This window comes from Trichoderma atroviride, chromosome 2, assembly GCF_020647795.1.
Source record: "Trichoderma atroviride chromosome 2, complete sequence".
NCBI classification, from domain to species: domain Eukaryota; kingdom Fungi; phylum Ascomycota; class Sordariomycetes; order Hypocreales; family Hypocreaceae; genus Trichoderma; species Trichoderma atroviride.
Window position 1 is genome coordinate 1 of NC_089401.1, and position 1,020,087 is coordinate 1,020,087.

At 47.9% G+C, this 1,020,087-nt stretch overlaps 389 protein-coding genes and 4 non-coding genes across 404 annotated transcripts in view; 175 read left to right on the forward strand and 218 right to left on the reverse strand.

The window, feature by feature from the left end:
• Nucleotides 1–1,737: 1,737 nt before the first annotated feature.
• TrAtP1_002644 (uncharacterized protein) lies at nt 1,738–4,350 on the reverse strand (the record flags this gene model as incomplete). Its single annotated transcript, XM_066111550.1, has 2 exons — nt 3,970–4,350; nt 1,738–3,913 (listed from the first exon to the last, which is right to left on the reverse strand). Coding segments are annotated over exons 1-2 (2,497 nt in total), but the record flags the coding sequence as incomplete, so codon positions are not given.
• Nucleotides 4,351–5,103: 753 nt separating this feature from the next.
• On the reverse strand, nt 5,104–6,049 carry TrAtP1_002645 (uncharacterized protein; the record flags this gene model as incomplete). The annotated part of the gene is made up of 2 exons (XM_066111551.1): nt 5,104–5,725; nt 5,784–6,049. 2 exons carry the CDS (start codon nt 6,047–6,049, stop codon nt 5,104–5,106), a joined length of 888 nt encoding a protein of 295 aa, XP_065967627.1.
• A 2,110-nt stretch (nt 6,050–8,159) lies between these two features.
• Nucleotides 8,160–9,587, reverse strand: TrAtP1_002646 (uncharacterized protein). Its single transcript, XM_066111552.1, has 2 exons — nt 9,070–9,587; nt 8,160–9,006 (listed from the first exon to the last, which is right to left on the reverse strand). The coding sequence occupies exons 1-2, from the start codon at nt 9,511–9,513 to the stop codon at nt 8,335–8,337; spliced, it is 1,116 nt and encodes a 371-aa protein (XP_065967628.1). The 5' UTR covers nt 9,514–9,587; the 3' UTR covers nt 8,160–8,334.
• Nucleotides 9,588–9,741: 154 nt separating this feature from the next.
• On the reverse strand, nt 9,742–12,296 carry TrAtP1_002647 (uncharacterized protein; the record flags this gene model as incomplete). The annotated part of the gene is made up of 3 exons (XM_066111553.1): nt 11,967–12,296; nt 11,431–11,915; nt 9,742–11,375 (listed from the first exon to the last, which is right to left on the reverse strand). Exons 1-3 carry the CDS (start codon nt 12,158–12,160, stop codon nt 9,742–9,744), a joined length of 2,313 nt encoding a protein of 770 aa, XP_065967629.1. The 5' UTR covers nt 12,161–12,296.
• Nucleotides 12,297–12,451: 155 nt separating this feature from the next.
• Nucleotides 12,452–13,138, forward strand: TrAtP1_002648 (uncharacterized protein). Its single transcript, XM_014093752.2, has 4 exons — nt 12,452–12,624; nt 12,678–12,764; nt 12,821–12,956; nt 13,010–13,138. The coding sequence occupies exons 1-4, from the start codon at nt 12,606–12,608 to the stop codon at nt 13,068–13,070; spliced, it is 303 nt and encodes a 100-aa protein (XP_013949227.2). The 5' UTR covers nt 12,452–12,605; the 3' UTR covers nt 13,071–13,138.
• A 41-nt stretch (nt 13,139–13,179) lies between these two features.
• On the reverse strand, nt 13,180–14,793 carry TrAtP1_002649 (uncharacterized protein; the record flags this gene model as incomplete). Its single annotated transcript, XM_066111554.1, has 2 exons — nt 13,180–14,439; nt 14,515–14,793. The coding sequence occupies 2 exons, from the start codon at nt 14,791–14,793 to the stop codon at nt 13,180–13,182; spliced, it is 1,539 nt and encodes a 512-aa protein (XP_065967630.1).
• Nucleotides 14,794–15,213: 420 nt separating this feature from the next.
• Nucleotides 15,214–15,958, forward strand: TrAtP1_002650 (uncharacterized protein; the record flags this gene model as incomplete). Its single annotated transcript, XM_014093754.2, has 2 exons — nt 15,214–15,345; nt 15,398–15,958. The coding sequence occupies 2 exons, from the start codon at nt 15,214–15,216 to the stop codon at nt 15,956–15,958; spliced, it is 693 nt and encodes a 230-aa protein (XP_013949229.2).
• Nucleotides 15,959–16,590: 632 nt separating this feature from the next.
• Nucleotides 16,591–17,453, forward strand: TrAtP1_002651 (uncharacterized protein; the record flags this gene model as incomplete). Its single annotated transcript, XM_014093755.2, has 2 exons — nt 16,591–16,840; nt 16,900–17,453. 2 exons carry the CDS (start codon nt 16,591–16,593, stop codon nt 17,451–17,453), a joined length of 804 nt encoding a protein of 267 aa, XP_013949230.2.
• A 425-nt stretch (nt 17,454–17,878) lies between these two features.
• Nucleotides 17,879–18,921, reverse strand: TrAtP1_002652 (uncharacterized protein; the record flags this gene model as incomplete). Its single annotated transcript, XM_066111555.1, has 3 exons — nt 17,879–18,090; nt 18,176–18,223; nt 18,276–18,921. The coding sequence occupies 3 exons, from the start codon at nt 18,919–18,921 to the stop codon at nt 17,879–17,881; spliced, it is 906 nt and encodes a 301-aa protein (XP_065967631.1).
• A 514-nt stretch (nt 18,922–19,435) lies between these two features.
• Nucleotides 19,436–20,863, forward strand: TrAtP1_002653 (uncharacterized protein; the record flags this gene model as incomplete). Its single annotated transcript, XM_014093757.2, has 1 exon — nt 19,436–20,863. One exon carries the CDS (start codon nt 19,436–19,438, stop codon nt 20,861–20,863), a length of 1,428 nt encoding a protein of 475 aa, XP_013949232.2.
• A 664-nt stretch (nt 20,864–21,527) lies between these two features.
• Nucleotides 21,528–22,408, forward strand: TrAtP1_002654 (uncharacterized protein; the record flags this gene model as incomplete). The annotated part of the gene is made up of 4 exons (XM_066111556.1): nt 21,528–21,699; nt 21,755–21,891; nt 21,941–22,274; nt 22,326–22,408. 4 exons carry the CDS (start codon nt 21,528–21,530, stop codon nt 22,406–22,408), a joined length of 726 nt encoding a protein of 241 aa, XP_065967632.1.
• Nucleotides 22,409–25,881: 3,473 nt separating this feature from the next.
• On the reverse strand, nt 25,882–26,490 carry TrAtP1_002655 (uncharacterized protein; the record flags this gene model as incomplete). The annotated part of the gene is made up of 1 exon (XM_014093759.2): nt 25,882–26,490. The coding sequence occupies one exon, from the start codon at nt 26,488–26,490 to the stop codon at nt 25,882–25,884; it is 609 nt and encodes a 202-aa protein (XP_013949234.2).
• An 807-nt stretch (nt 26,491–27,297) lies between these two features.
• Nucleotides 27,298–28,179, reverse strand: TrAtP1_002656 (uncharacterized protein; the record flags this gene model as incomplete). The annotated part of the gene is made up of 3 exons (XM_014093760.2): nt 27,298–27,396; nt 27,450–27,916; nt 27,972–28,179. The coding sequence occupies 3 exons, from the start codon at nt 28,177–28,179 to the stop codon at nt 27,298–27,300; spliced, it is 774 nt and encodes a 257-aa protein (XP_013949235.2).
• A 941-nt stretch (nt 28,180–29,120) lies between these two features.
• Nucleotides 29,121–30,103, forward strand: TrAtP1_002657 (uncharacterized protein; the record flags this gene model as incomplete). Its single annotated transcript, XM_014093761.2, has 2 exons — nt 29,121–29,414; nt 29,471–30,103. The coding sequence occupies 2 exons, from the start codon at nt 29,121–29,123 to the stop codon at nt 30,101–30,103; spliced, it is 927 nt and encodes a 308-aa protein (XP_013949236.2).
• Nucleotides 30,104–32,560: 2,457 nt separating this feature from the next.
• On the forward strand, nt 32,561–33,499 carry TrAtP1_002658 (uncharacterized protein). Its single transcript, XM_066111557.1, has 2 exons — nt 32,561–33,121; nt 33,170–33,499. Exons 1-2 carry the CDS (start codon nt 32,603–32,605, stop codon nt 33,473–33,475), a joined length of 825 nt encoding a protein of 274 aa, XP_065967633.1. The 5' UTR covers nt 32,561–32,602; the 3' UTR covers nt 33,476–33,499.
• Nucleotides 33,500–36,035: 2,536 nt separating this feature from the next.
• On the reverse strand, nt 36,036–36,565 carry TrAtP1_002659 (uncharacterized protein). Its single transcript, XM_066111558.1, has 2 exons — nt 36,233–36,565; nt 36,036–36,174 (listed from the first exon to the last, which is right to left on the reverse strand). The coding sequence occupies exon 1, from the start codon at nt 36,476–36,478 to the stop codon at nt 36,248–36,250; it is 231 nt and encodes a 76-aa protein (XP_065967634.1). The 5' UTR covers nt 36,479–36,565; the 3' UTR covers nt 36,036–36,174; nt 36,233–36,247.
• A 1,043-nt stretch (nt 36,566–37,608) lies between these two features.
• TrAtP1_002660 (uncharacterized protein) lies at nt 37,609–38,904 on the forward strand (the record flags this gene model as incomplete). Its single annotated transcript, XM_066111559.1, has 1 exon — nt 37,609–38,904. One exon carries the CDS (start codon nt 37,609–37,611, stop codon nt 38,902–38,904), a length of 1,296 nt encoding a protein of 431 aa, XP_065967635.1.
• A 470-nt stretch (nt 38,905–39,374) lies between these two features.
• Nucleotides 39,375–43,463, reverse strand: TrAtP1_002661 (uncharacterized protein). Its single transcript, XM_066111560.1, has 10 exons — nt 43,278–43,463; nt 43,009–43,216; nt 42,880–42,939; nt 42,475–42,783; nt 42,228–42,417; nt 42,077–42,157; nt 40,550–41,954; nt 39,989–40,489; nt 39,746–39,940; nt 39,375–39,655 (listed from the first exon to the last, which is right to left on the reverse strand). Exons 1-10 carry the CDS (start codon nt 43,394–43,396, stop codon nt 39,397–39,399), a joined length of 3,327 nt encoding a protein of 1,108 aa, XP_065967636.1. The 5' UTR covers nt 43,397–43,463; the 3' UTR covers nt 39,375–39,396.
• A 572-nt stretch (nt 43,464–44,035) lies between these two features.
• On the reverse strand, nt 44,036–45,905 carry TrAtP1_002662 (uncharacterized protein; the record flags this gene model as incomplete). The annotated part of the gene is made up of 3 exons (XM_066111561.1): nt 44,036–44,120; nt 44,228–45,008; nt 45,170–45,905. 3 exons carry the CDS (start codon nt 45,903–45,905, stop codon nt 44,036–44,038), a joined length of 1,602 nt encoding a protein of 533 aa, XP_065967637.1.
• A 782-nt stretch (nt 45,906–46,687) lies between these two features.
• TrAtP1_002663 (uncharacterized protein) lies at nt 46,688–48,128 on the forward strand. Its single transcript, XM_066111562.1, has 6 exons — nt 46,688–47,059; nt 47,116–47,231; nt 47,291–47,405; nt 47,468–47,544; nt 47,606–47,699; nt 47,780–48,128. Exons 1-6 carry the CDS (start codon nt 46,900–46,902, stop codon nt 48,046–48,048), a joined length of 831 nt encoding a protein of 276 aa, XP_065967638.1. The 5' UTR covers nt 46,688–46,899; the 3' UTR covers nt 48,049–48,128.
• An 8-nt stretch (nt 48,129–48,136) lies between these two features.
• TrAtP1_002664 (uncharacterized protein) lies at nt 48,137–50,158 on the reverse strand. Its single transcript, XM_066111563.1, has 6 exons — nt 49,854–50,158; nt 49,693–49,806; nt 49,486–49,618; nt 48,788–49,434; nt 48,510–48,727; nt 48,137–48,439 (listed from the first exon to the last, which is right to left on the reverse strand). Exons 1-6 carry the CDS (start codon nt 50,128–50,130, stop codon nt 48,332–48,334), a joined length of 1,497 nt encoding a protein of 498 aa, XP_065967639.1. The 5' UTR covers nt 50,131–50,158; the 3' UTR covers nt 48,137–48,331.
• A 413-nt stretch (nt 50,159–50,571) lies between these two features.
• TrAtP1_002665 (uncharacterized protein) lies at nt 50,572–52,079 on the reverse strand (the record flags this gene model as incomplete). The annotated part of the gene is made up of 5 exons (XM_014093764.2): nt 51,706–52,079; nt 51,393–51,640; nt 51,099–51,343; nt 50,948–51,021; nt 50,572–50,882 (listed from the first exon to the last, which is right to left on the reverse strand). Exons 1-5 carry the CDS (start codon nt 51,779–51,781, stop codon nt 50,572–50,574), a joined length of 954 nt encoding a protein of 317 aa, XP_013949239.2. The 5' UTR covers nt 51,782–52,079.
• A 156-nt stretch (nt 52,080–52,235) lies between these two features.
• Nucleotides 52,236–55,311, forward strand: TrAtP1_002666 (uncharacterized protein). Its single transcript, XM_066111564.1, has 7 exons — nt 52,236–52,515; nt 52,588–52,979; nt 53,045–53,255; nt 53,323–53,354; nt 53,406–54,690; nt 54,749–54,918; nt 54,986–55,311. The coding sequence occupies exons 2-7, from the start codon at nt 52,821–52,823 to the stop codon at nt 55,049–55,051; spliced, it is 1,923 nt and encodes a 640-aa protein (XP_065967640.1). The 5' UTR covers nt 52,236–52,515; nt 52,588–52,820; the 3' UTR covers nt 55,052–55,311.
• A 390-nt stretch (nt 55,312–55,701) lies between these two features.
• On the reverse strand, nt 55,702–56,676 carry TrAtP1_002667 (uncharacterized protein; the record flags this gene model as incomplete). Its single annotated transcript, XM_014093766.2, has 2 exons — nt 55,702–56,251; nt 56,312–56,676. The coding sequence occupies 2 exons, from the start codon at nt 56,674–56,676 to the stop codon at nt 55,702–55,704; spliced, it is 915 nt and encodes a 304-aa protein (XP_013949241.2).
• A 4,951-nt stretch (nt 56,677–61,627) lies between these two features.
• On the reverse strand, nt 61,628–63,569 carry TrAtP1_002668 (uncharacterized protein). Its single transcript, XM_066111565.1, has 5 exons — nt 62,975–63,569; nt 62,599–62,907; nt 62,511–62,537; nt 62,060–62,418; nt 61,628–61,936 (listed from the first exon to the last, which is right to left on the reverse strand). Exons 1-5 carry the CDS (start codon nt 63,196–63,198, stop codon nt 61,836–61,838), a joined length of 1,020 nt encoding a protein of 339 aa, XP_065967641.1. The 5' UTR covers nt 63,199–63,569; the 3' UTR covers nt 61,628–61,835.
• A 912-nt stretch (nt 63,570–64,481) lies between these two features.
• Nucleotides 64,482–66,218, reverse strand: TrAtP1_002669 (uncharacterized protein; the record flags this gene model as incomplete). The annotated part of the gene is made up of 4 exons (XM_066111566.1): nt 64,482–64,780; nt 64,859–65,551; nt 65,604–66,024; nt 66,117–66,218. 4 exons carry the CDS (start codon nt 66,216–66,218, stop codon nt 64,482–64,484), a joined length of 1,515 nt encoding a protein of 504 aa, XP_065967642.1.
• Nucleotides 66,219–66,666: 448 nt separating this feature from the next.
• On the reverse strand, nt 66,667–69,142 carry TrAtP1_002670 (uncharacterized protein). The gene is made up of 2 exons (XM_014093769.2): nt 68,911–69,142; nt 66,667–68,833 (listed from the first exon to the last, which is right to left on the reverse strand). Exons 1-2 carry the CDS (start codon nt 69,007–69,009, stop codon nt 67,112–67,114), a joined length of 1,821 nt encoding a protein of 606 aa, XP_013949244.2. The 5' UTR covers nt 69,010–69,142; the 3' UTR covers nt 66,667–67,111.
• A 104-nt stretch (nt 69,143–69,246) lies between these two features.
• Nucleotides 69,247–70,878, reverse strand: TrAtP1_002671 (putative secondary metabolism biosynthetic enzyme). The gene has a single exon (XM_014093770.2). It carries the CDS (start codon nt 70,806–70,808, stop codon nt 69,351–69,353), a length of 1,458 nt encoding a protein of 485 aa, XP_013949245.2. The 5' UTR covers nt 70,809–70,878; the 3' UTR covers nt 69,247–69,350.
• A 1,276-nt stretch (nt 70,879–72,154) lies between these two features.
• Nucleotides 72,155–74,851, forward strand: TrAtP1_002672 (uncharacterized protein; the record flags this gene model as incomplete). The annotated part of the gene is made up of 3 exons (XM_066111567.1): nt 72,155–72,369; nt 72,426–72,480; nt 72,535–74,851. The coding sequence occupies exons 1-3, from the start codon at nt 72,270–72,272 to the stop codon at nt 74,849–74,851; spliced, it is 2,472 nt and encodes an 823-aa protein (XP_065967643.1). The 5' UTR covers nt 72,155–72,269.
• TrAtP1_002673 (uncharacterized protein) lies at nt 74,804–76,081 on the reverse strand. Its single transcript, XM_066111568.1, has 2 exons — nt 75,915–76,081; nt 74,804–75,824 (listed from the first exon to the last, which is right to left on the reverse strand). Exon 2 carries the CDS (start codon nt 75,797–75,799, stop codon nt 74,912–74,914), a length of 888 nt encoding a protein of 295 aa, XP_065967644.1. The 5' UTR covers nt 75,800–75,824; nt 75,915–76,081; the 3' UTR covers nt 74,804–74,911.
• A 2,619-nt stretch (nt 76,082–78,700) lies between these two features.
• On the reverse strand, nt 78,701–82,603 carry TrAtP1_002674 (putative NRPS-like protein biosynthetic cluster; the record flags this gene model as incomplete). Its single annotated transcript, XM_014093774.2, has 3 exons — nt 78,701–81,481; nt 81,544–82,055; nt 82,156–82,603. 3 exons carry the CDS (start codon nt 82,601–82,603, stop codon nt 78,701–78,703), a joined length of 3,741 nt encoding a protein of 1,246 aa, XP_013949249.2.
• A 4,919-nt stretch (nt 82,604–87,522) lies between these two features.
• Nucleotides 87,523–88,894, forward strand: TrAtP1_002675 (uncharacterized protein; the record flags this gene model as incomplete). Its single annotated transcript, XM_014093775.2, has 4 exons — nt 87,523–87,716; nt 87,798–88,609; nt 88,675–88,784; nt 88,849–88,894. The coding sequence occupies exons 1-4, from the start codon at nt 87,632–87,634 to the stop codon at nt 88,892–88,894; spliced, it is 1,053 nt and encodes a 350-aa protein (XP_013949250.2). The 5' UTR covers nt 87,523–87,631.
• A 101-nt stretch (nt 88,895–88,995) lies between these two features.
• On the reverse strand, nt 88,996–91,236 carry TrAtP1_002676 (uncharacterized protein; the record flags this gene model as incomplete). Its single annotated transcript, XM_066111569.1, has 1 exon — nt 88,996–91,236. The coding sequence occupies one exon, from the start codon at nt 91,234–91,236 to the stop codon at nt 88,996–88,998; it is 2,241 nt and encodes a 746-aa protein (XP_065967645.1).
• A 1,716-nt stretch (nt 91,237–92,952) lies between these two features.
• Nucleotides 92,953–94,800, forward strand: TrAtP1_002677 (putative NRPS-like protein biosynthetic cluster; the record flags this gene model as incomplete). Its single annotated transcript, XM_066111570.1, has 5 exons — nt 92,953–93,128; nt 93,254–93,679; nt 93,748–94,048; nt 94,102–94,418; nt 94,467–94,800. 5 exons carry the CDS (start codon nt 92,953–92,955, stop codon nt 94,798–94,800), a joined length of 1,554 nt encoding a protein of 517 aa, XP_065967646.1.
• Nucleotides 94,801–95,405: 605 nt separating this feature from the next.
• Nucleotides 95,406–95,984, reverse strand: TrAtP1_002678 (uncharacterized protein). Its single transcript, XM_014093778.2, has 2 exons — nt 95,733–95,984; nt 95,406–95,674 (listed from the first exon to the last, which is right to left on the reverse strand). Exons 1-2 carry the CDS (start codon nt 95,810–95,812, stop codon nt 95,509–95,511), a joined length of 246 nt encoding a protein of 81 aa, XP_013949253.1. The 5' UTR covers nt 95,813–95,984; the 3' UTR covers nt 95,406–95,508.
• Nucleotides 95,985–98,773: 2,789 nt separating this feature from the next.
• TrAtP1_002679 (uncharacterized protein) lies at nt 98,774–100,121 on the reverse strand (the record flags this gene model as incomplete). Its single annotated transcript, XM_014093779.3, has 5 exons — nt 98,774–99,034; nt 99,106–99,230; nt 99,290–99,400; nt 99,468–99,832; nt 100,087–100,121. 5 exons carry the CDS (start codon nt 100,119–100,121, stop codon nt 98,774–98,776), a joined length of 897 nt encoding a protein of 298 aa, XP_013949254.2.
• A 2,557-nt stretch (nt 100,122–102,678) lies between these two features.
• TrAtP1_002680 (uncharacterized protein) lies at nt 102,679–103,666 on the forward strand (the record flags this gene model as incomplete). Its single annotated transcript, XM_014093780.2, has 2 exons — nt 102,679–102,832; nt 102,887–103,666. The coding sequence occupies exons 1-2, from the start codon at nt 102,722–102,724 to the stop codon at nt 103,664–103,666; spliced, it is 891 nt and encodes a 296-aa protein (XP_013949255.2). The 5' UTR covers nt 102,679–102,721.
• A 770-nt stretch (nt 103,667–104,436) lies between these two features.
• On the forward strand, nt 104,437–106,342 carry TrAtP1_002681 (uncharacterized protein; the record flags this gene model as incomplete). The annotated part of the gene is made up of 2 exons (XM_066111571.1): nt 104,437–106,237; nt 106,300–106,342. Exons 1-2 carry the CDS (start codon nt 104,604–104,606, stop codon nt 106,340–106,342), a joined length of 1,677 nt encoding a protein of 558 aa, XP_065967647.1. The 5' UTR covers nt 104,437–104,603.
• A 61-nt stretch (nt 106,343–106,403) lies between these two features.
• Nucleotides 106,404–108,006, reverse strand: TrAtP1_002682 (uncharacterized protein; the record flags this gene model as incomplete). Its single annotated transcript, XM_014093816.2, has 7 exons — nt 106,404–106,723; nt 106,784–106,889; nt 106,955–107,125; nt 107,178–107,246; nt 107,308–107,383; nt 107,434–107,690; nt 107,743–108,006. The coding sequence occupies 7 exons, from the start codon at nt 108,004–108,006 to the stop codon at nt 106,404–106,406; spliced, it is 1,263 nt and encodes a 420-aa protein (XP_013949291.1).
• A 986-nt stretch (nt 108,007–108,992) lies between these two features.
• TrAtP1_002684 (uncharacterized protein) lies at nt 108,993–112,213 on the forward strand (the record flags this gene model as incomplete). The annotated part of the gene is made up of 3 exons (XM_066111572.1): nt 108,993–109,617; nt 109,686–110,905; nt 110,960–112,213. The coding sequence occupies 3 exons, from the start codon at nt 108,993–108,995 to the stop codon at nt 112,211–112,213; spliced, it is 3,099 nt and encodes a 1,032-aa protein (XP_065967648.1).
• A 1,659-nt stretch (nt 112,214–113,872) lies between these two features.
• On the forward strand, nt 113,873–115,031 carry TrAtP1_002685 (uncharacterized protein; the record flags this gene model as incomplete). The annotated part of the gene is made up of 2 exons (XM_014093783.2): nt 113,873–114,821; nt 114,901–115,031. The coding sequence occupies 2 exons, from the start codon at nt 113,873–113,875 to the stop codon at nt 115,029–115,031; spliced, it is 1,080 nt and encodes a 359-aa protein (XP_013949258.2).
• Nucleotides 115,032–115,538: 507 nt separating this feature from the next.
• TrAtP1_002686 (uncharacterized protein) lies at nt 115,539–118,564 on the forward strand. Its single transcript, XM_014093784.2, has 2 exons — nt 115,539–116,545; nt 116,608–118,564. The coding sequence occupies exons 1-2, from the start codon at nt 115,679–115,681 to the stop codon at nt 117,463–117,465; spliced, it is 1,725 nt and encodes a 574-aa protein (XP_013949259.2). The 5' UTR covers nt 115,539–115,678; the 3' UTR covers nt 117,466–118,564.
• TrAtP1_002687 (uncharacterized protein) lies at nt 117,584–118,360 on the reverse strand (the record flags this gene model as incomplete). Its single annotated transcript, XM_014093785.2, has 1 exon — nt 117,584–118,360. The coding sequence occupies one exon, from the start codon at nt 118,358–118,360 to the stop codon at nt 117,584–117,586; it is 777 nt and encodes a 258-aa protein (XP_013949260.2).
• A 641-nt stretch (nt 118,565–119,205) lies between the features above and the next one.
• TrAtP1_002688 (uncharacterized protein) lies at nt 119,206–121,180 on the reverse strand. Its single transcript, XM_014093786.2, has 3 exons — nt 120,920–121,180; nt 120,225–120,798; nt 119,206–120,159 (listed from the first exon to the last, which is right to left on the reverse strand). The coding sequence occupies exons 1-3, from the start codon at nt 121,057–121,059 to the stop codon at nt 119,419–119,421; spliced, it is 1,455 nt and encodes a 484-aa protein (XP_013949261.2). The 5' UTR covers nt 121,060–121,180; the 3' UTR covers nt 119,206–119,418.
• Nucleotides 121,181–121,502: 322 nt separating this feature from the next.
• TrAtP1_002689 (uncharacterized protein) lies at nt 121,503–123,918 on the forward strand. Of its 2 annotated transcripts, XM_014093787.2 has the most exons (6): nt 121,503–122,076; nt 122,127–122,636; nt 122,720–123,026; nt 123,084–123,395; nt 123,457–123,528; nt 123,594–123,918. In XM_014093787.2, exons 2-6 carry the CDS (start codon nt 122,540–122,542, stop codon nt 123,745–123,747), a joined length of 942 nt encoding a protein of 313 aa, XP_013949262.2. In that variant the 5' UTR covers nt 121,503–122,076; nt 122,127–122,539; the 3' UTR covers nt 123,748–123,918. The 2 variants fall into 2 exon arrangements, with proteins under 2 accessions (XP_013949262.2, XP_065967649.1); XM_066111573.1 differs by having other exon boundaries at nt 122,127–123,026.
• A 247-nt stretch (nt 123,919–124,165) lies between these two features.
• On the forward strand, nt 124,166–126,271 carry TrAtP1_002690 (uncharacterized protein). The gene is made up of 3 exons (XM_014093788.2): nt 124,166–124,414; nt 124,498–125,607; nt 125,669–126,271. The coding sequence occupies exons 1-3, from the start codon at nt 124,249–124,251 to the stop codon at nt 125,797–125,799; spliced, it is 1,407 nt and encodes a 468-aa protein (XP_013949263.1). The 5' UTR covers nt 124,166–124,248; the 3' UTR covers nt 125,800–126,271.
• Nucleotides 126,272–127,027: 756 nt separating this feature from the next.
• Nucleotides 127,028–129,406, forward strand: TrAtP1_002691 (uncharacterized protein). The gene is made up of 4 exons (XM_066111574.1): nt 127,028–127,312; nt 127,451–127,612; nt 127,677–128,119; nt 128,220–129,406. Exons 1-4 carry the CDS (start codon nt 127,208–127,210, stop codon nt 129,238–129,240), a joined length of 1,731 nt encoding a protein of 576 aa, XP_065967650.1. The 5' UTR covers nt 127,028–127,207; the 3' UTR covers nt 129,241–129,406.
• A 1,263-nt stretch (nt 129,407–130,669) lies between these two features.
• Nucleotides 130,670–132,355, forward strand: TrAtP1_002692 (uncharacterized protein; the record flags this gene model as incomplete). Its single annotated transcript, XM_014093790.2, has 2 exons — nt 130,670–131,368; nt 131,422–132,355. Exons 1-2 carry the CDS (start codon nt 130,824–130,826, stop codon nt 132,353–132,355), a joined length of 1,479 nt encoding a protein of 492 aa, XP_013949265.2. The 5' UTR covers nt 130,670–130,823.
• Nucleotides 132,356–132,551: 196 nt separating this feature from the next.
• On the reverse strand, nt 132,552–133,631 carry TrAtP1_002693 (uncharacterized protein; the record flags this gene model as incomplete). Its single annotated transcript, XM_014093791.2, has 1 exon — nt 132,552–133,631. The coding sequence occupies one exon, from the start codon at nt 133,629–133,631 to the stop codon at nt 132,552–132,554; it is 1,080 nt and encodes a 359-aa protein (XP_013949266.2).
• Nucleotides 133,632–133,919: 288 nt separating this feature from the next.
• TrAtP1_002694 (uncharacterized protein) lies at nt 133,920–137,348 on the reverse strand. Its single transcript, XM_066111575.1, has 6 exons — nt 137,048–137,348; nt 136,228–136,986; nt 135,971–136,176; nt 135,895–135,915; nt 135,471–135,845; nt 133,920–135,403 (listed from the first exon to the last, which is right to left on the reverse strand). The coding sequence occupies exons 2-6, from the start codon at nt 136,441–136,443 to the stop codon at nt 134,293–134,295; spliced, it is 1,929 nt and encodes a 642-aa protein (XP_065967651.1). The 5' UTR covers nt 136,444–136,986; nt 137,048–137,348; the 3' UTR covers nt 133,920–134,292.
• A 325-nt stretch (nt 137,349–137,673) lies between these two features.
• Nucleotides 137,674–139,245, reverse strand: TrAtP1_002695 (uncharacterized protein; the record flags this gene model as incomplete). The annotated part of the gene is made up of 1 exon (XM_014093793.1): nt 137,674–139,245. One exon carries the CDS (start codon nt 139,243–139,245, stop codon nt 137,674–137,676), a length of 1,572 nt encoding a protein of 523 aa, XP_013949268.1.
• A 1,072-nt stretch (nt 139,246–140,317) lies between these two features.
• On the reverse strand, nt 140,318–142,138 carry TrAtP1_002696 (uncharacterized protein; the record flags this gene model as incomplete). Its single annotated transcript, XM_066111576.1, has 1 exon — nt 140,318–142,138. The coding sequence occupies one exon, from the start codon at nt 142,136–142,138 to the stop codon at nt 140,318–140,320; it is 1,821 nt and encodes a 606-aa protein (XP_065967652.1).
• A 352-nt stretch (nt 142,139–142,490) lies between these two features.
• TrAtP1_002697 (uncharacterized protein) lies at nt 142,491–144,369 on the forward strand. Its single transcript, XM_014093795.2, has 6 exons — nt 142,491–142,572; nt 142,622–142,649; nt 142,701–142,971; nt 143,044–143,518; nt 143,571–143,775; nt 143,828–144,369. The coding sequence occupies exons 3-6, from the start codon at nt 142,741–142,743 to the stop codon at nt 144,333–144,335; spliced, it is 1,419 nt and encodes a 472-aa protein (XP_013949270.1). The 5' UTR covers nt 142,491–142,572; nt 142,622–142,649; nt 142,701–142,740; the 3' UTR covers nt 144,336–144,369.
• A 767-nt stretch (nt 144,370–145,136) lies between these two features.
• Nucleotides 145,137–146,947, reverse strand: TrAtP1_002698 (uncharacterized protein). Its single transcript, XM_014093796.2, has 3 exons — nt 146,356–146,947; nt 145,881–146,273; nt 145,137–145,802 (listed from the first exon to the last, which is right to left on the reverse strand). Exons 1-3 carry the CDS (start codon nt 146,751–146,753, stop codon nt 145,322–145,324), a joined length of 1,272 nt encoding a protein of 423 aa, XP_013949271.1. The 5' UTR covers nt 146,754–146,947; the 3' UTR covers nt 145,137–145,321.
• Nucleotides 146,948–147,386: 439 nt separating this feature from the next.
• On the forward strand, nt 147,387–149,241 carry TrAtP1_002699 (uncharacterized protein; the record flags this gene model as incomplete). The annotated part of the gene is made up of 2 exons (XM_014093797.2): nt 147,387–148,759; nt 149,116–149,241. Exons 1-2 carry the CDS (start codon nt 147,464–147,466, stop codon nt 149,239–149,241), a joined length of 1,422 nt encoding a protein of 473 aa, XP_013949272.2. The 5' UTR covers nt 147,387–147,463.
• An 850-nt stretch (nt 149,242–150,091) lies between these two features.
• On the forward strand, nt 150,092–151,611 carry TrAtP1_002700 (uncharacterized protein). Its single transcript, XM_014093817.2, has 2 exons — nt 150,092–150,456; nt 150,585–151,611. Exons 1-2 carry the CDS (start codon nt 150,232–150,234, stop codon nt 151,389–151,391), a joined length of 1,032 nt encoding a protein of 343 aa, XP_013949292.2. The 5' UTR covers nt 150,092–150,231; the 3' UTR covers nt 151,392–151,611.
• A 716-nt stretch (nt 151,612–152,327) lies between these two features.
• On the reverse strand, nt 152,328–154,688 carry TrAtP1_002701 (uncharacterized protein; the record flags this gene model as incomplete). Its single annotated transcript, XM_066111577.1, has 3 exons — nt 152,328–152,955; nt 153,029–154,461; nt 154,518–154,688. 3 exons carry the CDS (start codon nt 154,686–154,688, stop codon nt 152,328–152,330), a joined length of 2,232 nt encoding a protein of 743 aa, XP_065967653.1.
• Nucleotides 154,689–156,909: 2,221 nt separating this feature from the next.
• On the forward strand, nt 156,910–158,649 carry TrAtP1_002702 (uncharacterized protein; the record flags this gene model as incomplete). Its single annotated transcript, XM_014093799.2, has 3 exons — nt 156,910–157,246; nt 157,306–158,330; nt 158,404–158,649. 3 exons carry the CDS (start codon nt 156,910–156,912, stop codon nt 158,647–158,649), a joined length of 1,608 nt encoding a protein of 535 aa, XP_013949274.1.
• Nucleotides 158,650–158,869: 220 nt separating this feature from the next.
• Nucleotides 158,870–160,374, reverse strand: TrAtP1_002703 (uncharacterized protein). Its single transcript, XM_014093800.2, has 3 exons — nt 159,938–160,374; nt 159,770–159,881; nt 158,870–159,709 (listed from the first exon to the last, which is right to left on the reverse strand). Exons 1-3 carry the CDS (start codon nt 159,947–159,949, stop codon nt 158,982–158,984), a joined length of 852 nt encoding a protein of 283 aa, XP_013949275.1. The 5' UTR covers nt 159,950–160,374; the 3' UTR covers nt 158,870–158,981.
• Nucleotides 160,375–162,728: 2,354 nt separating this feature from the next.
• On the reverse strand, nt 162,729–163,639 carry TrAtP1_002704 (uncharacterized protein; the record flags this gene model as incomplete). Its single annotated transcript, XM_014093801.2, has 5 exons — nt 162,729–163,046; nt 163,110–163,264; nt 163,328–163,470; nt 163,528–163,552; nt 163,609–163,639. 5 exons carry the CDS (start codon nt 163,637–163,639, stop codon nt 162,729–162,731), a joined length of 672 nt encoding a protein of 223 aa, XP_013949276.2.
• A 1,385-nt stretch (nt 163,640–165,024) lies between these two features.
• Nucleotides 165,025–166,087, forward strand: TrAtP1_002705 (uncharacterized protein; the record flags this gene model as incomplete). Its single annotated transcript, XM_066111578.1, has 2 exons — nt 165,025–165,045; nt 165,506–166,087. The coding sequence occupies 2 exons, from the start codon at nt 165,025–165,027 to the stop codon at nt 166,085–166,087; spliced, it is 603 nt and encodes a 200-aa protein (XP_065967654.1).
• A 1,500-nt stretch (nt 166,088–167,587) lies between these two features.
• Nucleotides 167,588–168,259, reverse strand: TrAtP1_002706 (uncharacterized protein; the record flags this gene model as incomplete). The annotated part of the gene is made up of 1 exon (XM_014093746.2): nt 167,588–168,259. One exon carries the CDS (start codon nt 168,257–168,259, stop codon nt 167,588–167,590), a length of 672 nt encoding a protein of 223 aa, XP_013949221.2.
• A 1,933-nt stretch (nt 168,260–170,192) lies between these two features.
• On the reverse strand, nt 170,193–172,474 carry TrAtP1_002707 (uncharacterized protein). Its single transcript, XM_014093803.2, has 9 exons — nt 171,794–172,474; nt 171,685–171,739; nt 171,432–171,631; nt 171,233–171,377; nt 171,165–171,178; nt 170,917–171,101; nt 170,854–170,862; nt 170,458–170,786; nt 170,193–170,407 (listed from the first exon to the last, which is right to left on the reverse strand). The coding sequence occupies exons 1-9, from the start codon at nt 171,991–171,993 to the stop codon at nt 170,318–170,320; spliced, it is 1,227 nt and encodes a 408-aa protein (XP_013949278.2). The 5' UTR covers nt 171,994–172,474; the 3' UTR covers nt 170,193–170,317.
• A 2,551-nt stretch (nt 172,475–175,025) lies between these two features.
• On the forward strand, nt 175,026–176,158 carry TrAtP1_002708 (uncharacterized protein; the record flags this gene model as incomplete). Its single annotated transcript, XM_014093804.2, has 2 exons — nt 175,026–175,412; nt 175,478–176,158. 2 exons carry the CDS (start codon nt 175,026–175,028, stop codon nt 176,156–176,158), a joined length of 1,068 nt encoding a protein of 355 aa, XP_013949279.2.
• A 1,917-nt stretch (nt 176,159–178,075) lies between these two features.
• TrAtP1_002709 (uncharacterized protein) lies at nt 178,076–180,011 on the forward strand (the record flags this gene model as incomplete). The annotated part of the gene is made up of 9 exons (XM_066111579.1): nt 178,076–178,108; nt 178,211–178,339; nt 178,395–178,496; nt 178,552–178,716; nt 178,765–178,852; nt 178,904–178,997; nt 179,056–179,123; nt 179,178–179,406; nt 179,462–180,011. The coding sequence occupies 9 exons, from the start codon at nt 178,076–178,078 to the stop codon at nt 180,009–180,011; spliced, it is 1,458 nt and encodes a 485-aa protein (XP_065967655.1).
• Nucleotides 180,012–180,020: 9 nt separating this feature from the next.
• On the reverse strand, nt 180,021–183,614 carry TrAtP1_002710 (putative NRPS-like protein biosynthetic cluster). The gene is made up of 2 exons (XM_014093807.2): nt 182,439–183,614; nt 180,021–182,380 (listed from the first exon to the last, which is right to left on the reverse strand). Exons 1-2 carry the CDS (start codon nt 183,443–183,445, stop codon nt 180,220–180,222), a joined length of 3,168 nt encoding a protein of 1,055 aa, XP_013949282.2. The 5' UTR covers nt 183,446–183,614; the 3' UTR covers nt 180,021–180,219.
• TrAtP1_002711 (uncharacterized protein) lies at nt 183,615–184,631 on the reverse strand. The gene has a single exon (XM_066111580.1). The coding sequence runs from the start codon at nt 184,185–184,187 to the stop codon at nt 184,026–184,028; it is 162 nt and encodes a 53-aa protein (XP_065967656.1). The 5' UTR covers nt 184,188–184,631; the 3' UTR covers nt 183,615–184,025.
• Nucleotides 184,632–185,559: 928 nt separating this feature from the next.
• Nucleotides 185,560–188,955, reverse strand: TrAtP1_002713 (uncharacterized protein). The gene is made up of 3 exons (XM_066111581.1): nt 188,511–188,955; nt 187,131–188,402; nt 185,560–187,070 (listed from the first exon to the last, which is right to left on the reverse strand). Exons 2-3 carry the CDS (start codon nt 188,354–188,356, stop codon nt 186,593–186,595), a joined length of 1,704 nt encoding a protein of 567 aa, XP_065967657.1. The 5' UTR covers nt 188,357–188,402; nt 188,511–188,955; the 3' UTR covers nt 185,560–186,592.
• Nucleotides 185,633–186,445, forward strand: TrAtP1_002712 (uncharacterized protein; the record flags this gene model as incomplete). Its single annotated transcript, XM_014093808.2, has 1 exon — nt 185,633–186,445. The coding sequence occupies one exon, from the start codon at nt 185,633–185,635 to the stop codon at nt 186,443–186,445; it is 813 nt and encodes a 270-aa protein (XP_013949283.2).
• A 207-nt stretch (nt 188,956–189,162) lies between the features above and the next one.
• On the forward strand, nt 189,163–189,262 carry TrAtP1_002714. The gene has a single exon. It is a non-coding gene; the product is annotated as a tRNA-Ser (tRNA).
• A 1,350-nt stretch (nt 189,263–190,612) lies between these two features.
• TrAtP1_002715 (uncharacterized protein) lies at nt 190,613–191,587 on the forward strand (the record flags this gene model as incomplete). Its single annotated transcript, XM_014093810.2, has 2 exons — nt 190,613–191,103; nt 191,200–191,587. The coding sequence occupies 2 exons, from the start codon at nt 190,613–190,615 to the stop codon at nt 191,585–191,587; spliced, it is 879 nt and encodes a 292-aa protein (XP_013949285.2).
• A 488-nt stretch (nt 191,588–192,075) lies between these two features.
• Nucleotides 192,076–193,192, reverse strand: TrAtP1_002716 (uncharacterized protein; the record flags this gene model as incomplete). Its single annotated transcript, XM_066111582.1, has 3 exons — nt 192,076–192,474; nt 192,541–192,625; nt 192,690–193,192. 3 exons carry the CDS (start codon nt 193,190–193,192, stop codon nt 192,076–192,078), a joined length of 987 nt encoding a protein of 328 aa, XP_065967658.1.
• Nucleotides 193,193–195,870: 2,678 nt separating this feature from the next.
• On the reverse strand, nt 195,871–196,554 carry TrAtP1_002717 (uncharacterized protein; the record flags this gene model as incomplete). The annotated part of the gene is made up of 1 exon (XM_014093811.2): nt 195,871–196,554. One exon carries the CDS (start codon nt 196,552–196,554, stop codon nt 195,871–195,873), a length of 684 nt encoding a protein of 227 aa, XP_013949286.2.
• A 995-nt stretch (nt 196,555–197,549) lies between these two features.
• On the reverse strand, nt 197,550–198,194 carry TrAtP1_002718 (uncharacterized protein; the record flags this gene model as incomplete). The annotated part of the gene is made up of 1 exon (XM_014093812.2): nt 197,550–198,194. One exon carries the CDS (start codon nt 198,192–198,194, stop codon nt 197,550–197,552), a length of 645 nt encoding a protein of 214 aa, XP_013949287.2.
• Nucleotides 198,195–199,896: 1,702 nt separating this feature from the next.
• On the reverse strand, nt 199,897–201,212 carry TrAtP1_002719 (uncharacterized protein). Its single transcript, XM_014093813.2, has 2 exons — nt 200,532–201,212; nt 199,897–200,477 (listed from the first exon to the last, which is right to left on the reverse strand). Exons 1-2 carry the CDS (start codon nt 201,121–201,123, stop codon nt 199,972–199,974), a joined length of 1,098 nt encoding a protein of 365 aa, XP_013949288.2. The 5' UTR covers nt 201,124–201,212; the 3' UTR covers nt 199,897–199,971.
• A 2,253-nt stretch (nt 201,213–203,465) lies between these two features.
• TrAtP1_002720 (uncharacterized protein) lies at nt 203,466–204,885 on the reverse strand (the record flags this gene model as incomplete). Its single annotated transcript, XM_066111583.1, has 2 exons — nt 203,466–203,599; nt 204,813–204,885. The coding sequence occupies 2 exons, from the start codon at nt 204,883–204,885 to the stop codon at nt 203,466–203,468; spliced, it is 207 nt and encodes a 68-aa protein (XP_065967659.1).
• Nucleotides 204,886–205,070: 185 nt separating this feature from the next.
• On the forward strand, nt 205,071–209,280 carry TrAtP1_002721 (uncharacterized protein; the record flags this gene model as incomplete). Its single annotated transcript, XM_014093745.2, has 4 exons — nt 205,071–205,149; nt 205,914–206,129; nt 206,203–207,575; nt 207,667–209,280. The coding sequence occupies 4 exons, from the start codon at nt 205,071–205,073 to the stop codon at nt 209,278–209,280; spliced, it is 3,282 nt and encodes a 1,093-aa protein (XP_013949220.2).
• An 876-nt stretch (nt 209,281–210,156) lies between these two features.
• Nucleotides 210,157–210,879, reverse strand: TrAtP1_002722 (uncharacterized protein; the record flags this gene model as incomplete). The annotated part of the gene is made up of 3 exons (XM_066111584.1): nt 210,157–210,217; nt 210,283–210,764; nt 210,790–210,879. The coding sequence occupies 3 exons, from the start codon at nt 210,877–210,879 to the stop codon at nt 210,157–210,159; spliced, it is 633 nt and encodes a 210-aa protein (XP_065967660.1).
• Nucleotides 210,880–211,931: 1,052 nt separating this feature from the next.
• TrAtP1_002723 (uncharacterized protein) lies at nt 211,932–212,600 on the forward strand (the record flags this gene model as incomplete). The annotated part of the gene is made up of 1 exon (XM_014093814.2): nt 211,932–212,600. One exon carries the CDS (start codon nt 211,932–211,934, stop codon nt 212,598–212,600), a length of 669 nt encoding a protein of 222 aa, XP_013949289.2.
• Nucleotides 212,601–213,269: 669 nt separating this feature from the next.
• TrAtP1_002724 (uncharacterized protein) lies at nt 213,270–213,877 on the reverse strand (the record flags this gene model as incomplete). Its single annotated transcript, XM_066111585.1, has 2 exons — nt 213,270–213,596; nt 213,692–213,877. 2 exons carry the CDS (start codon nt 213,875–213,877, stop codon nt 213,270–213,272), a joined length of 513 nt encoding a protein of 170 aa, XP_065967661.1.
• An 869-nt stretch (nt 213,878–214,746) lies between these two features.
• On the forward strand, nt 214,747–215,229 carry TrAtP1_002725 (uncharacterized protein; the record flags this gene model as incomplete). Its single annotated transcript, XM_066111586.1, has 1 exon — nt 214,747–215,229. One exon carries the CDS (start codon nt 214,747–214,749, stop codon nt 215,227–215,229), a length of 483 nt encoding a protein of 160 aa, XP_065967662.1.
• A 587-nt stretch (nt 215,230–215,816) lies between these two features.
• Nucleotides 215,817–216,452, forward strand: TrAtP1_002726 (uncharacterized protein; the record flags this gene model as incomplete). Its single annotated transcript, XM_066111587.1, has 1 exon — nt 215,817–216,452. The coding sequence occupies one exon, from the start codon at nt 215,817–215,819 to the stop codon at nt 216,450–216,452; it is 636 nt and encodes a 211-aa protein (XP_065967663.1).
• Nucleotides 216,453–217,577: 1,125 nt separating this feature from the next.
• TrAtP1_002727 (uncharacterized protein) lies at nt 217,578–218,682 on the forward strand. The gene is made up of 2 exons (XM_066111588.1): nt 217,578–217,929; nt 217,978–218,682. Exons 1-2 carry the CDS (start codon nt 217,751–217,753, stop codon nt 218,348–218,350), a joined length of 552 nt encoding a protein of 183 aa, XP_065967664.1. The 5' UTR covers nt 217,578–217,750; the 3' UTR covers nt 218,351–218,682.
• Nucleotides 218,683–219,916: 1,234 nt separating this feature from the next.
• On the forward strand, nt 219,917–220,270 carry TrAtP1_002728 (uncharacterized protein; the record flags this gene model as incomplete). The annotated part of the gene is made up of 1 exon (XM_066111589.1): nt 219,917–220,270. The coding sequence occupies one exon, from the start codon at nt 219,917–219,919 to the stop codon at nt 220,268–220,270; it is 354 nt and encodes a 117-aa protein (XP_065967665.1).
• A 39-nt stretch (nt 220,271–220,309) lies between these two features.
• On the forward strand, nt 220,310–220,582 carry TrAtP1_002729 (uncharacterized protein; the record flags this gene model as incomplete). Its single annotated transcript, XM_066111590.1, has 1 exon — nt 220,310–220,582. One exon carries the CDS (start codon nt 220,310–220,312, stop codon nt 220,580–220,582), a length of 273 nt encoding a protein of 90 aa, XP_065967666.1.
• A 945-nt stretch (nt 220,583–221,527) lies between these two features.
• Nucleotides 221,528–221,821, forward strand: TrAtP1_002730 (uncharacterized protein; the record flags this gene model as incomplete). Its single annotated transcript, XM_066111591.1, has 2 exons — nt 221,528–221,585; nt 221,640–221,821. The coding sequence occupies 2 exons, from the start codon at nt 221,528–221,530 to the stop codon at nt 221,819–221,821; spliced, it is 240 nt and encodes a 79-aa protein (XP_065967667.1).
• A 713-nt stretch (nt 221,822–222,534) lies between these two features.
• TrAtP1_002731 (uncharacterized protein) lies at nt 222,535–222,906 on the forward strand (the record flags this gene model as incomplete). The annotated part of the gene is made up of 1 exon (XM_066111592.1): nt 222,535–222,906. The coding sequence occupies one exon, from the start codon at nt 222,535–222,537 to the stop codon at nt 222,904–222,906; it is 372 nt and encodes a 123-aa protein (XP_065967668.1).
• A 345-nt stretch (nt 222,907–223,251) lies between these two features.
• Nucleotides 223,252–224,413, forward strand: TrAtP1_002732 (uncharacterized protein; the record flags this gene model as incomplete). The annotated part of the gene is made up of 2 exons (XM_066111593.1): nt 223,252–223,305; nt 223,751–224,413. The coding sequence occupies 2 exons, from the start codon at nt 223,252–223,254 to the stop codon at nt 224,411–224,413; spliced, it is 717 nt and encodes a 238-aa protein (XP_065967669.1).
• Nucleotides 224,414–224,812: 399 nt separating this feature from the next.
• TrAtP1_002733 (uncharacterized protein) lies at nt 224,813–225,133 on the reverse strand (the record flags this gene model as incomplete). The annotated part of the gene is made up of 1 exon (XM_066111594.1): nt 224,813–225,133. One exon carries the CDS (start codon nt 225,131–225,133, stop codon nt 224,813–224,815), a length of 321 nt encoding a protein of 106 aa, XP_065967670.1.
• Nucleotides 225,134–227,241: 2,108 nt separating this feature from the next.
• Nucleotides 227,242–227,991, forward strand: TrAtP1_002734 (uncharacterized protein; the record flags this gene model as incomplete). The annotated part of the gene is made up of 3 exons (XM_066111595.1): nt 227,242–227,292; nt 227,365–227,706; nt 227,812–227,991. 3 exons carry the CDS (start codon nt 227,242–227,244, stop codon nt 227,989–227,991), a joined length of 573 nt encoding a protein of 190 aa, XP_065967671.1.
• Nucleotides 227,992–230,870: 2,879 nt separating this feature from the next.
• On the forward strand, nt 230,871–232,541 carry TrAtP1_002735 (uncharacterized protein). The gene is made up of 3 exons (XM_014087363.2): nt 230,871–231,227; nt 231,283–231,380; nt 231,431–232,541. The coding sequence occupies exons 1-3, from the start codon at nt 231,032–231,034 to the stop codon at nt 232,487–232,489; spliced, it is 1,353 nt and encodes a 450-aa protein (XP_013942838.1). The 5' UTR covers nt 230,871–231,031; the 3' UTR covers nt 232,490–232,541.
• A 22-nt stretch (nt 232,542–232,563) lies between these two features.
• Nucleotides 232,564–234,039, forward strand: TrAtP1_002736 (uncharacterized protein; the record flags this gene model as incomplete). The annotated part of the gene is made up of 4 exons (XM_066111596.1): nt 232,564–232,569; nt 232,634–232,649; nt 232,689–233,202; nt 233,266–234,039. The coding sequence occupies 4 exons, from the start codon at nt 232,564–232,566 to the stop codon at nt 233,834–233,836; spliced, it is 1,107 nt and encodes a 368-aa protein (XP_065967672.1). The 3' UTR covers nt 233,837–234,039.
• Nucleotides 234,040–234,663: 624 nt separating this feature from the next.
• TrAtP1_002737 (uncharacterized protein) lies at nt 234,664–235,465 on the reverse strand (the record flags this gene model as incomplete). The annotated part of the gene is made up of 2 exons (XM_014087441.2): nt 234,664–235,211; nt 235,279–235,465. The coding sequence occupies 2 exons, from the start codon at nt 235,463–235,465 to the stop codon at nt 234,664–234,666; spliced, it is 735 nt and encodes a 244-aa protein (XP_013942916.2).
• Nucleotides 235,466–236,325: 860 nt separating this feature from the next.
• Nucleotides 236,326–236,910, reverse strand: TrAtP1_002738 (uncharacterized protein; the record flags this gene model as incomplete). Its single annotated transcript, XM_014087342.2, has 2 exons — nt 236,326–236,646; nt 236,731–236,910. The coding sequence occupies 2 exons, from the start codon at nt 236,908–236,910 to the stop codon at nt 236,326–236,328; spliced, it is 501 nt and encodes a 166-aa protein (XP_013942817.2).
• Nucleotides 236,911–239,568: 2,658 nt separating this feature from the next.
• TrAtP1_002739 (uncharacterized protein) lies at nt 239,569–240,240 on the reverse strand (the record flags this gene model as incomplete). The annotated part of the gene is made up of 1 exon (XM_014087443.2): nt 239,569–240,240. One exon carries the CDS (start codon nt 240,238–240,240, stop codon nt 239,569–239,571), a length of 672 nt encoding a protein of 223 aa, XP_013942918.2.
• A 646-nt stretch (nt 240,241–240,886) lies between these two features.
• On the forward strand, nt 240,887–241,515 carry TrAtP1_002740 (uncharacterized protein). The gene is made up of 4 exons (XM_066111597.1): nt 240,887–240,963; nt 241,017–241,103; nt 241,158–241,292; nt 241,343–241,515. Exons 1-4 carry the CDS (start codon nt 240,907–240,909, stop codon nt 241,451–241,453), a joined length of 390 nt encoding a protein of 129 aa, XP_065967673.1. The 5' UTR covers nt 240,887–240,906; the 3' UTR covers nt 241,454–241,515.
• A 717-nt stretch (nt 241,516–242,232) lies between these two features.
• TrAtP1_002741 (uncharacterized protein) lies at nt 242,233–244,544 on the forward strand. The gene has a single exon (XM_014087331.2). It carries the CDS (start codon nt 242,873–242,875, stop codon nt 244,205–244,207), a length of 1,335 nt encoding a protein of 444 aa, XP_013942806.2. The 5' UTR covers nt 242,233–242,872; the 3' UTR covers nt 244,208–244,544.
• TrAtP1_002742 (uncharacterized protein) lies at nt 244,287–245,101 on the reverse strand (the record flags this gene model as incomplete). Its single annotated transcript, XM_014087388.2, has 3 exons — nt 244,287–244,488; nt 244,538–244,808; nt 244,867–245,101. The coding sequence occupies 3 exons, from the start codon at nt 245,099–245,101 to the stop codon at nt 244,287–244,289; spliced, it is 708 nt and encodes a 235-aa protein (XP_013942863.2).
• Nucleotides 245,102–245,603: 502 nt separating this feature from the next.
• On the reverse strand, nt 245,604–246,488 carry TrAtP1_002743 (uncharacterized protein; the record flags this gene model as incomplete). The annotated part of the gene is made up of 1 exon (XM_014087444.2): nt 245,604–246,488. The coding sequence occupies one exon, from the start codon at nt 246,486–246,488 to the stop codon at nt 245,604–245,606; it is 885 nt and encodes a 294-aa protein (XP_013942919.2).
• Nucleotides 246,489–247,536: 1,048 nt separating this feature from the next.
• TrAtP1_002744 (uncharacterized protein) lies at nt 247,537–249,147 on the forward strand. The gene is made up of 4 exons (XM_014087445.2): nt 247,537–248,314; nt 248,371–248,479; nt 248,547–248,719; nt 248,777–249,147. The coding sequence occupies exons 1-4, from the start codon at nt 247,716–247,718 to the stop codon at nt 248,823–248,825; spliced, it is 930 nt and encodes a 309-aa protein (XP_013942920.2). The 5' UTR covers nt 247,537–247,715; the 3' UTR covers nt 248,826–249,147.
• A 2,135-nt stretch (nt 249,148–251,282) lies between these two features.
• On the forward strand, nt 251,283–253,556 carry TrAtP1_002745 (uncharacterized protein; the record flags this gene model as incomplete). Its single annotated transcript, XM_014087446.2, has 4 exons — nt 251,283–251,748; nt 251,824–252,206; nt 252,265–252,921; nt 253,002–253,556. The coding sequence occupies 3 exons, from the start codon at nt 251,283–251,285 to the stop codon at nt 252,871–252,873; spliced, it is 1,458 nt and encodes a 485-aa protein (XP_013942921.2). The 3' UTR covers nt 252,874–252,921; nt 253,002–253,556.
• A 244-nt stretch (nt 253,557–253,800) lies between these two features.
• On the forward strand, nt 253,801–256,598 carry TrAtP1_013326 (uncharacterized protein). Of its 3 annotated transcripts, XM_066115869.1 has the most exons (9): nt 253,801–253,892; nt 253,945–253,999; nt 254,059–254,109; nt 254,162–254,288; nt 254,344–254,449; nt 254,499–255,165; nt 255,216–255,553; nt 255,611–255,675; nt 255,725–256,598. In XM_066115869.1, the coding sequence occupies exons 1-9, from the start codon at nt 253,847–253,849 to the stop codon at nt 256,019–256,021; spliced, it is 1,752 nt and encodes a 583-aa protein (XP_065967675.1). In that variant the 5' UTR covers nt 253,801–253,846; the 3' UTR covers nt 256,022–256,598. The 3 variants fall into 3 exon arrangements, with proteins under 3 accessions (XP_065967675.1, XP_065967674.1, XP_013942922.2); XM_066115868.1 differs by having other exon boundaries at nt 255,611–256,598; XM_014087447.2 differs by lacking the exons at nt 254,499–255,165; nt 255,216–255,553; nt 255,611–255,675; nt 255,725–256,598 and having other exon boundaries at nt 254,162–254,366.
• A 725-nt stretch (nt 256,599–257,323) lies between these two features.
• On the forward strand, nt 257,324–259,090 carry TrAtP1_002746 (uncharacterized protein; the record flags this gene model as incomplete). Its single annotated transcript, XM_014087359.2, has 3 exons — nt 257,324–257,548; nt 257,616–258,856; nt 258,928–259,090. 3 exons carry the CDS (start codon nt 257,324–257,326, stop codon nt 259,088–259,090), a joined length of 1,629 nt encoding a protein of 542 aa, XP_013942834.2.
• Nucleotides 259,091–259,247: 157 nt separating this feature from the next.
• TrAtP1_002747 (uncharacterized protein) lies at nt 259,248–261,797 on the reverse strand (the record flags this gene model as incomplete). The annotated part of the gene is made up of 2 exons (XM_014087448.2): nt 260,182–261,797; nt 259,248–260,126 (listed from the first exon to the last, which is right to left on the reverse strand). Exons 1-2 carry the CDS (start codon nt 261,331–261,333, stop codon nt 259,248–259,250), a joined length of 2,031 nt encoding a protein of 676 aa, XP_013942923.2. The 5' UTR covers nt 261,334–261,797.
• Nucleotides 261,798–262,028: 231 nt separating this feature from the next.
• On the reverse strand, nt 262,029–268,890 carry TrAtP1_002748 (uncharacterized protein). Its single transcript, XM_066111598.1, has 2 exons — nt 268,281–268,890; nt 262,029–268,207 (listed from the first exon to the last, which is right to left on the reverse strand). Exons 1-2 carry the CDS (start codon nt 268,570–268,572, stop codon nt 262,668–262,670), a joined length of 5,832 nt encoding a protein of 1,943 aa, XP_065967676.1. The 5' UTR covers nt 268,573–268,890; the 3' UTR covers nt 262,029–262,667.
• A 1,189-nt stretch (nt 268,891–270,079) lies between these two features.
• Nucleotides 270,080–270,550, reverse strand: TrAtP1_002749 (uncharacterized protein; the record flags this gene model as incomplete). The annotated part of the gene is made up of 1 exon (XM_014087450.2): nt 270,080–270,550. The coding sequence occupies one exon, from the start codon at nt 270,548–270,550 to the stop codon at nt 270,080–270,082; it is 471 nt and encodes a 156-aa protein (XP_013942925.2).
• A 501-nt stretch (nt 270,551–271,051) lies between these two features.
• On the reverse strand, nt 271,052–271,318 carry TrAtP1_002750 (uncharacterized protein; the record flags this gene model as incomplete). The annotated part of the gene is made up of 1 exon (XM_066111599.1): nt 271,052–271,318. The coding sequence occupies one exon, from the start codon at nt 271,316–271,318 to the stop codon at nt 271,052–271,054; it is 267 nt and encodes an 88-aa protein (XP_065967677.1).
• Nucleotides 271,319–271,774: 456 nt separating this feature from the next.
• TrAtP1_002751 (uncharacterized protein) lies at nt 271,775–273,907 on the forward strand. Its single transcript, XM_014087309.2, has 2 exons — nt 271,775–273,046; nt 273,106–273,907. The coding sequence occupies exons 1-2, from the start codon at nt 272,504–272,506 to the stop codon at nt 273,694–273,696; spliced, it is 1,134 nt and encodes a 377-aa protein (XP_013942784.2). The 5' UTR covers nt 271,775–272,503; the 3' UTR covers nt 273,697–273,907.
• A 163-nt stretch (nt 273,908–274,070) lies between these two features.
• On the forward strand, nt 274,071–277,946 carry TrAtP1_002752 (uncharacterized protein). Its single transcript, XM_014087367.2, has 2 exons — nt 274,071–277,314; nt 277,370–277,946. The coding sequence occupies exons 1-2, from the start codon at nt 274,263–274,265 to the stop codon at nt 277,474–277,476; spliced, it is 3,159 nt and encodes a 1,052-aa protein (XP_013942842.1). The 5' UTR covers nt 274,071–274,262; the 3' UTR covers nt 277,477–277,946.
• A 278-nt stretch (nt 277,947–278,224) lies between these two features.
• On the forward strand, nt 278,225–280,332 carry TrAtP1_002753 (uncharacterized protein). The gene is made up of 2 exons (XM_066111600.1): nt 278,225–279,079; nt 279,153–280,332. The coding sequence occupies exons 1-2, from the start codon at nt 278,543–278,545 to the stop codon at nt 280,056–280,058; spliced, it is 1,443 nt and encodes a 480-aa protein (XP_065967678.1). The 5' UTR covers nt 278,225–278,542; the 3' UTR covers nt 280,059–280,332.
• A 1,122-nt stretch (nt 280,333–281,454) lies between these two features.
• Nucleotides 281,455–281,812, forward strand: TrAtP1_002754 (uncharacterized protein; the record flags this gene model as incomplete). Its single annotated transcript, XM_066111601.1, has 2 exons — nt 281,455–281,526; nt 281,615–281,812. The coding sequence occupies 2 exons, from the start codon at nt 281,455–281,457 to the stop codon at nt 281,810–281,812; spliced, it is 270 nt and encodes an 89-aa protein (XP_065967679.1).
• Nucleotides 281,813–281,828: 16 nt separating this feature from the next.
• On the forward strand, nt 281,829–283,032 carry TrAtP1_002755 (uncharacterized protein; the record flags this gene model as incomplete). Its single annotated transcript, XM_014087451.2, has 3 exons — nt 281,829–281,954; nt 282,006–282,695; nt 282,748–283,032. 3 exons carry the CDS (start codon nt 281,829–281,831, stop codon nt 283,030–283,032), a joined length of 1,101 nt encoding a protein of 366 aa, XP_013942926.2.
• Nucleotides 283,033–283,368: 336 nt separating this feature from the next.
• TrAtP1_002756 (uncharacterized protein) lies at nt 283,369–287,483 on the forward strand. Its single transcript, XM_014087452.2, has 3 exons — nt 283,369–283,663; nt 283,730–285,234; nt 285,300–287,483. Exons 1-3 carry the CDS (start codon nt 283,573–283,575, stop codon nt 287,382–287,384), a joined length of 3,681 nt encoding a protein of 1,226 aa, XP_013942927.2. The 5' UTR covers nt 283,369–283,572; the 3' UTR covers nt 287,385–287,483.
• A 912-nt stretch (nt 287,484–288,395) lies between these two features.
• Nucleotides 288,396–294,898, forward strand: TrAtP1_002757 (uncharacterized protein). The gene has a single exon (XM_066111602.1). It carries the CDS (start codon nt 288,462–288,464, stop codon nt 294,780–294,782), a length of 6,321 nt encoding a protein of 2,106 aa, XP_065967680.1. The 5' UTR covers nt 288,396–288,461; the 3' UTR covers nt 294,783–294,898.
• A 336-nt stretch (nt 294,899–295,234) lies between these two features.
• Nucleotides 295,235–297,356, reverse strand: TrAtP1_002758 (uncharacterized protein). The gene is made up of 3 exons (XM_014087453.2): nt 297,014–297,356; nt 295,560–296,805; nt 295,235–295,510 (listed from the first exon to the last, which is right to left on the reverse strand). The coding sequence occupies exons 1-2, from the start codon at nt 297,083–297,085 to the stop codon at nt 295,789–295,791; spliced, it is 1,089 nt and encodes a 362-aa protein (XP_013942928.2). The 5' UTR covers nt 297,086–297,356; the 3' UTR covers nt 295,235–295,510; nt 295,560–295,788.
• Nucleotides 297,357–297,796: 440 nt separating this feature from the next.
• Nucleotides 297,797–298,015, reverse strand: TrAtP1_002759 (uncharacterized protein; the record flags this gene model as incomplete). The annotated part of the gene is made up of 1 exon (XM_066111603.1): nt 297,797–298,015. One exon carries the CDS (start codon nt 298,013–298,015, stop codon nt 297,797–297,799), a length of 219 nt encoding a protein of 72 aa, XP_065967681.1.
• Nucleotides 298,016–298,091: 76 nt separating this feature from the next.
• On the reverse strand, nt 298,092–298,786 carry TrAtP1_002760 (uncharacterized protein; the record flags this gene model as incomplete). Its single annotated transcript, XM_014087454.2, has 3 exons — nt 298,092–298,125; nt 298,201–298,669; nt 298,729–298,786. 3 exons carry the CDS (start codon nt 298,784–298,786, stop codon nt 298,092–298,094), a joined length of 561 nt encoding a protein of 186 aa, XP_013942929.2.
• A 1,414-nt stretch (nt 298,787–300,200) lies between these two features.
• On the forward strand, nt 300,201–303,148 carry TrAtP1_002761 (uncharacterized protein; the record flags this gene model as incomplete). Its single annotated transcript, XM_014087455.1, has 3 exons — nt 300,201–300,387; nt 300,448–301,642; nt 301,696–303,148. The coding sequence occupies 3 exons, from the start codon at nt 300,201–300,203 to the stop codon at nt 303,146–303,148; spliced, it is 2,835 nt and encodes a 944-aa protein (XP_013942930.1).
• A 743-nt stretch (nt 303,149–303,891) lies between these two features.
• Nucleotides 303,892–304,341, forward strand: TrAtP1_002762 (uncharacterized protein; the record flags this gene model as incomplete). Its single annotated transcript, XM_066111604.1, has 1 exon — nt 303,892–304,341. One exon carries the CDS (start codon nt 303,892–303,894, stop codon nt 304,339–304,341), a length of 450 nt encoding a protein of 149 aa, XP_065967682.1.
• A 507-nt stretch (nt 304,342–304,848) lies between these two features.
• Nucleotides 304,849–306,645, reverse strand: TrAtP1_002763 (uncharacterized protein; the record flags this gene model as incomplete). The annotated part of the gene is made up of 1 exon (XM_066111605.1): nt 304,849–306,645. One exon carries the CDS (start codon nt 306,643–306,645, stop codon nt 304,963–304,965), a length of 1,683 nt encoding a protein of 560 aa, XP_065967683.1. The 3' UTR covers nt 304,849–304,962.
• An 861-nt stretch (nt 306,646–307,506) lies between these two features.
• TrAtP1_002764 (uncharacterized protein) lies at nt 307,507–308,752 on the forward strand. Its single transcript, XM_014087457.2, has 3 exons — nt 307,507–307,746; nt 307,814–307,959; nt 308,017–308,752. The coding sequence occupies exons 1-3, from the start codon at nt 307,693–307,695 to the stop codon at nt 308,303–308,305; spliced, it is 489 nt and encodes a 162-aa protein (XP_013942932.1). The 5' UTR covers nt 307,507–307,692; the 3' UTR covers nt 308,306–308,752.
• A 264-nt stretch (nt 308,753–309,016) lies between these two features.
• TrAtP1_002765 (uncharacterized protein) lies at nt 309,017–309,178 on the reverse strand (the record flags this gene model as incomplete). The annotated part of the gene is made up of 1 exon (XM_066111606.1): nt 309,017–309,178. One exon carries the CDS (start codon nt 309,176–309,178, stop codon nt 309,017–309,019), a length of 162 nt encoding a protein of 53 aa, XP_065967684.1.
• Nucleotides 309,179–310,645: 1,467 nt separating this feature from the next.
• Nucleotides 310,646–311,107, reverse strand: TrAtP1_002766 (uncharacterized protein; the record flags this gene model as incomplete). Its single annotated transcript, XM_014087458.2, has 2 exons — nt 310,646–310,648; nt 310,775–311,107. 2 exons carry the CDS (start codon nt 311,105–311,107, stop codon nt 310,646–310,648), a joined length of 336 nt encoding a protein of 111 aa, XP_013942933.1.
• A 162-nt stretch (nt 311,108–311,269) lies between these two features.
• TrAtP1_002767 (uncharacterized protein) lies at nt 311,270–311,761 on the forward strand (the record flags this gene model as incomplete). The annotated part of the gene is made up of 3 exons (XM_014087459.2): nt 311,270–311,326; nt 311,434–311,533; nt 311,601–311,761. 3 exons carry the CDS (start codon nt 311,270–311,272, stop codon nt 311,759–311,761), a joined length of 318 nt encoding a protein of 105 aa, XP_013942934.1.
• Nucleotides 311,762–321,644: 9,883 nt separating this feature from the next.
• Nucleotides 321,645–322,641, forward strand: TrAtP1_002768 (uncharacterized protein; the record flags this gene model as incomplete). Its single annotated transcript, XM_014087434.1, has 2 exons — nt 321,645–322,007; nt 322,123–322,641. 2 exons carry the CDS (start codon nt 321,645–321,647, stop codon nt 322,639–322,641), a joined length of 882 nt encoding a protein of 293 aa, XP_013942909.1.
• Nucleotides 322,642–323,085: 444 nt separating this feature from the next.
• Nucleotides 323,086–324,291, reverse strand: TrAtP1_002769 (uncharacterized protein; the record flags this gene model as incomplete). Its single annotated transcript, XM_014087460.2, has 1 exon — nt 323,086–324,291. The coding sequence occupies one exon, from the start codon at nt 324,289–324,291 to the stop codon at nt 323,086–323,088; it is 1,206 nt and encodes a 401-aa protein (XP_013942935.1).
• A 351-nt stretch (nt 324,292–324,642) lies between these two features.
• Nucleotides 324,643–325,933, forward strand: TrAtP1_002770 (uncharacterized protein). Its single transcript, XM_014087392.2, has 2 exons — nt 324,643–325,068; nt 325,121–325,933. Exons 1-2 carry the CDS (start codon nt 324,817–324,819, stop codon nt 325,622–325,624), a joined length of 756 nt encoding a protein of 251 aa, XP_013942867.1. The 5' UTR covers nt 324,643–324,816; the 3' UTR covers nt 325,625–325,933.
• On the reverse strand, nt 325,934–329,881 carry TrAtP1_002771 (uncharacterized protein). The gene is made up of 3 exons (XM_014087461.2): nt 328,926–329,881; nt 328,177–328,775; nt 325,934–328,103 (listed from the first exon to the last, which is right to left on the reverse strand). The coding sequence occupies exons 1-3, from the start codon at nt 328,930–328,932 to the stop codon at nt 325,968–325,970; spliced, it is 2,742 nt and encodes a 913-aa protein (XP_013942936.2). The 5' UTR covers nt 328,933–329,881; the 3' UTR covers nt 325,934–325,967.
• A 103-nt stretch (nt 329,882–329,984) lies between these two features.
• TrAtP1_002772 (uncharacterized protein) lies at nt 329,985–330,242 on the reverse strand (the record flags this gene model as incomplete). The annotated part of the gene is made up of 1 exon (XM_066111607.1): nt 329,985–330,242. The coding sequence occupies one exon, from the start codon at nt 330,240–330,242 to the stop codon at nt 329,985–329,987; it is 258 nt and encodes an 85-aa protein (XP_065967685.1).
• Nucleotides 330,243–330,281: 39 nt separating this feature from the next.
• TrAtP1_002773 (uncharacterized protein) lies at nt 330,282–331,238 on the forward strand (the record flags this gene model as incomplete). The annotated part of the gene is made up of 4 exons (XM_014087462.2): nt 330,282–330,305; nt 330,387–330,571; nt 330,633–331,051; nt 331,111–331,238. 4 exons carry the CDS (start codon nt 330,282–330,284, stop codon nt 331,236–331,238), a joined length of 756 nt encoding a protein of 251 aa, XP_013942937.1.
• A 278-nt stretch (nt 331,239–331,516) lies between these two features.
• Nucleotides 331,517–332,601, reverse strand: TrAtP1_002774 (uncharacterized protein; the record flags this gene model as incomplete). The annotated part of the gene is made up of 4 exons (XM_014087463.1): nt 331,517–332,199; nt 332,265–332,358; nt 332,423–332,479; nt 332,533–332,601. The coding sequence occupies 4 exons, from the start codon at nt 332,599–332,601 to the stop codon at nt 331,517–331,519; spliced, it is 903 nt and encodes a 300-aa protein (XP_013942938.1).
• Nucleotides 332,602–332,962: 361 nt separating this feature from the next.
• On the reverse strand, nt 332,963–334,179 carry TrAtP1_002775 (uncharacterized protein). Its single transcript, XM_014087464.2, has 2 exons — nt 333,786–334,179; nt 332,963–333,721 (listed from the first exon to the last, which is right to left on the reverse strand). The coding sequence occupies exons 1-2, from the start codon at nt 334,017–334,019 to the stop codon at nt 333,116–333,118; spliced, it is 840 nt and encodes a 279-aa protein (XP_013942939.2). The 5' UTR covers nt 334,020–334,179; the 3' UTR covers nt 332,963–333,115.
• On the forward strand, nt 334,180–335,923 carry TrAtP1_002776 (uncharacterized protein). Its single transcript, XM_014087465.2, has one exon. The coding sequence runs from the start codon at nt 334,756–334,758 to the stop codon at nt 335,842–335,844; it is 1,089 nt and encodes a 362-aa protein (XP_013942940.2). The 5' UTR covers nt 334,180–334,755; the 3' UTR covers nt 335,845–335,923.
• Nucleotides 335,924–336,222: 299 nt separating this feature from the next.
• TrAtP1_002777 (uncharacterized protein) lies at nt 336,223–337,935 on the forward strand (the record flags this gene model as incomplete). The annotated part of the gene is made up of 1 exon (XM_014087466.2): nt 336,223–337,935. The coding sequence occupies one exon, from the start codon at nt 336,223–336,225 to the stop codon at nt 337,933–337,935; it is 1,713 nt and encodes a 570-aa protein (XP_013942941.1).
• Nucleotides 337,936–338,233: 298 nt separating this feature from the next.
• TrAtP1_002778 (uncharacterized protein) lies at nt 338,234–339,629 on the reverse strand (the record flags this gene model as incomplete). Its single annotated transcript, XM_014087467.2, has 2 exons — nt 338,234–339,389; nt 339,508–339,629. 2 exons carry the CDS (start codon nt 339,627–339,629, stop codon nt 338,234–338,236), a joined length of 1,278 nt encoding a protein of 425 aa, XP_013942942.2.
• A 210-nt stretch (nt 339,630–339,839) lies between these two features.
• On the reverse strand, nt 339,840–342,722 carry TrAtP1_002779 (uncharacterized protein). Its single transcript, XM_066111608.1, has 2 exons — nt 341,308–342,722; nt 339,840–341,195 (listed from the first exon to the last, which is right to left on the reverse strand). The coding sequence occupies exons 1-2, from the start codon at nt 342,345–342,347 to the stop codon at nt 340,334–340,336; spliced, it is 1,902 nt and encodes a 633-aa protein (XP_065967686.1). The 5' UTR covers nt 342,348–342,722; the 3' UTR covers nt 339,840–340,333.
• A 208-nt stretch (nt 342,723–342,930) lies between these two features.
• On the reverse strand, nt 342,931–343,125 carry TrAtP1_002780 (uncharacterized protein; the record flags this gene model as incomplete). Its single annotated transcript, XM_066111609.1, has 1 exon — nt 342,931–343,125. The coding sequence occupies one exon, from the start codon at nt 343,123–343,125 to the stop codon at nt 342,931–342,933; it is 195 nt and encodes a 64-aa protein (XP_065967687.1).
• A 628-nt stretch (nt 343,126–343,753) lies between these two features.
• TrAtP1_002781 (uncharacterized protein) lies at nt 343,754–344,068 on the reverse strand (the record flags this gene model as incomplete). Its single annotated transcript, XM_066111610.1, has 1 exon — nt 343,754–344,068. The coding sequence occupies one exon, from the start codon at nt 344,066–344,068 to the stop codon at nt 343,754–343,756; it is 315 nt and encodes a 104-aa protein (XP_065967688.1).
• Nucleotides 344,069–345,327: 1,259 nt separating this feature from the next.
• Nucleotides 345,328–347,600, reverse strand: TrAtP1_002782 (uncharacterized protein). The gene is made up of 3 exons (XM_014087326.2): nt 346,335–347,600; nt 345,696–346,275; nt 345,328–345,638 (listed from the first exon to the last, which is right to left on the reverse strand). The coding sequence occupies exons 1-3, from the start codon at nt 347,018–347,020 to the stop codon at nt 345,561–345,563; spliced, it is 1,344 nt and encodes a 447-aa protein (XP_013942801.2). The 5' UTR covers nt 347,021–347,600; the 3' UTR covers nt 345,328–345,560.
• Nucleotides 347,601–349,806: 2,206 nt separating this feature from the next.
• TrAtP1_002783 (putative NRPS-like protein biosynthetic cluster) lies at nt 349,807–351,006 on the forward strand (the record flags this gene model as incomplete). The annotated part of the gene is made up of 3 exons (XM_066111611.1): nt 349,807–350,762; nt 350,819–350,882; nt 350,971–351,006. 3 exons carry the CDS (start codon nt 349,807–349,809, stop codon nt 351,004–351,006), a joined length of 1,056 nt encoding a protein of 351 aa, XP_065967689.1.
• A 4,383-nt stretch (nt 351,007–355,389) lies between these two features.
• TrAtP1_002784 (NRPS) lies at nt 355,390–364,519 on the forward strand (the record flags this gene model as incomplete). The annotated part of the gene is made up of 2 exons (XM_066111612.1): nt 355,390–364,263; nt 364,322–364,519. 2 exons carry the CDS (start codon nt 355,390–355,392, stop codon nt 364,517–364,519), a joined length of 9,072 nt encoding a protein of 3,023 aa, XP_065967690.1.
• Nucleotides 364,520–364,838: 319 nt separating this feature from the next.
• On the reverse strand, nt 364,839–368,289 carry TrAtP1_002785 (uncharacterized protein). Its single transcript, XM_014087470.2, has 2 exons — nt 367,437–368,289; nt 364,839–367,374 (listed from the first exon to the last, which is right to left on the reverse strand). Exon 2 carries the CDS (start codon nt 366,687–366,689, stop codon nt 365,058–365,060), a length of 1,632 nt encoding a protein of 543 aa, XP_013942945.1. The 5' UTR covers nt 366,690–367,374; nt 367,437–368,289; the 3' UTR covers nt 364,839–365,057.
• Nucleotides 368,290–368,489: 200 nt separating this feature from the next.
• TrAtP1_002786 (uncharacterized protein) lies at nt 368,490–370,542 on the forward strand. The gene has a single exon (XM_066111613.1). The coding sequence runs from the start codon at nt 368,903–368,905 to the stop codon at nt 370,427–370,429; it is 1,527 nt and encodes a 508-aa protein (XP_065967691.1). The 5' UTR covers nt 368,490–368,902; the 3' UTR covers nt 370,430–370,542.
• Nucleotides 370,543–372,003: 1,461 nt separating this feature from the next.
• TrAtP1_002787 (uncharacterized protein) lies at nt 372,004–373,987 on the forward strand (the record flags this gene model as incomplete). Its single annotated transcript, XM_066111614.1, has 10 exons — nt 372,004–372,412; nt 372,472–372,535; nt 372,587–372,711; nt 372,773–372,809; nt 372,870–373,000; nt 373,055–373,098; nt 373,159–373,207; nt 373,274–373,653; nt 373,835–373,879; nt 373,943–373,987. The coding sequence occupies 10 exons, from the start codon at nt 372,004–372,006 to the stop codon at nt 373,985–373,987; spliced, it is 1,329 nt and encodes a 442-aa protein (XP_065967692.1).
• A 4,041-nt stretch (nt 373,988–378,028) lies between these two features.
• On the forward strand, nt 378,029–378,265 carry TrAtP1_002788 (uncharacterized protein; the record flags this gene model as incomplete). Its single annotated transcript, XM_066111615.1, has 1 exon — nt 378,029–378,265. One exon carries the CDS (start codon nt 378,029–378,031, stop codon nt 378,263–378,265), a length of 237 nt encoding a protein of 78 aa, XP_065967693.1.
• A 568-nt stretch (nt 378,266–378,833) lies between these two features.
• Nucleotides 378,834–380,746, reverse strand: TrAtP1_002789 (uncharacterized protein). Its single transcript, XM_014087472.2, has 4 exons — nt 380,199–380,746; nt 380,025–380,101; nt 379,194–379,977; nt 378,834–379,131 (listed from the first exon to the last, which is right to left on the reverse strand). The coding sequence occupies exons 1-4, from the start codon at nt 380,486–380,488 to the stop codon at nt 378,984–378,986; spliced, it is 1,299 nt and encodes a 432-aa protein (XP_013942947.1). The 5' UTR covers nt 380,489–380,746; the 3' UTR covers nt 378,834–378,983.
• A 480-nt stretch (nt 380,747–381,226) lies between these two features.
• TrAtP1_002790 (putative secondary metabolism biosynthetic enzyme) lies at nt 381,227–383,190 on the reverse strand. The gene is made up of 3 exons (XM_066111616.1): nt 382,282–383,190; nt 381,784–382,213; nt 381,227–381,704 (listed from the first exon to the last, which is right to left on the reverse strand). The coding sequence occupies exons 1-3, from the start codon at nt 382,562–382,564 to the stop codon at nt 381,419–381,421; spliced, it is 999 nt and encodes a 332-aa protein (XP_065967694.1). The 5' UTR covers nt 382,565–383,190; the 3' UTR covers nt 381,227–381,418.
• A 902-nt stretch (nt 383,191–384,092) lies between these two features.
• Nucleotides 384,093–385,419, reverse strand: TrAtP1_002791 (uncharacterized protein). Its single transcript, XM_014087473.2, has 3 exons — nt 385,068–385,419; nt 384,650–384,998; nt 384,093–384,587 (listed from the first exon to the last, which is right to left on the reverse strand). Exons 1-3 carry the CDS (start codon nt 385,264–385,266, stop codon nt 384,242–384,244), a joined length of 894 nt encoding a protein of 297 aa, XP_013942948.2. The 5' UTR covers nt 385,267–385,419; the 3' UTR covers nt 384,093–384,241.
• A 1,717-nt stretch (nt 385,420–387,136) lies between these two features.
• TrAtP1_002792 (uncharacterized protein) lies at nt 387,137–389,318 on the forward strand (the record flags this gene model as incomplete). Its single annotated transcript, XM_014087474.2, has 5 exons — nt 387,137–387,424; nt 387,480–387,992; nt 388,108–388,367; nt 388,441–388,556; nt 388,607–389,318. The coding sequence occupies exons 1-5, from the start codon at nt 387,376–387,378 to the stop codon at nt 389,316–389,318; spliced, it is 1,650 nt and encodes a 549-aa protein (XP_013942949.1). The 5' UTR covers nt 387,137–387,375.
• A 140-nt stretch (nt 389,319–389,458) lies between these two features.
• TrAtP1_002793 (uncharacterized protein) lies at nt 389,459–390,878 on the reverse strand. Its single transcript, XM_066111617.1, has 3 exons — nt 390,525–390,878; nt 390,278–390,458; nt 389,459–390,182 (listed from the first exon to the last, which is right to left on the reverse strand). The coding sequence occupies exons 1-3, from the start codon at nt 390,796–390,798 to the stop codon at nt 389,900–389,902; spliced, it is 738 nt and encodes a 245-aa protein (XP_065967695.1). The 5' UTR covers nt 390,799–390,878; the 3' UTR covers nt 389,459–389,899.
• A 243-nt stretch (nt 390,879–391,121) lies between these two features.
• TrAtP1_002794 (uncharacterized protein) lies at nt 391,122–393,057 on the forward strand (the record flags this gene model as incomplete). Its single annotated transcript, XM_066111618.1, has 6 exons — nt 391,122–391,361; nt 391,458–391,735; nt 391,795–391,984; nt 392,037–392,190; nt 392,244–392,603; nt 392,653–393,057. 6 exons carry the CDS (start codon nt 391,122–391,124, stop codon nt 392,946–392,948), a joined length of 1,518 nt encoding a protein of 505 aa, XP_065967696.1. The 3' UTR covers nt 392,949–393,057.
• Nucleotides 393,058–396,060: 3,003 nt separating this feature from the next.
• On the forward strand, nt 396,061–396,963 carry TrAtP1_002795 (uncharacterized protein; the record flags this gene model as incomplete). Its single annotated transcript, XM_066111619.1, has 1 exon — nt 396,061–396,963. One exon carries the CDS (start codon nt 396,061–396,063, stop codon nt 396,961–396,963), a length of 903 nt encoding a protein of 300 aa, XP_065967697.1.
• Nucleotides 396,964–397,148: 185 nt separating this feature from the next.
• Nucleotides 397,149–397,602, reverse strand: TrAtP1_002796 (uncharacterized protein; the record flags this gene model as incomplete). The annotated part of the gene is made up of 2 exons (XM_014087478.2): nt 397,149–397,220; nt 397,279–397,602. The coding sequence occupies 2 exons, from the start codon at nt 397,600–397,602 to the stop codon at nt 397,149–397,151; spliced, it is 396 nt and encodes a 131-aa protein (XP_013942953.2).
• Nucleotides 397,603–397,640: 38 nt separating this feature from the next.
• TrAtP1_002797 (uncharacterized protein) lies at nt 397,641–398,324 on the reverse strand (the record flags this gene model as incomplete). Its single annotated transcript, XM_066111620.1, has 2 exons — nt 397,641–398,219; nt 398,283–398,324. The coding sequence occupies 2 exons, from the start codon at nt 398,322–398,324 to the stop codon at nt 397,641–397,643; spliced, it is 621 nt and encodes a 206-aa protein (XP_065967698.1).
• An 857-nt stretch (nt 398,325–399,181) lies between these two features.
• TrAtP1_002798 (uncharacterized protein) lies at nt 399,182–402,336 on the reverse strand. The gene is made up of 3 exons (XM_014087479.2): nt 401,115–402,336; nt 400,379–400,806; nt 399,182–400,320 (listed from the first exon to the last, which is right to left on the reverse strand). The coding sequence occupies exons 1-3, from the start codon at nt 401,384–401,386 to the stop codon at nt 399,287–399,289; spliced, it is 1,734 nt and encodes a 577-aa protein (XP_013942954.1). The 5' UTR covers nt 401,387–402,336; the 3' UTR covers nt 399,182–399,286.
• Nucleotides 402,337–402,882: 546 nt separating this feature from the next.
• Nucleotides 402,883–405,431, reverse strand: TrAtP1_002799 (uncharacterized protein). Its single transcript, XM_014087481.2, has 3 exons — nt 404,632–405,431; nt 404,011–404,519; nt 402,883–403,912 (listed from the first exon to the last, which is right to left on the reverse strand). The coding sequence occupies exons 1-3, from the start codon at nt 404,845–404,847 to the stop codon at nt 403,459–403,461; spliced, it is 1,179 nt and encodes a 392-aa protein (XP_013942956.1). The 5' UTR covers nt 404,848–405,431; the 3' UTR covers nt 402,883–403,458.
• A 4,164-nt stretch (nt 405,432–409,595) lies between these two features.
• On the reverse strand, nt 409,596–416,073 carry TrAtP1_002800 (uncharacterized protein). Its single transcript, XM_066111621.1, has 4 exons — nt 413,762–416,073; nt 413,420–413,691; nt 411,561–413,365; nt 409,596–411,505 (listed from the first exon to the last, which is right to left on the reverse strand). Exons 1-4 carry the CDS (start codon nt 414,557–414,559, stop codon nt 409,812–409,814), a joined length of 4,569 nt encoding a protein of 1,522 aa, XP_065967699.1. The 5' UTR covers nt 414,560–416,073; the 3' UTR covers nt 409,596–409,811.
• Nucleotides 416,074–416,157: 84 nt separating this feature from the next.
• Nucleotides 416,158–418,975, forward strand: TrAtP1_002801 (uncharacterized protein). Of its 2 annotated transcripts, XM_066111623.1 has the most exons (2): nt 416,158–416,477; nt 416,575–418,975. In XM_066111623.1, the coding sequence occupies exons 1-2, from the start codon at nt 416,384–416,386 to the stop codon at nt 418,287–418,289; spliced, it is 1,809 nt and encodes a 602-aa protein (XP_065967700.1). In that variant the 5' UTR covers nt 416,158–416,383; the 3' UTR covers nt 418,290–418,975. The 2 variants fall into 2 exon arrangements, with proteins under 2 accessions (XP_065967700.1, XP_065967701.1); XM_066111622.1 differs by having other exon boundaries at nt 416,158–418,975.
• A 2,885-nt stretch (nt 418,976–421,860) lies between these two features.
• TrAtP1_002802 (uncharacterized protein) lies at nt 421,861–424,811 on the reverse strand. Of its 2 annotated transcripts, none has more exons than XM_066111625.1 (5): nt 424,434–424,811; nt 424,123–424,350; nt 423,462–424,046; nt 422,828–423,400; nt 421,861–422,769 (listed from the first exon to the last, which is right to left on the reverse strand). In XM_066111625.1, the coding sequence occupies exons 1-4, from the start codon at nt 424,753–424,755 to the stop codon at nt 422,925–422,927; spliced, it is 1,611 nt and encodes a 536-aa protein (XP_065967702.1). In that variant the 5' UTR covers nt 424,756–424,811; the 3' UTR covers nt 421,861–422,769; nt 422,828–422,924. The 2 variants fall into 2 exon arrangements, with proteins under 2 accessions (XP_065967702.1, XP_065967703.1); XM_066111624.1 differs by having other exon boundaries at nt 421,861–422,504; nt 422,580–422,769; nt 424,123–424,811.
• A 1,713-nt stretch (nt 424,812–426,524) lies between these two features.
• TrAtP1_002803 (uncharacterized protein) lies at nt 426,525–426,920 on the forward strand (the record flags this gene model as incomplete). Its single annotated transcript, XM_014087484.2, has 1 exon — nt 426,525–426,920. One exon carries the CDS (start codon nt 426,525–426,527, stop codon nt 426,918–426,920), a length of 396 nt encoding a protein of 131 aa, XP_013942959.2.
• A 956-nt stretch (nt 426,921–427,876) lies between these two features.
• Nucleotides 427,877–428,917, reverse strand: TrAtP1_002804 (uncharacterized protein; the record flags this gene model as incomplete). The annotated part of the gene is made up of 1 exon (XM_014087485.2): nt 427,877–428,917. One exon carries the CDS (start codon nt 428,915–428,917, stop codon nt 427,877–427,879), a length of 1,041 nt encoding a protein of 346 aa, XP_013942960.2.
• Nucleotides 428,918–430,726: 1,809 nt separating this feature from the next.
• On the reverse strand, nt 430,727–432,221 carry TrAtP1_002805 (uncharacterized protein). Its single transcript, XM_014087486.2, has 3 exons — nt 431,770–432,221; nt 431,228–431,701; nt 430,727–431,163 (listed from the first exon to the last, which is right to left on the reverse strand). The coding sequence occupies exons 1-3, from the start codon at nt 432,190–432,192 to the stop codon at nt 430,918–430,920; spliced, it is 1,143 nt and encodes a 380-aa protein (XP_013942961.1). The 5' UTR covers nt 432,193–432,221; the 3' UTR covers nt 430,727–430,917.
• A 1,381-nt stretch (nt 432,222–433,602) lies between these two features.
• Nucleotides 433,603–435,591, reverse strand: TrAtP1_002806 (uncharacterized protein). Its single transcript, XM_014087487.2, has one exon. The coding sequence runs from the start codon at nt 435,481–435,483 to the stop codon at nt 433,714–433,716; it is 1,770 nt and encodes a 589-aa protein (XP_013942962.2). The 5' UTR covers nt 435,484–435,591; the 3' UTR covers nt 433,603–433,713.
• Nucleotides 435,592–436,998: 1,407 nt separating this feature from the next.
• Nucleotides 436,999–439,345, reverse strand: TrAtP1_002807 (uncharacterized protein). Its single transcript, XM_066111626.1, has 2 exons — nt 438,807–439,345; nt 436,999–438,747 (listed from the first exon to the last, which is right to left on the reverse strand). Exons 1-2 carry the CDS (start codon nt 438,812–438,814, stop codon nt 437,205–437,207), a joined length of 1,551 nt encoding a protein of 516 aa, XP_065967704.1. The 5' UTR covers nt 438,815–439,345; the 3' UTR covers nt 436,999–437,204.
• A 758-nt stretch (nt 439,346–440,103) lies between these two features.
• TrAtP1_002808 (uncharacterized protein) lies at nt 440,104–441,414 on the reverse strand (the record flags this gene model as incomplete). Its single annotated transcript, XM_014087489.2, has 1 exon — nt 440,104–441,414. The coding sequence occupies one exon, from the start codon at nt 441,412–441,414 to the stop codon at nt 440,104–440,106; it is 1,311 nt and encodes a 436-aa protein (XP_013942964.1).
• Nucleotides 441,415–443,839: 2,425 nt separating this feature from the next.
• Nucleotides 443,840–444,895, reverse strand: TrAtP1_002809 (uncharacterized protein; the record flags this gene model as incomplete). The annotated part of the gene is made up of 1 exon (XM_066111627.1): nt 443,840–444,895. The coding sequence occupies one exon, from the start codon at nt 444,893–444,895 to the stop codon at nt 443,840–443,842; it is 1,056 nt and encodes a 351-aa protein (XP_065967705.1).
• Nucleotides 444,896–444,977: 82 nt separating this feature from the next.
• TrAtP1_002810 (uncharacterized protein) lies at nt 444,978–446,834 on the reverse strand (the record flags this gene model as incomplete). The annotated part of the gene is made up of 2 exons (XM_014087490.2): nt 444,978–446,325; nt 446,386–446,834. The coding sequence occupies 2 exons, from the start codon at nt 446,832–446,834 to the stop codon at nt 444,978–444,980; spliced, it is 1,797 nt and encodes a 598-aa protein (XP_013942965.2).
• A 280-nt stretch (nt 446,835–447,114) lies between these two features.
• On the forward strand, nt 447,115–448,531 carry TrAtP1_002811 (uncharacterized protein). The gene has a single exon (XM_014087491.2). It carries the CDS (start codon nt 447,609–447,611, stop codon nt 448,413–448,415), a length of 807 nt encoding a protein of 268 aa, XP_013942966.2. The 5' UTR covers nt 447,115–447,608; the 3' UTR covers nt 448,416–448,531.
• Nucleotides 448,507–451,617, reverse strand: TrAtP1_002812 (uncharacterized protein). The gene is made up of 2 exons (XM_014087492.2): nt 450,676–451,617; nt 448,507–450,590 (listed from the first exon to the last, which is right to left on the reverse strand). The coding sequence occupies exons 1-2, from the start codon at nt 450,748–450,750 to the stop codon at nt 449,064–449,066; spliced, it is 1,602 nt and encodes a 533-aa protein (XP_013942967.2). The 5' UTR covers nt 450,751–451,617; the 3' UTR covers nt 448,507–449,063.
• Nucleotides 451,618–452,898: 1,281 nt separating this feature from the next.
• On the reverse strand, nt 452,899–457,334 carry TrAtP1_002813 (uncharacterized protein). The gene is made up of 3 exons (XM_066111628.1): nt 456,416–457,334; nt 453,646–456,336; nt 452,899–453,566 (listed from the first exon to the last, which is right to left on the reverse strand). The coding sequence occupies exons 1-3, from the start codon at nt 456,782–456,784 to the stop codon at nt 453,459–453,461; spliced, it is 3,168 nt and encodes a 1,055-aa protein (XP_065967706.1). The 5' UTR covers nt 456,785–457,334; the 3' UTR covers nt 452,899–453,458.
• Nucleotides 457,335–459,826: 2,492 nt separating this feature from the next.
• TrAtP1_002814 (uncharacterized protein) lies at nt 459,827–462,019 on the reverse strand (the record flags this gene model as incomplete). The annotated part of the gene is made up of 2 exons (XM_014087495.2): nt 459,827–460,851; nt 460,945–462,019. 2 exons carry the CDS (start codon nt 462,017–462,019, stop codon nt 459,827–459,829), a joined length of 2,100 nt encoding a protein of 699 aa, XP_013942970.2.
• A 373-nt stretch (nt 462,020–462,392) lies between these two features.
• Nucleotides 462,393–462,638, reverse strand: TrAtP1_002815 (uncharacterized protein; the record flags this gene model as incomplete). Its single annotated transcript, XM_066111629.1, has 1 exon — nt 462,393–462,638. One exon carries the CDS (start codon nt 462,636–462,638, stop codon nt 462,393–462,395), a length of 246 nt encoding a protein of 81 aa, XP_065967707.1.
• Nucleotides 462,639–463,140: 502 nt separating this feature from the next.
• On the forward strand, nt 463,141–464,802 carry TrAtP1_002816 (uncharacterized protein). 3 transcript variants are annotated; one of them, XM_066111631.1, is made up of 4 exons: nt 463,141–463,663; nt 463,736–463,879; nt 463,956–464,059; nt 464,123–464,802. In XM_066111631.1, exons 1-3 carry the CDS (start codon nt 463,576–463,578, stop codon nt 463,970–463,972), a joined length of 249 nt encoding a protein of 82 aa, XP_065967709.1. In that variant the 5' UTR covers nt 463,141–463,575; the 3' UTR covers nt 463,973–464,059; nt 464,123–464,802. The 3 variants fall into 3 exon arrangements, with proteins under 3 accessions (XP_065967709.1, XP_065967708.1, XP_065967710.1); XM_066111632.1 differs by having other exon boundaries at nt 463,993–464,059; XM_066111630.1 differs by having other exon boundaries at nt 463,736–464,059.
• Nucleotides 464,803–464,831: 29 nt separating this feature from the next.
• On the forward strand, nt 464,832–466,549 carry TrAtP1_002817 (uncharacterized protein). The gene is made up of 4 exons (XM_014087500.2): nt 464,832–465,171; nt 465,246–465,596; nt 465,650–465,829; nt 465,884–466,549. Exons 1-4 carry the CDS (start codon nt 464,899–464,901, stop codon nt 466,391–466,393), a joined length of 1,314 nt encoding a protein of 437 aa, XP_013942975.1. The 5' UTR covers nt 464,832–464,898; the 3' UTR covers nt 466,394–466,549.
• A 242-nt stretch (nt 466,550–466,791) lies between these two features.
• On the reverse strand, nt 466,792–467,550 carry TrAtP1_002818 (uncharacterized protein; the record flags this gene model as incomplete). The annotated part of the gene is made up of 1 exon (XM_014087501.1): nt 466,792–467,550. One exon carries the CDS (start codon nt 467,548–467,550, stop codon nt 466,792–466,794), a length of 759 nt encoding a protein of 252 aa, XP_013942976.1.
• Nucleotides 467,551–468,827: 1,277 nt separating this feature from the next.
• On the reverse strand, nt 468,828–469,939 carry TrAtP1_002819 (uncharacterized protein; the record flags this gene model as incomplete). The annotated part of the gene is made up of 2 exons (XM_014087502.1): nt 468,828–469,726; nt 469,828–469,939. 2 exons carry the CDS (start codon nt 469,937–469,939, stop codon nt 468,828–468,830), a joined length of 1,011 nt encoding a protein of 336 aa, XP_013942977.1.
• A 937-nt stretch (nt 469,940–470,876) lies between these two features.
• TrAtP1_002820 (uncharacterized protein) lies at nt 470,877–471,202 on the reverse strand (the record flags this gene model as incomplete). Its single annotated transcript, XM_066111633.1, has 2 exons — nt 470,877–471,082; nt 471,133–471,202. The coding sequence occupies 2 exons, from the start codon at nt 471,200–471,202 to the stop codon at nt 470,877–470,879; spliced, it is 276 nt and encodes a 91-aa protein (XP_065967711.1).
• Nucleotides 471,203–471,671: 469 nt separating this feature from the next.
• On the reverse strand, nt 471,672–472,172 carry TrAtP1_002821 (uncharacterized protein; the record flags this gene model as incomplete). The annotated part of the gene is made up of 1 exon (XM_066111634.1): nt 471,672–472,172. One exon carries the CDS (start codon nt 472,170–472,172, stop codon nt 471,672–471,674), a length of 501 nt encoding a protein of 166 aa, XP_065967712.1.
• Nucleotides 472,173–472,627: 455 nt separating this feature from the next.
• On the reverse strand, nt 472,628–475,886 carry TrAtP1_002822 (uncharacterized protein). The gene is made up of 2 exons (XM_014087504.2): nt 474,635–475,886; nt 472,628–474,580 (listed from the first exon to the last, which is right to left on the reverse strand). The coding sequence occupies exons 1-2, from the start codon at nt 475,655–475,657 to the stop codon at nt 472,886–472,888; spliced, it is 2,718 nt and encodes a 905-aa protein (XP_013942979.1). The 5' UTR covers nt 475,658–475,886; the 3' UTR covers nt 472,628–472,885.
• TrAtP1_002823 (uncharacterized protein) lies at nt 475,758–475,913 on the forward strand (the record flags this gene model as incomplete). The annotated part of the gene is made up of 1 exon (XM_066111635.1): nt 475,758–475,913. The coding sequence occupies one exon, from the start codon at nt 475,758–475,760 to the stop codon at nt 475,911–475,913; it is 156 nt and encodes a 51-aa protein (XP_065967713.1).
• A 1,608-nt stretch (nt 475,914–477,521) lies between these two features.
• TrAtP1_002824 (uncharacterized protein) lies at nt 477,522–479,778 on the forward strand. Its single transcript, XM_066111636.1, has one exon. It carries the CDS (start codon nt 477,734–477,736, stop codon nt 479,258–479,260), a length of 1,527 nt encoding a protein of 508 aa, XP_065967714.1. The 5' UTR covers nt 477,522–477,733; the 3' UTR covers nt 479,261–479,778.
• Nucleotides 479,779–481,008, reverse strand: TrAtP1_002825 (uncharacterized protein). The gene is made up of 2 exons (XM_014087340.2): nt 480,509–481,008; nt 479,779–480,420 (listed from the first exon to the last, which is right to left on the reverse strand). Exons 1-2 carry the CDS (start codon nt 480,863–480,865, stop codon nt 479,971–479,973), a joined length of 807 nt encoding a protein of 268 aa, XP_013942815.1. The 5' UTR covers nt 480,866–481,008; the 3' UTR covers nt 479,779–479,970.
• Nucleotides 481,009–481,314: 306 nt separating this feature from the next.
• Nucleotides 481,315–482,363, forward strand: TrAtP1_002826 (uncharacterized protein; the record flags this gene model as incomplete). The annotated part of the gene is made up of 2 exons (XM_014087382.2): nt 481,315–482,065; nt 482,122–482,363. The coding sequence occupies 2 exons, from the start codon at nt 481,315–481,317 to the stop codon at nt 482,361–482,363; spliced, it is 993 nt and encodes a 330-aa protein (XP_013942857.2).
• A 235-nt stretch (nt 482,364–482,598) lies between these two features.
• On the forward strand, nt 482,599–483,192 carry TrAtP1_002827 (uncharacterized protein; the record flags this gene model as incomplete). The annotated part of the gene is made up of 1 exon (XM_066111637.1): nt 482,599–483,192. The coding sequence occupies one exon, from the start codon at nt 482,599–482,601 to the stop codon at nt 483,190–483,192; it is 594 nt and encodes a 197-aa protein (XP_065967715.1).
• Nucleotides 483,193–483,665: 473 nt separating this feature from the next.
• On the reverse strand, nt 483,666–483,920 carry TrAtP1_002828 (uncharacterized protein; the record flags this gene model as incomplete). Its single annotated transcript, XM_014087416.2, has 1 exon — nt 483,666–483,920. One exon carries the CDS (start codon nt 483,918–483,920, stop codon nt 483,666–483,668), a length of 255 nt encoding a protein of 84 aa, XP_013942891.2.
• A 916-nt stretch (nt 483,921–484,836) lies between these two features.
• On the forward strand, nt 484,837–485,402 carry TrAtP1_002829 (uncharacterized protein; the record flags this gene model as incomplete). The annotated part of the gene is made up of 3 exons (XM_014087506.1): nt 484,837–485,085; nt 485,145–485,258; nt 485,319–485,402. 3 exons carry the CDS (start codon nt 484,837–484,839, stop codon nt 485,400–485,402), a joined length of 447 nt encoding a protein of 148 aa, XP_013942981.1.
• A 2,725-nt stretch (nt 485,403–488,127) lies between these two features.
• Nucleotides 488,128–488,793, forward strand: TrAtP1_002830 (uncharacterized protein; the record flags this gene model as incomplete). Its single annotated transcript, XM_014087508.1, has 1 exon — nt 488,128–488,793. The coding sequence occupies one exon, from the start codon at nt 488,128–488,130 to the stop codon at nt 488,791–488,793; it is 666 nt and encodes a 221-aa protein (XP_013942983.1).
• A 649-nt stretch (nt 488,794–489,442) lies between these two features.
• On the reverse strand, nt 489,443–491,545 carry TrAtP1_002831 (uncharacterized protein; the record flags this gene model as incomplete). Its single annotated transcript, XM_014087509.2, has 4 exons — nt 489,443–490,047; nt 490,106–490,243; nt 490,319–491,129; nt 491,183–491,545. The coding sequence occupies 4 exons, from the start codon at nt 491,543–491,545 to the stop codon at nt 489,443–489,445; spliced, it is 1,917 nt and encodes a 638-aa protein (XP_013942984.1).
• Nucleotides 491,546–495,122: 3,577 nt separating this feature from the next.
• On the forward strand, nt 495,123–495,776 carry TrAtP1_002832 (uncharacterized protein; the record flags this gene model as incomplete). Its single annotated transcript, XM_014087510.2, has 1 exon — nt 495,123–495,776. The coding sequence occupies exon 1, from the start codon at nt 495,417–495,419 to the stop codon at nt 495,774–495,776; it is 360 nt and encodes a 119-aa protein (XP_013942985.1). The 5' UTR covers nt 495,123–495,416.
• Nucleotides 495,777–496,318: 542 nt separating this feature from the next.
• On the reverse strand, nt 496,319–497,002 carry TrAtP1_002833 (uncharacterized protein; the record flags this gene model as incomplete). Its single annotated transcript, XM_014087511.2, has 1 exon — nt 496,319–497,002. The coding sequence occupies one exon, from the start codon at nt 497,000–497,002 to the stop codon at nt 496,319–496,321; it is 684 nt and encodes a 227-aa protein (XP_013942986.2).
• A 1,575-nt stretch (nt 497,003–498,577) lies between these two features.
• TrAtP1_002834 (uncharacterized protein) lies at nt 498,578–499,087 on the forward strand (the record flags this gene model as incomplete). The annotated part of the gene is made up of 1 exon (XM_014087512.1): nt 498,578–499,087. The coding sequence occupies one exon, from the start codon at nt 498,578–498,580 to the stop codon at nt 499,085–499,087; it is 510 nt and encodes a 169-aa protein (XP_013942987.1).
• A 1,546-nt stretch (nt 499,088–500,633) lies between these two features.
• Nucleotides 500,634–502,088, forward strand: TrAtP1_002835 (uncharacterized protein). The gene is made up of 2 exons (XM_014087513.2): nt 500,634–500,819; nt 500,881–502,088. Exons 1-2 carry the CDS (start codon nt 500,658–500,660, stop codon nt 501,460–501,462), a joined length of 744 nt encoding a protein of 247 aa, XP_013942988.2. The 5' UTR covers nt 500,634–500,657; the 3' UTR covers nt 501,463–502,088.
• A 42-nt stretch (nt 502,089–502,130) lies between these two features.
• Nucleotides 502,131–502,982, forward strand: TrAtP1_002836 (uncharacterized protein; the record flags this gene model as incomplete). The annotated part of the gene is made up of 1 exon (XM_014087514.2): nt 502,131–502,982. One exon carries the CDS (start codon nt 502,131–502,133, stop codon nt 502,980–502,982), a length of 852 nt encoding a protein of 283 aa, XP_013942989.1.
• Nucleotides 502,983–503,789: 807 nt separating this feature from the next.
• TrAtP1_002837 (uncharacterized protein) lies at nt 503,790–504,827 on the forward strand (the record flags this gene model as incomplete). Its single annotated transcript, XM_014087515.2, has 3 exons — nt 503,790–503,839; nt 504,073–504,457; nt 504,510–504,827. 3 exons carry the CDS (start codon nt 503,790–503,792, stop codon nt 504,825–504,827), a joined length of 753 nt encoding a protein of 250 aa, XP_013942990.1.
• A 673-nt stretch (nt 504,828–505,500) lies between these two features.
• Nucleotides 505,501–506,001, reverse strand: TrAtP1_002838 (uncharacterized protein; the record flags this gene model as incomplete). Its single annotated transcript, XM_014087516.2, has 2 exons — nt 505,501–505,795; nt 505,868–506,001. 2 exons carry the CDS (start codon nt 505,999–506,001, stop codon nt 505,501–505,503), a joined length of 429 nt encoding a protein of 142 aa, XP_013942991.2.
• A 461-nt stretch (nt 506,002–506,462) lies between these two features.
• Nucleotides 506,463–510,329, reverse strand: TrAtP1_002839 (uncharacterized protein; the record flags this gene model as incomplete). The annotated part of the gene is made up of 2 exons (XM_066111638.1): nt 510,314–510,329; nt 506,463–510,249 (listed from the first exon to the last, which is right to left on the reverse strand). Exon 2 carries the CDS (start codon nt 510,204–510,206, stop codon nt 506,463–506,465), a length of 3,744 nt encoding a protein of 1,247 aa, XP_065967716.1. The 5' UTR covers nt 510,207–510,249; nt 510,314–510,329.
• Nucleotides 510,330–513,108: 2,779 nt separating this feature from the next.
• TrAtP1_002840 (uncharacterized protein) lies at nt 513,109–516,425 on the forward strand. The gene is made up of 2 exons (XM_066111639.1): nt 513,109–515,568; nt 515,633–516,425. The coding sequence occupies exons 1-2, from the start codon at nt 513,274–513,276 to the stop codon at nt 516,302–516,304; spliced, it is 2,967 nt and encodes a 988-aa protein (XP_065967717.1). The 5' UTR covers nt 513,109–513,273; the 3' UTR covers nt 516,305–516,425.
• Nucleotides 516,426–520,730, reverse strand: TrAtP1_002841 (uncharacterized protein). Its single transcript, XM_066111640.1, has 3 exons — nt 520,586–520,730; nt 518,136–520,449; nt 516,426–517,931 (listed from the first exon to the last, which is right to left on the reverse strand). The coding sequence occupies exons 1-3, from the start codon at nt 520,629–520,631 to the stop codon at nt 516,995–516,997; spliced, it is 3,297 nt and encodes a 1,098-aa protein (XP_065967718.1). The 5' UTR covers nt 520,632–520,730; the 3' UTR covers nt 516,426–516,994.
• A 600-nt stretch (nt 520,731–521,330) lies between these two features.
• Nucleotides 521,331–521,758, reverse strand: TrAtP1_002842 (uncharacterized protein; the record flags this gene model as incomplete). The annotated part of the gene is made up of 2 exons (XM_066111641.1): nt 521,331–521,363; nt 521,498–521,758. 2 exons carry the CDS (start codon nt 521,756–521,758, stop codon nt 521,331–521,333), a joined length of 294 nt encoding a protein of 97 aa, XP_065967719.1.
• A 2,220-nt stretch (nt 521,759–523,978) lies between these two features.
• TrAtP1_002843 (uncharacterized protein) lies at nt 523,979–525,188 on the reverse strand (the record flags this gene model as incomplete). Its single annotated transcript, XM_014087520.2, has 2 exons — nt 523,979–524,007; nt 524,636–525,188. 2 exons carry the CDS (start codon nt 525,186–525,188, stop codon nt 523,979–523,981), a joined length of 582 nt encoding a protein of 193 aa, XP_013942995.2.
• Nucleotides 525,189–526,618: 1,430 nt separating this feature from the next.
• TrAtP1_002844 (uncharacterized protein) lies at nt 526,619–527,158 on the reverse strand (the record flags this gene model as incomplete). The annotated part of the gene is made up of 1 exon (XM_014087521.2): nt 526,619–527,158. The coding sequence occupies one exon, from the start codon at nt 527,156–527,158 to the stop codon at nt 526,619–526,621; it is 540 nt and encodes a 179-aa protein (XP_013942996.1).
• Nucleotides 527,159–527,577: 419 nt separating this feature from the next.
• On the reverse strand, nt 527,578–531,064 carry TrAtP1_002845 (uncharacterized protein). Its single transcript, XM_014087522.2, has one exon. The coding sequence runs from the start codon at nt 530,473–530,475 to the stop codon at nt 527,710–527,712; it is 2,766 nt and encodes a 921-aa protein (XP_013942997.2). The 5' UTR covers nt 530,476–531,064; the 3' UTR covers nt 527,578–527,709.
• Nucleotides 531,065–531,325: 261 nt separating this feature from the next.
• On the reverse strand, nt 531,326–532,974 carry TrAtP1_002846 (uncharacterized protein). Its single transcript, XM_014087523.2, has 4 exons — nt 532,725–532,974; nt 532,620–532,672; nt 532,375–532,543; nt 531,326–532,310 (listed from the first exon to the last, which is right to left on the reverse strand). Exons 1-4 carry the CDS (start codon nt 532,757–532,759, stop codon nt 531,677–531,679), a joined length of 891 nt encoding a protein of 296 aa, XP_013942998.1. The 5' UTR covers nt 532,760–532,974; the 3' UTR covers nt 531,326–531,676.
• Nucleotides 532,975–533,697: 723 nt separating this feature from the next.
• Nucleotides 533,698–534,681, reverse strand: TrAtP1_002847 (uncharacterized protein; the record flags this gene model as incomplete). The annotated part of the gene is made up of 1 exon (XM_014087524.1): nt 533,698–534,681. One exon carries the CDS (start codon nt 534,679–534,681, stop codon nt 533,698–533,700), a length of 984 nt encoding a protein of 327 aa, XP_013942999.1.
• Nucleotides 534,682–536,766: 2,085 nt separating this feature from the next.
• Nucleotides 536,767–538,925, reverse strand: TrAtP1_002848 (uncharacterized protein). Its single transcript, XM_014087525.2, has 2 exons — nt 538,316–538,925; nt 536,767–538,235 (listed from the first exon to the last, which is right to left on the reverse strand). The coding sequence occupies exons 1-2, from the start codon at nt 538,444–538,446 to the stop codon at nt 536,816–536,818; spliced, it is 1,551 nt and encodes a 516-aa protein (XP_013943000.1). The 5' UTR covers nt 538,447–538,925; the 3' UTR covers nt 536,767–536,815.
• Nucleotides 538,926–539,529: 604 nt separating this feature from the next.
• On the forward strand, nt 539,530–542,962 carry TrAtP1_002849 (uncharacterized protein; the record flags this gene model as incomplete). The annotated part of the gene is made up of 3 exons (XM_014087526.2): nt 539,530–539,744; nt 539,825–542,049; nt 542,112–542,962. The coding sequence occupies 3 exons, from the start codon at nt 539,530–539,532 to the stop codon at nt 542,960–542,962; spliced, it is 3,291 nt and encodes a 1,096-aa protein (XP_013943001.2).
• A 13-nt stretch (nt 542,963–542,975) lies between these two features.
• On the forward strand, nt 542,976–543,590 carry TrAtP1_002850 (uncharacterized protein; the record flags this gene model as incomplete). Its single annotated transcript, XM_066111642.1, has 1 exon — nt 542,976–543,590. One exon carries the CDS (start codon nt 542,976–542,978, stop codon nt 543,588–543,590), a length of 615 nt encoding a protein of 204 aa, XP_065967720.1.
• A 264-nt stretch (nt 543,591–543,854) lies between these two features.
• On the reverse strand, nt 543,855–545,071 carry TrAtP1_002851 (uncharacterized protein). The gene is made up of 2 exons (XM_014087527.3): nt 544,707–545,071; nt 543,855–544,648 (listed from the first exon to the last, which is right to left on the reverse strand). Exons 1-2 carry the CDS (start codon nt 544,969–544,971, stop codon nt 543,867–543,869), a joined length of 1,047 nt encoding a protein of 348 aa, XP_013943002.2. The 5' UTR covers nt 544,972–545,071; the 3' UTR covers nt 543,855–543,866.
• Nucleotides 545,072–546,087: 1,016 nt separating this feature from the next.
• Nucleotides 546,088–546,741, reverse strand: TrAtP1_002852 (uncharacterized protein; the record flags this gene model as incomplete). Its single annotated transcript, XM_066111643.1, has 1 exon — nt 546,088–546,741. The coding sequence occupies one exon, from the start codon at nt 546,739–546,741 to the stop codon at nt 546,088–546,090; it is 654 nt and encodes a 217-aa protein (XP_065967721.1).
• Nucleotides 546,742–546,836: 95 nt separating this feature from the next.
• TrAtP1_002853 (uncharacterized protein) lies at nt 546,837–548,628 on the reverse strand (the record flags this gene model as incomplete). Its single annotated transcript, XM_014087529.2, has 3 exons — nt 546,837–547,912; nt 547,967–548,050; nt 548,106–548,628. 3 exons carry the CDS (start codon nt 548,626–548,628, stop codon nt 546,837–546,839), a joined length of 1,683 nt encoding a protein of 560 aa, XP_013943004.2.
• A 628-nt stretch (nt 548,629–549,256) lies between these two features.
• On the forward strand, nt 549,257–551,005 carry TrAtP1_002854 (uncharacterized protein). The gene has a single exon (XM_014087530.2). It carries the CDS (start codon nt 549,494–549,496, stop codon nt 550,715–550,717), a length of 1,224 nt encoding a protein of 407 aa, XP_013943005.2. The 5' UTR covers nt 549,257–549,493; the 3' UTR covers nt 550,718–551,005.
• Nucleotides 551,006–551,016: 11 nt separating this feature from the next.
• On the reverse strand, nt 551,017–553,440 carry TrAtP1_002855 (uncharacterized protein). The gene has a single exon (XM_014087531.2). It carries the CDS (start codon nt 552,942–552,944, stop codon nt 551,385–551,387), a length of 1,560 nt encoding a protein of 519 aa, XP_013943006.2. The 5' UTR covers nt 552,945–553,440; the 3' UTR covers nt 551,017–551,384.
• A 542-nt stretch (nt 553,441–553,982) lies between these two features.
• Nucleotides 553,983–558,607, reverse strand: TrAtP1_002856 (uncharacterized protein). The gene is made up of 4 exons (XM_014087532.2): nt 556,480–558,607; nt 556,035–556,402; nt 555,576–555,966; nt 553,983–555,501 (listed from the first exon to the last, which is right to left on the reverse strand). The coding sequence occupies exons 1-4, from the start codon at nt 557,433–557,435 to the stop codon at nt 555,261–555,263; spliced, it is 1,956 nt and encodes a 651-aa protein (XP_013943007.2). The 5' UTR covers nt 557,436–558,607; the 3' UTR covers nt 553,983–555,260.
• On the forward strand, nt 558,415–558,621 carry TrAtP1_002857 (uncharacterized protein; the record flags this gene model as incomplete). The annotated part of the gene is made up of 1 exon (XM_014087533.2): nt 558,415–558,621. One exon carries the CDS (start codon nt 558,415–558,417, stop codon nt 558,619–558,621), a length of 207 nt encoding a protein of 68 aa, XP_013943008.2.
• Nucleotides 558,622–560,259: 1,638 nt separating this feature from the next.
• TrAtP1_002858 lies at nt 560,260–560,333 on the reverse strand. The gene has a single exon. It is a non-coding gene; the product is annotated as a tRNA-Lys (tRNA).
• A 2,599-nt stretch (nt 560,334–562,932) lies between these two features.
• On the reverse strand, nt 562,933–563,885 carry TrAtP1_002859 (uncharacterized protein). The gene is made up of 3 exons (XM_014087534.2): nt 563,512–563,885; nt 563,311–563,445; nt 562,933–563,245 (listed from the first exon to the last, which is right to left on the reverse strand). The coding sequence occupies exons 1-3, from the start codon at nt 563,758–563,760 to the stop codon at nt 563,135–563,137; spliced, it is 495 nt and encodes a 164-aa protein (XP_013943009.2). The 5' UTR covers nt 563,761–563,885; the 3' UTR covers nt 562,933–563,134.
• Nucleotides 563,886–565,799: 1,914 nt separating this feature from the next.
• Nucleotides 565,800–567,374, reverse strand: TrAtP1_002860 (uncharacterized protein; the record flags this gene model as incomplete). The annotated part of the gene is made up of 1 exon (XM_014087535.1): nt 565,800–567,374. One exon carries the CDS (start codon nt 567,372–567,374, stop codon nt 565,800–565,802), a length of 1,575 nt encoding a protein of 524 aa, XP_013943010.1.
• A 1,213-nt stretch (nt 567,375–568,587) lies between these two features.
• On the reverse strand, nt 568,588–569,441 carry TrAtP1_002861 (uncharacterized protein). Its single transcript, XM_014087420.2, has 3 exons — nt 569,171–569,441; nt 568,947–569,061; nt 568,588–568,860 (listed from the first exon to the last, which is right to left on the reverse strand). The coding sequence occupies exons 1-3, from the start codon at nt 569,438–569,440 to the stop codon at nt 568,682–568,684; spliced, it is 564 nt and encodes a 187-aa protein (XP_013942895.2). The 5' UTR covers nt 569,441; the 3' UTR covers nt 568,588–568,681.
• Nucleotides 569,442–569,902: 461 nt separating this feature from the next.
• On the reverse strand, nt 569,903–570,511 carry TrAtP1_002862 (uncharacterized protein; the record flags this gene model as incomplete). The annotated part of the gene is made up of 1 exon (XM_014087536.2): nt 569,903–570,511. The coding sequence occupies one exon, from the start codon at nt 570,509–570,511 to the stop codon at nt 569,903–569,905; it is 609 nt and encodes a 202-aa protein (XP_013943011.2).
• Nucleotides 570,512–571,486: 975 nt separating this feature from the next.
• Nucleotides 571,487–572,172, forward strand: TrAtP1_002863 (uncharacterized protein). The gene has a single exon (XM_014088212.2). It carries the CDS (start codon nt 571,515–571,517, stop codon nt 571,983–571,985), a length of 471 nt encoding a protein of 156 aa, XP_013943687.2. The 5' UTR covers nt 571,487–571,514; the 3' UTR covers nt 571,986–572,172.
• A 103-nt stretch (nt 572,173–572,275) lies between these two features.
• Nucleotides 572,276–575,160, forward strand: TrAtP1_002864 (uncharacterized protein). The gene is made up of 8 exons (XM_014087537.2): nt 572,276–572,633; nt 572,693–572,891; nt 572,946–573,720; nt 573,770–573,819; nt 573,893–574,328; nt 574,387–574,460; nt 574,523–574,546; nt 574,602–575,160. Exons 1-8 carry the CDS (start codon nt 572,536–572,538, stop codon nt 574,986–574,988), a joined length of 2,043 nt encoding a protein of 680 aa, XP_013943012.1. The 5' UTR covers nt 572,276–572,535; the 3' UTR covers nt 574,989–575,160.
• An 11-nt stretch (nt 575,161–575,171) lies between these two features.
• On the reverse strand, nt 575,172–576,083 carry TrAtP1_002865 (uncharacterized protein; the record flags this gene model as incomplete). Its single annotated transcript, XM_066111644.1, has 1 exon — nt 575,172–576,083. The coding sequence occupies one exon, from the start codon at nt 576,081–576,083 to the stop codon at nt 575,172–575,174; it is 912 nt and encodes a 303-aa protein (XP_065967722.1).
• A 784-nt stretch (nt 576,084–576,867) lies between these two features.
• Nucleotides 576,868–580,124, forward strand: TrAtP1_002866 (uncharacterized protein). Its single transcript, XM_014087396.2, has 6 exons — nt 576,868–576,951; nt 577,020–578,053; nt 578,116–578,683; nt 578,746–579,078; nt 579,133–579,789; nt 579,845–580,124. The coding sequence occupies exons 1-6, from the start codon at nt 576,941–576,943 to the stop codon at nt 580,077–580,079; spliced, it is 2,838 nt and encodes a 945-aa protein (XP_013942871.2). The 5' UTR covers nt 576,868–576,940; the 3' UTR covers nt 580,080–580,124.
• A 204-nt stretch (nt 580,125–580,328) lies between these two features.
• Nucleotides 580,329–581,693, reverse strand: TrAtP1_002867 (uncharacterized protein; the record flags this gene model as incomplete). Its single annotated transcript, XM_014087539.3, has 1 exon — nt 580,329–581,693. One exon carries the CDS (start codon nt 581,691–581,693, stop codon nt 580,329–580,331), a length of 1,365 nt encoding a protein of 454 aa, XP_013943014.2.
• A 1,710-nt stretch (nt 581,694–583,403) lies between these two features.
• Nucleotides 583,404–585,275, reverse strand: TrAtP1_002868 (uncharacterized protein; the record flags this gene model as incomplete). Its single annotated transcript, XM_014087429.2, has 2 exons — nt 585,263–585,275; nt 583,404–585,146 (listed from the first exon to the last, which is right to left on the reverse strand). The coding sequence occupies exon 2, from the start codon at nt 584,919–584,921 to the stop codon at nt 583,404–583,406; it is 1,518 nt and encodes a 505-aa protein (XP_013942904.1). The 5' UTR covers nt 584,922–585,146; nt 585,263–585,275.
• A 4,303-nt stretch (nt 585,276–589,578) lies between these two features.
• Nucleotides 589,579–590,142, forward strand: TrAtP1_002869 (uncharacterized protein; the record flags this gene model as incomplete). The annotated part of the gene is made up of 1 exon (XM_066111645.1): nt 589,579–590,142. Exon 1 carries the CDS (start codon nt 589,597–589,599, stop codon nt 590,140–590,142), a length of 546 nt encoding a protein of 181 aa, XP_065967723.1. The 5' UTR covers nt 589,579–589,596.
• A 600-nt stretch (nt 590,143–590,742) lies between these two features.
• Nucleotides 590,743–594,471, reverse strand: TrAtP1_002870 (uncharacterized protein; the record flags this gene model as incomplete). Its single annotated transcript, XM_014087541.2, has 5 exons — nt 594,257–594,471; nt 591,601–594,202; nt 591,317–591,535; nt 590,934–591,210; nt 590,743–590,870 (listed from the first exon to the last, which is right to left on the reverse strand). The coding sequence occupies exons 1-5, from the start codon at nt 594,430–594,432 to the stop codon at nt 590,743–590,745; spliced, it is 3,402 nt and encodes a 1,133-aa protein (XP_013943016.2). The 5' UTR covers nt 594,433–594,471.
• A 1,597-nt stretch (nt 594,472–596,068) lies between these two features.
• Nucleotides 596,069–596,838, reverse strand: TrAtP1_002871 (uncharacterized protein; the record flags this gene model as incomplete). The annotated part of the gene is made up of 2 exons (XM_066111646.1): nt 596,069–596,389; nt 596,467–596,838. The coding sequence occupies 2 exons, from the start codon at nt 596,836–596,838 to the stop codon at nt 596,069–596,071; spliced, it is 693 nt and encodes a 230-aa protein (XP_065967724.1).
• A 1,328-nt stretch (nt 596,839–598,166) lies between these two features.
• On the forward strand, nt 598,167–599,118 carry TrAtP1_002872 (uncharacterized protein; the record flags this gene model as incomplete). Its single annotated transcript, XM_014087543.1, has 3 exons — nt 598,167–598,169; nt 598,227–598,507; nt 598,569–599,118. 3 exons carry the CDS (start codon nt 598,167–598,169, stop codon nt 599,116–599,118), a joined length of 834 nt encoding a protein of 277 aa, XP_013943018.1.
• Nucleotides 599,119–599,589: 471 nt separating this feature from the next.
• On the reverse strand, nt 599,590–603,184 carry TrAtP1_002873 (uncharacterized protein; the record flags this gene model as incomplete). The annotated part of the gene is made up of 2 exons (XM_066111647.1): nt 599,590–602,906; nt 602,967–603,184. The coding sequence occupies 2 exons, from the start codon at nt 603,182–603,184 to the stop codon at nt 599,606–599,608; spliced, it is 3,519 nt and encodes a 1,172-aa protein (XP_065967725.1). The 3' UTR covers nt 599,590–599,605.
• A 384-nt stretch (nt 603,185–603,568) lies between these two features.
• TrAtP1_002874 (uncharacterized protein) lies at nt 603,569–604,727 on the reverse strand (the record flags this gene model as incomplete). Its single annotated transcript, XM_066111648.1, has 4 exons — nt 603,569–603,592; nt 603,661–603,719; nt 603,802–604,231; nt 604,287–604,727. 4 exons carry the CDS (start codon nt 604,725–604,727, stop codon nt 603,569–603,571), a joined length of 954 nt encoding a protein of 317 aa, XP_065967726.1.
• Nucleotides 604,728–605,536: 809 nt separating this feature from the next.
• Nucleotides 605,537–608,230, forward strand: TrAtP1_002875 (uncharacterized protein). Its single transcript, XM_014087545.2, has 3 exons — nt 605,537–606,273; nt 606,335–606,469; nt 606,523–608,230. Exons 1-3 carry the CDS (start codon nt 605,572–605,574, stop codon nt 607,285–607,287), a joined length of 1,602 nt encoding a protein of 533 aa, XP_013943020.2. The 5' UTR covers nt 605,537–605,571; the 3' UTR covers nt 607,288–608,230.
• TrAtP1_002876 (uncharacterized protein) lies at nt 607,396–607,899 on the reverse strand (the record flags this gene model as incomplete). Its single annotated transcript, XM_014087546.2, has 1 exon — nt 607,396–607,899. The coding sequence occupies one exon, from the start codon at nt 607,897–607,899 to the stop codon at nt 607,396–607,398; it is 504 nt and encodes a 167-aa protein (XP_013943021.1).
• Nucleotides 608,231–609,399: 1,169 nt separating the features above from the next.
• Nucleotides 609,400–610,014, reverse strand: TrAtP1_002877 (uncharacterized protein; the record flags this gene model as incomplete). The annotated part of the gene is made up of 1 exon (XM_014087547.1): nt 609,400–610,014. The coding sequence occupies one exon, from the start codon at nt 610,012–610,014 to the stop codon at nt 609,400–609,402; it is 615 nt and encodes a 204-aa protein (XP_013943022.1).
• A 2,323-nt stretch (nt 610,015–612,337) lies between these two features.
• On the reverse strand, nt 612,338–613,399 carry TrAtP1_002878 (uncharacterized protein; the record flags this gene model as incomplete). Its single annotated transcript, XM_014087548.2, has 2 exons — nt 612,338–613,006; nt 613,073–613,399. 2 exons carry the CDS (start codon nt 613,397–613,399, stop codon nt 612,338–612,340), a joined length of 996 nt encoding a protein of 331 aa, XP_013943023.2.
• Nucleotides 613,400–614,441: 1,042 nt separating this feature from the next.
• On the reverse strand, nt 614,442–615,935 carry TrAtP1_002879 (uncharacterized protein; the record flags this gene model as incomplete). The annotated part of the gene is made up of 2 exons (XM_014087549.2): nt 615,528–615,935; nt 614,442–615,471 (listed from the first exon to the last, which is right to left on the reverse strand). The coding sequence occupies exons 1-2, from the start codon at nt 615,617–615,619 to the stop codon at nt 614,442–614,444; spliced, it is 1,122 nt and encodes a 373-aa protein (XP_013943024.2). The 5' UTR covers nt 615,620–615,935.
• Nucleotides 615,931–619,369, reverse strand: TrAtP1_002880 (uncharacterized protein). Its single transcript, XM_066111649.1, has 3 exons — nt 616,333–619,369; nt 616,031–616,282; nt 615,931–615,980 (listed from the first exon to the last, which is right to left on the reverse strand). Exon 1 carries the CDS (start codon nt 619,038–619,040, stop codon nt 616,968–616,970), a length of 2,073 nt encoding a protein of 690 aa, XP_065967727.1. The 5' UTR covers nt 619,041–619,369; the 3' UTR covers nt 615,931–615,980; nt 616,031–616,282; nt 616,333–616,967.
• A 129-nt stretch (nt 619,370–619,498) lies between these two features.
• TrAtP1_002881 (uncharacterized protein) lies at nt 619,499–622,404 on the reverse strand. The gene is made up of 3 exons (XM_066111650.1): nt 621,692–622,404; nt 621,054–621,643; nt 619,499–621,001 (listed from the first exon to the last, which is right to left on the reverse strand). Exons 1-3 carry the CDS (start codon nt 622,340–622,342, stop codon nt 620,245–620,247), a joined length of 1,998 nt encoding a protein of 665 aa, XP_065967728.1. The 5' UTR covers nt 622,343–622,404; the 3' UTR covers nt 619,499–620,244.
• An 802-nt stretch (nt 622,405–623,206) lies between these two features.
• TrAtP1_002882 (uncharacterized protein) lies at nt 623,207–624,630 on the forward strand. Its single transcript, XM_014087551.2, has 3 exons — nt 623,207–623,393; nt 623,458–623,617; nt 623,664–624,630. Exons 2-3 carry the CDS (start codon nt 623,530–623,532, stop codon nt 624,527–624,529), a joined length of 954 nt encoding a protein of 317 aa, XP_013943026.1. The 5' UTR covers nt 623,207–623,393; nt 623,458–623,529; the 3' UTR covers nt 624,530–624,630.
• Nucleotides 624,631–624,978: 348 nt separating this feature from the next.
• Nucleotides 624,979–625,868, reverse strand: TrAtP1_002883 (uncharacterized protein; the record flags this gene model as incomplete). The annotated part of the gene is made up of 3 exons (XM_014087552.2): nt 624,979–625,549; nt 625,631–625,736; nt 625,801–625,868. 3 exons carry the CDS (start codon nt 625,866–625,868, stop codon nt 625,121–625,123), a joined length of 603 nt encoding a protein of 200 aa, XP_013943027.1. The 3' UTR covers nt 624,979–625,120.
• An 898-nt stretch (nt 625,869–626,766) lies between these two features.
• On the forward strand, nt 626,767–628,366 carry TrAtP1_002884 (uncharacterized protein). Its single transcript, XM_014087553.2, has 3 exons — nt 626,767–627,279; nt 627,344–627,538; nt 627,598–628,366. The coding sequence occupies exons 1-3, from the start codon at nt 626,791–626,793 to the stop codon at nt 627,889–627,891; spliced, it is 978 nt and encodes a 325-aa protein (XP_013943028.2). The 5' UTR covers nt 626,767–626,790; the 3' UTR covers nt 627,892–628,366.
• Nucleotides 628,367–628,387: 21 nt separating this feature from the next.
• Nucleotides 628,388–629,480, reverse strand: TrAtP1_002885 (uncharacterized protein; the record flags this gene model as incomplete). The annotated part of the gene is made up of 3 exons (XM_014087554.1): nt 628,388–628,801; nt 628,859–628,969; nt 629,034–629,480. The coding sequence occupies 3 exons, from the start codon at nt 629,478–629,480 to the stop codon at nt 628,388–628,390; spliced, it is 972 nt and encodes a 323-aa protein (XP_013943029.1).
• Nucleotides 629,481–631,257: 1,777 nt separating this feature from the next.
• TrAtP1_002886 (uncharacterized protein) lies at nt 631,258–632,088 on the forward strand (the record flags this gene model as incomplete). The annotated part of the gene is made up of 3 exons (XM_014087345.1): nt 631,258–631,599; nt 631,673–631,852; nt 631,915–632,088. The coding sequence occupies 3 exons, from the start codon at nt 631,258–631,260 to the stop codon at nt 632,086–632,088; spliced, it is 696 nt and encodes a 231-aa protein (XP_013942820.1).
• Nucleotides 632,089–632,359: 271 nt separating this feature from the next.
• TrAtP1_002887 (uncharacterized protein) lies at nt 632,360–634,554 on the reverse strand (the record flags this gene model as incomplete). The annotated part of the gene is made up of 9 exons (XM_014087555.2): nt 632,360–632,462; nt 632,518–632,571; nt 632,625–632,713; nt 632,776–632,905; nt 632,956–633,009; nt 633,063–633,154; nt 633,247–633,845; nt 633,906–634,309; nt 634,364–634,554. The coding sequence occupies 9 exons, from the start codon at nt 634,552–634,554 to the stop codon at nt 632,360–632,362; spliced, it is 1,716 nt and encodes a 571-aa protein (XP_013943030.2).
• Nucleotides 634,555–635,944: 1,390 nt separating this feature from the next.
• TrAtP1_002888 (uncharacterized protein) lies at nt 635,945–637,198 on the reverse strand (the record flags this gene model as incomplete). Its single annotated transcript, XM_014087556.2, has 1 exon — nt 635,945–637,198. One exon carries the CDS (start codon nt 637,196–637,198, stop codon nt 635,945–635,947), a length of 1,254 nt encoding a protein of 417 aa, XP_013943031.1.
• A 430-nt stretch (nt 637,199–637,628) lies between these two features.
• TrAtP1_002889 (uncharacterized protein) lies at nt 637,629–639,925 on the reverse strand. 2 transcript variants are annotated; one of them, XM_066111651.1, is made up of 3 exons: nt 639,423–639,925; nt 638,168–639,354; nt 637,629–638,113 (listed from the first exon to the last, which is right to left on the reverse strand). In XM_066111651.1, exons 1-3 carry the CDS (start codon nt 639,703–639,705, stop codon nt 637,775–637,777), a joined length of 1,809 nt encoding a protein of 602 aa, XP_065967729.1. In that variant the 5' UTR covers nt 639,706–639,925; the 3' UTR covers nt 637,629–637,774. The 2 variants fall into 2 exon arrangements, with proteins under 2 accessions (XP_065967729.1, XP_065967730.1); XM_066111652.1 differs by having other exon boundaries at nt 637,629–639,354.
• Nucleotides 639,926–641,585: 1,660 nt separating this feature from the next.
• TrAtP1_002890 (uncharacterized protein) lies at nt 641,586–642,227 on the forward strand (the record flags this gene model as incomplete). Its single annotated transcript, XM_014087558.2, has 1 exon — nt 641,586–642,227. One exon carries the CDS (start codon nt 641,586–641,588, stop codon nt 642,225–642,227), a length of 642 nt encoding a protein of 213 aa, XP_013943033.1.
• A 39-nt stretch (nt 642,228–642,266) lies between these two features.
• On the forward strand, nt 642,267–643,127 carry TrAtP1_002891 (uncharacterized protein; the record flags this gene model as incomplete). Its single annotated transcript, XM_014087559.1, has 1 exon — nt 642,267–643,127. One exon carries the CDS (start codon nt 642,267–642,269, stop codon nt 643,125–643,127), a length of 861 nt encoding a protein of 286 aa, XP_013943034.1.
• A 176-nt stretch (nt 643,128–643,303) lies between these two features.
• TrAtP1_002892 (uncharacterized protein) lies at nt 643,304–644,419 on the reverse strand (the record flags this gene model as incomplete). The annotated part of the gene is made up of 2 exons (XM_014087560.2): nt 643,304–643,611; nt 643,693–644,419. The coding sequence occupies 2 exons, from the start codon at nt 644,417–644,419 to the stop codon at nt 643,304–643,306; spliced, it is 1,035 nt and encodes a 344-aa protein (XP_013943035.2).
• A 376-nt stretch (nt 644,420–644,795) lies between these two features.
• Nucleotides 644,796–646,856, forward strand: TrAtP1_002893 (uncharacterized protein). 2 transcript variants are annotated; one of them, XM_014087314.2, is made up of 6 exons: nt 644,796–644,930; nt 644,984–645,643; nt 645,721–645,817; nt 645,883–646,139; nt 646,193–646,503; nt 646,572–646,856. In XM_014087314.2, the coding sequence occupies exons 1-6, from the start codon at nt 644,842–644,844 to the stop codon at nt 646,622–646,624; spliced, it is 1,467 nt and encodes a 488-aa protein (XP_013942789.2). In that variant the 5' UTR covers nt 644,796–644,841; the 3' UTR covers nt 646,625–646,856. The 2 variants fall into 2 exon arrangements, with proteins under 2 accessions (XP_013942789.2, XP_065967731.1); XM_066111653.1 differs by having other exon boundaries at nt 644,796–645,643.
• A 410-nt stretch (nt 646,857–647,266) lies between these two features.
• TrAtP1_002894 (uncharacterized protein) lies at nt 647,267–648,634 on the forward strand (the record flags this gene model as incomplete). Its single annotated transcript, XM_014087414.2, has 2 exons — nt 647,267–648,031; nt 648,087–648,634. Exons 1-2 carry the CDS (start codon nt 647,437–647,439, stop codon nt 648,632–648,634), a joined length of 1,143 nt encoding a protein of 380 aa, XP_013942889.1. The 5' UTR covers nt 647,267–647,436.
• A 1,239-nt stretch (nt 648,635–649,873) lies between these two features.
• On the forward strand, nt 649,874–650,728 carry TrAtP1_002895 (uncharacterized protein; the record flags this gene model as incomplete). The annotated part of the gene is made up of 1 exon (XM_066111654.1): nt 649,874–650,728. One exon carries the CDS (start codon nt 649,874–649,876, stop codon nt 650,726–650,728), a length of 855 nt encoding a protein of 284 aa, XP_065967732.1.
• Nucleotides 650,729–652,913: 2,185 nt separating this feature from the next.
• Nucleotides 652,914–654,476, forward strand: TrAtP1_002896 (uncharacterized protein; the record flags this gene model as incomplete). The annotated part of the gene is made up of 1 exon (XM_066111655.1): nt 652,914–654,476. The coding sequence occupies one exon, from the start codon at nt 652,914–652,916 to the stop codon at nt 654,474–654,476; it is 1,563 nt and encodes a 520-aa protein (XP_065967733.1).
• Nucleotides 654,477–654,972: 496 nt separating this feature from the next.
• On the reverse strand, nt 654,973–657,010 carry TrAtP1_002897 (uncharacterized protein; the record flags this gene model as incomplete). The annotated part of the gene is made up of 1 exon (XM_014087561.2): nt 654,973–657,010. Exon 1 carries the CDS (start codon nt 656,941–656,943, stop codon nt 654,973–654,975), a length of 1,971 nt encoding a protein of 656 aa, XP_013943036.1. The 5' UTR covers nt 656,944–657,010.
• Nucleotides 657,011–658,183: 1,173 nt separating this feature from the next.
• Nucleotides 658,184–658,387, reverse strand: TrAtP1_002898 (uncharacterized protein; the record flags this gene model as incomplete). The annotated part of the gene is made up of 1 exon (XM_066111656.1): nt 658,184–658,387. One exon carries the CDS (start codon nt 658,385–658,387, stop codon nt 658,184–658,186), a length of 204 nt encoding a protein of 67 aa, XP_065967734.1.
• Nucleotides 658,388–660,181: 1,794 nt separating this feature from the next.
• On the reverse strand, nt 660,182–662,187 carry TrAtP1_002899 (uncharacterized protein; the record flags this gene model as incomplete). Its single annotated transcript, XM_066111657.1, has 2 exons — nt 660,182–660,244; nt 660,319–662,187. The coding sequence occupies 2 exons, from the start codon at nt 662,185–662,187 to the stop codon at nt 660,182–660,184; spliced, it is 1,932 nt and encodes a 643-aa protein (XP_065967735.1).
• Nucleotides 662,188–662,302: 115 nt separating this feature from the next.
• TrAtP1_002900 (uncharacterized protein) lies at nt 662,303–666,222 on the reverse strand (the record flags this gene model as incomplete). Its single annotated transcript, XM_014087562.2, has 2 exons — nt 662,303–665,684; nt 665,759–666,222. 2 exons carry the CDS (start codon nt 666,220–666,222, stop codon nt 662,303–662,305), a joined length of 3,846 nt encoding a protein of 1,281 aa, XP_013943037.2.
• Nucleotides 666,223–667,278: 1,056 nt separating this feature from the next.
• On the reverse strand, nt 667,279–667,713 carry TrAtP1_002901 (uncharacterized protein; the record flags this gene model as incomplete). The annotated part of the gene is made up of 1 exon (XM_014087384.2): nt 667,279–667,713. One exon carries the CDS (start codon nt 667,711–667,713, stop codon nt 667,279–667,281), a length of 435 nt encoding a protein of 144 aa, XP_013942859.2.
• Nucleotides 667,714–668,960: 1,247 nt separating this feature from the next.
• TrAtP1_002902 (uncharacterized protein) lies at nt 668,961–671,977 on the reverse strand. Its single transcript, XM_014087563.2, has one exon. It carries the CDS (start codon nt 670,856–670,858, stop codon nt 669,185–669,187), a length of 1,674 nt encoding a protein of 557 aa, XP_013943038.1. The 5' UTR covers nt 670,859–671,977; the 3' UTR covers nt 668,961–669,184.
• Nucleotides 671,978–674,215: 2,238 nt separating this feature from the next.
• TrAtP1_002903 (uncharacterized protein) lies at nt 674,216–674,584 on the forward strand (the record flags this gene model as incomplete). Its single annotated transcript, XM_066111658.1, has 1 exon — nt 674,216–674,584. The coding sequence occupies one exon, from the start codon at nt 674,216–674,218 to the stop codon at nt 674,582–674,584; it is 369 nt and encodes a 122-aa protein (XP_065967736.1).
• A 1,775-nt stretch (nt 674,585–676,359) lies between these two features.
• Nucleotides 676,360–677,922, forward strand: TrAtP1_002904 (uncharacterized protein). Its single transcript, XM_014087564.2, has 2 exons — nt 676,360–676,704; nt 676,800–677,922. Exons 1-2 carry the CDS (start codon nt 676,462–676,464, stop codon nt 677,760–677,762), a joined length of 1,206 nt encoding a protein of 401 aa, XP_013943039.1. The 5' UTR covers nt 676,360–676,461; the 3' UTR covers nt 677,763–677,922.
• TrAtP1_002905 (uncharacterized protein) lies at nt 677,923–680,646 on the reverse strand. The gene is made up of 2 exons (XM_014087565.2): nt 680,432–680,646; nt 677,923–680,372 (listed from the first exon to the last, which is right to left on the reverse strand). Exons 1-2 carry the CDS (start codon nt 680,572–680,574, stop codon nt 678,221–678,223), a joined length of 2,295 nt encoding a protein of 764 aa, XP_013943040.1. The 5' UTR covers nt 680,575–680,646; the 3' UTR covers nt 677,923–678,220.
• An 843-nt stretch (nt 680,647–681,489) lies between these two features.
• On the reverse strand, nt 681,490–682,252 carry TrAtP1_002906 (uncharacterized protein). The gene is made up of 2 exons (XM_014087566.2): nt 681,981–682,252; nt 681,490–681,909 (listed from the first exon to the last, which is right to left on the reverse strand). The coding sequence occupies exons 1-2, from the start codon at nt 682,207–682,209 to the stop codon at nt 681,740–681,742; spliced, it is 399 nt and encodes a 132-aa protein (XP_013943041.2). The 5' UTR covers nt 682,210–682,252; the 3' UTR covers nt 681,490–681,739.
• On the forward strand, nt 682,253–687,561 carry TrAtP1_002907 (uncharacterized protein). Its single transcript, XM_014087567.2, has 3 exons — nt 682,253–682,654; nt 682,723–684,279; nt 684,341–687,561. Exons 2-3 carry the CDS (start codon nt 683,920–683,922, stop codon nt 687,104–687,106), a joined length of 3,126 nt encoding a protein of 1,041 aa, XP_013943042.1. The 5' UTR covers nt 682,253–682,654; nt 682,723–683,919; the 3' UTR covers nt 687,107–687,561.
• A 539-nt stretch (nt 687,562–688,100) lies between these two features.
• Nucleotides 688,101–689,042, forward strand: TrAtP1_002908 (uncharacterized protein; the record flags this gene model as incomplete). The annotated part of the gene is made up of 1 exon (XM_014087568.2): nt 688,101–689,042. The coding sequence occupies one exon, from the start codon at nt 688,101–688,103 to the stop codon at nt 689,040–689,042; it is 942 nt and encodes a 313-aa protein (XP_013943043.2).
• Nucleotides 689,043–692,912: 3,870 nt separating this feature from the next.
• Nucleotides 692,913–694,486, reverse strand: TrAtP1_002909 (uncharacterized protein; the record flags this gene model as incomplete). The annotated part of the gene is made up of 1 exon (XM_014088204.2): nt 692,913–694,486. The coding sequence occupies one exon, from the start codon at nt 694,484–694,486 to the stop codon at nt 693,866–693,868; it is 621 nt and encodes a 206-aa protein (XP_013943679.1). The 3' UTR covers nt 692,913–693,865.
• A 238-nt stretch (nt 694,487–694,724) lies between these two features.
• On the forward strand, nt 694,725–695,034 carry TrAtP1_002910 (uncharacterized protein; the record flags this gene model as incomplete). The annotated part of the gene is made up of 2 exons (XM_014087569.2): nt 694,725–694,862; nt 694,918–695,034. 2 exons carry the CDS (start codon nt 694,725–694,727, stop codon nt 695,032–695,034), a joined length of 255 nt encoding a protein of 84 aa, XP_013943044.1.
• A 3,784-nt stretch (nt 695,035–698,818) lies between these two features.
• TrAtP1_002911 (uncharacterized protein) lies at nt 698,819–700,796 on the forward strand. The gene is made up of 2 exons (XM_014087571.2): nt 698,819–699,276; nt 699,448–700,796. The coding sequence occupies exon 2, from the start codon at nt 699,683–699,685 to the stop codon at nt 700,730–700,732; it is 1,050 nt and encodes a 349-aa protein (XP_013943046.2). The 5' UTR covers nt 698,819–699,276; nt 699,448–699,682; the 3' UTR covers nt 700,733–700,796.
• Nucleotides 700,797–702,192, reverse strand: TrAtP1_002912 (uncharacterized protein). Its single transcript, XM_014087572.2, has 3 exons — nt 702,024–702,192; nt 701,688–701,890; nt 700,797–701,625 (listed from the first exon to the last, which is right to left on the reverse strand). Exons 1-3 carry the CDS (start codon nt 702,090–702,092, stop codon nt 701,433–701,435), a joined length of 465 nt encoding a protein of 154 aa, XP_013943047.1. The 5' UTR covers nt 702,093–702,192; the 3' UTR covers nt 700,797–701,432.
• A 981-nt stretch (nt 702,193–703,173) lies between these two features.
• TrAtP1_002913 (uncharacterized protein) lies at nt 703,174–704,106 on the forward strand. Its single transcript, XM_014087357.2, has 2 exons — nt 703,174–703,665; nt 703,739–704,106. Exons 1-2 carry the CDS (start codon nt 703,281–703,283, stop codon nt 703,987–703,989), a joined length of 636 nt encoding a protein of 211 aa, XP_013942832.2. The 5' UTR covers nt 703,174–703,280; the 3' UTR covers nt 703,990–704,106.
• A 1,270-nt stretch (nt 704,107–705,376) lies between these two features.
• TrAtP1_002914 (uncharacterized protein) lies at nt 705,377–705,577 on the reverse strand (the record flags this gene model as incomplete). Its single annotated transcript, XM_066111659.1, has 1 exon — nt 705,377–705,577. The coding sequence occupies one exon, from the start codon at nt 705,575–705,577 to the stop codon at nt 705,377–705,379; it is 201 nt and encodes a 66-aa protein (XP_065967737.1).
• A 1,963-nt stretch (nt 705,578–707,540) lies between these two features.
• TrAtP1_002915 (uncharacterized protein) lies at nt 707,541–707,981 on the forward strand (the record flags this gene model as incomplete). The annotated part of the gene is made up of 1 exon (XM_014087573.2): nt 707,541–707,981. One exon carries the CDS (start codon nt 707,541–707,543, stop codon nt 707,979–707,981), a length of 441 nt encoding a protein of 146 aa, XP_013943048.2.
• Nucleotides 707,982–708,852: 871 nt separating this feature from the next.
• TrAtP1_002916 (uncharacterized protein) lies at nt 708,853–711,694 on the reverse strand (the record flags this gene model as incomplete). Its single annotated transcript, XM_066111660.1, has 4 exons — nt 708,853–709,361; nt 710,583–710,678; nt 710,866–710,883; nt 711,361–711,694. The coding sequence occupies 4 exons, from the start codon at nt 711,692–711,694 to the stop codon at nt 708,853–708,855; spliced, it is 957 nt and encodes a 318-aa protein (XP_065967738.1).
• A 695-nt stretch (nt 711,695–712,389) lies between these two features.
• Nucleotides 712,390–715,757, forward strand: TrAtP1_002917 (uncharacterized protein). Its single transcript, XM_014087575.2, has 2 exons — nt 712,390–712,743; nt 713,012–715,757. Exons 1-2 carry the CDS (start codon nt 712,523–712,525, stop codon nt 713,481–713,483), a joined length of 693 nt encoding a protein of 230 aa, XP_013943050.2. The 5' UTR covers nt 712,390–712,522; the 3' UTR covers nt 713,484–715,757.
• On the reverse strand, nt 713,969–715,645 carry TrAtP1_002918 (uncharacterized protein; the record flags this gene model as incomplete). The annotated part of the gene is made up of 2 exons (XM_014087576.2): nt 713,969–714,644; nt 714,699–715,645. The coding sequence occupies 2 exons, from the start codon at nt 715,643–715,645 to the stop codon at nt 713,969–713,971; spliced, it is 1,623 nt and encodes a 540-aa protein (XP_013943051.2).
• A 145-nt stretch (nt 715,758–715,902) lies between the features above and the next one.
• TrAtP1_002920 (uncharacterized protein) lies at nt 715,903–718,137 on the reverse strand. Its single transcript, XM_014087578.2, has 2 exons — nt 717,752–718,137; nt 715,903–717,642 (listed from the first exon to the last, which is right to left on the reverse strand). The coding sequence occupies exons 1-2, from the start codon at nt 717,866–717,868 to the stop codon at nt 717,013–717,015; spliced, it is 747 nt and encodes a 248-aa protein (XP_013943053.2). The 5' UTR covers nt 717,869–718,137; the 3' UTR covers nt 715,903–717,012.
• TrAtP1_002919 (mitochondrial 37S ribosomal protein uS11m) lies at nt 715,963–716,694 on the forward strand (the record flags this gene model as incomplete). Its single annotated transcript, XM_014087577.2, has 1 exon — nt 715,963–716,694. One exon carries the CDS (start codon nt 715,963–715,965, stop codon nt 716,692–716,694), a length of 732 nt encoding a protein of 243 aa, XP_013943052.2.
• A 255-nt stretch (nt 718,138–718,392) lies between the features above and the next one.
• TrAtP1_002921 (uncharacterized protein) lies at nt 718,393–720,355 on the forward strand. Its single transcript, XM_014087579.2, has 4 exons — nt 718,393–718,784; nt 718,881–718,952; nt 719,005–719,490; nt 719,708–720,355. The coding sequence occupies exons 1-4, from the start codon at nt 718,710–718,712 to the stop codon at nt 720,257–720,259; spliced, it is 1,185 nt and encodes a 394-aa protein (XP_013943054.1). The 5' UTR covers nt 718,393–718,709; the 3' UTR covers nt 720,260–720,355.
• Nucleotides 720,356–720,566: 211 nt separating this feature from the next.
• TrAtP1_002922 (uncharacterized protein) lies at nt 720,567–724,303 on the reverse strand. The gene is made up of 2 exons (XM_014087580.2): nt 722,640–724,303; nt 720,567–722,577 (listed from the first exon to the last, which is right to left on the reverse strand). Exon 2 carries the CDS (start codon nt 722,498–722,500, stop codon nt 720,773–720,775), a length of 1,728 nt encoding a protein of 575 aa, XP_013943055.2. The 5' UTR covers nt 722,501–722,577; nt 722,640–724,303; the 3' UTR covers nt 720,567–720,772.
• A 1,600-nt stretch (nt 724,304–725,903) lies between these two features.
• Nucleotides 725,904–730,726, reverse strand: TrAtP1_002923 (uncharacterized protein). The gene is made up of 3 exons (XM_066111661.1): nt 730,090–730,726; nt 727,066–730,026; nt 725,904–726,988 (listed from the first exon to the last, which is right to left on the reverse strand). Exons 1-3 carry the CDS (start codon nt 730,418–730,420, stop codon nt 726,318–726,320), a joined length of 3,963 nt encoding a protein of 1,320 aa, XP_065967739.1. The 5' UTR covers nt 730,421–730,726; the 3' UTR covers nt 725,904–726,317.
• An 822-nt stretch (nt 730,727–731,548) lies between these two features.
• Nucleotides 731,549–740,088, forward strand: TrAtP1_002924 (uncharacterized protein; the record flags this gene model as incomplete). The annotated part of the gene is made up of 4 exons (XM_066111662.1): nt 731,549–734,095; nt 734,154–734,484; nt 737,100–737,122; nt 740,086–740,088. The coding sequence occupies 4 exons, from the start codon at nt 731,549–731,551 to the stop codon at nt 740,086–740,088; spliced, it is 2,904 nt and encodes a 967-aa protein (XP_065967740.1).
• A 12,627-nt stretch (nt 740,089–752,715) lies between these two features.
• TrAtP1_002925 (uncharacterized protein) lies at nt 752,716–754,453 on the forward strand (the record flags this gene model as incomplete). Its single annotated transcript, XM_066111663.1, has 2 exons — nt 752,716–753,040; nt 753,099–754,453. The coding sequence occupies 2 exons, from the start codon at nt 752,716–752,718 to the stop codon at nt 754,451–754,453; spliced, it is 1,680 nt and encodes a 559-aa protein (XP_065967741.1).
• A 1,087-nt stretch (nt 754,454–755,540) lies between these two features.
• On the forward strand, nt 755,541–756,221 carry TrAtP1_002926 (uncharacterized protein; the record flags this gene model as incomplete). The annotated part of the gene is made up of 1 exon (XM_066111664.1): nt 755,541–756,221. One exon carries the CDS (start codon nt 755,541–755,543, stop codon nt 756,219–756,221), a length of 681 nt encoding a protein of 226 aa, XP_065967742.1.
• A 508-nt stretch (nt 756,222–756,729) lies between these two features.
• On the reverse strand, nt 756,730–758,138 carry TrAtP1_002927 (uncharacterized protein). Its single transcript, XM_066111665.1, has 2 exons — nt 757,505–758,138; nt 756,730–757,468 (listed from the first exon to the last, which is right to left on the reverse strand). Exons 1-2 carry the CDS (start codon nt 757,787–757,789, stop codon nt 757,412–757,414), a joined length of 342 nt encoding a protein of 113 aa, XP_065967743.1. The 5' UTR covers nt 757,790–758,138; the 3' UTR covers nt 756,730–757,411.
• A 364-nt stretch (nt 758,139–758,502) lies between these two features.
• Nucleotides 758,503–760,605, reverse strand: TrAtP1_002928 (uncharacterized protein). Its single transcript, XM_066111666.1, has 3 exons — nt 759,995–760,605; nt 759,042–759,944; nt 758,503–758,991 (listed from the first exon to the last, which is right to left on the reverse strand). The coding sequence occupies exons 1-3, from the start codon at nt 760,304–760,306 to the stop codon at nt 758,524–758,526; spliced, it is 1,683 nt and encodes a 560-aa protein (XP_065967744.1). The 5' UTR covers nt 760,307–760,605; the 3' UTR covers nt 758,503–758,523.
• A 304-nt stretch (nt 760,606–760,909) lies between these two features.
• TrAtP1_002929 (uncharacterized protein) lies at nt 760,910–761,977 on the forward strand. The gene has a single exon (XM_066111667.1). It carries the CDS (start codon nt 761,018–761,020, stop codon nt 761,645–761,647), a length of 630 nt encoding a protein of 209 aa, XP_065967745.1. The 5' UTR covers nt 760,910–761,017; the 3' UTR covers nt 761,648–761,977.
• Nucleotides 761,978–766,415: 4,438 nt separating this feature from the next.
• On the forward strand, nt 766,416–767,746 carry TrAtP1_002930 (uncharacterized protein; the record flags this gene model as incomplete). The annotated part of the gene is made up of 3 exons (XM_066111668.1): nt 766,416–766,621; nt 766,705–767,080; nt 767,153–767,746. The coding sequence occupies 3 exons, from the start codon at nt 766,416–766,418 to the stop codon at nt 767,744–767,746; spliced, it is 1,176 nt and encodes a 391-aa protein (XP_065967746.1).
• Nucleotides 767,747–769,984: 2,238 nt separating this feature from the next.
• Nucleotides 769,985–770,455, reverse strand: TrAtP1_002931 (uncharacterized protein; the record flags this gene model as incomplete). The annotated part of the gene is made up of 2 exons (XM_066111669.1): nt 769,985–770,101; nt 770,183–770,455. The coding sequence occupies 2 exons, from the start codon at nt 770,453–770,455 to the stop codon at nt 769,985–769,987; spliced, it is 390 nt and encodes a 129-aa protein (XP_065967747.1).
• A 102-nt stretch (nt 770,456–770,557) lies between these two features.
• On the reverse strand, nt 770,558–771,786 carry TrAtP1_013327 (uncharacterized protein). The gene is made up of 3 exons (XM_066115870.1): nt 771,605–771,786; nt 771,318–771,482; nt 770,558–771,255 (listed from the first exon to the last, which is right to left on the reverse strand). The coding sequence occupies exons 1-3, from the start codon at nt 771,661–771,663 to the stop codon at nt 770,667–770,669; spliced, it is 813 nt and encodes a 270-aa protein (XP_065967748.1). The 5' UTR covers nt 771,664–771,786; the 3' UTR covers nt 770,558–770,666.
• An 18-nt stretch (nt 771,787–771,804) lies between these two features.
• On the forward strand, nt 771,805–772,806 carry TrAtP1_002932 (uncharacterized protein). The gene is made up of 2 exons (XM_066111670.1): nt 771,805–772,384; nt 772,430–772,806. The coding sequence occupies exons 1-2, from the start codon at nt 772,098–772,100 to the stop codon at nt 772,671–772,673; spliced, it is 531 nt and encodes a 176-aa protein (XP_065967749.1). The 5' UTR covers nt 771,805–772,097; the 3' UTR covers nt 772,674–772,806.
• Nucleotides 772,807–773,812: 1,006 nt separating this feature from the next.
• Nucleotides 773,813–774,972, forward strand: TrAtP1_002933 (uncharacterized protein). Its single transcript, XM_066111671.1, has 2 exons — nt 773,813–774,699; nt 774,759–774,972. Exon 1 carries the CDS (start codon nt 773,942–773,944, stop codon nt 774,551–774,553), a length of 612 nt encoding a protein of 203 aa, XP_065967750.1. The 5' UTR covers nt 773,813–773,941; the 3' UTR covers nt 774,554–774,699; nt 774,759–774,972.
• Nucleotides 774,973–775,169: 197 nt separating this feature from the next.
• On the forward strand, nt 775,170–776,215 carry TrAtP1_002934 (uncharacterized protein). Its single transcript, XM_066111672.1, has 2 exons — nt 775,170–775,405; nt 775,466–776,215. Exons 1-2 carry the CDS (start codon nt 775,364–775,366, stop codon nt 775,868–775,870), a joined length of 447 nt encoding a protein of 148 aa, XP_065967751.1. The 5' UTR covers nt 775,170–775,363; the 3' UTR covers nt 775,871–776,215.
• A 572-nt stretch (nt 776,216–776,787) lies between these two features.
• Nucleotides 776,788–777,857, reverse strand: TrAtP1_002935 (uncharacterized protein). The gene is made up of 2 exons (XM_066111673.1): nt 777,453–777,857; nt 776,788–777,400 (listed from the first exon to the last, which is right to left on the reverse strand). The coding sequence occupies exons 1-2, from the start codon at nt 777,743–777,745 to the stop codon at nt 776,902–776,904; spliced, it is 792 nt and encodes a 263-aa protein (XP_065967752.1). The 5' UTR covers nt 777,746–777,857; the 3' UTR covers nt 776,788–776,901.
• Nucleotides 777,858–778,280: 423 nt separating this feature from the next.
• On the forward strand, nt 778,281–778,943 carry TrAtP1_002936 (uncharacterized protein). Its single transcript, XM_066111674.1, has 2 exons — nt 778,281–778,609; nt 778,659–778,943. The coding sequence occupies exons 1-2, from the start codon at nt 778,373–778,375 to the stop codon at nt 778,791–778,793; spliced, it is 372 nt and encodes a 123-aa protein (XP_065967753.1). The 5' UTR covers nt 778,281–778,372; the 3' UTR covers nt 778,794–778,943.
• Nucleotides 778,944–779,413: 470 nt separating this feature from the next.
• Nucleotides 779,414–780,116, forward strand: TrAtP1_002937 (uncharacterized protein). The gene is made up of 2 exons (XM_066111675.1): nt 779,414–779,670; nt 779,720–780,116. Exons 1-2 carry the CDS (start codon nt 779,446–779,448, stop codon nt 779,822–779,824), a joined length of 330 nt encoding a protein of 109 aa, XP_065967754.1. The 5' UTR covers nt 779,414–779,445; the 3' UTR covers nt 779,825–780,116.
• Nucleotides 780,117–780,170: 54 nt separating this feature from the next.
• On the forward strand, nt 780,171–781,333 carry TrAtP1_002938 (uncharacterized protein). The gene is made up of 3 exons (XM_066111676.1): nt 780,171–780,736; nt 780,798–781,028; nt 781,087–781,333. Exons 1-3 carry the CDS (start codon nt 780,206–780,208, stop codon nt 781,246–781,248), a joined length of 924 nt encoding a protein of 307 aa, XP_065967755.1. The 5' UTR covers nt 780,171–780,205; the 3' UTR covers nt 781,249–781,333.
• Nucleotides 781,334–781,791: 458 nt separating this feature from the next.
• On the forward strand, nt 781,792–783,027 carry TrAtP1_002939 (uncharacterized protein; the record flags this gene model as incomplete). The annotated part of the gene is made up of 3 exons (XM_066111677.1): nt 781,792–782,271; nt 782,684–782,728; nt 782,779–783,027. The coding sequence occupies 3 exons, from the start codon at nt 781,792–781,794 to the stop codon at nt 783,025–783,027; spliced, it is 774 nt and encodes a 257-aa protein (XP_065967756.1).
• A 638-nt stretch (nt 783,028–783,665) lies between these two features.
• Nucleotides 783,666–784,633, reverse strand: TrAtP1_002940 (uncharacterized protein; the record flags this gene model as incomplete). Its single annotated transcript, XM_066111678.1, has 2 exons — nt 783,666–783,798; nt 783,879–784,633. 2 exons carry the CDS (start codon nt 784,631–784,633, stop codon nt 783,666–783,668), a joined length of 888 nt encoding a protein of 295 aa, XP_065967757.1.
• Nucleotides 784,634–785,777: 1,144 nt separating this feature from the next.
• TrAtP1_002941 (uncharacterized protein) lies at nt 785,778–787,753 on the forward strand. Its single transcript, XM_066111679.1, has 2 exons — nt 785,778–786,284; nt 786,340–787,753. Exons 1-2 carry the CDS (start codon nt 785,780–785,782, stop codon nt 787,482–787,484), a joined length of 1,650 nt encoding a protein of 549 aa, XP_065967758.1. The 5' UTR covers nt 785,778–785,779; the 3' UTR covers nt 787,485–787,753.
• Nucleotides 787,754–787,770: 17 nt separating this feature from the next.
• TrAtP1_002942 (uncharacterized protein) lies at nt 787,771–789,108 on the reverse strand. Of its 2 annotated transcripts, XM_066111680.1 has the most exons (3): nt 788,762–789,108; nt 788,013–788,713; nt 787,771–787,967 (listed from the first exon to the last, which is right to left on the reverse strand). In XM_066111680.1, the coding sequence occupies exons 1-3, from the start codon at nt 789,055–789,057 to the stop codon at nt 787,894–787,896; spliced, it is 1,071 nt and encodes a 356-aa protein (XP_065967759.1). In that variant the 5' UTR covers nt 789,058–789,108; the 3' UTR covers nt 787,771–787,893. The 2 variants fall into 2 exon arrangements, with proteins under 2 accessions (XP_065967759.1, XP_065967760.1); XM_066111681.1 differs by having other exon boundaries at nt 787,771–788,713.
• Nucleotides 789,109–790,274: 1,166 nt separating this feature from the next.
• Nucleotides 790,275–790,707, reverse strand: TrAtP1_002943 (uncharacterized protein; the record flags this gene model as incomplete). Its single annotated transcript, XM_066111682.1, has 2 exons — nt 790,275–790,528; nt 790,578–790,707. The coding sequence occupies 2 exons, from the start codon at nt 790,705–790,707 to the stop codon at nt 790,275–790,277; spliced, it is 384 nt and encodes a 127-aa protein (XP_065967761.1).
• Nucleotides 790,708–790,819: 112 nt separating this feature from the next.
• TrAtP1_002944 (uncharacterized protein) lies at nt 790,820–791,097 on the reverse strand (the record flags this gene model as incomplete). The annotated part of the gene is made up of 2 exons (XM_066111683.1): nt 790,820–791,011; nt 791,059–791,097. The coding sequence occupies 2 exons, from the start codon at nt 791,095–791,097 to the stop codon at nt 790,820–790,822; spliced, it is 231 nt and encodes a 76-aa protein (XP_065967762.1).
• A 1,284-nt stretch (nt 791,098–792,381) lies between these two features.
• On the forward strand, nt 792,382–792,871 carry TrAtP1_002945 (uncharacterized protein; the record flags this gene model as incomplete). The annotated part of the gene is made up of 3 exons (XM_066111684.1): nt 792,382–792,514; nt 792,570–792,732; nt 792,787–792,871. 3 exons carry the CDS (start codon nt 792,382–792,384, stop codon nt 792,869–792,871), a joined length of 381 nt encoding a protein of 126 aa, XP_065967763.1.
• A 1,666-nt stretch (nt 792,872–794,537) lies between these two features.
• TrAtP1_002946 (uncharacterized protein) lies at nt 794,538–795,828 on the forward strand. Its single transcript, XM_066111685.1, has 3 exons — nt 794,538–794,984; nt 795,033–795,413; nt 795,465–795,828. Exons 1-3 carry the CDS (start codon nt 794,566–794,568, stop codon nt 795,682–795,684), a joined length of 1,020 nt encoding a protein of 339 aa, XP_065967764.1. The 5' UTR covers nt 794,538–794,565; the 3' UTR covers nt 795,685–795,828.
• A 408-nt stretch (nt 795,829–796,236) lies between these two features.
• Nucleotides 796,237–799,631, reverse strand: TrAtP1_002947 (uncharacterized protein). Its single transcript, XM_066111686.1, has 5 exons — nt 799,319–799,631; nt 799,051–799,264; nt 798,487–798,984; nt 798,066–798,415; nt 796,237–797,978 (listed from the first exon to the last, which is right to left on the reverse strand). The coding sequence occupies exons 3-5, from the start codon at nt 798,747–798,749 to the stop codon at nt 796,927–796,929; spliced, it is 1,665 nt and encodes a 554-aa protein (XP_065967765.1). The 5' UTR covers nt 798,750–798,984; nt 799,051–799,264; nt 799,319–799,631; the 3' UTR covers nt 796,237–796,926.
• Nucleotides 799,632–800,534: 903 nt separating this feature from the next.
• TrAtP1_002948 (uncharacterized protein) lies at nt 800,535–803,347 on the forward strand. Its single transcript, XM_014087583.2, has one exon. The coding sequence runs from the start codon at nt 800,673–800,675 to the stop codon at nt 802,521–802,523; it is 1,851 nt and encodes a 616-aa protein (XP_013943058.2). The 5' UTR covers nt 800,535–800,672; the 3' UTR covers nt 802,524–803,347.
• Nucleotides 800,535–804,783, reverse strand: TrAtP1_002949 (uncharacterized protein). The gene is made up of 3 exons (XM_014087584.2): nt 804,111–804,783; nt 803,342–804,055; nt 800,535–803,286 (listed from the first exon to the last, which is right to left on the reverse strand). Exons 1-3 carry the CDS (start codon nt 804,397–804,399, stop codon nt 802,616–802,618), a joined length of 1,674 nt encoding a protein of 557 aa, XP_013943059.2. The 5' UTR covers nt 804,400–804,783; the 3' UTR covers nt 800,535–802,615.
• A 789-nt stretch (nt 804,784–805,572) lies between these two features.
• On the reverse strand, nt 805,573–806,976 carry TrAtP1_002950 (uncharacterized protein; the record flags this gene model as incomplete). The annotated part of the gene is made up of 1 exon (XM_066111687.1): nt 805,573–806,976. The coding sequence occupies one exon, from the start codon at nt 806,974–806,976 to the stop codon at nt 805,573–805,575; it is 1,404 nt and encodes a 467-aa protein (XP_065967766.1).
• A 173-nt stretch (nt 806,977–807,149) lies between these two features.
• On the reverse strand, nt 807,150–807,249 carry TrAtP1_002951. Its single transcript has one exon. It is a non-coding gene; the product is annotated as a tRNA-Ile (tRNA).
• A 371-nt stretch (nt 807,250–807,620) lies between these two features.
• TrAtP1_002952 (uncharacterized protein) lies at nt 807,621–809,646 on the forward strand. Its single transcript, XM_066111688.1, has 4 exons — nt 807,621–807,765; nt 807,827–808,194; nt 808,268–808,890; nt 808,951–809,646. The coding sequence occupies exons 1-4, from the start codon at nt 807,752–807,754 to the stop codon at nt 809,485–809,487; spliced, it is 1,542 nt and encodes a 513-aa protein (XP_065967767.1). The 5' UTR covers nt 807,621–807,751; the 3' UTR covers nt 809,488–809,646.
• A 1,620-nt stretch (nt 809,647–811,266) lies between these two features.
• Nucleotides 811,267–813,481, forward strand: TrAtP1_002953 (uncharacterized protein). The gene is made up of 5 exons (XM_014087587.2): nt 811,267–811,561; nt 811,634–811,745; nt 811,798–812,076; nt 812,135–812,893; nt 812,954–813,481. The coding sequence occupies exons 1-5, from the start codon at nt 811,316–811,318 to the stop codon at nt 813,265–813,267; spliced, it is 1,710 nt and encodes a 569-aa protein (XP_013943062.2). The 5' UTR covers nt 811,267–811,315; the 3' UTR covers nt 813,268–813,481.
• Nucleotides 813,482–815,424: 1,943 nt separating this feature from the next.
• On the forward strand, nt 815,425–815,789 carry TrAtP1_002954 (uncharacterized protein; the record flags this gene model as incomplete). The annotated part of the gene is made up of 2 exons (XM_014087333.1): nt 815,425–815,581; nt 815,674–815,789. The coding sequence occupies 2 exons, from the start codon at nt 815,425–815,427 to the stop codon at nt 815,787–815,789; spliced, it is 273 nt and encodes a 90-aa protein (XP_013942808.1).
• A 350-nt stretch (nt 815,790–816,139) lies between these two features.
• On the reverse strand, nt 816,140–816,460 carry TrAtP1_002955 (uncharacterized protein; the record flags this gene model as incomplete). The annotated part of the gene is made up of 2 exons (XM_014087377.2): nt 816,140–816,279; nt 816,358–816,460. 2 exons carry the CDS (start codon nt 816,458–816,460, stop codon nt 816,140–816,142), a joined length of 243 nt encoding a protein of 80 aa, XP_013942852.2.
• Nucleotides 816,461–817,842: 1,382 nt separating this feature from the next.
• Nucleotides 817,843–818,376, reverse strand: TrAtP1_002956 (uncharacterized protein; the record flags this gene model as incomplete). The annotated part of the gene is made up of 1 exon (XM_014087588.2): nt 817,843–818,376. One exon carries the CDS (start codon nt 818,374–818,376, stop codon nt 817,843–817,845), a length of 534 nt encoding a protein of 177 aa, XP_013943063.2.
• A 2,435-nt stretch (nt 818,377–820,811) lies between these two features.
• Nucleotides 820,812–822,217, forward strand: TrAtP1_002957 (uncharacterized protein; the record flags this gene model as incomplete). Its single annotated transcript, XM_014087589.2, has 5 exons — nt 820,812–821,097; nt 821,158–821,297; nt 821,354–821,530; nt 821,593–822,029; nt 822,082–822,217. The coding sequence occupies 5 exons, from the start codon at nt 820,812–820,814 to the stop codon at nt 822,215–822,217; spliced, it is 1,176 nt and encodes a 391-aa protein (XP_013943064.2).
• Nucleotides 822,218–824,647: 2,430 nt separating this feature from the next.
• On the reverse strand, nt 824,648–827,148 carry TrAtP1_002958 (uncharacterized protein). The gene is made up of 3 exons (XM_014087590.2): nt 827,002–827,148; nt 826,782–826,899; nt 824,648–826,657 (listed from the first exon to the last, which is right to left on the reverse strand). Exons 1-3 carry the CDS (start codon nt 827,050–827,052, stop codon nt 825,819–825,821), a joined length of 1,008 nt encoding a protein of 335 aa, XP_013943065.1. The 5' UTR covers nt 827,053–827,148; the 3' UTR covers nt 824,648–825,818.
• A 662-nt stretch (nt 827,149–827,810) lies between these two features.
• On the reverse strand, nt 827,811–829,025 carry TrAtP1_002959 (uncharacterized protein). Its single transcript, XM_066111689.1, has 2 exons — nt 828,347–829,025; nt 827,811–828,274 (listed from the first exon to the last, which is right to left on the reverse strand). Exon 1 carries the CDS (start codon nt 828,843–828,845, stop codon nt 828,381–828,383), a length of 465 nt encoding a protein of 154 aa, XP_065967768.1. The 5' UTR covers nt 828,846–829,025; the 3' UTR covers nt 827,811–828,274; nt 828,347–828,380.
• Nucleotides 829,026–829,641: 616 nt separating this feature from the next.
• On the reverse strand, nt 829,642–831,801 carry TrAtP1_002960 (uncharacterized protein; the record flags this gene model as incomplete). Its single annotated transcript, XM_014087591.2, has 1 exon — nt 829,642–831,801. The coding sequence occupies one exon, from the start codon at nt 831,799–831,801 to the stop codon at nt 829,642–829,644; it is 2,160 nt and encodes a 719-aa protein (XP_013943066.2).
• Nucleotides 831,802–833,418: 1,617 nt separating this feature from the next.
• TrAtP1_002961 (uncharacterized protein) lies at nt 833,419–834,471 on the reverse strand (the record flags this gene model as incomplete). The annotated part of the gene is made up of 1 exon (XM_066111690.1): nt 833,419–834,471. One exon carries the CDS (start codon nt 834,469–834,471, stop codon nt 833,419–833,421), a length of 1,053 nt encoding a protein of 350 aa, XP_065967769.1.
• Nucleotides 834,472–834,546: 75 nt separating this feature from the next.
• Nucleotides 834,547–835,518, reverse strand: TrAtP1_002962 (uncharacterized protein; the record flags this gene model as incomplete). Its single annotated transcript, XM_066111691.1, has 1 exon — nt 834,547–835,518. The coding sequence occupies exon 1, from the start codon at nt 835,489–835,491 to the stop codon at nt 834,547–834,549; it is 945 nt and encodes a 314-aa protein (XP_065967770.1). The 5' UTR covers nt 835,492–835,518.
• Nucleotides 835,519–837,850: 2,332 nt separating this feature from the next.
• Nucleotides 837,851–838,572, reverse strand: TrAtP1_002963 (uncharacterized protein; the record flags this gene model as incomplete). The annotated part of the gene is made up of 4 exons (XM_066111692.1): nt 837,851–837,890; nt 837,942–837,985; nt 838,291–838,402; nt 838,466–838,572. 4 exons carry the CDS (start codon nt 838,570–838,572, stop codon nt 837,851–837,853), a joined length of 303 nt encoding a protein of 100 aa, XP_065967771.1.
• Nucleotides 838,573–840,565: 1,993 nt separating this feature from the next.
• TrAtP1_002964 (uncharacterized protein) lies at nt 840,566–840,961 on the reverse strand (the record flags this gene model as incomplete). The annotated part of the gene is made up of 1 exon (XM_066111693.1): nt 840,566–840,961. One exon carries the CDS (start codon nt 840,959–840,961, stop codon nt 840,566–840,568), a length of 396 nt encoding a protein of 131 aa, XP_065967772.1.
• Nucleotides 840,962–842,654: 1,693 nt separating this feature from the next.
• On the reverse strand, nt 842,655–843,620 carry TrAtP1_002965 (uncharacterized protein; the record flags this gene model as incomplete). Its single annotated transcript, XM_066111694.1, has 2 exons — nt 843,259–843,620; nt 842,655–843,034 (listed from the first exon to the last, which is right to left on the reverse strand). The coding sequence occupies exons 1-2, from the start codon at nt 843,554–843,556 to the stop codon at nt 842,655–842,657; spliced, it is 678 nt and encodes a 225-aa protein (XP_065967773.1). The 5' UTR covers nt 843,557–843,620.
• Nucleotides 843,621–844,718: 1,098 nt separating this feature from the next.
• On the reverse strand, nt 844,719–846,983 carry TrAtP1_002966 (uncharacterized protein; the record flags this gene model as incomplete). The annotated part of the gene is made up of 3 exons (XM_066111695.1): nt 844,719–845,063; nt 845,116–846,215; nt 846,926–846,983. 3 exons carry the CDS (start codon nt 846,981–846,983, stop codon nt 844,719–844,721), a joined length of 1,503 nt encoding a protein of 500 aa, XP_065967774.1.
• Nucleotides 846,984–847,013: 30 nt separating this feature from the next.
• On the reverse strand, nt 847,014–850,588 carry TrAtP1_002967 (uncharacterized protein). The gene is made up of 3 exons (XM_014087596.2): nt 849,338–850,588; nt 848,141–849,241; nt 847,014–848,080 (listed from the first exon to the last, which is right to left on the reverse strand). Exons 1-3 carry the CDS (start codon nt 850,239–850,241, stop codon nt 847,632–847,634), a joined length of 2,454 nt encoding a protein of 817 aa, XP_013943071.1. The 5' UTR covers nt 850,242–850,588; the 3' UTR covers nt 847,014–847,631.
• Nucleotides 850,589–850,825: 237 nt separating this feature from the next.
• TrAtP1_002968 (uncharacterized protein) lies at nt 850,826–852,380 on the reverse strand. The gene is made up of 2 exons (XM_014087597.2): nt 851,643–852,380; nt 850,826–851,568 (listed from the first exon to the last, which is right to left on the reverse strand). The coding sequence occupies exons 1-2, from the start codon at nt 851,707–851,709 to the stop codon at nt 851,039–851,041; spliced, it is 597 nt and encodes a 198-aa protein (XP_013943072.2). The 5' UTR covers nt 851,710–852,380; the 3' UTR covers nt 850,826–851,038.
• Nucleotides 852,381–853,324: 944 nt separating this feature from the next.
• On the forward strand, nt 853,325–855,531 carry TrAtP1_002969 (uncharacterized protein). The gene has a single exon (XM_066111696.1). It carries the CDS (start codon nt 853,943–853,945, stop codon nt 855,170–855,172), a length of 1,230 nt encoding a protein of 409 aa, XP_065967775.1. The 5' UTR covers nt 853,325–853,942; the 3' UTR covers nt 855,173–855,531.
• Nucleotides 855,532–855,744: 213 nt separating this feature from the next.
• TrAtP1_002970 (uncharacterized protein) lies at nt 855,745–855,972 on the reverse strand (the record flags this gene model as incomplete). Its single annotated transcript, XM_066111697.1, has 2 exons — nt 855,745–855,834; nt 855,892–855,972. 2 exons carry the CDS (start codon nt 855,970–855,972, stop codon nt 855,745–855,747), a joined length of 171 nt encoding a protein of 56 aa, XP_065967776.1.
• A 37-nt stretch (nt 855,973–856,009) lies between these two features.
• On the reverse strand, nt 856,010–857,040 carry TrAtP1_002971 (uncharacterized protein; the record flags this gene model as incomplete). Its single annotated transcript, XM_014087599.2, has 3 exons — nt 856,010–856,666; nt 856,739–856,849; nt 856,933–857,040. The coding sequence occupies 3 exons, from the start codon at nt 857,038–857,040 to the stop codon at nt 856,010–856,012; spliced, it is 876 nt and encodes a 291-aa protein (XP_013943074.2).
• A 2,184-nt stretch (nt 857,041–859,224) lies between these two features.
• Nucleotides 859,225–860,232, forward strand: TrAtP1_002972 (uncharacterized protein; the record flags this gene model as incomplete). The annotated part of the gene is made up of 2 exons (XM_014087600.2): nt 859,225–859,331; nt 859,428–860,232. 2 exons carry the CDS (start codon nt 859,225–859,227, stop codon nt 860,230–860,232), a joined length of 912 nt encoding a protein of 303 aa, XP_013943075.2.
• A 337-nt stretch (nt 860,233–860,569) lies between these two features.
• Nucleotides 860,570–861,382, forward strand: TrAtP1_002973 (uncharacterized protein; the record flags this gene model as incomplete). The annotated part of the gene is made up of 2 exons (XM_014087404.2): nt 860,570–860,664; nt 860,722–861,382. The coding sequence occupies 2 exons, from the start codon at nt 860,570–860,572 to the stop codon at nt 861,380–861,382; spliced, it is 756 nt and encodes a 251-aa protein (XP_013942879.2).
• Nucleotides 861,383–862,095: 713 nt separating this feature from the next.
• Nucleotides 862,096–862,499, reverse strand: TrAtP1_002974 (uncharacterized protein; the record flags this gene model as incomplete). The annotated part of the gene is made up of 2 exons (XM_014087601.2): nt 862,096–862,297; nt 862,399–862,499. The coding sequence occupies 2 exons, from the start codon at nt 862,497–862,499 to the stop codon at nt 862,096–862,098; spliced, it is 303 nt and encodes a 100-aa protein (XP_013943076.1).
• A 1,501-nt stretch (nt 862,500–864,000) lies between these two features.
• TrAtP1_002975 (uncharacterized protein) lies at nt 864,001–865,071 on the reverse strand (the record flags this gene model as incomplete). Its single annotated transcript, XM_066111698.1, has 1 exon — nt 864,001–865,071. The coding sequence occupies one exon, from the start codon at nt 865,069–865,071 to the stop codon at nt 864,001–864,003; it is 1,071 nt and encodes a 356-aa protein (XP_065967777.1).
• Nucleotides 865,072–865,649: 578 nt separating this feature from the next.
• Nucleotides 865,650–866,816, reverse strand: TrAtP1_002976 (uncharacterized protein; the record flags this gene model as incomplete). Its single annotated transcript, XM_066111699.1, has 3 exons — nt 865,650–866,119; nt 866,198–866,714; nt 866,772–866,816. 3 exons carry the CDS (start codon nt 866,814–866,816, stop codon nt 865,650–865,652), a joined length of 1,032 nt encoding a protein of 343 aa, XP_065967778.1.
• A 1,737-nt stretch (nt 866,817–868,553) lies between these two features.
• Nucleotides 868,554–869,627, forward strand: TrAtP1_002977 (uncharacterized protein; the record flags this gene model as incomplete). Its single annotated transcript, XM_014087603.2, has 3 exons — nt 868,554–868,556; nt 868,641–869,435; nt 869,505–869,627. 3 exons carry the CDS (start codon nt 868,554–868,556, stop codon nt 869,625–869,627), a joined length of 921 nt encoding a protein of 306 aa, XP_013943078.2.
• A 433-nt stretch (nt 869,628–870,060) lies between these two features.
• On the reverse strand, nt 870,061–874,064 carry TrAtP1_002978 (uncharacterized protein). Its single transcript, XM_014087604.2, has 4 exons — nt 873,304–874,064; nt 872,810–873,230; nt 870,747–872,745; nt 870,061–870,672 (listed from the first exon to the last, which is right to left on the reverse strand). Exons 1-4 carry the CDS (start codon nt 873,606–873,608, stop codon nt 870,524–870,526), a joined length of 2,874 nt encoding a protein of 957 aa, XP_013943079.2. The 5' UTR covers nt 873,609–874,064; the 3' UTR covers nt 870,061–870,523.
• TrAtP1_002979 (uncharacterized protein) lies at nt 874,065–875,350 on the forward strand. Its single transcript, XM_014087605.2, has 5 exons — nt 874,065–874,229; nt 874,294–874,331; nt 874,421–874,516; nt 874,596–874,747; nt 874,797–875,350. Exons 1-5 carry the CDS (start codon nt 874,192–874,194, stop codon nt 874,935–874,937), a joined length of 465 nt encoding a protein of 154 aa, XP_013943080.1. The 5' UTR covers nt 874,065–874,191; the 3' UTR covers nt 874,938–875,350.
• Nucleotides 875,351–875,590: 240 nt separating this feature from the next.
• TrAtP1_002980 (uncharacterized protein) lies at nt 875,591–878,391 on the forward strand. Its single transcript, XM_014087606.2, has 4 exons — nt 875,591–877,261; nt 877,315–877,465; nt 877,534–877,891; nt 877,962–878,391. The coding sequence occupies exons 1-4, from the start codon at nt 876,734–876,736 to the stop codon at nt 878,026–878,028; spliced, it is 1,104 nt and encodes a 367-aa protein (XP_013943081.2). The 5' UTR covers nt 875,591–876,733; the 3' UTR covers nt 878,029–878,391.
• On the reverse strand, nt 878,370–880,337 carry TrAtP1_002981 (uncharacterized protein). The gene is made up of 5 exons (XM_066111700.1): nt 880,262–880,337; nt 879,923–880,207; nt 878,988–879,835; nt 878,718–878,923; nt 878,370–878,663 (listed from the first exon to the last, which is right to left on the reverse strand). The coding sequence occupies exons 2-5, from the start codon at nt 880,034–880,036 to the stop codon at nt 878,488–878,490; spliced, it is 1,344 nt and encodes a 447-aa protein (XP_065967779.1). The 5' UTR covers nt 880,037–880,207; nt 880,262–880,337; the 3' UTR covers nt 878,370–878,487.
• A 136-nt stretch (nt 880,338–880,473) lies between these two features.
• TrAtP1_002982 (uncharacterized protein) lies at nt 880,474–882,702 on the forward strand. The gene is made up of 5 exons (XM_066111701.1): nt 880,474–880,708; nt 880,764–880,905; nt 880,998–881,162; nt 881,220–881,348; nt 881,426–882,702. The coding sequence occupies exons 1-5, from the start codon at nt 880,568–880,570 to the stop codon at nt 881,920–881,922; spliced, it is 1,074 nt and encodes a 357-aa protein (XP_065967780.1). The 5' UTR covers nt 880,474–880,567; the 3' UTR covers nt 881,923–882,702.
• Nucleotides 881,934–882,575, reverse strand: TrAtP1_002983 (uncharacterized protein; the record flags this gene model as incomplete). Its single annotated transcript, XM_014087609.2, has 1 exon — nt 881,934–882,575. One exon carries the CDS (start codon nt 882,573–882,575, stop codon nt 881,934–881,936), a length of 642 nt encoding a protein of 213 aa, XP_013943084.1.
• Nucleotides 882,703–882,898: 196 nt separating the features above from the next.
• TrAtP1_002984 (uncharacterized protein) lies at nt 882,899–886,063 on the forward strand. The gene is made up of 2 exons (XM_014087610.2): nt 882,899–885,562; nt 885,641–886,063. Exons 1-2 carry the CDS (start codon nt 883,310–883,312, stop codon nt 885,890–885,892), a joined length of 2,505 nt encoding a protein of 834 aa, XP_013943085.2. The 5' UTR covers nt 882,899–883,309; the 3' UTR covers nt 885,893–886,063.
• A 356-nt stretch (nt 886,064–886,419) lies between these two features.
• TrAtP1_002985 (uncharacterized protein) lies at nt 886,420–886,968 on the reverse strand (the record flags this gene model as incomplete). Its single annotated transcript, XM_014087611.3, has 3 exons — nt 886,420–886,474; nt 886,563–886,724; nt 886,820–886,968. 3 exons carry the CDS (start codon nt 886,966–886,968, stop codon nt 886,420–886,422), a joined length of 366 nt encoding a protein of 121 aa, XP_013943086.2.
• Nucleotides 886,969–888,274: 1,306 nt separating this feature from the next.
• Nucleotides 888,275–889,611, reverse strand: TrAtP1_002986 (mitochondrial 54S ribosomal protein uL10m). The gene is made up of 2 exons (XM_014087612.2): nt 889,511–889,611; nt 888,275–889,454 (listed from the first exon to the last, which is right to left on the reverse strand). Exon 2 carries the CDS (start codon nt 889,451–889,453, stop codon nt 888,422–888,424), a length of 1,032 nt encoding a protein of 343 aa, XP_013943087.2. The 5' UTR covers nt 889,454; nt 889,511–889,611; the 3' UTR covers nt 888,275–888,421.
• A 382-nt stretch (nt 889,612–889,993) lies between these two features.
• On the forward strand, nt 889,994–890,981 carry TrAtP1_002987 (uncharacterized protein; the record flags this gene model as incomplete). Its single annotated transcript, XM_014087613.2, has 3 exons — nt 889,994–890,295; nt 890,367–890,782; nt 890,857–890,981. 3 exons carry the CDS (start codon nt 889,994–889,996, stop codon nt 890,979–890,981), a joined length of 843 nt encoding a protein of 280 aa, XP_013943088.2.
• A 139-nt stretch (nt 890,982–891,120) lies between these two features.
• On the forward strand, nt 891,121–891,581 carry TrAtP1_002988 (uncharacterized protein; the record flags this gene model as incomplete). The annotated part of the gene is made up of 2 exons (XM_066111702.1): nt 891,121–891,492; nt 891,561–891,581. The coding sequence occupies 2 exons, from the start codon at nt 891,121–891,123 to the stop codon at nt 891,579–891,581; spliced, it is 393 nt and encodes a 130-aa protein (XP_065967781.1).
• A 997-nt stretch (nt 891,582–892,578) lies between these two features.
• Nucleotides 892,579–894,821, forward strand: TrAtP1_002989 (uncharacterized protein). The gene is made up of 3 exons (XM_066111703.1): nt 892,579–892,818; nt 892,905–893,276; nt 893,359–894,821. The coding sequence occupies exons 1-3, from the start codon at nt 892,734–892,736 to the stop codon at nt 894,567–894,569; spliced, it is 1,668 nt and encodes a 555-aa protein (XP_065967782.1). The 5' UTR covers nt 892,579–892,733; the 3' UTR covers nt 894,570–894,821.
• A 40-nt stretch (nt 894,822–894,861) lies between these two features.
• TrAtP1_002990 (uncharacterized protein) lies at nt 894,862–897,462 on the reverse strand. The gene is made up of 2 exons (XM_014087615.3): nt 896,720–897,462; nt 894,862–896,659 (listed from the first exon to the last, which is right to left on the reverse strand). Exons 1-2 carry the CDS (start codon nt 897,413–897,415, stop codon nt 895,019–895,021), a joined length of 2,337 nt encoding a protein of 778 aa, XP_013943090.2. The 5' UTR covers nt 897,416–897,462; the 3' UTR covers nt 894,862–895,018.
• A 1,141-nt stretch (nt 897,463–898,603) lies between these two features.
• Nucleotides 898,604–899,525, forward strand: TrAtP1_002991 (uncharacterized protein). The gene is made up of 2 exons (XM_014087616.2): nt 898,604–898,804; nt 898,890–899,525. Exon 2 carries the CDS (start codon nt 898,975–898,977, stop codon nt 899,506–899,508), a length of 534 nt encoding a protein of 177 aa, XP_013943091.1. The 5' UTR covers nt 898,604–898,804; nt 898,890–898,974; the 3' UTR covers nt 899,509–899,525.
• A 272-nt stretch (nt 899,526–899,797) lies between these two features.
• TrAtP1_002992 (uncharacterized protein) lies at nt 899,798–900,085 on the reverse strand (the record flags this gene model as incomplete). The annotated part of the gene is made up of 2 exons (XM_014087617.2): nt 899,798–899,898; nt 899,965–900,085. 2 exons carry the CDS (start codon nt 900,083–900,085, stop codon nt 899,798–899,800), a joined length of 222 nt encoding a protein of 73 aa, XP_013943092.2.
• A 653-nt stretch (nt 900,086–900,738) lies between these two features.
• Nucleotides 900,739–903,623, forward strand: TrAtP1_002993 (uncharacterized protein). The gene is made up of 4 exons (XM_014087618.2): nt 900,739–902,131; nt 902,228–902,651; nt 902,714–903,005; nt 903,085–903,623. Exons 1-4 carry the CDS (start codon nt 900,880–900,882, stop codon nt 903,427–903,429), a joined length of 2,313 nt encoding a protein of 770 aa, XP_013943093.2. The 5' UTR covers nt 900,739–900,879; the 3' UTR covers nt 903,430–903,623.
• A 280-nt stretch (nt 903,624–903,903) lies between these two features.
• On the forward strand, nt 903,904–906,067 carry TrAtP1_002994 (uncharacterized protein). Its single transcript, XM_066111704.1, has one exon. It carries the CDS (start codon nt 904,033–904,035, stop codon nt 905,311–905,313), a length of 1,281 nt encoding a protein of 426 aa, XP_065967783.1. The 5' UTR covers nt 903,904–904,032; the 3' UTR covers nt 905,314–906,067.
• Nucleotides 906,068–906,450: 383 nt separating this feature from the next.
• TrAtP1_002995 (uncharacterized protein) lies at nt 906,451–907,262 on the reverse strand (the record flags this gene model as incomplete). The annotated part of the gene is made up of 2 exons (XM_066111705.1): nt 906,451–906,579; nt 907,230–907,262. The coding sequence occupies 2 exons, from the start codon at nt 907,260–907,262 to the stop codon at nt 906,451–906,453; spliced, it is 162 nt and encodes a 53-aa protein (XP_065967784.1).
• Nucleotides 907,263–908,206: 944 nt separating this feature from the next.
• Nucleotides 908,207–909,017, forward strand: TrAtP1_002996 (uncharacterized protein; the record flags this gene model as incomplete). Its single annotated transcript, XM_014087622.1, has 2 exons — nt 908,207–908,427; nt 908,564–909,017. 2 exons carry the CDS (start codon nt 908,207–908,209, stop codon nt 909,015–909,017), a joined length of 675 nt encoding a protein of 224 aa, XP_013943097.1.
• Nucleotides 909,018–913,240: 4,223 nt separating this feature from the next.
• Nucleotides 913,241–914,595, forward strand: TrAtP1_002997 (uncharacterized protein; the record flags this gene model as incomplete). The annotated part of the gene is made up of 3 exons (XM_014087316.2): nt 913,241–913,403; nt 913,466–913,803; nt 913,879–914,595. 3 exons carry the CDS (start codon nt 913,241–913,243, stop codon nt 914,593–914,595), a joined length of 1,218 nt encoding a protein of 405 aa, XP_013942791.2.
• Nucleotides 914,596–914,842: 247 nt separating this feature from the next.
• Nucleotides 914,843–916,914, reverse strand: TrAtP1_002998 (uncharacterized protein; the record flags this gene model as incomplete). Its single annotated transcript, XM_066111706.1, has 3 exons — nt 914,843–915,384; nt 915,444–916,503; nt 916,576–916,914. 3 exons carry the CDS (start codon nt 916,912–916,914, stop codon nt 914,843–914,845), a joined length of 1,941 nt encoding a protein of 646 aa, XP_065967785.1.
• Nucleotides 916,915–917,185: 271 nt separating this feature from the next.
• Nucleotides 917,186–919,083, reverse strand: TrAtP1_003000 (uncharacterized protein). Its single transcript, XM_014087624.2, has 3 exons — nt 918,878–919,083; nt 918,405–918,818; nt 917,186–918,349 (listed from the first exon to the last, which is right to left on the reverse strand). Exons 1-3 carry the CDS (start codon nt 918,917–918,919, stop codon nt 917,876–917,878), a joined length of 930 nt encoding a protein of 309 aa, XP_013943099.1. The 5' UTR covers nt 918,920–919,083; the 3' UTR covers nt 917,186–917,875.
• A 1,042-nt stretch (nt 919,084–920,125) lies between these two features.
• On the reverse strand, nt 920,126–920,209 carry TrAtP1_003001. The gene has a single exon. It is a non-coding gene; the product is annotated as a tRNA-Glu (tRNA).
• Nucleotides 920,210–920,405: 196 nt separating this feature from the next.
• TrAtP1_003002 (uncharacterized protein) lies at nt 920,406–922,827 on the reverse strand. Its single transcript, XM_014087399.2, has 4 exons — nt 922,295–922,827; nt 921,278–922,163; nt 920,824–921,221; nt 920,406–920,748 (listed from the first exon to the last, which is right to left on the reverse strand). The coding sequence occupies exons 1-4, from the start codon at nt 922,442–922,444 to the stop codon at nt 920,620–920,622; spliced, it is 1,563 nt and encodes a 520-aa protein (XP_013942874.1). The 5' UTR covers nt 922,445–922,827; the 3' UTR covers nt 920,406–920,619.
• A 2,417-nt stretch (nt 922,828–925,244) lies between these two features.
• On the reverse strand, nt 925,245–928,216 carry TrAtP1_003003 (uncharacterized protein; the record flags this gene model as incomplete). The annotated part of the gene is made up of 8 exons (XM_014087625.2): nt 927,831–928,216; nt 927,536–927,731; nt 927,433–927,475; nt 927,196–927,369; nt 927,039–927,137; nt 926,890–926,985; nt 926,680–926,829; nt 925,245–926,615 (listed from the first exon to the last, which is right to left on the reverse strand). The coding sequence occupies exons 1-8, from the start codon at nt 928,051–928,053 to the stop codon at nt 925,245–925,247; spliced, it is 2,352 nt and encodes a 783-aa protein (XP_013943100.2). The 5' UTR covers nt 928,054–928,216.
• Nucleotides 928,217–928,532: 316 nt separating this feature from the next.
• On the reverse strand, nt 928,533–930,819 carry TrAtP1_003004 (uncharacterized protein). The gene is made up of 4 exons (XM_014087626.2): nt 930,187–930,819; nt 929,524–930,120; nt 929,102–929,464; nt 928,533–929,046 (listed from the first exon to the last, which is right to left on the reverse strand). Exons 1-4 carry the CDS (start codon nt 930,275–930,277, stop codon nt 928,856–928,858), a joined length of 1,242 nt encoding a protein of 413 aa, XP_013943101.1. The 5' UTR covers nt 930,278–930,819; the 3' UTR covers nt 928,533–928,855.
• A 1,624-nt stretch (nt 930,820–932,443) lies between these two features.
• TrAtP1_003005 (uncharacterized protein) lies at nt 932,444–933,519 on the forward strand (the record flags this gene model as incomplete). The annotated part of the gene is made up of 2 exons (XM_014087627.2): nt 932,444–933,060; nt 933,132–933,519. The coding sequence occupies 2 exons, from the start codon at nt 932,444–932,446 to the stop codon at nt 933,517–933,519; spliced, it is 1,005 nt and encodes a 334-aa protein (XP_013943102.2).
• A 721-nt stretch (nt 933,520–934,240) lies between these two features.
• TrAtP1_003006 (uncharacterized protein) lies at nt 934,241–934,774 on the reverse strand (the record flags this gene model as incomplete). Its single annotated transcript, XM_066111707.1, has 1 exon — nt 934,241–934,774. The coding sequence occupies one exon, from the start codon at nt 934,772–934,774 to the stop codon at nt 934,241–934,243; it is 534 nt and encodes a 177-aa protein (XP_065967786.1).
• A 61-nt stretch (nt 934,775–934,835) lies between these two features.
• TrAtP1_003007 (uncharacterized protein) lies at nt 934,836–935,825 on the reverse strand (the record flags this gene model as incomplete). The annotated part of the gene is made up of 1 exon (XM_014087412.2): nt 934,836–935,825. The coding sequence occupies one exon, from the start codon at nt 935,823–935,825 to the stop codon at nt 934,836–934,838; it is 990 nt and encodes a 329-aa protein (XP_013942887.2).
• Nucleotides 935,826–939,183: 3,358 nt separating this feature from the next.
• On the forward strand, nt 939,184–942,224 carry TrAtP1_003008 (uncharacterized protein). Its single transcript, XM_014087629.2, has 3 exons — nt 939,184–939,817; nt 939,977–940,443; nt 940,516–942,224. The coding sequence occupies exons 1-3, from the start codon at nt 939,691–939,693 to the stop codon at nt 941,785–941,787; spliced, it is 1,866 nt and encodes a 621-aa protein (XP_013943104.1). The 5' UTR covers nt 939,184–939,690; the 3' UTR covers nt 941,788–942,224.
• Nucleotides 942,225–943,658, reverse strand: TrAtP1_003009 (uncharacterized protein). Its single transcript, XM_014087630.2, has 4 exons — nt 943,330–943,658; nt 943,123–943,258; nt 942,761–943,016; nt 942,225–942,690 (listed from the first exon to the last, which is right to left on the reverse strand). Exons 1-4 carry the CDS (start codon nt 943,469–943,471, stop codon nt 942,427–942,429), a joined length of 798 nt encoding a protein of 265 aa, XP_013943105.2. The 5' UTR covers nt 943,472–943,658; the 3' UTR covers nt 942,225–942,426.
• Nucleotides 943,659–945,213: 1,555 nt separating this feature from the next.
• Nucleotides 945,214–945,689, forward strand: TrAtP1_003010 (uncharacterized protein; the record flags this gene model as incomplete). Its single annotated transcript, XM_066111708.1, has 2 exons — nt 945,214–945,305; nt 945,473–945,689. 2 exons carry the CDS (start codon nt 945,214–945,216, stop codon nt 945,687–945,689), a joined length of 309 nt encoding a protein of 102 aa, XP_065967787.1.
• A 182-nt stretch (nt 945,690–945,871) lies between these two features.
• On the forward strand, nt 945,872–946,295 carry TrAtP1_003011 (uncharacterized protein; the record flags this gene model as incomplete). Its single annotated transcript, XM_014087631.2, has 2 exons — nt 945,872–946,019; nt 946,078–946,295. The coding sequence occupies 2 exons, from the start codon at nt 945,872–945,874 to the stop codon at nt 946,293–946,295; spliced, it is 366 nt and encodes a 121-aa protein (XP_013943106.2).
• Nucleotides 946,296–946,443: 148 nt separating this feature from the next.
• TrAtP1_003012 (uncharacterized protein) lies at nt 946,444–948,798 on the reverse strand. Its single transcript, XM_066111709.1, has 9 exons — nt 948,216–948,798; nt 948,108–948,152; nt 948,030–948,046; nt 947,868–947,970; nt 947,405–947,797; nt 947,215–947,341; nt 947,040–947,159; nt 946,788–946,979; nt 946,444–946,728 (listed from the first exon to the last, which is right to left on the reverse strand). The coding sequence occupies exons 1-9, from the start codon at nt 948,726–948,728 to the stop codon at nt 946,577–946,579; spliced, it is 1,662 nt and encodes a 553-aa protein (XP_065967788.1). The 5' UTR covers nt 948,729–948,798; the 3' UTR covers nt 946,444–946,576.
• Nucleotides 948,799–949,411: 613 nt separating this feature from the next.
• Nucleotides 949,412–950,673, forward strand: TrAtP1_003013 (uncharacterized protein). The gene has a single exon (XM_014087633.2). It carries the CDS (start codon nt 949,708–949,710, stop codon nt 950,464–950,466), a length of 759 nt encoding a protein of 252 aa, XP_013943108.1. The 5' UTR covers nt 949,412–949,707; the 3' UTR covers nt 950,467–950,673.
• Nucleotides 950,674–952,266: 1,593 nt separating this feature from the next.
• Nucleotides 952,267–956,212, forward strand: TrAtP1_003014 (uncharacterized protein; the record flags this gene model as incomplete). Its single annotated transcript, XM_066111710.1, has 3 exons — nt 952,267–952,288; nt 952,339–954,642; nt 954,699–956,212. 3 exons carry the CDS (start codon nt 952,267–952,269, stop codon nt 956,210–956,212), a joined length of 3,840 nt encoding a protein of 1,279 aa, XP_065967789.1.
• A 684-nt stretch (nt 956,213–956,896) lies between these two features.
• TrAtP1_003015 (uncharacterized protein) lies at nt 956,897–959,422 on the forward strand (the record flags this gene model as incomplete). Its single annotated transcript, XM_066111711.1, has 3 exons — nt 956,897–956,913; nt 956,958–958,756; nt 958,833–959,422. 3 exons carry the CDS (start codon nt 956,897–956,899, stop codon nt 959,420–959,422), a joined length of 2,406 nt encoding a protein of 801 aa, XP_065967790.1.
• A 304-nt stretch (nt 959,423–959,726) lies between these two features.
• TrAtP1_003016 (uncharacterized protein) lies at nt 959,727–962,924 on the reverse strand. The gene is made up of 2 exons (XM_014087634.2): nt 961,455–962,924; nt 959,727–961,359 (listed from the first exon to the last, which is right to left on the reverse strand). Exons 1-2 carry the CDS (start codon nt 962,529–962,531, stop codon nt 960,106–960,108), a joined length of 2,331 nt encoding a protein of 776 aa, XP_013943109.2. The 5' UTR covers nt 962,532–962,924; the 3' UTR covers nt 959,727–960,105.
• Nucleotides 962,925–963,131: 207 nt separating this feature from the next.
• TrAtP1_003017 (uncharacterized protein) lies at nt 963,132–963,971 on the forward strand (the record flags this gene model as incomplete). The annotated part of the gene is made up of 3 exons (XM_066111712.1): nt 963,132–963,201; nt 963,565–963,809; nt 963,882–963,971. The coding sequence occupies 3 exons, from the start codon at nt 963,132–963,134 to the stop codon at nt 963,969–963,971; spliced, it is 405 nt and encodes a 134-aa protein (XP_065967791.1).
• A 36-nt stretch (nt 963,972–964,007) lies between these two features.
• Nucleotides 964,008–965,683, forward strand: TrAtP1_003018 (uncharacterized protein; the record flags this gene model as incomplete). Its single annotated transcript, XM_014087409.2, has 5 exons — nt 964,008–964,169; nt 964,276–964,654; nt 964,720–965,066; nt 965,131–965,589; nt 965,648–965,683. 5 exons carry the CDS (start codon nt 964,008–964,010, stop codon nt 965,681–965,683), a joined length of 1,383 nt encoding a protein of 460 aa, XP_013942884.1.
• Nucleotides 965,684–966,342: 659 nt separating this feature from the next.
• On the reverse strand, nt 966,343–967,927 carry TrAtP1_003019 (uncharacterized protein; the record flags this gene model as incomplete). Its single annotated transcript, XM_014087635.2, has 3 exons — nt 966,343–967,307; nt 967,362–967,463; nt 967,669–967,927. 3 exons carry the CDS (start codon nt 967,925–967,927, stop codon nt 966,343–966,345), a joined length of 1,326 nt encoding a protein of 441 aa, XP_013943110.2.
• Nucleotides 967,928–971,423: 3,496 nt separating this feature from the next.
• TrAtP1_003020 (uncharacterized protein) lies at nt 971,424–973,651 on the forward strand. Its single transcript, XM_014087636.2, has 3 exons — nt 971,424–972,641; nt 972,739–972,907; nt 972,971–973,651. The coding sequence occupies exons 1-3, from the start codon at nt 972,543–972,545 to the stop codon at nt 973,603–973,605; spliced, it is 903 nt and encodes a 300-aa protein (XP_013943111.2). The 5' UTR covers nt 971,424–972,542; the 3' UTR covers nt 973,606–973,651.
• On the reverse strand, nt 973,652–976,858 carry TrAtP1_003021 (uncharacterized protein). Its single transcript, XM_014087637.2, has 4 exons — nt 975,969–976,858; nt 975,265–975,897; nt 974,685–975,195; nt 973,652–974,622 (listed from the first exon to the last, which is right to left on the reverse strand). The coding sequence occupies exons 1-4, from the start codon at nt 976,409–976,411 to the stop codon at nt 973,921–973,923; spliced, it is 2,289 nt and encodes a 762-aa protein (XP_013943112.2). The 5' UTR covers nt 976,412–976,858; the 3' UTR covers nt 973,652–973,920.
• A 738-nt stretch (nt 976,859–977,596) lies between these two features.
• On the reverse strand, nt 977,597–979,609 carry TrAtP1_003022 (uncharacterized protein). Its single transcript, XM_014087638.2, has 3 exons — nt 979,025–979,609; nt 978,773–978,953; nt 977,597–978,714 (listed from the first exon to the last, which is right to left on the reverse strand). Exons 1-3 carry the CDS (start codon nt 979,087–979,089, stop codon nt 977,713–977,715), a joined length of 1,248 nt encoding a protein of 415 aa, XP_013943113.1. The 5' UTR covers nt 979,090–979,609; the 3' UTR covers nt 977,597–977,712.
• Nucleotides 979,610–980,063: 454 nt separating this feature from the next.
• On the forward strand, nt 980,064–980,366 carry TrAtP1_003023 (uncharacterized protein; the record flags this gene model as incomplete). Its single annotated transcript, XM_066111713.1, has 2 exons — nt 980,064–980,268; nt 980,335–980,366. The coding sequence occupies 2 exons, from the start codon at nt 980,064–980,066 to the stop codon at nt 980,364–980,366; spliced, it is 237 nt and encodes a 78-aa protein (XP_065967792.1).
• A 4,964-nt stretch (nt 980,367–985,330) lies between these two features.
• Nucleotides 985,331–985,852, reverse strand: TrAtP1_003024 (uncharacterized protein; the record flags this gene model as incomplete). The annotated part of the gene is made up of 1 exon (XM_066111714.1): nt 985,331–985,852. The coding sequence occupies one exon, from the start codon at nt 985,850–985,852 to the stop codon at nt 985,331–985,333; it is 522 nt and encodes a 173-aa protein (XP_065967793.1).
• A 1,136-nt stretch (nt 985,853–986,988) lies between these two features.
• Nucleotides 986,989–990,172, forward strand: TrAtP1_003025 (uncharacterized protein). The gene is made up of 2 exons (XM_014087640.2): nt 986,989–989,526; nt 989,591–990,172. Exons 1-2 carry the CDS (start codon nt 988,209–988,211, stop codon nt 990,094–990,096), a joined length of 1,824 nt encoding a protein of 607 aa, XP_013943115.2. The 5' UTR covers nt 986,989–988,208; the 3' UTR covers nt 990,097–990,172.
• A 1,345-nt stretch (nt 990,173–991,517) lies between these two features.
• Nucleotides 991,518–992,871, reverse strand: TrAtP1_003026 (uncharacterized protein). The gene is made up of 2 exons (XM_014087641.2): nt 992,673–992,871; nt 991,518–992,604 (listed from the first exon to the last, which is right to left on the reverse strand). The coding sequence occupies exons 1-2, from the start codon at nt 992,811–992,813 to the stop codon at nt 991,579–991,581; spliced, it is 1,167 nt and encodes a 388-aa protein (XP_013943116.2). The 5' UTR covers nt 992,814–992,871; the 3' UTR covers nt 991,518–991,578.
• A 785-nt stretch (nt 992,872–993,656) lies between these two features.
• On the reverse strand, nt 993,657–996,338 carry TrAtP1_003027 (uncharacterized protein). Its single transcript, XM_014087642.2, has one exon. The coding sequence runs from the start codon at nt 996,239–996,241 to the stop codon at nt 993,869–993,871; it is 2,373 nt and encodes a 790-aa protein (XP_013943117.2). The 5' UTR covers nt 996,242–996,338; the 3' UTR covers nt 993,657–993,868.
• Nucleotides 996,339–996,895: 557 nt separating this feature from the next.
• On the forward strand, nt 996,896–997,819 carry TrAtP1_003028 (uncharacterized protein). The gene has a single exon (XM_014087643.2). It carries the CDS (start codon nt 997,043–997,045, stop codon nt 997,691–997,693), a length of 651 nt encoding a protein of 216 aa, XP_013943118.2. The 5' UTR covers nt 996,896–997,042; the 3' UTR covers nt 997,694–997,819.
• A 521-nt stretch (nt 997,820–998,340) lies between these two features.
• Nucleotides 998,341–1,000,061, forward strand: TrAtP1_003029 (uncharacterized protein). The gene is made up of 2 exons (XM_014087644.2): nt 998,341–999,446; nt 999,521–1,000,061. Exons 1-2 carry the CDS (start codon nt 998,827–998,829, stop codon nt 999,864–999,866), a joined length of 966 nt encoding a protein of 321 aa, XP_013943119.1. The 5' UTR covers nt 998,341–998,826; the 3' UTR covers nt 999,867–1,000,061.
• Nucleotides 1,000,062–1,002,293: 2,232 nt separating this feature from the next.
• On the forward strand, nt 1,002,294–1,004,671 carry TrAtP1_003030 (uncharacterized protein). Its single transcript, XM_066111715.1, has one exon. The coding sequence runs from the start codon at nt 1,002,793–1,002,795 to the stop codon at nt 1,004,599–1,004,601; it is 1,809 nt and encodes a 602-aa protein (XP_065967794.1). The 5' UTR covers nt 1,002,294–1,002,792; the 3' UTR covers nt 1,004,602–1,004,671.
• Nucleotides 1,004,672–1,005,972: 1,301 nt separating this feature from the next.
• TrAtP1_003031 (uncharacterized protein) lies at nt 1,005,973–1,006,839 on the reverse strand (the record flags this gene model as incomplete). The annotated part of the gene is made up of 1 exon (XM_014087645.2): nt 1,005,973–1,006,839. One exon carries the CDS (start codon nt 1,006,837–1,006,839, stop codon nt 1,005,973–1,005,975), a length of 867 nt encoding a protein of 288 aa, XP_013943120.1.
• A 624-nt stretch (nt 1,006,840–1,007,463) lies between these two features.
• Nucleotides 1,007,464–1,009,489, reverse strand: TrAtP1_003032 (uncharacterized protein). The gene is made up of 2 exons (XM_014087343.2): nt 1,009,033–1,009,489; nt 1,007,464–1,008,970 (listed from the first exon to the last, which is right to left on the reverse strand). Exons 1-2 carry the CDS (start codon nt 1,009,242–1,009,244, stop codon nt 1,007,782–1,007,784), a joined length of 1,401 nt encoding a protein of 466 aa, XP_013942818.2. The 5' UTR covers nt 1,009,245–1,009,489; the 3' UTR covers nt 1,007,464–1,007,781.
• A 1,204-nt stretch (nt 1,009,490–1,010,693) lies between these two features.
• On the reverse strand, nt 1,010,694–1,011,331 carry TrAtP1_003033 (uncharacterized protein). The gene is made up of 2 exons (XM_066111716.1): nt 1,011,003–1,011,331; nt 1,010,694–1,010,944 (listed from the first exon to the last, which is right to left on the reverse strand). The coding sequence occupies exon 1, from the start codon at nt 1,011,270–1,011,272 to the stop codon at nt 1,011,033–1,011,035; it is 240 nt and encodes a 79-aa protein (XP_065967795.1). The 5' UTR covers nt 1,011,273–1,011,331; the 3' UTR covers nt 1,010,694–1,010,944; nt 1,011,003–1,011,032.
• Nucleotides 1,011,332–1,013,422: 2,091 nt separating this feature from the next.
• Nucleotides 1,013,423–1,016,071, forward strand: TrAtP1_003034 (uncharacterized protein; the record flags this gene model as incomplete). Its single annotated transcript, XM_066111717.1, has 1 exon — nt 1,013,423–1,016,071. The coding sequence occupies exon 1, from the start codon at nt 1,013,489–1,013,491 to the stop codon at nt 1,016,069–1,016,071; it is 2,583 nt and encodes an 860-aa protein (XP_065967796.1). The 5' UTR covers nt 1,013,423–1,013,488.
• Nucleotides 1,016,072–1,016,874: 803 nt separating this feature from the next.
• Nucleotides 1,016,875–1,018,251, forward strand: TrAtP1_003035 (uncharacterized protein). Of its 2 annotated transcripts, XM_014087647.2 has the most exons (2): nt 1,016,875–1,017,129; nt 1,017,192–1,018,251. In XM_014087647.2, exons 1-2 carry the CDS (start codon nt 1,017,038–1,017,040, stop codon nt 1,018,123–1,018,125), a joined length of 1,026 nt encoding a protein of 341 aa, XP_013943122.1. In that variant the 5' UTR covers nt 1,016,875–1,017,037; the 3' UTR covers nt 1,018,126–1,018,251. The 2 variants fall into 2 exon arrangements, with proteins under 2 accessions (XP_013943122.1, XP_065967797.1); XM_066111718.1 differs by having other exon boundaries at nt 1,016,875–1,018,251.
• Nucleotides 1,018,252–1,019,494: 1,243 nt separating this feature from the next.
• Nucleotides 1,019,495–1,020,087, reverse strand: part of TrAtP1_003036 (uncharacterized protein) — a gene marked incomplete at both ends in the record, with an annotated part of 984 nt that continues 391 nt past the window's right edge. The window contains one exon of the mRNA XM_066111719.1: nt 1,019,495–1,020,087. This exon is cut by the window's right edge and continues 391 nt beyond it. Within this exon, the coding sequence (XP_065967798.1) occupies nt 1,019,495–1,020,087 (593 nt within the window).

Genomic DNA, 1,020,087 nt, shown 5'->3' on the forward strand with positions numbered 1-1,020,087 from the left:
TTTACGTATTGCTAAGGTTAATCCATTCCCTCCGATAGATGAAACCAGCACCTCTACCTAACCCTACCTAACCCTAACCCTAACCCTAACCCTAACCCCTAACCCTAACCCTAACCCTAACCCTAACCCTAACCCTAACCCTAACCTAAACGTTCTCCAAATTCGATTGACCAGTCGCGTGAATGCAAAATTTCGCAGCTCCTCGGGAAGCACCTTGATCCAGACGGGATGGAAGCTCAATGACCCGTAGACGGCACCCTGGTCGTTGTGGCCCGCGTAGATGATTCGCGTTGGGTTGTGCAGGAAGTGCAAGACTTCATTCGTGATCCAGGGCCGTCGCATTGCTCTCAGAATATCGGTTTGAGTCTTATCATATGCAACAATGACGGGTATCGTCTCGTACAGCTTCGAGAACGTCATTACCTGCCCCAGCAGACTGTCGCCAGAAAGCTGCTGGTCGATTGAAATAACATCCACGACAAGGTACCGAAATCCTAGCGTCTTGCCGAGGATTATTGCACTCCACATATTGCGGGACGCATGATCTTCTTGGTCTGTGTCCCATCGCCACGAGAGAACGGCGGCCTCATCCGGTCTTTCAGTGGGTATTTGGATGACTTCGGTCGGAAGCTGCTTCCACGTAGTGTATCCATCTCTTGCAACTTGACACAAGTCGCCCTCAGTGATCTTGTCAACAACGAGTGCTGACCATTTAGAGGGATGCATTGCGTTCTGTTTATTAGCACAGAGCAGTCGGCTCTGGTTGTTATGCTCTATTCGGAAGTCGGCTTTATCGAGTATCCACCGCTACGAGTCTAGCGGGACGAGAATAAGTTAGGGAAAGATATAGGAAGAGAAGAAAAATTGCAAGAGAATCCAAGACGTTGGGCGGAAATTGGGCGGGAAATCATTGGTGTAGGTAGGTGGAGGAGTGCTTACAAACACTTGGATCTATCAAAGCTAATTGATACAGCCAAGTCCAGGTTCAGCGTCCGCATTCTTAATATAGAGATTTATCCAGATTAGGCAGGTGGGATTGGAGCACAGTGCACTATTGTCCAGCGAAAGTCCCTTCCATAACAGCAGCCGGAATTGGCTGACCTAACTTATGCCTAAGGCAGCAGCATGATGCCATATAACCAACTGTCCGCAAATGGCTTACGTTTCCTGTTCTGGCTTTTCCACCACGGCCACAACCCTTTGAAGTCATGGCTCCTCAACTTGAAAAATACATGCACAGGCTAATATTAGCCAAAATCCGCGGAGGAGATTCAAACGAAGAAATATCCGAAGACATATCCAGTCCTGACCGCATCGTCACTCCCCGTGCCATCCGTAGAATCCGATCGACATACACTCGATATGGGACCGCGACCACTCCAGCGAAGCGTACTGGTCCGGATCCCAAGATAACCCCGTTAATGCTAGATGCACTGTATATCTAGATTGCGAAAGAACAAAATTAGTTGCTAGTTTATAGTTAATCTAGTTTATCTTACCTTATAAACTTGTTGTTGTAATTAAACAGATTGGGTTGTATTATTATTATACTTAAAGAAATAGTAATTGCTTGGTTTTAATTAGTTGTCTAGAATATAGTATTTCCTTTCCAAGGCCTGCTGTCGCAACCAAGTGTTGTTGGGTTATGATAGTTTATTATAAAATCCCTAAACTAAATCTAGAAACTCTAGGACTATTTATTATAAAATCCCTAAACTAAATCTAGAAACTCTGGGACTCCAATCCCACCATGCTTGTATCTCATATGATCATATACCTGTTCCCCTTTGGGAAAGGTTTGCAAGCATACCCAGCAAATATGTGTTTCACAAGCCGAGCAGGTCATATGGTTGCAGCCGAACGTTTTCTCAATCAATGTACCACAATTGGGACAATCCTTAATACCGAGCTCCTTCTTAGCTGCCTGCAGTGCCTTGTAATCACCAGATAAGTGGTAATGGTGCTCAGCACAGGTTAGACCATCGTGAGAGACATTGCAGGCTGTGCAAACTGTAACAAGACATGATGGACATTTGAACATGGAGCTTTCACTAGTAATAGCTGTGCTATCATTGCTCCTTGCTGGTCTTGCCGCTCGATAGATTTGCCCACAGTCTGGAGTAGGGCAGTATTGAAAATCACTCGGATGGCGTGCTACATGTGTTGTAAACGCGGCCTCTAACATGTCTTCTAGGGCTGTTGATGAAAGGTGCACTTGAAGCTCTGTAAGGAGGAGAACCTTATTGCAATTGCCGGCATCACCTTGACAACAGATACCGGGACCTGATTTGACGCCAGCAAAGCACAAATCCTCTAAGCAACCGCTGCAGTAAAGGTGCTTGCAAGTCGTCTGTATCGGGTTGTCGGCTGGTGTCCAGCAAATAACGCAGTCACTGATGGAGACAGGTTCCGACTTTTCCCCCAACACTGCTTGTTCACGTTGCAGGATCTCCCGCGCAATGATTAAATCAGCCTTGGATCCCACCACGAGAATGCGGCGTGGACTAGAGGCGATGTCCAAGATAACTTTGTCATTCCCGATAGCCTCTGCCATGGCTCGGTAACCACCTTTGAAGGCCCAGGAGAATTGTGGCACATCAAGCTCAATGACATGGATAGAGATTGGATGCGCATTGGCAAGCTTACTGACTGCTAGCTGCGCTTTTTCATGTCGTAGCTGGGGACCAAAGAGTCGAAGTTGGGATTTACGTTTGTCGCGAACAATGAGAACACCAAGCTCACGCTCAAGCTGCTTTATACTCTGATAAGCGTCGCCGTTGGTTGCAAAGGAAGGGGCCCATATAGGTTTTCCATCCTTCATCATGACTTCTCCACTGATAATTTTCTCCAGAGTGGTCTTAGCCCTGGCGACATCACCACCGTTTTCTCCTTCAATTTTCACGACCTGGAGGCCTTGAGTAGGAGGATATGCGGTACAGAGCACATGCTGTGCCGCCCATGCTTTCTTATGGTCTGTCAGCTCTTGTTCAACGGCGTCATAGATTCGAGCCAAAATCTTGAACCTTGCTGAGTGTACAAGTTGTACTGTAAGTTTGCCAGTTTTGTTAAACGACAGAGGCTCATTATGAAACAACTTGACAGCTTGTAGCGCATCCGCATCATTCATGAACCAAGCCTTTGCCTTGAAGCGCTTCCCGGGTATCTCAAGGCTCCCTTCCCACTTCTCCAATGGCCCAACTGTGAGTAGTAAGGATTCGATCAATGCGTTTGCCATTGGCAGGTCAACGTCATAGCTTGCAGCGCTCAGCTCCACATGACGTGGAGCCATTGCGGCAGGGATAGCTCTTGTAATATCCTCCTTCTTAGCAAGCGCTGGAACGTTTGAAAGCCTGAGGGTCCAAGCTAACGGGTTCCTACTACCCGCACCGCGTGTAGGCCCTTCGCAGTGAACGCTTTGGTCGAGAATTTTATATGTGCCCGCAGAGAACTTCAAGCCAACTTTTCCGGCTACTCCTCCGGTGCCAAAGTTCAACCAAGCGGTCTTGGTTGGCTTGTGCCAGGAGCAATATACTTTCTTCGAATCGATTCGACGGTGGTTGGTCGCCTGAGATATTGAGGCATTGATTGGAACCGCTATGGGAGAACCGTGCCTCTTCGAACCCAGTAGCCCACAAAGACGTATGGAAAATTGAGGGTCTTCGACCCTTACATCGGCACTGCAATGCGAACTGTCTGTTGGTCTAGATATGCGAACGCAATCTTCAGGCACGGTAAAGTCGAATGAGGTAAGAAGAGTAACCACAGACTTTGCAGTTGTAAATTGAGGTAGGTTACTGATGCGGACTGCAGAAAAGTCAGATGGAAAGCTAACTTGGGAGACGACGGCGCCATCTCCGAAGCGGACCAGAGCGCCTTTGAGCTCCCGACACCAGTTTTCGGTGATTGAATCATCCTAGCCACCAATAAGTACTCATCTATAAAATAAAACCTATTCAGTAATCCAAATACCTCCACTTCCATTTTGGAATCTGCAACATCCTGTGGATTATCGTGTGCAAATGGACACTTTTCGTTCTTTGCACACATTCCACGTAGATAGAATCGACAAGATATGCGTGAGCGCGTGTCTCCTTGCGGCGTGGCATCGCTAAGACCACTGAGGCTTTTCGGATCGGTGTAGGCAACATTCTCTTTTTCGTTTGCCGCATGAGAGAACGGGCAACTGGTACCATTACGGCAGCGGCGTTGAACGAAAAATTGGCATGGTATAGAGGACCGCCGATCCGTTTGTGGCGGCCCAGCCTCCAGAGTTTGGTTCCAAGCTTCCATGAGAGCTTGTGGGCTTTGAATGATTCAACGCTGATTTTGATCAAGCTCTCATGTTTGTTGCCCAATCCTCTGGAATCGGGCGATGCGGGTGTTGGGCTATGGTGACACAATGCCTAATGCCACGTGACGCAGCCTTGTCGTTGAAGTGTCTGGTTCCATACATGTATGGGAGGAAACTCATGTACCGGGATGTGGATAACGATCCGAAAATCCGCCCAGCCAATAGGGCACCCAACAAATAGGGCACCCAACAATGACCTAGTAAACGAGCCCATGGACGAGCATGAGCGTCGCACATAGGTAGAATGCGAATCACTCCCTCCAATTGTACTCGAGATTGGCACCTCAGTGTTTATTTCTACTTTAGACAGTTCCACCAGAACGCGCCGCTGGTTTCAGCATTGCCACTATGGCTCTTCAGCCTGGCATTGAGTTAGGATACAGCTTCTATTCTTTATAAAGCTTATTGGTACTATATGAGGAAATGCAATCTGTATTTGTGTTTACATATTGGAGGATACTTTGTAGGAAAGGAATGTTGAGAAGCTGTCATGGCTGCGGTACGTCTTGCCCTCGTGAAGCACTTGGAGTCGTTCGCGACTACTTGCTGTCCGGCCTGATCATTATTGATAAGGGGCAATTCTCTGCTAGCAACAAGTGAACCCGATCGTCTGCAAGTCTGTATCGTGTCTGCTTGCAGCTACGAACCGAATCTTTTCTTGGAGCCCCGAATTTTGTGTCCCTCTGGAAACTCCTCGTGCGGTCCCAGGTGTTGGCTACAGTTACGTAGTTCCAGTACAACCAAACAGGTCGCTATAGATTCTCAGAGATTTTGCCAAGAAAGCTACTCAGAACTTTCTGAATCGCGAGTGGCTCGTCAGCTGAAGGATTATGACCAGAACTTTCGAAAACTACAAGCTCGCTCCTGGATATTCCTTGGTGAATCTCCTCTGAATCTTCAACGGGACAGATGGGATCGTGACGTCCAGCGATTACCAAAGTGGGGGTATTAATTTGATGAAGCTTGTTGCGGACGTCAAATCGAGGCACGCTGGATGACCAAGCGGCATTATGCACCTCCCAGCGCATTTTGAAGTCATCTCCAGCACCCTCAAAAGCTGCAGGACCCTCTTCCTCGTTCATTTCCTTTGCGGGCGTGTATATAGCAAGGATCTCTGCCAACCCATTTGCGCCATCTTCATTATCTCTGACATTGCCAGACCACATCCTTACCTGGCGATCAAGGTCAGGGCTGATTCGTGGCGAAGTAAAAATGTTCTTCAGGATACGTAAGCTTCCCCTGAATCCACAGGCCCAAGTGTTGCGCAAGATTAGGCCTAAAAGTCGGTCAGGATACGTCAAAGCGTATCCGAGAGCAAGAAAGCCACCATATGAACCCCCTGCAAGTATGAATGTCTCAACGCCGGCCCAGGCTCTATAGTGTCTTGTTAGAACATTGCTTGACAGCTTGAACTACGGAATGAATGTCTTACCTGATCTCATCCAGATCAGAAATCCACTGCTCATCTGCTAATGAGCCCTGGGAATCACTCTTCCCGCTTCCCCTTGCATCGTATACGAGCACGCGTAACTTGTCTGCGAGAAAGGCAAACGAAGCAAGTGGCTCATTGAGGCTCGAAAGTCCGGGTGCACCATGAAGGGCTATCAACAACGGTCTATCTGTATGTTCGTCGCCTAGTAGCTTGACGCGGATGTTTGTTCCATCGTTTAGAGTAATGGTTTTTTCGATGGATGACATTTCTTAAAGAGATGGTATGTAGTATAATCAAGTCGTCTACTTTGCTTTGCTGTGCGAAGGCTATTGTCGAGCTCTTAAACGCTTAGTTTACTCGCGTTGGGGCATTGCAGGATTTATGCTGAAGCAGAACCGGTACAGGGCCAACATCCAAGATACGTTCAGTCGGTATTCAAGGCCGCATTTGTAAGCTCATTATCGTCAATCTTTCCACTCTGATCGGCAGTCCGAGTCAATAAGGGGTTGGGACATACGTCGCCCACCGAGATACTGAAAAAGGCAATTCTCGCTGAGCGGGATGCTACTAATCCAAAACCGGCATGTTGAGCACGCAGACAAAGCCGACGTGAATGACGCGCTGCGCTCGAGACCAAGTATAAACAGAAGGTCTATTTATGCGAAACATCTCTTCTCGATGAAAACTTGCCGATTATCTGTATTGCCCCAATCATCATAATGAATGTTAAATGTGCGATTGAAAGCCACCAAAGCGAAGGGATTGTCGCTTGGAAAGAGCATCCGGCAAATCCACAAAACTGGACCAGAGGAAAGAAAACAGTCAATTTGGGAATTGTCTCTCTCCTGGCATTTATCACGTACAAGGAACCTATCTCTTTATGCATTTGATCGCATGCTGATTACTCTATAGGCCTCTTGAGTCCTCCATCATTGTGCCCGGCGTTCCTCTTCTACAGAAGGACTTTCACGAAACAAGTCATTTGATAACTTCACTTGTTGTATCTATATTCGTTCTAGGATTTGCATTTGGCCCCATTCTCTTGTCACCATTGTCGGAGCTCTATGGAAGGAGGTTGGTGCTTAATGTCTGCAACGTGGCTACGCTCGCTTTCTCGATCGCCAGTGCAAGCGCCCCTAACATCGCCTCATTTATCGTCTTCCGATTCATCGCAGGCAGCTTCGGGGCTGGGCCGATGAATATTGGCGGTGGCAGTATCGCCGACCAAGTATCATTCGACAGAAGAGGAACAGTTATGTCTATCTTCTTCACAGGCATCTTCTTGGGACCTGTTCTAGGGTATGTGCCATGCCACAAATATGGATGGTCAATTAACAATAAGTGTTTAGGCCTGTGATTGGCGGTTTTGTTGCACATGCTCTTGGCTGGCGCTGGGTATTTTGGCTTATGGCAATTGTGGTATAGTGACATTATAGTTCGTTCGCCGTGTTGGCCTAAAGCGCTAATCAATATTATAGAAGGGCGTAATAACTATTGTGACGTTGCTATTTCTTTCTGAAAGTCATGCACCAACAATTCAACTGAAAAGAGAAAGGGAAGGGGGAACATGTTCAACAGACATGCCTGTCATAGATGCAACCGAAAGGAAGAAACTTCTTATACGATCGCTTATTAGACCCATCAGGATGTTGACTCAAAGCCCCATAGTGGCAGGTCTTTCTCTATACCTCGCGCTAATCTACGGTTATTTATACCTGCTCTTCACCACGTTCTCGACCATTTTCCCGCAACAATACGGCTTTAGCACCGAGACCCTCGGATTGGCTTTTCTTGGCATGGGCGTTGGCCAGTTATTGGCACTTCTTTTATTATCGTGGCTTAGCGACTGGCTACAAGAAAGGCTGACCAAGAGATATGGAAAAGCAAAACCAGAGTACCTACCAAACATGCCGAGTGCTAGAAAGAAATTACTGACATGGGTAGTAGATACCGACTATTGCCTATCGTGCTTGGAATTCCACTACTTCCAGCCGGCCTGTTTGTGTATGGATGGACCACCGAATATAGAGTCCATTGGATGGCTCCCATCGTGTCCTCGGGATTCATTGGGGCAGGGCTTATATTCACCTTTGTAAGTAAAGCTCGTTCTTGACAAACCCATCACCCGCGCACACTAATAATATCGTCAAGTTGCCTACACAAATATACATGATCGATGCTTTTACAGCTTTTGCTGCTAGCGCGCTCGCAGCGACAAGCATTGTGCGTAGCATCGTGGGAGGAATTTTACCCATGGCTGGTTTGCCTCTATACGAAGCGCTCGGCTACGGTTGGGTAAGTCTAAAAGTGCTACTTATACATTGTTCTCACAGTAACATAGTGCACAGGGTAATTCCGTCCTCGGGTTTATTGCCATCATACTATCTGCCGCACCGTTACTTTTTTGGAAATATGGAGAAACTCTGCGAAAGAAATATACCGTGTCTTTTGATTGAGGAGAATATAGATATGTGGCTCCGAATACAATACGATATGAGTTACATATTCGAATGGCTTGGAGCGTTTTCATCCGAGTCTCCCCTTGGGCAGTCTAGTCTCGTTTTTCTTCAGCGATTGCAATAAACTCTGCTTGTCTTTTCAAGCTGACAGCTACCTTTAATAGCCACTCCAGATTGAGTTTGCCAGCTTCTCCTAGCTCTAAAGTCCCTGCAATGTACCGCTCCTCGAAATCCTTAGCTCCGTGGTGGAAACGATCTAAGGAAAGCTTGATATCGCGGGTGAGTCTCAGAGATACCATCCGTTTGAAAGCTATATCGTCCTCCACAGAAGCCCTATACTCGCCAAATTTCAATTCAGGAGTCTCGTTTGTGAAATATATTGTAGGATTGTTCGTGACATCCAAGAGAATGTTTATCTGCCACTGATGCAGAAATGATAGTGTCATGAGGCGAGAACAGCCTGAATCGCAATGTTCACACGCGAGATACTTTGCTGCTTGATGTATAGAGTCGGTTATAAGACAAAAGATCTTATCTAGCTGCACGGCACCCTTCGACTTTCTTATAGACGAAAGTTGATTGGTGACAGAATGGACGGATATAAAACATGACTCTGAGCAGATGCCAATATCCCCAAGAAAAGGTCCTGGCGGTAAGCCAGACGGTCCCAAGGAATTTAGAATCTCGGTCAAGCTGGGAGATGCAGCTTGAGCAATATTGTAAGACTCCAGCGGCATGGACGGATCTGGGAAGGCGGCAGCTATCTATAGACTGTTAGCAGTGTTCAATTGTTATTAGTGCTCGGGTACCTGTGCGGGTAAACAAACGGCGTGTCCAGACTCATCAGCTCCACTCCAGATATTCCCATCCTCTCCATTCTTCTCCACGAGACTCAATTGCAATGGCTCAGTGAGGTTGATTCCACCGTCACGCAATACATTCTGACTCGAGACGCCCGTCTGTTGCACATGCCACTCTATGTTGCTGTCGTCAGCTTTACGCTTACCGCGTCTGCGTGACGCGTTGTAGGTGCATGCTGAAGGATCGAGTGACGATTCACAGCGTCTGCATGGATTCCCTCCCGTGCATTTGACCTTTGACTTCCGACACTGCACGCAGGACGAATTTAGTTTGGGCGGTATCGAGTCAGATTCCATAATTGATACTGGTGCGCCACTGAGAAACGTTGCAGCGGGCGACTGAGTCGGCAAGCAGGCACTAGAATCCCACCGTCCTCGATAGGACGCAGGGATTTCGTTTAGAACAGGCATCTAAGAGGTTAAAGCCAAGATGTCTGAGAATACACTGAGTGCAAAGAGCGAAGATGGGCGACTTAACATTTACCTGTTACCTAGGTACATTAATTAGTAAGCGTTCAGTGGAACCTGCATATACTTACAGGCACAGTTATACCTAGAACTACCTACATGTATCTATAGAAGCAAGGCGTAATAGAGAGTGCCATAAATAATACTCGAAGCAATGGGAAATATATTGATTTATTTAACAAAGTCCCCTGTAGTATATAAGCCCTTATCTGAATTATTTACCTGCTGAGGATTATAATATGTCAAATTTGGATTGAATTCCATGTCCATCAGCATCCAGCTCCCGTCATCGCATACGTTCTCAGGAAGCCATCGGAACGGCGTCTCTACTCCGTTTCCGCACAATGTAGGATCTAAAGCAACATGAACACGGCCGAGGAATGGTCCATTGCCAAGCGAAGCTTCACTTTGGTAAGCCAGGGGCGCCGTGTCTTGTTCCGAGTCTTCGGGGCAGAGCAGGGGTGGCGCATGGCCGAAGTCAATATGTCGGCTTTGATCGTGTGGTTCGTGCTGAACGATTGGCTGGGCTGGAAGAGATGATAGCGAAGTATCCTCTCCATTTCCCTTCATAGCGTCTGGAACAGGCTGTGTTTTGTCCTCTGTGGCCGCCGCTGGAGGACCCATTGAATTGCTGAGAGCCTGGCCCTCTTCTGTTGTCTGCGGCGCTCCATTTTTTGTTATCTGGCCGTGTAGCAACTGGCTTATAATCAGCGCGCATCGGCTGGCGGAAGGCGTGCTCTCTGCTTGGCGAAGGATTTCCATGCCGAAATCTAGGCGTGCCCCTGACTCATGCGCCAACGTCGTGTCACCGCCAATTTCTTGACATTCTTTCAAGTCACGGACGTTGATAGTGCAGGCCACAAACATGGTATATGTCTGAAGCCAAGTGATGCAGCGGAATCCAAAACGTCGGACATGCATTGTAAACAGTATATCAGTTGCCCGCGCTGCTTCGGTACATCGCGCCTTCGCCGCCGCGGATAGCGCTCGATATGGGCGGCAAAGCAGAATCACAGTAGTGTGATAGAGCAGGTTTAATAGTAGGATATGCAGAGGAGGGCAGAGTACAGCTCTGATATCCTGCTGCACTAATAACTCACGAGGTAGTCGGGAAGACCAGTTTTCGAGCTTCTCGAGGGTCTTTGTCAGATATATCAGTAAGTCGTCTCGCTCTGCCCTATGTGGGCGCGAGTAAAGCGTGTCGAGGACATCCTGGATTATTGTACAGAGCTCACAGTAAGCAGCAAATCTCGTACTGCTGAGAGCACGATGCCGAATAAGACTTTCAGATAAAGATCCTTGGACTAGAACGGGCTGCCAAATTTCGTCGTCGGCATCTCGCCCGTCTAGGAGAGTGTCCGCAGTGGGCAGCTCAATGACTTCTAACATAGTAGGGGCTCGGCCTAGACACAAACTCATAGTCTTGTCCCATGAGTAGCAACTCCAGAACATTTGCTGCCGCAGCGCGAGATCTTCGCCCGAGAACTGCGACGACAGCGGGCCGAGCTTCTTGGGATCCACATGCAAGCCCAAGTCTCTAGCCATACGAAAGGCCATGCCACTGTATAGCCAGCCTTGTGACGTCCTCCCGCACGCGCATTCTCGCGATGAGAATATTAGCAGGCCCTGGAGCGTGGCGATGGAACTTCCTCGATCAATATCCTTAACGAGGAGCCCGAGGGCACGTTTTGCAAAGCGTTCACCGACATCTTTGGCGTCTGGTCGTGGCGAATACCGAGCAGCTTGCGACAGCACAGCGCTTAGAAGAAAAGGTGAAACGTATGGGCCAAGAGTATGCAAGTCTCCTGGCAACTTGAGTCAGCGGGCTCGACGTGAAGTTCAAGCGGGTGTTAGACTTACGAAGAAACACCTTTTTGACTAGAACACAATGGAGATGGTGAGGCCAGCACCAATATGTGGCCAGCAGCTCATGCAACATTATAGGAGAGATCTCAGCTAGAAAAGCAGCCATTTCGTTTTGCTCTTCTGGTCTAATGTCTGACCCATAGGCGAGATTACTATCATCTTGTGCTTCGTCCCGAGGTTTTTTTTGTGGATCAATATGATATAAGCTGGTGCGGCCATAGAAGTAAACTTGACCATCAATTCCAATGGAAGTTTCTTCTTGGAAATCATTAGCTTCGAGTTCAGCAAGATGCCTAGAAGCGTCAGCGTTGGCTGGACTAGGTGCTCGTGCCCGGCCCCCTTTCGGCTTTTCAACAACTACGGGATTTGACAACAGTGAGGATATATCACTTTCACTAGCGGTGCGTAGTTGCTGGAACCGATCTTCGTAAGCTTTCAATTGCCGCTGAAGTGCGACAGCAAATGCAACCGATGGTCTCCTATTGCATCGCCTATTAGCATTGTGACCACTTGGTGCTGGATATACTAACTTGTCATAGCTGCATGTTTCATGAGCAGTAACGCATTTTTTGCACACTGGAAAGGATCCATCACACTTGGCCTTGCGTCTCCTGCAGTTGGCACAAGCGAAGCCGTATCTTCTCCCCTGGCTTCGCGGTGGGCTGGACTGTTGCCGCGCCACAGGCGACTGTGCGAGTGACGAATCTCTGCGGGTCTCTGTCATCGTACCAAAAGATAATCAGAGTTGTCGTTATAGGGTCGAAAGCTCCAAGAGTGAACCAGCATCCGGACCACTTTCTTACCGCGGGAGATAGCTGTCGAGGAGCTGGATGCTTCAGTTGCGAGTAGCCATGCGAACCACAGTCATCCTGCCGAGCTATCCTCGTATATCCGACAGTCGGAGAGATGCCGGCTTTGGCGGAAAGATGCCAGACAGGTGGAGACACTACTGTATTTAGAAGTTGTCTAAAGTTGGGGAAGGGCTGGGTCGAAGCTAGGCTAATAACAGGTCCAGGGCTAATGACTCTCTTTCAGACGTATTCATAGCCCTTAGAGAAGTGGCACATTACGTTTCGCTATACCGGGGTCGATATTGAGGGGTACAATTATCCCAAGTTCCATGTTGTTGCAGTTCACAATTATCACACATCCAGAATTGCAAGTGAACAATGCCAGTCTATCATATTGGTGAGCATCCACGCATTCCGATGATGGTTGAATGAATTGACTGAGCTTGTTAGTCCTGTTCAAGCTTAAGCCTAATATCAGCAAGGCTCAGCTCGCAGAGTGGTCTGAACTGGGTGCCGCTATGGTGGGAAAAATACCTGGTATTGATCTCGTCAGTCTCTATTGGTTTGAGAAAAGAATTCTAATACCAACAAAGGCTTGTTGAAATGGGATGCCAATCCTCCTTTACCAGCTACTGCCCATCGAGCCCAAGGATATGATATGGGCCTCATCGCAGTTCTGGAAAAGCCAGAAGATGTTGTGACTTACGGCAAGCATCCGGTGCATCAACGGTATGTTTTAAAAGCTCTCACTGTAATTTTACTGACAAACTGAAATTGAATAGTGTTCACGAGATTCGCGAAGCATTGTGCAGTCAGACGTTGGCCTATGACTTTGAGTTTTAAGGGGAACGTCTACGCTCATAAATAGAATAGTCTCTCTCACATTCATAAATATCTAGTTGTCTTCAAACATTTATTATCAAATGGTACTCCTAAATATAGTGTGATATCTTCAACCGCGTTCGTGACGGAAAGCCCACACTAAATCGCCTAGAGTGGCATCCTCCCCAGTATTCCCGGGAAAGACTACATATGGGAGTCCTGGCCATTTTGGAGAGCAATCATCGCTTGGTTCCCAGACTGGTATGCCTGGGGCAACTTGGCCCACCACTGTAGCTTTCTCAATGCCGAGAGCCTTGGTGGCAATATCACTGCTAGTAATGCCTCCCTGTTGATGTTTAGCTAGATTCCTAATAGTAGGTTTGAAATACTCGAATTTGGTTACCTTAGCGATGATATATCTTGGTTTAGTTTCCACGCGTCTTGTAATGTCGCAAAGCGCCTCGCTAATTATCTTACCCATGCTTAGACTTTCCGATGGCTCATCACTGCTAACCAGCTTTCGGCTTGTGCTCACGACAACATCCACTCCTCCAGCGATTGTATCATTCACAAGATGTGAACAATTTCGCACAATGCCTATTCTTTCGTCTGGGGAAGCTGCTAAGATCTCATCGACATCGAGTTCGATGTGTTTCAGAGTTTCCACATTCTTCTGTAGCAGGTGCTCTAATTGTGTTGTGGTTCTAGGGACGTAAGATCCAACAATGATTAAGCCACCTCTACCACTGGTACTGGACGATTCGAATAAGCGTTTCGGTGACAACGGGGGCGACTTCCCAATTCCAAGGTACGCCGAAACAAGACTTGCACCGCTTCGGTAGACAAATCTGGCTTTGGTTCTTGCTCTGGCTGCGATGAAGGTCGCCATATCGTTGTAGTTGACTGCGTTGAGGATGATGATCAATGGAATGCCAACCGTTGCCGAGGCCGCCGAAATTGAGAGACGCTCCAGTTTGGAAGCAATTTGAGATACCGCATCTGGATGCCGCAATTCTCCGAGGCTTATGCTTGTGACTTCTGGAGCATGTTTTCTTTCTCTTTTAAATTTTTCGACAACCCATTCCCGGAGATTGCTCGACTTGAATCCAAAAGCTTTGTCCTTCGCGAATGGCGTATCGGCAACTGGCACAAGCATGGCGCCTTCGCGTACGTAGTGCACGTCGTCGACCGTGATACGGCCGCCTTCGAAAAAAGCCGGTGCCAGGATACATGCATCTACTGGATCGATCATGCGATTTACAAGATCTGGCTCCAGAGGAAAGTGCCCACGCAAGCATGAGTCAGATCTTGTGACGACTTCAATCTCTACGCCTTCTTTAGATGCGGCGGCGCGTAAATTGATCAAGATCACCTGAAGAAGATCTTTGGCCTACGAATAATTAATACAAATAGACAGAGAGGCTGGGGGTAAATCGGCTCTTTGTGATTGTTTGGGCCTGCCAACCTGATCATGATGGAATGCACGAGTGTTTGTCAATATGAAGAATCCGCTTTCTTTTCTCTTCAGCTGCGTTCGTAGCATGGACTCGGAATGAGTTGTCAGCACAGAGATTCCGTGAACCGTCTGAGTTCCTGTTGGATCATCATCCAGCACGACGAGAGTCTTGAGATAGTTTGGGCGGTCGCGGTCCACCAACAAGTCAGCCTCTGCCACCTTTGAGCATGGTAGAGAAGATTCAATGGCCGTATGCAACTTGGGTTCATATCGGGTTGGTCGCGACATTTTCAGCTCTGGGGAATTGTGGTGTAAAAAAGTTGGCGGTCGATGCGTCTGTCATCGCTCACCCTCCCGACGAGGCTCCTGGGCCACGCAATATATCGAACTCGAGAGAGGCAAGCTTGCGTTTCTCTCTATTCTGTTCAAGTTCCGCCGATCATTCCATACATCTAGTATTCGTGGGCCATCATATGGTTGCCATGCATGAATCAGTTTCCAAACTTGCGAGCTACGAAGGGGTTAACGCTAGTAACTCGCAGCTGATCTAGTGCGCCGGCATCTTTCCGTGCCAACTTCGCAGTCGGTCAATTCGGTCGTCAGTACAATTGATGGGGTGGCGAATGGGTCTCACAATTTATTTGCTCGTATATTACCGTTTCATATGTTTTGGTTTCACTTCCCTAGATAGCACATCCTATCACCAACATGTCGTCTTTCGTGCAATCTCTCGATACTCTTCAGCGCGCGTACAGCAAACAGGGAGATGAAGACACTCTGAACACAGCAATGCGAAGGGCCCTTCGTCAACATGCAGCGGCCGAGCGACTTGAATTTCGTGTAAGTTCTCAATGCCCGATTGAAAAAGCACTCTTTAACTAACCTGCTGCAGCAAGATAGCGTGGGCAATGTGTACATTAACAAATACGGAAGAGACAGCGATCTGGGAGGGATTGCACTCGCGTTCCCACTCGACGAGCACAAGTCTCCGCAACTGTTTGTCGGCGCATTTAAAGTATTCAGCCAGCTAGCAAGCCAAGATCTTCTTTGTGGACTAACATTGATGGGCTGCACTTCATCGAAGGAAGGGCCCATCGGCTTGGAAATGTGGGCAGCATCGACTGGCGCCTCGGTGAAGTCTACATCACCATCACCACAGTTGGGCTTGCTGAAACAGTTCTCCAGTCTTCCAAGCCCTTTTGAATTTGTCTTCTCTGCCGTATTTCAGGTTTACAACACCACTTCGGAAGCATTGAAGCTGGATGGTAGTTTCATTCTGATGGCGCAGGCACAGAAGTGCGCTCTAGATCTCGGCGGTGTCACGACGCATGTCCGGGACTTCCCTAGAGCTCCACGTCTTCTGATTGAGGGTCGCAACGCAGAAACAATTGCAACGGAGAGCATTCGTGGGTACAGCGAGTATATAGCTGCACTGTTCGATAACTTTGACTAAGTCCGCACAATGAGGGTCAAGGAAGGCCATCGTATACTACGGACTACATGTAGTTTCCATGCTCCTTTGATAGATGTCTACTGAGATATGGCTATGTACTTGCGTTTCCATTTTCTGACTAGATATGATGCCCTGCGCATCTTATACAAACCGAAATAATTGTTTACATTTTCTTCTTCTTATAAAGCGCTAAACTACTGTGATTCTATATAAGCAAAACATGGACTTAATATCCGCATATGATACATCTAGACTAATGACCTAAGTACTAATCGCGGGGCTTGAAAGCTGGTGCGCCTTTGCTGCGGTACAGCCCTGATAAAGGTGAGAATGCGCTGCCACATCAAGACGGCTAATAAACTCTTTGGCAGCAATAACTGGGGAATCATTGGAAGCCCCATCATCAATTTGACTAAAAGAAGAGACGATACAGTGCAGTCAAAGCCGAAGCGTAGATCTTCCGGCATCTTACCGCAGCTGGTCTGAAATGCCTAGGGGAGCCGTGGCCTGCACTGCCATAATAATCAGCCCGTAGACTCAACCCAGACCAGCTACAAAACGTTCCTTTGGTATCCAAACATACTGTCAAACTTCGCACAGAAAACAGAAGAACATAAAGACGAAGAAGAAACATGGCATCTCAGCTGCGATCCTACGGGCTATTCGATGGCCCCAGAGGCAGTTTATTTTTCGAGAGAGAGGGCAATCCTGAGGGGCAGTCGATTTTGTTTATTCATGGACTTGGTGGTACAACCAATGCCTACCAACCGCTTGTTTCTCATTTGACCGACTTTGATTTGGTGCGATTCGACTGGTCCGGCCATGGCCAAAGCTCTACTCCGCAGACGACGAACATCGATACATATGTGGATGACTGCGAAGGTAAGTGAGATCACCAAAGTACTTGATGCCCTGCACAGAGCGGCTAATTGGTTGTTTAGCGGTCATCAAACACCTTGGCCTTCAGTCAGTTGTCGTAGTAGGCCATTCCCTCGGAGGTCTCGTAGCCCTTCTACTTGCAGCAAAACTTCCACTACTGGTCAAGGCTTTGGTACTTTTTGGCCCTGTTCGTCCACCACCTGAAGCGGGCCAGAAAGCAATGGCTGCACGTGTTGAAACAGTTCGCCAAGGTGGCATGGCAGCCGTTGCTGATGCGGTTATTTCTAACGCATTCGCCTCGGAATCTCTTAAGAAAAGGAACGCGGAAGTGGCTTTAGCGAGAGAAATGCTGACCCGTCAAGACCCAGAGGGCTATGCAATGGCAGTCGAGTCTCTCAAGAACAGTTATGCTCCTGACTGGAAACGTATAAAGGCGCTCACGGCGGTTGTTAGCGGTGATGAGGACAAGGTTTCGTCGGTTGCTATTGGAAAGATGGTTGTATCCGACCTTGGTGACAGCGCAGACCAGGTCGTCTTATCAGGTGTTGGTCACTGGCACATGCTGGAGGCGCCTTTCAAGTGCGTTGAAATAATCACAAAGTACAGTAGCCAATAGATTTCGCTTAAGTACTATGCCCTTGTATAACAATTTAAAGTGGCATCTTACTATACAATTACTTCAACTGCCGACCAATATGTTGAGGTTGACGAATGGTGCATATGCTGGCGAGAAAAGCTGTTTATGCGGGCAATGTTGAATAATGCAAAATCTCAAACTCTAATATTCATCATATCAAAATATACTTTATCATTAAATTGTCTATGAATGCTTTAGATTTCATTAGCTCTATTATGCTAGGTGTGTTGTGGCTGGAGCACATTTTAGTCAACGGTGTTCAGAAGTTGTTGTAGGCGGACGATGCAAGCCGGGTAGACACAATGCAGGGTTCAGGGTTGTATAATTGTTCAAGTGTCTTCTAACCGCCGTTATACTGAAAGTCTCAGAGAACGGTATATCATCTGCTTAATCTATCTACTCCTTTATTCCTGTTTTTGGTTGCCCCCATTCGTTTGGCTGCCGTTGGCTCCATTCTTCTGGAGAGCAAAGTCCTCGCCTTTAAATGGAGGCAAGCCGGCTGTGAGGCGCATTCCCGCAGCACATGCGCTCCAGTCAAGGGATTCACCGCCAATAGCCTTAGCAGCAGTCATATGGTTCCAGGCTTGGTCAATGATTGGAGTTGGTGTCGATGTCTCTGCGCCCAGTCGCCGTATATATGCCGCGTCTTTCATCCCCCCGGAAAGAGTGAAGCCAGTACCCCCCCGAGAAAGACCCATCACGGACCTTCTTTCCATAATTGATCCAAGCAGCTGCGGGAAACCAGGCCTCTATAAAGATCGTTAGAAGGAGAGCCACTAAAGCACGGAAAACATCACTTACGAATAAACTCGTAAAACAGGGCCACATCGAAGCCAGTCTTCTCAGCAAGAGTAAAACTCTCTGATAAGAGCTCAATGGTGCCAAGAATGCAGTTGTTCCCTAGAATCTTGAGAAGAGCGCCTCTAGCTGTATCGCTGCCACAGTCGATGACAGCTTTGCCCAGAGTTGGGACGATGTATTCCTTCAACACCTCTAGAGCATGCTCCGCACCAGAAAGTGCAATAAGTAATCCGGCATTTTTTGCCGCAGCAGGAGGACCGAACACTGGGCAGGAGCAGAAAGTTACTTGATGGCTGTTGGCCTCTTCTTGGAGTAATTTTGAGGTTGTAGGGAATAAAGTCGAGTGATCTACGATAATCAACTCTTGCTTTCCTACCGTGAGTATCTGTTGAACGACGGAGAGCGCGACTTCATCGTTCGCTAAGCACATGTGAATTACATCACAGGCTTGCACCAGTGACTCGACAGAGTCCGCAACTTTCGCAGCGGTCTGATTAGCGAACTGCTCGCTCTTGTCGCGTGACCGGTTCCAAATATGCATGGGAGGGAGGGATTTGCTCTTTGCATAAAGCGATAAGTTATGAGCCATCTGGGAACCCATATTCCCCAGCCCAATGAAGCCGAAAGTGTGGGTTGCTGCGACCATGTTGAACGGAGTATAGTCGAACACTGAAACTCTAGAAGACCGTGTCGGGCACACTGAATGCTAATGTCGCTTTCAAAGTTCATGGAATTTATGTCTCGGATAATTCCTGCTTGTAAAAGACTATTGTAATGCGCCCAGGCCATATTTCCCAGCCTCCGGCATCTTTGCGAGGTTGAACGACGATAATGTGGAGCCATGATATCGGTCGACGGCATCTCTCCGGCGACAGTCCCGAGACTCAACCTTTTACCAAGCTTAACTTATCGGGGCTTTAGTACCACTCACTGAGAGGCTGCATCAGTAATCTGGGGTTAAGCTCAAGCCCCGTGGGGTAGACGAGAATCTCCTGGGGTAACCACGATCCCTCGACATCGTATAAGAAGCGCTTCTTGCCTTGACGAAGGAAATGAAACAAGCCAGTCCAGACAAACCCCATTATCCATCTCTCCCTCTGTTCATCAATATTATTCCTGTATAAGATATCACAGCAGTCATGATGGCGACTAACGGGACAATGCACGGGATCAATGCTCACGGCGCTGCCGTTGGCATGAATACCATCAGCGAGGTCAACGGTCTGCCTTTCTACAAACCTATCCCCGCGGATATCACCATTAACAACCATCAAAACGGTGACAAGAGGAAAATCTTCTTCCGGGATGTCAACATCTTTGACTCCACCGGAGCAGACCCGTACCTTGGCAATGTCTTGATCGAGGAAGAACGCATTCAAAAGGTCGGCACATTTGGCTTCACGCCCGATGAGGATACTCTTGTGATCGAGGGATATGGCAAGAAGACACTTATGAGTGGCTTGATCGACTCTCATACGCATCTGAGCTGGAATAACTCGCCGACTCTGGATGGACTTACAAACCTCCCCATCGAGGAACATGTCCTACACACAGCAAATTCAGCAAAGACTTACCTCGATTGCGGATACACAATGTGTTTCGGAGCTGCCAGCGCCCAACCACGACTTGATTTGGTCATCAAGCAGGCCATCAAGTCGGGCATGATTCCTGGGCCACGCACACTCGCCAATTGCCAGGAGATCTCCACGACCGGCGGAGCCATCATACCCAGCATCACGCGCTTCGCGGATGGGGAGGATGCCATGCGCAGGGCCGTGCGAGATATTATCTCTCTCGGCGTTGATAACGTTAAGCTCAGCATGACGGGAGACTACATTCACGAAACCATGGGCTCTGAGGAGACGTACTATACCTTGAAGGAGACCAAGGCCGCCGTAGAAGAAGCCCACAATCGCGGCAAGCGTGTGTGTGCTCACGCACGCTCGGCAGCATCCGTACGGCTCTGTGCGCTGAGTGGAGTCGACGTGATCTATCATGCTTCTTTCACAGACAATGAGACTATCGACATGCTCGAGAAGCTCAAAGACCGCATATTTGTCGCCCCGGCCATCAACTTCCCCTGGGCTAGTTGCAACGGCGGTGCTACGCCATACGGCCTCACCCCTGAAATGGCGACTAAGAAGGGCCTGACAAGAGAAGTCGAAGTTACGTGCAAAGTGATAAAGGAGATGCACAAACGAGGGATTCGAGTCCTTCCTGGGGGCGATTATGGATTCGCGTGGGCTCCTCACGGCACCTATGCTAAGGACCTTGCCCACTTTGTCAACTTGTTTGGCTACACCCCCAAGGAAACCTTGCTCGCTGCCACCGCTCTTGGTGGTGACATGATGGGACATCCTGAGAGCCTTGGCAAAGTCCAGCCTGGCTATTATGCCGACGTCATCCTCGTTGATGGAAATCCCCTGGATGATATCGAGTTGTTCCAAGATACGTCTCGATTGCACACTATCGTGATTAATGGTCATGTGCATAAGAATGTTATGCAGAGCAAAGATGGGAAGACGTATATCAGGGAGGGAGTCCTCAATGTAAGGACAGTATATAGCAACCTTCCGAAAAGCAGTTAAAGTATGTAGCTACCCTGAACATGTTATATTTATATCTTATAATATCCTTCGGGACTTTGTACCAAACGTCTTCCCCATCTTGACATCCATAATGTGGAGATAGAATTGAACATATGCATTACCCTAAGACACCACTGATTGAGCTTTGTGACCGTTGTGTATATCTCCTGAAAGTGCCAACGTCTTGAACCTACGCCTGGTGGCTGTGGATCCGAGATATCATCACCAGGCAATGTTGTGTTGTAAACTTCTCACAGCATCTCCTCAAGCCTATAGAGCTCCTGCGCCCGCTCATGAGCTGCAACGAGCGCGAAAGAATCACATGCGGAATATATCCGACTACTTGGCGATACCTTGATCTCCAGGTGTAGCACGCTCCATGAAGGGCTTCTCATCTCGGATCGAGATCATGGAATGACCAGTCGCTGGAAACGAGTAGGCAAACTACTTTACGGCCACCGGCAAGATGCCGGACGTACAACCCTAGCCAACTTCCCCAGATACATTGCGGGGGTGGATTCTGGGGTTCATTAGTGTCCTTGTGATGTGCCTGAGATGTGACATATATAGCAGAGTCTGTTACTCTGCTCTGAGTCTTGTTGCATCGCTACAGTTCTTCTCGAGCTATTCCATACCACTGCAACTCTCTCTTCACTTCATAAACATGAGCTCGTCAATCAATAAGGTTGAGACTGATCTCGAGAAAGGGTCAGAAGATCGCATTGAGGTCGCTCGTACCGGCCGAGTAGTCAAAGAAAGGGCCCAGCCGGCTCTTGCTGTCATGCACAAAGTCCGCGCAGATCCATCCCCCTTGGGTTTGCTCTCGTTCGCCGCCTGTCTGTATTAACTAACCTTGAGCCCAACCCTGCCTAGTAAGCTTACTTGGCGCAGGTATCTTCATCTTTTCGCTCTACGGAGTCCGTGCCCGAGGAATCGGCAAACCCAACCTGGTGGTTGGAATGCTCATCTTTTATGGCGGCATCTGTCAGTTCCTAGCAGGCATCATGGAGTTCGTCGCGGGAAACATGGTTGGGCCCAGTTATCGCACTACTTGGCGTGATGGCTGATCTTGCTTAGTTTGGAGCTACCGTCTTTCCGTCCTACGCGGCATTCAATTTATCATTTGCCTTGATATGGCTGCCTGGGTCTGGCATTTTGCAAGCATATACCGATCCGTCTACGAGCGAGCTGACGGACGAATTCAACCAAGCCTTGGCTATGTATCTCTTCGCATGGATGATCATCACGTTCATTTATACTGTTGCGGCAATTCGTTCGACCTGGGTGCTTGTCATAAATCTTGTCGTTCTAGATATCGAGTATCTCCTCCTGGCTTGCGGATATATGGTAAATAACACGAGCCTGCTTATTGCAGGAAATTCGCTAGGCTTTATCGTTGCCTTTCTTTCGGGTAAGTAAACCCTTCGCGTGGCTCTGTTAGAGTGCTGATCATAAGTACTAGCCTGGGCTGCCACCGCTGGGTTATGGAATAGCGAACTAACGCCCTTCCATCTCCCTGTCTTCGAGATTACTGATTCTGAATAATCGTGAGCAATCTCGAGCTATGAATTGTCGTTCCTTTAATCTTTGTTTCCGGCCATGAAAATGATGGACCAAATCTTTTGTCTAGTTTCTTTCCATCTGAGGATAATTATACATACAAAAATATATTTATTAATTACAAAGATATTCCTCCATATCTATACAATAGTATCCCGTGTATATTGATAACTTAACAATAACAATACAGCTAGGCTGATAATGTATTGAATTTGTTAGTTGCTAGAAAGTATTTATAATTGACAACTGATAAATAAAAGGAACGAAGCATATCATACTATTGTTTATCAGCTTGTGTATTACTACTAAATCCAACCCAGTCCCATGTATTATCACCAAGGCTGGTTAAAATTAGAATTATCAACTGTAATTGTCGGAAAGGCAGTAGTAATATTACAAGATCTCGTTGTTGGTGTACTATCTCAGAACCCACTTGTACATTAAATGTGTGTTGAAGAGGGTTGGGTAGAAATTCTTCTATTGGAAGAGCTGGCGCTTGAGATGTATTGAGGCCTCGATAACCTTGTGCAACTCAGCACCAAGCTCAGTGCTCGCTAACGATAACACTGTAGCTGGCAGAGAAGGGGGATTTCTACCCTAAATTATACTGATAGTTCCGAAAAAGGGTATAGATATCTTCTCGTTTGCCTCGTACTGTTGTTCATCCCCATTCTAATTTAGTAGTGGGACGAGCGTTTGGAGGGCTATTGCAGATTGCGAGGCAACCATGCCTCTTGCTTGTCTCGCTGTTCCGGGCAAGATATTGATAGTCCGATATATCAGTCCCCAATCGCTGTCCTCTTTGGAGTCTTACCCATAACTATTTTCTCCCAAGAGATTCAGTAGCATTAGCATTGTAGAGGTAAAAGCTACGAAGTCAATGACTTTGCAGACGTAGTAACCCCCGGGTGCCCGCGTAACGCATGATAACATCGAGTCGTGTCACGAGCAGCCTCAATTGCCAATCGACTGTAGGCAAATCGTTAATTTGTGGCCGATTGGAGTTATTGAACAGACTGAGTCCGAGGGCCTTAGCGAGACTCTGACTATTTCTCATAAATTCGAAGCCCTAGAGGGACCAGCGAGGCACTGGTAGAGAGTTTGTGTAGAACGCTGAAGAGAACGCCGGGCGCTTCAGAAAAATATACGTAGAAAGGTTAAATTAGGAGTGCTTCATGCTCATTCTTGTTGTCATTGGGCTTTAGCAAAGTAATGGCAACCAAGATCAAAATAAAGACTCTTGTAATCTTACCTCTTCGTGTTTAACGATGGCTAGAATAGAGCACAGCGTTCTCCAGCTGTCGAACGGCCATATCTGAGTCACTTTCTAGATTACGCACTTGTTCCCTTATGGCGAGTGGCTCAGCTTGTCGTAATGTAGGCAGACTGCCGGCATGTTGTTGGCTGATGCATAACATATTTCTGTCGTGATAATTGGTATACATTGATAGTCTATCCGCGTCATATGTGCATTTCATTTTACGACGCCTGCCTGTTCAGCGTCAGTATAAATATTATTCATCGTGTTCATCGATTGGGAAAGTATCTTGCTGGTGCTGCAAAGCCGCGAATTCTAATACATCGAGTAACGGCCGTCTAAAGCACCAGATGCCTCCCGTTAATAGGACTAGAACCATCTCGACAGACAAATGGCATGGGCTGCAACCGCGAAGATGGATATTTGTACATTCAATACAGCTCTTCGTCCCCTTTCTGACTTTCTTCCGAATTGGTCGCTCCATTGGGGCATTTGAGCCAGCAAAAACCAACATTATACCGTTCTATAAGAAGATTGTGATGAAAGCAAGAGTGGGTTTACTAAGTAACAATTTTAGCTCTTTCTAAGCCCAACTTCAGATAATATCGGGGGCAGACGTGGATATTGCCAAAGGCGAAGCCACGTTGGTCGAATGACAAGATGTGCGGCTCTGTGCAGAAGAGTCTGCTTGGAAGAAGAATAGGGATTGTTCGAGCCGGAGGACCAGTTGAAGAGGCGGACGAGTCTAACGTAAGAGTTGTTGGATGGAAAACGGTCGGACAAAAAGCAGTCGGACAAAAGCGACCCAAACGAGGAGCGGTTGGACGAATTAGATGACTATCTGATCCCTTACCATCCACTATAACATGGAGACAAAAAGGTATCAGAAATGCTGGAAGAATTATTAAGCAAAAGCCACTCAGTTTTGTCGAAGAACTTCTGACAGAATTGCTGGAGCTTGGAAAGAGCTAACATATCATCAGTTACTCGGTTGGTCACGTCCGAGTTTATCCAAACGAACTTCACCTATTTTCCTATTTGCCGAGCCATCAATGATACATAAAAATTCCATTAGTCTGCCACTGCTATTTAACCTATTGTTGCAGACTACTAGCAATAGAAGCTGTCATGACTAGGGACGGCCATAATGCTGATGGATTTCGACACGGCCAGTGATAATTTCTTAACCTAACCAGTCTAGATCACATCATCTCCTTCCGAATACTTAAGAACCCGATACTATTTTGTTCAAGCATTGCACTTTTCCCGTCAGCTTCGACTTCACACTGTAAGCATTTAATTTGATCACCTCACTTATCGAACGCACCACTCGCTGGACATTGACTTGGCATGACGATATGATTCCTGATATTACAACCGACCAATGGTTCGTTGGGGCAAAATATTGTCGCTTGATATACGGCTTCAAGGGCGCTTCTAATATGTCAGATGAGCGTATAAAAGACATCGTCGAAAATGTTCTTTCCCTTGAGTCGTCTGCTTAGAATTGCCAACATGCACACCTCGTCCTTGTCCTCGGCGAGAAACATAAACGGATGTAAGACGTTATTAAAAAAGAGGCTGGGCCTGTTTTAAAAAGTATTTCAGAAGACCTCTGGAAGTAATGGGTCCACGGATTCAGGGTTTTGGGAATGCTTATGGCTGAGCATGTCTTCACTTTGCAAAGCTGATACTCGAGTTACGTTGCGGGATATTAGTTGAACGGAAATTATATTCTATTCTGGAATTCTAAAGATAGCATAAGAGAGGTGAGGAATAATCACAAGAACGGCTGCACATGATCCCCGAATGGTCAGGACACGGCATCGGCATGTGCCAAATTCTGATCTGGACGGCCTTAGAGATTGAAGGGTTTGGCGCAAATTTACCGCACATGAACGGCATTTGGACCCTTGACGCCTACATCAAAGAATTCGCCCATATTCCAAATGATTTCGTGTTGGGTTGAAGGCAACCATGACATTTGGTGAAGAGGCACAGCCACATCCGGAAAATATTCCAGAGAAATTGCCTTTGAGTGAAACACTGCATATTTTTAAATAAAGAAGCTCCTACAAATAATGCCTGGAAAGATGGCCTTGTATCTCAGATAATATCACATAGCAGGCTGATAAACTAAAATCTTCAAATGCCTTGTATTTTTTGGAAGAGGGTTTAAACTGAGTATATTGTATAAGCTCTAGTGATGCTTGACATTATTGGCATCCTTCCAGATACCATTGGGGGGCATATCGAGTCGAGCTGTGCGTTCCTTGCGCCAGGTTGGAGTAGTTGTTGGCTCCCCCCAATAGTCGGTGACCCGATAGGCTTCCCCATTACGCAGCTCACCAATAGTGACGTTACGGAACATGCGACCATCACCATAGTTGCAAGACCATTCGACAACAACAACATCATCGTTCAAATATAGACGCCGGCCAACCTCGAGCGTAAGCTCAGGGAAGTTACCCTCAACCGCTGCGATAAGCTCACGACTCTTTACTACCTCGTTCATTTGTGGCCATTGCCGTTCGCAGTTATCTGTTAGGGGCACACCCAGAATATAAGCTAGCCGCGTACTTCCGTTACTCTCGGACATGATGAGTATGTTCCGACGCTGGGTACGTAATGACGATGGGCGATATAGTCTTGAGTGGTTTGGTAAAGAAGTCTTAGGTGACCAAAGCGAATCGAAGCCAGTACTGTTGCGCTGAACTTGACAGAAACTTGCAGCAAGCAAGAGAGACTGGGTTGCGTGAAATGAGACAGACGTGGTAATGTTTCGCAATATTGGCAAGACTTTAAGCATTCTCTGAAGCGGGAAGGGCTGCCACTCACGCAATTGTAATTTGTGTGGGGCCTGTTCGCGGATATCTAAACACTAAAGAGATTGGAGAGACTGAACAACCGCTGCAGTGATTAAAAACCTGAGTTTAGTGCCGCTATGTTTATAGTATAGTAGGTAAAGAGGGCAGGCTCGATTCACTCAATCATTGACATAGGCCTACCAGTGTCGAAAATCGTCTAACGTCACCATTCTATAGGGCTGCTATTTTAAGAAAAGTTGCAATGCTAGGGCCTAGCTCGCATCATCGATATTAACTTTCCATAACGCGATTAATGCAGCCTGGGGTTTGGAATCAAATAGCATTTGCGTCATGCCTTCGCTTAGCGCCTGTCAATTTACACCCTCCTCGACAAGTACACGGTAGCTAAGCAACGGGTCAATAAGTCGCATGACTCGTGGGCGCCAACAAAACTTCTTCACAATGGGCTTTCGGCCGAATCCTTAGTCAGCTTGCGCCGTATGCATCAAATGCCTACCAGTATACCGCCACCCTGTGTTCTATGCTCATTTGGTATCACTTGAATATAAGGTACAATAGTCAGTAGGTAGATTGTATTTACATTTTATCATGTCGTTTGATCTTATCGGCCTCATACGCAATTTAGTAAAAAAGCCAATCAGCTCCTCTGTCCGCTCTTCTTCGTCTCGAACATGAACAGATAGCCATGACGTCTATAAGCAAACACAAAATATCTCTCCTCATAACCATCCAAGCAAAATAAATCTCAAAAGAGAGGTCTTGTCGCTGTTGCCGATGCTGCTGCCACCTCAGGGGATGGCTTGGCCGGACTGTGCCGCTCGACCAACCGAGCTATGCGCTTCGTTTTTGAGGAACGTGCCATTAAATTGAACATATTGAGAAGCATCCTGGTTGAAGTCAGAAGCCTTCTGGTAGTATCCATTAAAGATCAATAACATACACTCGAAGTTTTTTGCACCGTCGGGTGCTGCTCCAATACCTTTGCCCATTCTCCCCAACTAGGAACTTGATCTCTTTGAAAGCCTCGGTAGTCTGCAGCTATGAAGTCTCGAACAGCCCAAGGGGCGATTGCAATATCGACTAAGCTGATATTCTCACCGAAGAAGAACTTTCCTTTCCGCTGTTGTGATATGATTCCCAACGCTACGGTAAACTCGCGACGTGCTTCGGCTTGCGTTGTGGGATTGTCAGGCTGAGCTTGCAGTAGTCTAAAATAAGCAGGCACCACTGATTTGTTAATGAAGTCGATAGCAAGGCGTGCTTGTGCACGTAGGTATGGGTCTTTCGGTAGAAGGGAAGCGCCGTGACTCTCGAAAGATTCCACAAGGAACTCATTAATGATGCTTGAGTCGTGCAATGCCTTATCTGCAACTTTCAGGCCTGGTGTCAGACCCTTCGGACTCACAGCTGTCCATGTGTTAGTACTTCATGATGACGCCGCAAGAAGATTTCTCTAACATACCGAGGAAAGCTTCCTCTTTGAGATATGGGTTAACCTCCTTGTACTGATAGGGCAGTCCCATCTCTTCGAGGGCAATCCAAGTACGTTGACTGAAGGGACAGAACCATCCGGACCATAAAACGATATTTGTCGCAGCTTGATGGTTCCTCACTAGCTCCTGTGCATAGGCGGTTGCTATAGGGTGATATTTAGGAGTCGGTCGAGACATGAGATTCGACATTGAAGCAAATGACTTAGAGTTGCCAAATGGTGAACGGAAACGTGTAGGTTCAAACGCTCTTAATTTTTGCAGCAATAGGTGGATGTGATGCTGTCTCTTATAGAACATTATTCTTCGTGCTAAACTAACTGTCTGACGTATGCCGACACAGACTACAATGTTGCGACGGTGGAATCAACCGAACCTGGCAATCTTTAGAGTATTTATGGCAATAATTAGTAAACCTCGCCTCTTCAGTTTAACCACTGGTAGATTGGATATCGCTTTCCGCATTCGCCATACATACTAAACATTAGTCTATTCGCTGACTCAGTAGTCAAATACTATTCCTCTCTAAATGGGTACTTTGCGTGCATTTAGGACTTGATGCAACTTGGATGATTCCAAATTAGGGTCCTGGAAGAAGTATCTCCCGATTACATGTAAAAGCAAGGGACCCTTGTGTACCTTTTTAGGTCCCGGCTATCTTTTACTACGTCCTAATTAATTTACTGTGATAGATTATGTTCAGATCAACACTATGTTTATGTTCCTGTTGCTCCTAGATAATAGAAGAGAGTATTTTGGAATACTAAGACTAGGTAGGTACTTGCATTATTCTACCAAACCCTCTGTGACAATACAAATTGAGATTATGTTATAATAATGCAACCAAAATTTCCCCGATTATCACCCAACATCTGGCCGAGATCTTAACCAATATTCGACCGAAATCTTCCCGATTATTAAACAATTTCAACCGAAATCTTTCCAAGTGCTACATTAACATCTTATCGAAATCACCCCAAAGCACTTATATATAAAAGGGGATATAGTACTTCGGAATAATTCTCTTCTTGCTTTCTCTCTGAATTACAATCTTTTTTGTTTTCCTTGTATTAGGTGCAAAAAGACTCCTGGTAACTAAAGCTCACTCGTTTATAATTACCATGTTTGTTCTTATTGTTGGAATCACAGGCAACATCGGCCTCAAGCTTGCCGATGCCCTTATACAGCGAGGTCACGTTGTCCGTGGAGCTTCTAGATCGATATCAACCCTTCCGAGCAACGTTTTAGGAAAGCTTGAAAGTTTTCTTGAAATCACGTCTTGGTATGATGTCCAAAGCATTCGAAAAGCAGTAAAGGGTGTGGATGCTGTAGTTTGTGCATACAGTCCTATCCCAGCTTTGGCGTTGGAAGGAGAGCTTCTTCTTGTTCGTATTATGGAAGAGGAGGGGGTTAGAGTAAGTTACCCCGTCTTTATCTTCTGCTTTCAATATCTAACACGTATATATTCCAGCGATTCATACCATCTACGTGGAACCTTGACTGGTCTCAATTACGTTGGGGCGACATGCCATACTACGATATATTCCTTGCGCTACAGAGACAGCTTGCGCTATCGTCCAATGTAGACGTTCTGTACATATTCACAGGTACACTGGCAGAAGTTTTCTTCTCCGTTCCTGGACACGGGAGGTTTGCGCCTTCGAACCATGGAGTATGGGATCCTGAGGCGTCTCTCAAGAGAGCAGAAGTGTGGGGAACTGGTGAAGAGAAGTGGCAGTTTACCACCGAACAAGACTGCGCGAATTTCACTGCAGAGCTTATTGTGGACTCGACAAAGAAGGGCGGGTCATATTATATCTGCAGCTTTGAGCACAGCATCAAGGAAATCGCCGACATCTACCAGGACGCTCGAGGGGTACCGGTGCAGCTCGATTACATGGGAAGTGTTGAAGATCTAAGCATCGCAGCTAACGATGCAGTGCTCAAAATGGGCCTCAAAAGATTTGAGACTTGGATGGGATATTTCTACCAACTGTATCAGCTAAACGGCAGGTGCTATATGAAGCAATTGGACAGTAAGCAGTACTCTTCACTGCACCTAACGTCGCTGGAAGGTTTCTTGAAGGAAAACATGTCGATTTAGCATCGCGCCCTATAGTTTAGATTACCATCAACTGCACGTCTTGCATTTGCTTTGCAATAGGGCGTACAGTTTCCTTCGAGAATGTATGTAACTTAGTTGTAAATGAGCTTGCTGTGTCTAACACACAACTGAGAAAACAAGAAAACCGTCCACAGAATTGTTTTCATCAATCTAATCCTAGACATCATGTGTATGGACTGTTTCACTGCTACATGTTCTAATAAGCCAGTCGGTATTTCTTTTCGGTTGGTTTTTCACTTTTGGTAACTGCCCAAGACGTTTATTACCCTTTGGAGACTCGAATCGTATTAATTTTTATTGCTATGAATAGTTCAACCACAAGTCCCTTTGATGATATTTTGTCATACGAGTCAAGAGAACGCCAGTGAGTCCTGGATGGCGCAGCAACCTCGGTATATCTAATGAGGTCGGTCGAATTTCGGTGTGATTTTATGCTGGCTTTATAGGCACGTGATTCAAGATTTGACACATGAGACGTTCGATAGCAGCTGGTGGAGAATTTATCTCGGCCATTGCCTGAAGGTTTGACACGAAGTCGCCAAGCGACGTATTTCCATTGCAAAGATCTCGTGCTCTCCAATACTCCTGCCTATATCCTGAACAACCATGGTGTTTAAAGAGACTAAACGTGCTTGCCACCATTCAGAATGAGCGCAGAGAGAGGCGCTACGGTTGCGCCGCTTTGCCCCGAAGGCAGGGGACAATCGCAGGGTACAAGCATCTCGCCATGGGCGTGTTACCAGTGCAAAAAGTTAGCCTTCTTCTCTACCGCTGACAGGTAGTTCCAACGTGGATTCGTAATAGACGTCTCCAAAATAGTTGCTTGAGAATGTCAATTCTAACTTAATTATAGGAGAAAAGTCAAATGGTATGGAGCGACTCTTACCACTAAGCAATTAAGAATCATTGACCAATGGTTTGGCGTTGTGGCACCACTGGCGATAAAAACACCCCTTCTTGTGAGATTTGTCTTCGAAACAAGCAAACTTGCCGTTATCCATTGACAGCCCAGAAGCCCGGCCCGAAACTTGGTAACATTTACCTGTCCAGGCAGCACATGTACAGGCGTGCTCACATTCGTTGGTGCAGGGAGCGTTCAAAAGCGTAAGGCCAAGCCTTCTTGTCGTCGACAGAATCAAACGGATATACTTATCCCACAGCCGCCCAAAAGACGGTCAGACCGTTCTGCGGGGGAATGTTCGAACGCACGAGATGTACCTCTACACGGCCTCCCAGCACACAGGGCAAACCCGAGTAGTCTATCAAGCTGGATACTACATCATTTTCACGAGGAGCAAACTTATAACAACGAGATCGAGGAAAGCCGTGAGAGTTCTTCGTCGGCCGAGGCACCTTTTATTCCGACTGTACGAGAAGCAACACGTCAAAATATTGCTAAGCAGATTTGCGCTGCACTGGAAATATATGAAGATGAGCTTCCTCAGCTGTGAGGTCTAAGTCTAAATAGATCACATCAATAATAACACGCTGATAAGTGTCCATTACAGATTGGACTTGTATTTCTCCGACCTCCCCTCAATTGCGCTATTTCATCGACCAACTTTCCAACATCGCCTCTATAACGAACTTAGCCCCGAACAGTCCACTGCTTTGCTTGCTTCTATGTTCTCGTTGTCCGCCAGGCATTTATACAACGACAAAAGCAATGTCCGAAAGAGCGTACTGGATCCATCCAAATTCTACAAGATTGCATCAACGTTAGTGCATACACAGTTGCAAAATTGCGGCGACAAACCACCACCATTAGTGCTCCTTCAGACTTTTATAATAACGACATACTATGAACTGGTCAGCGGTGTTCGCGGAATCGCATGGAGATCGCTAGGAGCCGCAATTAGAATTGCATACGAACTTCGACTTCACCTCGTTGATCTACCTCTGAGGTTATCTCCGACAAGCACTGATTCGGATTCGGTAAACGTATGGATTGCTAAAGAAGAAAGACGAAGAGTGTGGTGGACTCTTTGGGAGCTCGAGGTTTTTGCATCCTTTATACGCAGAAGTCCACTCGGCATGGACCTAAATCAGCACGCTACGCTTCTGCCTGTTGGTGACACATGCTGGTTCAATGGAGAAAAAAGCGCCAGCTGCTTCTTCGAGCCAGATCCAGTCCTTCGATGGAAGGCACTGAAAAAAAGCGACAACGAAAGTGGTAGAGCTTGGTTCATAGTCATAAATTCTTTTTTGAACGACGCGCACTACTTAACCAACCCATCGGTTCCTGTGGAACCGTCCGGCGAGGATGATTTGCCATATTATGCGAGACGTCATTCAACCTCAAAGCAGAGAACAAGTCAGGCGTCAAAACTCGCTGTGCTTGACAACTGCGTCTCTTGCTTTGACATGTCATTACCTCAACAGCTTCGCTTTCGTCCAGAGCGCCTGCATTCGCCCTCACTGGGTCAGAACAAACCAGATACGCACAGAAAAGAGAGCGAGAAACAAACTATTCATGCCATGATCCATCTTGCTAAGATAATGATCCTTCACAAAGATTGCTTTCATCACAGCCGCCGGGGTGCTGAGAGCAGGGATGGCATCGGCATATTCGGCAACAAAACCTCTCCAACACTAGACGAAGCCAACTCATATTCTAACTCGGTATGGTCGAGATATCTTCTCGCTGCAGAAAATGTGGTTGGCATCGTCCGCAATGCATCGATAGATCACATTCGCTATAGACACCCTCTTTTAGTAAACACATTTTGGATTGTGGCTGCGATACAGCTTGTGCAGGGAGCATTTGCGAAAACAAATTGTGAGAAAGTCTTGGCGCAATCCAACTTTGAGTTGCTGTGTTTGACATTGATCCAACACGAGCAATACTGGAGTACCTCACCTGTACTGTTACAGAACTTGAAAAAACTACAAAGAAGTCTTGACAACATGAGACGGTATGTTGTCTCGCAGCCGACTCTCACTTTTCAGCCTAGTGCAGCCCGCCACTCAGTGGAAGAGGAGCCCACCCCAAATGCCGTAAGTATAACCTCCTTCAACAGGGATACAGAGCTAATAGGCCCTCAGCATGCGGTTTATAGCTTGAACAACGATAGCTCTTCATTGTGTACAACTTTGGAAGAAAGTGGGCAGAGCAATACAACAGATTCCATTCAACAGGACAGTATCATCGCGCATGAAGGGAATTTCTCCTTCGACATCACTGGCAAGGCTAATGATGCGAGCTTTGATGATCTTCTTCATCCTGATTTTAAAATTGATTTGCCAATGGATGCCATTTTCTCCGAAATATGGCATAGCTCACAGTTGGATGATTTGTTTGGCAGTGGAGATATTCTAGAACCACGTATGCATTCTGAGAACATGTTATAGGATCAATAACAAAGTATACCTCTGCATGCATTTGACTAAAATTCGACCATTTGTTGTATTTTGTAACATTTCGAGATATGCCCAAAATAGTCATATGTATTAATAACCCTATTGACCTAATGTAATGAGTGTTTCTTAACCGATATTGAATTATTCTTTGCGCTGCATGAAACCAGATTGTAAAGCTAAATCTTCAGTATCTCGGTCCAAATCCAACATCCACGAAGTGAGATTCAAACAATGGTAGTATCACGTACCACCTGTTGAAATAACGCTCGTGGTTCTTAGACCATCAATAGAATCCAGGACAATAATGTTACAAATCTTCTGAAAGTCTCCCAAGGACTATATACATATGGACATAGTATCTAGCTATAACATAGGTACTAGTTGACTGCAATATAGTACTAGAAAATGTTAAGTATACTAAGACATATATAAGCAATTAATGAACAGTAGGAGAGCTGGTTGTTTATTATTTAGTGCTACTTAACGCTAATTCCATATTATAATTGATAGTTTGTTAAATTTACATGTTTATACTTGTTATTCAGGTATAACTTAGTAAACTACTAAAATTTCTTTTGTCTGTTAGTAGAATTTAAGAATAAATTTTCTGCTTTTAGATAATATTATGCTATAAAAGCCTTATCAACATAACATCTCCATCTTGACAAATATGCTTGTATTACCAAGGAAATTCGGGCGCGTGGGTGCAGTTATTGTATACAGTTGTTCGTATACTGTATGAATCCCTCTATAGCTAACACCTACCCCGCAACTGGTGCGGTAATACAAATGACGTGTATCTTGGTTTTGAGCTGTCTTGTGATCCATCAATCCGTATCTACAAACGAAACTACCTGCGTGATATGTAAACGATCCTGCTTCGTATTACTCATTTCATGCATGCAGTTGCATTTTGGTGTGGCAATTGCTCCAATAAGGCCGCATATGCACGTTGACCAACATACGAGCATGCTTAGGCTATTAGCAAATATCCAATGCTAACGTGTTGGACTCGATGGAGGTGCATCCTTATCAGCTGCCTACAACGTACACAAGCATCTGAGGGGTTGTAAGTCTCAGATACATTTTCTTACATCTTTATATATGTGACTCCCCCACAATCACAGAGGACTTAATTTGACCTAAAATAATGCAAGAAAGGAAAAGAAACTGAGGTTCCTATACAACTTTACCCCTTTCAAGCAACATTCTATCAATCTAATTCAAGATGCTGATGACCCTAAGCTTTGTAAAGCCTTTGGACATCTTCAAATCTGAAGTACCTTACGAGCTATTTGGCTTTCCTGATAGCACATCGTCCCGCATAACAAACTGTCAATATATGACCGTCAACAGTATTGATATCCAAGATGTACGTACGACATCAGAGGTCCTCTCTCTAGACACGACAGGCTTCAAGTTCGTCCGCCATAAATCGAACTGTTCACTTACTGCTGAGCATTTTGAGCGTGCTGGGAGCTCGGTCAATAGCCAACCCGTCGTCCTCGCATATTTGGAAGAGACCCTCGATTTGATTAAAAATGAGTTGGGGGCAGATAAAGTTCTCTGCTGTGACTGGCGTGTAAGTTGATCACCTGTAACGGTCTTGATGTCAAAATATAATAACATAAATTCTATCGGCCAGTTTCGCCGTAGCGGCGCACCACCAAGCATCCTTCCAATTCGAGATGACACTTATGACATTCGTCTTCAAGCCTTGGCTCCAGGATTGGACATACACTGTGGTAAAACGAGCCCAGAGTATGGCGCAGAAACTGACTGACAGTGAGCCATAAGATTTTTCCCATCAAGGGGGACTAGAAAGACTGCAAATGCATCTTCTCCCGGAAGAATTTCAAGCTGTGAAAAGCGGTCAGTGGAAGGCCAAAATTGTCAAGTAAAACTTCCTTACCTATTAAATTCGCTAAAGCATGGATTCTCACATACCAACACTCTCTAGCTCGTGGCGGCCTCTGAATACAGTCAAAAACGCACCGCTTGTTATTTCAGATCGACGTACAGTTCTTCAGGACGATCTACTCGAAGTCGAAAAGGTATTGCCAGATAAAGTGGAACGGAATTTCTATCTGAAATACAAACCATACCACAAGTGGTTCTACATGTCCGACCAAGGCCCCGAGGATGTTGCTATCTTTACTAGCTGGGAGGAGAAAAACGGATCCGAAGCCGCTGGTCAGGTTCTCACGTCCTATACCGTGGAAAAAGTTTCTCACTCCCCTTTTTTAGCTGAACAGAATTCCCACCCCATGGTGCAGCCTCTTACTTCGGACAAGATTTTCTTGAAAACCCCCGCGAAAGTATTGAAGTTCGTGTTATGGCTTTTACCGAAATATCAAAAAAAGGTTGATAAAACAGCAGGATCGCTTGGCATAATTTTATATTTGTTTTTAAATAAAATTGGAACATTTAAATATAACTTATACACATTTACATCCCTAGTTGAGGTATCACCCAAGGCATCTAATCAATGGCTCTACATGACAGTCACTCTCGACGTGGTGTTGTCGCTATACCTCTCACTCTTTCTAAATACAAGGAATTCTATTTATTAAATATATTCCCTAGACTCAACTATCGGAACTAGTTTAGCTGTTTGTTGTATTATAAGCGAGTATCTAGTTGAATCAATTGCCAAGGCTATATTATTATATAAAATCTTGGAATCCTAACTACCTCTTCTGTTAGCATTTGTTAATTGTATTTTTCCTCACTTAGCGTTAAACTCACAAGAAGTTGATACAACTAGCGACTGATGGAGTCAATCTCCTGGAAGAGTCGGATGTATGACTGAGTCTCTTCATTTCCGAATTTCTCAGAAGTATGCGGCTTAGCCCAGTAACTTTCAGGGACAATGTTCTTCCACGGCTGAACTCGCCCTTTAGGGTCCTTGGTTAAGACTGTCGGGCACAGGATCCTTGTGTTCTCAGAAAGGTCAGACATGAGAGTCTCTGTAGAAGGAGCAGGAGACGCCATGGTCGATTCCAAGTAGTATTGTAGATTTTCAGAGTTTTTGTAAGATCGAGAGAAGTAGAAGTAGAAGATAATTGCCTCTAATTCTCAAAGCTTAAGGGCATGAGTTAGAAGTAAAAAATAATCTGAGAAGAGTGATTTATTATGTACATGTGTAACAGTGGCCGGACTTCTTTGCCTCCGATGATGTGACAAATACGCATTATCTGCATAATCTAACAGCATTTCAACCGGTGATAATGCCTCGTTGCACAATCACAACCGTTTGTGCAACCACATTCCGTAAAACATCCAATTAAACATAGGGCCAGTGGGCCAGTCGTAGGTCACAAATTCGAAACCCCCGCTTTGAGGCTCTGAGGCCTCCTGGCTGTTGATTTTCGGGGAGTCCAGCATGCCCCCAAATTTCTGGCTGTTCCCTTGCTGGCTCCCGTTCCTTTCCATAATTCTCGCGTGGACTTGTGCCGCTCTTTGAGCATACAGGATCAATATCTTCTAATGACACTGTCAAAAGAAATTGTGGTAAGCGAACACAGTCTTTCCCGACAATTCGAAACATCCAATACCGTATTCTCTTGCCAAATTCGAGGCCGACGTTTGTTACAATCTAATCGGCAGTACTCTATTACGTACAAAGAAGTGCAGCTGGCTAGTAGCTTGCTACAGTTAAACATGTAGAAAAGAGAAGCCCACCAGCTAATATTTCCAAGGTTATTCTGTGAGATAAACTGCCTATCGGGTTTGATACCTGTACCCATTCTTTATTCCCTACAATCTCGATCTTCAGCTTAAATAGTACTCCCCACCGATGCACTAATAATTTGCCGCCCGCCCAAAATCCCAACGCTCAAGTTTAAGAGGTATTGTTAAAGTGCAAACGTTGCCAGTTGGCATTCAGTATCAACTTTGGAGTGTTTGAAGCACACTGAAGGAAAGAAATGATTTCAAAAAGTATGTCCATGTCATTGCGGCTGAGCCACTTTATAGCATCAGCCTCATTTTTTATGGGGATTATCGGTGGCTCTCAGCAAACCTCTATTTTCCTTTCCTACTCTGGTGTGTCGCATTTTTCGTGACGATTATTTCATTGACGGGCGAGTAAGATCTGACGACTTATAGAACACTATCTCCCCATGACCGTTGCAGATATTATACACTGCTTTGCGCCGGACCTAGCTCCGTTCGACTTGCTGTATAAAGATATTCATCAATACCCTGAACTATCCTGCTTCGAAGCCAGAACATCCTCCGTTATCGCAGATTATCTGCGTCATCTCAGCCTGGATATCCACGTTCACGATACCATTGGCGGATACGGTGTCGTTGGCATCCTAAACAATGGCCCGGGAAAAGTTGTGATATTGAGAGCGGAGCTCGATGCCTTACCCATAGAAGAGCAAACAGGAGTTCCCTATTCGAGCAAAAAGCATATGGCGGATAGGTGGGGTCGAGAGAAGCCTGTAATGCATGCGTGCGGACACGATATGCACATGGCATGTCTTATGGCAGCTGCTAAATTACTTGTCAGCGCACGAGCTGAGTGGTCGGGGACCCTTGTTCTGTTGTTTCAGCCCAACGAAGAACACACCGGTGGGGCCCAGGCCATGGTTGATGACGGTCTCTATGACAAGATTCCTACCCCCGACGTTGTCATGGCGCAGCATTTACTACCAATCCACAGCGGCGCAGTCAGTCTCAGAGCCGGGCCTGTGCTTGTATCAGCTGACACAGTTTGTATCCGGATTTTTGCCAGCGAGGGACACACTGCCAACCCTCAAGTGACTGTTGATATTATCGGCGTGGCCAGCAAGATAATACTTCGTTTTCAGGACCTTGAACGTGACCTTCACGAAAAGGGCTACGTATCGATTTTTCCGGAACAAATTCATGCTGGGCAGCCTGGCCTGCCATGGATTGAGCATGCTGATATTGTGCTGGATGTCAAGACATACGACCCCGATTTGCGAGTTGAATTGCTAGATGGCATCAAGGATATTGTGAACGAGGAAGCCACGCTGTCCGGAGCCAAGAAAAAGCCAGAAATTACATCAAGTATCCGAGCTCCTTCGACGAGTAACAATCAGCAATTGACAGAGAAAGTTGGCGCTGTATTCAAGGAATTCTTCGGGGTGGATAATGTGCTAGAAGATGTGCCTAGTCATCCTTGCGAAGATTTCTCGATTCTAGCCAGTGCAGTCAAAGCCCCATATCTTTTTTGGTTCCTTGGGCGTGTAGAACCTGGCCAACTTGACAGAGCGCATCAGACAGATCGCTTCCTTGACGAGATTCCCATCGAACATTCCCCTGTTAACGCACCACTGATCCATCCTACATTGGAGACCGGCATGAACGCATTGTCAATTGCCGCCCTTTGCTTCTTGAGTAATTGTAATGCTAGCTTGGGAGAATCCAAAGGGTCTGATATCTAGGACTGTTGGGTGACCATAGTCAGTATCATGCAGTCCAAAATACAGGAATAGGATATAGAAAGGGTAGATTGGTAGAGACTATTGACCGAAAATTGTAGTTATTGAAACCTGACTGAAAATGCTATATGATGCTCAGAGAAAGACTCCGCGGTCCAAAAACAGATTCTAAACATGGTTTCTTAAGACATGACGGTTGAGTCAGACAGCCAATTCTATTTCCTCTTCCTACTATTAAAATTAACAATAGCTAGGCTTAATATACTCTATTCGACATTAAGCTCTGTGCCATTGGGCTAAAAGCTTGGTATTTCTTGTCTTGGCGTATCTCCCGCAGCTCTTACGAAAGCAATCCGCTCGCTCTCCAGAGGTACACAGAGCCACTTATCAGCAAATAGCATACAAAAGAATCAGCACGATGCTTCGTTAATATTTTCCAAATCATTCTTCATGTATAACGGACTAGCTACTAAGTTCTTCCTAAATAATACATGTTCATCGTGACCAAAATCTTACAAGCGAATCGAAATCCGGCCCGTTTAGGGGTGTTGTCTTGTCAGCTTGGGGACAAAGCCTATGGTAAGTCTCTGCTGCCTCTTTATAAATCAGATCTTCAGGGCCTGGTGTAGTAACATTCGGAGATCCTGTGTTTAGAGATACAAGAAATTGGTACTTCTTATACAAAGCTCTCGCTAGCTCTGGACTATAGTATGACGTTGCCGAAAAAATCCTGATGGCTTGATTAAAGAAGCTTCTGAAAAAACACAGTCAGTCAGTTGTTAATAACACCTTTTGGATGATACGCTTAGGGCTACTTTATAAGTGGGAAACAGCATCAACTCACTCTGCCAGTTGTCCAAATCCTTTGTGATGACCAAGCTGCTCTGCCAGCTTCAATTTCATTTGTCCAACACGAAAAGAGTTCGGGCCAAGACAGGCCCTGAAATTTACCAGCGCTTTTCTATACGCCTCTTGGCTTTCTCGATGAAGCCCTAGACTTTGCCGTGCATTTCCAAGGCAATGAAGTGCCAATCCCAGCCTATTATTATTAGCTCTCGCTACTTCCAAGTAACCCAAGGTGCCTTACTTGATAGACTCTGTATCGTCTGGCCCAAATGTGTGCATCCTGAACTCAATCACCTTGCTTGCAAGTGTAATAGCCTTCGTATAGTTTCCCATGCCATGCTCGGCCCAAGCCAGATAGATGTGTGCGAACTGAGACATCCACGCACCAGACTTGTGGTCGGGAAAATCATCTTCTATAGCAATGCATTTTTTACAATGCTCAGCAGCCTTATCATAATTGTCTAAAAGAAGATAGGCTTGAGCCAAGCTGGTATGAGACGTGGAAAGATTTTGAACACGCGCTCTTGAACCATCGTTTGACTCTTTGCTCAAGCGATGGTATATATCACAATATTCGAACACTTTGTGAGGATTCATATTGGTTTCCTCGCCATAACGTGCGAGAGAGAAAGTTGTATCCGCGAAAAGATCTTTCATGGCATCTCCGTACGATTGAGAAATTGACAGGGCAAGATCAAACATTGGTAGCACCGGATCGTATTGCGCACTCTGCACTAGATACCTAATATCCGTTAGTTTGACCATCAAGATCTTGCGATGTCCCGGAGGGCTTAGAACTAACCACCCAGCTTCCTGCAGTAGCTTTACGAGCTTTCTAGCACTTGGAGTAGATATGTAAAAGTTGGTGAGTGGCGATTTGTAAACCCTAAAAATGCTCTGAATGTGCGATAAGATGTCGTCGCATGCACTTTGCTTGAAGTTTTCCCGGGTGAATGGGTCATCCGCGTAAGGCCAGGCGCGAGATAGAATGTCTATAGTGTGTTCGTAATACTTCTGCTGTTGATCATCAGTCATTCTATTCTTTGCAACCTCCTGAACCTCTCGATGCCAACTCAAAGATTTGGTTTCCTTCTTTCTTTGGACAAGTGACGTCCTATAAAACTCCTCCCATACCCTTTGATACTCGTCTCCAGGCTGAGGGTACGGGATATTACCCATATCCATAGAGTCTTGCTGTAGAATAAATTCGGCTATATTATCAGGATCCATGAAAACCATTGTATGAATCAAGCCCTGTACCTTCGGGCTAAAATTCTCGAAACCCCAGACAGTAGCCAGAGTATGTCTGTATTGCTCCTGGGGTGGGAGGTTTTGTACTTTGTTGAGCTCTATTAAAAGTGAGTTGTTGCCATGTCGATTGAGAAATTCTTCGATAGTCATTGCGTTACAACGAATCCTGGTCGCAATTTGTGAGATAGCCAAAGGAACATTCCCAATCCTATTTGCCAGGGACAGAGCGGCTTGAGAAGGTGTTGCGCTCGGAGTCTCACCCACCAGGCTCTGTAAAAGTGCCGCACACTCATCACTTGACATTGGCGGAAGATCAATTCCCTGATCTGCCAAGTCCGATTTGGCTGTGGGATCTCGAGACGTTACAAGAATAGAGCCGCAGGAGCTAATAGGCCAAAATTCTCGTATAATGCTAATATCATCAGCGTTATCATATATAATGAGCCACTTTGCCAATGCGGGATCGATATCGGTTTGTGTTGCCGCTCCCCGCATTGCTCTTTTCCGTGGCTCGCAAAACCATTCCAGGACTTTGTCTCGACTGATAGCTTTGTTTCCTTGGTCGCCTTCTTCGACGAGATCAAGAGCTTTGGCAATATCCTCAAAGCTCTTGTTTAGCTTCATCAGTTCATCAGCCTGAACCCAAAATATCGCGTCAAAGTCTGATTCCCGCGCAAAAGCATAGTATGTGGCGATCTGGGTTTTACCGAGGCCGCCAAAGCCGCAAATCGAAAAAGAACGAGGTCCAGAAGAACGATTAGAGTCATTAGGAAGTAACGCTTGATCAATCTCCCTAATGATGTCTGATCGACCCACAAAATTGCGGTTTTTGTCAATGGCCTTCCGAACATAGCACGGCATTTTAGGAATTTTCTTCTCAGCAACCACGAGTTCCCAACTTTCGGAAGATCCTGAATCCTGAGCAGTCGCATCATATGATCCAGATGGAGTAGGTTCTATACAGATCTGAGTAAGAATTTCCTTATTCGTTGCAAAAAAAAAAAAAAAAAAAAAAAAGGATTGCGCAAACAGAAGGCATAAGTCCTAGCGGGGCACCCAAAAGATATAAACAACTCACCTCCAATTGCCGACTCCGTATATGACTCTGTGCTAGCCCAATAATAGCCCGAGCGACCAAATATATCTATTTGGTTTGGCACTTTGAACAAATCAATTGTTAGATATGAATGAGGTTGGGTGATTTCTCAATCAATGAGTAGAATCCATACCTGTCATTGTGATTGTACCAGAATTGGGCTGCGCTTGGATGTGAATAGAAGCACATATCTGTATTAACCTTGAAATCTCATTATATAAACCATGACCGTGAGAGAATTGGCATATCCCATGGAAGTCTGTTGGCGAGCAGAATGGGGTTTCGTCTCTCATGTTGAGCACGGCCAAACCGATTCCTAACAACTACACACTTCAATTTAGAGCTGTACAGTATAGACACGTCGACATCTTCTTACCTACCAATTTCTTTTTAGGTGGAAAGGTTCTGACCTTTGTCGGTTCGCTTTCATACACGGTTAGGATCCTGCTTCTAGAACCTAATCCCCAGAATTTCATTGATACGTCGGCCATTAGAGGAAGAAAGTCCTGTTTTGAGCCCAGATACGAATTGTTGAACCGTCCATAAACCTCTAAAATGGTATTTAAGTTGGACCATAAATCTCGGCGGTGTTCTGTTAATTGAGGTACACCCAGAAACACAATCCCTTGCTGCGCTAAACGGATCATCGTGGATGTTGGAGTGTCCTTTAACTCGATCGTATGGAGCGCCTATGACTTTTTTTAAAAACTTGATTCATAGTTTTGAGAATATTCTTTTGAGATTAAGGGCCAAGATCTTTTAATGATTCCTGCAGTTCAACATACCTTTTTTAATACGAGCCCACCCAGCCCATATGAAACAAACAATAAGGGGCGGATTGTTGTCTAAATTCTCATTTCAAGAGTTAGTGCAGAGCCACTTTGTTGATGCTTAGGATCATGGATAATGCCCACCACATAATCCAAAGTGTCCTCCAAGGCCTTGACTAGCTCGTCGCCGGCCTCGACAATGGAATGCCAAACTGACTCTGTCTGACGCCTAAAAATTTGGGAAAACTGAAACACACGCGCACGAGGCACAGTAGTGCGCAAAACTTCAAGCAACGACGCCATCTGGTTTTGCTTTTTTTTCCTTAACTCGAAATCGGGAACGATGATTACACTCAGTATCTGTCAGCTATTACAGCCACTGTTGAATTTACACATATATGGACGTGGCTTACTCCATGTTTGGCGATTCTCTACCATATACTGGGGCAGAAGTCGTACTAGGGAAGAGGTCTAGTCGCTGAAGGATTGGCCCATCTACCTTAGCACTGGTCCATATCGTTTGTAAGTCCATTTCCGAGGAGCCCTTGTAGAGAATTATATATTGAGAAGGTTCAATTTCTTTAGAAAGTTGATGTGTGAAATACACTAGGCGGAGCAAGGTGAAAATTGAAACGATCAAGTTGACAAGAGGCATAGGGTGGGGTGTTTCTTGCCAAGCCCTGGTGCTGTGTGTTGGTTGGTAAGTATGCGCCTACCCCTCACCCGAGCCCTCCTCAGCAATCGCACGATTTTCATCGAATACCAAAGATGCTCCATATCGGCCTCTGCTTATATATTTTAATCTTTGAGCATCTTGCCCCTGAGATTAGTGTTTTATTTCGTACTCTACTGTAAATTCTAAGTACGGAGGCTCTAGTCGCTCCTCCCGTTGACAAGGAACAGGTTTACACCGATTCCTATTTACTCAGTGTGAGGGAAGTGTAACACTGCCACGTAAGTTCCAAATGCACGGACTAAGAATAACCGATTTGAGCGACATTCCAGCACGCCCAACAGATACCGTTTGACATGTAAGTGTAGTACCTAGGTACGTTGGAGAGACAGGTATGTACATGTACCCAGCTATTGGCAGTTTGGTTTGCCTACCTAGGTATGTATGGTGGAAGCCTCCAGAAACAAAGTATCTCATCTATACCTGTGTGCGTTTCAATTAACCGAATAACCGCACAAGTTCTTTTACCATGATAACAAGGATTGCAATGTGTCCAAATGCCTCCGACCGCTCCTTGAGAGTGCTACAAGCAAAGCAATCAATAAGAAAACAGCAATGGTAAGCAACGCCGCCAAGCCTTGTTTCACCGACAAATTTACAAAGTTCATTCCAAAGATTGATGTTACAAACGATAGCGGGGCGAAGAGGAAGACTAGTTTGGTCAGTAACTTAACCTCCTCAGCTTGTTCGATTCCCCTTTGTGACTCGCGAAGCGCGGCGCCGTTTATGATGATGTCTGTTCCATCTTTGCATCGAGCCGCTAGCCTCTGGGAACGACGCAGCAGGCAGCGGTAGTCCTCCAGTAGTTCTTTCTGCGTGGCGTCAATTGCACCACTCGGCTTCTTATTTCCTATACCCTTTTTGTTATTCGTGGCACTGCTTTCCATGTTCATGCTTTGACTCGCATGCTGGGACAGGTTGTTAGATGGTTGAGGGCTAAGCCATGCAGAAACACCACTTTCAAGAAGACACACAATCTCCTCTAGATACGCTGAATGCTCATCGAGTACGTTCTTTATGAACCGCAAGTCTCTTAGAGACAACCCTTCGTGCCGATCAAGGTATGATGCGCGGAGCGCATCTTCGACACGACCCTTGAGCATATTCACCATTTGGTTGGAGCTGCAGGCGCTATGACGGAATATATCGCCCAGAGCATACAATGGTGAGGCGCGCATGAGAGCTACTTTTAGGCTTCGACCATACTGTGAAGAGAGATGCCGTGAGCTCTGAGTAGTGCTCTGTGTTGCATAATGGGGATCTAGAAATATTGCCCTGCTGCTAGTTTGACCATGACTGACGCTTTGATTAGAAAAGTGTAATGCAGCTTTGGCCGTAGGCTGGATGATAGGCGTACAACAGTCCGGAAAGCAATCCGCGATTGACTTCCCAATGTCAAGCCATATTACAGCTATTTTCCGCGTTGAGATATGTTAGCACTCGCTGACGATCCTGATGGTGAGGGATGCCGATTAAGCGATACGGTCGAAACCGTAGAGATCAGAACAAGCATGGGAAAATATTTGCAACGTATGGTAGCGGGAAAAAAGATCAAGATGGTAAAATACGTACCAGCCCATCCGCCACTCTTTGTAACTAGGGTACAAGATATGTACTGCTCAATAGAATATATGCTCTCACTATATACGTGGAGCTGTCTCCTGATTGATTCTCCCACCGCCCTCCGGCGCTCGAGATTGGCATGATGGCTCCAGATTTCCTCCCAACCATCCACGCGTAGACTATCAACGCGCTCTCGGGTGATAGGGACATCTCGATTAAAGATGGTACTGACCCGCAAGTGGAATGTGCGCTGACTGAAGCTGGGCAGTGGTGGAAGGTCGTGGTATTTTTGATGATGCAGGAAGCTTTGGCTTCGCCGCCAGAACTCAGGATCTATGCGGAATGTGCCCCCTAGGGTCGTGACCCATTCGCTCGAAGGGTAGCCATTGAGGAAAATGAGCTGTGATCGATCGGCATTGATTTGTGGCCCGTCCAAAAATTCTTTCGGGGTGGAAAGCTCGCGTCTGCTGGAGACCTCCGATTGTTGCTTATCAGGTAATGTTACCTTCTGAAGGTCGATAACAGTAACATAGCCAGCTGTGGTTGTTTGTTCTGCTATTATTGGAGTGGGATCGGATGGCAAATTTGGGAACGATGAAGGGTGTAACAAGAGAGCAAGATCACGGTAATGAATGCCGCACAGTAGGTGATCATCCTGTGAGCGCTCAGAAAAGGCTTTCACAGCCTCTGAGTACGCACCCGCCTGGTTCCGTAGCGCGTGATTAGGATCGTGACTGCTGTTCATGTTGAGAAAGGAGTGATAGAATTATCTCTCTCTCCACAACGTCTCAAGATGATCGTGTATCTGTTAAGTTACTGGAACCATTTTGTACTAATCGTTGACTCTCAAGAATTACGCCCAAGCTGAAACATTAACGCAGATTTGCCAAAGGATGCGCCCCCTTTTCACAGCCAAGGCATTATTTAACAGCAACACCGGTCATCATAGCACAAAGTATGGGCTGGCTTGTACGAGTCGATACCTTGATTATAAGCGCCCAAGAATCCCAAGAGGTGCACCGCGCCCCATTTTGGGGGCGTAATTGAGCCAGATACTAATTTTGGCAGTAATGGGCTCTGAAAAGTACAAACTTAGCTTTCCGCTGATGGTTTCCCGCGAACATCAATCTAGTGACTCCTCTGCGCCTCTGCAGCGTCGCATTGTTAACCCTTTTGGAAAACGAGTCTGCCTTGGGGTGTAACGCCGGGTAGGTAGGTATCCAATGAGATATCAATGCCTAGACTTGATAAGGGTATAAAATACCATGCAGATGTTGTGCCACAACTCTATCCAATACAAATAGGCTGGCAAAGTACAGGGGCCGTGCACGGCAGATTTCATCGTAGAGCAGGCATAACTCATCCATACATATCCAACTATCTTTTGGGTGGGTGTGGCAAAAAGCATATAATGCATGGTCAGCAATTTCGGAGAATGGAACCAAGTTCAGCGGCTCGGATTGTCCCTCGCCAATCAATTTGACCGCCCCGTTTTGCATAGCACCACACCATACGATGTCCGGTTGTAAAAGAACCCGAAGTTTTTGAACTGTGCTCTGTACATCAAGGCCGCGTGCCACGAAAGATGGCTCAGGCGTAAGGTGCGGGGAAGTAGATGTTGCTCAGACCACCCGCGTCAGTTAGGCATCTATCAGCAAAGTTGGGTCGAGACCCTATGCGGCTTGCAAGGGAGGAAAGAGCTCCCATCTTAATCACCGAAAACCCCAAAGCCTTATTCAATGCGGTGTGGCTTTCCATCTTCGTCAATGAGACCATCAACCCTGGCGGCTCAACGTCTTGCTCTGCTGGTGAACTTTTTAACATTTCCCAGCCGCCTCCTCAACAGAAAGGATTTCCATAGTACTCTCCTAACAATGCCTCGTACGGTACTTTTGATAGGTAAGGGATCATAGCCGCGTCATCGCTGGACATGTACTGATTATCTGTCATGGCAGGTGCAAATCGGGGAATTGGCCTCAATCTAGCACGCGCTTTGGCAGCTCGAAATTGGAACGTCATCGCTTCAGTACGGCCTCAGACAATGGAAATAAGGGATCCATCGATGGAAGACGTTTGAATCTCCGCGCCCAAGAATGTCGCTGTGAGCGGAAAATCTGACGTATTGAACAGATCGAGGCAGTTGCTTCGAGCATTCTCGAAATCGACCTTGCCAACCAGAGCACGGTGGCGAGCGCTGCTGAAAAATTTGGCAATCAGCCCTTGGACGTGCTCATCAATGTTGCGGGTATTTGTCACCTACGTATGTCTGGGGCTTCAGATGCACTGACTAGTCTTGCTTTATACTAGGACTTGGGCCTGGGCCCCAAATGTGGTATGAACACACCTCTGAGATTCTATCAGAGAAGTTTGCTGTGAACACTGTGGTAGGTGGTTAGGACGTGTTTCATCCACAAGGGGCAAAGTAAAATATTGACTGGAGCGTAGGGGGCTTTCTTGACCTCGAAGTTCTTTTACCCAAATTTAAAAATGGCCAAAGGATCTATCATCAATATCTCCTCTAACAAGGGCTCTATATCAGGTAAGTCTGGCCTTCTTCACATTCAACAACAGCACGAGAGGAAACAAGATTAACTCTTACTAAATTATTTTGCCTTCTAGAGAATGACGGCGAGGATCTCGCGTACCGGTTGTCAAAAGTAGCCCTTAATATGCTGACTGTCACTATGGCTAGGGAATTCGAGGAGAATGGCGACAATATTGCCGTGGTAGCTGTTAATCCAGGCTATGTTGCAACGAGACTGACTGACTATCGGTCAAGGGATAACATGGAAGAATGCATTGCTGGAATTATCGAGATAGTCGAAGGTCTTGACATGGCTAAAACGGGTACTTTTTTTAATTGGAACGGTGAGACGATTCCTTGGTAAGCTTAGAACAGAGAAGTATGCAGCTATATGTATTAGCGGCCCTAAGACCTAGCTCAATCCAGTTTCATGTTATATTATAGAAAAAAGAGTGGCAAGTTCATTAAACTTTAGTTAGACATGAGTCCAAAACGCTCTGACTACCTCATAATATTCATGGGCCACTAATCAAAGAACGTTTACACACTCTTTGGTCACATTTCATAAGTATGATCCATTCCTGTTTCTTCGATCTGATGTGAATGATCATAGTAGCATCTTCAGTAAGCTGTATGCAATGCATCCCTTATCTTCCTTCATCTTCGGGTGATCCTGATGTTGTTGATAATACTTCGTTGTGCGGTTTCTCTATATTAACCAAAATTGACACAATTAAACAAAGAAGAAAGAAAATCTGTTTTTTAACAAAAGTTAGATACCTCACAATTTTGTAAAAAGACATTTACTAGAGAGTCCAAACTTACTCCCGCTATGAAAAACGGCAGTCCTGTCACTCGACCATCATCATTTCGCCCGATGCGGAGCAGGAATGCCATAAAGGGACTGCTGATCATCTTCCCGACTGACTCAAGGAAGGCCGTACTGGTGAACAATATTGCAAACTGTGAAGGGTCGACAAGAGACGACATGACACCTTGCAGTGATGGTTCTACACCTTCACCCATTCCACAGAAGAACAGTTCTGGTTTTCTAGTAAGTCTCTATCCTGGTTGGTTCAGAGGGAATCATATTTTCAGCATACCTATAATGAACAGAGGTATGCTCCACGCCCACCGAATAGAACAATATGCCACTACCAGTATGCCCAGATTTGCTCTTACAAGAACAAGATCTACCATTTGCGAAGATCTTAGATGGTTCTGGAGAAGCCGCGAGCATAGAGGAAGAACGGCTCCGATTGTAAGAAGCGCACCCAATGACTGGGCGCTAGTGAAGGTGGCAGTCTCGCCATATGTTAGATTGAATCTCTCCGAAGCGTATTGGAGGAAGAAGGTCTCGCTATAGAATCCGACTCTTTTCAGAAAGCTGCAAAGCATTAGGATGAGGATATTTCGATTTGTAGTAATACCGAGTAAACTTTGACAGGTATGTGTCCAAGAGCTGATATGCTTATTGTAGGTGGGTATATCACTTTCGGTTGGGCTCTCCGTTAATCTGTTCTGTCCGTTAAGTAAAGGTTCATTCTCTTCAGTTGTGCGAACACTCGATGGCGTGGGCATTTCATTTAATACTGGTATGGTCCATATTGTAGCAAAAAGAAGGCCATATAAGACAATCGATAGACCAAATGGAAGCCATAGGTTTCTCCGAAGCGCCCAAGATGTTACGGGTGGCGCAGTTATATTAGCGATATCCATGACCAGCGCCAAGAAATAAAACAGTCTTGTCCTAACGTGCGTTAGTATGTCCGGTTGAGATTCTTAGATGTGGGCTAAATACCTATCTGCTGTTTCGGTAACCTCAGAGACAATAGAAAGTATCACTGACTGGAATACGTAAGAGCCGCCTCCGAGAAGATTTCCTAATGGAGAAAAGAGAAGACACGCCGATGGAAACCGGTCATACTGGACGGCTGTAATCGGTCAGTTTATTCGTCACTGATACTGATATTTACTGAGAGAGCGCCAGCAGTTGTTAAAATCTTACCAAAAATAAGCAGTCCAAGTATACTAATGACTCGACCTAAACATGAAATGGCAAGCACAGCGCGCTTACCAATCCGTCCAGCCAGGTGCCCCCAAAGAAGAGCCGTACAGATTCCTTAGACAGTCAGACGGGATCTTTGGCAAATGAGCGCGTAAACTTACCTGGGAGACAATCAATTGAGTAAAACCAGCCGAGCAAGAAGATGACTTGATTTTTTACCGGTTCAACTTTACAAAGCAGTCCTTGGTTATGGCTCACATCGGCTGTATGGTTGGGGTGCTCGTTATAATAACGACCGCAGACAGAATATTCAATCACTGCCACAGTGGGGGCAGCCAAAAATTGGTTCGTGAAGAAATACATATAAGTCAAAATAAAACCAATTAACAAAGTTCGATATTTTCGTTCGCTATGAGACGGCATTGCGAAATAATTCATAGTGCCTGTATTCCTAATTTTTCTCAGGTGGTAGATAGGTAGTAAGTTTGTGAGAATTATAATAAATGACTTCGGCGCAAATAAATTAGTAGCAGCGGGTTGCACAGATGACTAAGGCCCCCCCGACTATCAAGGTACGAGGATGCACCACTAACAGAGGGGGGGGCGATGAAAACTTCCCATACTGCCCCCTCCTCCCCCCCAAAAAAGGAAAGAAAGGAGGAACATTGGAGAAATACTGTTGCCATAGGCTCGTATGAAAGCAGGGCGTCAGGAGTATAACTGGCTTATTCTGGTAGCAGAAACGTTGCTGAATCTATTTGCTTATCCTAGAGTAATGATCATGCATATACATACAAAATCATAGGCCTAGTCTACTCCTTTCCAGATGGCTTTGGTGACAAGGATCAGTGTAGCGGATTAAGAAGGTGCCGTGCATGTTCATACAGCGAGACCACAGGATCTCATTGCCGATTCTCCAAGCTCCCACAACCGTTTGTTCCCTTCGCTGTCCCTCAGCCACGCATCCGCACGCGGGTTTTGTTTTGCCACAGGACTAAAGAATTTGCCAGCTCCTGAAGTTGCTGCCTCTGGGCTTGTAGCGCAATACAGAGAAGTAAGGGCCCCATGTAAAGGAGTGTCGCTAGGTCCTAGTTTCATGGCAACTCGCATTATAGTCCCTAACATGGACGGGTCATGGTTTTGTAGATTCGAGCGCACAATACCCGGGTGGAGCGAATAAGCAGTAATACCTATTCCACAGTAGACCGGCTAGTTAGTGCAAGTAAGGGGACGCAAATTCATGTGGTTTACTTACCTTGTGCGCTGTAGCAACTGTTGAAAAAGCTTGCATCCCGAATACTAGCTTGCTTGGAATGACCATAGCGTTTCCTATACAACGATGTAAGTGATTACTGTCAATAACATGCAACAGGGTATACTAGAATTTGCACGCTAAATTTACTTACAAAAGTTCTAACATTCCCTTCGTCGTAGTCATATTGACATCGTCCCATTGAATGCTGTCAGGTCCAGTAAATGCTAAATCGCTGCTTACGTTGACAACACGAACTCGACTCTTGCTGCCACAGCTTGCTGCAGTGGAAAGAAGGAGTGGAAGAAGGCTGACGGTAAAGGCGTGAGGTGATAGGTAGTTTGTTTGCCACTGAGTTTCGAATCCATCAATGGTAAGTTTGTATGGTGCTGCCATGATCTAAAAAGTCAGAATGAAATTGTCCGCAAGAACGGGGCTTTGTGCTTACTCCAGCATTATTAATGAGCACGTCTAAACGATTTTCCAGCTTAATAAACGCCTGTGCCGCTGATTGCACTGACTTTAGGTCGAGCAAATCCATCGTGAGATGATGTACATCGATCTTTGAAGAGTTTGTTGATTGCTTCATTTGCGCAATGGCTTGATCAGCGCGCTCGCGAGAGCGATTGGCAATGTAGACACGCGCACCATGTAGCGCTAGCTGAAGAGTGGTTTCGTACCCAATTCCAGAGTTACCTAAGCCGAGGTACCGTTAGTTGTGAAAATGAAGACTCATATGGATGGCATTTGGGACAGCTTACCGCCGGTGACGATTATAACATAACCCTGTAGGTTGGGGATGTCATTTTCAGAAAAGGTTGGTTGTTTAGCATGCATTGTGATAAAGATATCAAATGAGTTGCAATAGTATAATGTAGGATTGGAGAGATGAGAACCTGTTTTTAGATGCCGCTACAAATGATTTAAATAGTAATTCAGGAGAAGTCTGATAAAGACGACTCTACGACTCAATCCATGGCACAATTATCAGCATCATGGTGCTTTTCGTCTCTGTTCTGCATGTAGGTCCGGGGTAAGTCGAATGTGATCCGGTGCTAGACCAATATGCAAAATGAACCCGGGGCAATGGTCCGGCGCTAGTCGTAGATCCGGCGCTAATCGAAGCGAAAGTTCGCCAGGGAGGTCGTTACTCAGCGGAGAATTGAATGCTCCCTGTTCAGTTCAAGGCTACAGAAGTAGAGACTGCCTCGGGTCCCATTCCGGCTGTGGAGAATTCCTCACTTTAGAGCTTGGACTCTTGACCCTCCAAGCTCCGGCCCCCGGACATCTAAATCCGAGTGCATACAGCTTGCCAAGGCTTTAAGAAACACGTGGTGTGACATTCCCTCCCTCATCAGGGAGGTCCTCCCTCTACTGTGTTGGCTTCGCACTGCACTGCAATCACCATCGGTTTGTAGCGAGCCTTGCTCTCTGCTAGGATGGACCAAAGAACGCTGCTAAATACAGGCAGTGGTCAGCAGGAGGCTCAGATTCCAACAAAGCCACCCCCCTTACGAAGAGAAGAAGAGGCACAGGACTCAGTTCTCTTGCACGCACTGCAGAGTTAAAAAGTACGTAGGCCCCTGAATATCTTCGATTGTTGCCTCGGCACGGGCACAAAATTGATTCAATGTCGTTTCAAGACTCAAATGCGATCGAGGACATCCTTGTGACAATTGTGCCAAGCGCAATCTCTCGCATTTGTGCCACTATACGCCCACTGCGGTACGCGATAGGGCAGGGCAGGCTTACCCTGTCACTGGCCGTGGCGACATCTCTAACAGGATACGCCATTTGGAAAGCATTGTCTTGTCATTGAGAAACCAAAATGCCGGAAGTCAGAGTCAAATGACGGAGCTGTCGGGGGGGTTTTCCAATGACATCTGGTACTGATGGAGGCCAAATATCCGGCGAGGTTTCGCAGGGTCTTGCTACAGGGAAAGGAAACACAATTAGTTCTCCAGGAATAATGCTTACAGGCCATATGGGCACAAGATGGGTTGATGCTACGCATTGGGAAGCCATTCTGGACGATGTAGGTGTTCAGGGCGTGTAAAACCAGCACAGCCATCATGAAGCTAAAGCTAACAAGATCAAAAGATAAGAGAGCTCAAGGATTGCACGGAAGCACTTGAGCAAGCAGATGATGAGTTTCTTCTGGGCACTACCGAGGAGGAAAGCAGTGGACCAACATTATTTGTTGGGTTGTCTCCATTGATGAATCGTTCTGATGTCCTAGCATTCCTACCTCCAAGGCCTGTAGTCGACCGTCTTATTTCTCGTTATTTCAATGCCAAGGAACCCTCCACCAGTAAGTACATAACCATGACCAATGGAAGTGTTGCGTCCGTGTAAACGAGATAATAACTAGAATTTAGTGATTCTCCACGTTCCAACATTCCACCGAGAAGTAATCAACGAGACGTCAGGTTGTACCAGCAGGAGCTAATGATTTTCATAGTACACGCAGTTTTGGGAAAACCAACAGGCGGCACCTATAGCATGGGTTGGCCTTCTATTCGATATTATGTGCTATGCAATCTTCTTTTACGCTCGTGCGGGTGACTCTCTTCCAGGCTCTTTGGGCGAGCCGGCGCATGTTTCTGAAGTTTACAGAACCTGCGCAGCACAATGCTTAGTTCTCGCAAACTACACCACCCCAGGAAGGTACAAGGTCGAAACTCTCCTCCTCTACTCCGGAACAGAGTTTTTAAGGACCGGCGATACCCAAATTGGTAGCTCAATTCTCGGCGGTATTATTACTAGGTTAGCGATGCATATGGGCTACCATCGCGATTCGAAACACTACCAGAACCTGTCGGTCTTTGATGGGGAGATGAGGAGACGGGTTTGGGCTTTGATATGGCAAGCGGATAATCTTATTTCCTTTCAAGTTGGCCTCCCTAAAACTATACCCGACTTACAATGCGATACGGGGTTGCCTCACAATCTTCTCGACGAAGATTTCGACGAAACAACAAAAGCTCTCCCTTCGCCCAGGCCTATGGTGGAGCGTACTCCAGTGACATACGCAATAGTGAAAAGCAAACTGATGTCTGTGTTTGGCCGGATCGCTCAAAGATCCTATTCGGCCACGGACACAAAGCATGAGGACGTGGCACAGCTCGACGAGCAGCTGCAAATTGCACATAACTCATTGCCGGCTTTCCTGCGCATCCGCACAATGAATATGTCCATTATGGACCCAGCAGACCTCATTATGCAACGGTATAATCTTGAACTGCTATATCAGAAAGCTCGATGCGTCCTCCATCGGAGATATTTAGTTATATGCCGTTCCGATTTGAGGTATGCTTACTCAAGATGGTCGTGTGTAGATGCAGCAACGCAGATTCTTCGACATCAGAATGACATCTACCACGAGACGCAACCAGGAGGGCAGTTGCATAGAGATAGGTGGTTTGTAACGTCACTTACAAGCCATGACTTTCTCCTTGCTGCGATGATACTGTGCTTGGAGCTTTCTTCCAAGACTGAGCAGGATTCGGGTAATGCGCACCTCAACTCTGATAGTTCAACATTTGAGGGCAGACAAGGATTGCTACGTGCGCTGGAGACATCGTACAGTATTTGGATAGCGTTCACTGAAGTGTCCCCGGAGGCTCGCAAGGCTTCCAAGGCACTTGAAGTAATGTTGCAAATTGCGAAAAAGAGCCACCAAGGGTCTGTACGGAGTGAAGAAGAGTCTGCGGATAATCATCAGTCTAGGCTGCATAATGCACATGGTGCGTCCTACCAACTCATCACTCGCAGCTGTAGATGGTAAAAGCTAACAATACACAGCAGGTGCTGCAGGGGGCATTTTATCCGAAGAAACTCAATTTCACAGGCCCATGCCTGGCGGAACGTATTCAGAGCATGGCGAGCAGAGACTAGACGATTTAAAGACGATGAGGGAGTCGATGCCAATTATGATGGAGGATATGTTTAATGCATCAGAAGAATTTGATTGGGTAAGCTCTCCCCTCTCTTGGCTCTCAGTTCTACTTTCCTGACATGGCCATTAACGAACTTCGATAGCATATTTGGGATAGTCAGATTCGGAATAATAGTTGGGAGTCTACAGATGAGACTTGGATAACTTGATAGAATTATAATCCGATATACCAGATGGCTTCTACCCCATCTTGTGTGTCAGGGCATATCGACTCGGAGGATGATGGCGCGGAATGATGACCGCATAGTTATTAAATTATCTGGCTTTGTATTTACTTCATGTATCTGATAGACTATTTGACGGCACTGTATAGTTCAACTTCTCCATGGGGAACAATTCTTTGGCCCAGAAAGAGCTCACCAATACTTACAATGAGCAATTACACCAAAGGCTAGTCAAAATAAACCGGGCTTCATGGCTTTACGCAAGCTATTCGAATACCTTTTCAAGTAGAATATCAGTTAATGAAAATGAGAACTCAGAAAACCTGTACATTCCATGCTCGTAATAGACATATCTGCTATACTGGGATTGCTGACATTTCAAATATCTAGATTGGTCACAGTACTACACCGTCAACCCTAGTCTCCAATGCTATCTTACCTTGCGCCATAATTCAAGAACAAAAGAAAGGTGAAACTCCAAGTGGCTTATAAAGTCTTTCCTTCGTCATAAAGCCCATATTCACTGAATCCTATCGAGAAAAGAGCAACAAAAGCACCAAAGTCAAAGATTATGTCGTCGACACATTGGTAGTTTAGGCTATACTCGAACTATCGTACTCTCATAACTATATAACCTAGCCTTTAATGAATAATCCTTCAACTTCCTTGCTTGGGATAATTTGAGTAATATTCTTTCCAGCAAAGTCAATCCCTGTTTCCGGCTTGGGGCTGGTAATTTTAAACTTGGCGCTGTTGCTCATAGTAACCGGTGCCGTGTCGTCGAACCGGTTAGCACAAGAGCCACCAGGGACAATCTTGTCGCCCAGGTATCCTTGATATGTGGCATACTGGTGGAAAATGGCATTCCAATTGGATTCAATATTGCCAATGCCACCTGGAACAACCTTGTCATAAACTCCCACCATGCCAGTCTCAGCAAAGTTTTCCATCCAATTCGTCCGGCCATAGCCTGTAGGAGTGGCAGAGTCTTGGTTATAATTGTCTTGCCAGATAGACGAAGAGCTGAATGGCTGTTGGTATTGAGGCAGAGCATGCCAGTCAAGGCTGTGAGAAACTTCATGGACCAAAGTTGCCAAATTTGGCGCGCTCTCGACAACAGTGTCACCAGTAGACCAAGTCCAAGCAGCGGCACCATCATTAAGACCGGGAGTGGCCATGAAATGTCTGGAATGCAAGTGTCAGCGCCAAAGTCATTATAATAAAGGTAAGGTATGCATAGTTTACCGTGTGTAAGAGCGCATGCGAACTGGTAATCGACCGAGCATGTCAATCATATCGATTTCTGAAGCTCCAGCATCTTTATGGCGACAGAACGTCCAAGACGCACTACAGTCAGTGTAGTGCACATTGAAGACAGTGAAGTCCGCAGGATTGAGGTGGTATGTGTTTGCCAAGTCCTTGCAGCCCTGGGGAATCCAACCAGCTCCCCAATAGTCCCATGTTGATTGAGTTGGATGGAGGTTGTTACGGAGGTCGCTTTCTAACCGGTCATATGGAATGTGAGGGTTTACCTCTGGTTTGTCAGGGTTACCAGCTGCGACTGTAGTTACGCCCAGAAGGACTGTAGCAACAATTGATTGGCGACGCATTGTAGATTATCAGTGATTGAATGAGAGATGCAAAGAAATAAGAAGTCGTGCAGATTTAGTAGACATCTATGTGTCGCCTACAAGATGCTTTATATAATAATTCTATACATAGACCTTCTTGGTTTCTATATAAGGAAGACTGCTCGGGCCATTATCTCAAGGACCCTTGCTTGTACACATGGTTCAATTAAGGTTAATAATACACTACTCTGGTAAGGTAAGCCACTACGGCATTATGCTCTATAATACTCCTAGGATAACCCATGCTTTAGCTGCTGTAGTAATAACTACGTTTGGTAATAGTTTTTTCCCCGAAGGATCTTAAACAGGCTACTTTAAGCACCTTCCTTGCAAGTTCTTCTTTATAGTATTGAAAAAGAGGCTAGAGTAGGTAAAAAGGTATACCCGGCTACTTCTAAAGGGCCGAGTTTACTGTCTTGCCTGTTAAAGTCAAGGACTCCTCCACATATCAACCTCAAACTATAACAATAATGGGAGTCCTGCCATGATACAGCATAAAAACAATCCTTTAAGAGGCAATAAGGAACTTCAGGGGCATACTCCGCAATCCTAGCTAGTGCAATCCTACTGCTTATGAAGGATTGCAGGATCCTACTCGTTGAATAACCCCAGTGCAGCTGCCTAAACTACTGCACTAGCATGACTCTCTAGTAAACTTTCAGAGTGTGTGCACTATTGTGAATAAGGCGCGAGGAAAGAAGCTAGTCCACCAAACACTTCGATAACTCTACTTGCATTGTGAATGCAGTATGCGCCTATTGATATCTACGGTAAATACTCTAGGGAGGGTTGTATAATCCTATTCAAGAAACTTTTTGAGTCGACTTCCAGAATATCATACATGATTTCCTCGATGCAGAGAGAAGCTATACGCTAATCTGAAGCTCAAATATATGTACATAACCAACTTCTAGTTTAGTCTTAGGATATGGAAAATAAAGGATTAAAAAAAAGAAGAAGGTAGCATCAGCTAGCTTTAAAGTACCCATCGAAAACGATGTATCACATAACTTTTCACTTACTTGATTTGGTAGACTCTAAAATGCATCTAGCACTCTATCCTAGAGCATTAGTAGCTATACTTCCTGCCTATCTGTTAGAAAATACTGCTTTTACGGTCTTGTGGCTCTGATTGCCCTGTTATCGAAGTGGAATATATGATTTGTAATTAATGAAGCTAGTAAAATGATGAACAGGAAACGAAGCCGAGACTAGTATATAGCTTCTGGTTCTTTGATCCGATAACCAGGTTTCATTCTAAATTTATTAAAGTTCCCGAGCAGGCATACGCTTTTGCAAGCAGTTACAGTGGAACCAAAAAGCAAGTACAAACGCAAAGGATAACAATCCAAGTTACATAACGCACTTGGTTTTTAATGCAAGCAAGCACACGCAACTGAAAACATAAATTATGTATTAAGGGTGCAATAACCAAAGTCAAAAGCGAAAAGGAGAGTAATGAGATGCAGCTGTACTGGTGTTATGTTACAGTTTCTCTCTCTCTCTGGAAGTAACGTTCCTTTCGTGCTGTTATCTTGGCGTATCACCCTATGCTTTGCCTATGAAAGTCAAGATGACATTACACGTCAGACCAGACCCTTGTTATTTATTATTGTAATGCTTTCTTTCGGCAAACCTTTCATCTCTTACCAGCTTTGAGACACGGCAATAAAATTTTCATCGATTTGCCAGTTCCGGATTCACTAGCAGCATGATATATCGAAGTTCATTGATTACTCCCAATGCTTCCAGCTGTTGAAGTGATAATTTTCCCAAACAGCCACGACATTCTCTTCAGTTCAAAGATAATTATAAAAGCGCAATCTGACACTCAGAAATGTCTCCGTTGATGAATAATTCCAGGAATGGTGAGATGCCTGTCTTTAGCAGGAAAGAAAAGTGTAGTCTCTTCAATAACTGGATTGGGAATTAACAGCATTCAATTCTTTTTAAATAGTTCAGGCGGAAGTGGCCCTGATTTTGTCTGTTTAACTTCCAATAGAAATAACAGAGGTGCTACTGGATTCTTAGAATAAGCTATTCCTTGAACTAGTTGCATCTAATCCCAGTTTTCGGTGTCAGTCGCGCAGTGTTTGTACACGTTTTACAAAATATTTTCGCGTCCACTTGAGTAATAAGTTTTGAATACACACAAGTAGGCGATCTTTGAGATGTTGAAAGACTGCGCAGCATGAGCTGAGTGGCTCAGTGGTGGCGAAGCAGCACAAGACTTAATCTAACTACATGGGCTTTCCCCGCTCGAAAAACTTTAAATTGTAGAATTAGCTAACGTATAATAGAGTTGAAGTACCGGTAATATTAATGTAGAGAGCGGACATATCTACTATTACATCATTCCACTTTCAAAACAGCTAGTGTCATTGCTATAGAGTTCTAGTAGTGTATAAATAAGCTTGCTCTCCCTGTTTCGAAATTCAGATGAATTTACTTTTGTATAATACTCATCGACTTGTATAATCATCAGTTGTTTAATAATTATACTTCGAAATCACCAGGATGCCGACTGGGAGCTGCTGGTGTGGCAACGTTAAATATGAGTTTGCTGGGGGCTCTACGCCTGTGGTAATTATATCACTTGGAGGACTTACCCAAAATTTCAAGCTAAACTCAAATACAGGCGTTATGTCACTGCTTATCATGCCAAAAGATAAGTGGCGGAACCAATACAGCTAATATTCCTGTGGCACGCGAGAAGCTCACCGTGACTTCTGGTACACCGAAATCTCATACTCAAAAACATGAAGATGGATTTGATTTGACGGTATTCTTTTGTGGTGATTGCGGTAGCGCTATTTACAAACATGCTGATGGAGACATGTTTGAAAATGTTTCTTTGGTTCAATCAGGAACACTAGATGGACCTGCCCGGGACAAGATTAGCACACCATCATCGGAGTTGAATGTGAAACTCAGGGCATCTTGGTTAGCAGAAGTCAGCGCCGCTGTTCAAAAACAAGGATTTGTATGATTGCACGATGCATGTGTATGTAATGGAACAAAGCATATATGATGCAGCTTAAGACAACACTCACTTGGCGGCAATCTAGGCGATAGCATCCGTGTTTTTATTCACAGGTATCACACGGAACCAAAGCCGAAATCTATCCCCAAGTTACAAAAACTGTTAATTTGAACAACTTTTTCGTCTTATCCATATAAAAATTGAAAGAATAGTCTACCGTTCGTCAAAGCCTTGCTGGTATGGCCCCTACCCAGTCTTGGCAAGAGAAAAGAGCGTGAGGATATAGAGAGAATGAAGGATAAAGAAGCAAAGCTCGCGTATAAATGAAGGAATCGTGCTCCTAGGGCTCGTAAGTTGGATGGGTATGGATAGACAGTTTCGATGGCGCTCATTTGGTGGTTAAAGGCGTTCAGGTTTTGCAGAATGAGAGGCGTGCGAGCTCTGAAACTCTGGGGAGTCTGATTGGCTACTTGTACACACATAAGGTGCACCTGTGGTAACGATACAGCCGATCTACCGACGTATTTCCACAACAATAACGACTTCTAACTATGCCATTTATCATATTTTTTAAACATAGATTACAAAAGCAATCTACTACGAGCTATTCAAAGTACTGCATCGCCACCAACACGCTCGAGCGTCAGCAGCTTGTGCAGTGCATATGTGTTGGTTGCGGGGGGGCATTTGGAATTACGCCCCGGCGCTTACAAGTAAGAACTCGTGGCTTGCAATTTATAGCGCGTCTATAGCGTGCCAGTAGCTCTCATCATCGAGCTCAGACACGAGATGGCACAGACTGTACATGTGTCCATGGTAACGAATGGTTCTATTCAGTTTTATTTTAGTTTGGTAGGTATAGCAATGTGGCACATTGAGGTTACTTCCCAGGGCATTAAATTGCATAGACCCTTAATGAATGCGCATGGCGGCTATTTTAGGCCAAATTGAATACATCTAGGAGAACGTCAGATTATGTTACTCTTCTGGCGTACATAAGAGGGAATGCAGATAGTGACGCAAGAGATTGATATACGTAGCCTTGAACGAAATCGAACAACGTTTGACCCAAGCAGACTATACGCTATTTTGAACATGACAACAATCTTCTGCAATACAGGACTCTTGTGATGCATACCTCGAACCCCTAGAATGCCTCTCAGACCGATCCTGGATACCGATGGATCGGTCTTGCCCTTGAGCGAAGCATTAATTAGCGACCATAGAACGAATTGCCCCAAAATGAATTCCCCAAATTGCGATCCTCGATATCCTGGCAAAGAGGCTTAAATAATGTCAACGGGCAGGACTACGCAGTGGGGATAGCAGCTTTGTAGCGAATGCTAGCATAGTTGGGGTAGCACTAACTGAACCGTACAAAGGCACGAACGGATCAATGTTCTTATTGATAGGAAGGATATTGCTACTAGGAACAGCCGTTTTAAATAAGAAAATCACTGCAGAGAGATAACTATGTCAGTAAGTTTTAATTATTGCCATGGCCCCCAGATTTCCCAGTTGTCAGGAGATCTTCATCGGGCTTGCTCGAGTCAGATACTCTGTATCGGTGCAAGCAGCTGAAAACACCCGTGATGGATTCCTGCGCACTATTGAAGATCATGACAGCGTCCCCTCATAGAGCGAGAACTTGGCTCATGTCATCTGTTGCAGCATCCACTCAAATTAGACTTGTAGTGTTGAGAGTATCCGGTGTGGCATTCGGGAGACTATTCAGTGTTTAACAGGATAAATAAGAGCAAGCCGGCATGAGTGACTATAATTCGGGTGAGTGGTGGAGAGCAAGGCCTTCCATACTCACCTGACCTGAGCTGGTATATTGTCTCGGAAATGTACATATTCAGTTTTTAAACCTGTGACAGCAGCTTTAAAACAATGCTTTTGTTCTTGTAACAAACAACATGTCCGGTTAAGCGCTCTGACATTTAAGACTATATTTTCCAACAACTTGGCTCTTTATTAGTATGTATTAGGCAATGTCTATTGCGTTTATATTTCGCCTTGTTCGACAACTTATGAAAACTTTAAAAAGCAAGTCATGTCATGTTTAGTACATGATAGGAATAGCTATTATTATATGTAAATCCTGCAATTTCCGCTGTGTAATATGTGCCTTTCGTGCGACCCCAAGGTCAATCTAGTCTGTTACAATGAGTGGCGTTGATGTAGTTGTAGCCGCGGGCGGAGGGAATACCGGAGCTGTTGTAGTATACAACCCCTGTTGCTCGCAAGCGCAGACTGTAAGAAACATAATATTAGCGAGAGCAGCCAAAAATAGGGAGAGAAACCGTTGAGAGCAGAGCAACACCAGCTCAGAAGCCTAGCTGGAGATGAAACGAGCCAAGAGGAAATGAAACGTACAGGAAGAGATAGAATTAAATACATCAATTGCACCTCCGAACCCACAGCCACCGATGATGCAATTGGCTCCTGCACCTTGAATAATTTCCTGGTTTTGACATTGGCAGATAGTATCATTTGCTCCACAGCTGGCTTGCGTCACGGCGGCGGAGCTAAGACACGAGCTTGCACAAACGGGAATTGCACTGCGGGTGGCGTCACAGGAGACTGGGTAGGTCGTGATAGTCGTATAAGAGACAGAAGTCGTCGTGATGGCAGGGGGGTTGGATGTGAGACTGGGGACAGAGGAGGTCGAGACAGGGTTCAGGGAGCTAGAGGTAGAGCTAGAGCTTCTTCCGAGCACGGTAGTTTCTGAAGTACTATGTGGATGAAGGGTCAGCAAGGTCGAGATCGATGTGGCCAATCGCCCGCTCCAGTGAAGGTATCAGGATGAATCCAAACATGTACGTACATTGTAACAATGACGGTGGCCGTCGATCTAGGTTAGCCAGTATAGTCAGTTGGAGTTCTTTTCTCAAATCCAAAGACATTGAACTCACATCTCAGTTCTCCAAAGGGTCTGTGACGTCTTTGTAACAGCCGGGGCAGTGACCGTAGATGTAAATGTTGAAGCGGTCGCAAGATAGCTTCCCGAAAAGCACGAGCATCCATGTGATGCGGACGATGGTGGAGGGTTCAACATACGGATGCAATTGGGTGCCGGGCAGCCCTTTCTTCTTTCTCTCTTCTCCGGAGGCGAGGAGGTCAGTGTATCGGCCGCGATCGAGGCCGGGGTGACCGTTCGCAGCTCGTTGGACGTATCAGTCAACGTTTCGATATCTGTGGTCACATCTGTGGCAGTGACGAAGCTTCACTGAACTGTCAACTTTGAACGGCGTGCGGTAAAATATTGCCGGGGTGGGCTAGCAAGCGTACGAAGTGGGTGTGACTGTGACAGTCACAGTTGGTAGGGAGATCAGCACGTTTGCCGAAGAACTGCAGAAAGGGATTGCGATACTGGGGCTGGCGATGAGGCACCGAAGAAGGTTGTCGTGGGCGCAGTCGTTTCGAGACTCGATGCCTTCACTCAGCTGAATTCCAGGCGCAGCCGAGACGGCTGCGGCGCCGAACGCTAGGAGGGCGAGATGTTGGAGCTTCATGGGCGGTTATTGTGCAAGGCAAACTCCTACCAGGCTTTTTGGTCAATAGGTTACATCCGCGAGGAAGACGATGAGATGATAGCCGAGGTGGCAGCATCTCTCTCTTTAAACTAATTGAAAGCCTGTCGGCCCTAGTAAATGATCGTAGATCGAATCCCTGTTTGACTTCTCCGCTGAATTTTTTGCGGCTGCCCACCGAATACACTCGTTGCAGCCGCCAGCACTTTGGGTTGTCGATTACTTTGGAAAATCTTCGAACAGGATACTCAAGATTGTTTACATTCAGACAAGCCTGATTCGTAGATTTGAGCAGCCGGTAGATATGATTCTGCAAAGCAAAGTATGGGCGATGGTAAGCTGTCGTGCTCGACACGATTGATTCACTAGGCGTTTGCTCATCGTAAAATGAAAATCCACAAAATCTTTCAGCTGGCTCCGTGCATCTACACTATTGGTTTGGCAGCTCCATCGTTCCAGGGGTACCGCTAACGCTAGTCTACACTAGAACTACTAATTACACGCTTTGAACACTATCGAATCTAGTTCAGCTCATGTCCTGACTCGGAGCGAATCGAATCCGGGCTGGCCATTGCGAAAACTTCTGACAGGAGCAAAAAGACCCTCTGTGGACGATCATAGACTATATGCTTAGTAAAAATCAGATTGATCGGCTCTTTCTCAGGCTTCCAAGATTCATTAATAACAGCGGCAAAATGTTGAAACTGGCCGGTTACGACATTCGATCCAGCAGTTCACATGAACGACGTGCAAACAAAGTAGAGCTAAGAGGAATCAAAAGGCAACGCTCCGATGGAATATAGCAGAGAGCCAATTAACTTCTAACTCTTCTGTACAAACGTTATTTTCGTGTCTCTCGGTACCTATGTAATAGCATTCCGTAGCACACTCTTGCTCTTACTAGCAACAATACGGATTTCCAATACGCGCTTAAACGGGAAAATAGAAATAGTAATGATCCAAAAAGCAGCTACGGGAAATTTCGAATGCAATACGTATCATTAAACCATAATAGTAAAAATAGGAGTAATAAGACCGATGGTACCGAAAGGCATAGATCTCATGAACTACCTAGTAGATTGTGTTATTGTTCAAAACTAATTCGAGAGATACATCGCCTCTAAAGAATGAAGCGAATTAATAATGTAGGATATTGGATAAATAGTCAGCAACTACCTTCAAATGACTTTATGAGCCGATAATGCCAACATTTGCTTTGGAACATAGACTAGATGGTCCTACCTTGAACATCATTGATCGCAAACTCATAGCTCATCCCGTGCTGTGGGTGTTTCCGGCAGCTTGTATCCACCTTTCCATAGTGTTCTAAATATAGCTGATGGGTCGTATCTGTCCCTTATCCTGAGCATCCTGGCCAAATCTTCTGGCGTTAGAGACTGTTCGTACACAGGCTGATCCTTGTTGGCGTAGTTCAGGTAGGTGAAATTGACTAGTAGATCGAGATTGCGAGCCTCCTTTTGAACCAGTTCACCTAGTTTGTTGGTAGCGTCTTTCATTCTCTTATCGTCTACTGGGTCTTCCCAGTTCGTCATAATAAGAACCACTGTATCCTTGACGTTAGCTTTCCAGAAACTCAACGGCTATTTCACACTATTAGGTGTACATAGCTGGAAAATCTCACGTGTTAGGTCCTCGTCAGATTCCTTCATAGTGTTGTATACTGGAGACCCGCGATTTCCCTCTATAAATCTTTTCGGGAATGGCTGGAAGCCCAGCATCGTTGAAAATCCCGGTGCATCTTCAAGCGGTGCAAATACATCGGCTGCCATTTTGCCAAAGTCAAGAAATAACTTCGTGCTAACTTTGATTGTCAAAGTGAACCAGGCTGTGCGAGATGGTGTCTGGAGTAGCGAGTCTATGGGGTCGTGGATGACTTCATTTCTCTGGCCAGTTTTTTCGTTGTAGATGACAGGCTCAACAGGTGACATGGGTTTCTCTGGTCGACCTGCACTATTTACCACGCAAGTCATGATCATATTCTTACCCATGGCTTTAAGGTGGCCTACCGATATGAAGAGGTCAGTGTTATCATTTCTGTGGGAATACTCTTCGTAAGCAGGGAATATTTCGGTTCTCGTTTGTTCTGTGGACGGATAAAGTCCGACTGCTCCCCAAATTTCTGTTGAAGCGTCTGCATTCATATCGAAGCGAGTGATTATACCATAGTTGGTGCCAGCGAGCTTGAGGGCCCAGAATAGATCCGAGTGCGAATCTGCATTAGCCTCCACGATGGTTCCGTCAGAGAGCACAACTTCGTAGTTGAAGACGCTGTTGGCACCAAATCCCGGAGTTTTAGATGTAAATGGATAACCACCTAGCAGTGGTAAGTTAGCACACTGAACCCAGAATTTGCTCTCTCATCTCACCTCCAGCCAGAAACCCGCCAACACCGACGTCGCTCATTCGTGCCCCAGGAACAGTGAGATTGTGGGCATCCATGGCCTTGTATACACTAATCCACTTAGATCCTGGCCCCAGGGACACAGTCTGGCGTTCCACTGATATATAGATCCTGTTCATATCTCTCAAGTCGAAGACGAAGCCATCATCGGTATTCGACGCCTCCGCCCACGCCATGTGCCCTCCGGAGGCAACAGCAAATTGGCAGTGGTGTGATGCCGCGATTTTGAGGATCTTGGAAATATCCTCGGTAGACTTGGGTTTGACGTAGCAAGCGGGGGAGTAGTCATGCTGCTGTTGAGAGTAAAAGGTAGAGAGTCTGTCGCTGTAGTCACTGCTCGCTGGACCATGGACGATGGAGGCAAATTCGGTACGGATGGCGTCGCACTACGCATGATGAGTATTAGCATCTGTTTCTAATACCGTTGCGAAGAAAGCAAGAAGCGGGGGCAGCCTTCTGCCTTTTTTTGTGGCCTTACACATTCTTGTGACGTTGAGATGCTGTCGGCATCGTACCGTTGCGTCAATGCCTCGCTGCCGGTCAATAGGAATAACAAGGAGATTTGGCTGAAAAGAGGCATGGTACTTCGACGCAACTGTATTGTCTCGAAACCAATTCTGGAATCCTTTGGGTGATGACCTTTGAACAAAGCCTTACTGGTTTCCTCATCTTTATATGAGGGATGTAGTAGCCATATGTCAGCGGCTAAACAGCAATCGCCCGAGGCCAAATTGTAACTCTAGGGACACACACAGCCTTGCTACCACGGATAGTTTAGCTTTGTGCTCGATTCACAGCAGTGTATTCGCGTATGGGCGCGCTAAAATTGTAATCCGGGGACTCGCTGATTAACACAAAGATGTCAATTGACAATTAGAGTTTGTAGTTGGTATATAAGAACTTAGATGTACATTGTAAGCATACTAGTAGCTATTAATATTCGAAGCCAATTGCGAGTGGTAGAATATATGAAAGACCCATTTAAATAAAATGTAAGCATTACTTAAACTTTATATTCTAATACTTTAGTCCCAGACCCAGTTGGCTAACTAGATTGTACGGATACACTGACCAACCAGGAAGCCCTCTCCATCACTGATACTGGAATTATAGGCTAATCTCATGTTTTGTGATAGAAAATGGTTGCTCAGCAGACTGTATTAAGAGCATCAAATAGAGGATTAAGGCTAAATTGCTATCTATCCCAAGCGTGTAACCCGCGATTCATGGATTATGACAGCACTCAAACCCAAGCCAAGCAATCCCCGCATTCATATTCGAACGCAATTACAGCAAAGTGCTTCCTATCCACAATGATTTGCTGTGAGATAATATACCTTCTTCCACAACCTTTACAAAAGAAGAATTGGTTTATGTCAACCACTGATCTCGTAACAAGATTCACCGGTCGAAGTTCCATGAAGGGTTTCAAAACGTGTCTCTCATGACGATAGCAGGCAATACTGGCAAGATTCAAAGGGGCTTTGAGTCTTGAATAATCATGCGGGCCGCGCGCTCAGCGATGCCATATACGGCTGTTTGGATATGCGCAGATGGAAGAACGGGGATGATGCTTGCATCCACCACTCGTAGATTAGTAGTACCGTAAACTATGAGCTCTGGGCTTACCACTCCACCGTCTTTCTCGGGAAGCATGGCGCATGTTCCAACTGGATGATATATGGATAGTGTGGTGTTGAGAACATACTGGCGCCAGTCTCCGTCCGTCTGGACAGCCCCGCCTGGTTCGTATTCAGTCACCCATGTTGAAGAGAGCGGCGCAGAGTGTGCAATCTTGCGGCAGTATTTGGCAACCTCAATAGCGGCCTGCACATCGTACTCGTTGGATAAATACTGCGGGTCAATCTGTGGTGTAGCATCAATGTCCGTAGAAGTGATGTGGATGGTGCCACGGCTGAGAGGATGCATAACGACACCAATGAGAGTGAAGAAGCCCTTTCCATACAGAGAGGAGCCTTTAGCGGGGTAGCCCTTGACTCCAGTGTAGCCATCTGAAAAGATGATTTCCACCTGTGGCGATAGAACTGATCCAATATACTGCAGCTTCTTCTTATCGACAATAGACCCAAGCGAAAGCACCACATGTTTTGCGAGAGTGTTGAGTTTGGTAGCTAGATTGCCCACCACCTGATGCCAGTTTAGATAGCTGTATCCACTTCCAGTGTAATCATACAAAGAAGTCTGGTTTGCACGCCATAATGCAAGCTGTGCGGCTGCATACGTTGCATTGTACTTGAGTATGTCAAACGAAGTGAAATTGTCCTTCAGTTGGTAAGATGCTTGGTATCGAACGTGGTCCTGCAAATTCTCCCCCACGCCATCGAGGTTAATAATCTGGTCCACGCCTGCCTTTGAGAGTATCGCCTTGTTTCCAATGCCGGACAGCTCTAGCAGGCCTGGACTTTGGATAGCGCCACAGGATAGAATGACCTCTCTCGTAGCCTGGATGACGGTGCCATCCTGTAGCGTAACACCAACTGCAGAATGAGAATTTTGGCTCTTGCGTAAATTCACCTTGGCTACGCGCGTCCTCAGTAACAAATGGAGGTTCTTCCCCGCTCCTGGGATGTAAGAGTTCGCAGCGTAAGATCTCGCCCATGTTCGCGGGTCGACATTGCTGGGCTGGTTCATATATCCGATAGGATTTCCACCCAAAGAATTGAGATTATGCGGGATCCCCAAACCAGCCATTGATTGAAGCCACAGGTCCTGCTGCGCGGGTATTACCCTATTTATCACCGTGTGGATAGGTCCGCTGGTGCCAACTCCTTGGTCGCCATAGCTAGACGAATTGATGCCTGTAAAAGTCTCCACCATCTCCATAGCAGTAATCATGTTCTTCCAGTTCCAAGACGGATTTCCGAGTTGCTCCCAGCCATCGTATTCCTCAGAGGAAGATCGATCCCACGTCATCAAGTTCAATGCAGAGCTTCCACCAAGCACCTTGCCTCTGTTGGCTCCGAGGACTCGACCATTGAGTGCGGTTTGTGGCACAGTAGTGAAGTTCCAATCGTAAATGGTGCCCAGTGTCGACCCCTTCATGCCAGGAATATTAATGCGATCTTCATCCAACGCTTCAGGGCCGGCCTCGATCAACAGGATACTTTTGTTCGGCAAGCCTTGGCTTAGTCTCGTCGCCAGGGCTGAGCCGGCAGTACCACCTCCTACAACCACCTGCGATCAAATATTAGCGGTTATAAGTTTGGTACACAGTAAAGACGCTTGATAATATTTTTCGATGAAGAACGTACATAGTCATAAACTTGAAGCCGGCCGGAATGGGAGCTAACAGAGGCCACTGGAATAACCGCAGCTGCGACGAGCCAGGTTATCAGGATTGATCGTCGCATACTATAGATACCTTTGATTCACAAGGCTGAGATACGTCCGGGCTCTAGTCGAAAGAAAAGGAGAAAGAGAGGAGAGCGTTAACATGTCAAGAACTGGCGCATACATACGGAGTTCTTGAAGACCAGTTCGATGATTAGTAGCAAGGTGTCTACGTTCTTCATTTAACCTGCATTCTTTTAATTGCACATTCCCAATCAATTACTACACCGCTTTTGCATCACTTCTAGACAACGCATAAAAAGAATCTGGTATATTGCCTAAATGCGCTATTTAGAATCGACCAATAGCGCTTGGTCCTGTTGAGGCATGCCAACTCCGTGAATATATGTAGCCATACTGGTTATTCAGCTATACCATCCTTGCTAACCCTAGATAGAAGCAAATGTGCAAGCTGGTCTAGCCCGTTTATCACAGCCACCATCTCTTCATCGCTTAAATCTGGATGGATTGAGCATATCCTGAGTACTAAAACTCCCCGTATCCTTGTTGTCAAAGGCGCTGCCAGGTTTTTCTCAATTGCCATTTGTGAAATTTTCATATTCAAATCATCTAGACTCGCGGCAGGAACATGGAGAGGGTGAAACCGGAAACAAATGATGCCCATCTGTGCTGGAGACATGATTTCCCAGTCCTTTAGGCACTGTAATGATGATTGCGCTTTCTCCGCCAGTTCAAACCCGCGATTGATAGCTTTGTCGATTGCATCTAATCCTAAGAGTTGAAAAGAGAACCACAATTTCATTGCTCTTGCCGGCCGCGTAAGTTCGGGTCCATAATTCCAGAAATTCGGTAGCGACTCAGCTGTCTCGGCGGCGTCCTGAGTATACTCTGCAGTTGTCCCAAAGCTTTCTGTAAGAAATTTGCGATGTCGCACGAGAATCATCCCGCAGCCATATGTTTGGAAGAGCCACTTATGAGCATCCCACGAAATGCTATCACAGAGCTCAACACCATTAAGAACGGCGCGGCGTGCTTGGCAAAGCAGAGCAGATGCACCGTACGCACCATCAGCATGAAGCCATAACCTTTGTTCTCTGGCGATGGCCGCGAGCTCTGTAAATGGATCAACGGTGCCAGTGTTTGTAGTCCCAGCGTTACCAACAATGAGGAATGGGATTTTGCCTGCAGCCTTGTCTTCTTCAATAGCTGACCTTAGCAATGTCGTGTCAATACGCATGCTGTCATCGCAGGCGACTTTGCGAATTTGGGCAGGGTGAAATCCAAGAATGCCCAAACCTTTTGCTAACGATGAATGTGTTTGACTAGATGTGTATGCGACTGCCTTGCTTCTTTCTTCCAGCGAAAGCTTCTGGTCCCGTGCTAACATGAGTGCGGACAGATTAGCCATTGAGCCGCCGGAAACAAAACACCCTCCAGCTGTCTCAGGATATCCGATTATGTCTCTTGTCAACCATGATAGAAAATGTTTTTCGACGGCACTAGGTCCGGAACTTTGGAACCAGCTACCAGCATGTGTGTTGTAAGCCGAGTTGAGGACCTCGCCTAACCAGGACAAATCAGATGCTGGCGAAGGAATGAAGCCAAAGAATTTTGGATGGTCCATTCGGACCCGATAACCAAAAATTGTCTCTGCATTCGAAAGAGTGGTGTCAATTGAGGCTGGAAGCTGAGGCGGTCTGGCGATATTCCCTATGTCTTTCTCTTTTTCCCAGGGAATTACTTTGACAATCGGTTGCGATGGTATGTTTTGTCTTTCCAGCACACAGTGGTCCAGCACTTTTTGTGCCAGTTCGGTGAAACTGCGCTCCGACATGACTGCTGTGCCGCCAAGGTTCATGCGTGTAAATGGACCAGTGCTGGTACTTGTCCACCCAGACAATCTTCCTATTTGCAATGTTTCTTTAAGCTGTGTCACTATTTACAATGGCATTTATATATTTAAGAAATTTGTTGAGTCATGCAGACGGATAACGTCGGTCACAGCTCGCCCGCTGTCGACCATCATCAAGGCGATACCGGCGACGGTTTAGCGACTTCAAGTAAGCCTTCCGAACCCCAAATTGGAGATCTTATGGAAGTGTGCTCCACATGCCCTACCCTATTCTCTGCCCGCGAAAAGCTCAAGTCATTCAAGCATTGAAGCTCCGACAGGAGCATATGTGTTAAACTCATGTGTCTGTGTATCAAAAGAACAACAAGTGGCATCGCTTGGTTCAAACTTTAGGCATGCATCGCCTGTGATGTATTCGAAATCTAATCAGCTTGCAGAGTGTAATATTTGCAGAGAGACTTTAAATAAACACTAGATTAGAAGGACATTGCGAATTTAGGTGATTGCCATAACCATGGACCTATATAATGAGCTTGAAACCTTTTATTCTAAACCAAAACCGACAGTATGTTGACACTTTCTTGTGCCCAATTTGAATCGTCAAAGGAAGGAAATATTTCCCTGTGTTTTGGCGGCAGCCGTGAGTAGCAACCCCGCTTCGTGGTTGGTAAGAATAAACCCCTAGCATCTCCAATTCGGGGACCGGCAACCAGCCCCCAAGAAGGCCGTAGAAACCCGATATCACAGAGTCGCATTTTGTAGGGATTCTTACAAATTAACTTGGCCAGAATAGCTATGTAGGTAGTAGTCATTAAGCGCCCAGAGGCAAGAGAGGATATCGCCACAATCAGTGATTATAAAGAAATTCCTCTACAAATGTTGTACAACATTGGATTGCTCCTTGAACAAGCCTAGAGAATCGCCTGAGGCTTAAACTCAATTTCCCACGAAGCTATAACACCAGGAATTCGAATAATCGTGCCTAGTTATAACAATTCGCATGTATATATTTGTGAGATTCTGTTCATAGGTATAACACTAGAAATCCGTGAAAACCCGCGTTTGTTTGATGTTATTGTACAGAGGTACAATACGTAGTGTTAGCGGTGTTAGCCAGTATGCAATCGCGCTGGATCGCGCGATGCCAGCTATATACTCCGAAGCAACTTTGCGGAGTTCCATGAGTAAGACGCCATAGCAGTACAAGGTGGGCATGGCAGATGCAATGGATAACCTCCAAATTGGAGTAGCGAGTCTTAGTGGCTTCTAAAAATGTTTAGTGAGTCTTAGTGTGTACCTAGCCTTGATTGGCACGCTTTGCAAAGGAAATCCAGCAACTACATGCACTTTAAGGCGCACTCGCACTGGTTCTATCCATGCCTTTTAAATCTCTGCACTCCCCAAATTTCCCCAAGTTTCCCCCACATCCTACATCCTGTTGTAGTTCGATTGTGCAGAAACAGTACTATGCCAAAGAACCAACAAGCACCCCCAAAGTCATACCAATGCCACCGGTGCAGCCGACTGTTCTCAAGGTCCGAACACCTCCAGAGGCATGAAAGATCGCGTGGGTGCCAATGTTTTCCCTCCAGCACGCAAACTCGTATTGACATAAGTCTGCAGATACGAAAGAGAAGCCATTTCGATGCCCTCAATGCCCAAAATCATTCACTCGAAAGTGAGACTTTTGTCAATTAAATTGAATATGACGGTGCTAATACGGATTTGAAAGAGATTTGCTCTCTCGACATGACCGCCTTTCCCACCGCTCGAAGATAGCATCAGACTCTATGTCTGCGGCTGTTCTTCCAGTACCGTACTCTTCTCAGCGCCCTTTGACATCCATTAATGGACTGCTGAATCCTCTCACGGAACGTTCCAGCACACCGCCAGACTTGAACCAAAAATCAACAGTCCAGGATACTAATGTCAGCTTGAACGCTCCTTCGGATGCAGCCGATGATTTGCCAATAGCCACGGGAGTATCAAAGCCATACGATGACAACATTGCTCCTCAAGACAACTATGTACATCAACAACTCAACTTTTCTCTCGAAAATGATCATAGCGAATATTTTGCGATCGGATCTTTGGACGATTTCACATCTTTTATGGACAGCGTCTCCGTTCCTACCCATCCATTCTCTCCGACTTACCAACCCGTCCCCTTGCTTTTCCAAGTACCTGAGCCGCCCTTTGTAGCCTGCTCCGACGGATATTTGCCGTCTAGTTCTTTGTCGAGCAATAGAAGGCTGGGCGAGCTAGTACCTAAGATTTCTGCCACTGCTCTGCCAACTATGAAGAAGTCCAGTCATACCTTTTCCCAAACCGAACTGCAGCTTCCTTCATTGCACCCAGAGGGCCACAAGCTAGCAGAGTCGATTTCACAACCGAAAGATCTCCATTTGCAAATATCTGCAGACTGTCGGCAGCGAATAATCAACGAGCTAGAGAGTTTTCCCAATTGTGTTGATGAAGACTTCACTCTACCATCAAGACACGTACTGGCGAGATTTTTTGGAGGATATTTTAGCTCTTTCCATGACCACTTTCCCTTTCTCCACGTTCCGTCTCTTAGGCCCGAGAATATCACGGCAGAGTTATTCATCGCCATCGCAGCAGTTGGAGCTCGATATACTCATGAATTGAACATAAGCATTGATCTGTTTCATGTGGCAAAGGCCTTGGTGCTGGAACGTATTCGCAGACATAAAGTCACACGTCGTATCGCTGCCAATGAAAAGATGTTTCAAAAGCTATCTGCATCAAGCATGCAACTGGAAGAAAGTAGCCGTCGAGGAGATCCTGGCTTCTTCAAAGACAGACAACAAAATACTATTGAAATATTAGAAACAGTGCTTCTTTTGGTTGCGATCACAACTTGGTCTGAGCCGGGATCCACGTCAGATGCTCTGTCGATGCGCAGCCTACTGGATAGTCTCATTCGCGAAGAAGAGGGACTTCGGGTTAACCAGGAACCATATGATGATTGGGAAAGCTGGATCCACTATGAGAATATTAAGCGAATCCTCTTTGTTGCTTTTTGCTTCTTGAATATGCATACCATGGTATTCGATCTCCCACCCATTATGTGGGCAAACGAGGTAGATATCGACCTCCCGAGTTGTGAAAAAGAATGGAGGGCACAGAGCAAGGAGGAGTGGGAAAGTATACACAAGACTGTGGCTCAAATGGGCTCAAATTTTCGAAACGCTTTTAGGGGACTCTTTTCTGGCATCGCTGAGACGCACGAGAGATTAAAGATGAATCAACCGAGTTTCTCTTCATTGGGAGGATGTGCCCTAATTCATGCTCTGATTCAAAAAATTTGGCTGGTCCGAAATGTTCAAATTCCTCTTCAGCAGCCTGAAGACCTCCTCACAGCAGATCAGATGGGTGCTTTTGAGAACGCACTTAGAAATTGGGCTATGCATTGGGAGCAGAATCAAGAGTCTTCAATGAACCCCTTGAGCCCCCATGGCCCAATTGCTTTCACCTCTACAGCTCTTATGAGGCTAGCCTATATTCGAATTAATATGAATCTAGGCCCCATACGCTATCTAAGTAGCTGGAATCCCCGATTGATCGCAGAGTCGCTTCATGCGAGCCCTTCAATCCAGCGAAGCGAGAGAGTGACGCAGGCGGCCCTTCATTGTGCCCATGCCCTCAGTATTCCAGTTAAATTAGGCCTGAACTATATCGCCGAAACCCAAGTCAGGTTTTGGTCAAACCAGCATGCTTTGTGTTCCCTGGAGTGTGCTTTATTGCTCTCAAAGTGGCTAGAATGCGTCACAGTGAAAGACCCCAGCCCACCATTGACACAAGCAGAGACACGGCTCCTGGAGTTTGTGGCTCAGCTGGTTACGGAAACAGAATACCGGGTTGGCTCTGGGAAAACGAATAAGAGAAATATTTTCCTCAGTGTGCAGACAGTTCGTCTATGGGCACGATTGTACCAATCTAAGAGCGTGTGGGAGGTGGTCACTTTGATTGGCGCCTCGCTAAACATATATGCGGATCTATTAGAACAGGATTGCTTGCTGGCTTGACGTCCAGTAGCTAGCGAAGAGGGTATCTATTCCATTGAAGTGTTTTCTCGTACCTGCAGCTCAATATGAGCCAACTCTCTCCTCGATTAGACCAGTAAACTTTATCATATCTTTTGAACATGGCTCCAACACCTCTTTTAATACAGGAATCCACCATTTTTCCATCCCCGAATTAAGCCCCACGGCTGTGGCATACTCGACATGTTCAGGGAAGAAACCGCTAAGTTCCCAGTCAATGATTCCTGTGATAGTACTGCCCTGCACCATAATATTGCGTGGTGAGAGATCACCGTGGGTAAGGACAAATCTCCCAGACGAGGTGCGCCGCTGTTTCTCTAGTATCTTCTGCCATTTCTTATGCTGAAACACTCCTCCATGAAGTCGATTGACACACCATTCATCGAATGACTTTTCATCTTCAAAGGGGCCACAGTATCTAGTAAAAGTGGTGTCGTATAGATTACGAGCAGGTTGTTGGTTAATGCGGCCGATGAATGGCTGGGTTAGAGTGCGCATATGTTGTATTTGAGCGCGAAGCTGCTCTTTGATGGAAGTCTGATCATCCTGGGACATATCCCTCCAGATATCTACTAGGGGTGTACCAGGAACTCGCTCGCTGACCATAACCCGCGCAATAGGCTTTTTGGTAACAATGTCGTAGGTTCCAAATACTTTGGGAGCCAATACACCATGCTCTGCAGCGTAGCTCATCATGTCGCCCTGGGAACGGTCTAAGCCATCCGGGTCGCTGACCTTCAAGGCTAGCAGCTCGCCCTTGGAATTGGTGTGTTCGAGAACGCGGTTTCCCCAAAAATTGTGAATCTCTTTTCCGATAACCGCATCCAGGTATGAGAATTTTGGGAACTTTGGGAGTAGGTCGTTTGTCTCTATTTTTTCCTCTTCTTTCATTTCTTTTATTGCACCTGGGACCTCCGTGGGGTTTTCCATGGTGGGCAACTGATTATGGATGAGTCTGCGACCGTGGATTGTCAGTAATGCTTGTTGAAACCCAGATAGGTAGCTGGACGGTGGCACTGATATGCAAAGGAAAGGGCGAGTTCACATTATTGCCTAATAAGCACGTGTATGGTAAGTTGCGCACGTGATCTCGGTGGCTAGGTACTCCCCTACGTACCTAGGTAGGTAGGTTGGTAGTGTGATGTCGAAATGCTATAATGCAGACGCCCGACATATCAAGGAAGGCCAATCTGTAACCCTTGATTAATCTCTCATATGCGGCGCCAAAACAATGTCGCCTATTATTGTTTGAATAGCAGAGAAATACGTCATCTACGGCGCCTAGAGGCATGGTAGCGCCAATCGTAGTTCGAAAATCTTACAGCGGACAGTTAAGCGCCGGGTGTGGCAATCCTGGCGGCTGATGGTTCATTAGCTTGCACCAACAGCCTAGGCCAGCCAGCCAATAAACGGCTTCTTCTGTAAAAGCACTTTGTCTTGCGTCTCTCCGGCTGTGGAATTGACAAGAAGAAGCTACTACCTCAGAGGCCTTAAGTTTACCCATAGGCCGAGGAAGCTGAAAGATTCTGAAACTATGTAATCTATGAAACATATTTACGACTTATATCCTTTTTTTGTGAACACTTTGAATGCTGATACTGAATAAAAGTTCTCTTTTTATGCTGAGACTTTCTTGAACGAGTAACGTATTAATGGATTACACCAGTGGTATGCATAATGACTATAGATAGATACTTCGATTCCGGTCTGCTTACTATTCTTCCGACCAACAACCACAATCAACAATGTTATTGTCCGTCCAACATGCATTACTATTAAACATGGACCAGCTTGATAATGCTGGACAACTCTGTCGGCGCTAAATTTGATTGGTATTGAATGATTTAAAACTGCTACAGCTATTGTAAAGAATATTTGTGCAAGACTGAGGTAGGGTCAAAAGTTATACACAGAAAGAAATTATATATAAGTGGCGGGCAATCTCAACAGTTCACACTTCTTTTGTACAACAATAGAGTATATACATCCGATTTCTATGTTTCTTTATCCATTATTTGCATATATCATCTCAAAATCCTCGAAAATACCACTGCAATGCCGTCCTATTCATCTGATTCTTCTGTACAATCCACAGTTCAACGGAACATTCACCTTATTCAGTTCTATGGTCCACGTGGTGGATGCGACCAACATTGGGCTCTATACGTCCCCGATCAAGATGGGAGCCCTAACGGAAAGATTGTTCACATTAGAGTGGCCAAGGCGGACCGGCATAGAGTAGAATCTTGCCAAATACACTTCGAGAGGTTCTCCCCTACTAGGACCCGAACGCCCTTCAGAGCTTTCCCTATCCCAGGTGCCACGGTTATGGCAACCCGCGCGAAGAAGGCTGGGGATGAGATATACAACGCCTTTTTCTCCGGGAGCATGAGCAGACCGGACTACCAGCAGTACAATATGATCATAAATAACTGTCAACATTTTTGTTACTTGGTTTTACGAAACCTGAATTGGAATCGCCCTATGGAGGTCTCTAAGGAGGCAATTAGTTACGTCGAATCTGAATCAACACCTTTACTCGGCATTGGAAATCTCGTTCAGGCTTTCCGAAGACGACAAGACCCTTTTCCAAATCCAATATTGGACAAAAATGGGATTTGGTGGCGATTTAACATAAATGGTCAAATGAAGGAATACTGGGACGAGAATACGGAAATCTGGATGGATCCGACTCCACGGCCTAGAGTTCAGATGTCTTTCAAATGAATTGGAGAGGTCTTCGTATTGTTGTTAAATGACGAAGACTTGAGTCTATTAGAATTATTGTTTATAGCAAGTTGGAGTATTTATATTGATTGCGAGGTTTAAGATGCACGTAACTTTACTTAACCTAGATGCTTAGATGCCTTCAACCGACATTATCTCATTTATTATGTATTCACGCATTACGTTGCATAACTAGAGCCTTGTTTTATTTATCCAATCAATGTTCATACGTCGCGAATCTTTTAGCACAAGTGATGAACTTGTGGAACTCTTATTGAAGCGCCGTGTCTAGGTATGAGAGGTTGGGAAATGTGATATAGATAGTTTGTCGCAATTTCTTCCAAGGTTCTTTTCTTTCCTTTCTCTCATTATTCCCTTTCTTTTACTGCTTCAGATAAATGTGCGAGGCTCTCTTTGGCAATCGGCTATCTACGGACAAGCGGCCAAGGCATAGGCAAGCATAGATATCTAGCCACATGACCATTTTATGGGCACTTTACCTGCTGGCAAATGTCAGTGAGTGAAGAAGATTCCCCGTCTGCTCTTCCTTGAATTTGCAGCTCAAGCGAGTTACCCGGTCCTCTACCGATAGCAACATATATTGAAGCGGCAACTATAGAGCTTCTAGATGGCTATAACACTGAATTCTAAAGAACGGCCACAGTCAATGAACACTTTGTCGTAAACTATGGACCTCTCGTGTATAAAAATAAAGGCTACGCAATGCTTCTTGTGGAGAAGGTAAAAGCCGTTCCTACTCCACGCCTTTATGCCATCTATCGCGAAGGAGAAAAGCCCTGCATTATTATGGAGTTCACATTTTGTTCGCCGCTCAGTCAAATATGGCCATGTCACTCTGAAGATGAGAAGTCGCCAACTACCCACCAACTTGGGAACATTTTCTGATTTACTACTTGATAACGTATCTCTTCTAGCCTCTATAGGATCTTTGGTATATAATGACTTATATGAAGCGCTTGTAAGTTGGCAAATGTTGCTTCGATCTCTCTTTCACTTTGCATAAACTTGACGAGATATCATGAAGTTCATGCGGATTCATCCTTCCCTACTTCTGTACATATATATATACACATAATCCTATACTTAAAGCCTTCCTTTCTTTCTCCAAGGAGCAATAATATTTCGCGGCCCTTTCATTACACGCGGTGAAGTCCATATGTGATTGTTGGTTTCGCTGCCTACCATGAGGTTAGTTAAATATTCTTTCACCTGTATTGGCATCCCAGCCCTTCCTGCAGAGTCAATCCACTCTGCAAAGTCGACTTTGGAGAACTTTGCACCGTGCTGCCTCTCTAAGTATAGTGCAAGCTGATCCAGCCGAACCCAGTTGCTCTCGACACCACAGTGGTTGCGATATTGCAAATTTACTCCTTGGCTATCACGTCTATCCAATACGTCAGTCACAATATCTTGTGCCACGTCATCAATTCCAACAAACTGCAGCCATCTATCTACCAAAGGCATATGAGGAACACTCCTTAGTCTCTCTGCAAAGCTCAGAATATTGTGCATGACATCAAGCTGGGGCGCATCGGGCCCGAGGACGTAGGATGGTCTGTGTATCATAACTGATAACCCAGAAGCAGCATGAACATTTTCAAGATACTTTTCTGATGCCCACTTGGATGCGATATATCCGTTTGCGTTTTTCTGAGGTGGAAGGACGGATATTGCCTCTTCATACAATTCATCTGTTCCAAGCTGAACAACACCAGCTGTCGAGACGAAATGGAAATGCAGTTGTGACTTATCAATTGCGTGCTTCATGGCTAGCCGTACGATTGCTTTGGTAGACAGGACGTTGGCTGCACGAAGAGTCCAATAACTTCGAAGGAATGAGACGTCGGCGCCATTGTGGATTATTGCTGAAGCTTGAGAGAAGACACGTCTTGCAGCATCATCGGAAAGCCCAAGATGAGGATCTCTCAGATCCCCGGGATAGATGGTCACTTTTGGAGAGCCAACAAGAGGCTTTGAGATATCTCGAATAGCGATACAGTGCACTGCTTTCACCGTATTGTCGCTAACCAAGCCCTGTAAGATGTGTCTGCCAAGAAAACCGGTAGCTCCTGTCAACACCACTACTGTCCCACTTGGGGATCCGCCAGTAAGCTTTTGATTGCTACCGATTGATGCGACGGCTGGAAACTGCTCATGACAGGCCACCTCGTCTTTCCAATCAATATCTGGTTCACTTTCGCGAGGAGCGCTATTTTCGATGACCAGTTTGTCTAGCAATGTTGCCATTTGCCCTAGCTTACTCGCTTCAAAAAGTGAGGCTAATGGAAGGAGAACACCGAACTGATTGTGTACTTCATTTTGTACGCGAATAAGAAGTAACGAATTGCCGCCGACAAGGAAAAAATCAGCATCCGACGTAATGATATCCTCAGTCGCGATATCACTGAGCACAGAGAGCCATATTTGCTTCATTCTCCCTTCGCTTGGACTTTTCAATAGCTGTTCTTTATTGTCGTCTTGCTGATTGTCGTGCAGCATAGCAGCCATTTTGCCGAGAGTGCTGGCCTCGAACAGCTTCACTAGTGGGATATCATGGCGCGTTCGTTCCTTGATTTTACTTTGAACCTTGATTAGCAGTAGCGAATTACCGCCCATCAAGAAAAAGTCGGAGCCCTCTTCCAGTTTCTGGTTATCAATTAGATCACCCAAGGCATCTCTCCATATCTCTTCCATCTCATGTTGGAAATGCGCACTCCGACCTTGGACGAAACGCGGCGAAAGATTTGGAGGCTCAGCTGTCTTCTTCAGCGGCGATGTAGATAGGAATTTTCGATCTACTTTTCCATGGTGATTTAGTGGCATAGACGGCAGAGCCACCACGACAGAAGGACGCATGTACTGTGGCAGTGAGAGACCAGAAACAACGTTACGGAGCATGCTGTCGATTACTGGCCCGTTGGTGCCGTACTTGTTCTGAACTTCTTGCGCAAGTGTCACATGCGCAACGAGGAATGCAGATGCCGCGTCCTCCTCGTTATTGGACCGAATATGACAGACAGCTTCCGAAATATCGCCTTTTCCTGCTGTTACCATAGCTACCTCGACTTCTCGAAGCTCGAATCGCTGGCCTCGTAACTTGACTTGCGTATCGCCGTTAATGCGGCCCAGGGCTACAAAAACGCCATCTTCTCGCATGTAACCGCGATCGCCACTAAGATGCGCCTGTGTCCACCTGTTGGCAACTGCTCGGGCGCTGGCGAGTGCATCCGTTGGAAATCTGGCTGCCGTTAGGTTTGGCTGGTTTATGTAGCCAGAAGCAACGCCAGCCCCCCCAATGACAATTTGACCCGGAACACCAGCGGGAAGAGGGTGGTTGTCCTGATCCATGATGTATACGCTATAATTTGGCATGGCTTTGCCTATAGGGAACGATGAAATGTCCAATCTGTGATCTCGATATAGAATCTCATGGGCATTTGGGATAATTGTCTCTGCGGGGCCGTAAGCGTTCAAAAAGCGCAGGTCCAGCTTCTCCAGCTTCCTGATCTTTTCGATCAAGTTATTGCCAATCTCCTCCCCAGCGGAAATGTGCCATTCCCATGAGGATTGGCGCAATTGCAAAAAGTCACCGTGTTCAAGCCAAGATGTGGCTTCCGAAGGGACTGCAAGCGTCAAGGTTATCTTATGAGAGGTGATAAGAGCAGTTAATGCAAATGGATCTCTGCGAACATCTTTTCCAGCGACAACAACAGTCCCGCCAGTGGCTAGTCCAAGCAACGATTGCCACCAAGAAACATCGAAGCTGAGGGCAATCTGCTGGAGGACGGTCTGGGGCTTCATAGGAAAGGTTTGAAGAAACCCTTTAATGGTGTTAGTGACCATTCGGTGAGGAAGGGAAATTCCCTACTCAAATATTAGCTTGGAAACAAGACGTTGAATTAGTACGAAAGAGGCCAATTAATTACCTTTGGCGCACCAGTAGATCCGCTCGTATATAATACAATGGCTTCATCTGAAGGCGTAGAAGTGTAAGAGTCAATGACTACCGCCTCCCCAATGTGACTGGTTGTGCCGACGTCGATTATAATTGCACTCTGTGCACCGCCTACATCTTCACAAAGCGTTCTGGTCGCATCGTGAATAAGAATAGCGGCAACATTTGCGTCGCGCATTATAGATTTCAGCCTTTCAGCGCCATGTGTAATTTCCAAGGGGACATAGCTCCCCCCTAATCGCCAAATTCCGAGCATAGAGCATATCCAGTCCACAGTCGGCTCTTGGAGGACACCAATCCTAGACTTGAGTGAGATACCTGATGCAGAAAGCGCATGGGCGATTTGAGCTGATTTATTCATCATTTCGGCATATGAAAGCTCAGCTCCATGCGTATCCTTCAGCGCGCTTGCACTAGCGCGCTCTGTAGAGATAGTTTCTAAGAACCCATGGAGAGACCCAAGTTCAACGTCGAGGCTAGTTCCTATATTATGGGCAGTAGGAGTTAATGATAAATCTCTGTCAATCATTTCAGAGAGCGTGCAAGGCAGCCTCTCTGTTGAGGGGAACGGTGCTGAACCTACCTTGCCCTAGTTGTATGGCTTTTCGAATCGCTGCCCCGTTGAACATCTGTGGCGTAAGTCCTGAAAGATGGATATCGCTAGTGAAAGCATCCATTAAGTTAATAAAACAGTCCAGCAGAATCTGGGCCTCGCGTTCAGTATAAAACTCTTTCTGGACCATAAATGCTATCCAAGGATCACCACTGGGCGGGTCAATGACAGCCAGCATGATATCGTACAGAGTTTCCCCTATCTCATACTCATTGTTCTCTATCGTACCATCTCTGAAGGATCTTGACTCTCTTGTCGGAATATAGTTGATGAAAGCTTGGAACAGAGGACTGTATGAAGGGTGTCGAGTAGCCTCAACTTCATTCAAGATGACGTCAAATGGCACCGCTGAGTGATTCAAAGCGGCAAATATTTTATTCTTACTTTCTTCCAGCAACGTCAGAAATGACTCTGACATTTGCGATCGCAGCCGAAGCGGAAATAGATTCAAGAATATGCCAATACTGTCTTCACAACCTGGATCGTTATGCCTGTTTGCACTTGCCACGCCGATACAGATATCTTCCGATTGGGCTAGCCGACTTAGCAGAATCTGAAAGACGGTCACATAGAAAATGAAAGGAGATTGGATATATCCCTGTTTTCGAAGACCTTGAAGCTTAGCTGTAATGGCAGGATTCAGCCGCCTTTCTGCTCTAACATGGCGGTACGTTGTTCTAGCTGTTGGGCGAGATCGGAGCGTATTCGGAGAGAGCGGAAGAATGGGGAAAATTTCTGGAAGATCTTGAAACTCATTCTTCCAAAATGAGATATCATCTGCATACTTTCCTGTACGAAGGCGCTCATGTTGTCTTTTTGCGAATTCATTTTGCTGGAAAGGCGGCGGTAGCTTTATTCCTTCATAGGCTAGCCTTAGTTCCTCAGTGATGGCTATAACGCTCATCCCATCGATATTTATGTGATGGTATCCCACGATTAAATGATGTCGGGCCGATGATTCCGTTAGGAGCATAAGTCGTAAAGTTTCACCTCGAGTAATGTCATAAACATGATTGTTCATAGCATCGATTTCTGTGCGCAATTGCTTTTGAGACCCATTCTTTGTTTCCAAGTATAATGGAGACTCGGCCAAAATTCCTTGTTTTGGTTGATGGGAGCTGTCAGCGAAGAACGCCGTCCGTAGACCTTCATGCCGACTTGCCATCTTGCGTACGAGCCGTGATAGCAGTTCAATATCAATATTTGCTGTGATCAAGAATGAAACTGTTCCGTTGAAAAAAGTTGGATCTCCGACAAGCTGACTCATAAACCAAAAGCCTGACTGTCCAAAAGACATTGGAAGAGTTTTGACAATTTTTTGTTGGGGAGACGATTGTACGTATTGTTCAATCTCATGATTCACAACAGGTCTGCCTTCCGGTTGCCCATCAACTACACGAGGGGTGGAATTATGCGATTCGAGCTCGATGTCTTGGCCAGAGCTGATCGAAGATGTTGCTCGAGAATATGTTCTTGGAGTGTCATGAACGAAAGCAGGTGGAATGCTATCAAGGTTATAACGCGTGCTTGGTACCGAATCGTGCCTTGTCTCGAGTAAAGATGATCTTTTGTGCCCATCTGAAGTTCTCAGACGTATACAGCCTAGAACATTTAATTTGGTTCTGTTAGAATATGTTGTTCTTATTCGGAAATTGAAGAAGTCTGTCCGGTCTCCATTTCTCTCATGGCTGCCGGTCGACTGAAGTTCAAGGGTCATCTCAATAACAGTGTCTTGTTCTTTCAAGTCCATCTCATTCTCAATAAAAAAATCGTCAAGTTCGAATTTTCGAAGAATTTTCGATCCAGAAAACTTCAGAGATGCCTCAGCAACCATCTTAACATACCCAGACGCCGGGAAAATGCCTGGCAACGGGACCTCATTGTCAACAAGGGACAGTAGCTTCAAAGGATGTAGCTTATTGCGCCAGGTTATACCCAAGCCTAGCGGATCGATGCTTGGGATTCCAAGAAGAGCATGTGCGGTATGCGTTTGAGGTAGAACCCTGTTGCCGGTAGAAAATTGGCTTGACATTACGTCTTCGTAATATGGCAATACTGCCCAAGGTCTCATTCACCGCGAGGCGCTTGGAAAAGAGTAATTTGTACAACTTAATCTTGATTCAACAGTCTCAGTAGTGGAATGTCTCATACACCATCGTCGGAAAAAGCGAGTATAGAAAAGAGAAGTGCGACGAATATTTTATACGGCGGACAGAATAAGCCCTGAATGATGGCGGTTTGACGCAGCTGAAAGCAAGAGCTTAGCTTATACTTTATGCACACTGGCCGTTAACAACTCTGGCAGTTTGTTGCGAAATATATGTGAAAGATGATATTGTCAAATAGCAGTTATAATAGCTGTATAATAGATATATTTGCTTGCGCCGACATAGAAGCAGATCAACAAGTTTGGAAACAAAAATTGCAGAGTTAGTGTCACTATATAGGTCGGTATACGGCAGTACAGCCCCCACGCCGAGCAGCTGGATACCCTATCTTGAAGAACAAGAATGAGCAGTACAATGAGCTATCGTCAGCGTAAGATTCAAGCTATTGTCTTTACGAGCTACTTCCTTTACGAATATACGGCTAGTAAGACATGCGTAAGCTCGATATACGAGATACTTCATCATACGGCTTCAAGGATTGTCTTTAGCGCGTTACACAAATACAAGGCACAACCAATAGTCTGTACTAATGCATATACGTATTCACGAACAAAATGATGACTGCATGTATCAATAGTTTATAATGCTTACAATTATATATCATCGTGTCATATTTTGACACTAATCCTTAGCGACTAAGCGCAATGGGGACTTTAGGTGGCTTCGAATGATTCTGTTGACCTCGATCAGCTGGCAGACTGATCGAACCTGGTGGCCTTAGCTACACACACTGGATTGCCTTCATCAGCGCAGCAGCTTTGCTCACGACTATTAATAATTTGGGCTGGCACTACAATTTTAAATTGTACGTGGAATACTACTGCTACCACCATACAAAATGGCTAAAAACTAGGTTCTAGCAATTCGTGTTGTTTTTTACCCTACTGTTCAAAACGCTGCCTTATAAAAACTAACAAGCTGCACAACGCTTATATTATAGCCGCGATGCCAACAAGCAAGCTGATTAAAATCGGTATGTAAGGCTATTAACTAAGATGATGTAATTACTTGGCTTAGATGCATCTGTGTAGTCTAATACTATTAGTGTTACAACCGAACAGCTTAAAGATGCAGTAAGATCGGAGAGCGGATATGTGTAAAGCAAAAATCCCTTATATCAGTCTTTCACACATATCTATGTAAGCCTAAACCTATCGTATATTTGAGTTGAGTAATTGTTTGGACTCAATAACAAAGATCAAATTTTGAATGAAACCTTGCTCATATTACTATGACTGACTCTCCATAACTGGTTGGACTATATAACAGTCTGTTAACATAAATAGTTATAACATATTGCCTTTCTTGGGTACTTGTTGTAATGCAGCTTTTCTTTTTTCTTTTTTTTAACTACTAATAGCAGAATAGGAATATTTTTACTCCATCAAATTGAACCCGTTACGATTTATTGTCGAATTCTTGTTTTGCTCATATGTTATCCATATCTACAATAGTGGTTCTATTATGACAGAGCGAACAGACTTTTTCTTTCGTAGTTTTCGAAACACAGCTATTGAAATACAGATCTGTTCTTTATTTAATGCAGAAGTATATGACGAATCCATATATGTCTCAAGATAAGATGGATGTGATGTACCTGCATTTGTTATCTTAATTTTCGCGACGCACATAGACCAATAACAATAGAGAGGCAAATGAAGAGACGCTTTTACTTGCCGAGAATCTCTTGGCATGTAAATATACCGCCACTTCGATTCACCTAATGTCCGAGATTCGATCATATTGCGTTATTTCTCATTTTCTAGCCTAATTGTTTCTATAACTACCTGCCCTTTTTAGACTTGGACGCGGGGTTCATGATCAGCACGCCATATATTGTGTGTATGGTAATAATGAACTGGATAATGTTTACTGATAGATACTACAGGAGGATGTATTTTGTTATATCATTGAGCTTTTTTCTCTTTCGCAACTATTCATGAACATTTTAGCTCAAAGTGATATTCAATATGTTGCCTAAACTCTTTTCTTTGGCTGTTGTAGCAACATTTATTGTTGATATCACTGCTGGTCCTATTTCCCTAGATACTGTCCTTGACATTGTGAAAAGAGAACTTCCAAGTACTCATAGGCTCCATGAACGCCATCTTTCTCCTTTAGTTCACAAATGGACTAAGAAGGAGAAGGTTCCGCGTGCAGTGAATCTGCCTATGAGAATTGGCCTTAAGCAAGTCAATTTAGCTGCTGGAGACAAGCGGCTGTTGGAAATGTAAGAAAAGTCAGCTGGATTCTTTGGGCAATGAAAAAGAATCCTTGCGTTTCCATGCCCAAAAGATTCCTAAATGGCCTTCATACGAATACTAATTGCGTGCTATAGTTCTGATCCTACGTCTTTCCACTATGGTAACCATATGACTCCAGATGAGGTTATCGATTTCTTCGCACCACCGCAGTCTAGCGTTGACGCAGTTATAACATGGCTCACTGAGTCTGGGATTGCTGCAGATCGCATCGGCCAATCAGCAAACAAACAGGTGCTTTCTGATCTCATCTAATTGACATTGAAGGTTTTGTTAACGGGGTCTCATTGACCCTCATATAGTGGCTACAATTTGACGCCTCTGTTGAAGAAGTAGAATCTCTCCTCTACGCCGACTTTTTCCTATGGGAACACAATTCCGGCAGTGAAGATATAGCTGCAGAGAAATATCACGTTCCTATCCATATTCAAGAGCATATCGACTATGTAACCCCGGGCACTAGACTTCGAACAGGCAGCGCCAAGACCCCTTCTAGCATGCCCAGCAAGAAACGAGCTGCTAGCCTCTCGGGGCGACCCGATGTATCCTTGTTGCCTGGTTTTCCTAATCCCAATAGTACTACATGCAGTATTTATGTTACGGCGGATTGCACAAGAGGTAAATTTCTTGTTCTCCGTACAGAGATATATGCCTCCACCAAATTGTTTTGGTATGCGCTTGACGAGAAGCCACTGACTGGTTCTAGCCCAGTACTCAATCCCGAATGGCACAACGGCATATCCAGGAAACCAGCTTGGGATTTTTGAATCGTCAAATGATCATTATAGTCGCCAGGAATTGGATGTGTATTTTTCTACGCTCTATCCGTAAGTTGGGAAACAATTACTACTACGATTCACAGTTAACGCCTTTAATCGCCCTAGTTATATACCCAATGGCACATGGCCAGAAGAAAGACTTATCGACGGGGCAGTTGGAGCAATTGAAGATCCTTCTAATTTCACAAATGTGGAGGATGGAGCTGAATCAGCGCTGGACTTTAATTCAGCCATCCCGATGATATACCCCCAAGGAACAGTTCTTTTCCAAGAAGATGACCAGTGGTACGAGTCTCATGGTGGATACAATGGATTTTGGAATAGTATGTCTGCAAATTGGCACAGAAAGTGCCTGTCAATACTCTCACACTATGTTTCTTTCTCTAACGACCGGATTTTCACAGCTTTCCTTGACGCCATAGATGGCAGTTACTGTACATATAGCGCATTTGGGGAAACAGGAGACTGCACTGACCCAGACTGTTTGGATCCTGTGTACCCTGATCCCAACCCCGGTGGATACAAGGGTCAGTTACAGTGCGGTGTTTATAAGCCAACCAACGTTATCTCCATATCATACCATCAGGTAGAAGGAGAACTCCCCGACTCATATTTTAAACGACAATGCAACGAATGGATGAAACTAGCGCTACAGGGAGTAACCGTCATTACTTCCTCTGGAGATGTCGGTGTAGGCCAAAAAAGCCAGTGTGGTGGTGACGAGAAGCAAATATTCTCTCCACATTCAGCAGCTACTTGCCCGTACGTCTTAGCTGTCGGGAGCACTCAATGGGACCGCTTCGCCAACGCAACAGGGCCTGAGTTACCTTATGAGAAACTGAATGAAGTTGCGACAACCAGATTTGCAAGCGGTGGAGGCTTCAGTCAAATTTTTGGAACCCCCAGCTACCAACAAGAAGCCGTGGCAGCATACTTCGCCCAAGTTGAGTCTTCTCTTCCCTTTGATGGCTATGATAATTTCGTCGTTGATGGAAACTATTCATCCGTCAGTAGTGGCGTTTATCACCGCGGAGGCCGTGGATACCCAGACGTTGCTGCTGTTGGAGACAGACAAGTGGTCTTCACCGGAGGCCAATGGCAGCTAATAGGAGGGACTTCTCTCTCATCGCCTGTTTTTGCGTCAGCGATAACACTGATCAATGAAGCGCGACTTGAAGCGGGGAAAAGCACATTAGGCTATTTGCATCCGGTTTTGGTAAGTTAAGACTATTCACTTTCGATATCTTTGAGTCCAATGATTGTTTACAATATTCCCCATAGTATTCAAACCCTCAAGTTTTTCACGATGTCACGGTTGGTCACAATCCAGGATGCAACAATTCCCCGGGGTTCCCAGCAGCTAAGGGATGGGATCCAGTCTCTGGCTTGGGGTAAGTAATAACCACCGACTGGTGAAAGATACCCTGTTCTCCCGAATTAACATTTTGATGCTAGATCACCAAACTTCCCTGCGCTGATGGACCTTTTGTTGAAATTGTGACAAGCAGCAACACCATTTTCACATAATTTGAAACGGGACTTCTGGTTATGATGTTCATAAATATACTATAAATATTATACGTGCACCCCATTCAACACGCTTCATGGCTCATAGAACTCCAGCATGTGTGTTGGCAATTGACCATTGCAAATTGACAAGTATATTCTCCCTACTATCGATCCGATGCTATCAGAATCTTTTTGGAAATTGTGAGCAGTATCCTGGCTGTGCTCGCTTATACGTCGAATTGCGGCGCCGTTGGTGATGCCACTAGATATATCCACCTGGCTGTTGGTATACTTGTAAAGTTTAGATTTGTGAGAGTTATGAGACTCAAAGTTAGAAGGGTATGATCGGGGTCCAATGTTTTCGGAGAATCCACGATGTAACGTAACCCCAATGTGATTTCTAACGTACGCGTAGATGCGCCTTGAACCGAATCCGAGATAATTTGGCGTTTCCTGGACCAGGAAAAATCGCTCTCGACATTGGCGATATAGGCAATTAAGAATGGTTGCAATTTGTTTTTGGTAATCCTCTAAATACTTAATTGTTACTGAAAGCTTCTTAGAGCTCAGAAACTCTACAATATTGCCAACTGTCTTGCGCGATGTTTCAAGGCACCTTTGATCAAGATCGAGATGAGATAACTTGATCCAAACGTCTAGGATAGAATCCCAGGAACATCGTTCTAGAGCTGAAATGGCTTCTGGAGCCTCAATAATTGAGCCAAAGATGCTTCTGACAATATCGTTCGTTGCGGGCTCCGCAACCTTGATAAATTCCAAGTGTAAACATCGTAGGTCAACGGCTTGAGAAAGGGCGTATATATAAGCTGCAGACATGAGAGATAGAATCTCAACACATTCCATCGCCCGGCGGGATGCAATGAGGGCAAGTGAATTTAGAGACTGATTTCCCATCTCTGCATTCACAACGTGTGGGCTGATGGGATGGGCGAGAGACGCCAACTCAGACATGTATGCGGCCATAGTGATATCGATTCCCTTGAATGTATAAGACAAGCTAGGTTCATCAACACACAGATTGGAGGGCAGCCCATTGTTAAACTTATTGCTAATGAGTTCCGTGCACTGCGCAAATAGCAAACGGCCTAGATTCTGCATAGCTAGGATGGTCTTCTCCATGGCTGACGTAATAGACATGGCTTGAAAGTTGCCTCCGTGATGGATGCGCCCGCCTTCGACGTCGATCAATGGATTATCCGTCGTCGAATTTAGCTCAACTTCAATTTGTTGCTGTGCGAGAAACAAATCCTCCAACTGCGGCCCAATCCACTGCGGCGCAGTTCGTAAAGCATACCGGTCTTGTGCTAGTCCTCGTCCTTGAGGGTTGCTCTGCGATGCCAGCCGAGATCCCTGAAGAAAGCTGGTGATATTGGCGGCTGCCTCTTCTTGTCCCCGATGGGGCCGGATAGCAGAAATAAAAGGGTCGTAGTTATATGTGGTCCCAGAAAGCGCTTCTGTTCCCATTGCTGTTAAAAACTGTGACAGAACCGCCAGCTGTTTGGCTCGATGGATGACCAAAGCTGCAGCTGCAGCACTTGCCGATGTGCCATTGACAATACCAAGACCTTCTTTTGCCTGAAGGCGCTGTGGTTCTAATCCTGACACCTGAAGCGCCTCTCTAGCCGTGACAACGGTTCCAGCAAGGTTGCCGTAGCTGGCTGCAATTCCGACACGCATATAGATATCAGCGTTTCCTTGCACAGCTCCAGCAATGTAAGACAGCGGACCGAGATCTCCAGATGCAGAAATACTCCCACGCAGCGGTATAACAGGAATAATGTCTTTCTCGAGAAGAGACATTACTGTACCAATAACGTTCATTCGCACTCCTGAATGTCCGCGTAGAAGGGAATTCGATCGAATCAGCATAGTTGCCCTTACAATTGCTCGAGGCAAGGCGTGACTGCGCAATATGCCTTGACTCGTTGCATCTTCATGCGCCACATGGCCCATATCAGACGGTAAGAGTATTCCGGCGTTGAGAAATCTGATCAGTCCATCTTGCAGGGCTTCAGTCTCATCTGTGCGAGTATCAGCACTGCCTCCGAAGCCAGTGGTAACACCATAGACAGTTTGTCCTTGGGCTAGCTCTTGCTCTAAAAAGTCAACGCTTTGTTGAACTTTGGTGTGGACGGCAGTATCATCGGATATGTATGATGGTCTGCCATGTAATGCAACAGCAACCACCTGAGCGACTGTTAATGACTCTCCATCGATGCAAATTTTGTCATGCGAGGAAAGAGTGGTTTTGAGCGCTACATGTTCGCGGATGACTAGGTTTGTGAAATCATGATATGTTGAATTTTTGTACATTGATAAGGCTTGGGCAAAAAAATAGAAAGTACTGTAAATAGCCAGCTTCAAAAACACTTAAAGGCTAATTTGATTGGATCTTGCAGCCAATTGATACTAAGAGATACTATTGCATCTTTATACTGGAACGTATTCTACATGGTACAAGGAACAACATTCCAAGAGTTGACGCTATCCCTTTACTACGTCATGTCTGGCTTACAATCTTGTTTGTCACAAATATTGACTTAGATTTGTACAAAACATAGGGGGCTGGTGACTACCCGCGGGCAATTCGGAGCTACGCGTCTTATGAAAGTATCGGCAATTGATCCTCGTGCTCACAGACGACATAGCCAAGGTCAATATCTCGCCGGATGATACTGACAGGCCATGGAATCTAGAACCTCACATAGGCATATCTATTTGCGAAATTGCTCTACTCTGGGGTTAGCGGGAGCTATAGATAAGTGACCGAGTCATTTAGTTTGGAGCATATAGCAATGTTTTACGCTTAGCAGATATTCCATCGCCTCTGACGCCTACGGAACAAACTACTATAAGTAGCTAGGGCTGCAAAGTCAGCTGAAAGATAGCCAGGAACTACATTATGTACAAGAACCGTTAGAAGATAACTTTATGCAAGGCACTTTATAGATATCACAACACGTGCCTCGAGATTGGTGGTCAGCCCGTTTAGCCTATTGGTGGAGTTTACTCTCGGGAATCGCTCCTCGTTCTTTGCAAGAGCCTTTCAGGACATTCAATATATCTCATGTATATTTCCGCAAGAAACAATAACCCGCAGATAGTAAGACATGGAATACATTAGCTCTGATATACATACACACGCAGCCGGTGGGCAACAAATGCATGAAGACCCACTTGCTGCGAGTCTGATAGTCTTTCCATTTATGCTTGCTAGATCCCCTGCCATATTTCACCGTTCAGGTCCTCAGATTTGAATGCTATCTACCAAAAACAGCGTTGATGATTTAATAGTTTAGGGGTCTTGCCGTCACTCGCCACAATCTCTCATTGCTCAACCAATTTTTGCGGCATAAATATCTGCGGCATATTCATCTGGCTTGGAAATGTGGTCGGTACGTAAGATTGAGTGCTCTATAACGTGAATTTGCGCCCTCCATTCGATACGGGTAATGCAGAACATAAGCTGCAGCTAGAAATGGCATTAGATGCGACGAAATCATGTGGTAAGACCGGCAAATGGTTTTGGACATGGGGAGCAGAGTACTCCAAACTATTCTAACTTCTTACATGCTATATGGCCGCTCGTCATATTTCCCAAAAGGATATTTCTCGACTTTTTTTCCCCAGCATTTCCTTTGTCTTGTTTAACCATGATTGATGACTTACTTTAATAGGAATTTTTCCCGCAGTCGACTAACCCTCATTCAAAACGGGAGGGTCGGCTCGCTCGGTGCTATCTGACCAAGGCACGCTGCCGAGACTTCTAATTCGTCAACAGCCAGGCCTAGCCTATTCTCTAGCAGGCTATTAGGTTCAGTTGAGGTCTTATTGCTCAGCCGCATTGCAGTGAGATATGACAAGGGATATCTCTATTATGTTCAATGATCATGTAATGAACAATATTGCTTATAATCCCTATATTTGTATTTTCCGGTAAGCTATTTTTTTTTTGTGAGACCAATTATTCCCTATCATTTCTTGAATGTCTCACGTTCTTCTCGCCACTCTGATAACCGTTACATCAGCATGACTTCCAATAGTCAACAGAATCTCATTTCACACCTCTCAGTCTTGTACGAGAGTGCTTCTCGATTCGCCGCTGAGACGGCCTTTTTGATACCCCATGAACGCAATGGAGATAGAAAGCAAGACTCTAGTTGGGATACAGTTACCTATGACCAGTTCCTAAATGATGTGGAACGGTATGCCTTGCTTTGGAGGCGTGTTCTCCTCTCCAGACACATTTCAGCTGGATCAATCATTGGGTTATGGAATGTCTACAATTTTCTGATAGCCGGACAGAGAGTATTTAACTAATTGTTAACAGGATTCCTGGCTTTACGTACTTGGACCTTCTACATATTTACGGTATCTCGAGGGCAGGGTACACTCCGCAGCTCTTTAGCATTCGACTGCCCAATCCCGCCGTAATCTTTGAGCTCCTCTCCAAAACCAACGCCGCAGCTCTTATTTATCATGATTCATTTGCTTCAAACATCTCAAATTGTTCAGTACCCCACTTCCCCGTGAGCTCTTTGCCTCATTTGCTCTCCAGCAAGGAGCTAGGATATCTTCCTCCCTTACGAGCTCCTGGCCCCAATAGCGTAATGTTCATTTTTCATACAAGTGGCTCAACATCTGGTACGCCTAAGCTTGTTCCTTGCACTGGAAAGTGGATTGACTCCATGGTGAGGAAAGCTTCTGTTGTTGCGAGACCACGAGCAGCGTCTGGCCGGGACGTGACAGTGTGGATGTAAATCTCTACCCCAGTCCAGTCACTCTTAGATACTGCTATTTGTTCGTATACTGATATCGTAACAGGGGGAGCTTGTGCCATATTGCTCAATCGTTTATGATGATAGGATTTCTCAGGCATGGGAGCTGTACAATCCAGCCTTCTCAAATCGCCTTCTCATCTGATGAGCTGCAGAACATGGTTCATCGATGCGGACTCAACCGCCTCAACCAGTTCAGTACATTTATTTCAAGCCATTTTCGCAAAGCGAGAGAAAATCCAAAATTTTTAGTAGATTTACAAATGCTGGATTCGATTTTGTACAGTGGATTGCCCATGCCTCAGGAAGAAGAAGACTGGGCGTATAAAAACGGGTTGAAGCTATCGGTAAGTCAGATCAATCTGTACTTGGAGCCTAGACATCTATTAATGAATCATAGAATATATTTGGAAGCACTGAAGTGGGTGGCATGATGGTGTCTATAGACGGTGCAGGTTCCGATGCTGCTTTGCTTCGCCCTTTGCCCGGTACGGCCTATATGTTCGAGCCGACCGTGACGGAGGACAATGGCCGTCAGTTCCTAGAGTTGATCATCTTGCCCGAGTCTCCTGACTGCCCTGTGGAATCTTTTCGCCAGAAAGACGGCAAATTTCGTACTGGAGATTTGTTCATGGAAATTAAGCCAGGATGCTATAAATTCTGTGGGCGTAATGACGACTGGATAAAGAGCGAGAACAGTCTTCGCTGCGATACAAGGTAACAAAGCTCATTTCATGGCTACTATATCTTACTAACACGAAACAGAGCGATTGAAGAAAATGTGCTCCAAGTCTGTGGAGATTTGGTGGATAGCTGCATTGTAGTTGGAACGGGGCGGCCTAGCCCAGCCTTGTTTGTGGAAACTGCTTCCAATATCGACCATGAACAATTGAAGCGGACAATCTTGGAAAGGATTCAGCCATTTCATTCTCGACTATATCTCCATGAGCGCATTACCTCGACGAGCCTTGTCATTGCTGTTCCGCCCAGCTCCCTCCCACGAACGGCCACAAAAGGCAATATTCGACGGCAAACTGTAGAAGTGGCATATCGGGCCTTACTGGACAATGTTTATCAAGACATAAAAGTATTGGGATAGCATAAAGTTACCACATGTATAAATCGCTAAAGTTCTCGTATATATATATACAGGCACTTTAAATATGCCACTTGCATTATAGCTTGAAAGTGTGAATAGCCTACCGCCTTATTCACTAACAATGTATCATATCGATCATTCGTATTTTCACCGCTTATTATATGCAAAACTTGCTTTATATCGTCATATAGTAGATATTGAAAATCCACGTTCTTGCCTTCTTGCCTATTATGCAGCATGGGCAGCGGCAACTGAAAACCACCGCATCACGCCAATACCATGGATGGGAGAAAGCATGCGCGCACTGATATTGTAGATATTCAGAAGGTTAATATCATTTAGATATGTCATTCCAATATCACAAATTTTGATATCAAAAAGAAATCTATGTAATACACGGAAGATATTCGAGTAAAGCGCCGACAAGGCCAGTCAGATATTCTACTACAAATGCCGTAATAGAGCTGTTAGTAGGGGCCAATACCTAGGTAGGTTAGTTAAACTGTCTTGATGACCAAATACACTGCAATGCCATAATGAGATGCTGGTCGATGGTCAGGCAAAATAAAATGTAATATTAAATTGGTTCTAGTATATAGTCAAACCCGCTTTCTATTATTTCATGTGTGATATCATCAAGAGTGTATTATTTGACTCCATCTCGATAGTGTGGTTATATTGTTGCTGCCAGCGGCATCGTCAAACGCGTTATGCCGCCTCGGGCACGTCTTTTGGCGCCGATGTGACCTGCGTTTCTTGAACCACTTTACCCTCTTCTGCTCTTCGTTGTTGCAGGTACCGATCTCTTTCGGCTCGTTCCGTGGCTAAAACTTGGAGCTCTTGTTGTGTGCCTTTTCTCAGCAGTCGTGGAAACCTAGATATTGAGTAAATATTACAGCACGCCGATACATTGCGAAATGCAGTATGCATACCAAAACCAAACGCCTATAAATCCAACGCCGCAGATGGTGCTGAGCGCAGCGACCGGTATTACCCAGCTAGGACTGCCCATATCATAAAATTGAAAAAGAAATTGTTTCAAAAAAAAAATTCGGTTTTTGACAGCTTTTTTTAATTGTTCGTCATAGGATTTCCTCTGTTGTAAACTGAGAAATGTAAGCGATGGATTAGGCTGATATATGGTCCAGGTGCTCCAATTAGTGATTAATCGCACTGTTATTCCATTAAGTTGCAGATTGCCGTAAAGATATGGCTTGTAAACTGGTTAATGTGCTATTCAGTAGTTATTTATAGGGACCTACCTAGTCTACTAAAGACATCAATGGCGTATTGTTCGGGCTATTCCTTCCAAAAGCTGTCCCTAGCATATCTCGTGACATGAATAATGGGAAACTAGTAGCCAATGGGATAAAAACAGGTAAAGAAGGTATAATCCAACAACAAAAGATCCTCTCAGCAGTTAGATAATAGTCATTTAAGTTCACAAGCACCCCCGAGGTAGACCCGACATGGAGCCAATCAATGAAGATGGAAAAGGCAACCGAATACGGGGTAGATCCTTCAGAACCAGAATGCTAAGACATGGAGGTACCAGATCTAGATACGTAGGTAGGCAGTTAATCTCTTGGTTTACGTGCTCCAACAAGGAGTCAGCTCTAGATTAGCTCGCCGACTTACGCTAATACGCGCTATCGGCCTATAGCCTATTTAGATTTTTCCACCAGCACATGCCCTCCCTGTGCAATAAGAATGTAGTCGGAATGCAGATTTCCACACTAGAAAAGGCCCGTCTTCACGGCGTTATCAACTTGTAGCGTTTTGTATAAAAGCCAAGGTCTTGCCTCGCCATTGGATCGTTCTCTGCAGGAACCAGAGAGAGCTCTCCTCTTTTCAAGTTCTGCTACACACTCCTTGGAAACTGCAGCATGTGTTCAGAGGCACATACAGTCGCCGGCAGCAAAAACAATCAAGACAAATTCGAATCTGTCCTAGGCAATGGCTAGCGTCCTCTTAGTTTACAGAAGCTTGCAAAGCCCACACGGGGAGTTAGTTACCCTGAGCTAGAGGGATTGAAAATGAGCTGCGAAAGCGAGCCACAAAAATCCAAGATACAGTCGACAAGTGTGCATCGAGATAGGGTGCAGAAAAAGAATAAAGAGCGAGCAGGCACTGCGCAATGGAAACTTATCACCATCCATGTATTCACGCCTACTGCAATAGAGTGGCGGAAAATCCTATGTAAAGCAGCTTCTTTTGGCGTGGAAAAAAACGGCCCGAATCTGTTGCTGCTTACATTTTCTGGGGTCACGGGCTCCGGTAAACCGGCACCAGATCTTCGCTGCTACCAATTGCTACAGGGTACATCCAGGCTTTGCTAAAGAATAAAAGAGATGATGAAGATCAAAGGCTAAAAATTGTTTTGATATTGGGCGTAGGGTTCAAAAGGCGTTTGGCAGGTATCGATGCAGACATGCTGGAGAAGAGTTGATGTTGATGTTGATTCATGGGTAAGCATGATAAGCTCTTTGTATAACTTTCTGTACCTGTTGGAATTTCTTTTGTTGTTTAACCCAGCATGAAACATCACCGTGTTGGGAATTATATACCAATATCACTTTTGGTAATGAAGATTTACAAGATGTAGTCTTTTCCTTGCAGGCTTCGACTGTTTCTAAAGAGGCAATAGCAGCAATGATTGTAGTATCTATAACTACTAAATCTGCTTGAGAGCACCATGTTGGCTATCCATAACAGAAGATTCAGACATTTTAAGTATCTACTGCAAATTTGCCCATATGCACTTCGAGTTCATCGTAAATTAATCATCTTAGCGATGAAGTCTCGCGCATATCTAACGTGCTTGCTCTTTCGAAGGCTCTTCATGTGAAATTGTTTTTTCTGCTCTTTGGCGAACAGCTTCTATTATCTATCGCATCCAATTCCGTTAGACATGTTTAAGACCACCAAAGATGGCAATCTATCTCCTAGTCCCATTGTGTCCATTGCATTGGTCATGACGGATATAGACCAGACAAACAACTCGTAAGACAGTAGTGCTCATTGGTGTCGAAACAAATTCATCCCGCGACCTCAGCATTCTACATCCGCGTTTTACTATGGCTTGGTCTTTTCCCAGCGTAAAATTTAGTAGTGCTAGAAATGTGCTTGATGCGGACATACACACACCGATAATCGGGAAGAGGAGCATAATATCATACAACTCGTTTGCCACGCTGCGCATTGGAAATACTCCCGTTATTGAGGATTTACCTGGCGTACCCAGAAAGACAAAGACTTGTTCACGCCGCAGTGTGAGCTTAAGCCCTTACGGTGCGCGACGGAAAGATTCCGCAATAGGAAACGAAATTGGTGGGATCATGAATCAGAAATCTACGTCCAGCGTCTGAAGAACTGTTTAAAATAATAGCGTTGTGTTGTCCAGCGCCTGGAAATGAGCGAATGAGATTAAGATTTATATACGAGCTTGAAGCGACAGGCTTCATCGTACTGTGTAATCGATGGAGGATGTTAGAAAACCCATTAATACTACCTTGTTGCAGGTAGGAACTGGACTGGGAGATATAGCGGAAGGACAGGTCGCGCCGCACCCTCCCAAGGGACTCTTAAAGAGGCCGCTAACGCCCAGGTAACTGAGCCTACACCAAGAACTAAAAGAGATGGAAATACAGGTATAGATTTCCTCGCTTAATGTCAAGAATACAAATAGCCATGTGAAAAGCATTCTAGAAGCAGCCTATTCGACAGCAATATATTTTTTAAACCGCTTTTCTTACTTACCAGATTCTAGCCAATTGATTTCCGAAAGTAGCTCTATTCGTCATTGCCCAGAATTTTGCCTGGCTATCTCGGGCTTGGGAGAAATGTGCAATCGACTGAATGACACTATTAATTTCTTTTTTAAATCAACGCTCTATGGACGTTCAATGAAGCTTCGAAGTAGACTATATGACTGAAGTATATATAACATTAGGCTCGCCTTTTATACCCTTTTTCAAGGGCCAACGATATCTTGTGCATCGTCCATCCTTCGGGCTTCAATCCAAGAGATAGCTTCTTCTCGGTTGCGGCAAACATGAGGCTGTCCTCTGTCCTTATCATCTGGAGTTGACATGGATCCTTCTAGAGTCATGTCTAAGTTGCAGAGAATGCTGTTTCGGAGATACTCAAAACAATGGGCTGCATGCATTGGGTTGTCATCCTCACTTGGCCCGTTCAGTATCAACTGGTGATAGCTGTCCACGCTGTAGTATAACTTGAAGTATCAAGTAATGTTAGTTCGCAGGATAGGAAAAAATAGGGATATTTCGTGATTCAATTGCTTACGCAGTGTAGCGCATGTGTCCATGATGCCTCAAACAACGGCCCAGAACGGATGGGATCGTCAGTAATGGGTTGCCCAAGTAGAGGGTGTTTCGAATAATCTGGAATTATAACGCTTCCGCTTCCGACTAAAACATCTTTTAGCATAACCTCTTGTTGTACAAAAGGCCAAGTGGCTGTCACGTACGTGGCATCAACATATCCCAGTTTTTGCGAATCTCCATGCGATTATCATTCGATGTTATGTTTGGAAAGTACTTGTCCTCTTCCGGTTTTAGAAAGGTATACGAGTGAGATACTATTGAATAGTTAGTTTAGATGAAGAAGTCCTTTGTGGCAGATGAAAGCGATATCGGGATGCATACATGTCTTGTAAAGGCCATTAATATCACTGCCTGTCTCAACATATCGATCGCTGCCGCTTATCTCTTGAAGATCGCCCTTTGGCTGTGTGTTGTTGTCTTGTTTCAAAACAACTAACAGAATCAGAGTAGTCTGTAGTAGAACAATTGCTGCCCAGCGTAGCCACGTCCATAAGTCAGAGGATATTCTGAATCGGCTCGCTCTCAGCTGCTGTGCTAAAGAGGATGGTGTTGATTGGTCTGTTTCATCTCGATAGGGTAGAAGCTTTGTTTTATCCATATCTTCAATGGTTGAGGAGTATTTAGTCGAATCAGATGCATTATCTTCCAAGTCAACATCTTCGCCCTCCTGAAAGTCGTGACTTCCCCTGAGTTTTGAGTAATTTTGAGAGAATCCCATATTAGACGACTGATAGTTCGAGTATATGCATACAATGCCTTGATAAAGTAAATATACCCAATAAGAAAAGAAAATAGAGGAAAAGCGAAAGGTAAAGATTTCTCTGAACCAGCAGAGGATAGGCAGTTTTGTCGGAAGGGAGAGAAGAAAGAAGAGGCGCCCGCCGGAAAAAAGGCAGCTATGAAGGGTTAGATAGCCTTGACCCCCAATTCTAATGCATACCTCAAACTTTTATTGTTTGATGCGACAAGATCCATTTTTGAAAGAGGCACAATATGATGAATGACATAATCCCCTCTTCGCGAAGAGCGATGACTTGTGCCAAGCTATACCAGTAGTCAAACTGATGTTTGCACGTTTGGTAACTGGGCGAGTAAATGCACCAATGAAATGCAACCTAAAATGTTTCTGTTTTAACTCTATAACACGAAGGGGCCGATGCAATACTCCGCACGGGGCCCCTTGGCTGAATCAACACCGAACCACATTGGCCTGGTTTCAAGATAGTGGCAACCGTGTGCTAACCACCAAAACTATAGAGGACTAAATTCCTCATGTCCAGTGGCGACTACCCCGGGCGCATATACACCTGAGAGTAGGTATTAGCTGGGTAGCCAGTGGGCAAGTGAAGGGCTAGTTGACTTTATCGTAGCTTTTAGCTCGGTTGGCAAGCGAATCTCAGGTGAGGAGACTTAGTTTCTTCTAGCGTTAGAGATTCTTCCCCTGGGCGATCAACATCTCCTTTGAAGTATTCTTAGGCAATCACCCGGATGACTACGAAAAAGAGGAGAGAGAACCAAAATTTGTACAAAAGCAGGAATTGTGCAAGTGAGTATCGAAGTGATTAGGAATGATACGTTGGCAAATGGCGGTGTGTATGCGTATAGATGTTAAAAAAAGAAAAGATTGTCATTAACGTGAAATCAAGGCTATTTGCATTCTCCCTACACAAGACACAAGAAAAGATGAAAAACAACCCGCTAGTGCTCCAACACCTCCATATTTCCTACAGAGTGGTCCAATGCCCACCTGCGCACCTTGTCAAAGTTGCGACAAACATGCTTCGAATTTAGCTCGGGCCAAGCGAGAGGGTCATCTGGGATCATGTAGAAAGTAAACAGGCCAATGTCTGCGTTGCATTGGATGTTTTGGCGCAGTACTTCAATGCAGTGATCTATGTGTCTGTAAGCCAAACCATGTCCAATGTCTTAATTCTGCGATGCTCAACCTGCAATATACATACCTGTATGAGCTTGAAGGGCTTCTGGGCCATGGCCGAACTCTCCACCAAGTGGCTCGTAGTATTCTTTGTAGGTGACCCGGCGCAAAAGGTTTAAGCAATGCAGATGATGGAAGACTTCCATACCAACTCTATAGCCTTCCTCTCCAGTGACAGGGTGGTTGACCTTGAGCGAAGTGTCTGGCATATCCAACTTCGAGATGTCGTGCTTTGGTATCCATTGGTCACCCACTTTCACGCCAGTGTCAGAATTGTTTATTGACTGAGAAATTTATCGCATACTTACTGTCATATGAAATTTCTCTCCAGGCTTCATCTACCTCAGGCCCAGCGCCAACGAAGGGATTGCCTGTGGTTGTAAGGTTATATCGAACATGGCTGTATTGGACGGAGACATCGGCGGGCGCTGTATGTACCATTAGCTGCTTTGCAATGTCATATCTTATTATGAATGGCTTACACCAGGCTGAAATTTGTCGAACATGATATAGAGTTGACGATCGCAATAGTATTGTCACGATGAGCATTCCGCATGAAGTAAATAACAGAGCGGCATGAACGGCCCATAACCACTTAGATCTAGCCCATCTAGAAGTTATTCCACGGAGAGAAGTCTTGTAGCACAGGTCTGAGTCGCTTGATAAGTAGTCGAGGTCGTCAATTGCTTGCAATGTCGATGAAGAGTCCGATGACAGACGGGTAGGCTTCTCGCCAGGAAAAGCCACCTCAAGAGATCGGTACTCAAAAGCCATGGTGATGTGAATGAAAAGAGAGTTAACTGGAGTTGTCTTGAATGCTGAAAAAGAAGACAGAGAACAGTTTGGTGCATCGTATGCCACTGGGGAATTTGACTTTGTTCAATTCATAAGAGAGAGAGGGCGGGCGAATTGAATTGATACCATGACTCGCCGTTATCAAGCTTAGGAGGCTGGTCTGGTGCGTGACACAGGGGGCAAGGAGACATTAGTGATACGCGTTTGAAGACTTTCAGAACAAACATCAATTCACCTTGAATCTAAATGTGACATTTAGGCACTTCCGAAAAAAGATCACCATTTTTTAAAACCACTAGGCCAGAATATCGCTCGTATTGCATCGCAAGCTACTGTCCAGAATACGGCAGTTTCACAGCTTCTCGTGATGCAAAGCTGTAACTTCCTAGTAGGGGCGCCTAGCGCAACCCCGACTTAAAACTGGAGCTTCACCATAACATGACTATAGCTCGGGACTATTCAGAAGTTTCGAAGCAAGACTGATAGTCGGTTTCGATTAGCGCTTTCCTTTGAACGTTTGGAAAACAGTCAATGGGGCTTTCCGTTTCAACCAAGTTTCTGACGATACCTCGAGCCGAGGTGTGGGACTGGTTCGCCTATTGCAAGAGCGTCTACAGAGAGGATAGTGTTGTCCAAGTATTATAAAAGCACATTCAATTCATCTCTTCTGGCTGTTGGAATCATCCGGCATCTCATTCTTCATTTCACCCTTCTTCCTTCTTCTTCCTTTCAGTTTCCTGACTGCTGGACAGTCTTCTTTCAATCAATTCTCTCTCTTTTTCTTACATTTCCTTGTCTTTACAATTCCTTTTCAATTTGAACAACCCTATACCTTTTATTCACCATGCGTCCTACTTCAGTTACTAGTGCCTTAGTGTTTGCCATGTTCAGCTTGGCCCCTATGGCTTCCGGCCACTTGGCGCCCGGCTCTACTGACATGGAGCGCCGATACGTCGTAAGTAATTTCCGTCAAGGCTGCCATTGATATGCAACTAAATAGGTTTGTTAGGGCTCCGGCGCTGCTCTGGCTACCAAGTTCGTGCGCTCTATGATTGAAGGACTTGAAACTCGCCATCACACTGAGGCACAAATCGCTGCCAAGGAGGCCGCCGCCAAAAAGAAGGGCGGAAAGAAGAACAATGCTCGCGATGTTCCTCCGGATGATGAATTCGGTTCTTGGGCCGACAAGCGAGATCCTCATCACACTGAGGCACAAATTGCTGCCAAGGAAGCTGCTGCCAAGAAGAAGGGTGGAAAGAAAAACCAAGCTCGTGATGTCCCTCCGGATGATGAATTCGGCTCCTGGGCCGATAAGCGCGACCCCCATCATACTGAAGCTCAAATTGCTGCTAAGGAGGCCGCCGCCAAAAAGAAGGGCGGAAAGAAGAACAATGCTCGTGATGTTCCTCCGGATGATGAATTCGGCTCATGGGCTGACAAGCGAGATCCTCATCACACTGAGGCACAAATTGCTGCCAAGGAAGCTGCTGCCAAGAAGAAGGGCGGAAAGAAGAATCAGGCACGCGAAGCAAGCGACGTCCCTCCTGACGATGAGTTCGGCTCTTGGGCTGATAAGCGAGAGCCTCACCACACCGAGGCACAGATTGCTGCCAAAGAGGCCGCTGCCAAGAAGAAGACCGGAAACAAGCACCAAACTCGTGATGAGGTTCCTGCGGATGACGAGTTCGGTTCTTGGGCTGACAAGCGTGAACCCCATCATACCGAAGCTCAGATTGCTGCCAAAGAAAAGGCTGCCAAGCAGAAAGCTTCGAAGAACAAGTCTAACTAGATGTCAAAACAACCATGATACTGTTAACCCTGGGTACCAAGCGATAAAAGCGCAAGTGTCAAGGGAGGAAGATATAGGCTATGTAAAAAGAATAGAGAGATTGATTGCAGTATCTGTGTCTTCACTTGTGTTTTTGCTGTTGACGAATATTAATATTTAACACCCAAGACATAGAGACATATTGTTATTGTGTACCCAGGTGATTAAGAGGCTGAGCTTTGGCTTTGATACGCTTCATTTTCAACCCTTTCAGGTATGATTTGAGTCTATAGCAATGATAATCTCTGTACGATACTTAGATCGTTTTTGCGATGGTGAGTATATATATATATATAGAGAGAGAGAAAGCCTCCACAGTCTCTCCCAAGCACAGGATCAGATTCTTGTGTTTTCCGATTACACTTTTAGTATCGCCCGCTAACCTGCTAACCTAGAGACATTAACCTGATTTCTATGGCTTAGCTCTTTGGACGACTCTGAGAGCACTTTTGTATTATTCCATGAAATGAGGATTACAAAATTGTTTCTAGCATTATGTTAAACGTGAGTGAGCCTAAATTCGTCTCTTATCGTTATGCCTAAGGCCTGACGTGGATACAATGGTAAACACCACGGCGTTTCGTAAGAGGGTTGGATCGATTACTAGGTAAGTATGCATCTCCCAGCACCAGTAGTCCTTCGCCGAAACCCCCCACTACATCCAAGCTGTAGCTTCCATCGTTAGCTTGCTGCTTTTAGCCAGAGGGGGTGCATAATTGGTAGTGAATATTTCACACTCAACCCACATAATCGCACCATTACCCAAATGCAAGTATAAAGGCGAGGTGTTTGCTTTAAAAATAACCATGTATTTGTCCTTTTGGTATTTTTCATATGCAAAATTGCTTTTCAACGTTAGATATTGCGTCTGGTTGGTATACCATCCAGGGAAGTAACTATGAACACCTCCAAACGCCCGAATTTTCTTCTCATTGTCGCGGACGACCTTGGTTTCTCAGATGTCGGTGCTTTTGGAGGCGAGATTCAAACACCAAATCTTGATGGCTTGGCTTACTCACCTACTGGTGTTCGCATGACGAATTTCCATACGGCATCCATGTGTTCTCCCACACGCTCTATGTTACTATCAGGCACTGACAACCACATCGCCGGCCTTGGTCAGATGGAATACTGGGGGCGTGGAAGAGACCCGCCAGTGCCATGGTCCGAAAGAGCAGGCTACGAAGGATACTTGAACTTCCGAGTTGCGGCTCTGCCAGAGATTCTCCAAGATGGAGGATATTATACTTGTATGAGCGGGAAGTGGCATTTGGGCCTGACCAAGGAGCGTACACCGCATGCTCGGGGCTTTGATCGCTCATTTGCGCTTTTACCTGGAGGGTCGAGTCACTACGCCTACGAACCAAAACATCCCGATGGTACACCTATTTTTGCTCACTGGGCCAGTTTGTACTATGAAGACGACCAAAGAGTAGAAACGAAGGATTTTCCAGCCGATTTTTACTCATCAGATCAATTCACCAACAAGCTTATTGGGTTTTTAGACGAAAGAGAGCGCAGTACTGCACTGAAAGAAAAACCCTTCTTCGCATTTCTTCCCTTTACAGCACCGCATTGGCCCTTGCAGGCGCCACAGTCATCGGTTGCCAAATACAAGGGAAAGTACGATGATGGCCCAGATGGCTTACGGGAGAAAAGGCTGAAACGGCAAATTGAACTTGGGCTTTTACCTGAAGATATCGAAGCCCACCCGGTCATTGCGTCAACCAAAGAGTGGGACGAAATGTCAGCTGCGGAGAAGGCGTGGTCCGCCAAGACCATGGAGGTGTTTGCAGGCATGGTCGATAGAATGGACGAGAACATTGGCAAGGTGATTGACTACATCAAGAAGATTGATGAATGGGACAACACGTTTGTCATTTTCATGTCTGACAACGGCGCTGAGGGAGCTATCGTGGAGGCAATTCCCGTGACTGGAGATGTTATCAAAAAGTCTATTGATGAGCATTATAACAACGACTATGAGAATTTAGGCAACCGAGATTCGTTTATTTGGTATGGTCCTCGCTGGGCACAAGCTTCAACAGCACCCAGTAGAATGCATAAAGGTTATGTCACAGAAGGAGGTATTCGGTGCCCAGCTATCATCCACTACCCACGCTTTGCTCAGCTCTCCAACGGGCGCATTACCGACTCATTTACGACTGTTATGGATATTCTTCCAACATTTCTGGATCTGGCAGGTATTCCATTGCCGGAGCAGGAATTTCGAGGTCGACAAATTGTTCCAGTAAAGGGTAAATCGTGGATATCACATTTACTGCAGAAGTCCCCTCGCGTTCATGATGAAGATCATGTAACCGGCTGGGAGCTATTTTTCCATCAGGCCATCCGAAAGGGGAAGTGGAAAGCAATATTCATTCCAAAGCCAAAGGGTCCTGAAAAATGGCAGCTATATGATATGGAACGAGACATGGGAGAGGTCCATGACTTGGCTGAACAGGAGCCAAAAGTCTTGGATGAGCTGGTGAAACATTGGTTGGCCTACGTTTCGGAGTTTGGGATATTTTTGTCAGTCACCATCAGCTTCTCCTATTCTCTCTCATTTCTGTTTACTAACATGTCATTAATAGGAGAGAGGAACTAGAAGAGGGCTATGTCCTCCCCAAGACCTAACACGCGGCTTGCCACATAGACTTATCTCTTAACTATGTATATTCGCCAGATACATACACTATTAAACCTTCTGGCAAGTAGCGTCGTACCCGTCCACATTACTGCAAGAGTATGTTCCATCCGCTCCATCAACCGACTTGACATTGATATCCTTGAATGAGAATCCTTCGCACTGTGCCAGTGGTGAACACGCCCAACTAATCGATTTTGTTCCGACCTTTTCATTCAAATACCCGGTGAAATTGGACCAGGATATGTTGGAAAAGTAACCAGTAGCGGGTGTATCAGCGCATGCTGGGACGTTGTATCCACCCCAGTGAGTGCATTGCTGGATTAGAACGGGCGAAGAAGTAATATTCTCGATATGGAAATTTTTGAACACTTCAACTGAATTAGACCCCCCCCGAGACAACATAGAGGCTTAGTGAGAAAAAAACTTACCAACATTACGAACGTAGCCGTTACCGCCGCCACCCCCCTGGGGAGGCCAGTACGTTCTCTTGCCGACATACGTCTTTATATAAGCACCATTGCGGCTACCGATAAGCTATCCATTGCATTATATATAAGTTGGTTGCAGCATTATCTTGAGGCGCTAGGGGATAGACTTACAGTGACATCTTCTGCAGTAATGTTCTCAACTACGTCTCGCACTCCTTCATACTGCCCAAGGCTACCGATTGCGATACCGGCACTGTTGTAGCAGGTCAAGTTTTTCACATGCATATTAGTAGAGCCAGGTTTGAAGCTGACACAATCATCCCCAACGTTTGCCCAGCTGTTCTGTGATCCTGTCAATGCCCATATCTTAATTTCTTTTGCTTACCATTCTTACCTGGATAGTAATATTGTCGCTGTTGATAGTGTCAAATCCATCTGTGTTGCCGAGATTACCAGGATTTGCCTTTAATTGCCGTCAGTAAATGACACATCACGTTATACTAGCCTCAAGAACAGTACAATACCTGGTCATCGTCTGAAGTGGAAGAAAGGTAGATGTTATCCACGAGAATGTTTTGAGATTCTAGCATTACAAAATTCCTGCACATCATTAATACCATGTAGGCGAGGTAGAGAAGTAGAAAACTTACCATTTACCCGATTGAAGGATTTTGAAATTCCTTGCTACGGCGTTTTTGACGTTTCGTAGACAAAATGGGATAGGCCGTCCGTATAACCCACCCACCCCGAGTGCCAGATCGTACCATACCTGCCCCTGGCCGTCGATAGTACCAGACCCGTGGCCGTCAATTGTAATGTCTTCACCTGAGAATTCCATTGCAATCGATATATTCTGGAAATAATAATACGACCCATGCAGGATCCAATACCGAACATCAGTTGAATACTACTATTGTCAGTTATTGAAGACTTGGAGACTAATTGACGAGATATGTCACCTCAAGAGTTCCAAGCATATCAACTTGGACGTTTTTCAAGTCATGTAGCTGAAGAACCGTTTGAATACTGTACGTAGTGTCTTTTTGGAAAATGACCTTTCCATTTTTCCCGCATTTATCGAATGCCTCGCGGATTGCGGGAGCGTCATCACGCCCATCGTTCAAAGCCGGGATCACACAGGTATGTTCGGGCGACGAGGGAGTATACGCGGCAAACACTAGAGAGGCAGGCAAAAGCTGTAGGACATGGCGAAGAAACTTCATCGTTGCGGTTATAAAGTCAGCCGAGAAGACTTTCTGGCGCTTCCGCTGTTGATAAGGACAGCCAGATATTATTCCTATTTATAGCGGGCAGGTCTGGATTTGGTTGGCTATCATCACAATGAACATCTGGGTGCCAAAAACTAAGCTCTGTATCAGCCGATGAGCGGAGACTTTTAAACCTAGTGGTCGTATGCGTATGTTTGGTAAACTCACTATCATACACGACCACAGACCTAGAAATGGCGCTTTTGGTGCCTGCATATGCTGCGGAGACCGCCAAGGAGTCTGTCATCATAGCTCCGTATAGGTATCAACCAAGACTTTACTTGAGGGTAGGATCCAGAAGCTACGGTTTACTTACAATTAGGGCTGCTAGTATATGCTCGGTAAGGCTGCCTGAATACTTGCATCGCGACCAAGGCCGAGCGGGCATACGAAAGGCGGCAAATCGGAACCCTTCAGCAGGGCCTTCAAGTGTGCCATCACCGGCGTATGCATATGTAACGGGGCTTCCAATGTCATTTGAAGGTCAGGATCTACACCATTCAAGCATTATACCGCGCAATTTCGTCATCGTATCGCTGTCAATGGCAAGGGGACAAGCAGAGCAGCTTAAAAGCGGCATGCTATAACCATCTCCGCTTAGCCGTATCTGGAGCAGAGGCCATCTCTTATTTTCCTCTTCGGCACCCATTGACCCGCGCATTGACCCGACAGCGAGACTTTGACGGCTAAAATGTGTGAAAAGATATGATGCAGGGCCGCGATGATGCGATGAAGTTGGCCGACAGACCGGCGAAGGCATCATTCATTGAGATGCCCCACGTGGCGATGTTGCGTTGAGTGAGAGATTGCCTAGAGCAGTCATTAAAGTCGACTGACTTGCTTTCTCGGCGACTCGAACCGAATCGGGAGTCAATAAACTTTGTCCCAACGCACCAAGACTCCTTCCGGCACATACTGGTTGTGAGTGAGAGTAGCTTTCGATGAGGACTTCACTGCCATCATTTTTCGGCATCGTGGTGCTGGCCACTGTGTCCGTGGCTGTTGACAAAAGCCCTGGTTTTGGCCAACGCCCTGCTCCGTGGATCGCATATGATGTTCCTACGGAGTTTGCCAACCCCATTGGGTTGGCCCGGCCATCATTTCGGTACTGGGTTCCAGACGCCGACGTGGACGACAGTGTCTTATACGCTGATTTACAAGAGATCAAAGCCGCAGGATGGGGTGGAGTTGAGATTATTTGTTTGGAGAATTATGGCATTGAGCCAGCTGTTGTAGATCCGGCAATATATGGTTACGGGGGTGGTAATTGGAGGGGAAAGTTTAGCACCATGCTCCGTGCTTCCCAAGATTTGGATCTGCTCGTCGATTTTGCTTTGGGACCAACGCAGGGCGCTTCAATTCCAATTCTGGATCCTGATTCTCCCGGTATGAATACTGAGCTGGCATATGGCAGCGTCAGTTTGAGCTCAGGCCAGACATTTGACGGCCCTATCCCGCCTCCAGGTCGCACAGATGCAGGCTATGCGAATAAGCCAGACTTTTCTGCTCCTGTCACAAACTTCACCAACAAGTTTGTCGCTGCTGTAGTCGCTCGCAAAAGCAAAGGTAATGTTCAAGATTCCAATACCCTCTAGCATGTATGAACTCGTCATTAATTCGTTTTTCTCTCAAAGTATCTTCCAAAGATAATCGTGTAACTCAACTTGACTTCGATAGCGTCAACGATATTACGAACCTGGTCAAAGATGGCATTTTGAACTATACGTCTCCGGCTGATGGGAATGACTATGTTCTTTTTACATTTTATCAGCGTCGCACAGGCTATTTAGCAGCGCAAGGTGCATTTAATAATGCAACCACTCCCAATAATCCTGCCTCTTGGTTTGCTTATGTCGTCGATCACTTCAGCCAAGAGGGAACAGACCTCTGGACAGGGTTTACCGAGAAATATGTCATGAATGGAGGGAATGGAGATCTTCTGGCCCAGCTTGGCATGTACGCATGGGAAGATTCTGCTGAGTTTAGAGCCACGCTGTTCTGGACAGACGAATTGTCGTCGTACTTTCGCCAAACTCGCGACTACGATATCACTACAGCTTTACCAGCTCTTTTCGGTACGACTGGTCTTCCCCCAAGCACACTCGCAAATAGCTACTTTTACTACGGCTTTAATGACCATGAGAATGGAACGGATATAAGTTGGAAGCTGCGCAATGACTACTACCAGTGTCTGCAAGAGTTGTACGAACAATACCATCTTGATGGACTTTCTAAATGGACAAGCAAATGGAACATTCAAGGAAGTCTACAGCCATATGCGACCGCACCTAATGCTGCACCACCGTGGGATATGAACTCAGCAGCTGCACACATCGATGCTCCTGAGACAGAATCCAACTATTTCGATGGAGTGATTGACGCCTTTCGTGCCATGGGAGGCGGCGCAATGATGGGAAAGAAGCAAATCTTTTCCAGCGAACTTGGGGCGCACCGCTATGAGGCATATGCCATAACTTGGCCTGTTATTCTGAATGATTGCAAGATCAACTATGCTGGTGGCGTCAACCGCATCGTCACGCATGGCTTCCCGTACTCTGGCATTCGCCCGCAGGTCGAGTGGCCTGGCCTAACAACCTTTGAATGGCTATACTCTGAGATGTGGGGGCCACGGCAGCCCAGCTGGGCACATGTCCAAGAGATGGGCGATTGGATAGCCAGGACACAGATAATTCTTCAGACTGGGGTGCCAAGAGTAGACATTGGTATCTATCGCCATAAATACCTCTCGGTTGACATCAAACATTACAACATGGGGGAGAACATTTTCTGGGACCATTCGCTGCAGAACGCTGGATATTCTTATGTTTCCGTCAGCCCTTCGCTGCTTAAGCTTGTAAGTTCCGTGATGATGCACGAGTATATTAATAGCTCTAACGATTCTCTATAGGATAACGCCGTTGTGACCAATGGATTGCTTGCAGAAGATGGCCCTGGGTTCTCTGCCTTTATCGTGGACAATTCTACAAATATTACTTCGGAGGCTGTTGATCGCTTTACAGAGTATGCTAGCAGCGGATATTCAATTATCTTTGTTGGCAGTCTGCCCGAGACAACTCCTTATTATTGCGATTCATGCGACCAATACGTCAAGCAAGAAATGCAGAAACTACTGACATATCCTACTGTTAGAAGTTTAGAGTCGGAGAGCGAAGTGGTAAATGCTTTGAAAGAGCTAAACATTCAGCCCGCAGCGGAAAATTTATCACCAGTTCCCATATTATACGTCCATAGAATCGACGTGGATAATCGCGCTGACTACTACTGGGTGTACAACTCGGACATATACCAAGATCACGCTACAGTAGCTTCTATAAAAGGCACTGGCATTCCTTACACGTTGGATGCTTGGACGGGCGCCATTGACCCAATTCTTAACTACACCATCTCTGGTGATAGATTCAACATTTGGATCGAACTGCAATCAAATCAGTCGACCATCCTTGCTTTTGCACCAAAAGGATTTTTTTCCAAAACTCAGGCTCCGGATGTCCATGTTGTCAAAACAAACGTCGAATATCTGAGCTACTCAGCAAGCAGCCACTCTATCATTGCTCGCTCTTCATCACAAGGGCAAAAAGCGATCGCGTTGAGTAACGGTCATAATTTTACACTAAGTGGCTTTCAAGAGCAAACTACTCCACTGGAGCTTGGCCCTTGGAACGTCACTATACAAGATTGGCTGCCTAACCCAGACAGATTTAACAACTATACATCGATATTCCAATACCATAACCTCAACCTTGATACATTAATTCCTTGGTACAATATTTCTGGCCTCTCTAGTACATCTGGACTTGGTACATATACAACACACTTCGCTTGGAATCCCACCAAAGACATTCATGGTGCGTTAATAGACCTTGGTCCTGTCTTCAACACTATACGTCTCTGGATCAATGGGCACTGGACAGGCCCTATCGATATCACAGACGCAATTGTCGACATCACTCCATTTTTGATCAAGGGCCTAAATGATGTGAAGATTGAAGTATCTTCAACGTTGAGAAATCGGCTGCTGCAAGTCAATGTCACCCAATCTTGGGAGCAATCACAGTACGCTAGTAGCTATGGTGGCCAACCGTATGGACTCTCTGCCCCTGTCAAATTAATTCCCTTCACAGAAATTAGTATTCCAGTTTAAGCGTTTCAAATGGATTAGAAAGCTAAAAAGTACTCTACTTTCATGATGTCAATCTATTCTACAACCCATTAGGAGAATGCATACAATAGCGAGCAGAATCATCTGATTCACGTAAGCCATACGCCTTGTTCAATTCGCTTTATCCCTAAGTTCCATCTTATTGTCTTCCATACTCTTCACATATAATCCTACGAAAGTCTATAAAGATCGTAAAATTTGCATCAAATAATGCTAGGAGCTTATATCATCTTCTTCCTGGTCACACACTATTACCGCCCCCACGTTCACTCATAGTGATTTGGAGAGTGAGTCGATGCCGGAGATTGAGACCTATTTCTCAACTCCATCATATAATCTTAATTTATCTGACAATAGCAATTACATATGCAATACCATAAGTTCATACAGGCCGACTTTTCTAGCCGCCATTACTCTCGGTACCTATTTCGGAGTAGTACAAATAGTACTTTTGCCAAGACCTCCGAGATTCGCTATGTATATATTATTCGCCGAGAAATGTTCCTTGAAGTAGCTGTTAAACGCCTATTCCCAATAAAAAATCTTGTCAAACAGTCGGCCATCATTGCCTTGGTGATGTCGTGATCATCTACATATATGTCGCGACAGCTTAGTAGAGGCAGCACGGGAATAACCCCGGTTTTCACGGAAGTATGGTGCCGACGATAGAGCTGCATTCTTCTAGTCTTGGAAATGAGAACCTGAAAGCCCCGCCTCTTGCTGCTTTTACCCAACCCATGTAATCAGTATGTAGGAGGAGCTTAGAGTACATGATGTCGGTGTAATGCTTCAGGTAATGCCTACAGGCTATATCAAGTCAAATCTAGAGAGATAATGGAGAGTGTCTTGTTCATCAATGTCTGTTAGCCTCACTAATTTTTTTTTTCCCGTTATTATTAAAGATGCCGTGATCAACTGCCTGAAGCTATCTACGGGAGTCGGAATTCTCAGTCTATGCTCAAATTCAGAGCTGCTGCATGTGCTGCAACACCTATAGCCATTATCAAGCCTCCGAATATTCGACAACAATTTTTGTCCTGCAAAATAGCTCACAATGGCTCACAAATTAAGTAACATTTATGTTATTACAGCTTTTCTGGTCATTGGAGGCTTGCTTCAGGGATTTGACATATCATCTCTTTCCGCGATCTTAAGCACCAAACCATTCAAAGAGGAGTTTGACAGTCCAACAGCCGATCAACAAGGCGGCATTACCGCAAGCATCTCCGGTGGATCATTTCTAGGATGCCTGGTGAATATCTTTGTTGTTGATAGGTTTGGCCGAAGATATACTTTGATGGCAGGTTGCGTGATCTTTGTTATCGGCGCCATAATATGTGCCGCCAGCGTTGACATTGCAATGTTAATAGTTGGCAGGCTGCTGTGTGGTGGAGCGGTTGGTAAGCTGGGCTCTTCTGAAAACACTGATGACAGCACTGGATCGAAAGCATCAAACACTGACCTTGAATGTAGGACTGTTCACTTCTACGGCGCCGCTATACCTTGCAGAGCTGTCGCGTCCTGAAATAAGAGGCCGCATTCTAAGCTTTCAACAATGGAGCATCACTTGGGGGGTAAGCAAAGTACAATGAGTTTTATATCAGTCGGCGAATAATAATATGTCTTACATAGGGCCTTATCATGTATTACATCACCTTCGGGGCGTCTTACAGCAAGACAGACGTCGCATTTCGAGTTCCATGGGCAGTGCAGATGTTTCCTGCTATTGTTATGCTAACTGCTCTATTCTTTATCCCGGAATCGCCTCGCTGGCTTGCATCCCAAGATCGATGGGAAGAAGCGCTCGAAGTCCTTGCTAGCATTCACGGAAATGGAGACCATTTAGCTCCCATTGTGCAAGCTCAATATGCGGAAATAAGAGAGTCTATAGCCATTTCAGAGTCGCAAGGTAAGGTAAAGTGGGCAGAGCTGATCCATCGCGACAATATACATCGTATTTCGAACGGTATCTTTGTCCACATCTGGACTCAATTAAGCGGCAATAATGCTCTGTTGTACTACATTGTGTACATATTCCAGATGGCTGGCCTTACAGGCAACGTCAAACTCATTGCATCGAGTGTTCAGTACATCATCAATGTAATCTTTACACTGCCGGCGATTTTCTTTCTCGACCGCATTGGTCGACGCCCTGCGCTCATTGGAGGAGCGTTTTTCATGATGATCTGGCTATACTCGACTGCTGGTGTCATGGCCCGATATGGACACTATGTCCCTGGCGGATTCGACGGATCAAGCGCTGTCACATGGACAATGAATGACGATTCCAAATCCGCCAAAGCTGCAATAATTGCCTTCACCTACCTTCTTGTTGCGACCTATAGCTTCACGTGGGCTCCCATTTCATGGTGTTATCCATCCGAGATCTACCCTATACGTCTCAGAGGCAAAGCCGTGTCTATTGCAACGTCTGCCAATTGGATTCTGGGATTTGCCAACAATTACTATACACCACCAGCCTTTCAAAATATCCAATGGAAGACATTCATCATATTTGGAACATTCAACGTGGTAGCATGCTTGCATGCGTACTTCTTTTTTCCGGAAACAAAGAGAAGAAGCCTCGAAGGTAATCAATTTTTTAAACATCCACTTCAAAGCTATTTGTACAAGGAGTGGAATGTGCTAACCGGCAACGAACCATTCAGATATTGATCAGCTTTTTGCTTCTGGTGTCAAGCCTTGGAAATCAAGCACCGTGCCTAAAGAAGATAGGTTGCAACAGCTGGTAGAAGAAGCGGACAAAGGAAAACTACAAGTTGAAATAAGCAAGGTTTAAGGGCCCCAGTGATGTTAAAGGATCACCTCAGTTTATGGCCTGCAGAATCTTTTCGTACCTGGCTATTTGGCGCAATTTTGACTGAAATCTGTCGAGATGCATTCTATCTGAACTAGGTCGTTATGAGTGACAAGTGATAACGGGTGGGTAGTGTTTTCAGCACTAAGGAATAGATTTAGGCACAATAATCACAAAGAGCTTTATTTAGGATTATATAGTAAAATGATTACGCAGGAGTACTTCGGACGTATTTAATGGCATTGTATAACCACATGTATAAGAAAGCGCGCACTGTATGCTGCATTCAATCATGCAGGTTCCTTACTTTTGATATTCCCACTGTATTCGGCGTATGACTCCTCGATGTTAGTCTGCTTACTACGGTACTACCTAACCAACACCAAGCACCAAGCACCGTATCTTCCTTCGCCTATGCACTGGGCACCAAATAAACGCAGGGAAAACTTGGCTTTCGATGAAAATTCCCCGCGGGGTTCGCAGGGCCCACACACTTTGTTCATATGCTGTCTCATACAACCAGTTTTGCTTTCGAGAGGCGCCAGTTCGCGTGCATTTCACAAATTCTCGTCCACTGGGATCGCGAGAAAGCACATATCTTGAGAGAACTTCACTGACTTATACATACGATGCCTCGTGCTCGCAAGCAAGTCACAAGGTCGTTCTCCGCTTGTTGGACTTGTCGCCGACGGCGCGTCAAGTGCAACGGTGTAGGTCTACCATGCAAGCAGTGCAAGAAATGCAGGCTTGAGTGTGAAGGGTATAGCATCCAGCTTGTTTGGGTAGACCAAAAGACTGGCACTTATCCTCCGTTTTCTCGAAGGAGCATGAATTTTGAGCAAACATGGCGTGGTTGGCCGGCTTTCAGCGACGATCACATCCAGCGCCTGATCGACGAGATGGATAGCATCGACCTTCCGATTGCGGACCACTCGCCGCCTTTGAATCCCTTCACAGTGTTTCATTCGACGCAGCTGACTGATCCCTCAATCTTGGATCATCCGACTGCAGACAAGTCCGAATTGGATTCGCAAGATGTTGCATCTTTAATAGATTTGTCTCAGTCAGAGACGCCTCCCACGCCATACATCGAAGTTTCTTACTCTCTACTACGGCCCCTTACGCCAACAATATATGACTGGTTATCATCGTCACGAGATGAAGCCACAATATTCCATCACTATGTGACATGGATAGCCCCCATTATGATTCCAGTGGACAGCACGAATAACCCCTGGAAATCTGTTTACCCATCGACAGCACTGCAAGATTCGTCTCCAGCTTCACGAGCTTTGTACCATGCGATCATCGCTCAATCTGCATTTAATCTGGCCAATTTATACAAAGACAATCGACATATATACCATCAAAAGGAATCAGTTGCACTAGAGCACTACGGCTCTTCATTAAGAGAGCTAAGTCAAACCTTAAACTCTACGAAAGAAGCGGAATACAATGCATGCGCTGCTACTCTATATACATTAATGATCTCGGAGGTGAGTAGTGTATACAAAACCTATCCGCCAATCTTCAATGTATTGTTTGCTTACGAAAACAGGGTCAGGCAAGAGATTCGGTCGCTTGGAGGAGTCACTTTAATGGAGCTGGAAGTTTTGTGACTCAGTTTGTGCGGCAAAAGCCGTGGGCTCAGTCCACGCATTCTTGGGTAATATCTCAAAGCATCGCCCTTTCATTCGAAATTTCACAAACAGGAAACGCCAAGCCTCATAATCGCTCCCCAATCACCGAAATTCTGTTCGAAGGCGTTGCTTCCCGCCAAAACTTTGGATATACAATCGGTGCAAGCTGCAATGTTTTGCGCATAATCTCATCAACCAGACTTTTCATGGAGCGGATTGCGCATGGCGATGTCCCTGACAATCTCTGTCTGACTGTTCAGAGCTATATTGCCGAATTATTACCTGAAAACCACGCACAATGCGGCATTGATCTCGATATTCCCGAGCGGGAGAGTATTGTGAAATCATTACCCAGAACGGAGCAGTTTAAATTCTTGGATTGTCTTCATCTTCGACTCTTCCGTACGGCGGCCCTGATTTATATATATCAAGCCATTCTCAAGGTTCCTCCACGCGGCGTCAGCAAGTATGTCAGATCCGTCTTGCTGGATGCCATGACATTTATGTACATTCGCGGAGGCGCAATATCGATGTGGCCTGTCTTTATTGCTGCTACAGAGGCCACGGATGAAGCAGACCAGAAAATGGTTGAGTGTTGGCTAGCAGTATCAAGCCAACTTGGAATCCCAAACCGTCTGGTGGCTGGAACAGTTATTCGCCAAATATGGCATGATCGTGCACAAGAAGCCATTGTGAGAGGCGTCGAACCAGACCAGGTCGTGTTAGACTGGAAAGCAGTTCAACAGCGATTGGGAGTCGACCTTTTGCTTTTGTAAACTGTAAAGGCCTGAACTGTAAAGGCTTGAGTTTAGAAAAGGAAATTGCATTATGCTGTGGAGTTTTGTTTTATATCTATCAACTAAGCCATTGCATACAGACAACGGACACTAATTATTATTCAGATTTACCAAAGGCTGCCTCTACAGCTATGGCCATTTCTCCTAGCGTTTGATACGTCGCTCCAATATTAACCTTATCCTTCACCGCTTCTAAATCCCCCATTCCCATTCTTCCACCTCCACGTGATATCCAAACGGCGGGCCGAAAACCCATTGCTGCAACAGGGATAATATCAAACGGCAGACTCTGTGCTGTATGACATATGTCGTTTTTCTGGATCCCGAATTCCTGATTTGCATGTTCGACCAGGTAATTAAAGTTGTTTGGGTCTGGTTTGTACGTGCCAATGTCTTCTGCAACGTAGATTGCATCGAACTTGACGCCATTAAGCGGACCGCGCAAGGTGTTTGCAAATGACACTTTGTCCACATTGCTCAACGCAATGAGTTTGTAATATTTTCCTAATTTTTGCATGGCGGCCACGGTGTCCTCAAATGCTGGCCATTTCCCTATGGCGCCACCAAATGCCTCTGACTCGCTAGAAGTTACGGCTATTTCCATATCCGCAGCAACATTTTCGTACACCATGCTCAGCAACTTTGAGTATTTCTCATTTGGATACTGAATCTCCAGTCTATGTTCGTGAGCTGCATATCGGGTGAGAAGATAATCTCGAATATCGGCCAGACTTTTGCTCCATAGTGAATGTCCTTTCGGAAGTCTACTGAGTAGTGGTAGAAGCTGTCCAAAGATGCCCGTCTCCCAATCGATGAGCGTTGCATATATATCAAAGGATAAGGCTTTATAAGACGTGAGATCGAAAGAAGTCATTTTAACGTGCCTGGAAAGAAGAATATGCGAGGTCTGGAATAACTCTTCCCCTTCTCAAAGAGCCCGACAGAGACGGGGTATTTATAATGAGGACGGCTCGCGGCCACCCTCTAAAAAACTCTCGTGTTAATTGGACACCTCCCAATTGTATTGACCTAGCTTCTAAGACACTCGTTGTAGATGCCTCGATCCTGCTTTTATGGAAGAACCTTAACCTACCAGATGTATATATCAAATTGTACTGATCCGACTTGGTGCATCATCCGGCGGTTTAGCGGATGGAGGCGGCTAGTTAAGATGCAGCAGAAACGGCAACCTACGACGACATCCGTTCCATTCTTGGCTGCCGCTAATGCACAATACGCTCCACTTCCATGTGATTCTCGTTACTTGTACTGCGGAGAACCTACGTTCAGACACTGTGAGGACTGTGTTACAGAGTGCCTATGCGGTGCGAGTCTTACCTATCTCCAAAAGCCACCAAACAGAGAGAGTAATCTTTGCCTCGATACATTAATCTTCTACCTTTTTACGTAAAGATTTGGTATACTTACCCAGCGCATGCTCAGCAACTGCAGTGAAACGCTGCCAAGGTGAGATATATGTACCTACCAGGGGCATCTACCACGATAAGAGTCTATCATTGGGGGCCTGGTGCATTTATATTGGCTGAGATGCGGAAAATGTTTTAAATCGTGGAGTCACTGCCATGAGATATGAATTACGCTGGCGAATCACGCCCACATACGGTACTTTTGGGATACTTGAGAAAAGAGAATTGAATTTTCGGAAGGGGGGGGTTTTTTACAGGATAAGCCTGGATTGCCAGTGCTTCACTCCCTTGGGGCAAAATGTACTCCGACACCATCCATGCCACTCAACAATAGTTGCATGCCCAAAGAGAGTAATAATTCTTGCAAAAAGTTTATTGAAACATGGGAATATACTTCTCTCTATGTTTGACTATTCGGATAGAGCCAGTGCGCGCTTCGCGTGTTCGGAGCACGGGGTCGAGGCAAAAGCATGCTAATCTACAATGTATTAAATGTGCAATGCCATCATAGCCGTGCTCTAATATCAAGTTTGCCGTCTTGAGCCGCGCTCAGCTCAAGTTGGGCTTTCTCATTGAGTCGTCTCCACATAGCCTTGCGACGCTCATGACCATCGAGAAAGGCTCTTACCCACTCTCTTCGAAATCGCGGGAGCTTGCGCCCCTTCCCTTCTTCTCCTTCTCCGGCCAGTTGTCTAAGTGTTTCAAAGTAATCTTCAAAATCTGGAAATATCAACGTAAATTTCACACCGTCTCCGCGTGCCTTGATTCTTTCGACTTCCCACTTTCGCATCTCTTCAACAGATGGGAGCTCTGCTCGACCGGCAAGAATGCGTGCTGCCAAAACAGCTTGCCATTCGAAAATTTTGAACGTCAACCCAGCCGCCACAGCGCCCACAAAGAGCAATGTCGGGTCTTTTTGCCAGACAACGTGCTGATAAAGATCTGGAACACGATTATTTCGTACAGGGACATCGGCGAGAAAGGGCAGAGACCAGCTATAGCCTGTGCTAAAGATTATATAGTCAACATCGGCAATAGAATTTCCATCTATTAGATGCACAGTTCTCCCCTCAACCTTGGCAATTGAAGGATGGTTTTTTATTTTCGGATGCTTAAAAGCTTCGCCTCCAAAGTATCCATTGATGGTGTGCCCAATGGTGATGGCATGGACCGGAGCCTGTGCGACATTGGCAAGGTCAAAGGCAATGTCAGCTCCAGAGACAGATGCTCCAACCACGACGATGCGCTGCGTAGAGAAGACATTAGATACCCTTCGATAGCACACGTACTTATTGATAGCGCACAACTTACTTTGCCTACAAACTGCTTACGGCCTCGGAAATGTTTGCTGTGGGTTATACTGCCGGGCCTTGCTTTCTCAAATGCTTCTAACCCCTCTATGGCAGGAATATATGGCACCCAGAAGTGCCCGCTGGCGACGACGACGGCATCAAACCACTCAACCCACCAGTAATCGCGGTGTTTCCCATTTTTTCGCAATACGACTTTCCACTCTGTGCCAACTTTTTCTACTTTTTCAACTGTCGTTTCGTAAGAAACAAAGTCGCTGTAGCCTTTTCTATCGACAAGACCTTGGACGTATCTTTGTATCACATCCCACTTGCGAAATGGAGTGTCTGGTCCGTGATGGGCTATTGAAAGCTCGCTTCGTTCAACTGGAATTGGTTCCTTGCTGAATTCCATAGGTAGAGAATCAATATTCGTCTCTAGATAGGGATACACAGACGACTCTGAGAAGCGTGGTTGGTCAGACCGCTGTGTCTGGGCCGGGAGCGTCTTCGGTATAGGAAGTGGCGCATCGGCTGTACGCGCTGCCAGCGATTCAAAATTGGACAGCGTAGGAGGATGTGATGAATCATCTATCCTGTTATATAATTAGCAGTCAAACGAAATCGCGTGCCTCTACACTGATGTTTTCAGGGCTATGTTTTCTCAAAACATAGAACCTATTGCGGACAACAATCAACACGAATCAATTGACATACCAGCATCCTCCTGCTCGTTCCCGACGCTCGAAAACGCGAATAACGTCAAAGGACCTTTCTTGCGCAAGGGCATCAATGGCAATAGCTCCCGCTGGTCCGGCGCCAATGATGGCTACTCGCCGTACAGGAAGACCGCCCATGGTTTCAGCTGCGATTGTCTAATTCACGAGCTATAGAATTGAAGAAGCACAATAAATTGTTCATATAGATTAATTTAAAAAAGAATTGGTACGTAAACGAGAGTGAGCAGTTTATGAAAACCGATCTAGAGTTCTCAAAGGATTTACAACGATACTAATTGCCGGTTGTTTTTGACTAGCTACAAGCTGCCGCATACGCCGCACGCGCCGCATTACTATAAGTATTAATGTGTCAATTAATTGAACGAAATAATAACCATTCTCTGGAATCGCTCTATCTTTACTGCTTGAAACCACTCTTTATCTCGCTATTGCGCAATGGCGGGCTGCATCACGCAATTCGGTAGCCTCGCTAAGGTATACTGAGCTAGCCTATGATGTGCAAGTTGGCGCTTATAGAACGGGTTGCGGAGCATCGCCAGGGACAAACCATCGGACGCGATGTTAAGATTTTAGTGCCAAGTAGAGCCAGCAAGCTGCTCATGAACATCGATGTTAAAGCATATGATACTGTTTTGCAATCGACTGCCGATTTAAATTAGTAAGTAGAGAAGTGAGATCTGTATCATTACATTGAATTATTGGCACTCGGCATATCTAGCACGCCATAATGCCGGCCTACAGCAAATCGGCCTTATGAGTTCACTGATAGGTGACATAATAACAGAAGGCTAGAGTGAAAAAGAAGAGAGCGTACCTTTTGAAGGTCTCTCTAAATCAAGTTTCTCATTGTCGTATTAAATAGATTAGGTTCTTTTAAAGTACCCCCTACCTATATCATATCGATATTGTTCACTTATCACAACATTGATATAGCCTCCGCTAAACGTTAGGTAGTTTATGTCAACATTTCTTTTTACTTTATTGATTTACGATGATACCAACATCGACCAAAGAAGACGAGAAAAAACTGAGTTTTTTCACCAACGATCCGACGCCTGAAGATTCCAGCATATCGATTAGAGCAGAGCAACAACTACCATGGAATCCGGCGGAAGAGCTCACGGCTCGCACAAAGTACATATAATATTCCCTTGGCCTTTTCATCAAGTTCTAACTTTACGCAGAGTAGACACAACTGTGCTACCGCTTCTATTTCTCGGACTATTAGTTTTCCAGCTTGATCGAATGAACATTGCGAGTGCCTTGACTGGTGGATTTGCAGCCGACATTGGCGTCACTCAGTCGACAATTAACCTAGGCAACCAACTTATGTTCATGGGTATTGTTGTCTTCGAGATTCCTTGCAATATGGCTCTCCAGCGTATTGGTCCACGGAAATGGATATCAGCACAAGTACTGGTATTCGGATTTATCGCGATCATGCAAGTTTTTATAAAGAATCGAGGGGGGGTTCCTCGCCACCCGCCTCCTTCTTGGATTTGCAGAGGCTGGATATATTCCGGGAGCCTGTTATACATTATCGACTTGGTATACCAAGCGGGAGCTTGCAAAGAGGGTGGCCATCTTTTTCTTCGGAATGTTTGGCGGCAATGCGATTAGCCCTCTGCTTGCCTCGGGCATTCTGCAGCTGGATGGGCATCGTGGTCTTCGTGGATGGCAGTGGTTGTTTTTACGTAAGATGAACTGAATTCTTCTCAATATGATGCCCACGTCCGATCTAGATGAATGGCTGACGCTCCCATGCACTTTGAGGTAGTTGAGGGTCTGTTTACAATCTCGGTTTCTTTCATTCTCTTGCTTTTCCTACCTGGATCGCCGTCACGTCCAAAACCTCTGTTTGGCCAGGGGTTGATTAAATTCACGGACATGGACTCGAATATTTTGCGGCGGCGTCTCGAATTAGATGGTGGAGAGGATTTAAATGAGCAAGGTCTCAAGAAGATTCCTCTAGCAGTCATTTGGAGCACAGTGACCCATTATCGCCGCTGGCCGCATTTCGTTTCAACATTTGTGGTATTCTCCACATGGAGTCCCTTAACCACCTACACCCCTTCTATCATTATGTGAGTCTTCGAAAATGTCCACGTCGTGTTGTTCAAATTCTGATGGAGGACACATAGGTCGCTGGGCTTTGATAGAACCAGGGCAAACGCTCTGGCTGCCGTGGGTGCATTTATCGCACTTGCTGTTGTTTTTCTATTCGCATTCATCAGCGATCGAACCAACCAACGAGGTGCTTCCGTAATTGCTGCTCAGACGTGCTATTTGATCACTCTCATAGTAGCCCATCAACTTCAGCCTCATGTTGGAAAGTGGTCAAGGTGGGGTTTGTGGACGGCTGTCAACAGCTTCGCAGTTGGCTATCATCCTATTCACAACTCATGGGTTCAGCTTAATTGCACAGACCCCAGAGAGAAGAGTATAAGTATTGCGTAAGTTGCTCACGCATCCATCTTCAGCCTCTGTAATGGATCTGACCTTTCTTTATTGCAGCATGTGGGTGATGTCCGCTATTAGTGGCCTTATGGTAGGAACGCAATACTTCCAAGCTGATGACAAGCCGCTGTAGGTCCACCATTCTCCACACAATCCCTCTCTCGACCTGGTCACTGACTGACTCATCGCTACAGTTATTCAACTGGCCTACGCACAATGATTGTAATGGTTTCAGTGGGAATCGCAAGCGCCGCTTTCCAAATCGCCGTATATGTGGTACACAATAGACGAGTTAATGATGGGAAACAACAGGGAAGTGAGCCCAGAGGAAAGCTATATGTGCCATAAAAAGAGGATTAAACACAAATAGAACCAGGTAGATGAGCAATTGTTGACGTTGCTCCGAGGTTTGGGAAAGAAGTTATATAAATGACTTTTGATGGGAAAAGGATCATCAAACACAATTACCATTTACATATGTTCTAACGCATCTATAAATTAATCCACGCATCAAATCTATTAAGCTTACCTTTGAGATCGTCGCGGCACTGGTTACCTGATTCATGTCATTGGCCCACCGCTCCACATCGATCTCTTACGCCATTTTCGCAGAGAATGAGCACCACAAAACAAAAACAAGATTGCTTTTAACCGAGCAGAAATCTTTCGGTCATTATACCGGAAAGAAACATTGTATCTGGCGCATAAAACACTAAGTGGACCTTTCCATCCTCTTGGAAACCCATACAAAAAGCATGCATTTATATAAAGAGCCAGCCATGTCCTTTAAACTAGCGATCAGCATCTCGCAGAAGCCTTTACAACACAAGGGATACTCGAATAGGCATCATGGCGGACATAGAGGCCAGCGTATCCAAAGATGGCGCCGAAGAGCGTATCACGCCGGTATTGAATGAGAAGCGGCAGTGGTATCGGAGTACGCTCTTCAATGCCTGTGTTATCGGTGGTGTTGGGTTTTTAGCACCTGGCTTATGGAATGCAATGAACTCTCTAGGTAACCTTTTCCGTCTACATCCTTTTCAATCCGTTACATTCTGTTTTGCCTGAGGGCGCCAATCTAATACGCATTTACAACAGGTGCTGGCGGAGCCGAATCGCCATACTTGATCAACGCCGCCAATGCCTTGGTATTCGGATTAATGGGCTTTTTTTGCCTATTTGGTGGCCCAATCGCCAATAGAATAGGGCTGTCTTACACACTTCTTCTTGGAGCCCTCGGCTACCCGATTTATTCTGCTGGTCTCTACACAAACAATCGCTTTGGTAACGAATGGTTCGTGCTTGTCGGTGCCGTGGCCTGCGGAATATCAGCTGGACTCTTTTGGGCAAGTGAGGGAGCCATCGCTCTCGGATACCCAGAACCTTCGAAGCGAGCCAGGTACTTGAACATATGGGTCTGGTTCCGGACATTGGGACCCATTGTTGGCGGTTCTATTGTCTTAGGCTTGAACGTAAAAACTTCCGGTAAAGGGAGCGTTGGCTATGTGACCTACATCATTTTCATTGTTTTACAATGTTTGGCAGCTCCCTTGGCATTGTGTCTATCTCCACCCCACAAAGTCCAACGAAGCGATGGATCGCGTGTCATTGTCAAACGAGAAGCATCGTTCTTTGCTGAGTTCAAGGCTCTGTATCACCTATCGAGGAGACGTAACGTTCTGCTTCTTCTTCCGATCTTCTGGGCTGCTTATTTCAATCAGTACACTGGCAACTTTGAAGCTTACTACTTCAGCGTACGTGGCCGTGCTTTGATCGGCTTTGTAAGCAACTTTGCTACGCTGTTGTCCTCGCAGATTCTTAGCCAGTGGCTCGATTGGACCCGTTTTTCCGTTAAAAAGCGTTTGGAATATGCATTTTATTATGTCGTTGCAGTACATATTCTCTCTTGGGTATACGGCTGGGTTGTTCAAGAACAGTTTACTTCTAATCCTCCACTCTTGGACTGGAGCACGCCCGGCTACGTCAAAGGCTTTTTTGTGCTGTTTTTATGGAACTTTTCACAACAGGCGGCCCAGAACTGGCTATACTATCTTGTTGCTACCATGACGAATGATGTAGCAGAGCTCACTCGCTTGACGGGTATTCTGCGTGGACAAGAAAGCTTTGCTCAAGCCGTGTCATATGGCCTCAATACAAGAAACTGGTATGGAGGACGAGTGCCCCTGGCCGTTAACACAATACTCCTTGGTAAGTTTAAAGATTTCATGAAAACCTTTGACAAAAGACTTGTATCTAATATTTCAATTAGGGCTGGCAATTGTCCCGACTTACCTGGTTGTTCGTAGCCACGAGCCGGATGAGTCGGAAAAGGAATCCGAGTCCACATCTTCGGAGAGAAACTATGAGATTACTGAGCCGAATAAGGAGGAAACGAATTAGAATTGCCACATGTACTTGTCAAATGCGCATAAAGACATCACAATCTTCATAATAACTCATCACCTTGGATAGAATATGGAAGCGATAACTATACCCGACTCCTTGAGTCAAGAATTCAGACATTCATGAAGCTCGAATTGCTGTGGAAGCAAAATCTCAGAAAATACTATATTGCCTTCGGTCAAGTCTGCGTCCATATATTAGCGACGTAGAAACATGTACGAGCTGAACAGGCTTCCAAGGTTGTTAAAGTAGGAAATCGAGAATTAAAATGCGCATAATCACTATGAAATAGCCAAAGGTCAGGCAATCTTGGTAACAATGGGCTGCCCGATCAGGATAGTGTTCTTGTTAATTGAAAAGCATGCAGCTAAACTCAATAGGCTGAGACAGAAGGATTATAATACTAGTTCCTATAGTTCATTGTGTACTACATATGGCATATATTACCGGCTAGACTCGAAGCTGTCACTAGAATAGATAGTTCAAGGTGGTAGCTGTAGTTCCAAGATGTCCCCGTGTTTGTGTTGTATAGGCGGGAGCTGTTCACAGGTCAAGCGGGGTTATGTCCTGCAATGTTTCATCAATTGGGACTTTTTTGAGCAAGCTTCTATTAGAGCAATCAAGCTTCTAGTACAGCAACAGCAGAATTGTACGGGCATAGATACAGGTAGTAAACGAAAATGTAATAAGCAGTTGGAGCTTTATACGGAGTACCTATGTTTGTGAAAGAATAATGGCCATATCTGTAACACGCGCTCTAAGCCTGTCTTATAAGGCTTCCATGCCATAAGAGGCCGCATCGCATCCTAAGCTACAGCGGATAATGCTCCATGTAATGCACATGTAGACCTGTCTATGTGATAGAGCATGGCAGCGAAATTTATTTTCATAATAAATAATAGCAACCAACAGTCAGGCTGTGAATGATCGACTTCCAGACCACTATATATTGTAAGGTTTATTTACTTCAACTACTCACATAATGAGCCCGATGCAGCTCTTCCATAGGAAGTAAAGCCTAGAAGCTTTCTACATCGCCTGAAACGAGGAGAATCTTCGGAATAACAAGGATACAAAGTGGGAAGGATGCATTAATCGGAAAATTCGGATTCGTTATAGCTTAGAATGCCTTGATTAGGCTGATTTCACATATTTGGCCTGTCACAGCTCCGTAGGTACTCTAGCCTGTTTCCCCCTGTCAGACAGGTCATGATCGCAAAGATTGTGGAAACGTTTCCTTACACTATCTATTGAGCCATGTATATCTAAAGCGACATTGAAGCAGCTAACATATTTCAAGTTTTGCGTGCAGCCTATCCCGATTGCCAAATTACTACTCATCTAGTCCCACACGAAGGCTATCATTACTCGCCAAAGCGTCCGCAAGCAATTGACAGCGAGAGCCATGCAGCTTTCTCAACAAGCATGCTATCTGCTTATTTCCTCCATATGGCGGGTAACTGCAGTTGAATTTAAAAATACTGACAGAGGATTAGCGACATATGTTTCAGTCAGTCATTCCCTGTTTATTTCAACGTTATCTCTGTGTGGCCTAGCCATCCCGCCTGCGCAAGCGGTTTGTACATAATCGCCACGCTAGGTGCAGCTCTGGTCCAAATCCTGGTATCGCTAATTACCTGATAAATAGAGACCAGACTTAAAGCCACCTATTCCGGAATGTAGGACGTATCGGGACGATTTAGTCAGTCCGGGAAGCTGGTTCCATGCACCCTTTGATTCCCTCAACACGCCGGATACTCACTCATATGTCCCAGGGCAGTTTGGCCCTCATATCTTTGATAACCATGGGGTGATTAGCAGACACACTTTTGTCCCCAACTACAGCAATAAACTAATTCAGATTATCATAACAGGAACTAATCTGGAGCGGGGCTATGCTTTTCAATCGGTCCAACGTGTATGACTTTCGCAAAATAAGATACCGAGGATCTGATGCATTGTCCCTTATAGCAGGCGACGTGGGACCGGTTTCAGTCGCTACAGCGAGTGGGGTGGGCATCATCTTGAACTCTGCATACGAGATTGTCAAGACTGTTTATGCGAGCGACGGGGAGAAGCAAGTGCATATTGATATGCACGAGTTCAATGTCATTGAAGATGGAAACAGCGCTTTAGTACTACTTGCGAAGAAAAGCCTGCCAGGCGAATCACCCCTCCCAGAGAACGCCAACGCAACGGTTAGGAATAACGGCTTCCAGGAGGTTGAGATAGAAACGAACAGGGTCATTTTTGAATGGTGGGCATATGACTATGTTCCGGCATCCGATTCTCATTCCGCACAACCTGAAGATGCTTAGTACGCCTCCCCCTTTACTAATGCGTCATTCTATCTTAATCTTTCCGAAGTTGTCGCAATTTGCAAAGTGTTTACTGACAAAGACGTGTACAAAATCCAGCCACATAAATTCAGTTAAAAAAACACCCCAGGGCCATTATCTTGTGTCTATGCGACACCAGTCTGCGATATTTCTCATATCCAGCGTCGATGGCTCTATCATCTGGCAATTGGGTGGCCCGCGCTCCTCATTCATTCATACAAACGATTTCAACTTCAGTTCACAGCACGACGCCCAAGTCTACAGCCAAAACGAAACTCATACAGTGATATCGTTCTTAGACAATGCCTCTGATGGCGTGTCGATCACTGGCGCTTGTTCTTCCGCATTGCTAGTCTCGTTAGCAACGACTACGGCTCCGATGATAGCAACTGTCATTCAAAAGTGGGACAGGCCTGACGGCTTATACACTGCCCGCCGTGGGAATATTCAATTCTTGGAGAATGAGAATATTTTGGTTTCATGGTCTGAATCTGGATACACAAGCGAGTTTTCGTTAGACGGAACCCTTGTTCAGCAAGTCTACAGTCAATATGAAAGATTTGCCGAGTATAGGCAGTACAAGTTCAGCTGGAAGGCCTCGCTACATGTGAGTGAACCCATTGCATTTGCCTCCCATGTATACGGAGCAACGAAAGATACAGCCACAACGGTTCTCTACGCGTCATGGAATGGAGCAACCGAAGTGGAGTCTTGGAACTTTTATGGCTCAGAATCACCAGAGCAAATCCAGCAGCCGTCCCTCATCGCCAAGACTGCAAAAAAGGCCTTTGAGACCGTTGCTATGATTCCAGGGCAACACTCTTTCACCTTTGTAGAAGCAGTGTCCAAGGACGGTACAAGCTTACAGAATTCCACTATACAAATATCTCAGCTGCCACCGTCGTACGTTTATGAGCAGCAAGGTCATCCCAATCCCGCAGATAACAAAACTGTCCTGAATCAGCTAGGCATGATCGTGGCCGAGCAACCGACGCGGTATTGGATGTTTGCGCTATCAATAGCGGTATTTGCCGCATTGGTCATATACATTACGATACAATTGTGGAAATGTTGCATTCGCAGGAGGGTTCTAAAATAGGGAGGAAATAGACTCTGGTGATATTAAAAAAGAGTGCTTTTCCTAGTAGCAAAGATTACAAACTTGTTCGAGGCTACAGTCTTACAATGACGAAAAGGACGACATTGGGTAGTATACATATGCGCTGTATCATTAGAACATAAGAAAGAGGAATCAGGGTAGACACAAAAACGACTTGTGTGACTAGATTCTAGAACTGTCAATATCCCAAGGATAATATTTGTGCGTTTGAACGACAGGTACTTTTACAACAGGTCGCTCATTGTTACATTCATCCAGCTACGACGGCAAGGATTTCGTCAAGCGGGGCACAGCCCAGTATACACCTTTTTCACGAAGGTATTAACACTCGTACTAGTGCATTCTCGGAGGTTAATTATCAGTTTATACTACCAATCTTCAACCTTTCTAGTTCAAATAAAAATATCGGATGTTCTTTGTCCCGAGGTTGGACTTATTCGGCGGTGAAGCACGCATCTAGCGGAATAGAGGTGGATATAGCTACTAGGTAATGTTTGGTAGCCCGATTGGAAAATTGTAATGTAAAAAAACAATCACATGAACATACTGTTGCTTTCACAGACCGCCCGTGCAAAAGGAAATCGGACTCGGACACTATGTGATTGCATGTTTCAGTGCCGCTATCTATTTATAGGCTACTTCTAAGGAAGAAAATGAATCAACAGTAAATGCTAGCTTATCATACGAAACTGGTACGATCTGCAAACCCAACTGCCTTTCCCATCTCCTCTTTGTACATATATGGAGCATTTCGCAGGCTATGCAACACTTAATACGAGGATAGAGCTAGTGTTCAGTGCTGTCACCTACCATAGCGCAGACAGCAGTTTTTTTTTAGCATCCCGACATTGATTTCCCCGACTATTGTTGCTAAGTATGTATAGAGGATTAGTATGCTTATATTCTGATTCACCTCATTGGGGAATGATCAGCTCACCAAGTGCTGTCGACCTGACTCTGCCTACACTAGGAAAGTCTCCGCAAACATTTAATTTAAAGAGAATTAGGTTGATATGACATATTACAAGCAGGGACCTCGGCAGTTGTGGAAATAAATGTAATGCTGATTCAGTGTAGGACAGAGTGCAGTTGGCAATGCTCGATAATTAGACTATAGAGATTGCAGAATGCGTTTGAGCTTGAGCCTACTATATACTGTATCTTTTGCTGTGATTCATTTTTATCAATTGGTTCAAAGGTTTGGTATCAAAAATAGGTACGCGACTATTGACTTTGTATTTATGTAAGTCTGCGGGTATAATTCTTTCGAGCGGTGAATAGTTCACGTAACTGAAACAGCCATCTGTAAACCCTAGCCTCCAAAGAGGAAGTTGTCTATAGCTTATTCCGCCTCAACCGGCCTGTTACGGTCGCGATTAGTCTTTTGCTTACTCTTGGCCGATTTTAACCCCTTTCGTGATCGGTTTCTAGATGGAAGTCATGCTATAAGAGGAAAGAGGATGCACAGCACATAAAAGCCGGCAATCCCAATATCTTCTTCGGTATTGCGGTCTTGGCAGCTCATTAATACTCCCTAACGCTTTATCGTTTCCCACGCCAAAATGCGAAGCAAATACCAGATTTCTATTCTCACCGTCCCGCTAATAGCGACATCAGTGAGCGCAAGCCAACTCTTCGTGCCATTCTATGGCACCAGCGCCAATGGATTCAATGGGCCTCCTCGCGGATGGAACTCATTCGGCATGCAAGCTCGCGCGGGCACCTCATTCGTCCTCAATCAAAACGATGTTCAGAGCCAATGTGACCTTCTAAATGCTACTGCTGGATATACTTTGTGCAGCTTGGATTCAGGCTGGTCAGGAAATGGCGGCGATCAATTTGGTCGCCTTGTCCCAGACACATCAGTCTTCCCGAACTTGACAGCTTTGGCCGATCGTCTACATTCCCAGGGGAAGCTCCTCGGAATATATGCGCTTCCAGGCGCCTTGTCAGGGGATGCAGGCGTCACGGTAGAGGGGACAAACATAAAGCTGGGATCACTGTTCGATACAAGCCAGCCAAGCTACAACTTGAGACAGACATTCGATTTCAGCAAAGATGGCGTGCAGCAGTGGCATAATTCTGTGGTCAACAACTGGGCGGCAATGTAAGAACCTATCCGTACCTATATTTGCATTACCGACTAACATATTGGCACAGAGGAGTTGATTATATTAAACTTGACTTCATGACTCCTGGAAGTCCTGCCGCCGGCGAAAACCTGCCTGCAAATAACTCGCTAGCCGCGGTGGCATATCATAAGGCGATTCAACAAGCTAGTCGCCCAATGAGATTAGATCTATCATGGAAACTGGACCGCAATACGGCGGCAGACTTCTTCCTTTGGCGTGGCAATGCTGACGGCATCCGGTTGGACCAAGACATCAACAACCAGGGCCAAAGCACCTTTTTGGGGTTCAATACTGTACAGCGCGCCATTGAGCAGTATCGAAGCTTCATCAATCAACAGGAAGAAGACCCAGCACGCCAAGGCACTCCCATCATGGTCCGCCCCGATATGGATAACATGTACACCGGAAACGCTCAAGCATTGACTGGCCTTTCCGATGTCCAGCGATACACGGTTGCAATTCACTGGGTCGGAGCGGGAGCAAATCAAATTACAGGCTCTGACCTGACGCAGCTCGATACTCTTGGAAAAGAACTGCTGTACGATTCAGAATTTCAGTCAGTTGCTGACTTTACTAACCAATATCCAATGCAACCGAAGAATCCATTCGGCACTGCAAACCCGGGTTCACAAGCGTCCGAGCAGCTTCAAGCGTGGATTGCTGGGCCTGATACAGCTAACAAGAACGCGGTTGTTGTTCTTGCCAACTATGGACCGGATCAGGGACAGGGCGGTTTCGGAACGAGCCTGCAAGGAAACCAGCTTGTGAATATCTCTCTATCACTGTTGGGTATAGCTGAGGGCCAGCCAAATGGTGCCCCGGGATGGAGCGTACGCAGAGTCCTTGGAGGCGGCGGCGCTGGCGGCCCTGATCACAGCGATATTGGAGTCGCCACGTCGGTTCTTGCTTCGAACCTGGGCCCTGGCGAGAGCGTTCTTTACTTTCTGACCGCCACTAACTAGATAGAAATGCTAGGATGATCAATGTCCTCATACAAAATGAATGATAGCAAACATGTTTATATTTAAGATGCGCCGTATCTAGTCAATGTTTTGAATTACCGCTACCATGAAACCCAGCATTCCAAGTCCACCGTCTTCAGAGAAGCATCGCTTCTATTGCTTTCTGCTCTATTCTGAAACCAATGGCTACCTGTTCTCATTTTGTAATCTGCCCTGATTTTACTTTAACAGGTTCCAGCTGTTCGGGTGCAGGCCTCAGTGGCCATAGATCTCCCTCTGGGGGTAGTTCGATTGTATCGATAGCTAGTTGCGATGCTTTGTGGCCCGCATCAGCAGCAGCACGGATGATATCCGCCGCAGCATATCGTTCGAACTGAATGTCTTTAGATGCCCACGCTGCGGCGCCAGTTGCAGCGGGTAAAAGATACTCAACTGCCTTGAAGATTCCTTGACCCTGGGGCCCGCTATAATGCCAAAGGTCAACTCCTGCTTTCTCAGCTACCATAGCGAGCCGAGTTAACGCCAATAACGTGAAGTTGGAATAGTGCCAGCTGCGAGTACGCTGAAGTTCCTCAGGAAGAGCCCCATCTGGGCTGATGGTTTCGTTAATATCGTGCTGGATGCTAGCCGCTTCTTGCTGCACAAGCTGTTTGTTATCAACAAACAGTGCAATAGCGGACACTAGCATACAAGTAAAACTGCCATGGTTGTTTTTTTCCGCTCTCTCGGCTTTACCAAAATCGCTCTCTGTCAACCATTTCAAGAATTCTCTATTCCAAGCACGGAATCCATCCATATCTTCGGCCGTCCAGCTAGCTGCTGACGTGCCTGAGAGACTGCCGCTGTTTAAAATGATGACAATGTCTAGGAGCGTAGAATACCACTGTGAGAAGTCGATGATGCCAATGTGGCGGCCCGTATTAGCGAACGGGATGAGCTGAGCGTGGTTGAGGTTCGGATTCATTCGTGTTTCCGGGCTGATAAACCATGTTCTGATAATATCCGCAGCGTGCTTGGCGTATGCCTCGTTCCCAGAGTAAAACCATGCAAGGCCAAGAGCCGATGATGAGGCGAGGACTTTTTCAACATTCACTCGATCGGAGTAATTAAGCACTTCAGGGTTCCTCTCTCCATCTCGCTGCACGTAAGGATTCCCGTCTGGTCCTGACGATGGCCACCAATATGGAGCTTGGCTGGTGTAGTCGTGCATATCCCCGCTTGGGGGGGGCTTTTGCCTTCTCCATGACAGACCACGGTCCTTGGTTGAGCCAGCCATCAGCCTTCTTCTTCAAAATGGCAAAAGATTTGTTTAAAACATCGTCATTTCCAGTTTGGAGACGTCTTCGTATCTCTATCAAGCGGCCTCCTTCAAGAACGATAGTCTTGAGGTTTGCCTGTGGTTCCTGATGAGCCGTCGACATCTTCAGTTGTCAGCGCACGGCGTACGTGTTGGCCCTTGGAGAATACAGAATAATATCGAAAATGTATCATATATTGTTGTTCTTTCTTTGTAAGAATTCGATCGACGAGTACACTGCTTCGTCACAACCTTTATTCCTCCTCTCTACCTCTCTTTTTCTGGTCTGTTATGTCTCTCGCTGTGCCGTAGTGTGAAATACTCATTGGCCGCCCGTTTTCCTTCAGGATCCACAGCAGTCGACGCTGAATCGGGCCTTTGCTGATCGTTGTAGCGGCCATCGGCGTATTGCCGCCCGCTGGCGTTACCCAATATCCCGATCTCCGCCAACGCCGACGAAGCCACGCTCATAGTGTTTCGGACACCATATCCGTCCAAAAGATACAGAGTGATGAGCCACAGCCATGGCCATAATTGGTACTGGTCAGGCCAATACGACAATATCATATTTTTTATTAAGGCAGCGTTCAAACTACAAGGCGTAGGAAACCATGCGGGCAACATATGGTTGTACCTTGAGTTACCCTGATAAGCCTGTTCTTCCAGTCGAATCAAAGTTAAAGAAGTCTGTACTTTGAAGTGATATGACGCGATCCATCTCCAAAAATTGGTTTCCAAGTAGCATATTCGACATAGTCGTCAGCTCATCTTCTTCAGTCATAATTGGTTGCGTGTGAGAATAATTTTCTGCCGTGTTCATCTCAGCCAATAGATGCACAGAATTGTCCAAGCCTGTTCTACGCTCATTTGGCGATGGTGTCGCTATTGGCGATTGCGCAGCCTGAGGTCGCGATGAAAGAGCCGCCCCTTCTAAAGGTCCTCTGAAATTGCGGACCTCATATGCTGCAAAATGTCGCGTACGGGTAGGAGATCCGTCAGACCGGTGGCTTGCCTGGTGATCCGACCTTCTTGTAGGAGAAGGTACACCGGCGTTTTGATATGCTTCAAATCCCGATGAATAACGCCGATACACTCTTGCTAAATGATCATGATTAACGTGACTGGTGGACGTTGGCGTATCGTGTGTCAAATTTTGGGTATAGTCGTACAAGCTCGCGTCGCAAAGGATATTTGTGAAGCCTATCGTCGAGAATGTCATATCGTTGAGGAAGCGTGCATGCAAATGCTCAAGCTGCTCTACATATCTCCTAGGCAAGTCCTGGACTCGGCGTCTTCCTTCTGGGCCTAATATGTCGTTGACGGTAGAGCTGTTGTTATAATATCCACGCCACTTGTCTGACATGTCTTTCAGACACTGTAAAAGGTCAAAAAATGCAGCGTCTAATACACGTGTTTCACTAGAATGCCAGTGAACAAGCAATACTCTCGCAGCCGCGAAAGCGCAAAAGGCGAACTGGCTGTTAACAATTCCGCCCATGTATCGCAAATACTTTTGCACAATAGATGATGTTTCAACTGCTGCAAGATGGCATGTCTCGGCACTGCACGAGCTAGGGAGCTTAACCACATCTTTCCATCGGGTGGGTGGATATGCAATATGTTGGTGGAGGAGAATTGTCGAAGTGTTGTGCGAGATGTGTGCGAGAGTAAGATTTGGGTCCATCTTAATGACTAGAACGTCACGAGAAACATTCGAATCTTGCCACTGTTTCGGCAAAAACATCTTCCAACTGCGAAAGTTAGCCAATTAACAAACCAGAGACGTGCAGAGTACCTAGGATGTAGAGTGTGTCTTACTGAACCAAACGCAAGTCAAGCTCCTTAAATCTTGTGAGCCAGTTTTTGACAGCATCTCGGTCGTCAAAATCGACGCCCTGTTGTAAGAAAAAAGATGTAACTTGGCTGAGATTCTCTGTCGCTTCGATGCAATACGCAAAGGCCCCAAGCTTGGACACATCCACGCCAGCATTGGACCCAGGAGTTGGATCGTCAACCGCCGTTTTTGGTGATAAATAGATTGTTGGCGCATTCGATATTGAGTTGCCTATCTTGGCGGTAGCTTTGTCCCATATTCCAAAGTACGGCGTGGAAACAGGCTCAGAGCGTGCCCACATTGCTCCGCCACAAGGTAAGCGCCGATGAACGTCGTCTGATGTTAGACTTGTATGCCACCTACACCCGTCAGTTACGATTTGCCAAATTGATGGCTCTAGCCTCTCACCCGGTAGTGACCGAACATATTCTACAGCGTCATGTCAGTGGCTGGTTTATGGGTGTTGATGATGCGACAGACTTACCTATCCAAAAGAAAAACGCTCCAGAAAAGCCTTCGTCGTTCTTCAGATTCTGTCCAGTCATTTGCTGTATTGAGAATGGCCAAGGACTTCAAGAGAGGTCTCCTCGGCGACTCTTCGTCTGGCTCTATAGTTAGCTGCAGGTAGTCGACAACTCTGGTCAGAGAGCCAATGATGGGCCATGTCTTTGAGGTCTGGCCGCTTCCCATCTATCAGATCTTTAGCAGATAATACAAGAATAAGGCAATCATGATGCTCACATAGTCAAAGGCAATAATGACCAAAGCTTGAGTGTTTTGAATAGAGAGTGATTCCATTGCATGAGACATTACGGCGCTTCGAGAGATGCGAATCTGCCTTGTAACATCCTGTACACTCATTCCAAAGACTTCAAAGTCGACGTACTTGATCGAGGCAGATAGTAAAGCATGAAGAAGTATAGGAAACTTTTGCCTCTCAATTGGGTCTTTGAACATGGCACGGAATCTCGTTTCATGAAGAATTGGAATCCAATGATGCACAGTTTGGAAGTGAGCTTCGACAACCGCTTCCAGAAACGAAACAGGCGGCAGTGGAGGGATCCAGGACTCATCCTCTACATCCCAGTACTGAGCCTCTCCGGTATCATTATCACCATCATCAATTCGTTGTCGTTTCGGACGATGATGTTCCGCCTGGGAAGTGGAAGCAAGAGAAGAATCTCGAGTTCCATAGTCTATTGCGTCTTCTTGTGTAATTTGTCCGTGCTGCTCAATTACGGGCGCTGTTTGGGGAAATCCATTGCTAGTGAGGTTGGCGATATCTCCGTCTAGCAAAGCAGCCAGTCTGGCTTTTGTATTGCCAGAACTATCCAGGAGTAGTTGTTCCAATATCTCTGATCCGGTTAGCGAGACGATAGATGGTCATTGTAAATACGTAGATTGGAACACAAAATGTTTTACCTAACCGTCGATTGAGATTATCGACCGCCCCTGCCTTGATACCCGGTTTTTGCTTGACGACGTACTGGCACTCAACACCTACAGCTCCATTCATCAACAGTCATGTCTATGCCACAATGAAAGACGTGAGTTGTAATACCTATCTTGAAGCATTGTGCGCACCTCGGCCTCTCTCTCGAGCATCTCGACTTCCTTCTCCTGCAAGATAGGCACGCGGGTAAACTATCCTCATGCTGCGAACCTTCATCATCCCCAGCTGCTGACCTAGCCGGACTGGTCCTATTGTGCGGGATCTGGTCCATCCTTGGGGATCCTCTGCTTATGTGTGATGGCTGGGAGCAAGTAAGAGAGGCCTACGATAGGTCCGGATTTGCTGCATCCCCAGCTGAGATTGGTGTACACAATGTATGCGGCAATGCAGACCCCGACATGCGTCGCGTGCTGCCGCGTGATGGAGCAAGACGATGCTATGCTGGGTCCAGTTTGGTGTGCCCCAGTAGCTGTTTTGCGGGGGGACAAGCCGAATACTGGCGCTATTGTCCGAGCTATGGCGTTGCCATCGTAAGCCTAGCGAGTTTTGGTGATCCTGGGAGAAAATTTCCACCACTAACATGGCGATTTCTAGGCACTCTAGGGGCGAGCTTTACTTCACTGCTTGATATGCATGGCAACTCCACGAATAAGTTACAACTAGTTATTAAAATCATGCTTCTTGCTAAGCACACTAAATCATTATACTACATAAACGACATCAGTTGCAAAGTCTTATCCGATGTGAATAGCAGAAGTAGCCTCATTAACCCCGCCACTTTTCTCGTCTTCAACTTCCAATGTCCCTTCCTGGAGCTTTGTCTCAACCGAGTTGGGTCCGTCAAAGAGCTGCGCAACCTCCTCCAACGATAGATTCTTCGTTTCGGGATAAAAGAAATAGATGATGATAAAGTTGCTAACAAGCACGCAGCACCATACGATATAGTACTTCCAGCCGATGGCGCCAAGGCCGATAGGGTTCGTGTATCCGCTGAATATATTGGCCGCTGCGTCGCCAAAACTAGAGATAACAAAGGCTTTGGCCCGTAGGTCAAACGGCGCAACTTCGGCAACGTACGAGTTGAGCATGCAACCAGGCATCTTATAAAAGATGCCAAAGAGGAAAATGGTGAAGATAGTTGCACGACCCAGAGCATGGTTCTCGTAATTGATGCCTGTGTTGACGCCCGTGAATACAGTAAGTAGCAAAAATGCCACAAACATGCCACTCATGCCAATCAGCCACATAGGACGGCGGCCTATTTTATCAATGAACAGTGAGAATATATTTCCCCAAACCCAGCCGTTGATGGTGATGCCGCCGTTGAGAAGAAGCTGCTGCTTGTTGTTGGTGATGCCGATAGAGTTGAAGACGAGATGGATATAGTATGAAAGCAAGGCATTGCCGCACCATTGAATGATGAAACCAGAAGTTACAATGATAAAGAGTCGGTATCGATTGGCGGAGGTGCGGAACCAGCCCATCCATGAAGACAGTGCTTGAACTTTTTCCGCCTCAATAGCCGCTTCGATTTCTGCCATCTCGTATTGCAATAGTTCTGAGGATTCGTCGCTCTCTGCGTGGTATTTGGCGAGAATTTCGTACGCCTCTTTGCTGCGATTCTGATAGACGAGCCATCTAGGCGATTCGGGCATGAAGAACGACATGACCAATTGGAAGCAAGACGAGAGTGCCTGAAGCAGTGATGGAAGACGCCATGCCCAAGAGCTCACAATAAAGGAAGTGCCATAGGTAATCCATGCAGCCATGATCTGACCCAGCGAGCCAGTTGTGTTCTGAATGCCAATGATCTGGGTCCTTTGGAAAGGATGGGCCAGCTCTGAGGCTAGAATCGGGCATGCTGTGTTTTGAATCGTATTGCCGAAGCCAATCAAGCATCGAGCGAAAACGAACATGGCGTAGTTCTGGGCCCCGGCTTGAAGGCCAACTCCGATGAGCAGAAGCAGTGAACCGATTGTTATGGGTCGCCGTGGCCCAAGCCATTGGATGAGAGGCGCGGCAACAAGTAGAGCGGCGAGCTGACCGTATCGAGTGCCGTTGGAAATCGTACCGAGTCGAGTGCCTTTCGGGTGGTCCAAGGCATCTTGCCAAGAGGGGATCGATTGAAGTCCATTCAACATGGAGCCATCATATCCGTTAGTCATATCACAGACGATACAACCGAGAAGGAGAAAGTTGAGGCTGCGAAGACCTGGGTAGTGCCACCAAAAACGGTCCCGCTTGTCAGCTTCTCGAAGGGTGTGGCCTTCGACGCCGCGGACAGCAGCTTTATCGACGTGAAACATTGTACCGGTAAGTGAATATCAAGAACTTGTTCAATGATATTGAAGATGCTCCGATACCCGGCTCATACAAAGCAGGAGGCGAAGATGAACCCTTCAGATTCACGGCGGACACTGCCATTTATTTACGGCCGTTCAAATCCCAAACAGCATAACAGGGAGCGTAGGCGAGGCTCACGGACGGGCCGAACCAAGCCAACTCACCCTCTAGCCCTTATTGTGCTGATAGCCGGTAAAGTCTCGCTCCGCTTGCCGCCCTCCTTGTCTCTCCTGGAAATGCCATATGACCTTGGAGAATGGCTTCGATCTTCCCCATGGGGTACAATCTTGATTTGGGCTGGGGTGGGGTAAATCACTAAAGTCATTAGTAGTAGCTCCGTGTGAAGACTCTAGACATGCTCTTCAAGATGGAGGCTTTGAAGACGCCGGTAACAGCCACCAGCAGTTGGATCAATATTTCGGCATGCGGAGTAATGGCACGCCGTTCATCGGGCAAGATGCCCGAAGACAGGGGTCCGGTGCCGATGACCCGAAGCTAAGGTTCACTTCACGCTATATGGCAGGAGACAAGTCGATATGGTATCCAGCTGATGGAATTCGTGTCAAAAGTGGTACGAGTAAGAAAATAATGTTCATCCAATGGTCGTTGACGGAGTTATAGAAATGGCAGGGCCAAAGATGGCTTGAAAAGTCGCTAACATTGATCGTGTATTTACGATACTATCACCATAAACCAGTTTTGTAGATGGGAGCACTTATACACAGTCTTTGTAAAATTCTCTTTAATTTCTCCTTCAGGGCAAATGCACTAGAAATTGGGATAAAAAGATGTAACAATGAAAAGAGAAGATATTGTCCGAGTTTTAGAAAAGAAATTAGATGTAACAGGGCTGTGATTCAATCCCAGTGCCTTGCACATGTGGTGAAGTTCAAGTTTTTAATTGCGTATGACAAAGGCTGCAATTCTAAACGGCCAACTACCTAAATTAAACAAAAACATACTCATCTTCGTGCTGAATATGGCTTCGCAATGGAAATATCTTCTCCCTTATCTTGAAATTCTCGTTCAAGCTCATCAACCGTCGGAATCACAGGGGGGGGTCTGCCAATGCTCCTTGATCGACTTTCCATTCGGACCTGCAAGGACAGCGCAAACAAATATCTGTGTCTTGTTGGCTTCGACAGTTCCCTTGAGCTGGGGCACCAGCGTGCGTGGAAACATCAAGTTAGTATTGCCGTGAGGTTTGGTAACCCTGCCAATTCGCTTTGGTGGCGAAGAAGCATCCAGTATGCCACTGAAGTCGCCCTCGCTGCATAATACATACGCTGCGCCACCGTCTGCATGAACTTCATCCACGCTGAAATCAGCCCTTGGAGCTGCGAATCCGCCTTCAATAGTGGTAAGCGGTCGAGGCGACTGGATTCGATGAATGCGAACATGCCAATTGGCAGATGGAATGAGCCATGTTTCAACAACAACGTCAGACCATGGACGCCATAAGGAATAAATTTTATTCCCAGCCATTTTAGCAACCTCACAATGTTCACGCACCCTATAATGTATGTCGTCGTCACTCAGCGCAATCATGCTATCGAAAGCACCGACGTCAAATCCTCGGCTATCGCTCTCCACTGAGAAACCATATCGACTTGAATAAGCAAACTTGAGATATTTCTCCGGTACAAAGCGCATGGCTTTATTTGAATCCGGTCCAGAGTTGAGCATAATCGTATGACCGGGCATATGCATAAAGGCAAGGCCGGGTACTGAGAAGGGGGCGATTGACGGACGCTCTGGCATGGGAAGTTCCTTTGCTCTCCAGAATGGATGATCTTCAGGCAAGCTCAGTGGACCAAAAACCTTCATAGCCCAGTAAGGAGAGCCGGTCGATAGGTATCTTTCTGCCATGAAAGGATTTGGATACGCGTAACCAAGCGTCAGGATACCATCTCGTCTTGAGATTGGTTGTGCCGCCCACCATCGCAGGTTGCGGAGATATATACCCTTGATGACGCCCCATGGCAATGCCTCGACCCCAGCTACTGCTAGATAGCCCCAGTACGCAGCAACGCATTGTCTGTATGCTAGACTGCGGCCATAGGGAACGTTTGAACCTGAGTCTGCGAACCAGTGTAAGAAGGCCGGCGCGAACTCTCGTGCCCTCTCTTTAAATCGTTCGCCGCGTGCCTTGTCTGACGGTCGATGGACGGCGTAGAATAGACCGTAGTAGTGCATGGCGAACGGATTATAATAGTCTATACGGCGTGTGTCGCCTTCGTCTTCTCCATCGCGATACCATCCATCTGATATATATAGCCTCTCCATATCGTCCAAGTATTCGTTTGTGCCAGTGCTTTCGACTTCAACGCCAACACTTTCCAGCGCAAGATCCACCATGATGCGAAAGTATTTATGGTTATTTGATCCATGTTCTCCATTGCGGCTCTGCAGCAGCCATTTAACGACATTGCTTTTTACCGAGTCTTCGAGTGGTTCCCAATAATGACCTGGGACAAGCAAAATCGCATATGCAAGAGCAGCTGCTTCCACATGGCGTTGGTCCATTGATGGCACTGGTCCCCAATATTCTGAATGCTGAGGATCTGTACCGTTCTTAAGCCCTTCCCTGTACATGTCCCAATGGTCAAATTGCCCTCCGCCGGCAACCAACGGCGCAATGCCAAATAAAGGCCTGGCATAGCCCTCCAAATCACAGGCTGCACGATCCCAAGTGGATGTGGACGCATCAATCTGAACACGAGCGCACCCTTTTGAGAAAACAGGTAACAAAGGTTCGAATAGAGATACCACAGCCTTGGCGACATCGTCTCTTGTCTCGAACGGGTTGCCGTGGAGAGGATTGAACCTCGGGTCTCCGTTTACAGGAGCTGCCATGGTGCGTGGAATGTTGCCTTGGTTTTCTGGAAAATAGGAGCGTCTACAGCACTGTTGCTCTAGAAGCTCTAGGAAAAAAGTGCAGCTTAACTACGCATGCCTCATATATTGGCTGATCCAAGGGCCACATCTATGGAACTTGCCCTCATCTACACCAGTAGTGGCATCCACCAAGAAATCACCCAGAGGAGCCTCTATTACAAGGCTCATACGGAGTACATGAAATACAATCATCAATTTACCGATTGCCCGCGTGCCTAGCTGCCTCCAGTCGGCGGGGGTGGAGCCAGCTTCGGCGTGTCGGGCTAAGTATCGGAGAGCAGTTTCCGCCAAAGGAAGCCAGAACGATTGAAGCGACAGTGATCATGGGATAATCTGCATGGGGAGTCTGATCTGTTCCGCCATCGTAGGAATAATTAACCTGGTAAAGGGTGGTGAGTTTGGCTCCACCACGAACTGTATTCAGACAATAACCTTTTTAAGGCGAGCCATACATTGCCGACTTGCACTTGTTAGTCATGCACATGTCTTTAAACTTGACCATCTGTCTCACTCAACTCAGCGACCAGTCTGATTGACAATACACTCAACTCTTGTTAACAATGGCCTCTTCTACCGATTTATCGCGGGATAGCTCGCAGGATGGGCTATCGCGGAACCGCAGCCAAGATAGCCCGCCTACGCCATCCTCCGTATTGTCCGCTACCGATGCAGCAACCACGGCAAGCAAGACATTTCCTCGCCACCAACTTGCAGTTGAACTTTCTGGGCTGTATTCTGAGGTCATCGCAGCGAAGCTGTGGAAGGTAGCTGAAGAATACTTGGAGGATGGTGTAAGTCTGCCTCTGGATGTTTCGCGTCCTTCAACTATCGTGCCTGGATTAATATTCTAATGAGACAAACAGAAAGCTCCATCTCAATACCCTGAGTGGGTTCCAGAAGATGGAGAGACTTCAGGGCATTACAATACCAAGGAGGTCAATTTTTGGACGTGCGGCTTTTTCCCTGGGAGCTTGTACTGCATTCTAGAAAGATACGTCAAATATCCGCAGTATCTACCTTTACCAGGCATTGATCGCCTAGAGTTTCATGCAAAGTTGCTCGCTCTGTGTCGCACTTGGGCCGCTCCTCTTCACCAAATGGCCAAGAGAACAAACACGCACGATCTTGGATTCATAGTCCAGCCTGCTTTACGGCAAGACTGGGAGCTGACGGGTAACTATGACAGCCGTGCTTCTGTAATGACCGCCGCAGGTTACTTGGCATCTCGATATGATGACAGAATGAAGGCGGTTAGGAGCTGGGATAAATCTGTCAGCACAAGATATAACATTACGGATAAGGACTCCAATTTCCTCGTCATCGTGGACAGCATGTGCAGTATGTTTGGAGATTGAGGCTGAAAGAGATTGCGTGAACTAATTAGATGCAGATATGGATCTCCTATTTTATGCTGGGCACCACTCGTCAAACCAGCGGCTGATAGATATTGCCACAAACCACGCCCATTTTGTCAGGCGGAATCTAATTCGAAATAACGACTCTACGTGGCATGTCGTCAATTTTGATCCGCGCGATGGATCTCTAAAGACAAAACATACTCATCAAGGATACAGCGACGATTCGACATGGTCAAGGTGAGGCTTGCCTCTGCAGTTGATAGCACATTGCTAACAATTCTTATTCTAGGGGTCAAGCATGGACCATACTCGGCTTCACGCAAACATACATCTGGACAAAGGAACAGATATTCTTAGATACGGCTATTCGCCTCGCAGAGCACTTCCTTGAGCGTCTACGCAGCGCAAAACACGCATATCCTTTTGTTCCCCTTTGGGACTTTGATGCGCCCATGGGTGATAAGCCGCTACGCGACTCTTCTGCCGGCATGATTGCCGCCAATGGTCTTCTCCTACTCCATCAAATTCTAGGAGAGGGGTCAAACTATCTGAGCGATGCTTTGCGCATTGCAAGGGAAACTATTGATATGTGTCAAGCAACGGATCCGGCACGACTTGTCGCAGATGCCGACTCCAAGATCAAGGCCGAAGGAGTGACATTTGACTGCATCTTAAAACACGCAACAGCAAATAACAATGAATATGCTTTAGTGAGATACAGTGACCATGGTCTGGTCTATGCTGATTATTACTTTCTGGAGTTTGGAAACAAGTTGTTGAGAATGGGCATGGTTTAGGTTAGGCAAACTTCATCGCGCCTGCTGCTGATGGGAATAATTCGACATACGAATAGAGATACTCTGATAGAAAACGTCGTGAAACAAAAAGCATTCCTATATCTCTATTGCCCCGTTTATTTTTAAAATGTGTCTGAGTCAATTGAGATTGATGGCTGGTAGATTGTGTAAATGCGGCATGCCAAGTCGATAAGACAGCTTTGTGGCTTGTTCTGGTGTCACATAATTTCCACAAGTACCCAATAAATTTCATTGAATTGTAACTTAAAGCACGGTGCAACACTGCACTTAGAACTTGCAAATGGTGTTACTACTCATTTCGAAAAGCTGAATATTAGACTACTCCATCTGAAAAAGTGTTTCCTGTCAAATCCTCGATTCCTGCTAAGCCAACCATACTATTTGCTCTAGACAAGGTACAGAAGATTGTATTTTGTAAGAACGGGCAAGTTTGGTAAGTCTTGTATTGACTCATGGGCTAAAACTCAGTGGAAACAGATACCGACAGGACGGTGCTGTACCTTGAGTCATGTCTTTTTGTTAGCATCAATCGTTCATGTCAAGTGGCTTGCTCAGGCACATGTAGCTAAGCTGTCGCGAAACCGCACCATGGTTGCTAACCCGAGCTGTAGTTTTCGACCTCGAAGCACAGAATCACTAGAGCCCACTCTCATTACTCAATAGTTTGCCCAAAAGGCCCTCGGTATTACTATCGTAACGAACTGAAGGGGTGTAACAAGTATGTGCAAGCGTGCGTTTAGTCAGGTACGAGGTTAAGCTTAAACGTTGCTAATATCAGGTCGTGAAGCATCGCACCCTTAGGGGGTACGTTCAATAATCGTCATTCTTAGTCTAAGTGTCCTAACATCCATATACTACAAGGTATTAATAAAGATAAAATGAAAAGCCGCCAAAAAAGCCTGTGGCTTAATCTATGTGGATGCCAAGCAGACGCGTGAAATTAGTGTCACCAAACTTGCAATTTTCTAGGCTTTTCCCTCCTTTTCAAAATAAAGGCGAGCCACATCGAGCGCCTGGCCGATGCTGGATGTAACTCTGGTGCAATCGCAGTCGCGAGTCCAAGTGTTGTGGAAATTAAGATTCTTGCCCAGTTTGCTGTCCATGAGAACATGGGGGACGCCGATGAGTGTGGACAAGATATGGCCATGGAGGCGGTCGGTAATGACGAACCGCGCAGAGCCCAGGAGCTCAAAGCCGGCAATGGACTTGGCCCAGGCTCGCTGGTTTTTGCCGTTTTCTCGCTTGGGCGCAGTTGAGCCGGCTGGTTCATCACGAGCCTTTGGCGGGTCGATATCCGGCGTATGGGTGAATTTCCAGTCAACTTTCTGGTAGGTAACTTTGCCCACACTGCCGCCCAGGTCCAGTTCACCCTCGCCAAATTCAATGTCGGAAGAGTCGCCATCGGAGATTTCCATATCCTTTCGGGCAAGAATGAGAATATCATGACTATGGGCACAAGGAAAGAGATGTTAGAGCGGGAAAACAATAGCCAGAAGCTTAGAGGATGTGGCGGGAAATACGTACGTCTTCGGTGTATTGACCCTGAAATCAGATCGATTTCCCCACATGAATGCAATGTCTGGCACAAGATGACTCTGGATTCCATCCTTTTGGGAAAAGGTCTTGTCCAGCCAGTCGTAGCTGGGCTTATCACGCGCAGCAAGCTGCAGATCCTTGTGTTTGCCAAAGGCCTCTTCGGTCGCCTTGATGCGCTCGGGGTTCGTCATGTATACGCTCTGAGGGAAAGCGCGGATAGAGACATTGGTGAAGGTCTCAATCATCTTCATACGCGAAGGTTGGTCTTCCCAGTAGTAGTCGTTGAAGTTACCACCGCCTGCCATGATGATGGCTGAGTTGGGGCGATGGTCCTCGAGCACCTTGCGAAAGCGCTTGATGTCGCAGTCTCTATCCACGAATCTGTATAACCACGCCGTTAGTTAGGATGAGACATATTCGTTACGGAAAGGTTTAAAAGGAACAAAAGGGCCGAGTTTCGTACCGGCAGGCCTCCATCATCTCAATACCAAGCATGCTCATGAGGATCTGTTGCGCAGACCAAATGGCGGCATCGCCCTTGTTCTCTGTCTCTAGGTAACCCCAAATGTTTGCATATCGGACACCCTTCAGGCTCTTTGTATACGCCTGAATAAGTCTTTGTTGCAGATCATTGACAATGTCCTCGCATCCAACCGAAGGTGGCGTCGTGAGATCGTAGGAAATATTCTTCCTGCTCTCTACCGGCGCCGCACAATCCGACGCTGGCCATATTGAGGCAGTGGAACTGGGAAGATGTGACCGAATATCGGCGCTCTGTGCAAGAATCACCAAGAGAAACGATATCAGAAGGGTCACCCCCGCGATGATGGTGACCCTGCCAAAGCGATTCGCAAGCAGCATCGTGAGAAGTCGTACACTACACCTTTTGTCCTCAATGCCGGCAACGACACCTACTCTGGGCTGTAGTTGTCATGGGACAAAATTGGCCTGAGAAATGACACTACAGTGGGACGTGCTCAGAGTGTCTAGCGGCAATCAATATGCGTAGGTAAGACCAGCAAAGCTGATCGGGCAGAGGAAGAGGCAGGTATACGGTACCTCAGAATGGCAATTTCTCAGTCCCCCCCATGCCAGTATTTGTGAGGCTGCCCCCCTAATCTGGACCTGGCGCTGGTGTAGCGTCGCCTCCAATAATTGCCGGGATCGTCCCCACTAGCTAGCTATGGAGTAGTCTGCTACAAGATAGTCGTGCTAGTGTACTCCATAGCCCTCCGTAACCATGGCACACTACATAAAAGGAGAGCGCGAGCTGTCTTGGCAGTGGTACAAGTAAAATATTGATAATCTCTCGCTACGTACGCATCTGGAAAGTCGCGGCCTGGGGCAGACTGGGGTTCTTGGTGTAGTCGTACGAAGCAGTAGTAATAGTCTTACTCCGTAGTAGCTGTAGAGAAGGGCTCGGGTCTTTAAACTACGATCCGGGGCAGCCTGCTCATGCTAATCTTGATCTTTCAGTAACTCTCTTTTTTTATCTCTCTTTCCAAATGCCGTTGTGAAAGGGCATGATGTCTATTTTTCTTGTATCTTTATGATTTGTTTTGTTTATCAACATGCTCAAGATGGCCTTTACTGCCTATTATAGGCGATTACGTTCCTTATATTTATTCTTCATTCTTCTTGCTATTGCATTACTTTTCTTAAGCAGCCGTGAAAGCACCAGGAATCTACTTCTTGGAGATGAACCGATATGGCAGAGCCTTTTCACTGATGACGACGACCTGTTGTGGTGGAATGATCGTTTCCCCTGTGAGAAACACGAACCCATACGCATCGCCATTGTCGAGTCCGCTGGTGTCCACGACGAAGTGACGGCGGCGCTGGTCTATGCCTTTGGAGGACACCCAAACGCAGAACTGAGGCTCTACTTTGCGAAACAACGCTACAAGTCTGACGTTATCATCAACGACCTTGAGCTGGAAACACCAATCCTATCTGTTAACAACTCCAACACCTTTAAGAATGATGTCAAGAATCTTCCTCCTCCGCATTTCGTTATTTCTACGACCTGTGAATTGGACATGGAGAAGAAAGAGTCGGTAGTTGATCCGCTTCGACACCTGCTTCACAACGAAACAACACACCTGTTCTGCCTAGTCCACCATGCCGATTACTGGAACAAGGGCAAGCATGTCGACGTCGTCCGAGAATGGGTTGACCAAGAGCGAGTTGACTTCATCGGCCTCAGCCAACACACTGTTGACTACCTCCTGCAAAAATCCGTGACGCAGTGGAAAGACTTGCAGGCAAGCGTCACCGCACGAACATTTCCTCCAGTCTTCCCGATTAATCAGACAAACGAGGACTCTTCAAGCGAAGTTTCACTGGCTATGCAGGGAGACTACGCCCCCGAACGCCGAGATTACAAACGAATCTTTGGCAGCCTGGATAATGTCGTCAAGAAGATGAATGGAACGACCGATTTGACGAGCGGCCAACCTGCCGAAAAGGTCAAACTACACCTGATTGGACATGGCCCGCATGTCCAAGTTCCTGAGAATATTCGCAGCAACGTTGCGTTTGACGAAGATCTTTCATATCCCGACTTTTACAGACTGCTCTCAAAGTCATACGCGGTGATTCCTGCGTTTGCATCTGAGACCTACTTGGATCGCAAAGCTTCTTCTACGGTGCCTGCTTCCCTTATTGCAGGAGTTCCTCTGGTAGCGAGCGAAAAGATTATTGCGGCATATTCATATCTACCGCGCGAAGCAGTCTGGCTATCAGAGCCGGATGAGAGAGAAATGGAGACAGTTGAAAGAGTAGTCGGGGACGCGAAAGCATACCAGGACAAGAAGGACAAGGTCAAAGCGGCAGCCAAGAAACTAATGAAAGAGAACAGGCTGAATGTGAGGAAATGGATGGATGAGGATTTTAGAAAGAGCGGGATTGTGCCGGCAGACGCAGACACTGGCTCACCATGATGACGCCCTACAGCGATTTTATACAGCATTTTATTTCGAATAATTCCTGAGATACACACTTTTTTTTCTTCTTGGGTTGGTTTATCATCTATGGATTATGTAGCATATATTGCATTTTTAGATTTCTGGGACATATTCTCTGTTTCCAATCTCTCGCCTGCGCCAAACTGTCTTTCGAGACCACTGTAATTTTCACCTCCCCCCTCTCCTCCCCTCTGCACTTCTCTCTCTCTTTTTTTTTTTTTCCTAATGTTGGACCTTCTTCGCTTACTACCATCCAGCTGCTACAAGGATCAAGCCAGCAAGCTTCCGACAGTACTGGGTACTTGGAGGTCACCCGGCATATGCGGCATCTCACTTGGGAGTTGTTGAGTCTTGGCAACTGTACCATCAGGACGGCTTCGTGATATACGCCGCTATGAGTGGCTGGACGATACTTTGTGCATTTTTATTAGCGGAGCCTGCCAAGGCGTTAGTGTGGAGGAGGCGACGTAATCAGGGATTGAACCTGAGCGCTATAGCGCGCCTCATCATGGTGCGAGTCAACGGGCAAACTGCTGCTTATTGGAGGGGTTGCGCATGCTCACCAGCCGTGTCATCAGCCGCAGTTGACAGATCCCAGGTCTGTTACTTGGCACGTCGTGTCTTGTTAGTGTTCCTGCTATTTACGGAGTAGATTTGCCATCTTGCTCGGAAAAGGGGTGGGCAGATAAGACGCGTAACGGCCGATCGACAAAAGACGTTTTCGACTAGGCAGAGTCGTGTTACAGGTGTGAAGTATGGCACGACTCCATCGTCCACTCGGGGCCGTCAGGTGTTGAGCCTTTATTCGCAGACCCATATAGACGTTCTAGCTGAATACTAATGATAGTGGCGCTCGTCCGAATATCACAGCACTCGACCAAACACTTTTAGTAGATACGCTAAAGCAAATGGATAGCCAGTCGATAGAGCTCCAGGTGCAATACAGGCGCTTCGTGCCTCTCTGTGGCCTGTGCTAACCCAGGGTTGATAAGAAATCTCCGCTATGGATTTGTAGGTCAGGCTAGCGGCGTCTTCTAACTTCTACCTACCTTGCCATTCATAGCCTGAGAGCCGCAAGGCAGACATCTTTCCTTGATATGGAGTAGTCAGAGCGGCATTAGCGTAGCTTACCCCTTAACTGTTATTCCCAGGTAGATCCTAGAAGCAGTAGTGCTGCCCGGAGTTGCGGCTGCAAAAGCCATAGCAATCACTACTCCGGATTTTTTTTTGTTTCGTAACAAATGGTTTGAAGTAAACTCATTGTAGAATATTCTCTTTGGCGCTGCGTTTTGGGAGATAATTTTCCTGCCGTTCATTTTATGTTTTTCTAGTCACTCGTTCAATATCTTTTCCCCAACGACCGGTTTTCCATCATGAGTGAGGTCATAGAGCCCCAACCGCCGTCCCGGCGCCGAGTTGCTCTGACGGTGCTCTTCCATTCCACCTGTGCGATCTTGAGTACGATTCTCTCCAAGTCAGCACTGAATGGTATCGATGCCCCTGTGACACTGCTCGCCTTCCAGACAACAGTACAAGTTGTTCTGCTCACTACTATCGGCTGCTTTACGAAGTGGATTACGTTGTCAAGGCCCGTTTCGGTATGTTGTGAAGTGGTAGTAAAAGTGTTGACAGCTCTACGGTATTGTGCCGTTGCCGCTGAAGTTGCACTTGAATCGTACTTAACACTTGAAGAGTCGCTGCTAATATTAACCCCCATCATCTGTAGGCATGGGTTGCACTTCTTCCACTCACTGCTGCTCGACTTGTCGGCATCCTCGCCAAGACGTACTGCTTGGCTTCGGTTAACGCTTCCGTCTACCAGATCGCTCGCGGTCTCCTGCTCCCATTTACTCTAATTCTATCGCTTATTGTACTTCGACCGCGCCCATACTATCCGCCACTGTCACTTGGCGGCTGTGCTTTGGTCATGGCCGGCTTCGGCGCCGGAATGGCATCTGATTATAGCCAGATGCTAACAAGCGGGAAAGGCGTATTGCTTGGAGTTATCTCGAGTTTCACTACAGCTGTTGAGTCCGTGGTTGTAAAGCGCTTTCTCGGAAAAAGCAGCGAGGGAATGTGGCAGATGGTCTGGATGTCGAATGTCATGGCTATTGCATTTTATCTGCCGCTGCTCCTTCTGTCCGGAGAAATGGGAACTACGGTAGCTGTTCTGAGCTCAGCGGAGACGCCTGATGCATCTGCTACTGCCCATCAGTTTCTAGGCACTGCGGTGTTGACCGGTGTTGCCGGATTTCTACTCACAATAGCCACCTTCATGCAGCTTGAGGTTACCAGCCCAACTACGCACATGATTGTAACAGCCGCACGAGGAGTAGCCCAGAGCTCCGTCGCCGTCATAACTCTGGGAGAGCCGTTGACTGCCAACCGTGCTGGCAGCATGGCTCTGATCTTGAGTGGAAGTGCCCTATATGGCTGGGCTAAAGATCGTTATGCACACAGCAAAAAGGACCAGACTTATCTGCCAGTTTCTCAGGATGCACAGCTTGAGACGCTGAACAAAGAGGGCCGGTGAGATTTGTCCTTGACTTTATTTTGCAATCTTCTCTAGTCTTATATCGTTCTGAATATTTGTATATATTACTTATGGATTTACTTGCATCAAAACGGTTATGCGTAGCGTTTGGTATTTTACGCGTCTATAGTTCATCAGACTTGGTATTACAGTTGTCTAAGTTACGGTTTATACGTATAGATTGGTAATACTACTAATTCTACACCACTTGGCATCTTGGCATCTTGGCAACACTTCTGTGCAACAATGCTGTTTTCTCCAATATGGATTAGTACGCCTTGGAACACGACGTTAGAATCATTCCAACCTGACTTCTTGTCCTTTCTAGCATATGCAGTATTTAGACTGCCACGTGTAGTTAAGTTAATTCTTATTTTACAAGTATTATTTTGGTACAGCGCAGAAAGTTCATCCATAAGTTGTGTTTGCGCAACAAATGATATTCAACGCTTATTGCCCAACTCAAGTCATATGAGCTTCTATCTACAGGTCATTCAACCTTTGTTTGCACTCAAATCGTCAAAGACTGTCACAGGAGTCTAAAATTTCGTATACTGTAGCTATCGTTCAGTTCCCTCTGCTAGTTAGGGAAGGCACTGTGACTAGATCCGAGAATACCTAACCTACTTTTCCGCTACACAATTCATATGTGAGTCAGTGGATATTATAAAACGGTATTCTTTGCCTTGATAAGAGTTTTGATGGGTTGAAAAAGCCTCATAGAGATAGCTTTAAACCGCCATTGAAATTTTATGTGTTTCCATTCAAATAGTTAGAGGAACTTGGGGCTATGGCGATACATTTCTTTTTATAATATCATGTTGCCCGCTGCGTCCTTTTTGATAGCCGACTTCTATTTACTGTGCCAAAGATACGATATACAGAAGCACCTCTATGCAGCTACATATTTATCTAATTGTGTCTATTTTCTCCACCTTATTTTGATATGACCAGAACATTTGTTCCGCTCTGAAGAAGATCCTGGCCCACGAGATCATTATTAGAATCCACTTCCAAAGTGCCCTTTGAGTTACCGTCACTATCCACGAGGTTCGCCTTAGCTCCGGCGTTAACATGATATAGACGAACCTCGACGTCCTTGACGTAGTCATATACTGTCCGTCGTTCACCTTCTTTGCCCAAAACTAATACAGTATTTTCACGCACATAGAATGGTAGCGTATCGAAGTCGTGAGTTTCCCTCACCCATCTAGGCCCCGATTTCACTTCGCCTGTGAAAAAATTCGTCCACCGTCCCTCAGGTAAGTAGAACTCTACTTCCCCTGATTCTTCAAAGATTGGAGCTACTAGCAATTTTGATCCAATCATGAATTGGCGATCCAAATACCAGGAAGTTGGATCATCTGGAAACTCAAGGCACATGGCGCGGACACTCAGCGGAAGGCCACCAGCAATAGCTTCCATGGCTTGTGCATAGAGGTAAGGCATAAGGCGAGCCTTTAGAGCAGTCCATCTTGCCAATGTTTTTGAAGAGCTCTGTTCTCCTTGGTCGTCGTTGTCAATTGTCCATGGGACGCGGTAGCTGTTGCTACCATGAAGACGGCTGTGAGATGTTAACAAACCGAAAGCAACCCAGCGTTTGTAGATCCAGGGAGGTGGGGAGCCTTCGAATCCACCGATATCCACGCTCCAAAAAGAAAAACCACATAGGCCAAGGGATAACCCCCCCACGAAGCGATTCTGCCATTGCTTCGGGGGTTGACTCGCAGTCACCACCCCACTGTAGTGGGAAACGTTGTGAACCGGCGGTTGAAGATCGTGCAAAGAGAACTGCTTCATTCTCGCCGTATCGTTTTTGTAAAGCCTCATATACAATCTTGTTGTAAATAAACGAATAGTAGTTGTGCATCTTTGACGGGTCCACGTTTTCATCGTACCATTGGACATCGCCTGTCGGGATTCTCTCTCCAAAATCCGTCTTGATGGAATCGATACCCGTATTAAAGAGTTGCTCCATGCAGCCGGTAAACCATTTGGTAGCTTCAGGGTTTGTAAAGTCAATAAGCCCCATTCCAGCCTGCCAGAGATCAGTCTGCCAAACGTCGCCATTTTTGCGTTTCAGTAGATAACCTTTCTCTGCTGCCATCTTAAAAACAGGCGACGCTTGGCCAAGATAAGGATTAGTCCAGACGCAGACCTTTTTGACAAGTCCACTGGCTTTAATCCGACTTATCATGCCTTTGGGATCGGGAAACATCTCGGTGTCAAACACGAAATCGCACCAATGAAACGCCTTCAACCAGAAGCAGTCGTAATGAAAGACTTCAACCGGAATATCACGGCTTTTCATCCCCTCTAAAAACGAGGAGACAGTTTTCTCGTCATAGCTTGTTGTAAACGACGTCGAAAGCCACAAGCCGAAGCTCCAGCTAGGAACCCGGCCGGCCCTGCCCGTTAAAATCGTGTATTTATAGAGAACTTCTTTTGGCGAGGGTCCGTAAATCAGATACCATTTGAGACGTTGTCCTTTCACGCTTGTCTGTACACGGCATGACCGTTCGCTGCCAATTTCAAGCTCAACATGATCCGGAGTATCAATAAACACGCCATAACCGCGGCTACTCAGCCAAAAAGATATGTTCTTATAAGCCTGGTCCGACGACGTACCGCCGTCTGCATTCCATAGACTGACGCTTTGGCCCACCTTATTGAAAGCGCCAAAACGTTCACCAAGTCCGTGAACAGTTTCCCCCACGCTCAGCGTCGTCTGTGTAAAGATGTAATGGTCGAAATTTCTCATATCATCAAGCTGAAGCGGGCTGCTGGGTGCTGGGCCATAAGCAAAGCCAATGCTGCGATTTAACAACGAAGTGAGCTGCTTGGATCCATCCGTTGCATGAAAGCGGATGTCAAACGTGTGCTGGTCAGGGTGAACAGTGGCACTGAGAGAACCTGACGAGATTGTTGTGCCTTTATCTGATACAGATATCTTGGCATCATCTACAGGCTTTCCGGCGGGAAAGAGATCAAAGTTAGGACCTTTATTGGCAGCTCCAGACCAGTGCGTTGTCTCAACAGAAATCACGCCATCGAAAACAGCTTCAATATCCTAAATGCAAATGTGAGAGCCGTGAACAAATTATTTGACAATTAGAGCGTGCTTACCAGCGTCACAGTGGGTAAGTTCAGGGTATCACCTCTTGACCGGACATGCTTCGTGGGACATAGCAAAGACAAAGCTCGGCCGTCTGGCCTCTGCGTGGCAGTGTAAATATCCTCTGCATATTCTGTCCTCTTGCCCTCAATGGGCAGCCACATTCCATCTCGGAACTTCATGATGTTTTTTTTGCGAAAACGCTTTCTCTGTAATTGAGGACTATTACTACTGTCAATTGACCTGTATGGCTAGAGGTATTATAACCGACGGAAGAGGCTACATCAATAAGGACAAACCCCTCCTCGGTCAGATATTAAAGAGAGCTCCATAACCTTACATGCGAAGCTAGTGGTAGTCGTGGGGTCAGTGAGATGTCCCCGTTTAGGCTAAACATGACGGAACTTGGTGTATGTAGCAGCCTTGAGAGATGGGATTGGAGCGCTAAAAGGCAGTTTTGCCGTTGGTAAATAGCAGTACTACTTAGTGAGCGCCATAATTAAATAAAGCTATGGAAGGCTTTTGTTAGTATAAGTCGTACGATGTTTATCACGCTTAAGCCGTGGCACTACCGACAAACCATTTTGTGAGTTCACAAAAACATAATGCTCATCTAGAAACGCTGCTAGAGATGGAAATTGATTGCTTGTTATTTTATAACGATTTGCAGTTGTGGTTTTATTAATAACTATCTTTATCTCCAATATCGTGTTGTTGGCTAATACCTATTGGATATTAGCGGTCAACTGGAAAGCTGGGTAATGGGATAGCTCCTCGACATCTAATTTAATGACTTGTATATCGTATCCCATGAATTGCTTCGCGCATTTGAGCGGGAGATGAGTGGATATAAGAAACGTTCGACTCAGGCCTTCAGTCAATTGCAACTGTACCTAGATTGAGAAGGCTAGACTCAATAGTAAGATATTATGACAATGTCCATGCAACACTGATGCTCTGTTTTCTCAGCAACAAAAAAAAAAAAAAAAACCAACAGCGCCAGACTATGTTTTTGAGTCCACTGGATTGTCTGTTGCGCTATTTTTACCTGAATCTCCAGAGTGTCTGCACCGAGTGCATGCAGCTATTGTGCGCTTCACCAGATTAGCTGCTGCATCACGTTCCTCAAGAACGACGCTACTCATCGTTATCAATACTCTCTCTACGCATATAAAAGTTTAAATAAGTTTTGCATGCGAGCTTTGGGATAAGTCCGAGCATTATATCAGTATCTTTTTATCTCAGATCATCGCAACCATTGCGACACATCATATTACATATAACCACATGAGCGCCTCGGCTCACATCAATCCGATCTTCCGAAATACTTATCTATGCATAACTGCTACAGATACGAAATACGACCACCCAAAGTATAGCCTACTACGGAGTAGACACCTATACGCACATCACCATGGTGCGTGGTATCGTTACGGAAGATTAGGTATATGCATACGATCTCGTAAATGCTACGGTCCACTTCCATCACTGAACCGAAGGAGGCATCGGGGAGGTCTATCTATTACTGCTCACGACAGTTATCTCAGGTGCGTTTTCTTGCATGGCGCATATAACTCAGGTTACATATCTACTTGAAGCTTGACCATCTTTATGCGCCCATGAGGGCTGTTACACACCGTACGTCATGCTATTGCAGTTATTTTGTTTACGTTGAGCCAGACCTTTCACCATGGTGATTTGTGTCCCATGATGAGAGTACAAGCGTGCCATACTACTCCACACTGGCCTCTAGATCCTTGAATTTGCGGAGTGAAATGGAACCAAGTCATTAGCTCGTCTACAGGACAGCCAATCTAGTGCTAATTCAGCTACGGAGGATATTGTTCCGTTACACCAAGTCGTGAACAGATAGCACGAGCACGAGCTGCTCTCGGGTAAAAGAGGGGCGAGCGTGGGGTTTGGCTGTTGGATGAGGGAAGTTGGAGTCGCTATAAGACCATAACAATGAGTTTGCACAACTCGGTAAGGGCTAGAGGCCTGTCAAGGCTGTTTATGGAGGAGATGGTTCAAGAGTTCGGGGTCTAGTGCAATAAGATTTGAAATATAGCCTAATACCAGTTAGCCGTCTGGATAAATAATCCAACAACGCCTCGTGTCGTTCGACAACTGGCGGCGCTGACCTATTCCTTGCAGCTTAGACCGTTCTGATTCCCTGGATGTACAACTTTGGCGCTCCAATGATCGTTGACGCAGGAACTTGCACAGGCTAGTCATGCCTGCTGACTGGCGGCTACTCCAACATCATGGCTCGCCAATTTGTATAAGGATTTCGTGATTTCTCCAAATTGGAACCGGTGGAAGTCTTCGTGTTTAAACTGTCTCTCATCTTTCTAGGGAGTAATCCTTGGTTGGTGACGGCAATTTAGTCACTCTACTGTAACAATGGCGGAAACAAACATCACAAAGGTGGCGGCTACCCACCTCGAGGATACACTTGGCGAAGGCGCCATTGTCGATGCCAAGCATGCCTCTGACGAAGAGCATTCCCAAACTCTACTCGAGGCCCTCAAAAGCAATCGAAAGGCTGTCTTTTGGTCTATGCTTATCTCAATGAGTATCATTATGGAAGGCTACGATACAATCTTGATGGGCAATTTTTTCGGTTATCCTGAGTTTGCGAAGAAGTACGGCCAAGATTATGGAGGCTCGATTGGATACCAGGTCTCGGCGCCGTGGCAGTCTGGCTTGAATATGGGAAGTACCGTGGGTGCTATTTTCGGTATGACAGTCTTAACTTTCCATTGCATTTCGTGTCGCTAATCTAGGATTCGAATCTAGGCGGCATCTTGAACGGCTATCTTGTGTCTGTGTTAGGCTACCGCCATGTTATGATCGGAGCCCTGTTTTTCATGAACGCTTTCATCTTCATCGTATTTTTCGCCAGTTCCGCTGCTGTATTGTTGGTAGGCCAAATCCTCTGTGGTCTAGCATGGGGTGTCTTTGCCGTCGCCAGTCCATCATATGCGTCAGAGGTTTGCCCTACAAACCTGCGAGGTTATCTTACGACGTATGTAAACTTGTGCTGGGCAATTGGTCAATTCATCGCAGCAGGCGTCCTTGAGGGCCTGATTCACCGTCAAGATCAGTGGGCTTATCGTATCCCGTTTGCGATTCAGTGGATCTGGCCCGTTCCTCTCATGATTGTCTGTTTCTTCGCGCCGGAAAGTCCATGGTATCTTGTACGAAAGGACCGCGTGGATGACGCGAAACAAAGTCTACGACGCCTAGGAGGAAATAAAACCGAAGACCAGATCAGTGGCCAGCTCGCCATGATGGTCCACACTGTCAATATTGAAGCAGCGCAAGCCAAGGAAAGCAAATCCTACGTGGAATGCTTCAAAGGCACCGATCTCCGCCGAACAGAGATTTGCTGCGTGGCCTTCTTTGGCCAGATTCTTTCTGGAAGCTCGTTTGCCTACTCACCTAGTTACTTTTTTACTACAGCCGGTATGAGCGCCGATCACGCGTATCAGCTGAATCTAGGAGGCACGGCCATTGCGTTTCTTGGAACAGTGTTTTCATGGTTTTTGATCACTCACTTTGGTCGGCGAACCCTATATGTTTCTGGTCAAGGCATACTATTTACTATCCTTTTCATTATCGGCATTATCAATGCTGCGACGTCGGCTAAGAACGCGATATGGGCAGAAGCTGCACTTTGCATTTTATGGCTCCTCGTATATGCTTTGACAGTAGGCCCATTGGCTTACGCGATTGTCTCGGAAACATCATCCATCAGATTGCGTCCGCTTACGGTTTCACTGGCTAGGACGGCATATCAGATCGTAAACATTGTGTCTCAGGTAAGCCCCTTTCAATGTCGCCTTTTAACCATATGTTATGTCTGTTTCGGCACGAGTTGCTTACCATTTACAGGTCCTTGAGCCTTATTTTATGAATCCTACCGCTTGGAATGCCTCTGGAAAGACAGGATTCTTTTGGGGTGGCACTGCTCTTCTCACCTTCATATGGGCTTATTTCAGATTGCCCGAAACCAAGGGACGTACATATGAAGAGCTTGACATTTTGTTTGCAAGAAAGATTTCGGCTCGCAAGTTTGCGTCAGAGAAGGTTGATGCATATGAGACGCACGTCGTGACTGAGGTGGCAGAAAAGAGCTAAAGTCATGCCACAGCTGCTTTGTGTGGCGAAGAAACATCGATTGGGAACCAGAAGCGTTGAACGTATTTTAAATTATCTTTAATCATAGTCAACCGTTCAGTCATTTATGAAACAGTAAACATTAACAAATCCGCCCAACATATACTGGAAAGCCAGTGTTTTAGGGCGCGAATCACTCGAGGAACATGCTTCACAATAGCGCTTGTAATGTGATAAAAGGTCAATTGTCAAAACAATAACTTTTGTAACGATAGCAATCTATTAATATACATTATTGTTCATTCATACTCGTCCTTGAAGCCAAGTCAACTTTTCAGCTGCGTACTAGCATCCTAGTGCAAAGCAGGGAACACCTCCTTGAACGCCTTTGTCTTTGCGATATTTGCCCACCACTCTCTGGTCTTCGAACCAATCTTGAAATCGGGCACCGTTTTCTGAACCAAGCGTTCCAGGGGTCCAAAGTCTTGAACGTCTTTGACTGGTGTATCGGCCCCCATCATGGCGTGCGAGAGCCATGGAACGGCATTGTAGTCTGCCTCACTAACCCGCGAACCAGCCGCATATGGCAGTGCAATCAAGCTGTCGAGCTTGTCAAGGCCTGCAGCCAGGGTGCGATACATGTCGTCCGTCATCTTGTAGAAATCCTCATGGGTGGGCCCAACATCAGCCCGATACAGTGAAGTCACAGACAGATTTTCAGCCGTCTTGGAAACATAGAATGGGTGGCTGGGCTGTGCGGCGAGCTCTTTGTCTAAACGTGACTGACGGCCTTCAAGAAAAGTATTCCAGAAGCTGTTTTTCTTGTTCGTCATCTCATTTGCATCTCGTGCCTGGAATAGAATTAGGTTGGTGCTCATGGATGGTGAGTGTACGAGATCAACTATCTCCTTTGATCGAGCTGCATCTTCAGGTGCAAGAGTCTTTGTTCCTCTGGCATCGATCCATCGGAGGATGTCGGCACTTTCCGTGATAGGCTTGGAGAGGGAAGGGGCAGTGAGAGAAGGCACCGTCCCGTTGGGGTTGATTGCGATATAGTCGGGAGCGAAGTTGTCGCCGTTTGCTGGATGGCGAGATGTTAGTGCAGAAACTATATACGAAGTTGATAGGCTCTGATACTTACAAAGACTGACTTCCTTTACATCGTAATCTACGTCTTGCTTGAGACCTTTCTCGACCAGCGCCAAATGCATGACGCCTACCCACTGGGATTCAGGGGAGGTATAAATAGTAAACTATGCAAAATATGTCAGTATGATTCTATGCACAGTTGAGTCATTTTGAACTGTACCTTTTCCGCCATTTTGAAGAGGTGGTTTAACGGTTTGTTTGTTAGATTCGAAGTAGGTTGAGAGTCTGGTAAGATGTTGGTGAAGTTGGATGCTAGTGAACTGATTGAAAACGTAGAATGGAGAAGAGAGCATGGATCTTATTTATGGCAATCTGCCCTACCAGTCACGCTATTCAACAGTGGAATCAGAAGCAAATGAAAGTGGGAAAAAATGGAATCAAGCTTTGTAAGTCTGATATCATCGCAACTGTAGGAAAGCTTACAGCTAAGCATAGTGCAGGAAATCCTCCTGGGGCCCTTGTGCCCGACTAAGCAGGGGGTAGCTTGGTTGAGATGGCTGCATTATTGGTAACGCATTGCTTTCTGGGTATGGAAAAGTTTAATACAGCCATTCTGTGTGTGGCTAGGCTAAGCTGGCTGCCCTTTGGAATCTAGAGCTGGTGACACCCTCAGGAGATTGTTTTTCCTGTGTAAAGCCCACTTTGCTCCGCCGGAAAAGCGCGGACGCTACTGTGTGCGCACCATTGCAAACCGGCTCTAGCTACTATTCTTCCGCGGCGCTGTGACATTGTGGCGTTTGTTCATGCGTCTCGCTTCAGCTACTTTCATCGTGAAAAGTCTCCAGCCGCGTTTCTATTTTTTTTTTCATTCGAAACGGTTTTTTCGCTCATATCGTCATAAAGGGCAAAATACAAGCAATTTGCTCCGGGCCAGCTTTCAAGACGCTCTCCCAGCGTCGTGCATTGCATCATCATACAGCACTTTACGGAAGGATTTTGGATAAATACAGGTCATCCGCGATATCCTTGACAGGAATAGGAAATGCTAAAACTGCTCAAAAGATTCCATGCAAGATCAATCCTCAAATTGAGTGCCAAGAATCGTAAAACGTAAAATGTATAAGCACATAATATGAGCACCTCTTTAGAAGGTGATCAGCGTTTATATGTGTGTATAATTCAGCCGCTGTGTGTTCAAATTTTGCCCGCAGAGCGGTTAGTCAGCGGATCAAACAAAATAACGACGCTAAATCAACAAGCAGTGGGCTTGATCGCCCGTAACGACTGTTGCTCTCTAATTAAGGTAACATCAATTAGGTTTGCGGAGGCAGGGATCCTTCCTCCTAATTCCTTGGATGCAGCAAAAAAGTGACACACTGCATGTTATTTGCGCCGATCTATTATCGTCTACATGCAGTAGTGCCTCCCAGAGAGAGGTTCCCCTCTTGCACTCCGTATTCCGCAACCATATACGAGCTAATAGGAACTTGCTGTTGATCAAGAGAACAGCAGTATATCATTGCACCTTGTATGGCCTCTGCAAACTTATATCTTGGTACTAATGTGATCAAATTATTTAAAGAGTCAAGCTGTTCCTCCTCACTTTGGAGTATAATTCGAAGCCAAGCTGCACCGAGTTTCCGTATCCATCTATCTATTACCTCCCACCTATCTTCAATTATGCGAGGTGCCTTTCTTGTTACTACCATGCCCTTTAATGCGAGCAAAGCTGCTTTTGTCAAACAAAACTTTGCAGTCTCTCGGCTATATTTACGATACTAGTGGTAGTTCTTGCCAGTGATAACAGCTCCATATGAGCAAATGAATTCCACTTTTTCATCGTTAACAGATATGAAAGCAAAGCCTATATGAATCAATATTACTCTTTATTCACTGGTAATATCCTTTTACACTGAATTTGAGAAGTAAAGCCAAGATGTCGTTGTACCAGAACTTGCTTCCCGTTGTTGTGATTTGCTCTGCATCATGGGACACCTCACAACGACGTCGTCTTAGCCTCTTACGGTAGTATACCTAGGCGAAGAAGACTTTGAAGGTATAATCATGGCGGAATACTTCCGCTAAATTACTCAGAATGCGCCTGTATGCACGAGCAGGTTCGCCTAAGATGGTCCTGGGATACTTACAGACGGACAGAAAACTATTCCTTTGATACATGCACAATTCTTCCGCCTACCATAGTCCGGCACGGTGCTGGCAGGGTGCCAAATCTCAACTAGCCTCTGGCGGGAGCGTGAATTTAGCGGATACGGCAAGCAAAGTGCCCTGAAACACTGATTCCAGCATGAGGCTGAACACTGGATAAGCGCTAATGCATGCTAGGAGATCAACGTTGAGAAATGATGGCATGAGTCGTGTGCCAACTTACCTACATGTAAAACTCACATCAAAGCTTGGCTCAGCTTTCAGATCTTAAGGCTGCTGTATAGTGGAGATGTTTAAGAGATTTCCACGCTTGGGACCGCCATCAATCTCGAGATGCAGGTGAATCGGCACCAGCGCTACCATTGCCACACTAAAAATCGTTCTTATAGAATTGTGCTTTATAGTAGAAACACAGGGCACTTGCTCTACGGCACGCCTCTGCCTGCAAGCATCGTACGTGGAAGATGACTTTATGATGCTTATGAATTTAGATTTGGGTTGTTGGCACTATACAAATGATGAATGTAACAGCGCGAAGCTTAAATGCCAAGCGTCAACCCAGAAGATGCAATCGCCCAAGGGGTGAAGCGTAAGTTTTCGAAGAAGGGGACGTATAGGTAGTTGAAGATGGCATTTCTGAGTCTAAAATCCAGCAATTTACATCAATCACGTCTTTTTACCACAATTTTTTTTTTTTTTTGATAACAACACAAATCGAGTGCGTATCACATGCTGCAGGGGGGAAGAAAGGCAATGGTTGTGGATGAAAAGAGAGTTGTGTCCATTAGCACGATAAAAAAAGGTTGTTCAATGAAGTCTTCTAGCTTGTTCCATCTCGACTTGCTTCAGTTGGAATTAGCCTCCTTCTTCAAGGTAATCATTTTCTGAACACTCGGCCTCTGAACGATCTTGGTGTGCCATCTGTACCAATTAGGGAATAGCTGCTGTCTGGCCTGGGCAGTCTCGGCCTCGGCGTCTCCTTGAAGGACAGCGTCCAACATGAGATCCCATGGGACGAAGGCCAGATCCGCTAGGGTGCATTTGCCGCCTACGAGGTATTCTTTCCCTTCCAGCTCGTCATCAACGGTCCGAAGAGTCCTCTTTACGAGATTCTGGAAATGAACAACTCCATCTGCGTTGCCCTTTCTCTTCAGTTGAAGTGTCTAAACACCAGTTAGGTATAGTTGGTGTCGCAAATAGATTGGGATAGCAAAAGGTTTTCTGACCTGAGCGAAAAACGGAGCTTGTGCACTACTCTGAAAACCGAGATATTTATCAACGAGATACTTATCTTGCTCTGAGTTGGTGGCGAATATGTGGCTTTTGTCATAATGGTCGACCAAATAGTGGTTAATAACGTTAGATTCTGTCAGAATCATACCTGAGTGCAGCGATGTTAGCTTTGGCTCTTTTAACACGAGCTTACGTCTCTGTAATTTCTTACCAGTTGCGGGATCGTTTATGAGCGGGACTCGTCCTGCAGCGTTCTTCTTGAGGAAATCAGGGTGCTCGACGCCTCCTTCGTTATCACCAAAGTCCAGAAAGTTGGTTGTGTATGGAATGCCCAGTTCCTCGAAGACAATTACACTATTAAGGACTTTGTTTAGTGTGGAGATGATGTTTGAAAGGAAGATCTAGTAATACTTCTTCCAAGGATTCGGCCCAATTTCTAGGCTTATGTCAGTGCATCCTCTAATACAAGCTTAAGGAACTCTTTAGCCATACTATGCGACCAAAATTCTATTGGTTGACTCATATTTCTTAGTTGGTGGTGCAGAACTCAAGGTTCTTGATGTTCGATCCCTGTGTGTAAGAGTTGTCCCAGTCTCGGAGATGGAGACAGCGTAGATAAACACTAGCAGAGCCGCAATGGACGACAATAGCTAATAAATCGACATGAGTCGGAGTTGTCGACAAACATACAATTTCGTTCCTGTCCGTCGCATGCATTTAAATACTTTCCAGAGACTAATAAATAAAGATTAACCGCTAGCACCCATCAGTTGGAATCGCTAGTCATGATTCGCTGATGCTGTCGCCCCCATCACGCACTGTCAACATCCACAGCAACACTGCTAAACAGAATGTTCCGTAGCAACACAACCAAAGGGGCAGCTTCGCCAGGGGCCGCGAAAAAAAAATATATTCCAAGTTCCACCTGTGAATGGAATATTTACTTTTAGCTGCAGCACGCGTGATACCACGTATTCACCCCGTGGCAAAACTCAAGATGTATAACACTAGCGCAAGAACTTTCCCAATGCATTCAGATTCACCAACCTCTTGCCCTGCCATATGGGAACATCGCCGTATAAACACAAATGATGAGCCGCCCAAAAAGATGTTGGAACTGTCGAGGTACGTCAATAGCTCCGCCATATGGAATTTATCTCACTGGATAATAACATGAAGAGGCAGCTCGAAAGAAATCGTGTGATAGACAAGTTCCATCCTGCGGAAGCTGTAAAAGCCGCGGCGAAGTCTGTGTAGGATATGGAATTCTCTTGTCATGGCCAAAAGAACCTGGCAGTCGAAGGGCCTTTTTTTGTGTCCCTAAAGTCCAACTACCAATACACGGTCGACCACTCTACTTTATCGACTTGGGAAATCGAGACATAGAATTGGCAGTGCGGCTACGAGATCCTAATTGGAGCAGTAAGCTTGGGAAGCTGACAGATGAAGCTGCAATCTTTGGAAAATTAACGTTGTATAGAAATTTGTCAGAATCACTTTGCTCACGAGGTGACTCTGCCACGTGTACCAGAAACAGTGTCATCTCATTATTCGAATCAATCTGCATATTTGACTTCAGAAGGTAAGTCTCATCCGCTTCTCGCCATACGCATAATAAAATATTAATATTAACCCGTGTTAGGCGGCGACGAATCTGCAATCGTACAAATGACATTCGGAGACAATGCAGCTGATATTCAACAGCTACTAATCAAGATGATTGCAAACAGCACAAAATCGTCGGCTATGGCTCTTCGCCAAGCCTTGCTAGCACTATCTTTTCAATTTTTTGTCGTGCCTTCAAAGGCTATACAGCACCAAAATGAGGCAATAAAACATTTACAGGCTAGTATTGATAGATCTCTACCATGGGATAAAGACGAAGCGTTACAAGCAATTGCAGCTAGCATGCTGCTAAGTGTCTACGAGGTATGTTTTCTATCACTACCCTTCCCCTTCTTATAAATTCTACCAATTTCTCTTCCTTTATCAAAATACTCAATTGGTATATACATGAGCTCACTACCTGTACATAAATATAGATGGAGAATGGCGAATCGTCGCTTCGCTGGGCCATATTTTTCAGCGGCACCAAAAGAATCGTCGATACGATATATACCCCCCGGGAATACTTATGAGGGAGATTCGGCCACCATGATGGACTGGATTTTCTACTATTATACCATGTGCAAGTTTAGTGTTCTTCACTGGCTTCGGAAAGACGAGCAGCAGACATGGATAGCGAGACAGAGGAAAATCATCTCGAAGCCTCCCCACTCAGTTTCACAGCACACTGCAAGTAGCGGCAATCATCCCCTCTCCTTTCCCGTTTTTTATTACAAATAGGAAGCTGAGAGAAAAAATCCCTCAAGCTAATCGTCTGATACAGATTCTGACATCATGGGGGTGCTCCCTTGAGCTGCTAGACATTCTACACGAGATTTTTGATAACGTCCTTGATCGCGATTCCGAGCATTATAAATCTCCAGAGCACAACGCACGCCTGGAAATCCTGGAACAGCGGTTGCATCGGCTCAGCCAAGACGAGGAATTTGACATCTCAAAGTTGGACGAATTATCTTTGTACAACGCTCAAATCGCCGAACTTTATCGTCTTGCCGCGCTTCTCTATCTTCAGCGAGTAGCCCGTAATAGTCCCCGAGACACCCCACATGTTAACAAACTGGCGGCCGAGGCATACAGGGCGTTGGAGGTGACGACGAGGTGTGATCGGCCTTGGCCCCTTTTTGTCATAGCACTTGAAGCATCGACGGAGGATGAGCGTCGACTGGTGCTAGTCACGATAGAGACGTTACTAGAGCGCAGGCCTTTACGAAAGTTTATGATGTTACGGACTATGATACAGCAAGCTTGGTCACAAAATGATCTCGCAAAGGCCAGCAACTTGGACGCTTTGTTATTATACCAATCAGCCATAAATGCTCAGCGAGTACCTCCTATGTTTATCTAATACAGATACCTCAAGATGCGGAGTCACTGGTGAATAGTAGCTGGAAATTATGAAACTCCGCATTAATGATCAAATTAAGTTAGCATCAAAGGCTAAAGAACGGCTGAGGAAGCTTGGTATAGGTGCCTAGGAACCAAGAAAAACGGCAGCTAGGGGTGTCGTTCTAGGATTGGAAAGAGTGCGAGTGTATTATTGACATTGATACCAAGCGTAAAATAACGAAGCGATGAGAAAACAAGCTAGCTTCCATACCCATATTTACTGCGGCTGAAGTATATATGAGCAGCCAGGTTGAGTTGAGAGTGAGTTGATGCAGAAGCCTTCGCAGCAGAATATGCTTTCATACACTTTATCTCGCGAGCCATCTCTTACAAATGACTTCAAGGCAACATATGAGACACTATATTAACATGCTGATGTGCGAATTCACTATTCAAAATCCTTGTTAATAATGTTCCCAGAAGTACCAAGAGAAATGAGCGTCTATCTTCTATTGCGTCTCAACAAGCTTCCAACGCCACGTAGCCCGATGGCATGGGTTGACAACTTATAGCACATTCGGCTCTGTTAGATAGGTAGTGTCTTATGGCTGGAAAATAGTAATATATACAACGTCGCTACCCCGGAGCAAAACAGGTACGAGTTTCCGCTAGCCACGGCGCAAAAACTTGCTTATATTGCAAGCCTTGCTCCGCTTTCCTGCTCTGAGCAAATAGCGTTGCGATGCAGCCTCGCACTTGGGCTTGTCAAACGCAATATCGGGGCTTATTCCTTTATCCAAGGCCGTTGTGGAGGCGCCAGGTGGCGTTGTCATTAGCGTTGGATCGGATGGACCACAAATGGTGTTAGTAAAATGATTTGCGGAGTACAAGATGCAGCATAAGCAGCCTCTGCCGCACCACGTTGACGAAACAAGCCCAGCGCCACGTCTTGACGAGCTGCCCAGCCGTATACAGACATAGAGGGCGAGAGAGCAAAGAAAACGGTTGCCTAGAATGCCTTCAACCGTCAGACTATGTGAGGTGTGACAACCTTTCTTACTACGTTTCTACAGTCAGACGCCAGTTGTAGCTAGACGGGGAGTTTCGCCCTGCTACACCTCTTCCATCCAACTCATTTTATAACGGTTACGCAAGATGCAATCATGGGCAAAAATCTTCTTCAGTAAGATTAGGCGAATCTCGCACATTATGATGTCAACCGAGACGGACAATCAAAGGCCACATACGCGTAAAAGGGCAGAGATGTGTTCAACTCTGGGCCCATCCATGGCTGGGGATGTAGACGAGATTGCGCGTGCTCGAGATTCAAACTCCAGAGTGCCGCGAGCGCGTTTCTGCTGTTCACTAGAAATTGAAGACGATATTCTTTTGTGCTGCATTGACATTTATTTCGTTCGGGCAGAGAAAGAATGATAAGCTATGACAATCTATGCTTTAAGTATTAACAGCACCCCACGCTTTTTCTGCCCTCACCAAAACCTCGGTAGCAATATCCACATTATGTGAGCCAGCTCGGAAAAGCAAAATCGGCCGCCATTACTTCATCAGTCTCGCTTGTGACATTGGAGACGTTATCCGCCGAAAAATCCTCGCTGTTCGGAAATGTCTCCGTAAGCTGAGGCCACTCAACGGTGCAGGGGGCTGGTTGATCAAGCCAATGCAAGCCGTTATTGTCCAGTTGATTTTGCGAATGTATCGTGTCGCGCCATATCTTCAAGTACTGCACGGGGGTTACACCCATGGATTTCTTAAATACTCTGTGAAAATACCACTTCGATACCTTGGCTTGCCTCGCCATTTGACTCAGGGTGAGCTGATAAGAGCCCTCATCATTGATTCCTGTTCTTTCCAGTTCTTGTAGGAATTCGCGAATTTTCTGTACCGCCGTTTCCTCGGGCATGAGGCCCTCTAATTCTGGTTTACAACGCTTGCATGGGCGGAAGCCTGATAGCTGTGCTTGTTTTCCTGTCGGGTAGAACGAGACATTGCATCGGCGAGGATGTCTGGATTTGCAAACCGGTCGGCAAAATACTTTTGTGCTTCTGACTGCGTAGACAAATAATCCGTCCGAATTGATGTCTCGATCCTGCACTGCCTGCCAGCGGGAATCGTCATTTTCGAAGAATGGTATAAAAGACGAGGGCGGGAGAGCGCGGTAGTCGTAATCCATGCTCGCAGTATTCCGAAAGATGTTGATATGAATTGTAGAAGCGGAGAGATGGTGATTTGGAATCTTGGATGTTCTATATAGATGCAATTGCTTGAAGACAAGCTTTCAATGGAGTCTGAAGAATGCTAGCTCTTCTTATAATGTTGAATTAACTTTGGCACAAAATCCTAGTTACCTCCAGCCGACCCGGGCTACATACACACACGGTCCTGGTCACAAAACTGGGCTAATGACCGACTAGACACAGTTTAGCAGCACGCTAATTGATGGGATTACTAGCAGCGGAAATAGTTGAATTTGGAATGATAGGAGGAGTATACGACTGGGCGTGGTCGGCACATGCATGTACGTACTTTGAGTGCATACTTGTGGTTTCCGGTTTGATCGATAGGAGAATACTAAAGAACTCAAAATGGCATTCTACAAATTCCTTGTAGTAACCCTGCAAAATGTGGGTGTTATCCGAGCCTACAGGTAAACTTTCTTCCCAAATAGTCACAGCCTTGTGATCTGCCGCGCATGGCTGGGAAATAACGCGTAGCAAAGGACTTTACGGGCAGATAAAGATGTCAACGACGGAGAGACAATAGCGGAATCGTATTTTACAGTTTGTTTGGCAGGCGAAAGCAGACGTATAGCGAGTGGCGTTTTCTTCCCGAGTTGCGTTTCCTGGCAGCAGAATCCTTGTGAGAGCGTCATCCTCAAGACTTACGCCTTTATTACGAGTACTATCGCGCCAGTGATCAGCATAGCTTATACTTATTATTCTGGACAACAAATTCGTGAGTTGGAAATCCACATCTGGGCAACAGGGCAACCGTAGTCAAGTCATTGCAGTCTTAGTGCCCCCACGTAGGTCTTATCCGTACCGGGTCGGCTAGGAATAGCTAACCGAAGTGTGAATTATCTGATCCAATGAGGGCAAGATTGATAAGTAAAAAGTCAATTAAATAAACATATATGGGAAATGTCGCCTTCACAGAGCAAGTCTTGCTTTCATCACCATGAAGAAACGAGCAGTTTGGAATCCGTAGCTTTTTCAGAGCAGTCTAAATTAAACATATTAGTGACAATGAATTACTATACAGTACCGACAGAGAGTAAGTATTTATTCAATCTAGAATACGGAAACCTTTTTATCTAGACTGGCTTTTGTTTTCTATATTCTGAGAGGAGGCTAATACGTAGGTAAACCTTGGCGCACCTGCCAGACTAGTCTTGTGCCAATGACCTTTACATGGCTCATCCACTCTACTATATCGAGCGAAAGCCATGATTTTCGACGCCTTGGAGGCCTGGCCGTCGTAGACAATAAATGCTTTAGATCAAATTGCAGTTAGTAATTGAATACAACAAGTATCAAGGATCTAGTAACATCTATTCTATGAGTGAGATGACAATAGAATCAGCAATTTAGGCAATCTCAAGATGCCCATGAAGCATAGCATTCAAATAGCTATTAACAGGATATGCCTAGTGCTGCATTGTATAGCATTATTGCATACTAATAATACTTCTAAGTGGTGGGAGAAACAGGAATGAGAAAAATCTAGGATGGTTAGTTGGTAGGCTGTTATTAATGACTTACTGCATTGGAAGAAGGTTTGCTGACTTTACCTTACATGTAGAGACAGAATTTTGAGCCCCAGTAAATAAGCAGGCAGAATGTATGGAAGAATAATGACTTTTCGGTAAGATTTTGTACATGTAGACGGCTGTGCTCTCAATAACCCGCTACTACTAAGCACTATTGCTCCGTAAATGCGGTACATTCTACTCACCAATTAGAAGTACGCGATACCGTTCACATTGCGAATTAACACTTCCCAAGCGCATAGCGATCATTGAACAAGCAGATGTTGGCCACACGCAGAGATAATAATATGGAGACTGGACTAAAATGTCCAACATATGTAATTTCATGAAATATGTACTTGAATGGACGCAAAGCTGCATCAAATTGGACTATATACAATACAAGGAAGAGGGTTCTTTGGCCCACTTGGTGTTTCCGAGGTCACTACTCGTGGATTCTTGAGGCGATGAATCCCAAGCGTTTTACTCACACTGAGACCACCACTCACTCGTAGCCACACATTTGTATGGTGCCACACACTGAGTTGGCCCTGTGTAACCATCGCCACCGCACTATTCTATGTTAGATAGTGTCTTTTGGCATGATATGGAGCAGAACTTACTTGTCCCCATTGAGGAACGGAACCGGAGCCAGAGGGAGGAGTTGAGCTGCTTCCTGGTGGCGAGGAGGCCGAAGTCGAAGTTGGGACGGGAGGAAGCGAGGCAGTAACAGGCCCGGAAGAGCAAGGAGAGCCAGTCAACAAGATGTTTTTCGCTTCTTGAGCATAGTTGCAGCCGTTGTTGACGTTGGAGTCGGAAAATCCAGCAGACCACATCATGATGCCGCCAAAGTTTGAGTTTCCCTTTACTTCAGCGACAATTTGAGCTAGTTGCTGGGGAGTGGCATAGTAGACTGAGCCGGTTGGCGAGCCATTTGCCCCGAGCGGAGATGCTTACGGATTGTTAGTATCAATAGATCTTCAAATTACCAGATATTACAAAGTATGTATTTTACTAACCAGGTACACCTGCAAGCTGTTAGAACAAACCGATTCATATCCAGTACAGTCAGGATCACTCACCAACAAAGAGCTTTGCGTTTTTGGATGGTGTAGTTTCAACGAAGGACGTCCAGTTGTTATAGTTGAAAGGAGCTCCGCCATTGATACCTAAACTACAGGGAACCGTATAGTTGTTGTTGTTGTAGAACTGAATCCATAAATAGTCAAACTGAACGCCCTGGATGATAATTCCCATGTTGGGTTCTCTATTTCTTATTGTTAGCAAGCTATGATCCAGTCATCTAACGGCGAATTAAAGGAATACGTGCGGAATGGGACATTGCTTGCAGGTGTTAGCACGCTGTATTTACTCTTAAAATGTTGTGGATTAACTTACCGGAGCTCCTGTGATCACATAGGTGTGACTGGGATCACTGGCAAAGTTCGACCGAAGCGTGTTGAGGAAAGGGATGAAGTATTCGTTCCCAGTGGCCAGTTCAAGGTCCAAATCAAAGCCATCCACGATGTTGTTACCAAAAGGCCTATATGAAGTGAGTGGTTGTCTTCGATAATTGGGGATCAGACAGGTTACATACCTTGTGACACCACTTCCACCGCCATACGCATTCCATACGTATTGACCGGCTGCTGAGGCCTCATCTGCCGATGCGAAACTAGAATAGGCAGCTGCGCCTCCAATGCTGAGTATAATTTTCACGCCAGCGTTCTTGCATTTTGTTATAGCAGCAACTAAGGCGTCGCAGTTCTGGGGTTGGCCTGAGCTGGTAACTCCACACTATACGTTTGTTAGAACATGTGCTTCGTAAATCTAGTGAGGAGAAGACTGACAGATTGACCAAATGAGCCTCCCATGGCCGTAGCACCATTTGACCACTGCCATAATCTATAAATGAATGTAAGTCGAAGCCATGTTTTATGTAAGAGCTAGATAACGCACGATGATAAGACCAATACATCAATATCGCTGGTTGCTGTACAGTACGCAGAAAGATCGTTGTTCTCAATGGTTCCGCCACCATTCTGGCCCCAGTAAACAACGTTAAGGCCCGCGGGGTCCTGTCGACGTCTAAGAGAGGGAGCGGCCGAAGCAAGGCTGGCCAAGAGGCCGAGGCCTGCGAGAGTCTTTTGAAAGAGCATATTTGTTTAACGTTATGTACGCAAAAGAGATAATATATACGTGAAAGATAAGTATGTCCAGAAGGAAGGGACCGATCCGTCAAGGACCTGGTAGAGGGAATGTAAAAGTGGTGAAGAAGCTCTTGCTCAGACAGAAAAGGATCGACATGAGGAACCTCGAGGTGTATTTAAACATCAACCCAAAACGCCGTCAAGAAACCCAGGCAAACACTGACTCCTGCAGCCCGTCTCAATATGGCCTCACTCCATTCCCGCCTGCGTTTCCAGATGCCTAATCTGAGAGAAGCATCCAATCCGGGAAGGGGACGTTACATGACGGCCTCAATCGCGCGGGTAGCTGCCCGCTAATGGTAGATGAAGGATCAAGTGACGGACCGCCAGTCAACGGTACAGAGTGAAGAGCCGACACAGGTTCTCAATGAAGAACTCACGAGAGAGGCGATTGGCTGCAGCCCGGCCACTGGATCTCGCGTTCCTGGACTACTGCTACACAGCTCGGTAATTCGGCTGCCGTGGGAACCACGTCTAGGCTCAATCAGGTAGCTCTAAGATCGCGAAGTGTTTGAGCCCACGCTCCTTTTGTAAGGTAGAAGCTGCAAACGCGCAACAGCCCGTCTGTGGTCTCACGCCTGGAGGGTCCGTTGATACTGTTCCCGTGGGCGCGTAGCTTCAGTGCTTAGGCCGTTATCAGTAGCTGTCTGCACCCTTTCAGTTTTGAATCTCGCGCTCCACGTGCGTGCACACGACAGCTGCGGCAGTCATTTGGTCTGGGGTTGCACCCTGGTGTCACAAGCAGCCCTAAGACGCAAACTATTCCATTGTACGCCTTGTGGGCTCGTGCTACCACACACGTCTAATGTTGCGCTGGGTTGAGGCTACAGTCACTGCACAAAGCGGTTCTGGTTGAGGATGAAAATTTGGGTACTCTGTGTCAGGTGTAGAAACGTCTCAAGTTACATGGGTTTCCCGCATAGCTTCGCGACAAATCCAGTAGTCCTACAAGTAGCAAATGAATCACCTCACGAAGCGTCAGCCATCTACAAGGTACTTGGAAATTCAGTGAGCCTGGTCTGATGGCTGTTAGAAATCTGTTACTGTTATTGGTTATTTCCGGCATGCCTTAATCTTGAATCCTCTCTAAGCGCCTTTTACAAGTATCTACTTGTGCCTGTGCGAAGCTGCATTGATTAGGGCGCTTAGACGTCCACTAGGAAGGCCCGAATTGTAGCTGGCATAGCATTGTAATTAGATAATTAGACTCAGCTCTGCGACGGTTAACACGGCATAGATAATAACCCATAATGCAGAGACAGAGTGCATTCATCATGCTAACTAGTGAGTGCTTCCAAGAAACCCTCATATGTCTAAAAAGAACACCGGCAGCTGTTCAATCACATTGATGGTCATGTAACGACAAATGTTGGCTATGGTTTTTCTGGCGGCAAGTGAGCCAAGTTGCCGCTCATGGGACCCTAGCAAGAAACCCCACGAAGATATGGACAGTTTAGGCTGTCATTGGCAGGACAATTAGATAGCAGCCGTTTACTGCACCTATTGGGGTAAAGTCTTGGTGCTGGGGCTCTTCCCCAGCTGCGATATTATCCGCCCCAGGTCAAGACGCCTTGTGATGTTACATGTTATCTCCAAACCAAGATGCAGATAACAATCAGAGCAGTCAGTGTTGAGCTGCGATATATACAACGGGTTAGTAATCCATAGTGATATCGCTAGTGTCATGCGCGAAGCAACTCATGGATCCTCCACGTGAATGACGGGCATTCCACAACGGTGACGATCGTTTCATCGTCATCTGTCCCAGCATTTTGGGATGGTGGCATGCGCGAGGACACCATCCATGCAGGGCATCAATACGCATTCAAACTCTTATGTGGGGGGCTACCATATGCCATGCGCCTAATGATGGAAACTAAATGTCGCCCACGTAGTCCTCTGTAGTATCTAGTAGGTATCCATTGTGCAGGTCATGATGGACGAAAGGATGTTTATCACTAATGGGCCCTTTTCAGTGGCATCCGCTGCAAACCGTTGGATGTGATGTCTTTCCCGAGTTCAAAAGCGTTCTTCACCTTCTAGATGGCGCGGGAATATTAAAAGTGTTAGTGTCATTTATAGGCTCAACCGCATGATACGTAGCTGCTCGGGTTATCAAGCAAGCTGGGACCGTCGATATATGGATCACAAAGGGCATCGCCGGGCATAACGAAATAGACTCCAAGATATAGACATTGTCAAGTTTTAGATTTACTTCACATTTTACTAGTCAGCAGTGAGAGAAACGCTGTATATCCATGCGCATGCCAACAATTGCTTACAGCTCGTCTTACTCGGTAAACTAGCTTAAAGCAGGAAGCTGTTCCAGCATTGACCTTGCGAGATGAAACATGTCAAAGTCCGAAATGAGCTAACTCTCATACAGGTAGGCAAGAAATTTAAATGGGCGACACCCTTAGATACCATATTATAAGCAGAGATATTGCCTTATACTCTCAGAGTAGTCCGGCTGTAACAACAAAGAGAAGCAACTTGCCTAATTAGATTGCAAGTCTGATTACGAAGCCTGAAGCCGCGCTCCAACGTGTCGAACAAGCCGATCATTAAGACGCAAAGTCTTTGTCACTAATTTATAGACTTTGCACAGTATTTTATGTTTCGTTGGGCTAATAAATAACAAAACATTACTTCCTGTCAGGGAGAACAAAACTATGAGTGACGTCTAGCTTACACTAGATTTAACGACTTGTTTTTGCATTTTACCGCGTATTTGTAGCGAGAATAGAATGCGCCTAGTTAGTCATGCTTCAAAATTGCATCATTTCTCATTCAGCCACTTAAATCGAATGATCTCCTTTAGACTCAAAGATCAAGAAAATTTACATAAGCAAGCTTGAATACAGCGACTTCGGCTAATGGGAGTCGCAAAAGCCTCAATTTCTCAAGCCAAGTTTTCTCTCCAAACTTCCAGTTGCGTAATTGAGTATCCTCGCCCTCATCGCATCATATTCATTCCAATAATGTCGGGTCCTAAAAGTAGCTTTCAGGAGATTCCCGTCATCGACCTGGCTCTGGCAGATGATCCCACATCGCTCCCGGCTCTTCTCAGCGCTCTTCGCATCGCTCTTACAGAGGTGGGATTCCTATACATCTCAAATCACAAGGTGCCTCAACAAGTACTTGACAGTCTCGTTGACATACTTCCGAGGCTATTTGCTCTGCCAGACAGTGCAAAAAAGGCAGCAGCTTTAGAGAACTCGAAGCATTTCCTTGGATACTCGGGAGCAAGCACGGAAATCACAAATGGCCAGGCCGATGTCAGGGAGCAAATCGAGTTTGCAACAGAATTGGCGGCCGTCTCAGATCCTAATGCACCTCTCTATGAAGGCCTCAGAGGTCCCAACCAGGTATATAACAACAAAATTGATCACGTATTCTATTGTCAATGTCTAACTCTGCATTTATACGGTAGTGGCCCACTGGACTCTCGGAGCTGCGACCAATTGTTGAGGATTACATCTCCGAGTTGACTCTTCTTGGAGAACGGTTTCTTACCTTGGTTGCTCAAGCGCTAGAATTACCCAGCCACACATTCGAGTCTTTTCTCTCTGATCAGCATAGGCTCAAGCTTGTACATTACCCTGCTGTAACTGGATCAGGCCAGGGAGTTGGTCCTCACAAAGATTCCTCCGGCTGGTGGACGTTTTTGCTTCAGGCTTCACCACCAAGCGTCAAGGGACTGCAAGTTCTCAACAAGGCTGGCGACTGGATCGACGTCCCCGTAATTCCGGGCACGCTTGTGGTAAATATTGGTCAAGCATTCGAAGTAGTAACGCATGGCATTTGCAAGGCAACCATACATCGAGTGCTCTCAAGTGGCGATGAAAGATTCAGCATTCCCTTTTTCCAAGGCGTACGGCGAGACTTGACCAAAAGTCAGGCTCTTGGGACTTTGGAGGATCACTTTTCCAATTTTCGGCGCGATGCTGGTCTTGAATCAGAGGAAAGCAAGGCCATTGACTCTCCGTTCCTACGTGGCAAATACGACACTTGGGGGGAAAGCCAATTGCGAACCAAGGTACGGTCACATAGAAACAACGGTCAGAAGTTTTATCCTACAGTGTATAAGCAATACATTGAAGATGATATGTAGCTTAGAGCCCAAAAAGCCTCGGCTGTCTATCTAATCATAGTACTTTGCAGTTAATCCACCGATGATGACCTGTTCTTCCACCTCGCTTCGTGGTTTGTTTTCTTTGGCGACTCCCTTGGCGACTCTCGCCTTTACCCATTCACCAGCTGTAATCCCAGCTGCACTCGTGTCTGTCTCGTTAGAGTAGCCGAGCCGCTGAAGGACAGTGCTAGTGATGGGCTTCAATTCCGTGCTATCTTCCGGCCTGAGAAAGTACAGAACGCCAAGCCTATCAACATCTCGTTGATCAGATGGAGGCGCTACCACTCTATGGATTGAGCTTTTCAAGAACCCATTCGTCCAAAAGTCGAGCGAGTCGGCTAGATTGACTGTTATGCTTTCTGGATACGGACGAACCCAGCGCCAATTACCTTCTGGAGTTCGTACTTGCAGTGCACACACAGGCTGCCGAAACAACAGCGTGAGACTCCCAAAATCCGTGTGGCCTTTCACCCAGACATTGTCGAGAGCTTGGTTTTCCTCCTCTGAACGATGATGGTACTTCATGTATCGCAAATGACAGTCGGATTTTTCATTGTAGCGATGGTGATTCAGAAAATAGTCTTCTGGTAGCTCTAAGATGATAGCACAGAGGATTAAAAGCTTCCCAACAATATGGTCGTGGATGTGTCGTGCAAAGTTCTCGATTTCATGGCGATTCTGGTTGATGATATCCGGCTGCGGACGCTCATAGGCATGTATGAACTTGGGTATGTTGAAAATTTCAGTGTTGTCCCAGATACCTGGAGCGACCTCCTTTGCTCGGCATATTAGCGACTGGGATGCGGTGGACGGATCATACTTACTCTAAGACCCAGCGGCTTATAGCCGTTGTAGCCTCCCTTTTCTAATTCAGCTCGATATTTGAGTTTTTCTTCTGTAGGCAATCGAAAAACTTCTTTACCGATGGCGAATTGGCGATCTACTTGTTCTTGGCTTAAACCAAAATTTGTAATGTAGAAGAAGCCTTTACCGAATAATCTTAACACCGGTATCAGATACAGGAATAAACATTACTCACCAATCTTTTGGATAGCTTCTTGAAGCTGCTTGGCTAGACGGGCTTTACCGCCGGGCTCCTCAAACTGAGAGAGATCCAGAGTGACCAGGTCGGCCCAGTCCACTACAGATATTACATGTGAGTGATGGGTGTTTATAGAAGAGAGGTTCCAACATCATACGTTCGTGAGCGGTCTCCGGTACCTGATGATACGCGGGGATCTCAACGAGGCCCTGCGCAAGATTAATTACCGTTGCCATATTTGATATCTTAAACTCTGTTGATCGAGTCAAATATAATGCTGTATTCTCAATACGACTACTTTCTCGTACTTTAACCACGCGCCATGACTTGGCTATGTTTAGATACTTATATTATCCGCGATAAACTGAACATGCGACTTTTGACTCCAAATGCCGATCGCATACTGGCTAAATGCACCTCGTAGCCCAATTAGTTCCGTTTGGTGCGTTTGAGATCATAGCTGCGTTGCGTGATCATGCACTTTGATTGCGAGCTTGCCCCTCTCTGCCTCCAACAGTGACTTTAGATCTGCGAACGGGCGCACGATATATGGAGTGCATATAAATTGCCCGGATATAACTGTCTATCTAGCGAATTGTAATTATTATGCATATCAACAATGATGTGTCACCATCCGAACTCTTGGTTCGTAGCTGCGTTTTCAAATAGCTTATCATTTGCCAGCTAAATTGCGGAGTGTTTCCGAAATGCGTGCTTGCAGGGTGTACATGGCATGATCAATAGGAAGTGTCTTTATTTTCCTTTTAGTAGTTGTGTGTTTTAAGTCATAAGTAAGCTGGAGATAGTATGTCAAAGTAAATATAGAAACACATGTTTTGTGACAAGTGCGCAAAATGACTACCAAAGACTCTCACGATAATGTCGAAGTCAGTATACCGACTATATCTCACGACAACAAAATTCACTATGCAAAACGGGGCGAAGTAATATCCCAGTTACCAATAGACGAAGCAATTGATGGATTCCAGGCAGATAGCCAAGGCGCACGCACGCTTCTCACTGCCGAAGAGGAGAAGAAGCTACTAAGGCGCATTGATTGGCATCTGATGCCTTTGTGCTCACTTATTTTCATGTTTAAAAATTTGGATTCAGACAATGTAAGCAATCGTTCGGCTTTGACTAAACAATGGCTAGACTGATGACCTGTCGCAGGTATCGAATGCTCGAATTATGAACCAGGGAACTCATCAGAATATCATGAATCAGCTTGGCATGACATCAGATGAGTACAATCTAGTAACGGTAGTATACTATGTATGCCAGATCCCGGATATCATCTGCCTCATTTCAGCATCTAACTATAAACAAGATACCTTATATTATCGGAGAAACGCCTTCAAATATCCTGTTAAAATACTTCACGCCGTCAAAGTGGCAGTCACGAATCATAGTTACGTGGGGTATTTGTTTGATGCTACACGCTGCTGTACATAATAAAGGCGGCCTTTATACTACGAGGTTCTTCCTTGGATTGGTATGTGTCTCCTCCCTAGTCTGAACTGGAAATCTTACCAGAGTACAGGCAGAATCGGGCCAGTTCGCGGGAATCCTCCTTCAGATGTGTTACTGGTATCGACCAGATGAGATGTCACTAAGACTCTTGTACTTTTGTGAGTTCGTTGCCACAATTTGGTCTTTGTACCTATATTGATCCTTTGCAGACATCTGTGGCAACACTTCGGGGATTTTTGGCGGCTTATTGGCTTTTGCATTTGACAACGCGTCTGGGTCTTCTGGGCTTTCAGGATGGCAATGGTGAGCCTCTGCGCTTCACCTAGAGCATTGAGCGGTATAGCTGACAACTGTTACGCAGGCTATTTCTCACCGAAGGAGCTGTGACGATTGTGTTCGGAATCGCTGTGTGGTTTCTACTTCCAGATTGTTCGTATATTCCGAGCCGGAAGATGACTTGATCTAACACGCTGTGATGACTAGTTCCGGAGACGGCAAGCTGGTTAACAGACAAAGAAAAGGCTTTTATTCAAGCTCGACTACCTGCCAACGCTCCTCGGTCCAATGAACAAAATTTTAAACTCAGCGAAATCGTCGACTCCCTTAAAGATGTCCGACTCTGGCTATTCACCCTGATCTGGGCTATTTACACAATTGGCACGAATGGCGTCCGCTTCTATCAATCGACAGTCATTGCCAATTTGGGGTTTACGTGAGAATCTCCATTGCAGCACTACTTTAACAAGCCTTCTAACGTGATTATTTAGAAACATTGCGACGGCTCAGATTCTCAACATACCCATTACGGCTGCGTCCTTAATTCTGATTGGGGCCTCTGGAGTTTTCGCTGACAATGGCCGGTATCCCAGGCCGCTTTATCCAATCGGATGTCTGCTGATAATAATTGCCTGCTACGCAGTTCTTGTCGCTTATCCCAATAATGCCGGTGTATATATCGCTACACTCATCGGAAACAGCTGTGCAGCAGCATGGTATCCGCTCATGTGGCCCTGGAGAGTCCAGACCACAAGTAGAGCAACAGGCTCGGCATTTTCGATTGGGTTTGTAAACTCGTATGGCCAGATTGGAGGGGCGGTGGGACCTCAGATCTTCAGAAGCAAATACGCTCCTCATTACACGGTACCATTTGCTGTCGCCATGGCCTTGGTCGCCCTGTGTATGCTGGTCACTCTTCTGACGTGGTGGGTTACGCGAAACACAGAAAGAGATACCAGGACTCTTAAGCTGGCGCGCAAAGCTGCCGAAGCCAGAAATGAGACGATTTTAGAAGATGTGGTTGATAGAGACTTGAGCTAGGAGTAATGTACAGTTGGCATGAAGAAGATTGGCAAATGGCTATGGCACTATTTTCTTGCCAATCACTTGGCCTTCTCTACGGAGTTTATGAGTGGCTGTGCATTCGAATCATTGACTTCTATTAGGGTTCTCAATATGAACAAGCAAACTTGAAGATAAGAGACATGTTAAAATAGAAAATAGGATTCGCTACCTAATAGCATTCGCTTTAAAAGTTCCACGCAGTGCACCACTTCCGCAACAGCTCTGCATCAATAGGCTTCAATGCAGCGGCAGTTGTGCTTTTGGAAATAGTCCTCTTCATGTCAAAAATAACCGGTGCCTCTCCGGCTGCCTCCTTTTCTCTAAACCCGCGATACGTGTCGAGCAGCTTGACAGCGGGGTTTTTATCCAGATTCCGTTCGTCAGAAGCGCTGGCTTCCAAGAGCGCAACCCATTCGCTCATGCTTGTGAATTCTCTGATGCGTCCGCCATAGAATTCTTTAAGGGTGTCGGCTACTTCAGACCATTGCACCTTGGCGGGGTTCTGCACATGGAAGTAGCCATTGATTTCAGCAATAGGAGCTGAATTTGTGATGCCAGCCACGTCAAGGATGATTCCAGAAACGTCCTCTGTCGGAACCCAATCGGCATTTTGGAATGGGCCAATATGACTTGGAATGGCTCCGAGATAGACTGAGCTTGCAATCAAGCTTGGTACAAACTCTTGCGGATTCCAGACACCATTTCCAGCCTTGGGCCCAGCAATTTGGCCCACTCTCACAGACACGGTGGCTAAGCCTGACTGTGCCGCCGCGGCGTCCAAGATGAAGCTGGCCGCGAGTTTCGACAACCCGTATCCCATCTCTGCCAATTTTGGATCTTCAAGTCGCCTCTCAGGCACAGGTTCACTAGAAGACCAGCTATTTGCAGAACCTATACTTGATACAAACACCACAGCAACTTTCTTGGGTGACGCACCCGCAAAGTCGACAAAGTGGCGGACTCCGCGGATAAACGGCTCAAAGGAAGCGATTGGCATGTTGAAGTTGACTGGCCAAGCGTTGTGGACTATTCTGTCCACCGAGGACAGCATCTCTGCATACTTGGCGGCATCAAGTCCAAAATTTGGCTTTGACAGGTCCGAGCCCAAAAACTCAACCTTGGAGAAGTCTTTGGTCAAGGTACGGCTCTCATTTGTATCCTCCTGACGAGAACGGCCTCCGTCAGCACCGCGGTTAAGAGCGTACACTTTGCTGACGCGAGGCGAGTTGATGAGCTGATCCAGCATGTAGCTTCCCAAAGAGCCTGTCGAGCCTGTCAAGATGACTGTTTGACCATTTTCATTCGGGTCTCGTTGAGCATCATTTCGCTCGGGGAGATTTCTGGTGTATTTGGCGACGATAGCCTCCATGGCTTTAATTTGCTGGGCACTAAAGTCTGCTTCTGCTGAATCGCCATTCTCTCCATCAGATTTGGATATTGATCGGAAGATGTAGCTGGAAAGAAGCTCGATTGAAGGGTTGGAATAGATGGAGCGAGTTGCGACAATGTTGGGATCGAACTCGACCCCTGCCTTTTCAAGCCCGGCTTGCAGCATCTTGGCCATGGTAATGACCTGTAATGAGTCGACTCCGTGGCTAAAAAAGTCTGTATCTTGCTCGAGCTGTTCAACGTCAAGCCTGTCTTGAAGCAGCTCCTTGATAGATGACGCCAAGCCCTGCTGGCTGCTGAGGTCCAAGTTCACATTGTTCACAGCAGCGTCTGCCTGCAAGTAGATGCCCTCAATGTAATCTCCGTACAAACGGACAGTATGGGTCCTTTGCACAGTACCTTTACCAGCCAGCGAAAACGGCATATTGGGGTCTGAAAGGGCTACTAGCTGTCGAACAATACGGCCGTGCGCAACTGTTTGTTTGTTGGCCTGCTCAATAAGAGGCCACACGTCGTTAATCAGTGCTTCTGCTTCTGCGTCGCTCTTTACGGGGTTCTTCGGGTCCAATATGATGGCTGGCTGGAACTTTTGCTGTCCCACAACCAAGACATGCTTAAGAGCTGGATGAGCAACGACAATATCCTCTATAGTCACTGGATTCAGCTTCTCTCCGTTTGAGAAGACGATAACATCGTCTCCTCGCCCGTAGTACTTGAAGTGGTTGGGCAAGGATTCGTGAGCCTCGAACAAGTCTCCGGTAAGGAATTCGTCCAATTCTGGAAAGTTGTTGAAGACAGGCTGGGGACTAGCATTTCGTGGGTCGCGGCGTATTTTGAATCCATAAACTCCCTCCCACGCTGTTGGAATCATCTCGGATCCCATAAGTTCGGGGTTGAAGATGAAATAGCGCCAAAGGCGGGGATTTGTCTGCTCTTGTAAGGCCAGAGGGAAAGTCCTAGATATTGTTCGTTAGCGACTAGTAGTTTGGCAAGTTAATTGAGTGGTAAGCTTACTCGCTGGATCCATAAAGGTTAATTATGTATGCTCCGTTATCCACGAGCTTGTCGCCCACTGGTCCCGACAGACTGCCACCTCCAAATGAGAGGAATTTGAGATTTGTCAGCGCTTTCAGGCCAGCTTCAGTAGACGAGACATCTTCAATCACCGAAGGAGGCAGAATAGTTCCATCAACTCCAGCGTGAGATAAGCACTGCATTACCAGCTCGGCGTTTAATGGTTTCTCTGGTATATTCAAGGCACAAGGCATCTTATAGTTGATGGCGAGCATCATGAGCATTGCCACTCCCGCTCCGTGAAACAACGGCATAGGATTAAATACTCTTGTTGAACGAGAAGCCCATGCATTGTATAAAGAAGGGTTATTGTACTGGTCGGTAGTACTGCGAAGCTTGCCAAGAAGCTGGAGATTTCCTTGGCTTAAGATTATTTTCTTGGGGATTCCGGTGGAACCGCTAGTATGAAGAGCAATCCATGGATGTGATCGAGTCTCATCGGCCGAATGATTATACGGGAAAGGGTTGGGCGTAGCCTCGAGCCATTCCTTGGCACTAGGAACTTGGGTTACTTGCATCTGTCGCTGTGCAAGAATCTTCTGGATAACTGGCAAGTATCCTTCTCCATACCAGAAATAGCGGCAGTCGGTAGCCTTCAAGAGAGAGACTTGGCCTTCGATGGTGTTTCGAGGAGATGGTAGAAAGGGCTGGCATTTTGCCTTCATGCATGCCAGCATGAAGACGAGATATCGCGTATCATTTGGGCCGATGTAGCCAATTGTCGGGAAGTCATCTTTTCGGGCATCGTTGGCGACCATTTGTGCAACGAGATGAGCGACATGATTGACAGCATTTGTTAGCTGTTTGTATGTGACCGGTTCCCATCCATCTTGAGGTCGTGTTGATCGGGGTACGAAGACAAAGGGGCGGTTGGGATCACTCGCAGCATCATCTTCAATGATGTTGACGATGGAGCGAGTCTCTTCAAGCGTTGCGACGGAACCCATGTTGGATGTAGCTGTTGTCTTTACAAGAGAAGATTTATCGAATCTAGGGCTATCCTTTGCAGGATATGGCTGCTGCTCTGTAAAAGATATTAAATGAATATTATCAAAAAGAAGTGCAGATGGCTGCTCTTTGTAAAGTAAATGGCTATAGTTTGAATGACTGCTCTTGTGATTTTTTCCCCTTTTCATCGTCGACAGGATATTTACATTATATACTCGCGTGTGAACGTCTGTAATCCTACAGGTTATCACCAACATATCCCGAGGAAGACTCCCGTCCCTATTCCCGTATGACGTATCATCCACAATCCACGGCGGCACCGGCAGAGGCAATACCACTCAACGCCGACAAGATCCCGCGTCCTTGTCCTTGAAACTCTGCACGACGCAGTCGAGAGTCGGTGATTCCATGACCGATTCCGCTTGAATTAGGGGCATGGCCAGATGATGGAGCTCTTCGAGCCCGTGGGCGGTCTCTTTTAGACACTTGTCCGTGGACCTCGGAATGGAGCAAGCGCGCAGAGTTTATGCAGCAGATACTGTTCCATCTATAACCACAAAGTCGATGGTAGCAATACCGTTACATTGGCGTCTGGATAAAAACAATGCGGATCAGCGTTCGCGCGACCTCTACGGCCTGCATTCTGTCCGCGGATTCAAGGGCCGGGCTCGGATGCAGAGAAGCCGCCGAGCCGCCATACCAGCGCTTCTGGTGAGACTCCAGCGCAGATCTACAGAGCATCGTGGACTGCTGGCCGCTGCAGGCAAGGAGAATTTCCTGCCTGCACTGCGCGGCTAGATCCGGTTCCGAGCAGCCGTTGAGCGCCACCAGATTGACCCCTTAAAGGTGGCGTGAGACTAGAAGCCTTTCGGCTCTCTGACATCCAGTCCAGTGTATACACGTATCGGCCGATTCGTGTCTTGGGGCGGCGCTATCTGTGAACTGCCGTCTGCTAGCCATGTAGGTACAAGCACCGGATGATGGGCCTTGTGGTCCTTGGCGGAATATCACCGACTTTACTCGTGTAGACGAGGTTTCCAGTCGCGCAAACTAAACAGTTTCAAAAATTTGAAAAAAGGTGACGGCTATTGTTCTGTATTATACCTGCCTGCCTATACTGAGTAGATAGACATGCAGACACTGTCATAATGCATACAAAGCCTGCGACTGCGACGTAGATGTCCCGACAGAGAGGTCTTTGCGTAGGTAGACTTGCATGAATCAAGACAAACTCCACATCTACCCTTCAAATACTACATACGGCATTCTTTGCGTCTCCACTATTATAGAAACGCGGCTGATCTCTCGGCATTTCTAAATTCGAACCAAACACCTCGGAAGAAATGCCGCTTTGGTCTTGGATGATAACACAACGAATAACGTTGCAGATCCCATCTTTGACATGTCGCGTTTATATCCGAGGCTTTCACTGCGTGACAACGCGACTTTTTTCTTTTTTGGAAAAAGTTATTGTATCCAGCGCCCGAGTTATTATCCATCACTCCGGATATCGAATATGCTACCACTCCGGTGACGGCTATTGCTCCTACTTCCAGGTATATGCCATCTATAAGAGTACTTTAATTCATATATACCTGGGCTAGCTGCCTTGTTGAGCTATAGCTGAGTGTTGGGAGATGGAGCTGGCCCAGAAACTTGATGAAATAGGTATCGTTGTAACATCTTGCTCATCCTCAAACGAGACATGAATTATAGCAAGCGTGCACGCGATTCCATAGCCCAACTGTTTATATCAACTAAGCTTCTCTGTTCAAGTATTCCTGCGCCAGCAAGATATACACGGCAGAACACTCACCAACTTAGTATCGCCTCCTTTTGGCGGAACATATGACACTGTATCGTAGCAACTAGACCAGTAGTTCTGCAATGATGAACCGTCGTCGTCCAGGCGCTTGGAACTTTTGCCCTAAATGACGGCAATCAACAGCCTCTCGAGAGGTTTCTTGATTTGCATTGCGTTGGGTGCCGTAGTCGCTGGGAATGTAAATTGACATGGCTCTACACACAGACCATATTCCATCATCCACGACAGGGAAAAGGCTACTGCTCTTTGGAGCGGTGAACAAAAAATGAATCATCTTGGCAGCAGTTCTTCACTTTCTCATCAGTCGGTATTTACTGGCATCCTGTTTATTGCACCGATACCAAATCCGCAGACCACCAAGATGGACGTACTCGAGGCCAACGAAGCTTTCGAAGACGTCGACGGGCAGTATCAATTCACGGGGACTCTTGTAGTCTATCGAGACGATAACAATATCTACCATGGATTCTCAAAAGGCCGTCATGTGTCGCCATCAGACATTAGGAGAGAGCATCTTTCTCACAGCATTCTTATCCCTGTGTCTGCCTATATGCCTCTCTTTCCAGCCAATTTTTTGAGAGCTTCTGATCCTCTACCGTGCGATATCTTTGCCAAGCGACCTCTGTTAACCTCCTACGATCGGTATCATCAGGGTCCTCAGCCAAACTGCATTGCGGACAATGTGCTCAGAGAGGCAGAAATTTGCGAGCTCCTTCGAAAAAATCCACATCCCAATATCGCTGAATACATTGGTTGCCAAGTTGCCGACGGCAAAATTATGAGTATATGCTTTGCCAAGTACGACCAAACTTTAATGCAGGCGGTCAACCCCCATCACTACAGCAAAAGAATGTTTCGAGCAAATCGACAAGGCCTGGAAAGCTATCTCCATGTTTTAGAAGGAGTCGAAAGGGGACTTCGGCATCTTCATAAACTAGGAATTATCCACAACGACATCAATCCGAGTAATATTATGCTCAAAGGCAATGTACCAGTCATTATCGACTTTGGATCTTGTCAGAAGGAGGGGGAGAGTTTGGAGGGCATTGGCCGTACTTATGAATGGTTTGATGAGAGGGTTCAACTATCTCTTTGTAGGAATGACTTTGATGCATTGGAGGAAATCCGGATATGGTTGGCCGACGATTCGAAGGATTTTCAATTTGATGAGTAGGGCAAATATCTTCAAAGTGGCCGTATTGGGCGGAAGGTATACATGTCTTGACATTGCCGAGGAATGAGTATCCAATAGACGAAATGGACTTGGTTCTCAAAAAAGAAGTACGCTAAGAAGAAACAATGGATGCAGGCCAAACACACACTATAGCTCATCTATAATCTCCTCTTCCCGATCCAGCCCTGCTGATGAGCTTCCATTTTCCTCCTTCCATTCCTTCAGCCACGCCTTGACAAACTCAACCTCGGCCTGGTGTGCCTGAGTAACTTGTGGCGGGGGCAGGCCCGGGACGTGAACATCCTCGGGCAGGCCGTACTCATCCCAGTGGTGGACACCCCAGTCAATAAGCAAGAAGGGCTCGCTGGTAGTTGACTCCCGGTCGGGCAGGCCAGTCGCATGGGGAGTGGCGGCTTTCCATGGATCCTGAGCTCCGTCTATGATTGCCAGACGAGGATAGCTAAAGTTGAATCCTCCTAGTTTATTGATGGACTGCACATCGGGAGAGGTGGTGATGTTGAAGAGCTTCTCGCATTGTATCGAGGCGTATTCGAGAGTAATGGCTCGAGATATCATTGGAAGCTGGTCCTTGGGCGTACCAGAGCCAGTCACAAAATATCCCCATCTGAAGGCAAGTCAGCATCACAAGATACCAGGCCAATGCATAGGATACAGAATTACTTACTGTGTGCACACTTGGTAGGCCCAGCTGCGTAACCAGCCAGCTTCAAGTCTCACGTCATTTGGGGCATAGCGGGCAGAGAAGCATTGCTTGGCAGATTTACTTTTACAAGCCGACTTGAACGTCTTTTTGACATAATTTTTGATATAGCCAATATAATTGAGCATGCGATTGGACAGAACCTCGGATTCGGTAGCAAAGCCGGCTTCCTTGACGAGATCTCTCACCGTTAGGGTGAGATGGGCTGTACTCGAGAAGAGTTGGGCATCAGAGCCGATGAGGGCGCAGTAGACTCCGAGAGAAATCTCGTCCTCTTCCGGGTCCCAGTTGGTGGACTGCAGCCCGTAGAGGCCCCGAATAATGGTGGAAGCAAATTCGTCGTCCTCGAGATCTCCCAGACCAAACATGTCCTTGAATTTACGCACCTTAGCCCTATCGCCGCTGAAGAGAACTGAGTCTACGACTTGGGTAATCTTTTGCGTGTTTGGCCCGCAGTTGCCGGGCGCATACTGGCGCGCTGCCTCGAAGTACTGCCAATAATCCTCAACGGCAGCCGTGACCCCTGAGGATGAGATTGCGCCGTAGAATGTCTCTGGATACAGCTTGCGGGCAAAGGCAGCAAAGGCGCCAGCATACGAGCCGCCGTAAATGATCCATGGGGTCCCAGGAGCGGTCAAGTCGAGATGCTCCAAGCCGGGAAACACGATGTTTTTAGCAAAGTATGCAGTGTCGGCGAGCGCTTGCTCTGTTGAGAGGAAGCGCAGGTTCTCGGTCGTGAGGTCTGGAACGGGGAAGCTGGTGCCGTAGTATCGATGCTCCATGACGAGCCCAACACCGCCCGTAGCCTTGGTCAGGATGGGAACGATTCCATGCTGAAGATATGGCAATCTGCCTTCGCTATCAAATTCGCCACTGTGAAGGATGATGACCGGCCCACCTGGACGGTAATTTGAAATGTCCAGCCAGTATCGTAGTGGAAACGAGTCGCTTGAATGAGGCGCATAGTTTGACTCGTTGTGCAAATGGTCGACCGGCACCGAAAAGTTGTACGCCTTGATATTAGGGTATTTCTTCTCGTACTCCTCGATCGATACGCGCTGCTCTGGGTCGGGTTTCGCGTGGAGGTCGACGGCGTGCATCATCAGATTGAGAGGCGTCAAGGCAGATGCCTGGCTCGCGGCCATGAGGCTGGCGATGCCATACTTGGCGAAGCAACTGAACGAGACCATGGCTGGCCTTGCTGACTTGGAAGCTCTTAGCGCGACGGTACGGACACTGAAGGGGGAGATGGCGGTTAGCAGCTGATATTCACGCGCATCATCGATTGCGAGGGATCAGCGAGAAGGGATATGAAGGATATGAATGAGAGCACTGGAGACGTACCTGGTTGGTTGCAGATGAGGGGCGGCGATCTGCTCTGGCCCTGGGCTGGGCTTCTTATATCTGGCATCTTGGCCAGGTTGAGCGTTGCGAGATGGCGGGGAAGCCTGCCGAACATGGGCAAACAATGCTTGTTGGTGTGGCTGGAGATTGGTTATCGCGTATCACGGAGCTACCCGGGATCAAAGGAGACTGCAACTTGGCTGCGGATTTCACATTGCTAGTCGAGCAAAAGTACCTATCAAACAGAGAAGCGCGTTTTCTTTTTACCGAGCATTTCACTCTATTGCTTTCACTCAATGGCTGAGCTCAGAGCGTAGCCCGGGGTGTATATCATTTGACCCATGATTGTAGTCTAGGTAGAGTGAAATCACTCGCGTGTACCTTGATGGCCATGCCGCAATATACGCCAAAGACAAAGTCTGTAGGTTGCTAGTCGCTACAACGGGCGCAATTAGTAGACTAGTTGCAAATAGATCAGATATAGGATATCTAAGGAGTTCTTCAAGAGATGCTGAGCGCAATCGACATTGAAAGCAGAAGTGAAGCTCGCAATGCGACGCGCGCCAAACTGGTAATGAGGCCTCGGCAATTCTTGGACGTCCAGGGGCAAATGCTACTTGGACAGTTTTACCCCGCCTCCAAGACATCAACAGGCAGAGTGGCTGAGTGGTCTAAAGCGTTAGACTTGAATTAACACTGATTCTCGCTATCTAATACCTTCGGGTGCGCAGGTTCGAACCCTGCCTCTGTCGTTGTTTTTTGATTTTTTCCTTTTCAATTCACTTGCTCGTTTCTTTTTGCTCATGCACATGCTGCGCGTTTCCTGCACGTTGTTTTCGTGAAAGTGGTTTTGCGTGCAGAGGGTGCCACCATCACCGCGAGGGCTTCATGAAACCCAATTCCACAGTGCCCCATCTACGAGAGAAATCCTGCCGCGGCGATGCATTCAGCAAACAGGGCTCTTTTTGTCAACCTCAACGCGTGAGATCGGCCCTCTACATCCAATCAAGCGTACCCGAATCACTAACGTTGCCGCGCATATAGGCCAACTCCAGCACCAACGCCTCCATCAACATCCTCTCGAAATAGCATCGATTTCCTACTCCCCGAGGAGAAGCTACAACAGCTTGCCAGCTAAGCAATCACCATGTCTATAGTGACAGCGATTCCGAAGAAACGAAGAAACGAAAGCCAAGCACGGCCCATCGCGAAAATGAAGCTCAGCGTAGCTTCTGCTACGTCGCCAAGCACCGCAACTTGCCCACGGTTTCAAAGGCCATAAAGTTTTGCGACGTCTACCATACCGTCGAGACAAAATTGAGAAGTCAAAATGCTACAGCCATTGTTGCCAGCGGTGCCAAATGAGGAGAAGAAAAGCAATATGTCTTCCAGTGGCAGCAATCAGAAAACATCTGTATTTGGCGGAGCTTCGTTGCAACGGCGTTTCAAACCGGAGCTATAACTCACCAATCAAACCAGCTGCTCCTCTCTTCTGGGCTTGCCCTTCATTGTGTGCGCAACGAAGAGATGATCTTGAGATCGCCGTCTGGGATCAGGCCCTATTTCGGCCACGGTCAACCAAGTCCGTGGTAACAATGGACATGGCACCGGTCAACAAGGGGCCACCGCTTGCTCAAGATGCCACAAACCACTGGCAACATCGCATCCAAAGCACAACGACAAGACTAGGATCCTGCGAAGCGAATCAGGCCGGGCTCTGTCTAGCGGCCCGCCGTCATTAAGAGCACTAGCATTGGTTTCGGCTTCCAAAGCGGATTCATCGTCGCACTATCGAATCTCTGCAGGAACCAGCAGGGGTAATGCCACGTGATGGCACTGGAGAAGGAAATCAATAAGGTACGAGAGATGATGACATACACGGTAGCGCATTGCCGTTTAAATTAAGGAGCTCTGCCGGTTGCAAACTCGGCCTTTGCTGGGCTGAGGCTCTGTCTCAAGATTCATCTGAGCGGCGACACATTTGACGTCAAGGACGCGTTCCGGGGGTTTGGCGCTAGAGAGCAAGGAAGAAGAAATTGAGTCCGAGGAATTTCTCACGACTCAAGCGCTTCCAACGCGAGACACTCTGCCGGAGACGTTAAATGGGGTTTCCGTCTCATTACAGCGAGGCCGAGAGAAATGGAGATGACTTCAGCGGTGCACAGCGAGGACGTTCAGCCACCATCAGCACAAGCAGCCAAAGCGTCCTGTTCCACAACGACGGCGGCAGACGAAATCTGATCCGTGCAACTCCGGGGGCCCCGATGTCTCCAGACCGGGGCAGATCGGTTGACCAAACCGCCGCGACTTTTTATCGCGAAGGGACGCCGCCGCCTCCTCCGACGACCAGAGATACGAATCTCGATGTGTCGAGCACCACCAACATTCTTAACAAAGCCGGAGAATTCTACGATTACCAGTATGACCATGTCGCTCCGCCAGCTCCGTTACCTGTAAAAGCCACCATCTGCGGGGTGACTACCCGGCTGTTTTGGCTCATAATGGCGGCTATTGGGCTACTTGTAGCGATCGGAGTCGGCGTTGGAGTTGGAGTTGGTCTCAGTACGAAGCACAAGGCAGTTGTTCAACCAAGGTATGCGGGGATAACGAGATGGCTTTCTAAAGCCCATGCATAACTATCCAGTTTCCATTGAGTCCATGCTGTATACTAACATTGCTTCTGCAACAGCCCTACGACAAGTTCTGCTCCGGGGTCACACACATCGACGTCGACGAGTTCAAAGACTGCTTCTCCCACCGAGTCTCTCCCATCTAACCTCCTTGGCTGTCCCCAAGCCAACAATACAAGATACGCCGTTCCCGGCTCACAAAAGACCTTTTTGCTCATCTGCGGAATAGACTACAGCGGCGCAGGCCAGGCAGTCGAAGTGGGAAACTTGTATACAGTAGACATGGAGGATTGTATGGCCAACTGTGCAACGTTTCCGGGCTGCACAGGTGCGGGATGGGGGATTATACCAGGCGATGCAGGGAGCGAGCATAGATGCTGGCTAAAGGGAGACTTGGGGAAGACGCATCTGTTGAAGCCTGGGTGGTATTTTGCGATTTTACAATAACACGATGAAATAAATAAAAGTAATGTCTAATGCCGTCATTGATGCAGCGCTGGTCATTTTCGTTTTGCGCATCCACTAAAAGCTTAGCCCGCGCTGTGGTGAAGTCGCCAATGCGAACCGACCCTGCTCTACAGTCAATTCTCGTAACTCTCCTAAACTGAAGATTACTTTTTAAACAGTCACAAAACTCATATTCAACTCTAAAGTCATCGTGGTTTTATATGCAAAGTCATGTTATACAATGTGCCAAATGGCAATGTCATCTAGCTCATCAGCTACCTATATATACATGTGCGCGTCTATGTATATTCTCAACCAGCGAGTGTAAAAATAAGTACATCAGTCCAAAAAGGCAAGTATAAACAGTAAATGATAGAAGAGAAAAGATGAAGGAAGAAACGTGCAGAAAAAGAAAGGTGAACGTTCCAAAAGGATGGTCTGTTCTTCATGCTTCATGAGAGCGAATTCGAGGCTTGATGTCCCGACACTTAGCAGATCTGGCCAGTAGTAAGAATTTTCTTGGCCTCTTGAGCGTAAGTGCATCCGTTGTTGACGTTGGAGTCGGAGAAACCGGCAGCCCACATCATGACACCGCCAAAGGCAGGGTTGGAAGAGAACTGGCCGACGAGGGTGTTGAGAGCAGAGGGCTCAAGATAGTATTGAGCACCAGATTCGGTACCGGTAGCTCCCAATGTCGATGCGGGAACGCCAAGGAAGATCTTGGCATTAGCAGAGGGAGTGTTGGCAACGTTGGAAACCCAGTCATCAAAGTTGGGAGTAGAAGTGCCAACGGAGCAGCTGGGGTTGTTGTAGAACTGGACCCAAAGGTAATCGAACTGCGAAGTAGTTATGATTTGTTGCATGTTCGGCTCTGGTATCGGGCATTGCTGATTTAATTAGCACATTGTGTTTACTTTGAAAGTGCTGTTGGGGGGGGGGGGGGGGGGGGTTACCGGAGCACCGGTGATCACGTAGTTGCCACCGTTGAAGTTTGAGCGAAGCTTGGCGATCAAGTACTGGTAGTACTGGTTACCTGACCTGTATTGTAGCTGTTTAGTTCTTGACCTCTTTCCCTTTTAAAAAGAGGAGCTTTGCGACTTACGAGGCCTCAATATCGAAATCCCAACCGTCGACAGTGGTAGCGCCAAACGGGCGCGGGACAGTACCATTGCCAGCGCCATAAGCGTCCCAGAGGTTCTGTCCAATAGTCTCGGCCTCCTGCTGAGAAGAGAGAGAGTAGGCACCGACTGCGCCGCCCAGAGACAAGACCACCTTGACTCCGTTGGACTTGCAAGTAGCAATGGCGGAGGCGAGATCGTCGCAGTTTGAAGGGTTGCCAGAGGTATCAATGGCACAGCTCTGGCCAATAACGCCACTTGGAATGGTAACACCGTTGCCATATTGGTAGAGAAATGCGAGAACGATCACATCAATGCCTGACTCGGCAGTACAGTAGGTAGAAAGATCGTTGTTCTCGATGGTGCCGCCGCCGTTCTGGCCCCAGTAGACAACGTTCAGGCCAGTAGTAGAGTTTGTCTGTCGGCGGTAGGGAGCAGCCATGGCAGCGGTGGCCATGAGGCCGGTAAGAGCAGCAGTGAAGAGCATCTTGAGTTTTGTTGGTATGTATAAGTGACTCAAGTCGAAGAGTACAAGCTCGAATGAAGGTGTCAAAAAGGACTGTATATACTGCGAAAGTAAAAGGGAATGAAGGGATCCGTCAAGGATCTTTTTATAAGAAAGGACTGTAGACTGAAGGTCTCGTTGGTGAGTGAGGAGTGAGGGCAAAAGGAATGGGAAAAGAGGCAGATGATGCCGTATTTATGTTTCAGACGCTGTACTATTCAGCGTATGAGCCATGTCAGCCGTAGCCCTTGACTGATGATTCCATGATCATGATTGCAATGTAACCACCAGCAAATGGATATGCCGTGCATACTCCACGTTTGTTTCAAAGCAGCGTGGCAAGGCTAGTCGTTGTTACAACGTTCAAAAAATATCTTACACTTGACACTTACAGCCAACAGCCCCGCGGAGTACATCGAGACCTGATAGCTTCACTACTACCAATGGCGAGTTGTAAGTGGACAATCCCCACGCTGATAGATGCTACGTTCCTGAAAGTCTTCTCGTTCGATAATACAGATCCCGTTTCGAGCTGTGATCATCGCTTCCGTCTGACAGTGCTTTGCTTATTGTGGAAGGGGTCTTTAGGGCGCTATTCAGAGAAGAAGTGATCAACAGTAACCGCGGACGTACGCCGGAGGCTAATTTTTAGAGTAGGCGCTTGCAGTTTGACCCTGATAGGCGATGGTTGAAGTTATACTGCTTGGTGTACTCAATTGTCTCTCACATAGATGAGGTTCATTCATTACCGATGACGATAGCCGGGTATTTGGAGATGGTGAGACATCTATCAAGGCAAACTTGTTTCTACAAGGCATGATCGCCTATCCATTTTCTTCATCCCGATGACACATTTGCATCTTCTCACATGTAGTTTACTATCCCACTGTGAGCACTTCACCCGATCCACACATCTTGAAGCGGCTGCCTATTCCGGTACTGAGCTGCACGGCCAAGGATGGCACCTGTTACGGAGGGTTAAGATCTGCGATCCCATCTAGCCTGCGCCCATGATTTGGGTCATGATCCAACCCCACATGGCTAGCAGGATGAAACTACGCTACGGGCACGGTTTTGTTTCAACCAGAGCCAACAAAAGGCAACGGGAACTGCTCAATTAGGTAGGTTGTAAGGCGGAAATATTGCGATGTACAGCTTCGGAGTGTTCTGCAGATGTAACCGGATAGACGGCTGCCTTAAGCGCTGCCCACGCCTTGAGAGAAACACCTACACAAAAGCAGTGACTGACGCGTACATGCAACAAATGTCACAAACTGTAGTGGAAAGAATGAGCCAAGTCATGCGAAAGTGCCGCATACCCGTATGTGAAGCTGGCTGCATGTAAGTGGCCCGTACGTGAGTTATAAAGACCAATAGCAACGTTTACTGTCACCAGCAAGCGCCAAGATTGTGCTGATAAGCGCACGTTATGCGTATTCAATTGAGCTGGACCAGCTGTTTCTCGCATTCATCTAAATAGGCAAGTCGCAAGTCGCTGTGGCTAGATCCAGAACCTGACAGCGCCGTAGTCTCGAGGATTTTCCAAGGCTTCTTTTGGTCAAGATTTGCAGAAACGCCCCGCCTCAGGCTGTCTTTGGTGTAAGCAGCGAGGCTGTTCGTCTCTCGCCTCACTCGCTACAGCAAACACTAGTTGTTAATAATAGATCTCACTGCTGACAAGGTCTTGCCGGGAAAACTGAGCAGGGGGCTCTGCGGCTGTTTATGAGTCCAAGCAGTCTTTGCAAACGACATCTTGCTGGCATCGCATTCATGGTAGATTAACGTCCTGCGTTCCTGCCGATCACTCGCAGTAGGACCGAACATGTCGAGGGAAGAGCAAATACCATTGCTACTGGGAGGAAACGACATCAGTAAGCTCTTATTTGGCATCCAACTTTAGCTCCCTTACTGAGAAAAGATCGCCGTTACTGGACGGTTACATTTCCGTTTACTACGCTCTGAACTACGGACGTGCAACAATGGGCTGCAAACACCTGATTTAACTGGTGACCGTTTAGAAATCCCATGCTATTTGCGGCCGAATATGCCGCCGGATGTTTCGCATTCGCGGCTTATAATTGCAATAAGAAGAGATTCGTTTCAGCTCAAAAGGTGGCGGCCTTTCAGTTTCACCAAACGTGGGGTTTAAACACAGTTTGATCCTTTATTAACAGCTGCTTCTACTGCTTCTACTGCTTCTACTACCTCTACTACCTCTGGTACCTCTAGTAACTCTACCTCTAGTACCTCTACTACCTTTATTACTTCTGCTTTTATCATCACTAGGACATTGATTTTACCACCTTCACCAATTTGACAGCAACTGGACTTTTTTATAATTTCGTATGCTTTCTTTTCTTTGTGTGTATATTCACTTCACAGTCTTCATCTTCTGTTGCTTAGTTGGTACGTACGCAGACTGCACCGCCAAAATATTTACATGAGACGCTGACGTGTAGTAGTGCCGACCACGATGCCGCGCAATTAATTGCAATACAACTCCAACCACATCAATGGCTTCTCAAAAGTTAATTCAATATATACATAAAAGCCCAAGTCACTGAAAGAAGAAAAAGCATTGATATCGAGAGAGATTCGTTTCAGGTACGCAGCCTCTATTCGTATTCTGCTCATTTACATGCCCATGCCCGATCTAGAGCTTATACAAAGTTCACATGGCCAAAGTACTTGGAGATGTGAAAGCTCGCCTCATTTGGCGGGCTCCATGCCCCCAAAGTCTGATTGGGGTATGTCTCTGGAGAAGTGATTGTGCGGAAGAAGTTCATCCTCCACTGCGTGCCCTTGGCCTTGCACTCGTCTACGTTGAAGATGCCTAGCGGGACGGTGACGGTGCTCTTCCACGTCTTGGCCGGCTTGTTGAGCACAGTTGTCGCGCTGAAGCCATCGGCCGCAGGATCCGACACAAAGAAGTGGTCAAAGGGCGCGCCGGCCGTGCGGTTCTTTGACGGGTTGTAGACAAAGGCCTGGTAGGTGACATTGTTGGGGTTGACCTCCAGCTCTACATAAGTCTGGGGGTCGTCGGTGCCCTTGTAGAGGAAGGCCTCCATGACCTCGTACTCCCAGATGTCGTCGTTGATGCCCTGCGACGCGTTGAAGTAGTAGTTGACCTCGTCGAATGCAGTGAATGCGAGCTCCAGGCTGGTGTCTGTGTAGCAGAGATCGACCTGCGTGCGCGGGAAGGGAGTCAGATCAGGCACGGATTTGCTGTAGCTGATGCTGCCCACGCGCGGACAAGCGGGCACGTTGACGCTGGGAACCTTGGTTGCCGAGGCTGTTGCGAAGAGGCCAGCCGCGGCAGTTGTGAGGGCAAAGAGGTTGTGCATCTTGTCCAGGCTTGAGTTGTGTCTGAGAGATGAGGCTGGTTTCCAGGTCCCTCTACTGTGTCTGGTGAAACCTGGTCTATTCTTCCTGCTTCCCGGAAACCGGGAGCGGTCTACGTTTATAACTCCAAGCCGGCCCTTGCAGAACAACGTTTACGGCAAAACTCTGGTCTGCGTGTGCAGCTTCAGCTCCCTAACAGTGCAGCGAATGTGACGTTACAAGGTTGGCGTTTAACCCGGCTAGGCATCTCAAAAGGACCAATGCGATTGTTCTCGGCCGCCTGTTTACCGCTATCCAGAGGCTAGTTGCGGCCACTTGCAGCTGCGTCGCGCTACGAACAACTCACCGCGCAGCTTTGCGCGTGGCAGGAATTGAAGTGAATCCTTTGAAAGCCTGGCCGGCCAATCGGGTGGTGAGTTGCGCATCGCCGAGACCAGGGACTGGGGATCCCCAGCCTCACGGGCTGTTGACCGGCCGCTTTTGCACGGGACGGCTGCTTAGCTACATGCAAGGTAGTATTCGTACGACGTAGGCGTTGGAATCGCGTGGTTGCGCAGCATTTGAGGCCAAGTTGGCACGTTGTCTACCCGGTAGTAATCTACGAAACTGAGAATGAAGCAAGTTCACGGGAACAAAGGACAAGGTTCTGCAAAATTCCGCTTCAAGGCCATCGCAACCGTACATCTCCACCAGAGTAAAGAGCGCAGTCATATGTTAAAGAATTTTCCAATGCCACCCATGCCGAGCGTCCCTTCAAAAGAAAGTCAGAAGCAAAAAGAGATGCTAAATCCCGTGTGACAAAAACTTCCATGCCATGACAAAACGCCGTCCTGAAAAGCACCATGTACCAGAGTCCCAATAAAAACGACAAAGAACGAAAGAAAACCTCCCAATGAACTCCACGAATGAACCAAGGAAGAGCAAGAGAATCCTCCATTACTGTGTCCGCCATGAGTCCCATCAAAGAAACGAAAGTAGTACCCACGTAGTAAGCCTGTCAAAGGTACAAGGCACAGTCGGTTAGGACTTGACGAGGATTAGCGAAATCGAAGTTGTCGTCGGGAGCTGAATCTCTCACAAGCTGGGCGAGGTGCCCAGCCATAGCAGCAAACAATTGCCCCGGGCGTACCCGGGCCATCAGGCGACCCAAAACTTGCCTGAATCTTTGCACTTCAATTTGGTTTGCCTGATCGTCGGCATCAACTGTTTTCAGCTTTTGCAGCTGGACGAGTATGTCATCCAAAGCCAAGTAGTCCTCCTCTATCACAGGACACGCCAATGGGACGGGTGGCACAATCTCTTCTTGCCTGACTTCTAGTCCTGTCAGGACCGAGACGATGAGTATGACATTCATTATGTACATTGATCTCAGAGACTCCAACGATATGGACTGCTCAATCTTTTGAAGCCGTTGCCAATAAATCATCTCTCCCCGAAGCGCAGCGCATAGAAGACCCACAAGCTCCGTTGTTCTCCTTGCGGGCGGGATGAGGGTGAGGGTATCTTGCACTCTTTTCCGACCCTTGTAACGCATTGCTGGCGCGTGTTGCAGAGTCTCCAAGACCAAGTCTGCGACAGGGTTTGGTTCGCCCATCTCCTCTTTTTTCCATGACTCGGCCGATATCTCTGGTGCCGGCTGCATTTTGGTAGCATGAAAATCCAATTCGGGGGCCAGTATAGCGCTTCCAGTGTCAAGCATGTGCTGAAACCAGTTTTGCAGCCAGCGTAAGTAGGTGCGTCTCTCGTCTCGACTCCACCGCGAATACATAGTAAAAGGACAATCGGGCATCTGAGAGGGAAAGTCCATTTTGAAAAGAGACCCGGGCCGGCGAGGCAGAAGGACGAAGAGGTGTGTGAAGAACGGTTCGTAGATTTGAATGATAAGGCTGGGAGATGATGGATGTCGATCTTAGTCTTGAAAGAACTACGAAGTCAAGGGACCCAGTCGAGCAAGGCTAAGTCTGGCTGAGATGGCAAGGAAAACCTCTTGTGATGGAGGTGCGACAGGAATCTTTGCAAGAGGTTAGTCTCTGAGATAAACAAGGCAGAGTGAATAACAAACGGTGAGCTTAGTCTCGAAAGAACTAACAAGTCAAGAGACTCAGTCAAATGAAGTCAAATCCAGCAGAGATAGCAAGGAGAGTCTCTTGTGATGGAAGCACAGCAAGAATCGTTGCGGGAGCGAGTCTCTGAGAAGAACAGTGATGATAAAAGATGAGCTTAGTCTCGAAAGAACTAAACAGCGCGATTCCGTAGGTGACGCAGCAGGAGTCCCAGCTAAGAGAGGATGAATCAGTCTGATAGCGAGGACGACTGTTCTGAGAATGCAAAGTGAAGTGGGCGAAGCAAGAAGCAAAAGCACAAAATCAAGCAAATGCACGGGGCAGCCTCTTGAATCGAGCTGCTAGAGCAATCGCTACTTGGCACTGCATACAATTTACACCGTGGACCAAAGTCACTTCCGCCAGTGTCACCCGGGCCAGCTGCGAGCCTCGACTTTCTCTCATCAACTGCATCAACTCCCAGCTGCCAGTCGTAATCGGGGCCGCACCATGAGTTTTTCCGACCTTCTATTTTTCTTCAGTGTTCAACGTCCAATCTTGTTTCCGGCCTTTTCAAAGTGCGACTCAGCGGTCGCCCAGCCACCGCCTCCACGTCCTCTACAGCCATTCCCAGGTCACACCCAATCTCAAATCTTGTGTCCCTTTGTCAACAGAGACAGCTTTCGCCAGCTCACTTCTCAGCTGACCTGATTTATTTCACAGATGACCAAGTAATGTCCCTCTCCGACTCGGTTCTATCATCAGGCAAACGTGCCTTTCGATCCCATGGCGGGTAGCACGAATCCCCACCCGACGATTCGCTGTTGAAGCTCCCTCGGAAGGATTTTCTATACGAATCTCGAATAGTGAGAGATCAAAGACACAAGATTTCCTCGGTCATGTTTTCATGACCTGACCAAGACATACATCCGTATATCCATGTCGGAAGGTGATTTGAGCTGAGCAGTGCTTGCGGCATCTCCATCTTATCCGCAAGCCAATACAAGTTATGGTTCTGTATAAGATGATTGATACTTACAATTTATACCCATGTAGCGCAATTACATGTACTCGTAAACAAGGGCTCAACCATCTTGCCGACAGTTCAACGTCAAAGACAGAACGATGACGACCCACGGCGATTGGTCTCTCACAAAGGGCGCGCCTTTCAGCCACCCCGCCGTTCCATCACCACGTAGATGGCCATGGAATGCCTGCCATTAGTGAGTCGAGTCCAATGCATATTGACGCTCGTAAACAGAGGTTTCATCATCACTAATGCTTGTATTTGGCCATTCAAGTCCAATATTTTCTAGTACTGTTACTACTTGTAAAGAACAAAGTCTTCAGAAAACTCATCAACAATCTCCCATCTGCCTATAGACGACCCTTTCGCCCATCCTCGGCCAGCTTCAGGACAGGCTTCAAACTAGTGGCTCGTTCCCACAAGCTGGGCAACCCCTGCTCCTTGCTCTTTTGCTCTTCCCGTTGGAACCATTCTTCTACCGACTTGATTCGATTGGGATGGATCTCATCCAACAGAGCAAAGTCTCGTTTGATGACTCCACCATTTCCCCTGTAGGTATATTTCCACATATTCCAGAACCCTGTGAAATTATCGCGCAAGTTCATCGTCGCAGGGTCCTTGGGGTCAGCGTTGTACCCGGCTGTAGCATTCTTGGCAGCACTGAGAGGACCTGTTTCCCAATACTCTTCCAAGGAAACGTCCACATACTTGGCAGGGTGGCCAGTCACCTTCTCGAATGCCCTGGCCATCTCGTGATAGTCGACGAGTTCAATGGCAACTTCCAGATCCAATCCGTTTGAGCGGTACTGGTGATCGAACAGCCAGCGAACGTAGTGCTCGCAATCATCGAGATCGACTGGAAGATGTTAGCCTTCGTTGGCCTCGGTGCGAGGTGGAGAGTGTTTCATACCATGCGCCACCGCTCCGGACCCCAGTGGAACGGCCCAGGTGACGACTCCATCATCTCCAAGAACGGGACTCATCGGTGTCCGAGCACCTAGAGCCATTTGGATATATGGGCCAGTCGTGAATATGGCGGCGCCCATTCTCTTGGCAATCTCGGGATTCTTATTCTGTTGCAAGATCCATTCACCAATGCGTCCCTTTCCGTCGTAGTGACCCGTCCGGAACTTTGGGTCGAATCCGCTCTTCTTGTACACATAGTCGAGGTTTCCGTAGACGAAGAACCTGATGCCTTCTTCCAGTGCCAGCTCATACGACCTTATAGCCCAGTACGTCTCAGTTTTCTCGCCGCTGTTGAAGCCATCAATATTGATAAAGGCGTATTGCGCCCCGCGAAACCCCTTGCGAAGATCGCTCTCACTTGCGAAAGTGCCCTCGATGGCTTCAACATTTCCCAAGGCGAGAAGCTGCTTTGATCTGGCCGAAGTGGCGTCGCGGGTCAAAAATCGCACAGCATAAGCCTTATCCTTGACGAGCCCGCGGATGATCGGGATGCCTTGTGCCCCAGTGCCTCCTATGACAAAGACGAGAGGCGCCATTTGCTGCTGAATGGGGAAATATATATGGATTTTGAGTGATAGATACAACAGTAATAAACGCAACAAAAGATAATTATGTAATTGGCTGTGTTTGTTGTTCTTCTATCTCTCAGCCATCTCCTCATCGAGGGGAAGCTAGATATTTATATTGACAGCTGGCGTCTTTCATGCTCAACCTTTTATTACGAACCTAGGCACCTAACGATATCATATTACTGATCATGAATTCTACTGAAAGACGCCTTGTCGCCTCAGCTACGGGTTTTAGATGAATGGTTTCATAGTCTAAGCTACTGTAGCCGGTGGGATGGCTGTTCTACCGAACTTCCGGAGGAGGAGATCTGGCGAGCAGATCAGTAATCAGCGATATTACATTTTGTGATTACTGATCGTTGTCAGTAGCTGAACTCACCCTCTGGTGGCTTGAACTTACTCTGGCTCAACTCTGGTTAATAAAGCATGTAGTGTAAAGAACGGACAATGCAACATATCGGCCATGCTGATGTAATTATCCCGACAATCCGCTTGCTCGATTACATTTGCCTGAACCGTAATCGAAGATCGTCTATCTGCTTCTTTGGATTGCATGTGTTTATTAAGCGCATACTATTGCGTCGTCTGCTCAGCCGTAGCCAAGACAAGCTAATAGAGTTTAGGAGATATAACCCATTAGTGGGCTACGTGTGCTATCGCCAGTGCTGAGCTTGACTAAATACTGGCCAAGTGTGCCTGATTTTGACTGGCGCGATGCCTCGGCATCTGAGCATGTGTGCCGCTGTCAGCGACGACGAAGATCCCAGTGAGTCTCAGCCAGACACATTAAAGTGGAGGGTGCGGAATGATACCGTACAAACGGTAATCAACGTGCTTCCAAGAGGATGTAGCCTTTATGACGCCACCTGTTATTAATACCATGTAACAAGAGTTCTACGCCTTTCCGCAGTTTTATGTCGGGTGTAAATAGAGGCGGCTACATAAGAAAATGCAGCTAGATAAGACAAAAAGTCCCAGATAGTGGGATTTTGCGTAGAGTTCACGATATTATTGCGTCGCCTTACATCTGCCAGGACATAACAACGGACTTCCGAAGCACATTCCTCGACTTTTATCCAAGGAATAGCTGGGACAAGAAGAAGGTACATAAGTTGTAGGCACTGACCAAGCGACTACATGTACCAAGGCGCTCTTTGAGAAACTAGAAGCAGGAGCTCAGAAAGACTCTTGGTGGACCCGATGGAGACCAAAAGTTGCGGCGGTCGATCTTGAGACATGCGGCCTGGTGAGGAACTATAGGGATAGCGACTTCTGTCTACGGTACAATTTGGAGGGTTTTCAAGTACTCCGCGCGATCGCTTCAAGTGGTCCTTGAGATTGACATGGGTTTTCTCCTCATTGTTTATTTTCTTTCCTTGTCTCTTTCTCTTTGACAACACATTCTCACTTGGCTGGGCTTCTTGTTCAACTCGCGATAGCTGCCAGCAAAAGACGAGTGAGAAAAAGAATCTGCATCGGTCTGAAGGTTGTAATCTTCTTGTTTTGGCTCATTGCGCATATCATGAAGAACATTGAGTGGGCTGGAGGAGCAGTAAAAGTGCCTCGAGGCTTCTCAAAACAGGGATGGGCTTTCCGCGCTCGGCGGCAGATTACTCTTGATCAAATGCTAGATCTAACTCTGCGTCAAGAAATCTGTAACCATCTTGCCTCCAAAAGCACAAGTGGGAGCTGAGGAAAGGCGTTGATAATACTTTCAATAACAGAGATATGAGGCAAATGTAGCGTAAAGTCGAGTAATATGCGCTGCGAGAGATTTCTCATCGACAGGCTGACGAAGACAAAACAAAACAGAGCATCTGAGTTTGAAAGCGGCGTGGTGTCGAGCGAAATACGTGCTGCGGGAAATTATAAATCGACAGACTGCCGGTTGAAAGAAAAGAAAGCGTTCGAGCGTTGCGGGCCAGTGGAAGGCTCTTCTCTTGAAAAGTAGACAGTCAAAGGTTGTGCACAAGGACTAAGTCTGGGGTGGAAACTGGAGGAGCCGTAAGAATGCGTTAGCCAGACGTACTCTATGATGCTTATCGGTACGCAACATGCCGATACCGGAAACTTGTAATGGTGGAAGCTCACTCGTTGGATCGAGATGGCCACGTACCAGTCGATCTGTGAGGGATAAAATCCAATCAACATCCAGAAGCTGAGATTATTTGTGTGCATAATACAGTTGCCTCATCATGGGCCTTACGAATGGCAGACATATTTGGTGGCGTATCGTGGGAAACTCGGATTGGAAAGGTTTGTGTGCGATTGGTGTCTTGTGATTCGAAATTTGTGAGTACGGAGGAGCTTTAGGAGAACATGTCTGCTACTTGGTCGGGTACTTCTGTTTTGCACAGAACTGAAATAGGCAGACGTTTCTGGTCATTGGGAGGAGAAGGGTCGATGGAGGTTGAAGCGTAGAGGCGCGCGACGACGTGAGAGACTGTAAAAAAAGGCAGATTAGCGGGGAGCATATTGAAGAAAATCGTCGCCAATCCGGGATTTGGGAGTGGACAATTATCTAGAAGAAGAGTATCAAGCCTTGAACGACGGATGCTGACCTCTCAACCGAAGAGTTATCTGTGTGCCATGCCAGAATGGCTTTGGACGAGTCTCGGTCCATAAATGAAGACTTGAGAGCTCACGAAGAAGCCCCAACGCGGGTTGTAATGTACAGGGTAAATGAGGCATATGAATGGAAATGTGCCAAAGGTACATGTAAATGTTGAATGTGTGCAATGAGTCGTCTTTGGTGCTTGGCACGAGGCGAAGGGCCTTCCAGCCGCAAAAGAGGTGCCAGAATGGTGTCGCGTCGACGCGTGGCCTTATCGCTCGCCTCCATTCCACTTTGTTTTCATCTGTCGCATTTTGCAAAGACCGTGTTATCGAAGTATCGAAGCTCAAGCAGACATGAATGCGAAGAGAATTTAGTTACGCAGGCCACTTCAAATCCATGCCAGTGAATGCCGCCGCGGGATATATCACGGGATTCCCAAACCAAATGCTCTGATCAATATTACATGTTACTCGCGAAATAATTTTATCCTTCATTCACTTCTGCTTTCTTCACGGTATCCCTCGTTTCTGAAGAGAGCCTCGTCCTCCTGGTCTCTACAGGATCTGTGTAACCATCGAGCTCATGTGTAGAATCTGTGCCACCGTGGCAGGCTCAACAACTTCTTCTTCGCTGCCAGGGCAAGCCCCAGTAGAGCAATGAAAAAGAAAAGGTTCCAAAGATTATGACGTTCCCGGTAAAGGGGAAGAGGTCTGAGGGTGAGGTTTTTCTAAGGGCCCTCCTCACGCCCACTCCAAGGGACAGCCCTCCGAAAAGGGTCAACCTCTTCCTCAGAGGACAAAGACAAAGGGGCCACCCTCATTGAAGAGAAGGAAGAAGGGAGAAGTGTGAAAGAAGAAGCGGCGGGAGAGGAAATATATAGCAGCAGAATTCAAGTGGCGGACAAATGCGCGCTAATGGACTGAAAAGGCGGGCCGTTAGATCTATCGAGATCCAGGCACGATCGATTGCGGGCCGAACCAGTTGCTCATTGCCAGCTGCTGCGAGCTGGATCACGGGCCTCGATATTTGTTGGTAAAGGTATTATTGTGATATGCAGGCAGTGAGGCATCAAGCGAGAAGCTTGTGCGCACAATGCTACATCTGCAAGCAATTTCGTATTTGAGCATCGCCCACAGTTCTGCGCCTACATCTACAATGGACTCGGCGAGCATGAGTTCAATGCGGCTGCGTGAATCATTACAACTGTACAGGCTTTCAGAAACTAGTTTGAGATGCCTTGGTTTTCGGCATTCCAAGATTGCAGACTGCTGCATCTTTCTACAGCAGAGGGCTGAACATCTCTTAGAAAGCCAAACAGGCTGTTCAACTATATACATCAATATAGAAATCACCTCCTATGTACAACGTGCAATTATCAGATTCGGCTTCAAGAGCGCATGAAGAAGCTTTGGCTATTGGCAGATCAAAGCCCCACCGTATTTTGATCAAAAAGTGAGCTGTAAATGAATGAAGTTATAGCGGCCAACTGGCAGCTTGCACTTGGCAACTGCTGCAAGAAATCAACAAACGCACAACCTAGGGCTGCCACCCCCTCTCAGTTCTTTTCTTCTTTTTCCCTCTCTTCTCTCTTTTTTTGTTCTTGTTTCTTCCTTCTCTATCGTGAATTCAATCCGTGAATTCAGCTCCCAGTTTCTGTCTCGCGCTCTGCCCGCTAGTAAGTCTACATTTTCCCCCTGTTACTATTCACAACCGTCGACAATCTTCAGCTAATTACAATTTCAGTTCTTGTCAAGTTTTTGAAACTTGAGTCTGCGTCGTCGTTGTCCTTTGTGACAATCTGAGAGTTCTTGCCCGCGCATTTCGTCTTGTGCTTCGTGCTCGTTCCCATCTCTCTTTAGAGTGGGACACGTTTGCATCGATATCGCTTCGATCATCTCTCCCCGCCGCCGCCTCTCCGTTTCTTTTTTGATCTTTCCTACCTCCCTCGGAGTGGGAAACGATTCAAACCTTCTTCTCTGCCGCCGCCGCCTCTTTGTTTCGTTCATCTTTCCTACCTACCTCGGAGTGGGAAACGATCCGAACTTCATCTCTCTCATCATTGCATCTTTTCCGGCTCGCTAGAGGGGAAAACGATTATTGATCGGTTCATCCGACACACAAACCTCCTGTCTCGACTTCCAAAAACCAGTCATACCTTCTTCCGCAATGCCTCAATCAGCAGATATTGAGCGTACGCCAGCACGCAAAGCTCGTCATGAGTGGAGACGAGGCGCCTTGTTAATCGGCAACAATGTGATATTTGGCGGCAAATCGCTGGGACTTGACAGCCCAATCACCATCACCATCCACACCCACGTCTACAAGGATAACGTCAGGCCTTCTTGGACCGGTTTCGTCATCGAGGTCCCGTACGGACCCAACGTTGAGGACGATGGCTTCGGCATGTGTCACAAAGGTACGTGGTTTGCTCTCCCTCAACTTCTTCTGCTTGTTGTTGAGTGGAACTCTCACTAACTAGATCTTGTTAGTGACCAATGCCGACGGTGGAGATTGTACTGCTCCAATTCAGACATTCAAGATTACGGTTCGCTTGCCCAACAACAATGTCTCTGTCGAAGAACTCAAGCCGGATTTGGTGCATGCCCTCTTCGAATCGGACAAAAAAATGTGCAGACTGGATGTCAGACTCGCACCGGATGATTGCAGTGTTGTCATAGGCTACGGAATGCCGTTCTCTCACCCCGGCGAGCAATTTGAAGCATTCATCAACAACAATGCACCGGATAGTGTTGGCGTGACACTGATTGAGGTCCTCCAGCAGCGACACTTCTTTGTCGTTGCTTCTCCGTCCAATGTTTTGCGCAATTGGTGGACTCAGCCATTGCCGCCGCCACTTCATTATCCGTATGGCCAAGAGCACGCGTGGTCCTACGAGCGATACTACGATCTTATCTCAGGGAACAAAGGTCCCCAGTTTCCGCCTACTTGGAGCTTCAACAACGACAACGATCATCTCACCGTGCTCACACAATCCGAGATTCAGGATATCATGTGGGTTCACCAAGCTGCTATAGAGATTAGCGAAGTTTTCTTCCGGGCCTACTTCATTGCCCCTGGTGATGAGGACCCGCAAGATTGTCAAGAGCTCTATGCCGTTGTGACTCTTGGAAAGCAATTCATTGAGCAGCATCGTCAGCCTTGGTTTCGTCTTGTAAACTTGAGGACCCTCAAACTTCTACTTTTCGATCGTGAAGGTGACGAGAATCCCGCCGAATGGAACGCTCGAATTGCAGAGGGCTTCAGCAAGGCTGGGCATCCGATTCGCAATGATGACCTCGTTCTTCAAGTTCGAAGACCGGGCCCAACAGACAGCGACCGCCGCCCCGATTTCAAAGTCAAGGCATTCGATACTCGCAGGAGAGCCGACGATGCCCAAAGGCGAGATAAAGACGGCTGGATCTGCGTCTCGCTGCAGTTTAACAATGACATGTTCAGAGACCACAAGCGCAAGGTCAAAGCCGTAAACTGGTTCAGTTCACAAGCCCAGCCGCACAATGTCCCCGAAGAATTGAGTGGTCAAGCGGCCATGCCGCCCATTTCTGAAGAACTCCGGTTCAGGATGGCGCTTCACCGCGCCCTGGTGCATGGCAATGGCTTTTGGAAAGTCCTTGCCCCAAACCAGGACGGCGAGGAGATGGACCAGCTCACCGGTGCAATGGCAAAGGCACGTCTAACGGACCAAGCAGAGTCGTTGGCTCACCGCGGTCTCCCTGTCGTCAACCTCATCAATCTGCCGGATCGGCACATCGACGCCCTGATGGAGGAGGTCCTGCCTGCTGACCAAATGCGCCTCTACAATTACTTGTCCGAAAGATGTCTCGGCCTTGTTCTTATAGCAGCGGTAAGTGATCTCCCTTTCCAACTTCTAGCCTCGCTCTGCGTCTACTACATCTGCTACTTGACATCGTTTGCTAACTAGAAGACTTGTTTAGCCACCTGGTTTTGGTAAAACGACTCTCCTGGCCACAACGACACTCGCCATGGCAGCAACCCTCGGCAAGATCTTCGCCGCAGCTCCAACCAACGTTGCGACCGACAACTTTGCCGAGCGATTGGACCTCATTTCGCAAAACGTCGTCGAGCGTCTGAACACGGGCAAGCAATCGGAAGACCAGACACGAGCCCGCCGGACCTTTGTCATGCGCGGCTACAAGCCCGGGGATGAATATCAAGCATTCATCAACGTCTTGCGAGATCCGAAGCTTGGCGACAAGGCGGCGCCCGACAACTGGCTCAGAGACTCCAACTGGAGGCTGCAACTCTCTCCCTCCTTCTGGCTTCTCATGGCCCTGGAGTCCAACGCCGTCCGCAGGCTTCATCACGACGACCCCTCGAGCATACACGCAATGAAGCACATACTTGGCTCGACCCCAGCATACAATCGCCTTTGCCGTGTCGCGAGAGGAGCCATGACCTGGGAAGAATACGAAAGCGGTCCGGCCGTGCATAGAGACGTCATCAGCGGCCTGTTTTATACTCTGTTGCAGTCGGCCGACATCTTGTGCACGACGCCGTCGTTGTCATGCCAGGATGACTTCAAGGCCTGGAAAGAAAGGGCCAAGGGCATCGCAGTGGACGAGGCTGGCAACATCAGCCGCCCGGATCTCTACTGTGTATGGGGCAACACGCTTTTGCCATGCGCCATGGGCGGCGACGATAGGCAATTTGCCCCGTCCAACCAGACTCGTGAGGACGAGATGGATAGCGACGGCAACCACCTCAACCGATTCGGCGGGGACGCGCGGATCTCGGCCCTCGAGTTCTTCAGAGCGTCCGGCTGGCCTACGTTCCGTCTGCGAGTCCAGCTGCGAATGGCCCGCGGACTCTTCGATGTCTGCCATCGAGAGGTCTACAGTGACCTGCCTTTTAGCTATGGCTCGGGCAGCGAACTGGTGAACCATGGCGTTGGCCAGGCTCTGGAACGCCATCTCCGCGCGAGATTCCGCCAATTGCGCCCGCCACCTCCTGGTAACCTCGGAGAGGTGTTCTTCCACTGCCAAGGCACGACCTGCATCGTTGACGAGGTGACCCGGTCAAAGAGGAACCCAGACCAAGTTGAGAATGCTCTGGAGTTCCTCTGCGACCTGGTCAGAAGGACGCCTGGTATCCGCGCCTCCAACATCGCCGTCATTTGCCCTTACAAGGCAAATGCTCTCCACGTCGAGCGACGCCGCAGGAGGCCGCAGTTCTCGGCACTTTCCGCCATGCCGCCCGCCACCACCGTCGACTCCTTCCAGGGTCGTGAAGCCGACATCGTCGTGGTCATCATAGGCACCACGCAAAGAGTCGGGCCTGGGTTTACGACGGATAAGCACCGGCTCAACGTGATGCTCAGTCGGCAGAGAAGCGGCCTCGTCATCTTCGGGGACATCAACGTCCTCGGGCCGATAGAACACGAGGCCGTGGGTAAGAGCATGCAGATATTTGCCGAGGATGGAAGCCAGGCGTTTGTGCGCAGAGGCATGCTCTACAATGTGCTGCGGAAATTGTACGTCCAAGGCCGCGTGGTGACATTGCCGGCCAGAGCTGGGCGAGCGGGCTGGTAGGAGAGATTTCGGGGCTTGACACGCAGTTGTGGCCATTGTATAACTAGATATTTGTGTATTACATGTAGCGGATATTAATTCGATTTCATCTTCTGCTTCAGCTGCTACTACTGCTTCATACCGTGAGGCCATGTCAGTCATGTCCAATTACTATACACGGCCACTTTTCAAGATGCCTCTGGTAATCTCGATTGAATGGTCCACATCTCCAAACACTACTCACTAAAGTCGTTTTCATTTTAAATGGAGAAGCAGAACATGGAATGCACAGTTTAACAGAGTGGTAGGCTTGCTCCTTGCTCAGCTGAGTGTTTCTTGGGGTAGGTCCGTCATGAGCAAATCGCGTCTGAAGGGAACTGGAGAGATGACAACGACGATGATGACTTTAAACGGACCGGCGGCCCCCCAAAGGCCCCCCAAAAGAAGCAATCTTCTTCAAAGCCTGGACTTGGACCTCACCAGCGACGAAGGGAGTTCAAAGAAGCTGTCACTTGGTTCCATGTTGATCATTCGGGGAATTGTGAAAAGGCAAAGGTTACATGACCTACGTGTATTCGGCACCCCAGTTCTATTATTCAGCCCACCACCTATATGTTACTAGAATTATCTAAATTAATACAGAAATAGTAGAAGTATCTGTAGTATCTGTAGTATCAGTAGTATCAGTAGTATCAGTAGTATCAGTAGTATCAGTAGTATCAGTAGTATCAGTAGTATCAGTAGTATCAGTAGTATCAGTAGTATCAGTAGTATCAGTAGTATCAGTAGTATCAGTAGCGGTTGTAGTAAAAGTAATAGAAGTAGTAGAAATCACAGTAGTAGCTGTAGTAACTGTGTCTGTAGCAGAAGCGTCAGAAGTAATGCTATTAGCAACATCTATCTGATGATGCCTTTTGACAGTATGCCTGGGATAATGTTCTGCAGCACTTGGTCTTCTCTATATTGGTCTGCCAACCAGTCCAACCGGCTGACATAAACCTGGAAGGGAGAAAAGCCCGGCACTTTGGTCCCGATCTCAAGCACAAGTTTTTGATCTCATCGGGGTTCAGTTGAGGATCATCTGGCACAACCATGTCGTTATGCCTTCTATCACCAGAAACAGCGCATTCCACATATCTAAAGAAGTGTATGAACTCTGCCAAGCCTGTGACCTCAGTGAATCGCAGCCAGTGTGGGTAGTACACTAGACATTCAGCTAAAGTTGGCTGATGAATCTTGACGCTGTCCGCCGCGTTGGGACCCGCTTCTACGCATTCTTCGGGGTTCAATTGAAGACCGATAACAGTATCGTACCATGCGAACAGAGCAAGATATAACGTATCCAGTGTTAGAAGATCCTTGTCGCATCTGAGGGCAAATTGTTCTAACCACTTGGTGAGTTCTGGTGGAAAGGTCAGGCTTTTATGAAAGGGACTGAATATCTGAAGCCCGATATGCCAGGCTTGCCTCTTCTCAACAGCGCCCCTCTGAAGCTCCTCGATAAACTGTTGAGAATGTTTGCCCATCCACCAGCTGTTTGATGGCTTTCAAATTGCCTGGCTGCAGGAACGAGTAGTGCGGGATGGTTCGCATGCCTGTTGCCGAGCCTCCTGGTTCCATCTTGAATTGGTTGCCGTTGAAGTTGAAGGCATTGTCTTGCGGCTCTATTTCTGGCTTTACAGCCAGTGGTTCTTTGATACATCGGTCATCCGGTGTGCGCGCCTATTATCTTGCTTCAGGGCGAACGATGTACGAAACATTTTGTTGGAATTGCTCTGCATCTTCTCTGTCGTCTCTGTACTACTCAGAAACAGTGTCAATACGTGTATGGGCAAATCCACTGGTGTTTATACTCGTCTTGCTTTCAACTCTCATATACGTTTGCATTCTGGTCTTGTTATATTCCATCTCATAACAGTTTGAAGAGACGCTATGCTCTATTAGAGATCTTGTAGTGTTCTATTGGACTAGATGCAAGACTCTGTCAAGGAGAAGGTTGCTGGGCACCATATTGCCTCAACACTGCTATGCATTGCGGCGGATCATTGCAGTCTTCTAGTGCAGCACTGGCGACAACACAGTCACAGCGTGTAACCCTTCAGGCTGTTACAGACATTATAGTATTATTTTGCCTGCCAAGAGCGGTTGAAATTGCAATGTGCGTTTCCTGCCACAATCAGTCCCTGAAGCCACAATGTTGCATTCAATGTTGTCTCCCAATGCATGTGCCCATCCAGCACCAAGCACTAACAGCTGCCGGCCATAGCTCATTCACATACGGCTCAAATTTTGTTCGCTCTGGAGCAATCTGAATTTCTGACGGCTAAACGTTTTTGCGTGTTTCCTAAGAATCAACATCTGTTTTTCTTTGCACAGCCGATAGCGCGGCCGCACGCAACTGCACCTGGAGAGAGCATCAGAAACTCTGCTTCTATTTGACCCTTTTCCAAAATTTGCTCGCTCAATACCATTCGAAAGAACTGCTGCCATCGAACAAGAAACTATGTTGGAGGCGGAAGACCACACGGGTGAAAACTTGCCGCGAAGAACCAAACGAAAGTACCACGTGAAGCACGGGCGAATGTACGACAGTATAATTATCGAGCATCCAAGTTCAAGAGAGAACCAGGAGGGCATACGAGCGGCGGAATGACTTTGGTCCACCATTCAGCATGCACAAGGGCGAACTTTGTCGCTCCGAAGAAGCTTGCAGCAGGAGGGACTATGGGAGCAGTACATGTATTTTCAGATGGAGACAAGCAAAGTACTGTGAGGAAATCAACGATTCGCTTTCTGCTGTTAGCCAAGGGAAGCAAGCCGTCCCATTGGCAAAGTTCAGAAGCGCCGACCCGAACCAGTTTGATCACATGAAAAGAAACCCCAAGTCTCAATACACTACCTCGGAAAGACCCGAGGCGACTAGCCTGGAGACGCCTCGAGCCAGCTATCTCAGCAACGAAGACATGCTTTTTGATGGCACTTTGTCGGCAAGAGGAACACCTGCAGGGCCGACTGGATATGTCTTTGAGGTTCCCTACACGGCCACGCTGGCGTACCCGAAAGAGCTCATCGACATGCTGAGAGACTTTGCACGCGGATTTCCCAAGGACATGTTGACCATGAGGCTCATGCTACTAGCCGCGACTATTTGGAAAGATATCATGGTGCCACTCATGCGAAGCCAAGAGATGTGCGTGGATGCAACCAAAATGAGCCAGGCTTGGAAAGTCCCAGAAGTCAGACTGGCCCCATTCATCGTCTGTTTCCCTCATGGTTTCGCTGGACTTACAGCATATGGCTTGGGGAAACTTTATTTTCGTTTTGGCGCTCTTATCTGTTGATATAGCTCTACTGCTACTGCATTTTTTCTCGAGATGTCAATGGCGACGGCTCAATACGCCGCGTAGTGCATGTATGTACCTATGCTAGCAGCTGTAACTATAGCAGCGGTTGCAGCTGTAGCAGCTGTAGCTCCTGTCAATAGCAGTAATAGCGGCTGTAGAAAAAAATGATATCAATGGGAAACTGAAGTGACTGGGCCAGGAGGAAGGAGCGCTTATTGCAAAACGCAGCTGCCCGCTCACATGACTCACCGCCCAAAGAAAGACAAACTTCGACATTGGAAAGCATGATCTTGCCAAGTTTTTCAGCCATTTTCGTGAGGGTTTTCACCTCCTTTTACCAATTCATTACCATTGATCAGTTACTCTTTTTGGCACCACCGTTGTGCCTTTGCCGCCTGTCGTCTCTGCTCTCGCCGTCGTGCTGCGACTTTTCGACCTTTGTCTTCAGATTCTCACCCATCTCTCTCGGAGTGGGTGACGTTTCCTGTACCGGTTTTGAGTCCTTTGCCCCCCTAAACAACCAATCTGGCGAGAGTGGGTTTCGTCTTCGGCCTTCTCCAACATCATCTCTTCAACATCTCGGCTTATCCTGTTGCGATTTCGACAGTTTTACCCATCTCTGTCATAGTCATTGTCGTGAGATACTCACTGCAATTGAAGCCCTCGTTATAGGAGAGTTGCCTCTGTGATCTTTTTGGCACTATCATTATGCTTCAACCCTCTTGTCGCCTCTGCTCCCATCCTCTCGCCGCGCCGTTTCGACTCTTTTTGGATTCTCACCCATCTCATCATCAAGCTTGAACCCCCGTGTCTGGTATTCCGAGCGCTTGGCCTCGTTGAGACGGTCGGTGACCCTCGCGAGGTGCTGTCCAACTGATTCGCAAAATTGTCGGTGGCGACGTTGGTTGGTGCCGTGCTAAACATCTTCCCAAAAGACGCTTGCATAGTAAACCCAATAAGAGTAGCTGACAAAGTCTTTCTGAATCTAGGGTGCTAAAGAATTATTCTAGTCAGCAATAAATACCAAGTCATCAAGGCCTTATTGGGTGAGGCATAATAAAGGAAAAAGGTAAAAAAAGGTTACTTACCGCCGTTACAAGGACAAAGCCGAGAGGGACCTTGGACAGATGAACTCGGAGGCGCTGGTGGTCAGCGGGTAAAGCTTGCTTCAGTAGTATATCGGCCTTGGCTTTGTAAAAGTCGAGAAAGTTGAAGACGGGGAGGCTGCGGATTGCTCGGGGCTCGCAATCATCCTCCAGCTTTGCCTTCTCCATGGCCGCACTAAGCTCATCGGCCTCCCTATCGTCCTTTTTGGGGACGAGAACCTCGTAAAAGCGTTCCGGACCAAGCCTGGTAGAGGTCCATCTTGAACTTGATGTCCGGACGGACCGCGGGCCTCTGCACTCTGGCGAGTTATGCCTGTTTCTTGGGAACACCACGATCAACGAGATTTGATGGCTGAGCCCCTAGGCGTAGCTCGTTGACGCCATCAATCTTGCGCCCATCATCATGGAGAAGATCCTAGGACAACAGAGAGACGCAAGTCCAATTGTCCTGGATTTTTCGAAGCGCATTGGTAGCATCCCGACGGCTTTTGAAGGCCATGACCTCAAAATTGGGGCGCTGGATGCTTGTTGGAGGGTGTCTCCGGACCCTTGGAACCAGATCATTAATTCTGCTACATCTGCTACATCTGCTGCATGATTGGGTGGCTCCAACCCAAATGGTATGTCATCTTTCCACATCTCATACTCATTTCATATGCTAATGATTTGCAGCTTTGAGACTACGTTCTCGGCAGACAAGGAGACAGACTCGTTCGGCAGTGAGAAGGCCACTCGCTGAGGCCTCGGCAAACATTGTGCCCTTCGACCCGACAGCAGACTATGTGCTCGACACCCCGGCACCGAAAAGGTCTCGCCTAAAGACTCCTGAAGAATTGGCCCCTCCCACCCCAGCAATTCTTCCCTCCAATGCCTTTTCCCCTCCTGCACAGATTCCGCCGCCGTCAAATGGCCTCAGGCGTTCATCCCGTGTCTCTGCTGCCCCAAAAGTCGACTACTTCAATGTCTTGGCCGATATTGAGGGAGAGTCTGAGCCCAGTCCTGATGATGTCGAGTCAGAAGACTCATCCGACGACCAGATGTCCATCAATGACATTGATGAGATGTTCAATGACTTGGAAGAGGCCGACGTGGAAGACAATGGTCCATCGACAGCCACAGAAATCCCCTCGGGCAGTGACAAGTACGAAGCTTTCACTGATGAGAATGGGCTTCTTCGAATCGGACGCCAGCCATCTGCACCATCAGTACATGTCAAATGGGCGCCCAGGAAAGCTGCCTTGGCTCGAATCAGGCTTAGCGTGGTATACAATTTCTGGCATGTAAATCGAAGGATCCAGACATCAGCCCCCGTTGATCATGATTCAGAGCGAGACGCTTGTCAAGAGAAGCTCATTGAGGCCCTGACGGAACATGGCGCCGACGGCGACAAATTGACGGGCACTTGTGGTTATACTGGAGCCGACTTCTTGTGGGGCCCTGGGTACGAATTGCATATCACCAGTCAAAATGAATCAAAAACAGAAATATGCCAATTCACCTCGCGCTTGTTGCGGCTTTAATAAGGATCCAGGATAAGGACATATTCTTAAAGGAATGCAAAAGGGGATTTTACTACCTTTACTATATCTACTATATCTACTATATCTACTATATCTACTATATCTACTATATCTACTATATTGATTACATCTATCACCTAAATTAGGCCGCAGGATAGAAAATAAACCAACATCTAACATGGTTCTTCAATCCCCTGAGCAATGAGGCAAACTTTGAGACTATGTACCATTTTCGACTTTCGTACCAAAATGAAGTGGACGCTTGGGCAAAATGGACACCAGCAAAGCAACGAGAAATTCTTGAGGTGGCGAGAACTGGTACGAAGACCAGGCGGATAACAAAAGATCTCGCCTCTACGAAAATGGGAAAGCTCTTCTACATTTCAATGAAAGACGACATGGACAGGTCATTTGGGTCCGATGTCTAGGGCACAACGAATCCGGAGACCTTCTACAACACACTTCTAGAAATTGGAAGTATATATGACGTACCAAAGGATGAGTTTGAGTACCATCTCACAGTTCTTGCCTCTGATGGAAGTCGCCGAGTCTTTTATCCCTTCCATGTTCTTTCTCGGTCGCAAGCAATGGCGTTATCTTGGGACTGGAAACATATGTTCCTAGTATGTGAGCGGATGCTTAACAACATCAAAGGGTGCAACAGGCACGCAGTTAAGGCAGCGCTAGCCGAACAGCTTGATCTGCACATCTTGATGTATTGGATGGCCCACCATTTTTGCCGTCTCCTCCAAGGTCTCAAGAAAGAACGGCCAGCAGCAAGCCGAGAGGACATTCTATGGAATATTCTTGACCGATGGGGCTTCCCTATTGTACCCTGGATGGGGCAGGCGTTAAAGGCATCGCTCTGCAAGTTGGACCATGGTCTTGTTATGCTGCTGGGAATCAAGCTCACCAACGGGGAACCGTTTGACCCCTTAGTGCACATTGACCTCGAGGGCTGCACGGTGACCATCGATACTTGGGCCACCAACAAAACTATGTACAACTATTCGTCAATGGATTGGGAGCCGCTTCGAAGGCTTATCAGCTTGGTCCCTCTCTCGCATTCTTACTGGGACGTTGATCCCACGCTTGGAGACGAGGTGTGGAAAGGCGCATGGGATCACCATCATGCCTGTTGCACCGCCATCTCCAGCCTTCAGAATGTCGCTGGTGTCCCTCGATCCTTGGTTGTCTGGGGCTCAAGAGACTGTGGCATTTAAATGCCTACACTGCCCGGAAAGCTTCAAAACCGCCGGACTTCTACTCAAGCACTGCCGACAGCAGCATGACAGCGAGGGATACTCCAGTACGGAGAGTCAAGACTTGATGGCATTACTGAAGAATTCTGGAAGCACAAGTGTAACGAGCATGGGATAGCTTTTACGTTCTGTTAATACTAAATGAATCATGTACTGTATGGGCCTACCTATTGACTAAATTTAATCAAGTTGTCTTACCTACTCACTGAAACTTGTTGACTTTCACCTAAACATTGGTGATATAAGCGCTAGGAACTATACTGCTACTACTGCTACTACTGCTATTAATGTTGTTATTTCTAAATATGGTTATCGGTTGTGTATTCTGATATGTGAGCTGGTTCCCTTGTTAAGCTACAGTTGGGGTGTTGGGCAACCTGTCCCCTTTTTGGATACCATGGTTGTGCTTCTGCCGTCTGTCGTCTGTGCTACCTTGGTATCGCCTCTAGAGCAATCGCCATCCGTCTCTCGTTAGATCTCACCCAGCTCACCTGGGCGGGTGTTGATTGTCATCAAAGTCCCCTCTTTCTCGTTAGAACTAGCGCAGACTTTGTGGTGTAGGAATAGACTTGATTCAACTTGAGCCACAAGGATTGGCTACATGTATCTGACCTCTTTCCCCATCTTGTTCACAGACAGTGACGTGAGAATCTCCGGTAGAGACCAAACTACAGTTGCATCTAAAATCTTCGGCGCTGACAGCGAAGCTTTCGTATTTTGTTGATTCATCGCCAAAGATGTGCTGGATCTTGGCAGAAGTCGTAGATTGTAGAGACAAAGCTCGGGCTTACCACAGTGACTGGAACTGAGAGTTGAACTCAAGGTTGCAAAGGAAAATAAAGAAGAAAAGGAGAAGGTACATGAAGAAGAGACAAGTCTGTGCGGCTTGACATGTGCCTCATTTAGGCGCCTTGAATGCAAACAACTGCCGACGGCTGCCAATTTGTGGTTGTCAATCATCACGCCATAAATGCGTGTGTCACCAGACACCTGCATGCGGATTATGCCCCTGGACGCCATTCACCTTGAGCACCTGGGCGCATTTACTGGCCCCAAGCACGCAAATTCACTTTCCCGCCAGACCCAAATTTGTGGTCATGAGGCCAGCAGGGGATTGGGAAATGGAGAGACAGAAGGACTCCAAATCGGCACTTTCAACTTACCGCGCCATCAATGAGCTGAAAGTAGGGCCATGTGGAGCTTTGACGCAGGAGACAGTGATGTAGACATCCACCTGAATTGTTGAGGGCGTCGCAGAAATGGCTGGTACGATGTTATTGTGCAACGCCAGCGAAGAAGAAAATATATGCCTGTGTACCTTTCCTCCTCCAAGAAGATGCTTGTACCTTTTTTTCTTTTGTCCTTTTCCACTTTCCCAAACGCCAACCTTACGAAGAGAGAAGAGTGAGCCCCTTTCGTTGCAGCCACAAACAATCTCGTAGGCAAGCATCCCTTTCAAGTAAAATGCCCATCTAAAAGAAAACAGCACAACAGAGCCTCGGAAAGACAGCGGTACCAAAGATACAATCACGAAGTCAACGAGCACTCACAATCACATCTCGCTTCGAACAGTGGTAGTCCATCGAGACTCGAGTGGCGAACGGCAGAAATCACCGTTCGGGAAGATTGCACTTGGGCCAAAGGCAAATTCCAACGACGAACAAAGTACAATTGGACATGGATGCCTCGAGTCTTTGATTGAATACCAATGGTTCATTGTCCAAGTCCTCCCCAGAGGCAAAACCATGTACGACAATGAGAAGTTCACACTACAAGCCGCGAAGCGAAAGCGGAACAAGAATCTCCTGGCCCAGATCAGCCTGTTCTCTGGCTTTGAGAAGCCACCTGATGAGAAATGAGACGACGACTATGACTTGGAAAGACACCAACATTGAACGGTGGGACGCTGGCGAGAGGCAGGCCATGATGAGCCTCTGGATGAGACAGAGGTCAAGGAACTGATGATGTAGATCATGCCAAAGGTGCAAGGGGTGACACCGTCTTTGAGACTCAGATTGCTACCGCATACGATGATCGGATCTCGCATGCCTCGAATGATCAACATAGCACATTGCATCTTCTCAACAAAGGCACAGTTAGCCATGACTGGACTTACCTCGGTGTACTTGAAAGGACTCCCTACATACAATGCTTACGATACGTCTCGGGAGGGCACACCGCTGATCAAACTGTGCGTTCCCAAATGCCTCTCTGCCAATCATTTGTCATTTGTTGGAAGCATGAGGCCAGCCATATCCGAACTGGGCATGATAATAACATGAAGCAGCGCCGAAAGCAAGTTTTAAAAATCTGGACGATGGTGCGCGGAATGCTTGTCCAGGGAAAGATGGAACCATAAATCCGCCAACCTCTAACTCGGCGGAGAGATGTGCAACCTAACTCTTCTGATATTACTCTTGCTAAACCTGACACCGATGATCTTGAGCTGCACACAGGACATCTACAGCATTTACAGCATCTACATCTACAGAGGATGTAATTGGATCATTTTCTTTGTCTTCAGCTCAATTATGGCAGAAAGAAAAGAATACTTGAGGACCTTGATGCAGTTGGGCACACCACCGGCATCCTCACGCTCGGGTTCAGCCAGGAGCAGTATTATTAAAACATCACGCGGATGAGCACCCCCCGAAGAACGTGTTTCCCTTTGCCTCTTTACTGTTCTGTCATCTCCGACTCCGACGACGGAGACGACAGAGCAGTAAAGAGGCAAAAGCGAACGTGTTCTCCAGACGACAAAGGAAAGGATTTAGATGGGCCTATTCTCTGCATGTAGGCACAGCCCAAGACTAAGAAGACAGCAAGGAGGCCACCCGGACTGTGATGGACTTGACAAGCTTGGATGACCCGCCCATGGGATTAGCTGCGCAGGACATGGCCAGTCTTTTGACCAGACAAGCCACTGAAACTTTGTCGAGGCCACCGCCTCCTGTCGTATAGTCACCGGCTCAACCACCAGCACGACCTTCCATTCGCCGAGAGCAACAGCGCCCTGCCAGTTCTCGGAACAGGGCCACAGAGCCTGGTCATTAAGATGCAAGAAGAAGCTTAGTTTAGAAGACCTTGGGTCGGAAGATCCGAAAGTCTCTCATGCGTGATACTGCAGCGGACCACAGCCCTCCCTTGTATTCCCGTCACAGCAGCGGCATCAGCGAGAGAAAGACCCTGGAGAAGGAACTGAAATTCAACCCATATGCCGACAGCTACGGCTAAGTACAATAGCACGAGCGGAGGCTGCAAGTGCCCTCAACCAGAAGCTACTAGTCAATACCGGGCGTACGGCAACCTACATCGCCTTCCATCAGACATGTTCTATGACGGCGAGATGAGCTCGGGCACATGAAGGAGAATATGTATCCACCGAGCACCATGCATCTAAAGAAGCATTCGGAGAAGCTCTTGGGATGCCGGAACATGGAGGGGAACCGGCTAATAGTAAGCTTTGGAGAAAGTGCGAAGGCCTCTGGAATCCCATGCAGCATGCTTGGGTGGCTGAGCAAGTGAAGTGCCTGCTGGGCGATGACGAGTTCCAGAGCCTCTTGGAGCAGACTGAATCAATGATTCAGACACCGTATAGCACTGCTCGCCGTCTTGGACAAGTGAAGCAGCCACGCAGGACAACGTCAGTGTACTGCAGGTGGGATGCTCGGCCTCTACTACTATCGGTAGGTAGTTACCTCCTCCAACTCTCCTACAGCCTTTACCGATTGTTTACCTTCTATCGTTGCCATTTCCTCCAACCCTCGAAGAAATCCTGAGCTTAACTGGGCATCGGATGTTTGCTAACAATGCCCGCCATGCCCAGCCGACCGCGCCCAAGCAAAGTGACCAAGCCGTCTCCCGGGTCTGGCACTCGTTGGGCAAGTCATTCATCTCTCTCCATTGCTGCTCAAGAGCAGCTCAAGCAATATGCAAAAGAGGCTGCAAATGCCAATGCCACCGCCACTGCCAATCACGACGTCACTGCCCTCGACACCTCCATTGCCGGGGCCGATGCTCTTGAGAAACCCACATCGACGGTAGTAATACATTCACAATCGCCAATTTGCTCGCAAATGGGGGCTCGATAGCTTCGATCCGCAATTCTCTTGGCACCTCCAATGACCTTTTGTAAGTCTCAGGTCCGAAGCTGTGCGTCCTGAAATCTAGTATACTAATACTGCCTAAGATATGACCAGTGGCTCTCAACGGCATTTACTACGCATGCGCTACGGAAGGGAGGCGGCCTGAAGATGAGGTTACAAGTTTTGTTCTGGGGGAAGGCCGGGACCTTTTTGCGTGTTCATTGTGCCTTTGTCTTGTGTAGTGTCTGCTCTGCTGGTGACGCCACCAGAGAGTTCGCCGCGGGTGTTGATTCTCATTAAAGCCTTTCTCGTTACATTTCAACGCAGACTTGATATAACGCTTACTTGCGATTTACCTATCTTCCACTCATCTCCAGGAGGGAAACATGTCGGCTCTGGAGAACACCTCTGGAGAACAGCACATCGACTCATGCCTTGCTTTAGATCTCAAAGTCAGCCACCAGCCTATAATCTTTTAGTTGAGTCTTTGCAGTAAGTCCACGCCTATTATTCCATGTCATATCTGTCTGAAATCGTCGGAAAATGTGATTAATGACTATTTCTTAGTTTATAGCTTTAGTTCTTCGCGTTGTTGTTGCCCTTTGTGGCAAGTTGAATATTATCGCCTCCACCGTCACCGTCTTTTCTTACCTACCTCACGAGGTAGACTTGATAATTAATATTGTCTCTGCGATTCTCTATTGTTCCTTTTGTTCTGCCTATCTTACTCAGCCTTTCTCATCTTCTCTCCTCCGTCGGTTCCACGCCTTCTGTCGCACAACGCGGCAGCAGCTAATCTAGTGGTGTGCATCGCATCGCATCGCATCGCTCGATCGCTCAATCGTCCTCCAATTCGCAGGTCGTGTCCATCATAGATCTCTACTGAATCTGCCCAAGTTTAACAACTAGCGGCGCCCGACTAGCCCTACCAGCTCCCGCCTCGGCAGTAGAATGCCCCAGCGCGCAAGAGCAGCCACGGCGAGCACAAGAAGCGCCAGCCAGTCTCCATGTATTTCCTCCTCTGTCAATTTTCCTTTGTTTCTCCCTTCTTACTCATCCCCAGGCACAGCGAGATCGTCAAGATTGAACAGCAAAAGATACAACTTCAACTCCACTTTCACAGACGATCCGCAAAGACTCAACGTCGCTATTACCTATGCTACGCTCAAAGACAAAGCCGCGCTGCTTATCGCCAATGACTTGGAGAAAGCAGTAGCCCCACGCAAAGCCGAGTTCAAGTGCTGACTGTCGACAAAGCACAAGGAAATTAGGCAGATGTTGTTTTCTTGACATGGTACGAACATTGTCTGTGGGATTCGTGGACGATCCGCAAAGACTCAACGCCGCTATTACCCGTACTAGATAAGCAGAGGTCATTATCATACATGTCCGCATGAATTGTCGGCAGGTCAAGCGATACCGGCGTACACAATTCACTACGCAGCTTCAGGGCGATGCACATAGGTACAGGTACCTGCTTCACCTGCGATGATGTATGAACGTACTGTGGCATTCTACTAGGTACGAACATTGTCTGTGGGATTCGCGGGCGATCTGCAAAAACTCAACGTCACTATTACCCGTGCCAGACAAGCAGAGGGCTACGGGGTTTCTTCAGAGCGCAATGATAAGAAAAGCAAGCATCTACAGCATATACATCATCTTCATCTACGGCACTCGATAATTTTGCTGAGCATCCGGGCCGCATATCGCAACAGTTCAAAAGCCTCCTTATTGCAAAAACTATCAGGGGACAGCACACGAGCCCAGCACACATTTGTTATACACGGCTACAAGGGCGAAGATGAATATGAAGCATTCGTCACCCTGGCATTAGCAATAAAGAAGAACCTAACAGCAATTGAAGACCCGAATCCAGGTAGAACTCGCTCCTTCTCGCTCCACGCTGCTCTACGGCTGCCCGCCACAATCATGAAGATGACCTTATCGGCCTTTAAATGTCCAAAGAAAGCTCGATGGCTCGGCCGAGTACAGCAGTGTTCGCGATGTGGCTAGGAGCTATAGCTTGGCAAGAATACGAGAGCGGCAACATGGCTGGCCTGGGAGGCATTGAACAATTGTTTTATATCTTGTCGCAATCAGCCACATCTTGTGTACAACGACAGGTATGCCATGCCAGAAACTCTACAAACCTTGGAAGGAAAAGTGCGCAGGTTTGGGGTGGTGGGCACAATCGTAAAGGATTATTATCTGCGACCATGGAAATACAAATTTTTTATTCAGCACTCTTCTCAAATTTACGCACCACAATAACACTAGATTTGTTTCTCGCTCTGGAGACATTCCATGCTACTGTCACTGCTATATAAAAGAACTAGGGTCCTGGATGACTTTGCCTTTGATGAAATAGTATTCATGTTTTGAACTTTGTATACATTTGTATTTTGCGGCCTTATGATACTTGATCTTGAAGAGCGCGAGCCGTTGTCTAAGCATGATATCTTGTATCTGGCCTATAGGACCAAACCATGAGAAGTTGCCTCTTGATTACGTAGAAAGAGCTAGATAATGGGCATATAAACTGTGAGAGCATTGGCCTAGGCGAGAAGGGATTGACAGGCCCAATGGAAAGATTCCATAAGAGCGTCCGTCTTGTGTGAGTCTGAAAAGCCATTTGCTCGTCATAATTACCTGGCCTGGTTCACGCATGGGCCATGTGGACCGCTTTGGCCGCAGGAGAAAGTGATGCGGAAAATCCATCGAAATTGGTGATGGTGCCGCAGAAACGGCTGGGATGATGTGCCTGTTCACCACTGGGGAAGAGCAACTGAACGCCCGTGCACTTTCTTCTCTCGAAAGAAGAAACATTCATCCTTTCACATCTCCAAGAAGCCAGCTTTGCCAGGAGAGAGAAGAATCAGCTTTGTTGCAGCCACCAGCTTTGTTGCAGCAACTAGATCATTGTATGCTCCGAGAATGCCTCAAACAAAGCCTCTTTCTAACAAGAATAGCACAGGACCGTCTCCAAAAGGCAGCGCTATCAAAGAATTCGAAAAGACAGACACGAAGCTGGGAACCATTGTTTCCCTCTTTTTCTGTTGACGTTTCCGTCTCTCTTAATAGATCTTACCTAACCCACCTAAGCAATTGTTAATTATCGTCGACGTTCGATTCGCAACCACCTATTTGCCATAATACCAGCACAATGGACAGTCCCCGTCTGCCGAGACTCTCGAGTGGCAGACCGCCAGAATTACGGTTCGGGCAGATCGCTCTTGGCTCGTGAAGGCGAATGCAAACGGCCCCGAGCAAAGAACAATTGGACATGAAGATGGTGATAATTTGGTACAACCAGTTGGAGATGGAGTTCTCCAGACTCTGATTGAAGATCAATGGTGCATTGTGGAAGTCCTCCCCCCGAGGCAAAACCATGTACAAGTTCACACCACAAGCCGCAAAGCGCAAGCGGAAGAAGAATCTGTTGGACCAGATCAGTCTGCTCTCAGGAGTTCGAATGGACTTGATCTGCAAAGGCAGCAACGGTGGGACGCTGGTGAGAGACAGACCCCAGACGAGCCACGCCCCGTCATCAGAGCAGAGCCCACTGTGAATGGACTTTACGTTGGGTGGTTCACCTACATGCTGGGACCTGTGTTTGTTCGACCGGTCGACACTGGCGATGCCACTCCAAATGTTCGGCATCAGGTCTCATGCGCCGACTTTGAGGGGACAGATTTCAAGGTTGAGCCAGCGGGTTGCGTGGCAGGGTGCCAGACCATCCCGCATTATCTGGCAACGATGCCCGACAACTTGCGAGCCATGGCAAGAAGTTCTCAACCATTTTTCGGTTTGGTTCATACTCTCTCAAGGCAATAAGACAGCAAATGGCCAGACAGACGAGGTCAACGGGATGAAAAAAAACAAGCCCTATACGTATTTGAGGCTATTCTTAAGCGCGCTATGGTCATATCGGCTGAGCAATGAGCAAATGCTTGAATATGTGCTGGGTAAGAAAGTTGTTGGAAACGGCGGATCATCCTCACTGGCAGTCATGTCTGGTTTTTCCACGAAAAACTGAAGAATATCGAGTTCCGACGTCGTCTTAAGAGCAGTATTCAAAGCTCGCCTGTTGCTGTTGGCCTTGACAGCTTCCTTGGGAGATTCTGCGATCGATATGGCGAGGGCAAATGAAGAATAGTTGACTGTGTGATCTGCAGTGGCAAGTCGAGCCGCTCTGTTGTCTCTCGCTAATGCCTCTTGTTGCGATTCTCACTGTTATTCGCGGATATTTTCTTGATTAAATCTTTCAGTCCTTCCATTGTCGCATTCGCCCATCATCGATTTGAGAAATGCGTTTAATGGTGTTCTGGCTGCGGGGGAGACAGTATGCCAGCTCTCACTCCTGATCCTCACAAGAAGAGCCCACTGGGCCGAGGTTAGCCTACCGCGTGCTGGATATTGAAAGCCTTTTCGCGCTTCAGCAGTTTCTGCGATGTTGGGTAGGAATATCATGGCCATCGGCGAATGGATTGGCCGCAAGGACGATTGTGATTGAGCTTTATGCGAATGTGGTGTGCACCGTGAGCGAGCGATCATGTGCCTTGCGTCCCGACGCGCCCTAGAACGTGTGGCCCTTTGCGTCTACAAACGATATGGTCTATCATGCGATCTCCATTGAGTCAAGTCTAGCAACTCAGGAAACAAGCGATTTGGGACCCCGCGAGGATGTTCGCAGTCGCTCCGGCTCAAGTGGACATATGCAGAGATATGGCGAGATACTTCTTCAATCCGTCCATGGCATCTTCTCATAACAAGTTCTGATTCCTCTCATTCGTTTTCTATACGAAGTTTCCTTCTTTCCTTTTTTTCTTAATTTACTTGGAATCGGCATTTCGTTCGCTATGGAATTTGCTTCGACAATCTTTGGGAGAACATGCTGGGCACAGGCCAGCCAAAAGAACTGCACCGCATTATTTATCAAGAGAGAAGCTGGAGATTGCTTTTACTGTGAAGGGGACGTCCAAGAGGACTTTTGTTTCTCCAGGAAAGGTTACCTTTATGAATCATGTGGCAGGAGAGAAGAGGTCTATTGGTTCTTGATACAATTTGCTCAGTATATAACTTATCTACATTACTTTCTTACCTTTTGTAACTGATCCTTTATCTTCTCCAGGCCATCCTTGTGTGAATGATTGTAGCTGGGGTAGATATCCAAGAGCGAGCCGCCATCTATCGCTCGTAACAAATGCGCTCTGTTGCCACCGGAAGCGTGGTCTGCAAACTTATAGCCGCGCTGATTTTTGGCCAAGTCTTCCAGATTAATTATTTCCAAGCTTCTGGAGGATGCTTAGCCATCAGACTCGTCACCAACGAGATCGGATGCCCGGAGCCACGCGGACTGTTGTCTCCTATGAGAACGCTCACTGTGATTTTGGTTCCGTTTTTTTCTCTTTGTCGTTTTCTTTACCCGAGTCTCTGAAATTGGATGCTTATGCATATGGTTATTGAGGTATCTATACTCTCGTCATCCGGGAGAGGTGGTAACACCTCTTTGCTTGCTATTGTATATGCTCTACGCTTGGCCCACGCTCCTTTGTTGAATGGGGTGCCTACTCCCAGCTCCCTTTCGAACTACCCCACATGTTAGAGACATAAGTGTATTTAGATTTGGAAGTATTTCCCCTTTAGGTAAATGGCATTGCATTTTGAAAACATGGTCAGTTAGTTCATAGTAGAAAGCCTTCTAACTTAGGCCAGGGCCTTTGTTAAGAAGGCTAGGGCCGCGCTTCCAAGCTGCGGGCACTAATAGGAGTAGAATTCTGCATGTATATAGGTACCTATATAGAATACCAAACCCATGCGCACATATGTAAAGCACGATAGCTATTAATGTCTTACTCTCGCCCTCTTAAAAGTTCAGTCATATTTGGCTGCTTGGGAACTGCCAACCAGGACGCAAAATGCCTTGACGTAACTCCTCAAGCTCCGCTATGCCATTCCCTCACTTTGCCGTGCCATAAACCCACTTAATCATTCTCATTGTCTGCTTCTTGTTGTGCCATTCCTTCCACCACGCTCACTTCATCCACTTGGTTCCCTCTGTCAAGCTCCTCGTACAACTTCCACTTTAGTCTACTCTTCATCCACTTCTTGCTGCGCCCTCCACCAAAGTTCGTTCCTTCCATCCTTCCCTCTCTATTTACCTCCGCTCTCGCCTTTGTTATGGTATGGAGCTTACTTGCTCGTACGTTTATCCTCGACGACAGTCGTTTGTTGTCCAATTAGAGGCCACTGTTCGGCATGCCTTTTCTTACGTTCGGATAGCTACATATCTTCGAATCCTTTCTGTACATTAGGTGTCGGTGAAATATGACCTATTTCAAAAGATAGTACCCATATTGCGCCGTGTTTAGCTAGCATTTATAAGTATCTTTCTTCTTTGGGATTAAACGCTAGCTAGAAGGATCACACACTATTGATCACCAATTTCCATATTAGGCATTTCTTAGCCTGCACCCTGGCCGTAGGCCAAAACAGCCGACGGTTAGAAAGAACCTTAGATAAATCATTCACGAATGAGTTTTGTAATCCTATATAAACAGCTAGTAATAATTATAATATAAATACCTTGCTATTTTCCACTCTTGATAAAATCTCCAGTCCATCTACAAAAGCAAATCAACATTAAAGTCTACCTTTTCACCATGCAATATCCAAGTTCTATCTTCGCCCTTTTTGCCTTCCTTGCCCTCAGGGTATGCATCTATTTCCAAATTTCCTAGCAATTAAAAATATCACATACACTAATATCCTAGCGATTATGTTAGGTCTACGGTCTGGAAGCTCCGATTGAGGGCTATGGTGTCATAGAGCTTCAATGGGAGGTTGAGACCACCCCTGGAGGTCCAACTGTACTTGTTAACGGCACGATCGAACAAGTCTACGACAAGCTCACCAAAATTAATCCCAATTTCACAACCGAGTACCCACTCCAATCGCGACATCGTGGAGCGAGCGGAGCGCGAGAAAAACGCTACACTGTAGAGTCCTATTTTTGCTGGTCTCGATGGCCTTATACCTCATTGTTTACCATCGAAGATGGTATTAGCTATTTGAGAGGAGTCCGAGGGCAGCCCACAAACGGCCCAGGACCTGGAAACTGCGGTAGGGTCAGTTGTTCATATCAGTCTGCTATCTGGTGGTGTAACGATGTGAGTGTCATTTTTGCGTACTCGAAATTATCAAATGGAGAATAATGGGTACTAATTTTATAGAATTCGGGATCGAAAACGTTGCAAGATTTCGGCGATATTGCCGATGGCGCTGAAGTCATCACTGACAATTGTCAAGCTACGGTTGTTGTCGCCGGTATACCAGAGGTTGTTACAGCCGGTCAGGTATTTTACACCGATGCCTGGAATGTTATTGTCCGGAAGGATACAGATAATTGTTAAGTCAATTAGTGGGATAATGGTATGATCAAGGGGCAGCAGGTTTCCGACACTTGTTCCTTAGTCTTATTATCCTTAGGTACTATAAGCTATACTTTACGCAAGTTACTCGTAAACATTTCTTGCTTTTTATGTTAAGCATCAAGGTCTCTATATAGCTATTATATCCTTTTATATTTAAACGTATTTGGCAGTCATGTACATGCATTTTGATATTGATGTGAAGTGAACTGGCTGCCTTCATGCTGCGTTACGGCTGAGGTGATGGACACTGGTGCCTATTTCCTCCTGTCATGTGGTCATTTCGGCTTGGAGGCAGCAGGCAATGCCCGTGTTACTGCATCAGTAACTTCATCCGGGCAGCCCACCAGGGTACACGCAACGGCTGAATGCAGAGCAAGTCTTACATTTGACAAAATGTTCAACATCTCATTCTCACCAAAGGATATTCAAGGCGCAGTCTTCCGATCATTGGACGGCCCTCTCATACCGCTTACCCATCTGCTATTACATGGAGCATGGTGTAAGTTTTAACTCCCGCCTTGCCCCGAATCTAGGCTGGAACGGCTCCTCTCGCAGCAAGAGCTTCCATGGCTGGAGAGATGCACGCGCAAATCTTTTCGATTTTATTGACCAAGATATCGTCATTATCGGGCACAAAGTTCAGATGATTTGGAGACACTACGATTGCTCCATAGGCAGATTGTCGATTCGCGAATACTTGCCATGTCTGCGACCTACACGCCGCTAACAAAGGGGCACGATTTTTATGGACTTTCTTGGTATTAAACTCAGACAGGATACGACCTGCTCTCTAGAAAATGCATTGGCGTCAAGAGAAACTGTGTTGCACTGCATCCCATGGCCAAAAGACCTGGATATCTGGGCCAAAAAAATGGAAGCATCTACACAGAGGACAAGGGTCTGCCTAAGAGATGACAAGGATTCTCTTGCTACCGAAGCGGGTTTGTCTTTCATCAAAGCTGATATTCACGTCAATTTGCTAACGATGATGGAGGCATCTAGCACTATGCCGTGATCAAGATTAAACTCGCACCTACATCCGCATTTATCGCTATTCCAAAGACATTGCATTCGAGTTTCTCTCCGGAACAATTACAGCATCTACAACATTTACGATATCTACAACGTATACTACATTTACGACATCTACCACAATTACAGCATACACAACACTTACAGTATCTATACAACATCTACTACATTGCCATCACAAGGAGTTGATCGCAGGAGTGCCCACAATGCATAGAGGCGAGACACAGACAGCTGGACCTACATCTCGCTGCAGTTCGAAAACGATATACATCCTGCTATTAATGCCATGAAGCAAGCTTATTGGTCAGGATATCAACAGCTTTAGCCTTTATACGAAACTACGGCCAATGCAACATATGAATAAACTATCTCCGTCACTACAAAACATGAAGATTGAGCGAAATTCTAGCACCCGGCCCTCTTGGAGCAGCATCCGAAAACATCGCTTATTATTCGGTAACATGATTTACTCGAGCTCTTTGCTTTAGACATTGTTGGAAAACTAGCGTCGTAGGCTTCACTTGGATGCCCCTCATCTTCGACTTTAGGTATAACTGAAGAGGAATACTATTCGCAATTTTTGCTGCAAGTAGTCCAGACCTTGTCAAATGTTTCGCGCTCCGGCTGAAGAGTGGGCGTGGACGAGCATCCCGAGAGCGACTCCGACTCCGACTCCGACTCCGACCCAAGACAAGGTTGACCGGAAAGGAGGCCGAGACGCACGTATTATATGTAGGAAAATCGAGATCAAGTATGGCTTATTTCAAAAGGGGAAAAGGAAAGGAAAAGGAAAGAGGGACTTATCCGCTTGGGCTAGCAGGCCTGGATTGTGTGTCTCGCGATTAAGTCGGTGGTTGCATTCATTCACTTACAGCTCAATTCCTGCCCGGTCTACAATAACACTCAAAGACTCGAACAACTAGAGGTTCTTCACCTTTTTAGATACCAGATGATCAAGTGTCAACATTATTTATCCACATATGAAATGCGCCCCGAATTCTCCGCCCCGAAACCGCTCCCGCCCCGAATACGCTTCCGATTTTCTTGGCGGAAGCCGAAGGATTCATTGCCGAGACCGTGGACCGTCCACCCTGACTACTGGTCCATTGGGTGAAGAGCACAAGGGATCGGAAAAAAAATATTAGAGGAGGCAGGACAATAGAAGAAGTTGATTATGACTTTCGAGGATTACCTTTTGCTGCGAAATGCGCACAGGCTAGGACGACCACTTGATGAGATCCTGAGAGAGTTGCTGCCCGTACGACACAGGCTCTATGAGACCACAGGCAGTTGAAACTGAGCAATTGGAGCCTAGGAGCGTGTAAAATGTTCCGTGCACACACGTTCATGCGACGCCATGCTGCCAGCCTTGCATGCCAAGCATTGCAAATGATTGTCGCTGCTCTCAAGTTCTGGAAAACATTCTTCTTCCTCTTATGTACCGTTCTCTGATTGTCATTGTCTCAAGATACTACAACTAGATGGCCACAACGCAGATCGACCGTGAAACAGGCGAAAGAGTAACGATTAGTTCTCTAATTGGGTCCAAGGGAGAGAAAAAAGTTATAAAACTGGCCTCCATCAGTATGTCGAATATTGCTAACCTAACAGCATACATGTAAAAAGCATCCAGTGAGACGAAATGTAACGACACCAACAAGCATCGCTGCCGCCCATTTCTAAACATCAACTTCACCAGACTATAAGCGAAGAACGTCAAACTACACCGACAACTCCCCACAAACTCTAAAAGGTCGCCGGCTCGGACCGAACAAATTGCCCCCGCTCCCGATACCGGTTGAAGCCGAAACTTTACTCCTTTAGTATGTAAGCCAGCTTGTCAGCTAGCAAGCAAAAAGCAATTCTTCCTCTTTACTATTCCTCCTTATCTTTCCAATTCTCAAAGAAATTGTCAGTTTTTAAAGCTGTGTATTGTATCATCGACAAAGGCGATTTCCGCGGGCTTATTACTAGGCTCTCTTTTCCCATGGCCCAAGGCTCAGTCGAGCTCCGCGATGTGAATGCGGATACACTGAATCACGATAACCAGGATCTGGATGTACTAGGTGCCAGTTCCGAGCCTCAAGCCTTCAATAATGAATTCTCCCTGCCGCCTGTTGATACTGGAGCAGCAGCGTGGCTATTCTTGGCTGCCTGCTGGGGGGTTGAGGCTCTAACCTTTGGTGAGATCTTGCACAGTAACTAAAATCCATTCTCAAGGCTTACCAACGAAAATAGGCTTTGGCTTCTCCTTTGGTGTCTTCCAGGACTACTATAGTTCCCATGCTCCGTTCGCGGGCTCCGGTGCTATCGCCGCCATCGGCACTACCACAACGGTGTGAAACGCCCCATTACTACTGGTTTTGCATGGCCTGACTGGATTTAGGGAATCATGTACATTGGAACGCCGTTTGTCGTTGCCTTATGCCGCTTGTACCCTCGCCAAGCCCGCTGGTTCACTCCTGTTGGCCTCGTTATCGCTTCTTTAGCTTTGGCACTGAGCTCCTTTTGCACCACCGTGCCTCAACTTATTGTGACCCAAGGAGTCTTGTACGGGGCCGGCAGCTGTATTGCTTACTGCCCGTGTACACTATACATCGACGAATGGTTTGTTCGGCGAAAAGGGCTTGCTTACGGCATTGTTTGGAGCGCAGCAGGCCTGGGTGGAGTTTTTCTCCCCTTGGCCCTCGAGGCCCTCCTTGATAACCTCGGATTCCAGAACGCTACGAGAGTTGCCGCGGGCATTCTATTCGTATTTTCGTTCCCCTTGACCATATTGATCAAGCCCAGACTGCCGTACTCGCCGATTACTCACAGCAGGCCGCTCAACTTGCGATTCGTGGCATCCAAGATCTTCATCTTATACCAATTGGCAAATGTTATCCAGGCGACAGGTTATTTTCTCCCAGCCATTTACTTACCGACATATGCCCGCATGACCTTTGGAGCCTCAACTTTCCTAGCAGCGTTGACAATCATCTTATTCAACATGGCCATAGCCATTGGCCTCATCGTCATGGGCTTGCTGAGCGACAAGCTTGCAGCCACAACCTGTATGTTCATCTCCGCCGTTGGGGCAGCCATATCTGTCTTGGTAATATGGGGACTCACGGAGTCTCTTGCGGTGCTATACCTGTTTTGCGTCTTTTACGGTTTCTTCGCTGGGGCATGGGCGAGTATTTGGCCTGGCATAATGAGAGAGGTTTCTCAGAGAGGCGAGAGTGATAGATACGGGTATGCCGATCCCATCATGGTGCATGGCTGTCTTTGTGTCGGGCGAGGCGTGGGTAATATCCTCTCGGGGCCGCTTAGCGACTCTCTTATCAAGAGCATGCCTTGGCGAGGAAAGGCTATAGGAGGGTATGGGAGCGGATATGGCATTCTGATCCTTTATACTGGTATTACAGGCCTGTTGAGTGGGATGAATATTCTTTGGAAGTTATAATAAACTATATACTAGGTAGTTGGTATAAAGTAGGATCCCAGGGACACTGCACTCAAGTCTATTCATCCATATCCATGCGAGTCTCATCAAAATATTAGCTCTCGTTGTCGTCATCATTAATAACATGATTCGACGGTGGTCAAGGCAGAGACACCGCACAGTACGCGTCACAGCACGTGTAGATATTAACCACTTACAGGCAATGCCGACAATCCACCCATTCGCGTCCACAACAATGGCGGAACTGGCGCTCTTCAACGCGCCGCATCCTCAAACCAGCGGCCCTTCTCAGAACCCGACCCTGCAAAGCCATCGCCACGGCCAGATCCGAGCGGCAGCCTGAAGCGAAAGGCACAAACCGATGCACGAGGCTCGCAGAAGCGCCCTCGCCACGCGTCATGGCCAGCCTCTCTCGCACCAGAGCCCCTGTCCATCAACGGCCTCCTCCGCCAGCACAGCCGACATCGTCTCTTTGTGACGCCCTTGCAATGGAAGCCGCTGCAGTTGGAGCTGCTTGGCTGCCGGTTCACCATTGGCAAAGCTGGCAAAGCTGGCAGGACCAGAAACAAAGACTCCAGCTTTGACCCAGATCTGCTCGCCGACTCTGCCATTTGCGCGGCATTGAGTCGTATTCGATGCCTTGCTACGCCCTCCTTCAAGCGTTATGCGATGCAAACGATGCTACAAGGGTGCGGCATGCGCCTGGACGCCTAGTGAGTTGCGCCAACATTCCTTGATATTGCTGACTATTGTTAATCATGGCCACGCATTGATAGCTCCAGCCTTGACTTCTATTTTAACCAACTCGCTGTTGCCACCCTCCAAACTGACGGTGTTTTTGTCTGCAATTCCTGCCCCTTTGGCGGATGGCTTGCCTTTCTCGATCTACCCCTTGTAAGCGAAAGACGCGACAATTCAATCAAGTCCACGCATTTCAAGAGGGTGAATAATCCGGGCTATGCAATCCGACAGCGACGTCTGCGCAACATACAGCCGACCAATAAAGCGGAAGATCCATATATAGCGGCAGTTCTCATTGCTCTCGCGCAAGAGCAGCGACGTCAACGGGCTGACGCTGCAGCCAAGAACCAAGGGCCATCAATCGAGTCGCCGAAACATTTCAAGGTTCACGTTTTAGCTCTTTCGGAACTCAAAGTGGCCAGTCTTTATTTCTACACTGCTCGCATCCCATCAACGTTTCTCGACCGGTTGGACAGCCCATCACTGCATATCCCAAGCAAGCCATTTCGTGTTTCATACCATCGGATTTTCCTTTCATCGACTGCTACAATGAAACTTGGCATGAATATTGCAATGTCTGCAATATACCATGGCCACGAGCACTGATTTGCACTACTTTTTACCCTCGATTTAACGAGCAAGTCAACAACCACCTGCCCCCATATATAAACGGGCTATGACCTACTACCGGATATCCACATTGCTTCGAGTTCATGAACCTATTGGGGTCGCTGTCCTGGGAATTGGACAATGCCAATAGCTCAATAAGAGGCCATGTCCAGAAAAGCTTCCAAATCCATCATTACAACACAGGGGTGAATCAGAAGAGATATTATGCTAGCGGCTGCCTGAAGCACCTCGATCATAGAGCCGCCATCTCTAGTCTTCTCTTTTGCTGATTCATCTCCCAGAGAGCCAATTTGCATCGCAAGTCCGACCGAATGTGGATGGCCTTTGTGTCTGCTTAGTCTGAGTCTTGAAATTCCGGCCCGGCCTTCCTAAAAGTAATCCGGCATACATGATACAAGAGTCATCTAGACATGAAACCGCACACTTTACGGCTTGAGATGCCAAACGTAAACCCGAAATGGCTAGAAAACACCTCTTTTCTGACCTCAATACCGCGTTGCTAGCCAGGCAGCTTCTAAGCGTCACTGCAAAGCCATGAACTCGGAACAAAGCCGCATTGCTTCTCTATCATGTGGCAAAATATGGTATGAATCTACAATAGAAGAGGAGTAACGGTGTATTATCCATCAATTAGAGCAACGTAGCTAGCAACGCTTGTAACAACTTTAGCTTGATTTGAGGTAATGAGGTACGCTAGAGCTATAACTGCCCCGGCTTAACTTGAAAAACGTAGACCTAATCAACTAAGCATATCATTTTCTCATAATCCTATATTGCTAACCTCGCTCGTGAGACCATCCAAATTAAATCATCCCAGCTGCTGGAAGCCAGTCAGAGCGATCCTTCAATGGCAAAGGGGTAGTCCATCGGTGAATATGGCCGGTATTCTCAGTGATCCTCAGCGTCGTCCCCCAATCATCTGCCTTGGCACAGACTTTCTGAACAGCTTCCCAGGCCTTGACAACTCGCGGGTTCTTGTTATCATTATCGTGCTGGCCCTTGCTGCGCCAACCGGTGATTAAGATTCCACACTTTCCACTGCCCAGCGACGCATTACCATCAAAGTCGGCCAAAATGGGGGTATCCACTTCACCCCAGATATACCCAGTGCAGCCATCGGATTTAGCCACAGCAGCAAAGAATTCGGGCGCAACATCAGTCCATTTGTCTTCTTGTATTCCCCAGAAGAAAGTAACTGTAGTGTATGGGGCATAGTAAACTTTGTTGCGGTCATTAGTGTTTGGGTGAATGACATAGACAGTCTCATTGCTTTGGACATCCAAAAGAATTGGTGGCGTAGGTCCTTTAATAAGAGCTTTGTGGACATCATGCTGTTTACGCGTGTCGTAGTCTGAAGGTTCAATCATTAGATGGATTGTTATCATCATTGCGATTGCTCACAGGACTAGCAAGCTTACCGATAAAATGGATAACCTTGTCTGGATATTTATCACTTCTGCCCCAGCATCCACGAGAGCAGCCAGGAATAGTTGTTGCTGCTGCATGGAATGCTTTCATATACTTCTGTCCATCTTCAGTTGATTCATCTTCAATCGTGCGATTTCCGACGGTGACAACAGTGACTTCGATAGCCGGGTAAACCATGGTGATGGAAAATATTGAGTTGTGTATATATCTCTGCTTTGATGCTTGGTTGTGATATCGTGTGAATTGAACTTTAGGATATCTCGTTCTTGAAGGCATTTATATATCTTGGACAAATCACAGAACACTAACAACAACACCATTGACCACCAAGTTCCTACGTCATCATCACTAATAGCCTCTCTACACTTTTTCATCAAAATCCATCACAGTGTAGTTGCTATGGATGTTGAATTATGGCCTAGCTTCCATATTATCCGTAAATGTCAACCAAAGGAAAAGCCACGATACGCCCACATCAGTACACCGTGCACTCTTAACGCCGGATTCTTAGATAAGCAGCTGTTAAAATGTACCCAAATTTAGGTATCCAGTTGCTTTTGAAGTGGCGGCATATCCTCGCCTCTTACTCACCTTGCATCTGCATTTAGCGCTACTACTGTTGCTCTATAACTCTACCCCGAGTTGATGCGAGAACTCAAAAGTTTTCCTGCCGCCTCCGGAATCTCCGCCAATCACACTTTGCCCGTTTCTCCACACCTCCGGGCTGTCGGCCGGACTCGTTCAGAAGGCGCACCGCAACGAACAAGTTACATGCGGAGCTATGTGGTGGCTGGTGCCATTACATTAACAGATGTATAGTGCTAGGCATGGGAAATGCATGTAATTGGAGTTGGTTGATAAACTCGCCTTTATGACGGTGTTCGTAGGTAGCTTGAGTCTGTTGAGCACTAATCAACTGGCACATAGATTCGTTTGGGTTACAACGTCCATATTTCTAAAACTACTCTGCCGATTGTCCATTCCCTTTACAAGTATACCTACATGTATACCTAAAAGTGAAGTCGGCTAAAAACTACCTAGTAGATTTGGTTGCCCTCTTCGTCCCATTTGATCTCTTTACCGGGATTTGGCTGCGGTACGAGATCGAGTTGTTGAAGCACAGTCAAACCGCCTTCTTCAGCAATCTCCTTGACAATTTTACCATTCTTCAGCGTAAAAATCGTCATGCCACTAAAGTAAATTTTCTTTCCAGAGTTTGGAGTAGCAAGCTTTCCAACAGCCATATCGTCAAAGGCTGTCCCAGTGTGAGTTCCTCCCCCAACCCACTGGGCAGCTACGTAGTCTCCCTCGGCAATCAAAGGCGTCTGATATTGTCTAAAAGTCAAGTCTGGGAATGCCTATTTTTTACCATCACTGTTAGTTTCCATTGCCATCTCTTGTGTGGTCAAGACATGCATCAAGTGGGATTGATTGCCAAATACCTGCGTAAAGTCTGAAAGCATTTTCTTTGCTCCCTCCTTTCCATGCCGTGGCCCATGGTTGGGATAAGACTGGACAAAGTCGTCAGAGCAAAGCTCGTCCACAACCGAAACGTCGCGCTTGACCCAGTAGCGGTCAAAATAATCGGCAACAGTCTTCTTATTCTTTTGCTCAAGAGACATTTTGAGAGTCGAAGAAAAATGTATAGTATGAATGGCGGTGAATTTCGTTTTCTTGTGTTGTTTTGAAGTAATATAAAATTGAATGCGTATTAAACTGATGATATCAAATTCTCTTTAAGAATAGCATGCCATCGTGAGTTTATATAGTAAATGCAGACTGTATAATCGGAAAATAGTCGGCTTTGACCCAGTACAATTGTTCGCAGTTTACAAAGCTACATGGGATCACTTTTAAAACAACATGGCGAAGACAATGCTTAGCATATATGGAGCAACGGTTAGTACCTATATACAAAGCAAGCTCTAGGGAATTCATCTTATAGCCACATGAAGTAACGGCTCTGTTAAAGTAACTAGTAGATACTAATCTCAATTAGGTACTTGATTCAAGGCCGATGACGTTTTTCACATTCAACTTGGCATAGTTTGGTAGCAAAGCCCACGAGATGTCATGAATAAAGCTCCAAAGTGTAGTGCATTTAGCGTTCTTATGGCACTGTCGAGGACGAGGACTGCACTGCATCAATGAAGTGAGAGTTGATTGGAAGAATCTGCTCTATGAAGAAGAAGAAGCTCCTAATACTAGTTAATGGATTTAGATTATTGATGCTTGAGATGGTTAGGCTGACATTGGCGCTCCTGTTTGACCACACCGATATCTAGCGGCTGTCTGTGGATGTGTTTCTCCCCAACGAGTCACACTAAGGTTGCTTTCATACCGACCTGCATGATGCGGCATTCGAGTTATCACATATCAGATATCAGTCATCATTTTAGCTCATTTCGGAATAGATAATCGTACAAATAATACTTATGGATGCAGATCTATCGACTTTTCACATTGTGTGAAGAGGGTCTTTCCGTCTGCCACACATCTAATATAGCAAGTTAGCTTGAGCATATTCGAAGCCAAATTGCCGGATAAATATCCGTAACCATAAAAATACGGCTCGCGGCAACTGACACTCGTATCGTCAACTGGCAATTGAACTTTCTGTGCCGAATTGCTAGCAAAGTTTATACTTGGCAAGACCCCTGATATAAGTGCTGCGAGAAACTTATTCAGAGCTACATGAAAGCCGGAAAGTGTATTTTTTTTTTTGAATCACGAGAGCTCGTGTAACTTACTACGGCCTAGCTGCTCCTCAGCCGTCTTGATTTCTTGTGCAGGATTGTCTACTGCATATACAAGGCGGGCGCAGCAGATCGAAGATCTTATCCTGATCCTTAAACAATGACTTCATCATCACAACGCTGGATAATCTTAAAGTCCCATTCCTCCTGATGGTTATTCCTTTGTTTTTGAATGCCAATTCTGCTTTTATGCATATTTTATACTAAATGCTCGGGCGTACCTAAGTTTACTGCATGTCACTTGTCATAAACTCTCCGCGCCGCTATAGACTTGTTATTTCTTAATAAATATATAAAGGGTCCTTGCCTATACATAACAACACTCCATCCCTACTGTCAAAATTACTTTCCTAGGTACATAATCGCTCCTGAGCTTCGCTTGTTGCATATTCAACACTTCACTTCAATTGGTGGGCGACCACGGCCTTTCTCGCCGACGATGAAACCACAAAATGAACCTAGAATTTCCAATGAGCTTTGCCAAGGCCTACCTATTGAGTTAGCAAACGCATCACTAAGGCAGAATGTCGTTGGATATCAATGCTTAATCTCGGTATAGTCTACCCCGAACGTGAGGAGAATTGGTCCGAGTCCTAACACCAGTAAAGAGTGGAGCCGTTGCAAGGTTAGAGAAGACAGTCTTTAAGTGTTTGCCATATCCTGATGGAGCTACTAGAGAGACAAATGCATCTTCTCATAGTCTCGCTATCGACGATAAGTCTGGTGACAAGAAAAGTGCGATCAAGAAGCGCGAAGCCCGTTTCAAGAATGCATCTCCAGCAGCCAGGACTGTGAGTACATAGCTAAAGACCTCAGGTTAATGGTTAGACACAATTGCAGTGCTGATACGTGATAGCGGCGGAGAGCTCAAAATCGAGTGTCCCAAAGGATATATCGAGAACGCAAAGCGAAGCGCATCCAAGAGCTAGAGCAGTCGCTCATAGATGCGCGTGGTAAGTTGGAGACATTGAAACGGGCGTTTGACACGCTGGATGCTGAAAACAACCTGTTGAAAACAGTATGGTGGCAAAGTAACTATGTAGACATGTCATATGCTTTTGTTGGCTAGTCACGAGGACAAACAATGATTTTCACGGCCCCTGAGGTTACGGGTGGGGGAGAATCGACAGATACAGGCGCAGTCGGTTGGCATTTCGACGGCGGTGCGTCTAACTAGCCCTTTCATGTTTCGAGTTGGCGTATATGCGGTCGTACTAATCGATATCCAGAGGTCGTGACGTAAAACACCATGTGTTTGTCTAATTGCGATGAACGCTTGTTCTTTTGTTCAATATATGAGGTGGATAAAGTAATTTCTTGTGACACAGTGCACCGTTGGACAAGTAGAATATGAGCATCCGCTCAGATGTATTTTTTTGGCTTTTGACCCGATGGCTGATCAATGATGCCAGATGAAAAGAGCTTGATCCGTAACTAGGTACATGTAATAGGAAAGCTAGAGTATGTATCTAGCAATTCAGCTTTGAAACAAGGTATAAAAAACAATCTCAAGTTGAGAGTCTTTTACTCTCTCCGTTCAACCTCTGGATAGTACTGCGGAGCTTCGTCGCGCCTATACATTCCGTAGTCTCGAATGACTCTTGCTCCCCGGTGTCTGATGTTCTTCTGGCCCTCCCGCGTTTCGAGAAAGTCGACTGCAGCATTTGCAGTTGTGAATGACAGATAGGCGATAACATCGCCAGGATCCAAAACAGCATTGAACGCATCCCAAGACACCAGCCCCTTCACATTACCCAACTCCAATCGAAGGCGTTCCAGAGCCTCCTCTTTACTGGGATTTTCTAACCCCGTCTTATCCATGCTGATAAGTACAGCTGCTTCTGCGTCGCCTGCGCGCGTAATGTCCAGCCGCTGCTCTCGGACAGCATGTCCGTCTGGTACGTGTGTATCCGCCGTAACCTCGCAGATTCTTAGTCGATAGTCTAGGAAGACTTCTTTTCTGCCCTTCTCTTGAGCGGTATGATGGAGCCCTTGTGTTCGCCATCTAACCAGCGACTTTTCATCTCTCCAAGTAGAGAGCGATAAAACCCAGCCCGGTTGAGTCAAAGAGCCGTATCGAATATTATCGATGAAGCCGTCAATTTTGACCAGTTCCGGCCTAAGAGTTTTGCCAATGTCGAGATAGTGAGACTTTTCAGCCGCTGACGGATGCACCTCGAAGAGTACCAAGAACATGGTGGCTAATGCGGCGGGTGTTGTGACTGATGTCTTATGAGCGAGTAGTATTACGATAATTCAATGAGTTTAGATGTTTGCTTTACACAAGATTGAGAAACAATAGCCGAGATGTCGTGAGTGCTTGTTATAGTTTACTACATCAGCGAAGGGCCTTGATACATAAATCAACAGAATAATTCTGCAAATCTCTCTTGGATTCCAAATGGTGGATCTTTGTGACGACGGGGCAAGCATTGATCATGAATTTTTACACAGTGGTGTTGCCATAGTCTCGTTGGCCAGGCTGTGAAGTTGGACGCCGCATTTCCGCTTATACTGTGTTGCTATTGATATCAACGTTCACGCTCAAATTAGTCGCCTTTTCTATTACCCGAAGCCAAATGACGTAGATCCAACACTTGGAATATCCAACACATTTCAATCTATAAGAGTATTTACAATTTTATTACAATTTCCATTGGACTATATATTTCGCAGACAAGGCCTTGGCAATTTGGGACAAGACGCGTTTATAAAATTTCAGCAGCAATCTTTTACAATGGCCCTGAGACACATTGTCACGAATATACAACTATAAAAATTTCCATCAACTATATATTTCGCAGACAAGCCGCAATTGAGCATCTCAAGACATCACACATTAACAAAGTTCAATCTGTCACCATGGCCTTAAAATATATCGTTACGAAAAATGCCCCAGCACCGCCGATCCCAGATCTGGTATAGCTTTATCTACAAGTTCTTCAGGCCTTACCTTCTAACAAGCTTTATAGTTCGCTCAGGGCGTAAGAGCAGGTCCCTTCCTATTCACTCAAGGAACCCTCGGGGCTCTTGCGGACGGCACCATGGTTGAAGGAACGGTACGTACACTATAACCCTGTTCAATTAGAGCCACATGCTTATGCAACTCACAGGTCCAAGATCGTGCAAGACAAGTCATTAAGAATCTCGAAGCAGTGCTGGCCGCTGAGGACATGACATTGAAGGATGTGGTGAAAGCAACCATTTACTGCACGGATTTTGATAAGAATTTCCCTCTGGTCAATCAGGTCAGTTGAAATGACATGTTGCTATCGGATATAAAGCTAAATAACAGCAGGTATGGAAGGAAATGATGCCTGAGCCTCGTCCCACTCGAATGTCAATGGGCGTTGCTCAATTGCCTCTGAACACGGATGTTGAGATCGAATTCGTCTGTTACAAGCCATGATGATATAAATTCTTCACGAAATAATATATTACTACTTAGACTTCAGTACATGTAAATACACCAGGTGCTAATATAGAACTCTCTAGTGCTGAATGGGAACTGTACAAATTCCGAAAATGAACGGCGTTGCCGGCTTGCCGACTGGCATTTGAGTGGCTACAGGCAAAGTTGCGCAGTATTATGTTGATGTCGGTCCCAAAGTGAAGCAGTCGCGGAGTATCGCTTTGAATAGCAATAATTCGCATCCATTTTAGATCTATTTGGATATCTTCGAACTAATTGAGGGTAGACGTGTCCAAGTTTGATCTTACATGTCTTTTGAGTCTTGACCATTATACAGAGCCTTAATTTGACCAATGGATTCTCTTGTTAACACGTTGTTCAAACGGCTTAAAAGAGTCTGAATTGAGCGTTCTAACCGCCCAAGCACCAATATCTACAGCCATGGTACAAAAGTCCACTAACTTTACATAGGCGGATTTTTCAACAAATTTGATCGCAACCAGCTGGAGCAAATATTGAGAAAAACATTTATAATCTTGAGATTATAAAATTTGATCATTTCACAATTGAGTCTTCTTATTTTTTTCTTAGAGAAATTCTTCTAGAACTATATATCAATCTTTGAAAACGATGAGATTCGGTGAGAGCTAGCACAGCGTTTCAGACTTTTTGCACATGACTGTACCTTTTAGCTGCCACTCAATGAATAATACTGCGGGCATAATCACTTAATTGATCGGCCAGGTTATGGCCAGCAAGTATACTGAATGCCCGCCAATCGGCACAACCAGCTGACCGGGTTCGGCATCTTTCAATTGGAGTCGGTCTTATACGCGTGGCTTTCTCCAGTTACTCATTAATTTACATAATGATTCGACTTTGACCATTGACAAGAGAAAGCTGCATTTGTAATGCACCTGGTGTTGCAAGTGTGCGGCTCAGGTTTGTGGCTGTGAAACCGTTCTGACCACATATTGTCTCAACTGGCCACGTATTGAACAATGACTAACAGAAGAATCAGGACTATAAGCAATTAATCCGCGATATAAAAAACACGACAGAGAATGACACAATTATGAGCTCCGACAAAGATCAATACAGAGTAGTTTTCTGTATAAAGTCGATATACCTTTGCTGAGCGCCCATCAGGAGTCCATCAACAAAAATGTCGCCTTCGCAGACCAGCTCAACCATAGAGCTGGAGACAGCTCCGAGTCACACTTCAGTCATGATGATGGAGCTGTCTGAACCTACCGGGCTCGTCGAATCCCATACATCCATCTCAAAGAGCCGAGCAGTTGCCATCATCGTCTGCATCACTTGTATCAGCGGCATCAGCAACCTGTTGGCCGGGCTATTGACAGTCTGCATCCCGGTCATCTCGGCAGACTTGGGGTTCCCCCCAGAGCTTCAATTATGGCCAGCCTCAGCCTTTGCTCTGGCATGTGGCTGCACGCTGCTTCTCTGTGCTGCCGCCGCCGATATCCTTGGTTGTCGACGGTTCTGTCTCGTGGGTGCGTTACTGCAAACCCTCAGTGCATTGGGGGCAGGACTGGCAAAGACACCATCACAACTCATCGCTCTTCGCGCTATAGCTGGAATCTCGGCGTCATTCTGTCTTCCAAGCGCCGTGGGAATTGCAGCGCGCGCCTTTCCTGCTGCAACCAGTCCTCGAATTCGCAGTGCTGCATTCTCTGCCATGGGTGGAGGCCAAGCTGTTGGGTTTGGACTGGGTCTCGTATTGGGCGGCGTCTTCAGCGATACACTTGGCTGGCGCTGGGCTTCTACACAACTGCCATGCTGAATATCGTTGTATTGGCTCTGGCTCTGTGGGCACTGCCGTCAGACATTGATGGTGCTGCCTTAGGGAGAGAGACCCTCAATCGTCTTGCACGAGAAATTGATTGGTTTGGCTGTCTTCTTATCAGTGCGGCACTTGCTCTTCTATCGTATGAGCTCGCAGTGGTCTCTGGATCTGATGCTGGTAGACTTATACGCGAGCCGGCGAACTTGGCAATACTTTGCATTTCTTTCGCGCTTTTGCCGCTATTCTGGCTATGGATGCGTCACCAGACACGGAATTCCCGACCAGCACTGATACCAAACGCAATATGGAGAAATGCGCCTTTCACGGCTGTCTGTATTACCGTCTTCTTGGTCTGGGGGGCCCTCAATGCCAGCGAGCAGCTCACGGCATTGTACCTACAGGAAGTGCGCGACTTTTCTCCATTGACGGCGTCTCTGTATTTCCTTCCAGCACCTATTGCGGGTGCCATGATGAATGCTGCCATTGGCCTTTCTCTTCCTTTTCTGAGGCCTTGGCTTGCCGTGCCGATTGGCTGCCTTGTAAGTGGCATCGCGCCACTGCTTCTCGCCACCCTGTGCCGTCTTGATGGCCCCAGTTACTGGCACGCAGTCTTCCAAGCCATGGCTTTAAACCCCCTGGGCGCAGATCTCATATACACCATCGCAAATCTCGTGGTTACTTCGGCTTTTCCTACAAAGACTCAGGCGCTGGCTGGCGGCGTCTTTCAGATGCTTTCTCAGATCGGAAAGAGTATTGGCATTGCTTCAACATCAATCATTGCGCAGCAAGTGGCAGCATCGTCGCAATTAGCAAATGCGAATGAAGCGCTGCTCCAGGGCTACAAGGCGGGTTGGTGGTATAACAGTGGGCTCGGATTTGTAGCGGTGCTGGTGAGCTTCTGGGGGCTCAGAAATGTCGGCAAACTGGGAGTCAAGATTGATTAAGAACTTTCAATATTGTATATACATGTACATGTGTGATATACATCTTTGAAATAGCGACTTGTATAAACGCAGAGGCATCTCAGCCTGGGAGGGGGAAGTAGCCTCCGAATGTCAACGACTCATCAAATTTCACATACCCTTTTCCATCCACAAACGTATTATTCCATGGGCCTTGCTCTTTTTCTTCTGCCAATCTCAAGTAGTGTTCGCCATGAGCTTCAGGACTGGGGTTGTAGTATCTGGGCACTCCTGATAGCTCTCGATTGTCTGTGTGGTAGAACCTAGGCACCATTGTCAGCATTGACCGTTCAATCACAATGTTAAACATACTTGTAGCCACTAGATTTATACACTTCCGCCAAATAGTGAATCATGTGCGCAGATGCCGATTTGCCCATTCCAAAGGAAACTAGTGGCTCTATCGGCATCAGATGCAGCTTATTGCTGGTGTAGATGAACGTTTTGGAAGCATCCGGCGGCAGTTCGGCGAAGCCTTTCATTGCCTGTTGAGCCGCTGCATAAGCGGAAAAGGTATTGATATGAGCATCGGTGATTAAAGTCGATAATGGCTGATCAAATCCTTCTGTGGAAAAGGCGAAAGCTAAAGACGGTGTTCTTAGCTTGTACTCCGCTCGTTCTCATAGCCAACAAACCCTTACCATTATACACAACCACGCTCGGTATCCCTAGCTTACTCCTCACTGTAGTGAAGACGCCCTCCACAGAAAAGGCATCCGATAAGTCCGCTTGAATCCAGAGGTAATCGTCGCCAGGCTCAATGGCTTTCTTTGTGCGAGAAACCACTGCTACCTTGTAGCCCTTACTGGCAAATGCACGAGCTACGCCAGCAGCGATACGAGGTCCAAAGCCAAATATGAGAATTATCTTGTTCATTTTGTTGGTCATTTTGCCTTGTTTATTGTCTTGGTTTAGTGTGGTGTTGTAGAAATAAGAAGGGTTTGTTATAATAGACGTGACTACATCATTGTATGCCTTGAGAGGGACATTGAAGCAGTTATAATCGCATGTGAGAGCCATCTAATGGCAAAGCTTACGCAGCCATATAATTTATTGATTGGTTGAGGCTGTTGATTAGCCACGCTTCACTGTGTTATAGTTTGGCGCTTGCACTCCAAAGCACCACAAGCGCTGAGGCTGCCTATTAAACTCAATGAGCTGAAGAAAGTGAGCTGTTATGGCGTTATAGCGCAAGATGGTTTGAAAACAGAGTTACGACAGTGGCTTACGGTAATAGATCATTCGAGCATGATTACTATAACACACAGCTCACTCTCACAATATATTCTATAGACGGCGAACTTGACACCTTAAATCGCTCTTAAACAAAGCCTTTACGATGTTATATTCAACATATATTCTGCGTTATCCACTCCATCTACACAGGGGGATAGTTGTTCTTCATATATTCACGAAACGTGGTCGGCTTCCGCCCAATCAACCGCTCCAATTCTCCCGTCGTCTCCTCGAAATCGCCATTATTCATCGCCTTCACCCAAGCTAAGCGGAAAAGGGGGAACTGCTTCGGTGCATTCTCTAGTCCATGAAAGTCAAAGTCCAGATACTCGTCCTCGCTGATGTTTTCGGACGATACCTTTCTGCCCTTGACTTCGCCTAGGATTTGCGCAATCTCCGAAAACGAAAACGCCTCGTCGCCACTCAGCTTATAGGTCTTATTCTCGTGCCCAGGCTGCGTCAGCACAGCAACATTGGCCGCTGCGAGGTCGTCTCGCGTAACAGGAGCTGTCTTTCCTTTCCCAAACGGCATACGCACGCCGTCTTCAAGCGCCTTGGCACCAAAATACAAGAAAAACGTCTCCAAAAAGGACGGCTGCATCATGATGGTGTATGCCATGCCGGATGCGCGCAGGGCCTGCTCGGTGAAGGTGTCACTCTCGGTGATGTCCCACAGCACCACGCCCGATCCCTCTCGGCGCTGGATCGAGGTGTAAACAACGTGCTTCACTCCGGCCTGTCTCGCAGCCGTAATGACGTTGAAGTGCTGCTTGATGCGGTCGGTGAAGGCGTGTGCACCGATAAACATGATTTTATCAACGCCTTGGAACGCAGAAAGGAGCGAGTCGTAGTCGAGGTAGTCCGCCTTGTGCACCGAAACCCCTTGATCGACGAGGCGCTTGAGTTTCGAGGGATCTCGAGTAACAACAGCAAGCTTTTCAGGGGACACTTTTTCGAGAAGGAGATCAATCGTCAATCCACCCAAATTCCCTCCAGCACCGGTGACCAAGATCTTTCCTGAAGCCATTGCTTGAATCTGCCGATGAAGCGAAAACTAGCGAGGAGTCTATTTGTTGTTGCAATTAAGCTGTTCAAAACTGAAATGTCGATATCGAATTGATTCAGTCTATTCAATAATGATACAGAAAACTACATGGAAACGCCCAGCATTTACAATTTATATGCGCATTCATCTCAATGTTTCACTTTGCTCCAACAGCTCGCTCGGGATAAGTTGCCCATCACTTTGTAATATATCCAACAGCCGCCTCTTCTTCCAAGGGTCGAATTTCAAGGAAGATCTAAATATACGGGCCAAGCAAACAAGTTGACCGTTGCTTAATTCCGCTTGTACCTGCCGCGGCTTAGTCAATTGGTAACCTCTTCCGCAATGTCCGCACGCACTCCGCAGCCTCGCTCTTCGCCTCTCGGAATTTCTTGCCTTTTATTGGAGTTTGTGCTTAACAGATCTAGATGACTCTTATCCGTCCATTAAAATGCGTAAAACTGTCTTTCCAAATTGGTCAGCATACGCTATTAGGCCTAGCTGGAGTCCTTTTACTATTCTATACGGGAGTTGCCTGCCAATCACGACTCCCGTCTTGAAATCACAGCAATCGCAGTCACTGCGGAAATAATCATATGGATAAGTCCGATTTGACGACATGGCCCTAGAACCTCACGCCAGAAGTTCTTCACATGCTATTTATTTTCTATTCAATTGCTTCAGTTAGTTAGAAACGATGCAATATATATCGCGTGAGTAAACCAATGTATGCCATCATAATATGCTTGGGAAAAGTTGTCATGAAAACCCGGATGTTAGCTGTAAATGATGCGCATACAGACTTTGAAAAGAACATTCAAAAATAACACAAGTTGAGATAACTATAGGACGTAAATAGGAAGGGCTAGTCTTACCTTTGCTGAATTCTGGCGGGTTGGTCATGTTCTAGCGCTAATCGGGAATATTGTCAGAGTCATCAGAGCGCGCTCGCAACCATTGAATGCGATTCCGGACGGTCTTTGACTTGAAGCTCTCAAATTGTCATCTTCATCACTTGTATCTTGCATTTCTTTTCCAACTAATTGGTTGGTGATATCACCAATTACGAGTTCACAGGTTGACTCATTGGTATTCGACTGTCCCACGTCCGAAATCGGGGCCACTTTTTTTTAGAAGCTGCCACTACTAAATGATGTGCTGTCTCGAACAATTTGAGCCAGTCGGGCAACAGACAAAGTTCAAGTCAAAATGGTCAACCACACGCAGTCATTCGACTCTGTACCCCAAGAGCTGGTAGAGCTACTTACTGCCGAGTTGCCATATTCGCTGCCATTATTACGACGGCTGCAATTTACAAAGTTCCCGCAAGGAACTTCTGAACACGCTCGCGTTATCTTCATCTCAGCTACCGAACTCTCATCCCGGCCTGATGTATATACGGCAGCATACCTAGACTTTTCCAAGTCAGGCACTCAGATGTTTGTATATTCGACTCTAGAACACCCTCGCAACGGATATGATTCGAGTAACGATGGGACGTACGAGGAACAAGTAGCGGAATTGGTCGGACAAGTCATTAGATTGCGCAAAGAATACGGGAAAGAGCTGTTATTCACTAACCCAGAACGTATCTTGGTTGGCACTCTTCACTCCAAGATTCGGTCCATCTTGGAAACGTTTGACGGCAGAGTCGAGTCTAGGCCTTCAGGCCTTTTTGATAAATGGCTAATGAAGAGAGACGAGTTGCCGGTACTTGGTGATGACCTTCCACCGGGAATGGAATGGGGGAGCGCCAGTTTGGACGATTGCCGCATTATTTGCTCCCGAACAGACATTCCTCGAACTCCGTAAGCCAAAATTCGACCAGCTGTTATGTACAAGAAGCTAATCAGCAATTTGACAGAGAGGAGCTAGTTCATCTCCCAAACCTTACAATTAAACTTGAAGACAAGACGCCCATAGTGTGGGGATTAGTTGGAATAGACGGTTCACTCATATCGATTCACTGCGAGGTTAGTATATCACATTGATCCTGCTCTAGTTCTTGTCAACGCGGGCTCACACGCAACCAACAAACAGGAGCCTTATAGACGACAGGGTCTAGCTAAAAAGCTAGCCGCGAAGCTTTTACGAGAAAAGTCTACACTATCAGCGAGCGATGGACTAATTGCAGCAGACGTGTCGCCTACGAATGCAAGCAGCCGCGCCATGTGCAAGGCTTTGGGTGGTAAACCAGACTGGACTACATCTTGGTGAGAATCTCTGCCCGTCTGTTTATGTTTACTCGCTAATATCGGCTCCGGTTTTAGGATCTGCCTCATTTTGTCAGAGCCAGAAACGCCCTCAAATCTAAATTGAAGTGGATTGAATGGGAAGGCTTGGTGCAATCTGGCCGCCCACAATCGAACGGGTTCAATGCGATTATATGAGTAAAGGGCTTAGCAATACAAGTACTAAGAACAACTCGGACTTTGGATACACGCGCGTAGCGATGAGGAGAATAGAATGATGTGCATTCATAGACAAATATCTACGGTGAATTGCGTTTCTTCCGCTTAAGTAATACTTAATCTGGATCGTAGATGAGGACTCTTGCGGAGAAAATTATGAGCAAACACATATTGGCGTGTAAGCTAGACTAGGTATCTACAGCTCAATATCCATAAAGGGGAATCTTGGCTTCAATTCGCGTACTCTCATTCTCGGTGTCAGAAAACATCGGTGACAATGAAAGTGGAGTATTGGATGGGGATCTAGAATAACTTTGAACCCGGGAAGCAACTGGCAATGTTACGTACAATATAAGCCAGATACAGCGAAGATGGGAAAATGAAAAAAGGCACGGGGAACCTGGCAGCTCCATATCTGCCTGCATTGAATTAACACAAGAAATGAGTAGTTGAGTTTCCTGTCTCGGTAATCGGCTATACACAACGCAGTGCTAGACCCTGAAGGTTTATGAATAGTTTATACGCAAAAATACGAGACACGGAGCAGGCGTATTCCATGGCTGGCCTTCTATATGTAGCGCCAGTCAGCATAGCATACCCTTCTGGGATAATGGTCATACGCAGTCAGCTTCAGCTCGGCTTCCATGTAAACGCTTGCACTCACACACTCATAGTGACATTTAGACACTGAGGAGCAAAGACAACGCCACTGCTGTTCTGAACATATGAAATGAGTTCGAATGTCTTCTCAACTGGAATATTCTATACCTATGTTAGTCATTACATGCGGAATATATACCGTCACCTTGTACAATAATATTTCCGGTCCCATTAGCCATATAACACTTCCTATAGAATAGAGTATTACTATTACTTACACCAAGAGACGATTTTAACACTTCAAACCCCGCTCATCCTTATTTTGGCAGATCCCTCTCGTTCCAACCGAACATCCATAGCTACAGCTTACTGCGTTTGGAATGCAACCTTGAATCTTACTGGCATCAAAAGATCTAGGCCCCAGGAGGGGTAAAAGCAGCATGTGCTAGCGAGCTCTTACCGAAATACGCATTCCGTAGCGCTTTATATCAGACTGACCAACCAGCTTCCACGGTTTGGCAACCCACATCAAATAGAGTAGGAATCATCAAGGGTCTTCCGGAGATCCAGCAGTCGGACTTGCTTCCTATGGATTAGTATGTTATGATTAATCGAAGAGCTGCGGCTTATTCCGATTCAGCTTACGGAGCTATGCACGTGAATCCCAAGACGGCGCCTCTTGCAGGACTTACCGAAGACGCGTCTAAGACATTGCCAGCATAAGCAAAGAATTGATGTTACATGTTAGCATGTGTACCGCTCTGTTATACTAACGTCAGGATAATCGGTACTTGTTCAGGCGTGCGCCTTGGTAAGCCTCTTCTTACTGCAAAAGACAGCTCTTACATACCGCACAGTATACCGCACAGGAGAAAATGAAGGATTTCGATGTATGCCACATGCATATCGAACCATTTTCCCCCTCTGGATAATTTTACCTTATATTTGTACATACATACACATTCATTTCAAAGGAACATTATACTTGCATCGGCTTCGGGGTAACATGCAACATGATGCGAGCTTCGAACGACCAGACATTGCAAGTATATGAGCTTCAGGCATTTATAGCGAAAGTCATTGCACATGAGTACAATTTCGGACATGGCTTTTCAATCCCTTTGTGAAGTTCTAATGGAGCACTTGAGCTACACTGCAACTTCAAAGACAAAGCCAAGTCTCAGCAGCTAAAGGGATAGCCACAAGATCCAAGCAGCATTAAGCAGTACGACTTGTATACATTTTGTATTAGTGATACGTTGCAACATCGAATCCTAAATTATTGATGGGGAAATGGCTCGAGCAATCCTTTGCAGTGGCTGCATAAAGCATCAGCATAGCGTAGCAGTAACTCCAGGTACCCGCCAGTTACCGAGAGTCAGCCCGACCAAAGGAATCTGCTGCTAACAAGGATAGCCTTCCCGCGGCCGGGCTGTAGCTTATGTATATTCGCTACATCCTACATTTACCAAATATGGCAATAATTTAAAGAAGATTTGAATTTTACAGATGAAAACATGGGAGCGAGATGGCTGCTGGTCTGTTGCGGGGTTCTTCATGGGGTCCTTTGCAAGCGGTAAGAAGCAGCCATTGATGCTTACATAGAAACGGCCACCGTGAGGGCAATTGCAAGGGAATTGAAAAGAGGCCTTGGCTATTCCAACGAAGAAGAATTGGCGACTATAAAAGGTCGGCATGTTCCACCTAAACTAATCTTTCAAACAGCTGATCAGTATTCATCTCATCTTTGTTTCCAATTGAAACCATGTCTTCCACAGAGAAGCTCGAGTCTTTGCCTGCTGAGGCTACTGCAACTGAAGCCAACCTTGAATTGGCTTCTTCCAACCCTCCTCGTCCTACCCCAGTTCCCTCAGTATCTTTGACCGTTGGCGTGGATGCAGCCGCTTTCGAGACTGCCTCCCAGATTCTTCAAGTCATAACCAGATACAGCCTAAAGCGATCTACTGACACCACTGCCAAGGCAGATGAGGGCGTTATGAAATATCTTGCTGTCATTTACTCTTATGTCAAGGCTGGCGCTTCAATTCCGATGGCGCTCCCAGGCTTCCCATTCAAGTCTCCCAACTCACAGGAGAAAGTACTGGGCAAGCTGCCTGACAGAGCTGAAGAGCTGTCTCTAGCACATCTCAACTCAATCTGTCTTTCCATCAAAGATATTTACCCTCCCGGTGCAAACCTCACTATCATTTCGGATGGTCTAACATACAATGGTACGCCTTGATGAAATCCTTCTTTTTTTATATATATAATCATCGAGTGAGATACTGACTCCATAACGTTTATAGACTTACTTGGGGTCTCCGACAAAGATGTATGGAAATATGGAGAGACTCTGAGAGCCATTGCTACTGCCAAGGGACATAAACACATCATCTTCTCACGGCTTCAAGACCTCGTTACAATTACTTTGCCTGAAGAACTCGATGAAATGACATATGTAGCAAACGCGTCAAATTTCCGACGAGCACTGCTCAACGGCTTTGGTAGCCCTGACTGGACATGGGAGACTGCCAGCCAGAGAGAAGACGTCCAATTAACATACAAGGGGTATATCAAGGCCTTGGGGATAGACCTCCAACATATGTACGACTTCAAAGATGACGAGAGCGGGACCAGATTCCGGCAGGGAGTAGAGCACATAGCTCAACAAATGCTGGCTCGTGGAGATGTAAGCGTTCACCCCTCGTTTGACTTCATCTGACGCTAAATTGACAAATCAAATGCAGGCATTTGCCAATGCTATTGGACAAAAGTACAAAGACTATGTCCGCTTGTCTATTCATGCGTCCACCGGAGCGGCGAAGCTTTCAATCAACTTGCTGCCTACAGAATCCAGCTACACAACTCCCTGGCATTGTGCCGTCGCGTACAAGTTGGATGGCACAACCACCACGGGTAGGCGGGCCGATTTCGACAAGGATGATTCATATGAGCTTGTCTATGAGAACGAAAGACCTAGTTACTACCGCGAGAAATCACCTCTGTTGTCGTGGGGCACAGAAAAAGGTGGCGTCGTCTTTGAACCGATATATCCAACAGGCTGGTTTGTCAGACCTGCCAACGGTCCCTGGAGCATGTCATTAGACGATGTCGATGTCGAAAAGGTCCGCTCGTTGTGTGAAATCAATTCTCCTGTTATCCTTCGTGGTTTTGTCAAGAAGCCCAACAAAGAGGAGTTCTCTAAAAAAGCAGAGGAGTTTGGCAAGCCCCCTGAAGTGGAACTTTGGTACCCTCTTGGAAGTCAAAGACCGGGGATCCGATACACGAGGCCTAAACAATGTTCTCTCTTCCGAACCGATGCCTTTCCATTACGATGGCGTCTTCAGGACCGTTAGACAGACGAATGAGAGTGGCGAGGAAGTCCGCGTCTCAACGCCACCTCGGTAAGTTGCGACGGTTGACTCTGGGGAACAAGCCACCATATGACCCAAGGAAAAGATTACTAATTTTTTTTTAAATTCAGATTCCAGATATTCCTTGGAGCAACATCATCGCCCAAAGACACCGGTTATACGCTCTTTGCATCGTCTACACACATCTTCAAGCATCTTCCAGGGTGGTTGAGGCTGCAAGACATGGCCGCAATGACCTGGACAGTCTCGACAGACGCGTTTCGCAACATCATAATCAGGGAACTTCCGCTCATCAAAACGCATCCAACGACGGGGAAACCGTGCTTGAGATACCACGAGCCATGGGGCACAGAGAAGACGGCTCATCTACCTACGGATGTCAGGATCGATGGGCTTGAAGCAGCTGACAGCGAGGCGATTTGTGAAGCCATCAATACTGTTCTCCATGATAGACGGGTCGTTTACTTTCATAGTTGGGACAAGGGTGATGTGATTGTGAACGATAATACGCTGATGCTTCATACGAGGAGCGAGTTTATATCGGGAGCGGATCGAGAGCTTTGGCGGATTCACTTTGACTAGACAGAATAGCGGGCCAGGCCTAAATGCTGCTGGCTTTAGACGACAACTAGAATGAAATGGTCTTATCAGGTACAGCATGAAGCAATATTTGTTGATCTCGTAGTGTCAGCAGAATATTTATATGTGCATTGTGTTCCATGACGTCCAGCTACGGTACATGTGTGATGTGTCCGTGCCACTGCCGCTGCACTCACCACTTACAGCGCAAAACAGGCGCCCGCCAGTGCCTGTGCTGCCTAAAGTGGCGCTGTTTATAGCGGTCCTAGCGCCTCCATCAGTAAAAGCTTTCTGGCTGCTGCACTCAATTCACGTTTCTCGTGATATCAACTTCACTCTTCTTTTTTGAATTGCTTCACAGCATCATGACATTACCATGTCCACATTCAATGGCTTGGTGCGCGAGTTCCCAGACATACGAAGTTTGCACATCACTGCTCTCTCGGTAAATGAACGACTCTAACATGTTCGCAGTTGATTACTTCCGACACCATGACGGAATATCACCTCCATCAGCGTGTTTCTTGAGGTAATCTCATCCCAGCGACACCATATTTATTATGCAAAGACGTGCTAAACTTCAAGCAGCCATGTTCACACTGATCATCTCGCCGGGCTAGAGACGCTGCGGTCTCCATTGTAAGCTTCCAAAGACCAACAACCTGTTACTGGTGCTGATTTGCTGCTTCAGTGTCTACTGCTCTGCGGCTACACGAGAAATCCTGCTACGCCTTGAGCGCTATCCCTGCCGTATCAACTACAGCAAAGGCATTCTTGAGGCACGGCAGCAGACTTATAAGCATCTGAGCAAAGTCATTGTATGTCCACCAAATCACGGGTCAAAATAGTCATCTGGCAGCTCACTCTCAGCAGAAACCACTTCCCCTTGAATCTCCGACCGTAATCGAGCTTCAGCCTGGAAATCAGCTCATGGTTACACTCTTCGATGCGAATCACTGCCCTGGCTCTGTCATGTTCCGTAAGTGAAGCATATTCCTTTGCGAATTATACTCGCTAATATCCATCAGTCATTGAGGGGCAGGGCAAGGCAATCCTCTATACTGGCGACGTGCGTTGTGAGCCATGGTTTGTCAATACCATTGCTCGAAACCCAACTCTCATCGAGTATACTTGCGGCATCAAGACTCTAGATACCATCTATCTCGACACCTCTTTCACCGACAACGTTCCCTTCCAGACAAAGGCTGAGGGCATCGCTGAGCTGCTGCGCAAGGTCGCGCAGTATCCAAAGGATACAGTCTTTCATATACAATCATGGACTTATGGCTATGAAGATGTTTGGATTGCTCTCTCCAAAGCTCTGAACTCTCCCATCCATGTTGACGACTATAAACTTCGCATTTTCAGCTCGCTAACCGCATCCCCAGACCGATCTAGCTTTGGCTCCCATTTGACGTCAACTGCAGCTGCTCTGTCCGGATTCATGTGTGGAAATTCTTTTCAGCCCGGCTGCTTGACTGCAAACAAAGATGTGCGTCTTCACAGCTGTGAGAGCGGCAACATGTGCTCCATCGCAAGACAATCTTCAGTGGTCAGAATCCAGCCCGTCATCGCGTCATTTCCCGATGGCAATGTCATGCACGAAGCGGGAATAGGAGGAGGCGGCGAGGATTTGGAGCGGGAGATGGAACTTGAAGTTCCCAGCACGAGCGATCTCCAAAATTTGCTCGAAATGTGCGTACTGGTAAAGTGGCTAGTTACAATTTGGGCTAACATGTCCACAGAATAGATGCATTGAAGAACACCACAGAAGAAGCCCGAGCCGAGTGCGCGCGACTCTTGACAAACGCATTGGCTACCAGCCGCAGCTTACAGTTGAACATCAAGTCCGAAGATATCCAATTGACTGATCTGAAAAGGGCCATACTTCCCATCGCAAACCACCATCCAGGAGCAGGCTCATCTACTACAAACCAATTTGGCGGAGAAACGCTTCCAAGAGTCATCCGATTTCCCTACTCGCGACATTCCTCGTACCCGGAGCTTTGCAATCTAGTTGATGCTTTCAAACCAATAGACGTTTGGCCCTGCACGTTCCATCTTGAGTCATGGCGAGAGAAAGGTGATTGGCGAATCTAGTCGCACAGGTTGTGAAACTTGACTAACGCGCTATTCGCAGGCATTTCAATAGAATCGCTCTTTGGGCAATACTGCAGCGGCAATGTATTCGCTCACGATATCAAAGTCAGTAGTATTATGAAGCAGAATGTTCAACCCGTTGCCGACGAACCAGACACGCACAGGCAGGAGAGTTCTTCGAGCGTACCCTCTCTTGCGGACCAGGCGTCGCCGATATCCCACGCACTCAACCCCAGAGACACCAATCCCGTCTCTGAACACGATATCGGCCCCCTGCAAGAAGTGCCTGATCCGTCATATGTCAATAACGGAGCAAATACAAATGCAGAACAGTCAGCCGAGCCTTTTGAAGAGCAAGTCGAAGACGCATCTTTACTCGTTCAAGAGTGGCTGTCCCAGTGCCATACCGAAACCGATGCAAACGACTCGCAGAATACTACAACGTCTATGACTTCGGTCCTCTCCATGCGCCACTCCTCAACACGCCTCGACGCATATGAACGTATGCTTCAAAATTGCAAAGGGATAGAGTGGAACTCAATTGAGCTCATTTCAACAGGCTGCAACCACAGTGCTGTAGAACAGGAGCTCTAGCTGAACAGGGAAAGGACAATTGGGTTTCGACTCGTGTTGCAAAAGTGACGACCTGTTGACAGGGAACAACTATCAAAAAGAGCAATAGCTGATATTACCGTATCGAGATTATCCAGATAAATCTTCGGCATCACGGCATTAGTCCGTATGAGCCGCATTATGCTAACCACAAGAGAGTAGGCGCAGAAAACATGTACCAGGAGGATCAAGCAGCCAACTTCAGTCAGTAGTCTCTCCGTGTCTAACTGTGCCCTTGCCAATGGCACAATAAACTTTGCTGACTGCCTAGGGTGTTTCAACGGGGTCTTGGAGTACATTCTAGGTAGTTGTAGGGCGGAAGATGTAAATAGTTTGTGATAGCTAACTCAGCCTACTTGTTATAGCTTATATGATCTAGAGGTAATACTGATAAGAAACAATGAATAGTGCTGGACAACTTTGCAACTTGGACTCATTTGAAGCAACTTATACTATATATTAGCCGCCGATTAGTGAACTAGTGCCTGGTTCCTACAACTAGTGCCGATGTCATGACTATGTAGCCTGGTGATATCGCTTCATGCAGTGACTACATGTTGTCCCCTGCAGATCGAGCTAGTGGTTGCTTCTAGTCGGGAAATACGATTATAAATCCCTGATTAAGATACAGATACAAGCGAGATGCTATGTCAGAGTAGTGTAAAAAAGTTCAAGGCATGTGTTTGTACATGAGACGATATAGTTTTGGAAGCGCATCATCACTGTTCCGATCGGCTTATGCAAAGGTTTTCAACTGCCGTAGCTATGATAAAAGCGATTGGTGGAAAGTAGCCATCTGATAAAACTATACAGCACATATGGTTACATATATGACAGGCTAGAGCTGCGAGGATACTTGTTCCATAGCAAGCAAACCGCCCGGTTTGAGCGCAAAAGCCCTCCCTGCCGAAGCCCCTGTCAACATCTTAGCCAAAACTTGTATGCATGTAATTTATGTCAAATGCAAGACAGTTTAATCTCCTCTCCTCTTTCATTTCCACCGCGACACGCCAATTTTTCTAAGCTCTTGATTTATTATCCAAGTCTCTGACATATTTTTGAGGAGCCGTGCAGTTGGCGGCACATTCCACCAAGTGAGCAGCAAGCCAACTAGCATAATAATTCATGTAGTAGATCTACAATGGCTATTTCTGCGCTGCTGGGCTCAATGACCTCGAGTCAAGCATGGGGCTTTGGCGCTCTTTTCCTGGTAGTGACGTTCATCATCGATTTCGTCAGCGACCTCGCCAGCCACCCACCCATTCAGATCCCTTCCATGGGCAAGAGTGGAATGCTCAATGCTTTCATTAACAGTTTTCGAGCCATCAAGAATTATAATCAATGGGTCACAGAGGGATACTCAAAAGTGAGTTGCCAGCTCATAGCTCCAACCACTCAATGTTACTGACAAGATCACATCTGCTCTTATTCAGTTTGGCAGAAATGGCCTTCCATTCATCGTACCGCAGCCTCTATCTCGCCATTCAGAAATCGTTCTCCCTCGCAGCCAAGCCGCCTGGATGATCGACCAGCCCGACCACATCCTCTCAACTTATGACGCCCACAACGCAACTCTCTTCACCAGATACAACTTCCTCGGCCGCCGCCTCGCCCACGATCCGTTTCCCAACCGCGTCATGCAAAAACATCTAGCTCGGCATCTGCCTACCGTGATCCCAAACATCGATGAGGAAACTCAGCATGTGGTGAGCGCAATGTTTGGAGACGACACCGAGAACTGGAAGGCATTCACGCTCTGGGACATGTGGATGGAAATCGTGCCCTGCGTCATCAACAGACTCCTCGTCGGGCCTGAACTCTGTCGTAACAAACAATTTGTCGACAACATGACCAGCTTTTCAAACGACGTTGTCCGCAACATGCTCATCCTCCAATTGCTCCCAAAAGTCCTGCATCCCATCGTCGGACGACTCCTCGGCATCGCCAACTACATACACTGGCGCTCAGCCGACGCTGTAGTCCAGCCCTTGGTTCAGCAACGCCTCAATGCCATGTTGAAGCACGCCAATGGACATGCCGAGTTCCAAGATTACGTGCCACCCGAGGACTTTGTCACTTGGACAATCAGACAGGCGCTGGCAGAAAACAAGACGTTTGAGCTTGATCCCGTCGTCCTGTCTAAGCGACTACTACCTGTTGAATTTGCCGCAATCCACACCACCGTCCTGACCGGCCAACTATGGATGCAAGACCTCCTCTCCTCCGACCACGAGAGCGGCATCCTCGACATTCTCCGTGCTGAAATCATAGCCAACAAGCCCAAATCAGGACCCTGGACCAAAACCGCTCTTTCAAACCTCGTCCGCCTAGACTCTTCCATCCGTGAGTCACAGCGTCTGAGCAACTTTATGGCTACAGTCGTTGAACGCAAAGTCGTCTCCGAAAATGGAGTCTACAATCCAGACCTGGACTTGACTTTCCCAAAGGGCAGTTATGTCGTGCTAAATCTCGAGGGGACTCATCACTGCGAAGATCTATACGAAAATGCTAAGGCATACGACCCGCTGCGATACTCCAGGATGAGAGAAGCCTGGGACGCAAAGTCCGATGAAGAGAAGAGGAACGAGCCGGAAGAGGGGACGCGGATGCGAGGACTGGGAATGGTGACGACAAGCCCGCAGCATCTCGCTTTTGGCCATGGAAGACACGCTTGGTGAGTATGATGCATAATATACGATTCATTTGTTGAGATGTATCTGTGCTGACCGTATATATCATGACCAGCCCAGCGCGATTCTTTGTTTCCCACGAGTTCAAACTCATATTAGCCACCATTATCCTCGACTACGACATCAAAATGACTAGCAAAAAGCCTCAGCGGCAATGGATCGGGCGCTCAGTGATTCCTTCCAAGGCGGATATTCAAGTACGAAAGAGGAAGGCCTAGCAATAGAATCGTGTGACGCAAATGCAAGGACTACAAGCACAATAGCCCAGTATTATAAAGTCAAGAATCTTCAAAAGTCAACGAAACAAAATGCTATTAGCAGCTTTATCTACTTGCTAGTTTTAACTCATCTCAGTGCCAATTACACCCTAATCATTTATAAATTCATCCCGAAAAGCCCATCCCCTCCCAAAAACAACCCCCCAACAGTCCCCTGCTCCTTCTCCCTCAACAACGCACCAATATCAACCCTCCCCCCCGTGATATACTTCTCGCTCACGCCCAGATTCACCCGCTTGCTCAACTCCTCACGAAGCTGTGCCCGCAGCGCTCCCATCTCCGCTTTACTCAACTGACGCGCCTCCTTCTCCTTCTTCTTGCGGCCTCCTCCTCTGCCACCCCAGTTGCCCGGCGCGCTGCCGTCAAACTCTTCAGAGTCGTAGTCTACGCCCAGCTCCTCAGCGGCGTTGCGCAGCCATTGATCCTCGCTGTGGCCCTTTTCCTTTGCCAAAACAGCATCCGCGATGCGCTTCGCCAAGTCCACTCGAGGCTTTAGACGCTGCGCAATCTTCCGATCAATCAAGAGCGTCTCGATGAAATGCTCGCGCTTAAGGCTGGTGCTACCGTCCCGTTCAGCATGCACCTTGCCGGCCAGACGACGAGTAGGCAGGACTTCTTCCGGCGAGCACAGAATCACGCTCACACCAGAACGGTCACCACGCGCAGTTCGACCAGATCGATGAATATAGGTATCCGCCTGGCGAGGCACATGGTAATGCAAGACTTGATCCACCTCCTTGATATCCAGACCACGGGCAGCCACATCTGTCGCGACGAGAATGGAGTTTCTGGAAGCCGCAAAGCGCTCTATTGATCGTAAACGGGCCTTTTGAATCATCTGAGAGTGTAGAGGTAGAACTGAGAGACCGAGGTTCTGGAGAAGAGGGGCCAGACGGCGGACAGCTGAAATCGAGTTTGTAAAGACGAGAGTGCGTTTGTTGGGATTGAGAACGAGAACGGTATAAAGATAGAGATCCTAGCAGTAATTGTTAGCAAGATAAAGTCGAAAACAACAATGCAGTGCAACTCACCTTCTCCATAGCACCACATTCAATCAAGCCCTCTTTTAAACCAGAAGCCATCTGCGACGCTGGATTGACGTCGATGAACTTAGGCTCGCTCCTAAACTTGAGCGACTTCATCAAATACTCCATCTTTTCCTCATCACTACTACCAGCACCCGCCTTCGGAGCCTTCCCTCTGACCGCCAGCTTGGACTGCAGATTCTTATCAAACGTCGCAGAGAAAACCAGCGTCTGTCGTGGCGGCAGCTCCTCGTCATCGTCATCGTCCTCCGCGTCGGGATCCTTTCGATCCAGCGCACCGATAATATCCTCCGCCTCTTTAAACTGGCCCGCCTTGAACAGCCTATCAGCCTCGTCAACAACCAAGAACTTAATCTTGGTAAACGAGTTCTGCAGGCTCATGTCGCCATCCAACACCTCCCACAGACGACCCGGCGTCGCAATGACAATATCCGCCTTCTCCAGCTGTCTCTGCTGCTTGTGAATGCTCAACCCACCCGTCACAGTACACACGTACGGCGCCGTCGGCAACCCGTCGCAAAGCGCCTTGATATGGTCCGACAGCTGCTTCGCCAACTCTCTCGTCGGACTGAGCACCACCGCCGTCGGGCCCTCGCGCTTCACATTCCGCCTCTCCTCATACAGCTCCAGCCACTTCTCCACGATGGGAATACCAAACGCCAGCGTCTTTCCCGATCCCGTCTGCGCCTTTCCAATCACGTCCTCGCCCGCCAGAATCTCCGGAATCGTCTTCTCCTGGATCAGCGTCGGCTTCGCAAATCCCAGCTTCGCAATCGCCGACAGGATGCGCGTCGACAGGTTCAGCTCCACCCAGGCACCCATGTCTGCCTCTTCTGCGGCTGCTGCGTCGCCCACGGCCATGAGGGCGTCGAACGAGTTGCCTTGCTGCTGCTTGCGTGAAGCGGGCTTCTGTAGCTCTTTGTCGGCCGCCGCCAGCTTGTTGTTGTTGTTGTCTTTGTCTTTCCGCGCTTTTTGCTTCTTGCCTGCGTCCTTCTTGGCCCCGTCTTTTCCTGCAGCCTTCTTTTTTGCCGCCCTGGCCCTCCACGCCACCTTTAGAATCGCCAGCTTCGCCGGAATCGACATTCTCGCCTTCCACAGCGCCGTCCCCAGGCCCTTCAACAGGCTCATCGACGGCATCGCGAGTCTCGTCCGCTCGGTCGTCGCGTGTGCTCGCTTTGCTCGGCCCCTGTCGATGTTTTTGCTCGGATGAATTGGCCTGCTGCTGCTGTTTCTGTTTCTCCGCCACTAAAAACTGCACAGTCCCACCATTTCTTACCACATCAACTCCTTCGATGACTTCCAGGCCGCCAAACTCCTCTCCCACCGACTGCCAGCCGAGAGAGGCAACGTCGACGAGCTTGCGCGCAGGATTGGCCTTGGACTTGCCGGGTTTTGCGACGGCGCCTTTGGCCGAGTTCTTGTTGCGCTTCGCAGCCGGCGCAGCGACAGACTGAAGCTTTCGCTTCTTTGACGGAGGGACCATTGGATTGTGAGTTGTCTTGGGCGGTGCAGCAGGAGTTCTTGTCGATTGTCCCAGTGCCAGGTATCAGTCAATCGAAGTAATCGAAGTGGGATTATCGCAAGACTCTTATCGTTGAAACCTCAAAAGTTTTTTTTTTTTCTTAGCTGCAGTATCTGCGCCATGCCGGCACACTAGGCGCCGATCCACCGATGGCTTCCGTACCAAGAACCTGTGCCCCACCATCATTAGCAGCGGGCGCCACCTAAACAGCAGTATCCTATGCCAAGGTGCAGTTCCTATCAATAATCCAGCATCCTCATACACATGGATTCACATCCAAGTAATGTCACGAAAAGATTTACGAAAAATTGAAGAAAAGAAACAAAATCCAGAATTCACCAGTAATAGTGCTAGAATACATTGATGCATCCCCCAATATACCTCCATGTCCATTTTTTATAAGTCTTGTTTTCCGCCGCCAATAACACAACACAATCATGTTGAGTTGGAGTCAAAGCCCATCAACTTCATTATACATGGCAAGCGTCGTTCCAAAATATCTTCCCTCTCCATTCTTGCATATAGCGAAAACATCATGTGAGCCTCCCTCAGTGAGCTCCTCTAGCTCTCTTGGCTCCAGCTGCGGCTTCGGAATCCCCTCTAGGACGCTTCGCTCCAGGCTGGAAGTCAGAAGCAGATGGATTCATGCCTCCGCGGCCTCCACGTCCGCCTCCACGTCCGCCACGGCCAGCATGGCCTTGTCCACCCTCCTGGTTGCCACTTGCGGCTCGTTGGCTAGGGGGGTATGTAGGCTCCTCCTCGTCCACGTCCGCCTCCGCGAGGCATCGGGATACCAGATCGTACAGGCATTTGGCCCTGTTGGGGTTGGGGTGGTATCTGCGGCAGCTGTGCTTGTTGTGGTGCTAGCGGTAAGCCTGATGGTTGGACAGCTTGAGCCGGTGGAGCGTTAGTCACCGTCTCAGGCTTTGAAGCAAAGGGATTAGGAGCTTCAGAGCCGCTGGCGGTTACAGGCACAGCAAACGGATTTGAAGTCTGAGGGGGGCGGGATTCCGCTGGCCGCTGGCGCAGCCAAGGCCGGAGCCTTTGTCTCTGCTGGGGGTTGACCAGCCTGTCCAGGAGCCGCTGCTGCAGGGGCAGGCTTTGGACCATCGTTAATGGGTTGGCCAGCCGTGGCTGCGGCAGGAGGGGCGGCATTTGAAGCTGGTACGTTGGCAGAGACAGATTGTCGCTTCGCGGGCGAGGTAGCTGCTGGGGCTGAAGCTGGGCCTGCCGCCGGAGCTGGAGCCGGAGGTTTGGCTGCTTGCACTGGCGGAGGAGCCTGAGTCGACTTGGCCACCTCCCAAACTTCCACCACTGGCTTCTGCGGCGTCTCCTTTGCCGCCACCTCGACAACACCAAGCTTCGCTGTCGCGGTCCTCAGTTTGTTCTCCGCCATGTTGATGCGTAGAGTAGACTTCTTAGACTCCATGAGCTGAGCTTGCTCGCGTGCCGCTGTAATCTTGCTCTCATATTCGGACTTGATTCGGCCACTTTCTGTGTCCAACTTCTTGCGAATATTAGCGGCAATGATGTTCTTGACAGTTGCGTTGGAGGACAAGAATTGTCGAATAGATGAATCGTCCAGCTGAGAGAGGTCAGGCGGTCCACTTGTGGCAGGAGCGGCAGTCGAAGGCTCCTCAGTCTTGGGTGGTGCGCTTGACGGTGCCTGTTCACCAGCGGGTGCGTCCTTTGCCGACCCAGACGGATTCTCGGCCTGCCAGATCAACTTCTCTTGCTCGAATCGAAGCTTCAGGTCTTCATCCTTCTTCTTAAACTCCTCCTCGAGCTTGGCGCGGCTCTCTTTCAGCTTGTTATTCAGTGTGTCCTTCATCCTATCCGAGCGCTCCTTGATAGTTTGCTGAATCTTAGCTTCAACTTCGTTGGCCTTTTGCTCGTACTCAGCAGCCTTTGCTTCAGCTGCGGCCACCTTCTCTTCCAGCGATTTCTTCTCAGCATCCGACAAGCCATTTGCAACACCTTGGCTCTCCGCGCCATCGACGTTTGAAACGGGGCCATTGGCATATGATGCACCTACAGCGGCAGCTTCTTGAAGCTTCTGTAGCGCGCCATCACGCTCCGAAATAGCTGTTTGTAATTCGGCTCGTAACCTCTCGAGCTGCTGTTCCGCTCCTAGTTTCTGGGCATTGACTGCTTCCAGTTCCTTTTGGGCATCGGCCAGACGATGTTCAAGCACAGTAACAACTTCTGACGATGCGGTCGCATCAGACTGTGGCTGTTGGGTAGCTGGCGTAGCTGCAGGCTGCGTTTGCTGAGCCTGTCGGCGAAGCTCTTCAACCTTTTGCTGGAAAGAGTGAACTTGTCTCGACAGCTCTGCCTTTTCTTCGACAGAATGTTCCACTTGCTGCTGTGCTCCAGCAAGATCGTTGGTCACCTTGTCAAGCTGCTCCTGCAAGGTAATGGCTCGCTGGTTAAGCTCGTTCTTTTCGCCAGTGAGCTTGCGAGATCGCTCCTTGAACTGTTCTGTGAGTCTTGATCGAGCATTCAACCAGTTGGCTCGTTCAGTCTCGAGTGTGGACTCGAGTTCGGTAATCTTTGCCTGGAGGGGCTCTGCGCTTTCTTTGAGAGCATTCCGCTCTGTTTCGAGGTCGGTAATGGTCTGTTTCAGCTGCTCCATCTCAGCCGGGTCAACGCGGCCGTATTTGGTCAAGATACCCTCAGTCCTCTTCTGCCAACGGTCACGGTCTGCTTGAATCTGCTTAATTTCTTCTTCCAAGAAGGACTTTTGTGTCTTTATATTCTCAATCTCAGCTTCAAGAGGCTGGATGCTCTGGACCATTTCTTCGATTTTGCTGTCCTTCTCCAAAATCTGTTTCTTTAGCTGGCTGTTCTCCGTTCGGAGAGCCATGCCGCTCTCGCGATAGGTGTTGAGTTCATTCAGCTTGTCCATGAGATCCTTGTGAGCCATGGAGGTGTTGCCGCTCTGCGAGGACTGGCGCTCTTGGTCGAGCTTCAGACGCGCCTCATCAAGCTGTGATTGCAGGTATTCGACCTGCTGCTGTAATCGCTTCGACTCGTTGAGCTTTATGTCATACTGAACTTCCAGGATCTCCTTGTCACGCTGCAGATATGCGTTTAGCTCTCGTACGCTTTCGATAGCATCGTCTACGCCAATGGCTGGCATGGCTTCGCCCGCATCAGCCTTCTCGTTATGCTCCTTCTGCATACGTCGAATCTCTTCAGTCAAACTGTCCAGTTTCTGGCGCACAAGCGAGTTCTGGGCGTTGGCATCCTCGCGTCTTTGCTTGAGTTCAGTCATCTCCTGCTCCAACTGTTGCCTCCGGTCTTCCCACGAGCTCTCACTTTGCGCGAGCGCGACCTTGGCAGACTCTGCTTCGGCGCGCAGTGATGCTGACTCTTGCCTGAACTCGTTGTACTCGGTGCGGAGCTCCTGGACCAGTTTGGCGGCCTCGGCGTGCTTGACAAGCTCCTTTTCGTAGTCTTGCTGTGCTTTCGAAGCAATCTCGGCTTGAGCACGCAAGTCCTGCTGATGGTATCGGGCAGCCTCAATGTGCCGGCTGCTTTCTTCCTTGAGTCGCTTCACTTCTTCCTCCAGTATCGTCTTCTCGTCTTCGTACTTTCGTGCAACTTCGCCTTGGGAGTCGCGGATGGTAGATAGTTCGGTGTTGGATCGTGAGAGTTCAGCAGACAAATCTTCAACCTGTTGACCCAGCTCCTTGATCCTGTTATCTTTCTCTTGAATGAGAGCCTCAATCTCTTGTCTGTATTGGTCTTGCGATGCACGCAAGTCTTCCAGCGCCTCCTCGTTGCTCTGGCTCAGTTCCTTGTACTGCTCAGCCTGCGCCTTTGCGTTTTCCAGCTGCGTGTTGGCCATGTCGCGATCACGTTTGAGGTCTGAAATGTCGTTGTTGAGATCTTGAACCTCGGCTTCGAGCTCTTGTTGGCGCAGGTTGTCATCAGTCATGAGGCCTGGCCTGGGCGTGGGACGCGGCTGCAGGCGGCCGGCACGCTCTTCGGCGCTTCGCAACTCCACGGTCAGTTCGTCAACGCGGGCTTGGAGATGATCACGAGTTGTCTTGGCGCTGACATGCTCTTCTCGAAGTTGGCTCAGGCTCGTCATAAGGTCGTCAATCCGCTTCTGAGATTCCTTAGCCTCGTATTCTTTCCGCTGTTGAAGGTGTTGAATATCATCCGAGGTTTGAGAAAGCTTCTTTTGCACAATACTGAGGTCAAGCTCCAAAGATTCAATCTTGGCTTGAGCCTTGCGGCGAGCCTCAGATTCGGTAATGTTGCGCTCATTTTCGAGGGACTGCTGAGCAGTCAAGAGGCTGCCCAATCTATTCTTCTCCTCAATCAAAGAATCATTGTCCTTGCTCATTCGCTCCTGAATATCCTTCCAAAGCTTCTTCTCCGCCTTAAGGTTGGCTGTTTCGTTTCGCATGCTGTCCAGGAGGCCCTTGACTTCAACAAGCTCTTCAGCAACCTGCTGGACACGAATGTCCTGTTTGGCGGCCATCTCGGACAGTATTTGAGTTCGCTTCTGGAGCTCACTGTTCTCATTCTGGAGGGCAATATAATTGCTCTGCAACATCTCTCGTCGCTCAGATTCCAGTCTGGCCTCACCCTGCAGTTTGATGTTGGCAGTCTGAAGCGAATTCTTCTCTGCTGTTAGATGGTTGATTTGATCTCTAAAGTCCTTCCGTGCACCATCTTGGGCGTCTCTGAAACTGTCGTATTCAGACTGGATTTTGCGCAAGGCTTCTGTCAATGTCTCAGTCTGCTCCACGGACTCAATGCTAGTGACAGGCATTCCCCCTCCGATAGAGTGGCGCATGAGAGAAGATGAAGGATCTTCGCCCGCGCCACGCTGCTGAAGAAGTCGCCGGAACATGTCACGCTCCATCTTGTAGCTCTCCATTGTGATTTTAGCAGACTTGATCTCTTCCACCATATGAGCGAGATCCTGCCGTAGTTTCTCGACCAAGTCGTGATCCTCCTTGGCCTGGTGCTTCGCAGCCAGCGCTTCTTCGCTTTCCATCTGCTCCGCAAGTTCTCGGGTGATGCGCAGAAGGTCTTCGTTCTTGGCTTGTAGTGACTTGATATCCTTAAACACTACCAACTTCTGAGTAATGAACTGGTGGGTATCCGACATATCAGACAAGGCCTCTTCGGTAATTTCGCCCTTTTCGAGCTGCTGTAGGCGGAACTTTTCTTCCTCTGTCAGTTGACTCGTGCCCTTTTCAATGGCGTAGATGTTGAAGACGAGCATCTGGATCTGTGTGCCCAAGTCTCGCAGCTGAGTGCGGAGGATCTTGCTTTCGGATTGAGCCGTGGCAAGCGTACTTTCGGCCTTCCTTGCTGCTTTTCTTGCCGCATCTCGCTCCTCGAAACTCTGCTGTGACAGCTCAGACATGTGAGCAATCTCGTTTCGAAGAGTCTCGGCTTCAGATTGAAGTTCCTGAATCTCTGGCGTTTTAGCTTCCAGGGCAGCAATCATGCCGTCAAGCTCCTCAGCAAGCTGTTGGTTACGCCGCTTCTCACTAGCAAGCTGGCCCTTTACCTGGTAAAGCTGCTCGATTGCCTGGGTAGCGGTGATGGTAGACTTGTTGCGTGCGGAACCAGGGGTTCCAAAAGGAGAGTCGGCCCGTCCGGCGACATAGCCATTGAATTGAGGCGTCTGCGGTGCTGATCCTACAGGAGCGTGCTCTATGCGGACCTGGGCTTCGTCTAGGTCGCCCTGTAGTCGTTGGATTCGCTCTTCCATGTCGCTGGTAACACGGCGCTCCGACTCCAGCTCAAGGCGCACGCGGCGAAGTTCGTTCTCGTAACTGTCTTTGAGGCGTTCCTTCTCCGACTCCAGCTCACGCACGCGCTCCTGGTGTTTCTTGCTTAGCTGCTCAGACATGTCCACAAGGCGGCGTTGGTCCGCCAATTCCTGCTTGTAGCTCTCGACGATGGCGGCAAACGAGCCCTCTTGCTTTTGTAGTTTGACAAGGGCATCATCAGCCTTGGCTTGCATAGCATTGAGTCGTTCGCGTAGTTGCTGTTCGGCGCGGTGAAGAGCATCGATTTGAGCCTTGGCGTCTTCATTTTGCCTCTGAAGTTCGGCAATCTTGGAGCCCTTTTCCTTGCGGTACTTGAGGGCTTCATCGCTCTTGGTTTTTAATTCTGTCTCGAGCCACTCGGCATTTTGGCGAGCCAAGTCAAGCTGCTGCTGAAGCGCCTCCTGTCGATACTTGGCACTGTTGAGCTGCCCCTTTGCGTTTTGCTCCGACTGTTGAAGGGTCGTTAGTTCGCGGGCGAGCTCGACATTTCGCTGGTGCTGCTTGGTGAGTTCGTCGGTCAAGGTCTGGTCGCGTTTGTTATGAGATTCGATGATGCCGAGATTTGTTCGGTTCGAAGATTGGAGGGTCTCAATCTTGTCTTTGAGGGCCTTGACGTCGGCATCGTGGTCGGAGTACTTGGCTCTCAAGCTCTGAAGATCGTTCTCCAAAGACTGTCGTTTGGTTTCTAAAGCGCGCACAACGTTAGGCAAGAACAGAAACACGCCATCAGGATTACCATGAGGAGAAAAAACACGTACCCTCTTCTTTGAGGGATTGTCTAGCTTCCTCCACATCCTTGAGGGCCTTTTCAGCGGTCCCCTTGAAGGATTGAGATTTCGTCTCGGAGCTCCGAACGGCGTTCTCCAATTCGATGTCTGTTTGAAGCTTCTCTGCGTATAAGGTCTCGAACTCGTGGGCCTTTTGAGCCACGGCCTGCAGCAGAGTAGTGACCAGCTCAACGGTGGGCTGGGTGGTCAAGGACGCCACCACAGGCTGGTCGAGCCCGAGGTGGCCCGCGATGTAGGCGACGTCGACTTCGGCAGCCGCCATTGTGCCCGGGATATTAGGTGGACAATGACGTTGCGTGCCTCGTCATTACTTGAAGGGAAAGAGAGGCGGCGTGAAGTTTGGTTTTTCGGTTGTCGAGTTTTTCGGTGTCGTTGAACGCGGCGTCGAATCAAACAAAGGAACGAGGAAACGAGGAAAGAAGAGAAAATCAAGGAAATGACTGCGATAGAAAAAAGGAAATCGGGCAAGGGAACTTAATCAAGGTACCGGCAGTAGTCAAACTTGAATATCATTGACGACCCTCAGCTCCAGCGATCAATGAGGCGATCGAAATCGAAGAAGGAGAGGATGAAAAAGAAGTTTGGAAGGCGACGAGGCTCGCGCGCATCGAGTTGCTGCAGCAGAGCATAATAGAGGGCCCGATTGAGCCTAGTCCCGTTTGGGCGGCAAGGCTTCTGAGCTTCTAGTGAAGTGAACTGGAAGAAAAGCTGGCAGCGCACAGGCCGCTTTGCCAGCTGTTACTGCAGCTCCTAGTGGGCTCCAGTAGCCAATGGCCACTAAGTTTTGCAGCGAGTAAATGGGCGTGCACTGGATCTTTGTCATCTTCAATGTTCATGTTCCCTGTCTACCCTGAATCAGCCACCATATTAACATCAAAGCGAAAGCCTGATCATTTGCATCGAAATAGGCGCAATTGAAAGGAGTCCAATATATTGGATTTATGAAAAAAACTCTGCATGAACTGGTTGGAGCAAGATTGACGCAGCGCTTGAAAGCAAAAGGTGCCTAGACAGGATGGTGGGTGGTGTTGAAGCTGAACTTCTTAAGGCGTATGTGAAATGGCATTTACGATGTACAAACACGAATACATTTTCAAATATCAGAAGCTCCGCATTTCAATTGTAAATCGCCATTAGCCCTATTTTACCACGCAGAAGCAACATTAGCTTCGAGGTATGTTAGGTGATGGCACCCGAGCTGCCACCTTGGTGCACTCACAGATGCCGTGCAGATGAAGCTCTATCTCGAAGGATTCTGTGGAGTCGCTCTATTCGAACTTTACATGTACCTGCATGCATGTTTCATCGCTCCACTCCTTGCTCAAGAGATATCACGTTTGTTTGTCTAATCGTGGCCTAGTAAAAGTGTTGAGAACAGAACCTTAATTTTGTCCTACCATTAGGAGTAGCTCCAGCGAGAGTCACGGTCAAGAAGGGAGAAAAGCACGCTCCGAATTTAAAAACTGTGTAATATCATTATCGTCTGTCTGTTTGTGCTGGTTAACCATAGCATTTGGCTCCTGTGACGAGCCCGTCCATGTATCAACGCCGTCCGTCTTCCCTTAACGCCCTGCTCGTTGTCGTCGAAACAGCTAATCCCAGTCCTGTAAAACTCCAAGTCAGTAATCAAAACTCTATGGATCCATGCATCTTCATCACAGCAGCCATACCGTAAAATGGCAGATTAAAAGAGTGCGCTGCCATGGCCGAAAAAATGGCCGAAAGAGACATCTCCTTCACCTCCATCCATAGACAAGCACGCAGCATGTCTACTGGCCGTAGATTTGCCATTTCAGACCAGCCCGGCCGCCAGTGGCAACATTGCACTTGACGTTGCCCTCGACAGAGAGATCGGTCCCATCCGAGTAGTTCTGCAGCGCAATCCTCAGAATCGCCTTGATGTCCTGGTCTCCCATGGTGTAGGGGCCCTGGCCCTGCTCCGAGGCCTTGACTCCCAAGGTGCAGCCTTCTTCCTTGAGTACGGGCATGTAGTTGCTACCCGAGACGTCGTGGATGCTGAAGGTGCCGTTGGTGCTGGACCAAGCGCTCGAGAGGGCCGCGCAGAAGCGCCAGTCGGCGGCATCGCTCACGGGGGCCTGGGCGAAGCTGGAGGGATCGCAGGTGGTTTGATCCGAGGGCGCTGGGGTCCAGGTGATGCCCGTGCTGTTTTGGAAGCCTGCAGGCGCGGCACTCACGCCGGCAGCAACAGCCAGGCTCGCGATGATGGTGAAGGATTTCATGGTGGGAAATGCTGTTTGGATCTTTGCTTGTGAAGTGATGCTGTTGTAGTTGCTGGAATGACTGAGATAGCGCCGAACGAATGTTGAGTCCTTTGTTGAGAGTTATAAGTGGCAGCCGGTTGAGTGCACGAGAAAGAACAAAGGCAGCTTGCACGCGTGACTGGAGGAAAGGGGGAGGGAAGAAGAATAAAGCAAGGAAGCAGAGATTTCCAGGTTTCTTTTTGTACGTGTGCGGTGAGAAGCTGTCTCCAGCGGCAGTATTCGAGTCCCTGCCTCTTTGACACTTGGCAGCCGGCCGGACAATAGAAGGGGACAATAGCTCAGTTTAGTAACGGAAACGAAACGAATGGGGCGGCATGAACCTGCAGTTATTGTGCTCAGCTCAGCTCTCTGCGGAATCGTACATGGGCCCTTGAAGTTGACTTATCATCCGAGGTGAGGAGAAGACAGCACACAGCTTCAGACCGCAGGCAAGGATACATAGCGTCTTTATGTAGACATTCACCCGGCGGCGACATTCATCCAACTGCGTGAGTGCACATGTGATGATGGGCTCATGCTGGCCTCATCAACCTGTTGCCCAATCAATTCCAGTCTCTTTGTCTCCTCGACACCCTCTCCCGTGCCATCCGCCTCCATATTGATTAATCGAGGCGCGCTCAGGACACCAGCGAGGGCTAGTGCCATCAAGTACCGGTCGCACAGGCCGTTTGAAGAAATTAAAGGGCGAGTGGGAAAAATCCTCAGGGCCTGAGCAACGCTGATCATCTGCGGCCGGTTGTGCCTGTTTCTGTGTTGCGCGCACAAACTATGGGCGATCGCCTGCGTGGTGCCGAAACGTGGGTGGCCCAGCGGTTCGCGATGGGTTTAGGCTCATATTTTCCAAACAAGGCGGCCGAATCGAGGCAAGATTGCCGTGGAGGACTGGCCCGCCAGGTGGACGATTCAGCGGTGGCGGAATGGAGATTGTCCTTGTTTGCGTCCAAAGGAGAAGGTGGAAAGACAAGACGCCGTGTTTCCTCAAAGGCCATCCGCATCCCTATACGGCACTGGTGATGCTGACGATGCCGAGGCCAGTAAAAGCCAGACGACGGCCAATGATTCGATGCCTCGTGCGAAACATGCAAAAGTTGCAATGTGCATGTTTTGATTGGCCTTGTTTCAGACCCTGTGTCTCGCTACACCACAGCCGTGGCTCTGGATGACTACAAATTACTCCATAGCATCTCCATGTCTCCATATCTCCATACATTAACCATTGCTAGGTGCTCATCTTCCCTGCTTGGCCCGGACGGCAACGTAATGGCCGTTCCTCTGGCTTCTTACACTCGTCATGGCCTACAGTTGCACCCCGCATTTCCAACTTTTCTCTTCGTTTTTAGTCTGTAGCTGAGGGACTCGTCGACGCGAATAACACGGATATTTACGGGTACGCAGGACAGTGTATCCACGCCCATCCCGGGACACATGGCAGACCCAGCCGCGGAGATCTATCCAGAGCACAAGCAGCCCACCATGTTTCCCGGAATCTGGGGTGAAATCAATTGGGCGCCTGGAGCTGCAAGCCACGCTCGTCGGAACCGGAAAGCATGATGCCATCATTCGAGGCCTCTGAGGGCTTCAGCCGCGGTGCTTATCCCGATGGCCGAAGCCCGAACCGGCTGTGAACCGGCCCTGAGCCGGAGCTGATGTGGGCTGGCACACCACCAGACGTCACTGCGAGCCGACCTGCCGGTAGCCCGAAGCTTGTTGCAGCCATTTTGCTGTTGAAAATTGGGATATCTATGCGCCATCGCCCACCCGGCGTTTTCCACGGAGGCATGCCCAACTAAAGATCTTGGCCATGGTTTGGCCTCGCGAGGTTGCAACAGTGAAATCCATACTTGTACATGCGCCTACATTGTCTGAACCAGCACTGAAAACACTATTCGCACACATTGTCGAGTCAGTCAAATGACAAAGTCTACCGACGCTGATACCGGCCGCCTCAGGAAGCTGGTCGGCCGGCTTCTCCATCACAGCTCCCATCCGCACTCGCCAAATCCCGACGATTCTGATGCCGGCAGCGGCGTTGCCACGCCTGAATGGCTGGGCACTTACAGAGGGCCGTCACCATCTGCCAGCTTCGCCATGCCAAAGGGATATGGACGACATACGCAAATCTCGCTCGAGCTCTGGACCGCCGCCTACAACGCCATACGCGACAACTTGAGGTCTGCTGGTCTGGTGACGGTCTACGAATCCATCTTGTGCCAGGAACTACCGCATCAGTCCATTGGCGGAATCAACCAGACACTGCCGCGCTCAGACGACGACAGACTGAAGCAGTTGATCAGAATCACCGAATCGGGACTGCGAAAGTGTCGAGGCGCCAATTGTCCGATAGACAACTATGCTCGAGTCTTGGTCAAGATGTCCAAGAGGATAATCAAATCTGTCTGGGCCGACTATCCCTCCACCGCCGTGGCCTGGTCAGGCATTACTATCCTGACACCGGTAAGATTCCGCTTTTGTGTCTGTATATGTGTATTGCCGAAACTAATTTTATTTGGCAGCTTCTACTTGGCCCAACAATGCAAATTGACGGCATGAAGCGCGGTGCCCTGCATGTCATTGGACGTATCCCGTGGTACATGCACCTATCAGAGCTGATGCTCGCCAGCGGATGGAAGAGTGACGCCGACTTCAACAGAGAGCAAAACGGAGTGAAGGAACGCCTGGTGAAGCTATATCGCAAAGTCCTCGAATTTGAAATGAACTGCGTATGTGCAGCAGCCAGCACCTGGAACAACGCAGCCAAGAACGTGGTTGGATGGCACGCGCTGGGATCGCTGGTGCGCGACATTGAGGCGCTGGACGACGAGCTTGCCGAGCTCATCAACAAATACATTGCCAGGGGAGTGGCAGGGTCTATTTTGAGGTACAATTCAGATCTGGAGCTGGACCCAGTGGAGTGTCAAGGCTCTGCCAGAGTTGGGTCTACGAGCACCACCGGAACGACTGAAACAGTGGAATCCGTTGATGCGCGCAGTGAGCCCGAAAGCCCCCAGCCTTTTCAGCTTGATGCAAGCCAGACTGCAGAAACCATCCCCGAGCCAGAGGGTGTCGACAGAATGATGAACAAACCCTCTACGGTGAGGGTTTGATGAATGCGACTTGAAGAGTTGTAACGAATGATTCACGTCAATGATGCCAAATATGACCTACCCATGTATACGTGTATTTTATCTGAATTGCGGCGTCTGGAGGGAAAAACAGCCTTGGATTTTGGTGTTTGTTTATTTTGCCATTTGTTATATAGTCCATAATCATGTTAATGTACGCATTCGATGCCTTCACGATTCATACAAAAGACCCTGGATTCATGTCTGCTGCATGATGTCATTGCTGTCCAAGGCATCGCCAGCTGGGGACTTTGAAGCAACAAGTAGAGCCCCGCAATAAACTTGTTCCGGCTGCCAATCATTCTTAGCACCGCTTCCATTGGAACTTGGTTGATTTGGTGCCAAACAGCCTAGCTGCGAAAACGCGCCTTCGCGTCCTTCTCGGCTCCAGCAGAGCTGGGCTAAACCACCTCCAATTCACAATACTGAGCCCGCCAGCCTCCAATTGCAGCACCCCTCGAATCGCCCCAAATCACCAGATCGAATCTACTAGACGGGGCCGAAAAGATCCGCCGCCATCATCACCTGGATGACCGCGCGCTCTCGACATGCGCATCATCAAGCCCTCGTGGCTTAGCCATAGCGGCGAGCAGAAGGATTTCGAGGTCTACAGCTGCCACGTCTCGCCCGATGGCAAGCGGATAGCCACGGCGGGCGGCGACGGCCATGTGCGCATCTGGTCGACCGAGGCCGTCTATCACGCCGACGACGAGAGCTACAAGAAGCCTCGCCAGCTCTGCCACATGAGCCACCATCTCGGCACCATCCACTCGGTGCGCTTCTCGCCCAATGGCCGGTATCTGGCCAGCGGCGCCGATGATAAGATCATCTGCGTCTACCACCTGGACAAGGGGCCGCCCGCGCCCACGTTCGGCACCAACGACCCGCCGCCCGTCGAGAATTGGAAGACGTACAAGCGCCTGATCGGCCACGAGAACGACGTCCAGGACCTGGCCTGGTCCTACGACTCGTCGCTGCTGGTGTCCGTCGGGCTCGACTCCAAGGTCGTTGTGTGGTCGGGCCACACGTTTGAGAAGCTCAAGTCGATTCCCGCGCACCAGAGCCACGTCAAGGGCATCACGTTTGACCCGGCCAACAAGTTCTTCGCCACGGCCAGCGACGACCGAACCATCAAAATCTTCCGCTTCACTCCTCCCGCGCCGAATGCGACGCAGCACGACATGATTAACAATTTTGTCCTCGATGCGACCATCAGCTCCCCCTTCAAGAGCTCTCCCTTGACCACATATTTCCGCCGGTGCTCCTGGTCCCCTGACGGCAACCACATAGCAGCCGCCAATGCAGTGAATGGCCCTGTTAGCTCCGTCGCCATTATCGAGCGGACGAGATGGGACAGCGAGATCAACCTGATTGGGCACGAGGCACCGACTGAGGTGTGCATGTTCTCGCCGCGACTGTTCCACACGGTCAAGCCTGGGCAGAATGGGGCGGCAAATGGTCATGGGGGACAGCTGGTTACTGTTATAGCATCTGCAGGCCAGGATAAGACTCTCAGTATCTGGAACACCAACACTTCCCGGCCTGTAGTCATTCTCCAGGACCTAGCGGCCAAATCCATCTCTGACTTGGCCTGGACGCCGGATGGTCAGACCCTGTTTGCATCCAGCTTGGACGGCAGCGTGGTTGTGGCCAAGTTTGACGAGGGCGAGCTGGGATGGGTGGCCCAACAGGAGGAGAACGCCAAGGCACTACAGAAATACGGTGGCTCTCGAAAGGGCATGGGCATTGCTGAAGATGTAGATGGACTAATGCTGGAAGAACACAGTAAAGCCGGCGAATCTAGAGCGGTGCAATCAAGAATGGGCGCTCTTATGGGCGACTTCCAGCCCGAATCAGCAAAAGAATCTACCCCAGCCACCCAGGGTAGTAAAGCTGAATCTTCTACATCGGTGACCGAGAAGCTGGCTACCAATGGAAACGCAGACTCTGACAGGGATAAAGAAAAGGAAAAGGACAAGGAGAAGAGTGAAAAGCCAGAAGAGCCAGCAGACAAGACGGCTGAACGGGTCCGTGAATTGAAGTCCCGAGTGACTGTCGGGAAAGATGGAAGAAAACGAGTGGCGCCGCTCCTGGTTTCGTCATCTGGGACAGGACAGTCTTCCCTTCCTCAAAGCCAGCTTGTTGGTTCAACGACGACAAAGAATACACAAAACGACGCTCCGCAGACGATACTCGATCTTAGCAAGCCTTTTGACGGATTGCCAAAGGGAGGCATTGTGGCCATGTTGCTTGGAAATAAACGCCGCGTTAATAACGCTGACATTGACGACGACGAAGAGCCTGCGGCCAAGCGGGCAGCGGGCGGTCCTACACCCGTTGTGACTAATGGAGCTGATGGTGTAGAGTATGCGGCACTGGTGCCCGTCGAGCATGGTGTTGTTCCGACCCCAGAATTTTTGCGCCCGGCTGTGCTAAACCCTTCTATTTCTTACGCCCAAGTCCGCCTTGCAGTTCCCAAGATACGATCTCACATCCTGCGGCCGCTCGAGCGAGGCATTCTGCAACCGGATGCGGCATCACTAGACGACGCATCAAAGCTTCCCGAGAACATCATCCTAGAGGCCAAAAACGACCCCAACCCGCGTGATCCAGCCCACGTCCTTGTAACGAAGAGGGGAGTCTTGGTATGGCAAGAATTCATGCCTCGAGCCGTCATCCTAGTGACTGCAAGCAAGCATTTCTGGGCCGTAGCTTGTGAGGATGGCTCACTGCACGTCTGGACGCCCGCCGGCAGACGTCTTCTAAATCCCATCATCTTGGAGTCCCAGCCTGTCATTCTCGAATGCAGAGATTACTGGCTGATGGCCATTACAGCGGTGGGCCTGGTCCATGTTTGGGACCTCAAGACTCAGTCATCCCCTCACCCGCCCGTGTCTGTCGGCCCTATCCTTGACATTGCCACGACATCGTTAAACCAGCATTCAGCCACGCCTGGTCCCGGCGTAACGTCTGCTCACCTCAATTCCACCGGCCATATCATCGTGACCCTGACTAACGGCGATGGCTACTTTTATGCTCGGGACATGTACACTTGGCAGCGACTAAGCGAAGCATGGTGGGCTGTCGGCTCACAGTACTGGAACTCAAACGACTCATCCATCTCGGCCCTTCAGTCCACAGCTGTTGGGCCCAACTCAAAGGAAGACAAGGACAAGGGCAGCCATGCCGCCACCGTATCTTCCGGAATCATCCCCTTCCTTGAACGACACACGACCAACGAGTTCCTTCTCAAGGGGAGAGCCTATGCTTTACAGCGTATCATCAAGACGGTCATGCAAAAGTCTGGGTCCGAGGGGCTGGAGAGCAGCGTCAGCATCGCCCACCTGGAGAATCGGATTGCTGGTGCCCTGCAACTGGGAGCAAGCGACGAGTTCAGGCTGTACCTGTTCATGTACGCCAAGCGCCTGGGTGCTGAGGGGGCTAGGGGTAAAGTAGAGGAGCTTCTCAACAGCTTGCTGGGTGGCGTGCTCGAAGAGAAGGAGTCTGAGAAGATGGAGAGCCGTGGTTGGTACAGCTCGGATGAGCAGCTATGCGGGTGGGACCGGAAAGAACTCTTGAAGGGAGTAGTTCTTATCCTCGGTATGCATTTCCAATCCATTCTCTCTTTTGATCACAAGCTAACAATAATGATTAGGCAAATTCCGCGAGTTGCAGCGTGTCACGGCCCAATACGCAAGACTGATAGACTTGAACCTGGACAACGTCTCTGCAGACGCCGACTCCATGGACGTGGAGGCATAGAACCAACCATCTACACGAAACACAAGGCAGAGGAGGGAATAACAGCAATGAGCGTGATTGGCACGCATGTATATCAAGCATCGTTGTGTTTGTTTTAATTGGATTTGACACTTGTGCGTGAAGAACTTGTACCTAAGAGTAAAGGTAGAAAAAGGTTCTGAGGGGAGGCAGGACGGATGGGTTTACATGTCTCTCAACCTATGTGGTGTTGAAAATACTGGAACAGTCTGGCGCTGGAGGACAAGGGAATGGATATAAGCTATATTTAGGCGATTCTATTTTTATTTTATTTTATTTTGGAGGAAAGGAGAGGACAAATCATTGGCTTTTTTATTATTTGGCAGCGCTGTTTGTTTGTTTACATGTTTGTACCATTTATATCCTTTATGAATGCTGAGGCTGGGCGAGCTTTGCCGTTGGATTGCTTTGTAGGTGTAACTAATGTTGATGCGTTGAGGTGCGGGTTATGGGCGATCTTGATTGTTGCATCTTGAGTAGCACTCTATGAGTACAAACTCTTATTCTTTGTAATTGCATTCAATCATGACGTTATCGCAAGATCGCTTGCACTGTTTCGTAGGGAAATATACAGCCCATTCTGTTCGATCACATGCCACGACCGCCAGCTGGCAGCCGTACTGCCTTCCTCGTCCAGCTGCCAACTCCAGCGCTTCACCGGTTTTATATTCTGCCGCCTGCTACTTGAACCTCGTCCCTTTTCTCTTCTCTTCTCTTCTCTTCTTCTTCTCTTCACCTTTATTCACTCGTTGTTCTCGACTTTCTGACTTCCGCTCCTTGGATCACCACCAGACTAGCCTGTCGCTCACTTTCACTTCACCACACTCCTTTTTCCACTTCTTGTGAAATCTTGAATCATTATTACCTTTTCTTCTTGAATCTTCTTCTCCTCTCTCTCGCATCACCCTATTCATTCTTCCCTGCTCACGTTCTATCACATCGCCGTGACACACCACGGTCGAACAACTCGCCTCTTCCATCTCCCTTCTTTCGTCGCAACTATCGAGTTTGTTGCCTCTCTTTCATTCTCGTCGTTTCGAGGCTCATCATGGCAAAGAAACGCGGCACGTTAACGACTTCGCTTCGTTGGACTGTGCCATTCATCATGGCTTGGATGTTTCTGCTGATCCAACTGTCATCGTTCGTGCATGGCCTCGCCATCTCTACTGCTACTGATCAACGACCCAAAGCAGCTTTCGTCTCACTTGCTCACGAGCACGACTTGCCCGCTGTTCTGTCCTCCATGTCGCAGCTCGAAGAGACATTCAACCACCGATACCACTACCACTGGGTCTTCTTCAGCACTCAACCGCTGAGCGAAGAATTCAGACGCCAAACATCCAACGCGACCGGTGCCATCTGCATTTACGAAGTCATCTCTGAGCATAACTTGGCTTCGTCAAAATATGCCAAGCCATCGTCTGCTTTCGATGTGATGCCGAGAGATGCAACCGATGGCGAAGATCTCTCCAAAGTTGGCCAGTCGACGTCATTCCTGGGCCAAACATCACGTTGGAATTCGGGCCCATTTGCCAGCGAGAAGCGACTCAGAGACTATGATTGGTTTTGGAGAATAGAACCTGGCGTAAGTGGCCTTTGACCTGGGCTGTCCCCCCTTTCTGAAGTGCCGTGTTATCTGTGCTTATTATGGAGAGCAGGCGCAGTTTACCCACGACATCACGTTTGATGTCTTTCGCTTTATGAGAGACCACGAGATTGCTTACGGCTTTAACGAGGCTTCACTGGACAAGGACGAGATGCGAAGTCATGCGCAGCCCGTGAGATCTTTCATCGACCAACACCCTGATCTGTTGCACGCAGATGCGGATGTGTCCTGGTTCTTGGGCGGCCACGACGTCCACGACGCACCCATTAGGCCGACGAATCAAAATGACAGTCTTGAGACTCGTGGTGACGCCGCCATAACATGGATTGACTTGATCAGCTCGATGATCCAGGGCAGTCTCGGTCGCCTTGGCTTTGTTAATGCTGACTGGCGGCAGGGCAAGAACTTTAGTGATGGTGAAGACACGAAGTCAGCACCTGAGGCATTTGCATCGCAGCTGAGCAACATGTACAAGACAGGGCTGGAAGGAATCTCGCCAACGTTTGACATTGGTTCTTTATCGTTCTTTCGAAGCAAGAGCCACCAAGATTTGTTCAACCATTTGGATGCCATAGGCGACTTTTACCGCCGACCCCTGCGAGACATGGCTGTGCCTACCATGAGTGCCAGCATGTTTGTTCCCCAAAAGAGCGTGTGGAATTACCGCAGGAGAGACGCGCGACAGGGACACCGACCAAGCCTCCCCGAATACACGCAAAGGCCGAAAGCGAGGGGTTATGAACTCAACTTGGGATTCAACCTCAGAGGAAAGAACCGGATGGTTGGACCGCAGCGGCGGGATAGCTTCCGGGAGCAAGAGAGGAACCCTGACGAGAACATGGCCGAGCGCTTTGCGCTTTGGGACCTGATGGCTCGCGATCTCAGCAGACAGGATGCTATCCCCGGCTTGCAGTCCGGTCATACTGTGATTGACGAGAGGAATTTTTCGATGAGTTAAGGAACAATCTTTTGGGCTCTCTTTTTTGGACGAGATGATGAATACAATGTCGATGAAACGATTGGGTCATGGAAGGGAAAAGCGTAAGGGAATTTGGTCATAAGCAGGGAACAGGGGCTTGGAGTTTGGAATTTGAATCTTTTTTGTTTTCTTTGTGTGACACAGGCTGGTCCGGTCGTGTATGCAGGGGCGTGGCAACCTACGGAACATATACCCGGAAATACAGTCGATATCTTTTACTTTTCTTTGCTGGTCCTGCCTATTCTCAGATGCCGTGTTGAATGCGAGAGTTTGCTTTGAAAATTTGTCTCAGTTTTGGAGTAGCTGATGATGATGTCACACAAAGGCACATGGGTACGGCTATCAACGACGACGACAACAACGACAAGCTCCGAATACTCTACGGGCATTGTCTGTACAAGATGTTGCAATCTACGGTAAATGTTGAATTGTAGACATGAATTGGGTTATTTTCTTCATTCTTACTCTCTCCTTTTTCTTATTCAAGAGCTGCCCCCTCTTTGAATTCGCTCTTTCAGGGTCTCAGTTGGCGCCATATGCTTGACACACGCCACCAAAAGAAACAAGCTAAACAAGTCCCGGCGCATATGAGACACTGGCAAAGCAGGTCATTTCATCGCTGCAGGTTTACGGATCACTTTGCCTTACTGTATTCTTGTCCATGCATTCTTAATTGGCATCAGGGTATTAGCGGCTAACAGGCAAGATTGCGAGTAGATCGCAAGCAAAGCGACAGCCCGAAAATGACCACATGCAAAAAGGACCCGTAAAAAGCTTGCCCCGCAGATCTGGGGTCCTGGCACTGTGGTGCAGTGGATTCTGTGTTGATGGGTGCGTCACTGTGGGCTTCGCTGTGGGCTGCTGGAGCTACAGGGGGGCTTCAGGGGGGGGTTATGCGTCGCATCCAGGCACAGGGACGGAAGACAGGAGAGAGTCTGGAAACAAATATGAATGTGGTTGTGAGTGAAGAAGCTTGTTCTATTGCAATTGTTTTCATCTTCTTCATTTCTTTGTTGGCGTTGAATGCCTCTGCGAGCAATTGGCGTTGTTGGTCTTGGACGGCTCTAGTTGGTTTAGTACCCGCTAGCAGAGCCAAGCTTTCTTTCGGCAACTCTCCGCCTAGGGCTGGTTTTTTTCTTTCGAGCTCCCAGCTTCAGCTTGGCGTCATCGAAATCAAGAGGGGGGTGTCGCGTGGACATTTGACCGGATCAATCACCACCAGCCTCTTCGATTCTCTTGATTCTTTTCTCTTTTTGTCGCTCTTGGCTACAGCTTGAGCTGCTGCTTCTATTTCCTCTGCAAACTCAACGCCTCGATCCACGAACGAAGCAATTGACACTCTTTTCTTCTCTTGTCTCTTCGAAATCTGCCCGCCATGGCGGTGCTCGACAGCGGAGGCTCGGCCATCCGGGCTGGGAGCTCTGGAAAGCCAATCTCGCTGATTCTGGTGCGTGAGAATTGCTTGTTTCTCTTACTTCTTGTATTGTCTTGTCTTGTTGATCGGCCGGTTGCTGACAGAATCCACCTACCTATAGTTAACTGTCCAAAACTCGGCCTTCATCCTCATCATGCACTACAGCCGCATCATGCCCCCCCGCCGGCGACCACCGATACTTTCCCTCGACCGCCGTCTTCCTCCACGAAGTCATCAAGCTGGCCGTTTCCCTGACGCTATGTCTGTACGAGGCGTCCAAGACGCTGGCGCCCAGCACGCCTGCGACGGTGCTCTTTGAGCAGATATACAATGCCATGTTTTCGACGGATGGGTGGAAGCTGATTATACCGGGCGTGTTTTACACGCTGCAGAATATCTTGCAGTATGTGGCTATTGAGAACCTGGATGCTGTGCACTTCCAGGTCTTGTACCAACTTAAGGTAAGGAAAAGGCAGCGTGAAGAAGATGTTGCCATGTCTAACGACGAGTAGATCCTCACCACAGCGCTCTTCAGCGTCTACCTCCTCAGCCGCCCGCTCGGCTTCAAGCGCTGGCTCGCTCTCATCGTCCTCACCCTCGGCGTCTCAGTCGTCTCCCTCCCCGGCTCGTCCACCACCACCAATGTGCCCAGCGCCGACTCCCTTCTCCTTCACGGCATGCCCGACCACTTCTTTCCCCGGTCTCGCCACGAGCTTGGCCACGCCATTCCCGACGACGCCCCGGCGCATCTCACGCGTCGTTCTGCGACATACGAAGGCATCGACTACGATCTTCACTCGCTCGAACCTCCCATGAACTACTCCGTCGGTGTGACTGCAGTTCTCATCGCCGCGGCAGTCTCCGGTCTTACTGGAGTCTACTTTGAGAAGATACTCAAGGAAAATTCATCGCAAGCTAGCGTATGGATACGAAACTTGCAGCTGAGCTTTTACTCCATGATTGCTGCTCTTTTTGGCGGCGTTATGTGGCAGGATGGAGCTGGCATTCGCGAGCATGGTTTCTTCGAGGGCTACAATACTATCGTATGGGCGACAGTCATTTTGCAGGCGGCGGGTGGCTTGTTGGCCAGCTTGGTGATCAGGGATGCGGACAATATTGTAAAGAACTTTGCTACGAGCATCAGTATCATACTGAGCTTTCTCGTCAGCGTATGGGTCTTTGAGTTCGAAGTCACTTTTACAGTGAGTATGCCCTTTTCATGAAGGCTCAGAGGTTTGCTAATGGATATTGCAGTTTCTTTTAGGAACAATTCTGGTGCTACTGGCGACGTACATGTATAGTATAACAGAGGAGAGCCCCTCTCGCGCCCGACCACCGGCCATTCGAGTAGCCACATTCGAAAAGCCTGCTATCGAAAGTCTTCTTACGCCTATAGGCACCCCTCGCTTAGGACCCTCCAAGCACCTTGGTGCCGTCGATCCATTTGATGTCAAGGGCGTGGCATCGACATCTAGTCGGCCTAGCAGTCCGATGTTTGCTCGCCCAGGAAGTCGTCTAGCCCCCCAGAAGGAGCTGTGAATACGCATTTGGCAGCGCATTCGAATTTTCATCAACCTTTTCCTGCTTCTTGGGGGAGAAACAAAAACACTGTTATTATGTTTGGGCTAATGCTATAGCTTCAATTTCTTTTTTACCTTGGACTGTATGTGTGTCGGGAACGGAAAATGGATAGGTGCATATAGAAAGAGGGGAATCTGGATCCAACAGGAGCTTGTGAGCTTTGGTATAGACGGCAATGGATGGAAAGCTTAGAAGAGAGGCTCTGTAAATGGCTGAATATACCCATCATTATTTTTCGCGCACCTTGATGAAACGCTGCTTTTTTCCATGTTTTATCTTTCCTTTTTCCACAACTAAACCAATCGCACCGTGGTGAGTATGGGCATCTACCGCAAGCTAATACAGGGGAGTGATTCCATGTTACTATCGACGGAGCTCATCTCTATTGGCTCAATTCGCACTCCTCAGCCTCCCCCATTCCAAAATTAGCACATACCTAGGTATCTGCCTGAATCCTTGATTCCTACCCAACACATTTTCTTAGGCATAGTTATCTAAATGGCATCTCACGCCGTTTCGCATAGCCGTTTCGGCGACTTTTCCAATATACATAATGGAAATGTCTACAATAACTGGCCAATCGCTCAAGGTAATCTTTTCCTTCTACCTTTGTATGAACACCAACGGTAGCTAATCCATTCATCATACTGCCTAGTTCAAAATGACTCGGACAACGTCTACCTCCAAGATTTGAGAATCACCGATCCCCGACTTGATAAGAAGAGGATTCTAGAGACAAAGGGCCCTCTACTGCGCGATTCATACCGCTGGATCTTCGATCACCGAGATTACCAAAAATGGCTTGATGCGCAGAATGGAATTCTCTGGATCAAAGGGGATCCTGGGAAGGGCAAGACGATGCTTCTCTGCGGCATAATTGAAAGCCTAGAGGATAATAAAGAGGTTGAAAACGAGATGGCATACTTCTTCTGCCAAGCAACAGACTCCCGCATAAACACTGCAGCGGCCATTCTTGGGGGCTTGACTTTCTATCTCGTTCATCGGAAAAGATCACTGCTCTCTTATGTTAGGGAGAGGCATCTAAGTCCAGGCAAGCCGATTTTTGATGGTCCAAACGGCTGGGTTGCCATTTGTGACATCTTTGAGGCTATCATCCAAGACTCTAAATGGTCACACCTTGTTCTGGTCGTTGATGCCCTCGACGAATGCATAACGGACCGGGACTCTTTCCTGCGATTGGTTGTCAGAACAAGCTCCAAGGTCAAATGGCTTTTATCCAGTCGTAACTTGGAGGATATTGAGCGACGGCTCTTGTCGAAAGAGGCTGTCAACCCTTTGAGCCTCGAACTTAAAGGGAATGCAGAATCAGTGTCGCAAGCTGTTCATAGCTACATCGAGCACTGTGTTGCTCACATGGAAATCATGCAACAGGATAAAGAGCTTGAAAGCAAAGTTCGTGACATCTTACAGCACAAGGCCGACAATACGTTCTTGTGGGCAGCCCTCGCAATTCAGCAGCTTCAGGACGCCATGAAATGGGAAGTACTTCGAATACTGGACCAGATGCCCGAAGGCTTGCAGAGCTTATACCAACAGATGATGAACCAGATACGGGACCACCCGAGTCAAAGGCGAGATCTCTGCACAAAGCTGCTTTCAATAGTTACTACGGCTTACCGTCCTTTGCATCTCGGGGAGCTCAACTCTTTGTGGCAGATGGAAGCGGAATGCCCGCAGGATCAAGAAGATGTCCGCACAGTCGCACAACTCTGTGGCTCTTTTCTGACTGTGAAAGATGACACTATTTATTTCATTCACCAGTCAGCTAAAGACTTTGTGCTTCAACAGGGTTCTCAAGCCGGTATTACCAGTAAACATTTTTGTATGTTCCAGTCTTCGTTGGATGTCATGTCCCAAAAATTGCATCGCAACATGTACGGCCTTGAATCTCCTTCAACAGAAATAGACGAAATTTCCACACCATGTCCGGATCCATTAGCCTACCTTCGATACCAGTGTATATTTTGGATCGACCACCTTTTAGCCGCAAGTGAAGAGGAGAAGGCTGAGGCCATTCGAGATTACAGTAGCCTGTACATGTTCTTCACAAACGTATATCCATACTGGTTGGAAGCTATTTCTCTTTTGCGGGCTATGAATCATACGATTGGAGCATTTCATAAACTTTCAATTCTGCCTGTAAGTTTCAAGAATAGACTGAATCTCTTTGGCTTACGCTAATATATGTCGACGTTGAATTGAAGGAGCAAGATGCGCCTAGATTGATGGCATTGATGAAAGATGCTATTCGCTTTATCCAATCTAACAGGGGAATAATAGAAGCTGTTCCTTTACAAACTTACTCTTCGGCATTGGCATTTGCGCCCGAATTCAGCCTCATTCGACAAGAGTTCATTCAAGGTGTTCGCCAAGGCATTCCTCTTGTGTTGAACCGACCGAATACTTGGGGAGCACGTGTGCATACTCTTCTTGGCCATAGAGAGAAAATTATGTCACTAGCGTTTTCACCCACGTCACGCCTATTGATCTCCAACTCACTAGATGGGACGGCAAGAATATGGGAAATGGAAACAGGCAACTGCCAGCAGATATTGCTCTTCGGAAACCATCATTGGCTTGTGAAAATATCTCCAGATTCAAAAAAAGTGGCATCGAGCGATTCAAGAGAAATATATATCTGGACCACGGACACGGGTGAAAAGATGCACACATTACACGGTGATGGAAGAAAATTCTGTTCAATTGCATTCGCACCTGACTCGAAAGTCCTCGCTTCAGCTTACAGTGATAAGAGTGTCTTGATCTGGTGCACTGAGACAGGCAAACTTCTGCAGACACTTCAAGGTCACAAAGAAGAGCATAACAAGCATTCGGTTCATATTGCCTTCTCCCCCAACCTTGAGTATGTGGTTGTGGCAGGTGGATCTGCCGCAGCAATTTGGAACATTGAAACAGCGAAAGAGATATGCAATTTATCTCGGCGAGGAGAGGGAATTTTTTTAGCTGTCGCCTTCTCTCCCGACTCCAAGTTTCTTGCCTCAGCTCATTGGTTCGATGGCCTAGATTCATGCATCAATCTCTGGTGTGTTGCGACAGGTCGCAAGTTGAGAAGCTGCTATACTAAGTTTCACTCCTTATTTCTAGAGAAGCTTGCATTCTCTTCTTCCACTGAATTAGTAGTACCAACAACGAAAGGGCGATGTCACTGGCGGTTTCAATCAAGCTCGAAGTTTGATGATACAATCTCCGTTTCAAATACTCAGGGCCTATCAAACATCGATTTTTCCTTTGATATGGCTTTCTTTGCAGCATCAGATGGTATCGGAAACATTATTAGCGTCTGGCAATTAAACTCCAGCGGCAGCAGTGCAGATGCTCTTAATGAATATGGCACTTCTATAAACTGTGTAGCTATCTCGCCTGATTCATCATTTGTCGCTTCGAGCTCTTTTGAAGGGGCAGTAACACTATGGCGGGTTGACACGGGGCAACGTTGTCAAACATTCACTGGCCACACCGATACAGTTACTGCTATAGCTTTTTCACACGATTCTTCAATTATGGTAACAGGCGATGCAGGGAAAATTTTACGCTTCTGGCAGACTGTGACAGGCGAATGCATAAACGTCTTGCAAGTATTAGAATTCATCGGCACGAATGAATACGGCTACTTTTTTGATGGGTTTTTACAAATAGCAGTATCTGCTGACCTGGAGATCCTTGCTTGTGTCTGTTATGATGCAATAACTGTTTTGCGAAAAGGCAACGAAAAAGAATATAAGCGTATTGCACAATATCCCACCCCTACGAAGGATAATAACGCATTGCGGATCGAACACGTTGCAGTCTCATTTAATGCAGTATTCGTTAGTTGGAGATCAGCTGGGTACTTTAGACCCGGCGAGGGTCCTAAGTTCACATTGGAGCACTGGCGAATAGACACAGATCACCCTATAGAGCTACATGTCGGCAATCTACATCGTTCAATTTCTTACCAAGAGAAGAATAATGGATTCAAGGTCCCCAGACATTGGAATTGGGGGCAAACGCTTGCCGACGGCGAACATGCTTGGGTCACCCAAAATGAAGAGCGGCTGATATGGATACCCATGGAGTTGCGTCCATACAGTGCAGAGCAATGGGATTCTTCGGCGTCTATACTAGCTATTGGATTAAATTCCGGCATCATGCTTATTATCGATTTCTCAAGACAACCTAACGCTGTTGCTTGCAAAGATGGTGAGATTAAAAGCTCGAAAAGGAAGAGAAGAGTCTCAAGTTTAGGAGTTAATACAGAGAAGATGTTTCAGGGACAGGAGAATATCTAATTCTTATACAGGGGTATTATTGCAGGGAATTGTTACTCAGCACTCAGCTTTCGTTGCTTTACACTCAAGCCCTGGCTTCACGAGGCAGGTAATCCAAATCTAAATCTAAATATACATATTCTTATTTTTTTATTTTTCTACTTTCTTTTTTTTTAAAAAAAGGAAGAGGCAGAAAACTAGTAAGATTAACTGTAATTGGAGTATTAGATAATGGAAGTAGTATATCAAAAATTGACCTTTTAATAAAGACACTCTGTCTGTAATCTATAGTCGCATAGAAGGCCATACACAACCTGTACTATTTTAATGATTTTCTTTTGTTTTGCTGGCTACATTTGCTATTAACTGTTTTGTTGTATATTTGAGTTTTGCTACTGAATTAATGCTTTTCCAAGAGGTCTCTCCTCTTATATTCCTTACTGCACTTGCTGTAACTAAAGAAATGGCTACTATATCTTTCCTTTAAGGTAACAATTATATTTTTGACTTCTTCGTAAAGCCACAGTTGTGAATCTTGTAGAAATGAGCGAGGCTGATTCTGCCACTGCGGTCACTTCTGAAGGGCGAAATATGGAGGAAAGAAAAGACTGAAAATTTGACTGGCTGCAATGTATTGGGCTCACGTGAAGCCAGTAACTCTTTGATATAGTTTATATCAGTGAGCGAATGCTATCCATGGCGCATTTTCAGTCCTTGATGTTCTTGTCTGTAACGTAGGCGCTATTCAAGCACGTTTCCACATGGCGAACTGTCAAGTTATATAGGTAGGTACTTTCTCAATAGTCTTCTGGGGTCTCCTTTTGTGGCCTTGACACACGCCGGTGTCTCTAAGTCACTGTGACTCGAGAAATGCTATCTTGCTCTCATCTTAACTTCGCTTCGCGGTATGACTCAACAAACAGGCACTTTTGTAGAGCTGAAGCCCGATTGGGTAAGGGCCGAAGCGCGCTTGTCTGTCAATCCAGCCAACACTCGAGCATAAAATAAAGATAAAAAAGGGCACTATTGCCGCCTGTTTTGCGCTTCAAATCATCAATTCTACGCTGTTGTATCGCCCTTTTCAGAGGAGGCGTCACTATGGACGGTGCTGTTGATTCCGACTTGGATCAGACTTTCGAGATTGTAGAGCGAGATACAGTGCCCGCGCCTCCATCACAGCAAAACGACTCATACAAAGAGCGGCTTTCTACCCTGCTGAAATGGCTCCAGCCAACCGACTTTCTCTCTCCAGGGAGCGAATTCATGAAGCATTTGCACTCATATGTGCCTGGAACTGGTGATTGGATTCACAAGTCGCCCGTATTCTGCGCCTGGGCCAATTCTGATTCCAATACCAACTCCAGCTCTGGCCATGATCACAATGGTAGCTCATGTCTCCACGTCCGGGGATTGGCTGGTACTGGAAAATCAGTCTTTTCGGCTTCCACAGTGCGCCAGTTGCAAGAGTCTGGCAGCATTGTCCTCTTCTTCTTCTTTCGCCAGATTGTCGACAAGAACCACAGCGCCAACTATCTCATACGTGACTTTGCCGCGCAGCTGCTTCCCCATTGCCCTGCCCTGGTGACCACCTTGACAACTATATCGCAGGATCATGCCATCAGTGGCAGTGAAAGCAGCCTGATATGGCCTGTTCTCATTGAGGCGCTCACCATGGGCCTCACAAAGAATGTGTACTGCGTGGTGGACGCTTTAGATGAGATGGACGACGGAGATTTTGAGGGCATGACTCATCGCCTCGTTGAGCTGGGCACCGTTGCACCCGGTAAAGTCAGGGTTATGATGACGAGCAGGCCACTGCCAAAGATTGAACAGGCGTTGAGCAACTCGAGAATAGCGAAGCTGAAGCTTGACCCTGCCCTCCTTTACCCAGACGTGGCGCGTTATGTCGACGCCAGAATGGCCACGCTGGACCCTCCATTAAGCAACGACAAGAATGAGCTGGTGAAGCAGACCATCTGTGAGCGAGCCAAGGGGCTCTTTCTTCACGCCAGACTCATTGCAGATAACTTGGCTGAAGGCTTGCGGGACAAGCACATCACCGAAGAGACTCTGCCCGACAGTCTAGATCGCCTGCCACGAACGCTTCAAGATGTATACGAAGGCATGTTGAAAGAGCATGCTCACCGCAGCGGAGTCACAGCAGAGCAACAAGCCAAGGTCCTCATGTGTGTAACGCATGCGAGTCGACCCTTGCGGTTAATTGAACTTGGATCGCTGCTCTCCAACATGCTACACATCAGCCTCGGACAAGGAAAGGACTTGGTGCGGCAAAGTTGCGGCAGGTTATTGGAACTCCTGGAAGATGAGAGCGTGAGCGTCATCCACCACTCATTTACCGAGTTTCTGCACGATGCCACGAGAAAGGCAAACGCCGACGCTTTCCCCGTTCTCGATGACACAACTTCGCATGAGATGCTCAGCGTGCTCTTATTGGAGTTTCTCGATGGCTGTCCGCATTTCGACGTCACACTTGATGACCACAGAGAGGTAAACTACGACGAGCACAATTGGCGAAGAACAGAGAGAAAAAGAAGGGATGACCTCGTTACCAACTTGCGAATAACACGCCCCTTAGTCTCTTACGCCGCTGAAAATCTCGCTTTTCACCTTAAGAAGGCATCGGCACAGCCGCCCAATGCTGTCCGAGAGGCCTTGACTCGCTATTTGTGCCCTGAGAAGCCAGCATTCGAGACGCTGATACTGATGAATTGGGAAGGGCGACTATCTGCCTCTTTCAACGTTTTCCACCTTGCTACTGCTGTGAAACCCCCTCTTGCCATGCCACTGAAGGTAGTCGAGATACTTGCGACCACAGAGTCAGCACTTGACGCTCGTGACTCAGATGGCCGCACTCCGTTGTCTTACGCCGCCGAAAATGGCCATGATGAAATCGCCCAGTTTCTGCTTGCCAAAGGTGCAAATGCACAGTCGGGCGGTAGTAAAGGTCGAACGCCTCTACACTGGGCGGCGTTGAAAGGGCATCCGGCAATTGTTCGACTTTTACTGGCTGCGGGTGTCGACCCGTTGATTAAGACATTTCCAGTTCTCGAAGAATACGACTCTTTTGATCAGTACTTGAAAAGGTATTCAGAAGAGGAAGCCGAGAGTCGGAGACAGACCGCCTTGTCGTTTGCGTTCAGGGGCGATAACCCCGGGGTTATCCAGGCATTCATGCCCTTCATTCCGCTAACTGAAGTCAACAAATGCTTCCATCAGGTCGATAACGTGGAAAATATTGAGGCCATCTTAAACACGGGCAAAGTCGATATCGGCTGTTTCCAGGATGGGAAAACAAGGCTGTTTAGGGCAGCTGAGCGCCACAACCTGGACTTGATAAAGCTGTTACTTAAGCACGGGGCTGATCCGAATGGAAGAAGCGCCCGCGAGAGTTTATATACCTACGGTCAAATATCCCTGCAAGTTGACAACGAACAAGGACCAACGCCTCTTCATGCGTTTTGCTCTCCCGACGAAAGATGCGTCCTCATGAAGGAGGACGTGAACAAGGCGGAGGAATGTGTCCGAGTTCTTGTAGCGGCTGGAGCAGACGTCAATGCCACAATAAGGTGGAAGCGTTCTGTCAGTGGCCAGGATTTGACACCTCTCCATCTTGCTGTGCTCAAGACTGACACAGCCTTTGGATATTGGGGCTCATTGGACAAGTCTGAAGAGATTCTGACCCGCGCGCTCCTTTTGCAGGGAGCCGATCCCAACGCCCGGACAGATAGAGGAGAGACACCCATGCATCTCGCCAATCCGGAGAAGTCTCAGCTGCTTGATTTGCTGGTTGAATTTGAGGCGGATATAAACGCCGTGAATGATGTGGGAAGAACGCCTTTGCTCGCGATTATTGACAAAATGGGCCATTCATTCGCTTCATTCTCTCTTTTCAAATTGAAAGCAGACGCCTTGACATTCCAAAAATTCCTGGATCTCGGGGCTGACGTGCACGCTACCGACAAGAACGGAGACAATGTATTCCATCACATTATGCATAGCATCGAATTCTTTTCTGATGCCAAGGTTTTCCCTTTTATTCAGCAGCTTTTGGACGCCGGCGTGGATCTAAATCAACGCAATGGAAAAGGCCATCCGCCCGTGTGGAAGTATAGGCAATGCGATCGCACAGACGGTGGAAATCGTACGGACAGTGACGAGGAGCTTCTTCGGATGCTCGTCGAAGCGGGCATGGATTTAAGCATACGTGGTTCGAAGACTGGCAAAACAATTCTGGGAGTCATTGGTGGTAGATTCAAAGAGAACAACGTCATGCAGATGTTTATCCGCCTGGGGGCTCAACTATCCACCGGAGATGGCAAAAGCCTACTGCATGAAGCAACGAAAGATTACAAAAAGGGCGCAGATTGGTTTCGCTACATGATATCGATTGGCACAAAGCCAGATGTCCTCGGCCCTGGAGGGGACACGCTCATCCACTCGGTTCTTCGCTCAGCTGGAGATGAGAGCAAATTCCTTGACATCATACAAGTTCTGGTCGAGGCTGGTGTCTCGCCACTCACCAAGAATAAAAAAGGAGAAACGGCGCTGCATGTGGTGAAGAGTCTGAGAATTTTGGAGCGTGTCCTTGAAAGCCCCTTGTTCAAGGAGTTGGACCTCAACCAGCAGGACGCCAATGGCTTCACCCCCTTACACCACGCCGTATCCCTTGGAGAAATTGCTGTAAAGTCTCTTCTTCGCGCCGGAGCTGATCCTACCGTTCTCGCGGCGGTTGATCTCTCCCCGCTACATGTCGCCTGCAGAGAAGGTGCTGCTTCCATCGTCAGCCTCCTCCTGTCAGAGTACCAAAGTCGAGGCGTGCTTGAGAAGTACGTGAATCTTCTGGGAGAAGGCATGGCACCGTTACATTACGCTTGTCGTTCTGGACGGCCAGAGAGTGTCTGGGAGCTGCTCCGCAATGGCGCAAACCCCTGGCTGCCAGATGTAGATGGCCTCATGCCGCTCCATTCCCTAGCCGAGTTTGATGACTTGGAAGATTTATGGCGCCGGCGTCGAATCCAAGCAACGGACATCATCACCATGCTGCAGCAAGCTGGGGTTGATCTAAACGTCGAAGCAGTTGTTGAAGATCACGACGGGAAGACCAAGACCGTAACCCCTATGGACATGGCCGTGGAGGAAAGGTGCTGGGATATGGTGCGCGCGCTCCTTACACGCGGCGTCAAGGCCCGGGACAGCCATTTAAAGTCTCCAGAGTTCATCTTGGCCACAGATAAACACAAAGCGGCCGAAACAGCTCGCAATGTCTCATCTGCATTACCAAGTCCGCAGCACGGCACCTTGTTGCGGGGCCGATGGTCAGTCCTCTATGAGAAGCACCGTCCTCTCAGCGAAGAAAAGCTATACTACTTGGCAGACGGGCAGGCCATATTGGATATACAGGCTAAAGTGGGTGATGAGGGGAATAGACTTGACCAACTCGACCCGCTGAAGTATGCTCTGGAAGACGGGGATTACGACAGTATCAAGGAGTATGCATTGCTGGGTGGCAATGTGCTTGCACTGGACAGATATGAGGATAACACGCTCCTTCACCTCCTCGTTGAGGGGGGATATGCAGACCTCCTCGAGTACTTTGCCGACAAGGTGCATCTTTTTGAAGCTCAAGACTGGGTCCAGACAGATGAAGAAAACTGCGGCACCCTTCTTGGCACAGCCTGCGAGCGTGACCTGCCGTCCTTGCACATTATACGGCTGCTCGTCGAGAAAATTGGCGTTGATGTCAATGCTGTCTACAACCGTCGAGGATACTGCTACAAGATTCGGGGAGGCACCGCATTGCACATTCTCGCGGGCGGCAGTCGCTTTTGGCAGATTGAGGCGCTCGAATATCTTGTCTCAAAAGGAGCCAACATAGAAGCACTCAACAAAGACGGTATGACGCCGTTGCTGGCGGCCCTGGACCAAAGCTGGCCTGATGGTCACTGGCGGGAGGAGACGCTAAAGGTTCTCTTGAGACATGGAGCGAATGTGAATGCAACTGTGTGTGAGACGGAGGGATCGCGTGGATACACCAGTGGCCTCTCAGCGTTGGAGTTGTCGGATAGGGGTGAGTTGACAAGGATGTTGGTTGAGAACGGGGCAGATACGAGGCGTGTGCCGGGACTCATCGCCCGCATGGTGGTGAAATGGAACGATGCTTTACAAATCAGCGTGCTTCTAGAAGCCGGACTGGATCCAAACGAGTTGCCAATTCCCAGAAAAGAAGGAGAAGACGTACGCTATGCACTACACGAGGCATGCCGTCCATCAACAACAGCCAGTACCTACTCAGAGGCGGAACTCCATTCGCGAAAGGAAGCAATTGCGGGATTGCTGCTCTCGGCCGGCGCAGATCCATTCGCAACGTACCCAGACGGAAGATGTCTGCTGCATAGTATCATCGACGACCAGGGCCAACTAGACAACCTTCTCCCTCGACTTTCACAAACGGACATCAACCGCAAAGAGAGCCAGCATGGGCGCTCACTTTTAGTATCGGCTTGTGTTCCGACTGTGCGTGTAGGACCAGAAACATATGGCAGAGAGCCACCATGCCCGAGTATTGTGCCTAGTTCTGTCCTTGGTTTATTAGGAAAAGGGGCTGACGCCCTTGGTGTTGATGACGAGGGACGTACACCACTTCATTGGCTCTGCACGCTTCCTGGGAAATATGATGAGGAGCAACAGAAGGCTTTCATCTCACTGGTCGAACACGGCCCAGCTGCTGTCAACATGGCCGACAACCAAGGCTGCAAGCCTCTTCACCTGGCACTGGCGATGTATTCAGATCGCCGCCAGGAATCTCTCTTTGCTATCAAGCATCTAATATCCGCAGGCGCCAACGTGAGCGAACCGGATTCCGTAACGGGCAACTCGATATTACACCAGCTTGCACCTCGTCTAGTAGGTCACGCCGAAAGAGCTGCCGAAGCCACAAAACTCTTCCGCGAGATTTCCACCAGTGTTGATATCAATACCCGCAACAAAAGCAGCGAGACTCCCGTCATGAGTTTCGCAGCTGCTGGATGGGAAGGCACACGCGACCCAACTGGAAAAGTCTCTCATCCAAAATTTGCCATTGCCAACGACGTCAACCACGCGATAGCCCTGAGTAACTTTATCGATCTAGGAGCCGATTTGACGGCCGTGGACGCACGAGGGCAGACGTTGCTCCATATAACAGCAAGTCGAGAGATCCCAACTGACAGCTCCGATTGGGATCAACGAGATGATGTTATAAGTGCGTTTGAGAAGTTGATGGAACTTGGTGTTGATCCGCGGAGAGAGGATGCTGAGCTGAGGACGGCGATTGATGTTGCTGTTGCGAGGAATGTGCGTGGCATTATGCGGTTGTTTAGAGAAAAGGTGGAGAAGAAGGTGGAAGAGAGCGATAGTTGAGGGAGATTAGTTGTTATAAGAAGAAGTAGCTTTGATGATGTATATTGGACGATCTCTGTATGTAATTAGTTTATGGGTAGAGACAACTGCCCCCTAATGATCATCCTTTTCGATTCACGTAAAGGGAAAAAAGGAAACTGTTATTCAACGCTCCAATTTCGTTATCCAGAGTCTTGGTCATGACTCAATGGGCAGTCAGTGTGATTATATACAGATCGGAAAGATTGCCACACTTCAAATAGTAGAGGTAGTCGAAGTAGTAGAAAGATTAAAATGCATGTGGTTGTAAGTTGTAAGTTGCAACTCTAGCTTCAGCTAAGATGTTGGATAAAAGATTAGACTTTAATTCTCCATTACAGTTTTGTTTAAAAAACGTGTGTTGAGAGAACCTGTGGGCTGCTGTCTCACCCTGTATCTTCACTGTTTGCCAAATTGATGATACAGTCAGCTCATTTCAAAGCTCAAAGCAACTGCTTCCTTCAAAATTAATATTCTATAGCTTAGTCCCACATGTGTTTCTCTCAGCACATAGATAGAGAATACGTGACACTGTTACAAACATATAAAACGTCGTCTACTTATAACTTTCACATCATTTAGAATCATTTCAAGCCACTTTTTTCCTTGGATAAAAACTGCTGTAGTCAAGTCACTCTATAACCTGCTCCTACTACTTATTCACTCTCTGCAACAATACGGCTTTACATAATTACTTCGTTGGCGACATCCTAGACTTGTTAGCATAAAAACCATGGAGAAAGGGTTGAAATAACATACCCTCTTCAGCTCCTTGTATGGCAGGCAGACGCAGTTCTGCACATGAACCTCATCACCAACGCCACAATCCTTTCCAAGGATAGAAATGCTCTGCACCTTGACACCGTTCTTGATGATGCTGGTAGAGTGGCTACCAGCAGCAAGAGGTGAGCCCTCGACACGAGCCCAAGCGCCAACACGGCTGCCCCATCCAATGATGGAGTACAGAACACAGGCGTCGTGCTTGATCTCAGAGTCCTCCAGCACGATACTCTCCTTGATACGGGCACCGGCGCCCACAACGACGCGGGGTCCGATGCTGACGTTGGGGCCGAGCTTGGCAGTGGGATGGACGTCGGCGGTAGGGTGGATGAAGACGGGGGGGAACAATGTTTGCGCTTGCGGGGGCGAGTTCGTCGCTGCCAATCTGCGAGGCCTTTTGGAGATAGAGCGCGTTGGCGGGCACAGCAGAGCCGGCGGTCTTGATCTGGCGCCAGAAATCTTTGGTCTCGTAGACGAAGAACTGCTTGCTGTCGGCCATGTCGCCCAGAATATCTTGCTCGAGGCGGATGACCTCCTTTTTGTCCTCGTCGTCGTCGTCGTCGGCAATAGCACGGGGCATGGTGAAGTTATCCAGGTTGTCGGAGGAGGGGTACGAGACAAGGCGGGCCGGGCGATCGGTGCGACGCTTAATGGCCGATCGAATGGATGGGAAGATGGCATCGGTGGAGAAGAGGTAGACGCCGCAGTTGATCAGGTTGCTGATGTGCGACTCGGGCTTCTCGACGTAGTGAAGCACGCGGCGGGTGTGGGAGTCGGAGACGATGCAGCCAAAGTTGGAGGCGGCGTCGTTACTGACGCGTGTGCCGAGAATGACAGCCTCGGCGTCCCTCTCGATAAAGAGCTTGAGCATCTCCTCCAGCGGGAACGAGCAGCAGACGTCGGCGTTGAGGACGAAGAGGCGCTCGGGGCGGCCCTTGAGGATGGCATCTCGGAAGTGGTACAGACCGCCGGCGGTGCCCAGCGCCTCGTACTCACGCAGATACCGCAGGTTGATGCCGGGGAACTCCTTGGCCGAGTCCTTGATGAAGTCGCGGAAGACGGACTCGTCGTAGTAGCCGATGATGTAGACTTCTTGGATTTGCTTGACGCGGGCAACGGACGAGAGGCAGTGCCAGATGATGGGGTGGCCGGCGACTTCGAAGAGGGGCTTGGGGAGGTCAAGCGAGAGAGGGCGGAATCGCGTGCCACGAGAGGGACCGCCGACCTATAGAAAAGTCATAGAGTTAGTTGGAGGCTCAATATCAAGATCATAGAATCAGTGGTATATGATGGGCAGTTGGTGTGCGCTGTTAGCCAAGGTTGAGCTTTGACGCCCGAGGAACTTGTCGCAACCATTGGGCCTGAAATCCCAGTTTCCAATGAAGAGATGACAGGGAATAACTATTGCATATAGAAGAGAAGGTCATCATTACCAGAATCACGGCCTTGGTGGCGGCGCCCACTGGAGTGGCAGACCGATGGGGCAGAGGAACGTGGAGAGACATCTTGTGGAGAGAAGGAGGGGTATCTTTCGGTGGAGGAGCGCCGTATAAGGAGCTGTTTCAGCTGGACAGAAAGAAAAACAAAGAAAACGAGAAACAGATCCGAATCAACAAATTGCTCGCTCAAGTCAGAGAAAGAGACGCTCGCCGGCGAATTGGGCAAAAAGGCAAGGCGGTGGAGCTGCTGCTGCACGACGTTTGTTGAAATTGGCTGGGCGTGGAGGTACGACAAGGGGGGAGAGAAAATATGCGATTAAGCGAGTGCGGGACACGAAGCAAAAAAGGACCCCGCGGAGGGAGATTGACGCACGTGGTGGCTGTTCCTGAAGCTAAGAAAAAAACAGGGACCAAGGGGTGATGGGATTTTTTATGAGCCGAAAAAGCATATTTTTTGGTGTTGCTGGTGCTGTATTTGTATGGCTTGAATTTGGACATGATTCGCGAGAAATCACAAGAAAGGAGTCTTGGTGCAACACAACAACGCAACTCATGCCATTTGTGCCCCTCGTGGTACCCCGCATTCAGCCGTTTTTGTTTGCAAATGGAACAAATACATAAGAATAAACGAATTAATACATGATGCTCCCAAATAGATTTTCTTGTCCCAGCACTCCTACGACTTCGTCTGAAGTCTCTCCCTTTTCCTCACTCCAATTTTAGCGGTGGCAGTGGTAAGCAGCGGTAAGCCGCGGTAGCAGCGGATGCGATCCCAACCTACTGGGCATCTCGGCTCCTCCAGTTGTTGGATCCCATGGCCCTGGCCGAAGGTGGCAGTCCGCCCTCGGGTCGGGGGTTGGAAGGTCGTGACCAGCCGCGTCCCTGGCCATTGCGGTCCGGTGTCGCGTTGGTGCGGGTGGATTGTCTGTCGTTCCTCTTGGCCAGTGAAACCTTCAGCACGCCTCCATCGTACTCGGCGCCGTCGAGAGCCTGCATGGCGGCCTGGGCCTCGTCTTGGGTCTCAAAGTCCACGAAGCAGTAGTAGTAGGTTCCAGTAGGGCTTCTGCTGGTGTCATGGGGGGGCAATGCGCTTGCCAATGTACGAGCTGGTTTGGTTTGCCATGGTTAGTTGTGAGTTCACATAGTGAGTTTCTCAAGCGAGAGAATGAGAGCATGCATACGGGTTGAAACCGGTGAAGATTCCCATCATCTCCTGGTTGTTCTGGTCCTGGTCGCCCATCTTGGCCAGTCCGCCAACATACAGTCGCTTTCCCTGGGACTCATCAACCACCTCCTCGGAGCGGTTCAAGCCACCGCGGGGCCTCTGCTCGCTCTGGTACTGTTGGCCGTCATCGCCTTGCGCACCTCGCCATTCGTTAGTTCGCTGCTGGAAGCCCGAGCGGCCGTTCTCATTGCGCTTCTTTCTAGGCTCGCAAGGGCCGACCTTGATCTCACGGCCACGCAGCGATGCCTGCAGCGAGGTGAGAGCGCGCTCAGCCGTTGGGCGCTGGGCAAAGTCCACGAAGCAGTAGCCCGGGTTGCGGCTGCTGACGGCGTCAATGGACATGTGGATGTTCTCAATGTCGTCAAAGCCGTTGGCAATGAGGAACTCCTCAATGTCCTCCGACTTGAGCACATAGTGGAGGTTGCCTGTTGAACCAGTCAGTTTGCATGGTCGCCATATAGTGAGAGAGTTCGGGTAGCCGCGCCTAAGTAGATGCGCCGGCCATCAGCCAAGGCGTCGTTTCGTCCATCGGTACCGTCCATGATGAAATTTAGTACCCGCGAGGAAATTGAGTTTGCAGCCCTGGTGAGAAGGACAGAGAGGCTGTGACTTTGGACGGGGTTGCGTTGAGCTAAGAGCACAATGGCGAAGACTAAATTTCTCTCGACAGTTTTTTTTTCTCCAAGGCGGTGGTGCAGGTACAAGAGTACTTGCACAGCCTTGTCCACGGCTTAGGCAGGGTCGCATTCAACCGCCAGTAAAAATCCAATGATTGGTGCCGTCTTGGGCGAATGAAACTTCCATCGTATTGTGCAGCACTGGCTGAGTGCAAAACTGGCCATATTTCTTTGCATTGGAGGCCAGAGTGACGAGCAACTGGCAAAAGATCACCTTGCACCAACTGCATGGCTACCGACAAGGCTGCGCCTACGAGGTACCCAGTACTTCTCACAAGCCTCAATAGCACTCTACGGTGGCGAGTGATAATGCCCGCCATGGACAAGATTAGCAGCAGAGCTCTTTTCGCTGGATCCACTGCCTGGGGCGACTAGGCGCTTCTCAGTAATTGAACTGGGGCTGGTACGAACCAGGTGAAAGATGCTTAATAGACGAATATAGCAGGCGTCTGTGTACAGTAGAACAATTTGCTGGCATTACATTGATTCAGAGTATAGATGAATATCTTCTCAGCAGAGAGATAAAAGCTTCATTCGGATTGCCCTGCATATAGGCGGTCACGTGGTGTCTAGAGCTCTGAGACTGAGCCCGATCCCAGCCCCCTTTTTGGGCTAACACTCGAGCTCTAATTCCAGCGCCAGCTAACAACGCCAGAGTCAGGCTTCAGGGCATCGCCGTTCATTTCTGTTAACGCACCAGCCGCTGTTGAGCCTACAGATTGGTCAATATCACCGTGAGTATTTCCACTTCTGCAATCTGCCTTCAACAAGTGCCAATGCCTTGTTTTATGCCACTGTTTCCCACTCACACGCTGCGTAGCTGCCGGCGGGCGAATCAGGCACCGGCTCCTCTATCAAGCATTAGCGTGATGGGGCCCGAACAGTTGTCTGGGTGAATATCTTGTGCTATCAACAACTTTGCTTCTCTCTCAGCGTTCTGAGCCCGAGTCGATTCACTCACGCGTCACTTTGCCCGATTCTCACTTTTCCATCATTAATTGTGTTCAGTTCTTTCTTGTTTGCTTTACTATTTATTTAATTTTCTGTATTCACTGTGAAGAGCTCTTTTCTCTCCTTTTCTTACCCTGCTGTCCAGCTCTCATTGACCAATTCACTCTGTTACATATTCATCATCCACTCTTCGATAAGAACAGGCAGAATATCTCACACATCGCCGCATCAACGACCGCATTACTTGACGGGATCTGGCATCATCTCCATGTCCGACAATAACCAACCCCCACCTCAAGCGGATTAGGACTCCTCTGAGGGAACAATCATGCCGCACTCGACACCTCGCCGTACTCGCGGCCCAGGAAATCGGCAGAATCTTGTCAAGCGTGAGCCAGACGCCGCTTCTCGCCAAGATACAGTTACAGATGCCAGCACCGAGGCTGGCGAATCGCTGGATGGGCCAGAGTTTTATAGGTCTTTTATCGATCCTCGCGGCAACAGATCTAATGCCCGTAAGTCTCGTAGCAAATGAATGCTGTCAAGCCATCGAGATACTGACTTTGTGTCTTAAGCGGCGCCTAGTGAACGCACGGCAGAATCAGATCCTACAGATCCCGTGTTTCGAGAAGTGAGAGCTGCTGCTCCGGCTGCAAGCACCGCGACTGCGGCCAGCCCTAGAAATTTGGAGGAAAGCTTCTTCCAGACCTCGTTCCAAGATATTGGCAAGAAGCTCAAGGACTGCAACGATACCCTTGGAGAGCTGCAGCAACTCGGCGTGTCTCACGATGTTCAGCTGCCGGAGCTTGTGCTCGTCGGCGATCAGTCTGCGGGCAAATCCAGCTTGATGTCGGGTCTTGCCAACCTGGACTTGCCGCGCAGTGAGGGAACTTGCACTCGATGCCCTCTGCACATTCGCGTTTCTCGCAACGCTGACTGGTCCTGTCGCGTGTGGCTGCGGAAAGAATATTCCTATGAGCCTCCGGATGGCGCCATACATGAGACAGACGTCACTTCTAATGACCCCTTTTTCCCTTGGCGAAAGCGGCCGAGTACCCAGGTTCTGGAGTTCAAGACGATGCACGACAAGAGCGAGATTGAAGACGTCTTGCGCTGGGCCCAAATTGCCATATTAAACGATGACAAAAACCACAATCTGTTCGTCCCTGGACGGGGCGCTACCGCCATGAACACGCCAATTGAAAAGGCGGCAGAAGAGACTTTGGCCAAATTCTCACCCAATGTCGTTGCATTGGAGATCAAAGGCCCAGACCTGCCGGATCTGTCATTCTACGATATGCCTGGTATTTTCCAGAATCCCGCCGATGCCAACGACGAGTATCTGGTCAACGTGGTCCGGAACCTCTCCAGCGCCTACATCCAGCACCCCTCTGCCATCATCATCTGCGCCATGCCAATGAACAGCGATGCCGAGAATTCTGCAACCTTTGGCCTCACTCGTAAATTGAAGGCCAAGGACAGGACTATCGGTGTGCTCACAAAGGCAGATCTGCTTCCTGACGGTGGAAATCACGCCCAGTGGCTCGAGATCATGAAGGGGTATGCTCACGCTACAGGATTGGGATACTTTATTACATCTCGTCCTCAGGGCAAAGAACTGGAAGAGTTGAAAAAATGGGAAGAGCGCATGTTTGAGGATCAGTCCGTCGATAAATGGCCCGCCCCCTTTCATCAGTTTGTCCACCGCTGCGGCGTTGAACGGCTTAAAGCATTCCTGTCAGAGCGGCTGGGCGAGGAATTCGCAAAAAGGTGAGTAACCCAAATTGTCTTTATGAGTTCGGACACTAATCATTTCCTCGCAGCTTGCCCACCATCAAATCCAAGGTCAAATACCTTCTCGATAAAACGAACCGGCAGCTGGCCAATCTCCCAGAGCTCCCCAGTAACGTGGAACTAGAGATTCAGACTTGCCTCAACAGCTTTGCTGATAGTGCCCGCATCAGGATTGACGACTTTGCTGCACGCATCAATAGCTTGCCCAATAGTTTCCGAGACTGTCTTTTGGAGATTAAGCCTAAATTCACCCTCAAAGACCGCAGCGATATTGATCCAGTAGTACTGTCTGACGATGATGAGCCCGATGCCCCAGCGCCTGGTCCTGCCACGGCAAGTTTCTCCACTCCTTCGAAGCGGCGGCATCCAGCACAACAGGCAACGCCCTCGAAGCGGTCCCGGACTGACCATATGGCCAACGGAGCACCAGATATGGTCAAGCCCGAGGACACAGGCAATGTCAACGTCGGAACTCCCCCGCCTGGATATTACAACATGGGTCTTATATATCCTTTTACGCAATTTAGCGACATTGGCCGGGGGTTCCGCACACTTAGGCAAGTCAAAGAAGAAATACAGGCCAAGATGAAGGCAGGCATGCCGAGCATCATCCCGCCAGATGTATACAATGACCTAGCCATGGAGGCTATCAAGCCATGGAACCAACCTACAAACGTCTACTTACAAGAAGTGATCCGCTTGCTCCACGTTGAGCTCGAAACGGCCTTGAACAAGTCCCTCGAGAATCTCAAGAAGCGCTTCATATACCCAGAGGCCAAGCGACATCTCAAGAGCTGTTTGGATTCACATTGGAAAGAAACACGAAAAGCACTCCAAGAGCTTTATGCTGATGAGACCGAACGGGTCATGACATACAACACGGAAGCATTTAACCAGTGTCTGAAGAGCGAGAGAGCTGTGCTAGTTCGGTTCCGACACCATATGAGAATGATAGGAGCAGGTTACGCACAGAAAGATCTCGTTCCGTGGGAAGGGCTTACAGAAGAAAAGCAAGTCCAAGACTTGAAGAAGCGAGAGCAGGACCAAAACAAGCTGAAGCCGGACGAATTTGAGCGGGAGGTCGAGGTTGTTGCGTACGTTAGAGGGTACTACAAGCTCGCCGCCCTGCGATACTCCGATGCCGTGACGCAGCGCATCGTTTGCCGCATGATCCCCGCCATTCGCCGGCAGCTGCGCAATTACCTGGATGAGCAGCTTGGCGTGCGCGGGCCGAATTCTGTGAACGTCTACGCGAAGCTCATGGATGAAGATGCCGCGACGGCGGCCAAGCGCGAGATGCTCAAGATGGAACAAGGCAAGTTTATTCAGGCTCTGCAGAGCATCGAAAGTCTCGAGTCGGAGATGACTTCGGATGTGGCGAGCATTGTTGAGAGTAGTGGTCTGCGGTCGGATCCAGCCGAGCGACGAGATTCGAATGTGACGATGGAGGTTGATATGCGCTATGCGACGGGAGAGACGTAGGGGCATAAAGTGTGCCATCTAGGCCCATGCCTCTTCTCATCCCTTTTCTTTACTCTTTTCTCTTGTTTTTGCTTTGTTCTTCTTCTTTCGCGATGTTTACGTATTTCCATCTGATTACAAGCCAGGAAAGGATGATGGATAGAGGTACTGTGGCAGGATCTTTGATGATTCATGTCGAGATAGAGTTGGGACCTTTGATGTATTTGCTTTGCCGTCATTACGGTACGGCACCAGAATAAGCTTGGTTTCCAGTGTTTTCGTATAAACAGAAAGAGGACCGGTTGACAGAAAGCCATGGAAATAGACGCATTGACGCACACGATATAAATAGGTAGGTAGTTCCGCTACTATTCCCACAATTGCATCAACGTCATACTCAATCCGGAGCATCACTGTGACCCACGAGCAATCACCACGTTCCTCTCCACAAAACTCCATCCTCACAGCTATTCCTCTTACACGACTCGAGGGCCCCCCGCCAATTCTTATACGCCACCCCATTTAGCAGGCACCGTTTCCGCCTCAGATCCACCAGCAAATCCAGATAAATCCCGGAGAGAGGCAACAATTTCCGTGCCCGATTTCGTGATCGGGCCGATGTCTAGCGCAAGCAATTGCTGTCAATCAATTAAGTTTAAAATTTAGTGACGACCCCCCCTTGCTCTAATCACTTATATCTTTTGAACTGTATTTCGCCTTTTTACTTTTTATTCTTCTTCATTTACACATCAATCAAAGACACAATGGTTCAGAAAGTTTGGCGACGCAACTTTGCGGCTGGATTCGGCCTTGAAAAGGCCCTGGAGGCGGCTCGCAGCTCCAGTGCTCCGGTTGCCATCCAGTCTCCTCCTGGCGGAAGCTCCCCCCGAAGAGGTGAGTTTATCTTTTTAGCAACTCAAAACACTGATCATTCATCTGATCATATAAATAGCTTCAAGCTCTCACCGACGCAGACGTCGGCGGCCAAGGCTTCACCCTCTCCTCCTTCACCACCTCCGACGCCACTGAGCTCGGCAACCTGCTCTACGCGCGCCTCCTCCCCTACGCCAAAGCAGGCCGCTCAACGCTCATCTCTATCAGCAACGGCGCCGGCACGCAGACGCTGTACCAGGTCGCCACGGGACCCGGCGTCACGCCCGACAACGAGAGTTGGGTGCAGCGCAAGAGGACGGCCGTGCTGCGATTCGGCGTGAGCTCGTGGTTCCTGGGCCAGAAGCACGCGGGCAACGAGGCCGTGTTTGCGGCCAAGTTTGGGCTGGGGCCGAGTGAGGCGGGGCAGTATGCGATTCATGGGGGGGGCGATTCCGATCCGGGTGGATGGCGTGGATGGGGTTGTTGGGGTGGTTGTTGTGAGTGGGTTGAAGCAGCATGAGGATCATGGGGTGATTGCCGAGGTGATTCGGGAGAATTGGGTGTGAGTTGGTATGAGTTGATGTACTTGAAGTCTGTATGAAACAAAATATCCAAGATTGATCCTCATTCATAAGTTGAAACTTATACTCAGTGATCTTATATGACATCTTATTATCAAAGATTGAGCGTACGAGGGACAATAATGCACGGGAGCTTAGATGTCGACATGTCCTCAAGTAAAATTGTAAATTGACATTTGCATAGCTATCTTGCCAAGTAAACAACGCAGTAAAGTAAAGAAGAATGATAATCCAAAGCAAACTAGTCCCTTTAACAACCCAATATACCTCTGATTACATAGACACACACACATTACATGTATATAAAAGCATCCCCCTTATTAAACTTACATTTCACTTTTCTCCAACCATTATAGCATCAGCGTCTCTCTCTTCGACTCTTTATAGGCGCTTTCGATGCATTGGCAGTCTACCCCTGCGGATCATAGGGCTGCCAGTTCCCACTGCAGGAACTCCAGTCCCAACAACGGGGCTACCGGTTCCGACCACAGCAACACCAGTTCCTGTTCCAAGCGGTAGAGCAGCTTCAGTTGCAGATGTCCCATTAGTCCAAATGCCTGACTCAACTGTCACAACAACAGTGTTGAAAGCAGTCGCCGTCTCCGTAAAGATGCCAGTCGTCAAGTAGCCAATTTCTCCCGAAGCATGGATCTTCGGTTTCGAATCGCACGGCTTGCCGCTGCCCTTCTTTCTGCAGATTGTCTCCCCGGTAAAGATGTTGATGATTGTGATTTCGATGTTGACAGTGTTTCCGCTAGTGACTGTCTGTGTGAGAGTGGTGAACTGGTTAATGTTCTGGGAGATTGTGCCGACTTGTGGTGGGACTGTGATGGCTGGCTGGAGAGGCGAGGGGTTGGTGAGCGGACTTGGCACAAAAGTCACCGTTGCGTTTGGAGCTGCCAAGTTGTCGATGGTGGAGATTGACGCGGCTGAAGTTGGTGAGCTCTTTGCGGGAGTTTCTGGGGTAGAGCTTGGCTTTGGAAGATTCTCCACAAAGGGTAGTATCTGAGTACTAGGAGAGTTTGAAGGACTGCTTGCTGGAGTTGCTGCGGCAGCGCCGGAGCTTGCTGAGGTTGCCGCGAAAGTTGCTGTTTGGGCACTTGGTGATCCTGAAGGGCTGCCAGCCAGAGTAGCTGTAGTGCTGCTTGGGTTTGCCGGATTCTCGGTGAAAGTAACAGTCTCAATGCTCGAGTTTGACAGGTTGTTGACCAAAGTGATTGTAGTAGTGCTTGGGCCTGCTGGGTTCGCAACGAAAGGGATAACACTTGAGCTTGATGGGTTGCTTGCCAGTGTGACAGTGGTAGTGCTTGGGCCTGCCGGATTCGTAAAGGTGATTGTCTCGACAGTGTCCGGTTTCTGTAACAAGGTCATAGTACTGACGCTTGGGTTGGTTGTAAGAGCAGTGGCCGCTGACTCGCTGGCTGCGACAAAGGTGACGGTAGCAGGACCATTTGCTGAGCTGCCATCTGTGCTCGGTGATTCAGCTGAAGGGAACTGCTTAGCTTGACTGATGGTAACAGTCACAGCAGAATTGGACGCAATAGATGGGGAGCTAGCTGGTTTGGACTCTTCAAACGCCGTGACCTTTGCATCAGGGCTGCTTTGGTCCGGGTTGATAGTCACTGTCACAGTCTTGGGCGATTCGGGTTGGCCCCCTTCAGTTTGAACTCCTCCAGGTTGTATCGTCTTCGTAACGGTTTTGGTAGTGGCCGATTTGAGTGAAGTCAAAGTGTCCGGACTGCCAGTGCCGCCGGTAATCACTGTCTCAGTCTGAGCCGGTGGCTCGGGATGAACAGTGAGCTCCTGGGTGACAACTGGAGGCGATTCAGGGGTGTAGGTCTGAGTGACGAAGATGGTAGTCGCAGGCTGGATGACTGTGTGGTCAACTGTTACTGTTTCTTTGGTGCTCGTAACAGTAACAGTGACTGTAGCATCGCTGGGACTGAGTGCACTTGGCAGACAGGGGCAGCACTGAATGTCAGTGTTTTCTGCTCTTGGTTTGTTGAAGCGGGCATTGGCGAGTGGGAGAACGGCCACTATGGCCAATGGAAGTTTGTTGAACATTGCGAATAGATGTCAATTTGAGTTTGGAACAAGTTTAAGATTTGTGGCTATGATTTTCTCCAATATGAAGAACTCAGTGGAGGGTATTCTCTAAAGTATATGTGTGAATGATGAAATGGTGTATTGATGATGATGATGATGATGATGATGAAAAACTGATTGGAGAGGTGGCCAACATGGTTTCTTATATCCTGATTCAAGGGTTCTTGAATCTGGCTAGAAGATGGACCCAACATGTTCAATTCTCACTCAAAGAGTAGAATCAATGATGAAGAATGGGATAGCGATATAAAGGAGGCTTCTAAGCCCCTTGAGATCAGTTAGTATACATGTAGAGAAGGATACTTTTCCTGTGGCATTTAAAGCCTCAAAATCAGCCAAGACAATGCAGAGGGGAACAAAAAAAAAAAAGGATCAATGAGGGCGATTATAGATCTATATATCAATTTTAAGGGACCAATGGCTTCCAGGGATACTCTTATGAGGGAGGCTCCCTAGAGAGCGGCAATCATTAGGCAGTCTACAGCGTCTAGAAGGGCGGGAAAATGCACTGGGCTCATAAGGGCTATATGAACCAACACATTCCACGAGGTTGAGAGTTTCATGCAGAATCTAGGGACAATTCAAGCATACATTCACTTCCAAAAGTACCTAGGTTAGGTACCTAGGTATTAATAGTGGCTTACATGTGCTGTAGTTTTGTAATTGGAAGCAGCCGTGCATAGCGCTGTAAATTGTGCTGCAGGGAATAAAAGGGAGCAGCCAAAATGGGAATCGCCGCTAGAGCGTGCGTTTGGGCTGTGCGGCCCGAAATTTACCCGCAGCAGCTCGCGAGCCAAAGGCAGGCTTCAACCTTCCTCAAAGCAAACGACAGGCATCGCAGCAGGGGTTTTTGAGCGACAAAACCACGCATTTTGGTCTGGACTGGGCTGCCGTCTGCCCCAGAAAATGGTATCAATACGCCGCCATCTTAACAATATCCGATAAACGCGTCAATTACTCGCGCCGAGCTGCCGCACGCAGTCGCGCAATTCCGAGACAGAGACAATGGGGCTCTGCCAATCATGCTTGGGACGGCGAGAAAAGGACGTCTACGATGAGGTGCGCTCTGCTGCTGGTCTCTCTTCTGCCCTGCGATTCTTCCGATGCTAACTACGTGCTGCTGCAGAGCGAGGAGAACCGGCTGCTGTACGATGACGGAAATGGCGTGCAGTATGGCAGCTTCGGCGATGCTGCGCTGAACGGCGAAGGCGACACTGCAGAGGTCCAGCGAGAGAACGAGGCGTTGCAGAGAGTTGTCGCAAAGACATCCAAGTGAGTCTCTGGCCCGTTATGCAACGCTTGAGCATCGATACTGACTTGCCATCGCAGCAACATGGTCGACATCTTCGAGATTGCTCCACAGGATTCCGGTCGGGTATCGTCGTCGACGTTTATCTATACCGGCCAAGGCGCCCGTGTAGCGCGCTATCACCATCTCGTATCCAAACTCAGTACGCACGAAGACAGCCCGCCACCCGGCATCAAAGTCGACTGGCTTGCCGACGAAGACGCAAACGAGCTGCACGGAGACCGCCCAGCGAGCCTAAAGACACTGGACGAAGACGACGCGGCGCTTGTCGGCACATTCGCAGATGCAGCCGAAGCTATGAAGGAATAGCGACTTTCTTTTTTTTCTTTTGCGGAGCGCCGTAATAATCAACCGCCAAAAGCGTTACAGCGGATGGAATAATGATAGATCCAGCATTCACAAGCAATTTTCCTTTTTCGGGTTTTCTTCTATTTTTTTTCTTCCTTTCGACATCAATATTTTCTCGATACCCTGGGATCGACTGGGGAGTTTGGAGCCCTTCTTTGAGCGAATGGCGTCCTAAGCGGGATGCTTCTTCAACAGGGAGTTACCAATTTCCCGGAACCACACACTCTTTATTTTCTTTGTCATTTTCTTTCTTTTTCTTTGAACAAAAAAAGGGGCGCATGACTAGGGTGGGAAAGCGCTTGTACCAACAGCAGGTCTTCACAGAGAGAACAAAAAAATTTTATACTCCATTCAGCAAAGTGTTGGTTCGCAGTTCGATATGGTGGCTGTCAGCATCGCCCCAATCGAGCTTTCGTGATAGGGCAACGCCGCGTATGCGCTCGCAAAGCCGAGCCAAAAGGTAAACTGACATGACTGAAGAATACGCTCTTGCTTGCCTACAAGAAGCACCGCCGATTATTGTTACCGAGTAGAAAACGATACTGACCCACGATATACTTCACCGCAAGGTGCCCATTGAGCGATAGACACGTGCACGGCTCCCTGCGGTGGAGACGCCTAGTGTCACAATATCCAACTAAGCTGGTCGTCTCGCTAGTCGTCGGATTCTCTCTAGTCTAGTTCTTCGTCGGCCTCGGCTCGCACCGCCGTTTTAGTTCCCACGGTTCCGTTTTGAGGGGTGGACAGGGTTGGCAGCTTACCGCACATCCAGGTGATCGGGATCATGCCTGTACTGGGAGAACCGAGTCCTCGGAATCGCGGCGACAACAGCATGAGGAGCGCAGTAGAGTTATGCGGGAGTCGTCCGGGGCGAGGCGAGGCTGGCCACTCCTGGCTGCAAATCCCAGCCAACCGAACCAGAGTGGCAGAGGACTGGCTGTAAGAGAAGCGATGAGACAGAGAGAATCATCATCATAAGCGACAGCAAAAGGACGGGTGGCAACGGAGAGCATCATAACGGAGGATCAACACGTACAGAGACGGTTTCCATCCGTTACGGTTCACCACGGACGGCAGTGGCCCCCCCCCCCCCCCCCCTGGACAACACTTCGAAGCTAGTCGTCAGCAACTGGCCCCCATGCGGGCTTGTGTGTTCGCTGCATGTACGAGACACACGTATGAGAGAGCGATAGAGCTATGCTTTTCCACCATTGGGCTTCCATGACCAGTATTTTGCTGCGCCGTTCAGAGGAGTTTGATCAGGCTGAATCTTTGTATGACTGCCGCCGCGGAGTCTGGACGACTCCACCCTTACAGCTATGAATACCATCTCTGTTGGCATTTCTGGTACCACGTATCCATGTGCTCTACCCCAAATGATGCCGACTGTCGCCAGCATTTCCCTGGTAAGCGTGCGACATGGTTCTCTAGCCCAGGTACAAACGCGATAAGCGAGCGACTCCTTCGCCTACAAGTACGAAATACGCCGCCTGTCGACTCACGCGAGGATTTTGCACATGCTGGTACGAATCAGGCCCTTGACCTCACGACAACCACAGGATGGGAATTACCGGAATACTAGCATCAACCATCATCGTTGGCTCTGGAGATGACGTCCACCTATAGACGCTATGCTGAGACTAGCCACCTCCATCACACCAGATTGACGACTGACATTGGATGCTCAACGCTCACCCCCGCCAAGGAGCTTTCGTCACAGGAAATTTGCGGCCCCCGGTCATTTTGCCGCAGCAATAGCAAATGGCCCACCCACAAAAGTGATCCAGCCCACCACCGAATGAATTTTGTGCCGTTCCAAATCTTGAGCCCCGGGGAGCCGCGCTGCAGAAGGTCGACAAAGGACAAAAGTACGGAGCGTGTCATCGGAACATTTTGGTATCTAATTAAAACAAAAGGAGTGCGAGACGGCCCATTCGCTAGCAGAGCCCAAAGAGGAGAAAAAAAATCCAATCAAACGTCCTTCAGAGATCCATCACACCAATTATACACTGAAGCCGACCAAATCAAGCCCTTTTTGGCCGCTCATAAAAACACTTTTTTTTTCATGTGCCCAGGACCATGCTGAAAGCCAAAGATGAAAACGATGGTCCAAAATAACAGCGAACGACGTTCCGCGGCTTGGCAGCCTCCAATGAAAAAGAATTTTCTTCGAAATCAAGACGATTTTTTTTGTTTTTTAATTTGCGCCGATTGCCTTGTGCCCAACCTCTAATATCCATTGGCTAACCTTTGACTTTGTGGCCGTGTCTTCTGTAAGCTGACTTTCTACCCCTGCCCTCTTCACTGAAGCAGAAGAAAATGTTAGCCATGGTGATCCCGCTTTTGTCACTATGATCATCCAGTTCTCCAGCTTTTCCGTGTCTCGTGTTGTTTGTTGTGTCTGGGAAAGGGGGAGGGTTTCTCTCGTACCTGACCTAGCGATTGTAGCCTGTGGCCATGTTCGTCTCTCATCCGCTGGATTTGGCCCACAACTTCTTCCATTTCACCACACGTCCGCTCGATGGTGGCGTTGCGGTTGCCCTCCATCTGCCACCGCTGCACGTCGCGATACATTTTGTCGTACCGCCGCTGCTTCTTCTCTGTGTCGTGGCACAACTTGCAGACATCATGCTCGACTTTTGTCTCATAGACCAGCTTCAGTCCACACGTTTCGCCCATTCGATATTCTTTGTTGCATTGCTGGCGGAAGTGGCCCCAGCGCCAGTAACCGCAACTCCAACGAGTCTGTTCGAAGTAACACATGGCCAATTCGTCGGCGAGCGGCTTCGGTCTTGTGGGGGAGGAGTCGGACAACGGGGAAAGAAGGAGGAGAAGGAGGAGTGCTACATTGTGAATCGATAACATCAGCAGCTGAACATTGCCAAATGACGAGCAGGCTTCAGGGCCCAAATCCCTCCAAGCACAATGGAGACATTTTGCCTCCTTATCCTCGCTGGCAGGAAGAAGAATGGCATTCTTGATGTGAAAGACTGATGAAGCTGGTAGTACCTACAGGAAACGAAACGACCGGGAGCAAGCAATTTCTAGACTAGCGTCGGAATCATTCGATGCAAGGCAATTCCGTCTAGTCCTGTCCGGTCTCGCTTGTAGATTCGGTTGGCGAGCAAGAGTTCAACGTCGAGGTCGTGATCGTGGTCACTGCTGTCTTCTTATCCAAGGCTTGGGCTGGTAAGTCTGGCGGTTTCTGATACAGCATCGGGGATGGATAGACAAGCTAACTTATACTTGCCTGAAGTCAGAACACTCCCGTCCATTCGGCCCTCGTCCTATCCCTTTACCATCCAGCGCTTTACAATTACAACCCAATCCTCGGTGGGACTCTCAGCGACCAACAAGCACCTTCCTCTACACGGGCCAACAGACTTCGTCATTATCGTCCTGCTTCCTGCGGGATAAAAAAAAGATGCTTTGATACGTGGATTGGGTATCCGTACTTTTTGCCCTATACCAACATGCCAGTTGCCCTATTCCCACACACCCCCTTTATTTTCACCCAGTAGCATACCCCTGCTGCTGTGTGATGGCGTATCCTGTAGCACGTTCCTGGCTTCCAAGGATGAGGGGGGTGGGAAAGAAATTGTGTGTGTGTGCGTGTGGGGGGTTTTCGATGTGGAGGTTACCTCGATGCAGAACACCACTTGCTACCACTACCTGGTACTAACGACCAGGTATTACTACTGCTGCCGACTCGGACTACCACTAATACTGCCCGCCAGCACGGCGCTACTCGTACAACCCTCGATTGCTGGCTTCAGCTACTGATCGGACAGGCCCTTCGAATGACCCAATTCCCTGCAGAACCGACCTTAGGTCGATAATGTTATTTGCGACTTCCCCATAACTCTTTCGCCTTCCTCCACTTAGCCCCTTTGGGAGGGGGTTCCTCCTGCCGGTGGTGTGCTCGTGAGCCTGCAGAACGGCTGCCACGTTGGTCGAGCATCATAGGTTGCTGTAGAGAAGACCATAAGAGAGTCCCCGCGTTATTCCATCTGCTACCTACGCAAGCCTTTCCAAGCACGTTCCTTTGTAAACTGTTCCGTACAGCACCCAAAGACGTTTGACATCAGTCGGCAACCTATCCAGACAATATCCAAACAAGAGAAAATCCACTTGGGGGGCACGACACGATGCATCTCGGAGAACCAAAGAGGGGTGCGTTCAAGTCATGTTTGCCACGCTCATGTCTGTGAGTTTGATGTTCCGTACCAGTCTTTTCTTGCTAAACACAGGCCTCCTTGATTGAGACAGCGCTTGATACATTGCTGCACATCTACTATTCAGTCTCTCAAGGCCTCTTTTCGTTAACATAATCACCACAGGATGACCGTTGATACACGCAAAGGGAGCACGGACATCTGCTCACCCGTGCTACTGCTGGTAGTGGACAGAGTGAACTTCCCGCCAGGCGGCCCTGACTTGTGGCCTCTCTCTATCTTTCCACCATAGGCAGTGGGCGACTCGATCTGCGGCCACTGTGGGTCTGCTCTGATGGTTCGTCCCGAGGATGGACAAGTGTCATGGAACAGGGGGATGGATCCTGACCGCTTAGTATGTGGTTCTAAGTTGTCGATTTCGGTGAAAGCCAGGGCTGTGGTTCGTCCCACAGTGGCTGTGGTGGCCATACTAGCAGCAGCAGTATCTTGGATGGCTCTAGCACCGGGTTTTCAAGCCAGGCTCTGACGGATAGCTTGGTGTGGATATTTCCAGCTCCAAGTACGAAAGCAGCTATAGTAGCAATGTTTTCTCCCACTGCGGATACTATCCAGCGCCTCTACCATCTCTGAATCCGGATAGACCAGATACCTGCCTGTCAAAGACAAGAGAGAGGGTGGGAACGGAAGTACCAGATGCAGCTCTTGTAAAAACAATGGAGCTTTAATGTTCACTACAAGCTGAAATAAGCTGTAGAGATATACTATTTAATCGACGCCGCACGAAACTTGTTCGCCTGCAGTGCTTTTGGCACAGCTTCTATATTGGCACGCCCGTTCCTTGATGTCGATGGCTCCTATATACGGTCATGTTGTCCGCATCGGATGCGCCGTCATATAAACTTCTCAATGCAATAAGTTGCACGTGCGGTCAAGGACAACACAACAACATGCTCGAGTGGTCACACAGCATTTATGAATGCGGCTCTTTGGGGATCTCCACCTCCATCCCACTGCCTCAATCCCTCTCTCTGGCTTGTATATGGCCGAACATGGGCCTCAGTTGCCAGGGTTTCGAACCACGGCCGTCTATTCAGGCAATATGGCTGCTTCAAAGCGTAACTCCACTGCAAGTATGGAGCATATCAAGGATACCCAGTGAGCTATTTTAAGGGATACACCTGGAACTACTGAACACAATCTGTCATTAGTTTTCTTCTTCTTTCAACCACGTCCTATGAGAGCTGTACACGATGATGCTTCTGTTATATGAGCCTGCATGATGTCTATGCATAGCTCACGACTCACATGAATGACCTGGATGCCCGAGGAAGATGGATGATTGGTTCTACCATGTCAAACTCGACCCTCCAGAGGCTATCTAGATGGAGATTTGTACTCCCGCGCTTGACGTACGGCTGACAGCAGAGAAGCTTGATAGCGGGGGCGACCAGGAGAAACTGTGTCAATCTGGCCAACGTGGCAACAAACGTCTGGACACAAGCAGCCTGTGCTGGCTGGTCATTTGCAAACTGCATGGTAAACTGCATCAGCACTCAATTCAGGGTTGATGCCTACTTGACTTGGGAGGGGGTGGCGACCAACTTGGTAATGCTCTAAAGCTGACTTGTCCATGTTAATGATGTACACAGCCGGCTCTCAAGAGAACCGCAAATGTACCCGAACCCCAGTCAACGGCTCGATTTCCGGGAATCCTTAATGTGGCCTTATGGGAGGCTAGCGACGAGTGGTGGAGGGTGACACAGCCTCTGGAGGCACCATTGGGGGGGGAGGGGGGGCAGCACAACGTCGGAACATACGAAAAGTACCCGAGCGAGGCCAAGCTGTTTGGGAAGCACTGCATCATTTCTTGGATGAGTTGACGAAGGACCGGTTGCCAACTGGATCGGACAGCGTAACACTGCGTTCCTGACAAGACATCATGCCGATCAATAGGCCACCCGCTAAGCTATATTGACAACGACACCGACCCCATAGACGAAGCCGAGCCTTGATGTCGCTTAGTACGATACTGTGTACGGAGGAGCATGCTTTGCAGACAAATGCAATGTACTGCCAACGAATCTTGCCACGCCCTCGACACGTTCACTCGGTGCGACCATGGCTGCTTTCAACCAGGATCATGGCACTTTTTACAAGTGTATGTGGCGTTGAAGGACGCAGGGTCAGCGCCCCCATGAGCAGAAAGAAATCTGGCTACACGCCCGACATGTGCAAAATGAAGGGACAGAGTGAGATGCGTGGACTGAATCGTCGATCATCCACAAAGCTGCATCAGGTGCTCCGTACCTGTGGGAAAGATGGTCTAGCGCAAACAACTCACAAGGAAAGAAAAGGACTAGGTCTCGGGATGGGTCTTTCAGGTACATACACACGCGAGTGGCCAAAAGCGCGAGCGACATTAGCGGCTCGAGTTTTCGTCACCGGTCTAGAGGACACTGCAAAACAATGGAGGAAGTGCATGTATCTGAGTGACGGTGAGCCATGACAACGTGGAGACAAGACCGGAGAACCCGCAACAACGATGAGCTGGCCTTCTGCATTAGGAACAGCTTGCATCTCCATAACCCTTTTCAAGCTCGAGGCCGCGGCGATGGAAGCTTGACGTGGACAGTCGAAGAGAGGAGGAGAAGGAGGAGGAGCAGAAGGAGAGGACACCACGTCCCTTGTTGCATTGGGTACTGTTGGGCTCGGCGACGTTGAAGATACATTCATACAGTTCAACTAGCACTGAAAAGCATTGATCAAGACGGGAGAGATAACAAAGGGGCCGGCTCTGCGCGCGACACGCGCCCAAAGTATCCTCGAATGACGGTCTAACCTTGCATGCCGCAAGAGCTCGTGCTCTGCCGGCCGCTTTGGCGGCCAAAGGTTTGGTGTTGAGGTACATTATGGGTCTAAGACGCAGCCTCAAACAAGGGTGGTGAGCTAAACGACTGCTCCGTAGTCCTACACACACAGTACAAGGCACGCATACACACACAGATGCTTGTACACACGCACCTACGCACATACGCACACACACACACACACACGCACACACACACACACACACACACACACACGGAGCGCAGGGAGGGCGTTACCAGGGCACCAGGCCAGCAAGTGGAACCCCCTGGACGGCCAAAAAATGTTGGTGCCCCTCGCCGCGGGCCGTGATCTGGATCATGCCGGCCCGTTCCGCCTCGAAAGTGCTGCGAAGAATTATCGGGAAGAGCTGGTTTGCGAGTGAAATAAGACAATGGGCATATTGGAGAAGGATCGAGGCAATACACATCTACCAAACGCCTGTTTGACAGCTTGGACCAGAAGAAAATCGAACGAGGCTATATGGCAGGCCAAGTTTAGAGACCGAGTTCTTGGAATGGTACTAAGGGTGGGTGGCTTGGACCCGTAGCCTACGCCGAGAAGGCCGGAAAATGCTTGGGCAAATGAGACGCGTTGGACGCCAGCTGTAACCGCCGGCCACGAGAGCGGCCAAGCGAAGGAAAAGAGGCGGAAAAGTCTTCAGGTAGGCCGTGTTGGAGGCCAAGCAGAGGTTGCGTCCGTGAAGTAGACGAGAGCCTTCTTACACGATGAGCTGATGTGCTCTACTTACATCACGACATATCCACTGGCGTGCTCCTTTGTGGGTCCTTTGACAGAGAATCCCAGGCCTGCGACTCGTCAAAAATGATGTACATTTAGACGAACCAAATGGCTGGGGGATGCTACGAATCACATCTCTCACAAATGCTGCGCAGGAGACGCGACTGGCTGACTAGGGGCAGCAAGGCAAACAACGGCTGTTAGCAGATCGAGAACAATGGTCCAATGAGACGAGCGGATCTCACTTTTGAGTCTGACAACGGCAGTTTTTTAGAGGGGCAAGCGTTTAGGACTGAGGAACCACCACCACTACCACCACCACCACTACACACACGCACACACACACACACTAACAGCCAAAGCACCCAGATGGTAGTCTAGCCGCTCCCGTGGGATTAGACTCATTCGCGTTTCTCTTTCGGAGAGAGTGGCCCAGACAAGTGGGCTAGCGACGTGTAATTTAGGCCTGGCCGAGACGAACGCCCAGCCCTGTGGTGAAGCAGCGACTGTACCCTTCCGACTGCTAGTACCACTTCCTCGTGGTGGTGCCTGCATTGGGCTAGCTGAGAGCGGGCGCATTCTGTCGATTGGCGAAGCTCGTATCTCTGCGAGTTTTGTGAGATGCGATATATGCCAGATGGGCTGATGGGCATATGAAGAAGAGCGTCCATCTACGGAGAGAGGTTCATGTGAGTTGGTACGAGCATCAACGCCAAAGGAGATTCAAAACCATGCTCTCTCCCTGAGCCAGCTTGATCAGCAATCCAGCAAAGTGACACGGCAAACAGCTTCGATTCTAGCTTGATCATTCAGGCACCGCGTGGACACTGGGTGTGCAACGACTAACACATGGCGTTCGCGCTAAAAGGCCGGTCAGACGATTTAAGCCCAGCGGATCTGAGGCTCCGCCGTGCCGGCGTTTGGGTCAAGACACACTCCATGCCACGTCCCTCGGAAGGGATATACCCTGTGTGATATGACCTGGCGGTTATGGGAGTGGGCTCGACTTGTGGATCAAGTCCCTGGCGGTCTTATTTTTTTTTTTTTTTTTTTTTCTTTCTCTTTTTTTCCACCGTGATTATGTCTACGGGTGTCAAAAGCAAGATATAAGACTCCACGGACAAAAGAGGTCGCGGCTGCAGGCCTGGTCGGGTAGCGGCTAAAATCGTGATCGGCCAGCTCAGCATTGTTTATGCAAGCGGATGAGGCGGCCGAGGAACTGTCCGGGGTTGAAGATGACCCACGGCTTGGCTTCCTGTTGGACAGAAAGGACGATACGCACAAAAGACGGGCAAGGGGATCCTCGTTTCTGATGAGTTTGGGCTGGTATTGCCAAATACGAGGTTTGGGCTCGACCTACAATTTACTTCCACAGTGATCCTTGCGTGGACTGGGAATATGAGTTGGCAGTCCGCGATGAAGACGGGAGACGGAGCGGCCTACCACTCTCAGCTAGCCTTGCCAGCGAAGCAGCAGACTTACAAGGTCATGCCTCTGCCTGGTCTGTTGGTCCCGTCCTTTGTGTCGTAGCCCTGCAGTGAGCGCCAGGCTGGAGATCAGCCTGGCCTGGAGACAACGGGGGCTGCCGAGACAAAGGCTGCTAAAAAAGGGAAGCCTGGGAGCCTGAACAGTACAAATTGGGGTGGCCCGGAGAATTGAAGCCCAATGGGAAACGACTAGGGTTGAGGGGATGACGGAGAGGGGCGTTTAGTCCGACTAGGATTTGCTGTCTCTACTAACAAACGGATTACACACGGGGGGGGCCGAACCAACGTGCTTTCGATGGCGAAAGAGGAGGAGAGAGAGAGAGAGAGAGAAAAGGCGCTTCCATGCGCTAACCAGAGGCAGCTAACAGCTGAGCTTGAGGCTGAAACTAGAGATGTTTCTGCCAACAGCCTCTTTACGAACAAGCTCAGTCGTCGCGACAAGAACAGCGGCCGACGAGGCCACAAGGCAATAGACGGTGCATATATATGGGCGGCAGCACGTGTGCGTAGCATGGCATTGCAGGGCGCATAAGTGCCATGTACGTGATTCGCTGGTGGTGTGTGATGGACACTAGAAATGGGAGCGGCTCGCGCTTTGTTTCCACCGAGGCTAGGCTGTTGTTGGCCGGGCGTGGAGACCGGGGGGGAGGAGAATGGCTGCATGAACAGGCTGGTTGGCTGCGGTGTGGATGGGCCGCTGAAGAGGTCGTATTTGGAAGATTTCTGGTGTTTTGCTGTTCCCTTTGCGAAGCATGTCTTGACTTGTCGATACGTCTGGCCACGTCATGGTAGACAGGGGGCCGGGGATGGCGGAAGTACTACAAGGTGAGGTCAGGGATCGATTACTGGAGTGTGGTGATACCCTGAAGTTTTGTGTGCTTGCTTGCTGATTGAGAGTAAGGTTTTCATTTTTGACAGACGCAAGATGAAGGAGAGAGGCTACGATAAAGCGGGATAATCGAATCCTCAGTGCTTAAAGTTTATCACATTGGCAAATTGTTACAAGGCATCAGCTCCGGCTTCAGAGCATATCCTTGTTGTTGCGGCGAAAGCGGCGCTTGCAGGGGTGTTGTATGTACGCTGCAATGTTATCACAGCCTCGTTGTTCATTTACAAAACTGCCCCTGGCAATGGGACAATACCTACAGCCATGCGGATTCCAACGGCATGCTCTACGTGTACACTCTGTATGGTTCAACATCAGAGATGGGCCGCTTTCTGTTCCAGAATTTCAAGGCAAGGATGCACGTCTTGTCGTGATTGTTGTATCTACGACAGACCGGCCCCAAGAAAAGACGGGCTAAGCCTCTTTATTACGAACCAACAGTCAAGTTCAAATCGAGTCCACTGAGGCAGGACTTTTTGTGCGGCTTAAATGAAATTCGAAACAGGATTTTGTCGCTCTTGGCGGGATGGGAGGCCGTGTAAGTGGCCGGGCGTTTGGAGGCTACTGTGCATGTGCTAGTACCGCCTACACGTAACAGGAAAATTGCCTATTTGGGCTGCGGCGGATTCTGACGAATTAACCCTTGTCTTGTCTCTGGAGATGCACAGCTCTCGAATTGATTCGGATAGGATTGAAATCCAAGATGGAAGACTTGCTTACACGACAAGATGCGTAGCAGTCACTCATTTGAGCCTCCATGCATGAGATGGCCTTGAATGGCCTGACGGCGCCGAGGCATCGGCTGTTTTGGCATGCGGAGCACGTACTCGGTACTTGCGCTGGAGCAGAGGCCCTGGAATCCCGGGGGCTCTCGGCGCGGCAGCCGCTAAAGCGCCGCCAAAGATGGAGCGCTAACGGGGCCTAAACGGTGTGCCCAACCCCACTGATCGCAGCCAGGGAGAGGTGCGTGTACCCCGCCAAACTGCGCTGCACTGTCAATCCTGTTGCAGCTCTCAGACGGCGATGATCCCTGGGAGAAGAGTGACAGCACCGTGTTGGACGGTATGAGATGTCATATCCCAGGCCGTAACGACACACTGCACCCCAATAGCCCTTTGGTAGATGCCTCACCTCGAGACGCTGGTAGGCCCTGGAAGTTCCCCTCCCGTGCATTAGCACGCACTAACAGGCCACTAACAAGCACTAACAGCTGCACTGAGACCGGGGAAAAACTGAAGGACGCTGCCACACACAACTGCCTCCATCAGGCAACTACCTGTGGTTGCATCGCCGCGAGCGTTCCTGCCTTGCGCTGCGTGCAGATCGGCTTGCGGACCCGAGCAAGTGCGAAACTGAGCTCCAAAGCCACTTGCACTCCTCCCTTTTCCACACTCTCTTCTCTTCTCCAACTCCAACTCATCCCCAACCCATCCATCATTCGTCCTATTCCCGTCTCGTCCTCTTCTCTCCTCGCCCTCTCTCCCACCCCCGGTCCTTTGGGCCTCAATACCGGGACCCGGCGGCCGGCCCTGGGCTGTTCTGTTGTCGCTGTCGTCATCACGCAGATGCGCAGCTAGGCGCAGACGCAGACGCAGACGCAAGCACAAGCACACGCACAAGCACACGCGAGAACAGCAATCAGCATCCCACAGTACGGGATACAGCCTGCTGCAGCGCAGAGCAGTCGCGGACGAATAGGAGGCCGGGCAAGCTGGCAAGGCTCAGCAGGCAGCGCCACAGACGACAGCCGACGGACGCATCACGCAGTCAGTGCTGCGGCGTGTCTGCGGTCCAGGGCGACGCCGCATTGAAGCCTACATGACGGCTTGCATCGAGCACGCGGGATTGTTTGTTTGGTACAGTAGCTACTCCTGCGGATTGTCACGCCTGCTTTGCTGCGCCCTAGCGGGACCGACGGCGGCGGCGTCACTAGAGAGCAGAGGCAGAGATAGAGGCATCAGCAAGCATCGGCAGAAGCTGCAAAAGCGCCAGAACCAGTATTCACAGCGACGGTGGCATCCGCGGCAACCAAACACTGCGGGAGTGCTGTTATCAGCGGTAGCTTCGGCAGTCGAACAGTGATGGCCATATTCCGAGACCTATGCTAAAGGTACTTGGACGTTTTTCCAGAGTGAGTATACACACCGCAGACGCTCTCACTGCACAGAGGCGTGACGCCTCTAACCGCGGAACTTCTGGCTGCCCCCATCCGCCGTTGAAGCCACAAGCGCGCCCTGGAGCCCCTGCAGAGTGTCATCGGGGTAGCATCCAAGGCCTGTACTATGTAGGTACAGACTACCGAGACTCGGCACTCTGTACGGACAGACTGGCGACCTGAGCTTGACGCTGACACGGCGGTACTCGTACTCCATACATGGTCCATACATTGTGCTTCAAAACATGCGCTTCCTTCTCTACAGAGCCACTTTAGCAGCTCTGAGACGAGCCAGACCTGACTTTGGTGGCCTTTGTCTCATGGCGGTGATCCAGGTAGATCACCATCATGCTTGTAGTAGATGCCTTCCTGGCTCCCTAGCGTTCCTCGCATTGACTGAGACATCTACGCTCGGCTAACTTGTCATTCTCAAGGATAAAGAAAAGAGAAAACGAAGAGAGGCAGCAAGGGGCATCAAGACTGTAGTGAAACAGCGAATCGCGTGATGCTTCCTCTTTCTCCCTTTCTTTTTTGTACAAATCACCGCCAGCACAAAAGCTGATCAAGCCTAATCTGATACAGGCGTGATCGGCAATCGCCCGTTTACCGTTTTCCGCAGAGCCAGGAGCGAGAAAACAAGAGACCAATACTAGAACTTTTACGTGATAGGTTTCAGGCTGGGCGATCAAAGCGACAGACACGCCAGCAAAGAAGGTTTATTTCATCATCCGGGTGCATTGGTGCTTGGCTGGTTTGCCACTGCCAGCTCGTGTCCCCGATCTTCGCCTGTCTATCCTACCTACATGCAGACTGCATACAGACCACTTTACATTTGCCCCGAATCTCTCGCTACTTTCTGGCCCACGTCAAACGCTCCGTGCTCGGACGCTTCCCGGCGAGAAAAGAAGCACAGCAGAGGCGTGTGAATCGCTCCTCGCCAGCGTTGATCCCGGCTCGATACCGTCATCCGTCACTCGGAACGGTCACGGCCATGGCCAGCTCAACGCCCCAGGAGGCCCAATCCGCGGCCCAGGACAAGGACCAGGCCCAGGCCCAGCTCCAGCTCCCCTTGAGGCTGGCGACCCCTGGTGGCGGCTGCATGGATGGTGCCAGCTCTCATGCTGTGACCCCGACAACTCAGGATAGCTGGCATTCCGCCACATCTGCCAGTGGATCTCGAGACGTGTTCTCATCACTATCCGGGCTTCGCGACGGCCAGAAGCCCTCATCCGCCGTCGCCGCGTTTAGTCGCGGTAGCGTCTGGTCACCGCCATGTCTGGAGACTTTGCCAAGCGAAGTGCTGGCACACATTGCGGGTTTTCTCGATGTCGATGACTTGTTACGTGCGTCCCGTGTAAGTGTGGTGCCGAAGACCGTGCCGTGCTGACCTGGTGCTGAAGTTGATTTGGAATTTGGTCCTTGGAATTGGAGCTTTTGATTATGTGCCATTGCTAACTAGCCCGTTGTAGACGTGCCATCGCCTTCGTACAATTTCTCTTGACCCTTTGCTTCACTACTACCGCCTCCGCGATGCTCGTCTTCTGCTTCCTCCGCTGCTCAGCTCCCCGTGTCGTCCTTCGCTCACTGAGCTCATGTCCCGCTCCATCTTCTTGACCAACAACAGCGTCATATCACGGCGGCTGGCACGGTCTCTCGTCTCGATTCGCCTCTCGCGACGTCTCGCCTCACGGCCTTCCGCTAGAGATCTTGTCCAACGATCTGTGCTACCCCAGGAATGTGTGCCGGGAATGTCTTCGGTCCATGTTGCCCCGGGTTTGGTAGCTAAGCGTAAGGCTATTGAGAAGGAACGTCTCAAGGACGGCTTGAGTCGATGGATTACCGGCAAGTGGAAAGGAGAGGTCAAGGAGCGAGAGGAAGACGCGCGGAGGTACGATGAGCTTCGTGGTACTGGGCGTGTTTGGAGGCTGCGCCGCTTCTGGGAGAGAATGAGCCATGGCGAGTTGTCAGCTCATCAGAATAGACTCTAGGGATTCTCGAGACTCGAGCAGAGCGATGGCAGAGCGAGCAATGCTAAACATTGAGATGAACGTGGGACAAGGCGGGCGTTTTTTTTTTTTTTTTTTTTTTTTTTTTGAATCATGATTTGCGGTATTGGTATTGATATGCTTTGAATTCAAGCTGATGCTTTGCTTCGTTTTAGCAAGGTATGGTGTAATTGCTATCGGAGTTGTAGTTATGGGTATCTATATATACATATATAGAGCAGTGACCGATTTGACTGCTTCCAGCTGAGGATAAGTCGATGCAGGCACTATCCAATTGCTGATACGCCGACCTCATGCATAATGGTTTCTTAAATATGCTATGACGAGCATGAAAGGAGAAGATGAAGAGAGGAAAAGACGATGATGGCTTTATGCATATATTGCGCCAGCGCCATTGTAAAGTTTTGTATTTCATTCGCCTGTTTCTCACCGCCCTGTTCGGAAGCGGAAACCATCCCAGTCGTCCTCGTCGTCTTCATCGTCTTCGGCCTCTGTATCATCCACATCCTCGGCAGCCTTGACATTCTCCTTTGCTTCGTCGTCTTCCGCGCCAGGTGCGGTAAGTTTTGTCGTTGCCTCCTGGGGCTCGGGAATGTCCATGACGGGTTCTACGAGGCTTTCTCTCCGAGTACGCAGCAAGGCCTCGCGCTTTTCTTTCAGTCGCTGGACTCGCGCCTCGAGCTCTTGCATTTCTTCGAATTCGTCTTCTAGTGCGCGGGTGGCTTCTTCGCGCTCGTCTTCGATGTCTGCGTCGGCTTTGGATTTGCGGGATTCGGGGTTTTGGGGTTGTGCTTCGGCGGCGGCGGCGGCGGCTTCTTTGGCGAGGGCGGATTCCTCGGCTGTCATGGCGGGACGGGAGATGACGGCGTCGTCGTAGGTGGTTTCAGTAGCTGCGGCGGTGGCGGCCATGTCGGCTTCGAAGGCGGCCCATTCGTCTTCGTCGACTTGTGGTTGAGCTGTTGCTGTTGTTGTAGCGGCTGTGGTAGAGGGCTGAGGGTTGGTGTACTGGACGCTCATCATGGAGGAGGAGGACGCTGGAGTGGCGAGATTGCTGGCTTGGCGGGAGGGAAGGGATGTTGTCATTGCTGTGGCTGTTATGCCTGCTGCTGCTGCTGGAGCATTGGTGGGCTGAGAGTGGACGGAAGACGAGGATGAGTGCTCGCGGTGGTGGATTGGCGTGGAGGATCGCGATGGGATCTGGACTTGGACGCCTTGCGAGGGCATGGTGGGCTTTTTGCGGGAGAGCGTTTCAGAGGCTTCGGGTTTGTTTCGTTTCTTGCGCTTGTCTTGGTCGTGGTCCGTGTCTAGATCCTCGTCGTCTGTGCCTAGGGTGTCGTCGAGCTTTCGTTTCTGCGAGGTGGTGGACATTGCGTCGTCTGCTGCTCTGGCGTCGTCTTCGCCAGCTTCAGCCTCCTCGTCCTGTTCATCTTCTTCGCCATTCGGGGCAGCAGCAGCAGCAAGCAGCTTCTTGTGCTTGTCGCTCAGGAGGTGGGCGTCCCAGTGGGCCTCGGCGCGGATCTGGTCGCGGCAGAGCGTGCAGAGGAGCTTGCCGGCGTCGGAGTAGGTGGCGAGGGGGTGGGCGATGCGGCGGGCGGCTCGTTGCTGGCGGAGGAGGGCGCGGACGTCGGCCATGGTGATGCTTGGAGGATATTTCGAGAAAGGAGCTCTTGGAGGTTGATTTTGGAGCTGGGATTGATGACGAGAGGATGATGCAATGTGATTGGGTAGCCAATGCTAGATGGATGAATATGAATACAACAGTGAAAGAAGAAGAAGCATCGGTATTCAATGGCACGATGCGAGGTCGACGGGACTTGGTTTGGAGGTTTCGAGCTATCAGAGACAGCTAGGGACTTTTTTTTGTAACTTGCGAGCCTCGGGAGGACGTCACAGTCGCGAATGGTCGGCGCCGACAATTTTCCGGCAGTGAGCTGTGCCACTAACACTGCGATTAGTGCCATCAGATGTTCATCCATTCATCGTCAATCTATTCATCCTCGGCTCATTCTGCTTCTGCCTCTGCCTTGTGTATCCTCCCCCGACCCCAATGAGGTGACACTTTGATTCTACCAGCTTTCACTCAAAGCGCGGGGAGGGGGTTTCACGGGTACATTGACAATCGCGAAATAGAGACTCTCACCAGCTCAAGAGCGCACAATGGCCGAGCAGGAGCCTCACTCGCTGGCCTCGACGTTTCCAAACCCGCCAGACTTTTGGAAGGCCTTTACGCCGGATCGGATCGCCAGGATTGAGGAGCTGCGACGAGCCCATGCGGCAGACGAGGGGTCGGACGTAGAGGGTGCAGATGCAGATGTGCGGATCGCGAATCTGCCCGAGGATCTGATTGCGCTGCAGCCGCCCCCGGAGCCGGCAGATGGACGATGGAGGGTGTTTGGCGACCAGTACATGGTGTGTATTTTGAACGTGTCTAGTGTGTATATCGTCTGACTTTTGTTTCCAGCTCGACGACAAGCTGCCTACCCTCGAGGAGCAAGGCATCGACAACCTGCCCGCGACATCCTCGGCCGCCGACAAGGACGCCAAGCACTACGACCGCGCCTTTGAGCTCAAGCGCCTGGCCAAGTCGCTGCTGCTCAACTTCCTCGAGCTGACGGGCGTCATGGCGCGCAGCCCCGCCGACGCAGAGGCCAAGATCAAGGACCTGCGCACAATCTTCATCAACATGCACCACATCCTCAACGAGTACCGCCCGCACCAGGCGCGCGAGTCGGCGATTGAGATGATGCAGGACCACTTGGACCGCACGAGGACGGAGACGGCGGCGATACGCACGCAGGTGGATAAGGCGCGGAAAGTGCTCGAGGGGCTGGGGAGCTTGGATTTGTCGCTGTTCAAGGGGCATGGTTTGGCTGGAGGGGACGATGGGGAACAAGGGGCGGCGGCGAGGATGGATGAGGAAAGGGAAGCTGCTGCGTGGGCGACGGCAGATGCGTTGATTCTGTGATGGATGGTGAAGCATATGGAAAGTTGGGGGCAAACGATTCGATGAGCATTCGAGCGAGCACATGTCCAAGGGAGAGCATGATATCAGACAAGACAGTAAGAGGATGGCTGGATTTTACTGGAGTAGCCAACTGAGAGCTGACGAATTACGACATGGTGAGCAAACGCTATAGCCTCACAATGAGAATCAAGCATGGTGTATCAACCAGATGCACAAGACTGATCAAAGCAATCTACAATTACGAAATAAAGACAATCATTGATAGAAATAATAGTCAATTAAAAAAATACAAGTCACATCGTAACAATTAACCAAAATTGGTATCATCCATTACAGGCATTCCCTAAGCTACATCTAGACGTAAAACCAAAAATACGCAAAGCCTGTCTGTCATACAAACTCGTACACTTTCACCTTCACCTTGACTCACGTCCTTCTCACAGCGGGAGCCCCAACTCCAGCCACGCCCCCAACAACTCCGGCAACAACCTGCGGTAACGGCGTTGCTGCTACGCCTCCCCCCCTGGCCATTCTCTGCTCCATTCCCACCACCGTTTCCAGCCCCTTCCTTCTCCAGCAGATCCGCCAGGTACTTCAAATCGTCTCTCGCGCGGGGATCCCTCTCGATAATCGTCTTGACCACCTCCCACTCCCGCCGCGACATCTGGTATGCCTGCGGGAGAATAAACTGCACTGTAGGCACGCTGATGAGCGGCCCCAGGACTTCTCTCGCTGTGACGACGCCGGCGTCTTGCTGGCCTTGCTTCCTCTGGTCGTCTGGAGCTTGGTGATGTGCCGGGGGCGCTGGCGTTGTCTGGGATGAAGATGATGACCCTGCTGCGGCGTGGGGAGATGGCGCAGGGCGGTTGAGATGCGGTAGCTGAGGGATGGGGACTGGCGTGGCGGATTGGCCGTGGCCGTTGGGAGGTGCAGCGGCGGCGGCGGGAGGAAATGGAGAGGATGCGATGAGAGGAGTGGCGGGAGAAAAGGCCGGGCCAGATGTCGAGTTGCTTCGCTGGTTGTACCCAGCGGGCGTAGGAGTAGGAGGAGGTTGTGATGCCGTCGACGCATTGGCGTTGATGTTTGCAGCTTCGTCGTGGAGCATCTGCTTCAGCTGGTCCGGCTCGTTGCGGTAGACAAAGACGGCGAGCAGTAGGGGCTCGGTCCGCGACTTGGGAATGTAATTGTCCACCAGGTTGAGCATAAACTCGGGGTGGCCATCCTCGCCGGCGGGGACAGGCACCAGATACGTGTCTCGCACGTTGCCGGCGACCTTATTGCCAACGACGCCGTACCGGTTCTTGCTCACAAAATAGTTGATGAGGTTGTTGAACTCCTGCTTCGAGTCTGGCGACGTCGGCGTAATGTTGACGACGATGATATCGGTCAGATTGCTATACCGCAGGCTGCACAGGTACTCGATGGCGCTCTGCTGCGGGATGCGGCCGGCCACAGTCATTTGGCGCGGGATGAGCTTCGACCAGGGCCCAAACGACGCAAAGTTGGCGCCGCCAATGTGCTTGGCCGTCGCTTGGAAGTCGGCAATGGAGCTCATCGCCAGCGAGCCGCGCCAGATGACGTCGGGATCCGAGGCTTCCTCGGTAGGTGAGTAAGGGGGCGATTCATTGTCATCTTGCAACATGCGGTCCACGTCGGGATCGAACCCGGGCCCCTGTGTGTTGAGCACCGGAGCTGAAGGCCTACGGCGATGAGCCGCTGTGGGAGACTTGACGGCTGAAAACACCTTTCCAATGTCAAAGTTGGACTGGCTGGGCGATCGCTGGCTCAGCCCTTCATCGCCCAGCTCTCCCGCTCCTCCAATCGACTCGCGCTTAACGTGCTGATTTTGTTGCTGGGGTTGGCCCTGTTTCTCATCTGCTCCTGCGCGAGGGCCCCCGGCCGAGGGCATCGGAGCATCGCTGCCAATCATGCCCTCGTCCTCGACAATCTCTTCGCCCTTGTGTGTCCGTCTTACTCGAGGGCCCGTCTCGGACGTGTACAAGATGGACTGCTTCTCAGCCCTCGCCTTCATCTCGGCAGTCTGTTTCTGCTGCTCCGACGAGGCAAGCTGCTCCGACGTCATGACGGCAAGTGTCACTGGTGAGTATTTCTGGTCCCAAAGCCCCTGGAACAACTCGGGGTTGTTCTTGAGGTTGAACGACAGCGATTTTATCTGCTGGCTGTACTCCTTCTGGCCTTTGGAAAGGGGGTGGGTGTCGAAAACGGCGCGCTCAATCTGCAGCGCGTACCTGTCGCCGAGGGCTTCCGCATTCTCGTCCTCTGGCAGCTCGATATCGCCGCTCTTTGCGAGCGTCGAAATGACATGGGCAAGTGATTTCTTCAGTGCCTTTGCAGGGCCGACGCGAGTGCCGGGCAGCTCTTGGATGGACTGTGTCAAGTCTTCTGGCGGCGTGTACTTGACGGAATGAGCAGCGACAGGGACAGCCTCGTCCTCTGACACGCGACGCATCTTGGTAGTCTATATCCGGTTAGCATTCATCAACTCATACATGTAGAGACTCGCCATCAGCGACAGACACGCAGCAACGTACCTTTCCATCCACGTCTTGAGAGTCCTCTCTCGCCTTCCGCTTGCCCTGCTTGGCTACAGCCGTGGCATCCTTCTTCTCCCTGGCAGCAGCATCCGGCGTGGGCGATGCCTTTGCCTGCGCCGCATCCTTCTCAGCATCTTCTCGCGTATCGCTGCCTCGCTTTCCCTTCTTCCGTCCGCCACGCTTCTTCTTGCGCTCGGTCTCCTCCTCGTGTGCCTTGCGCCGGGCCTCCCACAGTCGCTCTCCACGCGCAATAGCGTCGAGCAGTTCCTTGTGGTTCTCCGGCTTGCACTCCTCGCACCAGTAGTTCTCCGGGATCTCGTCCTCGTACGAGCTGACGCCGACGCAGACGTTGTGCTGCCATACGAAGCACGTCTCGCACGAGATCCAGGCCTCGCCCGAGTCCTCGTCCTGCTCGGTGGCGCCGCAGACGCAGCGGATCACCTCTTCGGGGTCCTGCGACTGTTCCTTCTCCTGCACCTGGGCCTTTTTGTTCTTCTTGGTCTGTCGGCGTTTCGGCGCTGGGGCTTCCAGCTCATCAAAGGCCTTGGTGTGCTGGCCTTTGGTTGCTCGTACCGAGCGTCGAGGTTCGGCTTCTCCTGTGCAATTGCTTCTCGTTAGCAAACATGCCATACATGCGACGACGCATATCAGCAGTGCCGGATCGGATCAGATCAGATCAGATCGATCAGGCCAGGCCAATGAGTCGCATCGACGAGGACCGTCAGTTGTGGTTTTCTTCAACTTACCAGACATGGTAATGGAGCACGCGCAAAGGCGTCGCCGCAGCTATTGGGGGTGTGCGAGTCGACTAATTTAATGCAGGTTCTACTATGGAAGCGACGCGAAAAGGGAAGAAAAAACTTTTCTTGCGTTGCGCTTCAGGCGGGCATATGGGAAGATTTACAAAACGGGCAAAGGCAGCAACTAGTATGTAGTCACAGAACAGCTAAAAACCAACAGATTCCTCTCTTCAGCCCGAATTAATTTTTCAGCGCAAAGTTCAAACCAGCGACCAGCTCTCCCTAGATACAGACGGGGATCGCGTGAGCTGCACCGTGATGGAAGGCTTTGGCGGAGCTACAAAGGCGGCGCGTGCCGATTTAGCTTGCGAAGAAAAAGAAAAAATAGCGAGCTGTTGGTGATGACGGCAGCTTGCGTGGGGTCGTCCCGGTAGCCCCTTGGAGTGGATACAGATGGGAGCAAAGGCGGGTGGCGCGTCTTTGGCTGTTTGGCAGATGGCGGCAGATGCGGACAGCTGGTAAGACAGTGGGACTTGGAGCTGGAGAGTTGATGGCAATAGGTGGCTATATCTTGCTTGGAGAGGGATGAGATGAGATGAGACGAGATGCAGTCGCAGATACAAGATCGAGTCCTATGAAGATGGGAGCTCAGTCGCAGACAAAGGCGGTCTCCGATGACGGCAACAGGTGAAGCTATCCCGGCGTCTCGCAGCAGCAGCTCGTTGGTGCTCAAAGTATTGTGGAGAGTTGAGAGTTGAAAGAGAGAAGATAAGAGCACAAGTGGAAGAGACAGAGAAGAGCTCTTGAAACTGCCCGCCCCAAGGCTGGCAGCATAAGCTAAGCTGGTGACGGCCCAAGACTGGCTGGCTGGATGATGATGGGATGACGGAGCTTAGTCATGAGGGGCAAAAGAGAGAAGTCGAGTCGTTCTCTTCTGCCGGTGCAGCATCGGCTAATTAATCGCCGCTCGACAGGATGGATGGAATCTGTTGAGTTGCGACATCTCTCTTCAGCCTTGTCTCTTAATGCCTCAGGCACCAATCTCTCTAGAGGACTTACATAATCTCATCCAACGGCAGCTGACTCAGCCAGCCCAAAACGAGCAGCTCCAGGGTATCGGATCAGTGCTCCAGGCTGTACCTCAGAAGCTACGCGGCGGTCGTGCCTGGAGCTCCAGTGGAAAGTGACGCCGGCCTTTTGCTGTTCCCCTCCATACCTGAAGCCAATCCTCGAAAGCCTGCCTCCATCGCCAACGAAGCCCCTGCTCATCATCTCTGCACTGCCATTGTGTGCTTGTGCAATTAATTTCTCTCCGACTTCCATCTTGGCTTCTGCGGCAGCAAAAGAGATTGCCCCGCCACAATGTCCCGCCGCTACGATTCCCGAGTACGTCTGCGAGCTGCCATGTGCAATGTGCAGTATGCAATGTCAATATCAACTTGCTAACCACTTCGCATTTGATGCTAGACAACCATCTTCTCGCCCGAGGGCCGTCTCTACCAGGTCGAATATGCGCTAGAAGCCATCTCCCACGCCGGTACCGCCATCGGCATCCTCGCCAAGGATGGCATCGTCCTGGCCGCCGAGCGAAAGGTCACCTCGAAGCTGCTGGAGCAGGACACATCCGCCGAGAAGCTCTACGTCCTAAACGAGTGCGTTGCCGTAATCTCGAGATAAAGGGCCTATACAAGATGCTAACATGCGTGCTCCCAGCAACATGATCTGCGCAGTAGCAGGCATGACCGCCGATGCCAACATCCTCATCAACTACGCCCGCCAAGCCGCCCAGCGATACCTCCTCACGTACAACGAAGACATTCCTTGCGAACAGCTGGTGCGCCGACTGTGCGATCTGAAGCAGGGCTACACACAGCACGGTGGTCTGCGGCCGTTTGGCGTTTCCTTCATCTACGCCGGCTGGGACCCCCGGAGACAGTTTCAGCTGTATCTCAGCAACCCCTCGGGAAACTATGGTGGATGGAAGGCCACGAGCGCGGGAGCCAACAATGCCAGTGCGCAGAGTTTGTTGAAGCAGGACTATCAAGAGGACTGCACGCTCAAGGAGGCATGCGGCGTGGCTGTCAAGGTTCTTAGCAAGACCATGGACTCTACAAAGCTGAGCAGCGAGAAGAGTAAGCTTTTACTGACTGTGCACTGCTACACGGACAGGCCTGCTAACATTTGCGTCTAGTTGAATTCGCGACGGTGGGACAGACTGAGGACGGCAAGATCTACCACAAGCTGTGGAGTGCCGATGAGATCACGGCGCTGCTGAAGGAGCACGACCTGGCCAAGAGCGAGGATGCAGAGGAGAAATAACAAACAAATAAACAAACATTTTAGAGGCGTTGAACTATACGAGTAGACTAAGAATGGGCACTTAATGACACATGCGCATACCAAAAGGGGGTGAGAAATAGTCCTAATTGAAATTCGATGATGTCCCCATGGCAGGTATAAGTGTGATGTGCGCACTTTACTCTTTCGTTCTCAAGTCATCTCTGTTTCCAAGAGAAATCGTGGACGCAAAACATACGTAAATCCCTGCACTATGATACATTACAGAATAGATGGTCAAATCTTTCCATCGACCCCAGTCAGCTTCGTCGGGTTCCCAGCGGAAATATGAGGCCGCTGTCCTGATCCTCCTCGTCTCTCACGCGCTGCCATGCCGGTTGCGCCTCGGCAGATGGATGCGGATGAGGCTCCTCGCACACGGGGCTCGTGAGGTGAGGCCAATGCCTCCTGTAGCTCCAGTACGCAACCGTCATGCCGAGCGCCGATCCAACGCACACGTCGTACACATCATGGCGATAGTCCTCGGTGCGTGAAATGGCTATCAGTGCAGCGCCAAGGAGGGGAGCAAGGCAGACGAGCGCTCGGCTGAGATCCCGTCCGCCGGTGTAGTAATTGAAGACGTGTAGCTGACCAGCCAGAAACAGGCTCAGGAAGCCCAGGCCGGCAAAGGAAAAGGACGAGTGGCCAGAGGGAAACGAGCGCCAGCCGTCCTGGAGGGTGTGGCCGTCGGGGGCGGTGCAGACGTCGATGTTGACGAGGACGTTGGGCTCGGTGTCTGCGGAGGGCTGGCAGCGGGCGAGGAGGTCTGGTCGGGGGCGGCCAACGGCGTTTTTGACGACGTCGGTGATGAAGGAGGAGAGGACGATGGAGATGGCGAAGGAGAGGTACGTGGCCTCGTGCTTGTGGGTGGAGGCGCGGGTGATGATGTTGTAGGCGATGAGGACGCCTAGAGGGATGAAGAGGGCGTAGAGGAAGTTGAGGGCTGGTTGAGTCGAGTTGGATGAGTGAGTTGAGCAAGATGGAGATGAGAGATGAGAGATGACTTACGGACGGTGACGCGCTCATGCTCGGCGTGGGGATATGAGATGCGGAGATCGTTGGTGAAGAACATGCGGTGGAAAGGGTTGACCAGGTTGACAATCTAGACGGGTCAGTGTCAATATCGATGTTGGTCGTGATGAGATGGAGGTTGAGTAGATACGCACCAGCATCCATCCGGCTAAGAGGACTATGAAGCCGACATAGTCTGGCGCATGAGTTTTCTGCACAAGAAGTTAGCAATATTCAAGTAAGAGACGTGTATGGCTCAACTTACTTTCCAGAATCTGGCCAGAGGCCCCATTGAGGAGCTCGAGTCGCCTGCGTTGGACGTTCGCGAAGGCATTATTTGCGCGAGGCAGAGATGAATACAGTGAGATGGCGGTAATGGCAATGGGTGGATTCTAGTTTACAAGTGGCATATCCATGAGTAAGAGCGGCTATTGTGGCTACGGTAAATTTTTGAGGTTTTGTTGAGCAACTCGAAAAGAAAAAAAGGACGTTGGCTGAGTTCAACTGAGGTTGGCGATGCTAGTAAAAATGGGGCTGTGTGCAGGGTAGGCGTACGTGGACTCAACGAGATTTCAAGGGGACACGTCACGGAGTGTAGAAGCGTCCGATGAACCGAGCAGATGCGTATTGAAAACAATGATTGTATTACTTGGAATTGGAAAGAGAAATCAGTTATCAAAGATGAAAATATGAGTGTCGGGGCGAGTTGTTGAGCTTTCTCATGAGTTGTAAGTATTGATACATGTATTCAACTACTCGGGTTTATCGACATTTCCAAGATTACATTTTGCCCCTTTCCCACATCAAAACACCGCCAACGATTCGATGCAATAAAAATACATGTTACTTCACAGCCTCGGCTTCAGTCCCTTGAAGCTCTTTGTAATCTCAGTAATGGCCGTCTCAACCGGCAATCTCTCCATGGAGCTCGCCCCATAAAAGCCGTGAAGCCCCTTTACCCGGCTGAGCACATACTCTGCGTCTTTCGGCGCCGCAATAGGCCCTCCGTGGCATAAAACAATGACATCCGGGTTGATCGCGACGGCCGCGTCGCGAATCTCCTGAATCAGCCTCACAGACTCGTCCAGCGTCTTGCCGGTGGCAGCGCCGATGGATCCGCTCGTCGTGAGGCCCATGTGCGCAACGAGGACGTCTGCGCCGGCCCGGGCCATCTTCTTGCTCTCCTCGACGTTGAAGACGTACGGCGTGGTCAGCAGGTCCAGCGAGTGCGCTTGGCGGATCATGTCGACTTCCAGGTCGTATCCCATGCCCGTCTCCTCGAGATTGGCCCTGAACTGCCCGTCGATGAGGCCGACGGTGGGGAAGTTTTGCACGCCGGCGAAGCCCAGGTCGCGCAGCTGCTTGAGAAAGGCGGCAATGTCGCGGAAGGGGTCGGTGCCGCAGACGCCGGCGATGACTGGCGTGTGCTTGACCACGGGGAGGACTTCACTTGCCTGTGGGATCCGTTCAGCTCCAGACGTATATACGATGGCGGTATAAGTTTCAGCTCCTGCTTACCATGTCCACCACAATGCCGTTGGCATCGCCGTATGGCATCAAGCCGGACAGCGACCCGCGGCCGGCCATGCGGAAGCGGCCGCTGTTGTAGATGATGATGAGGTCGCCGCCTCCAGCCTCGATGAACTTTGCCGACAAGCCAATGCCAGCACCGGCGCCGACGATGGACTTGCCCTCGGTGATTCGCGCGCGGAGGCTGGCCAGGATCTTGCCTCTGTCTGTTGGCGGCGCCATGCTATTGCTGTTTCGTGTAAGTGATTTGTAGAGTTTTAGAGATACAACTGTATTCCAAAGAGAATCTTACAACTCAATTATCTCTCTTTGAAAATGAATTCAGTTGATGGGAAACATGATCCCGAATCAGCTTAGACAGTCCATCCTGGAGCTTTGGCCGGATCCAGAACTGGCATGGATCTCTAGTGGAGAAGTTGCGTCGTCGTTGATGTCAGATTTCCGAGCTCCCCACCAAAACTCAAAACTACCCGCCACACTGTCTTGCTGCTTTTCTGGTCGCATTGGCACCGAGTTTCTGGTTAATTTCTCGTCTTTTTTTTTTTTTTTTTGTAGTTGTCAAGGATGCGTTGACGTCGGCACACCGGCGTGGGATTCCGAGTCTCAATGTCTCACAATGCAATCGTAGATCTTCTTACATAACCCCGCATCGGGCATTTCTTTTTCTTCCTATGATCAGTTCTTGTTACTGATAGCTTCGCTGCACGTTGGCCGTATTGACATTTATCGATTTATAGGCGGATGACTGGACGTCTCTGAGCGCTGATTCAATTGCCCATCATGATTGGTGCCTTTGTCGTCATCATAGGCACTTGCGACACCAAGCTCCAGGAACTTCTTTTTCTCAAGGACCAGATTCAAGATGGCACCAAAGTCATGCCGTTTCTCATAGACGTCGGACGAAACCCCGTTGAACACCAGGCCATTACGACCTCTCAGGCTACCCTCCTGTCGAGCTATGGCGATGGAGCTGATGTCTCGGACATGCCCAGGGGCGAGTTTGTGCAGCTCATGGCCCGCTGTGCCTCCAAAGCAATACAGGCTCTGTATGAGGCAGGCTCGGTTGATGGCATCATCTCGGCAGGGGGGGTCCAGCGGCACGGCTCTCGCAGCGGCTGTCATGCGTCATGTCCTCCCTGTTGGGCTTCCCAAGCTCATCGTGTCGACAATGGCGAGCGGCGACACACGGCCCGTGGTTGGCGAGACGGACATTACGCTGATGCACTCTGTTGTGGACGTTGCTGGGCTGAATCCCATCCTGCGAGACATCTTGAGCAATGCTGGCGCGGCAATTGCCAGCATGGCCTTGTCTCACGCTGCTAGAAAAGACAGAAAGATGGAAGATGCAGCGGCCGAGGCCATAAAGAAGTGGCGGGTGGGCATCTCCATGTTTGGCGTCACAACGCCTGGCGTCGATGCTATCCGCTCTCATCTTGAATCGAATTATCCCGTCGAAACGTATGTTTTCCATGCCGTTGGCACTGGAGGCCGGGCAATGGAGCGGCTCATTCGCGAAGGCCAGCTCGACGCAGTTATTGACCTCACGACAACTGAGATTTGCGATCATCTGGGCGGCGGAGTTCTTTCGGCGGGAGGACATCGGCTGGAAGCTGCTGTTGAGGCCAGTCTGCCCAATATCGTATCTCTGGGTGCTCTTGACATGATCAACTTTGGCCCTCGGGATACGCTGCCCAACAAGTACGAGGGCAGAGTCATTTATGAGCACAATCCGACTGTCACGCTGGTGAGGACTTCACCGGAAGAATGCCGTGAAATCGGAGGCTTCATTGCCGAGAAGCTGAGGAAGACCAAGAGGTCGGATATGATTGAAGTGTGGATCCCAAAGGGAGGTGTCAGTATGCTTGCAGTGCCTGGAGGCGCGTTTGAGGATCCCGAGGCGGACAAGGTGCTCTTTGAGGCTATAAAAACAGGATTAAGTGGCAGTGGAATCAAGATTGTTGAGGATGAGAGGCATGTTAATGACAAGGGGTTTGCACGGGATATCGCAGAGGCTTTGGCTGCGAAGCTGGGGGTGCGGAAGAGCTGAAGGGCTTTGCAAAAATAATTTCTTGATATTACCTATAGCGAGAATTACTATTGATGAAGCTTTTTATCTATTTCATCGCCATATATATGCATCCGTCTGCTACCATCTACAAGACTCAAGCCGAGTGTCCGTGTAAGTCGAGCTGGCAACTCACAGTGAGCGCTAGTCGCTAAAACAGCCGTCCTTGGGGGCAGCTCCACCTGTAATTGGCGTCCCGGCTGCTGAGCCGACGCCCGGGACGCGTCTAATTGAATCCCGGCAGCTTTCCAGGCTAACCACCAAAAATATCCAGCTCCAAGCTCGGCTCTTCTTCTACACACCACAGCTCTGCATCACCTGCACTCATTGCCACCACTCCTCAGAGCAGCATCGCGAGAAATGCTCAAGTCCACCCACAAAGCGGCGCCATTGGCTCCCCTGCCGCCGGGATGGACCGAACACCAGGCCCCGACTGGCCACACCTACTTCTACAATGCCGAAACCAAGGAATCGACATACAAGCGACCAGGCGTCCAGCCAGCTCAAGCCGGGCCCCAGCCTTCCTACAACCCCTACGGCGCCGTGCCCAATCTCTCAGACCCAAGAGTTGCAAATGCCTACATGGCGCAGTTCAACCAGCCGCCGCCCCAGGCGCAAAGGGGCGGCTTTGGCGGCGCTCGAGGCGGGTTCGAAGGACGGCCGCGGCCACAGCCCACGGACAAGCCCAGGAGAAAAGAAGCAATCCCTGGGTGCGAGCCGTGGATTCTGGTGTACACAAAGTATTCGCGACGTTTCGTGTACAACCCGGTGAAGAATGCGAGCTACTGGCGCATACCTGAGAAGCTCATGCCCGCCATTTTGGAAATGGACAAGAAGCGGATACTCCAGTCGGCAGCCGGTGAAGACGAGACGAAGGAAGCAGATGACAATCATTCGAAAGGGGAGGAGAGCAAAGATGCTGAAAAGACAGCTGATTTGGATGCCGATTACGAGAGCGATGCATACATGTACGACGAGGTCGAGGTGGATGACGAAGGTCAGGTCGTAAATCGACAAGGGGACGAAGACGACGACGGCGACGGCGAGCATTCCTCAAAGCGACAACGGATCGAAACGGGCAACGAGCAAGGCCAAGGCCCCAGTGAATTTACAGAAGAAGACATCATTGCCCAGCTACAAGCCATGGGCGAAGACTATGGCCTCGAGCCTGGAGACTACGACGACGGCAACATGGAGGACTGGCCCGAAGGCGCAGAGGGCGTCGAGTTTTCAGAAGAAGACGCAAAGTTCTTATTCAAGGATATGCTCATCGACCTCAACATCAACCCCTACAGCTCATGGGACAAGCTTCTGGAGGAGGGCAAAATCGTCCAAGATGCCCGCTACACGGCCTTGAGCACGACAAAGGCGCGAAAGGAGTGCTGGGATGAGTGGACGCGAGACAAGATTGCCGAGCTAAAGGAGCAGCGGGCCAAGCAGGAGAAGAAGGACCCCAAGATTGCGTGGATGGCGTTTCTGCAGGAAAAGGCATCGCCGAAGCTGTATTGGCCCGAGTTTAAGAGGAAATACAGAAAAGAAGACCCCATGAAGGACATGAAGCTGTCGGACAAGGACCGGGAAAAGTCGTACCGAGAACACATTAACCGTCTCAAGATGCCCCAGGCGACGCTCAAATCCGACCTTGCAGCCCTCCTCAAAGCACAGCCGATACACCTCCTGCATAACAAGTCGCTTGCCAATGGCTTGCCCGCGCAGGTTGTTACAGATATACGCTACATCTCCCTCGAGCCTAAAATCCGAGATGCCTTGGTCGAGGCCTACGTGCAGACACTGCCGCCGCCTCCTGAAGATGTTGCCTCTGCGGCTGAAGACGAAGAGCAGAGAAAGGCGCGCGAGGCCAAGGAGAGGAGGGAAAAGGCGTTGGAGGAGCGTAACAGGGTGATTGAGGAGCAGAGGAGGACGCGGGAGAGAGATGTGGCTGTGAGCAAGGCGAGGTTGAGAGAGGAGGAGAGGGAGCTGGAGGTTGCGATGAGGGTTGGGAAAAGGGGGCTGCAGAGTCAGTTGGCGAGTATGAAGCCTCAGGAGCAGCAAGAGGAAAACGGGGAGTCATGATGATTGTATAGCAAATGAATTGGTTAACTGATAGTACATTCTGGGTATATAGATTTAGAGATTGTCAAAGAAGTGATCCGCCTTTTGCCGCACCTCTCCTGCCCATCTTTCTACATCTTCCATGCCCTCAATGCCATCCTCGGTGAGATAGAGATCCACCATCGTCGCAGGCACCCACTCAAAGTACACATTCTTCACATTCACGCCCGGCAGCTTCCCCTCTGACACTGATCCAACAACATCCTCCCAGCTACGAACAAGCTCCCCCGCATCATTGTCTTCATCGTGCCCAGGCGGATCAAACGGCAAGATCTTTTCCTTTTCCGCCACGACGACGACTTTGACGCCGGGGGGAAACATGCCTCGCTGCGAGCACCGCGGGGAGCGAGCCGGTCTTGTTGCTCACGTTGCCGGCTCTGTCGATGAGGTCTGCGCCGAGGAGGAGGATGTGGGCGTTTTGCGAGGCGAGTGCGGCGCTGGCGTCTGTGTGGACGGTGATGCTGACTTTGGTGTTTGCGTTGGTTTGGGCAATGGAGGAGATGCGTTGGGCGAGTTTGACGCCTTCGAAGAGGGGGCGGGATTCGAGAATGTGGATGTCGAGGGGACGGGAGGAGTCTGAGAGGACGTGGGTGAGGGACGAGGTGATTGTTGAGCTGGATGAGAGGGTCACGATTTTGAGGGGCTTGTCTTTGGGGAACTGGTCTAGGAAGGCGGCAAAGGTGGTGACGATTTTGGTTCCTGATTGCTGCCTTGCTTTTCCAAAGTCCTTGATCTCAGCGCAAATTTGTTCGATTGTTGTATTTGAGAGACTGCTGGTTGTTTCTTGACGTGGAAGATGCTTCTCGATGATGTCGAGGCTGGACAAGACGACGTTGAGGATAGGGGCGCCCATGCTCTCGCGGCCGTTCTTCCAGAGATGCCATGCCGCGAACCTGACATTCTTCCACCATGCCGTTTGGTCCTTGATTTCCAGACGGGGAATCACGTCGAGGTAGATGGTGAGTGCTTTTGCTGCCAGTTGCCGTGCCCCGCTTACATGGTCGTCTTGCAGCGCTTTGAGCCCAGCTGCCAGGACACCGGCTGCGTCTCTGCCCAGATCAATCTCGAACCAGACTCGCCGCAGACTCTCCTTCAGTCGGGGCACGCCTTGGAAGGCTTCGTCGCCGGAGACGTCATCAGGGTCGAACCACTGGAAAGCCTCGTGCTCCCAGTCGATTTTGATGCCTGCCGCACCTGCACCGCCTTGCTGGGCAGGTTTCAGGATAAAGGCAAAAGGATTAATGGTCCATTCACGGCCGACGTCTAGATCGGTGAATGAATAGGGCTTGCCCTGGCGGAAGAGCCGCAGCGAGGTTGCTGTGAGGGTGGTTTCTTCGGCGAGTTCGCGCCATGCTGTGGCGAGGGGGGAAGCGTCGAAGAGTTCGACGCCGCCTGAGATGGGGGCGAGTTTGTGGCTGTTGGGAAACTGTTTAGTATTTTGATGTGTTTTAAATAAGTAGAACCCAATATTCAGTTGTTTCCAATTACCGCGATGCTTGAAAATTGAGAGTAAGTGAGGTGGTTTATACTGACGGATAAGTATTCACCTCTCCGCTTCTACGGAACAGCGCAACCTGGGGTCTGCGCGTCAAGTTTCCCTCTGGGAACTTGAAGATGAAGCTGACTGCCACGGCACTCTTTTTTAGCAAAGACATTGTTATTGAGATGCGAGAGAGAAGAATTAATTTGATGCTTTATGATGAGGATTTCAGTAGATGAGGATGAGTGAGGCTGGTTGGAGATTTTGGAGCATTACGTTTTGGGGTGTGGCGTGACGTGACATCAATGCTGAAGCAAGACGCATGATTTACACTTTGTGACTTTACGCCATGATGGAGATGCAATTGTCACGTCAAGTATGGAGAGGGCAGTGTCTCTTAATTCAGAGCAAATTCTCATTGCCATCGCTGTATACTTGAGTCTCGATTAATTGATCTATACAGTAGGTAATAGTGATGGATAAAGATGCTCTAATACGGTCTGTAACACGCGTAATTGATTAGCAGCACTCCACTGCGTGTTAGTGTAGCGCCAGCCGCAAGGCCTCTAGCGCCCGAGGCTCGCAATGAGTCGTTGGGTTGTCAATTGAAACAGGGAAACACACAACTATAAGCAAAGCGCAGGGGTAAAATATCTTGTAAATTTCTTCTATTCGTCCAAAGGATAATTCTTTATCCTGGTCTCACATGCTCTCCATCTCAAGTGCCTAGGCCTAGTCGGTGGTCGTAAATGCTCACTAAACAAAGTTGGAATATAACAAAAAGGTATCGTCGCTGTCGCCAATTCAAATGCAATCGCCACCACTTTGGAGGCCTCTGTAATTCTCTGTCCACCATTCATCGTCCATCACCATCGTCCATCACTGCATAAAGCCACTGTACAACCCGGTGCTGTAGACGGGCCACTCGTCGTCGACCCAGGCCACTAACTCGTCGTAAAGGGCATGGTCTTCCCCGGTTTGCATGCGCGGCACTGAGTAGCCCGGAAGCGTCGTCATCATCGGCGGGGCAAGTCGCTGCTCAACCAGCTGGGCATTGCTCACCTCCTGAGCCTGCGCTATCGAGCCCGTCAGTCTGCGAGCCAGCGTCCACAGGTGGCGCAGCGTGTTGGACGATGCCGATGTCTGGCCAAAGCCGGTGAGGCCCTCTTCTTCTACTTGGATGCCAAACAGAATGTCTCTGTTTCTCGCTTCCCTTTCCTCTTCTGACACTTCCTCGTCCGAGATCAAGTCCTCCAGGATGAGGCAGACGGTGGCGTTGAAGGAAAAATGCTGCTCTGCGTACAGGGGCGACTTTCGAGCAATGTCGAGTGCCCTCACTTGGCGTCCGAGGCGGATGTTACGACGTGCAGCCGCAATGCACAGCTTCAGGTGCTCCGAGTGCGTGTAAGAATCGACTGTCTGCAACATGAGGCGCTTGGCTATCGATCTCTTCACGGCACCCAAGTACAGAGGCCGGATAGCCAGGATCAGGAGCATGTTGTATCTCATGTGGAGGAAACAACAGGCAGGGTCGTTGCTCAGCCCGTCAGGAGAGAGCTGCAGACGAGGCGGGAGCGTCGACTGCCATTGCTGCAACATCCAGATGGCCTTGTCTGGCTGCCTGGACAATCCTCCTCGAGCTGCCTCCCATGGAGCTACGCGATACGTGTTGCAAACGACATAACCAGAAATCCTGGATAGCTCAGCGTGAGCCCTCAACCCATCAGCAGGGGGCATTGATCTATGGCAACATATCAGCAAACGTCACAAGATTTGGAGGATAACATTGGCCGCGAAAAGATACGGAGAAAGGGGCGCAAGGGGGAAAAGGCAACAAAGGGAAACAGACTTACGGGGCATCTTCTGGCAGCTGGAGCCGGATGGCATCGTCCATGATGATGTGCGGCCGGCCCATCAGACAGCTCAGCCACCGGTCCATGATGTATACCGTCCAAAACACTCGCTTGCCTCTCTCGTCAACCATTCCCCGATGGACGCCCAGCATGATGCAAATATGCATGGCCGCCGCAACATGCATATAGGCGGCATCTTTCCTATTCACCTCGATCAGATAGGCTGACATGAGACACAGCGTGGCAACATCTCCCATTGTGCAACTGCGACTTATATCCAAGGGATTGCCCACGACGGCCGAGGCATGGGCAAAGTACGCTTCACTGAGCGGAGATGTTGATGCACCACCTTGAACCTCCTGGGACGGGGTGCTGGCTCTTGTGATGAGGGCCAGGGCAGCATGGTAGAATGCCAAGTGGCGATGATCGTTCAGATTTGTGTCTGAGGCAGATGAGCTTATGTGGGCGGGAAGCATATCCAATTCTCCCCACCAATAGATACCGCCGCTCGGCCATTCGCCGTTTCCATCTTGGATCAAGTATCTCAGCTTTGACATCAAAGTGGCGAGGTCTTCGTTGAGGGGCAGTGGCACTGGTTGAGGCTCTAGCTCAACCATTGAGCGAGAGTCATCGGTGTAGTATCTTCCCAGGCTCGACAAAAAGGCACTTCCGTCTTGGTCGTGAGATAACTGCGGCTCTACCTGAGACAGGGGTAGTACAGCTCCCAGCAGCTCTTTCAGGTTATCGAGAAAAGTAGCACCGCTGGTCTCCCCGAGGAAGCTCGCCGTGCCATCGGGGTCCTGAAGCAGACGACTAGCTGTCTGCTCGTCTTCCGACTCGCCCTTGACCGAGGAGCTGGCCTGACGGTGACTGCTTTCCGAAGGAAAAGACTGGCTCGGGCTGAGAGGGAGAGGCGACGGCGACGGTCCGTCTGGAGTCGAAGAGACATGGTTGATCAGCTCCTGCCTCCTGGCGGGGTCAGGGATGGTTTCCTGGAGCGCCCTCTCATACAATTCGACTTTGCGCCGCAGCTCGTCCATCTCAGCGCGCGGCACGCTGACTTTTTCGACTGGGACGGGATAGACGCATTCGCGGTTAGACGCGGCGCACTGGCCGCAAGGAGTTCCGCCTGAGCACTTGACCCGGCGCACATTACAGCTGTTGCATCTGGTTTGCGGCAAGAGAGCAGGTTAGCAGGGGACTTTTCGAATAATACGGAATGTGGATTGGGGATAGCAGCACATACGCAGTGGCAACTCTCTTTCGCTGCTCGGGGGCTACCTTGTGGCGGCGAGGGTTGACGGGTAGCCGCTGGGTAGCCGAGGGCCGTCTGCCGTCGCTGCTGTCGAGCTGCATTGGGGCGAGTTGTCGACGAGTTGTTGACGAGTTGTTGACGAGTTGTTGACAAGTTGTTGACGAGGCTCCAGCGGTGATGCGGTGTTGGTTCCAGGTCGAGATGCCTCAATGGATGCTAAAGAAACATCAGACTTGTTCGAGATATCTGCAATGACTCCCAATCTCGAGAGCAACAGCACACGCAGCAAGCCGTACCTTTTCTATGCGGCTGTCTGTGGGCCGTCACCAGCAGCAGTACGTACGTATGTGGGTGCGTACGTATGTCAATCACGATAGTTGTCCCGAGTCGCTACACGCCGATGAGTGAACGGCCAGCAGCCAGAGCAGCACAGAGACAAGCCATGACCCCCCGCCAGAGTGTGGTCGCATCAGGACCTGGTCTGGCGTCGTCACAATCTCTCCATCGACAGCCTCTGATAGCGCTTCTCGCCAGGCCCGGCCACCGCCCGCCTCAGCTTCCATCGGGCGATCCGTGTCTCATCGTCATACGGCCTCGTGTACAGCAAAAGCCCTCGCAAGGCTGGGACTGTGGACTGTGCTCGATTCATCTCCGGCCGGGGCCCTTTGCGGACTTGAGCGCGGGGAGAGGCTAAAAAGTGGGCGACGAGACAGGATTGAGGCGACTAGGACGATATAGCGGGTGGTAAGCCCCGAGTTTAGTGCCAACAGCGCTCTGGGTGCTGCTGGATGCCGTGCTGGATGCGCCTCACAAGGAGGTGGCAGTTTGGGCTGTACAGTGGCCTCGACGCAAAGGAACGTTACGATGCCGCTGTCCAGTGGAACTTCTAAAGATAGAAGAGAGGTGGAAAATGAAATCCCGAGCTTCGTTTCACTTCAATACCGGAAGCGTGCGTATCGAGTCTGAGCCTTGCTGACCCTGCCGTATACATCAAACTATTGCTATCAAATGCAGCCAGACTCGTATTTGCCCGTACAGCGCCACGAGCCATTGCTCGCACAAGGTCGCTGTACCATGCGCTGTGGAAGCTTCCGATAGGGCGCAGCCACAGCGGCTCCCCCACGTTGTTCTGGCAGCTCCAGCGTGCACATGCCCCAACTCGCCGAACCCTGCCAGGGCCCGTCCATGCACTCAATTCAATTTCTGGATGCTCTTCTGACGGGCGGATTCGTCGCTAACGCTGTTGAGCCGTAGCGGATCGCTCGAGGGCCATTGACGCTGTTGACAGGCCCAAACTGGCGCGCTCTGGCGGTAACGGTGACGAATGCTGCCCCTCGACCTACGCAATGCCTTCGCGGCCTCGTCGTCTTTCTGACCAATCTTGCTGACCGGGTTGATAAGAATAGAGTAGACTGAACAAGCATAAACAGAAAAGGAAATAGAAATCAAATAAAAACAAGACAGGGAGTGTTTTGCATCTAGCTTTCCGTTTTTGGGAGCGAACATGTGGGCTTTGCTTGATCCTAGCAGCTATTGCCAAGCACAGCTTTAGAATGGAGAGCAGCGAACAGCACAGCCCTTTGACAGCGGTTTAGACTGTGGGATCTTGCATGCAGCAGTTTGCACACAGCCACGCATTAGAGATGGCCCATACATGCATGTAGGCAGTGACAACAGCAGCATCAATGCTATAGGCAGCTTGCAAAACTGATGATGGCCTCACTCTTCGTTTCAATCAACAGTCAATGATATTCTGACATGTTTGAAACAATTTTCTTGTCAGCTGCTAACGCAAGGCACGAGGCCGAATTACGTCTCCTTGCATCTCTGACCCCATCAGCGCTCGCGTCACCATGCGTCTGGGCATCCACTCAATTGCGCGTCCAATTCGGCCATCGTCCTTGTGGATGGAAAATTTCAAAACATCCAAGGATCAGTCTTGAGAGAGTTGAGAGTGTCCGCGGAGTCCGTTGCCCTGTGCTGAAAAGGATAAAACGAACTTTAAAAATCTCTTTCTATTTCTCGCATTGGGGCATCGAAAGTATTCTTGCAGCTCCTCATTTCTAGGTTGTCTAGGATTAGTGCTCCTGTTTGCACTACATTTACTCGGCATCCATCCGATAGACAGGGGTCAATAACTTATACGCGTGCTGGATTTGGCAGCAAGTCTTGGCTCTATTAGAGCGGGAATGGATAGCTCTTCAGCGTATCCAAAGTTTGTGAAACAAAGGCACCAGCTTTCTAATACGCCATGCATCAAGAGTCAAGCCATTAGACGTTTATCTACTAAGCTTACCTACATGCTTGCTGTAGGATTCGTTCGTGCATGTATTTACAGCGTTGTGATCTGATCGTATTAGATATTTTGCGAGTACCCAGCCTGCTATTTTCTGCGTAGCCGATACATCTGCCAAATTGTGTGTTAGAATTGAAGTGTCATTGAGGGAAGCTGCCAAGACTGACTCTAGCACTTGCCATTTCTCAGCTGCCATCTGCGTAAACTGAACATCTAGGCGGTGGCAAAATCCTCCAACTGTATTGACATGAACTTTTCCATGCTATTTCATTCTTGTCCAACCCAAACATCTGCCGCTTCAATACCTAAACCAGCGACGCTGACTGCTCTATTCGCCGTGACTTTGCTCAGTCACGCATCACGTCCTACCCTGAATTCCAACAGCTGGGGCAAGTTTTGCCCCAGCGCTGAACGCAACACACATTACAAAACTCATGGCTTTAGACGAAACCACAGCAAGTAAAAACGTGTAGAACAGATAACATTTTTTATTCATTTATTATTGCTTGATGTGAGTAATTGGAAGATATGTATTTTGCACCGCGCATCAGTCGCTAATCGGTGCAGCTTTCTGCAGCGAATCTCTTGGGAACTCTCCGTCTGCTACGCCATAGACTGCGCTCAGGAGAGTCGTCTTAAATCTTGGCTGCATCAGACTGTTTTGTTGGGTATCTGGCTCTTGCATTCAACACCTCTCACTCCTCATTTACTGCCGGGAAAGATTGAATTCACAATTTCAGCCGACCTCGTTGCCAACACCGACAAGAGCGTGTCGCTCAACTGCTTGCTATTAGCACTACTCCTCATCAGATATTATTCAAAAAAACGTCGACTTACCCCGTGAGTACCTTCGCAGCAGCCCTGCAGCCATACGCCAGAGTCTTTGGCCACGGATCCAGGCTTATACTGCACTTGATAGTCTCTCGAGACGGCCAATTTGCGCTCTCCTTGGTCAGTCTCGACCTTCCATCCAGTGATTCCCTTGTGGTACTCTTGACCAACTGGCGAGGCCTTGGGCAGCATGTCCCATGTATCGCGGAGCATGCCGACGTGTGCATTGCGCTGGTAGCCCGTAGCGGCGATTAGCAGGTCTACCTCGAGCGTCTCTTCATCAACGAGGTCGACAAATCCTTCAAACTCGCTGTCCGAGATGTGCTGAACCTTGAGCTCCAAGGCATCTTCACGCGGCTCAATGCTTGTAACCTGCCGGCCACCCATGATTCTGTGAGGCCACTCCTTCTCGTTGGGGCCAAGTTCTCGTTTTTGCTCGTACTGGCGCTCGTACATCTCTTCAATGAGATTCAGCCTTACGACACCATAGTTGGTGGCTCGAGCCTCAGTCAAGAAGTTGTTACGATGCCTTGCCGACTTGGGAAAGATTGTGTCGACATACTCGGGGTTGAAAACTGAGTTGACGCTGCTCACCATGTTAGATTTTCGCCATCGCTACAATAGTCTGGATAAGGGTAGACTCACAAGGGAGAATCATCACTGGGTTTCAGAAATTCGGGCCGCATCACCAGCGCCGTCTTTGAGTTGGGGTACAACGTCTGGATGTTGTGGAAGATCTCTGCAGCGCTTTGGCCTGCACCAAGAACCGCAACACGATACGGAGCATCCTTGTTGGAAAGAATCTCTGGAACCATGTACGCGTACTGAGAAGAATGGATGATCCGTGGGTGCTTGGCTGGGAAGCTCTTGGGAAAGTTTGGCTGGCCACCCGTCGCAATGAGCACGTTGCGACCGCGGAAGGAGAGCGTCTCACCCGTCTTTGGATTTCTCGACCGGACCGCAAATGTGCGAGTCGACTCCCCTGTCTTGGATTCTGGAGAGACCGAGACAACTTCTTGGCCATATTGAACGAGGTGCTCAAAGAAGGAGGCACACCATCGGAGGTAGTCCTCATACTCAACGCGCGCCGGCAAGAAAGTGCCCAGGTTGGTAAAATCAACCAGTCTTCCATTGCGGTGCAAATAGTTGAGAAACGTAAACTCAGACCGCGGATCCCTCAGCGTCGCAAGGTCCTTGACAAAGGAAATCTGCATCTTTGCGCCAGGGAGAAGCATACCCGCATGCCAGGCGAAGCGAGTCTGCTTTTCGATGAAGAGGATTTTGGGGGGGCGAGCCATTCGCAAGCAGCTGCTGTCCTGAAGCGATTGCATCGTGAAGAGCGACAGCAACCGCCAGACTAGCAGGGCCGAATCCAACGCAGATGAGGTCAAACTCAGAATCTGGATCCGACTGCGTCAAATAGGGCGACTTCTGCTTCTGCATTTTGCTCTCAGACAGGCGGCCGTTGGTTTGTGGTATTGAGCCTCTGTTATTCTGCTCAATTGAGCCAATCAAGGAGTTCTCAAAACCGTTGCCCTGGTGAGCGTGCTCGCTGCCATTGGGCGTGCTTGGTTCACTGCCATTGGGAGTACCAAGGTCAGTGAGAGTAACCTCGCTGTGAGGGGCCATTGTGACGTCGTGAATTGGTATGTAAGTTATGGCTTCGCCACGGGTGAAAGAATGGTGACGTTTTACACACGGGCCACAGGTCTTGAAGCGACGCTAATCTTGGAGGACGGCAGAAGACGGGAATCGAATGGAAAGAAAATAAAAAAGAAGGTGAGAATAGATGAACCCCAATGTTTTTCTTCCCTTTGAGTAACGTCTGCTAGGTATGCAGAGACGGCTTAGCAAACAACTCTATCTGGTGCTGTCTGGCGACGCTAAGAGCGATGTTGCTGGAAAGCTTGTCAATTGTGGGAGGGCGGCCGTGGGAGCAGCCGAGAGTTATACTCGCCGCATCGCCGTGCCTGTCCAAGGAAACAAGCTTCTAGTCTCGCCTATATCAACTCGGATTCCGTCCAAAGGAGTCTCAGACACCCGAGACCAACCGCCTAATGGATCCTCGAGCGGAGAAGACCAGATGAACCACGGCTGCGTGGTCCAATGCCGGACGAGCATCGCACCGTACACAGTGTAGCTTGGAAGCTAGTGCAAGCAGGCATGCATATATCATGGGTTGCATGGGCCCATTCGAAGCCCTGTGCATCTCAGCAGTGGGATGGTTTCTTTGCCTAATTACACATGGGTAGTTTGGATGCCGGCAATAGCTTTTTTTGCCCGCCAACTGTATCTCTCTCATTCTCTGCCGACGGGGACAATATCGCTGAATGCTTTGGCCGCAGCGGGAAGAGCTTCGCTTCCAGTGTTGGAGCATCCTCATCTTCTACCACTGGGTCTTTCTTCTTCCTTCTCTTCCATTCTAACCAACTTGCTTCTCGACTGTAGATCTCGACCTTCTTAAAGAGGCTTTAATCAAGTCCGCTCCTTCTTGGCGACTATAGCGTGGGCTGATGCAATTTTTCTTCCACGGCCGGCACAGGTTTCCATGAGGCGATCGAAATTCAAATGAGCCAATCCACGGCTTTTGATCCTCCGCATAAAGGCCGATCTATGGACCGATACCAAGTTGCGACACCCGTGAATCATTGGAATTATCCTCTTTCAGCCGTCTAGAGGGTGAAGCGGCTGCGAGGACGGAGGTAGGCCCCCATCAGAGTCAAGCAGGGTGGAGATCAACTGAGGGAATTATCTGATGATCTGATAAAAACGGATCAGATAAGATCAAGTCCTGTGGTTGGATCCGCATCCATCCGCTGCATCATACAAGTCCCAGGGCCCTGCACCGCGCAGATGGAAAATTTTTTCATCTTCATTTCCTTTTGAAAACTAAGAGCCGAACCAGGATTTGCAACGAGCCGTTCTTTGGCAGCCCCTCATTATCTCCGCCGAGAGCTGAGTGAATCACCGCCAGTCACGCACGCCGAGAAGAGCGAACAGCGCCGTTCCCTTGCAGGTACCTACTTTGCACTCGCAAGGATACCGAGGACGCGCAATCGCCAGAGAGGGGATCGTAAATGCGCTGCTTGTGAAATGGAAAAAGCCGGGAGCCCCCACTTGAGTGCTTTGACGGCCCTTGGGAGGAGTCTCGGCACATCTGCCCTTGGAGTCTCTCAAGTTTGTCACCAGCGAATCTAGTACGGAGTCGCACGCAACTAATCACTTAACGCTGGTCCATGTCAGACAAGGCGGCCGCCCCTCTTCCGGTCAGACGCCATGTTCACCCAGCCAGCCCTGGTTTGGCTTTATTAAGGATCTGCTTTAACTTTGTAGGATATCGTATTTCATGGCACTGTCGATGTCTTGCCCGTCTCCCTTCCACATTCACATGGTTGGAAGAGCGATTCTAATTCCACCTACACTTGTGACGCCATCATTACTCTCGCGGCTTGTCACTAACGGTTCGGCCCTCAGGCTAAGCGAGCAGGGCATTCATACATTGCGTGCGGCACCCGAGCTTCGGGATTTGTTATACGAAGGAACAGGACTAGAGCTGCACCGTGAAGAAACTATTCGGAGCAACTATAGCCACACTAAAAGCATACACCTGCCCTGCATCAACATGACCGCGAGTGGCTGCCGCAGTGTCGCAAACCGAAGCTTCGATTGGCAGCTGCTGCGTCTTGTTACGCTTTGCTGATTAATTCCGTCGTTCTGAGAGGTTCGCTTCCGCCCCAGCTCATGCACGATTAAACGCATTACCATCGACGCGTCAATCACGAGCCGCCTCGAGGGCCTATTGGGCGAATCAACGGCACGCCAATTGACATTAATCAAAAAAGTCTCTCTTTTCAAATTGAAACAGAGACATTTGGAGGGCGCGTGGCTCAATCTTGGCGAAATCATGCATGGGGTGCATCTGGAGTTGACCAACGAACGCAGCTCTATTTCACATGAAGATACAAGCATACTCTCATAGGTAGATGCATCTGGACACTTTTGCGAATTTTATCGCCACGGTTGCGGTAATCAGCACTTAGTTAGCAGAAAAGGGTATCTTAGATTTCCCGACAATCTTTGCATGCATACGGAAGACGCACGCAAGCAACAGGCCAAAATGGCAGAGCCCGCTGACTTATCTGTGCTTAACCCACACCCAACACGATTGGCTGGTCCAGATCTCCTCCATCGTCTAATCAGGGAGTCGAGCGACTCAATAGCTCTGGACTACCTAGGAGGAAATAGGCGCCTATCGTTGTCTTATCGCCAACTTCATGATGCGGCGGATGCCCTTGCAAGCCGCATATGTCGTGCTGTTGGAGAGGTCAAAGATCAGTTTGTGGTTCCAGTCCTGGTTCACCAGTCGCCTCAGCTATACATAGCCCTATTGGCTATTCTCAAAGCTGGAGGCGCATTTTGCCCCATCAATGTCGATGCTCCTCCAGATCGGGTCAACTTCATTCTCGGCGATGTTGCCGCGACTGTTGTCGTGGCGGCCAAGGAGCTCGCCTCCAATGTATCTTTACAGAGCACCGTAAACGTGCTCTTAGTTGATGAAGAAGAGGAAGGGCCTTATTTAGATGCGGACTCTGTGAGTCGGCGTGTCCCAAGCACAAAGGACTTGGCATATGTCATGTATACTTCTGGTTCGACCGGCGTGCCAAAGGGTGTTGGCATATCGCATTCTGCAGTAACACAGGCATTGCTAGCCCATGATCAGCATGTGCCTGAATTCTCTCGCTTTCTTCAATTTGCCGCGCCCACCTTTGATGTCTCGGTGTTTGAGATATTCTTTCCCCTATTTCGGGGGAGTACATTGATCAGCGTCGACCGAAAGGAGATGCTGAACGATCTCCCGGCAGCCATCTCAGAAATGAATGTGGATGCTTGCGAGCTGACGCCAACCGTTGCGGCCAGTCTTTTGCGGACGAGAGATAATGTCCCAGCATTACGGCTGCTATTGACAATTGGAGAGATGCTCAATGAGCCTGTAATACGAGAATTCGGCGGAAACGAGGATAGAAAGAGTCTTCTATGGGCCATGTACGGGCCAACGGAAGCCACCATCCACTGGTAAGTTTTCTTTCTCATTTGATTTTTTAAATAGACCATTCTAATATATTCATAAGCACTGTACAAGAAGCATTTACCTGTACATCGTCAATAAAGAACATTGGTATCCCACTGTCCACAGTATCATGCTTTATAGTCGAGCCTGCAGAATCTGCAGACACGAGCGGAAATGTCAAAATCTTGCCCAGAGGAGAGATTGGCGAATTAGCAGTTGGTGGACATCAGCTCGCCGATGGATATCTAAATCGACAAGAACAGACCGCTTCCTCTTTTATATCTTCGCCATACGGCCGAATTTACAGGACTGGAGATAAAGCGCGAATTGTCAGTGACGGAACAATAGAAATCTATGGGCGCTTATCCGAAGGCCAGGTAAAGCTTCGAGGTCAGCGACTCGAGTTGGGTGAAGTACAATCTGCTGTGCTGAAAACCCCTGGCTGTCATTTGGCCGTTGCAGCAGTGGTTGACTCCATTTTGATTGTCTTCTGCGTTGTGGATGTTGGTGTAACGGAAGAGTTGATAATGGAGCATTGTCGGAGTTGGCTCCCACAATTTATGATACCGGGAGAACTGGTACTAATGGATGAATTCCCTCGACTGCCGAGTGGTAAAGTTGACACGAAGAAGCTGAAAGCGGATTTTGCTCAACAGAGAGCGGCGGCCATGACAGATAATGACTCTACAATCCTCTTATCTGATACAGAACAGGCGGTTATGGGCATCCTGTCAACCACTTTGGGCAACGAAATAAGCCCTAGTATGACTCTGGCTTCGGTAGGCGTAGACTCTTTGGCTGCAATCAAATTGGCATCGTCGCTTCGGTCAGCCGGATATGATGCAGTCGTGGCAGAACTGCTGAGCATGCAGACAATAGCACAACTTTGTTCCAGACTACGCCCTTCATCACGCTCCTCTGATAGCGAGCCCGACTTGGTTGATATCCATTTGATGGGTAGCTTGAGCTCGATCGCCGGGAGCAATACTGGCGTACAGGAGAGCCTTGAGCTTGTGCAAGATGTGCTTCTGTGCAGTCCGCTCCAAGAGGCCATGTTGTCAGAGACAGCACGGCGTCCGGAAGCTTATTGGAATGAGATTGAGCTGGAAGTGAATCCTGGAATTACTACAGCAGCAATAGAAGAAGCCATTCATCTGCTGGTGCAGCAAACAGATGTTTTACGATTAGGATTTGTTGGCTGGCAAGGAAGTTTTGTATCGCTACTATTTGGGTCTTTGCGGCCCGGCCAGACACAAATTGTCGAAGAATTTCATCGGCCAGAGATATTTCGAGACGAAGCACTCCTTCGCCCACTTCGAATACAGATTCGGCCGGCTCGGTCTGATGAGGGACTGCGTATTTTGATTTATATCCATCATGCTATTTACGATGGCTGGTCAATGGACATTATACTTTCAGACTTATCCAATCTCTTGTGCGAAAAACCTCTGTTTCGCCGACCGCAGTTTTCAAGCCTCCTCAATTATATGCACAATGTTCCAAGAAGCCAGCTAGACGCTGCTAGATCATTTTGGGCCGAATATCTCATTGATCTGAATAAGCCTAGCCGTCCAAAATTGGGCTCTGGACCGGCTGAGTTTGATGAGATATTATCTATCAAGGAGCAGATTGATCTCTCCCCCAACGTGGCTAGGGACGCCTTTGTAAAGGCGGGATATGGCGCACAGGTGTATTTCCAAGCGGCTCTTGCAATCGTGTGGGGAAGTATTGCAGGCACGTCAGATGTTCTACTGGGCTCAGTTACATCTGGGAGGACAGTTCCTGTCAAAAATATCGAAGAAATTGTTGGGCCAAGCATAGCATCGCTCCCTCTACGCGTGAAAATAGATCCTTCAACTACAATATCTGGCGTTTTGAGGGATATCAACGAGGGCAATCACAAGATCATGGAGCATTGCATATTGTCATTATCAGAGATTAAGAAGCTTTCTAGGCTGCAGGCGGCTGAAAGCTTATACGACGTGCTGTTCGTTTACCAAGAATCACTCTACACAAAGAATCGCAAAGAGGCTATTATCAGAGAAACCCGACATCTAGACCGACTGGAAACTAGGTTGCTGCTGGAGGTTGAACCAAATGATTCTGGATTTTCAATACAAGCTACGCACCACACTGATGCCATTCCATCCGATGTCGTGGAAACATTGGTCAAGCAAATTACAGCGGTTGTTCAGCACATAATGCAGCATCCTGATGGGTTAATCAGTGAATTGAAAGAAGCTACAAGTACTGAGCCGTCTGTTGCAAATACAGACCCTGAAAAGCTACAAGAAGAGACAGATCTAGCTTTGTTATTCGAGGCTGCAGCTGCAAGGACTCCCAACGCAGATGCCGTCTGTTTCAGCAGGTCATTTCCGTCATCTGGGGAAACTCTGTCATATGAGACTTTGAATCAACTTTCCAATCAATTCGCTCGCTACTTACTCGAGGAAGGCGCGGAACCAGGCCAAGTGGTTGGAATTATCATGCAGAAATCACCTCTTCTGTATTCTTCAATTTTGGGCATCGTCAAGGCCAGGTGTGCGTATCTGCCTCTCTTACCATCCACGCCAATCGAGAGAGTAAAGGAGATTTTTCAAACTGGAGGCATAAGGCACTGCGTTGTAGATGAAGAGTCGCTGAACAAGTTTTATGACGCAGTCGATGTTCATTATTTGGACTTTGAGTCAGACCCATTGCAGAATTTCTCGACTCACAATCTGGACATAGATCCAAACCCTTCTAGGCTGGCCTATGTGATTTATACCTCAGGAACCACAGGTGTGCCCAAGGGAGTAGCTGTCAGCCAGAAGAATATTGTCAGCAATGTCACGTATCTTGCATCTATATATCCTGCCGCGCAAAGGAATCCTTCCCGGCTACTGCAAGCTTGCTCGCAAGCATTTGATGTCTCGGTATTCGAGATATTCTTTGCTTGGCACGCTGGCATGTGTCTCTGCGCTGCTGCTAACGACGATTTGTTTGAAGACTTGGAGCATTCGATTCGGCAGTTCCAGATTACGCATTTGAGCCTGACGCCGACAGTGGCATCGCTGATCGACCCGAGGAATGTACCTGATGTAGAGTTTCTTGTTACAGCAGGAGAGCCCATGACTCAATCAGTTCTCGATACGTGGGGAGAGCTACTTTGGCAAGGATACGGACCATCAGAGACAACAAACATTTGCAGTGTTAAAAGGATGAAGCGCGGTGAATATATTGAACACTTGGGCTGGTGTTTTCCTAACACATCAGTGTTTGTGCTTTATCCAGACAGCCTCTCAACAGTTCCAATTGGCTGGATCGGAGAGTTTTGCTTTGGTGGAGAACAAGTGGCTGATGGGTATCTCAATATGCCGAATCTGACTACAGAAAGGTTCATCAAGCATCCTGAATATGGCCTTATTTATCGTTCTGGCGACATGGGAAGAATGCTTCCGGACAAATCACTCATCATACTGGGCCGAATCGATGACCAGCTCAAACTGAGGGGTCAAAGAATTGAGGCTAGCGAAGTCAACAGCGTGATTACTCTGAACTCATCTGTCCACGCTGCGGTGACTTTGATATTAAAGAGAGAAGTAGGAGCAGCGGATCAACTTGTCTCGTTCTATACTACTTCGCATAAGACTGGCGAGGAAGCATGTGAAGCCTTGAAGCCTGATACCGAGACTCATCGCTCTTTATTTTCCGCCCTGCTATCAAAACTATCGTCTTATATGGTACCTTCATACATTATACCCATCTCTCGCATACCACTCACGTCTAGCGGAAAAGTCGATCGACGAAAACTGCAGTCTTGCTTCAATAACCTCTCTCAGGAGTACCTTGAGAGGGTTTCCAGTACCATGGTGGCTGAAGATGATGCCGAATGGAGCAAGACGGAAACCTTGATAGCAAACGTTATCGCTCAATCTTTGGGAATGTCCAGAGTTGACATTGGTCGATGGACGCCGTTTGTGACAATTGGACTAGACTCTATATCTGCAATAGGCGTATCTCGCGCCTTCAACTCCCAGCTAGATCGCCGGGTTCCTATTTCGGCAATTTTGCAGAACCCGTCTATTGCGCAGCTTGCTCGCTTTCTCGAGGAGAGACCAGAGACAGGTCATTCAACGAAGCAAGTGAAGTTCTTCTCCGATACTTTCGTAGAAGAGGTTCACAAAGCTTTTCAGCAAGAGCCATATTCTATTGCTGAAGTGCTACCGTGTTCTCCTCTTCAAGAAGCAATGCTGGCTCAAGGGCAGGGCAGCTATTACAATAGAACTCTTCTTCGGCTCCATGGCCCTGTGGATGAGATGAGAGGGTATTGGAATGAGATGACAAACCGGCACAGCATCTTCAGAACGTGCTTCATTACCACTGATAACGTCAAATTTCCGATCGCCCAGGTGGTTTTGGATAATTGGGTTGTTCAGTGGAAGGATTTCAGCGCTGATGAATCTTCTCTCCACGAGACTGTTCAAGAACACTTGACTGGCCTTCCCGATCCCTTGGATACTAAGATGCCGCCGTTATCATTTGCTATTATCCAGCAACAGCAATCGGCATACCTATCTTTCATATGCCACCACGCGCTCTACGATGGCGTGGCGATGGAAAACCTTTGGAGAGAGGTGGAGTCTTTAGCGCATGGAAAAACACTGCCTCCCCCCTGTTTCCTACTTGCCCTTTCTTCAAGAGGCGCTTAGCTTGCCTGAAGATACCGAAAAGTTCTGGGAAATTCATTTTAGAGGATACTCACCTTTCAATCTCTTCACAAAACCGCCAAGGATTCAGAGCTCTCAGGATACGCGTGAAGATACTCTTCACGCATCGTATAATGAGACAAAAGATCGGCTTAGAACCCTTGGAGTGTCTTTACTCTCCGTGTGTCAGGCCGCTTGGGCAGATGTGCTTGCAGTTTGCTCAAATTCTCCAGACATCTGCTTCGGACTGGTGATGAATGGCCGTAGTCTGGATATCGAAGGTCTGGACAGGCTAGTTGCACCTTGCTTTAACACGATTCCTGTCAGGCATGATATTTCTACCTTTTCCCGCAGCATTGACCTCGCCAAGTCTTTCCAAAGTCTAAATTCTGATTTCCAACCGTTTCAATTCTCGCCTCTGAGGTCCATTCAGAAGCTCGTTACAAAGGAAGGCTTGGGGTTGTTTGATACGTTGTTGCTTCTTCAAAATCCATCGCAAGACATGGACGCTGGTCTATGGTCTCTAGAAGAAGATTATGGCGAGATGGATATTCCAATCGTCTGCGAAGTTATTCCTCGCCAAAATCTGAACGCGCTGGATGTCAGCATGCATTATGAGAAGAGCGCAGTGAGCGCAGATCTTGCATTGGTATTTACCGAGATCTTCAAACTGTTTTTCCGAACTATTTTAGATCACCCTTCGTCAGCTATGCCGAGTAAAAACGATGTACAACCTTTTCATTTATCCATTCTAGATGAGATCAACGTCAGAAGAAACACGCGTATAACCCCGGTAGAAGATTACCAGAGCGATGCGGAATGGACGGAACTGCAGACGAAAATTCGCCAAGTTCTTTCAAGTCTTTCAGCAACTCCGATTCAAAAGATTCGCCATGAAACAAGTATATTCCAACTTGGACTGGACAGCATCAATGCAGTTCAAGTAGCTTCTATGCTTCGTAAGGAGGGCCTTGCGGTGTCTGCTTCCGATGTCATTGAGTGCCAAAATTGTGTTCGATTGGCGGATAGGATATCTGAAGCCATCAACGGTGACAAAGTGGCGTCTGGATATGACTTTGACACATTTTCGAAGGGTGTGTCTGCTCAATTGGGGCACACAATATCGGATATTGCTGCCGTGGAAGCCATTCTTCCTTGTACTCCTCTCCAGAGCGCCATGCTTGCTTCTTTTGATCAGTCTCAAGGGAAGAATTATCTAAATCTTTTGTCCTATGAAGTCGAAAATACTATCTCAAAGGATGATTTGACTAGAGCTTGGAAGTCTCTTCGAGATCGACATCCAATGCTTCGTACCGGATTTGTTGCGATTCAGAACCGGCATAGCTCGTATGCAATGCTAAGATATCCCTCTGGGTCGGAAACACTTGATTTGACGAATTCTGTATCTGATTTGGCATCGGACGGTGACTTATTCAGATGGAAAGCGGAGCAATCGACTTTGATCTTGAATAACTTACACTTACCGCCTTGGAGAGTTGTGCTGGCGGAGGCTGAGGGCAAACTGACCATGAACATCCTGATACATCACGCTCTCTATGATGCGCATTCGCTGGGCCAGATACTAGAGCTTCTATCTGAGCTCCTAGAAAGACCAAGTGCCACTTTTATCCAACCCATAGAGCCTGCGCTGGCAGAGATTCTATCCAAAAGCATCAGTCATCAAAGCGATGCGCAGGATTTCTGGCAAAGCAAAGCTGAAACCACAGTGGTGAACACTTTTCCCGTCATGACACCGCTCCGAGAAGATACAAGAAATATGATTTCACATGAAATCAAGTCTAATATGGCGCTGTCAACCTTGCAGATGTTGGCTAAGCAGCAAAATGTATCGGTCCAGGCAATTATTCAAGCGGCGTGGACGAGAATTCTCGCTGCATACTTGGGCGAGGACTCTGTCGTGTTTGGAGTAACTTTATCGGGCCGGAGTCTAGATGAGACGAGGGATGCACCATTCCCTTGTATGAACACGATTCCTGTTGTTGCTTCGAATCTACCGTCGAATGCTCAATTGGCCCGCTCAATGATGGAGTACAATATCGACGCACATAGGCACCAGTATGCTCCTCTATCTCAGATCCAGAAGTGGCTGGGTCATCCTGCAAGACCTGTATTCGATACGATTCTGGTTTACCAAAAGTTGGATAATGAGCCTTCTGACGCTCGGCGCTGGAAGCTTGTTGGCGACTATGCGACTGTCGACTATCCGGTGTCTCTAGAGGTCAAACCCATGAGTAGTGATGAGATTCGACTTTGCATCACCTTTTTCAGCGACGTTTTGCCAGAGGAACAGGCGGACTTGTTGGTCAGACAGTTTGACGCGATGATGATTCACATTGCTACTGAGCCTGAAGCTGATGAAGATGGCATCTACCAATCGAAGCCTGATCTATTTTCCATAACTCCCACTGTATCGCTAGAACTGCCTGCGCCTGTGCGATTTTTGCACCATTTCGTGGAAGAGAGAGCTTTGTCTCACCCGCATGCTACTGCTCTTGAATTTGTCGCAAAATTTGAAGGCTCACGGCCTGTGAAGCAGGTGTGGTCTTACGCTGAATTTGATGAGATGGGTAATAGAGTGGCCAACTTGCTGAGTGGCATTGCGGCCGTTGGAAGCATTGTTGCAATTCACTTTGAAAAATGCCCAGAGGCCTACTTTTCCATCCTTGGGATATTGAAAGCTGGCTGCGCTTTTGTAGCGCTGGACCCCAGTGCTCCCAACGATCGGAAGGAGTTTATTCTGAGAGACTCCATGGCACCTTGTCTTCTCAAGACCTCTGGAAGTGAAATCGGGTTTGATACAGACGCAGAGATTATTAACGTTGATTTGGAATCTATACAGCATTTGTCTGCCGAGAAGCGGGAATTGGATCCGCAAATCACACCGGATACGACGTGTTATTGTTTGTATACTTCAGGCACAACAGGAACGCCAAAAGGATGCGAGATTACGCATGACAATAGCGTGCAGGCAATGATGGCCTTCCAAGAATTGTTCAAAGGGCATTGGAGCGATGACTCTAGATGGCTGCAGTTTGCTGCCCTCCACTTTGATGTCTCGGTGTTGGAACAATACTGGAGTTGGTCGGTCGGCATAACCGTTGTTGCAGCACCGAGAGACCTCATTCTCGATGACTTGATTGCGTCAATCAATAATCTCGAGATTACGCACATTGATCTGACGCCGAGTTTAGCTCGCCTTACACATCCAGATGAAGTGCCGGGTTTGTGCAAAGGAGTCTTCATCACTGGCGGCGAGCAGCTCAAGCAAGAAATCCTAGATGCCTGGGGCCCAAAGTCTGTCATCTACAATGCCTATGGCCCAACGGAAGCGACAATTGGTGTGACCATGTACCAGAGAGTTCCCATCAACGGACGGCCGAGCAATATTGGTCAACAATTTCCTAATGTCGGATCTTACGTATTCCGCAAGGGGACAGAAATTCCCGTGCTGCGTGGTGCTGTTGGAGAACTCTGCGTCTCTGGAAGGCTCGTTGGTAAAGGTTACCTCAACCGCGAGGAACTTACTAAAGAGAGGTTTCCTACGCTTTCAGAATTTGGCGAGAGAATCTATCGGACGGGTGATCTCGTGCGCATCCTTCATGACGGCTGCTTTGACTTTCTTGGACGAGCGGACGATCAAGTCAAGCTCCGTGGGCAGCGTTTGGAGATTGGTGAGATTAATCACGTCATTCGCACTGGTGTTTCGGAGGTTAAGGATGCTGCAACAATTGTCATCAAGCATGCATCCAGCGGCAAAGATGTCTTGGTGTCGTTCCTGGTTGGCGAGCAACAGCCCAAGGCAGTCCTGGCTCCGCTGACAGATGATGATAATCTCGGCATGAAGGCCAAAGAGACATGCCGAGCAAAGCTTCCGGGATACATGATTCCTACATATTTCTTGATATTGCCATTTATACCACTCTCTCCCAATAACAAGGTCGAGGCTAAGGAGCTGAAGAAACTGTTCAATGGCCTGTCGCATGAGCAGCTGATGGACTTGACCGCGTCGAAGGCATCGGTTCAGTCTATTAATAGCGAAGAGAGCCAAAAAATAGTCAAAGTCATATCCGGCTTTACTGGCATAGATCTGGACAACATTGATGGAGATACAAGTATCTTTGATCTTGGAGTAGATTCCATCAGCGCTTTACAGCTATCGGCAGCATTCAAGAATCACGGATTTGCAGCATGCTCGCCTGCTACTCTGCTGCAAAATCCGGTCATCACAGACTTGATCACGGCTCTGTATGAGAAAATTTCTATCTCGCAAAAAGATAGCCGCGTGAAAGAATCACAGCAGTTGATTCAGGCATATCATCACAGATATCGGGCGTTTGTCTGTAGCGTTCTTGGTATCCCAGGAGACGATATAGAGTACATTGCGCCTTGCTCTGCTCTCCAGCAGGGTATCATCTCAAAATCGATTACGGATGAAGTTCGTGGCACATATTTCAACTCTTTTGTGTTTCATCTTAGTAGCGACATTGTGGACGAACAGTTGAAGGCTGCTTGGACCCAACTAGTCGCATCTCAAGCGATTTTGCGAACGGCGTTTATTAAAACTGCAGAAGGCTACATCCAAGTTGCGCTGAAAGCTCCAAATTTGCGCTGGATCGAAGAGGTTGTGAGAGATGACGAGAAGGCATTCCTGGATAGCCATTGGGAAGAATGGGTGCAACGAAATAGTGAACATGTTATCACTCCAGTTGAGGTGTTCTTAGTGAGGGGTCCGGGATTCAAGAAACTTGTTATTCACATCTTCCACGCAGTATACGATGGAAGCAGTTTCGAGTTGATGTTACGGCAGCTACAAGCTTCTTATACTGGGAAGTCTATTACCTCGTCTTCACCATCGTTCATAGACGCGTTGTCTCACGGTCCGTTGTGGCGGCACGACAATTGCCGCGAATTCTGGCAAACTCATCTTCTTGATTGGGATAGTTCCTCAGCTCTTCAACTTTCTTCCGCCCATAACGAAGCAGCCTCTCAAATACGAGTTATTGACGGGGCTGCACTGGAGAGCATCCGAAAGAAGCACAAAGTCACTTTACAACCGGTCATAATGGCATTGTGGACGTCTGTGCTTCAAAAACATTTCTCTTGGGGGTTAACAACCGGTGTCATTGTTTCAGGGAGATCAATTGATCTTGCTGGTATCGAAAATACAATAGGACCGCTCTTCAACACACTGCCATTTTTCAACAAGACGCTGAGTGGCCACTCGTGGACGTCGCTCATCCGCAAATGTAGCGATTTCAGCACAGCAATTTTGCCCTTTCAACATGTACCGCTCAAAAGCATACAGAAATGGTGTTCTGGCGGGCGCCAACTATTCAACAACCTCTTTGTATTTGAGGTGGAGCAGCAGGTGGCGGATGAACTTGAGCTATGGAGAATCGAAGATGGACCTCTCAATCCTGATTACCCACTGGCGCTGGAAGCGAAAAAGCTGCTGAATGGTGATGTTCAGCTGACTCTAGTTACACAGGGGCATGTAGCAGATGCTTCAATGCTACGGGAAATGTTGGACGAGGTTGAAGAGAATCTGGCCCTCATGTCGACGGATGCGCCACTTCCTCAGCCTACAGGAAATGGCGTCGCAGTATCAGCAAAACAGAATGGGTTTGCCCATTCAAATACTGAAACTCATAAGCAGCAGCTTGAGTGGAGTGAGCAAGCGCTTCGAATCAGAGATGAGATTGCTTCGCTTTCTGGTGTTGACGCTCTTGAAATCTCGATGGCAAGTACAATTCTCGAGCTTGGCCTGGATAGCATTGATGTCATCCAACTGTCTGCCAAACTCAAACAGAAGGGTATATCGCTTTCCGCTTCTTCAATCATGCATCAGCAGACTATTGCGAAAATGGCACCTTGTATCGAAGCCCAGTCATCCACTGAGTTACCCAGTTCGGCTGCAAATGAGAGATTCTATAGTATTGAACAGAAACTATGGGCTTATGCCCGAAATTCTGGGCTGGATATGAATGACATAGAGGCCGTGCTACCACCGACTCCTCTCCAAGAATCTATGGCTGCCGGAATGATACATTCTGACTTTGAGTGGTATTTCAATCATGATCTGTTGGAAATAAGAGCCGGAGTCGATATGGGGAAGCTTCAAGAAGCGTTTGTTCAAGTTGTCACTCAGTCGCCTATTCTTCGAACTGGATTTCTGGAAGTGGATGATTTACAGCTCGATATGGGATACTGCCAGATTGTACATAAGCGCTGGAACAATGAGATTGAGCATGTCGAGGTGGAAGACCTGGTCGAAGTTGGCAATCTCATTGAGAATGCAAAGGAAACCTCCAAAAGACATGACGGCACTGATGCTCTCTTCCAGCTCAAGTTTATGAGTTGTAAAGAGCGGACATTTGTTCTCATTTCAATCGCACATGCACTGTATGACGGGTGGTCTCTGAGTCTTCTTTATCAGGATCTCGAAATGGCATTGTACGGAAAGCTTCAAATGAGAACATCTGCGAACCCGTTTCTTCAAAGAGTACTCACCTCAGCTACAGAAGAAGGCAATCGATTTTGGGCTGCGTATCTCGATGGTGTTGCGCCCTCGACTCTTCCAGAGCTACCCAAAGATAGCCAAGACAAGCTGCATCGGATGGAATATTCTTCTAAAAAGTCTGCGGGTGATATCCTATCATTCTGCAAGAAACAGGGCATCAGTCTGCAAGTATTGTGCCAAGCCTGCTGGGCTCTTGTTCTGGCTCATCGGGTGAAAGCCCTTGATGTCACTTTCGGCGTCGTAATGTCTGGACGAGATTTTGAAGGGGCTGAAGATTTAATGTTTCCTACGATCAACACTGTGCCTCTTAGGTGTATCCTTTATGGAAGCTCTGTATCATTTTTGAGATACCTTGAGGCCAACATGGCGGATATCCGGGCTCATCAAGCGTATCCGCTAAGGAAGATTCAAAGTACGATACAGCTGTCAAGCGGCGAACTGTTCAATACGCTTTTCATGCTTCAAAAGTCTCCATACAGCTCGTCTGAAGAACCGCTGCTGAGATCTGTTGACGGTGCATCGGCAGTTGACTACCCTGTCAGCGTTGAGGCCGAGGTTGTGGATGATGTTCTTGTCTGGCGGACAGCTTGTCAGTCCAGATACGTTTCTGAAGACGGCGTTGGAAAATTGCTCGATGATTTGAACCATGTTCTCGAGTTTCTGACGGGCTCGGATGAACCCGAGATTCTCTCCTTCCAGGATAACGGTGTTTCGATCGGTGGGCTGCCAGTTATCTACGTCCCTACAACAGAGCATATTGTTCAGAATGGTAACGGCGAAGACAGAAATGAATTTACGGATCACAGCCACGAACTTGACGAAACTACTTTCGCGATTCGGAAAGTACTCAGCTACGTGTCAGATATTCCAGAAGACTCCATCAGACCCGAGAGCAGCCTTTACCACCTGGGCCTGGACTCTATTAGTGCAATCAAGGTATCGTCTCTCTTGCGCAAAGAGGGCATATATCTTAACCCCAGAGATCTCATCAGATCCACGAGCATCAGCCAAATGGGTCGACTTGCTACTCCTCTCTTAGTAAACGGCGATCGACCCAAGCCCAAAGAATTGGCGTGGACTCCTGCGGAAGATGTTGACGTTGAAACACTTTTTGCTGGCGCTCACGTCTCGAAAGAAGATGTTGAGGCTGTATTACCGGCGCTGCCTATGCAAGTCTACATGATTAGCGCTTGGCAAAACGCAGAGGGCAGCGTCTTTTATCCGGAGTTTAGGTACATTATCAAGGGAGCCGTTAGTGAGGAGGAAGTGCTTTTGGCCTGGCAACGTTTGGTCGCTCAAACACCAACCCTACGGACGGTCTTCATTGCGACTAACTCGCCTCAGCAGCCGTTCTTGCAGGTTGTGCTCAAGGCTTGCCATCAACCTGCTGATGGTACTGCAGCCAAACCGATGTGCCAACTTCATGTCGCCGAGCTAGAAGGAGAAAGTGGCAGCCAGATAGCCATCAGGCTGAAAATTCACCACGCTCTCTATGATGGAGTTAGCATTCAAGAAATACTGCATCGGCTGTCAAGGCTTATTGGAGGGGAAATATTTGAACACGAAGAGGATGTTGGAGAGTGGTCCCGATATGCTGTTCAACCAACGCTGGAGGACTCTCGACAATCGCGCAGAGCCTTTTGGACGGCATATCTGAGTGGCTGCTCAACAGACGGCGACGATTCAGCCCCAGTTATGGCAGGCAAACGACGAGTATCGCATCTACAGCAATCCGCAGTATCGGATATCACACACCTCCTTACAGCGGCCAAAGAAATGGGCATCAGCTTGCAAGCAATCTTCTTCGCCGCATACGCCATAACGCTTGCACTAGAGAATGGTGTAGATATAGACGGCGAAGGCAAAAAGACCGTCATATTCGGCATCTACCTTGCGAATCGATCTGATGAGGCTCTTCCGCCGATATACCCCACGCTTAACCTTGTTCCTTTGAGAGTTGAAGTGGCGCGCAGCGACTCTCTTCTAGAAGTTGCTAGTGCTATACAAGACGATATCCACCTTGTATATATAGAGGGTCGTGCCGATGTGGGTTTGTGGGAGGTGGCCGCGTGGACGGGCGTGAGGGTGACTTCGTTTGTCAATTTTCTTAGCCTCCCTGGTGCTTTGTCTGAGAGACCAAATGGAGACTCGGATGATGTTGAGCTTGTACCACTACAAAGAGAAGATGATGTTTTAGGACCTTTGGTGGATGGCAACGATAAAGAGGCGATTTCTCATTCTTGCATATTGAACAACTCGGTTAGAGATGCATTCCCAGTAAGTTTCTAATCCTGAACTATCAAAGACCCATTTACTAATAATATACTTTATCTAGGCCGCAATAGATATCGAAGCCTCTATACAAGGAAAGAGTTTAGACATTGGCGTATTTGGATCTCAACAACGGCTATCAGACAAGGGAGCCACAGAGCTAGTCGCGAGTATTATCTCTCACTTGGCGCAGATAGGTGATGGGGACGATGTAGAGATGACAGCGTGGGCTTCGTTTTGGGAAATTAGAAGTATTAGGTAGGAACGGTGGTTTGCTGGCCATGTAAATGGATGATATGTATACTAGAGGAAGCAAATTTAGTAGAGCATATATTTTAGTCGAATCCATTGAACGCCGTATAGTTTGTTAGCAAGAGGGAAAACTTTGTGTTGCGCTGTCTGCTAGCCCTATGCATCTCGGCGTTTTTTATACTTGAGTGAGAGCTTGAGGTACATATTTGCTTTAGCCACAAAAGCATATCACATGTAACTGCTCCAAGGATACGGCGCGGCAAGTCGCATCACTTGCCTGCAAAATCGCAAGTCACATTCTCACAGATAGTATCTGGCTAGAGCCGTATGAAAAACAACAACTTTTGTAATTCTTGAAGCTACATGGATATCGTCATCGTATAAACTATCAAAGGGAAAAAAAAAACAAAATATACAAGTCACGACACGTCCCGCGCTGTCAGGTGGTGCAATATCCAGGCTAAGCACGCCTTGTTCCTTTTCTGTGATCCAAGTAGAAGATAAAAATCTATGCGCCATCCCAGCGCCATCCCAGCTCATCTATTCGTCTATAGTCTTGAAGTCTTGGGCTTCCAGCCCTCTTCCATGGCAATTAGCTCGGCTGCTCGCTCGCCAATGGCCAGCACCGTAAGCATGGGGTTGATGGAGGGCATCTCGGGGAACACGCCAGCGTCAGCAATGCGCAATTTCTTGATCCCTCGGACCTTTAGCTCGTGGTCCACGACTGCGGCCTCGTCCTTGGTTACATCGCCCATCTTGGTGGTGCCTGCAGGGTGGTAGACAGTATGAGCGGCGCGGCGAGCGTATTCGCTGATCTGCTCATCCGTCTGCACCTGGGGGCCGGGAGCAACCTCTTCCTTCAGCCATTCTTTGAAAGGGCTTTGCTGAGCGATTTTACGGGCAGCCTTGATGCCGGCAACAAATGTGGCAGCGTCGTAGCCTTCGGGGTCGGTGAAGTAGCGGAAATCCAGAGCAGGCTTGACAGCGGGGTCTGCAGAGGTCAAATAGATGCGGCCGCGGGATCTCGGTCGGGGGATGTTGGGGGTCATGCAGAATGCGTAGCCGTCCTGGATCTTGCGATAACCCAGACGCTCGGTGTTGAGGGTGAATGGGATCTGGTAGCAGTGCATCATGATGTCGGCAGCATTTCCGTCGTTGCCTGCGGCGTTGGTTGGCTCTCGGCGGATGAAGACACCGGCATCAGAATCCATGGTGGTCTGGTTGGGGGGAACCGGCTTGTTAAGCTCCCACATGATGATGGTCTCTGGGTGATCCAGCAGGTTTTCGCCAACTCCGGGGATATCCTTGACAACGGGAATTCCCAGGTCCTCGAGCTGTGAGCGCGGGCCAAGACCAGAGTGAAGCATCAGACGGGGTGTGTCTACAGCGCCAGCGCAAAGGATGATTTCCTTTCGGGGCTTGAGCACTACCTTTTGACCACCTGCCAGATGAAGAGCAATACCGCTCGCAACATCGTTTTCGACCAAGACTTTGGAGACGTGAGCCTCGGTCAAGATGGTCAAGTTTGGCCGTCTCTCCTCTCCTCGAAGGATGGGGTGGATGTAAGCAACGGATGCACTGCTTCGGCGACCGTTATCGGGGTTGTAGGAAACGTTGAAGAAGCCGGCGCCCTGGGTTAGCTGGCCCGTCTCGCGAATCTCAGTATTGAAGTCATGGATAACGGGAATGTCGAGAGCAGAGGAACAGGCTTGAACCCAGTCCTTGCACAGCTGATTGCGGTGACGAGCATGCACTGGCTGGAAGGTGTTGCGCAGATTGTCCACGTGTCGAGTGACATTCTCAAAGGTCCAGCCCTTGCAGCCCTGAGCAACCCAACGGTCCATGTCATGGCGGAAAGGGCGGAAAGAGATGAGAGTGTTGTGTGACGAGCAGCCTCCAAGGACCTTGGCCCGAGAGTGACGGATGTGGCTGTTGCCCATTGGCTGCTCTGTCGTGCCGTAGTCGTAGTCCAGCTCGCCGCCAAGCAGACTCAGCCACTCTCGCAGGTTGAGAACATGGTTGAGGTTGAAATCAGAGGGCCCAGCCTCGACGAGGAGGATGCGATGCTCAGGCAGATAGGAGGAGAGTCGAGACGCAATCACGCAGCCAGCGGTGCCTCCGCCCACGATGATGTAGTCGAAAGCAGAGCTGCTGTTGTCCGGAAGCGATCGGGTCGTCATGGTTGGTGTCTCGAGGAAGTTAGAGGGAGTATGAAGGGAGTATGAACAGAGCAAGAAGAAGAGAAATATGCGTCTTGCCGGGTGGCCTGGCTTAAATAGCTTGCTCTGGCTACAAATGAGGCTTGGAAACTACGCTTTTCCCCTTGAATGTTAAAAACGCCAGGGTGAAGACTAGTTGAAGAGCGTATTCACAAAAGTCGAAAAGATAGTTTCTCGTCTATTCGCTTGCCCAGACAAAGTTTCGGTAGCAAAAGTCTAGGATCAGCAGAATCAGTAGCCTCGGAAGAAAGTTGAAGTCTAAAGCACCACACTAAGGCGAGGGACCCCAAGATATATGAAGCAGATGAAACGACGAGTCAGCCCCAAAGCATTTCTTGTACAAGTAGATTCCGCCGAGGCCATGATTGCGGCGTGGACGGCTGAGCCATTGCATTGACGCTAACGACGCCATCAACGAAGCACGGCTCTCGCCTCGTTGTTTGCGGTGGAGTTTGAATCAGCAGATGATTTGTAGTCTCGGGCCAAAAGGGGGGGGAAGCCATGTCCCTCATTTAAAAAATGGTAAAAATTCTCACCGATGTTTACCAGCAGCATCGATCTTCAGGGTTCCTGTCAAACAGAGAATGGATCCCTACACAGCTACACCACGGCCGCATGACGTCAAAAGCACATGGTGGGATTCAGACTAATGCCCCTGTCAGCAATTCCACTGTTGGCTGTTCGTTGGTTGGAGGATTAGTAGCCCACAGTGTGCCTGGAATGACATTTGCGAGGCTTCTGGCTGGGCTCTTGGCCGTGATTGCGGGGATCCAGCAGGCGGTTCTGCTGCTTAGAAGCCATTTCGAGCGTTGGTCTGGCGATGATCTTGACTTGATGGAGGCGTTTAGGAAGAGGCCGACGCCGAGTGGAGCCGATGGCGGGCAGCTAGGACGGGGCTAGGTTGATCCGGGCAGAAAACTGTAAGTTGATTGGGCCAGAGGGCCACCATGGCTGAAGAGAGTGGGGCATGTACTCCGCCGTGGAGAACCTGCCGTACAGTACCTGCTCCAAGCTCTGCAGCACGACACGCCACGAATCGCGGAACTGAGCGCTGCTTGCAGCAATCGGAACAATTATTCTAGCGGTGGCTGTACCTGTAGAGTTTTCTCGCGGCATGGGATTTTTCACAACGCTGCTGACGGCTCTGTGTATCGTTTTCAGCTGGCCTGTGGTGACTTGATAGGCCTCGGAGTCGCTGTGCTTTAGCGCATTACTCGGAGTGGCACATGCAAATAATGCCCGATTTCATCGTCGCTAATCGGGGCGGATCTGATTTCGATGTAGGTTTCTATACTCCGTACCTACACAAAGGTCATCTGGCATCAGCCTTAGCAGCACCGGCATATTCCAGAATCGCATTCCAAACGTTGATACTCGACAGACGGAAAGTCAAGAAATAGGAGGCATCACATATCGGATTCTCAGTTGCATCTTCCTCAGCCAACTCGTGCGCAGCCTCCACCGCCAAGCCGAGCCGTTGTCCAAGAACACGGGGAGAGCTCCACAACGCCGGACCGGACTGCATCTTATATCTCTCACTTCTCCATCGGTGACGTAGGCAGTGGTTTATCGCCTTATGATTCCTTGGATTTCTCTTCCCCTGGCCAGGGCTGTTTGCCAGTCTCCTGCCTGGTTGCCGAATGCAGGCAAACGCTCTCACGGCCTACAGTAGCGTGTAAGAGAGACCGTCTTGGCTGCTGCTTAGCCCCAGACACACCGGCGCTGAAGACTCCACCTGCTGTTGGTGCAAACGGCGCTGTGGTTCCTGGCAGGTGAGACGCAGGTATTCTCTTTCCAAACGAAAATGGCAGACGAGTCCGGTTTGCCACGGTTTACACGATGGAGGTACCTCGTAATAGCGGGTGTTGGATGTTTGCTACAGCACTGTGGAGTTGCTGGTGTTGCTTGGCGCATATACACTTACCGCTAAAGACTCAGGTAGGTAGCGATTGCATGTGCCTGTAGTATACCTAGTATTAGTCGCGGAATTTCACCGTCTTAGTACGCCGCCAAAGACAAGATCGACGTACGTCACTGTCCGGCGTCCGATTTTCAGTTTCAACACCAACAAACCAATTCCGATATTGATCTGGTCTGGAATGATCTGATCTGATCTGATCTGATCTAATCTCAAAGAATAGGCAGAATCACCACGCCAACACCAAAAGACCATCATGACCTTCTCAAAAGAGATTCACACCTTTCACTCGGGAAAGCCTCAGCCGCAATCCTCGGGATCGCACACCTTCCAGTCTCTCGATCCAACCACGGCCAAGCCATTGGCAACAATCTACACCACCACCGCCGCCCAGCTCAACGACGCCGTCTCCTCTGCCCAAAAGGCGTTCCCAACATGGTCGCAGACGCCTGCCCCGAAGCGAGCCGCCATCCTGCTCCGCGCCGCCGCTATTTTGCGAGAACGCAACGAGGCGCTGGCCCGCACGGAGATGCTGGACACGGGCAAGGCCTGGTCCGAGACGTCAACGGTCGATGTGGTCACCGGCGCTGATGTCCTGGAGTACTACGCGCACTTCATTGGCAACAGCCAGCCCGGCCAGCACACCACGCTGCGGCCAGACGCCTACGTGCTGACGAGCCACGAGCCGCTGGGCGTTTGCGCCGGCATTGGCGCCTGGAACTATCCCATCCAGATTGCCCTGTGGAAATCCTCGCCGTGTCTGGCTGCAGGAAACTGCATGGTCTACAAGCCCAGCGAGGTGACGCCTCTGCACGCCAATACGTTGGCTGAGATCTACATCGAGGCCGGGATGCCGCCTGGAGTATTCAACGTCGTCTACGGCGATGGTCCCAGTGTCGGGGCGCCCCTTGTCGCCCATCCGGGCATCGCAAAGGTCAGCTTCACAGGCCAGGTTAGCACCGGCAGCAAAGTAGCCAGCGAGGCCGCCAAGGGCTTGAAGAGCGTTACAATGGAGCTCGGAGGCAAGAGTGCTGTTGTGGTTCTGCCAGACGCTGACGTCGACGAGGCAGCCGACATTGCCATGGCTGCCAATTTCTTCTCCTCTGGCCAGGTCTGCACAAACGGCTCGCGAGTCTTCATCCCCGATACCTTACTATCACGCGTCGAGGAAGGTCTTATCAAACGTTGCCGCGAGGGCATCCGCATGGGCTTGCCACAAGACGAAACGACGAATTATGGCCCAGTAGTCAGCGCCGCCCAGCGCGACAAGTGCAACATGTACATTCGACATGGCAAAGAAGTCGACAAGGCAAAGGTCCTGTACGACGGCGCCGTTGATGCGCAGAAGAATAAGCCTACGCCCGACGGATACTGGGTCCCGCCCGTCATCTTCACCAACTGCACAGACGATATGCGCATCGTGCGCGAAGAAATCTTTGGCCCCGTCATGTCAATCTTGCCATACAAGACACAGGGCAAGTCACAGGAAGAGTGGCTCCCGGAGCTGATTCGGCGCGCAAACGACACCGAAACCGGCCTGGCTGCCGGAGTTGTTGCTACGGATCTGAGTCTGGCGCAGAACGTTATCCGACAGCTGGAAGCCGGCATCACTTGGATCAACACCTGGGGAGAGTCTCCGGCTGAAATGCCCGTGGGCGGGTGGAAATTGAGTGGCGTTGGTGTTGAGAATGGCTTCGAGGGTATCATGGCTTACATGCGGATAAAGAGCACGCTGGTACAGCTGGGTAAGGGTGCGACCAAGGGGCTTTTTGCCAAGCTATAGTTTAATCTGTGAAGAATGTTTCTTTTTTTTACAAAATGGCGTCAGCATTGGTTTCCATAGGTCAATCTTGAAATATATAGCAGGGCATATATATAAGCGTCTTTGTTGTTTTGCAATTTTTAAATCTCGATTTTACATGTATAGTGCAATTCCAAATCGCTCAACAGATTCTCACGAGTAAAGTTCTCTGGATTAAACGTCAGATACGCGCCAAAGTGACAAAGATGAAGGCGGTCATACAGTATCTCTTTCTCTGCGAAATGCAAGATACAAACTCGGCTCAAATGAAGATGGTGGTCAAAAAATTTACCTAAAGTCATAGACGTGATATACGTAGGCCTGGGCATGGTACCATAGCTTTCGCTATACTGTACGGGTGCTTTACAATGGACTGTCGCTGATGCGACTTTCACAGCAATTCTCAAGTTTCTTGGACCGACCCTTTCACAGCATTTTGAATATAGTATGTCTCAAGGTGGTGAGGGCGCTTGCCAACGCCGGCGCTGGAGTTTTTTCACAGTTCAGCATTTTTAGTATAGCAGTAGGCAGCCGATTACATGGGGTGAGCTGGAGACGATTTCACAGCAATTTTCATATTCCTTGAGCCGACCCTTCACAGCATTTTGAATATAGTATGTCTCAAGGTGATAAGGGCGCTTGCTAAAGCTAGCGCTAACGCTTTTTCACAGCATTTTTAGCATAGCAGTAGGCAGCCGACTACTTGCTTGTGGTAAGCTGAGAACGCTTTCACAGCAATTTTCATATTTCTTGAGCCGACCCTTCACAGCATTTTGAATCTCTCTCACGGCGGTAAAGGCGCTTTGCCAAACTCGGCGCTGGAGCTTTTTCACAGCGTTTCATGAAGCAGTGTTTTGGCCTCGAGATGCAGTTATAATAAAAATCCCCTCGAAGAGATTTAAATGAAGCCTGCTTGACGTAAGCTAACGAGGAGGGCGTGAGCATGTTGCCTATTGACCCGTCAAAAACCATCAAAGTGCCTATGCAGTTGCCTTTTTATGCGCAAATATGGCGATAGCGCAATAATGAAGCTATTCCAACCACCTTCTTTATACCCGCTCCAAATGCCAAGCGATCAGTAATCCCAAGCTTCGAACGGACTACAATGATGTAAGCAAAATACTGCAACGCGATAGCCGGGCAGAGGATACGAGCTGAGATCCTGGCGACATGTCTTACGACTTTTACTTGGGGCAAAGCTTCTTTAAAACTTGCGTAGAGGATTGTCCGAAATAGGAAGTCTTGAGATGTGCGCTAAGTCTCGCGCCAAAATAGTTGCCGCTGACAATGAATCTGCTATTCCTATTTGACCCTTCCAATCTGTCAAGATGGCAATTAAAGCTTAGAAATTGGATCCTCGCAATGCTAGCAGCGACTTAGCAATCATCTCGTAGACTGAAATTTATAAGCCGAAATATGAAGAAGCGCATGCTAGCTGCTTAGACTTAGCTGCACGCTAGAGACATGGAACGAGAAGACATATAACGCCAAAGCATACTCTTCATGCTGTGAGAAACTGCTTCTTTCAAATCCTCAGTGATCCAAAGAGATCAAACATGAACGACGTATTACGTGACTCGCCCTTTGGGCAGGTAGTCCGCTTTCTCAGCAAGAACAAATACTTGCAATATGCCGAAGAACGAGGTGGATTCCAAAACCCCTATTACGGCTCGCAAGCTTTGCAAAAGGAAGTCGACATAGAACTTCCCACTACGGCCGCCTCTTCGAATACTACGTTGGAAGAAACTACTACTACTGGCTTGGAAAGGACAAATTCTCAAGAATTTACGACCAAGCCCCCCCTCGCCGAAGCAACCGATGACGTGGAAAATGGCCTTTCAGACAATCCCATCGAGAGGGTCGTCACTACTCAGAGCCATAGTGAAGTGCAGAGAATAGAAAGTCGTCCTATTAAACCAACAACTACGAGCGATGGGACAATATTAGTTGATTGGTACACTACCGGTAATATTCCCTAGTCATCAGAACAAGTGGTCTCTTGGGCACATCTAACAAAGTCTTAGATGATCCTGAAAACCCCCAAAACTGGAGTGCGCTTCGAAAAGGTTTTGTATCTTTCCAAATATGGTAAATAAAGTCCAAATAAGTCACCTTTCAAGCCCATGCTAAGTTCAGAAGCATCTATTCTTTTGCTGTCTACTTTGGATCTTCCATCTATATCGGTGCTGTGCCCGAGGTGGTAGAAAGATACGGTATCAGCGTCGAGGTTTCTTCTTTGGCTCTCGCTTTATACGTTTTTGGATGTCAGTATATGAAATTGCGCTTGCATCGTTACTTCAGCTGCTAACACGTAGATGAACGCAGATGGCTTTGGTGCCATGATATTTTCTCCATTAAGCGAGTAAGAGTCTTCTCCAAGTTTCGCAGTAACCCAAAGCCTGTGATACTGAACATCTGTTAGAATCGCCGCAATAGGCAGAAACCCTCCATACATTATAACGCTCTTCATATATACCATACTCTGGGTCCCAGCATCCCTTGTGGATAATTTCGCTGGATTCGTCGTTCTGCGCTTCTTGACAGGGTTTTTCGGTAAGTTTCTGATGTTGTTTTAGCGTAGACGATATTAACGTAATTGATACACAGGTGCGCCATGTCTTGCGACTGGAGGTGCTTCATTTGCTGATGTTGTAAGACTGTTTCCTCATATCTCGACCTACAGTATGAACTTTTAACTAACCTGAATTCAGTATCCACTTCTTCATGTGCCTTACTTATTGGTCATTTGGGGCGGAGCCAGTAAGTTTTACTTACATCTTGCATACCCAGGAAAAATTGAGAAACCTAACAAAGCATCTTTTTCAGCTGTATTTGGTCCTGCTATCGCGCCGGTAATCTCTAACTTCAGTGCCCCTGCAGAGGGCTGGCATTGGGTATCTTGGGAGATGCTGTGGCTCAGTGCACCCATCCTCTTTGGCTTCTTCTTCTTCCTCCCCGAAACCTCATCGGCCACGATCCTTTACTACAGAGCACGAAGATTGCGGAGAATAACCGGCAATGATCGATACCGTTCACAATCAGAAATCGATCAAACAAAGCGGCAGATGACGATGAAGGATATTTTATATAATGCCATCATCAAGCCAGTTGAGATTAACGCTCTTGATCCTTCGGTGCTCTTCTCCACCATCTATACCAGCCTTGTCTACGCCATCTTCTACTCCTTCTTCGAAGCTTTCCCTCTTGTTTTTTCAGGCGTTTATGATTTCAGATTCACGCTCTCTGGGCTGCCGTTTTTGGGAGTTTTTCCAGGCTTGTTCGTGGCTGCTACCCTGTGTGTGGTTTCGTGGCATTTGCAAGTGGTCAAGCCTTTTAGAACTGAAGGCTTTAAGGCATTCGGAACTCCAGAACATCGGTTAATTCCAGCGCTGTTTGCATGTTTCTGGCTTCCCGTCGGCTTATTTCTTTTTGGTACGTCATTCAGAGACCATTTCAACTGGTATCATACTAATATATCTTGTTGAATGGTAATAGCATGGACATCCCGGCCGAGTGTTCACTGGATGGCACCTATCATAGGGCTGTCGCTATCCATTGTTGGCACATTCACGATTATTGTCTGTATGCTACAATATGTAGCTTTCACTTACCCAAAATATTCGGCGTCGCTATTCGCCGCAAACGACTTTGCTCGCTCGACTCTGGCGGCGGGTGCAATTATGTTCTCGCGGCCAATGTTTCTACGCCTTGGAATCCACTGGGGCGTTTCTTTACTTGCATTTTTGGACATTGTTTGTTGCATTTTGTTGTTTGGGCTCTGGAAATTTGGGCCGAGCTTGCGCGCTCGTAGCCGCTTCGCTGAGGCCTAAATCGCACTCGAGAGAATGCTCGAAGTTATTAGAGTCTCTTCGTCTGCATTTTTATCATATAGAAACTTCTTTTAATTCACATAGATATACAGTTAAAGCATGGAGAGGCACATTTTGTGTAGTTGCATTGCACATCATGGTCTCTCCATTTGTACGTTGGTAGTGACACAATGAAGTCTCATCTTTCTCGCTGGGCTCCCCTGCTTCTATTTAGTAATCTCATTCCCTAAACAAAAAGATAAAATGGTGGTACTTGTTGAGACCAAGTAAAGTAACTTGGTGCTTCGTACTCATTCATTGGCCACTTACACCGCGGAGTTTGTTGCGGTGTTTCGACGCCTTCAACTCCTTGCGTCGTCCAATGTTTATTCATTACAATGGGTGCTTTTTGATAACGGTGCTTCGACTGTATGACAAAACTTATTTGACTCACTCGATTAGACGACAATTTTAAGAGTAGTTAGTGGAAATAGGCTGCTCAAATATCCCGAGGAGCAAGATGGCTTTGCTCTGCCCGCAGAGTATCAATCGAGAATCCAGCAGTCATCTCCCTCCGTCCTATCACCACCATCACGGGGGAAAAAAAAGAAGAAGATGTAGAAGCTGCTACAGGCCAATCTTGTCTTTCTGAAGCTTTAGAACGAGAAGTTATACTTGTTACGTGGTATTCCGACCGAGATCCCGAAATCTGCAGAATTGGTCCAACAGAAAGAAAATATGGATATCCAGTCTTCTGTTTTCTACACAGTTGCCGCGTATATGGGGGTCGTGATATATAAAGTTAGCGAAGATGGAATGATGAAGCAATTTGTAGTCAAGCAGTCGGTTGCATCTCTCGGCCTGACTCTTTACGTCTTTGCTTGCGGCTTTGCCTCAATGATTCTGTCGCCACTGACGGAGATTCCCGCTATTGGTCGCAATCCTCTATATGCCATCATTTTGTCTTTTCAAAATTTTCATCATTCCCGCTGCCTTGGTCGATAATGTTGGGGGATTACTAGTGGTCAAGTTCCTGCTTGAGATTTTCTGCTCTTCGGCTTTATTCACCGTGCCCCTATGGCGATTATTTAAGCCCTGCCAATATGCAAGCCGTGATTGCGTTATGGTCGATCAGTGCAAGCTCAGCTCCCATGAGTATCATAACTTTTTCATTCTTATAAAACTATGTTATTGTAGATACAAACTTATCTTACGTCTCTACTTTAGATAATGGGGCCTGTCGTTGCAGCATACGCGGTAGAAAAGATGAGCTGGCGATGGAGTGCATGGGAATTGCTTTGACTCTCAGCGCCATGACTGCTTCAATGCTCGGCACACTATCAGAAACCTCGAGAGATACAATAATCCTTCGAAGAGCCAAACGACTCAGGCTGGCAACTGGCTGCGACAACGTCGACCACGAATCCGAGGTTCACTATTCTCACTTGAGCGCCCGAGAAATTACTTCTTGAGCATTGATTAAGCCTTGAGAAAATCAGCGCCCTTGATCCAGCCGTGTTTTTTACGATAGTATACCTACCATTGGGATATGCTATATGCTACTCATTCTTTGAATCGTTTCTACTGGTCTACAGAGACATCTACGGGTTTAGCCATGGAGTCATGGCATTGGCTTTCCTCTCAATGATGGTGAGCTTCTTTATTACAAGCGTGGGCCTTGGTTACTATATGTACTTCATCATTGATCAAAGCAACGTCAATGACGCTCCTCCAGAAACAAAAATGATATCAGGCCTATTCGGGTCGGTCTGTGTTCCCATAGGCTTGTTTCTTTTTGGTATGTTTACCGTCTTTATGATCTTCAGCTTGCGATTCTATCTGACAAATACACCAGCGTGGAATTTGATTCGCTCGGTCCATTAGATTGTATCCATGATTAGTGTGGGCATATATCACAGTGGTGTCTTTCTAATAGGGCAAGCCGTCCTCAATTATCTACCCTCTACGTGCCCTTTCTATGCTGGGTCTCTATTCGCTGCGAATGGACTTGCCCGGAGTCTTGTAGCGGGTTTCGCTGTCCTATTTTCTCCATCAATGCTTGAGAGGTTAGCGTCTTTGGTGCAAATCACAGGCGAAGGAGCAAGTTTGTAGTGTCGTCAGTCCCGAGACGAGGTCTTTGTGTACTCTGTATAGTTTGAACAAAGCCTCTTCAACATGCAATGGAATGGGGTACATGATATATGTCCGTGGTAAATGGACAGTATCTAAAGCTATTTCGAGAGGCGATCGGCAAGATACTGATGAAGGATGCCGCTGTTCTGGAAAAGAGGGGCACTAGGCCTTTGTGTAGGTTAAAATTGCTGTGAAGACGCCACGCAATTTCTTTTACGGAGTAGGCCAAAGTTGTACGCATAATTACATCACCTATTTTATCACTAGACTCAAGGAACAAACCACGGAAACAACATTTCTGGAAGCTTCACGGAATAGAATTGAGACGATATTTCATCTCGACTGGAATCTATCCGTCGCAGCAAATGATTATATGGGCGCATAACGTCGCGTGCGATACTATCAATAGCATTGATGGAAGATGTACGGATACGGCGCTATAAGACACTAAAAGCTTACTCCCACAACAAATGGCGTCCTAACTACATAGACTCAATTTACGTGCAATCTTCTTGCCAAGCTGGCTTAAATATGTTTTTTTTTTCTGTATTGCAAGCACGTATTTTCATTTCTTATTGCTCCGTTATAGGTCACAAATGTGTGTCAGGCGATTCCTATATAAGCCATCTATGAATTTGAATGTCAATCTGGAACCGTATGGCAATGCGGCTTCACAGTCGTCCGTCTAGGAAATTCCAACTCGGGCCATGAATTCTTGCCATGTATAGTAAAGAAGCGATTTTTTTCTATGATATGTAGCAAATCCTACACGCCGAATTCTCTGTCTTTTTTATCCACTAAGATGTCTACTGTCAGTCCCTATAATGCTTGATATAACCAGCAATATGGCAGGCAAAAGGCTTATTCTGCTCACAGGCGCCACCGGCTTCGTTGGATTCAGAGTGCCGACCTACAGTGTGCGAATTGCCGTCCGTTCTCTCAGCAAAACTAATAAAGTAATTTATTCGTCACCCATTAAAGCGCTCAACTCGAGCGAAGAGAGCCTTTCGTTCACTGTTGTTGAAGATATGGCGGCTCCGGGAGCACTCGATGAAGCAGTCAAAGGAGCGACATACGTGAACATTGTGCGACTCCAATCCCGCTTCTGGGTCGAGAATCCACAACTCCAGACAGTTTCGACGAGTACTTTGTACAAGCGTCTCGCAAGTCTGTTATTGGATTGCTCGAGAGCATCCAGAAAGCCGGTATAGTTCGTCGAATCATCATAACCAGTTCCAATGTCGCCAATATTCCTGGTCACTATTTCAAGGGCCAAGGAGACGAAAATATCTTTGACGCGGAAAGCCGCATTCCTCTCACTATAGAACCATATACTAATCAATTTGAGGCATATTAGGCTTCCAAGACTGTTGCTTCGAATGCCTCTGAAGCCTGGATGGCTGAAAATAAGCCCTCTTTTGATCTGATCAGTATTATTCCTGGGTGAATTTTCGGTGATGATGAGCAAGCCGCTACCGCCGAATATTTCGAGAGCGCTACTATAAATGCGCTTCTCATGGGTTTATTACGGGGCTCAGCTGCGCCTTTCACAATGAACGGTAATCGTGTCCACGTTGAGGATGTCGCTTAGCTTCACGTCGCAGGTCTCAATCCTAAAATTCCTGGCAACCAAGCCTATATGACTACATCGGACGGTATAAAGGGTACTATAAATGAAGATGGCGTTGGTATTATCAAGAAGCACTTTGCCGAGGAGATTGCACAGGGACGCCTAAAGACTACAGGAAAGCTGCCAACTATTGTTGTTCGGATTGATGCCAGCAAGACTAAGGAGACTTTTGGTATGAAGTTCATTGGATTTCAAGGTCAGGTCAAGAGCGTGGTAAACCAATACTTGGAGCTTACTAAGGAGTGAGCTGCTGAATGAAAGTATGTATTAGTAGTCATGATTGAGATAGTAAATGGTATGTACAACAATAGTGAATCAACCTATATGGTAAACTGTTCCCTTCAGCATCAGTATATCAGCCTTCGAAAGCAAGGGATACAGTTTAGCACAAGAACAAGTGGTCGGTTATCCCATTCTTCACTAATGGGTTATGACAACCGTTGAGTCCTAAAAGATATATTTAGTAGCTTACGCGCGTCAGATACTATATTGTGCTTTAGCAAATGAAAATATAGCTGAAAGATAACGCCAATAAGAGGTATGTGATCGATGAAGCTCAAGAGCCTGCTACGGGCTAAAAAGGTCGGACAATATTCCATATACCAAATTTTACCTCCACATGGTCTTCATTCACAATGACGTTGAGCCCCATACCACCCTCCTAGTTAATGTTTCAACGACTGCGGGATTGTACCCAACTTCCTTAAAGGCTAAAAAGAAGTCCTCGGCATTTATAGAATACGACGAATTTGTGGGCAGGGCTGCATGTTTGGGTGACATCGCATGAATGGGGCAGCTGGACAGGTGGAAACCATGACTCGCCAAGTTCTTCTATTAATTATCGGATACGTACCCAGTAAATATTGCTCTAGAGCCCACATCAATCAATACTCGACATTAAAACTCTTTATTAATTTCAGAAACCATTGAGAGTAAACCAATTTTCTTTGGTAAAATTTCCCGCTCAATATCCGTGATGCTTAACCTCAATCTTCTCTGGTCGCTTGAAAGGCGGAATCATCTTCAGGGCGGAAAGCTCCTCAAACGTCTTGATGAAAGAGTCGCACGATTCGATGTATCCATTCCATCCTTGCTTTCGGCTCTTGTTCATGCTATAAATCACCACCGAGTCAGCTAAATTCCGCAACAAGAGTGTTCGTTTGATGATTCATACCTCAAGCTTCGTCCCCAGCACCCAAGAACATCAATGTCCAACAGGCCAAATATCTCCGGAATCTTATCAAAAGGATCGGGCTTCGGTGCAATGTTGTGCCTTGCCTTCAACGTCTCCCATGCCTGTTTGACTTCGGGCTTGTTTGCCCAATCGACGTATGATCCGGCAGTTCTGAATTTGCCAGCAGGCCCAAAGCCTCGAGGCGGAGGACTAATTGGCATTTCAATAGTCTTGTACTTGGCGTCATCTGACTCGGGAACGTTGTAGGGAATGCCATAGAGAGCAGCAAGGACGGGCCAAAATTGACCATATGTGAACACGCCGCCATCCGCAATGTTCAAGGCTTGGTTGCGGGCGGAGGGTGTGAGAACTGCCCACTCAGCGTGATAGCCAATAAGGAGCGCATTTGACTGGTGTTTCTCGACATCCCAAGCAGCGAGATCACCGAGAAATTCGAGGGGTGCTCCAAGTTCTTTCTGGATAGCAGCGTAGAGAGCAAATGCGTAAGCAATGTTTATTGCCGCATCGCGTACGGCACCAATGATGAAAGCTGGTCGAGTCACATTCCACTCGGTGTTGTTTTCGCGACACCATTTCCAGAGTATATCCTCCTGTGGGTAATAGAAGTTTGGCGCGGATGTAACGCGAGGGTTTGATTCCTCTTGTGGGTTAATGGCAGGCCCAATATGCAAGCCGTAATTCTTTGCACCGGTTTGGAGAAGAACTCGCTTGGGGATTTGTTGGGCCAGGGTCAATGCAGAGAGAAAGTTGGACAATAGAAGCGCTGCAATTGTCAGAAATATATATTAGTTGATCAGATTTTTAACTTACTATTCAATCTCTCCAACTCATCGGTGTCAGACCAGACGCCCGGGGGTTGGATGTATGAAGTGAAAAAAGCATAGTCTCTGATAATGAATGGTCAGCCCAGTAAATCTTTACGGCTTTTGCTTTACGAAATGGTTCTGTAGATGGTAGAGGTTGACTTGGGAAACATCGACTTACACCTCCAGCACGTGTTCTTGCAGTGTCTTGGCTATCTCTTCGGGCTTTTCCAAAAAGTCAACAGAGAGATACTTGATGTTGCCATCGATTAGAGACGTAGGCGGCCTTCTGCTCAGTGCATAGATGGTTCCCCAACGCTCTGGAGCCTCAGCTAGCACACGAATCATATGAGAGCCAGTGATGCCATTGGCACCCGTCACGATGGCAGAGTATTTTTTGCCCTCAGCGTCGGGAAATGTAGGCAGGCCGTAGAACTCCTCTTTCGAGAAGATACTGTGAGTCTTGACCATGTTGAAGAATAGTGAAGTGATGACTGATAGAACAGAAGAGTAGTAGAGTAGGTTTAATCAAGGTGTGAGTGCAAGTGATGAGGAAACTCGAATCACTTTGTCCGGCGAGGATAGGGTATTTATAAATTTCACACGCTCGCAGTGAAGTCAGCTATAGGTCAACATATCTGCTTACAGATGAAAGGATTTCCAAGCTTCTGATGGATAGAACACGCGAGTTCAGTTCCAGATTAGAATACGATTGGCCTATTCGTCAAGAATCTAGGCCTGATTGCTAAGAAACTACTTTCTAGTTTTCTACCACATCTAGAAACCCCGCAGCGCCATCCTTCCATCCATCTCGGCTTTGCTCCACCGCCGGACGCCTCTTTGCAGCCCAACTAGTCCACCCTTGCACCAATTTTTTCAGCTAGTTTCACCAAGCACAGCTCATAGCCAACATACTTTGCGTTGTTGGATGCCATGGGGGCTGAATCACAAGACCGGGTTTCCCGGCCCAACTGGATGGATAGGATTTGCATTGCAACAAGACTATCATATTTTCCCCGCGTTACGACACAACTTAATTACCGGCTCGGCAACTATAGCCAGAGAGCTTCCATCAGCAGCGAAACTTCGAATTCAGCCATGTACAAGCAAGATAAGCTGTGCCCCTGCATGCCATATGTATTCATGTTTGTTTTGGGATTTCTAAGATTAGCGGGGGGGATTTTGCAAGGTTTTAGCGTTACATTTACAGGCTTGATGATGTAGTGTAGAGCCTTGTGTCTCAGCTGGTATGTCTTATTACAGCAATGAAATACGCAACTGTTAAGACTTGCAGACCGCAAGCGGCTTCATCCCTCTATTTACCCCTCATGGTGTAACGCCGACTCTATTTCCCATTCGCTGGACATGTTGATTCGTCTGCCACTAAGATACCGACAAGTTTTACTCCTCCGCCACTAAGACACCGCGATACCTCATCTTCCCCTCTCTCAACGCCTGCATTGCCTCTTCTACGCCTTTCGTGGTAAGGGGCCATTTCATGATGGTGGGCTTGACATCATTGCGGACTGCAAACTCGAGCATTTTCTGGATTTCAGCCCGGGGTGCCCCTGCAGAGCCCTGGATGCTAATGCCTCGAGCCAACAAGGCCATCATGGGAACCGCAGATGTGTCGAAGCTAACGATCAAAGCGTAGATTCTGCCAGCCGTGGCGGTGAGTTGGATAATTCTGCTTAAACCCATCAGTCCCCGTGAATTTTTTTTGGTTTTGTTCTTGTTGTTCATCCTGGCTTTCAATCTTGACTTACCGCTTGAAATCTGGCTGCGCGCTTCCGCAGAGCAGCATGTGGTTCACTTGCTTGATGCCCTCGAGCGAGGACTCGGCAGTCAAGACATGGTACTCGGCCGCGCCCAGCTTCATTGCATCCTCTCTCTTGGACTCGCTGCTTGAGAAGACGACGACCTCGCATCCCATCTTGGCGGCAAATTGGATCGCCAGGTGTCCCAGCCCTCCGATGCCCACGATGCCGACTCGATCGGTCGGCTTGATACCGTACAAGGCGAACGGCGACCACACTGTAGCGCCACCGCACATCAGAGGAGCAGCATAAGCCCCGTCGAGACCGTCGGGGATCTTGTAGAGCGAATCCGCATCCCAGACCGCGTGGCTGGCAAATGAGCCAACATCGTGGTCGTGAGACCCAAACTCCGTCTTGTTCTCGCAATACACATCCAGTCCTTGACATGGTCAGCACCTATACCAACTTATACAGATCAGGAACTGGCTGCAGGTCGCCAATACTCACCGGTCAGACAGGGCTGACAGCGTCCGCAAGTCTTGTGGACCCAGCCGAAGCCGACTCGGTCGCCAACTTTGACAGAAGTCACATCAGAGCCGACAGCCTGGACGATGCCTACGCCTTCATGGCCCAGAGCCACGCCGGCATGAAGGTAGTGTTCATCTGTTCCACATAGGCCGGAATGAGTGATTTTCAGGTAGGCTTCATTGCGGCCTAATTGGCGCTGTGAAATGGCTTCCTCAATCTTTCCACTCGCGGATCCACGCTGAACGGTGAAAGAGTAGCTCATGCTGGGCGGCTGTTGTGTATTGGTGATCTTTTGGTACTATACTTGGTATAGAAAATGAAGTTGAGTTGCAAGAACATGTCCATTGATTGTTTGGGCCAGGAACCTAGTACTTATGGTGGAACTGCCGCGGCAAATGGTTGAAGATGCAACGCACCATCTTCAACTTCTACCAAGTACGTACACCATGATCATTGCGGTCTAGATTGGTAATGCAAGATGAACTCGAGCTTGGTGTCGCCTTCAGGAGAGAAGAATAGTATACATGGTGATTGATAATACTCCCGCCTGCAGTGCATCGATTTATAATATGGTATAGAGGGTTGCGAAGTTGAGAGAAACAACGGAAGTTTGAGGCAGAACGCTAAACCGTCGCACGATGGAGCTAACTATTCAATATCAACGAATTTGGGTAAAGGCGCCCCGTAAAATCTATGTTACATGGCTTACGAGGAGGATTACAGCTGAAAATTGGAGTAGTTGAGAAGCTACGAGTTGCGTCGCCGTCGGAACCCCGGCTGACATTGAGATCGAATCCGACATTGAGCTTCGAAGAGATTCAGGGAACCAAAAAGAGAGGCTCGTGGCACAGGTAGAGGCGCCATTACGGCATAAGCGTTATCTCGACAGGCATTAGCCGGAGAACGGCTCAAGAGCTCTGGGTCCGCTAACGCACTGCGTTTTCTGAATGAGGAAATGTTGTCAAGGCCCCACTGATGCACCGCGGCATCCTCTTTGGGTAATTTTTGAAAAACTGCTGGTGAACTGGTCACATTTGGCTCCATCACGCACTCGCACTATGTGGCGCTGCCGACGGATACTCCCTGCGAGCTGATTAGTCGAGCCGCCACTGACAGAGTTTTTCAGTGAGCAAAGTATCTTTGAGTTTGTGGATAGTTTCTCCTTGTACAGCCAAGTACCTGCCTGTATTCCACTTTCTGGCCTTGAGACAATGACAACTAGGAAAAGCTCAGCAGACTAACAAACGGTGGACAAGTAAGAAAGGTCTGGAAAAGAGCTTGCAGAAACACTAGCGGCGGGCATTAGTCGCGCATATTCTCATGTGAGCTTGTCAATTGTCTCCGAAACAAGACATAGCTTGTTTAATGACATGCATCAAACAGATGATACAGATGCCTCGGCTTCAATGTTACAATGGCCCAGGTCGTCCATCTCCGCGTACCGCTTCAGCATTATTGCATTAGATATCACTTCATGAAGTATTATACTAGTGGTGATGCTACACTTGAGTCTGTGTTGGCGGGTAACCGGCCTTGGTCGAATGAGTTTTTCTTTTACCCAGCGGGTCAAGTTCTATATTTCGACACTTGTGAAATGCCTTTTATGACCAAAATTCTTGTAGATAATAGGTTTATAAAATGAGATTATTGGTCTTGCGAATTTCCTGTCTCACTATACATGGTGGGTTATCAACGTTTAAAATTATCTTCGATAAAAGTACCACCGTATATCACAAGCACTTCACCCAAAATTCGTCTGAGCTGTCGTTTTGACACTGCAAATTGGAAAATGCAAGAAAGGTGTCTCTCAATTCAGTATGATAACATCTATATGAGCTCTAGTTTTTTTTTTCTAACCGTGGCTGTTCAACTCATTTGAAGCTGCCTCTTTTGTCCACGCCCCACGCCGTAACCCAGTGTCAACACACAAAAGGCAGCTTTATTTCCCATAAATTCTCTGCATGGTCTCCTTGACAGACTCTGGGCGGAACGAAAACTTATCGTTATCCAGCTCCCCGGGGACAAGTGCGATTCCACCGGCTGCCATTGGCTTGACGGACCACATCAGCTCATTCGCCTCATCACCACGAGCCCAAGCTTCTCTCTCATTTTTGGCGGCCTCTGCAGGATCCAGGTATGTGACCTTGTACTTGACTCCCTGGACCTCGCCCAAGTCATCGACGAATTTCTGGAATGTGGTCTTTTCTCCAACTACCCGAATTTCGCGCTTCTGAACACCGGGAGTTACAGGCAATAGAATTGACTCAACGGTATACTTTGCAATACTAAAGATCATTCATTGGTCAGTTCAAGCAATACTAGCCGACACCGCACGAGGCAAACGTACTCCGGGATCGAAGTCACATGAAGTGGCTTGTCGGGATATCCATATGGATTCGCAGTATGAGCGACAACATCGATGTTGTAAAACGGGTCAGCGGTCCATTCGGTGAAGACACCAGTCAACATGAGCGTATAATAGAAATCCGGGTGCTCCTTTGCCTTGGCGGCGAGATGGTCACGGGTGACACGCTTGTCTCGAAGATAGCGGAAAGTTCGCAGCTGTTCCTGGGCGACGTCTGATCCAAACTCGGATGGATAAAAGTGGCGGACTCCACCCGCAATGGCAGCTTCGATCATGGCAGGTTGCAGTCTCATGATGGAATTGCCAACTACAGACACCACAACTTCAAAGCCTGACGAGTTTGTTAGCTGTCTTTTCATTCAAGGTTTTTCACGCCCTGCCGATAATACAAACGACTCACCTTCATACGACTTGGGGTCCAGGTAAGATCCAGAAATGACTTCTATGCCTCGGGCTGCAAAGTCGGAAAATTTAGAGACCTTGGCGGGATCTGACAAGATGGCAATCCTGGAAAAGGAAGCTTTTTGCTTGATGAATTCCTCCATAAGAGGTCTACCAAACGCGCCGCCTGCACCAATAACGAGAACTGAAGGAGCCATTGTTATGTTTTGTTGCGTGGTCGATTTGATAAGAGAGGGATGTGTGAGTTGTGAGAGTATAAGACGAATGCGACAGAGGTGTATTTTTTATTTTCTAAGGAAATAAAAAGTTTGAGAATTAATTGCTCCTCTTCCCCTGTTTATATAGTAATTGTTTTATCACATTTATATCCGTAATACTACCCAACTGCGTCGTATCAACCAACGTGCATTGGCAATGTCATCATAGCCGCAACATTAATAATGAGCAGACGATATGCTATAAGCCTCAAGTGGCACTGGAGCTCCGGGTACAGTGCGACGTCTTGGAGTTCAAATGTGCCGCTTCACTACCTGATGCGCCTCTCTTTACTCTTTATTACTTTCCACAATCTCCAAATCACGGTAAAAAGTTTATAAGAGATATTATAAACCAGTGAATGAGATAGATATACCGAATGTATATAGAAATACAATGCCATAGCTTTTTTGCAATATCTTCCAATGGGAAACATATTGATGCACATATTTCTTGATACTATAGAGTCCAAAGTATCAAAACTAACAGTCTTATCACATTTCACATTAATTACAGTTTGCATATCCGGTTGACAATCATATACGACATCTTAATTATTAAATACTCAGCCCAAACACCAGCCAAGCCAGCATATGAATTACTTTCGTTGATCTAACAATGACATGATACGGTGTGGATACACCAAGAACCAACGCCATCAATCATGCCGCTACTGATATCCCGGCACTAATCACAACCTTGGCTGGGTCTCAGTGGGGCAGTCGCCATATTTCTCAGGTACTTTCATGTACTCCAAGTCAGATCGTGGCTCTCGCTTTGTACATCCAGGTAGGCAAAGTCGTCTTAATCCATTTCCCCTATCATCCCTATTCTCATCACTTATCAATCTTTTGACACATTACTTTGGTTCAAGAGCAGTAACTCCTTTCTTAATGTTTCTAGAAGGATTGAATTCTAGGCTAAGCAGGTGCACATCGCCGAAGTCACGATGCTAATCGCCGAAACCGTCTCCTGTAGTCTCATAGACGCTGATTCTGTGTAATGATTCTGTGTAAGTCAGCTGTGGATTGTTCAACGAACTTTCGATCACACTATATGCTTGATAAAACCTCGTAACAGTAGGAACTGAAGCTTTATTTGCCCGCCTCAAATACAAACCGGGCTGTTGGGTCACTTTTTTAGGAAATACTTGAAGACATTCCGCCTTCTACATGTAGGCATTTCCTAATTGGGTCATTAAAGAACAAAGTACAGTCGTAGTTGGCGCGAGGAAACAAACATGCCGTGTTATCTAGAATAGTTAACGGTTATTGAATCACCATCCGAAGAGTAAACAATTACGTGTATCAATATGATATCTACAGATACTATATGGTATTTGGTAAGCACGCATACGCAGGTGTTCGTGCAAACACAGATCGGCGTCAATGCTTAAAAGTCCCGATCTGCTATGATAACCAGCATTCGCCAAACTTGCTCGTCTAGCGCAAGTGGTCCTGGTTCGTCAGTCAGCACTATCTCCTTCCAATCTCTTAGATTCGTACACGTATTCCTGCTCTCGGATTCGGATTCAAAACTGATAGTCAAATCCTTCTCGTAACTATCCTGGTGACGAGCTCTCAAGCTGAAACGGTATTGGCTCGTTCATATTTATTGTTGCCGTAAATAGTTCTCAACTTGTAGTTGCGCCGGCTTGGCAAACATTTCGTTGCCTCTTTGGCAGCGCTCGTATCAGCTCAGGCGTAAGACCTACGGGATTTATTTCAAGCCACAAACGGGATGCTTGACTAAGCAGAGGGTTTGTAAAACCGCCAGGCGAAAAGAAGAGGGGCAGTGACATGAATCCAAATAGTCTATTCAGCATAGATGTCGGGAAGAACACCAGAGATTAATAATTATCTTAGCATCTGGTTTCGTGCATCGTGTTTTATGCTCGCTTAGAACAATCGCCTTTCTCAACTCTGATAACCTCTTTCTATCATTCGGGTCCTACTATCTTCAACACAAGGTCCCAGCAATATTGTCAACTCTGTAGATCCAGACTCCTCCTTAACTAACCACTAAGCGCGTCAAGCCCGAAGAGCGCGAAGATGAGTGGAGATGAAATATACGGGACTTCCGGATTCGTCCACAACAATGGTACGCATCTGTTTCATGAGTTATTCCTTGTCGCAGCCATTAATTCGGTGCCTAGTAACGTTCAATATTCCCTCTCGGTCCTACGATCAGAGATTCACCTACACCGATGAGTATGATGTACAACCACTCGAATTCATCGCTGTCACGGGAACAGAAGCAGATGAACGCAACAAAAATGTGTCGAGACGCATTCGCAGTCAAGCTATGCGCAACTATGTCTGGAGACAAAACCATCCAACAACAACAGACGAAATGGCTGCAGCAGCCGCGGTCCCGCTCAAAGTAAAGTCGCAGCAAAAGTATGAAGGGAAGTTTCGAATTGGCTCGCGGCCACGCAAGACAAAAAAGCCTACAAAAGTAAAGCTCGCTATTTTGGAATCAATAACAACTTCAGAATCTGAACAGGACCAAGATGTAAGAAAGGCTCTTTTGCGTTACTCAAAATGGTCCATTCGACAAAGCCTCATGCCTGATAAGAACCTGTTGATGAGAAAAGGTGCAAACTCGGATCCCTTTAACGCATTCTCTTTTCCAATGGGGCCTGAAAGCGAACAGTTTATTTTTTATTGTGAGTCAACTGTTACGACCCCGCACGATTAATGCATATTTTACATCTTTCTCAATACCTCATGTTGCTACTTGCGTATAAACAACCGCGTATTAATTAGCCTGTTTGAGCATAGATCAAAAGCATTATGCTGTTAACTGTATTGCTCTCAACCTATCACCAGACTGTTGGTATTTCGTCAGAGAGGAGCTTGCATTATTCCATGCGGTTCTGTATCTCGTCTCTCTAGATTACAATATGAAATACGGTCTAATCGACTCTCCTGGGAGCCTCTTCCATGGGAGAGAGGCATTTCGATTGATCAACGAGGCTATCAAAGATAATGCGATAAGAGATACTCTCATTGCAGCCGTTTCATTAGTCATTACGAGAGAGGTAAGAGTGCCCTATGATGTCGATTATTTGTCTACTTTTACCCATGTCTTTTACTGAATTGGTTAATTTCTAGAATCTCGCTGGCAAATTTGACCTGGCCAAAATTCACATGCAAGGTCTCCAACTGATGGTTCATCAGCGAGGAGGCATACAAAATGTCGAAAGCATCCATAGAAATGTGATAACATGGTCAGCGCATACTACAAAACCACACTCGTTCAAATGCTTATGCCTTCTAGGGCCGATTTATGCTACTCAAACATCTGGGACTGCAAGCCATCTTTTCCTCTCCTACCTCTGAAACTTACCGGAACTGAGGCCGAGCTGCCCACGGGCATGAAAAGTATGACGCTCTCTCCAGCGCGCACTTTCGGCTCCGGTTCGCTCATAAACTCAATCTTCCGGTCTCTCAGACGCTTATCTATCGCATTCTGCCCAGAGTATGATGCTCGCCTAGATGGATCGTCAATGAGCAACCAAATATATAGCGTCGAATACGATCTTCTCACTCTCCAAAACATCAACCTCGAAGCTCTGAATGCCAGCGAATATCTCTCATCTAGCTCTGTTTTGATGAATATCGCGGCATATATTTACCTCTATCTCATTTTAAGAGAACTTCCAGTCAGATCAAAGATATTCCACACCCTCTTTCAGCGATTACGAGATTCTTTGGAGATGCAGGATACAGAATGGTGGAATCTGGCTCCTGAGAGACAACGCTGGTTGCTATGGGTCGTATTTATGGGGTATGGAGCTGCCTCAGAATGGGATGAGAAATGGCTGTTTGTAGAAAGGATGGAGCCGCTGGGTGCTGCACTAATGCTGAGTACAAAAGAAGAACTTCGATCTGCGTTTCAAGGAGTTATTTGGCACGATAGGTGTGAAGAGTTTTTGGAAAAGCTATGGAATGACATATCGCATCGCAAAGGAACTAAGACGGATAGCTAGTGATGTTGGAGAAAGTAATTGATACATTACCTGAGGTTAAGATGCTTCGTGATAGGTCATCAATGACGCAGGACTTTGGAATTATTTCTTAGAGATTGTCATAGTTTACTTGCTGATTACTTCCAAACCGTATGTATTCCGTGTAAGGCGACTTTCTCATGCCATGCTCAACGAACTTTCCCTATGCAAGGGCAACTCCCTATCACCGAGTTTGTGGCAACTACTGAAAGAGTTCACAACCCAGTTTATTGTACAAGCTTCCCTCTACCCTGTGCGGTTGTTTACCTGGACCAATTTTGCAACTGTTAGATCAAATAATAACGGACTGTGTGTAATATACAAGTATTTCAGACAAAAGTCAATCCTTGTATAGCTTATATAGACATAGGCCTTTCATAATGGGCTCAATCTCGTCAAAAAAATCTGTCACACGCCAAACAAGCACCCAAAAGTCAGTAATTTTACGTTAGTCCTGCTTTGATTGAGGGATATGAGACTCCTCCGCAACGTGATAACGAGAGGTAATGCTGGATCCAATGGAAGTCCGATCAGGCGGCGAACATTCGCGGATACCCCTCTCGTTACTCCTCGAGTTGAAACCAGTTCAAAGGGATGAACCATGCCTTATCAAACAGTTCTTGGTCTTCCCGGTTGACCGCGCCGGTCCGGACGCGGTCTTCTAGCGAGCCTACCATCTGTCGGCACTTATCGATCACCAGCACCCGCAAGCTTACGTAGGCTCCGTGGCTCAGGGAGGATACTATGCCGTAGCCTGCAAATACCGCAGCAGCAGCAGCAACGATGCTTGAAGCCGTGTTAAAGTGCGCGTGGTGGATGAAGTAAGCACCAGGTAACACGGCGGAGCTGCATATGGGTTTGCCCAAAGACGATTAGCCACTGGAACCTCACCACCATTTCCTGACATGGCTGCGGAGAAAGAGAAGGGAAGGCAAACGAACTAAGCCAGCGCTTTCTTCATACACCGATAGCCCGTGATCCTTTCCTCGTCCGCGACTAAAATGCTGAAGATGCGCTGTATCGTAAGCAGTTCGCGGACAGCCTTATCGTGCTCGACCTTCAGCCGCCATCTGTCTTTGCTGCCGTTGGACTTGAAAAGGCTCTCGTCGAGTTGATTTCGGCCTGCCATCACCACACAGTTAACCCACACGTGTTTTTGAGTATGGACATCTTGAGTCTTCAACTTACGTTTGCTATGGCCCAACACCGCAGGGTCGCCATCTGCATTTTCACAGCGATCCCAAAACTTGATATATTGGCCCACGTGCCACTCTGCAGAGCGTTTTATGACCTCGAACTCTTCCCAGAGCGCCACTTCGTCGAAGCTGCGATCGATTCCAGGGATGCGCTGATGGTCGTCGGTGCCTGTTGGCACGCCCAATACCCCGCATTGCGGTTCGGAAGATACTAAGAGACGGAGAAGGCTCATTTCTGGGGTGAGTTGACTGCTGGTTTGTTCCATGTTTAGTGCTCAAGAGAAGAGCAGCCTGAGGATAGATGTTGGTGGTTAGTGGAAGGAGCAGAGGTACTACTGGATCGTTCTTAAAGGAACTCTGTCATGATATCTCTGTCTTTGTTTGTCAGTGGGTCTCATGATGGCTACCAATCAAGGCGCTCTGTGCTACTAACAACAAACAAGGGCCTTTGTACTACCAATAACATAGATGCCCCGTGTGCCCAAAAGCTAGGAACCGGCGATGGCTCCTCCCATGTGTCAAAACAACTCTCGTTGTCTTTTGTTGAGTAGTATTGCTTGCTATCTATCTCTCAAACTCCGCTTCTGACATGAGCCAACAACCTCCAAGCTACAAGGATGGACAGGAAATTCCTCCCATTAATTCGGACGCACTACTCCTGGTCAGATTGGAGGTCTGGCACTATTTTAAGCTTGGCAGGTCTCCAATCCTCAACCACGACTTGGCCCAGCTGTTTATCGCACTCGAACTCGCAAACTGGACTGTGAAAGAAGTTGAAATTGTTGAACCAAAGGGTCTTGCGAGTCGTGACGAGTTCGTTCCGGTTCAAGTAAGTGCTCTTTCCTTCCATCCTCCAGTAGGCAGGGAACTAGGTAAAGAAAACTGGTTTTGTAGTCATGACTAACACGAGTAATCTGGCTTTCAGGTTGATTTCGAGCACAGACGCTACACCGATAACGATCCCAATGGAAGGGCTCAATATGATGTCCGAGAGCTCTTCCGGCACAATGCCCCGGCGCTCATCTTCCAGTTTTTTCTTAAAATTGGTAGCAAGCCTCACATTATGAACCTGTTCCCTCTCAACGTACCACAGCTCCACAAGAATAGATACGTCCAGATTTTCCCTATAAACAAGCTGAACATAACAAGCCAAAGGCTTTTGAAGCCTGCAGAGGTGGAAGATACCAAGGCTATTGCCACTCTGTATATCTCCCCAATTTCTGTGATAAAGTGTGTAAGTCTTCCATCGCTAACCTTGAAAGGCTCTCCACTCTCGATGACGGCCTCTCAGCCCTATCCCATGTTGTGGGGGTATTCGACTTATATTCGGATCTAATGGGCCAGAACGAAACTTCTTCCGCCTTTACAAATATCGTAGACGCTGAAGATATGTTCAGGTGTGCTGCTACCATCTTTGATGCCATTGGCTCGCCCGTCACCGTTATTCGTAACGTGAGAACCCACTTGGTTTACCCCACAATGACGGTTAACTGACGGATCACAGCTGAGACAGTCCTACGAGGCCCAGGTAAACCAGGCAGCAGCCAGTGAACCAGCACACCTCTTTGCCTGGCAGCTGGCTGTAAATCCGTTCTTTGAGTACCAAGTCAGGTTTTCCGGTATTGCGAGAGACCTTCAGCAAATACAAGTTGGTGAAGGTGGGTAGTTCTTTATTTCTGTCTTCATGGGTTACTAAATTAATAATACCTAGTCGTTACTCCTCAGTCAATGTACGAAACAGCTTTAGGTCTTCATGCCAGTAGCCTCCTGTTCACCAAGGCTAAGAAGTCCCTAGAGCCACAACTGGTTAACCAGCTTGATCTTTATACGAGAGACATGATCCAGCTTAAAAATGTCCGCAATATTGGCGGGTTAGCTACTGGTTTAGCTGCAGTCGCTGGAATCTTTAAGGGAACTGGGATTGGGGGCGCCAGCATCCAATCCTTGGTCTCACATTTGCCCCTTGGGTGGTGGAGCATTGGCGCGATATTCATCGGTGGGATCATCGTAGGTAGCTGCGCACAGTCCGACATCAAGACCAGTCTCAAGAAGAAGGAAATGGTTCAAGAGTGTGAGTCCCCATCCATTTTAGCCGTATATTTACTCTAACTTCTGGTAAGTTAATTATGACCTACAAGTCATAACCAATGCGGCCAACGAGGCGCGGAAAGACTTGGTCACAATCATATGCAAAAAGAATTTCAACATTGAGCTCTCCAAACTAGGAGACCACGAGAAGAACGCAATTCTGGAGAGCTTTGGAGTTGATGTCAGTGCGATCCGGCACAAGGAATATTGCGAGGCCCTCACCGGGGGTGGCACCAGCAAGCTCCTGGAGTTCTATAGGAGGTTAACTGCGGATTTCGATCAGATGAGAAAGGCTTGCGGATTTGGTGTTGTCGTCGAAGAGAGCTGAGCGAGCGTTGTTTTATAGACAGATATACAACGAATTGGATTGTTAAAGCCAGAATATCTGTAGATGCAGATTATTTTCTTCAATGTTAATGACTACCTTTTCCGCTCAATGGACTATGAGGACTGTATTAGAAGTTCTATATTTGTTCCATCGTAGGAAAATGAGTCGTACAGTGATAACAGCAGAAACATGTCACCAATTGATGCAGCCTGACCTTGTATAGCTCTCATGTAGTTCGGCATCACATATCCGTAATATATCACTAACAGCATCCAACAGCATCTAACAGCTCTTTATTATTACCGAAGCATTGAGAAATAATCTCTCCCATGTATTACTAATTAATGGAGCTTTGCAGTGCGGGCAACCTTTTATAACTCGTGGCCTCCGCGCTCATCACTTGCGTGGCACTTGGTCTTATAAGTTTCTACACCTCATTTCGCTCTCAACGATACTTTATAACTGTTATTTTCATGTAAATATTCTTAGCTTTACTAGTCGTTTAAAAACCTAACCACGTACATTACAGAAACCGGCCCTAACAGCAGTTCCACGTGATACTCATTTCCTATAGGAGTGAGCGATACCGCGAGGATACCCAAAAGATGATCATCTCTATAGTATGTGACATACCTGGATATTTGAGACAGTGTTTATCCTTTCTAGCTGCATCCGATATTGTTTCCATTGTGATGGAAGGCAATGAGAGATTGGAAGGTAGTGAGAGATTCGATATATTGACCGTTACGCTTCATGAAGCCGCTGGCTTTCCTATTCCAGATCAGTTTCAGGAAGCCCTTGATAAGGCATTAGCGATGATAGCCATTTCGTTCATGCCAAAACGTTCATCGAAGATAATGAGGGATGGGGGATTATTGAAAACGAAGGCTGGGGCTGTTTGGGATAGTCCGGATTGAGCGTTTTACTTCCGCGACCGCTTTACCGATGCAAAGGAAATAATCACAGCCTCCCGTTACCGATATCGACCTCCTACTGCTCATCAGCTCACCAGCGATCCTACACACAATCCGGTTTCTAACAAGCCACCTACTCAAGAAGCTAAGCATGATGCACTTGAGGCGATTTTGAAGAGGGGATTTCAACATTTGGTTCCCCAACTTCTTCAAGAACACGGCATGGACGTGAATGTTTACCTTTTTTCCCTGAAGTAACTCCATTGTATCATGCTGTTGAATTGGAAGATGTTCAATTAGTAAACGTGTTCCTTGATGCAGGAGCCGAGTCAGATATGAATAAGACTTTGGAAAGGGTTCCTTTGATCAAAGCAGTTGAGAAAAGCAACGAAGAACTGACAGTACTATTGGTTCAGAGAACAAGCCGTGTCAATTGCACTCTCGCTCTTGGTCAAGCAGTGAGACAACAGGCCAGTGAAATTGTCAACATCTTACTGGCGCATGGCGTCAAATGCGACTTTGAAGAATCGGATCGGCCACCTCCGCGTCCTGTAATAGACCTAGGGGGGGTGCACTTTTGGGTTGAAACATAGTACTCCCATTGACTGGTTTATGCCACCTCTCGTTTACGCAGTCTAGCTAGGTAACAAGGATCTGGCGCGACTTTTACTCGCCCAAGGTGCTGATGCCAACGTTGGTTATCATGACTTGCCTAGTAGGAGGCCTCTAAGAAGGGACTGCGGTAGACCTATACAACTGGCAATGGAACTAAAGCATCATGGCATTGTTCAGTTGTTGCTTGGTTATGGCGCAGGTGTCTGCCTTGCGCAGCCAACCAGACGATCTCACTCATGTTCGATGATTTCGAGGGAGGAGCATTTAGAAGTTACCGCTGCTTTGATGGAAGCAATAGCGTCAAGAAATGTTCAAAGCTTAGGCTCCTATTTGACAGATACAGTGAATTGAGAGAAGCTGCTAGCTAGACGCTTTGACTACCATTCCGAAGAGGACGTTTATTAATGAAATTGTGAATTGTTTTAAGCCATGAGAGATGAAAATGCAAGTTTACTTCAAAAATGCGTACCTATCGTTTCTCGCGCTCCTGTTTCGCTGTCTGTTGTAACAGTGAGTTTGTGAATAAAAACTTGACGCAGCACATTCTCTTTTAATGTTGCAACACATGGTTTAATCTCCCTAATACTGGCAGACATTCTGACCGCGCAACGTGACCTAGTACTGATTTCTAATGCAACTCTCTCATCATTCTATGATTAGTCTACAGCATGGCGATTCAATGTCTGTTTCGACTCCACCAATGTCCTAATGCGGGATAACTAACTAGCGTCGCTCAGGTCTGGCTTCTTAAACTTCATCCCAAAGAAGATGGCTTTAAGCACCAATGCCTTCATTATCCTAAATAGTTATATCTGAAATTGAAGACAGAGCAGCCTGTATTGACTTTTAGAGATAATCCAGCGCGTCAAAATGGCTGGTCAATATGTAGGTAATCCTTACAAAGCTAACCACTAGACAAACACTGATTTTACACAACATCGTAGCAGGTGCAAATACAGCCAGCAATACTTCCATCACAATATGTGCAACGAATCATCTGCATGAGTTAATCTAGTGTTACACTTAATGTGTGACCACAGCCTAATAACATGGCTGATTACATATTCCCATCCATCTTGACAAGGCTCATCAATCCTAAGTTCTTTGTAAATGCAACTTTAAAGCTCAAAATGTAAAATTTGAGTAGGTAATGGTGTTGTGTATATTAATCATGAATATTGTAAAGCTGGAAATAGTTCAAACTCTCTTATAAAGCTTGGTAAGACTTGGTCGCTTAGAAATAGTTTTCTTAAATGATGCGGGACTTTCTGCGCGCATAGACTGCACCATACTATTGTACTATACAAACGGTGGCACTGCAAATCTTCATGCCTAGTAAACACCGCTTCATGTTGGATGTAGGACGCTCAAAGCTGAATAATTCAGAAGCTCTTATAAATCAATACTAAACTATGTGATTGTGTAGAAAGAACAGAATGTGCCTTGGCTATGAGGGGGCGAAAGGGGATACAAAAGGCCAAACTTGTTATGGAGTGCTTCTTCTATCACTTCAAACAGAACACGATTGACCACCGTTTTCATAACAATCCTACTATACTCCATTCTTCGTCATCTCAGAAATAATGACCGCTTATAAAAACGTCGCAATCGCTGGCAGCACAGGCATTTTGGGACCCTCAGTAGTCGAGGCCTTCCAAAAGTCCCGACACTTCAACATCACATTACTTGCAAGGGCAAATACCATTGATGCCGTCAGGGCCCAATTCCCCAGTGTTAAAGTCGCACAAATCGACTACGATTCTCCCGAATCCCTCACCAAGGCCCTTCAAAACCAAGATGCTGTCGTGTCGGCGCTGAACCACGAGCTTCATAAGCCGCAAATCGCTCTCATTGACGCGGCGATCAAAGCTGGCGTGAAACGATTTATTCCTTCCGAGTACGGAGCTGACGCGAGTATTCAAGAAGTTCGCAATGTTCCGTACCTCCGAGGCAAAGGAATCGTTCAAGACTACCTCACCAAGTCCGGCTTGTCGTATACATTCCTATATACTGGGCCATTCCTCGAATGGGCAATATTAAAGGGCTTTTTCTTGAACCCTGACAACGCTGACGCTCACGTATGGAATGGAGGAGACATCCCCATCGGCACAACGCTGTTATCAGATGTCGGTTTAGCAATTGTCAACACCTTGCTGAAGCCTTCTGAAACCGAAAACCGCCATCTATACGTCGCTTCTCACGTTACAACGCAAAATGAGATTCTGGCCGCTGTCAGAGAGACGCACCCAGAAATTAAGTTGTCAATTGTTCCCCGCGACTTGGAGGCCTCGCTGGCTGCTGCGTGGGAGGCCGATAAAGCAGGCCGATCGGGCGAGCCTGGATTTATTCGCGACTTTCTCTCCGCCTGCCTATATAAATTTCATCGGAAGTATAAAATTGATGACCAGAGAGACAATGATTTGCTTGGGGTTAAGACGTTAAGCGAAGAGGAATTTAAGCAAGTTGTTGCAAAGGCTCTAAATTGAGAATGCTTGACTAGCTGTGCAACAGTTGTTCCTTTAAGAGGCAAGAAGAATAGGTTTGGTGTCCAAAAGTCGACTCCATACATTTATCTGTCAATCTATGTTATTCTATGATGCAATGCAAGTATAGCAAATAGCATCTTGTTCGTGATAGTAGATTTCTTTTAGCATCATACCAAGTACTCCCATTACTCGCCCAAGGCAGCAGAGAATCTGTTCTTCTCGCAGTACTCCCTGAAAGATGTCATTCTGATTCCAAGCTATTCATGTCAAATCAGTACATTTTCCATAATAAAGGTTAATAAACGCGTTACTCACATCGCCAGGCCCAACAATCCCGGGTTCATTCCCCTCATAGCCAAAGTCAAACGCAAACAGAACGTTTAACCCAAACTCGTGGCCCAGTCCACCCGGTAAAAGCGCGTTAACTTCGTCGTAAGACATCCCGTCATAGCCTCCATATTTGACCCCCTGTGTCTCGCAGAAAATGCGGAGATAATCTGTCCAGGAAAGGTAATCGCCTACGGCAAAGAGGTTCGTGTTGGGGGGTGCTTGCTCAGCTAGAACTTTGACGCAAGGGCCGAGATCGGTCCGTACGTTTCCAAAGGGAATCGGCTTGTGTCCAGGACCAACACCCTTCATACGATAAGTACCATCGGCTTGCTGAGCGGAACAAAGTGTTAGTTGGGAAGAGTTGGAGAAGTTGAAGTTTCATGAGAAGCTACCTTCTGTGGAGTAATTGGTAGGCCCCACTCCGTTCCTACTTGGAAGTAGACTGGAGCTTGAACTTGTGAGAATTTGCCTTTCAAGGCTGGAAGGCTCTGTGCATAGGTCGCAGCATGGGCTTTGGAGTCCATATGGTACAGCTTGGTGTACTTGCCACCACTAGATTTCGTCGCATCAGCCATGGAGCTAAAGATGTATCTCTCCAGCGTCGCCGCCGTCGAAGCCGCAGCGTCAGCGATGTTCTTGCCATGCCGCAGCTCAACTTCGTAGCAGTAGGCAACAAGTTCCTGATCCGGCGCTTTCAGCTCCGAGTTGCGAGGATCCTTCCAGATGGTCCAGAAATCAGTCACACCAAAGATGACGCTGGCTCCCTGGAATGCTCGCTCGAGGGACTTGACGTCGTCGAGGTCGCCCTTGACGATTTCGACTCCCTTGGCTGCCCATGCTTTGGCGGCGTCGGATTCGGGGTTGCGAGTGACGCCGCGGAGGGTGTAGCCTGGGGATTGGAGAAAGGTGTCGGCAACTGAGCTTCCCTGGGTATGGTGTTAAAATTGAATTTGAGTTGTGAAATAGTGCAATTCGCTTGGGAAACTAACCTGAACACCAGTGATTCCTGTGATTACGACGAGCTTAGACATATTTTACTCTTTGAGAGTTGTCAATTGTTGGAATAGGCTATTAGTGTGATATATGGTATGTCGCAAAGAAGATTTAAAGGTCACAGATTCTCTTAAAATAAAGACATCTCTAGTAGGAGGTGAGAGAGTTTAATATACTTATGAAATAGATTGAATATTAGTATTCCATAGCAACAACTGCAAAGCCATCTCCTCTTAGCAATCAACAACACCGTTGCTTTGCAACATCTACCAAAAAAATGACATTTACCATGAATCCATCAACAAACCTGATTTCTAATACCTGTCAGCGCCTACTCGCGAAAAGTTTCCCAGGCTTTGTGAGCTTGAAGCTTGAAGCACGACTAGGAAGACCAATATCCCAATTGGGAATACGGCGGAGGGAATCTCCATTTGCCCTTTTGGGAAGTGGCGGGCTCAATCTATTGGCCGCACAGCTTGGTGTGGTCACTCAACACCGACTAGAATCCAAGATCTTCGCGCTTCAAGGGCTTAAAATAAGGATTTGACGGAGTAATTGGTTTATAAAGTGGAACGAAGTAAACTGTAACCCAGCTGAGTTTACAGATTAGCAGAACGGCAACAGGTGAAGGAAGCTGACTCGTGGGGAGGACTATTGTGTTTAAGCTTATAAGCCAACCGATAGAAGCCGGCCGAGATCAACTTGGATCTGGGAAAAAATCAGAAATGATATAAATAGATGACCGTTGTTAAGGTTAGCGACGAACTCATTAATAACATTTGATGCCATCGCAGAAACCTCTTCCTTGAGCCAAATTGCTGTGTGCTTGGCAGAAAATGTGACACCTTTGCATATACTCTTCATGTCTCTTCACGCGTATCATGGCACTCATAATGTGTTGAATATCTATTAATACTTCATATTATGTATATGTGTGTGCATATATGTATGGGTATATACAAGAAAACATGCATTATATCGTAACGCTTTAGCAAAAGATTTACAGAGGGACAGGGACGTTCCTCTGAAGGTAGCCGCGCCAGGTGGGCAGGGTTCGCTTATAAGGTTGTTTACTACTCTTCTGCAGATCCTCAATGGCGCTGGCATACTTGATCAGCTGAGCCTCGCCAAAGGCAGTCTGCAGGATAGCCAGGCCAAAGGGCATGCCAGAGTCGGAGTGGATACCGGCAGGAATGGTGATGGCAGGGTAGCCGGCTTGGGCAGGGATCTGAATGCTCTGGGCGACATCAGGAGGGACCAGAAGGCCATCAAGCTTCTTGCCGTTGTAAGTGAGAGCATCATTGATGCCCTTGCGGGTGGAGGACTGGCAAAAGTTCAGGGCCTGCCAGTAAGTCTCATCCTTGATACCCTTGGTCTCAAGAGAAGCGAGGAAGCCATCCTGGCCGGACCAGAAAGCAGGGTTGCCGTTGGGCATGGGGTAGCCACCCTCGGAGCCGGTGAACTGGTTGTTGTAGTCAACAAGATCCTCTAGAGAGCGCATGTTGGTGTTGTTGAGCTCGGCCAGGTAAGTCTTGATGTTGTTGTAGAAGTCAACCTTGATATAGGTGTACTCGGACTCGTTGGGGAAGCCACGGGTGGTGCCGTAGTCCCAGTTCCAGCCGTCGGGGCTGACGAGGGTCTGGTAGTTGGTAATCTCGGTGTTGTTGATGACGGTGGCACCGGCAGACTCAATGAGCTTGACGATGCTGGTAAGGATCTTCTGCTGCTCGGGATCGGCATAAACCCAGAAGCTCTGCCAGGGGAGACCGAAAGTGGCGCCCTTGAGGGCAGTGCGGTTAGACAGGAACTGGGCGTATCCGCCCTTGGGGGTCAGACCCTGCTGGGCCAGAGTGTAGTTGTCTCTGGGGTCGACGCCGTAGATGGCATCAAGAGCATAGGTGGCGTCGCGGACAGTGCGGCCAAAGGTGCCGACGGAATCCTGGTGCTCAGACTCGGGAATGACGCCCGCGCGGGAAGTCAGACCAACAGTGGGCTTGATGCCAACAATGGCGTTGCGCTGAGCCGGGTTGATGACTATATAGGTTCCATGATTAGCAGAGAACAAGAAGATTATTGCCTCGACTTTACTCACCAGATCCATCCGTCTCTGTGCCCAAAGCAAAGGCAATGACGTTGGCTCCAACACCGACACCGCTGCCAGAGCTGCTGCCACCGGGGTTGACAGTCAGGTTGTAGGCGCTGCGGACCTGGCCACCACGGCCGGAGTAGCCCTCGGAGTAGTTGTTGCTGCGCATATCAGCCCACTCGCTGAGGCCAGCCTTGCCGAAGAGCACGGCGCCGGCGTTGCGCAGCTGGCTGACGACATGCGAGTCCCGCGGCACGATGTTGCCCAGGAGGGCCCAGCTGCCGGAGCACGTCTCCAGGTTGTCCTTGGAGGCGATGTTGTCCTTGACAATGAAGGGGATGCCGTGCAGCGGGCCACGGACCTTGCCGCTCTTGCGCTCCGCATCTCGCTGCGAGGCAATGGCGAAGGCGTCGGGGTTGATCTGGATGATGGCACTGGAGATGAGATTAGCCAAGGCTCAACGCAAGATGTTTGGACGGACAGGTGAATAGATCTCTAGATGGATGCATAGATGGGCACGCAGATGGACAGATGGGTGAGCATGGCTTATGTGAGACGAGGCGCCAAGAAAAGGAACAGCTCGTGTTCTCTCCCCTTGTCCAGCCGTCTTCGTCTCACCACCACGGCAAGCCACCCGTGCGGCGCCCAGCCCAGAAGCGACGAGATCGACCCGACGGCACGGTAGATCGATCCAATCCATCGAATCCTCCTCTTAAGCGAGATTTGGAGGCGTCCAACTTACTTGAGGTACTGCTGCGTCTGGAACTGGCGCGTCATGTAGCAGCTGACCAGCTGCACCGACGACAGCGTGCCGTTGGCCATGGCCGCCTGCATCTGGTCGATGGTGGCCTCGTGCAGCTTGAAGCCGAAGCAGTCGGCCATGGGGAACAGATTGTCCGAGCCGGCGTTCTTCTCCAGCGGAATCAGGTTGGGCGTCATGGGGAACACCTGCGAGACGTCGAGGGCCGCGACGCCCGCGACGAAGGCGGCCGACCAGGCGAATTGGGAGCGCATGGCGAAGAAGGAAACAGGCAGAAACAGACAGAGACGGAAGGGTGAGGAGCAACAAAGGAGGAAACAAAAAGAGGAAACAAGAAAAAAGGGAGGCTCTCGCCGAGACTATAAAGGGAAACGAAGAAGAAGCGCGAAACCGCAGACGAGACGTTGGTTTCAACCGCAGCTACTGCACCAGCCACTAGCAAGGAATCATCAGCTGGCGGTGGGCAAAACGAGGCCTTGCCACTTCCATCAATGCAGAATGGATCAAGCAATTACGCCAAGGCGAGGGCGCCACGCAGCGATCGGATAGACGGCTGCGGCTACTGCGAGGACGAAGCCCATCTCCATAAAATGCGAATGGGGAAAATGAAGAATGCCCAGAAGATGAACGGTGACAACTCCGCCACTGGCATGTTTTTGCAGCTCTCAGCGGTCGGCGTGCATATTTCCAGCGCGTTTAGCGACTGCTTACAGGGGGCCGGCTCTGTTCCCTGCTGGCCACGCGCGCCAGATGGAGCTCCAGGCTGCTTAGTTTCAGGGCGGGCCATTCCAGAGGCGGCTTGGAACTGGGCAAAAGAGGCCAAGTCGAGAAAGCGGTTTGCCCGCTACTGATGACACTTGACAGTCCGTCTTAACCGAGTGAATCGCCTCTCTTCTTTCTTCTACCTCTTTTTTCTTTGTCATTGAATTTGAGAAGAAACTGGGGTTCTTGGAATAGAGAGCTCCAAATACGGCATATGTCGAGACGCTAAGCTTTCAATGGTTCTAGTAAATCGACTTGATGAAATGACATTTATAGTTTAAAGTGCTAGCCAAGAAATGAACAAGGCAGCAAGCCCAATTCAATCGGCGGTATCATATATACACGTACTTGACAACTACTATGGAATTGCAAATAGTGGCAAGGCGGGAGATGATTCAGATAGAGAGCGAATATCAAGGACGGGCAACTGCGCCTTGATTCACAGCACAGACCCACGAACCATTCTTCCAAAGATCCTTTGAGAAAGCCCCATTTGCTCTGAAGAAAAAAGAGAAAGAAACAAGAGCACAGAGCACAGAAAGCGGGAACTGGTGCGGTGGCTCGAGCGCGGGCCTTCCGGCCGAGCCGGCGAAATCATCGGACAATGGAGCCGAGACTGGGACAGGACAAGAGACGGTCACCAACGCTGTTGGCTCGGCCTCAGGTAGGTCAGTGCAGGAGACTAAAGATTGCTGAAGATTTCCAGAAATGGAATCACCATTGAGAGCAGTTTAGCTGGGCCGCGGCGTGGCTTGTGGGCGCATCACCACCCGCCATCAGATCGGCTCACAACCAACCAACTGGAAGCATCAATCGCTCTTCTCTGGCTCTTCCGCAGACCTTCCAGCTGCCAGCCTACTGAATGAACCACTCAGGAACGCTCGTCCCCTTTCTTCGTCCCGCATGCAGCTAGGCCGCGCATCCATCGTGCATCGCAACTGACTCGGCCACGTGGAGTCCATGTCTCCTTTGGGCACGTCGTGTTAGTCAGAATCACCAGATGGTCCCTTTTCCGTCGCACAGGCAGTTCGCCGAACTTCGTATCCAGCATGGGCTCCCTTGAGCACTAGCAGCGGCGTACTCTAGTTGCATGAAGCCATCTCTCACAAATCACAAAAGCAGTCAATAGTTTGCACATGGGGGATCATTAGTCGCGTATGAACGTTTTGTTTTGCATCCATGCACACTTGGCCACGCTTTTTATCGTCTTCTAAAGTTCTCTATGGGACAATCAAAGCGTGGGATGAAAAAAAAAAAAAATAGAAGCTGTCCATCCGGGTATCACACCTCCTTGAGTCTTATACAATACAACAAACGGCCACTAGCCTAGACTAGCAGATGAACCCCATCAATCCTACATGCGAGCCGATTGGCTCATCGCCATCGTGCTTTTCCCATCATTCATTGCAAGGCATATCGATGAGTGTAAACATTAGAGGTTTATGCGTTGAAATAACGCAATAAACCAAAATAAGAAGAAGAAAAGTGAAGAAAAAAAGATTAAGAAAAATTGCGCCAAACAAAACAAGTCGTATCTGAGTAGGAAATCAAAACTTTTCTTCTTCTATCGGCTATTCAGGCTCGGTGTGGTCGTATTCACTCGAGCCTCTTTGATATCAAAGTCGACCTGAACGTAGATTCCGTCGCCGCCTTCGCCATGCCTGCTGCCAGCCATAGCCGAAGTCTCAGCGCCGTACTTTTGGCCCTCCTCCTGTTCGCTCCCCAGTATGCTGTGCTGGCTGTTGGTCTGGAATCGCAGGTTGCTCAGAGCAGTGCCTCGAGAGCGAAAAGAGCTGGTTTTGCGTCCATAGTGGGACGCGCCGCTCGTCTGTGAATCGTCCTTTTTGAAGACGATCTTGTCGAACAGCGGCTTGGCTCCAGGGACGGAGAGGGCGATGAGAGTCGCCCCTATCTCGGATGCCTCGACGCCCAGCATGGGATCGTATGACCATGATTCGTCCGTTTCCCACTGTCCGAGGATGACGAGGACCAGTCGAGCAATCGATATCGCAATGACTCTGCAAAGCATATATTAGTCAAACATCACTCAAGAAGCACCAAGCTAGGCGCTTCCAAATCGGTTGAGCGACCAAGGAAAAAGAATCAAGCCACTTACGCGACACCCGGCAGCAGAATGCCGGCCAGCTGAATCTTACGCTTACGAGACATCTCCAATGTCCGCAGCATCGCAATGGGAATGCCGAATAGAAGCAAGTCGCAGAGGAGGGACACCGAGGAGTTGACGCTGTAAACTATACCCCATTGCAGGCAGGTATAGCGAGGAGCAACAGGCTCCCATCCGTACGGCCAATAGCCCGTCACCGGTTTACAGTGGAAGATGAGCAGGAAGATCTGGGGCAGGAAGCCGGCGACCAGGATGCAAAAGACAACCTTGATGGCGATGAGGAAGTTGTTGTGAAGCCCGCAGACTCTGTAGTAGAATGCCAGACCGGATACACGGCATAGCAAGAGGGCCGTCGTGTAGAGGATATGCGCGACGAAATCCAGCACCTGCGTCCGAAGCACCGTGGGGACATCCAGCACGTATTCTATAAAGGCAAAATGCCTGCCGGAGCCCAGGTTGATGAGCTCAATGCTTAATCCAACGAAGCATATCAACAGGGCCTAGTAGATACAAGAAAAGACAAATCTCGAGTCAGTTCTCTGTTTATGCTTGCCGCTTCGCGTTGAACAAGGCAAGTATTAGGGGGTTGTGCATGTAGGCACATGTACTTACCAGTGACACTGCGGCCAGCACATCGTCAATGCCAATACGCTGCACGATATACGATCGAGATATCAGCCGTGTGACTACGACCAGAAACGTCAGGGCCGTGACGAAGACGATGCCGATAATCGACGGTCGGTCACGGCTTTCGCCCAAGTATTCGGCCGTGATGCCCGGTGGGACATTCCCATCCGCGATGGCCTGCTGAATGCGAGAGTCCACCATTATCCACAGGTAAGCAGAGGGCCGTTGGCTCCCGCAGTCGCGATTAGAAAAAAAACGTGGGAAAAGCGCCCGTAAGACGTGTGCCAAAATCGTCTGGTATGTCGTCCCGCGGTCCACCCGTATAATACAGTGTACGTATTATACAAAGTGTTTTTTTGGCTCCTACATGTAGGCAGTTCCAACAACAAAGATGGAGGCGGCAACTCCTGCCGAGAAGAAAAGAAAGGAAAGGAAAAAAGTAAATGAATGATATCCGCAGAGGTCGATCCCAGTGGGTGGCGAGGGGCCCTGACTGATATGTATGTAATGGACGATTTTGGGCTTGTGCCCGGGAGGCTCCGTCCAGGCCGCCCGCCCACAAATTCCTCTACGAGCAAAGCATCTTGACCTTTTTTTCATGCAAGACTGGGGACCAGGATCATGCTAGCAAAGGGTTCCAGAAGGATGTGCGTGGCTGCGAAGCTTGGAACGACCACGCCAAGTGTAATCGACCTTGGCTAGCTTCGAATCCCGCGGCAGGAGAACAAAGTCCCGTGTATAAGAGCCAGAGGGCAAAAAAGAGGCTTGAGAAAAACTCTGGTGCCCACCATGATGAAATCTCCTATTTGCTCTCCATCCGACGGCCACAACTCTGCAGCGCCCTTTACTCGTTCCGGCACTTGTCTGCTCGAACTTAGTCCACCACCCGCTCGCGGTGGAGTTGTTTATCGCCGCAGCCATTTCTTCATCACGCACGGCTACCGTTACACCTGAGGAGGGGGGGGCCTAGTTCGCTGCAGATGCCAAAACCGGTCTACTGGGACAATTCAGAGAGCAATCCGATAGGCCGGCACGAGGGCCTCCTAAACCTCCTAACGCTCTACCAAGACCAGCCACAACGCCACCTAAATCACAGGCGTCGCAGACGGCTGAGCAGAATCGTTTTCATGGGCTGCGCGCTCAGTTTTTGTGGACGATTCAGTGTCTTGGTTTTTATTTGCGGAGAATGGGCCGAAGTCTTTTACAAATTAGTTGACAGCACAATAGGGCCAGGTCTAACCGAGCCCTTACTCCTGACGTTGTGCCTGAATTGCCTCCTCGTGGGCCAAAGTTTGACGGGCTCTGGGAAAAGGGCCGTATCGTGTCAGTAGTATCTGCAAGGTGACAAGATACGCACATTATCGGATACGCTTCTGCTCTTGACCATACTGTAGTATAACACAACAGATGCCTGATAGCCGCCCACATATCTCTTCCCCATCATCAGCAAGGATCCCAGTTGCTTGAGGGGCTGCCAGGGATTGGACATTTGGCCGCCAGGGACACGTCCGGATCTGACACCGGTGGGCAGATTTCAAATGATTGACACGGATAGCAGAGGCCGCCTCGCAAATAGATGACGCGGGCTGGCGAGCCGTCGATGGCGCCGCTGCTTTTCTTTCGTGGGCCCTGAGCGACGTCAACATCAACCGCGCGCAACTAGCCTGAGCCTTTTTTTCGTGACATGGCCTAGCCAGCTTTCTTCTCTCTCTGCCTCTACCTCTTCTCCTCTTGTCAGGTTCTTGTTCTGTTGGTTTCATATTTCATAATCTATAACACGGGAAAACGCCTCTTCAGTTCAGCCGGTTAGCCGTGCCATGTTGATTCAAGCATTGCCACCCACAAACCAACAATCCTTGCACCACGCTCGGCTCGTGGACGTGTAATAAAGCGCGAGACGCTGTCGATTATGCGGCCAAAAAAGGTTCAGCGCGCGCCACACAGCTCAATCGTTCGTTACAGTAGCAAAGCCCGCCTGCTTGATTGCCTCCCTTTTCGCAACTAGCAGAAAAAAGCTCGCGGCACCTCTCCGAAACGACCCCGTTGCAGAAGCTTCAAACGCTAGCGAACAGCCATGCCCCCTCCATCTTGGGCTCTGTTTACTGGAGATTTGATGACAGCTTCTCAGGGAGGGGGAGCGCGATACGACCCCTGTTGCTCTGGCGAAGCTGAATCGCAGTCTGCAGCACTATTGAATGATCCCCTGAACCTGCTTACAGTGACAGCAACGCGCCAGCGCCAAGTTTCTGCATGTGTGCCAAGAGAGCGTAGTGGGATGGTGGATGCCATGCAGTTCGTACTCGCCCCTGGCCTATGCCTGTTCCTCGGCAGCGTAACATCGCTACTGTACATGTACGCTCTTTGGCTGCAGGTATGCACCCCGTATTGCCTTTTACCAATTCGATACCAGCTGCTCGGAGCAGCAGGTGGGATGTTTATCGACATAAGGTGATCTCGTTTGCTCCGGCTCTTGCCATGAGAGCCACTCTCGGCTGTCTCACACAAGTTACAACTTTGCAGGCTAGCGATGACAAGAGCCGGATGGAGACGCTCAGATCGAGTCCTCTAAACTCTGCGCGAGTCAGGCTCGCACACTCTCTTTGCCTGGGACGGGCCACTGACAGCCACGGTCCGCCCATCGGCATGATCAGCCCGTAAACGCGAAAATCAAGGTGCCCAGAATAGCCTCGATCCAGCCTAGCCAAGAGCCAGAGGCTTTCCACTTTAACGGTGGACTGAAGCTAAAACAGGAACTAGAGTGAACTAGAGGGCAGACAAGACCGATGGATTTTCATTTGACTAGCAATAGCATGTGCAAGTTGCTGTAGCAAGTGCTGCGACTTTTTTTCGTCTTGATTTCCCTCCAACCTCTGCCAAGTTGCCAAGTTACTCGAGGGCTTTATTAGTCGCCCTCTAAACAGAAAAGAAGCGGAACGCGTAGCCGGCTGCAGGCACGATTCACTAGGCCGATGCAAAGCAGAGCTTTAACTGGATCTGGGCTAACAAGGCCCTCTACTGCAGTCGTATATTGGCATCTATCCTTGGATCAACACCAATTCTTGGTCACAAGTAGTCGTACTAGTGGTGTTCCTGCAGCTTATACCACACCTCATTTACACAGGCTTGCTATTGCAAAGGCTAGCTGCTGTAGCAGGCAAACGAAGGCCTAGACCTGCTGAAATGTAACGGCGTCGGCATGGGGGTTTCTTGATAGTATGTGATGACTCGTTGCCTGCGCTGGATCAGGCCCAGAGCCGTCCTCCTTCTCAGTTTCCTTCTGCATGTTTACTTCATCTACGTATCGCAGGTATGAAACTCAGGGCTCGCTCTTGGATCAAGTTCTCGGCAAGTATTCCGTAATAGCACCTACTCTCATGGGATAGCGCCTATCCTGCTGCTGAGACCCTTGTAAGCATCTGTGTACTTGTAACCATCAACACGAAGGGACCTTGCATGCAGCCAGAACTCGCCCACGTGCAATTTCAGAGACAAGTGGCAGCATATTTGAAACCTCTCTTCTCCCTCGTCAAAGCATGCCCACCACCTCCTTGAAGAGTCAACAACAATATTAGGGAGCCATTGCTGCATGTATCCCACTTCAACCAGGATACTCCTCTCATGAAAGTCTGATTTAATAATCTTGACAAGCCGGTAACTGTACAGTGCATAAACGTGAGCAGAATGACACTGTAGCGATGTACCCCTACGATTCATGGTGCCGCAGTACTCAACTGTCAAACGCAATTAGCCAAATTGACGATGCCTTGCTTCTTAGCATCACCGGCAACTTCTCTGCCTGGAGAGCTAGTCCGCACCTTGTCTTGACAGGTCACCGGCCAGACACTAGTTGTTCATCCGGCTCGCTCTAAGCAGCGCTCCTATGTCAAGAATGGATATTTTCGCGCCGGCAGAGCCAGCCAAGAGCTGAGAAGAAGAACCAAGGCAATAATCGCTTCACTATCACTGCTATTCCTTGCATGCTCACTCAGCCTCTGTGACTATTGCTGAGCCTGGGCCTCTTGCTGGCTCGCCTCCCCCCCTATCCTGCACTACTTTCAGCTCCATGTCTATAGTACTTACTTGGCGAGTCTAACGCCCGACGTATCATTCGGCAATTTTCCCCGCTGCACATGTAGGTATTTTTTCCCTTTTCATGTTCTTGGCTGACAATATTTCCGAAGACGGGATATTTGTTCTAAAGGCGCGTCTGGGCTGGGGTCAAATCTCCGATAGGAGCGAGCCCCCGGACTTTTTGTTGCCCAACGCGTTGGGATATTTTGTCTGGTTGCAACCCATCCATATGAGGCAGCTAGCCACACCAAAAGAAGTGTGACGTTTGTCAAACCGCCCAATGAGCTGAATTGATGAGTTTCTGTAATTTTTATTGCTACATGTTTCGAAATCTATCTTACGGTGTTTCATTCGCATCTAGCTGTAACATCTGCTGCAGGCAATAGCTGCTATATCAAAGTGCTGCATTATGGCGTGTGAGTACACGGTATGATTCTCGACCAAGAGACGGGAAGGCGTCTTCAGCCAATCTATTTAGTCATAAGAACAAGTACATGGCTATTTCAAGAGATCCGTCTGCATGTTATGGACGTAGTATGTTTTCTTATCTAGTGGTAAACTTTATCATAATAATTTCCATGTCTGGTCTTCTTGGACTTCTAGTATCCATGAGAGTTCTCTGCAAAGACTCACTGCTTATTTTAGTTCATAAATCGTTACTTCTCTGGGCTTACAAGCAATATTTATGCAAGATCATCGAGTAAGCTCCTTGATAGCAAATGGCACTGATATTTGTAGCAAAACTAAAGAAATTCATGAATTTCACAAATGTCTGCGCAAAAAGCCAGGCAAGCAATTCGTCGGTATCAAGCCCGCAAAAAAGGCGTTGTGGGTAGTAGAGAAAAGACTACGAGCACTATTTGTGAATATGCAATATTAATATTTAAACTAATCTATTAATACAAATGAAAAATCTATATATAATGATAAATAGTATGTACCCAAGCTCTTCAAGTCAGCACTACCGCCGCTCGAGATCCAGGGTAATTAAAGAACGAAAATATTGATGCCTATCTTGGCCGCTAGAGCAAATACGCAAAGATGACCAATGCTAGCATTGAGCATGACTATGAGACATTTTCTTGGTAGTTTTGTTAGTTTGTCTTTTTTCCCGCCTTCTTCCCCCACGGAAGACTAAACTTGATGCTGGCGGAATTCCATTTCTTGACTCGGAACAGGTAATACAGGGTAATCGCCGTCATGATATTGAATGCAATGTACGCCCAAACGATGCCGTAGTTGCGCCATCTATCAGTCCAGAAAATCTCTGAGCTAGCCAGGAACTGGTCCGCATTGCTGAGCTGGCAGTAGTGGCACTGGTCTGTGGCCGATGGGTTTTGGAGCTGTCCTGGTGCCTGCTGGAGGAATGGCGCCAGATATTCGCCGCAAGTTTGGCCTGATGGAGGGCTGAATATAGATAATTCGGTTTCCGAGCAAACAATTGATCGTCCGTGGAGCTCTGTCCCAACTATACCCGCTACCCAGTAAGTAAAGACGGAGACGCGCCACATGAATAGCCAGAATCCTGGTAGTGCAGATGGTACCTGCAAAACACCGTTGAACATGGTGCTCATCAACACCAGGAACGTCACGAGACTGGCGGCTGTCTGCGCATCGGGCATAGCCACGATGATCATATGCGCGAATGAGCTCGCAAAGATGAAGAGCTGGATGATGTATAATAGAACCAGGATCTGACGGATGGAGCTCTGGACGCCAACAACAGGGTAGTAGAAACACGCGAATACGAGAATACCCATGATGATCTGATAAGGAATCTCAACGAACACGTTTGCAAGTATAAAGGCTTTCCATGAGTAAGCCTTGCTTGGACGCTCACGGACCTCGTATAGTGATCTTTGAGTAACAAAGAGAGGTTGAATCTGCTGAACGATGGTGGAAAATATAGTCGTGACCATGAAGACGGAAAAGATGACATTCTGCATTCCTGCTAATGACGAATTCGCATCGAAGAACGAAAAGCCAATAAACAAACCAGCGGCGGTTCCGAGCAAGAATTTGGCAAAGATATAAGTAGGCATGCGCCAATATTGCTGAAAGATTCGGAAAGTCACCTCCCAGAGCTGGATTCCAAAGGTTGTGGCAAACTCTGACTGGCCCGCCGCATCTTCTGCACCGGAGCCCTCGGCCAATTTCTCTTCGTGAATGCGATCAAGCTCAGCCTGAACCTTTTCAAACTCTGAACCAGCTTTCCATACCGAGGGCCATTCTTCTCCTTTGTCATTCATTCCTTTGTTTACAATCTCAAGCATGTACTCGGCGGGATTCTCTTCATCGCCACACTTGCGAGCTCCGTTTGCCTCAAAGTAATCCAGCAGGGTACGCGAATTCTGACCAATATCCCCAAAGTAAACAGTCTTTCCGCCCTTGGCCAAGAAAAGTAGACGATCAAAGGTTTGGAAGAGAATAGCGCTGGGCTGATGAACGGTGCAGAGAATTGCCTGACCAGAATCAGCCAACTTGCGGAGAAACGAGCAAATGGCCCATGAACTCTGGGAATCGAGACCGCTGGTTGGCTCGTCGAGAAAGAGGAGTAGCTTTGGCTTGGCGGCGAGCTCGACTCCGATGGTGAGCAGTTTTCGCTGTTCGACATTGAGGCCTTCGCCTGGGACACCGACGACCGCGTTTGCGAATTCTTCCATGTTGAGCATCTTGATGACTTCTTCGACGAATGCATATTTCTCTTCCTTGCTGACGGATTTGGGCTGGCGTAGCATGGCACTGAATCGCAAGCTCTCACGGACTGTGGCGGTTTCGAGATGTAAATCTGGCCCTGTAGTTAGTAATTGTCATGGAGAACTCCGGCTCATCTTGAGGCTTACCTTGTTGTTGGACATAACCTGTTTTCCTTTGGAAGCTGGGATCGCGCGGCCTGCCATTTACAAGCATATCGCCGGTAATGACACCCATCGTCGTTCGTTGCGCGAGCACATCGAGAAGAGTCGTCTTACCAGCACCCGAGACTCCCATTAGTGCAGTCAAAGTGCCTGGCTTGACCCAGCCAGATACATTATCCAGAAGCCTGCGGTCCTCGCCTTTGATCTTGATGTCGTAAACAACGTTCCTCCATGTGAAAATGTCCCGCTGCGGCTCTAATCCGCCAACATTGGAGTCGGCAGTATCGTTTCCATGTCCGCCTTTTTCATCAACCACAACATCAGTCCTAGCAGGGCCGGTATTTCCCTTCAAAAGATGTGCAGGAACGTGACCGCGTCGGAAAACAAGAGCTTCGGCGGTGCTCGACGTTGAAGAGTTCAGCTCCGTAGCGGTAAAGTATACGGCCATGAAGAAGAACAGGAAGCCCAGCAGAATACCAAAGTTTCGCCACACATGGGAATAATAGTACTCGTAGTTTGTCGCAATGAAGGCATCTCCGCTCACGGTCGCGCTGCCTGCGACAGCACCGGCTACGGGGCAAATCCAAGAATCGCCGACCTGAGGGCTGTATGGGGGAACGAAGCTGGCGCCGCAGGGAAAGTCCTGGCCGTGGAATTCGTTGGCGACGAGGATTTCAAAGGCGTAGTAGATTGGATTGATCCATCGAATCCAACTAAACCAGGGATGCATCGAGGGCACTGTGATGGTGAAACCGGTGTAAATGACGAGAGCGAGAACCAGGATTCCTGCAAGTGACATGGCCTGAGAGACAGTTTTGGTGATTGCAGCCATTGTTCTGAAAATCGCGCTCATGACAAAGATTGAGATGTAACCAATGAGATAGTAGATGAAAAACTGCGATGGTTCCCTTCTCAGTCCGGCCATAAAATAGAGGATAATGTTAAAGACGGTAGCAGTGATGAACTTGATGGGAATATCGGCAGCGATACCCGCAGCTGCTTCGGTAGCTGGATGATAGAAGGCATACGAAGCATGTTTCTCGACAATAGGCCGTTGCGCATACAAGCTGTTGATTTCGGAAATCGCCGTCAAGGCGTTTAGCAAAATGGCGATGAACAAAACTGAACCTTTGGCAAAGAAACCGTCCGTGTTGGCGGGGGTGTCGAAGAATATAGAACCAATGATGAGAGCCATGACGATTTGGACCACGGTAGACGCCATGGTGGCAGACCAGTTGTTCCATATGCGCTGATATGCACGCTTGGTGTTGAATCTGATTTGCATCGGAATGCTGATGATGTAAGGCGACTTGGGCCGCATTCTCTTGGCCTGTCTGAAGTTTTTCTGCTGTCGGAAGTGCGCAAGAGTCTCTCCCTGGCGCTCGCCGCCGAATTCCTCCTCGTATTGATCGAGATCATCTTGTAAGGCTTTGAACTCGGGGGATTGCAGCCAAAGTCGCTCAAAGTCTTCTGGAGTTCGAGGCACTCTCATTTCCCATCCCTCGCGAGCCTGGCGCTCCACGGGATTCGTAACCGAGGTCAAGAAGTCTCCAGTTGTCTGGCGTGGGGGGCAGTACCAGCCCTGTTTCTCGAAATATGCCTTTGCTTGGCTTGCTGGTCCAAAGTAGATCTGACGACCTTCGTATAGTACCGTGGCTTTATCAAAGAGGTCGTAGATGGCCTGGCTGGCTTGATAGATGGCAACCGCGTGAGCATGGTTGCCGAGATCGGCAGATGTCCGCAATGATTGAACGAATTTGAATGCCGTTGCCGAGTCGAGTCCGCGGGTGCTAGCAATTCTTGATTAGACATATATTGTTTGGTACACGTGTAGATGAACATACCTGTTGTCCCAAGAAGAAAACGGTGAGCCGGCCAAAACCATCTCTGCAATACTGACACGCTTTCTTTCGCCTCCAGACACTCCTCGGATGAAATCATCGCCGACTTTGGTATTGTACGTGTGCGTGAGTCCGAATACGGCCATGACGACTTTGGCAATGTAGCGACAATATTCAGCTCGAGGCATGTCATGAACACGATGAGACGGTGTTCTAACCGAAGCTGCAAATTCGAGTGTTTGGCCAACGGTAAGATGAGGAAAGTGTTTATCAACCTATCCATTTGAATTTAGCCATCAATCCATAACAAAGTGTCTTGTGCAAATTCGTCCAAGTCGAGCATACCTCTTGGTTGTAAATGGCCTCACCCCTGAATTCCTTCTTCATCTGCTTCTGCGGGATGCCGTTGTAGCTAATGTTTGAGCTTTCTCCAAGGTTTAAGCCATGCAACTCGCCACAAACAGACTTGAGAAGTGTACTGCAGCCAGAGCCAGGTCGTCCAAGAACAACTAGGAGCTCTCCGCTCTTGACAAGTCCATTGAAATTGTTCAGAATATGCTTTGGCTCCTTTTTGCCAAAACTGAAGAACTCTCCGATCCTCAATGGTGCCATCAGAACATCTCCCACCGTCTGCTGGAGCTGAATTGCATCTCCAGACCCAAAAACATCGAGATTTCGAAACGAGACACCGATTTGTCGATCTGAAAGGCCCTTTTCACTGAGTTCTCGGATAAAGTGTTGTAGCCATTTCGGTAAATCAAATTCGCGGCGATCGGGGTCGAGGGTGGCATCGTATTCTTCAACGGCACCGAGGCCAACCGATTGACGACGAGTGGGAGCAGCAACATTAGACTGGCGACGAGATAGAGCAGTAGCAATGCGTTTGAGTTCAGTTCTGTCATCCTGTTCCATTATAGACTCTCCACCATATGTATTAGAGCGACTCAGGGCTGAGGGAAAGGTGCTGGCGTCATTGTCGGAATCTCTCGAGTGAGTTTCGCGGGGACTCCTCCTTGCTGAAGACTCCCCTTCTTCGTCATCGCTTTCTGAAGTGTTGAGATATCGATTGTCATGGTCAATAGGAGTCTCGATCCTTTCCAAGTTCCCATCCACAGCCTCCTTGGCGTCTTCGTTGTGTGCCATTTTGATTGATTAACTGAATGGCCCCACCAAGTTCACTGAGGGAGCTGAGAGTGACGACGTTGAACAGCATGAGACATGAACTCTGTATAAGTAGCAACCAGTTTACACGCCATTGATAACCTTAAACCGGTGCAAGTCTGCAGTAACCCGAAATCGGGCTCCCGGAGTATTGGCCATGCCAGCGCTTGGCAGCAAGTCAAAACCTTACGGGGCCAATGGCTTGCATAGCCAACAAACGAGCTTCTGCACCGTGCGCATCTCAAGCTGTAGATCCCGAGTAAGGGCTGCTACACTGCCCTATGGCGAGCCCCTATGAGAGAAGCCTTTCGTAATACGCAGTGCAAGTTGTCGGGTTGGCGGACTTTGAAGATCCCGCCCCTGTAGCCAAAGTCCGTCAGGCGGCGGGGCATTACCGGCGATACGCCGTCCAGCTTGAGACACTGCATTCCAACTGCTTTACTGCTATCTCCTTGATAATTTGATAGTTGATTGTATGCTTTATGTAAGGCATTGTCCATCTGTTAATTGGCATCGCATACGGACAAGTCTCAAAGTCAATTACTTCTAGCGACTGGTGATGATACTGCGCTTATACAGGCCTCGGCTTTCATATGCGATGGCTCATGCGGCCAGCAGCTCATTTCAGCTACTCTCGTGCACTGGGACACAACACCCTCAATTCAGGCGATTTGCAGCGGCGCGAGCCTGTGGCTTCTGAATAGCGGCAGACGGCGCTGAGTCTGTTGAGCCTCCAAGTTGCGGATTGGCTCGTCAAACTAGAGTTTGAAACCAGCGCGCACGCCGAGAGAGCTGAAACTACTGCATTGGATGCGCCCGAGAGGCCAGATGTTCGGACCCTTGCAAGCACCCGTTGCCCTACTTGAACCTGTATATACGTGTATTGTGTGATTGCAGTTCCGTATGCATCCCATCGTCATTGCCGCGCGGGCCTCCTAAATCTTAGCGCTGGCTGTCTTTACGCAAACGGCCGTTGTAGAGACATCCGTCGATCATAGTAGCATAGCATAGCCGCCGAGTTCCGCAGCCAGAGCAAACAGAAAGAAGAAAGTATGTGCATGTGAGGATTGAAGTCTCGTGCTGAATCTTCAAGCAGCGACGCGACTCGCCGAGCGCGCGCCACGGCACCATTGTGGCCAACGGCCAGTCTTTTTTCAAACTTCAGTGTCTAGAATTCAATTCAAAGTGAAGACGAGCGGGTATGTGAGGGTCCTGACCAAAAACGCAGCAATCCATCGTAGAAAGGCAGTAAAGAATCGCTATACGTTTGCACTTGCATGCACAAGTTAACCGAGTCATCTCTCAATGTTTTAGCGTCAACGTTGAATAAGAAGAACATCGAAACAATCCACTTCGTTCCATACAAACTGACAAACGGCATCTCGAGATCGGTGTGGCGTTTAGCGGACTTTCTATGCGTATGTGTTACTAAGTGGGGATTTCATTGCGGCGAAGCATCGGGCTCGGGAAGGCCCCTCTACTCTCCTGATTTGAGCTTCCGGGCTACCGATCTTGATGATATCAGTTGCCCAGCTATTTATACGATTTGGGTCCCGCTGACAAACAAGGCAAATGTCGCACTCCCAACTCAAGTCCGAACCCGAAACCCGGCCCTGCTCAGCATGCCATCATCCTCCGGACAGGCTCCGCGGACCTACGGCAGCCATCACAAGCCTCAGTGCTCTACGCCAAGGGGCAGAGTCCGGATGCCTTTCGTGCTCTGTCTTGAGTGCCGGTATTGATGGCGTCATTGGCGATGATTTGCCCCTGGACGGGAAGATCCAAGATGCCGTCGAAAGGCTCCGCATGGACATGAATATGACGGCATCAGGGCAGAGTCTTACCTTGACCCTCTTTAAACGCCAGATGGAGATTTCCGTTTTTGCTCCCCCACCATCCAGTAAGACATGTCATTGTTCAGGCCAAGGAGCCGGATATCTTGTAGACTTTGATGGTGCTCACTTGCTCTGCTCCGTACTAATCGTTGGTTGCGTCAGAAACCCCAGAGCTTGAAATTTTATTTCCAAATGTGCCAGTCGGAGTTTTAGATCTGCCTCAAACCACAAACTCTGAAGCTAGTTTCCAATGGGTAGCAGAGAAACTCGGGCAATGCGGCAACCACCATGGATGCCATCGGACATGTTCCAACTTGACAGTAACTCTGCCGAGGAGAATCCTGGACGTGGGTTCTACAGATGGGGATCTCGTTCGTTTAAGAGAACTCGATGCCGAAGACACTGCGGTGCCAAATTATGCATGCTTAAGCCACTGCTGGGGCGCATCACGGCCTTCGAGAACAGTAATGGCCAACCTTGATTCGCATAAAGAAGAGGTCCCATGGAGTTCGCTGCCGCCCGTTTTTCGAGATTCCATCACCTATGTGCGCAAATTGGGGATATCGTTGCTATGGATCGACAGTCTCTGCATTGTACAAGATGATAAAGAAGATTGGAGAATGGAAGCCGCCAAGATGGCGTCAATCTACCAAAACGCATATCTCGTAATCTCTGCATCCAAGTCTCATAATTCGGAAGATGGGCTTTTCGGCGGCATTAATGGAGAGTCGAATCCTATTGTAATCCCTATTCCGTCTTCAAGTCAAGGATCTGCACTATGTTTTCGCAAGTCTTTTACACATTTACCTGGATACATGGACCAAAGGCTTGTCAAGAAATCTCCCCTTCCGACTTTAAATCGCGGGTGGATATTCCAGGAACGTCTTCTAGCTTCGCGAGTTCTCCATTTTGGGCCGCAAGAGCTCTCATGGGAATGCTTGGAGGACTCGGCCTGCCAGTGCACTGGCACATATTCTTCCTCGACTGGCAATGGAGCTACTAATACAGCTCTTACGATGTCTGCGCAACGGATGCTGCAACCGAAAGGTATTTATAACCAATATTATTGGAAACAGCTGGATGGAACGAGACTCATCAAGGTCTGGCATATGTTGGTAGAAGACTATACAAGGCTTCATCTTACTTTCGAGAGCGATATTTTCCCAGCAATGTCAGGCATCGCGAAGAGTTTCCAGCAATACACAAAATCGGAATATGTTGCTGGAATGTGGGCGAAATCTTTGCTGTGTGACCTAGCATGGCATAAAGAAACCATATCGAGCAGCTCGACGGAGAATGTCGAATGGCATCAACGTCCGAAAGCATGGAGAGCTCCAACATGGTCTTGGGCCTCGGCACTTGGCCCCGTGCAATTTCTCGATATAGGAAACGGCTTGGTTCCTTTATGTGAGCTCGAAGAAGTGAAGTGCTCACCCTACCAGTTGGATCCAACTGGCGAGCTAAGAAGCGGTCACCTCTTGCTACGTGGCTATCTTATATCGACTTCAATCCGATATAGGCCATCCGTGAAAGAGGGTTCAAAGGCACCATTTGACTTGTATGAACTCGACATTATGCACAGGCAAGTGGGCAATGTATGGGCAGATTACGACTCATCTCTGCCAGGAACTGATCACGTTGTTTCTGGAACTCCCGTAAAATGTTTCATGCTCACGGCAAGACCTGACTCAGGCTCACTGACACTGCTTCTGTTGAACGAGATTGGCTATGATGAGCAACATTCCTGTACCGTATGGAAGCGGCTGGGGTTGATCCAACTATCGAAACCTCCCACGGTACTCCGGGATGCCAAAGAATACTGGTTCGGCGTCTTCAAATCTCAGTTAGCTAATACGACACTGGTAAAGATTATATAAAGGCTACCCCGTAATTTTCTCTCTTCGATATGAGTTCTTGAAGAAGGAACAAGAGCTCATATGATATTCCTAGCTACATCGCAATCCATTGATGAGACTAGCTGCATAAAAACGGTTCATAGATGTCTCTGTCGTTAAATAAAGTAACAAAGCGTTTACGACTATGCAGGTTTAGAAATAGATGGATGAAGCCAAGATATGTACAGATTACCATCCGACAGTCCCAATACCTAAAGTTCGACTGCCCGATAGCAGTCATCATCACGATCAACGACCACCGCATTTACTTCACTATATGCCGTCAAACGCTACCATCTAATGAACATACACTGTCACAATCAGCCAATCTACTACGCAATTATGTACACACTCTTTTCAGAATTTTCTTTACAATCGTTGATCGCTCTCATTGATCAAAGATGGTGTTAGAGCAACTAATACGCATACCCAAGCGAATAGCCTTATTTTCCTAAACTGACCAATTTATACAACATTTCGAATACAGCTTAATTCAATTTTATTTACTCATATTGTTGAAACCAATCAATCTTCATCTATACTACTAGAGAAATATCCGCTGATTTCGACTGGCGGATGAGGTGCAAAAATTCGCTTTGAGCCATTCGTCATTCACCAGAGAAGATTCCTAAGCCAGAAGGGCATACCCTACGATGAAAGCAAGGCACACAAGAATGAATAAACATGTTCAAATAAAGGAGCATCTATCTAGAAAGCTGTAGCCAGAACGCAAATATCGGTTCTCATTAGTTTCCAAGTTGAGATTCTACAGAAAGCGCTGTGTAGGATCTGACTGGCTGATCTTTCGTGAAGTAAATTCAGTTTAGCGATCCTTGAGCCTTTTACATTTTTGCCAATAGTACTGAGCTCTTTTATTGTTCTTGGATCAATGCTCTCTTTATCACTTTATATGATATGTCATTTCATTGTTCAGAGAGTGTACCAAAAGATTTATCTGCCAAAAATGTCGGATCATTAGCCAAGATATGCAACGTTAACACAGCAAAGGCCATGAATGTACGTTTTCTTTGCAAACTATTGTTAAAAATATGCTAGATAGGGCAATTCGACTTCTATTTAGAGTATCGTGGCAAGTCAGATCCTAGTAGGTACTTGACATATGTTTTCACAGACAAATCCCCCCATTCTATGAAATTCCTTGGCGCTTTCACAACAACTACACAATCAAAGTTGAAGGATATTTCAGCAGCGGGATTGAACGGAATACTATTAGCTCGAAAACTTTGTTAATCGTATCCATATCCAATCATGGTCTAATATATCGGTCTAACAAAGGGAATGTATCAAAGTCACGCCGTCGTAAAAAAATCCATCATCGACATCGTCGGCCTTACTTCGACGAGGGATCCCAAATCAAGTGACTCAAGACCTTAAGTAGGACCAACATATCTATTTCGTTGAGATAGCCAAGCTTATAGTCCCCATTTAAGCAAATACAACTACCTGTAATGAGAATGGTTGGTGGGTCTCGTGAGCAAGTTTACTATTCATCAACTTTTGCAGTTGCTTGGCCGTTTCAGGGTTAGCTACGGAGTATACGATCCGTCCGTACGTTAACATGGATTGTATTTTAATAAATCGGATTTATAGGCCTGGGGTAGCATGCTAATTTGTTCTGACCCAAGTCCCTGTGTTTGTCCTTTTGTCTCTACTACTGTACTAGCTCACGGGATATCAGCACTCTGTTCAGAGTCTAGCGATTTTGACATCCTTGATCCAGAGTGTGACTGTTATTACCAATTTTAGGTATATCGAGTACACAAGTACAAGGACCCAAGTAAGACGTCTAGCAAATTTCCACCAGTGAAGATAGGAGAGATCCGAACTTTTGCCCGGGTGGCCACAGGGATAGCCAAGCTATTTCTTTACGAACAACGCACAAGGATATTCAAGGCCAAATATGAGCATTTGCTAGAGAACTACTGCAGTTCATACCGCTGATATTGAGTATAAGGAGTTGCTCAGTAGAGGCACGCTTCGAACGGCTTAAACTGCTAGATAATCACCAAGTTTTTATTTTCTCTTCATTATAGGCAAACCGCCTCTTTTGTTTACTGTAGTTGCTGTTGTCAAATGCTGCCAGTACAGTTTCTATAAATAGTAATGTACCAAAGATGTTACCAATCCTAGTTCCACGTGGAGAATAAAGCACCAGCTGACCTACCACTTAAGCTACTATGATTATTCACATCTCGCATAATAGGTCCAGTTAGTATATAAATTCTTCGGGCGAAGTGCCTATAACAGATGCTCGATATTGTTTGTACATGGCCGTGGGGAGTAAATCGGTCTTGGATTCTGTCAGCATTTAGTCTGTGTTACTTGCATTGCCATCGGAGCATCATCTAGCCGATTGTCCCCAAAGCTTGCAAGGGAGCCTAGTACAGGTACAGAAGGAATTAAGAATATATTATGTCTGCGGCCGTTGAGCTTAAAACTTTGACAGTATTCGAATTAGCTGGGGTGCGAGTGGTGAGTTGTGCCGAGTACTCCGTACTTGGTGGTTGCTCCCATTCGATGCATGTTCAGCATCTCGGGAGCCGGCACCGGGCCGAACCATATCTGGATTGGGCTGGAGTAGTCAATTATAGGCGAAGGAGTGAGAAACAATTCTTAAGAATGCGAGTTGATTTTCTATTTCTTTTAAGCCTGTCTGGCTAGATTTGTTGTAAACTTGGGTACTTATAAACTTGCCATATAGCCATGCGGCTCGATATGCACTGCATATTCCACGTGTGCAAATAGAGCTTTGACATCACGTATGGTTACAGCAGGATGTCTCAGGCTGTAAAAGGCAGAGAATTACAAATAGAGTGCTCTTGACCCACTCCAGCCGCCTCGGAGCCTGATAAATTTCAGGGACCAGGAGGGTATGATTTTGGTCAAGAGCCCCAGTTAAAAAAGACAAAATCGCGCGAAACCTGGATGAGCCATACGGAGCAGTCTCTTTACTAAGAAGGATGGAATCACCCAAAAAAAGAGAGAGAGGAAGAAAGTAAAAAGCAACGCCCGTACGAAGCGGCACGGCGGCATTTCAAGCCACCCGTCCAAGGCGGGTCCATCGGGGTAGATGAAAATGGCGGAGAGCGCTTTCTTAGTAACCGTCGTTTACCAGTAGCATCACGACACAACAAACTACCCAGCTAGCGTAGCCCCTGAAAAGACGCCATTATGCGGCGATCCCATTAGTCTGAGACAGTGTGTTGCACAGAGCAAAACTAATGGAGCAGCTTATGGAGCACTATCACTATCACATTCCTCATGCAGGGAGAATGGGGAGCCATTGTCTTCTCAATGGATGGATTCAATGCATGCGGCAGAGGCAGCTGTCTTTCAGCTTTACTCATCAGCAGCTGAACCTATAAGCCAGATTATTTTCACCAATCGAGAGGGAGCACGTCAGACTTGGAACGTTCTGCATTCTGTAAGTTGACTGAAAAAAATTATGACAAAAAAGGAAAATACAATTGCGGTGTACAGAGTCTCCGATGGCCCTGTTCGTAAGTAGAAGCCTCAGCAGCAGAGAGCAAATGAATTGAAATAATTGTCATTAAAATAACGGAAGCTATCTATGACTTGTGTCTTCATGGCAGCTGTGCCTTTGTTAATCTAGTCATTAAGAAAGTGTATGACTACTAATGCAACCTCATTGGTACTTTATATACAATAATTAGAAATCATTACGCATTTAGAAAGCTCCCAGGTGTCCCTTGACATCGTAGCGGTCAAGGTCCATGACCTTGGACCAAGCAGCAACAAAGTCAGTGGTGAACTTGGAGGCGGAGTCGGAGCCGGCGTAGACCTCGGCGATGGCACGCAGCTCAGGGTGTGAGCCGAAGATGAGATCAGCACGGCTGGCAGTCCACTGGACCTTGCCGGACTTGGGGTCGACGCTCTGGAAGCGCTCCTCGTTGGTGCCGTTGACGACGGACCAGGTGGAGTATGAGCCCAACAGGTTGACGAACCAGTCGTTGGTGAGCTGGCCGGGGCGAGAGGTGAGGATGCCGGTGGAGGAGCCGTCGAAGTTGGCATTGAGGGCACGCAGACCACCAATGAGGACGGTCAGCTCAGGAGGGCTCAGAGTCAGGAGGGCGGCCTTGTCAACGAGGAATTCCTCGGTCAGAGATCGGGTAGTGCCTTGGCCGTAGTTGCGGAAGCCATCAGCCTGGGGCTCGACTATAGTATCATAAAGTCAGTATGATGGTTCTTATATAAGCGAATGCAGACAAAGGAGCATGGGTGTAGACGCACGGAAAGCAAAGGTAGAAACATCAGTCTGGTTCTGGAGAGCATCGACACGGCCAGCGGTGAATGGCACGGTAAGAGTGACACCAGCAGCCTTGGCAGCGCTCTCGATGGCGGCATTACCACCAAGAACAATGAGATCAGCAAGAGACACCGTCTTGCCGCTTGAGGCGTACTTGGACTGGATTCCTTTGAGCTAAAGAGGGAGAAGTATTAGTAAAACGTCGATCAACGACATGGATGGCTTTACTTACAGCCTTGAGAACAGTCTGCAGACGAGTGGGGTTGTTGACGGCGAATGAGGCCTGGGGCTGGAGAGCAATGCGAGCGCCGTTGGCTCCACCACGCTTGTCAGAGATACGGAAGGTCGAGGCGGATCCCCAAGCGGTGGTGACGAGGTTGGAGATGTTGAGGCCGGGAGCTGCAAGAATCTGCTGCTTGATGGCCGAGATATCCGAGGCAGCGAGAGTGCTGTATCCGGAAGCAGAAGGGAGAGGATCCTGCCAGATCAGGGGGAGCCGCCTTGGGAAGATCAGGGCCAAGGTAGCGAGAAATAGGGCCCATATCACGGTGGAGGAGCTTGTACCAGGCGAGACCAAACTTCTCAGTGAAGTAGTCAAAGTCGTTGAGGAACGTCTTGGAGATGTTGTTGTAGATGGGGTCGTCTCGGAGAGCAAGATCACTGGTCAGCAGAGTGGGCTTGCGGAACTTGCCCTTGATGAAAGGGTCGGGGTAGGAGGCATTGGCGTCCAGGGCCTCCCACTGAGGAGCACCGCCAGGGGACTGAACGAGGGTGAAGTTGTTGTTGAGCAGAGAGAACAGGAACTCTGTTGGGAAATGTTAGCATATGTTGTACTTTTCTTGATGACAGATGCAAGGGGCACTTACCGTTGGCCCACTTGGTGGGAGTTCGAGACCAGATAACCTCAAGACCACTGGTGTAGGCGTCATCAGCGTTACCTGTGCCAAAGGTGTTCTTCCATCCAAGGCCCTGCTGCTCAAGAGGAGCGGCGTTGGGCTCAGGGCCGACATCATCGCCAGACTCAGCACCGTGGGTCTTGCCAAAGGCGTGGCCACCAGCAATCAGAGCGACGGTTTCCTCATCGTCCATACCCATTCGGCCAAAGGTCTCGCGGATATCCAGAGCAGAGGCCTTGGTGTCAGGGGTGCCGTTGGGGCCGCGGGGGTCAACGTAGATGAGACCCATGCTGACGGCTCCAAGAGGGCTCTCAAGCTCAGACGCACGTGCGGTGAAGTCCGTGCTGCCGTTGTATCGGACAACGTTGTTTCCATCAGTGGGGAACATGTCCTGCTCGGCACCCCAGTAGATGCCCTCGTCGGACTGGTAGGTATCCTCACGGCCAAAGCCAAAGCCGTACGTGGGGAAGCCCATGTTCTCCATGGCAGTGTTGCCGGCGAAGACGAACAGATCAGCCCAGGAGAGAGCGCTGCCATACTTTTGCTTGATGGGCCCTGCACATGCAGCGTTAGAATGACACACTATGACTGATGCAGATCCCTGCCTGTCAAACAGCACGGAGTGACTTACAGAGCAGACGGCGAGCCTTGTCGAGGTTGGCATTGTCGGGCCAGCTGTTGAGGGGAGCAAATCGCTGCTGTCCCATGCCGGCTCCTCCACGGCCGTCGACAGAGCGGTAGGTACCGGCGTTGTGCCACGCGAGACGGACGAAGAAGGGACCATAGTTGCCAAAGTCGGCGGGCCACCAGTCTTGCGAGGTGGTCTGCACGGCGGTGATGTCCTTCTTGAGTTGAGCAACTACAAACGGCAGATGTCAGCTTGTACACGGAGAGAGATGGTAGGACACAGGTTCCACAGCTGGACTGAGGAGCAAAACGCACCATCGACCTTGGAAAAGGCCGCGCCGTAGTCAAAGCTGCCGCCAAAGGGGTTGGTCTTGTCCGAGTTCTGGCGCAGCACAGCCAGGTTCAGCTCGCACGGCCACCACTGGCTGCTTCGCGTGCCTCCACCAGCCACGGTGCTCTTGCGCGAGCATCTGCCAAAGTCGGGGCCATCAGGGCTGTATCTGGGCTCCAGAATGGACTCTGGGTGGGAGATGACAGAGCGAGCCGGGTGGTTGCCATTGCCGTGGATGACGGGGCAGCCCACGGCGGAGGCGAGTGGCAGAGCGCCAACAATGGCCAGGACGTTCTTGAGAGGCATCGTCAAGTCAAAGCCGGAGGAGTTGTCTGAAGGATGAGGAGGCCAAGACTGTTGTTCGGTGAGTGAAGCGGTGTCCTGGCGTCGATCCTGTCCACTCTATATACTCTTTTTTTGTGTGCCCATCTGCTCGCCGCCTGCTCCCTTGCCAGCTCGTTGCTCGCTACACACGACAAGGGGCCTGCTAGCTGGCCCATGGGCTCCATGCGGACTCCGTGCCTGGCAGTATAGTGCTTGTACAGATACAGAGCCCGATGTGACACCACAACCAGGCAAACCCGTAAGATTACCTAGTTCTGCAACTGTACCTACTGGAGAGCACGCACACCATGCCCCTTCAGGCCCCCCCCTGGAGCGCAAAGCGACCCTCGATCTCACCTGATCTCCCTGCCTTGAACCACACTACCGGGGCCCGTCAGGCTCAGTCTTGGCTCTGAGTAAGTACCGTCCTGGGTCTCCTCTCTTACTCCGCCGTCTCCGCCAAGTGCCGAAATCTAGCATACAAGGCCTTCTTTTCCAAATGGACGGCGGACATGTCTCCATAACAGGCAAGTGGACAGGGTTCTTTCATAGCCAAGCGTGGCCCTCCCATATTATCGCGGCTTACCTGGGCCTTTTCTACCCTCCAACCCTCCGACCTTACTCCAAGCAACCTCCAACCCTCCGAGTTTGACTAGCCAGTCATGTACTCTGCACACTGGCATCGCAGCTTTTCTGACCTACCCTGCCCTGCCCTGCCCTGCGTGCTAAGCTCAATGCTACCATACTGACGATGCTGATGCTGGACATCGCGATATATTGCCAGCGTACACCAAGTTGGCCCGCGCCGGCGGGTGAACCAAGTCTCCGCAGGCCCAATAAGGGCCCGCCGATTACTATTATCGAGCTCAATCGAGCTCAATCGAGAAGCATCGTGGAAGAGCAGCCGCAAGACCTGGAGGAGGCCCTGGAGCGGATGAAGGATTTAGGCCTATTTTTAGACTCTGCGGAAGTTCCCAGCCGAAGCCATGCTGCTTGCCCACAAAACATAATTCCGTAGACTGCATGCCGCCACCTATTAAGACTCATTGATTACTGTACCACGACAGCTCTAGCTCGTGTTGCTTTGGTACGTGCGCGTTTCCTATTCGAGGTTGAGATCCAGTGCGACCCAGTTGACATGGGTCGATGCTAGTGCAGAAAGAAGAAGAGAAAAAGAAAGAGAGAAGAGGATAATAGAGGCGATAAACTGCTGAGAGACAAACTAAGTGGCGGTAAGGGACGACCCTTTGTGGCTGTAACTCCAGAATGGTGTGATCCGCGCAAAACATTGCACTGGTCGTATTAGTAGTTCGTTCAAAACCTGGGCTTTTACTGGTCAACGATTCACGGTCCCGGCATTGGGCGTATTAGCGGCCGAAGGAACCGGCAACCGCTCGGAAGCTAGACGGTTTATCAAACGATTTAGAATTTTGGAATCTGATGATGCTCCAGACGGCAGATCGCAATCGATGCACAAATCAGCGGATAATGACGAAAGCACGCAATTGAGGCCTGTCCAACTCGTTGGTTAGTGCGAAACAAAGAGACTAGTATCTCGATAGTTCCAGCTGGTTGGAATCCCGAGTTGTGCCAACTTGAAGGAGCAACGACGCCCGAGGTTTACTTGTACATACCAGTTGTTGAACAAGGAAGCACTAGTCCAATCTGGCTACTTGCAGCACGTAGATTTTATATACTAAAGTAAGAAGTACTGTCTCGTGACTTGTTGACTTGATAACTAAGACTTTTCAATGGCCATCAGTTGCTATTCTGTCATTTTAGCAAGCTCCCCTCTCCTGACGACGGAGCCTACTGCTCTGACAAAGGACACAAAGGCGCTCACTCTGTTCAATGCATGGAAGTATCTCCTCAAAGATATCAAGGTAAGGACACTTTACTATCCCGTCACAGACGTCGACCAGGTGGAAGAACTGGAATCAACACCACACAAAGCCACGCCAAAATGGATACAAGTACCAAAGGTACAAATAGCCATCGCCAACATGGCAACTGCTCGTCAAAAGCCGCCAGCAAGCATAAGCCTCCCCAACGGCCAACTAAACACCGCCCCTGCCCCCACAGCAAGTCTATTCAGCATGTCCCCCGAGTTGAAGCAAAGGCTTAGAGCCAGCTACCGAGACAATTAAATCTGGAAAAATCCAACAGAGACGTTAAACCGGAACGATCAACTAGCACCAGAAAACAGAGATGACTTACCATTCATATAGAAAGAAGGCCTCCCATGGAAAAGGACACCGGGAACGCTGGACCAGTTATGCATTCCGATGGCGTGCAAGAAAGACATCTTCAACGCCATCCACCCAGGCAATCACATTGGTTACGATAAGCTCACCGACATTATTGCACAATTTTACATGCATAAGCCCTTACAAAAGCTAAGAAATACCTGTTTTACTGTTTAGCGACTAATCAAAACAGGATGTTGTTATAAGATGCAATTACAAACCCGAGTTTTCGCAAAGAGCATGACATCAGTCGGATTCAGCAGGCTATGGGGGACTGTTTCTCCCTTGACAACTTCACAAGCCCATTCAATTTTACTCAAGGCTGGATTGATCTTGAGCGCTCTTCACCTGCTATGCAGAAATGGTGCAAAGACATGTCTATCGTCGCATCTGTTATCCCTTTTCCATTCAGCAACAGTCGGAAGTGACTCATACGCTGATTCACTCCTGTTACACTCTTAAAGATTACTACTGGTCACGACACTTTGGAATAAAATGTGAAAGACACTGGTTAATATTGTAGACAAACAGCTCTTTCATCCTCAAACTAATACCACAAATAGTACAATCTGATCTTATTTGGTCAGGTAACCCAAAAAGGTAGACGCCATTCGAATTATGGACGTCAAGAAAACTTGTAATACAGACGAAACCAAGAGAAGAAAATGGGTATCAAAAAGAAGAAAAGTACAAAGTACAGCCCAAAGTAAACAGATAACCAACCATAGTCTAATATTTAGACCCCTTTCCCATACACGTAGCAATCAAATAGAAACCGAAAAAAAAAGTAAAATCGCCCTTCGTATTGAGAGACAGCAAGACGAAAACTCCTCCGAACCCTCAGCCGCGCCAGACAGCTAGTTCGGCTCGATGCACAAGACCTTGACCAGATCTTCCAGGCCGTTTGGAATCGGCGTCGGATTCTGGCCGGCTTGGCGGTCGATCATCCAGCCAACGTTGAAGCCAACATTTATCTGGAGCTCATGGAGGAAGTGGAACGCCGTGCTGGGCTTGAGGGCGTCGTACTTGCACTCACTCAAGTCCTTGACTTCGACACAACGTGTGTCCAGTGAATGGAACTCCCTAGGCTTTGGTTCGGCCTTTTGGGGATCCTTGGCGGTATCGTCGTTGTCGTCGGAGCCAGGCATATAGGCGTTCGATGGCATTTCCCGTTGCCGGAGGGAACTGTCGACGAGCCACAACGTCATGTTGGCGGGCCCAGTACGCTCTGCCATGGCCCATAGGGACCGAATAAAGACTCCACGACGGCTGTCTTCCCTCCACAAGTCTGCCCGAGCCCGCTCTCGAGCCCCATTGGTTTGGGCCTGTACGAGGCCGTTCATCCACGCGGGGTCGTATTCCAGCGCGAGGTTCTTGACCTTGATGGGGCTGTCGTTGCGGAAAAAGGGCAAGTCTCCAAACCCAGGGGAAGTCTCCAATGGCTGAAGGCAGAGGAGATCTTGGTTGGGGAAGACTCTGGAGACATGGTCTCCCCCCAAGTCCACCAAGTGGCTCCGGCCACTGAAGGAGGAACCGGCGTCTTTCTCTTCAGTGATGGCGTCCTCGAGGTGTTGGTAATGGCGCAACATAAAGGAGCGCGACTCATAGGATGCCATCCAGAGACCGAAATCTCGATTATAGGTGGATGGATTGCCACCAACCCAGTTCCAAGTGACACCGGACGCATCCTGGATCCTTGGCGGCACGAGGGCAAGATCAATTGGGCTATCGGAATCTGCCTCGCCCATCCAATGGCCCCCGAAGATGTGTACACCCGGCCGAGCGCTTCGGGCAGCATTCTTCCAGATCGAAAGCCGAATCTCGGCAGGAAGGTTGCCGAAGAGGAGGAACTCGGCGGGCGTGGTCTCGGCGTCAGGGGTGGAGACTGGTGAGGACATGGCGGCGATATTGAGCTGGGTAACTCTGGTTACTAAGTATATGGTTAGACAACAATGTATGGACAGGATATAGACACAAGAGTAAACATTCAAATAACAATGAGAGCAATATAAAGATTCAAAAGATGATAGAAAGCAAGATGATTATACTAAAGAAAAGAGACAACACACGTAGAGTGTGGAAATACATACTGGTAGATACTGGATATCTAGGCTAATATGAAGCCGAAACTGGCAGTCGTGATGCGAATGCACTCGTTGATGATGATGTGGGCGTAGCTGAATGGTCGTCAAAGACGTATAACAGATTGGTATCGAAGGATATAATCTGTATCTGGTGAAGACCGAAAGCTGATGATGGATAAAAGAATAAGAGGAAGAGCATCTCTTGTGAACCTCCAGCAGCTTTTATTCTGGACAGTAGGACGCCACATAAAAGATTTTTCACAGAGAAAGGACACGCAATACAATGACCAAGACGTAAACCTGCTTGATAAACTACATGGGCGGTCTTACATTCTATTCCTACTGAGTGGCTTGCTCTGAAGGCACAAGGGATAAACTTTTGGTTACATTTGGCGCCATATGCTAAGTATGTATCGAGTGTGTATTACCACCGTAATGATATATTCCTTAGCTTGCAATGAGAGAAATCAAGCTTTACTCCGAATGCTAGTCGAAAGACAAAGTAAAATATCCAAAGCCACTGGACTCAGGATTCGGTGAGTGGTCACAAACGGGAGGATATTGCAGTTGGTACATGGTCCTGTCGTTACAATGTTGAAAGATCTGCAGACCTTTCAGGCCTTAAAGCGACTTAGTGACCTATAGAATCCCTTTTATGCCTCAAAGTGGTTACGCCAAAATATATATACACGTCTTCGTTGCAAATCTTTGTGTGTACGTCTTCGCAGTTATCTCACACGCTTTACTCCAAAACAGGCAAATAATACTCTTCCGATGTAAAACTTGCACGGATAATAGACTGGAACATGTACTCCTGTAGCATGAGACATCTTTTCTATGAAACGCAAGTACAGTTATCGAGAAACAGTTAATCGTTTACGTGGCAGGTCCAACTCATGAGGTTGGCAGTTGCTGTGCAAACTTCGCGAATCCCTCGGGCCGAGCCACTAGAAAAACCTTCCCGCTACATCAGGCAATTATTAGTGGATATTAAGCGCCAGTGGCGTCGATGGCTTTTGGGAATAAACGTGGCAGCCAAATTCAAAATATTTTCTATATGTGGCTTCATTATCTGTTGAAATGATCTGCGCTAGGGGCTCTGCTACTGACTTGGCCTTGAATGCTTTTGCATGAGGAACTCGTACGAAATAAAAATTGATCCATGTTCTTCATACAAGTAGATTCACTATATCATTCTGCGGCTTGGAGCTAGCAATACTGTATGAGGCTTTTCGTTGTTGGGTCAACATTGACTGTGGCTTGAGCTTGAAAAGGCTAATAGCATTCCACTTATACGTCTCTTCTACAATACCAAGTGCTTTATATTTGTAGAAGCAAAAGTGAACAATCTTTATGAGATAATCATGAGGTGTCCATGTATAAATCGTGAGCCGAAGCAAAAATTCAAGCTGCTCTTTGTGAATAATGGTTTAGTATCAAAGTTTCCTCGTTTTCGAGTTATGATCCATGATTATGAGGCTGTAGTCCCAGCAGTGCGCGAAGTTTATAATACCGAGATTTAGCAGAACCGCTTGGAAAGTAATTTGTAGAGATATCTCGTATTAGCAGCGAGAGAGTGCCTCTAGACACTGGATAAAGCTGAACTACTAATTCGAACCTCGCCTGAAGTGTAGAAAACTGCAATTTGCGCAAGCCAACTATTACAACCCGCATAAAACAGGAAAATGCGGCTAGATCCATCGTCTTTGGCTGATTGTGGCTACATGTAGACAAGCAATGCTGTTAGTAGCAAAGTTTATTTCACAGGCTGGTGGGGGCTAGATTACTCGTCCCAATCTACCAAGACGACCCGTCTAACACCATTTCCTAGGCTTCCAATTTGGAATGACAACGCTTCCATCATTTTGAAGCATATTGAGTGTACCCTCCTGTCTCCATGCATGGATAAAATATGCCGTGTTATGCTCCTTCAGAAAGGCGCAATTTGCATCCACCGTCTTCCAGAACTTGGTGTAATCCGCAACGCTCACTTCTGCAATAGCGAATCCGGTTATATAGCCGCCAGCATGGAGGACATTATAGCCTGTTGCCCACATCATCTTTTGCAATACTCGTTAGCGTCTTTGAAGTCATGGTCGGCGAGTAAAGTATATAGGTACCTACTTCGGAAATGATGAGCGGAAACTGCGGAAGGTACTTCTTATACCATAGAACTTGGTTTGCCGTATATGACCATGCGTCGTCAACCTGAATATTGTGATAATATGCCATGACATGAGCGTGAATAAAGTCCAGAACTGGCACAAGCGCCTTGCCCACTGGACCCAGTCCAACGCCCAGCCCATCCGATCCAGGCGCACCGCTCATCAAGCTGGGCCTGTCCCAGTCCTCGCTAATACCTGCCGGGATGCCAAATTTGTGCATTTCGTTGCGGAAATCACTCATTCCCATTGTGAGGTTCTTTATACTGGCTGGCTCAGATGCGTTGCCGGCGCTACCAGGCGCGCACATGTCGCAGTCTCCAACTGGCTCGTTGAGATATTCGGCGGCGTAGATGACATACGGCGCAATTTTCGAATACTTACTATTCGCAAGGGTTTCGAACAGAGTAGTTTCGAGAACCTTTTCCCACGAGAGCTGCGGATTGAGTCAGTAAACAGGAAATGCGGCGTTAACTACTAGTTAAGAGCGCAATAAACACGCACATCATTGCCGCTAATGGGAAATGCTACTTGAACCACAACGCCCATGTTGTTGAGAATAGCGGCTTCTAGCACATTTTCCCATAGCTGCGTGGTGTAGCTTTCTGGGATATACATGCGAATCATGGTTGTGCCAAACTGGCGCTTCATCTGCTGCATGTGCGAGCTAATACTCGAAACCTCAAAGTCCTCATTGGTGAACTGGAAGGGAAACGAGAAGCCGAGGAAGCCATAAAAGTCGGACTGCGGACACCACCACTCCTCTCTGGAAACGCGGGGAGGCTGTAGATTCGCATTGAGCTTTGCCTCGGCGCCAAAAGGGAAGCAGCTTGGATTGGATGCTGATCGTGTTGCTGTATGGGCCAGACCGCTTACACCAGACAGCAGGGCCGCGACAGACGTCAAAGCGATGGAATTTGGCCTCATTGTGAGGTGTTTTATTGAAACAAGTAAAGAATAATGCACGGATATCTACTTCTATGAAGATTCAGGACTTTTTCCGCCATTATATACTCCGCATGCTCATGTATACGCTGGGGTAAAATGCACAAGAGTGGAAACGATGAGGCGACCTCTTTCGAGGTGCAAGTTCAGTACGACGCCGCTAGTTTAATTCCATCACGAAGTTGGCTACAAAGTGCTATTCAAACGTCTAGCACGATCTCTATCCCCCAGACTTTTCGATCTAGAGCAAGATTTAGCTCTATGAAAGACTCGAAGAGATTCTGGGGACCCCATAGTCTGGCGCTCATAGCAATCGGCAGAACGGCATCTTGTTCGGGCCTATTCGCGTTAGCAGCCTTATCCCTGCTTTATAGCTTCATAAAAGACATGCCACTCTTGGTAAAAAAGTATTGACAATCAGCAAACAGATAATCGATATCTTGCTAATGCGTTGAAGAGCAGTTTGTTAATCAAGTCATTCGATCATCGCCATCGCAGCAAATTAGACGTTACGAACTCTCGTACTTTTTGCTGGACAAAGCGTTTCACTGGCCGTATCATACGTTAGCTCTAGGCAGTTGGATGTTGTATTACTGATATGGCTCCGTAGGCTTGTCAAAACTAGGTAGTGTCTGGGCTGCTAGTACCAGGGGTCTATGAGCTGGCGCTGAAAATATTTTCTACTTTGTTTGTTGGATTCGCAGTTTCTGCGAACGCCTCTTTGTTCAAGCTGCTAGTAGTATTCATGCGAAGAATAGAGAATTGGACGTATACATTGATATGTAGCTCGGGCGTATTTTCGGAGGGCATGACTTGGTTTTGGAACAAGGATCCTATTTCATGCCACATAGAGGTTAAGACTTCTAGAAGATCTACGCAAAGGTTTAAGCCTCCGTCTACTTCGCTTCCAGCTGCAAACTGCGAGCATAAATAGTAACGGTGTGGAAGCCAAGAGCTAAATACATATTGGGTAGTAATTTTGATGTTGTGAACAGAAGTAATTGCATTGACCATCCCTGGCTTCAATCTACGATTATGCTCGTAGAGATCTGCCAAAAACAGCGATTACCCTACACTGGGGGCACAGTATCAAAATCCGGCACTGTTGCCCCTCCTACTATCTCTCACTGCGGTACTGATAAGAAATCCTTGTCCAATCTGTATTTCACAGCATTTTTAATCTTCACCAATCTGTATTTCACAGCATCTTCAACCTGTGTTATTTCACAGCATTTTTAATCTTCCCCCTCAAGGCAATAGAGTACCATTACCTTAGTATGTAGTATTATTAGTAATTTCACCTGTCAGTAAGTAGCCATTGAGGCCTTCTCACTTGGCTGTATTTTTCTTTTACAGCATTAAGCAGGCGCATATCTCTGCAACTTTAGTATTATTCGCAATTTTTTTCCTTCTAGGTAACTCAAGGTCTGGGTATCGCTTTTAGTAGTTTTGTGAGCCATAAGTACAAAAGTTGTCCCATAATCCTCCTCACTCATAATCGCTTCAATAATGTACTCCCGGTTGAACAGGCTGAACATGCTCCGTCACGGCAATGCCCAAAGTTCTTCTCCTGCTCAAACTCTCTTGAGTATGCTGAGGTGAAACGTATTGCATCAAAAGGTCCGGGTCTTGACTTTCCACCAAGTTGTATCCATGCTTAGGCACCGCCGACTCCTGCGCAATTCCCGTCCCTACGTCGACCAGCTCTCCGTATCGCACCCTTTTGCTTCCCAAAGCATCCAGAATCTGGGGGGCTGACGTGTTGGAAGATCCATGATTCAGAAGAGGCGCGCCCATAGCCTTTGCAATCTCGAATGGGTCGCGCGAAACCTCTCTGCCGAGTTTCTCCCAGCCCCAAATGAGGAACAGAGTCATAAGCGCCTCCAAGAACATGACACCAACAGCGATGCCGAAGTACCTCCAGTTAGTAGAGTATACTATCCCGATCCTCGTCATCTTGGCATTCGTCTGCTGAAACTGGATAGGCTGGCCGGTCGAATTTGCAACGGAGAGGGCGCTGCGGAACACAATCTCCCGAACACTGTTGATTATATCCTCTCTAGGATCTGACCAGGTCATGGTGCAGTTACCATAGTCGTCAAATGCAGATGTCGAGTATGTACTGGCTGCCTGCCCAAACGCAGATACCAGGAACGGATTTTGCGTCATCACCGCCAATACAAGAGTTGCATTAGAGTTGTACTGAGATTGTAAAGCCGAAGCGATTCCTCCAAGCGATGTGATGAATCCTCCAGCTCCAAGGCTTCCAAAGCCGAGCTGCATCCAGTCGGTGAAATTGTGGATGCTTATGGTGGTGTTCTGAGAAATATCCCAGGGAGCGAGCGTAGCAGTACCGTTGGTGATAGTAACGGCGTAGTCCACAGCGGCCGCTCGAAGAACACAGTGGTGCCTGGTCAATTTTCCAGAGCACGTAGGAGACGGCTTATACAGCACCGACATGTTTATATGATTGAGGGAGTTAGGATCTTGTTTTGACTCGAAGTTGATGATGGTTTGAAACGTCGTAATCTGGTGGACTAGTGCCGCAGATGCTAATTTGCCAAAGTCGTAGTCAACGGAGCCGTCCGTACAGTCGACGTCGAAACCTGGGCCTGTCATATGAAGCTGGCAGGTGCTGTTGCCGCACCCAGATGGTATCACGATGTTGCTGCGGTTAGAATACTCCTTATAGACACTCGCAAAGGCCGGCATCAGCAACGATATTTCCGATCCACTCCCTGCCCACCCACTAAAGTTCGCCGGCAGAGTTGTATTCAAGACGGGTGCATCGATATTGGTCGGGTATGGCCCGATGGATTTGCTTATAGTTGTCGAAGATCTCTGCATGATGGCACTGGTGCCGACACTCACGACAAGGGCGATGATGGCCGAAAGAGTAACTAGGTTGAAGAGAGTCGGCCTAAAGATGCCAACCAGCAAGTTACTAGTGACTTCAAGATCGTACTGAAGCTCCTTGAGTTTTGTCCCTTTGAGCGCTTTGAGCCACCATGAGATGGCAAGCCCTTCAGAGTTTGCAACCGTTAAGAAAAGAAGGGCAATGCCAACTAGCAGTGACAGAAGCACAGGAACGGTAATGTTTCTGTTGTGCGTTGGCCAAGAGTTGGTTTCTCTGCCTTCGGATAGGACGAGAACCAGGCCCATCATCCCGCAAGTCACAGCGAATCCTATAAGTGCGCCCACGGTTCTCCATGGTGCTCGGTTCCAGAAACCTGGCACCCATGGGATGCTATCGGACATTGTATATGCTGCCATTCGGCGCAGGCTGTTGCTGAGCGTGGGATATCGTTCGTAATGGTGAGGGAGCAGCAGTCGTGACTCGTCTTGCGTGTACTCTGTAACTGTATGAATGAAAGATCGTCCTCTACCAAGGATCGAGCTTTGTCTTATATTCCCCACCGCATCTGGTATGGTAGCACTCCATAATAATGCGACATGCAAGTATATGCAGACACAACTATTATTAGAATACCTAGTAGCTTCTATCTTTCTTCAAGCGAAGAACCCTATTCGCCTGATAGGAATTAAAACCCTAGATGCCAAGAAGGCGGCTGTATGGAGCACTGCTAGTCTGGCGAAAGGGCCGTGTGCCATACCTGCTGCCATCAGCTTACATCGCGTGGTCGAGTTCCATTAATATGGAACTAGCAGAAGCCGGTTTTCCGCTCTCTTTTCCGTTCTGCCTCTCAAATGTCAATTAGGCTGTTGAAACTGAAAGGTGTCAACGCATATTTGCAAGCGATTTTTAATTTACCATTTAAACAAGTCTCTGTGAAACTTCTGGCAAACGTTTGCTGACAGGGGAGATTTGGCTGTAGCTGCCCAACGATAATCGCCTTACCGAAACCACCTCATGTTGCGGAGGGCGCCCAGACAGACAGCGGCAGCAAAAGATGGCATATGGCGCTACAGGGTTATCCATGTTGAGGACTAAACAGCTAGTGTAAATTTAGCATGAAAAATAGTAATCATAATGGTTCCAAGTTGAACTGATCTTCTACAAGGAGCTTTGTGCTCGACTATCCTCTTAATTGTACCTGATTAGTTTCTAAATTAATAAACAACAAGTCTAGGTAAAAGGGCCACTAGTTTTTTTTATTCCAGATGTCAATTACCCTTACTCACTATGCGTAGTTAATGTCATTCGTGAAATGATTAGTAGCTACCTGTATGTAGAACTGGCGTGCCCTCCTTACTAAGCATCTATTGAATAATTAACAACCCCAGTAACTTCTTACTCAAGATTCTCCAAGTTTAGGTTTTTTAGATGTGAAATTGAAGGGCTAATACAAGAGTTTCGTATCATGCGTATTTCTAAAACACGAGCTTTTGCTCGTCGCTTTTCGAAGATTACTGTCATGAAGTAATCTCGCTTAAACAACAGAGAAGCTACTAAAGGCAGGTCATGACAGGAGTACTATAAGAAGACATATCTATCTCATTGCAGACTTCTAAACTATTTAAGCATAACGCATTAGTCTGCCAAACGAGGCCCACTGCTATAGCCGGACGTCGCCGTAGCTGATATTTCGATCCGCTGTAAAATCCGACATGCGAACATGGCTGCAGGCATTAGATTATTTGTTTATGATAACCATGCCTCTTCCGTATTCGTCAGTCTAGGATATTTCGTACAAGTTAATGCCCCTTGCAGCGTAGCTAGTTCACTCAATTTTGTAATGTCAAGAACACCGTGCAATTATCGAAACATATAATATTAGTAGCGAGGCATCATCATTCTAATCAATGCGCGACGATGAGGACATTTTACTAAACTAACAATTATCGAATTACTAAACACCCATCTATATATATACTCGGACTATGAATCAAATTTTCAGCATTTACCTCTTGGCTTTGCATCCTGCACGTAGGCGATACTGAACTAGACAAAAGGATTTACAAATTAGTGCGTCTCGAGCATCTTTCAAGAGACGAAGCCCAAAAATGCAAAACTACAACTAAAAATGCCATCATCACAACTTCACCGGGTACCGAAGCCTCAGCCATTTCCCGTACTTGTATATCAGAATCGGAATGGGAGTTAGCCCAATGGCAATAAACCCAAGCAGCGAGTTCCCCCAGCCCACACCGAGGCTCTTATACAACTGCGGCCCAGCCAAAGGTAAGAAAGCAGCAACAGAGTTCCGCAGTACAGCAAACGCAGCGAGGCCACTGGCGGCATATTCCGGATACGCATCGACAATGTATGTTTGGATGGGCAGCAACACTCCGAGGATACCAACGCCAAAAGGCACGATCCCAATAATCGGCACGATCCAGTGAACGGCCTTGTCAGCGGCCCAGCCATACCAGAAAAAAGTGATGGGGAGAACAAGCGCAAACCAGACGCAATCAGGGAGACGCATCTCCGGCTCATAGACGCCTCCATTGGCAGCCGTCATACGAATAATGGTGCTGTCTGAGAGAAGAGCAAAGAAAACCAAGCTGATGATGTATCCGAAAAGCAACGCGACATATGTAATTCCGGTAATACCCAACGACCAGCCGTAGCTGCCCTCAAAGACGGTTGGAATTGTATTATACAAAAGGTAAAGGCAGCCGTATGCAAAGGAAATGTACAACGACAGGCCAAAGATGTTTGGAGAGCGAAATAGCATCTTCATTGGGCGGATCAAGCCGAAGAGCAGAATCTGTCTCTTGCTCAAGACGGGCGCATCGGGATCGACGTAGCAACTCCTTAGCTCGGGTCTGTTAAGCTCTTTCTGAAGTTTCCTCGTCTTTTGCGCAATCAACACATGAGCGTTTGTCTCACGGCTGAGAAAAATCATCGCCACCACCGTAACAGCAGCAGGGATGCAGGACAGCCACGAAGTCCAGCGCCAGCCAATCGTCTCAGACACAAAGCCGCCAATCACAGGCGCAATGGAAGGCCCAACAATGGGACCCAGCATCCAGATCGTCATGGCTTTCCCGCGGCTGGTGACAGGGAACATGTCAGCAAGGATTCCGCCGCCAATGGTTAAACTACCCGAACCGCCAATGCCCGTCATGAACCGGAAGAATATCAGCGTGTTGAGCGATGGGGCCAGCGCACAGCCGACGAGCCAGAAGCAGAACCACGCACTTGCGGTGAGGAGAATCAGATTTCGGCCATAGATTTCGGACAATGGCGATAGCAGTATCGGCCCAATCGCGTATCCCAGCAGGAAGATGCTGACAGGCATTGATCCCAATGTAACATCACTGACGCCAAAATCTTTCTGCATCGCTGCTAGGGCAGGAGCAAGGATAGATGATGCAAAAGGCGTCATGAATGTGATGACCGAAAGGAGGCTCGTGATGAGCCACTTGCGGCCGCTGGGAAAGTTGAGTGGCATATCGGGGTCATCTTGACTTTCCCAGCCGACAATGCCTTTGTCAAGATCTGTAAGAGGAATTATAACAGGTAGAATCGTTTGATCCTGGTCTTTTTTTGCGTCTCGCTGAAAGTTTAGAGAAAAGGCCAGAACGCGGCGTAGATGTGCTACTGTCCGCTTTTTCGACGTCGACATCGTCCTAATAGTTGCAGATGTTAGTAGTGATTGGGAAGAAGAGTTCTGCAATTCGAAACACACTTTATCATCAGGTCTCGCGAAGACTTCAGGTTCCAGTGTTTCTTTAGGTGTTGGCGTTTGCCATTGCAACTCCTCTGATGCGGTTGACGAGTCCGACGCAGAAACGACAACCATTCTGCGATATGTACGCCGTATTGAGCTTCGGCGATAATTTACCGCTTGTGCCTGGTCTCGTTTCTACCTCAACCTAGAGGCTGTTGTTGAAAGAACGTTTCAAAGACTACGAAAGAAGGCGGCAGTGATCATGGAAAGAGGGGAAAGGAACATGGCGACTTGGGAGGAATAATATACTGCTTCTACCAATACATGCAAAGGCCAAGGAGGAGAGGGCCATTGATAAAGTCGCCATTTTGGTGCAGCACAAGGGTGCGCCCGGTATATGTCCGATATTCCTGCAGGCAACAAGGTTGCTGTTGGATGTTGCTGATCCCGGACATGTGCCGGATATATCAGTCTGATCAAAGGCCGATGTTGTTTATAAGCACGGCGAATGAGATGGGACAGTCATGCCACTGCTATGATTCACAGCTAGCCCTTCAAGTCTCGCCGAGCACAACATCGCCTGACAATCACATCTTTTACTCTCCTTTGTTATCACATAGACGCAGAAACGCGGCAGTTCGTCAGATACAATCCCGGTCAGAAATCTACTTGAAGCAGACGAGATCGGAGGGGCGCATCCCGCTCTCGATTACGCTAATAATAAGCCACGAATGAGGAGCTTATAAGGATTTGTAAACGGTCTGACTGATTGCTGAGAAGACGAATAAACGCCGTCAAATAGCCCGCCCGTAGCCGTCAGGAGCCGTCGCAGACCGAGGCTGTTGCACTTCACTCATAATATGCGATCATGGCACTTGTTAAAAGCCTTCGGATGATCACTAGATTTACCATGTTGGATGATTTGGATGATGATGATAAATTAAAGAAAGTTAAAAAAAAAAAAAAACTATTCTATGAGAAAGAAAGAAAAGAACAAACGAATCTATGCTAAATTACTTTTTTGAGCCAAGAAATACCAAACATTAAAACGAACCATCGAGAGCAAGTCCCTCAAACTCCAAGAAAATACAAAACAAAACAAAAACCCTACTCTCCCGCTTCCTCCTCTTCTAAGCTGATGGGAACCCGGAGGCTCAACCATCGTTTCCAAACACTTAGCCGGTACTGAGAAGGGAGCCTTGCGGCTCAACCTCCCTTTCCCAGGCTTTGTGTTTGATGCTTGGATGGGAATCTTTCGACTCAATCGGCATCCAACTTGAATCATCCATTAATTCCTTCTCCATGTCATTTTACATTATTTTTGGACCCTCAGACCCATCATCTCTTGCACCCCTTTCTTTGCGAGTTTTCCAGGCGCCCGCAGCAGCCCCCAAGCCCGTTTGGAGAATATTATGCAAATCCCAAGTGCCAAGGCGGCAAAGATCATGATAACCTTGTTCAATGAACCCATTCTAGTTTGCAGCATCGCACAGCTTGTTTGCTTCAGTTGAGCTACAAGCGCCACAAGCCTTTTTGGAATCTCTATAAAAACTGAATGAATGGTGCTCAAGACAGTTTTGATGCTATAAAGGGTAGCAGCCCGAATGCTTGCTATGGCTTTGGCAATGGCTTGAACAATGGCTGTCATCTGTTCCAAAAGATAAGGAGCTACTATGCCAAGTTTACGAAGCATTGTCCCAATGTACAACATGATTGTCCATAGAGCATTGGGTGCGCGCTTCATGAGCTGCAAAGTCCCTTCTGGTGTCTTCGTAACGAGCCCAAGTGCCTCTTTGGCTCCGCGATCAACGAGATCTCTTCCTTTCTGAACACGAGCAGGAAAGTCTCGGATCTGCTCTTGGCACCACGACTTCACATTCTTGCGAAGTAGCCGAGTCTCTTTGGGCTTATCCACAATAACATTTGTGATTGCGGAGATGACAGTTGGCGGAGTTTTGTCAAGAATAAACTTTGGGATAGCCCAGGTGATGCAGTCTAAATTCTTTTCCTTGCGTGTCTGGAAACACTGAGCTGAAACATGTTTGACTGGTTCTTGACGATCCACTGGAGGAATATCTGGTGTGTTTGCCCGGTCATCAGGAGTTGAGCCACCTGGAGCAACACGCGGCCTGCCAATAGCACCGGCATATGCTTTCTGAATATGTTCCACGACACTTTGATGCCCATTGCCGGCGGCCAACTGAAGAGCATTGACGTCATCTGGAGCATTAAGAAAGACGTCGGCACGGTTCTCGCGCAAGATGCGAATCATATGAAGCTTGCCCTCTGCAGCTGCAACCTGGAGGGCAGTCCGCGAGTCTGGGCTACTTTGACCTTGTTGAAAGTAGTTTGCAAAGGCGTTCACTTTTGCTCCGTCCCATAAGAGATCTCTGACAATGACGGGCTTATCAGCGCGAACAGCAGCTATGAGAGGTGTCTCGCCATGCTCATTTGGCGCGTCAGAAATCTTAGGATATTGTTCGATGAAGTTTCTGACTAGGCTTTCTTGTCCGAGGGCAATGGCAGCGAAGAAGTCTGCAGTGGTGTTTGTTTGAACTGCATGGCCAAGGTCACAAGAGTAATCATCGCCGCGCTGGCCAGGTCTTTCCGCGTTGTCAGCTGTCATTTTGGTCAACAAAAAAGATGTATTGATGATATAAATTGATGAAGATGATTGCAAATGTTGAATTGCAGGAAAGGTACGAGATGCTAATGATATAGTATGTAGGTTGATGATGATTCCCAAAATTTCAGTCAGCAAAGGTCACTATATATACACAAGAAATGCCAGCATATGCCAGCAAATGCCAACAAAGTCAATTGGGCCGTTATTGAGGCTCAAAATACGGTCGAAATAAAGGCCTCCATGATGTATTCGTTTATTTCAACCTAGCCTCAGAGCCTCGGTCAAGCCTTTAGGCTGCATATGCAGCTTGTGCGGCTGAAGCAAAGTGGAGAACCAGCACGCATGTATTGAGTACTTTTTTTGGGCCAGACACCTAATTGATCTGGTACATGGAACCGTTATCAAGTGTTAGCATGTAGTAGCCGCATGTCGTTTGGCCCAGAAGTATCGCGAGTCTCCGCCGCATTCTGTCACATATCAATCATGGGGCATGCTTTGCATCGCCGCCCGGAAGCAACGACGCGCAGACGAACTATCTCCAGAATTGGACTCATTGGCCTCCCTTGCATTATCATCTCGTATCTATTACGCCTTCATACATGATAGTACCTGTCAAGCCTGGTGAGCTGCATCGGCAACACCGTGGCCCCCAAACGGTTTGTGTGTGCTTGCGCCGCTCATCCGAAGTATATTCTACACGATCAAGCAGCCAGGCTCTGTTAAAGCTGAAGAGAAAAAATTTTCGAGTGTCTGACTGATTGAGGCGTGGATCGTCAAGCTTCGTGTCAAATGCAATTCTTTGTCTGCCACGTCAATATATTCCGACCCTCTGGTGGTCTCCAACTTGCTTTGTGTGTGCATTTAATGCCCAAGGTGAACCAGAGTGAGACCTTATCACCAAGTACATGATGTATCTCAGCCATTCTGCGGGCAATGAGGCTAATTGACTGCGCCACTGTCAAGCCTTTCGCTATCAACTCCGAGGTCTCCTTGAGTGTAGATCAGTGATTTCACCAACTGCGCTGCCAACGTGTTATTGCAGACACAGGATGGATTGAAACCTGACGGTGTCGCCCAAAATGTGTCGGAATGAGCCTCATGACTGCAAAATTTTCACAGCACAGCGCATTAGGCTTGGTGTCTTACATTGTACAAAGATGCGGCGAGACACTCGGCACCTCCACTTAGCCTGCGGAAGTAAGCTACCTTGTGTTACAACTATCGGATACTTGGTGTAATACTGGCGGTTACTGCGTTACAGTATGGCATATAACGTCCATGTCAAGCATTGCTAAGCCTTGGCAGTAAGAAGATCTACACAAAGGCCAAGACACGTCACAGCCGTCAATTGATGTGCTCTATTGCTGAGCCATCTCCTTCGCCTAAACGTTATTAGTATCAATGTAATTGGTCAAAGGCTGGCGTGTGTCCCCTTTGTTTGGGCAGGATGGCGTACAATGTACCGATACATAGATGGCATCTGTACAGGCTTCATGAACAGCAAGGTCGGTGAGTGTCTAACAGGCTCTATTGACGTGTCAGTTGAGCTGGCAAGCTTGGATGTGTTATTGATACAAGATCCGATTTATTAACATTGGTTGTCTTCGAGTTGCGGATGCGGTACTTGATTCTCGAAACTTGGATATTCTGCTGCCCAGAGTGAACCGACTTTTCAGCTTCTCTCTCTCTCTTACGTCTCGTTGAGAGAATCAGGGTTAGTCAATAGGTGCATTATGCGTTTGAGCAAAGCGGATTGACGTGTTATAATCGCCGTTGGATGGAATAAAGAACTGAAGCGTTATATTTGACCGTGTGACGTTGGATCTACAGGGATGGTGCTCCTAATCATACAGCTTAGCGAGGAGGCTCTGCTCGAGTGGCCAATCAAATATTTTAGTCGCGTATGACACGGAAAACGACGTATCAGCGGTTCATACTCCTTGCCTCGAATGCGATTGTCATTTATATAAGGCCATTGGTCAGATCACTGGCCGCTTACAGGGGAATCATTCGCCACATCCAGTCAGAAGCCCCAGAGAGATTGGATGTTTGTGGAGAGTCATATGCCACAAATGGCATGGCAGAGAAGCTTTAAGATTGATGTAGGAGATGCGATCTTGACTAATAAGCTGACACTCTATAAAACCTTGGTTTGTTGACATATCTTCACCCCCTCTCTTAACTTTATATCACAATCCATAGAATAGCAAACAACTGTTAGTACTGTATGAGATGCGATTTTAATTTACTGAGGTCATCTGACACGCCATATAACCATTGTTTCTTCACATATCGCTTCACCCTGACTCAACATCACAAACCATGGCATGACAGAGCAGCTGTTGGATTAATACATGAGACGCGATCTTAGCTGCTTAACACCAATTTTATCATTTCATCATCTAAAATAGCATAGGACCATCGCTCACTCTCTCAACTCCCACATCCTCACCAGCCCCCTCATCTCAACCCCTCCATACGTCCCCTCCAACACCTCCATCACCCCCAAAGCCGTAATCTCCGGATCCCAACTATCCTTTACAACAACCGCCTCCTTATCCGCCCCTCCCTCCTCCACAAACAACCTGACAATCCCCGCCCACCGCGCAGTGCCCTGAGGATCAACATCGTAGTACTCAATCCAGTTCCTCCTGCGCGCATCCCGCAAATGTCGCAGCACCGTGATCCACGGCGTCCGAGGCTTGTGAGTCTCAAAATCGGTGTAGTCGTGATTCGGGCCCGGATTGATGCGACATTGGTTGCGGATGAGAAAGTCAACCAGCTGGATATCTGACAGTGGAAAGATTGTCTTTTTGCGAGAGCAGAGAAACTCTGTAGCGTACGCCAGCAGAGGAGTCGACTCGGAAGTCTGGAGCTCCTTCTTCTCCGCTGATATCTCATCCTCCGCGGCATTGCGAGCCGTTACTTCTTCCGCCACGTATCTGGTGAGGCCGAACCTGGTCGTCAGGCAAAGAAACGGCTGCCACAGCGGCGCAGCAGATTTAAACACCCGGTATGGCCCCAAGCCGTATCTTGCCCAGTGGTCGTAGGGATCTTCCGGCTTGGCCAACCAATACCATGAAATCGTCTTGTCCACTTCATTCACCATGGTCCGCTCAAGGTGATCCGGGTCATTCTGCACGTATCTCGCATGCGTCAAGGCGAGGGCAATGCCCGGCCACCATTCATCCAGTTGGCGATGGTGTTCAATCTCCTCGAGAGAATTCTTCATCTGCAAAACGTACGATCGCAGGAGTCGCAAATGGGGGTCAAAGTCGGCAGGCGTCTTACCTGCAATACGAGCCATCACGCCGGGCTCCTCCATGAACCAGTCGCGGACCGTACGATGGATGTAAGTCACTCGCCGCTCAGCTGCGTCGAAAGCCTCATTCACATGATCCTCCTTGCCAGAGAACCGGAGGCGAGCATTCCCAGAATTACGACGCGCATGAACGTCGAGGAGACCCGAAAACCGCTTCATGACGAGACTGATTGTCGCCAAACAGCGCTCATATGCCACCGTGGGAGATGCCTGCTTCGGCTCTTCCTTGACCGCAGCCTCATCATCGTCGCTCCCCCCTGAGAGCAAATGCAAGCTCCCATACAGTAAGCGCAGTCGCCGCATCATTCGAGATGAAATCAGCCACGAGCTCTCGCGCATTCATGAGACTGAAAATGACAGCCGCTTCAGCCAGCTTGGCTTCATCCTGATTCTCAAAGAAGAACAGGTTGAACAGCTCATTGAGCTCAATCGGCAACATGTCGAGAGTTTTTGATAAACCAGCGAGCCCAGTCTCCTGTTGAAAGGTGCGAATCAATTCGTTGAGGGCGAGTCTCACCCAGAGAAACACTCCATCCGATTTTCGAACTGCTTGCTGAATCAACTCCTCTCCAGCTGCCGCATCATTCTTCAGCAAGCGTCTAATAGGAGTGTTTTCCCGCAGCCTATCCTTGGTGTACCGATACATGTCTTCATAAGTAAGGTCTTGCAGTCTCAGATTCGGCACCGCATACTCAAACGCATTCTGAAAGACAGCCCACGGGCGAGACGACAGGCATATCTTGATCGACTGCCCCTTTTCTCCCAAGCATAGATTCTTGAAAAAGTCAATAATTGCCAAATGATCGCCTTCAAACTCATCCAGCCCGTCAATGAACAAACAAATATTCATTTGAGGCATCGCCGCATCAATCGCCGCTTGAAACGCCTCCAACAAATCGGCAATGGAAAAGTCCAACTCCAGAGCAACTCGCTCTTTTGTATCGATGCTTTTGAGCTTCGTCCATAGACTTGGAAACGCTGCCGAAGTCAGTTCCGGATATGCTGAGAGAAACTGATGAAGCAAGGAACGCAGCAAGCCGGCCTGCGAACGTTGTTCACGAGATCCACTGGTCCAAAAGAAGAAGCCTGCCGTAAAGACTGGTTTGCCCTTTGCCCAGACTTTTAGTCGCTTCATTGTAGACTCATGGTCAAAGAGAAAGCGGATAAAGGTAGACTTTCCAGATCCAGGCTTTCCAGTGATCCAATAAATGGGGCCAAGTTCTTCTCCTCGGAGCCATGTCGAAAATTGGTGCTCTACTTCTTCAGAGTCCTCGGGCGATGAATGTTGAAACACCCATTCAAACGTCTTGCTATGCGCCTTTGTCACCTCCTGCTCTCTGTAATGCATGCTCTTGTAGGAGAGAACGTCGAGGATGTAGTCGTGCACAATAGAATCAGGCGTTGCTCGCTTTCTAATGGGCACCTCGATGTATACGTTGTCGCCAGGCACGATGTTGATGCGCCTCATTTTTGGCTTTTCCTTTTCTTGTTCTCGTGGCTCTTCTTGTTGCAAAGCAGCGCTATTGTCGCCCCAAACGTCTTTTTGCTCGCCAGACGCGACGAACTCGAGGAGTGGCAGCCGGCGAACCCTGGGACTCGTTAGCTTGAGCGCCTTCTATCAACGATGAATACATGCATCGACAACTTACTCATAGGTGTGATCAACATCATCGTGAAATTGCTGGCTCAAATGTTGAAGCCGATTTCCCAGTGCAGCAACGTCGCGAGCGGGCCACATGTCACGAAAGCTGGATCCAGGCTGAGATTTATGGCCTGGGCTGATGGCTCTATCAAGATGCAACACAAGGTCCTGTCCAACTTTGCAACAGGCTCCCGGCACGGTAGTCAGAGGATGAGGCACATCAGGAGCGGCAACAGGCTGAACACTTGCGAGCGCCTGGACAGAATCTCTCAGCCGAGCATGATGAGCGCTCAAGACTTCACCCGGCAAGACAGCACTGCTTTCAGCACCGGAAGTGTCACCATCGTGATAGACAGCGAGCACATCGCGGTAGAGCGCAACGGCACCCTGCAAGAACTCGCGCACGGCAGCCACAGCGTCCGGATCACGCACACGGGAAGAGGACACTGCCGCCATTTTATAGCATGTAATGGTTGCAGCGTCTATGGAATTATTCTATCTAGCGAGGAGCTCAACTATATAAGCTGCATGTAGTATTTACAGCACGAACAGAAGAAAATCTTTGGATACGAGATTTAAAAGGAGAAGAGAAGAGAAGGAGTGGAAGGATCGCGGAGTTGAGGGGCATCCCCGCTTCGTGCATAGGATCAGCCGACGTGCGGGCATTAGCCTCGGAGATGAAGCTGGTTTGATGCATAATATGAGACAACGGCGCATTATTGGTCGGGCGAGGAGCAGCCGCCGAGGCAGGTACAAGCACGTGTAACTTGGCGATGGCTTCATGTGTATACAGAGAATGGGCAAAATCAATATGGGTCATTCATGACAATCAAGAATCAAATTCATTCCATTTCGCATAAAGCATGCAGACATGTAAATAACACTCAATCATCACGCCATCGAGCTACACTGAGAGTGACAGCTTGGGCATCAACACCATCAACACCATGCCTCCTCTCATCTCCCTCTCATCCAGCCTCCTCGCAACCCTCACTCTCACTCTCACAGTCAACGCCATCCTCTCCTCTCCCCCCCTCATAGTCAACACCTGGTCCGGCCCCTTCACCTCCGCCACCGACGCCGCCTTCCTCTCCCTCGCCAACTCCTCCAACGCCCTCGACGCCGTCCAGGCCGGCTGCCAGGCATGCCAAAACAACCAATGCGACCACACCGTCGGCTTCGGCGGCTCCCCCCGACGAGTCCTGCGAGACGACGCTCGACGCCCTCATCATGGACGGCGAGACGCTGAATGCCGGGGCAGTGGCCAACTTGCGCCGCGTCAAGGATGCTGTCGGGGTGGCGAGGCATGTGCTTAATTACACGCAGCACACGCTGCTGGCTGGCGAACAAGCAACGCAGTTTGCTGTCGAGAATGGCTTTGAAGAGGAGAGTCTGGCAACACAAGATTCGCTCAAGACGTGCTATGGATGGCGCAAGGGCCACTGCCAGCCAAACTACAGAGTCAACGTCCAGCCAGACCCTTTGTCCTCTTGCGGGCCGTACTCGCCACTATCACTCTCCAGTATCTCAACAACCTCATCATCAAACTCACAAGCTCGCTCTCACTCTCACTCCAACTCTCACGCTCACTCTCACGCTCAAAACTCCTCCCACGACACCCTCTCCCTCATCGCCCTCCACGCCTCCTCCATGGCCGCCTGCACAACCACAAACGGCGCCTCCCACAAAATCCCCGGCCGCGTCGGCGACGGCCCCATCCCCGGCAGCGGCTCCTACGTCGACTCCACCGTCGGCGGCTGCGGCGCCACCGGCGACGGCGACGTCATGATGCGCTTCCTCCCCTGCTACCAGGCCGTGGAGAGCCTGCGGCGCGGATATAGTCCCCAGGAAGCCGCCGAGGATGCCGTGAGGAGGATCCTGGCAAAGTATCCGGATGCGAAGACGGGGATTGTGGTGGTGGATAAAGGGGGGGAGCATGCGGCTGCGGCGAGTGGGTGGCAGTTTTCGTATTCTTATAGGGGTGGGGGGGATGGAGAGGACGGAGGTGGTGATGGTGAGGCCATTGAAGGTGGATGAGCTGGACAGAGGAGAGCTGTGATGTATCATGGTGTTGACTATATGTTGGAAGATGATAAAGTTGCATTCACATTCATGGAGTCAGAGATTGAAGATGATAAAGTTGCATTCACATCCATAGACTTAGACAGTTTCTGAGATTTAAAAGAAGTAGTCATTTGCATGACAATCGTTTTGCTATGCCAGCCTCAAGTAGCCATATATATACGCAAAGAAAACAAGAGTGTACTAGATGCTCCTCGGCCGCATACCCAAACAGGCCATTCATTCTCTGGCGGCCATATTTTTTCTATAATTGATTCGAGATGAAAAAAAAAAATGAAACAAAGCCCAAACACCAAAAAACTCCCAAACGTCCGAAAAAAAGAAAGAAAAAAAAAAGAAATTTGATAGTAAGCATGGCCAGTATGAAATGGCTCCTCCTCGTGCAAAACATGTTATCCCCCTGTCGGAGAATTATAATCTGTTGTTGAAAATGTCTCTTCTTAAAATCCATATATGCGTGTTTCCCCCCAAAAAATGCACTGATTGCTCGCTTGCTCATTTTGAACTCAATTCTCAGCTCAACCAAATATCATCCAAACATAAAAAAAAAAAAAAAAAAGCAACAAAATCCCAAAATAATCAGTCGTCAGTCCCCAGAGCAATTTAGGTAGCAATGCTCTGTCTGTGCCCCTTGCTCTTAAACAAGGCCTTGAGCATATTGTTATTCTTCTTCATATTCGCCTTGACAGTCATCTCCTCATTCTTGACGCTGCCCTTGACGCTGCCCTCGTCCTTCTTCTTGCCAGAGAGAGACCGCTTAAACAGACTCAAAGAGCCGCCAGAGGCGTTGGAATCATCGCTCTTTCTTCTGCCGCTGCTGCTCTTCTTGTCCGACGAATCCTTGGACTTGTGCGACGACGACTTGGGCGACGAAGACGAATGTGAAGACGAGTGCGTCTTGGACCTGTGCTGCATCTTGGAGCTCTTCCTCGACTTTGAGCCAAAGTAGTCGTCCGGAACGCCAGAAGCCCGTCGCTCCCTCACCGCGCGATCCGCATCGGGCGTCATCAGCTCTATATCAGCAGCCTCGAATTCCGTCGTGATGCCGCGCCTCCACGTATCAATGGAGCTTATGTCCACCTCGACCGTCTCCAGCACAATGGCCTCGTCGACGCCGTTGTCAATCTGCGGCAGCGGCGCCGGCGCAGCAGCGGCCTCGTACGCCATGGACTTCTTGGCACCACCGCCTTGCGCAATCCTCTGCACAATCTTCCACCCGCCAAACATGACGACCGTGACGCCCACGGCGATGCCCGTGCCAATGAGGAATTGGGGCGACGCGAGCAGCGCGAAAATCGCAGGCGAGCTTCCCTTGAGAATCGCCGCAAAGCCCGGCGACAACTTCATGATGATGCCCGACAGCTCCGCCAGCGTCAGCGCAACCGCCGCCGCCGCATCAGGGCGCTCCTGGAGGTGCGTGATGATGGCCGTCGCCGAGTGCTGCGCGCACGACGCCTCGTCCAGCAGGTTCTCAATCTTGTGGATCAGCTGCTCGGCCTGCTCGCGCTCGCCCTCGATGTGCTGCAGCTGCTGCTCCTCGTCATACAGCGTCGGCTCATCCGAGTAGGCCGTGTGCTTGTCCAGGTCGACTCTGTCCGCCAGATCGGGGGGGATGTCGCCATACGCCAGGTGCAGGTCGCTACCCATGCTGAATCGCTTCTGGGCCTCAATCTCGGTGTCGGAGCGCGTGCGGCCGACCATGCGCGGCTGCACCTTTTGCAGGGCCATGGGCGGGTCGACGCGCGAGAAGCTGCCCTTGACAACCATGGCATTATTATTGTTGATGTTGATGTTGCCTCCGTACGCCGACGGCAGCTTTGACGGCGCAACGCTCGACACCTCGGACAGCCGCTCCAGGTTGCCCTCGGTCAGGGCGAGCTGGTTGGGCACCGGCGGCAGCTGCTTCTTGGCAATGGAGCTCCTGTACGTGCGCGCCGAGCTGGCCACGCTGAGCTCGTCATACTGCCGGCGCGGGATGCTGCGCGTGGTGTCGAATGTCTGCGCGCGCTTGACGGGGACCGGCGGTGCCTTTTCAGCCGCTCGCTCCTGAGCCCGCCCTTCGCTGAGCTCCGTCTTCTTTTCCCTATACGACGTCTGGGCCGTCTTCCATATGGAGAGCAGCTGCTTGCCCTGGAGACGGAGAGGAGGTTAGCCATGCAGTGCAACGTCGTGGTGCTACGGGAGCAGCGAGGAACAGGAAGAAGACGCAACGTACAGTGCTGATGAGCTTGCCCGAGTTGTTGACAATGGTGATGGTCGCATCCAGCGGCAGGCCGGCGGGCGAACTCATCTTTGCGTTGGTATCGTGTGTTTTGTTTTGCTGTAGGTACACAGAGCTGAATCGTATACCGCAGTACTGGAATCGAATAGTCGCTTCTTTCTCAATGTCTGAGAGAAGAAGAAAAGAACAACAAAAGAAGCAGCAGGGCCCAGACTAGATATCACTGCCTTTTCTTCCCAAAATAAAGCCCCCCCACTAACACTATCAGTCTTCCCTGCCGCTTGATGGGCAAAAAAAGGAAAAAAAAAAAGCCTCCAGTCTCTCAATGTCGGTGAAGATCTCCCGGGCTGCGAATCCCTGAACGGCCGCCCCGCCAAGTCCTTAGTCCAACGCGCGTAGCTCAGGAGAACGGCCGTGGAAGGAAAGGAAGAAGGAAAAAAACTCTGTGAGCTGAGAGGGGTGTTTGTGATGCAAATCGATGATGCCGTCTTTGCTGGTTGGTTTTTTTTTAATCTCGCTTTGGTGGACGTCAATGCCGAGGGCTGGTCGTCTTCATGCCGTTATTGCATTGAGTTGCAGTTGTTAGTTGATGCAAGCACAGCTACGTCCAAAGTAGCAAGAGACCGGACCTAGCAGCCATTCAACATCGGGGAGGCTGGCGTTTAAAAGGAAAATCGATTCCAAAAAGAAAAAGAAGATGGAAAAAAAAAAGCCCGGTTCACACGGAATCGTCAAACAGCATTCAAAATCCAATGATGCCCAAGATCCAGCCAGTCAGTCCATCCTTGACTGGGCGCCGTCCGCAGCGCAACCTATCGCAAGTAAACAACAAACCAAAACAAACGGAGCCTCTCTCACTCTCTAGCAGGGCCCCCTCCCCTCCGATTCCGCCTCCTCTGCTCTCCCGCTTCCCCACGCAGCCCTCGCGCAGTGAATGATGACGCTGGAATGCAGTCCCAGCACAAGGGAAAACGCCCCAGTGCATGAGCTACAGCATAGGCGCTGGTTTCCTTTGGCGCCTCTCTCTGCCCATGCTGGGGTGATTTGGAGTCTTGAGTCACACACCCCACGGATTGGCTTCATCGGCGCAGGCCAGGGGCGCCAAGGGGAACAGCACATGGGAGAGACGCGGAAAACAAGGGGGAGAAAACATGTAGCCGCCCAACAGATCGAATCAAACGGTCCCCCAGAGCTCGTCCGGGGCACGTTCTCTGCAATGCAAAGGCACCAAGCGAACCAAACAATCAAATCAAATCAATCAATCAAGCATCAATCAATCAATCAATCTCCCTCTCCAGTCTTCTCTCACAAACTCCCTGTAAAAGCAGCAGCAACTGCACACTCCGTCAGCCGCCCGGAGGCTCCGCCCCAAGCCCCCGATTCGCTCCCGCAGTCAGGCGCCATTGCATGAATACCTAGACTGACGCTCTACTCGATCCCATGTCCAGTCCTGTCCCGTCCTCCTGTACAACTACAGCACAGCACAGCACACCAGCCATCGTCTTCCCCAATTCCCATTCATTCATTATCCATTCATAATGCCTGCTAGTCTTGCAAAAAAAACCATAAAAACCATAAAAAAAACCCACCCCCTCCAGCCCAAGTGCCTTCGCTGGCGTGACAAGTGGTAGCCGTGCCATCCTATCAATTAATATGGGGCACTGCCAGCGTGTACATACACCTCAGTCAACACGCCCCATAAACGGGCATCATATGCAATGCAAATGCAAATGCAAATGCATCATCATCATAGGCCTAGTATTGCTGCTAGTCCTGCTGCTACAGTACAAGTAGTTGGCATGCTCCATAGGGACACATGCATTTCGCCTCCTCGTCTAAGAAAAAGAAGAGCTTCATAGGTTAGAAAGCCGTGGCTAACGTGCACTTCCCTGCAGCAGCAGCACCCATTCTAAATGCAAACTCCAGTCCAGTGCATCATCTACAGACACTTGAAGAAATCCGCCTTCCAGCAAATCAAATCAAGCAAATCAAGCCCCTTCTGGTCACCCGAGACTGTGCAGCGTTAGCAGCTCCAACCGGCACAAAGGCGGAGTGCATGGACGAACAGAAACCAACAAACAAACATCAACAGGGCTGGTGTTTCAGAGTCCAAAAAGGGTAGCCCGGGCGAGTATGCGGCTTAGTCATGTCGGAGCAAACTTCCGGTTGCCATCACCGCATTCACATTCAGCTACAATCAAGGAAATGACAGCAAAGTAAAGCTTCATACGCCATGTACAGCAGCATCATTGTCTTTTCACAAGGCCATTATAAACACATGCATACATCGTCCCCCATTAAACCCGGGCCATCTCATCTCCATCTTCCCATCTCCGTGCTGACCGCAGTGTATTACCACACATGCTCTTTGAGCCCCCTCATGTACGAAGCGCCATTGAGCCACCCTCCAATCGCTCATAGAAAACAACCAGTATAATTTTCGAGAAAGAATAAAAGTCCGAAACGAGTAGAGCAACGAAAATAATAAATTGAAAGCCTAAACGCCATGCCTCACATCCTCCCTAAATTCCGTGATACCGACAAAGGGCTTGGACAGCGCGTATATACTATATAACAACAGAACGCCGAGGGCAGAGTCGTATCGCCCTTCAGATGCTGCGAGTTTCCATTTCCATACTGAATGCCTGAAATATATATGTCTCTGTGTGTATATATATTTATTTGCATTTTCTGTTTCATTCGTCTTCGTGTTTCGCAATGCTTTTCTCTTGGTTTTGAGGGATAGAAAAAAAATTAAAACCATCATCCGTAGACGCCTAAGCTTCTTCTTCAATCATGGCACGAACTTCCGGTTCGTTGAGGAGAATGCGTCGTCCGAGCTCTTGTTGAGGATGTCCATCTCGGACAGCGCCAAAGTCGAGGATCTATCAAGGAAAAATAGGTTAGTCAGTTTGTCTTGTTTCTCAAGCAATTGAGTAGTAAGGAGTAAAAAGGGTCTCTCACCTCTACATAAGTCAAGTTGTCTCTCTGGACGGCTGCAACACATCGCCTTCCATCAAACTTGACCTGCCAAACCCCACTAAGGTCTGTCAGGAGATCCTGCACGCACTCTCCCGTCCGGACATCCCACATCTTGACAGTCTTTTCGCTGCCGCTAATTACTTTTCGGCCATCGTGCTGAAAGCAGGTAATGGCACCCGTGTGCGCCATCAGGGTGTTTCGACATTTGCCAGTTTGAGGATCCCAGATACGGAGCGTCGAATCTGCAGCTGCCGAGACAAGGCGGTCATCACGTAGGTCCAGCAGACCAACCAGCAGGCTGTGACCTTCCAGCGTGTAGAGACACGCCCCCGTAGCAAGGTCCCAAATCTTGACCAGAGAGTCCATCGAGCCTGATATGCACCGATTACGCTCGTGATCAAGCACCACCGAATAAACCTTTTGGGAATGTCCGTGGAGCACATGCAAGGCATCTCCGGTGCTAATTCGCCAGACTCGGACGGTGCTGTCGTAAGATCCGCTGACCAGAATATCGCCGTGAGCTGAAATGGCACGAACCGAGTGGGTGTGGCCGGTCAGGACGCGGATGAAGTAAGGACAGTCGGATTCCTGGGCCGGCGGGCCGGTCTGGATGTATCGCCGTGATCCAACCTCGGGGAGACGCCAGACACGCAGTTGGCTATCTCTTGAACCTGTGATGATCAACGGCTTCTCGGGCTGCATGATGGGAGTGCCGTCCTTGGCCATGCCGGTCGCCGTCGGCATCAGGATTTGCAGGCAGCGGACCGTGCTAGTATGTCCGTAAAATACCTGTTGGCATAGGCCACGCTCAATGTCCCACACTCGCACCGATCTGTCCGTTGAACCAGAGACCAGAATGTTGCCCTCGTACTGGAGAGCCCAAACGCCACCTTCATGGCCCTCGAGCTTCCTGCGGAGTTTGCCAGTCTTGGTGTCGTAGATGTGGATGAGAGTATCGTCGCTGCCAGTAATAATCTTGTCATCATCAAACTGGAGGCAGGTAATAACGTGTCGAGGATGGGCTGCAAACGCTACGTGGCTCGGCTTTGTCTCGCCGTTGGTCCAGCTGTGGCGAATCATGTAGTGGCGGCGATAGAGGGACTTGAAGAGATGGAGCTGTCGTAGACTCGGCAGGCCCAGCTGAGGGTCGGGAACGGCTTGTATGGCAGCGGTGGCAGCTGAAAGGGGTCCGGCCGACTTGTGCTGCTTGGCCTCGCCTTGAGCCTTTCCGTCCCGGTTGGCAGCCACCTCCTGGGTGCTGGCTCGCCGCTTGGAACGCTCCGAGCTGCTGTAGGCATTGAGACCACGCTTGCGCTTTGAAGTCCTCACTTTTGGTGCCGCCTCTTGCTTCAGAGCCTGGGTAAGCTCTTTTTCCGACGACGTTAGCCGGCTTTGCATGCTCAAGTCCTGCTCGTAGCCATCGATGCCAACCGGATCCTGCCATCCCCACCCCTGAAGAATGGCCTTGCTGAGCTCTCCAGGGGGGAGGGTGAAGCCATCTCTATCGAACAACTCTTTCCAGCCGGTCTCGTTTTGATCTACAATATTACGCCAGTGTTTCGATACTTGGGCGGCACGGGTAAGGTCGCGAAGGTCGAGGTAGAAGAGAATATGGTAGCTCAGCTCGAGGGGCAGTTGCTGTAAAAAGTCACACTTGAGTGCGGGATTCACAGCATCGGCCACGATGCGGAGCGTCGGTCGAGGACACCGGCGGAGGAATTGGTACATCATGAATGTCTTCATCTCCGTCTTCATCGAGTCAAACGCCTCCAGCAGCATCTGCGGGTCCAGCGTGACGGGCTGGTGCTGGTCGTATCGCACCATGGCTCGCTTGCCGTGGGATGGACGTTCAAAGGGCACCAGGTCGGTAAATTCTCCATCTTCCGTTAATTGAGACTCCCCCATCCACGTGCCCGACTGTTCCGTCTTGAAAGACTGGGCAGTCTCGTCAGGGTCGGCAGAGTGCAGCTGGGCAGCGGCCAAGGTTGGGGATAATCTCGGACTAGGAAGACTGGCATCCTGGGCAGCAACGACATCGATTGCGGGCCGGTGCTGCGGACGCAGTGACGGCTCCAGGGATTCGTCGGTGTCATCTGCAAAGGATTCCGGGTCTGCATCGGTAATCGGTGGGGTGGCGACGGTGCTGCTAAAAGTGTGGGCATCACTCCCGGCGGGACTGGATGCCTCGTAGAAAGGAGACTTGGAACGGCCGCGAATGACGTCTTGGGAATTGGGTGAGTATTCAGCATGTATAGACCGGCGCTGCAATGACCGGCTCGGTAATGATCCGGCCGTCTCCGTGATATCAGGCGTTGCAAGAATACCAATCGAGGTATTTCTTGTCACTCTATCGCCGGCATCGTGACGTAGATTGCTGCTACCGCCGCCGCTGCCACTTCCAGCGCCACTTCCGCTACTTCCTTGTATGACAGACCGGCGCAGCCTGTTGGACACGGCATGCAAGGCCGACGAACGTGCTAGACGCTGTGAAGACCTCGTCGCAGTGGCTGTCGGGGACTCTGCGGCGGCTAACCGATTGCTTCGGCGAGAGTAAGGCTCGGATGGTGAGACTGACGGCATGCGGCTCAAGGCGTCTGGTGTCTGTATTTCGCCGGATATTGACTCCTGTTTGATGATGGGAGGGGCAATCCCATTACTCTGGCTTCTCTTTGTCTATTATCGCAAAAGGAAAATCTGGTTAGCAAAATAGAGACAGGTTTACCGACACTCGTTGTGTTCGCCTCCCACTCACCAGTTGGCTGTCGTCGTGGTCATCGTCATCATCCATCATTTCTGCATCGAAATCCTCTTCCTCAGCGCCATAATTGTAGGAAAAGTCGGCCAATTCAGGAGGCGTCGGCTTCGTAGCCAAGGGATACTCCTTGGTGTCGAGACTCTCCAGGGGGGCGGGGTCGCGGACGAAGACCTGGGGGAACTTCCTGGTCAGGCGAGTTGTGGTGGTGACGGTCTTAGTCTCGACACACTCGCTGACGTGGAGCTGGAACCGGCGGTTGCCGTTGGGCGGCGTGCTCTCGGCGATGTTGACGGAGACGGTCTGCGTGTGGCCGCTCCTGGGCCGCCGCGGCTCGAGGCCCTGCTGCGAGGATGGCGAGGGCGTCATGGCGTCTTGATCGGAAACGCCCTGGCGGCTGGTTTCCAGGAAGACGTCCAAGACGGCCGCGGGCTGCTGCTCTGCGAGATGCCGCTTGGGTCTGTTTCGTTTTTGTGTTTCTCTACTGTAGAGACGAGAGTGGATGATTTGGGAATCGAGGAAGGTGGAGGAAATGTTCAGTCAGGGTGATGTATGTCGTAAGAGTTTGTGTCGACCAAGGAGGGTTTTTGCGGTTAGTGCGCGTGAGCCAAGCGTGGCTTTGCTGCACTTCGGACCACGCGTGAGAGACTGAAACGGCAACGCAGGACACGCAGAGAGTCCCAAAGCCTTCACGGACTGCTGGACAAGGAAAAGAACGCGGCAAACACAAATAGAGAATCGAGAGATGCGCAGCACACGCTTTTTTTTCTTGTTGTTGTCTGCGGAAACGAAGGGCGGGATAGCGGCGTGGCCGGTGGCCGTGAGAATCCGGGCTGCGTCCCCTTTTGTGGCGGGCGATATTAGATAAGGCAGCGCCTGCTGCAAGTGCTAAATTGCTAGCGCCAAGCCTTGTAACAGGTTGGCAGTTGCCGTTCGATGGAGGGCGTTGGGCACAGATACAGAGGGGTTTAGCGGCTGTTAAGGGGGCACCTGCGGTTTGATTTTTTTTTTTTTTCTCTCGGCGGTAACTGAGAATTTGGTTTCAATCGCCACTAGCAGAGGTACTCCGTACTTGCGTCCAGCGGCTGCCTTGGCTCGCTAGCGGGCAAAAAGAAAGAACTGGAGCCTGCTGGCCTTCAGCTGACGTTGTATTCGGTACCGGCCACCGCTAGAGGCGCTAGGGCGTCGGTAATGGGTACGTACCCCGGACCGCCCAGATGGATGACATCGAAGCCTTTTTGCTAGCCTCGGCCGCGACGGGTATAATGGCTGCCAAGGCCAAAATAAACATGGACGAAAAGAGTGGAAATTGCAGCTTGGAAACCGAAATCTTCAAACAAGTTTACAGAAGACGGTGGGACTGTTCAGCTCTGTCTGTGCTTGCCGTGTCGATCTCGCTCGGGCTCGGATGTATCTTTTAGTGGCCGTGGTTGCGTGCTTTGAGGTGTGATTGGGTTCGATGACAAGCCAAAGTCCATAAGGCTGCCTACTTTATTCACCCTCTATGGCATTCATCCTAATAACATGTCCTTTCACCAAGGTATCTAGGCATCATTCGACAGTCCCGTCAATTCCCTTCATGCCCAGTTCTTGTCCCCGCCGGAACCGAGAGCCATTTTCTCGGCTGCCGGTCCAGCATCTCATGGCTTCCTCCCGGCAAAGGCACCGCAACAAAAGTCCTCTCCATTGCAATCAATATCCGCGTCCATCACATCTCAATCACCAACAACGCTAGACTAGCAGAGCGGCAAGCTGACCGGGAAAACGCTCCATTTACTGGAATAGGATATCTCAACCCAACGGCCCAAAGAGTCGTCACGTTCGAATAATTGTAATTGATACTACTTACCTGCATCGCCTATTTCCCTTGCCGTTCGTGCATAATCATGTGCTTTTCCCCTCTTTCAGTTTTTTTCGTTACTACTGCACGACATCTGCATGGGCGGCGGTATCTGCGTCTCTAAAGTGGGCGGATGCGCACGTTATAGATGCATACAGGACAGGAGACCAATGAAACTGCTGAGCACTCAAATGCTTAATAAATACATGGAATAACTCCATTGTCAATAGATTATCAACAAGTCTATCATTTGGAGACAAGCAAGGTTACCCGTGAAGCATTCATGAGCAATCTCAAGAATATCAGAGTCCCTCATCCGACATGTAACCTCGTACTTGTACAATGGTGCAGGGTATGAGCATCTCGTCCATCAAAAAAAAGACACATGGCCCGGCACATCTGCAGCTAAGCAAAAGGAGGAGGCACCGATGGAGCACGAATGGCTTGCGTCTGAGTATTTGCGCAGTCGTTTTTAGTTCTCTTTTCCTCGTCCCCCTGGGCTTTATTCCTGGTTTGCAGCCCGGCTCGTCGCACCGTCGCGGGCGGCAAAATGCTTGTCTTTAGTGCACTCTCCACACCTTTACAGCGGGCGTAGACGAAACCTTTTGTACGAAGAATCGATCCATCGTCGTAATATCATAGAATTCTGTATTCAGCAGTGAATTGCCAAATACTTCATCCATGCCCAGTATTATTCCGTATTCTGACATGTAGCCATGTCCAAAGCATGACCTGCCAGCCGTCCATAAACCGAATAATGCTTTCATTGGTCTAGACCGGGATATCCAACTACGCCACATCAGCTTCTGCCAGCGCAGCATGCACCAGCCGAAGAAGGAAAAATGCTACAATAGGTAAACCATGCTCGGCTAAGAAATTGTGCCGCTTCTGCTTACCTACAAAGCCCTCAGTACCACGTATATTGCTAAGCAAATGCCTTGCATTGGAGCATGAGTAAGTGGTATTTGACGGGGCACATCCTATTGTACCAAATGCGGCGTCCCGAGCTCTCCGTCAACAGTAAGCCAATAGGCAGCTCCCGAGACCAGAACCTTCGATCGACAACTTAGTCAAGCAAGGCTGATAGGCTACCCCCGGACGACTCAAGGCACAAGGTTATGAGGCGTGAAGCGTATTCGGGCTAGAAACAGTAAGACTGCGTATTTGTAGTGACGTACGGCATGATTCAACTCGTATAGGACATCTTGTCGTCAAGGCAGATTGGGCTAACTGGTGGGTGATAATGGCTACTAGTAGAAAAAGGGCAGAAAGCGACAGAGATTATTTCTTCTATTATTCAAGGACCATGATCAAGCCAAATATGCGAATGCTAAAGGACCGGCTCCCCTGTACTGTTAACGATTAAATCCAAGTGTCTATAAGATGCAACAGTTTCTATACCCAATAATTATGCAATCTCCCAATAGAGCCCTATAATTCTCCTCCAAGTGGCCACCAAAAATAAAAGGAAGATGAGAGAAGAAAAAAACCAATATCAACTGGCTATGCATGCTCGTGTAGTTTATATGCTGTCAAGATGACGTTATGTGGACAAAAACAAAGCGCTTGCTCTATGAGATGTAAACAGGCATTCGACTTCCCAGCAGCTCGCTCTTGGGCAGCTGGACGTCTTTCTTGTTGAAATTATGCAGCATCAGCCAGCAGATCATGCGGAAAACGAGTGTGCACCAAATGTCGTCATGCGAGACCTCCAAGTCTGCTAGTGAGCCTTCGTATGTGGTTTCTGGCGTCTCTTCAACCGACACAGAAATCTTTGGCTTTCCATCGGCGAACTCTACATGGTTGCCTCGTGTTGAAGGCGACCGCTCCCTGTTCTTGAAAATCGACTCACGCGCGAGGCTCTGGGGGCGAGAGTTGATGGAGAGCGGCGACTTGACAATGCTGCTTCTTCGATTTGCGTTCATAGTATTCAGCTTCACTGCAGGGCGAATATGGTCAAAATATACGTCCATGAGAATTTTCTGTCGATCGTCAGGCCCCGCCTCATCCACGTCGTCAAATGGACGAATCGGTGCCTTTACTCGAGGCCTTGGCGAAAGCGCTCGTCCGCTGGTCCGATAAGACTGCCCATCCCCATTCACATCTTCTTGTTGATTGAGCAATCGGAGTAATTCCTGGATATGATGTCTCAAGACATCTTGAACGAGGTCCCGCCGGCTGTCGTGCACCTCTGCGTCAGAAGGTTGATCGTGCGGTTTATGGTGATCACGCGACTTGTCCGAATCGCCTTCAGTATCGTGGCCGTTATGCCTCTGCATTTTTGTTCTCGCCGTGAGAACTTCATCAGTGTCATCCAGAGCGGCGTGGAGTGATTTCAACAGGAGCCATCGATCAAGAGCCTTTTCCTCGGCCTGGTAGTTTAGTATTTTGGTAATATGTCTCCTATACCGCGTGATGATTGGAGAATTATGCTCTCCGCCCCCGGGCTGTGTCTTTGCAAAAAAGGCCTCGAGCATCTTGGGCAAGGAAACCGATCTCTTGTCCCAGCTATGTGGTGTTGGATTGGGGAGGAAAGTAAAGTTGCTGCTCTCGATGTGGAATATCCGACTCAACATGCCGAGGATCTCAAACGATACTGATGGGGCGTGTTAGCTTCATTAGGTGTACGACTCAAAGGTCATGTAGAGGAGGACCAAGTCAAGTCAAGTCAACTCAAAGAGTAACTTACTGGGGAATAGGTGGGATGTCCTTCTCCCCTCTTCTAAAAAGATTCTAGTTGTATTATTGTTGCAACCGATGGCAGTCAAAGTCTCGGAAATTTCTCGCGAATTGCCCATCAAGAGGGTGGCGAGATTTTGCTGCTCATCGCTTGGCGGTTTCAATCGCCGCTGATCATCCTTTTCACGATAGACGGTGGGAACATAGCCGAAGCACAGTTCCTTGATCTCGTCGACGGGAACGACACGGTTTCGCTTAAAGGTGCATTGGCCATTGACTTGGAACGAGAACATGAGCCCGGGGTCACTAAGCCTTTCGCCCAAGATCATGAATCCGTTGCCCTCGCCCCAGTAACGATCACGCTTGCGATCAAACTCCTTCCAGTACACGCCAATGGCCGCCATCATCTCTATCAAGTGGCACATGGTAGTGGTGGCATAGGGCTTAGTAACAGAGATGGGCATGGTATCCCAGCTCTTGCGTTTTCGCTGGACAGCAATTGTTAGAGTGTGATGGTCCGCCAGTGCTGGAGGCTTGGGCGGAAAAAGGTTACTTGGAGGCCCAAAATCCTTGTATTCGTCGTCTTGCCATTCTCGCGATTCAACCTCCATGCGCTGGGCGGCAAAGAGCAGCACATACCAGGCGGCAATCTCATTGTCAGAGGTGTGAATTTGTTCTTTTCTGGACCTATCATGGTATGCTTTGCGCAGATCCAATTTTGCAGTTGTGTTTGTGTCTTTCTGGGACTGTTCGCTGCCATCCAGATAGTATATGTCAGCATCTACAACGGGCCCATGCTTATTTGTTGGCGGCGAGACGAAAATGACGGGCACGTCGAATTGAACCTCAAATCGCAGTTCATCAAAGCGAAACCGTCTCGTCTTGGTCCTGGCCCAGCCGCCCATGACCTTTTCATTGCAAAGTGAATAGCCCTGAGCGGACGCATAGTACTGCTGTAGCACTTGCATGAACGTGGCTAGCAGTGCCACGACGGACACCACCAAAGCCACGGCAGCCACGACAAAGTCGGAGTTGTTGTTGCCGCCATTGTTGTTGTTATTGCTGTCGCTGGTGGAGTTATTCATCTTGGACTAGGACTAGACGATAGAGAGATGAAAGTAGGAGGAACAGGATCAAAATGCGTTGAAATGCATATATGACCGCTGGAAGGGTTGCGGCCAGTTCCCAAGCCTCTCGCGAGGCGAGTGAGACGTAGCAAAATCAGATCGGTCGATATATGCAGCAACCCTCTATCACTCAGGCTAGGTCGAGACCAATTCGGCTTTGTCTTGGGAATGAAGGAGGCTCCGCGCGTGCTCAATGGAGAGCCGTGAGATGACCCTTCCGTTGTCCAATGCTGCCTTGTGCGAAAGAAAATCGCCTCCTATCGACTGGAGCGCCGTACCGAGTACATGCGGCTCTATGGGGCCGAGAATGCGTTGCCGCCAGCTGCCTGAGTTAGGCCGTAAAGGTGGTATCGACAGCGAATTGTGGCAGAGACTGATTGGCAGGACACTCCATGATTTGCATTTGCCTCAAGTCTGCGGCCTCTGCTGCCTCTGCTGCGGTCGACTCAGGGCTCTCCGACGGGCGGCCTTTCGAAAGTCGGCCTGAGGAGATGAGGCGCGCGGGACGGTGCGGCGCGACTTGGCTGGCGCCATTGGCCCAGCCTCCAAAAAGCCACTGCCATGAGTTTGTGTCCATACTGTAGGCCGCCAATTGCTAGTGCAGCTCAGATAATCGAGAATCCGCAGCGGACGGACACAGCATAGGCCTTGGGGCGAGGCCGGGGTTGGAGGAGCCGACCCGCATGCTGGCTATGCTAGCCTTGACGTGAGAACATGTGGTGAACACGATTTGAACAGGAGCGTTAAGAAGAGAAGATGAGTTGAAGCGAGCCGAGACAGAAAACGAAGCCAGAATATGCCTTGATTATAGAGAAATGTGGTGTTTCTTCTCTCCAGAAAGGCAAGGAAGGCGTGGAATGATCTCAATGCCAAGACAGTGGGTGGTGCTAAGCGTCTGTACCCATAAGTATCGACGGCGACCTGTAGATGCTCGCCTCACCGCCAACGCTAGTGGAGGATGGTGGAGCAGCAAGCCCTGGTACGCGCTGCAGTGCTCCGCAATCCGCTATAGCCTCATGTACACGCAAGTACATGTGGTGCCTCAGACATCAACCACACATTCTGTACTTGGATTAAGCTACGAAAACACGATGCACATGAACTAACAGCTTCAGCAAGGCATTGCCTCTCAATATATGGACGTCATTGGCAGATGTAGCCAGAGTAGTCCGACAGTGGCGCTGAAATCTGTCGATTGGACACATCTGCAAACCGCATAGGCAGCTCGACCAACAACGCCAGATACAAAGCCTTGTCTCGAGTCTTGAGACTCAGGATCTCGATCACGAATCGCATCACATGGCTCGTCATGCCGCTGCTTCGGTGATTACCGCTGATCCCCAAGGAATGAATGACTGGATGCGTGTTTCCACACCGGCTAACAGCATAGACTCAGTATAGGCGCCATCATATACCCGATGGTCTGGAATCGATAGGCGGTTACACCTCAAGCCACTCTATCCTCACCGCCTGTTTTGTCCTACGTGAGCCTTTGCCTCACCATAAATCGAGGTATGGATTATCGTGTGAGTCTCGTATATTCAGCAACCTGCCATTTGATAGCTGGTTTGGCCGACTACTCGTCAGATGCGAGAGCCTTCTGTGCGTACCATTCATCCACTTTTGTCATTTAAGCGTCGCTTTCCAACAACTCAGCTTCTAATTATATTCAAGCCTTACAGTCTACCGGCCTGCATGTGGTAGGGCCAAGCGGAAGGCTTCTCCGTTCATGGCCTGTCGCTGAATTAGACCAAGCAGCTCGGTTCGGAAAGCGGCCCGGCGGTCCAGCCGCCAGAATCGCAGGCCGTTTCCTAGTAGGTAGGGAAAATGTCTCAATCCCAGGCAAATGATATGTGGCAAGCTGGCTTACCAACAGACACTACCTGTGGAGTAGCGGAGATAAAAGACTAACTTGGATCATGTTGATCTAGAAAGCACAAACATGGTAGTTATTATGTTACCTACATGTAGCCTGGTTTCATCATCCAGTGGAATGAGGTAAGTGGCTGTGCGGTAGAATCATGTATCAGGCTATGGACTTATACTGATTGGCCATTGTAGAAAAGAAGATTAGGAGTATTGCTCCGCCCCAAACACTCTGGAAGCTGCAAGCCTATGTGCATGGAAAAGTGATCTGGCCAACAACAAATCCTCCCTCGGGTCCTTGCGGGTACGAAAACGGGGCCGATGTGCCCACACGGATGGAAAATTAGTGAAAAGATGCGACGAAGAGAGCTCATCTTTAGTAACTACTGAGTTTGAGATGGCTCTAGGCTTCGCACTCTACACTATAACACCCTTGTTTCGACACAATGGCGAATCGTTGGTCTGCGTTGGCTGGATATCACGGAGAAGCACCTTGCACCATACTGTAGGCTTTCGTCTATTGTTGCCCAGCCTTCTTGGCCACGCCCTCTCCACTAACGGCAGCCAATAATGGGATCCACTGTGATTGCGCCCAACACCAATATATGCGGTGGCAGGCTGGATGCAGAAGGCTCTCTCCTCTTGAACTGGATACGAGCTCCGCCAACTTCAAAAAGAGCCAATGATGCGGCTTTCCGCGTACCTGGAAATGTGAAATATGCAGAGTGATACACAAGGAACCGCCCGTTTTGAGTATGTGATGCGCTATAACTAACATTAGAAAGAGACGTGTTGGGCTGTTTGATGTACGGCAGAGGGTGGGTGGTTCATCTTGGTTTCTATAATTAGTCCAATACAGCCTGATATTTTTTTGCCATATACTTATCTTCTCCCTGTCCTGGAAATATCTCGTTCTATAACCCTCTAGTTATCAATCTGAAGTTAAAAATTGTTCACACACTTGCGAGACAATGGGCGGCTTGTTGACAAAGCCGGCTACAGAGTCATCTGTTGACCGATTGACAACACTATCCAGAGACATTGAAGAGAAGACGCGATATCTGACCGATGCCTTACGATCAAAGGGCCTCGAAGCCCCTTCTTACAAGGCAAACGGCCTTTCTGACTTTCCTCTTACAGAAGTTGAAGCCGTGAGGACTAGACAGGAATTGGTAGCACTGACAAAAGAACTTCATGACCTTGTTTTGGGTCCTCGAGAAAGCTTGAAGAACATGGCTTGGGAAGTGAGCTACAACCTTGATATGCTACCCACAGGTCTTGCGAACGCCCCTCAATGCTAACTGTGTGAGTTATCCAGTCAGTCAGCTACATACCTTTGCAGGCAATATGCGAGTTCAAAATTGCAGAGGCTGTACCATTGACAGGCTCAATCTGTTATGAAGAGTTGGCAATCAAGGTACATGATTTGACTGGCATCATGATAGTACCATCGGATCTGCGACGATTGATGCGCCTCGCCATTGCCAACAACATATTCCAAGAGCCCAAGATTGGTTCGGTCGCTCATAATCGGGCATCTTTGCTGCTGCTAGAGGACGAGTCCTTGGCTAGCTGGACGGCATTTTATACGATGGACCTCTTGGCCCCTATATCTCAGACTGTTGCCGCCATGAAGGCGTGGCCTGGTTCTCAGGAGACTAACCAGACGGTAAGCACAAGTTCAACAGTACTCTTAAAGATTAGGATGCTGACGAGCTACAGGGTGTAAATATTGCGTTCAATCACAATGAAAGCTTCTTCGATCACCTACAGGCGGATGAAGCTCGAGCAAGGCGATATGATCTAATGTTGCAGTCTCATGGCCAGCGAGAGGGATACAATCTATCACACACCGTGTCAGGATACCCTTGGGCGAAACTGGGCAAGGCAACTGTTGTCGATGTAAGTTGTATCTTCATTACTCTCTTGCAACTGCTGGCTAATTTCGAGGTTTAGATGGGCGGCAACGAAGGATTTGTAGCAATCGCTCTCGCAGAAGCCTTTCCCTCATTGTCCTTTATCGTGCAAGACCTGGAAGGCATGCGAACACCCGAAATGATGGATAAGATCCCCGAGCATCTCTCCAGCCAGATATCCCTCACGACGCACGACTTCTTCCAGCCTCAGACAGAGACAGGGGACGCATATCTATTTCGCCACATTTTCCACGCATTCTCAGACAAATACGCAATCAATATTCTTCGTGCGCTGATACCTGGCTTGAAACCGGGAGCTCGCATCATTATCAACGATATCGTACTTCCTGATCCTGGTGTGGTATCACGACTGGAGGAAAAGAGCATTCGAACGATGGACGTGCTGATGAAGGCGGTGTGCAATTCTAGAGAGCGAGAGATGGATGATTGGAAAAGCCTGTTTGAGCAGGCTGACAAGCGTTTTCGATGGCAGGGCGCATGGAAGACGAGCGGCAGGTTGTGGTTTATCGAGAGTACGTGGGAACCTTGATTCTGTAGTCGATGGCTTCAATGAACAGGACGAAGTTCCGAGGAGCAACATTCCTGTACTGGTGGAATCTCTCTGTGCGGCCCAATATCTCTTTTGTTTCTTGGCAATTTTGTAATAGCAGGTGCGTCATGATTGATTGATCGTCTACGAGATGACATAAGTGAGAATGGGTGTTTGGATTGAGTGACTGCACGTTACTATACATCACATTAGATGACCAAACCGATAATTATGTAGTAGAAAGATGCTTGGTATGTTGTCTAAGCTCACTATGGTCTATATCATCATTTTTTTATAATGCCAAATGTGTATGACCAAGAGCTACACGACCAAGTAGGAAATTGTTTTTTCCTTTTGAATAGGAAACACACTGTCTATTGTAGTGTTCTTAGTTGTTGTCAGATTTCCTCGAGCGTAATCTGGTCAGCGGCCATGCGGTCGATTTTCTTCTCTATACCACCAAAGTACTCTGTCTGTTCTCTCTCTAGTTGATCCATCTTGTCCATGACTAGGGATATCCGCTCAGTCGCAGTTGTAATCCTGTTTCCTTGCTCTACACATGCGTCAAAAATACTTTGTCGAATTTTGTCGAGGTGGCAATCCATGTATTCCTTCAAGCGGACTTCAAGGCTCTCAAGATCACTAGTTACGGCCGATGTGTTGGTCAGAAGGGGAGAGTCATTCGATTGGCTGAGAATGGTAGCCATTTGGACTTCTGAGGGTCGAGTCTCCTTGCGCTTCAATTCTCTGGCCTGCTTCGGACAGTAAGTGCGATATGTCCTCTCGAGGTCTTCGATTATATCGCACTTGGCGGTGCCTTGCACTTGGCGGTCAAGAGTAGGCATCTTGACATTGCAGTAGAGCGACTTGAGGAAAATATATTTGGCCCATGTCGGCGAGACATGGCACGACCCGTAGACGCTGTGGCTGCTTGGAGTGTAATTTGCAAGTCCCTGTCTAACGAACTGCTGTTGCTCAATGAGAGTTTTGTATTCGACCTGGTCCTCAATAGTCATATTGGTTGCCTGTCGCCAGTATCCCTTGACAACTCTGACAGCGTAGTGATACTGTTCGTGATAATCTTTGTACGGAATATCGGAAAGTTCGATGCGAATGGGTGGGATATTTGGATTGAGACACGGGTTGATTAGCGTCATGATCGATGACGGTAATACAAGGGTGTAACCAAAAAGCAGACGACTCGGAGTTGGTTGACGACCAAACAAAGTATGGTGATAGTGGTGAGGGCTGAGTTTGAGGTCAAGTGGGAAAGGAGAATGAAAAGACGAAACTTTAACGACTCAAACGGAATAATCACTTGCATTTTATTTTAAAAAGGCGTGTTTGGCTTATTCTTGTGTGGTGAGCTGCCATCATTAACGTTGGTTGAGCAAACGCAGTCACCAGATGCCATGGGTCTGTTGAAGTTGGGGATGACTAACAATATTCACTTTGTCTGTCAGGAAGATGATAGCCAGTAATTGCAGGAATGAGTGTATAATTTACCAGAAAATGTTATCTGATATGTAGAAGAGATAGAAGTACGTGTTGGTAGGATTAGCTAAACAATATTTCCATGTCAATTATTTCCCATGTCATTGTATAACATGCGAAAACCGCTTCTTGCAACATGCACGTAGAAGCTTTAAATTTCTGTAGGCGATGCAATTTTAATGAACACGGTGAAGTGTCACGTAGCGATATTCCTCTGCATTTGTAATAATCTCGTGGAGTCCATGGGAGTGCTAAGACGCGTATCCATTCTGTCGCTTTCATGTTCGAAAAATATCGGAGCCTCTGGTGACTGCGCAGCCAAGGCTGTTGTGACACTCATTATTCACCGCCAACTCACGACGCAAGTAACTAATGCGTGGCATTATGAACCCTGTGCCGCGTATTCCTCCCCTTGTAATCGAGGTTTTTGAATTTACCTATTGCAGAGACGCGTCATCCATTTCCACTTGCTCTCAGGGTCCTTGAGGGATACTAGCGACAGGCAACAAATATGACTATTAACAATCAGTGGGAGTACAAGGATCTTGATGAATTCCAATACTTCTTTATGAAAAGAGAGCACGGGGAGGAGATGGACTCCCCAATCAATCACCGCAGCTTCAAGGGGTAACTAATCTCACCCACTTGGGTGAAGTAAGTGTTCTTGAAATCGTTATTCGGCGAGGAATCTATATCCGCCATCGACAGCTTTGTGATCAAGACATTCAAATCGCTCAAAACTCTTGACCTTGAAAAAGACCATCGCAGTCGCCACCTAGATCTAGAGGGATTCAAAGCCGTAAAGCGCAATATTTCCTCTATCATTGTATGGCATGTAAATCGTTTCGTGTAGCATGACGCGTGCCCGCTTTCCTCTAAATAAACCGTTACTAAAGAAGGAAAAAGTACGAAGTAAAAACTAAATATAGGCAAGGATTCCTCAAACCTTGCTCTTAACAACAGTCCTGTTTGCGATATTCCTTTCGAAATTCACAATCATGGCAACATGATGTGACAGCGCAACAATATCGCCCGCTCTATCGCATATAATAATCTCGACATCAGATCGGCCGTTGAACGTCTTCTTCGCCAAACACCTTATGAAAAGCCATTTCTCGCCCTCGTCCGGCAACTTCTTCTTTACATCAAGATTCATCACCAACGTGGGATACCAAAAGGCAACCTTTTGCGTGAACTCGCCCCCTGCGGCTGGAGGCTCGTTCTCGGTACGAGGCCGCTGCACCTCCACCACAAAGGACGCCGTGACGTCGACGAGGAAGCCTAAAGCTGGGTCTTTGAATGGCTCGCCGTTCTTGGTACAAACCCACAAGTCGATGAGGGAGATTTTGCCGTTCTTTTCTAAGGCTTCGCGGTTGTGGTAGATGTTGAGCTGCTTCACAGCGTTGACTTTGCGCTGGATGACCAGGTCCAGAGGCAGCCATTCCGGATCTTGATTCGTGAGCAGTTTTGAAAAATCCTTGACGGAAGGCAGCTCCGGCTGCAGAGTCCAGCCAGTGTTGAGGCTGATGCCGCTCTCGGCCGCGATGCTCCTGTTTGTCAGATACGCGACGACAACTTTTTCTGACTTTGCTCGGCCGTTTACTGTGCCGGATGAGATCCACGGGGCTTGAGGAAGAAGACCGGTCTGGTAGAGTGAGACATGAACTACTGTCATGGAGCGGCCGGGCTTGACCTCGTCGATAACGAGAATGGCACGGCCAGAGACGGTGCGGCTGAGAAACTCCCAGTGCGCGGCGATGGTGTCGGGTTGGTTTCTGGGAGTGAGATATTCTCTTGCTGCGCGCAGAAAGATTGTGGCGACGTAGCCGCCATTGGGGACTGGAAGAAGAATGGTGTTAATGAGTCTTAATCTCAGGCTTGTTTATTATGGCACACGTCTGGTGTATATACGGGTACATGAGTATATGTGTGTAACATACCTGAGCCTACGCAGAAACTAGGCGATAGATTCGCCTCAAACGTCTTGTCATCGAGTCTCTTGATGGCGCTCTCCTGCTCTAGAGACGCAGGGATCTGGACTTCGGTGCTCATTGTGTCTGTTCTAAACTCCCTTGAAACTAGGGGCTCCCTGGCTATAAAGGGTTGTAGATCCAGAGGGGAGAGGAAGAAAGAAGGAGAGAAATAAAAACGGCAATCAGAACTGGCTATTTTGGGGAATATCTTAGTAACACCTAGACATGAGATAAGACGTAGAATTGTGCAGGCAGATAACGAGTGTTTAAAGAAGCTTGAAAATGTCTTTCCAGACAACCCCGTAGATATCCCCAGAATGTGCCCGAGCCGAGGCTGCCCCGCCGAATTAAGCAACCGATTACCCGTCGCATTTAGTTGACTTGGCGCAAAATTGACTGCTGACGGGGCGCTTTTAGCGAGCTGAGATGGTGCCAAAAGTGGAAATAAGTCGGTGCTGCGTTTGCCGTTTGTGGGGGTTGCCGCTGATGGATTGCCGCTGATGGATAGCCGGGATTTGCGGGGAGCAGAGTAGCATTTGAAAGACTGGGAAGAGCTGCATTTACAATTAACAGCAACAACAGCAGCATTCATTGCTGCAAGTATTAGAATAGCACCATATTAAGTTGGAGCTGTTGCATTGATTCTTAGCTTTATCCATGTGATTGCCCCAGCGCCGGTGTTTACTCATCGTGGGCTACCTCGGCTAAGCCGCTCTGGCAGTCGTTTATAGCGCTCCTCTCTTGCAGCGGACACGGGTTGGAAAGGCCCCAATTGATGAAATATGGAGTTTAAATCTCGCCATTGATATTGATTACTCGGAGCTTGTGTGGCTGATTTTGTACAAGGTAAAACGAGTGGCCGAATATGATGAAGTCTATGCAGACGATAGATCTAAGGCGAATAGACGCTTAAAATACGTATACAAACTCTATGAGGCCTATCAACTCTCTTTATACCATGGAATCCACTCCATCTATGCCTGACATGTATGATGTAAACAGTTGCAAGAAGATGTCTACTCAAACGTCACCTTGATGACCTGCGTATGATTATTATTCGTATACGCAATCGTCAACGTCTTGCCAGTCTCATCCAGATACGGATACGCAACTCCCGCATACACAAAGCCGCCATCAATCGGCGTCGCCTCATATACTTCTTTATCCTGACTCCACGGACCTTCTGGCTTTGGAGCCGTTCTCAATGCCACTTTAGGACCATCTAAATCTCAGTTAGTTTCTCCATCCAAACCGTGTCTCTTTCAAACTTACTCAAATGGACATATACATAGCATTTAAAATACTCGCTGTAAACGACCTGGCCCTGTCCAGCTCCCCACATGACCGCCGTCTCAGAATTGTGCTCCGTCAACACCTCTGTCCGCCATCCTTTCTCTCTCCCCCACCAGTACTCGTACGCGTCCAGGTTGAAGGCGTCTGCTGCCTTGACTCGAGCCTGGTAGATGTACTCTGTATGCGGCCACTCAGTGACCCAGTTGGGCGGATGGCCCCAGATGTAGATGTACTCGCTGTTGACATCGCGATAGGCGGCGATGTCGCCGTATTTGGCAACCTCTGAACAGTCCCACCACCAACCGCGGTCGCCGAGACGTTGAGTAATGGTAGGCACGCCTTGAATAACCTCGACTCGGGCGACGCCTGCAGAGCGGTAGTTTTCGTGATCGTTCTGTTTGTAAGTGTAAGTGAGTGTAGCTGCTCATCCAGCCTTTTCCAAGAGCACAGAGAATAGAGAGTATCAGCAAACAAAACCCACCACGAGGAAATATACCGCTCCAACCGCCTCCTCATAATCAACCTCGCAAATACTCGTCCCCCCCAAAGCCAAACTGGCTCGTCTCCCCCCACTCCTCCCTAAACGGCGTAAACTGCTTCTGATGCGGCACCGGCTCGTCGTCGTTCAGATGCAAATCACGCACCACCAGCGCATCGTCCGTCAGCGCCGACACCGCGTTGCGCACCATGCCGTGGAAGCCGCCCGGGTCGGGCTCCTGGTCCGGATCCGTCACGCCGGGGCTGCACCAGAGCGTGTCGCCGTAGACGGCGTACCATTTGCCCTGGATGTGGCCCGCGAAGCCGAGATCTCGTCGGCTGGCCGAGTTGCTGGACTTTTGCTCGCCTAGGTACTCGGCTGTGAAGTTGCCAATGGGGTTTGTGCCTTGTGGCTGCGTGTTGTCGATGCCGTTGGGTGAGTGGAGCGAGCGTTTTTTATCTTTGGGGTTGTCCTCTGGCTGAGGTTGGGGGTTGGAATTCTTGCCTGTGAGGCTGTGGAGCATCTTTTTGAAGCCGCTCATGATGCTGGCGGCGGGAAGAAGGAAGCGGGGGGGGAAAGAAATAGAATAATGGGGCTCTATATACAGAGCAGTATGGCACAAAAGAATAACTATATCAAAAAAAGAAGCGAAGAAACAAAAAGTTGAGACTGGCTCCCCAGAGATGGAGTCCAAAGGTGTTACCAAATCTATCGTGCTCCTGTTCTCCACACTCCCAGATCACGACGTCACTTCAGCGATCCCGCGATCCGCTGGCACCGCTCTTTACTAGCACTGCCACCTTTATATCTTCACATGCGCTTTAGACTCAGGTTCTACTCACGGCCTGACATGTGAAGTGGATGCGAGACAGTGGCTGGCCGAAAAGGCACATGGCTGCGGAAGCCGTCCGGGTCAGATTAGCGCCCATCCAACTCAATCTGGGCTGAGATTCTCCTATTCTTAGCAACACGTATTTTGGCAGATGCAGTTTCTATCCAGAACGCTCTATTCTTTTGGTGGCAGGGTATCTAATGGGGAAAAAATAGATGGCTATGGATGCACTAATAACAAATGGTCTAATGGATGATAAATAACAAAGAAGCTAATGATATTGAACGCCTTGAAAACCCAACAATTCCGTCTCTTGAAAACAGTAGCCTGCTTCAAAAGTTATACATGTCTCGTTCCATTCTCAACGAGAAAAAGAGAAAGAGTGGTAGTGAAGCTGCTACTCGCCAACACCATTCCATGCCTCACAGCCGTGCAAATACCTTGCCAAAAATCTCCCTCGCCTTGACCAGGTTGATGAGGCTCATCCTCTCATTAGCCAGATGCGCAGAGTCGCTGGCCCGCCCGCAAGGCAAGTGGGCAGCCGGCGCTCCAAACTCCTTCTCCAAAAAGCGAATGGCTGGGATAGAGCCGCCTTCGCGGATGTAGAGCGGCTTCTTAGGCTTGCTCGTCGGCAGCTCGGGCGACTCCAGCGCAAGGGCCTTGCCGTTTGTGCTCAATTCACCTGGATTTGGTCGCTTAAAATTGGCGGCGTCCTGTCGGGGCTCGAAGCAGTCGGGCCAAGCCTCCACAATGGCGTCGCAGAGAATGCGGAAGATGTCGTTGGTCGGATCGCCCAGCCACGGTTCAGACATGTTGTCAATACGGATGCTGATTCTGTTCTCAGAGTCGAGACTGTCAAATTCGCGTTGCAGGAAGCTTGTCAGGGCCGTCGCCATCGCGTCCACTTCCTGCCCTGGTACCAATCGCATGCTGATGTGTGAGTTGGCATGGCTGCTCACCAAGCTACCCTCTGGTCCCGACACGTTGTATCGATGAATCGTCAGGTTTGGCTCTCGCCATGTGGCCAGAAGCGACTTCTTGATCTCTCCTTCAGAGATGGCTTCGGCACTGCGGCGCACTAGGATAGAGGCGATATCATCGTAGCGAGCCTCTTCTTCTGGCGTTACTGGTGGGATGCCGTCGTAGAAGCCTGGGATGAGGACTCGATTGCCGCGCCCCTTTAGTCTTGACAAGACTGCCGTGAGATCTGAAAGAGGCTCGTCATGCATGTAGGAACCGTCAACGCCAGAATGTGCATCAGGACGCGCCGAGTCGACACACACAGTGGCGTGGAGGACGCCTCGCAGCCCGTAAGTCAGACACGGAACTTCATCATCCAGCCAGTAACTGTTGGCCAGCAGGATGTAGTCTACTGGACCAATGTGCTCCTTGTTTCTCTTAATCACTTGTTCAAACCCTCTGGATCCAAATTCCTCTTCTCCTTCAATCAAGAAAATGACATCGTTCTCCAGCTTTTGCGCCTGCATCAAGTCTGTGACAGCGAACAGTGCAGCCAGTATGGGCCCCTTGTTATCGCTGATACCTCGTCCATAGAGGAAACCATTGGTTCCGTGAACAGTGAACGGGTCGGTGGTCCAGTTGCTCTTCTCATTGTCAGCCGATACCACGTCGTAGTGCCCGTAGAACAGAATCCGTTTTCGCCTATCAACTGATTCCTTCTTCCCAGAGAATTTTGCCAACACCACAGGGTTGTGCGATTCGCCTGTACTCAGCATCTCAACATATCCGCCCATGCGCTTGAACAGAGCGCCGAGATAGGTGGCCCCCTTGCGGCAGTCTTCCGCAAATTCGGGTCTGGATGACACGGTTTTGTAAGAAACGAATTCACTCAGGGCAGAGAGGATGACATCGTCCTCAGTCTGGCTCATGTTCTCCGATTTCGGGTCTGCCTCATCCTTGATATTCCATACGCAGATGTCGTTGTCATTAGCCCCCGTGATGTAATATTGTTCGTTTTTGTAAGTTGCGCAGGCGGATGATAGGATTTTGCTCTTTTCTTTGCCATTATGCGCTTTCCACTGGCTGAGGCATTGATATTTTTGGGCGACAGTTCTTGAGACGTGCTGGTATTTTCCATAATGCGCCGTACTAAATTTCTGTAAAACTTGTCAGTAGATGCTGAATTAAGAGCAAGGAAAGCGAGTGCTCACATTAGCCCATCCGTCAGCAGAAGTAGTCCAGAGATAGCCCCAGCCCATCTGAAGCGACATGATGTCTTGATTCTGCGCCTTGATGACTCTCAGCCTCTGGGCTGTGTCCAAGTCCCAGAGCTCGACAATGCCATCAAGCTTTCCGGCGTACAGAAAGGATCCATCTAATGCCAGTGACAGCACAGACTCCGCGTCATCTGCACCAAGGGACATGATTTCCTTGATGCCGGCCCGCTCGGGGTCATCCGGATCAGTTCTACCTTGTGCTCCAAGACTCCAAAGCTTGATTGTGCCATCACCGCCTCCTGAAATCAGCACATCGTCCTCTGGACCAACTTCCACGGTAGGTCCCTTTGCAATCAGCATGCAGTATATGTAGCCGTAGTGGGCAAACTTGCGAATTGCACCACTGTCGATTTCCAAGACATTGTTGGCTCGGGGGATCAAACTCCACTTGTCCTCGCTACGTCGTGGAGTGCTCGTTCCGCCAATCGCTTTGGAGTCGAAAAACCGATGGCTTCGTCGATCGGGATGTCGCTGCGATTCGGGCGTCACTTTTGTGCTTGGGTCGCTCAGGCTGACCCATTGGATCGTCATATTCTGCGCGCCAATGTATAGCGTATCGTACTGCGGGCTGTACGCGGTGGAAAAGATGTCGCCGACATCGTGGTTGCCGTAGATTTCGTACAGGCGTCGAAGCGTTCGAGGGCACCACACGTTGATGATGGGATCGCAGGCACTCGAGAAGAGGTACGAGCCGTCGGGAGAGAGTGAGAGCGACATGACGCTCCTCTTGTGCGCCTGGACCTGCTGGACCTGGTGGAAGGTCGAGAGAGACCAGACGACAATCTCGCCATCTTGCGTGCCGGCATAGATGGAGTCGTGCTGCGGACTGACTGCGAGGGCGAGGACGCTGCTGCTGTGCTTGAGGCTGTGAAGCAGTTCGGGCTGGGATTGTTGGCAGTCGGGCACTTCGAGAGTCGGCAGAACGGCCGCAGCCGGGTCGACCGTGAGCGAAGGCATCGTGGCTAGAGCTGGTCAGAGATTGCTCCTGATGTGAAGCTTGGAATGTGCAGGGCTGGCGGGGCACGCGAGTCGTTGCACCAGACCATAACACGGCGGAATGCAGCTGCACAGCAAGCGAAAGAAGCAGAAGCGAGATATTGCGAGCAAGGAGATTCAGCCTCGTGCGCGCGCTGTGCGAGATTCGGGGAGGACGCGCGAGGATCGCACAATGGCATTTGCCGTCTCACAGAAAAGTCTATGTCTGGAGGACTGAGTCGAGTCACCGCTGACGTGATTGGCAGTAATGACGTGCTTAGTGCGGTTTCGGCGTCAGAGCTAGCTGTCTTACAGGGCTCACAGCGATCGCCTCAGCTGAGCAGGGCCTCTGGGCTACCAAAGCAGTAGCTGTAGGCACCGGATTCTCACTGCTACCTTGCTGCGACTCCTGTGCTGGCTTGCCATCTCTTTGTTGCGGATTGGGAACAACTTGTAGAATGCATCAACCTTCAACTCAGGCCACACATGCTCGCTTTCTCGCTTCCATAGACCTTGGTCGATGCTGTCTCGCAATCTGGTGTAATGTGCCATGTATGGTATACGATGGGAATATGCAAAGATGGACGACAAGCAGCTTGAACTCACCATTACTTCTGCGCATCATTTTCGCCCACTTTTCTCTCGCAGCCATTTGAACGCATTTTGTGCATGCCGCAGTTGCAGTGAGCTGTATTGCCGTCACCTTCTTGTTGGAGTAGGTCGTACTCGTGGTGATGGCTGCCGTGTTGGAATACATTGCAGTGTCTTATGGCTGAAAACAAATGCACTCTGAATTTTATAGAAAGACGTCACTGCAGGTAGATATTAGAGGTACATGAGCATAATATACCATTATTCATATCCACCACTCCCAAGACCCGAGAAACATGCTTGCGACACTAAAGCCAGGTACATGTAAGTCGTGTCACCAACTGGAAGTGGTGACACCCAAGCCGGGGCCCCTAGGCAAACCATCCATCTCGGCTCATCCAGTTTCAAATCTCGATGACACCCAAGTTTGCGGCGCCGTATGTATCCGATTCGATGATGTGGCCGCTGAGGTATGGATTGATCACACGAAGTGAATCAGCACGGCCGATGAACAAAGAATCTCCATTCCAGCAACCCAACAGGCGGATACTCAGCAAGGTAGGCAGGCCTTTATCGTATCCATTACTTTAGGTACAAGCAAATTAGGCACCTGTGAACTTGCAAGTAAGACATGCAGCTTAGTTGAACAGCATCAGTCATATGAGCTGATCACACTCTACTATATATGTTGTTTCATGACGAATATGAGACTTTCATACCTTTAGAAGACCATAGCGCAGGGACGCATACCTACCCTATTATAGACCGAAGATCCTAGGCACTGTAATCTGACTATGAGATGAAGGCTGTATTCTGCAACGGTATCCGAAGACTAAATGGCTATGCAAAGGGGAAAATAATACAAAATGAAGTTACTCTGCCGAGTGTAGATTGCTCTTCATTGGCTTATACAAGATGCAATTAATACCTGTTGGGTTAGTGAGATTAAGAATACAGAAGCGAAGCCGTACGCGTATATCTCAAGGCCAATGCTCCACCTCCTATTTATAAAAACAGGCTTAAGATACGACGAGCCTATCTATATATGGGTTCAGATTGCTGCATCCAAGGCAAACTATCCATCAACGATGATGCTGAAACAGTATACCGATTCAAGAGTGCCTGCCTGTCTGTCTGTTCTCATCCCCTGTCGCCTGCCTCCGCCACAAACGCCACACGGTTCCTTGCGCTTAAAAAGTAACGCAAACTTTGAGCTGCAGATGCGCCTAGAGCTGAGCCCCACACCCCACACTCTGTGGCGGGGCAGCGCTTTCTCTTTTGCAGCCTTTCTGTCGCATACTTTGAGGCTGGGCGTCTTGTTTTGAAATCGTGGTTTCTTTGCCTTCTGGCACTGCGCGGCTTTTACATCGTCACCTTGCTTTCATTATTTGCTTCAATACTCTTGCTAATACTCTTTTTTTCTTTCTTTTGGAAATACAATACACTTATCCCTAATTCTTCAGCGCCATGGACGACCAGTTTGGAGGCCGGACGGACGACGATCTGTTCTACGACGACTTCGAGCCCGTCGACTCTGAGGCCGTCTTGATCACCGAAGAGCCGTACATCGCGCCTTACACGCAGCCCGCGCCAGCTGCCGAACCAGCTCCAGAGCCGGCTCCTACACCAGATCCAGCTCCTGTCCAGGCTCCAACTCCCGCTGCTGCACCATCCCAGCAGAGTCAAACTCCTCCATCCTCCAAGCCGTCGCCAGCTCCCGCGCCCGCTGCGGGCAGAGGCAAAAAGGCCAACAAGGGTCTTTCATCTTCTAGGTTCGCCGAAGCACCCTCTTCAAAGCCGTCTCCTGCGCCAGTCGAAGCTCCTACACAAGCACCGAAGCAAAGGCCGAAGCAGACGCCGAAGCAAGCGCCAAAGCAAGCGCCAAAGCAAGCGCCAAAGCCAGCGCCGCAAGAGAGTCCTCAGCAAGATCCCCAGCAAGATCCTCAGCAAGGTCCCAAGAAAGGTCCCAAGAAAAGTCCCCAGAGAGGCCCTCAGAAACCTCCCCAGAAAGGTCCTGCAAATGGTCCTGCACCAGCTCCCGAACAGGCTCCCTCACCCGAAGCTCCGGCCGAAGCTGTAGCTGAGGCTTCCACTCAGGCCCAGTCACAGTCGCCTCCTCCCAATGCAAGCACTTCCTCCAAGGAGAGACCGCAGCGAATATCGCCGCCGCAAAACACTGCCGTCAGCGCCGACGTACGTGCCAAGTCTGGCTCTAACCCGCGCCAAAAACTTACCGACAATGAGCTGGCTGCCAAGATGGAGAAGATGAAGCTGCTGTCAGCAGAGAAGGCGCGCAAGTTTGAGATGGCAGAACAAGACGAGAAGCAACACGCTGAGGCATACGCGCGAGGAATGGAAGAGGCGCGCAAGAGAAGAGCTGAGGAGGCAGAGAGGAGGAAACGCGGTGAAGAAGACAGACGCAAATTGGAAGACGAGCGGGCTAAGAATCGAGAGAGGAAACTCAAGGCTATGAACATTAAGGATGGCAGCTGGGACGAAGGGAAAGAGGCCTTGGCTGAGGAGGAGGCTAGAAGAGGATTCCGCGGCGCCAATGGTGGCATCAGGGGAACTAAGAGTCGAGGCCTAGGTGGAAGCCGATTTGCTCAGGGCGAGGAAGTTCGGGGCGAGGATGCTTGGGGCGAAGAAGCTCCGGATGTCGACCGCTTCCTGGATGACCGCTACCGTGGCCGTGGACGGGGAGGCCGTGGGAGAGGCGGCAATGGCCGAGGCAGGGGTCGTGGCCGAGGCGGTTATGATGGACCAGTCAACGACTTTCGTCCAGCGGAACCAGAAGTCCCCGCTGTGGACAAATTTAACAAAGCAGCCCCTGTTGTTGACGATTTTCCTGCCCTTCCTGTTGGAAAGAACAGCGACAACAGTGGCAACACAAAAACGGACACAGAACAGAACAGCAGTGCAGAGCCAAAACCCACCATGGCACAGGCGGCGAAGTTGGCGATGGCCCCTGCTCCCCCCGCCTCTACCGCCTATTGAGCCTGGCGGTGCGTGGGATGACGAGATGGAAGCTCTTGATGCTATGAAACAGTCTAAACCATAGCAAAGGAGATTGGTATTCAAGCAGCGTGACGAGCCGGAATTTAAAGGAGCAGACGAAGAAAAGAAAGAAGAAAAGAAAGAAGAAAATGAAGAAGAAAAAGAAAACGAAGGCAGAGGAAGCGGGAGGAGAGGCAGAGGAAGAAGGAGAATAAGAAGAAGGGATGGCCAGTATGGGATTAAGCAGGATCTTTGGATTTTGCTACTAATCGTCATCCCTCTCTTGGAATTTACCGGCGGCCATTGCGAGTTTTTATTTTTTTTGCTTTTGGTCGAATTCGGTATACGATTATACGATTCCAGGAAAGGAAGGGGTCAAAAGAAGAAGAGAAAAAAATCATATATATTACTGAGGCACTGATACCACCTTTCGGGATATCATTAGTCCTATTCTTAACTGCTCTCAGCGTAATACATTGGTAGATAGAGCGAAAATTGAAGCGCATTTGGCCGATTGCTCAGAGGGGTATATGACTTTGTTTTCCGAATTCTATTTACGATTTTCTCTCGTCCTACCAATGATAAAACACTAAACACTAAGAGGTACCCTGATTATCGTCCGTTTGTAGTTGATTATGACAGTTTCAAAAACCTTCCCAGACGCCGAGCTACAATGCAAATTAAGTATCGTCATCCCGTAACAAGACATTTCACCACCCTCCGCGATACCCTCTTCCTCCTCTCCCGCTTCTGTATCCTCCAGGCCCTCTAGGCCCCCTAGGACCGCCGGGCCCATCATCGTCCATGGCCGGCCGTGACCGGCCCTTCATCTCCTTGGGGAACGCATCGTACGTCTTACGCATCTGCGCATACCCCAGGTGCATCTTTCCGTAAAAGTGGTCTGCCAGCCGGCGGTCATTGTCCAGTCTGCTGAGATAGGCGCCGCAGACGTCGCAGACCTGCAGCTTCTGGTGGCCTGAGGGGCCAGAGGTGTCTGAGAGGGCCTTGAGCTCCTTCTCGCGCTCGGCTTTTTGCTGGGCGGCCTGGCGGACGCGGAAGAGCTCGTCTTGGGCGCGGGAGACTTCGCCGAGGGAGCCGAGGATTTCGACTTCGAGGAGGCCGCTGTTGATGGAGGATGTGAGGTCGGATATGGTTTTGAGCTGTGCAGAGTAAAAAGAAGTGGTTAGCTGAAGTGCGCCTTTCAAAAACTTCTATATGCCAATTGAGGCCAGAGACAAAGGTACTCACCAGAGCATTAGTCTGCCGAATCTCGTCAGGCGTCTTCTCCAGGCGTCTCTGCGCCGCATCTATCCTGCGATTGCACTCGTCGATGTACTTTTGCAGGTCGCGCATGTAGTCGTACTCGAAGCCGTACTTGTGCTTCTCCCGCTCCGACAGCCCCTCGTACTCGGTCTTGAGGGCCTCGGCATGCACCTTGGGGCATTGCCCGAGGTCCTGCTTGGTGTTGGTGAAGAGGTCATGCGGACACGTGCCGGCGATGTAGGACCGGCAGACTTTGGGGTCGTTGAGCGAGAGCTGCTGGGCGCGCGACGAGGCGGACGCGCCCATGAGCTGCTCGAGCAGCTTGCGTTGTTCGGCGGCCATGATGGCGGTGCGCTGGCTGGGGGGAGAGGGGATTTGCGACGGCGAGGTGGCTCGAGAAGGTGTTGGAGCGAATTGGGTTGATGGGTTGGAGTTTTGGTATCAATGCAGACGGTAGAAGTGTATTTTTCCGACTTCGAGATGACGGATCGTCTGTGGCTGGTGGTTTGCAGATGCGGCGGGTGGAGACGTTTTTAAGCCTAAGCTGCCCCTGGCGCGGCTATCGTTTGCGCGGGGATGGCCTGCGAACCGCTAAAGCTGCTGTGGCGCATGCATTCAGCGACATGATGGCGGGCGGCGTGTGGCTTAGAGCTCGACTCCTGGTACGTACCCGCTACTCTAATCTGGCAATATCAAGACTTTGTTTGAGAGATGTGAATCTCGCCCGAATCGCGCCAGCGACTCGAGTATCCTCTCCTTTTTCTTTGCATTGTCTGTGCTCTTACTACACAATGCGCTCTCTGTTATCGTTTCTCCCGCTGCTCATCCCCAGCGCGCTGGTATCCGCGACCGAGTACCATGAGCAGCTGAATCTACGGCCGCTGCCTCTATCGGCGCTCCTCGCGAGCTTCAACTTCCGAGCCAACACCTCCATCGCAGACTTTGAGGCGCAGAACTTCCGTCTCTTCCCGAGATCACTAGGCCAGATCCTCCAATATGCAGGCACACGAGAGCTTCACTTGCGGTTCACGCTGGGCAGATGGGATGCAGAGAGCTGGGGAACTCGACCGTGGGACGGCACAAGAGAGGGCGGCACCGGGGTGGAATTGTGGGCGTGGCTGGATGCCGAGACGGACGAGGAGGCCGACGAGAAGTGGCTGACCCTGACCAATGCGCTTTCTGGCCTGTTCTGCGCCAGTCTCAACTTCATTGACGGGACGAGGACGATCCGGCCTGTGGTGTCGTTCCAGCCCGAGGGAGACCATCCCAACACGACGCTGGCGAATACGAGACTGCTGCATGGTGTGTTGCCGCATGAAGTGGTTTGCACGGAGAACTTGACGCCGTTTTTGAAGATGCTGCCGTGCAAGGGCAAGGCTGGAATTGCGAGCCTGTTGGATGGACATAAGCTCTTTGATGCGTCGTTCCAGAGCATGGCCATCGATGTGCGGCCCATCTGCCCGTCTGAGGGCGAGTGCGTGCTCCAATTGGAACAGACGGTTGACATGGTATTGGACGTTGATCGATCCAAGCGACCTCACGGTATGTATTTTCCCCCATTTCTATGAACCAAGTTTGTCTAACGTTCAATTGTCTAGATAACCCCATTCCACGACCACCTCCCGGCCACGACTTGATCTGCGATACCACGAAGCCGTACCATAAACCAGACGATGCTTGTTACCCGATTGACCATCTCCGTGGCCAAGACTGGACATTATCTCAGATCTTTGGACGAACGATGAAGGGAACATGTCCCCTAACCGACGCTGAAGTCCCCCCCCGTCTGTGTTCACCTTCCGTCAACTCGGGACTTGTTCGCTTCACAAGGCGCCCATGAGATAAGATATCCCAACAACGATTCTCTGCGATGCTATCACATCGACCAAGACAGTGAATTTACCCTTGTATTGACAAAGTCTGAGTTTCCTACTGAAGGAGGTCCCCTGGGCATTGTCAAGCCGGAAACGCCTGTGCTCTACGCTGAGCGAAGTTTTACTGGCCACGGACAGGAGCACGGCGGTGTACAGGCCATTCTCACCAACCCAGGCGATGACTCGGTTGAATTTGTCTACATGGAGTCCCTCCCCTGGTTTATGCGCGTCTACCTACATACTCTTTCTGCTCGCATCTCAGCCTCATCGCCCAACACGAATTCCTCCGCTGATCTAATCAAGGAGATTTACTACCGCCCTGCCCTGGATCGCGCTCGTGGCACGCAGCTTGAACTCCTCCTCAGCATTCCTCCTCGCTGCACCGTCTTCCTCACCTACGACTTTGAACGATCTATTCTCCGATACACAGAGTACCCCCCCGATGCTAACCGTGGCTTCGATGTCGCCGCTGCGGTCATCACCACCCTGGAGCCCAAAGCCATGAACATCCGCACCACGAGTCTGCTGCTCTATCTGCCTACTCCTGATTTTAGCATGCCGTACAATGTCATCATCTTCACGTCGACTACTGTTGCGCTTGCGTTTGGGGGCATATACAACATCATTGTCAGGCGCATGGTCGGCGCGAATGAGGTGCCCCGCACGGCGATGAAGGATAAGGTGCTGGCTTTTATTCAGAAACTGAAGAAGAAGAAGTCAGCGGTGGTAGCGGCGGCGGCGGCGGGTGGAAAGGCCAGTATAGAGCCTGTTTCTGGGACATCAGAAGCGAAGTGATGGGATGTGTTTTGGGTCTTTTTACATGTTAGAATGTTGCATAATGCGGTAATTTTGCTAGATCTTGTAAGGCTCTTTTAGCTGGCGATCGTATATATTGAACAATTTTATACCCTCGTCTCATGGTCCGTGTCAGGTACTTTGACGTCCGAGAACAAGCGGCTGTTGGCGGCGCTAATTCGCCCTCAAAAACCAGATGTTTCTTTTCCAGCCGGCATAACAGGCGCCATTGTGAAGATAAATATCCAGCTTGGACTGAAAGTAGTATATAACTGAAGTATTTTACAGACATTGTTAGTAAAGATACTCGGTGTACATGTCATGAGATGAGAAATGCCATGGCAGCAACAGTGACCCAAGATAGATGCCAAACGTGTTTTATTGTAGACAAGTATACGCCTTAAAGCTTGATTCAAAAGTAAATAAACACACAGCTTCTCCGCCAGAATAGGTATTATTTGCTACTGACGGCTCTAAGAGGCATTTCGCTCAGCAAGAAGCTTCTCCATCTTCTCTATCACAGCATTCTTTAGATCTTCTTCAGAAGTCACAATCTTGGTCGCATATATCCCACGAACCGCATTCAAGTAACCCCCCTTGGGGTATCCATCCTGAGCATACACAATAGCCTGCCCAGTTTGAGCAGTCAAACCAAACTGTAAAAGGCTTATTAGCGACAGAGTGCCTCGGGGAAAGAAGGTAACCACGATATCTGCCTTGTGCAGCATCTGGAACTCTCATTTGACTTGCTCGGCCCGGCGGCTCGAAAAGTCTTCTTCCCTGGTAGAATCCCAATTAATGCGATCGGGATAGTATATCACAATGGGGAGGTTGATTAATGCTGCTGTAAGAATTCTTCTCTAATCGGCTTCGCCCGTAGGGTTTGTTGATCCGGAGAGGAATACGCTTCCTTGGCCGTCGGATTCTGCTTTCGGGTAGCCCGGAGTAAAAATTACGGTTGCACCCATGGATGGAGAGTTGAAATGAGTTGATGGAACTGGTTTCAAGAGGTTGTAGAGGCGTGAAAGCAGATGCAGGGGCATGGCTTGGGCATGCAGGGTCTTGTAGGTATATATACTCTAGCAGCATATAGGTACGTAAATATCGCCGCTCTCACGATAGTTATTTATTATGCTTTAAGCTTCTTCTATTTTAAAGCACAGCGTACTTCCGTCTCTATGAAAAACAGTGTCATGCCGTGGCCAAAAGCTAGATGGGTACCTCTCCACGCCTTGCTGTAGTCCACCCTTTGTCTGTAGAAATGTTTGTTCACCCCTTTACCAGCTCCCACATGATTTCCATCCCAACTTTCCTTTGATGCTATCAGCTGTTCTCAGTCCAGAGTGAACTGTTCATATCCAACGCATTCACGTTTCGTTTGCAAACGCCGCGCCACAATTTGTTCACGATGCCAAGCACAGACGTTCAAGTCATTCAAAAGTGAATCACAACCTGTTCACTAGTATCAACAGCGGAAACGCCTCACAACTCTGCCAGGGACATTCATTTTCTCTTTTCCTTTTGTCACACAATAATTCATTTGCTTCTTTGCATCCTCCACCGCTGTCATAGGCAATTATCATCCTGTTTTTTTCTTCCCAATGTCCGATACGACGGCGCATGGATTCTAGCAGACGTGACAACATGCAGAAGGCGGCGTCCTCCGACACTACGCCTGAGAGGTTTATGATGGCTTGGGAATTGAAGGCTATCGCCGCTGGAAGAAAACCGCTACCTACTGCGAGACGGAAGCGAAAATTAGATGAGGTGGAGAGCTCCGAGTCTGGCGATAACCCGGACAGCTCAACCTTGGAGCAAGATGGCCAGAGTGCTAAGTGTGTCGGTGGCTCTCATAGCGAAGACGATAAAAAGAATACGACGGCCAGCCATGTTGTAAGTATCATGGGTGTTGATATCAGCATTACACCAGGACGGATGCTGACTTCACACAGGCTAAGAAAACAAAATTGAGCAACGCCAAAGCCCCAAGGAGGCAATGGAGTCAAGATGAGATCCGCTCTGTGGTTACCATGCGCAGAAATCAAAACTCTTGGGAACAGATACATGTAAGTTGTCTGTGTTCTCTCAAAATTTCAGAATCGCGTTTCTAATGCCCTCGAAAATAGCAGCGGTTTCCAACTCGAACAATCGTAGGCATTCGACAAATATTCTGGAAATACAACGCGAGTCTACACCTTCCCTTGGGCTAAGCTGTAGAAGAAGCGCAGAATTTGGATTGCATTTGTCGTATACGATGAGAGGATTGTTTTAGAGGAGAGCTGTCGTTCGGTTGTGTTTTTGATAAGTATATATTCAGACATTGCGCACATTTTCATCACAATTGTTTGAGATGGGTTGAATGCAACTGCATACCGCGCCTCGCAATTTGACTATACCATACTTGCATATCGGTATGAATTGTGTAATATTGTACCCAAAACGTATGAACACCAGAAAGATAAGAGTCTCTCTCACGTGTATTTCCAATGTCTAGACGGATTTACTAATAGTGGAGAAGGGTGCCGGCAAATTGTTTATATTGACGTTGTTGCTCCCAAAACATGACTGACGATTGGATGGATCATCTACGGTGCGAATCGAGACGAGTCTTTTGGAGCTCTTTCGCGAGTATTTCTGCTGACTGTTTTGCTTGCATCTCGTAATTAGAGTCCTTCTTTTTGGTGGCGACGTAGAGTTAGCATAAGGATTCTTTGTGCGTATGCAGTCTTCCAATGAAGCGGTTGCACGTAAAAGAGGGAAGCTTCGAGCGCGATGGAGGCTGCGGGCTCGGTTTGTATCGTGGGTTGAATGGTTGATGTGGGAGGTTCTAATGAGTTCTTTGTCTTTAGTAAAATGAGAAAGAGCATGTTCAGGATTGGATGCTAGTGCTGTGTATTGCTTTGATGGTATTCGCCCCTGATGCAGCTGTGCAATGCTTTGGTCTAGACCGATTGTTTGTCCCCATCACCAGGTCTACCGCGTCAAAGTATATACCATCTGTCTAGTTTTGTGCGTGGCCATGTGATCATTATTGTAAACAGACTGGAATTTCAACGGCGTAGCGCATTTTGAACATGAAAGAATACATGAAAATTGAAACTCATCTTGCGGACAACAATTGATGCGGTCGCTTAGACCTTCTTCTATAAGTATGAAGCATATATGCACCCGTTTGCTCGAGCAGCTTCCCACTGAACAAACATACTTGCACAGAGACGACAATTCTTCAGATTCATCAGTCATTAGAGCAGATTACGAGACATCTGTGCATCAGTACCACGGATCAACTTGACACGAAATCGATTTCAACGGCGTGTGGAACATTTAACGAAAAATCTACGATTGCAGCAATTACGGCTCCATTCTCTTCAATGTCGACTGAAGCTTCTACTGGGCTAGAAAGCACTGTATTGCTACTCCAAGGCTTGAAGATGGAGAAACTTCAAGGTCAGGATGATTGGGAAGCTTGGTATCAAGCCCTGGCCATATATGCAGAAATGTTCGAATTGCGGAATGTGATCGAAAATGGTCAACATTACAGAGAAAGAGTAGGTACTAGAAGGAGTTTAGCCGACGAATGGTGTCAGAAGGACAAAAATGCGAAGGGGCTCATTATAAGCCTTATCTCGCTAGAAATACGTATCAAACTGGTAAACGAAGGGTTTGACCCAAGGACTATGAATTCCAACATGCTCCTACAAATGACGAAAAAAATAGTGTTTCCAAAGCCTCAAGAAGAGATTCGCAAGACAGACAGTGCAACGTCGAACCCGGGTCAAGGCGAAATATCCCAATGCCTCTGACGAGATGCTCATCGCGGCGACTCTAGCTTACCATAAGTCAGTCAGCAAGTAATAGCCATAGCCTTCACTGTTCTGCTATAGGAGAAGGAGAAGGACAACATTCAAATGAAAGATACAGAGATAAAGGACCTATAAACGATAATTTGTTCAAACAAGGAGAAAGAAAGGATCAACTAGGAACGATATCATGAAGGAATGGTGAACAATATAATGGGAATATTGCCATAGACCGGTTGGAATGTAATTTGTTTTAGCTTCGATTAGTTGGATTTCGGAGAGATGTTAAGTAGATAAGTTTATTTATCCTTTTTTTACGAAATTTCTTCATTTATTTAACCAGTTTTCATAGAATAAACACATAAGCAATACAAATTATCAGATGCACTAGTTTCATGAATAGTAGCAAATTGCTTTAGATGCTATGTGAGATTACACAGAGTAGACACATGCTTTAACCTTTACTTTATTTGAAAGGGTAGGGCTACATACCACTGTCTTCTTTCATGTGACTTTATCTAATGGGACTTGATTTGTTATTAGAGAACAAAGAACAAGTTCAGGCTTGGGGGCGAGTGCCACGTGCCGCTTTGCTGGCATTCGCCCCTGATGCAAATTTGTATTCCTCTGGTATCAGCCGATTGTTTTCATTGTCACCAGGTCCACCGTGTGAAAGTATCACCCAGGTCCAGTTTTGTATATTGCCATGTGTTCGAAATTGCAAAGAAAACTCGACGGGTTTGGATCGCACAGAAAATAGAGTATATAGCGCATTTGAACACATGAAAGAACATTGAATATTGAATACGTTGAAACGCATCTCACGGACAACAATCTTTGCGGTCACATGAGCTTCCTCCTACATGTAGGGAGATAGGTATGTGCATGTAGTTATAAAATACATTCGCATCCGTTTGCTGAGCCGCTTTCCGTACTTGAAGGAATACACACACAAACATAACGAACACACCATAAAGCATCAAATTCACCAAATTTCTTGGAAAAGGTACGAAATCTGTGTGGTTGCTGCACTATAGATATCCTAAAATTTGGAAATTTGGATTACAAGTTAATATTGAATCGCGTCTCCAGATAAAATAAACCCACCGAAAAGCTTGACAAGAGACCAAATCCAATGGCATCTGAAAAGTCCAAGGAAAGATTGAACGAGGAATTGAACAAAGAAGTCACCACTATACCAAATGCGGCCACCGTCTCTCCGATGTCGACTGCAGCCCGGATTGGCCAAATAAACAATCAACTGCCACCCAAGCAGCCCCGAATGGTGAAGCTTCAAGGCCGTGAGAATAGGAAAGCTTGGCTTGACGCCTTGACCGTGAGGGCAACTGATCTCAGATTTTGGAACGTTATTACTGGCAAAGAGGTGAAACCGAAGGACGCAACTAAGCTTCCAAATTGGAAGCAGAAGAACTTAGGTGCGATGGAGCTCCTTTTGAACTCCCTCTCGCAGGAGATGCATGTCAAGCTCAAACAGTTGAATCTAAGTACTACGACTTCAGAGGACCTCATGGAACAGATACTTGGCATTACATTCAATGAAACCGAAATAGAACGCTTCAAGCTAGTAGAAGACTTTATTTGGCGGTTCAATCCGACTGACAGAGACTCGTTTCCTTCCACTGAGGCCTTTCTTACCCAATTAGTGGAAGAATGGACCAAGATAAAGGCAAAGTGCCCGGATGCCCCTGACGAGTGGCTGAACATGGTGGCAAGCACTGGTATTGAGTCATTGCACAAACCAGTCGATGAGCTTCTAGTGTTTTGGGTAATGTCTGACTAGAAAAGAAAGAAGTGTTAGAAACAAAGGATGGCCTTGTCATAAAGGATGTAGAGATAAAAAGATACCGGAAAGGTATCTTGATTGAAAAATTAGAAGAAGTATAAGCTAGGAAGGATATTCTGTTGAGCAATGGAGGAAGGCAAAGTGGGACTTCTGCGATATGTCGGTTGGAAAGTAATATGGTAGCTTCATCGATTTATTGGACTTTGGAGAGATGCTAACTGGTTACGTCTGTCTATGCCTATTTACGAAACCCATTCATTTGTTTGAGCAGTTTTCCTATAAAACAAACACATACAGCATAAATAGTCATTAAATGCATTATAGATTTATGGAGCAGGCCTCGACAGCGAGTTCATCACAAATTCGCAGCGATCCAAGCAAGGGATTTCTTGGATGAGGCGATGAAAGTGCGTTTTATACAATTTTCGCTGTTTTCGTTAATATTATATTAGCAAGCGACTCTAGATGCCCTGGGAAATCACAGCAAGTATACGCATAGTTCAATTTTACTTTATTTGCAATGGTAAGGCTACCTATACATCACTGTCTGCCTACATGTGAGTTTCCCTGTACTCTTTTCTAGCTAACGCTCTTTTCCAGCATCTATTCTCAAGGCCTTATATATCCCCTTTCACTCAGGTGGCATTTAACAGACGCCAGACGGAATAGTGTAGCTCTCAGTTCGCGATGTTGACGCATATTTGGCGCCGGATCCAAGACCTCGTTTGGCGAATCCCGTCCACAATTCGCAGAGGTTTTCGCCGCCAGTCAAAGCACGATCAGCATCCAAGATGGCATCGCGGGCAGAGACAAAAGTCGGCGTGCAGGGCTGCAGAGCCAATCCGTTGAGGACGAGCTTCAGGGCAAGATACTTGCCATCGGTGGGAACGCCCTGGCTGTCAAAGGTAGGGAAGTCGGCGTCGTTCTTGCCGTACTTGTCAATGAGGTTCCAGAGGACTTCGTACAGAATCGTGGCCCATGTGGTGCCGGCGGCGTGGACTTCGTTTTGGGCGTTGACGGACTTGTAGGTGAGCGGGTTGGTGGTGAGGCTGGTGGAGTAGGGATACTGGCGGATGCCCTTGACGTTGTTATCGGCCCAGACTCCCATGGGGTAGTCCGTGTTGCGGGTGTCACCGGCCTTTAAGCGGATGGCGGTGGCATAGAAATCACCCCAGCCTTCGCCCATGCCGCCGGCCTCGACACCGTTAAGGCATCCGGAGTTGGCAGGGCCGCCGGTGAGACGGGTAGACACTGTTGAAAGGCTTAAGTCAGAGAGAAGGGATGTAAAGGCAGAATGGAAGATACTTACATCCGTGAGTGTATTCATGGATAACGATGCCTGCTTCGAGGTCACCGTCTCGCTTGGGGTTGGCGGTAGTCCAGATGTACATTCTCATACGGCCACTGCTTCCGTCGACCGGGGTGGCAAAGTTGGCGTTGTTTGTGCCTAGGATTCGTTAGTACTCGAACTTGAATTTTGCCTGGACACATCTGTCCAGCGTATCAGATCATGGAAGCGTACCAGAGCCGTCCTGGGCGTTTACAATCACGAGATCATTTCCCTTTCCGCCCTTTCCGTTGTTGTTGGTTTGGAAATTTCCTGCAACCTCGTTGAAGCCAAGGACATATAGCAAGTCGTGGTACTTGTTGACAGTGTAAAAGAGCTGTGTGATGGCAGCGTCCCTATAGTCAGTGGGGTTGGTCTGAGTGAGAGTAAAGGGATATTGGAAGTCCCGAGTCGAGCTGGACGGGCGGTGGTTATTAAGATAACTGTCTCCGCCGGAAGGGTTATCCTGCGCAATGGCATTGTTTCCGCGAGTTACGGTGTAGTTTGTGGTTCCATCTCCGACCCAAGTGAAGGGGGAGGCATCGGTTCGCCACGGATCAGTCAGAACTTTACGATCTCCCTCGGTGGGGTCATTAAGGCCCCAGGGGTAGACCTGAAAGGTGGCAAAGTCCGAGACGTAATCAACAACACCGTGGATCTCTTCGTTGGTCGTTGCGTCAACGTAGGTGAGAAGCCAGTTGTCCATGATATCGGTCTCAACTCGCCAAGTCAGAGCCAAAGTGCCATCTCCTTTGACGAGATAGACGAGGTGAGCCTTGGGATCGCTGACGGCTCCCGATGTACCCTTCAATGTGTACTTCTCAGTGCCTTCCTCAGCCTGCGCGGTGGCGCCATCAGCTTGAACCGGAAGACCCAAGATGTCAATAGCACCCTTGAGAGCGTTGGTGGGGTCAGAGAAGTCACGCTTCCCAAGGGGGCTCTCTTGTGGCAGCTTGCCAGAGAAGAAGCTGTTTCCGTGAGAAAAGACTCTGCCGTCTTTGCCAATCTACGTTTGTAAGTATATAGTCTCTAAGATGAGTTTATCTTGCCTCTACTTACGTTAACCTTGAAGTCAGCGTTGTCAATGTCAATTCCGTGCACAGTCTGCTTGAAGTGAACGTGACCAATGCCGTCAACGTCGATATAGTGGTCATCCACAACGCGGAATTCAGCCTTGGGGGCGACCTTCTTGACAGCTCGGGTAGCAGTATCCACGTAGTTGCGCTTGTAAGCCAGAGCTTGCAGAGAAGCCTCTTCTTCAATGTTCGGTGAAGGTGTGTACTGAGAAAGACTCGGCAAGTGATACTTGCTGATATCAACGCCGCGCTTAGCCAGGCTGTTGCCGTTCTCTGGCTGCTTGGTTGGATGGGCGTTCACATGGGCAGCAAGGCCAGTGAGGCCAAGAAGAATGGCTGACTTCATGATGGGCAATAGATAGGGAGCCAAGAGGGAAGCAAATTTGAGAAGTACCACAACAGGAACCAAAGAATTGACCTGGTTGAGCAACCTGCTGGAAGAGTTTTTGGAATTTGAGATTCTATACGGCCATTATATACTCATGAAGCTCGAAAACGACATCGTGTTCCTCATTTGAGATATTTGTTACCAGCTTCCCTTTCAGACTACAATTCCCGATGTTGCGCTCAATAGGACGAATAGATTCGATTGCGTTTGTGCAAACCGTCTTGGCGACTCCATTACGCGCAATAGTACAGACGAAAAGGAAGGTGCCTTTCCAGTAATACTATCTATGTTGAGAGCTTTGAGAAGAACTTTTGTCGCTATCGAAATCCACATGCCAAGCCAATTAGGTCGACAAAAGTCCATGGTAACAGGCCGGAAGCGAATAAGAGAGCAGCAATGAGGGTTGACAGCTTCTCAAAAATCGAACCCCGTGAACATATCAAGACGAAATGGTTGTATTATCAAGCATTTTGTGCAAATGCAGTAATTCTGATAATATGAGCCTTGGGCGATGTAACAGCGAATGCCATCTGTATGAGTACGCGGACAGCAAAAGTTCATCCGTACCCCGCTACAAATTACCCTGCCCTTTAGTCACTGTATCGACTTCGAGATGAAGATAAGAAGACTATAGTCGCTAATTCGCGGCATTTCATCCAAGCGGCTGTACGCAACTGCTTTCTCGGGCCTAGGCGGTTCGGAATCCTTTCTAGGGCCGGCACGTCTCTATCACAATGCCTTCACATCACCACGGAGCGGGGAATACTTGAGTCTAATTGTAACTATACATGTAAGCTTAATGTGTAACGCATAAACCGTCGCCGGAATCCTCATACCAAAGTTCGCCTAGACGCCCGCAATATCGGGAAGCTAAGGAGCGGATGGCTATCATGGAGATGAACGACCTGCCGAATCGGGATGGAGTCCCGGGGTTGCGCTCCGATCGAGTCTGATGATACCATTTGTATGTTAATTGGTAGTACTACTGTTGACAAAGACCCTGTTTGTGATTGCCGATGAGTTGGTTACTTTTCCCGAACCGAAACAGCCGTGCTCGATCCAGCAATAGCAGGGGGGAATGTGGCGTAATTGCCGCAACCAGTTGTCGAAGACCATCTATGCCTACAGGGAGAAGTTTATAGGCCTTTTTTTTCACTGATAGTATCCACTCATTAGTAAGAAGAAAGGACTTTTACAATGATGCCAGTATAGGAAAAGATATACACATATCGTATATCGTACATGGAGTCTGCCTCATTGCTGGCAGGCTTGGAGGTGTACCTGATGAACGAGTCGCGGTGATATAAATTGATCCGATCCCATTTATTTCCGATACAACGGTTTCATTTTCCATATCAAGCATCTATTAAAGCTGTTAGCCTTATCAGTGGTTGTAGATCCGGTAACGTGACACCTACTTCTATATTTATGACGAGTGGGTGGTATTGCATTGTCTTGGCGCAAATGGTCAACGATAACAAGGCTGATATCACGCGGAAACATTGCGGTTGAAAGTTGGAAGCCTTTCAATTAGATGCATTGTTCCAACGACTATGACGTGTGAAAACAAAAATGCGTCTAACAAAGGTTATCGTCGGATTACCTGGATTGGGCCGCAATCAGTGGATGGCTCTGCTATAATGAACCGATGGGGTGCTTTGTTTGCAGTCAAGTCAGATAGTTAAATTGAGGTAAAAGTAAATCAAGGAAATTGTATTAAAGGCATCGGATAATAGATAAGAGCTTTTGCTTCTGGGTATGGACAGGCAAGTTACCTATTACAGTGACTTATCGTCATTTATTATTTGCTGTTTTCTTCCTACATTGCTAATTCAGTATGGTTACGCTGCTGATTGCAGTCATGCTCTTCACTAACTCATTGAAGTTGTATCCGCCACCTCCTCAATGTTCTTGGGCAAATGAGGTGCTCTCGTATGGAGCAAAACTGCGAAGCATATTTGCAAAGTGGTCAGCCAAAGCTGAGTCCCTTCTAGCTTGGCTTTTATTAATGCCTGCCCGCCTTAGTGGCCTAAGTGGCATCGAATAACTCTGTAGGCCTCGATCAAACCGAGTGGCTTCGTTCTTAGGTGACCTTGATACAGCAGCTTGGCTCCTCACTATGGACGCTTTCAGCGGACATCACAGATTCTAGCTCCCTTTTGCCTTTTACGTATTAAACTTAGTATCTTCAACTTTACTTTGGTTGTTGGCTTCTTTCCGCAACAAGTCGACTAAAAAAAATCATTACAGACTCTTTGAGATCCTGCTTGGTTATTGTCATTTAGTACTACAGTTAGATGCGATATTGTTCTAAGCTACTGCTAGGCTGCCATGCTGTTTTAAAAGAAACACCTTTGCCAATATCAACACCATTGGGCAATCTGCTATTGGCAATGACTTGAAGACCGGACGGCTATGTACGACGGACATGAACCTGACAAGGCTGTGATGTAGAGTGGGTTGACGACATCCTATGCGCGCTTGTTGATGGTAGGCACTGTTGGTGGCATGATATTGCTCGACCTTGGTAATGAAATACAAAGCTACATAGAACTTGAACCATCAAGGTCAACGGGCACATTCGTTAACAAGGTGATTAAGTTTATACCAAGTCTTAGGAAAAGCTAATATACATGTTGGCTCAGCAACGGATGTCACTCAACTAAGTGAACTTTATCCAGAATTGGTACCTAGTAGTTCTATCTATCTTGAGTGCTTTTCTATTCGGCATAGAGCCTTGTATATTGAACCGTTGCTTTTGGTTTCGATAAGTGGGAGTTGTTCTGTGAAGCAGGATCTCAATCCATCTTCCAAAACGGGATCATTGATGCTCTATATGACTCTAGCTTCTTTATTGTCTGTCAAGCTCTCTACTATTTTCCTAGCATTGTTGAATCGCCTGCGAAGAACTTAATCTCGGGCATGAAACTTGACTCTGAAACTATTTTCTGAAGTGATCTAGATGATCTGGCTTTGTGGTCCTGATGTGGCCGAGCGGACTGAACTTTAAAACTCTGTAGATAAGAGCTTAATCGCAGGGAAATCCGAATTTTTATGAGTATCATGACAGGCTACTAATACTACTCAGCAAATAAAATCGCGCAGTAGACAAGATTAATTCATATATCGAAGCTGAAACATTACAAGGCTAGTGAAGACATTACAATTGGGCTGGGGAATTGGACACCGATTCTGAGCAACCTGAGTGACCGAAGTAATCTAGACATGGGTTTCCTCATATTATTCTTTTTGCCTTTATATCTTTGCAAACTAGTTTGAACCTCGTGCCTGTAATGTGCTCACATACCTAAACTTTCATAAATGGCTGCTTCTACTTGTTTTAAAGATACCGACTATACCTATGGCGGTTCTGCCGAGTTAAATACGCCACTCAAACTTTGGCTGCTGTATCATGAACCTACTGCAATTTGTGGCTCACTTGATGGGGCTCCACCTCTATTTTCTTCTCCTTATTTAAAAGCCTCCTATCGCCTCTCATTTTCATTTTATTTCTCTCTTTTACATAACATTGGCACTACTTGCAAGTTCGAACGACAGTTTTACCAACCAGCCAATACTATCTCGCTTCGCTAAGAGACAAAATACTCTAGTCTCAAGCTTACAATCAGATCACCACTTGCAACTACACACATCGCAGCATATACACACAACTCTGACTTGAATCAGTTGTCCGGGTTACCTCGGCTACCAACCTTTACCTTCTCAAAACCACCCTAGTTGTTACCTCGGCTACCAAGCTTTGCCTTATCAAAGCCACACGAGTTGTCATTACCACCGCTCTTCAGCGCCTATTCCACACACAAACACAATGGATTCCATCTTCAATGCCCTCAGCAGGCCTGACCCGCTCAGAAGTGATTCTGAGAATAGCCCAGCCAAAATATGGGCCATGAAAACGGAGGAAAAGTTTGTTTCGGGGGGTAAAAGGTTTTTTCGGGAATTGCTAAGAGACAAGAGATATCACGACACGGTGATCAGTCGTCAAACAGAGATTATTGTCTTGGTAATTCTCAAGTCGTGGGAAGAGGAGACAGATGAGCTGGACCCTAACAATGAGGACGACTTGGAAGAATTGTCTCAGTTGGCTGAGCAGATGAGGCGATGCTTATCCCTGGTAAAGGGCCAAATCGCCAAGGATAGTATGTCCGAACAGCAACCTCGCGTCTGACGCCATCTGTGCAATTACCTTGGAATCAGATAATAATTTTGGCGTGTAACTATTCCTACTGCTGCTGCTGCTTTCCGGCAATATTCGTTGATAATTTTCTATGCTATCGACTGTTCATACGTATTGTAATATTAGTCCCTCATATGTGCTCGCCTCTCCATTTAATTTTGCTTTGTGAACCACGAATGAATAGAATATATAGATGCCAAGCATCCCAAGCGGACAAACATTCACGGTGCTCTTCTTCCAGTTCTAAATGTAATATGTAGGCGCCGGTTGCCTTTAGAGCTTCTGTATTCATCTTGGTTCTATTGTGATATTGACTGGTTGAGTTTCGCGACCGTCATTCTCATACCAGTCCCCGTTCACCGTCTATCCGAATCCTCTCCTTGTTCGAACATAATGGAAGCAATGAGTGCGTCTCTGACGTGTTTCTTCGCTGGTTCCCACGTCAGTTAATTCTCCATCCGGTGTATGTCTCGATGCGGTCCGCCCGAGTGAACTACTTACCATCTTGTGCCGGTTTGCCTGGTTCCAATCCCTTACTTGCGATCCTGGTTGCTAAAAGCCTCTTCATGCGTGCGTTTTGTAGCGCCTTTCTGGGTGCTTTTCCGTATTTTTTCCGTTTCCTTCACAACAAAATCGGTGGTACGCAGAATGCGGCTCATGATTCTTGTGACGCCGGCCGTAGACATGATTTGATACCCATTCATTTGATCTTGCAAAGCAATCTTGATGGTTTCCTGAATGTGGTCTATATTATTCCTGGCGGCGAGTTTGGCAACAGTTTGATACTCTTCCATGTCTTGTTTCATAGCAAGCATGGCGCTCTGAACGACATTCATTCTGTCCATGGGCTTTATTCTATCCATCCACAGCTGCCTTTCTTCCATGTTGCGAATCTTGTGGCGAAGCGCTGCAATCGTTGCCTGCATGTCCCGCTTCACTTCGTTATTGAACTCTGGGTACTCCGATAGTTCGAATAGATCATCTAGTAGTATTTCAGATGGTAACGCGAATTTGTCCATAGAGCCAGAGCCTTTTTGGAGGTGTTGGAGAATGATCGGCTTATCTGCCTGGGTCGCCCACGTAATGAGCCAAATCTTGGTTGAAGGAGATAGCACCGCAACCGTCTCTTCTGTCAACTTGGATGCGAGCTCGTCATTCAACGCCTCTTGCCATTTCTCTTGTTTGATGCGCTGCATTATCGGCTCAACAAGTGCCATCGCTTGCGTTCTTGTGAATCTGTGCGTCATTTTGGTGATTATTTCAGGAGGAGACTGTGGTTGATGTGGCCTTGCGTAGGAGGCTGTTGGTATGATGAAGGAAAGAATCAGGCGAATTCGTGAACACGATGAAGGAGCAATCTTGCTAGTTTCTTAGGATAGGTTCACGGAATCGAAAGGAAGAACACGTCTGTCACTTTCGCCTCGGGTTGGCAGGTGGCGGTCGTCAGTCATTCTCTGACAGCTGTTTCCAGGTGCTGCTTTCCAGATGGAAGAATTCGAACACGCATCTCTAGATAGGGTTGCAATTTTATAGATTTTCGCTGTTTTGACCAAGTCGGGGTGTAAAATCCATTATCACAGTCAGCATCTGTGTATCGCAGTTTAGTTATTTTATTCATGGTGTACGTTGATCTAGCGGGAATCGCTCGTGTATATTTCGTTTCTTTGACTGCCAGCTTATGCAATATGCGCCGAATATTCACTTGGTATAGTCCCAATGTCAACCCACGCTGCGAAATGGCCAGTAGCCGCATATGAGCGCGAACTATGTCAAATCATAAGCATATATGTATACTGTGCAGGTTAATCTAGGGTTCTACATAACATAAGGAATTACCATTTAATACCCCAGTTTCGCTATTCAACCAACTCAGTATTAATATAATAGAGCAGCTAGGCTGCACAATCAGCCATCAAATAACCAAAAATAAAGCAAGGGAAGGGAAATTAAGAAAGACAGAAAATAAAAAACCATTTCCCCGGTGCTATATCGTCATGGCGCGTTCATTGTGCAATCCCGGCGACTTTACAGGGCGCTTGCCAGCACGAGTAATGCCCCCACGCTTCACTGAGTGGAGTGCCGGACTGCTGTGGGAGCTACCAATAGCGGACCCGCTGATGAGCTGAAATGCGGGCATTCACAGCAACGGTCTTCCTCTTTCTCTTCGATGAGCCAAACGTCAACAGATCAAGCCATTGATGCACCTCTTGGAGGAGAGGGCCGGTGGATCAAGAAGCGACCATTGGCGTGGCAAATCGAAGAACTCATTGGTCATTTTCAATTGGTATGGATCAATCGAGTATCAAGAGCTCTCGCAAACTTGACCTACTCCATGTCCCAAGATCGCCGTAATGCTCTTAGCTGATACCACGGTTCTAATGTCTTTTTGTATGAATAAATCTTTTTTTATTGTATATATTCAAGTATATTCATGGCAGTGATTGTAAATTCTGTTGCGTTTCGACTCGTTCAAGTCCACTCACGCATGTAGTATCTCTCGACTAATAGCTGTCCAAGCCCTCAAAGTCCAGTTCCGCCAAATGTACTTCAATGTCTGAACTCGACATCAGTATACATGTATTCGAAAGGCGGCAAGAACCTAAGGAGGACCAGCTGGCAGCACTGGTGAAGACAGATCCGCTTCCATTGACAGCCGCTAGCAACGCGCGGAACACAACGCGTTCACCAACTAAAAGCTACACCTTTGCTTTCTTAAATACAATCTTCCTCTTCCTTCTGTTAATTTCCACATCTCTTTCTTCGACTTCTTTCAACGTACGCGCGCTTACGACATGATGGTAGCAAGAAGAAGAGCAAATTCAGCCTTCGACATCCTCGATGAGTTATACGAACTTGCGGAGAACGAAAGACATGACGCAGACGAGGCCGTCCGCCGAAAGATCAAGTCATGCGCACGGGATTTGGAGTTGCACATTCGGGCAACGGGCAGGCTATTTATCGAAGAGGGAAGTAACCAAGTCATGAGCCGCGATAAGGAAATCGCAAGCACTCTGAAAGCCGAGATGGAACGACACAAGACTGAAGTTCTGTCTGCATTGTCAACGAAGCTTGGTAATTTTTTGGCACAGGTCAAACAAGAAGTTCAAAAACTTTCAAACTCGACGCGGATCCAACAAAGCCGACTATTTGCAGAGATGTTGAGCGAAATCAGAGACGAGTTTCACCTCGAGCAACCGATGGCACAACCCGCCCGAGTTTCCAAGCGAAAGAGGCAAGAAACAGATACACAAGCTGCCACTAGAGATGCGCCAGAAGTAGCCATGAAGGAGGAGCCTCTCTGAATGGATGAATAAATGACCCCAGAGTCAGAGCAGCTTGGGTACTTGGGCACTTGAGTGTATTTGAAAGGAGGCACTATGAAACGACAGCGTGACGAAGCTTTCATTACGAATGCAGACGTCAAGAAAGGTAACAAAGGCAAAGCCCAGTAATCGAAACAAGTGGAAAGGCATGAGACTAATTAAAAATTCCACAGTTTGAAGAAAACAGGGACATGAACGAAGCACTCTAGTTCTAGCCGGGAAGCGGCATGACACGGACGAACTCGAGTTGATTGCGAAGCAAGGTTGAGATATTCGGCTGAAAGACTTGAACGGAATGCAAGAACAATCGAGATGAGAAAATGAGAGAGCAAAAAAGATTATACCGCCGGAGGAGATAGGGCGTCGACGAGCTGAACTCGAACATGAATCGAGACAGTACACGAAGAGCATGAGGATTGAATAGAGTGAGAAATAAAAATGGTCGATGAAGAACCAGATTTGATTCACATTCTGGCACAGAGAGTGATGTATAGCAGTAAATGGTTACTCTACTTGACAAGAAGGAATACTTTTCAGGTCATAAAGCTCTTCGCCTGGCAAGGCTTTGCTTCTGGTTGGGTGGTAGCACATGCGAGCTGCAATATCATCCATATAATCCACTTGCATGTTACTCTACCATCTCACCATCTTCACCCCAATCGACAACAACAAAGCAGCCATATCATCATCTATCTATGATGAAACTAATTCAGCATACTCGGCCCACTCAACAAAAGAAGATCTTCTTACCCAAATGTGGGTAAAGGGTGGGGTGAGACATTACAATTCAGCCCGTGATCCCAGCCCATTCGCAGAAACGCGTATACGCTTCAAGACAATCCGCCGAATAATTGCAAGCTTCACTAGCAGTTTCGTAAGAGGCTATGAAAGATTTTCGTGATGCTCATTGTTGTGAGTAGAATTGTTGTTTTTGTATACAAAATGCTCGGCTGAGGCCTCCAGAGTCCACAGTTATGCGCCTCGTCGCGTATTAGAGTTTTATGCGTAACGATCGCATCGATTTATTCACCTTGATGGACAGATGAAACCAGTTTTTAAATCACTCACAATGGGGCATAGCCATAAGTTTACATCATGTGCCTTTGATCTGCCCGCGTTCAATGGATCATTGTTCGCTCCTGACTTTCGCCAATGGCGTGTAGTATACCGCGGCTTGCTGTTGAGATGTTGTTAAATTAGAGGATCGCCGATGATGGCATATAGAATTAGCAATTGGCGCCAAAAATGGTTGCACATTATGTATAAGTAGAAGTGTCTTGCTCCCCTTTCTTACCATCCCCTGCTCTCCCTGTATAAGTCGCGTTCCATGAATGTCCAAGTGTGGCTTATTCTTCACGTCTCATTCCATCTATTGTATACCTACAAAAGGGATATCACGACTATCATTTACGCGCTTAAACAGCCACTATCCCCCCTTAGTGAGACACACACTTGCAAACTGGTGGATTAAGTACGTGATATATAAGCCCGCCATATCCGCTCCTACAACGCCGTTGTAGACGTTTTGCTAACAAGGGCGTGGATAGTCATGATGAACTGGATTCAATTTGCAGCTTTTATTATCACGGCTTCTGCCGAAGTTCTTGCTGGCCACGTCCCTCCTGTTGACGGCGCCGTCTCAACCTGCCACGAGTCTTACGATGGTAGATTCGAGGTTACTATCAACAAGCTCAGCAAGCGGGATGTCGAGGTTGGTAAACAATTTCACAGCCTTTATCGGGCTACTATTTGAGCTGTGCTGATACAAACAGAAACGATCTTGCGGTGGTTCCGACGCCCTGCTACTGACACTCCACGATGGAATTCTAAAGGACGCCAAGGACCGTACTGGATACATTGCTTCCAACTATCAGTTCCAATTCGATGATCCGCCTCAGGTAGATGCCATCTACACGAGGGGTTTCTCTGCCTGCGATGGCACTCTGGCTCTGCGTGGCTCAACCACCTTCTACCAATGTCGCTCCGGGGACTTTTATAACCTGTACGACCGTAACTGGGCGTCGCAGTGCGAACCAATCGAGCTCCGTATACTGCCTTGCGACGGACACACTGAAGGTGGAGGTTACGGCCGAGAAGAGACCACTATCGGCTCCAAGGTGGTCAAGACTGCCATTGTGACGGCTATCGGAGATGGTCAGGCACAAGCACACACGACTACCATTGCTATTCCCATCTGCCAAATTGGAGACGGACAAGTCCAAGGACACACAACTCCTTGCGGTGGCCAGCCTCCAGCCTCTCCCATCAGCCAAATCAGCGATGGCCAGGCAGTCCACGAGCCCCCCTCTCACGAATCCTCCTGTGGCCATTCCCACGGCCACCGGTGCTCCTAAACCTCCTAGCCATCCAGTTACGCAGCTTCCAGACGGCCAGCCGCAGGGATTAGAGCCTAAGGAACCTCCTTCTGGCACTGGTTCGCTTCCGAAACCGCCTCCTGCTGCTTCTTCCGAGGTTCCAGTCAATGATGCCGCACAGCTCTTTAGCAATGTCAAGATGACGATTGGCATTCTGATGTTTTGCAATATGCTTATTGGTGTATAGAATGGAGGAGGAGAATATGAGAGAGGATTGTTTTGGAATTTGAAATGGATTCAATGAATCACTAATTACTCTGGATAGATTGTATATGCTTCAAGGCTGATTTCATCCGGTTTGAGTACGCTACGATTTTGTGCCTTGATATTTGTGAAAATGAGTAAGACAATGAAATAAAATAATCGTAAGAGGTCGGGTTCGCCCGAAAGTGGTAATGTGATAGAGTTACACGATAGTCATAAATATTCTCCGTTACATCCAAGGACATAAATTGTAGCTCATGTGAAGTGTAATTGAACGTTAAAAGACTGAAGCCAAGAGTGGCGGCTACAGTGCAAGTTCCGTTCTAGGCAAAACTTACTAAGCACATGCATGGCTGCTGTAGAGCTGGCGCGCCGCTGGAACTTTTTTACGCGACGACTTGAATCATCATTCCTCCAACCATATACCACCACGACTAGCAAAAATGTCGGAATACTGGAAATCGACACCAAAATACTGGTGCAAGCACTGCTCAGTCTACGTGCGCGACACAAAACTCGAGCGAGCGAATCACGAAGCTACGGGGAAGCACCAGGGCGCCTTGAAGCGATCACTACGAGACATCCACCGCAACCACGAAAGAGAAGAGCGCGAGAAGGAGAGGGCCCGACGGGAGATTGACAGACTCAATGGCGTTGTTGGATCATCGTCGGGCGATCCCTCGGGATCAAGAGCGCCAGCGAAAGAGGCGACAGATTCTCAGTTAAAGTCCCAGCGGGAGCAGCTGGCTGCCTTGGGAGTGTCCATGCCAAGCGACTTCCGACCAGAGATGGCCATGCCTGGAGAATGGACAGTTACGAAGACGACTGTTGTAGAAGAAAAACAAGAGGCGGACGGCGACGTCAAGATTGAGGCCAAAGCAACAGGAGTGAGGAAGCGCGAAGAGACAGAAGATCAGAAAGAAGAGGAGGAAGCGATGCGAAGTCTTTTCAAGAAGCCGAGGAGATGGGGCCGCGACTCCAAGACAATGCCAGATGATGAAGACGAAGACTTGGATGCGCTGCTAAGTACGACAGTGCCGCTGAAAGCCGAACCAGCTGAGCAAGGGGACGCAGTGAAGAAGGAAGAGGATGTCGATGACGGTGGTGCTGCTGACACAAAGCTACCGAAAGAGGAAGATATCCCAGTCAAGGCTGACCCCGATGCCGAGGCGCAAGACCTGAAGCAAGCCGTCAAGCAAGAAGCGCTTGTAAAAGCCGAGGAAGAAGAAGAGTCGAGTGGCATAACTCCGGTGGTGTTCAAGAAACGAAAACCCAAGGGCATCCGAACGAAGTAGGCGAACTTGAAAGTTCAGCTACGGCTGAGCAGCAATGAATATACCATGCTACAGCTGATTCAGCAATTCCAAAGCGCAACACTATACCATGCTATTCTTGTCAAATCTTTCCATTTTAAGGATCGGATAGCAAGAAATGATATTTCAGCGCTGGTCGATATGCCAGCTGATTAATTGCAACGGCTAGAATAACGCCGTGGATAGAATCCAAGAGGCTATCCAGCTCCACTGCCGCGGGCTGACGTGCCGAGATGGGTAGGATCTGGGCCTGGATCTAGACTAGGTAGAACAACTCTCCCATCCTCGGAATTCGGATTTAGAAAGCGTGGGGTGAATTGCGATTTTCTGTTGACGAGCCCGGATTTACTCGAGAGTTGGCCGGGACACGAGGCAGAGTCGAGCAGTTTCAGAGGCAATATAGGATATTTTAGGATTGCTGGAAATGCGCATGTCTAAGCAGTAGTCATGTCGCTAACCCAGTGCTAGCCCGTCTCTGCACTTGGAGATTCGGACCACGTTTCCTTGCATGTTGCAGACGCTCACTCTTTCCTAAACCAGCATGACAAATGGACGTCGTAAATTGCGTCACGGAGTCTGTACCTGGACTTAATTGTTTTGCTCCGCTGCTACCCCACCAGCGAAAAGTGACGCTCAGAAACGGGCTCTCGAGATTGAAATAGTCGAGGGAAGCGCGCGCTCTTCTACCCCTCACTGCTATCTCTATCTCTCTATCTATTCACTGCTTTTACACTCGGACAACAAACTCCTCTTGTCTTCTAAACAAAGTCAATTGTACACATCTCGAAAATGGCCTCTCACCCACCTGCAAGCTGCTGCGTTGTTGGAACCCTCCACGAGTGAGTTTTTCTACTCTCGTCTTCTCTTTTCCTCTCTGTTCCTTTGTCTTCTATATGCCAGATCTCATATCTGGCGGCGGTTGCATCAGCATCTCGGCCCGCGTCTCCTCTTTTTTTTTTTCTGCGACGGGATGAGTTGCCCCGCCAAGTGCAAATGAATGAGCAAAGAAGCAGTTGATGCCGTTGTTTAATCACTTGATTCATAGCGCATTTAATTAATCAATTGTCTCCAGGGGCGAAACCACCGGCAAGGACATCAAGGTCGACGGCACCATTGACGCCTACCTGGCCACGCCTCCTCCCGACAAGGTCCGCGATGGCCAGGGCATTCTCTTCATCCCCGACGTCATTGGCATCTGGCAGAACAGCAAGCTGCTGGCCGACAACTTTGCCTCTCAGGGATACACCGTCCTGCTGCCGGACATCTTCAACGGCGATGCGCTGCCGCTGAACCGCAAGGGCGACTTTGACTTTGTCAAATGGGCCACCGAGGGCACGGGTGGCAACAACCCTCACACTCCCCCGGCCGTGGACCCCATCATCGTCAAGAGCATCAAGGCTCTCCAGGACTTGGGCATCAAGAAGATTGGCGCTGTCGGCTACTGCTTCGGCGCCAAGGTGAGCAGAAGTCACCATATGCCACACATATCTATGCTAATCGGTCCTATAGTACGTTGTCCGTCACTACAAGAGCGGCATCGAGGTCGGCTTCGTCGCTCACCCCAGCTTCGTCGAGGAGGACGAGCTCGCTGCCATCACCGGCCCTCTGTCCATTGCCGCAGCCCAGACTGACGCCATCTTCCCTACTGAGAAGCGCCACAAGTCCGAGGAGATCCTCATCAAGACCGGCCTGCCCTTCCAGATCAACCTGTACTCGGGCGTTTCGCACGGCTTCGCTGTCCGCTGCGACACCAGCGTCAAGATTGAGAAGTTTTCCAAGGAGCAGGCCTTTCTCCAGGCTGTGACTTGGTTTGGCGAGCACTTGTAAGGGGGGAAAGTAGTGGGGAAAAGTTTCAAAAAGATGTATTTATGATGGCGTGTGTGCATGAATGAATTCAATAAAGATTGCGTTGCTCCGGACTTGGACTGCGTTTACACCGTCTTGGAATCCATATCCAGCTATAACATTTGACTGATAAATTACCCGGTGTTTGTGGTAGCAATAGTTGCGAGATAGCTTGAAGCGGTCACCAAATCTATTTACTTGTTGAACAGACCACTCTGGCAAACGTTGAAGTGACCACTTCACTCTGTATAGTGATGTGCCAATACATAAGGTATCCTAGTTCTTCCAACAATACTAGTAGACTATATCGAGTCAGAGTATACTAACGAGGAAGAATATTAAAGTCTAGATTAATGTTGAAAATATAGTATTATGACCTTTTAATCCGAGTCTGAATCCGAATCCGTAAAATAAAAATCGTAGCCTGACGTATTAGATATTGTTTCTTGCTGCTTTGGCAAAGGAGCGGCTTGCTCCAATCTTTTCGTAGACTCGTTCAACGTTCTTTCGTCATTAAATGGACCTTTAAACATGAACTCATCGTTGCCGTTCGGACCACCTTTCCAAAACCTAGCTGTGAATTTGCATCCACCCATTGCTACATCAACACTAATTGCTGGATATAGTTTGCCGCGGATATTGCAAAATGCTTGGCCTATTTAGCCTGGTCATTAGTGCTGTGAACATCTTTAGAAGGGAAGGAGGGGCTGTTGATATACTTGCCGATTATTTCTCCATTCAAAGTATAAAAGGCAATATCTTTGTCGAAATTGACGCCGCATCCAATGACATCGCCTTCGCCGTAAACCTCTCCAAAGGGAGTAGGAGTCTGGACGCCACACTGGTACGTTTCACCACTGTCACCATTGTAACCCCAAGATACCTTCTCCCGTCCAAGCTGAGGGCCGCCCAGAGGCGTATGTTCGCCACAAAAGCCAATAGCGAATCGTCTAAATAGAGACATCAGTATATGCTACTGCATATTCCAACTAGAAGAAGAATAAGAAGAAGGTTTGACTCACCCAGAACCGTCGCCCTCATGTTCAATCTTGATCTCAAAATAATACACTCCATCTTGCTGTGGCCACATGGGGTGGTCAGTTCGCGCTATGCCGTTTGTATCAACAAGCTTGTCTGGCGGTCGAACTAGTTGCATGATGATTAGTTTGTCTTGAATCTTCTATAATCGAATGAGCATCTATGAATGAGGTCAAGTTTCACATACAATCCTCGGAAACAGTAAGCGAGGTTCCGTCTGGCGAGGCTTTCAGTGCCGGCGATAGATCCAAAGGATGCCATTTGGTAGGGATTTTAACAGGTTTCAGCCGCCTTCCCAAGGAAGTCTGTTTGATTCTGACAACTACCTCTCCAATCAGCTTTGTCACGTCATGATTTTCGTACCTCGTTGCAGTATCATCAAATGTCCATCCGTTATAATCAATCTGACAAGGATTCGGAAAAATAAGACTCAAAAGCTGTTTAGCAAGGGCTTGCGCATTGAGTGCAATTGTGGCGTTGAAAACGTGCTGAAGGCTTCGATAATGAATATCTCGATCCTTAATCTTCTGTAACATTTCATTGAAAAGGTAGGGTTGCTCAGCAGCCCAGTATAAAGCATTACGACCGCGTATATCTCTCAAGCCCAACGTTGCACCACTCTTGACGAGCTTCGCGACCATGGAGTCGTCGCCGCGAATAATGGCGTATATGAGAGCCGTTTTCTCTCAAGCCCAACGTTGCACCACTCTTGACGAGCTTCGCGACCATGGAGTCGTCGCCGCGAATAATGGCGTATATGAGAGCCGTTTTCCCCCACTTGTCTTGAGCATCAATATCAGCTCCGTGGTCTTGTAGGCCTTTGATCACGTAAACGCCATTGCGAATTGCCAACATCAGCGGAGTTCGACCCACGGCATCTCGCTCATTAACGTCCACGTCCGGATGTTGCAATAGATGTGGCAGCAAATCAGGGACTCTCTTTACCATGGCGGTGGACAGTGGTCCTCGTCCCCACTGATCTTTAAAGGCAAGCTGAGCGCCCTTCTCAAGGAGCAGAAGAAATATATCCTCTTTGCCTTTGCAAATAGTGGCTTGGACTGGTTTCCCTCCTTTAGGTGAGCTTAGATTGGCGTCTGCTCCGTGCTCCAGCAATATCTTGACAATGTCAATGTTATTCTTGAGTATTGCCTGCATTAGCAGATTGTCACGTTTCCTTTTGCTTGGAATATCTACGTCAGCTTTGTGCTCCAATAACAACGTTATCAAGTCAGAATTTCCGCAAGCAATTGCACATTCAAGCGCCGTGCCCTTTGGCCCTTCGTAGTCAATGTCAGCACCAGCTTCAAGCAGCCGGCGTGCGATTTCAACATTCCCAGCTTGAACCGAGCCGCAAAGACAACTGCCATACACTCCGCCAAAGATATTCGGATCGGCTTTAGCTTCCAGAAACATTTGGACCATGCATTCTGCACCGTTTGCAGCGGCAGCTTGCAGCGCAGAGGGGAAAATACTCTCGTCGTTTGCCAAGTTGACCTCTGCACCATTGTCTAGTAGGAACCTGGCAGCATCAACTCCGTTCACCGCTGCTGCAGACATGAGCGGCGTGCCCATTGAGTTGGAGTTGGAATTGATATCCAGCCCTTTTTTGATAAGATATTCAATGACGTCTAGTTTCCCAGACAGCGCGGCATAATGAAGAGCCGTCGCGCCCTGATTTGTCCTAGCGGTGATGCTGCTGTGGCTGGAACATAAGAGCTTTACGGTATCGAGTGTTCCGCTCGTCGCCGCGATATGCAACGCCGTTTTGCCTTGTTTATCTTGAACATTAAAATCGCACTCAACATCATGATCGATGTAATGCTGTATGACTAGATGCCCGTTCTCTTCATCTGCTGCCAACATAAAGGGCGTTTTGCCAGAATTGCAAAGCGCCATTGGATTTGCCCCGGCATCAAGCAAGAGCTTAGTCAACAAGGGATTGTCGGAAGCCGCATGCAGTGCTGTCTGGCCATTGTCATTCTTGACTTCGAGATCTGGAGATAGTTTGAGAAGCTGCTCAACTGCTGTCTGGTTGCCAGCCCTCGATGCTTGCCAAATTGCCGTACATCCTGCCTCGCCTTGTAAATCAATATTTATTTTCACTCTTTCTCTGTCTTCAAGCAGCGTTTCGAGAGCCTGCGGGTACCTTTGAGCTGCCATGTGGATCGGACTTTGAGACTCGCAATCCAAGACATTGGGGTTTGCTCCTTGGCTTAGGAGCATATCAATCATTTCATGATCCACGGCTCTGACGGCGCAATGAAGAGCCGTTGTCGGTTTATTCTCATTGATATCCCAATCATAATACAGGAGCAAACTGACAAGATTGACATGTCGCATCTTAACAGCCTCAATGAGGGCGTTTTCCTGTCCCTGGTAAAACGAGAATTCGCACCTATCTAATGGAATTGTGTCCAAGATATATTTCGTGACGTCCAAGTGGCCATTTCGCACAGCCAAGATAAATGGAGTATCGCCATTACTCTTTGGCGCCGAGATGAGGCAACGGTCTTCCTCTCTAAGCTCTGGTCTGTTTAAAATCTCACATAGAATCCATATGTGGCCATGGGAAGCCGCAATATGAAAAACTGTCTGGTCGAATTTGTCCCAGCCGCTCAATTCTGCACCATGATCAAGCAGTATCCGTAGTGTCACTAGACGGCCAGATTTAGCTGCAAAATGCAATGGCGTCCAACCGAAAGAATTGCGTGCTCCGGTATCAAACATTTCCGAGTTATAACCCACAAGCCGCTCGACAATGTCAGAATAATCTCCCTTAGCTGCGAGATGGAGCGCGGTATTTTCATCTTCGTCATAAGCATGTGCCGTGATGGAGGAATTTAGTAGCATTTCGACAATTTCGACAAATCCTTCCTTGGCGGCGAGCAGCAGCGAAGCCGCACGATCTTGGTCTAGACTATACTGCTTCTGTTGAAGTAACTCACGAACGACCTCGCCATGCCCATATTGGGCTGCTAGCTGAAGTGGCGAATTCGTAGGAGCCATTGAATCTTTTGGAGACTTCTCCGGGACTGGTCCTCTCTGCCTTTGGATCAACTCTCTCAAGATGGACAAAAAGCCTCCTTTTGCCGCAATATGAATTGGCGAATAACCATCACTCGTAATAGCGTCAAGCTCTGCTCCTGCGTTCAAGAGAATGTTGATTGTAGAAGACTGTCCGTGCTTCGCAGCGAAGTGAAGTGCCGTCATGCCGTTGACGTCTTTCTGGTTTATCGGCACTCCCGCACTTATCAAGATTGTTGATATGTCGTCAAATCCTCCAGCAGCAGAAAAGTGAAGTGCGTTGAGGCCCGTTGCGGACAAAGTATGTATATCAGCATTCTTTTGTAGAAGCAAATTAACAATCCCTACATGTCCCAAGCTAGCTGCCAACTGTAGCGGCCTTGTATCGTTTCGAATCATGATGTCGCACTTTGTGCCGCGTTCTATCAGATAAGACGACACATGTTCGTCTCCGTTCAAAATAGCCATCATGAGCGGCGATCTCTCAAATAGATACTCGGCATGGATCATATTTGGATCAATCTCAGACAGCTTTTGAGCCATACTCGTGAAGCCGCCATCAACCGCCAAATTCATGGCGTCCTTGGATCGGGCACCAGCGTCTAATAGTAGAGCAACGATGTCTTCTTGGCCTCTTTCGGCTGCCGTATCAAGCGATGCTGACAGCTCCATCTCGTAGTCGTCCTTTTTTAGTACTTCTTGGATCAGGTGTTTGGTAAGGTCAGCAAACCCAAACCAGCAGGCTATTTTCAAAAGGCTATCCAACTGTGAAATTGTGCCAGCTGAAGAAGCTGTGTACAGTTTGTACAAACTGAACCATGCTTTAATACAGCCTTCATTATTGAACAGCTCCTTCACTCGATCTTGCTTACAGTCTTTGTTGGTCCTTGCATAGTGCTGTGGCCACTCAACAACTGCATATTCCACAAAACCGTATTCCGGGCCATAGAATATCTCACGAAAATTCTCTACTTCGCCTTGCTGAAGTTTGGCGATATCAAGAATCATCTTGAGATAATCTATGCATTTGCCAAGGATGATGAAGTTGTATTCATTTTTGGCCTCTTCTGTAGTGCGATCCAACTTTGTAAAAGTTGGTACAACTTGCAAGTCGGATATCTTTATGAGAGCCCCATTGAGACACTGTAGGTAGCGTGCAATTGGACGGGGTATCTCTAGCTCGAGGTCTTCGAGACTCATATCTTGTGAAGAGCTAATTGCAATAGCAACGGCTAATTCTCCAAGTGTCAACGGCCTCACTGAATTCAGAATCCACATCCATAGTGAATCAAAAGGCATTTTGCACTTTCTTTTGCAATGCTCCAGTATTGCTGAATATAAACTGTCGGGACTTGTCGGTAAGTTTTGGAGTGCATTAGCTGTCGCTCTTTTGGTGGATGGAATACTTTCAGATTCTAGCGCTATGAACTTGGTAGTAAGAGCAATGCGATTGAAGTCGTACGGCTGGCTAAATAGAATGTTAAAGATTGCATCGCGATGATCGCTGAATTGAAGGTTGTTTTCCACGACTTCATTCGTTTCTTCTCGCACAAAAGTCTCCAAAAAAGGCATGTACCGATCTTGTTTGCCCAGATCAATACAATAGCTATGCGAGTACTGAGAAACGCGTTTGTTCGATTCTTCATCCAGCATAACGAGTTTCAGAGTGCCTGTTGCTGACCGCCTAGACTCATCAACTAGGGATTTTAAATCTTCCACGAGGCTTGAAGAACAATTTTGAGCTCCATGAATCATGATGATGACTGGTCGAGGCATGCACGTCTTAATAATCGTAAGCAGAACATTGCGAATAGTCTTATGACGGAAACGCTGATTTGGCCAAAGTGTTTCAGCAATAAATGACACTGGTAGATATAATTTAGGATCATGAAGTAGCAGCTGGCGGCATAATGAGGCATAAAAAGTCGATATGCTTTGAGTCCTAATGTCTCTTTCGCTAAACGCGAATGTAGCGATAATCGGCTTCGGTGAGTATTTTTGGAAGTGAAAGAATAGGGTCGACGCAGATCTAGCATTTATGTCACCATGAAGTCCATATATGTAGAGAATGCTGGATGATTCTGGACCAAAGTCACTCCAAGCAACATAAGATGCATGTTCCGTCATTTTCTGCAACAAGGTAGCGGAAGGTTCAACAAGCTGCAATTGGTAGTTGTTGGTATCCACTCTAGACAGTGTCGTGACAAAGTTCAAGAACTCTTCTGAAAGGGCTAGATAAGGTCATTAATAAAATTACCAAACACCATGAATAAACAAGAGTATTGACTGACAACGCAATTTGAAATCCACAGCTAAACTTATTTTAACTGCCATTCGTTCCGTGGTCTCGTGCTCCACAGACGGCATCCACAGATCTTCATCTGATGCTTCATCGCCCAGGACAATGATTCTGGTGGTCACCCACGCATCCTCGTCTAAAACTTCATCGTCTGAGTCAGTGATTATGTTGTAGTGTGCATCAATACCAGAAAATCTTCTTGAGACATCTTCTAACACAATCGGAAGCTCGTGCAGCAGTTTCGACGGCTGGCAAGAGCCAAAGTCGGAATCCAATAGCAGCCTAAGCGCGTCGTTCTGCCATAATAAGATGTTTCCTCTTGGATTAGGACACTCGTAGAGAACCTAGGCGTCTTCCATTAGTCCTAAAAAATTCTGGAGCCTTTAATCATAGCAAACATACCACGAGCGCGGTATCAAATGCTAGATGTCCGTATTTTTTATCGTTTTGTGCAAGTAGCAAGGCCTCGTGTTCAATTAGTTCTCTATTCCAGGATAGGTATGCCTTGATTGTCCAACAATACCTGTTTCACAAGCAGTCCCCCGAGTCCATGGCAAAGGAATACATATGGGACGATGCTATTGACTCCAAATCTAGCCTAATCATATTCAAATTAACGAAAGAGCATGAGAATCAGCTGGGACGACTCACTTTAGACCTTCGGTCTTTCTCAACCTCTCTCAATAGTTCCAATGCCCTTTCGGACAGCCCGGTATTTCCCCATGCAGGAGTTTCCGTCAGAAAGGGAATATTTGTAATAAATGCTACAGGAAAGCGTGCAGACCAAAAGTCGTAGACTGCACCTCGCTTCTCAGGGCCGTCATTCGCGCCGTGTACAATGACGAGTCTAAGTAATGTATTAGATCTCAAAAAAAAAGACTTTTCTCTTTTACGAGAAGTCAGAAACTCACTGAAATTGACGCTGCCGTTTACCATTCATAACTTTGATGATTCGTAATAGGAGACATACGTTAAAACTTTGAATTTGAAACTTGATTTAGGCAATTTAGTTACTAATGAACTCTCAAATGGAAAAATAAGTTAAGTCCAAGTGGCCTCTTTATAAAGGCACGAATCAAGCTGAAATTTAGGACCGAGGGACCTTCCTTCAAGTTTCTTTCACACCCAGTCAAACAAAGCTCCCAACCGCAGCTAGGTGACGCATGACGACAATTCTTTCAAACAGATTTTGAAAAGCTATCTAATGATGTGGAGTGAATACAACACAAAGGAAGATAGTTGGTTGATAGCCAAGATTGCATTCTTAAAAGTGGCTGGTCTTATTGCTACGTCTGCGCCCAATCGTTCGACAAGACAGCATGGATATTTATGAGTGCATCTATGCGATTCATGCATTCTTATTTGTCTTCAATAATACATAGAAAAGGCGTTAAGCTAATCTAATAGTGCTTCATAATATCTACCTAGGTAGGTAGTTCTCGCATGGTACAAGACAAAATACATCGTTTCCGCGCAGCAAAAGCAAGACAAAGGAAGACATACAACGGACTAGATAGTTCTGTGGCCGCTGTCACCGCATCTGGACTTACTAGTCTACTCATTCTCGTAAGTGAGCTGTTAAACAAAGAAGATAAATCGTACAAAGAATGTAGAATAATGAATCAAGCATTCCAGTATATGACGAAAGGAAAACTTACACTTATCAGTGGCTGAGCATTTGGAGAAGCAAATGCAAATGCTAGAAAAGCGGCTAAAACTCGAGAACCAAGACCTTGATACGCTGTAAATAGAGATGCGTTCGATGACCTAATAGCGCATGCCATGGATGTTTTAGCGGCTCGCATTAGTGCTTGGCTTGGCGACCGCCTAAAGCGGCAGCACCTGTGGCAGCGTCTCCACAGCGCCTAAGCCGCAAGCCACTTTTGGCCACATGCACCTTTAATCGACTGCCAGCGAACGACCATCGTCCATCTACACCTCCATCGTCGGATTTCCAGGCCTGCTGTTTCTCGCCTTTTATGCCTGCGAGGCCAGCTGCCACGCTCGACAAGCTACAGCAAAGCGGCGACTTCATCAGCAGCATGTTTCAGTAGAAACCTCGCCGGAATGGCAGCGACCGCAGACCCCATCAGTCCCGTGCCCTCGACGGCCATTTCAAGCTCTTCCTCTGCGCATCCGACCCGGAAGAACTCGTCCACCAGCCTGGCCGAGCTGACGGAAGATGAAGTGGTTCATAACGGCAACAGGCATGGATATGGAAATACGAATGGGAACAGGCATGGATACATGAATGGCAGCAAGAATGGGCACGACAAAGAGAATGAATATGGGCACGAGACCGCAAATGGAAGCCCTGCCATCAGCAGGAGATCGAGCAACAACAACTTCAGGCAGAGAGACTCTGGCAGCGACATGCAGAGGCAGCGCAGCAGCAGCGGCACCATGAAGAGGGACCCAAGCCACGACAACGTCCAGAAGCTGAGCGCCGCCGAGATGCAGCAGCTGACTAGCGAGCCCAAATCGCTTCCCATTGCGCCCGCGCCAGACTTTGTCCAGGAGCGAGAGGCCATTCGACAGTCTCTGATGAGGCCACCGGAGCAGCCCCATGCCGACGGATTCCAGCGGCCGAATGGCCTGGCGGCAGAGACCCGGACAGTCAGCGGATGGCTGCCCAGAGAAGCCCGAGCTCCAATGCGTCGCTCTGCGTCAGCGAATAGGACCGTATCGACGCCGCCGACGACCCGAGATGTTCAAGGCCTTGGTATCCAGGCGCCTGCGTCACCGCCGCGACGACTGTCATTTGTTCCTGGGACACGCCCTCAGGGGCTGAACCTCAACCTGGACGGAGCCGCAAACGCAGGCACAACCGGAAGCGTGGTATCACCGCCCATCAAGACCGGGCCACCAACTTTTGCGTCACAGCAGCCCGGACCTATCCAACCTGCAAGCTCCGGCATCCGGCCGCCGTCTCCCATCCCGCCCATGATTCCGCTCCCGCCAATGTCGATCCCTACGCATCTTCAACTTGAACTGTCCCAACAGCGCCCAAGCCCTCTTTATATCCACCAGTCCTATACCAACGATATTCCGTACGAGTCTCACGCCGTCAAGTTCGAACGTCTGAAGAACGTCCTCCTGATACCCCCATTTCTGGAGCGAACGCTGTATTTTGGTGCGCTGGCCTGCTTGGATGCCTGGCTGCACACCTTTACCATTCTCCCCATCAGGTTTACCATGGCCCTCGCCGTCTTGGTGCAATGGTGGATGTATGTCATCTTTAAGGAAGTCAAGTGGCTGGTTGGCTTTGTCTGGTATGGCCTCGGGCGAGTATGGCGCCGGGCTCGAGCAGTGCGCGGTCGAAGAATTAGTGATGCGTCCGACAGCGCCAGATCGCGCAGCTGTAGTAGAGCCAGCGAGGTCTCCGTGGACGGCGCATCGCCTGGCATTCGGCACCGCTCCAATGGAAGGATGCGAACCGATTCACGCGCTCGCGGTGCAAGTGATGCTGCCGGGACCAAGACACCGTCGCTCCCAGCTCGCAGCAATCCGGGACCGAAGTCGGGCATCTTTCGGCACCGACGGACAAAGTCGACGCCGTCCAACCTCTCGTCCTTCCACAAGGCCGATTTGCTCCAGGGCGCAGTCATCATATGTAGCTCTCTCGTGCTGATGAAACTGGACGCCAGCCGAATGTATCACCTTATCCGCGCGCAGTCGGCCATCAAGCTGTACGTCGTGTACAATATCCTCGAGGTTGGAGATAAACTACTCTCAGCCCTGGGCCAAGACATCCTCGAGTGTCTGTTTAGCTCAGAGACCCTATCCCGTAATGCGTCTGGCCGGTCCAAGATTCTCCTGCCGCTGGGCATGTTTGTGCTTGCTTTGATATACTGCGTACTCCATTCCGTGGCCCTGTATTACCAAGTCATTACCCTCAACGTGGCCGTCAACTCCTATTCCAATGCCCTCCTTACGTTACTCCTATCCAACCAATTTGTCGAGATCAAAAGCACGGTTTTCAAGCGCTTCGAGAAAGATAGTCTGTTCCAGCTTACCTGCGCGGATATAGTAGAGCGCTTCCATCTCTGGGTCATGCTGCTCATCATCGGCATGCGAAATATTGTCGAAGTGGGCGGCCTCTCTATCCCGGGAGCCAGTATGAGCGATGACGCTCCCACCAAAGCGGCGCCTCTCCACTCGGCAAGCATCCTCCCTCACAGCTTTACCGTGCTTCCATCCTGGGTCATGTCGGGAGAGGTTCTCTCACCGTTTCTCATTGTCGTAGGCAGCGAGATGCTGGTAGACACCATCAAACACGCTTATGTGACAAAGTTTAACAACATCAAACCAAAGTTCTACAACAGGATCCTCGACATCCTATGCAAAGACTACTATACCAATGTAAGTAGCTGCCCTCAGTATATAGTTCACAAGATTGGAATACTAATTCTTCACCTCATGCAAGGCCTTCACAGCTCCCGCTCTCACGAGAAGACTCGGTCTCGCCGTCATCCCTCTATCCTGCCTCTTCATCCGCGCCTCCATCCAAACATACCACATGCTCCTATCCGCCCATGTTCCTATGCCTCTCCATATATCGACCCAGACGTCTCTAACAGAAGCATCCGCAACGCCCTCCTCTCCCGCCATGATTGCAGCCCTCAACCGCTTCGACACTCTTATCCGCGACTCTCTAGGCCGCGCCACTTACGGATATCCTTATGACCATCCGCTCAACTCGCGCCCCTGGTACAGATGGACCTCGGATGATGCCATTGCAGCCATCACCATGGTAGTCGTCTTCTTCATCATCTTCCTCGTGCTCCTTATTCTCAAACTCCTCCTCGGAATGATCCTCCTCAAGTACGCCCGCAACCGCTACGCCAAGATGAAGCAGAAGGAAGCTCTCGTTGCCGCTGGACAAGCGGAATGGGACAACTACAAGGCTAATGGGATACGAGTGGGTGGCTTTGGACAGGTAGAAGTCACAGAAGACAAGCGTCGCTGGATAAACGCCGATCCCACGGAAGGGCTGAAGAAGAAGAAGAAGGAAAGGGACGATAGGAAGCCGACAAATGTGGAAGGGGATTATCAGGGCGTGTTTCGATATGACATGGTGGAAAAGAGGATTTGGTGAGGTGTTATGTACAGTACTGGATTAAAGAGTAACTCCATGGGTGGCGCAATTCGTTCCGTTGTTTATTCATCTATTAGCGTTGGTACCAAGCATATCATACTCTGCATAATAGTAAACCACTTTTTTTCCCTTCACTATTGCTATATGAACATTACTTTTGCTCAAGACTCGAGTTGAAATGCATTTCATCCGCCAAAAAGATGACAATCAATCTGTCCAATGGTACCATTAGATCCTTCGCAATTTTAGAGCAAGAAATTAATCTTCACACTCGAGAATTTTTCGTGCTTCCTTTCCTTTCATGTCCAAACACTGGCACATCTTGATACTTGTCAATTTCGCCTGTAAGTTTCTTCTATTGCTAATTCAAAACGAGTGCTTTAAGCGCACAACCCACACACCTTCAAATCCAACCTCTTTTAACTTTATATACGCTTCCCCCATAACCCGCATACTCGAGCATATACACTCTATGCTATTTTCCCAATCCAGCCTTTTTCTAATTAAACACACTGTGATATTTTCTTTATATGTGTTTTCCCTTGTATACCCTCGGCCCATTTCCATTTTTCTCTTTTTTTCCTAACTCATCATAAAGGGGTATAGTTCATGTCTTCATGTCTTCATCGTCTAAGATACCAGTTCGCTCTCAAAAAAATATACCAAATAACTCTTTTTTTCTTTTATCCCTTACTGGACGAGGCTCAGCAAGTTGGGGTTATTGGCAAACAGGTCCGGCTTGGCTCCGTAGAGTGCCTTCACAGTCTGAGAGATGATCTGGCGGGTCTCGGGCTCGAGCTGCTCCTGGGGAGGAGACAGGACCTTTTCGAAAATGCCAATCAGCTGGGGAGTCAGCTGCTGGACAGTTTCGTTGGACTGATCGTAGAGAGTGTGAATGGCCTGGTAAATGGGCTCGTTCTCCTCGTACTCCTCCTGGAGAGGCAGGGCAGCCACAATGGCGGGGAGGGCCTGGGCAACAAACCCAGCATCAGCGTGCTTGAGAATCATTCGAGACAGGGCTCCGGCGACGTTGTCCGTAATGTGCATGTCGCGCATGGCCAGCATTGGCTCAAACTTCTCCCAAAGCTGAGGGTAGATAGGGACCGTCTTGGCGGTATCGGTGGAGTTGAAGATCAACAGACCGATAGCGTAGGCGGAGTTGGACTTGGTCAAGGCATCAGGATCAGACAGTCGGCGGATCAAGGCCTGTCCAATAGACTCGGTGTATGGGGTAATTGCCTCGCCGGTGTACTTAACAAGCTCGGCAATAGTGCCAACAGCAGTCGATCGCTGGAGGTCCTCAGTAGAGCTGGCCATCTTGTAGATGGGCTTCTCGAAAATCTTCCAGAGCTCGCCGAAAGCGGGGCCCAGAGCAGCGGCGAGGCCAACAACGACATCCAGGGCGGTGTCAATGGCAAGCCAGTCGTACTCTGAAGATCCAGCGTCCTCGACCTCCTGCTCCTCGTCCTCATCGCCAAGATCCAGCTGGCAAGGGTGAGAGCGAGTGATCAGAAGAGTGACGACGGAGATGACCTCTTGCAGCATGCCATCCTTGGCAGTCAGGACTGCAGGACCACAAGCCTTGAGAGTGGCGGCAACGTTGCGGTTGATGTCGGTGACGACGGATCTATTTGCTTGGTTAGCAAGAATGCCAATTTTCATTGTCAAGAGAGAGATGTGGAAAATAGAGGAGCAGATCAGAAGTAGATTAGACGCTTTCTCAGCAATTGCAAATTTGCATCTGAGTGAGCTGGGTATAACGCAATGTTGTCATCATGCAAGTGGAATGTGAAGATGTAAAGAAAAACGTTCGAAAAGACAAAATACGTACCGGTCGCTGTCGTTGGCCCAGATAGTCATGGTAGCCTCGTGAAGAGTCTCACCAATCTTGGCGATTGATGCAGGAGGAGTGGGCTTGGGGGGCATGCCAGGCTCCCACTTGACGCCAGAGCCCTCTTCCCAGACCTGGAAGACGCGGGCATAGATGCGCCACAGGGTAGAAATGGCAGTCTTGCGGCAGCCTTCGTAGTCGTGGTCGGTAAAGGGCAGAACCTTCTCAATGGTCTTCTCGACGTAGGTCTCGAGGTTGTTCATGTTGCAAGAGTTGGAAATGACATCTCCAAGGACATCAAGGGCAATCTCCTGCTCCATGGCAACGGCAGTGGTGCCGCCAGCGAGATCTGCAAGATCTTCAATATCATCCCACTCATCCTCAGCTTCGCCTCCAGTGGCAATAGTAAGATCCTCTTCGCTCTGAGGGGTCTTAACCTTGATGCGCTTGCCGCCAATGACAATGTGGCCATCGTCAAGCTGGCTGGGATCAATGCCAGGAATGTCGAGCTCCTCCTCTTCAAGCTCCAGAGAGGCAAAGATGCCCTGGAAGACGCCGCCAAGGAAGTGCTCGAACTGCTCGTGGTAGACCTTGGACAGGTTGGACCATAGGATGAAGCTGGTCTCCTTGAGTCTGGGGTTGTCGAGGCTAAGAGCCTCCTCGCTGGCCTTCATGAGATCCATAACGTAAGGCTGGAAGGCCTCAGGGCCAACAGCCAGAGCAATGCGGCCCAAGCTGTCGCAAGTGGAGCTTCGCAGGTTCATGGCATCCTCACTATCCTTGATCATGACGAAGTTACCGAGAGACTTCATGACATTCTCGAAGTAGGGCTGGAACTCCTTCTCCATAGATGCAGCAATAGCACCCAGAGCGGAGGCAGCAGCAGCCTTGACACCATAGTCGTTGTGGTCAAGCAGCTTAACCATAGGGCCAATCAGGGCAGGGCCGTACTGAGCCATGATCTTGGTGTCGATACCATCACCAAAGGTATCGAGAGCACCACAGGCGCATCGGATGATGCTGATGTTGGTCTTGTCAGAAGGACCCTGGGAGGCAGACTCAAGGTTCTTCAAGACAGCCTCAATGATTTGCTGGTGGTGTGAAACCATCTCGTCGGCCATTTCCTCAGCAAGGTGGATAAGACCGACCAGAGCAGCATGTCGGACCTTGGTCTCAGAGTCGCAGAGCAGGTTGATGATGGAAGGCAGAAGAGGCTGGAGCTGGGTTGAGATGAAATCAGGAGCGCCCTCAGCGGCATTGCCCAAAGCCAGCATAGCGGCCATACGGTAGCGCGGGTCTTGGTTGGTGGCAAAGACGGGGAACTGCTCCAGAAGGGGCACAATGACCTGGCGAGGAGGGAGCTCGTTGGCCAGCTGGTCAATCAGGCTGATGGCCACTCTAGCAGGCGACATGTCCTCTTCGTCTTCAGAGTCCAGATCAATGACGATGTGCATGGCCTTGACCATGAGCTCGGCACCGAGATCCTTCATGGCCTGGATCTTCATGCGGCGGAAAGAGACGGTCTGGATGAGGAAGCCAAGGGCCTGAGAACGAGGGTCATCCTCAGCGTTGGTGTTGCCAGCAAGCTCAATCATGAACATGAGCAGGTCGCGCAGGTGGAGGTTGAGAAGCGCAGAGTCGTAGGCGATGAAGGAGTGGAAGACGTCAAAGACGGCGCCGTAGCTCTCCTCGTCACCGGCCTCGACGGTGGCCTTGAGGATGTTGACCAAGCTGGGGACGAATCCCTGCATGATGGTGAGGGCCTTGGGGTCCTCCTCGGGGTCAACGAGCATGAGGATGGCGCCAATAGCACGCACAATGTTCATGCGCACCTCCTTGCTTTCGTCGTTGATGCGAGCCTGGAAGAGCTGCAGCAGCTGGTCGGTGTGGTCGCTGAAGTGGGCGGGATCGTCCTCGAGCATGGCATACAGGACGAACGAGCCGACCTCGCGGTGCACGACGTTGTCGCTGGTGTTGAGGGGCAGCAGCTGGGCCAGGAAGTCCTCGCCGTCGCCCTGCTCCATGTCCTCGCCAACGATGCCGGCGACCAGACGCGCCAGAGAGTGGCGGTTGGCCGCCGACGTCTCCTTCAGAGTGCCCTCCAGCAGGTGGGAGCGGACAAGAGGCTTCTGGTCTTGGGCCGTCTTCTTCCAGAACTTGTTCACCAGGCGCAGGGCCTGGACAGAGGCCAGCTGTCGCACAGCATTGTCTGCGTTTGTAAGAGCGATCTCGATGAGCGCCAGAAGAGACTCGGGCTTGGAGTAGTAGTTCTTCTGGAGGTCGGCCGTGACAGCCTTGACCTGTTCCGTGTTGGCTGAAGAAAGAAGAGTTAGTAAGAAAGGGTTTTCACACGAGAAAGACGTTCACGTCTCTCTTTTGCATCTTCTCGGTGCGCGCGAGAAGCAGATAACAAAGGAAAGCAATGGACAAACAGTAGAGAAGAGACTTACGAACTTGGCTGGCCTGCAGCAACTGGGCGAGCTTTTCCCTGTCCATCCTGACTATTCGCTTGGAAGCTCGGCGACCAAGAGAAATGCAAAAGATGAAGAAAAAGAAAAAGGAAAAGACAAGGTGGTGTGGAAAAGATTTTATGTATCCCGCCTAGAGGGGAAAAAAAAATTAATATCGATTCTCCAACCAGGCAGGGACTTTTTTTCGCCCCGCTTGACCGAGGGGTCGTCTCCAGTTTCAAGATTAACGGCGGCTTGGGATTGGCGCCGGATTATGATTGGTGGGAGCGCGTTATCGTTATCTGAAGCTAGAGCTGCGATAAAAAGGTCGGGGTCTAGGTTATTCGAGAAGAAATCTGAACGAGTAAATGCCGAGATAGTAAGTGAAATTCGTTTGAAGGCATGACATTTAAGAATGTTGGAACATTTGAGGAAGAAGTTGTTCTACTGTGCATACCTACTAGATGGGCGGTGGGTATAAAGCTATTCTTGCAATATTATTGCGATGCTGGATATTGAGTCACTTTCGTCAGGTATTTATGTATAGACAGACAAACATACGTGCGTACTAACAACTAAAGACATATTCCAATAAGCAAATCTAGTTCTAGTGTACATTTATAAATATCACATTAAATCTTACACTCAGCCATAAATTGTCTAATCCGTCGGTTGCCCTGACCTTCTGGTACTGCCATATAACTACTGCAACACGCCTTGTTGTTCCCTCCTCCCCATCTCGTGACTACATGTATAATTCTTCTTCATTCTCATTATACTGCCCAGTCAGTCTTTTTTTTTTTTTTTTTTTTTTTTGGGGGGGGGGGTTTGAGCCTAGTGACTCTGGTCTTTGAGATTGTTCTCTTTGTTTTTTTGCTTTCGTTCGTGATCATCCTCCTTGTGATCCTTCACAGGTAACGGTTGAATCCTTTTAGGAGTCTGCCTGTTGACCCCCAGCCGCTTCGTAATTTTGGAGGCTTTCTTGATCTTAGCCTTAACAAATTTGATCACTTCTTCATCTCGGGGCGATGGAAATAGATCATCCCAAGTTAGTATCGGTATGAGAGACCCCAAATCGCTGCCCTGTTCCCACTTCTCAACTGTTTCTCTCACGAGACGGTTTGCATTCCCTTCAAACCACATCCCTTGGTCTTCCTCTTCCTCAGACGGCATGGGTGGTTCCTTTTTCCATACTTTCGTCCCTAGTCCCTGGTTCAGGCAGATCCATATATATTCGTAAAAACGCTGAGCCTGAAAAGAATAGTAATCACCGTTTGGAAACCTCCCCATTAAATTTAATCCTTTCGTATGACATGTTTGAAGATACGTTAGAGCGTGGCTAGTGACGATGACGCAATGAAGCCATTGCGCTTGCTCAGTTGTCTTGAAGCTTGGCCACGTCCTCCACAGTACTGCCTTAGCATTAAATGCTTCGTCGTTCTCTTCTTTATCCTGGATAGGTTCACCGCGGTCATCTTCCCATGAAGATAAATGTTTAGTTGGATCTGGCCACTGCCATCGAATTTCATCCTTGAGAATTGAATCCATCGCTGTCCTGGTCGCATTTGCTTCTTTAAGGCTCACCATTGAATCATAAATTTTCATATAAGGTCCATCGTAATTCAATGACAAAAGCTTAACAGCGACGTTTTGTTCGTGACTCATGTTGTAAGGTGTAGGTTTATGACTTGGTCGTTGATGAATAGATGGCTAGTTTAGTGGCTGTGTGGTGGAGGAGCAGCAATATGAATGCTTTGCTGCAAAGCACGGAAGGAAAGTAGTATTATAGGGGAAAAGAGATTTACCAGAAAGTCATCGTACATTGGCGCATGTGCCCAATATATCCCTACCTAGCTACATGTGGAACGCGCGTTCAATACGTGGACCAGAGCGACAGCTGTTCTCGTCGAGATCACTCCCTGTGTTGCCCCCAGTAATCCATGTTCAGCGCCTGTGCTTGGAGCTGTTCAATTGATACTGAACATGAAACGATACTATTCTAACATATTGTTCATATTGCTAATAAAGACTGTTCAGGCTATGTAAGTGTCAGCTGATGCGCGTAGCAGACATTCAACACTTTAAAAACCCTGGAAAATCTTCTATTATTTTTTTCAACATCTGCTGACAGTAAAACAGTGAAACATTCTACAATTAGGCTAACAGTGGCTGTTCTAAGTGTTGTTGAGAATATCATCGCCTTTTTTTTTAGCACCTCAGTGTAAGTCTTTCACGGTACAGACCTCTTATCTCGTCGTTGATACACTATTGCTGACAAAAACCTTAGCCAAGATGGTTTCCGGAAGCGTACTCTCACCCTTCAAATATGCCAAAAGACTAGAGATATGGCTCAAGTCAATCGAGCGCAGAATTAGCATCCTTCAAAGCCCAAGCAACGTTGTGCACATCCAGGCTTCACAATACAGTAAGCTAGCATAACCCATGTGCTTGAATATTACCTTCCTTCAAAGTCTCCTAGAATACTAAAAATATCAAAGTTTTTGATAACGCGGTGCTTTGCCTGATAGATGAACATCTCAGAATCCAAAAAGGTGAGTGATGCTTGATCTCTCTAGGGCGAGATGGGACAGCACAGTAGGGAGTTAACGCTGCTAATACTCATGTTTATCTTTTCAGGAGCAAGGGAAGATGAAAAACGGCAAAGAGGTATGCTTTCATACACGTTGTGCATCAAGTTCATGGCTGATAATGTCGACATAGCTGAATTGTCACAAATTTCCAACGAGAATCTTCCTGCCCAAATGGAGAATGATAGACTGAGTTCCAGTTCGAACAACCTTTCTCTGGGTCAGCAGCGGGTTGAAAAACAAAGCACACACCACTCTGAACACGGCTTACCACGTTTTCTTAATTCCGAATACCAAAAGGTTGATATGTCGTTCATTGCTAAAAATAGGCGGCTGTTTTCTGTTTGGGAGTTATGGAATCTTGAAAAATTCGTTAGCGATACCATTTTTTGCAACTGGATGACATCGTCTGAATCAAAAGCGCACATCCTCAATTATGGTTGGATTCACCCAAGTCCCATTTCGGGCATCCTCTCTCCCGTATCTAAAGCCTCTGCCTCGCTGGCGTCCTTACTCAACAACCGCGACCAATTTATCTGCGGTGTATGGTTCTGTAGCCGTCACGTCAAATTAGGGAACGATGGCGTCGGTGTGATGCTTGCGAGCTTCATCGATCAAATATGCCATCAGTACTCGTTCGATTTTGATCATTTGCAGCACAATGGGGCCAATGAAGCATGTTTGGAAAATCGCGGCAACGAAGAGCTTTTCAACTTCTTGTACGCGCTTATAAAAAAGTTGCCATCGGACATAACCCTTGTGCTTCTAATGGATGAAATCAACATCTTTTATCGCAACAAAAAGTTCAAGGACGGGCCATATATCGGTGACAAGCTAGTAAAGTTAGTAACTGATGAGAGCCTCTCAACCACCGTCAAACTGTTTTTCACGAGCACGAATAACATCAGAGGATGATAATAAAAATCTCAAGCAGAGAATCGAATTTTCAACGTTGAGAAGGCATTGTGTGAGGGGAGGATACAATCGGAAGAACATATGAAGAGACAGGAGATGCAGAATTTTCGGGCATAATTTCACTCTTTTTGCATGCTTATTTGGTCCATAGTTGTCTGCTTTTTGATAATAATTTGCCTTTGTGTCTAATCAAGCTTATGATTTAATTGTATTTTGGTTCACAAAGAATTGCAACTTCAGCAGAATCCATAGTTATGAACATCAACTTTCATGAATATTTCTATTGTTGATCCAATAAGGTCTATCACCCATATCAATGAATTGACGTGGCCATGTTTATCCAACTCAAATTTAAACCAAAAAATTTCCAAGCTCGTGTCAGGATATCTTCCCCTTCTTTTCGCCTCATCATGAGTGAGCACCCAATCAAAGACATGATGATATAGGTGTCGCAGTGCATAAGTCCGGTCCTTCAGCCCCTGAAATTGCAACACAAGTTCTGAATTGTTTTCCTCTGGCAACATAATAACGATGTGAAAGGGCTTACTTGGGTTGTTGTATCTGCCGACATAAGCTTCTAACCTGGATATTTGCTGACCGCCATCATGCTTCTCCCTCAACTCATCCCCTGCGTTGATCCTATCTTGATAACTCTTGATGACTCTTTTGTTTCCTTCCTCTGCCAATTTGACGTAGTCATTGTTATCTCGAAGATCAAACAAGGCTCGAATGAAGATTCGGTCAATCCAATCTGCTGCGTCACTAACAGCGATAGAGTTGGTGAGAACAGCTATAGCCGATTTGCTACCAGGAAACAGAGCTATAAACGTGTAGTAGCCGACCGTGCTTCCTTGATGGTAAATCATCAAGAGTAGCTGGTCCGGCGTGCCAAGAACTGGGCTGTCTTTCATGTCCCATAGTCCGGCATTGTCTCTCACCAAGCCAACAACGCCAGGGAGCTGAGTTCGAATCCAGCCGTAACCATAGGACCGCTCTCTCAAAGAGGGACTCTTAATCGCAATATGACTGCTCAAGATTCCTGGTACTTGTTTCAATACCGAATAGTCGAGTCCTGGTGTAGCTTGGGCTGCGTCCAACATTGCCTTGGACTATTTCAGCATATCATCAAGGTTCGAGTATATTCCTCGATGCCTCAAAGAATGTGCCTTCGAATACCTGATCTTTCGTAAATGAAATGGGGTGCCATCTTCCAGTCCAGCGTATGGCTCAGCAAACTCAACTGGATCCACAAATTAGGGTCAAAAGTCGTATCATTTAGACCTAGAGACTCAAATATCGCTTTGGACATGAAGGTGTTGATGCTTTGATTGGTGACTCTCTCAATAATGGCTCCTGCCAAGGCGCAGCCCCAGACAAAGTAGCTCCAGTTTGTGCGAATAGGGAACAATTGCTTGAACTGCCTTACAAGAAAGAATAGGCTTTCTTTCTGTAACAACATATCACTGTCACCTTGATCATATCTCCAGATCCCGCCAGTCCGCTTCGGTGCGACAGTATATCTGCGATGGCGAGTGTCTCAGCTATGTTGGCATTTTGTTCAAATTCGAGAAGAATATCTCGTACGGGAGTATTCCAGGTAAGCTTTTTATCTTCAACGAGCCTGGCAATTCCAACAACAATGAAAGATTTCGTAACTGAACCAATGCCGTACACAGTATCGGAAGTGGTGCGCAGCTGATTGTCCACGTCTCTGTAGCCGAAATTATAAGTATGGATCACCTCGCTATTATGGATGACTCCGATAGAGGGCTAGGACACGCCGGATGAATTGCAAATCTCGTCAACCGCAATGTTGGCATATGCTAGTCGCTCGTTTACAGTGAGATTCTCGGTATGCTTTACTGAGGATGTGTCGGTAGTCTTCGTCAGGTTTTTCGGTAGGCTTTATTGAAATCGCGATGAAAGGCAGCTTTATCAGCCATTTGGAAAGGTATATGAGCTTCATCGCGAATAATTGTGTCCAAATAGTGAAGAGTTGTGAGCTATGTTGGATCGTAAAGCATTTTAGCTGGCCTGGCTGCAAGTCTGATGGTGCCAGAGTTTTATCTTGGGTCGATGAGCCTAAAAAGAGCTTTGATAACAAGAAGACAATTATGCAGAGCGAAATTGCATATTGAAGCCATGTGTAGGAACCAACAAAGCAAGTAAAACGCGAGATGATTGGGTCGTTGGCAGCAGCATGAAGACAATTCATTTATTGGCATGTGACGCTTGGTAACCTGCATTTATACGACCTATATGTCTTCTGTAGCACTGTACAATGAGATAAAAATCCAAGTTCAAACCTAGACACGACGCAGAGCTATAAAAAAAACCATTCTAGTTTCAACATATAACATCAATCGCCTTTCAGCAGTATAGCTCTCACCTGATCTAACAGAGAGTTTCATTCACACAACCTCATCTCCGCACGCCAATCGAACCCATCCCAGAGTTTATGCCGTTTCATCCATTGTTTAGAAACGCAGATTCAAGAGCACAAGTAACAGCTGTTGTAAGTCAAGCCACATCACTCCACCGCCTCCTTCACATCCCCCCTCTTCAAACAAATCGTATGCCCAATCACAAGCTTCCCACAATCCAACCCCGTATTCATCCCCAAAATCTCATCAACACTCATCCCCGCCGCCTGCGCAATATCCCAACAATTATCATTCTCCTGAATCGTCACGCTATGCTCGCACGTAACAACCTCCAGCTTCTCCTCCGCCGGCTTGCGCCCAATGAACCAAAAGAGCACAAGCAGCGACAGTCCGACCAAGACTCCGAAATTCAGCAGCGGCATCATGTCGTGCCGCCACGAAACTTTCGGTTGCGCTGCGGCCTGGCCCGCGAGGAACGGATCCGAATCGCTGTCGTCGTCGCCATGGTCGGCTGGGCCGGATCCGACTCTCGTCAGGCGTCCGTACTGAGAGCCCGGCGCGGATTCCCAGTAGCTCCCGTCGGCGTCCTGAAAAGTGTAGACCTGAGTGTCGGCATCGTATCCGACGCGGGTCATGCCCTCGGGGAGGCGCTCTTCGTCGGTGTCGTAGCGGGAGAATCGAGACATGGCGTTATCTCCGTGACGTCGTAATCGCGGTAGAGCTCGGTTTCTGTATAGGTACTTTGGTGTTCTGTAGGTGTGTAGGTATAGATTCAAACAAGTCACTGTCGCTAAAACGATAATCAAAATTTCATTTGGGCTTCATGATGATGCAAGAAGCAGCACGAGACGGTCAGGCAACAGACGTCACCCCAAGAGCATGCGAGGCGAAGCAAAGCTGAAACAGTTTACATCAGCTTACGATCTGCAGATGGAGGGACGTACAGTGGGGGAGACATGTACAAGTACATGTACCTTGTGGCTGGGGCTGGTTGCCGCTTCGAGCTCCGTATTGCCAAAAACGGAAATCTTGATTAAGGAGACATGGAATCAGCAAAAAACATCATCACTACTGTATATGATATCCGGTCTTTGACTGAGTTTATGGTATAAGTAGTTTCATTCTGATTCAAAGAGTCGCCTAGCTAACAAATTGCAACTTTGCTAAAAATAATAACATTCAAATTGGCATCGCTATTAATACCAAATTTCATACCCACTCCTCATCCTCCTCCGTCTCAGCCCCCCCAATCAAGCCCTCCATGCTCCTCTTCCATATGCTCATAGATATCCCCTTCTGAACTCTCAACACCACACGCATAACACCAGTGCACGCCGCAAGGACAAGTAATGTGATCGCACCCATACGTCTTCTCCGTCGCCACGCCACACCCAGGACAGTGTCGAATACGGATCTTCTCCACCACCAAATCAGGCTTACACTCAGGCTTACACTCTTCGCATGTCCAGTCCACCAACTGGGCTGGCATCCCAGCAGCACATACTCTCTCGGCGTACTGTTTCGCAAAGCCGCACGTCTTACACCAGACGTAGATCCACGAGCCAGCATCGTCCATGGCAGCGCGGAGACTGCCAATCTGGTGCAGGCGGTACTTGCTGATGGCCTTGGGGGCGGGACGCCTGCGACAAAAGGGACAGTGAAGGGCGGGCATGTTGAGGATACTGCCAGGAGTGTTGATGCCATACCAGCTATCGCGACAGCTACCACAGATGAGTTGATGGCAGCCCGAACGTCCACAAGCAGGGAGGGCATCGCTCTTTCGAATGCTGGAGAAGCAGAGGCTGCAAGTGGCTGCTTCAGTTCGCCGTGAGCTCACCCAGCTCAAGAGAGACGCTTTGATTTCGTCAGGATTGCGCACTTGCTTTCCACGAATGGTGAAACCATCCTGGTTAGCAGAAGGAAGAATCTCTACCTTGGTATCCAGGTCGTCAAGATTGCTGTGGGAGGCGATATAAAAGACAGTCCGACCATTGAAAGGATCCCTGATCGTCTTATCCTCGTTCTTGAGAAGCCAGTCCCAGCTGTTCTCACTGCTCAGCTTTCGTGCAGTCGTCTCCTCTCCAACAACAGTCTTTTTGCCGGCAACACATGCAGGACACTGGTAGGCCGCCATGTCGAGGTCATCAGGTCGATATTCTTTAGGCCAGATTATTCGACCCAAACATTTGAAGCACTCAACCGTTGGCGCCTGTCCGAGATCCTGTCGGACACTTTCCTTTTCTTTCTTATAGCTCGGACTAGTATGTCGACAATAATAGCATTTGGGGCGCACGCGCAGGTCATTTTGGTTGTAGACTACGTACTGGGCTCTGCAGGAGGTCTGCCCACATTCAACCCAGTATGCCTCCGATTGCTCGGTCTGGCCCTTGGAAACGTTAACCTTCTTGCGCTCTTCATGGCCTTCTACAACGGCGCATGCATGGCAAGAACAGCCATTGCTTTCGATATCGCACAAGCCGCAAACACCTCGAGCGGCCATGATGGTAACAGAGCGAGGAAACTTGCACTTTTTGCAAATGACGAGCGGACCCAGAGCTACCTTGGTCTTCTCTGGGGTCCAGGTGATTTGAGCCTCGAGAGCAGTATCCAAGTTTAGCTCCAGCATCTTGTAGTCCACCAGCGCCCTGAAAGTATCGCGGTCCTTGGCTGAAAGAATTCTAGCCTCTTCCGAAGACCTGACCGTAACACCTTGAGCAACTCTCTTCTCATAGTCCTTGTCGGCGTCCAACAAAAGATTGAGACATCCCAAATTCCACGTCTCCGGCACGTCCAACTTATTCCAGTTGGCACCAAAGGCGATAAGTGCCTCGTCAGCCACACCGCGCAGAGGAACAATACCCATGCGAAGAGCAAGGGCAGCAAGCAGCGAGGCAGGGCGAGCACCCAGCTTTGTGCCGGGGAGAACAGCATGCAGGAGTATCTTCCAAAACTCTCGGCCATATTGTTCCTTTGCAAGAGCGAGAGGCACACACGGCACAGATACCTTGGGGTCCTTTGTTTTAATGTGATGGGGGAGCTCCTTCTTGGAGGCGACAAAAGTCAGACGGGCCAGCACCTTGCCCAAACGCCGGAGAATCTTGTAGTCGCATGATCTTCCAATTTCAAGCAGTTCAGCTCGAGTAAAGTCCTGCAATCGTCTTCCATCACCATCAGCATCTTCCACGAACCCAAAGTCTGCTGTAGGATCCAAGAAGAGCATTGGGAAGCGATCTTCAGGAGCAACAGCCTTGATAACATCTCTAATCTCATCGGCGTAATTGTAAGACTCGGCAAGCCACGCCTTCATACGCGCCTTTTCAGTGTCATCCGAGATTTTGTCCACATGAAAGCTAAACAGGTTCAGAAGCTCGTCTCTGCCGGGGTTTAGTCTGTCATTGCAGGCTGCTCGCCATAGGCTCCCGAAAACAGGGTTTAGAGATATAGCCGACACATTGCTCTCAATAATAAGTCGGAGTTGACTAAACGCCATGGACTTGTAACCTGGATCGTTGTTGTACTTGTCGGCGAAGCTCTCAACTCTTGGGCCGCGTGCCTTGACCAAGCCAGGCACTTGACCAAGAGTCACAGCCTCGGTTTTGACGTTGTTGAGACATTCAAGAACAAATGGAGTCCGCGAAAAGTGGCCCTTTCCGATATACTTCCGCAGTACGGGGTCCTCCTCGGTGTTGGCCGTCAGTATATCCGCATGGGATTCGTACCGCGTCAGGTATCCCAGTTTGGCCTCTGCATTGCTAGTCGTCTTGCCCAATCTCATCCATGTAAGCAAGATACCAATCGTCAACTGAGAGATCTTGTCGGGAGCCATATCCTGAATCTCAAACAGATTTCCTCCTGTGACTGTAGATAGATATAGAAAGGCCGAGTGTGTATTGACGTTGGCCATTTGGATGACACTGAAAACGACGGCCTTTTTGGGTCCAGCAGCAAAGGTTTTTGCGGCCGATGTCCAGTCCACAAAGAGCTTTCCATCTTCTCCAAACATGTCGTTGCCGGTGAGTGCCGCCTTCTCCAAACGGTAGTTGGTTTCATCTGTCTCTTTGAAATGAGGGGGGGGGCATCTGCGTATAGCAAGACGATTGTCGTTGCCTCTGGTCTCATGACGGTGTATGCCTTTGCCAGGCCTGTCTTTGCAGCCTCGGGCCAATCGCCACCTCCAGTTGGCTGTATCTTGCGTGCCATTTCCAGCACATCATCCTGTGATACAATGTCCGGGCCCTGATAGTTGCCCGCGGGCGAGCACCAGCCTGAGAATTGGATGAGTGGAGAGTCGCAATAGTCGCGATATGCTAAGACTCCCATGCGTTCGAAGCATCCTGTGAGCGCAGATACGGACAGAATCTCGGGCAAGGATTTGTTCAGCGCCGTAAGAAAGTGGCCCATTGATGCAGTGGCATCTGTGAGTAGTAGGAGATCGAAGGACCCGCGGGCCGCTTCGTTTGATGCCACCTGCGCCATTGTGAAGAGGATCTGTGACCAAGGTGTGATGTTGGAAGAGAGATGAGATGCTTCAACTGCTTCATTGCGACTGATCACAAGTATATATACCAATATCAGTCATCATATATATCGGTGAGTAAACGAAAAAGAAAGTTTAATACATAGCGGGAAGTGACTCTCCACTGAGTCACGCCGCTCCGATACAGAAACCGGTATTGATTGACTCAGTACAAAATTTCCTATTCGAGAAAAAGACGTCCATTCCGAATATGAATCCGCAATAGCCTGAGGCTCTTCCGCAGGCGCACAGCGTCTGGTGCTGAATGAGGCGGTGCTGAAGCCCAGCCGCAAGCTAGCGGGACGCTGCCTAGCCGCGATGGTTTATCGCGAATAGGGGATGCCATGGGCGTACTTGTAATTTTTCGTATCGATTATGCTTGTTGGAATTCTGATATTGATTCAAACCTGTAGTAAACGATTTGCAATGGACAACGCATTCCGCCTTGGTGGATCAAACTTGTTCTTGCCGCCGCACATGGCGCAGGCAATAGTTTCAGGGTTGACAAGCGCCACTCATTATGAGAAAAAGACTTGATATAGCTAATTGTTTTACCAGATTAATACTCATGATATAAATTGGATGAAAAGATGCTTTGCACCTAGCACCATCCTTGCAGCCAACATCAGCCCACCACTGCTCCAGCAGGAAGTCTGCTGTTGACTACCATCCTCCCCTCTCCAAGAGTCTAAGCCTGCTTCAACCGTGCCTCGGTAAGACGCTTCTTCAGATTGGAAATTCCAAAAAAGACGCCAAACGTCCACTCTGCAAACTTGCTGGGCACCAAAGTCGTCAGCCACACCTTTGTCGACAGTCCTCCCGCCCAGAACCAGTCCGGCGTCCCCCCAATCAATCCTCCGAACCAGCCCTCTCCCCTCAGTGCAGCAGACACCAGCTTCTTTGCAAAGACCTCAGTCGGCATGGTGGCATTGTTCTGGCTAAACACCAGGCGCCTCTGGAAGTAGTCGTCGACGGGCCTGTACAGCGACGTGGTCGGCAGCGAGCGGTGGCCGTGGCTGGTGATTTGCGACTTGATGGTGCCGGCCATGGCGACCATGACGCGGACATTAAAGGGCTGCAGCTCGAGGCGCAGGATGCGCGACCAGCTGTTGATGGCGGCCTTTGACGAGGCATAGACGGAGCCGAAGATGTAGGAGCTGACGGAGCTGGTGGAGGAGATGTTGACGACGAGGCCGCGCGCGGCAATGAGCTGCTCGGCAAAGGCCTGGACGGTGAACATGGGGCCAAAGACGTTTGTCTCGTACGTCTGGCGGACGTCGTCGATTTCGATGTCGAGGGCCGGGATGGTGTGGGTGCGGCCGCTGTCATTTGCTGGTCAGCACATGAAGATGTGTACATGTAGTCAACAGGTGAATATCCACGCACGCATTGTTGACGAGAACGTCCAGTCGGCCTCCGGTAATCTGCGCAACGTCGTGCTTGGCCCGGTTGAGGCTGTCTTGGTTGGTGACATCCAGCTGGACGGCGCTCATGCCCAAGGACTCCAGCTCCTTGAGCACCTCTGGATTGCGGGCCGTAGCAATGACATGAAGCCCTGCAACGCATTAGCAAGGGATCAATCTCAAGCGAGTGGTGATTATGAGCTGCATTCGGTACATGGATCGACTCACCTCTGCGGTGGAACTCTCGCGCCAGCGCATTGCCAATGCCTCCCGGCGAACAGCTATCACAAGCTTTTAGACATGATCGTAAATCAATTAGAGTGAGACACGCACCCTGTAATGAGGACGTATTTCTGTTCTGAAGCCATCTCGTTCAACTACTCAATGGAATAAGATAGGTAAAAAAAAGAGATGAGATATATGCAGGAAAGAAATCAAATGCGGGGATCCATCGCATGCAGAGCTCCGGAGCTGGCCACGCCATAAATCGACCCGACGGCAGCACATGCTAAAATACCGAATTAGAGCCCGATATGGGCCCTTTGATAGCGTGAACCACTTTGGGTATCAAATTAGAGGCGACATGTTTGGTTTGGATTATCTAGAGTATACCGTATTTACAGCTTGCTTTAAGAAATACTACGATCAAAAGATGAAGTCATCAATTGCTTGCTCAAGGTGCCTGGCTGCAATCTAGCATAGAAAGCATATAAACTCGGCAGCCAAGATTGACTTTTGCCGATAAGATTCTTAAATATCTCATTGCCATGCTCTTTTCCAACCACTTAATCCCATCCTACGAAAACGATTACTATACAAGACAAGACTTCCAACCTCGGCTCCATACAAGGTTCTCTGACAAACCTTGCCCGCATCAGCCCCGCGGCATCCGCAGCCCTACGGATAAGGCTGCCAAGAATTACCATGACAGATATGTAGCAAGGATATTCTCATTCAATTGTTTTATACATTTTCTTTTGCTTCTATCAAACCATCGAAATGAAGACCCAGCCAGGCTAATCCCATGCCATGCAATGCTCAACCATTGGATCATCCAAAAGAAAGAATAAACGCACAAATACATGAAAGACACAACGCCTCCGGCCCTTTTTTTTGCATCGGCCGGTATTCCATTCCCCAAGAATAAAATGGTAAAAAGACCCCTCCGCGAATTAAACAACCTGAAAGCTATCCCATCCAAATCTAGCAATCATGACTCCCGGCTAAGAATGGACATGAAATGGCAAAAATACAAATCAGAAAAGAATAGCATTAAATTGAAAGCAAAGCTCACATCTCACTGCCATCACCTCCCCTCCGGCCGTGGCACAGACGGCACATCGCCCGGCACCTCTGCCGGCATCGCATGATGCTGATGCTGCGCGCCATCCATCTCAAACACCATGCCCCCCGTATTAGCATTAGGATTAGGATTACTATCCGGCGGCAGCTCGACAATCGTGCCCCCCGGCGGCGCATACGGCCCCTGGTACACGCCCTGGCTCGCATCGTACGCCGCCGCCGAGTAGCGGTACGGGTCCGGGCTCTGCAGCGACGACACCCACGACGCGTGCTTGACCTCGGCCGGGAAGCTGCCTGTTGACCCGGGCGAGGGCGTCGGCTGCAGCATCGGGTCGTTTGCCGAGATGGCCAGCGGCATGCTCTGGCGGCCGTCCTCGCCGTGGGGCAGCATCGGGTGATGCTCCTCGCTTTGCTGCTTGGATCTGCGCAGCAAAAAGTAGACGAGGCCGGCGATGGCGCCGACGCCGCCAAAGGACGCGCCGAGGGCGATGCCGATGGTGGCGCCCGTGGAGAGGGAGCCGACGGGCGCGGCAGAGGCGGTGCTCGAGCTGGTGCTGGTGGTTGTGCTCGTCGTTGTGGCATCAGACGTTGTTGTCGCTGCCGTCGTCGAAGTTGAGGCTGCCGTCGTCGTCGTCGTCCAGGGCTTGCCACTCGCCGCCGCGTAAAACTGGTTGGGCGCAATCACCAGCGGCGTGTTGGACGTCGCACAGGCAGACACCAGCGTCTGATAGACGGGCACCGTATCGCTCGAGTCATTCTTGCCAATGCACTGGGCGGCCAGGATGATGAAGTTGTTCTCGTTGCCGCACAGACACTCGTTGAGGTCCGCGACGGTGGCGCCGCTGCACTTGGACGAGTCGCCGGCCTGGCTGAGGCATGACTGCGCGCCCGCCGGATAGAAGGAGAAGTCGGGGAAGACTGTGGCGACGGCGGGAGTGAGGAGGGCGAGGAGGAGCGGCGCGGGAGTCCACCAGCGTCGGCGAGCCATTGCTGCGGCTTGGCGTCTTTTTTTATATCGTTTCTTTTTTTGTTAAAGATTCCCTCTCTTTGCTTTTTCTTGTCAAGTTTGCGCAGTCTTTTCTTGCGCTGTTGTGTCGAGTCTGCGTTGCGTCTTGTTTTGACCTGCTTGCCAATTTTGCTCCACCCCTGTCGTGTCTATTCGCCGTCTGTACGCAACGAGAATGTTGTCGTTGGTTTGGCGTAGTATCAATGCCTGCTGCGAAGGCCCTGTAATTTCCCTTTTCTGCATACACCCTTTTACGGTTCGTAACGGCCCAACAAGGAGAATAATGCGCGCAAGAGAGAAAAAAGGAAAGGAGAAAGAGGAGAAAGGAGGAGGAATCGTCTGGGTTATCAGATTGGGCGTTGGTCGTGTTGTTCCCCTGCCCAGGCACCGCGCATGCAAGAGGCGGTCGCACAAGTCGGCTAGATGCAGATTGAGAGTCGTATTATTATTCCCAAGGACGTGTAGAGAGGGTGGTATCGCAGATGGAGCCACAGAAATTGAGCGTTGGGCGAGAGTAGGTGAGAATGAGTTGAAGATGAGAGAGGAGAGTGAGTGAGTGAAGTAGCGGCACGGCGAGAGGAACAAGCAAGAAAAACGTCCGAAACGACAGCAGAGCCGCAGCAGGGGCCGGCAAAGAATCAATGCAAAACGAAAAAAGAGACAGCAGCGGATTTGCTCGTGCTTTGGGCCCTCTGGCAGCATTAGCCATTGCTATTATTATGTACGAGCATGCAGGCATCCCCAGCACCAGCACTAGGGCCGCTCCCAACGCCCAAAAGTCCGATTCCATCTAATTCGTTCCTCCACGCCATGTATGACGGAGTGGTTCCCACCAGCACGCATGTCCAAGAATGTGGCTGGGCCTTTGGAGAGAATCCGCGATGGGCTTCTTCGCCTTGCCCTGTTGCCAATCACGCGCCGCGGCTGCATCGAGCTCCGAGGAGGCTAAAGCAAATGAGCATTAACTCTTCGTTCTAGAGACTAAGGATAAGCACATTTGCACTTGTAAGAAACAGAAACATAAACAGCCCAGGCGCAGGGATCATCAGCCGCAGCCCCGACAGGGCGCAGGCTCACAAAGTACCGCTTGCCTCGAGCTAAAGTCTGAGAGATACAAGAGGCACTCGAAAAAGATAGAACGCGGAGGAGGCGCACTAAGAAGAAAAGGGGAGTGTCCAAATATAGCAATCCACAGCAGTTTTTTTGTGGCACTTGAAAGTTGCTGCCAACCAACAGCAGGAAACACGAGATGGAAAAACAAGTTTCGGCAGCGTTTCTCTCCTCTTTTCCTCGATCCTTCGACTGAATCAACATTTTTTTTTTGTTTCTCTCTTCTTTTTCTTCAGTCTATCCATCCATTAATTTTGGTTAAAATCGCTGGTTCTAGACCGCACCACTTGGATTACTGATGGAGCCCCGAAAAAAGGCACCACGACAGCTTTTTTCCAACTCTTCAACCCCTCCAAGCTCCACGCAGTCTATAAATACATCTTGGTAATACAGAGTGGTTCCTTGCGGAAGCCAAGCATCCCGCCCAGCAACCAACCCAGCAGCCAGTCAACGCAGATGATCGGCTTCTCCTCCGGTCCTCCCACGCGACTAGCCTCCCAACTTTCCATAGCTTGTTCCGAACAAAGTAAGCATTCTGATGTGATCCGGGATTTTGGGGCGTCCAAGCCCAGCCACTCGCCAATTTCCATCTTTAGCTACAGATGAAAATTGTGCAGGATGAATAATAGACGTGCCGCTAGCATTTAAGCAGACTCTTTTTGCAAACTTACTTCTTCACTAGGCTGAGGCGATTGAAACACGGCATGTCGACTTTCACAAGCAGCCAGATTCACACTTCAAGAGCACGTGGAGTCCCAAATTACAGGAGCACGGTTGCTTTCCAAGCTTACCTTACTTGCAAGGGTTTCGGAGCCTGGCACCTCGTCCGTAGCTGGATACATGAACCCTTGCCACGTTATAGTGGGACTGTTTCTAGGGCATCATTCGATATGGAAAAGTGCCTAAAATCACAAGCAATTATCGCACAAGAATGACTTCATATTCATAGATACAGACGCAAGTTTCATACAACATAACTCATATTCAGCTATCGACCGCCTCACCACTAACCACCGGTCATGTCGCGGTAGTAAAAGTGCTTCTGGTTGTTCAACTTCTTGCCATATGCGTACTCCGTCTTCCTCGCCCGGTACATGTTCAGGTCTCGGTTGCGCTGCTCATCCTTGCGGGCCACGCGCTTCTTCTCATCCGAGACACCAGCCATGCCAATAGCACCGCGAGGCGCCATCTCACGTCTTCGGTTCTTGATGACGGCCACCTGGTTCTCGCTGTTTGGCTCGACGCCGTCGTCGTTGCGCGCCGCCTCAATGAGCAGCTGCTCTGCTCGCTCCTCCTCTGACGGGCGGTTGTACAGGTTCTGGCGGTAGTACTTGTTGAGCGAACGGTGACCCACGGCTCTACCTGACGGCAGATGAAGCTCGTACTCGTCAAAGTAAGCTGGGGAAGTATGCTTATGCGTTTTGGTTGACCGCTTGTGAGTGGGGCCGTCTGCGGATTCCTCCTCGTCCAGATCGGAGCCTGAGCTGTCAGTCTCCCACCCATCGGCGTCATCGCCGTCTTCCAGCTCTTCACCGTCAGGGCCGACAGCCTTGGCCTCCCGGCGTGCGCCCAGCTTGGCTCCACCATTGCCATCCTCGGTTGTTTCTGACTCATCGTCATCCTCTTCATCTGAATAGGTACTCCTAAAGTCGTAGTAGTCACCAATAGCGAGTTGATCATATTCCGTAGAGAAAGGGATCTTGCAGTGGCCCTTGTCTCTCATATGTGTTTGCACAGCAAAAATGTTGCTCCTGAACTTGCCGCAGCTGAGACATTCGTGGTCCTCGCCAACCCTCTTCTGAAGGTATTCAATGAGACCCTCCAGATTCACCAGATATGGCCGTTCGGGAATAAACATTCCGTGTGAGCGTTCCATGTGAGTGGCATTTAGCTCAGGCGATGAAGACTCGTGGTTGCAGAATACGCATGTGTTCAGGGTCCACACTCGATCAGTTGAGGACTGTACGGGAGTGGAAGAGGAGTCGGTGCCAGTGGTGGTTTCGCTCTCAGGAGCAGTGTGAGGGTTGAGGGGTCTCTTGACGGGCGATGGTCGCTGCTCAGAAACCTTTGCCTGCTGCAGACCCGCAATCACCTTGTTGAATTCATGCTCTGCGTCAGAGTCGACAACTTCACCAGCGTCAGGAGCAGGCTCTCCAAGGGAAAAGGTCGAGCTGATGACAGAGGTTGTTTCGTCATCGTGCTTCTTGGGTGGGTTGGCTTCGTTTTGCTTGTGCTTCTGGCTCAGCAGGTGATTTCGGTAGGCGTTTTCGCTGTAGTACGTCTTGCCGCATGGCTCGCAGGCACGTTCAAACAGGGCCTTGTCAGCTTCGGCAGAGGTCTCAGCACGAGCCTGGAGAACCTTTTCGGTGAAGACTTCAGCGGCGATGGGGGGCAGAGAGGCAACTCGTCGCTTCAGGTTGTATCGGCTAGGATATCAAGTTAGAGACAAGCCGTGAAAAACAAAGCAGACACAAGGATGGATCTCCAGGGCTGGGTTCGCACTTACTGCCAGTCGCTCTTCATGTGAGTCTTCTGGAGATCGATATTGCGGTAGGCGACCTGGCAAGAGTTGCACGTGTAAGGATGCGTACTCGGGGCCGCTTGCGCCGCGGGCAGGGCGGACTGGACGCTCGCCATGATGGACGGCGCAAAGAAGAAAAAATGCGGCGAGTTTAGAAAAGGAACAGTCGTAGTGGCCTGGTGGCAAGAAGAGTTGGTTGATCCGTATTTTATACTGGGATATCAAGCCCTGTATAAAGATTTAGCAAGGGCTTTGAGCCAAACGCAGCCGTGCAGATCTGAAGAGTGCGTGACTCTTCTCGATTCTGGCAATGCGACGAAGAATTAATAATTCCGGTGGAAGTTTTTGAGTGGCGGGGTGTTTCTGACGTATTATCGAGCAGCACGCCGCAGGTGGGTCGAGCCCTGCATCTTTTTGCGCTGCTAGCGAGAGTGACTTGCGGAACATGCCATGCGGGCGCCACCTCGGAGGTACCATCCGCTTGAACGCCGCCTGCGTATCTGCCGAGCCAGCCAGGCAGATGGCGCTGTTGAGTCACTATGAGCTCTAGGGGGCTCTAGCATCTAGCATATTGTTCATGTTCTCTTCAGCTGCCGGCCGCCAAGAGTCAGTGGCGAGCAAAGCTGAAGGTGCCAGCCCAACGCTGCACACGGGCACATGTACTGATACGCGGCACTCCCGGCGGCAACAAACGAGCCTAACGCGCTGCAGCTCCAGCTCGTAACGGCGTGAGACGCTCTGCTAGGCGAGTACCTGCACGGCCTCCTGTTTTCGTACCAGTGAGCACTGGCCCGCAGGTAGCCGGTACACGTCGCCCGTAGCAGAGTCCACCGACGGCAGCAGTACCAGTACTCGGATGCCTCCGGGACCGTGCTAGCACTCGCTGTACGGCCCAGCACCCACCCGTGCCGTCGTCACTTTCAGCCTTGCTCCAGTCATCTCCAGGCGTTTCCACCACCGCCGCCACCACCGGCCGAACCCTCGCCATCTCATACCAGCGCGCATCCTCGTATTCCATCACCGTCGCAGCCGCCGTCTCCATCGCCAGACTGCTCGACCTCGTCCTCGTCCTCGTCCTCTTCTCAAAAGCATGGGCTGCTGAGTTGACGACGCCCCTCCCAGCGACAGCGGCTACATCGTCCCAGCCATGAGCGCGCCGGCGCACAAGACGTCCTCGGCCAGGGGCCTCGAGCCCGGCCATGCCGCCGAAGCCCACCGCCTCCGAAGCCCCTCCGATGCCATCGGGGAGCTGGACCTGCTGGCCGGGCTCTGGCAGGTGGCTCCATTCGCTCGTCTGCCCCCCCGACGCACCGGCCGAGCTGAGCGACTATGTCCAAGATGTCGAGAATCCCCGTCGCGTCTATGCCATCCATCGGGCCAGTCGCCGCCACGACTTTCAGACTCTTGTCGACAAGTATGTGATGATACCCCGTCAAGTGTCTTGCGTCTAATATAAAACCACTCACTAACATGTCGTCTTCCTGCCATCATTAGATACATCTTCCAGCTGAGATGTGGCTGCGGTTCGCCGAATTGCTCGACTGCCACCTGCTTCACATGTCGAAAGCGCCTCGCAGGCAAGGCGCCCATCCGCAGATATAATCCAACAAGCGCTAGGACGCTGGCTGTGTATCTTGCCAGCCAAGATAGCCCCGAGGCCGGCCTGTGTCCATATCTTGGCTCGTCCTCGAGAGACGAGCATCCCGTAGCCAACAGCCTCATCTTTGCCCACCGACCGTCGCCGCCTCAGCATGGCGCCCGCAGGTCATCGGATATCCAGACAGCATCGCGAAGGAAACCAAGTGTAGGTGTTGCTGCTAAGCCGCCTTTGTCTCCTACGACGAGATCTCGCTCATCATCGCTCGATAAGCAACGCTCGAATAACGAAACTAAGAATGACGACGCTACCACACGCCGCGGTCCCTTACCGGCTTCGAGCATCAGTGTCTCGGAGAAGGTGGTTCCAAAGGACTACAGGTCATTTGCAGTGGCTACATTTGGTACTGTTGCTTACAAGATGCTTGAATGGCTCACACCACAGGCTATTGACGCCATGACGAAGAAGATATCCGAGCTGGGCGGTGCTCAACAGGCTGGAGATACTGCTGCCCCTACTGCCCCTGCTGCCCCTGCATCTAATCCAACCAACGAACCGCCTTCAAATCCTAAAGCAGACAACTCCCGTGTCCACCAGGCCAGACGCTCATCAAATACATCACCTAAACAGAACAAGACCTCAAAACCCTCGAGAACGTCCAGCCAAGATGTAGTCGAGCCGTTCCCCCCAGCGAAAGATGTATCGTCCAAGCCAAAGAGAAATTCTAAAAAGACATTTCGCTCCTCTCCAACCAAGTCGAACAACAGAAAAAGCTTGGAACCCCTTGCCATCTCAGCTGGGACCGAAGAGGTCAAGACAAACTCACGACCTCCGAGCTTGAACGGCTTCTATCCCGAGAAGCTGGCCCGTGCCGGCAAGACCTCACCTGCTATAGTTACCCGCGGCGTTCCTGAAATGCCATCCAAGCCTGCCTTCTTTGAGAATGTATCTACTCCCACTCATACCACTACCAGCACTACCAACCAAATACACGACGTTGAGTCAGGCTCTTCAGATACGGAAACGATTGGGGAAAGGGAAATGCCCAGCAACACCGCACCTGCCATGAAACAGGAGCATGTCAACCCACAGTCTAAACCGAGGCCTGTATCACCGATTCTAGAGGTCGAATTATCATCCGCCAAATTTCTGCTACCTCAATCCTTAACCACCTTGAATGTTGAGCTGGTCGACTTCATCTGCGATATTTTCCAAGAAGATGGAACCACCGAAAGCCACTTTTTTGGACCTCTAGAGTCCCATGCCTCGTATCCCAAACCACAGAATCCATCAAAGAAGCTGGCAAGGCGACAGTCTACATCTCATGCCACTTCTCCAAGCCAGTGGAAGGCTTTCAACGAACAGGCACTGTTTACTGTTTTGAGCGATCCTCACTCCCTTGTTCAGTCATTCTCCAAGGACGGAAAACTCTTCGATTCGCATACACTATTCTACTGCATGCTGCGGATGACTCGGGCTGCGCCAAGCCTTGTTCTTCACAGCCTTTGGATGGCGGCGGAATCTCTGTTTACGGCACCAAAATCACTTCAAATTTCGCAACCCCGGTCCGGAAGGGCATTACCTAGGAGCCGGAAGCCTCTGACTGACTTTGAAGCCGGCTGTGTAATGTCAGTCTGCCTACATGCTCTCGTTGCTGTTGCACCCTTTGTTGCGGATTCCAAAATTCTATACGACATGTCGCGCATACGATCTACCGGTTTGGTTTTGGGCGGCAACGGTCTTTCTACCAGGCAGCCACAGTCCATATGCCTAGAATATGAAGACGTCTTCTCAAATGACATTGCTGTCAGACTAGCACGTCGTGTGTTCTCGGCTGTGTCTGCTCGTCGATCTCTAGCAAATCTGATGCGGATGGACGGCAGAAATAAGGCTGGTCAGCTGGACATCCTCCAGCCATTACTCAACCAGCTCGACCTTCTCAGTTCAGGGCCGCTCCGGATACTAGAATTCACACAAGCCGAACGTCTGCTGCATGAGACTCGCGTTCCCACCCTCCTCCTCGATTGGGCCAGGACCGTTCTGCACCAAGAATGGGATGGGAATCCAGAGATTGTGAACAACGGCGCCTTTTATGGGGCGCTGTCTCTGATTTCTACAATGTGTAAGTCGACTCCCGAGTAACACTCGTACAGAATTATATATATATATGCTAACAGTATGTAGACCAAAACAGAACTAGACTTTTACTGGGCGATATCCAATTCCGTGCCGACTACTTCTCCGAGCGCTTAGACTCTATGGAAATGCCAGTTGCTTGGTCGGAATCGACTTCGAAGCGAAATAGGGGTCACATACTTGATTATCCCTACCTCTTCAGCCCGGAGTGCCTTGTTACTTTTTTCCGGTCCATCAACTTCGCCAAGATGAGTCGTATGTTTGAAGAAAGTAGCTCACTCAAGACACGTATGAGCGCCATTGTCGACCCAGGGAGTCTGGTTGCAAACCCGCACCATAAAATTGTGCTGCAAGACATGTTGAAAGTGGCGTCGTCCAAGTATCTTATTCTGGATATCAGCCGAGAGAATGTGCTGAGAGATGCTTTCGACCAGCTCTGGAGACGACAACGACGCGAGCTTCTGCGCCCTCTCAAAGTTCATCTTGGTGAGCTGAGTGGAGAGGAAGGATTCGACTCGGGTGGCGTGCAGCAGGAGTTCTTCCGAATGGCAATCGCCGAGTGCATGGACCCCAAGTACGGCGCTTTCACAATTGATGACCGGACACGCATGGCATGGTTCGTCCCTGGCTCTGTTGTGGAAGAATGGAAGTTTGAACTCATGGGCGTCCTTGTGTCCCTGGCAGTGTACAACGGCCTCACGCTTCCCGTCACATTTCCCAAGGCACTGTACCGAAAACTCTTGGGCGAGCCCGTCGAAGAGCTTTACCACATTGCAGACGGATGGCCTGCCCTAGCCAGCGGGCTGATGAGTCTTTTGGAATGGAACGAAGCAGATGGCGCAGTTGAGGACGTTTTCGCGCGCACCTACGAGTTCTCGGTACCCAACATAGGGGGGTAATGTAACCCGAGAAATGACCAAGGACATGGTCCAGTGGCCACAGAATCTCGATTGGAAGATGCGAATTGTTCTGCCGGAAGACTCGATTGACGATACAGAGGCACCCCTGGTGACCAATGACAACCGCGACCAGTATGTGAGTGACTACATTCGCTATCTGACGGATATGTCAGTCAGACCTCAGTACGAGGCATTCGAGCGGGGGTTCAAGAGTTGCCTGTCAGACAAATCGCTCTCCCTACTAAGCCCCCAGATCTTGCAATCTGTCGTCGAAGGTGTGCAGGAAATTGACATCTCTGAGCTTCGACGATATACCCGCTACGTCGGATGGGATGCCTCTCACCACACTATTAGAGACTTTTGGTCGATTGTTAAGCGATATGACGACAAGATGAAGCGCAAGCTCCTCGAGTTTGTGACTGCGTCGGACCGTGTTCCCGTCGGAGGCATGCGCAATCTGCAGTTTGTAGTTCAGCGGAACGGTGAGGGCGAGGGCAGTGGAAGTCGTCTGCCGACAGCGTATACGTGTTATGGGACGTTACTTTTGCCGGAGTACAGAGACAAGGACTTACTGAGGCAGCGGTTGGCGATGGCGCTGGAGAACGCGCAGGGATTTGGCTTTGCTTGAGCAGTCTTATATTCATGGCTCTCTGTGAACTTTTTTTCATTCCTTTCTATCTTTTCCCACAGAGGAGATTATTGGTTCCAAGTGTTACTTGAGCGTTTTTCAGTCATTGCGTCTTTGGGATTGGAAGCGATTGCTCTTGGTTTTTCACCTTTTAGAATTGCGCTGGGAGCGATTTTTGGCGTTTGGCATATTCTGAAGCTTTAGCATACAGTTTTTAACAATATCTATATACAATATATGTTTCAAATAAACAATGATTTAGGACTAAATCTTGATCTACTCCCTCATTTGTCTGACATTCAGATTGATTCTCTTGTTCTGCATCCACCCCTTCCACTCGTCAAACTCGCCATTCTCGCCACTTGCAGGCCAGTCTGCCAGATAGTCCGGACATGTACCCTTCATGACTTTGGGGACGCCGTGCCATGCGTAGCGGGATTCGTTGGTCATGTAGATGGCGTCGCCGGAGCGCAGTCTCAGCAAAAGGTACTTTTTCTTGTCCTTGTCTTGGCCGTCTGCTTCTTCGTCTTCGTGAGCGCCGCGGCTGGGGGCAATCATGAAGAGACACTCGCAGCCGAAGCTGAGACTGACGAGGCCCTTGTCTATCTCTTCGCTGACGTCTCGGTGCATCATCATTGTGTCCCCGGGAGTGTAGAAGTTGACAATGGCAGCCTGGGCGAGGGTTTCGGGGAATAAGGTGGTAAGGAAGTTGGATAGGTCGGCGGGGAAGGAGGGCGGTGGTGCTTCGGGGTAGATGCGGTTGGTCCAGTCGTATTGGCCGCCGAGGGTGACCCAGTGGAGGCGGCGCTGGAGGGCTTGTTTGATGGTGAGGGGTTTGTGGATGGAGGGGTCTTTGGGGATGAATGAGGGGGGGGATTCGGGGGAGAGGGAGAAGAAGGATTTGGGGGATGAGGATGAGGAGGATGAAGGATAGGGGAGGTCGTAGTGGAGGTGGAGGTTTGTTTGGTGGATGGGGTTGCTGAGATCGCGGTGGATCATGGTGTTGAGGAGGTGAGTTTGGATGGAGGGGGGGATGAGTGAGGGGAGGATGAGGAGGCCTGGAGAAGAGTGAGTGAGTTGATATAGATGAGGAATAGGGTGAGAGAGTGTATATACCAGGAAGCAGAGGGTGATGTAAAATAGGGGCATCAGCGCCATCCGCATCCACAGCCGCATATTCAGGCCCCAGGTAGGAATACGCCTGTGAGATGGTGGACCGTGGGATGCTGCCAGTTTGAATGAAGCCGCTTTCTGAAAGAGGTAGACGGGGGTCGTCGAGGGTTTCTTGGAGGAGGATGGACTGGTCGAGGCGGGAGAAGTGTTTCCATTCGGCCTTCATTTGGTCCGAGGGCTGTTCGTGGGCGTCGAGGTCGAGGGCCATGGTGGGTGGATGGGATGATGTGTGGTGGTGGTTTGAGGTTATGTTGAGAATGGTGTATGAGAGAGTGAGTAAGGAGTTGTTGATGTGAGGTAAGTGGGAGTATGATATGATTCATGGGCCATTTTGAGAATTTTGATGGAGTTGGGTTAATGCACTGTGCTTGTGTTTGGGACACTGTACACGGTAGATATCCATTTTCTGCGTAGGTGGACAGCGGCTCGGATTTAAAAATCATTTGGATATTCTCATTTTGAGTTTCATAGCCTTTCTTTTCTATTGCTTTGTTCATTACCTGCCAGAAGAGGCTGCCGGGTAAGATCTACAAATCTTATATATGAGTGCAGCTATTCCGTGACCACTGTGGCAGACGTGATGTACCCTGTATCAAACGGTTTAAGCATTGTATATTAAGATGTAACCGTTATTTAACCTATATTAATATTTTATAATAAGATAAAATCTGTTTTATCATCTTAAAAAGAATCTCATCTGTGTTTTTAAACATAGTACTTGTGTTGTTGTATCTGTCCCGTAGTTGAATCATCTGTTGAATCCAACTTTAGATCCGCTGCCGTTTTAACAGTGGGGTCACAGCACGTTTACATCAACGCTAAACTCATGGTTCAAATTCAACTCCAACAAGCAAAATCTCATATACAAAATTTTGTTCATTATGCCTCCATCAAGGCCACAAGCCATTAAAGGCCTTTCAAACCCCCAAATATATAAAGCCTACTTCAGCACATCCCTCCCACGATGGCCTCGTCTGCGCCCAACCGCAAAGCCTCGCAGCTCAGTCATACCCAGCAAAGATGAGATTTACAGCAACTCTATTAAACATGATCCGCCAGCACCACCTCCTCAACAAACTCCCAAAAAGACCACCCCAGCCTCAAATACATCAAGACCAACCACAAATCCCATCCAAATAAACACCACTCCCGCCCCCAAACGCTCCGCGCCCCCCAACACAAAACCCCACAAAGAAGCCCTCTTCACCAGCACCCTCATCCGCCAAACCGCAAACTCATCCTCCCTCACAACAACAACCACAAGACCTCAAGACGCCCAAATCGCCGCCGCAGCATCCTTCTTCCAGCAAAACTTCCAGTTCCTCTACTCCGCCGAATCTCTCCGCCACCACCCCAAAAACGAGCACATCCCCGAGATCCTCATCCTCGGCGCCTCCAACGTCGGCAAGTCCTCCTTTCTCAACGCCCTCGTCGGCAAAATCGACGCCGCAAGGGTTAGTGCCCGTCCTGGCAAGACCACACTCATGAATGCCTTTGCCGTAGGCCCCCTTCCGAAGATACCAAAGGGCCATGTGAAGCAGGGCGAGAAGCTGCCGCGGTATAGCCTCGTCTTGGTGGACACGCCCGGGTATGGATTCAAGAGCCAGGCGAGCTGGGGAGATGCCGTGTGGAAGTACATCAAGGCGAGGAAGATGCTGCGTGGAGCGGTGGTGCTCATTTCATCGGAGAAGAAGCTGATGGAGCAGGATAAGTGGCTGTTGAGGACGCTGGCCGAGGCGAATACTCGGACGCTGGTGGTCTTGACAAAGGCTGATAAGGGAGGTGGCTCGTGGACTGACAGATGTAGTGAGATGGCCGAATTGCTACGAGGGGAGCTTAGAAAGATATCAAGATCGGCTGGGAATGGATGGAAAGAAGGTTCGGGCTGGAATCCGGATATATACATCACAGCCGCTGGAATGGATCGTATGCCCAAGTTAGCGAGCGGAGGGGGTGTAGGAGGAGTCCGGACGAGCATCCTCGAAATGGCAGGCTTCGATCTTCAGGATAAAGAAGTGAAGAAGAAGGACGAGACGATTACGTATGGCGGTCCGGTGGTTTCATTTGATGACATTAAATGGAAGCCATGATTGTGATACACAACAGGGTGTTGGGGGTATTAATATCTTTGTACAATTGACTATATGTAACTGTGAACAGGAGGCATGGCTGTGTAGAGAGGATAAGGTATGATGTACTAAAGTAGGATAATTTGAAAGGACCAAAACAGAAGAAAAGAAAATCCCGCTTAACAATAACATTGGATACCATAGCCGCAAATAGACTCAAATAGCCAAAACAAACGAAACCCAGGCTGATTAGCCCCCCCTTGATAGACCTGTTGGATTTGATGGATGCCGTCGTATCTGGACGGCTGCTCACAGACCTTCTCAGCTTGTTATCGAGCAAGCTCTTGACCTTGCGCAACTTGGCCCATCTCTCCTTGTCCTTGGCATCACGCGCAGCTTCATCCTCCTCCCCGTCAACACTCAAATCAACAGAGATTTGCGGAGTGTGGCCGCCGCCAGCTGGTCGGGTTGGCGTTTTGTGAGGCGTGGACGCGCCTTTGGCAGCCAGCTTAGATGGCGACCTGGCCCGGCCCTCGTACACCCTCCGAAGATCTGACTCGTTTTTTATGGACTGCAGCAGCATCTTCCATGCCGGCATATCGACGGATTCGCTGCTGCTGTGAGTGACGTGTCCCCTGCTCTGTGCGGTCGCATTCTTCCAGGGGCAGAAAAAGCGATGTTCCCGCTCGGGGTCGAGATAGTCCATTGGCGCGGGGACGACAATCTTGCCGTTTTCATCCACCTCTTTACTTTTGAACATCCACAGGCCCAATCTTCGCTGGCAGGTGTGACACGATGCAGTGTTTGCAACAGCGCCAATGCGGGTATTGGTCAAGCCTTGCCAGCCAAACAGTGCAAGAGCAAGCGCCGGTCGATTGGGCGTATTTGTCCCAGACTTTTCATTAGTAAAGAAATCTGGCGAGAGCTGGTCAACCACCTCATCCAAGGCCATGTCCTCTGGGAGGTGGAGGTTGAATTCATATGGGATAAATGGCTCTCGTGCGCAAAGCTCCACATATCGCTGTTTCAGAGCTTCGATGGCAGCCTTTGAGCTCATGAATGAGAGCCGAAGTAGTGAGTCTAGGAAGGAGTCAGTAAATGCGACTAGGATATCAAGCTACACAATAATCTTACCATCACAGCCTCGTCTCTTCCAGAGGCAGTCTGACTGATGCGCGCTCACAATCAGCTCGGCATACTTGTCAACCAATGCAGCTTCTAAATAACCAGATCAGCGTCATTCATTGAAGTTTAAGAATCCTCCAATACATACCAACTTCGGCAGCCGTCAGTGCATCCGTCTCTTTGTCTCCAGCCTCCTTCTTCAGCTTGACAACCAACTCTTTGTGGCACAGCAAGCACCGCACCCTTTCCTTCCCCTGGCATGCCCACCCCCTCTTGGCCCACTCCACTTCATTGACTCTGTCCGGCTTGGGCGTCCAGTCGGTGATTTCTTGAAACGTCGCCAGTCGCTTGAGCAGCTCCTCCCTGTCACCGGGAGAATACCTCGCAGAGCCATCTCTCCGAACTTTCGGAGTCGTGGCGTCCGACACTGTTCGCCTGATGGAGGTGGCCAGACTTGTGAGACCTGAGGAGACAGTGTTGTCTAAGCGTGGAGCAGTCGACTCGGGAAAGCCCAGGCGGCGACGCTTCTGCAGCAGCGCCTCATAGTCCACAGCCTTGGTGCTCGCTGCTCGGTTTCCAAACATGGTTGCTGGCGACTCTTGATCGGTGCTGGCGCGTGGGCTACTGAGTCCCTGGAGCAAGGCGTTGAACTTGCGTTTGGTAGAGTTCATGATAGACAAAGGAAATGGAGGCTGATGAGCCCGATGAGACTGAGAGGTGGATCGCTCTGCGCGTTCGGGTTGAGTAAGCTCAGCAGGCGTATTGGCCAGGACGCATGGATGAGTAAAAAAGGGTTATGAAGACCCCTTGGCCGAGAACAATAGAGACCTGAGCTTGGACAGGTGCTGCGCAGACCCAATATCAGTCCGTTGTCGAGGCTTAGCGAAATCACCGTCTCCTTTCAGCAAATCGTGGATATGAGTTCTTGGACCCGGCTGCGATCAAAACAAAGGGCTCCAGTTCCAAAAAGAAAACAAGGAAATTCAAAAAGAGAAGAAAGCGAAAGCTGGTCGCGACAGCAGAATTAAACGTCAGCGGGGAAGGCTTTGTTGCCGTTGAAACTGAATATCAAAGAACAGGCCAATTGCATCACCGGATCCTGCAGGCCGTTGCCAACGCCAACGTCGTCGCATCCCTGTCGCGCGCTAAAAGCCGGAGCCCGGTGCTTAGTTAATCCCGCCTCAGCCACCAGCGATAAGCGATAAGCCCTTCTCACCGCCCTGCTTGTACCTTACCCTTTTGTCTTGGCGCCTGTTCCTGGCGCGTGGCAGAAATAATTTTTTTCTTGTTCGTTTGGCTGCCGTAAACCCAAGTTGTGAATTTGGTGAACGGCTAATGCGCTGCTGAATATTTTTTTTTGGGCAATCGAGTCTCGCATCTGAGCAGCGGTTCAGATTTCAGCGAATGCGATTGGAATAGCATTGGGGCTTTTTCTCTTTTCGCCTTGCACTCAATTCTTTCTCAATTGGGGCCCACTGTTAGGCTTGAAAGTTTGAAGAGCTAATTTTTCCCTCTTTATATCCATCCGCCTCTCACATGTCCAACGCCTCTAAACCACCCTCTTGGCTCTTTTCCAACAACACCAACAACAACCTTTCTCAAAGCAAAGACCAAAAGAGCAATTCTTCCCGCTCGACCAATTCCTCCAACGACGACATGGCCAAGTCGAAACCTGCCGCCGCCGACAAGGGCGCAGAGTCTGTGCAGCCTCCTGCCCAGCTCCTCGACCTCGTGGAGCAGTTCCTCTCCGACAACTCCTTCAGCAGCGCCCTCAGCGCCTTCAAGAAGCAGCGGTCAAAGAAGGGCTGGGGCGAGGCTTCTGACAACACCAGCGGAAGCACTCTCGTCGCCGTCTTCAAGGCCTGGGACAACTCGGCCAAGGCCCCTGCGGACCGGGATGTCGAGATGGACGACTCGAGCAGCTCCAGCTCCAGCTCAGACAGCTCCAGCTCAAGCGAGAGCAGCAGTAGCGAGAGTGAAAGCGAGGACGAGAAGCCTGCCCTGGGCAAGAAGAATCTGAAGCGCAAGGCGCCTCCCAGCTCGAGCTCCGACTCCAGCTCGGACTCGGACTCAAGTTCTGATTCGGACTCTGACGACGACAAGAAGCCTCAGGCCAAGAAGCCTCAAGCAAAGAAGCAAAAAGTCGAGGCCAAGCCGACCCCAAGCTCTGATTCCGACTCGGACTCGGACTCTGACTCTGAGAGCGAGTCTTCCAGCTCGGAGGAGAGCTCCTCAGACGAGAGCTCCAGCTCAGAAGAGTCCAGCTCCGACGAAAGCTCCGACAGCGAGTCCGAAGTCGACGCCAAAGAAGCCGCCAAAGTCCCCCTTCCCGACTCCGACTCCGACTCATCATCCTCATCCTCAGACTCTGATTCAGATTCCGACTCGGACTCGGACAAGAAGCCCAAGGTCAATGGCGTAGCCAAGACTAAGTCCGAGGCCAAGGAATCGTCCGACTCCTCATCCTCCGCCACCATGGACTCCGTGCCCAACCCGCCCCTGCCGCCCAACCCATACGACCTCAAAAAGGAGAAGAAGAAGAACGAGCCCTTTTCCCGCATCGACAAGAACATCAAGGTGGACCCCAAGTTCGCCTCCAACGAGTACGTGTCCATTAGCTACTCCCAGCGGGCACACGAGGACCTCATTGTCACAAAGGGCAAGGGCTTCACCAAGGAGAAGAACAAGAAGAAGAGGGGCAATTTCCGCGCTGGCGTGATTGACATTACGGAGAAGAAGGCCGTTTACTTTGACGACTAAGCAAGGATTGAGAGAGGAAATGACTGAAAAAGAGAACGAAAGAAAGATGTAGAGAGAGAATACAGTACGTGGTGCGTAAAATATCCTAGGTGGACAGGTTAGCGTCTGGGGTTGCATCAACAGCCGGTGTTTAGGGCGGCCTTTTGTCATGTTTTGTCATGTTTTGTTTTATAAAAGTCGTTTTCTTGTTTCCCTAGACTTTTGAAAATGGTTCTTTTCGTTCATCTCACGTTTTATATAAAGTATATATGTACTTGCTCTTATAATCTAGAAAAAGTGCCTGCTTAGAAACGACTTTTAATTGTGATAATGTGTAATATTATAAAACGCCTTTAACTCTGCCAAGTTTGTTCGCTTGCTTAGTCTGAATCTATCTATGCAAATCACATTATCTTCCATCCATGCCTAAAACTTCAAATCATTGCCAATGATAAGGTGGTATCTATCAAGTCATCATATATCCCATAAAAGTATAAAACCATTTGTTTCGTAATTCCGCGCGCTTACGTATTCCACCGCTATGCCAAACTCAAACACGAAAGGAGATGCGAGGTGATGGTAAAAGGGCTCGGCTTCAAATGAACAATGACAGCGAGAGCAGAAAGACGGTCAAACTGATCAAAAAGCGTCACATCGACTTCATCGTCGTTTATAAAATCACTCCTCTTCAAAAGGTAGAGCCATTGGGCCCCGGCTTTGAATGCGGAGGAGGCTGCACCTCATCCAATGGCGCTTTCTGCTCCGCCGGGTCAGTCACTCCAGACATGATCTCGTTCTTTCTCTTCACGGCTGGCCAGTCACGAACTCCGTCCTGTGCATTCTTGAGCGCCTCGCTCAGCCACTGCTTCCACTGCGGCGTTCCGGGCGCGGCACCGCTTCGCTCGACCCATCCTATCGACTTTGTCTCGCGTATGGCGTACCACAGGGTGCGTGTGAAGCTGGGGTGTCCTTCACGCTCATCATTGGAATTGGTGACGCCGTGTGCGTTTTTGCTGTCCTTTTGTGTGATGTCTTTGCAGTTATAGCGTGAAAGATCCCAGAAGTACTTGAGGGGCAGCATGCCCAGTCCCCAGTACAGGCCGTTGAGAACAATGTACGAGCCTCCGATGAAGATTTGCGAGTTCCAGGTGCAGTTGCCGAGGAGCACAACTCCAAACATGAGGAGGATTGTGCCGAGCGCCATGCATAGCCTGTAAATCTTCTCGCCGACATAGTATTCGCATTCTTCCGTGCCGGAGTAGAGCTCGCGAGCCACGTCTTCTGAGCAGCGAACCAGGACAAAGGCGCCCTCGCGCGTGCGGATCATGACGTCGCCGCTGGGCACCTTGTTAGTGTGGCGACGCTGCATCAGAATCGGCCGCCAGGAAGAAGCATAGCCGATGACGGTGGAGACAAAGGAGACGAGGACGATGGCGAGGATGGCCGTGCCGTCTTGCCAAAAGACGGCGGCGATGAGGATGCCGATGCTGAGAAGGCATGAAAAGGCAGACAGGATGTGGAGAGGGGAGAAGAGTTTTGGTGGAACAATGGGCCGTCTGCCCTTGATGGCGATGGTTCTGGCTGAGAGCAGGTCTTGCACCACCTCGGTGTTGGTTCGTCGGCGTATGATTCCGGGATGGACATCGTGAGGGTCGTTTCCACTGGCAACGCTGGGGTCAAAGTGGACTTTTGGGTCTGTTGAGTGCCTTGCGGAAGGGTGGCGAGCTTCCTCGATGTCTCGGTCTGTGGACGAAGTCATTCCCCGATGCTCCGCGTCCTGCTTTTCTTCACTTGGGGACATGCCCTCGGAAAAGGGCTCGGCCTTGCGAACCAACGACATGGCCCTGGCGATGAAGCCACGGCCTTGATGTGGCTGATTTAGCTCCTCCAACGGCTGTGCATCCGCCGCATGTCTGATGTCCAGCTCGACGAAATCGTAGGGGACCAGCTCCTCCAGGGGCAGGATGATGTTGGCAAAGAAGCCCACCGAGTCCAGGACCGTGCCGCTCTCGACTCCAGCCATCTTGGCGTGCGTTTCTGGCAAACGCGTAGGGCGTGATGGCTTCAGAAGAGCTTGAGGTGCAGGCAGGAGACGAGGCAGCATGCAGAGCATCGAGGCCGTGATGGTTTGTGCATGTTCACCGATGGCGGACTCGCCAATGACTGCGAGAAGGGAGACGACGTCGAGGCGCCACGAGTCTTTGTCGTTGGGGAACCATTTCCAGCCGGGATCGCCTGGGTTGGACATTTTGTTGATTTATATTGCTGTTGTTATTGCTCTTGCAGTTGATGACGATGGCGATGACGATGCTGTGGAAGAGGGAGAATAAAAGTATACGCAGCAAACTGAACAAGACGAGAGCAACTCAAGCAAGGCTAGACGACAATTAGATGGAACGGGATGAAGACGGCAATGGAAACAGGCTTCGCTCTACTGTTGTGCTTGAATGCAAGAAGAAAAGATGGAAGAGGAAAAAGAAGCAATGAAAAGAAGAGAAGAAAAAGATTAGAAACAAGAAACCCGGACGAGGTGAGATGAGTGTAGCATCCGCCTGTATTTCTGGCGGCTCTGCACTCGACAGCGGTCCATCGATGCGCTTTAGAGGGGCCTGCAGCAGGGCTATGCTAGTGGGCTTAGTTGGGCGAGCGTGAGCCACACTTTGATCGGTCGGACAATTCTTCCTGCCTGGTAGCAGTGATGTTTGCCTGTAAATGCCGCCGGGAGTCTTAAGCTAGAAATTAAGATTAACATGCCGGTAACAACACCAACACCATCACAAGTAAAAAAAGAAGGACACTAGATAAATGAAATCGCTATATTGATACGCCTCAACTTGAGTAGAGCTACCAGTCCATATTGATTAGTAGTTTCTCCCCTATTCTTAGACTACCCGCGTCAATCAGTCCCTTTTGGTGCCTAGTTGCCTTCCTCCACACCACTACATTGTCATTTTCAGCTCCCAAACGCTGCCAATAACCTCTGGAGCTCTGCTGAATCGCCAAGCCACCTTGTCTCTGTCGGGTTTCTGCATGCGGGTGGCGATTTTAGTACGTAGAGCTGCTGCTTCCGCGGAGGGGCTGTAACTGCTCTCGTCCATTCAAAATGGCTTCAAGGTCTCATTACTGCTGACAACCGTTCGTGCAACCCACTCTTGTGCAGCTCTCGCTTCTGCCCATCGCCCTAGGCCAAGCCACAGCGATTTCAAATCATAGACGTAGTCTGCCGTTTTCTGCAGTTTCTTAGCTGGATATTTGCGTAGCATCTCTGAGAGGTATACGCAAGCTAGGCATATTTTGTCCTTGTTCAAAGCCTAACGTGCTGTAGATCTTACAACTCAGAGAGAGGACTTGTCGGTATATGCAGTTCCACATGCAATACTACCCCACTGGCTCACCGAAATGCCTGGATTGCCCCATATTGTCAGTGCTCAGCCAGACTCATACGCGTACAGTGCATTGGGCATCACGGCTTCTGTGGTGATAAAAGAAGAGCATCAACCCAACAACTCGCATCTTGTGTATGCTCATCAACGAATGTTTCTTCACCGCAAGACTGCAGAGTTACTCTGTGGATAGTAATCAGCAAAAAGATTTCATACCATCAACTTGAACGTTTCGACGAGTTTTAGCCTACATACCCACCTGTCAGCACCTTACCCGCCCTGCCAACATGCCGCATGACTCCTGAGTTACAAGTTCGTCTCAACAGATTCCCTGCCAGTAAGCCGCTTGTACAAAATGTAACCTTTGGAAACTGGCATCTTGTTTTGTCTTTCTTGAATTCAGATATATCAGTCTCCTATTCTCCCTGGAGTTTTCTTCTTTCAGTCCATCTTGAACTATTTTCTCATCAGAGTCGAACCACATGGCCAGTTCCTGGTTCCAACCCTGCTCCGAAAATGTAATCAGCGACAGCCCGAACATCGAACAGACAAGGTATCCGCTAACGTTGAGTTGTCTCAGCGGTCAATTCTCCTGCCCTATCAAATGCTATAGCGCCAACATTTATTAGCACAGATAGGTACAGGCGCTTAATGCTATTACTGATACAAACCACAGCACTCTTCTCTTGCTTTCCACCCTAAATCCTCAATCCTTTGACCGCTATTTACGATACTATAGATAGGTACGCAGCGCACTAATCAAATTCTTCAGCCGGCCCGACTTCCACTTATAACTTCAGCTCACAAACGAATCACAGATTCTCCAAGCTAGCCCTCGTCAACCCACATCCCGGCATTTATCGGCAGTTGCTCAATCATCAATCCTGGTAACATCTATAAAAACAGGACAGGTAAATCTCTAAATGTATCCACGTAATATAGAGCGTACATGTATGTATATAAAACGGCATCGCTACCACCATCTCTTCGTAACCAGCGTTCATCCGTCTAATCAGCTGGGTATCGAGCAAACGCCCCTCTTTCTTAAGCCTCTTTGAAGGCAAGACGGCCACACCAGCCAAAACGCCGCATTCATGGAATGCAAAATCCGCAAAAAGTAAAGATACGCCAGAAACAGACAAACAAAAAAGCAAACGAGTGAACGAATGCAAGAGATGCAGTCACATCTTGGACTTCTCTCCAACGGCACTAGCCACTTCCTCTCCTCTCTCCCTATCCCAATCGATCACTTTCATCAGGAATTCTCTCCATAGGACTTCCCAGTGATCCATTATTTCTTTTCTCTCATCATCACCTAAGCATGCATGTTCGATGCTCCACATAACGAGCTGCTTCCATCCATATAGCCCCATGCTTTTCTTACCGACCATGACTTGGTAAAAATCATGCGATAAAGTAGATCTTTGCGTGCGTTAGACTAAAATACTCTCCAGACTTCGAATACACAAATAATGTATAACCATACAATAACTTACCTGAAAAATGCTCCATTATCAGAGTTGACTGTACAATGCACATTATTCGCTAGCAGCTGGTACATTGTATGTCCATTAACCCGTGGTGTAAGCCCCAATATCTCATTTGAAATGGGGCACAGCTCTAGGCATATACCCTTTGCTTTCATCTGCTGCATGATATACGGATGGTTCGCCAACGCAAATCCGTGCCCTATCCGCTTTGACCCGAGCAAAAGAGCGTCGACTAAATTTCCATCTGTCTCGGTGCCCAAATCTAGCGTCTCGCCACAGTGGAAGAGAAAAGGAATGTCGAGCTGTTCTTCGGCACATGTCTTTCTAAACTCGAGTAACTGGGGAATGAAAGCCTTGATTGGGGAGCCTTGTGCCTCTTCGCCAACGAGATCATACCCTAGGAGAGAGTAAATTAATGCCATTTCCAAAACAAGATGAGAGAGAGTGTCAGTGTCAGATGCTTACCTGCAATCCACTTCGGCCACATCTTCTTGAACCTTATGCACTCGTCAAGACCCTCCTTGACCTGCTCGGGTGAGAATGATCTTGGTGTGCAATATATAACTTTGAGACCTTTAAAGAACTTGTTTTCTTTTTGGAAATCCTTTACTTCTTCAATGATGATCTTCATGATGCCCTCGTTATCAATCCTATCATTCCCATCATCGCTGGTAATGTAATTGCTCTCCATCATAGTCGGCCGTATCTCGGCGTACTGAATGTTATCTCGGGCAAAGTCTTCAAGGCATTGGCGGGTATACGATCGGTATGCAGTTTCATAGTTGAAAAGGCCTTTCATCATCTGCGTTCTCCCGTTGAATTTTTTCCAGGCACTGCATATTTAAAAGAAAGAGATATTAGTCCGGAATGTTCTGGGGGGAGGAACGAAGGGTCTATAGTAAAGGCTCACCCAGATGCTGTTTGCAAAGGATCGTAAGCCTCTTGTTCGTGAAAAGTGAGCTTATTGAGCAACCACGTGTCGGCTGTGGTTTTGTTATTACTACCAACATCCGCTCTGGTATAATACGTTGAAAAGCGATTCAAAAACTCTTTAAACTTCATTGTTTTCCCGGCCTGATAACTAGACGAGAATATGTCGCCAGGGTCCTCCGGATCGGATTTCTTGATAGAGAACTGTATCTTGCACTTGTCAAAGTTTTCAAACTTGTTCTCACCCTCCTTCTCTTTGCAGACTAGGGCGTGGCTACTCATGATAAACATGCGATCCATTCCTTTTGCAATGTCAAGCAGCACACGTGGCGGTAGGCATGCATTGAAGTGGTTATGCAGATGAGCGCCTTTGGGCAACATGGAAGCGATTTTGAATAAGCCTGTTTCGCCAATCAAATCAACATTGGATAAGAAATGATCGCCTGCAAACCGCGGGTGCTCCTGGCCGTGATACCCTGTCCGAGACTTTTGCTCAGAGAAAAAACACTCATCTTCTTGTCGCACTTTTCGAATGATGTCGTCAACACGCCGCTCCAGTGCATCTGCCTCGTGCCGAAACCGAGCATCAAATGACAGCTCATCTTCTTGAGACACGACCTTTGCCCGCAATTCGTTGTAGCCGTCTGCATTCGTTATGGAATCGACAGTATTAGAGTTTAGGGGTAAGCTATAACTGCCGTCTCTAGCCTGGTCCCATTTTTCAATTCTCTGCCGCCGACGTCGATCGATCTCGGAATCGTGCGCCTTGATGAGCTCACGCGCAGCGGCCTTGTCACAGTCACTGTTGCTGTGCTGAGAGCAGTTTTCATTCTCACTGCCAGTGGAATTCATGGTTTGTCGTCGTTTTTGTGGTACTCCTCTCTTCCACTGACGAAAAAGTCTGAAGCGCCTATACGAAGAAGGTGAGTTCTGCATAGGCGGAGAATGGCCGAAACAAGAGCAATATAGAGACGAAGGCGGGGGGAGGGTTTGCGGCGAGGCTTGAAGCAAGGCTGAGCTGACCCATAGAGGAGTCTATTGGATTAGGCCGAGGGTAGCGTGTGCGTTAAATATGTATTGATCCTCTTTGACGGGGTGTATGAGCGATGCCGAGGTGGGCAGAGGCAGGCAGGCAGGTGATGAGACAAGCGCATGAGCCTCTACCTTGGAATGTGAGCCTTTCTTTGGTACTGCCGCCGCTCCGCTTGTGACTTTTATTATCGCTGAAAACGGTGCGAAGCATCAAGGCTCTTTGTCTGTACAGTGAGATGTATATATATTCTGAGGGTCGGTCAGCTTGGTCATCCACGGCTAAAAAAAGCTAAAAGCATCTTCCAATCATGCAGCCAACAGTGAAAGCTTCTTCCAGTAGGCAGCCCAGCGTCAGATCGTTGTCTTGAGAATTGGACAAAGTAGAAAAAAAAAGATACGAGATGGCGCCGCCAACTAAGCAGGTCACAACAAAGGAGGCGCTTGGCCGTTCGTCGATAGCGACCTTCTAGACCAGCCCCTAAATTTGAGTCTTTCGGCCAGCGCATGCGAAGCCACAACAGCCCCGCATCAGCTTGAACACTGAAAGAGCAGGCATACCGACGGATCAAATGCTGTGAAAGATACAACCGCAAGCACCGACTTACCAGAGTCTTCCAGCACGAGCCTCGAGTCCTGGCGCAAAACGGTAGCGCAACGAAGCCGCGGTCCTTGGTAGTGCTGAAATGAGGGCGCAAGCCACGGGAGGGCTTCGCTTATGCTCAGGTGAGGTTGTTTCTCGGTCACCGCTCTCTGCCAGGGCGACAAGAGTCAGTCGGGGACAAGGACTGTCGTGTCACTGCGCTGGAGGCTTCAGCGATTAGCTTGCCGCGGGCTGCATCTGCTTGCGGGAGATCGAAGCGTGCGAGCAAGGGTCGCTGCCACGATGCCGGCAGGGGTTGACACGGGCGAGGAGAAGCAGCGGCAGGAGCTGGCGATCATCAGGCGCTCTGGCGAGGGCGATGGCGGGCCTGGGGAGGCTGTGTATGGGACGGACGAGACTTTGATCGGTGGTGTTGGTGTTGTCGCAAAGTCGATGCAGGCGCCCAGTCGCGAAGAGCACGAGCCGGCCAATGCCGTCTTCGTCGTGTGACGTCTTCAGCTTCTTGGTACTCGGTACTTCAGCGAAAGAGCGCATTGGCGCTGTATCCACTCCACGTGCTCAGCGCTAGGCCCTGTTCGGGGCTCTAGATCGCTAACCCCCAGGCCTCCAGCGCCAAAGTCCCCTGGTGCCTTGCAGCTCCTTGGGCGCAAGACGGGCGTCTACGGGTCTCCAGTACTTCGGCCGTCTTTCTAGAGCCCATCAGCCTTGCAAAGAGCCTTGACCAAAACGGTAAGCCGCGTGCCATCATAGCCACTTACATGTCCACAAGGGGCATCTTTGTGCATCGTTTTCTACTATTTCTTGGCTCTTTAACTCGAATTGTTAATCGCCGACACAGGGCCTCAAATTAGGTGAATCTTTAGGCAGCTTTTTGCTAGTGTTTGGGCTCTTATTTGGATCCAGAGCACCAAGGAGAAGGGATTGATATACCAAAAGATGGGAACTAGGCCACAGGTTTAGTATTTCCATCTATACAGAGTCATAAGCTTTGCAGACACATGTACAAATAGTCACTTTGTGTTATTTTATTCTTCTGAGAATTTCGCATAAAGGAGGCGACCCTATAGGTAACCCCCTTTACGTTGCCGCTCTTAGCCAACTATGGAACTGTTACAAAAGACCTGTTTTACACTTGAATCCTGCTCCAACTGCCCTAGATCCCTGTCTTTTGGCCCCATCACATACCTAATTTGACTACATGTTGGCTGTGAATGGACATCTCATAGGCAGCCGTGGATACTGATACAACCCCCTATTGGGCTCGAGCATGTTTAGGGCGTCCAATACGGAATATCCATGCCAATACCGGCTTTTTGGAACAGCCACTCAACTTGGGCGATGTCTCTCCGCCACAACTCTAATTTGATGCAGTAGGAAATCAATTTGGCCACTCCTTAGCCCCATCTTCACCGCCCTGCTCACCGTCATTCAACTCCTTACTAAAAGGGATCTAGCCATCCTTCGCCGGTGAAGTCTACACAGCTATCGTATCATTGTCCTACGAGGCAGAATCGCCCATGGCTTCAACCGGTTGATGTATTGATGTGTTGTCATTTACACTTCATCACCCCACATCATGTTGCATGATGGTTCGTTCTGTAAACCGGAGGGGATGGCGATGCCTTCACGAGACCCCATCTTATGATTGATACGTGGCACTTGATTCACCAAATGTTGGTCAAATAGTCCCTTCGTTGAGCAAAGCCACTCTGTAAAAGGCATCTTAGCCTCATGGCACTTTGAATTTGCTGGCTAGTGATATCTGCCTTGCCCCTTACTTGGGCCTTGTTACAACATGCATTAAGCTTGCCAACGCATATTCTCTTGCCCAACTATTTACTCACCACTCATCATTCATCACTCACTAACATCATGATAATCTACTCCACCGCGCTGCTGCATTCCTTCGCGCAACTCACTCTCGAACTGCTAGTACTTATCCAGTTAATATCCTACAAGAAGCTCCATATCTGCCTAACTTACGCCCTTGACAGCGAATCATCAGCTGCCATCTCATTATTCACTCACATCTAACATGCCTAAGAAAAAGAATATCAACATGGGTTATTTGATATCGGGTCTAAAAAAAAAAAAGGCATTATCAGAGCTTAAATGTGAAAAAAGAAGCGCCCGAGGGGGGGGTCGAACCCCCAACCTTGCGGTTAAAAGCCGCACGCTCTAGCCAATTGAGCTACCCGGGCAGGCTATTGGGATGGAGGCTCAACCAAGATATTCCCACTATATTGGCTTCACTTAGCAGCTCTGTAATAAGAGGACCGTTCTTGCTGCTGGAGAAGAATACTAATTCCTTGTTATAATCTCTCTGAGTTACATAACTTTCTCTCTCTATTTTTTTTTCTTTTTCTTTTCTTTTTTTTTTTTTTTTTTTTAAATAACTCTGCACTTGCAAGTGGTTGGAGATCATGTTAATTTATGGGTATTTTGCGAGCGTGCGAAACGAACTCTCTGGCATCTTCTAGAGATGTTACAACTTATAAGTTGACTCGCAAGAGAGTCGAGACTGCCAATCGGGTCCGCTACACCTGGCGCAATAATCCCTAGCCTCGTCGCTAGGCCATTTGGACACTGGACCGACACGCCGATGGGTGGGATTCTGCCGTTGGTACTTTGAAGGAGGCAGATCCCATGGGGGGCACCGCCCCTCAGCCAGAATTCCCAGCCGTCGGCTGCGTAACAGGCGCAGCAGCACGCCATGTCAGGCGAGATTACATGTATGCTGGCTCCGTCAAGGCACGGGTCAAGGCATTGGCCGTTAAAGCATATAGGTCCTCCAGTACATTTAAATGAGTGAGTCACCAAGGTAGCCATGAAATGGATCTTCAAAGATAAATAACATACCTCGTGTCCACACTTGCCACCGTTGTGACTATCAGTAAATATATTCGTACAGGACGCAAAGCAATTTTCTAGCTTCTCAGGAGGGCACAGGCATTAGCTATCAGGGCATGAAGTTCATGCGTACACTTCAAGTCGATCAGTCACCAAGGTAGCCCCTAGAGGATAATGTCGTCAATTTGGACATGGCTTACTTTATTGCCGCATGTACTGTAAATGTTATTTTCTATAGGAACGCACTCTTCATCGCATAGTAGCCGAGTGGGAGGTTATGGAGCCGCAGGGACACGGCTCGTAAGTATCATAAGAGGCATCTAGACGTACCGGCGTTGTTGAGGACCGTGCTGCCACTGAAACACTTGCCTCAGCAGCTTCTTGCCTCTCAGCGTGTTCCAAAGCAGCGTAGGCTTTGTTTGCTGAATTTACACACTGTAACAATCGGTAATGCAGTATAATATTTAACCAGTTTAGTTTCTGTGAGAAATTAGGAATTAACACTAAGGCCGTCTTTATATACTCGGGGTTAGATTAAAACTCCATAAGAATATTTTCCTTTTTTCATATAGGTATATATTATATACATGTACACTATTTTTCCCCCTTTATCGCTGAAATATTTTAAAGCTGCATAGACGTTGCGTCCTACTGGCTTAAGACAATCCTTTACCTTCCTCTATTCTCAAGGCCATGGACAGCGGCAGGATCCTTTCTTGGGTTTGCAGCCTTCTGGAAGAGGCTGTAAAGAATGATAACTTTCTACGTTCAGACGTGACTCTGAAGCCTACGATTGCGCCAACAAAACGCAAGATCGCATCTTGTAGTTGCCTTGCCAGCCCTTCATTTACCTCTAACACTATGGCATCAGCTCAAAAAGACCTCGACCTCGAGTAGAGAGCGTGGATGTGCCGGTCGATCTCGAAACAACACCTCAGCAGGCGGCACATAGCTTGACAGGCCCTTCGGCTTCTTCAGCTGTTCCTGAATCTCTCAAGCGAGGGACTTTCAAGACGGGCTCTACATCAAAATCATCGTTTAAGAAACAAATAATGGGCTCGAGTCTAAATAATGCAGTTGTTTATTCTGAACTCGTGCTATGCACAGCGCCTATTGCTGCAAACAAGTTGTATCAAATTCTGCAAAAGCTCTCAGAATCGAAAATACCTTGCCACATAGTTTTCAACAAGCTATCACTCAACAATGGGCGGTTGCTCAAATGGAAAACTATCAATCCAGGATCGAAGAGTATGAAGAGTTGAAAGACTGTAGGCTAGAAGCTGTACCTGACGATAATTTACCTGGCCGGATTCCATCTCCAGATGAGATAGATGAAGTAGCAAGGAAAGCTTTAAATTAAAAAAACAATCAAGTACACTGCTTGCGAGATTAGCTTTGCAAGAGACAAGTATAAAGTTCTAAGCGTTTCTAACGTACCCAAGGGTCACCCATTGGGCAATCGTCGGCATTAGTAGAACTTGGTGCCATCTTGTTATAGTGCCTGCACGGTGCCTGTATAGTACTAAAGGTGCCTGTACGGTACCAAAGGTGCCTGAATGGTGCCACCTGATTGGACGGTACCGACTGGGTTCTATTACCTGGAACAGTTTCAGCATAGTTCTAATAGCTAGCTTAGTACTAACGCGGTACCAGCTTCTAGCTATTAAGGTTCTAATGCAGTTCCAGCAAGGTGCTATAAGGTTTTAAGCAGTACTAGGTTCTAGATTATAATAGCATTTAAGAGACCTATATTAATAAGATAACCGCTTACTTTTATAAAATATAATAAAATATTATAATAGTTAAGTAAATAAATAATATAAGCTCTTATTTAATTTTTATAAGCGCTTAATAGTAAAAGAAAAAGAAAACTAGGTAAAAGATACTTTATTATAAGTAAAATATATAAAAAAAAAGTATTTCCTTTTTATATTATTCTATAAAGAATAGCACCACTTAAAGCCTAGTTAATACCTACTTGGAACTATACTAGAACTACCTATGCAGGCACTATATAGGTACCGCTTTAGCACTGTTCCAGCTGCTGGAACTGTGCCGTGTGATGGGACAGTACCGAAGAGGTTGTGAGAATTTGGAACGTGCCAGTGGTTACAGGGGGTTCCAGGCGGTACCATAATGCCACTAAATTCCACTACTGGGGCCAAAAGTGACTATCAAAAGCACTGGCAGCGCTGGTGCTGGTGCTGGTGCTGGTGCTGGTGCTGGTACTGGTACTGGTGGTGGGTGACGGGTGCCACCAACACTGCTCGTGGGGTTAGCATGTACGCAAGCATAGCAAGGATAAAATCACGAGGATTTCTGACATACGCCAACAAAATAAGGCCAAGGGCAGCGGCGTTCACCGTTCTGAGGCGCGCTGGTGCTGGTACTGACACTAGTACTGACACTGGTACTGGCGGTGGATGAAGCCGTAACAGTAACAGTGACTGTGCTAGGTATGCACTACTCATAGTTTTAGTTCCATTGAACATGTGTTGTGGGATTGGAATGTTAGAGGTGTTGACTCACGACACCCGTACCGTTCTGGGCCAGCGGGATGGCCGCGGCCAAGGGGAGAAGTGCGAAAAGCATTGGAAGCTGCATCTTGGGCACTTGTTGTAATCGCTTGAGGACGCAAGATCGTGAGTGACAAGAAACAGAATGGGGAAAATGGTCAACTTTATAGAAGAGGCGAGGCTGGAGACTTCGAGATGGATAAGTCTTTGGTGTTTGTACTAGGCAAGTAAATGCCGATGTTTGTTTATAGCACATGTGCATATAGGGCCTGTGTTTGTTTTGTATGGATCGGTGTTGAATCTAAGATCGGTAAACAGCTCCTGAGGGACTGTATGGCGGCCTGGGCGTTTGTAGCGCACTCGTGTTAGTTAGCCGTGCTTCTATTCAATTGCTGTTGAGGTTACCTTTGGGTTCCACTTAGTGGTCATAAAGAAGGACTTATTTATAGGTTCAAAATGACCGCATTCATTGTATTGTTGCAGCTGTTGCCATTGCGATGGCTGGTTTATTCTCATTGGCAGCTTATGATGGAGTTATGCACGCTAAATCTCGCTCACTGGTGAAACTACTAGCCTTATTCATGGGGTTGCGTGAAGAAAGAGTAAATATAAGCGAAAAGACGAGGTCAAAGCATATTCAATTTGATTATTACCTGCATGTATACATTCTATTCTTGATTGTGACGATGACGACGACGACGAGTTGAGATAATTTACCTGTCTAACTATCCTGACTTTGTTGTCACTTAACTTTGCTTTTTGGTTCCCATCACGTAGGAATACACTCATTTCCATCATCTCCAGCCTCTGCAGTATTGTCAACTTTATCCCGTCTCTTCCTTTCTTCTCATTTTTTTCTTCTAAGACTATCCTTTAACAAACCGATGAGAGCAAGAGGGTTCTTCTATAAGTAATTTTGCCAACTTGTCTTTGTGCTCGAATTGGCCATAAAGCTCTCGAATACTGTCTTATCTTTGGGCTTGGCCACTTGACCGTTGCAAAGACTTTATATTTTCTTCATATTTGGTGGAAACTCTGTTCACTGTTTCTTTTCCTATCCAGATACAATTAATACTAAAAACAGTGCTCTTCAGCTCAAACTTTTGAAACATATAGTTTAGAGTGGCAGTGCTACACGCATCTTTATCGCAAATAGATATAAGAGACAACATTTAAACTTAGAGAGATCCCACAGTAACCCTAGTAACCCCCAATTTCTACTTTGGGGGCTGCTGGCAAGCCTGCTAAGCGTACCGGTTTAGAAATCTCATGTTAAGCTACTCTTTACCCAATGATCTTGTCCTTAAAAATCCAGCTATCAGATTCCAAGTAAGAGACAACAGATAGAAACTAGCCTAACGTCTCAATGACTGCGTTGGCGTGTGTATCTATTGAATTATCTTTGAACGAAAAATTGACCCGTGCTAGCCTGCTGCTAAACCCCCCTTACTGAAATCCATACCTACACGTCCCAAACCCTGACCGTCCTGTCTCCCCCCGTGAGTATCCATGAAGACTGTCGACAACAAGCTACTGCGATGACTTGGTCATCATGGCTGGGCGTCGACAAACACTTGCCTGACGCCGCGTCCCATATCTCGGCTGTTTTGTCCGACGACGCCGACACGAGTTCTGTTTGATCCGAGGACCAATCCACGCAAAAGACCCAGTCAGTATGTCTCTCTAGGTCTAAAAGACATTAGGTTAATCCCGAGTCCCAGATTCGGACATTATTATCGTGTCTCGCTGAGGCTATGCGTCTTTCATCAGGTGACCAGCGCGCCCAGCGAGGATCGCTCTTGTCACCTTTAAGTTTTTCTTTTGTCTCGAATGCGGACGAATTCCAGATCTTGAAGGTATCGTTGGCTGACAAGACCTACTTAGAAGGATCATTTGACTAGGCTACTGAGGTGACTGCACCGGCCTCATGACGGTCAAGTGTAAAAATCGACGTTACACACTGGGCTGTTTGGGTATCCCAAATCCTGACGATGTTGCCATACAACCCAGACGCAAGCATCAGTCAGTGTATTGTTCTGGAGGTTGAAGAGAGCAATGGAGAATCATAAAAGGCTTGACTGATATATCACTTTATTTTGTGAGAGCAGTAGCATTAATTTCCTCAAGCTCTATGCGTCAGCGAGAAGTTGTGTGCCAACTTCTCCAAGGCCTAATCATAAAAATGTGTAATTTTCTACAAGTGTAGTTGGTTGTCCCAAATATAACCCTATAATGCAGGTCAAAGTTCCACCATTTTTTATTTAAAATCGTCTCAATTAGGGACAAGGCAGTCTTTCCTTCCTAGTCTTTTTGAAATACCCCTGGACCACCCCCCATTTCCACCCACTCAAAGCCTGTTATACGGTCCATGTCGTTAGTCTGAAAGACAAACTTGTAAGCCCCAATCGCTTGAACATAGCGAGCTCTTTCTGCTTCCTCGTCATCTGTCATGAGATAGGTGAATGTGTTGTAGTGGTAATGCTCCAAGCAATATATCTGATCAGATCGCCCCATGACTTGGAATTTCAGCTTGTCGTCTTCGACGAAAACATCAACAAAAAAAGACTTGGATTTCCAAGAGTATCTTCCTCGGTACTCGCCCAGTGGCTTAGGAGACGTATTTGGAACTCTCGAAGATTCCAGTTCCGCGTTCTGCTCCGAATATCGACGAGATGCTTTGTCCATAGCCTCTCTGGTCAATTCTGCGAAGTCGTGGCCCCCACAACCTCCAAGAAGTCTTTCTAATATCATATTAGCAATGAAATCAGAGCTGTCGCAGGCAGGCTTGGTGTTGACAAGAACAACAACTGCAATACGCGTCTCTGGAAGCAAAATAACGGTCGAAAGAGACCCTGCCACTGAGCCGGTGTGCGCGAAAAAGACCTGAGAGCTTGTGCCTTTTCCGATGACAGGCACATTGCGCAGCAAACCATTGTTTGGCGATTGCACGCCAGGATAACCTGGGAGGAAGCCTTTGACCCAGCCAAGGGCGTATTGGGTGCTCGTTTCTATTCTCTGTTGTCCCATGGTTGTGTGACCTTTGAAAATAGTTCCTATTTGTTTGAAGATGGGGTTCTCGGGTCGTTTTCCATCAATTTCGTCCTTGATGGCGCTTAAGATAGCGTTGTAGTAGACGAGAAGGTCTTTTATCGTGCTACATACGCCGCCGCCAGGCGCCATGATGGTACTGTAATCCATCACTTGTGTTTTGATGGGTATCAGAGACGCATCGTTGCGCCCTATGAACCCCTGTGCGGCATTCCCATCTTCTACCCATTGGGGATCCAGTCTGGTACGGGTCATACCAAGCGGCTGAAAGAAGGCCTTTTGCAATTGTTTGTGAAATTCGACACCTGTCTTCCGCTCAGCCAGGGCGCCCGCGATTGCATACCCCCAATTTGTGTACCTCCAGTCCGTACGCAAAGTAAAACTTGGTGTCATGCCGTTAACCATAGACAACAGATCTGATCTGTTAACCAGAGGCTCTGAGTTGCCTTGATACCACAAAATATTGAAAGTCGGTAGGCCCGACCTCATCGACAGAAGATCCAGTACGGTGCAATTGTTGCCGAGATCCTTGCTTTGAGTTCGAAATTCTGGAATGATGCTTTGAACCGTCTCATTCCAGGACACAATCTTGTCATCCACAAGGGATCCAAATAGTAAAGCCAGCATGGACTTTGACAAAGATCCAATACTATACAGTGTGTCTGCGTTTGCTGTCTTGGTCTGCTCATGATCCATGAAGCCAAAATGAGCATCGTAGAATTCTCCATCTTGGATACACCCAATGGAAGCTCCAGCTGTCCCGGAGATCTTGAGAATTTCTTCAATGGCAGGCCGCAGGGCAGCAATATGCTCGCGAATGGCACTCATTGTCACGTCTGAACAGCCGAACGGTAGCTTTGAAATTGTGCATTACCAGGAAGAAGCAACAAAATTTTGAAAGAGAATCAAGAGGATGGGCATTGCTGAAACCTTACAAAATGCAAATTTTCAGGCGAGCGGGGTTGTCGTCGTTTGATGTCCGTGCAATTCCAGTCTGTAGCCAACTTGGGGTGGTGTGGATGTATGCAGCTGCTTGCAGGTTGGTGAGGTCATTCGGCAGCCAACCCTATACAATGAGCCATCAATGTGAACGATTTGAAAGTTGCTGGGATTAGATAGTGGAACTAAGCCTCAGTAGGCTTGGAAATAAAAAACGCTTGGTGGAGAAGGACCTCGATTTCCAGACGTTTGATCTTTGCTTGAAAGCTCTGTTGGACCATGGGAATACATCCACTGTGCCCAGTGTCGTTTCATCACTTGAGCCTCTGATATCTGTTACAGCAGTTTACTGGAGCAGGGAGTGTAATGGCGCAAGCTGACAAAACAGTACCGCTTGTTTGGTGTTGGAGGTTTGGCTAATGTTTCCTACCATATCTTCCTGCCAAAAGTCCACAAACAGTTTGAAGCAGGAAAACTTGACGTTCAGCGACATACTGAGAATTTCACTGCAGCAGTGTTGCTAGTGCAAGATAAATTATGTAATGTAGTTAGAGTCAGTTCTTTTATACATGAGTTTTCGTTATTCTTGGCCTCGTCTGCAGGATGTATCCATCTGCTGTCGACTAATGTACTTGGCAGGTACTTACTCGTGGGGTCCAGAGATTTCAACCCAAATATTATAGCTAAGGAATGACACACTCCCTGCAAACCCTTATTGAAACTACACGTATGATTGAAGTCTTTCACAGGCCCACAGCCATCATGTCCAATTAGAGCGGCTCCATGACACACTCTCGACATTCCGAAAAAGTTGGCTTCGATCTTTCATTTTCTGAACTAGCATTAACTCGGATCACTATTTACAGCCACCGTAGCATAGGACATGTTAACCAGAACAGGTCTACTCAAGTGTAGGTAATACGCTCTCTGAAGCCGATGTAATAGGTCTCTCGACGATTAGTATATAGCAACCTAGTGAATGCTGTATCAGTATGCCGTCTCTGATTCCAAGATTCCCCTTAATGCTACGGGAGATGACCTGTTAATGCAATTTTTAGCTACGGCTGTATCAGTACAGTTAAAATCGCCCAAAGCCTATAAATTGAACGAAATGTTTACCACCTTCCTAGCCTGTATTCTACCCGTAGACGCTACAATTTTTACATTCGATTTACTCAAGTACCAATAGCGTCGAACTATTTCTCCCAGAAAGCCGCGTCGTATTCATTCATCCAATTCACAAATTCGCTTCCCGCAGTAGCCCATCCCTTAATACCTTCGAACAGAACTAAGCTTTCCATCTCGTTATCGCCACGTTTATCGATATAGTCCCTGAACCAGCCGGCAGCTCGTGAGCCTCGCCCTCGGGATGAAGCTGCAATATCGGGTGGTTAGCAGCAGCCCCTCTTCTTGCATTAAAACTTGATATTATAAGGTGGTCATTTGCGAGAGCCAACTTACAGCAGTACCAGATGATCTTATGGAGTCCAGACGCTTTAAAAAGGCTGTATAGCGTCGGTATCGTTGGGTACAAGCTTTGTGCAGGCAAATTGATAGATCCGCGTATTGAACCTCCCTAAAGAACAACATTACAATTTATTTAATCAGTAACGCAAACTTCAATATCTAACTGCATGATTCTAGATCGGTGGAGTAATATTGCAGGCTGCAGAAGAAAAACGAACCTCGTAATCTGTGCGACGAAGGTCAATAAGAAGAAAGTCTTTGGCAGCGACACTCTCGCTATCTTTCATCATTTGCAACACTGCATCGCGTGTTATAGACTTCAGTTCCACGTCACGAGGAGGCGGGTATACAGAGTGCCAAGGAGCTATGGCGACCAGGTTACCAGAAGCCATTTTCTGAGATAAGCTGCGGATGCCGAGGATTTTGTGAGTTATGAAACCTCTGTTGACGAAAGCTTCAAGTTGGAGTGGCATTAGCAGTAGTTTCATCCTTTTAATCCAAAAGTTAACCGGTGCTCAACCTGAAAAGGTCAGTCAGAGTTGATATTTGTTTGGGCCGAGATGGTGGGAGGAGTGTGTCATACCTTTAATGTGATTGGAGGAACCCACAGTACCTAGCTGAGCCATGCGTAACCAGGTACGGAGTAAAGAAATAGTATTAGAGTATATCCACAGGTTATGTTAGAATATTCTGCTCTTTCCAAGGCATTTATCGCTAGTCTCGTATTATTCATACTATTTGGTGATGAGCGAGTATCTTATAGTCGGAGCATTGCATATGCATATGCAGTCGGCAAAAACCAAAACTTGATCCTTGGGAAGACAAAATACGAAGTTATGCTTTGTAACTTCTTGCCTGCCAACCTTCAACCAACAATTCCAGGATGTCAGGCAAATAGTCAACTCTTACAAGTCCATTTAATATGCATGTATATATATGATAGCGAAATATTAATTGGCTTCATGGGCGAAAGAGTGAGAATCCAGCATCTCCGTAGGCGGGAAGACAACCTGCAGTGGCGCCTCAAAATCTACCATCTCGACGTAGACGCCAGTAATATGGATCCGAAATAACAACGAGTAACTCCGAGCAACATGTTTGGTGCAGAAGGTGGCCTGTAGCCTATACTTTGGGCTGATAGAAAAGCGCAACGATGAGATCCATGCCGCCACTTTGTCAGACTGTGATTTGTCTGAGGGCCCATTTCCGTTCTGATATCCAAGAGTGGGCACGTAAGTCCATTCGAGATTCTCTAATTTCCACTTTCCAGCCTTACGGACGTCGTTGTAGAGCCTCAGGAGCTCACTATCAGTGAGATGAGTCTGGTTACGGAAGCAAGGGATGTCCTTCGCCGAGTAGAATGTTTTAGATCGCAGTACGCGCCCAACCTTGAGAGATATATTGTGCAAATACTGAGCATCGATCGATGCGCGTGTCAAATTCACATGCACTCTGCAGCTAGTCGAGGGAGCGAGCAATGCCGAAGTATAAGCAAGCGTATTTGGTTCTTCAGTGATAACATTCAGTTTTCCTAGGTGGCGCCGCAGAAATGCTTCCATATGGGCCTCCGGAGAGGTTAGCACATAAGTAACACCTTCAAAAAAGCGGAAGCAAAGGCCTTCAATTCTTCTACTCTGATCATCCAAACAAGGTAGACTTTAATCATCATAGAAGATCATGGCCGTACGTAAGCAGGCAAACTCTCCGAGGAGGAGCTCGATGTCTAGGCCGGTTTCTTAATGTACTATAAAGAAAGCTACATGTATGCATTACAGATAATAAAAGCTTAAAAATGGGCTAAAGGAACAAGGCAATTATAAAGGCTAAGAGCTGTTTTATAAGGGCTAACATGCATTATTTTTCCCATCTAATTTATTGCTATTTTATTATAATCTTTTATTAAAGAGTTTGCATCCTTTCGCTGATCTAGGCACTTTTGTAACAGCGATCAGAGACTGCCGGCATACTGGATGGCACACCGTGTTTGACAGCACCAGATTGCCCAACATCTGACTGGTGGTACGAATGGTTGGTTGGCCGTCAACGTAGCAAACCGTGAGGAGCCGTGGCTGAGCTCTACCGGTGCTCAACTCTGAACGATATTGATCCGAGCCCTTAAACAAGAGAACTTTTGCGATAATGGATTCCTACATACGGCACAGATTTACGAGAAGGAGGCAGGAGGCAGGAGGCAGGAATAGGATCAGGAATGCTTGTACTACCTAACAGTCCGTACGACGTCTGAGGTGAGGGAGACTACGAGTGTCTCTTAAATAGGAAGAAGAAAGTCACAACTTTACGTCAAACACTAATCTTGGCCAATGGAGACTATGCTGGCTGGATCCCGAGTAAAAATACAGACGGCTGCAACGGGGGAAATATAAATAGAAGAGGAGCTGGTGAATTATAAGTAGCGTCCTACTTCTGCAGGAATAATTGCTAACCAACCACTTTACTCTCGAAAACATCACGTGAACTCAAGTTGCCCTTTATCTGCGGCCAACTACATCTACTATGCTCTTCACTCTCTTTCAAGCTCTAACGCTCTTGGTCATCAGCGCCATGGCACTATCCCCACGAGACGCCATTCACACAAACGATATCGATCGATATGACACGTTTATCAAAGATTTGGAATTGATGGACGACCATTTCCTCGACATGTACTTGAACAACGGCACGGTCACTATCGACGTCTATCAACACCCTTCGAACGATCTTACCAGAACCGAGCTTTTTGCTCCAAGCTCCAATGCACAGCAATACTTTGACCAAGAAAAGGCCGCTGCCGATGAGATCCTTGGATCGGGATCAGACTCCCAAGGCGACAAATCTTTGGCAGAGCGAGGCCCATGCGGCGCTGGCCCAGGACCGCATCCCGACGCGAGATCCGAGGATTCTGTCGGCTTGGAGAAGCGGCGCTCAAACTGTTTTCAATTCTGCGGCACAATTGCCAACTGCCGCGGAAATAATGGGTGTCCACACTGCTACGCGGTTCGACAAGGCTGTCTTTGGCAGAAATGGTGTCGCTGAGCACAGGCTTGTTTCCTCCTTTCCTCACGGTGGACCAATGTGCGTTGGTTAGGTTTCCGCCGTCTTTTATTTAGCAAAGCAACAAATAAAAGCCCTTCGCAGCCTAACATGTTATAAACTGCATACTACATAGTATCTGTATCTGCGAATACAAATGACGTCAATTTTAATGGCTGTGTTCTTCCTTATGCCTGTAGTACTTTAACTGCTAGTAAACAATTGTGTTGTAATTTACGCACAGCTGTTTCAAGCTTAGTTTTAATACGTTATATACATTTATAATTAATATTGTTATATTGTCATAATACTCTAGTATCCTAAAGTTAATTAAAATTTTATTAATGTTTTAGACGGGCTGTTAGATGTACCAGTATTCACTTCAGTAGGACAAAGTGGTCACTTCACTTTTGCTAAGTGGTCTGTTCACCATAGGCATTACCTCGTCTACTTGCATGTACTGAGACGTCCATTTAACTCCGCATCTGCGGAAAAACCGACGTGCCAACTCAGTCGCCCCCCCAGTTGTAGCCCAACGCGATTCCAACTTGCCATGGCGGTACACGCCGTGCAAGTCTTCAAGCTGGGAATCGAGGCCCAGTTTGAGCGCCTGACAGACACAGAGAAGCGATATTCGCATCACATGGCTCGGTGAGCACCAAGACCTGCAACACATTGAAGCAAAGTGACATGCTCAACGTCCAATCTAGCGCTGCATGGCTTGGAACAAGAATCATTCTCCGACAAGTTTCTCCAGAAGCCTCCTCGATTTTCGACTTCATCATTGAGCTCCATCGCAGCTGCTCCGGTAACTGGAATTTGCTCATTGGGAATGAACTCGACAGCGTTGAACTCCAAGCCTTGTTAACATACATGGCGACGTTTCTGTCCAACGTTGGGAATTACTATGTACGTCTAAAGTGGTCAGATCACTGCGGCCACGTATATTTCTGACCCCTATAGGGCTCCGGTGACCAAAAGTTTATCCCCAATGTGGATAAGTCTCTTCTGCACAAGCTGGCAGCAAGATCCACGGTATTAGAGAAATTGTATCAGAACATGTCCAGGGATGTAGACGCCCTGCCGCCTTTTCACCTCGGTTTCCCAAGCGACACTGCTCAGAGCAGCTACTATCCTGGGGATACCGTTAGTGAATCCGATGCAAACACCGTGTCCAAGATTCTAGAGCAGAATGCCATCTTTGCTGAAAACACAAGACTTCAAAAGACCAAAGATGGATTTGATGTCCTTATTGCATCGGTTGAAAGTGGTGTCGCTGCTCAATTTCCTCTGCCGAATGGCCAGAAAGGGCATGTGAGGCTTGTCAAGGGAGACCATTCGTCTGACCTTCAACGCATCTGCGCTGAGTTGAAAGAAGCATCTACATATGCGGCCAACGAGTTACAGAGAAATGTCATTAGTGCGTATATCGAAAGCTTTGAAACAGGCAGTCTCGATGCGTACCGCAAATCGCAACGCCTTTGGGTCGGGGATAAAGCACCGAGGGTGGAGAATATCTTTGGGTTTGTTGAGCCGTATCGTGATCCGCAGGGCATTCGGGCAGAATTTGAGGCCTTGGTTGCTATTTCAGATGATATGGAGACTTTGCTTCTTACCAAACTAGTTGACAATTCGGCAAGATTTATTCGCCGGCTTCCTTGGGCAACGCCCGAAAATGATGGTAAAGGACCGTTTGAGAAGAGTCTATTTGAGCCGCCAGACTTTTCGAGCATTCATGGTGAGTGGTAACATGTCAAGTTGTAAAGCTGACCACTAAAACCCTATAGCTCTGGCGTACTGTTCGAGCATCATCTTCCCAGGAATCAATTTACCCAATGTCAGTTCAAATGCCTAACCCGTTGATCTTGTCATCGTAGCGTTCTTTCACCGAAGCTAACCCTTGACTATAGTATAACGACATTCGCCAAGAAGACGGGTTCAAGAATGTCATCATCTCGAATCGCATGATCGCTGAGAGCCAAGCAATGCAGTATCCCTTCATAGAAGAGTCCGAGGCTGAACAATTCAAGAAGCATAGATTTCAAGCCTACTACTGGTGGGTTGTGCTCCATGAGCTGCTGGGCCATGGCACAGGGCAGATGATGGTTGAGAGCGCCGATGGTGTGTTCAATTTTGATGCAGAGAACCCGCCTATTAATCCTCTTGATGGAAAACCCATTTCAACCTGGTACAAGCCAGGCCAGACTTGGACCGGTCAGTTTGGCGATTTAGCAACTACAGTTGATGAATGCAGGGCTGAACTCGTTGGTGCCTATCTGATGGATGATCCAGAGCTTCTCGCCCTGTTTGGCTTCACGGATAGTTCTGACATTTGCGCTGAGGATTGTACGTCGGTATAATGTGGGATTCTGAGAATTTAGCAGCACTAACGCGGCATTTATAGTAACGTACAACCTTTATTTGCAGCTAGGCGTTGACGGGCTACGGGGATTATCGAATTATAATGTGCAAAGCAATGTGAGTTGTCATTGGGACTTGATTGAGCGCAGAGGCATTTTGTTGACACATCTACCCGGCAGAACTGGGGCCAATCTCATAGTCGGGTAAGTATCAGTCGTAGGATATAAAATCCTGTGTTGTTGGCTAATACTTGCACAGGCACACTTTGCCATATTGAAGTGCTTGCTTCAAGATGGCGGTGGCGTCATAACTGTCACCCACAACAAGCTCGAGCAAAGCTTGAAAGTGCGAGTGGACCGATCCAAGATTCGGACTCACGGGAAACCTGCGTTAGGCAACATGCTTTTGCATCTGCACATGTTTCGATGCACAGCCGATGCCCAAGGCTGTCGAACATACTACGAGAAGCTATCGAGGGTTGATGGCGAGTATATTGAGTGGAGGGAGACTGTGCTCGCGACTAAACCTCCTCCACTTATTTTTACACAGGCAAATACCTTTCTTGACGGTGACACTGTCACCTTGAAGGAGTACGAACCTACCGTAGAAGGCGTGATTGCAAGCTGGGCAGAAAGGCAGGTTTGAACAATGAAGCGCGGTCTATCATCATGAGTTCAGCGGGATAAAGAAGGGCTTTCCGAGGGGTGTGGGACAGAAACCATTATCGCATTCTAGACCACTCTTTTGCACATGATTATCTCAAGTTTCTCCTAGTTCTAAGTTGCAACATTCCCCGAGGTATTGCGTGCAGTAATATGACAATGTCAGCTACTTACTAGGCTCTTCTTTCATCCCCTGGACAAATTGCAAAATCTGAAAGACTGTCTGCAACACACCCAAGAGAATACTTGCCGACCCGAAAATCAATACACTCCAGAACGCGATCCAAGCCGTAGAGTCACGCTTATCTTGCCAGAGCTGCAAGATTGAGCGAGGCCGCTTGCTGGATGCATAGCTGTTGAGCAGCACCATTCTACTCCGCAAATGCGGAAAGTCTCCAGCCATATCGTATTCCTCCCGCTCAACGAGTGTAATTGGGCACCTTGTTTTGCCACAAATTGATGACAGGAACTGGTCGTGTCCTTGGCTCGGTATACCTGCGAATGGCTGCAGCTGGCGGAACAAATGTCTTGACTGCCTGCTCTGACCAAAGAGCAGGCGGTACGAAAGCAGTATCTCTTCAAGTAGCTCCATTATATCTTTTTCGCTTGCCCACGGAATAGTACCTGTTTCCTGGAGGCCGCAGCGACGAATAACGTCATCCAGCTGTTGTTGTGTACTTGATTGCCTTCGACGTTGAAGTGTCGATACACAGAACGAGGGGTATCGGTAGAGAAAAAGAGTACCAGAATGCCTATCCAACTCTAGGTGGCAAGAAAGAGAGTCGACCCATTGAATTCGGACACCGCAGACTTTGGTCAAGACGTGAGCATTGAGGTCTTCGGGGGTGATTGCTTTGGTTTCTTGGAAAAGCTTCTTATCATCTGGGGTATCGAAGGAACAATAATCTCGAGGTGGGAGCATGAGGCCAAAACCGAGGAGAAAGCTTGGTAGGTCTTGTTTGCACGAGTGCGGCAGTTGAACGAGGCAGACTTGTGCTTCGCCGCGGTATCCGTCCGTTTCGTCGAGAATAGCGAAATCTCCGGTTGTGCAGGATGACAGATTGGGCTTGTAGAGCATTGTTTGCCATCCTATAATCGCAAAAACGAGCTGCTTGGCTGACTGGTAGGCTTCGTGATTGTCGTTGACGGAGAGCATACCGAGTCCAACAAGCGCATCCGTGATGCCATCAATGGTTGCTGGTTTTTGTGCTACTACAAGATCCTTAACGCTCTCTAATAACGGTAAGAATTCTGAATCCCAGTTTGAGTCGTCATCTCTGTTCATGTTTGGCAAAGCCAACAACAGGCGCTGCGGCTGGTCGCGGATTTGCTGGTAGAGCCACCATCGGTACCACGGAAGTTCAATGAGAGAAGCGTCTGAAGAGGTTTCAGCAGATACTGCGCTCCTTTTCCAAACAAAAAAATCCATCTCGGGAAGGTACACAAAAAATTCCAATTGGCAGAATCCGGACAAGTCGACAAGACATATATGCTACCGATGCTGACCAGTTGCATGGATTGCACTGAAGGACGACAAGAGATGGCAGAGGTAGCTCAATGGAAAGAAAGGATAGGGCGGATGCATTCTAGGCCATGTTGCACAATGGATATGTGGGTAGGTGTTTTGTGCTGTACACCCGATATTCGAATTGTTTCTCTGAATAGTGTCTGTTACCGGGGAGCGCTTCCAACCTCGTCGGTGCGTTTGGCTGAGGGAAGCGCTGGTGGCTTGGACCAACACAGCCTGGGATCTTATCCGTGATATTCCATTGGAGCACGTATCCTTTGTGCGACCTTGAGAGATCACCAGGCGGGTTTCCAGGTTTCCCCGCTTTGCCCGCGTTTCAAGGCAACATTCAATGGTGAGTGTTAAAGAGTCATTTCTTCTTACACTTCACTGTGGCGGCCACCGAACAAGCCATCATACAAGCAGCAATGGCCGAACAGTGAGTTTTGCCCCCCTAAAAACTCTCGAGTTGCACTGGACGTTGAATGCTGACACATGTTGATTCAGGCGGACCTCGAGCCCATTGTGGCACAGAGCATTGGAAAAGTACCGTGAGGAATTGCAGGCAGCAGCCGACTACCAGGACGTACAAAAAGTGCACACCCTGGATCAGCTGATAGCGTCGGTTTCTGCAATCCAAGACTCTGCCCCAAACATCTACACCGGAGTTCTCTCTCTTAAGAGACTTGCGCCAAGGCTCAAGTTTGTTGATGACTTCTCTGCAGTCCTGGCCCTCTGCTTCGGTGCTGATGCAGCCTTGACCGCGGCTGTCTGGGGCAGCATCAGGCTGATTCTTTCGCACGCGGCGTCGGCCGCGGATACCTTCCAGGATGTACTTGATATGCTGGAAGAGCTCAGCTTAACACTCCCGCGGCTCCACGTCTACGAGCAGACATTGCCAATGAATCGCCGATTCCAACAAGCCTTGTTGGATGTCTACAGCGACATCATCTGCTTCTACGCCAGAACCATTCACTTCCTGCGCAGCAACCCTCATCCAGTCTTAAGAAGGAATGCATGGCAAACGTTTCACAATGACTTTTCACGGACAAATATGCGTATCAAACGCATGTCATCCATCGTCGAGGGTGAAGCTGAATCCGCCAGAATGCGGAAAGATGAGACTCATTATAAAGAAGTGCTGACGCTCTTGAGCTCCATGACAATTAAGAATACCAGCGACTCTAGACGAGACAAGTACAACAATCTTCCATTCAGTGCCAATGCGAAGTTTAGCGGCCGCGAGGACATATTAGCGGCTATACGCTCGGCCCTGAACCCAGAAAGCCAAGCGTCACTTCCAAAGTCCATAGCCTTGTTTGGGATGGGCGGTGTTGGAAAAACACAGATTGCCACTCAATATGCATATCTCGAGCTGGAATCATTCGATGTTATCTTGTGGATATCAGCTGATAATGCGATATCCATTGGACAAAGCTTTCGCACAATTGCTGATGGACTGGGCTTGCTTGAAAGCGATGATGAAAGGAAAGACGTCGCGGTAGCCATGTACAAGGTCAAGAAATGGCTTGCTACAACGAGTTTGTTCTCACACGCCAGCACTTAATCGATATTTTGGCTTTTATCTAACTCTCGGCTGTAGCCTCGGCGTTTCTTCTGGTGTTCGACAATGCGGATGATCTTGCTGCTGTGAAGACGGCTTGGCCAACCTCTACCCGTGGCTCAATACTGGTAACAACACGAGATCTCATAATCGCCACGTCTCTGGTGACAACTTACGCCTCTATTGAGACTCTTGACGACGATGATGGCAGTCGGCTGCTTCTGAAGGCGGTTGACCTCGACAATAATTCCCTTACCGAGCAACAGCAGACTGCCGCCATCGCCATCGCCAAAACTTTTGACGGACTGCCTTTAGCTCTTACACAGATTGGTGGGTTTATTAAACAGCGAAGATTGTCCTTGACTGAGTTCTTGCCGCTTTATGAACGTAATTCCCCTAAAATCAATGCTCGCAGAGCCCCTGGGAGTGATTACGAGCACACTTTGAGTTCGGTGTGGAATGTTTCCTTTGAGAGATTGACGGAGAATTCCACTCATTTGTTAAATTTGCTATCCTTATTCCACCCTGATGGTGTCTTCGAAGACATTCTATTGCAAGGGTCTGAGAATATAGGTGAAGAATTTGCCTTTCTGTCCGACGAAATGGAGTAAGGTCTCCTTCTGTTGCACCAACGAAATCTGAAACTATACTTACATCACATATTTAAAGCGTTGGTGATGCCTCCGAGGAGCTTCTTCGCGGAGCTCTCATCAATAGATCAGGCGCCCCCGCAATTCTATCAATGCATCGTCTAGTGCAGTCAGCGGCTCGGAATAGGGTCGATGCCAAACGAACCGCGAAATACTTTGATGCCGTGGTTCACATGCTATGCTGGGGATTTCCAGATCACTCAAGCACAGATATATGCCACCAGATTTCAGCCTGGGCGCGTTGCGAGAAATGTCTTCCACACGTGTACAACTTGGTGCTGCTTGCAAAGCACCAAGGGAAACATCCTGATGACGGACAGCAATATGCTAAACTCTTACTCAGATGTAGCTGGTAAGCGCATATAGTTAATCTGGTATCATTTTTGCTGACGATTCGTTTATGTAGGTATCTATACGAACGGGAAATGTACATTGTTGCCAGGGGAATGATAGAACAAGCCATCTCTATTTTCGAGGACACTAATAGTCTGGAGTATGCCAGCGCCATTGATCTAGGAGGTCTCATCGATTTGGACTTGGCTCAGCCTTCCAAAGCCTTGGTGCCCTTCACACGGGCATTAGAGATACGCAAGGCCAAACTTGGCTTAGAAGACCCATTCATTGCCTACAGTCTGAACAATATTGCCCTAGCGTATACTGAGATGGGTGAATTGGATCACGCTTTTGCAGCCCACCAAGAAGCAATTCGTATCCGCTTTCAAGCTAATAGCGACAGAATCGGCAACTCCTACAGCAACCTGGCTAGTCTGTTTCTACGCATGGGTCGCCCCGAAGAGGCAGAAGAGACTCTTGCCAAATGTCCATCTTTGAAAGACTTTACAGATGACACTTTTCTCAGCACTGGCAATCCTCGTTTCTCGGGCGATATGGTCTTGTTATCTCGCATTCGCCTAGCGCAGGGACGATCAACTGATGCTTTGAGACTAGCATCGAAGGCTCTTGACTTTCGTCGAAGGTTGCTTGGCAACCGACTTAAAACATGCGATTCTGAATACGATGTGGCATCCATCTTGTTGAATGAGGGTCATGTAAGCTCAGCGATGTAAGTGGTCTGATGTTTGTGGTGGAGTGGGTGAATTCTTGGACTAACCGATTAGGCAATTGCTCCAAGAAATTGTCGACATATCTGAGACATTTGCCGAGGGAGATGGTCAACGGGCTCGCGCCCTATACAAACTTTCGGAAATCTATGCAAACCGGGATATGTTGGCAGAATCAACAAGTTGTAGAGAAAAGGCAGTAGCTTTACGGTCTGCGCTACGACCGGATCTTGTGGACTCTCCGTTTGAGGAAACAGAGTTTTCGAGGCTGTGCTTATGGATGTTGTGGTAATACCTGAACGAGAGCCTCTGTAGTAAAGTAGTACTAATTAAATAAGAATGTTGAATTTTATTAAAACCTTTCCGAAGTCTTGAACTAGCAACAACCGGTAACTTCTTATCAAGGTCTATTACCTCTTCTGTTTTGCCTCTCTACAATCTAGAATTTTCTGTCTTGAACAATTAATACTTGGAAAAATATTCATGAATACTTATATATTCTTGCTTTCATAAAGAAATGCAGTCATGCCAACTAGTTCTTTTAGACTAGTGTGATTGTCTTCTCCGGTGATAAAATCCCAGGCCAAACCGTCTTGAACCACTCTTCTTTCTTTGCCTGTGTATCGTGCGTGATGGTCACTAGGCCGAGTCTTTCAAAAGTCTCGGGCTGTCCCTTGACTTCCGTCAGCGCCAGAAAGGCATCTGCATTGACCCTCCACGCGCCCGTACCTGTTCTTTGCTTTCTCTGTGCTTCAAAACGAGGTATGTGTAGTAGATGGCACGGAGCCAGCTTGCACATTCCTTTGCCAATGCATGAGAAGAACCCGTATCGTGCCGTATCATCGACCAAGGCATCGGCAGAGAAGCCAATGCTTGCGCCCATCAGGTCCAGCCGTGGCTCTGAGAATTCGCAAGGCAGCCAGTCTTGTTGCGGAGCAGGATTACTTCCGTTCGTGTATAATGTATAGTCTGAGCGTGGAAGGCCTCCTCCGCGGCTCCTCCGGGCCGGTGTGGTACATCCTCGACAGCGAATACGCCAGAACGTGCGCCCCAGAGAGGCTTTGAGACGGATAAAGCCAGAGGCTACCCGGCCAAAGTCATCTTGCCCAGCGAGGACGCACACTGCAGCTTCGATTTTTCCCTCAAAGGAGCTTGATAACTTCATCCTGGGGTTGACAAAGACCAGCCCAGATGGCGAATCAATGCTAGCCCACGACCAAGAAGGCGCTCTCCAGGCATCACCTCGCGGCCGAGGCTTTGAGAGTGGCGCCCTCACATACCATAGCAATCCCTCCATCAATGTGCTCCGCCAAATACCTGCCAAGTAATCGCCGCCCAGGTTCTTGGCAAGAATCCTTGCAGTTGCGGAAAGCGCGGGAAGCTTGTCGGATCCCTTGGTCAGATTGAGCTTCGCATACGTCTCGACGACTTCGGTCCAGTTACGATAGGCAATGTTTGCAATGTCCTGGTCGACAAGGCCGCCGCCATGCCCGTACGGCGTCAACTCTGCCGGCCCCTTTAGCCTCCCAACATTCAGGCCTCTTGGGGCTGGAACGAAATGCGGTGCCACTCGGCTGGAGCCACACTCGCATTGGAGATTCTGCTCACATCCAACTTGTAACTCTGACTTATTGCAGTAGAGAATCCGTCGGGACAGCATCCGTTCTTGATAGACCCATGCACGGCTGAATAAAGGGAAATGGTTGAGGAAGACTTGCTCATTCGTGCTTGTATTATTCTTTCCAGCGCCGTGACAATCCCGAATACCGATATATACATCTCGCTGCGTCGCCTCCTTTATCGCTATACAGTGATCCGGGGTCGTCTTAGAGAAGCATCCGCCAAAAGACCCAGGAGATGCCGATGCCGCTATGGTGATGTAACTGTTGCGGTAAATATCCCCCATCTTGGTGGATTCCACTTCCCAATCGCTGAGAGAATCTTGGATAATGCAAAGCGAGTCGATCCAAAGATATTCTATACACAGATTTCGACATAGAGTCACTGCGTCTTGAAATGTCCTGGGCAATTTCCCCCACGAGATCGAGTCGCGGTATTCATCAATGGTTGATGTCAATGTTTTCGACTGTATCAACGTTGGATCGCCCCAGCAGTGGGACAGGCAGGCATATGTTCCCGTCATACCTTCAGTCGTTACTAGTTTGATTCCGGAACCAGCAGTAGAGTGATTGTTGTTGATTTCAGGTATATGGAGGAGTCTTTTAGGAAGGGCCACGTTCCGCCCAGAGCCACACTTATGGTGACTAGATTCACATTGCTGTATAAGCTTGTATGCTCGATTGAAAGACGTGGAGGAAGATGTATCTCCGGTTATAATGCCTGATGGAGGCATGCCGACAACTCTCATCTTTGCGCCTATCCATACGTTAGCCAGCCAGCAAGCCCAGCTTACACTCATTACGTCTCTTAAAATACGCGAGTTGTGCATCAGAAATCTTCGGCGCAAACCTCTAGGATAAAAAAATTGAATCCGTCGGAGATTCTCGTTTTTCAGCATCACCTCGAACGTGAATTGTGCTCCGGCCCATCTGAGATACGCCTCAGCCGGGCCTGGTTCCGGGTAGGCCTCGAACATTGCTGACAATAGAAGGACCAGGAATTTGCACCCTCTGCACCCATGGCCTGCCGAAGCAGCAACGTCTTTTAGTTGAAAAGAGCTGCTCGGAAACGGAGACGCTTTGCGCTGTCTGGTGAGAAGTTGTTAGCCAAGGGGTTGTAATGCTTCAATGTATTCAAAAATATTTCTATGCCGGGATTTTGTGGGTAACTTGCGCAAAATCCGAAGGCTTGTGGCAGTTTATCTTGCAGTCTGATGCATTCGATGCCGAATAGTCAATATCGTATTGATCGGCCGTCTTATAACTTGCCATATTGATGACATCTTGAATGGATAGTGTAATGGCTTCCATCCCCATCACAAATCTGAGAGGATGGGCTTATAACTGGACTGAAGATCAGAAGAGGCGGGGATCAGGACAAAGGAATAAATGTCCCGCAGATGGCTAATATGACCCTGTAACACGTAATTAGTAATAGAATTGAATATAAACATAACAAAAAAGAGGAGTTATATATATATTGAGGTTGTAATTGTATTGCTTTAATAAAGAGTATTTAATAGTAATATTTTTTTATTAAAAAGAAAGCATTTATTTTATATGGTAATACGCTAGAAGATGCACATCTATAGTCCCAATCTTCACTATCTACCCATTTGATTTAGACATTTATGCCATTAATTTAGAGGAGTGTCTTTTCTTCCACCATGCGAACGTTTGGCCAAGTATTACCGCCTTGATAAAGTGATGAGTCGGAGTCTAAGCAAATAGTATTGACCGTGTTAACATAGAATCTAGCGGTATGATGAACTAGTCCGGGAGCCAAGAAGACATGCCGCAGGGTCTCTGTTATTAATGGTGTAGAACACAGGCGCAAAGAATATCTAACCGCCCTCAACTTGTCATATATAGTATACTAAGACGCACCACAACTGACTGAGAACAAATCCCTTTTGTAGACCACTATTAGCGAGCTCTTATTTTAAGCATGAATGAGGAAAACTATTAAAGTGCCCGAGGTAATCATTTAGGTGAGTCTAAACGGTTCGCAAAACCCAGCGCTGCTGCGACTGTCCGTTCCTGCTCCACTGAATCAAGGTAGCACCATTAGTTGAGTTGGAGGCTCCATCTAGGTATTTTCCACTGGCTGCATTCTGGATCAAGTAGCTACCATCCGTCTGCTTCTCCATGACCCAGCGCTGGTTCTGGTCTCGGTTACGCGACCATTGGACCATGGCAAGGTTGTCATCAGCTTGTCCGTTGGGACAGTCAATGGCCTTGAAGCTTGTCATGCTGAGGATGTTCCAGGTACCATCTGAGTTCTGTGAGAACTGCCATCGCTGGTTCTGGTTGCCGTTGTAGCCCCATTGCTTGACCGTAGCACCCTCGGTGGCCCCAGTGTTCCCGTTATCGATCAGCAGGCCCGTCTTTTGATTTGCAATGTAATGCAGACCTCCAATCTCTGATGGCATGGTGGATGGTGTGTATTGGAGCCAGGCAACCGCACTGGCAAATTTGTTGGCAACATATGAGTTATTCACTGCAGTGGCTTGGTCCCAGGCGTTGGCCGTGAGGCCGATGTCAGGCCGCCGGTTCTTCATGATGGCATCCGCGTTCTGCATAAACCAGGGGTAGTACTTGTCCCATAGCTGATGGTTTTGAACAAATCGTCCCGCCCCCCGTGCAACCTCGTCGGCCCAGGTGTTGAGGTTTGGGTCGGGGTTGCTGAATATTCCGTTGGAGGTCAAATGGTTCTTTGCATAGTCGATGGCTTTCTGCGCGATGGCCTTGACGCTGTCATCGCCTGTACACTCATAGACGATGGCAGCGAAGTCAAGAAATGTGCCCTGGTTATACGCCGCTGACGCCTTATCTAATGTGTTGTCCGGACGAATGCCCCTATAAATTTGCCCGGTCCCGACGTCGTAGATGTGGCTTTGAACCCAGTCAAATATCTGGAGGCATTTGGACAGATACGCCTGATCGTGGGTAGCTTGGTAGATGAGACAGGCTACTTTTCCTAGACTGTCGTTGGCCAGAGCCTCCTTTAGGAGCTCTTTGGGGTTGCCCTCGGGATTCTGCTCCCAGATGCCGCCTCCATTGTATTGGGTATCCCAGCCGCGCGAGTAGGCAAGGTCGAAGCCATACTTGGCATTGGTCAGGAAGTTGGCGTAGCCGGTGATGAGATGACCGCGTATGAGAGCCAAAGTAAACCATCCGATGTCATCGTTCCACCAATCCCACGTCCATGGCGGCGGGACCTTTGCCAGCCAGGTGTTGAGTAGGTCGTAGACGAGGCCTCTCAGATTGGGGTCGCCAGTGCGTTCATAAGCATCTTCTGCGACAAGGATATCCAAGCTTCCTGTCCAAGTATCATCAAAACTGTTATCATTCAGTGCCGCCCTATAATATACATCACCCCCAGATCGAATCAGAAGCGCGTTGTTCCATGAAGTGAACAACGCATCAGCATCCCCTGATTGGATGGCTGTGGTGGGCTGGGCATTAAACAAGGCGAAAGCCCAGAGCAGGGACCGTACGGACAAAATCGCCATTTCAGATCAAAGGGTTGATTTGAGTAAACTAAACTTTGGCGATTTGATCAAGACTAGACCACACTCACCCTGAAAGATCCCCCCTATCCCCTTTATAAACATCTTCCATAAAAAGGTGATGCCTATATCTAGTCGTGTAAGTGACATTTTAGTGCCTTACAGTAGGGCTAAATTCCGAAGGATGGCCCCGATGCTACCTGCCATTGCATGCAAAAGCAGGGGTAGCTACAAAAGTCAATTCCTTTTCATCTTCTTGTAGGTATTGCTCCAGGCAACAGCCTTCCATATTTAGAAGGCGATACAGCCGTCGAAGGCCGCCTTAGGCCACGCGATTGACTTACATTTAGATAAAGCGCCGACGCCAAGCATTCGAGAGGCTCTAGCCGAATCATTTGCCGGGCACAACGAGACCATTGGGTAAGAAAATGTCATTCTCTTGAATATAAAGTCACTTACCCTGTGTAGATAATTTAGAGGAGGATTCCTCGCACATGCTGATGTGCGCCTTGAACTCCCCGCATGTCAATTGAATAAACATCCATCGTACTGACAGGATCAATTGGTAACATCAATATCAAGCCAATGATGTGATCACCTTCCTCGCAGACTAGTATTGCAAGGAGTAACAGCCTACCCAGGGATCCTGTCTGCCTTCCCACCACCGTTTGTGCTCCTCTTCACCACCACGCCGAAGCTGCCTGAGACTAGTAACCCATGTCCCTCTGGATGGACATGTTTGTCATCCGACACGTTTACTCAAAGACTCAAAGGGCGTGCGGACCCCACTGCCGCTACTGCAGTCCAAGCCCCTGACTTACAGCAGTGCCGCCGGACTTGCTCCACGAGGCTCTCGAGTCTGGACCGCCTAAAGAAGCAGGGTTGGATGTGACCAATGCGGTGGTACATCTAGCGCACAGTTTGTAACCACTACTACTTCCATTGTCTCGCTGGTGCCGCGGCAAACCGACAGAAATGGCTGTAGGCCTCGCTCTTCATCATTCTTCTCGTCGATACAGATAGCATCAATCCAAAGTGAGGGTTGGTCTTGTGCTTCACGCAGCTGCGCTAAAGTTTCGTAAAAATTCTGGCCGACGGCAATGCGCTCACCGTCGGAAGATATAAAGTATTTCAACATATCATATTGACTATCAGAAGGATGTTACCCATCTACTGGGCTACATAGAACCTGTTTCCTGCAATAGAAGATTACGAAAGCCGGGGGTTATTTTATGAGGGTCAACATATATTATCTTTTCCTCCTTATACGTAGCTCCTGTGGATCGCTATAGAATGGTCACGCTGCAAAAAGAAACCTCATTAGATCAATGCATCGAGTGAAGTACAGCCTAGTCTATATCATGCTCATTATAGTAGGTACAGTGTACTTCCAGGCAAGGTCTTTTTTTCTCTCATTTTGCCTGTTTTCCGGCAGGTTCTATACCTAGCAGATTTCACTTTAGTTTGATATACTCGTGAGTCGATCTGGGCGGCTTCGAGGCTGGAGGTGCTTGCTCGGGTGTCACTCGCCTTGCGGGCACGCTGCGGTATCGGGTACAAGTAGTATGTTTGTTCGCATTGAAAGATGTGGCCCCAGTTTTTGAGTGAGCCATCCGCAAGTTGGATTGTTATCGTGTTGGAAACGACTGTGGTTGGCCTGGAAGCGATGCTACGTCTTATACACCTGATTCAGGTATCTTTGCCGTATCTCTGCCGTGCATTCAAATTGCTGCGAGTTGCAGCCCTGCCTAACCCCGCTCAATCCAGCCCAATGAGGCCCAATGCACAGCAGCATCAAGATAGCTAGCCTTCTTGATATGTTCTCTCCCAAGTCTTTCAACATCACGCTTTCTCGACGTCTTGAGGGATCCATTTTCTCCATAAGCGTGCAAACTTTAACCTTGGTATTACCCAGGTGTATAAGATCTATACGAACCTTGGACATCTTAAATTACCCCATCCAATCTATCCGTGCAAGGTTCCAGCCTACAATTAGAACATGTCGAACCCTGAAGACTATACGGTTGGATGGATCTGCGCTATAGCTACCGAGTATGTTGCTGCGCGGGCCTTTCTCGATGAGAAACACGATGGACCGGAATACGTTTCTCTGAATGATAATAACGATTACACACTGGGCCGGGTTGGAAAGCACAACGTTGTTATTGCTGTATTGCCCGACGGCGAGTACGGCACAGCTTCTGCAGCAATTACTGCAAGGGATATGCTGCATAGTTTCCCTAATGTCAGAATCGGTCTCATGGTTGGCATTGGCGGCGGCGCGCCAAGCAGAAAGCATGATATTCGTCTTGGAGATATTGTTGTTAGTTCTCCCCGCAATAGGGAGAGCGGCGTATTCCAATACGACTTTGGTAAAACGATACAGGACCAAAGCTTTCAACATACCAGATTCCTCAACCAGCCACCAATAGTTTTGCGAACAGCGATAAACGGATTAAAAACTGAATACAAGGAAGACGGCCATCAACTTGATGAAGCTATAACTAGTCTTCTTGAAAATAAGCCAAGATTGCAAAAAGAGTTTAAGCGGCCCGACGCAAGTAGCGACAGGCTTTATAAAAGCGACGTTATCCACGTGCACTCAGCGGATGAAATAGGCTGTGCAGCTGTTTGCGGAAATGAGCCATTGAACTTTGTACCCCGGACTGAACGGGTAGAAAGCGATGATAATCCTGCTATTCATTACGGCACAATTGCTTCAGCAGATCAGTTAATGAAGGATGCAATAATAAGAGACAGACTCGCAGCGGAGAAGAATGTTTTATGCTTTGAAATGGAAGCGGCAGGGTTGATGAATCACTTTCCCTGTCTAGTCATCCGTGGTATTTGCGACTACTCAGACTCACACAAGAATAAGGATTGGCAAGGATATGCGGCTATGACGGCAGCTGCATATGCAAAAGCTCTTCTTTATCGAATAGCTCCAAATAAGGTCGAAGCTGAAAAGAAGATCAGCGTTCTGTCCGGTAATTCCAAGGCTTTGAAATTTATACTTTAGCATATATTAATATTATATATAGGTCTTTATGAAGTTGCTCGAGAGCACCGGGATATTGCAAAAGAACAACTTAGATCCCAGAAAGCTTTAGCCGAAGAAAGGCTATCTGAAAAAGAGCAAAAATGTCACCAACTATTCCGTCTCACAGCCAGTGGCAAGGATGACGCCACATATGAGTGGTACAAGGGCCGAGTGGAAGAAAGGGTTGAAGGCACATGCCTTTGGTTTCTCAAGCACGAGTACTTCCAAACGTGGTTGAAACAGGAGTCAGGTCCACTGCTAGTTACAGCAGATCCTGGTTGTGGAAAGTCGGTGTTGGCAAAGTACTTGATCGACCACGAGCTGCCACAGCAAGGATCAAAAATCATCTGCTACTTCTTCTTCAAAGATCAAGACCAGAATACTTCCCGTCAAGCACTATGCGCACTGCTCCACCAGCTCTTCTCCCAGAAGCCCCATTTAATTAAGCACGCTATGCCGCAGTTTTATAAAAATGGGCAAAATTTAATTAACTCTACAGACTCGCTCTGGAAGATTATACAGGGCGCCATAAAAGATCCTGAGGCTGGACCTATAATTATAGTCCTTGATGCCTTAGATGAGTGCGCTGAATCCGAGTTCGAAGACTTGATGCGGAATATAAAGAGTCAATTCCATAGCGACTCTTTAAGTCCTGGGAAGTTGAAATATCTTTTATTATGCCGCCCCTACGAGCAGATTATATGCAACTTCCGCAGCCTGTTAGATGCCTTTCCAAAAATCCATATACCAGGAGAGGAACAGTCTGAGACAATCAGCCATGAGGTGAATTCGGTTATTGAGCACCGTGTCATTCAACTATCAAAGTCAAAGGATCTTTCGCCGTTAATTACAAACCACTTGGAGAAAAAACTAAAGGAGACTCCTCATCGCACTTACCTCTGGTTATACCTTATATTTGATTATTTGGAGAATAAAATCTTCAAGAAGACACGACGGGCAGTTGAAGAACTTATTAAAACACTCCCAAAAAGCGTTAATGAAGCATATGATCAAGTTCTTAACAAGTCTGGGCAACGTCTACTGGCTAAGAAGGCCTTAAGCATTATTTTAGCGGCCAGCCGACCACTTACATTATCGGAAATGAATGTTGCTATGAATATAGATGAAGCGGTACAAACTATTTACGATCTTGATTTGGAAGACGATGCTGCCTTCAAGTTACGGCTTAGGTCTTTATGTGGATTATTCATCTCAATATATCATGGCAAGATTTATTTTCTTCATCAAACCGCTCGAGAGTTTCTCCTCGCAGATTTACAATTGCCTACAACTGTTTATCACCCATCAGAGCTGAAGTGGCACCAATCTATCACCACTCAATACGCGCAGACAGTTCTTGCAGAGCTTTGTGTAATCTATCTTGACCTGTTGAACTCTGATACTAGGCTTTCAACACATGCAGAGAGACGATTGAGATACTCTGCTAACAGTGCCTTTTTGGATTATTCAGCTACAAATTGGGGCGCTCATTTCCGTCAAGCTTGCATTACATATGATGCTGCTATTTTGCCTTCTGCATTAAGAGTTTGCAATCCAGATTCAATAATCTTCTCAGTATGGTATGGCATTTATCGAAAATCTACAGATCAAAGCCCCCTCGGGAATATTACAGATCTCATGATAGCATCGCATTATGGCCATACTGCCGTTGTGAAGCTGCTACTCGATAAAGGAGCTAAGACTAAGGCAGGGGAGAAATATGGTGACACGCCGCTAATGTGGGCCGCTTGTGGCGGGCATGAAGCTGTGGTTAAGCTGCTGCTTGATAATGGAGCAGAGATTGAGGCAAAGGATGGACTTGGTGCGACGGCGCTATTGATAGCCGCTACCGGCGGTCTAATGACGCCATCGACAACCAGCAGCAGCGATACTCAGCAAGACTATCAGATGCAGCTGATGCTGATTGAGCTGCACAAGAAAGGCCTGATCATGACTCGCCAGCAGCAGATCGACATGGGTGGAGTACTCTGGATTGGGCAGGCAGAAGTAACCGCTGAGCGCGGGCGTGAAGCTATTGTCAAGCTGCTGCTTGATAAAGGAGCAGATGTTGAGGCAAAGAGTATCAGTGGCCAGACACCGCTATCATATGCCACCAGGCTCGGGAACCAAACTATAGTCAAGCTGCTGCTTGATAAAGGAGCAGTGAAACCTAGATATTTATGAATCATCGCACATCATAGACAATAGTGTTTGTGGCCTGCTACAAGCAACAAGAACCTTCTCTATCTTTATTCTGGCTTGTAAATAAAGGTTACTCATTATTGTCTTGTTTCTAATACTATATCAGCCATAAGCCTCATGGTATTTGTGATCCATGTAGAAAGGGATTCAACATGAATGGCGCTAGACACTGTTTCAGCTAGAATACTGTGAAACAGCTCTGTTTACTATAGCCAATAGACCGGGAGAGGTTGGCGTCGTGGGCAACATCTTCCAAAAGACGGAGGTAAGTGCCTTAATGCTTTGTTGGTAGTCATCTAAATATTGATGGCAGACTTTGCTCATCCTAAAAGATCTTACCCGAGCATTCCTGATCACGAAAGAAGGCGACCTGGCGACTTCTCTTGGGAGGAGGAGCTCGATGTCGGGACTTGCTTCCTACTTTCTTATAAACTTAATGTGACCAACAGATAGAGTAGCTCTACAGCCGGCGAGGGCAATCACATTACCAGAACACGTCAAGAACCATTCAATGTAACTATGGGAATTCTGTTCCGGTAATATCAAGAGCAAAGTTTTGTAAGAGACTACCTTAGCCTACAATTATTCATCAGACTCAATCTTCCGTTTCTGAAGCAAATAGTAGTATTGCTGCAGATCCATAACTTTCGTAGGCACTCTCTCACCCTCGAAAGTGCCTTTACCATAGCCATCGAAATGGACTTTCCAGGCTATTAAAAAATTAAAATCTCAGAATCAAGGTGTTTTTTTTTGTAAGGAAAGGGGAAGCTTACTGCTAGCATCGAAGCCAAGATAGGACCAGCTTTCATTAAGATAAGCCTTTTCAGTGCCAACACGGATAGTCTTGACCTGGCCCATTTGCCCTGGCGCCGGACGCAGTTGTTTAAGGCCGGCCGCGAGCGTGACAAGTCCACTAATGAAGGTGATCGCCATATGCCTTCCGAAACAATCATGCTGACCATAGCTGAAAGCGCTGACAGCATTTGGCTTTCGCGTTGCGTCAAATTTGTCCGCGTTGGGGACCTCGGCTGGATTGCGTCCAGCCTCGCCCTGATGAAAGTGATTAGAAGACCTTCTGTCCGTCTACAAGTTTGCGGGAGAAGGGAGGCCAAGAAAAAGGTGCAGAAAAAGATGCTTAGAAGAAATCGAGACTTACTAGCATTAATACAACATAGTTCCCAGGCTGGATTGTCTTCCCCTCGAGCTCAATGGGCTGCTTTGCGACGCGCATGCAACGCTGTGAGCTTGTAAGTCGCTGGGCTTCCATGACATAGGCCTGGATCTTTTGGGTATCGCCCTCTTGAGCAAAAGTCTGAACTTCATTCCAGATGGAAGCATTTTCAGGCTTGAGGAAGAATTCCATGACTTCATAAACCTAAAGAGCCGTTAGCACTCAATTCATTAACATATTGCCAAGTCACAGTAGGTGTCTGTACTCACCACAGTGACGAGAACGCCAACGGCGCCAAATGCCGTCAGCCACATATTGTCAACAACTTGCTCAGGCGAGGTTCCCTGTTCCAGAAACTTTTCAACAATTTTGAGGCCACAGGCACGCAAGGTGCCTGGTTTGGGGTCATTCACAGAAGGAATCGTGTGGTGACCGAAGAAATTACTGCTGCGGCTTTTGACCTCGTCAACAAGCTTGCGAGTTGTGTCAATGATGACCTTGGCGCTTTCCTGAGCGTGGCGACGGCGATTCCAGGCTTGTCCGGGGTCATTGTTGTTGACTCCCCAGAGACGAATGTTGAGCAGATGTCGGTATAGCTCTACGTTGTTGAGGACACCAGTTTTGTTATCCTCGGATTTCAAGTCAAAGTAGAAGAGGTCTCCGAGGAACCGGGCGTTTAGTGGGATAGCGACATCGCGGATCAGGTCTATTTGGTCAAGGCCTTGCTGAAGATTAAATGCCGCGGATTGAATTAGCTTCTTACCCTCATGCGCGATGAGGTCAGTCATAGCTTTCTGCAGATCTGGCAATTCGCTCATCACTTTGGTCCATTTGGCGCGGTGTTCAAAGTTGCGAGCGCTGTCTCCAGCGAGCATGTACCAACTCACGTCTTTTGTACCAGGAAACATGGAGTTGAGTGCCGGGAGCCAGGGCACGACAAATTTATCGGTGGCGCCGAGGATTTGTTTGACACTTTCCCCAGTGAAGAGAACAACTGGTTTGGCCGGAGGCTTTGGGTCGTCTGTTGTGAACTGATCCAAGGTTTTCAGTTTCTTGGCAATCTCTATGTTGGCCTTCTTTGTGTACATGGGTTGCATGACGGCCACAGAGTTAAAGGGAAACCAGCCAGGAACGCCCCTCTGGATGAGCTTGTACAGCATAGATCCGCCGAGTGTCTTGGGATCATACTGGACCTCGTTATAGCCCCAGTTTGTGAGGTTTGCCGGCGTGTAGTCAATTGTGTTGAACCTGTCAGATCGCACAAGTGTGACGGCATCCGAGAGGACAGCCCGGCCAACCGTGTAAGTTGGACATATACCGCAGCCTGTGTTGCGAGCAGGCTTGATGTCTTCAGCCATGAGGCCTGGATAAAGCTCCACCATGTCAGGGGATGTGTACAGATTCTCGAGAATATTGGCAATATCGACATTTGGGTTAATATCGGTAAACTTCTCGTACTTCTTAAGGCCAAAAAACTCGCGGAACTCATTCAGCGAGGCCACCTGCCATTTGCGCGCTTGATTGATGCTAAGAACCTCGACAACCTTGAGCGCTTTTGGCACCATTCGGGCACCAAAGACGCCTGCCGGATCATCCATTGCCTCCTTCAGAATGCGCACAAGGTCCTCGTCTTTGAACCTGCCGTCGGCTTGACGCTCTAGGCCATCAAATGTCCGAAGACTGGGATCCTTCGGGGTGCTCTGTTCAAACGTCATCAAAGCCTGACCAAGATCGGCCCAGCTTACGTTTGCCAAATCGTCCGCGTTGCGGCCCGGAAAGAGCTTAAGGAAGAAATTGTTGATCCAACGTTCATCTTTCAGAGAGATACAAGCGTGGAATCTGTATAGCAAGTTGAACTCAACGCTGACTTGATTGCCGATGCCACGAGGCAATTCTTCTTCATCCTTGGGGTCCTTAATTGGAACCCTTGGATCTAGAGTCCAGTCACTTGCTGAGTGGTGGGTGTTGGTGATGGCACGGAGGTAATCGTGTAAAGATATGTTGACATACAAACCCCCCACAACCAGACGAGCAGTGTTGAAAAGATCATGGTCTTGTTTGGCCATAGCCTTGGCTTTTTCCTCGGCGCTCGCGTTCTCTGAACAGATTAGAGAAAAGCGTCCATTCTCATTTATCTTGAGCAAAATATCGGCAACATAGTTATGAAAGCGACTGTAGAGGACCAGCATGACATTAACGCCAGGCGGCTGCCCGAGCAAACGTTTCTCGGAGAAGGTGTCTGGCTTCAACTTGCCCTCTTTCATCGTACGGATCTCCAGCTGGTCACTGAGAGATGAGCCGTATAGAGGCGCTAAATCAAGATAGGAGGATACATCATTTTTGTTCCCGTCCGTGCGACTTGTACGAAAGATGTCGTGGATGATGATGGCAGCGTGATAGAAGAGCATGGCCGAGATGCCAGCTGGGTTTTCTTTGAAGGTATCGTCATTGCGAGCCAACAAGAGGTCAAAGAGCAGACCTGGATCCGGTTTAACGCCATGAAGCAATGTCTCAGGCCTCACCGATTTGGCATAAGCCGTGCCGGCCTTGCCCAGATTGGGCTGGAGAATATTGTTGAAACTCCCATCAGGCATTCGGTACTGATGCAGGCCATCTGCCTCGCGTGATGTATCTTCACGTAGCATCACATGGCTGTCTGGGGCCTGGAAAGCGACGCTCTCAGACCCCTTCTTGCGCTTGTGGCTCGGCTCACTGGAGTTGACGACTTCATACTCAATATTACCACCTATGTAGCTCAGCGGTGGATGCTGAAGGTTGTTCCAGAGCTTAGTGATGAGCAAGTTTGTGACTTGAGTTCTTTGCTCTGACGCGGGCAGAGAAGTAAGAATGCCAATGAGGATCTCAGTGGAGCTGGTTATCGTCAGAACTACACGTTCTTAACAACCAATTTATGCATGTACTTACGCCTTTCTATCGTCCAAAGGAACTCCTTTTTGAGTAAGTTCTTGGATCAGATTTGCGATTTCTGGCAAGGATGCTTGGCTCCTTGCGTCGACGTACGCGTCGATCAATCCGAGAGGTGACTTTTTTCCAGCCTCTTGGTAAGACTCACCGTCCTCGAAGTGATCATTGTTTGCCATGACTCTTTTTGAAATGAGAAGCCACGAGGTAAACAATAGAAGTAAGGAAGGTTGATTCAATTTTCATTTTGCTGAAAATGCTTGCTTATATATTGCCATTGTCTAGTAGCAAACATGGAGATAAGCCCCGCGCCGTATACAGTTCCACAGACTATCTGTTTTCAGGTTGTGTATCGAGTCATCACGCCAGTCCTCCACAAACATCGAGTTGGGCTCCAATGCAGGAGCCAATGAAAACTCAATCACAAAATTGATTGGCAGGATTACATTCCTTGATATGGTGTGCATGAGGAGATGCTGGGCCACTCGGGATTATTCAAGGACATCTGCGGGAAGAGGTTGAACCAAGATGTACATTTTATATGATGCTTGACTCAAAAGCGATGAACTGTATTTTAGCACTGTAAAAGGACAATGATTAGCTTCAAAGTTTGCTCTAGCGATCTTTTTCCATATTATTTCTTTATAAATATATTCATTCTCACTTTGCCTAGTTTCCCTTACCTATGCCACTGCCTGCTCACAATGGCTAGGCATCGATGCTAGCACAGAATGCATAATATTCCTGACACAGATAACTTTGCATTTTCCTCTGCATGTATCTATTTCACTCATACCCCCCCTGTCTTCGGAAGTATTACTAGCCGGGTGGAGGAAACGGCGTATGGCAATATCAAAAGATATGTTAGATGTGGTCACGAGGGTCTTGCGGGTGTAACGTCAAGTGCTGTAATACTAGGAGATGTCTTGCACTACGCTCTTATCACGCATGTAATCCAATCTTTTACATTTTTTTGTTACGAAAGATAAATTTGCGATTGGTTTCTGAACAATCTAAATGGCGGCCACTGACTCGAGGTTTTGCTATCGGCCACAATCTAGTAATACTATCATGTGTACAAGCGACCAAAGAGGCGGGATAAGAGTAAGCATTTTAGGTGCGCTGATAGCCCCAGTAAAGGACGAATATGTAGAGTCCCATGGCGCATGAAAGGGAACCAATACGCAGTTTCACTTACGTCTCTTAAGAATTGGGTTTTGGGCATTAATGCAGCTCATAAAGCCTATTGGTCTGTCTAGAATGAATGGTATCAGTATGCACACGTTAATTGGGCCTACGATATAGAGCAAATTTTGACGTAATTTATATGCAGTCTTGGCTACCTTGTTTCCTATAAATTAATTTTTGGTGATCCTGTACAACACTTACTTGCAGTTCTGTGTGTCTACAGCCTGACAAATAGACTGCATAAGATAGGCCGAGCCTATAAACTACAATTTCAGTGATACTGTACAGCGCACACTTGCAGTTATATGTGGTTACAGTTATATATATCAAGTTTATAGATCAACTTTGAGTCATACAATACCGTCCATACTTAGGACGAGAGGGGTAATTTTGCGCTTGTGCGACCGTCTTCTGTGAGAGGTCAAGGGCCAACTTGACATTGTCTATGGCGTACAGTGCTTGAGAACAGGTCTTGGATGCGGGGATTTAAGAATGCCCCATCGGACATACCCATTACTGTTGTTGTTTAAAGTTGTTTTTTGTTGTTATTTCTATTGTTAAAGAATAGTGTAAAGATCTCTTATAATGAAACAGGATTCTATAATCAACTAGAGAAAAAAAAAAAAGTCATATCTTCTCTTTTGCGTTGCCTAGCATTTTGAAGAACTTCAACCACTGTTGTAGGAAGAACTTGAACACTGTACCCCAAATACTGGCAGAGTCTTTATTAAAGATGGGATCATCAGCGAGACCGGAGATGTAAGCCACAGTGATATCCCGAGCAAGCTCGATTGCCTTCGAATCGTGGGCTTGAGGCAAATGTTGAAATACGACGCGACCCTTCTTGTCTTCAAGCTCTTTGCACAACAAAGGCTCAGCGAGCGATGAATAAAGACGGAATTCACAGAAGTAGAGCCCTGCATTGTCCGAGACGCATGAAGTGACATTCTCATAAACGTTAGTGTTTTATAGTATCAAGGGTTTTGAGAAAAAGATGTTGGATAAAATCAGATTGAAGTACTCACTGGATAAAGCTGTTGTACCTTACGCCACGCAGCCTCGACATTCAATGATGTTGACAGCTCCTCTGGCAAGCCAAGGCGCTTAAGCTGGTCCGAGTCGACTTTCTTGCTATCGTCGCCAGGGAGTTTGTATCCATCTCTGCGCGCTTTCGTCTCGAATCGGAATTGCTTGTGGTCCCATCCCAAAGCAATCATGCCCAAATGTAGAATAAAGTCGACATTGACGTATTCCTCCTCATCATTTGGCTCAGGCTTTGGCAGAAATAGCGAACGTTTGCCACTCCATATGTCCCGAGAGACATAGCGGACATCGTCGTACGTATCCCAGGTGTCGCGGAAGTACTTGAATATGCGGATCTCCTTTTGGTTCGACATTGGTATGCTATCTGGAAGAGCATCTCTGACTAGCTGAGATGTATTGTAATCGTACTCCATGAATGGCTGAGCATAAAGTGAGTGTAATGTCCACAGTCTACTAGTTGATCTAATGACTTACCCGATTGCCAGTCACAACCACATTAATTATGCCTGACGATGCCATCCTAAGGATTTCGGATTTCCTTTAGGTCTGGGGGTCGGAACTATCAAATGATAGTTCTCAATGCCACTTTCGGTAAGACTTGAATCGCGCGATTGTAGAATGCTAGGTTTTGGTTTTTATTCGTTTTGAAGTAACGGAATGCCGGCGCTCATTGTTACTCTTCTGTCAGCAAGGCTGTTGCGACGCAGTCGCTGATAAATAGTTGAGGATAATCGTCTCCCCACCTCTTTACGTCAGTCATGCATTATGCTGTTGGGTTGCGATATATTGATTCAAATTACAAAGTAAGTATTCTACGCGCATTGGCCACGTCACTATATAGCTGCTCATGCATGTGTGTCATTCGCCTCAAGGGGGACGAGGCGCTGGACAGTCTGTGAGTTAGCATCTTCCATTTCACCATCTCCCAGACCAACTTCCGACCCCAACAAAAAGGAACGCTGGCCGCGGGTGTGTCTGAGTAAAAGATCTCGCTGGGAGCGTCAGATCTAACATCAATATCAAGGGGTAGATTGAAGAGTCTGATTTAGGCTTGGTAGCTTAGTAAACTTCTACTTAGTATCAGAGATTCAATTATCAGGTGGATGTTGAATTGAGAGTCCAAGTAGGAGAGTTGAGAGTCGAGGTCTCTCATCATGCATCATTTCAAAGGCCATGAGGATAGGCACCCGAAATATGATCTCGACAATTCTTGTCCGTGAACGCAGCTTTCATGAACAGTCTCGTTCAGGCTGCCAAGACTACCCCGCACATATCATCAATTTGTTGGCGGTCAGGTATTTTGAAGCTCAAAGCAAGGCGTGCATTTATTTCTATCCTACATGGCTCACCAACTTCGTCCACGACACAAGAGCCCGCGTAAATCCTACAAAGTCACTCCAGGTTACTTTGACCAGCTGTTACTTTCTCTTTTACTGCTTCATTTGAGCTGGCCAGCTTGATAGAAAAAACACGGCGGTCCTAGATGCCTCCAAATCTGCGGCTCCGCTCTCGGACTTGGATAGATGCAATTAGCGCCAACCTTCCACGCAGTCATCGCTTCCTCCGGCAACAGAAAGGCGACTTGCGTCTCCTCCATACATCCAAGCCCTTTCAATCATTTCGCTTAGTACTAAGGGTGGGTATCCCGCTTTTGACTCTCCGTGATGGCAACTAGGTACCGATGGTGAGCTCTATGTAGACAGAACACCAGCGTATCGTTAACACTAACGACCATCTGCAGCTTGCCTTGGGTACTGGAACGGCCTGGTTCAAGGAAAAAGGAGACACGAGTTTTGACCAGCGTCTTGTGGAACTAATAAAAAAAGCCATTGAGAAGGGATTCTACCATCTCGACTGCTCTGAAATGTATGGGACCGAAGAGGAAGTCGGTCGCGCCATTCAAGAATCAGGCGTTCCCCGCGAAAAGCTTTTCATCACCAATAAGGTCGCTCAAGGCATCGACGATATCCATGCAGCAGTTCAGACGAGTCTCGAGAAATTGCAGACCCACTATTTCGACCTGTGTGTTTCCCTATCGGATAGCCAAAATGATCTTGTAATAGAAGAATTAACGTCATGGAAGTTATTTGATTCATACCCCATTCTTTGCCAAGTCAGATGCGGACTTGCAGAGTGCATGGAAGTCAATGGAAGAAATCAAAAAGACTGGCAAAGCCAGGTCGATAGGTGTAAGCAACTACTTGCGCCATGAGGTCAAGGCTACGATGTTAAAGGCGACCATTCCTCCTGCTTTTAACCAGATTGAGTTCCACCCCTATCTGCAGCGCGGAGACAATTACATGTCGTGGCTGCAGGAAAATGGCTTGGAAGTGGGCTCGTTCAATGGCCTGACTCCCGTATTCAGGGCTCCTGATGGACCACTGCGTGAGCCCTTGGCTCGCATTGCCCAAAAGCATGATACCACTGAGGCAGCTGTCCTGATCAACTGGATTATACAGAACAAAGTTGTGGCTGCGACCACTACCACAAAGCCTGAGAGGTTGGACGAGTATGTCCAGGCTTTAAAGATCACACTGACTCAGGACGAACTACAAGAGATCACGGATGTAGGCTCCATGTACCACTTCCGCACATCTTGGCCGGAGCGTTTTGAAGCAGTTGATCGATCATGAAAGATCGTTACCATGTCGATATGGAGGCTCATGCAAGAGGAGCAATCGTCATGGTTAGTGTATTTCGTGACTCGCAGCCGGCCTCAGTCTTTTGTTGTAGACCAATAGATAGACAGCTAAAAAGAAATGGGACTTCAACGCCAAAGCCGTAATCACAGCTTCCATAACCAAGGGTCCTTTTCAGAAGTATGCCAAGTCCAGGGTCCCATGAGTCTTGCACTACGCCATCAGATCAAGTTTCTACGCATAGCCTTGACAGATATTTTACCTAATGCGATGTCGGTGATTCCTTGCAGTTCCAATGTCTAGTTCTACGTACATAGATGACCAAGATGAAGCATTCTCGCAGAGCTAGCAACTATTGTGATAAAAGCTTTGTATCGTGGTTACACATTAAAGGAGAGTCAGTCGATGGTATATACGTGGTGGATATTTATTATGAATATAGAACTCAGAGCAAAGTCTCCTCAGGTGCCGGCTAGTCATATCAAGAGTAGACAAAACCTTTAGATAGATCGTGAATCTCTTCGCTTTTCTTCTCCATCTCCACGTTCCAAAATTTCCTATATCTCTCAACGGCCCCTCGCCCTTCTTCTTTGAGAACCGTCTGAAGCCACTCTTCATCAGGTTCTTCTTCCAAGTCGCAGTCAGGCGTCGCGCCAGCTTCAAGAAGAACCTCGACGATGTCCCAATGGTCGCCGATAATAGCTCCGTTCAATGCACTCCTATACTTTCCCCCGCGTACGTTGACGCTGGCTTTTCTGTCCAACAACATCTTCACTGACAAGGCCTGGCCTGAATACGCGGCTGCTTGGAGGGGTGAGCCAAATATCCCGCCTCGTACATTTACATCGATGTCAGGGACTTGTTCGAGGAGGTATTTCGTTTTGCGAGATGTGCAATTAATATTCGCACAGCCCCGATGCCAATGGCTCGAATTTTTGTGTACCCCGTCGAGCTTCGTCTCACATGCCACGTATAGCGCGGAGCCCAGCCTCTCGCTCACGATGCTGGTGTCCATACCATGCTTGATCAAGATGTCAAAGCTTCTGCGCCAATTTTCGCCCTCAGCAGCACTTTTATCATACCTACCGTGCTTATAGAATGCCCCACAATATTCATGTATAGTAGTGCCTTCAGGTGCAAACTCATATTCCCCCATGATGGCATGAAGAGCTGTGCCGTAGTCTTGGTTTACATGGTTGACATGCATGCCGTGATTCAGGAGAGCCAGAAGAGCCATATCGCCACCACAGCGAAAGACCGCGCAACGTGCGGCCTCGTGCCAGGCAGCACAATCCTGGAGATGGATATCTGCCCCGTGTTCAAGCAGCAGTTGCACCAGCTCAGAGTGGCTCCAGCTACAAGCAGCCGAGAGCGCTGTCCCATGTATTCCTCCTAGAGCATTCACATCAGCGCCGCGATCAAGCAGCAATTGCGCCACAGGCACTGAGCCTTGGGAGTAGAAATCAATACATCTACCATCCTCTCCACGATAAAGAGCTGTCCGTAGCTGGCCGTATCTGTCCTCTCCACGACAAGCAGCTGTCCGTTGCTGGTCGTATCTGTCCTCGCCCTCTTGACAGGCAGCCATGAGCGCTGTCCCGTATTTACCACATTGGGCATTCACGTCGGCGCCGTGGCTCAACAGCAACTGCACGCGCTCCACGTCTCTCAAGTAAACGCCACAGGCAGCCGCCAGTGCAGTTCCATTCTCTTCACTCTGCGCGTTTACATGAGCGCCACAACCCAGAAGCAGTTGAATACACTCTCTGCTACGCGCCATCCCCTCGAATTCATTGACACTGCATGCAATCGTGAGCGCCGGTCCATTCATGCCACCGCTCGCATTGACGTCGGCACCGTGGTCGAGGAGTAAGCGTAGCACTTCCACATTTGGATGCCGGCAAGCAGCCTGCAGAGCCGATCCCCATTCTCCGCCCTGTTGATTCACCCTGGCACCTTTGCTTAAAAGCAATTCCAGGATCTGGATTTTGTTCTGCAGTGTAAAATTATTACTGATTTTTTCCTCCAGTGAAGACTGGCAATAGATTTCCCACGATACCCCATTTTCTCTCCATGCAGCAGCTTGGAGTGGTGTACCGAACCGACTGCCGCCTTGAGCATTGACATCGGCCCCGTGATCGAGGAGAAATCGCACCGCCTCCATCGTTCCTTCGCTACAGGCAAGTTGCAGCGCAGTTCCCCAGATGTCGCCGCCCGGCTGATCAACTTTGGCGCCATTATCAAGGAGCAGCCGCATCACGCAATCTGCGTGTTTAGAATACAGCGATGCTGCCGCTGCCGCGTGTAGTGCCGTCCCGTACTTGCCCCCTTGAGCACTCACATCAGCCCCGTGCTTGATCAATAGCGGTATCAGTATTGTCTCTATTTCTTTGTGTTCGATGTAGTCATTGCTCAGCCCAGTGTAGCACAAAGCCTGTATCGCCGTGGCATACTCCCCAGCCCGGATATTGGGGTCTGCGCCGTGGTGCAACAGCATTTGGATGTAGCCAATACTCGGTGAGAGGTGCAAATCATCGTACCGTAAGGTGCATGCTGCATGGAGCGGCGTGCCGACTGTTCCACTCAAAACATTGACGTTAGCTCCCTTTTGTAGCAGTAGACTAATTCTCTTGGAATCTCCGTTTCTTATTGCCGAGTGAAGCGCTGTCCGTTGGTGTCCATCCTGTGCATCGATGTTGACTCCATGGTCGAGGAGAAAATTGACGCTTTTCGTGTCGCGGCGGCTGACCAATGGTAGCAAGGACGTGTAAGCGTTGAAATCAGCTCCCCCATGTGCTATCAAAAACTCAAGGATGTTAGGATGGCTGCCACTCGCAGCGGCATGCAGTGCTGAATACCATTTAGATTTGCCATAGTACACACTGACTTTGGCACCTGCTTCGAGAAAGAGCTGCGCCATGTCTGTGTTCCCCCCATAAGCTGCATGCTGGAGCCCAAAGTCCAGGTCTTCTTGAGTCAAATACTTATTTGCACCAAGCTCTTGGGAGAGTAACGTCTCGGTTAGCTGAAGAAAGCCATGCTGAGCTGTGTAGCAATATGGCTTCATCAACATGTACATATTATTCGAAGAGCTATATTTCATAACCAGTTGAGTGAATAGGCTTTGGCTGCCTGTTGCAAGCGCAAGTCTCGCCTCACGTAAGACCTTGGCCGACCATGATGCACGTGGTATCTCCTCAAGGTGGAGCGCCCAGTTATCTGCCACATACTGTATCAAGGGATACGCCCTTTCCACGCCCATTTTATTGAATTCAGTGTATTTTTCAATTATGGTGTCCAAATATGTGAGGTAGGCGAGACATGAACGCACAATGTGTTCATGAGCGTTGATTTCAGTGAAGGAGAAGGCTGAGGTAGGCCGGTTCTCTATTCTGCTGGAAGTCAAATACTCTTTGGCGGAAAAATGGACTAGGCGAACTTTTGCAGGGCCGTACTGTACTCGTGAAAATATAACTAAGCCGGAGAAATATTTCAATACATCCATAGGGGAAGAAAGGCGCATTTGCTCATCAAAGGCGATATTGTCGTTGGGATTGATAATGAATATTTCCGTAAGCTGTTCAATGTTAAGGACTTCTCTTGAGAATGCTAGCCACTTTAACGAGTTTATAACTCGGCCTCGGAATTTAGCATTAATATTTTCAAGAATTCGATCATACGTTGCATCAAGGCCGACAGGAAGGTCTAAGAGAGCCTCGCGAATTTCAGCTGGCGATGAAATTTCTTGGAGTATTTCAAGCTGAAATCGGACATATTGAAACCTTGACGCGAATTGTCAATCAAATCGCTCCATTAATTGTTTCAAAGATTTGACAACTTACATGCTGTCCGCCTTTTTAATAAGTGCCTGTCGTACCTCTTCCTTTACGTCATCTTTCCAAGACATGAAATCATCAGTCGCTAGAGTTGAGTTGATATATTGGCAGATATCATTATCCAGAGTGTCCTGTCGGGCCAATAGATCAATCTCCTGTCTCGCCGGTAGAGATAAAAGAGCGCGTATTTTGAGGTCAATATCCTGTTCTTTGCGGCTTGTCATGAAAACATGAAGATTTTTTGGTGCATTTGCCTCTGAAAAAAATGCTGGATAATGTCCTTAATAGGGTTTGCCTTTGATTGCCAAGTAGTGGGCATTCGTCTAAACCATCAATAACAATAAAGACGTCAGAGAGCCCTGAGAAAGAAGCTAAAAGAGTTGCTTCGAGAGTTTTAGTATCAGGACGCTCGCCTCTTATTTTATAATCTTCGAGATGCTTGATTAACCGGAGGTCGGTCTGTCGAGAATATATCTGTTTAATAAGTGAAGCCAGCATTACATTTGTTGTTTGCTTATTAATGTCGCTGAAGCTATAATAGAAGTAAGCGAGAACTGTTGAGCGCTTTGATGTATATTTTTCTTTGAGATAGCCGATAACCGAAGAGCTTAGAACGGATTTCCCAGAGCCGGCTATAGCCGGGTTAGTTTCGCCTCTGAGTAGATGGAGGTTGTATGCAGAAGCAGAATTGTTCGCTTACCTTTCCCATGAAGCCAAAGTAAGGAGCAAGCAGTTCTTTCCCACCTCCTAAACTCTTCACTATGCTTGACAAGCCATTCATTGGTGCCAGCTTCATACCTTTCGCGTGCAGTGTTGTACAATGACGAGTGATCAATATTACAGAGCCACGCCAATAGTTCCTCGCGCTCTTTTTTTGATTCTGCACTCTCAGTTGCCAAACGTTCCTCGAGATTCTGCATATCACGCCAAAGCCCTTCGATTGCGGTAAAGCTTTTCTCTCGTTCGCGAACGTCGTTAACTAATTGATCCCAGCCATTCCAGTTGACAGCATCAAGGGTGTGGCGAAGGGCTGACGTATTTGAGTAGTAACAGCAGCTTTTAGCCTGAAATTTCAAGATTTGCCTATAGAGTCGCTCCAAGGCAGCTTTATATTCGTGATGCGATTGCTGAAAGTCCTCGTGGTTCCCAATTTGTAACTCATAGCGCTTGTTGTAAAGTTCCTCTCTCATCTGACTCTGCGCGATAAGAGACGAGATGTATGCTAACCCTTCTGCCAAGGCAATACTTTGAGCTGAAATGTTCATAAATAACTTGTACAATAAATTAGTAATGGCCCCTGTTCGATCTCGCATGACAGTAACTCACCGGTAGCAAAAAGCTAACACCGGCCCAAGCTATTGAAGCAGGCGGGCTGGCGCTCACAGCTTGGCTGATGAAGCTATTGGCGGAGTTGACAACATTCAAAAGAAGCTTTGAAACATCTTCAACTGTGACTTTGGAGCTGCCGAACTTGAGCTTGTTTTTATTGACGTTGTCCATTTTGCTCTGAAGTATCGCCCACATCCGTTCTTGTATATTCACTTTCGATTGAAGGTTATCGCTTAAACCGGCGACGACGCTGCCTTGTAACTTATTCTCATATTCCTCAATAAGTGCGGCGTCTTCCTGTCGCAGTGTTTCGTATGCCACATTCCAGAGCTGTCGGATAGGAACATTTTCCAATTTGGGCGATATAACCTGGACTTGGGGGTCCTCGGAACGTTTGAGGGGGGGCGCTGATGCTTGTTTGATCGATGATCGAGTCATTGGTGTTATGAGATGTGCTGGAATGTGCTCCTTCTTGGTTACTTTGACTTGTTTGGGCATCAGCATAAATCACCACGCCAGGCTGTTTTGTCGGCAGAGGACGCGACTGCCTTTTTTTCCGTTTTCCGAAACAGTTTTTGATCCCCATTGCTGTCTTTGTTGTTGGGTGTGAAGATGCTCCTAAAAGCCTCCGAATTGTTGATTGTTGATTGAGAAGAGGAGGAGTAGGACGGTTGGAGCCTGATGATGTCTGAGATCAGGCACCTATTTCACCGCGGCAGACGGACGATAGGGGCCACAACCGCAATGCTCATTAGATGCCTTCTGAGGCTGTGCAAATTGTATCACCAACTTACGTGTAACCAGTCGGCGGAAACAGGGAATTATCAACCAATAAACACACATTTCTAAACTTTACATGCTACCTATAGTAGCACTACATATAGTATCCTATCTAGCTGTTGCAATGAATAACGGGCCCCGATCTAGTGAACGAGGTAGGACTGCTTATACGGGATTTTACTTGATTCCGACAATAGCTGGTGTAAGTATAGCATAAATAAATCCGAATGGTTGCTTTTCTTACACGTTAATATTAGCTCTCTGTAAGTGTATTTTGTTTCGTCGCTTTTTCTAGATTATATGTAAAGTACATGTATCGCAGTGATATTTTATAACTTGCCTTTTGGTTGTGGTTTATATTGTAAAGGAGTCTAACTGCCTTTGCAGTTAGTGCATTTTTGTTGGTGCGAGTCAGGATGAAGTCGGACAAGGTCTTATCTTGTACTTCCATACTACCAGCCGAGCCACAATTTTCTGCTCATCTTATCACTATTGAATTCATATGGGACGCCTCAGCCGTGGATGTTTGCGCTGCCGGCAGCGTCGCGTCCGCTGCGATGAGGGGCGGCCGTCTTGCCAGCGCTGCATCCGCCGCAACGAGGTTTGTGAGGGATACCGCGATGAATCGTCGCTCATATTCCGCCACGAGACGGACAAAGTGATTGAAGTCTCGCGCGCAATGCAAATCGTGGGTCCACCAAACTACACGGATTCCTCGCATTCTTCCTCGCGGAAGCGAAGCCTGTCTGTCAATGCGAGCTCGGCTTCTCGACAGTCGTCTTCCTTCTCATCGTCACTGGCCCCGGAGGAGGCTTCGGGCATCACGATGCGCAATCCCCAGCCGTGGCTGAAAGGGCCGCCGGCAAAATTTCAGCCGCCTCTGGAAGAACAGGCCGTAGATCAGTTCATAGATAGATATGTGCTGTACCCCTGCAATCAGACGTCTTCTCCCGGCTTCCTAGAGCATTTGCCTTCCATGTTCAAAGAAGTCAACGTCGAGGGTCGCTACGCGCTTCGCTGGGCTGTGCAGGCGGCAGCATATGCAGACGCCGTCTCATCAAACCAAAAAAGTAAAGCGCTTGCAAGCAAGGCTCTGCAATGCTATGGCATGGCACTCAAGGCTCTGGGGGAGTCGCTCTCTACGCCAGGCAAAGAGCCGGATGATTATGATCTAATGGCCGTGGTCGTGCTGGATATTTTCGAGGTAGACATATGCACATGTTGTGAGATACACATGTAGTTCCAGTCTTTGCTGATGTTTTCAGACATTATATACTCCCAACGAGGTCAGTAAAGGATCTCACGTCCAGGGAATGGCGCAACTGCTTCGTTTACGCGGCAGAGATTTGGTCTACGACCCCCGCGGCTGGAGCCTATTTCGACTTGCACACCACCGAATTGTAAGGACTCAATATGCATTTTCCATTGACCTTTGCCCACTAACAGCGCGAAGCAAAAACATCGATTAGCGTATCCTATCTCGCAAGTCTCCGAAACATCAAACTTGCTCAACGAGTTGAATAACAACGAGCCCTCGGTCCGCCTCGAGAAGAATACCAATAACATCCTTGAGACATGCAAGCGGGCGCGGACCTTGCTAGACCTTGTCACTGCAGGTGGGATACCGGCATCGACCATTGTCGACATGATCAAAGAGCTGCATTCGTCGGACCTAGAAGCAGTCAGTTGGCGTCAGACGTCACAGTGGTCTTTTACCAGCATAGCCGTCTCGGAACGACCAGATCTCTCTTCAGCAGCACATGGCATCACGGAGACTATTCAGCTGCATCCAGATGTATGGATGGCCTACGAGTGGAACTACCACAGGACAGCGCGCATAATCTTTCTACAGCAACTGCTGCAATGCTCCAAAGCCGCCCTGGAAGCCCCAGATCTCAAAGAGGTCGATAGGCAGATGCTGAATAATACCATCGCAGAGTGCATCTCAACGATTCAATGGCTAGCCGACGAGTTCCTCGCTACCGTCCCTCAGTCCCTCGGGGATGTTAATCATATGGGTTGGCTCCATGACAGCAACGACGGCCCGCCTCGCTGCCGCGCCATCGGCGGATATCTGCTTCTATGGCCAACCCGCACCGTCAAGGCGCAAACGTCTGCGACGAGCGTAGATCAAAAAGCGCGAGCACAGAGGGTGTATGAAAAGATTCGTGAATGTACTGGAATGAAGGATCTTCTAGGTGACAAGAGTATCATCTGATGTACCAAGCTCAACTCTATCTAAATATGAAAGTGCGCATGCCCAGCTAGGTACAAAGGATAAGATCAACATCAATGTGTGGCCCGATATGCAACGATCCTTGACGTCTCATCTCTTGACGGCAACTTCATCCAGCTCTGTCCCATCCACCAACTTGATCTTCTCTGCACTCAGCGTTACAAAGCAAATCCGGCATATCTCATCTGTCCTGTTTATCCACTGGTGATTTACACCCCCTTGAATGAGAAACTCTCCCGCTTTGACAGTTCTCTCCTCCCCGCTTTCGAGCTTCATGACGATCTCGCCGCTAATCACGACGCCATAGTCCAGACTCAGCGTCCGGTGCATCGGCACGGTGAAGTGAGGCGCGATGTTGCTGATGCAGAATATGGCGCCGTTGGGCGGGCAGCGTGGGATCGTGTTTGGGTGGTTTTGTGCAGGCTCCGTGTTGTTGACGGGCACGGCGTTGCGCACGTCAAAGACGGCAAAGGACGAACCCGCCGGTCCCATGGGGTGAAATAAGGGGACTTCACTATCGGAACCAAAAATGGCGGTTCCTGCTGCGTCGTGTGTCGTGGTAACTATGCGAGGGTTGGAGCTGGGAGATGACATGGCGAAGATGGTGGAAGTGCTTGAAGGGGTTTACAATGAGGGCACTTGGATCAACTCTGGCTACGTTGGCCTGTGGTTGGGCAGACTTGAGATATGAGAGAGCAACAAGCTTAGATATTTCAGCAGTTGACTTTCTTAGCGTTCCTTGAGCTGAAAGTAGAAATATAATATGTAGAGACCAATAGTATCGCAGGAATCAAGACTGAGAGTGAGTAGCGGCTGGTTTGCTGGATTGGCAGAGGGAACTGGGGCTGAGCCAAAATCATCTTTTCCTGTCGGAAATTCAGCTCACTTATATAGACGAGATATGTCTCCATCACGCAAATCCAACATTTTTTCCAATCTACCAAAAGGAATAAACCTCAAAAGCAAAGCGCGCCATCATGTTCGCAGTACTCTCTGGATACGGAAACTTGGGCGAGGAGCTCGCGCCGCTAACCGCAGACGGAAAGTTGGACGATGGATGGGTCAAGGATGCATCGCGTGTCAGATGACGTTGACAGATTGTGCCGCTTTTCGTAGGCTACTTAGCATAGCCCTACATATCAGAGGCATAATTTACAATGAAAAGAAGAGTTTAAAACTAGTGATCTTCCTATAAGCTACGAAGATGGTTCAAACACCACGGCAGGGCATTAAACACAAGGACACATTATCAAGCATCTTTTTTGGTGTAGCAAGCATCCAATAAAGCAAGTCTTCTGAAAACGATTCTCATTCTTTTGGAGAACTTTACTGGCAATCTTTAAATAATGGTAAGTCATTTGAAAGGCCTAGTGAGAAAATCTACTGTTCTTGAGCCGTCTTTGTTGAAATTTCCCAGACCGAGACACGAGGCCAAGTCTCAAAGGTGCAACCGATGTTAGCATTTACTTCACTTTAGACTCTACACTCGCTCTTGGAGCTGGAAGCCCAAATCTCACTCTGACATCAATTGATACATTGACCTGCCATGCCACAATGCCTTAATGGGGCGCTCGAGACCATTTCTTGTCAATGACATAGAGGATTTAGAGAATTTGATTAGATGTCTTGGTCAGTATTCGGGCTTTCTAGTTTAGTTGGTATACGTATCATCTTATACCAAGGCATAATGTCACGACTGCTTTGTAATAATACGGACACATAGGTTTGAAACGCAAGTGCTCTATAGCGTGTCAAAGGCGAGAAACATAGAACATATGAGCTCAAGCAGCTAACCATCTACACGGACAAAACATTGGTCATACCACTGTACTTCTCTTGAACATAGTTAGGTGTTGAGTTCTGATGAGCTTCCGCCAACAGATGTACTGTCCTTAAGTGTAGCCTTACAAAGTCATTAGATATTTCATTATATAAATTCTCATCATAATGGACGACTATAAATATAATTATTGTCACACACTTACTTTTACTTCTTTGCGTCAGTTTCAATTACTCTCATCTGCTGTAGTAGCTACTCTTGCTTGCTTCATGTTACGTTGAAGCTCATTGCGGCTAAAAAAATGTAATTCTCAATTATCTCGTAAGATATCTCAAGTCCCAGTTCGCTTTAGTTGTCTCAGGATGATATTCCTTCCCTGCCCATGGATTTCCGCAAACGTGCAAATGCGCATAAGGCGTCCCGTCAAACATGACCCAAGCCCCTTCATCGCGGACCGTGTTTGGCAACCCATCCCGCTTCGAGTCAAATGGCCAAATGATCATGTAATGTGGTCCAATTGGAATTGCCGGGCTTGTGACATCCGATACACTAACACTGCTATGTTGATTTGCACCACACAGCATGTAGATCAGTCCTGGTGCCGTATTGGTTGGCTTTTCTTTGCCTGCATAGGCGTCTTTGATCCATTGGAGACCTTGAGCGTCACAGCACATGGGCACGTTTCCAATGTGGTTTTCGTTGCCCGGAAAACACGTCCAACCATTTGTTCCTTCGCGTATGACTGTTATCTTGCGATCATGAGTCCATTCCGCTACAGTGGCGTCTTTGGTAACCTGGATAGGACCAGATGCGAGAGCCCTGTTGATTTTGCAGGAAATAGCTTCCTCTTCCTCGCTTACAGGAGCATTGGGCTTTGCCGGGTCTGGTACACAGCACTGGAAAGCACTGGCATATACAAATGATGCCATATTGAACGGTGGCGTGAAGTTCAATGTCTGAGAGAAAGTTTTGTGAATAGATATATAATATAATATACAGAAGTCGGCTATAAAGAGTTGTGTGCGTGTGTGTTTGTTTATATATGTGTATACATTTGCTATTTTGACAATGATTGAGACACCCAACACAACAACACCAAGACAGTACGCAAAAAAATCCCCAAAAAGGTTAAGTATTATCGCTGCTTCGTCTCCTCATCGGGTCGGTCGGGTCGGTCGGCTTATCGTTCCAAATCAAACGCAAAATCCATGACGCAAGAAAAGTAGCTCTTAGTTTCAGAAATTTGCCTTCTTCAGAATTAAGACGCTTGGTGGTTCGATCTACGATCGCATTCGAATCATGGCGTCATTTTACCTCGGCTTCAAGATTTCATTGAGATCTAGGTATAAGCTTGAGTTCTGAAAATCTGAATGACATTTACTTTGAATCTTTGGACAAGTAAAATTCATAGCACAGTTGCCAATAATGCAGATAGATGATCTAATCCTCAATTGAGCCGCTGTTGATATAGACAAGCTACATAATAACAAACATTCAACGATACAGAAATAAGTTAAATCACGGCACATGCTATGCACCGCGCATCTCGTTATATCTAGATGATTACCAATCATGCCGAAATTGGTAACATCAGTGGTAAAAGATCGCTCGTTTGATTAGTTTCAGTCTTCAGTGTGCTAGCACTGTTGGGTCGAAATCAGCCATGCTACCGAGGTATAGCACGGTAAGGGCATGCATCCGACCGAAAGTTAAACACGATAGTGACCGCTACCTTAGGTATCTCCCATCACGTCCACTGATTTGTTGAACCAAATCGGTGATTACAAACAGTAATGGCTCAAACCTGCACTAGCCCTGGGAACTAACGTGTGGTATGAATACACATACCCTACAAGAAAGCTTGGCTGTATCAACAACCGTAGAAGCAAAAACTTATCAATATCTTGGACTATTTTCCGAATTCTTGTACTCGTTGATCAACGGTGATCAACGGCCGCCTTAGTGTTAGCTGCATAGGCTCAAGATGGTCGTTGGCAAACCACGCGATACGCTCAAGTGACGGGAACATCTCTTGGATCCAGAAATGAGTCGTGTAACTACCGACAGGCGCGGGAAGACTTACTAGTTGAAGAGGTAGAGCTACATTTGTTGACGGAATTCGTCGCTGCCCAACGCCGAGCGTTGCCTCCAAGCGGTCTTGTCAAAGATGACTACCTTTTTGAATCGGCAACAGACGGTGGCAAAGTGCGAATGTCGGTTGTTTTCGAAGGAGATAAGAAGTCGCTCGTCGTCTTTAAAATGAAGTTCACAAGCTAGGCTAGAGACGAGCGAGCGATAGGAGATATCGCATCTTGACTTTCCACTCCTCCATTTCAGCAACTTTGCTCTCCAGGTCGGTCTTATGCTTTCCAGCAGCAGGCTGAGCCTTATCCATTTTAGATTGTAGGTCTTGAATGATATTGTTCTTCAAGGCGATGTCTTTGTTTGAAGAATTCACCTGGTATTCTAGAGCCTTGTACTGTGCAGCAGTGAAAGAAGACTGGTGATGAGTTAAAGCGGCAACCTATTCAAACAGCTGGCCTTGTGTACTCCATGACAAGCATAACGTTCTCCGTAACCTTTTGATCAACGATTCCCGATAATAGCGACTGGGCCACTATGAATGTTTGTCTGGAAACTGGCAGAAGACATCACCAGGTGGTAAAACTAGGTTCATTGTACTGTAATCTAAATATTCTATTAAAACTAGCAGTCTATGTCATCTAAACGAGCGTAAGAAGTGAACTTATATCCAGCTGGGCTGAACGCGATCAAAAAAATGTCCTTCAACCCCCCCCAAGAATCGATCCACTGTTCATCGATCTTGTGTTGAATCGGCAAGCTAATACTCAAACCATTTCTGTTAGAGTACGACCATGATATTTGTCCAGGTTTTTATACTTGGCATAGATAGGTTCCAACTTCCTTGAGGCCCTCATTACCAACGCAAGTATGGCACCAAAATACATTTTCAGGATCAATAGCCTTTTTGATCTCGCTCAATCTCTCATAATTGGAGCCCCAGAAAGCTTTCTGGAAATTGGGCTCATTCCAGTAAGCCTGTATTCTTAGTTAGTGCTTCATCTAGCAAACACAAAGAGAAGAAGAAAGTCATGCCTCATTGAGATAAGCTCCCGAATCTGGAGCCAATTTGCGAAAAGCTTCGACTTGGACATGGTTAATACTAGATTCAACAGCGCTTCGCTTAATCTCATCGAGCGGCGACCACTCTTGGGAAGTGACTGCAAGGTGTCAGAGTCTCTTCAAATCATAATGCTGGGACAACACTATGTAATTGGACTTGCCTGCGTGAACCAGAGCTTTTCTCCATGCAGGGTTGATGGCATTACCGCCACCCCTTGGTTTGGCATCCCAAACGCCTGTTCCAGAGACCATGTATAGCCTTCCGCCAGCGGGCCCCAGAAAGTCAACTAGAGCATCGCTAAAGGCATCTTCTTTCAGTGTATCCGGCGGCAGAAGCCATGATCCGACCACCTTGTCCACACCTGCCCCCTTATCATCTGCATATTCGAGGAACATACTGTGAAAGTTGGGAAAGACGGTTGAGGATACCTTCGTCGTTATCTGACTAGGAAAATCCTTTTTAATCTGTTGAACATAGGGCTCAAGCAAGTTATCCAATGTAGTAGATGATGGGGGATCGTATATGGCGAAGACTGCTTCGAAGGTTGCCATATCCCCTCCGAGCCCTGCGGCGCTGGTATTGGGGTACAGGTACGTAAATGCCGCGACACTCGAGTTGGCTAGAGTGGGATATTGTGCTATCATATAAGCTACACTCTCCCAATAGGCCTTTGAGTTTGGTGTTGTCTCGATGGTAAAGTCGTATACCGCCATGGGCTTGGATGGGACCGTTCGAACAGTCACCTTGGTCAAGACTCCAAAAGTACCCCCGCCGCCCTAAATATGTCAGGAACCTTTGGAATAATGGGAAGAGCAGTTATTATTGAAGAACATATCACTTACACCTCGAACTGCCCAAAATATGTCGGTATTCTGACACTCGTTCGCCGTGATTATTTCTCCCTTGGGGGTTACCATCTCCACCTCATAAACCTGATCCGATCCGAGCCCGAATATGTTTGATATGGGGCTGTGGCCTCCACCAGTGAGGTACCCGCCCATGGTGACTTCTGGCCCCATTCCATCAACGATGGTCAGGTTGTATTGGTCCAAGTGAGAGTATATATCACTGACATACGATGCGGCCCCCGCAGTCACGGCCGTTGTTTTAATCGTAGTTTTGCAGCCCTTTGGCTTGAACTCGCTGTGTAATTCATATCCTCCGAACATATGTCTTGTCCAAATGGATAGAGAATGGGGTGCCGTAGATCTGTTTACTGAGTTAGATGTGGATCGCATGTCGGCATATTCATTCTCTTACCGCTTCAGATAGTCATGTCCTGATGCTTTGATGTTCAGTCTCACATTATACTTTCTAGCAAAGTCAATGGCTTGCTTGATATGGTCTGCAGTCGTTGCATTCACAACATAAACTGGATATCCCAGCCCACTGCACGGAGCATCTGCTGTTGGCAGACAGGAGTCGTTGTTCATATTGTTCCACGCCGTACTAACAGGATCGTCCTGATGGAAAGCGAACGAGCTCCATGATTTTTGTATGTCTGCGCAAGAGGTGTTGGATTCAGGGTCAGAGGAATGACAGGCCTGTGCTGGCGGCAGCGGATGTAACAAACGCCCCGATAGACTCTCGTTGAGATGATTCCATTCGGAGATGCTAGGCCAAGATGCATCATTCGGAGTGGATTTGCAAGTCGTCTTGGAAGCATCCACGCAGCAGAGTGACGAAAGATGAACGAACGCTTGTAGGACTGGCAGCAGTCTCAAGTGGTGGACAATCATCTTCTTCCTATGAGAAAACTGGAAGGAGAGAAAAGTAGGAAATTATAAATTTGCCAATTTTGAGTATAAGAATAAGATTAATTGCAATGAAAGACAGAATAATATTGCAGCATCAAGCACGCATATCGCCAGTCTTATATACGCCTGTATACGTGGATGCTTGGACCGGTCTGCAACTCCGAACTGCGGATTCCGCAGTTTTCGCAGTTCGGCGTCCCGACCCAAGCCCGCGCCCCTTTCCATATTACGACGCGCAAGCAGGGACTTCGCCCCTTCATAGAGTAAGTAGGAATTTGTTTTATTTGTGCATTAAATTTATAACGTCAAGCTCGGACTAGAACTGCTATGGAAAAGCGGTGGAAGCCGGCGACGGCACTTTAATCTTGTTCGCCAGGGCAGGTAAGCCAGGGCAAGTTTGCTACGAATTCATCTTGTTTAGCTCTAGGCAAATGTCTAGGGACTGCGGTTGTTCTCAAATAATATCTAGCTGCTCATCTCCAATTTGGTTAAGATTGATATAATTATCCCACTCTTCCCACCACTGCGTGTTCAGCTCTGCGAGAGCCATGATTTCCTTGTTCTGCTCAGCATCGTCCCTAGAGCCATATTGCTGAACCTCGCTTCTTTCTTTTCGCACAATAGTTTCTGGGAGTCTCTCGGAAAAAGTTTCGGTAACCGTTTTCCATTGCTGCAGTGCCAACGGCTTTCCCGTCTTCGAGTCAATGTTCCTCTGGCGACATGCGTGAAAGATTGCGTCAAACATAACAGACGCTCCTAGCTTGTTTTTCACAGTCAGCTCGCTCATCCCTACAGGAACTCCTTGTTTCAGAGTATCAATAAGGGCCTCGATGTGAATAGCAGCTCGTGTGAGTTCTCTACGCTCCGGAAATGAATGGAAGATTTTGTGCGATTCTATAATTAAACCCATCGCTTTATTTCTCTGAGTGGGTGTGATTGCCATAAAAGTTGCCATGAACCTGAAGAGGAAAGTCGTCGCATTGAATAGTTCCGTAAAATATGGCTCAGGGATGGTTCTCAGTTGGCTATTGGGATGCAGATCCGAAACATGGTCCTGTCCAAGTTTCGTGAAGTGAGTGACGAGACTTGAAGCAGCGTCAAATGCTTTCAGAAGAATCGTTTGGCGAAAAATCCTCCAATGCGCATCTGAATTAGGATCTGTATTTGCTGGTAAGGTAAACGTTAGAGCAAAGACGTGCAATTTGGTATTGCACCACTCAATCTCTAATTCTGGTCCCCACGAGTCATGATTCGCCTCTTTGAGCTTGTTTAGCTGCTCGTTAAATATCTCAGTGGTCGAGAAGTGTAGAGCGCGGTCATCTATATTGCTTAGAGTGTCAATCGCGGAGACCGTAATCTTGATGATTGTGATTAGGACCTTCCACCATGGAGGAACTCGATTCGACGTGTTATTCAGAGCTTCATCAATGGACTTCATGTGCTGTTGCGATATTGACGAATGAAAGCCAGAAATTGCAGCAATTCTACAAGAGCTGTTAGTATTCGACCATTTCGTATGCATATCTCCACCAGTACTCACGAAGTTCCCACTCGGAAGCAACCTAGCCATGTCCAAGCCTGGTCCACCTCATCTACTTCACACTCAGGCACGAGGCCGAAGCCGGGCCACATGTTTTGCTGTCCACCTGAAGACAGGGGACTATTGCATTGCAGTTGCACCGCTGCATGCACAGCAAGGCCTACATAGTTCCAGGCTGGATTGTGAAAATACTGCGATTGAGGAAGTGGCCACAAACAAAGAAGAAGTAGAGCATGGATCGTTTCAATTCGCTGAATGGCCTTTCCAAGTATGGGTGACAGGAGTCCCTCGTATCCAACAGCTACTTCGTGGTAAATAGCCGTAAAGCTATCATGCTCTCGACTGGCAATGAGCACAACAGTCCAAAAAAGCAGCGGTGATCGGGCAAGCAGATCTGACAGTGAGGTAACCGGTTGTAAAAATATCGCGTGAGGGTAATAGTGCAAGCCGAAGCTCAGAGCTGAGTTAACAAGACATAATGATAGAGGGTTAGCAATACATACTATTGAAATAGTTCAGTGGTAGTCTGAGCATCAAGATTAAGAGTGCCCAAGGCGTAAGAACAGACCGAGTCGCTGTCCGTAATATTAAGCCATACCGAAGCCAGGCCCCGCGCAGGCTTCATAGACAATGGCGTGTTGCCGTCCGAGATACTCTGAGAAGATGTGGCTGTTTCCACAATAGATGGCTTTCCATAAGAAGCATCTTCGCTAGAGCGCAAAGCGTGCAACTCTTGACTAATTTCTTCTGTAATTCTACTTTGATGAGAATAGTTATAAATGATATGGAGCAGCGCATAACCAACCTCCTTGTCGATATACGCTTGAAATTGGCATCAAATCGACAGTCCAGCTGCTTTGACCTACACCGAGAACATTGGCCGGTTCGGGTCTTTCGCGCGTCGCAAGCAACCTTGGCCTGGCGACAGCAAGTACAGCTTTTGGCGCGACCTGTGGATTGCGATTTTGTCGGAACCTTCAATTTAGCCAAACTAGACTGATCCATGGAGATAAAGAGGCAGTGCGAGATTTTAACAATGTATAATTAGTCTTATAAGAGGCCATACAAGTTGCGGTCAGATTGAGGATTCTGTAACAAATACCTGGAGTTAAATAGGATTTATTCCCTGTTATCTTAGTGGCTTACATAACCCGAATTGTATCTGGAAACTGTATTGGAGCGTGAAAACGCTAGGAAAGCTTGATCTAGGCACGGAGGCTGAGTTCTTGAAACAGCGAGGGCTGTTACGAGAATCAGACTTGTAGAGACCCTTTTCGGAGTAAAGGCGTACCCATCGTGATATTTACGTCCCCATTAATTGCTATTGATCAATTGATCCCCCTTTGTTTCAATTTATGCGTATTTGTGCCTAAAAAAATTGTCTGGCCTGCGCAATCCCAAAAGAACAGTCATCAACGACCTACGTCGCCTTAATCGGCCTTATTTGGCGGCAACCTTCTCCCTCATAGAATTCAATGCGCTGCCTGCCCTCAGCCATCTCAACTGCCCCTCGCTATATGTATGCCTCAAGTCGCAATCCCACATCTCTCCGTTCTTCGTTTGTACGTGCATTACCACAGTCGAAGACGGCTGCAACTCGTCTTCTTCGACACCCCTGAGTGTGATCCGATCGCCCTCCCGTATACGATCATAGTCCACAGGTTCGGCAAAAGTAAGAGGCAACATGCCCTGTTTTTTCAGATTCGTCTCGTGAATACGGGCAAACGAGCGCGCAATGATGGCTAACCCGCCAAGGTAACGTGGTTCCAAAGCAGCGTGTTCGCGAGATGAGCCTTCACCGTAGTTCCAGTCACCGATGATGCACCAGGGTGTGCTGCGGCGTTGCAAATCACGCGCGACTTCGTGGATGAGCTCCACATTGCCGTCTAGCGGATGGATGGTGTGACCGAGCATTGTGGACGTGGAGGGAAGGAAGGCGTTGCTCGCTGCGAGGAGCATATTGTGGCTGATGTTCTCAAGATGGCCGCGGTAGTTATACCAGGGACCGGCTGGGGATATATGGTCGGTGGTGCATTTACCCTTGACTTTGACGAGGATGGGCATGTCAGTCGTGGCGCCCGGTTGCCGTGGCTTGAATGGCTGGAGAAGTTGAAGACGGTCGGACTTTGGATTGATATCGACTTGGAGATGAGCAGAATTCTCCTGGGGAGGCTGATAAAGGTCTTGGCCAGCTGTAAACCTGGACGGTAGCTCAACGCTTGTTGGCGCTGTGAAGCGAAATTCTTGCTGTGAGCTATTGACAGGCAGTGCATCTGTTGCGGGATTGAAATCAATACGACCTGCGTAAGCAAAAGCCGTGACCATCTCCGGCGATGTCACAAAAGAGCATGTCTCCGGATTCCCATCGTGGCGGCCTACAAAGTTACGGTTGAAGCTCGAAACAACAGTGTTGCGCTCGCGACCTTTGACATCGACATCAGTTCGATCCCATTGTCCCACGCAAGGCCCGCAAGTGGTGCTGAGCACAACTGCTCCAGCATCGCGCAATGTTTGCAGGATGCCATCGGCCTCGGCTGTAGTTCGAATATCTTCACTGCCTGGAGCTACCATGAATGGCGTTTTGACTCGGTCGATGCCGGCAGCCTTTGCCTGCATCACTAGCTGCTGTGTCTTGTATAGATCTTCATAAGACGAGTTCGTGCAGCTTCCAACCATGGCGTGACTAATCTCAACAGGCCAATCGCTTTGTCTGACTGCGTCCTTTAGTTGAGAAAGGGGATGCGATAGATCAGGTGTAAAGGGTCCGTTGATGTGTGGCTCCAGAGTGTCCAAATCTATCTCTATGATGTCGTCGTAGTGGTTTTCTGCACCCTCATCAGGCCGAAGAAGGACGTCTTTGTACGAGTTTGCTAGCTGCGCAATGCCTGATCGTTTCGTCGCTGAGAGGTATCGAGCCATAGAATCCGTAAAGGGGAATATGCATGATGTTGAGCCTATCTCGGCGGACATGTTGCACACAGTTGCCATCCCAGTTGCACCCAAAGTCTCCGTTCCAGGTCCAAAGAACTCAAACACTTTACCCTTGCCTCCCGAGACCGTCGTGATACCAGCTAGCTTACAGATGATATCCTTGGTTGATGCCCAGCCATGGAGCTTGCCAGTAAGCCGAACCCCAACTACCTTAGGATTCATAACCTCCCAAGGCATGCCTGCCATAGCGTCCACAGCATCAGACCCGCCGACACCAATACCAAGCATACCCAGTCCTCCAGCATTAGGCGTATGTGAGTCAGTGCCGATGATGAGGCCGCCAGGGAAAGCATAATTCTCAAAGATAGTGATGTGGATGATACCCGCACCAGGCTTCCACCAGCCGATACCGTACTTCTTTCCAGCGCTGCTCAAGAACTTGTACACCTCCTCATGCTGTATTAGTCCTCGCTTCAAGTCCTCGTCAGCACCGTCCCGCGAGACAATCAGGTGGTCACTGTGTATGGTAGTTGGTATCTTGACCTTGGGCAGCCCGGCACTAATAAACTGCAGCAAAGCCATAGTTGCTGTAGCATCGTGACAAGCCACTCGATCGGGCCTGAGCTGCAACAGTGTCTCGCCTCGTCGTATCTCGCTCAGATTCCATTGAGTTTCAGCGGTGTCAAATAAGTGGCTGTATAGGATCTTCTCGGTCAGATTGAGTGGGCGATTTGAACCCGCCTTGACTCTTTCTAATTGTGCGATGCGGCTGTCATAATCCAGGACCGTATCAGGGTTCAAAGGGCTGATCGGAATCCGAGGCGTGACAGACGCTAGTCGGCGTATATGTGGAAGGCGCCTAATAGCCCGCGAGCAAGAGTGTGTCGCCCAAAGGGCACGAGTTCTGTTAGCGAACATCAAAAGTGATCGCCCGGGGATATGACTACAGAAGAGTACAGCGAGGCAAAAAAAAAAAAAAAAAACGCGAGAGAATAGTGAAGCACAGAATTAAACAAGAAGAAATACTATAGCAAGAACATCACTGATAAGTATTATTGCAACTTTCGGGGGGCCGGAGTGCTCCGGGCCTCTGGTGGATGGCTCCGGCGCACTAAAACTGGAGTAAGCCAACCGACGCCAGGTCCGGATTTCTTAGAACATTCGGGACTCGTAATTCTGTTTGAATGTATCGTGCTTCCAATGCAGACAAATCAGGAGGCGAAAAGGAATGGGTATCTTTTGTTTCAAATACCGTTGCGAAATCCGCCGAGCTCAATGTACCTCTCACTTACAATATCACGGGGCTGGGCAACGCCGAAATACGTATGCGACCAGGCGACTCGATCATGAGAGAAGTCGATCTGAAAAGGTATAGTAGCGCTCTAGAAAGGGTTCCAGGCTGTGTCATTCCGTAAGAATTCAGAGATGAAGGCTTCAACAGTACTGTCCAGATTCTCTGTATTCACTTCGGAAACCGCGCTGTCAACGTCCTGTTGGTTGAATTGCAACGACAGATCGCTGTATTTATCCAAAGCAGTCCAGTCCGTCGTCCCATAGTTGGTTGAGGCATCATTTTGGGAAAAATCATTGAAACCGGATGGTAGAGCTGGGCTGATTCCCCAGAAACTATCCACATCTTTTGACTGAGTACTCGTCGCGGGTGTGAGCGACTCATAGTTGGCTGACTCTCCGTCGGATTGTTCTGGGGCATTCCGCACGAGTCGCTCATCATGGCTACGGACCTTGCTCTTCGTTCGTGATGGCGCCCTGGATTCATCAAGTTTCTTCAACAGCGCGTCCATTGCTCGACCAAACGTCTCTTTGCCTCTTTTGACTGATGGCCACCATTCCCCCCCCCAACACTGAGAAGGTTTGTGCAGGTTCTCAGGTCAGTCATTGCCTTGGAGAGTGGGACAGATTTCTGTACGGAGCTCGACGTCCAGAGACAATAGATCATGGTTGCTCCTGAGGAGAAGACTCCTTGTACGCCGCGCCAGCTTTGGAAAAGACCATCTGCGTTGTACAGGCTATTGTAGATGTTGATGCGGGAGACTGCACACTGGTAACATATGAGCAAAGCTTCTTCGCCTGGATGTGGTATCATCTGAGAGGGCTGATATAACAAAATCATAGCTGCGAAGAATTGACTCTGTGCTGTCAACTCGTACCGTCGCATGTCTAGTTGGTGATCTTCATCGATCATGTCCTGTGGAAGCAAATTCAACAGTGAGCTGATTTCGTGACGCCACTCTTGCAAACGCTGCCGAATCACGGTTTGAGTTGCTTGATGGTCAGCAGGCCAAGAATAAGCGCTGATCTGGCTGGGAAGATGGTAGAATAATAACTTGATCTCCGAAATGATGGGATCAAGCCTAAAGCGATGAATCGCGAACGCAACAATGGGAGGAATCGATAGCTCAGGAGCCTGGCTTGAAGACGTCAAAGCCGCGGCATCGGCTTGGACATCCTGGAGACTAGGGAGCTGAACATCGAATGTCTCATCCCGAATACCCAGTGGGCGCCCCTGGATGGTGGCCACAGACCTTGGAGACGGTCAGTGAAAGTTCATCCTTGGCTTGCAAAAAGTGGGATTACCTATCCAGATGATATACGTTGAAAAAGACCATTTTACGAGTCAGAGCTGCGGCGTCGGAAGCGCCATTGTCGTCGGCGGGCATCCGATGCAGTCCTAGGTCGATACACTGTGCCATTGCCGTATATGTGAGTGTCCAGATATTCATCTCTGTTGGACTAAGCAGACTATGCACGGCTAAAAGGAGAATGGCTTGCAGAGTGGCTACCGATGCGTCTGAAAAGCAGTAATGAGCAACCGAAGTTGCTGCCCGGTAAAACTGGTCTGGTGCAAAATCGTACATTCTTTGACGGGTCCTCACGGTAGCCGCCAGCGTGAAAACCATGAATACATGGAATGTCGCCGTGAAGATGGATATGGAGGTACAGTTTACACCTCGCGAAAGGGCGAATTCTCCATTGTACGCGAATGGCTCAACTGCTGTAACCCAGCCATTGAAGCCAATCTCTGCAGAAGGCTCCGCAGCAGCGCACTGATACAAGGCTTCGATAGCCGCTACGATGGAGCCGGGATGCAAGAAGGGGTGCTCAGCGTGAATGTGACGAAAGTATGTTTCCAGCAGAATCTGAGCGTCTTCGCGAGCGGGTAGAGTCTACGCAATGTAAGCCACGCCACCTCTCTATGATCACTGGGAGTTTACCTTGCGCAAGATATCATAAACCAGCCTACTAGCTTCTTTCTGACGCTTTGCATAGGCAAAAGGACCCGGCTTCCCATAAGGACTGGATTGAGAGAGCGAGCTAGGGGTACTGCTTGCTGAAGTCTGGGTGGTCGTATCAGGCAAGCCTAGGCCGATGAGCGATGTGAATAGCCGTCCTGAAGAACTGCCCAGATAGTGGAGCTGTCTGGAGTCTGAGCCCAAGCTCAATAGGCCGAGATCCAAAGCCACAGAGCGCGCTTCGGCCGTGAAAGGTTGCTCCTGTGGCGGAGTTTGCTCTTGAGTGACGTCGAAAGTCCGTTTTGAAAGCGATGCGGCGTCTTCTGCTTCCACTGACTTGGCTTCGAGCGTCGCTGGGAGGCTCGCAACTTGCTGGAGGCGGAAATCTACTTTTGGACCATCATCGAGATTCACATGGGGAGTGTGGTGACGAAGCTGCTCTTCCAACCAATCAATGCGAGCGCGAGCATTTGCGGTAAAGTCGCGTGGAATAGAAATGGAGTTGTTTCGCCCGTCAACATCAAGACAGACCTCGTTGGCTTTTTGGCAGTTGCTGCAGGCTGGAATGCTGCCATCACACTTGATTCTCTTCATGCGGCATCGCCGGCACGCGATGCGGACCTTGGAAGTCATCCCATGTTACGCGCAAATTGAGACTGGATAGACAGCACAGCAATGATAAATGTGCGATATTGAGTGGTGCAAGTCATGGCATGAAGTGCTGGAGAGGCGCTACACGATTATAGTGCGTGGGGGCAGCCGACTAGACGCGGTGAGACGTTAATCCACCCCCAGACTCATCCAGAGAGCCTTTGTACAAATTTTGTTCGCGATACTCCGTATATGTGTCTTGAACTTGTCAAAAGGCATCGTGCAGTAGGCGGTGATGGCACCAACCGAAAATCCCACCGCCAAGCCGGTTGTTGCGCTGATGTACGGACTCGGCGCGGTTTGTGGCTCGTGAAGCGCATTGCATTCGACAACTGCTCCGCAACGCTCGCACAAAGAGCACCCATGCATGATGTCTCCAAACACGGCCGTCTTTCTAGATGCATCTTTTGACGTGAAATCTCGTGGAGCATCGAATGTGAGTAGCTGAATGCCTGGTTTGGAGGCATTGGAGACATAGAACACAGCACCGCCAGCGTGTAGCCATCAACGCTTGCGCACTGTGGATAGCAGAGTCCTTATAAGAGACCGCACAGTTTTGACATATCCACACCGCAGCTATTATCGTATCTTGACAAACTCGGGTTGGCTGAAATAAATTAGTATCAATGTGTAGATTGGGCGACACCAACAGCTACCCCCGACTTCAATGGCATGACTTTTGACTTGCCTGACATTTATTTACATGTGATGTTAATAATAAACAGTGAGCACTCGCTAACCTGTAGCATGCTTCCCCTTCAAGTTTAAGGCATTCCACATGCCACTGGAGTTCTTATACAGCAATCCTAACCGTTACACGGGCATCTCCATACCAAGTCCACATTCAAAGGCATCCCTTGCCCTAGACACATTTCCCAGCGGTTAGCTCTGCCCAGCTGTGATCCGGTAACGGTGGAGGTTAGCGTCATGTTCACTCCGGACCTGCGTTTGTGGAGCCCGGAGTGCTCCGGCCCCATTAATCTCATTTGTGTATTGCCCTTTGTGTTGACCACTTCTGAGCTGGGGATTTCGCGTATGCTTCCAGTCCCAGAATATTATTGCCGCTACCATCAATCAGTGCTTACAGTACGCGCTAGAGTGAAACTTGAATCTTGAAGGTCATTTGACTTCAGGGCCGCCAACGGTCAATTATCCAAACTATCAGCATTATGAATGAGGCCCACGACACAGACATAGAGGGACAGGAGATCTTGTTTCCAAATGGCGGATGGGATGTACATCATCATATCTTCGAGCGTACGTGCAATTCTCCTCAAATTTGATCCGTCCTAACTTATCGTAGCTTCCAGGTTTCCCTACTCTCTTGACAGGCATCTCACGCCGCCGCCGGCATCAGTCAAGCAATATACAGAATGGAAATCAGATCTAGGCCTTAGTCACTCAGTCCTTACTCACGGACTGTCATATGGAAATGACTGCACATCCCTCCAATCATTCGTGCCAGAGTTGGGCAAAAGCTGCACTATGGCAATCGGCGTAATAGACCCAACGAAGGTAACGCCCGTTGAACTCCGACAGATGAGAGAAGCCGCAATTCGTGGCATTCGGGTTAATATTTACAAGTACAACGCCATGCACGACGTCGAGCGCCAGAAAGTGGCGTTGAGAGAGCATGCTGCAGTCTTGAAACGCCATTGTCCTGGTTGGAGCATGGCTTTCACCCATACACATCCGGAATTCTGGGGCGAATTAGCGCCAGCCGTGGAGGAAATCGTTGCAAGCGGTATCCCCATCGTCACCGACCACTTTGCTCTCCTTAAGGCTGCTAGCACATTCCCAGAGGAGTACAGGGGCGATATAACTTCACAGCCTGGATTCTCTGATATCGTATCGCTTGTGCGGTCTAGTGCTCTGTACGTCAAGATCAGCGCACCGTATCGAATCAGCAACCTGGCGCCCGACTACACAGACGTGCGTCCTTTGGTCACAGCACTAGTAGAAGCGAATCCGCAGCAGATACTATGGGGTAGTGACTGGCCGCACACGCCGAGGATGACGGTCAGGTCAAGAGAAGAAGCGCTTCGGGAAACTTCTTACTTAAAGGTTGATGACCGGGCATGGCTGAGACAGCTAAAGAGCTGGCTAACAGAGGAGCAGTGGGACTTGATCATGGTGAAGAACCCGCAGAGGCTTTACGGTGGGCAGTAGTCAGTGGAACATGATGAATACGCTATGGCGAGTTGAACAGAGGAGTGAGAGTTTGTCGATTCAAGAATAAATGGAACGTTATTGCGGATAGTTGAATAGAGCACGCAGCTTCCTTTGGAGATTATGTAGATACTCTCAGCAATAAGCTCGACGGCGCCTTTGGCACGGGCGGCGAGTGATTCAAAGATCACGATGCTGGATTCTAGCTTTGAAGCTTTGAGCTGTGTAAGATGGCACTTTGAATGATTGAACAACGGCTTGCATGGTTCTTGTACTGTCACTAATAGGGAGGAAACTAATGCTACCATGACATCGGGAGCGGCCAACGATCCAGCAGGGAATACCAACATCTCGGTTCAGTCATCATTTACAGAGTATACTAATATCTTCATTTTTGAAGCTGTTGATGTTTGTTTGTACATTGTCTATTCGTACGCTATCTTGTTGGTGAAGTTTTACACGGACAATCAGTGGACGGGGGTTGCACTATTACATTCCACAGTACGAGTCCTCCTCACTAGCCCATATGGCCCCTTTAACCTTCCTGATGTGATCTTGAATGATCCCAGCCACCACAGCTCGAGGTTCGCACTAATAAATCCGAATCCATGAGCGCCTATCTTCAGCCTGTAGGCGCCTTTTAACGGTCTGAATATGAGCTCGAACCGTCTCGGCCGCCTCAGTTGGAGACATCATAGTCACATCCAACTCAAGTTCGTAATTATTCCGGAAACGGAAGACCTCTTCCGTTTCACATTTGATGCGTAAGTTCTCAAGGACTTTCACTCTTTCATAGCTTGCCGTGCCATTCGTGAATCTTTCCCTAGCTCTCTTACAAGCAAGTTCAACATCGAATTTTAGGATGATTGAGATGAGTGGCGAGTGGCTCATGACAGCGGCAAACTCGTAGTCGGCGGCAAGTGAGCCCCTGTTCTCCTCAGGGTCAAATTGATCGATCATGACCCATGTGGCTTCGCTGGCTTCCTCCGACTTGTAAATAGATTGCAATCTTGTCCGTCGCTATGATATATTAGAATATGAATCCACCAAGTCAAGACGTAGGGAAAGTGTGATCTGTTTGCAGAGAGCCATGCGACTTACCAGCGCTACGCGCAAGCATCGGTACTCCTCTAGAGTTTTGGCAAACGCTTTTGCAGGTTCAACATTGAGATTATCATCGATGATCTTTGTTTTCGGCATCAATTTGCTATTTGGCAAGGTGTTAGTCCGGTTTGCGAATCGGGGACATCGCACGCCAGCCGTCGACGTACCTTAGCTCCTCTGCCAGAGCAAGGTTACAACCGTTAAAGTGGCCGTGAATATAGACGACTGGAGTCATAGCTGGCTAGAAGTCGAAAGGACTGCTAGATATCGTGTGCCGGTATTGCGTATATTCGGATGGAAAGTGCGTGGTATATCTAGATAGAAGACAATGTCTCTGGCAAGATCGAGAGGAATGATGGTAAAGAATAAAATTTACTCGGGGAGGGAACGCAGAAGGGCATACTTTATATATGATGGATAATGAGCTGCGTTAGAGTGTACTGATAAGTGGCCAGATAGCTCACGACTGCTGGCACGCATTAGGTTAACTTTGTGATAGCTTTGAGGCGTACTTGGGTGGCGTGTCCATCTCCCGGGTGGGTTCAGTTCAAGTTTTATATACATGTACACCGAGATACTCCTGAACACAGGCAATAATACCATACATGTAAGTCTCAATACCTAGCCCCCTATTTAGCTCTGCTGAGCGTCAATATTGAAGCGCCTGGTTTCGAAGCGCCACGGCATCAATAAAGCCGCGCAATACTACTTTCAAATTAAATACACTGTTGTAATACAAGGCCGATGCCTGCTAGAAGCGTTCACGAAAGCAATCAAAGCAGCTCTTTTCCTCCTTTTCCCATTCTGCTTGTTCTATTTCTCCCTTTGTTCTCCTTCTTCTGTGTTCTTCTTCTTTCTCCTTTCTTCTCTTTTTCTTTCTCCTCCCTTTTCTTTTGGCTGCTTTGCTCAATTATGTCCGCTTTTTCAATTCTTGCGTTGTTCATTAAAGTCTGAATTTTGGTGTAAGTTAGGTTTGGTGGTAGTAGTTCTTCTCTAAAGAACATTTCACACATACTTCGCTGTAGTTCGTGACCAATGAACTGTGATTATGTCATCCTTGGCCCACACCAAAATCGGCGCATCTAGATTTTAGTAGTATCACGAATTAGCGCATTCTTCCCCCTGCTATTCCACCCACACTCGCCAATCTGACTCGCATGGAGGACTGGCTGAACGAATCCGGGGCGGCAGGCCTGAACGACCTGGAGCTTGCCGAATTCCCTGTCACTGGGCGTGGTGTGAGAACTCGGAGGCGTTTCCAGCAGGGAGAACGGATCCTCACGATTCCAGGTGATAGCCTCTGGACGGTTGAACATGCAGACAGCGATCCTCTTCTCGGGCCAGTTCTTCGCTCTGTACAACCACCCTTGTCAGTCGAGGATACTCTAGCTGTCTATCTTCTCTTTGTACGATTGCGCGAGCATGGATACGAGGGCCCGCGAAGCCATGTGGCGGCGATGCCCGCAAGGTACTCTTCAAGCATCTTTTTTAACGAGGATGAGCTGGAGGTTTGTGCGGGAACTTCACTCTATACTATCACGAAGCAACTGGAAGAAAGAATCGAGGACGACTACAGGGTATTAGTTATGCGAGTATTCACACAGCATCCTGATCTTCTCCCACTCGCCAAAATCTCCATCCAAGACGTAGGTATCATGAACGCGTGATTTATTGTAGCGAATCAGCCACTAAAGCTTCCCTTTCCTCTAGTACAAATGGGCACTCTGCACCGTCTGGAGTCGGGCAATGGATTTCGTACTGCCGAATGGAAAACCGCTTCGAGTTCTGGCGCCCTTTGCTGATATGATAAACCACTCGCCTGAGGTCAAGCAGTGTCATGCTTACGATCCCTCGTCTGGAAACCTCTCTGTTCTTGCAGGAAAGGACTACGAAATCGGAGACCAAGTATGTTCACCGTGTTTCCTGGCACTAACTTATATGCTAATCGGAGACTATCACCTCAGATTTATATATCTTACGGGTCTATTCCAAACAATCGCCTTTTACGTCTCTATGGCTTTGTTATACCAGAAAACCCCAATGATAGTTATGATCTCGTTCTTTCAACGCACCCTATGGCGCCTTTCTACGAGCAAAAGCAAAAATTGTGGGCATCGGCTGGACTGGACTCAGCCTCTACCATCCCCCCTTACTCTCATCGATCCTTTACCGAAGAGTGTCCTTCGATATCTCCGTATTCAGCGACTGGATGCATCAGACCTCGCAGCCATTGCGCTTCAGAAACTCGATACAAATGAGAAAATCAGCAATTCAAAGGAAGTGGAGATCCTACAGTTCTTGGTAGAATCAATCAGTGCTCTTCTTGACGGCTTCAATACTCCATTCGAAAAGCTACAAAAGCAGCTCGCAAAGGGCGTCTACCCACTAGGTGGGAATGCATGGGCGGCGGCGCATGTTAGTCTGAGCGAACAGCGGGTACTGATGCTGGCGAAAAAGAGAGCTGAGAACTTACTAGAGGCAGTGGAGAGCGGGAGCGGGAATGAGAGAAGTTTATTATCGCCGCTAGCTCGATGTGTAAATTGTGGAAAGGATTCTGTACCATTGATGCTGTGCGGGAGATGCAAAGGGGTTAGGTATTGTGGGCGGGCGTGCCAGGTTGCTCATCACAAAGAGCATAAGGTGATCTGTCAAGCTATGGCTAAGATGAGGTGAATATAGAAAAGCTCAATATTTCCACGAGACACTGAGTAAATACACAAACATAAATATGACAGCCTCTGAGCCATTCGGAATCTACGTAGCACTGATAACAGCGTTATATGCAGCTTTCGGTTGGTAGTTGGCATCAAAAAGAAGGGGGTTCGAAGAAGCCCTCCAGCTATCGACATCACGAACGCCCCAGCTTGTAATGCCCACGCAGTTGGACACTGCAAGGCATCCCTGAACGACCGCGACATAATCAGCGGAGGGAGCACTAGCAATATCAAGCTCGGTGAGGGCAACCTCCGGAGCCGCAGCACTTAGGGCCTTGAGAGCAGCTGCGTTCTTGGACCCTCCACCAGCGCTGAGATGGCCCTGGCTGCCGATTCCGTCAATGGGAATGCCTTGAGAGCGCCACTTCTGGACATAGGAGATCAGGCCCTTGGTCTTGGCATAATTCGGGTCATCAAGGTTGTAGTCATTGATGTATAGCTTTGCGGTAGGGTCCTAGGATCATCATCAGACCTTAATTCTGTTAATAGCCAGGTGGAAGGGGGCGCTTACGGCACTCTTTGCTGCCTGGAAAGCGATGCGAACAAAGTCCTCACCGAGAACGTTGTAAAAGACCGATTGACGGAGAGTTCCATCTTCATTGAAGATTTCATTAACAACATCCTACCGGAGACTATTTGTTAGCACTGTCATGATAATCAAGTAGCTTGTTACGCCAAGTCCCTACCCAAGCGTAAAGCTTTCCCTTATAACGGCCAGCAACGTTGGCAATATGATTCTGTAAGACCGATGTCAAGGTATTCTTATCGGTGATGCTTGACACCCAAGATGGTAGCTGCGAGTGCCAGAGGAGGTTATGGCCGCGAATCAACAGACCGTGTTGCTGGGCGTAGTTGACCAGGTAGTCTGCGCCAGCAAAGTTGAACTGGCCGCGTGAAGGCTCAGTGGCATCCCATTTCATGCTGTTTTCAGGAGTGACTTGGCCAAACTGTGTCGGCACGAATGCTGACATGCCACTCTTGGATAGAGAACTTTGATCAGTAGCAGTGCCCCAGTACTTCTTACCATGAGCCTTGAGCTTGGTGTTCAGCGATGTGGACTGTCTCTCCTCGATAGGGGAGGCGGCAGCACTGCCAATGGTAAAGACCACGGAAAGCAGTGTTGTGTACAACATTATGGCGGAACGAAGTCTCTTTCAGAAGTAGAGGGACAAGCAAAGATTGATGCACAAAAAGCTGATTCTCAGAACATGCCTTTATCACAGGTAAAGGCCAGTTTATATACCTATTCCTGAGCTCCCGAAGCTTTAACCCAACGTCGGTACATAATTTTCCTAATCTAGTAATTCTTGTAACATACCCGGTGTTTTGATTTGATCCAAAAATTGCTATTCTCCCGTGACATTTTTTGTATACAAAGAGAAAATTAGAGCCGAGGACCTGCCAAGCCAGCGGTTAATTATTTGGCAACGCCATTTCTTTTCGTCTTACAAATAAAGGGATTATTCTTGATAAATGGAAATACAAAATAATTCTGTTACTGCTACGCAATATGAAGCATGGAATACTATTCTTTGAACTCTGATTGTTTATTCCCCACTCAGCGAGCGCACCCCGATGCACAAAGGGCACTGCAGCTAATAGCGATGCCACAGATCCTTGGATGCCCAAGAAATAAAGATAAATTAGGCATAATATGCATAATGTTAAAAAAGAAATAGGCTAAAAGCACGCGGTCCCTACATATTACAACTATAGATGCATTTTCCCAATTAGGGCGGACCAGGTTGTCATTAATAAACTCTGGTGGACTTCAAGTTGGTTGGCTCGCCCGTTTGGGTAGTTTGTCTTATGCGGCCCAATCCGAGAAGAGATGCTGCCACCCGTTTTTCGAGGACTTTTACTACTATCACACGTACTTGAGGTATGATATTTAATAAAAATGATTCCCTTGATGGCATTAGCCGTGTACAAAGGGTGGTTGAACCAATCCTACATTGAGCAACGCTTTTATCCTCAGTGGTGCCTGTCGGCCCCTACCGGTGCTAAGCCCGGGGCGTCAAACGCGGGGAAGTCATACAAATGCCGGTCAAGTGATGCCAGATTTCCCAATGGCCAATGGCATAAGTATCGGCAGGGTTGCAAAGTAAGCTTATAAGTTACTAAAAACAGCGTACATGAATTTTATTAATAGGCCAAAGAATATTAATAAACTTTATTCGCTTATGAAAGCACCTAGTTGTACAACGTTTGACACAAGGCCGTCCAACAGATCTAAATATAGCAATAGCCCTCTCAATACCTTGCTCCAACCATTAAAAGCACTGGATTGGAAGTGTACTTGAAAGATCTGTAAGAAATGTATTTCTCACTAAGAAGGGTATCTAGAAGAAAATTTGAGTTCTTCCGTTTGTTATTGTACATTGTGTGAGACTTGATAATGGTATAATAGCGGCTTCAGCAGGGTAGCTTTGAAGAAATCCAGTCATTTTACCGGGTGTTTAAATAACCTTCTGATGGTTGACCAACTCGAGCCTGATATGGGTAAGAATGCAGGAACTACCAAAGGCTAAATTGGCTGGGAAAATGGGAAAATATAATTGCTACTCTGTCCAGCTACATATCATTACGTATTTGGGAGAACTCTAATCTCCTACTTATCCCCTTTGACCTTGAATTGTTTTGGGAAGTATCACACTCGAGCTGCCCTATACTGATGCTGAGTAAATGCAGAGTGGAATGTTTACTTTTTAGGCTAAATGGTGAGTGTTACTACTATGCTTCGGCCTAGTGGTTTGACTTTCCTGTCTGTTGACTGCAAAGTAAAGGCCATGGGCTGGCTCTAGCATGCGGTTAAAAACAAAGGATTGGACATAGACGTTTGCTTCACTCGTCATAACGCCATTGCCTCACATCTTGTATCATTTGCACCACAACTGAACCAAAAGATAAATGCAGTCACGCTTGAGCCTTGCGCTTCTCTTTGCGGCTTTGGCCACTCTAGTAACTGCACAATCCTGTCCCGCCGTTCACATCTTCGGTGCCCGAGGCACCACCGTTCCCCAAAGTAATGGCTATGACCTCCTCCTCCCTCTGGTAAACCAGCTGAAATCCACGTACGCTGGCGCCACGTCCGAGGCAATTGTCTATCCAGCCTGTGGCGGGCAAAGTTCCTGCGGAGGAGTTGCATATGGCGACTCGGCAAAACAGGGAACTGCCGCCGTGGCTACGGCTGTAAATAATTTTCACAACAATTGTCCAAATACCAAGTTGGTGTTGATGGGATACTCACAGGTACGTTGTATTATACCTTCAAGAAACATTGTGTTAATATTATCTCTGCTTACGCTCTCTTTAATTAATGCAGGGCGGACAAATTATAGACAACGCCCTATGTGGAGGACCTGATCCCAACGCGGGAATCACTAACACGTCTATTCCCATTTCCGCAAGCGCTGCACAAATGGTCAAAGCAGCTATTTTCATGGGAGATCCTCGATTTGAGTACGGGGCTTCTTACGAGATTGGAACTTGCAGGCTTGGAGGAGTACGTCTACACCAGAGACTTGGCTTCCTCCGTGATTTGTTGACTGACTTCCTCTGCAATAGTTTGCTGCGCGCCCAAAGGGCTTCACATGCAGTAATGGATCTAAAATTCAGTCTTATTGTGATTCTCCCGATCCTTATTGCTGCCAAGGCAATGATGCGAGCGCTCACGGGGCCTATGTCAATGTCTATGGCCAGAACGCTATTTCCTTTATTGAGTCCAAGTTGAACTCTTAGGCAGATCAGTGCTAAAGTGCGAGCGTATCAGTAATTGAATTGGCACATACCGCTGTGTATAGTCTCAGTGATAGATGAATAGCATTAATTTTTAATGTTTCAATTTGGTAAGGGAATAGTTATCTAGCACCCCGACCGTAGGCACTATTTTGAAGAGACATCACGTTTTATCACAAGCTGAACCGTGATCTATCTTTAAGCTACATGAATCAACGTTACTATTATACCATTTATCTAGCTCTGTATGAACATAGCACGTCGAGAGATTATTTTATATGCACATGAAGCTTCCCACTCTGTTACCATAGCTGAGAGTCCCCGTGCCGGGGTTTTGCAATGGCGTGGAAGAGGCGGGATAGCCACAGTGAGCATCGCTGAAAGAGTCAGAGCTCTGATCATACAACTTTGTGAATATGCGGAATGACTTACACGTAGAACATGCAGGAGCCCACGTTGGGGCCGGCAGAACCGACTGTCTTCATGCTGGGGTACGTGTCAGCAATAAACTCCGCCATTTTAAATGTGCTCTGACTTACTGAGCCTCATCCAGGGTTTGGCAGCCATAGCTAGACCAGTTGTAGTTGTTGCAAGTGCCACCCCAGTTCTGCGCACTGCACAGGTAGATCTACAAATATATTAGAACGGGAAGGGTGCATAGACTTTTCGTTTAGAACAAAGAGAGCTCACTGTGCCGCTGCCGGAAGCGCTTATGGCGGGGTTTGTGCACATGAAGCTGCCAACATTGTTGTTGATGTTGGAGTTGCCGGGGTTCTTGACACCCTGCAGAGAGGAAATGGGTGTTTCGCAGATGGAGTCGCTGGGTTCGTTTAGCGAATGTACATGGATAGATAGAGACGAGAGACTCACGAGTAGAGAGTACAAGATCCCTCATCAGGACCAAAAGCCTCGACATTATAGTTGCTACTCAATCTCAATTAGCATTGATAGCGGTTACTTTCTTGATGCTCACTTACACATTGCTGCCAGCCAGGTTCTTGCAGGCAAAATTTGGCCACGGGATGTTTTGGCACGTTCCTTTGAATCCGGAGGCGGAGCAAACATACGACTGAACAAAAATTGGCATCAAATCACAAAAAGTAGAAGAAACAGAATATCATGAAATAGGGAAAAGACAGCAGAAGACTAGGGTTGCCTTACAGAGCCAGAACTGGAAGGCGCCGAAGCTCCAGAAGTGATACCCGTGCCGGGTGGCGAGCCAGACTTTGGCTTTTCACCAAAGCCAATCTGGGCATTGTCAAAGTCAAAGACGATGAAGAGTTCCTCCATGAGGTTCTGGGCAAAAAAATAAGGGGAACTGTTGCTGACGCCCAGCTTAGAAAGGCAGTTGGTGCCGTCCAGGGAAAACGCCACCAGGCCACTTCCCGGTAGGGTAAACTTGGTGACAGCTCCGATACCAATCGTCAGGTCCGGCAGGCTCTCGGAGCACGGATATTGGTACTGATTCCAGGCGCTGTTCCATGTCGAGCCGGGCACCTGGGAGAAGTAGTAGTCGGCCAGGGTTCGGGGCACGCCGGAGCCACCAGTGCCTGTGTCGAGGATGACGGGCCAGCTGTAGATGATGAAGGTGCCGTTGACGATGAAGCCCGAAAATTCTGTGATCCATTCGCCGCCGCTGGATGACGAGACATCGAGGGGCGCGTAGGCCATGGCGCCGGTGAACTTTGAAGGGTCGACATATCCGAATTCGAACTCGCCCGAGTTGGTCGAATCATCGTATGCGACAGTGAAGACGCCGGCTAGTCAAACAACTATTAGCTAAATGACGTTTCCAAAATCGACATATATAGGGATCTTACAGTCGAGAGCTGATCGGATGGACCAGAGAAAGCCTGAAGGACCCCTTGGGTTCGCAGCCTGTGGTGTTCCAAAGCTCAGGCCTACGTTGCCCGTTTGGTCTCCTCCCTTAGACGACGCACTGTTGACGACCTGGATAGGTACCCCTGTGACTGTGACATCGCCCAGAGTGCAGACGTCGGTGTAGACAATGCCGGAATCGCAGTATCCGCTGCCGTAGCATTCTGAGTAGGTGTATCCCGGCAGCTGACGCGCCGTGGACGAGGACCCGGGGCTGTAGATGGGGCCGGTTCCGCGTAGAGACGCTGCCAAGAGGTCCGATTCAATGGTGAAGTCCCCGGAGCCTGTATCAGGGAGGAGTTCGAGGGTCTGAGGAGGTGTACCGACTTGCATCGGCATAGACCACCTGTTTAATCACGTTAGCATTCCATCCGTTGCTCGTCGATATAGTCAAATATACAGAGAGTTAAATGGCACGTCACCGGTTTTGGCTCGGCTGGCTATCTTGCTGTTTGTTGTGGTAGTTGCACGCTTGGTAAAAGGAAGCTTGAATCTTCCCTCGCTCTTGGGGGCAGCAGCATCATCCTGGCCTGGCCGAGCAGCAGCCGTTGCTGCAAGGCCGGCGAGACATGCAAGACTTGAATAGAGCATTGCCAAGGCTTTCTGTTGTTCGTTAACTCAAGGTGAATGAAGGCTAAGGCTGGCTGTGCTAGGTAAACGATCATCAGGGCGCAATGCATATATAAGAGACGATACTCCTTGTTTTTACAATATTTCATGCGACATACAATCATGGTACTATTTTCTTGGACGAGGGCCCATCGTTGATTCCTCATGACACTATCTTTACTTTCACACTAGCTGCCCAACCATCATGGGCAATGGTTGGTGGAAAATAGGATTATACAGGGTCTATTGGTCTGGTAGTTGGATATACTATAAGCTTACGGCCTGCTAAACCACGAGTTACACGAGCCTTGCGAGATCCGAACTTAGCTGACTTGAGCAATAGGTCCCGCTTCCCGTGCATCTACTAATGAAGCTTTAGTGTGAAATCGGCCAAATTACTATGCATGCTTTATAACTTCTTTATAAACATGGGACATGGGCAGGGATTTAGCTAATAAGGCCACTCTTAGTACCTATACGGTATTTTGCTGACGAGTTGGGAATCAATTTCTGAATTGGCTCTCACGCGTATGAATACATCCACGGATAACCGGCTTGTCAGACCGCTACTATAACAGCACAGCGAGACCAGTTACGGAATCATTTGACCTAGCCGGCGCGCCCCCGTTCGCTTAAGAACAAAGCTTCATCAAGACATGCTATGAGAAAGGTTTTACAATAGAGACTCAGGGCATGTGCAGAGGTCTTGTGAAAATAATCTTTGGAGAGCCGGAGAATCTCAGCGCCCGTCCAAGGAGTTTTTGCAAAGGCCAGGAAATCATATTGGCTGTTGAGATGATATCTTTCAGACCAAAGCCTAGAGAAGTATTAGATCCACTCATTGAAAAGCCCCGAGAAGTGCCGAACCCATAAGCCAACCTATCCTTGAACAAGGCCTGAAATGGTAATAGGTATACTATTTCTCTTTAAATAAGCTAGTAGTTCCCGTGGAAGCATTGAGCTTAAAGTCTAAATAGGGGTGCTATTTGGAATCCAGCTTTGTCTTACACGGCGACACCCCTCTGCCTAGGTAGGTAGGTATTCTTACTTATTCAGAAAGCATGTAACTAAAACCAACTATTTACTCCCACTTGCCCATTGACCCCAACATGAACCGGCTTATAGAACTAGTTGTGGAATACAATTCGGATATTCGAGATTTTAATCTTTGTCTTACTTAATTTGTACAAAAGCTTCATGAGTCATACATGTTGGCTAGCTAGATTTTTTTGATAGCGAGATAGTGTCAAGACCATCTTCATAAATTGGAATACCGAATGGATAATAAGCCGCCTTTAAAATCGACGTCTTCACTACCTGATGGATAGATAAAAAGAAGATTGTGGACTTTCAGTATATCGACCTGACAACATCAGGAACTAACCACCCCTCCCTTTATACCCTCTTTGATGTATTCTTGATGCCCCATAGACGGCTTACCAGCGAATGCTTGGGCTGGTGTAGAACGCTTGGGTGGATCCAAATACTGGAAGGCACTTTCTTCACGCCCATCCTTGAGAAGTCCCATGGCTCGAAAAAATCGATAAAATTTAATCACATCTTCATGTTCTTCATCTCCTTCAGGAGCAGCCCCACGTTGTTGCTCCCACTTGCGGGTTGCGTTGACAATCTGAGCGAGGACTTCGGCTGTGATGCCATCTGGATCACGCGGCTGAACCCACTCGCCGCCGTCCTTTGGCCCCAGCACGGCAGCTGCATCGTCATATCCACGATGCGCATCAAAGACGAAAAGTGTAGCGTGAAGCCTGCCACCTGGTACGATTGAGCGATGATAGGCACCGCCCGGAACGCTGTAAGTCATATCACGCGAATGCGGTACGCGACTGACCGGGGTTACTCTCACGAGTTTCCCCGTGTTCCTGATCGTTGAACTCATCTGGTGGGTCTGGTATCCCGTACTATTCTGCTTGCCGTCTGCCGGGGCATAGCAACACTCGTAGAGCGCATGAGTAGTCAAGGAGGGATCGTCAGGGGTATCGACCTTGAAGGTGCAGTCTGTGCCAGATCCCAGCAATATCCAGCTCTGTCCATACGGTTGGTGGGCATGGATACACACCTCTTCAGAGATGCCCCGTTGCCCGTCAGGGAGCCACGTGTGAAGCCGCCACAGCTCCTGGATGCGTCCATCTTTGACGAGACTGCACAGCGGGACGGCCAAGAATCCCTGCGCGCTGCGGGAAACAGTGAACTGAAGGTCTGTGTCTTGCGCGGTGATTATAGCATCGTAGACTGGGGTCCAGATCGAATCGATACTCGCTGCATTCAAGTCTTGACCGGCCCGTGCCTTTTCTCGCAGTAACGCAACGGCTAGAGTGACTTGGACAAGCTGCCTCGTCCCAGCATTGGAGTTTTCGGGATTTGAGTTTATGGCTACAAGCCACCCGCGGAAGGGAAGGGCATCATCAAGATCGTTCGCTGAATCGGATGTGTTTTGACGCTGCTGCAGCCACTCAACCAGCGGTTGAACATATTTACTAGGCGCTTTAGTAGCCACTGCAACGCCTGCGAGTACGAGTAAAAGCGACGACGTCGTGATGCTTGTATTCTCATCTAATACGTCAGCGGTCCATGGATTGGAGAGGTGCGGGGTCTTGACAGCAGCCATTTTTGTGCCGCAGCTCTGGACCTGGGCTTGGTGCGTATATGGCTCAGAGATGGGGTAAACAAGGTCAATACAGTTTTAGACTATAGGTCTTGATTTTGCTTGTAATATCGTGGTAAAAGACGAGGATCAAGACGTGGGCTTTATATGTATAGGTATGTATATGGATAACGTCAAGTTAGAAACAAGGAAACTAAGAGAAGTGGCGCGGCTTGGCGATCGCTGGAAGCCTCGAAGGAGCGGCAAGGCGGGACGAGCCTGTTGCCTAAATATGGACAAAGCCGCCTCATTACTGCATTTGGGATGGGCGCCGACTCTAAGCAGGCAAGACGTGGAGAGATCTTGGTGGTCAGTTTGAGTCAGCCTTGCGCCCCAAGAATGTCCAATAAGTTGAGGGCCACTTGATAATCACATGCACTTTTATGTAACTCAGTATTTCGCAATCCCCGTTTATTATTGCAAAGTATATGTAAAATACTTGTGCTGCCTAAAACGTTTATTTAAAATGCATTATTCTGCCTACACCAAAAGGCATATAAAGCCTGATAACCCCTCACAACGGCGATCAACTCTGGCGACTCATACAACGTCTCTCCCAAGCAGTTTGCTCTGCCTCATCAAAAAGTCAATCTTTGGTCTGTCCAACTTCTCCTCTGTTAGTTTCAGGTCGCCCACATCAAGGACATGACTTGTATCGCCCTCCTTGAAAGAGCCGTCGCAGTCCTCCCACCATTGGTGCAATCCGTATGATTCGACAATCGCACGCATAAGCATAACTTCTACGGCACACCATGCTCGCTCATAATAAGTCTCATCCACCAGACTGATCATGGCGTTACACTGCATGACTGCAAGCGGCAATGCATCAACGCCACGCTCTTTCTCCTGCCCATCTACTTGATCAACGCAAAAGTAGTCCTGATAAATCAAGACGTCAGCTTGAGATCATTCCAAATCGGAAATACAACTTACCAGCCATAAGCCCAAACAATCTGGGTCAAGGTGAGGATTAACCTTCTTGAATTTCTCAACTGCATTTATTATACGGCGCCACTGGGTTCCCGATTCATCATCCGGTCCATTTCCACCGCCAATCCAGCGGTACGAAATAAAAATAACAAAATCATCTTCCTTTGGCTTCTGTGTCTCACCCATAGCGTCAGAGAATTGCTTGTCCAGACCAGACGTAGAAATAGGAAGTTTCCCATAGTTCACAAAATCGGTGAACTTCATATAGTGAAATCGACTAAACATGCGCCTTTCCTTGGTGTCTTGTGAGATGAATCTCGCATAAATTTTCCTTAATTCATGGAAAGCTCCGCTAGGCTTCTTCCTCAGCACAGGTCTCATATGCTCCTGGAAGATAGTTCGGTATTGGCGGCGCAACTCTGCTTGCCGTTTTCGGATCAAAATTTCTTTGTCGACATCCTTGCTGGCTAACTGAAGAGCATTTCGCAGCGCTTTCTCAACGATTGGGATTGCTTCCCTTGCATGAGGGCTATCACTGAGTACGGCGTGGTCCAGAGCACTGAAACCTTGCTCATCGTATGTATCAAAATTAACACCAGCATCAGCCAAGAGCTGAAGATGCTCATTATGCTCTTTGCCTGGCTCCTTGCAGAGAGCCATGGGGGCGCTGCATGTTCCAGATGGGGAATTCCACTGTTCCAATGCTTTTTCAGCTTGACCATCATGCCACAGAGCATTACCGTAGTAAAATTTGGAAAAGGCTGTGACTGTTGGGTCCTGGCGCGATTGCTTTCGTTGAGACTCTTCTGCAAGTTGTACAGCAGCTTCTGTTTTGCCCGCAGCGATATAACAAAGTGTCAAACGGTCCATGGCTATAATTTCCCAAGTTTGCGCCATTGCAAGATACTTAGACCGAGGATCCGCTTTGGATATATGTCGTTGAAGGTCTTGAGCTCGAGTTATGCGCTCTTGGAGTTGGCTGAATGCAGCATCGAGCAAAGCAGGATCAGGTGGGTTAGAAAGCTGCCACAAATTATAGGTCGACATTCCCTCGTTACCAATTGCGCGACAAATTTCGGCGTCTGATTCAATACTAGGGGGTTCTTCGCGAGCCAGACGACCTTGTTCCCGGAATAGGTCTCGGGCCTCGTGATAACGGTTGTTGTGCCTTGCCATGACACCAAGTTCGCCTGAAACCGCATTAATCAACATCTTCAAACATGTCGTTATTTTTGCATGATCGCAGCTAGTGTCTTACCTAGGACAGAGGCTCTAAAGGATGAAGTTGGACTTGCATATGCTTCAAGCGATTGCTGAAGCGTCTTCTCGGCACGATCATATTGTCCTAATCGTCGCCAAATGCCTGCTACATCAAAAAGCAGTTCCTGTTTTCGTCGATTGGCTTCTGGAAAAGCTGGATCTTCGCATATGAATAATGCCTCTTGTAGCAGTCGGAGTTTTTCTTGCCACAATGCTTGTTTATGGTATTCATTAGCTCGATTTATTAGTCTTTGGTAATCATCCACAGAGTTGGCCGCCATAGCAAAGTCGTCGTGGGTTGAATGCACAACAAGGTTATGCGAGCACAGTGCTGTGTACCGGGTTGTTATGTCTAAACCAGTCCATACAGACCAGAAATTGACACAGCTTTCGATACCGCCAAGCCCCAGTTTTGCCGTGCGCAAGTTAAGCTTACAATTTGGATGCGGGGTTACAGCGACAATGAGATGCAGTTAGTCTCTAAACCCCGTTAGACGAACCAATTGAAGATCAGACCCAAAGTATTCAGACATGTATGACCCATTGGATGTCTTGTTAATCTTGTCAGAGGCATTGTCGGAACTTGCTGAGCCCTGTCATCCAGCGCGTGTGGAGACGAGCCGGAATCAAAGGATTCAGCTGTAGAAATCTAGCAGTAACTCGGGCTTCTGCGCGATTTGTGCCTGGCAGCCATTAAAAACGGTCAAAGCTTAAAAACATTGGAGGTTCCTCTTCTTCCAATTTCTACGTCTCACCCAATCACATCCGCAAGATGAACGCAGCTACACCAATGATCCGCTGCTGGCGACCAGGTCCTGCTCTGTTGCCGGTCACTCGGCAGCCCCGGTTCTTGAGCTCTTCGCTTGTAGGGCGAGCCTGTTATTCGGATCGAATCAAAGTGTCTCTGCCGCATCAAAAGACGGATCGCTATACCACCAAAGCGGGCAACGCGACTTCTGCGACATCCCCGCCACGGTCGATTTGGCGTCTCTCCTTCTGGAAATGCCGCCACACCTGGAGGCGAGCGGGAGTCAACACGCTGCGTTGCCTGGTGGGCTGTACGGTTGGTGACTTTTCAGCGCTGTGGATGCTACAAACCTATTACCCAGAACTCGGGATGACCACAATCATGGGTGCATCCAGTAAGTTCCACTACAATACACCTCAATTGGTAAAATCCAACGGGAAGATAAATTAATACTAAAACAACGATACAGTGGTATCTGGTATCACGACTTCAATCATTCTGGAAAGCATTCTACTCCGACGCGGCGCAGACCAACTTTCTTGGCCTATGGCCGTCCGTACTGCTATGGGCATGAGTATGATATCGATGATGGCGATGGAGGCAGCAGAGAACATTGTCGACTACCATCTAACGGGTGGCGTAGTGGCCTTGGGCGATCCAAATTTCTGGATGGCAGCGGTCTTGTCTATAGCCGCCGGATATCTCGTTCCACTGCCATACAATTACCTGCGCTTAAAAAAGTATGGGAAGGCTTGTCACTGAATCTGGCATATGTGGCTGCTAGGATCTGAGTAGCAGAAGCTAATCCTGTAGTTGGACCTACTATTTAACTGCGAAAAATTACAAATACCAATCGAAGCGAAACATAGTCTGCACATTGGGAAATAGGTTATCGTGCACCTATATTGTTTCAATTTCTCGCTATGCACGTTTTCTACGTAGCCAATATATTGATATAAGTTGATGACTGTAAGTCCCGCTGAAAGTTACACCATCCGCTACTAGTTGACAACCATGTTCTAATAGTCTCTAGAGCAAGATATAAGTGCACTTGCATGTTAGCGCCAGTAGATACCGATGTATTCAATTCTTCCAGGTGTTGAGAGACACCTGAAATCCAACTTCAACTCTACCCCTGCCAATACTACCTTTCGGCACCCCGCAGCGACACGAAGCTAGCGCGAGACCAATGTTGCAATGCACAGAACCCTCGGATCTTTTAAACTAGAATCAATCGACGGTGAATTTTGCCGCAGGTCAACTTGCCGTAAAGACTTGCCGTGCGGAGATATGGCTGTCAAGGGTACTGGGAAATGGCAATGATATAACCGGCAGCCTTTCCTCCACTGTCGTATCGATTATGCTGCTAAAGCTCATTTGAAAGATAAATTTATGTCCTAATTCTATGCGGCCATGGTGAATCCATCAGACTACCTATTCCAAGCCGTGTTGGCCTACAAGTCTCTTACTGAGACTTGCAACCCGGACTACCTCAGCCATGACTTGAACATAAAGGATGGAAAAGTCCTCCAAATCAACGCCACACGGGTTACGGATGCCGCCGTGTCCGGGGCTGAGGGCCCCATTGACTACTGCAATATCATCGTCACCTACACGCACCCCAAATACAACGACACGATTCACACTCAAGTGGTGCTGCCGTCCGCGAGCCACTGGAATGGTCTATTTCAGGGAGTTGGCGGTGGTGGATGGGCAGGAAATAGCGGCATTGGCTCTCTCATGAAGCCGCTTGGCCAAAACTACTCTGCTGGGATGACAGATGCGGGCCATGATCCCCGTCTTCCAGACTCCAGTTCCTGGTGGCTGGACTCTCACGGGCAAATCAACATTGGCCTTTTCACCGACTTCGCTTCCGTTGCGCTGGGTGACCTCGCCGACATTGGCAAGCAGCTCTCCAACAGATACTACGGCTATGGACCTGTCTACTCCTACTGGAATGGCTGTTCCACGGGCGGCCGCCAGGGCTGGATGATGGCCCAGCGGTATCCAGAAGCGTATGATGGCATTTACGCTGGAGCGCCCGCCGCACAATGAGACCGGTTTATAGTCGCCGAGTACTGGGGTGTTCTCCAGATGAATATCCGTCAACGCTACCCGAATCAGTGCATCTTTAACGCCTTCAATGCCGCTGTGATAGACGCCTGTGACGGTCTTGACGGCGTTACCGACGGCGTCATCAGCAACTTTGCTGCGTGCAAATTCGACCCCCAGTCCATGATTGGCACTCAAGTAGACTGCAGAGGCACGGAGCTGATGATTGCCGAGGCAGACGCTGAGATAGTCGCGGCGACATGGCAAGGGCCTCGAACCCAGAACGGAGATTTCATCTGGTGGGGGATTCTGCCAGGAACACCGTTTTCTGGCTTATCAAACACCATATGCACAAACGTTACAGACTGCAAACCTGCCCCATTTTCCATACCTCCGGATTGGATCAGCCGGTGGTGTATGGGTGACGCCACCACCAATCTAACTGCTCTCACTGTAGACGACTTCGTTGACGTCTTTGACAAGTGCAAGGCAAAGTACGAGCATATTATAGGCACCAATGAGGTGGATCTAACACCTTTTGCTCGAGCCGGTGGCAAGATGATCTCATGGCATGGCTTGTCCGACGAGCTAATCTTTCCTCTTGCCACGGGGGACTATTACCAGCGCGTCCTTGATGACGATCCCAATGCAAAGGATTACTTTCGCTTCTTCTACGCCCCAGGTGCCCAACATTGTGGCGGCGGTGCTGGTTACGCTCCGTTAAATCCCTTCCAGGCAGTTGTTGACTGGACAGAGAAAGGTATTGTTCCAGAGACTCTTGCCGCCTCTGGTCCATCAGGAAACCGGGACTTGTGCCTGTATCCTCTTGTTGCTGTCTATAAAGGTGGAGATACAAGAGACGCGGACTCATATGACTGCCAAGAAGATTTCAATGCTGAATAAAGACTTTGCATTAGACATGGCATTGACGTAATTTGTGTTTCCTATTGTCAAGGAATTGTTAAAGGACTAATAGCTGTAGTGACCATCTAAGAAGGATGACGTTTCAGAAAATCTACGCTTTGATATGCTACCATACAAGTCGAGGCCTTTGAGGTTGTAGTGAAGCTATACATCGTTTATGCAAATTTTATAATGCTTTCTACGTTTTCCACAACAGAATCTTCCAATGGCCTCCATCCATTCTGATCTGTCCATTTCTTTAACAGCGCAAGCGGCTCGCTGAAGTCGGCAGAGATACTCAATACAGTCTGATTTGCTAGATCATCGATCAACTCGTGATGCGGGTAGTTTTTACGCATAATGGTCAAAAGATCATTGGCATTGCATTTGTGACCCCAGACATGGAGGCGCGCGTTTGCGACTTCGGGATCCAAGATGGCGGCAACGTGAATTGCAGCCACATCCTTGACATCAACAGCGAAGACTAATAGCAATAAGTTAGTTACGCTGCTTCGAATATAACGTAAGCCAAGTTGCTGGGCTATTAAAATAGCATCAAACTTACTAGCAGGCATTGACTTCCAGAAAACTGTATTACCGTCATACAAAGTCCTCACCCAGGCCCCGTCGCCTTCGTTATGAACCTTGTTGAGCGCCTCTCCTATAATGACTGACGGCACCACAGAACTAATTGTAAAATGCGGTCGCTGCTGTTCAGCAAATTTCCACAGCGCCTTCTCAGCTGCTACTTTGCTGGCCATGTAGGTGAGCATACCGCGCCCAGCTTCATAAGGAGGGGGCGCCAAAGAAGCCTTGGTAGCGAAGTCGTTGTAGGTGCCTTTCGTAACATAAGCTTCATTGCCAGGTGCAAGCATTGTTGCGGCGCCGAGAGAGCTTGTATATACAAAGGACTTGACCGATGGCTCCTTCATCGCTGCATTGAGGATCGAAGTAACGCCGGCGACAGTTGCTGGGATGACTTTCGTCGGGTCTGGATCCATGCTAAGGATGCTGGCTACATGGGCGATAGCTGAGACTCCCTGGATAGCCTCATCATAGGCTTTGGTTGCCGCTATATCAGGGATGTAGCAAAATTCGAATCTACCAGTGTCGGCATAATCCTTCAGGACGCTCTTAACAAGCCAGGCAGCTTTTTCTACATCTCGCACGGTCCCGCGAACTCTGTATCCGCGCTCGAGCAGGGCTTTTGCAATGTGAGATCCCACAAAACCAGTCACACCAGTAACAATCACCAAGGCACCTTTGGGAATATTTTTCTTAAGATCGGTCATGTTGTAAAATAAATAGTAGCTGAATGATTTGCTCGATAGTCATACCAAGTAAGAAAAGCATGATGCACAGTCTTAGGAGCAGCATCTTTTATAGATGAATCTCTACGTGAGACTACAATCGCAAACTTTGGAGTGGAGTATGTTCTCACAAAGAGCTAGCCTCTTTAATTACCATTCTAGTTACTACATATGATATAATTATCTAAAAATATATAAATACTATATCTCAAACAGGTTGCATTATGGCCTCCCTAATGCCTACTCTGACCGTCAGGGGAACGAGGTGCGGACACGGCACCGCCTTATCCGAAACTACCGACAGTTTATAAACGCGGCCGCCCTATGTCCGCCTTCCCCGCCAATTATCCACCTTCAACTCTCGACCTTTTTCTTTCGCATCTACACACTCCGGGATACTTGTCATGGCTCTGGCGGCCTATTCCTGCCAATCATGCCAGAAGCGTAAGAAGCGGTGCAGCAAACAGCTGCCAGAATGTGCCGCCTGTATCCGGTATAATGTCTGGTCCTCATCACATACCAAAGAGAGAACTGACTGCTACGCAGAATGAAGAGGCCATGCAAATATCCGCAACGCAAAGTCACGGTGCTCCCCGGAACTACCAGCAACAATGATCAACTTAGCCCTGGAGTGTTGACTAATAGATTTCCATCTTCTTTCTTTATCGACCCCATAATGTTCGAAAGTTGTGGCGTCCAAATCCCCCAAGGCCGAATTGCAATTCCTAATCGGATAATGGAGTATCTTGACGACATTACTTTATTCAAGTCTGCAGTTGCCGACTATTTTAAAAATGTTCATCATTGGATACCAGTCATCTCTCGCATACGCCTCCATAATCTGGTATCCAATAGGCCGCTCCATCAACAAGACCCAGATTCCATCTTACTTCTCCTGTCTATAAAATTAATTTTATCAATACCGAACCAAAATAAGAGCCCACCAGAATTGTATACTAATACTAAACAATTTTTCTTCTTGGTTGAGGCGGCCGGTTGTTTTACTCTCCAGATGGTCCAAGCAGGCATTATGATTGCTCTCTATGAGTTGGGTCATGGTATCTATCCAGCCGCCTTTTCTACCATTTCAACATGTGCCAGATATGGAACTGCACTCGGAATCGATGAACTAAACAGAGCTGATCTCACGAGTGCAGGCGGAGAGGAAAAAGTCCGAGTGTGGTGGGGAGTCCTCCTTATTGACCAGTATGTGTGCCGTTAGCCCAGATGCAATGTAACATCAATCCTCACGTTTCTTAAAGCATACTAACAACTATGGGCAGTATTCTGAATATCGGGGTTCACGGGCGCCAGCTCAGCACTCAGGGTCCAAAGAGTAACCAGCCATTACCGATGGATGATGACGACTGGGATCGACTGGTAAGGATATCGCGCGCTGCAACCTGAATGTTGGCACTGGCTCACTGGACACTAAAACAATGCAGGTAGCCATGCCCAGAGAGCCCCAGCGACTTTCCAACCCAACAGAACTAAAGGCAGGCAGCTTTGCTCGAACAGCACAAGCTATAAATCTCCTAAGTCAGGTTTTCCAATACCTGGGTAACCTTAGAGCTGGTCTACAGTTAGAATTCGAGCATCTCGATCAGCTGAATCGAACAATTTTGTCACTGAGTAATCTAGTGGAGGAAGAAAGTGCCCAAAGAGGGATTCTTCTGTGTTGCCCTGTTGGATTTTGTAGCAAGTATGGCTATCCATCTCGAGATTCGCAAAGTCCATGATTCTGACAAATTTTAGTGCTTTATTACTGATCAATACTCCTTATCTTGACGGTATTACCCCGGCACGTCTTACGGACGAACAGAGTCGCAAGTCAAGGCAGCTAGTTCTCTCGGAAATAGAAAAGACACGAATCATCGCGGACGAATATCTGGCCGGAGAGCGAGGCACGGCTGACGAGACTTGTCCTCTGTTTCTCAGTTGGCTCTACAGAGCAGCAGCAACAGCGACGTTCATCTATCAAGAAACGAATGATGCCAAGCATCAGGAACAGTCACTCTCGGTGCAAAATTCCTTACACAGTATAAGTCAGAGATGGCGTGTTGCTGGTATGCTAAGTACTCTAAACCTCTGGCACTAGGCTCGCCATAAATGCTCTTTCTGACCACATCTGTAGCCTCCTATTTACAACTTCTTGAAACAAGGCAATTTATGGCAATGGCCTCGTAAAGTAGCATAGCATTACTGTCTACCGATACAGTAATTCTTGCATGTCCGGCCCTGTTGCTGTATTTATTGATAAAATGGACGGAAATTTAAGTATTCGAATCAGAGCTTGATGCAGTTTAGTAAACGCAGAATATGTAACACAGAGGGTATTCGAGCGGCTCTGTATTGCTTTTTATCTGGTTTCTTCTTATATTTAGACTTTTATACACTCCTTGTAAAAAGATTAGCCAACATTACAGTTCTACTATTGGAAAGGGTACTCTCTTGCTGTTACTAATGCTGATACTCCAACACTGCTGATATTAGGTCCTCATCCATATTGGTACTACTACTGCTGCTATTATTGCCGCTACAATATTGTCATTCCTGTTACTGCTGTTATCACTCTCCGCATCACATGATTAATTTTATCCTCAATATAGACTGTTCTCTAAAATCCGACTTAGTGCTGAGTTTTCACTGATGAGGCGAGCATCGGCGAGTTGGCAGGATTGTCGGGCTGGTCGGGGGTTGCGGGGAAAGGCGGCCGCCATATTTCCCAAAAGGTGGTTCAGTGAGTGGGCACCGCGCCCGCGGATGGAGTTCGCTTCGGCTGGTGTCTCAGCTCCAGTCTCGGATTCAATTATATCGATTGCTGTGTCTGACAAATCATAAAGAGTTGTTGGGGTTGGAAAGCCTGAAAGTGCAAAGAACTGACAAGTATAAAGAAGGGACAAAGCATCATGGCACCAATGTTGACGTTGCCGCTAACCAATCTTTTTAACTCTTAGCACTACACGAGCTTCAGGAGCAAACTTTCAGCTCATATCACCATGTCTCCGATCAAAGTAGGCCTTGTTGGCCTTTCGTCGCGCTCAAAAGCCCAATGGGGCCCCATGGCACATCTTCCCTACTTTCTGTCAGACCGAGGAAAGGAAAAATTCCAAATTGTGGCCGTCCAAAACTCCAGCACCGAGTCCGCCCAACAGGCTATCAAGGACTTTGGGCTGCCGCCTACCGCACGTGCATATGGCAGACCCGAGGAGATGGCTGCCGATCCAGACGTACAGCTTGTTGTCAACGTCACTGGCGTTCTCAGTCATTATCCCGGAGCGCTACCAAGCATCGAGGCTGGAAAAGACGCCTTTATTGAGTGGCCGCTTGCAGACAGTCTCGAGCATGTACAGGAGATTGTCGCGCTGGCTTCCGAAAAGAACATTCGGACAGGTGTTGGGCTACAAGGCCGGTTTGCTCCACCGTTCTTGAAGATAAAGGAGGTGCTTGCGTCTGGCAAATACGGAAAAGTGCTGAGCAGCGAGATTAAAGCCGCATTTCCGCACAATCCGCGGGATGTTTTACCTGTTGGATGGGATTTTTTCGCTGCAAAGAAGTATGGTGTCAATTCGTATACCATTGGATTTGGTCATTGTGAGTTCTCATCGCTATCAACTAGATGGATGACCATGAGACTAACAGTTTCTAGTGATCGACGTGGTACAGTCAATTCTCGGCGATATACGCAATCCTTACACCCAATTCCAAAACCAACGTCCTGAGCTAAAGCGCGTGGATCGCAGCACCGGCGAAATCGTTGGAACAATTCAATCAGACGTCCCAGACCTGGTTGTCTTGATTGCTTCCATAGCTGAATCAGCAACCATTCGTGATGGCGCAACTCTGCTTGTGCGCTATCGTAGGGGCCCATCTTTCAAGGGTGAGCCAGCTTTTGTCTGGAGCATCAACTGCGAAAAGGGTGAAGTCCGACTGGTCTCTCCTGGTGGTCCGGCATTGCAGCTGAATGTGTACTCAGAGCCAGTCACTATTGACGTGCATGACTTTGCCGCAGACGAGGTGAAGTCTATAGAATGGAACTGGGCCGACTATCAACTCCAACTGGCAGAAGACGCAAGGGCTACTGCAGCGTGGTACGAAGCATATGCAGCAGGTACCGAAAATGAGGCTGCAACTTTTCAAGATGCACTGCATCGACATGAGCAGCTAGAAAAGTGGCTCAGTATATATAGCGCATAATCTTCTACTTTGGTGTTCAAAAAGTGCATAACAGGGTTGATCTTTGTAATTCATATATTAGAATATGAAAGAAATAGTTGTGTAGCTCTAGATTTCGCTTTATGAAGTAGCTGATCTATATATAGTATCGTGTCATTAAACATTATTTACGCTTAATAGTAGTAATGCCAATAGCAGCAGCAGCAGCAGCAGTGGTAGATTACTAGCTTCGCCTACATGCGTCTTTCATATTATTGTAATTTGTACGAATACAGATGATCGGCATAGAGAAATATACAGTGCGTGCAGTATTCAATTACAAAGTTTCAGTATACATACTTACTTTCATTGATAGCAGCCATCATGCATATGGTCAATGTTATGATGCTATAACCGTGCGTTGAAAGAAGGCATGAGCTAGCTTAAGCGCTGAGAACGGGGGCTGCATCGAAATCAGGCGACCAATCCTAAGTAGACAACGCAACTTCAGCATATAACAGCACACAATTTTAAATTAAATCACTCGGGTTGATATCTCAATCTGGTTGAGTTTGCAGCTGAGGTTGTACAAAGCAGGGATTGCCCTGGTTATGAACGCTCAGCTTCAGCCGCACAGTGATATTAATAGATATCTAGCTGCTCGCAAGCATCACTATATTCAACATATTGTTCTACAGTCATTTACTTTATGCACGTAGAAAGATATTCGCCTATACACCAACAATGATTTGGCTATATATATGGCGGATCGCCATTGATGGGCATTCCGAGGCGCACGAACTACATGATTCAAGACACCAATATAAAAAAGAGCTACGTGATAGAACCTTATTGCTTACCGCGTACTCAGAATCACAAACTATTGACATGGATACTGGTATGTCTCTGATTGCTTGATAGATTGATCAGTTTATTGATGATTGTTTATCCATAGCTCAAAGTCGCACTTCAATTCCTCATACAGCTCCCAAACAAGCGCGCGATCGAGCAACTTATGCCTCCTTCGGAGATGACGGCACTACGGCGACTGCCAATGCTCATGGTCATTTGTTGCAAATCACGCGCTATTTCGGGAATAAACCTTCTGGATTCTTTTGTGTGGATCTTCCACTTGCTCCTGAGCCATGTGTCATCGAAGCTCGCATGAATTATTTGCAAGAGTCTTGCCAAGATGCTACGCGCGGGATTCGTCTTTTCTTCGACGACAGCGAAAACAGTGCACGGTGGAGAGCAAAAACAGGTATTGACGCAATGCCAAAAATGGCCTTTTTGCAGGATCGCTGGCCATCTTTCACGACACAGACTTCGGCATTTTATTTGAACATACAATATGTGATATCCCAGGGAACAGTGTATCAAATCTACACATACACACTTAAGGAAGAAAAACTATCAACTCCTCCACAAGTCCCGGTATTGAAGATTGACGCCAACTTACTTCTTCGAAATCTCAATTTTATCGAGGATGGCGATGAAAATGAACGTGAGAGCGATGATGCCCACTACACTCATTTTATTCTGAATGATGGCTACTCGGTAGCCACTATGCATAAGGTCCGCTTGAATGCGCCACAGAATCAGGATGCCGTTGCATTGTTTACATCACTATTCATCAACGGACGACTCCAAACTTTTGATGATTCTGAAAGTGGCGACGAGAGTGAAGACTTATATGGTTTTAATGGATTGCCTGAAAATTCTGAAGAAGTTCCAAAACGCCTCCGGCCCAAATATTACCAAGCGAAGCTAGATCAGCAGGCACTAACAGATCTGATAGAACAAGGCTTCTTGAAAGTGACATTGGCCTACAAGCTAGATATTGTTTCTTCAAGCAAAGTAAAGAAGGCTTCTGCGTTTTCTCGTGGGGACCTTCTGGCCGCAGAGCTGATCCTTAAAACTCCATATGAGAGAATGCTGTTTTCCGAAGACGAGCATCTCAATTTCATCTTGAGGCGAAATTTGGAACACATTTTATCTGTTTGCAGCATTCCTGTTGAGGACTTTGAAGAAAATGAAGTATTTTCGGCTCCCAGCGATTCACCATATTGCAAAGCAATTGCACTTACATGTGGAGATGTTTCTGGTCATCGGATTGCAACCACAGCAAGCTTGTGAGTTAAACACCCTTATTCACCTGGCCAACACTAACGAATGTAGCTACGCTTTTCAATTTTTACTTAATGCTCTAAAATTCTTTCAGAAAAAGGGCTTAACTTGTGCCTGCCCTGCAGGAATTAATTTATGCGAAGATTATGCATGCAAAATGTACTCGAGAATCCGATTCACTTGCCGGGGACATCTAAGATGGCTTCATTATGCTCATATATCTGCAAGTGAAAGCCCTCATAGCCCCAGCTACTGGGCTACAGGTGAAACAATACCTGTGTGGGAAAGCAAAATTGACGAGATTTCGATCACTACTACGCTTTGCAATTTGATCAAAGCTGCAGGCTTATGCCAATTAATCGCAGATGAGAATACAAGACATGAAGTTGCTAAAGATTTCGGAGATATGGCAATCTGTTTGATCAATAGCCTTCACCACCATAATAAGAACAACGAATACATCTTTCCACGTTTTAAGAAACGAACACCGCATACGTTTTATGCTAGCGATCACGCCATCATCTGGTGGGCCATCAAATCAACAGAAGAGCTGGGCCTCGCGTCGATCTGCTATATCCCTCCGGATATTGGGCAGCGTGGAATGAGTTACTCGTCCACCAAAATTCAGAAAAGCATGCTCATGAAACTGGCGGCCGAGAATCCCGATGGAAGAAGAAGTATGCTCACCACTTCTCGCAACCTCTCTGAGGACAGATTTCGACTAGGAGTCAATGATACTATCCTTTTTCACGCCATGGAGGTTGGCCTATTTAATAAGCCTAATAGTGTTGATGATACATCGAATTTTTGGAAAAACAAAGTCGATGTTTGGAAAAATATAGTCGATTGCCAAGGGGATCAAGATCCTGTTTTAAGCGATCCACTCGAACTCGCTTTAGTTTTAATCCTGTCGGCAAACAACAAATGTATCAATTCGCGACCAGCAAGAGAAGTGTATGACTCTACGAAATCATTTTTATTTACCATTTCTTCGCCGAATGGGCTCTTCCCCGGGCAATTGGACGAGAATCAGGAGCCTGCACTATTCGGCAACGAAACTTCACGTGATTCATATTGGCATGTCACGTTCGAGTTGCCTTATATTCTATGGAATTATCAAAAACAGCGACCAATCAGCCAGTGTCCGCTTACGGCTGAAATTATTGCGGACCAAAGATTTTCTGAGCTTTTTCAGAGGATGGAAAAGACAATTGGACGAATAGAGGCAATGGCGGCTAGTCCAACTGCCACGGTTCTTAAGGTAAGTCAGTGATATAAAATGAGACTAAAATTGCTCACTAATGTCATATAGAGAAGCGTGAATGAGATACCGAACGAATGGCTATACGACGAACCAAATTTTTTCAAATTCCACCACGATGTATCCAGCGACAGCATTGTACAGTTTTGTGAGAATAACAAAAATAAACATTACGGTATAGTAATAGATGAAGCAATGCTAATTGTACAGAACGAAAATAATTACGATGTCTTTAAAGATGATATTGCCGGATATATCGTTGATGTTCCAAGAAGTAAGGGATTATACTCGAAGACACGTACATTTAATCTACAAAAAGTCACCAAAAGCGAAAATTTTGGTTCATGTATCCAAGAACAACGAACTCCTGCTATTTCGAAGAAGCGACTTTTCCATTTTTACCCTCTGAGCTTGAATGTCGCATTAGCGTCTTTCGTCGCATCATCTGAAAAGGATGCTATAGCGTTATTCTTTGATCGACACGCATCATACGATCGATATTTTTCTGAAACCACAACCTTAGCACACAACAAATGGACAACTGAGCTGCATCTTCCCTTCTATCAGATAAGCAATCAAGAACCATCATCCGGTAAATACCGTACTGTTGCAAAGATGGTGGGAATCCCGTTCTTACGCAACAATGGGAGTGAAGAGAACACTATATGGATCAATAGAGCTACAATGAGCTTCAGATTTGACGGAGATATCTTTGATCGCTATTGGACATGCCATTTTATTGAATACAGCCCTCGAATTATATATGAGGGGCAGAAGAATACATATAAAGGGGAGCAAAACCCAAGCAGCATATTAACTAGACGAATCGACGACGCATCAAAAGAAAGCTCGTGGAGACAGCGAAGAATTTTGGAGCTCATTCTATTTGACCTGATGCTCGAAGAGATGTTGAGAAGTACTAAGGAAATTCTCATGGAGATCCGATCGCGCATTGAAAGAAGTTTTGAGTCTGAAGCAATAACCGGTCTCAACGACAAGGCCTCAAAATCTATGCTCTTGGATCCCCTTAATCTTATCGATAAGGTCGACAATAACATTTTTCTTTCCACAAGTACCTTATGGAATGAGCTTGAACCTATCTTTCAACTGATGAAAGATTTGCTTCATGAGAATCTGGAGACAATTGCAAATTGGACAGATCGAGAGAAAAACCGCGGGCTTGATGAGCCACACTGGACCCTGAATGATGAGAGAAGCTACCGACGAGCTATATCTGCATTACAAGCTTCCAACCAGCGAAGAGTCGATGAACTTAAGCGATATAATGCAGATATAGCATCTTTCAACGCTTCATTTGCGAGAAAACTGGAGGTCATGCGCAGTGAGCTTGATCGACGTGGTGCCGATGATATAAGACTCTTCACGTATGTGACGGTCGTCTTTTTACCTGTTGGCTTTGCCACGAGCGTGTTCAGTATGAATGGATCACCATCAGGTGATACACTACATGGAATGATTATCCTCGCGATACTCGCTTTGCTCATTACTTTTATCGCTTTGGTCAATGCTCGTATCTTGGACAGAGTTTTGGGGCCCCTATTTGGGGCATGTCGTGTTATAACTGAGGGTATTGTCAATCCACTCATTAATGAATTGCACAAACTTGCGCAACCAATCGGCAAATCTGTTTACCTTCTAATATGTCGATCTATTTATCAGGTTGCGTTTCCGCTCTATATGCGTCTCTTGTCGTCGCCTGACGATCCCAAAAAGGATAACCAAGAATCAGAAACAAATGACCGAGACACAGAGAAGCATGAACAGGATACTGATAATGTCCGAGATCCTGGAAAGGGCGACCAAGATGAATACATTAAGAAGAAAAAACACGACAAAAAGATAATAGAACTAGGTCCTGTACATGCCGCACGAAGAGATACTCTGTACATCCAATCAGAAAAGAAAGCAAAAGAAGAACAAGAAATGAGAGATATCGAGAGGGAAATAAAACATCAAAAAGAAAAAGAATATAAAAAAGAGGAGGCAAAGAAGTTTAAGGAGAGTGGGCAACCAGAGCTCAACGAGGAAATCTTCATGGACATGACTCAAAGAATGGAAAAAGAATTAGAAGACGCGATTGAAGCAGAGTTTGAAATAGAGCTTAAAGCCATGGAAATACAATTGGAAGAATTGGATGTTGAAGCGAAAACGGAATTAGAGGCTCGGTTAAGAGAAGAGTTGGAGGCTCCGACGAGAGAAAGACTTATAAAAGAGGGCAAAGTGAAAATTCGGCAGCGGACGAACGCTATAATTGACAAGAGAGTGAAGGGAAGAATTGAGAGGGAAGCGAGAGAACGTATTGAACTTAAAAGACAAGAAGACGAGGAAAACAGGAAAAGAGACGAAAAGGACAGGAAGAGACAGGCTGAAAATGCCAAAAAACAAAGTGGTGGCTTTTTCCATCGCATTGTCAGGAAGACAAGTCAACATTTCCAGGACAGATCAGCCAATGGAGAGCCTAAGGAACGCGTTTAATGGTATATAGAATGGAATACTTATAATTTTGTAACATAATGAATATATAATTGTTCACGGCTTTCAAAAAATTGAACTATTATATTTTAGTGTTTAGGAACAACAAATGTTATAAATGCATGTAAGAGAACTTGTGTAGGAAAATTATACAGTACCCCAATTCCATCATCCAATATTAAAAGACACTTTAGCTAAAGCAGAGGCTACTACTGTTGCTATTTCTGCTATTCCTGCTGCTAGTACTAAATCTTTTATATATTGATCACCTAGATGATCAAGTTATAGTTACAGTGTGAAATCATGAAACTAAATTGCTGAATAGACCTCTACAAGATAAAAAGGTAGCTCTATATCCGCACGTAGTGGGGGATATTCGGAGTCTCAGTCTCACAAATATCGGGTCACCCATGTTGGTCAAATAGAGACAGGGTCATACACTATATCGTAGTCCGCGCCGGAACAAGTCTCAGATTCTGCAACGTATGAACTAAAAATCTCAATAGACCGTGAATATTTCATGAATAGGATCTGTTTTGAGAAACTCTCCGTGCATAATCTGGTCCACATAAGCATCTCCTACAAACGTAAAGCCGCCACCCCCGTCGTTTCGCGGACGCAAAATGATGGGGGATGGCAATCCCCACAGCAATGTTACCACGTCTCCAGGCTTGATGGCCAAATGACCAAGGCCAAGCATGCCCTTTCTTGTCTTGAATATCCTTCTTCTAACCGTAGAACCTCTCATTTGAAGCATTTTAATCATTTGTGCGGCATATTCAAGCTGGTCAAGTCGAGCAGCTAAGTTGCGTTGCCTAGCAAGTGGACTGTCTAAATTGTTGAGAAAATCCTTTTGGGTAGGCCTCAAGAGTTTGACATCAATACTCTGTCCACGCATAATCATGCGCACAAGCATGGCAATGTCCTCGTCCATAGAAGGGTTGACTTTGTCGTACCATCCTTGAGATAAGATAGTTCGCCATATGTAGTCTTCTCCTGGGCCGGCGACAGGCCCTAACCTAAAAAACGCCATGATTCCCGAAAGCCAATCTTCTACGTTCTGCGCCATTTCCCCGACAGGAGGTCTATGCGGTTGTAGAATCTCGGTGATGATATCAACGCGACACCCGGCGCGATGGAGGATTCCAAGAGAATCATCATTCTCGTTGCTAGGCAGTGTTGGAATGGAAATGTTGCTAGTAGCATCGAAGAATCCACCGCGATTCATCTCGGGTTTATTAGACCCTACTTGTCCTATTTCTTGCCAGTCAGGCACCCAACTTGGCAGTGTGCTTGGTGTATTTTCTTCTCTTGGTACACAATGGTCAAGATGATACGAGTTCTTGTCCTTGTCACCTTTGGACATCAATGCTCTTGTCGCGGCAGTGAAGACCTCAGCTTTTGTCAGTTGATAGTCAACACGCAATTGTAAAGCATCGTTGTCGGTAATAATGCCGAGCAACCCAAAAACCAGATCTCGAGTATCTGAAGCAGCGTATAAAGGACAGCCCGAGGGAACGACGTCTGTGTATAGTAGGCACGACAAAGGTGTGCCGATTTCACTTTTGGACCGCCGACGTGTGTCAAGAGGTAAATTTATCCAAAAATTAGGATGCAGCCCCTTGGCAAAAGTTTGAGTCTCTGAATTTATGTAGCGATGTAAACGATTGCACTGATCCACTGCGCTGAAAGCCGCCTCGACGTGGTCCAGCAATACGCTCTTCGTGCCACACATAAGGGTGACTTCTTTTGCGAGAGCAATTTCCTGATTAATCCATATTCGCTGCCAATATTCTCGCTTCATAAGGTTTTGAATGCCAGCGACGAGATCATCTCCATCTTCCCCTTGCCTGGACGTGCGGCTGTTTAGATCAGGCCAATAAAAGATATCGTAGATGAACTTGGCCAAATCGAGTTTCTTTGTATCACATTTTAGAGAAACTTCTGCTTTCCACAAGTCTTTGTCGCGATTGAAGTAGTTTCGTAGCTCTTCCAGCGGAATATCGAAAGCTGAGGGATCGCTCCCAAAAGACAGTGCCCGCGGCCCAATCCGAGAAGCAAACTCTATCGCTTTGTCTGTAGAGGACGTTCCAGGACCTAGCCATGAAAATACACGTTCCGCATGGGAGAAGATGGTTCGCATTTGCTTGACCTGGTAAGTCTTCTCTTCTTGGTCCGACTGCTGAATGCACAAAGCATCGATCCAAAGCCATCCATGGTTTCCATTGTCAAAGAGCTGTCTCAGAGCCGTGAACAAATTGTGGCCAATCATGCATGAAGAAGCATTTATAGATACTTCAATTGGATTTTTGACGTCTCCCCAGACGTACGATAGCGCAGCGAAGCTGATTTCGTCGATGAAAGCATGGCGTAGTTCAAGCGAGATATCGCATGTGGACTCTCCAGCACTTAAAATTCGAACAAGCCTGATCTCCAAGGTATCGCGACGAAGAGGTGTATAAGTAAACATAGTGGCGGTTAACGATGACCTTCTTTAAGCTCCAAGAAGCTGCTTTACCTTTATAGTAAGTGAAAAGCCATTCTTCGCTCCATTTCAGCCTCTAGAGCTACACTGGCTACTAAATGCTTATTGTGCAGAAAACTAAGCCCTTCTAGCCATCATTATGCCTTGTGCTGCATAGCCAATCTCCATCTATGCGTCTGACCCCGGTCACAAGTACAGTTGCGGGGCGCTTGATCTTTTCCAGTATTCCAGGCTGCCTTATTGCGCCCACCAAAAGGCAGCCTCATCTTGTGCTAAGTAAGTTTCCACAGGCTGCCTGTATTGATGTCCCCAACTATCAAATTACAGTCTCGTATCCAGACAAGGTGGGTGATGCGATATGCGCCTCCCCTGCAACGTTATCATTGGCGGCAACGATGAACTAGGATACGTGATGGGAAATGAGGGAATTGAGAAGAGACGTCTTTATGTTGCCAGCAAGGGATAGTTAAGAACAAGTTCAAGAAAAACAGCTCGATTTCACTCGGACAGTTTTTTATTTGTAGAAAACGTCTGTTAACGTACTAATCGTACATGACACCCAAAGCCATCTGTTTGAGCGCATAGAAGTTATTTTGTCGCAATCGCTGTTTTATCTTTGGGCGAGCGACGAGTCGGCCTTCAACAAGGTTAGTTACATCGGATCCTATAACATTACCAACAACAAAGCAGTAATACCTCCTACTGCGAAGCTTGACGTACCGGCTGCCATGTAATTTATACATCATCTGATACGATTCATGAAAAGGGGGTCTCAGAAAAAAGGCCAAGTGATTTTATTAGGGAGATCATTGTTTTCTAGCATCAAGATCGTTGGCCGAATGGCTTCGGCAATATCCTCTATTGCAGGCTAGTACTCATGTGATGACTACTTTATGTTTGCTGTTGGTTTTAATGCCGTTACATAACACTCAAAATTCATTGAAAATGTCGAATCATGATTTCTTTGATGATTGAGATAAAACTTGGCTCGTGGTCATTGGTAGCTATCTGTCTGTTAAAGAGCGATTCCTCCTTTCATCGTATGGTCATGCGACCTAACAGAAAGCGATTGAAGCGTAACAAAAGAGATCACCGATTTACTGTAACAAAAGAAAGGTACGTCACTCGGTAGCATCAAATCCAAGTTAAAAGAAGCCAAGTCCCCGGCGAGAAAGGCATATCCAGCAAACCCAATCTTTATCCTTAACCTACACCGCTACAAGTCTTATAATCGCCGCGTGCTCCTGTTCAACTCCCAACAAAGGCTAAGATGAGATTCTTTGCTTCCATCCTCACTGCCGCTGCCATCCTCGCCTCCGTTGAGGCCTGCCAGTGCAGCTCTTCCAAGGGTGTTGTTAATGTTCTCGCCACTCAACAATGCTGCCAATTCGCCGGCCGCGAAGCCGATGGCGACCAGTGCCCAGTTCATGACAACAAAAAAAAGCACAGCAGGTTCTCTTATTGCTGCGAAGACTACGAACTTCACTCAGACTGCAAATGCACAGGATGTTGAAGCTCTAAGCTTAACACCCAAAGCATGAGGCTCGAGGCAGAGCGCCTCCCACTGAGGCAGATATCGACGCTATACTCGCAAAGCATGCGGACTAGCCGTCACTCCTTGAGATGAACATGTTAAAGGGAAATCGACATCTACCGACTTACAGCCTGGGCTTTCTATAACTCTTCTCTTTTATTTCTTGGTGTGGTAGTTGCTCTTGTGGATGTTTGCTTAGTCGGATTATAAATGTATTCGCGAGAATAGTACTCAATACAGAACGTTATTTATTACAACTTATTATAATTCACGGAGTAGCTATAAAATACTCGTCAGTGTGTACCAAATCCTTTCGCACACTATTTTGTAATCTTTCATCGAAGTACCACGCATACTCGAGCGAAATACTTTGAAGATCAGATTCGGCACATAATCCGTGCATAAAGCCAGGTTATACGTGTATTCTAGAACGTGCACCCATCACCCTACTACAACAAACGTTCGTCATATTGATTCAATGCGTGCCCGTATTCGTTCTGTCATCTTCAATCTCAATAGTCACCCAAGATCTCGTTGTTTGCTTATCTACAATTAATGACCCCGCACAACACCACACCATCTCGCAGTGACTAATACGAAGTTGGGCAGACATGAAGCGGCATTCTCTATACAACCATGTAGCTAACGTTTCGAATCGCATTTTGAACTCATCTAGACATTACCAAGTCACACGCCAGTCCAAAGCCGCGAACTACGAAGAGTCGCATTGTTTGCTCCAACATATTCGGATATCATTCCCTAATCTGGTCCGGATAGCCCCCGTTGGTCTGTCCAGATAAGTACCGAGCATGGAATTTTCTGCCAGTGAGAGAAGGAAGGCAGGCTACCAATTCCTGTGGCCGGAAATAACAAGCATCAAAGTCATAACACGTGAATTGTATCCTAAAAGGGTTACGCAATAAAAACAGCTTTCCTAAACTTACTTCGTCAATGTTCCCATTTACTAGCAAGCTAGTGACTATGCTTTGCTGCCCATGTCTATATATGCCAGTAGATCTATATTCGCGTGTAGATAAGCGGCTCATCACTATTTTCGAGAATTCGAGTCGTCTTGTCTATATGCAACAAATACATTTGCTTTTCTAAACTCTTGTAGAAGATGAAGTTTTGACTCCGGCGATACATGACCGACTCCTACGGAGAAGACGTTCAACACGCCCATTCACCAGCAAGAGAAAATGTTATCGTCTACTAACATGGCTGAGAAACATTAATCCTTATCATGGTAAGCCAGCTAGGCAGCAGCACTCCCTAAATAGCATTGCTCACTAACGACATTACAACAAGATAGCACAGTCCATACAAATCATTCATCTTCTAATAATCATCAGTCCAGGCATCAATCTCCCTTCACTTCTCTCAAACTAATGCCTACATAAATCATCCACAAGCGCAAGAGTGGGGAGAACAAAAGTGAAAAAGGTCTTCCTTGCATGAGGGGAACAGAAAGCCTATACAGTTACCCTCTTCCTACTCAAAGCGGTGAACTCGTCCCGTCCCGTCCAACCCCATGCCTTATATGCCCATTTCCGAGATCCTATTTCTACCAAGAGCAACATACTCTTCAATAAACCTAATGCCGAACCCTAGAAATCTGCAGTTGAACCATGTCTACAATTACCAACAGCTTCCTTTCCATGCCTTTCTTGGGAAAGGAAATAGATGTAACTAAGCGAAATAGCTCTTCCACAAAACTCCTTCCAGGTCCTCTAGTTGATCCTGAGTAAAATACTGTCAAAAAGAGTTAGCATCTATTCCGTCGTTTCGGTCTCAGAAATACATGTGAAGCCAGTGCTTTTACTTACCTTTTGATCAACAGTCCAGCTATCCTGTCTCGTCTTCTTGAATTCGCTGAGGATTCCCTTGGCAGCTTTGCCAACAACTCCTGGGTCGCCCGCAGCTCGTCGAGCCACAGTGGCCAGGACCTCTGGCATCCATTTCGGTGGCGGTGTGGCGTACGGGAAAGCCTCGATCAAGGCACCCAGACCCAAGACCGCAGCGTGTCTCCTGTTAATCTGCTTGTGGATGTCGACGGGTGTTTCAGTTCCAGAGAGTTTAGGGCCACGCTTGGGCATCGGATTTTGGTCCAGCTCGATCTCGAAGCGACGCTTGAGGCGTACAATCAGGGGATCTCGGATGCGGCCTGGAGAACAGCGGATCATGCCAGCAAGCGTCGTCGCCGCACATGCTCGAACCTCAAGCTGAGGGTCGCCAAGCATGTCTGACACATTGTTAAATAAGACATCCCGCTCTCGCTCCTCTGTCAGGAAGATGCGGCGGAAGTAAATGACTTGCATATTGACCAGAGCTCGCAGTCGCTGATGCCAGCTGCTGGCTGTTCTGCCGATTTTAACAAGCCCATCAATGAATTGAGCATCTTCCCCGTCACGGAAAGGAATGTTGGGGAGGTGTCGATATACGTGGTATGCGACCTTCATAAGCTCCGGGTCTTCCTTGACATCCATCATGTGTAGAAGCTGGTCCATGAACGGAGTTGCAAAGAATGGCACCAATTGGGTGCATTCATGCGATGATAGCGTACAATCTAGCCACACCAGTACAGTCTTGGATCCGCACGTGTATGCGGATTGATCTTGTTGTCCTGGCACTCGCTCAAGGCGCCATTTCTCGAGTCGATCGAATACGTCCTTCATCGTAGTCTTCAGCTCATCAGATAGTTCATATGGCCTAAGTCCAATCGATGACGCCTGCTTGTTGGCCTCTAACAGAGCATTCACATTCTCAAAAGCCTCGTAGTATCTTGTCTTGTAGATTACAGACAGAACACGGCCGATAGCTTCGCGCACAGCTTTGTAAGGGTGGTCTATGTGAGCCAAGAAATCTTCCAGAATCGGCTTCTCGTGACGGAAATGCCATCCAGCATCGGCTATAACAAACTCTAGCAGCTGGACCTTGGAAGACTCCTTGAAAGCAGCGTTGGAAGTCATGTCAAGTCGGAATGACTTGAGCTCATCAACAATCTCGTGAGATCGACGTGGATCCTTTGAGTCGAGGATAAGATGAAGGCAGGTAAGCCAATATTGCAAGTTTTCTGGCGTCAGAGCTTCATCAATGACCTTGAGCAACACTGGCGCAGCGAATGCCCAAACTCTACTGCGTATTTCCGGCGGATCATCGCTGGACCCGCCTAGCAGCGCACCGATAATCTCTGCAGTCGCACGATGCTGGTGCTTATCGTTGCCGTCGCCATAGATTTCCATGGTGAGCTCCTTGATGTCATCCAAAGTGGCAGCTGTTCGACCATAGTGCATCAGATCGAACACGTGCATTAGCAGGTAGACATTGTTCATGCGGAATCTGTCATTAGTAGCGTCTCGAGGCTCTTGCTTGAGGTACTCGAAGCATTTTGAAAACCATTCCTTGGTCAAGATCTTGCCAACCTGGTCGCGCACAGCTCGTTCAGCGTCGTCATAGCTGTCGAAATGCTTGGGGCGTGCGCGATACGCAGTAAAGCTCTTGCCCCAGACCAGCCATCCAGGATGGTCAAAGTCCACCATGTACTCTGCTTCCTCAGGAGGCGCTTCGAATGCGTCCAGAAATTTTTTTGTGAACTCAGCATTGCCCTTGTCCACCGGGACCTGAATCTTGTTTCTGTTCTCCACCTCCTTTTCCAACAGGTAGTTGCGATAATCATGGTCATAGACAGCTCGCATATCGATAGTAGTGAACAGGGAAGTAAAGGCAGTGAGAAAGTAATTCCTCAGACCCGGATGCGGGTCATTTGTTCCAGTCGCTACCAAGTCGACAAACTCTTCTGGGGCGATTGTGTCAAACCGAAGGCACAGGTTGGTCGCAAAGACGGCACACCGTGTCGCAATCTTCCAATGAGCCCCCCTTTGCCAGCTTCGTTAGCTCCAGTCCGAGGTTCGCCTTGGAAGTCTCGACTCTTTTGCGCCTGTTCAGTATGAATTGGTGGCGGCTGCGGATGGCAGAAGATACGTCGTCGCCGGGCTTGATTGTGTTTACCAGTGCGTCATCAACCAAACTGGCTCGTTCAAACGACTTTCCAAATTCAATCAGTGAATAGATGGCAGAAGATCCAAGATTCTGTATGGATGGCTTGTCGATGCCTGCTGTCTCTATGTAGAGGCGCATCGCATCAGGGGCAAATCTCCAGTCTCTGGTCAGTGTTCTCAAAAGCGACGTGAAAAACAGGGAATACATGGCGCCTTTGATCCTGTCATGGTCATTCTCTTCAATAGCCTTCTTGAAGCCGTCCAGGAGGACGGGGATAACCAGAGGTTTGCCACCGATAAGCACCTTGAGTGAAGAGTCCTGCGAGCTCTGTGCAACGCGGCGGACGTCTGCGTATGAAGAGAGACACGACTGTGCAAGGTCCAGTAAGAGACGCTTGTCTAATTCGCTCTTCTGTCGAGCCGATGCATTGTGCTTCATGCGCAGCATTTGGTATGCCTCTGCACGCTTGATGAGCAAAGGTCGAGGATAAACCTTTCTCAGACCCTTAATCTTGAAGGCAGCAATATCGCACTTGTATAGCCGCAAGTGTCGTTCTAGCGGATGGGCCGATCGCTCGATGCCCACGTCTGTAATCCACGTTCGGTATGCAGTGTATAACGTGGTGAAGCATTCGACATCATCCGGTTCGTTTTGGGTGAAGAAGGTGTGCGCCCTCGTCAGCAGCTGACCAAGCTGCTCTCTCAAATCGTGGATTCGCTCATACACAGGGTCAGTTGGGCTAAGCAGATATCCAGCTTTGTATCTGTACTGAGGACGCAACTCTTCGTCTTCAGATACCTCCGCAAGGGGTTCATCGTCTACCATGACATCTTCTGACTCCACTTCGACATCGACGTCCATGACAACATCGGCATTCCCAGTATCTGTCTTGGTAATCTCTCCTGAGGCTCGCTTGGGGTCGAACATGGTGGCCATGCCGCTTGTAACCAGTCGAATTTGTTGCATCAGCCGAGAAACTTCATCGGACCACTCCTTGTTCTTGCCTTTTCGGCTCACCGGAGGATCGTCGCTCAGCAATAGTTCTAGCTGCTCAGCGGCTGACTTGGTCTGTGAGGCGAAAAGCTCAACTGCAAACTCAATCTCTGGCGGAGACGGCTGGTGCCACTTGATGGTAAGGTTAGCGGGAGCAGTTGTTTGGCCCCAGTCGGTGACATCAAGCCCTCTCTTGATAACGTCGGGTTCATACAAGGCATGATCGATGGGGTAGGTATGGGTAAGGTTGAGCAACAAATGATGAATATAGTTTGAAACAAGGATAGTTGGCAGGCCTCGGCATTTTTCTTGCATGTACTGTGCAATTCCAAGCAACTCATCCTTGTAGTTGAGAACCTCGCGGCCAACGTGCACGACACCCATGGCGAGCATGGTGACATGCCATACAAGAGCCCGATCTCTGGGCAAATAGTCTGTCCCGCTGGTACGATCAGAAGCTGCGTGGTTGAAATCGATTTCATTTCGAATGTTGACCACAAGCATGGGGATGAACACCTTGAGTGTTTTCTCTGGGTTGACTTTGCAAAGAGCATTGAGAATCCAAGCCATGGCGTCCCGAGCTTGGTGGACGACGTGTGAGGCGACAAAAGTAGCAATCTTTTCGAGGGTAATGTCAAAAAGATCCGGAGACATGGATGCAAACAGCGGAGAAAGAGCAGCCGGCAGGGCATTGACAACGCTATCCTCTGGTGTTCCTCCACGAACCTGGTTGGCATCGGGGAGGTTCTCAAGCAGAGTAAAAACTTTGCCCAAGAGTGTGATGATGAATTCCCCGAATCCAGCAGTCGAAGACCGAAGGATGTTTGATTCATCTTCATCGCTGAGCTCAGAATTGTAGTCAATCTTAACATTCTGGCCCTCAAGCTCCATACGGTCCATCTCGCCCTGTACCCACTCCATGGCCAAAGTCGTGTCGTGAATATGGCTCTCGCCGCTCGTGAGCGGAACGATGGGGATGCTGTATGCCACTGCCTGGATAAAGTGCAGAGTGTACTGTGTTTTGTTAAGATCATTGGCATCAATTCCAGGAAGAGCCAGGGCCAGCAAGGCTGTGATGTGACAGCGGTAACCCTTCAGCTTTGACATGATGTTGGCAATCATTTGTAAGCCGTTCAAACTAGACGTAGTCCGGTGAACCTCGACCAAGCCCTGAAGACTTGGGTAAAAGCGTTGAAGCGCTCCTGGGAGGACCAGGTCAGGCTCAAGATAAGCCAGCCCCTGCAGCGTGTTGTAATAGCACTGCGCCACTCGAGTACTCTTCGAGAACAGGCCCATGAAGGTGACTTCTTTGAGCGAGTTCACGAATCGCTTTTTCAAGGCGTCGTTGATCTTTCGCTCATACGGGATATCTAGCTCCGAGCTCTGTTCGCGGTTCCACCGAGACACAAATCCATCGGTCAGATAGAGCACAAGTTGGCCGAGCATACCTGACCAGTTGCCTTGGTTGGAGGGGTGGAAGAAGGTATCGATGGAATCCATCAGACCTTCCAAACTCGACATGATGGACTCTTCATGGTCGCAGCAGGCGGGAGACAAAGAGCTTACGATCAGTCGAGCTATCATATAGGCAATTGGGTATTTCTTCTTATCCTTTTCGAAATACAAGCCAGTTCCAGCCATGTAGTCGAGAGGTGTGTAAGGAGAGTTGGCTTGCCCAACCGGGATCTGAGTCAACCGAAGAATTGCTGTAAAGATGAGGTCAGATTGAGCCTTTGTGAAAATGCCGTGTTCTCCAAAGGGGACGTAGGAGCAGTGGCTGTGATCTCTCGCTATCCGAGAAAACAGGTCGATAAAGGCCACATCGACGACTTTGGATCGATTGACCAAGGACCACAAATGGAAGAGAGTCGGGAAGAAGTTGGCCGGGTGCGATCCCACTTCAGACTCTGGGGCAGGATGGCTGGGCAAAAGGCTGTTTAGAGCCCCCACCACCACAAAAGCGTTTTGAAGATCGTTTGTGCTGAAGTAGGGCAAGAACTCTTGCAGCATTGTCAGCCTATCTTTGGGGTCGAAGTATGTGTGAGCATGAACGGTCAGCTTCAAGAGCTGCTTCGCAGATCGTCTTCGGTTCGTCTGGTGCGCTGCCACTTCGGAGGGCAGGGCCCATGCCTTGACCTCTCCCCAAAGTGGTCTCCAGTCGAGAGTCAGGTCTTCGCCAGGCTTCAGATAGTGATTCTTTCTAGAGTTGATAATCAGTCAGCTAAATCAGTTCGCCCATGGCCTGCTGCAGGCCACATCTCATTTCCAACGTACCTCGTGAGGGTGAGGACCATGCGCAGAAAGCGATCTGCAGCACTGGCATCAACGCCGGGAGCCAGCGCCAGCGAGTAGTACAGCTTCGCCAACTTTGCTCTGAGCTCCCTCGTCATCTCAAACTTGAGATTCAGCCATCCCTGGAGCTCTCTGGTCCAGTGCAGCGCACCGGGCGAGAAGTCCTCGGCCTGGATGGCAATGTACAGCTGCTTGAGGATGCCCTGGAGAGCAGCATCTCGCTGGGCCTCCTCCTCGACCTCGAATGGCAGCAGCTGAAAGTATGCAAAAGTTCGGGGTCGGTATCGCTTCTTGTCGTCATCTTCGGACTTGGAAAAGGGCAGGCCAGGCGTGGTGGCACGCGAAATGGGCTCGTAGGCGGCGAAGCTGGTCATGAGGTGGGACGCCGCACTCGCAGACAGGCCGGCCACTGGGCCCTCATGGCTGGGACCGATATTCTCGTCCATGGCCAGCAGAGGCTCTGTCTCTGCGTGCTTGTTGTGCTTGCTCCTCTTCTCACGCGAGGCTGAGAAATCCAAACGCGGGAGAGAGGGGTTTCGGCTGGCACGCAAAGCGACCGAAGCTCTAGGGCAACGGTGCGGGCTCAGGAACAGCAACGGGCGCTGCGGCTACCCATGGGGGAATCCGCAGCAAGGCGGACGGCAATGAGCAGATGGCGGAACGGCAGAACGTTGACAAGAATGAAGAATAATGTGTGGTGTCTGGTACTGATGCAATTCGGATGATGCTGATGCTGGTGGGAAAGCTGGGGCGGAAATAAAGGGCCAGGTCGACTTCCAATGGGAGGAATTACGACACTGAATCGTGGGCCTAATGCAACCACCAAGCTACTGGTGCTAGATTACGGGGTGGTGCCACTTGGCCAGCTGCGAATCGAGGTCAACAGCAGGCAAACAGCGCTGGCTGGCCTATAAATGGCCGTGACAGGCGGCTCTCAGGTAGCAGCTGGCTAACGCGGCCGCTAACATGAGCTCAAGCTTGCTGTTCAAGGCGGGTGCTACGCTGGAGTGCGAGTGCACGTGTATGCCAACAGTGAGTGCCTGCTCCTATTCGCCAAGGCATCAGTGTTACTGCGCAGCTTGCATTCCCCGAAGCTGCAACATCAGTCAGTCTGCCTGGATATTACTACTAGTACCAGCACCTACTGTTGGCGATGAGGCCGCACGAAATCGCCAGTACCTCGCCCGGCGTAGGCCTGGCCATACTCTAGCCTGTACCTCCGCACCTCCGCAGTGCTCCGTCACGGCACTTGGACACGTCAGTAGCCGGCAGCCTGCCTGCCGCCGGCGAGCCCCACCTCGACGCCTCAACCGTTCAATTATAGCTCCTGCAAATGACATGCATGAAACATATACGAGTAGATTCGGAAACTACGTTTCTTGACAAAAGATAAAGTCTGAAAACTTTGTAACTGTGACGATTCTCAAATAAGAGTTATTTTTAAATTACAGCCAACGCAAACTCTGGACCTCCAAACTTCCCATCTTCCACGTATCGACATTTTAACGCCCCCACGATCGATATCCAACCCATGAACTCATAGCTGTTCCCCAGCCAGATTGGAAGCGTCGAATCGGATTGCTGGGCTTATCCCAATCATAACGGCAGTATTCGCTGCAGACATGCTGACTGAAGAAATTGTCAATGCCGCTTTGCCCAAGATCAGTCACACCATAGGCTCGATTCGGGGAAAGGATGACAGGATCAGTGATGACAGCCTTGTTTTCAGAAATAATGCCACCCTGGAGATCGCATAGAACGTGTTTTCCTCCTGAACCATGGTAGCTGAAATGACTTAGAGCTTGCATTATTCTTCCCCAGACGTTGGAAGTGTCGTTCCATCCGGTGTTGCTGTTGAACCTTCGGTAGTCTCGGATAAAGGGCTCACACAAAACGGTTTGCCCTGCCCAAGGGGAAGGACTATCATGTGCAGCCATCCAAATGGCAGGAATGTTTACCTCGATGAACTTGTCTGTCAAGATTTCCTGATTAAAGCCTTCGACAATTTTTAACGCCAAATCGACAGCTCCGATATCGAGAGTGAAAAAAGTATGTGCCAAGGCCGCATCAGACCTGAACCACTTGATAACACAGGGTTTGCCCCGATGAGGACCCGAGCCATACACTCCTTTGGCCACCGAGCGCAACGCAGTCTCAATATAAGACCTGTATGGATGATCAAATGAGATAGAGCTGAAAAAAATATTCTCTGAATCTGGCGCTACCAGACCTCCGGTTCGATTCGTCGACGGGTACCTGATTGTCGACGCAGTTAAAACATTTCGATACGCCGGACCCCATACCCCATTCCTTGCGCGGATATCTAGACCGGTGGCGGTTGCGGTTACAGCCAGTGCAAACGCGACGCATTGGAATTAGGCAAATTGAAGAGCAAAAGCTGCCTTTGAAGTGAGAAAACTACTCAGCAAGCTGAGAAAATCGATAGGCCTAGACGTTGAGGTTGATTGAGTCGCTTTTATTGTCCATTCGAAACGGTGTCTCTTCTAAATAGGTACTTCTGGATGCCACTTTACACATATATATACGCATTGCGTAGTTATATTCGTTACTGTATGCGTATTATAAGGCTTGCTCTCACCAGCTGTTCAATATCGGTAGGTGACGCCTCTAAACACTTCTGAATGCCACTTTGCACAAATCCACATACCATGAGCAGTCATGTTCGTTGCTTCATGGTGTCTCACATCGCCTGCTTGAACAATACAAGTAGGTGGCACCAAATATCTGCTTTTGCGTTCACAGCGTAAATACACATCAGTGTTCACTCCCAAGAGCCTTTCTGAGTCGCTACCCAAACTAAACTTACCCAAAACGCAAATTGAACAAACAAGCAAAGACTCAGCTCATAGCACCCTGGTAAAAAAGCATCGAGGCTGTGAAACGGGCCCTCCAATCCTGCCTATCGCAACCCTTGCTCGCATACCCTATTTACACACGGTGACGTATGTTACCTACTGCCTTGCAAGGCTACAACGATGAGGTGTCAATCCAACCTACAACTGAGCCTCAACTGAGCTTCATACAGACGGCACCGTAGAACATGCCGTGTCTCGCTCATTATACGTTGACAACGCCACAAGTGCTGGCAGCTGGCAGCTCGTCATCCATTGTATATACCAACCGTTCAAACTGGACGCATGTACATATAGCCAAATATTTGTTTCATGATATAAGTGGTTTATCCATTGTTGCTTATTTACATCGTCTTTCAATCATAATATGTACAAAAGAACACACACATAAAAAAAGGGAAAACTCCGATACCCAAAGACCGAATTGGATAGATGCAGGCCCATAACCGTGTGCCGTATAAATGGCAAAGCGCCGCCAAAAAATGTCCATCGAAATATGCCTATACACCTATACACATATTCACATGTATATGCGCTATGAGACCCTCTGACTCCTCGAGTGGTGGAATAACTTGTGCGTGAACCGCCGTATTCGAACGCGGCAAGTTGGCGTTTCCTCTTCCGAAACCTCGAGGTCTCCAAGCTTCTCCACAGCTTCTCTCTCTGCAAAAGTGGTTGCCGCCGATGCAGCAACCGCCTCGCGTCTCCTTCTCATGAATTCGCTCCCTGAAGACACCGCCCGCTGAATCCTACCAGTAGCGGGTGTTTGACCGGCAGCGGAGGCATCCTGAGACGGCACGCCCGGAGTGGCCGGCGAAACCTGCGAATCTATGCCCCTTGGAATGTCGATAGAGGGGGATAGACAGCGCCCTGAGCTTACGCGCTGAGATACAACTCGTGGAATTTTTGGTGTTGCCGACGCAGGCCAGCCTCTTTGTCGGAGACTGACCCAAGTTGCTGTGGCTAGCATCAGAGTCTTGGTGTACTCTGTGACCTCTAGTGTCGTGCGCTCATCCGTAATACTCGTTGTGTCTTCTTCTGAGATACCGCTCATGTCGGATCCAAAGCCTCGTGTGGGGGGATAAATGCCGCTTGATGTTGACATGGTGTTGTATGTATCAAAAACTTCCAAAGATGTAGAGTTGAGAATACCCTGGATAGGATGCCTGCGAGTCGAAGGGTCTATGATGCTAAAGGTCCATCTACTGTCCGGGGCCGTAGGGGTGGTTGGTGATGAGGGCGCCGTGGTGGCAGTATTGGCAGATCCCCAACTCGCTCTGGGTGACATCAAGGATCTCTTGACCCACCGAGCCTTGACATTTTCTCTCTGTTCGTTGACGTGATTAAATTCGTAAGATCCATTAGCCATGCGGCTAGAGGTCCAAGTCGATCCGTCCTGGAACACGATTTCAACATAGTCATCTTCCGAAGTTGTGCTCACGACGGCGAGAACATCCTGGTGGTCAAGGTTCTTGCTGTTGTTGTTATCCATGTTATCGTGATGGTGGTGGTGAAGATTGGGATGATGATGGCTGTGTGGAGCGCCATAGTCCTCGCTCCGGACCAGGAGGAGATCGTTTTGTCCGAGATGAGGCTTCGCATAGAACATGCGCGGGTATAATTTGGCCAAAGCAGGGATAATCAGTGTTCCCGCAATAAGACTCGACGGCAAAACATCAAACGCTGGGATGGCACGTTTCTCTCCCAGCTCCTGAAGCTGCAGCAATACACGAGGCCGAATGTGAAAAAAGGCCCGCTGCTTGGTACGCAGCTGAGGTGCCGGGAACGCCAGAGCATACTTTGCCGATTTCCGTGGTCCGCGCTTCCGTTTCCTCAGGCGGATGGAAGCATCCGTCTGGTCGCTCACCTCGGAACCAACGAGCGACTCTTCATCCTCGCTAGGAGCGTTGGAGTGAACAACAACTTCGGAGTCCGGCTCGCGGAATCTGACAGTGTGCCCAATGTCAGACGTGGTCCGGCGTCGAGCTGCAAGAGCAGAACGAGGGTTGTGGGTAGGCTCGACGGAAACGGGACGAGCTGGGAGACTGTCTGCGGCGTCAGGAGCAGGCGTTGTGTGGCGAGATATCGGTTCGACGTCAGACATTGGTCGCAAAGCAGAGAGAAAGGCAAAGCGTCTCGCTGGAGGTTGGTCTGTTTGCGGAGTGGAAAATTCGTGGCCATGAAGGCTCGCTCCTGAGTGGACGATCATGCTGGGTATATGTGTGGTGGTGTATAAGTGAGGCAGATCGATTTACATAAGACTGCCCTGGAACCGGAAACGAATGGACGAACCAGGGCAGTTCTAGCCTATAATCTCATACGAGTCGAGGAAAAGAGGAGTTTAATAAAGCCGTGGCGGTGGTTGCTCGTATATGACAAAATGGAGAAAGGGAAATAGTGTCTATGTGGTTGGTTCGTATTCGTCGTCGGATAGAATGAGGTGAGATGAGATTGTAGATTGAACGCCGTTCAACAAAAAAAAAAAAAAAAGCGAGAGAAAAAAAAATATCGTCGGGCAAGAGAGATTTGCGTTTGCAGGCTTTGTATACCCGTTACTTATAAACTTGGCAGCAAAGTGGCGTTGAGTGATGGTTATCAACGTCGGTTGCCCAGAGAGACTTGACTGGCGATGAGAGAGTTCAGCGGCCGGCGCATATAGTGTGAAGCTTGAGAGGCGGCTGTAGAGCAGTGGAATTGCGCCTTGTACTCCAGGCACCGGCGTTTGTTGCAAGGGAGAGAAAAAAGAGGGATATAAAGTAAACAAAGGAAAGGAAGACAGGAATAACACAAATGGCTCTCTGTCTGCAGCGGTGGTCTGTCTTGAGAGGACAGGATTCGACAGCAGCAGCGAAGCCTGCAGCTTATGTTACCGGTACATCAGTCGGCACGCGACCAGGCCTTATTTAGTGGGACGGCAGGGGCAGTCGGTGTACCCGGTACGGGATCGTCGATGGTGAGAAGGACAAGCAGAAAAGCCCGCGTCCGAAACAGCGCGGAGTTTGAAGTTTGCGCGGCGGCCCGGGGGGCTCTGGGCGGGCTCTGGCCTGTGTCGGATTCTCTTTTTCGTCTTGCTTCCCTTTCTATTCCGTCTAGTGTTACCCCAGAGAGCAGCACATGCCCCCAAGACCAGAAAACGTGTGCGAGGGCAACGGCCAAGAGAAGGGGATCTCGAGGGATTATGAGCAAGTGAGACCTGAAGCAGAAGTTTTCGGGCTGTGTTCAGCTCTAGACAAGATATGGAGGTCGGGGCCTTGGCAGGTCTTGTAGCGTAGAGTTGTGAACTTGTATCCGTCCTAGTGGCAGCGTGTATTCGTAAACGTGCCCGAGCACCAACTCGTTCTGGTAAGCTGTCTGTAAGCCAGTGGCAATCAGGTTGGCACCTAGAAACAGCGTTTTGCGCCCATCAGAGCTATGAGGCTAGTGCAATGCCCGCAATGCCCACGTTTGGATTTTCTCTTCTGGGCCTATGGAGCTCGGAATGTTGCCACTTGGTCGGCAGACTTGGCTGCTCCATGGAGTTGCCGGAAGAGCCGCTGGCACCTTGGCGTAGCGCCCAAGTACGGCTGGTGTACCCTGGGCTGATGCGTCGCCAAAGAATCAATTGGCAGCACTGTACGGATGCAGCACTAAGGCAGGGAGAACTGCAGTCTCGAGTCCTACCTGTAGGGATAGTGAGACGGCGTTGGGGGATGAGGTCAGTTTGGCCGATGCCTCCCACTGCTGGAAAACTGTTGCTGTCCACCTCCCTTTGGCGGCAGGTACCTCTCGGCTACATGGATGGTACTTCAGACCAGCTCCCGCCAAGTCCAGTGATGATCGGGCTGCTCTAAGCTGCTTATCCGCTATACAGTATTCACACAGCTGATTGGAAATGAGTGGCCCGAGTCCTGGCTAAAGAAAGGGGAAGCCAAGCCAAGTCGAGTAAGAAAGGAGCTGTGCTCAGAGGATGGCATCTGCTTACAGTGGTGCAGTGGTGCAGACTCACAGGCCGAATACCTGCAGATGCAGGTAACGGGTACTGCAGGTGGCGCGCTGTATGGGGCCAGAGACGCCCATCTGCCCAGTAATTAACCCCAAGGCTAGGCCTGGGTCCATGTACAGTGTACTTCAATGCTGTTCAGCCATTGAATGCACTGAGCAGCTGCATCTCGTCTGCTGTCCTACCTACAGCAGTCACGCCAGGCGTCGGACTCGCATTCACCCGCTGGTCTGATCCTGACGATTCCTCCTCTCCCGTGATTCTTCCTCCCATCTCCTTCTCCCTCTCCCTCGATTCCTCCCTATCTTTCCCATTCACCCAAACAACAAACAAAAGATATACAAGAAAGACTGCCGCCAGACTGCCGGCGTATTCGGACTCGCCAGGCGCCACGACAGGTCCAATAGCGGGCCGCCGAGCAAAATAGCGCGTGTGCACGGCGACGAATGGAGAATTCAAAAGAGATCAGCCCCCCTTGTCTCGTTTCTTGTTCCTTCTGACAGGGGGCAGCCCGCGTTTCCGAGGACCGAGATCCCTGCCAGACAGCCTCACTATCCAATGGCCGGGCACCCACTTACGTCGTCTGCCTGCCGAAGGGTGGGAGATATGGGGGGGAGCACATGCGCAGTGGCAGATCCAGGCGTGGCATTGCTGGATGTACAAGCACAGTAACGGCGCGCGAGTATAGGGATTCACGTCCAGGCCTTGCTTGGGGTAAAACGATAGGATGAGGAGGAGACTCTGCATGCATGATGCATTAGAAGCACGCGCTGCCGTTGGTCCAGCAATGCAGCGAAGCGAAGCGAAGTGACCTCTCCAGCGGAAGAAATCCATCACCACAACTCACAGACAAGCTGTAGCATCAGGCCGGCGGCATTTTCTTTCCACTCCAAGCCTCCGCCTCCGTGGAGTTTGCTTCGCTTCTGTTCTCCCTATTCTTGCACGGACGGTGCTGCAAAATACGCATCTCCCTTCATCTCTCCTCACGTTCCGAGGCCATCGTGATATTAAGCTCTCGCCCCAGCATCCGCCAGTCCCACCTCATTCAGGTCCTCCGCTTAGTCAAAAAGAAATAGTACAACTGCTACTGGTTCCTAGTTCGGTGTACAAACTTAGTACAGGCACTACGAGGAGCCGACGATGGAGCAAGAGTCCAAAGCCGGTCTTTGTCGGGCCACATCTCACCGACTGTTTGCGGCTGAATAGCATCCGTTTGTTATAAGTGGCTGACCTAACCTGGTTCGCCTTGCATAGCATAGCATGCTGTCCAGTCACAGCAACAGCCCATAATCAAGGGAATATGTGACGATGGATGTCCGAGTGCATTACCTGGCACCAGCACATCACACCGCACATGCGTGCATGAGCTCCTTGCAAGACCTCTCGCGTCTAGAATTAGCACAACCGCAAGAGCCATGTGATATCCAGGCGGAAACCGAGCTTCATAACTCAGTCCGAATCAAGAGAAAAGATTCTATCTGTCACAAACCTTAAACGACTAGCACTGCCGACGAAGGCTCCGCTCTCTGTGAGAAATTTCTCTCGTGCCGCCCGAGGTCTTAGACTGGGCTACAAAAGCTGGGATAAATGGATACAATCGAGAATCAATCCCTCGGCCGGCACCGACTCCGTGGGTCTGATCTTCCGGGTCATCTTTCTTTCTCGACAGAGCCGTCTCGCTCCACCACGCTCGAAAAGAGCCCCATGAGGCTTAGGCTCGGCCTTGGCAGTTTTCCGATACTCCAGACTACTTGTTGCGCGGGAACCAAGGAAGAAAAAAAAAATTCAACAGCTAGGTATATCGCGATCATTACCAAGCAGCAAGACTATTTTTTCTTCTGGAATCATTTTCTCCACAGTAGACCACAGAGTGAGGAGACAGCAGAGCGCTTACCAAGCTATACCAAGCTAGAAGAAGCATCAGCAAGGAATCGGCTCCATATTCTCTCAAAATGAAGAGGATCTCAGTGTGAATGAGAGCGACGAAGCTTACAATCAGGCCCAATGATATCACAGCGCCCTCTCGAATCAGCCCTAGAGAAGCCCGACAGGCGCCTATCGTTGCTCTCGTTCTCGCTGAAGTCGTAGGATCCATGCCAGGAGCCGTTCTCAGTGTGCCACGGCTCCTAGCTCCAACGCCACGCTTCCCTAACCTGCGCCATGGCTGAGGTACTCATAATCGCCCTCCCGACGGCAGCCTGCCTATTGATAGTTACTGATTAGCCTAGCCGCGAGCCCGAATGAGAGCACGCCTCGTTGATCCAATGGGGTGGACGGGCGGCCATGTAAGCTGCACGCGGGCACTGTGCTTTATAAGGCAATAAAAAGGCACCATGACGAGACCAGACTGCGGAAGATGACGACTGCTCAGAAAATTAACCTTTTTTGAGCTTACTGGCATGTATTCTTAGATCAATGTTTACTTGATCAAGCGGCACACGTGTTATGGCTAACTTATCAGCATGCTTCTGCTCTGGTGTTGCGGCTGTACACGCTTCCACATCTCTCAATGTCACGGTCCCGGCTCTCTGGGCACTAGAAGCTTATCTGAACTAGCAGTAGCATCCAGTTTGATGGGTCGTAAGGATGCAAAGAGCAGATAGATTACTGGCAACATCCGTACATGCAAGATGCCGAGGTTTTAATACCGATGCTGGAAATCTCACGATGAGCTGAAGAGGGGCGTCGGTTGCTGCCCCATAGGGCTATTGAATCCCGTATGGAGTATATGCGGATTAGTTATCAAATGAGACCGAGCGCTCACATATAGAAAGCAATGGACCATTTTGTATTTTGCTTTACTTCTCAAACGAGATGTACCAGTAACAACAACATCCAACTGATCCGCGTGATTTGGCCAAAAAATGTCTCTTCCGCTGAAGGATCTAGTGAGTTTCGTTAGCCATCTTGATAGTCGCCAATTGAAGCTCGAGACACGGAGTCAGCCTGCATATCATTCTCCATACTTGATATTTACAAGCTGTAGCTAAATCCATCAAAAAATCATGTTTTATGACTCAAATAATGCCACGCCTGAAGATCCGTTATCTTAGCATTGTTTTTCATTGGTCTTATACTTGTTTCACAGAGTGTAGATTTCACAAACATTGCTACATGTAGATAGTGTAAATCCGCACTAGCAAGAAGCGCTACAGCGCTCATGATACAAGTCGTATCTGCAACGCTTCGGGAAAGGGGCAATGACCCAATTAGTGCTGCGGGAATGGCACATGATGAAGCTTTAAAAAAAAAAGCAAACAAACACAGCTAGTTTCGCATTCCTACAGAGTTTGCGAATAAGCCCAACGCACGGTGCGTCTTAGTGGTTGCTTTGTACGAAGCAGACAATAGAAGTCTCGGATAGATTCTTGTCTTGCTTCTGGCTTTTGGCGAATGCGAATACGAATGAGAGTGAGACATGCAGATTGGTGATGGAGGAATGCGACCTGAGAGGGGTGCATCCTTTTCTAAGAAACTTTTCGAGGAGAAGTTGATGGGCTGGTGGCTTTGTGAGGGCTGCTTAATCTACATTCTGCTGTCGTGTGTTGAATCAAGTTACGTATTGGTGGCACGATGGACACTGTGGTTAAATCTGGAGTTGGTGCAGAATGGTTGAAGCAGCTCTCCACTGCCTAAATTGGAAATCTATGGACCCCTCTTCCGTCATCTTATCGATAAGAATTTACATCTCTCGATAACGAAACGATGAAGTTGAAGCTATGCAAACTACAACCTCAGCAATCAAAGCTCCATCATCAGCTCACTCCCTGAAGAAATTCTCCCCGATACAATCAATGGCTGTAGAAATACAATAGTCGTCTTTCACATTGCTCATGTCGCGCTCAACGTTCATTGCGGCCCGCAACTCGCGGCATCGCACCGCAGCTCTCGCCTTGTATCGTGCGCTCCTACGAACTGCGAGCAAGGTTCCCGTCCCACTGGAAAATGCGGCGCAAAAGGCATCAAAAGACATCAAATCGAATCCCGTCGTTCGAATTGTGAGGAAGCGGTTTGCGAAGAATAAGCCCTATACGAGCTTTAGGCTTATATATGCAGCCATGACGGCGGGCTACAAGGTAGGCAGAAGAAGCTTTTTTCCCATCATGATTTTGTGTCAAGACACACTTAATATCACCAATATATGAGATGATATACTAATGATAATACACAGTTTCTCAATCTTCTCACCAATGCGCAAACTCCCAACTCTCCAGAGCACAACCAAGTCATTAACCACCTGCAATCCGTGCGCCAAACCGCCGCCGCATCCCGCGCAGTCCCTCAACCTCCACGAAGGCCCGATCCCATCCTCCCACCCGAACCGCTCCTCATCAACGTCGCAAAGGCCGACCAACCCCCGAAATACACATCCAACATACTCCCCCGGCCAAGGGACTCGCTCAAGGGACCGGGCCCCCGAAAAGTGCCCTCTGTGAGTGCCACCGCAGACGGCCAGCCGTTTGTACGTCTGCGGAAACCCCAGCCGCATGCCATGTCCAAGATGATAGGCCGAAAGACCAACATTTTCAACAATCGGATTCTGAATATTCTGGATGTGGACGAGTGGACTGCCTCTCAGGCGGCTCTGGAAGACGAGTGGGACCGCATGATGGATAAGCTGTTGGCAAAGGAGAAGCCTGAGAAGATGGAAAGTCAAGGATTTTTGAGGCGACCATATGACAAAGATTCTTTTCCCATGGGGGAAACTTTTGGCTGGAGCGTGCAGCTGTCCCGGCTGTGGTGGGAGTGGAAAGTCGAGAAGACGTGGGAGGATTGGACTGCCAGAGGAGAAGCCCTCAACGATCTCGTCGAACAAGAGAGATCATTGGCTGAGAAGGAACGAGGAGGAAGTGAAATCGATTTGTTAAAGAAGGATAAAAGCCGAGCCACGGCACGGTTACGGCGAGACGCTCAGGAATTCGATGATGCACCGCCTAATGTTGCCGTGAGTGACACTACGGGGCTGCCCCTATTAGAAGCTCTGAGGGGTAATTTATCCAAGAGCACAAAGCCGATGCCAAACGAGGTACCGCACGATCCATTCTTGTCACTGGCCTGGGCTACGCTGGTCAAGGCCGAGCAGGGGAGAATGCTGATGTGGGCAAGAAGGCATGGTGTCAGGTCAGAGAGGTGATTGAAAGCAGCAGCTGTTCCATACCGTGGATGAATCGATTGCTTGCATAAATAATGAGACATGATTGTATAATAGCTGCCTGTATAGAATAGTATTTACCGCTTGAGGAGCGACGCGGGCGTTTTTGGATGAGCGAAAATAAAACAGTGCTGTGGATTTGCCCTTGTTGCTTCTGTACATACATGCTATATATTCGTAAATGGGTATTGTAGGTGCTATATAATGAACGCTTTTGCCTCGCTCGAAGTAAAGTCGAACTGCCGCTATGAAAATCCTTGCTTTCAAACGTGATCCAAAAAGAAAAACCAGCGCTTTCCGACATATATCTATATATATATATACGCTCAAGATTGTTTGATCGCTTGCAAAAAAAAATATGCATTTTCAAGAAATCCTATACAAACAACTTCCAATGATGTCCCTATCCTTCCGTTTCCTCCTCTTTTTGTCTTTTATCGTCACTGCTTTCTTCGATTTAGCTGCTTCAGCTCCTTTTTCGCCACCTCGGCCCAGCTCTTCATCGGCTGCAGCGAGGGGATTCTTCTCTGCGGCTTCGTGGTCGCATTTGGATCGGCGCCGCCGCCGTCATCATCATCGTCGTCGTCATATTCACCAAAGGATCTTTGCGTCATGGGTGACGATATAACCGAAGGAGACAAAGACAAGCCTGGACTCGGAGGCGGCGGAGGCGTGGAAGGTCGTCTTCGATCTCGGTCCCTTTTGGTGGGGAGAGCGCCCCAGTCGAGAACTGGTTCATCGCCGGCTGTTGATACACGACTCACAATCGGGCTGTTGTGAGCTGGCGTGGGCACAGTCTCTATGCTTTTCCTGGAAAAGATGGACGATGCCATGCTGCTGTCCGTCATGCTTTGTTCTTGGTGGAGGTTGGGGGTGCCGGATCTGCTGCTAGGAGTCACGGGAAGGGGCAATTTGGATCCCGAGCCACGAGATCGTAGCGTGTATCCTGATAGACTCGTGGTGCTTGAAGTTCTGTTCGCTAGACCGGGAGATGCCTGCTGGGCAGCCTTGACCGTCGAGCTATTACTAAACCGCGATAGTGATTCTGATGAACGGGATGGTGGTGTAGGCATCTGGAAGTTGACTGATGAGTTCCGGGGCGACGACGATGACTGGTACAAAGGCCTAAGTGGCGGTCGCTGTGGGATGGCTGATGGCGGCGAACGAGTTTTAGACTGGCCACGGCCTGCACCGATTGGAGTTGGTGAACGAGAGGAGCGTTGCTGTTTTATTCCTAGGCCGCTCTGGCGGTGCTGATGCTGTTGATGATGCTCACGATCATGGTGTTTCCTGCGTCCTCCTTGAGCTTGCTCCAGCGTGCGACACTTTTCCTCTGCACTTTTTAGTAACGCCTGAAGCTTAGTGACATCATGTTCGTGCGCTTTCCGTGCATTCTCTAGTCGTTTCTCATACGTCTCGTCTCTTCCATGTAACTCCGCAATCTTCTTCTTCAGGTCGTCATTCTCCGCCTTGAGACTCAATAGACTGACGAATTTCTTATCCCACCTGCCTTCAACCCATGGCAAGGGCCGTTTACAACAGCCGCCGTGGTATGTCTGCTGAATGCCCCCTATCATGGACAGCTTTTCGTCGACTTTGTCGGCTGGTAATCGGGCACGGGGCGAGGGGGCAATCATTTTTGCTATGAGGCTCACTAGCGGCCGCGGTTTTACTGTTTCTTGGCCCTCGTATGTGAACATGAATTGAGGCGTCACCAAGGCGTGAGAAGTGAGTGTCTCAAGAAGGCGCTTGAGCTTCGCTTCTCGGGTTGCCAGCTTCTCGCCGCGGGAGAGGTCGATGTCGTAGTTGAGGGCATCATTAAACTCGGAGAGCCTCACATTGTATAAGACTGTTGCGATATTGAGATAGACCAATCCTAATGAGTATATGTCGGAGAGCTGCATGCTGGCGCCATTCTCGCTGTAGAGCTCGGGCGCTCGCCATTTCTCTGTGCCGGGGTTACCGTCGATGGTGGTCTGGTCCTGCCCACTGACGTCCTTGGATATGCCAAAGTCGGCCAGATACACTCGATCGGCCTTTAGCAGGATATTCGACGGCTTAATGTCCAGATGCCGAACGCCGTTGAGATGGCAATACGCCATTGCGCGAGCCACACAGCCCACCACGCCACGAAGGAACTCAAACGGACACTTTGCCGGCGAGTCCATGATCTGGTCCTCAGTGGAGGGCTCAATTGCACTCAAATCGGTCAGCCCCAGCGCGTCGAGCCTCTCCATAATGTCCTCGCGATCGCCCTCGCCCGTCCGTATCGCATCCAGATCCCAGAGCAGAGTGTCGAGATCGCAGACGGCGGCGGGCCAGATGAGCAGACACAGCTCATGGGGCCGCGGCATGTAGGCGGCGACGAGCTTGACGACATGGCGATGGTCCAGCTTGCTCATCGTCAGCCCTTCCTGGCGCAGATCCTCGATCGTCAGGCCACGGCGCCGCACGATGCGCTTGCGGGCGAGGCAGACGGAGCCATGGGCGACTTTGTCGACTCGGCCAAAGGCGCCGTCGCCCAGGTCTCCGAGGCGAGTTAATCGGGAGTCGAACCGCTTGGCCTCGGGGCCGTTGAATGTCGGCTTATGACTGCGCATTGCCTTGTTAGCCTTTGAATTCAAGATGCTGGGATTCCTCCAATGACTCACACGCTTGGCCACTGCTCGTCGCTGTCCCATGTGGCGATGGCGTCCCGCTCCAGCATCTCTTGCTCGTCCCATGATTGAGATTGGCCGTGGGAGACCAGGCGTCTGTGGCCCACGGTGATCCAGCCGATGCCCCGATCGCCCATGCTGGGACGGGCACATGCGATGTCCTGGCAGTAACGGGCGAGGAAATGAGGCGTTCCCACGTCTTGTTCACCGTCTGTCAGCTTGTCGATTCGAAGCTGAGAAATTGGGTTTATTAAAGGTTCCCTTAGTGTGATGCGACGGCTGAGCCACGGCTGCGCCACCATCCCCGGCAGCCCAGTTTATGGGGACCTTGTGTGGGGAGACTGCAGGGATCAGAGCCGCACAAAATGCCTGGCAAGCCGTGTTCCCTGTACGCTTAGTAACAACGATTCAAGCGTAGATTTTGGGTATCATCACCCTTTATCCATATCACAGATGATGCCTGTCAAGTACTGGAATGAAACAGACAACATGTTCATGTACATGTAGTGAAACTTGGAAACTTACTGATCTTCTTTATTATCGCCTCTACACGTACACTATCTTTACTCTTCGCTTAATCTCTATCAATAGGTGTCCAACATTCAGCTGGCGCTCCATTGACCTTGATCATACAGCTTTCAAGCCATTCCAGATTGGATGTTACTCTCACTCCTCAAATGCACATTGTCACACCAAAAAAGCACCGCTCGCTAATAAACTAATGTTCTTTCCTTGGAAAAGTTCTTGCGTTATTGAGGGCTCTGGGATGTTGTCTCCGATACCAGGCAAGACCGGCGATCTCTGCCAACACCTCTTCTTCCAGCCCTACAGCAGACGACGAAGAGTGGCGCAGAGACGACCTTTAAGCTACACTGATGATGATGTCCGCCGTGCATCCTGATATCCTGATGGAAATCGTCACCTGCACGTCGGCACGTCACGTTTGGGTTGCCCTGCAAAACTAATTTCAACGTGATAACCATACAGCAGCTCCGTCAACTAATATCCATGAGATATGATGAGAACAAAGATTTTGTGCGAGAACAAAATATGAGAATATTCAAAGGCCCTTGACCTTTTTGTAGCAATTAAAAATGTGATCTAAATACGGCTGGTATCAATCAATCCTTGGGCCCTCGACGACCCCTTCATCATTTACTCAGTGTGGTCGCATTGCAACCAGATTGATACATATGCCATCGCCAACAAACAAAATATCCTTTCCAACTCCCCCCGAAAAAAATAAATAAACGCCCAGCAATGTAATTGTGTCTTAAACTCCGTCCCCTAATCCATAAATAGTCACCAGCCCAGGACGTTGAACCAGCTCTTTCGGGGGTCCTCTTTGGCACCTTCAAACACCTTTTTGCGGGCGGCTTCGCTCTGGGGATTCTTATATTGGGCGAAGAAGCGGTCTTGGGTTGCGGCATGTGTCTTGAGTTGCCAGCGGATGTTCATTGCGACGGCGGAGACTGAAACCAAGTGGTGTTAGTGGGCTGTATCCATGTATCAATGCCGGGCTGAGGTTCAGTTGATGACTTACCAATGCCGACGGTCATGACAACGGGCATAACCCTGGCGACGACTGGGTTCATGGGGGGCATCTTTGCTGGTTGAGCGACCATTTTGGCTGTTTTGTTGTGTGTATGTTGATAATTGGTATTTGTGTCTGGATAGTAGAAGGATGGCTTGGAGACTTGAGCCGAGCTGTGGAATTGAAACACTAAAGACTGGACAAGATGTTGCTTTTGTGGGATGCTGTTGATGCGCATTGGAGTGCATCCGGCATTCTATCAAAAGCATTTATAAAATTCATCTTGCCTGCTTCTCCCGACCGTGGCGTCTTCTTTTCGTCGAGTTGTGTGTTGATAGTTCGAGGGTGGTGCGGTGTTAGTCGCTGGTGGTGTGATTTGGCGGCGCAGTCTGCTCACTCTCACCACCCAAATAGGGAGCCTCCTAGGCTGTCAAATTTGATCTTGCGCAGTCCATGATCCCTGCTATGCTCGTAAAGGGAAAATGTCTGACCTTATTAGGCCATTTTCCCTCTCTGAATGACGCTCCATTGGTCCATTCAGTGAAGAAGCCTTGGGACAACGGGCAAGGATTGGGGCAGATCGGAATCTTGTGCGCTGTGTCTGCCCAGCTTGTCGAACCATTTCTGCCGGAATGTAGCGAACTGGTCCGTAAGCATGGATGCGCAATGACGGTGGCTGATAGGTAATATGTCACCTATAACTGGATTCTAGTCATAATCGAGTGTTGACAGCTGTTTTTTTTTTTTTAAGTGCCTTATCTAAACGAGCGCAACAAGTTTGATTAACGGGGTACATGTGGTTAACCGCGGGTAGATGATGGCTGAACCAGCTGACCGACTAGTCGCGACTTATCGTCTCATCCGCCGATTTAGCCATGCGACTCTTTGTACTATTGAGATAAGTCCAATGAGCCACTTGGACCGGTTGGATATTTAATTTTATCACAAGGATCGAGAGGTAACAAGCCTAGCAATAAGAGCCGACCCAAGGGGCTGCCCCCTGTACCTGTGAAACTAAAGAGGGAAATGCTACGTTGTCGTAGTGCGACTTCGCACGAGTAACACATAATCATAATAGATTTACAAAGAAAGCTCACACAATTTTCGCTTGAGCATCTTCTCTTATGAAAAGAAGGGGGAAAGACTGTCCCGAAGGAGTCAGATGTTCATACAGGGAGCACCGCTGGTATTTTGAATGAGTCAAGGGTAGGCGAAAGTGCATGTATCCACTTACAAGTATACGATGGAACCACAACAGATGATAACAGAACATTATTACACCTCCGTCCTATAATACGAGAACTTATGCATTGGACATAAGTAGCTAAGCTGCAGTATTACTTTACCTCGGGTAACAGCGATTTCTTGCAGACTTACCTCTGAGAACTGAAGGATTCAAAACATCAGTACAAAGGCAGTGTTAGCCTCAAACTTAAGCACTAGAGTGCCTACATCCATTCAATATGACTAAAGGAGGCTTTCAAGGCAAGTAGAAAGAAATATTACAAAAAATTAAGAATGTCCATATTAACAAGCATTTACTTACTACAGATGGAACGTGAATTCAGTGTAGATGGGAAAAGATCAGTCTTAGGCCAACTGACATGTATTTAGTCACGAGAGTGGCTACGGTCCACTGGCTGGAGGGACCCGTAGTAGCCGAGTGCCAGCTGCCTACTACCAAGTATGTCCTCAAAGCAAACAGCTATTAGCTGGCAGCTTTAATTTCTGGATTTGATCATTTTAAGATGTTACTCACTGGGTTATCGCTGCTGGGAAATCCTTCTGACAGTGGCCGGGAGGGGCAGATGTCGCGAGCGGGATCGGAAACGCTCGTGACTCACTCGAATTCCAGCAAGATTGCAGGCATAATTATAAAATTGCTGCATTCACCTCCACGATTCCCGCATTTCTGGTGCATATTCACGATCCTCGCTCATCACCCATCATGTCTTCAACGCAGGCTCCCGAGAAGCCCATGAGCGAGAAGCAGCGGCTGAAGCTTGAGAAATTCAAGCAGAAGCAGGAGAGTCTTGCCAGACAGCCGCAGCAGACATTGGACAAGAAGGCCAGAAGGCTGGCTCCTCCTGCTGTCTCGGCCAAAGATTGGGTTGAAGAGACACCTGCTGGGCATCGAAAGATCTTGAAGCCTTTGGATGACGACTTTCACAAGGCCTATCTACCCAACGTCGTCGAATCTGCATGGTATAGCTTCTGGGAGAACCAGGGCTTGTTCAAGCCGCAAACAGAAAAGGATGGTAGCCTCAAGCCAAAAGGCAAATATGTAATTGCCATGCCGCCGCCAAATGTATGTACCTACTCATGGATCCGTCCATTGTTGCATGTTCATCTGCTAACTCTTCGAGTAGGTGACGGGAAAGCTACACATCGGACACGCCCTGGCGCTCTCGCTAGAAGACACGCTCATCAGGTGGCATCGCATGCGACAGTTCACAACACTCTACATCCCCGGCTGCGATCATGCCGGTATTGCAACTCAAGCCGTCATCGAGAAGCAGCTTGCCAAGAATCCGATCAATGGCAAGTCCAAGAGGCAAGACTTCAGTCGAGAAGAATTTGTCCAGCTATGCCAGGACTGGAAGGAGGACTATCGGAAGAACATCAACAATGCGGCACGCAGGCTCGGCATCTCTCCAGACTGGTCTCGAGAAGCCTTCACGATGAGTCCGCAGTTGTCTAAAGCTGTCACCGAGACCTTTGTGCAGCTACACGAAGAAGGCCTGATATACCGAGCCAACAAGCTTGTACATTGGTCGTGCCGTCTCTCCACAGCCCTGTCTAACCTGGAAGTCGACCAAAAGGAAATTGAAGGGACGACGAAGCTTGATGTGCCGGGTTATGACCGAAAGGTTGAATTCGGAACACTCACGTATTTTAAATACCAGATCGAGGGTTCTGATCAAACGATAGAGGTTGCAACAACACGACCCGAGACGATGTTGGGCGACACTGGCATTGCCGTGCATCCCCAAGACGATCGATACAAAGATTTTGTGGGCAAGACTGCAATCCACCCTATTATTCCCGGCAGAAAATTGAAGATTATTGCCGATGAATACGTTGAAAGGGAATTCGGTACTGGCGCAGTCAAACTTACACCCGCCCATGATTACAACGACTTCAACCTCGGCAAGAAGCATGGCCTGCCCTTTATCAACATCCTCAACGAAGACGGTACTCTTAATAGCAACGCTGGACCTTATGCCGGGGAGAAGAGGTTCAATGCAAGATACCGCATCATTGAAGAGCTCAAAAGTCTTGGCCTCTATACGAAGTCGGAGCCGAATAAAATGACTGTTCCGATTTGCAGTCGATCAGGAGACATTGTCGAGCCGCTTCTCAAACCACAATGGTGGATGAAGATGGAATCGCTGACGAAACCTGCCATTGAAGTAGTTGAAAGTGGTGAGCTGATCATTAGGCCGGATGTACAAAGGCGATCATATCTGCAGTGGATGCGAAATCTTCAGGATTGGTGTCTATCAAGACAACTATGGTGGGGTCATCAGATACCAGCGTACTTTGTCAGTCTCGAAGGCGACGACGCCGGTGACGATGCTGATGACAAATACTGGGTGTGTGGCAGAACAGAACGTGAAGCTCAGGACAAGGCAGAGCAAAGATTTCCAGGCAAGAAGCTGACACTTCGGCGTGATGAGGACGTCTTGGACACTTGGTTCAGTTCTGGACTTTGGCCTTTTAGCACTCTTGGGTGGCCAGACAAGACGGAAGATTTGGAAAAGTATTTCCCAAACTCCACTTTAGAGACTGGTTGGGACATTATTCCCTTCTGGGTAAGCCGTATGATCATGTTCTCTCTGAAGTTGACTGGAAAAGTCCCTTTTACAGAGGTCTACTGTCATGGCTTGATTCGCGATAGCGAAGGCCGAAAGATGTCCAAGTCACTCGGCAATGTCGTTGACCCAATCGATATAATCGACGGTATTAGTCTCGAAGGCCTGCACCAGAAGCTGCGACAGGGTAACCTGGCCCAAAGCGAGATCAAAAATGCTGAAAAGTACCAGAAAAAGGCATTCCCGCAAGGCATTCCCGACATTGGGGCCGATGCCTTGCGGTTCTCACTCGTCAACTACACGCAGTCATCCGGCGGCGATATCAACTTTGACGTTAAGACGATGCACGGCTACAGAAAGTTTTGCAACAAGATCTACCAGGCCACAAAATATGTCCTCGGAAAACTTGGTGATGATTTTGTTCCTCGCGAAAGCTCCGCTCTGACAGGAAAGGAGAGTCTGCCTGAGCGATGGATCTTGACAAAGATGAATACCGCTGCGAAGCAAATCAACCAGGCACTCGAGGCGCGCGAGTTCGCCAAATCGAGCCGAGTTAGTTACCAGTTCTTGTACGATGAGCTGTTTGACATCTTTATTGAGAATTCCAAGTCGATAATCTCGGATGGCACGCCCGAGGAAGCTCGTTCGGCCATGGACACGCTGTACACCGCACTTGAGACTGGCCTGCGACTTGTGGCCCCATTCATGCCCTTCCTGACTGAAGAGCTGTGGCAGCGGCTACCACGCAGACCAGGCGATGAAACATGTTCAATCTCGATTGCCGAGTATCCAGAGTTTGAAGAGTCGTTCCATGATCCGAAATCCGAGGTAGCCTATGAGCTTGTACTAGGCTGCTCGAGAGGTTTCCGTGTTCTCCTGGCAGACTATGCCGTTAAAGAGAATGGCGTAGCTTACATCATACCTCTCAGCCAAACGACGCATGACACAGCGTCTGCTCAATTATCCGCCATCAAGTCACTCAGCAGCAAGACGCCGGTAGATATTAGCATTCTGCCGGTTGGAAGTGCCAGTCCAGCTGGTTCCGCAGTCTTTCCTATTTCCGCCGAGGCAAATGTCTATCTTGAAGTCAAGGATCGCATACAAGATGCCGGAAAAGAGGTTGAAAAGTTCAAGGCAAAGTTGGCTGAGGCAAGAAGGGATCAAGAGAGTAACGACGCGCATAGGGCAGATTTGAGTAAGTTACAGGACATTGATGCGGCCGAGGCCCGGCAGGTGGTTGAGCGCCGAACGCTGGATCTCGAAGCTAGATTGCGGGCGTTGGAAGAGACGGTTGCGATGCTTCAGAAGATGGTGGTTTAGAGCGAGTGCCTTGACTTCTAGAGAAGTGGATGTAGCTGCAATTATGTATAGCGACAAGTTATTGTTCAATGGATGATGAGTTTGCGTTTTGACTATTTGCTCCTGAAGTTTAAGACGACTACCACCGTATCCTTGAGTCTCAGTGGAATATGCCGACAGGCGCCGAACTTGCTGTTTGCTCGCACGGCTTTTGGGGCAATTGGACCCTGTATTATAAGCTTCTCCGAACGGTTTGCTAAATCGCGGGCCGAAGAGCCAGGGCTGTTAGGGGCTCCATACATGTAGGCGATGATTGCGGGGCGTTGACAAGAGATGATGTTTGATGCAGTTAAACCTTAGGGGATGTCGAAGAGAAACAGTAATGGACGCAAATATGCACAGGTACAGTAGATATAGCACTTGACAGAAAATATGGAGCCACAAGGCAGTGAAGCTCGTCACAGTATGTTTCATGCCAATATTATAGATTGGTTGAGTGTTCAGTTCAAATATTTATGTAGTTTACGAGAGATATGCTTATGGAAGAAAATGAAGATGAAGTATTAAATGTGAGTACATGTAATTACGATTGAGACGAAATTAGGCAGAAAGAACACAATACTTTACTCGTGAAACTGATACGCAAACGCAATAGCCCAATTCACGCCTTGAGAGGCCTGAGTAGTTGATTGGAAGGGATGTGCGGAGACATATGCGGACTACAAGCCACAGAAAATGATTGGATCAACAGTTGAGATTGTCTCGAACTTTTAGGCACCAGCTCACGTGTGAGATGCTTCGTTCAATAAGGTTGCATGAAACTCTAAGGCATATTCTTGAGCGTATTTGCTCCCAGACAATTCGACTATCAGCTTCTAATGACTGCCTAAGAAACACTCAATCATCTCAGGCAAGGCGATCGTATTTAAAAGTGCTACTTACCACTTATGAACTTGCGAGAAGACAATAACGATTAAGAATTGGAGCTTTGTCACGCATTGATTACTTGAGAAACATGCTTTCTCAGACCATGAATCAAGTCACTTCGCACATGAAAGAAACTGAATATGAGCGCGAGTCTGCTCCGCTGGCCGTGGACGCTGAAAACGAACAACCGGATACATTGCATTTACCGGCTGCAGCAAATACCCTGGATTATTCGCTGCAGACAACGATTCACCAAAATCCGACATTGATGCAGCCTAGCTTGCGGACGCCGCCGACTTTGCACTTGCAAAGCGACGAGACACCACCACTAGACTCGACATCTCCCATCGCCAATCATCAATCCATGTATAATGGCGGGACAATCTTGAGGATTAACGGCAGTCTCAAAGAAATGACGGCACGGTGGACTGAAGAAGAGTGGATCAATAATCGTCGAATAGTCAAGTTCGAAAAATTTCAAGATGGAGAGATCTTGAATGTCGACTTTAAAGCAGTTCCAGTAAATGAGATTCCAGCCAATAGCATCTGTATCTCATGCATTTGGTGGGATACATTCTCCGACTGCTACCTTACACACTTTGATGCCATGTACCTACTTGAACAGCTTATGGGGGCACCTGGCCGCTTTTCTGTCGAGAGGAAGAACCGCCTCCGCCGCAATCTCGAGGGTTTTCATCCTGTAACAATTTCAAAGACGAATCCTCACAATTCAGGACTTTTCAAAACTGTCATGGCCTTTGGCTATCCCAGACCCAGGGACATAGAAGGGGATTTTAGAGTGCTCCCCTGGAATTGTCTCGAACCAATGCTCAGAAAGATGATTGGAAAGTATAAATTCATTCCGTTTGGAATATACAATGATATCTTTCGGCGAGAAAGGGGACAACATGCCGATGATACTCCAGTCGCTTTTTCCAAATTGCCAGAGATTCTTGTTGATAGGCCTGGGATCTCTTTACCATGGTTGAGATACTGTGTTCAACATTGCGAAGGATTTGGATGTGGATGAAGATGTTCGAGAGACTTTTGGGCGTTCTTCCTGATTTTCTTGGGGCTGTTGCGCTCAAACTTGGCTACGGCGTCTCGGCTCTTTCGCACCGCGCTACCACGTATTTTGTCGACAAGCATCGCCAGCAAGCTGATAGCCCACAAGAATGAATGGTTGTTTAAGCCGTTATATATGAGTGGGATATGATGTAGCTTTTGTTGAAGAGTCTGTGGTCCGTCAAGACAGGTAGCTAGACCATGGAGCTTTTGAGAGGAAAAAGCTGGCTTTCTAGTTGCGACAATTTATTGATCAATATTTCGACTATCGGTAGGAAACTAGGAGCCCAAAGGAATTGAATCAGATCATGCAGAAGAAGAATCGATTGTGTGAAGACGAGTTGGATAAGAGACAGCTGCGGCTTACTATAACCCGCGACTTAGTGACGAAGACTGTAGTTTATGAGTGATTTGTCTACCGTCCATTGAACCACTCGTATTATGTAGTTGTGTTGGCTTGAGATTACTTATTCAAAACTTCTTGCTTTATTAGTAAACACTCTCTTCTACATGTTTTAGGTCAGTCGTCGGACTTTGTCTTTTTAAGTCTGGTCTTTCGGACGAGCTTAAAATAGTTTATAAAATAATCAGAGCTACATGAAGATTATATGATGTATTGGTACTGTTACTATAGACGTGAATGATACCTGGTTTGCGATCGGTCTAGCTAGAGACGGTAGGCAATGAACTACAAAAAAAGGGTTGAAACTAAACTTTATTATATCCATTGCTTTCCTCTCATCTCTATGCTATATATTCGTCAGTTCAACAAGAATGTGGCATTAAAATAAAGAGACTGTTGAAAAGATTCCAATATCGAGGACAGCGGACTTGAGGAGAATGCTTTTCCAGGCTTCAAATACCTTGGCAAAGAAACCCTCTAGTCTATCAGAGAGAATCTAGACAAAAAAAATATCTCATGTGACAGGTAATGGGCTAGAATAAGTCCCGATCATCTGTTAACACGCCAACGACACGAGGTCTTCGTCCGATTTGACACTTGGTCCGATGTGACCGCTTCGTCCGATTCAAAGGCTTCATCCGACACAGAAGCTTCGCCTAATCGCCCGCGGATCAAAAACATCCGATGAGTATAAATAAGACGGCAACAGGTGATACGGCGGCAAACGGGCTGGCTCTTAAATATGCCTAATTAATGCAGCTAAGGCCACAGTGGCTCTTACAGACAGCCATCATCGTCCACCACTCTGGCAGCCCTGTGGAGCAGAGCGGTACAGTGTAAATATGATAGGTTGGCCATTTTCACCATCCACATTGTACTCTCTCTGTGTTAAATAGGAGGCGCCAAACTTGGGACAACTGTATAAGCGAGGGGGGAGCAAATACGCCACACGCCACGATGGTGTAACTGCCCAAACAACTCCAATCGTCGGTTGAAAGGAGACTGCTGCAAAACTTGTTGCAGGGCTGTTGACATCAATCTAATGGGCGCGCACATCCGTTCTCGAGTACTATCAAGGCGCGTCTAGGAACTCAACTAGATCTTTTGACAAGTCTCATCGGCCTGGTATTGCGGAAATATTTCCTTCTCATTTGCTTCAACTGTCCTCTCTGTCTCTCTCAAAGCCTATTAGCATCACGCTTAAAGATGCCCCATTTTTTGGTTGACAGGGATCGGCCACTCATCAACACTCCGCGACCCCTCGTTGAAGAACTGTTAACCCCCTACTTCATGGGTGTAACTGGCAGTTCCTAAATCCATACCCAGACTCGGGTTTTCATATGCATTGAATAAGCGGAAACCGACGCCATGATACCCAGTGGCAAAGACTGCTTCTCCCGCGTGACGATGCTATTAGGGGCTCGACCTGAACAGGTAGGAGGGCCTCTTGGCGGCAGGGTATCGGCCGCCCCCCCTGCAAGAAGCATCGTCGGATCAAGCTGACCGAAACGTTTTCGGATCAAAATCGCCGGCCCTTGCCTTCACGAGATACCAACTAGTGCCTACCTTGCACTAGCATATCCTGTCGTTTCATACGTTAGAAGCGGAATTCCGCCTAAACCCTGCTCATATACAGTTTTTAGTAGGGCAGACTTGCTGCCATGCCCAGGCCAAGCATCTTCCTTTCAAAAAGAAAAGAGAGACAGGAAAAAAAGGTCCACCCAAGCAGGGGGTGCACAAGCTTCGTTAAAGTCTGTTGTTGAAGGGCGCACACTTGTGCTCAAGGGGGGGGTCGGCATGATGACTTACATGGCTGAGTCATGAAGAGAGTGGTTGCCCGCTAGAGACTTATTCGTGCCGCCACTTTAGTTGAGAATGCATTTTAGCCATAATTTGACGATAGAAGAGGGCTGTCACTGCGAATCAATCGAGGGGTATCCACGTGTTTGTTGGTCAATTCATCCATTCCTCATTAGAATGCCGACAAGGCTGTCTTCAATGCCGCATTATAAATCGATTTTTTCCGTTGACTCCAAAGGCAAAAAAAGAGATCGTCCTGGGCGTGGCTCGAGCGCTGTTGATTTTACATTTCCGCATTTTTTGCGCCCTCTGATGAGGCTCTTCGGGTCTTCGGTTATTCATCACAGAGTTGCTGGCCTTTTTGCGGGTCGTAAGAACTTCCTATCTGGGTAAAGGTAGGCAGCATTTGGCAAATGACAGATCTATATAAAATGCACGGAGGGGCCTAGAATGAGAAAAAAAAAAAAGCATGCAGACGCAGTGTAGGCTTTGATGATGTCCGCAGGATGCCGCAGCTAAGCTCATAGCACAGCCTTGGTATACATGCAACACGTCCAATTCCAAATCAGCGGACTTGTGTCGGTATGAATAGCATCAATATTACGGAGATAGAAGGTGCGCAATTACAACTTCCAACCTTACCTCCGATATTTATCGGCTCCCGCGTTATCGGTCGGGAATTATGTACAGCACCTGTAAGTCATATGCTAGCGGCAGCTTCGGCTCAACTATACGTGCCGACAAAGAGTTGCACCAACCGCTCTGCGTAGATTGGTTGCCAAAGGTGGCTTGAAAGTGTCGAGCGCCCGCAACGACGCTTAGGACATGCCGTTCTCTTTTTTTCCCGTGTCTTTTTTATTCAGTGTATTGCAGCACAGCAATTGCCTTGTGAGCCAGGAGTACCTGGTTGTGCGAGTTGCGCGATTGGCTAGGAAGCTTTGGAGAAGGCTGCATGACTCGCCACGGATCCTTTCCGTCGGCGTCTTTGCCTCTTTGCCTTGACGTGGAGACGACTCCTTGTACATGATCGACGTGACTATAAGCACCAGTTCCGTGATGGTGGGATATGCAGTGAAAATAGTACTAGTAGTTGTAAACTTGATTCAAGGATGCCTTGGCCTATTGTCGAGTTGACGCATTGTCATCACTTGCAAGCCGTAGAGCCGCGCCATCTGCCTATCCATCTCTGACAAAGCCGGAAAGGCATACTGTTTCCTACTCAGCTCATTATACTGTATAGCTGTGAGAATAGGCAACCAAGGGAACTCGGGTTGCATCAAGTCTCTTTGAACGAAATACACACTACAGATATCCTCCTACTTTAGCCAGAAGCAGCGGAGATTACACCGGATATCAAACTACGTAGTTGAGAATTGCAGGATCCTTCTATCATTAAGCGCGCCTTGTATCTGGGCTTGCCACGTTGTGATCCTTGTGAGATTGGCGAGTCATTTGAAGGATTATCCGTTCTGATCGTGACTTTGACAATCTTGGCGGGTCATCATCGTTGCCTATACTTGGCTAGCGAAGCGAGGTCTCAACAAGAACCGGAAAAGATCCCGATGCCATTGCTATAAAGCTGGTATGGTGTGTTTCTACAGAGTCCTCTTTTTCTTGGCATACACGCGTCCGCGGACATATTGTACGAGTATGCTTAGAATAAGCTGAATCGAGCTTCAGCAAACCACAGTGCGGAGACCGGAAAACGCATTCTCTTCTAGGTGTGTTTGGCTGCAGGACGCTGACTAAAATTGCCTCTTTGGACCAAAGCGTGATTATGGATGTGTTCCATTTATAGAACACCTGCAGATCGGTTGGATAAGCAGCTGCTAATACAAGCTCTGTGACTCTGTCCTGGAGTTGTGAGACAGCCAAAACACATACCTACACCATGTACAGAGCTGTCCCTGTCTTTTGGACTGCCTCCTTGTACGAGTTGCAACTGGCGTCTGGCCAATCAATTCCCGTACTATAAGCTGACTCGTATGACCCCCAACCAGCAGTGCTCGTATACCCGTATGCGTGTGCTCTTTACAGGCAAAGGGCCGTTTCCTGTCTATCGGCCAGGGCTGCTGGCAGAAATAAAGTTCTAGAAGCAGGGCCACCATGTTACGGTAGCATATCGTGAGCGAAAAGGGCAAATATGTAGGGAATAGTGCGCGGCATGGGACTAATGTCGGGGTCAGGACAATGTTAATGCGACAACAAGGGGAGAGCCAGACACAGTGACATTTTCCTAACGTTGGTAAGACTCGGTCAAGACTCGATGGCCGAGAGCCGCAAGGAAAGTAGAGTCGGATCGGCCGCTGCCTTGGCTCCTTTTTCCGCGCTCTCTATAATTTTCCTTTTCCGACCAGACACGCTGTACGGAGTACTACTATGTAGCTGTGAAGATCAGCAGGGATCGGGGTTCCTATCGCATTTGATAGGGTGCTGTTTCGGTGCCTAGGCCGAATACTGACAGCAGCCGATGCCTAGTCGCTGAAACAGCTCGTTTTCCGGATCGTCGTATGTCGCATCTGCAGTCCGAGGTGCTGCGTCGAGAGACGGAAAAACATGCTCATCGCAGACGCCTTGTCCTTGTACTAATAGCCGGTGCGATGCCCTCCTAACGCAGTCCTGAGGGATTCGGCCAGCAGCTGCCCATTGTCCCGGATAGGCATCAATATTAGCTGCTCGGGAATCGTAGCGTTCATTAGGCGTCTATTTGCTGGTGGAATATTAATCACGCCGGGAGCTGGTTGAGCATCTCCAAGCCCTTCTGGAAGCGTCTGGTCTGCGTGGCTCTCGGCTGGCGGTGGCCGAGCGTTGAGATGCGGCAAGCGGTGAGCGGCCCTGCTGGAGGCGGCGGAAGCGGCGGAAAAATCTCCACCAACCCGATTGCCTGCTTTGGTGCTAGAAACGACAAGGAAGAGACGGGGACTGGAGCCTTGAATCTCGGATTGCTGCACTGTAGCAATGGTGGCCAAGTCCCTGTTTGGGATGCCCTCCAGCCCCCACGACATGCAGCCCGGCGTGTTGGAGTTTAGTTCAAGGCCGCTAAATGGGGGTTCGCAGCGGCACCGGCCAATCAGCGTCTCCGGCAGCTGCTGACAAACGCGGCTAGGGCTGGTGCGAAAGGCGCCCGGCACGGAACTCGCACTGGAGGTCACACTGGCGAAGCCTGAAGCCACGCACTGAAGCCACTGAAGGTTCCACCGCAGCATCTCTAACCAGCAGCGACCGTACAGTACAAGCACAGTCGAGCGCCAGCCCCTGCCAGGCTACCGACTGCCTAAGGCGGTTAACCCTGCTGCCGCCGCGCTGGAACTGCAGAACCGCAGCGTCTGATGCGCTGACTAATGGCGCGCTGTCAGAGCTAATCGGCTCTAGCGCGCCCCAAGCAGCCTAGGCGACTGACATTAGCTAATTGCGCCGGAGAGCCCGTCCCTGGTTCATGTTATCATGGCGTCGTGCTTCGATGCAGCAATAATACCTCGGGGCGGCTGGTGGCTGGTGGCTGCTGGCTCGGCTCACACGTGGAAGAAGGTTTCAGCAGCTCGTGTGGAGGAGACTCCTCAGAAGCCGGCCATTCATTGCTCGGTAAGCAAGCCCGACAGGACATTCGGCGTTTGGCTCACCAGACTACAAATTCCAGAGACTTGGCCCGGCTCCACAGCTCGACAACGACTCTGCAACTGCACAGACACAGCTCAACTGGACATCTGAGCAGGGTCTCCAATCAAGAGCCGGTGGAATCTGCCGTTGGGAATAGTGGAATCTCCCGCTGCCAGGACCAGGACAGGACCAGGACCGGACCTTGACGCCTTGACGCCTGAGCCTGGGACTTCCTTGCATCTCCCATGCTCTACTGTATGCTCCCAGACGCACAAGCGAACTCTCACAACCCGGCTCCCGCGCAAGCTCTTACTTGTAGGGCTGGGCTTGCGCTAGCAATCTGCAGGCGCCAGGAAGAGCCACAGCTTCAGGCACTACTGCCGCCATTGCCTCGAGTCCTGAGTCCTTGTCTCGAGTCTCGCCATCCTGGCAACGAACCAAAAGGCCAGACACCCCGGGCTCTGATCCATACCAGACGCAGACACAGTATTGCTGTACCTGTCATTGGCCCAGCACTTGAGCCAACACCAGACCCCATACCTACCTTTGCAAGTACACGCCTATTGGTACCTCCAGCACAGCTACCTCGGCACTGAGTTCTCAACCTGGTCAGCATTGTCTCTTGTCATTTGCGGCGTCCCTGCGGTGTGGTGCGGTGCGGACTCGTCAGCGAAGACCGCAGCTCACCGAAGCGGACGAATGCGGATGAATAAAGACTGCGCCCTAGCATCGATTCTGACAAAATAGCTTTCCTAGCACTATCACTTGTTATTGGCATATTCTCTCCAGGTGCCCCGCGCCGTTTCTGATCCTCCCGACGTCACACTCAACCTTATCAGGTGCTTTCTACTTGCGTCTTCTTTTTATTAGTATCCAGCATTTTCTCATCCATTTCATCTTCCCACCTTGCGATTATTATTTCAAAAGCTTCCGACTCTGCTCCTGGGATCGCGACGTGGGCTCGACTAATCAATTGGATACGATGAGTCGACTATCTCGACACGAGGGCAGGTCCCCCCTGCCGTCAATGCAGAGTGAAATCTCAATTCTCAACGCCGAAAAGTATGGAGAGGAGCCCAGACGCACGCGATCTGCCAATGGAAAACGATCGCTTTCGGAAGATCACGACGACGACGACGACGATGGAGTTCAGAAGAAGAGATCCAGGGGCCGTCCGCGACTGGATACCAAGGACGAGACCGCCGCCGATGTGAGTCGCCCGCGTGCTTGCCCGCTTGCTTGATATCAGATCCAAGATGCTTGCCTTCTTTTCCATCACTGTTCTCATCTTGTTCGTCGCCACCCATGACTCGTGGTAGCATTCACAGCTTCTTGTTCTCTTCCCCTTCTCCATCTGTGTCCATTAACCCTCCTCTGGAGATCAACTCGGCATGCAATAGACCCACTTGCTTGTTTTGAATTTTTTTCTTTAATCGATGGTCCGCTTTCCATGAGAGTTGCAATTCTAATCCCCTTGCTCCAATGTAGCGTCGTCGAACACAAATCCGTCTTGCTCAGCGAGCGTACAGACACCGCAAAGACACTGCCATCACCACTCTTGAGCAAAAGGTCAAAGATCTAGAGGCCTCAAACGAGGCCATGAGCAAAGAGTTTACTAAATTCTACGACATCATTTTGGCCGAGGGCATTTTCGATATTGCCCCTCATGCTGCGCCTCGCCTCAGACTCATTGCGGATCGACTGCTCCGCATTTCTAGCATGGTCGGCACCAGCAGCATCACATCCGAGAGCGAGGATTCCATCATGGCTAAGCCTGCGGGGGCTCGAAAAGGCCTCGGCGACGTGAGCATGCACCATGGCCATCAGACAACGGGCTTGGGCGAACCGGATCTCTCGAGCTCGGCTTATCCCACTATTCCGCATCACTCTAGTTCTTTCAACTATGAAGTCATCACCCAGGCCACACCAAACAATGCCAGTTTCCCATTCTTCACTTCCATGGAGCCGTCCGCTTCACAGCCGCCAAGCAGTAGCTATCTAAGCACCTCTCTCAACAACCCTTCGCCCTACCCCCGACTCTCATCTCCGACATATGGCATTCACGAACGCTTCAGCAAGAGGCTGCAGCGAGTCACTTTGGAGTGCGGCCTCAGGTTGGCTACGATGAAGAACCCACCGCCCGACCGATACGCGACTGTTTTCGGCTTTAGTTTGCTCTTTGAATCCCGCGACTCGATTATTCGGCGATTAGCAGCAGGGCTGAAGAAGATACAGAGCGAGGGAGTAGACTGGAAGTTCCCAACGCCTGCGATGCAAAGCGACCAGTTTGGATATCTAGAAAATCAATTTTCCTCGGCTACCTCGGAGGAGTTGAATAACGCGATACTTTCAATAACTAAATCAGCTTCGGGCTTCTCTAACATGCCCCAATTCGGAACCCAGTCTCAAGCCAATTCTGAAGAAAAAGCTGAGCATCGGATACGAATACTTTGCCAAAACTTTGAGGGTGAATTTTTCACAGCGGACGAAGTAGAGCTATTCCTGCGTCGACTGGGTCTGGCCATCCCCCCGAACGTTGACTATGTCGATTCCGAGCTGGATCTAAACGAACTACAAGCTGCCGACGAAGCGAGCACCAAAACCAACTTTGCTAGTATTGGGCTTTCTCCTGGTAGCTCGGGCATCAGCGGAATTCAAAGCAGCAGCATGTGGCCGATGAATGGCCCCTCCGTGGGCGATTTCGGCAGCTCTCTTCGAGGAGACTCTCCAGGTCAGAATATGAAATGCACTGAGCTTAGTGACAAGACTGACCTAGATGGAGGATTAGTTTCATTTATGAATAACCACGACTTCAACCACATATGGCCTACGGGATCAAGCTGGTCCAAGACGAAAGTTTCAGTCGACGTGGGCCGATTAATAGATGGTATGTGGGCATTTGCCCTGATATCTCTCTCATGTGCTTCATTCTTTAATGTTCCTTTTTTCTAACACATTTCATTAGAATTGGTGAACGCGTCAGTTTGTCTGGGAAGGACGCCCGGTATACGACCAAAGGATGTTATCAAGGCCGTCAAAGTTGCTGCCGGCCTATCACCTGCTCATGCACCATAAACCAAGGATTCCGACAAAACAAATCTCGAATTTAGGGGCTTCATGAGCTGCTACGCAAATGATGATACTACTATTCAACGACAAGCGATTATTGTTAACGGAGCTTAAAAAAATAAAGATATGACACGGCTTTGGCGATAGAGAGAGCGGACTGGAGAAGTTGATCGAGGGACACATCAGGCTCCAGCCCATCTATTATTGATTTGTGGAGCAACGGGAGTTACGCAGGATATACCACTTGAAGTTTAAAGGCTTACGGATTTTTTTTCTCATTATATTGGCGGAAAGCGGAGTGTTCCTTTTTTTGTTCAAAACTTGATTTTTTTTCTCTCAGCTCTTACGAAACCTTATGGGGACGGACTTTCGATTTGGAAACGCAAAATCATATATGCTTTGTTTTCCCTCTGTCATTTTTACGGAAATTAATGCTGACATCCGGTGGGGGAAAACCTTTTGTCATAAGACGGAAAAGGTTATATGCAGAATTACTACTAGAGGCAATAAAAAGCCTGGGAAATATCGCATAGGGCGGCTTGTCCTTGTAACAGACATAGCTAGTTGAGAACTACAAGACAACAGGGGCTATCCCAGGTTGTCATTAAACGTACACAAGTTGAAAGAGACGCCGAGTTACCAATCCATGATTCATGGTGGATCGACGGAGTTGAAGACTATGACTCTGTTTAGAACCCAAAAAAAGGCACGCATCTTATAAACCCGCGGACCAGTGAGATGCCGCAATAGGCAGGTGATCCGCCCGCCTGGTCAGATTCAGTGGAGGAACGTCAAGCCGTTGCAATCTGCTGGTTTTGCATACTATCATGCGTGTAAGCGACTTTTTTTTTTAACTTCTATCACCGACGTCCGATACAGCCCGCCGCCTGTTGTTCTAATTCTATTTCAAGGAAAATTCGATCCAATCGTTCTTTTCGAATTTTAAACAACAGTCTCACACCCCCCTTCTTCCCGGAAGTTAAAAGAGCCGTCCGAGAAATAAAACCCCACCACGGCTCGGCGTCGCCGATAACCAGCCATTTCCCCGCAAGCCTCTTTTTTTCTGCTGCTAACGAATCAATCTCCTCAAGCAGTAATTCGTTCCTCTTACAGTTATTATACTAGTAGTTTTTACTTTGCTTCTTACTATACACATAAAACAAGACAAAAGAAAAAAAAAGACATGGAGTACCGAGAGCCGCTCGCATCGTCTGATCCGCGGACAAGGATTCAGCCTCGATTGATTATCCATGGGGGCGCGGGGAATATCCGGCGTGAGAACTACCCCTCTGAGAAATACGGTGCTTACAGGAGCGCTCTTCTTGCGATTGTGAGTGACGATAGTCTTTTTTTTTGGTGTGAAACAGTAACAAACTCTCTTTTGTATCACGAGTGAAAGTGTATACTCTATTCTTCCCCTTTTTGTATACCACTATTCATCGTATGAAGTCTCAGAAGAAAACATGTAAGACTAATGTAGAGAGATGAATTCATCATGTAGGTATCCAACACTCAACAATACATGAACTCGTCTTCACAAAAGACGCACCATCAGTCAGCATATGAAAACCACCCCATAACACAAGAGAAAGAGTCTCCCCCCTCTTCACCATGGCCCTTCAGCCCTAGAAATCGCCACCCACGCCGTCGCCCAGCTCGAAGACAACCCCCTCTTCAACAGCGGCCACGGCGCCGTCTTCACCCGCGACGGCATCAACGAGCTCGAAGCCTCCGTCATGGTCTCGCGGGGCTTCAAGAAGCGCGGCGTCGGCGTCATGGGCCTGCGGCGCGTGCGCAACCCGATCCTGCTGGCGCGCAAGATGCTCGAGCACGGCGAACAAGATCTCGCAGCGTCGTCACACGCCTCTTCTTCTCTTTTGCTGGATGTAGATGTGCCCTCTGCGCAGGGGCACACGCAGCTTCATGGCGAGACGGCGGAGAAGCTTGCTGAGCAGTATGGCCTGGAGATTGTGGAATCGGGCTACTTTTTCACGCAGCAGCGCTGGGACGAGCATGTTCGTGCGCTGGAGAGGGAGAAGCGCGGGCTTGGCTTGGGGACGTGGCATGCGGAGGAGCATCTCCCGCAGGGGACTTGCGGAGCTGTTGCGTTGGATGCGGAGGGCGTCATCTGCGCGGCCACGAGCACCGGTGGCATGACGAACAAGCTCACTGGGCGTATTGGCGATACTCCCGTCGTCGGGGCCGGATTCTGGGCTGAAGAGTGGGAGGATGAAGGTCAAGAGTCGTCAACGTGGGAGAAGCTCACAAGTCAAGTGAAGAGAGCGCAGCCGGGGATCAGTTTCGCTGGCCCGTTGAAGGGTTTGCTGGCAGATTGCTTTCCCACCCCATGGATGTACTCACCCGTCAACTTGGACCAAGAGACTCAACGTCTCAGCCTAACAAACTCCACAACTTCGACTCGGTCCATTGGTGTTTCGGGGACAGGCAACGGCGACTCCTTCCTACGCATCAACGCTGTGCGTACCGTCGCCGCCATCGCGAGATACAAGCCTTTGGCTGGCAACAAGGCGTTGTCCCAAGTGGTCGGTCTAGGAGGCGAGCTGCAGAAGAGTGCGGGCGATCGCTGGACGCGCACGGGCGAAGGAGAGGGCGGTATGATTGGCATCGAGTGCACGCTGGTGCGAGACGAAGATGGGAATGCGGTGGGCGTTCGGTCGGAACTGCTGATGGATTATAACTGCGGCGGAATGTGGAGGGCGTGGGTTGATGATGAGGGCAAGGCGGTGATGAGCGCTTGGTCGAATGGGTCTGCGGATGAGCTGTGAGTTGGATGCATAATGTTAAGTGAAAGCAATAGAGTCAAGTGAGATCAGATAGACCATCTGGGGTGAGGAGAATATCCCTATTCAATTCATTCCTTGTTATTTGTTGGATTAGAAGTGATGCAGGCCATCACCAGGCCATTCCTCCAGGAACAAATTGTACACAAGCGGCGTGAGACTGACCTCGTCTCATCTTGTCCCAGCCAGCTTTCTTCTTTTGTATATATTCGTACATGTAATCATCTCACCAACACCGACTTCTTCTTTGTTACCCAAGCAACAAGGTCCATTTACCCTGAATTCGCTTGTTCCCTTGTTTTGAAATTCCTTTGCAGACCCAGGCAGAGAGCCCATTGGTATTTCCCTCCATATCTATAATTCACGGAAAACGCCTGTGCGATGCGGTTTGCAGATTATCCATAGATATCGGTTTCCTTTCTCAGGTTTCGTTCCTCCCAGATTTTCCTTCTCCTTGTTCGTTTTCAAGTGGGTTCTCGCCCTCGATGCGTCTCTGGCGCCGCAGAGTCAACAGGGAGAGGAAACAATATAGTTGGGCGTTAAGGCCATAAAAAAAACCAAGACCAGTAAAGCCGAATAAAAGACATTTAAGAATAAAAGGCAGAGTTGAGAGGCATAAAGTCGATAAAATTCGATCTTCGTTCTTTTTGTTTCGTTTCAGGCAATATTTTCTTTCGCTCGTCGTTTACAAAGCCTGGACTTCCGAGTTCGGGGGCGGCTGGGGCATCTCCAGCTTGGTTGATCCGGCCATCATCTTTCCGAAGGCGATACCGACACCCTCAATGACGGCCAGCAGAACGGCGCAGCCAATGGCGTTGTTTCGGGCAGCCTTGACACCACCACGGAAGGCAAGGGAACCACCGGTGAAGAAACCCGCACTATGAGATGGAATGTCAGCGACAAGGAATTGTTTTCCTCAGAGAGTCGATTCAATGCATACATGATGGCGTTGTAAGGATCCTCCTTCTTGCGGATGCCCTTGACGGTGCAGTCAAAAGTTGAGAAGAGACCACCCCAGACACCGAAGTTACCGCCCAAGACAGGCGCTCGCATCTTGACGGCGGTGATGGCACCGATTCGACGCTCGCCGTAGGGAGAGTTTCGGAAACCCTTGATGCCGTGCCAGATGGTTCCACCGATGGCCTAGAGTGATAGAATGGTCAGTTTGATGTAACTAGATATAGCCCGTGCACTCAGGCATCAATGAGGCCCGCAGTGACGACGGTCTGTCAATGCCTCCATGTGGGGGTTATGGAGAGAGGCTTTTGTAACGTACACCCATGGCAAAGGCACCGCCAAAGTCATTGAGAATGACCCAAGGGCAGGGGTCGCGTCCGTGATCCATGGCTGAGGATGATTGTGAGGCACCGAGAGAGGACGATCGGGAGGTGGCGGAGGATCCGAGGCGGAAGTCGAGATGTGGTGAGAAAAAAGTTGGGTTTGCGTCGTGACGACTTTTTTGGAGTTCTGGAAAATCCGGGCCGACGGCGCTTGTTCCGTTTTCGCAGACGTGGGGCCCCAGTGGCGGAATGCGTTCCGTTAATAACGGAGTCACATGATCTGCTCGATGCGCGGGAGGATAAAAAACGGAGCCGACTAGTATCGCCGTCTTTTACGGGCACTTATATAGCCATCGTTGACCATGATAAGTTCGACTGCTCTTATCAAACCGCCAGTATACAGTCATCTAGGTCGAAAAAAAGAGTTTTGTCAAATAATAGAGTATGAGCATTTTGGAAGCTATGATGTTTAACAAAGTTCTGAGAATGCGGTCTACTTTATACGAGAACGAACAGTGTGTATACGCCCCCAGCCACATTTTCATGACCAAGGCCTTGAACAAAGATCAAGCAATGCGACAAAGATAGATTATGTAGACAAGTCATCAATCTGTTTGTAGTCTGGCCCAAGATAGACTCTCACATCCATCGAAACACGTGGCAGCCTTTACCAGATTCTCCAATTTAGGAATGCTTCCCTTGCTAGTGGCCATTCTCAGCAGCAACTCCAACTTTCAGCTCGGCTTCGGCTCTCAGAGCGGCTTCGGCTCACAGCCTTGCCTGAACCCCGGTGCGTAGCGGCGTTGATACCCCACCCGCAGCGCGGATGTGCAAACGCCAAGCTGATTATTTCGACCTCATCTATACGTCCATTAAACACGTTAGGCCAGCGTTCAGGCTCATTTGACCCCAAGTGACAACTAGAGGATATGATATGCGGGACTATTGACCAATTATGCACTTCATTGGCTTCCAGAAGGATCTTTTCGGCCGTCCGAAATAGGCAATCGGTGCATGGAATGGTGACTGCTCGTCAAGAAGGATTCACTATGCGGGTCCGCAGCGCCGGGGCCCACCGCGGCGTCTTGCCCGAAGTGGCTCGCCGAAATGGCTCTCCAAAGATGCTCCAAAGATCTTGCACTAGGTGACTGAGTATAAAGAAAGTCCTGGTGTACAATTCCATCATTCCATATCACCTCTCTTTTCACTGCTTCATCATCTTTACCTTCTTCAGAGCGCAAAATCTGCCCGTCATGCCTCTCAAAATCGCCCCGGCTACAGAGGCCGACATGGTTCGCTCCAGCGAAATTGAAAAGCGTGCCTATGGCCCCAGCGAGTCCAATGCCGTTTTCTTCCCCGGAGAGGGAATGAAGACTGAGGACCGTATTGCCATTATGATTGCGAGAAAAAACGAAGAGCCAGCTTTCCAAATGATGAAGGTTGTCGATACAGACCTGGAGGCAAAGGGCGAAGATGGCATTATTGCATGCACTCTATGGTTCATTTGGTCTGGGGACCTCAGGCCAAGCAAGCCTAAGCGCACCTGGGGACCTGGAACAAATGTAGAGGCGTGCGATGCCTTCTTTGGGGAGATGGACCGAAGATGGTGGGCCAGATTTGAAGGCAAGCCGCATGTTTGTGAGTTGCTCCCCGTGTTCTTGGGATAAGCTATAGCTGCCATGAATGATGATGCGAAGGCTAATGTCTATAGATCTCAAACTCCTTCACACCGACCCTGACCACCAGAGACGAGGCGCCGGGAGCAAATGCCTAGAGTGGGGAACTGCAGAGGCTGATAGGCTGGGGCTCGTGTCATATCTTGAGTCCTCTGAAGAAGGGCGACCATTGTATGAGAAATTTGGCTTCAAAGAGGTGGATAGAATTGTCGTGGATCTGTCGAAATGGGGCGCCTCTGCCCAGGCCAAAGCTTATCAGATGGTCCGCGAGCCGGTCTCGAATTAAATGATGCGCAGCAACAGCAAATAGTGTAAGATTCATTTCAACATAATATGGTTTATACTTGAATGGAAGCTTTGTATAGCACCTCAGTTCTGTTCCAGTTAATATATATATATCTTCAGCTATGGCATGGATTATTGCTACTACTGATGCTACTGAATGGTCCTATTTGACAGTTGGGTCATATTTTGATCTTCTTTTTTTTTTTTCGTCAATAAAGGCTCAGCGTCAATTATACCCGCTAGTGGTAGCTAAGACCTTTTTTTTTTGTCTATGCAAATGCCCCCTACAATAAAGGTAGCTAAACTATACTTGAAGGGTATGAACTTGTCAAGAGAAAGTGACAGTGTGACGAGTTCCACAATTACCTAGACAGCGAGCATAAACAACACAGCGAGCATTCTAGAATGGATGATGTTTCTACAGGGATTATCGGCAGTGCTAAGTTGAAAGCTATTATTCATGTGATTTAACAAGAGCAAGCGCGTTGATGAACTGTGACTGCCATCAAACGAAACGGCAATCGTTTCCCATATAAGCTTTGCTATTAAGCTTTTTACGTCTTTCAAAACAAAAACAAACATTGGTATAGTTTGAGTATGTTGAATTAGTTCCTGTAATCGATCAAAGTGAAACTCGAGGAGTGTGCGTAAAGGGGCGTTTAATGTCTACAGGCCATTAAGCTGCAACTTGGAATGCAATCTTCAGTGTGTCATTATTGGAAAATAGGTGGTGATAATATATTTCCATTTGTCTAGGTTGATTGCAATATACCGTTATGGTAATAAGCAAGCTACATTCACTTTCGACTGCTCTAGTCAAGACTAAAACTGCCCGGTTGAAACTGATAATTTTGGGTTGGTATACGTATATCACTGCACAGAATGTAGCCAAAACTTGAGTAGCTTCTCATAAGGGATATGAATGTCAGGAAAGAATCATCGCAGTTCGAAACCTTACAAAATAGACAAGAGTCAGGGCGGCTGAAGCTAAATAGCTTAGTACTAAGCAGGATGGTAATTCCTTTCTGTAACTACGCTGCACAACTTATATCATAGTTTCTTGTAGACTATTAAAACGGATAATGCAGTATCATAGTGACGCGAAAAAGATACATTGCTCTTCCAGCCCTTCTCACTTCTGAAGAAAACTTTCATGTCAATTATATTTCCTGTTAGTTACTGGGTGATGGTGGAATACTTCAGTTGTAGCGACCTAAGATTTGACAATTCAATGCTTTCATCCATTCAACTACCTACAAGCACCGATATGATCATTCCACAGTACGTTCTGTAGATAGACAGTCATGCTTTCCTAATGTATAGTTGTAACTTTTTAATCATGAGGTACCGACTCGAATGAGAACAACGAGACTGCCATCTCACGATCATTACGAGACAATGTTTCTCTTGCCTTGAGAGGAAGTAAACAACGTATTGTCATAACATAAAGGCGATCTTCGGGCACGTATACAATCTTCAGAGCTCTTTGAATCCAAAACACCAGCACCAGCACCAGCACCAGCACCAGCACCAACGTCGACGACGACGACGAAGAAGATGATGATGAAGACGAAGATGATGATGGCCATGATGGCCTGGGTGGCCCCCGAACCGCAGACTACCTGCTCCCCTTATCCCCCCTCCACCCTCCTCCACCTGGGCAGACGTTGTCTCCGCCATAAGCGGCGTGGTTACTGCTGATGAAGAAACCTCCCGCCCCCGTCGCCGTCTCCGGTTTCGTCCTTGGCTTCATCTCCGGTCCCGGAATTAGAAGCAGCAACAGCAACAACAACAACAGCAGAAGCAGCAGCTGAAGTGCCACTACAACTCTCGGCATCACCATCGGCATCATCATCATCATCTCTTCCTCCTCCTCTCCCTGCCAAGGCGTCCCAGCAGCAGCCTCCTCCTTTTCGGCCCCCCTGGCGGCATTTAAGGACTAAGTCGCCCCAGCCAGAGCACCTAGCTGAAGTAGGAGAGGGAAGACAAATTGGAGAGGTGAAGAGAGTAGAAAGGATGAAACAGGTAGAGGGGGAGAGAATAAGAAGATGGGAAATGGGAAATGAGGAATGTCTTGTTGAATACCGACGATCTTGCTACTTCTGCTACTTCTGCTACTTCTGCTACTTCTGCTACTGTGTTCAAGTACAAAATATTGTTCTATGGTATCATTTAAACCATATGTCTAGAATACAGATTCAATTGTCTTGCAAGCTTTTTGCTCTAGCTACCTAGGTATGCTACTGCATAAAGATATATACACAGTACTCAACAAAGTCGACACGTTGGTTATAGCTATTCTACGACAAGTAAACATAATACACACCAGCAAGTCATTCATTGACAATTGATATGCCCTTGTGGGCTCTATTTTTATTCGTCTGCTTCTACAACACACGACACTGCTGAGAGCTGGCAAGGCGGAGAAGAGGAAGAGTAGCAGCTGTTGCTGCTGTCCGTTACTTTTGCAGCTGCTGGGTCTGCTTCATCCTAGGGCCATTGGAGCTGAAAGAGACATCGAAACCTGAGAGTTTCCATTTCGCTGAAATTTCCCCCCTCATTCTCTCAACATAATTTCTTCTCGCTTCCCCCACAAACAATTGACGCCCAGTATACTACCGTCATGTACCATCCACATGTCCATTGATATATTCCACGGTGCCTAGAGTTCAACCTCAAATATGCCACCACTTCCATATACGAAAGGATTTCGCGACTTTGGGCAATGAAGGCAAGCAAACAGTTTTGACGATGTGTTCCGGCTTGAGAATGAGTTCTCAGCGCACCAAATCACAAGCGAGCAGACTTGAAGATGTTTTTGCCAGCGCAGCGAATGATTGGAATGCGAAAAGTGCTTGATGTGAAGCGAATGGTTGGTGTCCAGCAAATGGTTTAATTGTTGATGTCTTTAGAGAGAAGAAGTTGTTTATTAAGTTAAAGGAAGGAGCATTGGTGTGAATGCTGGGGCTGCTGAGGCCGCTGCTGCTGCTGAGGGTGCTGGGGCTGCTGGGGCTGCTGGGGCTGTTGCTGCTGCTGAGGCTGTTGCTGCTGAGGGGGCTGCTGGGGCGCCTCGGCAGGGAGAGGAGGAAGAGATGATGATGATGATGATGCTGATGCCGAGCGAGGTAGTGGCACTTCAGCTGCTGCTTCTGCTGTTGTTGTTGCTGCTGCTGCTTCTGGTTCCGGGGACGGGGCCGGGGACGGGGTCGTGGCTGGGGCCGGAGCTGGGGCCGGAGCTGGGGCTGGGGCCGGGGCCGGGAGGTGGAGCTGGGAGGCAGCAGGGGCGGCGGCGGCGGTGGTGGGGATAACACCGGATTGTCCCCATTTCACCCTTTTCCCCCCTATTTCCCCCTTTTCCCCGTCTCCTCTTGGGGCCGGGGATCGGGGCCGGGGCCGGAGCGACGGGAGGTTTTCTCATCAGCAGTAACCACGCCGCAATGGCGTTGGCGACGGCGGCAAGGGCGCCGAGGATGGCGCTTATGGCGACGACAACGTCTGTCCAGGTGGAGGAGGGCGGAGGGGCAGGAGCAGGGCAACTTTCAGAAATTGGACATGGAACTACCACACCCCTTTCGCCACCAGAGCGGCGGAGCTGATGTAGTCGTACAGAATGGTGCTCAGCTCGTAGTGGTAGCAGAGGGAGCTTCCGTCCGAACTGGTGGTTCCGTGCTGCGGGCTTGTACAAAAATCATCAACATCGCCATTGCCATCATCATCTTCGTCGTCGCCATTGTTACTGCTGTTGCTCCTACCGTCGTTGTTATTTTTGTTGTTGCTGTTGTTGGTGTTGGTGTTGGTGTTGGTGTTGGTCTTGTTGTTGCTATTATCCCCCACTTTCTTTCCTTCGCCTTCTCCCTCCTTAGGACTCCGGGGGCCGGCAGAACCATGACAGCCGGAGGTCGTTCTATAGAACAAAGGAGAACACCATCATCGCTGAGGGTGGACAACGGGAGCCGAGCCGGTGGTGGGTCCGGAGCTGAAAGCAGGACTTGAGCCGAAGTCAAGAGACTGCGGGATGCCGATTTGGACCATGGTTCCACCTTGACTGACTTCTTGCCGGTACTCCTTTCCGTAAAATCTCCCCAAATCCTCCTCAGACTCCAATGTACTCCAAATTTCCATCTCGTTGACATTCCGCCCCTACCCTTCTTGTATCCCCCATATGAATCCATCCGCCCATCAAGAGGCTATTCCGAAATGTCCCAGCTGCCAATACAAATTTGTCGCAACTCGCTGAGTCTGAATGATGATGACAAGCGAGTAGAGTTGAAGATATTTTCGCAGCGCAGCGAATGGTTTGAGTCCAGCAAATGATTCGAGAGTGGCAAATAGTTTGAATCCAGCAAATAGTTTGTGTCCAGCATGTTTGTGTCCAGCATGTTTGTGTCCAGCATGTTTGAGTCCAGCAAATATTTTGAGTCCAGCAAATGTTTTGAGTCCAGCAAATGTTTTGAATCCAGCAAATGATTTGAGAGTGGCAAATAGTTTGAATCCAGCAGATAATTTGTGTCCAGCATGTTTGAGTGAGTCCAGCAAATGTTTGGAGTGCAGGGAATGGTTTGAGTGCTTGCAGCAAATGGCTTGGTTGTTGATGTCTCTAAAGAGAAGAGGATGTTTGGCGAGGAGTTGAGGGAGGGCCCATTGATGTAGATGTTGGCAAGGACTTTTGATGAAAGGTCGGTCGTCTTTACGCCTGCATTTGATGAATAGCAAGGCGATGGAGCTGCTTTAGCTTCGGCTTTGATGATGGTGATGCCTAATAGACCTGAACGGGTACGCTGAGTGATTGAAGCGTCTGACCCACAGTCTCCGTGGTTCAGGCCCCAGCCAGACAGGTGCTCTGGCTGGGGTGACGACCTAGTCCTTATGGGCGCCAGGGGGGCCGCTGCTGGGGCTGTTGCTGCTGCTGTTGCTGCCGCTGCTGCTGGAATCGCAGGCGTGCCTGCTGCCGCTGCTGCTGTTGCTGTTGCTGTTGCTGTTGCTGCTGCTGTTGCTGTTGCTGCTGCTGTTGCTGTTGCTGTTGCTGTTGCTGCTGCTGTTGCTGCTGCTGCCGCTGCTGTTGTTGCTGCTGTTGCTGTTGCTGTTGTTGCTGTTGCTGTTGTTGCTGTTGCTGTTGTTGCTGTTGCTGCTCCGGAGGTGGGGCCGCGGCCTCGGCATCGGCGCGGGCACGGGCGGCGGCGCGGGCGGCGGCACGGTCGGCGAGCCAAGCCAACACAACTCCCCAGAACCACCCAACCCCGCAAACTACCTCCTTGAAGATTGAGAGGTAGCTTTGCAGGGTTTGGCTTAACTCATAGTGGTAGTGAAGCCAACCCCCGTCCCTGGAGGAAGAGTCGGGACCGGGGGCGGGTGGTTCTGGGCTGTCTGCTTGAGCTAAAAGCAGCAGCAAGACCAAAACAATCATCATCATCATTATTGTCGTCGTCGTCGTCGTCGTCTTTGTCTTCGTCTTCGTCTTTGTCTTCGTCGTCTTCTTCGTCGTCTTCTTCGTCGTCTTCTTCGTCGTTGCTGCTGCTGTTGTTGGTGTTGGTGTTGTCGTCGCTGCTGGTGCTGCTGTCGGTGATCTGTATGAATGGTGTAAAAGAATGTCTGGGAGGTCTTTATAAATTAAAGTAATCTTGTAACTTGCCCAAAGGCAGGAACAACAACGCCTCGCTTCTTTCAGGAAGTTGCAGCACTATTCCTGCTTCATTCAACCCCATCGTTGGGAAGGTGCCATTACGTATCAGGTAGGAAGAGCTGCAGCTGCAACCAGGTTCATGAAAAGAGCAGTCGCCATGCCTTAGGGGGGGAAAAAACGCATTAAATGTCCAAGGCAGTGAGTGATAAAGAAACCAGCGATTAATATGTTAACAGATGCAGCTGAAACTGTGGGCGTATTTGCAAAACAGATTTGTAGGGCGCGGTGTCAATGATCGGTCTTGCTACTTTCCTTCGAAAAACATAATATCTGCCGTAAAATCTTTCAACCACTGTAGCGCGAACCAAAACAGCGAGGCTGCAGAAAATGCAAATGATACCCCATGGTACAAGGAAACTGGGCTCTAGTTGCTATGAGCTCCTGCCTATTAGGCGTGGTCAGTTTTATTCTTGAGCCTTTGCAGCTTCTCTCCTGCTTTTATAACCCTTTCCTAAATAACTAGCTGAGATCCAATTTTTATTCTGGATAGACATTATTTCCTGGCTGCGCCTTCGACTTTGCCTTGCGGATTTGCAGCCGGCCACCAGCATCAGCGACAGTGGCAAGAGAAGCTTGGCATACATTGATAACGACCAGGCCATCCCATCAAGCTATTTGGTTGGAGCCGCGGAGATTGCGGGCTGAAAGTTTCAGTCACTCCAAATGTGCCCCTTCAGACGTGAAGAGCATCGCCAGAGCTGAGCGGGGGACAGTAGTAGTTAGATTGGATATTAGACGTGCAGAATTCGCAGCCAAAGATACAAGTATATTAATTAGACTATAGCCGTTTTCAATCTCTCCTGCTTCCGTATGATCCATCACCGGCATTAAATAGTCCATTCGGCGTTTGGTGAGTGACCTCGTTCACACCTGGCCTCCCCATATTTCTGCCCGTGCCCCAAATGCGCGCATACAGCCTGAGGTCATATCGTTGTCGATGAGGTCTGCCCTTTCCTGCAAGTAAAGCAAGCCATTTAGGATCATTTGGAGATACCCCTCGTCCGAGGTCCCTATAGCAAGTATACGCTATCTTGAGATAAGTACCAAATAGCTCCAGGGTGCACTCTGCATCTGAGTGGCATATTGTGCAAACGACTATTTGAGCGTAAGATCCTTGAGAACTGTTCCATTTCTCCTTTGGATGAACCGCACATCGGGGTGGGTAATTTGTAACCCAGGTCTGTACCTCAAGCATACCATCCTTGTATTCGAATTCTGGTGGAGAGATACACAGGCTCTGATGTGGACACCCTACGAAATATTCTGGAGTCTCGGTTCCATCGCCAAGTCGGCATTCCATTTGTTGTCTTTGTAGGAAACTACCGCGCGAAAGATATATGTCATTTAACCATTCGTAATAGTTGCATTCTTTAGAGGTACAGCTATCATTGCAAGATAAGCTTTTAATAAGATCCGTGGTTCTTTCAGGGCCCATTTGGCGGCGAACGCACGCCAAGTGATCCAGTGATATATGGTATCGCATGGTAGTATGGACAGGCGTAAGTGTAAGCGATGAGATTTCCTCGATATTGAAACCGCTTGCTTCAACGGCTGAACCTCCAGGCCTATTCGGCATCAGGCGGCTAGAAGTTCCCGGCTGGTCAAGAAGACCACGATTAGGTGTTCGTAGAGAGCTGTGCATGCGGCAACAGCTTTGATGACGATGGCGCATGCAGAGGCATCGCGTATTACTGTCGTTAGCGACAGCATTACCAGATGCTGCTGTTGCTTCGTTATACGAGGGAAGCATGGTGTTGACGGATTTGTTACCATATTCAGTAGATTCGTCTTCTGAAGCCCTATTATCATCATCATCATCATCATTGTCGTCGTCGTAGCCGTCGTCATAGTCGTCGTAGTCGTATTCAAGAGAGCTATCCTCAGCAACGGACGATATTTTATTCGGCGGCGGTTTGCTTGGCTTATCGGCAGATTGGCCGCCAGAAGATGAAGCATTACGCTCGGAACGGCCACTTCCAAAGACGTTCCGGAACTTGACGGTGGCAGCATTAAATAATTCGACCATGGTGGCGATGACAGCATGCATTGATGGCGATAGAAGAGAAGAGAAGAAAGAGATGGAATGCAAGGATATTAGGGAGAGGGAGTTGCGCTTTATGTAGTTCGCAGGTTTGTCCCTTATCGCCACGGTTTGCCAGATGGCTTGGAGAGCGAAACTTTACTTTAAGCCAAGATTCGGATACACCATATTAATTCGATCTTGAAACAGCTCTACGAGAAAAGCCACAGCCGCCGTGGGCTCCATTTAGTAGCCTGTGGTCCGATTCATATAAGCCACCCGAGGAGCTTGTTATTCTAGAACGAGTGATACGAAAAACCTAGCAGTTTTTGTGGTAAGGCGTTTGGGCCTAAAAGATTGATGATAATATGACGGAGGGGGTCTTTTCAATTTCTGAGAATCCTTGTTTTCGGGGGGGAATCAACAAAAGTACACGCCTAGGCACGCTTCCACCATTTAGCCCGTGTATCCACATGTCAAGTTTAATACAGTCTTAAGATACGCATACACAGTCTCCGCCGTGGTAATAGATGCCCATAAAAATAACAAATGAAAAAAGAGTTCATTTTTGTACATATGATAAAAGCAGATATATATTCTTGCTATAGTGAATGGATACCTTGCAGACGCTATGACTGAAAGGCCCAGCTCAGCTGCCTTGCCGATGAGTCAGTGAGGCTAAATCTCACTTGACGCCAACGCGCAAAGCCACGGTGAATGCACGCAAGGGAACGCTTCACGCCGTCAAATTCCTCTCAATAGCAATTACTCATGCCGAGTAGGCAAAACAGATATAAATGATGATTTATACGTGCACCGGAAGAGAGATAAATAATGTGCTCCTCCCGATTGAAAACCAGCACTGGCCCTGGGGTCTCAATCAGCTTGAGTCTTCATCGTCCATCGTCCACAATGCCCAAATCATCAGCAAATCAGTCTCAGCCCATCTACTTCTGGAGAGAATCAGATTCTCACACGGGGTGGCTCTCACAATGGTACTACTGTCCATTCAAGGATGACAAAAACCCAGAGCTCATCTACGAGACTGCCGAACAGTATGTCCATCACCGACATCCATTACCTCTGAAAGAGAAATGTTATCCAGCACCCCAATTTATGCTATCCAGCACTCTAGTTGTAGCCCCCACAGGCTACCTGCTGCTACTGCTGCTATAGCTACTATTTCTAAATGTCAATATTTAGCAATTGTGTATTTTAATACGTGGACTGGCTGCCTTATTGAGCTACAGCTGCAGTGTTGGATATTGAAATTGGGCGCCGGATAACTTGTCCCTAAAAGAATCATAGGCTAACACCATTCAGCTACATGATGTACCAAAAAGCAATCCTCTTCAACGACCACGCCACCGCCGCCCAAATCATCCAACCAGGCCTCCACCCCCGCAAAATCAAGGCCCTCGGCCGCCAAGTCGCAGACTTCTCAGAGGCGACGTGGAACGCCAACCGCGAGGCCATTGTTCGGCGTGGCAACCACCTCAAGTTCACCAATGCCGTGACGGAAGAAGGGTTCTGCCTTGGAACGCCTTCTGGGAGTGGTATTCCGCTGGTCAGGGGCTCTTTGAGGGAGACGCTTTTGGGGACGGGGGAGAGGGAGCTTGTGGAGGCGAGTCCGTTTGATAGGATTTGGGGAGTTGGGTTCAAGCCGGCGGATGCTGAGGCGAATAGACGGAGATGGGGACTTAATTTGTTGGGGAAGGCTTTGATGGATGTGAGGGCCATGTTGAGAGAAGAGAATGAGAGTCAAGTTCAAGAGGAGTCATTTGAAGATGAGTAGTTTTGTATTTCTCAGGACAAGTTGACTGGCTGTTTGTATCGGGCCTATTATTGCTAAAGCGTATGGTATAGCCAGGAATAGCTTCGAACAGAGATCATCTTTCCAATTGCCCTTGATGTCCTTGGCCCGTTTGGTGATTATATCTATATGTCTATATCCCAACCTCTTGCCCTCCCTTCCTTTCCCTCACATATCATCATCGTACACACAAAAGCGCCTCGTATTAGACGCAGGTAGAGCGGTGTTTATATCATGGCATGATTTTCCATGCTCCCGATTCCCTTTTTTTTCCATCCAATTTTTTTGTATCGCGTTGTTAGTCCCTTGGATATATGCATCCTCCACATGGTTTTTGACGACATAATATACATATTAACACAGATCGGCAAGGCCCCCCTTGCCGAGGATCATTCCCATGCTCCCGGACGCCGTGAATCATACAGAAACGAGTACAAGTCATGCTTTCTTTTTTTGTCTTTCGCTTTTTAGACCCAGTCTCTTCCGCTCTTCTGCATCTCAATCAGACGCCAGCCCCTGGTTTCGGGGTTGTTGACGTCTTCCGGTACTCTGGTGATGCCAATGGCGTATGTCACCTGCTGCACCTTGTCTTCCATACCCGCAGCCAGCTCGTTGCTCTTAGCGTTGCGGTAAACGTGGACCTCCTGGGTTCGGCACGTAATGATGAAGACGGGAATTTCACCAGGGTCCAGCATACGAGCTCTGAGAATGTCGACGTTCCTGATGTCAAGAATGCGACCATCTGACTTCATGCCCGCTTGGAGGTATTGCTTGGTGAGCGCCTCGTAAACGGAAAACTGCGCAGCAGAAAGCCACACCTTGAGCGTCTCTGTGTCTCCCTTGACGTAGGCGTCCAGCACCTCGGGGAGAATGTACTCGCGCAGCTCCTGTAGGAAAGGCTCGGATCGGAACATCGGGTCCATGGAGCGGAACTTTTTGATGACCATGGCAGTCTCGTTCTCGGCAAAGAATCCGCCAATGGTGTCGGTGATGCTTCGAGCGGTCGAGATGAGGGGGTTTTCGGACTCTTCGTATTTGCCCTTCATGCTGAAGACTCCCTGGACAAACTTGTTGCTGTCGCGGAAATCCCTCCAGGCCTCCTTCCAGGCTGCATCCTTGTGCAGAGTGACATTGGTACCAGCACTGACGGAATTGTTAGAACCCAGCGGGCAAAGACGATTGGGGCTATAGACTTACTTGGGATCTTCTTGAAGCACCTCATGATCGCCGCCACGAGTCTTCTCCCACTGCTCTCTTCTCTTCCTGCGCTCCTCCTTCTCAACCCATCCACCATATCTGGAGGAACTACCATCATCAATAACATCCTTGACGTTTTTGTAGGCCTCGGTGTCTCGGATAGGCTTGGTCGCCTTGTCGAGCGCATCACCAGTAACGTTGGCGGCCTTGCGCACACCCTTCATGGCCGAGGTGTCCCAAGTCCATGCGGCACCCTTTCCAATGGCGGTAGCTGTGGTCTTTACCGCCTTGGTCGTTGTTGATGAGATGGCGCTGGTGGACTTCTCGTAGGCCTCTCGAGCTCGTCGAACGGATTCGCTCTCAGTGAACTGGTTGGCAGACGCAGCAATCTGCTTTGTTGATTCGTTCCACTCTTGTGACTTTGTGAGCTCAGTGTTCATGGTCTCCATGAACACTTGCCAAGGTGTCTTGTCGCCATGGGGCGGAGGCGGCGGCAGGTCTTCCTTCTTCTCTTTGCCTTCGCCTTCGCCTTCAGCCTTGCCCTCCTCCTTGCCCTCGGCCTTTTCCTCTGAGTCCTTGGCCGGGTCTTCCTCAGACTTGGCCTTTTGCTCAGCGTCCTGGGCGGGCTTCTCCTCGACGGGCTTTGCCTCGGTCTTTGGCTTTTCCTCCTGCAGTCTCCGGCCGCTTACATGCAAGAACCGAGTCTGTGAGGCCGCTGAAGGAATTGGTAAATCGGCAGGGAGAAATCTGGATCTCAGCGGCGTAGAAACCGCAGTAGGCAGTGTCGCGCGCTCAATGCCCGCTGCATTGCGAGCTGGTTTTTGCGCAAGCTGTGAAGCTAGCCGAGCATATGCGGCGGGACATCGGCCATTAGCGGGGGCAAAGCGAAGAGATGCTCGCGAGAGAGCATTTTCCGAATTGGCAGCGCTGCGGACAAGAGAATTCATCTTTGCTTTGGGGGAGGAAAAAGAAAAACAAAAACAAGAAAGAAGAAAAAGTCTGCAAGTAACTGCAGCCCTTGGACGGAGCGGCGGAAGCGGTGGTGGGCAAGAAAGGATGTGGCTCATGTGCGAAGGAAATTTTGGTTTCGCGATGTCGGCTGGCGGCGGAAGGCAGGCGGACAGCCGGTAGAACGCCGGCAAAAGGCCACTTTGCGCCACTATGGCGGGCGGCCATTCCGAATGGGTGGGAAAAGTTTCCAAGGGCCTCTTTTTGGATCGATCTCGAGAGCCGATCAGTAAGAAGACGACAAGGCGCAGACACAATGAGCCAGCCATTGAGAAGCTGCGTTGCGGCGCGACCGCTCGCCCGGATATCACAGAACATTGCAGCCAGGAATGGCGTGCAGAGCGCCAGGTTTCTGTCGCAGACAAGCGCACGATGGGAGGATGCAAAAGATGCAAAGCCAGACTCGCCCAAGACGGTGCCTCCGAAGCCTCGAACCGAGAATCTCCTCGAAAGCATCTGGGGCACTTCACTAGGATCCAGCGGCCGATCCACGCAGCCTGATTCCATGGCCAGCCTCTCCCAGAGCATGGTCTTCCAGGCCCTCAACAAGTCCAACATCGATACCAGCGTCCTATCAGGCGCACCATCACAGGCCACCCAGAAGAAGGAGGACGAGCTGGAGCCTTACCACTTCCACATCTACGCACACAAGCACAATACACACATTACCTGCACAAAGCCGAACCGGGAGCCCATCATCTCCATGTCGTGCGGCAACATTGGTTTCAGGAAATCACGGCGGGGCACTTTCGACTCGGCCTATTCTTTGACAAAATACGTTTTGGAGCGATTGATCCACACCGGGTGGCCCATGAAGATTCAGCGTCTCGAGTTAGTTCTACGAGGATTCGGTCAGGGCAGAGAAGCTGCGGTCAAGGTTTTGATGAGCCCAGAGGGCAAGGTGCTGCGGGACAAGATTGTGCGGGTTGCGGATTCAACGAGAATCAAGTTTGCAGGAACAAGGAGCGAGAAGCCCAGGCGTTTGTAGATGCTCGGTTGCATCAGTTATGTGTGATGATATATACAGCCGAATGTACCATATCTTGTACTACTTATACCAGAGATAAAACAAACAAAAAAGATGGAAAGAAGAAAAAAAGGCCGCCAAAATTGGGCTGCAAGGCGCATTCCGTAAAGATGCCAACCCGATAAAATGAACTCCAAGTGCCTCCATGAGCATGAAAATGGTATCGTCCGATCTGGTTTGAACGTCACAACTCAGCCAAGAACGCCCCCTATCCGCCCTCCCATGAACTAAGACCAAAGATGAATATGAAGCAACCTGCCACGAGATTGGCTGTAATCACTACGCTCGAATAGCTCTCTCTGCAGCTGGGAGCTGTCTGCCCGATGTATCTCGCAGAATCTGCTTTCCCTTACCACTTCCACCTCTACGCCGTTCATCCTCGCTGCTCCATTCGTCGCCATGTTCTGAAAGGAGATGCGGCCTCTGGTGTCCCAACATGCGCGACTGCTCATCCGCATGCTCGTCGTCGTCGTCCATGAGTTCTCCATCAGCGCTGACGTATTCGGGGGGCTCGATCCAGTCTCTCGGCACCACACACGGCAGCGCAACTCCAATGCTTGCCGCGCGATTCAGCCATGCCGGGCCGGCGTCTCCCGTCAGCTTCTTGCAGAGATACGACGTGAAGTGGTTGCAGTTCTTCGTGAGCAGGTTGTATGATGTGCCTAGGAATTCTTCCGACGCCTGTCGCAGCATGGCGTCGATTTCTTCCGACGTGGCCAAGGTGAAGCCGTGCAGAATCTCGCACTTGAAGGTGCCGCCGGGAGGCTCGATCCGAGGTTTCGTCCAATACACTCCGGTGACTCCGCGCTTATCGTGGCCGCCATACGCGTATTCCCTGCCGTTGATAACGACACCTGAGTGAAGCAGAGATGCCCCGACAGTCCAAAGCACAGAGGCGACTCTTCCGGGCTATCGACGACAAAGGCATGCGTTAGCAAGCAGGGCGCTTTGAAACAACTGTTACACAAATTCCTGGATACGGAAAGGCGTAACGTCAGCTCCTGGGAGAGGTTCTTACAGGCAGAAGATCGTAGACGTGGATTTTGATTTCCGTCTTTTGCAGCGACAGTGTCGATCTGTGTCCGCGCCGGCCCGGGTGGTGATGCTGATGGTGATGATGATGCTGCGAAGGCATTGCGACGCTGGGGGTGGAGATTCGAGATCTTATCTCGCGTGTAAGCCGTGACAATGCGGGGAACCGCCGGGGAGGAGAGACAGGAGAGCGAGTCGATAGGAATGGCGAGAGCGCGAGACGAATTTAAATAGGATTTCCCGTCTTATGTCTTATGGCAGCTTCGGGGGATGGGAAGCGACAATTGATTTCCAAGGTGAGAGGCGATGTGAGATTACGTCGGTTAGCGAGCTGAGATGGGCTGCGACGCCTGCGACAGGATGCCGTTCAACTAATATACAGGCGTGACAGGCTCCCGTGGCGGCGGCAAATAGCGCCCGACGCAGCGCAGCTTCGCAGGCGCCTCGTTGCTTCAGCCCGGTTCCGGCAGCGCCGCGATACCGAGCAGCATCAGCAGCGCTTTTAGCGACGCATGCCCTATGACGCATGCCCTGACCAAGGCCCGGAACAATCTGGCGCCGCGTCCCGACAGAGCTTCAGCTAAAGCCCACCACATGTGGGGTCGAGACTCAAATTTCGCTTTTCACACCATCTCCCCTCCTCTCACCAGGAAAAAAAACACAAAGGCAAAAAAAGGGCCAGCAACTTCCATCTGCGCCCCTTTGCACCTCCAAGAAGCTCCTTTCTGCTTCTGATTATTCCTAGAGCCGGTCGCTTCGGACTAGGAACAGCCGCAGCCACCACATTGGCTTCCTCATCCGCGTCTTGCGTGCCGCATTTCGCTCTTCTCGTTTCTGGATTTTCGTCGCGCGCAGCAAGGTCTGCAGCTCCAGCTCTTGGACTAGCTCCATCTCGACGCCTCGTTCCTTTTCTCCCCTCCCGTCACTACGCAAAATCAAGAAAGATGCCTCCCAAGAAGGCGGTTGTCGAGGAGAAGATTCCTCTGGGCAGGCCCGGCAACAACTTGAAGAGTGGCATTGTGAGCACAAACTCTCTTGCCCAGCCCTAGTGGCTGCATCCCCCCCTATGCTCTACGCAAGTGCCTCGATATTCTAACATATCGTCCCTTTGCCAGGTCGGTCTCGCCAACGTCGGCAAATCTACCCTCTTCCAAGCCATCACAAAGTGCAATCTTGGCAACCCAGCTGTATGAAGCCCCCCGCCCGTCTTTCTTCATCCGGGGTGCTGACAGCCTGAAGAACTTTCCCTACGCCACAATCGAGCCCGAAGAAGCTCGCGTCATTGTGCCCGATGAGCGATTCGACTGGCTGGTTGAGAAATACAAGCCCAAGTCTGTCGTTCCCGCCAACTTGACCGTCTACGATATTGCCGGTCTGACTCGCGGTTCTTCCACCGGAGCTGGTCTCGGAAACTCTTTCCTTTCCCACATCCGTGCTGTCGATGCCATCTTCCAAGTTGTTCGATGCTTCGACGACGCTGAGATTATCCACGTCGAGGGTGATGTCAACCCCACTCGTGATTTGGACATTATCAGCGAGGAGCTGAGACTCAAGGATATTGAGTTTGTGGAGAAGGCTCTTGAGAACCAGAAGAAGAAGACCCGCATGGGCGGCCAGAGTCTTGAGCTGAAGAAGGCCAAGATTGAACAGGAGATGATTGAGAAGGTCCTGGCCTGGCTTCAGGACGGCAAGGAGGTCCGCAAGGGCAACTGGACCCCTAAGGAGGTAAGCGATCTTTTTTTTTTTTCTATTTTTTACTGTTTTTCCTCCCCGCAATTTACGTGATGACAAAGAGCCTTGACGGCTCGAACAATTTAAACCCAGCTCGTCGAATGTCTTTGACATAGTGAGAAGAAAACTATTCTGAACTTTTGCCTTGTTACCCTCTTATTACAAATTCCGCATCCCATGGGTGGCACCAGTGCTAACAAGCATCCAACAGATCGAGGTCATCAACCCTCTCTTCCTGCTGACGGCCAAGCCTGTCGTCTACCTTGTCAACTTGTCTGAGAAGGACTACATCAGAAAGAAGAACAAGTACCTCCCCAAGGTTGCCGAGTGGATCAAGGAGCACGCCGAGGGCGACCCCATCATTCCCATCTCCGTCTCATTCGAGGAGCGTCTGACCCGCTACGAGACCGAGGAGGAGGCCAAGGAGGAGCAGAAGAAGGTTGGTGCCGAGTCCGCCCTGCCCAAGCTGATTGTGCAGATGCGCAAGGCGCTCCAGCTGGGCAGCTTCTTCACAACGGGAACCGACGAGGTCCGCCAGTGGACCATCCGCACCGGCACCAAGGCTCCCCAGGCTGCTGGTGTTATCCACACCGACTTTGAGAAGACGTTTATCCAGGCCATTGTCTACAACTACAGCGTCATTAAGGAGCTTGGTGACGAAGCCGAGGTCAAGGCCAAGGGTAAGGTCATGACCAAGGGTAAGGAATACGTAGTGGAGGATGGTGACATTTTGCTCATCAAGGCCGGTGCTGCCAAGAGCTAAATGTGTCGTATCTGCAGAGTAGCGCTCATGTAATGGGATCATTTTGCCCTTGGTTGGGAAAATAAAAAGTAAAATACCACCACCGATTTGAGTCTTATGCATTTGCTTGTGGTGTGATGTGAAAAGAAATTGTGAAGTGTACAATGGCCCTTGTAGGCTTTTCTTCTAAAGGGGGAAAAATTCTCATCTAATTTCTAGATTATGAAGTCGAGAGAAGGCGAAAAACGGTCAAGCAGTTGATAGTCACCACAAAACATAATCTCAAATAAGTAAATAAGTAGTCTTGTATCACAGAGCATCGCAGTTTCGAATCAGGTAACAGTCTTGTATTTTATAAAAAGGAAATGGTAAAAGAGAGGGTAATTAGTCAACTAGAGATATATCCTGCCAAAAGTCATTCCATTCATAAACTCAAACAAAAGAAAAGAGTAAAAAAGCATATTATAAGAGATATTACTGCTGAGAGAGAGCATGAGATGTGAGTACCAGCCAAGCATCTCAGTGAATAAAGAATCAGCACAATCCACCATACTTGACGCCCCTCTTGCCCATCTCCTTTCTTCCAATGGGATCCTCGGGCCACACCCAGCCTCGGCTCCTCTTGGCCTCGCGCTTCTCTGCCAGCTGCGGCTTGGGAATCCAGTTATCCCGGGCCTTGGCCTTTCGCCTGGTGCCGTCGGCGGGAGCGCCGATCTCGGCCTTCCAGTGGGCGTGGCCAGCGGGAGTTTGATCGCCGGCGAGTTGGCAGAGGCCCCAGAGGGCAAGACACGCCGTCAGGGGCACAGTGTCTGACGAGTCGAGCTCGGCTTCGGAAACAGCGGCGTTGAGCTGGACAGAGGTGATTTCCAAGTCGCCGAAAAAGGGGGTAGACTCTGTGCCGGCGCGGACGAGGACGAGCTCAATCTCGGTGAGGATGAAGCCGTAGCGGCAGCCGTGCTCGCGCATGGCGTAGTGCAGGGCTGCGAGGCCGCGGAGGTAGTCGACGCGCTTGATGTTGCCCTCGGCGCGCATGCCCGTGTTGAAGCGGTCGAAGCTGCGGACGAGGCCGACGACGCGGCCGGTGGGCTTGCCGCCGAAGATGGCGGCGGCGGTGGACGATTCGCCCATGGGGTTTGCGACGAAGATGAGGTCGTTGACGCCGGATGCTGTTTTTGCCGGGACGGAGAGCTGCAGCGGCCGGTTGGAGGACATGGCCAGGGCGGAGTTGAGCTTGGGGAGGTAGAATGAGGCGTAGATGCTGTGGAGGGCCGTCTCGGTCTCGGGGTGGCGAGAGGAGAAGGATGGCGTTTGCAGGAGAGAAGCCGGGACTGGCGAGTTGAGGAGGGCAGATGCGCCGGGGAGAGAGAGCACGGTGGAGGCGTTGAAGGTTGACCATGAGGAGACGCTGCGGACGTCCCACCAGAAGTGCTTGATGGACGGGTCTCGCAGGGGGAAGGAGATGGTTCGGACAAGAGAGGCGGCGGGATTGACGCAGGTCAGATGCTGCATCAGGGTGGTTGAGGGCTCTGCGTCGGGAGTGGCCGTGGCGGCGAGGGCGAGTGGTGATGGAGCACGCGGGAGATAGGAGGAGAAGATGTAGTCTGACTGAGAAGCAGCAGCAGCAGTGGTTGAAGGCACAAAAGGCATCTGTCGATAGGTCGGATAGCCATACTTGTCGATGGTGGCAGTGTCGATGGTGCTGGTTCGACGAGGCTGCGGCAGGTCCTGAGCGAAAGTTTGCGGCGAGGCGAGCAGCGAAGACGGGAAGACGGGAGCCTCATCGTGAGTTTGCGGGGGAGGCGTGTTGAAGGGCGAGATGTGCGCAAAGGCCATGTTGGCGAGGGTCTCTGGGTTGGTATAGCTCCGAGAGTGGCTTGTGCGGATGGGCTTGGAAGAAGAAGCCGGAGGAGGAGTCGATTGTTGATGAACCATCCTGGCCCTGGCAGAGGCAGCTGAGCGAATCGAGTTGGAGCGAGAGTGAGCCGCGCGCGCAACGTGGGATTGGTCAAGCTGCTGGTCCTGGGAGCGGATCTTGGGGAGCAGCAGAGGGCCATGCTGACGGACGGGGGGGCTGGCGCGGGGAGGCGTGGTGAAGCGCGAGCAGGCAGACTCTGCTATTGAGTCGACGGCCGAGATGGCGGAGTAGACGGACGAGGCGCGGGATGTCGATCGGGCGTGGCGGTTGTGAGAGTTGTAGGGGAGCTCGAGCAGGCTGGAGGGGAAGTGGTCGAGGCTGTATTCCATGACGGGGAGGGACTCCATGGGAGGGGTTGGGGGGGGCGTCGAGGGAGGAAGAGGGGGAGGGGAAGGTGAAGTCGAAGGAGACGTCGGCTGCCAGACTGGTGAAGTTAGTATATATGAGGATATCTAGTTGTTGTTGGTGTTGTGAACATGTACTCACGCTGACATGATGGCGGTTGGGTGGGTATGAGAGTAAAGAGGTCGATTAGATGGGTGAATTAAGCAAGAGGAGACCGGCTCCAGTAAAAGTTGTTGTTTTTTTTATAATGCTGTGTATATAAAAGATGTTTCCCCAAGTGTTTGGAGTATGTCGGCCAGCGAGCAAGGATCTCGGTCTAAGTGAATGCAGATGTGAGGTTGGTTAAAGAGAAACAGATGAGATAGAGACTAAGAAATATAAAAAGACGTGAACAAAAAAACAAGAGGATTGGAGGAGAGGGATTGTCGAGGAAATCTGGAGTGAGTGAGACGAAAAGGATTGGAAACCAAGGGACGACGCCGACTTCTTATCCTCTGGGTTTGAGGGTCCGAAGATGGCCGGCCTGGTTCAGAGGCAGCGAAGAGACCGGGGGGCGTGTCTAGGAGAGGCGTGTGCTGTGCCCTGCTGCACCACCCCAGCCCGGCCAGTTTTGGTAGCGGCCCAGCCCCAGAGTTGCAGCAGCCGTCTGGCCCTGGTCTGGTGTTAAGAGCGGCGTAGCGGGCTCTGCTTTTGCTTTGCATTGCTGTTGGTCCACTCACACGCTTGAAGCTATGCTCTGGTCTGCCCACTTGGGCGTGATTTTTATATGGCGTTGATGGTCTTTGAAACAGAGGACGTGCAAGTGTGAATGTACAGCAAAGCAGGCGTATGAAAGAGGGATGCAGAATATGAAAAAAAGAGTCATGGAAGCGGAGAAATCAAGCCTCATGGCATCGCTGCTGCCCGACTTGATACCCAGCAGTACCTAGTCTAGTCGCTGTATGCAGTCGTACAAGATGCAAATGTCCCAAACTCAGGCTCAGACAAGGCATCCAGAGTCTGCCACCGCCCCCCGCGCCCTCTCCTCTCCATCCCGTTGTATTTTCGCCTTGATTCCACCTGAAAACTGGGAACCTGCTCCCTCCAGCCTGCTTGCCCGTAGCAGACAGATTGGAATGCCGGCCGGCAGACGAGGCTTGGGGGAACTTTGCAACGGCAGACAGAAGAGAGAAGAGACGCACTCACAAGGGTCTGGCCTTTTAGCGCAAATGCTACCCAGATGGAGGCTTATAAGTCCCCGCTTCTCTGCCACCACTCAACACTGAAAATACGACTTTTGGGGTACTTTACACAGGACAAGGGGGGGCACAGAAGATGCAGGGCTCAGACGTCAACGTTTAACTGGGGGCTGAGCGGGTTTCTGGCTGCAGGCGCCGGACCTGTGAGTGGCTGCCCAGTATCCAGTGACTCATGCTTAGTTCCCGAGCGTGTTGTGTTGGCTCGAGCGAGATTTTGACGTTTATGCGTGTTGGACGCGCGAAAAAAAGGTGCGATTTGCGATGCGAGATCTTGGCGAGATCTTTGACTGGGGCTTGGCGACGAATGTTTGCGATTGCTTCCAACATTGCGAAGAAGCGCATCTCGCGTCGCGTCCGTCTACCATCTGCTTTCATGATTATCTTTTCTGTCGCGCCAAGTAAAGAGGCTCTCTCTCCTCTCCACTTGGATACATTACATCCCAGAATAAAAAAAAAAAAGGCTGGTCAATGCTCTTCCATCAATTACAAAAAAGGTACTCGTGCACGCAGTAACAAACTCGTGCGCCATCGATGTACATGCAGCAACCGTCCGGGTCGTACCGAAACAGTTCTATTTTTACTCTACTACTTACACACCGAGGTCCTTTCCCTCTAAATTAAAATTTCAAAATTGAGAATTAAAATCAAGTGCGACTAAGCAAATACCGCCGTTACACCGCTGAGACAAAAAGACAGAAGCCTCTCCTCTTGCCGCACATAGGCGCAGTTCCCCCCTTCCGGGCGCTTAGAGCGGGACCTACAAGCCGCCGAGCGCTTAGAACCAGGCTGCTGACAGTTGAAACCTTGTGTCTCTTTTTTGTCTTACACCAAGGGAAATTAGGAATAAGAATCTAGCTGTATCCCCGGCAATTCTCAGCGTCGGTCCCAGCCAGTGATCCGAGCGTCTTTTGCTCTTTTGCCGCACGGATCTGGGGAGAGAAAAAGGTGAGAGGTTCCAAGCTGAAGCTTACTGTCGTTTTGTGCGCTTTTGATTTGAACTGTTTCCATCGGCGCTTCGGCGTCCCACCGCGGCGGTTGCGCAAATTCGCTTGTCTTGGCTCAACTGGACCTCACCTTGTCCGATTCAGTACCGTAATAGATGTCTATCGTATACTGCAACATCCGATATATCGTCCGTTCATCTATATAGAGCAAGTATTTCAGGCGCGTAAACCCCATCGTCCAATCACCCCTCCCAGCAAGCCTCAAGACGCGCAGCTCATTCGCCGCAGTCGCCCACCAACAGACCTTGTGCGCTGTCCTACAAAGCTGCCTCCATATTCTGCCCAGAAGATGTCCTAGTGCTACCAGCAGATATCAAATCGACGCGCCTCTCTCCATTCTCCATCTCTTACACGTATATTCTCAACTCCGTCTAAATTTAAGCCCGGCGCGTCGTCTATCCGCCCTCGTCAGCCAATCGGCTCGCTGCACACCACCTCTCCCCTCTGATTGGCCCGTCCATCTTCTTCCGTCCTTCTTTAGCTCCGCCCGTTTTTAGTGCCCCACGCCAAAGACTTGGGCATCCGAACTAGACCAAATAAAATCCAAAACTTGCACCCCACAGAAAATCAACGTGTTCATGTTTGCTGCGTTGTCAAGTGTGTTTCCCCTACCCTAGCATAGATGGTAGTTCAGTCCATCCCATGAACAGAGGGAAAGAAAATATTGCAAAAGGTCGGATGTTTCATGTTTGCCTGGGACAAGAACCATCTCCATTCTCAAACGTCAGTTGGGCGGGCAGCCCCATCTTTTTGTTTTGAAACACATCTAAAGAGCTCCAGTATGCGTTGTCTCTATGACTCTTAAATGCTAGCTTGGGCTACATGCATGCATGCTTGCGTAGTTGTTCATGCTCGTTCTTGTATGCTTCTTGCTAGCATCAACTGGGATTCTTCACCTGTAGAACCTTGGATTCCATTCATTTTTTGACTTGTCATCAGGCATCAAACTTGCCCTCACCGTCTGTTAATCTATCTGGCGTACATACGTGGGGATGAAGATTCGCCCTGCATTTCGTCCACGTGTATACAGCAACGCTTGCTATACCTTGTAGTCGCAACATAGGGTAGCCATAGTTCCATCAACCACTTGACTTGTCAAATAAAATGTACTTATCACACGTCGACCAAGACGTCGAGCATCATCTCAACATCACCGGCCAATACACCAGCTGAACAAAGTAATATTTGCCCAAAGAAAAAATATCATCGCTGTCTTTTCTATCATGAACATTAAAAGTAAAATCTTGTAGTCTTCTTCAGTTTCTCCCCAACGCCAAGGCCAACCCAAGTGCCGGAATCAGGGCTCAGTCGTCAGGTATCCAGCACCGACACATCATGCACACGCTAACCGTCCCATTTCAGTCACCCTCGTCTGTTCTAACTTTTTGTAGCCCTCTCCTTGTCGAGGCCCAACCCTGTAGGCTCCTGTCCAGCGGATTTTGATGCCATCGCGTCTTTGGCAAACACCCACTTCGTGACGCGTCTTCTCTCGTCGCCTCACTTACACGCTGGCATGTGGTCGATGATGGTGAAATCAGCCCGTCACAAAACTTCATCGTCTATCCCCGCTCTACAACTCACTCCGCTCCACTCGTTCCGTTTCCAGGTGGCACATCATCCCCATCCTCGGCCTCTTGTTTCCCATCCGTTGGGGGCGATGGCGGTCGTCGCTGAGACATGGTGTTCATCATGCCTTGCTGATAGTTGCCCATGCGCACTATTCTCAATGCTCGCATCATGCCTTCGAGCCTTATTCTCTCTTGCACCGCCATGCCCCGGGCATAGTCGCGAATGGCCCGGATAGCCACCTGATCGTGTGACTCCTTCCACCCAGCCAGTTCGGCTGCCACCGTTTGTTGTGTGTATCGGAGTTCTTTGGAGAGAAATGCTGCTTGCTCTCGTGATTCGCGCGCCCGCTTCCCCTTCTCCTCCTGGTTTCGCTGTCTAGAGTCATCAAGCAAGCCCAATCCCCATCGCGAAGGTCGTGTTGCAGCGCTGTCGTTTCTGTCCGCTTCTCGCTTCGCTGCCGTTATCTGTACAATGAGGTTTGTGGGCTTGGATAGTGATAAAAGCATTGCCTGTACCGTGGATTGAATCGCCATTAGCGTGGTATGGAATATAATCTGAGGGTTGTGTTGTGCCGGCGCCATGGCTCTGACAAACACCTCCATGCCGACAATGTGCTGCGGTGGAAGAAATTGAATGGTGAAGACAGCCCGGTAGAGCAATGCCGCTGCATCATAATAATCTAGCGCAAGGGTGTCTCATCAGCCGTGTTCTAGTCCATCTAAAAGCAAGCCGAAACCAAGGGAATTTGGTACTTACCAGCAGCAACTTGTGTGGCGGCATTGGCACGCCTTGTCACACTCTTGGTCGCAGAGCTGACACTTCGAACCATGTCTCGAGCGTGGTCAACAAATTGTTCCACTACTCGTATGTCATCCATCGGCTCGTACTCCTCTCGAACCTTTTCTAGTCTTGTTTCTGCTTTGAGCTTTGTCCTCTGCTCCATGGCCTCTAGCTGTAGCTCCGGTACCAAGAAAAACTCCCAAAGCATCTCGTGGGTAGAAAGAGTGGGATGGCTCAGCATAATCTTCAGAAACCAGTCGGTTCGTGTCTGAATATCTCTCAGCGCTGCTCGAGACGGCCTAGAAGGTAGCTGAAATGGCCATCGCGTGTCTGCCATGGACGGGATCCACGATGCTGGATTCTCCTCGGCCAGGAGGCGGGCCAACTGCTCAAAATCGGTCAGGGATCGGCGGCTCGTAGTTACAGTATAACTATCATGGTCCGTTGGAGCTGCCGACTTGAGAACCAACCGTACAGTACTATCTTCTACGAAAAAAGCCCTGACCACGCCCGTGATCCGCCCATCGCGTGCTGGTGGCATGCTGAAAAGCCCGAGGTCATCGATCCTATTTCTCACCTCGTCGTCCTTAGCCAGCTCTACCGCGGTGAGGCCTCGTAATTCTTTAGCTCCAAGATCTACTCGAGGGTCGGCAAAAAGAGCCCTGACCATGTCGTATCGGCCATACTTGCTGGCAACCATCAATGCCGTAAACTTCTTCTCGTTCGTAGCGTTTACATCCACATCGCAGAATTGTAAGATTTGTAATGCCAATCTAGGGTCATTCATAATGTGCAAGAGGGTGTTGCCTTTGCCGTCAATGTGTTCGTCGACATGCAGCGGCTGCCCATCAAGCTGTGATTGCTGCGCAGCCCGGATGCCGTCCTCCACCATGGCGTAGTAATCTACGTGGTCGTAACAGCGACACAGCGCAAAAAGCGGCGTCTGTCCATTTTTGTCTCTTTGGCGCCATTGGATAAGAGACCCGATAGAACCAATCATCCACGGCGCGTTAAACAGATAGTGCCCAACACTTCGGCCCCAAACGTCCTGTACTGAAAAATATTGCGCCAGCTGTATCGGGTTGGCTTTGCCGAGGAGATAGTCGAGAAGCGAGCTGATGAGGTCTCGGTTGCCCAGCTGAACGGCAGCGCTCAAAAGCGTCGTGTTTTCGTTGTTCACGTCAGTCAGCACAATGTCAAAGGGGTAATAGCCGGACAGGGACAAGAGATATCCTAGAATTTCCACACTTCCGCCCTGCACAGCCATCATCAAGACAGACTCTCCCAAGGCACTGCTGGTATGCGCAAGCCTCTCCACCGATATGTCACCCTCTAGCGCACTGCTCAGAGAGCCAACACTTGCTGTCATGGAGTGGTATGAGAATTCCGATGCGCTGGATAGGCTGCGCGTATCCATGGCCACGCGCTTAATCTTCTTCAATGGCAGATCAAGGATTGAATCACTTGCGCCATCGCCGTTGGAGAGTTGAAAGGGGAAAACGTGACCAAGTCCGGTGCCATGAGAAAATCGCTCCGAGGGGCTCAAGACAAGCGAATTTCGCCTCGATGAACTGCGCGGCGGATTGAATCCGACACTAGCTGGTATTCGATCGTTTGCATCGCTGTCGCTGTCTTCGATGTCGTCGTCATCAACTGCACCAGGCCTTGGTTCCATAATGTCTCTCAGTGCCTTCATATCCGCCCCCTTGGCGGCATCCCACAAGGCTCTGTTCTTCTTGCTGGCGCGGCGCAGTCCTGCCGAGTCTGTGAAGAGATATGCTAAAACGGCCTCGAAAGTGCTCAAAGCATAGCCCATCTCTCCGCTATCTACATCTTCGACAAAGTTGAAATTTCTTATATAGGTGAGTCGAGCCTGTAGATTCTTCACTTGAGACCGAATTATGACGTATAACAGTAGCGAAACTAGGGTGTCTGCGTTGACGGTCATGATGGCCTTTTCAGAAGTTGATGCCTCAGCTGAGGCGCCGGCTAGAGGCCGTGAAGTGTCGGTTAGCTGTGAAGCAATCTTCATTGTTGACAGTAATAGGTCCAGCATTTCCGGTGGACTCATGGCGTTGGATATCCTCCTGAATTCATCGACAGCAGGGTTGAGTTGGGTAACAAGATCATTCTTGGCCTTGAGGCCTCCATCGATGGCGATGCCAAGCTGGGAGATGTCGATGAACTCCATTTTGCGTATCTTAGCTTCCAGTTCCAGGTCATCTCGTCTCTTAATAGCACTAAGCTTGCCGAATAACAGGCCATGGACATTTTCAGCAATATAGCGCTCGATCAGCTTTTCCACTAGTGGACCTGTCAAGTCTGTTGTGGCACCTAGCAGAGACAGCTGTTGTTTATCTACCCCTTGAAAGATATCAATGGCAGCTGTGACGGCACTCTCGAGCGAGGCACGCATGATATCCTCATCGTCTTCCGCATAGAAATCTTCTTCCACAGGCAAGTTATTATGTAAATGAGCTTTCCCATTTCTAGCTGTCAAGCTGTCTGCCCTTGCTCTTCTAGCAGCAGAAGTAACTGGACCATCGGGTTTGGGGTCGGGAATGTATGAAGCCGATGGCGGAGGCGGTAGGGGTTTCTGGAAGACTGTCGTGAACTCGACAAAGAGCTTTTCTAGCCCGGGCTGCATCTGCCGGGCAATCATGGGGAAGTGGTTGAGAAGATCGTGAAAGCTCCTAATGTCCTTTTTGCGCGGCAAGGCATCGGCTGAGTCACCATTGGCTTGCCGTTTTTGCTGTTGCTCTGCGGCGGCGCGGCTTCTGACTCCCGAAATGAGCACCGCAGGCTCAAGCCTAACCTCCTCCCAGGCTCCGATCAGAGGCTTCGAGATGTAGTATACCAGCCATTGTCGCTGTTCGAAGACATCCGGGTACCATATGGTGTCATTGAGGATCTGGGCTTGCGCAAGATTCTTGAATCCTGGGAACATGATAGAATTAGCTACCGGAGGTGCCTTGCTCAAGCTTCTCCTGCTCGGCATACCTTTGTTGCTGTAGATGAAAGAGTCCTTGACGATGACGCTCCTCCCGTTCAGTGTGTTGAACTGGCGAGCCTTGCCTCGCGCCTCGCGCAGGTTCTGCGAGCTGTCCTTGCCAGCTACAGGACCGTCGGGGCCGGGGATGCGCAGCACATGGCTGGCTAGGAACTCGTCCGAGGCGACGACCTCGTGGGCCGGGGCGCCGCTCTCCGTCTCGCGATGGGTGAGAAGCACATCGGTCAGCGGCACCAGCAGGATGTGGTGGTGGACGGGGGTGCACTGTGCGGCGACCTGGCTCTTGAAGAAGGCGGACAGAAAGGGGTTTAGTGGTTGCATTCACTCGGCTTGATGGGAGGCCGGAGTCGAGCCTTGTCGATGCTCTGGCGCGAGGCTGAGAGGCTGTAGCTGCGGGTGGTGATGGACAGATCGAGGGGGTCGAGGGGGCGGATGCGGAATGGGCGGCCAGCGAGAGACATGTGATGATGGAAGCGGCGCAAAAACGAGGGAGAGGCGGGTCAATTCTGCAGAGTAGATGCCGGTAAGACGATGCTGGAGCTGATGATGCAATGCGATGTGAGGTCCAAGTGCTGGAGCGCTGAAGATCGGAGGAGCTTGTTGGAGTTGATAGCGAGATGGATGTACAGGTACATCCCTGACCTCATCCCACGCGTTTCTGCTGGCTTGGACCAGTCTGGCATCGCTTGTACCTGGCCTTGTGCGCTAAGATGCGGGAGTGCACAGACCCCGGCTGGTTATTGCCCGATAAGAGGTGGGAAGAATGGATAATCCGGCTTATCTGATGGAGGGGCTGTGACTACCCTGGAACATGCATTTTACTGTAATCCAGAGAAATATAAATAACATCGAAGAGTATAGATAAAATCTTTTTTTGGAAATAGCCACTAAAGAATCTTTAATATCAAATGTTGTCTTGTAACTGCTGTTGGATCTGCTACATGTACATGTGGGTATTGCCGCCTGCTGGGCTTGGCCTATACGAGTGCAGACTACTACTACCTTGGAGGAAGAGATCCTTGTCTAATATTTATTGTATTCCTTGATCCTTTAGGCTCCGAAATGAGAGCTTTATGTCTCTTTTTGTGGGCCCTGTGAATCTGGCTATATGTACTCAGTGCCCAGGGTCTACCAGCGCCCAATGCCTAACAAATGCCCAGGTGCGAATAAAAGCACGTGTTTGAGGCACCCCCTCGTCCATTCTTATTACGGCACAAGAAAACGCAGCTTCATTAACCTTTCAAAATATTATTCTGCGAATGCCTTTATCATGACCGCTGTTCTCTAGAAAGCGTTTGACTTACTAGACCGCTACCATGACAAAACATACAGTATCTCGTCCTATTAGTCGCGACGAGTTTGAGATTGCGATTGTGTGCGCCTTGCCGCTTGAATACAATGCGACGGTGATTCTTCTAGATTATTGTTGGGATACAGAAGGAGACCCATATGGGAGAGCAAGGGGGGGATAATAACACTTATACAACTGGATCTATGGGCGGCTTTAACGTTGTCGTCCTGCTTCTCCCTGGCATTGGAAAAGTCGAGGCAGCAGGCTCAGCAGCTAGCCTCCGATCGAGCTATCCGGACATCAGACTCCTCTTTTTAAATGGAATATGTGGCGGCGTGCCGTTTGTAAAGGGCGATGAACTCCTTCTGGGTGACGTTATTATCAGCAAAACTGTTGTCCAGTATGACCTCGGCAGCCGGTACCCGGACGCTTTCAAAACAAAAGATACAATTGATGATAGACTCGGGAGAGCAAGCAAGGAAATCCGAAGCTTCACTGCCATTCTGGAGACAGATCGCGGGAGCGACCGTTTGGAAAAGCGGGCTGCTTGTCTTCTAGACGTGATACAGCGAACATTCGAAGAGAGAGATCCGAGGCGCCGAAGGACTACAACTTACGCATATCCGGGATCGTCGAATGATAAGTTGTTTGAAGCCAGTTATTGTCACAAGCATCGCATTTCGAAGACATGCGAGTGTTCAAATAGTGATCAGGACGAAGATCTCGTATGTGAGGCCTCCAGAAAACTTTCATGCGACCAGCTCGGCTGCGATCACGCCCGCTTGGTGTCGCGCATCCGTCTTGGAGAGAAGAAACAGTTGGAAGAGGACGGAAACATCAAAGATGCTCAAGCGCCATCTGTTTTCATTGGACGAGTTGGTTCAGGCGATACAGTGCTCAAGTCTGGGACTGATCGCGATAGACTGGCTAGAGAGCACGACATTCTGGCGTTTGAAACAGAGGGATCCGGCATCTGGGATGAATTCCCCTGTATTATCGTCAAGGGTGTTTGCGATTATGTCGACAGCCACAACAACAACAAACATGAAGACTGGAAAAACTTCGCCGCTGCCACCGCAGCATCAGTTGTTAAAGGACTCATCGAGAATTATCCCAAAACCGACAAACGGGTTACTGCCTTGGTCAAGAATTCGATTTCTACACAAATCGAAGACTCTCGGGATAATAGAGAATGTTTGAGAGATTTACGCAGCACAGACCCTGTTGACGATAAGAAGCGCATCCAAACGACCAAAGGTGGCTTGCTACGAGACTCATATGCCTGGATTTTGACAAACAGTGCGTTCCTGCAATGGCGCGATGATCCCAAATGCCCTCTTCTCTGGGTCAGAGGCAATCCTGGAAAAGGGAAGACAATGTTGTTATGTGGCATTGTGGATGAGATGGAGAAATCTGCTGTCTACAACCTCTCTTACTTCTTTTGCCAACAGACCGACTCTCGCATCAATAATTCAGTGGCTATTCTACGTGGTCTCATATACATGCTAGTCCGCAAGCAGCCATCTCTTATGCCGCATATCCGGACAAAGTACGACGACGTGGGCAAGGCTGTGTTTGAAGATCAAAATGCCTGGGTTGCACTTTCGCAAATTCTGGCCAACATCCTTCGAGACCCTAGTCTGAAGGATACAATTCTGATTATTGATGCACTGGACGAATGTTTCCACGGCTTACACCAGCTTCTCGACCTGATAATGGAGATCTTATCCTCATCTACTGGGATAAAGTTGTTAGTATCGAGTCGCAACGAGTTGGATATCCAAAAGCGACTAGAAGACGCCAAAGAGACATCAAGTGTGAGTCTTGAGCTCAATTCAACCTCTGTTGTTGCGGCTATTGCATCATACATCCGACACAAAGTTCAAGAACTAAAATTTGATGATGAAGATACCCAAACTGAAGTAGAACAATATCTCATTAAACATGCCAATGGTACCTTCCTCTGGGTAGCTTTGGTCTGCGATAATTTGAAACGAGTCCCGAAACGAGTCCCGAAACTTCAATTGCGCTCAGTGTTGGCCAAATTCCCTCCAGGACTTGATCATCTGTATGAACGAATGATGGAAAAGATATGCGATGTGAATGCGATCGACCTTGGGAGGCAGATTCTGGCCATCGCTCTCGCTGTTTACCGGCCTCTGACCATTCTGGAACTGGCTTCTCTGGTGGATTTCAATCTAGGAAAAATCGAAGAGAACGGTCAAGCATTATGCGAAATTGCCGAACAGATACCAGGACTTTGTGGTTCATTTCTTGTTCTGCAGGACCAAACCGTCTACTTCGTTCACCAATCCGCCAAGGACTATCTAGACAATAAGGCGCCTGATGAATTATTCCTTTCAAAGAAAGCACATCATCAAATTCTCTCCGCATCACTTCCAAACATAGAGATGACACTGAAGAAAGATATCTACGGTCTGGAAGAGCCAGGGTATTCCGTATACGATATTCCCGCTATGGAGCCCGACCCACTAGCTGCTGTTCGGTATTCATGCGTCTACTGGATTGACCATTTTCTTGATTCGCTCCCACAAGACGAACTCGGAGCGGAATCCAATACTCCATACTACAAACCTGTTGAAGATTTTCTCCGATCGACGTATCTATACTGGTTAGAGGCACTTGCTCTCTTGCGCAACATTCCCCGAGGAGTTATTATAATGCAGAAGCTTGAGAAACGAGTAGTGAGTAAACCTGATCTTCATTATCAATACTATACCTCTTGTTGACTTGATGCGATAGAGGAAGACAGAACTAGGAACCTCTATAAAAGACCTCATCAAAGATGCCTGTCGATTTATCCAGGAGTTTGCGGACGCCATACATGATGCGCCTCTACAAGCTTACGTTTCGGCCCTACTTTTCAGTCCGGATAGTAGTCTAATTCATCGACTTTTTGAGAAAGACTTGCCAAATTGGGTTATTATCGGACCAAAACTGGAATCAAACTGGCGTCTGCGGATGCTAGAAGGGCATCAGGATTGGGTCACATCAATTGCCATTTCATGCAGAGGCAACTGGCTAGCGTCCACATCTGAGGATACAACCGTTAAAATCTGGGATACTGGCTCAGGTATATTGGTGCGCACAATTGTCTGCGATGAACCACATAAGGGAGCTGTATTTTCACCCTTGGATAATGACCAGCTCGCAGCTTTTCATGGACACAGCATAGCAATATGGGACGTTTCAAAAGATGGGAGTGAAAGAAAGCTCCCAGTACAAGACGGCGATTGGTTCACATCAATATCGCTCTCTCCTAGAAGGAAAAATCTCCTTGCATCGCTTTCCCGAATGTTTGTCGAGCTCTGGAACACTGATACATGTGAAATTATATGGAAGCGACCGATTTCTGCAGAGTCACGGAATCTCGCCTTTTCAGCTAATAATGACTCATTAGCATGGTGCTCCGATAAATTTGTCGAAATACTGGATTTACTGACTGGGGAAGTCATCCACCACAGAAACACTCCACATATAAAAGACATTTTATGTTCGTCCAGAGGCGGTCTCCTTGGTGTATTCGAAAATCGTGGGCGTATCAGCCTTAGGGATCCAGTAATTGACAGGACGATATTGGAGTTTCAATATGATAAGAAAAAACTTTTAGATTCTGTCATAAATATCTGCTTCTCTGCTGATGGTAGTCTATTAGCAGCAAGTTTTCCTTCTTCAGGCATCGGGATTTGGGAGACTGCTTCAGGAATCTTAGTACAGCATATTGCTGTTGAAACGTGTTTTTCAATGGCTTTCTCGGCAAATAAGGAACAGCTGTTTGCAACCTTGCGGTCAGATAAAATATTAGTGTTGAACGTTACTGGGGAAAACATCATACCCCCCACGGATCCTGATGAGAAGAAAAGCGCCTGGGAGGTGAAATTCTCTCCTAATGCCAAATTCTTCATTATGCATACTTTGGACAAAATTCTATTGTGGGATTCTATTTCTCAGACATCTACAACCATATTATCGAAATATACCCCTATTCTTTCTCCGGACTCTACACGATTGGCTTGCACTGGGAAAACGAGTCTACAGATATGGAGCATAGATTCATATCCTCCAAAATTGCTTTTTCAAAAGAATTTCGCCCGACCTTTCGCTCAGGGTCTGGCAGCTTTGTCTCATGATTGGAAGCAGGTGGCTATCGCGTCCAGAAGCGGCACAATCAATATATGGGATACCTCTTCAGGAAAGCGTTTGTGGCAGCTAAAAGAATCTGCTGTAGATCAGGTGGCGTTACTGTTTTCATTAGATGGCAAAAGCCTGGCAACTATTTGCTTAAAGCCTTTGGAAGTCGGTATATGGGATCTTACGTCTGGCACGCGCAAAACAACCCCATTTCAGGAAGTCACGTCGCCAGAATCCTTTGAATCATTCTTAGTAATGGACTACGAAATTCGTCAACTTAAAGGCTTGCCCGACCCTCATAAACCTCGTACTAGAATGTTCGATTCGGTGTTTTCCGACCAACTTCTGGGACTTCCGGCGAATCAAAGCAGTTACAGCATTACGGAAGGGAACACTTGGTTGACTCATAACGAAAAAAGAATTCTATGGCTTCCGCCTAGGTATAGACCAGCTACATGGTTTAAATGGGACGCTAATGATAGGTTCATTGGCATCTATACTCATCAACCATTACTTATTGAATTTTGTTGCAACATGTGTTCAGCACAAGTTAGCAACACCTCAAATGAAACAACAGCATGTAAGCAAAATTTTACTGGGAGATATAATAATCTTAAAGAAGCAAAAGATATATCTCCTAATAAGTTGAAAACTGTGCTAGAGCTATTTAAGGATATAGTTTCCTAAATATTATGAATTGAAATCAATTGCTTTACATAAAAAAGTTGTGTGAAATTTATAATTATGATAGATACCTATTTATATGATAGCTTGTAATACAAGGAGCTCCCAAAACATGTACTCAAATAACAGTTTTGGTTATAAAATAGTAAATAAAAGTAGTGTAAAATCGCGTTTGGGCTTGTTGAGTATGTGTGGTTGAATGCTGTATACATCAGACAAGCTGTGACAAACCGTACACTAGATAGTTAGTATAGGGTAGATTCCCAAGGGATAAACCTAGTAAATAATTCTAGGTTTATATTAGTAGAGTAGTTAGGAAACTTAATAGGTAATATAAGTAATAGTAAATAATATTACTAAATAATAAAAGTATAAAGTATATTATAATCTTAATTTTATATTAATAACTAGCTATTTAAGTTATTTAAATAAGTGTAAAAAAGTAAACTTATATACTTAATTAATTCTAGGCTTATAAGGCTTATAAGATAAGTTATATAAGTTATAGCTTATTAAGCTTATTTATTAAGTTAAATAAGTTAAACTTAATTAATTAATTAGTCCTTAGTTAATCTAGTAAATCCTAGTGGGTTAGCCTATAGTTATAATTATAAGAGTTAAGTTATAATATAATATCCCCCTCCTATTAGTCTTATTCTTAAGACCTAATTATTTTAAGTATAAGTAACTTATTTTCTTTTTAGTAAGTTTTTTTTTATTTTCTTATAAAGTACTTATTTTTTTACTAATTTTTATTATACTAGTTTATTTAAAGCTAAAATTTAAAAAGCAGGAGATATATAAGAATTTATTTTTATTAGTTTTATTTTATTTAGTTAAAATAAATAAATACTTTACTTATAAATCTTCTAGATTTAACTATTTCTTTACTAAGGGTAAATTATTATTATAACCTAACTCTTATAGTTATAACTATAAGCTAACCTACTAGGATTTATTAGATTAACTAAGGACTAATTAATTAATTAAGTTTAACTTATTTAATTTAATAAATAAGCTTAATAAGCTATAACTTATATAACTTATTTTATAAGTCTTATAAGTTTAAAATTAATTAAATATATAAGTTTACTTTTTTATACTTATTTAAATAATTTAAATAATTAATTATTAATATAAAATTAAAATTATAATATACTTTATACTTTTATTATTTAATAATATTATTTACTATTACTTATATTATTTATTAAATTTCTTAACTATTTTACTAATATAAACTTAAAATTATTTATTAAGTTTATCCCTTAGAAATTTATCTTATATTAACTATTTAATATATAATTTATTATATATTAATAACTTTTATTTAAATAATTACTAAACCTTATAAATAATATAAAAAAAAAATATAAATATTAACTTTTAATATTCTTAAATATAATACTAATTATAAAAGCTAAGCTTTAAGTAATTATTAGTTAAATAATATTATTAAATTTAAAAATATATTAATAAAAATAACTTATAATTAATAAAATATTTTAATAAAAGCTTTTAAATAAAAATATAAATAATATAAATAATAAAAATAAAATATTAAAACTTATATAAAAAATATAAAATATATAATTTAAAACTTATATATATAATAATAAGTAAATTAATAAACTATTAATAACTTATAATAATAACTTAATAATCTATTAAAGGTAATTTCTTAGGTAATATTTATTATAATACTTATAATAATATTAGCTATTTTTATAAATAATAAATTAAAACTAGGAAAAATTTTAAAAATTAAATAATTAAAAAAGTTTAATAAAAATATTATTAAACTTTATTAATTTCTTAATAAATTATAAATTTACTTTAAGTATTATTATTTAAAAATATTCCTAAAAAATAATTTAAAAAAATAAATCTAATATATAAAAATATATATTAAAAATATAATAATTAATTAATTTAAAATACTTTTTAAAAATAAAAAAAATAATTTAATTTAATAAAATAAATTTATAAAAAAAGTTTTTAAGAATTATAAAAACCTTAAAAAATAATTAAAAAAATCTTTTAAAATTATTAATAAAACTTAAAAAATAAAAAAAAACTTTAAAACCTTAAATAAAAAAAATTATATTATAAATATACTTTAACTTTTATTTAATTATTTAATAAAATTAATTAAATTAAGAAATTAAAAAAAAAATATATTATTATAATTTAAAGTTAAAAATTAAAAATAAAATTTATAAAATTAATTAATAAAAAACTATATTTATTATATTTACTTAAAAAATTATTATAATTAATAATTAATAATAAAAATAAAAATAAAAATAAAAAAAATAAAAAAAATAATTAAATTATTAAATATTAATTATAAATTAATTAAAAAAAAAATAAAAAGATTATATTATTAAAGATAATAAAACTTAATTAAAAAAAATAAATATTAATATTTTAAATTATAAAAAATTTAATAAAATTTATAATACTTATAATAAAAAAAGCTATAAAAAAAGTAAATTACTAATTTAAAATAACTTATATATTTTATAATAAGAAAAGCTATAATAAAAGCTATTATTATATTAAAAAAAATAAAAAAAACTTAAGATTATTAAAAATAAAATTTAAGTAAATACTATTATAAAAATATTTTATAATTATTTTAATTAAATAGCTTATTATAATAATTTATATTTTATATATAAAAGTAATAAAAAAAATTTAAATATTATTTAAAAAAAGCTATAAATTAAAAAAACTTATAAAATTATAATAATTAATACCTTTAACTTTTATAAGAAATTAAAATATAAAAACTATAGCTTAATAAAATCTTATTTTACTTATATATTTTATAAATATATATCTTATAGCTTATAAAATATTAATTATATATATAAAAATTATAAAAAAAATAGAAATAATAAATTAAACTTAAATAAAAAATATAATTAATATAATATTATAGCTTAATAATATACCTTAAAATACTAAAAATATATATATAAAAACTTTAAAAATAAACTTTTATACTACTTATATAATTTAATAAGCTTTAATTATAAAAAAAATATACTCTTTTTATAATTTAAAATATAAAAACTATAAATCTTATTAAAAAAAAAATATATTATAAACTCTTATATTTATAAATATAAGCTTTATAATATTATAAATTATAATTATAATTATAAGAAATATTTAACTTATAGCTTATAAAACTTAAATTATAATTATAATAAAATCCTTAATATATTAATTAAGGAATATAAATAATAAAAAAAATAATATTAATATTTAAAGAAATATTCCTTAATATAAATAAACCTTTTAATATTTATTAAAATTAATATTTTTAATATATATAATTATATTATTTTATTATAATCTTATACCTTATTAAAAATTAAACTTATAAAAAAATATAAATTTAATAAAAAATATAAAAAAAAAAATTATAAATATTATAATAAATTATATTATAAATTATATATATATAATAAAATTAATAAATAATATAATAATTTATAAATATATTATTAACTTATTAAATATTAAAAAACTTATTTTTTAAATTATAAGAAATAATATTATAAAAAATATATAATAAAATAATAATAAAATTATTAAATAATAAAAAAGCTAAGGTTAAAAGATTATAATTTAAAAAGTTATTATAAAATTTAAAAAAAATATAAAAAATTTATTAAAAAATATTATTATATAATTTAAAAATAAAACTAAAAATTAAAATATTAATAATATATAAAATATTAAATTATTACTTAAGATTAAACTTATTTAAATAATATTTAAATTAACTTAATTAAATATAATAATAAGAAATTATTAATTAAAAAGTATATTAATTAATATTTAGTAATAACTTATATAAATAATAATATAAATTATAATCTTATTACTCCTTAAGTAATAAAATTACTTAAATTATTATATATTAAGAAAAAATAACTTATATATATATTTAATATTATTATATCTTATATTAAGATAATAATTAATTATAAAACTAATTATCTTTTAATTATAATTACTAGTTATATTAAGATTATTAAGTTTAATATTATACTTTTTTTATAATTATAATATTTTACTTAAATATTTATAATTAAAATAAGATAATTTATTAATTAACTAAAAAATAAAATAAATACTTTAAAAAGAAAATATTATCTAGGAGTTATAATTAAGCTATAAAAAAAGTAAAAAAAGTAAAAATATATTTATAAACTTAAAAATAAAATCTTATATATAATAAAATTAAAAAAAATTAAAAAAAATAAAAAAAAAATAATACTTAAAAAAAAATTTAAATTTAATATAAAAAAATTACTAATATTATTATAATATAATTATAAAAAAGTTAAAGGAAAATAAATATATATTAATTAAGTTATTATATAAGTTAAAATAAAATTATAAACTTTAAATAAAATATTATTAAAAGTAAAAGAAAAAAAAAATAAAAAATTAAAAAATATTTTTTAAAAAGTACTTTAATAATATTAAAAAAAATATAAAAAACTATTTAATTTAATATTAAAAATAATATAATTATTTTATTTATAATAAAATTATTATATAAATCTTATAAATAAGAAAATAATAAAGTTTTTTTTAATTTATAATTTTAATAAAATAAAATTTAAAATACTTTAAAAATAGCTATAAAAATAATTAAAAAAAAATATATTAAATTATTTATTTTATAAGTTAAATATTTTATTATATTTATATTAAAAAAAAATAAGAAACTTAAATTAATTATTAATTATTAATAGCTAAATAAAATTATTATTAAAAATTAAATCTTATTATTATTAATTATAAAAATTTAAAATTACTTAACTAATATAAATTAATTTACTATTTTAAACTTTAAAAAAGTATATAATTTAATTTATATTTATAAAAAAAATAAATAAAAAATAATATTTAAAATATATTATAAATTATTTAAATACTTAATAATATTATTTAAATTAACTAATATACTTATAATATTTTAATAAATAATTAATTATATATTATAAGTATATATTAATAATTTTATAATTATATATTTTAATAATATTTTTATTTTTTTAAAAACCCTTAAAAAATATAAAAAATATATTTATAAAATATTATAAATATTATAAAATATTAATCTCTTAATAAAATTAGAAAAATATTATTTTTATATTTAAAAAGTTAAGTTCCTAGAATATTTAATTTTATTAAAATAAGTTTAAATAAACTTTAATAAGCTTAAAGTAATTTAAAACTAGAAATTTCTAAAAATAAGAAAAAAAATATAAAGTTTTTTAAGTTTAATAAATTATTATTAATAATTTATTAAAAATTATAGTAAAATTATTAAGCTATTTATTAATATTACTTAACTTAAAGAAAATAAAAAAAATAAAAAAAAATTAAAAAATAAAAAACTTATATATAAATTAAAAATAAAAATAATATTTAAATAACTTAAAAATATACTTCTTAATAAACTTATACTTATTATATATAATTCTAATAAATTATTAAAAATTAAAATTAACTTATTAAACTTTACTATTAAAGAAATATTAATATAAAAAAATAAAAATAAGAAAAATTATTTAATAATATTCTTTTTATAAAAATTATATAAATTAAAGCTAAAATATTTTATATATAATAAAGAATTTATAATAATTTTTAAAATATTTAAAAAATAAAAATATTATTATTTAAGAAATAAATATAAAATTAAAGTTTATATTAATTATTATAATATTATATATTTTATAAAAACTTAAAAACTTTTTATATAATAAATATAATACTTTAAAATACTCTTAAACTTTAACTATAAACTTATTTATTATAATAATACTATTAATAAAAAAAGTAAATACCTTAAGTAAAAAGAAAAAATACTTTAAAAAAATTTTAAAAATTTAAGCTTAAATTTTAAAAAAAGAATTATAAAAGAAATTATAAATAAATATAAATTAATACTTTATTTATTATAAAAGAATATAATTTTATTTTTAATAAAATAAGAGAATATATATTAAATATAAAATTAAATAAACTTTTAAAAAAAGTAATTATTAAAAAAAGCTTATTTAAATAAAAAGAAAAAATTTAAATATTACTTAAATTATAATTAAAAGTAATTTAAAACTTATATTATAATATAATTATAATAATATATTATAATATTAAAATAATATAAAATTATATAATATATTATTATAAATTTCTAAAAATAAAAAATAAAATCTTAAAAGTTATTAAAAAATATAATATATATAAGAAAATAAAAAATAAAAAATATTAGCTATATAAAATATTATAACTAATTTTAGTTTTAAAAAAGAAATTAGTATATTATTATATTTAATTATATTATTAACTTACTTAAATTAAAAAACTTATTAATTAAAAAATAATTTAATAATAATTTTATAATAGTAAATAAGCTTTTAAAGTAAATATATTTCTTATTATATAAGAAAATATATAATATAAAAAACTTAATATATTTTTATATAAAATATATATTTATTAAATATAAAATATTAAAAGAAATTATATTAAATAAGGAAAGTACTTTTATATTTAAATTTTAGTAAAAGTTAATAGCTAAACTTAAAACTTATTATAAGTTAAGTATTATATTTTATTTATAAATAAATAAATAAAATAAAATAAATAAATTAAATTATTAAAATATATTTATAATATTATATTAACTTTTAATAAAATAACTAGGTTAAAATATTATTAATTACTTAAATATAATATAATAGCTTTATAATAAAAACTATAAAAGTTATACTATTTTATATTAACTATAAGTTTATATTAAAAGCTTATAAACTATCTTATAATAATTTAAATATAAATAATATATATATATTTATAAAAAATATAATTTAATTATAAAAAGAACTTAAAGTTTAACTTAAATTCTTTAAGTAATATATAAAAGAATATATTAATTAAATAAAAATTAAAAAATTAACCCTTTAAAAAAAAATATAATTTACTTATTATAATATTTATATAATAAGAAATTATTAAATATTAAAATAAATAAGCTAAGTAATAAATTAAATTTTAAAAAACTTAAATTATTTAAAATTTTAAAAAAAATTAATAAAATTAATTATAAATTAAACTTATTTAATAATATATAACTTAAAATAATTATTTTTTATATATTATTATTTAAAAAAAGTATTAGTAAATAAAAAAATAAGTAAATTAATTATAAATAAAATTATTATTTAAAATATTAAAAAAAAATATAAAATTAAAAAATTAATTTATATATAAATAAATAAAATAATAAAAAAAAAAAGTATTTTATTAAATAAAAAGAATATAATAATAATAAAAACTCTTAGGTCTTAGAGTAAAAACTTAAAAGAAATACCTAAATAATTTTATAAGAATTTTATTAATTTTTAAAAGTAAAAATAATAATAAGTCTAGTTTAAACTTAAATTAATTAATAATATTAATAAACTAAAATAAGCTAGCCTTAAAATTAAGTATTAGTAAAGTAGCTTAATAAGTAACTTTTAACTTTTTTTACTTAATTTTATTTAATTTATTTAAATTATTAAAACCTTAACTAATAATATAAATTATTTTTTAATATTATAACTTCTTTTATTTATAAAAGTATTTAATTTTTTTACTAGTTTTTTAAAAATACTTTAACTTTAATTTATACTTTTCTTTTATAATTTTAATAGCTTTTTTTAAATAAATATATTAAAAAGTAACTTTTTAGAACTAAGTAGTAAATAATTACTTTATATTATAAAAAGACTTTTAACCTTTAATATAAGTAAAATAATAGGATAATTTACTTTTAGTAAAGAAATAATTAAATCTAAAAGATTTATAAGTAAAGTATTTATTTATTTTAACTAAATAAAATAAAACTAATAAAAATAAATTCTTATATATCTTTTACTTTTTAAATTTTAGCTTTAAATAAACTAATATAATAAAAATTAGTAAAAAAATAAGTATTTTATAAGAAAATAAAAAAAAGAACTTACTAGAAAAAAAGTAAATTACTTATACCTAAAATAATTAAGTCTTAAGAATAAGATTAATAAAAAAGGGATATTATATTATAACCTAACTCTTATAATTATAACTATAAGCTAATCTACTAAAATCCACTAGATTAACTAAGGACTAATTAATTAATTAAGTTTAACTTATTTAACTTAATAAATAAGCTTAATAAGTTATAACTTATATAACTTATTTTTAAATAAGCCTAAAACTAACTAAGTATATAAGTTTATTTTTTTATATTTATTTAAATAACTTAAATAGCTAATTATTAATATAAAATTAAGATTATAATATATTTTACACTTTTATTATTTAGTAATATTATTTACTATTACTTATATTACCTATTAGGTTTTTTAATTACTTTACTAATATAAATCTAGAATTATTTACTAGGTTTATCCCTTAGGAATTTACCCTATATTAACTATCTAGTGTATAATTTATTATAATTATCCTATTATTTTACCTATATTAAGGGTTAAAAGTCTTTTTATAATATAAAGTAATTATTTACTATTTAATTTTAAAAAGTTACTTTTTAATATATTTATTTAGAAAAAGCTATTAAAGTTATAAAAAAAAAGTATAAATTAAAGTTAAAGTATTTTTAAAAAACTAATAAAAAGATTAAATATTTTTATAAGTAAAAGAAGTTATAATATTAAAAAATAATTTATATTATTAGTTAAGGTTTTAATAATTTAAATAAGTTAAATAAAATTAAATAAAAGAAATTAAAAGCTACTTATTAAGCTATTTTACTAGTATTTAATTCTAAAGCTAGTTTATTTTAATTTATTAATATTATTAATTAATTTAAGTTTAAACTAGACCTATTATTATTTTTACCTTTAAAAACTAATAAAATTCTTATAAGATTATTTAAGTATTTCTTTTAAATTTTTACTTTAAGACTTAAAAGTTCTTATTATTATTATATTCTTTTTATTTAATAAAGTATTTTTTTTTTTATTATTTTATTTATTTATATATAAGTTAATTTTTTAATTTTATATTTTTTTTTAATATTTTAAATAATAATTTTATTTATAATTAATTTATTTATTTTTTTATTTACTAATACTTTTTTAAATAATAATATATAAAAAATAATTATTTTAAATTATATATTATTAAATAAGTTTAATTTATAATTAACTTTACTAATTTTCTTTAAGATTTTAAAAAATTTAAGTTTTTTAAAGTTTAATTTATTACTTAACTTATTTATTTTAATATTTAATAATTTTTTATTATATAAGTATTATAATAGGTAAATTATATTTTTCTTTTAAAAGGTTAATCCCTTAATTCTTATATAATTTATATATTTTTTTAAGTATTATTTAAAAAATTTAAGTTAAACTTTAAGTTTTTTTTATAATTAAATTATATCTTTTATAAAAATATATATATTATTTATATTTAATTTATTATAAGATAATTTATAAGCTTCTAGTATAAACTTATAATTAATATAAAATAATATAACTCTTATAGTTTTTATTATAAAGCTATTATATTATATTTATATAATTAATAGTATTTTAACCTAATTATTTTATTAAAAATTAATATAATATTATAAGTATACTTTAATAACTTAATTTATTTATTTTATTTATTTATTTATTTATAAGTAAAATATTATATTTAACTTATAATAAATTTTAAATTTAACTATTAGTTTTTACTAAAATTTAAATATAAAAGTGCTTTTTTTATTTAATATAATTTCTTTTAATATTTTATATTTAATAAATATATATTTTATATAAAAATATATTAAGTTTTTAATATTATATATTTTCTTATATAATAAGAAATATATTTATTTAAAAAGTTTATTTATAATAATAAAAATATTATTAAAATACTTTCTTATTAATAGATTTTTTAACTTAAGTAAGTTAATAATATAATTAAATATAATAATATATTAATTTTTTTTTAAAACTAGAATTAATTATAATATTTTATATAGCTAATACCTTTTATTTTTTATTTTCTTATATATATTATATTTTTTAATAACTTTTAAGATTTTATTTTTTATTTTTAGAAATTTATAATAATATATTATATAATTTTATATTATTTTAATATTATAATATACTATTATAATTATATTATAATATAAATCTTAGATTATTTTTAATTATAATTTTAATAATATTTAAATTTTCCTTTTTTATTTTAATAAGTTTTTTTTAATAATTACTTTTTTTAAAAGTTTATTTAATTTTATATTTAATATATATTCTCTTATTTTATTAAAAATAAAATTATATTCTTTTATAATAAATAAAATATTAATTTATATTTATTTATAATTATTATTATTATTTTTTTTTAATACTTAAGCTTTAATTTCTAGAATTTCTTTAAAATATTTTTTTTTTACTTAATATATTTACTTATTTATTAGTAATACTATTAATATAAGTAAGTTTATAATTAAAGTTTAAGAGTATTTTAAAATATTATATTTATTATATAAAAAGTTTTTATATTTAAGTAAAATATATAATATTATAATAATTTATATATACTTTAACTTTATATTTACTTTTTAAATAATAATATTTTTATTTTTTAAATACTTTAAGAATTATTATAAATTCTTTATTATAAATAAAATATTTTAATTTTAATTTATATAATTTTTAAGAAAAAAATATTATTTAATAATTTTTTTTATTTTTATTTTTTTTAAATTAATATTCCCTTAATAATAAAATTTAATAAGTTAATTTTAATTTTTAATAATTTATTAAAATTATATATAATAAGTATAAGTTTATTAAAAAGTATATTTTTAAGTTATTTAAATATTACTTTTATTTTTAATTTATATATAAGTTTTTTATTTTTTAATTTCTTTTTATTTTTTTTATTTTCTTTAAGTTAAGTAATATTAATAAGTAACTTAGTAATTTTATTATAATTTTTAATAAATTATTAATAATAATTTACTAAATTTAAAAAGCTTTATATTTTTTTTCTTATTTTTAAAAATTCCTAGTCTTAAATTACTTTAAGCTTATTAAGGTTTATTTAAATTTATTTTAATAAAATTAAATATCCTAAGAACTTAACTTTTTAAATATAAAAATAATATTTTTCTAATTTTATTAAAAGATTAATATCTTATAATATTTATAATATTTTATAAATATATTTTTTATATTTTTTAAAGGTTTTTAAAAAAATAAAAATATTATTAAAATATATAATTATAAAGTTATTAATATATACTTATAATATATAATTAATTATTTATTAAAATATTATAAGTATATTAATTAACTTAAATAATATTATTAAATATTTAAATAATTTATAATATATTTTAAATATTATTTTTTATTTATTTTTTTTATAAATATAAATTAAATTATATACTTTTTTTAAAATTTAAAATAATAAACTAATTTATATTAATTAAGTAATTTTAAATTTTTATAATTAATAATAATAAGATTTAATTTTTAATAATAATCTTATTTAATTATTAATAATTAATAATTAGTTTAAGTTTTTTATTTTTCTTTAATATAAATATAATAAAATATTTAACTTATAAAGTAAATAATTTAATATATTCTTTTTTTAGTTATTCTTATAGCTATTTTTAAAGTATTTTAAGTTTTACTTTATTAAAGTTATAAATTAAAAAAAACTTTATTATTTTCTTATTTATAAAATTTATATAATAATTTTATTATAAGTAAAATAATTATATTATTTTTAATATTAAATTAAATAATTTTTTATATTTTCTTTAATATTATTAAAGTATTTTTTAAAAAATATTTTTTAATTTTTTTTTTTTTCTTTTACTTTTAATAATATTTTATTTAAAGCTTATAATTTTATTTTAACTTATATAATAACTTAATTAATATATACTTATTTTTTTTTAACTTTTTTATAATTATATTATAATAATATTAATAATTTTTTTATATTAAATTTAATTTTTCTTTTAAGTTTTATTTTTTTTTTATTTTTTTTAACTTTTTTTAATTTTATTATATATAAGATTTTATTTTTAAGTTTATAAGTATATTTTTATTTTTTTTACTTTTTTTATAACTTAATTATAGCTTTTAAATAATATTTTCTTTTTAAAATATTTATTTTATTTTCTAGTTAATTAATAAATTATTTTATTTTAATTATAAGTATTTAAGTAAAATATTATAATTATAAAAAAATATAATATTAAATTTAATAATCTTAATATAATTAATAATTATAATTAAAAAATAATTAATTTTATAATTAATTATTATTTTAATATAAAATATAATAATATTAAATATATATATAAGTTATTTTTTCTTAATATATAATAATTTAAGTAATTTTACTATTTAAAAAGTAATAAAATTATAATTTATATTATTATTTATATAAGTTATTACTAAATATTAGTTAATATACCCTTTAATTAATAATTTCTTATTATTATATTTAATTAAATTAATTTAAATATTATTTAAATAAGTTTAATCTTAAGTAATAATTTAATATTTTATATATTATTAATATTTTAACTTTTAGTTTTATTTTTAAATTATATAATAGTATTTTTTAATAAGTTTTTTATATTTTTCTTAGGTTTTATAATAACTTTTTAAGTTATAATCTTTTAATTTTAGCTTTCTTATTACTTAATAATATTATTATTATTTTATTATATATTTTTTATAATATTATTTCTTATAATTTAAAAAGTAAATTTTTTAATATTTAATAAATTAATAATATATTTATAAGTTATTATATTATTTATTAATTTTATTATATATATATAATTTATAATATAACTTATTATAATATTTATAATTCTTTTTTTTATATTTTTTATTAAATTTATATTTTTTTATAAGTTTAATTTTTAATAAAATATAAAATTATAATAAAATAATATAATTATATATATTAAAAATATTAATTTTAATAAATATTAAAAGATTTATTTATATTAAAAAGTATTCTTTTAAATACTAGTATTATTTTTTTTATTATTTATATTCCTTAACTAATATATTAAAGATTTTATTATAATTATAATTTAAATTTTATAAGTTATAAGTTAAATATTTCTTATAATTATAATTATAATTTATAATATTATAAAGCTTATATTTATAAATATAAGAATTTATAATATATTTTCTTTTTTAATAAGGTTTATAGTTTTTATATTTTAAATTATAAAAAAATATATTTCTTTTATAATTAAAGCTTATTAAATTATATAAATAATATAAAAGTTTATTTTTAAAGTTTTTATATATATATTTTTAATATTTTAGAGTATATTATTAAGCTATAATATTATATTAATTATATTTTTTATTTAAGTTTAATTTATTATTTTTATTTTTTTTATAGTTTTTATATATATAATTAATATTTTATAAATTATAAGATATATATTTATAAAATATATAAGTAAAATAAGATTTTATTAAGCTATAGTTTTTATATTTTAGTTTTTTATAAAAGTTAAAAGTATTAATTATTATAATCTTATAAGTTTTTCTAGCTTATAGCTTTTTTAAGTAATATTTAAATCTTTTTTTATTATTTTTATATATAAAATATAAATTATTATAATAAGCTATTTAATTAAGGTAATTATAAAATATTTTTATAATAATATTTACTTAAATTTTATTTTTAATAATCTTAGGTTTTTTTTTATTTTTCTTAATATAATAATAACTTTTATTATAGCTTTTTTTATTATAAAATATATAAGTTATTTTAAATTAATAATTTACTTTTTTATAGCTTTTTTTATTATAAATATTATAAATTTTATTAAACTTCTTATAATTTAAAATATTAATATTTTTTTTTTTAATTAAGTTTTATTATTTTTAATAATATAATTTTTTTATTTTTTCCCTTAATTAATTTATAATTAATATTTAATAATTTAGCTATTTTTTTTATTTTTTTATTTTTACTTTTATTTTTATTATTAATTATTAATTATAATAATTTCTTAAGTAAATATAATAAATATAATTTTTTATTAATTAATTTTATAAATTTTATTTTTAATTTTTAATTTTAAATTATAATAATATATTTTCTTTTTTAATTTCTTAATTTAATTAACTTTATTAAGTAATTAAATAAAAGTTAAAATATATTTATAATATAATTTTTTTTATTTAAGGTTTTAAAGTTTTTTTTTACTTTTTTAAGCTTTATTAATAATTTTAAAGGATTTTTTTAATTATTTTTTAAGATTTTTATAACCTTTAAAAACTTTTTTTATAAATTTATTTTATTAAATTAAATTATTTTTCTTATTTTTAAAAAATATTTTAAATTAATTAGCTATTATATTTTTAATATATATTTTTATATATTAAATTTTTTTTTTTAAATTATCTTTTAGGAATATCTTTAAATAATAATACTTAAAGTAAATTTATAATTTATTAAAAAACTAATAAAGTTTAATAATATTTTTATTAAATTTTTTTAATTATTTAATTTTTAAAACTTTTTTTAATTTTAATTTATTATTTATAAAAATAACTAATATTATTATAAGTATTATAATAAGTATTATTTAAAAAGCTACTTTTAGTAAGTTATTAAGTTATTATTATAAGTTATTAATAATTTATTAATTTACTTATTATTATATATATAAGTCTTAGATTATATATTTTATATTTTTTATATAAGTTTTAATATTTTATTTTTATTACTTATATTATTTATATTTTTATTTAAAAGCTTTTATTAAAATATTTTATTAATTATAAGTTATTTTTATTAATATATTTTTAAATTTAATAATATTATTTAATTAGTAATTACTTAAAACTTAGCTTTTATAATTAATATTATATTTAAAAATATTAAAAATTAATATTTATATTCTTTTTTTTATATTACTTATAAGATTTAATAATTATTTAAATAAGAGTTATTAATATATAATAAATTATATACTAGATAATTAATATAAGGTAAATTCCTAAGGGATAAACCTAGTAAATAATTCTAGGTTTATATTAATAAAGTAGTTAAGAAATTTAATAAGTAATATAAGTAATATTAGTTATACTGCTACTACTTCCAGAAACTACAGCTTTCCAAATTAAGTCTTGGACTCTTGCTGCTTTAGCTCTAACCCCGCTTCTAGTACATTTATAGTAAGTTACAATTGCCAAAAAATATAAATACCTAAGCTTACTTTTATTTCTTTACAAGTACTTTTAACTTCCTTCTTTATTTTACTCTCTGACTACTACTAAATCCTTCCCCTATTTTATCTTTATTACCAAGTAATCTTCTTCTCTTACTTCCCTTTCCCTTTCCACCTTGCTTGTATTAACCCTACATGTCTTCTTCTAGATCATTCATCTTGGCTCTATAATTGCCATTTCTTATATCCATTCGGCAATAGCTTGTGGTAAGCCTAGGGCAAAAACTCTCTTTCTCAACTTGCATATTGTGTGCGGGTTTCAATTATCCTTTACCATCTCTACCAGTCCCAATAATACCTTAATTAGTAAAGCTCTCAATCCCCCCCCAAGGCAGACTTACCTCTAACCAATATAATCTCAGCTACATAGGCATATTCTCGGAGAAGCATGACTCACCCCTTGATAACACGGAATGATATTATACGGCAATATCATCGCGTGATACATGGCCGGGTCGAGGCCTGCCTTTCTTTTAGAGCAACCCTGTCCAATCGTGCGGTTTCTTCAGAGTAGGACCGGGTTCTCTTCCTGATATTCGTTGGTGATGGAGGGTCGCGTGGATGCAAGACCAGCGCATACTCCTGCCGTTGTATCCGAAGCTGAGACGCCATGAGCATCAGTGAGTCCACTTGAAAAGAAATGGCTCATGAGCTGAGACACCATGAGCACTAGTGAGTCCACTTGGAAAGAAATCGCTCATGAGCTGAGGCACCATGAGCGGTAGTAAGTCCACTTGGAAAAAAATAGCTCATGAGCTGATACTTGTCTTGGCCCATTTTGTCGGTGGGATTCACTTTTTAGGATGGACCTCCGAGCATAATGACACATCTAAGGGGGGCTGTACGCCACCGCTATGGTCTCATTCAAGCGTTTCGGCAAATATGTGATTGGCAGAGAAAGAACAACATGACGTGTTCACTGGAAAGCTCGAGTCTGTTGCCTGTTGTTCCAAACGGAAAGGAGGTCGCGGAGTCGAAAAAGCAACAGCACGCGGAGGAGCGTTGGCTTGTATTGGAGGAGAACGAGCTCCCGTGAATAGTGCCAAGAGTAGCTGGTGTGCATATTTAAACTATCCATTCCCCCCTCTTGAAATTCACGAAACCCTCAACAAATCACTGATCATTCTTACGATACACTCACTTTGGGATATACCGAGATCCATTATGCCAGACTTTTTGTTCCGGTGGCAGGATGTGTATACGCCTGCACGCTATAGCGATGCTAAGCCATCAAAGCAATATTTCGCTCCATCCGAGCCCCAGGAGACTTCCATTCCAAATTCGGGCAGCCGCTTAAATCATTCACCTGGCATGTTCGACATGTCATTCAATGAGATAATCACAATCTCATCTGATTCTGAATCCGAAATAGACGCTGATGCTGTTGAAAACGGAGAAGGCAGCTTGCAGTGCAACGAAGTATGGCCGTTAATTGACAATGCTTCTTTGTACACAGCTGCAACGCAGACGGATAAGAATAATGAATCTCGTGAGTATTTGAGTCTTTCTTGTTCTATTAGGAATCTGGTAGTAATGAATGTACTCAGAGAAACACGACTCAGCATCTCATGGCGCCAATGAGGCCAATGGATTGTACCAGCTGGATTTGTCAACAATTGGTCAATCTAGCGAAGCGTCTACAATAAACACTGAATTCTCAGCTTCATGTCCGGACAGTTCTATTCAGACTCCGGAGCTGTCTTTCACATCACCAGCATTTACCTTGCCTCAAACAGACGAAACAGGCGAGGGATCACAAAATCCTGTCAACAGCGTCCAGGGATGTGTCGACCATACCCCAGCAAGCAGCACTTCTACGCCGCCAGACATCGTTCCCTACACGCCTGAAACTTGCTCTTTAACTCAGCTATGTCCAGATATTATAAATATATTTGATGCTGAGGCAAACAGCAATGAAATTTCTTTCATGGAACCCAAATGGCCCACATTTCGCCGTACACGGAGAGCCGAAGTCTTACATGCGGCCTCGACTCTGGAGCAGGATGGCCTGGATGGCAATTATAGCAGCGCTAGCAACAAAACCGGCCGTTATTATGACTACAGCAACAAGAGCGAGAACAGCGATAGTGACGATGAAGATGGCGACGACGACGAGGCTGTATCGGAGTATTGCCCTTCCGAGATAAACAGTGGCAGACAGGGAAAGCATCATCTGGACAATAATACAGATGACGAAAATAAACAGCCACGACGCAAGCGCTGCAAACATGAACAATCTCTGGCTAAGAGTGGACCGTCTCGCTACATGCATGATGGAAGATCTCACTCGCCTGCCAGTACTAGACCGTCAACCCCCAGGAGGAAAATCACGCCGAAAAGAAACCAACCGAGTCCTGCAATGGGTGCAGTATACGAGGAGCGTACCTTTTCAGACGGTACGACTGTAAAGCGCGCTATCATTGATGGGAAAGAGATCTTGCAGATTGACCAGCCGGGCGCTAAAGACGGCTTGCGGCTTGAACGGCCTTACACAATTCACACCCAAAGAAACATCACAGCATGTGATAAACGTGGTACAACAGTTGCTGAAATCGCTGGCAATCGGGCGAAACGAACTCCAAGACTCACCTTTACTCCCAAAGAAGACAGGCTTCTGAAAAGATTGAGGGTGAAAGAGCAGCTTCCATGGGATGCTGTCTATAGAGAGTTCAATAACGAATTTCCAGATCGGCGGTCTTGTGCAAGCTTAAAACATTTTGTGACAAGATTTAAAGCCTGTTTTCCGCTCATTAAAAAAGCATGGGGGGGGATATGTTATGAGCACACCAAGTATCGACAATTCCTAGAACACCCTTTTCTAGACTTTTGCCATATTGACTGGCAACTTGGAGCCGCAAACAAGTGTCTGTTCGCAATGCTATATTCCGTCTCAATTTCTTGACTGCGACTGGATCTCCGGTATAAATATCAACGCCTGATATGACCGATGTTTCTGGTATACAGCCTTGGGGCCAGACGTTCCAGGATGCCACGGAACACGAGGCGGGGTAGGCTGATGGTGACGGATAAAGGCCACGGTAGCCATGAGCTTCTATCTTGGCCTCTTTCTCTTGACCCTGGGCGATAAATTCGAGAATGAAGCGATATTGACCGATCCATAAGACGTTCCGCCTGTGCCTCATGACGCAACTCCTCCTCCCTAGCAAACATAGCTTCAAATCTTTATTGCCCATATCTCCTTCTTCGTATATGATAGGTCGCATGGAGTAAGACGTGAGCGTCAATACGTTCGATTCTGCATGGAAGTCGAACGCAGCATGTAAATCGTCAATGCTTTGGCGTGTTATGTTGGCGCTGCGAGATTCGCCAGGTGGACAAAGCAGGATATCTGGTTTTCTATGGTGTGAAATTTTGTCAGGTGTCGCTTGAGACGGACCGGCGCCAATCAGCCAGAAATCCTTGAAGCTGGAGTCATGAGACGATGACATAGTTGATAGCTGAAAACCGATTGTCTCTTTATTACTTATGAGAGCTGGGGGTGAAGTTTCGACCTTGACAAGGTCCAAGAGGTGAATGGCAGCTTCATTGTCTGCAGAAAAGAAAGCGAAATCCACGGGGGTTTTGGGAGGCGCTAGTTGCACCCGCAGTGTTTCGTCCGACATCAAAGTTTCGCTGGCTAATCAATGGAATTGAACTGGCGAATAAATGGAATTGAAACCGGGCGGAGAGGGCGGAAAATGAGCGGCCATAGCGAACTCGCAAGCCCATATATACGAGAGAAAAATTGGAGCGCTGTGTGCTCCATACTATTAAATGCAAGGGTGATACCAATGCAATGTGCCACTATTGATACGACTCTAAAATGCTGATGTTCGGTGTTATTAGTACTCCGCTCGAGAGCTCACGTGATATGAATACACCGCTCTTAGATGAAAATTGCTCCCTGTCGCAAACTTCACGTCGCGCAATATTATCAAATCACGATAGCATTTCCTGCGCATTTCTTAACAGCATAAGCTAAAACCAATATGGTAAAACGAAAATCCAATGACAGCGAGCCTATCCCGAACAAAAGGGCCAAGCTCAATCACCCAACTGCAGCTGCTCTAGATTGCCAGACTCTCGATCTCAATACCTCACATAGCACTCTCTTGTCGCCTGCGCGGCTCCAGAAGCGCAAGAGGACGACGCATCTTCCGGATGAATCGTCCACTGCTAAACGAGCTAAACGATGCTCATCTGATCCAGACCCTCTCATGCTGTGGCCAGGCCTAGAGGAGCAGCCACGTTCAGAAGGAGAGGTACCGCACTACGACTTGACTCAGACGTATTTCCAACAATCAAAAATAAGTACTATGCGATTCTTAGACGAATACAGGCGATACGATAGAGATTCCGACCATCGAAACCCCCTACCAAGTCCAGATCTTTCTGATGACGAAGTAGCGCAATATGCCACCATCGAGTCCTTTTCGGTACGGGATGCCACGCCGCCAGCATCAGCTGTGCTTCGAAGCCTCAGAGAAGCGACGCCACCTCGGAAAAAGGAGCGGGCACCTCGCAGGCGGAGTAACAATAGGGCCGAGAATGCTCTGCTGGAAAAAGAGCAGATTTTTTTACGCTCTAAGCGATCTTCTAGACGAGACCAAGGGTGCAGCCTGTGGCATCTAGCCGATGACGGAAAAGCATGCCCTGTGGTTTATACGTGAATTGGCGGAGGGGGGATTGGACTTGAGTCCGAGTCAGCTTGAGGGCATACCTGTTAACCCGGCAGGGCTGGGGGCAGCAGGCAGCCCTTGAGAATAACTGACTCCGAGCTTATCTGAGACGTTGGAGTATACATTTATCTTCCTGCAACATGGTCGTCAATCTGACAGGGTCGGAGGCAGCGACGCAGCTGAAGAAGAAGATGGAACTCTAGTCAGTCACAGTGTAGCTCGTTCATTGGACATGGTCGTTATCCTAGCAGGGCTGGGTGCAGCGGCGGAGTCTTTTGGATGGCTCTTGGACAAGTTCCCCGGATGTTGATGTCGAATTCTTTCTTTTTAATTTTTTTATCTCCTACAGCGACGAGATACTGGTTTCCATCTAACTAGAGGTACCCCTCTGCAGGCGGATAACAACTTAGATAGCACAGTTTGAGAAAAGCCATTCATGGGAAGATATTAGCGGCTGGATTACTTGCTAATTGAAGACTACTCAGATTCTGACTCCAATGATGCCTCCAGCTTAGCACTGTGTCCCCTCTTCGTATATCTACTTTTGTTTCCACCACTTGTAGCAGTACGCTTCTTCTTCCATTTTTTCAGCGCCCCGTTCGTCAGTCTTCCTTGGCTGTCTTCATCTTCATCCCCGTGTCCTAGTGCAAGAAATGCCCTATTAATGTTCTCATCCGCCTGAGCCGAACCATATGCCGCCTTCATATCCGTTCGAGTCCACACACCTAGGTGTTCCTGGTCCTTTGGAATTCCGAAGATAAGACAAACTCTGCCATTATATGCAACTTGCCAAAGTTGGAATTCGTCCCATGTGCCGCTAAGAAGTGCAGAAGGTGGTCGTTTGACCATTACATGACGTCCTTGCGCATTATTATACTCGTCTTTAATAGCTGGATAATCTTTCATAGGGATTAGATATGCATCTCTCAACTGCGGAAGTTCCACAAAGATTGCCGTTTGAGGATCAGTGACCACAAAATAATAAGAGTATATGCACTCAATCCACATAACGTAGTTGCGTCTCTTGTCAGGTTCATTGTTTAATACGTCTGCAGGATGCACAGCAAGGGTAATTGTGTATGGACCATCTTCTACTGCATCATACCACCCTCTTCTCACTGGATCTCTCTCCGCCTTGTTCGGCCCTTCTGCGAATAACGGCTCATCGACGGGTTCTTGTTTCAAGCTCGATTCTTCTGTGCCCTGGCTTGTGTCTTGATTTGTGCCTTGATTTGTGCCTTGATTTGTGCCTTGATTCGTGTTTTGGCTTGTGCCTTGATTCGTGCCTTGATTCGTGTTTTGGCTTGTGCCTTGATTCGTGCCTTGATTCGTGTTTTGGCTTGTGCCTTGATTTGTGCCTTGATTCGTGCCTTGATTCGTGTTTTGGCTTGTGTCTTGATTTGTGCCTTGATTCGTGCCTTGATTCGTGTTTTGGCTTGTGCCTTGATTTGTGCCTTGATTCGTGCCTTGATTCGTGTTTTGGCTTGTGCCTTGATCTGTGCCTTGATCTGTGCCTTGATCTGTGCCTTGATTCGTGCCTTTATATTTATATCCTTCATTTATGTCCACAGGCTTTTTAGCAGCTAAAGTAGCATTAAGCCATTGTTTGTTCAAAATGGGAGCATTTTTAGCCTCTGCATCACGGACTATTTGAGCGACCTTCGCAGTTTCATCTCCAACTACTAAAACGTCCCATTTGTACTTTTTGGTGGTTATATCCGAATTGGTATAGGCAGTGAGACCGATTGCCTTCAGCCTGCCTACAACAGTGGGCTGTTTATCATCGAAATTTCCGCTAAGAGCAATAACACCAAATTTGGGGGCCATAATGGAAAGAATAACCGGTTCTGATGTAATGTGTGTACTTAATAGGTAGGTGATAATTGTTTTCTGTTTACCTGTATCCTGAGCAATAGGGCATATATATATATTTAAGTTAGCATTGTCAAGTATACTATAACTTAAAATAAGAATATACTGTATGATCTTTAGTTAAGACTTTATATTAGGTTTTAATGGATTAAATTTAGCCCCTTGCTTAAGACCTTAAATTAGACATTAAGAGATTAAATTTAGCCATGTTTAATTAACACCAAGACCTTAAATAAGACATTTAACTATGCTGTAATAATTTACTTAATTTACAACCTGGAAATATTTTAGAAAGCAATAAAAATAAAATAACTGTGGTAGTTTAATAATATAAAGGTTATAAATTGGAACAGATAAGCAAATTATAATATGCATAGTAGACAAATATCCTCATAACAAGGTTAGATAATGTATTAAATTACTATACTGGAATGGTCTGCAGATCTTGATCTTCCTTTTCCACCTCGGATTTCCAAAGAAGTGAAGCATCATCCTTGCTCATTATATCCCTTGTTGTTCTCGTGCGTATTAGAGTTCCAGCCTTTGATTCTTTCAATTTGAAACAAACTGGTTGGAATTCTGTCTCTTTAAACTCAATGTTCTTATTGTCTATGCTTTCAATGACACCAGTCCGAACCTTGGCCATAAAAGGAACATCTCCACAGGCTATTGCTATTAGTATTTCGAAAGATGCTAGAGAACCCTTCTTACCTATAACTGCAAGACTTCCTGACAAGCGTTGGCGTTCCTCTTTAATCTTATGCACTAACAGCTTCTCAAAAGTTTGAGATGGTACTGAATAGATACATTTCCAATGAGATTGGCCTTTCGTAAATGGCGAATAGCCGCTTTCAGGCTTTGGAAATCCACACCAAGCTATAAACAGTTTCTAGAAAAAGTCAGGAGGCAGGAAAAAAGGTGATGTGTTAGAATACGTACATGGTCTGGATCGAGTTTTTGGAGAGCCTGGAGTTCTTTTTGTGCCCAAGACATTTGAGAGTTTTCTTCAAGAGACCAATATAAATCCACTTTCTTAATCGCATCACGATGTAACCTCTTTCTCTCTAGCTTTTCCTTTTCTTCGATTAAAAGTTTCTCTTCTCGGAGAATATGAGCAAGTTCGTTAGCTGGCGCTTTACCCTTCTGTTCTATTACCTCCCGTAGCTTGTAGCCAATCTTCTGTAGCTTAGCTCGAACGATGTCATCGTGGCGGCGTCGAGCACCTATGTCCAGTGCTAAAGGTAGGATTGCGGCTATACCAATCCCTTTTGCAGCAAGTACTACGTTTTGGTGCTTATGTAGCTGCAAGTCTTGCCCATATGGCCCATCCAGTAATATGGAATGACCTTCTCGTAAGACTGTAACGATGGCTGTGTTGTAGCTGGCGCGAGAGAGCAAAAATGTAACTTCTCTCACAGCCCCTGGGCCATCTTCAGGCGGATACCAGTACACCATGGCCGTGACGCTGTGTAGAAAATTATACTTCGCCCATCGTGAGGGAAGGTATAAATAAAAGTAAGACCCAGGGCGGACTTCAATCGACTTTTTAAGTCTGACGGTGACTGTTACAGCATCCATATCTCCGGAATAGCTTAAAATTTCTCCTCTGTGGCCCGAGAAGACCATGCGAACAATTCGAATCAAAGTTGTGGAAACCCAAAACGCGCAAGAAGATATAACCAGTAATCGTGCAGTGGTCGAGGATGTCTGGTTTATGTGCCAGAGAGTTACGCCAACTGCTCCCATCGCGATCATTCTATGAGCCCACAGAAACCACCGACCAAACAGTTTCTTGGCGAATGAGATACACATGAGTGCTGATCCAAGAAGCAAGCCGATGGCCTAATCATTTGTCAGTTGACAAAAGTCATCCATTGGTATCAGCTACTTACAATCCATCCAGACGTCAAGATATTGCCGTGATGTGAATCTGAATGCAGAGAAATGATAATGGATGAATGGGCTATAGCTTCTAGTGCCACAATAATCCCAATCCATAAATGAGCTATTTGATATAGATGCCGGGAGACATTTAGCGCATCGACAAGATGAGCACGTCCACCAATGCAAAGAGGTGTGATATTGACAAGGCTCGCCAATGCAGCACGCTTTTGCACCAACTGCCACCCTGGAAGTGGAAACAGTGGCACAAGAATGATTAACACATTAGCAAGTAGAAATGTGACGCAAATAGCGGCCGTCATTGGCGCTATTCTGATCTCGCCGCCATGATAGAGTAAGGGTAGCTTGATGTGCTTGGAATAAAAGGTTTGAGGATTGGGCACGAGTCTTTTGATTAGCCAGACAAGAAGTGCGAGGGCAACAAACCCGAAAAAAAAAAACAAGGTACCACAGATTTCTGTCGAGCCCCATGGTTACCTATTTCATAATTGCGGGTAGATGCAGAGGGAGAATTATACAGATCACAGATGGGACATTGAGCGGTTTTGTATTCCTCTCTGATGACTCTGATCTTAATTTAGCAACTGGGGTCGATTCATTGTACCTGCATGCAGTAGACAAGCGCCAGCAATGCGTCCGCTGGCTGTCAGGCTATCCCATAGGTGATAAAGCGGAGTCGGCGCCTGAGCTGTAAGCGCCAGATTTTAGGGCGTGTGTATGCCTAAAATTAACCCTCCGTAGAAATTAAATACAAGAGTACTCTGATTGGATTTGGGCTTTGCAAGAGCCGGGCTTGCTCGGCGGCTGCGGAGCTGCATTTATGGGGCTATCGGCGGCTGGGGCGTCGATCTGGGAACGACTTGGTGGGGACGCTTTCCGTGCGTGCGATGCCACCGGCGGCAACTGTCAGGTCTTAAAAGCTGGCTTATTCTCCTTCACAAGAGAAAAAAACAATAGCAAGCACACATAACTGTCATATTCAACTTACTAGACTACTTTCTCACTATTTCATTATGAACCCACGGCGCCGTCGCTCTCGCCTCAACAGAAACCCGGCTAGGGGCATGAAAAACAGGCAAATCGGCTTGGGCAAAAAGGCACACGAGTATAGTGTCGCCTATGGCTCAGACGTGGTCATTATTATTCAAGGGCAAAATGGCCATTACTCTGGCTATCAGTCACAGCCTGGTCTTCTACGAAGGTTGCGATCTGCCTCTGTTTCAGATGATCAACTTCTCGGACCAGATTATTTCAGCAAAGAAACACATCGAAAAGCATCCTGGTCAGCAGGCTCTACAAAATCATCAACTTTATCACGGCTTGACTCGTCTTCAAGTTCAAAACTGAGCACAGTCTCTGAGACAATGGACGTTGCTAGTGAATGGGGAGAATCTCCTTCAGATGACATGCTCTCTACGTGTTCTCCTTTAGGCGATACACTATTTCAAGACATTGACTTCATGGTATGCAACGAAGATGTTAAAAGCAATATGGCGTCTCCAAAATTTGAGACGATATCCACATCTACCAATTCGAAGAAGAAGGAAGGGCAAACACCAAACTTCCATCTTGCTCAGCCCAACCCCATTTCACTAAACACAAGAAATACCATTCTATCTCTCATAGATAGCTTTTTCGATTGAAAGGAGAATAGTCACTATTTGACAGAGAAGATTTCTTTCTGCATCCTGGTTCAGGGCTCATGTGGTTTTATATTGCAACTATACCAACTCTTCAGATTCATTTTATTTCAACCCAAGCGCAACGCCTGTTAAAAACACTGGTTCTGTGGAGGCGTTTTACTCTATTTCATACTTGCGTCTGTTTTGTATTTAAACTTTTCTTTTCGCATTCATAACTCCTAATGAAAAGCACTATCATTTAGACTAGCAAACCTAATGTATCTATGGCCTTAGCTACTTCTAGCTCTAAGATGGCTTTACTTTGCACTGAATTTATATTTTTTTCAATTGGATGAACCGTCCTTCTGTAGAAATTGCTCAAGCCTTGATCTTTTATAAGATGTTCAAGACGATACGGACAATTGCTGATGTTATACTTCTCGCCGTCTATTCCGTCCATGTCAATGGATATTTCTGTCGTGGGGGACAGTACCTTTATCTTGAGTTCCCTCTCGAAGGATTGCATTGCTCGGCATCTTTTAATAACGTCCTCAGTGCAAACCAAGGCCTTCATTGGTGTAATCTCATCGCATTGATAATAGAAACAAATATTTAGGCGACGAATTCTGAAGAGTAAATCGAGGAGAGCATGACCGGGATTTAGGCGGCAGCGAACAACGACGGTTATAACCTCTGGGGAATAATAAAACATTGGCATGGTTCTAAGCTCTATATAGAATAAATGACATAGCAGTTGGCTTGAAAATGCTTGTAGTAGTACTGGAGTATGTGTATTGTTATATTGTATTATTAGATCTCCTGGTCGGCAAATTTTGGGTCTGTTTTAAACTCTGTAAGTATCAAATGCGTGTACACAGCGAGGGTAAGCATAAAGTCTAACTCTTTTTGTTTACTGTCTACTTCTTTGTTGTTTGCTGCAAGTAGAATCTTTGGATTATTAAAGTTAAGGATTGTATTCAGGTCGAGAAGAAAGACATTGTTCAGGTAAACTCTAGTTTTCTTTATTTTGAATCCTTTGAGATCTTTTATATGCGTTCTACACTCTTCAAAGGTCCATTTTTTGACAAAGAGTGTTGCGGCAAAATAAAGTCCTATCCATTCAGCTTTTATTAAGAGCTTCTCAAGTGGCATTCACTTACCGAGTTCAGTACAGTGCAAAAGGTCAAAGTGTTCGCAGAAAGGCATTCCATTTAGTCTTGTCATTGTCTGTAGTTCCTTTAAGAAGCTCAAAACTCTTTCGGGAACAGTACCACTTAGATGAAGAATTCTATCACCTGCGGTTGGTGGTTTCATAACGATAACCTTGACATTGTTATTGTGGCATACTCGGCATGATGTATGTTTAAAGCGCCAAGGCTCTATCTCGTCGCTAAAAAGCAGAACACAAGAGCCACATATGCGATGTTTGCAATCCAGGGTATATCTCGCTAGCTGGATAAGGCAGAGAGAGCATGCCGTTTGAGTAAATGTTCCTGAAAGAAAATTGGCAGATTGAATAATCTCAAGATGCTGTCTAGTAGTGTCGTTGCCTTGTTTACGAGCTTGAGAGACTAGCGAAGAGAATAATAGTTTTACCCGTAGGGTAAAGTAAGGGATGTTGATCATTTTCTCGCATCGAACTACTGCTTCCACGTACAGTGATTCAAAGACTCTGTCGGAGAGAAAGGCTGCTGATGCATCAGCCTCTATTGCTGCTGAAATAAGTTGCTTGAACTTACGATGCATTAGAGGCGGGAACGCATCCATTGCCAAAGCAGAAGCTATGATATAAGGAAGCTCGCGATTGTCTTCGCAACTTTTGAACACATCGATAAGGCAATCGCTGAGATACCTGGGTACGGGATAGTGGAGCCTTGAGGCACTAATCAGGTCGAAACGTGAACCTTTTTGCGCCCCATATTGAGCTATGGCCTCTTGAAAGAGGAATTTCCAATTGACTGGCGCAAAGTGTAACCCAGTTTCTGCTCTATAGACTGTGCTTCCTAGTAATGCTCTGTCAATAGCGTCGACGATGTTTTTTGTTTGTCGAATTATGGCTATATTGAACAACCTTTTTTTGATTTGTTGTATTTGAGTCAAGGTATAACTTGTCTCGGCGTTTGTGGCACGCAATTGGTGAAGCATCGCGACTTCCAATCGATCCATAACTATTTCATCGCGGATTTCATTGCCGCTACTAAATACTAACAATATGCTTGTCTGATGTTGGTGATGCTTCTCTGTCCCTTCTCGCATCCAATAACAAAGAATATCGATCACTCTTTCTAACCCGCCAATGTCGGAGACAAAGAGTACTATTATATCGCTGAAAAGGGATAGGGCGTTATAGTAAAGCGAGTACGCAAGATCATGAGCCGTATCCACCACTGGTTGCTGTAGCAAGTGGTATCGCAAGTGGCCTGGCTGGTAGCCGCCGTTGATTTTTTTAATTGATGAGTCTGGCTGCAAGTGTAGCTCGCAGTCTAGGAATATCGTATTAGAATTCCCAGGCTGATGGCCAAGAGCCACCGAATATTCTGCAGCCGATTGTCTGCTGAGCCCAAAATAGCGTAGAATAAGTTTTCTTTTTCGTAGCCCCCCCTATGACAGTCACGACTTGGAGTTTGTTGGTTTCCAAGGCATCTATTGCTCTATAAGGAGCCAGGTTTTCTTGCAAGTAGGGGCCTGGCAAACCAGGTGCACTGGCTTTCAGCTCGATTAGCGTGCGCAAGCTCATGGCGATAGTCTGGTTGCAAAATGAGAAAACTACCACTAGAGAATTAAAACAATATCTTTATATTACACTGACGAACACTTTAGAATATTTTACTTTACTTGACGGTATATATTTTGGCATTCAAAGCAAGTGCCAGGCGAGCCAAAGCGAGGCTACTCTGCTATATCTAGGTACTAAGCGCCTGCTGTTAGGCACCTACTTACCAGACGTAGGCTAGGTACATACTGGTTCTTACTTTAGCACTTTTGTGGCGCGTGTCTTAAAATTAAGGTGCATGCTTTGTTTTTTACTAAGGCTACCTAATTTAAGACGTGGTCATTAATTAGAACGCTCTTATTGTACTTAAATAAGCATTGCAGCGAGAAGAAGTCTGTATAGGTTTTTGGCCAGCGCACTTGTAGCTTCCAATGTTCTGTTCTATAATCGTACTGCACTAAGGCTTGAACACTAGTCCACAGCTCTACCCGGTATTGGAACTTGAACTTCATCCCATTTAACCAAGAAGTGCGAAGAGCTTGAAAAGACATTGTAATTATCTTTATTCAATAATGGCTGTCCCAATAAGATACATCGAAGGCAATGTTCAAGTACAACTATCTCTTTTTAAATCTCAAGACAATAACGACAACGAAACCGATAGTGGGATCTTGATTTCGAATTTCGAGGGTATACTACAAAACTCAGACCATAAAATAGTAGGACACGTTGGTCCTATACTGTATAATGAAATTCGGCGAGTCCTGAATTGGGATTCCGTTCGATCGGCTCTTATCCCCTCACAAGATGCCACGGCAGTCTTGAAGAAGAATGGGATCTTCTGCTTCTTGAATGAAAGCTCTTTGAACCCAGCAAAGGAGTTGTACGGCAACGATTTCAAGTGTATGATCCAGATATGTTGCATTCCACCCCGTGAGTAACTTTAAATACAATATCCTTCTACCTCTATTAATCAGATTTACAGCCCGCCAGAGGAAGTTATCCGACGGGGAAATATTTCGGACTATGAGATACTTCATTCATCAAAAGAATTTCGACGTAGCCCAAGAGTGGATGAACGAGCTGTCTCCACCAAAGAAGCATCATCTGTCTCTCATGCTTGGTCGTCCGGCAATAATAAGCGCCATGGATGAGCTCCTGCCTTTTCCTGGTTTGTGGTCCGGGCTACAGCTAGGGAATTGGGCCAAACATCTGGCTGCGCATAGTGACGAACTTATTATTAACTATTTAAAGCACATAAAGAATGTGTATTCAGAAATTTTCCGAGGTCACGAATCTCTAAAGCATCTCCTTGATGAAGACACCGTACTTCAACTTCAATATCGGTCATTGAGATGGTCTATCCGTGACCAGAAATTTGTTCAACGCATGTTTAAAAAAGGAACTATCTTTAGGAACATTTCCTCTGAGGGAATTAGGGATGATCTTATGAGGAATGTGCTATCAATACCTGGAGTCGTCCCGAGTATTGCAACATTTCACGCCAACATGAAGTATATAACCATCGGTATTAAAATACTGGAAAAATATATCGAGATCAAACCTAAGAATCATAGACTTCAGCGAAATAGTATTACACGAAGCAAGTCGAGTCTTTACGATAACCTGAAAACGCACTGGACTCCCAACCGCAAAAGTATACAAATCAGTCAGGAAAAGTTCGTGCAAATGAGAGAGACGCCAAATGCATCAAAGCTGTGTTTCTTACAGCTCCTTATGACAGCTCTTAGATATTTTCCGCATTTATCATCCGAATCTCCACTGTTGGACAAGGGAGGGGGATGGGTGGGCATAACGCCCGATGAAAGCTTTCAAGCGCTACTTTGTACAACTGCTTGGAATTTAGGATATGACAATGAGAAAATTCGACGGCGAGCAGATCTTGAACCACTCTTGCTGAGATACATATCGGTCTCTCGTCTAGAAATTTGGCGCGGAGGCAAGCCCCCTTTTCAGGTTTTTGAACTACTAGCAGACGCGTCATTTATTCCTCAGCTCTATTCGGCAGCATTACAGAAAGTTGACTTTCCTAGTCCTTTACAAATTCAGGGAGATATGCTAAGCGCTTTCTTCGGCACTTTCGAAGATTTATCACTTTTGATGTTTGAAAGCGTCGATTTAAGTCAACTCAATGTCCCCTTTTCCTCTGTCGAGGAGAGTTATGAAGATGATGATGATATGGACGACGTCGAAGATGGATATAGCAACGACATAGAACTGAGAGACGCTGAAGGAAACACTACCAGCGGGAAGGCAATTCGGTCAACTAAAATAAAAAAAGACGAGCGGCAGCGAATGGCAAGTCTAAAGCATCAGGACTACATAAGTCTGGCAATCTTCCCAGGGCAATAAATCGCATTGTCAATAACCCAGCCAGACAGTCTTTATTCGACGAGCTGGCAAACATACACCAAATTCCAGCTAGACACTCCACTTTGACCATTGATATGGACATTCAGCAGTCAGAGTCTGTGCACGATAACCTATATGAGATGCAACAACCAGAAGAAGAACAGCAGCAACAAGCAGCTGGAACATATTCTAACAGCTTAAATACTGGATCGTCATTTGTTACAGATATCATCCTCGCTAATCCAACTCCCTCGCGTGATTCTGTGCTTCCACAGCCAGAACCATTGGTACCTCCAACATTAGCAACCTCAACCACCTTGTATTCAATATCTGAAGAACAACAGGGAACTTTCGAGGAAGATACAAGAGTGAGTCGAGATAAAATTCGTCAACGTACACAAAATACACTCGCCGTAAATGAAATTATTTCTGAAAAAAAGCGGGATGACGGGGCAGAATTGAAAGCTACGGCCGCAGAGCGAAAAGCGATTAATGAAGAGGCGGCGCAAAAAATAGAAGCAGTACTTCAAGATAAAATAGATGGGAGGGAAGATGTCGACCTAATGAAAGAATTGCGTCTCATAGAGCTGAATCGTCGCCGCGTAAACGAAAAAGTAGAAAAAGGTCGTCACAATGGCGCAAACTTGCGAATAGAAAAGGCAATGAGCGCAATAAGAAAATTACTTCCAAGAGAGGAAGCAGCTCAAAGAGAAGAAGCATTCAAAGCGGACGAAAAGGATCGTCGCAACATTGTATCAAAAGAGGAACAAGATGCCAGAGAGAAATTTAGGCAGAAACAACAGGCAGCTATTAAAGCAACGGCTGAGATAGAAGCAGCTCGCCAAGAAAGCGCCCGACAAGAAAGCGCCCGGCAAGAAGCGCTACGAATGCAGCCACAGGCACATTCTAGAGCCAATGGAACCGAGATTGTCGAGTCATTTCCAAGCCCATCAGACGATGGGCCGCGAACTCCTCCAGATCTGCCAGATGGTATGAGTGGAGAGGTACAGGAAAGCATTGACTCCATCAATTGATAGATTTAAAGCAAATTTGTTCAATATAGAAACCTTGAAACATAGCGAATAGAGTACTATTATCTTGACTACAAGTTGATGAAACTTTCTCTACTTACATTTGGGCCGGAGATAAGTTCTATCGGTCTAAGCTTGTATTAATGGATGACAGGGCCTGCCATCCATCAAACCTGCCATCCACCAAACCTCCTGCCATCCACCAAATCCCGCTCATCAATAGCGTCATCTACCAAATAACATCCAGTAAATACATACAAATTCCAATACAGTTGCATGTATAAATGGCAGCATGATGAAAACCCACTATCATCCATCAAATAAAACATTTGTAGGCTTCAATTGCCGGTCGCACTGAACTACGAATTGTGCCTGTCAATTCCAAGATCCCTAGACAAACATATTACGCGTGATTAATCAAGGTTCATACAAGTACATATTGATCTTTCATCCATCCATCAGCACTTCATTCCAATCATCTAGATAGCTATTTGAGAACATCGAGCTCCGTGAATCTTTTGGCAAATGTTCTACGCAGGCTTGCAACGCATGACTAGCGATAAACTTAATCCGTTCGTTAGTGACAGAGAAATCTTTTCTAAAGATGAAGATATTAGCTTAGATTAAGCCTGAAAGGTGGCAATAAAATCGTATGTCTACTTACACGATTGCATCTGCCTTACTACAGTAAGCGGCGGCAAGAAAAATCGACCCCCCCTAAGAGGTCTGCCCAGCGTCTGGCGAGCCTCAGGCGTTTTTGGACATTTTGTCGCAAAGCCGAGGGGTGCAATGGATCTCTTTGCGCTTTGACGTAGATATCAATAAGAATGCTGGTGTTTCCTTTACCGACAGTCCTGCGCAGCCGCCCACGCCTGGACCCTTTCACTATCAGGGATTTCAGCGCAGTCGTCAACCTTATCAATTGCACGTATGCAAGTCTCAATTTCCAGCTGCAATCGTGCTGGGCTAGAATTACGCCATCGATAGCTGCCAGCGCATCTAGAGTGGTCCCATCGCCTGGGACAGCATTTATTGGAAGATGAGTTTTGCGGGACAACCATGACCAAAAAGCATATATGTCCCGTTGATGGGTTTCAAAAAATTGTAATGCATTCTGCCGTATTATTGGCGCAAGTAAATTAGTGTCAATAATAATTTTTGATGTATGATACATTGGAGAGCCTTCATGCTTGATCTCCAGTTGCTTCGCTCTGAGATCTATATCTATGTCCACATCCATTGCAATTGGCAGCATATTAGTAGCCATTATGAGCGCCATTTTGAAGATGGAGATTAACAAAAGAATATTAGTAGCGACACTGAGCTCGGGACTGTGTAAGTATTTATATCTATTTGTTCTATGAGGCAGCCACTATTAATATTAAGCAGGCAGCGGTTGCATCTTAATATTAGGACTTGACGTTCTAATTTAAGAGCATGCCCTCAATGATCGCAATCAATGGTATTAAATTTAAACTGTTGACGCCTGCAGGTGATTACAGGCGGACCTTAGTGGATGCGCACGGCAAGCGCCAGCGCTTATGCTGTCAACAGCTAGCTAGGTATACATATCCGACAGGTATAAAATGAATACATACGTAATGAGAGGCGGCCATTGTTTCAATTCCAACCAAGCAGCTGTTGACCAGTAGTAACGTTTTTATTTTACTTAACAACAACTGAGTCTGCTAGTGAGATTACAGGCCCGACAGCATACAAGCGCGATTGGTTTTACCGCACGATGGCTTGCAACAAGTAGGTTCATTTGCTACTCCTACCTATACACTATAACTGAAGCTAACAGCCTCTGTACTTTTATAGCCACTGCACAAATCCCACCACTTTGAACAAAGGGGCAGCCCTTCAGAGCCAGATGTCGAAGGAAGCCCTTTTGCGAAAAAAATCTGCAGAAAAGCTCCGAATAGCCTGTAGACGGCGATCGAGCCAATTCACAAAAAGACGTGCAACTATTTTACGGAAAGCACATGATCTTTATAAAGACTGCGGCGTCGACGTTTATATTGCCATAAGAAATAAGCGAAATAATCAGATGTGGCAGTACTCAAACGGGTATATTCCTCCTTCAACCTTGGATGAAGTAGGTATTATCCATCAACTTCGGCAGTAACCATTGATCTGTGTATTAACTTGTAGCTAGGTTTACCCTGTGCCGATTATTCTAAACCCTGAAGACTTCAGGAAAAAGTAGTAATCTTAAACTAAAAAGAGTCCAAAAGTTTCCTATGCAAGTCTTTCCCAGTCTTCCATCGCTTGGGGTGTGGTAGGACTGTTGGTAGGCGTTGAAGGCTTGGGCGGCAGAAAAGAGTTTCCGTTTTCACCGGGGTAGCGTTTGGCATACTGCACTCAATTGTTAGTATATGTATGTTTAGTTCATTGAGTAGAGACGCAGTGTACATGGTTATTTAAGACACTTTTCACTTCGTCCACTGCAGCAAACAATTGGTGCATCTCCTCCCTGACATTGCGAAACTGTTGACGAAATTCTTGGCGAAATTCTTCCAGCTCTTTATGCCAAAATAGGTAGGATGCTTTATCGCCTCTGGAGCGGCTTGAAGATTCGTGGCGGTCTGAGCGTGCAGGCCATGAATCTAGTACAAGCGTAAGTCTCGGTTGGTTGTTTTCTCGAGGATCGCAGCTGTCTGGACGCTGGTCTTGGCTCGGACGGAGGGGCGGGAGCTGTTCCATAGACATGATGGGTATAAGATTAGAGAATATATTGTATATGTTGTATGTAATGTTCAAAATGAGAACATTGGAAGATGTGCCATATTTATACTTAATGTAAATATTAGCCCCTACATACTCTTGCTAAATACAGTACATTTGCATAAAAGCCTGCGTCCGCTCTCTTGCAACCCCAGCCTCCCAGCAATTCTACAGCGGCCAGCAGCAGAGGGTCATCCTACAGCAATACCGCACAGACTAGGGCCATAACAAGTAACACAATCAGCATGCTTGACTTGTTGGCTTTAATCGCTGCATTAGTACGAGATACGTCTTTGGTGGGTTTCAAGCTAGTAAATGCTGTTGGTTGTTCTTCTGAAAGGGTTGCTAGGACCAAACCAGGTCCGGAGACCTCCGTTTTCACTGTTGGTGATAGCGACGGTCTAGACGTGTGATTCAAATACCCGGTGGCGTACACCGTAGCTAGTGGGAAGCTACTGCTCGTACGATTGATCCATGGCCCCGCAGTCCACCGAAAACCCCCTGTGCCAGCGGTGTGTAAAGACATGCGCTCCAGAGGTTCCGTAAACAAGGTTTTCCATGACTCGCCGGACCACAAGGATGGATTCGCGCTGCTTTCGGGGGAGCTCGTACTAGAAGTGGTAACTGTAATTGGCCTCTCGTCGATTGTAGCATGTGAATACGCCTTGTGCGCGATTGTCGTTGTTCGTGTCTGTAGAGACATCGTGCCTTGCGCCGTAGATAGAGCCACACACACGCCTACTGATGGAGTATGACTGTGCTGCGGATCTTCGACCATGCATCGCCTGTATTTGGAGGTGTTAGCAGCCGCCCGCATCAATTATGAGAAAGCTCGGCAAGGTCGCACCAGAAAGCGCCGATTTTCTCATTGCGGTCGTTCATAAGTGCAGAGCAGGAGTCTTCATCGCCTCCACAGTTTATTGGAGGCTCAAGGGCAAGCGCCAATAATGGAACATCGGGACTAACACACGGCCAGCCTATCTCACACGATGATTTTAATTCTATGTCCAGCCTGACGCAAGTTTAGCTTCATTGAACGCTTTTCTACTTATGTCTCGGTATTACTTCAGTGAGATATTGGAGGTCCCAATATGAAGCATAATTGATGAGTCTGAAAAATATTTTGTTTCATACATCAACGCCGGGTAAGCGAATAGCGCGAATAGAACAAGAATTAGGCCGGTGGCGTTCATATTGAAAATTTGGTAGATGGTTATACTGAATTGGGATTTCTTTGGATAGTCTAGTTCACATGTAGGAGTGCAATGGGCGCCCTGCAAGGTTTTATCAACATCCTACCGTTAACATTATGTACCATTTGAACGTGCATTAAGGAGACATTGATCTGGATGCACGGTTCTAAATTTCAGTAAATCAGGCCTAATATAAAAACACCAGGGTTATATTTAGGGCACTTAGCGCTTGGTGATTAAATTTGACCTCCAGCGCTCTGTAACAGTTGCTCCTGGCGCTAAATTGCGCCTACTTAAGCCGCTGAAAGTCGGGCTCAGTTTCACTAATTCCTCTGGGCAGTCAAACCGAACAGTGCATCAATCGAACACACACTTGAACGTCGACAGTGCTTACAGCTACCTAACAACCACCAATCGACTGAAACCTTTGCAACATGGAATATCGCCACTCCGATAAGATGCCCATCTCGAGTGCAGGATTCTTCAAAGACAACAAACCTCGGCCTGACTCCGAAAAAATTACGGCCAAGTCAGAATCCCCTCACATGGCGACTCCGGGATGTCAAGGCTGCACGCATCGAAACTCTAGTGATCAAGCGTCTTGTCCAAATTGCAATGCATTTGCATTCCTTGATCAGTTGATGCCCAACACTGGCGGGATTGGAATAGATGACAATCTCAATGCCTTGAACAACTACACATCAACCGAGGATATAAAATGGTGAGAGCTCTATCCTCTTAGTTGATGCCAAAGCTAACGTTTTAGGATGCTAATGGGAATAACATCCCGTCTCGATGCCCTGGAGACTGCGGTTTCCACCGGAAATAGCCGAATAATTCAGCTAAACACTCATATGATCGCATCGCTAGGGAATATTCCTAGCAGAGAAGAGTTTATGGATGTCATGAACGATTTAAAGAAAAGCGTAAAGGGATTTACCAAAGCCCTACTGCTTCAACTTTTTGGCTGCCATGTTCTAGGGGAGGTGGACGCAGGGCATAATTCATAGGGCCTACACAAGAAATACACGGCCAAGAATTTACATAGCTAGTAATAGCAATCTAGGAGCCGCCGTACCTAAACGTTCACATTCTTTATATAAAGCAGAGCTTCCCCTCAGCACGTCATTTAGAATTAGAGATACAATTCTTATCCAAGTTCGTGTGCATACAAAAGCTCATTCTAATATATGCCTCTATACTATATACACTCTGAACCCCTTCCCCTGCAAACTTCCACGCCCCTTAGCCATTGTTATGCTCAGAAAGTTTACAATGCAAAAGTCAGAGAAGCCTCTTCCTCCGCTTCCGCAAATGAAAGGGTCACCAGCTCCTATGACTCTAGAAAGCCAGCAATGTTCATCTTTGAACCAGCAAAACACGCATTTGAAGCAACAGAATGAAACGTTGCGCTACGCCTTGCGAAAGGCAAGCGAAAGGATTACTCGACTACAGCAACAAATGACAGAGTACCAGCGTTACATTACACGACAGCATGAAGATTCTGCCCGGGTAACTCGGAAAGTTCTTTCAGCCTTTCAAGAATATTATTCTGCAGTGGAAAGCAGCAAAAGTTTAATCAGTTCGATGGGGGTGGATCTAATGAATGAACCCGTACAACCATGTGCGGCATTTAGCGACAGCGAGGAGGACTTAATTTAGGACTTACGAAGATCTTAATTAAGACGTAATACATCTAAATATTGCCTACCAATTTCGCAATCTCCGCTGTGACTTGAGCGGGTGCTTCCCATCTTCATGTTGGTTGATACGGTCCACTCAAGGAGCCGGAATGGATTGCCTGTGAACCGGTGCCCCATACAGCCACCGGTGGTCTTCCATCGCCGAAGCTCCACTAAACCGCCGAGAGCAAGCCCCATGAATCCGTAGTAAAAGTCGTAATCCCGAGTTTTACTGAACTGCTGGGTGGAGACATACCTGTGGGATGCCCGATGTCTGGCCTGAGAAAGTGCTGCCAAGTTTTCTTCTGAGTCAATCAGTATAACCGCCGGGGCTAGCAAGCGCTTGCAATGCTCAAAATTCAACACAAAATGCTGCAGTATTAAAATTAATCCTGCCTTAAATAAAACCGCTTAGGCAAGTTAGAAGAGGCCTTTCTAACTTCTTATAAATACTGGAAGCTACATATAGCTTGAGGTCTTCTTGAAATACTAATGTCTTTAAGTTTCAATTAAATGCTCTTTCATAAATAAACACACACGCAAACAAGAATTAAAAAAAGTTCCTTCATTGAGATACCTCTTGTACACCAGACATTATGGCACCTATTACCTGCAAAGTCGTTGATGCTTATGGTCATGGAGTTCAGGGAGTTCGTGTTACCTTGGACTGCCGCAACCGGTTTCGCAACCATACTATGAAGCTGGAATCATTCACCGATGAGCAGGGCGGAATTAGCTTCTGGTATCCGTCTCCTGTATCTCATGACTTTTCCGCTCTTGAGCCGCAGATTGTGGATGCCGTTATGATCCCTTACGTGGCTTTGACTTTTCATCCTTGCTCTCAGCTCATGGTCCCCCAAGGCCCATGGCTGAGCATCCGCGCCGATCTCCACCTTCCAAGCATGGCTAGCCATGGGGTTGTGCTACATCTTGAAGAAAGCCCGCGTCTGGAGTACACGCCCTACCCGGTTTCAGGCTCAATGGGGCAATTAATGGCCTCTCCACAAGCATTGGACATTCTCAGAACGCCATCTCCACTTCAGCTTCCGCCACCTCTTTTGAGCTGCTCAAGCTACTCATCTTCATCGGATGACGATCAAGAACCAACAACTGATGAAGAAAACGAAATTGTAACGGGGAACCGGAAGAGAAAGCTAGACCTAGAGATAGGAGGGGCCCCGCCCACAAGACGGCAGCGGACAGAGTAGTGCCGATAACGAATTACTCGTCAACGGATGCTAAATCACTAGCGGTGCTATATACATCTACATGTACTTAGGCAGTTATTTGTTACTTCTCTTAGAATGGTTCCCCACATATAAATGTTCATTAAATACGTATTATCCATCATCTCGTTAGTACTATCTCCGTATACCGACCGACTTTCTTGCTTCCATTAACTCATTTGCAAAGTCAATGGATTCTTTAATCGGAAATCCATTTTCGCCACCGAGTTAATCAAGGACAGTCTGATTTGCTTTTCTTGGGCTAGTGTTTTCACTTAGTTCCGCACCATTTCTCTTGGATGACTCCGCTCGCTGTTGGCTCTAGTCCTTGCTGTAGAAAGTCCATGTATCCACTCTTACAGACTACGCAAAAGTTCCAGACACAGTTCAATATGACCAACAGCTCGCTAACTATGTATTGCTGATTAATCTAGATTCTTTGTTTTTTTCCTTCCTCTTTATTTCTCGGCTGTTGTGATTACGTAGGAGTTACATACATGCGGGCTACAGGCGCCCTCAGATGATGTAAATAGAACTGATCCATAAAATGCATGTTGGCGCTTTAACAGCTCTTCTCATTGGCTCTCTAAAATTAGTTGTATATTGGTCCTAAAATTCAACACTGGTTAAATTAAAACAGTCTTAATATTAACATCAAGGGATTAAACGCGTAAATTGCTGTTCTCGGTTGCTCTTTTATCCCTATATAATTCTCTTCCCAGCCTTTTAGTTACAAGTACTAAATTAATCCTTTAACATCATCACGATATTACAATAGCACATGAGAACACAATGAGTTCCAAGTCGAACGAAGACATCGTTTGTTACGGCTCCGTAAGATTTACTGTTACTCCCAAACTTGGCATTCGTGTTTTATTAATAGAGAGCAATTAGATCGAGCTACCCCGGGTCATTCAGACGCCCATGGGAATACGGCTCCATTCATCCACTATCAAACAAATGGAAGTTATATCGGTTCCAAACATTCAGCTATCCTTGGTCTTAACAGAGGGAAACGTCGTGTCTTTGAACATCTATGGTCCTCGGAAATACATGTTTTTTATAGCTAGACAGCTAAACGGTATCGGTATTACTCTTGACCACCCACATACAGTCAGGGATGGTGTGCAATACCAGAATGCTCAATGGCCGTATAATCCATACACCAAGGAAAGCATGAATCATCATGTCAAGTTTGACGGCAGGGAATTCATGATATGGTCACCGTCAGGGGTATGCCAGGCCCAAAACGCAAAGAATACCTATAAAGCATTTTTTCTTCGAATGCTTAAATTTTAGCGTTAGGAAGTCAAATGCTGTAGTCAACGTCGTGTAGCAATCAAGAAGCGGTTTTTGGGGGGGTCCAATAAATGGTTACTTGAATGCTGAAGTGCTTGTAATCGCTGTGGATGTTCGCCACCAACTTTCAAATTAAGCCTTTAGCGACCGGAGCAGGGCCGCGCGCCGTTGTCAAGTCTGCCTGACTCGGACGCGAGGAACCTTTGCTCCGCACCCAGTACATGATGTTAATCACTATACTGTGTGCATTGTCATGTTAGGGGCGACGCACATTCCTCAAAAACATAAATCCGCCTGTCGCGTTGATTCATAATCCCAGTCAATGGTATGCATGTTGGTCGTAGATGCTGAGTGGATGAGAGAAAAAAACCTCAGCTGCAATGTTTGTAGCGGGTTTTCCTAATTCGCCTCACATGACGGTGTGTCGACGCGGACTAGGCGGAGCCTTACTTACGGAGGCTAGGCTTGTCCCGAGAGATCGGATCGCCCGTGTCTTAGCGCCAATTCATGCAAGCTCGTCACAGCAAGTACAAGGATTATACGAAGTGATTTCCCACGTTCCACACTGCCTCGCTAACTAGCCCAAGGCTCGTGGGACCATCCGGCTCTTTCAGTAAGCAAGTTCCAGGCACTTATCAATATTATGCTCATCGGCTATCAAGGCCCTACGCGCCGTACCTGTTTTACTTCATTAGCGTTATCCGAGTCAACAGTATGCCTACACGTCAATGTCCAAAGCCCTTTCCACAAATCGAACTTAGTACTGCATCCCCCACCATCTGTCTTAGCTCCAGAAACGTGTATCATAAGTTGATCACGCATACTAGTGAACCTGGCGGCGTGGATCTAGCGAGTTGCATCAACTGGCTCCATGAGGCACATTGCAAGATATTTCACGCACACGGCACGAGCAGAATCTAGGCAGCCGATTAAATATATGTAATTAAAAATATTCCCAAAGCAGCTAGACTCTAACGTGGGAGCGTATGATACGCAAAGCATTATATCTAATGCAATAAAGATTCTTTCTCTTAGTATCCTCTGCCACTAAATATCCACCGCGAGGATGGCTTCTGTCCGGTGAGAAGGATGAAATCAGTATGAAGACCGTAGCCATCGAGCCCACTATCCACACCAAGAGCCAGACACCGGTCAATTTGCTTGGCAGATTGGCCCATCAGTCGATCAAAGTCATCTTCTCCGAAGCATGACTGAGTAATGAAGAATCCAGGACCTTTCATTGAGATTCTGATACCTGTTGCATCACGCGCCCCTGGCAGCCTGCTCATAAGCCCTCTCAAAGAGCCGACCTGAAAGCCGTCCTGAGGTTGCCAGTCGGAAACGAATATAACCGAACTAGTAGCCTTCCATACAGTGTATGTGAACTTGGAAATTTTGTTCACGTTCTCGGCATAGTCTTTGTTTGCTCGTGAAGTAAAAGAAGAGCGGAAGTCTTGGTCCATTTGTAGCTTATAGGGCGGGTTCGTATTGATAGCTCGAAAAAATAGTTGAGTCATAATGCTGTGTATCCTTTTGCGCATTAGGTCCGTTAAAATATCTTCAATGTCTTGTTTTCACTTACTCCGCCTGATCAGTAGTATATTTTAGACGTAGGGGAGATGCTGTGGTGTCCCTGTCGGGCCAAAAACGCCGTCCGCCTCCCAAGTCGTCTAGGAATAATCTGGCCATGTCGTCGAAGGCGTCTTTAAAGACAAACCAATTGCGAAGATCGATGCCTCTCTCACCATCAGAAGAAATAAATTCACGTACAAACCTCTCCACTCCCTTCTGGAAACCTTCAGATTGAGGGCGAGATGAAGTGCCGTAGCCTAGTTGTTCCAAAAGCTGGTCAAACGTTGGGATAAGAAAAGCCATTGTCTTTGTTAGGAACTTTTTGTTTTTGCTTAGAGAGCTGCAGTTTTGCTAATTTGGAAGGACAGATCCCAGATTATGGTAGAATTAAGTATTCATGGAGCCGTAACGTAACATTTAAGCGAAGATACTCATGATACCGCCGACGCTTTCCTTCCTTCCTTCTTTAAGAAGACGCTAGCGCATACTAACCTCCTCTTTTCGCAGCAAACTACGTCTACACCCTCGGCTCCATGTTCCCTTTACGCCGCCTAATTTCGGGATATCCACTGTCGACGATCCTTAGGTGGGAACTCCGTGCGGGCAGCGGACTCCGCGATGAGCTCCACCACGGCCACCACGGCCACGGCGGCCTACTACGCCCGAGAGACTGTGTCTGCCCGGCGCCAAAGTCGACAATGCGTTCATCTCATTCGCTGGCAGAATGTGATATAACTACGACTGCGTGCGTACCCCGCTTAGAGAAGTGGGCATCAGGCATAAAAAAATGAGATAATGCCGACCTGGGCGGCAAAATTCATTTCTTACCTCGGATATCGTATAATCCACTCCGGTTTATTTACTGCCAAAATTCTCTAACCTTTCATCCCGTTTTTACCGCTCGGACTTCCCATCAACATTACTTACTATATGAGACTCAGTAACCAAATGGACCCTTCCAACGACAAAACGGTGCAGACGGAGACAACTCCGCCTTTGTATCAAAGAGATGAGCTTTTGAAAGACCTGGAAGAAGATATGGATCGAATTCGTGAAGCAAGGATCGAGACAGAACAATTAATGAAAGATCAGTTGATGGCCCAACTTGGTGAATCCTACACCAAGATGGAGAAACTACTCGCGGAGATCACGTCAACGCGCCAAACTGTATGGTTTCCCTTGGAGCATCTATTCAACTCTTACTTACTCGTTGCAGATTACCTTTTCTAAATCACCGTGTCTCAGAGAGCATCAGAATGCGAGCCAGGAACAACGCTGCGAAAATGAAGATTCATCTCCGGAAAACACGAAGCACGAGACAGAAGATGCTGGTAAAACAAGTGAACTCTAATACTTGGATGTGTAAGGTTAACTGGCCTCATTTCTATTGTGTTGCTACAGAGAAATAAATATCTAGAAGTCGCATGGTATTTGCATTCGCCAACCAAAAAGTCATTTATGTCTCTAGCGGTTAGCATATTATAAACATTTCATTCTAGTACGATAAAGAACGCTTTGTGTGATCAAACTGTAACCTTCGGGTAGAATGATTAGAAGAAAGAGGAATTGTGATACTGTGAACATCCAATCTCTAGAGCAAGCACACATACAACTAGGCACTGGTATGCCATTTACTTAGAATCTGTTTCTAAATGAAGCATTAATACAAGTGTGCCATGCAGTAGCCAGTGCTTTTCCTTTACTCCTTATAGAGACATAAAATCAAGATTGAATTCCTTCCCGTTGCAAAGAATTTCCTGGCCGGTCGCTCGACCGCAAACTGATTAATCCACTTGTCATTGTCTCCGCCCGGAGAATGATCCTTTTGAGACAAAAGCCCGAGCAAAGCGCCTATCTAAATTTAGATCAGTGAATAACTGATGATTATCTATTATTAGATTGGAATTTTTTTAAGCCTTGGTACGAATATAAAAGACTCGTTGAAGCACTAGCAAGCTCATCATCCATCGACTCTTACAATCCATATAACGCATTCTTCTACCATGGCCAGCGCTACCACAACTAAAGAGGAGTTCTATTTTATTCCTCTTGATGACAAAAATGTTAGTCTCTCAGCTATAAGACACGAACTTGAGCAGTTTCATCTCGCATTCAGCCTGATTCGGGAGGAAATCATTGAAATGTCACACACGCTCCCACAAATTGACGGCAGAGTTGCTCGGCTCATGATGTATAACAAATTATTAATCAAATCGATTGATAAACAAGTAATTAGAGTATTCTAAGCATAAATGGTCTCTGCTAATGGTTCACCAGTTATATGGAGCTATCCCAGAAACTCCTGTGACTGCTACTGCGCCACAAGCACCGTGGCGAAATGAAATGGATAAGGCAGGATCAAATTATAAACAGATGGGCTGAAATGATTTCTCTTACGGCGATAGCATGCAATGTACTGTAAAAAGGTTATAACAGAATACAGACACAGTTGGCACCGATAAGACCGACTTCCTTTGCCCCACCGATATATGTGCGGGATTGACAAAGGAATTTCTTGATAAGTGGGCGGTTAGTAACGCAATGTGGTTGGCTGCAAGGCAGAGGTTCAATTAAATTACCTAGCATGAGTCATAAAGTTAGGGCTGGCGTGTTGGAGCGGCAAGAAGAAAGGTGAAAGGCGCAGTGTAAGAAATAATGCAACTATAAAACCCCGTTCCCCGTCCCCCATTTGTCATTCTCCATTCTCCTATTCTCCTACTTCCCTATTCTTTCATCTCTTACTTTACGAGCAAAGCAACAACCATGGCATCTACTCCCCGTCTTCCACATCCCCCGCAGCCAGCAATGGCGCACACAGAAGGGGGGACGGAGGAGGCACGCAAAGTGCTTCTCTCATTTGATCAACTACCAGAATGGCATCAAGACAACGAATTCATTATTCATGGCTACCGCTCAATCTCAGGCTCGGGTTGGGACTCATTCCGCAGCTGGTTATATATTCACAATGAATCTGTTAACATATATTCTCATCTGGTACCAACAATTATCTTTTTACTTGGCGCGTGGTATTTTTTACAGTATCTCCAAATTCAATACTCCAGTATTACTATTGTTGATATTTTTATCTTCAGCTTCTTTCTTATTACCGTTATCATCTGCTTTGGGCTATCAACAATATATCACACCTTAATGAACCATTCTTCTAATATTGAACAATTATGTCTGCAATTCGACCTAGTGGGCATAGTAGTTTTAGAATTAGGTGACTTTATATCAGGAATATATATGGTCTTTTGGTGTGAACCGTTAGAGCGTAAGATTTACTGGTCAATGGTAAGTTAGTATAATATGCCACGCTCTTTTACTTATATATGATATTGACTTTACTTGATAGATTGGAGTTCTTGGTTTATTTTCTATTTTTATCATGGTAACCACCTATTTCCAAGGTAAAGGATTCCGTGTTTTCCGTGCCCTTGTATTTATAGGGACAGGGTTTTCCGGCTTTGCGCCTTTAATACACGGAATTAAGATGTTTGGCTGGTTGCAAATGATAAAACAATCTGGAATGTTTTATTATTTAATTGAAGGGGGTTTTCTTTTCCTTGGGGCTTTATTTTATATTGTAAGTATATATCTTGAGTGTTTAATAAGACAATTAGTTCTAATACTCTAATCTATAGACCAAATTTCCTGAGAAACAATTTCCAGGTCGATTCGATATATATGGCTCCTCCCATCAACTCTTTCATATACTAGTTGTCTCCGCTACTGCATTTCATTTGATTGGGATATTGGATGCCTTCAACTATAATTACATTAATCGAACATGTTCATCTCACTAAGTCATTTACTTGTACGGGGCGTTGGATATCTTCTTGTGGGTCACTTGCAATAGATAGTACTCATAAAGCCGGAATATACGGATGCAATAGACCAGCCTGAAGCATGTCATATCTTGGATATCTGCAATAATTAGAAACAACAGGTAAAAGAGATCCACTATCTGCCATATGAAGCTTGGAAGGACAAGTAACTGGGCACAAATGAACTGTACGAAACGAGAATGGTATATCCTATTATTATGATGCTAAGCCCCTTCCTCGACACAAAGCGCGGCAGATAGCCTTGTGATAAGAGGGAGACCAGATCCTGAGACAAATATTGGTGACTGGAGATGTGAGCGGCTGCTCAAACACCTACTACTGGCCTGAAAGCTGCGGCCTGAAAGAAATGACTCCGCCACCCACCATCAGTAGGTATATAAGGCAGGATTCCTCCCCTCCAAAGAAAGTTTTTTTCTTTCTTCCATTCATCATCTCTTCAAGCAATCTCAGCATAAATCTCAAACTCTTCTTCTCACCAAACATTTCATACCTTTTCCCACCATGTTCTCATCATCTGTACTGGATGACAGCGTCCAGCTTCCACAAATGCAAGAAAAGCTAGCTGGAATAATTGAGAATATTCTTCAAATCAATACGGACACTTCATCTAATGGAATGGATCTATTCACCAGACTCAGGGACATCATACGACAGCGAACGAAGGATGAGCAATCTCGGATAGAGTCATTTGCCACTCACCTGAATCTTGCGGCTGATTATCTTGCTAAAGAGCTGCATAACCTATGGGCAGATTCTAAATCTTCGAGTTCTGATGAATCGGTCGATACTGAGACTGAATCGACGACCGAAGGTGCTAATACGGAACATGATGGACTCGTCCACTCCGAAAGGCTGAATGACCCGCCATCAGAGTCTGAATCTTCGAGTTCTGAGCCTGAGCCGACCGGAGAAGGTGCTATAACGGAACATAATATGCTCGCCTACTTCAATGAATTCATTGTTAACATTCGCCAATCATCGGTTAGTGGTCGACTTCTCTTGAAGAGTACAGGGCACAAATTCAGCGTGGATTCGTTAGAAACACTCGCACCAAATAAGCACTTGGACATCGACATACTCACCGCCTGCTTACACCTTCTTGCCAAGCTGCCTGGAGTTCGAGTGGGCTCGCCAATCTCTTTTCATCACACTCTTCGTCGTCCGTTGGAAAGAGCGGCGAAACAGATGGCCATTCGTGACGGAGCGGAAACTTTCCCTCGTCAAGTTTATTTTTTTCCACTCCGCCATTGCAACAACGGTTATAGTCTTCTTGAAGTCAATATCAGGGATTGTTATATATATCATTATGATCCCGTATGCACTACGAGAAGCAGAGTCAATGTTAGGGTAAGTTAAGCTATAAGTTTTACAGATTCAAGCTAACTTGCATCAGGATGCGTGTATGAATCAATTCCCAACATTTAGATATGCTGTCAAGGTAAGCGCTCTTCTCATGAAATTATTAACGGATTTGACTAACTTGACTAGTATGGAATAAGGGAGAATGATAGCCAAAACTGTGGGCTTACTGTAATTGGACATGCTTGTATGCGCATGCTCGATCTTTCGATCCCACTTGGAGAATACGATTTGGATATGGTTAGGCTCCATACAGTTGAAGCCTTTAATAATGCATGGGCAATGGGAGAATTATCAGAAGCTCCAATGCATCTGCTGAAAAAACGGGAGCTATATCAACCAGCAGAAACGCAACGCACCAAGAGACAGAAGTATTGATTGAGAACTAAAATATCTTATAACAATTTCACTTCAAGAAAAATAAATTGAATAGCACAACTGATAGGTTTGCATACACAAGCTCAAACTTGGCATACCAAGTTCTCCGAATGGGAGGATATTTGTAAACGTAATATAAATACTTTCAATGAAACACAAAACTATGTAACTATTATTATACATTAAGATGAACTCTCTCCCGCTTTATAAATCACAATACCCAGGACCAAGGGGTTGCATCATAAAGATTGCAACACACCGTTCCGGATCTTGCTAGCACAATCATCTGCCAGCCTTGCTTCATCACATCCCTTCCAACTGAGCTTTGAAAGCCCTTGCATCTCATTGCGTCGGGACTCTGGGCATCTAATGATACCATGTTACCCAAACGCCTTTTTTGATGCCCCGGAAACTCTGAAATATGTTCTGTAAACGTTTTATTGCACTTCCGAAAACTCTGCTCCCAATCGCTGTTGATGCTCAAGATTCTACCTCCACATTCTACCCAGTATATGCTGTGCAAATTTTTTCGTCTATCGTCAAGCCAGCGAGCCAATATCTCATAATTATGTTGAGATATGAAGGATCGCCATATTTCTCCGTAGTCCAAAAAAAGAGACTCGTTATCGCCAAATCTTCTAATCTTGGTGGCTGAAGTATTTGCCTGGGTAAACGTAAAGCTTGTATTCTGATACTTTCCCATTGTTCGCCCGCCATTGACAGTGCTGTAATTTGCTGTGGGTTCCCAGAGTATCGATTGTTTGAGACTGGCTTGTTGGTAGTACATGTGAGCTGCACACCAACCCCCGATGAATGCCTGTAAATGGCTGGCGTAATAGTTCTTCACAAACTCCATACAGCCCGTGATTCCTTTGTTGTAACAGCCTATAATCAGGTCTATTTGCTCGACTCCGCGGGGCGTGGAGATTGTTCCGTGCAGAACACTGAAAGGCTGGCCAAGGGCATCTTCGTAGGTCGTATCCTCGAAATCGTGAGTCTCATCGCTTGGGAAAATATCAATTTCCCCATCCTTTTGAAGAATTATTGTAAAACTGCTGGATTTAATCTCATCCATATAAAATTCCATGTCAATTTGGCGTAAAACGGAATATAGCTTCTCCCCTAGAAGATATGTCGGTCTCTCTAGAGGGGCATGCGCCCAGGTGCTTAAGGCGATCATCTTTCTTCTGCTGACGATTACAACACCATTTGTTTGTAAATCGTCAATGATGTCCTGTCCAAATAGTTCCCAAGTAACGCCGTTGATGCTCAAAGCGGTGATGCTATCCGCCACAGACTCCTTGTAGCCTGGAATAATGAGCTCCCAGCGGGCATTCGGCGGAGCTGAGCCTGGAATAGTAAATTCCAAGGCGCGGTACCCGCCAAAAACACCGCCAACGTCAAACATGACAGACATGAGTGTGGCCGGATATGGAAAGGTAGTGGAAAGATATTTGAGAGGATTCATTCGATCTTGGCAGCTAGCATCCAAAGCTTTGCTAAACGGAAAGTTTTGCTTCAGTATATTAACGTCACTTATACTGAGCTTTTTGACGACTTCAGATATAGCGTTAACGCTCATATTAGGGATGTGGGTGGAAGCCATTGTGACAAAGATTCTTATTGCTAATGAATTCTGGTAAAATAAGCGTTATTTCATGGATCTGTACGTGACATATGTATAAGAGGTTTTATTTATATAGGAGAGCGAATGTGGTGCAGTGAAGTTGCTGGGAGTATTAAATTTCGTCGCGCCTTAATTTGACCTAGGTACCTAAACTAGATATATGGGCCTACCCAATCTTCTGAGTGTACTAAAATAAAACTGCGAATAGTTACTGGTATCTTTATGTTTGCGCGTGTCTTAAATTTAATACTAGCCTTATAATTAGCCGGGCAGCCGCGAAGGTACTGGCAACCTGCACCTGCCACTGTGGGCTGTAATGCTGCTATAATTAGAGATGTGTGTTTGGTGGCTGGCAACTAATACGCAAGGAACAGGGGGGGCCGGCGGCTATTGAAGCATTGAGCGGCACAGTAACCAGCAACATGAGCGGAATGGATCATTGAGTAACCAGCAACATAAGCGTAATGGATCATTGAGTGACCAGCAATATACAATATTCTTAAGTTTAGGTTACTAGTACGCCTAGGCTCCTAGTAACTTTCAGCGGGGGAGTTGCTGGCCACCCGTAGATACCAGCAACTACAGCAAGAAGGAAACATCAATTACCAGCCACTACATGCTTTTCTTATAATTTGCTACCAGTCACTATGCATTTTTCTTGCGCTTTAGTTACTAGTCATAAAATAATCCACGACCGCGTAATTACCAGTTACTGCACACACATTTACTTATTTTGCTGAAGAAATTTCGTCATATTGGAGGCATCTATTACTAGCAATTGCAGTATACTTCCTTGCGTCTCTTTTATACGCCTTATGTAATTATACTAAAATGCATTTAGTTACTAGTATTGGTAGCATATTAAAGCATTGTAAGGCATCTATCCCAGTGTTGTGAATTGTTGTATATTGCAATTTCGGCAGCCAGTTGAGATAATTTTCTGGATGTCAGCTATGACTGTTTCGGGCAGAGGTACTGGCGTAGCTTTTGCCCGTGGTAACACGTGCAGTGCAGAGCCTTAGGTACGCGGATTAATGTAGTTACCCCGCCAACTACTAGTATCATGAGCGGGCTCTCGTGACAAACATTTAGCCAGTGTTTAATTTCTCTTCCATGAACATCCCCATGTCACGGCTATTAGACCGTTGCTGCCTCACCACCGCCACCAACACCACCATCACCATGTCGAACGCGTCTGTAACACCGCCGATGCGCGTATCTGGATGGAATACCCATTTTTTAGCCACGTCCGCTGGTGTCCGATTTGCTGGCCTATTCCGACTCGATGGTTTCGATATTACATACCGCGACGTCTTGACCGAGATGCGTTTGTGCTTCGACATACCAAATAGTATATCTCAGATTCATGGACAAACTCACGGCCAGGATGAATATGATGGTCCCTGGGATAACCTTGCCTTTGCATTTACCGACTACGTGAATCTACCTCCAGGCGAGGCGTCTGCTCCCCTTACCACCATTGTAACTAGCGATCTTGATCAGCTGGTGCCTCCTCCTCCACCTGCATTGCCAACGAACATAGAAGAGCCACCCATTATACGTTTTCGCCTTGTTCGGCACCGCTCCTGTGGCCTACCGAGCACTGCTCCACTGGCATCACATCTTGAAGGTTCGCTTTAAGGAGCTGGAATAATATTCTGTCCTGCCAGCTAATTATATCTAAGGCGGCTGCGCGCAGCACATCCCGCTCCCTATACGCCGCAGGGAGCCCCGCTATCTCCCCCCCAAAGTGTCCTCGACCGATCCTCGAATTTCTTCTTTGCCACTTCGAAAGAGAGCGACAGGAACCAGAAGCTCACGATCACCCTCTAAGCGCTCCGCATCCGGCTCTGTGTCCCCTGATAAGAACTCTGAGTCAGGCCAGCTGCCCATGCATGAAGAGGAATCTTTAGCCAACATGGTGGCGCCGCCCAATATGAATAACCCACCCGACTTCCGTCAGACTATCGCGAAATTTCGCTCGTCCCTTCTTACGTTCGCTCGGCAGTGCGCTGTATCAGGGAAGGGCCGAACTTGGTGTTACAGCCCTGCCATCGGCCCTGCCCTACAGGCATGCCACATCGTCCCCCAACAGCACTATCATCTATATCCCGATCCCCTCCTTGATCCTCAGAGCAATGATGACCTCGAGCTTAGTCCACAGCGTCTGCTTAAGTCTTGGGAATCAACCTGGGCTTTCAGCAATGGGATTCTTTTACTGAGCCACTTCCATGAACTCTTCGACTCCAGGCTATTCTCTATCCACCCAGATACGCTGCAGATCCGCGCTTTTATGCCCTACGATGTCATTTGCGATTACCATGGACGTAAAGCCGCCTTGGGGGCCTATGTCGATCGCAATGCCTTGCGGCATCATTACGAAATGTGCTGTATCGAGAATATGGCTGCCGAAATGCCGCTGAGGGATCAATTTTTCGCTCTTGAAACTGAACCAACTACACCGAGCACGGCATCGCTTATCAACGCCCGGATGGCATATTCTTTCGTACCGAGTTCGATAAGTATGCATGGTCAGTCGACACGGCGCCCTTCTGGTGACCCATCTAAAAGGGCGCGACCTGCAGAGGATAGCTCGATCCCAGATACACATGAAGAAGACGGAGCGTCGAGGTTTTTCACACCGGATGAAGCAACTTATGAGCAAAAACATAAGCGAAGACGGCTATCACAGCACGCGCTGGAAGAAGGGCTTGGGGATTTTGGACATGTAAACTCCCCACGAGCTTACGATAGCTATGTAATGCCACCTACCTCGGCGTCCTTCCTGGCGGATGTAAACTGGAAATTATTGAAACTCACCTCGATTTAAGGTTGATCACTGGAGTTAAAAGAGGCATATAGTTGACACGCAACATGTACGATGATTGGTTTCCATTACATTGTTTTCTTGAGGTGGCGCCTGGGGGGGAAAGAGTTTCGTTATTGCAAAGCAGTTGTTACATATAGTGCTCAAAAATTGTATACTCATATAACAAAGTATAGCGCAACTCTTGTTTGTGTTGATATATCCAAGCCTGTAGTGTGCAATAAAGAATTTTTTATTTTTTTTTGGCTGCTACTAGGAGTGGTAGAATGGCGAGGGAAACACGCAAATTATATGAATCACAATCTCGATGTTTGAGGCCATATCTAACGTTGATGCACTACTAACTTGGTAGACGGTTTATATTAACTCAAAAAGAGAGATGTAAGGTTTCAACTTTCAGCTTCCTAAGATCCTAGACACCAATATCCTTGACAGTCGTGAGGCGAGCCACCATGTCGTCACGAAGGGGCACAAGAATGTGAAGACCTATGCGGTATTAGCGAGCGTCAAGTTTACTTTGCGTCAACTCACAAGACCCAGTCTGAGGAGCTTCATATGTAGCTGATCTCTCGTAGCCAGCTTGGGCAGCCATGACATCAATAGATTGCTGGTTGTACTTATAGGCCTTAAATATGTTGAGTTCCGTGTTTTTTTCGATGCGCACTCTCTTTTGTTCACCGGGTGCATCCTCGTGGAAGATGAACTCCATGATTTTCGTAGCCACTAATTGCCACACCACATGGAAAGCAGGCTCGTGGACGATGCGAACATTCCGCTGCCATCCTTCATCCTTAAGTACGGCGCGTTCTGGGTTGCGATCGATACTATTCAACATGTTATCCAGCTCACCACGACCTTTCTCGATGAAATCACGGAACGCGTCTGTATCATACGCGGAGCGGACACTGTCCTCGTCCATATTTCCGTCTTGACCTATGATTATTTTGTCTGTAATTGAGGCCAAATCCCGCAATAATTTGTTGTTCACTTCCGGCAAGTCGTTCAAGAGGGAAGATCCTAACGACAGCACGTGTCCAAGATGAAGGCGCTGATCGGTAGCGTAACTTGGAGCTGATTCAAATGGCCCTTGCCAGCATTCAATGTCAAGGCGAGGGTAAAGCTCGATTATCCTTGCTGCAAGCTCCGACATGGCCTTGACATCCTCGTCCACCATTCGATAAACTTTTATATTTTTACACAATTTCAGTATCTCTATCGTTTTGTTCCCATCACTGTCGATGTTAGAATCATGAATACACCATACCAGTGCTACAACTCACCCAGGGCCAAACTCAGTTAAAACCGAACAGTCTTCAACTTCATATCCAATCTCCTGGCTGTTAAGAGAGATAATATGAAGCTCGTCCCTTGTTTGTGGAGACTCTTTGCTGACACCTTTCCACTCATTTTCTGGCCCATAAAATGCGGGAGCCTTTAATTTGTGCCAGTCGTCATTACCACGGAGATTTTGGAGTATAAGAGAAGCAAAGGTGCCTTCGGGGCGTGGAAGCATAAACCATTTTACATGGCTTTCTTCAGTAGATTGAGAAATCATAGTGGAGAGCCGCGCGCCCATAATACTGAAGTAGTGTGTATTTGCAAACCGCTGAAGTCTGTGTAGGGAATGGATTGGATATCATTGTGTCAAGAAATCACAGAGAACCACGCTCTTTATAATTTATTGAATGTCTCATCCTCTGCCAAGTCAGGCGAAGAGTACGTATCTTCTGTGCACATATATCATTTCCATTTCCCAGAGATAAAAATAATGATACCATCCTCGTCTTCTGAAGAGCCAACAAGTCAAAGGCGCTAGAGAGCTTTACTGTACAAGTACAATCGTATAAAGGTCTTACACAAATAACAAGTACGGTCTTATTGCGTGCGTAGCGTGCCAGCGCTGTAAAGCAGTAAGTGCGTGAGATTAACCGCTCGACACGCAACACTCCAGCATAATTATTCCATCCCACACACCCTCATCAATCAATTTTCTGTGACTTGAACTGGGCTACAGAAGTGCATGAGACCCACCCATCCACATCTCCCCTGATTCTCAGCTCATCTAAGTTGAATGACTTATTAAATACGTCACGGTCTAGAAAGGACCAAGTGGCAATGGGTTTGCGAGACAAGGATCTCGTCAACTGGTGACCAGTATCGTCGCCATTATCCCTAAATTTGATTGGGCTACTAAGCAAATGTAGGCTCACACTAGTCGCGAAGAAAATTGCTCATAAACATTACGGAGCTGATTCATAAGACATGAGTCCAAATGGGCTCATTCGCAATAACAGCAAAAGTTCCCATGTGGCCTCCATCTCATGAGATGCATTTGAGACTATTGAAAAAAATCCCTGCTCTTCAGGGCTCATTAATCCTTGCATAATCCGCACTCTCCCGGCTTATGAGATTCGAAAGGCCGCTAAAACCACCAACTAACGCAAAAGTTCCCGTGTGGTCATTAGTCTCACGAGACGCATATGGTTCTTAAGTCTTATGGGACTATTGCGTAGACTCTGCGGTTCTAGGCTCATGAAACTCCACACGTGTCCGCCCCCTCTCGGCTTATGATATTCCTAAAATCCGCTAAATCCACGCAACAGTTGCAAAAGTTCCCTGCATAGCTTGTGGTCACACTGTTTAATTTTGGGCACATGAGACATCTCATATTTGCTCATTGTACGCCCGTAGACCCACCGGTAGGAAGTCGAGCTTGCAATTTATCCCATTCACGCCAGAATAACCGGTCAAATCATGAGATTGAGAAACAGAAGCCTCGGACGATATATCTGATTATTGTTTTATATAGTAATCAATAGGATATGATCTGGCTTGAGGGTCCCCGGCTTTTGCTAGCTGATCTGCGATAACCAAAACCTTTGTCAATATCTCTCTCCTCACTTCTTTCGATACTACATAACAAATGTACACTCTTTCTACTCTTTCATCTTCGTTCCAATCGAGTCCTCCCCATTCCTTCAATACCTCTTTCTCTTTCGTTGCATTATATCCTACCGGAAGTGGTTTAGTAGTCGTCCAGTGTGAGCCTAGCCGGTCAGCGAAATTAACTTCTTTTAGGCAAAGTGTACCCCTTACAAAGCCCATAATGTCTTGGTAAAACCACATAATCATCTTTGAAAGACTTTGCGATGAGTGTAAAGAAGGGGGTCACGTTGTCCATGACGAAGTATGGAAGTCTGTGTAAGGAACGTTTGTAGTCTCTCATGTTATCGCTTGAGGGATAGACCCCTTATATGCTCATCCCACAATGATCCAAAACTCTTCTCTCGTTGCTTTTGCGAGCACTATCAATGCATTTCTGCGCTAAAGTGCAGTAGCTAATGCGTTAATACAAGTACATCCTTTTTGCTTCCCTGCAGCTTTCCTGATGCATATGTCTCATAATTGCGCCCTCCTTTCTCATACGTATGTGTATGCACACTCCATTCAATCCAGCCGTCCTCAATCCGAATCTGTATGGTGGTGCGGATTTGAGATACTTCAGCGTTTGGTCCGCCCAGTGCGGTGACCTGATAGTGTTAGTTTTCTGCACAACGATTAAAATTGTCTACCATACCCCGAGACTTTCTTCAACTTGAGACGTTGGAAAAGACATTATCACAAGATGTCTGCGTGGTAGTATTCTGCAGGAATTCCGACCGCTGTTACATGGAATCGAGTGTAGCTTTATATAGACCTTGACGCTATATTTTGAAGCATTTTCCTTGTTATTTACCCAGGTCGTTTAGGCATACATCCATGCTCGGTAACACGAGAGTCTCATTTCCTGTCTCATTTCCCACCTCCGCCTACTGACACACCTTACACGCAATCCTTTCTGGCGATGGTTTGGCCCCCAAGTAAAATCAGGTCCAGGTAACCTGAAGCGGGTCGCTTTTAACCCTGAGCATGCAACCTTGCATCACGCTAAGAAGAGCGAGGGTTCAGCTTCCATGTTCCCGTAGCCATTCATCGATTGCCACGCAATCCCAGTCTCAGCCACTAGAGGACGGCACGCTCTCAGCCCAAACGTGGATGGCTGCAAGTATCCAAACATACAGCCAAGAACTGATGAATCACAAAAAGAAAGGAACAGAAAAAATGAAAATATAGACCAGTAGTAGTGTAATAACCCATGCTCTCTATATCGACCGACAATGGCGAACTTCCGTCTTGACCCGATAACTCAGAGTAAGATTAGAGCTTCCTACCTGCTTATATAAATGTACGTGGGGGGGAGTCAAAAAATATGTATGTTGAATAAGTGCACATGATCTTAATAATCACATGTTGGAATTCTGTAGTCCTAGAAACTCGTCCATTATTCTTTATTGGTGCATGTAGGGCGCGAAAGTTTACCCGGCCTTACCCGCGTTAGAATAATTGCGAAAGCATTGGTCATAAGTTTATCGATAACAGGCCCACTGAGTAATACGCAAGACCTGCCTTACCCAACCCTGATCGCAACGCATCTACCGATCCAGCGACAAATGATCCCACACTAGAGGGTGCTTTTAATTTTGAGACGATGACTTCTAGTTCCGAAGGCCGAGCACCGATGCTTACCGACTCCGGTAAAAGAAAAATAGATTTACTGCTCAGTAATCTGCCTGGTGATGAAGACTGGTTTAGGGATGAAAGCGACGTTCAAGCACTGCGTGAGCGACTTACAAGTACTCAAATATCTCGTGAAATGAGATGGTGCGACATCTTTACAGCATATCATAATTTATTAGAAGAGCTTGTCGACGGTTGGTTCGAAAACGAGGCCCGTTATTTGATGATTATAATAATTGCTACGGGCGTGGTGGCAATCGAATCGGCGCCAAGGCGGCACACCAACGAGCACAACCAACTCAAAGAGGTTGTGTACAGTGCGATAAGACAATGTTTCCGGAAGATGGGATCAGTAGGTAAATTGGATGATAAGTTTATACAGCGACATTTGGGCAGAGCGCGGGATGGCACCCAGCTACTGAAGTCACTCGACTGCTATCCTTTCTTTTCGCGCATCTACGAGCTTCCTTATCTAGGTATAAGCCATTGATTGATCGACTTCATCCGAGATTGTGTACTGACGAATGGTAGTCCCTGTGATGCTGTCACTATTTTTAAGCCTAAGCTATAAGGGTAGCAAAGATTACATCAGACAAGAAATATTGGCCAGAGCATCAACACCGCCTCAGATTTGGGACTCAGCAAGTATCTCCATACCAGATTTGGTGAACTCTAATATCAGGGGCAAAGTAAGGTGAGATAATTCACTCCATGGCAATGCTTTAGTACCAACTAACTCAAAACATAGCCTTGCGGCAATATACAACTTCTTAGACAAACCAGGCACTCGTCAAGTTGTCGCTGCTTTAGACGAATTTTGGCTTGTTGGATAGTCAGATAGGACAAAACGAATATTTCCTCCCGGTACAGAAAAGCCTATATCACTTTGAAGACACAACACTTCGTCTGGCCGCCACTCAGCTGCATATTCCAACAGCCGCGTAAGCAACGGATCTACTTGTTCAAAAACAGCAGTGCATGCATTAGCGAATATAGGAAGTAGGAGGTTTACTCGATCTTTCCGTAGAAGAAATGTACTGTTTTGATTGAGCTGCGCCGTGGCCTGGTGTTCTGGAGATATCACATGCACTGCTAGTCCTTGGCTTGAGAAATGCGTTTCAAGAGCCTCTTGCTAGAGATTTGTTAGCAACGTCTTCATTTTCAAACACTTAGATACTAACCAAGCTTTGAAGAACAGCATCAGCGTAAATTTGACATGCACTTGGCATACCAAAGTTATGTAATGCTGCTGGAGCATTTAGATCAGGTATGGCTCTCTCGATAGGCTCTCCTGGAGCAAGTACTTGGGGTAGCATAGATTTCCTAACAGGGGCCGTAATGACTTCAGATATTGCATTAGCTCTAAGCCCATTGAATATAGGCTCAAAGCGCAAGAATTTATAAGGAACAAGAGGCATTGCTTGAGTGTAACCCATATGAAGAAATTGCAAGACTACAGGATCTGAGGTATTACCCCGCAGCATCTTAAGACCCCGCACCACGTGATGCCGGATAATGAAAGACGCTCCTTCGCATAATGATAAGACAGTGATGAAAAGAGACGATAATTGTCTATCTAGAAAATGAGGGTAGCCCTGAGGGCTTCACGAATAAAAAGAACATCCTCTTGGTGTTGGGAACGAACAGACTTGCTGCATCAGGTCATGGGAGCTCTCATGTGCAATACATAATACAAAGAGGATCTTCTCAACGATAGCTTCTAAACCGAATATACAAAGCGCCCTCCCTGCTAGTAGCTATAGCGGTGTACTTTATGTACCCTAGCTATACTTGTGATCCTTCAAAAATATATGATACTTTGTCCTGAGATCATCCATTTTCTTATTTGTTTCGTCTGCTATTTCTGTGATAATTCTCGCCGCTTCAAGAATGTTTTCTTTGTTTCCCTCCTCTACCGCTGCTGCTAAAGTGTCCACAGCATCCAACAATTCTTTTTTGTTTTTCTCCAGCCTGATGTTGAGATATTCTTGCAAAGAATCGAAGATTGGATTTTTTGTTTTTGTTGAAGTCATCTATATAAATTAGAAAGTCAAGTCACCTGTGTGAGGATAGTGTAGTACCTTCAAATAACTGTTCTTGCTAATACAGTAGAGGAAAACAATATCGGAAGACTGTATTAAGGTTCTGTGTATATTGTAGCTGCATATAGATGGAAATGAGATGTCAACGAGTCGTCTATTTATATTAAAATGACTGGTCAAAGGCCCCGCTTCAAGTTACCCAGGCTTGGCGCAGTGCTGCTATCACACACATTCCGCCCCCCTGATCTCGTATAGTGAGCCAGTAGGATCGCTATCCGGGCTATGTACCAATGCTTCACTCCACCAATAATAAAACTATACCAATTTTGGGATGTTGTCTTAGAAAACTAGAGTGCGAGTGGGTGGGCAAGCTACAATTCTGCTGAGGCATATTTTTAGTTTCAATTACCAGATGTGTATAAGATGATACTTAGATCTCGTTAATTACTTGATGAAACTTCACCGTAGCTGTATCGACATCCAAAATGGACATTCCACCCACTACTACTGGGCCTTTACACCGTTCCGTCGACGAGAGCTTTGTTGTCGATGCCTTTACAAAACTCTCGTGTTTCTATCCTATCATGTCAAAGACAGCTATTTCTGAAATTTCAATCGTCAATCTCAATCACCCTACCACTCAGCTTATGATCTCCTTCGCAAAAATAATAAACTCACAGGAGACAACTCTACATCGTATCCGATCATATAGACCTAACAACAAAATAGAGACAATACGCTATCGGGTTCTCAGCGCCCTGCTCCATTCGTATCGGAATGAACATGATCTTGCAAAAGAAGCATGCGACATAACTGAGCGTTATTTGTTGCAGCCTAAGGAGTCTCTCTTTCAGGAGGACCCTGGACTACTTACACTGCTCTGGAGTCATACTCTTCTTGTTATGTATGAGCCCTTTACCCATTCACGAACTTTCGATGCTAACATCTTAAGTTCTTATCTCCACTGTCAAGATCAACCCCCGACAAGTCTATTAATCCTAGAATCTTTATCTCCTCTTCCTACAAGTCTGTTCGAAGACTATCAACTGAGCTCGAAAGATTTCAAGCGCCACCAACGGAGAGTACGCATAATACTTTTTCGTAAGGATCGAATGCCCACCAATGACTTATTGTATTGGTACAATCGCCTTTCTTGGTTAGAAGGGACAACAGCGTCCGGCTACAGACATATTAAGGATATTATAAGAGAGTGTCAAAAAGAACAAAATGCCACTGCTATATCATGGATGTCCAATGCGATAGAATACATTCAAATGATACAAGAAAGGGACATGGTCACATCCCTCCAGCGACGCTTGCAGTATCACTACCGGTAAAGACCAGTACTCTCACAATTGTGTGTGCAGATACTAATTGTATATAGAGAATGCAGTTATCTAATTGCAATCACGAAGTGCTGGGTAAACAAGTATGGTGGATTGGAGGTAATGCCTAGTTTTGTGATACAGAAATTGCTGGACAAGGCAGTCGCGTTCAATGAAAATTGCCCAAAGGATCTGAAGGCTGCGCTGGAGAACTTGCTGAAAGTGGATAGAGCCAGGGGCAGCCCATGGGATGATCTTGAATATGGGCCTATTTGTTAGTTGGTTATATGGTTGTATGCGCTGTTAGCCTGATGTCTTATCTTTTTACTATTTGTCCTATTGCTAAAGTAAATGCGCATCGAAAGGGTTTGTGAAAAAAGCACAGATTCATGTGTGGAGGGAGGTCTCAGTTGTGTATCCGAGCTCGTAAGACTTAAAATGCTGCAGAAAAGATTTGCGACCTCTTCCGCAAGCTGCAATAGGCTTGTAAGCCCCCTTTTCAAAAACAAGAAATTTTCAGTAGTCTTGTCCGGAGAGCGCGCATTCGGCTAATGAGACAGGTAGTATTCCTGGGCGCATTTACAAGTGGTAAAAGCGGGGTGCTTTTATTAGTCTTATAAGCCAGAGGGGAGATGCAGGATTCTATTAGTTATATTAGCTTATGCAGGGAACTTTTGCTAGCCTTATAATACACAGAGATATCATATATCCCATAAGCCCAAATATTACAGGATTTAACAGGCTGCAGCTTAGTATATTGCTGTAAGAAGTAAAAATAACTACTATAGCCCCTTTAATTATTTAACTAGTTAGAACTCAAAAACTACTTATAAATAATAAAATGCTGTAATAGGTGTTGTAAAGTACAGCAGACCACTGTCTTTAATTGAAGATAAAATGGGGTATACTGATTGCCCTGAGCCTTTTTGTTCAGTTTCTTGCTCCACGAGGAGAGAATTGGTTAAGCATCTACGGAAACACAGCAGTCATCCCTTTTTCTGTCATTGCGGAAGAAGATTCTCGAGCTTTGACGGACTAAACAGTCATCAATCACGATCCAATCATATCAACAAAGGCAACAACAGCAACAAATACACTGAAATAAACTGTGAATCTTGCGGGCGACTGCTTTTACTATTCAAATGGGCCATAGATATCCACATGCATCGTCATCTCGAGATAAGCTCCGCCAGCCAACCCAAAGAACTCAGGTCCATCGCAGAATGCCAAAATGTATTAAGCATTACCAATTTTCCTCAGCATGATCAACCCCCTTCAATGCAAAGTACTGTGAGAAGGGCACAGGACCTTAATCATTCACCGGGATATAATCCAGCCAGGGAAGATCAACTCCCTCCAATACGGAGTGTTGTGGGAGAGGCACTAGACAAAGAAGTCCCAAAGCACAGGAAAGGGATGATTGAAGGAAATGGGCATAAACATATTTATATGGAACACCTAAATCTGTTTATTTAGATGGCTATCAGAACCTTATCGTTTAATGGAAGTATATGACAAATTTTATTGTCGACGCCTTGTTTTCACAACCATCTCACGATGCTTTGCTTTCTTTAAGCGTCTGCGCAGGACCTGGTCTTGTGATCTAAGCGATATCCCATGGTCAGACTTAACATGGGCCCTGAAGTGATTCAGATGCTTGAACTTCCGGTCTCCGCATGCAGGGTGTTTGCAAATAATCGGCTCACCACGCTGCTCAGCACGCTCTCGTTCTGTCAAGTGCCTGTCCTCCCAGTGGTCATTCCTGACTGTATCCCTACAAAACTCGAATGTCCGTTCCTTGAGAGGCATTTGATCGTCACCAATACAGTCAGGACATTGGGTTGTTTCCATAAGTATCGGAAAGAGGTCAGGTTCAGGTTCGGAAGTAGTGACCAGCTTCGGTTCTTTCTTGAGAGACTGCTCGGCTTGGGTCTCTAGCCGGGTCTGGAGGACTTTTCTCGGCTCTTTCTTATTGCAAAAATCTACCATCAATTGGACGGCTTCAATCCTCCGCTGTAGGATCTCCTCGCCGGTCCAGTTTTCGGGCTGATGGCAAAGAATCTCGGCTAGCCTTGCTCTCTCGGCGATAGCAGTATGCATTGTTGGTTCCTCGAAATGCTCTTCCACTTCTCCTCGTGCTTGTGCCTCAAGGTCCCAGGTCGGACGGTTATAGAAGTAGAATTCGCGGTACTCTTTCACGATTCTTTTCTCGCGCTGGGCTCTCATAAGTCGAATGTCGTTAGTGAGCTGTCGGATTCTTTCCTCATCTGCACAACCTTCAATACGGTATAGGCCTTGCTTGAGAGAATTGCGCTTCTCTTCCATCTTCACAATCTCCGGGTCTGGAGGCGCTGCCTCCCATACTTCTTTGGGTACCATATCTCTCACGGCTCGTGGGTCGCGTGTCAAACTAACATGTGCAAACATTCGGAATAGCTGGACTTCCTTTTCCTCCTCAAGGAAAGCATTCTGGAGATCGAATTGGGCAAATTCATTAAGATAAGCGTTGAAAAATGTCGCAAATTTGGGATCATGGCGCATCATTTGATCACGGACAGAATCCGGAGCGTCACCTATCAAACCCAGTGTTAGCAAAGATATCAACGTTAGACTATTTCGCTACATTTAATCTGAAAGAAGTATCGTGAGAATTGACTTACCATTAGCAGCGTTACCGGCACCTCTTCGTGCACATCTTGGCGTCAACTTCTGTTCGTGACCTGTGTCAAGGCTCTGCCGGCCCATGTCTTCGTTCAGCGTGGAGTACAACATAGCCTCATTGGAAGAGAGAGCAGAGTTTCGAGTCCGACGAAATATCGGCACCTTGAGCATCTCTTGTTTCCATCGGAGCGCTATACAATCCCGTTTGCCCCATGGGCTTTTCTGAAACAGGGAGAGTGCATCAGTTATACTCTCGGCCGCAAATGCTTTATCAGCCAGTGCCAAAGCAGCAATAGTAAGAATCACGTCAAAGATTAACTTATTAGTGGGCGTGAAGAAGAATATAGTCCTAAGGTCAGTCAGGTCAATACAATGCTATTATGTATAGGCTGTAGTGAAACAGTGAAAACAAAGACATACGGTTTCGGCTTTCTGTCCGCTCCTTTATGGTGAATGAACTTGATAGCCATGGCAGGAACAGTCTGCTGTGTAACAGGGTGGCGGACTATTGTAAAAAGAATATCCTCGTAGCAAAGAGCCTTAGGGCGGTTGAGATTAGTAGGTTCTTGTAACAATAGCTTGTTAACCTTAGCAGATATTTCATCTGTTGCTTCGGGGGGAGTCATCATCATCATCAGCTGACTGGATGGCCTTGCTATTAAAAAGTTTTTCAAAAGACCCATCTGTTGGCCTTTTTCGCTGAGCTTCCACCAACTCTGCGGGTCGCACTCCAGTATAGCATAAGAGCTGGTAACATGCACTTAGCTGGAGGCGGAGCCGCCCAAGTCCCAGACTTCTGGTATCATATGCAATATTAAAGGTCAAAAGAACCCGCAGTGTATCAACATTAAGGACAGGCTTGCCATTCATGTTCGGAGGACGAAGTTTAAAATAAGGGATCAAGACCTGTCGGTAATACTATAAACAATTCATTAGTAACAAAGGTCTCCATTAAAGAAAATCTCAACATAGCATTTGCAATACCTTGTAAACTTCCTCGCTGTCATTTCGATCCATATATTTGCCGCTAACCAATCTGTAAAGTTGCTGAAATTGACGTATGTATTGAGCCATTGTACCTTCAGATCCAATTGTATAGTTTTCGCCAATATAGAAGAGAAAATCCATTGTAGTTTCGCGCTTGATGTTTTTAATTATTGATTGGTCATCTTTGGTATGTAATATCTTGGCACAGTATCTAGTAGTAAAGTAAGCTAATAACCTCTGTGCTAGAACAGATTAATATTTATACCTTTTCCATTTCCTTAACAGGCTGGTGAGATTGATTTTGGTTTCGTTTGCATAATATGGCTGTAGTGACTGGGTAGTACGTAGCTGTTCTCTATGAACTGCATGCTCCTTGGCAGTTAATACTTTGGGTCGGGCAAGTCTTGTATGTTCCTTTGATGTAAATTGCTGAAGAAATTCAAGGTGGTAATTGGGAGGTGCATGCGCACTTGCAGCACTTTTTGTTATTGACATTTTGATTGAGCTTAAAATTAGAATTTTTTGGGGGGGAGATAGTAAAGAATTTATAGTAAAATGAATATATAGCTAGATTACCTTGGCGCTTAGAAGTTATTTTGAAGCTTGTGTGATTGGGAGCTAAAGAGGGGCTGTAAGTTAAGCGCTTATTAAAGAGTGTGTGGGGCATGAAAATGCCAGCGCTTAGAATGTCAAAGATACTTAAGTATTTGAGTACTAAGAGTACTGCAAGAATTGCTAAAAGCAGCAGTAGTTTTGGCCTAATAAAGTAGTATAAACAGAGTTTTCTAGGTTTTAAGAGTAATAGTAAATAATATTACTAGATAATAGAAGTATAAAGTATATTATAATTTTAATTTTATATTAATAACTAGCTATTTAAGTTATTTAAATAAGTATAAAAAAATAAACTTATATACCTAGTTAATTTTAAGCTTATAAGACTTATAAGATAAGTTATATAAGTTATAGCTTATTAAGCTTATTTATTAAGTTAAATAAGTTAAACCTAATTAGTTAATTAGTCCTTAGTTAATCTAGTGGATCCTAGCGGGTTGGCCCATGGTCGCGACCATAAGAGTTGGGTTGTGACACAAGCCCTGCACAGATGATTATTACAAAGAAGTAAGTACTAGGCAAGCCGGGATCTGTAACGGCGGGAGGGAATAATCCTATAGCTAACAAATCTGTGCCGGGTAGAGATAAAAGAATGGCGAAGTGGCCTGAGGAATACTGAGGGTGGGAGACCCCTTGGCGCTTCATCATACCGAAATGTATAAAATTCAGCATTTTCAGCGTACAGTGTATTAGCGGGTGCGTTGATAGCTTCTCATTTTGCAATGATATCCTACAAGAGTTGGAGCTACACAAATCCTTCGAGCGACTATGTCGTCTCATCTAGAGCCTGGATGAATAAACGGCGTTACCCCGCTCCTCGTGTGCTCGAAGGAATCCTTTCTTTGTTACAACGCTGAAAGTATCCATGAAGATATAAACCCTACATGTCTCCTAGCTGGTATTTTAATCCGTCATATTACGATCACACATATCGGCTCTTTCGCGTATTTCAGCCTCGCCTTTGAGTGCTCTTCAGGGCTTGACATCTACCTAAAACCGCAAAAATGCGTCGTCCAGTGAAGAAGGACAATTCTCAATTGTTCGAGAATAGCCGCTGGCCGCGTCGACTACTCCACGTTCCTTCCATGACATCATTTCCCTGGCAGCCCGGCAGCAAATACGGCACCTACAAAGAGCCGAAATACAACGCAATTTCGTATACTTGGGGCAGGTTTTACGTCAGAAACACCGAGCCGGAATATGCCTCGACGCCATACTTGCAAGTCAAGGGCGTACCTTGGAACATTCCGCGTATGAGGCCCTCACACTTTACGGCAGACGAGTTTCATCAGATTGTTCTCAATGCTGCCAATCCTCCAGCTGAAGACGGCTTTGAATCGGCTGAGTTTGTGTGGCTGGATGTTGCCTGTATCGACCAGACGAAGCCCCACACTGACGATTATTACAAGGAAGTGGGCAGGCAAGCCAGGATCTTTGACGGCGCAAACGAAGTAATCGTATGGCTGACAACTTTTCGCCGTGCAGAGATCAAAGAGTGGTGGAGTAGTTTAAGGAATATTGAGAGACCTGTGATTGGCGTTGAGGTGGGAGCTCACCAAAGCCCCGATTTGGATGCCTGGACAGAAGACGTCCAAACACATCTCCGGAGACTAAGAGCTGATCCGTGGTTTTCTTCTCTTTGGACGCTGCAGGAGGCATTCCTGAGCCCACGAGCGATTCTCATGTATAGAGATGGAACTCATCGAGACCTGTTTGCCTTCCAGAGCGATACGCACATCCAGTCGGGAACGCTCAAAGATATCATCTACCGCTGGCATGCTATCCTTGTAAAGCTGAGAAATATTCGGATTGGTCATACTTATCAAGGCGTAAAAGTTGACATGGAGAAAGTAAACGCCCTGGAAGTCAATATTAATAACCTGGGCTTATTGGAAGCGATGAGCCTGGACGCGCAGATATTTAAAGCCCTCGAGATCCCTACGGCTTCAAAGTCTCGCGCATTGCGAATGGGAAACCCCTTGGCCCTTCTCAAAGCCTCGCATCAGAGGCAGTGCTACGAGATTACAGATCGGGTCCGAGGCATCATGCAAGTTTTTAACATGCAGCTGGGCGAATCGTCGCCCAATGCCGTCCCTGGAAAGAAATACAGCTTATCAGAGCTTGAAGATCAACTTGGTGCCCAGCTGCTGCGGAGATACCCGATTTCCAGCCAGCTCATGGTACAAAGCCGGTTTTTTCAGCCTCGAAAGTCCTGGCGGGTAAGCTCAGAGATGAGTCTTACAGAGGAAGCTCATCTGTTTTGGCGCCAGAAGATGGACTCGGACACGTCCATGGATGCAGAAGTGAAGATGGTTACTAGATCTGGCGGTGCTCGTCTCTATGCCACAACATTCGAAGACACAGTCATGGTTCGATTTGGAGGCAGATACACAACATTAGAAACTTTCTACCAAGTTACACGGAATGTAGTTGGTACCACTAGAACGGCTTTGAGGCTCAACCAAGGACTCCACGAAGAGTTCCAAAACGCCATAACGAAGCCGTTTGATCAAATTACAATAGCAGACGAATTCCAATGGCTGCACACAACCCGGAAGAATCGTAATATAGGTATCTTATTCCTGGCGCGCATTCAGCCACCTTCAAAGAATTCTGGAGCCAAGGGCCAGATTTGGTGCGATTGGGGCGTTGGTCTGGTGCTCTGCCAAGAATCCGGCAGGAATGATGTTTATGAGAGACTCGGAGTGATGAAGTGGGACGTCTGGGAGATTAAAGACTTGATGAAGACGGGCAATATGAAGCTTCAAGCTACGCGTGAGATATCCGATCCTTGGTCCTATCTGCAAACATGCAATGGGCCAGGCTGGACAAAGATTAGCGGGCACTTTGGATGATGAGTGTTTGGCTAGTTTGATTGACAAAACTACATGTATATAGTAAAATACGGCCTTGGTTATTGTGGCCTATAATATAACGTCCAGGGTATTTAAAATGACTGCCAAAGCTTCCTCCAAAGCGGCACCTTTTGCGTCTGCTCCGCATACGTCTCTCCAACAAAAGCACTCTTATCCAAATCATTTCTTCGGCCGCTATCCAAATCAATATCCCAGCTTCTCTTGAATCTATCTTCTCCCCTCCAGTACAATTTGCAAATAACGTAAATTACACCAAAGAGCGGCAAAAGAATATACGCATCCACAAATTTACCAGCAGTAAATGGCGATAACGTCGTCCAGCCCTGAACAAGAGCAAGGAAAATATTCGCAAACAAGCCGAAGTAGGGGCTGTAAGGGTAAAACATGCTCTTGAACGGCAAATCACTCACTCGGCGCTGCTGCACAGCCCATGCACGACGAAAGCGCAAGTGGATGAAGCTGATGCTTCCCCAGACGAGGAACGTGCTCACGCCGGCGAGGTTGATGATGTAGCTGTATGCCTCTGATGCTCCGGTTGAGACGTTCATCATGGAGATGGCACCGACGGCGTTTGTGAGAAGGATTGACCAGACTGGGACGCCGCGCTTGTTGACCCAGCCGAGGATCTTGGGGGCCTTTCCGGACTGCGCCATGTACAGGACGGTACGAGAGCCGATGTAGATGGATGAATTGACGGCTGAAAGACATGTTATGAGGATGAAGGCGTTGATGAGATGAACGCCTAGAGATAACACTGGTTAGTCATGTTTATAAAAGACAGAGAGCCTAAAACGTACCTCCATTCCAACCAGCATTTTGTATAGCGATAGTCATGGGGCTCTGCAGCGCCTTGGCACCTCCATTGATAAGCTCATCAGAATCAGCCGGGCAAGTGAGACCAAAGAAGAAGGCCGATCCCATATATACAAAGATGATGCGGAAGAAGACTTGGCGTATAGCTCGTGGCACAGCAGTACCCGGATTTCTCGTCTCAGTAGCAGCCACAGCCACTGACTCAACTCCAGCGTAGAAAGTAGAGCAAAAGACAAAGACTGTCGCAACTCCTCGGAAGCCATGGCCGTTGAAGGCTCCCGGGTTATGCCAGTATCTGAATCCAACAGGGCCGTCTTGGCCAATTAATCCTCCTGACGCATACACGATGGAAAATATAAAGTAGGCCGTCAAGCCGAGAATCTTGATGAGTGCCAGGATATACTCTGCCTCACCAAAAGCAGTGATGCCGCCAATGATTTGAAAGGCCAGGAATATGCTCCATAGGATGAGGAACCAGCCCCAGAGAGGGACCTGAGGTGCCCAGAAGTGGAGGATGCTGCAGATGACATTGTACTCGCTGGCCAAGACGGTAGCCCAGATGATGAAATAGTTCCAGCCAACAGCCACGGAGAAGGACTTGTCCACCATGCGTTCAGCTAAAGAGACAAAGGCTCCGCCGCCGGGGTACAGAGTGGTGATTTCGCCCAGAGACTGCATGATGGAGAAGGCAATGATACCTAAGACGTGAATATTAGACTTGGGCAACTGCATTTCCAAGGCGTAGAAACATACCAATAACACCAAATCCAATAATTAATGACGCCGGGCCACCGCTGTTCAAGGCACCTCCTGCGCCAACCAGCAAACCAGGCCCGATAATGCCAGCGAGCGCCATCATGGACAAATGGCGATCTTTCAAGCCACGCTTGACGCCTGAATCTGGGTCGATTAAACCATCATCGCTTGTGTCGATGTTGTGTGTTCCGTATTGCTGGTTGTATGCGGGAACCTCTTCGGCCGAGATGTCGTCGAGGCGCGGCTCGTCGGCGAATTTGCCGCCGGATTTGTTTGAGCGGAACATGGCGAACAATGTCGCAAATGCGTCTTTCGCTTCTCTCGTTTACTCTCTCTGAATATCTCAAAGAGGAAGAAGCAACTGAATATATATAAAAAAGAGAAGAGGACGTTGAGAGAAACTAAGCAAGTGGTCTGCGTCGCAAATAAGGCAAGCCAACCAGACCAACAAGCGCAAAAGCAGAATTGCGATGCAGCCACAGCGATGATGCAAGAATAAAGAAGTGATGTAAAACGGTTGGTCCAATTCTAAACATCGACAATCCCCATTCTTCAAGTCTAGGTAAATGTAGTTTGCGCTGCACTAACGCACCTTGGGCACAGCGCGAACCGCAATCTTTTCTTGTGATGGAGTTTTCATGTCTCTCCCGCCCTTCTGACTCGCTCCTCTCTCTCCATTTGTACCTGTGTAGCATGTCTTGCCATCCCAGCTGAAATGGGATTTTGGCATCCTTGCTGGCGCTGCAATCACGTCACTTCACGTTTTTTTGCCTCCACATATTTGTGGATGGGAAGAGTTCGCGGTGAGATGTACAGGGCTGGCTGAAGATCAATGTTACCATGTGATCTGGTTTTTTTCGATACACGTAAATCTACGGGGTGCATATTGATCTCCGTTTTTTTCTTTCTTTCTTTCTTTCTTTTACTTCATCTGTTGCATAATTTACATCTTACTGAGTATTGAATTGCGTTTTCGTGGCTGTCGTTGATCATCCTGGTCTCTGATACTGAGCTAAGAATGGCGCCACGACATCGCCATGGGGCCATGGGTCTAGAGTGGAGAGCATTTTAAAGACCGAGGCGGCAGCGATCGCGGCGCACAAGGCTGTCGAATGGCATGAATCGTCAGAAAGTAGTCTAATGTAGTGGGATAGTTACGTGTATTTGCGAGGCTGAATACCTAGATAACCCATTGCGTGGTGTTCAATACATTCAATATATGAGAAAAGTACTGGATACCAAATTTGACATTGCATCGTCTTGAGACAGTGATACCTTTTTCCTTCTATGCCCATTCCGCCTTCAGTTCAACTTTCTCCTCGACAATTCTTTCTTGTTCATTAATCATATCCGTGACCCGATTGATCCATCAACTGGTTCCATTTCCAACAGGGTATCCTTCAATCGTACAAAATAAAATACATGATTGGTACACAGATGGTCTCTCGCCATCAGCCTTTTAGACTGGCGTCTTGGTTGCGCCGTCGACGCCCGAGTTTTCCGCCTCAAAATTCCTTGGGATAAGACCCTCGGCCATATCAATAGCCCCGTGCATATCGCTCTTATTGAACAGAAATAGGCCCTGGATGGCGGCGGCGCTCGTATGGCGGTTGGAAGCCTGGCCGTCCTTGTATTTTCCGAATAACCCCAGCTCCTCTAGACGCTCCAAGAATCGTGCCCGGCCAGAGTGATCCTGATCAACATCGCCATAGAACCGATCCCACATCTGCGCAGCCTGGAACGGGGTTGCCTCGCCAATCTTCAGCATCATGTCCACTCGACCCGGTCTGATCAGTGCAGGGTCTAGACGCTCAATGTGGTTGGTGGTGAGGAAGGCGATGCGTTCTTCTCCGGCAGCCACGCCATCCAACGCATTAAGGAGACCAGAAAAGGTAACATTGGCACCGCTGTATCCGTCGGTATCTCGTTGGCGGCGGTTGACAAAAGCGGCATCGGCATCTTCCAACAAGAGTAGACTTCTTTTCGGCAGCTTGGTTAAAAGGTACGCCAGTTTGTCGTCGGTCATGCCCATTTCACTGAGGTTGATCATGGCAACGCCAAAGTCGAGTTCTCCCGCCAGCGCTTGGATGAAAGAACTTTTGCCGCTTCCCGGAGGCCCAAACAGGAGATAGCCTCTTCTATATGGGATGCCTCGATCGACATACCACTGCTGCCTTGATAAGAAGTCCTTGACATCGGCCACGATGCTCTCTTTAATGCCCTCGTCCAGTATGACTGATCCAAGCGGCCTCTTCTTCCGGGGATCCCCAAGCGGAGTCCACTCAAGCCCACGTGCAGAATACACCACAGTTTTGCCTTCGTTTGCCTTTGCGGCTAGCTGATGCGCCTCTCTGAAGAGATCTTCAAAAACATACCGGTGCGCCCAGAGAGTCGTTAGCTGGACAATCTCATGCGGCTCTCCCGTATTCATGTTGGCAGTGTTGTGCTTCTCTCTGTTGACGGAGATGAAGGCCTTGCCAAACTTGACGATATGCCGTCCATATCCAGGCTGAAGAAAGAAATGAGCGTTGACTGGCCCGGTTGCTCCTGGTCCTCTTGCGCCTGTCGCCGTGGCCACTGATAGATTATGGATTCGTGTAAGTCGAGATGCAACAAAGCCCGGTGTCTCTCGCGGCTGTGAGAGCCATGCCAGAATCCAGGGATATGCCGGATCCTGTTTGCTGATCTCAACGTTGACCAGAAGGCGACGGCGAGCAGCACCAAGCAGGGCAATTGATCCCTTGCGAGCAAATGCTGCGGCGGCACCTAAAGAGGCGAGGCCAATGCCTCCCGCAAACAGGGGATTGTCAAACAGCGCATTGAAGTTCAGCACCGACGCGGCAGATGACGGTGATTCAGACATGCCGGACCTGAAGAAGCTGCAGCATGTTCAACTCTCAATGGGCAAAAAAGAAGTTATATCACGGCTGACTAAGCGGCTCTGCGTTAAACACTCGCCGTGCGCGTAAACGTCGGAAGAAAAAAAAATCAAGTCATGTTGCCAAAAAGGAAGATGTGGAACTAAGTTCCGAATTTTGCTCACAGCAGGGCTTGAACCTGCGGCCTCCGCATTACCAAGATTTCAACCGAAGTTGAAGTATTAGTACGAAGCTCTAACCAACTGAGCTATGCGAGCGATCTGATTGGGGTATGAAGCCTGGTATTCACTCTATACGCTTTGCAAACACGTAGGCCACCTTTTTCAATATCCGCAACATGTCTCTGCGCCGCAAACCAAATATTGAACTTTCGTCATACCTCAAGTATATACCCGTTAGCGCAATCATATGAGATATAAAAACATCTGTCTTCTCATTTACGACCACGTTCCACTTTTTTTCTCCCAATGTGCTTCATTTTGCCGGGCAGCGCGCCTAATCTCGATCCAATGACATGTTCAAGATTTACGACAGCTAGCATTCTAACAAACAGTTTAGCTGAAATAGGTCAGTAGGGGAAGAATATATGGGTAATTGGCCAATAATCACTCGCCACATCATCACCTCTCCGCCATATTGTGTACGGAATATAGTAGAGGGAGAGCTACCTGGCCATAAATATGGTTGTCTCCCTAACAAGTAAAAGGGAAATCTAAATGAATCATTATCACTATCCTATATAGTATACCTACTTGGAAAATGGGAGACACAAAGTATATTGCCCCCTTTTCTTGTTTTTATACTTAAGTATACCCATAGCTAATAAAAGTATAGTAGAACACTCACTTACGATGCTTATACCGTTGGATGGGTAGCTGTGCTCCGCTCTGAGCTAAATGCATGCAGGCTGCTCTTAGATGAAGAGCATGAGCAGCTCCAGCCGAAAGAGAATGATGACAATACCTATGTCTTGGGCCGAATGGGAGCGCACAATATCGTGATTACCTATCCCGGAGCAGGGACCTATGGGACAACTGTTGCGGCGCAGGCGGTAACTAATATGGTTCGCACATTTCCGAGTGTTCGATTTGGATTATTGGTTGGAGTAGGGGGAGGTGCTCCAAGACCACCAAACTCCGAAGATGCTAGCAAAGATATCCGACTTGGCGATGTTGTTGTTAGCAATCCCAAGGGAAACCACGGTAAGATTGTTGCGCCTCTGTTGTTTTGCTCTTTACATTTCGTCTTTGATAAGCTGATACTAAAATCTGAAAGGTGGTGTTCTTCAGCATGATATGGGCAAGTGGAAAAATGACGAAGAGTTTAGCATTGAGTCACACCTAAACAAACCCCCTGGAGTACTTTTAAAAGCAGTCAAGTTACTACAATCGAACCATGATCTCGGACGAGGAAAGATGAGCCAGTATATCCAGGAAGCAGCCAGAGCGTCCTCGGAACAAAAAGCTTTGAAAGCATATCAGTTCCCAGGACGTGGTCAAGACCGACTATTCAAGACAGGCTATCAACATGTTGGGGGAGAAAACTGCTCAGGCTGCAGTGCCGAAATGACTGAGAAGCGCCTGGATCGAGACTCGGACGAACCTGTGGTTCACTATGGTCTCGTTGCATCGGCGAACGCGGTCATGAGATCTGCCCAGCGTCGCGATAAGCTGCGAGATACATGGGGTGTCTCTTGTTTCGAGATGGAGGCGGCTGGACTAATGGACAACTTTCCATGTATAGTGATCCGGGGAATTTGCGACTATTCGGACGAGCACAAGAGTAAGTCATGGCAGCCTTACGCCGCTACTGCGGCGGCAGCGTATGCAAAAGATCTTTTAGGGGTTATTATGCCAAAAGAAGTCACATCTATCCCTCCGGCCGAGGACGCTATGAAAGTAAGAAGGTCTGGTTTTGCTTTTAACTACAATGTAGTGCTAATTGCCTTTCGCATCCAGAATATACCTGAGAACAAGGTCCAGCCGCAAGCTCCACACCATGGTCCGACCCAAAATGAATTACTGGGGAAGATTGCTCAGTTAGAGGCGAGGAATAAGTACCTTGAAGAAAGAAATCTAGATCGAGCTTCAACGGTCTTCGGTTATGCTGGGTTTACTCATTTAGGCTTTTTAGACCAGCTGAGTGACGCTAATCTACGACGATTAAAGCATCGGATCCCACAAGTGTTGGCAGAATTGGCGAAAGACGTGGACTGGAAGAACTGGCACCGGATTATTGATAATTTGAACTCGGAATTCCGGCTCACATTATTGTCGAGTGATGGAGAGGAATATGAAGGAAGGAGTTGGACAGAGTGGAAAAAGATTCATTGGTCAGAGAGCCATTCGGATTACGTTCGCACCGTGGCCTTTCGTAATCGACTGGGTCAGTGGTGCAACAACAATAAACACCAGGGCGGGTGTGGTTTGATCTGGGTGACTTTTGTCTTGCAGCTGTATGATGTGTTGCAGGTATATAAGCCACATGTGTATTAGTGGGCTGATTACTGGTATATGGTCTAGTACAGACTTGCGGCAAACCGTACTTTACATGTTAGTATAGATCTCGGTCATGAGCGTTGCGTACTCTCGAGTAGGACAAGATGTACTATTGTTAGCGGATAAAAGTATAGCTTCTAATGGCAACAATGCCACAGACAACCCGTTCGAAGGGCGGCATGGCGCCGTCAGCGGACTTGGGGTTCGTCGTTTAGCAATTTCACTTCACTGAAGTTACCATCACTACAAGGTTTAGGTGGGCAGGACTGCGAAAGGGAGTGCCTAGTCTGCGAAAAAATACCTAGTCAAGCAAGTGAAAGAAAATCTAGGACTAGAAATGGTCTAAAGGTGGTGTGTAGAGGGGTTACAGGATTGTCAAAGTATGGGGTTATATGTAATTCGAACACCTAGATAACCGAGCTTAACACTGCTGTCGCCTGGGCGTCTGATAAAGCTGCATTTGGGAACAGCCAATGTCCCGTCCGCAAATCATTCGTGTCTCTGGAACAGATATTTATGGTCGCAATAGCATAGCTGTATAACACAATTGAAAAGCACACCATACTCGTTTCAGCGCTTTGCATCTAAAAGACTATCGAAATGCCCTGGCTCGTAATAATGTTAGCTCTTTGACTGTCTCCGCCGGAATACTACCTGAAGCTGCAAGGCCTGGGCCGAGGCGTCTGACATACAGCGGCCCAGCATGGATTTTACGTTTGGTGCCGAAGGGTAAAAGGGGAGGAGATGCTAGGTATTTAGGGCTGGGCCATGTTTTGTCGCTATTATAAGGCACTCGGGGGATTTTTGTCAGTTTCAGATCTATAGCTGAAACCAAGGCACTAGTGAAAAGGGAACCAATTGCCATTATCAACTTGGCGATATTGTGTTAAAACGAAGGTGGCAAAGTCTCACAACCGATCCTGATTTGTCTTGTTAGTGTTGGATGTCAGCACTTAGGCGCGCTGATTCCTCAAAGTGCAAAGCTCATGGGAATATCCCGTCGTCTTAGTCACTAGGAACGGGCTTTTATCCCCTGTAGGACCCTGTAGAACTAGTCTGAGAGTGCCGAATCTAAATAACTAATCCCCTACTACTGACAAGCCAACGCACAAAGCCGAGCAAATCGGGCCATGTGTAAGTGCTGATTCAAAGTGCTAACCGCCCCGGGCAAGCACATGGGATGTGAACAAGCCACTCGCCGATGGAGAATGAGATCCGGATCCAGCCCTCTTCCGCTTATCGGCTTATAACTTGCTCTTTGCAAATTAACCTGCGCACACCAGGCCCTTTTGAAGGATCAATAGGTAGCGCAAGTCGTGTTACTATTGTCGGGGCGAATTGGCCAATGGCGTGCATACCAGCAACGCCGCTTGCAGGGATCATCAGCAAGGGCTGCCGTACCTGTCGGCCGCCGCAAGCTGCCGGTGACATCATGTCCGACTTTATTTCTACTTAAACGCCCCTTTGTGCTTGTGCTTTGCAAGGGAAGCGAGCGGGTGGCACCAAAGTCGAGACCGCAGACCAACAGCACGTGCATAGAATGCAGCAATGCCAGCAGCACCACAAGACAATTTCTGTTTCTCGCCAGCCATGTGTGTGCAGCATTCAGATTCGTGTGTCCATGATTCGCCTCATCGAGGGATTGCGGTGTTATACCCACTTGAAATGTAACAAAGAGCGGCCCATTCCTGTGGCTGGTTATGTTTTGTAAATGTCTTATAAGCGTGTAGGAGTCGTTTCCATAGACGTTTCTTTTTTCTTTAAAAATCCTTCTTCACTTTCAATTGTCAATAGGGTCGTGTAGCCTATGTGAAAGTGGTGCAAAATGTCGAAAACACCCGAATCCGAGCACATGTCCGAAGCTCTCAATGAGAAGCATATTGTGGCTTCGGGAGTCTCAGAGGATCTGTCCTCAGATAATGAGAAACCCGACGAAACAAGAAGCGATGCGATAGTCCAGGAGGAAGCTCTGGTGAGCTCGACAGACGAGAACCAATATCCAACGGGGTTGCGACTGGTTATCATTGTTATTGCTCTGTTCATGGCAGTCTTCTTATACGCAATTGACATGGTACGTAGCCCTACTTTGCTGATCTAATTTATATCGGCATCAAGGTTGAAGTTTAGCTGACCTCTTTATCAGACAATTGTTGCAACAGCTATCCCCAAAATCACCGACGATTTCCACAGCCTCGACGAAGCCACGTGGTATGGATCTGCCTTTTTCATGACAACGGCCGGCTTCCTATCAGCGTGTAAGCAACATTTGCAACACCATATAAAAATGTAGACTGACATTTCGTCTAGGGGGCAAGGCCTACAAGTACTTCCCACTGAAGCCCAGCTTCCTCCTCGCCATGTTCATCTTCGAAGTCGGCTCCCTCATCTGCGGCGTTGCTCCAAACAGCAAAGCCCTCATCGTCGGACGAGCCATTACCGGTGTTGGCGCAGCGGGTTTGGGATCAGGCGCTTATACTATTGTTGGCTACTCGACGACCCCTGCGAAGCGTCCTCTGCTCATGGGTATCATCGGAGCATCTTACGGAATCGCAAGCGTTGTTGGACCTGTCATCGGTGGTGTTTTGAGTGAGTACTGGACAATTCTTCGGCGGTTCGTTTACATCTTGGCTGATTCTTCTATTAGCTGATCACGCAACCTGGCGTTGGTGCTTCTACATCAACCTTCCCATCGGCGGCTTCTCAGCGCTCATCATATTCTTCTTCTTCACGGCTCCAAAAGAAGCCAAGCCGACTCCCGCAACCCCATTGGAGAAGTTTCTCCAGATGGATCCTCTCGGTATCATTCTCGTCATGGCCGCGACCATCTCCTTCATCCTCGCGTTCCAATATGGAGGCCAAACCTACGCATGGTCAAGTTCCGTCGTTGTCGGTCTCCTCGTTGGCTCTGTTGTAATCACACTTGCCTTCGTCGCAGTGGAGATTTCGCAGACCAAGGATGACCGCGCAATGATCCCACCACGTCTCATGAAGCAGTTCAACATTTGGTCGCTTTGCCTCTTCACAACTTTCAACGCCGGCACATTCTTTCAAGCCATCTATGTGCTACCGATCTACTTTCAGAGTGCATATGGCGTCTCCGCGACGGGCTCTGGTGTGCGCAGTTTGCCGTTTATTGTTCCCTGGGTCATAGCATCCCTGGTATCATCTGCCGTCATTCAAAACACTGGTATTGCGAAGCCATGGCTACCATTTGGTGCCGCGTTGGCGACTGTTGCGAGCGGCCTGTTTTACACGCTTGACATTGGATCCAGCAACGGTAAATGGATTGGATTCCAGCTCCTTGCCGGTATTGGCTGGGGTTCCAACATTCAGATTCCCATGATTACTGCTCAGGGAACGTCCAACCCAGCGGATCTGTCTCTTATTACTGCCATCGTTCTTTGTAAGTTTACAACATTTAGTTCCGACATGCTCGTCACTGGTTACTAACTATTAGGTATAGTCTTCCAAACCGTTGGTGGTGCCCTCTTCGTCTCAGCCGCTCAAGGATCCCTCGTCGCCAAGTTGATCTCTGAATTACCCAGCAAGGCTCCTTCAGTAGACCCAGCCATGGTCGTCGCAGCAGGAGCAACTAGAATTCGTGGAGTGTTCCCAGAAGAAGTCATTCCTGGTATTTTGGAATCCTATTTGTCTGGTATCAAAGTTGCATTCGCCATCATGATTGGAGGCGCTGGTTTTGCAACTGTAACATCGGTAATTGGTAAGTGGAACAAGTTGGACAAGGCAGCCGCTAAGGGTGCTGGCGGAGGAGCTTAAACAAGCTCAAATTATACAAGAAGTAGGAAGGATGGAAAATATTTGCATCAAACAGAAGTATGGGCTTGTAACTGGAAAAGGAATCTCATTACTGTAACGGTTAAAGTTACAACATGTATGCATGGATAGAGCGGATAGACAGAATGCCTGGGCAATCTGCTGGTAATAGATCAACTAGACATTTTGTTGAATCATAGCGCAATTTCTCCTCTCTATCTTCTCCATCACATTTTGCGTATAGGACACTGCTAGCATGATTGATACCTCAGTTTCAAGAAGCATGATGCTTACCGCAGATCAGTCCTGCACAGGGCCATGATGAAACTATCAGCGATATCCAATGAACAAGAAATGCGAAAGTTGGTCAAGATCCTAAACAACACCAAGCTTCTACGGCGGATTCGAAAGGAGCCACCTTGGCCTCTTTCTCATACGTTCACCACTTTCTTCTTCCGAAGCGGTGGCAAGGTAGGCCTAACGGCTGATCGGCGCGAGCAAGAAGGATTACATGATACAAGAAACGTCAGCGGTGAGGGCGAAGACGTCCTATCAAAGCAAGGCCCAGTTCACATTTTTGTTTAGTCGGGTGCTAACGGCGTGAAAAAATGCTCCACGGCATAACCCATGCAAATTGCAGCAAACCGACGGTGTTAAAGAACTTTGCTGGGCTGTTTTCAGCCGTGGCTTGTAGTTATATTCTTTGTATACTAGGTCGACTAATGCACTGTTTTCCTATTGAGAAAATTGAGAAGCAGTCTGTTTTATCTTGAAGATATGTACCTTTACATTACTATAGGCGTATTACGCCAGCACTCCAGCGGTGGCATTATTAACATATGACTTTGGCGCAAGATATAAACTCACTAAGAGTCATTTGTACTTTAATTCATTTGCAAATTTCTTGATTTTGAAAGGTTTATAGATCGGATTCGTGCCAACTCAGAGAATTCCCACAGTAACTTTGCGCACGCGACATGAAATTGAGTTCACCAACTCCAAGATATACTCCTCGTATCAACCGTGCATCTCACGCCTATAAACGTCTAGCACGTTAGTACAGAATATTTTCCGTGCAATTATTCATTCTTCTAATAAGTTTCGAGCTCTCTTCTATTTTATGTTGGTCGCGCAGTTAGTGTTGCAAGATCTGCATCTAGCAATCATCTAAACTTTCTAATTCAGCCACTTATTGTTAGGATATCTCCTAGGTAAGAGGCTGCTAGGAGGCGTTCACGCTTGAGATTCTTCCCGTTAATATTTATCTTCAAATTATCGATCACGCGTGCGCTTGCAAGGAGGTCTATCCATCTACGATATCATGAAAGCTATACTAAATTTTTATATTGTATCAGGACCTCCGCTTCCCAAGAGATACACGTCAAATATCCGAAATTATATGTATATGATATGACGCCGACAAACATCTAAGGATTACTATTGTATGTCATAGATGAGTTTGAGCAAAGCTTACTTCAAGCCCATCCCGGCGCCTCCGCGGCTGGCGTGAAGAAGATCTCTCTAGATCAATTGACGGCAACCGGGGCTAAAGTAGAAGAGTACCTCTATCCCCGAGATCGGTCAAAGCGTCGCGAATACTAAGCCAAATCGAAGCTGAATCCGCGCGACAACCCTTTCTATTCGCGTATTATCAGGACTTGCGTGCCACATAGTTCCCCGTGAATTCTTCATATCTTTCCAAGGAATTTTTTATGCTTCTATTACGCCATATATCTGTGTCTAGAGCCCAGTAACGAACAGGGTCCTGTCACTTTGACATCAGAGAACATCTATGCCGCGTTGTAGCCATTGCCGTGTTGCGTTTCAATCGAATCAATGTACTAAGACAGCATTAGTCATTTCAGAATCCACACCACTTTGGATCTGATCACTGCCGGCTGAAATCACAAAAGCTTCTAGGTGATGTCCTAAGGGTATGATCCAATACGTCAAGCCATGGTGGTGAGGAGTCTCGCGCCTCGTGATGCGCACCATCCCAAACGATGGTCTGGAATGAACACTGCTGTGAACAGCTCGTGTCGGAAAACCTATAATAAGGTCCTTGGGTCCCTGTGATATTCGTGTCTTATATACAACAAAAGTTAGTCAATCTATCAAGTCGACGCTCATATTATCGCGCTGCACCGCATCTAAAACACAATGTCTGCCGAATACACCCCGGAATCCAATGTTGAAAGCAATCTTCAAGATGATTCATACGCATCTCAAATGAAGGAGCCAGTGCCGGTGCAAAGCGACAATAAAGATATTGAAGATCCAGTGGACGCATCATTTGCTGACTCTGATCAACAATTGGGTAAGTATCAGATCCTCGAGTGCTACAATCATCGTAAATAGCACGATGTAACGATGAACTATGACTCGTATACTAACATAATTTATACGCAGCACAAGACGACAAGGAGGCTATTGACGAGTCGAACATCATGGATGATCGAACTCGAGGTGCTAAGCCGATGGGAACATATCAGGAGCCGGGGGATAATGTAGCTGGGTTAGAGTAGGGAGAATGGTGATTTTTAGCCCAGTGGCATGTTACAAGTGTCTTTAGTACCTAGGTACGGCTAAACATGTAAAGAGTAATATCTCATCCATAAAATATACCTAAATGATCTATTATTTATTCTCGCTTATCTACGTTTAATAAGTGACGCGCGAGCTGATGATGAAAACCAATAGTATACCAATATGATGTTGAAATTGCTGTCATATCTTTTCATTCATTTTGCAGAGTATAGGAGCAAATTTCAAGTAATGTCGAGCACATGTACCATTTTCTATTCTTCGTTGAAGTTAGACGCGCAACTAATCATCTACACGAAATTGATGATCGTATATACAACCAGCAGCGAGATCATGTACTCTTCTTTCCACCCATGATGGATTGTGCTGTGCCTCCTATAGCCCCCTCTGTAGTGAATTGCTTGCCAATCATTCCCTCTTTATCCAGAGGACCGCCAATAGTCTGCCCCATTGATCCTATCGCGCCTTGCTCTAAATCATAGAAGCCGACAAGTTAGATTTCAACTCATGCATGACGCATAAAAGAAATGGGCTCACGCAGCTACAAACCTGTGAACTGCTTGCCAACGGCGCCCTCTTGATCGAATACCTTGGGCTTGGTGTTGCCGGCACCAGCTGTTGGGTTCATGCCTGAAGTAGCGTTGGGATCCATGGCAGTTGATCGTATATTGTCTTTATTGAGATCTCAAAAGTCCAAGAACTACAATTTAGATTCTGTACTGTAAGAAATTGGCGTGTCTCTGCAAAGTGGCGAGGTTAGGTGTTGGGAAGCAAGCCTTTTTATAAGAGTGCTAATTAAAGTTCTGTCTAAGTACTGTTATGCTGCCCAAAATTGACTCCGTGCGGGCAAGGTAATTGCGGCACGCGTTCATCATGGTGATGCATGACTGAGAGGCTTGAATATATGAAACTTAGTAGAAAAGGATGATATCATCGATAGCATTGATATCGGAGCGCTCTCTCGTTTGTCAGCATCCTCAGGAAATGAACTACTGTTACTCCCTCTCCTAGTCATTATTACGACTATAAGGCGTCAATCGTCTAAAAGGTAGGCATATAACTAGGAATGCAGAAATTATTTAGCAGCATCCAATTTCGAACGCCAATCAATCGATTTCTTGTATTGATTCCGAATAACACAAATGTGAAATTGACAAGAGTCAAATACTACACGCGCCTACCATGTCCAGCAACGAGAATCCTGAAACTTTTGCCAATCGGGAAATCGATTTCAGTTCTCGACCCCAAAGCAATGGTGTTGGACTAATGCATCGCACTCAACTAATAGATTGAGGGATGAAGCTCAGAGAATCGCTTCTGAAGGTGGTCAGGCTAGCCGCAGCGGTGGTTTCGCCACCGAAGACGTAGACAAGCAGGTGCGTGCTCACAGTCACAGCAATTTGACTTGATCAGTAACGCCTAGTTCATGCCAGCGTGAATCTTCATCCAAGAGCCGCCAAGCTTCAAGCGGTTCAATCAGACCGGGCAGTGAGCGGGCTCGGGAGCCTAGTTGGAAGAGTGGCTCTAAGTAAGGTCTAATGTAAATCAATTCAGCAAAAATACTACACGCAGTGTATATGTGCAAATTATCGAGATGTCACTGTCCTACAACTGCCTAATTAAACGTGCTATTCTACTATTCCCGCCGTATCAGTAGCGCATCATCTGCTAGCTCACGATGTTTCTATTGTTCATTGTATATGCTTTCTGCATCCCACCCATTTCAAAAGAGAGGACATTAGCTTAGAAGAATAGAATGATTAGCCCGTGAAATCCAGCAACGAAAACGATAACTGGAAGGTTATCTCAAATGCCTCGTTCAATCCAGAAGAAAGGCCTTGTTATTGCAATCAAACTAAGCTGTAGGCGCTATATGGGCACATGAAGACCTGAACTGCACTGTAACTGAGGCAAGTTTGATGAATATCGTGAACTTGGTTTATTGCTTGTTCTAGTATCGGGCCTTCTGACCACTCCTTGTCTAATTGGGTCGTAGCCTATTTGGCTAAGAATTTGAAGTGCAGTCGCTCCCCATCATTGACTGGCAGCCCACTCGAATGCTTCCCGAATAACCACTCTCATCGCGTCTGTAATATCCAGCTCAATTAATTCTTCCTTTATGGCCCATCGGCTATCTGAGTGTTCTTCCGCATTTAATGTCACTGTGCCAGCAGATACCGAAACGACAAGATTGAGTTGTATGGCACTCTTCGAAACAATGACTTCTTTTCCAGCGTTATCCATGACAGCTTTCTCCGTCGAGTATATCATTGGTTCTAGCTCTGCGTGTATTTCGACGATATCTAGACCAGTTTCTTCTTTCACCTCGCGGACAAGAGCGTCCTTGAGAGATTTATCATCCGGATCGACTTTCCCGCTGGGTAGCTCGAAGACATTTGGGAAGTATGGCTCGTGAGCCGCTCTTTTTAGGAGAAGAATGCTTGGCGACGTCAAGTTTGGGTCATAACGAAACGCGGCCGCGCCAACAACAATCTTGTCGTACGGCTGGCCTGACTCAGAAAGCTGAGATTTTCGAAACTCGTCCAGCGAGAGGCTGAGTAGCGACATACTGACAGATTTGCGATCGACAAGAGTTTGAGAAGGTCTTACTCAAGCATTAATGCCTTGGTTGCGTGGAATTGATGGCGCCGGAATATGTAAAGAAGTATGAAAGACGAGCTTCATGTTGAAAAGCGCTGTAGTGCTGAGCTGAGTGTTTCAAACTAGATGAAATCGTGGTCGGCGCAGCTACTTTTTGCGGGGTAGAGTAAGCTTCATGCTTGCAGCAGTTTTGAGTGCATGCTGAGAGCGATCACATTATGCTCTACATGCTGCGTTTTTTCGCAAAACTCAACGGCAACTCAATATGCATGTGGGTATACTACGACTAAGTAGGCAGTAACTTTGGGGATATAGAGTGCAAATGCGGGCCTAATCTCTAACACACGAGAAGAAGTCGTGGAACTCTACCAATGACTTTGAGACGGGGTTGACGTCTCTCGGTATCATTTCAGGTACACATTAGAGTTCATCTTCTTTGCCTAGAGCATCAAGTAAATCATGGGTTCCAGGCCGATCTCATTCAATAATATAGGCGAGGTTTAGGTCAGTTCTGGACGCACTTTAGTGGAGCAACCTTCATGTCAATTGACTGTATTGATATCAGCATGAAAACTCCCTGAAGTAGGATAAGATGTCAAATTGGAATAGGTTATTTTTGAAGACAATTCGTCGATAATCTTGAGTTTCTAATATCGCTGATGGTAGGTGTAGAATGTATGTTTGAGGACCTATATAAATCTCAAACACATCCAACAGCAAATATGATAGATAGCGAATACGATAGCCTCTCTCCAATACTTGAAACAACAATATCCGTAACTTTAGTCAGTTTTTGGGCATTATAATATATGCTTTGATAGGTATTTACCATTGTTTTTTTTTAACGGAACACTACAGTTGAGATGGTGGAATCGAGTGGTTATCAGCGGCTTTTGCTGAAACAGATCTTAATTTGCCAATAAAAATTAAACCCGAAAGTCCTTTGCCGCGATTCTTATGCTATCTATCAGCTGCTTCATGAAACATCTCGCCGTGTTCTACTACTTTATTCCAGATTGTATCAAGACCTTGTGTCATGCGAAGAATAGACACTGACTTTTGAAGCAAAGCCGACGCCATTGAGCTTTTATTTACTGTGAATTTGGGAAAGTATTATGATGTCAGTATATTAGTAGTTTGCGCATCTCGCATTTCTCTGGAGTTCGCGATGATAGGAGCGACATCTTAGGCGGCCAGATTAGGGACGTCTAAACTAGAGTCGCATATGCTAAATTGTGCTCTTGGGGCCTTATCAGGTGTATTGGAGCCATGGACACAATACTGTAAAATGATAGCTGGTAGTAGAGAAAATGATCCTAATTGATACGGGCCGAAGCAATACAAGCTATACCTGCCTAGAATGGGAAATGGACCCTTACAGTTCCTGACAGATCATGACCGATCATTACAGGGTATGGATAACGGGATTTGCAATCGCGAGCATGAAGACAAGTATAGCATACTTGGAGTGGAGTAACTCGGAACGTAGGTATACATTCATTGGTGGAAGTCGAAAACATGTGCCGTAACGAGAAAATGGTGATCATTATTACTTTCCTGATGCAATGATCCATGCTGTTTTGACGATTGTGCATATACTATTGAGCTGAGCCTTGTATGGATCGCAGCACTGAGATTGATATATCTAGCCAATTTTTGTCTTGGTAAGAGTTTGTCATCAAAGAAACAATAATTATATCTTAATATTCTATACACTAAAGCTATAATGTCTTATATTAAAGGTTTTACATATTATTTTATTTTACTCTTTCTTCCTTTCTTATATTTGTCAAAGGCACTAAGCCTTGAATATAGCTGTCATGTTCCTGTTCGGTGCCGATACCTTGGAGATAGGCGTGGGTCTATTGTAACCCAGAGTTGCACCTACATAGTCGGATATAAGATTACTTCTTCGTATAAGCCATTTTCTTCTATAGGCTTCTTCGGCTTCCTGTCAAAAAAGTAATTTTAAGTAAACCTGGTAGGCCGCAGAACCTAGTAAATGCACATGTACGTTGGCTGCTCAACCAACAGCCCAGCCCGCCCGATTTGGCAATTTTGGAAGGTTCTGTGAACAGCGCAGGGCTATAGCTTAAATTAGCTGTCGTTTAGGCTAGCTTTAGCGCTGTGGCTCGCCGAACGACGGACAGTTCATGCCGCAGCTTTATTAGGCGACTTGTCCAATAAGACCTCAATTGCCTATTTAGGTAATTTTTAATTCTTGATCCCCCCGCCCCTTGAGCAAGGCTGCTACGCAAATAATTCTTATATAAAAGGTATTGCCATGCAGCCGATAAAATGTCGCATTCACCCGTGATTAGGGCCGCTCATTGGTATTTTCTCACCCCGCAAAAACCCCAAATTCGCTCTCAGCTCGCACAAGGTCACACAGGACTTGTATCATGGCCGCAGCAAAGACCAATGAGCTTCAGGCTCTCGTCTTTGGAGCATCTGGTATTACTGGATGGGCCTTGGCGAACGCGGCATTGTCATATCCGACAGCTACTGCCTTCAAGAGGGTGGTGGGCCTTACAAACCGGCCGTTGAGTGTAAAAGACGCAGGACTTCCTCAGGATCCGCGATTACACCTGTATCCCGGCCTTGACCTTTCGAAAGATTCGCAAAGCATCACGGAGTATTTGAGCACCATCGAGAATATTGGAGAAACCACTCACGTCTATTTTGCTTGTAAGTCTGCTGATCCTGATTGAGGTATTTGGTCCTGGCTAAAAAAGATGGGGTCACAAGCATATGTCCATCGCGGATGGGGAACAGAAGACTCTGAGAAGCGCGTAAAAGAGAATGTGGACTTTATAGCCAATGCAGTGGCTGCGGTCGAGAACGTCTGTCCGAAGCTGCAATTCTGGACATTCCCAACTGGCGGAAAGGTGCGTGACCATGCGATTACTGCTATTATTTGATCCAGAGCTAAGATTGTGTTAAGTGGTATGGACTCGAATTTGGAGATGAAGTGAAACTGGAAACTCCCCTCAAAGAGAGCGCACCGAGAGTCCCACCCCCTCATGGAGATCACATTTTCTACTATCCTCAAATCGACACGCTGGCCAAGCTCTCCAAAGGCAAAAACTGGACCTTTGCAGACATTCGCCCAGACGCAGTGGTATTTTCCCCTTGTCAACGTGCACCTCTAGTGAATTGTCCGATACTAACGTTTATACACAGATTGGTTATGTCCCCCAAAATAACGCAATGAATCTAGCGAAGCCTTTGGGTCTTTATCTCTCCCTATGGAAATCGCTTTCACCTTCTGCCGAGGTCCCCTTCCCAGGATCCGAAGCGGCGTGGATTCATCTCCATACCGATGTCTCTTCCAGTCAGCTTGCGAAATTCCACATCTATGTCTCCCTCCACCCAGAAAAGACAGCAGGAAAGGCATTCAACATTGCAGATGTAGATGCAGGAACGACTTGGAAAGATACATGGCCTGGTATAGCGGCTTACTTTGGGCTTAAGGGAGTGGGACCTGCGGCAAAGGGGCAGTTGAGCGGTTATCCATGGGTTGAATCACAGAAGGAGAAGTGGGATACTTGGACGAAAGAAAATGGACTGAGATCGGATGTGCTTGAAAAGGCGCCTTGGGACTTCATGACCGTTGTAACGTGAGTATTTGCTAGAAAGGATTTTTCGTTTATCAGTCTAACAGAGATATAGTGGCGTTTACTCGGAAAGGGACCGCAACTTCGACATTACTGAAGCGAGGAAGATTGGCTTCACCGAAACCCCTGATCACGTCAAGAGCTACCATAATGTTTTCGATAAACTTAGAGTCGAAAAGCATCTACCATAGTGTAACTAGTCAGGTTAGGCTTTTTGGAAAATACCAGTCGAGAATTATGCAGAGGCCTTCACAACATTGGCCAAGGATTATGTATAGTCAGTTGATATATTAGCAAGTTCAAAAACAGGAGCTTGAATGCGCTTTGCCATGTCGTACTCGATGTCATCGGCGTAACTAGGGGCCATTGACAATAGCCAACCTTCCTCCCTCTTCCCGAGGTTGAAACTGAACGAGCAACCCATGGGATTCCTCTTCCAAAGCGCTTTCACTATCATCAACGCCCGACATACTAGGCCGTTGGTCAAACCCGTGATAAAACACTGCCAGTATGTTATTCGTCCACGGTATCAGACCTGCCTTTCTCGTCCTCAGCGTAACCAGCACCAAGAACACCAGCGACGCTATCAATTCAAATGCAGGCAGAATAAGCCATTCCCACGTCACCACAGCGTGGCTGACAGGAGAAAAGGCATCCCCATGCGTAGGCGCCGGCTGGTACGCTGCACTCCTCAGGCTGAGAGACATGCTGTTGGCAAAATTGTCCATCAAATCTTGAAATCCCGTCTCCGAGGTATTCATGGCTGTTTGTACTATTCGCATAAGGTCAGAGGAGGAGGCAGAAGTGAGAGTGTCGAGAGTGGACGAGTATGCGCTTCCGACGAGCAGATAGTTGAGCCAGGGAACCATTGAATCCTTGGTTTCGCCCAAAACTCGGAATTCGTCTGATGAATTGGGCGGGCGAAATATATAATGCCCGTTGTCAGGAACTATGCCCTGTGTCTCATTTGTCCAGGTTGAAACAACAGTCTCGTGCAGCGTGCCGTTGACAAAAGTTGCATTCATGGTGCGAACGCAGAACTGTAACATGCATTCATAGGCCACTGGAGCCGCATACATGGACCCTGTCATCTTATCCTCCGTTTTCGTCTGGTCAGGCTGTTCGGGAATCGTGCCAGGAGCAGCAGCAACCGCGAGGATGTCTAGCATAATAGATCCATTGTTCGAAAACGCGACGGAATCCCACTCCTCTGGAGTACTGGTTGTGGATACGTTGAGGATCCCATTTCTAAAGTAGAAATCGACTTGGTTATCCATGGTTCCTGGCTGGATGCCTGTCAGTCCAAAACCATTTGGCAAAGTATATGTATCCGTGGTGTAAGCTTCATCCTTAAGATTGTCAGGAATGATGCGCAATTTCTTCCGTTTCAGTTGCGACGTCAGGTTCTTGCACGTATTACAAACCCCCAGCGTCTGGTAAGAGCTCCATGTACAATTGCCAGTGCTGCAGTGTGCCGTCGCAGTAAAGTTCGTACCGGGAGGGCTGTAGAAAGCCAGATAGGGAGCTGAAGTGAGCACAGAATCGACGCCATCTGTGGTGCCTCCATTTGCGACTGGCGCCGTGCCGACGCCGTTCATAAACCGCGCAATGGGCATCAGGGCACTTCCGGAGACTGGGTAGATGGTGTCATAGTCCAAGGCTTGTTGAACAAATGTGCCGATGCCAAGGGCAACTATGACGATAAAGGCACCCAAAGAAGCCAGCAGCCTGTAAAGCAAGGATCAAAAAGTAAGAAACGGTCATAATCAAGAGAACTTATGCGTACAATATGACTTACCCTCCTCTCCGTTTTGCAATGAGAACTACACTTCCCCAAGCCCCTCTGCTGGCCTCATCGATCGTGTGAAAGTCGGCCAACGGCGTCTTTTGCAGCGCATTCAACCATTTCAACTGGCCAAGGCCGGACCCAAAAGATATCTCCAAGAAGAATTCACCAATTGCCGATAAGAGTTGAATAATTGCGCCAGGACTGATGCCAAACTTCAAGTCTGGCAAGGGATGGCCGTCAAAGACTTTCAATGTGATGATCAGAGCAACGAAGCAGCACGCGCTGGCTATCCAGGCAAGGAATTCCACTTTCCAGGCTATTGAATGCAGTTTTGAGCGCGCACGCTGCCGTGGTGTTACTCGCGCTGTTGGAGTTTTCTCTGGCTGTGGTGGTGCTAATTCGGAGGTAGAGCGCTGGTCGGAATTAAGAGGAGGCTCTTCGTCTTCTTCGCGGTTTCCGAGAAGACGCTCAAGGTGTTGCTCGGGAGGAGGTGGAGCTTCCAGATCGTGTAGTTGATGATTTGTCTCCATGTTCGGCACATACAACTAAGCAATCCTTGTTGCAACTTGTCTTGTCTACAGACGGGTACAATGAATGGATCACTGAGCGAATATATAGCGACAAGAACCAGAATAAAAGATAGACGCGAGTTATGCCGAACTCCAAACTAAACTATAGGTCACATTCACGGCACGTCGATTGGATGCTGGATAGGGTATAGGAACAAGTCACAAACTAATGGCTAAAAGACTTAGCTCTGATCCTTCGCGCTGGAGAAGCTGCATTCTGGCGACGCTGCAGGTTTCGCAATTTCAAAAGTGGCAAATCGAATAAACAAGTTATGCGACGATGCGCTGGCTAGCCTATCGGGATGAAGCATTTAATGTATTTGGCGCTGGCATGCCGTGTGATGCCGCGCTCTTCGGACTGATTGCTCCCACATGCCGCCCTTGCTTAGTAGCATATGATCGTAGCCATTCCTCAATCAGTTCTAATGTTGCCGTCCTTACGTACCAAACTTGCTGCCTTACGGAAAAGGCACGACGCTTGATATTTCCATGTCCGTTTGCCGAAGAGGACTGTGGCCGAGTCGGTTCCGGCATGTGAAGCCATCTCACATATGCGGTTCAAACTCGTGACGACAGGCGCAGAGCTCAGCGCGCCTGTCACCACAGACTTTCAAGGCCATACGCTGAAAGTGTAGAATATTCACCAACAACTAAAGCCTTGAGATACAAGTCCTGATTCATCTAAGCGATATCTTGCATCTCCTCTCGATCGATTTCTTGGCTCGCGCTAATCTCGATGGCGTTTATTTCTCGCGGCTGGCTCTAGTCGCCGCCCACATGTACCTACTCTGAGAACAGAAAGACAACGTGTGGTGATCAAATTCTATGTTGGCGCTTCATCGCAATACAACGATAAACTATATTATGATCATTTGTCTTTTTATCTCACACATCACATACATTTGACTTTACTTGGCGTTTACACAACACCTCAACATAATATGTCTCATGTCTTTGAGTTTGGAACCACCTTCCGAATATGGCCCAGCATCCGCAGCCCAGTTCTCAACATTATTTGTATGTGCCAGTACAAGCTTACAAATAACAATCTTCGCAGTCCTCCAATTGCAGAGTGCAAACTGGTGGCTTAGCTGAACTGTCCTCGTATTAGAAGTAATGGACTTGACAAGTCAAGACTTTCTGCTGATTATGTATTTGTTTCTTTATTTTTGTTTGCTAATGATACAGAGACCCGATTGAAGTCTATGGCAGCTGCAGAACAGCGGGAAAAGGGAGCTCAAAAAAAGCTAAAAAATGTGTCTTCTTTTTTCTTCATCCAAACCTCCCCGTGTTTTCCGTAAACCATCCTCACAAAGCCCAGCCCAACCAAAGCCACCTGTAGCAGCGAGCCAGTCCCGTGGTCCTCCCTCCCTCAGACGTTTACCTCGTTTAGAAACGCTCAAGTTTGCGCTTGAAAGACATCATCGTAGCAGCTTAGTTGCCGGGGTTCTCCTGGGCAAAGGCAACACCCTTGGCAATGTTCTTCTTGAGGTCGCCCAGGCAGGCCTCGACGAGCTTCTCCTCGTTGGCATCGAGCTTGCCAATGGGGTGGATCTTCTCAACACCGTTGGGGCCGAGCTCGACGTTGGTGCTGAAGAAGTCAATGCCCTGGTCCTTGTACAGAGGAGAGTCGACAAAGGTGGGCTCAATGACGCCCTTCTCGCCGTCGGCGGCGCGGAGCAGGGCATCGGCCATGCGGGCACCGGCGAAAGCCATGGAGAGGGTGGCGGAACCGGCACCGTCCTTGGCCTTGACGACCTCGTCACCACCAAACTGGACACGCTTGACGAGCTCGGCGTTGGAGGACAGGTCGGGGTGGTTGCTCTGGGAGAAGAGAGGAACGATGGTGACACCGGAGTGGCCGCCAATGACGGTGATGTTCTCGTCCTTGGGGTCAGTGTTCTTGATCTCGGAGACGAAGCGGCTGGCACGGACGACGTCCAGGGTGGTGACACCAAACAGCTTCTTGGGGTTGTAGACGCCGCGGGCCTTGAAAACCTCGGCGCAGATGGGGACGGTGGAGTTGACGGGGTTGGAGATGATGAGCAGCTTGGCCTCGGGGGCGGACTCGGCAACGGCCTTGGCGAGGTCGCGGACGATGGAGGCGTTGGTGTTGAAGAGATCGTCACGGGTCATGCCGGGCTTTCGGGGGACACCGGCGGGGATCAGGACAATGTCGGAGCCCTTGAGGGCGGCAGCGAGGCCGCTGGGGGTGGCATCGTAGCCCTTGACGAGGGACTTTGTGTTGACGTGGGAGATGTCGGCAGCGACACCTGGACGCGGCAATCGGTTAGCAATGGACAGTAGCGGCAGCAGTAGCAGCAGCAGCAAAGCTCGAGACAGAATTTGCGAGGTTTATATGAAATTGGCGCACGAGGGCCACGCAAGGCGACTTACCGGGTCCGCCGCGGATATCGTACAGAGCAAGCTCGGTGACGCGGGTGTTGAGCTTGAGCAGCAGAGACAGAGGCTGGCCAATGCCGCCGGCAGCACCGAGGACGGCAACCTTGGACAGCTAGAAGCGCGCAAGAAGCAGCTGGTCAGCACGAGCAGTCGGGCATTGAGGCTTGGAGTTGAGGCCAGGCCAAGGTGGGGGAGGGACGGGAGCAGCTCGTACGTTGCGGGCAGAGGCAGAGAAAGCCCGGCGCTGGATGGTGGAGCCCAACATTTTTGTCTAGAGAGAGGATCGAGGGAATTGGTCCAAGAATTGGCGGAGGTGGTGCAATCAGCTGGAGATGGCGAGGTGGTTTGCTTTATAGTTTCCGGACCCAATGCGAATAAATAGAGGCAGCGCAAAACTAGTGATGGCATAACGGTGGCTGAAGTCCGGGATTTCCCGGCTAAACTGCTGGGCCGGTCCCGCCCACGGCTTAGTGCCTCTGCAGCTCCTCTACAGCGCCTTTGCAGCGCCCAAAGCGGCTATCGGACAGGCACAGGTACAGCGTAGCGGACCGGCCGGAGGGAGAAAAATGGCAGTCGGTGGCTTTTTATTGCGCAGTTGCGTCAACGGCCGTTGCAATTGAGAAGGCGGGCCATCAGATGGATCCTTCGGTCGGCCGGCCGGTTTGTCTGTCCGCTGGAGACATCAAAGAGATCAATTGGCGTTTGTGTTGGTTGTCGGAAGCCCGGTGCTGACTCTGTACATGTACCAGGTACCCATAAGGCAAGCTGTTTGGTGTTTATGTACATGTGCTATGCGTTGTTGCTATCATTAAAGGTCATGAGGAGTATTTATTGCTTATCCATGGATGCTTAATGTCATCAGCTTGGTAATAAGAAAGTTTACTTTAATCCAAAGTTGGACTTGCATGTGGTTCTGCACGCAAGTAGTGAGAAATATACTTTGCAACTTCGTGATAAACCTCGCAAGTTAAAGAGCGGCCCGGCGCCACGGACAATGTACTAAGTGGATTAAAAAGAGTGCGAGCAAATATTTTGTTAATGTAAAAACAATTCAAAAGTAGAAACTTCAACATGTTAACGCGGAACTACCCCAACCTGGGAAGTCCATAACCATGGCCAAGCCATGTTGTTGAATTGGTGTGTGTATTGCAAGAATAGATTCTACCAAACAGGATGGATCGACATATAACATTGTAGATTCTCGCTTATCTGTCTATTCACTTCGGGGGCCGCACAGTCACCAAATCGGGTGAAGGTACCATCATCATAGGTTTGGCTTTACGTGGCAATATAAATATATATACGTACGTGTCATCAGCCGTAACCATTACCTAGAGAAACTCACGCTATACAAATATAATCACTCTAGTTTGGTCTTTTTTTTTGTATCAAATTTATTCCCTTCAATTTAAGATCTTGCTCGATTCGAACAAGCCGTGCTTGGAAACGTAACTCCCATCATGCCGCTTGATTGTCAAACGCTATCACTGAAATATGTTAGTGCAAGGCAAAACATAGAAACATCTTTTTTTGTGAGAAATAAGACCACAGTAACCTACCAAGAGAGATTCATCGCGACATATGGAGTGCTCATCAAGACGTAGTCACAATGACGGTGTTTGCAGGCGTCAACGACCAGTATTGACCGCTAAAATCACCGCTAGACAGATGAGCTACATATGTGTCCGAATAAACATCCAGATACTTGCTGGGCCCCGTGAAAGCGTTACTCAGCTTATAAGGATAGTTTCCCGGCACGTTGTTAAACTGCCAATATTGGCCCGAGAAGTCTCCCGTCCCAGTCATGTGGAGCCCGATGCTTTGCACCCCGTTATCATTAATGACATCAAGGGACCGCTGCACACCGTTGGCAACAGTATGAAGGTGGTACTGGTGAGCAGTGTGTGTAGGCGTGAGGAACCAGAGGCTGTTGGATGTAACATTGCTTGCGTTGACCATGGAAAGAGAGCCGTCGGATGAAGATTGAGCAAGAATCTTGGCTGCAGCGGTGAAGCTGTTTTTCAGGACGTAAATCACGCTGGTGTTGATTGTTGCCATGTTGAAGTTGTTTATACTGCTGTATCTAATATAGTTCAAGTTGATGATGGAATCAGATGTAGAAATATTCCCATAATAGAGAGCGGTGGGATAGACTTTATAGCTGAGAGCAATCAGCCATCACCTGTAAGGGGTCAATGCACATAATACTAGTACCAATATATATTATTAAGAGTCAATATTATGGCAGAGCCTAGCCTATGCGTCAAACATTCTCAGCTCCGAAAACATAGCCTCCCTTGGTCAGCGCCTCTTCGCCTGGCGAGCCAGTGAGGTTGTGCGACGACTAGTTGCTAGGCACAATTGCCGCAAGGGAATCTAATAGTCTCGTCCTTTCTCGTACCACGTTGCAAAGCATGCATTAGTCCGAAGGAGCCACAATAGCAATAGTCGCATAATATGCCTTTGGCGCTGTTCATATGACACTTTCAAGGAGTCATACGGGCTGAAGATAAGCCGGCAACACAAAACGTAATACGAATATTGGAGTTGGTAGGATGTAACTTGTTCTGACATAGCCAATCGTTATACATAGTCGTTGTGCGTGATCTGTGCGTGGTCTAAATAAGCTAAATCATGATGCATAATTCCTTAGTATGCCTTTGACGTGATAGACTAGAAAAAGAATGGAAATGACGTTCTGATCAGGGATGTAGGAAACAATTCTATGCGCAGTCGTGTTCTGGCATTTCGTTTATTACAAATGAGAACCAGATAGATGGCTAAGTATATACTCCGAAAAAGGGACAGAATGGAGAGCGTTCAACAGTCGTAAATGTGTGAAATACAATGAAAGTCAACCAAGAGTTACAAATCGAATAGTAGGTAACGACATATCCCACGCCTCCTTGAATATCCTACCGATACCCAGCCGAGTTGCAACCTGATGTTGGTCATCCCACTCAACAAGCATAACATTGTACATCTCCGCCTCGTCCGAATACGTCACGTTTCCAGTAATTGAGTCGAATCCCTTGACCAAGGCTCCGGAAAGAACAATAAACTCGTGTTTGCCTTCTATCACTTCTTCAGGCCCGTTGCCATTGAGGACCAGGCGTCCCGCGAGCTGGCGTCTGCTGCCCGTTGTACAGTGGATATGCGCATGGATCGGCTTCCTCACCGATGAATTCATCTGAAGTGTCTCTGGGTCGCGCCACTTTCTCTGGACAATGGTAAAGAATGAGCAGCTCGTCCAGAATTGGAGGTATGGGCCTTGCATGCTGGGGATTTCTACTTCTGGCCTCTTTCCAGAATATCCTCCGATGGACTCAAATATGGGCTCCCAGCATAGCGCGTTGATGCTGAGAGTGCAGCCGAGAGGGGCTTCATCAATGCCCATGCCAACGTCATTTGCTAGACGAGGTGTCGCCGGCCCATCTTTGACATACCACTTTGTAGTCAACTCTATCAACTCTTTCTCTTCTGGACCAGGAGCATCATATCCTGCCTGTCCAATCCAGCCAGCCCACGACCAGCTAGGAAATCCTGTTTCTTCACTCTGCCGACACTCTTGCAAGACAGATGGGGTCCAAAGCAATGCTATATCCAAGTAACTCTCGGGAAGAGCAGCCAGGAATTTGTTTCCCATGTGGTGACTCAATTGGCTCGAGATTCCCTCGAACGCGTTAATTATGTCGTCAGAAAAAGTGAGACGCCGTTTAGTGTACTCTTTCACTGCTTTTGCGTATTCGTTAAAAACGACAGGGCGACACAATTGGACTGGCATAAAATCCTCTCCATTGTCATCCCATTGCTTCTCAATGCGCTGTCGCGGAGCCTCATCTTGTGCCCAACGAGGCGACAGCTGTTCGAGCCAGTGTATTTGTTTGGCTTGGGTTTTCATCGAGGCTGGTGCATCCTCACAGAAACATGCACTTCGGCATTGCCAAAAAACGCTGCCTTGGTAAAACAGAAGCAAACGCCTAGACAGTAACTGCTCCTGAAAAGTCCACCCTCGAGAGCCCCAGACTGAACCGGCTGGGTCCAGGGGAAGATCAAGTGCGGTGGCAATAGAAAAGCCTGGCCAGATTTCTTCATGTAGCTGATTGATGTTTCGAGTTCGTGTTCCTGGTCGAACGCCTGGAAGGCCGGCGTTTGCATCAATGCCATCGGCTGCAACAATAGTAAGCAAGGCGGCTCCGTAAATCCTGTCCATCGACTTGATATGTAAAGTTTTATGAAGCTCAGTTTGATTGATGCAAAGCTGGTCGACCCAGAGATACCTCTCATCCAAAGCCTTTACCACCGTGATGGCATCGGTAATTGTCTGGCCAATAGGGGTCTCCTGAGCGAATAGACTACCTTTCTCAGATAAGATGGGCGCAGTCTGGCTATTTAATTGCAGGTACTGAGTCTGGCCCCAAACATAGCTTAAAGCAATATATTGAGCGCCGGGCGGCGGCACTACAACGCACTCATCGACAACATCAATTAGGCGAAACGATGATCCTGGGCCAGATTGTGTTGGGCTGGAAAAGGCACCACACTGGCTAGGATGTTCGCGCTCGCATTTAGTGACCCATTTTCGACAAATTTCGAGGTCAATCCTGTCCTGGTCAATACGGTGGAATAATGACTCAGGCAGCGACTCCGATATTGGTATGAGGCGGAATGCAAGTTGCTTGTCTATATCCAGAGGCGACGGAGGTGGAGATATGGTGACGTGCAGAAAGCGGCTTCCTAGCTCTGCGAGAGTGTCTTGAAAATGCTTCACAGAGAATGAGAACGTCACCGGCACTCCCTCTCGATGGTCGACAACTTGATGGGGCGTGAATTTGCGTGCCGTCTGCGCGAGGAGTCGGCAAAACGCGCAGATTTCCTTGTTGGCGAAAGCATCCCGGAACTTTATCGAATGCACGCGGTCGGAGGACTCAAAGTTGAAGATGCCGTACAAATCGGAGGCGGTGCAGTTCAGGCACTCGCCGAAAGACCCCAGACGAGGGTTTTGAAGCACCATCGTGGATGTACTGGCTGTATAAGAAGTTGGGGGCGAACGGAGAGCGCGTTGGCTATAATCAGTATATTCGACGGGCTTACAGCATTGCCTATCCGAGAGATTATTACTTAGAATTGAAGTATACGAACAACAAAATGCTCGATTCTGTTACACAGAAGCCTTGAAGAGGATATTAATGGATATATTAGTGGGTTTTTCAGCGTTTTGTGTTGTATCAAGCCATGCTTCTGGTACTCGAGGCCGCCGTTTCTCATAAAAGAGCTGGCTCGTCTAGCTCTCAAACGGCATGTACACAGACATGCCCATTCTCGACGGTGTAGGATGTGGCCTAGGATTCAACTGCTTGCACAGCCAATTAGCAGCTGGCAACACACGGCGCTAAGCAGGTTTTTGGTGCCCTCGCTCATCGTAGCGCCTGTCTAGGCGTTTTCACTGAGGCTGTGTTCCCTGAGGCTGATTTATGCGCTGTCCGTGCCATGAGGCTCAATAGAATGAGCCTCATCTTTCAGAACTTCCCAGCAGATGTCGAGTCTCGATCAAGATTTCTAAAGTAAAAGATTTACTCCTTGGGAGTGGATTTTTGTTCGCATTTCTCAATTGAGCCCAGAACAATGAAGGTGTTGAACCAAAGGCCATCAATGCTAATCTCTTAGGCTGCTGGAGCCCGGTTTGACAAGCTGCTTTACGCATTTCATATGAGAAAGCAGCTGCATAATTTTTCCGTCTTCATCAATTAAATTTACGACGTATTTAGAACTGATGTTTATGATGGGACAGACAGGTGAGGATAGTTGGTGTCACACAGAGTACACAGTCTGCGGTTCGCCCTGTTTACCCATAACTGTAAGATCCCGAACATGTTATGCAGCTTATCTGCTTTCTGTAAATGTCTGAGCTTGCAGCCTTTTCACTTGTGTTTAGGTAAAATTGATGCTTCTGTTATGTGGTTATTAGCCCAGCTGGCTACAAATACGCAGCCCACAAGAGACTTTTGGCATGGCTGTAGACTTCTAAGCATGCGCTATTAGCGATTTATGGAAGGTGCATGTGGCGCTCTTGCCAACGGGATGTCCCGTTAGTGCCCGTAGAATTGCGGAGAGCACAACCGCCCACAATGACACAGAGCAGAGTTCACAGAAGCACTCTTTTAGAGCCATTTGATCCATGAATAGCATGTGAGTTTTTATTGAGTAATATGAGCTTTTTCTGGTTCTTGAAATAAATCACCGTTCCCTGCGGCTCAAATGGTTTCGTCGCGAGAGTAGAGGGCTTGGTCAAAGTTAATATTGTATGAGAATTCTACCACTTATCATGACAAATCATTAACAGAAACTCTTCTCTTATTTAAAACATATTCAATTTATGCTCAAACTGTGATTTCCTAGACATGAGAGAGACTTTCATTAAAACTCGACAATCGATGTGCCGAAGATTATGTCTCAATTAGTGTTGCCTTGCGGTGATAGTGCCCGTATTACGCTAACTTTTCTTCAGAAATAGACCTTTAGATAGCAGCAATTTCAATAGTCCAATGCAACCCAACTACTTAGACGTAGTCTATCCAGGTTATCTCAAAAGACCAAAATCATTAAGCTAAGCCATTTTCAGATCAAATTTCTATTCCCCAAGGCTTTTCAATCCAAGGTGCTCGCTCTTCCAATCTTCTAATGCTGTTGTCGTCATCTCCGAGCCCGGTTCTGCACCCTTTTCTAGCAATTTAGCAATGAATAGGCGATCCCCCCATGCCTCAATGAGAGCTAAATCCAGTGGTGTAAGTTTCTCGTCATTCTTAGCATTGATCTCAATTTCTGAGCTAATGCTCAGGAGTTCCTCAAGGATTTTGCACTTATTTTCGTCAAGCCAGTTACGAGCAGACAATGTGTGTAGCGGAGTATTACCCCTATCACACCTTTCTAATACGGCTTTGGTAGTGGCCTTTTTGTCATGCTCTATTAGCTTTTGCGCCGCTGCAAGATCTCCGCTGTGTAAAGCTTGCTGTAACGGTGAGAAGCCACGGAAGTTGGGTATCCTCGTGTTGGTTCCCCTATTGAGCAAAATTTGTACGATTTCAATTTGCCCCTGGCGAACAGCAATATGCAGTGGAGTATAATTCCGCCCTGAAACAACAGCATCAATGTCGGCCTTGGAATCCAAAAGCGCATGAACGATCCTCTGATTTTGGTTGTTAATAGCAAGATGCAGTGCCGAGTATCCGTCTTCATCAGCATCGTTCACGTTGGCCCCCTTTCTTAGCAACTTAAGCAGGATATCTTCATTCTCCCCTGTCACAGCGCCGAGGACTGTTGTGTATCCGCTCCTCTTGTCTGCGTTGACGTCAGCGCCCATCTCAAGCAGCAGTATGGCAGCTTTCCAATCTGCCTTATAAATCGCAATCAGCAGCGGTGTTTGTCCGTATTCATCATTCGCATTAATATCCAGTGATTTTGGGTCGTTGCCGGTCAAGGAATTGGTATTTCCCAAGCCATCTAGAGATATAGGGTCAATTTTGGCGAATGGTGTGAAATTACTGAATCCATCAAGTGACCTTGAGCTAATTTTGGCCCAAAATCCGAGGATTTCGAAAAGGAGCCCACTTTCCGCTGCGATATGCATCCCAGTTGCGCCGTCTGGAGCTTTAGCATTAACATCGGCACCGGCTTCAAGCAACATCTCCGCAACTTCAAGTCCATCTTGACCATGACTTAAAGCGACGTGTAATGGTCTTCTTCTATATTTTGCTGCTGTTTACACCTCTGCGCCATCATCTTTTAGCAGACTTATGATTTCAGTTTCGCCATCCTCCATAGATAGGTAGAATGGAGTACGACCTTCCCTATCCATAGCCTCCTTGTTGGCTCCATATTTTAGGAGCAACTTCAAGATTTCAGCTTGCTTTTGTTTTACTGCAACATGAAGCGGAGTTGAGCCATCCTTTGCAGTGGTGTTGACCTTAGCACCGGCTTGAATCAATATTTGAACGGCGACTAGTGATTTGTTTTCCACAGCAAGCTGCAGAGGCGTACGGAGCCCATTGTCGCTAATATTCATGGTATCTGCATAATCTTGAGTAATGCACTGAAGTAATTCTTCGTGTTCATATATTGTAGCAAGGTGAAGAGGAGTCCAACCGAAGCGATCCACTAGGCAGATATCGTCTTGCATTGAACGAACCATCTCGACATTTCCTTCGACTGCGGCCCAGTGAATCGGGTGTCTCTCGTTGCGATCCACATGGCGTTTACTTTTTCTAGTATTCGTTTTGCGTCTTTCTTTGAGCTCATCCATCAATATATGTAGTATTTCGGCTTTCCCACTCTGGACAGCACAGTGCATAGGCGTAATTCCATCTTTTCCAGCAATATCAATCGGAGTTCCATACTTGAGTAGCATTTTCACCATGTTCTCGTTACCGAAGAAACAAGCATGATGCAAAGGTGTCCACTCCATGAGGTCTCGAGGGTTAGGAAACTGAACGCTCCTTTCCCAGTTGTTATCTATGTCCAAGGTCATGTAGGCAGCATAGTGAAGCAGTGACCAACCGAAGGCATCCGTCTTTTCCAATGCTTTGATATCTAGAATGAGTGAATGTCGCTCTGGTTCTCTTTCCTTCATGATACTGAGATTCTCGGCAGAAATTTGAAAACTATTGGGGAACGATGCGGGGCTGTTGTTATTGAGCCCCGCCAGCATGTTGAGAGACACGGCGAAGAATTTAAGCTCGTCCGGCAGGATGGCCGAAAAGTAAGCTGAGATTCGAAAATTATCATCAAGGAATCTTCTTTTGAGTCTTATTAATTGTGTTGCCAATTCTTCTTCTGGTCGCCTTTCAGCTTCTTGAAGCTTTGCTTCATGGTGTAATCTGTAAAGAAACCCGAGGCAGATGACTATAGCTCGTGGGGAAGAAGATTCCTCTTTGAAATCGAAGTGCAGAGCTAAATCCAGTAGACAAATACAGGCGTCGACCAGTTTCTCCCACTGTAGTGTGTGCTCGTATTCAAGTGCCTCCCTTGTAATATCATCAATGATATTCTTGACGTTCGTTAGTTTATGTTCAAGGCTCAGAGGTATAATTAGATCAATGTAGATGTCCGAGAGTGATCCAAACCCGATCTTTTCCAATCTTCTGGCCAAATCAGAGATATCATCGTTTTTTAATTTAAGCTGCTTCCACCCTTTAGTCATTGCGCTAGAAGCCAATGGATGTGCGCTCGATGAGCTTGTGATATCAACTTCAGGCATCTTTGCAACTGCGCGCATGAATGAAAAAAACAAGTCTCGGGATAAGAGTCTTTGCTGATTGTCTAGGCATTCTAAGCCAAGATATGTCTTCACGGAGTCGTTTAGCGCCGGAGCCTTGGTTGGTCTTTTCGCGCCGTCGTCTTCAATTCTGAAGCCCACTACTGTGCAGCCAGAATTTTTACTGGTAAGTTGAGCAACTTCTTCCTCAGTGTATTTGTAAAGTTTAGGAATGTTTTCACTCATCCACCACCCAAGGTCCCTAATCAGGCGTTCTTCAGATTTGCTTGATCCACAAATTCTCACAGTTCGTGGTCGACTGGTTTTAGAACGGTCCGTCGATGAGATTGAGTATAACCATAGCGAGAGAATTGCCTCAATATCGGCTTCATTAACTCGCCATCCATGCTGCTCATCTCTGGAAATGGTTATATAGACATTGTCATTGACAGAGTTGGTGCAATTGTCTGCTGTGTAAGTAGCTGGAATCCTCCATTTGTACTCTACATTCGATTGTTCGCTCAAGAATGCATTCGCGGCTGCTTCAATTGCTCTTGACAAATAAATTGTTTCTTCCAGGACTGGGCTCTTCCATCTCGAACATCTTGATAAATTTCTTCTTGTAAGCATCATTTGATGAGGCAATGAGACTTTGGTACGCAGATCGCTGTCCTCACCACTCTCCGTACGAAGACGTTCCAAGGGAGAGTATGTTTTCTCCTCACCAGTACACACTTCCCACGTAGACAACTGAGTAACACTTGAATCATTGGTGACTTTGGCTGGATCGGCTAGATTACTATAATTGATCCAGCGTGATGTAACAAGATTTCCAAAGCTCAGAGCAAACCAATCGAGCTCAAATGTCGGCTTTAAGCGGATAGTGTTGGGAGGGGTTCTTATTCCACGTCGAACTATGGTCCGAAGTATGGTTACCACCAGTGTGGTACCAAGCTGTACAAGCGATGCGGTCCAATTCAATCCCCGCATCCCGATGAATTGTGAAATGAATCCAATGAGGGAAATAAGAGCGCCAACGAATGTAATAAATTCGAAGGGCCAATTCATATCCGTAGTGAGCATTCTGCGGTCGTAATTTTCCTCGTCCATTCTTTCTTTGATATGGAAAAGCTTCTGTAGTATACCAAGAGCAAAGCTTCTAATGTCCATGGGGCCATAATGGTAGTTTCTCCGAGACATGGTGATGTATTCTCGCTTGCTCTTTGGATAGATTGCATATGGCTTAAACACTTGATAGCTCACAGTGTTGCCTCTCTGTAGCCAGACAACGAACATTTGGTGATTCTTTGCTGCATAATGCGTTTCGGTAGTGCTCTCACTGACGACCCAAGAGCATATGAACAAACCAGATACCAGTAGAATACTTCCCACTGCGGCACATGGAAAGGCGTATCCGACCGCCTTTTTACCATCTTCCAAGAATCGGGACATAATAGGTTTATGATATGTGATAACTGCGAAATATACGATAGCGCCAAGCTGAAGGATTAGACCAAAGGCAGCGGCAAGGTATATTTCGCTCTGGCCAACTCTGTCGTTACAATTGAGAAGGACATTTGGTGCGCATTCATCCGAATCACCAGAAATGATGATCATTTCTAATTCCTCATTCCTTGAGTCTTTTGTTGAAATATTTCCTGATGAGGGGACTCTTTGGCTGGAAGATTCAGAGTTCCCGAACAAAGTGTCCGTGTTTGACCCGTCTTGGTCCTCTGGATCTGAGCGAATCCGAGTTGTCGTTTTCAAAAACAACGAGCAGAATTGTCTTAGCTTATCTGTGAGTGGCATCATTCTAGTTTTGAAGCGCTTCGAAGCATATTGATCTCTTTTTTCTAAAGTACAATTAGCAATGGAAATAAAGTTCAGATATCTTTATTACGTACTTGTTTTTGAAAGCAGTGTACGCCTCTCTGGCGCTCTCGTGGGGCTTTCAGTCGCTTGAAACTTTTGCTTAAGTGTGGAATCCTCTAGAATATCACGTAGACTTTCATATCGTATATTGAATGGATTTGGGCCGGGGTTTGAGACGTCGTATCCGTTCGGGATTAAGCATATGAATTGGTATATATCGGCTGCACCTGGGCATCGAATCACAGTATTGCCGTTCCATAGTTCGCACGTCTCTCTCGAAGTGGAGGGCATGATATCAATTTCTGCCGCTGAAAGATTTTCTCTCTCTCTCCCAATAAATGATCTTAACCAGGGTGATCCCGATACTCTGATAGCGCTCACCACAATGGTGACGGCCCCAATCGGGGCCATAGCCAGCAGAATGCAGTCCATTATATCCATACCCTGACTCATGAATTGCATGACTACTCTCTCGACAAAGAGGGCCAGAATGCTAGAGACCAGTAATATTAGTCTAGAGAGTAATAGGATAGTAAAGTCCATTATCTTAACGTACGGTCCGAGATTCGAGCTGAGGTCATACGCAAAGTCGTCCCCGCCGGCAGATACATGGCCTGCCAAACACACGATTATCGAAACCAGGAAGAAAACAGATGGTATCATTCTGTGATAATGAAGGTCAAATTAAATCGACAGAAAGAGTTAGGCGATTATTGATTGAAGATTAATGTAAGACGATCTCTATAAGGCAGGCAGCTGAAAGATGTTGTGATGCTTGGAAGGAATCATAACAATAATAGTTGGGGCCGTTATAATATTTAAATGTTTATTTTGCTTTTCTTTTGGGAAAATTCTGCCGCAAAACGCAGCCCAGAGCCTGATTTAGCTGCCCCATCAGCCAACTCTTCTTACGTGGCCACCTGCAGCCGACTGCTGTGTTGGCAATATTGGATTGGTCCGCTTACAGTAGTTAGGTAGGAATACGCAATATACCAAGTTACTTCTTCGGCTAACAAAATCGCAGCTTTAAGGTAACATCTAGAACCTTCTTGATGCTGTAGATATGTGATGAGATGTACTCAGAATTATGTCTCTCATATTATAATTGCGCTCGGAGATTCCGCATGGAACCAACAGGCATCTAATGTACACTTCGTCTCATTATGTTAAATTATGTGTCAAGTGTGAGCTACTCAGGCTGCCCTCTAAGACATCTAAAGTCGTATCAATCATCTACGATATGGAGTCCGCCTAGGATCACCGCTTTGCTTACACGTAAATGACATTCGCTTCTGACTTATGAGATAATATAGAGTACAATCATTGACTTCCTAGCCAGCACTTTTGCCAAAACCTTCTCCGAGCACATCACGGCTTTTGGGCGGCACATTCTTTCTCAACCTCTGTGCTACATTTATCAGTACGGCTGAGACACCTTGCATATCTGCAGATGATTCCGGTCGTGTTGCGATATGATGCCAAGCACACACGAGATTCGGGCGAGCTCTTGGGCCTACTCAAATCGATTACATACAGTGCTTTCCACGCTTCTCTCCGCTTGCCTTCATTTTATCTTCCTTCAAGCCTGACTTCAAACAAAGAGCTAGGTAGCCCAGCATTCTCCGGCGGTTTGTACCAGGGGTCGCTTACTAGTGGTATCATTTATCACTTTCTAATGATCTGAAGTAGTACTAGTACTAGTAATGGCTTGGCCCTGGTCTTCGGTTGGGTCTCAACGCTGGTAGCCCTGGCATAGAGCACACCGATAATCAATTCCAACCAATAAGAGCTCGCGACTGCAGAGGGTAAGTTGCTTGCATTAGATGTGGCTTCTATATTCCTAGCTGAAATTGCGCTCTTGTACCCGGGGCTTTATCCGGATCCCGCGTGAGTGTAGCCTTCTAATACATGTGGAAACATGACATAATTTCTTAGCAATTCTAAGGGCATGTCAGAGGCTGAAGACGAAGGGAAAACACTGTACGATATATTACAAACATTCAGCTGCATTGAACCTCCCTCATGTTGCCTTCTCTTTGGGGACCCTGTGGTAGAGTAGAATGGTGACATTATATAGCTACTTTGTGTTATCGAAATGTAAATAATATTTCTTTGTTATGCTATCATGTAACCGTTCCTACGTCATTAAAACCTCAATATTTGATTATGTTTATGTTATGACATTTTTAACATTTATTGTTCCTTTCTCTTATCGTCGCACTTCTCGCAACCTCAGGCGTTGGACTCATAAAAGATAAAGGGAATCCGGCCAGTTCAAGTACCAATGTGATGCAGGTAAGATTATAATTTTTCATGGGTATACCTCAGCTAGGATATCCTGAAAGCAAGTCAGTCGAGTATGCATTTAAGACAGATTATTGTTGTGCTCACCGTCGGAGTCTTTATCGTAATGTTGCCTAAGAGCTTGATCAACTGAGGCTGGGAAAGAAGTGATTCTACACCCAATGTGAGGATAATGGGAGAATTGTTAATCAAAAGGGGAGTAGGCGTAAAGCCAAAATCCGTCGGTAGCCTTTCATGCTCAATTATTCTTTGCACCCATTTCAACTTTGGGCTTCTCCCGAGGCTGGCAATTAGTAGTCCATTCTCCAAGGCGCCAAATGCAATGGAGCGAGCGCCGTAGTCTTGAGCAGGGTTATTTATGAGCCATGTCTAACAAGTCTTTCACCGTTCTGGCTGCCCCAATAGCTTGAGGAGTGGTAATAGAGTAATGTTTCAGAACTTGAAGAAGAACAGACCAAATCGTCTCGTTGAAGCCATTATTATCGCCGTCTCCAATATTCGGGCGGGACAAACTGCAGTCATGATCGATAAAACCATGGTTGGATAGCTCGTGAAGGTTAAATGAGGCAAGTGTGTATGACTTTAAGAGCTCTGAGACACCTGCGACAGCCGGAAACTCTGGTGAGAGACCCAAGCCTTCAAAGCCGCCTCGAATAATGTCAATGGCCGTAATATTCTTGCCACTGTGCGGCAGGAAGCCATGGTTGGCGAGAGAGTTAAGAGCTGGGCAAGGGCCACGAGCTGTCATTCGATGTTAGGCTCTTAAAGACGCGGTTAGGTTTATCCTTCAATCATCACTTACAATCGTCGGGTCCGGTGGCTGCCAGTCATAGAATCTAGCATCAGGCGTATTGAAGATGGGTGGTGGGAGAAGCTGGGCATATCCAATGCTTCTCAAAAAAAAGATGGAGACCAGAATTGACGGCGACTTCATCTAGAAACAGTTTTAATAGGAATGATTGGCACGAGGTGTAATCTTTCTGCGTCCTGTCTTAACATGTCAAACGGATGGGATGTTGGACTATTTCTAGTCAAACGGCTCTTGGTAATTTCACCGCATGGCCCCTATAGAAATGGTTATATGTTTCATAAAGATGCTGTGGAGAGTTTGATGGAATATTCATATTGTGTCCTATAGGAACAACAATAGCACGTTGATCATTGATGGGTGACAGCGAACGTATAGTCAACCCTATCACAACCCCATGCTCAACTCCTAAGTTAACAATCAATAATATACTCCGAGCTTCGCAAAACTGGCTTTATCAATCCCATATGACGTAAATGCTACGCTACAACAAAAGCATGTTGAAGTCTAGACTCTGTATGAATATGAAATCGGAAATATGTATCGGTTATTACTGCCGGCTGGCAATGTGGCGGTTGTAGGTGTGGTAGATCTGAGCCAAAGAAAGATCTTAATGCGACAATAGCGGCGGAGGATGCGCGTGATAAATGCTACATAGACGGTGAAACTCGGTTACGAGCTGCGTAGTGGATGGTGACTTGCAGCAGGCTCTGATATTTATGGCCATATGCGGGAGTACTATTCCAAGACCAGTTTTTTTTTTTTTTTTGACTTATCATGGACCAACGATCTTAATGATGTACTTGGACTCTATTCCTTTGGGAAACCCCCAATTGGATTGCTCTTGGGTAGCTTGCGTCTCATCCATTGCTTCAGTGCTGGCTAAATCAAGCTCAATGGTATTATATCGCATGAGAGGGGTAATTGTGGTAGGCGGAATCAACCAACATGGAGCTCGCTTTTAAGGTAAAATTCAATCCTCAGGCGTATCATAATAACAAACGCCAGCGCAAACTCCTCAGAAATAATGACGAGGCCGATAAATGGGCTCAAAATCTAAACACAACTTAAGCACCAGTTCTTTACATACGTGACGTGCAATTGGCATAAGCATGTTCGCCGTTTGGAAACTTTGGAACAGGATCTAGAACCAGCATTGACATCGAACTGAAGAAGCTTCTAGCAAATGAACTGAACAAAAACAGTCGGCTCCAGATTAACGGCTGCCCGCTCGGTGGACAGCCAGACTTTGCCACAAAAACTGCACGTTGAAGCCATAGCCGGTCTGACTCACTTGCAGGGTACATAACTTTTAGCTATGCATGTGAACATATTTGACATCGATAGCAGCACGATCACCATTCCGCTAGGCCGCCAGAAAAGGTCATAATATCTTTATTTACAAGTCATCGTAGCCACCGCAAAGCTGAATCAACCCGACTGTAACAGACTCTAGCCATTACAGGTGGCAGTCCAAGGCCATATTTTTTATGAGTAAAAATTGATATTACTAGTTAACTACTCAGGTATCTTAAGCTTGTTCAGAGCATTATTAAACAACATTTATAGAAACACAGACAAACCGGTCCAAACACCTTGCGAACCAGCCTTCAAAAAGAGGCCCTACGTCAGCTTATTCCTCTTCCTCTTCTTCTTCCTCGTCGTAGTCATCCACGTCCATACCGTCGATATCAAATACCAAGTCCTCCTCATCAGGCACTATCAATTGTCTTTTCGCCTGTTCTTCCTTCTTCTCTTCATCATCCTCGTACTCATCAAACTCGTCGCCGTACAGATCGACGTCGTACTCGTCGTCGTCGTCCTCATCCTCATCTTCATCGTCATCGTCATCCTCATCTTCATCGTCATCCTCATCCTCATCTTCGTCCTCATCTTCGTCCTCATCTTCCTCTTCGGCCACTTCCAGCTCCCTTTTAGCCTTCTCCTCCTTCTCATCAACGGCCTTCTGTGCCTCCTTTTCACACATCTTTCGAACAGCCGGCACCACGACTTCTACACAAGTGTTAGTAACTTCATCCGACCAATGATAATGCAAGTGGGAAAGAGAGTAATGGTAGAGATAGTAGGGATGATAGATATGGAAGAGATGGTAGAGATGGAAGATATAGTCGATATAGTAGATATAGTAGAGATGGTAGATATAGTAGATGTAGTAGATATAGTCAAGATAGTAGAGATGATAGATAGATAGTAAAGATGGTCAAGATAATACATACTAACTGCCCTCTGCAGGCCACATGATCCCACCACACACGCCGTCGCAGCGCTGGTGACCTTTCCATGATACTTGCAAGCGCAAGCATAGTCCGTGAAATGACACGGGGTTACCGCCGCGATTGCATTCTGGATACACGGCACTGAGCAGCTGGGCACCTTTTCTTGGCGCGCCTGGAGGGTAACGCCGCCCTTCTCGTAGGGCTGCGAAGTGTTGAAGTTGCTCCCCAAAGGAGCAGGCAGGGCGATGGAAGAAGCAACCATGGTGAATACCATGGCGAAGATGGTTGACGTCTTCATGTTTATGTCTTTGGTGTTTATTTAGTAGGCTTATGGGTTTGATGTTCTTGATCAATTGTATTTTGTGGGAATTTGTTGAGAAAGGAGAAAAGGGGCTCTTCGAAGAGGACGATTCAACGCTTCCATTTATACCCTCGCAATAGCAAGGCCATGAGAACACTTATTCCACTTATTCACGTCATATACCGGTAATTGAATACACACGTAGATGCACAATTAGTATCAGCCCAATTTTCCAAAACGCCACCGGACCATCAACCCCAAGCCCTCACGATACCTTCAAAGTACATACACAGACTGTCCAACAATTGCATACAAGATTCAGTATGAGAAAATTACACACTTATCGCTTCTTTGTCTGATTCTGTCTCTTTCTCTCTCATACACACGGCAATTCTACTATTCATTCCATGTCTGTAATTAATTCCTCCTCTACTACCTCCGTTGCCTTTACCAATGCTACTTTCTCTGTACCTCTGTTATATACACCCGCCATAATTGAAGCCACCGTGCATACGCGACCGGCCATGTACGCGTAACCATCCACAAGCCATTCTCAAAAACTTGGAAAAAAAAAAAATTTAAGAGTCATTCAAAGGCCATCAAGGTTACTTGAGGAAGATAACTAGCCTACGAGGCTTGAATCTTCGCCGGTCACAGGATCCATCCACAGCAAGAATTCTCCATAAGAAATACGAGACTGGCCTTGGGTGAAAACTTACTCCCAAAACAGGGAGGCGTATGGTGAAAACATCGTAGTCACATAGGTACTCATTCAAGAAATTTTCTCAAAGCATTAAATCCGCTTCTATGACGCTTTATAACAAGTTTTTTAATACTACCACTGTATATAGGTAGCTTAAGAGCATCCTTGCCCTCTAAACCGGGTATACTATCCATTCCTAGCAGATGGTAAAGAAAAATAAAAAGTAAAAAATGAGGGTATCCGAGGCCAATTCACCCATCTTCATTAATGGCCTTGTCGCTTTCTCAAATTCGCACAATACGTGTCAAAGTTCCGCTTTCTCCCGCTGAATTATTTTCGCCAGAGATCTGTCCTCTCCCAAAACTCTTCTTTGCGCTGTCACATTAGTTTTCCCCTTTTCCAAGTAAAAACACAGGCACATCGTCAACGTTATCCAACCATCTGGCAGAATGCTCCCTATGCCTTCTCCCATCCGGCGGGGCCCGCGGCCTCATACACTCCCCTCTTCGAGATGACGCGCCCGAGGCCACGGTGGATCTCAGCCTGGAACGCCTCAAATGGAACGCGCTCTCCGTCGATGCTGATGTAGCCGTCGTCTTGGTTCCGCGGTGTGACGCGGTACGCCGAGATTTTCTTGTACGTCACGTTGCGGTTGTCAAAGAACTTGCCAGACTCGACGGCAAGCAACGCTTGGGTGACGGCCATTGGCGAAATATCCGCTCTGATCAAGACCAAGTCCATGAAGCCGTCAGTAGGCACCGCAGCAGAGAAGAAGTTGGCGTCGGGCGACATGTAAGCCATCTATACGCTCCGTTAGCCATGTTATCACTCGCAAGATGCTCTCAATACGTACGTTTCCAACATAAAATGTTCCAATATTATCATGTGAAGCAGTCTCCCAGTCTGCGGGAATCTCATCTCGGACAGTCCCGTACTTGAGTTCGGGCAGGCCCTCTGCGCCCGCTTCTGCTTCAGCATCCACGCTCAAGAGACTAGGATCAACAGCATATTTCTTGTAGTGCTGTTTGATCATCTCTTTGCCTTCAACCTCCAACTTGATCGACAAATCGAACGGGTAGCACTTCTTCTTCAAAACACGCGTCACTAAGCCAAACTCGAAACGCTTACTGCCCATCCATCGCAGATGTTCCGTCGCCAAATCACTCTCGGCAATGATTCCCAGAGACTGCGACAGGAACGAAAGAGTGCGCTTTTCGCCTTGGGTGATGGACACGAGATCCAAAGGCATAACCACGCCCTTGATGACCGCCAAGGCCGATATTCCAACATCGTTGCTTCCATTGCAATTCAACGAGAACGCATTTCCAGATCCGCAGGGAATGTGGCTCACGGCAATTTTAGTCAACGCCCTCGCAGCATCGGGCCGTCGGCCCAGCCCATTGAAGATTTCAAACGGAGTTCCATCGCCCGACAGAGCCATGATGGTGTCGTATTTTTCGATATCTGCTTTTTCCGAAAGCTCCGTCGCCTCTCCACCCCTCGTCAGAGTCACCACCTCCAGCTCCATCCTCGAAGCTTCAAACAGCGGCTTGACAAACTTATTCCACTTATTCAGCGCTCCTCCAGGGCCCGAATGAGGATTGATGAGCACATATGCGCGCTTCCGCGGCTTCGCATCGCCATACGCGGCCGCAATGAGCGCCGACGCGAACAGCTCAGGCGACGGGCCGTCGGCTTCAACTTCAGGGCTCGGGATGGTAAACGACCAGCATTGCAGCTTCAGCGACGACTTGCGCGGCGCGGCGTACTCGATAACCAGAGCATTGCCGCGCAGCTCAGCCCACAGAACGTTGTATAGAGGGATCGTGTGCTTCCCCTTGCCCTCTGAGCTCCGGCTCGGGAAGCAGTTGAGGCAGCACAGGTCGTCGATGAGCTGCCTGCCGGCAGATGGTTTGCCGCCGGATGACGAAATGTGTTTGCTGCCGTCGGGATCTGTGTTGAATCAATTGTCAGCCACCAATACAATGCATGGACATGCAGCTATCCCAGTCTCAGTCACAATATTCTCTCCAGAGTCTCCATACCGAATAGCACAAGGTCCTTCTCGCCAATCGTCAGCGTCTTGTTGCCCCCCCAGACTCAAACGCATCCCAATTGCCGCCGAATGATCCATCGTCTTGCCTCCGTCGTCCATATTCGCGAGTCGTACGGCGTCCTGCATTGGGAAGAAGAGTCAAATCTTGAGCTGCGGCAGGCCGAGGCACCCGAGGCGTTCCAGGGTTTGGAAATTGAAAGCGACTAAGCGGACGTCGTCTCTGACAAGGGGAAACCAAACGACACACTAAAAGTCAAGAGTAAGAAATGATTAGGATTAAAATAAAATCCCCGCGAGAGGGAGCAAAAAGCATTAAATAAATGTCAGCGAGCGTGAGAAATTGGCGTTCAAGGAATGACAGCTAGAAAGGGAGAGAGTTCAACGCCGGGCAATCAGATGCATTGCAGTTGGTGATGAAAGTGCACTAAGCTCGAACACAGCAAACCGCGCCGAGCAGCTCCGATAAGGGGATAAGCAGCGGACGGTGCAGGTCGCTAGAGAGCACTAGCCAGTGAGAGCTTGCAGCGCTCCACAGCACTCCGCAGCGCCCAGTCGGATCGCTGTTCCGAGTAAAGAGGTGCCCTGTCCGTTTGCACGGATTACGTACCACCAGAGCCCGTACCTGATGCGTTGGGTACGGTAGCCAATGCGAGAGGGCTGGGCATGTCACTGGATTGAATCAAAAGAGCAGTAAGTAAGCGAGTAGAAGTGAGACTTTAGCAGACTATGGCTTGACAATGACATTGACGTCCGTCTTATTTGTCTCTCATTGCTAAAGCAAGTATTTATTCCAGTCACATTCCACCACTCCCAATCCGATCCCAGCACAGCAACACCCGCTATAAAGCTGGGGAGAGGCTCCAACAGCGCTCAGATCGGCTCCCTACCAATGCGCTCTCATCTCATCTCACGCAACTCAATCTCATTTCAGCATCAAGACGCAAACATTCAAAACATCCATCGCCCATCATCGTTAAAGCTCAAGCCAACAAATGCCTACCAACTTTTGTATAACGCATCCAGTCCTCCACCCCTTTTTCAACACAGAAAAGAAAAGAAAACTCCGCCAAAAAAGCAAAAAGCAAGCCACATCTACCTGTAGAAAAAGCCAATCAAACAGGCTCTCTACCGATAAACATATGAATGATGATGCGAAGATATGAAGCAAAACCAGCCCTTTTAGACAAGCTAAATTCCATCCCCCCTTCCCCTCCAAAAATCAGTCTCTATCAGACGGTTCACTTAATCTCCAATTCTCTTTTCTTTCTTTTGTTCTCAAACAGCAACATGTCCATTTGATTTCTTTTCCCTTTTTACTCTGATAACCTCGTAACGTTGGGCCACTTGGCGAGTGCTGCCTTTCGGAACGAATCTATCTCTGCGCTTCTCCAGCTCTTAAGGGTCTCTAGCGCCGCAATAGCATCTGTAAATGTCGCACTGGCGTGTTCAATAAGGCCGTGAACTTCCTTCTCGCACTTTGCAAGATCCACGCCTAGTGTTTGTCTGGCCTTGACGGCGGACAGCACGTGGAGAGGGCTAGCTTGGTGTTTTTCTTGGAAGTCCTGGTTATACTTTGTCAGATCCGCCGTGGCATCGACGGCGGTGAATTCTGCCTTCAGCGCTTCGACAACCTTGGGTGGAAGATCTGATGGGGCGTTGTTAAGCAACTTGCGGAAGGCGACGACTTGTTCGTGTACCCTGGGGTTTTCAGCATCGATTGCCAGAGATCGGTTCAGACACTGCAGAGCAAGAACATATTTCTCTAGAATGTATTCGTCAGTAATCTGTAAAGATGTCAGGCCTTGAAAGACAAGTCACTTACTGCGGCGAATGTAAACCTCAAATCCAGCAATCTGGGCATCGATATTCTTGGGACCCGCTTGCAGCATAGGTCCCAGGAACTTCATCGCCTCACCAAGCGGGTCAGTTGTCGCCGCCAAAGTCAAGCCAAGAGGGTCTTCGTCCTTCTTCTTTGCATCGGCTGCCTGACCGCCCTTGTTAGGGTCCTGCTTGGCTTGCCTCTCTGCCTCTTCTCTCTCCAGACGCTGCAGCTCCTTCTTGGCCTTCTTAGCCGCCTTCTTCTTCTCAAGGGCATCTTCCTCGTCTGCTCCGTTGGTTCCGTTGGCAGCTGGCTTGTCTGCCATGGCGAGATAAAGGTTAATAGCATCAAGAGCGACTCTTGAGTAGACTGGGTGGTCACGGAAGTGATCTTCCCAGCGAATCATGTCGATGTAAGCTCGGATTTGCCCCTTTCTTAGTGAAAAGCTGTGGAAATCAAACTGGTCATCCTGCCAAACATCGAAAATATTGTTCAGGGCGTGGAATCGCTTCAAAGCGAGGCCAAGGTTGCCCCGTCTAGCATAAGCCTCTCCGTCTTCCGTCAAGTACCAAATGCACTGCATTTCGAGAAGATCCGCCAAGGGGCCACCCACAGTCTCCGCCCGCGTAAAGAGGCCGACAGTCTTGAGGGCCTTTTCGTTCTCGCCGTTTCGCAGCTGATATTTGGCGCACTTGCTGTTGATATATCGATCCTTGAGGTCAAGTTTTCGGGCCTTGTCCATCATCTCTGCCGCTTCCTTGATGTTGCCGGCATGCTTCAATATCCTGGCCTTTGTCATGTGGAAATCAACACTCTTGGGATCCTTCTCAATGGCGCGATCGACGTATTCGTCAGCCTTTGCCAAGTCGCGGCTCAAGTGATAGTTGTAGTGCTGAGCCAGGTAGTAAAGCCCGGCAGCCTCTCCCTTGTCTTTGCTCTCGGAGTCAATGTCCTGAGAACCAAGGTACTTTTCGACAACTTCTCTCAGGGTATCCTTTTTGAATGAATCAGAGTAAAGGTGTTTCAAGTTGGCAAAGAGAGACGGGACTCCTTTATTCAGCATAAGAGCCACATAGGACTCTGCGGTTTGCCGAAATTCGTCTCCTATAGATGCCAGTTGTTATCAGAAAGTTGTTTGATGATTCCTAGGAGCAAGAGTTTTTGCTTCTCTTTTCACGTTAAAGAGGCTTCATTACTTACCGCTAAGAAAGTCGAGAGGGACACGTCGAGCAATGTCACAGCGAGGGAACTTGGCAGCATACTCGTCGTAAATGGCTTTTCGAGCGGGCGCATCATCGCGAGAAATCTCTAGAGCCTGTTCCAGCTTCTCGTAATAGTCAATGTGCTCCGCGTTGCGATCAATGAGAAGTCGGTAGGCCTGAACAGCGTCCTCCTTGCGACCCAACTTGGAGAGATAGTCTGCGCGGCATTCCAAAACTGCCAGACGATCCAGGTTGTGCTTTGCGTCGCTCTCCAGATGGTCAAGTGCCCGCTGGAAGTCGCCTTGCTCGGCAATGATGGAGTTTTTGTACATGACGGCCTCGGAATGTTCGCCATCGAATCGAGAGGGCGCCGACTTGAGCGTTCCCTCATATGTGGTGAGAACATTTTCCGCCTCGGTCAGGTTACCAGCCAAGTGGTGGGCAATTGCCAACGCAGTCCAGCTGGAGCGTATCTGGGGCCTTGCCTGCAGCATAGCCTTCCGGCTCTGGATGTATCCCTGGTAGTCTCGAACGTGCACTTGTAGGATGGCAAGGTCTCGCTGGATCTGGGCAGAGGTGGGATCAAGCTTGAGAGCAAACTTGTATGCCTTGATGGCCTCCTCGAAGTTCTTGACTGATCGGTACAAGAGTCCGTAGACATGCCAGCAAATGTGAGACTTCATATCGACTGTCAGAGCCTCCTTTGCCAGAGGGAACGCCTCGTCAGGCTTCCCTTGGCTGTTGAGAATCAACGCCTTCATGGCCATGGTGTCTCCATGGCGCGGGTATTTCTTGAGGATCAGATCGGCCGTCTTCAAGCCACGTTTGTACTGCTTGTCCTCGAAACTGCGGATGATGGTTCGGAACTGCGCCGCTTCTTTCGGCGCCAGTGGTTGAGGCATCGTGACGGATTTGTGCAAGTGCTCCGGTATATACGGTTTCAGGGTTCGCTATTTCGCTTCGATATCGGGCCAAGTTATGCAATTCGGTAGAGTTCGATGTCGCCTGCTCGGTCGAGCCAAGTTGTTGTCGAATGGAAGAGTTTCGGCACACTCCGGTGGGCTCGTCGTCGCGTGGCACTAGTCTGACTCAACAGTGAACCGCCAACTCCCAAATTGACAATGCGAGAAATGATGTTCCAAGGAATTTGGATTTGCCCCTCGTCAACAACTGTCTCGAGCTTCGCTGCGTTTCTGTCAGAGAGTCAAGCAGGTGTAATTGGAGGACCAGAAATCGGCGCAGGAAGATGGTGTCGGCTACACCTCGGAGTCGGGCCCTGCACTTGACCAAAGCCTGAAAAAGACCCCACCAAAGGCTCCGATTGAAGACGCAGCTCTTGGTGGGGTAGCTGTGCTTCTATGGCTTCTATGACATTCGGAGACAACGATCCTGAGATGGGGTGTTTTCATTCGCAAAGTAAACGATTGTTTCTAACGTCAGAAGAATAGGAGAAAAAATAGAAATTGGTGCACAACTATGGGCTTTGGATTCAACAATACTACTATTGAATAGGTGTAAAAATGATACAAGAAAAGGGTAGGTATATATATGTTCAGGCTGCGTAGAGAGTGCAGCTACACTAATAATACAAGTTGTTATATACAGACGTGGCATCTATTTTCCATTCCACATGCTCATTTTCACATCCAAGCCATATCCCGTTTCGTGACTTCTAATATCATGCCACTCAGTTTCTCGGTCATCGCCCATCTTCGCTCTGGCCAGGCTTCTGTGCCGCCTCCCACTTGCTCATGGCATCGTCCCAGCTCTGGCCAGAAGCACCGCATCGACCCTGTATGACATCCCAAGTCCTGCTGCGTACAATGTTTTCCACAGCTCGTTCCTGTCGCATCAAGAGAGCAAGGGACTGAGTCCGAGCCTCTTGAGGGAAGAACCGTCCCGAGTAGGGGTCCAACCTTTCGTCGACAATCCGCTCGCGATCACGCTGCTTCTCCAGTTCAAGAATAGCAGCCTTCGGGTCGTCTGGATCTGGGCTGGTGGCGACGATGCCGCAATACCGGAGGACTTCGGCCCTTGCCTTCCATGAGGGAAACAGCACCTTTTCCTTGAACGACTGGCATGCCTCGGGATTGATCTGCTCGGCAAACGACTTCGGAGCCCGTGTTGATGTCGATCCTGGATCGAAGCCCGCCCGAGACGGTGTTACCAGGGCATTGAGATTCTGTGTAATCGAGTCGTCTATTGATGATCGAGACAGGCGCAAGAAATCTGAAGCATGTCAGCAAGCACAACTTCCGAGTCGCAATATATAAATTGTCAGATAGAAAACTTGTATCACATACCACGCAGCGTGCCGGTGGAAAAGCAAAACTGAGGCGAAAGGCGAGGCTGCCCGGGAGGTTGCGACATGATGGGCTCCGGCTTCTTAGGGCCACCCACAGCTTCCGCTGCTGGAGCGGCGCCTTTCCACAAAATGTCCGCCAGTATGTGGGGAAGAGCCAAAGAAGAAAGACGAGAATGGCACCAGAATTCGAGGATATTCAGGCAGTGACGCGGCTTGTCTGGGCTGTGCTCGGTCGCAAAGTGTCACTGCGGGAATCGCGAAGCTCGGAGATTGTGATGGAGTGACGTGAGGATCTGGAAAGGCGGATGGCCTGATGGCGCCGAGGCCAGAGCCGGCGCTGTGCCGGAACAACTTACAGGGGCGATACAGAGCTTCGGGCGAACGTAGACCCGCCAATCCCGTTTGAAGTCATTTGTATGGATATGGATGATTTGCTTTGAAGATGTTTACGGGACTTATTTTTGAATAGCAGTGTTGTTGATAAAGCAGCTTTTATTCATTCATGTGATTGTTTTAGCCTGGTTGGTAGCTTGGTTCTATATTGAGGTCTGAAACACCTCACGCGAGCATTTACAAGCGCTATAGGTCCTCCCCTCCATTCTTAATAGCCTAGAGGCAAAGAGTAGGAATAAGTAGGAGGAAAAGATAATTGTTTTTTTATATATATATAAATCTTAGCTCTACTAAAATGCTCTACTAAAATGCCTATGCGATCTAGTAGCAACGTATTAGCAGAGAAAGCAGCAACACACTGCCTCTTCCACATAATACGCATCCTAGCGATATAGCAAAAGCATAGCAAATCAAACCACTAACACAAACTGCGCAACGGATGCTCCAGCACTTTTGTTGGGAACATGTATCCATTTATTTATGCCAAATTGTCAATGTGATATTATCACCAGCAAAATACGTTGCTGTAATACCACTCAATATATTTCAGCTGGCCCTCGTGTCACAGGGTAATCTACCGCGCTGTCCAAAATGCAACCTCGTCCACATACACCTCTAGCCCAGCGGTAATATCACAAGGGCGTTTCTGGAATCATGAATCTTTTACAAAATGATTTGGCAAAATCAGCTTCCAGCGGCAAAGCCCACGGGTCGGTCCTAGGCATATTCCAATAGTATAAAAGCAGTAAGCATCTAATTCACCCCAGGGGGGAGAGGCAGCCAGTTGTATTTAAGCAGTCGTTGGATAAGGCGGCACCCAAGTCGTATTACAGTACAGCCGGCCCTATTCCAAGACGACTAATAATATCTTGCGCTTCGTATGTCATGCACGCAAAACATGCCAAGTAAGCTGCTTGCTTCTCGTCTTCCCCAGCTCGCTCGTACTCGTATTCCCGAGACAAGCCAGAAATCCCCCAAAAGACACCCTGCTTGCTCCAGCTCCGGAACCATCCAATGGCAGCCCATTCCGAGCGCCTGCACCCCACACGGCACGCACCAGCTCCGGGACTCTACATATCGATCTCCCCTGATGACGATGGAGGCCTGTCGCGTGGCCAAAAGTGAGTGACGTGCTGGACTCTGCGGTTGGTGGCCCAGCCTTGCGTCGGATTTAATGTTTGTCTGTACAGCCACGAGGCCCCAACAAATTGCAGCAGAGAATGGGAGATGGATTTGGAATTCCGTGCACCGAAATACATGATAAACGCCCCGTAGTCCCTCTGTCGTCAATGTACAAGCATTAAACTTCGTGCTCTACAAAGCTTCTGCCCTCCATCTGGAAATACTCTAATCGTCCCCCCCCCCCCCCCCTACCTACTAAGGTACCTTACTGTGGCTAAACTCGCTGCATTGTCCCCAAAACAAGGCCTGCACCTGGTTTCTTAGTGGATTTGCCCTCAACTCCTTTAATAAACCAAGCTTTGCAATCTCAATCCCGCGCCCGCATTCCTTCTTTGTTCCCTCCCTCCCTTTTACGTATTCCATTTTTTCTTTGGCTGCCTCTTCGGATTTCAGATTCTTCTTCTTCTATTAACCTTGTCTCCCTTGTAGACTTTTTGTACTCCTAATAGTAGTGCAACTCGCTATTCTTCTTGCGTTTATCCTTTCGGCGCCACATCGTCGACTCCTATCTAGAGTTTAGCCTCGCCTCCACTCCCCGCGAATTTCATCATCTTCTTTTTTTTCGATCCGATTCTTCTACGCTTCTCTCCTCGCCAATCTCTCCTCACCACCAACCGAAACCACCAAACCACCAAACCACCAGCATCTCTAGATCACAATGGCCGACGCAACAGCTAACAGCGGAAGCTGGTCCGCCTTCCTCAAGGTGAATCACCCTGCGACATGCTCCTCATCACCATCTCTAACGACCTCCAACAGTCAATCGCCTCCTTCAACGGCGACCTCTCCTCCCTGACCGCACCGCCCTTCATCCTCTCGTCCCAGTCCCTCACCGAATTCTCCTCCTACTGGGCCACCCACCCGCCCATCTTCACCGCCGCCGCGCACGAGTCCGACCCGGCCAAGCGCGCCATGCTCGTGCTCAAGTGGTTCCTCTCCACGCTCAAGCACCAGTACGCCTCCCGCAGCGAGCAATTCGGCAACGAGAAGAAGCCGCTCAACCCCTTCTTGGGCGAGCTCTTCCTGGGCAGCTGGAACGACGAGGCCGGCAAGACGACGCTCATCTCCGAGCAGGTCAGCCACCACCCGCCCGCCACCGCCTATTGCATTCGCAACGACAAGACAGGCGTCCAGCTCGAGGGCTACAACGCCCAAAAGGCATCCTTCAAGAGCACAATCATTGTCAAGCAGATTGGCCACGCCGTGCTGACCATCCCCGTTGGCGGCACTGGCGACAACCAGGAGCTCGAGCGCTACCTCATCACTCTGCCCTCCCTGCACATTGAGGGCCTCATCTTCGGCGCCCCCTTTGTCGAGCTCGACGGCTCAACCACAATCACCAGCTCGAGCGGCTACTCTGCCAAGATCGACTACAGTGGAAAGGGCTGGCTATCCGGCAAGAAGAACACAGTCATCGCAACCGTCTTCCCCACCGACAACGAAAAGGAAGTTCTCTACAACATCACCGGCCAGTGGACCAAGGAATTCGAAATCTACCAGGGCCCCGCCAAGAAGAACTCAAAGGCCACCCTCGTCTCCGTCTACGACGCCGCCGGCACGTCCCAGTCCGAGCTGATCATCGAGCCCCTCGAGAAGCAGCACCCCCTCGAGTCCCGCCGCGCCTGGAGCAAAGTCGCCGAGGCCATCCAAAAGAGCGACATGGACTCCGTCTCCGTCGAGAAGACCAAGATCGAGCAGGCCCAGCGCCTCATGCGCGCCAAGGAGACTGCAGGAAACCACACCTGGGAGAGGAGGTATTTCAAGGCTGCCACAGAGGACGAGACGCTCACGTTGCTGGGCAAGGCTGCCGGCGTGCCTCTGGATGGCGACAAGGACAAGACGGGTGGCTTGTGGAGATTTGACGCCGAGAAGGCCGCCAAGGCCGATGCCGAAGAGCTCAACGCCGAACAGATTCTCCAGCTCGAAAACGAGCTCTTGGGCCAACAAGCTTGATTTTGCAAAAATTGAAAAGGAAACAAAAAAGCAAATAGAAGGCGCGAGATGAACAAGAGGGCATAAACGAAGAGGAGGGGAAATTCAAAATCAATGACAATGCCTTTGGCGAATACACGGGAATCTTTGGGGTGCGACATGCACAGCATTGAAAGGGATTTTTCTCAGGAATAAACCTGGAAGATTGGATTGTTTATGCGAGAAGATTGATGGGTTATTGGCTATATTTGGGTTGGCAGAGAGTAATTACTTTTAATGTAGACGAGAGCCGCGTTCTTTTTAGATTACGAAATTGTATTGTTACTTTTTTTTTTTTTTTTTTTCAATTGACTTGAACTATTCTTTTTCTTTTGTGTCGACTACCTAATAGTGGCAAACACGGTTCGTGGCGGTCCTCGATGAATAAACCAATAGGAAAGCAGTATGCAGAGCTTATAGGGCACTTGAATGAATCATTTGAGTCCTTGCATAAGTCGAGTTCACCGCAACGAGTGTAGTAACCCAAAATATATTTTCAAATTGATATCCTTTTCTTTCTTTTTTAACTTTAAAGCACAGAGAGCAAACAGCATTTACAGCTGGTTGGCAGTGTTGAAGTCCTTGAGAGCCTCAGCGACACGCTTGGACATGGTCTTCTCACCCTCGCGGACCCAGACACGGGGCTATTGCACAGTTAGTGATTGGTTGGGGAAAGCATCATTAGGTAGAAAAAAACTTACGTCAAAGTACTTCTTGTTGGGCTTGTCGTCGCCATCGGGGTTGCCAATGGCAGTCAGGACGTAGTCCTTCTTGTTCAGCATGTAGTCTCGGATACCGCACAGGTAGGCGAACTGCATGTCAGTGTCCATGTTGACCTTGACGACACCGTGGCTGATGGCGTCGAGGTACTCCTGCTTGGAGGAGCCGGAGCCGCCGTGGAAGACGAAGTAGACGGGCTTGTCCTCGGTGGACTTGATGGCCTCCTTGACGTGGGCCTGGTGCTTGCCGAGCAGCTCGGGGTGCAGCTTGACGTTGCCAGGCTTGTAGACACCGTGGACGTTGCCGAAGCCGGCGGCGATGGAGAAGTAGGGGGGAGATGGGGGAGAGGGTGTTGTAGATGTTGAGAATGTCCTCGGGCTGGGTGTAGAGAGAGTTGTTGTCGACATCCTCGTTGTTGACACCGTCCTCCTCACCACCGGTGATACCAATCTCCATCTCGAGCCACTGCTTCATGGGGGCAGCGCGCTTCAAGTACTTGGCGGTGGTCTCAATGTTCCAGTCAACGGGCTCCTCGGACAGATCAATCATGTGAGAAGAGAAGAGGGGCTCGCCGGTGGCCTTGAAGTAAGCCTCATCTGCGGTGAGCATGCCATCGAGCCAGGGGAGAAGCTTCTTGGCGCAGTGGTCGGTGTGAAGGACGACGGGGACGCCGTAGGCGGGAGCAATGGATCGGATGTAGTTAGCACCGGCAATAGCACCAGCGATGGAAGCAGCCTGGTCCTTGTTGTCCACGCCCTGATTTCTTAGTTAGCACCTTGTATGGAGGAAATGCGCGCAATCCTATCTTGGGTTTGAGCGAGAGTTTACCTTTCCGGCGAAGTAAGCAGCACCACCCTGGGACATCTGCAGGACGATGGGGGACTTGGCATCGCGAGCGGCCTCGAGAGAAGCAACGACGGTTGAAGAGGAGGTGACGTTCTTTGAGTGGCAACAGTCAGTTATGAAGCTTAGACTCGGGCGCAATCCAGAAAAGGGAGTCGCAATCTCATGCGAAAACGTACAATGGCGGGAATGGCGAACTGGTGCTCGCGGGCATACTTGAACAGGGCCAGGACGTCATCGCCGACGATGACACCGGTCTTGCGGCTCAGGACATCGGTAGCACCCATTTTTGCGAGTTTTGGATGTGAGTAGATGGATATAGGTCGGATTGAAGCTCGAAAGCGAGTTCGCAGAGATTTGATTGCTGCAAAAGTTGAAATTGCGAGAAGAGGTTGTTAGCAAGGGAGCGTCCTAATAAGAGAAATTTGCCTATGACGAAGAAGGAAGCGAGATAAAAAGAAGAAGGGAGAAAAAAATAGTAATTGCTGGGCCGTAATGGCAACTCGCAGCAGCGCGGGGTTTTTCCAGTCTCAGTGCTCAACGTAATTCGGCGAGACAGCTATCGATAGCGCAGCTAGCAGGCATTTTGGGCTTCTAGGGGAGATAGCAGGAGGGCCAAGGAGGATCCAGGGAGGGGCAGCTCCGTTGACGGATGGAACAGGCTGACGAGATTTGCTGCAGATGCCGGATCTGACTGGCCCGTCGACGGCGTCGGGAGGGTCGCCCAGCGCGTACGGCGTCTGCGAAAAGGTGGAGATGGAAATGGTTGAGGCAAAGCACCGAAAGGAATGGAAATGAATGGCTGGTTGAGCTTGGCCGTCGTTCCATCGTCTCTCACTCGTGGCGTGTTTCTGTTCTGTCGCCCTGCTCATCCGGCCTGGGATTGCTGCGTTGCTTTGGTTATTTCATTGCTTTTCTTGCCTTGCTTTTGCTCCAATTCATTCCAATCTCTCTGCCTAATTGCTCTCATCGCTTTCGATATCTCATGACGCCTCGGATGCTCTGCCGATTCTGCTGCTGCTAGAAAACAAGAGGTCATGGTGGGGCATGGAGGGGCAACGTGGGATGGTGAGGGGCGCAAAAGACGTCAGGGCACGCAAATAAGTGGGAAGCGACTTACAGGGAAGAGACCAGCTGCAGGGCAGGATAAGCAATTGGTGAGTAGCCGAGGATTAGGCGCGGGATGAAGAAGATGGTTGACGAGAGAAGAGAGAAGAGAAGAGGAGAGAGAGAAGAAGAGAGAAAGCTGGCAGCGGCAGATCTGATGTATGTCGAAACTAAGCAGCGGCGAGCGGGGCCACGCTGCAAATCGTGTGACCTCAGCGCTGCTCCTCTTTGCCGGGAGCTTCTCCTGCCGTAGCCGAAGCAGCGGAAACATGCGGGAGCGAAGAAGGCTTGGCTTGTTTTTGGGGTCAATTGCTATGATGCGGTTATATCTTGGGAGCTTAGCTCTCAACAATGGCAGCAAGTGATTGGTTATTTTGCTTATTACTAGCAGTATATCTCATGTTTATTTGCTTGCAGCTAGTGAGACAGAACACTGCATATTATTTGCCCTGTTTGCACCCTCACTCATACATGCACTGATGAGACACTTGCTCTTGAGCTCAATGCCGCGTCATTTACGCAATTTCTCCAATTCTTCCTAGACTAATACCCCAATCTAGGCCATCGGGATCCAGATGCTGTGGGTATGTGGTAACAAATATTGGACATGGGGCCTCGCGGTCCCGATTTCTTCCAATGCAGGTACTTTTGACCCGGCGCGGAGCGGGAAGCTATTCGGAAGATTTAAACAGTAAAACGACGACAAGGATCGAGAGAATAATGCCAATGCCATCTGTACACCGCTTGTCCATGCTAATATCCACTAGGTATGCATACTAATAGCTCGGATCCCTAATTAGAACTGATGGTGTTTCTATTTGCACGAGTTTACAGCCGATGACCGCCCTCTGGTGATGCATTGCCGACGCTTCCCGGGGCACCCATGGCAGTCCATACGACGACGATAATCCACCATTTCTTAGCTTATAGTATACCTACTTGGTATCTGGGGTAACCGGGTCGTTTTCTCCAGCATGTAATAGATTGAAATGAGATACCTCATGAGCTGTTGTGCGCATCAGTCATTTCGTTGCGTATAAGGGACACATGCGCGGCCATCTAATTGCTACACTATTGGTTTTACAGCTCTCAAAAGTTTCATAAATATTTGGAAGTGCTCTTGTAACAAGCCCCAATCTATATGTACAATTAAGATTTCAGTTTGTTGTGATTGTTGCCATGAGTGTCCGAGGCACAAGGTCTTGCCCGTTATTGCTGATAAGATAAAGGCCCCACTACCTCAGAACCGCGGGGAACTTTCAACTTCAACCAGCCTCTGTTTACTTTGTCCATTTTCGCTATGAACCACACGTTTTCATTGGATCAACCTCTTTAAAAAAGCTCATGGCCAAACACCAGGCGTGATGCCGACTAAAGGTGGTAGGAATCCATCAGGCCCGTGGGGCCGGCTCAAGCCCGTTGAGCAGGATCCCCTCGAGAGCATCGGCCTTCCGTCGAAAGGTGACACCAGGTGAGATGACGAGTCCAAAAGTGTATCATGTAATGGAAAAAAAAAGTAAACAAGTACGAAAGATCAAGGTTATGTTTATTGACAACGTCAAACTAGATTGCTGGATCTCAAAACGCAAGAGAGCTACTATACCAGTATAGTGGATCGGTATATGACTTTTTGCTCTGATGCTGGACAGCGAGACGAACTGCTTCGGAGATTTTCGTCTTTAGGACCTTCGACTTCCAAATCATCTCCAGCTCCAGCTTCGGTTACTTCTCAAAGAATCTTGCCCTCCGTCAACAATGAAACGCTCCAGAGTCCTGCCAACACTAGAGCTCTCTCGGATGTAATGGCGGCTCTGAGGAAACTGAGGGAGGGCATCGTCGCCACGAAACGAGCAGACGACTTTGCCGTTCAAGCCTATCTTTTCTGCATCCGACTCTCCATCCTCGTCAAGCATTTCGAATCCTACCACCCGGCCATTCTCCACTTGCTGCGCTCCATCCATCCGCAACATCCGCTCACGTCTGTCGAGCTGCAAGAAGTGGTGGCCTATCTAGTGCTTGATGCTGCTTGTCGGCGTAGAGCGCTGGCAGAAGCCTTTGCTCTGCGGCAAAGGTATGGCTTAAAGGACAACAAGGTAAACGCAGCGTTGACAGCATTGGCGCATGACAACTTTGTTCTGTTCCAAAAGGTCAAGAGAAGCGTGGACGGTCATCGGGCAAGGATTATGGAATGGGCAGAAGGCGATTTGAGGATGCATACGCTCAAGTGTTTTGGAAGAACGTATCTGTCAGTGGAATTGGACTATTTAGAGCAGGCGACGGGCTCAAAATGGGCCGACTTGAAGCAGAGTGATGGAGTTGGCTGGGACTTGGAGGGCAGCAAGGTGGTGATTCGCAAGATCAAGGCTCGATGATGATGAGAACAGCGGAGAGCCTCAAAAGATATGGGAACATGGATAGGCACGGCGTTTGGGAAGTTTTATCTGCTAATAAAGGCCTATAGAAGCATCTGATAAGAGACTGTATCTGTTGGAGTGTATCGGTTGCACCTCGTATCTGCCCTTGCCAGCTGTTCGCGGAGTGGCTGCAGTTGAAGCACGCACTTCCACCAAAGCTAAATACTGGGCAGCGCACTCCTTTTCATCAACATCAGCATCGCATTCACCTATTCCGCCTCTCTTTATCTTATCAAACCGCATTTAACCCGCATTCTGCCTTTGTTTGTATCACCGCCTTGTGCTTCCTCTTGCCATGGCACCGGCGAAGAAGCGGGCGAGAAACGCGCAGTCAGATGCCCAGCCATCGTCGGTGCTCCTCGCTGATTATCGTACAGCTTGGCTCCTCTCGTATGCATCTATTTCCTTGCCCATTGTTGTGCCGTGCTGATATTGTACCCTCTCTAGGTCTGATGAGCCTTCGGTCGAAATCATCTGCAAAAACGAATCCTTCAAGGTCCATACAAGCGTCCTCAAGCAGCACTCGGAATACTTTGAATCGTGCCTGAGCAGGCCTTTTATGGAATCAGATGGTGTGGTGAAGTTTGACGACATCGATCCTCGATACATGGCATTCTACCTCGGTATAGCATACAGCTATTCGTCCATCGTACCGCACACGCCGCCCGCAGCGTCCAAGAACCCCGAGGCCCGGGCACAGCGCACGCCTCTTTGCGATTACATTGAGGTATTCAAGCTATGTGACCGTTTTATCAGCACGCAGATGAGCGGATTCCTCCACAAGTGCATCCTGACGGCCATTGGAGACGGACATCGAGCCTTGTTCCGCTCATATGCCGACAAGGACCAGCAGAAGACTCTGATGAGAGACTTTGCGGATGGATACGAGGCTCTGGAGCAAGCGCACACACTGCAGAAGATGCTGGGAGAGACAATCATTGAGTATTTCGTAGAGGGCATTTGCTACGACGCCTGGGACAGCTGTATGGAGGAGGTTACCGACAAGCCAAAGTTTGTGGCGCAAGTGTCCAAGGGTTTTGCTAGGAAGCTGGCGGAGGCGATGACGACGAAGACAAAGGTGAAGCGCAAGGAGCTTGCAGGTCCATGAAGGGCTTGAGAGGAGGTGAAGCAAGAGGATCGATCGTAAGCGGGAACTCAAGTATCTACGCTGGGGAAAGGCGCTGCGAGTTGGCAAGCATTTTCTGGGACTCCTTCATCTTTTCCCTTTTTGCTTTTTTTTATGATGATTATAGACGATGACGGCGACATGGATTTGAGGGCGATTGGAGGAAAACGAAACGACATCCGAGTTGAGCTTGGTAGCAGTTTAGGGGTGACTTTTCTGGACCTGGAGACGGTTCGGCTAGAAGCGGAGTTGTGTAACAGTGCACAGATATAAAAAGCATTGGTCAATATGAAAATTTTAAGAGGCGAAGCAATGCAGCGATGAGATGAATATATTTGAATATCAGCATAAGAAGGACCGTCTTGTGCGGCTTCTATATGCTGTCAATTTTCTCTACTGCTACCCGCCCAAGCTGGGCCAATATCATCAAGACTCCTAAAAGAAATGCCATCCTCCAATTCCCATTCAAATACCTCGGCAGGTAGATGGGATACAGAGGCCAAGTATATAATAATGCCCAGTAAAAAAAAATTAAACAAAAGAAAAAAAATAATGTATGCTCGCTCCAAGTTTGCTTTGTCGTTTCCATGAAAAATGCCAATTTTCGCCACACCAACACCCGCTCTAAAAATAATGCCTCGGGGGGTGCAATTTCTCTCCCGTTTCTGAAAAAAAATCACGGGCGATGGCTTTTTTTACCTCCTCTCATACTCTGCAACGCCCCTCTCCAAATCCTCCAGCGTCTCGCGCCCGCCGTACAAATTCTCCATCATGCGCTGCCGGTCAGCAGAGGCCTGTTCGTTGGCAATGGCGCTGGAGCGGCGCTGGTCGCGGGTGATGTCGAGGTAGGTTTTGGTTGCGTAGCCGACGACGGAGACGACGGCGGCGGTTTTGAGCCTGGAAACAATTATTTGTGTTAGATTTTTTTTTTCTTCTTTTATTTGTTGTTTTGATATGTAATTTTTTGTTGTTTCTTTTGGGAGCTTATGGCTGCTTACCATCGGCGGATCGGAGCTCGGCGCGGTGGTGGTCGGAGATGTGGCAAGATGGACGGGTGCACTCTGGCAGCTGTTGAGAAGCTTCGTGCCATTTTGCTCATTGTGTGGGGTGATGGAGATGCAGAAGTAGATGTAGATTTACTACAGGTGTTTATTGAAACGGGTTGCAGAGTTGATATGATGTGTTGCTCTGAGTCTGAGTTCCAGGAGAAGAAGAGCTTTGTCTGTATAGCTAGGTAGCTGTTCAGAAGTGCAGGAAGGTATGAAGTAATTCAAGACGCAAGTAGAATAAGTAGAAAACAAACGCCACTGTCAGTTCCCCCCCAAGGCTATTAGTATAAAACGGGGGTCAGTCAAGACCAAAATAAGGGTGGCTCAGACTGCGCCCATTTCCAAGCCTGACGAAACAAACCGTCCATGTGTGCCCCCTAGCACCGCCAATCTTTTCTTGTCCTTGTCCCATCTTGCTGCGACTCTCTCCTCATGGTGTGGCCACAATCCAACCCATCCCGGCATCAGAGTCGAACCACGAGCCCCATTTGCAGCCTAGCCGGTGCATTAGCCGCGGCGTCCGATTCGACGGGAGAACGCGGGGGGGATGGCCATGGATTGATTTGCGTGGAGGTGGGTTTTGGGGTTCGGTTTTTAGTGGGTTTTGGTGCCTTTGCCTTGATATTGTGTTGGAGTCTTGGGTGCGTGATCCGAGGTTAGGCATGGCATGGCTCGGCTGACCGGGCGGCAGGGAAAAGGGAGAAGCACGTGAGGAAGAGTCTTGTTTGTTTCATTTCATGGAATTGCGCTGCGTGGGATGGAATAATAGAGATGTAATACACAGTCTTGTTGCATTCGTGAGTCTAGGCTGTGGTGTTTCTGAGTTGCATACATGTAGTACGGCTTGCATGTGCATCATGCATTTGTTGTCAAACATTCACTGGCATGCGCCTACTACTACAGTAATATTTTATTTTAACAGAAATCATACTACTCATACAGTCTCAATCCCGGCACTTGCGTGTTTTCTTCTCCCTTATTTTAATTCCCGCCGCAGCAAGAGAGATGCGCCCAGATGTCCATGAGCAGCCATCCCATCCGGCCAGCATCGCCTGATTCCCCCCTGGCCGCTGCAGCAATCACGCCGTGCTCGCCTGACAGCAATGCAACATCGGAATTTCGGAATCCGAACAAGAATGAATTTTTTTTGAATGGAAATTTGCCTTGTATTTTGATCTTAATTTGCTTTTTTCTTTTGCTGCAATCTTGAATCGTGCCACGAAAACAAAACTGACCCTCTGAATGCCGCCAATTGCCGCCTCTCCGGTTCTGTCCGCTCTCCAATATTCCATGCCCGCAAACAGCACGGGCTTCGGGCAGCCCCAAAAAGTTCCCCCCTTGCGTAGCCCAACACAGCTAGAATGCCAGGAACCAGAAGCAGGGACCAAGAGGAAAATAGAAGCAAGGAACGAGAATCTAATCTCAGGGACCCGCTGTGGTGTAGATTCCCCTGCAAGATCCAGATTGACAGACTCGGGCTAAGATGATGCTGCTGCTACTATCCAGGAAGAGGAAAGAGAACAAATGGATAATCCAACATCCTCTCCAACCTCAATGCTGTGGCAAACCGCCATCACCATCTTCCTCGTCTCCATCGTGTCTCTGCCTCGAGTCCCTCCACAACGGGCCTCTCGCCGCCGTCCCCACGCCGCCAACATATCCAATCTCCCTCTCAAAGTCCAATCCCCTGATCATCCCAAACGGCTTCGGCACCAAATCAGGACTCCTCACTCTCCTCCTCTCCCTCTCATCGCCACTCTCCTCCAGCAACGGATACTTGTCCAGCCAGTCCTGCCACGCCTCGTCGCACTGCTCGCTGCTCCTCATCGGCTCCCTCGCAAAGCACTTTTCCCCGTCCATCAGCCAGTAATTCAGCAGCACCGCCGAAAGCAGCTCGGCCACCATCCACGGCTCTTCCCACGCCCAGTTGCGCTGCCGCATGTGCCTCTCGCCATGTCGACGCCAGAGTTCAGTCGTTAGCAGGAAGCGCATGATGCAGCTCTCTTGTGTCCACTGTGGCCTCCCCGATGGTGTTTGCCCAGGTTGCTGCTGGGGTTGTAAGTGGCGATGAATCAGCATCTCGGGGCGCTGGCTGTCTTGCTCGGCGGCATCTAGAGCAGTGACGAGATCGCGGAACTGAGGCATTGTGCTGGAGAGGGCCTCTCTAAGACGTGACTCGATTGAAAAGTCAAAGTCGTTCTTCTGGCAGACTGTTTGAAAGTCGAGGTATGCCGCCCTGACTGGTGGCGAACTGACAAAGGCTTCCATCGACCTGGCCTTGAGTAACACATCGCTCTGCTTCTCTATGCATGGCCATATCTCAGTCGTCACAAGGTAGGCAAATTCAGTCAAGATATCCTTGACTTGGACGCCATCCTCACTCTCATCCCTATCGATGAGAATGTACCAAGGAAGATGTATGCCCGTAGTCTTGTATATGCAGCAGCAGCGCAGCAAGCAATCGCCATTGCCACATAATCTCTCACTCGGAAAAGGCCTGCCGAGAGAGTACTGCTCCTGTAGACGTCTCTTCTCGTCTCTTCGGTGGCGTCGAAGTGTAAGAGCGACGGGACTGGGAGGAGAGCTGGAGAAGTGAGAACTGCTTTGCGGCGATGTGTCCATTTGCACAAAAAAGACACAGTCTATCAGGAAAAGAGCAATGTGGTCACGGCCTTTTGAATGTGAGGATACACCTCATTTTATACAATGGTAGGAAAAACGCCACGGCTTGAGAACATATAGAGGAGGCGTAGACATGGCGAGCCGCATCCGGCAGCCTACAGCTTGTGGGTTTGATGACAGTAGCCAACACTCGGACTGCCAGTGACGTGGATATGTATGCGAAGAGGAAAGTACAAATAAAGGATTGAAAGAGGTGGCAGATGTGAGAAGAAAGGCGCGTAGTTGGAACAAGGCTGAGGTTGATGGTGGTGCACTAAATCCAACAGCCACCGTCGAACTCTGTTTGTCACAAAACACCAATGGTCACTGATACATGTCCCAAAGAGAAACTCACTCTTGATTTAGCAATCATGTGAATCGTAAACGGCAAGCTGCTACCCTTGCTCCATGGACGTTGTGTAGCCAAGTTGATTGGATGCTCACACGTCCATCAAAATGAATCAACCAAAAAAAAGACCAAGGACTAGATGCGTGCATTTGGCTATTTCAATTAACAAGACAGGAACAGAAACAATGCCCTACCACAAGAACCCCCTGCACTTGCGGCTCCCACACAAACACTTGGTCATATGCGCTCCATTCCCCCTCTCCATCTCGGCCCCATCCTCCGTCACACCGTCCACATAATCAAACGTCAGCTCCTCGCCGGCCGCAATCTCCCGGATGGCAAACAGCGCCAGGTCGTGAATGTGCTTGTCCGCATGGTCGCCCACGCGCGCAAAGATGCGCAGGTTGGGATCGCACGAGTGGTTGATGAAGCGCGTCGGCCCGGACAGGAACTCGCCGTCCACCTCCAGCGGCGGGCCCTTGAGGCGCGGGTCCAGCGACTCCGGGTTGGTGAATTTGTCGAGGGCAAAGAGGTAGACGTCCTTGCGCTGGGAGATGGCCGAGGCGGCGCGACGGCGGTCGGCTTCGGCCGAGGTGATGATTTCGCCGAGGTAGCGGTCGACGAACTGGCCCTTTTTGATGGCGACTTGGGCATGGACTCCTGATATGGGCATCAGTCCTTGATTAGCAAGATTTGCTCTCCTCTCCCTAGAATATGAGTTGCAAAGACTTGACTTACCCCATCCCCTATCCGAAGTACGAAAGATTTGCAGTGGAATCGTTCGACCGCGTTCCACCACCCTGTTGGGGCAATCCTTGGAGCACGAGCAGCCGGCATGGCACTCATACAGCGGCTCTTTGGAATCCAGCATCTTAGACCTCAAAAGTCCCTTCTTGGCACCGTGCGAGTGATAGGCATACACCTTCTTCCTCCCCTTGCCATGCCCGTTTGCCCCGTAGTTGTCGTCCTGATACTCGTCTTCATCGGCGCTGCTGCTCTCCAGGTCCCCCAGATCGGCGAGACAGTGGCAGCCCATGAACTGGCAGTCACCGTCCCGCTCGCACGAGCACCCGCTGCGGAAACTATCCTCAGCCGGCTCGACGCCCTCGCCGAGCACCATGCAGTCTATGAAGCGAAAGTTGGGCGAGATGACGGCCCGGTCCAGCGCGTTGACGACGGAGACGGGGGTGTCCTTGTGCGTGGGAAAGGCGCGGAGCTGGCAGAAATGACAGGATTCTCTTTCGGCAGCGTGTTCCTGGATGGAGATTAGCTGGGGGGGGTTTCATGGGAGCAATGGATAGGATCACAATACCAGCTTATCATGGAAAAAGAAATGTTGCTTCGTGGCTTCCTCCATGGCTGCTCTTTTGTTTTTCTTCTTGTGGATGTTTTGTCTCCTACTTGATAAAACTCACGCTCTGTGATTTCCTATTTGCTCACGGGTTGCAATATCCAGTCTCCAACCATGGCCTTGGGCTCTTGCTGATGAACGACATGTAACGCGGCGGAGATGATTGATATGGCCAATTGCGAAATGGAAAAGACTCAAACTCGGGATTATGCTTGTGCAATTATAAATAATGGATTTTCAATGCACTGACTAGATACGCATCATGGCGGTGAATTGGATGCGATTGATGGGATTTGTGCATAGCAGACTGAAAGATGCTTGCAGCACCTGTGCCCGTTTTGCTCTCGCCAGGCCGGGCCGGGACCTACCCTGGAGCCTCGGTGAGTGCCGCGGTGAGATATGCACGCCATTCGGTGAGGGATGCAAGGCCCATGCTCGATCCACAGAAAATCAAGTGGGGAGACGAGATGAAACAAGTCGCGATTTACACGTATATCTGCATCGGTGTTGATGCCTCTCTTTGTAACAAACCTGCAGTCAAGATGCTGCGGCAATTTCGCATCACGGGCGTATCTCAGCGGCAGCAACAGCATCTCATTAAGCGAGTATGACGACGTGGACCCACGACTTGCAAACGTTTGCGGAATCTCGGTGCCATGACATGTACTGGGCATCAGTCAGATCGTATTACATGTGCGAAAGAACTGTTGCTCCTCTTTTATCCCCTAGGCTCTCCTCGGCTACGTCCATACGATTCAATGACAGCACTAGCAGGCGGCCAGCAAAACGCCATCTGCCGACCTTGATCTCTCATCACACCCTCGCTGGCTGGTAGGGCGCCATCGCTTCTGGCAGGGTTCCAGCGGAGGTCTTCAGTGGGTAGGCCCGCTAGACGATTGCGCCGTCTAGCTTTTGGAGCTCTGTGCAGCCTGCAAGTGCCTGTACCCCTCACGCACGTGTTAGCAGAGCTGCAGCGCTTCTCTCCCAATCGGCATCATCTCCAGCAGCTTCATGATGTGTTGCTCTCTTCCTTGCCTTCTCCCACATGCATGTGCAGACATTTTATTCAAATCACACACTCAATAACAACTAGCACTGCATTTCTCTCCTCTCCCTTCCTCTCCTCTACATCAAGCATCACCCAGAGAATCAGCAACAGTGACATCCTCTTCACCTCACTCATCGCATCCGCTCTTGCGTATTACCACAGCCCTGTCGAATTCCCCCCGAATCCCGGCTCTCTCGCAAAAAGACTTTGGCTCGAACATCCACCGCCGTCTCTCTGGGTCCTCTTCTCAACGCAAAACCCAAAGTCTGTCGTTTCTCGCCGCCACAGCCGGGAAAAGATAGTTTCCTCCATCTCACAGCCACAAAGTTGCGCCAGTCAGCTGCGCCGCTTCGCTTCCCGACCAACCTCGAGTCTCGCCTCGCCTCGCTACCAGCACTTCCGCTGGCTGCCAACTCTGTTTCTGCCCTCTTCGTTTTAAGCTCGAGAAGCAAGAGGGAAAATCACCCGCTCCCAACCTCGCCACCGGACAGTCTCTTTTCCTTGTCTTCTTCGCCTGCTTCCATTTCTTGTTTCTTTATTATTTATCTCTTCACAGCCCGCTAGCGAAGCCGGCACAGCGAGAGACTGGCATCTGAGGCCAGATCTGGTATGGCGTTGGCCAACTCACCGTCCAGCAGCTCTTTGTGGACAAGCTGAGACCAAACAACAATTGCACGTCTCAACAGGCGGACACTATGGTGAGCCATCTAGTAGCTGCTGAGCTTCTCTTCTAGCTGTCCAGCTTCTATCCAACACTGCATGTGCTGACTCTTTGGCGCCAGGGCTGTTGTTTCTCTCGTTCCGCGGGTCCAAACTCGCCGCACCCCGGTGGCGTCCCGGATGCCTCTTCGCGCGCCGGCAATCCTCCTCTCCTGACCTTGCCCGAGGGCATCCTCTCCGGGGGCTCGCAAACCGCTTCCTCAGTGCGCCGTCGCCGCCGCGATCAAGCCCACCGCGACCAGCCCCGCCGCGAACGGCCTCCTCTCGACCAGCACATCAACCGCCCGCTGCGCAAGCACGAATGGACGTCGGGGCAGCGGCGATGGACCCGGCGCGAGCTGGCCAAGGAGCGCGTGGAATTCTTCGAAACAAGAGTGGTTTGCAGGCCCGAGATCTGGCAGACGCTGCACGCCGCATTGCAGGTGCTGTGGGAGGCGAGCCCAGAGGATTCGCAGGACGAGGACAGCGCGCTGGCCACTGCGCAAACCATCCTCAACGCCGCCGAAATCTCGCTGCCCACCGGCGATCTCGTCAACGGCGCATACGACTCGCTAGGCAACCTGTATGCGCTACCCGAATACATCGTATCTGACCCGGACAACTTGGCGGATGACAATGACCCGGACTTCAAGGGCGACACATCTACGGCCGAGGATGAAACCGCAGGGGAGGAAGATGATGTCGATTCTGAAGAGGCCGAGAGGAGACGGGAAGAAAAGGGCAAGGGTGTGCTTGACGAGCGAGAAATGGTGACTTTGCGCGCGCGACTGAGCGAGACGGGCCAGGATATCATCGTCCCTGTGACCAAGACTGACAGCGTTAGGAGCGTTGTGAAGAAGATTACAGAAATATCAGTGGTAAGTTGTTGGGTTTCTCGCTCTGCTGACAGGCATGTACATATACTAAACGCTCTTCTTTCCATCTAGGCCCCCTCTGAAAAGAAGATTCGCCTCGCTTACATGGGAAAGATACTCAAGGAGAATCTCTCTCTAGAGGCCCAGGGATGGCAAGTCGGCCATGTCATCAACGCCCTCGTCTTTAACCGGTGACACCACTTTGATCCTTCATCCTCGACCTCTTCCTTCTCGGGCTCCATATACAACATCTGCACTTGGCACTCCTTTAGTATTTACATCTTTTGTTTCCCCTTCTTCATATCCATTTTTAATGTTTTTGGATAAATACCCCCTTCATCTCACTTTTTATACGCTACGAACTCGGAGTTTATAACGGAGCATATATCAACCTCTCGATGCTCGCATAGCATCTTTAGTTCAACAACTCTTTTCGTTTCCTTCTTCTTATACATACCCAACATAATAAAACATTGCCTGTATATAGCGTGGCAGGTGGATAGCTATAATCACAGATGAGGGACAAGATAAAGAACTGGCTTCTATTTCTACATCCATACCAGTCTATTGGCGAGAGGGCATATCACTACTTCCTATCAGCGTCTTATATCAATGGTATACGCGATAAATAAAATAAAAGTCTTAATATTGTCAAGATTCGAATCATCGCCTACTAAATCCACACAGAACTGATCCCACCCTATTTCATCCCGGGCGTCTTTTTTTCCTCCGTTTTCTCCTTTTTGTTCAACACAAGATTGGAACAATCACCCAGACGCCTAATCACATATATAGCCTTCTCCCTGTCTCCCTCTTCCTCTCAATAGCTTACTGCCAAAGCATTTCCTAGTTCTCCTTTTGCCTCGTTAATAATGAATAAGTGAAGGAAACAAAACATGCCACCATGTTATATCTACCTGATTCTACAAACAAAGGCAAAAAAAAAAAAAAAAAAGATGAACATCTTCCACACAAGTACGCGAAACAAAGTATGAAAAAAAAGGGGGGGTTCGTAAAATTATCTAATTTTTTTGTGCATAGTCTGTAAAAAAAAGTTCTCTTCTTCCTTTCGGCATCGGGTTTCCTCACGCCTAAGCGGCCGAGCCAATCTTATTAAGACCCTTTAGTGAGCCCAGACTAAGGGCCAGGCCTTGTGATCTGCTCCTTATCCGCACGAAACCTGTGATGGGGCCGTCCTCTCCCTCCTTTTCGATGCTCAAGTTGGCCAAAGCATCCTCACCTGCGGGGATCGTGTTAGCAATAAGTTCATGTAGGAATTTGTCATTGGGGATTGTAGAAAGCGTCTGTGCTTACCAAATACACTGCGAGCGTACAGATTTGCGCTCAAGAACTGGCAATCTCCCTTGAGACTGGCCTCGGGCGTCAGGCAGTTCATATTTGTACAGGCCATGAGCTGATCCAAAAACTCGCGTAGTGACTTGGCCTTGGAGTTGATGTTGACCTTGTTCTCCCACTCGAATTCTGTCCACATTGTTCGGAATTGAGTCTCGGTGCATGTGGCAGGCTGGATGTAGTCCATGATATCGACGTGCAGGTCGTTCAGAATAACCACGTTGGTGTCGGTCGAGTGAGCGCCATCGTATACGACGTTGCCAAAGATGACACCAGTGTCGGTTGAGGAGACCTTGATGGTGCACTGGACGTTGTGGAAGTCGTGGGGTCCCAGGTTCTGTGTCGTCGGCCGCTCAACAACCTTGAGGTCACCCAGAGTTGCAAACTCGACTGACAGGTTCTGAAGCGTGTCGGTAGTCTGGTTGACCAGAAGCACATCCAGGATGATGTCAAACTGGTGCACCTTGACATAGGCCTCAGCATACACGGGATCAGAGAAACCAGTCAACTGCACAACACGGCTGAGCTTGGATGTGAGATCTTCGGCACCTCCTTCGCCACCAGTTGCCCTTTCCAGGTCCATCTCGATTTCGTCCAAGCCCTCAGTGGCGTTCTTCTTTGACAGTTGGCGAATAGGAATGATGTCGTCGACCTGAATAGCAGTCTTGGCCTTCTCGTGGGCCTCTTGAGCTGCGCGCTTGGACTCCTCGACCTGAACCATTGCGCGGAATGCCTTGCGTGTGTCGTCGAGCCAGACCGCTTCCAGCTCCTTCTTCTCGGTGAATTCCGCCAGTGAGCGAACACAAGCCATAATTCGATCAACAGAGTCTTCGTCAATAGGAGCCTTGACAAACTGAGACTGTCCAGCACGAATGATTGAGATCATGATGAGCATGGCCTCGGCCTTGAGGGCGTTGGTGCGTGCCTTCTCCGCTGAAATCTCTGCGTGGCGCATCACAAGCTTCACCAGCGTTGAAGACAAGACTGTTGATAGGTAGTAGTCGCCATCGAGGATAAGTTGTCGCAGAGGTGGCTTCTGGGCGGCCTTGACAGCCTCGAGCTTGGCAGCGGCGGATGACTGGCTGGTGAGCGCAGTCTCGGTCGCATAAGTACCGTCGGCGAGCACCTTTCGGGAGCCAGTTGGCGCAGCGGGCTTTGAGCTACCGTTAGTCTGTTCTTCATGCTTCTCATCGCTATCCTGCTCTTCCAACAGCCTCTGCTCCGATGCGACAATGGGGATCTCTCCCAGGCTGGCTCGAATTCCTTTCCAAGCGTCCCGAATATCCTTCTCCTCCAGAGAGTACTCTCCAATAATCCAAAGGATACCACGGTAAACCTTTCCGGCTCGCACTTCGCTGAGAGTGGAAACAAGACGACGAACAATGGTAGGTCGAAGCTCAGGGAACTTTTCGACAACCTCCTTGACAAAATTGATAACGTCAACGGCGGCAGTGTTCTTGAAATCGGCAATAAAGTCCATGAGAAGCTCCACTACACTGGCGGCAACCTCTGAGAACTTGATGGCGCACTGGTGGATAGTGTGGATAAGGAGAGATCGGTATTCGGTGTTCTTCTCGTATTCTTGGTCGACAGTCTTGGAGAGTTCCTTCTTCAGCAGCAGTACGACCTCCTCAACGTTCTTGCTGGATACCATGGACAGGGAGAGCTCAAGCGCCTTTTTGCGGACATCGATATCTGTGCTGCTGAGGACTCGTAGGATCTCCATGACTAAATCGTCTAGGACGCCTTCATTCTTCTGGCGCAGTTGGTCCACGCGGTCGAGGACAATGAGTTTGACGTTGTTGTCGGCCTCCTTGATGCTCAGCTCGATAAACTTGGATGCTGCAGCCTTGACGGCAACAGGGTTATTTGTCAAGGCAGTCAGCGATGAAGCCGCCTCGTAGACAACAGTAGATGCGCCGGCCTCTAAGAGGTCGAAAATTAATCTTAGGTATCGAGCCTATTCCTATTAGCTTTAGAGAACTCCTAATGGCCACGATGGATAACACAGGGCAGATCCATACCTTGTTCTGAGAGTTCTGAACAGCGTCCTTGCGAATAAACTCCAGTTCAACCAACTGTAGCAGTTCTTCGGCGTTGGGAATTCCATCAAAGACGGAGCTGAGATATAGGAGGGCGGCGTCGTGGTTGATGCTGGCAAGCGCTGCGAAGGCATTCCTCTTGCAGGTGGCATCCGTCTCAGTCTCCAAGAAGGTCGCAATTAGCTCTGCGGCGTCGGGAATGAGAGAAGGCGAGTGCTGGTGGATGGATGCAACGGCAAAGACTGCGTTCTTCCTGACGTAGGCGTGTCGGTGCTCGAGGCAGGATCGCGCTGAAGAGAGAAGAGGCTCAATGAGCTCGGCCTCTCGGAGCTTGCAGAGGAATCGCAGTGTGTTTCCACGGATGTACTCGTTGGGGTGCTGCAGATCGTTTCGGATGCCATTGCTTCATGATGGTCAGTCGATTGGGGCTCTATCGAATGGAGGAACTGTCAATGGTATCAACCGGGCCGACTAACCAGACTAGAATCATTTCCTGCTTCAGCTTTCCAGCGGCGTCAAGCTTGGGGCATATCTCGTAGTAGAAGTAGAGGAGCTTCTTGAGCGGCTTGTACTTGGAGGGCATGACGAATCGGATGATGTGCATGAGGAGCGAGGGCATCGGGTCGCCGTTGAGCATAACGGTCAGGATACGCTTCATGGTGTCGACCTTGCTCTCATCGGTGCCCTTCTCCAGCTGCATACGCAGGTCTGAGAGCGAGGGCACGTCCGAGGCATTGTCCTGGTGCACCAGGCTGTAGGCGTTTTCCAGGAATCCAGACATGACGGCTGATTTGGAGTCTGTAGATCAAAGAGAGAAGAATCGAAAAGGCTGGGAGCAATTGAGCGGTTCGGCCCAGCAAGATCGTTGCGTCGAGGCAGCGGCGGTGGGGGAGGGATAAGGGGCCTTAGGACGAGGTGGGAGGGCGAGCTTGGAGAGTTGCAGAAGACCGAGAGCTCACCAGAGCCATGTGCCAGAGAGTCGTCGCGGCGCCAATTCCAGGGCTCGAGCTGCCAGAGTCGCCAGGAGGGGTCGGCAAGGCTGGCGGGCGTCTGCGAAGTTGATGCGTTGCTGTTTGGGCGGCTTCAGACAATCTGGCTCTTTACTGGCGATGGCTCACTGGTACAGGTGGCACCAAGCAGTCGAGAGCCAAACGTGGGGTCTCACGTGATGCGAGCTGTGCCAGCAGTCTAGCAGTTCTGGCAGTAGCAGAAGCACTGCCTAGCAGCAGCGGCGACAGCCACTGTGAGCGCGCTATCGACTCACCGCATTTATTTCTGCCGTGCCCCACCATCCAGTGACGCTGGAGCTCATCGCAGCCTTGCGACACTGAGAGGAACAACTTGACGAGACAACAGCAGCAATCATGACGGCGCCAAACGACCAATTCTACATCCGTTACTAGTAAGCAGCCACCTCTTACGCATGCGTGACTTTCCAGTGTATCAGCCGCTGATTTTATGCTCAGCTCCGGGCACATGGGCCGGTTTGGCCACGAGTTTTTAGGTACGATACGGACGCCAGCAGCCTTCCACTCCTGGACGCCTGGCTGCAGTTTGTCGATGCGCAGCTTTGATACTGACACGGGAATATAGAATTCGACTTTCGTGTCGTCGGAGATGGGCGCAGCGCGGTCGCTAGATATGCAAACAACTCAAACTACAGAAACGACAGCCTGATTCGGAAAGAAAGTATGGACACATTGTGCCCCAGAGTCGCGTTTGATCTGGCGCCAATATCAGGACATGGCAGCTGATACATGGGAAATAGTGTGCGTGAGCTCTGCAGTCATCGAAGAGATCAAGCGGATTGTGAAGCAGAGCGAAATCATAAAGGAAGACGACTCCAAGTGGCCGCAAAAGAACAAGGACGGCCGACAGGAGCTGGAAATCCGGCTGGGAAGCGACCATATTTCATTCGAGGTTTGTTTTAATTGATGAATTGCCATGGTGCGATACTAACGCCTCATAGACGGCCAAGATTGGATCATTGGTCGACGTGACCGAATCAGCAGACCCCGAAGGCCTCCGAGTCTTTTACTACCTGGTGCAAGACCTGAAGGCGCTCGTCTTCAGTCTGATAGCGCTTCATTTCAAGGTCAAGCCGATCTGAGTCGGCTCTACAAAACGGCGGAGAAACAAGCACAAGTTATGATACCAATTCAACCTCGAAGAGGCAGTGGATATACGCACGACTGCGATGCGTGGTAGATTCAATTCGGGTCTAGGCTGGCGTATGGGGACATTGAAATACAAAAATCGGCTCACTTGGTCTTTAGCAGCGGTTTGGTATAGCCTTGGGACGCGAGATGATGGTAATGTAGTGGATTAACATATTGACATAGAATATAATTCAATGGACACTCAATCATATCGTTTGGGGCTGTGATCTTACATGTGCGGCGGTAAAGGGTCGTTATGTCTCGGGGAGCTGCCGTCTTTTTTTTCGCTTGCCGAATCCAGACTCGGCTCCGTAAAACCGGTAAGCAGTAGTATAGATAGAGTGCAACGTGCATGTGATAGAAGGTCAGATCCATGCTGATTACCATGACACGAGAACAGCACGTTGTATTCCTTTTTATATGTTAAATCGTGAGACGTTATCAATCAATCTGCTGCTTTATCGTGATCAAGCCATGGAGCCATGATCTGATACACGATATGCGTGTTCAACGCCGAGTGGGACCTGGGCTGCATCTTATCCCGCGACGATCCACATTGCGGTGGCTACCAGCAATAGCATGGACTAAGCATGTACTAAGGCATTGTGTATCACCACGTAAACGAGAGTCAAAGGGTCTGCCGCGATCCAGGGGTTTGCAAGAGGCAGAGACATTTTAGTTTCGTCTTGTCTTGCTTTGGAAACAATAATAGCCCACGCGCTAATCGCCTTTATGTGTATGTGGTGGCAGATCTTCGCAACGTCTACTATATAGAATCATGAAGCTTTTGATCAAGGCTAGCTAACAAACTGTATAACAACATTGAAACTGCATCGGACACAGACATGGGGCAATGCTGTATTTCTTACTGCGTAATAATACCCATGGCAGCACTGTATTCAGCAGCAACCGCCTACAAGCAAGTCATCTTTCAACAGCCTCGCCCAGTCAAGTCGTCCCGCTAGCGTCTGCCGTCTCCGCAAATCTCCATCTCACCTCTTCCCAAGGTTGCGTGTACTTGTCCATTGCAAGACATGGAACCCTTCCCGGGCCATTGAAGACGCCTAGATGCTTACTTCATCACTCAATTCTTCTCTGCTTCAAACTCGACTCAAAGCGATAATTCTCGCTTTTCAGCGGACCAGCCTGCTTTGCGCCCGGTGCCCCCAATCCATATATGCAGCTCCGTGCCGCTGCAATTGGGCCGCGGTACCGCTGTACCGCTACCTGCATCGAGCCCACCTGGCAGCAGCGCTATAAAGTGGGCGCGCCTTAGCGGTGCTGCCGTCCGAAATATACAGGGAGTCAAGCCCAAACTTTGCCTCCCGAGCAAACGCCATCCTCATCGTCCTGGCCGTGTGGCTTTTCGCATTCTTTGCCATCGCCATCCTCCGCTCTTCATCACCGCCAGCACGTGCCATTGCGAGATGCACGCTGCGTCTCGTCCCTGAAGAGTCTCTTCCCCAGCGTCGCGGGCCGCCTTACCGCTGCTGGACCCGTTGCCATCACCGCCAAGTCCTTCAACTCCATCGCAGCTCGATCCGCTGTCGGCCAGAGCCACCCTCCGCCCAAACCCGTCACCGCGGCTCAAACGCCCAACGACCACTGAGATTGGTTAATTTTTCTCTGTATTTTTTACTCTAACCGCGTTTCTCATCTACTGCGCACTTGCCCGTCGTCGCTTCCCTCCACCAGCCTTGCCTGCCACGGCCAGACTTGGATCTTGCTATCCAGCAGAGCTGCAACAATGCCGACTCCATCCTCCAATCCGCCTCCTGATCAATCCTCGCCGCCCTACAGCTTCTCAACATGTCCTGAAGATCAGCTACATCCCTCGCGATCTGCGCGTCCGACACAAGACACCACGCGACCGACGCCAGACACAGAAGCCGCCCAGAGCTCGTCGACCAGCATTGCCTCTCCTACGGCCCATTCGTCCGAGACTTCTCACGACGATGTTGCAACAGAAGAGTCGGCGTTAATAGACGGCCAAGCATCTGCTGCAGCTTCGCCCATGGATACCTCCGCGTCTCTGCGACCGCTGTCTAGCGGGACGCTTGCGACCTCTCCCACGTCGAGTGAAGGAGATGATGACCTCAAGCACACGGGAGGCGACTCCGGCGGTCGCTTAAGCCGAGAATCATCCACGCTGTCGGGGACTCTGCAAGTCGAGAACGCGGAGTCGTACCAGCGTGAGCCCGACGCATTGGAATGGCTCGAGCAGGAAGATGAATACGACGCTCCGCCCATGCCATCTGATTGCACATATATAAGGGTAAGAATGAATTCGCTGCTAGAGTGCATCCAGCCTGCTCACACTGTATGCAGAATATCCCCGTCTCTGCGTCATCGTTCCTCCGACCTGGGAGCAAGTTCCGCGGCACACAGCAATCCGAAAGGCAGGTCTACGACGTCCAGGTCGAGATCAAGCATGTTGACCTGCGCGAGTCCTTCCTCTGCGGCTACTTGCGCATCCAAGGTTTGTCGCTCCAATTCGGCACAAGTCTCAAGTTGCGTCATAGCTAACCAGCCTGGCCCTTTGGACAGGACTGACCGAGGACCACCCAACACTGACCACCTATTTCGAGGGAGAAATCATTGGCACAAAGTACAACTTCTACACCAAGCATGACGACTGGGGCGCAAACTACAAAGTGGACATCAGCCACTGGTCCAAATTTAGCGCTTTCCGGCCATACCAGAAGATAGCCCGCAAGGGTCCCATCACCATCACGGACCTGGCACAAAGAGATCACATTTTCATGCGATGGAAGGAGCACTTTTTAGTTCCAGACCACCGAGTTCGGACAATAATCGGGGCTTCCTTTGAAGGCTTCTATTACATCTGTTTCAACCAAGTCAAGGGAGAAATAAGTGGAATCTATTTTCACTCCAAGAGCGAAAAGTAAGCCATCACCGCCCTTCCCCCACTCCATCCATTCCAAACACGTCGAGGCTAACAAGCTCGTGCCCAGGTTCCAACAGCTGGAGTTGAAGCATGTCCCTGACCGAGGATGCTTCAGTGCTATGGAGTTTCGATAATCACCTAAGCGATGATGTTTTTTTTTATGTGTCGACTAATAATGGAACGATATGTGGCATATGAGGGAACTTTCTTTCCTTTTTCTTTCTCTTTTCCTTTTGTTCTTTATTCTACTCTCAATTTCTCTCTCTTTTTGTTTCTTCCAAGAGGATCAATCATGGAAGGTGTTTATCGGGATATACATAGCATGCGTGCAAGGAGCCTGGCTGTTTAGTATAGGTTATGTCGGGATGCACTGCAGGGATTTAAACTGAATGAATATTTGGCTGGCACGAGGAAGTGTGTTAGCTATGAACGCGATGAATATGAATAGATGGAACATGCTGGTGTGACAGTACCTTGAGAGCTCTATGGAATGACTATTTGAAGCTTTTACTTATGAAGAATACCCAGGCAGGCACGCGATGCGATTTAATCTTGGAGTGAGCATATAATTTGAAAAAGAGTCGGGCGTGTCTTTATGATTCGGCCTCGAATTTTCTAAAGTAGCCTCGGCGGAACGGGTTGAGGTCGTCTGCTGTCGTGCCTGTATTTGCGGCTGCTGCTTCGGCCCTCTGCTTTTCATGCGCTTCAAGATTGGACTTTGAGACTTGAGAATCTGGCAGTCGCCGGTAGGTGATGAGTCTTCTTGACCCTGGTGGAGAAGTTAGCCCAATGACATGCAGGAAAGAGGGCGAAAAGTACGTACATCTGTTGAAAACTTGGACGCATACTACGACTACCTCGAGGCAGGGATGCGCTGGAACGGGTATTTCTTGTTCTTCGTCATTTGCGGTGGGCATCCAGAAGGAGAGCCTGCCGTTGTCCACGAGAGTGTCTGATGCAAAGGCGAGGATGTCGTCGAGCATGGTGAGGAAGCTGTATGGTTTCTTTGGGGGGACGTAATCTGGTGATCTGGACAGGGCAGCGTGTCAGCCATTGACTTCATGGCCGTGAAAAGGGAATTAAAATAACTTACTGCCACTCATTTACACCCAGCTCGATGAGCCATGTAGCATTTTCAGGGTTCTTTAGTCCGAGGACTTTCAACCCTTCTCTGACTCCGTAAGGCGGATCGCATACGACTCCGTCCCAAATTCTTCGTCGTCTGATGGGCGTGTTTGTCAAATCCGCCGAGAAGAAGCCTCCCAGCTGTGGCTTCAGTCCGTACTGGGTGAAATTGCCGGGCAGACTCTTCTTCTTGTCGCCTTCGCCGCGCATGCTCCGTCCATCGATGTCGCTGCCCCAGCCAATGGCCCCAAAGTGCGCGCAGGCAATGGGAAACGAACCCGTGCCGACAAAGGGGTCGTAAAAGAGCTTTCCCGGCGCCGCGTGGGCAATGTTTGCGGTGACGAGGGAGAGCTCGGCGTCCATGCTGGTGGTGGAGATGTACTTGCGCTTCTTGAGGTCGTACCGGTGGATGATGTCGCGGGCGGAATTGGCGACGAAGCGGCCCAGGCGGATGCTGTCCGGGTGCTCAATCTTGAGGGGCACGCTGTTGAAGGGCCAGAGCTCAAAGACGGTGAATGTGTTGTCCGGCTTGGACATGCGGATGGGCCCGTCAAAGGGGAGGTAGCTGAAGGAGTTGATGAGGGCGAGGCGCTCTTCGTTGGAGTGCGCGCCCTGGTACGAGTCCACGACGAACTTGAACGAGGGTTCCTTGTATTGGGGCCAGAGATGTGACGTTTGCGATTTGATGGCTTCGTGGAGCGTCTCGAGCGTGGCGCCTGTTCCCCAGAGCTCGTGTATTGAGTGAGCCATGACTGAGCGCCGGAGCAGCTTCTTTGCGTCTTCTACGGAGGGCAGTTGGACGACGCAGAATGGAGACTTGTTGGCATGTTAGTGATGATGTCAAATGGAACAAGATGTGGCTATGAATAAGTCTGCTTTTTTTTTTTTTTTTTTTTTTCATACCTCGCTGTTGTATTCTTTGACCTTGAGGTCGACGCCCTCGAGGACGGCGAGGGCTTCGATTTCGGGGAGCCTGAAGGACTCATGCTCGGAAGCAAACTTGATGAGGAAATCCATCTTGAGGTCCGGTATCAGTATGTCCGTCTGCTTTTGTGCTGTTATGTGTGTGTCGATGCGTGTGGTGAATTTCAGGGTATCTTCAAATGAGAGGGTGTGTATGTGTAAAGTTCTAAGATGGCAATTGTTCTAGACGTTGCTTCTATAATTCACAAAATGAAAGGCATGAATCTAAAGGAACAAGTTAGTATTTATTCGCTTTTGATTCGATTTAAATACAATTACCGTGGTCCTCAATGAAAGTGAGAGCAATGAGACTTTATCTCTCTGATTTATAAAAAAAAGATTGTATACAAAAAATGTCTTTTTGTTTTAGTAGCCCCGCCAAAAAAAGATGAAAAAAAAATTATGAGTCGTGCAGCGGGAGTCAGCCACAAGTACCTTGTACCACTTTTGGCTTGTCCCTCTAAAAATTGGCTCTATCAACTAAAGCTCCAGCTCTGAAAACAAAAGAAACAACAATTTCATAGAGAACATCGTCTTAAATTCTCAAGCCGCTCACGATACTGCAGTGCACAGTCCGATCAAATCATGTTGTATCAGGTTCCTTCAATATATCAGGCGCCAAAATGCTTCGTCACGTACGGCACAATGGGCCACGTTGATCCAAAACAGATCCCGAGCAAAGGGAAGCCTTGGACGGCCATATCTGAGCTCGATTATATCCACAAGGTTTGTCAACTTACCTTATTGACTACTTTATCCTTGAAGTGCTGATTTGAAATAGGTTGATCTGATTATTCCTCGGGACATTTATGATGTTGTCGTTCAAAAAATGGCTGAGCGCGAATCTCCCTCCTATTATAGAGTGGCCATGTCGCTCGACCAGATATTGGAATCGAAATTTCTTACTCAATATATCAAGCTTGGTGCGTAGACATTGCTCGTTTCTCCTATTTTATTACAAAATCACTTGCATCATTTCATTACTTTCAGCGTCCTCAAAGCTAATGCCCAGCAGGAAATTTAATGATGCTCTCAGAGGGCAAAACAGCCATGGGTCAGCTATTCACCCTTCGAGAGGGAATTCTCAATCTCTACCTCGATAGAGAGACATATGAACGCGCCGGACTTGAGGGAAAGCCTCATGGCATCAAAGGCGACCGGGGATCCAAGCCTAGGTGGAGTATGTTTCGAGTCTTCTTTATGCTCAGGCTTTGCGCGGATTCTAACCTTTATTTAGAAATATCATACAATCTCAGAGAAGAATCAATGCTGCATGGACGAAAACGATTTGATAGATTGCTATATGCATGCAAGAATGTATTGAACCAGCCTATGAAATGGCTTGTCTGCAACGCCTCCAGCTCTGGTATGCTTCTATGTTTTGTTCCTGCACTATTGCTACTAGCCTGTTGTCTATTATACGTTAAATACTGACTTCTATAGACCTGAATATGGATCTACTAGAGGGTCTCAATGCAGCAAAGGTCACATCTTCACCGAAGCTAGCTACAGATACCGGAATCAACCAAATATCTCTCGGAATACCTCCCGCGATCCTCGCTCAGGGAGATCGTGAGTCTCTGGAATATTCTGCAACAGAAACGTATGAGTGGCTATCGCTTGTTCGACTTGAAAGCCCTCGCATAGTGACCGGGGACACCATCGACCCTTATCTCTCTCGATACAGCCCGCCAGAAGCCGATAGTTCCACAGCCCAGACGCAGGTCTGCAAGTTGAGTTGGCAAGGCTTTCTGCCCTCGAGCTGGCTGCGAGGTCTATTTGTTGACATCGTCACCAACTGTCCCTCACAGTCTTGGTTTGCGCTTAGCTCGACGACCTTCTCCCGCAATATTCTCGGTGGATGCAGCGAGTTGACCTTTCTTCGGCCGCCCAAGAGCGGGGGGGAGTTCCTCATGTGGGAGATTAAGAGCCTGGATTGAAACAGAAACACTTAGGCTTGCTTAGATCGCACATTACGCTCCTCGGACAATCCTTGGTCAAGCAGGGCTTCCTCCACCAGCTTGCGCAAATCCGCCTGGCCCTCGGCAGTGTTAAAGTCTTCTCGCTGCGCCAACTCTTCGATTCGGCGACGGAACTCTGGATCGAACTCGGCGGGAATATCCTGCGTCTCGTCCATGGTGCCAACAGTGACCTTCATGCCTTCGGGGGCGTTCCTGGCAATCTCCGCAGCAGCCGCCTCGAGTTCTTCTCCAGCCTTTTCAGATTCAATAGTGGCCAGGTAGGCCGCAACATCCGGGAACTCGGCTTCTCCCTCAATCTTTTCTCTCGCTGTAAATCCTTCCACGCCTCGGTGCATGACATCCACGCCTAGCTCGACCAGGGCTTTGGCGGCCTCGGGGGTCTCGACGACAAACAAGGCGGTTTCGTTGTCCTCGTCTTTGATATTGATATCGACCTTGAATTCCTGGATCAGAGTTCGGAGCAAGTCGAGGTGGTTGTAGCTGGCCGCAGCGTGCACAAGCGAGTAGCCATGCTCGTCCTGGGCCGATGCCAGCGCAGGCTTTTCTCGGAGGAGAGGCAGCAGCGCAGGGCTGTTGTCGGCGGCCAAGAGGAAGGGATTTGAAGAAGCCATGGCGATTATAATTTTGAGCTTGTATAGCAGATGGTTGATGGATTCTTATTCCTTGAAAGTGTATACAGGTAGCTTGGAAGAAAAGAAGCTCTCGCGTTCTGTTAGCGGCTATAGAGGGGTAGACTCGAAGTTTGCGGAAAAGAAAAACTGAGCGCTGCCACTTGACCCCTCCCCCCACTATCCATGTAAGGCAGATTCAGATTGGTGACATCCCTGCCATCAGCCGCATGCCAGGGCTAGGGATCGCTGTAGGGCGATTTCTACTGGGCGTGCTGCCTAAAGTCCACTGGAGCCTCTATATACAGCGGAAGCGGTTACTGACCCACCAGCTTAGAGCTAGAGCTTGAAGCAAAATATCGAAAGCAAAATACTTCACATCAAAATCGAGTCCATCGATCCGCTCTTGCCACCGTCTGGCCTGGCTTGTAAGGCACGTAGGACAAAGGCAGACAAAGACAGCCAATCCCAATCTCGATCCCTCTTTCCTGTGGCGGGTCTGTGCATGACCTAAGCCTTCGGTGAGGAGTAACTCTGAGTCTGTTTATGCGTCTGACTCACCAAACCTTCCCAGGCTGTGTAAAAAGAGGGCAGTGTTGGGCACCGCTAGCAAGTGCATCCTTGTTAGAGACGAGGTTCTCGATAATAAAAACGGCGGTATAGCAGCGACTGGAGGCCTGGATTCTAGGCAGACCGCTCAGGCATCAGCTACACAAGTATAGCTGGGAAGCTGGTGTATGACTATAATACCCAGACTTGTACATCGACTGTCCAGCTTCTTCTCACTTCGCTCTCGCAACGCAATCACGGCGGCAAAGCTGGTCAACACGGAAAACGCCCAAAGCGCAAAGATGGCAGCCCCATACACGCCTCAGGATGTGTCGGCCGTCTCACAGATGATCTCGGCTCTGGACGTGGCCCGAAAAGACAAACGACGTGCCGGATTCTCCTGCAAAAAGACTACATTTGCAGTCAAGCAGTCTCGAGATCGCATCGAGGTAGAGTCCTGGAAGATGATGGACTACGACTATAAGCGCAAGGGGCTCCCTACATATGCTCGCGGCCTCTTCACCACCAAAACCAGCAACAACGCCCCGGAAATCGCAGTCCGAGGCTACGACAAGTTCTTCAACGTCAACGAGGTCAAGGAGACCAAGTGGGACGTGATTCTGAAAAACACAAGGGGACCTTACGAGCTGACTCTGAAGGAGAACGGCTGCATCATCTTCGTGGCTGGCCTCGAGGATGACACTCTTCTTGTTTGCAGCAAGCACTCTACCGGCGACCGCAGCGATGTTGAGCTCAGCCACGCCCGTGCCGGAGAGGTTCGGATAGAGAAGCAGCTGGCCGCCGTTGGCAAGACCAAGGAGGACCTTGCCAGGGAACTGCGCTCCCGGAATATCACTGCCGTAGCAGAGCTTTGCGACGACTCGTTTGAAGAACACATTCTAGCCTATGAGGATGACAAGGCCGGGCTGTACCTTCACGGCATCAACCTCAACCTCCCCGAATTTGCTACTTACCCAAGCAATCTGGTCCAGGACTTTGCGAGCCAATGGGGCTTCATCAAGACGGACCTGCTAGTCATGGAGGATATAAACGAGGTCAAGACGTTCTTGGAGGATGTCGCCAAAACAGGAGCCTATGATGGCCGCGACGTGGAGGGATTCGTCATTCGATGCAAAATGTCGCATAACCCTACCGAGCTGCCTTTCCAAGACTGGTTTTTCAAGTACAAGTTTGAGGAGCCCTACTTAATGTACCGACAGTGGCGAGAATGCACAAAAGCCATGATTTCGGGCAAACAGCCCAAGTTTAAAAAGCACGTGAAGATCACGGAAGAGTATCTCCTTTTTGCCCGGCGCCAGCTGGCAGCCAATCCCAAACTTTCCAAAGATTACAATCAAAACCACGGAATCATCAAGCTGCGGGACGACTTCTTAGCATATAAAAACATCAAGGGATCAGAGGCCGCCACCCTTGAAGGATTTGATCGCATCATCATGTCAGAGGTTACCAAGGACGTTGTCTTGGCACCTATTGCGACGCTTGGCTGCGGAAAGACTACCCTTGCTCTGGCATTGACGCATCTCTTTGGCTGGGGCCACATTCAGAACGATAACATTTCAGGCAAAGGTCGGCCACCGCGATTTGTCAAGGCACTTATGGATCAGCTGAAGGAGCACCCTGTTGTTTACGCAGATCGTAACAACGCGCAGAAGCACGAGAGAAAGCAGCTTATCGGCGATATCAAGACGCAGAGCCCCGAGACTCGAATTGTCTGCCTCAACTTTCGACATGACGAAGAGTCCCTTGATGATATCCGACGCGTGACTCAGGATCGTGTCATTGAGCGAGGAGACAATCACCAGACAATCCAAGCGGCTTCAAATCAGGATAAATTCCTCGAAGTAATGGAAGGTTTCATTAAACGATTCGAGGAATGCAACCCCAGCTCTGTGCCAGATGCCGGGTTCGATCTTGTCATCGATCTAGATCCTACGGCTGATAGCAGACAGAATCTCGAGACACTAGTCAAAGAGCTCAATCTATCACTGCCAAACGTGGTCAAAGAAATGCCAAGCCCTGAGAAACTCGATGAGGCTATGGACTTTGCGCTGAATTACAAACCTGATTTCAGACATACCATCCCCGACAGAGGCGGCAGAAAGGATGCCAAGGCTGGCCAGCAGCAGCAGCAGCAGAAGGCGCCGAAGAAGAGGCCATTGGAGTACATGTCCGTAGACGTACCCACCGACTCTGTTAACAAACTCCTCGAAAAATCATTCAAGGGAGTCGGCCCAGCGACGTCCAAGTTTTTCTGGCAGCTCAAGAACACGAGAAGAGTGCAGCGCAAGTTTCACGTCACGTTGATGCACAGAGCTACAAAGGACCAGTTCCCAGAGCTATGGCAACGATACAAAGAGCTTCATGAAGCCGCGGGCGGAGGCGATGCTAAGCTGGGTGACTGCGACGTGATGCTCGAGCGGGTAAGTGATGATTTACTAGAACAATTCACTGAAATATGACATTCAAATGACTGACTTTTTTCCCCTTCTTCTCAACAGGTTGTGTTTGACGAACGCATCATGGCCATTGTTGTGCGCATTGTCGATGGAGAGGGCAAATGGGAGTGCGTGAACCGCGTCGCGCATATCACGGTGGGAACGCGAGATGATGCGGTGAAGCCCAAGGAGAGCAACGAGTTGCTGGCAAAATGGCTGGAAGAAGGAACTAGTGAAGAGAACAAGATTCAAGAGGTGGTGTTTGAAGAGAAGCCGATGATCAAAGGGGCGGTCAGAGGTGTTTTGTCTAGATAGGAGGATTAGTGGAAACTTGCACAAATTGGGTTCAATAGGGAAGTATGGTTGGCGAACAGCAAACAGATATGAGGAAAAGGTGAAAATGGAATAAATCACGCTGCAGCGGCAAAGAGATGTTTCATGATATACCCGCTCAGCTGCGAGTAGCGTCACCTAGGGGTGCCAATATATATATATATATATCTGTGTGTAATACCCAGGTATGGAAAACAACTTTTGACTCTAGCTAAAAGTAGACGTGTAAATCATCCTGTCCGAATATTGTGAGAGATGTAATCAAAGATGCACGGAAGAGGGTGAGAGATACATTATGGTAGAGCAACCTGATGGGATCGCCCACATGTAGAGAGATGATTGGAGCGTGAGAGAGGGTATAAAGTAGAGACAGAATATAGCTTGAAACATGAGTCGGTGCCACCGAATCGCAAACAATGAGAAAACCAGAGCCGAACCGAACCGCCCCGAAAAAGAAGATGCAGACAATAAGAGAAGACAAATAAAATGGGAAATGGGCATAGCTTCGTCTACTCGTCATCTAGGCATCTACTGGCTATACTTCCGAAAAAGGGAACCTCGAACCTATATGTCGTGATAAGATATCAGTTAGCCTTTGAATTTGTACTCTCATCTCTTGGCATCTTGGAAAGAAGGGCTTGTGTATGTGTACCTTTCGAGTATCTCTGCGTCTTGATATGCTTTGAGAGCGAGGAAGCCCATGAGGACTAGGTCGCCAATGAAGAATATCCAGCTGAGGAACGAGGACCAGGAGAAGAGGAGGTGGAAGACCATGATGGCTGTGAAGAGGAGGGCGGATTGCCAGGCGTGGAACCTATACGTCAAAAAAGATTGTCAGTACTTTGGCTGGCTTCAATGCTGTATGTTGTCTACTGTAGGCAAATAGAGTTGAGGGTGGGAGCACAGTACCTGACATAGTCACTATTCCGCTCCAAGATCAACAATATCACGGCCCCAATGGGCGGAAACGCCAGATACGCCAGGCTCGCCTCGTAATCCAGCCTCAGGCCCAGGCTCGTGTCGAACTCGCTAATCTCGGCGGGATATGCGCCGGGCATGGCCAGCGGCGTGCCGTTGCTGCTGCTGTTGCCGCTGCCGAACGCCCACAGGCCGCCGTTGCCGTTGTTGCTGCCGCCGTGCCTGCTGGCCGCGCCGTCGAGGTCGCCGCTCCAGGCTCGCTGCGGCTGCGGGTGCTGCAGAGGCGGCGGGCTGCGCGCGACGGAGGCAATGGCCGAGGGGGGAGAAGGGCCGGCGCGAGATGTCGGCGGAGGCGCGCGGGGAGGACATTGGCGAGCGGGTGTGCTCTGGGGGGGAGGATTGGTAGGGCGCAAAGTCCATGGCTGTGGCGGTGTTGGTTCTGGTGTTGGACGAGCTTGGAGATTGGAGGTTGCAGGTTGGAGGAGGCTGGAGGTTGGAGATTCGATAGCTTGGTGTAGCTACGTAGCTACCCTCGGAGTGGAGGGAGGAACAAGAGACGAGGCTGGCTGGCTGGATCGAGCAGAGGCGAGTGAGTGCTGGGTCGCAATACCAGCTCAAGGCCACTGTGTCAACAACATTCAGCTGTGGGAGTCGTGCGAATGAGGTGTTTGTGAGGGCAATGGTTTAGCTGGGAGGTCGTCGTTGAATAAACACAAGGTGGAGGTTGATTGATTGCGCCGGCATCACATGAGCCGCTACGATTGGAGGCGCTGCAGGCCTTGGAGCTGCTACCTAAACGGGCTGCCCCAGAGGGTAGCATTTAGCGGTTTACCAGGGCTTAAAGTGCTGAAAGTGGGCTCCGTCTGTTGATGTTTAGCATCAAATCCCATAGAGGGAAGGGTCCGTGCCCGCTGGTGGTGACGTACCTCAGCTGATACCGTACCCACCAAATGCGATTGGGACGAGCTGATGTGAATGTGAATTTAACTGCTTCTTTTGGAGCTGGCACAGAGGTATAAGAGTTTGGTGGCCAAGTCAACAAGTTATCAATTTTTTTTTATCTTCCTACCTAAGCGGAGGGTGTTAATTTGGCTTCATTTATTTTGAACAACCAACATTGTTAATTATATCCATACCTAACCAGATACGTTGCAATATGTGCAAAGACAAGAGATTATAGCTAGACATAAAATGTCTTTTTATGAACCAGTCTTCAACTAAATGTTGATATTACTAGATTTTATCATCACTTATTTCCCGACTCGCATATCATGTCCAACGTATAATTGACTGTCGATGCACACATTTATTCGACAGCCGTGAATACGCGTATTCTCCATTCTTTCGAGACGGCTCTCATACTGCACACACTCATTGAAGCTCGGGAATATATATGCGCATTTGTCTAATTGAACCTTTGAGACCGACTCCAACACGACATTGGAATGAGACTGGTATGTTTACGATTTCTTATCATGCTATGCATTTCTATGAATACATCTGTAGTAATGTACAGGTTTAATAACTTTTTTACAGCCCTATATCCAAGCCCGCTGTCTTTTTTACATCTCGCTCATTTCCATCATACAAAAATCAAGAAGATGTTTCCGCAGGCGCATCCTTCTTTGATTCTTCCTCCAACTGTTCCTTTCGTCCCTCCAGAGCCAACCATAAGCTGCGGCTGCCGCCCTCCAGCGTAGATGTGATGCCCAGACCTGCGCCCTGGAGAATGGCCACCAGCTGTGCGCGAAGGCCGTCGAGACCGCCCTCAATACCACCGACCCAGTGAACTCCTGCCTGGTCAAAGACCTTGCCTTCAATGCGTCCTCCTATCAACACCAGCTTCGCCAAGCCATTTTGGAAAGTGGGATCGTAGTATCCGGGGTTCTTCCTCCGAGTCGGAGCAGGGAATTTTCCAGGGACCGGGGCGAGAACGCTCAAGGCTGCTGCGACGTGCGCTGGAGAAACCGCAGGAATTACAAGGCCGGCTAGAGGTCCAACCATGAGAGGCTCAATCTGGGCATAGGCAGACTCGGGTGAGATTTCGGCCGTCTTGACCTGCTCATACGCAGCCTTTGACAGATCGTGGACTATCGGCCCTTTGGATGTTCGTGGCGTAGACTTTGAGGCAGCCGCAGTCTCGGGATTGTAGAATTCCACAAGCTTCAGGGCCACGTTCAGCATGTTGGTCCTCAGCACTTGCAGCTGTACTTTTGAAGAAAGGTCCACAGGCTCGGCACCCGGAATAGCATTCACCGGTGGGACACCATCCAATGCCTTTTTCAGCTCTCTCCTTACGGCAGCCCATTCCACTGCTGTGAGGTTGCTGTGCTGGAAGAACAAGATGAGGGGCGTGGTACGGAGCAGCGAAGTATATGTTCGGATCATCTGACTCTTTCGGGTATCAATTGGTCGCGCGCTGGGGAGTTTTGTTGCGGGAGCAATCTCAATAGGCGGCCGAGAGCCTTCGGGAACGGATCGCAAGCCGGGAGTTGCATGCTGAGCATCTGATGTCGAGAAGTTTTGGGCGTATGAGCCAAGAGACAAGGCCCCTCGAAGGTTTGTCGTCTCTGAGCTGAGCCGTCGGAGGCACGGCCTCGCCGCCCTGCTTATTATTCTTGTCATTCTAGCTGGGTTAGTCTTGATAGTCATTCAACGCAAAGTATGGCGCACAAGACTTACATGAATTGGCCCAGACTGGCTGTTTAGACCAGAATCTTGAGAAAGCATTCGCTCGCGAACTTTCAAGTGGCCCCACCAACGCCGGCGATGTCGGATCAATTACCCGCCGTTCCGATACTGAAATTGTCATCAAATGTACTGTCAAGTACAGAGGGGCAGCTCTCTGCGCAGTGTAGCGCCCAGAAGCATCCCAGCGCTACCTCCCAGTACTTGGCGCTTTGAGCTACCAGGCACCCAGACTGATTGCGCGCGACACCTCAACCTGCTTGGACTTGGTGCCCTGCAGCTTCAGCCTCTTGTAAGCTGGCCGAGAGCAACTGGGAGCTAGTGCCAATTCCTTCTTTAGCATTCTACAAGGCGATCCCCCCATCGGTACTGAGAAATTCGTTCTCGATTTGCGCATCAAGTTGCTTTTCCCTTCAGTTCTACAGCCACCATCCTATACAAACGACCGACTCACCCAGCTGAGGGCCCCCTGCCATCATGTCGACCCTCGAAGAGCTCGATGATCTCGACCGCCGGGAGAAGGAGGAGAAGAGAAGAGAGAACAATGACAAGAAGGCTACTGTTGCCGACGAGGACGATGAGATGAAGGATGCCGAGGACAAGGACGACATCCTCGACGACGAAATCCTCAGCCTAAGCACACAAGACATTCAGACTCGGAAGCGATTACTTGAAAACGACTCTCGGATCATGAAGAGCGAGCTTTCGAGGTTAACGCACGAGAAGGCCGCCATGGGTGAAAAGATCAAGGAGAACATGGACAAAATCGCAAACAACAGGCAGGTTTCCCCACGAGCTTGTTGGGTTCAAGCATTTGTCATGTGGCTAACTCTTGATGCGTGACGTGTAGACAGCTGCCATACCTGGTCGGAAACGTTGTTGAATTACTAGATCTAGATCCTACTGCAGAGTCTTCCGAAGAAGGAGCTAATATCGACCTCGATGCCACCCGAGTCGGCAAATCCGCCGTCATCAAGACCTCCACAAGACAAACCATCTTCTTGCCGCTGATTGGCCTTGTTGATTCCGACACTCTCAAGCCAGGTGACCTCATCGGTGTCAATAAGGACTCATACCTGGTTTTGGACACGCTACCCGCTGAGTACGACAGTCGAGTCAAGGCCATGGAGGTGGACGAGAAGCCGACAGAACAGTACACCGACGTTGGAGGTCTGGATAAGCAGATTGAAGAGTTGGTGGAGGCTATCGTATGGCCTATGAAGGAGGCGGACCGGTTCAAGAAGATTGGCATCAAGGCACCAAAAGGTACTACACAGTCCAGAAACACAAAGGCTACGAGTCTTCCAGGACAGTCACGATGCTAACGATAATTATGATAGGTGCTCTCATGTACGGTCCCCCCCGGTACCGGAAAGACTCTCATGGCCAGAGCCTGCGCGGCTCAGACGGAGGCAACGTTTCTGAAGCTCGCAGGACCACAGCTTGTGCAGATGTTCATAGGTGACGGAGCCAAGCTTGTGCGAGACTGCTTTGCCCTGGCCAAGGAAAAGGCCCCGGCAATCATCTTCATTGACGAACTCGACGCCGTTGGTACCAAGCGATTCGACAGCGAGAAGAGCGGTGATCGAGAAGTCCAAAGAACCATGTTGGAGCTGCTCAACCAGCTTGATGGTTTTGCCTCGGACGACCGTATCAAGGTCTTGGCCGCCACCAACCGAGTCGATGTCCTTGACCCTGCACTGCTACGATCTGGACGTCTGGATCGTAAGATTGAGTTCCCTCTGCCAAACGAAGAGGCCCGCGCACAGATTCTCAAGATCCACTCACGCAAAATGAAGGTCAACCCCGGCGTCAATTGGGGTGAGCTTGCTCGAAGCACGGATGAGTTTGGTGGTGCCATGTTGAAGGCGGTCTGCGTTGAGGCTGGCATGATTGCCCTGCGCTCAGGAAAGAACCAAATCGGCCACGAGCACTACGTCGACGCTATTGCCGAAGTACAGGCCAAGAAGAAGGATGTAAGTATCAACAAAAATCTCGGGGCTATCATTGTCCGTGTGTGCTTTACTAATACGTTCTACTCTAGACTGTCAACTTTTACGCATAATCTGGTTTTTCTCACATTTGCGGTGGGGGATCATGGGAGGATAGGCTCTTGTTTGTCCAAGGATGCAGAGGCGGTGGATGGCGTCTGATACGGCGTGTGGTATTGGCATAGAGGGGGAAAAGTCAAGGCCTGGGAGGACGCGTGTAATCAGCCATATTGCTGGCAGAGGCAAGTCAACTCGGTAGATGAGACAGGAGCCTCTTTTGCAAAGCGAATAGAGTATCGTGAAAAGAACAAAAAAAAACCTAATTAGCATGGATGATGTTTATCTGTTTACTTGTTATTTGACAAGCTTGGTGTGAATGTGCTAGAGCTTAGGTACCTACTAGTAGTCTTTAAGCATAAACGAGACCATGTAACCCAAGCATAAGTTGGCTGTCCACATTGGAGCATGGTCCTTGATATCATCCACTAGTTGAAACCATTCATACAGCAGCTATAATATAGGCTATAAAATAGATGAACAATTATTCTTTCTAATCTCTCATTGGAATAGATACAAGCTTGCAGTGTAAAAACAAGGAAGCTGTATACTTCTCCAGGGTAGCTGATGCCAGCCCCGGACCATTCTCTCCTGCTAGATCGGCAGCTTCCCCCACATTGACCACCGCCAACAGCTACGTCATTGTGATTGCGACCAAAGTTAAGCTCATTGTCAATCAGCGCCATCTCTGCAAGCTGAGTGGCCAGGATTATCTCGATTGCATCCCCGATCTGGGATACCAGGCAAGCAGCGAAGCTTAGTGGCACCCGCAGCATGTATAGCTGTCATCGAGTACGCGTGGATGCAGGTGAATGGCGCGCAATTGGCGGGTACAGGCAGACTCAGGTACTTGAAGCTCGAGAAGCTTGTGAAAGTGCCTTGGGCAGGTGCAGGTTTTGGTGTCATGTCATGCAAGTGACGTGATGGAAAAGTTGTTCAACAGCAGGCCATTACCTCATTTCCGCTTCACAGCTGCCAGCCTCCTAAATTCGCCATCTGTCCTCTTGTCATACTTTATTTCAACTTCTGCACACAACTCTCCTATTAGAAAATCATTCTCTCGACTCCTGGAAATCAACAGACACAGCAACATAGCGCGTAGGTGAACTGACAACTTCACTGAATATTCCTGCTGGGCACCCCCAATAAGCATCGGCACTGCTGCAACCATGTGGCGACTTCGAGATCTCCTCGTCGTGGGACTCGCCGTCTCGGGAGCTACAGCGAGCACCTGGTTCCCTGGCTCCAAGACCAGTAAGTCTGACATTCTCTTGGTAGAAATCTCCGGATCATCTACACAGCAGGCGACGGAAATGAACAAATATTGAGAGCTGACGTAGGTGACGCAGTCTACAATAAGTGGCACGAAACAGAGCTTGAGCGATGGCTGTCTGACCAGAACATCCCATACCCGACTCCAGCTGACCGCAAGGACCTGGAGGATCTTGTCTCGAAGAACTGGAACGACTATGTCGTGGAGCCTTACAACAAGTGGGACACTTCCCAGCTGAGCGCGTACTTGCAAGCTCGAGGCAACGATGTGGCGTCAGAGGCTCAGAAGAACAAGGACAGTCTGCTCTCTCATGTGAAATCGAACTGGTATGAAACCGAGGACTCTGCCAACGCTGGCTGGGCCAGTGTCAAGGATTGGATTCTCGACTCTTGGACCGATTCCCAGCTCAAGGCGTTCTGTGACAAGAATGGCATTCCAGGTATGTAGTCCCCAGCATATACCCATCTACATATGTATATGTTGAACTTGAGAGCAAAAGCTGACCCAGGCCCGACGTATAGTTCCTCAGCCGCGTACTCGTGATACTTTACTTCAGAAAGCTCGTGAGAGCTATCAGGCCGTTGCGGACAAAGCTGGAGAGACTGCCGCCTACCCTGGTGACTGGCTCTACTCCACCTGGTCCCAGTCCGATCTCAAGGAGTGGCTTGACAAGAACGGCTTTCCAGCCCCTCAGCCAACCACCCGAGACAAGTTGATTGCCTCGGTTCGCCGCAACTCTCGACTTGCATACCTAAAGTCTCAGGAGGAAGCCAATAGCGCCTCCGCCAAGATCCAAGCTGCCTACACCTATCTCACAGACACCATTATTGATGCCTGGAGCGAGTCACAGCTCAAGGAATTCTGCGACAAGAACGGAGTCCCTGTCCCTCAGGGCACCAAGCTTAATGAACTCCGAGCTCTTGTTCGAAAGCATCGCGCTGATATCTTGGGTGACACTGTTGGCGCTAGCGTCAAGGCTGCTTTTGGCGCTGCTACTTCCAACGCTCAGAACCAGTATGCCAAGGCCACTGACAGCGCTTCACTTGCTGCCCAGGATGCCTTCAACCAAGCCGTCGACAAGTGGTCAGATAGCCGACTCAAGGCTTATCTGGATGCCCGCGGCGTCCCTGTTCCCCAAGCCAGCAAGACCGATGAGCTTCGAGCCCTTGTTCGAAAGAACACGCACAAGGCAGCTTCTGGCTGGCAAGCGTGGAACTTTGATGACTACAACTACGACAACTTGAAGAGCTACCTCAGCAAGCACGGAAACGCTGCCGCGAAGGCCGCCGCCAAGAAGAAGGACGCCACCAGGGAGGAGCTCGTGAGTGCGGCCCAGTCTGCCTATTCATCCGCCTCATCGGCCGGTGGCGCACAATACGCCTCTGCCACTAGCTACCTTGCGTCCGCGACCGCTTCTGCCAAACAGGATGCTTTTGATGGCTGGTCTGAGAGTGACCTCAAAGCCTACCTGGACAGCTACGGAGTCCCTGTCCCCCAGGGTTCCAAGATTGATGAGCTCAAAGCTGAGGCGCGCAAGCAATCTACATACTTTAGATATGGCTCCTCTTCTCCCGGAGGCACTGTCCTTGCTAAGATCGGAGAGACAGCCAAGGATGGTTGGAGTTGGATCGCCAAGCAGCTCAACATTGGCAGCGAGGTTGCCAAACAGGAGGCTGTCAAGGCCGAGGCTGAGGCCAAGAAGAAGGGCGAGAAGCTGAGAAATGAACTATAAAGTGTCTGGCAACGCACGGAGGACGCACTCTATTCAAGACACAAAGGGCAAGTTAAAAGGTATGGCCATGGCGAGGGAGGTGGTCGTCAAGTGTAAGATGTAGAGAGGTAACGAGGACTTTTCGTCTTTTGCTTTTTTTTTTTTTTACGAATCATGGGTGATGGAAAGGGTTGGGACAAAAGGCGATGAATTGTCACAAATGACAAATGGTTTTTGAGTTAGTTTGCTTTTATAGTAATACCTACGTTTCACAAAATTTTCGATGCCTTGAAGAGTGAAATAAAGTGACGACTGCAATAAAAATACCTTGAAGATTCAAATATCGAATACACATGATTTGGCTTGGATAAAGCTGTTACTAGGCAGTTCTATATATGCACTTTTATTACCATATTCACCCAAACTATTAAAAACAAATACAGCGTTTCCCTTTCCTTTCTTCATCTCCCCTATGCCCATAATCTCAAAGTCATATCGGCACCAGCACTCACAATCCAAGGATGCTTGGGATGCCAGTCCACGTCCATGACACCCAGCTTCTTTTCCACCTTGTGGCCCCTCAGCATCTTGACGGGCACAATGGTGGCGTTCTCCATCAAGTCGCTGACGACCTTGCCGTGGAAGATTTGCAGCGAGCCGTCGTCGCTGGCATCGGCAAACAGGGGCAGGCCACGGTGGAACTTTACGGCGCGGATGGCCTCTGGGTGGAAGCGCATGGTCTTGTAGGGGCGGTTGGACAGGTCGAGGTCGTGCCACAGCAGGCGGCGGTCGTAGGAGCCGACGATGAGGTTGTCGCCGCCCGGGTGGACGTCGATGGAGGAGATCCAGCGGGCGCCAGGCTGGATGACCTTGAGGAGCTCCTGGCGCTGCAGGTCGTAGCAGCGGATCATGCGCTGGGTGGCGACGAAGAAGTAGGGGCGCGTCGGGTGGAACTGGGCCGTCTGGGCGAGGCCGGGCAGCTTACGGAAGGGCACCTGGCTGAGGTGCTTGGAGAGCGTGTGGATGATGACGGAGCTGCGCTGGCCGGTGGGCGAGACGGTGCAGAGGAAGTCGCCGCGGCGGTGCCAGTTGATGGTCTTGATGGCGGAGCGGACGGTGGCCTTGAGGAGGACGCCCTTTGCGACGAGGGACGAGGAGCTGGGGCGCGACCATTTGGCGGGAGGCTCCTTTTTGGCGCCGTCGGCGGTGGTCGCTGCTGATGATGATGCGCCGTTGGTGGCGTAGCCGAAGCCGGCGTCGAGCACGTCGCGGCTGGCCTGCTCGGTGGCCTCGCTGACGATGGGCGGGGCAATGAGGAAGAGGTCCTCGCCGGCGGCCGCGGCCAGGATGAAGGTCTCCTTGCTGGGCCGCCAGCGCACCATGTTGACGGGCTCGGGCTCGTCGGCGGAGCTGAGCTGGGCGCTCCATTCCTGGTGGCCGTTGAGCGCCCAGACACGCACCGTGCCGTCGTCGCTGCCGGAGGCGATCCACTCGCCGTCCGGGCTGAAGGCGACGGTGCGCACGCGGCTCGAGTGGCCCCGGAAGATGGTCTGGCACACGGTCGGGAAGGGCCGCAGCTCCTCGGGGCGCGGCAGCTTGGGCAGCAGCGAGCTGGGGTCGATGTTGAGCCTGTTCTTGCGCACGCGCGGCGCCAGGTACAGGTCGAGGCAGCGCTCGAAGCGCTCCTTGACGAACTCGCCGTAGGCGGGCACCTTGCGCAGGGCGTCGAACTGGCTGGGGAGGTACTCCTTCTCGCGCTCCTCCGGGTCGAGCTTCTCCCAGGCGTCCTTCTCCTCGGCCGTGGGGAGGTACTCGGGCGGCGGGTTGTAGCTGAGATCATAGCCGGGCGGCGCCAGCTTGGGCGCGGCGATGTGCATGATGTGGCGGTCCTGGGGCTCCTCGTTGGCCCAGATGTCAAAGTACTTTTCCTCCTCCTCGGTCTCTTCCGGCTCGGGAGGGCGGTAGGGCAGGATCTTGCCGTCCTTGATGGCCCGCACCAGCTTGGCTATCCTCTTGGCTTCGTGTTTGGAGGGGACGAATCGGCGCTTAGGTTCTGGGGCGGCGCTCAGCGGCATCTTTTCCTCGATGCTGGTGAAGTAGGGAATCAGGTCCTGTTGGGGATTGTGTTAGTTACTGTTGCATGATGTAGATTTGAACAAGGAGAAACATACTGGATAGGGGTCATAGTCATCAGAAGGAATCTCGTTCATCTGCAGTTTCTTCAGAAGCTCCAGCTCCTCCTGGCTGAGGTTCAACGGCTTGCCCGTCTCGGGGTCGGTCAGGCCAGTCCAGCCCTTGGGAAGCTCAATGCTGTCCAGCAGGGCATCGAGAGCCTCGCCCGTGGCAGGCCGCATGATTTTCTTGCCGTTGATGTCATATCCAATGTGCGGGTATGAGTCGTAGAAGGAGAGCGGGATGTTGCCGATGGTGTTGACGGGGCCCTGGGCGTCGCTATCGTCGCTGTCATAGACGGGGTCGATCTCTTCATACTCGTAGCGCTCGCCTCCATTGGCGTCTTTGACGACTCTGTAGTTGGGCTTGTCGTCGTCTACTTCCTCATCGAAGGCGCTCTTGTTGTGCTTGCCATTGGGGATTTTGTCTTGCTCGGCGTCACTTGGCACATCTTCGTCCTCATCCTCGTCCTCGTCTTCATCCTCATCTTCATCGAGTTCGGGCTCTTCGCCCTCCGATTCTGATTCTTCAACGCCGCTCTCGTCTTCGCTTTGCGATAAGATGCCCTCGAGTTCAGCGCCGCCGAATTCGTCGTCGGACTCGACAACCGCTTCGACAATTTCTTTTCGCTTCCGCGAGGGGAGTGAGGGACCCATTGGATCGGCGTTTTGTGACTTGGATCTTGTAGTACGCATGAGAAAAAAAAGAATGCAATTCAATGATATCTCAGACGCTCAATGCAGCGGCAGTAGTTTGCGATTTAGGTAGTCTAATTTTTTTTTTCGCGATAAGAAGCAGCTCCATATCAAATCGCGGAATCCGCCGCTACGGAAATACCCCACTCTGCGGAACAGCCCCGCTTACATTCTAGGCTGAAAGGTCGAGTCCGCAGTAAGATGTTTATCACAAATAAACGCGACGAAAAGCAATGAAAAATTAAAAATCAAGAAGAAAAGATTGTTTTCAAAATTTATGCAAAAATCACAAGACGTCTGGCAGTTGTAAAGATAAGCAGGCACCGGTGGCACTGCATAGGCGCTTACACCAGCTTGGAGTGTAGAGAGTGGGAAGCCACTCTGCCAACGTGTATCCGACTTACATCACACGATGTACCTGAAAGGGGGTTAGCCGTAGCAGTGAAGAGGCGAGCGTCGGAGAAGAAAAAAAAATGCTGTGAAGCAGGAAACAAGTCTACGAATTATCGAAGGGTTTTAGCCACACGCATACGTCCTTAAATACAAGCGAGCCTTGGGGAGCGTTAAAAATGCTGTGAAAATTAGCTCCTTCTTTTGTGTTTTTTTGTGATTTCCTATACAGGGATGCCCACAGGTTCATACATTAAATGCTGTGGACCTGAAAGTTCTAGGCTTCTTATTGAACGGAAGTTAGTCTTGGGGTTAAAAAAAAAATGCTATGAAATACCATGGCTCTACAATCTTTCTTTTGTACTCTTAGAAGATAACCGAGCCTTAGGAGGGCTAAAAAATGTTGTGAAGACGAGCCCTCTTTTTAGGCAGCATCCATCCGCTTTGCACACTAAGCACTGTGATTTTAAAGTGCAGCCATGTCTGTAAAAATGACAATGCCGCCCACGCGCTTTTTAATAGGTGAATTCTTGAAAGTCTGTGCTAATGATATTGTTGCATGTTCATGAACTACATATGCTCACCAACGGACATGGGAATCCAGGATAGCACATCTAGGACATCCAGCTCCGACGGGCCTACACGACTATAGAAAATCTCAACTCAAAAGGTGCGAATATGACTGATAACCTTTTTATCGCCTCGGAGTCGCGAATATACAGCGAGATCGTCACTAGTCTGGGTATATAAATAGCCATGTCACCTCTCGGCTTGATTTTGGCTGTCTCCGAGGTCGTCTCCGAGATCCACCCCGTAACTCAAGCCGCATGCTTTTGCCCCCCTTTTTGGATGTGATAGCAGTGCAAATTTTAAAAATTGTCCTTTTCTTCTATGATCGCAATCAGTTTCCTCTTGGCACAGAAAATTGTTGTTGCCAAGTCTCGCAGTTTCGTAGTCAGTCCGGCTTGACTCACTCGCCGGTAGCGTATATAGTTAACAGTATGCTTATCCGCTCGCTAGCCAAGCTAATTGACGCGTCCGCTTCAACCTGCAGAACTAACGCATTTTGCTTCTTAAACTGTAGTTCTTGACCGTGATCTAATGTTCTCGCTAGCGAATTACTTTTGTCTCCAGAATTAGGGAGAAACAAGCACGTTAGTTTTGCTACAATGGAAATACAAAGGGCAACAAGTTTAACGAAAATTGACATCGCGGGCCGAGACTTCACTTTTGAGATATCCGCCGAAGTAGCCAAGCCCTACGATGCGCTCTTGCGAGACGACACAATAGTTACCAACCCTGTTCCGACAATTAAAAAAGATTTTGGATTTGACGAGTCCGAGTTTGAGAATATCAAAGACCATGATGCGGCTTTGTTTACTATAGTGGAGAATGAAATGGTGTACGGATACATACATGCAACAAGGTCTTGGAATAACATGGTGGAGATTCGTTGGATTGTGTTAGATGTGAGCATTCGCGGCCATGGGTACGGCAAAATGCTTCTGGATGAGGTGGTGAAGTGGGCTCGCCAGCTAGGAGTTGCTGGAGTTCGCCTAGAGTCGCAATCGAATAATGTCGCGGCATGCCGCTTTTATAAGCGATACGGATTCAAGTTTGGCGGCTACGACGAGTATTTGTACAGAGGAATTCCGCAGAATAAGCAAGAGACGGCCTTATTCTGGTACTACATGCTCGAATAATGAACGATCAAATCGTTTGATGATGTGAAGAAATTCAAGTATATTAAATCCAAGGGTATCCTGCTCTTGCTATTGGGACAGAAACTTTGCTATGAATGTGTAGCTAGATTCGTAATTGGATAGCAGAGTTTTGCAATTTTGAAAGACAATCTGTTGCGTGCTTTTGAAACAAACTCCAACCCATCGTGTACCGTAATTAAGCATCCCATATAAAGAAAAACAATTTTCCGGTCTCTTTGTGGCAAGCACTCAGAGAACACTATATAGCTGTGCCCATTCATAATTAGTATTAATATCCCATCGCACGTACTCGGGTTTCCCAGTTTTCCTCTTTCTTGCACTGGGCTCGAGCCTCTTTCCATGTCATCTTCGTCTTCTTGCTGCTAGGACCTGTCATTCAGCCTGTTAGCCATGCTGCCGATTGTGTGTTATAAAAGTCAAGTCCGGGAGAATTACCAGCTGCAGCTTGTTTATCCGACCGTGTATGCGAAGAGTCAACCAAGGTTACTTCGGAAGACATTGCTTCAGGCTTAGCAGCCAGCGAGGAAGTCTTTTTTGATGAGAGTCCGAGAGGCATGATTGGTATGGTTGTGCGAGACTTTGAAAATTGGAATAGTTGGTCCTGTCAAGGAGTATGTGTTTTTCGTCGATCGATTACGGTAGTAGAGTATGGTCTAAAATCGCGTAGAGTGATGTCGACGGATAAGAGTTGTTGTTGAACAAGATGTAAGACTGATTATATTGCTTTGAGAGTATGGGGAGTTTGGCAAAGGTTGATTCGAGAATGAACTGCTGTTTGAATCTTTTTATATCCAAGATATTCAGATTGTTGTAATTGCAGATGAGCCCCATCAAGGAGAGCACTGGCCGTATATATATTCAGGCTCGGAGTCCATTTCCTGTCAGCCCGTTTACAAACTCTAATAATCCTGTCTAAAGGATTCTCGCGTGTCGGCTTAGCCCACATGATTGACAAGCTTGGTTACGCCATTCTATTTTCTGAGTCATCTGGCGGGCTTGAATGGCCCCTACGTGGCTTGCATTGTCAGGCGTGTAAGTCGTCACGAAGGCATCCAGGTCCAGCGCCCTCTTGATTGGCTCGGAGTCAAGTCTCGGTCCACCTTGTTACGCCCTTATCCTGCGCTTGGTTGCTCAGTTGGTAACTAGTGTTTCCGAGCGACGACCCGAGCCCGAGCCCGAAGCCGCCTTGTAAATCCGGCGACCTGCTCCTGACAAGCCAAGGGCTCTCTCTGCTTTACCAATGCTTGCGCCTTTGCTGCATTTCTCAGCTGGATTGCATTATTCTCACTCCGTACGGCAATTATCAATGCACCGGATCCTAGCTAGGGCGTATATGAGTTTGCTGGGCTAATGGCTGCACAGCCAGCGACGCCGCCGGTCATGCTCCGTAGGCCAAATGGGCGGATGCAAGCCTGTGATCCATGCCGTTCACGCAAAGTGGCCTGCGATCACCAGCAGCCGGTTTGCAGGCGCTGCATTAGCAGAAGCCAGGAGGACGAGTGTGTCTACACGTCTTCACTCCCTCGGAAGCCGCTGTCCTTGAAGCCGCTGTCATCGCGCAAGCCGGGTATCGCAGCCGGAGCTATCCGTACTACGACTTACACCAGTAACAGCAGCGACAGCAGCCTTCACGTTGAGGCGTCTACTCCGAGCACGGCCGGACTGGGGCCGAGCCGGCGGCCTGGATCCGCCGAGGGGTACAGATCACTGCGTCGTGCAGAGTTTCGGCGACAGGCCAATACGCCCATTCATGATGCCCGAACGGTGACGTCGCCCTTGGGGCCGTCGCATACTGCCTATCCCTTTGAGTCACCCGTGGACCATGCTGGACGTCGTACCCAGTCGATCAGCCACGAACTTGCTTCGAGTACCGCAACCCCAGGGAGCCATCTCCTCTCGGAAAGGGCGTCTACCCCAGCAAAAGACCAAGAGCCAGGGTACTTGGGGTACATCAGCCACTCTTCAGTGCTGCAAGAGACTGAGAACAGCCTGTCCATGATTCAGGGGTTCCAAGCATTCTTACCCCAGCTAGCAAACAATGACTTGAGACAGAATGTTGAAGAGCTCAGAAACCGTTATTCGCCCACAAAGGAGATGTGCCTTGTGGTGCTTCGAGGGATTCCTGCTCCAAATGTGGGCCTCATCGAGGCCAATAAAGACTCTCCGCTCTATCGGGATGGCTGGCTGAGGATGGTTGCAACGCGCGTGCTTTCCGATTTGCATGAAAGGTTCGGTTCTTGCCTGGGACTCTGCCGGGAAGACTCTCAGCTTGAAGAAATTGCCCTGTTTCTGAGCGAGAATACCGCCAAACCGTTTCAGGAGGACGAGCCGGATTCCGAAAAATGGATTGGCCAGTTTACAGGACCCAACCTAAGATGGGAGTCAATTGGGTTAATTTTTAGTTTTGTATACTTTCTACCTGAAGACCATAATATGTTCGATTACATGTATGATGCGGGCGGGAAACAATGGTCGCAGATTTCTCGTGTCTGTCTTGGCCTTTGTATCGACCTGAGCAGGAGGTTTGCGTCGGCGAATAGTCTGTTGGCCCAACTCTACATGCGCCGGTCTACAAAGGAATCCATATATACTGGGGATGCTAGTAAGTGGAAGCCCCTGTATCTCAGTTTTTATTCCAAAGCTCTAGTATACAGTAATATCTATATCATACCTATGGTGCCATGGCTAACTTAGGCAGGCTATTCCTCATGGGGGACCGGAGCAGAGTCGGTGGCCTTGGCGACCTTTCTTGGTTTACATGCTGAGTCAAACTCCCCTTCTTACGAACCGTCATTGGCTTCCGAACATCGGCGACTCCTTTTTGCTCAGATGTTTGTTGGAGAGAAGCACGCGGTGCTGTTCACAGGTCGGCCACCTCGATTATCGCATCGATATGCGTTTACCCCTCTCCCTCTGGATCTCCGGGACGAGGATCTGCTGCAAGGTGGAGACGCTATCAAAGAAGCTGTGAAATCTCTCGACAAGAATGGATGGAACACGAGTGGAAAGGTGTACGCCGCAACCTTCACCCGAGCGAGATACATCCTATCGCTTTTACGAGATGAGCTGATTGAGATTGGCATTGGCAAGGCAACGCAAAAGGTTGCTAATGCTCTCCTTCGGTAAGCCCAACGCTGAATACTTGTGTATTTGTATATCCAGCCTTGCTGACTTGTGGTTGTAGGGATGTCAAAGAACGGCAGATTGAGGCCGTAAAGGAATTTCCTTCAGGGTTAGACTATAATCCCTCTGATCTTGCGCATCCCGAAGCAAACATCAACGTGCTATTTGCGCGAATACTATTACAGCTTGAGCAACTGCAGAATCTGTTTCTGATTGAAAGGCTGCTATTGAAGCACGGGGAAATGAACAAATCTAGTCTGCTTCCAATTAGTTATCGGCTCGTTGAGTTGACGTTGCTCTTCTGGACGCACAAGGATCGCTTTGCCTCTTTTAGGAACGACTTTGAGTGGCTGGTAAGACAAAACCCCTTGACAATTGTCTCTTTGGGCGAAAGGACTGAGAGCATAAATATTAACGCGCCCTCTTTTATAGGTCATGGCTTTTGCAACTCCTAGCGGAGGTATACTCTGCATGGAGCTACTGAACCCTTCCTTCAAAGGCAGCCATCCGAAGAACCCCTCGATAACGCGGTCGAACATTATACAGCAACTTAGCCTCCTGATAGGCTTCCTTGAATGGATCGATCCTTCTAGGCCAAACGGCAGCATGTGCGTGACTACCAGTGCCGTCATGAGGCGCGTGCTGGATCATGTTCTCAACGCTGGCAGCGATGGCATGAGCTGGCAGCCGGACACCATTGATGATATGCAGCTTGACTTTAACTTTGAGCTCTTTGATACGTTTGACTGGATGAAGCCGGACGTTCTGACTAATTAGGCGCTGGAGAGCTGAGATGTATATAGCGATGAATGCGGGTCCCTCCTTGTACATATTGAGGGACATGTTACGTACATAATTTGCACAGCGCTAGCTCTAGTATTTTCAACTGGCGCACAATAACTCATGTAATATATATACATGTATATATAGCTAGGTACTCTCTGCTCGAAAAGATACCATCTTGAAGATTACAGGCACCTGAGATCATTTAAAAGTATAGTACAGAACAAAAAAGAAAGTCCAGTTGTAAAAACAATGAAAATGAAAAAAATGAAAAAATGAAAAAGAAAACTAAACGAAAAACAAATAAATACGTAAATAAGAATGTAATCAAAGCCCGCAAGCAGCCTTTGAAAGAGATACTGGTGACAACACCTTCAGCGAGGGACTCGCGATGCAAATGCTTAGTCAGCAAATCTCAAATAGGCAATATCGCAAATGCCAAAACACTCGGCGTGAGCGAGCATTTCTCATCTTCACAAAGCAAGAGTGCTTATCGCATCAATGGCCCAGCGACGCGTTCAGCATATAAATGCATTCTATTAAAAGCTAGGAAGCGTCAATCTCTTTTTTGCAGTTTGCACAAACGCGCTTCAAGCCATGGCGCGTCAAAAGACTCAAAAGGCTGGACCCGCAGCAGCCCAGCCATCACAGACGGGGAACCATGAGAATGAAGCCGAAGCTGGCGAAATTGCCATTCCGCAGTTTTTCAACACTACGTTTTCGACTCACCGCGTGTCTCCGCTCTTCATCGGCGCCCAGAAGCTGGACCAGGCCCGCCTTGATCGACTTGCTCATCGGCTGCGAGATACGCTGGTTGGGGATGTGGTTCGTGGAGTGCAGATTGGGTTGGAGGCCACAGACACGCCCATGGGCCAGGTTGGGCCGCTGAAGGCCGTAACTTTCCGCTGGTTTCAGGCGGAGGATATTCTGGGCGACAAGGCTGAGAACTGGGCGGAGCTGTCGGATGAGCAGAAGAGGGGGCTTTGGATCGAGATGCGGCATGAGAACGCAGCTTATGTCGCGCTCCTGCTGCCGGGCTTTTCGCGTTCACATCAGGGGCCTGGCACAAACACCCCAGCTGCGAAACTATGGAATATGGGCTTTGAAACTCCGGATATGGGCGAGGCTGATGGTAGCCAGTTCCTTCGCCTGCCTTTGCTGCTCCTTCGAATGCCCCAAGCTCTCAAGGCTGTCATCGGCGAATGGCTGTCGACAACCTTTGATTGCCGTGTCACCAAGCTCAACTTGGGGACTCGAACACTGGTCAGCGTTTTGGAAAGCTGGATTCCGCAAACCGGATTACCGCGAGCCGACTCGGATCTTGTGTTGACTCTTGCCTTCAACGCACCCGTAACAGACCCGGGCCGAGAGGCTGTACTTCGACTGGACGGTGATTTAGACGAAGACGAAGACGAAGTTGAAGCAACTGAGCCTGGGCTACGATCTATGGAAATTAGCATTTCGGCGTCAGACCTGCGCCGTTTCTTACGCGCCGGGAAAGCGCTGCAGAAATCCAAGCAGACAACTTCGAATACCGATGCAGGCACCGCTTTATGGGAGCGTGATGATCGAGAACGGCGCAGGCTCGCAGGCTCACACACAGACGACGGGTGGGGATGGCTAAAGAACAAGGACGGCTCTGAATATCCCTTGATGGAGGCTTTAGCGAGCCATCTCAACCACCACATGGCATTGAATCTGTTCCATCCGGGTGTCCGTGTCATCCAAGTGTCATGCGGAGGGTTTGTCCTCTCGCAGTCTCGGGTCAAGATTGTGAAGTCGGGCGACGTAACTGATGACTTGTCCAGAGCAGCGTGGATGTTTGTGACGCTGTTGGGAGAAAGAGTTCAGAGCGACGCGGTACCTTTGGGAACCTGACGGATGCAAATATTCTCGACGATGGAAAAGAATTTTTGCAAGCGGCTTTACAGCCAACCATTCCGAAAGTTTGAGATTCCGCTGTTTCACTATCACGCCGCGGCCGGTTCGACTGAAGGAAGCATACGGGTTGAGCATACCACCAATAGTAGTGGCTGCTCTATGTGCGTCACCAAGGCTTATATCATCATAGCAGGCCCAGAGACCTGGACCCTTGATACCTGCTCTATCAACGCTGATCGGGCTAGATATCACGACATATACTGTTGTAGGGAGATGGCAAGTTGGATACCGGCTTGGTGAAGCCGACAGGATAGACGGGCTTGTTGATATCCATCTTGCAAGATGCACTATCTAGATATTGAAACGCGAGGGCAAGCTGCCGCCTCTGAGCTATGACAGGTACTGGCAGTAGAAGGTACTTCGTATGTGCTTGTAGCGCAGCAAAGACTAATCTATAATAATATATGCTGTGCGAATAGCATCACTTATGAATGAAGCTATATAGAGTACTAATATCTCACTATCGCAAACATAACAAGTCTTCTATCTCACTCCATATAATAGGCCAAGCTGCCATGATGGCTGGCTTTGAGTTGGTCCGAACTTGGTGATGCACTGGGATTGCACCATTATATGCAGCCCACTGTCGGCTTGTTGCATGGATGCTAATTTAGCTGCTGCCTACATTTGGTAAAATTCCATACCAATTTTGCCATGGCAGCCTGTTTGTAATCTGCGATGTTGCCTAGGAGGGGCAATGAGCGAGTACAGGAGAAAACGGAAAAAAGAACTTTTTGTTGAGGCTATCTATGATGAACAGAGCGGGAATAACAGTTCGGCCAAATTCCACTGCACTGTGACCTAGAGTGATGCCAAAAGTTCCGATGCCGTTTATAGCACCCGTGGTAATGCAAAGATACAAAATACTACTCTCTCTGGTAAGATTATTTGCAGTACTGCAAGCAGTACTCAGTATATACTACCTAGGGACTAGAATAACACAGCTCGCTCCGTAGATCTGCAAGTAAATATTAAGAATAAAATTCGATGGTATCGTATATCACTGCTGGCACAAGGTGTTGGAAATCCCTTCTGTCGATCGCAAAACGCCAAGTAAACGACGCCAAAGCCAAGTCAAAGCCAAGACTTGCATCGCTGCTTTCCGCGGATCCCGTTGGCTCCTGCATTGCCAAGACCAAGCTTTCGCTCTTCAGGAACAGCCCAGCGATCGCACCTGCCAGATCCGGGGAAGTCCTTTGGTAGCTTGAAATGAGGTAATCACCAACTTCATGCAGATCTGTTGCTCGTTTTCTCTTCTCCTCGCTTCTCCATCTCGTCAATGTGCGTGAATGGCACTCAAGGACATGGATCCCGTTGTACAGTATGAGCGCCGCCCCAGCATATGCGCAAAAAGAGCCCCTCGCACGGCCTAGGGTGACAAGGCCTTATTATCAACCCACGAGAGAAAGAGGGCGGCATGAAGCAGCTCTTGGACGGCAATCCGGCATCGCAAAACTGTTTGATAGGCTCATCTGGGAAGTGGCCCCCATCACCACCACCAGGATCTGTGAAAAGTCGCACAACCACAAAACAGGAACGAAAAAAAGGAAAAAAAAAAAAAAAAGGAAAGTGAAATATAGAACTGTGTCTGGTCTAGTCTTGGACGCACGCAGGACGGATCTCGGACAACAAAGAGAGCGAAGATGCTTCCAATCTCCACTACTTCGTATTCTACCCGACTCTCGGTTCCGCACCGGCGCGTTTCTCATTCACTAACAAATCATACTGTACAGGACAATGTATCGCACATCCATGCACGGGGCAGATCGAGATAACAAGCGAGGCCGTGTGACACAATGATGGAGCTCAAGAAAGCCATGTCCAGAAAAGGAGAGCTGCAGAATCGGCAAAACGCCAAGAACGTCGCTAGGGTCCTGTGAAGGCATTTTGGCGCAGAGTGGCTGCATTCTTGGAGCAGCTCTACTGTATGGCCGGCGCCAGCCCATCTCCGCAGAGCTGCCTCTCGCCGGATGAATGAACCGAAAGCCGGATTCGATTCAGCCCCATTGCCGAATGATTCATGACTGCCAGCTAGCGAAGCGTTAGGCAGCCAGAGCTCATGTTAATTAGGCCCCAGCAAGGTCCCTAGCCATGATGTATTCTCCGCGAGCTCGTCTGTGCGGAGGAACTTGTCATCTGGAGCAGGGACGCCGCTGTTTGCAATCAAAGCGGAGGGCCATCGACCCCAACACCCCCAACACGAAGACAGACCACCACATCGAGTTCTCGTGTATAGTCCATCTCCCAAAGCCAGTGACAAGCAACGGCATCGCCCCAGAGCCGGGACACCGCCGCAATTACAATCTCAGCAGCCCTAAATCATATTCCCAGGCGCCAACGCTGTCTTGTGTCGAGCCAGACCCACACCGGCACTCCAGCAGCCGGATACACGGCTCGGTCCAACACTAGGACCCTGGTTTAGAAAGCTTCCTAAGGAACAAATATTAATTTCTGGTAGCTTGTAGCCGCAATACGATCGGCTGTCAACTAGCAATAAAAACCAAATGAACCCTGATCAGCTTACCACCTGCTTTCACTCCTGCTTTCTGCCGACTCAAAAGGGAAAACAGCTATACTGCCCACTCAAGATACATGAGCTTAGCGCGTCGTTATTCAGAATAGTTGGACGTCTGGATCAAGCTGTCATAAGACTTTTTAGTCATATCGAATATCGCCACTGCTCTTTGAGGTGCTCGCTCTCCAGAGTTTAATCCATCGACGGTTGCTTAGACGGGCCAACGTCGCCCATTATCACGACAAGTCGCCAAGTCGCCACAGTCCAAGATCAGGAGAAAGGGGAAGGGAAAGGCATATCAGGAGCCGGTTTACCATGAAAGTCATAGTAGCCGGGGTCACTGGCCATGCCGGCTCAGAAATCGTTAACCACTGCTTTGCGGACGAGCGCATCACCAAGGTCATTATCCTGACCAGGAAGTCGGTCGCAATAGATATTGAAAGCCACCCCAAAGCCGAAGTAGTACTGCATCAAGATTTTTCTCAGTATCCCGAAGAGATGATGCGCAGATTTGAAGGGGCCGAGATATGCTTATGGTAAGAATAGCTCCTTGTATAAACGCCATGGCGCGGATGCAAAAAGCATCATGATATCAGCCTTGGCTCTATATATGCATGCTTGAATGACTGTATGATTCATTCAACAAGTTTTCTCACTAACACGACTTCCCAGGGCTATTGGAGGGAGAGTTAACCAGTTCAACAACGACAAGGAATTATGCCGCAAAGTTGGCGTGGAATATACACTGGCAGCTGCGAATGCGATGCTGAACCATCTCGCTGACAAAGTTCCAAGCGGCAAGAAGTTTCGATTCGTCTTTTGCAGTGGCAAATACTCGGAGTGGAATCAGAAGCGGCCTCTTCTCTTTATGGCTGATTCTCGCCGTATCAAAGGAGAAGTCGAAAAAGGTCTATGTGACATCGCGGATGCAAACCCTGACAAGTTTGAGACTTGGATTCTGAGACCCTCCGGTTTCATCGAGCCCAGTGCCTCAATCTCCAAAAGGCTTGTCGGCAGTCTCTACGGCGCCATCACGACTACCCAGGTGGGCAAAGCAATGGTAAAAGTAGCCTGTGAAGGCTGGAAGGATAGGATCATTGAGAATAATGCACTTCTCAAGATGTAATTTTGTGGTTTTGGATTTCTTTTTTTTGTTTCCTTATTACGACCTTTTAATACCTGCAGCTTCACAGCAACGGCATACGCTTTCAGATACCCAGGTTGGCTTGTCACGAGAGAAATGTTTCGAATACCAGATCATCACCACGTCTTTGTGAAAACGAATAGTAGCTTCGAGCGCTCAACTGGCATATGGACAGGAGTTGGAGTTATTCGAAATGAGGAATGGGATCAATACCAGAACGTGTATGACGACTACTGTTCGACTTAGAACGACTTCGATGTTCTACCAACAAGAATTTTTGTGCTTCTCAACTTTTTTGTTTATAATCAAATCAATACATCAGTTCATAATATATAACATTCACGTATTTCGGCATTGCGCCCACAGAATGTAGGTACATTCTGATGGAGATGCGCTATGGTGTGACTTGGAATCTCTCAATTTTGTAATGGTCGCTACCAGGTTTTACACATTCTAACCACAAAATATTCTCATTTTTGACTGTCTACGCTTTCTTCAAGGAACATTGAGATCATTTGCATACTGAAGCAACACTCCTAAGAGGAATGTCTCATTGGTGGAATATTTCGCGCGAGGTTTTTGCACTGGAGGCGCTTACTTCGGGTCATGTATCCTTTGACGCGTCACATGTGGTTCGAGTTTTTTGGAGGACTCTGTGTCTTCATATAGAAGATTTTCTCTAAGCAATTAGAATAAATCGCTTTTCACTGCGGCCTTGAATGCCCGTGCGATGAAATTCTTTTACATAGCCCTGCTCTGGCCTGATGTCTTTGATCAAGGGTAGTATTTTCATGGAACGTATTTTTATGGCATACTTATTGTAAGCAAATTATGAGCAGATGAGCTGGGTGGAATTAATTGCCTTTTGTTTTATGCAGATACTAGAGAGACTGTCTCCGAAAATTTGAAGTGGCCAAATGCTTCCATTTGTTACTGAATCGACTCCACGAATAATGGCAGCGTGTGCTATCTGTGCCACAACGGCACGGATTCAATAGCTATCATACATCCATAGTGAACATTCTACAAAGTATTTGGATATCTGAAGATTAGTTAATGATCTGGTTATGGTCTGTAGTAAAAGAAGAATTGGATTTAAACTGCAAGATCAAGGTTTAAGATCTACGCCGATCGTTTCGGGTCGAATCATGGATATCTACATGTAATTGCGGCTTACACTCATTCCGGGTAGTGTCGAGACTATAAATAAGTACAACTGCTGTTGTGTGTTCAAGATTAATGAAGAAAAAAAAAAAAAAAGAACAGGCAGAGAGTGTCTCCGAAAGGTCTTTATTCCTTACTACTTGACAGTTTCTTCTCTTCTCTTCTCTTTACTGTAAACAATACAAATATTTATCTCGCTGTAAATGTCTTGAGTAATCCTGATTAATAAACCCTCAGGGAATGCGATGACCACGAGCTATGGTAGCATCGAATGAGGGCTAATGGGACATTGCGGAGTTTCCGCCCTCAATAATCCTGACACTTGCATGGTCTTCTTGATTGCATATGTTGTGCAACAGAGTACTTCACATAATGACTATAGACTAATCCTCAGCTTGAAGAGTCTTCAAGTTTCCAGCGTGCCCGGCAAGGTGGAAAGTCAGAGCGGTACGGTTCTTTGTCTAGTGACTAGGCTATCTCTCCATGCTTGGTAGAGACAAGTAAAAGGGGAAGTCGAACGTATTTTACTAACTATACAAAAGCGCATGAGTCGGCGTTGTATTAAAAGCGTATCTTGTGTAGTTTAGCAGGTCATGCACACCATTATTGGTATATATATGCATCCTAAACTCCGTTGCATATAGGTACGAATAAAATTCTCCGGCTTTTAAAACAAATTTCCTGTATCACATTGACTTGATACACCATCTCGCATCCTACCTAAGCGTAGACTGCACCATATATTAATAGAAAAGGCAACGCCTATCCGATAAACTTGAGTTGTGGGTTATAGGCAACCTGAAAAAACGAAGCTAATGCAGCGGATTACTTCAGAGGGGAAATATGATTCAGTCTACTGATTGCATAATATGAAGACGTTCAATTGGTTAAATGCTCCGAGATTCTTCAAAATACTGCCAGTGTAGACACATCTTAGCCCCCAATCATCATTATGAGCCATGGCTACATTCTCTTCCTTCTAGCTGTGTAATCACACGCACGTGTAGTTAATGATTTACTCACTATATTCTCAAAAGCCTTGCGCTTCCTCTCTTCTTCGTACAGCACTCCAGGTCGCGCCCAGGATACCTATATCCATTTGCGGCAACTCAAATATGTAATATATTCCGCGCCAATACTGCTAGCATACCAGGCCAGTATCAGATTCGGCAGCTCGAAGCCTTTCGGGCACATTAGTAGGTGCAGTCAGTCAGCTTATGGGCTAAAAAGCCGTATCTGCTGTCGGTATTTGTCGTGCAATTAAATTGCCAGCAGCCGAATCTAGCGGGCCAAGCCGGTTGCCCGGCTGGCCAATGGACCTGTAATACAATGTTTGATGATAAAACAGAAATATCATCTGCCATTTTCGGTGGCTCAAAGCAAGGGTGGTCAGCAAGGGTCGGGCTCTGGGCGACTCTTTTTTAAGCCCACTTTGTTCTTATACCTGCAGGATCGTGCAGGTTGTTTTGGTCCATGGTCAGTCAGACCCAATCGTTCACCAAAATCACCAATTCGCGAATATGTGGCGGAGAGGAGGCTAACAACAATGACCACGTGTTGCATCTACCCAATAGCCGTATAATCTTCATCTTCTTCAGCCTACCAAATGATTCCATATCCAAGGTCCAAGAAGCATCTTGGCGTGATTCTCTACTTGCCTACTTCGTATATAGGCTAGTTTTTAATGTGGACTCTCTCTCTGCAAATACTTGTACCGGTTGGAGACGAAGCAGGCGAGTGGAAAAAGAGTTAAGAATCCCCGCCATGGTTTTTTCTTAACCTTATGTGGCTCCCCTGTCAGCTAGGCATGTCTGTATATTAGGCCGGGCGCCAGAACCCGTGTGCTCGTATGCGTGTGTGGCCAAAGAAAGACCTGTGTGGAAACACACTTGCTCAAAGTTGATGCCGACAAAATGCGACTTGTCAAGGATGACTTGGGGTCGTATGACATGGTGCATTAGTCGAGAGCCGTTGTGAGCCTATCGTTCTTGATCAAAGAATGCGCCACCCAATCCTTAATAGAAATGCTCATAAGGCTAAATTAAGCATGCATTTCTAAGATGGAGGCATCAAGCGCGTCTAAGCAGCTCGAGTCAGCAATAAGCTCACAGCTCCCATTCAATGCAGCCCACAAAATGGACCACTCTTTCCTTCTTCGTGTGATCGTATAAACACTAGGGGCGCTGATATACAAAATTATCAACTGAAAACGGCAGCTCCCAAACAACGTGGAAACCGTTGGCGGAGGTCACATCCCGCTTGAACACCAGCGAGGACAGAACCGCAATAGATGCTATACACGTAACAGGGATCGGATGTAACGATAGGACTTGACCCAGTCGATTCATCCCAAAATGGGATATGCCACTCCTGGCTATTGGTGTAAGAAGATTGATTGGGGGGGGAATCATGATTTGGGTTTGAGCCAAGAACGGAGTAAACCGGTATGGCCGAGACAGGCATTGTGGTGATGACTGCGACCAAATATACTTTTCACGCCGTGTATCCATTGTCGAAAGTGTCCATCCGAAATCAACAGCAGAAAATACGACGCTCGGTGTATGTGCTCCCGAACCACCACCAGCGTACTCTTGAAACCCAATCATAAGGCTGAGGATGCCTTACAGATCTAGCCTCTTTGTCGTGTTTGGCCAGGGCCACATCTCTGTACTAGGAGTACTCTCTCTTGGCATTAGCATCTCACTCCAGCCATGTTACCCATTCGTCAATTGCTAACCTGAGGTGGTGTGAGAGCCTCGCATCGATAGTCCCTGCCAATTATCATCAGAAAGGAAGCTTGAGATTCACCGTTGGATTGCTGCCGATGATCCGATGGGCCGATTATGCCTCGTTAAAGTTTTGACCGAACCTTGTATACATAATCGCATCTATATTGATGACCCTGGTCAGTTACTGAACGGCAAACCCATATAAAGAGCCAGCGTCGCTTCCTTCCGGATCGACATTCTTTCTCAACAAGCTCGCCATTTGGGATCAATTCAGTTCAGCAAGAGGTCTCTTCTCATCTCTGGCTCCCCACCATGGCTGTTCTCAAGGCTGCTATCCTCGCCTCACTTGCCAGCGCGGCCGCCGCCAAGTCTGTGCCCTCCAACCTTCAGAATCTCTACAACTCCATTATTGCCCAGGGATCTTGCAACGATCAGCTCGCTTCTGGTTTCTACAGCGAGGATAATGACGGTGGCAGTAAGTCTCGCCTTCAAAGGGATTTAGAGCGACGAACAGCTGTCTGATATTCTTCGATATAGGTACCTCTTACTGTGGTGACCATCTTAACGACTATGGCATCGTCTACCTCCAGAGCACTGGCGGCAGGCTGGCCAACATGGATATCGACTGTGACGGTATTCAGGGAGGCCCTGCCGACGACGGCCGCTGTGGCGACTCTTCTGATACTCAATCCATCACCGCCTTCCAGGATACTGTCGCGAGCTACGGCACCGGTCAACGAGATCTCGATGCCAATGCTCACCCATATGTCGTCTTTGGTAACGATGGTAGCAGACCTGGCTGGAAGACCTTTGATCCTCAAAGCGTTGGCGTCGAGCCTCTATCTATTATGGCTGTTGTTTGCAACAATCAACTAGTGCGTTTTTTTCTATCCTTGATTGCATTTTTTTTTTTTTGCGGTAAACTCCACGACTAATACTATCTTGTTTAGGTATATGGTGTCTGGGGAGATACCAATGGCGATGATGGCGATTTCCCTGTGGTTGGCGAGGCATCCATTGCTCTCGCTACTGCTTGCTTTGGTAACGGCATCAACGGTGATAACGGTCATGATCAAGATGATGTTCTCTACATCGCCTTCACTGGCTCTGGCGCCGTTCCTGGCGCTCGTGGCGCTCAATGGAATGCTCAAGACTATACCGACTTTGAGAACAGCATCAGCGCTCTCGGTGACAGCCTGGTCGCTCGTATCGGCAACAGCTCCGGTGGTGGTGGTGGCTCTGGTGGAGGGGGCGGCAGCACTTGCTCGTGGGAGGGACATTGTGCTGGTGCTTCTTGTGGCAGTGATGATGACTGTTCTGATGATTTGACCTGCAGCAACGGCGTCTGCAGTGGTGGCAGCAGCAGTGGTGGCGGTGGCAGCTCTGGCGGAAACGGCGGTGGCAGCTCTGGCGGTGGTGGCGGCAGCACTTCTTGCGATTGGGAAGGACACTGCTCCGGTGCTTCTTGTGGTAGCAACGATGACTGCGCCGATGATCTGACTTGCAGCAATGGTGTCTGCGGTGGCGGTAGCGGTGGTAGCAGCGGTGGCGGCGGCGGTAGCAGCTCTTCCTGCTCATGGGAAGGACACTGCTTCGGTGCTCCTTGCGGCAGTGATGACGACTGCTCCGATCCCTGGGAGTGTGTTAACGGCTCTTGCGGTAACTAAGTCGCCGGAAGAAGCTAGATGGAACCCTTTCAAAGTCGAATTCTGAACTTCTTATGTATATATTACCGTCCGCGAGGTAGGATGACTTTGATAGAGTCCAAATACATGGCGATGTTCATAGAAATCTGAGATGTTGATCAGTTGTCAAGACAAGCAGCATATTATCCAAGTGAAATCCAAAACAAATAGGCGATTTTTTTTCTATTGTTTATTCTGTCCAGAAGAAATGGAGAAGGTCTTGCGTTGCTCATGATCCGACAATCTTGATACGTCCTTCGAGCACCGGCGCAATCACTCGCGTCCAGTCAACAGCACATTCGGCCTCCTTTAGGCAGTCGCACACCTTGGACTTGATGCCTGCTCTATGAGCCCAACGGCCCCAGAACTTCTTCATCAGCAAGATCTCCATGTCTATCTGGCTGTCTGAATCGCTTCCTGTATGGTCACTCTCAGTTCCTGTGTCAAAATGATCGTCGTCGTCATCGTGAGGCTTCTTGTTGAAGCCCAAGCGTGAGCGCAAAAATTTGTGCCAGGGATCTTGAAAGTTTTCATGAAGCTTGAGTCGTGATACGTGGCTCTCTCCCTTGAACACCTCAGACGGCAACTCAGTGTGACCGCATTTATCGGCGACGTGGTTCCAATGCGAAGATAAGTGGCTCCACTGGCCGACTGTTCGGAGAGCCATAAAATACTGCCGAAGCATGGCAGAGATGAGCATTCCGCTCTCTTCATCGATGATTTCCTCCACTTCTCCCCCTTCGGACTTGACGAGCAAGCTGGTAAAGCCATCTAGCACCAGAGTTAGCTCATTAGATTTGACAAAGTTCTATGCGCTCCAGTAGGCCTACCTTTTCCGCGCCCCATGTACCCTCTAGTCGCTAACACATATTTCTTTTCAGGCTCATAAGTCTTGCCGCCAATCTTCACCGACAGTATTCTCTGGCCGGATGGCTTGGATGGATCAAATTCATACTCGATGCCCGATACCTGCGGAAATCTTCCTTCAAGGGCAGGATACAATGAGACGCCATTCTCCAACGCGTCCCAGATTGCTTGTCCCTTTGCTCTCAAAAGGACGACCGGATCTTCAAAGGGGAAGCAGGAAGTGATATCCTTGATTCTGATAGCTCCTGGCGGATAGATCTGGTCACCGCGAATCGTACCGCCTGCCATGATAGCACAGTCGGCATTATGATGGGCACGCATAATGTCGCACACAAAGTTGCCCATGTTGGATTCTTTCAAGCGTGCCGTGATGAATCGAGCATCGAGCGGCATAGCCGTCCATCCCACAGGCTTGGAGAGTGACTTTTGCAACTTGGACGTCAAGCCATCTACCAGTTTGGCTGTGGGCTCATCCTCTGGTACATCGGATGTAATATCTCGTCTCCAGATCTCGAAATCCCATCGTTTAGGGTCATCCTGCTTCCGCCGTGCCTCGATATAGCTGAGCTGCTTGAAGTCAGTTCCTGAACGCAGGACATGGGTGCCGTTCCTAAAGCTATGAGCATAGTAATGGTCATGGCCACCGAGAATGATGTCGATGATGCCATTCGTTTGGTCAGCTAGTTTGTTGTCATTTGGTTCACGCATGTGACTCAAGCAGATGATGATCTCTGCCCCCTCCTCTCGCAGCTTTGGCACGAGCTCTTTGGCGACAGCGCTGGCGGACTTGTAGATGAGGTTTGGCGGAAGACTATTGATAGTTGCAAGCCACTCCCTCTCACCCAGGCCAATCAGACCCACTTTGATGCCGTTGGAGGTGGTGAGCATATGAGTCCGTTTGGCGTTGCCCAAGGGGACATCCTCTCCCAGCGCGGGATCCAAAACATTGGCCAGTAGCCATGGGAAATCGCATTTCTCGGCCAAGTGCTCGAATTGTTTTACTCCAAAATCAAGATCGTGGTTCTAAAGTTGAGGGGTGTTGTCAGCTGCTGTACTTGGTCTCAGAGAGGCGTTTTCGAAGATCAGACAACTCACTCCAACGCAGCTGGCATCCGTCCCAATAGCATTCAATACTGGAACCATGTGTCTTCCCTTTGTAACGCTGCTTTCCAGACTGGGGTTGAAAACATCGCCCGAGAACAGGGTCAGAAGTCCAGGCTGGCCTTGATACTGCTTCCCCTCCTTGTACTCCTTGCAGAGTGTCATGAATCTCGCCAGGCCCCCAACTGGCTCTGCACTGGCCTGGTCGACATGATAAACATCGTTGTAGTGCAGTATCCGCAGATCCGGTGCCTCAGAACTGCTGTTGCTCTCAAAGCGGCCCGACGAGAAGGTCACCTGAGGCTCCGCCGTAGGTTCAGATGCTTCTCCCATGCTGATTGCCGCCTGTGTTCAACGATTGATGGATCAGATATTTGTTGAGCAATCTGATTGTACCCCTCACGAGCTTTCAGGAGTCAATTCGTACGATATTGTCGTGACACCGCCCTGTCGGCCCGTGACCTGCCCAGACGCTCCGAGGCCATAAAGGTGCTCACGTGATGCACTGCCGACTTGTCGCTTGGCATAATGCACGTTGGATGCAAGTCGGTTCAGTATAAAATAAATGATTACACTGAAATATATATACGATAGCTAAAGTAAACATGAATCTAAATTTACATTGCCTTTTCTACAGATATTTGATCGGGACCGATGCACCCTCGTTGTCTACGCAAACGCCTGGTAGAGCCGTAACTCTCGAGATCCGCCGACCAGGGATTCGTTATTAGGGGCCAATGAGCAGTCACACATTTACAAGGCAACAGACCCGCTTCGATGATGAAATGGCATCAAAGGTTCTTGGTTGGCATTGCCACAAAAAAGCAGAAGAGGGGCGATTTGAACAAAAAGAAGCCAAAAAGGTAGATTATTCTCCGATACTGGGAATCGAACCCAGGGCTGCTCGGCGCTCATTGATGAGAGCGAGCGATGTTAGCCACTACACCATATCGGATATTGGAGTTGAGAAAGTTTCTGCTATTCCAAACTATACGCATATTGGCCGCGAGCATCGCAACCATCAATGAGCAAGTGTTAAGGCTGAAAGGAAGAGAAGACCAAGAATCCCAATATTATAGGAGAAGAATACCAGGTTATATACATGTAGTAAACGTATGTACCTAAAGAAAGACAGATCTAGCAACCAGCAGTTTTGAGTAGTTAACTATACCTCAAAGTACGGGCAAGAGTTATCGCGTCGGTCTCAGGTCACATCTGTCTGCATTTACTTAAATGCGATAACTAGGAGTAGAATATAAGCTCGGATATAAATCATCTATAACTATTGAAATGCTTAGATCAGATATTTCTTGCGCAATACGTCCGTGACCACTCCATCGAGATCCTCTTTTTCGTTTAGTCGAAGAATCTTCTTCCATTTACCAACTTCTTCAGCCTTGAAGAGTGCGAAATGTCCGGGGTCGTATATCGTTCCTGTTACGAGATCATGATATCCAGCTTCAATCTCCCCTCTTTCCAGCGCTGCTAGACCTCGAGATCTTGCCGCAGACCAAAAATCATGACTGACCTTGTATGGCTTTCCCTGAATTCGCTCTAGCGCAGATAGGGTCTGGTTCTGTGTGGCTACAAAGGAATTTATAAACACATAGGTATTTTCAGTCTCCTCTAGGTTCCGCAAAATCGCAATAGTTGCTCTTGCTACTTGGTCAACGGTGCTTGTGTCGAACTCCTGGTTACCTGAATCGTAGATTGTCACGTCGCCCTTGTCAATATCCCACCCCAAAGTTCCTTTACCTTCTTCGAGAACCTACGTGAATACATCAGCATAACTCAGGAAAAGATCTTATGAAAGAAGGACTCACCCATGAAAAGAATATTCCTACACAAAGTGACGTCCAGGTAAGCCCTTGTGACTCCTTGGTACGAAGATGCTCGACAATAGCCTTTTTCTCGGCGGCAAAGGGAGGATAGCTGGTTACTCCAACCAAGGACGTGTTCCCTCCATACTCGCTGGGCAAGAATCTGCGCACGCCTGCTGCCGCTGCGGCGTCGATAGCCGTCAACTGGTACTTGGCGGCAAAAGTGCCAGTTGTCGAGACGACTGCATCCTGTCCCCGAAAGATGGCGACAAGTGTGTCGAAATCATCGTATTCACTGCGGTGCATCGTCACACCGGGCCCATACGAAACGGAATTCGATGGCCTCGTCACAGCTGACACGTTGAATCCTTCTCGTTGCAGTGCTTCTACAAAGGCGCGACCTAGGCCACCGCCAGCCTGGTAACTTTTATTAGATATCTCATGGAAATTTAGAATAATCTAGATAGATTTCATACCGCAAACACTACCACATTTCGAATTGACTGCGGTATTGCCATTCTTATAAATCAGGTAGAAGGTGGTCCTTTGCACAAGGTGTTCGTTCCAAATGGTGAAATGGCTTTACTCGAGCTGTTCAGCTTGTACTAGTTGCCCGACCCTAGAATGGCTTCTCTCAGGTACTTATACAAATTGAAAGAAGAGAAAAAGAGACGACGATGCTTATGCTACCTACCCTTTTATTCTAGGTTACAATGGAAGTATTCCCGCTCTTTTACAGCCAGGGATTGACAGATGCTATGAATAGGGCATATACCCTTCTTGGAAAGAAAAAGAGGCTTACCTAGATAGAAAACGGAAACTATGTGGCTAGATCCTCATACAGTACGCCCTCCGAAAATCGAATAATGGGTCTGCGTCTACATGTGAAGTAGTGTTTCGCTGACTATCCTAGCTAATCTATTGACTTATTGTAGTAAATAGTGGAGTGGAGCGACTTGGATCAGAGTTCACAATCTCTTTTTTTTCCTTAAACTATTTTGGGGAGGGGTATTGTTTACAACACGATCTTACCGCTTAAAAAAAAAAAAAAAAGGCGGCAGAGAAGTCAGCATGTAGCAGTGACACGTTGGGTCGGAAGCGAAAGCCAACTCCCATCTCTACAGTCAATGAGAAGTTCTCAGTTACTAGCCGTTTCGCAGTTTATAGTAGTTGCAGGAGGATTATGAGACCCAGAAGCGGATGGCCCTAAAGGCTGACTTCTACGCCAAAGAGGATGTCTTTGTCTTTATTGTAATACTAGTTTTTGGTTGACTGCCTCTCCCCTAACCTCATGGTATAAAGTCTCAATGTTTTATGTGTTATTCCTATGTCGATGTACCTGCTTATAGGAGATGGACGGGTATACTTACAGGCATGCGGCCCAGAGCATTGCGTTAATACGGAACTCCGCTAGTAATTTCTACTGTCCAGTTTGTCTTTCTGTTTACTAAACCAAGACTTTGAAGCCATATCGCGCGCCTAGACTAAAGTTCCGGGTTCTGTGTTTAACACCATCTTGGATTTGCGCATCTTCATACGTTCTTCTCGAGCTGCCAAGTTCAAGATATTTTTCTTCTAATGACGGCCGAATTGCAATTTGACTCTCATAGGTCTGTGATTTGGAAGAATAGCTCTAAACTGGCCTTCATAAAGAAAAAGGAGAAAAAGGAGAAAAAGGAAAAAAAGGTCAGGGATGGGAGAAGAAATAAGGCAAAAAGAAACATCTCCGATACTGGGAATCGAACCCAGGGCTGCTCGGTTCAATATTTATTGAGAGCGAGCGATGTTAGCCACTACACCATATCGGACAGTGAGATTTTTCTTGGTGCCAAGCGCTAGAAGATTACCTATTGAAGTCAGTGCACTTTGCAGCTTAAGCAAATTAGAGATCGTCTTATGCCCGTAAAATCACTTGCATCTCCGGTGTAGAGCTGGAGAAGTGTTAACAAAGAGCTTTACAATACTATTTGACAGTCGAATGACATCAGTAGCGAAGAGATTTATGTGTTAAATCATGTTCTTGATGATGGACTTCAGATTTCATTAAATCAAGCGGTGACTTGTATATGCGGAAAGACACCAAATGAGTTAAAGAGTCCGTCGAACAAGAACAATAGGGTATCGCATTAGTATTATCTTTTCCCTTTCTTTATTCTAGGTCCAGCAAGATCCTCTTGTTTCTATATGTACACAACATGCTTAAAAGTGGTCCAATGCTTTACAGAGCAGCTTTTCCTCTAGACTCAAATGGCAAGAAAAGAGTGAGAATGCCGGCAGCGATGAATAGGGCGCCACTCGTATAAACTGGGGCGGATGTTTGAAGGTTGGCAAACATGGCAATAATTGGCTATTGTTTCATATTAGTTTAACAAATCCTCATAGAATCTCAATCGTGGTCATTGAGAGGAGCGATAATACGTACAGCCATGATACCAAAAATTCGGTTGGCAGTAGCAGCAATGGCGTTGCCTGTACCGCGCTGAGGAGTCGGGAAGATCTCAGGAGTGTAGCCGTAAAGTACAGCATACATGACGTTGCTGCAGAAGTTGTAGGCGCAGTTCCAACCAAGAAGTGACGCGCTGCTCTTGGCGGTTGTCGAGCAGTACAAGAAAACACCAGTCAGAACAGTAGAGAGAGAGAGCGTGCCCTTGCGGCCGATTCGAGGCAATTCAACGAGCAAGCCGCCAACCAAAGCTCCTGGAACGCCTAGAACAGCAATGATCAAGCTGTTGCGGTAGGTGAGATATGTGCTTCCGTCGCCAAAGTCGACGCCCTTTTCACTCTGGATAAAAGGCAGAAACGCGTTGTAAAGAGGGAATCCTGGTATTGTTATTAGCATACATGAAAAGAAATCTTTCAACAGAAATGAAACTCACCCAGTCCAATCAGGGCCCAAATGGCTGCAATTAGAGTCGTGGACAGGCCAAGTTTGAAGGTCGAGAACAAGGCCTTGACATGTTTGGTGTCAATCTGTTCAATCAAATGCCGCTTAACAACAGCCGAGACGTCGACCTGAGCAACATAACCTTCGGGCTCACAGGCCTTGAGATCTTCAATTGTCAGGGAGCTGGTCTTGCCATTGCGCCTGGCAACTTCATGAATCACCCGAACAGCGTCTTCATCGCGACCCTTGCCCATAAGATACTTGGGCGACTCGTACAAGGAGAAGAGCAGGAATCGAGCCAAGAACATGAGAAGCGTCAATCCGCCCATGGTAATCAGAAAGTATCGCCAACCCATGTTGTTGTGCTTGAGACAAGGCTTCTCTTCCTGAGAACAGGTGAGGTTACCCAGAAGAGGCCATGCGATCAAGGTCGCAATCACCTGAGCGATAGCCCAATCGATGGAGAGGATGGTTAGCAAGTATTGGTGAGTCGGAGGGAGGAATTCGAGGAAAATGGCCGAGTCGACGGGCAGATTTCCGCCAACACCAAAAGACCAAAAGCAGTCAAAGATGCCAATCGCCGCAAAGTTGGGTGCGCCGGCAGCGATCATGCCCCAGAGAGCCGTCAAGCCAAGGGTAAGGTTGAAGGCGATTTTGCGGCCAAAGATATCACATCCGAAGCCCCAAAAGACGGCACCACCCAACAGGCCAATGTTTTGTGCGAGAGTCAAGAGCGGTGGGCGGCTGGGGGAGAATTCGTTGGCAATGGGCGTGAAGATGAGAGAGGTTACAATGGGCCATAGATTGTCGCTGGCCCAGCCAAAGCCGACGACAATGAAGAGCTGCCATTGGTACCATCCCATACCGATTTCTTGAATCTAAGTGAGACATGTTTCATCAGCTATTATTGCTCTGTCTGTTGCCTCAACAATACAATGCCTCCAGCTTCATAATCACGAAGCTGTCTTGCCATAGTGGTCGCAAGCTAATAAATAAGGGGATGACCTACAGCGTGGTTCAACACTTTGGCCTTTGCCTCGTACACAGGGTCGAGGGCGCCCTTGGGAATGACGTCTTCATCGCTGCTAACAGAAACGCTATTTGTCTCGACTGGATCTCGGACTGGCACAGTCTTGCCATCATCTGATGGTGAACCCATTGCGAAAAAGATGCCAGGAATAAACAAAAATTCAAGTATATGACGAAGAAGACTCGCTTGCTGCAGAGGTTTAATGAGACAACGGGTGACTTGCGACTCTGCCCAGTGAACGCAAGACGAGGAAAAAAAATGAATGACGAGAGTCGAAGCGCTCCTTCGGCCTGTCGCCTCGACGCTTAATATGTACACGGCCAAGCCATGTGTAATACCACCTTACCACACGAGATGGAAGCCGATGCTACTTCACGCATGGCGCTAGGAACTACCTACATGGAGTTTGCGTCGAGAAGAGTTACGTTAAGACCTCATTCATGCCTCGTACTACTGCTAATAACGGTTACGCGCCACGGTTCCACGAGCCGAAAAGGCCCTTTGCAGTCCACCTTTTCTGTCAAGGGCGCACGCAATGCCTTGATCATCTGCTTATAGCATCCTATTCAACTTTTGTGGCTTTCCGTTTGATGCTACAGCTAGGAGCTAGCCGCTCTTACTAAGTGTTATGTCGGGGATGTTTTGGCTGTACCACGATGGCGCAATATCTCGCGGCTTTGGGTGATTGCCTTTAGCACGAATCAAGATGGAGATGCTGGACAGGGACCACCACAACAGCTACGTGTGGGGGGGGAGTCCGTGGGCTGCTCGACAGGGCTGCTAGCAGATTTACAAGGCTCGTGAGGTCTGTCCAACCAGCTTTTTCCTGGCCAGATCGGCAGTGTTCACGGAGCTACTGGTGTGTAGCGGCATCTAGACGCAGGTGGCTTGCGGGAAAGCTAGACTGAGGCGTCGGCCAGGCCGTGCTTAAACCAGGGATACTTGGCAAAGTACTCTACTTGTATGTAGATGAGAATGAGCTGAGAGAAGGCGTAGAAAAAAACAGGATCGGGGATCTGTGAGGGAATGAGAGCGCCCACTTTGCAATGCTCTCAGGAAGCCATGCTCCGCAAGCTGAGAGCTTATACGAAGTACCTTGGAATATACAGGTAGGGCACGCAAGTATATCGCCAGGCACATTTACTCGTGGATGCTAGAAAGGTGACTCTGGAGTATACATTCAAGCTGCTACTTGATGCTCGCACAAGGCAGCAGCGTCGCAAAAAGTTCCTCGACTTCAGAGGTACTAAAGTTGAGCCCCCAAGAGCTAAACGTGAATTCAAAATCCGCCCCATCGCAGATCGCCAGGGCTCCGAACGGGGAAAAGATCCGGAATTTCCCAAGAGTCCAGAATCTTACATGTGTCCCTTTTCCTAATTTTTTCACTCGTGATTACATTCGCTGCGTTGTCTGCCTTCCTATATGGATCATTAATCTATCATTTTTTTCCCTTTACTCTCTATTCTTCTTCATATTCCATCTTACGCGGTACCCCATCGGATGATTGCCCAGACGAGGATCCAATCGCGTCACCGAAGCTTTGGCCACCGCTAAGAGCTTATACAGGGGTGGCTCTTCCAGGCTTCGCTTTTTCGATGCTCGCTGCTTCTTGATGCTGCACCCATACAGCTTGAGTGTCCATCGGAAAGAAATGGTGGCGTGTGGCTCCTGGACCGGCGTACACTCAGTTGGCTACTTTGGCTACTTAGCGGCCGAATTGACCGTGCTACATACCTACCAATTTGAGCAACTTTGTTCGGCGCTGGTGGATTCTGATTTGGCCGAGTTTTGTTCGTCCACAATTGCGTCTCTCCCCTATAGGGAGACGTTACTTGAAAGCTATAAAGCATATATTGATACTAGCGTGATACTGCTAATAAATCGTACTTTGCTCCCAATAGTATTTTTCTTGGAGGAGATGTTGCTCTCTTCTAATCAGCATAAAGTGTACATATATTCGCATCCGGATACTCGTAGGTATGTGGATACGCCAGAGCAAAGTTTATCACCCATTCAAGCACTCAATGACGTGGAATAAATCCGAGCCCTGTTTCCTCAAATGATGCGCCGGTATCTGAAGAATTATGTCATGACAGTGGCTTTCCTTCCTTTTTGTATTTACACCAAGATTTATGTACTGCCGCAGCATGAAAATAGCGCAACGGTCGTACGTGCCAGCAGCAGATATAGCAGAGCTTCATCCCTTGGCAAGGCTCGGTTCGACTATCCCAGCAACATTTTTACAGGCACAGAGAGCCCACCGAATTGTCAGCACTGATTGCCCGCTTTCATATCCTGTGCCGCGCATCTCCACTGATGATCCACTGTCGCCTCGAGAGCCTAGCGCAGGTCCCGTTTCCCTTGTAAAAGGGCGATGAAGTCGTAATTGTTATCACGTTACTGTGCATACTCAGTAGCCAAGGGCCATGGGAATTTGCCGATAGACAAAGGGTCTTTTATAAACCGACAACTTACATGTATGACCAACCAGCATATAGATGGCATAAAATTAAAGAATAATAAGCTGCCTTATTCAGTACATACACTCTGCATCGCCTACACGAACGCATAGGGTTTTACATCTTCGTAAATAGTTGATTCCCTTATAGGCAGCTGGTTCCGTTACAGTAACCGCTATAATAGTGGTTATTGGTCTAATCTTTTGCCCTGTATGGCTTAACGGTACAACAGATCGTTATACTTCTCTTAAATGCTTTACACTATAATTATTTTGTTTGTATATTCATAGAGAATATAGCTTGTACATAATTTTCCCAGTAGGAAATAGTTTTATTGACATGTCAAAAGTGAGTAAAAGGAACAAGCTACCCTAACTCGAGCTTATATACGCCTGAAGATGATTATTACAAGTACATTCAATTAACTAATAGCGAGCCATTACAATTCTATTTCAGAAACGTCTCTCCCTCTAATTCAACTCCAACACCACTTCGCTAGAAATCGATGATCCGGCCAACCCCCCAGCAGGCAGCTTCACACCAAAGCCAATGCTGCCATCCCCTCTCTTCTCAAGGCCTTCGCTCCGCCCGTCCACCTCTCTTACTTTATAGCGCTGGCCCGAGAGCTTGATAGAATAAGAGGCGGCAGCGAGTTTCTGAGTAGGATCCGCGAGCGTTACTGTCAAGTGTAAGCCCTTCTTGTCCTTCTTCTGTGCGCTGAGCAAATACAAAGCGGGCTGATCGGAAGTAAATGTCAGCGTTTCAGCTTTGCTCGACCATCCGAGCTCCCTCAAGTCCAGCTTAACAGATTTTGCGCCTCCAGGCCAGAATGCGAGACTGGCTCTGCCCTTGCCGTAAATACCAGAGATTCCATTCTTGGTGATGGGTATCCATGTAGGGTCTACGAGCTCCTTGAGCAGCTTCACAGACGAGATGGAAGGAAAGAAGCCGTAGGTAAATGAGTTGCCCTTGATGGTGGTGTACGCGGAGAAAATATCGACAGTTTCCACGCCTTGGGTTGAGGTAGAGATTTCTGACCAATTGCCGCTTCGCTTGCCTTGAGACAGGGTAAGCTGAAAGGGAGTATCGTAGGCTAGATAGCCGTTGTTTGCGTAGTAAAGAGTGTCTGTGGTGAGATGTTGCTCGCCCTGCTGCCCAACAAAGCCGCTTTTTACGAGAGCGCGAGTCGAGTCTGCGGCGCGATTGTCCAGAACGGTGACGACGGGAGTGTTTCCAGCAGTGGCATTCTTCTTGATATCAGTAGTAATGACGATGACACCTTCATCAACGTAGAACCAAGATTTTCGGTAAGAAAGATTCTGCGTGAGAGGATCGACGTAGTCTTCAACAGCAGCACCAAATGCACCATCACTCACAACGCCGACGAAGTCTTTCAAGCCATAGTACTTCACCTGAGATGCTTGGAGCTTGGGCTGGTTGAGTAAGGTAGTCGTTCCTGGCACGAGATTCCAATCCCACGCCCCCATAATGTCCTTGTACTCGTTGCCCTTTACGTACGAGTACAGCGTTCCGTGACCCATGTGATACGCATAGGGATTGGCTCCATTCACGCTTTCCGAATTAGCTGATCGAGTTGAGATCATCTTGTTCGTGAGCATAAAGTTGGATCGGCGGTGGACCATGTAGTCACTGGCCCAGAAACCTCTGTTGCCCGTGAGCTTTTGGGTTCCATTGGAGAGAAGTCTGCGGATAGTGTCGTTGACGGCGTATTGCCCCTGAAAGTCCGCCGTGGCAGCCGCGAGTTTCGAGACGTTGAAGTTGATGTCGGCGCTGGCCTGTAAGTCAACCGTGGGGAAAGAAACAAAGCGACCGATGGCGTTCTAGAAGCTCTCATAATTAGCCCTGGACTTCTCATTTACAAAGCTATGAGGAAGAAACACTCACAAAGTCCCAGTGCTCGGTCTTGGTTTGCGAATCCGTGTAAATGAGCCACTCGTCACCTTTCACGTAAGTTGACATAGCCGCTCGTGTATCGTTGTCAGCAGCAAATGAAGTGCCAATGGCCTCGCTTTCGAGCTGGATGAAGGCGTTCAACTATAGAGGATATCGATATCAGAATCTGACGCTTGAAGGACGAAAAATCTTTCATCTTACTAGATCTTTTCCATAGTTGCCGTTGTACAAGACGCCATCGTGTTGAAGGAATGTACCATCACGATGGATACCGTCTGCTCCAGGCGTATCGGTGAACTGAGTCCTGGTTAATCAAGATACAATATCAGTGCACCAAAGAAGCCACTTACAGTCATCTCGGCCATAGCTCTTGTCATGGAGTCCGCCAGAATAGTGCTATTATCAGTAAAAAGGGCCAAGGTGACTGAGTTTTGCATGATCAAGACCACCTGTAGCACAAAGCATCAGACTAGAGCATTAAGAATAGGGACTGAACAGTAAACTTACGTTGGCTCCGGTCATTTTGCCACCTGTGCCGTAGGTGCCGTCTCGGAGAGCATAGGCTCGATTTGGAATGCGCTCACATCCAGCTCGCTGAGTCTCGGTGAGGTTTGCGTCTTTGACGAGCAGACATGCAGTCGAACACAATTGGGGAATCAAGATGGCTTGATCGTACCAATTCTAGGGTTTGCGTTAGTCAAATCTTAAGAGTACAACTTTCATGACTAGGATACAAGCACATACTGTATTCCATAAACCTGGTGTTCCACAAGGACATCCTTTTGTTCTAGCAGATCATCAGTACCACTGCATAAGAGTAACGCTTTAGCAATCTCACACGACTTACGCGTCACCACCGTCACCCATACAGTCCGCAGAAGTATAATCATTGCTAAACCAATAGTTTAGGCCTTTCTGCACCGCCGCCAGAAGTTTGGGGTCCTTGGCCCGGCTACTAGAAACCGCAGGGTTCGTACCGCTCCACGCAGCGCCCAAGGTAATCAGTCTATTCCAATGCTCTTGGATTGGCCAATTGGCGCGTTCTTTAAACAACGGTTAGCATACTGTTATAATTTTCTCCCTTTCTCCTTTTTAGGAGCAGTTTGGGGTTTGTGAAATCAACGCGACACGCTGTCACTTACGCGCAGGACATCCCGACAGATAATTCACATCAGACCAAGTTCCGTCAGCCTTTTGTGAAGATAGCCAAGAGTCGATTTTGCTAAACCACGTAGGATCAGGGAATTGGGCAAGATCCGCCGTCCTCCGCTTAGCGAATATCGCGAGCGAATCATCTGATGAAGCGGTAGCTTGGACAACGCCGGCTGTTGCAGCCACAAGGCCCGCCACAGAGTTGAGCTTCATGGCGTTTGAGCTAGTTGTGGATAGATGAACTGCTTCAGTGCCGAAAGAGTCTACAAGCAATGACAGTTTCTCGTTGACGGCACGAGACAACACAAAAGGCCAATCGACACCGACCAAAAGGCAAAACTATGCCCCTTTTTCGTCAGAAAATAGTATGCCATCTTATTTATATCTCTGGCAACTCATTTGAAGATCGCCTTCCTAACGCGACAAGTCGCTGACAGGGAGATGTCTGCCTATTGGCGGACAAATATCGTGGCTCCTGGACGTATGATTGGCGGATATTTCACCCAAGAGCTAAGTGAGCAAACTAAAATATGGGGTAAAGACTATTGGTATGCTTAAAGGCTGAATAGCAACGTTTCCCCCACACTTTGACAGTTACTTGAAGAACTCAAATGAAAACAGTATTAACAATGACATACCGAGATTCAAGAACTAATGAACAAGTTGCATCATGAGAATGAATATAGCGTTGTGCAGTTGAGGGGTTCCAAGGCACTAAGTTTCTGGTATTAGACACGGCAGATACAATTCTACACCAATAAGCTATCACTACGTCTTGGCATTGAGTATCTATGCCCGAAAACTGTGTACTTTTTTACAATTGCTTTATCAAATTATACCAAGACGCATCTCAAGTATGCCGCATTTGACTTCATCGCAGCCAACTCTGACTTCAGTTACTGTTGCCTCATGTTGCCCACGCAGTCCATGCCCGCAGTCCATGTTGCCCAGTTGCCATAAGCAAGTGCAGCGCAACCTAGACGATTATCCATTTCTGCTCTAGTCTGTAGCTGACTTACACGCTCGAAATTGGACAAGACCCGAGATCTCGCTTCTGCGGCACGGCCTCAACAGAAATGTCAAAGTCAAATATGTCCATAGGAATCCCCAGCGTCGTGCAGACATTTGGCACGTCTACGATACCAGCGATCGAGCCCTTGATCGGAGCGCACGATAAAAGAAGATAGATTTGTTCTCCCGAGTATCCTGATCGAAAGTTAGCTATTTAGGTCACTTCAACTTGCGCCGTCCTATGACATACCAAATTGCTTCAGATACTCAATCGCGCGGAGACACGCTTGCCTATAGGCCACAGTTGCATCCAAAAAGTGCTGCTTGCCATTCTCATCGACGGAGAAGCCCTCAAACGTCAGATACCGCCCGGGGCCAAAATTGGGAGCCACGTCGCCTGGTCGGAAAACAGGACTCTTGATGGCTCGCGATTGAACGCCATTCTTGATGAGATCGAACTTGATGGTGATGGTTCCTGCTATTTCAATGGCGCCGCAGAAGCTGATTTCGCCGTCGCCTTGGCTGAAATGGAGATCGCCGACTGAGAACTTTGCGCCAGCAACGTGTACGGGCAGATAAGTTGTTGATCCTCTCGAAATGTTGTTGATATCGACTTTGAGTCTACATGTTAGAAAGCCTAGATGCACTGCAGCATGTTCTCGAACAACGTACCGTTTCCTCCATGTTCTGGCCGTCCAGGGATAGTCCTCGCTCCCTCGCGGGCAATCTTCGTCTTCAAGTCTCCAGAAGCTTGTCCAGCATGCGCATTCACTGTCAACGGCGGCTGCGCGACCACCTTCTCAGGATGGCTGTGAACGCAAGCCGAGATAAGATCGCCCTCCCGGCGATTCCACTCGGCCAAGACTTCTGTTGACGGGGCACACCCCAGAATTCCGGGGTGAATCAGGCCGGCAAATCGCACTCCAGGAATGTGTCGACTGGTGCAATATATGCCATCAAAGTCCCAGATAGCCTTGGCAGCCTTTGGGTAGTGCTCGTCGAGAAAGCCACCGCCGTTTTTCCGGTCAAAGATTCCGGTGAATCCCCATGGTGAGTCCTCGAAAGGTTGGACATCCGTAATGTTTACAACCAAGAGATCGCCCGGTTCAGCACCTTTGATTTCAAAAGGACCAGTTAGATAGTGGATTTTGGTTAAATCTACAGTGCGTACATCCTCAGCACTATCATTGTTGCCGATTTGGCCACCAGTCCAGTCGACGCATTCGATTTTTACGGTTTCGCCAGGTTCAATGGTTCCGATTGTAGGAACTATAATCCATATTAGTCTTTGATCGGCTCATACTCGCATCCTATAGATATCCCATCAATACTCACTATCGGGATGCCACCGATTATGCAAATTAGGCTGGTCTGCAGCTGGGATGTCAAGGGAGACAGACTGTGCAGTTCGAATTTTGCCCGGCATGATGTCTTTAGGTGCCCTTCTGAGGATGCTGTGTGGCACCTTTTAATATTGGATGCCAGCCTGCGGCAGATATGTGTATATATAGGTCAGATCGACATGCATCACGCTGGCTCTGGGTGACAATTGGCCGCTTATAGCCGGACAGCTGGATGTGTTGGATGTATGCATGCATGGTCGTGATCATCACACCCACAAACCAGACACTCTAAACGTGGAGAGTTATTATCTATCGTGGTGGGATTCTAAAGCCAGCCCACTCGACATGATAACCCGCCACCCCGCCTACTTGATGTTATCACCCCTTCTCAATCTTCATATCAGATAACAAGCAGCATTTCCCTCGGGTGTCCATCGGGATGTGCGCGGTCCGAGGAGATCTTGATGTCATTCACTGGCCCTAATCAGGTAGTTAGAGGCGAGATGGATGGAGTCATAACAGCCTGTATCCCTCCAATGGGTCCTCAGCCGCCGCAAAGAAGAGCTGTCTGTAGCTGTCAGTGCCAATCATCAAGACTTCTCCGCACGATGGATCGCGGGGAAGGATGAAATGTTGGCGATAAGTGGCTGTTGAGTTTTCCCATTGAGATGGTTGCGGCTATATTGGCACTGTGAAGAGGGGTTTCCGATAGCAGCATTCAGCCCATTGAAGACGAGATAGATACAGTATTGTCTACAGTGCGTCGTCTCCAACTGCCACATTGGGAAGCCAGGCTATCTCGGGTTACAATGAAAGCCGCATAGGGCCGCATCCTGCCGCATGCAAGGAGCTGTGATAACAGATAAGAAAGAATCTGCATTGTACGCAATGGTAATAGAATATCAATCAGGCCCCCATCCTCCAAGGAACAGCAGTATGTAAGCTCTGAAAATCTCCAGTTAGCTTCAGATAATCGAGCTGCGTTGACGAGGCCATCTGAAACAGTCAGCTCAAGGAACAGGACAACGGCGCTAGACTCCGTATTTACAAAGCCGCCATGGCGTCGGAGATTGGTTTGAGTGCCCCTGGCCTGAGACGCCTTTCCGCCAGGTATCTACCGCAGGTAGCATTGATGCTACAATTATCCGGTGCGAGAACCATACCATACACGTAATTACGAGCACTGGAGACAAAAAGGCGGTGCTTCAATAACCGTTAGAGAACTCTCACAGCCCAGCGCATCTTGAGGCTATCCTTTCAGCATGCGACGAGCTTGATCCAGCTTTCAAGTTATTTGAAATGCCAGTAGTAGTGGAAGGACGAGCATTGCCGCCATCGTGTTCAATTTCTCGCCATATACCAGCCATGCCTGTGTCGCGGCGCTTAACAGCTGTGAGATGGACGCCTCCGACTGGCCTCAAGTCCCGATCCCCACCAAATCGAGGGGGCGCGCCACCGTCTCCAAAACAGCCAGTGTAACATCTGCAGCGTTAGCGAGACAGGGCGTCAACTTGGTTCCGACAAGTTGAAGGGAGACTCAACTACTACTTTTGCACAGAACAATATGGGAAACATGGTCTTGGAAGATCTCCCGCTTCCTCTCACCACTAGCAGCGTCTGTGTTTTTCTTCAAAGACTCCCCTAGAATACCCCCCCCCCTTGACGCCCCCCTATCGCTCCTCGGAAACTCATTTGCGACGACCAGGGGACCCCGCTTCTGCCCAAAATGTGAAGCGCCTTGTCCTGAGTTTGACGTCGCTTCTTGGCGTTGTGGCTCGCTCTGCTAGCTGGAGAGATTCGTCGCAACAATGCCATAATGGCCTGATGTGCCCATTGGGACAAGGGCATCAGATGCAAATTTGCGTATTGCTGGATCTATGAGGAGGATCTAGTATCAAGCGCTTCGCTAGGCCTGTTAGTTTCACGGCGCGATCTTTGTTTCTTTCTTTCTCTCTCTTCTCTTCTCTCTTATACCCTTGGCACTTTGCTTCCTTTTGCTCCTGTAGGCGACGGCGTAATACACAATCGTTGGACATTTGATTCTATACTCACCGCTGGACGGGATCTTTCTTTAATTAATATTTTTTTTTTGTTTACTCTGAGTAGCCATTCTTTCTTTTACGTCTTTTCGATTTTGGCTCGAAATTGGTCCGCTCTGGGAGCTACCACATCACCTTGACCGAGACCGCAAATTCTTTGTCCTGTCTAGACAACTCCTCTCCTAGCCAGCTTCAATTCCAGCAAAGCCCATGGCAAAGATGTTCACCAAGGCCAGCTTCACGGCAGCTCTCTTCGCCACCGCCGCCCTCGCCCAAAACGTCCTGCGCACCGAAGATGTCCTCTCAACGCCATACGCCTCCCTCCTCGGCTTCTCCGACGACACCATGGAAGTAGCTCGCGGACTCAGCTCCAAGGCCACGGCCACGACAAACTCGAGCATCCCGTCCGACGTGCACCTGCTGCCCGACGGATCGCTCGACTTCACCGCCTGGAACAACATCACCAGCGCCGCGTGCCAGGCGCGCCTCAGCCAAATCATCCGAACGTCGAACCCTTCCGGCGACTGCATCTGCTACAACTTGCCGATGCTCAACGTCAACACCGGCATGTTTGAGGCGGATCTGCGGCTGTACCGCGTGTCTGATCCGAGGGATGCCTTTGTCGGTGTGCCGCCCAGCGGGATCCAGGTTGGCGTTTCGTACAAGGGCGCCAGCGTGAGTCCCATGAAGCCGGTGACTTCGGGATCGAGTTCGCCGGCCGTCAATATCACGAAGCGGTCTGATGGGTCTTCTACGCCGACTCTGCTGCAGTCATACATGCTTGTTGGACAAATCGACAAGGACCAGATGCAGAATAACTTGTCAATGTAAGTATATAAAAAGAACACTCCGGTCAATGTCTTTGTTGCATCAAGAGGGCTAACAAGTGAAATTCCAGTGCCGCTCTCCAAGCTCTCGTCATGCCCACCCTCACTCTCTCCGCAGTCACCTCCTCCGGCTCCCAGATCAGTTCAAACGTCTCTCTCAACGAAGCGTCTTTCCTCGTCGGCGTCTTCTCCAACGACGTCGTCCTATCCGATTTTGCCGCAGCTCAAAAGGCCGTTGCAGTCCAACAAGCTGCTCTGAAGAATGGCACCGTAGCCTTCATCCTGCCAGGAGTGAACATCTTGATTTTCCCCGTTGGACTGATTATTACTTCCATCTGGCTGGTTATTGGATTGGCTGCCTATGGTTTCGGCACTTATCAGCGAATTCAATATGCGACACAGTATAGGCGAAGGGCCGTGCATGCGTCAAAGGGTGACAGTGCCTACCGCACTCTTTAAACAATGTGCGCACTAGCAGGCACAGAAAGAGAGACGGGAAGAGAAGAGTTGGACAGATTGAGTTGTATCAAAAAGATGAGTTATGGGTGGGATGCGTTCTAATGATTCCCCGGAGTATTTTACAGCCTTTTATTATTTTATTTGTTTCTACGCTCACGCTCTACGGCGTATTGTCTCCATGGAAGCACCCAAGCATATTTGAAAAACAGATGGAAATTGCATGCAAATGTGCTAGTATCACTCTTTCTTAAAACAAGTTTCGAATCAAAATGATATCTAGAGTTGAATCTATCTAATACTGAAAATATGACGCAGAGTTCCAAGTGTCAATCTTGGTAGGGTATATCCATCCTGCAGAAATGGGACATTCGCTGTGTAACTAGAAGAAGCAAAAAGAGATGAACGAGAGAAGAAAAGAAAGGACAGAAAAGAGCACTCATGAGGCCATCAACATCTTCACAAGACATGCGTACAATGCACATCTACCATGACTTCTCCATAAAATCGGAATCTATACCATGCAGTAGAATGAATCATGTGTAAAGAGAGACGGAAGAAGAAAGAAGAAAGAAAGAAAGAAAGGGGGAAAAAAGAACGACAGGTCAGACCTCCCATCATAGAACGCCACAAACTCCATCCCATCCAATCCTATATACCCCCCCAAAAACCCAAATCCATCCAAATGTCATCTTGTAGACTAGGACTTCTCATCGGAAATGACTTATTTCGAAAGTGGCACATTGCGATCCCCGGCTCTCATCCTGCCTTTGGCCCACAAGAGGCCTTCAGTGAATGCCACATACGCGCCTGTAACAACCCAGAAGCTAAGAATAACACCCAAACCGCCCATAAGCCGAGCGTCGACGACACTACGCGTAACGGTTTCCCGAAGAGCGTTATTCATCATGAGCCAACCGTACACTGGAACCAATTGCTGGGCCGCGGCTGTTGCTGACACTGCTGAACTTTCAGATTGTTGAGGCATCTTTCCTTGCTCTTCCTCGCGTTGGATAATGGTATCAGCCATGCGCCATGCAACTTTGTTGTTGATCTTGTCCCATGTTGCTTCACAGGCAGCGGCGCGAGCTTGTTTGGCCATGGTATATCGCAACTGATGGTCTTCGGCGAGTTTGACGGCCTTGGCAACAAATCCATCCAAATCATCGGGCGGTACCAAGTAGCCCGTATCCCCGTGGGAAACGATATCTGAGGGGCCGCCTTCATCGCGAGCCACCACAGGAACGCCGCTGGCCATGGACTCCAAAACAACAAGGCCAAAAGTTTCTGTGACGGAGCAGTGCAGGAAAACATCGCCACTAGCATAAGCAGTAGCGAGATCTTCCCCGACCTTGAAGCCTGCGAAAACGACGCTGCCTTTGGTCCTGAGGGGGGTCGAATAGCTCTTGAACTTCCTTTTCCATATCGGGGTTTCGGTTTCCTCCCACAATGAGCATTTTGAACGGAAGCCCCTTGGCGTCTAATTCTTTGGCCACCTTGGCAAGAAAATCGAAGCCCTTTTCGCCAGCGATCCTGGAAACAGTAACAAAGATGATTTCTCCATTTGGTGCAATCTCTTTGCGGAGAGCTTCACTCCTGCGGCTTGGGTTGAACATTGTCGTGTTGACTCCTCTTGTCAACACCTCTAGTTTGTTGCTTTGTACTTTTTGGCTCTCCAAATATCGTCTGACGAATCTAGAGGGATAAAAGATGGTCTTGATAGACGAATGTCTGAAGAGGTAGCTCTGGACGGCGTCAAATGCAAAAACGGCCGCGTGGCTGAGAGGCGCTGGGAAAAGGATGGAGCAGTAGCCAGCCAAGTCTGTCTGGAAGTTGCAAATGATGGGAATTTGCTTCTCCTTTGGCTGTTGTCTCAGTTGCAGCATGACTTGGAAGCCCAGGCTGGCGGGAGATGCAAGGTAGATGAGGTCGGGTGGTGCATCATCGCCAAATGTGCGGGAATAGAGAGTAGAATTGCGGACGGGATATACAATGGACAGTTCCGGGTTGAAGGGCAAGGGGTATCCAGTTACTCTGACTTCTGGCTGTTTGTCTGCAGGAGAGAGTGTGGGAGAGGGAGGAGGTGAAAAGGTATTTTGGTTGGTATGATTATGAGGGGCGACAACCGCAACTTGGACACCGTGATCACGCAAGTGGTTCACCAGCATCAGAGTTGTCCGACTCACTCCATTGACAGGGCCAAAGGATTCGGTGCACAGCAGAATGCGCTTTCCTTTGAGTGAGGCCGGAAACTCGGACAGATCATGTTCGGGATACTGTGCCGATCCACTAAGCGATGCTGGCGCCATGATGGAACGTATAAGAGGCGCAACGGCTCTTAGCTGAGGTTCTGTCTAGGGGACGAGAAAAGAAGATGCTCTGAGGGAAAGTAGGTCGTGGTTCCTCGCCATACAGCGAATGTGCTTCCTTTTTACTGTTTTGAAGCCGGATCTAGATGCCCAACATGATTCTGTATGAGGAAATCCCACGTGGATCCGTCCCGATATGTTGCGCATGACGGGAGTGGCTTTGAGACATGGGAAGCTACATACAATAGGATAACCAGAGAGTGGGCACGAGGGGCATGCTCTGCACGCAGTTCGTCGGTTGGAAACGCGGCAAGAGAGGCTAGATAATAGATAACGTGGGGAGGAAGAGACCTATTGTTTGTGTAATACCTACTGGGTCAGGCAAGGTGCCTACCAGATTTGCAAACGCGCCGGTACTGTATGGCTGAGCATCATGTGGCGAGGTAAGCGCCTCATTCATGGGATTCAATAGCTGGCAGCTTTTTGCTGCTTGCTGTCTTACACCATCCCTGTGATTTTATATATGCAAGGGCAGCGTCAGTGGTTGACCAAAAGCCACAGCCTTACACGGCCAGAATATATCAGCTGCATCCTTCGATTTATATCTTGGACCTGAGAAGGTGCAGTTCTTATCAACTTTGCGTACTGTGACTAGAGCACGCTGCCCACAGAGCCTTGACCCGAGAAGTCTGACCTTCCCTCTGCACCGCCCTTGCCCAAATCTGTCTCACGGCAGAAGGCGAGTCAAGTTGAAAAGACGTCAGGTCAAAAGCAAGGTACAAGTACTCCCAGTGTCGTTGCCAGATCTGGAGATGGGCGAATCAGGAGCCGCAGCGCTGCCACATTGCTAGCGCTGGCCAATAGAAGCCCGGCTAGCGACTTGGTGCTGCAACAGGCGAAAAGCTGCGAATCGGCGTCTGGAGGGCAGCCCTCGTGCAGTGCGTGGTTGGACACGGGTGGTTGATGAGGCGAAGAGGCGATAATTTCTAGGACTTGAAGCTTTGATGAGACCTTTTTTTGAAGAGAGAAAGTGCGTGTAAGTGGCAGTCACGTGTGATGCTTGGCTCAAGTGACTGGCGTTTCTGAGACACAAGATGAAGCTAGAGCTGCCAGCCACGAGCAATTTGGGCGCGGATAACGGGGTGCTGCATGTACGATTCGCGTGCATAGAAACTGAGGCTCCGATCCGTTTGACATATTTTTAGAAGGGTTTTGATTTTGGCAGAAACAGCTTTTTGATATTAGAGACTGAGCTTTATGGGGTGAAGTGCCAAGGACACTGGTCGTGCTTAGTAACAGCGTGTAAGTGGGTGTTGGACTCGAGATTTCATGGAGCAATTCAGCCTTGTATACGGATCGAAGAGGCTTGTTGCCAGGCAGCGATACTAATGCGTCTTTCTTTAGATGCCGTTTTGGATTTCTAGATATCATCTATTTAATTTATTGTCTCTATCAATTATTTAGCGATGACTGTATGCAGCACACAGGTACTTGTAAGTAGGTATCTAGGTATTACATATAGGTCACGATAACAGCACAGAGGAGACATCAACCAGGCTGCTCTTCCATCCGTCTCAGAGGCCCATCTTGCTCCTACAATCAATGTGAGACAAACAGCATGTCTACCTATGCTTTGTATCGAAATCTCGTACAAGCGCTCCGTACATCAAACGGAGGCTCAAGCACTGCGCCTTGGTCCCAGCGGGCTACTGGCCGCAATACCCGATATCAGGCGAGACACCCTCGTGCTCTTAGCCGCACCGCGTCATCAGTGCCTGGCCAGCTTCGCGTCGCAATGGTGGCAGAATCTCCAAGCGGCAGATAAATTCGTCGCTTAGCCTTAACAGCGCCAATGCTCAGCATGACCCCTTGAGCAGTCCCAAGACCCTGGTCTGATGGCAAGGTTGAAATCCCTCGCTCATATACAAGAGTGACGTGTGTGAAATTGCTCTGATGCAACTCCTTTATTTCTCCGGAAAGACGCATGTTCATGCTTGCCTTGGAAAATCAACTTCAACCTCGCCATGGGGATAGGCTGCAATGAATATCCGATAAACTCCATGTCGCGTGAGCATTTCGAGTTCCGCGCATGCAATTTGTATCTGGCCTAGGTATCTTCCCGGTCACTAGCGGTGTTAACGCTGCTGCTCATCCTCCCGCAAATACCTGTTCCGTTTACGTGCGTTTTCAAGGAGTGCACGGTCGTTCCACTTGATGGCGTGGCTGTATGGGGTTTATCAAGGGCCCCCGTCACGATGGTGTGGATATCGTCGACGACCGATGGACGGGGGCGGGTATGTAGGTGCGACTCGCACTTTTCGGCATTGGAGGTTCCATCTCGCTCGTGTGTTCTGTTGCAGCTCAGCCGTCTGCCTGATGTATATGAGATTGACTGAAACCAGGGTCTCTTCTTCAGGGCAGCAGCTACATCCAAAGAGTGGCATGTGCCGCGATTATGACCCCCTATCGTCAAGCCTGGAGCTTTGGCGCACCGCAGCTGATGGACATGACACTTTTCATCACACCTCTTTTCGCATGGAGGCCTGTCACTTTAGCGTCCGTTGTATTAATGGCCCCTCCACGCCATGTCGTCTCTTAAACAGGCGTCCGAAAGCGCGCAGGCCTGAAAGCGGCGACGCAGGAACCACGTGTATATTTGCGGCGTTGGACCGGATTTGGATTGGCTGGCAAGATATCAGATGTGCCAGTTGAACGATTCTGCCATCAGTCGAGTGGCACGGTGCTAAACAGATCACGAAGGAGAAAAACACAATGGGCGAGATGATGTGAGACAAGACAAAAGACGCCAGCTAAGGGTCCTGCTCCGATAGGCAATGAGCAGCGGCGACGGAGTCGTTTATCGGGCTTGGCCGTGTCAAAGTTGCACAACTCACCGCCTTCAGGCCTATTGTGTGTGTAAATATGGACATGTTTCTTACGTTGATCTTATCTTTTCTTTGCAGAGATTCTCACATGCTGGCCGGCTTGTCCCAGCACCCCGATCCGACACATCCAGTACACGTATGCTCTACTACGGGCTCCGAGTCGCACTCCAGACTACAGACGAGGTAGTGCCAATAATCTGATGCTAACTCTGGTTTTTCATCAAACTCAATGCCCTTCTAGCCTATTGCCTTCGTTGCAGATTTCCACTGGCCCCTCTGTTTTTTCTCCTAGCGTCTGTCGAATTCTGACGCAGCGGAAGAAATGCGCACGCACCGTCGATCCACTACTGGCAGTACCTGGCTCAGTGCTGGCGCCAAGTCACTGCAAAGCCAATGCCGAGTGCTCGTGTCAGAAAGTGGCAGCAAAGAAACGAGCAGAAACCCCATCCGTTGGTGTGAATGATGAATGGTTATTTTCTACAGTACTTTCTAGTCAATATCTAAATGTAACTGCTTAATGAGATTGCATTAATACACTCCTGTTAACAGTTTGTGGCGCCTTTATAATTGCGTTCGAACGAGGTACAGACGTCTGCGGCCCCATTTCGTCGCCACAACTACGCTAGCGGACGCTGTAAGGCTGCTTCGAGATACAGCGCAAGAAACGGCGGCTGGACTGTAGCGCCTCTGGCCAGAAATGGCCTAGACAGGCGTGCATTTTGGCTCCTGGCTTATTAAATCTGCCCTCATGCCAAGACTCTATTTGCATCCCCAACTCCTTTCTTTTGCGTCTAGTGCCAGCATTATTTATCTCCTCTCAGGAGTTGTTTCGTTTCCAAGTATATCTCGCAGAAACGGGCTTGATCCATATACCCTCATTCCCGGATCCCCATCCCCTCGTTGAAGCCTCTGCTTGCATTTGCGCCTTGCATCTCGGATACCTTCGTCTCTCGCTTGTGCCCCTCCGTCACCACGTCACCATGGGCTCGCTCACCGAAACAGTTCTCGACTCGGTCCAGCAGCTGAGCCTCAATGGCGCTGCTAACCAGGCCAACGGCGACAAGATTACCATCCGCAACATCTGCTGCGTTGGTGCTGGCTATGTCGGTATGTAGTCCGATCCCTGCGTCTTGATTTGTAGTGGCTGCAGCTCGGCTCCAGCTGGCAGAGGACACGTCGATTCGCCTCGACGGCTGGGCTGTGCTTTGGGCGAGCTGCTATCCCAGTCCTATCCTGATACTGATGCTGACTCTCGTCGTTGAACAGGTGGCCCTACCGCCGCAGTCGTTGCTTTCCAGAACCCGCACATCAAGGTCACCGTTGTGGACCGAGACGTGACCAGAATCCGCAGATGGAACTCGCGCCACCCTCCCATCTACGAGCCGGGCCTGCACGACATTGTCCGCATTGCCCGCGATGGCGGCCGCGAGACCAGCATTTCTGGCCAGCCCAGCGACGACATCGTCTCGGAAAAGGGCGAGACCTCGGTTGCTCGACGCGAGCCCAACCTCTTCTTCAGCACTGACGTTGCCGGCCACATTGCCGAGGCCGACATCGTCCTCGTGGCGGTAAACACCCCCACCAAGGAACGCGGTGTTGGTGCTGGAAGTGCCACCGACATGACTGCCTTCGAGGCCGTCACCGGCTTTGTGGCCCAGTACGCTCGTGAGGGCGCCATCATTGTCGAGAAGAGCACCGTGCCTTGCCGAACTGCCCAGCTGGTGGCAGACACTGTAAGCAGCAGCACGCATAATACCCCAATTGACATTTCCCGGGATTGGTACTGATATCCACTCTCTTAATAGCTTGCCATGCACCGTCCTGGCGTCCACTTCGAGATCCTGTCCAACCCCGAGTTCTTGGCTGCTGGAACTGCCGTCAACGACCTTCTATACCCCGATAGAATCCTCATTGGCTCCGCCCCGACTCCTTCTGGCAAGCGAGCTGCCGAGGCTCTGCTCGAGGTTTACGCCGCTTGGGTTCCCCGCGAGCGCATCCTGACCACCAACGTGTGGTCTTCTGAGCTTGCCAAGCTGGTCGCCAACTCCATGCTTGCCCAGCGAATTTCCAGCATCAACTCCATCTCCGCCGTCTGCGAGCAAACTGGTGCTGATGTCGACGAGGTCGCCCGCGCCATCGGTGTCGATCCCCGCATCGGTAACAAGTTCCTGATGGCCGGTATTGGCTTCGGTGGTAGCTGCTTCAAGAAGGATGTCCTCAACCTCGTGTATCTGGCCGACACCATGGGCCTGCCCGAGGTTGGCGAATACTGGAGACAGGTCGTCAAGATGAACGAGTATGCTCGTGATCGATTCACCAACCGTGTCATCAAGTGCCTCAACAACACCCTTGTAGGCAAGAAGGTTACCATTCTCGGATATGCCTTCAAGAAGAACACATCAGATACCCGTGAGGCACCTGCTCTGGAGATGATCAAGACATTGCTGGAAGAGCGCCCTCGCGAGATCGCCGTCTTTGACCCTTGCTGCAACCCATTTGTCGTCAAGAACGAAATCAAGGCCCTCCTCGGACCTCAAATCACAGCCAGTGTCCACGTCTATGGAAATGCCTACGACGCTTGCAAGGACAGCACCGCCGTCGTCATCGCTACCGAGTTCGATGAGTTCCGTAACCAGCCTGTTCCCAAGCCCGCCCCGGCGCCTGTGGATCAGCCCGCTCCCAAGATGCTTGGCCGCAAGCCCAACCCCAAGTCAGACCCAAGACCGTTCAAGGAATCGGCTCCCACAGAGAACGATCTCTTGGCACTGCACAAGCACTTGGTGCAGCGCGATGGTCAGACCTCTGAAGACCCTCTGGATCGATTCAACGTCGAGCCGGACTGCGACGACGACTGCCCTGACTGTATCCAGGCCAGGGAGTCCAAGGACAACGGCTTTGCCACCGGAATGGGCAGCGCCGAGGAGTACAAGCCCAAGGAGCGATTGGACTGGGTGCGCATTGCCGAAACCATGGCCAAGCCTCGATGGGTGTTTGACGGCCGTGGCGTCATCGACTCTCGTGAGATGGTCAAGCTGGGCGTTCGCGTGGAGAGCGTCGGTCGCCAGCACCGATTCTAAGATGCGTGAAATATTTCTTGGCGGGTTTTCTTCTCAGTTAAAGGGCGGGATGAGGCTATACACCCTTTTAGCTACTCCTTTTTTTTGTGGCTGTGCATTGGTAATGCAGGTGGGCCTAGAACAAACTACCTTGTATTTGTTTTTTTAATTCAAGATTAAGCTTATGTTGCGTGACTGCAGATGAGAAGCGCTGCATCAATTAGAGAAAGAATTTGCTCTGCTGGCGGGTGGTTGCCTGATGTGAGGAGGCAACGGACAATCACTTTGTGTGACTATGTGGTATTCTTAGCCTCGCCACCACAACTTCTAGATAAATTGGCTTGAACAATCTAGATTTGGATGCTTTGGTATACTGGGGTATTTGATGCAGTGAGATGAAGGGATGACAGTTTTGTATAATAGAAATAGTACTCGGAATATATGATCAATTGAAGAAGACAATAATAAGCAAGAGGGAATCCAAAACTTGGCAACGGAAACTTGCAGACTACAATGCCAACGCAGTCCACCATGCTTGGCCCATGTTTAGCAACGCTAATACTTTCGCTAATATATCTCATAAACGTCTCTCGCATTTGCCATTGCACCATCCAATTTTATAAACAAGTCTGAAAAGCCTTTGAGATTGGACAAAACCGCTTAGACACTGCTCTTATCAGCGGACTCGGTAATTGTCTCTACGGCAGCCGGAACACCTCGATCGGGAGGAATGGAGAAACCGGTGTAGATATAAGTGAGTATGGCGATGTATTCTGGCAGCAGGGCCATTAGCGCAAAGGCGACAGCATTGCCCTCGACGGGGCTAAAGTGCGAGGTAGCACTGTTTTGGAACGCGACTTCAAGAAGACCGAAGACGGTACGGATGATGAGAAAGGGGGATGCAAGGAGGCCACCACGTAAGATCTGAGACAAGGAGCTTATTGTCAGTAAAAAAGGAAGATGCAAGTGTGTGATATAAAGGCAATTGGCATACGGCTTGGCTACTGGGGAGAAGGGTGTGCTTCTTTCTCCAGAAATACGACATCATGGCGATGAGGACGCCGAGGATGACGGCAAATAGGATGTATCCGACGAGAGAGAGCGCACGGCTGGTGTTCATGGCGGATGGTGTGCCGATGGAGCTGACACCTCCGCCGGCAGAAAGGAGGCCGATGGCGACGAAGATGCAGAAGCGTAGGATGCGGCCGATTTTATTCGCTCGGGGATTGGAACTGTAGTTGTCGAGGAGGCTGTTTACAGCATGCCGAATTAGTACATTTTCTCTTTTCCTTCTGATACCCAAAAGGATCTGGACCAAGGGTACATTCAGTTGGAGAGAATGGGATTAATACTTACACGATGCGTACATAACCCAGAGTAGCTAAAATAAGAGGGACAACACCGACGTTGAGGAGGATAATGGCTGCGACGTAGAGTCCGATGCTGGGCTTCTGCTCAAAGGCGATGAGGACGGGACCACCAGCCAGACGCACTATTATCCACGCCAAATGGGTAAGATTTCAAGAAACTTCAAGCCTCATATGTTATAGCGAGAAGGCATACTTAGACTGAAAGGAATCAAGCACCACCAGGCCATGCGTGGGCGGTTTTTGCCATTGCGTCGAAAGAGCCAGATGGCAGTTGGGACGATGGGCACGTAGAAGACGATTTGGGCGATGCCTAGGGATTCGTGAGAGTTGATCATGTTGGTCTATTAGATGGATGGGCGAGGGCGATTTAACTTGAGACTTTTCCAACAACTACAGGACAAAAAAGACGAAAGGCATGAAAGCCCTTTTAAACTAACGAGAAGCCGATCTATTCAATTGCACGGCAGACTTGATTGATCTGAAAGCTGCAGCCGAGCCCAGGACCAACAATGCCCCGATACCACAAAAGCCACTGCCGGGACCCGGACGCGACGAATCACGATGAGGCAGTGTTGCTCAGCTGGGAGGGATATTCGAGCAGAGACCACTCAGCTCGTGCTACGATGGGCTTCTAGCGGCTACACCCGCCTCCTTCGGACCTTTGGATGAGGGGGGGTCCGTGCTAGGAGAGGGGATGAGGCTTATAGGCTGCCGCGTCTTGGGATACGTGTATACTTTATTCTTTATCCTTTTTTGGGGGAGGGTTTACTGGTGTTCCTGTGATGTGAATCTCGTGGTAAGAAGCCTAGATGGGTAAAGCTGCGGTTTAGGTGTTTGTTAGCTCGACGTCTGTGAAATAAGGAAAAGTGGGTTTGGGTCGCTTCTCGTGCTATAAAGCTGATTTGGGTTAGTTGGTGCGAAAGGGAATGGAGAAGTTGCCTGGAAGTGCCTGAGCCACACTTGAAGGATCCTCACTGAGCCTCTTTGCTCTTTTCTCTGCCTTTTTTCCGTCTTCCCTAATCCTTGGAGGCAGCCTGGTCCACCATGGCATTTAGTTACTGCTTCGTCGGTGTCTACGCTGCGCATTTCGTTTGTCAGACGCTGAATTACTGCATGCGTCGGAAAAGGGAGACCTGACTGTGGTTTTTCTTACTTTGCTGCAGTATATGTCTTTTTACAAGGAGCGGCTTTGTCGGGAACCAATGAGCATCGAGCTGCAGAATCGCAGGCGTCCCAAATAGGAATGATGCCGCGAATGGTAGGTGCACGGTGCTTCCGGATTGTCATTTCTTCTCTTCTTCTTTTTTTGTTTCTTCTTTCACTTCATCTATCAATAACATGTTCATATAAACGCGAATCTGTCATCTCTTTCTTGTCGCAAGCGTGCAATTGGCGATTTCTTCCCCTTACGGTGCGGATAAAATGGCTGGCGTGATGTTTGTTTCGCATTGTGTTTCGTCCCATCGCTGGCAACGGCTCTGTCCGAAGCAATTTTAGCTGGGTCGTTTCAGAGCCCCTGGTCGAGGAGTCTCTCGGTTTGAGGCTTGCCCTGCTGGACTGCAAATGGCAGCTGACAATCGGTGTTTATTCACTGCGTCGCTTGTTGGTGGCATTTGTCTGGGGAATTGACAGATGGATCGATCGATTGTGCCAAGTCAAGGTGTGTTTAATATAGACGGATGTTATCTACGGAAAGTATAGGTTCGCGTCATGTATAGCTGCATATATACATGGATAATCCACCATGGAAGATATTCTGGATAGATGATGTAGCTGTGTCAGGCCTTTTCTAGAAGGCAGGTGGCCACATAGCCCCTTTGGCACGTTTCAGTACATCACCCTCTTTGCCGGACCAATGGACAGCTGCACTCTCTTCACGTACCTCATCTGAGTGCCTGCACAACATTTTCTACATCTTTATTAGTACACCACTTCCAGTTTGTCAGTCTCTGTTCTGTGCGGGTGGCACGCTGGCCCCAAGTCAGCACTCGGCCGTGGCTTTTTGGCCTTTTGCAAATCGAAAACGGCATTTGTCTCGCAGTCGAAATAGGGCAGCGGGCGGCTCCTCTGACGCGCCATGGCGGTCTATTGCCTCGGCCTGTTTGTGTTTTTGGCTGTGCTGTCGTTGGTGGCTGCTGAGGCACTTCCTCCCAACTCCATTCCTGCCATGTGCGTCGCCATCTGCGGACCAATCGTCGAGCTGAGTTCGATGTGCAGCCCAAAAAAATCCTTGGGGGGTTTCGAGAGTGACTTGAATGGGGAAGCGCAACATCCGAAGCGGGCCGAGCGCCTTGATGGCAGGCGAATCGAGAAGCATCTTACAGTCATTATCGCAGCGCCTACGTCGTTCCCTTCTGGACTGTTAGGACTATTACACAGTCTATTTCCACCAGAGCCTTCAGCCTTGTCGTTGCCGCCAGCTCCATGGCCACACTCATCATTGTCATCGTCACCGATTCTACCCCCGGCAACTCCAGCATCTACGCCGCCACTACCAAACAACTATCTTACTATGCGACCGTCGGTCCAACCTCTTCCAACCACATCAAGTAATCTTCTCTCGACGGACACTACAGTACCATATCCCGCTCCTACGCCAACTATAACATCGAATGCTTGGCCAACGACGTCTACCGCTTCCGTCAAGAAAGGGATGAAAACTCCAGACCTGGCTACCGTTTCAACAGCCGCTGCCAGCCAACACAACTCAATGATGCCGACTGTTCTGGGCTTGGATGGAGATGCGGGGGGGTGAAACCAGCGGATGGGGAATGACGGAGAATGCAGAAGAGCAGTGCGTATGCTCCAACGAGAGCTTCAATGTGGCAGAGATTACTGGGCTATGTGCGAGCTGTGTAAATATGATTGCGAATTCACAAAATGGTGAGTGGTTTTCGTTCAAGGCTCTGCCATGATTTTTGTTGCTAACCTTATCACACAGATGTAGAGGTCATCATGTCGGTCTGCGGCTTCCCACCGCAGCAATACAGCCCAGAGAAGGACAGCTTGGCGAGCAGCATCCACGTCCAGGCCACCAGGCCGGCGGCGAATACTGGAGGTGCCAAGTTGAATGGCGCATCTCGGTCAATTTGGGGTGCAAACGTTGGACTGGCTGCTGGCGCTGCGGGTTTCGTAATCGGTGTGTTAACGATGCTATGATTTGTTCCATATTGGTCGAGGTTGTTTTCTCCTTTATTGTTTCAGTGTATATAAGATAGGGTTTATGGAGTATACACTAGGGTAAATTATTGTACGACTTCGGGTCAAGTCGGTATACAGTCATCAATGGGTAATGTTTTAATAGAAATGAGCAAACATCTTATTGTACCGTGTTAAAAGCTGTATAATTGCTTAGAGTCGCTGTACATAGCTCGCCAATATTTCTCAATACGTCAATTCGTTACAGAAATAGATCAGGTTCCAAGACGTTTGCTTTCAGCTCACAAAGTTGGCGGCTTCCGCGGCGGAAAGGTTTTCTCATAAGCACTCTGAAGTTGGATTAGAAGGCCCTCTTCTTTGGCTACTGCGCAAAGCCCATGCGGCCGTCCGTTATAGTCAAGATAGTCGAGCGGCATGGCAGCAACAGGGTACCCTAACGCTAAAGTGTCAGTAAGAATTCGTATTACGAAATAAGGGAAATGAGGGGCGAACCGCAGGCTGCAGCAAAATAATACAATGGCGACTCAATGGGCCCCATTATGATGTTGAGATTGTGCTCTTCAAAGGTCTTATCGACGCCTTCATCGCGGCCGAATTTGGTCAAATGGGAAATATAAGACGCGCAGTCTTCGGATGTCAGACTAGTCTTTTCGCAGAGCTCAAGGATATCCTGGTTATCGTATCCTGGGAGCTCTTATTAGCAGCCATTAAAAGAGACCGTGGGGCCACATGTCTCAACGTTACCATGAGGAAGCTCTTTATCGGCATGCGCCTTGTTGAAGGCAATCAGCTCGCCCAACGTCTTAATCTGAGGGGTATCAAGGAGTTTGATATAATTCTCAAACTCCTCTTTAAAGCCCTTTTCTAATTGACAGATGCGTTAGTTATATGCTAGTACATTGGTGAACATTAAACCTACCGAATATTTTGAGCAAAACCTCTTCGCCCTCAACGTAAAATGTGTCAACAATATTTAATAAGACGTTATCCTTGAACACTGTTGCGTGTTCCTTGATAACTTCATATGCATGTCGAACTTGATCGATCTGACTCACTTAGCAACAGAGAATAAATATCATGGTAAGACAATATCAGTTATAAACACTCACCAACTGCTTCTCCATGCCTTCGTCGAGGATCTTTCGAATATCCGGAGTATACTTCCATATTTCTGGGTCTACCGCGCCAATCTTGAGACCATCCCACGAGCCCGTTACCCGCGAGGCGTAGCCGCCCGGTGGAATGTTGTTGGGATCAGTGATGATGTCCATCAGCATAGCTAAATCTTTGGTAGTCTTTGTCATAGGGCCTGGCTGGTCAGAAAAGCTAGAAATGGGTACTATTCCGCTAAGGGAGATGAGCGCGCGGCCAGGTTTAAGTGAATAAAGGGCAGCTCGGCCAGCAGGTAGCATTAGCGATCCAAATGTCTCAGTGCCAATGCTAACTGGAGCAAACCCAGCTGCGACTGCAATGGCAGAGCCGGATGAAGAGCCTCCCGGGTTCTATAGAATAACAGAGAAATAAACTAGATTAGTCATTTGCAACTGTGAGAGCCACGATACCTTCACTTACGCTATGACCTGCAAATGAATCATCCGAGCGAATACCTCCTTTTGCATACGGAGATTGGGCTTGTCCGCTAACTGCATTCCATCCGCAAATCAGGTTTTTGCCTCTTGGCGAAAGATTGACGTTAGCTTTAATAGCTAATGGTGGTGAAATAGGGCAGCTTACTTCCACCACGATAGCTCCTGAATATGGCGACTTAGCTGCCGGGTCTTGAGTTTAACAATGGGCGTTGTGAACACTTACCGACAAGCTAGCTTTGCCTATCACGATGAGTCCTGCCTCCAGCAGCTTAGACACATTTGTTTAGCTAATTATCGGCCATTGAAGATTTATTCTCGCATGGTCACTTACCCGATCTACAATAGGCGCATTGATCCGCGGGTTCGAATTGGCTAGAGCTAAACTTCCAGCCGTTGTATCAAGGCCAGTTGACTTGAAGTGGGTCGCGATGTTGTCTTTGATGAGGATGGGGATCCCGTGAAGTGGGCTCCTAAGCTTGCCATTCTTTCTTTCCTCATCCAGCATGTCCGCTCTCTCCAAGAGGAGCGATTTTGGAGCTGTGCTGATTATCGCTTTGAGGTAGTCATTGTGGCGCTTGATCTGTGAGAGATATATTTGGACGAGATGCTTGCTGGTTATGTCGGCAGATGAGCTGAGCAAATGCTGGAGCTCCTCAGCAGTGGCTGTCAGTACGTCAATCTCCGTGCCCATGGCTAGTATAAGTAGATTTGTGAGAGATGTTGCGAGAAGACAGAGCTTCGGTATGTGCCGGATCTGAAGTTGTGGAAATGAGATCAAGTTGGGGTTGAATGGGGTAAATACCCAGCTCGTGCATAATACTAAACATGGCCCCGTATGGAGCATATATATTCAGACATGCCACGCTAACCGCACTTGAAGCATTCAGCCTTTCTTATAATAGACTTTTTAAAGTGATTATTGTCCATGTTGAAAAGTAACTTTCGCATCACTAGTTTAAATGCTGAATCGAGCGATTATGCTCCATTATTGTCACCGTGTAGGGTAAAGGTCAGCTTATGCGAGCGAGAAGCTACATGGGTAGCTTAGGGCAGCAGTGGTTATGATGAGCACACATTATCGTCCTTGTTCTGGTGCAATACATACTGTAGGAATCTTGAATATTAAATTTCTTTGGGCTAGATGCTATGTTTCTGAGATGGCTTATGAGAGGTGCGTAACTACCCATTGCGGAATTGTAATTGGCATGGATACCCGTATGGATATCGACTACTGTGTACATGGTCATCGTTGATCGCCCCTGAGTGAACAACTTTACACTAGATACTCTGTAATTGCCGATAGGTTTCCTCTGCGCTATACTGCAATATCAACACCCATCTCTTTCGCTTCCGCCGCTCATTCGGAGATACCTCACCGGCATTGGACCAGTGGAGCGCCCCAGTGGTGGAGAAGGCGGAGTTGCAAGAGTTCCGCAGCCGCCAAGGGTCTCTCGCGTTGCCCATTTAGGGAAATGTCCTGTCAGCAAGCGCTTATGTCCGAACCTAGATACGTGTAATGCCTCATTGGGCTGGAGTTAGGGCCTAGTAGCTGGAATTTGCATCGCCTTATACACATATAAGAGTTGTATATATAGGTATCTGTAGGTGCCGATTATTTGGCTGTTCTGCTAAAGAATTGTATTTCAATTGGCAAAATCGACAGCTCACTGCCACATTCCATATTCATTCTCTCATCTGTTGCTGTGTACGAGTCATCTATCTCTGTGCTCGACAGCGCCGGAATATCGCAGACGCATCGCCTCACAAGCATCCACTAAGCTACCTACACTACACAATACATCACACAAATCATCTTCATCGCCATGCACATCATTCTAACTGGCGCAACGGGTCTCGTGGGATCGGGTGTCTTGGACGCCATGATCAAGGCCAAAGACATCACCAAAATCTCCATTCTCAGTCGCAAGCCGGTTCAGATGGCTGCTGATTCCAAAGACCCTCGAATCAGCGTCATCATTCATCAGGACTTTGAAAATTACGACTCCAAGGTATTGGAGCAGCTTCAAGGCGCAAAGGCCTGTGTCTGGGCCCTGGGTATCAGCCAGACCAAGGTCAGCGCAGAAGAATACGTCAAGATCACCAAGGATTACACCATTGCCGCTGCAAAGTCTTTCGCTACCTTGACGACGACGCCATCAGAGCCCTTCCGGTTCATCTATGTATCAGGCGAGGGCGCTACGCAGACCCCGGGCCGATTCTCGGCCATTTTTGCTCGCGTCAAGGGAGAGACTGAGAAACAGCTGAGTGACTTGACGGCTGAGATGCCGACGAGCTTGCGTGCAGACTCTGTGAGGCCAGGGTTTGTGGATGCCAGACAGCACAAAGCTGTCCTGCCTTATATTCCGGATCCCGGCATGGGTTACAAGGTTGGAGCAGCATTACTGACGCCTTTATTACCGCTGATGAAGGGAATGCACTCCCCGACCGATCACCTGGGAGCTTTCTTGACAAACATGGCCATGGGGAAATTGGACTCCCAGCTGGAGGGCCCGGGTGCGTTTAAACTTGGCAACTCATGGATTGTTGGGGCTGCTGGTGTCAGAAGAGTCTCTGGATTTTGAAAAAAAAAAAAAAAAAAGCGCCAGGGTTAGAAGAGGACGCTTGAGGGAAAGGGGCTAGTTGGAAGCTCACGTTCTTATGAATACATGTGCAGAATAGTGAGACCCTACCCGCATACCATAACGCCAAGGGAGGCGTCAATTGTAATTTTAGAAACATCGGGAAGCAGGATCATCTTTAAGCTTAATTTTTTTTTAGTCTACCATCACTACTTTAGTCTTGCGTATTAATTTCTCATGTACATTCGTTTCGACATAAAAACCGAGAGCCGCCATGGCGTAGTTACCTGGCTTACATCTGGATTTGGGAGCCTAGCCAAGCTTTGGAAGCCTTGGAAGCCTCAATATAAGTCTTGACGAGGCGTAGTGTGCCATATTAGACGCGTATCTGAATGAAAATGGTATTTGGGACGCGAATCACCTCAACCAGCGTTCCTGAGATATGACCAACACCACCTACTTAAGGGCCCGCCTCAGCGAGCCATTGCTTTCTGCAGGGGAAGATCTACTGGCAGTGGTAGTGGTACTATACCTAGAACAGCCAGGGACCCTGATTTAAGCCTGCCGGAGTACCCCGCGGAGATTGGCAGGGTTTTGGGATGTCTTATGCATCAGTGTACGGAGTTCGTGTCCCTTCGCAACATGCGGTATGTTGGTGTCGTGAGGAGACATAACGCCCGTGTTGGGTATGCAACAGTCAGTGCAATACTAGAATCTAGACCAAGTAATGAGTGAAATAACAAGCTGGCACTTGTTGGTTGTACTAGTGAAGCCGCCGATAGCTTTCCATGTCTAAAATGTGTAGCTGCAAGTGATAACTCATATAGTGAAGTGATACTAATAGGAGTAGACTTGTCCTCTCTTTGGTCGGCCGTAGTCGGCCTTTGAACTTAGTAATTGGTAATCAGAAGCCATAAAACAGTACAGACTTCGCCGCTCCAATACTATAACGCAGTCTCTCCCTTTTCAATGTTCATGCCGCCAGCTCAAGGAGAGCATCATTTGTGGGGGCAGGGAGGTCTTACTTGACCTTTTCGCCAATCGTATTGATGTTTCAAATACCCGAAACAGTGTCTTAGAGGAAATTGAATTTCAATTCATTGCCATGAGCAAGCCCAGCATAATACCTGTTGGTTGGTCATCGATGTGGGTGGGGGTCAGTCAGTACATGCATTAATGCTGCCCATATTTCGGACAAGATTGATTTCAGCTTGGCTCGTGGTAATATGAGTGCAAGATGGCGCAATTATGGTGCGCAACCCAAGGCTATATTTTATCTGCCTATACAAAGGGATGCCAATGTCCGTTTCGTCGATTCCGGACAATATAGTCTTTTTATTCAGAATCAGATTGCTCATGATGTGCTCAGTATGGCGCCAAACGTCTCTTAGTAGGTATAGGTCGCGTCAACATATACTGTGAACAGATGGCAGCTCGTTGCAGACGCGATATAATGGTTGTATGTAAGTCGCAAAGACTTTAACTTGACGTGGTGCAATGGAATGGCCCTAGAAAGATTTTGGCTAGAATTTCAAGCAGTAGCTGAGCCGCTAGAGAGCTGATGCTACTCACTCTATCTTTTAGGAGCGACGTTGTAATGCAGCGTGACTGTCTAAGTCAGTAGACGGCTATGTATGGGCCTCATAGCCACGAATGTTCTTTCAAAGGGTATCTACCTCATGCTATTGCCACATTTTTGGAGCCATATTGAACATTCCTCGAAACTTCAAACCGTGACACTGAAATGTGAAGATCAGCCCCCTAATCGGTTTATACGTACAGATTCATGTGTTATAATCCACGATGGCCGATCTCTCGCTCCTTAGTCCGCTTGTGAGATAGTAACCACCTTACGCTCCTTTTTCTTGTTTCTAGGGTTCTTGTGCGCTTCTCTCTACCGTAACTGCTCAAAGGCTGGTTCCAGAATATGGCTAGTCGCCGAGCAGACGGTATCCTCTCCTGGGCAGCTAAAGCGGCTGTCCTGGGTTCACTCTTTAGCGGAGGCTCACGAAGATGGCATCAAGACCGTTGAAGTTGTTATTACGACTTATCTTGACTTAGGTGCTTGCATCAACGCATGTGCTCCAGAGAAACACTTCAAGACTGCCGAGGAGAAGCAGTCTTACGTGCATCTCACTCTGCCCACTTGTCAATCAGAGCACGCAACCTCAACGAAACCTCCTAAATGCCCCGTCTGCCCGGGAACTGTCTTTCATTACGAACCTACTAGCGATCCTTATGTTACACGCACGTCTACTGCCGATTGGCAGACACCTTCTGTCTCTACTATTCACCCTACCTGCCATGGCTGCGAGGGCACTGTCATTATCTGCGAACCAAAAGCTACCAAGTATCCGAATCCAACAACTTTTACATGCGAAGGGGCTGGCCCCAACGGTGATAAAGTCACTATTCCGGGCTGGGGTCCTGGAGATCCCTCAACAGTCGTTATCGGCTCTCATGGCTTTACGGATCATTTCGTAACGGTTACTGTGCCAGGATGGGGCAAAGAAGCTGAAGCTCCGACTCACACCCGTCTTCCAACCGGTTACAACGGAAAGCCTCAATCTGGTTCACATCCAATTGTGGTTGTTGGCAACCCTGGACGCGAACCAATTACCATTACCGCTCCCGGTGCAAAGCCTGATGGTCCACGAGTCACCCTGCCGCCGATTGAGCGTGGTAAGCCCCCCATCGTGGTTATAGAGCCATCAAGACCGTCAAAAGGCCACGGTGCGGAACAAGGCCATGGTGAAGAACATGGCTACAGTGAAGACCACGGTCATGGTCAAGAGCAAGGGCACAGTCAAGAACATGGCCATGACTGGGAAAACAGCAATGACGAAGAACAAGGCCGTGGCCACGGTGAACAAAATGGTCACAGCCAGGAACATGGCCACGGTCAAGGGCAAGGCCGTGGCAAAGAGAACGGCCATGACTGGGAAAACGGCAATGACGAAGAAGAAGACCGCGGCCACGGTAAACAAAATCACGGTCAAGAGCAAGGTCAAGAGAACGGCAATGACGAAGAACAAGACCGTGGCCACGGCGAACACAATGGCCACGGCCAGGAACGGAGTCATGGTCAAGGACACGGCCATGGTGAACAGCATGGCAGTGGTGAAAATCATGGCAATGGTGAAAATCATGGCAGTGGTGAAAATCATGGCAGTGGTAAGCAACACGGTCACGGCAGTCATGGTAGGCCGGATGTGGCTGTCGGCCCTAACGGCGCCATCGACATTGATGGCGATGGAAAGCCAGATCTGGTCATCTTACCTGGCGGCGGAGTGGATCTGAACGGCGATGGACGGGCTGATACTACCGTTGACCCTCAGGGTGGCATTGACATTGACGGGGATGGGAGACCGGATATATCGCTGCACCCTCATGCTACCACTGGTAACAACACACCTGGAGCCATTGGAAACGGAACTAATGGCTTTGTTCTTCCAACCGCGTTTCTAGGTGTTGGCACTCCCATAGATACAAATGGCGATGGCGTACCAGATGTTTATATTGGGCCTAACGGTGATGTCGACCTTGACGGTGACGGCGTTCCAGATCTCGTGATTGATCCTAACGGCGCTGTTGATCTAAATGGCGATGGCATCCCAGACGCCATGGTTGGCCTGAATGGTGGCGTGGATACTGATGGAGACGGTATACCTAACTTGACAATCTTGTTGACAACGGGTGCCGGAAACAATGACCCTTCTCTCATAGGAGCACCTGTCTATGCTGTTGGTAGCGGCATACCCCAGACAGCAATCGGCGCTGATGGAAGAATCGATCTAAATGGTGATGGAAGGCCGGATATTCAAATTGGTTTGAATGGGTTAGTTGATCTTAATCTCGATGGCATACCAGACACCATAATCCGCCCTGATGGAGGTATCGATCTAAACGGCGATGGCAAGCCCGATTTGTTTGTCGGCCTTGGCAATATTGCAAACCTCGGTCCGGGCAATCCACCAAATGTTACTGGAGGCAGCAACACAACTGGCGGCGTTCTGCCTGACGTTAGGATTAATGGCACGTCCATTATTGGCGCGCCTGTTGACCTCAACGGTGATGGGCTGCCTGATGTTCAGATTACTCCTGGTGGAGGCATCGACACGAATTCAGATGGAGAACCAGACATCATCATCCTGAATGGCGGGGGAGTCGACAACAATGGTGATGGAATACCTGATGTCTTTGTCCTTCCTGGAGGGGCATTGATCTTAATGGAGATGGCGACCCTGATATAATTATTTTGCTTGGTAGCTTGCCTGGCGGTGTGGTAGGAAACGCTGGCAATACTCTGGCCTCAGTTCTCGCAAATCTGGGTGCTGGTACATTTGTTGATCTCAATGGGGACGGCATTCCCGATACCACCGTTGGCATTGGAGGCGGCATTGACACCAACGGCGACGGCATTCCCGATATCATCATTTCCGCTGATGGCGGCGTGGACATTAATCACGATGGAATCCCTGATGTTGTCATTGGCCTTGATGGAGGCATTGACACCAACGGCGATGGGGAACCTGACATCTTCGTTATGACTAGGCTCCTTGATGAATTGCTTTCTGGTCTAATCAACAGTCTTGATCTTCCGCCTCTTGACTTTGCTACCGGATTTCAACTTGGCGTCGGCTCTCGTGTCGATCTCAACGGAGATGGATTGCCGGACACTACAATTGGCTCTGGAGGTCGCATCAATCTTAGCGGTAACGGCATTCTCAGCATTACTATTCTACCAGGTGGAGGCGTGGATATTAACGGAGATGGAAAACCCGATCGCATTATCAGCCTTAATGGAGGCATTGACCTCAGTGGTGATGGCCTCTCTGATATCCAAATCTTGCCTGGAGGTATCCTCAATGGAACTTTGCCCGGAGGTATCTTTAACGGCACTTTGCCTGGAGGCATTCTTAACGGCACTTTGCCTGGAGGCATTCTTAACGGCACTCTGCCTGGAGGGATCCTAAATGGAACATTCCCCGGAGGTATCCTCAATGGAACTTTACCTGGAGGTATTCTCAACGGCACTTTACCTGGAGGGATCCTAAATGGAACATTGCCCGGAGGTATCTTTAACAGCACTCTCCCCGGTAGCATCCTCAACGGCACTTTACCTGGAGAAATTCTTAACGGCACTCTGCCTGGAGGCATTTTAAATGGGACTTTGCCTGAAGGCATTCTCAACGGCACTTTACCTGGAGAAATTCTTAATGGCACTCTGCCTGGCATTCTCAACAGCACTTTGCCAGGTATTCTCAACGGCACTTTACCTGGCATTCTCAACGGCACTTTACCTGGCATTCTCAACGGCACTTTGCCAGGTATTCTCAACGGCACTCTCCCCGGAAGCATTATCCTCAACGGCACTCTGCCTGGAGGCATTTTAAATGTCACCTTACCTGGCGGTCCACTTAACGGTACTCTGTCTGGTGACCTTGGAACTCTACTTGGCGACCTTTTGAATAACACTTTACCTGGTCTTTTGAACAGCACTTTGCCTGGTCTTTTGAACAGCACTTTACCTGGTCTTTTGAACAGTACTTTACCTGGTCTTTTAAACAGCACTCTTGGTAATATTAATAATACTCTTCCAGGTGTATTAAATAGAACTTTACCAGGCCTCTTAAACGGGACTATTGGCAATCTTAACAACACTCTGCCCGGCCTTTTAAACAGCACTCTTGGCGATCTTAATACTATTCTACCAGGCCTCCTAAATGCAACCCTTCCAGCCTCCTAGATGCAACTCTGCCGGGTCTCCTAAATGCAACTTTACCAGGTTTCTTAAATAACACTCTGCCCGGCCTCTTAAACAGCACTCTCGGCGATGTTAATAGCACTCTGCCAGGTCTCTTAAATACAGCTCTGCCAGGACTCCTAACTGCAACTCTCCCAGGCATTCTAAATACAACTTTACCGGGACTTATAAATACAACTCTACCAGGTATCCTATCTGCAACTTTACCAGGCATCCTAAATACAACTCTGCCAGGACTCTTAAATACAGCTCTGCCAGGACTTATAAGTACAACTCTGCCAGGTATCCTACATACAACTCTACCAGGACTTATAAGTACAACTCTTCCAGGTCTCTTAAATACAACTCTGCCAGGTCTCTTAACTGCAACTCTTCCGGAACTCTTAAATACAACCTTACCAGGACTTATAAATACAACTTTACCAGAACTCATAAATACAACTCTGCCAGGTCTCTTAAATACAACTCTCCCAGGCCTCCTAACTGCAACTGTGCCAGGTCTCCTAAATGCAACTTTACCGGGCCTCCTAAACAATATTCTGCCCGGTGTCCTAAACGGCACTCTGCCAGGGATTTTAAATGGAACTTTGCCTGGCCTCCTGAATGGCACTCTCGGTAACCTCAACAACACTCTGCCTGGTGGCCTGTTAGGCGGCCTTTTAGGAAATGGTACTGGAATTGGTGTTGGAGGCGCACCTGGCAATCTTCTGAACAACACTGCGCCTAGCAACTCTAGTGGTGGCCTGCTTGGTGGTCTTTTAGGAAACGGCACGACTGGTGTTGACCCGAACTTGCTTGGCGGTCTCTTAGGAAATGGTACAACTGGCACTGGAGCCACTGGCAACTCCACTGGCCTTCTTGGTGGTCTTCTAGGAAACGGTACTGCTACAGCTGGAAATTCAACTGGTGGTCTCCTTGGCGGCTTATTAGGAAACGGCACTGCCCCAACTGGAAACTCTACTGGGGGCTTGCTTGGAGGTCTTTTTGGCAATGGCACAACTGGAACTGGCACAACTGGTATTAGTAATTCCACTGGTCTTGGCGGTCTTTTCGGAAACAGTACTGCTACAACCGGCAACTCTACTGGTCTCTTAGGCAGTCTTCTCGGTAACGGCACTGCTACAACCGGCAACTCTACTGGTGGCCTTCTTGGTGGCCTTCTAGGAACAGGAACCGCAGGCACGACTAATACAACCAACACAACTGGAGGTGCTCTACCTGGCCTTGGAATAGGAGTTACAGGATCTGTTGACCTTGGCAACGCAACCACCGGCGTAACTAACTCAACAAATTCTACTGGTTCAACCGGAAGTACAGGGACTGGTGGTCTCTTAGGTGGCCTTCTAGGAGGAGGAACTGGCTCAACAGGCACGACCAACACAACTGGTGCTATTACTAACTCAACTGGCACCACTGGAACCGGTCTTCTCGGCGGCCTTTTAGGTAATACCACCACAGGAGCAACCAACGCTACTGGCACTACTGGTGGTCTTCTCGGCAGCCTCCTAGGAACAGGCAATGGTACTACAGGCGCTGGCTCTACTGGTATAAATAACACAGCTGGTACAATAACTAATACAACTGGAACTGGCAGTACTGGTGGCCTTCTCGGTGGTCTCCTAGGGACAGGCACTGGCTCTACTGGAATTGCAAATACAACGGGCACAGTAGCAAACACCACAACCGGTGTAACTAATTCAACCGGCCTGGCTGGTACTGGCCTTCTCGGCGGCCTCCTGGGCAATACTACTACGGGAGTTACTAACTCTACTGGAACTGGCACCACTGGCACTGGACTTCTTGGAGGTCTTCTGGGCAATACTACAGGAGTGATCAATACAACAGGTGCCACAGGCACTGGCCTTCTGGGCAATATCACCACAGGAGCCCCTGGCTCTACAGGCGTAACAAGCAACATCACAACTGGGGTAACTAACTCTACTGGAACTGGTACCACCGGCACCGGCCTTCTTGGTGGTCTTTTGGGCAACACTACTACAGGAGTGACTAATACAACGGGCACCACTGGCACAGGCCTCCTCGGCGGACTCCCAGTCAATACCACTACAGGAGTAGCTAATACAACGGGCACAATAACTAATTCAACTGGCGGCACTGGCACTGGCCTCCTCGGGGGCCTTTTAGGCAATACCACTACAGGTGTGACCAACACTACCGGCACAATTGGTAGTGGTCTTCTAGGTGGCCTCCTAGGTAATACTACTACAGGAGTAACTAACTCTACTGGCACAACTGGTACTCCCGGTACTGGACTTCTTGGTGGCGCCTTGGGCGGAGGAACTGGAACAACGGGCATCGTCAACTCTACCGGCACTGCAACTAATACAACTGGTGCCACTGGAACTGGCCTCCTCGGTGGCCTCTTAGGCAACACTACTATAGGGGTTGTTAATACAACTACAGGAATAACTAATACGACCGGCGGAACTGGTACCACCGGCACTGGCCTCCTCGGCAGCCTCCTGGGCAATACCACAACAGGAGTTGCCAATCTTACTACGGGGGGTAACTAATACAACCGGCGGAACTGGTACCACTGGTACTGGCCTTCTTGGTGGCCTCCTGGGTAACACTACTACAGGAGTTGTTAATGCAACTACAGGAGTAACTAATACGACCGGCGGAACTGGTACCACTGGTACTGGCCTTCTTGGCGGTCTCCTAGGAACAGGAGCAGGAACCACAAACATCACTGGAACCACAGCCCCAGCCAACACAACCAACTTAAATACAACAGCGCCTGGTCTCGGAATCTCAGTCACTGGCTCCTTGGGCAACGCTACTAATACCACCGGAACTGGCCTTCTCGGTGGTCTTCTAGGAACAGGGGCAGGAGCCACCGTAAACGTCACTGTCCCAGCCAGCACGACCAACTTAAATACAACAGCGCCTGGTCTTGGAATCTCGGTCACTGGCTCCTTGGGCAACGCCACCAACAACACTGGAACTGGCCTTCTCGGCGGTCTCCTAGGGACAGGGACAGGAGCCACCGTAAACGTCACCGGAACTACAGCCCCGGTCAACACAACCTTGAACGCAACAGCGCCTGGAATCACTCTCACTGGCTCCTTGGGCCTGGGCAACGCCACCAATACCACCGGGACTGGCCTCTTAGGCGGGCTCCTGGGAAGATCCGTCCTGCTGAAGAAGCTCCTACTGCGGACGTATTGAGTATATTGAATTAGCGCTTGGATATGAGAAAAGGGATATGGGAAGGATAGAATATGGGACAAAAGGAAATTGGGATTGGATTTGGAATTGGATAAATGAGTGATAGCAGCAGGGAGTATGATGGTGAGGGAAGGGAAGTGAGGTTATGATTGTCATGGTTCTTTTTTTTTTCTCAATTTTTTTTTTCTTACTCCTCTTTCACACTTTTGTCTTCTTAGGTTATGCGATAGGGATCTATAGATAGCTTTCATCAATGGATCTAACTGTTAAAACGTCTTTCTTATTGTTATGACTTGCGTAATTTGTGATGCGAAATATGGTGCAACGCAGCCGAGTCAACATCCGTACGTAAAGATGGGTCTTTGCCTCGACTTAATGATTATTCATAAACGCAGCGATCTATAATTTCAGTCATACATGGTATATCCAACTCCCTATCCTAAACACCAGGCATACAAAGCTGCCTCTTGACCATTGCAACTCCAAGCAAGTTTCTCTTTCGGAAACATCTGTCCAAACCCAGTCGTCGTTGTCTAGCTCTCCATTTACTGGCTCATACCAGTTTACCAAATAGACGCCCGCCTATAGAACAAGAAGTCTCGTGCAGTGTAATGCAAAACCCATAAATCGACGAACCAGCTACTCCCTCTCTCATCAAGGGAAAAAAGAATTTACCACAGCATTTATGCTCCAAAAGCCTCGCTCACAATTTCTCCCTCATCCGGCGTCACGGCCATTTCTAGTAGCTCATGGGCCGCCTCAACGACCTCGCCGTCAATCCCCGCCTCCATGACTAGATCTTCTTCAGCAAAGGTCAGTCTTCCCAAAGCAATGAGATATCGCTGGCTGCCTCCGTGCGAAAGTGAAAGTTTTCGAGTGATTTCGGCCAAATTGGCTGTACACGGGTCTGTAGCTAGAGTGTGGATAAGCGTCACGCATTGGGAGATGATGCGATATAGCTCAGCGGAAGTTGTAGACTCGGAAAACTTCAGCGATGAAGACGTCATGGCATCGGGAAGAGGGGGGAGAATGCTGGGAGGGATAGGCTGATCATAAAGCTCGTCAATAGATGTGCTCAAGCAAGCCACTAAGCGTGGGATGGCGTTATCGTGAGATGCCAACTGCTGGGCACCAAATTCATATCTTGCAAAGGTAACCAACGTTCGAAGAGCAGCCAGTCGTACGCTTCGTTTCTGGACAGGGGTCGTTGTAGCACGGGGATGCTCCATCAGTTTAGCAGATACTCGCTCAATGACAACTCGCGCCACTGATGGCGTATCTTTTTCGTCAGATATAGGGCCGATGGAGTCGGGAAGCGAGGATGTCGCTAGCAGATCAAGCATTCCAATGATATCGGTAGTTTTCTGCTTGGGCATCAAAAGAAGAAGAGTGAAGTCAAGAGAGATGAGTTTCCAAAACGCAGCAGAAGTGTATTTAACCCCCTCTTCAGTCTCGGTGGGGGTTGTCGCACATGCCAAGGACGCAGTGTAAAGCAAGGACAGAATATGACTCGTATCTATTTGCTGTTCCAAGATGGCATGGTCATCGTTGTTGGCTACTGCGCCATCGGAAAGGCGCGAGGGCCCTTCCGCAACGGTAAATATTATCGTCTGTGCCACTGGCACAAGTCTGGAGATGATGAGGGGAGCAACAGAAGAGGTGTGGAGCTGAAAGGTGAAGGCGATGAGCGATACAAGATATTTAATAGGTTCCCAAAACTGCTCTTCAAAGCACCTAGTCCATAGGATGATGATTTGCTCTGTAAAATCAACGAGAAGCTGCATTGGCTGATAGGGGTTACCCATCAGAGGAAGTCTTTCGAATATGAGGGTTGAGAAGGATGTATTTGGGTCAGAAGGGAAGGAGATGCGAGAGAGAATGTCGAAAGTTGGGGGCTGCCCTTGGGCAAAGCCGTGATCGAGAATAATTTGCAAAAACTGACAGAGTCAATAGTTAGTTGGCACCTCTAAAAGACTGCAAAGAATAGAATGTTGCCATTTCCATTTTCATTCTTTCTGTTTTTAAAACTTACGTCAAATGGAGCTGTGGGAGCTGCCACTACGATTGGTTGCTGCAAAGCCAGCTGAGACACCGGCTTTATGTCCTCACTCATTTCTGCATCGCCCGTGTGTATATCAAGAGGCTTCATGGGAGACTCTGATACAGGGCGCTTCCGCTTCCCTTTACTCGGCGTTCGCTCTCCAATGTTGGTAGCAACGGAGCCAGCAGTCTTGCTTCTCCCTTGACCTTTGCTCGGACTTGCAGCAATGTCCATCTCGTCAAAGCCATCCGCAAAGCCCCATGTCTTGCTGGCCTTTTTCGGCGTCGTCATGTTGATGGCGGCAGGCTCCTTTCTGCGGGCTCGGTCATTAGCCTCTTTCATATCGCGCTGCATGAACTGGAGCTCCGTGTTGGCATGCTTCTCCGCCGCTATGGCCGCTTCCATTGCCTTTTCCTGTTTCTGTAGTTGTTCGGCGTTGAGGTTTCGGAGGCGGGCAATCTGCTCATCATAGTTTTGCTGCGCCTTTGTAGAGTTTGAGCGAAGTATGGAAGTTTCGCCGCGGGCCGCATTGAGCTCGGCTTCCAAAATACGAATTCGCTTTTGCAACGCCGTCACCATGGGTCCAGACTGCGCTTGGGATGGCATTGGCATCGCCGCAAGCTGCGCAGTCTGAGGGCGAGCTGCACTTTGTGAGGAATCGGGGAACCGCTGAGATGCCATGAACGGCTGATTCATGGGCCGAACGCTCGTCATTCGAGGCCGCTCCGCCAAGGGAGCTCCTGGCCTGGCGGCCGCAGCGTCAATCGCGGGATTCCATCGCGGATTGGGCACAGGAGGAATGGAAGGCCGTGCGGGCTGTTGTTGTCGCAGCGTCTTGTCGACAATTGGCCTGCCCACGGCAACACCGGCGTCGTTGATCACCTCGGTGGTGTCCAAGTCGTCGTCCTCCTGCCCCCAGGCATAGTCGAGCTGGTCTGCCTCCTGCGTGAAGGCATGATGGGCATGCTGGGCCTGGGTGGACTGAATGGCGTTGTTCTCGAGCTCTTGGAGCACATTGTCGGTCAGGTCGTCGAACCCGTCATCGGAAAACTCGTCGAGATCCATCATTCATGGCTCTTCAGCGCAGATGCATCATGGCTCGAGGCGTCTATGCGCAGCGTATTTGGCACGGCACTGCGTCATGGGCTGCCTGTGCGATGCAGTCATTGCGGGACGAGACCGCGGTGGATTGGGATTTGGACGATAGGATATCGATAAAGTCGACGCGACGCGAGGTCACGTTTTTGCTTGCAAGTGGCTGGTTCTAAAGCGTGTGGCTTAGCACCTCCAAGCAGATGCCTCAGTTCTGCGAGTATGCAAGTTTCAATAGCCAAGTGCTAGTGGTCTATTAAATTACAGACAAGTACTTATGGCTACATGTACTTGGAGAGTCTGAAAGAAACAAAGAGGGCCCAATAATGAGTGTGTGGAGAGGGAAATGGCATTTGCGCGCACGTGGCGGGTTGTCCATCAAATCTCATGCTCACAGCTCACTGTACTCTGCACCTTGCAGTAGCAGCAGTACACAGGTACATTGACCCAATCAAATCACAATCATAACAGCTGTGAGAGCGGCCAATTACAGCATCTTGGACGAATGGACAAACCAGCTGGTAGAGGCGGTGCACGCTCAGCCCTGAATCCATGCCAGCACTCAAACCGCAGGCCATGTCGCATGACGTAGACGCCAGATCAGAGCGCCGCAGCCACAGCCGCCTCGTCGTTTGCGGAATTCAAGGTACATCGCAGCGTGTTCGACAAGTCTGGTACATGGCATTGGCAGCAGCTGGCTTTCCACTAAAATAAAATTAGAATGACTAGAATTCATGAAAACACTGCTGCTAGATACTCAAGCACGAGGGCGCGCACCCAGCCAGATTTCAGGGGATTATGTAAAAGAATCTCTGGCAGACGCCAGCAAATTAAAGTACTGTCACATGCGGATTTTATTTCGCGGGGAGTTGCACGAGTCCGGTCCATACCAAATTGAAAGGTTTCAGCAAAAATTCCGCCGTGGGAGGCCAAGAGGCCCAGCTAGAGCCTTGGCTCGCTTCCAGCGCTAAGCCTCGGGGCACTACAGCGCGCACTTGCGCACTTGCAGCACACGGAGCTTTGGCCTGGCAGCAGTACCAGCAGTACTTCGTCAGTGGCTGGCCGCAGCAGGTTTTGGCCGGTACCTTGGATGGGGTGAGGTCCACGTTGCGTGTTAGCTTTGGATTTAGCAGCCTCTGGCGAAATGCCTTTTTGACTTGCTCATCACCGTCAAATTCGCCCGGCTTTGCTTCTGCTTGGGTCGCCCGCGCACCGTCAACACCGCCGTCGCTTGAATGTCCGGTAGAGAACAAGGTGAGAGGGAGACGAGAGGGTCCGGTGAATCGGTCGGTGGCCGTGTCCGCTAACTGGAACTTTGCATCGCAGTCCGCAGAAGCTCCTCCGTCGATAGATAATAGCCTTGCTCCGAGCAACCCGCTGAGCATATCCTGCCGCCGCCAGATCGCAACTGCTTGACCAGCCCCGGCGCATCTCAGCGAGCCGTACGACGCCATGGCCAGATCAAAGAGAGGGGGCAAGTCCCCCATGAAGAGCGCCAACGGCCAGTTCAGCGGCTCTGAGGGCCGCCGATCGAGCTTCAGCGACAAGAGCGAAGAGGGGTCCCCAACAAGAACCAGGGCGCAGAACCAGGCCAAGCTGGCGGTTGTCGAAGAGGTAGGCTCTCAGATTATCTCATTGCTGCTGTGCTTTCGTCTTTGCTTTGCTCTTCCCCTGGCATCGCCAGAAAAAGTTTGTGTGGAGCTGACACTTGGCGAAACAGAAGCCCACGACTGCCGCAGAGAAACAGGCCGAGTACGAGAAGAAGAAGGCGAATTTCTGGACGCGAACGCTATGGACGCTGGTCATGATCTCTGGCTTCTTCGGCGCATTGTTCATGGGCCACATTTACATGATTGCCATTGTCACTGCGGTCCAGATCATCTCCTTCAAGGAAGTCATTGCCATTGCCAACGTTCCCAGCCGAGCCAGATCTCTGCGCTCTACCAAGAGCCTGAACTGGTATTTCCTAGCTACCACCATGTATTTCCTCTACGGCGAGAGCGTCATCTACTACTTTAAGCATATTGTCCTTGTTGACAAGGTGCTTCTTCCTCTGGCTACCCACCATCGCTTCATCAGCTTTATGCTCTATGTCTTTGGTGTGTTGCTCTTTTCCTGATAATCAGCTTACAACTATGGATTCATCTAACACACGCCGTGATAGGATTTGTCTTCTTCGTTGCCTCACTTCAAGCCGGCAACTACAAATTCCAATTCACCAACTTTGCTTGGACTCACATGGCCCTGTACCTTATTGTCGTGCAGGCCCATTTCGTCATGAACAACATCTTTGAGGGAATGATTTGGTTCTTCCTGCCAGCGGCCCTGGTCATTACCAACGACATATTTGCCTACATCTGCGGCATCATGTTTGGTCGCACACAACTCATCAAGCTCTCGCCAAAGAAGACGGTTGAAGGATTTGTCGGTGCTTGGATCATGACCGTCCTGTTCTCCTTTTTGCTTGTCAACATCCTGATGCGCTCCAAATACTTTATCTGCCCCGTCAACGTAAGTCGATCAGATGCAAGATGACATTGTTTCCGACACCGTACTAAACTTTATCCAACCTTAGGATCTCGGCGCCAATGTCTTCACCGGACTCAAATGCGATGTCAATCCCGCCTTCGTGCCTCACACCTACGAGCTCCCACAATTCTTCTTCCTGCCACCAAATACCAGCTTCTCCCTGACGTTTGCGCCGATGCAACTGCACGCCCTGGCCCTGGCCACCTTTGCATCTCTCATTGCTCCCTTTGGTGGCTTTTTCGCCTCCGGCCTCAAGCGCACTTTCAAGATCAAGGACTTTGGCGACTCTATCCCTGGACACGGTGGCATGACGGATCGAATGGATTGCCAGTTCATCATGGGCTTCTTTGCCTACATGTACTTCCACACCTTTATCGAGGTTCACAAGGTTTCTCTGGGCAGCGTCCTAGAGACGGCCATTACCAGCTTGGCCCCCGAGGAGCAGGTCGAGCTAGTCAAGAGCATGTGCCGATATCTCAGCAACCAGGGTCTTATGCCCCAAGAGGTATGTGTCACTCGCCAATCTACAAGTATGTCAACTAATTGAAAATCTTCATAAACAGTTGCAAGCTTGCCTCGAGAGAGCCACGTCTTCATAATTTTACGTGAAAACGCGTACGAGAATGGAGCCTGATGGCTCTTTATATCTCTTGTAAATCTAAACCCTTCCAGCTACATCTTTCATAATGACCATGAAATCTCTTTACTACTATTACCATTTATCTCTTCCACTTTATGGACCGTCATAGGGAAGGCGAAGAGGGGAATTGTGCGAGTCGATGGGAGAGAAGAGAGGGCAAGTAGAGGCGTTGGAATAAAATGGGGGAAGAGACATTATGTGCAGATAAGAGGCGTGGTGCGTCATGGGAAGAGATTGTGATGTAAGAGATCTTCTTCTTGTTTTCTTTTCCTTTCTATTTATAATGTCTTCTTATTCATATGTTTTTGATCACTGTAGTTACTGAGCCGTCCTTTGCAGAACATGTATAATGTGGGACGAAAAACTGGAAGCGGGTAAAGAAAAGTCTTGTTGGATGGACCATTCCTGTTACTGTCTAGAGTTTATGAATATCATTTACCTCGACTACACTACCTTTTTTTATCCTTTTTTTTTTCTTTCAAAGAAACATCTCTCCCAATGTTTAAATAAACAATTCTCTCCAGTCTATTCTCTTTCTTTAAAGCAAGTGGCATGAACTACCTTGGAAACGGTCATCTTCCATCTTTCGCCGTCACATCATAGGACAGTTCTACCGTCTTATACACTTCGCTTCCACCCGCCCTCTGCTTCGAAAAGCTTGCCCACCTCCTTGGCCACCTTCAAAAGATGTCTGTCGCGATACCTGGGAGCCACCAGCGACACACCAATCGGCATGCCGGTATGTCCCTGAAAGCCCGGAACGTTGACCACTGGCGTATGCAGCGCCGACCAGCTCACGCAGAATGCCGAGTCGCCGGTGAACTCGAGCCCCTCTGGCGCCTCGTCGATGACGCTGGGCGTCAAGATGGCCGTGTATTGACCCGCGATGTCGTCAATCTTGGGGCGCAGGGCGGAGATGCCGTCGAGGGCCTTGAGCTGGGCGCGGCGGTCGTAGCCGGCCTTTCGGTCGACGTAGCCAACCAGCTGCGGCGAGAGCTTCTCCTTGGCGACGCGGTGCTCGGGGAGGAAGAAGGTCTCGCCTTCGGTCTGCAGGACCATGTTGTGCCAGCGCGGCAGGTCGTCAAACTCGCGCGGCAGATCGACTTCTTCGACCTCTGCGCCGTGGGCTCGCAGAATGTCCACGGCGCGAGCAATGGCGTGGCGAGTGCCCTCTCCGGCCATTGGCCAGACGACGGTCTTGCAGAGAGCAAAGCGCGCGCCCTTGATGCCCGTGAAGCCACTCGCCTCGTCGTCCTGCAGCCCAAACGCATCGGCCACGAGATCCAAGTCGTCGACGCCGCGGGCGAAGATGCCAATCGTGTCCAGCATCAGGGACGAGATCTTGAGCCCTTCGCGAGACACGGCGTTCCACGTCGGCTTGATGGAGTAGACGCCGTTGAACGAGCCCGGCCGGATGGTGGACCCGCCCGTCTGTGTGCCGAGGGCCACGGGCGCCTGGAAATCGCCGACGGCGGCGCCCGAGCCCGACGACGAGCCTCCGGGGGTGCGGGCCGGGTTGTGCGGGTTGCGCGTAGAGGCCGGGCCCGTGTAGGAGGCGGCGAACTCGGCCGTTGTTGTTTTACCTAGGTTGGCGGGTATAAGCCAGTGATGCCTCATGAGAGTGCAAGGGAACCTACCGAGGAATAGTACGCCTGCGTGGCGGAGGAGGATGATGGAGGCTGCGTCGAGCTTGGGAAAGTCGTCTTTGTAGATTGGCGAATTGTGTGCCGTCGGCATATCTAGGTATGTCACGTCAGTATTGGTCCAACAAGACATCTTTCCAACAGTGGACACGGATCTCTCAAAAGGAGTGACAACATGGACATATGCTGCCGTCTTGTCGAGAAACACAACATGCAAGTATTGTTACACATGGCATGTGCTGTTCCATTCTATGGCCGTGCTATAACCACATGACTTCTCCCGCAGCAAGGCTCGACTCACCTTTGGTGTAAATGACATCCTTGATGGCAATCGGCATGCCATGCAGCGGGCCTCTCTTGCTCATCGGCACCTTATCCAGGGCTCTCGCCTGCTGGAGGATGTAATCCTTGTCTATATAGGCCCATGCCCCGACATCGACGTCACGCACATCAATACGACGCAGCAGTGAGCGGACATAGCCCTCAACGGTCATCCCGCCGGCGCGGATCTTGGCGAGGGCTTCGGAAGCCGTGAGGAGATATGCGTCGTCGCTGCCCATGTTGCTCTGCTGTATCCTTTTCTGCCTGGTAGTCTTCAAGAAACGAAAGTTGAAAAGACAGTTCATGAGGTCAATGAGACGTGTCGGTGGCCCACGGGACTTGCTCGCTAATAAATAGATGGATCTGGCTCTTTTATCAACTAAAGCTCTAGGGCGTATTGAATCGATAGACCTTGCTATTTTTTTTCCCCCATACAAGGATCAAAGATACTTGGTCAGCCGTAGCTCAGCCGCACCCTGATTGAGCCTCGGCTGCAGTTGTTATTGGCTGGATCGAATCGATGTTTGCCTGATGAGGCAATGTAGACGAGCAGGTCAAAAGACCAAGCAACGTAGCCCGACACACCGGAGCAGCGACGGCGTGTCCAGAGGCGAAAGGAGGGCCCTGATAAAAAAAAAAGAAAGGTTTATTGTATGCAAGGGCCGGTCTCGTGTAAGTGGTTGAGTCGGGCGTGGAAAGGGAGGCAGCTGAAGTCCTAGTGTGGTTTCTGCGGGCTTAGAGCGCAAAAGAAGCAAACAATTGGTACCGGGATGCTGGATGATTATGCAAGGAGGGCTATGGTTTGGAACAGGAGCCGGGCAGGTGAGCAGACTCACCAAAGGGAGACAAGCAAGTGCCGATGCCACAGAATCGCTCTTTCCGAAGATGTTCCTCAAACGATGGAGAGTGGTGAAGCCATATGGATGATATTTGGGACATGTACCCTATATAGTGTCAAGGAGTCGAGGAATACGGCCTGTACGACCACGACCATTAGGCAATCAAGACGTCGTCGACGCAAATGGGTTCTGGATCCGACCCGCAATGCAGCATCCGCACAAAAAGGCACTTCGCAGGGCCCCCCTTAGCCTTGCATGTCTTTGGATACGTGCTGGTGCTTTGCCCAGGATACGGCGGCTGCGGGATTCCAGTCAAGTCTGTGTGACAGGCAGGCCGAGTCCGGCCCCTCTTCATTTCACCGGTCCATTTTGCAGGCCGCTTATACATGTGTGTAAGTGCTTTTTTTTTTTTTTTTTTTTCGTTACGGCCGCCTTTTCAAGGCCGTCGTTGGATATACAAGGGGCGGCGGAAAGCCCGGTCTTGTTCAAATAGTCACGATTCAGCCATGGCGTTGACAAGAGAGTAGAAGGCCGGGTTAAACATGTAAAAAAGTAGCCGTTCAAAAGCTGCGTCTTTGGAGAAGACAACAGCTGTACTGAGGAATTTTGTCAGCGTTTCGTGTAATTGCGAAAACGCATGCTGTGCCACTGGGCTAGCAGTGTTAGTACGCAATTAATCGACAGGGGGGGAGAGAAAAAAAATATGCACGTCGTCCTATCGGCGACCATCCGGTTGGGCTGCAATCCTGAGACGAATAGCGGGCGCTTCACGTAAAGCTTCAGGCCTGGCTGGTTTCTAGCGAGGGAAATTTGGCTTCGGGCCGTGAACTATTCTCGCAGTCCAAGATCGTCTGAAGCCATCCGTCTCGCTACTGCCGCCAGTTGCATGAACGGAATCCGAGCTGATTGGGACAAGGGCGATGTGATGCGCGCAATATGTCGGTATGCATGTATGCTGGGGGCCTTATCCGATCCGGTGAGATTGCAGGTGAGATACACAACAAGGCGGGACAGCAAGTCTTGTTGAAAAAATGGCATTATGAATTTAAATGGAGAGATGGACATGTAAATCTCTTATTATACCTACTATTTACAGGCATAAATGACGTACATGGGGGGGGGGATTTCTGGTAATTCCAGAGTCCCTCCAAGTGCAACCGGGCTACTATTCAGAGATATACGAGATATGTTGAAAAGAGCTGCATCAACTACAATATGAAGGCGGCCGTGGCAAATAGCACAAGATTAGGGAACAAGACGTCAGAAAATGTAGGTTCAAGCAAGCCGGCTAGGTGCATGCGTGAATGGAGAGACAGGGCATAGCCAAGGTGCACGTATTTCGGCTTGGGCAAAATTTCAATAGGAAGGTGGTATTGGCGGCAGCGGCAATTTGCAAATCAGTCTCAGAGGCTCGTCTTCAGCTTCATCTCAGAGTACCTACTCATATCAGTCAAGACATCAAGAGTTCTTATTACATGTAAGCCGGATCCGCCGTAGAGCCTCACATGGTGCTTTACAGGTACCGTAACGGCGTTTTGGCCGTCTTCGTTATCCGTCAACCTCCAGGCGTTCTGCCGGCCCATGCCAGATATTAGCAGTCTGTTTGTACTTTTTTGCTACAGTGTGCATACCTTTGGGATACACATGTACGTTTTCCAAACTACGTGAGGTGCATAACTGCCACGTCACGGGGATCCCCCATGTAGCAAGGCTGCCATTGTCGTTGTAACAGGACCAAGTGAGGCAAGTTTGGGGGTTATTGCGGGCAAGGCCACTGCGCCGAGTTGACAAAATGAGGCGCAACGCAATAGTCAACGGTTGCATTCAAGCGGCGTGAGTTCAAACATGTAGCTCCCGTCTGTATCAATCAACCAAACCTCGCCATAAGCAAATACTGCCGCTATATAAGTAACGAACAGCGATAATACGATGGCGCATACACTCCATGTACATTGATGTATCAAGCAAGGCTAAAGCGCGCTGCCACATGTAGGTGGCCCAATTAGCGCTCTACAACCTCAACCTTGGAGCTGACCACATGAACATGATCATTTTTTTCTCCCTCGGATCGGCCAGAATGGGATGGAACCAAGGAAGCGCCGCACCTCCTCAAGCCATCCATCGCACCATTGGTGACATTTCCGTATGCATGCAGCCTATCATCGGACCATGCATTAGCAGGGATCCAGAGCTGCTAATGAGAGCTGCACAAGGCGCAGGCAACCAAGCCGTGTAAGAAGTCTAGAGGGATAACTCAAAACTTTTCATGTTGGGGCATCGGTGAAGCCGTTTGTCGGACGCAAAGGAGACTGTCACTTCTGAGTTCCGATAGCTTTTAGTATGATGAAACTCCTATTGTATACCTAATTGTTGCCAAGTTTGCTCCTTGCTCCATGATCCCTTCCGCTTTGACAGTGTCTGAGCTGGAAACACATTCAGTTTACCGCCTGCATTTTGGATAGAGTATACAAAACACCTTTCATATCTAAACACAAGTCCACAAATTGGTTAAGAAGAACATTTACTTATCCAAATATGGTCGTTTGCTACCCAAGCTTTGCGCCCCTTCAATAACGGCATCTTGTTGGGACTGGCCCCCATGTGTTTCCTACCACGGCCTGTAAAGAGGCCTATATTACTGTCAGACGTCACCGGTCATGGTATTTCGGAAGAGATGAGATCCAATCAAGCTACTATTTTGGGGGCCAATATGCGGGAAATGCCTCACCGAAATCGCGATGAAACCCGCCGTGCATTAGCCAGCCACCTCGGGAAGTTTAGGAGAATATACACTAAGGAATCGCAGGCAGCTACCATAACTCTATTCATCCTTGTCAAATAAAGGTAGCATCTCACCGTAGAGTATAGAGCTAGTCTTCCGCTGGTGTAGTCCTGCTGATACTGCCACCTCAATACGTAGGACTGCCTATTTGCATCTACCAACTATGCTGCCAGTATCTCTATGCGAAATGGCGATGGATCCTACTCTACATCATAGATCAAGAGATACCTTCAACGCTTGTATAGCAATGCGCAGTTATTTCTCACTTCTACTTGCAGGTATGCATAACTCTGACCAAGGGAAAGGGATCCTGGTAATATCTCGATGAGATTTGCTTCGCATCTCAAAACAGGTAAACACCCAAAAAGTAATGTAAGAAAAAGGAACAAAAGAATAGCACTAGTGATTGCTTTTGGTCAAGTTGCTAAGCAAAAAAGCAACGATGACGTTCCGTCGCTCCAAGATGAGCAGGGAAGCATACGGCGATTGCTTTTTTTTTGCTTCGTTTCAGCTGAGGCATGCAATACCCATGGTTATGGACGGGGGCCAGCCCAGCCTCATTTCCAACGCCATGTGACTTTATTCCAAGTCACCTCTGGGATAATTTCAAATTCACAGAAACCTGAATTGTCCCGTCGTCCAAATAAAATTACAATTACAATTCTCACCCATCCAAGCCCGTCTCTAGTTGGCTTACACACGACTACGCCAGACTATCACCAGAACGACAAACTACAAGACGCTAGTAAATCGCCGGAGCAGCGCTTCCGGCGCCAAAACTCGTCTAGCTTCAACCTCCAAATTATTAGTTCTATCCCCTCAAAAGCAAAGAAGGGCACTCGGCGACGGAATGACTCTCTCCAGATGCTTACGCCCACGTGATGACGCGTAGGAGCAACCAGACCTCTCAAGAGATCAAACGCGCGTTCTGGTGTCTCCGAAAGGGCGTTAACAAGGCGTCACTGTTATCTACGCAATATTCACTTGGGCAGTTTTGAACTCTTTTGCACAGACAAGTAATCATAAAATCGCCAGACCCCGCCCAGACCTTGGCCCAAGTCATATTAGCAGTGTACAGTAAATTCACGGTTGTTCTCACTTCAGCAACTCCTGTTGTCTCTTTTCATTCTCTTTCTTTTCAACATCCTCTTATACATGTTTTCGTAATGGTGCACAAGCTAACAGAAGAATATGCCAATCACGGCATGTCGCTGAAATGCGACATCTACACCGATGACGGCTATCCAAAAGACGCTCCTGTCTTTCTGTATTTTCATCCCGGGGGGGCTGGTTGACGGGAACCGTGATCTTATTGCGCCTTGGTTAGTTCAGGTGAGTTGATGCGTGAAAACATCCAACAATCATGTCCAAGACATTTTCAGGCAAAATGAAATTATTGAATCTCATAAAACAAACGTTATTATTATAGTCGTGCATCCAGCGCAAATGGCCTCTAATTTGCCCAACCTATCGTCTTCTCCCCCAAGCTGGTGGGGATGGTCTCCTTCAAGATGCCTCAGCAGCCTACGACTTTGCACGAAGCTGGAATACTCTGCCAAAATTCCAAAGACGAGTCATTGTGGGCGGTGCAAGTGGTGGTGAGTTCTTTATCTTCCAGAGAGAGAGAAAAGGAAGAGGAAAACTAACACTCTTATTCAAAGGGTTCTTCATGGCCGCCATCATCGCCCACCACTGCAACCCCAAGCCTCTCGCTCTCCTCTCCATCCAAGGCATAAACACCTTCCGCCATCCCTTCTTCAACTCATCCCTCTTACTCGCCGAACAAGAAATCCCCCCTTCCACAATGGAGAAATACATCACGACTCCCATGCAAAGCGGCGACGACATGCGTCCTGATGAATCCGCCTTTGTCCTCGACAAACTAACGCCCAACGGCGCCAAGAATCCTAATTACACCCCTTCTGAAGCTGGATCAGAGAATCCTAGTATTTATCGCGGCATGCTATATGACTACTACACGTTTAACAACTCCTTTGTCGATCTGGTTGGATCTGTAGATCCCGGATACCAGTGGGCGAAACTTCCTGATGCCAAAGACCGGGTTGCGCAATGGCCCAGGACAGTCATCTTTCATGGCAACAATGATCCTGATGTGGTGCTCAACGTAAGCGAGGATATGCGCGATTGCTTAGGCGAGGACAAGGTCACGCTCATCGTTGCCGACGGACAGCCTCACTTGTATGAGCTGGAAAAATTCATCGACGACGACGCTCCGGGAATGGACGTTGTGAGGCAGTCTGTAGCACGGTTGGATGAGATTGTGGCCTCAGCATGAGCAGATTGAGCACATGTATAAAGTCAATAAGCGTAATAAACAAACACCTGGATATCTATGTTAAATCTGCATAGCCGCTATCGTATCAAATACATCTTGGTCACGTTCCTTCACGTTGTAGGTTTAGGTTTATACATGCTCGCCCCTTTATGCACGACCGCTATGTAAAGCAGTAAGAAAATGAGAGAAAAGAAAGGGAAAAAAAAAGGAGGAACAAGAGGGGAATAAACAGTCCTGCGCTGTGACAAGTAGCCTCAATCATAACCTCCATCTAAAACTTCATTCAACTTACCTTAGCAGCGAGGTACGTCCCTCTCACTGTGTCATGACGCTATCTTCATACTCCGTCAAGCGTAGCGCCTCTTCAACGTCGTTTACAAAATGCCTCTCGCCGCACAGGTCGACGATGCCACTCTTGTCCATGAGTTTCCACACGGGGTGATCCCGGTGGTGTGGTGCGCGCGAGAAGAAGACTCGCACGCCCCTCTCCCGGTAGTCTCGAACAATCTCTTCGAGCACTTGCGTGCCGGAACCATCCATGGATGTCACACCATGGATATCGAAGATGATGTTACGGTTCGAGTCTGTGCTTCGGATGCGCGGTAACGCGGGATGTGCCAGCGCTGTGCCATAAAACTCCAGTCGTCGAAGTCGCGCCTTTAATTCACCAGTGTTGGCAAAAGTCAATGGCTCCGGGATTTTGACAATCAGGCATCCCTCGATAAACTCGATTCGAGAGTCTTGGGATTCAGGATTCTCAAAGCGGTTGGTGCCGGGAACTCGGCCGAGGATCTGGATGCGAGGACGAGTGCTGTGCTTGATGACGAGAAGCAGAGAGATTCCCACTCCAAGAGCCATACCCAAAGTAAGCGAATAGAAGATTGTGGAGAAAAAGATGGCTGCCATGAGGCCCAACTCGGTCCAGCCTCGAATACGTAGGAAGAATGAAATGTCGTGGGGCGCCTCTTCTATCAGCGACCATGCCACGACTGAAATCATTGCTGAAAGAACGGGTTTCTGTCACGTACACCAGATTAGTTTCTGACAATGCCTTGCTCGACAACAGAATGGTTTCTTACCGGTAAAAAGTAAAAATATGGCAATAGGAACAAAACGGATAGTAATGAAAAGAGACTGAGGAATACGGAGCTCATTGGGGTCTTTGCACCAGTCGTCTTATTCACTTTGCTTCGTCCATAGCCACCAAAGGCAGGCAAAGCCATGAACATGGAGCCAACAAGATTTGCGGTTCCAAGAGCAATCATCTCTCGGTTGGCACTCAATTCGATGCCAGGGATAGAGCTCCCACCCAAACTCTTGGCGGCAACAGACGACTCAAAAAAGCCAAGAAGCGCAATGAGGAAAGAAGTCGACATGGCCGTGCGGATGTGCTTCATGTGGGCAAGTTGAAAGGGCCATCGGAATTCAAAGATACCCCCAGAGTCAGCCTTGACAGAGCCCAAAACCTCAAGTCCCTGGTTTTCCCAATCGAGATGCCAGCACAAAACAGCAGAGATGACGACGACAAGGAATCGGTCGGGGAAGTAGGCAACACCAGGAAACCTCTTTTCCAAACGGCGTTTGAGCTCGCTACAAAGATGAAACATGTCAGTCGCCGCTATCAGACACAGGATAAACTAAACTTGACTCTCAGCTTACCGAAAAATCATAATGACGACGAAGCTCACTCCCGCTACAGCAAAGGTCAGTTTATGGGCCTTGCCAGCACTGCTGACAATGAATCGAATTTTGTCGACGCTGCTCCCATGGTTGACACCAGCTTCCTCCGCAAGGGCTGCAAGGCCAAGCTCGGGAATCAGCTGGTCCACAGCAATGACAAAACCAATGGCAGAGATGAAGCCTCGAAGGAACGGCCTGCTCAACACGCTGTCCAAGAAGCCCAGTCTGGCCAGACCTGCTATGAGAACTATGGCGCCAGCCATGCCGCCCATCACGCCGCAGATTTGAGCTTGTAGAACATCGTTGTCTTCTGAGCCTTCGCCCCCAGAGTCCACGCTAGCTTTCACCACGGTACCGACAAGCAGAGACCCGGCCGCCTCGGGGCCGATTACCATTTGCGGGGAGGATCCGAGCATTGCGTAGATGAATGGGTTGAAGATGAAGCCGTAGAGGCCAAAAATCGGCGGCACGTGTGCCAGGTTGGCCGCAAGCGAGAGCGCCATCGGGAGGTAAAACGAAGCCATCGTGACAGCAGCAATGAAGTCGCCCTGGAGGTACGATAGCTTATACTGCTGGATCCAATTCAGGCACGGGATGTAGTACGCCAGATACCTATCCACACGGGGTCAGTCCAAGTGCCACAGATGCCCAGAACAACGGCACACATCTCGGCAGAAGCTCACATAAAGGGCGTATCTCGGAACCCTGCCTGCTCGGCAAGCTCACTGCTGTGGCCCATCTTAGTGGTGCGCATCCTCCTCGTAAGCCACCTCTTCCAGTCGTCGCCACCCAGCAGAGACGCAAATATGCCAGTGTTTCCACCAGACCTCGTCGAATCGCTTCCGTCGTCGGTGCTCCCGCTGAAGAGGCCACTGGGCGAGGACGCCCGCGGGCTAAAGGTGCCATGGCTGCGGCCCCGCGCTTCGGAGCCCAGGATCAGCGGCGTGGACTCGCCCATGAACTGGTCGCCGACTGCTGTGGAAGACGGATAGACGTCGCCGTGGTTGCTGTCCTCGCTGCCCGGACGGCTCTCCGGCGTATGACTCTGTCGAAGCGTGCTTGGCTGGAGCGGGCGGTGGTCTTTGGACGAGTCTGCGCGGCTCAGCGGCGGCGGGGGTCCCGACATTTTCACGGATTCGGGGTCGTGGTGCTCGGCGTCGAGGCGTGCATGTGGGATCCGGATCGGTAGAGTCGTGTTTCGAGGATAAGGATCAATCCGTGAGCGGCAATTGGAATTTCGCGGTGTTTTGTTTTGTTGTGTTGTGTGCGAAGCCGAGTCGAGTGTCTATCTATAGCAAAGGGCGAGCGAGAGCTTCAGGACAAAATAAACAAGAGCCGGAGCAGCGAAAATACACGTCGGCAATTTTCACTGTTTCTTCTTTTCCCTTTTTTCCTTCTCTTCTACCCAGCCGCCAACGGCCGGTACTTGCAATTAGCAAAACGTGTCCAAGCGGAAAGAAAAGGCCAGAGGGAGGGATGCCATGCAAAGGACCCTTGGTTGGCGATGGTGGGAAAGAAAAAAAATTTCGAAGCTCTACTGTATCTGGCGTGGTCACACACATGCAGCGATCAATGTCAACACAGCGAGCGACTCCCGCTAAAACGACGCCGAAGCCGCGGGTGACATCAGCGGGGGAGCGCACCGGCCACAGCAGTGCGACACAGCGCTGAAGAGGGCTCCACACAGCGCGCCGGTCCACTGGGAGCCAGGGGCGAATGCGGTGAGGGATGGCCTCAACGTGCATTGGAGACGCCGCCAGACCGCCCTCGACGCCAAGCGAGCGCCGGCGATTGGCCACGGCGGCTGCGCACCTGACACGATGAGCAGGTGGACAGAAGTGATGGCGGATTGCGCTGCATTGTGCAGCCGGTCTCGGTGTGTTTGTGCCGTTTCGACGCTGCATGTTTTAGTGGACAGTGCAGCGGACAGAGCCGCTAGAACAGGCAGGCCTTTGGTCTCTACGTTGTCTCTGTTCAGCCGAAAGAGCCTGTTTATACGAGTCTGTAAGACGGTATCCAGGCACATGCTTCAAGGTGATGATGTTGAATCTCTATACCGATACTAGTCACTACAATGACAATAGTCGCTTCACGAGCAAATTGTTCATCTTGGCAGACTCTCTCCCCTTTTTGCCCGTGGCACAAATGGTCACATTCCATGCGTGGCTGGATCACAACATTGCCGAGATGCGCGTTCAAGTCGTACATTAGATACACGCTAAGATGCCAATATACGTGTACATGCCTCGCCTAATACCTACGTTGGGTGAGGTAGATGGGCTGAAAACCAGGCATCAAATGGTCAAAACCAGTGGTAATATAGAGAGAAAAAATAATCGCTTGCATTTTTATCATCCAAAAAAAATTACAAAAAAAAAAGATATATATCTGTACAAGACACCCTATCAAACCCAGCCAGCGAATCCCTTACAACTGCTCGTTGACAAACAGACCAGCCATGCCCTGGCCGGTTCCAATGCACATGCTCGTCAACAGCAGCTTCTTCTTGGTCCTCCGCAGCTCGCTCAGGCCAGTCACGACCTGTCGCGCTCCAGTGGTTCCCAGAGGGTGGCCGAGAGCAATGGCGCCTCCCCTGGGGTTCATCTTGGCCCAGTCCAGGTTGAGCTTGTCGCGGCAGTAGACGGCCATGGAGGCAAAGGCCTCGTTGATCTCGACGACGTCAATGTCGTTGAGGCTGATGTTGTAGATGGAGAGCAGCTTGGGGATGGCAAGGCTGGGGCCAATGCCCATGATGCGGGGGGGCAGGGCCGTGACGGTAGAGCCGACGTACTTGGCCATGATGGGCAGGCCCAGCTTGATGGCGGTTGATCGCTTCATCAGCACGACGGCCGCAGCACCGTCGGTGACCTGCGAGGCGTTTCCACCAGTCGTGGTAGGTCCCCACTGGGGGAAAGCAGCGCGGATCTTGCCGAGACCCTCGGCAGTGGTGCCGGGGCGGATGCCCTCGTCCTTGGTGAGCGTCACCTCCTTCAGCTCGCCGCTGGCGTCCTTGACCTTTGTGGTGATGGGCACAATCTCGTCGTCAAAGAAGCCGGCCTTCTGGGCCTTTTCCGCTCGCTGGAAGCTCTCGGCCGAGTAAATGTCCATCTTCTCTCGAGTGATGCCAAAGTCCTTGGCGACGTTCTCGCTGGTCCAGCCCATGGGCTGAATGGCATCGTGGGCCTCCTGGGTCCTCTTGATGACGGCCTCGTCGAGTTCACTAGCTGCGCCGCCGCCCGTGGACATGGACTCGGCACCGATGGCGATGCCCACCGAGATGGAATCGTTGGAGATCTGGTGTGCAATGTCGGCAATGGCCTTGAGGCCAGAGGAGCAGAAGCGGTTGACGACGCTGGCGGCGGTGGTGTGGGGGAAGCCAGCAGCCAGGGCCGCAGCTCGGATCTTGTAGGCGGATTGAGCATCGCCGGTCTGCGAGTGCACGCTGTTAGCCAGCCGGAATCAACAAGGTGCTGTAGCAAAAACATACGTTGCCGAGGCAGATGTCCTCGACGATGGCAGGGTCGACACCGCTGTTCTCGCGGACCTTCTCGAGCAGGGCCATGATCATGTACTCCAGGCTCGTGTCCTTGAAGCCGCCCTTTCGCGCCTTGGTCAGCGGCGTGCGGGCGGCATAGGTGATGACGATATCATCGGGGTTCTTGGACTGGCTGCATCGCGACACGTCCTGTCAGCATATCGAAGCTTCCTCGAGTCAATTCTAGACACGCCGTCTGCTTACATGCTGTTCAGCGATGACCCGGGGGCCAGGTGCTTGATGATGGAGCCAATGCGTTCGACAGCCATGGTTGCACTAGTATCCAGTAGTCTCGTAGTCTAGAGTGAGGGTATCTGCACGATCTGGGGAGCAGCAAATCGACGCAGAGTCTGGAATCGGCCAGCAGAATCCGGGGAGCCACGAGATTTATGGATGGCCTTTTGGCGGACGTGCCGGCCGGGGTTTGTGGGGTTGAGCCGAGGCATACGGCAGCTTACATAAGTTGAACCGAGTTCCGGCACATCACGTCGGAAGTTTCGAACCTGAGCTCGTGTTTCACTGTCCATGAATCGCCTTCCTGGGGTTGCCATCACAGCCGAAAAGAACCAGGTTGGCGGGGAAGCTTGGAAACTGTGGAATTGCCGGAATGGCATTTCGGATGCTGCAAGACAGCTTTTGCCGTATCAGGAGAATAGAGTAGTGGTGGTGTTTGGCTACATCTACATGTGTACGCGCTTAGTCATATCGTGCTCATGATTTACCTCTACCGGTCAACTGTATAAAAAGGGACGCCAACCTCGGCATCTTTGCTTGCTCGCTTATTCCGTGTGACGGCTTCCCTTTCCGTAGGGTTTGACCAAGCGTTGGACTCTTCTTTAGTATTTCTGTCCTAGTAATGGTTCCGTGCAGTTTTTAACGGTGTTGGTTGCCGCCAATATTGCTCTCGTAATGCCACCTGCTCAAGGGTAGGCACAGCCGCAGCGGATGCGAAGAAGGCCCATACCGTACTATACATGTAGTCTGAATATTGTCAAAGAACCTGCCAAAATATTAAATAAATACATACCATGTTGTCCCAGCAGGCAGGTGCTCATTCAACAAACTTGGAGACTAAACGCCGTAGTTGAAACAAGCCATCTGAAAGTAAATACTCTCATCTCTTACGACGCACATCTTGTCATCACATTTAGTCCATCGTTAAGCCGAACAGACAGTCGACGCTCGTTTCCATACATCATCTCTATACCAGCATCAATATCAAAAACTCAAAAACTTGGCAGAAATGTGGTTCGAGATTAAAGTCATTGCTCGGCACGCCCACCGCTTTGTTACCTTGAGCTCTGGATCGCACAAGCCGCTCTTTGGCGCCGAAGCGGCCAACGCAGTACTGCAGACTCTGCTCATATTCTCAGACCCTTCCAATAGAGTCGCCATTGAACAGGAACTTTCTTTTCTGTCCGCTCTTAGGCCAGATGACCCAATTGCTGGTGCGAAAAGGAAAAAAAAAACATGCGTGTGGGTTGATGGGTGCTGATGTTGTGTATCTATTACAGACCACGGCAGTCTCCCCAATCGCGATATATAGAGTGTTGTGACTGGGACCAGATCCCCCTTTCCATTCATCAACACATGCTTATATCTAGGAATGAAAGGTCCGTACGCTCCCACAACCGCAGAGAGGTCTCGGCATGTAACCCGTTGTCCATTCGATGTTCTAATAGCGACGATGGCGGCTAGGTGGTCTTCGTGACGCATATGTAATGGAGCAGTTCGGCGCCATGCACGATAGATCCATAAGGCCACCATCGGCTAATGCTATATATTGGCACCATGGTATGGCTTTCATTGACATCACTAACCTTGATGGATTGAGATATTGCTTTGTCGCGGAGAACAGCACGCCAGAAGGTGTTCTAAGTTATCTTGCCCGAGCTCCGAAATGGGTAACAGAGGAACAAGACGCTTCGGGGGGAACAATTAGTTGCCCAAGCGCTCGAAAGATTCGAACTCATGACAAACATGCGCGTATTACCAGGTGTGTGCCGTTTTCACCCCCCCTTTTTTCGTTCTCATAAAAAATAGAATAAAGGGACAATGTCTTCTAGAATTTCATCACTAAGCTCTACTCCAGTTGGAAACCTAGAAAGAATTGCACCGCCTCGACCGACTGGGAAGTCCTTGATCGATCTTTGCATTGCGAGATTACCCTACTTGTTTCAATCAACTGAAAACATCACTGATCATGAAGTCTTGGAATTGCCTCACATCAAACCTTTGATCTGGGAGTACTGTCTTGAAAATGCCCACAAGCTTTCAATCTGCCCTGCGCTACTTGCCCAGGCATTCAAAGGACAGACTCATATAAGTTTTGCGCAGTTCAGCAAATTGGCACCCGCCGCCGTGAGGCATGTACTGCGATTATGTCCAAAAGCCCTCAGTATCAACTTGTCAGGGACAGCTGCAATGGCCGACGACGAGATTGAAGAAACACTGGCTGCAATTGACCATAGTCTCGACGCACTGTACCTACTTACTCCTCCACACGAAATTGTTGGAACAATGCCAAAAGAGGTCATGCGTGCGCTGCGCAACTGGACTCATAGATGCTCCAAAGTGTTGATATCTTCTGTGTTAGCAGAGGGCTCGAGGGGGCCAATACCCATAAGCCTTCTCAGCCCAGGAAGTAATGTCTTACATCAATTGACTTGGAATAGGACACACTGCGTGGGATCCAAGTCATTTCCCATCACGCAGATAATATATCAGAGTACCTTTAATAACCGCTTCCAACCTGCTTTTGCACACGTTTTCCTTGGCGGCGGCTTCGTTTCTTCTTCTCGCCTGTGGGCAGGTCTTCTCGAGACGATTCGCAACATGAATTGCATTAAAAAAAGGGAAACGCTGGATTTCACTAGATTTTTAATGCGTAATCTAGCTTGGGGGTCGCCAACAGTGGGTTCCGACAAATTTTACGAGGTCCATTCGATACCAGTGGAAGCATCCTTTGCCGTATACAACCATGAGCCTAAAGAATCAATCTATAGCAATCCAGGATACCACATGTGTAACCTGACGCCTGACGCTTGGACAGCTGTTGTCTTGCGGGATGTGGTTCATCAGGATCCTCCGCCTCAAGATAAGTTAGGCAGACCTATTTTCACTGATCGGTTCAGGATTCTGTTACTTCGACCCAGACAAGTGATCATAGTTGGAGAGAGTCAATCCATCTCAGTTGTCTCGTTCCGTATCAGGACTTATAGCTCGTCTTCGAATCCGGGTCCATCTGAGGCAGCTCAGGTGCTGACATGCGATCAACGTCGAACTGTGATACAGTTCCAGAACGCGCCTCAGGATGTGGCCGATGCTATATCTGCAGTGCAAATGGTCTTGAATGCAGCAGCTGCTGTACGCAATGTTCGTGAGAGGATCGAGCGAACATGTCTAAACGCCCAGTCATGAATAACGTCGTGAGAGAATCGAGAAAATGGCAAGCTCATATCTGGACGCTCAGCCAACGAATAATGCCTAGGCCATACGTACCCCCCCGAACCCAGCAGGTTTGAGATGAACTTCTAAGCGTTATTGGATAGACACTGGGCCATGGATTGATGGAGGATTCGGCGATGAGATCATGTGTCTATAGCGTGCTATATTTACGAAAGCTATTGGATTTTTTTGTAGCGCTGAGTCAATAAACATGTTACTATACTGCCTAGTATACGAATTCGAGTGATTTGGAAGCCCGTGGCGTATCAACGTGACAGATATCATCAAGTGGAGCGTATTGGTCATTCATCAGTGGTTGCTTATTGCTACCTACAAGTAGTATTATTGCTAGGTAATTGTCAACACCTGTTATCGGTACCTAGTCGTCGCTTTTGATTATTTGAGATGTGGTAATAAATATCTCACAAAACATCCAAGGGAAGCATGCAGACCCAAAAACAAGCCCCCCCCATACAGAAGCGCCAAAAGGGCCACCCCTCCCTTGGATAGCGGCAATCAAAAGGGCCCTGTCTGGCTTTTCGGTCTAACTAAAATATACCAACCTGAATGCTGCAGTTGAATGCTGGGTTACCCACACCCCTTGTATTTGTGAGTACACCAATGGCCTTGTGGTCTATGAATAGGCGGAAGGGAATGGGTGGTTGTAGAGATGGAGTCTCAGGTGCAGGAAGCAGCGGACTTTTTTTGCGATTTACATGCTGTAAGGAAAAGTAGAGTTGCCTTTTATGTAAGAGTTAAGCTTAGGTAGTAGTTAAAAAGTTTCTTCTGGTTTGCTCCGAGCCTGGGTATGTATGTATGTAATGTTACGTTTTGGAAAAAAGGGCAGGGAGTGTATGAGTTGATGAAATGAATGATACTGTATGTGAGCGTATGAGCGTGCCAAGTGGAAGGGAACGAGGCTGATGCCAAGTGCCAAGTCGGAAGATTTTTCCTTGGAATAATACTAGCGCTATCAATGTAGTGAATGGATGGCGAATGACACGAGGCAAAAGTTTTGACAGGATTTGAGATATGGACTGCGCTTTTGATAGGCTCTTTTGATTTGGTCGGTGGACGGTATCGGTGTATACAACTGTATTGAATGATTTATGGGCTCATCAAGATTTAGAATCAGGCTGTGTTGTCCAAATCAAACGAGAAGATGGAGCAATTCTGATCACATCATCTCAGCTCTGCCAAGATAATGAGGCAGGTTGCAAAGATTGCGGAACATTATCATGTGCTTGCTCGGAGGATTGCTCAATGGCTAGCAACACGGATGCAAGACTGTATCCCTCGGAAGCAAAGCCGGGGAGCCAACATCGCGCAACTAAGTTGGCCGCTGGCTGCCTGGGGAAAGTTGCTTGCGCTGATGCTCGCTCCGGCAAAGGCAGCCCATTCTATTGGGAGCATTTCAAGATGGTGGTATCCCTGGGAGAGGCCAAGACGATAGATCCCTGCTTCTCCTAGTGGTTGGTGACATTTCTGCCAGGCTAATATCCACAAACGATACTACAGGCCACATGGCACGCAAGCGTTATCTTACCTGCATGCAGGCCTGCTAACAGGGATCATGCCAAGAAGGGGTACTGTACCATGTCCTGTTCTTTCTTTGAAAGATTGGGAGGCTCAGGCCCTCTATACGATGCTTCCAATAATACTTCATATAGTCCATCAGATGAATCCCGCATGCTTATTGGTAGATGGCATAACCCATGAGCTCGGTCACTGCTGAAAGAGGAGTTATCAATGCAGTTGCCACCAAATTTGCGTATTACTGAATTCAGCTAGAGTCCCGAGTTTGGAGGATTAAGGGTCCTGTGACGGGAATTCAATATCCTCACTATATGGGGATGATTACTGAAAAGGCAATCGGTATCTCGTTCTAAATTCGTTACGTGTAGAGGCGATACGAGAGCTGGGGTGAAGCGAGGCAATGCACCATGCTTTTTGCTCCCAGCAACTCGGCATATCGTGTCGGAAAAAAGAAAGACGATGATGCAGCTAGTTAAAGAAGCGTCGCGAGCCCTGACTCGAGGCAGAAGCCACAGCTTCAAAGCACAATGAATCTTCAACTGGTGGCTGAGGCCTGCGCGCCGATACAATGGTCGAGTTGAGGCCGTAGCAGACTTGGCCTCGCGACAATGTGGCGCCGAAGGGCTATCAAAACGCCGACTAAGCGGGGAAAGGAAGGTCACCACCGACTACCGTCTCTCGCGGCCTGATGGCCCGCCTTGATCGACCGTGGCTAGCAACGACACGGCGTCGATTCGAGCTGGTGTAGGGCAAGTACAGGAATGTACTCGCCAACATCTCCGGGCGTAGCCTGATTCACCCTTCGGATCCGGCGAGGCCATCCTTACTCTGGGGGAGGCGTTTGGCGGTGGCAAAAGGAGGCGCCGCGGTACTCGGTCATGGAATTTTTCTTGGAGCTTCTTTCTTTGGTGGCTGAAGACGGACGAAACCGCGGCATCTAAGCTAGGGATTATGTGTATTTTAGTCGTCGATAGCAGGCGGTCTTCGTATAGTAATAGCCTTTTGCTTTCCGTGTATCCGGCTCTGGAGCATGGCTAAATGTCAGAATTCTGTCATCAAGCTTGATTTTGGCAGCGCACGATGGCGTCGGTTAGACTCTGTCGAGACTTTATTCATCTCCCAGTGCAGCGCGGCATCGTAGATATGTGCAAATTCATCTCGTCGATACGATACCGCTCAGTGGCATCCGGTGGTACTGTATCTGCATTATGTATGTCGTCCTGCTGATGATCCGGAGCATCTCGTCTTGGTAGGTGGTACGCAGATATACGAGATGTACGGAGTCGGTACGATGCATACGACCCCAGTCTTTCTCAAGACGCCAGCCCTGGCGCTGCATTAATGGCTGCGCTAGAGGCCTGAAGGTGGCCACCCCTGGCCTAGGCCCCGGCCGGTCAGCGACTAAATGATCCCGGTCGCCGTTCTCGAGCAAAGCAGTGGTCGGGACGTGTTTGATAAGACGGCGAAGCGGCGGCCCAGAGAGCCTCATTGGCGAGCCGCGAAGAGCAGGCGGACTTTCCAGCGGCATCACAATATCCGGGGAAGCTGTGGGGAACTTTTGCCAAGGAGGGCGTAAGCTAATCGGCAAAGACGGGAATTTTTCCTGCCATTATTAGTCCGTAGGCGCTTTTGGCAAGCCACAGAGCAAAAAGTTCCGCTGGAAGAGACGAAAAAGCGGACTGTAGAGGGTCGCCCTCGCTGTTGCTGTGGCCTCGCAGATAGAGCTGCGAGATTAAGGAACAGGCAAATCCAACATTGCAAGGATGGTGGTGATGCTGAACCGAGTGGCCGTGAGATCGGCGCCATCCATCCACACAAGAGACAGGTGGCACAAGTAGGTACCTGCTCCTGGCGACTGGTGGTTGAGGTTTCATTCAGTCGCGGCAGATGGCTGTTGAAGGCATCGACAAGACTCTTGGCAGCGCCATCATCGCAGATTCCCGAGGGTGCAGCGATTCGTAGTCCCCCGCTATCTCTTGCCAATGTCAAGTGCGTGTTCCTGGATTGGGAATCGGCGCCGCCACCACTCTGCCCATCCTGCTCTGCCATTCCCTCCAGAACACTAGCGGCAGTGGTTGGCACAAGCCAGAGAGCGCGAGGGGGGGCCTAACAATGCACATGCGCCGGAGTTTTAATCAGTGGCAGCAGCGGCCTTGCCCAAAAGTGAGACGTAGACCCGGAGCCAAGACGGGACGGATGCCAAGACGGCTCTTACAGAGACGATCGAGAGGCGCGATACGGCTTGCAGGAACTTCTGCTTTCCATATTGGACGGGGAGATGGCACAGAAAAGGAGGCGGTGACATCACTGGCTGCCTCTGAGAATGTTGGAATTGTTCGCTTTCATGCGGCTTTGCGGTGAAGGTTTGCTCTTTGCAGCCACATCTTCCATGTCTGCATCCTTTGATGGTTTTGAGTTTGTCCAGTCGGCGGCGATAGCTTGCATCTATCTATGTATTGTATCAATTCAAAGACGATGCCTCGGTCTCGCTGCTTTGATAAACCAATGAGTTATGGGTCCCCGGGGAGGTATGGAGAACTTTCGGTGTTTTGCCACGAGAATGGATAGATGCGTCTCACGCTTGACAGGGTACCTTTGCAACTCGCTCGTACCCATACTGTAATGTACAAGTAAGAGATAATACCCTGGGGGGGGTGTTGTTGGAGATACAATCGAGCCGCCAGCGCGGTACGAACAGACATTGTTGTCGCAGCAATTTCAGCGTCATCTACTGTATGTCGAGACTTTGCTGTAGCTGCACAAGTACGAGTGCGGTTGGTGTTAATTTGGCATCTGGTTCACACACCCCCACCCCCCCCCCCCCCCATTGCAATCATTGCTGTATGTACTGTAGCATTGCGTGCATCCAAGCTATATGGAGCGCAACAGCATCGCGTCGATACCCGAGCTGCCTCGCTCTCCTTTGGACCTAGAAATCACGTACAATCAGTCAAATTGAAATAACCATCGTCATACCCGTGTGTCAACACCAGCAACTCCAAGCTGTTATAAAGACAACTCTCCCCGCGCGCCACTCGGTTGTGGCGAGTCATTTCGCCGTTTTGCCTCCTCCACTCCGTATAGTCCTCCACTCTGTATAGTCCTCCACTCTGTAGATAGGCATTAATAGCAGCAGGGACTGTTAGACGCGCTCGCGAATGGTCTCTCTTGATCGCTGGCAGCCCAATGGCGAGATAGCAGACAGTATGTACAAGTATGGACCAGCTCCTGTCCCTTTTCTCCGCAATGAGGCCGGGAAGAGCCATACTGTACGCCCTCCTCTGACACGTGACTCCATCTCAACTCATACTTGCAAGCAACTTCTCCAATATCGCTGAAATTCCAACCCTCGCTCCAGCCGTCCAATGGCACACCACCCGTTTGCTCTTTTTTGCCCCGGCCAGAGCCACAGCCGACGCTTGAGAAGCGCACCCCCTCTAGTGTCACGGATCAAACCCCTCCCCTCCTGCTCGTGTGCTACTGGTTCTGCTAGCTCGAGCTGCCGCAGCTAATAGAATCCGATTATTCGCCAACATCCCACCGTATAGAGTTGCTAGAACGCCTCTGCTGCTTGTTATCTGGCCTGCGAAGAGCAAAAGAACCCGACTTATCCGTCCACAGGCCCTGGACTAACCCTTGCCACGCCGCATGCTCTGCGCTATTTGCTTTTCTAGGATCGACGTGGGTTTCCAGAATACCGCCTCCACATACGCCCGTCGAATTGGGCAAGGCGAGATGGTGTGCGGAAGAACTTTTGGTTTTCGCCTCCACGGTGTACTCGTACTTGTATGTTGTAGCACAGGCAGTGCTGGAGCCCAACTCTCGCGATGGCCTCTCCGTTTCTCCTATCGGCTGGGGGCCTTTGGCGTGTTTGTCGCGCGGGGGTGGATACGACTACTAGGCGTCACCGGATTGATTGCCTCTATCGCATGGCATCGTGAGATAACCCAGGCCCCCTTCTCCGGGGTAAGCGGTCCGACTAAGATGGTCTCGCTCGATGGCTGAAGGATGAACAGAAGTTCTCAAACGCCTGAGCTGAAGCGCTAGTGGCATTATCTTCACCCAGGGTTGGTTGTTGCAAATCATTGTGTCGGGGTTATACTCGAGAGGTGGAGAACCCCAGGCCTTGCTCCGAGGACGTTTATGTAGGAGGGTTACATTTCCATACCAGCTGTCTCCTACCCCAGCCTCATTGATAAAGACCTGCTCCTCCCACGTGTAACAATCGCTTTCTTCATTCCTCTCAGCTCATCCCCTTGAGTCCTTCTCATCCTCTTATATCCCCCTCCTCTCCCACCACCTCAACCTTGGTTGTTGTTGTTGTTGTTGTGGTGTGTGTTCCATTGGTCCTCCTCTTCTCTCTCTCTCTCTCTCAAGAGTTAGGACAGAAACATCAACCTTCACCATGGCCACTCTTCAGCCCACTGGTGGCTTACAGCCTATTGCCATCGACAACGATGTCATCAACACAGCCATTGATGCCGAGGCAGAGCTCGAGAAGCCCCCGATGATTCGGGAACGAGTCTGGGGTTTCGCTGCCCGTACCGACCCCACAGTCACCTTCGAGGAATACCAATACTGGGCCAAGATTGAGCGAGAAGAAGAACACCAAGCCAACCTTACCTTCAAGGCGGAGCATGGCCCAAGAACCGTGAAGAGTGTCTTCATGGGCCGTTTCTCAAAGGGTATCCACCATGAGAACAAGAAGAAGGCTGAGGCGGCTGCTGCAAACAGCGGTACCGACTCTCCTGTTGATGAGAAGAACCCTGGTATTCTCACAACCCAGGATTCTGGCGCCGCCACCGAGGCGGAATGGAAGCAGGCCTCTCGTGCCATGCGAACAGCCAGTTGGGGTACCATGTTCTATCTCATCACTACCGATATCCTGGGTTGGTCATCAACTCCCTTCGTCTTTGCCAGTGTCGGATATGGCCCTGGTGTTGCTCTGTACATTGTATTTGGTGCTGCCGCTGCCTTCTCTGGCTACATTCTGTGGAAGGTCTTCCTTGGTCTCGACTCATCTCGCTTCCCCATGGTTTCTTTCGGTGATACCTATTTCCGAGTTTACGGATCATTTGCTCGTCACTTCATCAATGTCGCTCAGGCCATCCAACAGTTCATGACAGTCGCTGTTTTGATTCTGGGAAGTGGTACGATCATCGCCCAGTTGTCCAGTGAGAGCATTTGCTACATTGCCTGCCTCGTCATCTTCATGGTGGTCGGCATGGTCTTTGGTAGCATCCGTTCTCTGCAGCGCATTGGTTGGCTTGCCAACTTGTCCGTCTGGATCAACATTGTCTCCTTCATTATCATCATGGTTGCTTGCGCCAACTTTCCCATTGACTACCAGGCCGTTACAAGCTCCACTCGGATCAAGACCATCGAGCCCATCAAGACATTTGCTGGCCCTCCTCCCGATCAGTACCAGCAGCAAGCTACAGGTTTCGCTGGCCAGTTTAACGGAATCAACCAGATGGTGTACAGCTACGGTGGTGCTCTCCTGTTTATCGCTTTCCTTGCCGAGATGCGTCATCCTTGGGACTTCTGGAAGGGTATGCTTTGCGCCCAGACCTTCATCTGCCTTGTCTACATCTTCTTCGGTGCTTTCGTCTACGGCCACTATGGACAGTACTCTGCTTCCACCATCAACACCGTCATTCAGCCATTCTCCCTGCAGACTGCGAACAACGTTTTGAGTTTGATCACAGGAGCTATTGCCTGTCGTAAGTATCATCTCAATCCCAAATGTATGTTATTTGAACAGCGGCTAACCTACTCATCCTTTAGTCATGTACATGAACGTCGGCATGAAGACTGTCTACGTCGAGGTCTTCCAGGAGATTATGGGTCTTCCCCCGATCACCACCCGCAAGGGTCGCTGGTTGTGGTATGCCCTTGGACCCCTTTACTGGGCTCTTGCTTTCATCGTCGGTGCTGCCGTCCCTAACATCAACGGTATCTCCGGTATTGTCGGCGCTCTCCTGATCCTCAACTTCACCTACACTTTCCCCGCTTTCTTGTACATTGGATACCGTGTCAAGATGGACGCTGCTCTGCCTGGTGAAGGTTTCGACCCAGCTACCGGCGTGACTACCCGCCTCGACTCTGGTATGAAGCGTTGGACCCGTGGATTCATGGTCAACTGGCACATCAATATTGTGAACATTATCTACTTCCTTGGTGGTCTCGTTTGCTCTGGTATGGGCTCCTGGGCCGCCATTGAGGGTCTCATCACCATCTTCGGACCTGGAGGTACCGTGGCCACCTCATTCGGATGTGCTGCACCTGTGTAAATATTTAATAACTTGCTCGTAAATAACTCTTGAGCCTATATACCACTTTCTATTCTGAATTCAAAAAAGTTCAATTAATCAACTGATTGCTTGAGTGCAAAGTGACTGTGTCCATGGAACTATTAGTCGAGTAGGTTTATTTGGTTTGAGTTTTTGCACATGGCCTTGAGTTGCTCTTCAATTAATTTCAAAGCAGTTTTGTCAATCAGTACCTATTTTTTGCAGTTTTTGTGGTCTGAAAGCTTCTGGGTAGTGGAGCTACGCTAGGTACAACCTAGATCCTGGCGAGAACTGCATATACGAAATATACGAGGAGCCTATTCTGACCTACTTTTACCTCTTAGGTAGCGCCTGAAACGCGTTTCGCAATTCTGCTTACGGTATAACGACTTATGTCATTACCATCCCTGTTACTATTGCTAGACTTTGATAAAATTGATCATTTGCGCTTGGGTGGATCCACGCGACTACTCAACAGCCCTCTTAGGTCCAACTAGCCATGAAGTCATCACAACGTCTTCAAGACTGACCCAAGCCTTTTATTTATTTATCCTCATCGTTTGCAGAGCCAATTGTTTAAAATGTTCGCATAGAGTTGGATTGTCGAATCGGGTTGCTGCCTTTCTTTCTTTCTGTCTTACTTAACCTTGTCGCGCACCACAAGGCTTGAACCAGTCTGTGTTGTCTGCGTAGTATTAATGCTTTCCAGCTTCTTTATATAATTTCTAGATATTTGTATGCATATACACGTATACGATGCGCATGTCTTCGTGTCTCAATTGTTCATAACCCTGTTGCTTAAAGCGGTTAGAGCTTAGTCCAGCAACTTCCCTTCAAGTGTCTTGAACACGTCCTGATACTTCGCCGCAGTCTCTTTTGGAGATTTACTCTCGAGGCATGAGCTACTGAGATAGTCGCAGACGTATTGCTTATAATACGAAAGGGGCTTCTACGCCGGATTTCTACCCGGCGGCATTTCAGGATCCTAAAATGTAAGTGGTCAAGATATCGTCGACCAGAATGACTTCATCGGCTACTTCGCCAAGAGCGATCTCGAGCTTAGTTTCAACCAGAATGATGCCATAATCAAGAAAGACTCAGGGCACGCCGCTGGCGAGAACGATTTCGTAGGTCCGAGATGCGGCTGGCAGCTGTGAAGAGAAATTTGCCGGCCCCGAGGTTGAAGAAATGGCAGAATTTTCTCTAGGAGAGCTTGGAGAGGAATTGGACAAAACTGGAGGAGATTGCCTTAGATGACAGCGGTTTTTTGCTTCTTTTCTCTGTGTAGTGTCCAACATTCCTTGTATCATTCTGGTTGGATCTCAGCATGAAGGCGGTAGTATTCTTCAAGTTTGCGTCTAGAATAAGTTACTATCCAGGCTTCCCAACCGAGTTTTAGAGCATTAGAGTGCTTCATTTAATTGGCTTAATAACATAAAAACCTCCAGTTGTTGGATTCAAATCTATGTACTCTAAATCCACTTATTGTATACTCGCTCTCTGTATACCCTCTAAAGTAATACCGGAATCCATGGAAACTTGTCTTAGGGCGAACTCGTAGAACCGCTGGTAGGTTTCCTCCCACGACATACTATAATCTGGCACCATTTCTGCCACCTCCGCCGACGTGACGAGACTCATAACGCCATAGATGCGGTCGCGTGGGTCTACGGCTTGCCTGTGACGAATGGAGTGCACTACGTCTAAGAGGGAAGGGCTCTCGATGACCCCGTTGCGCTTCGCTTCTGCGGCTAGGCTTTGCTCGAGCAGTTCACGGATGGGCCTGAAATCGACAGCGTCACGCAATTCCGCAATCTGCTGCCACGACGGCGACAGCTCGGCCAACTTGATGCGCGCGAGGAACTTTCGTGTTGATGCTCCGCCGGACCACTCGAAGAACAGGTGGCCTACCTGCATCCTGACCTGCGGCGCAAGAGCTGCTTCCTGAACGACCCAGACGCGTTGGAAGTATGGCCTCTCAAAGATGTCTCGCAGCGCAGCGTTTACATCATTGCCATTTAGATAATTCCACGGCATACTGTCGTCGCCGATTTGCGTATTGCTGTTTGCGAGATACGACAGGATCTCAAAGCCAAGCTGCGAGTCGGGCGTTGGCATGCCGATGTAGGCAACGACCGACTTGCACCGCTGGTAGATTTCGGCCATGAGCTGGACCTGATGTGATCTTTCTTCGATATCTTGCTGGTTGATGCATAAGGCATCGATCCATAACTTTCGCTTTTGCTTTCTGTCTCGGAGGTGGTGTAGGGCGTTCTTCAAGTTGGAGCCGAGGGGAAGGCAACGGCCGTCGCCTAGATCAATCGTGTCTGTCATGCGGGGGTTGCCCCATGTATATGATAGGGCTTCGTAGTCATTCAAGGAGTCTAGGGAAACGACGCGGAAAGTTCCGCAGAACGAATCGTTTTCAGATCCTGGGTGCAGCTCGAACAGACGGATGTGCTTCTTGCTTGGGAGAGGCTCGTGTGAATACAAGCCTTTATCGTTATGCTGTAGGTCAGAACGAGTGTTAGAGAGCCGCAATTTAAATTCGACGTTTGTATATTTATTAAACTTACATTGTTTCGGAAAGGTATGTTTATCTCGTCCTTAACCAATCGAAACCAAAATCCAGTGGACAGCCGATAGCCAAAGATCCGGAAAGGCACGGAGAACGAGCATGTCGTGAGCTTCCATAAGTAGGTGATGCCAGCAGCCATCGTTCATGATTCTTGGATGAGCCGTGTTGACTATGCAAGAACTCTCCGAATATCTTGCAAGCTCGAGGCAGTCGTTTATGACTCAATCAGGCAGCTTTCAGCTTCCAGAGGTGGGTTACTCTAGGCAGCGCAGCCCAAGCTCAGCCTCAAAACCGGGTGGCGTAGCACTTCAATGCGTCTGCAGGTGCCCAAGGGAATCCTCCTCTTGTAGGCGGGCAGCCCGGTTCTTAGGAGAGCCTTGCTTGGGTCTATAGAGCATTGAGGGCGACTGAAGTTTCATGAAGTCGCTCAAACCACCCTGGACGAAGAGTTATGGCTACGCCTTCAGGGCGCAATTATTACCTTGAATCTTACCCGTAGCGGGACCTAGATCCGGCTGCTTGTGTTACACCGTGTCTTGACAATGCCAGCGCTACCCCGGCATCTCGGGCATCAATGGTAAGCAGCTACTCCGGTGATAGGATGGATCATGTTGGCCAAACAGAACAAAGTAAAGAGAAGCTAAAAAAAAAAGGTTTCATGCGAAGCATTACATTACAGAAAGAGTTGCAGTAATTGATAGATGGGAAGACGAGTACCAGGTAGTTGATAACGAATTCGAGCAGGCATTGCATGCAAAACAAGATCATTTTACCATCTAGTTTCATTTCAACAATTACGTCTTTTAAATAAAATCGCAAAGTGCTCTATGAATTGTGGTGACGTGGTGTCGAATATCGCTCTGTGCTTTGTAACTGGTGTCGCGACTCCGAGCACGAGAGACATGGCTTTCAAACCAAGTCTGTAGATTTGCATTCACGGCATTTAGCGAAAAAAAAAACATATGCGCTGCTGCTCCAATTGCAGGGAGATAAACAATGACTTGGTCAACTTTTATTACAATCCGTAGCTAGATGGTGAAGCGATTAAATTAAAGTAACATATACAGTGCTGTAGTGACAGCAGGACAGATACACAAGAAAGCGATAAAGCATCAATGAAGCCCCCAAACTCCGTTATACGTCATAATCCGTTCAAATACATCGTGTATCGCATAATGTTGAGCAAGCCTCAGCCTACCGGAGTTCCATGTTGTTTGTACCGTTGAATAATTGGTTCCAGTCATACTGCACGTTTGTGTCTACAATCGTACACCAGTCCTGGGTGAGATCCATCTGAAAGTCAAAGTCACTAAAAGTCGTATTCAGGAACTCGTTGGAACTGAACTCGATGGTGTTTGCGGGCTGGGACATGTAGAACGGATCTCCCGGGACCTGTTTCGGCGGCAGCGAAGACAGTTCCACCGTCGATGCAATGCTCGGGCTTGCAAGAGTGGAATTATGGCTGCTGACGCTGCTGGGAATGGTGGTAGCATGGCCGTTGGTGGCGGGCTTCGTACCTTGGCTGATGCGCAATCTTCCAAAGTACGGCACCACAAGCGTAAAGTCGCCTTGCACATTGTATGTACCATAGCTGGCGGCTACAAGTGTCTCTAGCACTTGTGCGCTCTGCCGTGCCACCGTACACTCCAGTATACTGTCTGTTTTCCTCAGCTCCCCAATGAGTGTCTCTATGAGCTGGTATTCTTCCGCGTAGTAGGAAACTGCTCCGAGTGATCCCTCGGTGTTGGGCGACCCGGATAAGATTGCTAGAATGAGTGTGATGGCGGAGCTGAACATGGTAAAGTCCATGAGCTCGCACTGGACGGATTCTGACTTGGGTGAGCCTCGAAGGCGGAGATAGACCTTGATGAGCTCTCGACAAGCCTCCATGGTGGACAATCGGCTGTGTTCGTAGCGCCGATCGGTTTTGGCCTTGAGCATATACGGTAGATGGATATGCTTGAGGGTCGAGTAGTAGAATATCTGAGCAGCCTCTTGGAAATAGATTGGGGGCATGGTCAGGCTGGGGTCGTACTCCTCAGCCCATGATGGAGGGAAGGTCTTCTTCAACTCCTCCATATCTTGATCCAACTGCACGGTTGTCGCATAGGGACTTGCGTCTGAGTTCTGATTGCGGTCAATAACACGTCCCATTATGACGCATGTGCGACGGAATACCGCCTGTGGGGGCGAGAGCATCAGGGCCATGGAAGCATCATCCTTGGTTGCAAGACTACTGATGGCGGAAGGGAATCCGAGCATCATGCACAGCTGGCGCTCCGATTGCCAGGTCAGGGCCCACAGGGACTTGTTCTGGATGCTCGCATTCTCATCGAGCCTGTCCAGACCGATGACGGTGGCAGCGCTGATGCCGTGGCGGATGGCCATCCAAGCTCTCTGCGGCCGGCCCATGTTGACGAGGATTTTGTGGAGGAGCAGGTAGCATTGCACAGCTTGTGGGCTCGCTTCGCCTTCGACGGCAAGGAGGACAAGGGCAAAGCGGATATACGTATCAATGATTACCTGCCGGGAGATGTCGGGTGAGATGATGGCGCGCTTCCAATGACGGGGAAGCTGCTGAATGCAAAGAGTGAGGAAGAGGATTGCATTGCAGAAATCGACGCCGCGGCTGTAGTTGAGGACTTGGCTCAGGTACGCTTCAGCAACGTCGAGGCTGGTGACGTGCATGGCGTTGGAAAAGTCCGGGCCAAAGAAGTAGGTCGGCCAGATTGGCCAGAAGAACTTTGAGTCTTGGAGGATGAGACGAAGCGTCTCCGGGTCGGGAATGGGTGGCTTGAACGAGCTGATGGATTCCTTCATCAAAAAGGTCATGGAGGGATCCTCGGGGTCGTCGTAAAGCTCGCCCTCGGTCTCCCGGATGAGCAGGGCATCTCGGAAGAGGCTGATCAGAGGCGCATCTACCGCAGTGATGGACTTGTCCGCATGGTCTGGCGGACTGCTGGACGACTCGTGGTCGAGAGAGCCTGGAGAGAGGAGCGAAGAGGGAGGGCCGGAACCAGGAGCCACGCCGAGATTAGGAAGAGCAGCGATGGGAATAGCATCGATAGGAGCAGTCCCGAAGTTGTAGCTCAGCGCCACATCTTTCTGCAGAAGCCCGTGGTTCTTGAGGTTCGTGATGACTTGAATCGCCCTCGTATTGATGTCCGCCGGGTTGGTCGACGAGGCGATGGTGGAGGCTGAGGTGGACGAGGCTGCGCCAGAGGCCGAGGCCGAAGACGCCTCATCGTTTGGCTCGAGCGCATCGCAGAGGCCGCTGATGAGGTCCTCGAGCTCGGCCACCCGCCGGCGCAGCAGCGCGTTGTCGGCGGCCAGCTGAGACACGGACTGAGACTGAAGCAGCCCCGGGGCCTGCGCATGGCCCGGCCGGCCACCGTCTTTCGGACGCGGCTGCTGGGCCTGGCACGGCGTTTGATGGAGCGAGCATCCGTGGCAGACGGAGCTGTTTGGCGGGAAGACGCACCGGACCTTTCGGCGGCGGCATTCGGCGCACGACTTGGTCCCCAGCCGCATGCGTCGTGCGGGTCGTTGGTCCGAGAAGTCGTCCATTTGGTTCGAGGCAGCGTACAAGGGCTACACGCAACGTTGATGGTTTCGTCCGGGCCTTGACCCGAAAGCCTGGGTTATTATTAGTACAAGTATGTAGGGAGGAGAGATGCGCCCACCTGTCTGGCTGCTGGACAGTGCATCCAGAACTATGTCGGGCATGCGATCATCTTACTAATGCTCTGAATGCATTGGAGAGCCCCGTCTAATTGGTCGACTCGTATGTAAGCACCCTGTGGTTTTGGGTTTAGTCTGCCATGGTATCCGCCGATGGGGCGGACGAGTTCGCACGAAGCCAGTAAAGAGAATGGAGCGTTTAGTGGCATCGAAGAAGCACAGTAGAATGTTCGACAATGCCCGCGGAACCTAGCCTGCATTTTGATTCGCTCTGATTCGGCCGTCTCTATAAGCCGGAGATGCAAGATTGAGTGATTACCCATAGTAGTTACCGGAGAGGGAAGTTGCTGATGCAGGTCAACGAGGCAGTTGCTGGGGCAGTTGCTGGATGAACTTGACTCGTGGTTCTGAAACTGCAACAGGCCATTGGGCGGGACCATCTGAGAAATTACTTACACGGGGCGCATGTTCTGGATTGCTAACCGACTCTATAGAATAGATTATTGAATCCATTGGATTGATAATGCTGCATAATGTGCTCAAAATGGCATTTAAAAGCCAGCGTCTTGGACGTGTTGGAAAATCCAGCAGAGCAAATCAGTTTACTCTTGGATCTGTAACTCAGTTGAATTGTACAAGTCATTTTCCCAGCTTTTCAAAATATTAGAACCATCAATCTCTTCCACAATGGCTACTTCACTCAACGCTAGCCTTCAAGCAACCGCCACTTCTCTTCAGGAAAACATTCCTGAGCCCGCTTTTAAAATCATCTCTGAAGCCAAGGCCAACGTCGAGAAAGAATTTGACGTCAAATCTACAATCCAGCCTGGCCAAAAACTCCCCGAATTTACCCTCTCCAATGCTAGTGGAGTGTCCGTTAACAGTGTTGACCTCCTGGCCAAGGGGCCGCTTCTCATTGTTTTCTACCGTGGCGGCTGGTGCCCCTATTGTAACCTCACATTGAGGGCTTACCAGCAGCGCCTGGAAGACTTCAAGGCACGCGGAGTTACTCTGGTGGCGATTACGCCGGAACAGCCTGATTCTTCACTTTCTACCGCGGAAAAGAATAAACTTCAGTTCCCCGTGTTGACTGACGATGGCCTTCAACTTGCCCGAAAGTTGAACATTACCTGGGAGCAGCCAGAGGATTTGGTGGATCTTTCGACTGGCATGGGGGCTGATCTTCACAAGCGCCATGGCAACGATTCGAACGACATGGTAGTTCCGACTACGTTGTTGGTCGACCAGCAGGGCGTTGTTAAGAACATTTATGCGGAAGCAGATTGGACAAAGAGACTGGAGCCTCAGGAAGCAGTGAACTGGGTGAATGCACTATAACTGCATAAACTATGGACATGGCAAGGCACAGAACTTGGCGACTTTATTAGCTTCTTCCATCCGATGCCAAGTTTATCTAGAGAGCATATGAATATCTAGAGAAGGCGAAAATAAACGTTATTGAGCGACTCTCGATGCTGGCGGATGACTAAGTGAAGATGCGTGTAAGTGGGCTCAGCTCAGCTCAGCTGCTGGTGCCACCGCAATGGTTGCAACGCACGCCGCCCTTCCGACGCCTCTATTGGCCGAGACTAAACAAAGCCTTATCGAATGTCCCGGGCCTGCTGAATTATTGATTGCTCGTGCGCCGCTGTGCATAATACGAAGCTTGGCGTGGTGCCGAAGCACAAACACACAGAGACCCATGCAAGGCACTAACACCCGCAACGCCATATTCTGACAGGCACAAGCGCCAATTCTAACTTTGTAGCATCTCAACTCGCCCGTAGCATCTGTTAGCGATGGCAACTGGCCCTTTTCTGCACGCCAAGCGCCCTTGAGATTAGCCACTGCTGTGTTATTGGACGGGCGTCTCGCCAGACCCCTGGCGATTGGGAGCGGATTGGTTGGCGCCATGTCATCTTTTTTAGAAAAAAAATCCTGCTTCCCGTGTCGGCGGATCGAGCGAGCCGGCGGCAAAGTTGGGTATAGCTCTGAATAGTGTTCAGCTGCGCCCTGAAGCTGAGAGACGTGTGTTTACGTCTTGCAGCTCAAGCCTGTTTTTGTTTTCTTTTCTTTCCTGACCTTTGATTTATCTTGTTTCTTTCCATATTTTTTATTCTCTTGTTTCTTTCGCTTTCTACGTCTTCTTTTGCGTTTATTCTGGTCGTTTTGTTGCGTCGAATTCGAAACCTGTCGGCTGCTTCAACCATTGTCGCGCGATTCCCTCGATTTAGACAGCATAGAAGAGTCCACAGATAGAATCGCATTGCGCGTGTATCTTACCACGAGAGAGTTGCCTTGCTTTTATCGCGTGCTTCCGACAGCCAGCAAAGAAGATTGAGTTCTTTAGATGATCTAAATTGGACTCAATTCATCGCTGCTTCATCGTCAATCCCAGATTCCCCGCCCCACGTCATCACCCATCTTAACAGACCCCTGCTCTCTGCTTAGGAAGAGGGGAAAAGAAGATCATGATCAGCTTCGCTCTTCTTGGGCTCTTCCTGCTTGCAGGCTTTGCGAGCGCCTCGACCTCTGATAAACGCGGTCTCGTTTACGTGCCCAGTACGGCTCATCCCACAGACGACCAGATCTGGGTGCAGTCTGGCAGCGATTTAACATGGTACTACAATTACCAGTCGGAGCCCTCGGCGGCTTATAACAAGTCTCTTTCGCAGCAACAATTCGAGTTTGTGCCCATGATGTGGGGTGTGTCGAGCAACCTCAGCGACACAGCTTTCTTGAACCAAGTCAAGGCGCTCATCAGCCAGGGCACCAACATCTCGCATGTCCTGGGCTTTAACGAGCCAGATGGCTCAACCAGCACTGGCGGAAGCGGCATCAATCCCGCAGACGCTGCAAAGGCCTGGGTCGCCAACTTCGAGCCTCTGGGCAAGATGGGCATCAAGCTTGGTCTGCCGGCGTGTACGGGAGGACCTGATAGCTTGCCGTGGCTGAAGCAGTTCCTGTCGAATTGTTCTACGCTTGTTAGTACGGATAATCAGAAGAAGAACTGCACTTTTGATTTCTTGCCTGTGCATTGGTACGATAACTTTGCAGGCCTGGCATCGCTTATTGGAGAGAGGAGAGCGACGTAAGTCTTCTTTTCAGACGGGTAGAACGGTTACAGCCAATGTTATAAAGTGATGCTGACACAATGACTGATAGATGGCCCGATACCGATATCTGGGTGACCGAGTACGCGTTTGCGAACCAAGACCTGCAGACAACACAGGAATATTTCAACCAGACGGTCGATTACTTTGACAAGTTGGATTACATTGCGCGGTATACCTATTTCGGCGCCTTTCGCTCCAAAGTCTCCAACGTCGGGCCCAACGTACCGTTTCTAAACAATGCTGGAAAGCTGACGGACATTGGAGCCTGGTACCTTGGTTTCTCCGAGACGAATGTTAAACCCACAAGCTCGGCATCCTTATCGGCTGGAGTAATGTCTAGTTGGATAATTGGAGGAGTAGGTTTACTGACGGCATGCATTAGCGGATTGTTGTGAATATGATTTGGGTGATTGAGCAATGAGTGTGACGATATATAGACGTAATCGGTCTGCTATTTTGCGAGCGTTGATGGACATAATTAATTAATGGAATCTGGGAGATACGACAGCGCTATATTGTACACATATATATAGACCGATACATGAAAATAGATTGGTAGTTGTTTGCTTTTAGAAAATACAAACTTGGCTGTTTCGCTTCGTCTCCTATGATGACTCTACAATGGGTTTTATTCTTGAATGATGTTCGGCTCTCCACGTCTTTGGAGGCTTAAGCATCTATCCACATCCGTGTAGAGATAACCCAGCCCAACATGCATATTCAAATCGGCGATACTTCATACTACAAGAGGAGGTAGCTTTCCTTGATACAAGTCTCCATCGCCCATCTCGTTATCAATCCCAGCGATTCATGCATCTCCGATCAACTCGGCCCCATCCTCCCCCGACATCAAACGCATCCGGGTGGCGCAGCAACGTGACGCCGAGAATCCCAAGCCCGGTTTTTGCCACTCTCCCGGCCGTGGTAATTAAGACCTCAAGTAGACAAACCTCCTCAAGCTACTAGCGCTCCGGTAAACGTTCGTCGCCGCCATCTTCTTGTAGTCTCGGCACTACTAGCTGCTTGTGGTTACTTGCTCATCCACCAAGCCGTAGAACGACAGTCACTCAGGCGCACTAGTCATTTGCTATTATTTCATCACCACTCACATACATGTCTTAGAGCCTTGGCTCACTCACGCTGGACCAATGGAGATATCTTGGCTACTCGCGCTTCCATATCTCTTCCAGAAAGAAGAACCATATTCGCCACTATGAATCCCATTGCCAAGATGCAGCAAAGTGAGTACGGCATAGCAAGATGGCTTGGCAAGCCTCCCCCACCTCTGGTGAGGATCGCCATTGGTTGGTCGCAGAATAAGCTTAGGCGACATAACTCTAATACACCACCTGCACTTGATAACCAGATCTTGGCGGAATGATGGCCAAGATCAATGGTGTGACTTTCGTCATTCTTGTTCTCTTGTCTGTAAACTCTGATCATGATACATACTCGACCAAATTCTGGGGAACGCGCGTTGCCAAGATAGGAGTGGATAATGGAGCTTCTTGGCTGTTTCTTGGAAGAGAGGCCTGGAAAGTGCGATGCATCATCGGGGGCATGAATAGTGCAACATGTCCAGAGTTGATTATGCTTTGAATGATCTGAGACACCGCATGCTGTAGTGGTACAAGACGAGACCTCAAAGCTTAATACGGCATGGCAGAGAACGGGAATCACGATGGCTATGGATGGAGGAAATTATAAGATGAAAACACCTGTATAATAAGCCACACTCCACCATTATGCCGGCCAAAGCATCCCCATCCCAAGCCTCTTCTCATTTACCAGCGCCAAGCACGCACTAGCTGCCAAAGAGACCCGCCGTCGATAACATGCATCCCACGAAGGCGTATGTATTCGCCTCAAGAGGCCGATACTTTGTGCCCATGGTACATCACCAATCAAGCCAAGGTATCTTCCTGACATGATGAGTACTTATACCACCCCGCACCCCGCATATTGGAATAACATTTCATGTTCTTTTGATAATCATTCATCATATCAGATGTACACAGGTGACAGTGCCCACTAACGCTTTTTACCTTGTCATTTCCATCCATGTTCGGCCTCATTGCCATCTCTCATTCACTATACAATAGCCCACAGCCCTGATGGCTGAGTTCCCAAAGCACCCCTTCTTACTCACCGTCAAGGAGACAGAGGAGGCTCTCGGAACCAATGTCGATAAGGGACTCACCTCGGAGCAGGTCCCAGGCCTGCAGTCGAGATATCCCAAGAATGAACTCGACATCGGTGAGACTATACCATGGTATAGTATTCTTGCTAAGCAAATCTTCAATGCCATGATCATTGTAAGACACTTCCTTCTCTTCCTTTATGCTACATACTTGTGTAACCTGACCAACTATTCAACTAGGTTCTCGTTTTTGCCATGGCCCTCAGCTTTGGCATCCAAGATTACATTGAAGGAGGAGTCCTTGCATTTGTCATCTTTCTCAATGTCACCATAGGCTTCTGGCAAGAGTATCGCGCCGAGAAGCGCATGGATGCTCTCCGTGCCCTGTCCTCTCCCAGCGCCATGGTTCTCCGCGACGGCAATACTCAAGTCATTCCCAAGTAAGTGTCTCCCAAAGCAGAGCATCTACTTTACACACCCATGTGTTGACCTAGACAAAACAGTTCTGAAGTTGTGCCTGGAGATATCATTCTGCTCAAAATGGGCGACACCGTCCCAGCAGATCTTCGTCTCTTCGAGGCCATGAACTTGGCCTGTGAAGAAGGCCAACTCACCGGCGAATCCATTCCCGTTGAGAAGACTACCGACAACAACATTTCTGCTCATGAATCCGACGCCGTAGCCACATCCGAAGGCGAAGTTGGCATCGGCGACCGCACCAACATGGCATACGCTACAACTATTGTCCAAAAGGGCCGTGGCCGCGGCATCGTCGTTGCCACAGGCATGTCCACCGAGGTGGGCAAAATCGCCGCTTCGACCGCAAAGAAGAGCCGCAAGGCTGGCCGCTCGATGAACTGGCGCAAATATGGCAAGAAACAGCCCGTCGTTGGTCTCACGAAGCGCATCTACGACTTTGTGGGCAAGTTTCTTGGCTTGACGGTTGGCACGCCTTTGCAGAGGAAGTTGTCGGCTTTGGCATATGTGCTTTTTGGCTGTGCTGTAATCCTCGCGATTATAGTCTTTGGCGTCAACGGCTTCAATATGCGGCATGAGGTTATCATTTATGCGACTTCATTGGGTATTGCAATTATTCCGGAATCTCTTGTTGCGTATGCTCCATCTACCTCATACCTTTGTACTTTTTAACTAACTCTTTTCTCAGTGTATTGACATTAACCATGGTCGTTGCTGTAAGCGTCATGAGCAAAAACAACGTTCTTGTTAGAGATCTCTCCGCCCTCGAAGCTCTCGGCGGCGTCACAAACATCTGCTCAGACAAAACAGGAACGTTGACTGAAGGCGCCATGATTGTCCGTCAAGCATGGATCCCATCGTCGCACGTCTACACTGTCCACGACTCTCAGAACCCAAATGACCCTACAAAGGGACGCGTGGTCTACTCTCAAGGCAAAGGCGAGAATACACCGCCGCTAGAGCCTATCAATGAGAAACCGCGCGACTACGACAATGAGCGAAGCGCCGCCGTGCTCAAGTTTGACGTCCCAGACGAGAAGCTCAACTCTTCGTCGGCGGCTAAACAGCCTCGGGTTCCTGAACCAGAGGCAAAGATGACGGATCAGCTCCGCACATTTCTGCTTTCTTCTGCGCTCTGCAACCTCGCCACTGTTAGGTATGATAAAGATGAAGAGAAGTGGCAGACTACGGGAGAGCCAACTGAGATTGCGCTACAAGTCTTTGCGCATCGCTTCAGCCACGGCAAAAAGAGTCTTGAAGGCCAAGGTTGGAAGCAAGTTGCCGAGTTTCCATTCGACAGCTCTATCAAGCGCATGTCTGTCATTTACAATGCTCCCGAAGATGAGCAAAACTCAATCTTTGACGCTCAAAACAGCTTCGTCTTTACCAAGGGCGCAGTGGAGCGTGTGCTTGATCTATGCGCCTTTGTTGGCATTGGCGAAGGCCAGCAGCCCATCAGCGAAGAGCTAAAGGAGTCTGTCCTACAGGAAATGAACGCTCTCGCTTCGCAGGGCCAGCGAGTCCTTGCCGTCGCATATCGTCCATGGCAAGGCCGATTTACATCCAAGCAGTCCAGCTCAAGCTCTGCTGAAGAGGACGAAAAACTACGGTCTGCAGTTGAACAGAACCTCGTCCTTGTCGGACTCGCCGGCATCTACGACCCTCCCCGCCGGGAGACAAAGGCCTCCATTGCAGAGTGCTCCAATGCCGGCATCAAAGTGCACATGCTCACTGGCGACCATCCCGAGACTGCAAAGTCTATTGCTAGAGAGACGGGAATCATTCCCAGAAACCTTGGCATTCTGCCCGAGAGTGTTGCGCAATCCATCGTGGTCAAGGCAACCGACTTTGATAAGATGACGGACGAAGAGATTGATGCGCTGGAAGAACTTCCGCTTGTTATTGCCCGCTGCGCTCCAGATACCAAGACACGCATGATCGAGGCGTTACGCCGTCGTGGTGCCTTCATGGCCATGACTGGCGATGGCGTCAACGATGCGCCGTCCCTGTCTCGCGCTGATGTCGGTATTGCCATGGGCTCTGGTTCCGACGTTGCCAAATCGGCGGCCAAGATTGTGTTGACAGACGACAAGTTCAACTCCATCGTGGCCGCCATCCGCGAAGGCCGCCGCATGTTTGACAATATCCAAAAGTTCGTGCTGCATCTTCTCGTCTCCAACGTCGGCGAAGTCCTCCTCCTCGTCGCAGGCCTCGCCTTTGTCGACGACATGGGCTTCTCCGTCTTCCCCGTCTCCCCCCTTACAGATCATCTGGATCAACATGGTCACCTCGTCGTTCCCGGCATTCGGCCTTGGCCGGGAACCAGCCGCTCAGGAGGTGATGCGCAAGCCGCCGCAGGACAAGCGCCGCGGCGTCTTTACGAACCAAATCATTGTCGACATGATTGTCTACGGCGTCCTGATGGGTGCGTGCACGCTCTGCACGTTCTGCATTATAATCTACGGCGCAAACGACGGCAACCTCGGCATGGACTGCAACACAAACTTCTCTGATGCCTGCATCCCGGTGTTCCGAGCCCGCGCCGCGACTTTTGCGGAGCTGACCTGGCTCATCCTTATCGCGGCATGGGAGTTCAAGAGCCTGCGCCGATCCATGTTTCGCCTAAACCCTACCGACGACAGCTTCTTCCCCTTCTTCAAGGACGTCTACAGCAACAGGTTTCTCTTCTGGTCCGTCATCATCGGCAGCCTGTCCGTCTTCCCCGTTGTCTACATCCCATTCCTCAACACACGGTTCTTCAAGCACACGGGCATCTCCTGGGAGTGGGCGCTCTCCGTGGGCTTCACCTTGATCTTTGTTACCGGCGTCGAGCTGTGGAAGCTGGCCAAGCGGAGGTTCCGGCTTCTGGAAGATCGAGCCGTGCAGAGGGGCCCCTGGGGGCAGGGGGGTCCGGAAGATGGCGAGCCGAGATTCAAGAGGACGTTTTCGCTGTCGAGTTTCAAGACATGGGTGTCCTTCTCGAAGAAGGAGACGGTGGAGAGCAATACGCGGACGAATACACAAAGTCGCTCAGCAGATGTATAAGGAGGTTTGTGGTCCGATTTTTCTGTCAACAATTTCATTTCCATATATAGCATCATGATATCGAGTCATTTCAGGGGGGGAGAGATTATCAGAGCATGAGATATTTTAGAAGGAATACGCTGGATTTTCAGAGAGGGATTTATTTTGCATTGGTGGCCATGATTTCGGAGTTGAGCTGAGGCTGAGCCTGAAAACAGACGAAATTCGATGGCAAACGTTCCATACGCACGACTTATAGCCTGATGACAGCATCGGGTCAGCACCAGACTCATTTAGATCCCAGCCCATATAGTCTAGTAATGAAGCAAATGATACCACAATCGCGCACTGGCGCATCACTTACACGCCTATTTCTGGAAGGGGGGCAGAAGGTCACCAAGCCAATCACCCCTGTTACCAGACACATGTGATGGTCGTCTAGATCCGGCAACCATGGAAGCAGCAAAAGGCGGTAGGTCATGGTAGATGCCTGGACAAGGTATCTTTCGATGGGGACGACACCCCGGTCCATGTGGGAAGCGAGCGCGGGGCAGCCGAGCACTTACAGTGCGGGCATTACCAAGAAGTTGGCCGCATCAGGAAAGCAGGGCTTGTCTAGAGGGATGCGCAGGTGGACAGGGCAAATGACTCTCTATACTCAAGACAAAGTTGCCCCTGACACGATTGTTCCTGTTGCGTCATTATTGTCACGAGCGAATAGGGAATCAGTAGAAAAATAATATCATTCCTTCCTGACATCTGCAGGGATGTCCAAGCCATCAATAGTTATTATACAAGAACACAAAACATGTAAAAGAGACGGATACAATAGAGAGGTGACAATAATGATGAAAATTGTATTAATCGGTCAAGTTGTAAATCTTCTGGATGTTACCCAGCATCTGCTTCATGTCGACCTGCAAATCCTTGATAGAGCCGTCCTCAAAGTTGAAGACCCAGCCGTGAATGATGGGGAATCGGTTCGTTTCAAACGAGTGCTGCACATCTGCAGTCTTGAGGATGTTACGGCACTGCTCGATGACGTTGAGCTCGACCAGGCGGTTGTACCGCTGGTGATCATCGGTGATGGTATCCAGCTCCTTTTCGTAGATTCTGTAGACATCGCGAATGTTTCGCAGCCAGGGGTTGAGCAGGCCCATGTCCTTGGGCGTCATGGCGGCCTTGACACCACCGCAGCCGTAGTGGCCGCAGACTACAATGTGCTTGACCTTGAGGTGGTTGACAGCATAGTTGATGACGCTCATGACGTTGAGGTCGGTGCTGATGACCATGTTGGCGATGTTTCGGTGGACAAAGGCCTCGCCGGCCTCTAGGCCAGTGATTTGCTCGGCGGGGATGCGAGAGTCACTGCATCCCACCCAGAGATACTCGGGCGACTGGCCGGCAGCCAGGCGAGAAAAGAAGTCGGGGTCTTGCTGCAGCCGGTCGGCGGCCCATTTCTTGTTGTTCTCAAAGAGGCGCTGGTGGTTCTCGCGCAGGTACTTCTCGACATCGTGGTCGTCTTCAGACATGCCGGGCAAACGAGGAGGAGCAACTTTGACTTTTGCGGTGCCAGAAGGATTGGCGGATGAAGAGGACGAAACCGAGCGGCTTCCGCCAGTATTTGAGCGCGCCGGCGAGCTGGTCAGCGACGACGGCCGGTGACCAACCCGGGGTCGGGACGCGGCCATGCGCAGGGGCTGGCCTCCAATTCGACTCGGCAGCATCGCGTCTGCTGGAAAGGAAAGGTGGCGAGACGACAGACGACTGAGGGCAGGGGGTCGGATGATTATGCCGCGGGTTGAGCGAGTGCGTGACGCCCAGATAGATAGTGGCAGATAGTGATGGATAGTGATGGCGCGGAGGAGCTGCTGCTGCTGCTGCTGGCCCTGGCGGTGAGGTGTTTTCTGCTGCCCGCGGAAATTACTGACTGAGGCCACGCTCCTGAGCCTGATTCTGAGGGCGCAATTCTGTCAGAAATGACGGCGCTGTATCTGGAGATGGGAAAAGTTGGAGGTGAGGGGCTGGCAATGCCCGCGGCGCTTTATCTGCTAGCCGATGCGCCGAGACTGGGGGCCACAGCGCTCCCGATGCCCTGGAAGGCAGAGCCCGGCAAGCTTCTGGCATCCCCACTGCTGCAATCGGCTATCTGGAGATGCTGCTTGCAATCTCTGTGGTGCAGATTCGGGCCTAGCACGGATCCGCGAATAAGCGGCGACAATCCACAGATCTGCTTGTGTACTATTTAGGCTGATTGTTGAGATGTAAAGAGATGCAAATAGAGAAGCAGAGAAAGCACAAGAAGCTGCTGTGCTGTATATCAACTGCTGATTTGAAAAACAGAACAAAAACTCCCCATTGCTTTTGCCGGAACAAACGCTCAGAGCCGACTCCTTTCGACGAAGGATTCGAGTCAATACCTGGTACAAATCCGCCCTTGTCGCTCATATCGAAGCCTTGTACGTAGCGCCCATCACGCTAAGATGAGCCGGTGAGCCACCTTGTCTCAACCGATCCTCAACCTTTTCAACTCTCTTACTAGCCGTAACCGTACATAATACTATTGCCGCGGCTATCGCTCGTCACAGCTGTCTCTTATTCTATCCAATCCTATTTGTCAAATCTTACAAAAAGGCGCAAGTATAGGGGCTGACCGGGCTCAAAAAGCCTCACTTCTCCTGTACCCGATCAAACCAGATATAGTCGTCCAGCTTCTCCTCAAACGACACTCCCAGTCTGACCGCAGTGCCGTTGTCAAATCTGAATTCCGCTCTCAGCACTATAGCAAGCCCCCCCACCACTTCCCTCTCTATAGCAATGTACTTTGTTTGCTCGCAGACGTGGCGCAGCTGCAGCGTAAACACATACGACCGATCCGAACAATCAATGAAGAGCTGTCCGTCCTTAATCTCAACTACCAGGCCGCGCCAGCCAGGATTCCAGTACTCGCCCGTGTAAGCTCTCAGAGGCATCTTCTGCGGCTCCGGCTCCTTGATCCCGGGGCAGAGCTTTTGGCGCTCCTCCTCCGCTGCCTTTTCTTCATCCTCTGCGTCCTCATTGTCGTTTGTGCCGTATTCGTCGTATTTTTTGTCCGTGTACTTTTCATACAAGACCTTGTCCCAGTTGAGCCTTTGGTCTTGATGCAGGCCTATCAACTCATCCAGAAACTCCTGGAGCAAGACATCTCCAAGATAACCCGCGTCGTCAGAATTTCCAAAGATGGCGCCTCCAAACTTGAAATCAGGTATGAAGAAATGAATGCTAGACGAGCCGGCGATGCATCCATCGTGGGCAACAACCAGGTGTCCGCGATAATGGTGCGTCTCCCATCCAGCCGCATACAGCAACGGCGATGTAAAGGGGCTTAGCTTTTCGCTGTCCAAGTCTACGATTTGCCGCCCCTTTATGAGTCCCTTGTAAATGTCCTCTGTAAATGGCTCCTCCTGGTTCATCAGAGCCCTGACGTACTTGATATAGTCGTTGACGCTTGTAATGATTGAGCCAGCGCCTTGGCCTTCGGGAGCATCCGGAATGGCAAACTCGTTGTACTTCTTGGCCTTTTTATCCCACCAGTGCCCAGGACTGATGCGATCTCCAAGGCCCTTGGCACGCGCTCGCTCGGGTTGGAGATTGGTCGAAGTCATATCCAGCGGCTTGAAGAAACGATCCTCGAGGAAATCAGCAAAGTTGATTGCAGCTTTCTTCTCCACTAAATAAGATGCAGCAGAGAACATCATATTGCAGTACATAAACTTTGTCCGAATCGGGGCAGCAGTCGACAAGTTTCGCAGATTGCGTGTAATGGATTGTGCATCATCGGTGTGTTTAGCCCGGGGGCCTAAATAACAATTATCGTTGCTGCAATTGTTTATTTTAGCATTATATTTGACAAGTTAAACAAAGAGCCAGAATCTACTGACGGTGCCATTCCACTTCTGTGACTAAGAATGTCCTCAACAGTTACGCCCTCATAGCCCTGGCCCGGCATGACAAATTCACCGGGCAGCAATTTGGCCATTTCAGCCTCATAGGTGACCTCGGGATACTTATCATCGGCAACCAACAGGGCAACAGAGGCCGCCGTGAGAGACTTGGAAGCGGAAGCAATGTCCAAGAGGGTGTCCGTGGTCATTGGCCTTGGCGGATCAAACGACGCCACGCCAAAAGCCTTGGAAGCAGTGACATCCTTGTGTACAACAGCTATGGCGAGACCAGGGACGTGATACTTCTTGATGAGCTCCTCTACGTGGGACGAGAAGGCGGGGGGAGTTGAAAAGATCCATGAGGGTTGATCGGCTCGTCGGCTTGCCGGCTTTACTTGAAAGTGTAGTACAGAGATAAGACAAGTGTATTGTACTCAAGTAGCACAGAATTGGCAATTTTCAATTATTACTGAGAAGAGTGAACGATTAGCTATATACGTATACTTGAAGTCTCAAGCTTGGAGCCCCATGAAAGCTTAGCGGTGATGCTCCCGCATTGTCACAACCCGCCCATTTGCCTAGCATCGCCCCGTCTTTACGCTGCGAAAAGTCGGGGTTTTTCTCTGAGGAACGATAAGGTTACTTGGTGATTCGCTCCGCCAGTTACATGCGAATCCTAAAAATGGGGCGACTAGAACTAGATTGACTCATTTTGCACTGCCATCGGCAAGTGACACAGCTGCGACAAAAGATTGTAGCATGATTTGTTAGCAGCTCGCTCGGATTTACTCCGTTATGTGTCACGGCAATGTCTCCTCCACTCTTTTAGCTATCCCAGCCACGATGTAGCAATTAAGCTAGGAATTAGTAGCATCGTCCCTATGCCATACGCAAAACCCCACAATCAAGCCCATGATCTGGCGCGGCCAACTAATGTTTCGGCGGCATTAAACCCGAGCGATCTAGTAAATAATAGCTCCGTCTCATCTACATGGAGATAGATGAATGTAATAGATGGCGCGGTAGCCAATTGCCGATCTACCGCCTTTAAACTTGGATAGATCTCGCCTTAGCCTCAATAAGTAAACGCGCGCAGATTAGTAAGAGGAGTCAACACCTATGGAGATGCCATTTATACATGACTCTTAAATAAAGAGACGCCAATAGAAAATGATGCGATTATCCCACAAGGGAGGCGATCACTATACATGCTGGGTGAGTTATTTAGTGAGCTCAGTAAGATTCATGAATATCCGTCACACAGTGGCATCATCCATTTCTCTGGCGAGAGCAGATATTATCGACGAGTAGCATCAATCCACTCCTTGATCCTTTGATGGCACAACAAAAGGGGATGGTGTGCCGTCCAATGCAACAATGTTGCCGAGCCAGGCTGCGGAGACAGACTTTAAACTTGCCACCTTCTCCAGGATTCCGCAGATCAACTGTTGCACCGTTCAATTTCAGCGTCTATCTGCCAATATACTCTAGGGCTTGCAAGTACAGCACGCTGTTTTTAAAGAAGTTGTTACTCCAGTAGCCTGTGCTTACCCAGATCCGAAGATCACCCTATCAAGTGGTGGAGGAGGTAACCACAAGACAGATTGGCTGTACTACTGGCATTTTAGCAATCACAAGCGAGCGCGGTCCAAAATAGATGTGGCAATAAGTGCTGTTTATTCAACATGCCAGATATTCTGACATTCCTCCTCAGTGGCCAGAGTGACATCGGTAAGGACAGAATCTTGTAGTAAAACCCATACAATGACCGAGGGGATCAACCATCCATGACAGCCTCCTAAATCCACCCATACACAGAGATACTGGAACTTGTGCTACCTCTGAGCTACTCTGCCTCTTTTAAGGAGTCAAGAAGCGGAAAATTGGATATCCTCAAGGAAATGACACTCTTTACAATACTTAGCATTAGTGTAAGCGAATATTGAGCAATATTTCCAAGGACTGACCTGGATTTAACGATCAAGAATCTTTAGTACTTAATCAGTGACACCGCTGCAGCCCCAGTCGTGTGTGCAGCAATCCCGGAACTGCTCCCAAAGGTTGCCTTCAACCCAGCAGCCACGGTCATGGTTGTGTACTCCAATCTTGTCGCAGCACTTCGAGGTCGCCTGGCCCTTGTATGATTCCTTGGGGCAAGTATTGGCGTTTGAGAAGCACCAGGTCGCGGTTGAAGGCGCAACAAGGGAGATAAAGGCAATGACAGGTAAGAATTTCATGGTGAGTCAAGGTCAAAATGATTCTCTTGGAATGAGGTAGTAAGTAATTGTAGATGAGAAGATGGTGGGTTGAGCTGTTGGATGCTGGGGGATTCATCTCTCTTTATACATGTCTGCCCTCTCTCCTATCTTCGTTCCCAGAACGCTATCATCAAGAACATCCAATTACGGAACATGTTATTACCATATAAAATGACAAGTCGTATACCATTGCTCCGAGACTGTGCATACAGCAGTCCGAAAAATATATTACATTTGTTTCATAAAAAGTAATTACGTGGTGGAACAGTAGTACTAAATAACACAGGTGAGGAAGAGATCTACCTTCTCATTGAAACTTGTCTTAGATGTCAGCAATCCTGCGTCGCAGCGACGGAATAGTATTGACAGTCCAAAACTGTGCGAATCTCATGTGCACTCTTTTACTTTCTGCTATTTCGTTATGTCAGCTTGTTCCCCTTACAATGAGTGTTGTCTAGAAATGCGATATATATATATAGTCATGAACTTGACACCTCAGAAAGCCCTATTAGTTTCCTGTCAACACGCCGTGTTGAGACTAGCAATCCTGGTCAAATGCATGTAGGCTACACAGCAGTCCGAAGGAACGGCCGAAGGAATAGCGGACTGTTTCTCAACCAACCTTAAACCGGCTCACCGAAGGAACTGCCGAAGGAAGAGCCGCCAGTTATTCGCTTTCGTAATTATCATGACAAAGGCGAGCACTCGATGAATAATTTGCTGACTGGGAATGTAAAACCTAATGGCCTGTTTTACCACTCGGTCCGTCGTCGTCTTTCCAGGAAGCAAAGATTGTTTAAGCCAATAGTAGCCAAGTTATCCAATACAAAAAGTTATATCTATCGTAGAGAGGAAATGAACCTGTAAACATATACGTGATATATATGTATCACAAGAGAAACATCTCACATCGCTCACTGAAGAGGGACCAGTTAAAAGCTGATAGCAAATAAACAGTGACATGAATATTACGTCAATATTTTGGATATTTTGTGTCTACATATGGGTATCATTCGAAACAAAGAGCTTGACTCCCAATTGAGACAACTGTACCCAGACGATACCTGACGAGAAGTCAGCATCTTACCACCTGCATTCTGCTACCTGCGTCGGCCGAAGATTATAGTCCTTGAAGAACAAATATTGTCTCAAAACTGTGGCTTCAAGGTCAAGCTGCGCCCTTGTCCTCGCTCCGGGAGTCGAGCCACCTAGATGTCCTTGCTGGCTAACAACCCTGTCAAATGCAAAAGTTGATGTCAGATACCGAAATTTCCAAGTCAACGTTTAGTATAGGGTACCATATAACGAGACTAGCCAAAAGGTTGAGAATGCAACTTCTACTATCGTCTCCCTATGAGGATACTCGTCTTGCCCCAGACGCACATCAATCGCTCCTTAAGCTCATGAGTTAAAATTGCCCGGCGTACCTCTATCTATAGTAGATAATTCGGAAATCGGAAAACATGGCCAGTATCGGCGTAATGCGTAGGTAGCCAACAATGAGTTTCTTTAGTTCGCATAAGTTGGTATGTTACGAAGCGCCATAATTCTAGTCATCAATCTTAGATGCCTATTACGTCTCCACATCTGTCAATACTGGCAACAGAACGGCTGGCACAGACTCTCAATCAGTCTATTGCGCTATATCGCTACCAATGTTAAGATTGTTTCATTACAATACCTACAATTCCAAAAAATTGTTCTTTGTTTTCCTAATGTAAGGCGAATAATGACCACACAATAATTAATCCATTTGGGATTAAATTCCTCCGTAGTCTTTCATATTTGAGTACGCTCGCACTCGTGTAGAGCATAAAGCAGCGATGAGCTCGTAGGGCAGATACAGCCCTTCAAATGCCATCTTTTTAAAAGCACTTGAGCCCGATAGACCCCATCGTAAGAAGGATACAGCTGACATATAAATACTTCACCACGCTAACAAGCCGTAATAGATTGAAAATGAGAGAAACTTGACAGAATAAGAGAAAGCTGAAATAGGTATATGTATTTGAATCGGCTGTAATGCTACCTAATTGGCTATTCGGCTGATTGTAATTCCGTAACATCTTTCTGCAGGATTATTGCTACGAAATCTTTGTTTTGATGCCTAGAATGACCCCGCCTTTGATCCTAGATGCATTTTTATACCACACATACGCTTTTAGTCAACAATCAACTGGCACCAATCCAAAATCATGCGTTTGCTGAAGACTAAGCTCATATCCGAGCCTGGCGCTCTCGAGATCGAAGAATTTGATGATACTAGCACTCCTAAATATGCCATCCTATCACATAGATGGGGCAATGATGAGCTTACCTTACAAGATGTGGAGAGAGGTACAACGGCAAAAGAGGGATTTAAGAAAGTACAGCAATCTTGCGACATGGCTAAGCGAAATGGAATCGATTACATTTGGATTGACACCTGCTGCATCAATAAGGAAAGTTCTTCAGAGCTTTCCGAGGCAATCAATTCTATGTATCTTTGGTATTTCAAGGCTCATATATGCTACGCTTATCTTGCTGATGTTCCATCAACACCTTTTGAGGAGAGCCAGTGGTTTACTAGAGGATGGACTTTGCAAGAGCTTCTTGCGCCTGCAGATCTTGTGTTCTTTGATGCAAATTGGAAAAGTCTCGGGACGAAAGAAGGTTTACAAAGGGAAATATCCAGCTGCACTGGTATCCCCGTTGATATCCTCTCCGGCGATGATGACTTAGAAACATGCAGCATTGCACAAAGAATGTCATGGGCCGCAAAAAGAAGCACAAAAAGAGTGGAAGACCTTGCTTATTGCTTGTTAGGCATATTCGGAATTAATATGCCGTTACTATATGGAGAAGGGGAACGAGCATTTATTAGACTTCAGGAAGAGATTATGCGAGTTTCGGATGATCACAGTCTTTTTGCATGGGAATCTTCTGATAATCGTGGAGGATTACTAGCTACGTCTCCAGCAGCATTCAAAGGTTCCGGAAACATTATCCAAGTCAGCCATGTTGATGACTCTCACAACGCTTTGACCAGAAGCAGTAGAGGGGTTCACTTAGACATCCGGCTCATCGGCATGGGGGCTCAGAAATTAGGCCTTGCGCTGCTTCTTTGTAAAGAACGCGATGGGTCAAACAACCAAATCGCCATTTATCTTACGGATCTCACTGGGACAATGGAAACATTTCAAAGAGTTCGGAGCGAAGAACTTAAGCGACTCGATTTAGTAAAGACTAGATCTTCGCAATATTTAACGAGGAGGGCATGTGTCCAAACAGGTCGGCTGATACCTACACGAAGGCCAAGAAGGGAAATTGATGCCATGAGGACATATGAGCCCTATGATGACGTTGTGTTGGAATTTTTAATAAATCGCTTGCAGCCGGAAGCGTTATTACACGCAGCACAACAAGGTGATCAGGACGATGTGTGGTTGATGTTGACCCGTAGGGACATTGACATCAACTTGAGGAATCGGAGTGCTTGGCCAGCGTTATTTCTTGCAATAAGCTGTGGCCATGAGGTAGTTGTGAAAATGCTACTTGCTCAAGGTGCCGATACCAACCTGGAGATTGGAGATGGTTATACACCACTGATATTAGCCATTGAGAAAGGTCATAAGAATATCGTTAAGTTGCTCCTAGAAAGGATCGCGGGTGTTACAGTGGAGATGAGAAAGGGCACAGATGTCTGGGAAGTTCTCAGTCGTGTTACATCACTCGAAGATGAAATCCTGTCTGATGTCATCGAGGAAGTACGCAATGCTTGTGGCTGGAAAAATGATCGATTGCCGTTATTTTTGTGGGCTGCTAAACATCAACAAGAGAGCATCATCAAGCTGCTGCTGGACAAGGGCGCAGAGGTCGATTTAAAGAACAAGTATGGCCCGATACTTCTCAGATGGGCCGCCAGAGGTGGACATAGAGGCTTTGCTGAGTGGCTGATTGATAGAGGCGTTGAAGTGGACTCCAAAAGTTTCTCTTACGGGGATCTGACGCCAGTATCAATAGCTTCTAGTTATGGGAATGAGGATATCTTTAGGTTGCTGCTTGAAAAGGGAGCCAATGTCGAGGCGAAAGATGATAATGGTCAGATGCTATTATTATTTGCTACTAAGCGAAGGCATAAAGAAACTATTAAGCTGCTGTTGGAAAAAGGAGCTAACATTGACACGAAAGATAATATGGGCCAAACATCATTATTACTTGCTATTGAAGAGCGTTCTATCGGAATCGTTGAGCTGCTGCTGGAAAAAGGAGCTGATATTGAAGCAAAAGGTAACAAAGGTCGGACGCCGCTGTTGCGGGCTGTTGCTATAGGGTATCCAATGGAAGATGGTATTAAGCTGCTGTTGGAGGCAGGAGCTAATACTGAGGCACAAGATAATGATGGCTGGACGCCATTATTACTTGCTCTTGAAGCGAAGACTGTTAGAATCGCCAACCTGCTGCTTGAAAAAGGAGCTAATATTGAAGCAAAAGATAATGAAGGTCGGACGCCGCTGTTGCGGGCTACTACTATTTATGAGAATTCGGAAGCTATTAAGCTACTGCTTCAATACGGAGCCGATATTGAAGCAAAAGACAATGAGGGTCGGACGCCGCTGTCGTGGGTTATTATTGTTTATCAGAATTCGGAAGTTATTAGGCTGCTGCTTAAATACGGAGCTAATATTAAAGCAAAAGATAATGAAGGCCGGACACCGCTATCTTGGGCTACTATTAAACATCGAAATATGGATATTCATCATCTACTAGGTGATAACGGAAAGACGGCGAAGAGTTAGGATAACAATAGTTAGATTTATATGATTTGCGTGAAACTCTGTATTTATAGACAACAGTGGTTGTTACGCGAGTGCCCCCTTCATCTTGTATGGTTTTCTTTTTAATCACTATTAGTATGCCTTTGTAAGTAGTTATATGTTGTGCGATGTGCGTTGGTATCTCTCTGCACTACATTACCTCTTGTCATCTTTGTCAAAGGCGAGAGAAGTTGGCTCAGCCCCGTTAGTGACCTACTGATGCCCATGGCGCCATGCTGGGCTCGCTATAGATACATGTAGTGTCTATAGGTGCTTATTGAAATTACATCTAGTCTCACAAGGTTCATTTTTTTCTTTTATTGTATCTGAAGCACATATAATACATTCAGCTTTCCATACATCTAATGCTATGCAGAAGACATTTGCCATCAGGGATGGCCATCCAGTCATTGCTCTTACAATTAGCGCTGCCAGGATGTGGCCTCTGTCTAACATGAACATGACACGATCAATAGTGTTTAGAGTTACAAAGTTATTTGGTTGACTGATGAATCATTCTATGATTCACTAACTGTGACTCACGTTTCGCGTCAAAACACAATACAGCTTTCTTGTGACAGAGAGCAGGAACAGCAATTTCAGGAGCCAATGGCAATCTAGGGTGGCGGAGATGAGGAGATCCCAAATAGGCAATGTGTGAGTCAAGCAGACAACACCATCAGTTTGAACTGGCCCCACCACCAAACAGCACTATCCACAAGCTATCGGCTGCTTCCGTCTGCTCTAGCCGCGGGAACAGAGATGGAAATAAACTTGTATATAAAGATCTATCGCTGAATCTATAAGATCGATCAACAAAGTCAATTCCAAGCAACAACTCACCAGTGCAGGCGAAAATCATCTCGCTCTCTCTTACACTCTCTACAAAAAACCCAAACCGCCAAAATTCTAGACATAGGAGCCACCTGTGACCAACTCATAGCAAGCATGGAGGATAAATCCCCTTCTCTCTGTAGGCTGTGCGATGTAAAATTCGACAGTCCAAGTGAATGGCGACAGCACGCAAAGAGCGACTGGCAGTATGCCTCACAGTTTGGTCAAAAAGAGGAACCCGATGTTGGATACTAATCTTCTTTGGCAGTGTCTACAATCTCCGAATGAAAATCGCAGAACCTGGGGCCGTCATATCACCGCCATTAGCATCACAGAGCACAAAAAGAACATCATCACCAAAGGGAAAGAAAGCTGTAGAGGTGGAAGATGATGCAAACTTGAACGATGAATCTGGTGATGACAGTGACGGTGATGTGGATGGTGGCACAGAGCTTTCCGCACAGCTGGAATTTAACTCCGGACAATGTCTCTTTTGCGGCGAGAAGCACGAAAACTTTGGCGAAAATCTCGAGCACATGTCCAAAGCACACAGCTTCACCATCCCTCAACCAGCCTATCTCATAGTCGAGCCCGAGACGCTCGTCGGATACTTGCACCTCGTCATCCACGGAAACGGCGAATGCATCCTATGCGCCGCACGTCGCAGCACTGTCGAAGGAATCCAACACCACATGACCGCCAAAGGACACTGCCGCTTCAACGTCGCATCAGACCTAGCCGAATTCTACGATGTTCCTTCGCGGGAATACCAAGCCGGCGAGAAATCCTTGCGGCTACCTTCGGGGAGACTTCTCAGCCACCGGACAGGACCAAGCCGATCAGCCCTGGCGAGAATAGCTCGCCAATCAGCAGAGCGCCACTTGGAAGATAGTACGACCACGGCGTTGGCAACACGACCAAATGAATCAGAGCTTGTTCCGGCGCAGAACAACGACGACAATCCTCCTCTAGCAGCACCGTCCACGCAGCTATCACAGCTTAGTCGGGGCGACCAGCAAAGTCTTGCACATCTACCTGATCATGAAGTGCGATCGCTCCTCGCAACCAGTGCGAGGGCCATTGATCAATCGAAACGAGAAGAGCAGCATTCGCAGCTCGGACTTGCGCAGGCGGGGAATACAACGTTGACTGGGCATTTTAGAATGGATACGTCTAAGCGATTCAGAGGACCTTGGGGTTAGGGCGATGTCATACATCCAGCGGTTTTGGATTGTTTAACAAAACTCTTTTCCCTTTTCCCCTCTTTTCTTTCTAGTAGCGAGAGCGTTGTAGATGCATCTATAGCGAATACAGTTCTATTACAATGCAAATGACAGTTTAGTAAATGTGAAACGGCCATCTAGGTCGGCAAAGTTACCAGATAAGCTTAGAATTTTGGAGTACCTGCAGCTTAAATGCAGAGTGAAGCAAGATATTCGCTTTGATTCAACTGCCACTCGTCTGAATGGGGAATGCTATACAAAATACAATATGCCTAATATAAAGAGTGCACATATAGATGCGATTTAGTCTGACCCTTAAATCGATCATGCATAATTATTCTATTTACTTGGCTGTAATTCCACGCAGATTTTGACATAGCAAAATAAATGACCCGTGCATATAAAAAAAAAAAAAAAGAAAAAAAGAAAACAAGACAAAGTAAAATAGGTGCTGGAGAGTCCGTTTCCTTCTCATACCCTTGATCCCTCCCATTCAGCCGTGAACATCCGTCCTCAGCCCAGACCCAACAATTTCCACCTTATCCATTACCGTGGCCTTCCCTTCCTAACAAATCCTTCCAGCTCATGATAACAACCAGGTTACGTCCGCAAACACATTTGAAAGAGATATTGTCTTCTCTCTCATAAAAGGGTATAATATGCCTATTCAGAAAAAAACAAAAGAAATGATATAGGGCGTCAAGCGCGACAAACATTCAAGCCATCTTCCCGAATATGTAGCTCGGCGTTGAATATAGTACTGTGAGGGCCGAAACATCATGACTTACGGCCCTCTCAAATATATGCTCTTTCAGCGTCAAGAAGCTATTCAGACTGCTAGAATGCTCGGTAATGACTGAGGCTAATGATGGGGAAAATTAGCACAAGGGGTAAAAATGGCTATGCAATAATAAGTATTTATCGTTGCTTGCCGCATCGGCGCATCTCAGACGTGCAGTCTGCCGACACAAATAGCGCTGCCAAAGAAATAAAGCGGCGTTAAAAATGCTTCGATTTGATATTTGCGCGAACAGCACAATATTAGAATTATCGGAATCTCGTATTGGCACTTTCAGATGGCCGGATTCCCTAATTGGGCGGAGGGGATTGGGGTGTAGCGGGTCACGATGCTCATTGGGTATAAGCCACATGACTTACACCCGCGACCTCGAGACTTGTTCATGGGATTTAATGACGCCCACTGCTAAGACGGATCTGCGGCAGAATAATCCTCGCAGAAGATTTCGCACGATCCCAGAGACGTCGATGTCTGAAGAATAGACAATAGCAAATAATTAGTATTGACGAAAAGTCGCTGCGTGTAGGAGTGTAAGAGGGTAGGAAAGCTTTACGCTCGCGGGGGCCCATCGTTATATGCGGCGGCGGCAGCATATACCGACTGAGCACCTGATGCTTGGTGCGAAGTGAGGGCTGGGTAGCCGCTGTCGGTGTAGGCCGAGGGAGCAGTCTCCCATCGAGGAGGCGTTGCGGCCGCAGCATGGTGGCTGAGAGGTGTGTGCAGGCCAGCGCTGGCATATGGACTGGCCACTGCTCTCGCGTCATATGCAGAGACGGCGGGAAGCTGTGCTGTGCTGGTATTGATACGCAACGATGACTGCGGAGGGCTATGGTGGTTGCGAAGGCCGGAGGGGCTGAGTCCTCGGCCTGCACTTGTAGAGTATGTGCCGGTAGATGCCCAAGATGCTTGTCGAGGCAACGGCATCGCTTCGTGATGGCTCGGGCTGTAACCCGAGTGCATGGGAAACTGGCCATGAGAATCTGCATGCTGTGAAGAAATGCCGTGTTGTGACCCGATGCCATGGTGACCAGCCGGCGGGGCGCCATATGACGGCGCGCTCACGGGGTTCATCATACTGCTGGGGCTGGCACTATATTTACCAATGATTTTTTTCAGTGCTGGCTCAAGAGTCGACCATGGGA

Excerpts from the sequence above, each read along its gene's own strand:
- TrAtP1_002646 (XM_066111552.1), bottom strand. The coding sequence starts at position 9,513 with ATGCCTGTTCTAAACGAAATCCCTGCGTCCTATCGAGGACGGTGGGAT. Across the intron at positions 9,007-9,069 it reads CTGATGAGTCTGGACACGCC|ATAGCTGCCGCCTTCCCAGA; the intron begins GTTTGTTTACCC and ends AACAGTCTATAG.
- TrAtP1_002648 (XM_014093752.2), top strand. Across the intron at positions 12,765-12,820 it reads TATGGTGGGAAAAATACCTG|GCTTGTTGAAATGGGATGCC; the intron begins GTATTGATCTCG and ends ATACCAACAAAG. Across the intron at positions 12,957-13,009 it reads AAGCATCCGGTGCATCAACG|TGTTCACGAGATTCGCGAAG; the intron begins GTATGTTTTAAA and ends GAAATTGAATAG.
- TrAtP1_002658 (XM_066111557.1), top strand. The coding sequence starts at position 32,603 with ATGATCCATCTTGCTAAGATAATGATCCTTCACAAAGATTGCTTTCAT. Across the intron at positions 33,122-33,169 it reads AGGAGCCCACCCCAAATGCC|CATGCGGTTTATAGCTTGAA; the intron begins GTAAGTATAACC and ends ATAGGCCCTCAG.
- TrAtP1_002659 (XM_066111558.1), bottom strand. The coding sequence starts at position 36,478 with ATGGCGTCTCCTGCTCCTTCTACAGAGACTCTCATGTCTGACCTTTCT.
- TrAtP1_002661 (XM_066111560.1), bottom strand. The coding sequence starts at position 43,396 with ATGGACTTACAAACGATATGGACCAGTGCTAAGGTAGATGGGCCAATC. Across the intron at positions 42,418-42,474 it reads TTCCACCTAAAAAGAAATTG|TTGTTAGGAATCGGTTTGGC; the intron begins GTAGGTAAGAAG and ends TGAAGTGTGTAG. Across the intron at positions 40,490-40,549 it reads CTACTGCAGGAAGCTGGGTG|GTATCTAGTGCAGAGTGCGC; the intron begins GTTAGTTCTAAG and ends AACGGATATTAG.
- TrAtP1_002663 (XM_066111562.1), top strand. The coding sequence starts at position 46,900 with ATGCGGTGTGGCTTTCCATCTTCGTCAATGAGACCATCAACCCTGGCG. Across the intron at positions 47,406-47,467 it reads CGTGCTCATCAATGTTGCGG|GACTTGGGCCTGGGCCCCAA; the intron begins GTATTTGTCACC and ends GCTTTATACTAG. Across the intron at positions 47,545-47,605 it reads AGTTTGCTGTGAACACTGTG|GGGGCTTTCTTGACCTCGAA; the intron begins GTAGGTGGTTAG and ends ACTGGAGCGTAG.
- TrAtP1_002664 (XM_066111563.1), bottom strand. The coding sequence starts at position 50,130 with ATGAATTATTTCGCAATGCCGTCTCATAGCGAACGAAAATATCGAACT. Across the intron at positions 49,807-49,853 it reads CTCAATTGATTGTCTCCCAG|GAATCTGTACGGCTCTTCTT; the intron begins GTAAGTTTACGC and ends TGACTGTCTAAG. Across the intron at positions 48,728-48,787 it reads CATACCTCTGTTCATTATAG|AACTGTTCTTCTGTGGAATG; the intron begins GTATGCTGAAAA and ends CTAGAAAACCAG.
- TrAtP1_002666 (XM_066111564.1), top strand. The coding sequence starts at position 52,821 with ATGACATCTGGTACTGATGGAGGCCAAATATCCGGCGAGGTTTCGCAG. Across the intron at positions 53,256-53,322 it reads TGCCAAGGAACCCTCCACCA|TGATTCTCCACGTTCCAACA; the intron begins GTAAGTACATAA and ends ACTAGAATTTAG. Across the intron at positions 54,919-54,985 it reads CATCAGAAGAATTTGATTGG|CATATTTGGGATAGTCAGAT; the intron begins GTAAGCTCTCCC and ends GAACTTCGATAG.
- TrAtP1_002668 (XM_066111565.1), bottom strand. The coding sequence starts at position 63,198 with ATGAAGCTCCAACATCTCGCCCTCCTAGCGTTCGGCGCCGCAGCCGTC. Across the intron at positions 62,419-62,510 it reads GCCACCGTCATTGTTACAAT|TACTTCAGAAACTACCGTGC; the intron begins GTACGTACATGT and ends TCATCCACATAG. Across the intron at positions 61,937-62,059 it reads ATTTAATTCTATCTCTTCCT|TCTGCGCTTGCGAGCAACAG; the intron begins GTACGTTTCATT and ends TGTTTCTTACAG.
- TrAtP1_002670 (XM_014093769.2), bottom strand. The coding sequence starts at position 69,009 with ATGCGACGATCAATCCTGATAACCTGGCTCGTCGCAGCTGCGGTTATT. Across the intron at positions 68,834-68,910 it reads GGCTTCAAGTTTATGACTAT|GTGGTTGTAGGAGGTGGTAC; the intron begins GTACGTTCTTCA and ends ATTTGATCGCAG.
- TrAtP1_002671 (XM_014093770.2), bottom strand. The coding sequence starts at position 70,808 with ATGAACCTTGGCGGCACAGCAGTCATGTCGGAGCGCAGTTTCACCGAA.
- TrAtP1_002673 (XM_066111568.1), bottom strand. The coding sequence starts at position 75,799 with ATGGAAAACCCCACGGAGGTCCCAGGTGCAATAAAAGAAATGAAAGAA.
- TrAtP1_002678 (XM_014093778.2), bottom strand. The coding sequence starts at position 95,812 with ATGGGCAGTCCTAGCTGGGTAATACCGGTCGCTGCGCTCAGCACCATC. Across the intron at positions 95,675-95,732 it reads TTTATAGGCGTTTGGTTTTG|GTTTCCACGACTGCTGAGAA; the intron begins GTATGCATACTG and ends CTCAATATCTAG.
- TrAtP1_002686 (XM_014093784.2), top strand. The coding sequence starts at position 115,679 with ATGCCTCGTGCTCGCAAGCAAGTCACAAGGTCGTTCTCCGCTTGTTGG. Across the intron at positions 116,546-116,607 it reads ATACATTAATGATCTCGGAG|GGTCAGGCAAGAGATTCGGT; the intron begins GTGAGTAGTGTA and ends TTACGAAAACAG.
- TrAtP1_002688 (XM_014093786.2), bottom strand. The coding sequence starts at position 121,059 with ATGGGCGGTCTTCCTGTACGGCGAGTAGCCATCATTGGCGCCGGACCA. Across the intron at positions 120,799-120,919 it reads GAACGAGCAGGAGGATGCTG|GATAGATGATTCATCACATC; the intron begins GTATGTCAATTG and ends ATTATATAACAG. Across the intron at positions 120,160-120,224 it reads GTAAGCAGTTTGTAGGCAAA|CGCATCGTCGTGGTTGGAGC; the intron begins GTAAGTTGTGCG and ends TTCTCTACGCAG.
- TrAtP1_002689 (XM_014093787.2), top strand. The coding sequence starts at position 122,540 with ATGTTTGGCGGCAATGCGATTAGCCCTCTGCTTGCCTCGGGCATTCTG. Across the intron at positions 123,027-123,083 it reads TACACCCCTTCTATCATTAT|GTCGCTGGGCTTTGATAGAA; the intron begins GTGAGTCTTCGA and ends GAGGACACATAG. Across the intron at positions 123,529-123,593 it reads CAAGCTGATGACAAGCCGCT|TTATTCAACTGGCCTACGCA; the intron begins GTAGGTCCACCA and ends TCATCGCTACAG.
- TrAtP1_002690 (XM_014093788.2), top strand. The coding sequence starts at position 124,249 with ATGGCGGACATAGAGGCCAGCGTATCCAAAGATGGCGCCGAAGAGCGT. Across the intron at positions 124,415-124,497 it reads GAATGCAATGAACTCTCTAG|GTGCTGGCGGAGCCGAATCG; the intron begins GTAACCTTTTCC and ends CATTTACAACAG. Across the intron at positions 125,608-125,668 it reads CGTTAACACAATACTCCTTG|GGCTGGCAATTGTCCCGACT; the intron begins GTAAGTTTAAAG and ends TATTTCAATTAG.
- TrAtP1_002691 (XM_066111574.1), top strand. The coding sequence starts at position 127,208 with ATGCAGCTTTCTCAACAAGCATGCTATCTGCTTATTTCCTCCATATGG. Across the intron at positions 127,313-127,450 it reads GATTAGCGACATATGTTTCA|AGACCAGACTTAAAGCCACC; the intron begins GTCAGTCATTCC and ends CCTGATAAATAG. Across the intron at positions 128,120-128,219 it reads GCACAACCTGAAGATGCTTA|CCACATAAATTCAGTTAAAA; the intron begins GTACGCCTCCCC and ends TACAAAATCCAG.
- TrAtP1_002694 (XM_066111575.1), bottom strand. The coding sequence starts at position 136,443 with ATGTTCAAAGACCCAATTGAGAGGCAAAAGTTTCCTATACTTCTTCAT. Across the intron at positions 135,916-135,970 it reads AGCGTTTTTCTTTTGGATAG|AATATGTTCGGTCACTACCG; the intron begins GTAAGTCTGTCG and ends ATGACGCTGTAG. Across the intron at positions 135,846-135,894 it reads ATATGTTCGGTCACTACCGG|GTGGCATACAAGTCTAACAT; the intron begins GTGAGAGGCTAG and ends TGACGGGTGTAG.
- TrAtP1_002697 (XM_014093795.2), top strand. The coding sequence starts at position 142,741 with ATGGCCTCTTCTACCGATTTATCGCGGGATAGCTCGCAGGATGGGCTA. Across the intron at positions 142,972-143,043 it reads AAGAATACTTGGAGGATGGT|AAAGCTCCATCTCAATACCC; the intron begins GTAAGTCTGCCT and ends TGAGACAAACAG. Across the intron at positions 143,519-143,570 it reads CATCGTGGACAGCATGTGCA|ATATGGATCTCCTATTTTAT; the intron begins GTATGTTTGGAG and ends AATTAGATGCAG.
- TrAtP1_002698 (XM_014093796.2), bottom strand. The coding sequence starts at position 146,753 with ATGCTGCTTGCGAATCGCTTTGGCAGGGTCACCATCATCGCGGGGGTG. Across the intron at positions 146,274-146,355 it reads GAGATGATGGAGGCCTGCCG|ATTCGTGGATAGAGACTGCG; the intron begins GTACGAAACTCG and ends GTGGTTATACAG. Across the intron at positions 145,803-145,880 it reads AGGGTCAATACACCGAAGAC|TCATGATATTCTCATTCTTG; the intron begins GTACGTATTTCC and ends TTGTGCCCATAG.
- TrAtP1_002700 (XM_014093817.2), top strand. The coding sequence starts at position 150,232 with ATGAGTGAGGTCATAGAGCCCCAACCGCCGTCCCGGCGCCGAGTTGCT. Across the intron at positions 150,457-150,584 it reads CGTTGTCAAGGCCCGTTTCG|GCATGGGTTGCACTTCTTCC; the intron begins GTATGTTGTGAA and ends CATCATCTGTAG.
- TrAtP1_002703 (XM_014093800.2), bottom strand. Across the intron at positions 159,710-159,769 it reads TGTAAAGGAAGTCAGTCTTT|CAAACGGCGACAACTTCGCT; the intron begins GTAAGTATCAGA and ends CTCGCCATCCAG.
- TrAtP1_002707 (XM_014093803.2), bottom strand. The coding sequence starts at position 171,993 with ATGCTCTTTCAAAAGACTCTCGCAGGCCTCGGCCTCTTGGCCAGCCTT. Across the intron at positions 171,740-171,793 it reads GATGTATTGGTCTTATCATC|ATTATGGCAGTGGTCAAATG; the intron begins GTGCGTTATCTA and ends ATTCATTTATAG. Across the intron at positions 170,408-170,457 it reads CCGTTCCTCAATGGGGACAA|TGCGGTGGCGATGGTTACAC; the intron begins GTAAGTTCTGCT and ends AACATAGAATAG.
- TrAtP1_002710 (XM_014093807.2), bottom strand. The coding sequence starts at position 183,445 with ATGGGTTCCGTCGCAACGCTTGAAGAGACTCGCTCCATCGTCAACATC. Across the intron at positions 182,381-182,438 it reads AACCTTTATGGATCCAGCGA|GACTTTCCCTCTGGCCTTAC; the intron begins GTAAGCTTACCA and ends AACAATATCTAG.
- TrAtP1_002711 (XM_066111580.1), bottom strand. The coding sequence starts at position 184,187 with ATGCTCTGTAGATCTGCGCTGGAGTCTCACCAGAAGCGCTGGTATGGC.
- TrAtP1_002713 (XM_066111581.1), bottom strand. The coding sequence starts at position 188,356 with ATGGTCTCGTTCAGTTGCTTCGCCAAGTATGGCATCGCCAGCCTCATG. Across the intron at positions 187,071-187,130 it reads GCCTACCAAGTGTGCACACA|ATGGGGATATTTTGTGACTG; the intron begins GTAAGTAATTCT and ends ACTTGCCTTCAG.
- TrAtP1_002719 (XM_014093813.2), bottom strand. The coding sequence starts at position 201,123 with ATGGCGCCTCTCGTCTTTGTCATAGGAGGCACTGGGGCACAAGGCATC. Across the intron at positions 200,478-200,531 it reads GTCCGGAGCGGTGGCGCATG|TCGATCTCGATGATTGCGAG; the intron begins GTATGAAACACT and ends AACATCTTCCAG.
- TrAtP1_002727 (XM_066111588.1), top strand. The coding sequence starts at position 217,751 with ATGGCTGGTACGATGTTATTGTGCAACGCCAGCGAAGAAGAAAATATA. Across the intron at positions 217,930-217,977 it reads TTGCAGCCACAAACAATCTC|CACAACAGAGCCTCGGAAAG; the intron begins GTAGGCAAGCAT and ends AAAAGAAAACAG.
- TrAtP1_002735 (XM_014087363.2), top strand. The coding sequence starts at position 231,032 with ATGGCCCAAGGCTCAGTCGAGCTCCGCGATGTGAATGCGGATACACTG. Across the intron at positions 231,228-231,282 it reads GGTTGAGGCTCTAACCTTTG|GCTTTGGCTTCTCCTTTGGT; the intron begins GTGAGATCTTGC and ends CAACGAAAATAG. Across the intron at positions 231,381-231,430 it reads CCATCGGCACTACCACAACG|GGAATCATGTACATTGGAAC; the intron begins GTGTGAAACGCC and ends GACTGGATTTAG.
- TrAtP1_002740 (XM_066111597.1), top strand. The coding sequence starts at position 240,907 with ATGGCCTTAAAATATATCGTTACGAAAAATGCCCCAGCACCGCCGATC. Across the intron at positions 240,964-241,016 it reads CACCGCCGATCCCAGATCTG|TTCGCTCAGGGCGTAAGAGC; the intron begins GTATAGCTTTAT and ends CAAGCTTTATAG. Across the intron at positions 241,293-241,342 it reads ATTTCCCTCTGGTCAATCAG|GTATGGAAGGAAATGATGCC; the intron begins GTCAGTTGAAAT and ends AAATAACAGCAG.
- TrAtP1_002741 (XM_014087331.2), top strand. The coding sequence starts at position 242,873 with ATGGCCAGCCTCAGCCTTTGCTCTGGCATGTGGCTGCACGCTGCTTCT.
- TrAtP1_002744 (XM_014087445.2), top strand. The coding sequence starts at position 247,716 with ATGGTCAACCACACGCAGTCATTCGACTCTGTACCCCAAGAGCTGGTA. Across the intron at positions 248,315-248,370 it reads ACAGACATTCCTCGAACTCC|AGAGGAGCTAGTTCATCTCC; the intron begins GTAAGCCAAAAT and ends GCAATTTGACAG. Across the intron at positions 248,720-248,776 it reads CCAGACTGGACTACATCTTG|GATCTGCCTCATTTTGTCAG; the intron begins GTGAGAATCTCT and ends CTCCGGTTTTAG.
- TrAtP1_013326 (XM_066115868.1), top strand. The coding sequence starts at position 253,847 with ATGTCCACATTCAATGGCTTGGTGCGCGAGTTCCCAGACATACGAA. Across the intron at positions 254,289-254,343 it reads AGCATCTGAGCAAAGTCATT|AAACCACTTCCCCTTGAATC; the intron begins GTATGTCCACCA and ends CACTCTCAGCAG. Across the intron at positions 255,554-255,610 it reads TGAGTCATGGCGAGAGAAAG|GCATTTCAATAGAATCGCTC; the intron begins GTGATTGGCGAA and ends CGCTATTCGCAG.
- TrAtP1_002748 (XM_066111598.1), bottom strand. The coding sequence starts at position 268,572 with ATGGCGGCTGCCGAAGTCGACGTCGCCTACATCGCGGGCCACCTCGGG. Across the intron at positions 268,208-268,280 it reads ACAATCCCTCAAAGAAGAGG|AAACCAAACGACAGTCTTTG; the intron begins GTACGTGTTTTT and ends TGCGCGCTTTAG.
- TrAtP1_002751 (XM_014087309.2), top strand. The coding sequence starts at position 272,504 with ATGACAAAGTCTACCGACGCTGATACCGGCCGCCTCAGGAAGCTGGTC. Across the intron at positions 273,047-273,105 it reads GCATTACTATCCTGACACCG|CTTCTACTTGGCCCAACAAT; the intron begins GTAAGATTCCGC and ends TTTATTTGGCAG.
- TrAtP1_002752 (XM_014087367.2), top strand. The coding sequence starts at position 274,263 with ATGCGCATCATCAAGCCCTCGTGGCTTAGCCATAGCGGCGAGCAGAAG. Across the intron at positions 277,315-277,369 it reads GGGAGTAGTTCTTATCCTCG|GCAAATTCCGCGAGTTGCAG; the intron begins GTATGCATTTCC and ends AATAATGATTAG.
- TrAtP1_002753 (XM_066111600.1), top strand. The coding sequence starts at position 278,543 with ATGGCAAAGAAACGCGGCACGTTAACGACTTCGCTTCGTTGGACTGTG. Across the intron at positions 279,080-279,152 it reads TTTGGAGAATAGAACCTGGC|GCGCAGTTTACCCACGACAT; the intron begins GTAAGTGGCCTT and ends TATGGAGAGCAG.
- TrAtP1_002756 (XM_014087452.2), top strand. The coding sequence starts at position 283,573 with ATGGCATCTCACGCCGTTTCGCATAGCCGTTTCGGCGACTTTTCCAAT. Across the intron at positions 283,664-283,729 it reads TAACTGGCCAATCGCTCAAG|TTCAAAATGACTCGGACAAC; the intron begins GTAATCTTTTCC and ends CATACTGCCTAG. Across the intron at positions 285,235-285,299 it reads ATAAACTTTCAATTCTGCCT|GAGCAAGATGCGCCTAGATT; the intron begins GTAAGTTTCAAG and ends GTTGAATTGAAG.
- TrAtP1_002757 (XM_066111602.1), top strand. The coding sequence starts at position 288,462 with ATGGACGGTGCTGTTGATTCCGACTTGGATCAGACTTTCGAGATTGTA.
- TrAtP1_002758 (XM_014087453.2), bottom strand. The coding sequence starts at position 297,085 with ATGTCTCTCCACGTTCCTCTGCCCCATCGGTCTGCCACTCCAGTGGGC. Across the intron at positions 296,806-297,013 it reads CCACCAAGGCCGTGATTCTG|GTCGGCGGTCCCTCTCGTGG; the intron begins GTAATGATGACC and ends ACTTTTCTATAG.
- TrAtP1_002764 (XM_014087457.2), top strand. The coding sequence starts at position 307,693 with ATGGGGCTCTGCCAATCATGCTTGGGACGGCGAGAAAAGGACGTCTAC. Across the intron at positions 307,747-307,813 it reads AAAAGGACGTCTACGATGAG|AGCGAGGAGAACCGGCTGCT; the intron begins GTGCGCTCTGCT and ends GTGCTGCTGCAG. Across the intron at positions 307,960-308,016 it reads GTTGTCGCAAAGACATCCAA|CAACATGGTCGACATCTTCG; the intron begins GTGAGTCTCTGG and ends TTGCCATCGCAG.
- TrAtP1_002770 (XM_014087392.2), top strand. The coding sequence starts at position 324,817 with ATGGCCGAGCAGGAGCCTCACTCGCTGGCCTCGACGTTTCCAAACCCG. Across the intron at positions 325,069-325,120 it reads TGTTTGGCGACCAGTACATG|CTCGACGACAAGCTGCCTAC; the intron begins GTGTGTATTTTG and ends TTTTGTTTCCAG.
- TrAtP1_002771 (XM_014087461.2), bottom strand. Across the intron at positions 328,104-328,176 it reads CTCAAGACGTGGATGGAAAG|ACTACCAAGATGCGTCGCGT; the intron begins GTACGTTGCTGC and ends AACCGGATATAG.
- TrAtP1_002775 (XM_014087464.2), bottom strand. The coding sequence starts at position 334,019 with ATGGCGCCGCCAACAGACAGAGGCAAGATCCTGGCCAGCCTCCGCGCG. Across the intron at positions 333,722-333,785 it reads ACGGCATTGTGGTGGACATG|GCAAGTGAAGTCCTCCCCGT; the intron begins GTAAGCAGGAGC and ends CGGATCCCACAG.
- TrAtP1_002776 (XM_014087465.2), top strand. The coding sequence starts at position 334,756 with ATGGCGATGGAGCTGATGTCTCGGACATGCCCAGGGGCGAGTTTGTGC.
- TrAtP1_002779 (XM_066111608.1), bottom strand. The coding sequence starts at position 342,347 with ATGGACGAGCTGCGGCGCAAAGTCGAATTGTATGAGAGGGCGCTCCAG. Across the intron at positions 341,196-341,307 it reads CAGCTGCCAGAAGATGCCCC|ATCAATGCCCCCTGCTGATG; the intron begins GTAAGTCTGTTT and ends ATGTTGCCATAG.
- TrAtP1_002782 (XM_014087326.2), bottom strand. The coding sequence starts at position 347,020 with ATGCAATCGCTTCAGGACAGCAGCTGCTTGCGAATGGCTCGCCCCCCC. Across the intron at positions 346,276-346,334 it reads CCCAGTGATGATTCTCCCTT|CGTCAACTCAGTTTTCAACC; the intron begins GTGAGTCTACCC and ends CATGGTGAGCAG. Across the intron at positions 345,639-345,695 it reads GCTGCGAAGGTACTCACGGG|TTGAGCGACACGCTCTTGTC; the intron begins GTAAGTCGACGT and ends AATAGCAAGCAG.
- TrAtP1_002785 (XM_014087470.2), bottom strand. The coding sequence starts at position 366,689 with ATGACGACCCGATCGCTTCCGGACAACAGCAGCTCTGCTTTCGACTAC.
- TrAtP1_002786 (XM_066111613.1), top strand. The coding sequence starts at position 368,903 with ATGACCTTCTCAAAAGAGATTCACACCTTTCACTCGGGAAAGCCTCAG.
- TrAtP1_002789 (XM_014087472.2), bottom strand. The coding sequence starts at position 380,488 with ATGGTCAAGACTCACAGTATCTTCTCGAAAGAGGAGTTCTACGGCCTG. Across the intron at positions 379,978-380,024 it reads TGAGTTGGAGAGATTGAATA|CGCTTCTATTGTCCAACTTT; the intron begins GTAAGTTAAAAA and ends TGACAATTGCAG. Across the intron at positions 379,132-379,193 it reads TGCTGGGGACGAAGCTTGAG|CATGAACAAGAGCCGAAAGC; the intron begins GTATGAATCATC and ends GGTGATTTATAG.
- TrAtP1_002790 (XM_066111616.1), bottom strand. The coding sequence starts at position 382,564 with ATGAGCTACTCTTTCACCGTTCAGCGTGGATCCGCGAGTGGAAAGATT. Across the intron at positions 382,214-382,281 it reads CTGTCAGCCCTGTCTGACCG|GACTGGATGTGTATTGCGAG; the intron begins GTGAGTATTGGC and ends GACCATGTCAAG. Across the intron at positions 381,705-381,783 it reads GCGCAGCCAGATTTCAAGCG|AATTATCCAACTCACCGCCA; the intron begins GTAAGTCAAGAT and ends GGGTTTAAGCAG.
- TrAtP1_002791 (XM_014087473.2), bottom strand. The coding sequence starts at position 385,266 with ATGGCTCCTTCAGTTCTCGTTATTGGTGCAGGCGGCGCGTTTGGTAGA. Across the intron at positions 384,999-385,067 it reads GGACCCCAAGTCGTATGAAG|GCTTTGAAGTTGTGGTGTCT; the intron begins GTGAGTCGTTTG and ends CAAACTCGTCAG. Across the intron at positions 384,588-384,649 it reads CATGTGACTTCGATCCCGGA|TATTGCAAAGTATACCGTTG; the intron begins GTACGTTTGCCT and ends AATGATCTTTAG.
- TrAtP1_002793 (XM_066111617.1), bottom strand. The coding sequence starts at position 390,798 with ATGGAACAAACCAGCAGTCAACTCACCCCAGAAATGAGCCTTCTCCGT. Across the intron at positions 390,459-390,524 it reads GGTGTTGGGCCATAGCAAAC|GCCGAAATCAACTCGACGAG; the intron begins GTAAGTTGAAGA and ends TGGTGATGGCAG. Across the intron at positions 390,183-390,277 it reads ATGAAGAAAGCGCTGGCTTA|CTCCGCCGTGTTACCTGGTG; the intron begins GTTCGTTTGCCT and ends ACCCATATGCAG.
- TrAtP1_002798 (XM_014087479.2), bottom strand. The coding sequence starts at position 401,386 with ATGCGCTCCCAATTCGCCTGGTCGGCCGCCTTCGTCGCGGGCGTCGCG. Across the intron at positions 400,807-401,114 it reads CAGACGCAGCAGTACCTCAA|TGCCATCATCCAGATCAACC; the intron begins GTAAGTTGGACG and ends TCTCATCTCCAG. Across the intron at positions 400,321-400,378 it reads CACAGAGACGGATGGATCTG|TCATCAACCCGGCTCAGCGC; the intron begins GTGAGTAAAGTC and ends GAACCTATATAG.
- TrAtP1_002799 (XM_014087481.2), bottom strand. The coding sequence starts at position 404,847 with ATGGTGGACTCTCGCATTCAGCAGGCCATCGCGGATGGGAATGTCCCA. Across the intron at positions 404,520-404,631 it reads TGCTGGCCGCAGTGTCACTG|GCCCTGTTGATATGCTTCGT; the intron begins GTAAGTACATGT and ends TGTATCTACTAG. Across the intron at positions 403,913-404,010 it reads ATTCTGCTGCCGGGTGTCGC|AGTCATTGCGATATCGATTG; the intron begins GTAAGTGGCTTG and ends TATGCTTTGCAG.
- TrAtP1_002800 (XM_066111621.1), bottom strand. The coding sequence starts at position 414,559 with ATGGCACACAACGAAGACGCCAAGGAGGCTGTGGATGGGAACTTGGAA. Across the intron at positions 413,366-413,419 it reads TTTTCTTCTTGGGACAACAG|CACCCGCGGACTCGACTCGG; the intron begins GTATGTTCATCT and ends AAGAATTGCTAG. Across the intron at positions 411,506-411,560 it reads AGGTTATGTCCAACAACAAG|ATTTACATCTCGAAACCGCC; the intron begins GTAAGCCTCAAG and ends CTACAGGGCCAG.
- TrAtP1_002801 (XM_066111623.1), top strand. The coding sequence starts at position 416,384 with ATGGACATGAATATGACGGCATCAGGGCAGAGTCTTACCTTGACCCTC. Across the intron at positions 416,478-416,574 it reads TTTTGCTCCCCCACCATCCA|AAACCCCAGAGCTTGAAATT; the intron begins GTAAGACATGTC and ends TGGTTGCGTCAG.
- TrAtP1_002802 (XM_066111625.1), bottom strand. The coding sequence starts at position 424,755 with ATGCCTCTCAAGAACGTCCTGGCCATTGTTGGCGCTCTGCCACTCGCC. Across the intron at positions 424,351-424,433 it reads GGCCTTTTCCAAGGTCGATG|TTGCTCAACTCAAGAAGGAC; the intron begins GTGCGTTTTGCT and ends TGCCGTTTGTAG. Across the intron at positions 424,047-424,122 it reads CAAGGCTCGCCGTCTGCTCT|GGCCCATCAAGCAAAAGTAT; the intron begins GTAAGTCACTCC and ends CTGCATGTGCAG.
- TrAtP1_002805 (XM_014087486.2), bottom strand. The coding sequence starts at position 432,192 with ATGAGGCCAAATTCCATCGCTTTGACGTCTGTCGCGGCCCTGCTGTCT. Across the intron at positions 431,702-431,769 it reads TTCCCATTAGCGGCAATGAT|CTCTCGTGGGAAAAGGTTCT; the intron begins GTGCGTGTTTAT and ends CTCAATCCGCAG. Across the intron at positions 431,164-431,227 it reads TTCCGCTCATCATTTCCGAA|ATGATGTGGGCAACAGGCTA; the intron begins GTAGGTACCTAT and ends GTATTGCAAAAG.
- TrAtP1_002806 (XM_014087487.2), bottom strand. The coding sequence starts at position 435,483 with ATGGCAGCATATACAATGTCCGATAGCATCCCATGGGTGCCAGGTTTC.
- TrAtP1_002811 (XM_014087491.2), top strand. The coding sequence starts at position 447,609 with ATGGACGGCGAGACGCTGAATGCCGGGGCAGTGGCCAACTTGCGCCGC.
- TrAtP1_002812 (XM_014087492.2), bottom strand. The coding sequence starts at position 450,750 with ATGAGTTCGCCCGCCGGCCTGCCGCTGGATGCGACCATCACCATTGTC. Across the intron at positions 450,591-450,675 it reads CGGGCAAGCTCATCAGCACT|GGCAAGCAGCTGCTCTCCAT; the intron begins GTACGTTGCGTC and ends CTCCGTCTCCAG.
- TrAtP1_002813 (XM_066111628.1), bottom strand. The coding sequence starts at position 456,784 with ATGACGCCCTCGCCATCCTCGCAGCAGGGCCTCGAGCCGCGGCGGCCC. Across the intron at positions 456,337-456,415 it reads ACCACGACGACAGCCAACTG|ACAAAGAGAAGCCAGAGTAA; the intron begins GTGAGTGGGAGG and ends TTGCGATAATAG. Across the intron at positions 453,567-453,645 it reads ACAACTTGACTTATGTAGAG|ATCCTCGACTTTGGCGCTGT; the intron begins GTGAGAGACCCT and ends TTTCCTTGATAG.
- TrAtP1_002816 (XM_066111632.1), top strand. The coding sequence starts at position 463,576 with ATGGATTATCGTGTGAGTCTCGTATATTCAGCAACCTGCCATTTGATA. Across the intron at positions 463,664-463,735 it reads GTCAGATGCGAGAGCCTTCT|CCTTACAGTCTACCGGCCTG; the intron begins GTGCGTACCATT and ends ATTATATTCAAG. Across the intron at positions 463,880-463,992 it reads CGCAGGCCGTTTCCTAGTAG|AAAGCACAAACATGGTAGTT; the intron begins GTAGGGAAAATG and ends ATGTTGATCTAG.
- TrAtP1_002817 (XM_014087500.2), top strand. The coding sequence starts at position 464,899 with ATGGGCGGCTTGTTGACAAAGCCGGCTACAGAGTCATCTGTTGACCGA. Across the intron at positions 465,172-465,245 it reads TGAAGAACATGGCTTGGGAA|TCAGTCAGCTACATACCTTT; the intron begins GTGAGCTACAAC and ends TGAGTTATCCAG. Across the intron at positions 465,597-465,649 it reads CTCAGGAGACTAACCAGACG|GGTGTAAATATTGCGTTCAA; the intron begins GTAAGCACAAGT and ends GACGAGCTACAG.
- TrAtP1_002822 (XM_014087504.2), bottom strand. The coding sequence starts at position 475,657 with ATGCCTTCGCTCACGGTCGACCCGGCTGCGGCCGTTCTGCCGACTCTC. Across the intron at positions 474,581-474,634 it reads CTGCTGACGGATGGGCTAAT|AAATTTAGTACGGCGCATTA; the intron begins GTGAGCACTCGC and ends CAAGTTTTACAG.
- TrAtP1_002824 (XM_066111636.1), top strand. The coding sequence starts at position 477,734 with ATGGACGACCAGTTTGGAGGCCGGACGGACGACGATCTGTTCTACGAC.
- TrAtP1_002825 (XM_014087340.2), bottom strand. The coding sequence starts at position 480,865 with ATGGCCGCCGAACAACGCAAGCTGCTCGAGCAGCTCATGGGCGCGTCC. Across the intron at positions 480,421-480,508 it reads TTCGGCAGACTAATGCTCTG|CTCAAAACCATATCCGACCT; the intron begins GTGAGTACCTTT and ends TACTCTGCACAG.
- TrAtP1_002835 (XM_014087513.2), top strand. The coding sequence starts at position 500,658 with ATGATGAACTGGATTCAATTTGCAGCTTTTATTATCACGGCTTCTGCC. Across the intron at positions 500,820-500,880 it reads TCAGCAAGCGGGATGTCGAG|AAACGATCTTGCGGTGGTTC; the intron begins GTTGGTAAACAA and ends TGATACAAACAG.
- TrAtP1_002840 (XM_066111639.1), top strand. The coding sequence starts at position 513,274 with ATGGCAGCGACCGCAGACCCCATCAGTCCCGTGCCCTCGACGGCCATT. Across the intron at positions 515,569-515,632 it reads GCAAAGACTACTATACCAAT|GCCTTCACAGCTCCCGCTCT; the intron begins GTAAGTAGCTGC and ends ACCTCATGCAAG.
- TrAtP1_002841 (XM_066111640.1), bottom strand. The coding sequence starts at position 520,631 with ATGGACAGGGAAAAGCTCGCCCAGTTGCTGCAGGCCAGCCAAGTTC. Across the intron at positions 520,450-520,585 it reads GCTGCAGGCCAGCCAAGTTC|CCAACACGGAACAGGTCAAG; the intron begins GTAAGTCTCTTC and ends TTCTTTCTTCAG. Across the intron at positions 517,932-518,135 it reads TGGGCCAACGACAGCGACCG|ATCCGTCGTCACCGACATCA; the intron begins GTACGTATTTTG and ends CCAAGCAAATAG.
- TrAtP1_002845 (XM_014087522.2), bottom strand. The coding sequence starts at position 530,475 with ATGTTTGGAGAAGATGGAAAGCTCTTTGTGGACTGGACATCGGCCGCA.
- TrAtP1_002846 (XM_014087523.2), bottom strand. The coding sequence starts at position 532,759 with ATGGCTTCAGAACAGAAATACGTCCTCATTACAGG. Across the intron at positions 532,544-532,619 it reads GCGAGAGTTCCACCGCAGAG|GGCTTCATGTCATTGCTACG; the intron begins GTGAGTCGATCC and ends AATGCGTTGCAG. Across the intron at positions 532,311-532,374 it reads GACGTTCTCGTCAACAATGC|CGGCCGCACCCACACCATCC; the intron begins GTGCGTGGATAT and ends AGCAAATGACAG.
- TrAtP1_002848 (XM_014087525.2), bottom strand. The coding sequence starts at position 538,446 with ATGGCGAGCGTCCAGTCCGCCCTGCCCGCGGCGCAAGCGGCCCCGAGT. Across the intron at positions 538,236-538,315 it reads CACATGAAGAGCGACTGGCA|CCGATACAACCTGAAGCGAC; the intron begins GTAAGTGCGAAC and ends TTGATATCCTAG.
- TrAtP1_002851 (XM_014087527.3), bottom strand. The coding sequence starts at position 544,971 with ATGGCCCTCGACCTCGACGCCCACGAACAGCCCTCGGACCAAATGAAG. Across the intron at positions 544,649-544,706 it reads ACATCACCCTCTGCTTCCTG|GCCTCCTCATCCTCCCCTCA; the intron begins GTATATACACTC and ends ACTCTTCTCCAG.
- TrAtP1_002854 (XM_014087530.2), top strand. The coding sequence starts at position 549,494 with ATGTCCAACGCCTCTAAACCACCCTCTTGGCTCTTTTCCAACAACACC.
- TrAtP1_002855 (XM_014087531.2), bottom strand. The coding sequence starts at position 552,944 with ATGTCCAACCCAGGCGATCCCGGCTGGAAATGGTTCCCCAACGACAAA.
- TrAtP1_002856 (XM_014087532.2), bottom strand. The coding sequence starts at position 557,435 with ATGCAGAACTCACCTTCTTCGTATAGGCGCTTCAGACTTTTTCGTCAG. Across the intron at positions 556,403-556,479 it reads CCTTTGCAAACAGCATCTGG|TGCCTGGAAAAAATTCAACG; the intron begins GTGAGCCTTTAC and ends TTAAATATGCAG. Across the intron at positions 555,502-555,575 it reads GATAATGGAGCATTTTTCAG|ATCTACTTTATCGCATGATT; the intron begins GTAAGTTATTGT and ends ACGCACGCAAAG.
- TrAtP1_002859 (XM_014087534.2), bottom strand. The coding sequence starts at position 563,760 with ATGCACATGTGCTATAAACAAACATCGGCATTTACTTGCCTAGTACAA. Across the intron at positions 563,446-563,511 it reads CCCAGAACGGTACGGGTGTC|TGCATACCTAGCACAGTCAC; the intron begins GTGAGTCAACAC and ends AACTATGAGTAG. Across the intron at positions 563,246-563,310 it reads CTTGGCCTTATTTTGTTGGC|TGTTGGTGGCACCCGTCACC; the intron begins GTATGTCAGAAA and ends CCCCACGAGCAG.
- TrAtP1_002861 (XM_014087420.2), bottom strand. The coding sequence starts at position 569,440 with ATGAAACTACTGCTAATGCCACTCCAACTTGAAGCTTTCGTCAACAGA. Across the intron at positions 569,062-569,170 it reads TTCGTCGCACAGATTACGAG|GGAGGTTCAATACGCGGATC; the intron begins GTTCGTTTTTCT and ends GTTGTTCTTTAG. Across the intron at positions 568,861-568,946 it reads TAAGATCATCTGGTACTGCT|CTTCATCCCGAGGGCGAGGC; the intron begins GTAAGTTGGCTC and ends CCGATATTGCAG.
- TrAtP1_002863 (XM_014088212.2), top strand. The coding sequence starts at position 571,515 with ATGGCACTATCCCCACGAGACGCCATTCACACAAACGATATCGATCGA.
- TrAtP1_002864 (XM_014087537.2), top strand. The coding sequence starts at position 572,536 with ATGGCGGTACACGCCGTGCAAGTCTTCAAGCTGGGAATCGAGGCCCAG. Across the intron at positions 572,634-572,692 it reads TATTCGCATCACATGGCTCG|CGCTGCATGGCTTGGAACAA; the intron begins GTGAGCACCAAG and ends CGTCCAATCTAG. Across the intron at positions 573,820-573,892 it reads CAGGAATCAATTTACCCAAT|TATAACGACATTCGCCAAGA; the intron begins GTCAGTTCAAAT and ends CCTTGACTATAG.
- TrAtP1_002866 (XM_014087396.2), top strand. Across the intron at positions 578,684-578,745 it reads TTTCTGTCCGACGAAATGGA|CGTTGGTGATGCCTCCGAGG; the intron begins GTAAGGTCTCCT and ends ACATATTTAAAG. Across the intron at positions 579,079-579,132 it reads CTCTTACTCAGATGTAGCTG|GTATCTATACGAACGGGAAA; the intron begins GTAAGCGCATAT and ends TCGTTTATGTAG.
- TrAtP1_002875 (XM_014087545.2), top strand. The coding sequence starts at position 605,572 with ATGGGACGCCTCAGCCGTGGATGTTTGCGCTGCCGGCAGCGTCGCGTC. Across the intron at positions 606,274-606,334 it reads TCGTGCTGGATATTTTCGAG|ACATTATATACTCCCAACGA; the intron begins GTAGACATATGC and ends TGATGTTTTCAG. Across the intron at positions 606,470-606,522 it reads GACTTGCACACCACCGAATT|CAAAAACATCGATTAGCGTA; the intron begins GTAAGGACTCAA and ends AACAGCGCGAAG.
- TrAtP1_002880 (XM_066111649.1), bottom strand. The coding sequence starts at position 619,040 with ATGGCTTTGCTGCAGTTTATTAGTGCCGGGCTGCCCAAGGTCAAGATA.
- TrAtP1_002881 (XM_066111650.1), bottom strand. The coding sequence starts at position 622,342 with ATGACTTCCAAGGTCCGCATCGCGTGCCGGCGATGCCGCATGAAGAGA. Across the intron at positions 621,644-621,691 it reads TTTATGATATCTTGCGCAAG|ACTCTACCCGCTCGCGAAGA; the intron begins GTAAACTCCCAG and ends TACATTGCGTAG. Across the intron at positions 621,002-621,053 it reads AACGTATATCATCTGGATAG|GTCTGTGGCCACCATCCAGG; the intron begins GTAATCCCACTT and ends ACCGTCTCCAAG.
- TrAtP1_002882 (XM_014087551.2), top strand. The coding sequence starts at position 623,530 with ATGAATGAGGCCCACGACACAGACATAGAGGGACAGGAGATCTTGTTT. Across the intron at positions 623,618-623,663 it reads ACATCATCATATCTTCGAGC|CTTCCAGGTTTCCCTACTCT; the intron begins GTACGTGCAATT and ends AACTTATCGTAG.
- TrAtP1_002884 (XM_014087553.2), top strand. The coding sequence starts at position 626,791 with ATGGAGGACTGGCTGAACGAATCCGGGGCGGCAGGCCTGAACGACCTG. Across the intron at positions 627,280-627,343 it reads CCAAAATCTCCATCCAAGAC|TACAAATGGGCACTCTGCAC; the intron begins GTAGGTATCATG and ends CCTTTCCTCTAG. Across the intron at positions 627,539-627,597 it reads ACTACGAAATCGGAGACCAA|ATTTATATATCTTACGGGTC; the intron begins GTATGTTCACCG and ends CTATCACCTCAG.
- TrAtP1_002889 (XM_066111651.1), bottom strand. The coding sequence starts at position 639,705 with ATGGCGGCCAACTCTGTGGATGATTACCAAAGACTAATAAATCGAGCT. Across the intron at positions 639,355-639,422 it reads CTTTAGAGCCTCTGTCCTAG|GCGAACTTGGTGTCATGGCA; the intron begins GTAAGACACTAG and ends ATGCGGTTTCAG. Across the intron at positions 638,114-638,167 it reads ATTGTTTGGGCTTATGGCTG|GACTACTTTTGCGTTGATCA; the intron begins GTAAGTTGTATT and ends TTGATTTATCAG.
- TrAtP1_002893 (XM_014087314.2), top strand. The coding sequence starts at position 644,842 with ATGGCTCTGGCGGCCTATTCCTGCCAATCATGCCAGAAGCGTAAGAAG. Across the intron at positions 644,931-644,983 it reads GAATGTGCCGCCTGTATCCG|AATGAAGAGGCCATGCAAAT; the intron begins GTATAATGTCTG and ends ACTGCTACGCAG. Across the intron at positions 646,140-646,192 it reads CCTGTTGGATTTTGTAGCAA|TGCTTTATTACTGATCAATA; the intron begins GTATGGCTATCC and ends GACAAATTTTAG.
- TrAtP1_002902 (XM_014087563.2), bottom strand. The coding sequence starts at position 670,858 with ATGATCGTCCACTCAGGAGCGAGCCTTCATGGCCACGAATTTTCCACT.
- TrAtP1_002904 (XM_014087564.2), top strand. The coding sequence starts at position 676,462 with ATGTCGCGCTCAACGTTCATTGCGGCCCGCAACTCGCGGCATCGCACC. Across the intron at positions 676,705-676,799 it reads CCATGACGGCGGGCTACAAG|TTTCTCAATCTTCTCACCAA; the intron begins GTAGGCAGAAGA and ends GATAATACACAG.
- TrAtP1_002905 (XM_014087565.2), bottom strand. The coding sequence starts at position 680,574 with ATGGGCGATCGGGGCATCGGCTGGATCACCGTGGGCCACAGACGCCTG. Across the intron at positions 680,373-680,431 it reads GACGAGCAGTGGCCAAGCGT|TCATAAGCCGACATTCAACG; the intron begins GTGAGTCATTGG and ends GGCAATGCGCAG.
- TrAtP1_002906 (XM_014087566.2), bottom strand. The coding sequence starts at position 682,209 with ATGCGCATCAACAGCATCCCACAAAAGCAACATCTTGTCCAGTCTTTA. Across the intron at positions 681,910-681,980 it reads TGTCATGACCGTCGGCATTG|TCTCCGCCGTCGCAATGAAC; the intron begins GTAAGTCATCAA and ends ACTTGGTTTCAG.
- TrAtP1_002907 (XM_014087567.2), top strand. The coding sequence starts at position 683,920 with ATGTCTTCAACGCAGGCTCCCGAGAAGCCCATGAGCGAGAAGCAGCGG. Across the intron at positions 684,280-684,340 it reads TTGCCATGCCGCCGCCAAAT|GTGACGGGAAAGCTACACAT; the intron begins GTATGTACCTAC and ends CTCTTCGAGTAG.
- TrAtP1_002911 (XM_014087571.2), top strand. The coding sequence starts at position 699,683 with ATGGTCTCGCGGGGCTTCAAGAAGCGCGGCGTCGGCGTCATGGGCCTG.
- TrAtP1_002912 (XM_014087572.2), bottom strand. The coding sequence starts at position 702,092 with ATGGATCACGGACGCGACCCCTGCCCTTGGGTCATTCTCAATGACTTT. Across the intron at positions 701,891-702,023 it reads GCGGTGCCTTTGCCATGGGT|GCCATCGGTGGAACCATCTG; the intron begins GTACGTTACAAA and ends CTATCACTCTAG. Across the intron at positions 701,626-701,687 it reads GATCCTTACAACGCCATCAT|TGCGGGTTTCTTCACCGGTG; the intron begins GTATGCATTGAA and ends TCCATCTCATAG.
- TrAtP1_002913 (XM_014087357.2), top strand. The coding sequence starts at position 703,281 with ATGCCTCTCAAAATCGCCCCGGCTACAGAGGCCGACATGGTTCGCTCC. Across the intron at positions 703,666-703,738 it reads TGAAGGCAAGCCGCATGTTT|ATCTCAAACTCCTTCACACC; the intron begins GTGAGTTGCTCC and ends TAATGTCTATAG.
- TrAtP1_002917 (XM_014087575.2), top strand. The coding sequence starts at position 712,523 with ATGTGCTCCTCCCGATTGAAAACCAGCACTGGCCCTGGGGTCTCAATC. Across the intron at positions 712,744-713,011 it reads ATCTACGAGACTGCCGAACA|CTACATGATGTACCAAAAAG; the intron begins GTATGTCCATCA and ends AACACCATTCAG.
- TrAtP1_002920 (XM_014087578.2), bottom strand. The coding sequence starts at position 717,868 with ATGCCTTCGCAGCATCATCATCACCATCAGCATCACCACCCGGGCCGG. Across the intron at positions 717,643-717,751 it reads ACGTCTACGATCTTCTGCCT|CCCGGAAGAGTCGCCTCTGT; the intron begins GTAAGAACCTCT and ends TGTCGTCGATAG.
- TrAtP1_002921 (XM_014087579.2), top strand. The coding sequence starts at position 718,710 with ATGCCTCCCAAGAAGGCGGTTGTCGAGGAGAAGATTCCTCTGGGCAGG. Across the intron at positions 718,953-719,004 it reads GCAATCTTGGCAACCCAGCT|AACTTTCCCTACGCCACAAT; the intron begins GTATGAAGCCCC and ends GACAGCCTGAAG. Across the intron at positions 719,491-719,707 it reads GCAACTGGACCCCTAAGGAG|ATCGAGGTCATCAACCCTCT; the intron begins GTAAGCGATCTT and ends AGCATCCAACAG.
- TrAtP1_002922 (XM_014087580.2), bottom strand. The coding sequence starts at position 722,500 with ATGGAGTCCCTCCCCGTCATGGAATACAGCCTCGACCACTTCCCCTCC.
- TrAtP1_002923 (XM_066111661.1), bottom strand. The coding sequence starts at position 730,420 with ATGCAACCACTAAACCCCTTTCTGTCCGCCTTCTTCAAGAGCCAGGTC. Across the intron at positions 730,027-730,089 it reads TTTCATCTACAGCAACAAAG|GATTCAAGAATCTTGCGCAA; the intron begins GTATGCCGAGCA and ends TCATGTTCCCAG. Across the intron at positions 726,989-727,065 it reads CGCCACACAAGTTGCTGCTG|ATTATTATGATGCAGCGGCA; the intron begins GTAAGTACCAAA and ends CCCTTGCGCTAG.
- TrAtP1_002927 (XM_066111665.1), bottom strand. The coding sequence starts at position 757,789 with ATGAAGGATATAAATATAAAGGCACGAATCAAGGCACAGATCAAGGCA. Across the intron at positions 757,469-757,504 it reads GAATCAAGGCACGAATCAAG|GCACAAATCAAGGCACAAAT; the intron begins GCACAAGCCAAA and ends GCACAAATCAAG.
- TrAtP1_002928 (XM_066111666.1), bottom strand. The coding sequence starts at position 760,306 with ATGACGGCCGCTATTTGCGTCACATTTCTACTTGCTAATGTGTTAATC. Across the intron at positions 759,945-759,994 it reads TCTTGACGTCTGGATGGATT|GCCATCGGCTTGCTTCTTGG; the intron begins GTAAGTAGCTGA and ends ACAAATGATTAG. Across the intron at positions 758,992-759,041 it reads AAAAACTCGATCCAGACCAT|AAACTGTTTATAGCTTGGTG; the intron begins GTACGTATTCTA and ends GACTTTTTCTAG.
- TrAtP1_002929 (XM_066111667.1), top strand. The coding sequence starts at position 761,018 with ATGAACCCACGGCGCCGTCGCTCTCGCCTCAACAGAAACCCGGCTAGG.
- TrAtP1_013327 (XM_066115870.1), bottom strand. The coding sequence starts at position 771,663 with ATGAACGCCACCGGCCTAATTCTTGTTCTATTCGCGCTATTCGCTTAC. Across the intron at positions 771,483-771,604 it reads TTCGCTTACCCGGCGTTGAT|GCTGGACATAGAATTAAAAT; the intron begins GTATGAAACAAA and ends AACTTGCGTCAG. Across the intron at positions 771,256-771,317 it reads GAGAAAATCGGCGCTTTCTG|GCGATGCATGGTCGAAGATC; the intron begins GTGCGACCTTGC and ends CTCCAAATACAG.
- TrAtP1_002932 (XM_066111670.1), top strand. The coding sequence starts at position 772,098 with ATGGAATATCGCCACTCCGATAAGATGCCCATCTCGAGTGCAGGATTC. Across the intron at positions 772,385-772,429 it reads TCAACCGAGGATATAAAATG|GATGCTAATGGGAATAACAT; the intron begins GTGAGAGCTCTA and ends CTAACGTTTTAG.
- TrAtP1_002933 (XM_066111671.1), top strand. The coding sequence starts at position 773,942 with ATGGCACCTATTACCTGCAAAGTCGTTGATGCTTATGGTCATGGAGTT.
- TrAtP1_002934 (XM_066111672.1), top strand. The coding sequence starts at position 775,364 with ATGAGTTCCAAGTCGAACGAAGACATCGTTTGTTACGGCTCC. Across the intron at positions 775,406-775,465 it reads ACATCGTTTGTTACGGCTCC|ATCGAGCTACCCCGGGTCAT; the intron begins GTAAGATTTACT and ends GAGAGCAATTAG.
- TrAtP1_002935 (XM_066111673.1), bottom strand. The coding sequence starts at position 777,745 with ATGGCTTTTCTTATCCCAACGTTTGACCAGCTTTTGGAACAACTAGGC. Across the intron at positions 777,401-777,452 it reads TATACTACTGATCAGGCGGA|GATACACAGCATTATGACTC; the intron begins GTAAGTGAAAAC and ends AATGCGCAAAAG.
- TrAtP1_002936 (XM_066111674.1), top strand. The coding sequence starts at position 778,373 with ATGAGACTCAGTAACCAAATGGACCCTTCCAACGACAAAACGGTGCAG. Across the intron at positions 778,610-778,658 it reads TCACGTCAACGCGCCAAACT|ATTACCTTTTCTAAATCACC; the intron begins GTATGGTTTCCC and ends TACTCGTTGCAG.
- TrAtP1_002937 (XM_066111675.1), top strand. The coding sequence starts at position 779,446 with ATGGCCAGCGCTACCACAACTAAAGAGGAGTTCTATTTTATTCCTCTT. Across the intron at positions 779,671-779,719 it reads TCAAATCGATTGATAAACAA|TTATATGGAGCTATCCCAGA; the intron begins GTAATTAGAGTA and ends ATGGTTCACCAG.
- TrAtP1_002938 (XM_066111676.1), top strand. The coding sequence starts at position 780,206 with ATGGCATCTACTCCCCGTCTTCCACATCCCCCGCAGCCAGCAATGGCG. Across the intron at positions 780,737-780,797 it reads GTAAGATTTACTGGTCAATG|ATTGGAGTTCTTGGTTTATT; the intron begins GTAAGTTAGTAT and ends TTTACTTGATAG. Across the intron at positions 781,029-781,086 it reads TTGGGGCTTTATTTTATATT|ACCAAATTTCCTGAGAAACA; the intron begins GTAAGTATATAT and ends TCTAATCTATAG.
- TrAtP1_002941 (XM_066111679.1), top strand. The coding sequence starts at position 785,780 with ATGTCACGGCTATTAGACCGTTGCTGCCTCACCACCGCCACCAACACC. Across the intron at positions 786,285-786,339 it reads ACTGGCATCACATCTTGAAG|GCGGCTGCGCGCAGCACATC; the intron begins GTTCGCTTTAAG and ends ATTATATCTAAG.
- TrAtP1_002942 (XM_066111680.1), bottom strand. The coding sequence starts at position 789,057 with ATGGGCGCGCGGCTCTCCACTATGATTTCTCAATCTACTGAAGAAAGC. Across the intron at positions 788,714-788,761 it reads TTAACTGAGTTTGGCCCTGG|TGATGGGAACAAAACGATAG; the intron begins GTGAGTTGTAGC and ends TAACATCGACAG. Across the intron at positions 787,968-788,012 it reads AGCTCCTCAGACTGGGTCTT|GTCTTCACATTCTTGTGCCC; the intron begins GTGAGTTGACGC and ends AATACCGCATAG.
- TrAtP1_002946 (XM_066111685.1), top strand. The coding sequence starts at position 794,566 with ATGGACATTCCACCCACTACTACTGGGCCTTTACACCGTTCCGTCGAC. Across the intron at positions 794,985-795,032 it reads AGTCATACTCTTCTTGTTAT|TTCTTATCTCCACTGTCAAG; the intron begins GTATGAGCCCTT and ends TAACATCTTAAG. Across the intron at positions 795,414-795,464 it reads CGCTTGCAGTATCACTACCG|AGAATGCAGTTATCTAATTG; the intron begins GTAAAGACCAGT and ends AATTGTATATAG.
- TrAtP1_002947 (XM_066111686.1), bottom strand. The coding sequence starts at position 798,749 with ATGGGTCTTTTGAAAAACTTTTTAATAGCAAGGCCATCCAGTCAGCTG. Across the intron at positions 798,416-798,486 it reads GCGGACAGAAAGCCGAAACC|GACTATATTCTTCTTCACGC; the intron begins GTATGTCTTTGT and ends GACTGACCTTAG. Across the intron at positions 797,979-798,065 it reads TGCCGGTAACGCTGCTAATG|GTGACGCTCCGGATTCTGTC; the intron begins GTAAGTCAATTC and ends TGGGTTTGATAG.
- TrAtP1_002948 (XM_014087583.2), top strand. The coding sequence starts at position 800,673 with ATGCGTCGTCCAGTGAAGAAGGACAATTCTCAATTGTTCGAGAATAGC.
- TrAtP1_002949 (XM_014087584.2), bottom strand. The coding sequence starts at position 804,399 with ATGTTCCGCTCAAACAAATCCGGCGGCAAATTCGCCGACGAGCCGCGC. Across the intron at positions 804,056-804,110 it reads TATTGGATTTGGTGTTATTG|GTATCATTGCCTTCTCCATC; the intron begins GTATGTTTCTAC and ends TTCACGTCTTAG. Across the intron at positions 803,287-803,341 it reads AAATGCTGGTTGGAATGGAG|GCGTTCATCTCATCAACGCC; the intron begins GTACGTTTTAGG and ends TGTTATCTCTAG.
- TrAtP1_002952 (XM_066111688.1), top strand. Across the intron at positions 808,195-808,267 it reads CAATCCCAAGGGAAACCACG|GTGGTGTTCTTCAGCATGAT; the intron begins GTAAGATTGTTG and ends AAAATCTGAAAG. Across the intron at positions 808,891-808,950 it reads CGGCCGAGGACGCTATGAAA|AATATACCTGAGAACAAGGT; the intron begins GTAAGAAGGTCT and ends TTTCGCATCCAG.
- TrAtP1_002953 (XM_014087587.2), top strand. The coding sequence starts at position 811,316 with ATGTCGAAAACACCCGAATCCGAGCACATGTCCGAAGCTCTCAATGAG. Across the intron at positions 811,562-811,633 it reads TCTTATACGCAATTGACATG|ACAATTGTTGCAACAGCTAT; the intron begins GTACGTAGCCCT and ends CCTCTTTATCAG. Across the intron at positions 812,894-812,953 it reads TATTACTGCCATCGTTCTTT|TCTTCCAAACCGTTGGTGGT; the intron begins GTAAGTTTACAA and ends TATTAGGTATAG.
- TrAtP1_002958 (XM_014087590.2), bottom strand. The coding sequence starts at position 827,052 with ATGTTGGGCTCCACCATCCAGCGCCGGGCTTTCTCTGCCTCTGCCCGC. Across the intron at positions 826,900-827,001 it reads TCTCTGCCTCTGCCCGCAAC|CTGTCCAAGGTTGCCGTCCT; the intron begins GTACGAGCTGCT and ends GCGCGCTTCTAG. Across the intron at positions 826,658-826,781 it reads CGATATCCGCGGCGGACCCG|GTGTCGCTGCCGACATCTCC; the intron begins GTAAGTCGCCTT and ends TGCCGCGTCCAG.
- TrAtP1_002959 (XM_066111689.1), bottom strand. The coding sequence starts at position 828,845 with ATGGCAACAATCAACACCAGCGTGATTTACGTCCTGAAAAACAGCTTC.
- TrAtP1_002967 (XM_014087596.2), bottom strand. The coding sequence starts at position 850,241 with ATGCCTCAACCACTGGCGCCGAAAGAAGCGGCGCAGTTCCGAACCATC. Across the intron at positions 849,242-849,337 it reads CCCTCTCGACTTTCTTAGCG|GAGACGAATTTCGGCAAACC; the intron begins GTAAGTAATGAA and ends TGGCATCTATAG. Across the intron at positions 848,081-848,140 it reads TGAGGTTTACATTCGCCGCA|AGAAATATGTTCTTGCTCTG; the intron begins GTAAGTGACTTG and ends AATACATTCTAG.
- TrAtP1_002968 (XM_014087597.2), bottom strand. The coding sequence starts at position 851,709 with ATGTCGCAACCTCCCGGGCAGCCTCGCCTTTCGCCTCAGTTTTGCTTT. Across the intron at positions 851,569-851,642 it reads TTCCACCGGCACGCTGCGTG|ATTTCTTGCGCCTGTCTCGA; the intron begins GTATGTGATACA and ends GACATGCTTCAG.
- TrAtP1_002969 (XM_066111696.1), top strand. The coding sequence starts at position 853,943 with ATGCTCCTCATCACCATCTCTAACGACCTCCAACAGTCAATCGCCTCC.
- TrAtP1_002978 (XM_014087604.2), bottom strand. The coding sequence starts at position 873,608 with ATGTCTGGATTCCTGGAAAACGCCTACAGCCTGGTGCACCAGGACAAT. Across the intron at positions 872,746-872,809 it reads TTCAGAACTCTCAGAACAAG|GCTCGATACCTAAGATTAAT; the intron begins GTATGGATCTGC and ends TAATAGGAATAG. Across the intron at positions 870,673-870,746 it reads GTACGCTCGCAGTGTATTTG|GTGAGGATGCTTTGGCCAAC; the intron begins GTAAGCACAGAC and ends CGATCCCCGCAG.
- TrAtP1_002979 (XM_014087605.2), top strand. The coding sequence starts at position 874,192 with ATGACGGCGCCAAACGACCAATTCTACATCCGTTACTA. Across the intron at positions 874,517-874,595 it reads CAGCCTGATTCGGAAAGAAA|TGTGCGTGAGCTCTGCAGTC; the intron begins GTATGGACACAT and ends CATGGGAAATAG. Across the intron at positions 874,748-874,796 it reads GCGACCATATTTCATTCGAG|ACGGCCAAGATTGGATCATT; the intron begins GTTTGTTTTAAT and ends AACGCCTCATAG.
- TrAtP1_002980 (XM_014087606.2), top strand. The coding sequence starts at position 876,734 with ATGCCGACTCCATCCTCCAATCCGCCTCCTGATCAATCCTCGCCGCCC. Across the intron at positions 877,466-877,533 it reads CGGCTACTTGCGCATCCAAG|GACTGACCGAGGACCACCCA; the intron begins GTTTGTCGCTCC and ends CCCTTTGGACAG. Across the intron at positions 877,892-877,961 it reads TTTCACTCCAAGAGCGAAAA|GTTCCAACAGCTGGAGTTGA; the intron begins GTAAGCCATCAC and ends GCTCGTGCCCAG.
- TrAtP1_002981 (XM_066111700.1), bottom strand. The coding sequence starts at position 880,036 with ATGGATTTCCTCATCAAGTTTGCTTCCGAGCATGAGTCCTTCAGGCTC. Across the intron at positions 879,836-879,922 it reads TCAAAGAATACAACAGCGAG|TCTCCATTCTGCGTCGTCCA; the intron begins GTATGAAAAAAA and ends CATGCCAACAAG. Across the intron at positions 878,924-878,987 it reads CTGGGTGTAAATGAGTGGCA|ATCACCAGATTACGTCCCCC; the intron begins GTAAGTTATTTT and ends TGCCCTGTCCAG.
- TrAtP1_002982 (XM_066111701.1), top strand. The coding sequence starts at position 880,568 with ATGTTGTATCAGGTTCCTTCAATATATCAGGCGCCAAAATGCTTCGTC. Across the intron at positions 880,906-880,997 it reads TACTCAATATATCAAGCTTG|GAAATTTAATGATGCTCTCA; the intron begins GTGCGTAGACAT and ends AATGCCCAGCAG. Across the intron at positions 881,163-881,219 it reads GGGATCCAAGCCTAGGTGGA|AAATATCATACAATCTCAGA; the intron begins GTATGTTTCGAG and ends ACCTTTATTTAG.
- TrAtP1_002984 (XM_014087610.2), top strand. The coding sequence starts at position 883,310 with ATGACTATAATACCCAGACTTGTACATCGACTGTCCAGCTTCTTCTCA. Across the intron at positions 885,563-885,640 it reads GCGACGTGATGCTCGAGCGG|GTTGTGTTTGACGAACGCAT; the intron begins GTAAGTGATGAT and ends TCTTCTCAACAG.
- TrAtP1_002986 (XM_014087612.2), bottom strand. The coding sequence starts at position 889,453 with ATGACAAGAATAATAAGCAGGGCGGCGAGGCCGTGCCTCCGACGGCTC.
- TrAtP1_002989 (XM_066111703.1), top strand. The coding sequence starts at position 892,734 with ATGTGGCGACTTCGAGATCTCCTCGTCGTGGGACTCGCCGTCTCGGGA. Across the intron at positions 892,819-892,904 it reads GTTCCCTGGCTCCAAGACCA|GTGACGCAGTCTACAATAAG; the intron begins GTAAGTCTGACA and ends GAGCTGACGTAG. Across the intron at positions 893,277-893,358 it reads TGACAAGAATGGCATTCCAG|TTCCTCAGCCGCGTACTCGT; the intron begins GTATGTAGTCCC and ends CCCGACGTATAG.
- TrAtP1_002990 (XM_014087615.3), bottom strand. The coding sequence starts at position 897,415 with ATGCGTACTACAAGATCCAAGTCACAAAACGCCGATCCAATGGGTCCC. Across the intron at positions 896,660-896,719 it reads ATGACTATGACCCCTATCCA|GACCTGATTCCCTACTTCAC; the intron begins GTATGTTTCTCC and ends AATCCCCAACAG.
- TrAtP1_002991 (XM_014087616.2), top strand. The coding sequence starts at position 898,975 with ATGGAAATACAAAGGGCAACAAGTTTAACGAAAATTGACATCGCGGGC.
- TrAtP1_002993 (XM_014087618.2), top strand. The coding sequence starts at position 900,880 with ATGGCTGCACAGCCAGCGACGCCGCCGGTCATGCTCCGTAGGCCAAAT. Across the intron at positions 902,132-902,227 it reads CATATATACTGGGGATGCTA|GCTATTCCTCATGGGGGACC; the intron begins GTAAGTGGAAGC and ends TAACTTAGGCAG. Across the intron at positions 903,006-903,084 it reads GGAACGACTTTGAGTGGCTG|GTCATGGCTTTTGCAACTCC; the intron begins GTAAGACAAAAC and ends CCTCTTTTATAG.
- TrAtP1_002994 (XM_066111704.1), top strand. The coding sequence starts at position 904,033 with ATGGCGCGTCAAAAGACTCAAAAGGCTGGACCCGCAGCAGCCCAGCCA.
- TrAtP1_003000 (XM_014087624.2), bottom strand. The coding sequence starts at position 918,919 with ATGGCAATACCGCAGTCAATTCGAAATGTGGTAGTGTTTGCG. Across the intron at positions 918,819-918,877 it reads GAAATGTGGTAGTGTTTGCG|GCTGGCGGTGGCCTAGGTCG; the intron begins GTATGAAATCTA and ends AAAAGTTACCAG. Across the intron at positions 918,350-918,404 it reads TAGGAATATTCTTTTCATGG|GTTCTCGAAGAAGGTAAAGG; the intron begins GTGAGTCCTTCT and ends GTATTCACGTAG.
- TrAtP1_003002 (XM_014087399.2), bottom strand. The coding sequence starts at position 922,444 with ATGGGTTCACCATCAGATGATGGCAAGACTGTGCCAGTCCGAGATCCA. Across the intron at positions 922,164-922,294 it reads CCAAAGTGTTGAACCACGCT|ATTCAAGAAATCGGTATGGG; the intron begins GTAGGTCATCCC and ends TGTCTCACTTAG. Across the intron at positions 920,749-920,823 it reads GAATTTTTGGTATCATGGCT|CCAATTATTGCCATGTTTGC; the intron begins GTACGTATTATC and ends ATGAAACAATAG.
- TrAtP1_003004 (XM_014087626.2), bottom strand. The coding sequence starts at position 930,277 with ATGCCGGGCAAAATTCGAACTGCACAGTCTGTCTCCCTTGACATCCCA. Across the intron at positions 929,465-929,523 it reads GCCAGAACATGGAGGAAACG|TCGATATCAACAACATTTCG; the intron begins GTACGTTGTTCG and ends GTAGACTCAAAG. Across the intron at positions 929,047-929,101 it reads TGAGTATCTGAAGCAATTTG|GATACTCGGGAGAACAAATC; the intron begins GTATGTCATAGG and ends ACTTTCGATCAG.
- TrAtP1_003008 (XM_014087629.2), top strand. The coding sequence starts at position 939,691 with ATGGGCTCGCTCACCGAAACAGTTCTCGACTCGGTCCAGCAGCTGAGC. Across the intron at positions 939,818-939,976 it reads CGTTGGTGCTGGCTATGTCG|GTGGCCCTACCGCCGCAGTC; the intron begins GTATGTAGTCCG and ends GTCGTTGAACAG. Across the intron at positions 940,444-940,515 it reads CCCAGCTGGTGGCAGACACT|CTTGCCATGCACCGTCCTGG; the intron begins GTAAGCAGCAGC and ends CTCTCTTAATAG.
- TrAtP1_003009 (XM_014087630.2), bottom strand. The coding sequence starts at position 943,471 with ATGATCAACTCTCACGAATCCCTAGGCATCGCCCAAATCGTCTTCTAC. Across the intron at positions 943,259-943,329 it reads CTTGATTCCTTTCAGTCTAA|TGCGTCTGGCTGGTGGTCCC; the intron begins GTATGCCTTCTC and ends CGTGGATAATAG. Across the intron at positions 942,691-942,760 it reads TTCTCCCCAGTAGCCAAGCC|ATCTTACGTGGTGGCCTCCT; the intron begins GTATGCCAATTG and ends TCCTTGTCTCAG.
- TrAtP1_003012 (XM_066111709.1), bottom strand. The coding sequence starts at position 948,728 with ATGCTCCATACGGGGCCATGTTTAGTATTATGCACGAGCTGGGTATTT. Across the intron at positions 948,153-948,215 it reads ATGCGCCTATTGTAGATCGG|CTGCTGGAGGCAGGACTCAT; the intron begins GTAAGTGACCAT and ends AATGTGTCTAAG. Across the intron at positions 947,342-947,404 it reads AAGGCATGGAGAAGCAGTTG|ATCGATCAAGTTCGACATGC; the intron begins GTGAGTGTTTAT and ends TAAGTGAGTCAG.
- TrAtP1_003013 (XM_014087633.2), top strand. The coding sequence starts at position 949,708 with ATGCACATCATTCTAACTGGCGCAACGGGTCTCGTGGGATCGGGTGTC.
- TrAtP1_003016 (XM_014087634.2), bottom strand. The coding sequence starts at position 962,531 with ATGATGGATCTCGACGAGTTTTCCGATGACGGGTTCGACGACCTGACC. Across the intron at positions 961,360-961,454 it reads CTCCCACAGCTCCATTTGAC|TTTTTGCAAATTATTCTCGA; the intron begins GTAAGTTTTAAA and ends TGACTCTGTCAG.
- TrAtP1_003020 (XM_014087636.2), top strand. The coding sequence starts at position 972,543 with ATGACGGCTATCCAAAAGACGCTCCTGTCTTTCTGTATTTTCATCCCG. Across the intron at positions 972,642-972,738 it reads TTGCGCCTTGGTTAGTTCAG|TCGTGCATCCAGCGCAAATG; the intron begins GTGAGTTGATGC and ends TTATTATTATAG. Across the intron at positions 972,908-972,970 it reads TGTGGGCGGTGCAAGTGGTG|GGTTCTTCATGGCCGCCATC; the intron begins GTGAGTTCTTTA and ends TCTTATTCAAAG.
- TrAtP1_003021 (XM_014087637.2), bottom strand. The coding sequence starts at position 976,411 with ATGTCGGGACCCCCGCCGCCGCTGAGCCGCGCAGACTCGTCCAAAGAC. Across the intron at positions 975,196-975,264 it reads GTCGTCATTATGATTTTTCG|CGAGCTCAAACGCCGTTTGG; the intron begins GTAAGCTGAGAG and ends TCATCTTTGTAG. Across the intron at positions 974,623-974,684 it reads CATATTTTTACTTTTTACCG|AAACCCGTTCTTTCAGCAAT; the intron begins GTAAGAAACCAT and ends TGTACGTGACAG.
- TrAtP1_003022 (XM_014087638.2), bottom strand. The coding sequence starts at position 979,089 with ATGGCTGTCGAACGCATTGGCTCCATCATCAAGCACCTGGCCCCCGGG. Across the intron at positions 978,954-979,024 it reads GGGTCATCGCTGAACAGCAT|CCAGTCCAAGAACCCCGATG; the intron begins GTAAGCAGACGG and ends GTCGCGATGCAG. Across the intron at positions 978,715-978,772 it reads AGGACATCTGCCTCGGCAAC|ACCGGCGATGCTCAATCCGC; the intron begins GTATGTTTTTGC and ends GTGCACTCGCAG.
- TrAtP1_003025 (XM_014087640.2), top strand. The coding sequence starts at position 988,209 with ATGGCCACTCTTCAGCCCACTGGTGGCTTACAGCCTATTGCCATCGAC. Across the intron at positions 989,527-989,590 it reads CACAGGAGCTATTGCCTGTC|TCATGTACATGAACGTCGGC; the intron begins GTAAGTATCATC and ends CTCATCCTTTAG.
- TrAtP1_003026 (XM_014087641.2), bottom strand. The coding sequence starts at position 992,813 with ATGGCTGCTGGCATCACCTACTTATGGAAGCTCACGACATGCTCGTTC. Across the intron at positions 992,605-992,672 it reads ACATACCTTTCCGAAACAAT|CATAACGATAAAGGCTTGTA; the intron begins GTAAGTTTAATA and ends TCTGACCTACAG.
- TrAtP1_003027 (XM_014087642.2), bottom strand. The coding sequence starts at position 996,241 with ATGGACGACTTCTCGGACCAACGACCCGCACGACGCATGCGGCTGGGG.
- TrAtP1_003028 (XM_014087643.2), top strand. The coding sequence starts at position 997,043 with ATGGCTACTTCACTCAACGCTAGCCTTCAAGCAACCGCCACTTCTCTT.
- TrAtP1_003029 (XM_014087644.2), top strand. The coding sequence starts at position 998,827 with ATGATCAGCTTCGCTCTTCTTGGGCTCTTCCTGCTTGCAGGCTTTGCG. Across the intron at positions 999,447-999,520 it reads ATTGGAGAGAGGAGAGCGAC|ATGGCCCGATACCGATATCT; the intron begins GTAAGTCTTCTT and ends AATGACTGATAG.
- TrAtP1_003030 (XM_066111715.1), top strand. The coding sequence starts at position 1,002,793 with ATGGTCGTTGCTGTAAGCGTCATGAGCAAAAACAACGTTCTTGTTAGA.
- TrAtP1_003032 (XM_014087343.2), bottom strand. The coding sequence starts at position 1,009,244 with ATGACCACGGACACCCTCTTGGACATTGCTTCCGCTTCCAAGTCTCTC. Across the intron at positions 1,008,971-1,009,032 it reads CACAGAAGTGGAATGGCACC|CAACGATAATTGTTATTTAG; the intron begins GTCAGTAGATTC and ends AAACAATTGCAG.
- TrAtP1_003033 (XM_066111716.1), bottom strand. The coding sequence starts at position 1,011,272 with ATGAAATTCTTACCTGTCATTGCCTTTATCTCCCTTGTTGCGCCTTCA.
- TrAtP1_003035 (XM_066111718.1), top strand. The coding sequence starts at position 1,017,100 with ATGGCGACAGCACGCAAAGAGCGACTGGCAGTATGCCTCACAGTTTGG.